Below are 1153433 nucleotides of genomic sequence, written 5' to 3' on the forward strand. Positions count from 1 at the left end.
TGACAGAAGTTTCTGCTTGATGTAGAGATGTGTGTGCAAACACTGGAGAAACAGCGTGGCCTAGTGGGAAGAGCAGGGGCTTGGGAGTCAGAGGGCCTGGGTTCTAATCCTAACTCTGCCAACTGCTGCATAGGGCAAGTCCCTTAACTTCTCTGTGCCTCAGTTACCTCATCTACTAACAAAACCCCTGTTCTCCTTTTACCTTAGACTAGAAGCTCCATTTGGGACAGGGATTGTGTGATCTGATTGGATTGCATCTACCTTAGCCTTTAGCACATTGCTTGGAACTAATAAGTGTTTAACAAATGCAGTTATTCTCTGTAGTATTTTGTTGTGTATGGTTTGCTCAAGTTGATCAGTTTGGATTCAGAATGAAGGGGTAAACTAAAAATATCTTGATCACTTCAAAGACCTTGAATTTACATGCAAAATCAAGTTTAACAAAACTCCCAAGAAAAGTATTACGTGTTACCAGCATACTTCATTTTTAGAAAATCCTGGTTTCTTAATCATAGTTATGCTAATTGAAAATTCTCAAAGAGAAATTAGTAAGAAGTTAAATGTCATGGGTTTTAATCCCAGCTCTAACAATTTATCTGCTGTGTGATCTTGGGCAAGTCACTTTACTTCTCTGTGCCTGTTACCTCATCTGTAGAATGGGGATCGAGACTGTGAGCCCCATGTGGGACAGGGACTGTGTCCAACCTGACTTGCGTGGGTCCACCCCAGTGCTTACTACAGTTTCTGGCACAGAGTAAGTGCTGAAGTACCATAATTATTATTATGTCAAAAAAAGTTTGTCAGTTTCCTGACATTCTTAGGGGCAAGGAACTCAGAAGGCTGCTGTTCATAATATTAGTAATGATGCTAATAGAATTAATTAAATTTTTACTGTTTGCAAAGCACCGCACAGAGTACTGGGGACAAATTACTCGATGGATAATTAGACACCATTCCTGACCTTCCAGGTGCTCACAATCTAAGAATAAATGAGGGAGAACAGATTAGCAGCAGACACAGAGGGAAAGATAGAAATCCAGAAGAAGTCAAGGACAATGATAAACACAGTAAGAAAAATAGGGTACAGTGACTAGAGGGGCAAATTTCCCAGGTCCTCAGAGGTCAGGCCAACACTTGACACACAAAGAAGGAAAAGCGGTGATGAGCGTGAGTTAAAGCGCATGTAATAGAGTATATTCATTCAATCATATTTATTGAGCACTTACTATGTGCAGAGCACTGTACTAAGCGCTTGGAATGTACAATTCAGCAACAGCTAGAGACAATCCCTGGCCAACAGTGGGCTCACAGTCTAAACGGGGGAGACAGACAACCAAACAAAATATGCATATATGTGTCTCTAAGTGCCATGGAAGGTTGTGAGTTCTTAAATGCTTGGAGAGCCCAGAAGTATGTATTCCTCTGTTTTCATTCTCAGAACCTTCTATTTTCACTCAAGTCAATCATTGGTATTTCTTGAACATTTACTTGGGGCAGAGCTTTGTACTAAGCACTTGGGAGGGTACAATACTGCATAGTACAGTGTTAGCCAACACAATCCCTGCCCTCAAGGAGCTTAGTCCGTAGCCACCCTGGCATGAGACATGAACAGAATGGAGTTCAGGAGGGCTTTGTGCCAAATAATTCACCCAGCGGGATAAGTTGTGCATGCGCTAATTACAGAAAACTGCAGTATCAGTTTTCTCTAAGGGTCAGATTTGGCCATAAGCTTGATGTGGAATCCACTGAACTGAGGGGTGAATTCCAGCAGATAAGGCAGTGGTCGCCAGAAGGTTACTGTAGAAAGTTCCGCATTCATTTCCATTTCCAACGATTGGCCTGTGCTCTGCTTGGGGAAACTAAATTCTGTCAGTTTGGCCTGGAAACATTGGACTGTTAAAGCAGAGAAGATGAACAGATCTTTTACCCATATTCACTGCTATTCAGAACAGGCTTCTCCCATCCACAAATGAGACCAGGGAGGTCCAAACCCCCATTTCCCCAAGTGAAAGGTCACCCTAATCACAAAACGGCCCTGGAGGCAGCAGGAAGGGAAATAGTGGAGAAAATCATGGTCTGTCTCCAGGGAACATCTCCCCAAGGATGCCTGACCCAGAGATGTTGCTGTTTCTTGGGGTGTGAAGCCTTCAAAGCCTTATTGAATCACATCTCCTCCAAGGGACCTTACCTTACTAAGCCATTTTTTTCCTTTTCCTTCAACCCCGTTGTGCATCACCCTGACTTGCTCCCTTTATTCATCACCCCCCCCCCCCCACCAAGCCCCATAGCACTCATGTCCATATCTGTAATATATTTATGTTAATGTCTGTCTCCCTCTCTAGATTGTAAGCTTGTTATGGGCAGGGAATGTATGTTATATTGTACTCTCCCCAGCACTTTGTACAGTGGTCTGCACACAATAAGCTCTCAATAAATATGATTGACTGACCGACTGAAGCCTCCCTCAGCCCTCAAGATCAGGGGCCTGCTGTGGGCACAGTTCTGAGTGAACTTTGTGAGACTTGAGTTGAGGGGGGAAACCCCTGTACAAATGGCCACTGAAGTATGATTCACCGGGTGCTGGGTCCAGGAAGCTGTAATGTCTTCTCCCGTTGTCACCTGAACCCTCCTGGAGCCCCAACACCTGTGGGAAGGTCCTGAGCCTGCCCTGTAGTCTCAGGTCCTCCCTGAGCAGCAATAAACTCACAAACTGCCCCCCACCCCCACTGCCCCAGCCATATAAGAAGAGCATCCCCAGAGCAAATGCTCAGCATAAGAAACAGAGAAGCTATCCATACAGCAATTTCTCGTGTCAATTTTGTCCTGAAGGACACGGCAGGCTGGCAGGAAGGGTCTTTCTTGGGGTTTGCTTCTTGAGATAGCATCCCTGCCCCAGCACGGGTACTTTTTATTTTCCTGTTAGAGGGCAACGCTCCTGTAGGTCCCTTACCGCTGCCAAAGCAACTCGGTTCTGCCACTTGTCTGCTGTGTGACCTTGGGCAAGTTTCAGATACCTCATCCACAAAATGAGGTTTAAGACTGAGCCCTTTGTGGGAAGGGGACTAGATCTGACCTGATTAACTTTTATCTACCCCAGTCCTTAGTGCAGTGTCTGGCACATAGTAAGCACTTTAAAAAAGAAAAACAGCTGTCCAAGAGCTGGGGGTGTTTGCCACACATTTCCACCCAGCTTTGGGCCCTTACTGCCCAGCTCAAATCCATCCAGGGTTGCTTTAGAGCTGTAAACACATACACACACATACAACCTCCTCCCTAATATGCACCTGGTCCAGTTCTAGCTAGGTCTTGGGGAAGATTTGGGTGTTCAGTTGGGTTGGTGCCTAGCTGAGCAGGTTAAGGGGAGCCAGGGAGTGTGCCACCACTGATCCACTTCTGTTCCTGTGCTCCCAATCCTGGTTGATTCCACCTCTGGCTCAAGGGGAGTGGGGAGCTGGAACGCCAGTGGAATGGGGTGTCTTGTACAGTCATAGGGGGCTATCACTGCCACGGAGGCCCTCCGCTGGTCCAGCCGTCCCAGGCTGGTGCATGGCCCCCTGCCCCTTCCCAAACCAGGAAGTGGCACTATGCCCTCATGGACACCGAGGAGGCAGGGGAGGAGGGTGGACCTCCTTGTAAGAAGTTCAGAAACTGCAAAATGGCCTTTTTCCTCCCGACATTACTGGGTCTGGGGAGCAAGAGCGGCAGCCATGCAGCTGCCGGGACTCCGTTGTCACCATGGTCAAGGACATCACCAACCCTCCTCCTCTGATCGACCTGGCCAGACCAGGGCAGGAAGGAGAAGCTACCCTGGTTCTGGTGACTCTGCCCGCTGACTGTCACAACTGACTGTGGGAGAGACACCATGTCGCACCCCGCTCCCTGCTCCCATAACCTCAGCTGTGGAGCTGGGAGAGACACTGTCCCACCTGCACCAACACCTCAACCGAGCTATTGGGAAAGATGCTAAGCCTCCTGCCCCAACACCTCACCTGGGCTGCTGGGAAAAACACTAGACCTCCTGGCTAACACCTCATCTGGGCTACTGGGAAGAGACACTAGGCTACCCACCCCAACCCCTCAGCTGGACGACTGGGAAAGAAACTAGCCTGCCCACCCAACTCCTCAGCTGGGACGCTGGGAGAGACTCTAGGCCACCCCCCACAACACCTCAGCTGGGTTTCTGGGAGAGACACTAGGCCTCCCACCCCAACCCCTCAGCCGGGCCGCTGGGAGAGACACTAGGCTATATACCCCAACACCTCAGTTGGCCCACTGGGAAGAGACACTAGGTAGGCTACCCACCCCCCCACCTCAGCCGGTTTCTGGGAGAGACACTAGACTACCCACCCCAACCCCTCAACTGGGCCACTGGGAGAGACACTAGGGCACCCAACCCAATACCTCAGCCAGGCCACTGGGAGAGACACTAGGTTGCCTAGCCCGAAATCTCAACCGGGCTGCTGGGAAAGACACTAGGCTGCTTGTCCCAATGCCTCAGCCGGGCCACTGGGAGAGACACTAAGCCGTTCTTCCCCGTACTTTATCCAGGCCGCTGGGAAAGTCAGCGTGCCACCCGCCCGAACACGTCAGCCGAGCTGCTGGGAGAGATATTAGGCTGCCGTGCCCAACACCTCCGTCAGGCGTCTGCAAGAGACACTAGACCACCTGCCCCACACCTCAGCTGGGCAGCTGGGAAAGACAGCACTTACAGTCTAGAGATAGAAGGTGATAACTGATGTATTGATGGTTTTAATTTTCTTGATAAGAAACCAGCGGTACCAGGTTAGACTGAAGCCTGTAGAGCTGTTGCCTGCTGACCTCCCGGTGGGTGAGGTCATCTCGATCGATGGCTGGAGGTGGCTAGAGCAGACTGGGGTCCAGAGAGGAGCCCCAAACCACTTCTACAAGCAGGTTGTTCACATCAGCCCTGTTGTCCCATCCCCGTTTCTTAATCCAACACACCACCCTTCATCTTTTCACTGTGGAGAGAACTGGGATCGATAAGCACTGATTGGGTCCATTAATTTTTGCATGTGAATCTCTGCAGAGGAGGGCATTATTACAAATGCATTCAAAAATAGCAAAGAAAAATCCATTTATTGGAGAAAATATTTAAGGTCCCACTAACTTCTCTAGAGGGACAGTTTTTTGAGTTGCCTCTGGATGGTACTGCCAGCAAGCTCAAACTGAAGATAGGCCTTTGGGGTGAGCTGGTGCTAGGACTGGTAGTCCAGAGAAGATTAATCCGTTTGTTTCACTCATCAGGCAGGAAAGTGTTTACCTAAGCAAAAAGCAAGCAGGGAGGTAAACACATTTAGAAGGGTGGTGAGGACTGTGTAATATTTTTTAATTTTTTTATGGTATTTAAGCATTTACTATGTGCCAGGCACCGTTCTAAGTGCTGGGGTATACAAGCCAATCAAGTTGGCACAGACCATGTCCCACAGTCTTGATCCCCATTTTATAGATGAGGTAACTGAGGCACAGAGTAGTTGTGATTTGCCCACCTGTTCATACCTTACCTCCTCTCCATGATCCAGGGAATTCAAGGGTAGCTAGCTGGAGGCATCTAAGCAACAGAATAATCTCTTCTACTTGCCACCCACCAAAACCTAATACCCAATTGAATCTATCCTGCAAATCCCCTTTCCCTCTGTTGGTCAAAGCAGGGTCTTTCAGGAGGGGTTGGAATAATGAGAGAGAGAGAGTGAGAGTACTTGGTGAGTCAGATTAGGAACAGCAATCCCAGCTGTCAGTCTAAATTTACTGAGTGCTTACTTTGTGCAGGCCACTGTACTAAGCACTTGGGAGAGTACAATATAACACACATTTTCTGCCCACAACGAGCTTACAGTCTAGAGGGGTAGACATTAATATAAATAAATAATAAAAATAAATATGATTTGACAGTGTCCAGTCAGTTGAGCATCATGGCATGCCTCAGCCTTGGCTGGTATAGGGTGTCAGAGTGTACTGGTTGGGGAATTGCCATTGGAATCATAGGTGTTTTGAACTCCATTCAAAGCACCGAGGCCTGCTGGTTAAAATTAGATGATAACTTCTGTGCCTGATGAAAACGATTCCCTATATCCTGAGTGGGTAGCCCAATGGCTCTGCCACTTGTCTGGTTGTGTGACCTTGGGAAAGTCACTTCACTTCTGTGCCTCTGTTATCTCATCTGTAATATAGGGATTAAAGACTGTTGAGCCTCATATGGGTCAGGGTACTTGTTAAGAGTTTACTATAGGCCAAGCACTGATCTGAGTGGTGGGGTAGATACAATCTAATCAGGTTGGATCCAGTCCCTAACCTACATGGGGCTCACAGTCTTAATCCCCATTTTATAGATGAAGTAACAGAGGCACAGAGAAGTGAAATGCTGTAGTAAGCTTTTGGGAGAGTATGATCGAGTTAAGAGACCTCAAGGTAGTTCCAAGTTCCTCTGCTCTTCTTGTTGCCTGGGGATGGAGATAGAGCTCTCTGGAAGCATGACCTAATGGCAAGAGCATGGGTTTAGGAGTCAGAGGACGTGTGTTCTAATCCCAGCTCTGCCACTTATCTGCTATGTGACCTTGGGCAAGACACTTGACTTCTCTGTGCCTCAGTTACCTCCTCATCTTTAAAATGGGGATTAAGACTGTGAGACCTACGTGGGACAATTTGATTACCTGTATCTACCCCAATGCTTAGAATAGTGCTTGGCACATAGTAAGCACTTAACTAATGCCATCGTTATTATTATTATCAGGCAAATGGCAGAGTCAGAGTTAGAACCCGGGTCCTTCTGTCTCCTATGCCTTGTACTTTATCCACTAGGCCATGCTACTGGTGCTGGGCAGGTTGTGAGCAAGGCCCCCAGTACGGCACACAGTAGGTGCAGGGGGGCTGCCAGCCTTGGACTTCTGCACGAAATCTCTGTCGGCTTCTGCGATCCCAGCCGCATCAATCCCGGTTTGCCAAGGGAAATCTATAGTAACTTCATTGTCCCTGCTGTCATGGACGTGCACTGAATCGGTTTGATTTCATTCTGCCAACCCTAATGGGTCTGTGACCTTGCCTTAACCTGATCAAGTGATTGGCAGTCGCATTATAAATTAATAATGTGTGAGACATGCAGCGTGGCCATAGAATCTAGGACGGGTTCTTTTGCTCTTTGCTTTTTAGATATCGACAAGGGTCCCTGTGGTCTTAGAGAAGCAGCGTGGCCTAGTGGAAAAAGCACAGACTTGGAAATCAGAGGACCTGGATTCTAATTCTGGCTCTGCCACTTGTCTTCCATGTGACCTTGGGCAAGTCATTGCTCTCTGCCTCAATTTCTGCATCTGTAAAATGGTTATTCAATCCTACTCCCCACTACTTACCGTGAGCCCCATGAGAGATAGGGACTGTATCCAACCTGATTAATCTAGTGCTTAGTACAGTGCTTGGCATAATTATTGGTATAACCATAATTATTGTTAATTATTAATCTAGGTTAATGATGATGAGCTCTAGCATGTGTCCAAATTGGTGCCTGGGGCATTGGCGAGACATGGAGGAGATAAATTCCTGCCCCTTTCTCTGTGAGTTTTCAGGGTGGGGTGAGAGAAGGTGCGAGTTTCTTTGGAAAGATTGGCAGGTGAGACAGTGTCATCAGGTGTTGGTGCCAGGGGTGATAATAATGACAATAATGATACTTGTTAAATGCTGCTTATGTGCCAGACACTATACTAAATGCTGGGGTAGATGCAAGCTTATCAGGTTGGACATAGTCCCCGTCACATGGGGCTCACATTCTTTAGAGAAGCAGAATGGTGTAGTGGATACAGCATGAGCCTGAGAGACAGAAGGTCAGGGGTTCTAATCCTGGCTCCACCACTTGTCTGCTGTTTGACCTTGGGCAAGTCACTTAACTTTTCTGTACCTCAGTTACCTCATCTGTGAAAAATGGGATTAAAAGTGTGAGCCCAGTGTAGGATAGGGACTGTGTCCAACCTGGTTAACTTGTATCTCTTCCAGCACTTAGAACAGTGCTTGGCATATAGTAAGGACTTAACAGGTTCCATCATCATTATTATTATTATTGTTATTATTATCAATCCCCATTTTACAGATTAGGGAACTGAGGTCCAGAGAAGTGAAGTGACTTACGCAAGGTCACACAGCAGACATGTGGTAGAGCCGGGAATAGAACCCAGGTCTTTTTTGATTCTCAGGCCCATGCTCTATCCACCAAACCATGCTGCTTCTCACTGTGTCAGAAAATGGTTAAGGATGAAGGGAGTCGGGCCTCACACTAGAGAGGGGTTTCAGAGGACCCCATTAAGCAGGGTTGTGTAGCAGGAGTTTGGGAGGCAATGGCACAAAAGGTGAGGATGAGTGAGCTAATGGGGTGTGATGGCAGGGATGGGTGGTGTGGGGTGGTGATGAGAGAAGAACGAGGATGTGGTGAGCAGAGAGTGGCGTGGGCGAGGTCATGGTGAGGTTCCAGGACCTGATCCTGAGGCCAGGCGGTATCCCGTGGTCCTTAGTGGCCACAGCATACAGCTCCCAGTCCAGGGGAATCACAGTTTGAACAGTGTTCTGAAGATTGGGGTGGGTCCTCGGGCTGGTCTGATCATTTCTTGGGCCCAAGTCAGGGGCTTAGTGAGCAGCAGACTGAGGAGGTCTCAGAGCCCTTCTGGCAGGGATGGGGGAGAACTTTGATTTTGTAGTCTCCGCTCGTTCTATTAGCTCAGTCTGCCAAGCTCATATCACCCTTTGACTCTGCAAGTTTCTGGCCATTTATTCTGTAGCAGCACGAGCCCACAGCACTTACAGAACATCAGCTGGCTACTTTAATGGATTAATTCCAATGAAAATGGATCAGCTTCTCCGTTCAGCCATTCAGCACTGAATGCTAATCACCAGCAGGGCCCGGGCCTAATGGCATTTTGAGTTCTGATGGAAGGATGCTATTTGGTGTTCCTTGAATTAACAAACAAAACAAATGCTCTGTCACTTCTGCGGAACTGGACAATTGTTGTTGCCACAAGGAAGTTGGCACAGTTTGAGGGAGACTGTCTCTCCAGAGCATCTTATTGCCATCAAGGCTGAAATGTACTTGTGGCCCTTTGTGTCAGGGCCTTTCTGCTGAGTTATTCAGTCACCTGGGCTGGGGCCCTCTTTGGCTAGAAACAGCATGGCCTAATGGATAGAGCATGGGCTTGGGAGTCAGAAAGCCCTGGGTTCTAATCCCAGGTCCACCACTTGTTTGCTCTGTGACCTGGGGCAAGTCATTTCACTTCTCTGTGCCTCACTTAGCTCATCTGTAAAATGAGGATTAAGACTACGAGCCCAATGTAGGACAGGGACTGGATCCAACCTGATTACCTTGTAATAATAATATTAATGATGGTATTTGTTAAGTGCTTACTATGTGCCAAGCACTGTTCTAAGTACTGAATTTACCTCACCGCTTAGAACAGTGTTTGACACATAGTAAGCACTTAAATACCATCATTATTATTATCATTAGAGACTGCAGCATATATTCCTTTCTCAGGATCGCACTGGAGAGTTTCCAGTACTCTGCCAGTCTCGGCTACGGGCCGAGAGGCCTACCCATTCCATTCCTAGCTTGGGCAGTGGCTAGTGAGTGGAAGGCTATCTGCTACAAGTCAAAATTCACTTGTGGGCAGCAGCATGGAAGAGAGTTGAGGGTGGAGACGCAAGTTTACTGCATGGAAAAAGGCGGTGGTAAACCACTTCCATATTTTTACCAAGAAAACTCTGTGGATACCCTACTAGAACGATTGCAGATGGCGTTGGGACATTCTAGGAGAGATGTGTCCATGGAGTCACTGTGGGTCAGAGACAACTCAACAGTGTAAGACAAGACATAGCATTTATTATTATTATTTGTAAACTCATGTAACAAATGTCATCATTACTCTATGCCAAGCATAACCTCTGGGGTAGACCATGTAATCACATCCCACATTGTGCTCTCGGTCGGAGGGAGACCAGGCATTGAGCCCCCACTTTGCAGATGAGGGAACTGAAGCACAGAGACATTAAGTGACTTGCCAAAGGTCACACAGCAGGTATGTGACAAAGCTGGAATTAACATTTGGTAATGCACAGAGCTAAGCAATTTCACCATCATCCAGAACCAGCCTTCACGAGCTCTCCAGTTGCTTTGGGTTTTTAAGATCTCCAGGAAAAGGTCTTTCCAGATGAAGAAATCCCACCTCCTGTTATATTGTACTCTCCCAAGCACTTAGTGCAGTGCTTTGAGCACAGTAAGTGCTCAATAAATATATTCATATTTATATGATTTATATGACTGACTTACCTCACATTAAGTGGTGTAGGAGCTCTATCTACTATCTCCCAGCACCAGTGGAGGCCAAGTGAAGGAGGAGAAAAACCTTCATACATGTTAGAACGGGAAGGATTGTTCCGTTCTCAGGTCTGGGAGAGCTGGCCAAAGGGAGAGAGGAGGAGTCTGCCAGTCAGTCAATTAATCAGTGGTATTTATTGAGTGCTTACCATGTGCTGAACACCATTCTAAACACTTTGCAGAGAACAATACAATAAAGTTGGTAGACACGATCCTACGAAGAGCTTACAGTCTAAAGGGGCAGACAGATGTTGAAATAGAGATGGGGAAATGGGAGAGCATAAGGGTATTCATTCAGTCATATTTATTGAGGGACTACTGTGTGCAAAGCACTGTACTAAACTCTTGGGAGAGTACAATATATCAGACACATTCTCTGCCCACACCAAGCTCATGAATGCACTGGGGCTAATATCAAGTGTGAAAAGGGAATAGATCGAAGTGCATTGGCAGTGCAGGAGAGAAGGCAAGTTGGGGAAATAGGGGCTTATTCAGGAAAGGCCTCTTGGAAGAGATGGGATTTTAATAAGGTTTTGAACGTTGGGAGAGAGGTGGTTTGTCTGATAGGGAAGGGGAGGGAGTTCCAGGTCAGAATGAGGACGTGGACAAGGGGCTGTCAGGCAAGATCAAGGTGCTGTGAGTAGGTTGTTATAAGGGAAGCAGCATATGCAGTCTGGGCTGTAGTAGGAGATCAGCCAGGTAAAATAGGACTGGGTGTGTTGGGGGAACAGATTGAGTACCTTCAAGCTGATGATAAGGAGTTTTGATTTGATGTGGAGATGAATGAGCAACCACGGGAGGTTCTCCAGGAGTGAGGAGAACCTCTTTCCACTACTTGTCTGCTGTGTGACCTTGGGCAAGTCACTTAACTTCTCTGTAGCTCAGTTACCTCCTCCATAGTTACCTACAGGCATTTTCTGAGGAGTGGAGAAAAGTACATAGAATGATGTTTTAGAAAGGTGATCCAAGCAGCAGAATGAAGTAAAGACCTCTATTTAGGGAGGGACTGAAGGCAGAGAGACCAATGAAAAGGCTGATAAAGTAGTCTTGTGGATCTCTGGACCAGGCTGCTGGTCATTTGCATGGAGAGAAAAAGGCAGATTTTTTTATATATAATATTTGTTAAGTGATTACTATGTGCCAGGCATTTTACTAAATGCTGGGGTAGATACATGTTAATCAGGTTGGACACAGTTCACGTCCCATATGGGGCTCCCAGTCTTAATCCCCATTTTACAGGTGAGGTAACTGAGGCACAGACAAGTTAAGGTCACCCAGCAGACAAGTGACAGAGCAAGGATTAGATCTGGGAAGGGTTTGGAAGGAAAAAACAATGGGATTTGGCAACAGACTGGATGTGGATGTGAGAGGCGAAAGAAAGTGAGGAATCAAGGCTAATGTCAAGGAAAGTTATATGAAAATGATTTGGGAGGGAAGATGAAGAGTTCAGTGTTTGACAAAATGGACTTAAAGTGCTGACAGGATATCTATAACAGAGATGTCTCTCAGGCTAAAGGAAATGTACATTGCCAAAGAGGGGAGAGGTTGAAGCTAGTGAGATAGATCTGGAAGTTATCTGCAAAGAGTAGGTAATTGAAAACATTGGAGCAGATGGGCTGCTCTTCAAGGAAGTGAGTAAAAAGTGAGAAAAATAGGGAACCCAGAACAGGAGAAGCAATGTGGCCTAGCGGATAGACCATGGGCCTGGGAGTCAGAGGACCTGTGATCTAATCCCAGCTCTGACACTTGTCTGCTAAATGACCTTGGGCTAGCCACTTAACTTCTCTGGGCTTCTGTTTCCTCATCCATAAAATGGCGATTAAATCCTACTCCCTTTCTACTTAGACTGTGAACCCCATGTGCTATGTCCAATTTGATTATCTTGTAACTACCCCAGTGCTTAGCAGAATCCTTGGGCACACAGAAATCCATCCATTATATTTATTGAGTGCTTACTGTGTGATGAGCACTGTACTAAGCACTTGGGAGAGTACAATATAACAGTTGGTAGACACATTCCCTGCCCATATTGAGCTTGGAGTCTAGGGAGTGGAGACAGACACTGATATAAAGTATCTTAACAAATCCCGTTATTACTATTATTAGTCCAGAGCTTTAGGTGGGAGGCAGATGGAGAAAGAGCAACCTCAGAGGCAAGAGGAAAGTCAGGGAGAACTGTCAATGAAACCAGGGTTTGAGAGTGATACCAGGAGGATGGAGTGGTCCACCATGTCAAAAGCAACTGAGAGGTCAGGGAGGATTTGGACGGAGAAGATAGAATCTGTGAGATTTGGTGAGGAAGAGGTCCTTTGGAGAGTGGAGTCTCAGTGGATTGAAGGGGACCGAAATTACCATTTGACCTCATGGCCTGTGGCTCTTAGAGCAAAGCAACTTATTGGAACAGGAAAGGCATAATGGATTTTTAATCACACTAACCCATGCACCAAAGTAAAAAGTTCTTCTGTCCCTCTCTTTCGCTAATATTGCCAGGTTATAGTCTTAAGAGAGCTTGTGAATAGTGAAATCCACATTTGGGAACTATCGTTTCAATGGGAAATAAGGGACTATATGCCCATTTCCTCCTCTCACTCCCCCTGCCCCCAAATTTCTGTGATATTTACATCTTGCAGAGCTTGCTGTGGGATTGAAGGGCACTCATTTACCCTCATTAATAGGCTACAGTGAATAATGAGAACTTGCACTGGATCATACTTGATCCTTCTGCAAAGCTCTTGATTCCTGATAGCTCAGCAGTTTGCCAAGTTCTGAGGTCATTTGGCTAAATCTTATTGCCTTCATTAACAAAGGGAGTGCTCCTTTTCCCTTCTCCCCTCCATCCCCCTCCTGCCTCTCCATGGTCTCCTCAGAGCCAAGTGTGTCCATATTCTGAGAATCAAAAGGAAATTTATTGCCCAATCTTCTCATATTTTGTGGAGAACACCATCTTGGGTGTGTAAAAGACATGTTAGGTGGCTAAGCTAATGAAGAAAGGCAATCCAGAAGTAATGGTCAGGGCTAACCACAGTTCAGAAGAGAAAGGAAGAGGGCTAAGCAGACAAATGAATACTGCCATTGGCATGAGTATTCAGGACAGCAGTCATCATGTACTTTTTCCAGAAATGATTGTTGATGTGAGAAACAATCCTGGACCATGTCTTTGATTGCCATGTAGATTTATAATAATAATAATAATGTTGCTATTTGTTTAGTGCTTATTATGTGCCAAGCACTGTTCAAAGCTCTGGGGTAGATACAAGTTAATCAGGTTGTCCCACGAAGGGCTCACAGTCGTAATCCCCATTTTACAGATGATGTAACTGAGGCACAGAGAAGTTTAGTCACTTGCCCAAGGTCACACAGCTGACAAGCAGCGGAGCCAAGATTAGAACCCATGACCTCCGACTCCCAAGCCTGTGCTCTTTCCACTGAGCCACACTGTTTCTCTTTATTTTATATAAAGAAATTTATATAAAACTGCCAGCGTGACTTTGGGAGGGCTTGACAGGACACTGACCACAGGACATTAAGCTCCATGCTCCCCTGTTGGTCAATGAAAGCGTAGTAGTGTCCAGCCTCCTAAATGTTTCTAAGTTCTGGATCTACTTCAGGAGATATTTCCTCTTTTCCCACTCCCTTCTGTCTCGCCTGGTTTTCCTCCCTTTATTCACCTTTCCCTCAGGCCCACAGCAGTTATATACATACCCATAATTTTTTTTTTATATGAATGTCTGTCTCCTCCTCTAGACTGTGAGGTCATTATGGACCGGGAATTTGTCTACCAACCCTGTTGTATTGTCCTCTCCCAAGAGCTTAATCCAGTGCTCTGCACACAGTAAGTGCTCAATAAATATGATTGATTTATTGAAGATATGTCCAGCTTCTAGAGCACTTCCATCAGCATCACCTACAAACTACACTCAGTATCAAACATCAGGGTGCAGTTTACCACCAGGAAGGTCATGGAATGCAGTCATCTCACCAGCAAGGCCCACAGCAACAGCTTCTATGAGCAGGACATTTAAGCAAAATGGAATTTTTTTCCCACAAATTTCTTGCCAAATCCATTCATCATGGGGTCAGGAGAGATTTAAGGGGCTATTTTATGTCAGGGTCACAGCACCGCAGGCCCTTTAGGATAATTGCAGGGAAGGAAACAGAAGCACCCCCTCCTTATCCAATTTTTCGAGCTGCTTCTCCAAGCAAAGCTTCAATCAATCAATCAGTTGTATTTATTGAATGCTTTCTGTATGCAGAGCTCTGTACTAAGACCTCGAGAGAGTAGAATACAACAGAGTTGGTAGACATGTTTCCTTCAGGCAGCTATGTGGCCTAACAGTTTGTAACTGGTGTTTGGTAGTCAGAAAATCGGGCTTGGTACTTGCGCTTTACGTTTCTGTGGTTTTCAATAATTACCTTGGAATTTTCCTCTTTAATTTTTCTGTGACTTCAAATGGGAAAGAATAGCATTAATTAAATATTGACTTTGGTCATGATCTTATTTAGAAATCTGGTTCTACTATGATTACTGGAGCCTGCACAGAGTTCTTAGCTGGGACCCGGATAGAGTTTCTAATCTGGCGTCTTCCTTGGATTGCCTAAAACACTCCATGGCTTACTTCAGTTCTCATTTGGTGTTTACATCTAAGTGACCCCAGTATCAAACTCGTGAAGTTTCAGAGTCTACTGGGGGCCCAGTGATGAGGATCAATGTATTTTCCCCTACTCACCCTGGGCAGAAGGAGCACAGTAAAATTCAGAACCAGGGGCTGGTATGAGTTAGGAGCCGAAGGTGGTTTGGCTCTAAGGACAGGGCCAACTGAGTTTGCCTCGAGTGGTTCCTTATGGACCAGCACTCTCACTGCCACTGCTGTTGTCATGCTAGGTTTCATCTCTGTCCACAACACTGGTACCCTCCCCTTTCTGCCTCTCTCTTCCAGTTCTGGACAGACCGGGTCACAAAGGCAGAATCAACCACCCCTTCAAGGGAAAAGGGTTTCGGTCCTTGCTAACCAAATACACTTATTTCGCTTTAAGTCCCACATTTCAGGTTTGAGCCTCAGTGAAACTCACCAGTGACACTGCAAGTTTATTGCTCATTTGCATACTGCTCAATCCCAACTCCGGAAGGCTTCCCCCACTAACCAACAGCATAGACTGGTGGGAAAAGGGAAAGATTTTTGGATATATATTTTATTTGACAGTGTTTTAGAATATCATACAGTAAACAAGATTTCTGTAAAAGTTAATTTATCCATAATGGTGCGTTTCATAAAAATAGTTGCTCACTTACAGCCTTTCTGTGACTATTAATACATGGAATTATATTTATAGAGATACAGCTGTACAGGGTAAATTCACAGCTAACACTACACAGAAATATTATTTGGAATGGGGTTTAGATGATGTACTGTCTTCACAGGTTATCGATTACAGCCGCATAAAGCAATTACTGCACAAGTAGTAGCTGTGAACTGTGCAAATTAGAGTTTATGCAAGCGTAATCTTCAATTTTTTTTTCATTTCTTTTACACATGGAAAATAAAGGTCAGAGGATACAGTACTGGGACGTGCAGCTACACTACAGAAGCATTGTCCAAACTCAGATTCAATAAATTAATGGCAAAGTATCCTGGGCTTCTAGTTTGGGGCATAAAGACTAGTTGGTATTAAATAAAAGGGCTGTAAACGGCTACATGGGTTTGTGCTTTTTTTGTTGATTTTTGGGTGGAGTTTCTCTTTTAGAAGATGGACTCAAAAAGCTGCAGCGTTCTTTTCTGGAACCTTCCCACCACCTCAGTTACCTCCTCATGGGTCGGGGGAAAATTCCACCCCAATTGCTAGGGTCAAGGCGGGGGCCGAGGAAAGGGCTGGGGAGGGGTGGACTGTTGCCCGGACCAGGGAAGCCGCTCCTCAGGCGAGATGGCTCCAATCATTGCTCTGGAGAGGGCCTTGCCCAGTCCAGGCTGATGGATAGGAACCTGAAGAGGGGCGCTTCTGAAATGACTGGGCTGTGGCTTCCCCCAAGGTGGAAGCGGTTTTTCTGAAAGAGCTTGCAGTTGGCCCAGTGCTAGGGGGAGAGAGGATGTGTTAAACTGAGCTGGCTAAAAATGGACTGGGCTAGGGCATGAGCCCCAGGACCACTGACCCCCTCTCTCTCTTTCTCTCTCCAATTTCTTTTGCACTCTCTCTCCCTCTCTTAAACAAAAGGAAATGATACTACCTAGGGACTTAAGGGACCCTTCCACGCCAATATTAACTCAGCTCCGAACTCTGAAATAAGAAGGTAACAAAAGGAGGAGAAAACCGAGGACATGGAGGCAGAGAAAAGTGATAAAAGGGACTTTATTGCTTGGATGTCCACTAATGAAAATAAATTGGCCATAATAATGGCCTTTTCTATTTGAGCAACATTGAGCCTCGGAGATATCGGAGTATTTCTTCTGAAGGCAACTGGAATCAGGGGAAAATGATGAGAAGATGTCCCTACAAAGGCCAAGCAATCGGAGCAATAGAGTTTTGATAATCAGGAACTTAGAAATTTGGGGCTGCAGAGAGAGGATGGGAAGGCCTTCTGCACAAGGAAGCTGCAGCTTCTTTCACTTTAAAGTTGCACTAGGCTGTGGTCCTCTAATTGTGAAATTTCTACTTTAGGTGAAGACCAATTAGCATCTGTGAGCGATACTGTGAAAGTCTGAGTTGGTGGCAAAGTGTTTTCCAGGATGGATTTTTCAAATAGAACTCCTGCCCCTCCCTCCCCCAACCCCCACCTGACATACAGAAATATGATCTGTTCACAAAAATGGCAGTAGAAATGGCATCACACCAATCGATTCACTAGATTTCCAGCTCCCTGCGAAGCCTGCAGTGAATGGAGGCCTCCCGAGCTTGGAGGCAGCGTTGACTGACTGCGGAAACCCAGCCCAGCCATTCCGCCCCGTGCGTTTCCCCAAAGAAACCCTTTGACCCCTGTCTAGATATGTCGAGGACAACGTATTTACAACGCTTTCACTCAATTAAAAGAGAGAATCTTTTTCTCAGTTTCGGCTTGCTCCGTGCAGTTGGATTTAAGGCGAGATTCCAGTCTGTGGTGGCTCTGGTTGTGGCCAGTTTCTTGATACCAAATGTGGCAGACATCCAAGTCCTTCATGCAGTGGTGGTGGTGGCGGCGGCAGGGAGGGCGGGGAATGGCCGGTGGGGGAGAGGAGGTGGAGGAAAATCCTAAAGCTACACTGCACTGTCCTTCTCTGATGGACTTCAGATCATTTTGGTTCTTCCATAGCTGCCAAAGTCCCGAAAATGGAACTGGGGTGTGGGGAGCTTTTGGGTCAATTTGAATTCTTCTCCAGGTTTGCTGTTTGCCGCTCAGAGTCGTTCGGTCCCACGCACACTCGTGTGGATTACACGTGATGGCTTCCAGCCACAAGGACTCGTGGATCTCCACGTGGCCGCTGCAATAAATTAAAGGACGTGAGACAGAACCGGAAAAGGACGTCCTGTGTTGATGTGGAATGGAGGGCCAGGACGGCAGCCCTTATCTACTGGCGGCCGAAGGGCTGGATTTCAGTGCGCTCGGAAGCTTGTCAGAACCGGGGATCTTCCAAGGCCCCGGGGAGACGGTCGTCTTCCGGGCGGTGGCTGCCTGGCGACCACTGCTGGGATGGAAATGACTCTTCCCCGGGCAGTCGCAGGGTTTCCCGCCCGGCTCCTGGGGGACGGGGCCCGTGCCGTTCCGGTGAAGGCCACCGCTCCCGCTCCCATGCGCCTTCGTGGCCCCAAGTGGCTCGAGCCGGCTGGGATCATTGGCCATGGCTGCCCTCTTCTCGGTGCCCAGCCCTCCGGGGTCGTCCCTTTTCCCGGGGGACCCTCCCCGGAGGGCTTCGGCCATCTTGAGCCTCCCACGTCGTTCATCGTCGGCTCCAGCAGCCCCCGGCTCTCCCGTCCCAATCTCGGCCGAGGTCCTCCATCCAGGGGCCGGATTCTCTGAGGCCTGCCGGCCACCCTCAGCTCTCTGGGACCTACCCTCGGAGAGACCCTTCCTGGGGGCCTCCTCGTGCCTTGACCTGTCGACTTTCTTGGGACTGGTGGATCTCTCTCTCTGTTCTCCCAACCGTTTCTTCTTCTGGCCATTGGCTGGAAGCTCCTTTGGTATTCCTGCGTCGGGTCCCCGCCTGTTCTCCCATGTGGGATCTGGGTTTCTCTGGTGGGGAGGGTCAGAGGGTGGGGCTAGATGCGATGAAGATAATGGTGAGATTATGTCTTCCAGGGAAACCGCTACTTCCGGCAGACCTGGGGAGGTGGCAGGGGGAGAGCTCCAGGAGTTTGGTTCGTCTGTCACGACAATAAAAGGACGAGTGTTAAGGAGATGTCCAGGGGCGGAAATGGAAAGACACAAACTGAGCAAATGGCACTACGTAGGTTAAAAAACAGCATTACAGGAGTCTATGTTATGAGTGACTAACAAACAGATGCTGCTAGAGAAATGCTGACCCACAGTTGGACTGAACTCCACCTCAGGGCCTGCCCAGGGTCCCAACCATGGAGAGAGATCCTACCCATAATGCCTTGGGGTGGGGTTGGGCATCTCCCATCTACCCTGAGCTGGAGTAGGGAGCCCTCTGCCTTATCCTTTGTCTTATCCTAGGTCTTTATGCACTACTTTGAGGCCTCTAGGGTGAAAATAACAGAGGCCCAGGAGTCAGAGGACCTGGGTTCTAATCGCAGTTCTGCCACCTGCCTGCTGGGGGACCTAGGACAAGTTGCTTAACTTCTCTGTCCCTCAGTTTCCTCATTGGCAAAATGAGGTTAAATCCTACTTTCTCCTACTTGGACTGTGCGCCCCATATGGGACAGGGACTGGGTCTGGCCTGATTATCTTGTATCTTTCCCAGTGCTTAGCACAGCATGTGGCACAAAGTAAGCGTTTAACAAATGCCGTAATTAAGATGGTGACTTCTTGACCGTGGGTATCACTGTAAATGGTTACTGTTCTCTTCAGGGAAGAATGGTGGGGAAAGGGGGGGTGCATTATGCTTTTTGCAGGTTGTCTCTGCCAGCCCAAGCCTTTACTTTGCTTCCTTCAAGGTTCTCTACTGTCATTTAAGGGCCTTGCCCTACCCTGACCCTCTTCCCCGAATGCCCTTGAGTCTGATGGTTCTTGTTCTGATTTGGCCTGTACGGGCATGGAGGCACTGATTCTGAGCCTTACTCAGGCCATGGGGCTCTGGCCTATTCCAGAATGTTAATTAATCCTGCTACATCTGGATGGAATGGGATCAATGGGAAAGTTTTTCCTTGACACTGAGGCTTGCATGTGTTTATACTTTCTCTTGGCATTTCCAAGGAAGGATGCCCCTTGGCCACCTTTTCCTGGGTATGCCAACCCGCTCTGTGTCCTGCATTCCTGTCTCATGACCATACACCCTGTTGTTCTGGCAGAATTGTTAGCATCCTTTGAGCCTGATTCGCCTCCCTCTTCTCCCCCTCCCCGTTTGCCCAAGGCTGGGGTAGTAACATGGGAAGTTGCCTCACTTTCTTAAGCTCCCATCAAGGCACTGAATACCAAGTATCTGAAGGTTAAGAAGCCTCCATAAAGATAACATTAAAAAAAAAAGACTCTGCAGGAGTCTCTCTGGGAAGGGAGCAAATGCATGGCAGTGATGCCAATACTTCCATTTGTCAGGGCTCTGTCCTGTGGAATTCAAGGCATACCACACCCAATGAAACATCTTTTCCGCCCCCATTCTCCCCCTCCCCCGCATCCTATGGTAGGAAAAATGGAAATCAGAGTTGGAGAGAGGGTAGCTGATTGGCTAGGAATCAAAGGCAGGTCTCCAGCTCTTCTCATTCACATGTATGACTCTAGTATAAAGCAGCCTTGCAGATAGGTATAGGAAGTCTGGGCCCTGCAGCTAGTGTCCCCAGACCACAATAGTTGCATTGGATTCACCTGCCTCTAGCTCTACCATTGCTCCTCCTCATCCCTCCCCGCCTTCTTCACTCATTTTGACTGTCTTCCAGGTTTCTGGGCTTAGAACTCCAATTTTAGCAGGCAGCAGAAGTAGCTCTACAAAACTGAATTCTCTTCAAAACCTTCCCAAAATACAATAGACAGGAGAAGTGGACTTTGTCTCCCTCTCAGGCTGAAGGACCCAATTACCTGTTATGACCCAGCAGAGAGAGTGGGTTTTTCAGGCAAGAAACATACAGAAGCAGGAAAACAGATAGAATAGTCTCCCAAGTTCTCGGAACTCCAAGAAGCCACTGCCCCCTGCATCTCTGCAGGACACAAGCTTTCAGGACCTCTGGGGGCCCTCATTGTGATAGCAGCCTTGTGCTTGGTCTTGATCATACCTGGATAGATATTCTCACAGGGGGATGTGGGTTGTTTATTTCCTTGGCCAGGGCAAAAGAACAGGATCCTCACAAATTGTATGATCAGGTTCTGAGTGATTCATTCTGAAATGCCAGGAATCAGGGAGAAGCCCACCAGGCTTTCTCGGAAGAATAGTGGCCCCATTTCCTCTCAAGAAAGCTCCAGCCACGTGTCCACAATTTACCAGGGGAAATTTACATTGGGGAGAACAGTGTGAGATCTGTCCAGATGAGTCAACTTTAGATTGAGCTCTGGAACATGGGTTCTGCTGGATAACCTAGGACAAGTCACTTAACGTCTCTGTGCCTCAGTTTCCTCCTTGGCAAAATGAGGATTAAATCCTACTTTCTCCTACTTGGACTGTGAGCCTCATATGGGACAGTAACTGCGTCTGGCCTGATTATCTTGTATCCTTCCCAGTGCTTAGCACAGTGTGTGGCACATAACACTTAAATGCTGTAATTGATTAGGGAGGTGAATTCTTCTTGAATTTGGGCATCACCATCAGTGGTTACTGTTCTCTCCAGGGAAGAATCACGAGGGAAGAGGGTGTGCGTTTTTGCTACTTGCAGGTGTCTCATTCAATAGTATTTATTGAGCGCTTACTATGTGCAGAGCACTGTACTAAGCGCTTGGAATGAACAAGTCGGCAACAGATAGAGACAGTCCCTGCCGTTTGACGGGCTTACAGTCTAATCGGGGGAGACGGACAGACAAGAACAATGGCACTAAACAGCGTCAAGGGGAAGAACATCTCGTAAAAACAATGGCAAATAAATAGAATCAAGGCGATGTACAATTCATTAACAAAATAAATAGGGTAACGAAAATATATACAGTTGAGCGGACGAGTACAGTGCTGTGGGGATGGGAAGGGAGAGGTGGAGGAGCAGAGGGAAAAGGGGAAAATGAGGCTTTAGCTGCGGAGAGGTAAAGGGGGGATGGCAGAGGGAGTAGAGGGGGAAGAGGAGCTCAGTCTGGGAACGCCTCTAGGAGGAGGTGATTTTTAAGTAAGGTTTTGAAGAGGGAAAGAGAATCAGTTTGGCGGAGGTGAGGAGGTTACTTCTGTGTTGCCCTGACTTGCTCCCTTTGTTATTCGCCCCTCCCAGCCCCACAGCACTTATGTACATATCTGTAATTTATTTGTACTGATGTCGGTCTCCCCCCTCTAGACTGTAAGCTAGCTATAGGCAGGGAATGTGTCCGTTCATTGTATTGTACTTTCTTAAGTGCTTAGGACAGTGCTTTGCACACAGTAAGTACTCAATAAATATGACTGAATGAATGAATGAGGCAGGGGACTAGGAGGAGGGAGACTTGAGTGTGTAAAGTAAAAATATTGCATGGGAAGATATCAGTGGTTAGAGAAACAGCATAATGTAATGGATAGAGCATTGGCCTGGGAGTCCCAAGGACCTGGATTCTAATCCCGGCTCTGCCACTTGTCTGCTATGTGACCTTGGGCCAGTCACTTTACTTCTCTGTGCCTCAGTTACCTCATCTGTAAAATGGGGATTGAAACTGTGAGCCTGATGTGGGACAGGGACTTTGACCAATCCGATTTGCTTGCCTCCACCCCATTGACTAGTACAGTGCCTGGCACACAGTTAGTGCTTAACAAATACCATAATTATTATTATTTCAGTGCCAGATGGGCAGATGAGTTGAAAACCAGACCCTCCAGTGCAAAGCCAGACAAATGGTCACCTTAGTTCCTCTATCTCCTTTCTCATTTCTCTTCTCCACACTAGAGGTTGGAGGGTGAGGAGGGTTGGGATCAAAAGATGCTTGCCCAATTGGACATGCATGGTGGAAGAGGGAGGGTCCCTTGTCAGCAGCTCAGACAAATTGGAAATATCACCAATTTTTTTTTTTAATGAGTAGAAATCTGACCAATCAGGAAAGGAATCAGGGAATAATAATGTTTCGTGGCCGGGAATGCTGAGCCAGTTTGAGAGAACGAAACGATCTCACTTAAATGGTCTGAAATTATGTTTTAAAGAGCCCTGTGGTTTTGGTAGATGTTTATGTCCATTCCACCATTGTTATTGCCACATGGAGCTGGCTAGCAGATGATACACATGCCGCTGTATTGTAATCTATTTCTCCCTAATGTTCAGATGTTATAGGGAAATTTCAGAATGATGAGCAAAGATCAAAGGACAATAATGTAAAGTAAATTGCCATTCAGAAGAAAAACCTTTTAAGAGCTGTGTTCAAATCATAATGGTTCGTTTGGGCTTGCTCAACCATCACTAAGATGATTGTTTTTCATAACAATATAAACATAAAAAACCCACGTTTTTATGCTGCAGAACCAATAAATTAGTGGTCTTACTCTCCTGGTGTTTTTTCTGAGGTGGCATTAGAGTCTAGAGGCGATGTTAATGGCTCAGAAATGTTCATTTGTTTTTCCTTCAAATGACCGTGAAGGTGTAAACCAGGCCCTTGAGAGTAGATCTATTATTACTTTTATTAATTCTGTAGTGGTGCTGAACTTCCATATTCATTTTGCAAGACTGTTCCTGGAGTAGCCAATTGGCAGGAAATTATAGTTAAGTCTGTGACCATCAGGTGGGGGACTTGAAGTCTCAGGGAGCTTTTCTGGCATGGGAACTATCTCCTGCAAACTCTTTGAGCTCCAAGAGTTCAATTGAGCTGAGGCGCCATAACTGAAGTCATTTTCCAGAATGTCTCCTGTGTCCTATCAATCTCTGTTTTTTAACTTATGCCTTTGTCTTTGTGCTTCTCATGGCATCTTTCATTAAGCAGGGCTGGGTCAGACCGGCATCACAGCATGGCCTAATGACAAGAGCAAGGGCTTGGGAGTCAGAGGTCGCGGGTTCTAAATCGGGCTCTGCCAATTGTCTGTTGTGTGACCTTGGGCAACTCATTTCACTCCTCTGTGCCTCAGTTACCTTATCTGTAAAATGGGGATTGAGACCTTAAGCCCCATGTGGGACAGGGACTGTGTCCAACCTGATTGCCTTGTATCTACCCCAGTGCCAGAACAGTGCTTGGCACATAGTAAATTCTTAACAAATGCCATTATTATTATTATTATTCTACTGTCAAACCCTTCAAGGCCACACAGCGCTGATCGGAGAGATTAGCTGATGGCACCTCGGGTGGGAAGCAGAAGGTGGGTGGGAGTTGAGTCAGGGCCAGGCCGGGTTCCAAAAGAAGGGTTTGGCTGTGACTCCAATGTGGTTTTGAAATAACAGTCCCTGCCAGTCCCACATCCTTCATAGAGAGCATCTGACGAGCATGTTGCGCTTTTGGTTCCATGTGTTTTTTTCTCCCTTTTGGCTCTGTCACTCAGAGCTACAGCAGGAATCTAGGCAGGAGTAGTCCATTAAATAGCCAAGCTCAGGGCTCAGTCTGTCTAGTTTAAGCCTCAGATCATTTTCCAATAAGTAATTTGCTCACTGTGGGCAGGGAATGTGTCTGTTATATTTTTCTACTGGATTCTCCCAAGAGTTTAGAACAGTGCTCTGTACACAGTAAGTGCTCAATAAACACCATTGACTGAGCCTGAATTTGCCGAGGACCCACAGACACTGACTGTGGTTATACCATGCAGATAGAACCAGCTATTCTTGAGCTACATTCTACTGGTCCTGCTTTAGATCCTGGCAGAGACTCTTGATCTCAACACATGCCCATAATCATGTTACTGAGGAAATTACTGAGGAAATCCAAAGATTTATTTTGCTTTGGCTAAGCCCACAAGGACGCCATGACTAGGTTAGTCCAAATGTCTGTCCAGCCTGGCACTGTATCTGACAGGGGCACTAAGACACTAACTTTTCCCTCTCCATCCCTACCTTTCCTTCCAGTGGCACAGTACGGAATGCTCATTCTTGACAGTGACAGGATGGAAGGGCCACCGGTGTTTTGGGATAGTTGGAAACATTGAGGCAGAGATGTGGCTGGAACGAGGTGGGATTTATTTTCAAGAACCACCGACCAATCTGAATTCCTCTTTGACCTTATAGTCTCTGGGCTACTGATGGATTGTGGCCCATGATTGAGAAGATGTAAACACTTTTGCCATGACTTTTGCAGAAGGGACCTGACTATTACTACCACCAGAGATGTGCTCTGGAAGTCTGTCGTCTTGAAAGGCACCCTCCAGGGCCCAAGCTGTCCAGGGAGCAATCGAGAGGCTTCTGGTTCTCTCCCAGAGGACCCTTAGTCCACTAGGACAGTTGGGAGTTGGGTCACAGGTGCTGATGGGGGATGGAAAGAGATGGGAAATCACCTGCCTCTCAGGACGCAAGGACTTCTCAGCTTGTTGTACCAGGCTCCTCCATGGCAGGGAAACTCCCCAAACTGTAGAGTCAGCATGGGGCAGGAGGCGGCAAAGTCCTGGGAAAAAATTCTTCTTTTGTCACCCTCACTGCCACATGTGAGTCACTAGGTCTGGGTCAGCGGCTTTCCAAAGGAGTGAAAGGCCTCATCTTAAAAACAACTTTTCCCCCTTGGTGCCGGTAGCCCCTTTTATGGTTTTTATCACCCGAACTGTGAGTACACCTGCTCTCTCAGGGCTCTCACCCTCTCACTCTCCCCTGCTTCTCTCAACATGCAACTCTGCTCCCACTCCATTTACAAGCAGCCCAGCACTTTCGGCCACAAGCAAGGATGCAAACTCAAGTACCGCCCTTGAATCTCTAAATTAATAAAAATATTCAAGTAGTCTCCAATCCTTGTAAATCTCAAGGCCACTTGACCTTCCTTGCTGGAGCATTGGCACTGGCCCTTAATAACTTCGCCCCTGGCATAAATGTTTGATGCTTAAAGAGGTGGCTGTTTGCATCCCACAGATAAAAGTTAAAAATCAAGACTGCTGAGGAGCAGCAGTTGCAAATAATAATAACGATGGTATTTGTTAAACATTTACTATTTGCCAAGCACTGTTCTAAGCACTGGAGTGTATGGGTTTCTGAGAGCCTCTTGGGACAGCCCCTGCTCCTCAAAAGTGCATCCTTTTTGCTTATTTGTCTTAGACTCTGTTCTCTGATGTGGGTGCTGCGGAGTCAGGCTGGAAGCAGGGGAGAGTAAGAGACCAGGGGCGCAAGCCGCCATCAGTCAGTGAGCTATCCAGGGGTCCACCTTTCTCTTTGCTGGGGAGAGGGGCCCTCCTGGTGTCCCTGAACATGGAGGGCTCCGGGTGCCAGACCTGGCTCCTTCTTCATCCTGTATCCCTACCCCTTGACCTCGAAGGCCTAGTGTGGAGCTGGGGATGGATGGACCTGAGCCTGTGGGTGAGTGAGCACCTGGTCTCCCATCTGGGTCTCACGAACAGCTGGTAGTGACCCTTAGCTCTGGGCTCCCTCCATGAGCAGGGACCTGTCTTCTTCCTAGCTTTCCTTGTGATTTCTGGTTTAGAGCATATGTCTGGGAATAGGCCAGATTAACAAGGAGCTTGTTATGGTCTAGCAGCATTTATAAAAAAGATGGACCCAGCCAGCCTGCTTGGGTGCTGAAGTGTTCCTAATTATAGTAATTAAGGTACTTGTTAAATGCTTCCTATGTGCCAAGCACTGTTTTAAAATCTGGGGTAGATACATGTTTATCAGGTTGGACAAAGTCCCTGTCCCACTTGGTACTAACAGTCTAAGTAGGAGGGAGTCAGCCTTAATCCCCATTTTACAGAGGAGGTAACTGAGGCACAGAGAAGTTAAGTGACTTGCCTGAGGTCACACAGCAAACATGTGGCAGATTCAGGATGACAGCCCAGGTCCCCTGACTCCTAAGCCCATGCCCTTTGCAGTAGGCCACACTGCTTTTTACAGCCAGCACACTCTCTCTCTGACCCCAACGGTAGTATTAAGCACCACACAGACTGGCCTGTACTAAAGATATTGCCACAGAGAAAGCCGAGATGTTCTTGCAGTGAGCTTTCCATGGAGACTACTTGTGTCGGTTCTGGATGAGAAACAGTTTCCAGAGCAAGACTGTGAATGAAACCTCATCCAGCTCATGGGCACGAGGAGCAAGAAAGGGCTGAATCTGAGAAGCTGTAATTAGGAAAAAGATAATGACTTTTAAATTAGTTCTTACTAATAACATTAAGCCATATTAAATCTGAAGGTGTTCATAAGTATGCTAATAAAAGGGTTTTCATTAATGAAAATCATATATGAACGGAATAATTGAAAAGGCAGGGGTGGTGTGTTGGTTTATCACATCAAATATTCAAGTTATTAATGAGCAATATAAATCCACTCAAGGACATTTGGTGTCAATAGCTGAATAAATTAAAGATGATCCTTCAATAAGAAGAGAGCTCGTTGTGTGGAGGAGAGGGGTGAGCTGGTGTCTAGCGTCACTTTGACGGAGAGGCAGGGGGGTGGGTTGAGGGGTTTGTAATGTTACCATAATGCAGGCTGAGGTTAAAGTTTTCCTGTGGAAGGGAAGTTAGAGAATCTCCTTTGCCCAAATCCTCTCTTCTTTATTTTGGGCCCCTGCTATTTGTGATTTCTTCCAGCTTCCAACAGCCTGGCTACTGGGGCTTTGTCTAGCTGTCCAGGTAATAGTAATAGCACTTATTGAGCACCCACTTAGTGTGGTGCACTATTCTCGGTGCTTGAAAAGTACAGAATCACCAAGGGATAGTTCCCCCTGCTCACAGGGAGTTTGCATTCTTACAGCCCTGCCTGAATTGAGCCAAGCCTCTACCCTGACTCTGCCTTGACATGTGCTTGGGGAGAGGTGTCTTTGGAAATGAAGTGTTAGGTTGTAATTTGGCAGCCTACCAGATGAAAGCCCCCTCAGATATAGCTGATCATCTTCATTATTGCATCTATCTGGCAAAAAAAATTGCTTTTTTTTAAACTTAGAGGGCAATATAAGATTGCCACGCTGACAAGAAAGGAGTGGCTCTCTGAGCAAAAGTTTCATAAGGGATGAGTTACAAGGAGACAAGAGGGCAGCCTGACCTAATGGAAACAGCATGAGGCTGGGGGTTGGAGCACCTGAGTTCTAATCCCAGCTCTACCACTTGACTGCTTTGTGACCTTGGGCAAGTCAGTTAACATCTCCAGCGCTTAGTAGAGTGCCTATCACATAGTAAGCAATTAACGAACACCATTATTATTATTATTCTCTGTGCCTCAGTTACCTCCTCTGTAAAATGAGGATTAAGACTGTGAGCCCATGTGGAAAATGGACTGTGTCCAACCCGAATATCTTGTATCTACCCCAGCACTTAATACAGTGCCTGGCACATAGTAAGTGCTTAACAAATACCTTTTTTTTTTTAAAAGAGAAAAACGTGCCAGGTGCTGTAAACATAAACGAGGGGTAGGCTTTTTCTGTGGGTCTTGCTTTGGCCTTTTACATCAGTGAAACTTTCCCTCAGTGTTGTCTTCAAATACAAAGCATAACTATATTTAGGAGTTTCAGCATTGCTAGGCCTCAAACCCCACAGATCAAGCCAGAATTTGTATCTGAACTTTGCCACATATTTGTGCTCTTAGCAGAGAGGGACGGCATTACCTTTCAAGAAACCTTTTAAATGCTGTCCCAAGAATGAAGATGTGGGACACCTGCAGAAAATGTAACTCTTCTTTCAGAGTTTAAAAAAAAATCTGTCATTGGTTCACCTGCCATATGATGTTCCAGCTTTTCACATTTTCCAGCGATAGATAATCCTGTAACTCTTGGCCAGCTCCTCCATATTTATTAAGTGCTGCAGATGTGTGTGTGTGTGTGCGTGTGTGTAACACATTTTAATTCTCAATTTTGTCCTTGGATAGTTTCTCCCCATAGCTATAAAGCTGCTCAAACCTCAGGGATCTCATATTGAAATTGCCTGACAGCTTTAGACCAACGTTATTAACCAGGATTCTGATTCATTCAGTCAGCCCCTTCTTTTCCACACCACAGGCTCCAGAAATTAAGTCAGTACTGCTAAAAATAAAAGGATGACTTTTCAGAATGCCATGAGCATACAAATGAGTATTCCCGATTCAGCCCAGGTGGCCCCACGAGACAAAGCTCTCTTCCCCCCAGAACAGTGGGTCAGTAGATTTCTGCCTTGGCCATCCTTTGAGAGAACGTGAGCCCCTTTTGAGTTGCACGTAATGCAGGGTGTCTGATATTTGGGTGGAGGCGGATGGGGTGAACGACAGGGTTGGAGTGAAACAACATAGCTGACCGCTTGCCATCTGACCCCTTTCTAACAAGGGGATCTACTCCAGAGCTTAGAACAGTGCCTGGAACATAGTAAGCACTTAACAGATACCAAAAAACTAAAATAAGGGGGTGGCTCTCATTAAGTGGACATTTGATATTTGCCCCACCCCCGACCCCACAGCACTCATATACATAGCTTTAAATTATTTATTATTTATTTATTTATATTAATGTCTGTCTCCCCACTCTAGTCTGTAAACTCATTATGGGCAGGGAACATGCCTGCTTATTCTCTTGTATTGTACTCTCCCAAGTGCTTAGAACAGTGCTTTGCACAGAGTGAGCGCTCACTAAATACTGCTGAAAGATTGATTCAGGGCATTGCCCTTCAGTGTGGCAAAGGTCCACTTTTCCAGGATGCAAAGGGCACTTTTGCTTGCCATTCCCTGATGAATTCCCAGCATCCCAACTGGTTTAAACAAATTTGCCCTCTCTAGTACTTATGTACTGATTTGCATCCATCTTCTGTACTCAGATTCATCTTTGTCTTGCCCAGCACTGGACTACAATCTGCCTGATAACACCCCTTCCTTGAATAGAATCCTTTTCCCTTCTCTATCCTTGCTACCTCTTCCAACACCTGTGACCCTGATGCCCTGCCCCAGTCAACACCTCTCTTAGGGCTGCCTGCTAGATAACACCAATAGTTCGTGCCTTGGTGTTCCCAGAATCAGACTGTAAGATGAAGGATAATTCTTGTCCTCAAAAAGGGCATTTTATCTGCCATAAATTATAGGGGCACAGGGAGGTTAAGAGCTGTTTGTCATGGGACATACCAGCCTTTTTCATTTGCAAACTCATCAACAATCGTCTCAGATGACAAAGCATAATGAAGCGTGATCGACATATATTTATATATTTCCAATAAGTGTTAATGATATAGCTTTTTATGAAGCACTTATGTGGCACTTCATTTTTTTTTTCAAATGACTTACAATCATCCACATTAGTCATTTCTCATAATAGGCCTGTTGCCCAAGGTCGAAGTGAATGAGAAATACTAAGAAAAATTATTGCCAAGCATGTAACAAATAGGATGAGCTACCAAAATAATAAGGAATTTAGAATTTTCAGTCCCATTATTCCCCTCTTGTTGCTCACCCCTCAGGAACCCATCCTCTAGAAGGATATTTGGAACATCTAAAAAAGAACAAACAAGGCTGTGGAAGGAGCTCGTCCAAATCCAGAAATTTTTGTTCCGTGTTTTAATCAAAGCGGGAAAGGACCCCAAAATACAGCATGGACATAATAGACTTCTAAATTAGGACAAAATCATAGTTCTCTTCCTGATGGCTATTAACCAGAATGACCAAATGTGTTTGTCTTCTATTAAAGTAACAAGAAACTATAGGGATTTGTAGTTGTCTAGAAGAGTGTAAGATCCTGGGAAGCAACCATATGTGAGGAATAGTTTGTGCCTCTGTCAGGGGCAAGTGGATTTTTTTCTGTTTCAAGAGTGATTGGGCAGTGTAGACTGAGGGAAGCAATAGGTCTAATCTATCTAGACTGCAGTAAGATTTTTGGTTTCATCTTGCATGATGACTCCACCGATCAGAAGTATGGTCTTGATCATACTACTGTTAAAGTGAGTGTAAAGCTATGACACCCCCGCCCCCAAAAGTGAACAACTTTGTTTACCTAGATCATTAAATTTAATGTTAGAATCACAAAAGCCATGAACTGTCCGGGATGGTGAGACATAACTTAGTCCCAGTTCCTTGCCTCCAGCTAGTCAACAACTAACACATTTATCCTTAAATTATCACCAGGGATGGACACACATCCTCATTTGGTAACCTGTATTTTACCTCTCCTCTTGTCAGGAAGCTCTTCTTTAATTCCAACCCAAATCTTTCCTGCTTTAATATAAACCAGTTCTCCTTTTTTTTTTTTGACTTGGAAAGCAACTTTTTAGTCTCCTTCCCCCCTTTATTTAGCTCAAGGCAATTATTGAGGTACACCTTATCCTTCATGCCTCCAGGCTAACCAACACCCTTCAGCCTTTCCCCAGAGGCACCCCCATCACCTTTAATTTGTGTGGCCCTTTTCTATACCAGCTCCAGTTTCTCCAAAACTCTGGATTCATTCAATCATATGTATTGAGCACTTGGTGTTCCCAGTACCAGACTGTAAGATGCAGGATAATTCTTCTCCTCAAAAAAGGGCATTTTATCTGCCAATAAATATAGGGGCACAGGGAGGTTAAGAGCTGTTTGTCATGGGACATACTACTAATAATTGTGGTATTTGTGCCAGGCACTGTACTAAGTGCTGCAGAGGATACAAGTAAATTGGGTTGGACACAGTTCCTGTCCCATGTGGGGCTCACAGTCTCAATCCCCGTTTTACAGATGAGGTAACTGAGGCACAGAGAAATGAAGTAACTAGCCCAAGCCACACAGCAGACAAGTGGTGGAGCCAGGATTAGAACCCATGACCTCCTGACTCCCAGGCCTGTGCTCTATCCACTATGCCATCCTGCTGCTACTGTGTGCAGAGCCCTGGACTAAGCTCTTGTGAGTAGATAGCTCATGATGCCATACTGTTGTTAATATGGCCAGAGCCATATTAACTTTTAAAAATAATAGCTTGTGATCCTGTCTGACTTCCAAGTCTCTTTCAGTTGTTCCCCTGCCCAGCCAGCCTTTCCCCATTCTGGGTTGTGTTGCTTTTTACACCCAAGTATTCTATCTTGTCTTCTGAATTTCACCTTGTTTTTGAAGGATCAATTCCCCAGTCTGTCACAGGCACTTGGGGTACTATTTTTTCTATCAATGAAAATGTCAGCAGACCTTCCCAGTTGAGTATTGACTGCGAATCTGTTCTGTTAGGTTCTGTCAATATGATCCACCACTCATTGTTGGCTCTAAATTATTGCTACCTCTCCTTTGGGTGAGCAAATTGTATCCACTTAATAGTAGTTTGCTTAAGGCCACATTTATTTAGTATGACAACGGTATTACCATGGGGGTTAGAACCAAAAGATCAAGTTGGTCTAGGTATCTCTAAAGATATAAATTTACTTTAATTTTCCCCTCCTGTCTTCTCCCATTCCTCCCCGTTTGTGAAAATGAGCTGTTCCTGTCACTGAGGGAAATTCATTTGATCTGCTTGATATACTCTTCTTCATAAAGTTCTGTTGGCTGCTTTCTAGTGTCTTGTGTCTTCAAGTGGTTGTAAATTGATAGTTTCATAGTTTGTTCTAGGATCTTCCCAGGAACCAGCATTAAGCAGGTGAATCATGGTAGTGGTGGTAGTAGCATATACTGATCACCCATTTGGTGCAGTGCACTGTATGAGGTCCTGGGAAGTACAGAATAACCAAGTGACATATTCCCAGACCACAAGGAGCTTCCACTCTTGGGGACACAAACATAAGAATATATATTCTTACATTCAATTTTCAATGTTCAATTTTCCTCTTAGGAAGATGGACACCACATTTATCCTTTCATAATTTTCAGGGACTCTACCCATTTCCCTTGAGATCTTCAGGATGATGGCTACTATCTGTCGATTCCTTAAATATCACCATGGCCTAGTGGATAGAGCATGGGTTGGAAGTCAGAAGGTCCAGGGTTCTAATCCTGACTCTGCCACTTGTCTGCTCTGTGACCTTGGACAAATCACTTCACTTCTCTGTGCTTCAGTTACCTCATCTGTAACTTGGGGACTAAGACTGTGAGCCACATGTGGGACAGAAACCGCATCCAACTTGATTTGCTTGTATTCACCCGAGCGCTTAGTACACTGCCTGGCACATAGGGCTTTACAAATGCCACAATCATCATTATTATTATTATTATTACTATTATTATGTTCTGTTGGGCCTAGGTTTGACCACTGACCTAAATGCAGCTTGCTTTTCAGCGCTCTATTTCTGATTTATTTTCTTAGAATAATTTGGCTTTTCAAACTCCCTTCACAAGTGGGGGTCTTTGATCTTTTTTGTAAAGACAGAAATGGACAAAATATAGAAAACATTAAAATCTGCCTTTTCCCAGCCATCTCGTCAGCCTTGTCCTCCTTGGGATTGCAATCTTTAGTCCTTCTCTTTTGCAACAACTCCTTTCTCTGTTAACTGTTGCAACAGGACATCTACACAGTTGGACATCCCTTATAACTCTGCAGGCTGCCATCAATGTCTCTGCATATAGCCTTGGCTGTGTTAACTAGATTGTCCATCTTCAGTATTGGTATGTGTTTTCTGTGCTCACAGAACTGTCTTTGGAACAGCAGCCATCTCTCTAGGAATTGTTTTGCATTTCAAACTGTAATCTGGATGGTTATCATGAGGGAGTCAGAAATTGACTATGCCAGGTGTATCAGGAGTTCTGTACACCTACCAATTAAGGATACTGTATGAGAAGCAGTATGGTGTAGAGAATAGAGCATGGGCCTGGGCGTCAGAAGGATCTGAGTTCTAATCCTGGGTCTGCTATTTGTCTGCCGTGTCACTTTGGTGAAAGTCACTTTACTTCTCTGGGCCTCAGTCACCTCATCTGTAAGACTGTGAGCCCCAAGTGGGACAGGGACTGTGTCCAACCCAATTTTCTTGTATCCACCCCAGCGCTTAGTACATTGCCTGGCACATAGTAAGCACATAACAAATACCACAATTATTATCATTTATTACTGTATGCAGAGCACTGTACGAAGCACTTGGTAGAATACAGTACAACAGAATTGGTAGACCTGTTCCCTACCCATAATGAGTTTACAGTCTAGAAGGGGAGACAGACGTTAATGTAAAAAATTTATGATATACAATTTATAATTTATAGATACATACATAAATGCTGTATCTACCATTGGATATGCATTATTGCAAAGAGGTGGGACTGCTAAGATCACCTTGTGGATTGCAAGTCATATAAGCCATTTTTGGCATTTGTGCTGGTGGGATAGACTGAATTTTGATAGGCTGTAGAGTAAATGCAAAGGATTTTGAGACACTTTTCTCTTTCCAATACAAAGTTATCACTGTTTTTTTAAATCTTAGGATGCAGTGTGGCTTGAAGTGAAGTGTGGATTGAGAGGTCCTGGAAAGTAGAAACATTTGCTGTTCAAGAATGAATTGCATCCTGCTTATTTTTCAGCGGTGGTTGGTGAGTATATGTGAGGATACTACTACGGGTTTCCTTCGTTTTACCCAGTGGCATTCCAGTGCTTGCATAAATCCGTGTGTTGGATTCACAAAGCCCTACCTCCAGAATGTTAAGAAAAAAATAGATGAATCCGGGTCACCTACTGCAATTACAGTTCAGGGCATGACTCATCTGAAATAGACATCCAAATTTTCAACCCCAAGAGGGAGAAGGAGGCAGGGAGGGTGGGAAGAGACCATCTTCCACCTTGAAGATCTTCCACCCAGAGATCGACATCCCTCCAGGACCTCAGATGACCATGAGGTGAAGGACTCTGTTCAGTATCTCCCTTCTTCCTCTGAGGGTGGCTGGGAAGGAAGTTGGGAACAGAAGGGGGGAAGGGGAGGGAGGACTGGCTGGCTTTCTTCAGTTATTCCCTAAAGCTCCGCAGCTGGTGACAGAGACATTAGCACAGTGCTACGTATTTAATACAGTGCTCTGCAAACAGTAAGTGCTCAATAAATATGATTGAATGAATGAATGAACATTCGGTAGGGTGCTACACCCTGAAACTGGGCCCATCCTGAACGTAGCTTGAGGCAGTAGAAATGCTTTCATCAGCTTGTTCCTGGAAGCAATCTGGCCACACCCAACCCTAGATCAGCTTGTCGGGGGCAGGGAGAGGCAATAAAATTCTCAAGGAAAATGAAAACCTGACCCATCACCCTGGTATGAACTGCTCTCCTTCCCTGAGGTTCACTGCCACCATCGGCCTCAGAGTTCTGAGCCTGGATTGATAGGGGAAGGACTGCTAAGACATGGGTGGGATCACAAGTTTCTGAAACCTATCTGCAAGGCTGATAAGTCTGTCCCATTTCCCTCATGAATTTAAACACACCTCCTCCAACTCTGTAGCCTTTGGTTAAAGACCAAGAGCTCAAAAACATGAGCCTCTTTTCTGAGGGAGTGTCCCTTAGGGGAAGGTTTTGCCCTTTTTGGGTGGAGGGATTTATTGGAAGAACTTGCTGCCATTTGGAAAGGGGGACGTTTGGGTCTAATTTGAGGGATTGTAGTTGTGACTATGCAGTTAGTGCTTTATGCAGCCTGGAGCTGTGCTCCTTGCAGGTGGTTTTGCTCCTCCCAGAGAGAAAGATAAAGTGTGGGGCTGTGACAAGTGGGATGGGGGAGTGGTGCCAGAAAGGGTAAGGAACTGTCAGGTGGCAGTACACTATCCCGCTGTATCACTCCTCCCTCCAACCCGCCACCCCCAGCCCTGCCATCCCTCACTGTCTGCAGCTGTTCTGCAGGGGCACCCTGAAGCTATTCTGCCTACACCCACAAACCGCCCCCCTCCCCCAACACACATACACACACACTCCATCCCTGCCAAACAAGCTCTCCATCCCGGAATAGGGTCCGAGGGCTTTTAGGAGGAATTAGGTAAACTACTCTGAAAGAGAAAGCATTAAACACCAGGTAGAGCATATGTGACACCAAAGTAGATTAGAGAATGATAATATTCATGCAGATTTTACAAACCGTGTCTTTAGGGTGGCCCAATAAGTAGAAATATGGGGACCCATGCTTGTCACTTTTCATGCACATGGAGAGGCTGGAAGGTACCATTCCTAAAGGAAGGGGAGGAACAGCCTAGGACCAATCATTAGAATTAACAGAACCAGTGACACACAGATACATTGTTACTGTTAGCATAGAGAATTCTTAGTACGTTTAGAACAGCCAAGTCAAAAAAGATCATCTAAGCCACAGAGGGGAAAAGGTCTCTGAGAAAAGCTAATGCTAACAGGCATGCAGTGAGTCTGATTAGTGAAAGCCTTACCTAAATGTGTATTGGAGAAGGTCATTCTAGTGAAGGTCCTTGAGCATCCCAAGGGAATTTTTCGGGAGGGGCAAACGCTGAACTTAAAAAAATTGAAACCCAGAACCCCGAGGAGGATGGATTCAATCCCATCAGGGAATTTCAGCTCTCTCATCAGAGCAGGAGTCACAGTAATCACTTTGAAACTCAAACATCTGAGCCGCCAAAGGGCCCTCCTCTTTGAACTTCTGCCAGCCCATGGACACGTACCTAGATTTGCTCTTTGTCCAAGTGCCCAGTTCTACACTTAGACTGTTTGATGGTAGGATTCTTGTGGGCAGGAACTGTATCTTTTTACCTCTGTTGCCCTTAGTGGAGAGGGAACGTGTGAACCCACTCTTCTGTACTGTACACTCCCAAGCTCTCGAAATGGTGCTCTGTACCCAGTAAATGCTCAGTAAATAACATTACTTGATTGTTACTGCTTTCTCTCCCACACCTAGTCCAGTGCCCTGCACAAAGCAGTAATTAATGAAATAATGATGCCATTTATTAAGTACTCACCAAGTGCTAAGTTTTGGGACAGTAACAAACAAGAAGCAGCGTGGCTCAGTGGTAAGAACATGGGTTTAGGAGTCAGAGATCATTGGTTCTAATCCCGGCTCAGCCGCTCGTCAGCTATGTGACTTTGGGCAAGTCACTTAACTTCTCTGTGCCTCAGTTACCTTATCCGGAAAATGGGGATTAAGACTGTGAGCCCCGCGTGGGACCTGATTACCCTGTATCTACCCCAGCACTTAGAACAGTGCTTGGCACATAGTAAGCACTTAACAAATACCAACATTATTATTATTATTATTTATTGAGTGCTCACTGGGTACAGAGCACTGGATTAGGCACTTGGAAAAATTCAGTGCAACCGAATTGGTCGTCACAATCCCTGCCCATAAAAAGCTAACAGTCTGCCGGGGAAGGAAGACATTAAAATACATCAGCAATAGGAGAAATGGAGTATAAGGATGTTTAGTGGTTTAGCCCAAGGTCACCCAGCCAGTCAGTGGCAGAGATGAGACAAGACTCCAGTCTCCTATGTTCTTTCCACTAGACCACACTGCCTTCCCAACAGGCTGTCAACTAATGCTACTGATGGATTGGCCTTGGTTGTAGAAATCCATCTCCACCTCAAAACTGAAACTTTCCCCTAAAAGTCTTTGCCTCTCCACTTCACAACACCCACCACCTCATCCCAACAGGCTTTGGTTTTCAAGCAGCCTTATCAGCTGCTCAGGCCTGGGGTTCATTCACAGTTGGGTCCTGAATCACACCTAGCTCCATCTGCGTCCTTTCTATTAAATCAACCGATCTAATAATCCCACTTTGCCATTTGGTTCATCAATTAACCTGATGGACGGGTGGGCCCGTTTACTGATGACTCAGCTGATGGCTCTGCTCTGCTCTTTGGGACGGGGGCTGTGGGAAAGGCCGAAAGCCTTGAGGTTAACTAGAAAGTAGACCCCCTTTGTGGAAAGGAAGTTCGGCTTAATCATGAGTGACAGAAGCTGAAATTACATTTCTGAATTTATTAATTAAGTGTACAGGCTTGCTCGGTCAAGGGCCATTGAGTTTGCCAAAGCTTCTGAGCGATGTAAGTCACAGAGAGGCAACTCATTGCGTTTTCATGTGGTTTTGTCACTTTGCATGGATGATGCAAAAACTTGAAAGAGACTCTAAGAGAGGTCGATTGGAGGAGAACTTGGTGGAATGCAAAACGTGGAGCAAAGCCTCTTCTGGTACTGCAAACCAACATTTGTTGGGTGCTCTGTGCTGTAGGGAGAGACTCTAAACTCAAGAGAAGACATTAAAATGCAAAACACTCTGCTGCTAATTATCTCACACTACCTCATTCATGCCTGACTGGTTCTGCACAGAACAAGGTGAAGAGAAAAATTAATGGTTCTCTAGTTCCAGTCCTCCATGTGGGCAGCCAGAGCAGTTGACCCATGCAGCCAGTCCTAGTGGAATTGCACTTGCCTGTGCCCCACCTTGCTTGGTGCAGGGCACATGCGCCTTTAGGGAACTTGTCCAGAATTAGTGATTTGGCCAACTTGGTGTCCCAAGCCAGGCTTTTGGCTAACTCCTTAGATTGAGTTTAAAGGGACTAATTTGGGGCTAAATGGGCAGCCAATCCTGAAAGAAGCATGACGGCCAAATTAACTTGGGATGCACCCAAAAGCTGACGGGTGACCCTCCCAGCTGACGCATTTTGGAACCATAAGCCACGGCTCCTAGATAATCTAAAGGGCAGAGTTGCCTGGGAATGAAGTTTGTAGCTGGAACCGTGTGTTAAATCTCCCAGTCGTGAGATGAGGTGGTGAACTCCATGGCTTCCAATTTGAATCAGAGTGGAAGGGTTCATGTCTTGGCCCACCAAAATTCAATAACAACACGCTCAAAGAAAAAAGCTAAAAGAGTTTACAGGAGGACATGAAGCCTAACTTGTGAATCTGGGAAAGTGGCTCTAAGATCATTCCTAGATGTCAATTGCTGAGTAAGCCGAAGTGGGACCAAAGAGATGTGAGCGTGTGGTCCTCCCCACGCTAGCCCAGGCATAGCCATCTCAAGCCTTGTGGCCATGACTAAAACGTCCTCATGTGAAGTGGTAATCCTGGCCTTCTGGGTAGCATGCACCTTTTTTCTTCTCCTGCTAGTATGTTGGAATGTCTTTGAACACTGAGGGCTTGCAAAGTTTCCTTGAGCAGAAATTAGTCTTTCAGTAGCAAACAGCTGCCCTGTTGAAGTCTTCAGTGGCAGTCTAATCAACCTGGGACAAGTATGCTCTCAGAAAATCATTTTACCATAAAAATATCTATTCTGACCTGATATGGATCAGGGCAAGTTTAGGTCAAAATCAATCTGTCTCTGAGGGGCTGTGCCACGTAGAAATAGTTGGCATGCCAGAGTCCTGCCCCAATCACACCCTGGGAACCCTTAGTAACAATCTTCCCTGTTGACGTGTTGCATTTCCATGCTGCTCCCGGCTCTGCATGCCAGCCTTTCCAAGCTGCTGCCTTGGATAGCACTATGGTGGTCTCCAGAGGCCACAGACTAGTTGGGGAATGGTGCATGGGGAGGGATGGAGCAGAGAAGTACAGAGATGGGCAGAGTGCCTGGTACCCTGGACACCACACTGCCTATCAGCTTGACTCCTGAGCCAAGGCTGACAAGAGGGTCAATACCCTGATTATACAGTCGCACCCCATCATTTTGGAGTGATACAAAAATCATCATCTTACAGATTCATTCTCTGCCTAGAAAGAAAGCAGGCAAAGATTCACCATTATAGTTCAGTGCTCAGAACAGTGCTCTGCACACAATAAGTTCTCACATTGTGCATCACCTGGATCACCAAACCCAGGTCCCAGTCCCAGTGGATGCCCTCAATCCTGTCGATGGGCTGGCTGTCAGGGCCTGGGAATATCTTCCTTCCCTCCTCTAAATGACCCAGCACTAAGCCTCTAACTCATTTGTTTTTCATTTCTTCCTGATCTAGAGAGAATTTTTAAATTTTTGGTTCTTCATGAGTTTCTGAGGAAAGATGGCAGGTATACCACTGGGTTCTGTAGCTTCTTCTTTCTTCAGCAAAGACCAGCTGCAGAGGGGAATGAGAAGTAGCAGGGCGAGAGAAGTCCAGGTCAGCAGTCTGCAGTGGAAAGGGTGTCTTGAGCCTCTGTCAGCTTTTTGTCATCTCGATCTCTGTATACCAAGCCTCTCCTGAGGAGCAGGCCTGAAGCAAGCTGCCGTTTCTCAATTGGCTATGTGGGGCTGAAGAGTTTTTCTTTGGCAGAAAAACTGCCAATCATGGGAACTAATTAATTTTATTGATGTATCATATTTACTCCTGTCCCACCCAAACTATACTGCCCAAAGCCCAACATACTTTAAAATGACAGTTGTTCAAAAGGATCTTCAGAGTAGCATCCGGTCTGTCGGCTGATAGACTAGTCCATCTGTGTGCTGCCTCTGGATGTGGGATGACGATTGGGCATTTTGGAGAGGAATTTTTGAGGTGGGACTCCCCTAGGAAAACTTCTCTGACCTCAGTTTCCTCTAATTGAATACAGCAGTAAGGTGTAGTGGATAGAGCTCGGGCCTGGGAGTCAGAAGGTCATGGGTTCTACTCCCAGCTCCTCCTCTGGTCTGCTGTGTGACCTTGGGCAAGTCACTTCACTACTCTGTGCCTCAGTGAACTCATCTGTAATATGGGGATTGAGACTGTGAGCCCCACTGTGTCCAACCCGATTTGCTTATATCCACCCCCGCATTTAGTAGAGTGCCTGGCACATAGTAAGCGCTTAACAAATACCACATTTATTATTTATTATTATGTACCTGCCCATACTTCAGCTGAAGCTTTAAACATTCCTGCCAATACCAGGGCTGGCCCTATTGAAAGGCAAGCAGCCATCTCGCATTCTGAGTGAGATCTTTAAGAGTTTGCTTGATCAGTTTCTCCATCCAAGGTGAAGTGGATAGAGTCGTGGCCCGGTCCCTGGATAAGCAGGAGAGAATTTTGTGGCAGGCCCAAGTTTAAATCCACTGGGTGAAATGAGAGTGACTTTTCACTGGGTATATCAGCAGTAGAAATGAACTTTTTGTGTTTAGGACCGAAGTTAGCAGCCTACCCAGTCCAGGCTGTGCAGCTGATAATTGGCATTTAAGAAAACTCAAACGCCTACTCTCAGCGGGGCCTAAAGAAGGTGAAGGAGAATCATTTTTCCTTGGACTTCATTGAAAGTGCCAGGGCACAGGAAGGGTGTGTGTTTCAGATCTTCATATAGACGGTACGATAGACTATAAGCTTTTTGAGATCAGGGATAGTTGACTACGGAACACTTAGTCCAGTGCTGTGCACACAATAAACAGTCAATAAATACCTTTGTCTAATTGATAAAAAGGCAGACAGCCATTTTGGCATCATTTTGCCATTTTGGCATCATTGAGAGTCCAGAGCCCTATACCCTTGGCCCCATATATTTTCCAAAATTTCCATTTTTTGCCCTTTACTTGAGTGCCCCCCTCCTCAACCTGGAACTTTAAGCAGTTGGTGAAAAAATGGATGAAATGGCTTAACCCAAGAAGACTAGACTGAGTTTTGACTTAACTATTAGTTGCAGTTCATATTTCCTATGTGTTTGAGAATCTTATTTGTCCATAGCATGATTATGAATCTCAAGCCCATTTTTAGGGAGCAAGGAGAGGCCCAAGGTCTTTGATCTGAACAAAATAACAGAAAGCTTCTGCTCAGTGTCAGGGGTTAATTTGTATAATTCATCTCTGCACAGTTGGTGGTTCTTGACAGTGGCTCTCATTTTTCCTCATCCTTTTGAGTTGGTCTGGTCAATATCCAATTTTGGAAGGTCATTTTGGGGAAATGATCTTGTTACTAACCATAGAGGTGATATTATTCAAGACTCAGTGCAGTGAAAATTCCTAGGTGAAAGTGAGAGGGGGCAGGAAGAGAGAGGAGGACAGACAGCATGGTCTAGAGTAAAGAACACAGGACTGGGAAGCAGAAAACCTGAGTTCTAATTCCATCTCTACACCTGGTTAGCAGTATGACTTTGAGTAAATCATGTAACCAATTCTGGGTTTCAGTTTCCTCATCTGTAAAATGCAGAGAAGATCCTTGCTCTCCCTAACTTCCTGGTTTGTGAGCCCTGGGTGAGGCAGCAGCTCTGAATGATCAGTTTATCTTGGGCATGGGGCATAGAAAAATGCTTAATAAATAGCAAATATTTATTTAGATGGAGGTTGCATTCTTGCAATTCCCTTTGTAAGGAAAATTTGCATGGTGGCAGTGTCCTGATCCAATGCTGGGCACATGCCCATAAAACTGTTTCTCCCACGCCCACAGTGTTGGATGAATATTCCTTAATTTTATAACTGCATTCTAGCCAAATACATCGTGAAAACTTGTGTCATGGCAGAATTGAGAGTACCGCAACCAAGTGTACTCTTCGGGCTTTAGCCAGCAGATATTTTGAGGATTGGAGTCAAGACGAAGCATCTGTTTCCTGAGCTTCCCTGTCAAGTTCTCAACTGCAAGTAGCACTTCATGCCACTTATTTTTGGGTCCTGTCCTCAGCAGTTCTGATAGACTGCTGTGAGCAACCATGGCCTCCCTGACTGGGTTTATGGATTTCTCCCTTGGAATTGACTGGAAAATCTTAGAGCAATTTCCGCACCTGCATGGATGACGCACCTGAAGTCTCTTTTATGGCTTCTTGTGGGCTTCCCTTAGCTCTAAAATTTGTTGGAGGCCCTCAGGACTTTTTTTATTTTATTGCATGTTTGTTATCTCCTTCCCAGATTACCTTATGCACTTGGAGCTAGCTTCAGACTTCGTTCTACTGGGACCTGCTTGCTTCTGGAGTGCCTGAGCCCTCAATTAGCGGTCTGGTCAGGAAGATGCTTTCAGTTTTAGAAGTGGCTTAGGGGTGGTGGGTGTTATCGTCTTTAAAATCTCGTTAATTATCCAAGTCTCACCTTCCAAATTTCGCTCCTCCCTTGCTGGCTGATGCCAAACCTGGATGATTCTCCCACTGGCTCCTTAGTGTTCAACAAGGTGGACAAAATTTAAGTAGGAGTGGGGAATTCTGGAATGCAGGGAGTTGGAGAAGAATAGCAACCTGCAGGCTTGGGCGCTGCACCTGACTGCTCCCAAATTGGTTTTTGTGTGATGGGCAGGCCTAGAGACTCCCAAAATAAACTGCATGACTCCCAGGCACTATTGCCTATTTTTTAAGCCAGAAAATCCCTGCCTTCAACTTTGGAGATCTTTACAGTCATGGTAGAGGAGAGCAAGTCTCCTAGTTTCTGCTTGATCTCTAACCATGCCTCTGAAAAATTCCAAAGAAGTCTAGCCCCAGATCACATTTTATCATCTTTTAATGTGGCCTCTTTTCTGCCTGGTTCTTTTCCACTGATTTGCCCCTGGGAGGTTGAAGAAGTTGTCACCAGGCTGGATTTCACCCTGAAACTTGCTGACCTGGCTACCCTCTTGACTTCGTAAGGCAAACTAACCTCCATTCTGTTTAGACCTTCTCAAAGAACAAATGCTTCATTAGAGCATGAACTGAGAGAATGCACAATTCCTTTTTGGGCACTATTAATTAAATCATAAATCTATAAGATCTTGGGTTTCATGAAACCACTTTACCCTTATCAGGTTGAAGAATGAGGCCGGGTAAATTTGGCTTCATTGTGAAGGAGGAAAGATATTCCCCGCAAAGGCTGGCCTGACTGGTTTAAGTAAGGGTTGGGATAGGAGCTGGTGGGGAAGAGTGGCACTGTTATGGCAAAGAGCTGGACTGGTGCGGGGGGAGAGAGAGGAAAAGGTTCCAGAAAGCCTCAGTCCAGCCTGGCCAAGAAGGATAACCATGGTATTTATTAAATGTTTACTATGTGCCAAGCACTGTTCTGAGCAATAGGGTAGATGCTAAATAATCAGATCAGGCATAGTCCCTGTCCCACATAGGGCTCACAGCCTAAGAGGGAGAGAGAATAGTTAATTCAACCCCATTTTATAGATGAGGAAACTAAGGCCCAGAGAAAGTAAGTTTGACTTGCCCAAAATCACATAACAGGAAGGTGGTGGAGCTGGGACTAGAACCTGGTTTTCCTGACTCCTGCTCCATTCTTCTTTCCACTAGTCCATGGAAGGGTGACTGTCTTTCTCAAGAGAAATGATATTGCTGTCCCTAAGTAAAGATTAGTTAGTCCTGTTTCCCACTTTGAGGATGGGTGGGGGGGGGGGAAGTAAGGGTGTGAGGAGAGGGATTTTGGGCTTTTTGGAGAATTGAAGGGTCTCCTCTATACTTCAGTGCCCCACACATGAGTGAACTAGGCTTTAGAGGCCTAGGATTAAGTTAGGGGTAGTATTCTCCAAACTGTTTCTGTAACTTTCCCCGCTCCACCCTATCAGGCAGGCCCCACTGGGGGCATTTCCAGGCCATATTTGACAAGGTCCCCTGAGCCCACTGACAGCTGGGAGTTCAATCTTCTCACCACTTCCTGGTGTCAATGAAGGAGAGAGGGAGGTGGTGAGAAGATCTCCCTCCATTACTGTTTGGAAACACTGGTTGCCCACTCTGCCTCAGTCATGGCAACAGAAGGAACTGTGAAGGGCAAGAATTCTTTAAATGTCTGGGCTGGGGATGGCAGTAGTGGTAGATGTTTTGCACATTAGTAGGTGGGGGTGGACTTAGTCCTATTAAACCTTCATGATCTGTTCTGATTATCCAAGGATGGCGATCAGTAGGAATCTGGATTTTCTTGTGGAGTTTGGCTTAGCAATAAACAAAATCGAAGGTGTTTCTATGTTTGGGTGGCTCATATGAACTCAGGCTGCATCTACATGGACAACATGATGTGGAGAGTTGAGTAATGATCTGAATCATTTAGACAATAGAGCCAGCTATTGGGGAAAAGAGGTGGGTTTTTTTTGATAGAATTATTCATATAGGCTGTGCTCACAGTTCAAATTCATCAGAAGATTGCCCAACCTTCTGTTTCATTTTGCCTATGAGGACCCAGATGGAAGCTTGCTTTGTAACTAGCACAGCTGTTCTTTATTGATGTTTCTGAGTATGTGTATGTGTGTGCTCATGTGTGTTTTTGTGTATCTTGGGATCTTTCAGAGAGACTAAAGAATCAGTTCATAATTTGCTGTATTTCACGTAGCAGCCCCAATGCACTTAGTGACGCACTAAAGAGTTATGAGTTCAGAAGTGTCCTGAAAGGGCTATTGGGAAATAATCACTTTAAAGCCCTCCAGAGGCACATGTAGAGATTAAAATGTACTTCAGATACTTTTTTTAAAAGGAATCTTTTAAGCTTGCAAGTAAACAATAACAGAAGGGCATATTTGGCCTGGCTAACCAAAAGTCATAAAAGCAAAGGAAATGAAACTGTGCGAGTGAAATAAAAGTGTTGCATCTGAAGTTCAATACATAAGGCTGTCTGTGAACAGAAACTTAACGGACTCGTGCAGAAGAGGCTTTTTTTCCACCTCAACCTTCTCTGCTCCCCTTCCCGGAGAATCCCCAGGGACTCTTGATGTATGAGCAACTTTAAGAAATCATTTGTAAATTACTGTGAACCCAAATGAATAAGAAGAGCTGGAACAGAGAGGAAGGACTTGTATGGAGCTCTGGGACCCCTCAGTACACTTAGAGATGCCTTGCTCTAGGCGTGGGTCTCTGCAGTGAGTGTTTTCAACATTATCCGCACAGAGACCTAGCCCATCTTACTGAAACCGGGCATACACATGTATCGGTTTAAATATATTTGCCTAGGTGTCTATTACTGCTAGCTGGCTAAAGTTGCGGTAGGGTATAAACAATGGCTGGATGTAAGTTTCCAGAGAGGGACAACTATTTCTGATACAGAAGACAAATACCGGAAAGGGAACGAAAATGGGAAAACCCACCATATTCTGGGACTTGTCCCGTTCCACGTTTCAGCAGGAGCCGCACTCTCCGACCCCCGGATTTGATGAGTTCTATTGCTCTGGCGTGGGTCATGTCCCGCGTACTCTCCCCATTGATTTCAATGATCTGATCTCCCACCTGCCAAGGGAAAACAATGAGGTGGTCAGCGGTGGCTCGGAAGGATGGTCGAGGTCACTGGCTACGAGACAAAGGTCACGCCAAGTTGGTTCCTATCTTCTCGCTTCCCGGCTAAGTCTGTAGGTATCCCCACTATCCCCAGAGCCTTCTGAATCTAGGATACAAAACTGAACTAATTCTCCAAACAGTGATGATGCAAGACCATAGGATTTGGTGCTTGTCACAAAAATTTGCTTGAGCTGGAACTGTCACCTTCCCCAACTTGGTCCCCTCCCTTGTCATTATACATCCCAAACCATTGTAGTCCCTCTGCCTTGGGGGAGGAGGGAGGAAGGTGAAACCCCAAGTTGAGCCTTGTAACTCTTTGCTAACTGGTTCAGAAATCTTATGTGACTCAACAGGATAGTTTCACTGGCTCTGAAGCCTTCCTTTGGGAGTTTCTGTTTGGCGGGATTCAAAGTGACATGAAATTTTATTTAATTTAATAACTTCCATGGGCTGGGTAATAGTCCCCTTCTTTTGTAAACAACTGCTCAGTTGAAATTTTAAGTTCAACAATTAATAGTTCATCACAGTCTCCTGCATTGTAATTAGACCCTGACAAAATGACTACTTTCTCCCAAACTCTGCATTGCTGACACCTGATTGCCAGGATTTCGCTAACTAACCCTCACTGAATTGTCACAAATGCTTAAGTCCTGTAAGTGATTCCAATTTAGCTTTCATTAATAGACAGTCAAGATAGAGAGTGCAACTGAGATCCCGTCATCCAACTCCCACAGAACTATTACAGTCAGGAACCGTTGAATTAAATATGCTTCATTTCGGTGCAAATTACTTCCAATAAATTAGTCAGGAAAAGCCAGTGGTTCTGACTTACCTAATTCTATGTTGGATGAGGTAATAAGATTAAAGCTATTTGTTGAGTGCCTACTGGGTTCAATGCACTTTACTAAGTGCTTAGGAAAGTACAATGGAGGAAAAAAACATATTCCCTTTGCACAAGGACCTAACTTTTTTTTTTTAAATCAATCGATCATATCCATTGAGTGCTTACTGAGTGATTGAAAGAGAAGCAGTATGGCCTAGTGGAAAGACCAAGGGCTTGGGAGTCAGAGATCGTGGTTTCTAATCCTGGCTCTGCCACTTGTCAGCTTTGGGAAAGTCACTTAACTTCTTTGTGCCTCAGTTACTTCATTTGTAACACAGGGATTAAGACTGTGAGCACCACTTGGGACAACCTGATTACCTTGTATCTACCTCAGCGCTTAGAACAGTGCTTGGACATAGTAAGTGCTTAACAAATACTATTATTATTATTATTATTAATAATTTTAAATGGTATTTGCAAAACGCTATGTACCAAGCATTGGGGTAGATTCAAGCTAATCAGGTTGGACACAGTCCATGTTGCACGTGGGGCTGACAGTCTTAATCTCCATTTTACAGATGAGGTAACTATGGCACAGAGAAGTAAAGTGACTCACCCAAAGTCACACAGCAGACAAGAAACAGACTACCAGGCCTGTGCTCTATCCACTTGGCAGTGCTAGTGCTCTACAGTCTAACAGGGGGAATGACAGAAAAATATTTACAAATATCTTCTCTGTACCATCCATCCTACATGAGTGTTGGGAGGCTTCATATAAATATGTGAGAGGTAAAGGTGGCTGTTGGGAGTTAATTGGGAAAGTTTTGCTTGAGGAGGTGGGATTTTAGGGAGGACTTTGGTGGTGGGGAGAGAGAGGTGAGGTAAATCTAGAGGAGGCTGACTGTGGTTGAGATAGACTCAGAATCCTATGTTCCCAAGTGCCCGATATGGTATTTATTGAGCCTGATTGGACATGTAGGTGCCTGTCGTGGGCAATGCGTTTGATGGAGAGGCTGATCTGAAAGGGCTTTCTCTGCCATCCTGTGGCATTTATGCACCCAGGTTATTTTTGTTTGTATGGTTCACTGTCTTACTAATCATTTTTTAACTGAGGAAGAAGCAGTGTTGGCTTCAAAGCACCATGCACACATTTGCAATATAGATTGTGTGCATGGTACTTTGATACAATCAATCAATAGTATTTATTGAGTGCTTAGCACTGTACTAAATGCTTGGGAGAGTACAATATAGCAGAGTTGGTAGACACATTGCCTGCCCACAACGAGCCAGTGTACCAAGGTTAAGGTATAGACATAAATACAATAAAGTGCATTCAGCTCTCGTGGAGTTATATTTAAAAATGGAGGATACATGGAACCATTAATATGGAATAGCTGAAAAACACGGTCCAGCGGGATGGGAAACCCACATAAAGTCTATGGTATGGAGTTTCTGTTGGATGAGGAAGTAGATGGGCAACCATTGGAGTTTCTTGGAGATTGGGGAGACATGGAATGAACAGTTAAAAAAAAAAAAAAAGATCCAGGCAGCAGAGTGAAATATTGACTGGAATGAGGAGAGACAGGAGGCAGAGCAGTCAGTGAAGAGGCTGATGCAGTGGTTGAGGAAGGGTAATATTAGACCAGTGTGGTAACGAATTGGAAGGAGAAGAAGGGGTGGAGAGGTGGAGATTCTAAAGATGGTAGAACCGACAGGATTTGGTGATAGTCTCAATATGCTGATGGAATGAGAGAGCTGTGTCGAGAATAATGCCAAGATTATGGATTTGTGAGACAGGACAGGTGCTGACCCTAGACCACATGCGTAGGTAGAGAAAAACATTCAATTTTATGTGGGTTTCACTACCATGGCTTCAACCAGCCTGGCTACAGGCAGAAATAATTTTATTTTCTTGCATGGCACATTAATAGCATAAAGCTGCATCTCTGCCATCACAGCAACAAGGTTGGAGACATTTTTATCTTGTTTTTTACCCAAATCCCTAAAGGAGTTTGGAACAACGGGATTAGGAGAGGATAAGAGGCTGGTGGGTTGGAATGACTGTTTCCAGTGGCGAGCAAACAAGCTGCTGGCTTCCTGCTACTTGAGGAGCTTGCCACACCCCTTCCTCTCATTAATCAAAAATGGGAAAGAACTGATGAAACCAACAGCAAATCTGTTACTCTTCCAAAGCCGAAGGGAAAACTGCCTGCATCCCGGCCTCCACCTGTTCCTTCTCCTTCCTTCACCAATGCTGGCCACTTTTGCATAAAGGTAATTGGTTAAAACCAAGCTTTGAGGAGTAGGCCTCCTTGTTCCTCTAGAACACCTCTTGAAAATTCACATCAGGAGAGGGAAGAAGTTGTAGGGTGCCAAATTCCCATATATGCAGGATATTGACGGGGCGGTGGTTAATGCTATTGAGGAGGAGGAGGAGGAGGAGGAGGAGGAGGAGGAGAAAGAGGAAGAAGATAAATTGGCATGAGAAGCAGCATGACCTAGTGGAAAAAGCATGGGCTTGGGAGTCAGAGGACCTGGCTCCACCACTAAGCTGCTGCATGACCCTGGACAAGTCACTTAACTTCTCTGTGCCTCAGTTCCCTCATCTACAAAATGGGGATTCAATATCTGTTCTGCCTCCTACTTAGACTGTGAGCCCCATGTGGGATCTGATGATCTTGTATCTACTCCAGCACTCAGTACAGTCCTTGGCACATAGTAAGTGTTTAACAAGTACCACAATTATTATTATTCAGCTAAAGGCACTAGGGTAAAGGAAAGGAGACTAGGAATTTCCTCTATACTGTAAGCTCATTGTGGGTGGGGAACATGTTTACCAACTCTGTTACACTGGTATATTGTACTCTAATCACTTAGTACAGTGCTCTGCACAAAATAAATGCTCAATAAATGCAATTTTGCCTTGGCCCATGCAAACAAAGAGTGTTTTGGCATTAACAGATCAGACAGTTCAGGGAGCATTCTTTTCTCATTAGTAAGCTTCAGATAATATCCTTCCCCCTGCCAACTGCATAGCAGACCTTTCCAGCGACCATTTCTCCTACCAGGAATCTGAGATTAGAGAGCATGTGGACCAAGGGTTTCCTTTCATCTGCTGGCCTGCTGCCTTTTCTGTGGTCCCCTGCAAGACCAAGTTCTAGGGTGCTTCAGAGGCCCTTGGGCCTTCGTCAAATACTACCTCAAACACTTCCATGCAGGCCAGAACCGTGTCCCTAACACTGGTGAAAGGCCCAGGGATATATGAGCAACAGTGACCTGTACAAATGCTTGAGGCCAGGGTGAATTGTATGGAATAAATGCTGAGGGGCTGAAGGGACCCCACAGATGCCATTTTTTTTTAATGCTATTTTTTAAATGCTTACTATGTGTCTTACTATTAGAGAAGTAGCATGGTTAGTGGTTAGAGGATGAGCCTGGGAATCAGAAGGCCATGGGTTCTAATTCCTGCTCCCCCGCTTTTCTGCTGTGTGATCTTGGGCAAGTCACTTCACTTCTCTGTGTCTCAATTACCTCATCTATAGAATGGGGATTGAGACTGTGAGCCCCACGTGGGACAGGGACTGTATCCAACCTGATTTGTTTGTATCCACCACAGTGCTTAGTACAGTGCTCGGCACATAGTAAGCGCTTAACAAATACCATTATTATTATTATTGTTATTATTATTATGGGTCAAGTACTGTTCTACGCACTGGAATAGATACAAATTTATTCTGTTGGACACAGCCCCTGTCCCACATGGGGCTCCCAGTCTTAATCCCCATTTTACAAAGTAACTGAGGCACAGAAAAGTTAAGTGACTTGCCCAAGGTCTCACAGCAGACAAGTGGTGGAACTGGGATTACAACCCAGGTCCTCTGACTCCTAAGCTCATGCTCTTTCCACTGGGCCATGTACAGATATGTATATATCCGTAAATCATTCATTTATATTAATGTTTGTCTCCTCCTCTAGATTGTAAGTTCATTGAGAGCAGGAAAAGTGTTTACCAACTCTGTTGTGTTGTACTCTCTCAAGTATTTAGTGCAGTGCTCTGTTCACAGTGACACTGTAATCACAACCATTGATTGGTTGATTGAGAGAAGAGCTATTCTCTGGTTAGGCCATTAGCCTGGCATAAAGTTGGACAGAGGGAAGAACTGGGGAGGAGAGCAGGGAATAATCTTTGTATCCTCCACCTCCAGGAGCTTGGAAGGGAGAATGGGGCTGAAGTGGTGGAGATCTGAGAATTTGAGTTTAAAGCATGCCAACAGGTTAAATACAATAAATATAATGGGAGGGTGAGAAACTCTCCTTTCACCAAATCTATTTTCTAGTGATGAATTTCTTGTGTAAAGAACACACGCCTTTATAACTCAATGGCAAACAATTACATTCTGATGGAGATTGCGATTGTGAAATTTTTCATTAAAGGGTCTTGCGAGGGAAGAATTGAGAAAAATCACCCTTCACAAATATTCTCCACAAGCCCCACAGCTGACTTTTCACACCGACGTATTTTTAATGTGTGTGAAAATGTGAAACAAGATGTGAATTCCAAGCTCTTTGCTTGCTGATCATCTTGGCTTTCACAAAGGCACTTTCTTAGTACTGGCAGCTCTTCTTTACTACTTGACTAGATGGCATGATCTTCTGGTTTTTAAGGGCAGTGGGCACTGATGAATGCAAGTTGTGGTACTGGGCAAGATGGTTGAAATACTCAGGACAGATCAAAACCCATGTCCCCCGTCAGGTTACTTGAAGATGCTCCCGGTTGGCCAAATTCCAAAGGAGAGAAGGGTTCTGATGCAGGACAAGAAATACAGATGAGGATTAAGGGAACACCGGTGTGAAACATAATACCCCAAATCCAGAGGGAGCACACTGACCCCGAAACAGAAGCAGATGAAATAGAGAGGAAAGTAGGAGCTACTGCCAAAACCATCCATGGGAAATAAGGACTAAATGGTCTTTAAAGGGAATGATCATTAATGCAGATGAAGGATCCCTTTTCTCTCTGTTTTAAATATCCTCCTTCCTACTTAGGCTGTAGGCCCCGTGTGGAATAGGGACTATGTCTGACCTGATTAACCTGTATCTGGTACTTAAAAAGCTCTTGACACACAATAAATGCTTAACAAATACCATAAAAATAATAATAATCCATGTTATAGGGACTCCGGCCGGTGTTGTGGGATTTAATGCTGACCTTGTGCCTGCAGTTTCAGATACATAAAGGACCAGTTATGAGAGTAAAAATGTTAATTCCACTGTTGATGTTAGCTATGGGATAGGGACTTCATTTTAACCAAAAGCTAGCTAAAGTCAGGTATTTCTCATAAAGAAGAAAGACAACAAAACCCTTTTCAGATGCCAGGTTAGCTACAAGTAGCCAAAATAGTAGTAGTGTCCGCCAACTCTCCTCTCTCCCAAGTACTTTGCTGGGAGTTAACTAAGGAAGGCAAGTGGGCTTTCAGGAGGGCTTTGTGGATAGGGAGGGCTGGGGTCTGTTGGATTTCACCCTTGTACTTGGATTTGCCCTCTTTTTTCACCCCACCCTCAGCCCCACAGAATTTATGTACATAGCCATAATTTACTTCTAATAATGTTGGTATTTGTTAAGCGCTTACTATGTGCAGAGCACTGTTCTAAGCGCTGGGGTAGACACAGGGGAATCAGGTTGTCCCACGTGGGGCTCACAGTCTTAATCCCCATTTTACAGATGAGGGAACTGAGGCACAGAGAAGTTAAGTGACTTGCCCACAGTCACACAGCTGACAAGTGGCAGAGCTGGGGTACTTCTATTAATGTCTGCCTCCCCATCTAGATCATAAGCAGGAAGCATGTCTACCAACTCTGTAATATATTGTACTCTCCCAAACACTTAGTCCAGTGCTCTGCACACAATAAGTGCTCAATATATATGATTGGAGGGTGTGAGGGATTAGCAAACAGGGGAAGCAGGGGCACAAAGAATGTCGGGGAGGAGGCGGGACTTTTGAGAGCAGGGTACCCACCCTAAAAGGTCAGTTTTGGATCAGTGAAGACAGTGGGTCAAAAAAGAAGATAGATTAGGTGGGGTGACTTGGTGGAAAGCCTCGAAGCCGACAGTGAGGAGTTTTTGCTAGATGTGGAGGGGCACAGAGCCAGTGAAGAGTTTCGTGTAGCTGAAGAACCAGAACAATATTAACCTTTCATGTGAACCTAAGTTACAAAGTAGCATAAATTGATTTATTCTAGGCTCCCAGGCCAACTAATTTGTTTGACTGAGGATGGCAGGGTATGTAGCGGGGAGGTAATGGAAAAATGTTAAAAAAAAAAAAATGGTCAAAGGTCATATCTATCTGGGCTGTTGAGTCCTCTCCCTGGGTATAACTGAGAAGACCCAAGGAATTGTTATTTGGTGTGCCTGGCTCTCCAGACTTGTTTATTGTCCAGATTCGCAGGCTTGAAAGGCTTGATAGCCTGTTGCATTGGCTTAAGATAATTCCTTATTTTTCTTAAATTAACAGATTTACCCATTGCATTAACATTTAGACATTATTTGTCAATTCCGTGCTTGTTACAGTGCGGATATCAACCAATCATACAATCAGTTGTATTTATTGAGTGCTTACTAGGGGAAGATCTCTCGAAGACGATGTAATTTTAGGAGACTTGGAAGGTGGGGAGAGTGGTTGTGTGATGGATATGAAGTGGGAGAGAGTTCCCTGCCAGACATAGGATGAGGGCAAGGGTTGGTGCAAGACAGTCAAGGTCAAGGTAAAGGGGGTAGGTTGGTGTTAGAGGAACAAAGTGAGTGTCCTGGGTTGTATTATTTTCCAGTTCTGACTACCCTTCAGGGTTAAATAAGTAGGGCAGAATGTGCCGAGCATGACTCCCTGCTGATACCACACAGCAGTAATTCTCCAATTGACTGCTAGCCAGTCGAGTTCTGTGGATACTTCATCCTCACCCGGACAGCTTTGCTATTTCACTGTCTGCACCCGGTGCCCCGAGTGATTGCTTGGGTGCTGCGCACGGGAAGCCCCCAGGCTCAGAGTCAGCCCTGTCAGTGAGCACCCATCACCAGCAGGCCATGGGTAAAGTCAGAAAAGCAGCCTGGCTTAGTGGATAGAGCAGGGATCTGGGAGTCAGAAGGGCCTGGGTTCTAATCCCAGCTCTGCAACATGTCTGCTGTGTGACTTTGGGCAAGTCACTTTACTTCTCTGGGCCTCAGAGACTGTAAAATCTGTAAAATGGGGATTAAGAGTGTGCACCCCTTGAGGGACAGGGACTGTGTCCAACCTGATTAACTTTTATCTACCCCAGTGCTTAGAACAGTGCTCCCCTTCCCTCCCCACAGCACTTGTATATATTTGTACGTATTTATTATTCTATTTATTTTATTAATGATGTGTATAGATCTATAATACTATTTATTTTTATGCTACTGATGCCTATCTACTTGTTTTGTTTTGTTGTCTGTCTTCCTGCTTCTAGACTGTGAGCCAATTGTTGGGTAGGGATTGTCTCTATCTGTTGCCGAATTGTACTTTCCAAGCGCTTAGTACAGTGCTCTGCACACAGTAAGTGCTCAATAAATACAATTGAATGAATGAATAATAAGGTTGTTGGAACTGCAGAGGTGAGGATGAGATTTTGGGGAGTTCTTTTTTTAAAAAAATAGTATTTGTTAAGCACTTACTATGTGCTGGACAGTGTACTAAGTGCTGGGGTAGATACAAGGTTGGACACAGTCCATGACCCATGTGAGGCTCACAGTCTTAATCCCCATTTTACAGAAGAGGTAACTGAGGTACAGAGAAGTTAAGTGATTTGCCCAAACTCACATAGTCAACAAGTGGTGGAGCAGGGATTAGAACCTAAGTCCTCTAACTCCCAGCCCTGTGCTCTTTCCACTAGGCCTCATTGCTCTCTTATGGTGATTTCCTGATGATTTCCATTTTATCACAGTAGATGTCAGGTTCACTGGGGCATCATCTATCATGGACTTTTCACAGCTTAGCCCCGTTTAATTTTCGACCTTTCCACTGTAAAACACTCTTCTTTCCCTTTCCTTCCAGGAGCATCTCTTCTGTCTACCCAGGGAGAGGAGTAGAAGGAGCTGCTGGTGATTTGGGGGGACGGCAGCGGTGCAGGATGGAAAACTCTGACTGAAAACTCTTAGCCCATGGGAACCCACAGATGCGTGAATCAGGTGTCGTTGCCGTTTTGTACATCATTGCCTAAAAATGTGTTTTTTCTTGTCTAAACCCAAATCGTTCTGAGAGATAGTTTCCTTCCAGATGCATGACTGTAATGGAAAACAGGATCTGCTTAGTAGTGAGATCCCATTCGTGATAGAATGAGAAAGCTAGCCGGTGACACTGGATCTTCTATTTCCACCATGGTAGGTAACCTCACACTATATAGGCTTCTGTTTTATCTATCGTATAGAACTCTCACTCAGTCTTATTTATTGAGTGTTTACTTTGAGCAGAGCACTGCACCAAGTGCTTGGGAAAGTACAACTAAGTAAGAGGCAAAGTCCCTGGCCTCGAGGAGCTTGCAATCCAATATGGGTGGAATATGGAATATGGGGGAATTGACAAGAGCTGTTTGTAAACTTGTAAACAGGCTGATACCAGCCTGTCAAGAGCAAAATTATGAAAGGGTCAGTAGTTTTTTTTATGGTATTTGTTAAGCATTTACTATGTGCCATGCATTGTTCTAAGCTCTGGCTCACAGTCTTATTCGCCATTTTACAGATGAGGTAACAGGCACAGAGAAGGAAATGACTTGCCCATGGTCACGTAGCAGACAAGTGGTACAGCAGGGATTAGAACCCAGGTCCTCCTGAGTTCCAGGCCCATGCTCTATCCACTAATCCTTGCTGCTTCTCCAACTGAAATACATATGTGTAAATTCAGTATAAAGACTAAGAATATACCTAAGTGCTGAGGTGCATCTGCTTAAACTAGCTGTTGGATGTGATCTGGGAAGGTGGAGTTTAATCAGGGAATGCCTTCTCAGAAAGGTAGAATTCAGGGGGCTTTAAAAAGGAGAGAGCTCTAGCCTAGCAGATTTGAAGTTGGGGAAGGACAAAAATCTTTACCTCCTGAATTGCTTTAATGAATCATTTTCTGTGTGCAGAACACAATTTCAGGTACTTGGGAAACAGTCAAAAGAAGTAAAAGACCAATCCCTACCCTAGAGAACATTCAATTTAATGCCTCTGTGTTAAAAACCCATTTATATCTTGTGTTCAGCTTAGCTGAGCAATAGATGTCTTTGAGGACACACATTTGTTTTAAGTTTCCCGAGAATATCTTTCGGTTGTGTAATCACAAAACCATACTCTAGGGATCATGGCTTTTCTCCTGTTAGGGGGAAGTTCCTGGAGCAAATGGGTCACTTCTTTATTCTGTACCTCCCAAGCGCCTAGTACAGTTCACTGTACCAAGTGGGCACTCAATAAAGGCTACTACTACTATCACTACTTTTCATTAACAGTTTCAGGAGAAAGCATTCTCAGGAGGACCCCTCACAGTTCTGTAATATTCAATTATTGTTGCCAATGACTCGTTAGAGTAATAGAATGATTCTTCTACTGATGTTCTCAAATTAAACGGAAAATGGCAGCATTGTATTTCCCTAATGCTGAAGAAAACAATGAGCATTATCCACTTTATTTTCTCATACAATTTTAAGTTGCATGTTAATTACATGAATTTTACACTTAGGAAGGTAGTGGAGGGCTTAAAAATCTTGTTTCTGTTCAAGTTAATTCAGATGGTCCATCCATGCGTGAGAGCCACTGAGCTATGAAATTGGGCAGCATGTTTTCTGGCAATAATGAGGAGATAATATTCCTTAGAAGTAGTTAAGTGACATAACTATTGATAGGTTAATTGGAAATAAAAAATGTAAAGCTATCTTAAATAATTGGAATAAAAAGCCTCCGGTCTATGTAGCTCCATGATGCACTTTTGGAAGAATACCCTCTTTGAGGCTATTACTGATAAACCACCCGATTTCTAGAACCTGCTTGTTTCCACAATCAGAATTCCCCAAACTATGGTCTTTAACTGAGGTTCTGGCAAAGAGTCCATCTTTACAATCTGTGAACACGACACCTGTACCCACTTCCAAATTTTTGACGTGTCATTATTTAGCCAAAGAAAGATTCTTGTCTGTTGCCGAAATTCTTTTCTGTAGAAAACAAACAGAATTTGATCGAGGGGTCCATCTTCCTGTTATGAGTGATTAAATGGAAAAAGTAGACCCTATAGATCTGGGGCCTGGGACACACTTGTTGTCATTTAATTAATGGATTTTCTAATGAAATATAGTAAAGCAGCAGGCTAAAAGTGATACTGGGTTTCCTCCCTTGCATTTAACCTATAATCAAAATATACTAGGTCTCCATCTGTTCTTTTTAGATATATTTGTGCTTCTCTCTAGTGTGTGTGTCTGTATTCAAAGCTCCAGTGGCTCAGGGATGGATTGCCCAGTGATTATCCTGCTCATTCTCTGCACTTTTTAGCACCAGTCACGTTCCCCCTGGGGCACAATCAGTTTCTTCATGCTGAATCTCAGGACCAAGGCTCATCCTCTGCTCTTGACATGGAGGCTATCACCGTCCAGTGTGAAGATTGCCCAGGTAGTAGTAATATCCTTCTCATCCTCCTACCTCTCCCTTAAATGATTTTGTTGGTTGATAGCAGGGCCCCAGAATTTATTTTGATATCTGTCTTCCCCAGTACACATGTAAGCTCGACAGGGATCGCGTCTACCAACTCTTATACTTTTTTGAGCATTTCGTACTATGCCCTAGCCACAGGAAATGCTCAATAAATGTCATTTATTGACTGGAAAATTAACAACAGGCAAATCTGTGAGTAGGGGTTTGTGGGGACAGCAGACTGAAACCCTCCATCAATGAGATGTTCGGACTGGCTGGATTTAATTACATGGGTCATCCCTGCTCCCCACTGTCATGGATAATTGGGGTTTGATTGCTTAGGTGTTGATTTCTTGTGGGCACCAGGCAAACGTCTCTAAAGAGGTGGTAACAGTGGGACTTCATTCCACATGCTGGCTGTGGTGAAAGTAGCAAAGTTGCTTCAATCCAACCAGGGCTTCTGGTGCTGAGGCTGCCTGGTTTTAGGCACAGTGACTTATTTTAGGTTCGAGAGGTTCAAATTTACTTCCAACATGAAATAAGACTTGGAGCGCTGCCCCTGAGGTGATGGTCAGTCCAATTTCAATTTTAGACACAGGCTTAACAGATATCTTTAATACCAGAGGTTAGATTCTGTGATGTGCAATACTTTGTCAAAACTTGTTTTTTATGGTATGTGTTAAGTGATGACTATGTGCCAGGCAGTGTATTAAGCACTGGAGTGGATACAGGAAAATCACGTTGGGCTCAGTCCATGTCCCATCGTCTCAATCCCCATCTTACAGAAGAGGTAACTGAGGCACAGAGAAGTTGAAGTGACTTGCCTGAGGTCACACAGCAGATGAGTGGTGGAGCTGGGATAAGTACCCAGATCCTTCTAGCTCCCAGGCCCTCTCCACTAGGCAGCTCTGCTTCTCAACTTCACTGTTCTTTGTTGCTCAATCCATAGAGTATATTAATAAGAGGAAGTGGTTCATAAAATATAATTCATGAGACACCTATTGATAACTTTAGAGAAGTAACTTCAGAGAAGAACAGAGAAGCAGCGTGGCTCAGTGAAAAGAGCACGGGCTTTGGAGTCAGAGGTCATGAGTTCAAATCCCAGCTCTGCCACTTGTCAGCTGTGTGACCGTGGGCAAGTCACTTAACTTCTCTGGGCCTCAGTTACCTCATCTATAAAATGGGGATTAAGACTGTGAGCCCCACGTGGGACATCCTGATTCCCCTGTGTCTACCCCAGCGCTTAGAACAGTGCTCGGCACATAGTAAGCGCTTAACAAATACCAACATTATGATTATTATTATTAACTTTAATTTTTCTTTTGGGCCTTGATCAATTAATGGTATTTATTGAGCACCTGCTGGGTGAAGAACACTGTGCTAAGTGATTGGGAAAATTCAATATAATAGAGTTGGTATGTTCCCTGCTCACAAGAACCTTATACTCTATATATGTGTAATCTACCTGTAATTTATTCGTATATATGTGTATATATATATATATATGTATATATAAATATAAATGTCTGTCTCCCCCTCTAGACAGCGAGCTCATTGTGGGCACGGAATATGTCTGTTTGTTGTTGTATTGTGCTCTCCCAAGTGCTTAGTACAGTGCTTTGCAACAGTTAGTGCTCAATAAATATGACTGAATGGGCCGGGCACTCTACTAAGTAGAAACACGCTAATCAGCTTGGTCACAGTCCATGTCCCACATGGGGCTCATAGTCTCAATCCCCATTTTACAGATGAGGTAACTGAGGCATAGAGAAGTGAAGCGACTTGCCCAAGTCAGTTGCCCAGCAGATGAGTGGCAGAGCCGGGATTCCACAAAACAAGTAAGTATTTTTGTCCTTATTTTTTTTCCTTCGGGAGAAAGTACAGGAAATGATTGAGCTTCAGAGTATTCATTCAGATTTTTAAAAAGATACCAGTCAATGAATCACTTTGTTTAATTCTTTTAAAATTTATTATACTACAGAAATATATTCAACTGTGCTGGAAGAGACTTAATTTGCATTTCTCTGCTGGGTACTTTATGATGGTGGTCAGAGCAACGCCTGTATGTTAATAATATTCTCTTCGGGTGTTGCCACTTCTGATAAACTATCACTGTGGCTCACAATCCATTATGTTGACATTACATTGGAACAACACTTGTATTCCATAATTTAATTCCCCAAACCATCATCACAGTCACAGTATCAAGAGGGAACCTGCATTCAGAAGGGATAGTCCTAGGAGACAGAATCTATAGGGAGAAGACTAGGAAGCACTCTCCAGGAAAACAAATAAAAATGGCTATGAAAAAGATGACGTTCCCAGAATATGTTTTCGTAAGCAATGTTTTTATTAGCCTGTTGTTTGCAGCCTCTAGAGGAAATCCAATGTGGAATATTCTTTCAACTCCCTAATTTTTTGCCACTTCACCAGAAAATATGGCAGACTAGAAAATTGCCACTTTAAGTAACATAGTTAAATGAGATGTAAATTGGTTTCCTAACCACACATCCCAAAAGGATCTGTGTCTTCCTGCTCCCCTCTAAACTGTAAGCTTTTTGTGGGTTGGTAACATGTCTATCAACTCTGTTATATTGCTAAATTGTACTCTCCCAAGGACTCAGTACAGAGTTCTGGACACAGTAAGTACTCAATAAATACCACTGATTAATTGATACTTCTTTAGGAAAATGCCAACTGATCTCTCATCATGGTGGTTAACTCACTCCCGGCCTCTGCTTTGGCTAGTAGGGGGAAAGACTTGAGCTATTAGATCTTAGCTTCTTCTACAACCAGCCTATCTCAAATGATCTAGGTCTGGGACTACCTTTCTCTATGAAAGGCATCTTCTTCCTCATTCTTAGGGAAAATTATATTGATCCAAATGAGCCTGTCTGAACAGAAACAGAACTACTGCTAGCAGGGAAAGATAGTGCCCACATCCCCCAGTATAAAGCTTGAGTTGGTCAGAAAGGGCCTCCATCTTATATTTATTCCCATCTTGAGTGGTGAGGGATTTTCCAATAATGTTTGCTGAGACTGTTTGGGTTTTCATTTTCCCTGAAATTACCCCATCCCTGTTTTTAAAGAAACCAGGCACTGAAACAAGATTTTGTACTGCATCTTCATCCCCAGAAGCCTGCTTCTTTTGAGGCTGTAGGAAAGTAGGTGAGTGATTTATAAATGGAGAGTTTTCTATAACTATGTTTTTTTAATTATTTTGAAATATTTATCTAGAACAATAGTTCAAGCATTTGTTCCCAGTTACAGCCCATGGTATTTGAAACCATGGATCTAAACAAAATAGAGCCAACTCTCACATGGGCCACATACTGCTAAAACTTGTCGCTCCCTCCCCTTCTCTTTCCTTGTGCACCTTTTTCCTTCCAGCCCACAGGATCTAGGATGGCCAAAGCAGTTAGGAACAGTGGGGTGGGTGTGGGGTTACAAGGGTCAGGACCTAGTTGGGCAGAAGGGGAGGACCTAGTGCCAGATGTTTAATGAAGGACAGATGGAGGGAGGGAAAACAAATAGCTTACTTGAGCAATAGGTATCAGTGCTAGGGTGGTTAATGAGACATCTGATAGTGAAAGATGGAGCAAGGAGATTTAGAAGGTGAGGGCTGCTAAAAGGGAGTGATCTTCTCCTTCATTCAGCAGGTCAGAATGAAGCTTCATTTTCATTTTTATGGTACTTAAGTACTTACGATGTTCCAGGCACTGTATTAAGCACTAGGGAAGATACAAGCTAATTAGGTTGGATGCCATTCCTATCCCACAGGAAGCTCACAGTCTTAATCTCCGTTTTACAGATGAGGTAACTGAAGCCCAGAGAAGTTAAGTGACTTGCCCAAGGTCACACAGCAGACAAATGGTGGAGCAGTGATTAGAACCCAGGTCCTTCTGACTCCTAGGCCCACGCTCTCTCCGCTAGGCCACGCCGCTTCTGACTGCTTTCAAGACTCCGGCTCTCTAATGCCAGCCAAGTCAGGTAAGGGGAGTTGAAGCAGAGACAGAGAAAACTTGGATCCAAGGGGGTCTAGCTCACTGAGGTCCAGCACACTGCTTCGGGCCCCCGCAATCTGCAGGCTGGCTGGATGCATAGGGGCACTTAGGGAGAGGAGCAAGGACCTGATGGAGCAGAATGCTTTTTTGGGTGTTATAGCAGACAGTCATATTGAGTGCTTACTGTGTGCAGAACACTATACTAAGCACTTGGGAGAGTACAATATAACAGACACATTCCCTGTCCACAATGAGCTTACTGTCTAGCGGACTGCAGTGGCACCATTAGAAGAAAAATCCCCAAGCTCCCTGGATGAGGCTCTTGCTGGCAGTTGGCAACCACTCAGGTAAGACAGAGTCCCTGGGCTGTTGCCTTTCTGATCACTTCCTACAAAAGCAGGTGAAAACCCCAGTAGCAATGAGGGCAGGATCCCTAGCCTGTCTCTCCACAGCCCTGACCCCAGGGCAAGTGAGGGAGGGTCAGGAATGGAATCTTAGAGCTCAGGGGCCTCAAAGGTCATCTGGGACAGTTCTCTGCCTCCAGGCTAAACTATCCAGGGCAAGGGGGGTGTCTGCAGCCATCCTTTTATTAGAGAGAGCCGGGGGTGGGGACTTCAAAACTTTTCTAGATAGCCTGTTCCAGGCAGACCCTCCTAATCAAGACGACCCTCCTTAGGTGTAAAGGAGCTCTTTCCCCGCTGTCCATTTCCCCCTGGTTGCTTCTTCTAAAAACCCTGCGTGCAATTATCAAGCCATCTGTTTACTGCCTCTCCTCCAGGAAAAACAATATGGTACTATTGTTTTGCTATGTACATATGTTATAAAATGATGCTTTTATTTGTAAGGAGAAAAGCCATTTTTACAGCCTCAGGCCCTGCCAGCTTGCCTCTTGAGAAGTCCAATGTCCTTTTAACTGCATCTCCTGCTCTAGAGTTTTAAGTGTTTCCACATTTTCTTTCTACCTTGAGGAGGGCTCCCTGAATTAATCTCTGTGCTCCAGTGGCCTTCATTAGTAAAACGTTTTGTATGTTCATCAGTCTTTGCTAGATTTGGCACTTCCCATTTTCTATTTACTTTCAGTTTTTAATTAGATAAGGCCCCTGAGGATTCTGTATTGCAGCACTAGTTTTGATGTTGGGCTTTCTATCAATTTTATCAATCCCTTTCACAAATCCAAACTGTTCTATTAACACTTCTACACCCCTAAGAGACAAAATCCATTAATCTTTCTCCATGATGAGAGCGAGTGTGGTTTTATGTTTTATTCTAGTCTATGCCAGGTCTCTAACAACACTACTCTAAAAGGGTGATGATCTTTAACTTAAACTTAGTGAATATCTATTTCTTTCTAAATAATAATAATAATGGTGGTATTTGTTACTTACCATTTGTGAAGTTGTAGAGTAAATACAAGGTAATCAAGTTGTCCCATGCGTGATTCACAGTCTTAATCCCCATTTTACAGATGAGGAAACTGAGGTACAGAGATGTGAAGTGACTTGACCAAGGTCACACAGCTGACAAAGTAGCAGAGATGGGAGTAGAACCCATGTCCTCTGACTCCCAAGCCTGGGCTCTTGCCACTAGGCCATGCTCCAAGCAGCACAGTCACTGTATCACATGGGCTTACAGGCCAAGGAGAAGGGAAGACAAATATCTTATTTTATCCCTGTTTTACTGATGAGGAAACTGAGGCCCAGAGAAGGTGAGTTGCTTAAGATGTCACAGTAGACGACCGGCAGACCCAGGATTAGAACCCAGGTCCTCTGCCTCCCAGGCCCATGGTCCTTCTGTCACTGGCCTTTGTCTCTGTGGGGCTAGAGTGTTTTTGGTCCTCTCTTTCCAGTATTTTTAATATTAGAATTAATTGGGGGTGCACAGTTCTCAAATAATAATAATTATGGTATTTGTTAAGCACTTACTATGTGCCAAGTACTGTTCTAAGCGCTGGGGTAGATACAGGGTAATCAGGTTGTCCCATGTGGGGTTCACACTTTTAATCCCCATTTTACAGATGAGGTAACTAACTGAGGCACAGAGAAGTTAAGTGACTTGCTCAGGTCACACAGCAGACAAGTGGTAGTGCTGGGATTAGAAGCCACGTTCTCTGACTCCCAAGCTCATGCTCTTTCCACTAAGCCACACTCCTTCAAACACTTTTGGACAAAGATTTTACTACCTCTACTATGGAATGGAGGTATTCCACCACATTGGGTTGAGCACTGCTACCCTCCAGGCCAACAGACTACCGACTGAGCTAACCTGTCAAGAGTTCTTTGGAATTTCAAACTATTCTCCAAGTTTCTCCCTTTTCCCTCTGAATGCTGGGTTCTTTTCCCGGCAGTTTTGGCAGTCTGTGGCCCTCTGCCTCTCTGTACCTGCTGCCTTGCTTTCAGATATGTGCTTAGTAAATAGTGTTGTCAATCTATGGTTCTAATTCAGGTTCCTCTAGTGCAAGAGCACCAGTAAGCCATGGGGCCTGTCAGCCCACTTTAACCAGAGAGCTGGCTGAAGTGGAGCCAGGATTAGCCCTGGGGCTGGGAGGAAGGAGTGGATTTCAGAGTTCTCTGGCAGCGAGGTGTCTGCTAGGAAGCTGTGAGGGCTTGCCCTAGAGCTGAAGGCTCCCAAAGAGGGGAGGTGGGGGGGACACAGATGTTTCTGCTCTGGGTACAGGCCAGGCTTTTCCTCTGCTCCCACCTTCATGAAGTACAGGGGAGGAGGGTGAGACTTCAAAACCCAGAAGACTTTGAGCCCTATGTGGGACATGGACAGTGTCCAACCCCGTTTGCTTTCATCTTCCCCAGTGCTTAGTGCAGTGCCTGGCACATAGCAAGCCCTTAACAGGTAACACGATTATTAATCCTTATTATTAGAAGGGGGCAGAACAAACAGGGAGGAGAAGAGGGGAAATAGGATAAGGTGAGTTTTACTTCCCTATTGGTTATTCGCACCATCCTCAACCTCACAGAACTTAGGTACATATCTATAAATAATACATTATACATTATTTACTTATATTGATGTCTTTCTTCCCATCTAGATTGCAAGCTTGTTGTGGGCAGCGAATGCATCTACCACTCTGTTGTTTTGCACTCACCCAAGTGCTTATTATAGTGCTCTGCACAGAGTAAGTGCTCAATAAATACCATTGATGGTGCTGCCCCTCCCCTTCCTCATCTGGGGGACTGCTCAGGAGAGCTTACACCTCTGTTGATAATAACTGTGGTATCTGCTAAGGGCTTAATGTGTGTCGAGCACTGGGGTAGATAGAAATTAATCAGGTTGGGCACGGTCCTTGTTGCACATGGGGCTCGCAGTTTAAGTAGGAAGCAAACATTTCTACAAGCTTTCCCTCTCAAATGGTCTCAAAAACCAGATCCTAGCCTATTAACGTCCCTTGGGGCATTCCAGAAAGGGTACCTATATGCTCACAACCTTTAAACAATGAGTGTATTTTCAACAGCTTATTTTCCTGAACAGGAGAAAAAAAAACCCAACTTCATTAACTGCAGACATATCTGATCTGCAAGTAGTCTGCATTGTTGCTGGAATTATAGTTCTACCAAGAATTCCAAAGACTAAATAACAGAGATAACCTTTCTTTTGAGGAAAGAGAAGCACAATTCCCAGGATTCTTTGGTCTTAAGAGACTCTTTAATCCTGTATAAAACCTGTAATTATCAAATCGGTGAACTGACATTTTGAAATTTGAAGAGGCAATCTGGAATAACCAATTCTAAATGAAAAACAGGAAACCATAGGGAAGTTGCAGATCCTTCAAGAAACTAGAAAGTTGGAGAACTAATCTTTGCTTTGCCCTCAGACAATACTGTGGCCTTGGGCAAGACACTGCTTCAATCTTTCTATCGACTAGTCTATTGAAGTAATAATGGGTGAGTATCCTGCTATATAATAATAATAATTGTGGTATTTATTAAGCACTTACTATGTGCCAGGCACTGTACTAAGTGCTGGGGTAGAGACAAGCAAATTGAGTTGTGTCAAAAGACCTCTCATCTCTTGGACCGTCAAATCCTGGTCCAGAGTTTCACCTCTGCCTTTTTCCTTGGAGGGGAGACAGGTCAATCAATGGTATATTCTGAGTACTTACTGTGCACAGAGCATTGTACTAAGCGCTTGAGAGTTGGCTTGCCTACAGAGAGCATACAGTCCAGAGGCGGGGCAACAGATGTTAAATTACAGATATATACCTACGTGCCGTGGGGCTGAGTGGGGGGTGAGTACTAGGAGCTTAACTAGGTGCATAGGTGACACAGAAGGGACAGGGAGTATGGGAAATGAGGGCAGATAAGTCAAGTGAGACTTTGATCATAGGGGTTGGAAAATAACAGTGAAATCCTAGGAGCAGGAGTGGGTCCCATGAAAAAACCATGCACATTGCAGGCTGCCCCACTGAACATAATAATGGCCACAACTCCACGGGGCCTATCATTGACCTCTCTATAGGGACCCTCAAAAGCTGCAGTTGTTTCTTGGTCTTCCCTGGCCACTTTTCAGACTTATATGGCCCCAGACACAGAGGTCTGGCCTCTCAGAGTTGCCTGTATTTTTCTGGGCAGGATGCTGGTGGAAAGAGGGTCAATTCTGCCATTACCCTGCTGTGTGCCCTCAGGCAAGCCACTTACCCTCTCTGGACCTTGATTTCTTCTACTGTACAATGCCAAGAAGGATGCCTACCTTATAGGGGTGCCATGAGAACAAAACAGGATCCCTGATTTGAAAGCATTCTGCCAAATCAAAGTGTTGTGAGTGGTCTCTCTATGCCTTGCTGTCATCTACTGTGTTATGGATTACATTCACAGTACGTAGCTAGCGTCCCTGGGTTATTTCTGCTAAATTTTAAGCAGGGAACAACACTCTGTCAGAGGGTTAGTGCAGCAAAAAAACGCCAGGGTTTAGATATGCTCTGGGGTGGCCTATGTAATTAACTAATTAATATTCTAAATCATTTGTTTCATGAGAAGCAGTGTGACCCAGGGAAAAGATCATGGGCTTGGGAGTCAGAGGGCCTGGGTTCTAACCTCAGCTCTGTCACTTGCCTGGTGTGTGACTTCGGGCAAGTCACTTAACTTCTCTGTGCCTCAATTTCCTCAAGTGTAAAATGGGGTTGAATACTCCCTCCAATTCAGACTGTGATCACAGTGTGGGACAAGGACTGTATCTGACCTGATTAAAATTGTATCTACAGCGCTTAGAACAATACTTGATACATAGTAAACACTTAACAAATACTATTATTATTATTATGATCAAACATTTGTTTTGTAAAATCTGATTTTAAAAAATTTCTTGGGCTTATACTGAGTGGGTGTTTTGTCTGCAGATAAATGTCAGAAGGCGTCTCGGGTCAAAACTAAATGTACACCTGCCTCCTGACAAATGCCTTTGGTCTTGCAGTTTCAAGAAGGAAAGGGCCTTTAATTATTCAGTGGTATTTATTGAGTGCTTACTGTGCCCAGAGCACAGTACAAAGCATTAGGGAGAGTCCAATACAATAGAATTGGTAAACACATTCCCTGCCCACTAAGCACTTAGAGTCCAGAAGGGGAGACAGACATTCAAGTAAATTATGGATATGTACATTGTCAGCTTGTGGAGGTGAGTGAATGTGTTACCAACTCCATTGTAGTGTACTCATCCAAGTCCTTAATACAGTGGTCTGCACACAGTAACTGCTCAATAAATACAACTGATTGATAAGTACTATGGGGACAGGCAGAGGAAACATAATGCTTCCACATAAACTTGTTCTTTGAGGACTGCCTAGAAGCTTCTCATCATTCTGTAGAACCAGGACTATCTTAAATAGAATTCACCTAATTATTCTATAATATAATATAATATAGTATATTAAAAAGCCCTGGTGCTTTTTTTTTTGGTTTTTGTGTTGTTTTTTTTGTGCCCTAACCCTTAGACAAAGTGAAGTCCCTTCATTCAAACTCAGCAGGAATTCACCAGTTCCATAGAACCATGGGTGAGTGAAGCCCAGTTGTCCAAATTAACTGAAATCCAAACTGGTAGAGATGATTAAATGCTGAGAATGAAAGCAAATGGAAATTTGCTTGTTTCAGGCCATCGCAGTTTGAATTTTTAGCTGCCTGAACTTTGATTTGGGTAACTGGGGTCAAGGGACAAGCATTGGGATCATGGGTGTTTTTGAGGACTCACAGCCACATAATCTGCCCTTGAAGAATAGAAAAGTCAGTGTCACAAACCACCTCACCCAGTGCCCAGCCTGTGACAGATGTCACTGCCTCGCACACCCCATTCTAGCTAGCATAGACACAGTGAATAGGAAAACAATGCTACAGTTTCTTTGTGGATGAGAGTCTGCCAGCATGATGGAAGCCTCCTGAAATATTTACCAAGAGCCCCAGTGGCTCTGGCTGGAAAACCTAATGTCAATATAATTTGAGTTCCAATCCTGGCTTCTGCCACTGTGAGCCCATGTGGGACATGGACTGTGTCCAGCCTGATTACCTTGTATCTACCCCAGTACTTAGTACAGTGCCTGGCCCAAAGTTAGCATTCAACAAATACCATTAAAAAATCCTCAACAATCTGGGATCAGACAGTTGTTCATCTCTCTGCAGTCTACCCCAGCTGCACTGCTTGGCAATTTCACTGGAAAATGAACCCAGCTCATGTGAGTCAGGAGAAGAATGGCCACTTACCCTCATCCTTCCGTTCCTTATTGCCGGCCCGTCTTCTGCCAACCTCAACACAAAAAGATCCATCTTGTATTCCCGTCCTCCACGAATGCTGAATCCAAATCCTTTGGCGCCTTTCTCCATATCCACGGTGAAATAATCAAAATCCTGCTTGGGCAGAAAACAGGATGCACAATTTCATAATCAATCAATTTTCCCCAAATGCTCCTATGCAGTACTGCCAAGGTGAGTCCTTAGTCCCAGACAATCATTCTCCCCTGCTTCAAAGTCTTATTGAAGGCATATCTCCTCCAAGAAGCCTTCCCTGACTATGCCCTCTTTTCCCTTTCACTCCCTTCTGTGTCACCCTGATTTGCTCCCTTGATTTGCCCCCTTCCAGGCCCACAACACTTATGTACGTATCTGTAATTTATTTATATTAATGTCTGTCTCCCCCTTTAGACTGAAAGCTCACTGTGGATAGGGAATGTGTCTGCTATATTGTTATATGGTACTCTCCCTAATGCATAGAACAGTGCTCTGACACAGTAAACACTCAATAAATACAACTGACTGACTAAGGGGCCCTGGCATGACAGGTAATTGGTGTCCTTGGTAATTGCCATTGCCTGTGAAAGTTCTGCTCATAGGAAACTGCTTTGCTCACCTCTTCCAGGACAACCAGTGCCCCCTCGCTGTAGCCTATCTCCCCCAACTGTGCCTTTCCAATCCTCATGTCACTGACCTCTGAGGGTAGCAGCTGACCACAGTCCTTTTTGCTAATGGGGGCAGAGGAAAAAAGGTGCAGATGGTTATCGGGGGTCTGCGGAAACAAAGGGAGGCCGGTGACTTGGGCTAATGGCTACTTCCCACTCCCCCCTCTAGGCTGCAAGCCTGTTGTGGGAAGGGAATGTGTTTGTTTATTGTTGCATTGTACTTTTTCCAAGTGCTTAGTACAGTGCTATGCACCCAGTAAGTGCTCAATAAATACGATTGACAGACTCACTTCCACATAAGAAGTCTTTGGGAATGAAAAGAAGGTTTTCAGGGCACATTAAGATTTCTGCTCTGAAACTCCCTCAACCCTTCTTCCTGGACCAAACACCCCTGCTGGGAAAGTTCACTCATTCATACAATGGCATTTATTGAGCACTTACTGTGTGCAAAACACTGTACCAAGCGCCAGGAAGAGTACAGTATAACAGACACAGTCCCTGCCCACAACAAGCTCACAGTCTAGAGGGGGTGTCAGACATTACTATAAATAAATTACAGATATAGACACTTGGGAGAGTTGATAGACACATTCCCTTACCACAAAGAGCTTACATTTTAGAGGATTGTAGGGGACATCAGGAACAGCTTTGTTTTAGTACACCTGGAGGGACATTATTTTAGGGACTTTCTGGCCCTTAGTCAGGAACCTGGAGTTGAATCTGAGTTGGCCTTGAATGGTATAATTATCCTACTTTGTGACTATTCTGCAGGAAAAACAGCATTCATAATCATATTTATTGAGCACTTACTGTGTGCAGCGCACTGCACTTGGGAGAGTACAACAATAAGCAGGCACATTCCCTGCCCACAATGAGTTTATAGTCTAGAGTCTACATTCAAAATAGCACCCTGGAACATCTCTTAAATTGTCAGCTGTTCCCTGACTAATTCAAGAGGATTGCATTCTCTTGAATCAAAATGCTACAGACATGATGCCTTGTGGAGCATGGCTTGCATAAGAACTTCCTTTACATCCCTTTCTTACACTGTGATCCCCTTAGGGGGGGCCAGGCACCAGATCTAATTCTCCCCTGTGAATTTGTTCCCAGTGTTTACCACAGTGCTTAGCAAATACTGCTAGCACTACTAACCCTGAACAGGCAGCAATTCAGGATCATCCAACTGGCCCTGTCCTGTACATATGATCACAGTTCTTTTCCTTATTTCTATTCACCAAGGTCTGGTCACCTTCGATTGAATATCCAGTCTGTCCAAGCTCTGAGCCCACTGCCCTTTGAGAAGCAGCTTGGCCTAGTGGATAGAGCAGGGGCCCGGGACACAGAGGACCTAGGTTCTAATCCCCATTCCACCACTTTGCTGTGAGACCTTGGGCAAAGCATTTAACTTCTCTGTGCCTCAGTTACCTCATCTGTAAAATGGGGATTAAAACTATGAACCCTCTGCAGGACCAGGACTAGACTGTAAAGTTGTTGTGGGCAGGGAATGTGCCTGTTATATTGCTGTATTATATACTCTCCCGAACAGAACAGTGCTGTGCACACAATAAGTGCTCAATAAATACAATTGACTCACTGACTGCCAGTGCCTGGCACAGAGTAAGCACTTAGCAAATACAACAATTGTTATTATTATTATTATTATTATTCCCTTCGTACCTGGGGCTGCTGCCGGTAGTCTGAGAGAGGATACTGCCGAGTGTCAGGAGAGTGTTGCCGGTAGTCTATCAGCGGTGGCTGCCTGTAATCTAGTGGCGGTGGCTGCTGGTAGTCCACACCGGGCGGGTGCCTGTAGTCCAAGGGTGGCTGCCTGTAGTCTGTGGATGGCTGCCTGTAGTCTGTGAACGGAGGTTGTCGGATGTCTGGCTTCACATCCTGCCTCGCTTTCACTTCTGACCTATAACTGAATGAGTCAGGAGAGTTACGATGGTGACCGGGCTATCACAAGTAGACGCTGTCCCTCACCAGGGTAGTGGGAAGGGGTGGGGGTACCGTTTCAGCCAGCAAAGGGGAGGATGCGTCTCCTCTCTCAGAATAAAGATTCTCATTTCTTTCAAGCTTTACAGCATGCCAAGAACATTACAAATCCCTGACTGATTCTCCCTGCTTGATGTGGCCTTCCCTCTGCTTAAGAGAACACAGATGAGTGTCTCTAAAAGATGACTGAGAAACAGAACCAGGAAATGAAACCCAGGAGATTAAGAAGGGAATTTTGCCCCAAAGTGAGGAGCACCGAATCAACCTTAATATGGGAGAGAAAATCAGCACCCAAAAATTTGATATTTTGTGGAACCTGTCTCTCCAAGTTCTCAGGGGTTTTGAATATTATCAAAGCCTATTAATTCAGGGCTTCCAATTAGACAATTATCAATATGTTGACCCAGTCCCACATGGGGCACACAATCTAAGGTAGGAGGGCTCCACCCCTTGTCTGCTGAGTAACCTTGGGAAAGTCACCTAACTTCTTTGTGCCTCAGTGACCTCATCTGTGAAATGAGGATTAAGATGTGTGAGCCCCATGTGGGACACAGACTGTGTCCAACCTTGCGTCTATCCCAGTGCCTGTTACAGTGCCTGACATATAATAAGCACTTAGTAAATACCTTAAAAAAACCCAGGTATTAAACTCCTATTTTACTGACGAGGAAACTGAGGAAATTGATCAACAGTATTTTTTAAGCACCTACTCTTTGCAGAGGCAGCACTATACTAGAATCTGGGATAGAGATGAAAGAAACTGTGAGCCAGTGTGAGTAGGGATTTTCTCTCTTTGTTGCTGTACTCTACTCCCCAGCACTTAGTACAGTGGTCTGCACACAGTAAGTGCTCAATAAATACGACTGAATGAAAAGACACCTCTCTGTCTTCAAAGAGCTTGCACTCTTCATTCATTCATATTTATTAAGTGCTTATTATGTGCAGAGCCAATACTGCACTAAGCACTTGGGAAAGTACAATACGACAACATTGACATTCCCTGCCCACCATGAGCTGCACAGTCTAGAGCGGGGGAGACAAATATCAATACAAATAAATAGAATTACAGATATTTACTTAAGTGCTTTTAACCTCTTGGCCGCATCATGCCAATAGAAAATGAAAATGAAACAAAACCTTCAAATCCTGAGTTTTTCCTGTGCTTATTTCCAGATTCTTGACTTTGACACCCCAACAGCTGTGGTCCAAAGGAGGAGATCTACAGGGCTTTGGAAGCTCAGTGCCAATTTGATTTGGTGGCTTGAATGGATACTCTGGGGAATGGTGCCAATTCTCAGAGGGGGCGACTCCCACCATCGCCTTTGTACTTGAATTTGTACCCTTTATTCACCCCTCCCTCAGCCCCATGGCACTTATGTACAAATCCATAATTTATTTACATTAATGTCTGAATCCCCTCTAGACTGTAAGCTCATTGTGGGCTACCAACTCTTCTATTATACTCTCCCAAACTGTTAATACAGTGCTCTGCCCACAGTAAGCTCTTAATAAATATGATTGATCACATCTGTGTACCTGCTCCCCTGAAAACATTTGTTTGGATCACTGAGTTCTCTAGCTACCAGCCAATTGGCACAATTGCAGTGAATTCACAGTTCCTCTGGAGCAAAGAACAGGGCTGACAAAGGAGACAGAAAAAAAGGGAATTAGGAATCTGTTCAAATGACTGGATTTTAGATGGAGAAGTAAGAAAAGTCTCAGTGCTGTGGAGCTGAGATTTAGCCTGAAAATGCTAACGAGCCTATTGTTCACCACCCTGTGGTAATGTCTGCCATCAAGGGTGGATGGTTTCTTTACAATTATTAGACTGTAAACTCCTTGAGGGTGAGATACGCTTCCCCAGCATAGCCTTCTGAAACCAAACTCCACTTTCCATCAGAGGAAAGTTATACTAACAAAAAAATATTTTCAATAAAACCTCTTCCTCTGGTGATGCCTCACGGTTGGGACTGCAGATTCCGGTTGTATTTCTGGAAAGGACCTTGGGCATCAGCTAGGCCACCCCTTTCTGCCTTCTCGATTTTGGAGGCTCTTTTATGGTATATGTTAAGTGTTTACTCTGTGCCAGGGACTGTACTAAGCACTGGTAGAAGCAGCGTGGCTCAGTGGAAAGAGCCCGGGCTTGGGAGTCAGAGGTCATGAGTTCGAATCCCAGCTCTGCCACTTGTCAGCTGTGTGACTGTGGGCAAGTCACTTCACTTCTCTGTGCCTCAGTTACCTCATCTGTAAAATGGGGATTAACTGTGAGCCCCATGTGGGACAACCTGATTACCCTGTGTCTACCCCAGTGCTTAGAACAGTGCTTTGCACATAGTAAGCGCTTAACAAATACCAACATTATTAATCAGGTTGGACACAGTCCATGTCCCATATGGGGTTCACAGTCCTAATCCCCATTTTTTTACAGATGAGGTAACTAAGGCACAGAGAAGTTAAGCGACTTGCCCGAGGTCACATGGCTGACAAATGGCAGAGCCAGAATTAGAACCCAGGGCCCCTGACTCTCAGGCCTACACGCTGTCTACTAGGACACACTGCCTCTCTTTACTTCGTTTTTAATGTTCTAACCAAATCCCCCATTCATTGTTCAACACCCGTCCCTTCCAGGAGACTCTGCCTCCTCCCTCTGGCTGTGGACTTCAGCCTGGTGGCAGGTTGCCAAACTGCTGAAGAGGAAAGGGGAGGGTCTAGACTGTGAGCACGTGTGGGCAGGGAATGTGTCTGTTTGTTGTTATACTGTACTCCCTGAAGCACTTATTACAGTGCTCTGCACACTCTATACGCTCAATAAATATGACTGAATGAAGGAGGCCCCGCTCTGTTTGGATTTTTCCACTGCCTTCCTCCCTATGGTCCCCTCCCACCCTAACCTCACACCATTGTGGGGCCTGGATCAGGACTCCAGAACTTGTCAATAGCCTGACCAGACCATCTCTCTCTCTCTCTTTCTCTTTCTCTATCGAACCCATGACCACATCCTCCCTTGGGCCTAAAACTCCCACTACCTTTATCAATCAATCATATTTATTGAGCACTTGAGCACTAAGTGCTTGGGAGAGTACAATACAACAATAAGCACACATTCCCTGCCCAAAATAAGCTTACAGTCTAGAAAGGGGGAGACAGACATTAATATAAATAAATTGCAGATATGTGCATAAGTGATGTAGCAGAGAAGTAGCGTAGCTCAGTGGAAAGAGCATGGGCTGGAGAGTCAGAGGTCATGGGTTCAAATCCCAGCTCTGCCACTTGTCAGCTGTGTGACTTTGGGCAAGTCATTAACTTCTCTGTGCCTCAGTTACCTCATCTGTAAAATGGGCATTAAGACTGTGAGCCCCACATGGGGCAACCTAATCACCTTGTACCCACCCCAGTGCTTAGAACAGTGCTTTGCACATAGTAAGTGCTTAACAAATACCATCATTATTATTATTATAAGTGTGCTGGGGGTGGGGGGTGTCATACAAAGGGAGCAAGTCAGGGTGATGCAGCAGGGAATGGGAGAAGAGGAAAGGGGGACTTAGGGAGGTCTCTTGGAGGAGATGTGCCTTCAGTAAGGCTTTGAAGGGAGGGAGAATAATTGTCCATCAGATTTGAGGAGGGAGGGTATTCCAGGCCACTGCCCCATCACCCATGTCCTGCCTCAGGCCTGGAACTGCCTCCCCCTTCATATCTGAGAGATCACCACTCTCCCCACCTTCAAAGCCTTACTAAAATCACATCTCCAAGAGTCCTTCCCTGATTAAACCCCCCTTCCCCTGTTACCCTTGCACCCGGACCTGTACCCTTTGAGCACTTGATATTCATTGCATTTTTAGCCCCAAAGCACATAAGTACATATCCATAATTTGTTTTAGTGTCTGCCTCCCTCTCTAGACTCTTTGTGGATCCTCTTGCATTGTAATGATGCTGATGGTATTTGTTAAGCGCTTACTACATGCTGAGCACTGTTCTAAGTGCTGGAGTAGATAGGTACTAATCAGGTTGTCCCATGTGGGGCTCACAGTCTTAATCCCCATTTTACAGATGAGGTAACTGAGGCCCAGAGAAGTTACATGACTTACCCAAAGTCATATAGCTGACAAGTGGAGGAGCCAGGATTAGAACCCATGACCTCTGACTCCCAGGCCAGTGCTCTTTCCCCTAAGCCACACTCCAAGCACTTTGCACAGTGCATTCAGTTGTATTTATTGAGCACTCACTTTGGGCAGAGCACTTACTAAGCGCTCAGGAGACTACAATACAACAATAAACAGACACATTCCCTGCCCACATCCAACTTTAGTCTAGCTTACAGTAAGTGCTCAGTAAATACCACTGATAGATCGATCAACAGTTTGGTAGTTCACCAACACCACTGGACCATGGATGTATCTTTTCTCCTAGGAGCTCCATGCGCTTCAGTGATACAGTTAAATACAATAAATGATTGATTGACTGATTGCTACCCGGAGGGCCTGAAACACCCCCATTGGATCCACAGCCTTCGTCCTAAACACAACCCTCCGGCTAGAGGTATGCCCGGGTCCCCCAGGAAAGTGATGGAGTTTCAGCTCTTACCTGTTTTCGTGCCCTTGGAGCTGGAGCGGCTGTGGTAGAGGGGGCTGGGAGATGGGACTGGTGGGCGCCACGGGGCTGCTCTGCTGCTGCTGCTGCTGCTGCTGTTGCTGCTGGGCCAGTGGACTCTGCTGCTGCTGCTGCTGTTGCTGCTGCTGCTGGGCCATGGGGCTTTGCTTCTCCGAGCTGGGGGCTGACGCAGGGCTGCTCAGCTCTGTGACATGGGAATCCAGAGATGAATGGGCTGTCACACACATTTTGCACTGGGGGAGGGGGAAGGGCAGGAGGGGAGAGGGTCCCTAGGGGCAGCTTTTCCCACTGTGGCCTCGGTGGGGGTTTTCAGAGCCCAGCTTACCCAGCTTGATGCTCGACAGCCTCAAATGAAAAAACCCCTCCACCTCTAACCCTCCCTGACCCGTGCGGCCATGTAGCTCTATTTGGTCAAGACCAATCCTTCATGACACAAGATGGTCTGAGCTCAAACCTTAGTACTTTTCCGTAAAGGTGAAGAAATTTTTAGAGGTCAGATGTTCCCCTTTTCCCATCTCCATTCTGCCAGATTCTAGGTCCCCAACTGACTTGGTCACAGACACTGGATTCTCATAACAATTGTTTGACTTTGGGACTGAGGGGTTAAGCGGCCTCACAATGAGCCTGGCCTCCAGGCCGGGAGAGGGACAAGGTCCTAAAAGCAGCAAGAAAATTAGAATTTAAATAAAAGTGGCAATCCACCCTGGCACTGAGCCTACAGAAGTGTGTGGTAGGGGGGGCACGGCGGCGGATGAGAGGGCGTGTTACATCTTGAGAACATCAACTTTCAGTGCTGGGGGAGAGTCACTTACCCTCCTGAGGAATGATGCGGAGGGTCACACTAAGGCCTGCATCCTTAATGAGCTTCACGATGTCTGCGTGAGGCATGTTGATGATAGACTGGCCATTCACAGCTAATATCCGGTCTCCAACTTTGAGTTTGGCACAGCGATCGGCCGGGCTTCCATCGATGATTCGCCCAATTTTATGGGGTACAGCTGCAAAACAAAAAGGAAATGGGTATTAGGGCAAAAATTAAAACCCAGGACGATCATCGGATTCCACCTTCCAGTCCCGAAAAGAGGAGCCGTGAGGCAACTGAACTCCAGGAACCAAGCCTCCAGAGTAGCACCGTGATGCCGCGTGGGCTGTCCCGCTAGACTGCAAGCTCACTGCGGGCAAGGAACGTGTCTATCAACTCTGTTATATTGTATTCTCCCAAGCCTTTAGGCCAGTGCTCTGCAAATGGGAAGGGCTCAATAAACAGGATTGATTAATTGAATGAAAAGAGCCTGGAACTCGCGGTCAGGAGAAACCATTTCTAGTCCTGCCTTCCCAAGCTGCCTGCTCTGTTCCTTCACTCATTCAATTGCATTTACTGAGTGTTTGTGGTGCGCAGAGCACTGTGCTAAGCACTTGGGAGAGTACACTATAACAATAAATAGACATATTCCCTGACCTTGGGCAAGTCGCTTAACCTTTCTCTGTTTCTGTTTCCTCATCTTTAAAATGAGGATAAGATAGAGAAGCAGCATGGCTCAGTGGAAAGAGGCTGGGCTCGGGAGTCAGAGGTCATGGGTTTGAATCCCAGATCTGCCACTTGTCAGCTGTGTTACTGTGGGCAAGTCACTTAACTTCTCTGTGCCTCAGTTACCTCATCTGTAAAATGGGGATTAACTGTGAGCCTCAGGTGGGACAACCTGATTACCCTGTATCTACCTCAGCGTTTAGAACAGTGCTCTGCATATAGTAAGCGCTTAACAAATATCAACATTATTATTATTATTATTATTACCTGTTTTCTCTCTCTCATAGCTAGTGAACCCCCTGGGGGACAGGGGCGGTATTTGACCTGATTATTTTGTAACTACCCTAGGGTTTATAGTGCATGGCATATAGTAAGCATGTTATTTATTTTTAATAACAACAATGTATTACGCACTTATTATTGGGTAATAATAATGCCTTTCTAGGCATCACTGTGAGACTGAGATTACCAATTTCAGGTGCTACTAGGAAATACACAAATTCAAAAGTTATGCCTAGAGCCCTCCCTCTATCCTCCCAAAGCTCACATTCTAGACAGGGCTCAGAGCTATAGACAGACATTTGCCAGAAGTGCTAATACAGACATTCCTCCTACAGCACTGAAATTGTGTTTCTGCACACCCCCATGATATCCAAAAATTGGATTGTCAACCACTGCCTTAATAAGAAATAAGGGTACAGGGAGTATAAGCTTTGAAAATAATTGAAATAGTACATTTCTTCTGTCATAGCTGATGGAATTACAGAAGGTTGTGGCAGACCAAAAGGCCCTATAAGTTTGCTTCACATTTTATAAGGCTCAAATTAGACAGGGACTATTGTACTGGACTTGTTCTCTGGCATTTGACACCAGTGGTCATTAGCACCTCACAGGAAACCAATTAGCATTGATTAAAATCGGTTTCTAGTAAACAATGGATTAAAAAGAGTTGCAGTTGATCCCCTTTGCAATCCTAAAAATGGATAACAGGGGAGCCACCCCCTTCTGTCACTTCCTTGAAACAGCATTCCCCGCAGAGCCCCGTCAAAGTTATAACCAGTGGACAGCCATGTAATATAACGGCCCCTCCATGTCTTTTATCCACATCACGCACTGTGACTTCTAGTTGTCCTTCTGGAAGGACTGCTCATACTGTCCCCCTTCCCTTCCTGGGAGAGAAAGGGATCAGAGTGGCTTAGTGGAAAGAGCACGGGTTTGTGAGTCAGAGGTGGTGGGTCCCAGCTCCTCCACTTAACTTCTCCGTGCCTCCATTAGCTCATCTGTAAAATGGGGATTAAGACTGTGAGCCCCATGTGGACTGTGAGCCCGTCATTGGACAGGGATTCTCTCTATCTGTTGCCCTACTGTACATTCCAAATGCTTAGTATAGTGCTCTGCACATAGTAAATGCTCAATAAATACTATTGAATGAATGACCACCTGATTACCTTGAATCTGCCCCAGCGCTTAGAATGGTGCTTGGCATATAGTAAGCACTAAACAAATACCATTATTATTTCTATTATTATCAACATAATCAAAGACAGCAGCCTAGCACCTGTCTGCTTGTAGCACTTCAGAAACTCAGTTGAATACTTGGTACCTGTGCTCTTTAAGAGAAACTGTATGGTCATGGACAGAGATTTTAGGGATGCATAGACAAAGGGATAATAAATAATAATAATAAAAATTGTAGTATTTGTTAAGCACTACTATATGTTGAGCACTGAACTTAGAGCTGGAGTAGATACAAGATAATCAGGTCCCACATGGGGCTCTCAGTCTAAGTGGAAGAAAGAACAGGTACTGAATCCCCATTATGCAGATAATAGAACTTGGGCATAAAGAAGTTAAGTGGCTTGCACAAGGCCACCCAGCAGTAGGTGGCAGAGCTGGAATTAGAACCCAGGTCCTCTGACTCCAAGGCCCATGCTCTGGAAACACTAGGCTACACCTCTTCCCATGTTTGATAGACATCAAACATTTCCCAAACTGAATATGGAAGTGGAGTAACCTCATGCCAGTTGGGAGGGGAGGACATCATGGGAAAATCCTCTTCCATCTCTTTGGGGAATCTGTTGGCTCTCCCTGCTGAAGGCTGGAAGAGCCATGGATCAGAGAGAGAAGGAGGGAGAGGGGAAAGAGAGAGAAAAGGCCACACCTTGTTATCATCAAACAGCTATTCCCCCTCCTCCTCTGGATGTTGATGGCAATCACTGCCCTTGCTGATCCATGGTGCTGTGTATGGATATGTTGGAGAAGACTGACAGGGAAAATGATGGCCATTGTTTTCCATCACATTACACCTATGAAGCTTGCTCAGGAAGCCTGTTTGTTCCCTCCTAGATTATTTTTCTAAAGCAACATTCAGTCCACATCTCCCCGCTCCTCAAGGACCTCCAGTTGCTGCCCATCCACCTCCTCATCAAACAGAAACGCCTTGCCATCATCTTTAAAGCACTCAATCAGCTCTGTCCCTTCTATGTTACTTTGCTGATTAGCACTCAATCAGCTCTCCCCCTTCAGTGTTACCTCACTGATTTCCTATCACACCCAGCCTGCTCACTTTGCTCCACTGTCACCTTCCTACTCAGTGTACCTGGATCTCATCTATTTCACTGCTAACTCCTTGCTCAGGTCCTCTGGCATGAAACTCCCCCAACCCTTCACCTATAACAGACTGCCACTCTCTCCACTTTCAAAACCCTACTAAAAATCCCATCTTCTTCAAGAGATCTTCCCTGCCTAAGCCATCATTTCTCTCTACTCCCTGTCCTTTCTGCATCATCTATGGAATCAATCAGTGGTATTTTGTATTTACTGTGTGCACAGCACTGTACTAAGCACTTGAGAGAGACTAATACAACAGAATTATGCACTTGGATCTGTATCTTCTAAGCATTTGATATTCACCCCACCTTCAGCCCTACAGCACATATGTAAATAACCACAATTTCTTTGAATGTCTCCCCCTCTAGACCATAAGCTTGTTGTGGGCAGGAAACATGTCTACCAACTCTTCCTAGGGCTTCTTACAGTTTTCTTTGCACACAGTATGTGCTAAATGCCACTGATTGAGTGATTAAGTCCCCAGGAAACCCCTGCGGATTTGGGCTGCAACAAATGCTCTGTAACCACATGATGGGGAATGGTGCCAGACAGCCATAGGAATAAACCCGTTTGCTCCTGGATCAAACCGAGTAATGGAGCTAGCTGAAAAGTAGCACCCGGAGATGACTTCCTTGATGTCCGTCTGGTCCGATGGGGCCAGAGTTTTTCCTTAGATAACCATCAAGTTGCTGCCCAACTTCCTGAGGATTATTCAGTCAACAAACTTACTTGGCACACTCCGGGGGAGTTATAAGGGAAATAGAAGACACAGGTCCTGGGCCTAAGTGAACCTTCAACCTAACATGGGAGATAAGACAAATTCATACCCAGAACATGCCCCCTACCACAACCACAGAGTATAAGCAATCAATCAATGGTACCTATTGAGCACTTGCTGCGAGCAGAGCATTCAGTCATTCATTCAATCATATTTATTGAGCTCTTACTGTGTGTAAAGCACTGTACCAGAGCATGGTACTAAAGGCTTCGAGAGTACAATATAACAGACTTGGTAGACATGTTTCCTGCCTAGAGAGAGCAGGAAAGCAGTGTGGTCTAGTGGAAAGAACATAGGCGGGGGAGTCAGAGGACCTGGGTGTTACTTCTGGCTCTGCCACATGTCTATTTAGTGATCTCAGGCAAGGCACTTTGCTTTTCTGTACCTCAATTTTTCCTCAACTGCAAAACGAGGATTCAATACCTGTTCTCCTTCCTACTTAGACTGTGAGCCCCATGTAGGACGAGGACTGCATCTGGTCTGTTTACACTGGATCTACAGCAGCACCTGGAACAGTGCTCGACTCATAGTAACAAATACCCTAAAAAAATGAGTTTAGGGTCTTGAGATGAGCTTACACTATAAGCCAACAGGGAGGACAGACTGACCATTTTAAAGACCCACTGAGAAAGTCTCCAACCATGTGGTATGGCAGTGGACAAAGTAGCCTGATGTGTAGCCTGCTTGCTCACTTGCAGCACAGAGAAACAACTGGGTGATGAAGAGATTGATGTGAAACCATTCCAAGCAGCAAAGGTGGCATGTCCACCATCTCAGAGAAGCAGGTAAAGTACACAGCTTAGAACAATGCTTGGCACATAGTAAGCACTTAACAAATACCATCATTATTATTAAAGGAGAGCCTGATATGTTTGGGATCTTTGTAGTCCCAACTATTCCTCAAGGCTAGAATCTCACATCAGGTAGCCTCATCTACCTAAATACACAGCACTGTCTAATGTAAGTTACAGTGAGCAAACACAAGAGAAAGAAAATAAAAGCATTAACTCCAATTGCACAAAGGTACATCCTGAGTTACTGGAGTGGAAAGAGCAAAGGACGGGAGAGATTTCAGGAGGGAGGAATGGTTGTGCTCTGAGTGCTTTGGATGATATGTTCTTTGAAGAAGCAAGAATCCTTTTGCTTTTAATTAGCAAAACTTCCTCAGGTGCTTCGGGCTTTTAGATGACATGCTCATTTTCCACAGCAGAGGCAGGAAACCAAACTCTTCAGAGAGAGGCCACTCTTCAGGCTGAGTGATTGACTTCAAGTTTATGTCATATAATTGGAAGGTCCTGAGACTGCTTAACCACAGAGAGAAAGGACATTTACTTGAAGAACAATAGAGGTCAGCTGAAGGTAGCCTCATTCTGAATTGGCTAATGCTGCCTCCCATGCCACCGTGAACACTTTTTAAGAGATCTGTTAAGCACCTCAATCAGACATTGTTACATTGCTTTGGTGATGAGGTGCCCTAGGATCAAGGCAGAAGTGTATCTTGTGCATTTCTAATGCAATCACAAGACCCAAAAGAGGCCTTGACTTACTTCGGTTCCTCTTTCAGCCCTTGTCAGCACTTTACTAAAATGCATCAACACAATCGTTTGCTGGGAATGGGCTCCTGGGGAAGCGGGGACATGCAGCCCACCATGATTTAGATGGAAAGGCCTCTTTGATATTAGTTTTCACATCACAACAGACACAATCACATGGCCCCAGTTGGCTCATGGAGGGCAGGGAAAGTGTCTGTGTCTGTATATTGTACTCTCCCAATCAGTACAGTGCTCTGCACACTGTCAGCACTCAATAAATACAACTGACTGACTGACAGTGAGCTTTGGAGTGCTCAGATACCCAGGGGACAAACGGCAGGTTGCCTTTTTCAAACCTTCCCTGCGTGATGAAATCTGCCGGATTTGGAATATCCTCAGACTTGTCTAAAACCCACATATCCTCTGGTCTACAGTTCAGGATTGTTCTCTTGTGGCTCCAGAAATTAGCCTGAGACACTAGCTCGAGTGAGTTGATAATAATAACAATAATAATAATTAAGTGCTTACTGTGTGTCAAGCACTGTTCCAAGTACTGGGGTAGATATGGGGCTCACACTCTTAATCCCCATTTTAGACTCCATCATCCAATGCAGAGGGTGGCTGCTTCCTTTCGGAAAGATTTCTTGGCATTCTTCGATGTGCCCAAAAGAAATCAGTCTGGCAGTTGTTCAGCCAAGGGCAATCTTATCCTAGCCCCAGCACGTCAGGCTATGCTGGCCATGTTCCAGGTTGCCTGTAGTGAAGGCCAGTGGCCCATGCCGATGGGTGAACTGTGGATCTCACCAAATTGGGGCATGGTAAAGGGGTTGGGTTTTTAACAGGGAAGCAGCATGGCCTAGTGGAAAGAGCACGGGTCTGGAAATCAGAGAACCGGGGTTCTAATCCCAGCTCTGCCATGTACCTGCTGGATGACCTCAGGCAAGTCATTTAGCTTTTCTGTCCCTCAGCTAGCTCATCTGTAAAATGGGGATTAAATCTTACTCCTTCCTACTTAGACTGTGAGCCCCATGTGGGACAGGAACTGTGTCCAAACTTCTCTAGTGTTTAGTACAGTGCTTGGCACATAATAAATGCTTAACAAGTACCTTAAAAGTAACAATTGTCCCCCAGATGGCTGTGTAACTCCTGTTAGTCTGTGTGATTCTCCCCTCCCAAGACAGAGCACAGCACTGGGGCACTTGGCACTCGGTGACTCATCCACAGGGACCAGTAACATCTGTGACTATTCCTGCTACTCCTGATCCAGGCAGGACACATGCAGGTGGGTGGGAGTCCATGTGGCCTGGGTACATCGTGGCCTAGTGTATCAAGCACGTGCCTGGGAGTCTCAAGGACTTGGGTTCTAATCCCACATCAGCCACTTGCCTGCTGTGTGATCTCTGGCAAGTCACTTCACTTTTCTGGGCCTCAGTTCCCTCATCTGTAAAATGGGGATTAAGACTCTGAGTCCCAAGTGGGACATGGACTATGTCAACATGATTAGTTTATATCTACCCCAGGGCTTAGTAGAGTGCCTGGCACCAGTAAGTGCTTAACAAATGCAATTTAAAATTTTTTAAAAAATCGTGGTACATCTGCTCTGACTAATAACAGCAAGACCGTCTCATTATTCCTAAAACCCATCTTTCAGAATGTCCACTAGATATGTCTCCCTCCAGTTTGGGGCTATGGAAATGCCACAAAGCCCTGCTCTGAAAGAACACTCCCCATTTCACACCCAGAAGGACTCAGCTCTGAGTTGTTTGTCAGCACGCCTGGGAGGAATGGGTGCCTCATTTCCTCAGTCCAAGCCTGAGTTACGGACAATCCACCATCCTCATTTTTATGGCCACAACATAGTCCATCAATTGAGGACGCTTCCCAGATTGTGTTTTTAAAAAGTCACTTGTCTGTCTTCACGCATTTTTGTTGTGACAATAGGTAAATGTCAAAACCACTAGCAGGACCCCACCGTATCCCCCAAGCCCTCTGGAGGATAATAACACCTTGAAATATTTTCTTAATGTAAAATGGAAACGGGCACTAAACTGGTAAATGATCCCTTCAGAGCCAGCTGTCCTCTTCAATATGGGATTTGGCAGGATACATGAATATTCACTAGATCTTCAATTCCCCCCAGAAGCTGAAGGCTCAGTTCAACTGATAGGGTGTCAGGTTTTAATTGGGAATAATGTAATTCTGCATCCTGGTCCAAAGGAAAACTTGGTGCTCATGGCTCCCGGGAACATGCCCAAAGCAATCACAACTAGTCCCAGATTAGGTGAGCCCTGGGACTGGTGTCTATCTGAAAAATGGCTGAGCTGCCTTCTGGGCCTTTCCCACCTTTCAGGCAGGATGGAAGGACTCCTTTGAAAGTTGAAAGCCCTTGAATAGTCTCTGAGGCGGTCTGAAATCAGAACTTATTGTTCTAGCCTTGTTCTCCCATTATCACTGAGCTGAATTTTCCTCCCTCCTGGAGATAAGAAGAATGACTAGGAAGTCCACTGTGGAGGAGGGTGTCTTCCACAGGTGTATGCATGGGGGGGGGGGGGGGCGAGGGAAGGGGGGAGGTGGGGAAGGAGAGAGAAGTGAAACCTCCATCTATCCAGGTGTGTTAGATTATAAACTTGTCTCTAGACCCTAAACTCATTGTGGTCAGGGGACACATCTACCAACTCTGTTCTACTGTATTCTCCCAAGCACTTAGTACAATGCTCTTCCCACAGTAAGCGCTCAATAGATATGATTGACTGATTTCCAGTGAGCTCAGAGTGCTCCTCCTGAGGCCAGCAAGTCTTCAAATAAGGCAGATTGTAGCCTGCCATAGGCAGAGAATCAGGTAGGTGGCATGCCCAGACTACCCTCTTCCTTGGGGGCACCGGGCAGATCAACCATAGGGTTGGGCACAGAGGGTATCAGTGTGCAGAACAGTGAACAGAGACTGTGCTGCTGGGGACTCTTCTGCTCTACAACTTTCACCTGCGTTTGGTTCCTTTTTCTGCTGGGGTCAAGAGCTGAGCATCCATAGATGAGTCTCGAGATTGTGAGCTTGTTGTAGGCAGGGAATGTGTCTATTTATTGTTAGATTATACTCCCAAACACTGAGTTCAGTGCTTTGTATACAGTAAGCACTCAATTGAATGAATGAAAGAATCCAATGATTTTAATTGGGCTCCAAGAGACTGGGTGGAGTGGGAAAGGGTAGAGAGAAAGACTTGGTCCTGGAGGGGGCATTTTGATGGGATGCTTTCCTTTCTGTCTCGAGGCCCTGAAGAAATTAGAGAAGCAGAGTGGCCTAATGGGTAGAACACCATCCTGGGAGTCAGAAGGACCTGGGTTCTAATCCTGACTTCACCACTTTTCTGCTTGTGACCTTAGGCAAAGCACTGAACTTCTCTGTGCCTCATTTCCCTCATCTGTATGATGGGGATTAAGACTGTGAGCCCCTCGCAGGACAACCTGATCACCTTCTATCCCCCCAGTGCTTAGAACAGTGCTTTGCACATAGTAAGCACTTAACAAATACCATCATTATTAAATACCATAAAAAAAAGAATTGTGAGATACCTGCCCCTCTGCAGTTCTTCTGATGCAGAGATCCCTGGAGAAAAATCCAACTCTTTGTAGTGAAGTCCTGCCTGGCCTGCTCTCTCCCCTTTACTAGGTCCAGTGATTATGCCCCAGGGTCTGACAGAATAGTACTGTCCAAACAAGCTCTTCTTTTATTATCATTATTATTAGGGTTATTTGCTGGGTCCCTGCTTTGTGCATTATTCTGTACAAAGTGCATGGGAACATAAGTATTAAGACTGTGAGCCCGTTGTTGGGTAGGGATTGTCTCTATTGCTGAATTGTACTTTCCAAGTGCTTAGTACAGTGCTCTTCACACAATAAGCACTCAATAAATACGACTGAATGAATACTATTTGCTAAGTGCTAACTATGTGCTAGACCCCATTGATTGATGGAGTTGAGGGGCTTAAGGTAGCTGTCCCAGGGCAGTGGTGAGAGGTCACTATACTGTGCCACTCTGCCCATACTTCCAAATGGGGTTCTGCTGCCCCGAAAGGAATTCTCACACAAAGGTGCCATGGAGCCTAATACTTATCAGACCGATTGTACCACCTCGAATTTTCAAAGCACTCTCAGTTTTCCCATGTGCTTTCCCATCAACAGTCTCATTTGGTCCTCACAATATTCCTGTGAGGTGAAGTGTAGTGAAGAACTCAGGCTCAGAAAGTAAAAGGGATAACTTGACTGAGGCAATATTAATAATATGAATTGTTGTATGTGTTTAGGGCTTACTATATGCTAAACACTGTACTAGGCATAATCAGTCAGTCAACTGTATTTATTGAATGCTTACTGTGTGCAGAGCACTGTACTAAGCACTTGAAAGAGCACAATACAATAATACAGAGACATATTCGTGGCCCACATGAGCTTAGAGTTTAAATAGTACAGCCCAGACCCAGTCCCTGTTCCAGATAAGGCTCACAGTCCAAGGGGGAAGGAGGATAGGTATTTAATCCTGAGGTAACTGAGACAGAGAGAAGCTAAGTGACTTGACCAAGGTCACCCGGCAGGCAAGTGGAGGAATCTAAGTTCAGGAGCAAGGATGTGAACCTCTGACTTCCAGACCTGTAATCCTTTCTCAAGGCCTTGCACAGCTCAGTGTGGGACAGAGACTGTGTTTGACCCGATTATCTTGTACCTGTTTCACTGCTTAATACAATGCTTGGCATATAATAAGTGCTTAACAAATACCACAATTATTATTATCAATAATCTGTCAGATATGAAGGAGGGTATTCCAAGGGTAGAGGCAAGCAAGATAGACAGGATAGTCACCATCTAAGTAGGAGGAAGAATTGAGGTACAGAGAAGTTATAAGGAAAGTAATTGGAAGATCTGGGATTAGAAGCCAAGTCCTCTGACTCCCAAGCCCCTGCTCTTTCCATTACGCCATGCTCTTTCATGGCATATTCTTGCTCTGAGTGTAATTTTTGGAGGCGAGTGGCTATGGGATGGCATGGAGGTGGTAATTAAGGGAGTACCATCTCCCTACCATACACTGCTTTCTTCCTCTTGATTCCCCAAAATGTATGTTAAACTGAAAAATCCTCTGCCCCCACAATGCAAGGCTCTGCACAGATTAGACAGAAAACTGTCTTGAAAAAAATTATAGAGGGTACTTTTTAAGATGCAATTTCACCTGAACTACTTAGTGGGTAACAAGGTGCTGCAGGATCTAAACCTCAGGGAAAGATTCGCTTCTTACAAATCTATAAGCTTTTAGGAGAGCCGAGAAGCTGAGATGCTAGACGTTGGCCTGTCTCTGCCTGGGGATCCTTTGAAAACAGTAATAAAAACCCTTCTACTCTGTGATTCCCTGGTGGAGGAAACTTATGATTTATGGGCTCCAGTCAAACATGAGGAAAAATGGCCAAGACTCTTAAAAAAAATACAATGCATCACTTGGCTCCATGGGCTCTTGAAGGCTTGCCTCATCCATTGCGTGGAGAATAAGAATTGTGGGCCCTTCTATGGATACTCATGATTAGATTAGTGATCTACGGTTCAGATTGTTTGCCATACAAAAAAGTGAAATGTTTTGCATTCAATTTTCCATTTTAAGGAATGAAATGTCTCGGTGTTCTGAACCGAGCCCTCTGAACTTCTCCTTTCCTTTTTGTTTCTGTCATTTTTACTGTAGGATTGGGCTTGACTTTGGAGATGCCAGGTTCAAATAATTTTGGAAATAAAATATGCTACAGTTGCTATGAACCCAGAACTAGGCCTAGTCTTAGAGCACTAAGAATAGTTGCAGCATGAAGAAGCAATGCTATTTGAAAATTACCCAGGAAAGAAAACTGGAGGGAATGAATTATTGCTAAGACTGAAAGCTCCTGACAACTCTGTTGCATTGTACTCTCCTTTAGTTCTCTCATCTGTAAAATGGGGATTAAGACTGTGAGTCCCACTTGAGACAGGGACCGTGTCCAACCTGATCTTCTGCTATCTACCCCAGTGCTTAATACTGAGTCTGACACACAGTAAGGACTTAGCAAATACTTAGAGAAGCAGCGTGGCTCAGTGGAAAAAGCATGGGCTTGGGAGTCAGAGGTCATGGGTTCAAATCCCGGCTTAGCCACTTGTCAGCTGTGTGACTTTGGGCAAGTCACTTAACTTCTCTGTGCCTCAGTTACCCCATCTATAAAATGGGGATTAAGGCCGTGAGCCCCACGGGGGACAACTTGATCACCTTGTATCCTCCCCAGCACTTAGAACAGTGCTTTGCCCATAGTAAGTGCTTAATAAATGCCATTATTATTATTAAATACTTTTTTTAAAAAAAAGAAAGGTGCTCCAGCTGACAGATGCCCACCAGAGAATAGCACTTTTGCACCTGGTGGGTGTGTTTTTGCATGTGTGTGGGTGTGTGCATGTTTATTTTACAGGGGAGGTGGTGGCAGTGGTGGATTTAACTCTGTTTCGACAGAAGCCTGGAAGCAGCACAGAGGGGCGAGGAAGACACCCAGATGACAGACTGCTGATCTGACAAGCGTCCTAACTGGACATGGCAGGCACAAGGGCTGTGGCACCCGGGGCCGCTTGTTGACTGGCAGCTCAGCAGTGTCCTGAGGGAGGAAATGGGCTTCTCATACTTGGAAAAAGTCTTCCTTGGGTTTGTTAAAATCATTCGGGCTGGGAGAAGGTCTGGAGGGTACAAGGCTGACCCCACGTGAACTAAAGCAGACCTCTGACCCCCCAGAATCCTTCCCCTTCATTTCAAAAACCCACAGACTCCTGGTATCCCAAGAACGAGGATTAAACACCTGGGAAGTGCCTGGCTCTGCATCCTTGTCCAGCTAGGTTAGCCTGATCAAGAGAAGCGGCTTCATGATCAAAAAAAGCAGTATGGTCTACTGGATAGAGCACAAGCTTGGGAGTTGGAAGATCTGGGCTCTAATCCCGGCCCCACCACACATCTGCTTTATGACCTTGGGCAAGTCACTTTACTTCTCTGTGCCTCAGTTACCTCATTACTAAAATGGGGATTAAGACTATGAGCCCCATGTGGGACAGGGACTGTGTTGAACCTGATTAGCTTGTAACTACCCCAGTGCTTAGGACATAGTAAGTGCTTAACAAATACCATTTTTTAAAAAATGGTGGTTTGATATTAAACATGGCTCCTGAATAAGCTCCAGCCAAAGCTTCTTGTCGCAGGGAGATTCGACCTGCAAGCTCAATGCCAGCTCCACACTGTGAGGCAAAGGGTATAAAAATAAACTCATCAGCATCTTCCATCCCAAAAGCTAAATTTTGTTAGCTTCTTCCAGATTGGAAAGGTTTCAAATGACAAGACTATAACCCAAACCCCTGACTCCGAGAGCTGCTGTCTTTCTACCAGCAGAAGTGTGGCTCAATGGAAAGAGCACAGGCTTTGGAGTCAGAGGACATAGGTTCAAATCCTGGCTCCACCACTTGTCTGCTGGGTGACCTTGGGCAAGCCACTTAACTTCTCTGTGCCTCAGTTACCTTATCTGTAAAATGGGGATAAAGACTGTGAGCCCCACATGGGACAACTTGATTACCTTGTATCTACCCCAGTGCTTAGAACAGTGCTTGGCACATAGTAAGTGCTTAACAATTACATTATTATTATTACCAGCCCATACTTTCTCCTCAGTGATAAGCACTGCTTATGTGCGCCCAGCCATAAAGCATTTCAAGAGAAGCAGGGTGCCCTAGTGGATACAGCACAGGCCTTGGAGTCAGAGGACCTGGGTTTCATCCCTGCTCTGCCACTTGCCTGCTGAGTGACCTTGGGCAAGTCACTTCACTTCTCTGGGTCACAGTTTCCTCATTCATAAGTTTCATCATCTTCATCTAGGCTGTAAACTCGTCATGGGCAGGGAATGTGTCTATTATTCTATTGTACTTCCCCAAGCCCTTAGTCCAATGCTCTGTAAGTCCTCAATAAATACAATTAACTGACTTCCAAAAATGATGAATTAAAGACCGGTTCTCCCTCTTAGACTCTGAGCCCCACGTAGGACAGAGACTGTAACCAACCTAATTAGGTTGAATCTACCCCCAGGGTTTAGTACAGTGTTTGGCACTTAGTAAATGCTTAACAAATAGCATAATGTTTACTGATATCATTATCTCAGCTATCTCTTTGGGCCAAGAACTCTCAAGCGAGAAGCTCCCACTCACTTATCGTTGCTCCGGACTCAGGCCTGTTGAGGGAGCTGATGATGACGAAGCCGAAACCTTCGTTCTCCTTTCGGTGGATGACCACGTCGCTGGTCTGCAGGCTGGCTGAGGAGAAGCCTTCGGGGGGCGAGGCGTTGCTGTTGGGGGCAGCGTGGTTGCTGTTGGCGTAAGTAGTGTAGTCACTCCGTGGGGAGCTGTGGTGGGTTGATACTGAACCTGGGCTCCTTCCATTCTCGGGACAGGACTCCCCTGAGAACAATCACAAGGCATTACTAAGGCCATCATTCTCCTGTCAGTCAATCAGTCATATGTACTGAGCGCTTCCCATACTAAGTGTTTAGGAGGAGTACAATAAAACAGGAATGGAAGACATGTTCCCTGCCCGCAACGAGTTTATCTCTGCTTCTCCAATCACTCAACTAGGGGCACTTTATTTTTTTTTAATTATATTTGTTAAATGATTACTATGTGCCAGGCACTGTACTAAGCACTGGGATAGATGCATGTTAATCAGGTTGGACACAGCCCCTGCCCCACACCGGACTCACAGTCTTAATCCCCATTTTATAGATGAGATAAATGAGTTGAGTCACAGAGAAGTTAAATGCCTTGCCCAAGGTCACACAACAGACAAGTGGTGGAGCTGGGATTAGAACCCAAGAATGTGCTTGGAGAAGACATGACTTTAATAAAGCTTTGAAGATGGAGAGAGTGGTGGTCTGATGTATATGGAGGGGGAGGGAGTTCCAGGCTAAGGGGAGGATGTGGGAAAGGTGTCGGTGGTGGGATAGATGAGACTGGGGCACAGTGAGTAAGCTGGTGCTACAAGAGCAGAGTGTGCAGGCTGGGCTGGAGTGTGAGATTAGTGAGGGGAGGTAGGAGTGAGAGAGCTGACTGAGTGCTTTAAAGCAGTTTCTGTTTGATGCAGAGGTGGATGGGCAGCCATTGGAGGTTCTGGAGTAGTGGGGAGACATGGATTGAACATTTTTGTTGATAAATGATCCATGCAGCAGGGTAAAGTATGGACTGGAGTGGGGAGAGACAGGAATTCCAAACCAGGAAAGCCAGACTAGAAAAATGGGTCAGCAGGGATACCTTCATTCCTGAACCTCTTGGAAGCAAGTCCAAAACAGAACCCTATTTTTTGCAAAAGAACCCAAACAAATCAGCTGCATGAAATGATTGACAGGCAACAATCCTTCCCCACCAACAACCCAGGGGAAAGCTGATCCATCATCTTGAAGGGCATCTGCCTGACTGATTCAATATTTGGTTATTGCTCTTCTGATTAAAAGAGCTGAAGAGGTGCCTGGCATACAGTAATTATAGGAGTCTCACCATTTTCCTCTCACAACTTGATTAGTGTGCTCAAAAGATGTTTATCGAACAGTGGAATAATAAGATGAAAGATAATTACAACTAATTAGCCCTCTGCGGCATCTGGAGATATAGACTTCCCCATTTGGAAATCATGAAGCTATTCTTCTAGGCAAAAATGATTAACAGGAGTTTCACTGAGACACGATTTTACAAGTTTACAAGTCTTACCCCTTTGCCCAACTGGATACCCAGGAGAGATGATTGCATTTTTGCAAGACATAAGACTTTTGAAATCCCTCACCTCCTAAGCAGGGGAGAAAAACTGGCACAAGAAAAATCAATAGATTGCTTGCTTGCTTTGCCCCTCTTAAATGGAATACATTGGCACTGCAATTCAGTAAAAAGTGAGGCTTTCTGAACCCACTCGAATACTTTCCCAAAGCAAAATATTTTAAAACAGTGAGAAGCAACATAGTCTAGAGAAAAGAGCATGGCACTCCTAGTTAGAAGGACCTAGATTCTAACCATGGCTCTGCCACTTGTCTGCTGTGTGATCTTGGGCAAGGCACTTAACTTCTCTGTGCCTCAGTTCCTTTATCTGCAAAATGGGGGGTTTAATCCCTGTTCTCCTTCCTACTTAAGCTGTGCGTCCCATGTAGCATCTGATCATTTTGAATCTAATACAGTGCTCGGCACATGGTAAGCACTTAAAAACACCATGATCATAAATGATAACAATAATCATACAAGTTTTCCCTCACGCCCAGGTTTTAAAACTCCAAAGCAGTGTCTTTTTCTCTGGCTAAACCCAAATCCCCAGACACTGTTATTTTCCTAGCAAAGTTCATGTCCTTGACTGGTCCTTGTGCAACTTGGAAATAAAATGATTAGAGAGCGTTGATGGGGCGGAGTGGGGTGTGGGGAAGAAAACAAACAATTATTATGCGGCTACATTCAAATTGAAAATCTGCAAGAGTTGCTGGACCAAATCAGCAACTAAATGTCACAGACACTGACAGAAGAGATCTCATTTTCTGGCTGTCGTATTTTAGGAGGCTGAAAACTCTTTGCTTCAGGAAACCTGCCACAAAGAAAAACCATCTTTCTCTATGGAGATGCTGGGGGGAGGGGGACAACAAACAAGTTCTGCTGGAAAGCAGAACAATTCAAAGACCAAGTTGGAAATGGCCATTAATTTGTCTCTCCTTTTTAGGGGAAATGCATCTTGAGGGAAAGTTTCAAGGACTTTTTGATCCTTTTCACTAGTCTGATTCTCCATAAGAGAAGCAGGCATTGCAGTGAGGACACCAGAATTCTGGATGCTTCTGCCCCATGGACTCTTCAAGGGTGATCTTTTAATAATGATAATAAAAACAGTAATAATAGTAATAAGTGCTAAGCAATGAGGAAGATTCAGGATGATTAGTTTAGGCACAGTCCATGACCAACATATCTGAAGGGGAAATACCCATTCCCATTCGATGAAACTGAAGCACAGAGACATTAAGGGGCTTGCCCAGAGTGACCCAGGAGGCAAGTGGCAGAGTCGGGTCCTGTGTTCTTAACCCCTAGCCCTTGCTGTTTTTTTGCATGACACACCATTTCTGAGCTAGAGAGAAATCCCTCCTTATCAATCAATGGTATTTGAGTGCTTACCAAGTGCAAAGGATTGCACTAAACACCTGGGAGAGTACAGTCTAACAGAGTTGGTAAGCACATTCCCTGCCCACAAGGCCCCTAGTGATGGGGCTCCTCTCAGCATACACAGTGGGTTTGGGAGCCCTCGAGGAGGTGCTGATCCAGTAGTACCATCAGCAGTACCACCGAACCTATATGGCATGTGTCAAATTGTCCCCAGGTTGTTCAAGAAAATCAGCATGCCTAGTGGATAGAGCACGGGCCTGGGAGTGGGAAGGATCTGGGTTCTAATCCCAGCTCCACACTTATCTGCTGTGGGACTTTGGACAAGTCACTTTACTTCTCTGTGCCTCAATTACCTCATCTGTAAAATGGGGATTAAGGCTGTGAGCCTGATGTGGGACAGAGACTGTGTCCAACTCGATTTGCTTGTATCCCTTCCCTCCTCTACCCCCAGCACTTAATAAAGTGCCTGGCACATAGTAAGCACTTAACAAATACCTCAATTATTATTATTATCAACAGACAAATGCGTTTGGAATAGTTTGCAAAACAGATGACCCCCAATGGGCTTTTGGGAGGTGAGCCAAGATAGGAGATACACTGTGGCCTGGAAAGGTCAGAAGGACAGCTCTGGGTGGCATATATTTGGCTGGCAAAACGTCTCACCTGATTGCCACGACAACCTCCCCCCTTCTCCATTATAGGGGGACAGTTACTTGTTAAACCAAGGACTTGGAAAGAGAAGCCGATCCACAAACTTTCTGGCAGAGGCACTGGTGGCTCGGCCACCAAACCATTCTTCTAATCAGTGCTAGCTTTTCCACTCAGTGTGCTCCCCAGATGTGGGGTGCAGGATTCTGACTGATATGCAATTTGGTTGACTCTTCTAAAGCAAAGGCCACTAAAAGTATGAATATTTTTCTTTTTGGTTGGAAGCGCTTGGCTAACATACTCTTGAAGAGGTTAAATAATCCTGACACTAAGCTGACAGAATTAAGGATGCATTCAAACACTGATTGATTGATTGATCCATTCTGGAAATCAGCTAAGGAAGCCAGTAATGACTAGTAGTTTAACAATAGAATTCCCTTCAGCTTTTCCCCTCCGCACTTCAGTTCTGATACTGAACCTTACCCTGAAGGTGACTTTTTTACACTGCAACCTTGTGACTTTTTTAGCCTAAATTTTTTTCCCAACTGTCAAATGGGTGAATCTGCTTGTCCCAAGATTTTGATCCGTTGTCTGCCTTTTCCCCTTAGATTGCTTGAGGATCAGGAGACCAGTCACCCTGAACTCTTGGAAGCTAGAGGAGGAAGGGGAATTGGTGGCCTGGGGTAAAGGACCCTTTAATGTCTGAAGAGGTCATTTTGATTTCCCATAGTGCTTCTTTCTCTTTCCCCCACTTTCTGGTCAGTCTGTCTAAACCTTGCTGTATCTACTTCGATTGGGAATTTAAGCCGATCACTGCCGCTTAAGTGATAAATTTGTACCTCATGCCCATGCACTTTTTATCTTTTAAAAGAGTGTCAATACATACAACCAGGGAAAACTGGAGGTGTGTAATTCATTCAATTGTATTTATGGACAGCACTGTATTAAGCACTTGGGAGAGTACAATATAACAATAAATTGACACATTCCCCACCCACAACGAGCTTAAAGTCTAGAGGAGCTCACAATCTATCTGAGGCTTATCACCAATGCATACTCAGAGATTGCGATGCCACTGCAGACATAGCAGTTTTTTTCCTCTGGCTTTTTGTCTGTCTCTCTGAAGTTAGCTCAAGCAGCTCATTTAGTCTTCTGCTGCTGACCCATCTTACCCTGGGTTTGGGTGAGCTTCTCACAGGCACTGCTCTTTATTATCTGGGTGTCATGTGGTTGGAATTATTCCGGCTTCTTTATGCTGGAAGGGTTGGAGCCACTCTCAGGGGTGCAGCGATCAGATCCTTAAGTGCAGAGAATATGTCCTTGCAGTCAGTGGCAATTAATGAGGGTTTTTTTGCACAGCACTGTACTGTGTGCTTGGAGTTCAATCAATAGTCTATATGCTGAGAGTAAATAGACACAATCCCTGCCCTGAAGGAGCTTATAGCCTAGTAGGTGTCTCCTAACCCTACTGCATTCTCCCAAGAGCTTAGTGCAGCAATCTGCACATAGTAGCCATACAATAAACACTACTGAGTGATTGATTTTCAATGTCAACAGTGCTTTTGAAGCCAACTGGGTCAAAGTGAGGCGAAAGCTCACTTGTGCCAAGAGAAGTCTGAGGTTGAACACTTTCAATTGTGAATTAGACTTGAAAGTCTTACTCAAAAGCTGGCAAAAAATTGTGGTAAAGAGCATCTTTGCAGAAGTCACATATTTCACCAATTATGCGAATATATTTCTACAGCATTTGGCATAAACTCTAACAGCTTGGGCTGATTAGTACAAAATTTAATTTGCAATAATCAGCCTGAGGCAAAGGGAGCATGAAATTATGTTGATGCATTAGTTTTGCATTTAACAAATATATTTCCATGTAAATCAAGGACTACTTGAATTCATCTTCGGGCTCCAGAACATGTATAGCACATCAAACCTATTACTAAAGTCCTTCAGCAGGATCAAAAGAGTTAAAGGATCAAACCATCCAAAACACTGTCTTCCTCCAAGGGCCACTTTATACAGGAGAATAAAAATAATAGTAATATTGGTTAAGTGTTTATTAAGTGCAAACCACTGTACTAAGCGCTGGGATTGATAAAAGATGATTGTATCACAGTCCCTGTACCACGCAGGGTTCAGAGCCTAAGAGGGAGGGAGAAAAGGTATTTTATCCCTATTTTAAAAACAAGTTGCAATGCACCCTATGCCTCAGCAACTTGCCCAGGGCCTGAATGATAACTGGCTGATCAGCCATGCATCACTCCAGTAAGCCCGCAGAACCCCACTGCCAGGCAATTTGGCTCAATCAGATTGGTGTGATATCTCTGAACCCCGAGGCCTCAGAGTGAAGGGCCGGAGCCCCAAGCGATGTAATGGGAAAGTCTTTAAAGTACCACCTACTCACTGGGGCTTGGCCAATTAAAGAACAGTTAAGTGCTTGGATGTTAAAAGGATAAAAATTTAGATTAGCAAGGTCTGGGGGCTGCATTTATTCTTGGGCTTTACCAGGGTACATGGTGCCAGTCCATTTTCCTGTTGGTTGTCTGCTATAATTGCAATCTTCATCATCATCAGCACTGACTGTCTGTGTGCCGTGGGCAGAAAAATGTGCTATGCGCATGGGACCACATAATGGATGGCATGATTCTGGCCCTCGAGGAGCTGAGAGGGGTTGGGTTTGTAACTCCTATGGGGAGGCACTAGGAAAAAAGCCCCATATTTTCCCTCAATAATAGCAATTCTTAAAGTAGCCACCCAAAAATACATTTCTGTGGAAGTTCACCCGATGGCTGAGACAGCCTCTGTTCTCTGGCTGGTCATTCCAGGAATGAAACCCACTACAATACTCGGAACGCTGATGGAGGAGCTAGAAGGCAATCGAATCCTGCCCCTGCCCTCTCTGGGGACTGCTTGGGCTACCATCTTAGTGTTCCTTGATTCTTCTTGATGTTGGCATTGTATTCCTCTTCCCTTTGGGTCTGTCCTTGCCACTTTCATCTGTGGGACTGGGACAGGGACTACAAATTCTTTATCTTGAATTTATCCCAGCACTTAGCTCAACTGCTTTACACATAGTCAGGGCTTAATAAATCCCACAACCATTAAATGCCACATAATTTTGGACATATAGATGTTTGACCGTAGATGGCATATGATCGGTTTTCCGAATCCCAGAAACATTTTCAACAGCCATTAACGGGGCCAATCACCAGAAGTCAAGGCCTGAGTCCCCGGGATGCTTCCCCTGGAACTGAGCCACCCCCTGGTGCCTGTGGAAGGTCGACTCACCTACAGGCGGCACCTTCCTCCTGACGGTGAGGTTGACCTGGCCATTGCGGGCCGCGTTGTGCATGAGGTCAATGACATATCGATGGGTCTTGCCCGCCACGGGGATGCCATCCACATAGACCAGCTCGTCACCAGGGTGCAGCCGCCCGTCTCTGTCCGCTGAGCCCGACGCGATCACTGCTCCGATCAGAATCTGGGAATCAAAGACAAGAGAACCACCTCATAAGTGACTTTCCCCTGCAACTTCCAGATTGGGGGGTGAGGGAGAATGCCTCAGAAGAGCTCAAGCAGGGTGGGAAACGTTGATGGTTCTTCGACAGTGGGCACACTTAATCAGGCCTCTCCTCTTCATCCAAATTGCTACCAAGTTAATACAATCACTTATCTTACTTGCCTGAATTACTGCACCAGCCTCCTTGTTGACCTCCCTGCCTCCTACCTCTCCCTACTCCAGTTCCTACTTCATTCAGATGCCCAGATCATTTTTCTATAAAAACATTCAGGATACGTCACCCCGCTCCTCAAAAAACTCCAGTGGTAGCCCATCCACCTCCGCATCAAACAAAAACTCCTCACCATTGGCTTTAAAGCACTCCATCACCTTATCCCCTCCTACCTCACCTCACTTCTCTCCCTCTATAGTCCAGTCTGCACATTTCGCTCCTCTAGTGCTAACTTTCTCACTGTGCCTCGATCTCACCTATCTCACCGTGCCTCGATCTCACCTATCTCACCACCGACCCATGTGCTGCCTCTGGCCTGGAACACCCCACCCTCCTCAAATTTGACAATTGCTCTCTCCCTCTCCAAAATCTTATTTAAGGTACATCTCTTCTAGGAAGCCTTCTGAGACTAAGCCCGCACCTTTCCTCATCTCCCACTCCCTTCTACATTGCCCTGACTTGCTCCCTTTGCTCTTCCCCCCACCCAGTGTCACAGCACTTATGTACACATCTGTAATTTGCATTCATGTCTGTCTTCCCCACTCTAGACTGTATGCTCGTTGTGAGCGGGGAATGTGTCTGTTTACTGTTGTATTATACTTTCTCAAGTGCTAAGTACAGTACTCTGCACACTGCAAGCACTCAATAAATACATCTGAATGAATGACCCCAGATTAGAGCCTGCTCTGGCCCCCCAACTCATCTTGCCTGTGTAATGCCAGTAAGGCAGATACTCTATACTTGTCTCTACACTTTCCTAAGTAGAAACTGACCACCTAACCAGCTCTGCTGCACCAAGAACTGTCACTCCCTCTACAGGAATGAGCACCTCCATCAAAGAGGGACAGAGATCCCAAGGGTAGGAGTGTGCCATCATGGCTGCAATGATATCAGAACTTCAAGGTACTTTCATTGGCAACTAGGGGCCATCTTCAGATTGGTTTCCAAAGGAGGTGCTGGAGCCTTCTTCACTAGAAATGCTTGAGGAAACAACACACCTGCATTTATACCAGAGAGTTCATACTTTACCCTGCTTGGAGGCAGAGCGCTTGACCAGCTGACCTCTGGAAATCCCTACCAGCTCTCCAAATCTACAATTCGTTGAGCCTGCCTTTCAGAGGACAATATTTTATATCCAACAGCAAAATTCTCTTCACTTTTTCTCCACTTGTCGCTGACCTCCCAACTTCTCTCCTCACTCCTCAAGAAACTCCACTGGTTGTCCATTCACCCCTGCATCTAACAGAAACTCCTTACCACCTGTTTTAAAGTACTCAATCGGCTCTTCCCATCCTACCTTACACCTCACTGATTTCCTACAACCCAGCACACTCATTTTGCTTCTCTAAAGCTAACCTTCTCACTGTACTGCAATCTCATCTATCTCGCTCCCAACCTTTTGCCCATGTCCTAACCCTGGCCTGGAATTCCCTCCCACTTCTTGTATTGTAGACTACCACTCTCCCCACTTTCAAAGCCTTATTAAAATTCACATCTTCTCCAAGAGGCCTTCCCTAACTAAATCCTTCTTTTTTTATGGTATTTGTTAAGTGCTCCATATGTGCCAGGCTGCTAAGCACTGGGGAAGACACAAGTTAATCAGAGTGGACATAGTCCATCTCCCCCTTGGGGCTCACACTGCTAATCCCCTTTTTACAGATGAGGTAACTGAGGCATAGAGGAGTTAAGACACGTGTCCAAGGTCACACAGCAGGAAGGTAGTAGAGCTGAGATTAGTACCTAGGTCCTTCTGACTCCCAGGCCCTTGCTCTATCCACTAGGCCGTGCTACTTCTCATTTCTCCTACTCCCTCTCCCTTATGTGTCACCTATGTACTTGGATCTACTCCCTTTAAGAACTTGATATTCAACCACCCTCAGCCCCACAGCACTTATAAACTTATCTGTATATAATTTTCATGTCTGTCTTCCCCTCTTTTTAAGCTCCCTTGTGGGAGCAGCAGAGCCTAGTAGCCTAGGCTAAAAAGCACAGGCCTGGTAGTTAGAGGACCTGAGTTCTAATCCCGGACCTGCAACTTCTCTGCTGTGTGACCTTAGGCAAGTCATTTAACTTCTCTGTGCCTCTGTTACCTCAGACTGTAAGCCCGTCAAAGGCAAGGACTGTCTCTATCTGTTACCGATTTGTACATTCCAAGCTCTTAGTACAGTGCTCTGCACATAGTAAGCGCTCAATGAATATTATTGAATGAATGAATGAATGAACTGCTAGCCCCATGCGGGACATGGACTATACCCAATCTGATTAGTTAGTATCTACCCCAGTGCTTAGCAGCCTGGCACGTAGTAAGCACTTAATGAATACCATAAAAAATAACAACAAAAACACCCCTCTGCTGCATTGTACTATCCCAAGTATTTAGTATATTGCTCTGCACATAGTAAGCACTCAATAAATATTACTGGCTGACTGATTGTCCTAGTCAAGCATGCCTGTAGGGTGGATTTCAGTAGCCAGTGCCAAGAGACACATGTTCAATTTTTATTTGAATTCTTACTTGCTCACAGATTGATTTCTTTTAGACCCAGCCACATTCTTTGAGGCTCTGGGCTGGTGGGCCTGTGTTACTTCATATGGCTAAATCAGCTGGACCTAAAACAGAGATTCTGGTTTATGTACCTAGAGCAATAGACATCTTAGTTCCTCTCTTCATCCTAAGGATAAAAATGACATAAAACTCACTTGGCTTTTCCTTCCAGTGACTTCCAAGTAGGGGTTTTTTTTGTATGAAACAGTTTCAGGTTTCTAATGAATGTGGGGGTCCACTAAGCTGTTACTCATAGAGCCTTAATTTCCTTAAATGGACCAAGTTAATAGTTCACCAATTCACCCACAAGATCCAGTCCCAAATTTGCCACTTCTGAGTCCCCTCCTTTCCAATATTCTTCAAATGGGGTTCTTTCTAAGGAAGTTCAAATTGGTTCTTCAAAGGGCCAAAGCCAATAAGGAGGCCTTTCAAGATTTAGAAAGTGCTTTGTGCAAAACCTAAGTAAAAGCTGGGTTTTTTTTTGTTCATTCCTTCCGGGCATAACTCAAAGCAACCGTTAGCTGGTTTAGCACAAAGAATACTCCAACCTTTTGATTTCCTGGGCATGTAAGAGGGAGATTTTGCTGCCAGCTCTCTAGAAAGGGATGCTTGTGGACTTGGTGCTGCCTGCCACCTATGCATGGAGAGCTATTCCTTCAGGGTACTAAGTCATTACCTTTATGGGGATGTTTTCTCACAAATATTCGGTCAATCTAGACACAGATGAAAGAATGGCAACTAGCACAAGGAGGGAGAATACAGAGTTGGGACTGGAGCCTCTGCAGAAGCTACAAGATCAAGTTGCTAATGAGGAAATAAAGCCCTCAAGTGAAAGGAATACTGCTTTCTCTCAAAAAATAAAAATAAAAATTAGGATCTATCTTGGCTCATGGCGGATTATAACTGATCTTCCTGACCCCAAGTCACTGTTTTGAGATAATCTCTTTTATATGTTTCCCTGAGGATGTGCCAAGGTGCTTTTTGACAAATCTTTTAAGTGCCATAGATAACTCAAAGATGCTTATCACTTATTAAATTACATCTGCAACATCAAGCCAGGAAAGATGAAACAGTGACTGGGATGGGCAAAGCTTCTGCCTGTTGGAGAGCCAATGATGTTTGCTTCTAACTTTCAAGAAAAGTAAGTTTTGATATTCTTTTCCTCTCCCTGCACAAAAGTATTCCTCAAATGAGACCTGTAAGAGACATCAAGAATAACTAAAAGAAACTGGCGATCCAAGGCCCCTGAAAGAAATGAGGCTTGCTGTGGAGTTGGGGCTTATTTGGGCCAGATTCTTATTTTTGTTTGCATCATGGGGTCTAGGTGGTGTACCCCTTTCCTGACTCCATCTGATTCCAACAGCAGTCCTCAGTGAGTGGGATATCTTAGCTTTTTGGTGGTCCTGATGCAACCTCCTCCTTTAATAATCCATCTCACATCAGTTCAACCTCTGCCATGAACCATGTCAATACTTGTGGACTCTAGATCATAAGAGTGTTTTGGGTGGGGAATGTGTCTATCAACTCTGTTACACTGTATTCTCCCAAGTGCTTAGTACAGTGCTTTGCACACCAGTAAACATTCAATAAATGTACTTGATTGGTTGAAAAACTCACTCACTGGACAGATTTCTTTTGAAAAAACCTGTGGGTCCCATGACAGGATAATATTGATTAGAGGAGGAAAAGGGGTTACGGTGAGCTATATATTCTAGGTTTTGGAGACCATGCACTTTTCTCCCCCGGTACATCAATCGCTGTTCTAGATTTGGGGTTGGAAACTGGCCGCAAAAGGCCCAGGGACAGAAGGGCACATATACCAGCACATTCAAAAGATCAGCGAGGATAATGACATTTTTAAACTTAGTACAATATCAGTTCTCTGAATCGGTCCGGTGGATTCTGTTCTCTGCCTAAGTCTCTGTTTGTCTCTTCTCGAGTACTGTTTTTTCTTTGGTCTCATTTTCTTTTAGTCTTCTGCACTTTTTTGCCTCTCTCAGTTTCTACTTCAGCATCTGGGTCTCTGACTCTCATTGCCTTTGTCAGAGTTTCTTGTTCTTCCTCTCTCTCTCTCCTCTCCTCCCTAAGAGTCCCTTCACCAGCCCCCAAATCACTTTAGCTGAGGTTCTTCTCTCTCCAAGGGGCTTCCATTGACAGCTTCTCCTCTCCTCAGCTGGCCTAACCAGGCAGGCCTGGGCTCACACTTTTCACAGGAGAAGCATCCCATCCTCCAGTGGCTCAGGCTTAATGACAAGACTCCTGCGGGGCTTGGTGGTTGCTAATGGCATGCCCTTTCCTTAACCCAGGCAAATACAAACTCTGTGCCATTTGATCAGGTATGCACAGCGCAGAGAGGGTTGTCACAGTATTTGGCAGTTCTATTGGCTTTCCCCAAAATCTACCCTCCCTGCTTACCTTGCTGTAATATATGCCTCTCCTCCTGTCCCTGGAATCCTTTGACCCTCTCCACATCCTGCTCCCTTCTGTCATCATGGCTTCACAGCCTATACTTCCCTCTGCCTGTGACTTCCTGCCTGAACCCTTTGTCTGCCCTTTCCTCTCTTTTTTTCTTTCCTTTTTCAATGGCTCTGACCTCTTTTCCCCTTTCCCTCTCTCTCTTCTTCCCCAGCCAGAAGCTTTGCCATATCGTGGGATGGGAACAGCTGCTCGACATCCCCAGGGCAGGCAGTAGCCATAATGGTGGTAGCAGTGGCCACAGGCCGCTCCTCTCTCCTCCCCAGATCAGTAGAGGGATAGACAGAGAGGTGAGAGCTGAGACCCTGAAGCTGAGGAGGCTTCTGGCCCAAACCTGTGCAGAGAAAGAACTGACTTTCCACACTACCCCCTGAGAAGAGTGGCGCAAAGGGTATCTCTCATTGCCCCTGCCACTACTGGGGGGAAATTAAGGAGGACCATGGGCCCCACGGTTGTTCTGAGGGATCAGACCTGATCACGCTAGTATCCAATTGATCGTATTTAATCAATCATATTTACTGAGTGCTTACTCTGTGCACAGCACTGTACTGAGCCCTTAGGAGAATACAATCAGCACTGTACTGAGCCCTAAGGAGAATATAATTTAACAGAGTTGATAGATGGGGTTAACCTCTTCCACTGTTTATCATCATTCCTGCCCAGCTCCAATAGGCCCCGAAACTCGCCACTCAGGTGATCTATGACCCCAGTTCACCTTCCTGACCTGCTTCACCTGGTCGGCCACCTCAAAGGGAACTGTCCTTTTCGGAGTCCTGTGGCCAGAGGACCTCTGGTGCAGCCACCTTCCGCTCACCTGACAAAGACAGTATTTTTGGCCCCTGGAATATGCCTATCACTGCCTTTCTTGCCTTTGATACTCTCTCTTTCTATTACTAGGAGCAAGGTCTTCAGCCCAGCAAGAGTCTCCACACAACTCCCTCTGTCTTCCTATCTCTTGGGGCCTCGGCTGCAACCTCATTCTTCCTCCTCTTATTCAATCAATCAATGGCATTACTTGAGTGCTTACTGTGTGCAGAGCACTGCACAAAGCGCTTGGGAGAGTACACTACAACAGAGCACCTTGCCTACAGTGAGCTTACTGTCTAGAGGATATTTCTTGCAGAGAAAGCAATTCATCCCATTAGGTTCTTTTGTTTTTTTAAACTGGAGCCCTGCTGTTTCTTATTTATGGAAAATCACGTTGCTGTGTTCGAGGTGCACACAGAGATTTTAATAAATTCCTTGCAGGTGACTGCAGTGGCCCTTTTGTTGGGAATCCTACAGCAACACTACCTTTCCTTACTTCTCTCCCTGGGTACCCTTTCAACAATTAAGGTCAGCTGGGGAATTTCATCCCTGCACTACCTGCAGATTTGGCCTTTAGGCAGGAGATAGCAGGTGCTGTAGAGGAACCTGACCCCTAAATCCTCCTCTCTGGTCCTGCCTTCCAACACCACAATTTACCTGTTGCCAAGGGCCTCTTTTCTTTGGCCTCCTGCCCCAGTTTGTCAACTCTAACTCTGCCCCTTCTTGTGGGAACTTAAATCTCTCCTTGTGGTTTAAACATTAGATTTGTAACACATCCATGTGCTTTCTGTATTTACAGACTAAAGTGAGATTGGAGTGAGAGTCAGGAAAGTCTGCATTGCATGTAAGTCATGACTTATGGCAAACGTCTGCCTCCCAGGAAAGAGAGGGGTACTGGGGCCCCTTTTTGGCAGGATGGGGAAGCGGGTCTGTGATCCTCACTCTGATTCTCTCACTGTGTTCTTCTCCCTTTATCTCTCAGCAGGCAGGTCCTCTAATCCTCTTGGGCTAAACACCCTAATTCTGGTAATAATCACACCTTCAGGAACGCCAGAGGGCTCACCAAGACTCAACTGCCATGGTACCGGCAGTTCCTTTCAACTCAGCAATTGAAAGACGTCAACAACCACTCAGTCCACTCTAAAGGGAGGGAAGTGCACTTTTCCTCACTTAAATACACACTGACTCAAGAGGGCTTGTTTTAGACAGAGCGGCTGACATTTGAAGACCTGTCTCTTTCAATTGGCCAGCAAAGGAATAAAAAAAAATATAGTTCTTTTCCTTCGATAGCTATCTGAAAGAGGTCAGTCTGTCTTGAGTGTCAAGGGGCCATTTCCTCCTCAGAGACAATGTCGAGGGCCATTTTTGTGACCTTTCTATAGAGAGCCGCAGAGCCCTAGGGCCAATGCAACTTACCGGCTGTCCGGGTTCATCTCCTCCTAGGATTCGAAAGCCAAATCCAGACTCCATCCTCCGAAGGTGAACGTCCAATTCCTTGTAGTCCAGACCTGGTTCAAAGAAGAGCTCATTGAGAATTGAATTCCACCCCCTTTCTAGTTATCTCTTACCCTGCTGGGAGCTTGTTCTTTGGGCCTGATGAATGGGGATCTTGGTGGAGCTGGTAGAGGAGAGGGAGAGATGAGATTGTGAAAACTATGACACTCCTGAGCTGGCGGCATTAGGAGGCCAGTGGTGTTTAGAGCATTAGCCTGGCCCCAATTCAGGGGGCACTGGTTTGCCCTGAGGGATGTTTGTGATGCAGGATTTGTTGCTTCTACAATGCCACCATCCTCTGAAGGAGCTGTTATTAGCATTACTGCCCAGGGTGCATGAAAAAGGAAGCATTTTAAAGGGCACTCTGTTCTACGGACTGTGTGTTCTTTCTCTGTGTCTTGGCTAAAACATTGGTTGTGAACCAGAGGATGTTTGTCTCACCTCACAAGTCCATTTGGATATGAGAAGCCATAGTGTTGGATGAAACGTTTTGTGTACATTTGCATGTGTGCGGTGGACGCTGAGTAACCCAGTGAAAATTTTCTGTAATGCAGGGGTGTTTGTGTGAGACATGCAGTTTCCACAGGTTAGGAGAACTGGGAGTAACAAAGTGCCGTAGGAGTCTGAATTTCCAAAATAATATCTAATGTGATTCTTGATGGAAATTAATCCCGAGTCGCTCCTGCAAATGAGGCCTTGTGTGCTTTAATGTTTTAATGATTCACCCTGCTTTGTTATAAGCTTTGAGAAGTCGCATGGACTATGGGAAAGAGCATGGGCCTGGGAGTCAGAGGACCTGGGTTCTAATCCCAGCTCCACCAATTTACCTGCTGTGTTATCTTGGGAAAGTCCCTTAAATTAAGTGCCTCAGTTCCCTCATCAGCAAATGGGGATTCAGTGCCTGTTCTCCTTTTTAATACTGTAAGCCCCATGTGGGAATTGATTATCTTGTATCTACCCCATTGCTCAGTACAGTGCTTGGCACATAGTATGCACTTAACTAATAGCATTAAAAAAATAGATCAATTCTCTTTTCCTAACCCTTGCAACCAAAACAGCAATTGACTGCTTAAAACACAGATTTACTGCGGAGATTTTCAGAATGATAGCTCTGGTTCTCCTCCACCACCAACTATGCAGATAAACATAATTGAAAAAATAAGACCTCTGCACAATATAATGAAAAATATTGCCCAGGCCCCTGCCAGCCAATTTTAGTTGCCATGAGGAAAGACAGAACAATAGCTCAGAACCTGCTGACTGAAGCCCACCAAGCACAATCTACAATCTGGTTGGTTGAGACAAGATTGGAAGGGAGTCTGGCTGCTGTTGTGCTGGATGTTTGATTTGTTTCCCCATCTTGAACTTTCATTCCAAGACATCTGGGCAATTTCAAATCGATTGCAAAAGAGAAGCAAAATGGTTAAATTGGGCTCTTGGACTGCTGAGCATTTTTTAGGACAAAGGAAAAGAATAGGGGGAGAGTTTTTCTTCGGCTCTTTGAGTAAAAACTTCCAAGGCATTTGTTAAGCACTTACTCTGTGCCAAGCACTGTGGTAAGCGATGGGGTAGATACAAGGTACTCAGACTCCATATGGGACTCACAGTTTAAATAGGGAGGGAGAAAAGGAATTGAATCCCCATTATACAGATGGGGGAACAGAGGCACAGGGAAGTTAAGTGACTTGCCAAGGGTCACACAGCAGGTAAGTGGTAGAGCTGGAATCATAACCCAGGGCATCTGACTCCCCAGGCTGTGCTCTTCCCATTAGGCCACACTACTTCCCTGCTTTTCGCGTGCCTCTCCTTGTGCTCTAGAAGAGGGCCTCATCTTCAATATGAAGGGCGAAAGTGGCAATAGTCAGGCTTTGGGACCACTGAGGCTTCTTTGGATGAAGTTGATCTTCACATACCGGGGGTAACGTTTCAGTAGAAAGCCCTAAAGTCTTCCCCGGTCCACACACTTAGGTGCTGTGAAATCCAAGATGGTGGCTCCCTAAACTACCACCCACACAAGATAAGCAGTTTGGGAACACTCCCTCTCCATTTCCTCCCCCACCTCTCACCCAATTTCCTGTCCACTACCCTTTGGGTGGCAGATCCAAAGAGGACTTTTCTGCAACGGATAGGACTCCAACCCAAAATGGAGGGGGAACACTGGTCTGCTCTCCAGTCTACTAAGTCACCCAAAGAGATGATCTATTTGCCTAGTTTACCATTGTATCAAGTCAACTAGACTCCAACCTTAGCCTGAGTGACAAGTGGTCAGGCTAATAATAAAAAAGCTAAACTTCAGAAGTGGAAACAAGCAGCAGCCAGGCACCATAAGGCCTTCCCTGGTGTAGCAAGAAGTGTCATTTCTGAGGCTTAATCTGGTCTTTAGTCAAAGCCCGGAAACCCTTCCCAAGCTAACGGTACCCCCTAACCCTTCTTTTTGGAAAACCCAGCTCTGTGCACCTTATGGGAGAGAGGCTGGCTGGATTAATTTTATGAATGGACTCAAACATCGCACATACAAACTTTTTATAGATCAATCAGGCACATAGGATTGCTGCAGAAAACATTCCAATTAAATTTTAGGACTGGATCCCTGTACACATTTTAATTAAAACACAAGCACCAAGCTTTATCATCACCGACTGTCCCAGCAACTGCACTCACTCGACTTTCCTGCTAAGAATAAATATGAAATTTTTGGCCTTTACCAATGAACGGAAAATCCCGGGAAGAATGAACAAGGAAGGAATTAGGAGCTAAAGAAGGAGATATAAACTTCCGGGGTTTGAAAAGGCTCTTTTTTCCCCAACCTATATTCACTCATTGCCATTAGGCCCTGAATCATTAAATAGTTGATTTGGGCTCATCGTTAACCTTAAATTCTACATTCCAAAATCAGAAAATCCCTTTGCAACAAAAAAGCACTAGGTCATTTCTTGCCATATAATGGTAGCTGGCCAGCTAAATGTACACAAATGCACACATTTGAGACGACCTGTTGCCACCCTACCAGAAGGGGCAATCTCAATATGATACCCTGCCTTTCTGTATCCTGACCAACTAGAGCAGATCCCTTCTTCCTAGGCTAGGACCCTCCAGGGCATTGAGGTTGGAGCATGGCAAAGATAGTTTCATTTGGGCGAAGATTTTACTGTTGAGGAGTGTAAAATTCTCATTTTTCTAATATGCCCTGAGTGGGGTCAAATTACTGGGACAAAGTGAAGGTAACATTTGAACAGCATAAATAGCTGGTATTTCCACAGAGTCTCCCTGCTGCTTGGGCCTATTTGGGTTGCAGTGACCAAATCCTACCCCTGACTTCTCCTGAAACTGCTAAACAGATATCCTCGACTAGTTGGGGTTATCATTGCAGGTGTGCGTCGGCAGGAGCTGGTGGTTAGGTAAACGATAGCAACTAAAACCATAAACTCCAACGGATGCCGCTGCAGGGCAATCAGTCCACAGCAATTGGTGATCACCATCCACATTTCCCTCCAGCCCAACCGGCAGGCCCCGCCACAGACCAGGTGGGATGCTCTCGTTCATGTATGTTAGCGGGGGCAGAGTTGAACATGGTGGGATGGATAACAGATGGTCGCCATGGTCGCACACCTGCTCTGTGAGTGCCCCGACCAAGCTGGTCCAAAATCTACCACTTATCTGAAATGATTTCAAAGGTCCATCTTGCTCCCAGCCAACTGCTCCCAAAGACAATCCAAAGCTTCTCCATGATTCTATCCAGTGGCTCAAAATGGAATACAAAGGAATGATAGAAGATAAAAAGACCCGCTGGCCTTTGGGCCCATGCTGGCTGAGGAGTTTGGCCAAGTGAAACACTTGTGGAGGTTTGTTCTTGTTTGGTGGCTTTGTTGCAAGCTTTTTGATGGGAGATTTGGCTGGAACCTCAAAGGGATCCTTTAGCTTGAAGATGAGGAATCCTACCGGATTCTTTCTCTACTTCCCAATTATTGGACTTTTTCAAAGTTAGATCACCACATGTGGGTTCGGTGCACTGAGATATAGATGAGGAACAATTTTCAAACTATCCTGTTCACCTAATTTAGGGGTAGACGCAGAATCCATTTGCCAACCATCTAGTTCCTCTTTTTTTTGGAAGTGCCCCTTCTGCCACCCACAAGCCACTGCCACTCTGGTGCCAAACCAAAGCTGCTTCCATCCTTTCTCTCAAGACCCACATCCAACAACAATGGATCTTGGGAAAATGTGCCCAGTGCAAGGGCTGCCAGCAGTGTGGATGCACAAAACCAACTCTTACTGCTTGGATTTTTTCCACATCCCAGGAATGGGCTGTAAGGTTAGAGGCCTATTACCATCCTGTATCTCAATGACACAAATTGTGTCTCCCTGTGGGAGCAAGAGGAGGAAGCAGCTGGATGTCAGCAGGTATCCCCAACTTTCAAAAATGAACCCTGGCACCCTTAGATCTGAGTGGATGTGGACAGCTGCAGCATGTGGGTCTTGAGCCACTTGCCGGCCAATCCAAAACAGATTTTTAATCCAGCTGGGTGTTTTTATTTTATAGGAACAATTCTTTGGTCACCCACTTTAAACTGCAGAGCATTGCATGCCACCAATGAAAATTAATCACATAAATTATGAAAATGAAAATGATCATCTTCACTGCTTCTGTGCCTGGCCCCATGATGTTACATACTGCCATAAAATGAAACAGAGCATAATGGCTGCAGACTCATGATTGGACAGTCACTGAAACACAAAATGGAGGGTGATTCTTCCACAGAACAAGCAAATACAGGAGAATACTTGCCAGAGGAATCCGCTCGAAAACTGGTCCTGGGTGGCACTTTCTCTGAATGGGAAAAGGTGGGGGGGATTAAATTTGCAATTTGTTTCTTCCCTGAGGTTGCTTCACTGTTGTTTGGCTGCAATTTCTAGGTATGGTCAGTTATTTCTTGGTTTCACATAGAATTCAGGAAATCAAAGTGGGACAGGCTGGATTTAATTTCCACGTGTTCCCTCCTATCTTCTCTGCCCATCCCTCCCTCGCCCTTGCCTTGATAATTCTGTAAAGTGCAGGGAACCATGAGCAGTGGTTTAACCCCTTGCCTTTGGAAGTGAACATCTGCTTTCACAATGGTTAATGGGAATGAAAAAAATCATTGTTTGCAAATATGTCAGTCCTAGAGTCCTTTGAAACACATAGCCTCCAATGACCAAGTGTAACAAAAAAGCACAATGGTGTTAGGGGAAAGAGACTTACATACTTTCTGGAAATTACTAGAAGCAACTTAAGATAGCTGAATCCCCATGGTTCACCATATTCTTGGGGCCCTTTGTGGGAATTTAAATGTATACCTTTCTCAAGTCTCATTCCATGAACGGTAGCCACGGTTGCCATGGGCCATATATTTTACTGAAGACAGACCTGAGGTTTGTCACCGGAGAGTAGCTTTCAAATGTGGAAGTACAGGTTTACCACTTAGAAACAGGATAATTTAGCAAAGATAATTCAAGGCTCTAGTAATCCCACTAAACGGTAAAATCCTTGAAGACAGGTTGCCTACTCTATTGTACTCTCCCAAGCACTTCATATGTGTTTTGCACTCGGTAAGTATTCAGTAAGCACCTTTGGATAATTTTTTTTTAAATGAACTGTAAGTGCTTACTAAGTGCCAAGCACTGTATTAAGTAAATCAGATTGTAAACAGTTCCTGTCCCACAAAGGGCTCTCAGTCTAAGTAAGAGGGAGAACAGATAGTGTATTCCCATATTACAGAGGAGGTAAAAATGAGGCACAGAGAAATGAAGTGACTTGCCCAAGGTCACAGAGCAGGCAGGTGAGAGAGGCCGGATAAGAAACCAGGTCCTCTGACTTCTAGGCCTGTGTTCTTTCCATTCCTAGCTAAAGTTTTCCTCTTTTTTTGCCTTCCCCAGGCCTTCATCCTGGGCAATTTCCAAAGGCTTACTTGTTTTTTAAATCCCTTGCTTGCCAGCTTTTAGTTTTGCCTAAACTTTTGGTGAGTCCAAAGTTTGGCCTAAATCCTTAAAAATTGGTGTTTCTGGAAGTATTGACACAATATGAACAGCAGTGGCTTTACCAAAAATGTTACAGGGAGTTGAAAAGCGGAGCCCGGCCACCTGCTGGGAAACAAGAGCTATTTCTCTCACCCTCAATTTTCTAAGTATTAGCATTCACTCGATAAAATGCCCAATTACAGAGTGTCATTGGCCCAAACAATGGAGCACTTTGTACCAAGTGCCTCCGGTTGTTTGACTTTTCACTTGAAAGAAGATGAACTGTAGCCAGTTATTGTTTTTGGTTTTTTTTTTAAATCAAGACCATCGAGGCTGGGTCAGAGAAATTAGGGGCTCGACAGAAACAGAAAGGGAGTACAGCAGTCTTCCTGATGGTGGTCAGAAAGAATAACAATGCATATGCATGGACCAAATATCCCCTGTGAACTAATTCAGGGGGAAAGCTGCTCTAAGTAGAACGCCTGTTATCAGGAGAGGAATCATCATCACAGTTCGCAATCCACAGCTGCAGTGTCATCCTAAATTTATATGCTGCAAAATTCTCATTCTTGAAGACTTATTTTTTCACTCCTTAGTATTACTGGGGAAAAGATATCCTTGTAACGTTTCACAGGAGAGTGTGTTAGAAATTGTCTGAGGGAAGGAGGGTGGCCATATTTTCAATGCTTCCACCTGCTGTAACACTGACATTTGTTATTAATGTAACCTCACCGGGACAATCAAACTCCTCTTCTTTCCAGAGTGCTGCAGCACCAATATTCCTCTCACCCTATATGAAAACGCCATCAGCTTGTACAGACAATAAAAGCATGGGCCACGAGGTATTCTTGCTTTACTTCTGCCTTCTCTCTTTCATTGACACAATTTTTCTCTCCTTTCCGGAGCACTAATTGAATTTTGTGTCTGCAAAGGATGGGGGTTTTTTTCATTCTAAAGACTCTGGGAAAAGGTACAAGAGATAAGGAAAACTGCACTGGGTGCTGATTTGGAATAATATTCTTTATCCTTGCTTCTGCTTTTTTTTTTCTGGAAGCACTCAATATAACGAGCCTATTTGGAAGAGGAACAGAATTGCTGCTCTAGTTCTTGAATAGCCACATCACCTAGATTAAAAATGACTACTTCCACTGTTTTATGCAGTCCCCCTCTAGACTTTAAGCTCGTTGTGGGCAGGGAATGTGTCTATTATATTGTTATAATGTACTCTCCCAAGGGCTTAGTACTGTGCTCTGCCAGGAAGTAATCACTAAGTGCTCAATAAATATGATTGTAAAAAAAAAGATGACGTGACGAGCTATAGCCCACCACAGGCTGTCCAACTGTCTTTACTGCTCTCCTCGTTCCTTAATATAATGTTGTTGTCAAAGTGACAACAGTGAACTATTATTCCCTTTGAATGGTAAATTTTCTCATAAATCAAATTTAATCGCAAGCCACTAATACAGTTTATGACGGGTGATCCTGAGGGACACCGTGTAGAAGAAATTTCATAGTAACTGAATTTATTTTTTTTAAAAGAGCCCCTTTGAACTTACTGTAGCATAAGCAGTAATACATGTTAAAGACTAGTGAGTAAGGTATTGGGGGAAACTCTAGTCTTCATCTTAAATTCTTCTTTCCTCTATCTTTAGCCGAGGTCACTTTAGCAGTAAATGGGTTATGCACATACAACTTTTGCACTTTGCAAAAAGGACATCGCAATGCCTTGCATGCTTGCCCACCTACTCACTGGTATGCACTGTGCCTATGGGAACATGGCTAGTCCTGTAGACTGTAACCTCCTTGTATTGCATTGTATCTCTGTTGTATTGCTCTCTCCCAAGTCCTCAGTGCCGTAGGGGACTCACAGTCCAAGTAGGAGGGAGAACAGGTATCAGATCCCCATTTTATAGTTGAGGAAACTGAGGCACAGAGAAATTAAGTGACTTGCCCAGAGTCACACAGCAAGCAAGTGGCAGAGCCAGGATTAGAACCCAAGTTTTCAGATTCCAGTCCCAGGCTTTTTCCACTAGGCCACGCTATTTCCATATGCTTCCTGAGAGCTTAATTACAGTGCACTGCACCCAGTAGACACTAAGTACTAGTGATTAATTGATTGAGTAAATTTATTTTGTTAGAGCTTCTGGAGGGGGCTCAGACCCATGACCAACAGCTCACAGCTCCAGTCAGTAAATCGTATTATTGAGCGCTTACTATGTGCCAAACACTGTACTGAGCACTTGGGAGAGTACAGTATAACAATAAACACCTCAAGAAACGCTAGCTAGGCCGGGTGGGATGACCCCTTGTAATGATGACGAGCTGGTAAAGACGGTTTGCCCCTCTGCATGTTTGGGTCATTAAACTTCTTCCAATTAATCAATGGCATTTACTGAGCACTTACTTGTGTGCAGAACTTTACACTAAGTGCTTGGAAGAGGACAGTGGACTTGATAGACATAATCCTTGCCCCTGACGAGCTCACAATCTAGTTGGGATGACGGACGGGGAAATGACAGATTATAAGGATGTGTACATTAGTGCTGTGGGCCTGGGGTGAGTATCAAAGTGCTTAAGGGGTGCAGGATTAATTGTGCCTAGGCTTGGGGAGACAGGACCAATAATACTAGCTTACTGGCTCCTTTCTACTGGCCTACATGTATCCTGGGCTTGTGATTTCTGGTGTGGGGATACTCCTTTGAGTTAATGCTACCTAATAGCATAAAGGAAAGACTATCACCACACAGGTTTCTTGCAAAGGAAATCCAACTGAAATTTCTATTGTCAAAGAGGCTGCACCATAAGGCCATTATACCATACGGCTTCCTGGCACTTTTATGGCCCTGTGCTTGACTAATGTCTCACTGCAGAGGAGTATGGACATGCTGTACCTCATAAATTGTATATTTATAACCATCAGGGCTCAGAGTGAAAAGAAAAAAAAAGTTTGGGGAACTTCAGGTATCGTTCGACCTCTGTACAAACTAGAACAGCGAGGAAGAATTACAGGAGAAGGATGAAGGCTTCCCTTTTCCTGCTTTATCTGGCTTGGGAGTACTCTAGATAATAATAGTAATAATAAAAATGTTATTTGTTAAGCGCTTACTATGTGCAGAGCACTGTTCTAATCGCTGGGGTAGATACAGGGTAATCAGGTTGTCTCACGTGAGGCTCACAGTTAATCCCCATTTCACAGATGAGGTAACTGAGGCACAGAGAAGTTAAGTGACTTGCCCACAGTCACACAGCTGACAAGTGGCAGAGCCGGGATTCGAACCTATGACCTCTGACTCCCAAGCCCGGGCTCTTTCCACCGAGCCACGCTGCTTTTCATAATAGTTATAATAATGATGGTCTTTGTTAAGCACTTACCATGTGCCAAGCACTGTTCTAAGCACTGGGGTAGATACCAGGTAATCAGGTTGTCCCATGTGGGGCTCACAGTCTTAATCCCCATTTTACAGATGAGGTAACTGAGGCACAGAGAGGTTAAGTGACTTGTCACACAGCTAAGTGGTGGAGCTAGGATTAGAACCCATGACCTCTGACTCCCAAGCCCTTGCTCTTTCCACTAAGCCACTCTGTTTCTCAGATGCCTGGAGCCATACCTGGATTTTCCAAGGCAGTCTTGGACAGGAATTAAACACCTTGGGCAAAACTGATTTGTTTGGGTTATTGAGATAGGAGGAGGAGGAGGAAGAGGAAGAGAGGGATTTGGAACATATCAAGGGAGGGAAAAGTCTGTAAGATTGAAGACAAGAGAGTGGTGGAGGAGGATTAGGTCAGAGAAGTCTTTGGCCTAGGTTTTGAGGAGGTCACTTGTGAGAGCTCATGTCTTGGTCACACATACTAATAGCCTCCACCTCAGGTAGTAGGAATTAACTAAACAGTCCTGGCCCCTGGGATTTTTTCCTTTTTCCCCAATTCTCAGGAATTCTAGAAGTTCTGGTGTCTCTAAAAAGCCCTGCCTGGATCCTAACGCATTCATTCTTGCTTCATGGTGAGCTTCTTTTATGATTTAGACCTTCCTGTCCATGTTCTAAAGATGCCCTTAGAGGGACACCTGAGCTTCTGCCTGCCCAAAGAGCAAATACAGGTATAACTGTCAATTATCTGCAGGGAATGAACAACAGATCAGCACAGATCTGCAGGAAATGTGCAGCCAATTGACATATATCTGCAGGAAGTACACACTTATTTGGCCCACATCTATGGGAAATGTGTAGCCAATCAGCACACATCTAAATAGGAATTTGCAGCCTAACAGCATACACCTCCTGGGAATGTGCCTGCTAATTAGCACCCATCTACGGGTGTTTCAGAGCCATTCAGCACACATCTTCAGGGGATGCTCTGCCAATCAGCACACATCTACAGGGGATAAGCAGCTCTTGGCTCGTTATCAAGTCAAAATATTATTTTTGCCCTATTGCAGTCTACCCTCCCACCCATGCCTTTCTCTAAGAGTTCAAGAAAACCTGGAGCCAGAGGAGAGATGTGGGAGGAGGGAGGGTGGAGTCCAGAAACTATGTCAGCCAGTTTGGGGATAATGGCATTGACACTTTCATTTCTTTTGCATTGCACTCTTCCAGGTGCTTAGTACGGTGCTCTGCACATTGTAAGTGCTCAATACATACCATTGATTAATTGAGTGGCTTGAGTGGGCAGGAGGAAATAGCCACAACCAGATCTCTTCCTCTCTGGAAACCCTCAGTAACCTTCTAGCTGTGAAAGGGCCGGGGTACTACCCAACTAGCAAAGTCTTATCATATGAGCTTCCATTTTTTCTAGAAAATGGTTCTTACTATGTGGCAGACACTGTACTAAGCACTGGGGTAGGTTCCAGGTAATAATTTAGGGATGGAGACAGGGAAAGCCCACTCTTAGCTCTGAGGATGGATGTCCAGAAGGTAACCACTGTTCACTCTCTCCAAGGGCCATTGTACTCCTGACTGGTGTGGACTCAGTAATGGCTTTGCCTGTTACCGTCATCTCCTTGACGGCTGGTTTCGTATCTACCAACTCCATTGTATTATACCCTCCCAAGTGCTTAGGAAAGTGCTCTGCACACAGTAAGCACTCAATAAATGCCACTGACTGATTGATGATTGCTAGCTGTCATTCTGATGGGGGTGTCTTCTAGAGTCACAATGGAAGAATAAGAGGCAGCAGCAGTAGTATCCTCCACCACTTCAGCCTGGAGAGCTGTATGTAGAAAGAAGACCGACCCAACTGACCATCACCACTCTCTACCTCTCTGCGGGCTGGTGAAGACTTAATGGAGACAGGCCAGTTGCCAACAACATTCACTAGTCATCAGTCCACCAGTTGGAAAGTCAACTGGTTTGCTAGGGCCTCCATCTGTGTGCCATGGGCGGGCAAACTGAGTGTAGATGGGGCACTGGATGGAGAATAAAGGATCCTTGGAAGTTCTTGGGCATCGCTTGGCTCACTCAATCCTCTCTCCTCCAACCCCAGACCCTCCATACAGATTCCGGGATAAGGGAAGCAGCATGCTCTAGTGGAAAGAGCACATGCCTAGGAGTGAGAAGATGTGAGTTCTCATCCAGGCTCTGCCTCATGTCTGCTGAGAGACCTTGGGCAAGTCATTTCACTCCTCTGGGCCTCAGTTATCTCATCTGTAAAATGGGGATTAAGACTGTGAGCCCAATGTGGGACAGGGATTGTATCCAACCTGATATCAATCCCAATGCTTAGAACAGTGCTTGGAACATAGTAAGCACTTAACAAATACCGCTATTACAGCATGGCTCAGTGGAAAGAGCACAGATTTGGGAGTCAGAGGTTGTGGGTTCTAATCCCAGCTCCTCCATTTGTTAGCTGTGTGACCTTGGGCAAGTCACTTAACTTCTCTGTGCCTCAGTGACCTCATCTGTCAAATGGGGATGAAGACTGTGAGTCCCCACGGGACAACCCGGTTACCTTGTATCTTCCCCAATGCTTAGAAAAGTGCTTGGCACATAGTCAGCACTTAACAAATGCCAACATTATTGGAGAAGCAGTGTGGCTTAGTGGAAAGAGCTCAGGTTTGGGAGTCAGAGGTCGTGGGTTCTAATCTCAGCTCTGCCACTTATCAGCTGTGAGACTTTGGGTAAGTCACTTAACTTCTCTGTACCTCAGTTACCTTATCTGTAAAATGGGGATTAAGACTGTGAGTCCCACATGGGACAACCTGATTATTTTGTACTCCCCCAGCACTTAGAACAGTCCTTGGCACATAGTAAGTCCTTAAAAAATACCATCATTATTACAAGTGCTTAGTACAGTGCTCTGCACATAGTAAGTGCTCAATAAATACTATTGAATGAATGAACATTATTATTATTAATACTCTTATTCTGGACCTTTCACATCCTCCTGCCTGCAACTGGGATTTTACTCAACTTAACTGCTGACCCCGAATAGATGATTGGTTTGTTGATAACTGACTTCTACCTGTTTTGAATTCACCACTGCCTGCACGTGAAATTGTTTTACCCTACTTGCATGGTCTCTGGGCTCCTGCCTCAGGGATAGTTTGTAAACCCCAGCCCCTATTTAAATAAATAAGTCTACTTTATTGAGTTGTCCCTGGGCATGCATATTAAAGTGACAGCTTTAACATGACTCGGAGCCCAGAGAGGCCTGCTGGTGGCTGCGTGGTTTGACATATTTATCTAATTTCCTGAAGGCTGAGGAATGGAAACCGAGAATGGACTGTCAAATATGCGTCGCCAGAGTCATTGTAAACTAGGTGCTTTGCCGCTTACGCATCATGGTGGAAAATACTTTTTTACATGCTCTGAGACTGGATATTGACTGAGAAGAAACTAAAATAAATTTATCCTGAGTTTAGCCACAGATCCGTGCAGGGATGCCCCTGGCCGGAGTCAGGGAGAGGGGAGCAAAATTTGGGGCAAGGCCCCCTGTATATGGTTGAAAGTCTATGAAAGGAGGAGAAATTTAAAGAATTAAATTCCTTGCTGACACAACTCCTTCAAGATGGAGTTGAAGGACATGGCCCAGGACAGGGACTATGTTTAATTCCCACCTGTGTAATCTTTCCTAGGGGTTAGTACCATCTCTGTACATGCTAAGCATTTAACAAATACTATTACTACTGCTACTATTATTACTAGTATGCACCTGGTGCCTTCATACCCTCTCCATCTGCCAGTCAGTTTTCCAAACCCCGTCAACTCACCAAGACTGATCTCTCCAGAATCACCAGTGACCTTCTCAGCACCAAGTCCATTGGGCATTACTCTGCCTTAACCACTTTAACCTCTTGGCAGCCTGAGACACAGTGGACCATCTCCTCCATCCTAGAATGCTGTTTGATCTTGGTTCTGACAACTTGGTAATCTGCTGGTTCTTCCTTCTACCTCTTGAACTGCTCCTTCTCTATTTTCTTTGTGGATTCTCCTCTTTTGCGCTACCTGTGGGTGTCCCTTAAGGCTCTGTGCTGGGTCCCTTTTTTTTCTCTCTACTTGGGGAATTTATCCACTTTCATGGCTTCACCTACTCATCTAATCTACCACTTTTCTTTTTTTTTGCCTCTAGGACATCTTCACATTAGTGGCCCACTGATACCTCAAACTATGTCTAAAATAGAACTATTCATCTTTCATCCCAAACTCACTCGTCCCTAATTCCTCATCTCCATTTTCAAGGCCACCATCTTTGCAGTCAGAAGTTGGCAACTTTAGACTCAGCCTCAACTTCTTTCTGAGTTTCAACTCTCATGTTTGATCTACTGCCAAATCCTGCTGGTTCTTCTTATTAAACATCTCCCAGATTTTCCCTTTCCTCTCTGCCCAAAGGGAAGCTTGCTGCAACCTTGGATCATAACATGGCAAGATTACTGTATCAGCTTCCTCGCTGGTTCCCCTGCCTCCAGCTTCTCCCCTCTACAACCCATACTACATGCTGCTGTATGGGTCATTTTTCCTCCTGAGCCAACCTTCTAACTGTACCTCAATCAGCCAATGGTATTTACTGAACTCAGCACTTGGGAGAGAGCCTAGGGATAGTATAATTCTCTTAAATGTAAACTCCCTTTGGGCAGGGAATGTGCCCACCAACTTTATTGTATTGTCCTCTCCCAAGCACTTAGTACAGTACTCTGCATGCAGTAAGCACTCAATAAATATTGATTGATCGATTGACTCTTTCATCTCTGTCTGCTCACTCACGTTGTTCTTCCATCTTGCAACTTCTTCTCTCCCCAATTCTGACAGTCCATAACTCTCCCATATTCAGAGTCCTGATAAAAGCCCAGCTCTGTCAGTGAGACTTAACTGATGCATTCCCAACACCCCAATTCATATAGAGTGCTCCACCACCACTAATAGTTAAGTACTTATTTATACTCTTCAACACTTTGGTATATATTTTTTATTCAACTGAAGTCTATTGCTCCTTTGGACTATTCTATTTTTATGTCTATTTCTCTTGTTAGAAGGTAGGTCCCCCGTGTCATCTTTTTGTTTGGTACTTTCCAAGCACTTAGTGCAATGTAATGCACCCAGTAGGCACTCAATAAATACTACTACTTCTACTATCACTCCTATTACAACCACTACTACTATTCCAATATTCCACCTCCTCCACTCTCTGCTCCTGTCAAGCCCACCTCCATCCTTTACACCACGCGTGTCCCCGTCCCCTTCCTCATGTTGTCCCCGGAGCCTGGAAATTCCTCCCCTTTCAAAACAACCAGACCGCAACCTTCCCCACACCCAAAGCCCTCCTAAAAATCCCACCCCACCTCCTCCAATAAGCCTTCCTCAAAGGCTTACCAGTTTGCTGAACTTTAGTACCCACCCCATCCGCTGACTCTTGTACTAATGTATTACCCTGGCCCCACCTCAGCATGGGTATCTGTGTGTATGTTCGTCTGGGATCTCACTGCTAGAGAATATGTTTATGCTCCTTGTCGGTAGGGAAGATGTCTTGTGCATTCTCAGGCCAACCATCCCCCCACAACCCCTCTCAGCTCCCAGCAGGCTGGAAAGGGCTTTCACTTACGCCTACTTTCATAAATTGCTCTTGATTTCTCGTACAGCTCGTACGGGTCGGGTTTCCGGGGGTCGAAGGCCTCTGTGGAGTCTGGAAAGGAACTCCGGTGTAGGGTGGGAGGAAAGGGGATGTTCTGAGGGATGGCCGGGGCAGATAGACTGGTCTGGGGACTGCCTTGGTTTTCCCATCGCTCCATTATCTGCAAAGAGGAACATGAGAGAACGTTTTAAGTGCAGGCTGCTTCCCTGTCCGGGAAACCTAACTCCTCCTCCAACGTACTTAGAAACAATTCAATTTTTATAGCTTAATACCAAAGAAATATGCCCCAAATCTGGTTCAAGCTCTCTGGGTTGAAAGGCACCACATCAATACGATGCAACACAAGTTTTGCCATGAATAAAATTAAACAGGGCAGGGAACAAGCAGGGAATAAGGCCTCCTGGGTCGTAGAATTGGGCCCTGTTCCCAAGGGGCTAGACATCACCCTTCACAACAAGACTGGGAACTATTGGGGCTGGGTCTTCCCTCTCTGCAAGTCACAACAGCTGAGGCAGGCCAGAACATTCGGTCATCACCCTGCGAGTCTTCCCTCAGCTTGGGCCAATGGGAAGCTGGTTCCTTATTTGGAGTAAGGTGGGACAGACAGTTCAAAAGGGAAGGTTAAATTCAACGACAGTCAATGAATTCAAGTTAATAGCAAAGTGCAAATCCGCTAAACCACTTTCATTGGTGGGCAGAATTATTTAAAAAGAAACTCCCCTTTGCTTTATTTGACACATAGGTGGAGTGTGCCAAACAGAAATGGTTGAATGCCGGCAGATTTTTTTGCAGGGAGCAAATGGAATAAAGACCGACCCACCTCAATGTTCCATCGGTCATAATGACTTTTTAGCAAATACCTATGTCCTTACGCACTTCCTTAAAAGAGGATTCTGTGTCAACCTGCTCCTGTCTTATGTTTCATACAGGGTGGAGTGGAGCGAACAGGCTTCAGGTGAAATATTAGTGCTTCTAGAAACAATTTAAGAACTACACAACAAACACTGCTCGGGGCCCTCTTTGGGGAAAGTCTGATTGCTTTCGTGGCAGATTGGCTGAGTAAAGCTTTCCCATCTGCTTACTGTGGCCTCCATCACCATTTTGAGTCTCTCTGCCAGGTGATTTTAAAGGTCTGCCGGGCATAAAGCCATTCCACCCCAAAAAGTTATTGAAAACACATTCGTAGAATGAAGGTTTGGATATAAAGAGCATAAAATGAACACTTTCAATACCTAGGACACGGATGTGAAGTGATTTCAGTAGAACTCAATGAGGGGGTGGAGGTCAGGTAACCTGGGGCAACCCAACCCTAGATCCCTTGATGCCTAGCTTCTGGTGGAGCAGAGGACTCACTAGTTAAGGATTGACTGTCTATTTGATTCTGCCCAACTCGCTTTAGAAGTAACAAGTATGGATGCAATTATAATTATAGAAGCAAAGGCAGGTCATTATGCCCCAAAGCATCATCCAGATAAATGGGTGTCTTTACTGGAATCACAAGACAGCATAAATGTAATGCTAAAATGAGGAATGGCAGAGCATTGGTTTTATCCTGGACCCTGCTCAATTTGAGACGATGGTGTATAAATTCTTGGGTGTGGTTATTTTCGGTTAAGTGGACAAGCAAAGTCCAAGGTTTCTGAGCCAAATGAAGAACTGACCTTCTTGTGAAGTCCTCCATTTTGGAATTCCCAATTCAGAACTTCAGGGCGATACCCTGAGTTTTGGGGTCATTTCTTCTGGCCCTGAAAGTATTCACCAAACTACTTATAGAGTCTCTCAATCTCTGTGGAAGGGAAATCTAGGGAGGAGCCTGAAAGTGGAAAGGGGATGGAGAGAATGTGGGGGACGAAGAAAATGGGGACACAGGGAGGAAGGGAGAACAAGAAAGAGGAACACGCGCAGGTGGGTGAGGGGAATCCAGGATTGGCCATTGGTGTGGGGGAAATGGATAGGGAGGGCAAATGGGGGGAAGCAAGGGGGCAGTCCCCAAGGAAGGTGATGTGAAGCGGGAAGTTGCCTAGGGTTGTCAATTTTTTGGGGGGCAAATGAATGGGGCAAAATATAGTCAGTGCCGGGGGGGAACCCTAGAAGTAAAAGGTCTCTGCTTGGAGGCTGAGCAAATAGTCCGCTTCCTACAACCTCCAACCCCGTCTCCCTCCAATGGAAAATGGCCCTCATCCTGTGGACCTCCCACTCTCCCTAGCTGAATGATGCAGCCGGTAGTGATGAGCCTAGGGAGGGAGGGAGTGAGGCAGCACTGTTGACGATCTCTTCAGCTTTTATGAGAACCTGGAACAATCCTATCCCTCCGAAACTCTGTACTTGGACTTTGTCTCTGTCACTCATCTCTCTCTCTCTCTGAGCCCATGTGAGTGTCCATGGGTTAGTAGATAGCTCTTCTGGAAGGTCCTTCTCTGGGTTTTTTCCAGTGGGTGGGGGTTACCCTTTGAATTTGTGTGATTGGATCTATCAGTCCAGTGGGGGTATTATGGATGTATATGTGCTTTTTTGGTCAGAGGGCTCATTTGAATATGTTGGTGTCATGTTATTGTTTTCTTTTGTGTGAATGTGTGTGTTTTCCTTTGGCTAGATAAATCTGTCAGTCTTTGAGTTCCCTTGAGTGTACATGTTCAAGTCATGTCCATGTGTGACTACACAGGTATAGGGTTATGCCTGCCAGTTTCCTCCTTTCTTTACATCAACAAAGTCTATGTATACCCATTTGTTTTATTACTGCTTAAGTCTGGGTATACATTCCATGAGTCTACTGTGTGTTTCTGTCCGGAGGGGCTGTGTCGGCAAGTGCTCTTCCTTGTGTCAATGTTGGAAGGGTGTTTCAGGAAGGTGTGTGTATGTGTGTGTGAGTGGTGGGAACTTCATATGTGTGTCAGAGGGTATGTAAACATGAGGAGATGCGAGTGTGAATGTGTAGGAGTGTATGTATATTGGGGTGTTTGCCAGGGCTTGTTGGGATGCAAGGGCTTGTGGCATCAGACCACATAAGTGAAGGTGGGTATGTTTGAGGATGTAGCGGGATGAAAGTGAGAGATGTATATATATATATAGAGAGAGAGAGCACACAAGCGAGAGTGCTGTTTGGCCATGGACATGGGATTTCTTGTGCCCAGAAAGGGGGTTGTACAGTGACAGTAACTCTGGGGCGGCCACTTGGGGCCAACTCATGAGCCATTACGACCAGCTGGCCAGCTCCCAGCAGCTCAGCCCAGCCCATCAAGGAAGGGGCACTTGCCCTGTTGCCACATCTCATCTGGAGCAGGCCCGACCTCTCTTGACCCCATGGTCCTGTGGAGGAGGGGGAAAAGGATGAGGAGATGAGCAGAGGGGCTCCCTGGGCCTCTAGGCCCTGGCCAGGGACTCATGCCTTGTAGCCCCTCAGGTCAGGGGTGGGAAATTCCCTTATGCCATCACCTCCCAAACTTCTCCAGCCCAGTTTCTTGGAGGCCTGGCCCAATTTCTGTCAGACTATGGCCTCGCATTCCTCTGCCGAGATGCCCTACATTGCCCAGAGTCTTACTGATCAACACTAAAACCTGCTTGAGAGAGCCCCCTGGGGGTATCTTGTACTTGGGGCTGTGGTGGCACTTAGCTGAAATCTGCCCCTGAAAAAGGGGCAGAGGGCAAAGTTAGATAAGAGACTAGAATGCTTTTCATGGTAGATAAACTCCTTGAGCCAAGGGTACTTTGTTTTAGAAAGCTACAGTAGAAAATGTGCTGATGTAATGTTTCTTGAGGGATAGAATTATACATTTATAGAAATGGGCCCTAAAGTGCAAACGACCGTAGTAAAAAATCAAAATTGTTGTACATATTTTTTAGTTTAAGAATTGCAAATAGTTTTAAAGAGAACTTACAGGCTTTGAAGTTTTCCAAGGAGAAAAAAACCCTGTAAGAAAGAAAACAGCAGGTGAACTTTGGAGACTATCACTGCCCGTTTCCTTGACGCCAAGTAATTTAGATGCATGGGGATTTGCTTGCCCAATAGGGACAGATTACTTGCATTGTGATATATTGTCATCATCTGCTCTTTCTGGGATCTCCCCAGAAGCTCAAAGAACAGTACACTGCCCCCTCCCCTGAGATTCTTGAGTGGAGGAGGAGCTTCCTGATCTAGGAAACTAAGGCATAGAGAGGTTAAATCTTTCTGCAAAGTTGGGTGACAGATCAAGGACTCAGTGGCAGATTTCTTGGTCTGTGACAGAGGGTGCACTTTGCTTAAGAGGTGATTGGTTTGCTTACAAATTTGTGTGTTCATCCTATCAGTTCTACCAGTACTGAGGAGAAGGGGTTGAACTATGACCTAAAATGGTGCCGCCTACCCTATGATAGCTATCTGCCAGTCATATGACACAATCTGACACAACCCCAGCTCTTCCATCTCCTTTAGCCCCGCAGAGTCAGAGAAACAGTATGGCCTAGTGGATATAGCAAGGGTCTGGGAGTCAGAAAGTCCCAGATTCTAACCCCAGCTCTGTCACTTTGTCTACTCTGTGACCCTGGGCAAGTCACTTCACTTCTCTGTGCCTCAGTTACCTCATCTGTAAAATGGGGATTAAGGCTGTGAGCCTTACGTGGGATGGGGACTATGTCTGTCGCTCAATCACTCAGTCATATTTATTGAGCTCCTACTGTGTACAGAGCACTGTACTAAGCATTTGGGAGAGTACACTGTAACAGAGTTGGCAGATCCATTCCCTGCCCACCATAAATTTACAGTCTAGAGCTTCAATCCAATTTGAATGAATGAATAATAATGTTCGTATTTGTTAAGCGCTTACTATGTGCCAAGCACTGTTCTAAGTGCTGGGTTTAGATACAATAATAATAATAATAATGTTGGTATTTGTTAAGCGCTTGCTATGTGCAGAGCACTGTTCTAAGCGCTGGGGTAGATACAAGGTAATTAGGTTGTCCCACGTGGGGCTCACAGTCTTAATCCCCAATTTACAGAGGAGGGAACCGACATCCAGATGAGTTAAGTGACTTGCCCAAGGTCACACAACAGACAAGTGACGGAGGTGGGATTAGAACCCCTGACCAATTCCCAAGCCTGTGCTCATTCCACTGAGCCATGCTGGATAATCAGATTAGATCAGTCCCTGTCCCACGTACGGCTCCCAGTCTAAATTGGAGGGAGGAGGATTTAAGGCATTCAATCAGCTCACCCCATCTCACCTCACCTCACTGATTCCTCCTATAGCCCAGGCCGCACATCCCGCTCCTCCAGCATGAATGAATCCGATTACCTTGAATCTACACCAGCACTTTGTAGAGGGCTTGGCACAAAGTTAAAACACTTAACAATTACCATAAAAAAATTCAATTATCCCTGCTTTCCCCACCTTTTAGATTGTAAACCCCATGTTGGATAGGAACTGCGTCCTATCTGATTGTCTTGCTCCTACCTCAGTATTTAGGCTAGGGCTCAAGACCGGAAACTGATAGGCAGGGAATTATGTCCACCCACTCTGTTGTATTGTATTTTTCCAAGAGCTCAGTAGACTGCTCTTCACACAGAAAACACTCAATAGCATTGAGTTATCATAGCACACAATAAGCACATAATAAATACCATAATTATTGAGTTTTTCTAAAACTAATCCTTTCAAAGTTTTTTGGCGAGTCCAGCAATTTGACAGTATCAATCTTATCTTTAGAATGTGCAACCCACGCATGAATAAGAGTATGCTGTGTTTACCAGGGAAAAACTTAGCTTTAAAATTAGTTTAATGTAATGGCCAGTTTGCTTAATTATAAGACCTCATTTTGGTGAGCACTATTTTTTAAAGCTCATTTCCGAATGTGCAGTCTCTGGTGATCTTTCATGTATTTGCATAGAATTATATTTTGGGGGTTAGGCCTATTAAAGACTTTGTAATTAATTTTCAGCTTCCCTTGAAGGACGGCTTGCTCTTTTCTCCTACCGAAAGGTTGTCCCTTAAGATCTAGGAGTGTAACCTCCTTCCTGTTAAATCTACAAGGCAGCGTTGCCCTGTGGACTCCCAACTATGGGCAGAAATCTGGTTTGACGATGGATTGCCACATTTTGCTCTGTGAACCGTTAATCAGGTGAAAATTTTCAAGATTGTCCCGAAAAGGAGTGGCTCACGATGCTCTTGGTCTGCTGTCTGCCGACTTTTAAATTAGGAAGTCATCCAACCTTCCGACCTGGTGTGGTCAGAGGAAAGGGAGGTAAGACTCTGCTCTGGAGCTGAGCCCCCATGGCAGTGGGGAGGACGATTCTCCCGAAGGGGCACGGAGTGCCACTGCTGCTCCTGCCAATACCGCCACTCCCACGGCTGTGCCCGGGACTATTCCTACTATTGTTATTACTATTACAATATTGGCTAAGACTTCTAATGGTGCCAAGCATCGCACTGTACAAGAAAATCAAGTTGGACCCAGGCCCGTGCTCTATTCACTAAGCCATGCTGCTTATTTGCTCATCTGATTTCCACCTGTGTATTCTCTCTGCACACAGTAAGAGGTTAATAAACACTACCACCACTATTACTTTTACTACTACTAATAATAATAATGTTGGTATTTGTTAAGCGCTTACTATGTGCAGAGCACTGTTCTAAGCACTGGGGGAGACACGGGGGAATCAGGTTGTCCCACATGGGGCTCACAATCTTAATCCCCATTTTACAGATGAGGTAATTTAGGCCCAGAGAAGTTAAGTGACTTGCCCACAGTCACACAGCTGACAAGTGGCAGAGCTGGGATTCGAACTCATGACCTCTGACTCCAAAGCCCATGCTCTTTCCACTGAGCCACGCTGCTTCTCTAAGGAAAGAGTACGGGCTTTGGAGTCAGAGGTCATGAGTTTGAATCCCAGCTCTGCCACTTGTCAGCTGTGTGACTGTGGGCAAGTCACTTAACTTCTCTGTGCCGCAGTTACCTCATCTGTAAAATGGGGATTAAGACTGTGAGCCCCACGTGGGACAACCTGATTCCCTTGTGTCTACCCCAGCGCTTAGAACAGTGCTCGGTACATAGTAAGCGCTTAATAAATACTACTAAAGAGACAAAGCACAGCCTCAAACAATGTACTAAAGGATTGAACTTTGGAAGCACCAGGAGCAGACAGAACAGCCCAGGGAGAGATGTAATTACTGGAGAGACTTGGGAGAAACTGGGGCATCAAGAGGAAGATTTGAAAACAATGACAGACGCTGCAATTGGAAATTCAGCAGTGCTCCAAAGGCCAATCTTGACACACTTAAACCATGGGGTGGATTATCAGTCACACACCAGTCTTTCAGTCCCCATCATCTTGAGTATCTCATCAATAGCCTCTTCTTCAGTTTCAAAGAATTGCTCTGCCTAAGTATACTCATGCATTGTTCTCCACCTTTTATCCCTCTTTCCATCTCCCTTCCTGTCCTTCCATCCCGCCCAAACAGCTTCGTTTTTAGGAAGCAGGATGCTATGCCGACTGCATAATTTTATGGGCACTCAATTCAATTGTATTTATTAAGCACTTACTGTATGCAGAGCACTGTACTCTCAATGGAAGCTTGGAATAGCATTTTGCACTGTACTATAGAAAGTCTCTCTTTGTGAACACAATTCCAGGGAGTAGTGCAGTTAATAACAGATAACAGATAGTGCAGTCATGCACAATATCAAAACAAGCAACAATTTCTTTTTTAATGGTATTCGTTAAGTGCATACTATGTGACAAACCCTTTACAAAGCATTGGGGTAGATATAAATTAATCAGGTAGGACACAGTCCAAATCCCATAGGGGGCTCACAGTCAATCTCTATTTTACAGTTGAGGGAATAATAATGTTGGTATTTGTTAAGCGCTTACTATGTGCAGAGCACAGTTCTAAGCGCTGGGGTAGACACGGGAATCAAGTTGTCCCACGTGGGGCTCACAGTCTTAATCCCCATTTTACAGATGAGGTAACTGAGGCATGGAGAAGTTAAGTGACTTGCCCACAGTCACACAGCTGACAAGTGGCAGAGCTGGGATTCGAACCCATGACCTCTGACTCCCAAGCCCACACTCTTTCCACTGTGCCAAAAACTGAGGTAAAGAGAAGTGAAGTGACTTGCACAAGGTCACACAGCAAACATGTGGCAGAACCAGGATTAAAACCCAGGTCCTGACATTAGCCTGCTGGTTGGCCTCAGGTATCTCCCTGAATTATGTCTCAATGCGCCCTCATTGTAAAAAAATGGTGATAATAACTGCTGCCTATTCCTTTCACCCAGGGATGTTGTAGTGCCTTGGAAAAACAAAAGGTGAGATATCACATTAAAGTATTACTATTATTTCAGTTCTTAGAGTTTTCAGGACCTGGGTTAAGATTTTTCTGAAAGTGAATGTAAAAAAAAAATAACAGTGGACTGCCAATTAACTCAGGATGCTGGATTCTCAGTGATACACGTTCATTCTACCTGCCTTTTACTGTTCAGCTTCTAGTCATCTCTCTGGGATCACTAATCTCAGATACACTCAAACCTGACTTAGGTGGGATTTGTCAGCAGGTAGTACATGCTAAACTGAAACCCAGTTTTGCCCTCTATATCTTTGCAGCTATTAAAAAATCACCTCCTTGTTCATTCCTATGCTAAACATTTTAATTTCAACGCTATGGATTTTCTTTTATTCCTGGTTCCTCTAGAGCAAGTTCTATTGATTTAGACCTGATGAGCCAGCTGAAGTTCTGGTGCTTATCTTTAGGGATATTACTAAATTTGACCCAACACCTTTTCTTGGGGAAAAACCATCATTTCCTGCTTTTTTAGCAGTTCATCTGCTTGAGGATCCAGTTGCCAGATCAGTAAGGACAGGAGGGAGGGTTTGGGTAGAGAGGGTTTTTTGTTTGTTTTTTATACGGTATTTGTTCAGCGATTACTATGTGCCAAGCACTGTACTAAGCACTGGGTAGATATAAGATAATTAGGCTGGACAAAGTTCATGTCCTATATGGGGTTTACAGTCTTAATCCCCATTTTGCAGGTGAGAAAACTGAGGTCCAGAGAAGTGGAGTGACTGGCCCAAGATCACACAAGTGGTGGAGCTGGGATTAGAATCCAAGTCCTTCTGACTCCCAGGCCCTTGCTCTATCGCTAGACCATGCTGCCATGGTCTGATGGCCTCTTTTCATGCAGCAGTTGGTGGAAAACCTAGATTTTAGATTTCACATACAGTCAAATCTTCTACATCATGATAGTTGCATTTCTGCAAAACCATGAATTATCAAAGGATGGTCAATGAGGTATTTTAGAGGTTAATGAGAGTTTAGTAAGAAGATGTTTGAAAAACAATTGCAATAGTTTCTGGAACAACTGAAATAGTTTCTTGCTTGTCACCCAGGGGGAGATACAAGAAAGCTGTGGAAAAAGAAAAATCTTTGTAAAGCTTGCTTCATGGTGTTCTTCAGTGCCTGATCTTATCTCAGAAACTATGAGGTCAGTAGTACCTCATAGGGAATCACTGGGCAACTGCTCAGAGTCAGTTTTCAGTAAACAATGAATTTTAAATAGTCAGCCCTCCTATAAGGTGAGGTTTAAATTCTTGATAAACCCCATCATTAAGGAAAACTCAGATTAAGGGCACTCACATATTGACATTTCATGTATGCACTCAATTGCTTTTTTTAATGTTGCATCATATTCTATCCACTAAGACAAGGTCTATATAAACAGTGACTACAGATACTGGAGTGTCTTGTGTCTTTGAACCTCACTGCTTATCTCTCAGACCTTCAAGGCAAAAGTTCCAATGCGCCAATTTAGCTTCGCTCCCTCTGCATGCTAAGCAATTTAACGTGGGCAGCAACAACTTTAGTCTTCTCTTCCCCGTACTCACAGGGAATACGGAAACCTGATGGTTAATAACCCACTCTAAAATGCTATTTATCCCCACAGCACACTACAAACCCTCAGGCGACACCAGTTTTCTTCACTTCAATAAAAGACATCCTTCAGCAGGGTAAGCCCAAATCTTTTCTTCTTTGCATTTCATTCCTTGGCTTCTGGCTGCATTTTCGAAAGATAGCAAGGTTTTGGATGTCTGGCAACTTTAAATTTTATTACATGTGCTACAGACCTGCCTCAGAGTGGACCTTTCTCCAAATCAAGACTTTTGGTTTGCACAACCACCATTTGATTTTATTTCTTCTATGTCTGTGTGGGCAGTTCACATACAGATGAAAAGATTAATCCTCTGTCATATTGTCCAACCACAAAACCAAAGATAAAGTTATAAGGAAAATCGTTACAGTCAGAAGAGTAAAACAAAAGTAATAAAATGGAGAGAGAGACTAAGTACGAAAACTCACAAGAGGGACAAACATAAATCATCAAATTGAATTAGACTTTTAATATCTGTCCTGTCTAGGAAACATGGAACCAAGAGTAAAACTGGCAGAGAAATCCTAATTCTGAAAAAATGGATTGGGAAGAGCCCAGGGGAGAATGGGTAGCTACTGGAAATACTATCCAGAGAAAGGAAAAAAAAATTCAAGGTGGATACTGCGTAATAATTCAGTCATTCTTACATATCAAGCATCTCAGCTGAATACAGTAATGTAACGAATACACTAACCAAAAAGGCAAGTATCTTACTGAAACCATCTGAAGATACACAGCCCCATTGGAGCAACTACTTCCAATCAGCAGGAAGTAGCAGATTGGTGTTTCTGCCTCTCCTGGGGCTTTGAGGGGGTGAAAATTAGCCTCATATTGAGAGGAGCGTCAGAAAACCTCTAAAGAGAAGTCCAGAGAACTCTCGGATTATCCTTGTTTTCTGCTTTTGGGAACCTTGACAAAGACATGGAGAAGGAGAGTGGCTTAATGGATGGAGCATGGACCTGGGACTCAGTAGGACCTGCGTTCTAATTTTGCCTCCACCACTTGTCTGCTGGGTGACCTTGGTCAAGTCACTTCACTTCTCTGGCCTCAGTTACCTCATCTGTAAAATGGGGATTAAAACTTCAAGCTTCAGGCGGGACGTGGACTATGTCCAAACTGATTAGCTTGTATCTTCCCCAATGTTTAGCACAGTGCCTGCCATATAGTAAATGCTTCCTCTAGACTGTAAGTTCATTGTGGGTAGGGAATGTGCCTGTTATATTGTTGAGTTGTTTTCTTGAAGTGCTTAGTACAGTGCTCTGGACACAGTAAGAGTTAAATACGATCAATTGGTTAATGAACAAATACCCTTTAAAAAAGACCTTTTTGCAATGTGCACAAAGGAAAACTGACAAAAGACCAAAGATGGAATGCTTTGACTGCAAAGAAGTCTCTGTTTGAACCTCTGTCTTTCTTTTGCTAACCTTAGCCCTACCTGCAAACCTAATGCCGGCCTATCTCCACTCCCTACAATCCCTCAACTCTATTAGTCTATAACCTGAACCCATGGGCTACGTTGGAGGAGGAAATAGAGCTCAGCACACAGTAGGTGCTGAATAAATGCAGGTGATGTGGATGCTGAGAAGAAAAGTCTTGAAGGTGGGGACGATGAGAGGAGGAAGCCATTGTCTGAAGGGTGTCTTGCTGTGGGGGCTGTCTCATCTTAAACAGAGGGGGGCATCTCCAGGGGGTATTAAGGGCTGGGTTGGCCAAATTAAGAAGCCCAACCACTTGAGAAGCAGGATGGCCCAGGAACACTGGCCTGGGAGTCAGAACCTGAGTCCTAATCCCAGCTCTGTCACTTGTCTGCCGTGTCACCTTGGCCAAATCACTTCACGACTCTATGCTTCTGTTCCCTTATCTGTAAAATGGGGATTAAGACTGTGAGCCTCATGTGGGACATGGACTGTGTCCAATCTGATTAACTTGTGTCTACCCCAGTGCTTAGGACAGTGTCTGATTCTTAGTAAGCACTTAACAAATGCCATTAAAAAATAAATAAGGTAGGAGTTTGACCCTTTCCTTTCCCAGCAGGTATGGCTGGGCTGGCTTCAATGAATGCATCTAGAGTTTAGCCTATATGAAATGCTGGAAACACTATTATATCTCCAGAAGTAGCATGACCTCATGAAAAGAGCACAGGCCAGGGAGTCAGAAGAACCTGGGTTCTAATCCCAGCTCTGCCATTTGTCTGCTGTGTGGTCTAGGACCAGTCATTTAATTTCTCTGGGCCTTAATACCTCCTCTGTAAAAATGGGGATGAAGACTATAAATCCCATGTGCCACAGAGACTTCACCCAATCTGATTAACTTGTATCCACCCCAGGACTTGGTATAGTCTCTGGCACATTGTAAGCTCTTAACAAATACCACTGTTATTATTATTATTATTGTTATTGGGTACTCTCAGTCTCTTAATGTGCTAATGAACATAGTTTAAGTGCCCATTGAGTAATTACTGATCTCATGCTCATAACTGCTGTTGATACCACTCCACCCACTCCTTCCCCCTGCAAAGATATGTGTATATCTGAATCCTTAAATCAGTCACCCCCAACAATAAGCCATTTTCCTTCTCCCTCCAATTTGTAATTGATTTTAGTAGACTCTCTCCCTGACTAGACTGTAAGCTTCTTGAAGACCACAATCTACTCATTCTATTGTACTCTTTTGTTATCATAGTAAGTGCTCAATGAATCCTACTCAGTGACTAGGGTCTTGGGTTAATTTCCATTAAATAGAGTGAGTTCAACACTCTTTCCTTTTCCTCATTTATAACTGATGCACGATTGCTTATCAAAAATCAATAAAGAGCAGCTCTTCCTCCAGGTAATTTGCTCAAGTGACTGGAAATCGGGAAAAGGCCAATTCTTCTTAATGAAACTGATCCAAGGTGGGCAACGATTTAGCAAGTATGGAAGATCTACAATTAGACAGACCATTTATTATCTTGCAGAAGTGTCTACACTGGCCAAGAATAGACTATGGAAGCAAAGCTATATCTAACAAGTGTCTCCAATCTGCAGGATTCTTTCTCCAACAGTGAGTTTGCAGTGTCTTTTCTCACTTGACTTCCAAAGTATAGCAAGTGGGCTGGACTTTGGAAAAGAGAGGGAACTATGGTAGATACAAGTTAATCAGGTTGGACACAGTCCATATCCCACATGGGGCTCACGGTTTTAACCCCCATTTTTACAAATGAGGTACCTGAAGCCCAGAGAAGTGAGGTGACTCACCAAAGGTCACACAGCAGATGAGACCATCCCTAATGAGCGGGGATTAGAACTCAGGTCCTCTGACTCTCAGGCCTGTGCTCTATCCTCTAGGCCATGCTGCTTCTATGCTTCATTTGGCACCCACAGTCCTGCTTCACTGAGCTCGGTCTGCAGAATCTGTTGGCAGGCTTAGACAAGCCCCCTCCCTCCGGGCTGCTTGTTTGCAAATATGGACAGCTCCATCACTGGTTTGGCAGTTTGTTTCCAGCAAACCTAGAGGCACCACCACCACGTGCTTTATTCATTTCCTGTCTTTCTCAGGCTTCCATAGGTAAGGCGACTAAGACATGATCTCCTTATTACGAGGAATGATGGTCACACTGTTCCTCCTGCTGACTGGGCCCAGCTGGCCAAAGAGGACAAACTGGAAACTCCTTGAAGGCAGGGATAGTGTCAATCAACTCTTACTGTTTTGCACAATCCCGAGGACTTAGTTTAGTACTCTGCACAGGGTAAGTGCTCAATAATCACCATTCAGTAGAAGTACGAGTAGGTTGGCATTAAGGGGGCAAAACGTGTAGGCTGGGTTGTAGTAGGACAGCAGTGAGGTGAGATAGGAGGGGGCAAAGTAATTGACTGTTTTAAAGTTTGGGGTAAGGAGTTTCCATTTGAAGCACTTCATTTAAGCACTCAGTAAATACTAGTGATTGATTGACTGACATCCCAACAGTGTGTTATAGACATGACCCCTTGGCCCCACCCCCAAAATATAGACTATGCCTAAAGATCATCTTCAGAGCCAAAATTATATATCTGACATGGTGTTTTCCTAGCTTAATTGTTCAGATTTAATACCAGTAGTCTCTCTGGGACGTTGCTCATCAAGGGTTCCACAGAGCCCGTATTTTTGTTCCCATAATTTAAACAGGGGTACTTGCCAAGAAATCTGAGAGGGCCTGGGGAAGAGATTGACAGTATTTTCAAATCCATAGCCAAAGAAGTCTGGACAAGTGCCAAATATCCCTATTATTTTCATCATCATTATTAGCTCTATTCTTCTGGCCTGGCTTTTCCCTAGGCACTTAGGGTACAATTTAAAAGGAAACTGATCTCACCAAGATGCTGGTGCAATGACTTGCTAAAGAATTTGCACCTGGGTATCCAGGCCCTCTTGGATTTTAATCACTTGAAGTCATAATGCATTCTAAGGCAGAGGCCAGAGAGAGGACCAGATTTTCTATCTTTCAGATAACAGATGAGACACTCATTATACCACGAAAGGCACTGCTCAGTTCATTTCCTCCGATCCTACTCTGCAGAGAATCCATGGTGATGATACCGGTGATGTGATCTAGCATAATCTCTTTTATAGTGGTAATTAATGGTATGTGCCAAGCACTGCACAAAGCACTGAGGTTGATGCAAGCTAATCAGGTTGGACCCAGTCCCTGTCCTGCATGGGACTCACACTGTGAGTCGGAGGGAGAAGGATTTAATCCTCATTTTATAGATGAGATTGCTTTGCAACATGCTCTGTGTCCATTTGGGTAGGGTTAGGGCCGGGGGAGAGAAAGAGAGAGAGAAAGAGAGGGAGGAAGAGAGGGAGGGAGATAGAAAGAGAGAGAGAGAGGGATGGGGGGGCAGTCATGGGAGCTGCAGGAGGGTAAGCAGAGTGCCAAGGTGGCCTTATTAGTGGAACTTGTGCCTCTGAATTTCCAAGTTAGTCACACACCACAGAGCTTCAAGGGAAAAATGGCTTAAAAAAGCAGTCAGATTTTTTTCTAATGGTATTTGTTAAGCACTTACCATGTATCAGGTACTGTTCTAAGCACTGGCGTAGTTACAAGCAATTTAATCCTCATTTTACAGATGAGGGAACTGAGGCAAAGACAAGTTAGGTGACATGCCCAAGGTCTCACAGCAGACAAGTGGCGGAGCTGGGATCAGAACACAGGTCCTTCTGACTCCCAGGCCTGTGCTCTCACCACTAGGCCACACTGATTAAAAGTTGGGATTTTAAGATCAGATGGAGGCAGAAGCAGAGTTTCATTAGTGAGATCTTCACGGAGACATGGCCACAAAAACTTGGTGAGGGAGGAAATATATGAGGAGAGGACTCCTTGAGTGGACTCTAGCAGTCTTCTGAGTTATGTTTAATTTGCATCACAAAGCCTTGCTCCAGTAGAGCCAGCACCAGTGATCCTAGGTGTTCATTAATGACCTCAGGCTGCTGTTATCAAGTGAGAGTGTTTTCAGTTCACTACATTACCTTGGCCAAAGTCCAACTTGGGTAATTGCATTTGCTTACTGAATTCCACCACTGCACTGAGAGACACATCCCCTCACAAACCTTCAGTGGACGTCTCAGTGAGTTGTGGAAGAGTGCCCAGGGTTTTGCCCCAGTAGTAGGTTGCATTTCATCTAAGGGAAAAATCATTCCTATATGACTTGCCTGTGAGTCACAGAAAAGCATTCATGCAGTCTTAGGGATGAAAGGCTAGGTGTACTATCAAATGGATCATTTGATAAGATATGGCAGGTCAGTGGATGTCTGAAAACAAGGCAATGTGTACTACAGGACTCTTCTGTAGTGACAAAAAAATGTTTTTAGCCTTAATTAAATCATTCAGTGATATTTTTTATGATTTTTGTTAAGCGCTTACGTTGTGCCAGGCACTATACTAAGTGCTGGAGTAGAAATGAGATAATCCCATTGGACACAGCCCCTTGTTGTAGACAGGGAATATGTCTACCAACTTTGATATATTGTATATTGTCCCAAGTGGTAAGTACGGTGCCCTGTGCACAGTAAGCACTCAATAAACATGATTGACTGATAGTCTCTCAGTCTTACTCCCCATTTATAGATGAGGTAACTGAGGCCCAAGAAGTTAAGTGATTTGTCCAAGGTCACACAGCAGACACTTGGTGGAGCTGGGATTCAAACTCAGGTCCTCTGATTCCCAGGTCCATGCTCTTTCCAGTAGGTCACATTGTATTAAATGAGTACTTATGTGTCAAGCATTCTAGTAAGCGCTTGGGACAGAACACTACAAAAGAGTTGATGGGGGTCCCTCAAAGTTCAGTTCTTGGTCCCCTTCTATTCTCCATCTACACTCAATCTCTTGGAGAACTCACTCTCTCTCACAGCTTCAACTACCATCTCTATGTAGATGATTCCCAAATCTACATCTCCCTTGCTCTCTCTTTCTCTGCAGGCTTGCATCTACTCCTGCCTTCAAGATATCTCTACTTGGATTTCCTCTAGTCACCTCAAACTTAACATGTCCAAAACAGAGCTCCTTATCTTCCCATCCAAACCTTGTCCTCTCCCAGACTTTCCCATCATTGTAGATGGCACCACAATCCTTCCTGTCTCACAGGCCCCTAACCTTGGTGTTAACCTTGACTCCTCTCTCTCAGTTAAACCACATATTCAATTTGTGAATTCAATTCATCCCGCCTTCACAACAGTGCTAAAATCCACCTTTTCCTCTCCATCCAAACTGCTATCACGTTAAAACAATCATCCTATCCCACTGATTATTGCATCAGCCTCCTTGCTGACCTCCCAACCTTCTGCCTCTCCCCACTCCAGTCCATACTTCACTCCACTGCCTGGATCATCTTTCTACAGAAACGTTCAGGACATGTCACCCCTCTCCTCAAAAATCTCCAGTGGTTACTTATCCACCTCCCTATCGAACAAAAACTCCTCACCATTGGCTTTAAAACACCCCACCACCTTGCCCCCTCCTACCTCACCTTGCTCCTCTCCTTCTACAACACTCCCTGCACACTTTGCTACTCTGGTGCTAACCTTCTCACTGTGACTCAATTTCGCCTGTCTTGCCACCGACCCCTGGCCCACATCCTACCTCTGGCCTGGAACGTCCTCCCTCCTCAAATCCACCAGACAATTACTCTGCCCCACTTCAAAGGCTTACTGAAGGCACATCTCCTCCAAGAGGCCTTCCTGGACTAAGCCCCACTTTTCCTCATCTCCCACTCCCTTCTGTGTCACCTTGATTTGCTCCCTTGCTCTCCCCCCCAACCCCACTCACAGCACTTAAGTATATATCTGTAATTTTATTTATTTATATTGATGTCTGTCTATTTGTACTGATGTCTGTCTTCCCCACCGTAGACTGTGAGCTCACTGTGGGCAGGGATTGTCACTCTTTATTGCTGTTCTGTACTTCCCCAATCGCTTAGCACAGTGCTCTCCACATAGTAAGTGCTTAATAAATATGATTGAAAGAATGATCCCTGCCCAGAAGGAGCTTGAAATTTCAACTTCTATGGAGTTAAACTCTAAAAGAATAAGGCCCTTTCCAAAAGCAAGAATTTTAAAGCCTCAACTGACTTTGCTTATCTGGCTCATAGAGAGTTTCCAGAAAAGCACTTTCAAAAGAAATCCATGGGTGCTTTCAGCAGGAAAGAAAGCATTCAGTATACTCCATGAAGCTTCCTATCAGTCTGCACAATTTTGATGCTCATGGGATTACTCTTTTTTCTTGCAACATGTACAGAGGTTTTAAAAATAACCATCTAATAATAATAATAATGTTGGTATTTGTTAAGCGCTTACTATGTGCAGAGCACTGTTCTAAGCGCTGAGGTAGGCACAGGGTAATCAGGTTGTCCCACATGGGGCTCACAGTCTTAATCCCCATTTTACAGATGAGGTAACTGAGGCCCAGAGAATTGAAGTGACTTGCCCACAGTCACACAGCTGACAAGTGGCAGAGCTGGGATTCGAACTCATGACCTCTGACTCCAAAGTCCGTGCTCTTTCCACTGAGCCACGCTGCTTCTTAGTCTAATATAAACAGGAAAATAGAAGCTATGGACAGTATTTTCCTCAAACTTCACTGTTCCTTCTCCTCAAACAGCTGGGCTCCCTGCTGCAATCTAGTGTGGGTTGGAATAAATGGGTTGTGGAGGAGCTTTGCTGTGGAGATGAGGTTTGAGACCTTTGGAGGCAAGGTACCTCGTGAGGGCCAAATACTATTAGATGACTGTTTGGACAAGAAAATTGAAATTGAGAAATGGCTTCCTTTCCCATCCCTTGCTTTGCATCCTGGACAAATAGAAAGAAGAGGCTACTCTGTTTCTCTATAGCCCTCAGGTATGGAATGTGACAAAGTTGTTCTTCCTGGAACAAACCCTATCCAGCGGGCACTGTGGTAAGGATGGAGAGTATGTTACAGAAGAGGGAAGGTTCGCTCAGACAGATGCTTCCTGTCAAAATGCTAATGCCAAAGAGATGGGTAGGGACATTACCATACTTTCCTCACCTTTTCACTGCAATCTGGTATCATTTCAAAATAATAAATATTAAAACATTCTTGCCATTTCTTGGCAGCAGGACTGCCTGCAGTTCCCTCTGAAGCAATTGCTAATCTCCAAAGAATTATTTACCACAAATGACTCTCCCTTCAGAAAGGGGTATCGATTTCCCCCCTCCCAAGGCATTAACAGAATGCTCAGTTGAGAAAAAGCTCACCATAGAAATGCAAAGTTCCCATTATTTATCCACCCAAATACCCTCTTGCTTTCAGTCACCTTTAGAGCCTTTTTTCAGCAATGAAGAATTTTAAACCCAGAATTTATTGGGCGGTATACACTTCAAAATGCATCTGATTCAAAATGCTGTGAGGGCTTTCAAATTGCTATTGAACTTATACTCAAGAAATGCAAAAAGAAATTTCTTTTCTGGAACGAAAGGGGCTCATGGTCCTGATTAAACAGGGTATCCTTGCTGTGGACATGTAAACAGAGACAGTCCCTAACTGCCCAAGGAGCAGACAAGGTTCTCTTCATTAGCAATTTCTGGGGAAGGAATGCTTATCATTAACTAGTAAGCTCTGCCACTTGTCAGCTGGGTGACCTTGGGCGAGTCACTTAACTTTTCTGTGCCTCAGTTATCTCAACTGAAAAACAGGGATTAAGACTGTGAGCCCCATGTTGGAAATGGACTAATGAAATGTGTCCAAACTTGTATATACTCAAGTGCTTAATATAATGCCTGACAAATAGTAAGCACTAAACAAATACCATTAAAAAGAAGAAAAGAGTGGCAGAGTCCTGATACGAACCCAGTTCTTCTGATTCCTAGGCCTTTAGGCCTACTCTTTCCTTTAGGCCAACATAGTGGAAAGAGTAATAACTGCCAGCCCCCAAATGCAAAGCAGTTTAATGTGTTAACATTTGCATAGTTGATAGAGCATGGCCCTGGGTGCCAGAAGGTCATGGATTCTAATCCTGGCTCCACCACTTGTCTGTTGTGTGACTTTGGGAAGGTCACTTCACTTTTAGAGAAGCAGCGTGGCTCAGTGGAAAGAGCCCGGGCTTGGGAGTCAGAGGTCATGCGTTCAAATGCCGGCTCAGCCACTTGTCAGATGTGTGACTTTGGGCAAGTCACTTAACTTCTCACGGCCTCAGTTACCCTATCTGTAAAATGGGGATTAAGACGGTGAGCCCCATGTGGGACAACCTGATCACCTTGTATCCTCCCCAGCGCTTAGAACAGTGCTTTACATAGAGTAAACACTTAACAGATGACATCATTATTATTCTCTGTGCCTCAGTCACCTCATCTGTAAAATGGGGATTGAGACTGTGAGCCCCATGTGAGGCAGGGACTGTGTCTAAAACCTGCACTTGATAGTTCGCTTACCACCAAACTACTATGGGACCGAGATATGCCACATCATTAAAACCTTCCATCCTGTGTATGTAAAACAGATGCATCTAATGCACTACAAAATGCCCCATAAATGTACTGCATTGTGAAATAATGTTAATTAGGAGGATGAGGCAAAACCATAAGACATATATTTCAAAATTTAGGGCATTTAAAATAGCCCCCATTAATACTGTTTAATCACTACTATTATTTATCCCTCCCCGCCTTCTGTGGGGATTTATATTCATTAAAATGTCTATGGTTGCATATTCTCTAATTTGAAAAAAAATGCAGGCAATTTCATACTGTTTTTCAGCAAGTGAGCTCTGGGGTTGGTTTCAAATGCTCATTACTGTAAATTTTTGAGTGCTTGGGCTCTTACTTGCAGGGTTGAATATATGGGGTGAATAAACCCAAGTTCCTCTGGGCATCCTTTTTTGTCCCTCTTGGAAACTACCAGGCTGGATGGCCCACTGGCCTGATCCAGAGTGGCCTGGCTTCTAATGACTTACTTAAGTATGGGTTGGTGGGATTAGCCAAAGGCTACACTGATTTAATTCTTTTACCAGATGCCTTCCATTCCTTTGGAAGACCACCACTGGTACAATCAGATGACAGTGCTGCTAGTGAGACCGACTGTCCAAAAGACAATCTCTTGCATGTACACCGTGTCTAGGTAAATACACCTTTTCTGGTCCCTTGCCATTCTAGTGAGAATTCATTCATTTGTTCTGCATACAGTAAGCACTCAAAAATATGATTGAATAAATGAATGAATGAATGAGAGTACAATGTAAAAATAAACAGACACATTCCCTGCTCTCACTGAGCTTACGTCTAGAGGATTGCTCAGATATCAATGGTTAAGATGGGGATGGTGTGTCTCACCACAAGCAGGCCACATACTTGACTTTTTTATGCAATAGAGGGGATGGTTCCCCTTGAGTCATCCACACTCTCTGGCCTGGTCCCCCTCCTCCCAGCGGCAAGCATTGTGAAGTAGAAGTTAAGTAAATTGGAGTTGGTGATCCCAGGGCTGAATCTGTTGGAAACCCCCTTGCCCTCGTACACTTGGTTGGCCATCGCTGAGCCCAATATTCAGAGCCACTTTGTAAGGAATGGGGGGCTTCTTTTTAGAGAAAAATTAAAAAATGAGATAAGTAAAACAAAGCAAAGAACAACAAGATCATAAAAATACCCACTTGCAGGATACAGGGTAAGATGAAAACTACTTCAGGGCAATTACTAGTTTTTCTACTTTGTCAACTATGATGAAATAGACATAATTTATGGAGGATTTATTTAACAGAGATTGATGGCCAATTGATAGCAATAATAATAATAAACAATTATGGTATCTGTAAAGTGCTTACTATGTGCCAAGCACTATACTAAGCACCAGTGTAGATACAAGATAATCAGGTTGGACACAGTCCCTGTCTCTCATGGGGCTCACAGTCTAAATAGGAGGGAATCGTCATTTTACAGATGAGGTAACTGAGGCACAAAGAAGTTATGTAACTTGCCCAAGGTCCCAGACCAGAAAAGTGGCAGACCTGCAGTAGAACTCAGGTCCTCTGACTTACAGGCCTGTACTCTTTCCACTACATCACGCTGATTCCCTAATGGAATGGAATAATGAGCCCTTTCTCTACTCTGGTACTGCCTTATAGCCAATCAATCAGTAAAAGAATCAACCACATTTATTGAGCACATACTATGTGCAGAGCACTGCACTAAGCACTTGGGGGAGTTCAGTATACAAAGTTGGTAGGTATGTTCCTTATCCAGAATGAGCTTACAGTCCAGAGGGGGAGACAGAAATTAATATAAACAAATTAATTATGGATATATACATAAGTGCTGTGGGGCTGCAGGAGGGTGAATAAAGGAGCAAATCCAACTGCAAGGGTGACGCAGAAAGGAGTGGGAGAAGAGGAAATGAAGGCTTAGTCAGGGAAGGCCTCTGGGAGAAAATGTGCCTTCACTAAGGCTTTGAAGGTGGGGAGAGTCATTTTGTGTCAGTTACATAGAGGAAGGTCAGAATCAGGACATGAGCGAGAAGTCAGCAGCAAGATAGACAACTAGGTTGGCATTAGTGGAGTGAAGTACATTCCAAGCACTTAGTACAGTGCTCTGCACACAGTAAGTGCTCAATAAATACTACTGAATGTATTGTGTGCAGGCTGGTTTGTAGTAGGAGAGTAGTGAGGTGAGGTAAGGGGGGCAAGGTGATTGAGGGCTTTAAAGCCAATAGTAAGGAGCAGATATGCCCCAATAGAGTTGTTGTGGTAATACTGGAGATTGAATTCATGGAGTCTACTGAACACCAGCTGGTCCAGTCCACTGAAAAGGTGACAACTCAGAGTCAGATTTAGACACTTCTGCCGGCCCGATCACATGAAAGCCTCTGACAGACCAGACTCTAAGCTGAGGGTGATGGTCTTATTCAAGGTGAGAAAAGAAAGACAGGATTGCTGTTTGCCAAAATCCCTAGTAAGGCCCTGAATTGCAAGTGTGTGATTGATAAGGTTACCAAGTTTGACCGGGGGGGGGGGGGGGGGTTGATCTCTGTGAGGTCAAAGACAGAGGAAGGATTAACTGCAGTTCAGGGTGAAGGTCTTAGATGATTATCTCACATAGCCTTACTCAAGCTGAGAAATGGAAGACAGCACTACCATTTGCCAAAATCCCAAGTCAGGGCCTAAACTGAAAGTGCACGATTGATAAGGTCACCAAGTTTGATTTAGGATGGCCTCTGTGAGGTCAAAGGCAGAGGTAGGATAAACTGTACTTAGAGGCAGGGAAAGAAACCACTCTGCCATTGGTGTTTTCTGAAGCAAAAATTCTGTCGAACATTTTCTAAAGAAATCCACTTGATGTTAACGATCCCTATTCAGTTTTAAAAATAAAGACCCAGCATAAGCAGGATTGTTTTCTTCAAAGATGAAATTGTTCAAGGCCTGGTTGGCAAATAGAAGCTGGAAACTTGGAGGTCGAGGAAGGTGAGGCAAAACAAGGCATGCAGATCACCCTATGTACACATTTCAAATAGAAGTGAACTTTCCTTGGCTCTGCAGCACATCAGGGGACCATCCTTTCAGCCGAGAGCCGAGATGATTACTACTGTTACACTGAAAATTACACTTCTTAGTAGGAATAAAAGGGAAAGAATCGGCAGTGCATCGTGGCCTTCAACAAACTAGATTGCTCACTTGGTCCTCTCTGAATTCTTCCAGCTCTGCAAGCGTTGGCCCAAAACTTTATTTTGGGAACTCGCACAGTGCTGTCATGCCTTCCTACAACTTAAAGCTATTTCCGGGCAAAGCAGTGGTGGTAGTAGTAGCAGTAATGGTATTTACTGAGCACTCCCTGAGTGCAATGAGTTGTAACTGTGCACTTGGGAAAGTACAACAGAAGCAAAATGCCTATTGCACTTGGTTCTGTGACCATTGGACATTTGATTGCTATTGCACTTGGTTCTGTGACCATTGGACATTTGATATTTGCCCCATCCCCAACCCCACAACACTTATGTACATATTTTTAAATTATATATTGTAAATTATTTATTTATGCATATTAATTTGTGTCTCCCCCTCTAGACTCTAAGCTCCTTATGGGCAGGGAACGGGTCTTAATCCTGTTGTATTGTACTCTCCTAAGAGCTAAGTACAGAACTCTGTACATAATAAGCGCTCAATAAATGCCATTGATTGATTCCCTGACCACAATGAGCTTATACCCTAGTGGAGGAACAGAAATAACAAAAATGATTCTTAAGTCCTCTTTCAGCCTGGAACTCCCTCCACCTTCACATACAACCCATCACCACTCTCTTCACCTTCAACCTTACTAAAATCTCATCTCCTCCAAGAGGATTTCCCTGACTAAGCCCTTATTTCCCCTACTCCCTCTCCCTTTCGCCTCACCCTTCCACTTGGATCTGTACCCTTTATTCACCCAACCCTCAGCACTTAAACACATTTTTGTCATTTATTTAATGTCTGTCTCTCCACCTAGATTTTTCGATCCTTGCGGGCAGGGGATGTATCAACCAACTCTTTTGTATTGTACTCTCTCAAACACTTAGAACATGGCTCTGCACACAGTAAGCACTTAACAAATACTATTGATGGATTCTTCCCAAGTTTCCCATTTATCCAGAGAGTGAAATATCACAGGTGTTCCAAAATACGTTTGGCAGAAGCCTCTCCCCAAAGATACTGCCAGAAAGGTCACTGATTCTTACAAAAGGAAACTAAAGCTTTAGTCACCCAAGGCAAAAGGGATGAACTTCTCTGGGTAATGAAGAAAAAATAAATGAGTTTCCTTCAACATGGTCCATGAAGTCGGAATACCTCCAGCATATTACTCTCATTCACCCTGGGTAGCTTCTGAAACAGACAGCTTCTTCCCAGTAAACCTTTTGGCTAATCAATAAATCAATCATCTTTTTTGGATGTTTACATGGGTAGAAGGGTGTAGTAAGCATTTGGGGCAGTACAAAATCCTCTGTTGCACACCTGACATCAAGGCTATACAAATGTCATCTGAAAGAAATACAATTACAGGGAATTGTAATTAGAGAAGCAGCATGGTCTACTCGATAATAAGAATAACAGTGGTATTTGTTAAGCGCTTACTATGTGCCAGGCACTCTTCTAAGTGCTGGGGTGGATACAAGCAAATAGGTTTGGATACAGTCCCATTGGGGGTCTCAGTTTTAATCACCATTTTACAGATAAGGTAACTGAGGCACAGGGAAGTGAAGTGATTTGCCCTAAGTCACACAGCAGACAAGTGGCAAAACCAGGATTATAGTCCAGGTTCTGACTCCCAGGCCCGTGCTCTACCCATTACAACATGCTGCTTCTCTAACATAGAGCTCTAGGATTGAGCTTGGGACTCAGAGTCAGAAGGACCTGGATTCTAATTCCAGTTCTGCCACTTGTCTACTGTGTGACTCAACTGATTGACTTAACTTCTCTGTCCCTCCGTTCCCTCACCTGTAAAAAAAAAAAATAATTAAAAATGCGGATTTAGACTGTGAACCCCATGTGGGCCATGGATGGTGTCGAACCTGATTAGCTTGTATCTACCCCAGTGCTTAATACAGTGCCTGGCACGTAGTAAGTGCTCAACAAATACCGTAAACAAAAATCAGGGCAGTTTTCACCCAGAAATTACCTTCTGTGATGGGCAAAATTCCACTCAAGTGCAACTGGTCTGCCGTGTCCTCTAAGCTAGCTTTGGTCATTGTACACAAACCATACCCTTCTACCCTGCCTGTGTGAATGCCAGCTAGTAAGCGAACACAGTTTGAAAGGGGGGAACCAAGTGAGAGATGGAGAAGAGCAGGCTGAAGAAAAACCAAGGGTGGACAGGAAAGACCATCTATGTACTAATGGCATTGCCCCATTCTGTTTTCAAGCCTGCCTCTTTGTACTCCTACCTGCATGAAGTCTTTACTTTCCCCAAACTGCTGTTATCAGGCTAGCCTATGGCCATGGCCATCTAAAATCCACCTCCCTGGCCCTTTGTTTGAGACTGAACTTCACTCTACAGACAGCACCAGTCAGCAAACACATTTTTAACCAATTTCTTCATGTTACCAATCCCAGAGGCTACTATTTCACTTGTAATGAGTATCTATGTTTTGGGTACATATGTTTTCTTCAAGATTTATTCTCATTTGGCTCTTTCTCTTCTGGATTTCTCATTCATTTACCTGTTTTAGTTTTTTAGACTTTGCTGGTGTGTATTATTGCTTCTAATTTAGTATCTTTTGTATTCTGAAAAGTTCTGCCAGATAATTAACAAAAATTAAATAAGATTGTACTTCATTCTAACACCGTTCCACAACTAAATACTTTACTCTCAAGCTTAAAATTATCTCATGCCCCTGTTTTTTTAATTTTTTAATATCCATCCCCAAAGGGGTACTCAATTCCTATTGCATTCTTATTGCAGGCATTTTTGCTGCTCCTCTCCAACAGACAATTTTCTTGGGGTTCTGAAATTTTCCAGTGTCGGAAACCATTTTGGAGGTCTTTTCCCATGCAAAATTCCTACTACATTTACTCCCTACCTCCCAGATATGTGGTGAGGATTAAAATGAGATGTTTGACATTAGAATGTTTTGAAAAACAAAACAAAAAAGTTTTGGAAATTAAAGAGGGTGTTGTTACTGTGTTCTTAAGTGTATATGTGTGTTCTTATGTGTATACTAATATTTGCTTTCCTTCTAACCCTGTTCTCTTAACACAACACTGCTGATAAATTGTCCACATGGACACAATTTTAACAGGTCAGATTAACTAACAATGATGCTTCTTTAAAGCAGAGCATTTCCATGCTCCCTAATTTGGAGGAATCCATGCCAATCATATCCTAGATCTTGGAACTGGTCCTCTACAAAGGGACGCTAGGTGTTGACCATTAGAAAGGAGAAGTGAATAAAATTCACTTTAACGATTATGGTAGCTAAGGGAAAAACCAAAGGACAGAGCAAAGCTTTGGGATTTTTTTTTCATTCTGTTATCTGTCTGCTCCTTAATCACCTCCAGAATGTGTTTTCTATCTAGCTTAGGCATTAAGCTGTACTGGGTTGGTCATGGAGGCCTGGTCAGTGGAATGCAATGTCTGGGAGAAAAACCTCTTGCGAGTAATATATAAACTTTTCACAAAAAACAAAGTGATGCAGCACATTTGAAGATTTTTTTTCCAACTTGACAGGGCTCCTTTGAGGCGTGCTAAATCCCATTTCTTTGATTTCCTGGACTCAAAGATTCCCGGCAAACTAATATTCAAGTACGATGCTATATTTATGAGTCCATGAGTGCCTGCTTTTTAGATTCTAAGCCTTCAAATGCATTGTTAAATGTCTTAAGCTTCTGGACTCTAATCTGCTCCTTAAGCACAAGGAATGCTTCTACAAACTCTGTTGTACTGTATTCTCTCAAGTTCTTAGTACAGTGCTCGGCACATAGCAAGCACTTGATAAATACAATTGATTGACCCTGGCTTCCCGTTTGGGAAAATATTACTCTCCTTCCTCTATGGAAGAAAAGGAACTGATCTTTTGTTGCCCAGAAAAATCTATTTACTGAACTGGAAACTCAAGTTGAACTTATCAAACTTCTAGGCTCTGGTTTGGCATATTCTTAGGAACATTCATGGCACCACCCCCGACACCCCACCCCCCCAGCCCCCCCATCCCCCAGCCCCAATTTTCCAATTCAACAAATACGTTTTCAGCATTGTTGGGAGATGGGAGACCAGGGATGTTGCAGCTGTTTGAGAACTCTTTCATACACATTTGTCTAGAAATGCCAAATTTTTCGACTTACCTCCTCTGTGGATAATCAGAGATGTCTCACTTCCCACAGGACACTCCTTAAGTATATCCACTACCTCCGTATGGCTCAGGTTGTGTGCATTCTGCTGGTTAATCTGAACAATGAGGTCGCCTTCGCACAAGCCAGGGCATCCCTGAATGTCTAGAATTTGCTTCACCCTCTGTCCGGTGGGACTGTCTGCGATAGTGAAGCCAAAGCCCTGGGTCCCTTTCACAATGGTTAAGGTCAAAAGTTCAGCTTGGGTAGCCCCCGAAGAAGCCATCGATACGTTGTCATCGTGGACCGCTGGGGGTGGAAACGGACCATCGAGCTGACTGTCTGCTGGGATGGAGTGCAAAGAATGGGGTGGTCGATCGGCCACATCTGGGACAGGCTGCGACGTCCTAGAAATGTATTCCAGGTACGTCTCGTAGTTATGCCTTCCGTTGACCGCCAGTGGAGGGACCCGCTCCATTAACGCAAGGGGCGGCACCATGCTGTTGGCTGGATCTTCGGGGTCAAAGGGCAGTGGGTATCCACGGCACAGCACCAGGTTCACGCTCTGGCCAATAGGGACCGACTGGAAGAGTTTGACCACATCTGCGTGAGTGTGTCCGAGGACACACACTTCGTTGATATAGACAATTACATCACCTGGAGAGAGAGAGAAAGAGAGAGATATGGTCAATATGAGATCCCTTCTACCTCTGTTGACTTGAATGGATGGATTTTTTTATGGTTGGTCCTCAGTGCTCTTAGTTCTCCAGGAAGCTGTCAGAAAATCAATAAAAACAATATTTAAATTTACTGGAGGTAATTCAAGGTCACAATTAACCTGCTTACCAAGAGAAATCAAATAATCCCATACAGGCAAAAAGTGCTATTTGTTTTTTGTTTATGTTCAGAAAGACCTTCTAATTCACAAGGCAAAAACAGAGGTTATTACTGCAGAGGTTCACTGGTTCTTTTTTATTAGTCTTATTTTCCATCATAAATGGGAGCTAATTATTAGCATTTTCAAATTCCACACAAGTAGTGTTCCTGAAAAGTTGCTGAAAGGCGTTGATTAGAGGATGAGGGTCACTCATATGGCATTGCGGGAAGATACTGGACTTTGCATTTTAAGACTCTGGATGCTTTGGCTTTTCGGTTTCTCTTACTGCCAGTGCAGGTGGCACTCGATTCATTGGGTTGGCAGGGGTGAGGTCATCTGAAGATCTTCTCATCCTTAAAATGGGGCTGCTGATCTGCTTCCCTAGTTGACTTCCCCAAGAAGGAAGCTAGAGTCAGAATTGGAAAATATTCTGAAAATGGAACACTAAATGCCACATGGCTAATGCTAAAGATCCCCTTTGGGGAGAGGGGAAGCCAACTACCCGAAAACTCAGCTTCTGGTCCAGTTGGGCAGGGGGCCTAGTCCGTTTGGTGGTCCCTGTAGGGGCCGCAAGGGTCCAGGCTGCTTGTGTGGATGGCCAAATGCTTTTCATACCTGCTCAGTCCATTGCAGACCTGGCCTGCCGCAGAAAAAAACTCCCAAGAAACCGGGAAACAGCTGTTTCCACAGGCGTTCCGCCAGGTAGGGGTTGGACATTCCTTCAGGAGTATTTCCGGAACACCTGCTGTGTGCCAGAGTACTTGCCCTATGTGCTTGGGAGAGTATAAGAGGAGGAAGAGATGTGTCCTTGCTCTTGAGGAGATTTTACTTAGACTGTGAGCCCCATGTGGGGTTGTGTCTGACTGGATTATTTTGCAGATACCTCAGTGCTCAGTACAGTGTTTGGCACATGCTTACCACTTAACAAATACCAAAACTATTAGGACAGTCTAATGGGGGAGAAGCCTTAAATGGCATATATACAGTGGAAACACGTGGAAACAAGAGCCACAATGGTAATAGTAAGAGTAAGGAAAAAACATCATCTCCTGACCAGACTCCTGGATCATCCTCCTCACTGATCTCCCTGCCTCCGGCCTCTCCCCTCTTCAATCTATACTTTTTAAAGTGGCTTTTGGCAAACCTCTCTCCCCTCTTTTCAACATCCGATGGCTACCCAATTCCCTTGGCATCAAGCAGAGACTACTTACCATTAGTTTCAAGCCTCTATGCCACCTCTCAGCTTCTTACAATCAATCCATCCTTGACATTTATTATCATTATTATTATGATGATATGCTTACTATGTGCCAAGCATTATGCTAAGTGTTAGGGTAGGTACAAGATAATCAGGTTGGATACAGTTCCTGTTCCAAACGGGGCTCACAGTTGAAATAGCAGGGAGAATAGGTCTTGAATCCCTGTTCAAAGATGAGGAGACTGAGGCACAGAGCACTTAAGTTACTTAAGCACAGAGCAGGCAAGGTGCAAAGCTGGGTTCAGAACACAGGTCGTCTGGCTCCCAGTCCCATACTCTTTCCATTAGGCCATGCTACTTTCCAGCAGTGCTTACAGTGTGCAAACACTGTTAAACTCTTGGGAGAGGGCAGTACTATAAGGTTGGAATACATGATCCCTACTCTCAAGAAGTTTATTATCTGTTTCCTTTTCCTGCTACTTTCCACTCGCAGTGTCCACCTGCTCCTTCGCAGACTTTCTCCATGCACTTCACTCTTTAATGTTCTGCATTTGATCCTTGGCTCTTTCCCTTCCCCTTGCCTAAAACACCCTCTCCTTATCACCTTTCAGACCATCACCCTCCCCATCTTCAAAGCCATCCTAAAGTCCCACCTCCTCCAGGAAGCACTACCTAATTAGATTCCACCACCCCAGTCACATCACCTTAATGGCCATCCTTGGCACTTGGGATCCACTTAGCATTTAGAAATACACAATTCTTTCGTGGGCTGTTTGTGACTTAGCATGTTTTAAGTTGCAGTGAATGTACTTTTTTGAAACTTACACCCTGTTACAGCATTACAAAAAACAGTAATGGGGAGTTTGAAAAAGCGGGGGAAGGGGTAGAGAAGTTGAGGCTTGTGGGGCAGGAAGTGTGGAGTAAAAGGGGTGATTGTGGGAGATAGTGTGGAGAAATCAGCATGGATTTAGAGAAGCAGCATGGCTTAGTGAAAAGAGCACAGGCCTAGGATTCAGAAAGACCTGGTTTCTAATCCCAACTCCACCTTGTCTGCTGTGTGACCTTAGGTTAATCACTTAACTTCTCTGTGTCTCAGTTCCTTCATCTGTAAAATGGGGATTAAGACTGTGAGCCTCATGTGGGGTAGGGGCTGTGTCCAACACAGTGCTTAGTACAGTGCCTGGCAGATAGTAAGCACTTAACAAATACCATAGTTATTATTATCATAATTATTGATTGGATGTTGTATTGAACTTTCCCAAGCACTTAGTACAGTGACTTGCACGCAGTATCCACTCATTCAATCCTATTTATTGAGCACTACTGTGTGCAAAGCACTTTACTAAGTGCTGTACTAAGCAATTGAATTAATACTGTTGATTGATTGATGTTAGAAGTAAAAGACAGGAAAGGTGCAGATGACACCAAGACCTCGAGCTTCTGGGATAAGAAGGGCCACTCAAGAGGCATCTTTATGCCATCTCTGTGGCTGCATATGAAGGAGAACTCAAAGGCTTTCTTGGAAGCACTTGAAGGGCCCCATACTCGGTCCCAAGTACACAGTGAGAAATGGAATCTCCTTGGGGCACTAATGAGATCTTAGCATTTAGTAATTGAATGGAAGCTAATTTGTGGTTTTTAGTGAAATTGATTTTTTTTATTTAATGTATGGAATTTCCTCCCTGGAGACATGAAGCTTATTTAACACTGAATCTGCTAACAAAGTCCAAACAAGGGACCCGCTAGGACTGTAGTGGCCCCCTCTAGACGGTAAAGTGGGCAAAGACTGTCTCTGTTACCGATTTGTACATTCCAAGCACTTACCACAGTGCTCTGCACATAGTAAGTGCTCAATAAATACTACTGAATGAATGGTTGTGGGCAGGGATACTGCAGGCACTGGCTGTGCTCGCATATAGCAGGCGCTCAGTAAATATAACTGACTAGGAGTGACAATTGTGCCAAAGGCAGCTTTGCTGGGCAGCCCATTACCCTGGTCCTCGCTGCCTACTTCACTCCAAAAAACTAGTCCCCAAAGCAGGGCCATTCTGGGGGATACCTTGGCATAAGTTGGTCATGCAGTGAGCCAGGATGGACAGGGAGAAGCAGGACAGGGAGGAGTTGGGGGTGATAAGACGAGGGAGAGGGAGGGAGACCTGCCAAAATTTCTTTCTGATTTCAATCCTCTTGACTGTAAACTCATTGTGGGCAGATAATTTTTTTTAAATGGTATTTATTAAGCACCTATTAGGTGCCAGGCACTGTACTGAGCACTGGGGTAAATACAATCTAATCAGATTGGGCACAACGGGCAGGCATGCAGCAATTATTCCACTGCAGATGTGAATCAACCCTACAAACTCCTTATATTTCTTTTGTGTCTGACAGAGAGTGGTAAGAGCCACTTAAATAGAGGTATTTAACTTTTCTGGAAAGAGAAGGATATTAATTTGGGAGGGGCTGATTTGCTGATGTGGCAAAATGAAACAACATTAACAAACGCTTCATGCCCAAGGTAATTAAAAGAATCCAGAAATGGATGCGGCTTGCCCAGATCTGGAGAACAGAATGTCCACTCCTGGAATTCAGGAGCATAAAATGGTGTAAAAAGCTGCCATTTCCATTGAAGAGTGAAACAAATTTCAATTTAAAAAAACAGACAAAAAGACAGACTATGTCCCTTCAGGGATCATAGAAAGTGAAAAAATTGTTTGCTTTTTAAAGATAGTTTCTGATTTTGCTGGAAGAGCTGACTATGGAATTTTTCCCTCATTCTCAAAATCTTGGCTTAAGAGAACTTTTATGGAGGAAGGCAGAGCTTCTAAAGAACCAGATAGAATTGGGCTGTTGGATCCACTTCCTGCCTGTCCCATCTTCTTCCTTTCACACACATCTTTACACAGAAAATATGCAGGCACATGAACTACATACATGTGTTCTGTACACTCTCTTTAGGTTTTCTGTCTTAAAGCACACTATCGCTTTTAAAGCAAATCAAGCTGCTGTATTCTGTAATACAGCTGAATTGCTGGGGTTTTATTTTTGAACACGGCTCTTCCCGACCTACTGAAAATCGTTCCAGGAGAAGGTGAACTAGGGCCTGAACCTCGATGCCAGAGAAAGTCTCACCATGGGTCCAACTGGCCCAGAATTAGAGTGGCAATCGGGAATATTGGACAGGGAGATGAGTGTGACGTCACCTGTTTAATTTGATAATGCCACAAGCCTCGTTTTGGGGAAGTAGGCTGGTTTTCCATGATCCTAGAACTTTTCCCCAGTGGGATCCTAAAATCCCCTCACTCAAGTGCTTAGTACAATGTTTTGCACACAGTATGTGTTAAATGAATATAAGTGAGTGACTGATTGATCCAGAGCCTGTGAATTCTGAGATGGCATCTGAACTGTGGACCTTGGCATCAGGAGCCATAGTGTAGGGAGGCTTGATGTTGAGAAGGTAAAAAATGGACCTAAAAATTCTGGGACCTCTGGGGTAATGGACAGGAGGCAGACCTGGTGAAGATGGAACTGCCCATTGAGAGACCAGACAATTGTCCATCTTATCTAGATTAATAACAATAATAACAATAATATTTGTGATTTTTGTTAAGCACTCACTATGTGGCAAGCACTGTTTTAAGTGCTGGGATGGACACAAGCATATCGGTTTGGATCCAGTCCCTGTCCTACATGGAGCTTGCAATCTCAATCCCCATTTTACAGATGAAGTAATTGAGGGGCAGAGAAGTGAAGTGGCTTGCCCAAGGTCACAAAGTAGGCACGTGGCAGAGACAGGATTAAAACCCACATCTTTCTGACTCCCAGGCCCATGCTCTATCCACTAGACCACGCTGCTTCTCCCAATCAAGCACTTAGGTCAGTACTCTGCGTACAGTGAGCGCTCAATTAACACTGTTGATTAAGCACCACAGAAGCTTTACAAGCATAGGTATCAAATTCAGATTCCTGAGGTTGATATACAGAAGGTTCACCCCCTCACCCTCTTTCTGGATTCCTCTACGCATTTCCCTCTTGCTGTACTTCTAAACATCCCTCGCCCTACACCCTCCTTCAGGAAATCCCTTATTCCCTGTTCTTCCACAACAGGAGGGGCTCTTCATCAGGCCAGAGAAATAATGTTGGTATTTGTTAAGCGCTTACTAGGTGCTGAGCACTGTTCTAAGTGCTGGGGGAGAAACAGGGTAATCAGGTTGTCCCACGTGGGGCTCACACACTTTTAATCCCCATTCTACAGATGAGGGAACTGAGGCACAGAGAAGTTAAGTGACATGCCCACAGTCACACAGCTGACAAGTGGCACAGCCAGGAGTCAAACTCATGACCTCTGACTCCGAGGCCCAGGCTCTTTCCACTGAGCCATGCTGAGAAATGACCAGGAAGAGGCACTAGAATGGCCAACAGGTGAAAATCTCCATGATCTGCACCTGGGATCTCACTAATGAGGGGACTCGGTGTGAAGGAAGTTAAAACAAGAGAGAAAATGAATGCCAGGAGTCATTCCCTTTTAGGCTACTGGCTTGTGGACCAGTTTTGAACACGCTGATCCCTGTTTAAGTTGGTAAAGAGTTTGGAAGAAAAGGAATGCAAACACTCACTTTAATGTTGTAAAGCAAGCTAGTCCAAGTACTCAGCTGGGATCCCATCAGGTTAAGTTACTTTTGTAACAATCCCCATTGGCTTTACTGAAAACAGCACATAAAGCTGGCTGGATGTAGAGTTCCTTTGCTTGGCCTTTCACAATAGGGCTAAGACCTTGCCATCACCCATAAGATGCTCGGTTTTCTAATTTGAAGTCACTGTCCCGCTGCTTTGCTTTCCTAGTGACGGCTTCCTTCAGAGAGCCTGCCGCATCTCAAAGTCTGCCAAAGGACCAAACCCTGTATGGTCCCACTGCCTCCACCCACCTTCACTTGTGAGACAGGAGAGAGTCCCCGTTACTTGTTGAAACAAAGCCCGCCAGGGGAGCTCCCTGGCAATGTCCTAGCTGGCATGGCCCGGTGCTGCTGCTGAGAAGCTGAGGTCCATAAAATGGCTGGCACCAAAAACGGAGATGGCGGTGACAGAACTGTGGATGGCTGAGCAGGAGGTGAAACTGAGCCAGTGGGGAATTCAGAAAACTCACCCTTTGTCTCTGAATTTCATATTGGAAAGGCTAAGATTTTCTTCAAGCATCAAGGAAGCCAGCCCAGCAGCCGGCCATACACATTATTCACTGTGAACCAATCAAGCAATAGCATTTAATGAATGTGTACCCTGTGCAGAGTACTGTACTAAGTGCTTGTCTACTACGAGTTAGTTGACAAGATCCCTGCCCTCAGGGAGTTTACAATCTAGAAAGTTTTGAGACCGGGGTCAATAATGCTACCCTTAATATATGTGGGGGAATTTGAAATTGACAGAAGACCTTACAACAAAGCCCTTCCTGCCTCATATCCTCTTTCCTCATTTTTTTCCTTCAGAAAGCAGATCCCCTGAATTGAGTAATAATGAATAATTTCACTGGGTATGGGAATGTCAGCAGAATATGAAGAAATATCCCAACAGACAAGTGGCATAAAACAAGAAAAGTATTCTAATCTCCTGCTGTTTCTCAATCTGGGAGAAAAGAACTGGGGGCAAAATCCTAATTTCTGCCTTTTTCTTTTCTCACCTTTCCTCATCATAAATATAAAACATAAGGGACACCTGCACATAACTCTACCTGACTGGGTACTGTTGTATGAATGCATATGGCCTAGAAGCTTTCAAAAACATCTTTGTAAGCAAAATTATTTGTTGGATCAAAATGCAGACTTTGGCAATGCAAAAAGATAACAACAATGCAATCTCCTGCTGCTTTATACTATTTCTGGTTCCAGAATAAAAGCACAGAGTCTTTATGCTAAGTCTTTACAAATCATAACAAGCACAGCTCCTTAACAGACAAGGGGATGGCTTCTCTTACCAAGATTTAGCATTTTTCTCTCATTTGCAGACAAGAAGCAGCATCCTGCATTGGAATTTTTGGTTTACTTCCCATTTTAATTACACAGATGGCTAGATTTGCTCCACTCCCACCCAACAATAGATGCTGAGGTAGCTTGATATTCTTTCTGCGCAAGCTCTGGGTGGTATGTGTCCCCCGAGGAATTAATCAGTCAATCAGCTGAATTTTTTTTAATGGCATTTGTCAAGTGCTATGTGCCAGACACTGTGGTAGATACAAGATAATCTCATTGGACAGTGTTAATGCACTAATAATAGTATTTAAGCATTTACTATATACACATCACTGTCTGTACTAAGCGCGGGAGAAGATACCAGGTAATCAGGTTGGACATAGTCCCAATCCCAGAGAAGGACTCTCTTAATCCCCATGTTCCAGATGAGGTAACTGAGGCATGGAGAAGTGAGGTGACTTGCCCAAAGTCTCAGAGCAGAAGAGTGACTGAGCTTGAATTAGAAACCAGCTCCTTCTGACTCCCAAGACCTGTACTCCTGTACTTTGTACTTTTCTAAACTGTGAGCCCATTGTTGGGTAAGGATTGTCTCTATCTGTTGCCGAATTGTACTTTCCATTCATTTAGTACAGTGCTCTGCACACAGTAAACACTCAATAAATATGATTGAATGAATGTTCTATCCACTAAGCCACGCTGAATATTTGCTGCAAAGTCTTCAAAAGTGCTAGTTGCTCAAATTGTTGAATTTATCTTATGCTACTTACCTCTCCCACAGACTGTAAGCTTCTTGAGAACAGGTGCCCTGTCTTCTCTATCCTTAGCAATTTTATACTTAGACTATGAGCCCTGTTTGGGGCTGACACTATGTTAACCTGATTACCTTATATCTTCTCCAGCGCTTAGTACAGTGATGAGTACATAGGAAATGCTCAACAAATACTATTATTATTCCTTAGGTAAAAGTTCCATTGGTTGGTATGGGTCCAACTGGATCTTTTAGTTCTATTTTGGGCTCTCGAGTACTAAATACAGTGTTCTGCACCCAGTAAGCACTCAATAAATATAGAAGCAGCATGGCGCAGTGGAAAGAGCACGGGCTCTGGAGTCAGGGTTCATGAGTTCGAATCCCAGCTCTGCCACTTGTCAGCTGGGTGACTGTGGGCAAGTCACTTAACTTCTCTGTGCCTCAGTTCCCTCATCTGTAAAATGGGGATTAAGACTGTGAGCCCCACGTGGGACAACCTGATTCCCCTGTGTTTACCCCAGCGCTTAGAACAGTGCTCTGCACATAGTAAGCGCTTAACAAATACCAACATTATCTCAACATGAGCAAGACTGAGCTCCTCATCTTCCCTCCCAAGCCCGGTCCGCTCCCAGACTTCTCCATCACCGTGGATGGCACGACCATCCTTCCCGTCCCGCAGGCCCGCAATCTCGGTGTCATCCTTGACTCGTCCCTCTCGTTCACCCCACACATCCTATCCGTTACCAAGACCTGCCGGTTTCACCTCTACAATATCGCCAAGATCCGCCCTTTCCTCTCCACCCAAACGGCTACCTTACTGTTACGGGCTCTCGTTATATCCCGGCTAGACTACTGTGTCAGCCTTCTCTCTGACCTCCCTTCCTCCTCTCTCGCCCCGCTCCGGTCTATTCTTCACTCTGCTGCCCGGCTCATCTTCCTGCAGAAACGATCTGGGCATGTCACTCCCCTTCTTAAACAACTCCAGTGGTTGCCTATCGACCTCCGCTCCAAACAAAAACTCCTCACTCTAGGCTTCAAGGCTCTCCATCACCTTGCCCCTTCCTACCTCTCCTCCCTTCTCTCTTTCTACCGCCCACCCCGCACGCTCCGCTCCTCCGCCGCCCACCTCCTCGCCGTCCCTCGGTCTCGCCTATCCCGCCGTCGACCCCTGGGTCACGTCCTCCCGCGGTCCTGGAACGCCCTCCCTCCTCACCTCCGCCAAACTGATTCTCTTTCCCTCTTCAAAACCTTACTTAAAAATCACCTCCTCCAAGAGGCCTTCCCAGACTGAGCTCCTCTTCCCCCTCTACTCCCTCTGCCATCCCCCCTTTACCTCTCCGCAGCTAAAGCCTCATTTTCCCCTTTTCCCTCTGCTCCTCCACCTCTCCCTTCCCATCCCCACAGCACTGTACCCGTCCGCTCAACTGTATATATTTTCGTTACCCTATTTATTTTGTTAATGAATTGTACATCGCCTTGATTCTATTTAGTTGCCATTGTTTTTACGAGATGTTCTTCCCCTTGACGCTGTTTAGTGCCATTGTTCTTGTCTGTCCGTCTCCCCCGATTAGACTGTAAGCCCGTCAAATGGCAGGGACTGTCTCTATCTGTTGCCGACTTGCTCATCCCAAGCGCTTAGTACAGTGCTCTGCACATAGTAAGCGCTCAATAAATACTATTGAATGAATGAATGAATAAATACCAGTGATGGAATTGGGGCAAATGCTAATGCACATAAAAAACACAAAAATCTCAGCTCAGAGTCTCTGATTGCTGGTCTGAGGAACTCCAGAAAGTTGAGGAATATTAGCCTATGAATGATATAAAAATCAGAAGATCATAAATATTTATTGCTACCTCAAGAGGCTGAAGTCCCATCTTTAAATAATTCCTTCAGCACAAAGCACTTCCATCAGGATATTAGAAAAATTACTAATTAAAATATAGATTTAACCGTGACAGGAAGGAAATAAGAATTATTTCAAGTATTTTCCAAGCTGTCAGGAGTCATTATTTTATTTCTGGCTCTTTTCGTTTGCTCTTCAAAAGCTTTTACCTTTACTTATAAATTGAATGGCAATTTTTCCTTTTCTTCATCCCATGATTCATATCCTCATGCACAGTGGGTAAAACCTAAAGCCAATAGCAGAAACTTTGGTTTTCATAAGTTGAAAACTGAAGTCAAATTAAATCTTAGGATCTATTCAATCACTTTCAACCTAGTTCACTGTTCCTTCCGTCCAGATTTTCCAATAAATCTTTCTCCACCAGCTTGGCTCCTAAAGGGAAATCCATCAGCACTTGTCATTTCAATTCTCTAATTATTAATATATTTTCCCAAGGAAGGTCAGCGGTACAAGTAAAGTCTGTTGTTCTGAAACTTCTTCAAATGTTGATGGAGCTCCCTTTCACTATGAACTGGCTCAGGGGCAATTTTATCTCCCTAGGACTTATTGCTAACAGTGATTAATAGCTCTTCCCACAGAGAGGGAGAAAATTGGCATGTTTGGTGAATTTGGGCTCTGGACATTTCAGGCCCAGATCAGTTTCCAAGTCCAAAGTGTTATGGACATTCTGTCATGGGAATTATGAGCAGTCATATGAACTAGGGAGAGGGAGGAGGAAGGGACACTAGGACTTTCCTTGGTGGGGGAATGTAAGAGCACGGCTGCTCTGGAGGAATTTCTCTCTTTGTTCTCCCTGACAGGTCAAACCCCAGGATCCGCCCCCCATCCTTGGGAATCAGAAGGACCTGGATTTGAATTCCGACTCTATCACATGTCTGCTGTGTGACCTTGGGCAAGTTACCTCACTCGCTGGGCCTCAATTACCTCATCTGTAAAATGGGGATTAAGAGTGTGAGCCTCATGTGGGATAGGGACTGTGTCCTAGCTGAGTTATTTGTATCTAACTCAGTGCTTAGAACAGTGCTTGGCAAATAGTAAGTGCTTAACAAGTACCACTATTATTATCCCCTCTGCTGCCAGCTCTTTTTTTCACCTTCCCTCAGGAGATAATAATAACAACAGTAACACTAAAAATGGTATTTGTTAAGCATTTACTATATGCCAAGCACTGTTCTAAGTGCTGGGGTAGATACAAGAAAATCAGGTTGAGCACAGTCCTTGTCCCATAATAGGGCTCACAGTTTTAATCCACATTTTACAGAAGAGGGAACTGAGGCACAGAGAAGTGAGGTGATTTGCCCAAGATCACGCAGCAGATAAGTGATGGAGCAGGAATTAGTACCCAGTCCTTGTAATTCGCAGGCTTGTGCTCTATCCACTAGACCATACTGCTTCTCTACTGGAATATTTATTGAAAGCTTTCTAGGTGTAGAACACTGAACTAGGCACTTGGGAGAACGCTGTATTAAAATCACCAGTGTGCCGGTGATGAGGGGACCCACCAAATACTGCTCCAGCATTTAATACAGCACTGTGCACATGGGTGCACTCTTAGAAACACTTGCTGCTGATCATGATCCAGGCACTGAAGTAATACGAGAAGAAAAGATAACCCACTTAGCAAAACAAGAGGCAGAAGAGGGAGCGCAAGGAATATTTATTTCCCCAAAGCCAGACCTAGAGACTGGCAAATGAAGATTAAAAAAAAGCTGGGGCTTCTGACCTGGTGTCTGCCTCTGCCTCATGGTATGATATCATGCAAACTACATAGCTCCTTGGAATCTTAATTTACTCATTTAATAATTGGGTTTAATAAGACTCATTTATCCCATAGGGGTATCTGGACATTTAATTAATGTTAAGCACTTGGGGAATCTCTGGATGAAAGGTAAGAGAATTATTATTGCTTTTTTTCATCAGTTTTCAGCCATTTACAGACCCATTAGAGTGAATTATACCCCATAAATGGTCATTGGCTTTTTAAACATGACTTCCCTAGGGTTTCTGAGTTACTGTGCCACAACAGATTCACTGCTTGGGGCCAATTAATGATGCCTCTTGATGAGGTAGGAAATTTCCTCCCACCCCTCTCCCTCCCACCCCCAACACACACAGGAGCTGTGGGACTGGGGAGAAACTAGGTCAGGCAGGTCACATGGGCACCTTCTGACCTCTCCCCCAACTGGCTCATGCCACTCCGAGGAGGTTACGTCCCCACGCCAGAGAACAAGTTGTCTTTCCGCCTAACATATCCGGGATCATTTACAGTCACAAAGAGCTGATCAGTACTTAAAATTAAAGAAAAAAATAGAAACCCTGCAGAGTGTTTTGGTAATGAAATCAACTAATCCTTCTTCATTTTGCGTGCAAACATATAGGTACACCTTGCACACGCCTACGTGGGATGAGCTGCTCTTTTAATATATTATTCAACTGACCTTGTTTCCTGGCAAGCCCTGCCTTAATGCCTCTGGTGCTAATTTCACCGCCAGCTCTTCCTTTCAAGGACGGCTCATTACTATTCTCTTGGAAACAATTAACACGGGCTGTTGTGTGGAATAAGATGTCCTTTCTCCTCAAATGCCTTTCTTGAGTGGCTGCATGGAAATCAGTGGATGATTCTGCAGCATCATAACTGGAGAAAGGTTTCTGAGATGTTGGCACTCCAAAGATCGGGGTTAAGTGGGAAGTGACGGGGATTTTGGGGGGAAGCCTTGAAAATTGATTGCTCTCACTTTCTTTTTGAATGGTTATTGGATGGGGCTGTTCCTTTCAAATAGTTCCTTCCTATATTAGGCTGAGCCCCCAAGAGACGATTCAGGATTGTATATGGGGGGTAATCACTCTTTCTTTCTAAAGGAGGTAATGCGATTCACTAAGCTGAGCTACCGCCTGGAAAATGTGAAGTCAGTTTCTCACTTAAGAATAGGATAGCTCAGGGGGCTTCACTGAACATTTGGTCAATATGAGACCTCAGAATCTGAACAGCAAAATGTCACCCTATTTTTGTACCAATCCATATCCCTGAAGGATGTGGTAGTGACTACAGCAGTACAAAATGGCCAACTAAAACTTCCACAATTTGAAAAGTCACCTCTATAGATCTTTTAGAGTCAGAAGTGTCTCTTCTCTTGCATTCTTAAAAATATCAATACTTACAAAAATAGGAAACAAGCAGCCTGGTGTAGTGGACAGAGCATGAGCCTGGGAGTCAGAAGGTCATGGGTTTTAATCCCAGCTCTGCCCCTTGTCTGCTGTGTGACCTTAGGGAAGTCACTTCACTTCTCTGTGTTTCAGTTACCTCATCTGTAAAATGGGGATTGAGACTGTGAGCCCCACATGGGACAGGAACTTTGTCCAACCCAATTTGTTTGTATCCATCCCAGCGTTTAATTCAGTGCCTGGCACTTAATAAGCACTTAAATACTATAATTATTGTTGTTATTACAACAAGCCATAAGGAGAACCCAACCAGTTCAATTTTATTGCTCTAAAGTAACCTTGCACAGTCAGAGGAATGACCTGAGACTTACATTTTTTGAAGAAGTTAGGCATGACTTTAATGAAGAATACTTATTTTTAAAAAAATCTTGCTGCATATTAAGTTTCATCATGGAGACTGGCAAATTAGAGTCTTTAGAAACTTTGCAGAATTTCACTTTCCCAGGAGAGAGTATTGTCTCTATGTTACATAAGAAACTTATCTCTATTTTAGGTAGAAGTGCATAGGGAAAGTACTGCTATACCTATTGACAACTTTGATAGATTTAGCATGGAAAGAAGCAACAGTTTCCTGCTGAATTTGAACAGTCTCAGAATTTGAGACTACTCATCTAAAACATCCTCAGGGCATTGCTCACGCATCAGAATAAGCTCCAGACTTAACATTACCATTTAGACAGGGAAAAAGAACAAAGCCATATAAATAATATCTATCATTTTCTTTCCCTGAAATGGAGGCGCATGATAAATATAAGTGCTGCTATAAATCTTAGCAGACACATGTGTTACACCCAAGTGACTGAATAGGCCAAGTTTTTCTGTCCTCTGAGTTCAGCAATGTTCTTATACAAGCCAAGTAATGGGCAATTTCAACAAGAATCTGCACACATGCCATAACTGGGCAGGGAGAAATTGGCCAAATCAAGTATGAAAACACAACAGGCTAACATTACAATATTACGAGAAAATATGTTTACATGGCAAAACCCATCTACAGTTCAATTAAATTTATTATTTCAATTTCCACAAGAACGAATAACAGTGGTACTTGGTAATATTGTTAGTACTTTTTAAGTGCTTACTATGAGCCAAGCACTGTTCTAAGCTCTGGGAAAAATACAGGATAATTAGGTTGGACCCAGTCCCTGCCCCTCATTGTGTTCACAGTCTAAGTAGAAGGGAAAAGAGGTACTGAATCTTCATTTTACAGATGAGGAAACTGAGGTCCAGATGTTAAATGACTTCTCCAAAACAGGCAAGCAGGCCACTCTAATATAAACAAAATGTTCTCCCCAAATGGGCTGTATTTGGGTGTTTTTAATCTCATTGCAAGATTCATCCATTCCACAAATTTTAGTGCTTGCTGGTCCTACCTGGCTCCCGGCTTTGATCTGACAGAGGCCCGGAGGCACCCCCTATCCTGCCTTTCATGGACAGGGCATATTCAGAAAGCAATATAGCTTTCCTCTTGGTAAACTCTTGTAGCTCCATTCTTGAAACTCAAATGGATACCTGTAACTCTCCTGTCTTGTAGACAGGGAAACTGATGATTCTAACCCCTAGGGGAACATTTCTCATTTTTCTGTTTTTCTGAGGCACGTGTAATGTTTGGCGGGTGATTTGTGGGGAGAAATAATGGTCCAAGTCATCCCATTCCACACACATGAGAGAGGGAGGATGGGGTTAATGGGGCAGATGGTACTCCGCTGCACCTCTGCTCTATCTTTTGTAAGTCACTAGAACTGTAGCAATGTTACAAAATCCAGTGGTGCAACCTGTCATTGTCTCCAATCCCACCTCCTCCTTTCATCCCCTTGATTCTATTTATTTACTGCTATTGTTCTTGTCTGTCCGTCTCCCCCGATTAGACTGTAAGCCCGTCAAAGGGCAGGAACTGTCTCTGTTACCGATTTGTACATTCCAAGCACTTAGTACAGTGCTCTGCACATAGTAAGCGCTCAATAAATACTATTGAATGAATGAATGAATGAATGAACAAGTCTTCCCTGATTCATTTCCCAGCATTCTGTATCAACTAAACCCATTAGTCAACCCTAGCATTTAGGAACTTTTAATACCTATGTCAGCACTCTTGGATATATGTTTACTCAATTGTTCATTCAATTATTTATTTTGAAAATTCTTGTAAATATTTTTATGTTCGAGTCCAAGCTCCTTGTGGACAGGAAACGTCACTTCTTTAGTCTGTACTTCCCAAGGGCCTAGTACAATGCACTGCACCAAATGGGTGCTCAAAAGGCCACTAATACAACTTCTCAGTCAGCCACCAAAAAACTTGCCCAGCTTAACAGCACGGCTTCCCTTTCTCTATGGCTGTCATCCGACTGGACTTCAAAGAAGAAATTGGAGCCCTTTTTCAAAACCCTTTAATTCCATCATAAAGCTGGGCCCCTGAGAAATTTGCCAAGTAGTAATGGTAATTATTTAGCACCTAGTTAAGTGCTAAAAGCTTGGGAAAGTTCGTGGGAAGGTATATCACACTCTCTGCCCCTCTAGGAGCTTACAAAGCCTTTCTGAATTCAAAGCCTTTCCGAATTCACATCATCACCACTAGACATTCCCCCATGAATTTTTTCTCTTTCTGGATCATATCACCCAACTACCACTTCCACAACCCTGTTCCAGTTATACACTTCTGCACTCACATTCAACCACAGCCCACTACATATCAACTTATATATACTATTTAAGCACTTAACTCAGTGGAAAGAGCATGGCCTTGGGAGTCAGAGGTCATAGGTTTGAATCCCAGCTCTGCCACTTGTCAGCTGTGTGACTGTGGGCAAGTCACTTCACTTCTCTGGGCCTCAGTTACCTCATCTGTAAAAGGGGGATTAAGACTGTGAGCCTCATGTGGGACAACCTGATTACCCTGTATCTACCCCAGCGCTTAGAACAGTGCTCTGCACATAGTAAGCACTTAACAAATACCACCATTATTATTATTGAGAAGCAGCGTGGCTCAGTGGAAAGAGCCTGGGCTTGGGAGTCAGAGGTCATGGGTTCGAATCCCAGCTCTGCCACTTGTCAGCTGTGTGACTGTGGGCAAGTCAGTTAACTTCTCTGTGCCTCAGTTACCTCATCTGTAAAATGGGGATTAACTGTGAGCCTCACGTGGGACAAACTGATTACTCTCTATCTACTCCAGCGCTTAGAACAGTGCTCTGCACATAGTAAGCTCTTAAATACTAAAAGCTCTATTAGATTGTAAGCCCATCAATGGGCAGGGATTGTCTCTACCTGTTGCCGAATTGTACATTCCAAGCGCTTAGTACAGTGCTCTGTACATAGTAAGCGCTCAATAAATACTATTGAAAGAATGAATGGAGTAGGGCATTAACTCTTGTTCCAATTTATGAATTTGGGAAGGAGTCAGTTGATGGGATTTTTCTACGGAATGATGCCCCTCCCACCTATTTACAACTGCGAAGTTCTAAGGACACTTTCCCCACAGACAACCAAAGCTGGTAGCAACTAATTAATATTAAATACACAAGTAAATATGTCAATAATCCCCATCCTTAATTGCCAATAGGGAAAAATGCTGTTGGAACTGCTTGTGATACCAGCATTATTCCCTTATTTTAGCCAAAGGGTATTTGCCAACCAGGGCTTGGGTAAGCTCATGCAGATGGATTCCTACGTATATTTAGAAATCATTTCCCAGGCCAGGCAAAAAAGTTGAGGGGACTAGATAGGGAGACAGCACTTGTGTGTGAGGAGAGCCTAAGTCTAGGAGCCAAAAGATGCAGATTCTACTTCCTGATCTGATTTTAGTGTCTGGGTGTCCTCTGTAGGTCACCTAGTGTAGCCTGGTGAAAAGAGCATGGGACCACAAGTCAGAGGACCTGGGTTCTAATCCAGTTCCCTCATTTGCCTGCTGTGTGACCTGGGATAAATCATTTTCTTCATTTTCCCACTTTCCTCACTTTCCTCATCTGTACAATGGGTTAAAATGCCCATGTTCCCTCCTAGTAAGACTGGGAGCTCCTTGTGGGACAGAAATTGCGCTAAACCTGATTATATCATATCTATCCCAGCATTTAGTACAGTGTTTGGTCCATAATAAGCATTTAATGCAACAACAACAACAGTAATAATAATAATTACTCCAAATAAGTCACTTAACATCTTTGGGCCTCAGTTCATCTTCTGTGAAATGGGAATACTAATACCTGCCTCTTCCCCACAGTGACACTGTGAGGATAAAATGGGATTAGTTTCTGACAACACTTTGGAAAAATACAAATATGAAGCAAATTCAAGAAACTGTTAGTGTGCCCTGTTAACCACTATGCTCCCATCCTATGGAAATGTTTACAATGAAAATCCCCCTATTTCCCTTGAGCTTGAAAAGTGAGAGGATTTTGGGGGGGAGGGGTGTGGGGGGTGTGTGTGTGTGTGTGTGTGTGTGTTTTTGATGCATTTCTACCTTTCAGAATGGGTATTAGCCAAATGCCAGCTGAAAACTGGGCCTTAACTTGGGCCCCAGTGGCTCAGCACTCCAGGACAAGGACCAGTCAGAGGTGAAACTAACCATTGATCCAGCACTCAGGTCTCCCTCTGGGATCTGATCAGTCTGAGGCGCTCAGCACGGTCCTGGGAGTTAAATGACCTGGGTTCTAATGCCAGCTCTGCCTCTCATCTGCTGTGTAACCTTGGGCAAGTCACTTAACCTCTCTGTATCTCATTTTTCTCACTTGTAAAATGGGGATTAAATACTTAATAATAATAATTATGGTATTTGTTAAGTGCTTACTATGCATCAGGCACCATACTATGTGCTGGGGTGGTTATAAGCCAATTGGATTGGACACAGTCCCCCTTCCTCGTGGCGCTCACAGTCTCCTCATTTTACAGATGAAGTAACTGAGGGACAGAGAAGTGAAGTGACTTCCCCAAGGTCAAACTGCAGACAAGTAGCAGTGCTGGGATTAGAATCCATGATCTTGTTACTCCCAGGCCTCTATCCACTACACCATGCTGCTTCTCATGTATCTACCTCAGTTATTAAGTGCTTAATATCTGTGAGCCCCATAGGGGACAGGGATTGTGTCTGAATTGATGGTATTGTAATCTACCCAGTGCTTGGAGTACAGTGAGTGTTTAACATACACCACATACCACAAATGTTTTGTAACCCAAGCAGATAGGTGCTGGGGTGACACTGAGAGCGTCCCAATCCTCTCACTCCAAACCCGAAAAAATCCCCTATTCAGAGAGATTTGTTCCCCACCTTCAAATGCTATTTCTCTCCCCACACTCCTGCTATCTTCTTGCCTACCCTAAAGAACCCCTCTGCTCAAGGCCTTTATTAAATGCCCTTTGGGATGCTAAAACCTGAGCTTTAAAATCATATTCTACTAAAGAGCCAGCAGTGCACCCACGGTCATTTACAAGGAGAGGGATAATAGAAACATTATAGAAACACAAAATTTCCTGCCAAACATGCACCCTCTTACTGCCATGGTTTAACTGGCAGCTTAACTTCCCTACAGTTCAAGTGGTAAATCTGTCAGTTTCCAGGGTTCAGAAATCCTCCTGGACAAAATGCATTAGGAAATGCTCAAAATGCCCATTCCGGAATGGGTCAGTAGGCCAAGAGCATAGAGTGCTTATTAGTGCAGTGTCTTTCAACATGGCTTTTGTCTTGAAGGACTTCCCGCAGATTCATTTGGAGAACTCATTAGCATGGCTTCTAAACAGGGAAAACAGACCTTTCTATCCTCTCCTCCATCCTTCTACCACCCTGGCCACAGCCGCTGGCAAACAAAGCACATCAGAAGGGGATAGAAGATGGTTTGTATAACAGTGTACCTATTCCTGATGGTTTCACTTCCTTCCCCTACCCCTTTGACCTGATATAATAAACTGACCTGACTACAGCTCCAAAGACTGATCTGGGACCACAGTCTAACCACAGTGCATGAAGGCTATTTAGTCTCTCTCCGAAAGGTGCTATGCCATCATCTGAATACCAATCAATCATATTTATTGAGCCCTCACTATGCGCAGAGCACTGTACTACTGTATTAGTAAAGTGAAAATCTATTGGTGTAAAATTGTTGTCTCATGTGTCTTGATGACTTCTGTTGTAAGTTCCCAGGGCCCATGGCAGGCCCTCAACAGATGCTAATAATGACTTCAGAACCAATCTTCTTACTTTTTTTAATGGTATTTGTTAAGCACTTAATATGTTCCAGGCATTGTTCTAAGCACTGGGGTAAATATAAGCTAATCAAGTTGAATACAGTCCATGTCTTACTTGGGGCTCAACAGTCAATCACCATTTTACAGATGGGGGAACTGAGGCACAGAGAAGTGAAGTGACTTGTTCAATGTCACACAGCAGATAAGGGGTAGATCAGGGATTAGAACCCAAGTCCTTTTGGCTTCCCGGACTACCCTCGATCCTTTAGACTCTGTTGCTTCTTTTGCTTTGCTGCCAAGTCTTGCTTGAGAAGGGGTACTGTATTCCTCAGCTCCTTCTCTCCTGTCTCCTATAGGATTTCTTGTTAAGAATTGCTTGGAAATTGGGAAGTGTTGCCTGATGGAAAGAGCTCGGGCTTGGGAAACAGAAGATTTGCATTCTTATCTTGATTCTGCCACTTGCCTGCTATGCAATCTTGGGTAAGTTACTTAACTTCTGCATGGGTCTGGTAGACAGAAGGTCACGGGTACCTTCACCGGATCCACCACTTGTCTACTGTGTGACCTCAGGCACGTCACTTCTCTTTTCTGTGCCTCAGTTACCTCATTTGGAAAATGGGGATTGAGACTGTGAGCCCCAGATGGGACAGGGACTGTGTCCAATCCGATTTGCTTGTATCCACTCGAGCATTAAGTACAGTGCCTGGCTTAACGAATAAGCGCTTAACGAATACCATCATTATTATTAACAAATACCACAATTATTATTATCTCAATTTCCTCGACTATAAAATGGGGATTCAATACCTATTCTCCCACCTACTTAGACACTGAGCCCCATGTGGGACAGGGACTTTGTCTGATCTGATTAACTTGTATATACTCCAGTGCTCAGAACAGTGCTTGACCCATAATATAGTACAGTATAGTATAAATTATGTATATTAATGACAGCCTCTCCCTCTAGACTGTAAGCTTGTTGTGTAGGCAAGCAATGTGTTTGTTCGTTGTTATATTGTACTCTCCCAAGTGCTTAGTAACAGTGCTTTGCAGAAGCAGCGTGGCCTAATGGATATAGCTTGGGAGTCAGAAGGACCTGTGTTCAAATTCCTGTTCTGCCACTTATTTGCTGTGTGACCTTGGGCAAGTCATTTGACTTCTCCAAACTTCAGTTACCTCACCTGTAAAAAATGAGGATTGAGCCTCTGAGTCCCTTGTGGGACATAGACTGTGTTCAATCTGATCACTTTGTATCTACCCCAGTGCTTTGAAGAGTGCCTGGCACATAGTAAGCACTTAATAAATGCCATTAAAAACAAAAACAAAAAAAAGGAGGTGCTCAATAAGTACAATTGACTGACTTAGTAAGCTCTGGACAATTATCATAAAAAAAGATTTTTGCTCTTCAGTCTGGTCAGCAAGACTAGGTCAATCTAGGCCAGTGGCTGATGTCCTGAAGATCCTGGTTTGACTCAATGACCACTACCACAACCACTAGTACCAAAGTGAAATTTCATTAGCACTCCTGGGAAAGAAATGAACAAATTCATACAGAGTACCAAACTGAGCTGGAATTTTAATATCCTTTTCACTTTAATAAACACCACAACATTTCTCTGTTAGTGTCCTGGTCAAAGAATATATATATATATTATATATATAATAACTTAAATATATATATACATACACACTATATATATATATATACATATATATACATACACTGTTAGAATTCTCTCTAGTGGAAAGCATCAGTATTGGTAACGACAACAAATAAAACACTTTAAACATGCCTGAACTGTACTGTCTCACATAAAAACGGGCAGAGAGGCCTGGCTCATAAGCAATTTAGTAGGCTTCTCATTTTCAATCCAATCAATTCCAAACTGTATTCTGCCCGAAGGGCCAATTTCATGGAATTAACAGATTCCCCATATATTTCTTATAGTTCCCATACTGCCCACCTGGACTAGGTTCTAATCTCATGTCCACTGCTTTTGCTACAATAATAAAGCTTCTTATATTAGTACAGAGCAAAGGAGAAAGGCAGCTTGCTTCTACAGCCATTACTTTAGCCAGAGACATTGCAGGATTAAAGCAAAAAACACTGGGGATAAACATGAGGATATTCAAAAGAAATAAAAGAACACAGAGTTAAAACACTTCCCTAGTGCCTAAAAGCCAGTAAAACACCCTGACTCTGCTCATGAAGACAGTCAGCAATGTAAACACTCAGCATTCTCCTGAAATTCTTCATCTCTCAAATGAAAGAACAGAAGGGACTAGCTAATCCAAACATGAAAATATATGAGGTGTGCCTTCACGTATTGGCAGCCACACCAAGGGTAGTCAAATGTGGAGTTGTGAAAGCAAAACGCAAAATACAAATTAGGTTAGCCACATGAGATTTTTTTTTTAACCTCCCAAATCTCACTTTCCTCCCTAACTCCAAAAATAAAAGGAAAGATTAGTTCAGAAGGAAAAAGAGCAAATGCCAGCATTCATTTGAGGGACAGGAATTTGGTGCAGGAACTTGGAAGAGGCAACTGATCACAAAGCTTTTGTCTAGAACAGAAGCAAACCAGTGAAGCAGGAAAATAAGGAACAGTTTTTGTGTGTGCAAGGCAGGATCAGAACTGTTGGACCACACTGCTTCCAGACACACTCCCACCTAATCGGCAAACTTCTCTGATGGTGAGAATAGAAAATAGTTCTTTCATGTGCCTCCTCTCTCTCTTTTGTGAAATGTATACACAGGTCAAACATGAAACTGAGTCTCATCAAGTTTTACTCCACCAGGATGAGGAGTCACCCATTGATATTCTAAGGTGACAGGTCCAACCAAAAGAAATACTTCACTCAGCAAGGGACTAAGCATATGGAATGTATGTTTATGGAATATCACAAGAAGTTATGCCAGTTCGAGAGGGGTCAGGATGAATTCTTTCTATGGACGATCCGTAAGGGCCAGCGTGAGGGTGACTTAGGAAGGTGCAGGGGGAAGAAACATATAGAAAAGTTAGATGGTCTGAAAAAAGTACACACAGTATCATGGGCAAAAAGTCAGTGAGTTAATGGAAACAATTCTACCATGAGACTGGAATTTTGTGTGACACCCATTAACTTGTCCCTCTAAAAGGGCTCTGCAGCAATGATGGAGATAATATTGGGCAAAATCTGATCCTGTGTGGCATTTCTTAACATACATAGCCATATACTACTGTCACTCATTCTTTGATATGAATAAATTGTGATCCAATTCTGTGTGAGCACAAATAAATTATCTCTATTCAACTATGAAACACTCATGTTTTGGGGAGGAGCTTGTCCTTTTGGCAAGAGAATTAAAGTGACCCTTAATGGAATAGAAAAAATGACCTCTATAATCCCTGCTCACTTGCTCAGAACATCTGGCATACATTTCTTACCTTGATTAATTAGGGAAAAGAGAAGACTACAGATGAAAGAATAGCAGAAATAAGGAGTATTGATCCACTGAAGGGGCATGCAAAAGGACCAGGGAATGGACAAAAGCTCTGTGTTGCCATCTTGAAATGTTCTTCCATTGGACTGTGAGCTCCTTAAAGGTAGGGATCGTTGATCTTTTCCAACTATTGCATTCTCCCTCGTCTTGGCACACAGTTGGTGCACAGTAAATACTACTGATGATGAAGTTGTCTTGCTGCTATTCAGCAGAGAGCACCATGTAGAGAGTGGGAAAGAGAATTCCTCATGACACTGATCCTTTGGTACAGTCTAAAAATAAACATGACTCATCTTGCCATTGCAACAGAGATGAGGGTGTCAAAGATAAAGGGATGTGGGTGAAGAAGAAAGGGAAGTGAAGGGAAAAGGAAAGAGAGAGTAAGAGAGGGAGCAAAGATATATCCATCGATGAAAGATAAAGGTTGGTCTACAAGAGGAAGGTTAAGGGTGTTAAATGGTTTCATTCACTTAGACATATTTACTAAGTGCTTCCTGTGTGCAAAGCACTGTTATTAAGTGCTTGGGAGAGTACAGTATAACAGGTTTGGTAGACAAGTTCCCTCTTACAAGGAGAACATGGTCTAGTTCATTCCTAACCTTCAGGATGGATATCCCAGAGGAAGACCACCATATCGTTTTTCTGAGCATCACACTTGAAGATCAAGTTCCAACCTAATGCTTGTGTCCTTTATGTATTTATTTATATTAATGTCTGTCTCTCCTTGTAGACTATAAACTCACTGTGGGCAGGGAACATGTCTGCCAATTCTATTGTATGGTACTCTCCCAAGTGCTTAGTTCAGTGCGCTACACATGGTAAGCACTCAATAGATACCAATAATTAATTGAGGAAGGTCAGAGTACAGGAAGACTTCATCTTTTTAACTCCAGTCCAGGCACCAAGCTACTGTTTCAATTCAAATAAGCTGATGACCCAGTTTCTTCATTTGATGATATTTATCTCACATGGGCTTTGTGAATATTAATTAATGGTTCTACGCCACCCCGTCAATGAAACGTTCTATTTAAAAGCAACATAGCATTAACTAATGATCTTTAATTAAATCTGAATGATAGAGTGCTTATATCAATCCATATTCTTCCACAAATTCTGAACAGATCATGAGAATGCTAAAGAATTCAAACACATCTATCACACAACTGAAATACCACCAGTATAATTCTCTGCACCTTTAAAACATGGTTTGAAGCTGCATTCAGAACAAATACTCATATCGGTGATATTATATAGTTCCACATCCCATCTCTTATAAAGGGTGACACTTCCAATTCAATATTAGTACTACATATTCATTGCTTTTTCATGACTTTTGTCTAGGAGCAAATACTGTCCTCAAGCTTACAAGAAGAGGAATTTAGAAGATGGCCTCTGGTGGAAGTGAAAAGAAACAGACCTACAGCGGAAAGGTTGCATTTGGAACAGACCCTAGCCGTAACGGCTGAATTTTGCAAAGCAACCACCTAGAAGTAGCATAGCATGGGCAGAACTTAATTTTAGGGTTGTTGTTGCTATTTTTCTGGGGCCTAATTGTACTAAGAGAGGCATCAAGATCCTTGAAGGTGAATTGGCATGGTTTTAGTGGCCTTAAAGTATTTCTCATTTCAGTCTTGCAGTTGGCAGCGCCAACTTTGAACTGGGAGACATATCAGCTGAACCAGCTGTTCCAATGATCCCCCATACAGTTAGTCACATTTAGAGCAAAATCATTTGGTTTCACTCACTAACTGCCTAGAACCGGTACTTCAAATAAACATATAAAAATTCTGAATATAAATAGGTCAAGGATCTTCTATGTGGACTTTTGGGAAGTGGATTCCCTGGACGGGCAAGCCAGACCATCCAAAATTCATAGTCAGTTCTTTGCTTCCCTTTGGCCTTAGCATCCATCTGCTCTGCAGAGACATCAGGTGCTCACAGTACCTCAATCTCATCTATTTTACCACCGACTCCTTACCCAAGTCCTCCCTTTCACTTGCAAAAACCTCCTCTTCCATTTAGGATGGACCACCTCTCTCCCCAACTTCAAAGCCTTCTTGAAATCACATCTTCTGCAAGAGGCCTTACCCACTTAAGTCCTCTTTTCCTCTACTCCCTCTCCCTTCTGCGTCACCTACGCATTTGGATCTGTACCTTGATATTCACCCCACCCTCAACCCCATAGTGCTTCTTTACATGTCCATCATTTATTTTAATATCTGTCTCCCCTTCTAAACTGTAAGTTCCCTGTGGGCAGGGAATGTGCCTACCAACTCTTATACGGTACTCCCCCAAGTGCTTAGTACAGTGCTCTGCACGGAGTAAGCACTCAATAAATACCGTTGACTGATCAGGTTAGAGTGCCTTGGTGTACAAATGGTGTCTTTCCTATTTCAGTAAGAAGACCGCAAAGAAACAGTGGGCCTAAATGGAAAGAATCCAGTAGAACTTCACACATTTGAAATGCACTGGACTAGAAAAAATGGCATTTGAATAGTGTCTGAGTATGGATTAAACGATTGTTTTATTCAAGAACAATTTGCCATCTAGTCTGCAGAGGGGTTGCTGGGGAGCAGCTTCAAATCACGTGCTCTTTTGGAAAAAAAAAGATATTGGGTTAATGGACCAGACTACAGTTGGAAGGCTGATCCGAAGTCCTTAATAGAAAATTACCTATATGAATAGCATCTCATTTTTTAGACAAACAATACAGTAGTTTGAAAACAACTACCTCTTTCAAGCTTGACCTATATGTTCTTGGTCTCTATGGAGAGAGAGGGAAGGAGGAGAGAGGAGAAAAAAGAGGAAGAAAGAGGCAGACAGAAGGATATGCTCTCTGCCCAAAATGGGCATACAGTCCAGGGGGAGATATTGATATAAATAAATTATGGATATGTATATAAGTGCTGTGGGGCTGAGGGAGGGATGAATAACGTGTTCATATCCAAGTGTGTGGATGATGCACAAGGGAGTGGGAGAAGAGGAAATGAGAACTTAGCCAGGAAAGACTTCTTGGAGGAGAAGTGCTTTTAATAATACTTTAAAGGTGGGGAGAGTGATAGTCCATCAGATATGAGGAGGGAGGGAGGGAGTACCAAGCCAGAGGGCAGATGTGGGAGAGAGGTTTGTGGTAAGACTGACAAAACTGAGGTACAGAGAGTAGGTTGGCAATAGAGAAGCAAAGTGTATGGGATGGAGTGTAGTAGGAAATCAGGGAGGTAAGGTAGTAGACGGCAAGGTGATTGAGTGCTTTAAAGTCTATGGTAAGGAGCTTCTGTCTGATGTGGAGGTAGATGGACAACCACTGGAGGTTCTTGAAGAATGGGGAAACATAGACTTAACAGTTTTGTATAAAAATGACTTGGGCAGCAGAGTGAAGTATGGATTGGAGTGCAGAGAGACAGGAGGCAGGGAGGTCAGCAAGGAGAATGATGCAGTAATCAAGGCGGGATAGGATAAATGCTTGGATTAATGCTTTGGGGGAAAGGGCTGATTTTAGTGATGTTTTAAATTTTGAACTGACAGAATTTAGTGACAGACTGAACGAAAGAGGTGAGTCAAGTATAATGACAAGGTTACAGGCTTGTGAGACAAGAGGATGGTGGTGCTGTCTACAGTGATGGGTAAGTCAGGAAGAGGACAGGGTTGGGGTGGAAGGTAAGGAGCTGTTATGGACATGTTAAATTTGAGGTGTCTCAGGGATGTCTAAGTAGAGATGACCTGAAGGGAAGAGTAAATGCAACATTGCAGAAAAGGAGAAAGTCTGGAGTTGTAGACTTTAGAATAAACTGCATAGAGATGGCAGTTGAAGCTGTGGGGGCAAAAGAGTTCTCCAAGGGAGTGAGTGTAGATGGAGAACAGAAGGGAACCCAGATCTGAACCTTGAGGGAAACCCATAGTTAGGGGGTTGGAGTCTGAGGAGGAGCCAGAGAAAGAGATCGAGAATGACTGACCAGAGAAATAGGATGAGAACCCAGAAGAGGACAGTAGCAGTCAACCCAAGCTTGGATAATGTTTCCAGGAGAAGGGGATCGTGGACGGTATTGAAGGCAGCTGAGAGGTAAAGGAGGATTAGGATGGAGTACAAATTGTTGGATTTATCAAGAAGGAGATCACTGATGTCCTTTGAGAGGGCAGTCTCTGTGGTGTGAATGGGGTGGAAGCCAGATTGGAGGGGGGTCAAGGAGACATTTAGAGAACAGGAAGAGGAAAAAGCAGGTGTAGGCAACTTGCTCAAGGAGTTTGGAGAGCAGTCCCAGGGAACAGGCTAAAATTCAACCCTTAGCTGCTCAAGGGACTGGTTATCCCTGCAAAGAGAAGCAACATGGCCTGAGAAGCAGCAAGGCCTATGGGATAGAACATGGGGCTGGGAGTCAGAAGGACATGGGTTCTAATCCTGCCTCCTCTGCTTGGCTGCTGTGTGATGTTGGCAACAAACCTACTTCTCTGTGTCAGTTACCTCATCTGTAATATGGGAATTAACACTGTGGTTTTCATGTGGAACAGGGACTGTGTCCAACCTGATTTGCTTATATCCACCCCGGTGCCTGGAACATAGTAAGCGCTTAATAAATACCACAATTATTATTATTATTGACATTATTGTTAGGAGGAAGTAGAATTGATAATTTTGTTTGACTCCTGGACATGAACTCCAGCTTCACCTGAATGTTAGCAGGCACAGGGACCACCCCTTTTCTCTGAGAAAATGGAGATTCCCCGGTGAATAAACTCATTGGCTATTTCTCCCAGGGAGAGTCCAACTTGATTCTGCAAAGGTATGCCATCGGCCCCATATGTTTTCTCAAGGATTCAGAATGCTTTAATTTTAAAGGAACATGGAAGAGTTTCCTTGTGAATGATAAAGTGGTCAAATCTAAGACAGACTTGTGCCCTTTTCTAAGGAAATGAACAGAAAACAAAGCCTTAAGGAGCCAGCTAGTTGTCTCACATCAGCTCTCCATCCCATTATGCCCACTGGCAAGGGTAGAATCACTAGCTATCCATAGGTACCAGGCTTGTAATGACAAACTACCTTCCCTTAAGACTCTCACAATGCCCATTAAACAAGACATTAAACATTGAACAATACAGCTGGGTTTTGCCCATAAGGTGTCTGAGTCGATACATTTTGAGTACCTGGTAACAAAATTAACAATCCAGAGAAACTGGGTTCTTTCTCATTTCATTCTGGTTCAGAAATCACAGTTGGCCCTGAGGTTCATAAATTCCATCATTCTTCTAGTGATCTAGGCTTATAGGATGCCTCTTTGCTTTACACAGTGACTTCTTCCCGGAAGAGCCGGAAACCTTGCTGAGCAGTAGTGTTTCTAATCTTTTGAATTACAAGTCTCTGGACCCTTGTCAAGTAAGAAGGGCGAGTGTTGAGCCAAATACACTTGTAAACGCCATCATTTCCCTGAACTCAGATAGTGTTATCCCTAATCTGTCTAGATGGGCAGACTATTCAAAGAGTCTGTGAAATTTTGTCTAAGCTGTTAATGGCAACAGTTTCCAAAGGCAGCACTACTTTGATCACTTTCATTCATCACAGTGCACCCATATATGCTCAGTACAGTGCTCTACACACACTAGGCACTGGATAGATACTACTGATACTGTTACTTCTTGCTTTACTTCTCCTTTCCTTAGTTCCCCACATCCCACCGTTTCTCTTCATTCCTTCCTTTCTCACTATCTCCTTCCCCCTTCCTTTTTCTCTGTCTCCCATCCCTTTCTCCCTGGATTTGCTGTCTTACTCTCTCTTGTTGATCTCTCACCCTGATTTCTCCCTTTGCCTCTATCCTTCACCTGCCAAAATCCATGCACTTCAACATCTTTGAGGCAGCAGGGACTCGGAAGTTGCAATCAATCTGAAAGATGTGCTGCCTAGTCAGAGGTCTTTGGGTTCAGTCATTTCCATAAATGACTCAGCAGATGACCACAGGGAAGTTACTTAGCCTACATCTTTGCTTCAAAGCACTTAACCACCTACGTTACAGAGTGCAATAAGGCTGCTATTAGCTTCAACAGGATGAACTCTCTAATGCATTGGCATCTACAATCATTCTTTTCCCCCACAACACGCACTGAAATGGCTTAAAAAACAGATGCTATCTTCACTGCATTTCCAGGAGAAAGTCTGAATAGTAAAATTGTAAAGTGAATAGAAAGCACAGACAGCAAAAGATAAATAAGCATTATTTGTAAATTATGAACATCTGGAGGCTAATCTAGACAGCTCTAAATCAACCTGGTCCCACCTCTTGAAGAATAGGGATGGGAAGATTAGCTCTTTGGTAATCCTCCGAGGTTTTAACATGAAATCCCTGTAGTCCCAAGGCAGGAATATTGATATTTCAAAATATTATGCCCATGATTGTAGTGGCCGGACGAGATGAAAAATGAAATTCTTTACTTATCCACCAGAAAATACAGGAGCAAGCACAGACCCTTCTACTTATTAACCTATAAGTGAACTCTCCAGGAATCCACCTATCAAGTAGAAGAGGATAATTTAGATGTCTAGGATTCTGCTGCAGTGAATGCCATCAATTAAACTAAGTAAAGCAACAGCTGAAGTCACGGTAGACTCCTGCAGACTGCAAACTGAAGGATATTTCACTAAACCAGGAGCAACTAAAACTGCTTTTATTAGCAACTGGGGAGAACTTGAGTTGCATCCATAGAGGGAATAGCAACTGTGGAATCATGGGCTCACACCGGCCCAGTCTCCAACTGGGGTGGAGAGAGCAGTTAGAGGATGGTGCTTTGCAATCCTCCCACAGCACACCTGGTAGGAGAATGAAGGGAGGCACAGAAGCAGAAGCACAAAATTCTCTCCCCGATCCTCCCCTCCGAAGCTACTGGGAGGGGACTGCCTTCTCTGCCAATAGTATGTGGGGTCAAAGATTTGGGGGGGAATAGTCTAACGAGTGAATAATATTACAATCTATGTTATTTGGTTCTTTGACTGGAAATCATTTCAACTAAATCACCGACAAACTTGGGCTAACATCTTTTCTAGAGACAGATGACTGTCCAGTAATTCCTTCTGAAATCATTTTTTATGCCATCTGGTCTGAGAACTTTCAACTACCTTCCCCCATGGCAATAAGCTATCAAGTTGAACCCACCATATGGAAGAAGGACCTGGCAATTCACGTCTCTGTTTATTCTATTTTCTGGCCATTGAGACCTCATTCAACTAAGCAAATTTACTTATCTTCCTCACTCAGCTGCTTGGACAATAGACATTTTGGTGTCAGCCGTGGTTGCTGCCTTTTAGTGAATAACTATGTGGGAGGTCTCTAGGCACAGAACATGGTCCTGGAGTAAGGATACCTGGATACTAATTCTAGTTCTGTCATGGCCTGCTGTGCGTGACCTAGGGCATGTCTCTTAACTTTTCCAGCCTTCTCTTTTCTCATATGTAAAATAGAGAGAAGGTCCTTCTTAGACTGCAAGCCCTATGTGGGTCAGAGTCTGTATCTTGGCACATAGCAAACACTCAGTGGATATCATCCTTATTTTATAAGAGATGCCTATTTCTTGACTTTCCAATAAACAAGAAACATTTGTTTTACATTCTCTTTGGTGTGTCTAAAACACTCCATATATCTCCTGTGGAATACTGAGAAGGAAGCCAAGCACCATTTTAGAAACTGATAAACTTCAGTATGCCATCAACACTGATGAAATTACTGTACTTGGTACAGTATTAAAAATGTGTGAATGGAGAACAGGCTGTAGCAACTGCCTGCTATCTATTCCATTTTTAATTCATTCTTATCTATTTAATTTTTAAGAGGTTCCATCCTACTTAAACTATGAGCCCCATGTGGTACAGGGACTGTGTCCAACCTGATTATCTTATGTCTCCTCTAGCACATAGTATGGTGTTTGGCACAGAGTAAGCACTTAACAAGTACCACAATCACTGTTATTACTTCCAACTCCTATAATCCCCGAAATACTCCCAAAGCAGTGTTTCCTAAAGGCCAAAGGACGCTGCCAAATGGCATATAGTTCTCATCTCCCCTACATATCTTGACTTGCCTTCTAGGCACAAACCTTTTGATAAAATCGGGAAAATGCCAAGTGCATTGGATGAAGAACTGGTTGAAGAGGGAATGAGAATTGGGTGGAATGACAGGGCTACTCCATAAAAGAGAGCTGGGGCTAGAGCGTTTGCCTGTGGAAGGATGGGAAATTACCTTCTCTTCTCCCTGAGCTTTGTCAAAGGGTTCTTTCTCCCCTTTTTCATACTCAATGGGGAGATGGAAATAAAGAATAAAGGTAAGAATGGAAGAAATATGAAGAAATTGAAGAGAGATGGGGGAAGGAAACAGGAAATGGATTCTTCAAAAACGCAAAAGTTAGCTAGGAAAAATGAAAATTTTTTTCCCGCAATTCCGGCCCTGAATATAGCCATAAAACTTCACTGATAGATACAGAGTCTGCCAGAGAGCTCCAGGTGCTCAGCTCTCATCTTATTTCTCATGAGTGCCACATGAGGGGACAAGGGAGCATTGACCCTCAAAACCTCAGTCTCTTGCAACGTAGTGCCTATGCGGGAATCATCACTTCTGACTCTGGTTGCAAAAAATAGAAAAATTCTGACTTGGCAGTATTTCTGGGGAAAAAGAAATCGCTACCTGTATTCTTGAGTTTCTGCAGATTATAGAGAGAAAGGAGATTTCATTGTGTTTGGTGGTGGGCACAGCACCACGCTGCTTTCTTGTGGAAACTCCTCTCATTGGCACCTCAGCCAGGATACTGCCTTACCTTGCCTCTGGGCAAAATCTTTTCTTTGTGGAAAGAAATGTCACCTTTTCCCTGTGGCACCAAGAACATGTCCTTACCCTCTCCTTTCAGGAAAAAATGACCTGGGAACCTGGAGAAAGCACTCAAAGAGCCAGGAAAACAGCACCCCAGTTCTGAAAGGTTTCCAATCAAAATGCACCCATCAGATATCCTAGTGCCACCTTAGCCTCCTCATCAATTATGAGGCTGTTCCTGTAGTCATTTGTTACCACACCAGGCGAATCGGCATGATTCAAAGATTGAATTCCTGTGATGTTCCATTTTCAGAGAGGGCCTCTGGTTGAATCAATTTCTGCCCACTTCCTCATTCACTCATTCATTCAATTGTATTTACTGAGTGCTTACTGTGCGCAAAGCACTGAGCTAAGTGCTTGGGAGAATACAATATAACAATAAACCAACACATTCCCTGCCCTCAATGACCGCCACTCCAACATTAACCACCTCTTGGCTGTTGGCAGCCCAGACCTGAATCACCCCCTTGAATGGGCACAAAGGACACCTCTTGGAAAAGGGCCAACACTGTACCTTGCAAGGAACCTCTACAGGTTTTATAAGTGCCAGGCCTTCAGCCCCCAAATTCAGCCCCACAGGAGAAGAAGCCTTAGGATTTGAGGTTTGGTCTATGGACCAAGCCAGCTGGTTCCCTCTCCTCTCAGAAAATTACAGTTCCATTACAGAAGGATGGGAGGTGGAATCAAACTGAACTTTCAAAATGATCTTCCTTATGGCAGGATGAGACAAGTGTGAGAGACAAACTAAAATAAAGATGGGAGAACCTCTCTGTCCATTCAAGTTGAGATCAAAGGGAGAGAAAAGTGATGAAGTGAAAGGCAAAGTGCGAGGCTATTAATCTTTGTGTCACCTCATAGAGTTCTCTCTGGTCTTGTTATGGTCTCGAAACAAAGAACAGCATCTTCTTCCCTTCACACTGGTCCCAATGTTCAGTAATGAAAAACACAATTTTGCATTGGGGTTTCTGAAGAGAGTGGTAAATTAGATGATGAAGCTTACTATTTCACCTTATGTGGTCTTGCCAGTTCATATGAACACCCAGTTGGTGCATGACGGAATGCATAAATTGTAGTTGACTCATGAGTCATTTTTCTGCATCTGGAGAGATTCTCTATCTGCCGAAACCAGACTATTTTAACACCACTGACAACCTGCCAAAGTCAGCAGGTTTTCACCAACAACAAAGAGCCCCAGGACAACTGATCTTCCACTGACCTCAATTAAATTTCATTTTGAGTACTAATCAATCAAGCAATGGTATTTATTGAGCACTTACTAATTCATAGTGATTTTTGTTAAGCACTTACTATATATGCCCGGCACTGTACTAAGTGCTGGGGTAGATAGAGGATAGTCCAGTCCCACATGGGGCTTGCAGTTTAAGTAGGAGGGAGACCAGGTATTGGATCTCTATTTTGCCAAAGAGGAAAATGAGGTTCAGAGAGATGGTATCACACAGCATACCAGTGGCAGAGCTGGGATTAGAACCCAGGTCCTTTGACTCTCAGGCCCATGCTCTTTACACGAGGCCATGCTGCAGCACACTCACATGGGAGAGAAAACAGAGTTGTTAAGCACAATCCCTCCCCACAAGGAGCTTACAATCTAGAGGGAGAGCCAGACATTGAAATAAATAGGGATAGGTAGCTAAGTGCCACTGGGCTGTTGGGCTGAAAGTGGGGTGAATATCAAATGATTAAAGGGAACAGATTCAATTACATAGGCCACACAGATGGGAGAGGGACTGAAATAAATGAGAGGTTAGTTAGGGAAGGCCTTTTGGATTTTAATAAGCCTCGGAAGGTGGTGGTCTGTGAAGAAGAGTGGTGGTCTGTCAGATGTGAAAGGGGAGGGAGGTCCAGCCTAGATGAAAGACATGGGCAAAAGGTCGGTGGTGAGATAGATGAGATCAAGATATGGTGAGAATGTTGGCATTAGAAGAGCGAAGCATGTTGGCTGGATTGTAGTAGAAAATCAGCAAAGGAAGATGGGGGAGGTGAGATGGTTGAGTGCTTTAAAGCCAATCATAAGGAATTTCTGCTTGATGTGGAGGTGGATGGGCAGCCACTAGAGGCTTTTGAGAAGTTTTGGGACTTCTGAGCTTTCTTAATATGAAACTGAAAACTATTTTAATGACCAATTTGTACATGCCACAGTCTATCTTGCTTTAAAATTTGTCCTTCCATAAACATATAGAGATACACACTTACACACAGACACAAATGGAATCAGGTATTCACATGAGTCAAGACCCAGTGGACAGAGCACAGGTCAGGGAAGAGACGTGGGTTCTAATTCATGCTCTACCGCTTGCCTACTGTGTGACCTAGGGTTCACAGCACTTACCTTCTCTGAGTCTCAGGTTTCTCATCTGAAAATATGGATAAATACCTGATCTCCTGCCCCCTTAGACTGTGAGCTCTGTGTGGGACAGCGACTGTATCTGATCTGATTATTCTGTATTTAGCACTGTGCTTGACACACAATAAGCACTTAAATTCCACAAGTACTACAAGAAAGGAAAAATCACAGGAGAGATCCACAATGGATGTGCAGGGACATATCCATACACACGCAGATGGACAGAAAGTTAAGAAGAAGGGAAAGATGATCCATGGGCCCCAAAAGACAGGAACATAATCAGTGTGGGGGGACTGGGAGATAAGGGGGAAAGGGAGCAGAAGGAGGGTCTCAGGCAAAAGCAGAAAGAAATCAGAGACTTGGAAATAACCAGGAAGAGGAGGAGGATATTGGGATGGAAAAGGAAAGATGGGAAAGAGAATGGGGAAGAGATATAAAAATCATAAGCACTGCAGGGAGGTTTTTCATGGGAGTAAAGGTGGTAATAATGACAATGATAACAACAACAATCATAATGATAGTAATAATAATTTTATTTGTTCAGAACTTTCTATGTCAAGTACTTTACTAAGGATTGGGGTAGATAAAAGATAATCAGTTCCCACATGGGGTTACCGTCTAAGTAGGAGGGAGCACAGGTATTGACTCCCCAATTTAGAGTCATGGAAACTGGGGCATAAAGAAGTGAAGCGACTTGCCCAAGGTCACAGACCAGACAAGCGGCAAAGTAGGGATTAGAACCCAGGTCCTCTGACTGCCAGGCCCAAGCCCTATCCCCTAGGCCATGCTGCTTCTCATAGGGACTATAAATGTTTATCAGCACCCTTTTAATTGCAGTTTTTTGGTGACACAAGCTACCAACTGAAGTTTTGGGGATCTTTAAAGCACTCGCTCTGGACACTTCAGTCTTAGCTGCCTGGAGACAAGGAACTGGAACTCATTACTCCAAGAGACCCTCCTAGCCCCACAGCTCTCTGAATTCCAATCTTTATTTTAAATGTGCCACCTTCAACCTTAAGCAGGGACTTCCTTCTCTGGGTTTTGTATGATTTTATGAGCCACAATTCCTGGGTTAGCAGGGAACACACCCTCAGTGGTTTTATAAACTTCAATCACATCTCTCTCCACCTTTGCAATTCCAGGGTGAGGAGTTCTAATCCTTTCAGTCTCTCCTTCGTCTGAAGCTCCTCCAACTCCTTAATGATCCCAGTTGTCCTTTTCTGAAGCTTTGCAGCTCTCTATTGGGAACACCGCATGCAATCCACTTTGGTTTCATACAATGGGAAAATGATGCCTCTGGTTTGATTTTCTTTGCCCGTCCTGCTAATGATGCCCTGTGCCGCCCTAACTGGCTGCCCATGCCTGCTGGAGCAAAGACTTACAGTGACAGTCCACAGGGACTCCAGACTCTCTTTTCTGAGATGGGACTGACAGCTCAGAGCCTGGGTTTAGATCAGGATATAGGCCTGGCTGCCACCTGAACTGTCATGGGGAACTCCAGAGTGAAATACAAAGACAAGAGCTGGTGTGTCGATCTCCACAGAGCTGCCACAAAGGAGCCTGGGAAAATATCCTCTCTCTGCAACTCTCACCCTAACACTAAAAATAATTATTATTATGGTACTTTTTAAGTGCTTGCTATGTGCCAACCACTGTGGTAGATACAAGTTAATCAGGTTGGACATAGTCCCTGTCCCACATGGGGCTCCCAGCCTTAATTCCATTTTACAGATGAGGTAACTGAGGCCCAGAGAAGTAAAGTGACTTGCCCAAGGTTGCATAGCAGACGTGGCAGAGCCGGCATTAGAACCGAGGTCTTTCTGACTCCCAGGCCCGCTCTCTATCCACTAAGCCACACCTGCTTCTCTTAACCCAAATGCCCTTCCTTCTGGGAATGGGGCAGGGGGGCTGCCTGCCCCACAAAGAGGCCTTCGATGGACAGCTCTCTTTCCAGGGATAATCTGTGTGAGCACATCTGTTCAGAGGCTCCCGAAGTGGAGGGTGTAGGGAGCATGAGCCACCAAAGGTGCTGGCAAGGATATCCTCTACATCTGGAGCAATTTGTCACCCAAGTGCCTACACAGTCTATGCAGCTATTTGGCGAGTGGTGAACCCACTGCCCGTGGAGAAGAATCCCTTCCTATAGGGAAGGTAGCCAGGTGGGCAATGGCCCAGTTCCCACCTCCAGGTTATGATATTAAGCTCCTGCCCAGCCCTGTGATAACTCACAGGGTTGTGGCAAATTCTAATCCTGGCTCTTCCACTTGTCTGCTGTATGAACTTGGGCAAGTCGCTTCACTTCTCTGGGCCTCAGTTACCTTATCTTCTATCTACCTTCTATCTACCCCAGTGCTTAGAACAGTGCTTGGCACATGGAAAGTGCTTAACAAATACCATAATAATAATTGTATTATTAAATATTTACTCTAACAAGGGATTTGGGGCTCATGTGACACACTTGGGCTAAGGACCACCCTTAACTGACATTTTACAATATATTTCAATGCAATTTGGTGTCATTTAGTCCCTGTTTCCCAGGGTTCCACTGGTTTAATATTATATTTTGGCATTGGACTCGCCTAAGTGCAATATACAGTCTTCTGCACACAGTAAGCACTCAATAAATACCAATGACTGATCTACCAACTCTGTTATAGTGTACTCTCCCAAGTGCTTAGTACAGTGCTCCGTACACAGTAAGTGTTCAATAAATACGATTCATTGATTGTTTAATGGCCAATGAGCTGTAAATTCACTGTGGGCAAGGAATATGTCTACTGTTGTACAATACTCTCCCAAGAGCTTAGTACAGTGCTCTGCACACAGTAAGCACTCAATAAATACAATTGACTGGCAACAGCTGATGTAACAGTTCATGGGCACTTACTGGAGGCGGTGGGAGGGGGTGTGTGCAACCATCATGTATCCTTTGCTCCTGTAGCTGCTCAGTAAAGCTTATGCTACATCACCTTCCTTGGTTTATACCATCTTTTGCACTTAGTGAGAACACACTGTGTTTGTGCCACCTCTGCTGTTCTATCTTTGTCTTTGTCAGGGAGCTTTATTTCTCTCCTGAGAATGCAGATGAAGGAAAATGAATCTCTGAACAAATCCACAAAGGTGATCAAAGTCAAATAATATTCATTTTCAAGTAAGGGAAAAATTCTTCACCCAAAGGCCAGGTCTCTACAGGCAAAGATATATGGCAATTTGATGATTTTCCAGTTAATTAGATACATATAGACAGCTCAAACAAAAATTCATAACAAAGATTTATCTTTGCGGGGTGAATAATCTCAGGGGGCTATTATCTGGGAGAAAATTAACTGGATGATTGCAACTTTCCACTTCATTTCATACTGGGTAGACACAGCCCCGAGTAGTCACAAACGACACTCACTTAAATTGTTGGTTGTGCGGATACATCAGAAAGCACAGTGAACCGATTTAAATGGCTTCTGATGAGGATACTACTAAATCTTAATTTCAAAATGGTAAGGATAGAGAATCTTGGTGCTGTCAGAGATATGTACCAAAGCCTCGGATAGACTTTTAGACTCTCCAGGAGGCCTTCCCCCATTAATCTTCTTTTTCCCAGCTCCCTTTCCAATATGCGTTGTCCATGCACTTGGATCTGTGACCTCTGGGCATTTGAAATTCACCCAACTTCAACCCCATAGCACATATGTGAATATCTATAAATTATATAGTATAAATGATTTATTTGCATTAATTTCTGTCTTCCTCCCTAGACTGTAAGTTCAGTGGGGGCAGGAAACGTATCTACCAACTCCGGTGCATTGTCCTCTCCCAAGCGCTTAGGATAGAGTGCTCTGCACACATTAAGCACTCAATAAATAACAATGATGAAGATAATACCATGACTTTCATTGTAGAAGCAAGGAAGTGCATCAGGAAAGACAATGACTGCTCTATTAAACAATTCAAAAGAGGGGAAAGATAAAAGTGTTAAAAACTGACATTATTCTTCCCCCAAAGGCATATACTTTGAAAACAAAAAGCTCTTTATGAAACTCAGTCCTCTAGAATGCAAGCTCATTGAGGGCAGGTCACATGCCTACCAGCACTGTTGTACTGTAGTCTCCCAAGTTCTCTACAGTGCCCAGTACCCAGTAGGTGCTCAGCAAATATCACTAATTGGTTAAACAGTTCAAGGTCAGAGCTTACAATGATGGAAAGGAATTAGAATAAATCCAGACATTAAAAGATTTTGAGAAGGTTTGTATGCCCCCAGAGTGAGGAGCTGACAGTACATGGCCTCTGAATCACCTAAATTCATCATTATACTCACTGGAAAGAAGACTATTATTGATCTGAAAGAGATGTTGGCATCCAACTGAGAAATCAGATATTTGACTAACATGAGGACTGTTTACAGAGGTGAGGTGAATCTGGAAGTGAAAAACAATTCCAGCTATAGCCAGTTTTCATAAACAAGAAGTCTCTATTTCCTGTAAGCACTGTGCCTACATAGTCAAAGTAACAATAATAGTAATAGTTGTGATACTTAGTAAGGACTTACTATGTGCTAGGCACTGGACTAAGCGCTGAGGTGGAAACAAGCAAATTGGGTTGGACACAGTCCTGTCCCATGTGGGGCTCACAGTCTCAACCCCCATTTTACAGATGAGGTAACTGAAGCACAGAGAAATGATTTGCCCAAGGTCACACAGCAGACAAGTGTCAGAGCCGGGATTAAAACCCAGAACCTTCCAATTCCCAGGCCTGTGCTCTATCATTTGTTCATTCAATAGTATTTATTGAGCACTTACTATGTGCAGAGCACTGTACTAAGCACTTGGAATGTACAAATCAGCAACAGATAGAGACAGTCCCTGCCCATTAACGGGTTTACAGTCTAATCGGACCACTACACCATGTGTACTCAATCACAAGAAACTACCAGCCCAGAAAACCTGACCACTACTTCTAGCCCACAAAAACATCATTCAATCAATGGTACTTATTGAGCACTTTCTGTGTGCAGAACACTGAACTAAGCGCTTGGGAGAGTACACTATCACAAAGCCTGTGAAGACATTGGGTTCTTCAAATGTCAAGGCAACCCTACTTTTGAATGGATGTAAATGTGGCTCAGATGACCAGTTCACTACTAGGCATAGAGAAGGATAAAGCCAAGGAAGATAAGAAGGATCCACAGCGGCTATTCCCTGGGAGACAGGGGGACAGCTCCAAAAAAGGGAGCTTATGAGACAGTGACAATGGTGAGTGCATCCTCATAAACTCTGTTTGTGGGGTGAGGGGACAAGGGGACTGGAATTTTAAAAATCTGGTCAAGGATTTTACACAAGCAACCAATTACTCCCCATGGAAAGCATATCCAAGTGCTTTCCTTTCAAAAGGGTTGTATGAGGGGATTCGGGTGGGGGCAAGGTGGAGGTTTGTAGCTGCTACCCAAATGTGGGTTCTGAACCCACCTTGAAGATGTAGGTTGGCATGAGGCCCAGCCACAAGAGGCCTGGAGACAAGAGATCCCAACTGAACCATGAGGCCATGTCTCCTTGATGAGTTCCTTCCATGTTCGGGAAAGCTGGTTGGAGAGGGTTAGTTCTTTCAGTTGACTGTGAGGAAAAGGAGCCGGTAAAGTCACTAGTATGGCCAGGGATACGGCCGCCATGGAGACTACTCTGTTAAGCGCTTACTATGTTCTAAGAACTGTACTAAGCACTGGGGTAGATACAAGATAATCAGGTCAGACAGTCCCTGCCCCACCTGAGGCCCATAGTTTAAGTAAGGGGGAGAACAGATATTGAATCCTATTTTACAGATGAGGAAGCTGTAGCACAGAGAAGTTCAGTTACTTGCCCAAGGTACCACAACAGGCAAATGACAGAATCAGGTTTAGGAAACCCAGGTCCTACTCAAAGTGCAAGTTTGGACTTGTATTTAGAGGGAAACTTTCCTGAGCAATTGGGTATTCTTTTCTGTCTTCCATTTTCTAAGATATTTCAGACAACAAGCTTCTTCAAAACCAATTATTTTTTCATACTTAAGATGTGGCGAAAGACTAGGAAGAAAATAATTTCTTGACTAATGATTGGGTAATTCATGCAAAGACATTTCAAAATTCAGAATCAGGATAAGAAAATGCCTTTTTAACATTTATCAAATCCCTCCGGGTCAGATCCTTATGAGGTAAATTAAAAAAAAAATGGGGCCCATAGATTTACAGCCCAAAAAGTGACAGTGCTTGCTTAATGAGAGCTAAGCAATACAAACAACATATACTGTCTTATCTGTATTTACATTTAGACTTCCCTCCACCTGGCCTACCTACATTCATTTATACACTGTTGAATGTCACCGAATGCCACTATTAAAATAATTAATTTTAACATTTAAAACATTCCATATATAATTAATCTGTTTCGCTTTTCAGAAGCAAGTGTGGCCTAGTGGAAAAAGCATGGTCACTTAACTTCTCTCTGTCTCAGTTTCCACATCTGTAAAAACTACCATTCCCAAATCTACATCTCCAGCCTTGATCTCTCCTTCTCTGCAGTCTCAGATTTCCTCCTGCCTTTAGGACATCTCTACTTGGATGTCCCGCTGACACCTCAAATTTAACATGTCCATAACAGAATTCCTCATCTTCCCACCCAAAGCCTGTCCTCCCCTTGCCTTTCACATCACTATAGATAGCAGTATTACCCTCCCTGTCTCTCATTCCTCCCACATATTCAGTCACCAAATCCTGTCAGTTCTACCTTCCCAACTTTGCTAAAATCCACTGATTCTTCTCCATCCAAACTGCTACCACACTGATCCAAGCACTTGTTCTATCCCACTTTGACTACTGCATCTGCCTTTTTGCTGACCCCTCTGCCTCCTCTTTCTCTCCTCTTCAATCTGCTGCCCAGATCATTTTTCTAAAAACCTGTTCAATCCCTGTTTCCCTTCTCCTCAAGAACCACTAGTGGTTGACCACCCACCTCTGTACAAAACAGAAACTCCTTACCATTGGCTTTAAAGCACTCAGTCACCTTGCCCCCTTTTATCTTACTATTACAACCCAGAATACTCACTCTGCCCCTCGAATGCCAACCTACTCACTATATCTCGGTCATTATTGACCTCTTGCCCATGTCTTGCCTCTGGCCTGGAATTCCCTCCTTCATATCTGACAGATGATCAGATAGACGATTCCCCCTATTCAAAACCTTATTAAAATCACATCTCTTTCAAGAGCCTTCCCCTACTAAGCCCTCATTTCCCATTTGAGCACTTGATATTCACCCCACACTCAGCCCCACAGCACCTATATACATATCTGTAATTTATTTTAAAGTTTGTCTCCCCTCACCTTTCAAGAGCAGGTGATGGCCGTGACCACACAACTGCAGGCTCTGACCCAGAAAGTCCGAGCAGGAGCTTTCCCCACGAAGAAGGAATGATTCTCCCCAATAATGGCAGGATGTTTTAAACACTTACTGATTCTGTAAACTTCTTTCTAGACTGTAAGCTCACCCTCTACAGTGTAACCCTGCTGTGGGCTGGGAATGTGTCTTTATTGCTGTATCGGACTCTCCCAAGAGCTTAGTACAGTACAGCTTACTGCACACAATAAGCGCTCAATAAATATGATTGAATGAATGAATGAACTCCAGATGAGGAGGGAACTTGGCTAATAACAGTTCTCTTGTCCTCTCCCAATTGCTTAGGACACTGCTTTGCCACAGTAAGCACTTGATAAATACCATTGATGGACTAATCCTCATAATTTACTACTTATCTAACACCTCATTTTCAACATGTGTGTAATGCCTTTTTCTCCCCCTCTATTTCATTCTTAAAACTACTGCCTATTTTATGAGTAAACATAGCCTACTTAGCACTACAAGTTTCAAGATGAGCCATGTGGGCAAGGATCATATTCTGTTCTATTGCAATTCCCGAAACACTTAGTATACTGCTCTAAACAAAGTAAGTCCACCTATACATACTATTGATTGATTTTCAAACCATCCCTTATAAACTGTAGCTCCTGTGTTTAGCTATCACTGATGAAAATGCTGAATATGCTTTAATAAATACAGTCACTTCATAACCCTTGGATAATGCTGCATTATGGTCAGTCTTTGGTCATCCAAAAGATTCATTCATTCATTCAATCGCATTTTTTGAGTACTTACTATGTACAAAGCATTGTACTAAGGACTTGGGAGAGTATAATATAATAATAAACAGACATATTCCCTGACCACAACAAGCTTACAGTCTAGAGATCATTAACAAAGACCCTTGTAGAAGGTTGGCCATGGAGTCATAGGGAAGAAATGGAAAAGAACTGCATTTCCCAGGAAGCAAAGCACAGCAAACTACATTTCCCTGTCAATGAATCCCTGGCCTCTTCAGAAGTGGAACTGGATGGAGCCAAGCCCCTGCCTTATCTTGACAAAGGTGGAGAATTTCTGCCCTGGCTTTCTTTTTTTATTACTGTTACTGGTAATAATGTGCCAAGTACTATTCTAAGCACTGGGGTAAATACAAGATAATCTAGCCAGACATAGTCCCTGTACCACACGGGGCTCACAGTCTTAATCCCCATTTTACAGATGAGGTAATTGAGTCCCAGAGAAGTGAAGTGACTTGCCCAAGGTCACAGAGCAGACAAGTGGTGGAGCCAGGATTAGAACCCAGGTGCTTCTGACTCCCAGGTCCATGCTCTAGCCACTAAGACCCTGGGTAAGTGAGAAACCTCTCCAGAGCAAGCTCTACTTGGTTAAATTTTGTTCTAGCTGCCAATGTGTGTACAGAATTAATAATAATAATAATAATAATAATGTTGGTATTTGTTAAGCGCTTACTATGTGCTGAGCACTGTTCTAAGCACTGGGGTAGACACAGGGGAATCAGGATGTCCCACGTGGGGCTCACAGTCTTCATCCCCATTTTACAGATGAGGTAACTGAGGCACAGAGAAGTTAAGTGACTTGCCCATAGTCACACAGCTGACAAGTGGCAGAGCTGGGATTCAAACTCATGACCTCTGACTCCAAAGCCCGTGCTCTTTCCACTGAGCCACGCCGCTTCTCTAATCCTGTTAGAATTAAATACTGTTGCTTTATCTGGCCTATTTATGGGTGTAGCTCAGTCACCATTAATGACTGAGCCTATGTGGACTGATAAATGGAATCCTACTGGGAGTTTCCAGGCCCATACCTTTCTTCAATCCTTATAACTCCAGGATGGCAGGGATTGATCCTTATTTTGGGGTATGTAGAGAAGCAGCCATCAGTTCAGTCCAGGGACAGCCCAAAATTTCCTGAGGATTCTTGTACATTTGCTTAATGAAGTTGCTTAATACTATTGGAAATGGTGCCCATATATTACTTTAAAGGGAGAGAACTTTCTAAAACTTCCTGACAGATTGGAATAAGGGGAGTCTGGCAGCTTCTCTAAGGGCCTAGTTTTGCCTCTGCCTCCTGCAGAGCAACAAACTGTGGCCATCGATCCACTTTGTACCAATCCACAGCCCTGGTCAGAAGCATTCCAAAGCTTCAGGGGAGAATTCAGCACAGTCCTAATCACTTAGTACAGTGGTTTACACACAATAAGCGCTCAATAAATATGATTGAATGAATTGAGGCTCACACTCAATAATATTAACCAATTGTGATATTTAAGTGCTTTCCATATGCCAAGCTCTGGATTAACCACTGGGGCCGATATGAGATAATCAGATTGGACACGGTCCCTATCCCATATGGGGCTCAGAGACTAAGAGGGAGGGAGGAGAGGTATTTTATCCTCATTTTGCAAATGAGATAACTTCAGCACAGAGAAGTTAAGTGAGTTGACCAAGGTCAGATAGCAGGTATTAGAAGTCGGGGGACCTGACTTTCAGGCCCGAGCTTTATCCACTGAGAATGCTGCTTCTCAATATTTAGTGAGCTACCGTGAGTTCAAATGGGCAGAATTTGGTTGGTGAAAAATGAATCAATTCCATACTTTTCAACCTCCTTCTCTTTGCTTTAGCCTTGTACTAGTTGACTTAAGTAGATTTTATTGAGTAAACATTGTTTTCCCCAGCAGAATTTTCCAAAAGTGACAGCATTCTAGGGGTCTGAATGTAAAATGAAGCAGCAGCAAGGCCTAGGGGGTAGAGCACAGGCCTGGGAGTCAGAAGAACCTGAGTTCTAATCCGGACTCCACCACCTGTCTGTTGTGTGATCTTGGGAAAGGTGCTTACCTTCTCTGTGCCTCAGTTACCTCATCTGAAAATGGGGATTGATTGTGAGCCCCATGTGAAATATGGACTGTGTCCAATTTAATTAGCTTGTATCTACCCCAGTGCTTAGTACAGTTCCTGGTACAGAGTAAGCTCTTAACAAATGCCATTAAAAAAAAAATGGAGCCCTATAGCAGGCTCAGAGGAGGTTGAGGAGAAGTCAGTCAGTGCTGCTGGCTACATTAGTAGTCAGTCAGTCAGTACCCAGCCACTCTGAGCTTGCCACTCCACCAACTCAAGCAACAGCCTAGAATAATGTGGGTTTTGGGGAGCTGACAGGGCGTGCAAGGAAACTGGGAATGAGGTAAACTTTTGCTCCCCCTCATTTCATGATCTTTCCTGCCTCCTTCCCTCCTTTTTCCCCTAGGGCTGGTCAGGGGTGTAAAATGTGACCAAGCGGAAGTAGGGGAAGAAGAAGGCACCCCAACCACATTTAAGTAAAGTCCAACCACATTTCCAGACAGATTCCAGTTTGGGTATCTTTTCATACTGACAAAGACATTTGAACCTTTCTGCTTTCCTTGCTCTAAGCCATAGCTCTTGTCAGAATGCTCTCCTCCAATCTGATTCTTGGCCAGGCATTCTGGGGAGGGTTCTTCAACATAAACTAAGGAAACAGGGACCGATCAGTTCTAGTCCTTAAAACTGTGAAGTTTCGGTGCAGAGGAGAATGGGTTACCTGTAACCTTCAATTAAGAAAACCAGCAAGCAGCCCCAGGAAATGCTGGGATGCCCCGATGACATCATGACAAGCCACCTACCTGTCTCCATTTTCCCATCTTGGGCTGCGGGTCCATCAGGAATGACGCTCTTCACCTGCAGAAACTCATCTGGTTCATCACCACCGATGATGGTAAACCCAAATCCCATGTTGCTCTTCTTCAGGGTTGTGCTGAGAAAAGTTCCTTTCAGTTGTGATGCATCCCGGGTGAAAAGTGGCTTTTCTATAAAGGCCAGCAAGATAAAAGAAAAACCTGTTCAGAACAATTCATGCTTCAGGAGACATCCCATTGGTGGGGATATGTGAGGATTTGTGCACCTTTAATTGCTGGGATGGAGGGGTAAGCAGTTCATGGACAACAGAAATACAGGGAATTTGTACTAAAATAGATCAGACGGATGAACCTAATGGACAATATTCTTCTAGGAACGAAGGAAATGAATTAAGCCATTTTCTGGAGCTGCTTTAACTCCTCTAGACTTGCAAGCTTCTTGGGGGCAAGGAACGTGTTTACCGACTTTGTTGTATTCTCCCAAGTGCTCAGTACAGTAAGCACTCAGTAAATTTCATTGATTGAATGATTTTGGCTGCAAGAATCTGTAAGTGAACCACCTCTTACAGGGCACTAATCTGCCTCAGAATCTGGGCTCAAAGCTTCTTCAACTTCTAAATGGGAGCAATTTATTCCTTAACAGTACTTCTTCACCTCCCTTAATGGGAGCAATTTTACAGGTAAAGGAAGGAGTTCCCCAAGTCTTAAAGTTTTTAACCATACCAGTTGTTTTTTTATTACATAGATGCATCTCACTCACTGATACAACATGGCCCATTGATACACACTGCACAATATTGGTTCATCTCGTGCATACAGCCTCTGAAATAGGAGTGAATGTGCTTATGCAGGCATGAAGGCATACACATAAAGCGGGGAGAGCTTTAAAAAGAGCAAACAGAAGAAGCCTACGTGATCTTTTCAATGTCTACACACTAAGATTTGCTTTCCGACAATGACATTTTCAGTGGGTGAGACGGCTTGGTGACCTTTCCACCCGCTTCCAACGTGCGCCCGTAAGTCCTCGGTGTGACAGTGAGCAATGGGCAAGAGGCTGCCTCGCCTGGCTTCCAGAATTTCTCTGAGGTGCTTTTATTTGTGCAAAAAGGTGAAAGAGATGGAAAGTATTTCGGTGCTGTGATTCAGACCGCTACTCAGACCCCCGGTCCCCCAATAGCGGGTGCTTAGGGAGCCAAGAGGCACTGGGACATACTGTATAGCCCAATCTTCCCGGCCCGGTCCTTCCGATAGTGAGACAGACCATCCACGCTGCGGGAACGCCGGAGGGGCCGCAAGGGGACGTGTTTGGGACTAGGCAACGTGGATGGAGAGCTTCTGACTGTTACAAAGGGAAAACAAGCCTCGTTCTTGGGCTCAGCCTTTCGGGTCAAAACTTCCTACTCTCTCTGAACCCTGCCGGCCTCCTGTTCTGTGCCCTCCAACTCCAAAGCCGCCCTGCACGCTGTCATCATATAGTGCTTGAAGCTCGATAGTCACATCTGATGGCTGGGGAAAAATATCCTAGACCTAGCCAATCCCAGCTACAGGGGAAAAAGGGAAAAATCAATCAGCCCAAAAGCTTGAACTTAAGGCATTTGGGGAAGAGGAAATCGATCTGGTGTGCCTGCTCTCCCTCCCAGAACAAGGACAAGTGGACTGAACGCGGTACCTCGAAAGCCGGGGGCCTGTAGAGGCTTCGGGCCAAGCTCCGTGGTGGGCATGTTATTCTGCTGTAGCTTCCTTTTGGCTTCCAGGACCGGGTTTTCAAACTGTGTCCTTCTATTTATGTGGCTGCAAGAGAAAGTGTCACGTTAGAATCCCACTAGATTGTGATAATAATAATGGTATTTGTTAAGCACTTACTATGTATCAAGTACTGTTCTAAGCACTGGGGTAGATACAAGCTAATCAGGTTGGGCACAAAAGTTCTCAATAAATGACAATGATTGACTGATACGGAGATGGCAAAGCAGCATCACTATTCTGGTGTCTGCGATCAATACTCCCCCACATCCCTCCCACCCTCTCTAACTCCTTCCCCCCAAACAGAGAAGTAGCTTGGCTAGGTGGAAAGAGCATGGGCCTGGGAGTCAGAGGGCCTGGGTTCTAATCATGGCTCTCCACTTGTCTGCTGTGTGATCTTGAGTAAGCCACTAAACTTCTCTGGACCTCAGTTACCTCCTCTGTAAAATGGGGATTAATACTGTGAGGCCCACGTGAGACATGGACTGTGTCTGTGTATCTATCCCAGTGCTTAGTACAGTGTCTGGCACATAGAACTTAACAAATACCATTATTATTAATAATAATAATCTCTTCTTTTAGGCTCTGCTCTCCTGATAGCAACATTGATTTTGAATGCTGGTAAAACTTAGTTATACTCTTATTTCCTGCAGAATTTACCTTGACTTAAATGCCTCCCTCCTCCTCCCCCTCCTTCTGAAGTATCTTGAATGACTAGAATAATTAAAGCCCCTGTAAAATGGCCTTTATAATGACAAATCTAGCAGAGATAACAGATCTTTAATACTTTTTAGCACAAGCTCTCTGCTGAATATGTGACTGATCTTTGAAAATTAAGTACTCGTATATAAGTATATATATACGTATATATATAAGCACATCATTCAAATATTTTATTAGTGATATACAATTGTGTTGCTCTTTACCCCCATTTCAGTTTGATACATTTGTGTGATTCTGATCAACTTTCTGGATATTTGCATTTTACATTATTTCCTATGGGTAACTACTTTGGTTAGCTCTCTTTTGCTTAGCCCTCTATTTTCATGGAACCAATTAAAACTGTAACTGGGGCAGAGCCTCTGCTAATTTTGCCTGGGGAACTCACCAGTTCTATCCATCCGCTCCTCTCTCCCCCCAGCTTCTGATCCCGTTTCCCTGGGAACAAATAAGCCTACCAGCCTCAATGGCAGGGCTGTGGTCTAGAGCTTGGCCAGAAAGAACGTGCCGACAGCCACCCCCGGGCCTGACCTGCCTGGTGCTCTGAGATCGAGTTCGCCGGGTGTCCCCCCAGCGCCCTGAGCTCACTGCCGGCAGCTATTTCCACGGCCACAAATGAAGCCATTCATTCAATGCTGAACATCGCTCCCGGGCTCCAAAGGGGCCGTCACAAAGAAAAATGATTGCTGGAGAACAGGGCAGCTTTGTCCTCCTCGGGTTCCCCAATGAATAGCCTCATTCAACACGGCGGGGATGCTGGGGGCTTGTGATGAGCATCAGGCCGGGGAGACCAAAGCAGCATCACCACACCCTCCGTAACCATCTCCTTCTCCTCTATTCCCCAAGAGGATCTGGACTATGAGAATCAGAGAAGCAGCATGGCCTAGTGGATACAGCCAAGGCCTGGAAGGCAGGAGGACCTGGGTTCCAGTCCTGGCTCTGCCACATGCCTGCTTTGTGATGTTGGGCAAGTCACTGCACTTCTCTGTGCCTCTGTTACCTCATCTGTAAAATGGGGATCAAGACTGTGAGCCACATGGATTGTGTTCAACCTGATTACTTTGCATCTACCCCAGCACTTAGAACAGTGCCTAGCACATAGTAAGTGCTTCAGAAATATCATAAAAACAAATCTGGTAGGACTGGCTTTGCTCTCTGCCCTCTAGTCATCCCCATATGTCCTGTACTACTGTGTCTAGGGACCATAAGCTTTCAGTGCCAGACAGAACCACCATTTTCACATCTAGTGAGGCAACAATCAAGCAAACTGTGGTACATATGGAGCACTGTCTCTGTGCTGAGTAATGTAGTAAGCGCTTGGGAGAGTACAATACTCCCCCCTGTGCACAGGACCTCATGATCCAGAGGGCCCAAAACATACACTGCATATGTCCAAGGAATGGACAGAAGCACAGATGTCCTTCACAACAATGGTACTTACTGAGCACTTACTGTGTGTGGAGCACTATATTCATCACTACACAGTAAGTTCACTCTGGGCAGGGTATGTGTCTGTGATACTGTTATACTCTCCAAAGTGCTTAGTTCAGTGCTCTGCACATAGTAGGTGCTCAATAAATATGAATGACTTATTTAGGAGAATATGATACAGTAGAGTTGGTAGACATGAGCCCTGCCTTCAAGGAACTTACAGTCTAGTGAGCCAACCACTCTCCCCAAGGATCCATGAGAGATAGGAGGGAAAGGTGACGATCACAGAGGGCCCATGGGCCTGGATAGATTATACAAAGCCTCATTCTATTGTACTTTACTCTCCAGAGCACTTGGTTCAGTGCTCTGCACTCAGTAAGTGCTCAATAAATACCAATGATTGATTGATCAGGCAACCTCTGAACAATACTTTGGGCTTACCTCCCTCTGTAATCTCTGTTCTGATGCTAATCAAGTGTATTTATTGAACACTTACTGTTTGCATTTGGGAGAGTACAACACTACAATATAACAGACATATTTCTTGCCCACAGTGAGCTTATAAGTCCTCAAAGGGGTGGGAAACACACATGATTCTGGGAGGAATTGGAAGAGGGGGACCTTGGGTGCTGGGGGTGAGGGGGTGGCATGGTGGCCTCTTAGGATCTGATCTGTTCTTTAGGCAAGTCCAGGGGCCACCTGGGCTGGAATTTCTATTGTCTCTTTCTCTTCCCCAACTGGCACGAGTTCTTTCACTAGCCAGATTGGGGCAACAGAGTTGAGGGGTTTCCAGCCTGCTGGATTGGGAAAATCTTTTGTAAGCTCTGGGTGCAAGATGGTCTTTTATGGTCTTGGCTATTAACTCTGAAATAGAGTTAGCATATCTCTCTTGCTCAAAAGTAAGCTCCTTCAAAACAGGGATCACTTCTCATAGGCGCTTAGCAATAATAATAATGATTGCAGTATTTGTAAAGTGCTTAGTCAATGACAAGCACTATTCTAAGCACTGGGGAAGAGAGAAGATCGTTAGGTCAGACTCAGTCTCTGCCCTAGGCTGGCAATCTAAGAAGGAAGGAGAATAGGCATTGAATTCCCATTTTAGAGATGAGGTAAGTGAAGCACAGAGAAGTTTTGATGATGGTGGTTTTTGCATTTCCTGCAAATGAAAGTGTGTGTGTGTGTGTGTGTGTGTGTGTTTCTAAAGGGAACATGTCTTCAGGCTCCAGTACATGTTTGTATCTCTAAATCTTACTGCCTTCTCGTGAACAGAGACAATCACATGACAGAGTTTGGCAACGGTGAATTTCTCCTGTCAGCCTTATTTTCACACCCACAGCTCAATCTGCAAAACGTCTTACATGGATAATATGACCACTAAAACAAGAAGTGATTGCGGTCACTGAGGCTTGGGGGTGGGGGGATCCTCAATGTGGCCTGAGGGTCTTCGGACCTACAATTTGCATTTGCTGTCTCTCCACCACAGCTGGCGGGGGCCGGGGAAGGGAGGGGTTCATCTTTGTGGGAGGGGAGGAGGGCAGTGATTTCGCCAGCTGAGAAAGGAGCTGGTGATTGGGACTGTAGGAGAATGAGTGCGGTCAGGGGGCACAATCTGTACACGAACCCCCAAAATCATTTTATCAGCTGATTTCATAGAAAAATCCATCCCCACTTTGGAAGCTAAAAACAGTCCTGTGAGGAGTTTGAAGACAGAATGAGCTGAGTTGTTAGGGATGTGTGCAACTGCTACATATTAATGTTCCTGTTACGGGGTAATTTGAACCAGGACCTTCTAACGGTGCTGAAAGCCGTTTGTACTTAATGGCTCCTTCTAAAGAAGAAGGAACCTAACTTGGGAACTGAATTAAATCAGCACTAATCTCAGAGGTTTCTTCCAGCTAATACTCCTTCCTTTGACTTCAGTGAGATACAGGCATCCCCTCCAGAAGAGAACAGGATGCTACTGTCTGACAGTTTTCAAATCTATCCTGGATTGTACTTTAAAGACATGAAATTGATAACTGCCTGAGATATGTGTTTTACTGTGCCACTGAGTGGATCTGTTGCACTATGATTTCACTGGTTAAAAATGAAATCCATCCACTAAACAGTAGTAGCGTAGGTGGGATGTACTTGTCATTTGTTATAATGAAAAAGGGAAAGTCATTTTCCTATCAAACAAATGCAGGTTAGACAGCAATTTGAAAAGCTAGTTTCTTAGCTATGCTGACTCAATAAGTCTTTAGAAACCAGATCCCAAGCATATCTATTAATCAGTCAGTGGTATTTATTGAGCACTTACTGTGTGCAGAGCACTGTACTAAGCACTTGGGAAGATACGATATAACAGAGGATGTCTAGATGTCTCGCCTGTAAGGATGTCCTCTAGACGTCTAACATCCAGATCTCTTATTGAGGGCATATTTCCTCCAAGAGGTCTTCCCGGACTAGGCCCTCATTTCCTCTTCTCCCACTCCCTTCTGCATCGCCCTTGCACTGGTAATTTGCACCCCCTTATTCACCCCTCCCTCAGCCCAACAGCACTTATGTGCATATCCGTAATTTATTTAATGTCCTTCTTCCCCTCTCGACTGTAAGCTCATTGTGGGCAGGGAACGCATCTACTTAGTCTGTTAGGATATACTCTCTAAAGCGCCTGGTACAGTGCTCTGCACACAGCAGTCAGTAATTACGATTGATTGATTTAACTTTAATTTCTCTCTTGAAGCAGGGAGAGCACAAGAAATTGGGACTGTTAAAATCAACACTTTTGACTTTTATGAAGGCAACCTATGCTCCTGAAGAGTCAAAGACAGTGCCTAGGAAAACATCTGGCATAAACATTTTTGGCCTCACAACAAGGAGGGAGCCCCTCTGAATGCATAACCCTGCCCCCCCCACAGAGCTTGGAAAGAGCCATAAAATATTTGCACACTTGCCAGGATGTCACTTCAGACCATGAACCGCTAGTGAGGCAGAGGCTTTTCTAGCCAATTGATCAATCAATAAATGATATTTACTGAGCACTCACTATGTGCAGAGCATTGTATTAAGTACTTGGGTGTGTAAAATACAAGAGAATTAGCAGACACATTCCCTGCCCCAGCCCACCAACTCTGGGAGCCTGGAAATGTACATGGGAGAAAAGGAAAAACAAGGCAGCACTGAAACAATCCCTTCTGAAATGAGGCCTGGCTACTCTGCACTCCAAAATGAGAAGTGAAGGAGGATGGAGACTAGAGGAAAGCCCCAGGGCCAAAAAAGAGGGGAATGTCTGGGAACTGAGGCTAGACGGATGAAAGCCACTCTAATTGTTTCTGCCGTCACAGAGCAGGATGAAAAACTTCATACAAAACACGGAGTGGCACGGAGGAGCTCTAGCTTTTGTAGATGTGGAAGATTTATATGATGCTAAAGTGCATTGGTACATGAGAAAAATGCCTCGGTAAGTTCACTGGGGTGTCAGGCAATCCGGATGGCTGGAGGGAGGTTAATTCACTTCCAAGCTACTTGGTCTGTTCCTGCGGCTGTTTTCCTAGTAAAGTTTTGGCCTTACTGTCAGGAGTCTGTCAGACAAGGCTGGGTTGGAATTACAAATACCTGGCTTGCTTTGGCTCTTGTTCCTTGAAGTGTGAATCTTAGGATATTGAAAATCAATGTGGCAACTGACCTCAACCCAGAGTGAGGGCTGCTTTCAAGCCTCAGAGGCTCTCTGCCTTCTCTTGTGCTCTGGGGAATATGAGTTTTAATATACTCCCCATGGCTCCAATGGCAATTGCATCATAGATGATCCTTGACTCCAAATCCACATCTAATATACTGCAGCAGCCTGGCCCGGTGATTCTGGTGGCTGTCTACATGAGTGATATGCCACTATCATAGGGCAAAATTAAGAACAGGTCATTTCATTAGTGAATCCTCAGGAGACATAGCATGGTCTAGTGTAAAGAGTGTGGATCTGGGAGTCAGAAGATCTGGGTTCTAATCCCAACTCCACCTTTTGCCAGCTGGGTGACCCCGGGCAAGTCACTTGACTTATCCGTGCTTCAGTTTCCTCATCTGTAAAATGAGGATTCAATACTTGTTCTCCTTTCCCCCTTAGACCGCGAACTCCATGGGAGACAGGTGTCTGAATCACAGCACCGAAATACTTTCCATCTCTTTCACCTTTTTGCACAAATAAAAGCACCTCAGAGAAATCCTGGCTGATCTTATTGCACTGTAGCTACCCCTGCCCTTAGAACAGTGGTTGGAGCATGATAAGCGCTTTCTAAATAACACAATTATTATTATTATTTCACTTGTAGTGTTTCTAGCAGGGAAAAAAAAAGCAGCTGGGAAAAAGGACAAAAAAACCCCAAAACTGGACTTGTTTCAAATCTTCCACCCGTTTTGCAATTTCTGGGAAGGCTCGATAAAGACAGCAACATTTTCTGGTTTCAACAATTCACTCAATGGTATTTACTGAGCGCTTACTGTGAGCAGATCACTGCAAAGTGCTTGGGAAAGAACAATGCAACAGAGTTGGTAGACTTGTTCTCTGCTCACTACAGGCTTATAGTTTGTTTGGAGGACCAACAGACACAGGAAAGACAATGATGAAATGCCAGAATTCTCCTAGAAGCACTAACTTCACCTGCTTGGTTGTCCCTTGGAAGATTTTAGCTCTAACCAAGAGATTCAATTCAGCTTTGCTCAGTGTTTGGGGGCAATGTCCAGCAGGAGAGGGAGTGATCTAAGAGAGATCACCTCAGGACTTGGCCTGTCCAACGGACACTCGCTAGAGCCTCAGTGTTCCTACGGAAGAGGAAGCTTCTGACTGGGTTTATTCATAATGTCCCTTGGGCTAATCAAGTATTCATGTTCTCAAATGAGAAAAGGCTTTTCTTTCCTTTCTTTAGGTGAAGGATTTGAGGCCACGCTTCCTGCCAGTTGAAGGAAAAAGTCAAATGGGCTGAACAACGAGAAGAGCACAGACGGGAAAGAAGACTCTCGAAGAATGACTGTGAGAATATGCCACAGATGAAGTATACTTTGAGACAAAAATAATTTCCATGGGAACCAAATGCTTGTCATTCAATCAGGAATGGATGAAACGTCCTTGGGCATTAAGGATGCTGCTGCTAACATGACTGAAGGCTGGAGAAGCCCCCAAACCACATGGTTCATTCTGTAAATGAACTCAAATAATTCAGAAATCCTATTACCCGCCATATATTCTTCACATTTAAATTCCTCCTAAAATTCCATTTCTTCCAACAAGCCTTCCTCCATTATTTTACCAGGACCCCAAGCTGTATAAAACCTGCCAACTCTAGCACTTGCAAACCTATTTCTATCCATCTTCAGCATTCCTGAACAAACATTAAATATATTTCTTTATAATAACCATGCTAGTTCTAAATAGGTCTTATGTCTAGCTTCCCCATTAGAGTGTAAGCTTCTTGTGGGCAAGGAGCATGCCAAGCAATCAATGATATTTATTGAGTGCTTACTATGTGCAGAGCACTGTACTAAGTGCCTGGGTGAGTAGAATACAACAGAATTAGCTGACCCGTTCTCTTCCCACAACAAGTTCACAGTCTAGAGGGGGAGACAGACATTAATATAAGTAACATAATATATAATTAAAAAATGTGTATGTAAGTGTTGGATACCCACTACACTGTACCAAGTGGATGCCCAATAAATCTTCTTAATTCCAAGTTTATAGCTTCCTGGAAGAATTAAAGAGAAAATATATTGAAACAGAATTTGCTACCTCATTTAAAAAAATTCATAGCATTTGAAACTCATACTCTTCCTGCATTCTAGTCCTTTTTCATCACTTTCTGGCACATGAGTAATAACTTAGAGCGCAGATGTGCTATCAATGGAAAAAAAATGTTTACATGAAAATCACATCTGCCAGTCCCCACTATAATTTCAGCTGTAGTTTTATGGTTTGCTTTCATCTTTCTGTCGGAGGAGACAGTTTTGCATGAAAGCACCTCACAAAACTGTGTGTTCTGGCCTACTCAGTTAACACACTCAACGACTGCAATGAAAATTAAATTTCCACCGGCAAATACAATTTTTCATAGTAAAACAATCACGTTTGCACAAAATCATAGCCATCTAATCCTATGGTTTGCTGCATTTGATTTTTTTTTTTTAAATCTTTCTCTCTTTTTTTAATGTTCTTTCAACAAATATGCCTAGTTAGCTTTCATGTTCCTATGTGTTTCCAGCGTCTACATTCATTTGTTTGGGGAGGAAAACTGAGTCAAAACCCCTTAGCTCTGCCAAAATGTGCATTTTCACTAGTTTTAGATTATTAAAATGAGTTCTTTGGACTATGTCCCACCTTTCTGGATCCACAGGGACAGTGACAGAAGAAACAGCTGTGTATTTGTGTGGTGTTGGACTCTTCCTTCTAATAGTCCTGAGAAAACACAACACTCCTATTATAGGAGGGCTGGGTCTGTCTGTCATTGAGCACATGGCTGACTCAACTGCCCCATTTGTAGAAGACAAACGGAAGCGCAGAGCAGAAAAAGGTGCCCTTCAGGGTGATAAAAGCCAAATTCTGGACCCCTATTACTGCCTCACAGGGCTTAAGCCATTTTACTTCATGCAGATTTAAACCCTTCCATGTCAGAAAATTAAATATAGGTGACTCCTAATGGGAACCTTATCCAAGCAACAATATTTCAGATAATCAGCTAGACCGCTGAATGTGCATACCTTAGCGTTCTTCAAACGGAACACACAACTGAGTTCAAGTTGCTATGACAACTCGAATTTTCAAGGTTCCCATTCATTTCTGCAAGGAGTCAGTGGTCTTTATTTATAACAAAAATGCTTTGGAGCCTGAAGTTCTCAACCCGTACGCTGCCTCTGGGCCTCTCCTAACCAATTCTGGTCCCAGACAACGGCCACGGGCACCTTCCAAAAACTCCAGCATCCACACGGATAATTGACAAGCTCTGCAGAGGCCAGAAAATGCTCTGGAGGATGGAGTTGGAGCTGCCTGAGGTGACACTGTGGATGTGAAACTACCAAGCCTCCCCTGCTTCCTTCTCTCCTTTGGTTATGTAGGGTGGCCTGCTGATACCACCAATTCCCAGGGCAGTCCCCCTCCCCTTTTCTGAAACCATGGAAGCATCTGTTACCGATTTGTACATTCCAAGTGCCTAATACAGTGCTCTGCATATAGTAAGCGCTCAATAAATACTATTGAATGAATGAATCTTGGAGCAATGGATGGAGCACAGGGCTTGGGAGTCAGAAGGTTTGGGTTCTAATCCCAGCTCTGCTACTTGTGTGCTGCATGACCTTGGGCAAGTCGCTTCACTTCTCTGGGACTCAGTTACCTCATTTTTTAAATGGGGATTGAGACTGTAAGCCCTATGTGGGTCAGGGACTGTGTTCATCCTGATTAGCTTGTATCCACCCCAGTGCTTAGTATAGTGCCTGACACATAGTAAGCACTTAACAAATATGATTATTATTATGGAAGCTAAATCTGCCTTCTGAGCTTTTCGAACATCCTAAAGCTGTAGCAGTTTGGAGCTCAGAACTTTTTGCTGGGAGTAGAGAGACAGCCAAAGACTGCACCCTCTGAGAACTGCTTTACTTGCACATTTCACTAGTGATATTTTTGAATATGGACCTGTGATGTAGTGATATAGGATATTTTGAATGTCAAATTTTAACCTGTACTCATTGTTCAAATTGTATTCTCCTCCCTCCACAATGCTGTCCTTTATCCCTTCAACTGTGAGCTCTGGGAGGGACAGGGTCCTTGTTTCAATCAGCACAGAGCATGGGTATACTGTAAATGCTAAATGATTATTATTATTAATGATGATAATAATAATAACTGACTTCCCTTAACAAGATGGGAAAAACTAGAATCCTGCGGGCCCAGGCTCAGTAGCACGTGTCCTCTTTCCCCCCCAAAATGGCATGAATGAAAGGCTGATACACCCGGGGACCATTATTGCTTCCCAATCCCTGGCATGCACCACTGCCTGACTTGTTTGCTGGGACTGGAGAAGGCAAAAAGCAACATTTCAGTGAAATGGCATTTCTTCTATTGGGACTGGGCTCAAGATCCGCTGACACAGCACAGAAGAGATATTAACACACTACCATCAGGGCAATTAAGAAGCAAATGGCATTTGATCAGTCCTATTAAGTCACCCTGCCCGCTTTCTTTTTTTATTTCCCTAGCAAGGAAAATCCTTTTGGCTGTGAGCAGGGAATATGTCACTTCACTTCTCTACACTTTCCAAGCGTCTAGCACAGTTCAACAACTGAGATGGAGGCTCAGAAAATGCTACTGTCATTACCACTAAATAGAAAAGCTAGAGACAAGAATCAGAGACAGAGAGCAGAGACAAGCCTGGTAGTTACCTGAGCCACCTAATGTGGTGAGGGTGATTATTTACAAATGAAACTACTACTGGAATCAGCACTGGACGATCTAGGATGGCATATGGAAACAGCAGATGATCTGCATATGGGAGGGGAGAAACCATTCCTAACATCTCCTCATTTCCACTCTGGGTAGGATTTGGATATTGGCTCCTCCTCTCATAGTTCCTGACTGTATTTTCACTTTCAACTCCTTCTCACCGGCTCCTCCCCATCTCGAACCCTAAGTACAGTGAATAAGGATCGATTGCGATATAAAGAAACCCAATTCATCACTAATAATTCTACTTTCAATGTGACCTATTTGAAGGGTGGGCACTGGGACTTCCCACGTGCAGTTTTTCTTTCTCCTTTAATTCCCTCAAATTCACTCTCTTGATCCTCAGTACTGTGCCCAAGGAGGGAAGGGAGGGCCTCGCGGATTTGATGGGATAGAGTGAAGACCTCTAGGTTTCTATGCTTCCCATGGGTTGAAAAATTTACTTCTGAGGGTGGGAATCCATCACTGAGAGGGGCATTAGAGGTGGACACTCATCTATCAGAGGAGAACCTGATGGAAAATTTGGCCCCGGACTTAGCCATTTGGAAACTGAGCCTGGATTACACCTCTGGAAGTTACTATTTCTAAAGTGTCCTTGATTTCCCAAAGCAAGATTCAGGTTGGGCAGGAGAAATTCCCAATTTTCAGCTCTAAATTTATTTATTGTTCTACTCCCAGGACACATTCTGGAATGGGGCCAACTTTAGTGAACACACTCTGGCCTTGACTTCCTTTACACCCATAAAGCACACCACACCTTATTTGGTTAGGGTAAAAAAATCTAGTTAGAGAGTCCAGCAGTTCCCAGCAGCTGACCAGGTGGCTCCTTCCCATTTCGGAAGCCCAAGAAAGATTTTTAAGGTGATATTCATTAGGAGTCTCTCCTTTGGCATGCCTCCTCTGAAAACTACCACAGGATCACTGCAATAGTGTTGGACCTAATAATAACTGTGGTATTTGTTAGATGCTTATTATGTGCAAAGCACACTCTAAGTGCCGGGTTTGATACAATATAAGCAGGTTGTCACAGCCCATGTTCCACATGGAGCTCCCAGTCTAATAGGGAGGGAGAACAGGTACTGGATACCCATTTTGCCGTTGAGGAGATTTGAGGCACTAAGAAGTGAAGTAACTTGTCCAGTGTCATACAGCAGGCAAGTGGCAGAGCCAGGATTAGAATCCAGTTTCTCTGTCTTCCAGGCCCATGCTCTATTCACTAAGCCATGCTTGTTCTCTCTCAGAAGAGCGAGTTAGTAATTAGCTAAGACAGACCGACTGTTGGGTTATAGACGGAGGATCTGAAGTTTTGGATACTTAGGGTGTTTGACAATATTTGAGATGTTAATATAGCTTCACAACATAGTAATAACAAATTAATATCACACTTGGAAACTTACTCAACATAATAAGTGCCATAAATTGGATCATCAATTTTCTCCCAGCCATATGGAAGTTCTGAAAAAACAAAGAGTTATTTCTCAGTAAATAAATCACAAGACACAACTTTGAACACCACAAATAGAAATTTAGTATGTTGACTGCATAAAACAGGCCATATAAAAAGAGTGTTCAAAACCTGGGCCAAGTTGAAGTCACATATCATAGCACCCACAAGAACTGACTTAGAAATCGGCATTAAACACAGACTCCCAGTCACTTGAACAATACCACTGGGTCTAGTTGCTGCCAAACTACTAGCAGTGCTTCTTCAGGATATTATCCAAGAAAATCCATGAGGAAAATTCACTTCCATAAAGTTGCAAACAACTGGGAAAAAGAAACTTTCCACATACAGATCGTTTGCTTGAAACCATGTTTCTGAAGGAACTGACGGTAATGCTGAAGAATGAAGACTACGTAAGGCCCCGTTGGAATTCCTGCCATTTGGGATGAATAACTTGCATCTCACTTCAGATGAGTCCTGTAAAAGGCAAGTCAGTCTCTTCCCCTGGCTTCCATCTCCCTAGGGGAGGTGACTGGACTCTGTAGTCAGGAAATAGTACAGTGCTCTGCACACAGTAAATGCCAATAAGTATGACTGAATGAAATTTAGAAATAAAATATTCATGGATGGAACTTTCCAGGAGCATCTGAAAGCCACAGAGACAAAACATTCTCTTAATGGCAATTTGTATATAAAGCTTAGACTTTGGCTAGATAATAAAGGTCACTGCTCTCCCAGTTTTGATAATTCATCTAAATTCGGGCACTAGAGGAGCAATTAGGTTCTCCAGAGTGGCTAAGTCCAGTATTATGAGAATTCGATGAGAGCTGGGAAATGTGGGAGTTGATAATGCAGAATACCACCAAATACTTGCACAGAGCTTTAATTATAAATAAGAATGATGGTATTTATTTAGTGCTTACTGTGTGTCAAGCATTGTCCTAAGCCCCAGGATAGATACAAGTTTATCATGTTGGCCATAGTCCCTGCCCCACATGGGCTTCGTAGTCCAAGTAGGAAGGAGAATAGGTATTGAATCCCCATTTTACAGATGAAGAACCTGGGGCACAGAGAAATGAAGTGACTCAAGGTCACACAGTATGCAATTGGCGGAGCAAAGATTAGAACTCAAGTCTTCTGACTCCCAGGTCCGAGTCTTTCCACTAGGCCATGCTGCTTCTTAAGCTGTTTCTTCGTCCAGTCTTGTCACAATAGTTAACTCATTTTACTCTCACTGCACCCCGTCAGGTAAGCAGAGGCAGGTTTATTATCCCCATTTTACAGAGTAGAGAAGTGCTTGAGGTTGCCCAGCTGACCAGTGGCAGAACTAGGACCTTCCAGAGCTCCTGACTCTTGCCACTAGACCACACTGACAACCTTAAAACCAAGGCTTAAACCTTTAACCAATATCTCTAGATACAAAGAGTGAATTCTTCCTTAGAGACACACAGATGACTGACTTCATTAAATGATCAAGATTTTTTTTCCACTGGTATTAGCGAGGTTTATTTTTGACAGTAGTTTCAAAAGTTGGAAAATCATAGGGTGGCAAACACAGGTAAATGACAGTCTTGTTTTAGTCTGTAACTCCTTTGCCCTCAACAGCTACTGTATTGCTGTGAGCAATGAGCTTAATGAATTAAAATCTAAGATGAATGCACAAAAAGATGCATCTCTATAAAGCATAATTTTCCAGGAATCACAAAGTCTATTAGTTGATATTGAAGATTTAAAAAAAGAATGATCTAAAGTACCATTTATTCAATCACGCATGAGTTTAGGTGTGCACTGGATGGAGAGAACGGGGGCGATCAGCTCAAGTTTTCCGAGGTGGACTCCTACCACTTGCTCACTTCAGGTCTCTGACAAGACCTAAGAGTTTTCCATCAGGGCTGAAATGACCTAAAATGGTGGCTTTCTGAGTCACTAACCCTTGAAGTCTGGCCTCTCCCAATCCTTACCCTATCTAAAATCACTGCCTCTATTGAGATCAAGATAATAGGTTGGCCCCTCTCTGTGGGTCTACGTCACTTTCAAAATGAGCACCTTAAAAATAACAAGATCTATTTACCTCACACTTCTGTAGCAGCTCAATATCACACACTTGAACTGTACTGAGGCAGAATCAGCATGGAACTATGAAAAGTCATTAGCCCCACAGAAAAAGGGTGGAGTGGGAGGTGGGGGATATTCCCAGCTCAGGGATAGAATTGTTGAGGGGAGGGGAAAGGCCTTCCTGAAATCTCACCGCCTCCAACAAGCATTCCCAAATTAATTTTCAGCATCCCAGATCATCTCATCTCAGTAGCCATCCTTAGCACTTTTGTACGTAATAATGTTGGTATTTAAGCACTTACTATGTGCAGAGCACTATTCTAAGCGCCAGGGTAGATACAGGGCAATCAGGTTGTCCCACGTGAGGCTCACAGTCTTAATCCCCATTTTACAGATGAGGTAACTGAGGCACAGAGAAGTGAAGTGACTTGCCTAAGGTCACACAGCTGACAAGTGGCAGAGGCAGGAATTCGAACCCATGAACTCTGACTCTAAAGCTCGTACTCTTTCTACTGAGCCATGCTGCATACTGTCATCAAACCTTTTTATGCATATTTCTATGTACATCCACCTACTTATTCATCTATAGATGTTTCTGTCACTACCCCCTCTCCCTCCATTCCCTTACCCTTCTCTTCCACCACATCTACACACACAACTCCTGCCTATGGGAACCAATCAGATGATGCAGTCCTGATTGGCAGATGTGCTCACCAATGAGAGCCTGTCTGTGGGAGCTGATCAGAGGATGTGGCCCATGAGCAGCTCATATGACACTTCTTTTAACTAATGGAATATGATCAAAGAAAGTCTTCTGGAGACCAATCATTTCATTTGTGTCTTAGCCAGGTGCACCTGGCTGGTGTTTCCTCAATCGATAGTATTTAATGAGCACATGTTTGGTGCAGAGCACTGTCCTAAGCATGGAGGAAAAAAACAAGAATTAGGAAACATGATCCCTATCCTTAAGGAGTTTGCAATCAAATTGGGAAGACAGACACTGAATTAAATAACATAGGCTGAAGTAATTGAGTATAAAAGATAGGAACATAAGAGCATATTGGGAAGCAGTGTGGCCTAGTGGAAACAACATGGGCCTGAGAGTCAGAATACCTGGGTTCTAATCCTGGCTCTGCCACTTGTCTTCTGGAAAGTCACTTAACTTCAGTCACCTCATCTGTAAACTTTTCTTTGTTTTTGATTTTTAATGGTATTTATTAAGCTCATACTATGGACCAGGCACTGTACTAAGCGCTGGGGTAGATACGAGCTAATCAGGTTGGCCAGAGTCTATGTACCACATGGGGCTCACAATATTAATTCCCATTTTACAAATGAGGTAACAGTCACAGAGAAGCAAAGTAGTTTGCCCAGGCTCACAAAGCTGCCAAGTGACAGAATCACAATCAGAACCCAGGTTTCACAATTCCAAGTACCTGGCTCTTTCCACAAGGCCAAGAGGTTCAGATGTTGAAATAATTTAACAAAACTTGGAGATATAAACACAGCTGGGATTTGGGACAGGGCACAACATAAATATGTATCAAGTTGATTTAGTCTAAAGAAAAGTCAATAAATTCTACCTACAAATGACAATGCCATTTTTCTTCAAATGAAAATATAGGAGGTCAAGGGCTGAATGCCTAATGAAATAAATTTTAGCTCATTTTTCTTCCTCACAGAGAGGTGATGACATGGAGTACACCTTAACCATCAACCACACCTGCTTTGCTGAAAAGCTACACTGCTCTTCTATTGCTTAATGGCACACAAATATTTTTAGTCTATAGCAATCAGTGATATTGATTGAGCACCTACTCAACAAATGAAAGCTCTGTGTGAATGAACACAAAATGCAAGAGTTGGATCCAAGATACTGGAAACTGAACAAAGATATTTATTGAGCACTTACTGTATGCAGAGCACTCTCCTAAGCACTTGGGAGAGTACATTACCGTGGAGTGGCAGACATGTTCCCTGCCCATAAGGAACTTTCAGGCTAGTATCACGTCAGGGAAGCAAATTCAGTTAAAAATCATGGCCTGGAGAAGGCTCAGCAGCAAAAGAAAGTAATTTTCCCACTCTCTCCCCACCCCAAGTCAATACTGGTTCGACTGCCAGGATGATTTTTCTAAAAAAAGTCCATTCCTCAAGAACCTCCAAGGGTTGCCTACCCATCTCCACATCAAACAGAACCTCTTCACCATTGGCTTTAAATGACCTTGCCCCCTTCTACCTTATCTCTCTGATTTCCTACTATAGCCCAGCCTACACACTTCACTCTTCTAGTGCCAGCTTCCTTACTATCTCCATCTCATGTATCTCACTGCTGACCCCTTTCCCACATCCTCCCTTTGACTTGGAACTACCTCTCATCCTTATATGAAAGACCAATACTCTCTCCACCTTCAAAGCCTTTTACAAATCACATCTCCTCCAAGAAGTCATTCCTGATTAAGCTCTCTTTTCCCTGACTTCCTCTCCCTTCGTGTCACCTATATACTTGGATCAGTACTCTTTATGCACTTGATATTTACCCAATCCTCATCCCACGGCACTTATTTACAGATTCAAAATTTGTATTAATGCCTGTCTCCCCTCTAGCCTGCAAGCTCCTTGTGAGCAGGGAATGTGTTTACCCACTCTGTTATATGGTACTTTCCCAAGCACTTAGTACAGTGCTGCACACAGTAAGTGCTTGATTTCCAGTGTCTTAGACCCAACAACTGGAAGTTCATTCACACTGCACAATATTCTAAAGGGAAAATTAACGAAGCAGTAACAAATACTCTGCGCAAGGAGAGACAGCTGAATGGGGTCCTTCCTGCCTACTTCTTCTACATGAGTAATTCTTCTATCTAGGAACCTCCAAGTCAAAAGCAAAATATGATGTCTGTCTAGCTAAAAATTCTTGTCATCGAGTCTTAGGCTTTGAGCTCTATTTCAAGAAAAGGAGCTCTTTTTGAAAACAAAAATATCACTACCAATGCCAAATATCTATCTAGTATAGTGACTTGTATTTCATGTCTGCATAAATATACCACAGCATTTCCCATCCTGGAAAGAGCAGGTCACATCATTCTCTCTTTATAAATGAGAAAGCTGCCAAACAGAATTTCAGTAATTTGCCGGGTGATATTAAAAGTCAGCATTAGTACTCCCAGCTCCAAAGACAGATTGCTGATTCTTTATGTGAAATTGTCTGGCTAAATGGCTTCCTCACATTTTGTTTTCTGTCATTTTATGCTAATGGATTACTCGACACACTCTTCAGTTTCTAAAATAATCAACTACATCGGTCCCGATATAGTAACAATTCAAACAGAAGCAGGGTTGTATTTCCCTTTCTTATAAAATCTGGTCAGGCACCTAAATCCTTTCCCTGGAATGGTAAACTCTAATCTAAAGTAGCTCTTACCCAGGGGATTGCAGGCTGGACACTGTAATTGGAAAACCTTCAAAGGACATTAGAAAAAGCAGTCTTGAGCTGAGAAGTACACAAAGTGTTCTAATATCTCCTATCTCTTGCTGCCCCATGTCTTTGTAATGAAACAGACTGTGGGGAGACTGAAAAGAGGGGAGGGAGATCCTGCTCCCATATGTTCTGCTAGCAATGATGCATCAGATACGCCTGCTGCCCCTAGAACATGCCTTCTGCCATGAATATTACACACATAATATTGAAAAGGAAACTGAAAAAAATCAATCACATCTGATTCATGTGATCCTTAATGGCATGCTGTCATCTTCATGGCCAATATATGTAAGCTTTCCTTGATGTTTCTAGAATAGTTGTATTCCAGGTATTCTTGGATTCATTCCTGGCATTTCAATAATCACTTAGGGCTCACTGTGGGCAGAGCACTGTACTGGGTGGTCTCTTGAGCTACTGCTTGGAAATATGGGGAATTGAAGAAGGGGAAAGAATAAGGGAGGTACTGGCGAGGCGCAGGGGAGATTTTAGGGAGATCATACTTGATGACTTCAATTTTCTCAATAAAGTATGAAGCCAGGTCATTAAGGGCAAGAGTTGGAGGAGGGGGAATGGGAGGAGGGCAGAGGGATAGGGGATTTGAGGAGGGAGTTAAACATCTGAAACAACTGGTAATGGCAATGGACATGGGAACCAATAAAGATGGAGAAATAATGTTTCCCAGTAGAGGAGAGGGCAGGGCAAAATGGGTTAGGGTTAACTTGAGGTGGACAAGGTTGGCCTATTATCTGGATTCCTTTCAGCAGCACTCTACATTTCATGCAACGGAGTGAAGGAAGTGGACTGTGGAGGTAATTCAGGGCTGTTGACTAGTGTTACGAGATCAGTGACGGGATAGGGGAGTGAATGAGTTGAGTTCAGTAGAGAGGGTGGTATCGAGAGCATCATGTTGTGCGTTAAGGGAGGGTAGTTTGGATATGAAGACTAAATGGAGCATGGCGACTTTAGATAATGGGCGTGGGTGCAAAGATCAAAAGGCTTTTGATAGAAGATTAAAGATGCTATTCTAAAAATGAAAAAAACAACTTTAAACCAAGGAATTAGGAATATCCACTTCTTGATCTTGTTGTTTAAACTGATTGTTAATGACATCTCAAATTTAAGCTGGTAAACCATTCTATGTACTTGCCTTTCCCTTTAGAGCATAAATTTCTTGAGGACAAGGATTGCATCTAATTCCAATTTTCCAATGGGAGAGTTCAAGCTCAATAAATCCTGACTGAATTGAATTGAGATTAATGATCAAATCTCAGGCTGCCAAACCCACATATCCATTCCCAGAGTTGTTAACATTCCTGTTTTAACACTGGCATCTAAACTTGGCTATAATGGGAATGCTTGCAGACATGCCTTCTCTTTGTTTTTCAACTGGGCATCAAAGAGAGAAAAATCCAAGTAGGAGTGCCTTCCCACGTTTAGCCAAATCTATGTGATGTGGAGAATGAAGACAAAGCTCTAGATCATCCTGTTTAACTTCAGTTGACCGGGTGACTCTCCACTCATCTTGCCTGGGGAGTTCTGGGCTGGATATGGGAAGCAATTAGGAAGAGCCTGAGGACGAGCCTTTCTAACTGGATAGATCCCTGGGAATCACCAGGAGAGTCTGATGCCCTTCCGGTTCAGAGAAAGCCCCCTGTGCTCCATTCCCTTCTATCCCATAAAGGCCAGTGGAATGTTCTGAATGGGTCAGGATGGATCTTACTGCTAAAATTCAGGCAATTGGTCACACACCAAACACCTTTGAATCGACTGGGTGTGGGAGCCATGTGCTTTGTGAAGAACTTTGAAAGGTGTGCTTCACTTTCAATGAGCAGCAAGTATTCTAATAATCTTGGCTATAATTATCCATTTTATAATCTTATATGCTGCAACAATAATGACCATACTTATCAATCATATATAATACAACAATAACAATAATTATTGTTACAATGTGCCAAGCACTGAGCTAAGTGCGGGAGTAGAGATAGGATAATCGGGCCAATAATACTTCTACCCACTAAATTGATGAGAAATGGATTTGGATGGAACTGTGCTCTTCGAAAGTAATGAGTAGAACCATATTCCTTGGTTGGTCATAGCTGGTGAATTTGGCAGGCAGCTGCCATTTCTTCGATCAGCTATCTGAACACAGAGATGAACAGGTTTACCAACAACCTCACTAACCATTTGGGCATTTAGATCCATCTTGCACCAGTATTTTCAGTCGCCCTCACACACACTGCGCTGGGGTCTCACCGTCAGTAATGTCGCCTTCAGAAATGAAGGACAGCTAGGTACATACTGGGGCACCTCTACTCAGCCCTCCCACTCTGCACTGCCTAAGCACTTAGGTATCCCTCAAGCACTTTGATACTCACCCCAGTGCACTTTGATACTCATCCCAGCCCCAAAGCACTTGGGTACCTACCTTATACTTTGCTACTTCTCCTATCTTTAATTTAATGCCTATCCTCCATATAGACTGGTAAACTCCTTAAGGGCAGGGATTGTGTTTGCCAACTCTATTATACTGTACTCTCCCAAATATTTAGTACAGTGCTTCATACATGTGTAAGTGCTCAATAAATATTCTTGATTGATAAAGATGTACCTATAGGTGTGTCAAGGAATAAATACCTGATTGTTTAAAATACCTAGGTTGCACTCCTAATTCTTTCCAGTCATCATTTATGTTTGCATTTAAAGAAAAGGCAATTTTAAAGTCACCTCTGTTCCCATTATAAACCAAAGCAATTCTACATAAAATTAAGCTCTAATCTCATCTCTTCTTTGAGCTGTGATTCATTCAATTGTCGCTTAGATCAATAAAACACAACGGCAGCAGCAAAACTCAGGGCTGCTGACTGGAGTTTGCCAGCTAAGCTTGGCAGAGGGCAGGTTTCTGCTGTTTGAAACATCTTCTGCTACGTTTGGACTGACCAGCAGCATCCTCACTTTAGCCACCAAAGAGCTGAATCTGCCAGTTTGTGACAAAATTCTCAGAGATCAGGCAGGTGGCTACATTGTGGAGTAACAAGGCAGATATCCGTAAACCCCCGGAAATGCTCAAAGAACAAAGGCAAAGAAAGCAGATGTCAGTGTCGGTTGATCTGGGAAGAGATTATGGCACACCTTAACTTTTTGTTTTTGCCTGAGAGTTGTTTCAGGTGCAACAGAAATCTAAGAATGAGGGCAGTATCGGGGAGACTTCTAATATGTCAACACTCCTGGGGTACCATCTGAGACAGACAGAAAGCAAATGTGATAGCAAAGGCTCTTTTTTTTTTTTTGAGGATGATGGGGAGGGAATAGGGGGCGGAAAATAAAGGAAAAAGAAAGTAGAGATGTGCAATGGGCTCTGCTCTCAGTTATGCTACAAACAAATGAGAAGCAGTGTGGCCCAGGGGATAGAGAACAGGATTGGGAGTCAGAGGACCTGGGTTCTAATCCTGACTCTGCCACTTGTTTGGTCTGTGACCTTGGGTAAGTCACTTCACTTCTCAGTGCCTCAATTACCTCATCTGGAAAATGAGGATTAAGACTGTGTCCAATCTGAATAGCCTGTATCTACCCCAGTGCCTAATACAGTGCCTGGCACAGAGTAAGCAATTAAATACCATAAATGCAAAAACAAAAACCAAAAACATGGCAGTAGAGTCCACACTGGCAATGTCCTAGTTTCATGGATACATCTATTAAGAAATGAAAACAGGACTCCGGTTTCCTCAGCCACTATCTTTGTTGTCCCTGCTGGTGTCCTAGTTTTGTTCTCTACTAATTGTTTTTGTAGACCACAAATGTAAGGAGTTGAAAGATCCAGGCTCCTCCTCCTCATTTATCCACTCTCTTCTCCCAGTCTACTGCAACTCACACCCTCAGTTCCTCTTCAGCTCACCCTCTCACTATGCCTTGTTCTCCACACTCCCACCTGTGACTCACTGCTCACATCCTTCTTCCTGTCTGGAACTCCCTCTGGCTTTCAATCTGCTAAGCAACAGCTCTCCCCATGGGTGGGGCCCATGTGAACTCCCTCCCCTCTTAGAGGCCTTCTAAGATTTGTATTTTTCTCTCAGGGTCATGGCACCTCTGTGCCTGAACTCCAGGAGCACTTCTGTACATATAGCTTTATATACTCTGCTCTTCTAAGAAGCACTTACTCATATCTACATTTTTGTTCTTTTTTCCTCCCATTTGTAATTATTTTGTGTGTGTCTTCCTCACCATATGGTAAAGACAGGCATCGTGTCTTCTATGTCCCTTCAGACACAACTATTTTTTTTTCTGGAGATACACAATTCTCCATAGAACCTCTGGATTTCTGGATATCAGCCTGAGGGATTCATGGATTGTATTTTGGGGGAGGGGTTTCCTGGTGCCAGCTCTGCTCCCCTGTCCTGCTGCAGCCTGTTGGTAGCTCATTTAGGGCAACTTTTCACAGGGAATCCAAGGATTCTGTGCTGGATTTGTTGAAAAGAGCAGCTGGACATCAGATGAGCTTCCTCTCCTCAATCCTCCCCACTCTCAACCTTTCACTCCAGGGATTTCTCAGTAAGATTTCTCAAGCCAGCCCAGCTCCAGTCTCATGACAGCAATACACTCTAAGCAGATTGCCACTAGAGTGAGGAGAGCAGCAGGAGGCTCCCAGAATTCCCAATAGCAGCTGTCGATCAGACTCCTCTTAGCCAATCAGGAAGCTCCCCTCTCTCAAAATAACAGTCTTCCCAGTAGGATGGCCATTCTTCTGGTTTTGCACCAGATGGTCTGGCTTTCAGCTGGTCTGCCCCTGGTCCAGAATGGATATGGTACTGGGTGCCATTATGTCCAGTCCCCAGCCTCCCTCCATCTCAGACTCTGTCATTATGTTCTGTGTCTCTGAAGAGTGATTGTGTTCACAGGGAACTAGGAAGGGAGTGTGGAGGTCAGGAGCAAGTGGGATGGGAATCAAGTGTCCACTGGAGAAAAGCTATAGATTCCAGTGACCTAGGACAGAATTCCGCAAAATGGCGCCTACAACAACAATGGATTACTTCGCATGCTCAGTCTAATGCCTGTAATGCCACTTGCCATGTGTGTCTGGTGTTCAGGAAGGCCTATTTCCCAGGCCAAACCCAACAGCTTTAATGTCGCTCTCAAAACGTCACAGCTAAATTTGCTGTTTTACTGGGAAAAAGGGGCATGAAAATAGGAAATGTGTGGGTTTGGAGGTTTTTTAAAATAGCTTGTACGTTGCTCTTCTCATCAAAAACGGAGGAACCATTCTGGAGGAGTTTATGTAACATGTTTGTGGGCTGCAGGGGGGAGACGTCCTAAACCCACAGGCCTGATGGGCATAACCTCCTGCAGCACTGAGTTATTGCTTGCTTTATGTCCAGGCAGATAATAATAGTAATACAGATGATGATGATGGCATTTGTTAAGTTTGTTAGGCACTGTTCTAAGCACTGGGATAGGTACAAGCTAATCAGGTTGGACACAGTTACTGTCCCACATGGGACTCCCAGTCTTAATCCCCATTTTACAGATGAGGTAACTCAGGCACAGAGAAGTTAAGTGACTTACCCAAGGTCACACTGCAGACAAGTGGTGGAGCCTGTATTAGAATCCAGGTCCTTCTGAGTCCCAGACCTGTGCATCCCAAAACATGGAAACCAGCAGGGACTGGCTCTCCTTTCCTCCATTCCAGCCAGGAAGCCTGTGCAACCTACCAAAGGGCTGGAGGGGGGAAAAAAAAGCACGCTGTCTGCTCTGCTTATAGAAGACCCTGCTGCCTAATTCATCGGAGAGATTGTGGGAGAGCCATCCGTCCTTGTGAAAAATATTACCCCTGTAAAGCTGTCAAAGTCGGTGTCAGCTCAGGTAACCTGCCATGTAAAACGCCAGCCCGTCCCACAAATTAGGCTTCCCCTATGGCTTGTCCAACATGTGCGTCAGACTTTCAGGAAATATTAAAGATCCGTACGGAGCAATGATTTGTACCCCTTGTAACAACTGGACTGGGTGTAAATTGTGCAAAGGAGCGACGTGGCACATCTTCTACTGGAATTGGCAACAGCTGGCCATCCAAAGGCAATACCAATTTTTTTTTTTTAATAAGTAAAAACTGACATCTCAGCATCGCACCAGATCCACAGAAGCAGACCCAGGGTGCTACAGGTCCTACCTTTCCAATGCATTATTCTGACAGTTGCACTACACTGTCAACAAAATTTCATTACATCATCTTCCTCATCAATATGTCTTTATTCAGGGCTGCAGTGGCATCCACAGAGCAAAGTAGGTAAACCCCTATTCCCATCCTTGAGAAGTTTATAATTTGAGACAGACAACGCTAACATATATGGGCATATCAAGGTTGAATAAACATAATTGGCACAAAAAGTACATTCGATCGACCAGAACAAGACTGGGTTGGAGCATGGTCCTCTCTCTCTGCAAAAAGAACAAGACTGCTTGGAGTTTGGGTCAGGACACTTATATGGATTCAAGGAAAACAGGAGAATAGTTTGTTTTTCCGTATTTGAATGTTATAAGATAGGGCAGCCCGTGACCCTGATTTTCAAAAATGAAATCACGTGGCCCTAAGCAGGGTGATGTGCTTTCACCTCCATCAGCACCTGAGGGAGCATAGAGTAAGGGGGCTCAGTGTCAGAGGGGACAGGCACTTAACGGGAGATGTTGATCCAAGAATGAGCGGTGGGAGTTGAAAGAGAACGAGAGGAAACTGTCACCTCCCATTAAAGCTTCAAGAACTATTCTAGGGATTTTCTTTGCTTTTGATTATTTGGGTAATAGCTTACATCATCTATTTTGCCCAGAAAATCAGGAGGCCATGCTTCTTGATGCTTAACCCAGGATTCAGTCATTCATTCAATCAATCGTATTTACTGAGCGCTGTGTGCAAAGTACTGTACTAAGCGCGTGGGAGAGTACACACAACAGACACATTCCCTTCCCACAACGAGCTCACAGTCTAGAGGGCAGAATCCACATATTTTTTGAAGGTCGTCGGAACTAACTCCACTTAGACTTCTTCTGGATTGTCAGTTCATATCAATACTATTAGTAACAAGAACTGTGCTATTTGTCAGGCACTTACTTTGTGCCAAGCACTGTATGTATTAAGCACTGGGGTAACTATAAGATAAATGGTCAGACTCAATCCTTGACCCACATGGGGATCTGTACGTAATAATGTTGTCTCTTCGCAGGAATAGGCAAATATCAGGCTTTAATGTAAATGTGGATAACCCTCTAGCTCTGAGTTGCCATAAGGAGGGAGGTTTAGTTAGCAGCAGGATAAACAGATGAAGAAAACAGACAAAGAGCCCAGTATTACCTCCTAAATTGAAAGAAATTTTAAAACTAAAGTCAACTTTGGCTAAAAAATCAAAGAAACATCAATGCTGCTAATAATAGTTGTTGGAATAGAGGCAGTGATTATGGGGAAAAAAAAAACCCCATGAGTTTCATTAGACTGCCTCATATCTTCTGGAATCATTTAACCCTTTGAAACTTTTATGTTAGTCTGTTCTTCCACACCACTTCCCTCTCACAAAAAGGCAGAGAGAGAAACTGGGTTCGAGAAACACAAGGTGCCAGAAAAACTTATGCAGCAGAGACATATGGAGATGGAAATTTTAAAGTAAAGCTAGGTAGTTCATTCATTCATTCAGCTGTAATTATTGAGCACTTACTGTGTGCAAAGCTACATAGGAGGTATGCTAGAATTCTTCTGCACATAACTATTAGTGGAGGGGCCTTCCTTTCTCTCTCTGAACAGAAATCTTCCCTCATTGTTGATTCCCTGGCATTCTATTTTGGTTCATCGGGCAGGATGTCAGACGATCACTTCCCTCTCCATCAGGTGCAGCGTGGGTAAGTTTGCCCTGCAAATTCCAGCTTGAGGAGGAGATTTAGAACCTGACTCTCCCCACCTGTCCACCCGACATACTGGGAGAGAGTAGGCTGGAATAAGCCTGTGAAGGATGCCCTTTGTGGGGCTTGTGTGTGCTTTCCAGTCCCCAGCCTGTGCATATGGGCTTCACCTGGCTGGGAAGCCGGAGTGAAGGAGGGGAAGAACCTGTGGCTCTCTCAGGCGCCCACCACAGGTTTTCTCCCACAGCACTTATGTGCATATCCATCATTTATTTATATTCATGTCTGTCTCCCCATCTAGACTGCAAGCTCGCTGTGGGCAGGGAATATATCTGTTACATTGTACTCTCCCAAGTGCTTAGTATAGTGCTCTGCACAACTCTAAGTGCTCAATAAATACGAGTGACAGTGGCTGAGAGAAACCTAATACCCCAGTGACCAAGGAGAGGTGGGACAGGGTGGATCAGGGGTTCTCCCGCTCACATTTGACCATCTGACGTCCTGGCCCACATTCAGATGAGCTGGTCCAGTTTGGAGTACTGGGAAAGCAGTAGGGAGGTGAGCCTGGCTGTAATGTCTCCTGCCTTTGGGTCAGGATCAAGCTTGCCCTTGACTCCCATTGCCACCCCACTTCCAGGATCCTTGCCCCAACCACCTCATAACCTTAGCACAGCATAACTTCAAGTGCTTAGTACAGTGCTCTGCACACACAAAGTGCTCAATAAATAGATTGATTGACCTTTCCGCTGAAATATGACCTGATACATGAAGACTCTGCCGGGTAACATGGCATACACCAACCTTGAGCTGCAATTTTTTTATGGTATTTGTTAAGCATTTACTATATGCTAGGCACTTTTCTAAGTGCTGGGGTAGATACAAGGTAATCAGGTTGGACACAGTCAATGTCATGCATAGGGCTCACAGTCTTTATCTCCATTTTACAGATGAGGTAACTGATGCACAAAGAAATGAAGTGGCTTGCCCAAGGTCACACAGAAGACAGGTGGCAGAGCCAGGACTAGAACCCTGGCCCTTCTGATTCCCAAGCACATGTTAAGCAGCGTGGCTCAGTGGAAAGAGCATGGGCTTTGGAGTCAGAGGTCATGGGTTCGAATCCCGGCTCTGCCACTTGTCAGTTGTGTGACTTTGGGCAAGTCACTTAACTTCTCGGTGCCTCAGTTCCCTCATCTGTAAAATGGGGATTAAGACTGTGAGCCCCATGTGGGACAACCTGATTCCCCTGTGTCTACCCCAGCGCTTAGAACAGTGCTCGGCACATAGTAAGCGCTTAACAAATACCAACATTCTATCTACCAGGCCACGCTGCTTCTCAATTCAGTCTGTTAAATTGGGGCCTGGGGTTGCTCCAATCTTAATTTGGGTCAATTTTCAGTGTTTGACAAAACTTCATTACACCCAGTTATAGGGGACAAACTTAATCATTCTCTGCTCACCGATTTAAATGCATATCCTTATATACATATGTCTATACACCAATGCAGTAATGACCAGCCATCCTGTACTGTTGCATGTAATGGGAGCTCCTTGCTGAACTGATGTACTGCCTGCAGGGCCTGACTGTTTCCAGGCTACCTCTTGGGCTCCTAGTCTTTGTGAAATTTCCACTCAGGGAGAGCAACAGGCTGGTCTTTCTGCTGCGGTGGGCTCCATAGCCAGTTGTCTGAGGTGCTGCGTCACTGTGGCTTTAAACATTTGTCCTGCCTTCCCAGTTTTGCATTCCCCCTTTTGGCTCCTTCTGGATGAGTCCTGATTTGGTCTATTCTTCTCACTTCCAGTGTGGATGTGCTACAGTGAGCATTGCCTCAAAGCTGATGAGCAAAAGTATGTGTGTGTACAGTCGGTGTGGACTAGTGAAAAAGCAAGACTCCTGGCATCACCCCTTGCCTGCAGTTGCCTTATCTATAAAATGGTTATAAAATAGCTGTTCTCCCTCACTCTTAGAATGTGCCCCACAAAGGAAAAGGACTATATAAATTGATTAGCCTGGATCCATGTCAGCACTTAGCACAGTGCTTGGCATACAAGTGTCTAACAAATATCATCATCATCATTAATCAACAAGCCACTTTGGAGAATTCTAAATTAGTCAGCCACATTCTCTCTGGAAGTGGTCGCCCAACTCACCTATTTTAAACCCTGCATTTTCCTCTGCAGAAAAAGGAAACCTATTAAGAATTTCTGATTCAGATGTATTTTGAAACACCAAAATACAGTATATCGTTTTACAGCATAGTCATCTCACAACCTAGATTATATTTATAAAGATACTCACGAAGACATTAAAATTGTAAAATTTAAATTCAAAAAAATCCCAAGACATCCACATTTCCCTTTATTTAAATTATCATATCATCTGCCAAAACTCTCTCAAAAAGTGCCACTTTTGACAACACCAGAAGAGAACTTTGCATGGGAAACAGTCATCTGTCTTTACTTAATCTCCTAATGACACATTTTGTTTGCATTCACAAGGGTATTTTGCAATTTCCTGCCCAATTAATATGCCAGTTTGTGACAATGACAAAATAATCGGACTTAACTGTGTTCCGTAGCTTTTACCTTTTTCATAAAAAGAATCCTCCGAGTCACAACTCCCCTCCCTGCAACTTTCTTTTCAAAATAACCTACAGCACACTGGTTACCTGCTCTTGTTTTCATAGTACTTGCTATTAGCAATAAGATATGTAAACTCCTTGTGGGCAGGGAACATGCCTACAAACTCTAATGTATTTTACTGTTCTAAATTGCCTAGTAAAATGCTCTGCACATAGAAAGTGCTCGATAAATACCACTGAATGATTGATTGATGACATCACAATGGAGAGGGAGAAAGAAGAAAGCAAAACAGATGTCTGAATGTTAAATCTGGATGGCTTGAGTCAAAAGATAGTATCTTTTGGATACTAGGTGTTCTTCAGGTGAAGTTTCACTGTTTTCAAACTCCACTAATGAACTGTCCAGGTTAAAAATTAAAATCAAATCAGTCATTAAAAATCAAATGGCTTAAAAATGGTTCACATATGTTGGTTAGCTGACAGTCTCAGTCTAATTGATGACAAAACCAATTACTGGCCCTTAAACTTAAATGAACCCCTAACCTTAACCCTTCCCTACCACACTCCCAATGAAGCCTCAATCTTTAACTCTAGCTCGAACACTACTCATATTTGTAACTACAGTCCAACCATAAGGTTGATCCTAATCATAACTGCACCAAGTTTTCTGCACACTTGAGTTGTCATACTGGACTTGGATTTCTAGACCTCTTTTTAATGGTATTTGTTTAGTGCTTACTATGTGCCAGGCACTTACTAAGCACTGAGGTAGATACAAACTAATCAGGTAGGACACAGTCTATGTTCCACATGGGGCTCTCAGGCTCAATCCCCATTTTACAGATGAGAGAACTTTGGGCCAGAGAAGTGAAGTGACTAATCCAAGGTCTCACAGCAGACATGTGGTGGAACTGGGTGTCACCTCACTGCCAGGCCTGTGGTCTATCCACTACAGCATGCTGCTTCCATGCTGGGATCATACGTGTGCCTGATCCTTGGGGAGTGGTGCTGAGTTTAAATCTACCATCTTTGCCTCCCAAGACAGCAGCACTGCAGCCTCGGAGTCGCGGAGGGCAGAACCCATCCTCTCTACCCTCTCCAGGTGGCTCCGTTGGGCCTGTTTTATCCCCTGGCACCCCAGGGCATCCAAGGCAAACATCCAGAGCATGTGCTACCAGTCAGTCAATCCTATCTACTGAGCATTTACTATGTGCAGAGTACTTTACTGAGCACTTCCACATAACAATAGACACTCTGCCCACAGAAAGCTTACGGTCCAGAGGGGGAGAACTGGGGAATCCTTTTTCCGGGTGGGATGCACCCTCTCATCCCCAGGAGGGTTGAGAGAGGGTGTCTACCTTTGGACTGCAGGCAACACAGTCAAGTAAAACCATCATGGGTTTGGGGCCAGGAGATTTGGGTTCTAATTTCAGCTCTGCCACTGGCCTGTTGGGTGAACCAAAACAAGTCACTTTACTTCTCTGGACTCAGTTTCCTAATCTGTAAAATGGGACTCCGGCACCTGTGCTCCTTACCCTTTAGACTGTGCGTCCTGTATTGGCAGGGAATGGGATATGACTACCTTGTATCTTTCCCCAGCACTTAGAAAACACTTACTAAAAACCACATTGCATTTACTGTGCTGGGCTTGCCCTCCTGTTACCAGCTGGGTGCAGTATTATTATGGATCTATTAATGATGTTGGTATTTGTTAAGCGCTTACTATGTGCAGAGCACTGTTCTAAGCGCTGGGGGAGATACAGGGTCATCAGGTTGTCCTACGTGAGGCTCACAGTCAATCCCCCTTTTACAGATGAGGGAACTGAGGCACAGAGAAGTTAAGTGACTTTCCCACAGTCACACAGCAGACGAGTGGCAGAGCCGGGATTTGAACCCATGACCTCTGACTCCCAAGCCCAGGCTCTTTCCACTGAGCCACGCTGCTTCCCAAAATGTTGGTATTTGTTAAGCGCTTACTATGTGCCGAGCACTGTTCTAAGCGCTGGGGTAGACACAGGGGAATCAGGATGTCCCACGTGGGGCTCACAGTCTTAATCCCCATTTTACAGATGAGGTAACTGAGGCACAGAGAAGTTAAGTGACTTGCCCACAGTCACACAGCTGACAAGTGGCAGAGCTGGGATTCGAACTCATGACCTCTGACTCCAAAGCCCGGGCTCTTTCCACTGAGCCATGCTGCTATTAGACCTCTCAGTGTCCAACACCAGCATGGCCTAATGGAAAGTCCATGGGCCTGGGAGTCGGAGGATCTGGGTCCTGATCCCAGTATTACCATGTGTCTGCTGTATGACCTTGGACAAGGCATTTAACATCTCTGACCCTTAGTTTCCTCATCTTAAATTAAATTCTACTCACTCCTACTTAGACTGTGAACCGCACGTGGGACAAGGACTGTGCCCAACCTGATTACTTTGTACCTACCCCAGAATTTAATATGGTGTTTGACACTTGTTAGTATGATGGTACTTGATAAGTGCTTACCATGACTTAAGGACTGTTCTAAGAGCTGGGGTAGATACAAGTTTTTCAGGTTGGACACAGTCCCTATCCCACATGGGGCTCACAGTCTACATAGAAGGGGGATGGGGTATCAAATCCTTATTAAGGCAACTGAGGTGCGAATAAGTTAAGTGACTTGCCCAAGGTCACACAGCAATCAACTGGGAGAGCCGGGATTAAATCGCAGGTCCTCTGACTCCCAGGCTCTTGCTCTTTCCACTAAGACATGCTCCTCTTGAGAGGAAGAAAATAATGTGCACTCCTTCAAGGCACTCTTGTGGGTGTAAGGAATGGACTATATTCATTATTAGATTCTACTGGTGCTTATTCTATCCCTGGAGTCAGCTACACTCTTCCCTCTGCTCCTGGAAAGCTAGCAGCGTAAATGCCAGAAACACCTAGGCTGCAGAATGGGAGAGGAACGTCATTCCCCTTGCTCTTATAAATTTTTTTTCACCTTCCAGGAGACCGAGGGTTTTTATATTTCCTGAAGAAGGTAAAGGGGAGAGCTGGACCAGATGAAATAAGAAATCAGGTCTGGGAAATGCAAGAACCTAATTACATATCAAAGAAGGAAGCAGAACCTAGACTAAATCCATGAATCTTCCATTCAATGAATTTTTTAAATGAAAGAGACAAGTCTAGGAAGAGGCCAGCTACATGCTGCAAACAGGGAGAACTTTCTTCAAAGGAATGTCAGGTAGAATCAACTAATTCAGGATCAAAGGCAGGGCAGGCCTCAAAATAGCAAGAAATCTGCTCTGACTCTGGGATTTGGAGAAGCCCGCTTGCTGTGGCTTGAGGGAATGAGTTGGAGGTGACTTTGGCAGCTGTCCCTGGATTTGAGTGACTTAGGGTACATTTATTTTAACATCTGTCTCCCCTGCTAGATGGCAAGTTCTTTGCGGGCAGAGATCATGTCTACCAACTTGGTTGTCTTGTACTCTCCTGAGGACTTAGTTCAGTGCTATGCACACAGTAAGTACTTAATAAATACCACTAATTAATTGATTCCCCTCCCTGACCCCCTCCACTCAAGCCCACTGTCAACTCACTGTTTGTTCCTCACCTACCTTCTCATTTGCCTTTTCCTTTAATCAACTGTATTTATTGAGTGCTTTATTAGGTCCAGAGCACTGTACTAAGCACGTGGGAGAGTACAGTATAATAGAATTGGTAGGCGCATTCCCTGCCCACAGAGAGCTTCACCTCTCTGTATCCTGGCACTTGACATTCTTGGAGTAGAAGTGGGCAGGGAGACAGATGTAAGAGGAGGGAAAGGAGACTGATTTTCCAGGCTATCAGCCAGTCAGTGACATTTATTGAGCTCTTTACTGAGTGCAGAGCACTAGATTTAAGTGCTTGGGATAGTAAAACAGAGTGCTTGGGATAGTAAAATAGATATGATCCCTGCCCTCAAGGAGTTTACAATCCACCTCTGAATCAAACAGAAATTCCTTATCATTGGCTTTAAAACACTCAATCACTTTGCCCCCTCCCACCTTACCTCACTGCTCTTCTATTACAATCCAGCCCGCACAATTCGCTCCTCTAATGCCAACCTACTCACTGTACCTCTTTTTTTGTTGCCTATCTCTCAATCACATTCTGCCTCTGGCCTGGAACGCCCTCCCTTTTCATATCCAACAGACAATTACTCTTGCCAACTTCAAAGCCTCACTGAAGGTACATCTGCTTTGCAAGGCCTTCCCTGAGTAAGCCCTCATTTCTTTCCCTCCCTCTCCTGAGTGACCCTGACTTGCTCCCTTTATTCAGCCTCACCCACAGCCCCACCACACTTATGTACATATCTGTAATTTCTTTATATTAATGTTTGTTTCCCTCTCTAGAATGTAGGCTCACTGTGGGCAGGGAATTTGTCTGCTATATTGTTGCGCTGAACACTCCCAAGAGCTTAGTACAGCACCCTGCACATAGTATGTGCTCAATAAATATGACTATTACTCTCTTAATTCAAGGACAGTGTCACTTATTACTACCATCCTTCTTATTATCACCTTGAACCCCTATCTATTGTATGCACAGCACCATCTCAGATGTTTGGAGAATATTCCGAAGTAGTAAAAGCCACCAGCTTGCCCTTGAGAATCTTTCAATAATAATTTTACTAATAATTTAAACTAAATAAGGGGCTTTAAATATACATTTGCATGAGCATCAGAAGAAAGTAACTCATTTTGGGGCCAGAGACCTGCATAGTGACCGCTGGCACTGTAGGCAAAAATTTAATTTTTCAGCAGCAGTATCAGGTATCGCACAATAGCAGACGGTTGTGATTTTTCCCAAAGTTTGAGGATGCAGCCTCATCCCAACTATTGGGAAACAGTGTGGCTATATGGAAAAAGCATGGGCCTGGGAGTCAGAGGATCTGTGTTCTAATATTGGCGTGCCTCTTGTCTGCTGGGTGACCTGGAGTAATTCCTTTAACTTCTCTGTGCCTCAATTACTTTTACTGTAAAATGGGGGTTGACTGTGAGCCCCACATAGGAAATGGACCATGTCCAACCTCTCTTGCATCTACCTCTGCCCTTAATAGAGTGTCTGCCACTGAAAGCACTAACACATACCATTTAAAAAACAAAAACAGAGAAAACTTTACCCTGAAGCCACTTCCATTCAAGGATGCTAAGAATTGGGAGTTGATGAAACAGACTTTTAGTTCATTACTTTTAATTTGTATTTCTACAACTGGGCACTGGGGTGAGCAAGGTCCCCAGGGCAATATGAAAAAGCCAACCTGAAAGAGATCTCAAGGGGTGAGTTGGCAGATGGTTGCCTCAACGGCGTCCAGGACTCACATTCAGCTCTGTGATCTCTTGGAGCTGAAGGGCTGGCCTGTCACTCGTGGCTGCTTTCAACATCTACATCAGCCTCCTACAGGCATGTTTCCTTCTCCTCATCCCACCCCAGATCCTCTTCTCCTGCCTCTTGCCTGTCTCAGGGTGGGGGGAGGGTGGCTAACTAACAGAAGAGGAGTGAATCAACAAGGATGTAGGCAGGGAGTGCTGGCTGCCGTATTTCCTAAGGATTTTGTATTTTTAATAGTACTTGCTACGTGCTTACTATGTGCCAGCCACTTTACAAAGTGCTCTGGGAGATACAGGCTAAGTAGGTCGCATACAGTCCGGCTCCCACCATTTTACAGATGAGGTAACAGGCACAGAGAAGTGAAGTGATCTGCCCAAGATCACACAGCAGACATGTGGCAGAGCTGGGATTAGAAACCAGGTAATCTGATTCCCAGGCCCGTGTTTGTCTCTACTAGGCCACGCTGCTTCTCAGCATGGATGCATGATTTCCCAGACTACTCCACAACCCCAACAGGGAACTTGGTCAGGGCAGAACAGGAAGAGCCAGTGGGAAGTGGTAATGGAAAGAGCACAGGTCTGGGAGTGAGGAAACCTGGGTTCAAGCCTCAGCTTTTCCCCTAACCTGTGGCATGATCTTGGGGAAATTGCAACCTCAGGGGCCTCAGTTTTCTCACATGCCAAAAAGGGATAGTAATACTGGCTTAATCAATCCATCAACCCTTTATTCTGACCCTCCTGCTTGAATAACCATATGTCCAGAGACACTGTAAATCCTTATTCTTGAAAAGACCAGGTGTGTGGGCAGAATGAAAGATCAGAGACAACAGAAACACAAGTCTGGCTCCCAAGCCCAGCTATTAGCCAAACAGAAATTTTAAATCCCTTGACTCTGTGATTCAAAAATGCAGAAGGTCATAAGCCAATGCTCTCTCCATTTAATGGAGGAGCTTCCAACCCTTTCAAAGAAATGATGAATTACTCGGAGTTTCAGGACTTGCTTTATGGATATAAACTTTTGATGCTGGAAATTCCTTCAAAACCCATAAAGAATGGCTAACACTTTTCTCTATTTTGTCTAGCAAGAGCAGGTTATCTAAGTTTCCTGAGAAAAGACTCATCTGCCCCTTTTCCTTTTAACTAGCACAATTAGAGCCATAACATTCTATTGCCATTGCTATTCCTACAGCAGCACAGATCACCAGGCCTCCCTTCTCCTTCTTCCTTTCCCTCTCTGCACTACTATCCTCTTCCAGCAGAGATAAACCCACCATTATCTTCCTGGCTCAAATTCATGGGGTCCTGGACCCTGATTCCAGTCCTCTAGCATTGCCCCTTCCTTCCAGATTAGCTATGCTTAGGAGAAGCAACCTGGTGGAGTGGCTAGAGCAGGGGCCTGTGAGTCAGAAGGTCATGGGTTCTAATGCCAGCTCTGCCACTTGTCTGCTGTGTGACCTTGGGCAAATCATTTCACTTCTCTGTGTCTCAGTTACCTCAACTACAAAATGGGGATTGAGACTATGAGCCTGCATGGGACAGGGACTGTGTCCTACCTGATTTGCTTGTTGAGAAGCAGAGTGGTTTAGTGGAAAGAGCATGGATTTGGGAGTCAGAGGACGTTGGTTCTAATCCCAGTTCCGCCACCTGTCTGCTGTGTGACCTTAGGCAAGTCACTTAACTTCCCTGGGTCTCAGTTACCTCATCTGTAAAATGGGGATTAAAAGTGTGAGCCCCACATGGGACAACCTGATTACCCTGTATTTACCCCAGTGCTTAGAACAGTGCTTGGCACAAAGTAAGTGCTTAACAAATGCCATTATTATTATATGTTGAAAACACTAGGTGAGAAGAATGGAACTATTTTGAGCTCACATCCATTTGCTGCTGTCTGGTGTCTCTGGGATCAGCCATTGCAGCTGTCTGAAAGCCTTCATTTGACTGTCTTTGCAGATCCTGTGTCTCCAGCCACAGTTTCTTCCTCCTTAAAAGGAAGCATTTCAGCTGCCCTCACTGAAATTCACGGAGGAGTGTTAATTAAATTACTCAGTGGCTATGACAACTCTGGGATCGATATCTGATTGAGAGTTCCTCCGGGTCATGCTAAATTTAGCCTGTGAAGTACCCAGATCTGGTTTCATCAGGTTCTTTTTGTGCTGAAAATAACATGGGTTTGAATATTCCTTTAGCTGTTTCTGGGTAGTGAGATGGAATTAATGGGTGATTAAAGCCCTACCCTCTCTGATTCCCAAATGCTCTGTCCGTTAAACAAGGCATCAATAATCCTCTCTTTTAAGAGTTTTACTTTTATTACAGCCACAACCCAATAAAAATTAATAATTGTGGTATTTGGTAAGCACTTACTATGTCTCAAGCACTGTACTAAGGGCTGGGGATGATACAGGATAATCAGGGCTGACACAGACCCTGTCCCTCAAGGGCCTCACAACCTAAGTATGAGGGGGAACAGGTACTGAATCCCCATTTTATACATAACGTAACTAAGGGACAAATAAGTTAAATGACTTGCACACTGTCCCACAGTGGGCACATGATGGAGCCAGAATAAGCACCCAGGTCCTCTGACACCCAGACCTTTGCCATGCTACTCCTCTAATGAAATCAATGAATGTGTGCTTTTATTTTTCTCAGATATTTTGCTTTTTATAGATTTTTTTACTCATAAAATGGAAACTTCTTATTTTAATGTCCACCTGCCACTTTGAGCACTTCTAATTTCCATTTATTTTCCACGATCAACTTCACATTTGACAATTCCTTCAGAGGTCATGGGACTATTTGATTAACCTGACTGGAGACCTACCTGGAAAGTGAAGTGACCAATTTTTTGCTTTTTGGAGGGCCTCCTACCTCCTGACAAGGTTAATGAACCACTTATCATCACAGTTCTACAACTAATGCACTAGTACAGTGTTCTACACATAGTAAACATTACTACCATTGAATGATTGACATCCTTCTATTCTGCCACTTCCCCTATCTATAATTTATTTTAATGACTGCCCCTTTGTCTAGTTTGTAAGCTTGAAGGCAGGGATTGTATCTATCAACTATATTGGGGTCTCCCAAGAGTTCAGTACAATGCTTGGCATATAGTATGCACAAAGGGGAAGTTCAATTCGCCACATCCAAAATAATTAAATAATTATATCCTTCCCAAAAGGGAAATTCAATTTGCCTCACGAAAGAAAATTTGTATAACCTCAGCCTGACTCCAATCTCTCTCTCGCCACGCCAACTCCCAAGCCTGTTTCTGGGAGACGGGTGATACCACCCCTCTTTAATTTTAAACTATTCTTATTTCATAATTCTACCTCCACAATGAAGAATTATTATTATTATGGTATCTGTTAAGCAAAATACTTAAGCCCATACTTTTTCTACTAGACCATGCTGCTCCCATGTAATGAATATTTAGTAGAGGACAGAGCATGGGTCTGGGAGTTAGAAAGATCTGGGCTTTCATCTCCGGTCTGCCACTTGGTTGCTGTGTGACCCCGGGTAAGTCACCTAACTTTTCTATGCTTTGGTTACCTCGCGTGACTGTGAGCCCCATGTGGGACATGGACTGTGTCCAACCTGATTAGCCTGTATCTATCCCAGTGCTTAGAACAGTGCATGGTGCATAGTAAGTGCTTAACAAAGCAGCGTGGCTCAGTGGAAAGAGCACGGGCTTTGGAGTCAGAAGTCATGGGTTCAAATCCCGGCTCGGCCACTTGTCAGCTGTGTGACTTTGGGCAAGTCACTTAACTTCTCGGTGCCTCAGTTACCTCATCTTTAAAATGGGGATTAAGACTGTGAGCCCCAAGTGGGTCAACCTGATTTCCCTGTGTCTACCCCAGCGCTTAGAACAGTGCTCGGCACATAGTAAGTGCTTAACAAATACCAACATTATTATTATTACCATAAAAAATGATTGGGCTCTTTGAGCACCAACGGCTTAAAAGGTTTTATTTTGGTTGTCTCCTCTATTCAAGTAGACTATTAACCCATGGTCTAACAGAAAGAACTCCTGAGTAGAATGCAGAAAGAGTTCTAGGTTATAGTTCTAGCTCCCTGTTTGACTTACTGTGTGACCATGGGAAAATCATTTAACCTCTCTGAGTCTCAGCATCTCCAATTGTAAACAAAGAGAATAATCCCTGTTCCTCCTTAAGGGACTGCAATGAAGATAAATGGTAATGATGGATGCAAAAGTAATTCAAATCCTTAGAAAATAAGAGGCTCTAATATATACCTCCAAGGTAACGTTATAGAATTTTAAAATGTCTTTTGAGATTTTTTTTCCAAATGTATCATTACATCATTGAAATATAACCCTAACAGAGCATATTGTGTTGAGAAAGATTCATAGAGAAAGGGATTTCTTTTTTAGGTTTTTTATCCACATGGGCATCTACTGTTTAAGGGAAAATTATCTGATCACAGTCCACCTCCAAAATCATTAGGCTGTTTAGGTAGGTACATTTTAAAGCACACCGTGTTTCATTTCCCTCTGACTTCAAAGCAATCCAAGCAAATGACTGTTTCAATTCAAACTCTGGAATGCAAAGTACACAATTATAACCCCCAGCTATAACCTCCAGAGCAAAATAAACCTCATATTCCTAACAATAGCAGGATCTTCATTTTGCTAACATTGCATTTGTAAAGAAATGATCCAGGATCATGCAATGCATAAAATCCCATCATTTCCAACAGACATATATCGCCCAAGTGCTTAGTACTGTACTGTGCCTATAGTAAGCACTCAAAAAACTACCACTGATTGAAGAACCATTCATTCACACATCTCCCCATGTGCTACGACATTCTTTTAATAACAGATGCTAGACTGTTGTGAAGATCAAATGACTCTATTGCTGAGAGTGTGGAACACATAGTCCAGTGGTCGAGGGGTTTTCAAACAGTCCTTATGTAACTTACAAACCAAGACACACAGCCCATTTGTTCAAAGTCTCTTCCCGAAACCACCCGCTAGAATGGAATGCGTCATCTCAAATTGTCCTTCTTGCCTGTGGCCTCCTTCCTATTCCCCAGCAAGTTGTACGTGTTCAGGATCCCTGCACTCATTTCTCCATCAGCCTCCTTGGGGCTTGGATGATTTAGAGGGCACAGGCCCCTATGGTTGGGCAGGTCTTTAAAAAAGTAAAATAAAGAGCCTGCTTTTTTGAAGCAGGTACTAAAAACTCCCTTTGCTTTACTGGATTTTTGTGTGTTACCCTAAAAAGTGGAGGATGGGTTTCTGATCTCAGAGCTTTATATGCCAAGCATTGGATAATGCTAATTGAGTTGGACACAGCTCCTGTCCCACACAGGGCTCCCAGTCTTAATCCCCATTTTACATATGAGGCAACTGAGGCACAAAGTGAAGACACTTGCCTAAGGTCATATAGCAAACAAATGGTGGAGCTGGAATTAGAAAGCAGGGATTCCCAGAGTTGTATTCTTTCCACTAGGCCACACTGTTTTTCATTCTAGCTGTGCCTACTTTGTCACTGAACAATTTCAAGCAATCAATTAATCAATCAATGATATTTCTTGAGTGCTTACTCTGCAGAGGACTGCACTAAGCACATGGAGAGTCTAATACAACAGAGTTCGTAGACATGTTCCCTGTAATTTATTTGTACTGTTGCCTGTCTCTCACCTGCTAGACTGTAAGCAAGTTGTGGAATGGGAATGTGTCTGTTTATTGTTGCATTGTACTCTCCCAAGTGCTTTGTACAGTGCTCTGCCCACAGTAAGCACTCAAAAAATACAACTGAATGAATGAATGTCCACAAAGAGCTTGCCAGTTACAGAAGGGGAAGACAGACATTAAATTACAAATATGTACATAAGTGCTGTCGGGCTGAGAGTGGAGTGAAAATCAGTGCTTAAAGAACACAAATCCAAGTGCGAGGGTGATCCAAAAGTTAGAGAAAATAGGGAAATAAGGATTTAGTCAGGGAAGGCTTTTTGGAAGATATGCGATTAATAAGGCTTTGAAGGTGGGGGGAGTGAGGTCGTATATGAAGTGGGAGAGAGTTCCAGACCAGAGGGAAGACATGGGCACAAGGGTTCAGTGGTGAGATAGATGAGACTTAGGTACAGTGAATAGGTTGGCATTAACGAAGCGAAGTGAGTAGGCTGGAGCGTTATAGGAAATCGGCGTGGTAAGATAGGAGGGTACCAGCTAATTTAGAACTTTAAAGCCTATGTTAAGGCGATTCTGTTTCTCCACAAAGCAAAGTGGCTTTGGTCAAAACCAAGGGAAGGGTCAGTGGGTGTCTGATCACTTGCTTAGCTATATCAGTGGGAATCTGATCTTCCCCTACGAAGATGATCTGAACACTGGTTGTCTGAATGGGGGTTATCTAATAATAATAATGATTGTGGTATTTGCTAAGCAATTACTATGTGTCAAGCTCTGTTCTAAGCAATGGGAAAGATAGAGGATGATCAGATCAGATGTAGTCCCTGACACAGAGAGCTCATAATCTAAGTATCAATCAATAGTATCTATTGAACACTATGTGCAGAGCACTGACCTAAGAGCTTGGGGGAGCAAATTACAGCAGAATTTGCAGACACGTCCCCTGCATAATGAGCTTACACTCTAGAGGGGGAGGAGGGATAACGGGCATTGAATTCCCATATTTCAAAAGAGGAAACTGAACCCCAGAGTAGTTAAGTGACTTACCCAAAGTCACAAAGCAGGCACATGGCATAGTCAGAATTAGAACTCAAAGCCTCTGACTCCCAGGCCTATGCTCTTTCCACTAAGCCACACTACTCCTCAGATTGCTTTACAAAAGCAAAATGAATCTTAGGCCTATTTTGCCTGGTCATCCACTGCTTCAATTAACTGGAGCCACCTTGGCCCCAATTAACTAGGATTCAATCAAGCAATGATATTCATTTTGCACTGTCTGTATGCAGAGCACCTTACTGAGCATGTGGGAGAGTACAATACTTGGTAGACACATTCCCTGCCTACAAGCAGTTTGCAGTTTAGAGAGGTTCTCTAGACTGTGTAGGGATTCTCATCCTTCTCATAATAATAAGCTCAGGTGTTCTGATGGCTCCTTAAAGATTTCAAGGGGCTAAAGGACAGCTGAGGAAAAATTCCCAAGTTTCTCTGCTATTTCCAGGTTTCTCTGAGGAGAGGAAATATCAATTCCCCACATTCCATCACTCCCAGTAGGATCCTCAGAATCCTTCGGGCTTGGTGTCACACTGATGTTGGGAGCCATCAGAATTCAGGTTGGCCCAAGGCCAAGGAAAACTCAGCTGAAGATCAAGCCAGAAACCTTCCCCGAGTTTCTGAAACTTGAAATTGACACACAGCTAAGTTGTGTGACCATAGGCAAATACTCTGACCTTTGTAGTTATTTCTCTTCATTATTAAATCCTTGAGAGCAGGGACCTTGTCTACTTATTATATCATCCTCTCCCAAATGCTTAGTACAGTTCTCTGTCCACAGTAAATGCTCAGTAAATACCACTGAATGATTATTATTAAGAGTTCTTTGGTTTTAAAGGCATTGATTTCGTACTGATTTGGGGAAACTCTTCCAGCTCACTGCAAACCCTGCAGTGGCATCCTAAACTGAAGTAAATGAATTGGGAAATAAATTAAAAAGGGTTTGGAACTGATGAAGCTCAACTCCCATTCAATCCCGCTAGCTCCCTCTTCCCCATCCACCAAGCACTCTCTCCTTCCAACTCACCCTCTTCACTTTACCTAATCCATTCTACCTTCCACTCTGTTACCTCTGAGCTGTTGCTCACATAGTCCCCTTCCTCATTCCTTCTTCAACCAGAGTCAAGGGGCAGAACCCCTCCCAGCTACTGTGGCTCAGCCACTTGTAATCCCGGTTCCACCACTTGTCATCTGTGTGACTTTAGGCAAGTCACTTAACTTCTCTGTGCTTGAGTTACCTCATCTGTAAAATGGGGATTAAGACTGTGAGCCCCACGTGGGACAACCTGATTACCTTGTAATCCACTCCAGTACTTAGAACAGTGCTTGGCCCATGGTAAGCGCTTAAGAAATACCATTATTATATTATTATACTGGAAAACAATATTAAAGGCAAATCCCTCAGTGGTGAACACACCACCATCTTCCCTGAGTGAGAAGCTTGCAATCTCTGTTTTGCTTTTGACTGATGATCTCCCATGCTCACTATAGGCCCCTCCTGTTTTTCATTTGGAGTATTTCATGGATCCGTCTGTTCTGCACAACACTTAAGATCACCATCCTGGTTCAAGCTCCCATGACATTCTGGCTGGATTACTGAAACAGCTTCCTTAGAATCTCCTTCCCTCCTGTCTCTCCTTTCTTCAGCCTATCCTACATACAGCCTGATGTATAATCTTTCGAAAACGCCTAAAGGTGCCTTCTCTGAAACCAACGGCCTGCTTTTGTTTCCTTATATCTAACAACCACCTTCACAGTCAGCTTCAATGCTCCCAGTCAGTTGGCTTCCTGTTAATTACTTTCTTTCTCCCATTTCCCAGTTTAGAGTTCTTGCTCCTCCCATTCAAATCTGTCTAGAACACTCTCCCCATCTCAGCCTCAAACTACCATCACCCCTTAACCCTCCAAAAAGCCATTTCCTCCAATAAGTAATCCCTGATTAATCCTGCAATTTTCCTAGTCATGACATCCCATCCATCATCTGCCAGTACTCAAATACTTAACTATTCATTGGTGTCAATTTTCTTGCACTTGATTACAGTAGATTCATGAGTTTGTGTCTACTGTCTCCTCTGTTAGACTGCAAACTCCACCAAGGGCTGGAAATGCATCTTTTATATATTCACCAAGTACCGTGTTCCCCATACATATCAACACTTTTGATACAAGGATATTAGGGAGATGGCAGTAGCAATCTGTGCAGCTTTGCATGGCAAATCTCCAATGATTGCCCATCCACCTACGCATCAAACAGAAACTTCTTACTATCATCTTTAAGGCACTGTATCAACTCCCATCCTCCTGTCTTACCTCGCTTATCTACCATATACTTTGCATTCTGCATAGTTTGTTCCTCTAACACCAACCTCTTCCCTGTGCCTCAAGTTCATCTATCCTGCCGCCGACCCCTTGCTCATACCTTCCCTCTTTTTTATGGTATTTGTTAGGTGCTTACTATGTGCCAGGCACTGTACTAAACAATGGGCCTGAAACTCTCTGTAATTTATTTTAATAACCAATATCCACTTCCCCCTGCAGTCTAAACTCATAGTGTTGGTATTTTTTAAGTGCTTACTATGTGAAGAGCACTGTTCTAGGCACTGGGGTAGATACAGGGTAATCAGGTTGTCCCACAGTCTTAATCCCCATTTTACAGATGAGGTAACTGAGGCACTGAGAAGTTAAGTGACTTGCCCAAAGTCACACAGCTGCCAGGTGGCAAAGCCGGGACTGGAACCCATGACCTTTGACTCTTAAGCCCGGGCTCTTTCCACTGACCCACGCTGTTCATCATGGGTAGGGATTGTGTGCACCAACTTCACTGAAGTATACTTTCCCAAGGGCTTAATATATAGTGCTCTACCCAGATTAAGTGCTCAAAAAACTCCATTGATTGATGGATTTTCTGAGCAGGCTTACTAGGAATCCCCTGGTCAATCCAAATGGGGAAGAGACTAGAAAACAGTCCCTAGAAACTACTGACCTTGTTTAGTAAGGTCAAAATCTGTACACGAAATCTCTAAGATCATGGTCAACCATCTGCATTTTGGCTCTTTACCATGTAGGCAGGACTTTGATGCACAAGCTTAGGCCAAGCACACAACAGAGTTGTCATTTTTATGGTAAAACTGGGGTTGTAAAGTTCTAAATATTGTTTATTACAACATAAAACCTTGCCTTGAGGCTTTGGCGACATAAAACTATTTACACTTTCCTATTTTCCAGAATGCATGTCAAGGCTTATCTTGCCAAGTCTGATACTGACAGTTCCAAGTGGGAAGTCTAATATTAATGCCATCCATAAACACAATATCTTGGTGACCATGGATAATGGCAGAAACACCCCTAAAAGCTTAAAACTTCTCCCTTATCAAATAGGAAACATTTTAGAATATGAAATATTACCAAGTTTTAGATTCAGCACATCCCTCTCAGGATTGCACCTGGAGAATATGAGTATTCTACCAATCTTGGCTCCAGGAGGAAGAGTCAAGCAGAGGCCTACTCATTTCCATTCCTAGGTTGGGCATTGGCTAGCAAGTGGAAGGCAATCTGCTACAAGTCATTACTCCCCTGTGCTGGGCAGCAGTGGCACGGGAGAGAGTCGAGGGCAGAGACTCAAGTTTCATGTGCGAAAGGAGGTAATGGTAAACCACTTCCGTATTTTTACCAAGGAAACTCTATGGATACACTAGCAGAACAATTGCATATGGAGACAGGGCATTCTGGGAGAGATGAGTCCATTGAGTCAGTATGGGTTGGAGACGACTTGACAGCATAAGACAAGACTAGCATAAAGGAGAATATAGTACAAGTATTTGATTGCCTTTTGCCAAGTTAACAGGGTTTCCTAAAAACAAGCTACCTGAAGGTAGAAAAAAAACAAATACAAACACATAAAATGAAATATTTCAGAGATTCAGAGTTCAGATCAATGGGATTTTACAGCTGACCCTTTTTGGAAAAAGTCAAGAAACCTTCTCCTGTAAAGTAAGGCTGCGCTATAGTAATAATTATGATAATAATAACAGCAATAATAGTACTTGTATTTGTTAAGCAACTATTAGTGCCAAGCACTGTATTAAGCACTGGGATGGATACAAGGCATTCTGGTCCTACATGGGTCTCACAATCTAATTAGGAGGGTGGACCAGCAATGACTCCCCATTTTGCAGATGAGGGAACTGAGGCACAGAAAAGTTAAGTGGCTTGCCAGAGGTCACATAGCAGACAAGTAGCGGAACTGGGATTAGAATCCAGGTCCTCTGACTCCCAGGCCTGTGTTCTTTCCATCAGGCCATACTGCTTCCTACAGAAACACAGTGAAAGTCCAGCAGAGTCCAACGTTGTCCCTGGGGTACATTTGCTTACATCAGTAGGAGGGTCATAAAATGAAGGAAGCATCACTTCTCAAGGACGTAATGCGGCAATAAAAAGTTGATATTTATCAATTATTTCCCTACCAAAGCCAGTAATAATAATAATAATGTTGGTATTTGTTAAGCGCTTACTATGTGCAGAGCCCTGTTCTAAGCACTGGGGGAGACACAGGGTAATCAGGTTGTCCCACGTGAGGCTCATAGTTAATCCCCATTTTACAGATGAGGTAACTGAGGCACAGAGAAGTTAAGTGACTTGCCCACAGTCACCCAGCTGACAAGTGGCAGAGTCGGGATTCAAACCCATGACCTCTGACTCCCTAGCCCGGGCTCTTTCCACTGAGCCACGCTGCTTCTCTAAACCTTGAACATTCTGCTAAGAATGAGAATAATAATGATGAACCCATCATCAACATATTCACTGGGGGAAGTGTGGTCTAGAAAACCTAATATCTATTTTAACTATGCTATATTTGTCGATTTATGTCCGTCATCCCCTCCAGGAGATTGTCAGCCCCTTGAGGATAGAGATCACTCAAAAGTAGTTACTGAGCACCTACTGCGTGCCAGGAACTGTACTGCTCAGTAGAGTATAGTAGAATTAAGAGACAAGATCCATGCCCTCAAGGAGCTTACAGGCTAGCTGGGGAGACAGTAGGAGGAGATAGTAGAGTTATAAAAATAAGTATATAAATGCTGTGGAGGAGGGATGGGTACTGAGGTGTTTATGTGGCTGATGGAGAAGGGGGTTGGAAGATGAAAGGTTAATCATGGAAGTCCTCCTCGAGATGTACTCGAAATCATATCTTATTTCTTTATGTTCCCCAAGTGCTTAGTACAGAACTCAACACCCAACTGGGATTCAGTCAAGTCTGTTGACATTGGCATTTTTCCATTTCTGCTAGCTTGCTTTTGCCACAAGAAGGTAGGCTTCTTGGAGGGAGGGATCAAACCCTATACTTTATCTGCATGCTTCTCAAACAAACCAAGTTCAGTTCTTTGGGCCCAGTAGGTGCTCCAACAATATTGTTTTGATGGTGATGATGGCAATGACAGTGGACATGAAGAAGCGTGCTCTTGCCTATGACACTTGTTAGGTGGTACACAGCTGGCTCGAGGATCACACGCTAAGGAAGGCATAAAATCTTATCAGAGGAGCTTTAAAGGGTTTGATCCTTACACCTGTTCTAGCCAATATCTTTACTGAAGCTCCTAAGGTGAATATGAATCAGGTCCCATTCACTCATTCAATCCTATTTATTGAGCACTTACTGTGTTCCCTGTACCAAGCATTTGGGAGACTATGACACAACAGAGTTAGTAGACCCACTCCCTACCCACCACAGTGATAGGTAGTGATCAGGTTGGACACAGTCCATGTTGCACAAGGGGCTCCCATTTTTCAGATGAGGAAACTGAGGCACAGATAAGTTAGAGACTTATTTGCCCTAGGTCACACACAGGGCAAACCCGTGTCCAACCTGATTATCTTGCATCTACCCAGTGTTTATTACAGTGCCAGGCACATAGTAAATGCTTATCACTGTGGTGGGTAGGGAATGGGTCTAGTAACTGCTGTGTTGTAGTCTCCCAAACGCTTACTACAGTGTCTCTGAACACAGTTAGTGTTCAATAAATACCACTGATTGATTGACAAATACCATTTAAAAAAATCCTGGAGAGAAGGAGAGCACCCTGTGGTGCCATGAATCCAATCTGATTTTATAGACAGTAATCCTCCCCTTTGGTAAATTCCTCCAAGTCTGGCCATCTTTGAGACTGTTTATCCAAGAGACTGTACCCTTTCTCAAGTGTTGCTTTTGGTATTTGCTAGTTCTGACTCTGATTATATGCCAAGCACTGTACTAAGTGCTGGGATAGTCGTAAGATAATCAGGTCAGACAGAGCCCCTATTCCCCACAGGGCTCACAGTTTCAAAAAAAGGGAGAAGAGGCTTTGAATCCCCATTTTGCAGATTAGGAAACAGGGATACAGAGCATAAGTCCATGCAGCAGGTAAGTGGCAGAGTCAGAATTAGAAGCCAGGTATTTTGACTCTCAGGCCCGCGGTCTTTCCATTAGGCTACGTTGCTTCTCACTAGGCCACGCTGCCTCTCTGGTCTAGGACAAGCAGCAACAAGCATGACTCAGCTCAGACAATCTCCCAGTAGCATCCAAACTGCACAACCACCTTGTGCAGTTTCTGCTTTTGCTGCTGAAGTGGCATGGAACCACTGGGCTCCCCAAAAGCTGTCATGCAAGGTATTTGCCTTTGTTAAGTACTTACTATGTGCCAGGCACTTTACTAAGTGCTGGGGTAGATACAAGCTCATCAGGTTGGACACAGTCCCTGTCCCACATGGGGCACATAACCTTGATCCCCATTTTACAGATCAGGGAACTGCAGCACCGAGAACTTAAGTGACTTGCTCAAGGTCACATGGCAGACAAGAGGCGGAGCAGGGTTTAGAAGCCAGGTCCTTCCGACTCCCAGGCCCATGTTCCATCCACTAGGCAAAAGTGTCTCTCTAGCAACTCTTACCTCTGTATTGTCACGGGGCATTCAACAGGGAGATTTTCCCATTAGCTGGATCGGGGAAACCCACCAGAGGAAGCCAACCCATAAAGCAATGTTTTAACAGGTGGAATCCAAAAAATAAAGTTCTTTTTGGTTTTTTTATAATGATATTAGTTAAGCACTTCCTCTATGACAAAGCACTATTCTAAGCACTGGGGTAGATAGAAGTTTATCAGGTTGGACACAGTCTCACAGTCTAAAGTGGAGTGAGGAAGATTTTATCCCCATTTTCCAGATGAGGTAACTGACACAGAGAAGTTGGGTGACTTGCCCAAGTCACACACCAGGCATTTGGTAGAGTATCCCTGCTCCACAGCACTTAAGTACACAGCTGTAATGTATTTATTTATATTAAGGTTTTTCTCCCCCTCTAGACTGCAAGCTCATTGTGAGCAGGGAATGTTATACTGTACTCTCTCAAGAACTTAGTACAGCGCTCTACACAGAGCAAGTGCTCAATAAATTAATGAATGAATGAACAACACCAGCTACTCTAGCTCCCAGACCCATAATCCTTCCACTAGGCCATACTGCTTCTATCGGAAGTTCACCCAGAAGGCCTCATTTGTCATTAGCATGACACTGTCTGTGTACCTCCCTAGAGAATCCATCCTGGCTCTAGCAACCCTTCTGGTACAAAAGTCCCTCCCCTCATCTAACCTCAAAGCCTCCAGGAGCAGTTTCATCTCATCCCAGCTCTGCTACTGGTCAGCTGTGTGACTGTGGTCAAGTCACTTAACTTCTCTGCGCCTAACTTTCCTCATCTGTAAAATGGGGATTAACTGTGAGCCTCATGTGGGACAACTTGATTACTCTGTATCTACCTCAGCGCTTAGAACAGTGATCTGCACATATTAAGCGCTTAACAAATACCAGCATTATTATTATGACATCTTGAAGATGGTGTACAAGCAGGGTACCACCTTAACCATGCAGCCTCATCAAGGGTCCCCTCAGGCTTCCTTCAGGTGCAGTAGTCCCCATAGGTTTGACTTTTCCTCTTGTGTCTTCTCTTCCTGCAGGGCAGCAGCTCTGGGGAGCCACAGACTCATTCTCTGGGGACAGGAAGAAGGCTGAGAGGGGCAGGGAGAAGGCAGAGAGGCCAAATGGTATCCAGAGGGGAGAATCTTCATGAGGCCGAGAATACCACTGTGTGGAAAATACATCATTTCTGCTAGCTTGGAGTTTTTCATCTATTAGGACCAAGATACCATCAGCCTATATGGAAATCACACATTTTCAAGGTTCTTCCTAACCTACTACTTCTTCCCCTACACACACACATGCACATATATTCTCCTCTGGCTGAGCAGAGCTGGGGGACAATCCACCAGTTCCTCTAGGAAAGGCATTTCAGAAACTAGGCTAGGGCTTGCCTCTAAACTTGCCCCACTTGGGAATTACTCAACTTGCATTCAATTTCAGACAAAAACGTCAGACGTTTGATCACTGTGCAGAAATTAGCTAATGAGGTTTAAATGAGCTCTTAATAGAGTGCTACACCAAAGTAGGAGAAACAGGTAAATACAAAGAAGAAGAGGTGGTGAGATAATATCTCTTTGGAGATTCCAACTGATAATTAAATTAGACACTCAAATAGTGGAGTTTCACTAACTAACTCTATTATCTGAGGCATGTATTAGTTAATGTGACCTGGGTGAGACACCAGTGGAACAAGATGATAATGAATTTCATACAAAAGCTTGCCCTATGAAGCTTCCAACTATAAAAAATTTAGCACAATTACTCCTCAAGTCACATCAGAAGCTAATGATTCCAATGCCTGCTTATAATTCAGCTTCTTTTCAACTGGAAACCAACACAGATTGCTTGAATTCTGGCTTTTCAGCACTATGATCTAATTGGACATTATTCTAGACATGGGTTATTGGCTCCAAAATGGGAAAGTTTGGGCAGTGATGATGTTGACGTGACTGATTCTCTTTGACCTGCTTCGAGGGGCAGAAGGGTTTTATTGAAAAGGAGGCTACACATTCACATAATGGTAGCCAAAGCTCATAACAAGCCTAAACCTTTTGTAATTCACCACACCACTTAATAGGATGCTCTTCTCAGGCAAGAAGCAGAGTTGAGACCTGAATCAACTGAGGAGAATCAATAACATTTACTGAGTGCTTACTGCTATGCTGAGCGCTTAGGAGAGTGTATTGTGGCAGAGTTGGTGGACATGTTCCCTGCCTGCAGGGCTGGAAGTCCATTGGTCAGCTCAGGGATTTCCAGGTGGTTTGCAGATTTATTCTCCTTGGAAGGGGTCGGGTTGGGAGGGGAGGAGAAAGGAGGACTGCATGATTTGGGTTCCCTAGCTTTGATGCACTTCATCCTCCAAGGGTGGAGAAAAACCCAATCTAGGGATGTCCCAAGGAGTTAATTCATTTTGTGAAGCACTTGATGAGAACAGTAAAAGAACAAATAGCTAGTAGGACAGGGGACTTTCTTTTTTTTCTTTTTTTTGTAATTTCTGACAGACTGTATATTTTACAGTTCCACTGAAGATCTCTCTAAATAACTGCATGTGCTGTGTGATAGAGGAAACATGCCAATCTCACCTCATTCCAATTAAGACAACTTATCTGGCTTTGGCAGGATAAATCAAACCACCTTCAAGGGGGTGTGGATTGCCCCTTTGAAGTTAAGTGAATTTCACCTTCAATTTCCCACTTTTCCCATCCAACCCTGTGATATATTCAAATTGAGAAGAGGCAGTTCTGCCTCTTCTCCCACCTCCTGACCCAGTCAGAGGCATCCTACCTGACTCGATAAATAGATTAATAGTTCATCTTAAGGGAAATCTAAACAATGCTGTTACTTTTATTAGTTTTGGGGAGAAAAGTAGTAGATCACGTTCCACTTCTGAAAACATCAAATACCTTTACTCACAGCCCATAATTTGACAAGTCACAAAAGTCAATGGCTCACGCAGGCTGACTCGTCAAAGATGCCACAATCAACAAAAGCCTATCCCTCGGAAGCGGGGCCCCAACAAGGAATTCTAGGACAACCAACAGTTGCTAGGAGAGATGAAATTTTACTGTTTTCAAAAGAGTAAAGAAAAGAAAAAAACAGCCAAGCAAATTTCATCCGGTAGGAGGACTATTTTGCGCTATCTAAATTTAGGTTAATTCAAATCTAGGCCATCCCTCTCCAACACCTACCTGCCTGCCAAGCCCTCTCCCACTGTTAAGCACAGACTGCTTTCTTCCATCCTCAAAGCCAAGGATGTTTTACCTGTGCCTTGGGAGTCAAAAGTCTTTCCCTCAAGAGCATTTCAGAGGGAAGGCAGAAACCACTCAGGTCCGTGGTTTCTTGGTTGTTCTTTCATTCAACAAACAGCTGAACTTGGTCCTGCTTATCTTGAGAGACGGAAGGGCAAGGGGAAGGGCAAGGGAATGAACAGAGTGCAAGGATTTCTCTTCACATAACTGCTAATCGATATGTACCTTTTCCTCCTTTAAAGCACGTCCCTTCTCCTCCAAAGCTCAAACAATGGCAGAACATATGCTCTTAAAATTAGTGGTCTTCTTTCTCACTTAAAGGTGCATTTTCCTGAAAATATAGCCTTCCTCAGACCCATGTGCCATCTGCTATTCTTGTCAGTGCCTGCAGAATAAATGCTTTGGGCTGAAATCCCTCAGTAAAGGTTGCAAGCTCGAAGTACGGATGTTCATTCAGGGGAAAAATCTAAGCACTTGGAGAAATCATCCAGCAGTCTCATCCGTGATGTTTCTCCAAGAGTTTCTTCCCAGGCTGATTTGACGCACTACTCTCTTTGCAAATAAAAGGTCACTCATTGCCAAGAAATTCCAGAAATCACAGGCAGTTCCAAATTTCCACAAAGGTCTCTCTGAGCAGGTAAGAGAGAAGTGGTCCCTGGTGGCTGATCATTTTGAAAACTCCCAGACCAGACATGAAACTGAGCATTTGGGGAATTTTGTTTGGTTGCTTTTATTGGCCCAAATAATTGGCTAGGTTGTTAAACAGGCTGGGAGCACAAAATTTTTCTGGTTAGGGTGTTTCAGAGGAAGCCTTGGTTCCTCTACTGGGGTTGTCTATTTATTATACATGGCTACAAGATTAAAGTGTAAATTGAACTTTAAGTACGGATATTTGGCAAAATAACATGTTTTGAGTTCATTTTCATCTTCCAGTTGTGAATCTATGGACTGACCTGATTTCCATCTGGCTGGGATAATTTCTGATCCACATTCACAAAGGTGAAATATCACTGCCAGAGAACAAAGCATATCTACCTAACTGACATGAGGTTCCACCTATTTAGGGGACTTTGTTCACCATGCCAAAATGGGACTGTCATTTCCCTCTAAAACTTAACCTGGATTTCCAAGTGATTAGTACAGTGCTCTGTACACAATGAGTGATCTGTAAAAACATTAACATTCTGGCTGAGCTGCCAGAACTGATGGACAAGACCCCCTGCTACCTGCTTGGGCAGAGACTCTGAGTTTTCCTAACTGCAGGAGTCCTTCAAGCCTCAGTTCTGGGTCACCTTTTATTCTCCACCTACACCCACTCCCTTTGAGAACTCATTCGCTCCCCATGCTTCCACTACCATCTCTATGTGGATGATCCCCAAATCTATATCTCCAACCCAGATCTCCCTCATTCTCTGCAGTCTTGCGTTTCCTCCAACCTTAAAGACATCTCTACTCAGATATCCTGCCGTCACCTCAAAGTTAGCAGAACTTCTCATATTTCCATGCAAACCCTATCCTCCTCTTGACTTTCCCAATACTGTATACAGCACCACTATCCTCCCTCTCTCACAAGTTCATAACCTTGGCATTATTCTCCACTCATTTCTCTCATTCAAGCGTTAATAAAAGCACACTAAGAGTCCTTCTCAGACTGAGCCCTCATTTCCTGGATCGTCCCTGAACTTGGATTTGCACTCTTTACTCACCCTTCTCCTAGCCCTACAGCATTTATGTACACATCCATAATTTATTCATTCTTATCATGTCTACCTCCCTCTTTAGACTACAAGCTTCTCGCGGGCAGGGAACATGTCTAGCAACTTTCATTCATTTATTTAAATTGGATTTATTGAGTGCTTATTGTGTGCAGAGCACTGTACTAAGCACTTGGAAGAGTACACTATACCAGACACATTCACTGCCCACAATGAGTTTACAGTCAGATGTCTGCTTCTAAACTTTAGCATTTGTATATGACCAATATAAGTTGAAAGCCAATGGTTACTGTTGGTAACATTCTCGGATTGTCAGTATTATTCTCTATATTTCACATTCAGAAAAAGTCAGAGACAATCGGCTGGTCCCTCTGGAATTGTTCAAAGAAGGGGTTTAAGGAGCAGAACCAACTGATCTGGCAAATAAAATCTGCTTTTTTCTTTTTTGATGGCATTTGCTAAGCATTTACTATGTATCAAGCACTGTTCTAAGCACTGGGGTAATTAGGTTGAACACAGTACCTGTCCCACATGGGACTCACAGTCTTAATCCCTATTTACAGATGAGGGAACTGAGTCAAAGAGAAGAAAACTGACTTCCCAAGGACGCAGAGCAGAGAAGTGATGGAGCCGGGATTAGGACATAGGTCCTTCTGACCCCCAAACCTGTGTTCTATCCACTAAGCCATGCTGCTTGCCATGAGGCTCCCCATGTTGCTCAATGACCCTGCTGGGAAGTGGTATAAATTAGGCTAGTTGTTGACTCTCTTTCCTAGTCTCTGATACTGATAATTGCATTTAAGCGCTTACTATGTTCCAAGCACTGTACTAAGTGCTGGGTTGGATACAAGCAAATCGGGTTGAACACAGTCCCTGTCCCAAGTAGGGCTCGAAGTGTCAATCCCCATTTTACAGATGAGGCAACTGAGACACAGAGAAATGAAGTAATTTGCTCAAGATCACACAGCAGACAAGTGGCAGAGCCAGGAATAGAACCCATAACCATCTGAGTCCCTGGCTCTTACTCTATCCGTTATGTCATAAAGTGACATTCCCCTCGCGAGGGTAAAGTGGAGATCCCAGAGCTTTGAAACCCACAAGTATTCCAGTCTCTGCTACTGGGAGGCTGTCCACACCAGTTAGAACCAGCTGCCCTTGAGGCTTCTATCCATCTCTGTCACCATGTGTTGCTGCTCCAGTCTGTCATCTTTTCCTTCTCCACTTTTGGAAGCATGCCTTGATTCTTCCCTCTGCTGCCTGTTTCCTGTGGGATCCACAGGTTTAAGCATCTGTCAAACATTCTCCCCGATTTTCTTTTTTAAAAAATTCCACAAATTCCATTGAAGGGAGACAACAATAGTAATAATAATTAATAATTATGGTACTTGTTAAGTGCTATGTGCCAAGCACATCTCTAAGCATTAGAGTAGATACAAGTTAATCAGGTTGGACACAGTCCCCATCCCACATGGGGCTCACGTTTTAATCTCCATTTTATAGATGAGGTAACTGAAGCCCAGAAAAGTAAAGTGACTTACCCAAGGTCACACATCAGACATGTACCAGAGCCAGGATGGGAACCCAGGTCCTCCTGAATCTCATGCCCTATCCACTAAACCGTGCTGCTTCTCAATGAGTTCCTTGTCCATCGTCTAATTATTCCTGCATTAGGTGGTCCAAGCCAAGGTCTCGGAGTCCGGATTTCATAGTTTATAAAAGGTGTGGCAGTGTGCCCAGCAAAACTTGCCTGTTTCCAACTGTTAGGTTCTGCTCAATGAATAAGGGGAAATTTTTCCCCGCTTGGTGCCTCTTGATTGGTTGTCAATTTGAGACTTTATAGTTTCAGTGGAAACACCACTATAAGAGGTATGGTTCCCACCACATTTAAGCACTTACTATGTGCCAAACATTGAATTAACCTCTGGGGTAGATGCAAGTTAATCAGGCTGGGCACAGTCCCTGTCCCACATCGGGCTCAGAGTCCAAGTAGGAAGGAGAACAGGGATTGAATTCCCACTTCACAGATGAGAAAACTGAGCTATAGAGAAGTGATTTGCCCTGGGTCACACAGACGAGCCAGGATTAGAACGCAGGGCCTCTGACTTCCAGGACTGTTCTCCTTCCACTACTGCACGTTGCTTCTCATCAAAACCTTATCAAAAGGCAGAGAGACTAAGCCCTCAGCTTTCAATCTGCCTCATTCTCTTAAAATGCAGGGGTTGAGTTCTTGCAAAACCCAGGGTTTGGAAATATTTCACTCTAGTACTCAATAGTTCTGACCCTGTGCACATGCCCAGGGAGTATCTTCCGGTAATTCAACCTGCTGAGTCCAAACAAGCTCTCATAATAATAATAATAATAATTGTGGTATTTGTTAAGTGCATACTATGTGCCACGCACTGTACTAAGTGCTGGGGTAGACACAAGATAATCAGGTTCCAGATGAGGTTTAGGTATTAAATCCCCATTGGCCAAAAGAGCATTTCTTCATTACCGAACATTGTTCTCGCCAAAATGCTCAGGGCGAACGTGCACTATGGCAGAACTAGGTACACCCGGTGGCAAAAACGTGATCAGCCCAGGCTGGTGGTAGAATTGTGCCTGAGGCCCTGCAGTACACCGCTGAGGGCAGAAGCCTCTTTACCATCTCCACCGCCTCTTGCCTCCGCATCCTGTCTGCGTGTTTGACAGATGCAGTCAACCAAATGCATCTCTGTTGGTAAGTACTACTGACAGCTGGAACACAGTTCCTTGCAGGCTTCTGCCCATTCTCACAGTAGAGGGGAAGGGGTGATTAAATGAAGTGCAAACAGTGAGGTTTAGAGCCCTGCCCAAACATCTTCTGACAACCTCCAGCTAAAGATCTAAAACCAGCTCCTGAGAAGCAGCGTGGCTCAGTGGAAAAAGCCCGGGCTTTGGAGTCAGAGGTCATGGGTTCGAATCCCGGGTCTGCCACCTGTCAGCTGTGTGACTGTGGGCAAGTCACTTAACTTCCCTCATCTGTAAAATGGGGATTAAGACTGTGAGCCCCACGTGGGACAACCTGATTCCCCCTTTGTCTACCTCAGTGCTTAGAACAGTGCTTGGCATATAGTGAGCGCTTAACAAATACCAACATTATTACATCCCAGCCAACTGTCACCTTTAGGAACACAGACAGGTTCAGATGGCTCACCTTACAGCGAGGAAGGTCTCCCTCGGGAGTTCTGCTCTGCCAATGGGGAGGGAGGCATTCTCTGCTGGGGTCCAGATTTTCTCCTCTTCTTGGATTTACAGTTTAACTAGGGGAACACTGAGAGGGCATGTGACCAAAGTTTACAAAATCAAAAGAGGAGTGGATGGGGCACACAGAATCTTTTTGGGGTATTTGTTAAGCACTTACAATGTGCCAAGCACCATTCCAAGTGCTGGAGTACATACAAGATAATTAGGTTGGACACAATCCCTCTCCCGTACAAGGCTCACAGTCGGAAGATTTAATCCCCTTTTTATAGATGAGGAAATTGAGGCTCAGAGAATTTAAGTAACTTGCCTCAGGTCATACAGTCACACAGCAGACAAGTGGCCTTCTGAGCAGCATAGCCTAGAGGATAGAACATGGGCCTGGGAATCAGAAGGACATGAGTTCTAATCCTGACTCTACCACTTGTCTTCTGGGAGACCTTGGGCAAGTCACTTCATCTCTCTGGGCCTCAGTTACTTTATCTGTAAAATGAGGATTAAGGCTATGAGCCCCATGCGGGACATTTGTCCAACTTGATCAGTTTGTACTCCCAGCACTTAGTAGAGTGTCTGGCACATAGTAAGAGCTTAAAAAATACCACTGAAAAAAAAGTGGTGGACCTGGAATTAGAACCCAGGTCCTCTGACTCCCAGGTCTGTACTCTTTTCCTAGGCCATGCTGCTTTTCACCAGACCTCACTCCCCCAGAGTGAGGGGCCAATCATTGAAGCTGGAAGGTCCGGTAAGGTGAAAATACATAGAGTGGGTGTGGAGCACATGGAACTGATTCCAAAGTTGGTTTTGCAGTATAAGATCCTTCTAGACTGTAAGCTCACTGGGAAGGAAATGCATCTGTTTATTGTTATACTGGGCTCTCCCAAACTCTTCACACAATGCTCTGCACACAGTAAGTGCTCAATATACACATTTGAATGAATATCAGCTGACTCAAGAATGATCTAGGTCGAATCCTGGATGAGTAGTCAAAATGGAGTCATCGGAGGGAAAATTAGGGGCATTAGACAATCCATCCTTCACCATGGGGTTGGGTTCTGGAGAGCAACCAGGACTATTAGCCTCTACAATATCTCTACAATCTCTACAATATCGCCAAGATCCGCCCTTTCCTCTCCACCCAAACGGCTACCTTACTATTACGGGCTCTCGTTATATCCCGGCTAGACTACTGTGTCAGCCTTCTCTCTGACCTCCCTTCCTCCTCTCTCGCCCCGCTCCGGTCTATTCTTCACTCCGCTGCCCGGCTCATCTTCCTGCAGAAACGATCTGGGCATGTCACTCCCCTTCTTAAACAACTCCAGTGGTTGCCTATCGACCTCCGCTCCAAACAAAAACTCCTCACTCTAGGCTTCAAGGCTCTCCATCACCTTGCCCCTTCCTACCTCTCCTCCCTTCTCTCTTTCTACCGCCCACCCCGCACGCTCCGCTCCTCTGCCGCCCACCTCCTCGCCGTCCCTCGGTCTCGCCTATCCTGCCGTCGACCCCTGGGTCACGTCCTCCCGCGGTCCCGGAACGCCCTCCCTCCTCACCTCCGCCAAACTGATTCTCTTTCCCTCTTCAAAACCTTACTTAAAAATCACCTCCTCCAAGAGGCCTTCCCAGACTGAGCTCCTCTTCCCCCTCTACTCCCTCTGCCATCCCCCCTTTACCTCTCCGCAGCTAAAGCCTCATTTTCCCCTTTTCCCTCTGCTCCTCCACCTCTCCCTTCCCATCCCCACAGCACTGTACCCGTCCGCTCAACTGTATATATTTTCGTTACCCTATTTATTTTGTTAATGAATTGTACATCGCCTTGATTCTATTTAGTTGCCATTGTTTTTACGAGATGTTCTTCCCCTTGACGCTGTTTAGTGCCATTGTTCTTGTCTGTCCGTCTCCCCAGATTAGACTGTAAGCCCGTCAAACGGCAGGGACTGTCTCTATCTGTTGCCGACTTGTTCATCCCAAGCGCTTAGTACAGTGCTCTGCACATAGTAAGCGCTCAATAAATACTATTGAATATTAGCATCACCATCAGAGAGTGAGCTCTAGGCTGGATCAATCAATCCATGATATTTATTGAGAGCTTCCTTTTTTTTTAAATGGTATTTGTTATGCGTTTACTCTGTGGCAGGTACTGTACTAAGCACAGTGTGGATACAAGCTAATCAGGTTGTACAGAGTCCACGGCCCAGCTGGTTCTCACAGAATGAATCTCTACAAATGAGGAAACTAAGGCACAGAGAATTAAAATGACTTAATAAGAATAATTGTGGTATTTGTTAAGCACTTACTATGAGCCAAGCATTGTTCTGAGTGCTGGGGTAGATACAAGGTAATCAGGTTGTCCCATGTGGGGCTCACAGTCTTAATCCCCATTTTACAGACTTGCCCAAGGTCACCCAGCAGACAATGGCAGAGCTGGGTATTAGAAACCAGTTCCTTCCGACTCCCAGGCCTATACTCTATCCACTAAGCCCTGCTACTTACTGTATGTATGCAGTGCACTGTACTAAGCAGTCGGGAGAGTACAATGCAACAGAGTTGGTAGTCTCATTCCCTGTCCTCAACAAGCTTACAGTCTAGAGGGATGGGCCAGAGGTAATCATTGTACCACTTTTGATTTGAAAATCAATGCTCGTCCATGGATCCAAGCGTAATCCAGATCATGCTGGTCTAGGAAAAACCAGGCAGTGTGCCACATAAGAAACTGACTCTCTTGGCTTCTTCTTTCTGTTTGGTTTGGTTTCCAGGACGTTCGGCAAGGTAGGGAGGCCATGGGGCTTAAAGTAGTAGGATGGTGTGTTCTCTTAGGTCAGTGAACTGTGAAGCTGCTCCACAGAAGCAGGATATGAAAATCACTAAGCAGAGAGGGAGAACAAATGGGAATTCGGAGTCCCAAATAGAATGTGTAGATCCAAGTGAGCTCGGCTACACATACGTGAACAATCAGTTCTCCGATAACGCAGAGGGTGCATCCTTGGTGTATCTTGCAAAAGGGAAAACTTGCATTACACTATGCCTGCCAATCGCATGCTGCATCCTAAATTGACATGCCACTGTAGGAAGAACATTTCCTAATTCTCTAAAGGGGTGTAATCCAAAACGTGCAACATCTACCTATGCTCTTATCTGAGTGTATATTGCCTTTTCTGGAATGTCCAAAATCTCCAATAGAATCTAGTAGGCTACCAGGTGTCTTCCCATCCAGCTGGGTGACTAACAGTAATTCTGAGGGCCCTCTGTTTCGTGCTTTCATAAACTGGGTCCTATCAAAGCAGTAGAACTGGATTCCCAAATCCTTGCAGGTTTGGAAGGTGGAACCCTAAGCTTGCTGTGGGCAGGGAACATGTCTACTAACTCCTCTCCAACATCACCCCAGCTTTCATAGTCTGTGAGCTCAGTGTGGGATAAAGACTCTATCTGACCTAATTAATTTGCACTACTGCAGTGCTTAGAACAGTGCTTGACCCTTAGTAAGCACTTTACAATATTACTGATGATGATAACTTCATTGTTATTTCTAAACGCTTTCATAAACGATAGGCCAATGAAGAAAATTCAAAAGACCAGTTGCTCTCAACTCTTGAGATTTCTGATCGCTAATTCTTTTTTCTGCCATTTCCCCAAGTCCACATCCCTTCCCCACAGCTCCCTCCCAGAGTTCTGCTGATTTACAAAACTGTGTTAGCAGGACTTCACAAAATGCCATAGCAGTGCCACCTTAAGAAAATCAAATGGAGTCCTTTGACCTCTCTGAGATTCTTGCTCCTTGAGATGAATCTGACTGATGATTTCCTTTTACCTCGGGATCCCTATTTAGATATATGCATGCAACCTAGAAAAGATGAACTGCCAGTGATCTCCTGATGCAAGGTTCTCCCACAAATCTCATACAGCTGGTTCCCTATCACTGCCCCAAACACAGGCAGGACGGATTTCATTGGTGTGGCTGGCGCATGTCTTTCAGACACATCCAGGGGAGAGTAATACTGGGAGGGCAGCAGTCAGTAAGTCAACTGTATTTACTGAGCTCTTCCTGTATGCAGAGCACTGCACTAAGCACTTGGGAGAGTACAATATGACAATAAAACAAATTCCCTGCCCTCGATGAGTTTACAGTCTAGCATCGCTGAACAATTTCTCAAGAACCTCACTCGAACATCACCATTTCTACTTTACTTTCCCCAAATAATCTAACTAGAAGCCAGTGCTCCTAAGAATAATTATGGCATTTGTTAAGTGATTACTATCTTTCAAACACTCTACTAAGCACTGGGATAGATACAAGTTAATTAGGTCAGAGACAGTCCCTGCTCCATATGGGCTCAAAGCCCAGAGACGTAGGACAGGCTTTAGAATCCCCATTTTACAGGTGAAGAAACTGAGGCACCAAGAGGTTAAGTGACTTGCCCATGGTCACATAGCAGGTGAGTGGCAGGGCTGTATTACAGCAGGTATTTGGGCTTGAAGATGACACTACTGTTGGGGAGATTTTCCCCATGCTGCAGTGTGAAGATGAACCTGGCTGCCCTACCGCATTGTTATGCACGATGCCGGGACAGTGTACATTGCTCCATCTTGGAGTCACGACCTCCCTGGTTGCCTGGGTTAGGAATAAAAGGAAGCAGGGAGGTCAGTGAGGATGCTGACACAGTAGTTGAGCCAGAATAGGACAAATGCTTGGGACAGCATGAGTTTAGTTTGGATGGAGAGTAAGGGGTAAATTCTAGAGGACTGGAGGAGAGGAAGAGGCGGCAGTTTAGGTCAGCAATTTGTTTGAGGAGTTTGACAAGAAATGGTAGGAGGCAGATGGGGAGATAACTGGAGGGTGCAGTAGGGTCAAGGGATGATTTATATTTTGTTTTTGTTTTTTTAGGGCAGAGCATACTTGGGCATGTTTAAAAGCCAAAGAGAAGGAGGCACTGGAGAGAGAGTGGTTGAAATGGTGGTCAGGGTGGGAAGCATCCACTGTTGTACCATCCTTCCGACTGCCATATGAAATGGTATTTATGTCCACCCTAATAATAATAATTGTGGTATTTGTTAAGCGCTTACCATGTGCCAAGCACTGTATTACACCCTGGGGTAGCTACAAGATAATCAGGTTGGAAACAATCCCTGTCCCACATGGGGCTCTCCAGCCTAAGTAGGAGGGAAGAGGATTTCACCCCCATTTTACAGATGGAAAGACAGAGAAATCAAATGATTTGCTCAAGGTCACACAGCAGGCAAGTGACGGAGTTGGGATTAGAATTCAGATCCACTGACTCCTAGGCCTGTGCTTCCAAGTACCTCATTTCGATCACCACAGAGAAACTACTTGAATATCCTGCTCTAACACTTTCTCCTCACATGGCCCTCTCAGCAGTGGGGGGAGTGTGTGTGTGAGGAGCCTTGTTTGAGGCTTGCAGATGACAGGGTTCACTGTGTTCCTGCTTCATCCTTTGCTATTCTAAATCCTCTGCCATCCTTCTTCCAAACCTGGATTTGGAAGCGATTCCACAGATCAGTGCAGTAGTACTGATTGGCTTTCTGCCTCTGCATTTCTCCTTCAGGGAGGTGGGGGGGGAGGGGGAGGGAAGGGGATTGGATTCACTATTCCTTCTCCGCATATGAGTTTCTGAAGCCTCATACTTGCCCCACCACCCAGGCTTTACAAAACCACAGGGAGCAGGAAACGTGAAAATGGCAGCATCAGCAGTGTGTTCAAGCGGTTCCCCCTTGTAGGTTTAGAAATTAATCTGTTTCTGTTCACTGGCCGGTGATGAAAACATCTTCAGCTAAAGATGATTAAACTGCAAAGTGTGGCCGCCAAGTTAAACTTTAGAATATGACTAGAGGTCTCTAAACACTCCGACAGTAGCTACCAGCAGAGTAGATGCTGCCACGAGATGAGTCCCTTGTTGCCTAAAGGGATCCATCTTCAAAGGAAATGGATCCATCGACAGCATTTGCAAAGTGCCTAGTGGGTGCAGAACATTATGCTAAACACTTGGTATTTCAATACGTTTGGGTGCTCTTCAGTTTGGAAAGCTGGCCTCCAGACTCCTAGGCCCTTGGTCTTTCCACTATGTGGCCTAGTGGCCAGAGCACGGACCTGGGAGTAAGAAGGACCTGAGTTCTAATGCCAGTTCCACCACATATCTGCTGTGGAACCTTGGGCAAGTCACTTAATGTCTCTGGTGCCTCCATTTTCTCAACTGTAAAATGGGGATTAAGACTTTGAGCCTCAAGTGGGACAGGGACTACATCCAACCCCAAGTGCTTGCATCCACCCCATCACATGTATTTAAATACCACAGTTATTATTTCCACTAGACCATGCTGCTTCACACATAAACATAACTGAAGATTATGCCTGCTTCTCCCTACCCTGACTCTTCCAGCAGGCCACTTTTCTAGCTTGATTATAGAGCATCACTTAAAAAGACAGATCCAAGGTTACTTTTGAGGTGGGGAGAGGTGACCAAGGAATTACAACATTTGGCAATGTTTTCGAAGTTGACAGTAATACCTTCTTTGATATGGACTCTTTTCAAACCCAATTTTTAATGGTATTTTGTTAAGGGCTTACTCTGTGCCTGGCACTGTATTTAGAGCTGGGGTAAATACAAGCTAATCATGTTGGACATAGTCCATGTCCCATATGAGGTTTACAATCTTAATCCCCATTTTACAGGTGAGATAACTGAGGCACAGGGAAGTTACACGACTTGCCCAATGTCATCCAGCAGACAAGTGGTGGAGCTGGGATTAGAACCCAGGTCCTTCTGACTCCCAGGTCCATGCTCTATCCACTAGACCACGCTGCTTCTCAAGCATCAGCATAATCCTGGGCTGTCTTGACACATGGTTCACACCTTTTTCTTCCACTGCTAGGCTGGGAGCATTTTCCTGCTCCGCCAATCACTCCAGGTAAAAATTTTAAAGCCCAAATTTAGAATGACCTTGTCTGTAATTAATTATGGAAAAATCAATAACATTCCCTTAATTGTATCTGAGACCCCTTCCAGTCCTAGGGATGCTGGGTAAGTGGATTTAAGATCTGCATGGAAAACAGGCTGTTCTGCTCCTAGATTGCCCAGTGGATTTCCTGATAAATTAGAAAGTTTGGCAAATGCAACTCTGGAACTTGTAATATTTATTTGCTCTCTCAGCTGTGGTTTTGATCCCCTAAATAACAAGCTCAGACAACATATTATTATTATGCTTTGTGTGGCTTATCAATATTTACTTAGATTTTGGAAAAACATATATCCAAATGGGGCTATTTAACATAATTGAGCATTAAAACAATTTGATTTGCTACCCAGTGCTTTCAGGCATACATATTAAACAAACCACAGGGTATCGATGGAAACCTGTTCCTTCTACTTTCCCGCTGGAGATAAGAAAGGCAGCTTACCCATTCAATGGATGCAAGATGGTCAAATACAGTTTAATGGGCCTTTTCCAAGTGGATATTCATTTCAAATGAACAAAACAGTGCCACTGTTCCAGGATGCTATTTAATATGACTCTGGAGAAGAATAAAAGATTTATATGCTATTCCCAGAGAGTCCTTTCTCTACCTACAATCTGTCTCATATGCTTTCGCTCATCATAAACATAACTACCATCAGAATTGATCAAGTCCCTTCCAAGTGCAGAGAACTTCAGTAGGTTCTTGAAGGACATCTTGAAGTACAGATAAGTTACAGTGCCTGTCCTTGAGGAATTTATAATCTAATGGAGAAAGCTATTGAATAACTGATGAATAGACAATAGTTAAAAGTATGGGAGAAACACAACTGGGTGAACTAATAACCAGTAAATACACTGATAAATATAATAGTAGAAATGTCTTGGGGATGGCATAATCATGACAACATGGGGGGCCATGAGAATGATAATGAATACAGTATTTATTAGACACTTATCACTTGTGAAGCAGCATGGGCTAGTTGATAGAGCATGGACATGGGAGTCAGAAGGACCAGGGTTCTAATCCCAGCTCCTCCACTTGTCTGTTGTGTGACCTTGGGTAAGTCACTTCACTTCCCTGTGCCTCAGCTACCTCATCCGTAAATTGGGGATTAAGGATGGGAGCCTCATGGGGGCCAGTTACTGGGTCCAACTTGATTACCTTGTATCTATCCCAGCACTTAGGCAGTGTCTGGCACATAATAAGCACTTAGAAATACTATGATTATTATTATTATAAGAAGAAGAAGCACTGTATTAAGCAGAGATACAAATGAAAGAATTCAGACACAGCTCCTGTCCTACTAAGGGCTCACAGTCTAGGTTGGGGATAACACTCAGACACCCAGAATAATGAAAGGTTGCACACAGAGGGAGCTCTGAATAAACAGAGAATTCCAAAATTAAGAAGAAAATGACATGGGAAAGCAGTCCTAGGAGGATACTTGGTCATGAACAGCTCCCCCGCAATGTCCCACTCCCAACTTGCTGTCTGATCTGATTGGCTGCCGGCAACTCGATTCCACCTATGTGGGGGTGGAGCCAGTAAAGAGCAGAGAGGCTGCCCTGGATATGGGGCAGACCTGGAGCTGCCAGGGCTGCAGAGGTTCAGTGTTCAAGGGGGTACTACTATGTAGGAAAGCCTGTTTCCTAAAAAAAAAAAATAACAACTTGGGCTCAGATGAATGTATTAAATAGTTTGGTCTGGGAAGCGTGGCTTCCTCGAGTTTGGCAGAGATTCATGATAGGGGTGTGATTTGCTCGGGTTGGATTCCACTTTTGTGTGGGTATCAATCAGATCTACCAATCTTTAATAGAAGGGATTGAACTTTGATGATAATGACCATAATTAAGCATTTGCTATATGTCAGGCACTGTTATAAGTGTTGAGGTAAATACTAGATGATCGGGTTGGACACAGTTCCTGTCCCACAAAGAGCTCCCAGTCTTAATCCTCACTTTGCAGATGACGAAACGGAAGGACAGAGAAATTAGTGGCTTTGCCCAAGGTCACACGGCAGGCAACTGGCAGAGCCTGGATTAGAACCCAGGTCCTGCTGGCTCCCAGGCTCGTGCTCTATCCACTAGGCCATGCTGCTTCTAATAGATGAACTGATGAACAGATAGTAGCACAAAATGCACCAATTCACCGTGGAACCATTGGTGGGATTATATGCAAAGAGAATTGAGAGCGCTTGGGTTGGTTAGATTGGATGAGGTTGGGAGAGGGAATCAGATTCTTACATACACCAGTCCTAGCCACATGGTACTTCGGGGGGGGGGGGGGATTTCAGGAGTGCACCTGGTCACTAACAGGTTATTCATGTGCTGAAACCAGAGGCAGGCACTTCAGAAAGGACTTGTTCATTCCAGCTAGCACCAGGAGGTGATTAAGAGCAGGGGTTCTAAGAAAACATGCAGACAACTGCTGCATGTTAGCCCAGATGGGAGGGGCAAAATCCCCCTGCTGGCTCTCTCTTTTCCTCTTCCCTGGAGATGGCACTTAAAGGAAAAAAGGAAAAGAATTAGGAGGAAGAGAATTTCTCCTGTGGGGCAGAAATGGGAGCTCCAGTAGAGCATCTACAGGGAAAATTCAAAGTGATATGGCTTAATCCTTTGGTGGGTAGCAAGGGATTGAAAGATTTGGTTTCCTTCCCCTTGTCATTGGCAGGGGAATGGCAAAGGATTCTATTTTCAATGGACAGGCTGGTATTGGATGGGTAAAGGAGAGGGACTTGAATTCTCCCCTGAAAGATTAGGTTTTATGGGGTACAGCCTGAAGCTGTGCTGAGACTGGGCTCTTCAGTAGGTCATTATGGGTACATGAAGGTGAAGAGCTGCTACCAGTTCACCCTGCAGGGCCAACTAGCTTGGCTTCTACATTGCTAATCCTGCATAAATCCTTCTCAAGCAGCCTAGGTAAGTCTGGGATACAAAGTGATCACTATCCCCCTATCCTGACTCCTTCTGTAGATTACCTGTTGAGATAATCTACACTGACACTGTAGAGGAACTCACTGCTTCTTAAATAGACCAATGCTCCTATTTTCTCTGGAATTCTCCAGTTCGCCCTTCAGCATCGGCAGTCGTTAGTGGCTATTGAGTATCTCTTTGCCCAGCAAAGTTTCACCAGGTTCTAGGGATCAGATGGAGCTTGAGAGCATGCAGGAGATGTATATGGAGTGGGATTCCTACCCTTTGGAATCTTTGGGTCCTATTGGATCTACATTTGACCATGGACATCTTTAGGAGAAGAGCTTATTTCCATATCAACTGGAAATGCCAAATTGCTAACAGATTCCCTGGAGTTTTGTTGCTTTCTTTTGCACCTTCAATGGTTTTATCATACATTATGCATAATTCATCAATACGATGCACTGTAAGCATCAATATGAAATTAACTAAATGTCCTTGCACTGGTCTCCACTTTAGTTCAGTTTATAAGTGGAAAAACATAAAACTAAAGCCCAATTCAATGTCAAAGTTAATTGATAAAACAGGAAAACAATGTGGCCTGGAGGAAACCTCAGGGTCTATGAATTAGGACACCTGGGTTCTGGTTCCAACCTATTATGTGTAGCTTTTGGAAAGTCAAGTGACCTCTCTGAGGCTCAGTTCCTCCTCTGAAATACAGGAATAATAGTTCCTTCCTCTGCCTTCCTCACAGGTAAGCTGTGAAGGTAAAACGAGATAACTGTTGAAAAAGCACTTTTGAAAGAATAAAGGCACCAGAGAACTTCACAGTAATGCTATTATTACATTAGGCTGCATTGTACAATGGTTCTGTATTTGCATTGTAGTACTTGGCTGCACATTTTGTAATGTTCTGAAACATTAATAGCAGCAGCAAGCAGACGTCTGGCTGGTGGCAGTTAGAAATGGGTGAAGAATCTTGGAGAAGAATCTGTGAGATCACATCTAAAGCAGTATCAAAATGGCATCAGGTACTCAGATGAGTAAGTGTGAAAACACATCAAGGGACAATCTTGCGCACAGATCACACAATATGGAAGGTCTATCAGCCACACACACACACACTCCTTCAGAGGCATCAAGCCCTCAGACATTAAATGTAGTGAACATCTACAATCCCCCTTAGACTTAGACCCCTGTGTAGAACAGGGACTGCATCAATTCTGCTTATAGTGCATCTAGCTCAATACTTAGTAGAGTTCTTGGCACAGAGTATAAGTTTAACAAATATGAAAACATTTACCATTAAACCGATTTGGAGATGCTACACAACTGTGTCCTTGACACCGTTATAGACCCTTTACATTGGGGTCTAACAGTCTTGTCATCAAGAGCTTCATTCACCTAGGAAATGAAGTCTTGGGTACCTTTGAGCAGCACAGCCTAGTGGAACATGCACAGGTCTGGGAGGCAGCAGACCTGGATTCTAGTACCAGGTCAGCCACTTGTCTGCTGTGTGACCTTGGGCATATCATTTCACTTATTTGTGCCTCAATTCCCTCATCCAGATAAAAGTGATTCAATATCTGTTGTTCCTGCTCATGTGGGACCCTATTAGCTAATATCTACCCCAGTGCTTAATACTGTGCTTGGCACCCAGTGAGGCTTAACAAATACCACTATCCTTATTATTACTGTTAAAGTAAGAGCTAAAATGTCTGGAAGCTACTATAAATGATTTGGGGTTTCTGAACAGTTGGAAGCAACATTAATCACCTGGTAGAGCAAAACACATTCAGGGACATTTAAAAATTCGGTAGGCTAAGGAGCAGAGGAGCAGTTAAAGAAATATGCTCTAAGAGTTGATCACCTCCTGACCTCAGAAGCAGCACTGCATGGTGGATAGAGCACGGACCTGGGAGTCATAAGGTCAGGTTTTTATCCCAGTCCTGTCACTTGTCTGCTATATGATCTTGGGCAAGTCACTTCACTTCCCTGTGCCTCAAGTACCTCATCTGGAAAATGGGGATTAAGACTGTGAGACCCACGTGGGACAGGGACTGTGCCCAATCTGATTTTCTTGCATCCACCCCATTGCTTAAATATCATTATTATTATTATTGTTTGGTGTGCAGGGGAAGCATCAGCATCAGGTACTATGAACAGGCATGATCAGAAACAGCGGCTTCTTTCTCAGAGCATTAGATGGGGCATTTTTTTTTTTTTACCTCTTAGATAACCCAAACTTTCTTCGGCATCCCCTTTCCCAGGAACCAGAAGTTCTAAATAGGAGTAATGCCCACTCCCAGGGACAGAGATTCTGCAAGTCCACACACACCGGCCACAATTCCTCAGCATTTTTAGCTGTAGGCAGCATTGAGAGGCAAGAGATTTTAAGAAATGCTCATTTAATTTACTTGTAAGCGAAACATTCCCGTGGGGAAGAATAAAAGAGACAAGGGGAACCCAGTTAGGAACATAATTTGTGGCAGGATATTTACACATTCAAATTGCCCTGTTTCACTTTGGCTTCATTCATTTAACTTGGAAATAACAGCTTTATGATTTCTGCACCGATTAAAGAGCAGGGTGGGTTGGACGCTGAGTGGAAAAAGCATCCACCCTATGGGGCCTAATGTGTTTTTACAGTGGGTGATGGTGGCCCAGAGACACATCACTGGGGAAAAAATTGGGTCTGCTCCCCGGAAAAAGGGTTCCTCCCTCAACTACCCAGGGCTCAGGCCTCCAGGCCAGAAAATCTTCATTCACAAAAGAAGGTAGATGAGAAGAAATGGACAAGAGAGAAAGTGAGGTGTGACAGTGGAAAAGAGCAGTGGTGACCTCTGACCTGGGAATACTAATAATAATGGTTAAGCACTTACCAAGTGCCAGGCACTGTACTAAGTGCTGGGGTAGATACAAGTAATTGAATCCCCATTTTACAAATGAGGGAACTGAGGCAAAGAGAAGTTAGGTGAGTTGCCCAAGGTCTCACAGCAGACAAGCGGCAGAATCAAGGATAGAGGAACACATCATCTGGCTGTAGCCCCTCTGGCAGGCAGCTGGCCCGATTCAGGACTGGACTCATACTAGGGTTAAACAGAGCCACAAGGTCTGTACGACAGACTGGGCACCTTCTTGGGCAGAGCCACGGGAGACCAACAGTGTGAACCAGACCCGGGTGAACAGCGTGAGGAGGGACAGGAGGATGGGATCGTTGCTATCAGCAGCTGCCAGAGCCCTGAACCTTTAAGGAGCCCTCAGGTCATGAGTGGCAAGCAGGAGCCCATCCCCACCCTCTCTCCAGGGCTCCAGAAGGGAGAGGTGGTGGTCCCTCTTCTCTACCCTCCCCATAGCATCTCTCTGGTATGGCTAAAACCTAAGATGTCCTCACCATTTTGGCTTAACTCAATGCCTGGCTGATGGCCTGGGTGTTCTGGCAGGCCCTGAGGAGAGCAGAGACATGGCCAATATGTCTTCTGCTTCCCTTTGAAGGGAGTCCCTTTCCCTCAGCCAATCAACTGTATTTGTTGAGTATTTACCTTTGCAGGGCACTGTACTAAGTCCTTGGTAGAATACAGTAAAACAATATAATACAGTCCTTGCCCACAGTCAACTTACATTCTAGAGAGGGATACAGACATTAGTATAAATAAATTATGGATATGAACATAAGTGCTGCGGGGCTGTGCTGGGGGGAACAAAGGGAGCAAGTTTAGGGCAACACAAAAGGGAATGGGAAAAATGGAAATGAGAGCTTAGTCAGAGAAGGCCTCTTTGGAGGAGATGTGTCTTAATAAGGCTTTGAATGTGGGATGAATAATTATCTAATGGATATGAAAAGGGAGGGTGTCCTAGGCAAGAAACAGGATGTCACATTAATTCATCGTATTTATTGAATGCTTACTATGTGCAAAGCACTACACTAAACACTTGGGAGAATACAATATAACAGACATGTGCTCCCACCCTTGAGCCCCAGTGAAGTTGCCGTGACAGGGACAGATGGGATGAAGTGGGGTATTGCAGTTGCCTCCCAAGCCTTGCTCACCACAGTGGCTGTTACTGACTACTTAAAAAGAAGAAAATTTCAGAGTGTGCAGGAAATAGGGGAAACCAAGGAAACCGGGTAGAGAGAGGGTGGAGGAGCCACTTCCAGGTGCAAGGAGGGGGCGGCAGAAAAGCTGCTGGGAACAGGGGAGGAAGTGGAAGGCAGGGATTTACAGTATTTTTTTTCTTTCAATGTAATACCTGGCTGTCATCTCAAGGCTGGTTCTGTAACAGTACCTAACACTGCCTGGTAGTCGTGTACCTCACAACATAACCCTACATGGTAGAGTCACATTTTCAGAGAATATAGCTGATCGTGAGGTGGTGTTATGTGTGTAGGCCTGGACTGGAAGTCAGATCCTTGCCCATCCACCCAGCAAGAGTGAACTGAAACTGTCATTACTGTTTTCCCACTGATGGATGCAGGGTGGAATAATCTTAGCTCCTCCATCCGGAGGGATCGCTCACCTGCCTGTTCTAAATCATCTCCATTCCTAGCAGAGTATTGAGAATGAGCAGCACCCTCATTCTTTTTCTTTGCTTCCGATAGCATTGTTCTCACACTTCACCTGTTGTCATGATGCCTGGAAGACTGCTGCTGATGAGAACCGCTGGGTGAGAAAGATTCCTGCTAGCACCAATGGACCGATTCAGTTGCTCCTGGAGAATTTCACCATCTCTCCCCACCCCCAATCTCTCTCAAAGAAAATCACCACAGTGTGAGCATAAAGTTGAAAGTCTCCCTCTGGGCTATGGGAAGGATGGACTATTTTCAGGTGAATGCCTGTAGCTGGGCTGTTTGTAAATTAATGGATGGATACAGAGAAAGAAGTAGAAGAGTGAAAATGATACTTCACCTTCATCCTCAGGCCCTCTGGCAGCAGGACACTATATCTGCTGGAGACTTTTAAGAAAAATACCTCTGGCTTTCATCCATAATTCTAGAGTTTAAGCCCAGTGTGGGCAGGGATTATCTCTCTTTATTGCTGAATTGTACTTTCCAAATGCTTAATACAATGCTCTGCATAAAGTAAGCACTCAATAAATAGGACTGACTGACTAAATGAATAATTCTTAATGGGAATGGGAAGGAGCAAAGATTTGGGACCACCTATAACATCATCCAATCCAATCCAGAGCCTCTCACTTTGGATGTTTTGCTAATGCCCAGAGAGAATTACATGGAGTAGGAGACTTGGAAGGTATTAGGGGTGTCTGATGGGAGGGACACCCCTTGTTTTCCATTGCCCAAGCCCTCTGACAGGTTAGCCTGGCTATGGTCAATTCAGATGACAATTTCCTTCACACACAATTCATTCAGGTGGCTATTTCTTATACCCACACATGTGTGTGTGGGTGAGAGAGAGGGAGAGAAACACCCATCCTAGGGATGATAATGTGCCTTTATCTCCAGAGAGGCAGGGCAGCCTAGTGGAAAGAACACAGATCTGAGAGTCAGGAATCCTGGGCTCTAGTTTCAGCTCTACTAGTCTTCTCTTTGACTTCAGAAAAGTCACTTAACCTCTCTGAACCCCAGCTTCCTCATGTGAAAAATAGGGATGATACTACCGATTATCCAGGATCGAATGAGATAATTGATGTGAAAGTTCTTCGGTAATATAAAGACTGTATTGTACAAATTTGAGGTCTTAGCCGTCATTAAGACATTCCAAATCTCCACTGAAACCTGAAACTTTGAAACTCAAAGCCCATTTTCTTTATAGTACTCATTTAAGCAGCAACTACGTGTTTGCACTGTTCTATGCACTGGTGCAGCTACAAGTTAATCGGGTTGGACACAGTTCCTGTCCCACAGGGGGCTCAGTCTAAGTCAGAGGAGGGTAAACACTAATATTTTTTTAAGGAGATAATTCGAAGCATGGCATTTCCCACACATACTAGCAAACAGCAGGCCTCCAATGGCCTAGTTTGATGGCGCATTTAGGAAATGTTTCTAGAACTTTGACCAGAATTGCTGTCTTTCTCTCTGCATAATGTCATCCCAATCCCATCCATTTTCAAGGAGTTCTGAGTTTGAGGTAAGAATGCTTAATTGTTCTTGAAGGCAAGAAAAATAAAAGAGAGGTAAAAGGCCTGAAAAGCATAAGGAAGCCGAGTGAGAACACCAGCCTTAATTAGAAACCAAGCTCCTGACAGAAGACAGTAAATATTTCTCCTTGACAAAGGGAAGATTTAACCCCAAAACAATTTAACATTTATCAAAGCACATATGCCAGAAAGGTATAATGTGCTTATGAAACTATCAAGTTAAAATGTATTTTCCAGAAAAGTGACTTTTTTTGAGAAGTTGTAAGAAGATTATTTTACTATAATTCAAAAATGGCTGAATTAGATTTTCTGGCTGAAAAGAAACCTCTTTGTTGATAAATTCAACTGGTGGAAATGTAGACAAAAAGTAGATTGCTGTTTTCATCCAGACCTGAGTCACCAAGAGTATTATTTCCTGTAGTCATTACAATTCAGGGGCTAAAGATTCTCTTTTCAGAGTGTTCTTTAGGGAGGACCCAAAACTGCCGGCGGCAAACCATTCACTGCAGCAACATTACTCTTCTGATGACTAAAGACATAAATCTGCCAAAATCTTATGTTAGGAACAAATGGGCATTTCCTCCTACAAGGTAACCTTCTGAAATATTTTGCTGACAGATGCTACAAAAATATCCTGATGGAGGAAATATCAGAGTAGTCTTGCTAATATTGTGGACCTCCGTCTCAAAAGTGAAGTCTTCTTTAAGAGAACATTCAAATGACCCTTTGGAAAGCATGATTGTTGGTGATCATTCATTCAGTCACGGAATAGTATTAGGTGCTTATTGAAGCAGTATGGCCTAGTAAAAAAAGTATGGGCCAGGAGTCAGGGGGCCTGGGTTTGAGTCCCTGCTCTACCATTTATCCAGTGTGTGACCTTGGAAAAATCACAACTTCTTCATGCATCCCCTCATCTGCAAAACGGATATTCACTACCTGTTATCCTAGTACTTAGATCAGTGCTTGGCACAGTAAGTGCTTAACAAATACCATAATAATAATAATACTTCTTAGACTGAGAGTCCCATATGGGTCCTGACAATCTTGAATCTATCCAAGCACCTAGTAAAGGGGTTGGCACTTAATATGCACTTAACAAAAGCCACAATTATTATAACTATGCAAAACATTGAACTGAACACCGGTTTTGAGTTCAAGAGAAGGGGAAGGAATTGCTGAAAGAACAGAAACAGTTTAAGAGCCAAAGTCATTGAAAAGAGTAAGCATTCTGGCTAATATCTCATATCTAATGATGCTATTTATCAAGTGCCTACTATAAAAGCACTGCGGTAAGTCCTGGGAGGGAAAATACAATCTAATTAGATCAGGCATAATAGTCCCTGTCCCATATAGGGCCCACAGTCTAAGAAGGAGGGATAGAAGAAACTGAAGCATGGGGTGGTTAAGTGCTATATTCACGGTCATACAGTAAGCAAGTGATGGAGCTGGGATTAGAATTCAGGTCTCTTGAAAACTAGGCATGCTCTTCCCAAGGAGTCACCCATCTATTGAGAATTATTTTCCTAAGAGTATATTATCAACATTCATATCTGTCCTTCCACCAACCTTATGAGGTTGGGAATGCCGGTTTCACCTCTACAATATCGCCAAGATCCGCCCTTTCCTCTCCACCCAAACGGCTACCTTACTGTTACAGGCTCTCGTTATATTCCGGCTAGACTACTGTGTCAGCCTTCTCTCTGACCTCCCTTCCTCCTCTCTTGCCCTGCTCCAGTCTATTCTTCACTCCGCTGCCCGGCTCATCTTCCTGCAGAAACCGATCTGGGCATGTCACTCCCCTTCTTAAACAACTCCAGTGGTTGCCTATCGACCTCCGCTCCAAACAAAAACTCCTCACTCTAGGCTTCAAGGCTCTCCATCACCTTGCCCCTTCCTACCTCTCCTCCCTTCTCTCTTTCTACCGCCCACCCCGCACGCTCCGCTCCTCCGCCGCCCACCTCCTCACCGTCCCTTGGTCTCGCCTATCCCGCCGTCGACCCCTGGGTCACGTCCTCCCGCGGTCCTGGAACGCCCTCCCTCCTCACCTTCGCCAAACTGATTCTCTTTCCCTCTTCAAAACCCTACTTAAAACTCACCTCCTCCAAGAGGCCTTCCCAGACTGAGCTCTTCTTCTACCTCTACTCCCTCTGCCACCCCCCCTTTACCTCTCCGAAGCTAAACCCTCTTTTTCCCCCTTTCCCTCTGCTCCTCCACCTTTCCCTTCCCATCCCCACAGCACTGTACTCATCCGCTCAACTGTATATATTTTCATTACCCTATTTATTTTGTTAATGAATTGTACATCGCCTCGATTCTATTTAGTTGTCATTGTTTTTACGAGATGTTCTTCCCCTTGACTCTATTTATTGCCATTGTTCTTGTCTGTCCATCTCCCCCGATTAGACTGTAAGCCCGTCAAACGGCAGGGACTGTCTCTATCTGTTGCCGACTTGTTCATCCCAAGCGCTTAGTACAGTGCTCTGCACATAGTAAGCGCTCAATAAATACTATTGAATGAATGAATGAATGACAGATGGTATTATCCCTCCTTAAATGTGAAGGAAAAGAAGGCTTATGTGAGGAAATAGCAGCACAGAGGAGTTGAGTGTCTTGCCCAAGGTCACACAGCTCTTGACAGAGCTGGGACAAAAAAGTAATTACCCAATCTGCCTTGGCATGAAATGGGAAATTGATTTAAACATTGTTTTTTTTCCTGGTTTTTTTTTTAATGCCTTTTGTTTGTCAATCTGCAAACCTGATCATCTGTCTCCTTTAACCATTTGAAATTCACTCCACACTCAGCTCCACAGCACTTAAGTACACATCCATAATTTATTTTAAATGTCTGTCTCCTCTCTAGACTTTCAGTTCTTTGTGAGCAGGGAACATGTCTATCAACTCTGTTGTATTGTACTCTCCCAAGAACTTAGTACCAGTACTCAGCACACAGTGTTTAATAAATATCACTGATTGATTGGCCTGGAGAAAGGAGAACTGGTTGCAGCAAACAACAATTTTTGGTCTTTCTCCTCAACTGGCTGTGCTCTGCAAGATGTGAGCTCCAAATGGACATATTCTTCTTTACAGAAAGGCAACTTCTCAATAACTACTTGAGTTATTCAAAGTGCCAACTGCAAACATTAGATTCCTAATATGGGGGGCTGAGATGGCTGAGACACTTTTAAACTTTATGAATTAGAATCTGGCAGCACTGCTGACAATTTTTACTTTGACAATGACTAGGGTGGCTTTTTAGTAGCACATTCCTTAAAATCATCAGTATCTTGAAAATACTAAAGCAAGCAGGGACACCGACTGATGTCTTAAAAGAGGAGTACGTGTTTGAGCTCACTAAATCCTTCTTCACGTGCTTAGTACAGTGCCTTGCACATAGTGAATGCTTAACAAATACCATAATTATTAAGTTGGTTAAAAAAATGGAATCCATTCTCCCAGGAAACTGTGCTGGAGGAAATGCACGCAGGTTCATGAAGGATTTTGATACAAGGATTCAAGATCTAGTGATACAACACTGATTATTGGGGGTGGGGAGCTAAGGGCAGAGAGGGGAAGGTTATTGTTGTTGTCCATCTCTATCAATTAATCAATCAATCATATTTATTGAGTGCTTACTGCATGCAGAGTGCTGCCATAAGCACTTGGAGAATACAATATAAGAGGTGGAAGATACGCTCCCTGCTCATGACAAGCATACAATCTAGAGGTGGAGACAGACAATGTTAATAAATAGATGACAGATATGTACATAAGTGCTGTAGGGCTGAGGGAGGGATGAATAGAGGGTATAAATCCAAGTGCAAGGGTGACATAGAAGGGAGTGGGAGAAGAGGAAATGAGGATTTATTTGGGAAAAACCTCTTGGAGAAGATGTGCTATTAATAAGGTTTTGAAGGTGGGGAGAGTATCTTTTGTTGGCTATGATGAGGGAGGACATTCCAGGCCAGAGGTAGGATGTGGGCGAGGGGTTGGCAGTGAGACAGACAAGACCGAGGTAGGTTGACATTTGAGGAGCAGAGTATGTGGGTTGGGTTGTAGTAAGAAATCAGAGCGATAAGGCAGTTAGTCTACCTCATCTCTAGTCATGGGGGTGGATGTCCAGAAAGGAAACCAGTACTCAGTTTCTCATTGTTGGAGACAGAGAAGCAAGAATGGCCTAGAGAGAAATTGCATGGTCTAGTGTAAAGAGTTTGGACCCAGGAACTGGAGGACCTGGGATTTAATTCGATCTCTGTCACTTGCCTGCTGTGAGAACTTTGGCAAGTCATTTAACTTTTCTGGGCTGCAGTTTCCTCAACTGTAAAATGGGGATTCAATACTTGTTCTTCCTCCCAAGTTCGACTGAGGGATGGGGACTACGGTCAAACTGATGATTTTGTATTTACCCCTATGCTTAACACAAAACTTGGGACATAGTGAGCACTTACCAAATACCACAGTTGTTAGAGTCCTGGGCTGGATGGACTATGATTTCAGTTTTGAACCAATGTCCTTACTTTACACACGAGTGTGATGGCAGCTTTCTCAGGCCTACTTCCCTCACTGTTAGGAGGCAGCAGTGGAAAGAGCAGATGAGCCCTCCTTTTTTTAAAATGGTATTTGTTAAACTCTTACTATGAGGCAGACAATGTACTAAGTGGTGGGGTAGTAGACCCAAGATAATCATGTTGGACCCAGTCCCTGTCCCTCATAGGATTCACAGTCTTAATCCCATTTTACAGAGGAGGTAACTGAGCAGAGAAGTTAATAACCTGCCCAAGGCTATATAGGAGATAACTGGCAGAGCAAGGATTAGAACCCAGGTGCTCTGACTCCAAGGCTCCAAGCACATTCTTTCCATGAAATCTAGTTATTTGTCCTGCTCTTTCCCCTTTTCTCGCTTTAATTGCCTCCTCCCCTTTCTCTTGGCCTCATTCCCCACTCTAGATATTGCCCCTCTCACTGACTCCACCCCATTCCACTCAGACTGATCAGCTTTCTGAGTAAATTAAGGTTACCGCAATATTTTGCCCCTTTATCTACTACAGCCCGGACATATCTTGAGTATTGATGACCACAAATCTTTTCCCTCACAGATTCACCTCGAGAGAAGGATAAAATGGGTCATACCTGTGAACGAGCCCAGATAGGGGGGAGTGGTCAGATTAAGGTAAAAAATAGCTTGAGACCTAGAAGATTATCTAGCTGTGTGGGCAGTGAATGTCTCTACCAACTCTACTGTATTGTAGTCTTCCAACCACTTAGTAGTGTTCTGTACACAGTCAACGCTTAATAAATAACACTGATTGATTCCCTGCATTCGAGTGATGGTTGGCTCATCCAAAGTATGGCTGTTCAAAAGGAGCCTTCTGTAGCCCGAGACCTGGCTTTCATTATTCAACAACTGAAATATTGTTGGATTAGGGCCAACTGCCTCAGGCTCTCAGTTTCTACAAAGGAAGAAAATATTTCCACTTTCTTCACTGAACTCACTTCAGCTCTTCACTGCTCAGAGGTCGGGTCAATGGTGATTGTTGATTTTATTACTCTGGATAGACAAATACTATAGACTTCCCCAGGGAAGACAACCCCGGCTGTCCCCCTCCAGCCTGAGGAACAATGAAGTTGTGGGAGCTTCAATCAGAAAACCATCTAGGTTTCCTAGTGAGCCAAGAGTGGAGTGCTCTTGATAAACTAACCTGCCATGCCTGAAATATGACTCTGCTGGTCTCTGGGCATTGGAGAGGAAGAGGCCCACTGGCGAGTGTTGGCCTCCTCCTCGCTGATTTGTCCCACGCTCAAAACTAGCCCTTTTCCCTCCCTCTCCCTCTCTCACTACTGGACTACTTTGAGATAGGCAAGTGGTATAGAGTGGTTGGAGTCAGGGCTCATGAGTTCGAATCCCAGCTCTGCCACTTGTTGGCTGTGTGACTGTGGGCAAGTCACTTAACTTCTCTGTGCCTCAGTTCCCTCATCTGTAAAATGGGGATTAAGACTGTGAGCCCCACATGGGACAACCTGATTCCCCTATGTCTACCCCAGTGCTTAGAACAGTGCTCGGCACATAGTAAGCGCTTAACAAATACCAACATTATTATTATAGTGGAGGTGAAAAAGGCAGAAGCAGGAAGCAAGATATTTACTCTTCAGTGGGCCACGGTAAACTCCTGATGGCCTCACAAGAGTTCTGAGAGCAGGGTATTCTGGCAAGCATCTGATTCATCCAATGGCTAAGAGTGTTGAGCCTGGGATACACCAATATGGGGAGAGATGTACTCTCCCAATATACCTTAGGGCTGGTCTCATGCAGCCTGTTTCCAGCCTAGTTCTTGAGGCCACATTAGGAGAATTCGAGGAGATTTCGGACAATTTGCGATGATTGAAAAAGATTTGAAAACCCTCTTCTCCTAATAGTTCCATCTCTGTCCTAAACCCTATCAACCACATGCTCATACTGCAGAGAGTGTGTGTGTGTGGAATGGAAAGGGGGGAAATAGATGCAATCAGGAAACAAATACTTCATCCCTTATTCCCTATCCCCAAACTTTAAACACCTCTTCTTTTGAAAATTATCTTTCATTTGATTTATCAAAGGCCACGCTTCTGACAAAGATAGAGTTTCACGATTATTATTTAAACCAAGAGAATATTTGGGGGCTGGGCAGAGTGTTTTTTCCACTATATTTCAGAAATAAGTCAAATGATTTATATCAAATTTGGGGAGGCAAAACCATCACCTTTGGGATTAGAAAATTAGAATGCCAAAAGAAGAGTTTGGACAAAATTAGGACTGCTGGAAAAAAGGCCTGTTGAAGTAGAAATAGACACATCACTGAAGGAGAAAAGTCATCATCTATTTTGTATAACCTGGACTTCAATATAGAGATGCTGCAAATTTAAATGCTACTATAAAAATCTTTTTTCAATTTTCTGAATGCAAAAGACCTCACCAAAATAAATCAAGCCAAGCTCATTTCCAAAATAGGCACAGCATCCATGTTAACCTTTCAGGCTATCTGCCTATTTTCACACCTGCAGTGAAAATAGGCCAGATGAAAATCTTGGTGAAATGCATTTAACAATAGGAACAGCAGTATCTTCCCTAGAGCTCACTCCCAGGACTTGGTAGGAGACAGCTGGATTTAATTATCACTGGTCATAAAGAGTGAGAGTTTCCAGCCCAGAAGAGAGAGTTTTAGTGTCAAACCTAAGAATGAGTCAGGTTCTTTGGATAAAATAATAAGGGCAAAGGGTGATAGGGGCCCATTGCTTGGAGAAGCAGCACGGCTTGGTGGAAAGAGCACAGGCTTGGGAGGTCGTGGGTTCTAATCTCAGCTTGGCCACTTGTCAGCTGTGTGATCACGGGCAAGTGACTTAACTTCTCTGTGTCTCAGTTATCTCACCTGTAAAATGGGAATTGAGACTGTGAGCCCCAAGTGGGACAACCTAATTACCTTGTATCTACCCCAGCTCTTAGAACAGTGTTCGGCACATAGTAATCGCTGAACAAATACCATCATTATTATTATTGCTGAACTCTAACCGGGTTACCAGGAAAGCTTCCCATTGCCACCATACTCCAGATGGGACAAACTGCTTCCACTTGGCAGGCCCACCCGAGGGTACCCTACATTTATGTAAGATTTGCCCACCACCCAGCTGACGCAGGATCCGGAACAGCTCCCACTCTGCTTATCCCAGGTGTCACCTCTAGTTCTTCTGGCACACAGTAAGCGCTTAAATAGCATAATTATTATTATTATCATTATAATTATCTTATGTCGGCTAAAGTGTTGTGGGCGAGTTACTGGAGGAACATTCCCTTGTGCTACCTAAGGGGCCCCGAGTTCCCATGAGGGAAAATCCAAGGGGTTAGAATCATAGGCCCTGTACCACAGCAATCCTCTCTAAAGTGCTAGGCTAGGCCCCTCTAGGCCCCTCACTCCTTAGACCCAACAGATGTGTACTAATGTGCACCCATGCCTCACCCATCAGCTGAGATGTGCCCACATTTTACATGACCATTTTTTGGCGGCAGGGGGATTTGTTTCGTTTCCTTGCTGTCACAAGCAAGCTCTGATTTTTCAGGACATAAATCATATCATCTAAAGTGGATGGTGAAATGGACCCTTAGATTTGAGGGCTGCACAGCTAAAATCATGATATCCCATTCCCATTAAACACATCCCATCACTTGACATTATTTTATACCATGCATGAGCTATTATTTCCAGAACATCCCTTTTGCTTTCAAAGAAAGGAAGGTGAGGGAAGAATAGGAGAAGGAAGTGATGGAGGTGGGGGGAGGGAAGGAGAAAGGGAACAGGGAGTAATTTATCTCCTTCTTGACAATTGTTTTAAAATTCCTGAGATCCAGCGATTCTGTGGGTTTTGGTTGTTGGCAGGGTATTTTTCAACTACTAAGTATAGGTGCTATTACTTGGGAAAAGAGAAAATAAGCAGTCTGAAAAGGATTCAGTCCTTCGTATGATTTGCATTCAGAGGGAAGTAATCTAATAGCTCAAGATGTAGGAGCAGGCCCATTAGCACTTTGCTTTCCATGGGGGAGCCACTGATTGGAAGCCAAAAGTAAGGGAATAAAGGATCACCAGACAACATCTTTTCAGAATCATTCCCAGAGATTTTTAACAGTTAAATTGACAGTTAGGAGCAGATTGCAGGCTTCTTGCATTAGAATGAAAATCACTCTGCTGTATCTCCCCTTGCCTTGTGCTTGAGAAGCAGCAAGGCCTAGTGGAAGCACGGGGTTGGGAATCAGGAGACCTGGGTTCTAGTCCCTGCTCCACCACTTGCCTTAAATCAATCACTTAGCCTCTCTGTGCCTCGGTTTCCTTATCTGTAAAACGGGGAATTAAAAGGCCTGTTCTTCTGTGTAGAGCAGGGATTGTTTTTGATCTGATGGCATTCATTCATTCATTCAATAGTATTTATTGAGTGCTTACTATGTGCAGAGCACTGTATTAAGCGTTTGGAATGTACAGTTCGGCAACAGAGACAATCCCTGCCCATTGACGGGTTTACAGTCTAATCTGGGGAGACAGACAGACAAAAACAATAGCAATAAACAGAATCAAGGGGATATACATCTCAATAACAAAATAAAATAATGTATATATCTCAGTACTTAACACTATGCTTGCCATATAGTCAGTATTTAAATACTACTGCTATTATTATTCTTATTAATAAGACATTCCAGAAATAGAATGAAAATAAAAACCCATTGGTTCAGTCTAGCAAGGAGCATTTTTAGTATTTTACGGAAATGAAGGCTCTTTGCATGGAGACCAGACCTGTCTGCATCTGAAGGAAATGACCTGAGAATTGGTTTTGTGACATTTTGGAGTTCTGCAACAATGATAATAATAATAGTAGTATTTTTTTAAAGCACTTACTAGATTTCAGGCACTGTACTAAGCGCTGGGGAAGGTAAAAGCAAATAAATGGACGCAGTTTTGGGGCCATATGGGGCTCACAATCTTACGCCCCATTTGACATGGAGGCCTAGAGAAGTGAAGGGAATTGCCCAAGATCACACAGCAGACAAGTGGCAGAGCCAGAATTAAAACCCAGGTCCTTCTGCCTCCCAGGCCTATAACCAAGCCTACCTTTGGACCATGGCCAAGCCTCCCTTGGACTGGGTAAGTCAACACCCCTTCGGAATTGGGGGTGGGGATTGGAATAGGGAGAGGTAGAGAAGTGAGACCTAGTGGCAATTTTATGGCCCAGATTTTCCTTTCCTGGCTCTACATTAGGACCAGATTAGTTCAGATTCAGAGGCAGAAAGCTGAGAGCCTAAGGGGAGCCAAAGAATTTTCAACTCCTTGATTCTTACCCATTTTGCAAAATATAGTGATATGGGGCTCATTCCACTAGTTTAATAGTTACAGTATTATCTCATTAAGGTAGATGCATTAGCAGACGAAATAAAGATTACTTTAATTAAATGTGCAATGAATATCATAAGCCTTAATGGAACACTTTTTGCTGCCATCTACATTTCCTCATAACTAAATGTTTTTTGGCCTAGGCTGTAGAGTGTTCTTAAAAGAAATAATATTTGAGAGAAGAAATGAAGCTTTTTGGAGTAGTCAGCCCCAAAAGACCTTCCAGGGCATTAACTAATAATAGAGAACTGGGGGATCTGTGTAAGTGCTTTCTAAGTGGCAAGCACTGGGCTAAACACAGAGGTGGATAGAGGATAATCTGATCAGGCACAATCCCTGTCTCCACATGGGGTTTATGGTCTAAAGGAGAGGGAAAAATCCGCAAATGAGGACACAAACACAGAGGAGTTAAGTGACTGGCCTAGGGTCATACAGTAGGCAAGTGTTGGAGCCAGGATTAGGACCCAGGTCTCCTGGTTCCCAGCCCTGTGCTCTTTCCCTTAAGTCATGAGAGAGTGCTTGAGCCTCTCCTTGCTCCGTGATGACACAAATTACAAACATGAACACATTTTACGGAATGTTGTACTTTGATTAGGCATTGCAGTGAATGCAGAGAGTGGATGCTAGCAAATGTCACGCTAATTTTCTAATAGGTATCCATAGATACTGTTTGGTCTCTTTGGTTTTCTAATTCTGCTCCTACAGAGACAATACTTTGCTACAGAATCCACGTATTCTGGTGGTTTCACTACAGTTGCTTTGATGTTGCATCATGTGACCATATTTGCTACTTCAAATTAATTATCCCAAAACACTTAGCTGCAGAGCCCTGCACTTCACTCAGATTTCGTTGGATGGTTGTATGGCACAAATTTCAATTCTTGAAGCAAGTCAGTGGGCTCACACACTTAATGCAGAATTAGCTCCTGCATTGCTTGCAAGTCATAAGCAATTTTCATGAATTTATCCTTTAAGTACAAGTTTTCTTTTAAAAATAGGATTCTTTGACTCTGCTGAGTAGTTTGGTAAATTTGTCTAACAGGGCCTCAGGTTCAGAAGCATTTATTTTTCAGAAAGCCAGGCAGCCATTCGAAGAGTCCTGATGAATTTCCCCCCTTCCACATTAATCAATCAGTGGCATTTGTTGAGTGATTACGGTGTGCAGAACACTGTACTAAGCCCTTGGGAGAGTACAACAGAGCTGGTAGACATGCTAGCTCACAAGAAGCTTACAGTCTAGAGGGGGAGACAGACATTAAAATAAATTATGGATATGTATGTGTTTTGGGGCTGAGGGGTGGGGCGAATGTCACGTGTTTAAAAGGTACAGATCCAAGTGCATAGGTGACATGGAGAGGGAGTAGAGGAGATAAGGGAACCACTATAATAATTATAACTACAACAGGAGCAGCGTGGCTAAGTGGAAAGAGCACGGGCTTTGGAGTCAGGGCTCATGAGTTCGAATCCCAGCTCTGCCACTTGTCGGCTGTGTGACTGTGGGCATGTCACTTAACTTCTCTGTGCCTCAGTTCCCTCATCTGTAAAATGGGGATTAAGACTGTGAGCCCCACGTGGGACAACCTGATTCCCCTATGTCTACCCCAGCGCTTAGAACAGTGCTCGGCACATAGTAAGCGCTTAACAAATACCAACATTATTATTATTATTATATAGCACAGACCTGGGAGTCAGAAGGACCTAGGTTCTAGTCCCAGCTTCTCCTCTTGTCTGCTGTGTGGCCTAGGGTAAGCCACTTCACTTCTCTGGGTCTCAGTTACCTCGTCGGTAAAACGGGGATTAAGATTGTAAACCCCTTGTGGGACAGGGATTTTGTCCAACCCGATTTGCTTGTGTAGCACCTGGCACATAGTAAGTGCGTAACTAATACCACAATTATTATTATAATTTTCTGTGCCTCAGCAATCTCATCCGGAAAATGGGGATTAAGACTGAGTCCCTGGTATATAGTAAGCACTTAACAAATACCAACGTCGTTATTAATATCTAGGACATGGACTGTGTCCAACCTCAATAGGTTGCTTCTACCTCAGTGCTTTGTACAGTGCCTGGCACATCTCCTCCCCCTCTCTCTTCCTCCACTGTATCTGGAGACGCCGCTTCTGAAGGGGAGATCCTGTCCATGTATGTTGCTTTGGCTCTGAAGAGCCAACTTGGACCATTCATTCAATCGTATTTATTGAGTGCTTAGTGTGTGCGGAGCACTTTACTAAGAGCATGGGAGAGTACGATACAACAATAAACAGTCATATTCCCTGTGCCATTCTACACTTTGAGGCTCTGAAGGCTGTCCTATGTGCTCTGATCCATGCATCATTTGCAGGGCCTGTTCTTGTTTAAGTATCTCTGGACTGGAAATACCCCACCTGTATTACCTGGCAGACCACCACTCTCCTATTAACCACATCTCCTCCAAGAGGCCTTCACCTACTCAGCCCTCATTTCCCCTAATTCCTCTCCTTCTTGCGTCTCTAACTACATGTATCTCTACCCTTCAAAGCACCTGAGAGTTACCCCTCCCTCAGATCCACAACTCTTATGTATGTGTCCATAATTTCTTTTCATGCCTGTTTCTCCTGCTAAATTGAAACTCCCTGGGGGCAGGGAATGTGTCTACCTACTCTGGGCTTAGTACAGAGCACACGAAGTGCTCAGATCCCACTGCTTGATAGCTTTGGCTCTTCATATCCTGTGTGAATCTGTTGTTCAAAAATGTTACCCATTCTATCTTTATCGTCATCCTCTTTTATGTTTTGTTTGCCTTTCCTTATTTGTCACCAATCCCATAACCCCTGATTCTTAGACTGTCAGTTCCATGGGGGCTAGAGACCATGTTTATACCTCATCCATGTATTTCTTTCCCAGTTCTTAGTACCAAGGACTGTACTACATTGCTTTGCCCATAGTAAGGGTTTAATAAATACTATTATTACTTATTCCACCTGATTTCACACCCCAATAGCTCTAGATGAGAGGCTACCTCAACAACTTAGCACATACAGTATGATTATGCATCAGAATTATGACTATGAGGACAAAGAAAAATGAAATACAGCTGATAAATAATGGATGAAGATCTTGAAGATGATTTCCAAAAATATGCCTCTTATAAATACCCAAAATCTTTACCCAGACAAATGAAACTGAGTTGAGAAGGGCCCTGAGCTGCACTTCTGCAGAGAACAACAGTGGACCACCTTCAGCACCTTTACCACTGGCTAGAAAAGTTGGAGAATGCCAAATTTCAGTTTTGTTGACTCTCATATGCATTTGAACCTGCTGACAGTGAACCTCAGGTGGGACAGGAACTTCTCAAATACTTAGTACATTATTTGGCAAATAGTAAGCACTTAAATAGCATAATATAAAGGATAAATACAGTGGAATTCCATTCTGTTCGCAATTTTTGAAATGGAGAAAAAAGCCAACATACAGGCTTGGCCTGTAAGCGGCAAAGCCTAGTGGAAAGAGCACAGGCCAGAGCGTCATAAGTCCCGGGTTCTGATCCCGTCTCTTCAACTTTTGCTGTGTGACCTTAAGCAAGTCTTAATACATCTCTGGGATTCAGTTTCCTTATATACCTGTTCACACTCTTTTTTACATTGGGAGCCTTATGTGGGCGATGGCTCTGTCTAACCTGATTATTGTGAATTTACCTCAGAACTTAGTACAGTGCTTGGAACATAGTAAGCACTTAAATGCCACAGTTAACATTACTAAAGTTACTAGTACACAACTTCACTGATGTGTCTTGTCTTTTCTGAATATCTTTCTTTTTCTCACTTCCTTTTCTCACTGTCTAGTTTCTCCCTCCCTTCTTCGGGCAGATTTTTTTCTACTACAGAGCCTCTAAGTCACTATCCTATGCCAGTGAAGTCATCACTGTCCATCCAGGATGAGGAATATAAATTGGACTTGTCAGGGAAAAAACCCCAACAACAACAGGATAGATCTAAGAGAGGCAGAGGAGGGAGGAAGGAAGGGGTACAGAAGGGAGAGGGTGGAGAAGAGATGGGTAGAATGGACAGGGAAAAAGGCAGGCAGAAATGATAAGTTCGACTAATGGTAGAAGTCATTTTTGAGGGCTTTCGGCCAACCACCAGTCTGCCTGAATCTGGTCGATGCTAAGCATTCATGGCCCCAATAATGAGGGCCTGTCACAACATTACTTCGACGCCCCAAGGTGAATTGTGATCTGTCTGCTTAAACCGCTCTTTTTCCTCGAGGTGGACAGAAACTCTAAAATCCAATTCCACTCCTTTCGCCGGGTAGTGCCGGCTACGACCCAACCTGTGTGAATTCATTGCAATTTTCCAGCTGCGTATGGTTCTGAACAAAAACATTTCCAAAAGCTGCGATCAGAAAACACTTTATTTCCTAAATGAATGATTCATATTTAGTGGAGCAGGTACCATGAGAGCATTCGTGCAGCTAGCCCATTAAATCACAGGGCTCCTCTGGGCCGGGTTGCTCAAAGTCACAGTATGTGGTGAGCGGGAAGAGAATGATCTCCTGCCTGGGCAGCCCAGTGTGGTTTCCAAAATGTGGCCTTTAAGTGTGCTGGTGGCAGAGCTTCAAATGGAATGTTTCCCATAGCCTGCCACTCTTTTCTCCCAAATTGATGCCGTGTGATCTCTCTGTACAAAGTTTTGGACTGAGAGTGAGGTGCAAATTTGAGTTAGAGAAAAAGGAGACAAAAGGGCTTTTGACTCTATGGTAGTGTAAGTGCTTACTGCAGTACTTTGCACACAGTAAGTGCTCAATAAGCCTTTCCCCCTCTGGACTGTAAGCTAGCTGTGGGCAAGGAATGTGTCAATTGTTGTACTGCACTCTCCCAAGCACTTTATACAGTGCTCTGCGCATGGTAAGCACTCAAATGACTGACTGAATAATTGCCACTGATAGACTGATTGAGCATGACTGGAGAGTTCTTTCCCAGTGATCTGCTGTTTCTGACAGAAATCTTTTTTTCCCCAAAGCACTTCAACCAGAATTGTAGGTTTGTCAATAAGAGAAGAATTCACTGCTTTGCTAGACTCTTCAAGGAAATATTTAGTTAGACAGGAGGACTAATTTTGGGTAAGGTACTAGTAATTGATTTGAGATTTTTAATCACTGGGTGGTGTTTTCTACATTTTAGAAATACTTCAACAGGTCCTTTTTTACAGCATTCTGGGGAAAGATTAGATGTTTGGTTCTGTCAAAGCATGGCAATGGCAGATCATGCTTCCCTGGCAAAGTTCTTCAAGGCAGCCTTGTCATTTGGGGGAACTCTAGTCTCTTTACATCTCATGTAATTGTTCCTGATGCAAAAGAAAAAGGACACCTCTGTACTCTTCCTTCTCACTTCTCCATTTCCCTTTCGGGGAAACTGGGATTGTGCCTACTCACACAGGATCAGAACTGCCCACCTCTCCTCATATTTTCACTGGGTCTCAGCTTTGGCTACTGCCTTGGCCCCCCTCACCCCTTTAGCCCCCTAGATCCATTCTCCCCTAGGGGAATGGGAGGGGGCAAATGATAGCAATGGCAATAGCAAAAGAAAAGTAGGAGCGACAACCTTGAGGGACAGAGAAGTTAAAGGGAAGTGAGCCACTCTCAAGTATCGGATGGAGAGACCTGGTAATGAGGTCCTGGAAAGTAAGCACCTTCCAAGCATAGATCAATCCGAGCTCCACTCGGGCGGGCAAGTGAGGAGAATGGATGACAGCAGGGTATCAACAGTAGGTACTTTTTGGTGAACTGAAAGGAGTCACATGCAAGCCAGGAGGGCCATACTGTGAAGCACAGACTCCCCGGCACTGCGGTAGACCCGGGAACTTTAGAGACACACAATGCCATTCAGATCAACTAGGTCCCAGAAAACTGGACCCATGTGTCTAATTGAAAGAGCAGGGGCCTGGAAGTCATAGGGTCTTCGTTCTACTCCCAGCTCTGCCAGCTGTCTGCTGGGTGGTCTTGGTGATGTCACTTAAACTTCTCTGTGCCTCAGTTGCTTCATCTGTAAAATGGGGATCCAATGCCTGTTTTCCCTCCTATCTAGACTTTAATAATAATGTTGGTATTTGTTAAGCGATTACTATGTGCTGAGCACTGTTCTAAGCGCTGGGGTAAATACAAGGCCATCAGGTTGTCCCACGTAGGGCTCACAGACTTCATCCCCATTTTACAGATGAGGGAACTGAGGCACAGAGAAGTTAAGTGACTTGCCCAAGGTCACACAGCTGACAGGTGGTAGAGCCGGGATTCAAACCCATGACCTCTGACTCCCAAGTCCGTGCCCTTTCCACTGAGGACAGGAATTGTGTCTGATCTGATTAACTTGTATCAACTCCAGCATTTAGAACAGTGCTTGACACATTGTAAAAGTTTTTAATAATAATAATGGAGAGGGGCTTCAAATAGATGGAGAGACAGATTGTGAGCACCCGCTAGAGACAGGGACTATGTCTAATTCCCATCTGTGTACTCTCTCCCAGGGCTTTCTGCAGTGCTCTGCAAATGATTAGCACTTAATAAATACTATTACTACCACCAAGAGGCAGATTTGAAAAGAGCAGCAGGCACATATGTGGCAAATACATCAATGCAGCATAGGACCATATTTACATGCCCAGAGGGCAGAAAGAAATGTTGGCTGAATATTAGTCTTTTCGGTCTCACCCACAAACAGCTCTAATGTGCTATTACCTTACACATGGGTTCAGGCCTTTCATAAAGACAGGACGTTGTTCTAAAATAGCATCTTAGATCGTCATACCAGAATCACAGTGGACTTTTCAATAGGCTTAACAGCTGCGCTAGCTTCAAATAACCAAATGGAATATTGATTTCTGGCAGCTGACTGGAAGGTGGTGTGGAGGTTGGTTTAACAGAAAAATACCAGCTTTACGTTTAAAACTTTGTTGGTCTAACATATAGAAAGCTGAGCGACAGAGGGATATAGGAAGAGAGGGAGAGACAGAGAGAGGGAGAAAGACGCTGAGTGAGACACACACAGAGGGAGAAAGAGACACAAAGGGGAGAGAGAGACCAAAGGGAAGAGAGAGACCAAAGGGAGGGGAAAGTCCAAGGAAAGAGAAATCCTTCTAAACCCTCATGCATTCAAATAGGAGACATCATTGATCAGAACCTTGGGTTGTTGGTAAGCATCCTATTCCAATCAATTAATTAATTGACAGTATTCTCTTAGCACCTACTGGGTCCAGAAAATTGCTCTACGCATTTTGGAGTGTACAATAAAAGTTTCTACCCCTTTTAACTTACATTCCAATGTGGGAGGCAGAAACCACAAGTTGTTTGCAAATTGAGGGCTCCAAAGAAAGAGCAATAGGGAAACTGTCTGTCAATAGCATTGGTATGGCAGGATAGAGTGGTTTCATTCAACACCAATAGACTATTTTCCTCCATTCGTCCCTATGGTCCCCTAGGCCAAGTCTATTACCAAGATCTCTGAAATGCATGAAGAGGAAATGGCACCAACAGGAAAATGTGTCTCCTATGAGACTGTTTGCTTTCCATACCTCCCCCATCCAGGTAGACTGTAAGCTTCTTGTGCCTCAGTTGCTTCATCTGTAAAATGGGGATCCAATGCCTGTTTTCCCTCTACCAACATTGTTGCTTTGTATTGTCTCTGGTGCTTAGTACAGTGAGTTCAGTAGTGCAAACAGTAAGTACTAAATAAATACAATTGATTAATCAGAGCAAAACTCCTTAATGCACTGAGAAATGGGCTGTCCGAACATCTCTAAACAAGCCCAAAGGCAAAAAACAACAACACTTGAAAAGTCCATTCTCTGCCCAAATCAGAAACAGAGCTTTGTCTTGCATCTGGTTTCTAATCAGAGCACAGCCATTTTCCTGCTATGTGACCTCGGACAAGTAATTTACCTTCTGTGCTTCAGTTCCTTCATCTGCAAAATGGGAATTCAATACCTGTTTTCCCTCATACTTAGACTCAGCCTCTCATGAGACCTGATTATCTTGTAACCACCTCAGCACCTAGTACAGTGCTTGGCACAGAGTAAGGTTTAAAAATACCATGATGATGATGATGATGATGATGATGATGATGATTATTCTCCTGAACATAATTCACCCTCCCACCGCTAGTACTGACGCCTGCTGAGCATCAGTAACTGCTTGTTTTGGGGGATTTTCTTGCCCTCTTTCATCCCTTCCTCAATTTCAATCATAACAGAATGGTTCCCGGTACCCAAAATGCTAAAATCTGATTTCTGACACGACACACGTCAAAGCTTCCTTTTTCAACCTGGCGCCATCTGTCACCCTGGATTGGATTGAATTGTTCATAAAAGCCAGGTCGGCCTGAGAAATAACCATTCCTCCAGCAACATCTTGGGTGACAAGCTGGATGCCTGGAAAATCCGTGTTTCTCATTGTAAAAGCTTTAATCTCATTACTCTCTCCCAGCGCGAACAATCGGACACTCGGTTAGTGCGGTTTCCCATTCCGCACCAACGACTTTACTCTCCCTGCCAAGACCCAAATTTCATTTCAAACCTGTTTTTTGGGAAAACTGAATGAAGAAGTGATCAGAAGTTATGCCCAAAGAGATATAAATTCTAGCCAAATGTAGTGAAACAGATTTACTATAATGGGGGTGGTGAGCCGGGGGGGAGAAAAAGATCAGCTATAAATGAACGGAAACAGATTTGCTACAAATGTATTAATCCAGGCTGTTCTGTTCCTTGCCCTGGAAGCAAACAAAACAACATCTTCCCCTTGTGTGTGCAAGCGCATGCGCACCACTCACATCCACCCAAATAATTACACAATTCTTGAACTAGCCCACTTCTACCCTGACAGTGGCAGACACTGGCTGGTAGGTTATGTCTGCTGGGAAGCAGCATGGTGTAGCAGATAGAGCACAGGCCTGGAAGTCAGAAGTCTGCCACCTGTTTGCTATGTGACCTCGGGCAAGCCTCTTAACCCCTCTGTGCCTCAGTTACCTCATCTGTAAAATGGGGATTAAGACTGTGAGCCCCATTTGGGACAACTTGATTGTCTTGTCTCTACCCCAGTGCTTAGAACAATCCTTGGCACATAGTAACTGCTTAACAAATACCCTAATTGTTACCCTCCCACTGCCAGCCCTCCTCCCCGCCCCACAGCACTTATGTATATATCTGTAATTTTATTTATTTATATTGATGTCTGTTTACTTGTATTGATGTCTGTCTCTCTCACCACTCCCCTCACCCCCACCCCTGGCCCATCTAAACTGTGAGCTTGCTGTGGGCAGGGATCTTCTCTCTTTACTTTTGTATTGTACTTTCCAAGGACTTAGTACAGTCCTCTGCACACAGTAAGCACTCAAATACGACTGAATGAGTGGAGATTGAAATGGTGAACCTCATATGGGGTAGGGACTGTGTCCCACCCAATTTGCTTGTATCTACCCCAGCGCTTAGTACAGCACCTGGCACATAGTAAGCGCTTAACAAATGCTACAGTTATTATAATTACTAGGTCACCGAGAGTCAATCCTCAGAGCAGATTCTCTGGCGCCTGCTGACAGAGGCTTGTGGCTCAGTGGATAAAGCACAGGCTTGGGAGTCAGAGGTTGTGAGTTCTATACCCGCCTCTGCCACTTGTCAGTTGTGTGATTTTGGGCAAGTCACTTAACTTCTTTGTGCCTCAGTTACCTCATCTGTAAAATGGGAAAGAAGACTGAGCCCCCCGTGGGACAACCTGATTACATTTTATCTACCCCAGTGCTTAGAACAATGTTTGGAACATAGAAAGTGCTTAACAAATACCATCATCATCATTATTATTATATGCCGGAGGACAGTCCTCCTGTTTCCTGATTGGGGGATGTGGTAGCCGCTGTGTACACTACGTCGGATCCCACTAGGCTGCAGTGAAGCAGCTTCTCACTTTCACGGGGACCTGTAAGGAGGCCTTAGGTTGTCTCTGGAGAAGTTGCTGTATGAAGAGGTTACAAAGGTTCCAGATGGTGAGGGAAGAGTGATGGTAAGAGATGATGAAGGTTAGTCTAAACTTGAGGAAATTCCTCAAAGCTACCTCTAGGGTCAGGATCAACAGTAACAACTGAGTACTCCCTGTCAAGAGGGAAGCTACAGTATTAGGTTTCTGTGGGGGGAAGGGAGGAAAAGGAGAGCAGGGAGAATGTGGAGGAGTGAGGAAGAGGAGCAGGAGGAGGAGGAAGAACTCACTTTCTCAAGCCAAGTCTGAGCTAATGGATTTCATCCATTATTTATTGCTACTGTTCTTGTCTGTCTCCTCCGATTAGACTGTAAGCCCGTCAAAGGGCAGGGACTGTCTCTGTTACCTATTTGTACATTCCAAGCGCTTAGTACAGTGCTCTGCACATAGTAAGCACCCAATAAATACTATTGAATGAATGAATGAATCCAAAGGAGTCTGAACTTAGAGTGAATACTTGCAAACTGCCAATGTCTAAACTAGATCACCCTTCACAATCGTATTTATTGAGCGGTTATCGGGTGCAGAGCACTATACTAAGTGCTTGGGAGAGAACAATACAACAGAGTTGGTAGACATGTTCCCTTCCCACAGAAGCCTACAGTCTAGAGGGAGAGTAGTAACAATTCTCACCAACCTTAGGTAGCCAAAGGAAACCCAAGGTACTGTGGGACTCCCTGGTGGTAGGATCATTGAAGAGAACATATCCTTATTAGATCAACTAGCCTTTGTAATTTAATTAACTCCTGTTGGAGTTTCAGCTGTTACCAGAGTTTCTTTCCTCTCACTTGCCCATCATGCTCTGAAAAAGAGGATGTATGGATGCACTTTAACAAAACAGGACTCATTTTAAAAAGGGTAAAAGTGAGTTGAGAGTGCATAAAATGGATTTAGATTGATTTAAACTTTCCATAAGAAGCAACTTCATAGGTACATAGTGAGTGAATAACAGTCATAGCAATTTTTAACAATAATGATAATAATAATAACAATGGTATTGGTGGTCCTTCATATTAGGAGACACCATGGATGGTGAGATTCACCTATGAGTGCATTTGTGGACTGCAGCCTGGGGGATACTGTAACTGTGAAAAAGTTGTCTCTTGTTTGGGTTGTCAAGTTTGATGTCTGCAGTCCCTGGTGCTTTTTTCTCTGCCCTCTGCAAATGGTAGGCAGTTCAGCCCATTATTATCATAGTAGTATTGGCTCAATGAAAACCAATGACTGGAGGAGATATGGGGCTTAGAGGAGAAACTTCCTTAGAGCCCTGGGAAAACCCACCAGAGTTTGCTGCTCCTTCCCAAAAGGGGCAACGTTTCCCCCCAGACTAAATGTCTGGATTTTAAATTCAAATACACTGAATTTGAGCCATCAACCTAAGCTCTCGATACGCACCTTTATCTTAAAGCACCTCGATTCTATCTTAGTTTAAGTTCTTAGCCACTCCAATCCCACCTGGGCCTGCTCCTGCTCGGCACAAATGCTCTCAGAAAACAAATGGACACCAAACGGATCTCAGACGATTCTGGTGACTGGGTCGTCTACCTCCCAATCACAGGAATGGGCTTCCCTTCTGCTTTTCTGCCTCATGACCATTCATAAAAAGATGGGTCAAGAAATCCTGTTGGTGACAAAGACGCCACTGGGGCATCAGGAAATTTAAGCTACTCTCAACTCTTACGAGGAGATGAGGGTGATTGAAATCCCATTACACCACATTTGGACTGACTAGAACAATCAGCAAAGAGACAAAAAACTGTGTATTCTTTGTTTCTAAAAACACCATAACCCTTCCCGGCAGTGGCTTATTTGAAAGTACTATTTGATGATTGGAATAAATCATTTATCTCTGCCCCTCCTACCATGCCTCCCCCAGATCCTTGATTGTAATATGATGACAATCAGTGCTATGTAAATTCATGTGGTTCAAGCATGCTTTCCTTAACTCAAAAAAAGCACTTACTATGTGACAAACACGGGAGCAGATACAAGTGAAGCAGATTGGACAGTTAAGCAGTCCCTGTCCTGCATGAGGCTCACAGTCTAAGTAGGAGGGAGAACAGGAGGGAGAACAGGTATTCAATCCCCATTTGACAGATAAGGCAAATGAGGCCCAGGGAAGCGAAGCTACATGCCCAAGGTCACAGAGTAGGTAAATGGCCAAACCAGGATTAGAACCCAGGGCTTCTGACTCCCAGACTCATGCTCCTTCCACTAGCTCATGCTGCTTCCATGCTCCCTATTCTCTGAAACAATGCAAATCCTCTGCTGCATCTGTTTCAGTTAGGGCCCATACTTGGGCCCATTATATTCAGTAAAAAAACAAACCCCAAAACCCCGTATTTCCATGTGCCAAATCAAACCAGATTTACAGTACACATTCTCTATGGTTTGCAAAACTGTCATCATATTGGTACTATAACATGAAGAAATATGATTTTCTCCTCTGGGGCATTAGATAGGTGAAGCACCCTTAAGGAGCTGGTGCTCCTGACTAGAGTCTGGTTTGCTTGCGGCTGGGGCTGGCACCGATCTCTAAACTGAACTGCAAATTATGGAGACTCCTAGCATTTTGACTTAGAGGGTGGGCCTTCTGGGGAATAGCAAAAAGTGGAGGAATTCTAAGCACTTCATCTCCATTTTCCCCTCCCCTACGAAAGAGAGGGGCTACAAAGGCTATACAGATGCCTGACTTGTTTATTAACAATATAATACAGGAGAAGCTCAGTTTCAGTCACTTTGAACCAATATGGCCTGGAGCAAAGGCCCCATTAGAATGGTGGGAAACAAAGATGCCATGATAATAATAATAATGTTGGTATTTGTTAAGCGCTTACTATGTGCCAAGCACTGTTCTAAGCACTGGGGGAGATACAGAGTCATCAGGTTGTCCCACTTGAGGCTCACAGTTAATCCCCATTTTACAGATGAGGTAACTGAGGCACAGAGAAGTTAAGTGACTTGCCCACAGTCATACAGCTGACAAGTGGCAGAGCTGGGATTCGAACTCATGACCTCTGACTCCCAAGCCCAGGCTCTTTCCACTAAGCCACGCTGCTTCTCTATATCATTATAGCTAAGGCCATGACAAACTAGTTATGGTATTTATTAAGCCCTATTATGTGAGCCATTTGAGATCTAGCAGTTCGAGTAATGTTACTTATTTTTAATGGTATTTCTAAAGTACTTGCTATGTGGCCGGCATTGTTCTAAGCACTGGAGTGTATATAAGCAAATCAAGTTGGACACGGTCCCTGTCCCACATAGGGCTCACAGTCTTAATCCCCATTTTACAGATGAGGTAACTGAGGCACACAGAACTGAAGTTACTTACCCAAGGTCACACGGCAGACAAGTGCCAGAGCTGGGATTAGAACCCAAGTCCTTCTGACTTCCAGGCCCATGCTCTATCTACGAGGCCATGCTGCCTAGAGCCTCTTCCTGGGCTACCTATGGGGAAACTGAAAAGGTCCAAAAGGGACACTGACTCAGTGCCCATGTGCCCCAAATTCCAAAGGTTTCAAAAATTTGCTAAAGGTCCAAATTTCTGGCTCTCTATGGAGCAGGAGGAGGGTCAGCTCTGAGAAACTGGCTCCTCAGCACCAGGTGAAAAAAACAATTGCAGCTTTTGATCTTCACTATTCAGCCAGAAGGGAAATGGTGCATTACAGAATCCTTCAGTGCCATAACTGGGTGCAAATGGAAGAGGAAACTGGGCAGAAGTAACACAAACAGATCAGGAGTCACGCTGATTTGTGTTCTGCCAGCTTTTCTGGCAAACGCTGCCTGCGCTCTGCCCGTATTTCTCAACTTTAACCTGGAACCCTTTGCTTTCCATTAGACCAGAAACAGCTTTCTAAGGAAGAGAAAAAGCTTTTGCCAAAGGAGTGGGAAAGGCCTAGCCACCTGAACAATAATGAATATGGTTTAGATAGACCAGAACTTTGAGTTCAGACTCCCAGAAAGAGAAAGAAGCCAACCCCTTACAATATCAGGTTGGTGTGCCAAGGCTGCAGCGTGGATTCCAAACGGCCTAACAAAAGCCCCTTCCTTAAGTGACAATTCAAGGAGGGCTGGGATGGATGGATATCTGTTTACTTAAAACAGAGGCTGGAGAGCAATGGTTTTAAATAATCAACCTGATAAAATAAAAAAAAACTACATGATTTGTTACGCATTTACTATGTGACAAGCACTGTTCCAAGAAATCAATCATATTTATTGAGCATTTACTATGTGCAGAACACTGTACTAAGCACTTGGAAGAGTACTACACAACACTAGATACATTCCCTGCCCACAAAGAGCTTACAGTCTAGAGGACTGGGGCAGATTCAATTTATCAGGCCAGACATGGTCCCTGACCCACAGTCTAGAGAGTGATAAACATATCCATCACTTATTTTAATTTTTGTCTCCCCCTCTAGACTCTAAGCTCCTACTTGACAGGGAATACATCCACCAACTGTTCCTTCCAAGTCTTTAGTATAGTGTTCTGTGCACAGAAAGTGCTCAATACAATTAATTGATTGATTGCCAAGCACTCCACTAAGTGCTGGAATAGATACAATGGAATCAGATTGTACACAGTCCCTGTCCCTCATTTGGCTCACAGTCTAAGAGGGAAGGAAAAATGGTATTTTATGCCCATTTTACAGATGAGGTAATTGAGGAACAGAGAAGTTAAATGACTTATCCCAGGTCACACAGAGCAGGCAAGTTGAAGGAATACGCTTGCTAGAGGAGCTAGGTCATTTGTCCTTATATTAAAACATCCTAAGATTTTTTTTTATTAGAAATGGAGCCCTGCAAGCATAGACTAAATTTTGATTCTTCACATATTCATTTGGTTTTGGCCTCAAATCACCAAGTGGCGTTCTTCTGCAAAGTGAACTAATGGCCCATAGGAAAGCAGTGTTTGGCATTTTTTGTTTTAAAGGAACATTTTTAAGCCCCAGGAGTTCCCACAGAAAGCACATAAAACCATGAGCTATTTGAAATATAATAGCTGAAATCACGGGTTTATAATGGTAACAGTGACAGACCCTTAACTATATCAGTGAAAATGGCGACATTTTAAACACATATTACTTCAGCCACTTAAGTCTGCTTAGTGCTTAGGCATGGATCTTGCCCCGAATAGTGTCTCAGCTTGGTTCTTCTTTCCTAACGAACTCAAACTGCCTTTTTTTTTCTGCAGGCACAGCACTTTTGGAAACACAGATCATTTTACATCTAGCCATCCTTCATTTTCAAAGGCACACTCCCCAGGGTTAACCCCATCCATGCCTATGATGATAACCGAAAACATCAACCAGTGACACGCCCTCCTACCCCCACCTCGCAATACCTCCTGAATAATGACAGCTCCATGCCCTGCTAATGAATGGACATTTTTCAAGCAGGGCCTATCTCCCTTTTTGAGTTACCTGCGACAGCAAAGCCCCACCTGGTTGCTGCCCATTCTGCTGCCAACATCTTCAAAGGGCCGGGCACATTGTTTGTGGCCACGCTACCACCTCTATGCAGATGATTCCCAAAACTACATCTCCAGCCCAGATCTCTCTCCCTTTCTGCAGACTTGCACTTCCGCCTGCCTTCAAGACATCTCTACTTGGATGTCCTGCCATCACCTCAAACTTAGCATGTCCAAAACAGAACTTATCTTCCCACCCAAATCATGTCCACCCTGTGACTTTCCCATCACTGCAGATGGCACCACCATGTACACAAGCCCGTACACTTGGCGGGAATCTTGAGTCCTCTCTGTCATTCAACCCACACTGAAACTATCAATAAATCCTGTTGGCTCAACCTTCATAAAATCACTAAAATTCACCCTTTCCTCTCCTTCCAAACTGCCATGACATTAATCCAAGCACTTCTCCTATCCCACCTTAATTACTCTATCAGGCTCCTTGCTAAACCTCCCTGCCTCCTTTGTCTCTACACTCCAGTCCATACTTCACTCTTTCTTGCCTGGATCATTTTTCTACAGAAACATTCAGTCCATGTTTCCCCACTCTTCAAGAACTTCTACTGGTTCCCCATCCACCTTTGCATCAAACAGAAACCCCTTACCATTGGCTTTAAAGCACTCAATCACCTTGCCTCCTCCTACCTCACCTCACTACTCTCCTACTACAACCCAGCCAGCATACTTCACTCCTCTAATGTCAACCTACTCATGATACCTTGATCTTGTTTATTTCACTGTAGACCTCTGCTCATGTGCTATCAATTGCCTGGAACGCCCTCCCTCTTCCCATCCAACAGATAATTACCCTCCCCACTTTCAAAGCCTTATTGAAGGCAAAACTAAGAGGCTTTTCCTGACTATGCCTTCGTTTCTTTTTGTCCCGCTCCCTTCTGCATTGCCCTGATTTTTTCCCTTTATGCACCACCTCCTCAACCCCAAAGCACTTATGTACATATCCAGAATCTATATTAGTAATAATGATAATAATGATGGTATTTGTTCAGAGCTTACTATGTGCCAAACATTGTTCTAAGTGCTGGGGCAGATACAAGGTAATCAGGTTGTCCCACATGGGTCTTCAGTCTTAATCCCCATTTTACACATGAGATAACTGAGGCACAGAGAAGTTAAGTAACTTGCCCAAAGTCACACAGTTGATCAGTGGCAGAGTCAGGATTAGAACGCATAATCTCTGACTCCCAAGCACGTGCTCTTGCCACTAAGCCATGCTGCCTCTCTCTATTAATGTCTGTCTCCTCCTCTCAACTGGAAGCTCACTGTGGGTGGGGAATGTGTCTGTTATACTGTACTCTCCCAAGTGCTTAGTACAGTGCTCTGCATACAGTAAACACTCAGTAAATATGACTGATGATTACGCTATTTCTCTGCCCTCATGGTTTGCAGATGCTCCCTCTCAGGTTACTATACAGCAACCCTCTGAGCTGGATTTTGTCATCTCCACACCTCCTTCACACCCACAGGAGCAGGGTTGTTGCTGCAAACACTGGCACAATCCTGGTATGCTGGTGCCTACTGACAATCTGGGAACCACAGCTGCAGAAAAGGAACTCAGGAATTTCCAGTCAGTCAATGGTATTTGCTGAGCACTTACTGTGAGCCACTGGTATTTATTGAGCCCTTACCGTCATTCATTGATATTTACTGAGTACTTACCATCAGTCACCGGTATTTATTGAGTGCTGACTGTCAGTCCCTGATATTTACTGAGCACTTACTGTCAGTCACTGATATTTATTGAGTGCTGACTGTCAGTCACTGATATTTACTGAGCACTTACTGTTAGTTACTGATCTTTACTAAGCTTTTACCATCAATAACTGATATTTACTGAGTGCTCACTGTGAACAAAGCACTGTCCAAAGTGCTCAGGAGAGTACACTAAAACAGAGGTGGTTCTCATATTACCTGCCCCAGAGGAGCTTACAATTAAGAAGGGGGACAGAAATTAAAATAACTTATGGATATGTACATACGCGCTGCATGGCTCAGGGTGGGGTGATTATCAAGTGCTTAAAGGGTACAGATCCGGGGCATAGGTGACACAGAGGGAGAAAGAGTAAACAAAGTGAGGGCTTAGACGGGGAAGGTCTCTAGGAGGAGCTGAGATTTTAGTAAGGCTTTGAAGGTGGAGAGAGTGGTGGCCTGTCATATATTAAGTGGGAGGGTGCTCCAATCCAGGCACTGCGGCATAGCTGTGTGCCCTTCTTCATAACTGCTATTGACCATCTCTTTAATCTTTAAAACTCCCCAATACATAGCCTTCATTGGCAATGGTATATTTACCTGAACTGAATTATGCTGATCTTTGTCTCACACGTAATGCAGCAGTTTGGCTATGAAAATTTGAAGAGGTATGTGTTGGGGGAAATATAAATAGGGGGCAGACAGGATAGGAGGAGAAAGGGGAATGAGTGGAGATTATTGGGGAGGAAGAGATAGAGGCAGACAGAAAGAGCGCTCTAGGAAGTCTGCTGCCACATCTTTAGCCTTGCAAAATTTGAATAGCATTTAAACAATAGATAGATTTTCTGGTTGGATCTTCTCCATCCACAGATATGGCAATTATTCAGTTGATTTGCTGCAGGGAGGCAGCCATTCTCACAGCAGAGTGTTTAGTGGTCATTTTTCAGTTTGGCTATCTGCATGGTTCAAATTAACTGCTTATTGGTGCACTTCCTTTTCTCCATACTCTGAAGATCTGACCTTATTTAATCTAAAAGTCAGTTCAGTCAAAATTCAAAGTGCTCTGTCTGCTAGTTATACTGTAGGAAAATGATTTTGGAAATGAATACTGAGGTATACAGGCCTTCTATCTTGGCCTTATTTTCTTACTGGCTTAAATTCCAGGTCAACATTGTTTTTTAGATACTGCAATAAGAGTTAGCAGTCCAAAGAGAAGGCCCAACACTCAGGTATTTTAGTTACATTGTCATGGGCATTACACAGTGAGGTCCTTAAAAAAGCTTCAAAAGGATTATTCTACCAGTGTTAAAAGATTGGTGAAATCACCTTTGTCGTATTTCACTTCCTTGAGAAATGGGTTACTTAATTTTCAATATAAACTAGAAAATAGACCAAATTTCCTATTGAAGGCCAGTGGACCATGCTAAAAGGACTCATCATCAATTTCCAGGGCTGTAGTAGAAAATTAAGTGACACAGTTGAACACTGCTTAAAATCCAGTGGAGAAAATTAGGCACCAAATTACCACGACATTTTTATAAAAGCCTATATAGAGGTGGCTTTAGAATACTGTGCTATGCCTAAAATTGCAATAAAGAAAGCTATTCATTGACTAATGTATCTATTAGCATGGAGGAATTCACACAAAGAAGAGCCAAAAGATCCACTGAATGGAGGCAATGATATATACCCAACCATTTTAGTATAACCACCCATCTAATAATCTACGTTTTCTATAATCACAATTTCCACCTTCTAGTCACTGCACATATGATGCACAAGTCTGTCAGATGCTCTTCTGGGGTTCTTTTCAGAGGGGTACAGTGAGATACTGCAATTTAAGCACTGTTTCCATCTATATTTTTCAGCACTAATGCATCGATCAAGCTACCTTAGACTGAACTCCAAGTGGGAGAGGGACTGTGTGCAACCTGATCAATCAATTGATCGTATTTACTGAGCACTTACTGCATGTAGAGCACTGTACTAAGTACTGGGAAAGTACAACATAACAGAATTGGTAGGCATGTTCCCTGCCCATAATGAAATTACAGTCTAGAGAAGGAGACAGACATTAATATGAATAAGTAATTTATAATGTACACAAGTGCTGTGGGGCTGAGGATGGGGTGGATAAAGGTTGAAAATCCAAGTCCAAAAGTGATACAGAAGGGTGTGGGTGAAAAGGAAAAGAGGGGTAGTTGGGAAAGACCTCTCGAAGGAAATATTCTTTTAATAAGGTTTTTGAAGGCAGGAGAGTGATCATCTGTTGAATTAACCTAATTAACTTGATTAGAGAAGCAAGGTGGACTGGTGGACAGAGTACGGGCCTGGGAGCCAGAAAGACCTGGGTTTTAATTCCAACTCCACCACTTTGCTGTGTGACGTTTGAGCAATTCACTTAACTTCTCTCAGGCTATCTCATCTGTAAAATGAGGATGACGACTGGGAGCCCTGGGTGGGATAAGGACTGGGCCCAAAGTAATTATCTTGTATTCCACCCCAGTGCTTAGAAGAGTGCTTGACACAGTAAGCACTTAAATGCCATCACTTTTACAGATCCAAATGCATAAGTGATTCAGAAGGGAGGGTTTGGTCAGGGAAGGCCTCTTGGAGGAGATTTGATTTTAGGAGGGTTTTGAAAGTGGGGAGAGTGGTGGATTGTCAGACACAAATGGGGAGGGAGTGTCAGTCCAAGAGAGGAGATGGTTAAGAAGTCAGTGCCAGGATAAACAATAGCAAGATGTAGGGAGTAAGTTGGTGTTAGAGGAGCAAAATGTCCCACCCATTTACATCTACCACAGCCATACGATATGTAGCCTAACATTTTGTACTCCCATATTTATAATCTTGGTGTGAGACTCTAAGTCCAAGTTGCTGTGGGATCTTGATGAGGCGAGGCATCCTTTAAAATGAAGGCCAAGAATTTTCAGATGTGTTTTTTTTTGACTTGGTTTGTTGGATAGGCTACAGTGAGGCCTGACCCCTATGAGAAAAGCCAACTGTACCCACTAACAAGTTGTTCCCTGGCATTAATTAGTGAAATTCCGATTACCTAACAAAATGGTGGGGAAGGGGGAGAAACACATTGTAAGCTTGCTAATATTGTCTGCCAACAGAATCCCTTCCCCACCCTTCTGCTATGGGATGGGAGCATATTTTCATTCCTTTCCAAGTCTGAAGTAGCTGGTCGCATTTTAACCTCATGCAAATTCCATTATTACCCAGAACTATCTCACAGCCTTCTCCTTCTCCTGGATTGCACTCATTGTTGATATTTCATATATTACATTTCCAGTGGAAAAAACACACCATGAAAAACACAATACAAAGGGTTCTGACTTTCAGACAATACTTGGTCCTCAAGAACAGTTACCCCATTTGGCCACAAGAATGGTTATTCCACAATGCAGGCCTGGGGCTTTGGTTGCAATTATTTGCTAGTTTGAGTTTCAATACAGAGCAAAGAGTACATGAATTAACTGTCTATTTTTCCAGATGCTATCATTTTTGAAAGTAAAAACTGGCTTGTGAAATGACAAACTGATAAAATGGTTGAGTCTAAGCTTGGGGCTTGCAGGTCAGACTTCATTTTTCAATACCAAACGGCTCACATTGAGCTGGTACACAACGTGGCCTAGTAAAAAGAGTACAGGTCAGAGAGTCAGAAGACCTGGCCTCTAATCCCAGATGCTTCACTTATCCCTTAAGTTCTCTATGCCTCAGTTTCCCTAGGATAAAGTACTTGTCCCCCTTCCCCCGCAGACTGTGGGTCAGGTACTCAATATGACCTGGTTATCTTGTATTTACCCCAGAGTTTAGCACCTAATAAGCACTCAAATATCACAATTATTATTATTACTATTATGATTACCAGATGTTTGGGGAAGCAGCATGGCCTAGTGTTTACAGCACAAGCCTGGGACTCAGAAGGACCTGTGTTCTAATCCTGGCTCTGCCACTTGTCTGTTGTGTGACCTTGTGCAAGTCACTTCTCCATGACTCAGTTACCTCATCTGTAAGATGGGGATTAAGTGCAGGAGCCCCATGTGGGACAGGGACTGTGTCCAACCTGTTTAGTTTGTATCTACCCCAGCACTTAGAACAGCGCTTGACACATACTAAGCTGCTTAAAAAATACAATTATCATTATCATCATCATGATTATGTTTGCAAAAGCACGGCCAGGTCTGCTCAGGCCAGACAATGTGCGAAGACAGTTTTCCTGCAGTACAAGTTTTCTTGTGCCCATGTCAAAGAGCAAGCAGTAACTGAATGCTGGCAGGGGAGGTCCTGTGCCAGCGGAAAAGAGTTTTGTGGCCTTAAACCCGTCTTGGGAGCCTGGTGTCAACATGGGTGGCACAAGGTACTTCAGCCTGACTCTTCCACAGCTAGTCCTGTCTCTCCTTCCTGACCCTCATTTGCCCCCTGCCTATTCCCCATCCCATTACCGGCCTGCACTGGTGCACTTGGGGGACACCTGCCAGCCTCCATCCAGGCAGGGGCTTTCGATCCGGAGACCGTCCGAGTCAATTGTAAGGCAAAAACAAGCACCCCAATCTTTAGAAAAACAATACCACATTGTACCATGACAAAATATTAGTATAAAAACAGTATCTACAGATTCAGATACCACCCCGACAGTTGAGGCAGGTGTTCAATCCGGAAACCTTTTACAATCTGCCATAGACTTACCCTGCTTAGACAATGGGAAAAATGAAGAAAATGGGCAAAGGTTACTACAGCTCATTTCCCTTGCCAACTTGCCTCCCCAGTGAATTTGACGCTCAACGTTAAGTGCTCTGTAGTAGGAGGGGAATATCTTAAAGGAACCCTAGGACCCAATGAGTTATCCCTGGGAAGGTCAATGGGTGGAAACTAATTAGACAAATTCCACGAGAGGAGGCATTCAGAATTCTGTCATGGCCCTCAATTGCTAGCTACAATCAAGGGAAACTTGTTTGGTAGATGCACCCCACCTCAGATTGCAACGTGCATTCTAGTATGAAGAAAGGCTTCATAAGCTCAAAGGCCCTAAATACCCGGCGGTGACAGCTTCTCATTCAGCCGGAAACTCAGGCCGGATTTTCCTTTTCATTTCAAATTCTAATTTCTCTTCTATTTCTTTTGGTCATTAAGAGCACCAGGCTGGGCTTTGTTACATTCAACCCAGGGGGAAACGTCATCAGTGCTTGAGGAAATCATGCCAAATAAATTCATATAGTCCAAAAAAATGTAAAAAAAAAAGTCAAAGTCACTTCTGTAGCCAAAGGTGCCTTGGAATTGAGGAATTTTTGAAAGTTGAGGTGGCTGCCAGGAATAAGAAATGAACCCACGGTACACAACAAACAAGTGACCCCAGTTGCCTCTAAATCACAGATACCACCACTGGCTACCTGCCATTTTATGCCAAGTTGACTTTTTCAGCTTAAAAATAAAGCTTAAATCGATCCATTCTTTGGAATTGTTAAGCCTCCTCAAATACACAAATACAATGGATCTTCACTTAATCATTATTGATACACTAGCAAAATCAGGAAGCTACAGTAAAATACTTGTAGAAAACACCAGTGTCTTGTCTGCATACTAAAATGTAGATTTGACTCTCAATTAGCATAGTGTAGAGGAAAACATCAATTAGAAAATATGTAGTTTTAATTAAACTTGATTAAATAAAAAAGTGGAATATTGGATATGGAATATCACAATCTGCAGCACTGAAATGCACAAATTTACTTGCCAAAGATGATCATTCCAGAAGAAAATGGTTACATTTGCTTCAGACGTCCCCGATCCTATTTCTGGATTTACATCTTTTAAGATTTTGGCACTGCAATTCCAAAAGCCTGGCCTTGAATTATCATTATCTGTTTTTTCCCCTCCTCAATTGTCTAGCAGCCACCGAGTACATTTTAGAAACACGCTCCTTAATCCTGCCGGCTCCGTAACCGGAGAGCACTGTACCTTTAAGGATCAAATAATATTCATAATCCAACAGCGCTGCTTTCTCCACAGACCATGTCTCCCTTCTGCCGAAAAGATCAGCCTCCAGAGAGACACTCCGTGAACAGAAATCCTTAGTGGCAGTGATGGTGGGGTATCACCCCAGGCATGAAACACGACAGAGTTCACACTGATGTGATATCCAGCCTTGGGGAGCAGCGGGGAAGAATTGCAAAACCACATGGCTCTCTGAAAATACTGACTCCCTTATGCCTTCCACCCAAACGGACACGGCAGCACCTCTGTTAATGTTTCAAATGCTTTTCTCCAGACGGTTGGCCCGCTTTCGCCAATACCCCAAGAAAACCACACGCGATCCGTTCTCGAAAAGCACCACAAACTTAAGGACCTACCATTTTCTTTGCACTCTTCAGGAGGCTTAGCCTTTTTCGCAAGACGTGGATCCAGCCATGATGTTGTCTTTGTGTTGTGGCTGAAAAGAAAAGAGATCACTCTGAGTAGACACATACTGAAAGGAATCAAGTTTATTCCTTAAGAAAACCGGTGGGGGGTGGGGGGGTCCACAAAAAGAGAGTTAGTCCCACAAAATTGCAATCGATACACTTAATTTGCTTACTGGTTTTAAGTAGCCCTGAAGGAGGTGTAAGAGTAATTGTGCAAGGCAGCTATAAATTTGGCAACCTCAGCCTTCTGTCCTCAAAGCAGCTATTTTTATTAAAATCAACTAGGATGTTGCCAAGTTCAGCTCATTGAAAATGCAGGACTCATCCCAGGCAAAAGGAATTTATTACAGATGCAGGGGTCTCCAATTGGGAAGAACCTAGTCTGTGGGCTCTGATATCATTCCGCCAGGATAGAGGGGGGCGGTGGTGGTGGAAAGAAGCATTTTCCTCAAACCTGCCCTTCTCATAAACAGTTGTTTGTTATTCCCCCACAGTAGCTCTGGCAGGCTGAGCCAAAGGGATGCAAATTACAGCATGTTCCTGTGAATTCTGCATTCTCTCACACAGTGATTAATAGCAATTTCATTAACCAACCTTTACTTATTTTCCATCTAGGGATTTTTACTCCAGCTACCAAGATGAGAGACATTTTGCTTCGATGGAGTTGTTCCCATTCAGTTACTCCCAGGATGGTGATTTCAGAGGTTAATGGTAAAATCAACTCTGAATTTGCAGATTCTTCCTTCCTGGGCAGTCTTTGACCAAAGGTTGCTGTTTTCCATCCGTTTTTCTTTAAGAGAAACACCAACAGCCTCTGAATGGTTCTAGAATTCTTCATTTCAACTTGAACTTTGAGTTTGAAGCCGAAGTGAAAGCAGTTAGAATAATGGGACTGCATGAAGAAGACCACTGTAAGGGCTGTAAGTTCGTTGTGGGCAGGGAATGTGTCTGTTTATTGTTATATTGTACTCTCCCAAGCACTTAGTACAATGCTCTGCATACAATAAGCACTCAGTAAACACAACTGAATGATTGAATGAATGTCAGATGTTAGCCATTTCTTTTTGGGTGCCTGAGTGCTTTTTCAAAACTCTGATTCTCCAATTTTTTGTTTGGAGGGCAAAGCCACAATGGTATGTCTTCAAGCCACCTAGCCCCTAGTGGGTTTCACTGGGAGTCCTGGGTAGATGATAAATGTTGACTTTCCAAGCTCCATGTTGGTGGAGAGGTGTGAATAAATAAATCGATGTGTGCTCCATACTCAACACTGAAGGAATATTAAGGTTGGATGAGGAGGAGAGATGTAAAGGTGGTCCAGCACCCACTATGAGAATGGTGTTCAAGAAGTCAGCCTACACCCAGTCCCTTCAATAATCCTGGTGCCCCTGTAGAAGCCAAGGAGATGCTTGGCCGTATGAGACATGGAGATAATAATTATGGTATTTGTTAAGTGCTTACTATGTGCCAAGCTCTGTACTAAGCACTGGAATAGATACAAGCAACAAAACTGGTTGGACACAGTCCCTGTCCCAAGTGGGGCTCACAGTCTCAATCTCCATTTTACAGATGAGGTAACGACTTGCCCAAAGTCACACAGCCGACAAGTGGCAGAGCCAGGATTAGAACCCATGACCTTCTGATTCCCAGGCCCGTGTTTTATCCGCTACACCATGCTGCTTCTCTCGTCATGGCACTGTAGGTGATCTGATGTTCTTTGTTCCTAAGAGAGGATATGGGACTCCCCAGTGGGGTTTCTGAATCCCCAAGCTGGGCGGGAAACACTGACCCTGATCCCAAACACAGTGTACCACTGAGCTTTCAAATTTGGCCTTCTGCCCTCTCCCTTCCCACCCTCCTCACTCCCTGGGTAGGGAGTCTCCAATCCTCTCCTGCCCTGCCAGAAATAGCCTGATCTGGCTGACCTGCAAGGGTTGGGGGGAAATTCTCTCTGGGCCTGAGGCCATCCCTCCTTCCAGCTGATCGACTGTCTCCATAGCTCACTCAGCTTCCTGGGGTCCCTCTAAATAACTCAGCATGGGACTGGTGCCAAATGTGATTCTACAGGATTCCTTCTTCCCTTGCCTGGTGGAAAGTTGGTTAGTGTTTCTTCACTTCATTTCTAAGGTGCAGGTAATGCACACCTCCAGCCATCTGCCTGCAAAAGAATTTCACACCAGGTCTAATTCCCTCTTGGAGAGAAAAGGCCAGACCCATGTGAGTTGAGAGATGAGGGGAACATTTTTGGTCACATCAATGCTTTTGTGGAGGGGGAGATTTCGCTATAGACTGCTGTGGTCAAAATGAATGCAATTTCTCTAGTAGAAAAACAATCCTTTTTGTAAAATTAGGGATAAGGATGCTCTCAGCTCAGAATACCACCCTTTTTTAAGTAGAGCTTTTATTTACACAAAGCCCTTTCAATTTCATCATTTTATCCTCCTGATATCTCTCAGAGTGGACTATTCTACTCATTTTACAGATGAGGAAAGTTAGGAACAGCAAGGAGAGATGATTTTCCTAAAGTCATCCAGCAGGTCAATGACAGTGCCAGCACTAGGACATAAAACTTCTGACTATAAACCCAGGGTTTTTTCCACTACACCCCATTGACTGTCATATGGAGAAAATGCCTAATAACAAGAACAGTGGTATTTGTTAAGTGTTTTTTGTGCCAAGCACTGCACTAAGTGCTGCAGCAGATACAAGATAAACAGGTCCCCCATGGAGCTCACAGTCTAAATAGGAGGAAGAAAGGTATTGAATCCCCATTATGCATTTGAGGGAACTGAGGAACAGAGAAGTGACTTGTCCAGGGTCACACAGCGGGTAAGGGGTGGAGCTGGGATTAGAACCCAGGCCTTCTGACTCCCAGGTCCAAGGTCTTTGCACTAGACCATGCTCTTTCTCTAACATCTCTAATACATCTTTTTACTCATCTCTGATTAGTGCCCTTTCTTCTTCCCTGGGGACATCCTTCTGGGAATGTCCACTAAAGCACATCCATCTACAGTTCAGAGCTCAAAGAGCACCCTCCTTAGCCCTTGATGTTGTTAGGTGTAATCTAGCTGAATCCCTCAGGGCTCACGCAGTGGGACACCTCCAACCTAAATTATGAATGTCTTAGTTTCTAATGGTGCAGTGAGATGTTATCATCTTTTAGCTGGCTCAGGTTTGACAAACAACTATTAGCCATTTGTCCAACAAATGCACTTTGATAGACTAAGTATCCTAGCCTCACAGCACCTTCAGGAGAACCTTGGCAGCTTCTTGTGGGAAGTACGGAAGGAGCGCCTGATGGTAATGGCCCAAGTTGTTTTTTGGAGAACCAGCATGCCATTTTTCAGTCGTACCTCCCTCTCAGTGGCCTTGGAATTTGCATGTCCCTGAAGGATGCCTTACAAAAGGGGCATTTATAATGCTGTTCAGAGCTGATGATGGCTGGCTTGTCTTCATGACCCATTAAAAGAAAACACACTAGTTGCTTCTCTCTCCTTATCCCCCTGAAAACTCTGTTTTCAAATTAGGATGAAAATAATTCAATTAAAATTTTGGCAGTGAATGCACAAAAAAACCCAGTCAATTATATCATTTAATGCTATATTTTTCTTCCCCCCTTACTTGGAATTGGAAGGGGGAGAGGCTCCTGTTTATGGGTTGAATATCATCCTAGATATACATCAGTTTTCTGAAATTGAGCCAAGCTGCATGGGATACAAATGAACAAGAAAATAAGATGTTAAAGTTAATAATCTTGTAGTCCTTCCCAGCAGCTCCCCTCCCCTCCACAGAGCAGACCAATGGGATTTTCCATAAGAACCTCAGGAGGGGGGTCATTAAGTGAGTCAGCAAGCGATCTACTCCACTGCTCCAACATCCTCCACTGCCTTTAGTGAATCTTGCTTTACTCCCAGAGAGAAGTTTTCCAAGTAAGAGAGGATGAATGTTGGTTTTTTCTTCAACTATTCCTTGGGGGCCAATCACATCTCTGAGATGAGATCACCATAGCTAACAAGAGAAGGGTGAGCATCGGAGGGTGCCTGTGATTTACTGTCATGCTCAGGTCAAAAGTAATTCAATTTGATGCTTCCACCTGGTACCCCAGGAAGACTTTACAGTTTTCTTTACTTGTTCCCCCCGTCACCTCCTGCCCCACTCCCTACCACCTCCTTTGATCTGTTGAACTTGGCTTCAAGACTCCCCTGGACTCAGACCCCTACCTTCAATCCCACAAGAACAATTGTTTTAATAACTACCATGAAATAAAACTGAAGTGCTTATTAAGTGCCTGGCACTAGACTAAGTACTGGAGTTGACACAAACTATTCAGATTAGACACAGTCCCTGTCCCACATGGGGGTCAATCTTAATCCTCATTTTACAAATGAGATAACTAAGACACAGAGAAGTGAAGTGACTTATCCAGGGTTGCACAGCAAAGTGGCACAGCTGGGATTAGAAGTCAGTTTCTTCTGACTCTTGGTACCATGTTCTATTCACTAGTATCTCTGGTTCTTCTGGAACACATGGTTTCACTATGAATTTGGGGAATGATCAACCTTTTTCTGACAGTATGTATCTGCCTGGATACAGTGAAATGAGGTTTTGGCAGGCAGAATTTTATGGCCAAACCACAAGGCCTATTTTCTCCAGTTACTATGCTCAAATGCCACAAGATTCTTCAGGAACACAACCCCCTGCGCTATCTGAGAATGTGCTGCACTGTGATATAGGCAGATTAGTGGAAAGAGCACTGAACTGGGAATGAAGACACCTGGGTTCTAATACTGGCTCCACCTCTTGTCTGCTGTGTGACCTTGGGCAAGCCACAACTTCTCTGGATCTCAGTGGATTTAACTCCTGTTCTCTCTCCCTTTTATATCGTGAGCCACACATGGGCTGATGTGATTGCACTGTATTTACTCTAGCACTTAGGACAGAGTTTGGCATAATAATGTTAATGTTGGTATTTGTTAAGCGCTTACTATGTGCCGAGCACTGTTCTAAGCGCTGGGGTAGACATAGGGGAATCAGGTTGTCCCACGTGGGGCTCACAGTCTTAATCCCCATTTTACAGATGAGGGAACTGAGGCACAGAGAAGTTAAGTGACTTGCCCACGGTCACACAGCCGACAAGTGGCAGAGCTGGGATTCGAACTCATGAGCCCTGACTCCAAAGCCCGTGCTCTTTCCACTGAGCCACGCTGCTTAAGGGCTTACCAAATACAATGATTATTCCTTGTATTATCTAGGGTCCAAAGCAGGGACAAGGGGTTGGTGGGAGGGGTATCTCATTTGTACACCTTCATTAAATAGCTATCAGGGGCATTTTAAAGAAAACCCTGGTTTTGGAAGGAGTGGGGAGGGTTGGGAAGGGGTTTGAGTCAGGCTTTGGTGGGGGGGCTCCTCTCCTCCATAACTTTCCTGCCTTGTAGGATCCACCCACCCTCGCAACTCCCGTCAACCTCAAATACCAAGTCCCTTCACAGGCAGAACTCTCCTTCTCCCTAATTTCCCTCTGCTTTTCTGCCAGCCAGGGCCAAAGGAAGCAGCGTGACCTAGTTGGATAAAGCACAGGCCAGGAAGTCGAGAGGACACGGGTTCTAATTCTGGCTCTGCCACTTGTCTGCTGTGACCTTGGGCAAGTCACTTCACAGCTTTGTTACCACATCTGTAAAATGGAGATTAAGACTGTGAGCCCTATGTGGGACAGGGACTGTGTCCAACCTGATTAGCTTATATCTACCCCAGCACTTAGTTTGGGGATTGCTAAAACCATGACTCCCCTGGCAAATAGAAGGCTTTCAGGAGACCTCCTTTGCTCGGACTGTTCAATCTCAAACACTGGTTTACGATCTGCCCCTCCTCGGATTGGTGACAAATCTTACTGAGTTCCCTGTGCCAGTGTTGCAATCCTCTCTGATTTTGAAGTCGATTATCTTCAATCAATCAATCACTGGTATGTGCTTACTCTGTGCAGAGCACTGTTCTAAGCACTCAGGAGGATAGACTAGAGTTGTATCTCGTCTCTCTCACTAGAGACCTCTCGCCCACACTCTGCCTCTGGCCTGGTCCACATTCCCTCTTCATATCCAACAGATGATCACTTTCCCCATCTTCAAAGTCTTATTAAAAGCACATCTCCTCCAAGAGGGCTTCCTTGACTAAGCCATTTCCTCTTCTCCCAATCCCTCTGCATTACCCTTGCACGTGGATCACCTTTTATTCATCCTCTCTTCAGTCCCGGAGAAATTATGTACATATCCATAATTTATTTATATGTCTGTCTCCCCGTCTAGACTGTAAGCTTGTTGTGGGCAGGAAATGTGTCTACCAACTGTGTTGTACTGTACTCTCCCAAGCACTTAGTACAGTAGCCTGCACACAGAAAGCATTCAGTAAATATGATTGGTTGATTAGAGGGGGGCTGCCTCATGGCCGGAAACTGCTGAAAATTTTCAGATCAATAGCTGGGAGCTAAACAGGGTAAGATTAGACAGGAAACTTGCTTCACAGCATCAGGACTGTCTTCAAAGTCTCGATTTGGTTCAAAACTGGGTCACAGGCTGTGTGGGACGGAGGGATCATCTCAGGATAAGCAGCTGTACAATCACTTCTATTATCTGTCTCCAAATTAATAATGGGAGCTGCTGCCCCTTTGTTGCCAACAGCCGGAGACACCTATTGGAAAAAGGGGACTTTGGTTTGGGACAGGTTTATCTGCTGGGACAAGAGTTTTTTGGTTTATCCACGAGCTGTGATGGGTTGCACTGAATCACTTCCCATCACTGCCTTCCGGTTTCCCCCCGTGATGACAATCTTCATGGTGAGAAGCCTGGCTATGACTAGAGGACCTCTGTGTCTTTCTGGAACAAATGTTCTCTGAACCGCTTTTCCTCAGTAAATGCACCTACTGCATCTTCATCGCCCATTCTAACCACCATGGTTGACGGTGTCCCTGATACCCTACTGAGGTGCTCATTTCTGCAGCACAGCTGGGGACCTCTGGAAGAAGACAGATGGGGCAGAGAAGGGCCACGGGAGGTGGAGTGAGGGTAGGAAGGGGGAAATCTGGAACAGGGTGCCAATCGGATGATGGTGATGCCACCGCCACATCTAGCATCACGAACAGGGAGTACCAAATGGAGACAGCCCTCCTGAACCTTACCCCTGAGAAGACCCGGTCAGATTCTCAGGGCACCAGATAAGGGGCCATTTAGTGGCTCTGTACCAGCCAGTGAAGTTTTCAGCATGTTTGCCTCGTCTGGTTCAGACGTGGCACCAGGTGACTTTGAGACATGCATTTGAGAAGCAGCATGGCTCAGTGGAAAGAGCCCGGGCTTTGGAGTCAGAGGTCATGGGTTCGAATCCCAGCTCTGCCACTTGTCAGCTGTGTGACTGTGGGCAAGTCACTTAACTTCTCGGTGCCTCAGTTACCTCATCTGTAAAACGGGGATTAAGATTGTGAGCCCCACGTGGGACAACCTGATTCCCCTGTGTCTACCCCAGCGCTTAGAACAGTGCTCTGCACATAGTAAGCGCTGAACAAATACCAACATTATTATTCCCATTTTAAACACCCCGTCCCCATCCAGTCCATCTCCGGCTGCCCACTCCCGTGTTTACAGGGATCTGGAAAGGAAGCACAACGGGTCCAGAGTGAAGGGGGGTGCCAGGGGTTGCCTCGGCAACATCCTCTAGGCTCCACGGACTTCCGCAGAGAGCACATCCCTTGTGTCCTCATGTCGCCTGTTGTTTCCATAACTATGCTTGCTCCCTCTGGTCGGCAGAGGGGTGTCCTTGAGTGCGATGGCTACGTTACTGCCAGAGGACTCGCCCCCTCCCCCCCCAGCTTGCCATCCCTCTACAATCAGTGCAAATTAGCCCAAAACCCGCGGAGCTGGTCCCTTTAAATGGCTCTGCAGGAGCCAAAACAAACAGGCCAACTAGCAAAGGGTCTGTACAGCCCAGCGGGAGCCAAAGAAAGACATAGGGTTCAGGTCAGGACAAGACCCTGAGATTGGGGGAGGGGGAAACATTACAAACTACTTTTAACCCTTGCCTCACCTTCCCTGCAAAGGATCCAGACAGGGGAAAGTGGGGACTATTTCCTCAGGGGACTTCACCTTCCTCAGTGTTGCTCCGTGACTGGGTAAAGGGCAGGGTTATCACAAAACCTACAACCTGCCCCTTTCGAATCATTCCATCCCACCCGGAGCGGCAGTAACAGCTTTGCCCAGATCTCACATCCCAGCATGCACTGCAGGGTTCCAGCATGTTCTGGAAAGAAATCCCTGACTCTTTTGAAACGCTGATGCTGTACCAACGTCTGACTCAAGTAAAGCCCACATTTTTTATTTTTTTTTTGTTTCTGGACATTTGAAACTCTTTTTGAGTGGGGCCAGGACCAGGCTGGGTTTTCTTTTGGTTTCCTTTAGCCCAGCCTGAGGCTCCCTGGGCACCCAACAAAGAACTATGATGGCCTGCACACATTATGAGAGGGACTGCATGACAAGCAGCTTCTCTTCATCTTACTTATCTGCTCTTCACCCATTATTCCCCAGATCATGCTCTTTATTCCTCTCAAGATAGCTTCATTGTACCTCACTCATTAGCCCTGTTTTTGGTCCAGTGGAAAGAGCACTGCTCTGAGAACTAGGACATCCGGGTTCTCGTCCTGGCTCTGCTTGGAGCTGGCAAACCCAGGGAAAGATCCCACATGCAATTTGTTGTGTACTGAGCTCTTTCTGACTGCTAATATATAAGTAATTTATTCTAAATTCTTTATTTATGTCTGCTTCCCCCTCTAAACCGTAAGCTCGTTGTAGGCAGGGAACATGTCTGCCAACCCTAATCCAAGTGTGAAGGGCACTGTGCATGCCAATCAGATCACCCAGCCACTGTTCATCCGTTGCTCCAGGCGGCATGGTTTATCACCATCACCTCAGTCTCTATTCCCGTCTCCACTCCTTTGCTCCTGCCGCTGCCAAATCCTTGAATCGTTCCCTCCAGAAATCTGATGGTCCACAATTCTCCCCACATTCAAATACCTCCCTACACCCCCACCTTAACCAACAACTGATTAACTACCAACATTCTAAACTATATATAAACCTACCAGCATCATGGCCTAGGGGAAAGATCCTGGGCCTGGGAGTCAGAAGGACATGGGTTCTAATCCCAGGTCTGCCATTTGTCTGCTGTGTGACCTTGGGCAAGTCACTTGACTTCTCTGGGCCTCAGTTACCTCATCTGTAAAATGCTTAGTGCTTAGCACATAGTAAGTGCTTTACAGAAACCACAAGTATTATTATTATCAGCCATCAATAGTGCTCATTTATCTATTTAGCCTTATCTTTAACTCTTGTGAATAAACGTTTATTCAACTGTACATTCTATGATTTATTCACCTTATTATATTGTTAAGTATGACTATGCACTTAAATCTGCCGTTAAGAGTGTAAATTCCTTGTGGACAGGCAAAAGGTTACTTCTGTCTGGTACTCTTCCGAGTGCTTAATACAGTAGTTGGCACTCAGTGGGAGCCTCATTACCACAACAACTACTAAACTTGATTTTACGTTGAATCTTGATTGAATTTCTATTCATGTTTATCTCCTCCTCTCGACTGTAAGCTCTTTGTGGGCAGGGAATCTAGAGAAGCAGCGTGGCTCAGTGGAAAGAGCACGGGCTTTGGAGTCAGGGCTCATAAGTTCGAATCCCAGATCTGCCACTTGTCGGCTGTGTGACTGTGGGCAAGTCACTTCACTTCTCTGTGCCTCAGTTCCCTCATCTGTAAAATGGGGATTAAGACTGTGAGCCCCACGTGGGACAACCTGATTCCCCTATGTCTACCCCAGCGCTTAGAACAGTGCTCGGCACATAGTAAGCGCTTAACAAATACCAACATTATTATTAATGTGTGTACCATCTCTGTTGCATTGTCCTCTCCCAAGTGCTTAGTACAGTTCTCTGCACAGTAAGTGCTCAATAGATACCACTGATGATGATGATGATTGTAGAGCCCTACCCAAACCAGTTAATTTGCAGGCCTTATGACCATACCTTTCTCTATTTTAAGTCATAAATGGGAACATGCACAGGTAGAGCTCATCACCAGCAAAGCATATTTAAAATACACTTGTTTAGAGAAGCTAAACTTCCTTCAGAGTTTAATCTTGTTCCCACCTGCCTCCCACGAATGTCCCAACTCAAGTGAATCTTAACGAGGCAGGCTTGTTACATGGAAACACAACATAGTAGTTTTTTCAACTGCCAGATGAGGCTTTTGCAAGTTTGGCTTTTTGGGGTGCATTTTACTGCATTTGCTGAATGCAAGCATTGTCTTGTTGGTGAAAACAGATGTGGGAAGTAAAGACAGAGACATGGGAATCCTGGGAGAGTGGGGGATGGAGAGAGAAAGATAGGCAGTGAGAGGATGAGGGGAGAGCATTAGAAGAGAAGGCAAAAACCCAGCATAGGGGAAAGGGCCCAGAAATGTCTGATAGAACAAGGATATAACCAAGGGTTCTGCTGCTAAATCTAACTAGTCCCTCTTAGTGTTTAAAGTACTGTGACCTTTTCCATGGCACTTTACTAGAGAGCAAGGCTTATAACCTCATCTAGCAACCCAGGAGGATACTTTTGAGTCACGGCTAGCCTGCAAACTTTTGGCATAAAGCAGACAGCGACATGGACTTTGGTTCTTCTACTGCGGGGAATTCTAAAGCAAAGCTCAGCGCCGCCTTGACAGGGATTTTAAGAGCTACGGTGCAGCCTTGACATTTTTTCCACCAATGCGATTTGCCATTTCCGAAGTCAGCTTTTTATCTATTATTTAATGTGACACAGTGTTTGCTGCCATTCAGGGAGAAGGTAGTAAACAAATAGGTTCTTGTTGTCATTTTGCTTTTCACCAAAGCGGGAGCAGTCTCTTTTATGTTACTAACTAAACTGACTCCTAAACAAAGAAGCAATTTAACGGAATCCACAGAGCATGGCAGGCAAGATTAACTCCCAGATGCCTGCTCTGGATCAAGCAGGATGAAGAATTCAATGTCAGGGATAATGACATCTCCGTGATTTAACTCACGGAGCCGGAGATAGCGGCAATCCAATGGATTATTGCCACTTTGAGGTATCCTGAACAAGGAGTGCAGATTAATCTCTAGATCATCACTGGGCTATTTGCATATTTTGCAAATTAGTTTTTTAAGTCCAAATTTGAACTTGAAATCCTTCCAAAGTTCAGCATGGTTACGTACAACAGTCAGTGCTAAATGTGATTACAAATAAAAACAATTATAAATAAACACAATAGTAAGTAAATAAGATTTTAAATATGATTATAAATAAATGTGGTTATAGTACAATTATAAATAAATATAATTATAAAAAATATAATTGAGGGATGGATGGCTTACTCCAGCTTTCCCAATTTTCCACTGAAGAACATTAATTTAAGAACTAAGTGATCCTTGCTTGCAAAAAGTGAAAAGCAGTACAGTGCAGTGGATAGAGGATGGGCTTGGGAGGTCAGAAGGACCTGGTTTTGAAAGCCAGGATTAGCTCCACATCTTATTTGTTGTGTGACCCTGGGCAAGTCACTTCACTTCTCTGTGCCACAGTTACCTCATCTGTAAAATGAGGATTAAGACTTTTAGTCAGCCCCATGGAGGACATAGACTGTGTTCAAACTGATTAGTTTGCAACTACAACAGCACTTAGTACAGTGCCTGCCACCCAGTAAGCACTTAAATGCCATTAAAAAAAAAACTGGGATCAGATTTTCCCATTACAAACCATTCCAATGTCTTCAGTAAAGTTTAGCCACAAAAGGAGGTGTCAACATCTTTGGTTCTGTGCAGAGATAGGGCAAAAAAAGGACTATGTTCTTACTTTTCCACAAAGAATGGGGTGTGGAGAGAAATATTTTAATTTCTCTGCTCCAGAGGACAATGAGCCATGTTTCAAGCAGACAGAGGTTGGAGGAGAGGGGAAGGAAGACAGGTTCAGGGAGGTAGGCAAATCAGGAAAGGGAACTGTCTTTAGAACTGCGATGAACAGTTCTAAAACAGTCCAAGAGAAGGACTTCTCCAGCAGGCCTGTTACACTGGGGCTTTTGAGCAGGGGATCCTAATGGTACCAGAGGGATGAGGGGGTGAAGACAGAATCAAATATGATCTAATATAAACTGAATGCTCAGTGAGTGGGCCAAATAAGGATAAAAGGAAAACAAGACTTAAAATAGTCCTGTGCTTTAAGGTATGCTTCTAACTTACAAACTGATCTGGCAAGGTGATGAAAGGAGTTTTCTTGTGGTTCAATCACCAAGATAGATACTGGGGCAGAGTAGTGAGAGGGAAGGGGGTACAGAGGCTCTAGATGGCTAGCACATTTAGCTCTGGTTTTGAATCCTGGCATTCCTTTGGGCTGTCCCAGAGAGCCCCATCACACCGATCCTTCAAGAGACAGAACAGTGGGCCGGCCAGGCCACATGGCTGGGCTTTTCCTACAAATGGCTGCCAAGCTGGTTACATTGTGGGTGAGAATTAAAAACCCAAACACTTTTCAATTGGCCCCTGGGGAGCAGTCTTGGGTTGTTTGGTGAAAGCAGTAGTGTCAGCCATACTCAACTCCACGACCTTCTTCTCAGGGGCAGGGATCTCATGATTCCTAACACTTCTGTGCTTCATTCTTGCTTCAGCCACTGACTGGAACTTCCTCTCCCATGCTAATCGGCAGTCCTGCAGCTTACCCTAGCTTCAAAGTCCTTTTGAGCTCACACCTCCTCCAAGAGGTCTTCTGTGAGTAATCTCTTTGCCTTGTATTCCCCAAGGGCATCCTTATTCCGTCCACAAAAACTAAACACTTAAGTTACCTCAGCCCCCACAGCACTTATGTTCATGTCTTCTATACTCATTACTCTCCCAAATGTAAATTATTTTAAGTATCCATTTCTCCAGCTAGCCTATGAGCTACTTGAGGACAGGGATCATGTCTTATAACTATTTTGTACCAAAATAAATGTTATTTGTTGTTACATTTGTTATTCTAGATTGTTATTCTAGACTGTAAGCCCAGTGTGGGCAGAGATTGTCTCTCTTTACTGCTGAAATGTTCTTTCCAAGCACAGTGCTCTGCACACATTAAGTGCTCAATAAATATGATTGAATGAATGAATTCCCTTATGGGCAGGGTATGTGCCGGCTAATTCTGTCATATTGTACTCTCCCAAAACAGTACAATGTTCTGCACAAAGTAAATGCTCACTAATTACCACTAATTGATTGATTAATATTAAGTGCTTACTATGTGCCAAGCATTGTACTAAGCACTGGGATAGATGCAAGATTCCCAGGTTGAACACAGTCCCTATCCCCCACTAGCCTCACAATCTATGGGAGAGGGAGACCAGGCTTTAAATCCTCAATTTACAGATGAGGCACAGGGAAGTGAAGTGACTTGCCCAAGGTCACACAGCAGACAAAGGCTGGAGCTGGAATTAGAACTCAGGTTGCCCGACTCCAAGGACTGTGCTCTTTCCACTAGGCCATGCCACTTTTGCAGAGTAGAGTCTCCATAAGCTATCGACCATGATGGAGTCTGCCAACCAATGCTCACTCAAGTTGGAAGGTAAAGTTGAAAATAAAAATAGAAGACTCACTCAATGAAGTAGACTTCCCCCTTCTCCGTGTAGGCCATCTCCCAGTTATCGGGCAGGGAGCCCAGCTCATCATTCTCCTCAGGCTTCGCTGGCTTCGCTACATCCATATCCTCCTTGGATTCATCTGGCTGACTGTACATCGGTGCAGGATAAGGCTGGGAGGGAATGTCTCCTGAGGCACCTGAACTCTTCTCTTCATGCTCACTTGTCTCTACAAGAGAAGAACCAAAAGAATACCATTATTGCTGGCCCAGGAATACACAGCCAGGTGACTCAATGAGAGTTGAGGAAGGTGGGGAATACATGATAAGACTGTCCAAATTTGACCCAAGCGAGGATGTGTGCTGAAACACACACAGAGTACTGCTCAATGTTTCCATTCGGTTTTCATCAGAACTAAGAAAAATAAGTACATTTTGCACCCCTAACTTCACACCAAACTCTCAAATTTTCTACCATAAGGAACGATGAATTTGCTCATAGCTCAACACAATTCTAAAGCTTCTCTTCTTTGGTCTTTCTAGACCTGTGGCTCATATTTCCCTTCAGAGCTACGCCATTGCCATTACTCTTTAGTCAACCGTAAGTCTAAGTCAAACTTAGAGACCTTCCAGTTAAAAAGATAACTTCTATTCCAGAAGGCAAATCTTCATTGAGGCCTTTGGACTACGATACAAGTAAATGTAATTTTTTTGAATATGTGAAAAGGAAAAAGCAACCCAGCTTGCTAAAGCTCTTTTACTTCAATATCCCAGAGAATCTTAGAGCTGGAAGGGGCCCCTTAAGGGTCATATGGTCCAGGCCACTGCCTCCATGCAGAGCCTTCCGGGGTGGAGCTGGTGAGCATCAATGATGTGCTAAGCATTGGAAAGGAGATGTTTCCAGCAAGGATTACCCCTCAATGGATCCCACTCTTTAGAGGCTGGAGGGCTGCCAGCTTATTATTATCATGATATTTGTTAAGCACTTACTATGTTTCAAGTACTGTTGTATTGTACTCTCCTAAGTGCTTAGTACAGTGCTTTGCACATAGTAAGCGCTCAATAAATACAACTGAATGAAAGATTGAATGTTGTAAATTCTGGGGTCAACAAGTCAATCAAGTTCAACACAATTCCTGTCCCACGTGGGACTCACAATCTTATGAGGAAGGAGAACAGGCATTAATTCCCATTTTACAGTTGAGGAAACTGAGGCACAAAAAAGTAAAGTGACTTGTCCAGGGTCACACAGCAGACAATTGGCAGATATGAGATTAGAATCCAGGTCCTCTAACTCCCAGGCCTGTGCTGTTTCCACTACACCACACGGCTTCTCTGCTTCCTTTGCAGAAGGCACTGAACTTGCAGAGATTGCCGGCTAACTACTTCCAGAAGTCACCTTCACACACCAAGAAGGAAACCATTTAACAAATGTTACTATGAGGTTCTTCCACCTTATGAGTGCATCATTTGGAAGTTTGAATTTCAGGACATTTATTCTGATTAAAGGTCCACCACGAAGCTCTTGTCCTCCCATTTCAATAGTGGGGCTTTTCTCTCATCAGTTGCTCAACTGGAGATGAAGGAGACTTTACTCAGACTATGTGCTCCACCAAAAAGAATATTGCTAAAAGGCAGAAAGGGGTTTGGAGCAGGTGAATAGTTAAGAAACATACCTGGCACTTTGCAGTGAGGTCCTTTGCCAACATCATAAACTATGAAAGGATGGAGTATAGCAGTAGAATAGCTGTTTGGCTATTCTCCGCCTCTGGCATAACATACACACTGCCCTGTTGCTCTCTGCTGGATATTAGGTATACATACACACACACACACACACACACATAATAATTATGGTATTTGTTAAGCATTTACTATGTGCCAGGCACTACTAAGCACAGGGCTAGATACTAGTAAATCGTGTTGGACACTTGACACAGTCCTTGCTGCACATAGGACTCACAGTCTCAATCCCCATTTTACAGATGAAGTAACTGAGGCACAGAGAAGTGAAGAGAAGTGACTTGCCCAAAGTCACAGCAGTGAAGTCGCAGAGCTGGGATTAGAACCCATGATCATCTGACTTCCAGGCCCATTCTCTACCCACTGCACCATGCTAATTTGTTACACACTTACTATGTGCCAAACAATGTGCTAATCACTAGGAAAGACAGAAGTGAATCGGGTCATACAGTCCCTTTAACGCATGGAGCTTACAGTCTAAGTAGGATGGATAACAGGCATTGGATCCCCATTTTACAGATGAGCAAACTGAGGCACAGAGAAGTGAAGTGACTTGCCTAAGGACACATAGCAGGCGAGTGGCAGAATGGAATTAGAACCCAAGTCTTCTGATTCCCAGGCCCCACAGAGGTAGGCAAGGAGGGACAGCTATGGGATACCTGCTTTGCCTGACTCTGTCCACTCCATTAGGGCCACCTGATAATAATAAGATGGGATACTTGGATAAATATGGTATGTCCTGGAGGGGCAGGAATTGTCTATAAAGGACTTCCTGAAGGTAATCCCAATCGGGGCAATGGAACAGGCCCATGGTCTTTCCACTACACCAAACTGCTTCTCCTCTAAGTCTTTGTGATGTAAAGATGGGTATTTTTAATGACCATTTAGGTAAAGACAGATATTTTTAATGCTCATTTTGCAGAAGGGGAATTTGAGACAGGAAGGGGTGAAGTGATATGCCTAAAGTCACACAGCAGACGAGAGACAAAGCTGAAACTCAAACCTGGTCCTCTCTGACTCTCAATCCTACAGGCTGTTCATTACACCACATTGCCTCTCCAAGAGGCCTTGTTCTGAGCTGTAGATTCTCAGTTCAGTCTTTGCAGCATTTGAGTGGATGTCAGGCATGTTCGATTAAGTATGATGCTTCTACAGCATGGTCTACAAGAAAGAACACAGGCCTAGGAGTCAGAGGACCTGGGTTCTAATCCCAGCTTTGCCAGTTGCCTGCTGTGTGACCTTGGACACCTCCTCTGTGTCTCAGTTTCCTCACAGCTAAAATAAGGAATAACTTTTTAAAAATTGTTTAATGGTATTTGTTAAGTACTTAGAGTTCTTTCTACTTAGACCACAAGCCTGATGAAGGGCAGGGACCCTCACTTACCCCCTCATTTATATTGCATCTACTCCAGTGCTTAGTCTAGTACTTGGCACAGAACAGTGCTTAAATATCATTATTATTATTATTGTATTATCATATTTCCCTTCAGAGCTACGCCATTGCCATTACTCTTTAGTCAACCGTAAGTCTAAGTCAAACTTAGAGACTTTCCAGTTAAAAAGATAACTTCTATTCCAGAAGGCAAATCTTTATTGAGGCCTTTGGACTACGATACAAGTAAATGTAATTTTTTTGAATATGTGAAAAGGAAAAAGCAACCCAGCTTGCTAAAGCTCTTTTACTTCAATATCCCAGAGAATCTTAGAGCTGGAAGGGGCCCCTTAAGGGTCATATGGTCCAGGCCACTGCCTCCATGCAGAGCCTTCCGGGGTGGAGCTGGTGAGCATCAATGATGTGCTAAGCATTGGAAAGGAGATGTACTTATGGTACTGTTTCAGAGACTCCCCCAGGCCATGAGAAGTAGTGTAGCCTAGTGGAAAGATGAGAAACTTGGGAGTCTGAAGACCTGAGTTCTCATCCCGGTCCTACCATTTGTCTATTGTGTAATCTTGGACAAGTCACTTAAATTTTCTGTGCCTCTGTTACAGTCTTCATTCCCATTTTACAGGTGAGCTAAGTCACATATAAGACATGGACTGTGATCAACCTGATTAGCTAATAACTACCTCGGTGATAAGCACATTGCCTGGCATATAGTAAGTGCTAAAATATTGTGTTTTTTTTTAAAAAAAAGCCAGGATACTCGCTGTTCACTATGAAGTGAGAATCTCTTCCCTTTCCCTCTTCCAGCTGCTCTGGTCAATACCAAAACAAAGGGAGAGCCACTTATGGAGCTGATATTTGGAGTCAAGAGCTTTTTCTTCATCATCAGGGGGTGCCCAGACCACAGTGGTGTAGGGTCTTCTCCTGGGTGGACCTATTTTTAATGGCATTTGTTACTATGTGCCAGGTATGTTCTTAGCAGTGGGGTAGATACAAGGTAATCAGGTTGGATACAGCCTATGTCCTACATGGGGCTCACAGTCAATCCCCATTATACAGATGATGTAACTGAGGCAAGGAAGTGAAGTGACTTTCCCAAGGTCACACAGTTGGCTAGTAGCGGAGGTGGCATTAGAACCCAGGTCCTTATGACTCCCAGGCCCATGCCATATCCACTACGCTACAGTGCTTCTTCTTCTGTCACCAGGACCTTGGCTGTGCGGCCGTTGATATTGTATGATGATGGATGGTGGTGATAGGAGGTAACCTGCTCCTCCCTCACCTTTCCTCTCCTCTTCCTCCTGCCAAAGGTAACTGTTGAACCTCTCTCTTATCAGAGTTCAACTCCATAGCTCATTCTCCAACTCCAAAGGAAGAGACAGATTGAAATGGCTTGTCAGACACTATTGACAGCCCACTTGTACAGAGCTAGAGTGTGGTTTCAAAATGCCTCATGCATTAACCTGCAGCCCCAGGCTAAGGCAGAAAAACTATACTTTTGTCTTGGGAATTGCCAATTTCTTTGCTTTTGGATTTCAAAGAAATGAAAGATTCTGATTGTGGAAGGATGTTTACTTTTTGACAGTGGTTATTCCCACAGTGGCATATGATTCATTCGTGCACAAACATACAGATAGCTACAGAAAATTCTCCAGGGACTGCCTTGTGGTATATGGACTTGACCAGTCATCTCTCATACTGCTGCCAGAAATACTCCACACCTTGGGCTGGGGCACAGTAGTCTAGATGACTTTTGCCTCCTGCCTGACATGACCTGTCCCTCCTGGGACCACTGCTGTGTCTAAAACCATGATGGAGGCAATTAGAGAACTTGTTCAGCAGCAGTTTAGAGGAAGCAAAGAATGAGGACTAGATTTCTGAGGAAGTTATGAGTCAATCAATCATACTGTTCATTCATTCATTCATTCAATAGTATTTATTGAGTGCTTACTATGTGCAGAGCACTGTACTAAGCGCTTGGGATGAACAAGTCGGCAACAGATAGAGACAGTCCCTGCCGTTTGACGGGCTTACAGTCTAATCGGGGGAGACGGACAGACAAGAACAATGGCACTAAACAGCGTCGAGGGGAAGAACATCTCATAAAAACAATGGCAACTAAATAGAATCAAGGCGATGTACAATTCATTAACAAAATAAATAGGGTAACGAAAATATATACAGTTGAGCGGACGGGTACAGTGCTGTGGGGGTAGGAAGGGAGGGGTGGAGGAGCAGAGGGAAAAGGGGAAAATGAGGCTTTAGCTGCGGAGAGGTAAAGGGGGGATGGCAGAGGGAGTAGAGGGGGAAGAGGAGCTCAGTCTGGGAAGGCCTCTTGGAGGAGGTGATTTTTAAGTAAGGTTTTGAAGAGGGAAAGAGAATCAGTTTGGCGGAGGTGAGGAGGGAGGACGTTCCAGGACCGCGGGAGGACGTGACCCAGGGGTCGACGGCGGGATAGGCGAGACCGAGGGACGGCGAGGAGGTGGGCGGCAGAGGAGCGGAGCGTGCGGGGTGGGCGGTAGAAAGAGAGAAGGGAGGAGAGGTAGGAAGGGGCAAGGTGATGGAGAGCCTCGAAGCCTAGAGTGAGGAGTTTTTGTTTGGAGCGGAGGTCGATAGGCAACCACTGGAGTTGTTTAAGAAGGGGAGTGACATGCCCAGATCGTTTCTGCAGGAAGATGAGCCGGGCAGCGGAGTGAAGAATAGACCGGAGCGGGGCGAGAGAGGAGGAAGGGAGGTCAGAGAGAAGGCTGACACAGTAGTCTAGCCGGGATATAACGAGAGCCCATAATAGTAAGGTAGCCATTTGGGTGGAGAGGAAAGGGCGGATCTTGGCGATATTGTAGAGGTGAAACTGGCAGGTCTTGGTAACGGATAGGATGTGTGGGGTGAACGAGAGGGACGAGTCAAGGATGACACCGAGATTGCGGGCCTGCGGGACGGGAAGGATGGTCGTGCCATCCACGGTGATGGAGAAGTCTGGGAGCGGACCGGGCTTGGGAGGGAAGATGAGGAGCTCAGTCTTGCTCATGTTGAGTTTTAGGTGGCGGGCCGACATCCAGGTGGAGACGTCCCGGAGGCAGGAGGAGATGCGAGCCCGAAGGGAGGGGGAGAGGACAGGGGCCGAGATGTAGATCTGCGTGTCATCTGCGTAGAGATGGTAGTCAAAGCCGTGAGAGCGGATGAGTTCACCGAGGGAGTGAGTGTAAATGGAGAACAGAAGAGGGCCAAGAACTGACCCTTGAGGAACTCCAACAGTTAAAGGATGGGAGGGGGAGGAGGCTCCAGCGTAGGAGACCGAGAATGATCGGCCAGAGAGGTAAGAGGAGAACCAGGAGAGGACAGAGTCCGTGAAGCCAAGGTGAGATAAGGTATGGAGGAGGAGGGGATGGTCGACAGTGTCAAAGGCAGCAGAGAGGTCAAGGAGGATCAGAATGGAGTAGGAGCCATTGGATTTGGCAAGAAGGAGGTCATGGGTGACCTTAGAGAGAGCAGTCTCGGTAGAGTGGAGGGGACTGTGTGCAGAGCACTGTACTAAACACTTGGGAGAGTACAACATAACAGACACATTCCCTGCCCACAACAAGCTTATGGAGGTTTTCCAACTGCTGAATTATCTCTGGCTATTTAGGCCCCCTCGGAAAGTGGGTAGTCTTCATAAATACTCATTTCTTAAGGATTTTATATTTTGGGACTTAATATTCAGTAACAATAATAATGGTACTTATTAAGTGATTATTATGGGACAAGCATTGTACTAAGTGCTGGGGTAGATATAAGATAATCAAATTGGACACAGATCCTGTCCCACATGGGGCTTGTAGTTTATGGGGGAGGGAGAACAGGTATTTAATTCTCATTTGATAGATGAAACAAACACAGAGAAGTGACTTGTCCAAAGTCACATAGCAGGCTAATAGAACAGCTAGGTTTAGAACACAGGTCCTTACTTCCCAAGTCCACACTCTTTCCACTAGGCAACCTGTTATTATTATTAGAGTGTTTTTGTTTATTGCTTGCTAAGCGTCAGGCATTGTCATAAGTGCTAGGGTAGGTCAAGTTAAGTCAGGTTGGACACAATCCCTGTCCCACATGGGACTTACAGTTCAAGTAGGAGGGAGAACAGGCATTAAATCCTCACTTTACAGATGAAGAAACTGAGCCACAGAGAGGTTATTTGCCCAAGGTCACACAGCAGAGGCAAAATTAGAACTCAGGTCCTCTGATTCCTAGGCCCATGCTCTTTCCACTAGGCCATGCTGCTTCTCATGTATCTTGTACCAACCTCAATGCTTACTATAGTACTTTGGCATGTAGTAAGGGCTTAAGAAATAGTACTGTTATTATTAAGTTCAAAATAAACACAGAGAAACATGTCTTCTTCCAACAGGTAAAAGTATTGGGAATTTTTCCCCTCAGAAATTGTATAGCCCCAAATGGCAGCTGGTTCATGAGGGCTTGGATAAGCTATGGATGTACAATTCTACTGTCAAAACAATAGGCTGAAGGGAAGAACCCCATTTTGTTCCTTTAATGCCAACCTACTCACTATACCTCAATCTCATGTATCTTGCCACTGACCTCTTGCCTACATCCCACCTCTAGCCTGGAATGCCCTCCCTCTTCATATCCAACAGACGATCATTCTCCCCACCTTCAAAGTTTTATTAAAAGCACATCTCCAAAAGACCTTCCCCAACTCATGTGCTCTTCTCTCCCACCCTTCTGTGTCACCTTTGCCCTTAGATTTATATTGTTTACTCACTTCTCCCTTAGCACCACAGCACTTGTGTAAATATCTATAATTTATTCATTTTACATTAATGTCTGTCTCCCCCTCTAGACTCTAATCTTGTGGGCAGGGAATACATCTACCAACTCTCATGCACTGAAATAGTAATTATGGTACTTAAGTACTTTATTATGTGCCAATCACTGTTCTTCATGCTGGGGTGGATAAATTGATCAGATTGGACCAAGTCCCTGCCCCCTGTGGGGCTCACACTCTTAATCCCCATTTTACAAATGAGGAAACTGAGGCAAAGAGAAGTGAAGTGACTTCCCCAAGGTCACACAGCATACATGTGGCAGAGGAGGGATTAGAACCCACATTCTTCTGACTCCCAGGCCCATGCTCTACCCATTAAGCCACACTGCTTCTCGTTAACTCGTAATTGTAATTGTCCTAGTGCTTAGTACAGTGCACTGCACACAGTAAGTTTTCAGTAAATACAGTTCTTTGATTTGACTCACTCATGTTCTCATGAAGGGGGGAATTTTCCCTTTACAGGATCTACCCTGGGAGCCTGGGGTGGGGGTGAAGTGAGGGACAGAACCAGGCATGGAACTCCCCTCTGACTCCAAGAGAGCTGAAGGACATTTCAATTTGATTGGCTAAACACACGGACACTTTGAGGTTGACAGCTGAACATGGGAAACTGTTCTCACATTTCACTTTTATTCATTGTCACAGCGTAGATCACTTGAGCGGTAACGTCCACACTCCCGTATTTTTAGACGCTAAGCAACATGCGGCTGTCAAATGCAATCTCTGAGTAGCAAATAACCAAGAGACACCGCTGAGGCTGGCTGAAGTGGAATTTGGACGCCAGTCATCTGTTTGGAGAATCCAGAGTACATCAAGAGGCTTTTTTTTTCCCCACAGTGCATCTTCTGGCACTAGGTTAGAGCAGAAAGTTTATTGCTATGAAATTTCTACTGGGCTCTGAAGTTGCCTCCTTATATCACCTGCTGCACACAAACATACATTGAAGCAGCATGGCCTAGTGGAGAGATCATGGGCCTGGGAGTCAGAAGGACCTGGTTCTAATCCCAGCACCTCCACTTTGCTGTGTGACCTTGGGTTAAAGCTCATTGTGGGCAGGGAATGTGTCTGCTATACTGTACTCTACCAAGCACTTAGTACAGTGCTCTGCACACAGTAAGTGCTCAATAAATACGGCTGATTGTCTTCACTTCTGTGTCTACCACCTCATCTGTGAAATGGATGTTAAGTCTCTGAACCCCACATAGGACATGGACTGTGTTCAACCTGATTAGCTTGTATCTATCCCAGCGCTTAGTACAGTGTCTGGCACCCAGTAAGCGCTTAATAAATAGCATAAAAAACCCCACACAGTAAGTCTGAATAGCTCATTGTTTTAAGTCTAGGAAACCTTTCTTTTTTTTGTGGGGGGCAAAGTGGGTGAGGGGAGGAGAGAGGGGAGGATCTATAACAGCTACAGTGAAGTTTTATGTCTCCAGAGGAATGAAAAGGATAAAAGATAACAACAGGCAGTTCCAAAGTGCTCACCAGGACAGCCAATGTAGAGTTCACTGCTGACTTGCCAGGGAAAGCCCCAGCTACCCCCCTTCGGCTGCCTCTGCGGAAAACAGAAGCGGCATTTGACCGCCATTCTTGAGCCCTCTGGCTTCCTGTACTTCTTCCGAGGCCTCTTTGTTTCTCGCATCAGCACCAAACACAAAATAAAAGTGTCCATTAACTCTGAGCCCAAATTCACCATCCCAGGAGCTGGAGTGCTTAGCAGCGGCCCGTCCCTCCTTCGCTCTTGGAAGTGGTCCCGCCCTCATTGCCAGTCTACCCCATCCACTGGCTCTGTTCCCGGCTCCTCGAGAAGTCGGAAGGGAGCAGAGCGGAGAGGCAGAGGCACTGGAGACAGGACTACAGTTACTGCTGGCTGCTGTCCCTGGCCCTGGGGGCGGCCCCTCAAGCACGATGTAACACACTCCCTCATGCAGGCCCAAGCCATCCGGCTGCTGCATGGGAGGGAGCTGGGCACGGTAATGCTAAACTGCTAAAAGTATTGACAAATTGCTTTCATTTTAGGGTCCGTGTGTTTCTCTGGCTCACAAATGTCTCAGATGAGTTGAGGGAAGGCAGAGAAGACCAGGAATATGGCCAAACTCTCATTCCGGTGCCTGAGGAGATGGTAGGAGGATGTCTGCTCCTGCAGTAAACATTTGCATTCCTACCAAGCACCCTGTACCAGGCCAGTCATAGTTAACCAAGGCCAAGAGTTGCTCCAGAGGCCTGCTGTAGGGTGGTCAGTCCAGACAATTGACACAAAGTAGGTGATGCCAGCCATCTCATCTGGGGTGAAAAAGTTATTCTCTCAGGAGACTCTTTCTAGACTCCTGAAAGGTCTAGGGTGAGACGTTCCTTCGTCAGTGGTTCCATAGCAGCTGCCACAGTCATTCTGACTGAACCAGCCTTCCCAGACCAAGGACCGGGGTTTCTGGTACTGCAGGATGGGGTAATTTGGAAACTTGGACTCTCAGCCAAAAAAGGTCCATTTAGCCAGATTGTATTGGAGTCAGACAGGGGATTGACTGATTCCAATTCTCTAGAGTGTAAGCTCATCATGGGCAGGGAATGTCTCTCCCAGCTCTGCTAAACTGTATGCTCCCAAGCACTTAATACAGTGCTCTGCACATAGCAAGCACTCAAATACCACTGATTAATTGTTTGAGATAGGCCAGGGGAAACCAAACACTCTGATAGGATACCAGACAATTGCCATTGACCCCTATATCCCTCTCCCTTTCTGTGGCCCTGCCCGTTTAAGCCACATCCCCATTTTGCCAGAAAGGATCAACTTTCTGGTTGCTGAAATTTAGGGATTAACAAGAAAACTGAACAACTAAGGAAAAGAACATTACAAGCAAATAACCACTGGATGTTTTTTACTGAGATCTGGGAGCAGGGAATGTTGACTGCGGAAGGAAAGGGGATTCAAAATTTCAAATAGTTCGATTAAAAAAGAAGTCATTGGGGACTAGAGTTTAGACTAATTCTAAATGTAGAGTGGTGAACAGAGGAGGTGGTTCAATTACCATATGTCTCCCCCGCGCCCCAACTTCAATTTTCACAATTTTAGTAAGGAGGCAATGGGAGCAGCTGCAGAGACAAGAAGAGTAGATGAATCTTTACAATGCAACTAATGAATTTTCTAATAGTTTACATTGTATAAAAGAACACACTCCAAAGCAGGCCGAGGTCTAGTGAAGCAGCTGAAAAATACTTAAACAAAGACACAGACGTCTTAGCGAGGAAGATTCGAGACATGTGCACGCAATAGTTCATATTGTTTGCATTCAAGAACATGGCAGAATGAGGGAAATGTAGAACTAGCCAGTAAGAAGCTGAGGACCATATTTAAGAGTTTCAAGAAAACTGGAAGAACGGGACACTAGAAACTCAGAGAGCAAGACTTTCTTGAATCCTATTTTGAGAGAAAGCCTTAAGGACTATACATGAAAGGCTATGTGGAGGCAAGATATATTTTGATAATAATAATAATAATGATGGTATTTGTTAAGTGCTTACTATGTGCCAAGCACTATTCTAAGTCCTGGGGTAGATACAAGGTAATCAGGTTGTCCCACATGGGGCTCACAATCTTAATCCTCATTTTACAGATGAGGTAATAGGCACAGAGAATTTAAGTGACTTGCCCAAGGACACACAGCAAATAGAGCCAGGATTAGAGCCCACATCCTCTGAGTCCCAAGCCTGGGCTCTTTCCACTAAGCCACACCGCTGCTTCCAGAGTCAAGGAGTCAACTGAGGGTAAAAAAGCCAAGATTTGCTCCAGAAGATGGAGGTGTAGACAAGGAATTAGAGGACCAAAAGAGCTGAAAACTCAGAGAGGGAGAGTCACCACCAGAGATTCAGAGACAGTGGCAATTAATCTTTCTGGGACAATAAGGCAGCTGGTGGGGGGGGGGGTGCTCTAGTTCAGTTAGGGTGGTCTCATCAACAGCATGGGTTTGGGATTTAGAAGATCTGTGTTCTTGGCTCAGCATAATAGTAATAATTGTGGTATGAGTTAAGCACCACTATGTGTCAGGCACTGTACTAAGCGCTGGGGTGGATACAAGGAAATTGGGTTGGACACAGTCCCTGCCCCATGTGGGGCTCACAGTCTCAATCCCCATTTTACAGATGAGGTAACTGCGGCACAGAAAAGTGAAGTGACTTGCCCAAGGTCACAGAGCAGACAAGTGGTGGAGCTGGGATTAGAACCAATGACCTTCTGACTCCCAAGCCCATGCTCTAGCCATTACACCAGGCTTCACTATGGTCTGCTGAGTGACCCCGAGCAAGTCACAAACCTTTTGGATCTTAATCTTCCTCCTCTGTAAAATGGGGGATTAACATCTGCCTCTTCCTACCTCACAAGGATGTTGGGAGGGCTTTGAAAGCACTGGAAAAACACTAAAAGTGCTTAACAAACTTTGTGTTATAATCTCATCACTGGGAGAAGACAGATGAAAAGGAGCTGTCATAATAATAATAATAATGTTGGTACTTGTTAAGCGCTTACTATGTGCAGAGCACTGTTCTAAGCGCTGGGGTAGATACAGGGAAATCAGGTTGTCCCATGTGGGGCTCACAGTCTTAATCCCCATTTTACAGATGAGGGAACTGAGGCACAGAGAAGTGAAATGACTTGCCCACAGTCACACAGCTGACAAGTGGCAAATCCAGGATTCTAACCTGTGACCTTGGACTCCCAATCCCAGGCTCTTTCGCCACGCTCATACTGAAGCAAGGGGAGACTCAATCTTAGAAGGTGGTGGGGTTGGGGTAGAGTGGGGAGAAGAATAATTTTATTAAGAAGGAGAACCTAACATTAGGCTTCTCTTGAAAATGAGAAAGGGCATGGCTTAGTGGAAAGAGCACGGTCTCTGAAATCAGAGAATAGAGGTTCTAATCCTCCACTTGTCTGCTGTGGGATTTCAGGCAAGTCACTTAACTTCTTTGTGCCTCAGCTACCTCATCTGCGAGCCCCATGCAGGACACGGTCCATGTTACACCTGATCATCTTGTATTCATCCCAGGACTTGGCACTTAGAAATCACTTAAGAGATACTATTTAAAAAAATGTAAGAATGAAGAGCATTTCAAGAAATCAACTAATCCATCCACCTGCCCAAGTAGGACCAAGTTCAAATGCTCCCAGGAAAATGGCCTTTGCCTAAAACTGGGCCAAAAACATAAAAGCATGTATTTCTGCATTCCTCAAAAATATATTCTCCCTTTTCACTCAAATGTTTCTCTCAAAAGCCTTAGCAGTTCTGGAAACAACTACACATTGCTCATGTCTCCCACAACATTTTGAGGACAAGCATTCAATATCTTTTTTTTTCTTTAAATGGCACTTGTTATGCACTTACTATGTGTCAAACACAGTACTAAGCACTGGGGTAGATACAAGATAATCAGGTTGACAGTCCCCGAACACATAGGACTCACAGTCTCAGTCTTATGATCAATACTTTTCCAGGAGAAATCTGGAGGCTCTGGAGACTCAAATAGTTTGAGACAAACACAAGATGAGATGCCTGAAACTATCACAAAGCCTTCCAAAATTGTTAAAAATAGCTTTATACTTCTACACTTTGAATGGCATATAGATTGAGGTTTGCAGGAATGCATGTGGAAAAGGAGGTGAAAACAGAAAAAACCTCACAACGTTTTAACTGACCAGCACCTTTGTCTGTACAAGCCCTTGCCTCTGAACCAACATAGTGAATGAGAATGATCGGGACCAAACTAAATGACATCTTTTGCCTTCAATGAGTTTTATCATTATTCCATACTAGAACCTAGACCTAACCATGAGATCATCGGATATGGTCTTCAGAGAAACGGTGAAGGCCAGACAGGGTGACTCACGGGTTACTACTGCATTCTCAGGATGATTAGGTTTGGGGTGATGGCAGAGTTTGATATGACAGAAAAGAGGCATTTAGTCCAGAGGATGAGATTTTTCAAATGGGAACTTGACTGCTGGCTGACCTGCTGGCCTCTCCCAACTCCAGTCCATACTTCATGCCGCTGCCCAGATCATTTTTCTAAAAACTCATTCAGTCTGTCTCTCCACTCCTCAAAAAGCTCCAATGGCTGCTCATTCACCTCCACATCAAACATTAACTCCTTATCATTGGCTCAAAAGCAATCAGCTCTCTCCCTCCTACAACCCTGCTGAGCTCCTACTACAAGCCAGCCCACACACCTCACTTCTCTATCACCAACCTACTCTCTGTATCTTGACCTCGCCTATCCCGCTTTTGACCCCTCTCCCACGCCCTCCCCCTTCATCTAGGACAGACCACCACTCTCCCCACCTTCACAAACCTCCTGAAAATAGTATCTCCAAGAGGTCTTTCCTGATTTAACCCCTCATTTTCCCTACTCATTTTCCTTTCTGCATCGTCTATGCAACTTGACTCTTTACCCTTTAAGCACTTGAAATTCATCCCACCCTCAGCCCACAGCACTTATGTACTTATCTGTACACTCTGTCATTTCCCCAATCTGTAATTTATTTTAATGTCAGCTCCCCTTCCCCCTCACAATCCCTAGACTGTGAGTACCTTATAGGCAGAGATCATGTCTACCAATCCTGTTGCCACTCTCCCAAGCACCTAGTAGAGTGCTCTGTACCCAGTAAATGCTCAGCATATATCATTGATTGCAACTGGAATTCCTCCATGGAAGCAGCAGAGAGAGTTAACGTAGGGAGTTGCACTACCAGCAGAGGATCTGGAGCCGGTTCCCAAATGGTGAATCAAGATGTCTGCTGCTGATTCTCAACCATTTCCCTAGGGGTGGTAGGGAGAGGTGTCATGCAGTTGGCTCCCAGGATGCTGACAGAGGCTAGTGACAGAGGTCTTTCACAAGCTGCTTTGTGGCACATACTGGGTGGCTTCCATCACGAACCAGTTCTCAGGAGCCAGTCATATTTATTGAGCACTTAGTGTGTGCAGAGCACTGTCCTAAGGGCTTGGGAGAATGCAATATAACAATAAAACGGACACATTCCCTGTCCACAGTGAACTTACAGTCTAGAGGGGGTGACAGACATTAATATAAATTACAGATATGTACATAAAGTGCTGTAGGGCTGGGGATGAATAAATAATAATTATGGTACTTGTTAAACACTTACTATGTGCCAAGTAAGTCAGGGTGACATAAAAGGGAGTTGAAGAAAAGGAAAAGAGGGCTTAGTCAAGGAAAGCCTCTCAGAGGAGATGTACCTTCAGTAAGGCTTTGAAGTTGGGCAGAGTAATTGTCTGTGGGATATGAGGAGAGGAGGTGATCCTGGCCAGAGGCAGTGTGTGGGTGAGAGGTCGGCAGTGAGATAAACGAGATCGAGGTACAAGAGGCAGTGTGTGGGTGAGAGGTCGGCAGTGAGATAAACGAGATCGAGGTACAGTGAGAAGGTTAGCATTAGAGGAGTGAAGTGAGGTACAGTGAGAAGGTTAGCATTAGAGGAGTGAAGTGTGCAGGCTGCGTTGTAGAAGGAGAGTAGCGAGGTGAGGTAGGAGGGGGTAAGGTGATTGAATGCTTTAAAGCCAAAGGTGAGAAATTTCTGTTTGATGCAGAGGTGGATGGGCAACCACTGGAGTTTCTTGAGGAGTTGGGAAACATGAGCTGAACGCTTTTTGTAGAAAAATGATCTGGGCAGCAGGGTCAAGTATGGACTGGAGTGGGAAGAGACAGGAGGCTGAGACAGTATTCAAGGTGTTTCTCTGAGGACTCACAGGAAAGTTGAAATAAAATACACAACAAAAGGCAAGTCTGGTGTTAAGGGGACCAGTAGAAGCCTCAAGGAGCTGCCACCCAGGTTGAGAGTCTAGGGGAAGCAGCATGGCATAGTGGATAGAGCATGGGCCTGAGAGTCAGAAGGTCATGAGTTCTAATCCCGGCTCGACCGCATCTGCTGTGTGGCCTTGGGTAAGTCATTTCACTTCTCTGGGCCTCAGTTACCCCATCTGTAAAACGGGGATTAAGCCTGAGCCCCAAGAGGGACAGGGACTGTGTCCAACCAGATTTTCTTTTATCCACCCCAGTGCTTAGAAAAGTGTATGGCACATTGTAAGTGCTTCACAAATACCACAGTAATTATTATTTATTAACCCGAGTCTTGCTTGCTCTCTGCAGCCCTGGGACCACCACCCCTTCTGGTGGAGGGGAGGTAGGAGAGGGTGCAGCAGCAATTTCTTGCAGCATCCACACAGCCATGGAGGACCCAGCAGGGCTTTGCTATAGGACTGCAATTTGAATAAGTACCAGATAACCCTCTCTCTAAGAGCACAGCCATAAGAACTCAGAGTTTTTAAGAAAAAGTCAACCCTCACTGCATTTCCTGAGCCATCAAGACCACAAAGTCCACCACAATCCCATTAGCTAAGCAAAGCCAATCATGGGAGAGGGAAAAATGAACTACTTGAATTCTCATTACTTTTCGTCATTACCACCCAGTTGGCATCGCTGATTTAGTGGCAATTGGGTGCATAACTGTTCTAAACCCTTAAGAACACACAATAGAAATCAGATTAATGGTCACTGCTCTTGCAATGTAATGGAGGGAGAGGAGGAATGGATAGAAATTGCCAAATAAAACAAAAATTAGTAAAAGGATATGGTTGCTAAGGAGGACGATGGAATGACAATAGCCATGGGAGGATGGAATGACAATAGCCATGCTCTTGTTCCTGATTGCACCCCCATGCCCCAACACAACAGGTGCTTCTTGTCACTCTTCAACACCACAGACCTCCTGGTCCAACCCACCCCACCTTTCCACCAATGTGGACACATTCTGAATCTAATCATCACTAGTCATTGTTCTACTTTAAATACACCAAATCTGAAATCCCACTCAGGCCATAGCCTTGTAACCTGGCTTCATTCTCTCATGCCTCCTCCCTGCAACTCTGTTCTCTCCCTCGACAGAGTCTTCCAATCTTTAAGCTCCCTCCATCTATCTCGGGTCATCTAATCCCATTTGGACTGTCTTTTGAGCATCCGCTATTTTAATACCCTGAACGTTACCCTCTCCACATAACTCAACTCCCTAAACTTCCTCTTGTAACCACCTTCCCCCAGGCCAGGATCCCTTCATGTTACGCTTCTTCCATTGCTCTGCTACTGCCATGGACAGCTATTGGCAGAAATCCAGGAACCAAGCCTAGCTTGGCCACTTCAAATTCATCCTATCTTGCAATTAGCTCTGCCTTTTCTTCTGAATAGCAACATTATTCTTGATCATCGACATCTGTGCCCATTGCTGCCACCAATTATTCCAGACGTTTAACTACCTCTTGAAACACCTATCCCCCACATCTCCCTTTCCTGCCTTGTCAACTTCTTCGTTGACAAAAATGGAAACCACTAGGCACAAGCTCCTCAAAGCCTCCCTACTGCCTCCTCCTCCCACCCCTACACCTACATTCTCATCCTTCTCAGTCATCTCTCAAGAAGTCAGCTGCCTGCTTTTAAATTTCTTTCCAGCTCTGCTTCTCACCCCATCCTTTGTGACTTTCTAAAAATGCTTGTGCTTCCCCATCCTTAACTGGCATCTTCAACTGCTTGCTAATGACTCCTTCTCCACTGCCTTCAAATGCACCCTATGTAAAAAACTCTTCTCTGGATCCCACTGTACCCGCTAAGTATCACCCCGTTTCTTATTCTTTTTTAAGGTATTTGTTAAACACTTACTATGTGACAGGCACTGGATTAAGCACTGGGGTAGATAAATTAATCAGATCTGACCACATGGGGCTTAGTCTCAATCCCCATTTCACAGGTCCTCTGATTCCCAGTCCCATAGTCTTACCAATAAGCCACACTGCTCTCCTCTCTATCACCTTCAACTTCTCTGACACAGAGAAATTAAGTGATTTACCCAAGGTCACACATCAGACAGGTGGCAGAGTCGGCATTGGAACCCAGGCCCTCGGTCTCCTAGGCCAGTAATCTTTCCACTACACTGAGCTACTTCAGTTTCACTCCCTCTGGATCCCTTCCCTCAGGGTTCTGGGATGCCAGGTTAACCTTCCTTGCTCCAACTTCTCTTGTATCTTCTCCTGCCACAGAACTTCTCTTCATGGATATTTACCAACACCTCAAACACAACACATGAAAAACTGAATTCATCTTCCCACCCAAATCCTCTCTTCCATTCAACATTACCATCACAAGTCCCACCACCACCATCTTTCTCATCACTCAATACTGCCACTTTGGGATTAATCTTGACTCCTCAGTATTTCGCCAAATCCTGGGGCTGGTTTCATTTCCAAGTCCCACACACAAACGGGTAGTTGGTTGATGAGATACTTGTCATATCGGGTGATAAAGGCATCAGCGTCCTCACTGATCTCCTTGCCTCAGAGCTGATCTCCCTGTCTCTCTTCACTTTTACCTGGCCATTTTTGAATACTTGGTTCTGCACACGACTCTTCAAAAACCTAAAATGATTACCTGTTGCTCTTCACGGCACCTTCTGGGGTTCCTTCTTCTCCCCCTATGCCCCACTTTTCACTTTTCATTCCTCTTAAGCCCAGCTTTCCACTGCAGCTCCTAGTCTCTCCCACTGTTAACCTCTTGTTCATACCTTACCCCTGCCATGAATTCCCTGATCCTTCAAACTTGGCAGATTAAAATCTTCCTGATTTTAAAGCTCTTCTGAAATTGCTTCTCTTCCAGGAAGGCCTTTCCCAATTATTTTTAAATTTTCCATCTTATAACCCCCACCCATGGCCTGTTCAACACCACCTAAGGATTTAAGTACCAACATCCTCCTTTAACACATAGGATACATAAAATATGTACCAATTACTTAAGCAATTTATTCCTGTGCATATTATCCTTTTCTACTTCATCCCCTCTCAAACTTATTTTAGTGACACTCTCCCCGCTGTTCAGGAAAATCCTTGAGGAGGTTACATATCTACAAAGACTATTGTATCCTCCATGTGCTTAGGACAGTACTCAACTCAAGGGAATGGTACTCAACTACCACAGAATGAAAAGGCTTCTCATTGAGACTGAGCAGGCAAACCTCTTTTCCCCCACAAACCAAACTTCCACAGCTTTTTACTGACCTGGTATTGCCACTTCTCCATTTCCGTTCACCATGGGTCCCTCTTCCTCCTCCTCCTCCGGAGGGTCAATGCCAGCCTTCTCCATGTTGCTCACGGACTTATTCCTCTTGCGTTTCCCCTCTGCGCTCGGTGTGGCTCCCGGAAGGATCTGGTCTGTTACATTGAAGAGCAAGGGAGCCGGCTCTGCTGGGGGCTTTGGGGTGCCGTAGTAGTTATCTGCAAGAAGCCCAGACGGGAGAAGGTTCAACATCTCAGCACTGTATTTGTCTAGTTGCTGAAGACCAGGTGGCTCCCCACCAAGAAAGTCAAAAGCATTGGCCTGGATATTTTTCTTAGTATACCAGTAGACAGCAAATGTCAACTCTTACCACTAATTCCACAAATTCCACTAACATCCCAAAGCCCCTGGTAGGGTGGAAAGTGAGAGTGCCTTCACTCTGTCCAGTCCTCTCCACAGAATATTAGGAATAAATTATGGTACTTGTTAAGCACTTACTATATGCCAAAAACTGTTCAAGTGCTGGGGTAGATGCAGATTAATCATGTTGGACACAGTCCCTACCCCACCATGGGCTCACAAGCTTAATCCCCATTTTTTACAGATGAGGTAATTGAGGCACAGAGAAGTGAAGTGACTTACCCAAGGTCATACAACAGACAAGTGACATTCAGGATTAAAACCCAGGGCCTTCTGAATAGAAGCAGTATGGCATAGTGGTCAGAAGGTCACGGGTTCTAATTCCAGCTCTGTCACTTGGCTGCTGTGTGACCTTGGGAAAGTCGCTTCACTTCTCTGTACCTCAGTTACCCATTTGTTAGATAGGGAGTGAGACTAAGAGTCCCACATGAAACAGGGACTGTGCCCAACCTGATCTGCTTCTATCCACTCCAGCACTTAGTACAGTGCTTGGCACATAGTAAATGCTTAACTGATACTACAATTATTATTATTACTTACATTGTACAACACCCAGTCTGGTGTGTGTGTGTGTACACACACAGACATACACAGCCAGGAGAGTGAAATTTAAATGGTGATGTGTCCCCACTCTCACCTGCAATTTGGTGTTTATGTGGTAACAGAGATAGCTTCTCTGCCCCCTTAGCCACTAACCATGTGATTATTCAAAAATAAGGATCACTTTATATCTTCAGCATGGGTTCTAAAACTTCAGAAATACTACTACTAATAATAATATTTGTTAAGTGCTTACTATGTGCAAGCACTGTACTAAGAGCTAGGGTGAATATAAGCGAATTGGGTTGGACACAGTCCTTGAACTGCATGGGGCTCACAGCCTTAAACCCCATTTAACAGATGAGGCAACTGAGGCCCAGAAGTGAAGTGACTTGCCCAAGGTCACAAGTGGCAGAGCCAAAATTGGAACCCAGGACCTTCTGACTCCCAAGCCCATGCTCTGTTCACTAAGCCTTGCTATTTTTGAAACAAAAGAGAAAGGCTTGATGTTATCTCAGGTGACATTTTAAATACAGTCCCCCAAACCAGGTAACAGGTAAGCGTCCTCTAAACTGAAAGGTCCTTAGAGGCAGGGAATGTGTCTAACTCTGTCATATTGTACCCTCCCAAGCGCTTATTACGACTGATACAATGCTCAGCCTCCAGAGCACGTCAGCAGAGGTAAGGAAGGTGAGATACAATTCACTCTCACCCCTCCTCAACTATGCGTAGCCCATGAGGTTACCTATAAGAGCCACTTTTGGAATTATGATTTCTACCCTCCCAATAATTGTGATTTGGTGCTTCAGGCACCTGCAGGTTGGAAGGAGGCCGAATCCCACAGTACTATAAGGTCATCTTCATCTTTATCAGTTTCGGCATTTACTGCAGTAATGCATTCCAAAGAGCCAGTGCTTTTAACTTGTTTGCTCACAACTGAACAAATGTCTCAACCACTCCTCCCCACAGGTGTCAGGGCCCAATGGGAAACAATGAGCAATATCCCCTTGCAGGATGTGGCTATGAAGAGCCACTTGAGTATGATTGTAATCTCTTCGGAGACACACATGGATTCAATGGGGAAAAAAAAAAGGAGAGCAGCCCTGAAAGAACATATTTTATCTTTCTAAACTTGCCATTTTAAGATGCAGAATTACTAAAAATGAGGACCATATCTTCTAAGCAGCATGGTATAGTGGGTAGCACAAGACTGGGAGTCTAAAGGGTTCTACTACCAGCTCTGCCACTTGGCTTCTATGTAACCTTGGGCAAGTCACTTTACTTCTCTGTGCCTCAGTTATCTCATCTGTAAAATGGAGATTGAGACTGTGAGCCCCACAAGAGACAGGGACTTTGTCCAACATGATTTCCTTGCAAAAATAATAATGGTACTTGTTAAGTGCTTACTATATGCCAAGCACTGTTCTAAGTGCTGGGGTAGATATGAGTTAATCAGGTTGGACTCAGTCCCTGTCCCACATGGGGATCACACTCTTAATCCCCATTTTACAGATGAGGGAACTGAAGCCCAGAGAAGTTAAGTGACTTGCCCAAGGTCACACAGCAGACATGTGGCAGAGTTAGCATTAGAACCCCTGACCTTCTGACTTCCAGGCCTGTGCTCTCTCCACTAAGCCACACTGCTAATACAGTGGCTGAGGCATAGTGCTTAACAAATACCATAATTACTATTATTCATAATCATTTTGCATTGTGCTTAGCATAGGTTGAATAATTAACACACATACCATGAAGCCCTTAATATACTGCAACAATAGATATTTATACACAGTAATGAATTTATGCCAGGACAGTGTCTTAGTGCTTCAGGGTTTGGCAGTTCACAGCCCAGTTTCCTCTGAGGCCATTTCAATTATAAAAGTAAATGGTCTTTGTACACATACTATATATGGTGAACGGTTTTCAGAGTCAGGGGATTTGGGTTCTAATCTCAGCTCCATTGCTTGCTTGCTGTGGGACTTGGGGCAAATCACGTGGCTTAGTGGAAAGAGCAAGGGCTTGGGAGTCAGAGGTCATGGGTTTGAATCCCAGCTCCACCACTTGGCAGCTGTGTGAATATGGGCAAGTCCTTTCACTTCTCTGTGCCTCAGTTACTTCATCTGGAAAATGGTGATTAACTGTGAGCCTCACGTGGGACAACCTGATTACCCTGTATCTCCCCCAGGGCTTAGAATAGTGCTCTGCACATAGTAAGCGCTTAACAAATACCAACATTATTATTACCTTCTCTGTGTCTCAGTTTCCTCATCTGTAAAATGGGGATAAATACCTGACCTCTTTGCCCCTTACACTCTGAGCCCTGACTAAGGACTATATCTGATCTTATTATCTTGTATCTACCCCAGCACTTAGTAGAGTTTACAAATAGCAAGCATTTAAAATATATGACCATTATTATTACAATACTACCTTAGTAGGCTCTTCCTTCCAACAGACTTACTGTGAAAAAATGTACTGCAGTATTATTAGGATGGGTGATTATGCAGGTAAACCTACATTCACAGTCCTTATAAACTTAAAATGTAAAAATAGCATAATTACTTACATCATGGCTCCACTTTCAGTACAAATTAAGCACTGCACTCAATGATTTGGTAACTTGATAATCTTTTATCTACACCAGTGCTTACTACAGTGTCTAAGCGCTTAACAAATATCACTGAAAAAGTGTTAAGGTAATAGGACATGTGGCTATCCTTTGACAATAAACAAGAAGATGGATGCTAAATCTTCTAGGCATAAAATCTTCAAGCACAAAATATGTTCATTATCCATTTATCACATTTAAAAATAACCAGTGGAAATAGAGGCAACAAGAAAATTGAAAGTGGAATAAAAGCATAAACATTACATCTACATAAACCAGTTTAAAGGAAGCTATCTTTAAAACCTCTTAAAACTACTTTTGATTTGCAGTTTTACAAATGCAGTTTTCCCCTAACACAAACCTGAAAACATCCACCAATTCAGCCTTAAATAATTTACCCGGTGGAAATTCATTCCTATTATACTTTATACAAGGGGTGATTGGACAAAGCCATGTTTTCCTGGCAGAGGAGAGGAGAGTTGATCCACTCAGTCCTTAGCTGAAGGCTTTTTACCCACCTCGGAGAGTCGTAGAGACTCATTCCCAAAATACAATTGACATTGATTTTCCCCCAGCAAGGCATACAACTTTTAGGGTTCTCACTTTCTGCCAAAACAATAACGAAAATGGTCTTACCGGGCAAAATAATCATCATTGCTCTTTAGTCTTTCAACTCGCCCGATCTGTCCTCGAGGGAATGGAGTTTTGCACCTGGCCAGACACGGGGGGGGCGGGGTTAAGCAGCTGTCACTCATCGATTGATGACAAAAGCCCAACACCTGATAAAGGTCCACCCCGTGAGCAAGCTGATGAAGCTGCCTCGCAGACGTCCTGGCTCTCTTACCTAATGAGCATCACCTGTTCTAATGCTCCAAAACAAGCTCAGAAGCCTTCTAGTTCTTTGTTTGGGTGAAGGCAAAGTGGGCTCTACTCCTACTTCAAATTCCTCTTGCTCTCTTTGATTCACTTGATGCCCAGTTTATAGAAAAGCCCCACTTATTTTTCCATTTTATGGTATTTGTTTTCCATTGTATAATATTTGTTAGGCACTCTGTATGTGTCATGGAACTGTACTAAGCACTGGGGTAGATACAAGCTAATCAGGTTGGACACAGTCCAAGTCCCATATGGAGTGCACAATTTTTGTCCCCATTTTACAGACCTCGGGCAAGTCTCAACTTCCCTGTACATCAGTTTCCTCTATTGTAAAATTGGGATTCAATACCTGTTCTCCCACCTACTCAGACAGTGAGCCCCTTGTGGAACAGGGACTGTGTGGGATCTGATTCATTTCACGTACCTCAGTATTTAGAACAGTGCTTGACACATAGTAACTGTTTAAGAAATATCATTACCATTATTATTACTATTATTATTATTATTACCATTACTACTACTGCAACTACCTGTTGCCTTTACAGAACCTCTTCTCATATAGGAACAATAATTGGCTTCATTTTATAAAGAGAAGCAGTGTCGCCCAGTGGAAAGAGCACAAGCCTGGGAGTTAAAAGACTTGGGTTCTAATCCCAACTCTGCCATCTGCCTGCTATGGGATTTTCGGCAAGTCAGTTAATTAACCTCTCTGTGCCTCAGTATCCTTCTCTGTAATATGATGATTCAACACTGTTCTCTTTCCTACTCTCTTTCCCCCCACTATCCTCTTCTCCCACTCCTTCCTGCATCACTCTGAATTGCTCCTTTTGTTCTTTCCCCCTCCCAGACCCACACCACTTATATACATATCTGTAATTTTTTTATTTGTATTGATGTCTGTCTCCCCCCTCTGGACTGTAAGCTCACATGGGCAAGGAATGTGTCTATTGTTGTACTGTACTTCCCCAAGTGCTTAGTACAGTGCTCTGCACACAGTAAGTGCTCAATAAATTTGACTGAATGAATTAACAGGGACTGTATCAAACCTACCTCAGCATTTAGAACAGAATGCAAAGTAAGCGCTTACAAATACCATCATTATCGTTACTATTAGAAGAGAAGCATAGACTAGTGCAAAAAGCATAAATCTGGGAGTCAGGAGACATGGATGGAAATTTCAGCTCAGCCTCTTGTCTGCTATGTGAGTTTGGGCAAGTCATTTATGTCTCTGTGCCTCAGTTTCCTCATCTGTAAATTGGGGATTTAAATACCTGTTTCCCTCCCCCTTAGAATGTGAGCCCCATGTGGGATAGGACTGTGTCTAATATGTTTATAGTGTATCTATTCCTGTGCTTAGTATAATGCCTGGAACAAACTAAGCCCTTAACAAATACCATTATTAGTACTATGGGGGGGTGATGGGGTTGGGTCTCATATGTTGGTATTGTTTGTACTACCGAGTTTAGTACGATGCCTGGCACAAATACCACAATTATTACTATAAATAGAGAGGGTTGGAGGAGAGCGGGGGAGAAAAATGGTTTCTGGAGTCCAGAGTAGAAGGTAATTTCTCAATTCCCAGTCCAGAAATTTCCTTTCATTGTAAGGAAGTATTCTTGTGGAAACAACGCAACTTTAATGTCAAGTTTAAGTTTCAGGAAAGTGTTTTGAGTCCAGGTCAGTTCCACTTTACGGCATCAATTTGTTTCAACTCTCTTCAAATACATTTTCTTCTTTAATTCTCAAGGAAGGGCACACTTTGTGAGAGAAATTAGTATTTGATACCTTTCAAAAACCCACACCTAGGTCCAGATGGAGCTGCCCAATTTTTGTCCCAGGGCCTTGGGGATGGGTAGGAAGTTGGGTGTGTTATGTATTCTATACAATGACTATAGATCTTTTCATTTGGCATGCAGGTGGAGTTGGATTTTGAGAAGTAACATACTTGTCTTGAAGATTCCTATTGGATTAAGGTCCTGACCCCTATTTCTCCCTCAGATTCTTCATGCTTGATTTCCATTTTGGTAAGCAGAAGGAATCAATTTTGGATAATGGCTTAGCAGAACAGAACTGATTGCCTACCAGGAACTCTAGAGAGGCCCAGGAAGCCATGGGGGCTCCCAAAATAGCTTGAAAACACATCCTTGTGTTGGAAACATTGTGTGGAGAAATCAAGGTTGTTGAGAGTTTCGTAATTTGTTGTTACAGCTTATCAACGAAACGAATGTTTAGCTAGGTACTTGGCATTCACAGCGGCACCTGCAGAGTTAGACACTGACATTAAATAAAGAGGAGAGATTTAGAGCTTTGGATCTGATCATAATTAATTATGTTAGAAAACCTGCCAGATCCTAAGTAAACAGTCATTTTCATCCAAGTCAGAGGTTTCAGCTTCTATTGATAGAAACTGATAAATCATGAAGAGACCCAAAATGCAAAGTTGCAGGCATCATTGTAAGTGAATATCTTAATGGAATATTAATCTGTCCAAAATAATGTCTGATGGACAGCAGTGAAGTGTAATCTGAACAATAAAGTAAACACCATTTCACGGCAATCACCACCCTCAAATGAACACAAAAAAATGGTAGTAAACTGAAATTAAGTAATTTGAGACACATAAGTAGAGAAGAAACAAAATCTAGTACTTTTGAATTTTTGCCTGGAATTCTATCTCGATCTAAACATAAACTGCAAAACTCTCAATTGCTTAGGGTCCTAAGGGTGTCCTACCTTTCAATGAATCAATGGCATTTACTGAACGCTTACTGTGTGCTGAGCATTGTTCTAAGCACCAGGGAGAATATACGAGAGTTGTTGATAGACATAATTCCTGCTCTCAAGGAGCTCACCATCTAGTAGGGGAGATGGACATTAAAATAAATTATGGGCAAGGGAAGCAACAGGGTATGAGGATATGGAACATTAGTGTAACTTTCAATGTTAATTTTCAAAAGTATTCCTGAAGGTGGACCTAAAATGCCTATTTCTTCCCTCAGCACCTCATCTGCCATTAGCTGCCTTGAGTTGGAAAGACAATTTGCTCCTTAGTGAGCATTTTCTGATTTATTCCACCACTCTCATAGTTATTCCAGCCAACTCAGCACTGATGCATTTATTTGTTCTTTATTCTTCTAAGCATCAGGATGCCACTGTGGGAGACAAAATGGGTGGACTACTGGTCTGACCTCATGAAATCGCTTATGCTCTCCTCACGTTATTTATGTTTTTTATTTTTACTATGTTCACGTAACCTTTATCTGTAAACCTCTGAGGATGGGGATCATGCCTTTCACTTCATCAGTAATATTTATTGAGCACTTACTATGTGTACTGTATCAGCTGTGTACTGTGTACTATACTTATTAGCACTGTACTAATCGATTGAGAGAGTACAATGCAAAAGAGTTGGCAGAAAACTCCCTGCCCACAACAAGCTTACAGTCTAGAGATGAGCTTAAAGTCTTCTTCCATACATTATTGTGCCTAATATATAATATTCTACTCATAATAGATGATTGATGGTGATTGCTGACAATGATACTTCTCTTCACTACCTTTATTATCATCTACCAGATAAAAAAGAGGAGAGTAGCTTAATGGATAGAGCATGGGCCTGGGAGCTAGAAGGACCTGGGTTCTAATTCTGCCTCCACCACTTGTCTGCTGTGTACGTTGGACAAGTCACTTTACTTTTCTGTATCTCCATTTACCTCAACTGTAAAATGAGGATTAAGACTGTGACATGGGACATGGACTGCATCCAACCTGATTACTTTGTATCTAACCCAGAGCTTAGATAAGTGCCTGGCACATAATAGGCACTTAACAAATACAAAAAGACCCAAAAAACCATCACCAACCACTACTTGGTCAGTATACTGTACAAGAGGCTTCGATAGTACAAAATAACAGTGACATATTACCTACCTGCAGAGATCTTACATTCTAACAAGGGACAAAAACATAAAAATATTTACAACACTGTTCAAATAAAGACATCAGTCCTGTATGTAAATATTAAATAAATTCACAAATGATGGAGATGGCTGAAGGGATAATATGGCTCAGAATGCTGGGAAATTCTTCAGGGCAAGTTTGTTGGCAGAGGTGCAATTTTAGCAGGAAATTGAATGTAGGGAGAGCTGTGATCTGTCTGATGTGGGGAGAGAGGGAGTTCCAAGCTGGATGATCAGTATGACAGAAGAGACAGGGGCGGGAGGTTGAGAATAGGGTCAGTTGTGTTGCACATATATTAATTCTTTCTAAGCACAAAATAGCCACACACCATGTTTAAATGGATCGGATTTCAGCACCACAAGGCAAGTTTCAGGAAGGAAATTTTGATTTTTCCAAAATTCCCAAGAAGTCTTCTCCACGTCCTTAAGGTTTGCATTGCTAAAGGTATACAGCCTTCTTAGGCAGGGTCCCTGTTCAGAGAAAAATCCATGCTAGTTCTAACTGAACCTCCAACTCACTGCTAAGTTTCACGCTGACTTTTCCAATAGAGTGTAGCTTGAATTCAGCCGTTTCTAACTGCCCTCCGAGCTCTCCCGGAAGCCATCTTGGAAGTTTAATCTGGCTGATATTTTTTCAGGTTTGTTTGCAAGCACAGATTGGGTTCCCTGTAGTCAATTAGACTTGGTATTCATTTATTCAAGCGGGATCTGAACCTAGCCAAGTCGGACAGGAGGGCAAGCAATCCTTCCATGAAAAATAAAATGGGATGTACAGCTTGACCCAGGTAATTGGTATGTTCTCCTGAAGGAAGTCAGATATGTTCCCACCAGTGGATGATCCCCTTTAGGCACTGTCAGAATAGATCAGAACACAATCCCAAGGCTACAAATGAGGACTGAAAAGAAAACATGTAGGAAAATTGTGACAAGCCCAGGGAGTAGACACTTAATAAGATTTGTACAATACCAAAATGCTGCAGCCTCCAAAATGGGGCAATCAGGAGTTTAATGATCTTAATTAGTTAGAAAGAGTTTTAAAATTCCACTTCACAAATATTTCCTATTTAGCCTCTGCAGATTCTTTAGAGAATTCTCCCTTTTGGAGAGGATTTTAAGATTCAGTAGTATAAATGAAGAAATTCTTTGTTTAAAGAATCTCAAACTGAATGGATTTTTCCCTCTTTAAATAATCCAGGATGAGTTATGAAGCTTGAATTTCAGAGCCTCTCTTTCTTTCTGGTTCTCTTTCCTTCAGGAATTACCCTTGCTTTGCCTGACATTAGGGAGATTATAAAGAGTGACAGAGGAAGCAGAGAATGAAAGGCACAGAGACAATAGTTAGAAAAACACACACACACACACACACACAAACGGCATCCCTCCACCACATTCATTCAACCATGCACAGGTATACATGAAACATACACACAAACACACACACAAAATAATCCCAGTGGATGTCCATAGCCTGGAACCAAATGAGCAGTGGCAAGAAAAGGTAAGAAAAATTCTCCTGGCATTGCCAATGTCCCTGCTCACTTGCTGGAGATTACAGAGCAGGAGAAGGCTAAGAGGAGAGCAACCATGATGATCAGGGGAATGGAAGAGCTTCTGTAGGAGGGGAGGCTGGAAGGATTAGGATTCTTCACACTGGAAAGCAGAGCCTAAAGGGGATTTGATTGAAGTCAATAAAATCCTGGAAGGTGAGAGCACGGTACATAGTAGGAGCAAGACAAACATAATGAAACACTTCTTCATCCAGCCAGTCATCAGCATACCAAATTTGGGACCATAAGATTATATGCACATAGAAATGATCAGCAAGTTCAAGAAAAGTTTTCATCAATTTATGTGCATGGGAAGTCCCTGCCGGGTTATTAGAGGGAAAATTAGGGAAAAGAATGATGGTATTTGTTAAGAGCTTTCTACGTGTCAAGCACTGTTCTAAGTGCTGGGGTAGGTACAAGCTAAGCAGGTTGGTCTCTGTCCCATATAGGTCTCACAATCTTAATCCCCATTTTACAGATGAGGTAACTGAGGCATGAGAAGTGAAGTGACTTGCCCAAGGTTACACAGAAGACAAGGAGTGGAGCTGGGATTAGAACCCATGTCCTTCTGACTCCCAGACCTGTGCTCTCTCCACAAATCCATGCTACACAGATGTAAAATGGCATCCATCCAAAGGTTTAAGGATGTGTGGCATGGGGTAACCATGACAGTTCATCCAAGCATCCGAGATAAAATGCTGAGCTGGATGGACCAATGGGGTAACACTAGCGGCATGACCTAGTGGAAAGAGCACAGGCCTGGAAGTCAGAAAGACCTGGGTTCTAATCCCAGCTCTGTCACTTCTCTGCTGTGTAACCTTGAACAAGTCACTCAACTTCTCGGGGTCTCAGTTTCCTCATCAGTATAACGAGGATTTAATACCTGTTCTCCCTCCTAATTAGACTTGTGAGCCTCATTTTGGACAGGGACTGATTATATTGGATCTACCCCAGTGCTTAGAACAGTGCTAGACACATATTCAGTGGAAAGAGCATGGGCTTTGGAGTCAGGGCTCATGAGTTCGAATCCCAGATCTGCCACTTGTCGGCTGTGTGACTGTGGGCAAGTCACTTCACTTCTCTGTGCCTCAGTTCCCTCATCTGTAAAATGGGGATTAAGACTGTGAGCCCCACGTGGGACAACCTGATTCCCCTATGTCTACCCCAGCGCTTAGAACAGTGCTCGGCACATAGTAAGCGCTTAACAAATACCAACATTATTATTATTATAGTAAATGCTTAACAAATAACACAGTCACCATCACCAGATGGACACCATTTTTTATGCTTTAAGCAGGGGCATATTTTTCTGGCCTGAATTTGACCATTTTTGTGGGCAATATAAATTCAGTACCCAGAGCCCTTTGGGCCCAAACCATGGGGTTTACTTAGTTGCCTGAAGCTCCCGGAGAGGAAAACTCTATAGGAATCAAATTTTATGTCTAATGAGCACAAGAATAGATAGAACTGGAACAAACTATCATGTGTTCAATCAATCATATTTATTGAGTGTTTACTGTGTGAAGAGCTTTGTACTAAGAGCTTTGGAGACTATATAACAGAAATGGTAGATATGTTCCCTGCCCATAACGAGTTGACAGTCTAGAGGGGAGTTTACAGTCTAGATGGTATTCAGCAAATTACTAATAAGGAACTTTCACTTAGTTAAGAATCAAAAGTGTTTATTGAGTACCCACTGTGGGCAGAGCATTACTAAGCTTTTGAGAGAGTAGAGTAAGGAACATGGTCCCTGCCCTCATAGTGCTTTCAATTCCACTGATTTTATTTTTTCTTGCAGTATTTTTTATGGTACTTGTTTAGCACTCACTATGTGCCAGACACTGTACTAAGCACTAGAGTAGATATAAGCTTAATCAGGCTGGACACAGTCCATGTCCCACAGAGGATCCCAGTATCAATCACCATTTTACAGACAAGGTAACTGAGATATGGAAAAGTTAAGCCAAGTGGCAGAGCCAGAATTAGAACCCATATCCCTCTGATGTGCAGGTCTGTGCTCTATCCATTAGGCCACGCTGCTACTCCTTGACAGAGGAAATCAGCTGGCTACCTTTCTAGGCCAGTATTATTTTCTAAACAAAAATCATCTTTCACCTGAGGTGCAGTGTGCCCAAAGACATCAAAATAACTGAGAAATTAGGAGAGTAGAAAGGTGCTCTCTAGACACTAGCTTACAGAATATAACCTCCAGGGAAATTTCTGATTAATCCTTTTCTGTTGTTGCTTATAACCAGAGATAGGTGAAATCTGATCTCCAGCCCTCAAGAGCAAGACTAAACACACTTAGAAAAATATAACAAAATGATACTATGATACACAGAACAGCTCAACCCTCTTCTAAATTTGATGTTCTCTAAGATTGGTAACAGAGCATTCTTCTTATGTTGTTTTCTGCAAAAAACAACCATACTTTTTTAACCCACAATGAACACACTCTGTTGACGATCCTCCAGTAAGGACATGGTAGCAATAAACTTTTAAACATTCACAACTAGTACAATGCTCATGAATTGATACAGTGTTTCTGACACAGAAACAGAGGGTGATGTAGAGAAGCAGCATGGCCTAATGGAAAGAGCATGAGCCTGGGAATCAGAGGGCCTGGATTTTAATCCTTGCTCTGCCACTTTCCTTGGGCAAGTCAATTCACTTCTCTATGTCTCAGTTTTCTCATCTGTAAAATGAGAATTCAATACCAGTCCTACTTAGATTGTGCAGCTTGTAAGGTACAGGGACTGTATGAGCTAATTATCTTGTATCTACTCCAGTGCTTAGTACAGTGTTTGTCACATAGTAAGCACTTAACAAACATCACTATTATTATTATTATTACTCTGCTTGAAGACAGACTAGTTGGTGTCCATAGTGGTTACAATAGTTGTGTCCATAGTGGCCACAGATTCTCTAATTCTTTCATTATGTCTTATTTTTTTAAATGGTATTAAGCACTTACTATGTGTCAAACACTGTTCCAAAGTGCTGGGGTAAGTACAAGTTGTTTAGGTTGGTTAAAGTCCCTGTCCTGCATGGGGCTCACAGTCTAAATAGGAGGGAGAACAGGGGCATTTTGCAGTTGAGGACACCGAGGCACAGAAAAGTTAAGTGACTTGCTCAAGGTCACACAGCAAGCAACTGGCACTTCCGGAATTAGAACCCAAGTCCTTCTGACTCCTAAGCTTGTGCTCTTTCCACTAGGCCATGCTGCTTCTCCAATTCCTCATTAAAATGTCCCATTCTGGCAGGAATGGGGCAACAGCAAATGAGTATGTTCCCAAATCACTGTTCCGGCTTCACAGTGGCCCTCACTACACCCAATGCCTTCTTCAGGGAAAGCCGAGAAGGTGAGAGAAGGTAGCAAGGAGGGGGACTACCCGTGAGCTAATGTTGTTCACTTCGTACCCCACCTCTTACTACACAGCCTGACACAGGGCACCAGTCAGGGATGGGAGGAATCTCATAGCAACAGCAGCCAAACTCCACAAGAGGTTGGAGATCAGGCCAAACCTTCTTGGCTTCTCCCAACCCCAATCCCAACCCCTGTACCTGGGTTCTAATCCTGGGTCTACCTCATACATGCTTCGTGACCTTGAGCAAGTCACTTCTCTGTGCCTCAGGTATCTCATCTGTAGAATGGGGATGAGGAGTGTGAGCCCCATATGAGACAGGGACTGTGTTCAACTTGATTAACTTGTATCTATCTCAGCATTTTAGAACAGTGCTTGGCACATAGTAAGCACTTAACAAGTACCATAATTATTATTATCGTTGCTATGATTATTAATCCCTTCTCTAAACCCTCTGTGGTAGCTCTGGACAGGCCCTGATACTCTCACATCTGCCCCTAAAGAATCACTTGTGGATGGAAGGGAGTGGACTGAGGAGAGACAGAGAGGAAATGGGAGGTCACAGACCGAAGCACAGAAACAGCAGGTTCACCCAGACACCCATCTATGTAGTCTGGCTCGTGAATGCTAGTTTTCTTGTCAAATACCCACATTACCAGCTAATTGCTAAACCAGATAATTTTCAGAGAGGAGGATAGGTCCAATTAGTCGGTAGATTCCCATGCACTTGCAGTTCTAACCTAATTTTTGACCCTCCCTGGGGATGATCTGAATGTCCTAACAGAAGCAGCTGCAGGCAGCCTCTGTCATGTGTTCTGGGTCTTCCCTCCCTTTAACCTCTGGGAGGTCTTCAAAAATACTTGGCTTTCAAAACCTTTCCGGACTGAAGCCTGCAATTCATTGTTTTACCGATGACAAATGTGGTTCCCTCTCACCACATAGGATTTCCCAGGCAGGTATCATGACTGCTTTAGAGCTAAAATAACACTAGCCCATAACTAGGGTCAAACAGACATTCTGTGGCCAGGAAAGTAAGGCCCACCTGAGAACCAGAGAATTTCCACTGAGGAAAATATATTAACAAAACTGAAAGCCACCAATCTGTTTGGTGGTGGCCATTCGAGGAACCGGATTTGAGGGAAAGATGTAGGCAGGAAAGTCTATGGAACACATTAAGGTGTGTAACTCTGAACTTGAGGGGACAGAGGAGGCCTGACTGACTGGAAGCTCCTTGAGGCCAGAGATGAAGCAGCATGGCTTAGTGGAAAGAGCACGGGCTTGGGAGTCAGAGGTCATGGGTTCGAATCCCGGCTCCGCCACTTGTCAGCTGTGTGACTGTGGGCAAGTCACTTAACTTCTCTGTGCCTCATCTGTAAAATGGGGATTAAGACTGTGAGCCTCATGTGGGACCACCTGATTAACATGTATCTACCCCAGCGCTTAGATCAGTGCTCTGCACATAGTAAGCGCTTAACAAATACCAATATAATAATAATAATAATATTTATTAATTTGGATGTATTGAGCATTTACTGTGTGCAGAGCACCGCACTAAGCACTTGGGAGAGTACAATAAAACAACAGACACATTCCCTGCCTACAACAAGTTTTCAGTCTGGGGTCGGGGGAGATAGATAGACATTAATATACATAAATAAATGACAGGTATGTACATAAATCCTGTAGGGCTGTGGGGGGGTGGGTAGGGGAGAAACAAAGGGAGCATATCAGGGTGACACAGAAGGAAGTGGGAGAGAGGAAAGGTGGGTTTACTCAGGAAAGGCCTTATATTAATTTCTGTCTCCTCCTCTAGACTGTAAGCTCCTTGGGGGCAGGGAACCTCTACCATGTCTGTTTTATTGTACTCCCCCAAGCACATGGTACAATGCTGTGCACTCAGCAGGCACTCAATGAATACATTTGATTATCAACACTACCATACTCTCTCATTCACTTAGTACAGTGCTTTGCTTATGGTAAGCACTCAATAAATACCACAAATTGATAAACTCAGTGAGTACAGAGGTGAAGCAGAGGAAAATTTTGGACATGGGTTAAAATGTTGATGGGCTTGGCCATTTTATCAAAACATTCATCAGGACATTTTAGTTAATTGTAGGCCCCTGTTTTCATGCCCACACTTTAGTCTCAAGGGGAGGGAAAAGTAATTTCAGCACCAGAACAACTCATAGTAGGGGAGAATGAAGCACTCATTTCAACCTATCATCTCTTTTTATGTCCCTAGTTCAGGGCCCAAAGTACGAAGAGCATAGGACTGGTAGTCAGGAGACTCAGGTTCTAATCCCTGCTCTGCCATTTGCCTCCTGTGTGACCTTGGGCAAGTCACTTGATTTCCCTTTGCCTTCGTTTCCTCCTTTGTAAAATGGGGATTAAATATATTTTCCTTCCATATCAGGCTGTGAGCCCCATGTGGGACAAGGGACATTGTCTGACCTGATTACCTTGAATTTACTCCAGTGTTTAATACAGTGTTTGGCACAGAGTGCTTAACAAACACCACGTTTTGTATTATTAATATGATAAAATAATAATTGAAAATGTGACATAAAATAATTCTCACTCTTTTGCAGTGTGCTTAAAAAAATGTTCTTACCAAGAAATCCTGATTGAAGTGGGCAATGAATCACAGGTATTGCATGAATTTCTATTAAATGACAAGTTGGAAACAGTAATAGCATTTCTTATTTTGCTTTAAACTTGTAACTCACTAAGAGTTGAACAAACAACCATATTTTAAAATTGCTGGGAATGTGTCCATTTATTGTTATACTGTACTCACCCAAGTGCTTAGCACAGTGCTTTGCACATATCACCTGAGTACCTGGCACTTATGTAAAGATTTTTATATTCTCTTTCTTCTTCCTATCATTACTTTTGTTAATACCTATCTCTCCCACAAGACGACGCTCCTTGGTGGCTGAAATAATGTCCACTAATTCTACTGTACTCTCGCATGTTCTAAGTACAGTACTCTACACACAGTAGGTGCTCAATATATACTAATTGATCTAAGAGAAACATTTTTTCATAGTCTGTGCTCACATGCTTAGAAAATAAGAAATTCCCACCTACCCATTACTCATCCTTGTCACTCACATTGATATTTATGGAATGTCTATTGTATAATTATCATTATGGCATTTGTTAAGCACTTATTATGTGCCAAACACTGTACTAAGCACTGGGATGGATACAAGATAATCAGATTGGACACAGTCCCTATCCCACATGGGGCTCACAGTCTAAGTTGGAAGAAGAGTAGGGATCGAATATCCATTTTATAGATGAGGAAATGGAAGTCCAGAGAAATAAAAGTGACTTGTCCAAGCCCAAACAGCAGGCAAGAGACACAACAGAGATAAGAACCCAGGTCCTCTGATTCCCTGACCTGTGATCTTTCCCCTAGGTCATGCTGCTACTCTAGACACCATTCCCTCCTAATACTAATAATAATAATAGTATTTGTTAAGCGCTTACTATGTGTCAGGCACTGTTCTAAGCACTGGGGGAGATATAAGGTTATCAGGTTGTCCCACGTGGGGCTGGCCACTGGCCACTCCTGCTCTGGCAGGAAATTTATGCCAACAAAAATTGTGACCCTTTGAAGGCTGTTAAGGTCAGAGGCATGAGGAGTCTGTGAGAAACTTCACTAAGAAGCAGCATGGCTTAGTGGAAAAAGCCCGGGCTTTGGAGTCAGAGGTCATGGGTTCGAATCCCGACTCTGCTACTTGTCAGCTGTGTGACTGTGGGCAGGTCACTTAACTTCTTGGTGCCTCAGTTACCTCATCTGTAAAATGGGGATTAGCTGTAAGCCTCATGTGGGACAACCTGATTACCCTGTATCTACCCCAGCGCTTAGAACAGTGCTCTGCACATAGTAAGCGCTTAACAAATACCAACATTATTATTATTATTATTGTTAATAGGTTCTGGTGATTTAAGTCCCACCCTAGAAGTTGCTTGAATTTCATTTCTCATGTGTTCATGAGAAAAATGCCTCATCCTCCTGGCTTTCATCTGGCTCTGCACACAGTAAGTGCTCAATAAATATGAATGAATGAATCAGCTTTCTACCTTTGACAAAATTCCCAAGGTATTTGTACTCCTAATAAGCCTGCCAAATTAACTAGGTATTTAACACATCATATATTCAAAGACCCCAGAGAAATCAGCCTAATTTTCTTTTATCCACAAATTTGAGAAGCAGCTTGGTTTAAGTGGATAGAGCACAGGTGTGGGAGTCAGAAGGAGCTGGGTTCTAATCCCAGGCCCGCCACATGCCTGCTTTGTGGCATTGGGCAAGACACTTAACTTCTCTGTGTCTGTTACCTCAATTTGTAAAATGGGGATGAAGAGTGTGAGCTTCATGTGGCACATGGACCGTGTCCAACCGGAGTAGCTTGTAACTTCCTCAGCACTTATTACGGTCCCGGACATATAGTAAGCACTTAATAAATACCCCCCCACAAAAAGAAATGGTAACAGTGATTCAGAATGTTGACTGTGACAGGATGGAAATTGGCTTTTTTATATTTTCTTGACCCAAAATAAAGCATTTTCAAAATAATGAGCCATCCGTGATGAATAAGAGGATATGCCGATGAAATGTGTGGGAGAGCAGTGATGACGTTATCATAAGGACCGATCAAACCCATGAAATTTGAATGGACACAGCCCATTAAAAACAGCTAAATGATACTTATTTTTGTATGGGTATTTCTAAAGTCTTCCCATTTCCCTTATTTTGATAGATTATCTAACATCTCATCATCTTATGCTTAGGCTCGTGGATGAAAGCTTTATTTCTGTTGCTCTCCACAGGGATTTGCTTGAAATCAGTTCAGACATCCTCTACCAAATGTGGAAGTATCAGTAAAACATCTGCTATGGAAACCTATTAGAGTACAACAATTACCCCCAAAACATACCATTTTAGAGTAGTCACCAAAGAACTCAGAGTTCAATAATAATAATTATGATAATAATAATAATAATAATGATGATGATGATGAAGGCATTTTTGAAGTACTTACTATGTGCCAAACACTGTTCTAAGCACTGCGGCAGATACAAGGTTTTAAGTTGGATATAATCCCTGTCCCACATGGGACTCACACTCTTAAATCCCCTTTTACAGATGAGGTCACTGAGGCCTAGAGAAGTGAAGTGACTTGCCCAAGGACACATAACAGATGAGCATGGAGTTTGTATTAGAACCCAGGTCCTTCTGACTACCAGGCCCATGCTCCTTCTGCTAGGTCATATTGCTTTTCAAATTCAAGAAGACTTTATTACATGTCCACTAAGCATCTTAGAGTTTTTCACTGTTACCGGCCTGCCACTGTCGTTGGGTCGCTGTTGAGCTCAACAACTCACCATACCAAACCACCAATGGTCCTTACAACTGTGCCCCCACCCCAGGGCTTAATGCAGTTCTTGGCATATAGTGAACACTTATTCATTCATTCATTCACTTGTATTTATTGAGCACTTACTGTGTGCAGAGCACTGTACTAAGTGCTTGGATATAAGCACCACAGTGAATTAAGGGGTGTTATGAGCCCCTCTGTGGGACAGATACTGTTTCTTATTGGAGTACTTGAACCTACTCCAGTGCTTAGCACAGTGCTTTGGCACAAAACCAGCATTTTATAAACATCATTATGGGTTCATGAATTGAGAAGGATATTTTCTTGCATCCTGTCTCAAGTGACCAGCAAAATTGCCAGACGTGTGAAGGATCGCTGTGATGGTTGCTTTCCTGGGCAAACGTCCCAGCTTCTGTCTCTCCATTCCTACCTTCCTCTCTAATAATCTCTGGCTTCAAATCGTATCCATCCCCTCCTTGACCCTGTTAGTATTTGCAGCTGCATGGCTTCTTAGAGTAACAATTCCATATGTTTCCTGCCTGTTATGTGAAGGAGTGTTCCACTTTATTTCTATTGAACCTTTTGTCTTCAATAGGTGTCCCCTTGTTCTATTGGTAGGGATTTAATAAGCAATTTCAGGTCCACCCAGTCCAGACCCTTAGTGATTTTGTAAACTTCCATCATGGTGTCTCTTTTCAGCATTTGCCTTTCCTGAGTGAAGTCTCCTCCTTAAAGCTGTCCCCTTAAGGAAATTGGCCTCTTCCCTTGCCCAGTCATCTTGAATGCCTGTCTCTGTATTGGCTCCACCACTAATTTTTTTATGGTATTTGTTCAACACTTACTATGTGCCAGGCACTGTACCAAGCACCAGGGCAGATACAAGATAATCAATCAGTTTGGTCACAGTCCCTATCCCATATGGGGCTCACAGACTTAATCCCCATTATACCGATGATATAATTGAGACCCAGAAAAGTTAAGTGATTTGCCCAAGGTCACACAGCAGACAAATGGCAGACCTGGGACTAGAACCCAGGTCCTTCTTACTCCCATGCTTGTGCTCAATCCACTAGATCACTTTGCTTCCTGCCTTGTAATGTCCTTCGAAGATGTGAGAATAGCACATAGCATTCTAGGTGTGGTCTAATTGATCTTTTTTAAACTGGGAACTAACTAACTTCAGTTTGGCTTTTTAGTCCCTTCTGGATAATACCAAGTAATAGAAATACTTCACACTGAAACTCTCATAAAGCCACAGACTGCATTTTTCAGAAGAAAACACTGAAGCAGTTTCACGTATGTTCTCAAGGAGCTGGTACAGTGCTCTGTACATACTAGGAACTCAGGAAAATGTTCTACACCCAGTAGACACCCAGGGCAGTAGTCTGCACACAGTTCACAGGTCAATCAATACTGCTAAATGAATGAACTAAACAACGGATGAACCATACTAGGCTGTAAACTCCTGGAGGACAGGGATCGTGTCTACTTACTTTACTGGATGCATCCAAGTGCTTAGTACAGTATTGCACACATAGTAAGCACTAAATAAGTATGACTGACTGATTGAACCAATTTGATCCCCAATTCCTACCTCCCCAGGTCATCAGAAACAGGGACTGGATCAGCAATCAAATCCTGATGATTCTGAGACTCATTTCCATTGATGGTGAAAGGAAGAATGCCTGTACAATAGCCCAAGGGGATTTTATGCTTAGACTGAAGGGAATGGCAAAAAACATCATGATTTTTTCCTTTCAAGGTTCAGGCTTCCTCCCAAGAGAGGGGGCAATGCAGATTAAATGTACCTTAAATTTCCTTTTCATCATCACTTCCTCTGGCAATCTAGAGCTGTGCCCACATTCACTCATTTCCTGTGCAGTGGAAGTGTAGGATTTTATGAAAGGAACGAGAATTCCTTTTCATTTTCTCAGGATCACACCCAGAGGACTGCTCTGAGTAGATGACTTAGGGGAGAATGGAATTCTCAGAGGCAGAAACAAGGCCACTCACTGCACATGCTCACAGCATAACTGAGGAAGATCTTTGGTGTAGTGGATAGAACACGGACCTGGAATTCAGGGGGCTGTGGGTTCTATTCCTGGCTCTGCCACTTGTCTGCGGTGTGACCTTGGGCAAGTCACTTCACTTCTCTGTGCCTCAGTTACCTCATCTGGAAAATGGGGGTTGAGACTATGAGTTCTATGTGGGACAGGGACTGTGTCCAACCTGATTTGCCTGTATCCACCCCAGTGCTTAGTACAGTCCCTGGCACATAGTAAGTGCTTAACAAATACCATAATTATTAATTATTACTATGTTTTCATGCACAGGTGCTACTTCCGTAGAAGGTATTGGAGATGCTTAGGGAAGGAAATCTCATAACTTCCTTTGGTAACTCATTATACTTCCTCGCAGTCTGGAAGCTCTTTTTAGGAAGGGGGTCCTTTGGAAGCAGCTTGGCCTAGTGGAAAGACCCCAGGCCTGGGAGTCAGGGGACCTGGGTGCTAATCTCAGCTCTGCCACTTACTTGCTGTTTGACCTTGGGTAAGTCACTTTAGTTCTTTGTGCCTCAGTTCCCTTGTCTACAAAATCGAAATTCAATACCTTTTCTGTCTTTTACTTAAAATGCTAGCCTCATGTGGGTCGCAATTATCTTGAAACTACCCTCTGGCACATAGTAAGTGCTTAACAAATACATTATTATTATACACATACAATCCAAATGTCCTGTGCCAGGATTCAAGTCCAATGTCTTTATGCTCTCAAAGAGAGACCACCAAATCTTGCCTGCTCTGCATTCAATTAAAGATTGCTATAGGGTCATTTCTCAACTATCTCTGCTCAAATATATCAAAAAATCATATTTTTTGAGCATTTACTGTGTGCAAATTGCTTGGTAGGATACAACTGAGGAAGGAGATAAGATCTCTGTCTTCAAGTAGTTTAAAATGCTTTTGTTTTTAGACGTAGACCCTCAACTCCAATCACTGAATCATCTCTGTGCTGTTCTGTGAGCCTTCAAGTAGTAGTGATGATAATATTAAGCATTTCTTAATATCACTATGTCCCTGTCTCATCTATCTCCCCACTGACCCCTTCCCCACATCCTCCCTCTGCCCTGGAATTCCCTCCTCCTCCATGTATACCAGATAACCACTCTCACTAACTTCAAAGCCTTATTAAGGTCACATCTTCTCCAAGAGGCCTTCCCTGATTAAGCCCTCTTTTCTCTGGTTCTCGATCCATCCTGCATTGTCTATGCAGTGGGATTTGTGACCTTAGGACATCTGGTATTCACCCCATCCTCAGCCCCACAGCACTTACCTGCATATCGATAAATCACATATTATGAATTATTTATATTACTGTCTTTCTCCCCCTCTAGGATGTAGGCTCGATTTTATGGTATTTATTAAGCACATAATAATAATAACTATTATTATTAGATTCAAGACAAGACTCTGCACAAAGTGTTGGGGTACATACAAGCTGATCAGGTTGGACCCAATCCTTGTTCCACATGGGGCTCACAGTCTTAATCCCCATTTTACAGATGAGGTAACTGAAGCACAGAGAAGTTAAGGACTTGCCCAACGTCACATCGCAGACAAGTGGTGGAGGTAGGATTAGAACTCAGGTCCTTCTGATGCCCAGGCCTGGGTTCTATCCCCTAGGCTGGGCTGCTTCTCAATCAATTGACTGGTTCTAGGAAACAATATTTCTTCTGCCTTAGTAGCAATGTCCCCTTTAGTCCACTGATGGCAAAATCCCCCATATGTGTATGTGTAGCTGATTGTAAATTGCCTGAAGGCAGGGATCATGTCTACCAATTCAACTGTTTTGTTCTCTACCAAGCCCTTTATACAGCATTCTGAGCAAAGTGTAAAAACTCAATGATTGACTGAAAAGGGTAGTATGAGACCCACAGTTCCGTACACATTGTATGCACCAAAAGACTGTCCTTTGTTGTCTTGTAAAGCTTAATTTTTGTATGCTTCCGTGGCTATTATCTCTTTTGCCTCTTGTTCCTCATGAAACTTATCCTCAGAGAGAAACACTCCTTTCTTAAAAACAGTGCTCCATGCTTATCTTCAACAACTGATTTCCAATTTTCAGCCGGGGATGCAGCCTGCCTGAGGCTCTAAACTCTGTCTTTAAATTTAAATTTACTGTGTCTTTAAATTGTTTCCTCTACCCCCCCCCTTGCTTTCACTGCCCACCACCTAGCTAGGTACAGTGCTCACTAAGAACAAGTGGTCACATGATACAAAGAGTCAGGGCCCTTGAGTGTTCCTATCCCCATGAGAGATAGATTGGTTTTCCTTCATTCATTTCTCATCTTTCTTTTGCTGGACATTCAAATCAGATGCTTATTATTCTTGCCCACTATTTGGTTACTCAAACCACTAAAAAAATCACGAGTGCAAAAACAATGCAGAGGGCTTTTGTGTGCTTACTGTTGCTAAGGAAACTACTTCCTTTTTGTTTCAGGGTATGGGACATCTGTGTCACTCTGAGTCTGCCTTGCAAAGAAGATAACTCCACAGCAGGGAATCAAGGATGAGAAACGGGAGGGAGAAAGAAGGGAGTTAATGACAGCGTAGGGGTGAGTGCAGATAGGACTGGATGGTTATAAAATGGCTTCAAGTGCACTTTGATCTTAGACTTCTGCTCTTTTATACTAGGGACACTGGTACTGTGTGTGTGTGTGTGTGTGAGAGAGAGAGAGAGAGAGAGAGAGAGAGAGAAAGAGAGAGAGAGAGACATAGAATAATTGTGTTATTTTTTAAGCACTTACCATGTCCAAAGCACTTTTCTAAGCGCTGGAGTAGATACGAGCTAATTGGGTTGGACACAATCCTAATCCTCATTTTATAGATGAGGGAACTGAAGTAGTCAGAAGTTAAGTAACTTGCCCAAGGTCATACCGCAGACAAGTGGCAGAGCTGAGATTAAAACCCACGTCCTCCTGACTCCCACGCCCTGCTCTTTCCACTTAGGCCATAACTGCTTCTCCAGATACAGAAAGAGGGAGAAAACTCAATGTGGGCAGGGAATGGGCCAGTTTGTTGTTGTATTGTACTCTCCCAAGCGTTCAGTACAGTGCTTTGCATACAGTAAGTGCTCAATAAATATGATTGAATGATCAAATGAAGAGAGAGAAAGAGAGAAAGAAATCGAAAAAGTGTCTGGAAATATGCATATACACACTTGGATCTGTATCTTAAAGCACTTGATAGTGACCCTGTTCTCGGCTCCTCAGCACTTAGGTACACATCTGTAGTTTGTTTATATTGAAGTCTGTTATATGGGCAGGGAACGTGTCTGCTAATTCTGTTGTACTGTACTCTCCCAAGCGCTTAGTACAGTGCTCTAAACACAGTAAGCACTCAATTAATAGCACTGATGGATTGATTTTTAAGGAGAACCACATTCCTGTTACACTGAATGAATAAATAGTGATGAATTCTGGTGGCCCCCGTGGCCAATGGTGTGATATGTTTCAACAGACCAAAGCCTCACTCTCAGGTTAGGTGTGTCCACTTTTTTTGACTTGTCCCTCTTCTCTTCCCCTAAACCAGTTATCACTGATACAGCCCCTCCCACAGAAGCAGATGGCAGAGATTCAGTGCTAGGAGGGAAGGAAACCATGACCAGATCCAAGGGCCACAGTGCAAAGAATTTGGCTTTAATGAGAGAAGACAAAATGTTATGGCTGATTTGAGCAGTTCATGTTTTTTACATCCTCTACCATTCTCACTAAATGGAAAGCAGTCCTCTAGTTTTTTGGGTCAGTGGGAACGGACTGATGAAAAGAGTAAGTGATAGGGAGTCAGGTGATGTGGATTCTAACCCCGGCTCTAATGCTGACCTGCTGTGTGACCTTGGACTGATCACTTAATTTCTCTGTGCCTCGGTATCCACATCTGTAAAATGGGGAAAAGATACCTGCCCTCCCCATCTCTGAGAATTTTGTCCTGAGTAGGAAAGGACTGTTTCCAATCTGATTAGCGGTATCTTCTCCAGTGCTTAGCACACAGGAAAACAATACAATAATAATGATGATAAAAGTAATGATGACAATAATTTGAAGCTTCTAGTTTAAGCTTGAGCTCGTGTCTCCATGACGTGGTCCTTGAGGTTGCCTAGTGGAAAGAGCAGGCACCTGGGCATCAGAGGACCTGGATTAATTCATTCATTCAATAGTACTTATTGAGTGCTTACTGTGTACAGAGCACTGTATTTAGCACTTGGAATGTGCAATTCAACAACAGAGACAATCCCTGCCCAACAACAGGCTCACAGTTAAAAAGAAATCCTAGTTCCCTCACTCGTCTACTGTGTCACCTTGAGCAAGTCACAACTTCTCTGTGCCTCAGTTTCCTCATCTGTAAAATGAGAATTAAGTTCTACTCCCTCCCACTTAGATTGTGAGCTCCATATAGGACAGGGACCTCCAACCTGATCATCTTCTTCCTATAGTACAGTACTTAGCACAAAGTAACCACTTAATGAGTACCATTAAAAAAAAGGGTCAAGGACCTAAGAGTCATATTCACTGGGAATAGCTCAGATCAGGAAGTGAAGAAATTCCAGTGATAGCTATATTGTTATTCTAGATGTTTCTGAAACTCACTTTAACTACCAGCTGTGATACTGTGGGATGCTTCTTGGTTCAGGGGATAAATCCCAGGACTGGAATTCTAATCTCTGTTTCTGTTATTCATTCTTCCTGTGGGATGTCACCATCTCCATAACACATCAGTTTGCTCATCTTTCAATGCCAGTATTCACACTGAGCTTCTCTAGTCAGGAGCTACTGATGGAATCTCTCATCAGGAATAACAGACTAATTATTACAAATATTTAAATAAATATGGTTCTTATTAAGGACATTACAAATGTAATTGGGAAATGCTATTTCTTAGAGCATGGGAAACATTCACATTTTATCCATTTTCTTGCTAGATTCTTGGATTCTATACATGTTCTTTAGGGGAACATAAAATCTATTTCAAAGTGCACCAGAGAATTCTAGTTAGCTGGGTCTCCAGTAAGAGAACTCTACCTTCTCTACTGTTTCTGCCTCATCAGCAGAGGTTGACTTGGGGAGATCACATTGGCTCTGTCTGAATGGGACTCACACATCCCCTTAAATTAGTTCTATTTCTTGCTGAACAGATGCCTAATATCCATATTCTCTGAGTGTAGTATTCTGTAGTGACTATCGGCAATTGAGTGTCTTTCATCTATAATTCATAAATTGATTGGAAAGGGAGAATGATATCATTTACAAGACATAACACAGAGCAAAATGAAAATACAGCCATACAACAGAAAACATTTTGCTTCCGAATATTAGTACTACTAATAATTGTGGTGTTTGTTAAATGCTTACTATGTGCCAGGCACTGTACTAAGCACTGGGATAGATACAAGATAATCTTGTTGGACTCAGTCCCTGTCCCACATAGGGCTTACAGTCTTAATCCCTATTGTACAGATGAGGAAATTGAGGCACAGAGAAGTTAAGTGACTTGGCCAAGGTCACATACCAGAAAAGTGGTGGAACTGGGATTAGAAACCGGGTCCTCTGGCTCCCAGGCCCATGCTGTTTCCACTAGACCATGCTGTTTCTCAATGAATGATGGGAGCTATGTACCCTACACAGAATGCCTGTGGAAAGGGAAATGGAGAGAAAGTCACCCCTTATCTTAGTTTCTGGACGTCAAAACTCAATTAAGTTCCCAATCATTTTTTCCCATTGGAAAAAAAAATCAACCTGCATTTTGATAGCTAGAGCTAGTGTAGAAACTCAGAAATGGAAAAACTACCAAAACGTTTGAATTATTGAACAGCTAAAGAAGAAGGAATGGCCTTGGTGTGCATTTGTTTAACATTTCAATCCCAGAATGCACTGAAACAAGGGACCCTGCAAGAAGGTATATAACCCAGGGGCAACTTGAAGCATTTTGATGAGCTCTGTACCTTGCTTTCTTGAAAGTTTATCAAGTTAGAGGCATTTGGTATTTTGTTGAATCAGTAGATTTAGAAGAAAAATATAGAAGTTATATCTTGACAGATAAGGTACTGGGGAACTGTCTGTGCCTTTGAATAGTAACTACAAACAGATTTTAGTAGTGATACAATGCCTGACTTTTAAATAGCCTCCCTAAGGCAGTGGTTTGATAATGAGTGAAATAGTTGAAATCTCAGAACCATACATGTTTTTCCTCTGAAAAACTTCACTTCTTAAATACGTCATTCCCTCAGCCTCCAAAATTCTTCCCCAGGAAAGAAAAGCACTCTCAAACACCGGAAAAATGATTACAATCTAAATGTTGTTATGTTAAAGTTGAGGCTTAATGACCGTGGAGGGGAAAAATCCTTTGTGTGGAAGCCACAGCACAATGCCAAGGGTGCCAAGGCAACTTCAGCAAGAACTGTTGATTGACAGTAAGAAACAGCCATGGCCTAGTGGATAGAGCATGAACCTGGAAGTCTGAAGAACTGGGTTCTAATCCTTGCTCTGCCACTTGTCTGCTGCGTGACCTCGGGCAAGTCACTTCACTTCTCTTTGCCTCAGTTCCCTCATCTGTAAAATGGGGATTAAGACATGAGCCCCATGTGGTACATGGACTGTGCCCAACCTGATTTGCCTGTATCTCGTTATATCCCGGCTAGACTACTGTGTCAGCCTTCTCTCTGACCTCCCTTCCTCCTCTCTCGCCCCGCTCCAGTCTATTCTTCACTCCGCTGCCCGGCTCATCTTCCTGCAGAAACGATCTGGGCATGTCACTCCCCTTCTTAAACAACTCCAGTGGTTGCCTATCGACCTCCGCTCCAAACAAAAACTCCTCACTCTAGGCTTCAAGGCTCTCCATCACCTTGCCCCTTCCTACCTCTCCTCCCTTCTCTCTTTCTACCACCCACCCCGCACGCTCCGCTCCTCTGCCGCCCACCTCCTCACCGTCCCTCGGTCTCGCCTATCCCGCCGTCGACCCCTGGGTCACGTCCTCCCGCGGTCCTGGAACGCCCTCCCTCCTCACCTCCGCCAAACTGATTCTCTTTCCCTCTTCAAAACCCTACTTAAAAATCACCTCCTCCAAGAGGCATTCCCAGACTGAGCTCCTCTTCCCCCTCTACTCCCTCTGCCATCCCCCCTTTACCTCTCCGCAGCTAAAGCCTCATTTTCCCCTTTTCCCTCTGCTCCTCCACCTCTCCCTTCCCACCCCCACAGCACTGTACCCGTCCGCTCAACTGTATATATTTTCGTTACCCTATTTATTTTGTTAATGAATTGTACATCACCTTGATTCTATTTAGTTGCCATTGTTTTTACGAGATGTTCTTCCCCTTGACTCTGTTTATTGCCATTGTTCTCGTCTGTCCGTCTCCCCCGATTAGACTGTAAGCCCGTCAAACGGCAGGGACTGTCTCTATCTGTTGCCGACTTGTTCATCCCAAGCGCTTAGTACAGTGCTCTGCACATAGTAAGCGCTCAATAAATACTATTGAATGTATCCACCCCGGTGCTTACTGCCTGGCACAGAGTAGGCACTTAATAAATACCATTAAAAAACAACAACAACCCCAAGATTTCTAACATTCACTACAGGCGCTGCTTCTCCCAAATCCATAAAACTCTAGGGAAGATGGGAAGAAGGCCTCGGACCTAACTGGGTTGCTAAGTCACTTGACAGACTGGTAGCTTGAGAGGTTGCTGGGGAAAGGATGCTGGGGAAAGGACCAAGAATTTCTATGTGTGATCTGCAGTTTTTAAATCTGGGAATATGAAGATACTAAACGTTAGCTCCAGCATAGTGATTCATCAACATCGCCATCTTCTTCCCCCTCTTCCTCCTTATCACATTCCTCTTCTTCCTCATCACCTTCATATTCAACATCAACCACAACAATAAACCAACAAAAGGAAAAACTTCTCGTCCTCATCGATGCTATTTATTGAGCACTTACTGTATGAAGAGCACTGAACTAAGTGCTTGGGAGAGTACAACAGAGTTGATAGACAAATTACCTGCTCACAGCAAGCGAACAGTCCAGAGGAGTGTGTCTTAGACCCAGCTACTGGAAGGGAGTAAGTGCAGGAAATGTAATAATAATTATAGTACTAGTTAAGCACTTCCTATGTGCTAAGCACTGTTCTAAGCACTGGGGCAGATACAGTTAATCAATCCGGACACAGTCTCCTTCCCACAAGAGGCTCACGGTCTGAATAAGAGGGAGTAGAATTAAATCCCCATTGTACATACAGATGAGGTAATTGAGGCCCAGAGAATTTAAATAACTTGCCCAAGGGTCACACAGCAGACACATGGCAGAGGCAGGATTAGAACCCAGGTCCTCTGGCTCCCAGGTCAACACTGTATCCACTCGGCAAGGCTGCACCTGTAAACACACCGCCATCTGAAGTCAATTCCCCTTACTCTTCCCTCCCCTCTTTCTCTCCCCTGCAACTTGGGGTGTCTCTGTCCCTTCTGTTTTTTTGATTTCCTCTCCCAACTGACCCCTATCCATCCACCACCTCATTTCGCTCTGGTGGGTGCTGGAGAGAAACTCAACACAGTGGAAAAGCTTTTATAGCCCCTGGATCTGGAGAGCTGCTATACAAACCAGTGTCAACCCAGATTTCCATTTGCCCTCCATCTCTGAAGAAAGGCAGGGAGAGCGATGCCTCAAACACCAGCTAATTAATCATGCAACAGGAATATTGCCCAAAGGACCAAAGCTTGTCCCAGACAGACAGGATACTAGCTGGTTTAAAACAGGGAAATGCGAGATGAACTCTGGCAGACTGGCAGACGAGAGATTGCCACCCTGCTGATCTGGCAGTGGGGCACAGTGCCACTCCTGTGTTTCGGCAGGTCTCCAAGCCTGCACTTCCAAATGCCACCCTCCCAAATTTGAGGCCTGGGTTTGCTCAGCTCTCCTAATATCCCCCTCCTATGGAGCTAATCAGAAGCAGAGTCAATCCCCAGGACAGTCTGTGCCCAAAGGGGGAACCAGTTCTGGCCTAGCCCCTCTTGGGTGATGGAAGGCTCAGGGCAGGCCCTGGGTCCTGTCCTTAGTGCAGGTGCCACAAGCTCACTGCATGTGGGTGGATGAAATGGGAGTAAGCTTTTAGAAGGGGAGCAGGGGGTGGGAGATGGGAGTGGAGGACAGGCTTGAGGAGCGAAAGGAGCAAGAAACCCAAATCTGGGTCTGTTTCAGCCCAACTCAGAAGTCACTGGGCTTTGAGTGAGAGCTGGGACAGAGAAAATGAGAGTCCAGCCCAGCCAGTTCTGTGTGAGAACAATGACTTCTGCCCCACTACTAGAAACCCAGAAGGAAATGATGCCCCTTGCTTCTAGAGGGGCTAATTCAGTACCGATGGAAACCAGAACCCTTGTGAGGCCCCAAGGTACCATAAAGCCTGTCAAGAGGACTCAGGGTAGGATACAAGGGAGATCTAAACTTGTGGAGAAGGGTTGCCCTATTGGCACTAAGGGATACCAAATATACTGCCAAGGGATCCCTGAATATGGGAAAGAGCAAAACGATTGGTGAATTCTGGACATATATGCTGGAGGAATATGTAGAAAGCCCAGTTGTATAATATTTGTATACACTGGTATTGGTAGGACATATTTGTATACATTGATCTTTTCAGGGTAAGACATAAATCAAAGAGAAGGGTACATCGAAGATTGTTATTACAAGATGGGGATTAAGACGGTGAGCCCACGTGGGATGGTGACTGTTCAACCTGATTAACTTGTATCTACACCAGGGCTTCAAATAGTGCTTGGAACGTAATAAGCATTTAACAAATACCACAATTATTATTGATATTATTGTTAGTAGGAGTAAGCACTTAACAAATGCCATTATTATAATTACTATTATTTTTATTTCTTTTTTGACCTCCTGTGATAGCAGCTCCCAGAAAGATAAGTAGGAATGTCCTCCATGCCCAAACAACATCTCTTCAAATGGGACAAACACAATAAGCCTTTTTCTTCCAGTGGGGTATGCCAAAAGAAATACAGGTTGAAATTAGAAAAAAAATAAATCACTTCTCCCGAAAGAGATAGAATTGCGAAGCAACAGGGTCCAGTGGATAGAGCACACACTTGTTAGAAGAATCTGGGTTCTATCCTGCCTCCTCCACTAGTCTGCCATATGGCCTTGGGCAAATCACTTCACTTCTGGGTGCCTCAGTTCTCTCATCTGTAAAGTGGAGATTAAGACTGTGAGCCCCATGTAGGACAGGGTCTGTGTCCAACCTGATTAGCTTATATCTATCCCAGTGCTTAGTAAAGTGCCTGGCATATAGTAAATGCTTAACAAATACCACTAAAAAAAAAATGTAGGTTGTTGTATCCTAGTGAGGGAGGAAGAGTGCATCTTTATCTTTCTTTACCAAAGAAGTGGCGGCATGCCCAGAAGCAGAGACCACACAGTCAAACCCAGAGCCACCTCACATGCTAAAAACAATGACATTTCTTAAGTACTTACTATGTGCCAAGCACCATATTAAAATGCAGATTGGACACAGTCCTTGTCTCATTTAGGGCTCATAGCCTAAGTGGGAGGGAGAACAGGTATTGAGTCCTCATTTTACAGATGAGGACAATGAAACATAGAGAAGCAGCGTAGCTCAGTGGAAAGAGCATGGTCTTGGGAACCAGAGGTCAGGGGTTCAAATCCCGGCTCTACCACTTGTCAGCTGTGTGACTGTGGGCAAGTCACTTCACTTCTCGGGGCCTCAGTTCCCTCATCTGTAAAATGGGGATTAAGATTGTGAGCCTCAGGTGGGACAACCTGATTACCCTGATTACCCAGCACTTAGAACAGTGCCCTGCACATAGTAAGCGTTCAACAAATACCAACATTATTATTATTATTAAGTTAAGGGCCTTGCCTGGGATCATACAACAGGCGCATGGTGGAATGGGATTCGAACCGATCTCTTGAGTCGTGGGCCTGTGCTCTTTCCACTAGGCTACGTTGCTTCATACTATGCACCACTGCAAGGTCCATGGTAGATAGAAGGAAGGGTGTCACCAGATGCATCTGGAGAAGTCCTCCCTGACATGATTGCGTGGATAGAGCAAGGACCTGGGAGTCTGAAGGAGCTGGGTTCTGATCCCTTCTCCACCACTTGTCTGCTGTCTGACCTTGGGCAAACCCCTTCACTTCTCTGTACCTCAGTTATGTCATCTGTATAATGGGGATTAAGACCGTGAGTCCTGTGTGAGACAGGGACTGTGCCCAGCCCTTAGCACAGTGCTCTGCACCCAGTAAGTGCTCAGTAAAAATGATTGAATGAATTAATGAACCCTGAACATTTACTGTGTTCAGATCACAGAGAGGTTTAGTGATTTGTCTGAGGTTGAGCAACAGGCTAATGGCAAAGCTGGAAATCTAACCCCGGTCCTCTTGCTCCCAGCTCCATGCTCTTTCCACTAGACCATGGGTAAGGACTCTGAGAATTTGCAAACCTAACATCTTGGGAATGTCTGCTTGGTAACAGCATGGTTCAACCTCATTTGGGGAATAATCTGTTTATCTCGGGTGGGTCACAAGAGGCCTGAAAACAGCTGTAACATTGAGGCCGTCGTGTAGAAAATGCTTCTATTAAGAGATAGAATGGCTCTTGAGTAGAACTGTAATCTGCTCAGGAAGAAGCCGTTATGGGACAAGGAAGAGGCCATATGCCGCTTCGTGCCTGTTCTTTTACTGTTTTCATCAATTTGGTCTTCTAGACATTTTACCGTGCTCCTTGACTCCTGACCACATAAGAGACTAATTGGCGGGCCTGTTGAAGTTATTCTGAGTCCTTGCTTCAGTGCCCACTTGTATATTATTCAGGACATTTTATGCAAAATGGATCCCTGTTTACCAGCTTCTAATCTAATCAATGCTCCCCCCTCCCAGCCCCTCCTCTCCATCTCCCTCATATTCGCAACCGTTATGAGGAGGTAAGGATGCTAAGCCAAGAACAGGCATTTAAAAAACTGACTTGGGGCCTCACAGACTGGAATTCACAAATCCTGAGAATCATGACAAATCTCATCCCCAGTGAATAAACTGCATATATTGACCAGCTACAGTCCTTGGAGTTGTCCACTAGATGCAATAGGTAAAACAAGAAAGGGTCTCTGTTCCAGAGCATGCTACAAGCTCTTGGGTCTCTCAAAACTCTTCATCTTTTCTCCCAAGGCCCTTTCCTAATCATAAGTTTCCCAGCATCGTTGACACCATCAACCTCTCTGCCTCGAAAGCCAGCAACCTTGATATAAACCTTGGTTTTTCTCTCTCCTTCAACCCACACATTCAGTCAGTCACCAATCCTGCCAGTTCTTTTTTCATAATACTTCCAGAAATTATTCCTTCCTCTCCAACTAAACTGCTACTGTACCAGTCAGGCACTCATCACAGCCCATCTTGACTCCTGCATCACCCTCCTAGTGGACCCCCTTGCCTCCAGTCTTATCCCTTCTGGTCCACACTGTACTGCCCAGATCATTTTTCTAAAGAATAGCTCTGCTCCTCAAAACCATCCAATGGTAGCCCCATCTATCACTATATCAGGGAGAAACTCTTCAGTCCTAACTCCTCTCCCACTACAATCCAGCCTGAACACTTCACTCCTCTAATACCAACCTATTCACTGTGCTCATTCCCTCTCTACTACATGGAATTCCTTTCCCTTCACATCTGAGAGACCAACTTGTCCCCATTTCCAAAGGCCTACTAAAATCACATTTTTTCCAGAACGGCTTCCTTGACTAATCTTTTATCTTCCTGGCCTATTTTCAATCTCTCTTGCATCACCTCTTGCACTTGGCTCTGTACCTCTAAGCACTGAAGTGTTCACACACCTGTTGAGTGAGTTTCTCCTATTAGCAGCAAGGCCTAGTGGATAGAGCATGGACCTGGAAGTCGGAAGGCTTTGGTTCTGATCCCAGCTCCGCCACTTGTCTACTGTGTGTTCTTGGGCAGGTCATTCAACTTCTCTGGGCCCCAATTTCCTCATCTGTAAAATGGCGATTAAGACTGCAAACCCCACATGGGACAGGGATTGGGTGCAACCGGATTACTTATTATCTACCCCAGCCCTTAGTACAACACCTGGCATCTAATAAGTGCTTAACAAATACCATTAATATATTTATTATTAACTTGTTACCTCCTTGAAGACAGAGACTGTGTTTATTTACTCTATTGTACCCTCCCAAATGCTTAGAACAGTATTCTGCACACAGTAAGTGCTCAGTAAATACCACCACTAGTGGTGATGCAAGAGGGAATGTCCTAGCTTCTGGAAATAGGCAAAGCATGAAAACACACTTCACAATTTTGCTACGTCTTGGCAAAGACTTCTGGCAAAGTCTCCAATATTCTAATTCTTGCAGTCCTCTTTTCCCAGATGAAGAAATGCAGTTCTCCATATCCTTTCTGTTAACTTAGAGACAATAAAAAAGAACCTTCATGGTGTTCGCTATTACTCCCAAGGGACAGGGACAGTCATTAGCTGGTCTGGGCAAAAAAGATCCAGCTTTGAACACATTTGGGTAACTCTTAATGGCCTATTATTTATATTCTTTCTCATCTGCATGCTCTTTAGTGTGTAATAAAGCTTCCTGCTGTTCACTTTCAGATGAGTAAGAGTCAAGTCAGATTCCTACTTTGCTTAGTCTCTTAACCTCTGTAAAGGAGGCTGCAGTTATCAGTGGTACTTTGAAAAATTGCTGGAGCAAATAACATATTTCACAGAATTGTAAAGTTTTTCTCACAAGCCAAATGTCATTTCAACTTTCCTGATGGAAACTCTGACAATATTATTTCATCCTTTTTTTTTTTGGCTTCCTCCTCTCACAGATATTTTTAATTTAAGTCAAAAGGTCAGAATTGTTTTAATAGAAAATTTCCCCCTCCTTCCTGGAATGTTTCTCATCTTATAGCTTTGAGAGAAAAGAAAAGCAGCAGCACTGGAAAATATTTGTGGAGCTCACCTACAACCTTTGAAATCCTGGTGGAACTACAGTGTTCCTTCATTTGATCTGCTAACTTCACTGGGTGGCCTAGTGAAAAGAGCATGGGTTTAGGAGTCAGAAAACCTGGGTTCTCTGCCACATGCCTTCTGTATGACTCTGGCCAAGACACTCAACTTCTCAGTGCCTCAGTTTCCTCATCTCTAAGCGCTTAGGACAATGTTCTGCACAGAGTAAGTGCTCAATAAATATATATTAAAATATATATAAAAATAAATATGAGTGAATGAACGAATGGGGCATTCAATACCTGTTCTCTCTTGCTTAAAGTAGGAGCTCCATGTGGGACATGGCTGTGTCTAACCTGATTATCTTGTATCTACTCCAGAGCTAAGCATATTGCTTGTCACATAGGAAGTTTTTCTTTATTCTTCTCTGCTTCTTCTTCTTCAAATTATTATTATTATTTTATGAAGAAGGGGAAAGACATTAGGAATTAGTCCCAGTGATGATCTTTTTCATTCAATTGTATTTATTGTGCACTTACTGTGCGCAGAGTACTGTACTAGCACTTAGAAGAGTACAACAATAAGCAGACACATTCCTTGCCCACAGAAAGCTTACATTCTAGAGTCAGTTCTCTTTTTGAGAACTGACATCAAAACCAAAGAGCAGCTTAGAGACTAGTTAGCCGAACCAGAGTTTGGACTTCACTTCTGGTTTCTTAAAGAGGTTTTGGCATATCTATGTGCATTCTACAGAAGGGTTTAGGGTACTTGGTCCACTAGATGCTTCTTCAATAAGAACTTGCATTAAAACAAGTCTGACCCTTTAACGTTGAAGCTGGTGTTCATTGGGTTTCACTCTTTTTTTCCTTCATCCTTAGGCTGGGAGGAATACTAATGATAGTTTCAAACCAATTGCAATGTTAAAAAAAAAAAAAGGCCCTGCTCTATGCCAAGCAGTGGACTGAGCTGTAGTGTACATATAAGAAATTCAAGTTGGATACAGTCTCTGTCCCATATGAGATTCACCATCTAATTGGGGAGGAAGAACACATATTTAACTCCATTTTATAGATGGGGAAACTGAGGCACAGATAAGTTATGTAACTTGTTAAAGGTCACATGATGGAATTGGTAGAGCCAAGATTTGAACCCATGTCCTCTGACTCCCATGATTGTGCCCTTTCCAATAGGCCTCACTAATTCTTGAATCCATAACTACAAATATGGAAATGTAGCAAAACGGGGGATGGGACTGGAAATTGTGTTCAAACAATCTTACTGGGTTTCTGATCTCTGCCATGGAAAGAGAAGCTTTTTGTAATGAGGCACTTGCCAGTCTATGGGAAAATCCAGATGTTCCAGTTAAAAGGGACAACATCGAGAAAGGAAGTGGGCTATCAATGAACTGGAAGATTGAATTAGTGAACAGATGAATACAAGAGTGTTGAGGTGAAAAATGGGGTAATGATGTGACGAGAATAGTAGTGGTTAGTCTGAGAATATCTCCTGGGAAGGTGGCTTTTTGAAAAGATGGGTAGGATCGTGATCTGAAAATTTGAGAAAGAAGGTAGTTTTACATGCGGCAAAAGACAAGCAACTGATTGGAAATGGGAGAGTCTTGATTAAGATACAGTTAGAAAATTAGTTTGGGAGAAACTCAGCTTGGGGTGTGGCAGGAAAAGAAAGCAGTCAAATAAAATGGTAACAGCTGATGGAAACCTTTTATACCTCCTAATATGAGTTCTGGTTCATGTAAGGCAAAAAGGGTATTTATTGGAGGTCTTTGAGGAAGGGAGCATTTAATTCTGAATGGCATTTTAGGATTATTATACAATTAACTCCATGTAGGATAGACTGAAGAGAGGAGAGGCTGATGCAGAATCCACCCAGGAGGTCATTCAATCAATGAATGAATCGTATTCACTGAACACTTGCTTTGTGCAGGGCACTGTACTATGTGTTTGGGAGAGGTGATTATATTGGTGTAAAGGAAGGAGTAGGGGCAGTAAATATTGCAGAGGAAAAGTTCAGGCTTGGTTCAGAGGCAGAAGATTGAATGTGAAAGATGAAGAGAGCCAGAGAGGAGTCCAAAATGACACCATTGTTGAGAGCCTCTGGGAAAGCTTTATGTAGAAGAGTCTTAAGAGGGTGGTCAGTAAGAAAGCTGTTACAGTAATTCAGGAGAGAAGCGGGTTAGAACCAAGATGGTGATTGTAAAGACAAAGAGGAAAGGAAGGGGCACACTTAATTTTCTTCCCCACCATCTTGTGTCACCATTTTTTCTGAGCAGTGATATACTCACTGATCACCGATCAGCGGTCAAAGACAGTTGCTAGATAGACATCTTCTCCTGGCCAAGGTTAACACTGTCAGGCCTTTCCCCAGCCTTCTTGGCCACTTCTTTGGCCATCTCCATCCTGTCCACACAGCTCCACTCTTTGTTGCTTGACCCACTCCATAAACTCTTCCCAAACCATTCTGCCATACTGCCATCTAAGAACTTCAACAGTTGAACTTTTTTTTTAAAAAAAGGTATCTGTTAAGTGCTTACTGTGTGCCAGACACTGTACTAACATCTGGGGTAGATACAAGCTAATCATGTTCCACATGGGACTCACAATCTTAATCCCCGTTTTATAGATGAGGTAGCTAAGGCATACAGAGGGTAAGTGTCTTGCCCAAGGTCACACAGCAGAACAGTAATCACCTAGCAGACAATCATATTTCTTAAATGTGCCCAGAACTTTGGATCTGGAAAGATCCAAGCAAAGAAAGGAAATTAGTTTTTCAGAATTTATAGAGTATTTAAGCTTGCAATGTGCATCCCTTTGAATCTAATTACTGAGTGTGTTATTGACTATCATGTTCACTTTCTCAATGGAGTTTCTGAATCTATAATTTTGAAATTATGAAGTCTTTAGTTTCTCTTAGAAGACCATTCTCCCAAATGCACACTGTGAGGTGCTTGAGTATTTGTACATATTTTGCTAATATGTTTTTAGCTAAGGAATTACCTAATTTAGACTAAGATTTCAAGGTAGCAAACATTTCATTAAAAGTGCATTCAAATTTAATATTTGATTTCTTAAAAAAATTACCATTATAGTTCTACACTATTCTAGTAAATAAGGCCCATGTGGCTGAAGTTCTGAGACACTGCAGTTAACAAAGGCTAAGAGAGTGGGCTTATAGAATTTACAAGGACCCTCCCCCAAAACTGTATGTTGCTTGGGCATCTTCTATATTACCAATTGACCAGACACCTCCTCCAAACTGGAATTCCTCCAAACTGAGCTGCGATTGCCTTACAAACAATCCCACTGATTTTTATAGGGCTGTAGTAGCAATAGCAGTAGCCATAGTAGTAAGGAGCAGCATTTCTTAAGAATCCACTGGGTGACCTCGAGAAGTCACTGAGAAGTCACTTTGAGAAGCCACTGAATTTTTCTGTGCCTCAGTTACTTCATCTGTAAAATGGGAATTAAGATTATGAGCCCCAGTAGGGAGATGGACTTTGTCCAACTCATTATCTTGTACCTAACCCACCTTTTAGTACAATGCCCAGCACATTGTAAGCACTTAACAGATCTCATTAAAAAAAATCCACTTGGTGCATTATACTGCCCCACTCCTCAAAAAGCTTCAGTGGTTGCCCATCCACCTATGCATCAAAAAAAAATTCCTCATCATTGGCTTTAAAGCGTTCAATCACCTCGTCCCCTTCCTACCTCACCTCATTACTCTCTTAATTCAACCCAGCCTGCACACTTTGCTCCTCTTATGCTAACCTTCTCACTGTGCCTCTCTCATCTATCTCGCTAGCAACCCCTCACACATGTCCTGTCTCTGGCCTGGAATGCCCTCCCTCCTCAAATCTGACAGACAATCACTCTCCCCCTTTTCAAAGACTTACTGAAGGCACATGTCCTCCAAGAAGCGTTCCCTGACTAAACCCCCCTTTCCTCTTCTCCCACTCCCTTCTGCATCACCCTGACTTACTTCCTTTGTTCCTCTCCCCCCTCCCAGCCCCAGTACTTATGTCCTCATCTGTCATTCATTCATTTCTATTAAAGTCTGTCTCCCTGCATTGAGACTGCTTTAGGCAGTGAGGGCAGGGAATGTGTATGTTTATTGTTGTATTGTACTCTCTCAAGCACTTAGTACTGTGCTCTGCACACAGCACTCAATAAATACAATTGAATGCATAAATGAGTGCCTTAGGTGATGGGGAACTGCAGAATAACAGACACCTCCCTGCCCACAATAACCTTATACTCTAACATATTTCAATTTTAGTATGAACCATGTTTTCCAAAAGCTTAGCATTTTACCCATGGAAAGTGCAATGCAGGAATTAAATACCCCTACCTGGGAGGAAACAAAGCCATGGGGATTTTAAGAAAGTAGGGAAAAGCATTGGTTTCTGAAGTGGTAAATGTGCAAGTAATAACAGCTTTGATTTCAAGAAGAACGATTTGTATTAAATTTTAATTCCATCTCTCTCTTTACCAATGCCCTGGAGAATCAGAGGATATTGAACAAGTAAACAGAACAAGGGCCACATGATCTCTCATGGTTTATTAGATAAAAGCCCAAGAAAGCAGGTGATCATGCCTAAGGAAACCTCCCAAACTCTTGCTGTCAATGTTGGCTAAAGAGCCATTGCATTTCTGTGATAAAAAAGACACATTCCAGCACTTTCTATTTAAAATACCATTTTGACATGGCTGTAGGTGCCATTTTCCATCCAGATTGCATAGCTGGCACCAAAACATTTTACTTCTTGCCCACAAAATTTGGGGGCCATCTATTTTCCACCCATATCTAGAGTCTCCTCCATTGTCCTTTGGGAATGGTTTATTTTACAAACCATTTGGGCTTCATTGGCTGGTTCTACCACTGCCCACACTGTCCCATTGCCAAGTTCTTCTCCTCTCTCACCTTCCACATCCATGTCCTTGAAGCCCCCTCAGTTATGTCTTTCTGCATCTCCACATCTTCCTACTTCAAGTAATGTTCTAGAATAAAAGGGGTCTTAGGAAGAAGTCAGTAAGTGCTCAATAAATACCACTGATTTATTGATCTCAGATCTCCTCATTTCCAAAGCCCTCATACAATTCCCTCACCTCCTACAAGCATTTTCCCAGTAAATTCCCAACACATACCCTTAGAATGGAATGATGACATTACCCAACAAAGAACAGCTTGCAACTTCTGACTGTAAAGCAAGGCAGCCACAGTAAATGCCAACATGAACACAGTAATTCACTGCAATATCCTCTCCTCACCTACTTCCCAATTTCATGATCTCATACTTAAATGGCTTTTAATCTTATCTAAATACTATTAAAATACTGGCATGGGGGATGCCAATGCACCAAGAGATAGACATCACAGGAATCCAAGTCTAGCTTAGATTCAAGGTAAAGGTTTGGCATTCCACAAACCTGAGCAGTCTTGGAATTTCCCTCCGCTCTCAAATCCACCAGATTTAAGCACTTAAGTACATATTTTTATACTCTTAATTAATTTTAGTGTCTGGCTCCTTGTGAGCGAGGATTGCGTCTACCAAACATTATACTTTCTCAAGTGCTTCGTACAGTTCTTTGCACACAGTAAGTGCTCAATAAATACCTCTAATTGATTGATCTCAGACCTCCTCATTTCCAAAGCCCTCAGACAAGTCCCCTGACTCTAAAAAGACTTTTCCCAATAAATTGGCAACTCCCCTGAGTATATCCCTAACATTGCTAGACTAAACCCAACTGATATCCCTAAAACTTATGTATTTATACCCAACTTCAGAACTGTGTGGATGTGTACTCAATTGTACATACCCATTATTGATTCAAAGTTATTCACATTTTCATCGTGGAATGCTTTTTTATTCCTTTTCTAATCCTGCTCCATATTTCTGTTAACCCTAGTAGAGTGCAATCTCCCTGTAGGCAAAGAAAATGTCCTCATTTTCCCAAGTGCATAGTACAGTGTGTTGTCATAAGTAGGTACTCAATAAGTACCTATTGGGAAGCAGCATGGCCTAGTAGAAAGAGCAGGGTCCTGGGAGTGAAAGAGCAGCATAGCTTAGTGGAAAGAGCATGAGCCTGAGAGTCAAAAGGATGTGGGTTCTAATCTTGACTCCAACACTTGTCTGCTGTGTTACCTTGGCAAAGTCAGTTAACTTCTCTGTGCCTCGGTTACCTTAACTGTAAAATGGGGGTTAAAACAGTGAGGTCCATGTGAGACAGGGACTGGGTTCAACCTGACACATTTGTATCTACCCCTGTACTTAGTACAGTGCCTGTCACATAGTAAGTGCTTAACAAACTCCGCAATTATTATTATTATTCTATTATTATGAATTTCAGTTCTGCCACTTGTCTGCTGTGTGACCTTGGGCAGGTCAATTAACTTCTCTGTGCCACAGATACCTCATCTTTAAAATGGGGAGTAAGACTGTGAGCCCCATATGTAAAGGGATTGTATCCAAGCTGATTAGCTTGTATCTACCCCAGGGATTAGAACAACACCTAGCACTTAACAAATACCATTAAAAATAAGTAACATTACTAGTACTGCTAGATTTCAAATGGCAAGGTTTCCCTTTTCAGTTCAAGGATTATGCTTGCAATACTGTGAACTGAGAATTCTTAAGCAGTTAAGTTCATCTGATGTGAATACTTTAGAATGTCAGCCCCTTACACTTTGTTTTTTGCCAAGCTGTACTGTTTACAGCAGATGTGGATCATGGAAAAATATGAACTGACAAGAGCATCTCTGCTGGAAACAGGTAAAGAGAAGTAGACATACCAATTTCCCAGACTTTAAGTCGATACACAATTTCTCACACTTTGACATCTCTGGTCTACAATATAAATTAACTTCGAGCTTCCATATCCTTATCAATTGCTCTTTCTCTTTAAATTGCAATCAAAATTAAGACTTCACCCAATTAATGTAATTTAGCTCCCCATAAAATCCTACTTGTCTTATGCTGTCGAGTCGTCTCTGAACCATAGCGGCACCATGGAAACATCTCTCCCAGAACACCCCACCTCCAACTGCAATCGTTCTGGTAATGTATCCATAGAGTTTTCTTGGTCAAAATATGGAAGTGATTTACCATTGCCTCCTTCCACACCCTCAACTCTCTACCATGCTGCTGCTGCCCAGCACAGATGAGTTTTGACTTATAACGGATTGCCTTCCATTCGCTAGCCACTGCTCAAGCTAGGAATGGAATGGGTATAACTCTGCTTGACTTTCCCTCCCATAGTTGAGACTGGTAGAGTACTGGAAACTCTCCAGGTGTGACCCAAAGAGGGGCCTACTTGTATACTTCTCATGAACTGGGCTTAACTATCTTACTGTATACACATCTCCTGTTTGCATATTAGAAACCTTAGGTTGCATAATAGTAGTCATGACAGTATAATACAGAATTTGGAGTATTATTAACTGCTCATTCTGCATGTTTATTCATTACATTCCCTCCACCAGCATGAACATATCTGATTGAGTCAAGAAAATGCTTCACAAACCATGAGCAATAATTCCTTCACCTGGGTTCTGGGTACAGTGCTGAAATCTTAATACTGGGGCTCATTTGCCATTCTTGGCAGGAGACTTAATCATCTTCACTATGGGCCAAGCACTGTGCTGAGTCCTGGGGTATGTAGGAGATAATCAGATCAGATGGGATCTGATTTCATACAGCTGAATTCTATGCCAATGAACTATTGTTTCAGGGCACTACCTGGTACTCTAAGCATGGAATGAGATCATGGCCCTGAGAGTTATAAAAAAGCTCATTTACCAATAAGTTTTTTAATGCATTATAGTGCACTAGAATTCTAGAGTGTCTCAAAAGTTTCCCGAGGTGCCTTACTTAGAACCAAGATTACAAGCAGAGATTGGCCTCAGCACTTAATGATCTGGCTCAATACAGACTCTTGATTTCCGATTTAGTGGATTGTCCATGGTAGGATTCTAAACTCTCTCCTAACTTTTTATTTCCTCCCTTCCCCATCTCCCTTATGGGGCCCAAACTTCCATGAATGTTTCATATTTCCTAATCTCCGAACTAGGTGAGAATCACAGTCACTGGATGTCTAACAGATGGAGATTCCACGGAAAAAGATTCCTCACTGACCAAGTCCTTCTCCAGTGTTACAGGTTGGTTTCTTGTCTTTAATTTCTACCCTAGAAACAAAGAAACTAGTGTCTTTCTGGTCTTCCTGGGCTTAAATTCGGAAGAGTTGAAGTCTTGTAGGAGGTCTACAAGACATGTGAAAATAATCTCTGGCAATAACACCCTTATTCCAGGTTTCACATGCAGGGCAAGTAATGTCAGTCCAGTAATACTAATTTCAAAGCATGCACTGCTTCAGCATGTACTTGTGGAAAGGTCTGTGGTAAATAATCTGAAAGTGTGAGCAAATGTAATACTCTCAGAACAGAGAGCCTCAGGAGTGAGTTCTTCTTTCATTAACAGTCCAGACTGCACCTACTCAAGGATCACACACCACTTTTCAATACATCCATACCAAGGTGTTGACATCTTTTTCTCATTTTCATCATATAGCCTGGCTTGAAGTGTTTGAAAGTTGGCCCACAGGAGCCATGACACCACAATTTGGACCAGTTTATGGAAAAGAAAAGATAAAACAAATTTTTCTGATGGTTGAAAAAGATAGATGATCTTTCTTTTCAAGAAAATATGGGACTCAGCTGGGAATGGACAGATAGGGAATCCATGTAAGACATAGTATGGTTGCTGCTTCTGGCTTCTTTACACATGGGAATGTAAAGAAAAATTGGGGATTGCTTGTGATAATAATAATAATAACTATAACAATAATTACAACAATAATGAACCACTGCATTTGTCCCACTTCGGGCTCACAGTCTAGAGGGCAGATAGAACATGTATTAGATCTCCATTTTATTCAATTGTATTTATTGACCGCTTACTGTGTGCTGAGCACTTTAGTAAGCACTTGGGAGAATACAATACAACAATTTTAAAGATGAGGTAACTGAGGAATAGATAAACTAAATGTCTTGCCTACATGCCAGGTCAGTGGCAGAACTGGGATTAGAATCCAGATCCTCTGAATTCCAGGCATGGGCTCTTTCCAATAGACCACATTATTTGTAAGCCTGCCCTTCTGGGTTCTGCCAGATACATTTTTTATAGTAATAATAATAATATTGGTATTTGTTAAGCACTTACTATGTGCAGAGCACTATTCTAAGTGCTGGGGTAGATACAGGGTAATCAGTTGTCCCACGTGAGGCTCACAGTCTTAATCCCCATTTTACAGATGAGGTAACTGAGACACAGAGAAGTTAAGTGACTTGCCCACAGTCACACATCTGACAAGTGGCAGAGCTGGAATTTGAACCCATGACCTCTGATTCCCAAGCCTGGGCTCTTTCCACTGAGTCATGGAGTACTTGTTAAGCACTCACCTTGTGCGGATGTCCTAAGCACCAGAGCAGATACAAGATAATCAAGTTGGATGCATCTGGGGCTCACAGCATAAATAGAAACTTGTCTGGTCTTATGCTGTCCAGTCAACTCCAACCCACAGCAACGCCATGGACACATCTTTCCCAGAACACCCCACCTCCATCTGCAATCGTTCTGGTAATGTATCCTTAGAGTTTTCTTGGTAAAAATATGGAAATGGTTTACCATTGCCTCCTTCTATGCAGTAAAGTTGAGTCTCTGTCCCCAACTCTCTCCCATGCTCCTGCTGCCCTGTACAGGTGAGTTTTGACTTTTAGCAGATTGCTTTCCACTTGCTAGCTATTGCCCAGGCTAGGAATGGAATGGATATGCCTCTTCTTGACTCTCCCTCCAGTAATCGAGACTGGTAGAGTACTGGAGACTCTCCAGGTGTGACCCTGAGGGGGGTATGGGAGCTAGTAGGATTTAATCCCCATTTTACAGATGAGGAAACTTAAGCATGGAGAAGTTAAGTGATTTGCCCAAGTGCTGGAACCAGAACTAGAACTCTGATCCTCTGACTCCCAGGCTCATACTCTTTCCGTGCTGCTTCCCTAGAGTAATAATAATAATAATAATGGTATTTGTAGAGGTCTTATATCAGATTAAGCACTCAAGTGGATAGGGGTCATAGTCTAAGGGAGGGAGAGAACAATATTGTACTCCCATTTTACAGATGAGAGAACTTAGGTACAGAGAAGTTAAATTACCCAAGATCATGAAGCTGGTAAGTGGCAGAGCCAGGATTAGAACCCAGAGCTCCTGACCACTTAAATGGTGTCTGACAGAAGGGCCCTGGAGTTGGAAGCCAAAGGGGTACAGTTCATGACCAACCCCAAATCTTCCAATATGCCAATAACGCTCTACAAGAAAATGTTAATTGATTTTATCCTAATGAATGTTCACTCGGCTTCTTTGGGCAGAGGCAGCACAAGCCTACCTATCCATTTCATGTTATATGCAAACTAGTTATGTCTTTCTCATGCTCCCAATATAATCACGTTTCCTTGTTTTACATCAAAACCACATTTTTAGAAATACAGCTTAAGGCATGCAACCAAAATAGCTGTGGGTGGGCTCGGAAAAGGTGGAGGTAGTCAGGGTCACGATCGGAGTGGGGATGATGTCCCGGGGGGAGGAGGTGAGAAGGATCTGGATGTGCTGCATATTCTCATTGCTGCAGGAGTGGGTGGGAAGGTGGTGGAATAGGATGGGGCAAAAAGATAAGTGGGGAATTAAATAGAATAATGAACAGCTATTGTCTTCAAGAATAAACAGTAAGAAAGATGAAGACTGTTGTCACTGGTTAGAGCCCTAGTTTAGCTCTTACTAATGGGTGGTGCTGTGAAGGTAGGGATGGTCCTGTCATAGTGCTGATGGGTTTTGGTCTTTGGAGGCATATGGCTGATGCTGCTGCCTTTCATTACTGTTATGCTGTACTTTTCCAAGCGCTTAGTACAGTGCTCCGCACACAGTAAGTGCTCAATAAATATGATTGAATGAATTTAATGAATGAATCATTGCATGACAGACTCTCAAACCCATCCTGGTAACACAGCTGGAAGTACCCGGACCCCGAAATTCCAAGATCCGGAAAGGACAAATGTTGCTTGTGGGAGGCTTCTGAACTATTTCCCAGCAGCAGTAAGGGACACTCAGTGATCAGGTGGGCAGAGGAGATGCTTGGGTCAAAACACCTGCAAGACTGGGTCTGCAAGACATATATTTGGCTAAAGATTTTCCTCTTCAATTTTTGTTTTTCCCCTGAAGGAAAGGATGGGAAAAAGGAGAAGTGAAATCAGATCTCTAAAAGAACGGAGGCATGAAAACTGAGCCCCTTGAGATCCAGGAACCTTTTCCAATTCTCAGCCACACATTCTCTCCAGCGCTTAGTACAGTACTTCGCACCCTGTAGGTGTTTCATAAATACTAACTCTACTATTACTGTTTGACCAGATTTCTAAAATTAAAGCAAAATGTGGTCACAGTTCACTGAAAATCAGTATTTTCTGACAATGGACTGTCCCCAGCCAGAGAGAAATTGAAAAATATCACTTGTAATTTGTTGCCCACTCTAAAAAAAGAGATTTCATCTCTCACAAAGGGATTGGTAAATCTAGGTAACACTTCTCCAAGTAAAAAAAATTTTATCAGGCAAATAAATTTTTAGAGAACTTTTATACCTAAATGTCATTGTTGCATTTTCAGGAAATATCCCATAGTAGAGGGAAATCAAGAAAAGGATAAGGAATCAATGCAGGAAAGGAAACATAGCACAAATAGTTAGTTCCATCTTAACGATAGTTACCAGGACTTGTTGCCTGATGAATGGATCATTAATGCAGGATTCCCCATTAGAGAGGAAAAAAGAGATTTTTTTTTTCTCTCTCTGGCTCCTATAATAAAAATCTTCTTAGCAACAATTTAGGTATCGATCAACCCTTTATGGAAATTTATTTGCATTCTAATAGGTACCCTGGCCTGGAGGAAGAAATAAAATTCTCTCAACATTATTTATAGCTCTGGTAATGATTTCCTTAGGGGTGAATATGTCATTATTTATTGCCATTTGCAAATCTTTGATGGGATCATGGGGATTGGACCCTCCTCTAAGAAAATCTACAAGGGTAAGTAGAAAACAGCTTGAGTTGGGTTGGGCTAGTGAAGTAATAATAACCATGATGGTATTTGCATGATGCCAAGCACTATACTAAGTGCTGGGGTTATTATAAATTAATCAGATCGGACACAGTCTCTATCCCACACAGGGATCACAGTCTAAGTGGGAAGTAGAATAAGTATTGAATCCTCATTTTACAGATGAAGAAACTGAGGCCCAGAGATGCAAAGTGACTTTTCCAAGGTCACTCAGCAGGCAGGTGGCAGAGCCAGAATTATGACCCAGGTTGTCTGACTCCCAGGCCTGTGCTCTTTCCACTAGGCCATGCTGCTTCCCATTTGTAAAACCATTTTTGTGAAATGCTTAAGTGTAGCTGAATCTACCTTCACATTGCCCCAGTAACCCAATGCTCTTATATGAATCTTAGGGACACTGGGCTCCCAATCATCACTGGTGTGCCTGTGTGTTTTCCCACAAGACCTCGTGCTTACAGTACCTAGTAGTCTCAGGACCTACTGCTTTCAAAACCTAGTTTTTATAAGACCTGGGGTACACAGGACCTGATGTCTGCAGTGTCTGGAGTTTGTAAAGTTAGTGTGCTATATCAAACCCAGAGACACCTCTAATTGTCCTACAAGAGTAGTGGTTAGGTTTTACTTTTCTTTACCCACATTAGAGGCAGAGCAAGGCAAAATTCAGTCATTCTAAAATCCTAACATTTCTAAAGTCTGCCCTTTCCTCTCCAACCAAACTGTTACTATGCTAATCCAAGAATGTATCCTATCCCACCTTAACTACTGCATCAGCCTCTTTGCTGACCTCTCTTCTTCCTATCTCTCCCCACTCTAGTTCATACTTCATTCTGCTGTCTGGATCATTTTTCTAAAACTGTTCAGTCCGTGTTTACCCACTCCTCATAGACCTCCAGTTGTTGCCCATCCAATTCTGCCTCAAACAGAAACTCCTTACAATCAGTTTTAAAACTTTCAATTGGATCTCCCACTCCTATCTTGCCTCACTGATCTCCCATTACACCCCAACCTACAACCCAACCTACACACTTTGATCCTCTAATGCCAATCTACTCAATTTACCTTCATTCTCATCTATCTCACCATTGATCCCTTGCCCACATCCTCGCTCTGGTCTGGAATCCCCTCCCCTTTTATATCTGACACACCACACTTCAAAGCCCCATTAAAATCATATCTCCTCCTAGAAGTCTTACCTGACTAACCGCCTCATTTTCCCACCCTATTTGCCCTCTTCTCTGCACCACCAGTACTCTAGGGTGTGTACTCCTTAAGCGCTGTGATAATCACTCCACTCTCAGCCCCACAGAACTTTAGTAAATATCCTTATACACTGCTGTTTCCCTTATCTGTACTTGATTTTAATGTCTGTCTCCCCTCTAGACTGTAAGCTCCTTGTGAGTAGTGATTATATCTACCAATACTATTGTATTTTACTCTTCCAAGTACCTAGTATAGTACTCTGCACATAGTAAGGACTCAACAAATACCATCACTTGATTGACTGCTTGAAGATCCTCCTTGATCTCTTCTTGGAATCCACAGACTCACTGGATATCCAGATATGATAGACACTTAGAGAGCCCATGGCATTCCTATTCCTTTTTCTTCTAGCATTATATCAGGAGAAGGAGATAAGGGGTGGGGGGAGGAAAGAAGGGACCGAAGATACGGACAATAGGCATTTACTAACGATCAATCAATGGGGTATTTAATGGACACTTATTCCATGGTCTGGAGCTGACGATTTCATTTTTTAAAATTTCTTTGTCAAGTGTCCTAGGAGCTAGTATAAAGAGCTTCTAGTAGGAATAATTTTAAAGCCCTAAACTAACACGTGCTAGTCTCAAGGTCCTCAGCGTCTAAAGATGGGGACAAGGTGAGGCAAGGCAAAAATGTTCCCTGCCTTTTCAATGTCTAGAAGTACTCGAGAAATTTGAGAGCTGAGAAGAATCCAATGGAGAAACATTATTGAATTTTATTTCACTTACTGAGAGTTGATAAGATTTCTCACTAGATTTTCAAGTTTGCTAGAACCCCAATTTCAGAGCTTGAACTAAGCAACTGGAAATAGCCCCAGTTTTTTCAAGAAATCACTAAATTATTTTAGCAATGTAGCATGTTTGGCTTTGAAGCAACTCCAAGATTAGACTTATCCTACAGAGAAGCCTAGATCCTTAGATCTTCTGAGATTCGTATGAGTTCAACTGTCAGTGTGACTTTACTTTTAAAACAGATTGATGAATCACAATATCAAACACACCCCTCTGGGATCACTGCTCTCTATCAAGCTGTTAGCTCTCTGCTATTTTAAACTAGATTTTTTTTTTAAATCAACCATCATGGGCCATCCTGATATAGCAGTAATGTAATTTAAGGAATTATTTTAAATAACTTCATGAATACCATTAAATTATATACTACAGTATCTGTGTTTCTTTCCCGCTTGAAAAATTCTCGAACAAAATAAGCTGTCTTCAATAATACACCCTAAGAATTGGGAGAGTCCAACTTCAAAAAATACATTCATTTTTGAATGGATGCCTTGGCTTTATTTCCCTGTGAACCTGGGAAAATAAACACTAAACCTCTGCTAAATGGCTTCAGGTGCTTTACTTAATGAAACTAAACTGAATGTTGGTTTCAGACACCTCAAACCATTCTGTTCTTGGATGACTTCTCAATACAGATAGAAATTAGATTTTTTTCCACACTGACTTTCTCAACTAATTATTTGAATTCAAGCCAGACTAAATCCTGTCACATTTTACATTTACTTAGGAAAGGCATTTTTATAACTGTCAGTGCATTCCTCATTTATTTCAGAACCCCCAAACAACAGTGTTTGCTAAAAAAAAAAAAAGTCCCAGGGTAATTCAATGAAGTAAGAAAAACAGAATAAGAATGCCAGACAGAGCTGCAGTAAATGTGGACATGATCTTACCTTCATAGGTTCCACTTTCCAAGAGGGCTCCACTTTTCTCCAGTTCCATAAAATCTTCAACGGTAATGAATATATAGTCCACTCCTGGGACCTCTCCCTCTTTATGTGGCCTTGTGGTGCCTGATTCAAAACACACAAGCAAAAGAAAATGTAGATAACGGAGGTAAAAACAGATAGTCAAGACGACAGTGGTCAAAATAATGGCACAAATCCCACTTCCTCTAGGAACTCTTCCCTGATCAATTCCCACACCTAAAACCAGTCAATCCACTCAATTTACATCCATCTTCATCACTTAGGTATATTCAATTATTTATTCAGCTATCTTGTGCTGATATATCCTTATAACATACTTATTCTTTGTCCCGCTCCCAATATTTACATATTATTTCATGTTGACCTAGCTTCCCTTTCAGCCCCCAGGTTAAATTGTAAGCTCCCTGAGGCTGTGTCTTTGATCCTGGTGTACGCTTCCAAACACTGTTCTCTGGACTGGGCATATTCTGAAAATGGTAGGTACTAATAAATACCACAGGTTGATTGATGAGCACCTGGAGTGCTTCAGGATAACCAATAAGACTGCCTTTCCAAGTCTCTCGGGTTGATTTGGCTTCAAGAAATATCACAGTGGTACAGACACAGTAAATATATGAAGGGCTTTTATTTTCATTTTGCGTGTAAATGTGGAACATAGGGGCTTAGATTTTCAGTGAAAATGCAACCCATTCCAAAAGCGGAGAAGTAATTTGAATTATTGAGCCAGAAGTCTGCAATTCCCAGCTGAAGAATTTGCATATTTCTCTGTTATGATTGTTCTTGTATTGTTCTATAAGGATTGCTGTGCTAGTGGATAAGCATTCAAAATAGGTATTCAAATGAGATATCAGTCACTTGCTTTATTTATACGATCAATATCGTTATACTTTCATGTTCTGTATCTCTCAGAAGCATACTTTTCTTTTAGAGCATCTTTTATGTGAGGACTGGAATTTCTAAATCTTGTATGAAGTCTCCATACTATGCAGAGGCCTACAGTACTCTGTAGAATTCAAGTTCACAAGCAGATCCACTCTTGGAAAACAAATAATTTGTTTTAATGAAGAAAAGGCTTGATTGAGGAAGTTAAAAACAATTCAAAAATTAAATGTCCATTGTTGCTGGCCTTTGGCCTGAATTTATTTGCTGCCAGTAGTGGAAATGAATAAATTATTTTTCTCACATCCTTAAAAAAATAAAAAATGTAAATAATATTATCCAGATACTCTGCTCATGCAAATAACTCTAAAACAATTCTGTGAATAAAAGCAATCTATGGACATTGCACTATGATTTCTATGCATCTGTTGTCAGTTACCTCTTCCCCTTTTTATTTTTAGATTGTGGGCTTCTGTATCTAATTCCCATCTGTATATTTTTTTCCAGCACTTAATACAGTGCTCTGCACACAATAAGCACTTAAAAAATAGTATTCCCATTACTACTAATGTACTTCAGATAACTAAAAACACTCACAAACCAGACATCCACTGGCAGGTCAAGATTACCAATATCTGGATACTAAAACACAGTTAGCTCACGACATTCATTCATTCATTTATCTGTATTTAATGAGCACTCACTGTGTGCAGAGCACTGTACTTAGCAGTGAGGAGAGTACAATATAAGAGACTCATCTCCTGTCCCTAGCCAGAATTAGCACAAATACTTCCCCCACAAAACCATCTAATTTCCATCATCTTCTGATCAAAGTCTGAGTTCCACATGAGTTCTGGGCAAGTCCTGTTACTCCTCTCTTCAAACAAACCAAACTATGCCCTTTCTCAACTTCACAGCACTTCTGGAAAACCATCTTCTCCAGGATCCCTTACCTGGCTAATTTCCTTCTCTTAAATTATGCCACCCCAGTAGCCACTGCTAGGTCTTATGTGTACATTAGTTTGTTTATCCCATTTATTTGACCATGTATTTATTTTGCTTATATGGTTATCCAAACTCTTGCAATTACCAGTTCTATGTATGTTATTCCTCTTGGTTCTCCTTATTATCTAAACAATCTAGGCTTCCCCATTTCTCAAGAACCTCCAGTGATTGCCCATCCACCTCCACATGAAACAGAAAATCCTTACCATCAGCCTTAAAGCACTCATCTTGCCCAGCATTACTTTAGCTTTCTGATTTCCTACTACAGCCCAGCCCACACGCTTTGCTCCTCTAATGCTAAGCTATTCACTGAACCTCACATATCTCATCAACTCACCAAAGAAGCCATCCCCAAGTCCTATCTCTGGCCTGGACCTGCCCCCTACCTCCTATCTGTCAGATGATCAATCTCCCTACCTTCAAAGTCCTCATTTTCTCCTCCCACTTCCTTCAGCATCACCCTTGAACTTGGATTGGCACCCTTTATTCACGCTACCCTCAATCCCACAGCACTTACATACAGATCCATAATTCATTTATACTAACATCTGTCTCCCCATCCAGAGTGTAAGCTTGTTGCGGTCAGGGAACATGTCTACCAACTTTGTTATACTGTGCTCTCCCAAGTGCTTAGTACAATATTCTGCACACAGTAAGCATTCAATAAATATGATCAATTGACCAATTGATTGACACTGATTGGGTTTCTGAATCTATCTCATTCCAATATATGGAAGAGGAAATAAATGTCTGCAGGTGGTGTGATATTGAATCCATCCCAGGTCCATTTCAAATCAATTTTTTGGCCAGTGAGATGGTGCTGTTGTAGAAACCAGGTGGAAAAGCAAAATTGAGATTTTGGCCATTTAAATTACTAAATTGTAATAGCTCATGGCCTTAAATCTCCTCCAACGGGAGCATCCGTTGTGGTCCAGCAGGTGACCTGCTGGAGATTCAGTAACGGTGAAATGGTCACTGGGGATTGGGGAGGTACTGGGCTGTTACGTATACCCAAAGCAAAACCACACAGCCAGGAGGAAGCTGAACTGCACCAAGCCGGAGTATAAAGGTGTGAAATGGAACCAGGGTGCTGCGAACAGCAAATTAGAAAGAAATAGATGCTAAAAACTAGGGTGGCTTGTGTGAAATCTAATGAAGTGCTGCTTAGCTGCAATTTACTGCTAAAAGTAATTAATTTCCAGAGGATGGCTTGTCAGGTCTTTTGAATCAGCAGGTTCCCTTATTTTTACCCTCAAGTAGTTATAGATTTTTCCTGACTCAAAGGTTATGACTACAGGTTCGATAAAGCCAAGTCCACTGGAACACACACCACTACCTCCTCCTGGAATATTTTCCTCCTAGAATATTTTCCATAGGCCATGACCTGGTTTTAAATGGGGAAGGAGGGGAAAAGGAGAAAAATCTTGAACTTGGGTTTGTACCCTTAATTCACCCCACACTCAGCCCCACAGCACTTATGTACACATCCATAATTCATTTATTTATGCTAATATATGTCTCCCCCTCTAGACTATAAGCTCGTTGTGGGCAGAGAATGTGTTTGTTATATTGTTACATTGTTCTCTCCCAAACTTTTATTATAGTGCTCTGCTCATAGCAAGTCCTCAATAAATAATAATAATGTTGGTATTTGTTAAGCGCTTACTATGTGCAGAGCACTGTTCTAACCGCTAGGGTAGATATAGGGTAATCAGGTTGTCCCACGTGAGGCTCACAGTTGGAGTTCCTCAAGGGTCAGTTCTTGGCCCTCTTCTGTTCTCCATTTACACTCACTCCCTCGGTGAGCTCATTCGCTCTCACGGCTTTGACTACCATCTCTAGGCAGATGACACGCAGATCTACATCTCCGCCCCTGACCTCTCCCCCTCCCTTCAGGCTCGCATCTCCTCCTGCCTCCAGGATGTCTCCACCTGGATGTCGGCCCACCACCTAAAACTCAACATGAGCAAAACTGAGCTCCTCATCTTCCCTCCCAAACCCGGTCCTCTCCCAGACTTCCCTATCGCCGTGGATGGCACGACCATCCTTCTCGTCTCTCGGGCCCGCGATCTCGGTGTCATCCTTGACTCGTCTCTCTCATTCACCCCACACATCCTATCCGTTACCGAGACCTGCCGGTTTCACCTTTACGATATCGCCAAGATCCGCCCTTTCCTCTCCACCCAAACGGCTACCTTACTGTTACGGGCTATCGTTATATCCCGGCCAGACTACTGTGTCAGCCTTCTCTCTGACCTCCCTTCCTCCTCTCTCGCCCCGCTCCAGTCTATTCTTCACTCCGCTGCCCGGCTCATCTTCCCGCAGAAACGATCTGGGCGTGTCACTCCCCTTCTTAAACAACTCCAGTGGTTGCCTATCAACCTCCACTCCAAACAAAAATTCCTCACTCTAGGCTTCAAGGCTCTACATCACCTTGCCCCTTCCTACCTCTCCTCCCTTCTCTCTTTCTACCGCCCACCCTGCACACTCCGCTCCTCCGCCGCCCACCTCCTCACCGTCCCTCGGTATCGCCTATCCCGCCGTCGACCCCCGGGCCACGTCCTCCCGCGGTCCTGGAACGCCCTCCCTCCTCACCTCCGCCAAACTGATTCTCTTCCCCTCTTCAAAACCCTACTTAAAACTCACCTCCTCCAAGAGGCCTTCCCAGACTGAGCTCCTCTTCTCCCTCTACCACCCCCCTTCACCTCTCCGCAGCATAACCCTCTTTTACCCCCATTTCCCTCTGCTCCTCCCCTTCTCCCTTCCCATCCCCTCAGCACTGTACTCGTCTGCTCAACTGTATATATTTTCATTACCCTATTTATTTTGTTAATGAATTGTACATCGCCTTGATTCTATTTAGTTGCCATTGTTTTTACGAGATGTTCTCCCCCTTGACTCTATTTATTGCCATTGTTCTTGTCTGTCCGTCTCCCCCGATTAGACCATAAGCCCGTCAAACGGCAGGGACTGTCTCTATCTGTTGCCGACTTGTTCATTCCAAGCGCTTAGTACAGTGCTCTGCACATAGTAAGCGCTCAATAAATACTATTGAATGAATGAATGACAATCCCCATCTTCCAGATGAGTTAACTGAGGCACAGAGAAGTGAAGTGACTTGCCCACAGTCACACAGCTGACAAGTGGCAGAGTCGGGAGTTGAACCCATGACCCCTGACTCCGAAGCCCAGGCTCTTTCCACTGAGCCATGCTGCTTCTCATATGTGTGACTGATTGATTGATTGCTGCCTCTGTAATAATTTCACTCTGCAATTATTGACTTTACTCTCCAGAGTAGACCCTTTGTTGTTGAGGTAAATCAATCAATCAAAAGCACTTTTGAGCACCACAGCGAGCATAGCCCTGTACCTAGGAGGGTAAAGTAGACTTAGACGATTTGATCTCTGCCCTTAAGAAGCTTACAGTCTACTGGGGGAGACAGACCCTAAAACAAATTACAGAAAGAAGGAAGCAATGGAGTGTAAAAATATGTACCTCAATTCAATGGAGGGATGTGAGTATCTGAGTGCTTGGGCGATGCAAAAGTGCTTAAATAGCAATTAGTGAGAAATGGGGTGGGGCCTTGTATATAGTGGAGGGGTGGCTGTTTCAGTAGGCTCAAATTTCAAAGAGACAGAAAGACTCAACACACTGTACACGAAGAGTTTGCCAGTAATTCAAGTTAAAATCTGAAATTCCCCCTTGAATTTACTCTTTGTATTTCACAACTCTTGGCAAGTGCATCTAAGAGAAGCAGCGTGGCTCAGTGGAAAGAGCCAGGGCTTGGGAGTCAGAGGTCATGGGTTCGAATCCCGGCTCTGCCACTTGTCAGCTGTGTGACTGTGGGCAAGTCACTTCACTTCTCTGTGCCTCAGTTACCTCATCTGGAAAATGGGGATTAACTGTGAGCCTCATGTGGGACAAACTGATTACCCTGTATCCAGCCCAGTGCTTAGAACAGTGCTCTGAACATAGTAAGGACTTAACAAATACCAACATTATTATTATTATTAGAGTGCTTGGTTTGAGTCAGCTACCTATGAAAAGGTATTGTTGTACTAAATGACATGTTGATTCTCTTTGTTAATGAAACATTTTGCCTCCAACCAGTGAGGCACATTATGAATTTCAGAGATGGAGACACCAAACTGATTTCCAAAACGTCCATCATCCTTACAACCAGCAAGATATCCTGACTTTATTTACCAACTCTGCACCTTTCAAAGGCTCAGGTGAGTATCTAGAGCCTAAATCCCAATACCAAAATTTGTGAACTTTTCACAAGTTAATTGCTAAATATTTAGTTTCTGCTATTTCCACAGCCCAAAGGCCTGAACAATTATTTTTCCCTTTTACCTCTTGGAAAAGCTAGAAAAGTATTCTTTCTCAAGATGAGAAGCCCTGAGACACCAAAATAGGCAACAAATAAGTCAACAAATGATGCTTTTGTGATCTCATGGGCATGCCAGTTAATACATTTGAGAATGGGCATGCTTCTAACTGACTAATTCATATGAATTACTCATGAATAAAATATTCTGTGGTGCCAGTTGAAAAGCACCCAAATGAGTAGTTTTCTTTGACAGAATTGCTTTGTTCAATAGTATCTAAAGAAATGGTAACATATTTATGTAGAAGGGTGGAGGGAAGGAATAAGGAGGAGAAAAAGGGGATAAAGATGAAGGGAGAGAGAGCTCAGTAATACAAACAGGAGATATTCATAAATGGTCTCCAAGAGTTATCAGTTTTAAACCCATTAACCTAACTTTATGCACTTCTCTTACATATACTGTTGAAAAGAATGTATGGAGTACCCAAAGAAAAGCAATCAGTCCAGTCTCATATATTTAATTTGCTCCTTCACTGATCTTTAAAACAATCCAAACCCATTTTAATTGCTAAGTACTGAATGTGTATATATAGTTGTCTTTCATATTTGAAGATCCACTGATGGTGAAGTACATCTACCGGTGCATATGCATCAGAAAAGGATAATGTGGAAGTCACAGTCCTAGCCATAATATGCACACAGAGAAGTGGTTCCTTTTAATGTCTGCAGAGTTGGATTTTTTTGAACATCCTTTTCTTTCATTCCTTATCAATGTATTTACTCATCCTCTAGCCTCTAAGTTTGTCCTCTAGACCGTAAGCTTATTTTGGGCAGGGAACATTTGTGTCAACTCTTATATAGTACTCTCCCAATTGCTTAGTACAGTGCTCTGCACACAGTAAGTGCTCAATAAATATGATTGGGGGAATACAACAGGGCTGGTTAGACATGTTCCCGGTTTACAATGAGCTCACATTCAAGGGATTCCTTATGAACTTTGGCTTAAAAAGAACCACTCCTTTCTTGATAGCAGTGACCATGCTGGTCTTTGAAGGTCAGAAATAATGTAGTTTGGTGGATTTGAAGGGGAAGGGAGTTTCTGGCAGGGGGAAGATGTTAACCAGCACTTAAGTGGAACTCTAACAGTATACACTTTTAAGGTAACATGCCAAGATTTGGGATAAAGAAAGAACTGAAAAACAGCATGGTCTAGTGGAAAGCGCATGCGTCTGGGAGTCATAGAATGTGAGTTCTAATCCTGGCTCCATCACTTGTCAATCAGTGAATCATATTTATTTAGTGCTTACTGCATGCAGAGCGCTGTACTAAGCACTTGGGAGAGTACTATATAACAGACACATTCCCTGCCTGACTGCTGTGTCACCTTGGACAAGTCGCTTAACTTCTCTGTGCCTCAGTTCCCTCATCTGTAAAATGGGGATTAAGATTGTGAGCCCTATGTGGGACATGAACTGTTACTGGCATGATTACCTTGTATCTGCCCCAGCACTAAATACAGTGCCTGGCACATAGTAAGTGCTTAACAAATAGCAAAATTATTAAATACCATAAAAAAATTAAAAGATCTGGCAAAACTGCCACCTCCATCTTTTTTGTGAGGTTCCCAGAAAGGACGTGGAATATAATTCTGGCCACATTTTTGGACTATTGTAACACCAAAACCAGTGACGATATAGGCGGTGCAGGAGCTCATAGCAGCTGGATATTCATTTCGGATGTTTTTGGTCCTACTCCTGACCAGAAACAAGTGAGTGACTCTCACAACTCCTCACCAATAGCTCATTAAATCTTACTATACCTCTTTTCAAACATCAAATTCAAAGAAAAGATACAATTGCATCCAAATAGTTAGCCCATTATTGATGAACTCACAAGAAGGCTAGTTGTCATTTTGTTTCCATGGAAACAAGAGAGGGAATGTATTATACATGAAAGATTGTTAATATTCCTTATCTTAGACAGGATCAAGGGTAGAAGGATTCATGTTTATTTTAGGTATTTATGACAAATCTAATCAAAAGGAATACTTCAGTTCCAGTCCTGCTACTCTTTACATCAAAAAAAAAATTAAGAAAATTAAAGAAATGGTTTCTAGACTATTATTATATGGTTGGACACATATTTAGAATTGAGCCTTGCTGTTAGGCTTATCAAAGCACAATTCAAGTCAGTTTCCAGCTAAAATGGTTAACTTGGATTCAAGAGGACTGAGTCAGATGACCTGAAATGAACTCACATATTCAATTTAAATGTGTTGCTTCACACTTCAGGCCCAATGAGAAGATCTGCTCATTCCCTATTATTTATTTTTCTATTTATTTATTGATTTATCAATACCTGTTTTTCCTCCTACTTAAGATTGCGAACCCTACATGAGTCAGAGACTGTGTCTGATCTGATCATCGTGTACTTACCCCATGCTTGGCACATAAAAGTGCTTAACAAATACTGCAATTATTATTATTGGTATTATTATTTCTTGTGCATATACAATGTGCAAAACACTATAGTATATGCTTGTGATGGTACAAAAGAAGCAAAACAAGCAGAGAAGCAGTGTGACCTAGTGGATAGAGCACAGGCCTGGAGTCAGAAGATCTTAGGTTCTAATTCTGCCTCTGTCACTTGTCTCTGTCTCTGGGTGACATTAGGTAATAACTTGTCTGCTGTGAGACCTTGGACAAATCACTTCACTTTTCTGTGCCTCGGTTACCTTATCTGTAAAACGGGGATTAAGACTTTACGCCCCATATGCAACATGGACTGTGTCCAATCTGATTAACTTGTATCTACTCCATTGCTTAGTACAGTGCCTGGAACATAGTAAGTCCTTAATACCATTAAAAAAGAAAAAGACATAGTTCCCGCCCTTGAGGTGCTTACAATAGAAGAGAATAACATCTGATGGCTGGTCACTTTTTTTTTTTTGGCTTTTTCATCATATAGCAAGCACATCACCATCTGATTATTTGGAGCCCAACTAAAACCATTCACCAACATTTGCAAAAAATATGTGATTAAAACCTGTTATTGTATTCAACCAATCAATACTGTGAGGGATTTTAAAGTCACTGCCAGTTACTTGGAGGATAAATGCTTAAAAGGAAGTTTGGTTGAATAAATACCTCCTTCCCACAAATGGAAAGGGATTTTGAGGGTTTTCTAACCCTTATAATCACCACATTGAAGTGCTTCCTGGGGGTGAAGAGGAAAGAAGTATGAAACTCCAAATACAAAGGATAATTTCTTCTCCCTATATTCTCCTTCATCTTCCACCCTATTTTTAGAGGTAATGAGGTTTCTTCAAACCTGTCAGCAAGGAAATTGGTGATAATCCTTAAACTGTGGTTTTAATCATAGTAGTTCAATACAGTCATAAAAATGCTGAACCTCAAAGCCTTTATCTGGATCGGAGGAGACAGCAAACCATTTCCCCACTTCCCACACTCTCTCTTGCAAGAAAAGCAAACCTAGAGGTGAATACATTGTTTTCTCCCAGGGATCACGTTGATGCTTCTTCAACTGACTATTAGCAAGTGATCTGAACCCATCCCAGCTTTATCAAATATGCTTCCATCAAAACTCTCCAAGCATCTTACTGGTTGGTAGAGAAAACCTCAAAAGAATGTTGTTTTTGACTGGTGAATTTCTACCTCTACTCCGCTTGCATTTCAAGTTTTATTATGCAGATATGTTGAGGAAGTCCTCACAACACATTTCACTGGCTGGGCCATTGTGAAGAGAATGGATGATAATTGCAAAAATCCATGCTTTCCTCTCCATCCAAACTACTACCATGCCTGATCCAAGCACTTCCCCATCCCAACTTGACTATTGCCTCTCGCTCCTCACTGACCATCCGACCTCCTGTCTCTCCCACCTCCAGTCCATTCTTCTCTCTGCTGCACGGATCATTTACCAATAAAAACATTCAGTCCATTTCTCCCCATTCTTTAAGAACCTCCAATGGCTGTCCATCCACCTCCACATCAGGCAGAAACTCCTTATAATTGGCTTTTAAGCACTCAATCAGCTCACCCCATCCTACCTCACCTTACTGATCTACTACAGCTCAGCCCGCACACTCTGCTCCTCTATTGCCAGCTTCCTCACTGCACCCCAATCTCCTGAATCTCGTCACTGACCGTTTTCCCACATTACCGCTCCAGTTTAGAACTCCTTCTACCTCTGTATATGCCAGATCACACTCTCTTTACCTTCAAAACATTATTAAGGTCACATCTCTTCCAAAAGGCCTTCCCCAACTAAGCCCTCCTTTCTCTGGCTTTTTGCATCATCTATGCACTTGGATCAGCGCCCTTTGGACTTCTGATATTTGCCCCACCCCCAAGCCCACAGCACTTATGTACACCTTTAAATTATATATTATGAATTATTTATTCATTTTAAAGACTGTAAGCTCATTATGGCAGGGAATGTGTTTAATTCTGTTACATTGTATTCTCCCAAGTGCTGTGTACTAGTACAGTGTACTGCCAATAGAAAGTGCTCAGCATATACCACTGGTTAATTAATTAATAAATGATTTAGGCAGCTACTCAATGGGCAACTGAAAGGGGGCACCCATAAGCAGCGAGGGCAGAAAAAAGTGATTTGAAGGCTCAGTGAAGCCCAGTCTCAAATATTGCTTAATTTTAGCGAGCTGTTGGGCAATCCCTCCAGCAACAGACCATCAGGAAGGGTCTGCTTTCCTTGAAAAATGCACAATACAAGCTGGTATTCCTAATCAATCAATCAATGGCATTTATTAAGCACTTAGGGCCCCTAGTATCCTGAGGCCCTCTATTTTCCATCTTAAATATAAAGATATAATTGACTCTGTGCAGGGATGGAGCACCCTACAAGTAAAACTGTTCTTTTCCCAATTTTTTTCTTTTAGAGAAACCATTGTTTCAGTACAAACCAGCTTCATAACTGCTTCAGAACTTTCAAACTTCCTGTTTATTTCCTTAATCATTTAGGAGAATTGGAGATGATCCTTTGGCACTATAATTACCAATTAATTTCTCTGTGGATTCCATTTTCAATTTATAATGATTAAATATGTTCAGTTTCTGATCTTTCTGGGATTCTGTTTAAAACAGCTTGGTTAGTTTGGACTCTCTGGAGGTGGTGTTTTAAGATCACACATTAAGGATGATGTGAGGGACATCAGTTACTTTTTATAGAAACAATGCATTTTCACTTTGAAGTTTTTATATTCTGCTCATAAAAACCCAGACCAGGACAAAAAACCAGGATACCAACTTCAGGCACAAAGCAATGCTATGACATTCAGCTTTGTGACCTCAGCAATATAGCAAGCTATAGCATATCACATCATGTTATCACCTTCACAGTGGTGACATGATACTAATTTTCAATAATACCATGTATTTCTATTGCATCTTTTCTCCAAGGAGTATAGCCACTTCACAGCTATTATAACCTAATCTGTCTTTGTGTGAGAAGGAGAAAAGATGAGTTCTATTCTCTGGTGCTGTTTATGCAGCAGATATTTTGCCCCTGAAGACACAAAAATTTCCCAGGTATTCATTCATTCATTCAATAGTATTTATTGAGCGCTTACTATGTGCAGAGCACTGTACTAAGCGCTTGGGATGAACAAGTCGGCAACAGATAGAGACAGTCCCTGCCGTTTGACGGGTTTACAGTCTAATCGGGGGAGACGGACAGACAAGAACAATGGCACTAAACAGCGTCAAGGGGAAGAACATCTCATAAAAACAATGGCAACTAAATAGAATCAAGGCGATGTACAATTCATTAACAAAATAAATAGGGTAACGAAAATATATACAGTTGAGCGGACGAGTACAGTGCTGTGGGGATGGGAAGGGAGAGGTGGAGGAGCAGAGGGAAAAGGGGAAAATGAGGCTTTAGCTGCGGAGAGGTAAAGGGGGGATGGCAGAGGGAGTAGAGGGGGAAGAGGAGCTCAGTCTGGGAACGCCTCTTGGAGGAGGTGAGTTTTAAGTAAGGTTTTGAAGAGGGAAAGAGAATCAGTTTGGCGGAGGTGAGGAGGGAGGGCGTTCCAGGACCGCGGGAGGACGTGACCCAGGGGTCGACGGCGGGATAGGCGAGACCGAGGGACGGCGAGGAGGTGGGCGGCAGAGGAGCGGAGCGTGCGGGGTGGGCGGTAGAAAGAGAGAAGGGAGGAGAGGTAGGAAGGGGCAAGGTGATGGAGAGCCTTGAAGCCTAGAGTGAGGAGTTTTTGTTTGGAGCGGAGGTCGATAGGCAACCACTGGAGTTGTTTAAGAAGGGGAGTGACATGCCCAGATCGTTTCTGCAGGAAGATGAGCCGGGCAGCGGAGTGAAGAATAGACCGGAGCGGGGCGAGAGAGGAGGAAGGGAGGTCAGAGAGAAGGCTGACACAGTAGTCTAGCCGGGATATAACGAGAGCCCGTAATAGTAAGGTAGCCGTTTGGGTGGAGAGGAAAGGGCGGATCTTGGCGATATTGTAGAGGTGAAACCGGCAGGTCTTGGTAACGGATAGGATGTGTGGGGTGAACGAGAGGGACGAGTCAAGGATGACACCGAGATTGCGGGCCCGAGAGACGGGAAGGATGGTCGTGCCATCCACGGTGATGGAGAAGTCTGGGAGCGGACCGGGCTTGGGAGGGAAGATGAGGAGCTCAGTCTTGCTCATGTTGAGTTTTAGGTGGCGGGCCGACATCCAGGTGGAGACGTCCCGGAGGCAGGAGGAGATGCGAGCCCGAAGGGAGGGGGAGAGGACAGGGGCCGAGATGTAGATCTGCGTGTCATCTGCGTAGAGATGGTAGTCAAAGCCGTGAGAGCGGATGAGTTCACCGAGGGAGTGAGTGTAAATGGAGAACAGAAGAGGGCCAAGAACTGACCCTTGAGGAACTCCAACAGTTAAAGGATGGGAGGGGGAGGAGGCTCCAGCGTAGGAGACCGAGAATGATCGGCCAGAGAGGTAAGAGGAGAACCAGGAGAGGACAGAGTCCGTGAAGCCAAGGTGAGATAAGGTATGGAGGAGGAGGGGATGGTCGACAGTGTCAAAGGCAGCAGAGAGGTCAAGGAGGATCAGAATGGAGTAGGAGCCATTGGATTTGGCAAGAAGGAGGTCATGGGTGACCTTAGAGAGAGCAGTCTCGGTAGAGTGGAGGGGACGGAAGCCAGATTGGAGGGGGTCTAGGAGAGAATGGGAGTTAAGGAATTCTAGGCACCGATTGTAGTCGACTCGTTCTAAGATTTTGGAAAGGAAGGGTAGTAGGGAGATAGGACGATAACTGGAGGGGGAAGTGGGGTCAAGAGCGGGTTTTTTTAGGATGGGGGAGACGTGGGCATGTTTGAAGGCAGAGGGGAAGGAGCCCTTGGAGATTGAGTGGTTAAAAATAGAAGTTAAGGAAGGGAGGAGGGCAGGGGCGATGGTTTTAAGAAGGTGAGAGGGAATGGGGTCCGAGGCGCAGGTGGAGGGGGTGGCACTTGCGAGGAGGGAGGAGATCTCCTCTGAGGATACTGCAGGGAAGGATGGGAAAGTAGGGGAGGGGGTTGTTGGGGGGGAGGGGAGAGGCGGAGGGGTGACTTTGGGGAGCTCAGACCTGATCGTGTTGATTTTCGTGAGGAAATAGGTGGCCAGATCATTAGGGGTGAGAGATGGGGGAGGGGGAGGAACAGGGGGCCTAAGGAGAGAGTTAAAGGTCCGGAACAATCGGCGGGGGTGACGGGCATGGGTGTCGATGAGGGAGGAGAAGAAGCTTTGCCTGGCGGAGGAGAGGGCAGAGTTAAGGCAGGAAAGGATAAATTTGAAGTGTGTGAGGTCGGCTTGGTGCTTGGTGCTTGGACTTTCGCCAGCAGCGCTCAGCAGCTCGAGCATAGGAGCGTAGGAGGCGGACGGAGGAGGTGATCCAGGGCAGGTAGATGTCGGGGTGGGAGAGTGCTGGTCTCTGACGGGGTCCTACTGAGTCCAACTGGAGAGGATATTGTCTGAGCACCCTAGAAGCAGCTTGACTTAGGTAAAAGAGCATGGGCTTGAGAGTCTGAGGACTCAGGTTCTAATCCTGCCTCCACATTTCTCTGTTGTGAGATTTGGGGCAAATCACTTCTCTGTGGCTCCCTTTCCTCATCTGTAAAATGTGGATTACATAGCTGTTCTCCCTCCTACTTAGGCAGGGAACCCCATTTGGGACAGGGACTGTGTCTGACCTGATTACTTTGTATCTACCTCACTGCTTAGGACAATGCTTGGCATATAGTTAGCACTTAACCAATATCACAAATATTATTACTAAGGACAGTGGTCTGCTCAGGACTTCAGGAGGCTTTGGGTAGAATGGAGGGGTGGTTAGAGCAGTGTTGTCCTTGGAGGAATCATGGGGATTGTACCCTTTATGACCATGTACTGGTTTGTGGGACCTCAAGGAGGGTGGAAAACTCCTTTGAACCATCCCAGGATCATGCAATTGGTTGGGGGAGCCTCAGGTCTCAAATGAACCCTTGACAGATCCTATGCACTCATCTAAGTGGTCAGGGATGTATGAGAAAAGATTCTCTACCCTTCAGGAAGATATCTGGCCTTGATCAATTTTGGAATTGGGCATTTCAGCCTACTGGTAGGCAGTCAGAATTTTCAATTTATAGTTCTGTAGGGAATCCCAGATTTTTTTTTCTATCAAGATTAGAAGATATATTCCAAATTACATGAACGACGTTTTATAAGATGTCATGAAAGACAATGATTTAAGTGTTAAGAGATAGAGGAGCAGCGAGGCCTAGTGTAAAGAGCATGGGCTAGCAGTCAGAAGACCTGGGTTCTAATCCAGGCTTCAGCACTTGTCTGCTGTGTGACCTTAGGCAAGTCATTTAAGTTCTTGGTGCCTCAGTTACCACACCTGTAAAATGGAGATTAATCGATTGCATTTATTGAGCTCTTACTGTGTGCAGAGCACTGTACTAAGTGCTTGGGAGAGTACAATACAACAGAGTTGGTAGAGGTGTTCCTGGCCCACAGTGAGCCTGGGGCCCCACATGGGATGTGGACTATGTCCAACCTGATCATCATGTATCTACTCTAGAACTTAATACAGTGCCTGGCACATAGTGCTAACACGTGCTTAACAAACACCATTTAAAAAAATTTTTAAAAGTGTGTGTAATAAAAAGGTCAGTAAGTAGTCAGGCCAGGGTAAAGAAATATACAGAGGCCCAACAAGAATACGTTTACAACTTTTCAGAGCAATCAATCAATGGTATTTGAGCGCTTACTATGTGTAAAGCACTATACTAAGCACTTGGGAGAGTACAACAGAATTAGCAGACATGTTGACACGTTCCTGCCCATAACAATCCTACAGTCTAGAGAGTCCATCCCTTTTCCCCTCGTAAAGACTTTATATATTCATACAATCGTATTTATTGAGCACTTACTATGTGCAGAGCACTGTTCTAAGCACTTGGAACATACAATTCAGCAACAAATAGAGACAATCCCTACCCAACAACGGACTCACAGTCTAGAAGGGGGGAGACAGACAACAAAACAAGTAGACAGTCATCAATAGCACCAATAGGTATCAATAGCCCCAGACCAGAGATACCATGAGACCCCAAGATCCAAAGGACCAGTTGCTCAGTAACTTGGAGATCGGTTGTTTACAAACATCATTCCTACAGAAATTTTGATGTTTATATTGCTTTCACCTGAATAACCCAGCAAATGGAAGCTGTGTAAAAAGGTACATTTACACCTCTAAGGCTCAATATTTGAATATCCTCACTGGGGAAGAGAGGTAAGATTACCATCTCCAATCATACCAAAGGGTGAGGTAAGTATAAGTATTTCTTCACTTGTGCAGTTGCCACTGGAGGTGTTTGAAAACTTGCTACATTGAATTAAATCCAGCTGACAGCTCCATCACATACAGGTACGAACAAGATTCTTTTAAAATCCTCTCAGAGGGACACAGAAATCTTAGTTTATAGGCAAGACAGAATCATGTCTCTGCCATACTCATTGCCTGTCAAGTGACAATTCTCTGCCATTCTAGTTTCCCTCAAACAGGATTTTCCTAACGGAAAAAGAGCTTGTTCTCTGACAATGTGTAACATTCTTGTAAAGTCCACTGTTAAGGAAAACTGTTGCTTTACTGCTTGTGGTTTCTGAAATCTCACACATGTGCCTCTGCAGGCAAGCCGATTCTTCTAATAATAATGGTACTTTTTAAAAAATGGTATTTGTTAAGCACATACTATGTGCCAGACATTGTACTAAGCGCTGGGGTAGATACAAGCTCATCCACTTGGACAAAGTCCCTGTTCCACATGGGGCTCACAGTCTTAATCCCCATTTTACAGATGAGGTAACTGAGGCACAGAGAAGTGAAGTTACTTGCCCAAGGTCACACAGCAGACATGTGGTGGAGCCAGGATTAAAACCCAGGTCCACCTGACTTCTAGGTGCATACTTTAACCACTAGGCCATCTTGCTTCTCCCTACTCCATCCCACTGCCTCTTAGCAGGGCTGCATCATTGGAACAATGATCCGAAATCCACTAACAACGATCTAACAAAAATGTACAGTGATAACAGACCTTCTGGCAAAATTGGGGATACTTTGAAAAACCAAGGTAGAGAAATCCATCTTCATTTCTAAGTGATCAAAGTCATTCTTAGAAGAAGATCAGTGAACACCATTTTCAGCACATTAGCCACTGAGCTCCGGGGTAGCTCAACTCTTCAGGTCAAATAATGATGTCTACCTGGCCTTAGCGGCCTTATGGAGTAGCAGGCCATCTGGTGGGCCCCTGGGGACCCCACATGAAGGATGGAAGACAGAAAAACAGGGCTAAAGGTTTGAGCTCCTAGATGCTCCTGAACTCGACATTCTAGCTTGATGTAGTCAGATTCTATTGCTTCTTGTATTCCACATGTTTTCTTCCCAATAGAAGAGTACTGAACTTAGAGGTAAAAGTGACATTCACACCTCACATTAGCTCTATTTTAAATAAGCTCTTACATACGGATGAAAAGCTCCACTTCCATCATAAAATTCTGCAAGGAAGGGCTTCATATAAACATGGACTTCTGGGGGAAAGCACAGTGCTTATATTTGACAGTCAAACTCAAGAGGGTAGGGTGAACAATAAAAATCTGAAATCACCAAAGTAAAGGATGTCATTCTGGGAGGCAATTAGCATATACATTCACTTTCTGAATTTCACACCAGCTCATGTTGGAAATGTGCCACAATGTCATTACTGTTTGAAGGCCCTCTCCTCCTGTGAAATGGTCCACTGATCTTTTGTATTCTTTAATCATCATGAGGTGGTGACCATCTGTAGGCCTTGAAACACCTCTAAAATGTTTAATTAGCATTTGCCACATCAACAACCCAGAGCACTGTCCTTCCTGACTAACTCAGAAAGCTGCATTTGGGCACAAGGGCTCTTATGAGGAATGCTTTGAAAGAAAATGGCTACTCTTGGGCTAAAAAGAAGGAAGCCTTCCTATTATAAGGTGACATTTATGGCATAATTCCATGTTGGAGTTTTTCTCTGAATGTTTTAAAGCAATTTATTCTCAGCTGGAAACAAAAAGCCCCAAAACTGTACAGTTTATTTTAGATGGTCCTCAATAAATCCAGAATGGCCTAACAGCAAAAATAGGGTGCAATGAAGCACAGCTGCAGGGATTATTGATGCAAAGAAATGATTTCTGCAGTTGTTTTCCCCAAAAAAAAATTTTCAAAAGACTTCATTCCTACAAATTTCCCTCAATACTTGGCAAAATTTCCCACCAAAACTTCTCCAGGAGCACAGAGGGCAAGGATGGGGGTTCTGTGAAATATTCAGGTAAAGTACTTAGCAAAGGGGAATAAAATTAAGGGATGGGAGTTCAATTGATGGGAGAGGCTATTAATGAGGTTCTATAACAACCCCACAGAGTAGTTGACGAGCAAGTCCTCAAAAAGAATTTGGGGACCAGAATGGTTCAGTCAGGCACAGCACGAGAAGGGAAGAAGCATAGGAATTTTGCAAAGTGATCCTCAATGTGAGATCTGACACATCAACTTTCCAAACCCATGATGTACAGAAACCTTTATCAAATGTCATCCCATTTATGCCCAATCACAGTTTCATCAAGACAGCAGGGACCCACCTCCGTTCTGTTTTATCTTTTTTTCTCAGATGGGTGAGAGAAACAAAATGTTAAGAAATTCGATGAAAATGCAGGACAAAACACACATGGATTTGTTAGTAGGAGATTCTAGAAGAGGAGTCAAAATTTCTGATGTCTAAATTAGTGAAAATCCACAGAAATCAAGCATAATCACTATATCCCTTTGCCAAAGATGAAACTCTTTCTATTGCATATTTGTTCTTTTTTGAGCAGCAGTTGAGAAGTTTCAAGAACCTGAACACCACTGGTTAATGAATTTGACTCCCGTGACCTACTAGCAATAGTCAAGGGCAACGCTAATGCCAAATATCCAGTTATAAAAAGTGAATGTAATAGAATTAAAAATTAGCAAAGAAAAGTAATATTCATACAAAATCCCATTATGAAGAATGAAGTAATTTCCCCTCCAAATGAGTCTACAGTCCCTAAAGATATAATGCTATTATAGAAACACATTTAAACAAACATAAAGCTAAATGAACTCATAATAATCTACCTTCACTAAGGCAAGCAGGATGTAAAGAGAGAATAGAGGGGAAAAAATTTAAGATATAAGAATGGAAAACAATTGACAAGTTAAAATCTCACCATTTTCTCAGAGATCCAGGCTTTTTACTAATTGAAGAAAACATGTCAGGTTTTTTAGTATTATTCCACACACCCCAGGAATTCTCCTTTGTCATACTGAAAATGTTGAATTGAAAAAGCCAGCTGCAACTTTAATGTTCCTTAACAAACTCAAGGGCAAGAATCTGTATATTCAATGTTGCTTATAACTCAGCGAGGGAGATGTTGAATAATTTACAGCAAAGTTTATTTCTGGCTATGAAACCTCATACTCCAGTCTTAAAACAGCCATCCATGGTAGACTAGAAAAGCAAATGTAAATATAACTCTTTAAAAGCAAATTTGATACATCACAAATGAATAATCATTTATACAATCCATTGTTAATTACATTTCTGGGAATAGAACTAATGGATATTATCCCATTGTTACTATTACAGTGCTTAAATTCTGTATATGCCCTCATAGAACTAAGAATAGGTAAATGAGAAATATATTCTAATAGCTTCTTTTTGCCTTTCTGCACTCAAGGTGTTAATTATGAAAATGAAGCTTCCCACCTATTCATCCTTCACGATTACTGATCCATCTTTCTTCCAGACCAAAGGTTGAAACAGTAATTTGTGTTATTTGGTTCATAGAACAGCTCCTCCTGGAAGACTAGATTGGTTTCAGGTCGACATTTTTTATGCATTCACAGAAAGCAATACTGTGCTTTGCCACTCATCACTGTTTCAGCTCACACACACCAACAGGCATATACTTTGGTAATACATTTTCAGATTTTTCTTTCAAGTGAGCATATCTTAAAATAGATTTTAATATATTATTTGGGTTCTTTTTTGGTCCCAAGAACTATTTTTGCCTACCATTTTCTAATGGATTTTGATGGTAAAGAGAAAGAACTAAGGAAAACAAACAGCAAAAATAATTGAACAGACACATAATGTACCATGTTCCAATGTTTTGTGACCTTTGGTCAGCAGGATTGGTATTCAGGGCCTGGGTAAGAATGAAATAGCGCTGCATTACAGGAAACTTGGAATTACTCTAATAGTGTTGAATGTATCCGGGGGAATTTGCTTAATATTTTGGGAGTACAATGAATGTTCACTACTAATAACAGAGGGGATAATGGGATAGGCTGATGTGGGCAAGAATTTTGCCAGTGCAGGGGAGTACCCACTTCTCACCCTCTTCCTCCTCCTCTCTTCCATCCCTCTCTCTCTGCTTCCCAAACAATCAATCCATTAATCATATTGATTGAGGGTTTACTATATGCAGAGCACTGTACTAACAGCTTGGGCAACTACAATATAACCAAATTGGTAGACACCTTCCCTGCCCACAAGGAGTTTACCACCCTAGCATTGGGTTGCCTTCTCTTTCCTTGACAAAGGCTGGGGATTCTCATGCCCATAGGAGTGTCCAATGTGGTGGGGAAAGAAGCCGTACTTGGAAAACACATATCCTTTCATGGATGACAAGCTATTGTTGCTCCCTTGAGTGCTTTTATTCTTTTAACCAAGTAAGTCTGACAAGTTGAGAAACAACATGGCCTACTGGAAAGATCAGAAGCCTGGGAGCTAGAGGACCTGGATTCCTAATCCCAACTCTGCCACTTGTCTGCTCTGTGACCTTGGGTAAATCAGCTAACTTATCTGTCCCTCAGTTTCCTCAATTATAAAATGGGGATTCAATATATCTTCTCCATCCTACTTGACTGTGAGCCCCACATGGGACAGGCCTGCATCTAGCCTGATTGTCTTGTATCTATTCCAGTACTTAGAACAGTGCTTGACACAGGATAAGCATTTATCAAATACCATAAAAAAATCTTTATTTTCCTCCTCCCTAGCATCTTTTACTGCATAGAATTTTAGTTTTTTTATATCTTTCAGAAAATAACATTATATAAATGTTCTGGTTCATTTACAATATGGTCATGTATACCTGGCTCACAGCAGGCCAAGATGATCATTCTCACCTAGAGACAGCAAAATTTGTTATTATTCACCTTGATATGCAACAAAGTTCCTTATTATATCATTTCCTGCTGAGGCAGCATGACCAAATGCATTTTAGGCTGATTACTAGCTTGTGTTATCATGCAGGTTTAATAAGGAAAACTGCTTCCATAACCCCATTTGCATAAGGAAGAGCAATGCCATTGGTTCGCCTTTGTTCTTTCTGTCCAGGTGTTCAGGAGAATCTAGACTATATTTCTCTAGTGGTCTGGTGCTGTACTCAGAGCATAGGGAAGGTGAAATAAAACGCTGAGACAGTTCACTTCTCTTTGGCTCTGCCCAGGTTAATTAATAGGTCCACAAGACAGAATGTTTTCTACAAAAACGTTCAGGCCATGTTTCCCCAGTCCTGAAGAACCTCCAATGGTTGTTCATCCACCTCCACATCAAACAGAAACTTCTCAGCATTGGCTTTTCAGCAATCAATCACTATGCCCCTCCTACCTCACCTCCCTACTCTCCTATTACAGTCCAGCCCACACACTTCTTGCCTCTAATGCTAACCTTTCTGTACCTTGATCTCATCTATCTCACCGCTGACCTCTCACCCATGTCCTGTATCTGGCCTGGAACATTCTTCCTCCTTACATCTAACAGACAATTACTCTCTGCCATTTCAAAGCCTTATTTGAAGGCATATCTCCTCCAAGAGGCTTTTCCTGACTGAGCCCTCCTTTTCTCTTTTTCCACTCCCTTCTGCATGACCCTGACTTCCACATTGTATTCATCCTCTGGCCCAGCCCCTCAGAACTTAAGTACATATCTAATTCATTTATTTATATTAATGTCTGTCTCCCCCTCTAGATTGCAAGCTTTTTGTGGGCTGGGAATGTGCTTGGTTATTATTGTATTGTACTCTCCTAAACACTTAGTACATTGCTCTGCACACAGTAAGCCCTCAATACGACTGACTGACTGAGATTGGCGCTGACATTTTGTGCTCTAAGATAACTTGCTTACCCCATTAATACATTAGTGTACTGAAGGTAAGAATCCTACTTTGTTTTGTTTTCTCCCTTTGCTCTTCTTTTTTTTGTGGTATATGTTAAGTGCTCACTATATGCTAGGCACTTTACTTAGTGCTGGGGTAGATATAAGTTAATCAGGCTGGTCACAGTCTCTATCCCACATGTGGCTCACAATCTTAATCCCCATTCCCCCCACCTTCTAGACTGTTCTGGGGAGGGACTGTCACTTTTATTGTTGTATTGTAATTTCTCAAGTGCTTATTACAGGGCTCTGCACACAGTAAACACTTAATAAATATGAATGAATAAATGAATGAGGTAACTGAGGCATAGAGAAGTGAAATGACTTGCCCAAGGTCAAACAGAAGACAAATGGTGGGGCCAGAATTAGAAGTCAGGTCCTTCTGACTCCCAAGCCAGAGTTCTATCCCCAAGACCACGTTATTTCTTAGCAGATAGAACTGTGTTCTGCCCAAAGGATACACATTATAGTCTACAGACTGACAGTGAATCCTCAGGAGGATGGCCAAGAAATAAGAATTTTTGAACTTCAGTTTTACCAAGAAGATAAAATTCCACCAGACAGGATGGGTTGACAGGTTTGAGAGTCTCAGTCTATACTACGAACCTCTTGGAAGGAGTGAATTTGACTAACTCAGAAAAGAAAACGGACTTGTCTGCTGGGTCTGGAATTGGCCCAGTGGTAGGATACACCCCCGGCAATGACTGAAGCAAGAGTTGCTTTAGGGATGAATTTGACCTAGTGAGAATTCTATGGCTGAGAACATCTATGAGAGAGAGGAGAAATCTCTCCTCTGAGCTGATAAATTGCCCCTCTTTTGTTTCAGTTCTGACAATGGAAGTGAAAAGTCCCTATTATTAGGGCTTTAAGAAAGTGTTACCATGTTGAAAGTAATTTGGGGTTATTGAAAAAGAAATTGAAGAAACACACTAAAGGGAAACACAAAACATTTTATGTTCCCAAATCTAATAACACTGTGTAATTTTATGTATCATTGCTTTAGCCAAATAGCAATGTCCTGCCTTTCATGTCCATGGCCGAAAGCTTGGAATTCCTGGAACAGAGTATTTCTTGAGAGAGAAAAAAGGTGGAGGCTGACAGAGGGTGATTGTGTTATTTTAGTCAACTTTAAAAAGCACACCAGTCTGGGCCCATGTATTTTGGAATTAAAAGACTAGGAAAGCACACAGCTCAGGATAAAATATGCAGTTTCTGGAGCCCAAACCATGAGTTACTTCAAATTATAGTGTAATTTTCTACAGGCCTGACTGTTCCATTAGCTCAGTTCTGACAGACTGTATACTTTAGCTCGTCCCGCATCACATTTAGCTCAGGTGAGTAAGGGCTGACTTGGTTGGCACCATCTTGGGCTCCCAGCTCTCATCACTGAACACAATGAAAATGCGAGTGTGGATATTAGTTGGGATTATTGGCCCTGAAGAAGTGAGAAGGAGAACTGGAAGTCCATTGTGGCACTGGGCCAGAATTAGGCTGAAGCTTGGGTAAGGAGGAAAAAACACTGCAGAGTCACCCACAGTCAATCGCGAGGTACAAAATCTCCCTGAGGCAGGAGAAGTTTTATCAGTCCTAGAGCTGCTAAAGGGTTTTCCAGTAGAAGATGACCCTTAGCTCTTCTCTAAAACCAGAACTAGAAGAATGGACCTAAGCAGTAAGTAGATGGATTAAGGTTCACAAGAAGATTGTAAGATCCTTGAGGACAGGGACCACGTATTTCACTTATTTTACTTCTGTTATACTTTTGAAGTCTAATGGAAAGATCAAAGGACTGGAAGTAAGGTGACAGGGCTCTAATCCCGGCCTGCCATTTGTCTCCTGGGTCATCTTGGGCAAGTCACCTGACTACTCTTTTCTTCAATTTCCTCATCTGTAAAATGGAGATTAGAACCCAGGTCCTTCTGACTCCCAGGTCCATATTCTAACCACTAGGGAATGCTGCTTCTCAGCAGTCTAATAATGATACTTGACCCTGCTTCTCTTGAACCTGAGGCTTTAATTAAAACTGCTTCTAGATATGGAATCGTCTCCCTCTTCCTTCTTTTTAAATTTGAATCCAGGGCCTCTTCTCCAGTAGGTTTTCCCAGATTAACACACTTCCATTCCCATAAAACACTCTGCCACTTTCCACCTTAACTTTTATTTGTAATTACTGGCTATTCAAATGAATATTCCTTCCTTTCACATCTGTCCCATTTCCTCATTCAGATTTTAAGACAGGGACAAATGGATACAGCCTTTCTCACTCCCACTAAGGCAGTATTATGGTCATTTGAAGTTATCATTCTGACTCAAGCTCTGTGAAAATCACAAAATTTGTTCATGGATGGGGGTTGTACATCAGCCCATGTTGCCAGAACATTCCTTTCCATCTCAGGTCTAACTCCACAAAACTCTCAGATACTTCAAAATGACTGAGGGTTCTGGCTGCAGTCTGTGTTCACAGATATGAGGCATAGGAAAATCAGCATGAAAAGGCGTAAAAGCCTTATCATGGAACTTGGTTTTTTTGTACTAAGAAGAGGACTTTTGAGGTTGCTTTTCTGTAGATTCTTGCAGGGTCAGAATTTTCTGCTTCTGCTATTGACTGTAAGCTCCAGGTGGGCAGGGAACATGTCTACCAACTCTGTTGTATTGTACTTTCCCAAGTGCTCATTACAGTGCTCTGCACATAGGAAGTGCTCAATAAATGATTGATTGATATTGTTTAAAAGTGGCATTTTAGTAGTAAACAAAGATAACCCACATACACTGACTATATTTGAAAGATGCTTATAGTAAAGGACTAATCTTGTCTCTACAAAAATTACTGCTGATCTAATGTAATTTCAACTTGAAACAGAAATAAGATTTGCAGTGATCATCCATGCAGCTGCAAAGGCATACTGCTTTTTTATGATTTAAAAATCATAGTTTCTATTTCTATTAGAGACATGAGATCATACATATCATACGCATGATACACTTCCATGAATCGCCTTACTGAAATGAACAATAAACCAGGAAAGGGAGTTCTGGTAAGACTTCACAGTCTGCTATTCCATGCAATATTCTCTTTATGGCTTCAGAAGTGCTATTTCCACATAGACATTTTGCCTGTTTGTATGTGGGGCTTTCCATGCAGTCAGTGTATTTTAAATTAAGAAAAAGTCAGTATTAGAAAGCTGAAGCTGTGGAAAGTGAAACATTCAAGTAGCTCAATTGGTTCTTCACTTAGTAGTTTATCAACAGGCAAGAAAGAGGGAATCTGTCCAAATTACAAATGCATTGCACCATATTCATTGAAACTCTTTACACTATGAACTGAATAAGTTCACAACTACCTAAGAAACTCACCTCCTGTCAGATGGATGAGATTTGTGACCAAAGAAAATTCATAAATTTCCAGTTCCTGTGAACCCCTGTGTTTTCCCATTTCTCCCTGGACCTCCCATTTCTCCCTTGACCTACAATGTTCAGATATTCCACATACTTTGTCAGGATTATATTCCTCATTGCCTTCTGTTAGTCCATGAAATTCTGTCAGACTTCTGCACCCCATTATCTTCATTCTACTTCTAGTGACCTTTCCAAAATTCCTACTTTGTACCACTGGGAAAGAAGAATGGATGGGACATGAACCTTTCTGTATCACCACCATCATAATCATCATTAACAACGTTTATTGAATGTCAATAAATCAATCAATTATATTTTTTGAGTGCTTATTGTGTGCAGAGTGTTTTACTAAGCACTTTGGAGAGTACAAGAGAATTGGTAGACATATTCCTTGTCCACAGGGAGCTTACAGTCCAGAGGAGGAGGAGGACATTGAATAAATTACAGATATGTACCTAAGTGCTGTGGGGCTGAGGGTGAGGTAAATATCAAGTGCTTAAAGGGGACAGATCCAAGTGCATAGGTGAGGCAGAAGAGGAGAGAAAGTAGGGGAAATGAGGGCTTAGTCAGTGAAAGTCTCTTGAAGAGAGTGATTTTGTTAAGGTGTTGAATATGGGGACGATGGTGTTCTGTCATGTATGAAGGGGGAGGAAGTTCCAGGCCAGAGAGAGGATCTGCACAAAGGGTCAGCACTGAGATAGATGAGATTGAGATTCAGTGAGTCAGTTGGTGTTAAATGAGTGAAGTATATGGGTTGGGTTGTAGTAGGAAATCAGTGGGGTAAGGTTCTGAGAGCTGAGTGCTTTCACTTTACTAGGATTTCGGAGACCCATACTAAAAGTAGTAATCACAGTCTCTGCCCTGTATGTTCTTATAATCAAATAAAGGGGCTTATAATCTAATGGCTTTGGAGAGAAACCTTTGAGCCTTTATGAACAGCACCAAGAAGCCAAACCTACTCATCACTGTCAGAGTCTCTGCTGATATTAGAAAACAACATTGCCTGAGAGAAAGAGCACAGGACTGGGAGTTAAAGAAACTAATTTCTAATCCTGATTACTCCACTTGTCTACTATGTGACCTTGGGCAAGTCATACTACCTCTCTGTGCCTTAGTTTCTTTATTTGTAATGTGGGGATTCAATGCTTGTTCTCCCTCCTACTTAGACTATGAGTTCTGTGTGGGACAGGCACTATGCACAACCTGATTCTCATATCTAACCCAGTGCTTGACAAATAGTAAGTGCTTGACAAATACCATAATTATGTTCAATGATTTATTAAGTTAGTAGAGTTCTATATCTATCTCTTCTATTCATATATGCTGTATCTCCTATTGCCATAATAGAAATATCACATCTTCTCTTCCTGAACTAGATTCTAATGTAAACAGGAGTGTGAGGTGACATATTAGTTTCTGTGGTCAGGGTTCCCACCTACCCTCTAGAAGATGGCAAAGATGATGGTGGCATTTCCGTAGGGTGAGAAAACTCTTAGTCATCTAGCTACAAAAAGTATATCTCCTCCAAGAGGGCTTCTCCAATTAAGCCCTCATTTCCTCTTCTCCCACTCCCTCAGTGTTGCCCTTGCCCTTGTTTTTGCACCCTTATTGATTCTTCCCCAAGCCCCACATGCTTAATGAACATAACCATAATTCATTTATTTATATTAATGTCTTTATCCCCCTTTAAACTGAAAGGTCATTGTGGGCAGAGAACATGTCTACCAACTGTTATATTGTACTCTTCCAAGTGCTTAGTACAGTGCTCTGCACATTGTAAATGCTTAATAAATACAAGTGATTGACTAAGAATTTCCTTCCCTCCATTGTGGGGAATCTCAGCACTTTGTCAGAGTATGAACAGCAAAGAGGTAGGAATCATCTCATTTTCACTGCCAATGATAAGTAGCATAAATAAGGAAACAGTCCTTCTCTCTAAGAAGCTCAGATTTCTTTTGGAAAATATTAGAAATTACCACAGAATTCTCATGGGAAAGGACTGGGAGTGGGGAAAAGCAAGCAAGACGGAGAGACAGATCACTGCTCACTTTTTCCCACTAAGGAAATAAAGGCAGAAAATTCACTGATCCTGCTCATAATGTTATCACTTACTGACGAATTAGCCGAGGAACTAGAATGCATATATCCATATTTTATTCTATTTTAATCCAATCATCTGTGACCTTAAATAAAATGAAACTGGTCAAAAAAACCTGATAAAGAGATATGTTGTTCTAGCTATCCATTTCCTTTGGACATTGCCTTCATGGTCCAACTTTTGAACCAATCAAAAGTCTAAAAAACATGAAATGACCTCCACACTTAGCCCACCTACAGAAATTTCACAGTTACTGAGATGCTTGTAGATTTTCTGAGAGACATGGGCAAGGCCTATCTTGCTATCTCACTAAAGGCTCCTCTGATGACTGCCTATTTCAGTCCATTTGATATGTCCCTCTTGAAATCTGTAATTGCACACTACTCTAGGCATAATGAATCATTCCATCATTTCTTTATTTGCTAACAAGCCTTTTCCCAAAATTCCAGGCATTTGGTCTCAGTTCTTCGGAATTAGAAACCAGATCCTTCACTTCCTCCCCAAAGGAATCACACATTTATAACTGAAATCTATTGTTTGTATCAGGATTCTATTTGTGACAGCTTTGAGCACTAATCTTTCTTTTTTGGAGAGATCCATTTTCTGTTGGTTCATTACAGTTAACCCAGCAGTCATCAAGGCATCTTCTTTTGCTTCAATTTTGTTTCTGCAAAAGACTTGCAATCTCTCTCACAGCACTGGCTTTACTGACACTTTAAAAGACTCAATAGAAAAGAAGCAACAGACCTGAGAAATTGTACTTTGCCAATCAAATCATTACTCCCTTTTGCAAGAGCTAGACCCTACATTGGCAGGGCCTGGATGGACTTAATACAATAAAAAATGAGTATGCCACCTTTAAAATGATGTAGACAAACAGATGAGACAGGCCGGTGAGGTAGATTAAATGAGTTGCATTAACCTTTTTTGGAGAATTATTGTTCCTCATAAAAGGGAGATAATTTGCATTTAGAGACTAAGCATTTTTACATATATAATCCTGCATGTACCCAGGAAAAACTTCAACTTTATCAATGGAGAAAATAATGTGTTTGGCCTCTTTAGTTCGTGACTTGAAGATAAAAATGGCAGGCAGTGTGACACTGCCTAAGTGCTCACTTCCTGCAACTCTTATGAAATCCTTTTGCAAGAGCCTGAGTGAAGATCAAATTCAATTCTGATCCTCTCTAGCTGTAATAAATTCCTTTTATGCCTGATAGCCCCCCACCCCCATCTTTATTTGAGGAGATAAATATTTGGATGCTTACATACATATATACAGTAGATTGTGACACTTCATTTTTCAAGAAATCTTTACAAGTAGTCTCTAAAAGTAGGCAGGAATTTCTGTCAAAAGTATCCCTGTTCTTTGGGTGCTGCTTTCCCTCACAGTTGATGAAGTTACTCATTCTTAGTTCCTGGATGTAGGTCACTGAGAACAAATGGTGATACTAAAAACAGATATTCCACAGTAGAGACTCCAGAATACTTGATTTAGGAGGGCTGAGTATCATCACTTCCTTTGAGCACTCACTATTGTATATCAATGTCCAACAAAAGGAAAGATTGGGAGATTGGGGGGGGGAAGGGAATAGATCTAATTTGGGAAGGGTCACCCAGGGCATGCCTGCAGAAAATTATGTGTGACCCCATAGAGAGAAGGAGATGGATGTCCAAGGGACCAGCACTCTGCTTTTCTGCATGGATTGTCTCTCCATGGACTTCCCCTTTTGAAAGCCTTGAAGGATCTGCAGTGGATGGGGTGGTTTGCAGATACACAGGCTGGAAGGTTGGGATCATTTCTCTCCCTCACCTGGACTTAAGGAAAGGGTTTTCAACTCCAGTATAGAAAGGACATAAGGCAATGAAACCAGCTGTCAAGTGAGGCTCCTGCAGCATCACCTTCAGTACAGATATTCCTGACTTAAATTTGACATCTATCTGTCAGGAATAATGGTTAAGAGATAATGAAATCAATCTTCTCACACACAGTCTCATAAATACTTCTTATCAGATGGAGAGGGACAAAAATGCATAATGATTATGGTTGTCAGAATAGTACGGGAGACTAGAGATGGGAAAGTGAAGTAGTGAAGGTTTTAAACCTGTTTCCCTTTGACAGTGCAAGAAATATGATTATGCACCTGTGCGTATGGTTGCATACATAATCATGTCACCATTATCCATGACTTTGAATGTACCAGATAAGACTTTCTTCTACACTACACTGTTAGGAACTACCCAGGAAGACTACTTATAAGTTTTAATTAATCTACAAGCAGCATGGCCTAGTGGAAAATATGGATCTGGGAGTTAGCGGACCTGGGTTCGAATTCCTGCTGTGCCAACTGCTTGTTGTGCGACCTTGGGCAAGTCGCTTAACCTCCCTGAACCTTAGTTTCCTCAACTGTAAAATGGGGATTAAATACCTGCTTCCACTCCTCCTTAGACTGTGAGCTGCATGTGGGACAGAGACTGTGCCCAATCAGATTAACTTGTATTTACCCAAGCACTTAGGACAGGGCTTGACACAGAGTAAGTGTTTATCAAATAAAAAAAAAACCAATAGATGCGTTCTACTCTGCTAAAAGAGTTAAGCATCACACCTTTGAGGTTTTCATATATTACTTGCCTCTGCTTTGAAAAATCCAAAATATTGACTCCTTAACTCCTGTCTAAAAAGGTTACCCTCACTTTTCCTTAACAATTGATCCCAGAAAAGTCAAGGTGAAATGAATCTCAGTTTTAGAAGTAAATAAATAAAAATTCACATGAAAAGGTGGGGAGCAAGGAGGATTTCAGATCATTTAAAAATATTAAAAATCACAGGATATGTGAACTAAGGGAGTGTAGAACCTAAATCTCATTTTCCTATTTCAAATAGGGTTCATTTTACACTGTTGCTTCCCCAAATGCATTTCTAAGATAAGTGAGGGTGATGTATATGAGGCCTGAGAATGGAAAATAATCCTCATATCAATAGTGTTACAGAGTGTTAGTCCGCTATTGAGTTCAGAACAAATTATTTGGGTAACAGGCACCTAGTGACATTAGCTAAGCTGAAAATTTTGAAGTCCTTGGACTCTCAGTGCATTTCTTAAAGGTGGCAGGTAATAAATGCTTTCAAAATTTTACAGCAGCACAGAAAATCCAGATACAATCTCTGCCCTCCTGAACCAGTGGATCATGATTTTCTTCTACCTGATGTCTAGAAAATACGTGTGAAACAAAATGAAATCAATATTCTGTCTTTTAAACAGTGTTGGCAAAAATTGACAAATCTGAAAAATATCATCCATTTGTTTTTGATTTTGTAGAAAAAATTATGGAATAACATTTTCCTTTTTTCGACTCTCTAATTTGTTCTTACAAGCCCTTGTTGCACTTTAGAATTTAGCAAATTTTGAAATGAATTTATTTATAAAATATAGGAATTCTCCAATGCATTCTGTAACCCCATCCTAAAATGGGGTCCTATCTTTCGTTTTTAAGGAATTTAGTATATTTTGGCTTTTAATCAACTGACATAAATTGTGCATACAACATGCACTGCTCATAAGGATGCTTCTTCATCAGTTCAGATGCTAATGACTGAAAAGTAAATAAACTGAGGGAAAGGCTTAGATGGAAGAACTAGTCCCTCAGTGGGGGAGCTCATTGAAAAGGTTACTAATGGGACTCTGAATGACATTTGAGGGAGATAAAGTATACATCACAGGACAACAGGGAAGAAAATGAGTCAACAACTTTCCAGCAAATTTAGTGTGACAAAAGCCCAATTAAATGCACAATGTCTTATCACTTAGCTCACTTCAAAGACATTGGGCAGCACAAAGACTAATTAAAATGGGCTGTTGTTACAAGATGTCATCTTCTAGCTTTCAGGTCCATTAAAAACCACTCTGACAGTTGCAATGAGGGTGTGCTCCTTGCCCCAGGCCCAAGTTCTCTTCCCTCAGGTCATTCCACAAAAATGAATTTGTGCCCTACAAAAAAGAGAGTTCAGCCTGATGCCTAGATCAGTCCCCCTGCCTCCTGATGATAACTCCCATATTTTTTGCATTTAGATGTCAAGAAGGACATGCCTGTTGGCAACCAAGGATTGTGGTTTGAATTTGTGTGCAGAATGAAAAATGCCTTCCAGGGACTCTTTTAGCTAATTTTATCATTTGTATTTTAGATTGTTGAATGGTTTAGTGGAAGAATCTGTAATGGATGGCTGTGAAGCACAGACCTACCTTTCTATGGCATTTATTAAGCGCTTACTATGTGTCAGGCACTGTACCAAGTGCTGGAGTAGATATAAGCTAAGCAGGTTGGACACAGTCCATGTCCCACATGGAGCTCACAGTCTTAATTCCTATTTGACAGATAAGGGAAAGGAGGCAAAGAGAAGTGAAGTGGCTTGCCCAAGGTCATACAGCAGACAGGATCTGGGATTACAACTCAGGTCCTTCTGATGCCCAGGCTTGGACTCTACCCATTAGGCAATGCTGCTTCTTGTTCTAACCCCCTCTCTTTAGCCGTTCATTGTCTCTGGGCAAAAAATGCATCCCACAGGGAGACCCATCTATAGTGAATAAAGACCCTGTTATCCAGAACCCAGTCTTGGAGGGCTCAAAGTTCTAAAGGACGAGAAAGGAGAAAGCTAGAGTGAGGCTGGAAATTCACAAGACCCACGTTGCTTTCAGAGGCAAATTAGTTAATAGTAATAATAATTATTATGCTATTTGCTAACCGCTTACTATATGCCAACCACTGGGGTAGATACAAGATAATGGGGTTGGGCACAGTCACTTCATTTGCCCAACATCACACAGAAGACAAGAGTCGGAGCTAGAACTAGAACCCACATCCTCTGGCTCCCAGACCTGTGCTCTTGCCACTAAGCTGGGCTTCTTCTCACTGGAACTCTCTTGTCCCTTCTAAGATATCTTTTGGTTCCAGTCCACTTGCATGAACCTGCCACCCTCGTTCCCCCACCTCTCCCCTTCCAGAATAGTTTAAGCTTCTCAGCTTTCGGGAATGGGGATTATCAGGGGAGTGACGGGCGTGGCTTCTGTCCATCCCGCCAGGCATGAGAGTCACAAAAGGCCCTGCTGCATTTCAAGAGATCAAGAACATCGCTCTCAACAAGTCACATTGGCCACATCTGGGGGCAGAAGGCTGACTTTCCAAGTAGACTTGATGCTCTCGCAGATTATTCACTCTTTCCACGAATGCCATCTATCTAGGATATAATGGTGAGCAAAAGAAGATAAGCATAAAGAGTCAGGAAGCTGCTCACAAGAACATTATTTTTTCTGTTTTCAATCACTCAATTACTCAGCGAGCTAGAATATCTACTATTAGCGTAGGAGTATAAATTATCACACAAGGTTTTCCGGTCCACAGACTTCTATAGCTTTATCATCTGCGTTGCAACTGACAGATAAACCTCCTGTTCAGGTGGGTGAAGACAGAAGGGAGTGTATCAATAGTGGATTGTGATGGCTTTTTAAACAATATTAAGATGGTTGAGGATTGCCTCTAGAAGCTAGGGGAGTGTATGGTTTGGGAAAATAGCAACCTTTTCTCCACTCTAAATTTTCTAGAAGTGTGTTTTGTAATTAAAAGCTCCAAAGCTTGTTTCTATATTATGCTCAACAAAGGTCAAACGTCACTGTGAGACACTTGCTTATAAACATTTTTTTTCTAGTCAAATACTGCCCAAAGCTAAAATGTGTCATATATTCTGGGAATTTGATATAAATTTGGAAGTCTCTGATATGTCTATTTTCCAGGGAAATGAATGATATTTGTTAAAGGGTGTTGTTTTTTCCTACAGTATTTGTTAAGTGCTTAGTTCGTGCTTGGCATAGTTTGTGCTTGGCACTGTACTAAGCACTGGGCTAGAAACAAGCTAATCAAGTTGGACATAATTCATATTCCACAGGAGGCTCACACTCTGAATCCCCATTTTACAGATGAAGAAACTGAGGCACAGAGAAGTGATTTGCTTAAGGTCACACAAGCGTTGGAGCCAGTATTAGAACACAGGTACTTCTGACTTTCAGGCTCATGATCTCTCCACTAAGGCATGCCACTTTTCTTTTCTTCATTCATTTTCATACAAGCCAAGATTGGATCTCACTTCCAGGTTATTCCCTTTTAAAAGGGTAGTTTTTATGGTATTTGTTAAGTGTTTACTGTATGCCAGGCACTGTACTAAGCATTAAGGCAGATACAAAGTAGTCAAGTTGGACACAGTCCCTGTCCCACATGGGACTCACACTCTTACTCCCCATATTACAGATGATGTAACAGAGGCTCCTCCCGGTCCTCTCCCAGACTTCTCTATCACCGTGGATGGCACGACCATCCTTCCCATCTCTCAGGCCCGCAATCTCGGTGTCATCCTTGAATCGTCCCTCTCGTTCACCCCACACATCCTATCTGTTACCAAGACCTGCCGGTTTCACCTCTCCAATATCGCCAAGATCCGCCCTTTCCTCTCCACCCAACGGCTACCTTACTATTACGGGTTCTCGTTATATCCCGGCTAGACTACTGTGTCAGCCTTCTCTCTGACCTCCCTTCCTCCTCTCTCGCCCCGCTCCGGTCTATTCTTCACTCGGCTGCCCGGCTCATCTTCCTGCAGAAACGATCTGGGCATGTCACTCCCCTTCTTAAACAACTCCAGTGGTTGCCTATCGACCTCCGCTCCAAACAAAAACTCCTCACTATAGGCTTCAAGGCTCTCCATCACCTTGCCCCTTCCTACCTCTCCTCCCTTCTCTCTTTCTACCGCCCACCCCGCACGCTCCGCTCCTCTGCCGCCCACCTCCTCGCCGTCCCTCGGTCTCGCCTATCCCGCCGTCGACCCCTGGGTCACGTCCTCCCGCGGTCCTGGAACGCCCTCCCTCCTCACCTCCGCCAAACTGATTCTCTTTCCCTCTTCAAAACCTTACTTAAAAATCACCTCCTCCAAGAGGCCTTCCCAGACTGAGCTCCTCTTCCCCCTCTACTCCCTCTGCCATCCCCCCTTTACCTCTCCGCAGCTAAAGCCTCATTTTCCCCTTTTCCCTCTGCTCCTCCACCTCTCCCTTCCCATCCCCACAGCACTGTACTCGTCCGCTCAACTGTATATATTTTCGTTACCCTATTTATTTTGTTAATGAATTGTACATCGCCTTGATTCTATTTAGTTGCCATTGTTTTTACGAGATGTTCTTCCCCTTGATGCTGTTTAGTGCCATTGTTCTTGTCTGTCCGTCTCCCCCGATTAGACTGTAAGCCCGTCACACGGCAGGGACTGTCTCTATCTGTTGCCGACTTGTTCATCCCAAGCGCTTAGTACAGTGCTCTGCACATAGTAAGCGCTCAATAAATACTATTGAATGAATGAAAAGAGGCTCAGAGATATGGCACAGAAATTTATAATGTGGATATTACAAAGTTCAAGCTCTCAAGCTCAGGCTTCAAAGTCTCATCTCTTTTTCATAATCATAATATAATGGCTGCCTTCCCCTGAAATTCTGCTATAAACACATTTTGATTGGGTTTACTTGGGAACATCCAAATTCTCGTAACATAGGTAACCAAAATACATCTAAGACACCTGAAATCTTCAAAGATCCTGAAGATCTTGCAAAAGTAAACATCAATTTTATTTGCCTTTCTTCTTGCTTTTTCCACGTGACTGAAAATAGCCAAGGGCACATAAAAAGAGGCCAATTGCTCTTGGCCATGAAATGTGTAATTCTTTTGGGCCTCGTTTCAGTGATGGGGGATTTGCAATGTGCCTTTCTTATTCCATAAATCCCAGGACTAGGCATCACAAACATTCATTTAATCATATCCGCATCCTCCAAAGGATTAGCCCTAGAGGTCAACAGACCATTATGGAACTCAGGGGCCTGCTGACGCTAGCCTGGGAGGTGCTGGCTGAACTCAGGGGCTGGCAATTGATCAATCAATTTATTAAATACAATTTAATACAATTTATTTATTGTATTTATTAAGCACTTACTGTATGTGGAGCACTGTATTAAGAGCTTGGGAGTACAATATAACAGAGATGGTAGACACATTCCCTGCCTGCAAGGAGCTTACGGTCTTGAAGGGTCACTAGCAGACACTAGCCTGGGAGTAGGTGGTTGAATTCAAGGGCCTTAGTTACTCAAAATGAGGAATGTGAATGGAACAACTAAACCAATCAATGGTAGTTTTTGAGCACTTACTGTATGCAGAGCACTGTACTAAGTGCTTGGGAGAGTACAGCAAAGCAGAGTTGGTAGACATATCCCCCACCCATGATGACACTGCTATTCACTGCAATGTTCCCATCTTCTCATTTGTTTCACCTCTCCTCCCAGGACACCAAATTTATTTATTGTCCCTGGAATGATCTTAGTAATCATGGCGTATGGAGCTTAATCACTACATGGTGAAAAGGATGAGTGTGCTGAGGTACAGAAAACACTTTCAAAGCCTTGTGTTTCTGGCTTGACATTAGTGGGAGGTGGGTTTAGTATCTTCAGCTATTCTCAGTGCATTACTTTCCTGAAGTCATGCACTCTGGAATAAAGTGGTCATTGGGAAAGTGTAAGCTAGAGGTCTGGAAAGAACCAATCTGCTCATTCAAAAACTCTGTTTTTACCTTGTTCCCTTCAAGTTTTAAAATTCCATTAGGTGTTAACACCTGCACAGAGAGAACATTTTTGGTTCAGATTAGCTGGGAAACCAGGTCATTAAGATTTAATATTTTCATATAACATCCTGCTCAGAACGATGCTGATTTTCCTTATCATCAGATCATTAAGATTTCAAGCAGCATGTTCTATTTCATTTTTAGTTCTGTTTCTGTGGCTTATGGAGAAAACAGATGTATAAGCATAATAATGCATAACAAACACTTGCATGTCAATTCCATCCATTTTTTTGCTACTGGACACAGAATCTCACACTGATATGGATGAGATTAATGAGGCATTCACTCAGTTTAGAAACTGCTACAAATGGAGAAATCATCTGCTTTGGGATATCCATTTAGGCAATTGGTATTTATTACACATCTAGTCTTTGCAAAGCACTGTGCTAAGTGCTAAGAAAGATACATGATAATAATATTGGACACACTCCCCGTCCCATGCAGGGCTCACTATTTAAGATTTTTCCTCCTTACTGAGTAACCTTTGCTCTTCAGTCAAAGCACTTAAGTACTCCTACACACACACACCTCCCCTACTCCCCAAACCCAGCCTGCACACTTTGCTCCTCTAATGCTAACCTTCTCACTATACCTTAATCTCGTCTATCTCACCGCCGACCCTTTGCCCACTTCCTGCCTCTGGCCTGGAATGCCCTCCCTCCTCATATCCATCAGACATTTACTCTTCCCCACTTCAAAGCCTTATTGAAGTTACATCTCCTTCAAGAGACCTTCCCTGACTAAGCCCTCCTTTCCTCTTCTCCACTCCTTTCTGTATTGCCCTGACTCGCTCCCTTTATTAATCTATTTATTTACATTAATGTCTTTCTCCCCCTCTGGACTGCAAGCTCGTTGTGGGGAGGGAATGTGTCTGTTATACTGTACTCTCCCAAGCACTTAGTGCAGTACTCTGCACACAGTAAGCACTCAATAAATACAATTGATTGACTGGAGACATTTATTGGCTTGTTTCTCCAACTGCCTCCCTCTGACTGTTTGTGACCTCTTAGATCTCAAAGCAACCCATATGGACCATGACAGTAGGGAAACATTTCTTGCCCCAGAGACAGCAGGGATTCGAATACTGATCTATACTTATCAAGAAATGAGTCAGGGGTACCATCTCACCAGGTTGTTGCTGCAATGGAAACAAGTCAACCTTCGATTAGTTTTCACCTTCGACCCAGTGCAAATCAAGAGAGGAAGTTCTCTGCTATGTGTAATCTATTCTCAGCCTTTCCCTCTCAAGTGCTGTAATAACAAAGTCATTAGAAAATACAATTTGCAGGAGCAGCAAATATTGTTATGAGGGTACTGGACCTCAAATCTGTTTTAGACTTCAGAGCACTCTCCTACTGGCAAACTTGCAAAATTCCAATCAAAATTAGGGGAGATTGTGTATCCCCTCTGTGCAGGGAATAAATACCACAGAAGCTATCAGGCAAGACTCATCTTGGCTCAAGTATAATTAAGTCTTAGGTGTTGTCATTTTGGATTGAAAAAAAATCATAGAGGAGATAAAGAGGATTTACTCTTGAGTCAGGGCTTTTGGAAATAACCCTATGTGTCCAGGACTGGAGTGGAACTGAAATTCTTATCTGGAAATACAGGTAGCAGAGCAGTAGAGGAGTGTTGAGGAATGGTGGCTACCTGGTTTTCATTTGCCTCTCTGACTAAATTTCTTGGCTCCGAACCTTGTTTTTGTGTGTAGTATCTGTTAAGTTCTTCCTATGAGCCAGGCACCGTAATAAATGCTGGGGAAGACACAAGCTAATCAGGTTGGGCACAGTCCCTATCCCACATGGGGTTCACAGTCTTTAATCCCCATTTTATAGAAGAGGTAACTGAGGCACAGAGAAGTTCAGTGGCTTGCCCAAGGTCACACAGCAGACAAGTGGCAGAGCCAGCATTAGAACCCAGGTCCACCTGACTCCCAAGTCCACGCTCTATCTACTAGGTCACACTACTTGCAAGTATCTGCTTGGAGCCACTGCAACATATGTGGTTTCACTGTGCCCTAATGGATGGAAGCACAAGCCTGGAAGTCAGAAGGACCTGAGTTCTAATGCCAGCTCTGCCACATGTCCACTGTGTGACCTTGGGTAAGTCACTTCACTTCTCTGTGCTTCACTTACCTCATCTGTAAAATGGGAATTACAACCGTGAGTTTCATGTGGGACATGGACTGTGTCCAACCTGATTAGTTTTTGTCTACCCCAGAGCTTATTACAATGTTTGCCGCATAGTAAGCACATAACTAATACCACTGAAAATAAAAGGCTTACTTTCAGAAAAATGTGGATTTTCTTAACTTCGGGTGGGGCCGGAGAACTCTACGCTTGCATTCAGGCTGTGGGGTAGATCTATTCACTCTACCATTACTGCTGAACTCATCCTCTTAGAACTTCAGACCCTGTAGTCGCCGACACAGGAGACATAGCCCAAATCTGAATATGCCACACCTAAAGATCTATCAACCCCTGGCTGGAATACAATTCCCCATGATTTTTTATTTTCCAAAGAAGAAAGTGATACTAGCAAGGGAGTTGAGCAAAAGGGAATCATGGTTTAAGCGCCACTGCCTACATTTAGGGAATGGGCCAGTGACTGTCACAGTGGTTCCATCTGCCACCTTAAGTGGGTAAATCACTTTGAGCAGAATAGAAGAAAGGAGTCATTTTCTCATCTCCATAACTGCAGGTGGGAAACCAGCATGGCTGTTCCAGGAGCAACCCTGGGTAGTCTATGAGACACAGCTGGAAGAGATGCTTCTTCGTGCTTGTTGCACAAAGCTTGTCATCCCCCACTGCAGGGACAATGAAAGCAAACTCATCAACCTGGGCACTTTTGTGGGCAACTGTTACAAAGCAGGGTGCCATTTGATCTTTGTGGGATGCAGGCTGTGGTTAGTTCAGCTTCTGGAGTGGGGCTGGACCAGTGGTGGATAAAATAGAATCTGTATGCTGAATGCAGTCAGCCAAGCAGTTTAATTTTCCTTTTCATTGCTCATCTTCATTATTGACCTGCAGAACATAGAGGTGCTGCTAGACCTAGTGGAAAGACCATGGGCCTGGGATTGTTCTTCCTGTGCCTCAATTTCTTTATCTGTACGATGGGGAGTCAATACTATGGCAGACCTCGGGCTTCTAAGTCCTTCTACTTCTAATAAAATTCTCAATAGTTGTGGTAGTTGTTAAGTACTTATGAGTGCTTGCATTCTACTAAGCACCGGGGTTGAGAGAATGCAATCAGATCAAAGTCCCTATCCCACATGTGCCTAACAGTCTAAAGGGGAGACAGATTAGGTATTAAGTCCTCATTTTATAGATGAGGAAACTGAGGCACAGAGAAGTTAAGCGACTTGCCCAAGATCAGATAGCAAGCAATTTGGCAGAATCCAGATTAAAACCCAGGTCCTCGTAGTCAAAATAGCACTTGGAATTTCTCTAGAAAGTCAAACTTTCCACAATGTCCACAAAGACTTCGAGTCCTCTGGTTTTTCCCTGACAGGAACAGATAAAAAGGGGAGCAGCATGGCCTAGAGAAAAGAACCTGGGCCTGGGAATCAGAGACCTGGGTTCTAATTCCGGATCTACCAGTTTCCTATGGTGTGACCTTGGGCAGGTCACTTAACTTTTCTCTGCCTCAGGTCCCTCACCTAAAAATGGTGGATCAATACCTGTTTAATATCACTGACTGATTAAATTGAGTAACTAAGATAAAATAACTATGCGCCAATTCCATACTTCTAAAGATTAATTTTTCTCAATTCCCAATGGAATCCTTTGCACCTTTCATGCAAGCATTCCATTGCACCTCTGGCTTATTCCCCTCAAAATCTCCTGGGGAAGCCTAGGTGTCAGGTTTGTCCCCTTTGAACATTTCACCAGGATTTTCAGATTCCAGGTTCTGATCTACGTGTAACTTTTCCTCCTCTCTGGAGAGATCGCCTCACTCCTCAGAGATTCTAGCCTCTTATTCCCCATGTAAAGAGCATGGCTCAGTGGAAAGAGCATGGTTTTAGGAGTCAGAGGTCAGGGGTTCTAATCCCGGCTCCACCACCTGTCAGTTGTGCGACTTTGGGTAAGTCACTTGACTTCTCGATGCCTCAGTTACCTCATCTGTAAAATGGGGACTAAGATTGTGAGCCTCCCGTGGGACAACCTGATTACCCTGTATCTACCCCAGCACTTAGATTGGTGCTCAGTACATAGTAAGCGCTTAATAAATACCAAAGTTATTATCATTACCGGAGAATTATTCGGTCTCAACTCTAACTTAAAATGGCAAAGGATTCTTCTCCTGAGTAAACTAGCCCTTTCCTGTTTTCCCAGTCCTCCCTTGTGACTGGCTGAATTCCAGGAGAAGCCAACAGTAATGTCAGATTCCCTTTCCCTGTGGGAGAATCTTTAGGTTTGAATTTCTGCCTGTTCTAGCAACTTCTGCGGTTCTTCTCCCACTCCCTACATGTGAGACTAGATAGAGTGACTGTCAAGTCACCCATCATACATCAGGCCTGAAAGAGCAGCCAGTGCTATAACATACCTTCAAAGACCCTGTAATTGAAAATGCAAGCTGGATACCTCTATGAAGTGTGCTTTTTTTTTCTTTCAGTTTCTTCTGTTCCTTTGAATGCAGTTTGAAAACCAAAAGGAGAACCAGAAGGGGTTTGAAGTATTTGAAAAAGTCAAAATAGCTGGGCTGTTTGGGAAGCTAGCATTCACTTGGATACTAAGCATGAGGCGGAGACTCCACTAAACAACCGATGGACTTCAAGAAGACTGGCTTTGAACGGATTACAGTTTACTATTTTCTGCCACTTCTAAATGCACTATATCCACAAGTAAAACCCCATCAATTTACCTCCCTTCCAGTTACATAACCACAGTAAATAATTCACATTAGTGTAGGACTTAGGCTCATCACCTTTTGGCCATTTAACATCAACTTGTGTCTGTGCTTGGCAAAGAGGGACTGCAAGTGAGGACCAGATCACTTGGGTTTTGGCTGATTATTTACATCAGTTACACCTTGCCCCACTACCATACAACCATAACCGGCAAGAGTCAGGAGACACCTATCAGGGGACCTGAGCCTGAACAGGAGCAGCAGTGTGGCCTATTGAAAAGGGCACAGGCCTGGAAGTAGGAAGACCTGGGTTCTAATCCCCCCTCTACCAATTGGTTGCTGTGTGAATTTAGGCAAGTCATTTAACTTCCCTGGGCCTCAGTTTCCTAATCTGTAAAATAGGGATTAAATACCTGTTCTCCCTCCCCTTTAATCTGTGAGCCCCATGTGGGACAGAGACTATGTCTGACATAATTAACTTGTACCTATAACGGTGCTTAGAACTGTGTTTGACACATAGTAAGTGCTTAACAAATACCATAAAAACCCCAAAACCAAACCAAAACAAAAAGGACCCAGGGGAAGGGAGAGACAGATGCCTACCTTTAAATAAAAGCAAACTAAGCAAATTGAGACTCCTTTCTTGATGGCAATTGCAGCCCTAAAGTAGTTAGACTGAATTTCTGAAAGATGACCATTCCCTGACAGTCAAGCACCATTCCTCTTCTACCTCTCTGCAGAACTACACATAAATCTGTTCCTTAGCCAGTTTTGTTAGCTGGTTCCACAGGCTCCAGTAACCCATCTCTCCTAGCATAACCAAGCCTCCCTCCCTCCAAGTTATTCCCTTTACTCAGCTCCTCTGTACTAATGGCTCCCCTGGAGCTCTGGGAGTGACTTGGGCAAGGATCAAGGAAACCTTACCTGAATGGAAACACTCAACTGTACCTCCCCAAAGTCGCAAAGACAAATCTAACCCTTCAAAGGGAAACAGAGGCAAGGAAGTGAGGGAGGCGAAAATGAGAAAGGAGAGGAAAGGGCACAGGAGTTCCACAACGTTAGTAGGACTGAACTCCCACTTTTCTTCTTTCTGGCATACAGTAAGCACTTAAATGCCATAAGTATAATTATTATTATTATTCCAGCTGCAGACAAGGATTTCCTTTTGGCAATGTGTGGGCAGTCAGGGTGGGAATCCAGAGTTGTCATCATCATCATCATCATCATCAATGGTATTTATTGAATGCTTACTGTGTGCAGGGCACTGTACTGAACCCATGGGAGAGTAGAATACAAAAGAGTTGGTAGACAGGAGCATACAGTCTACTATCTGTGTGAATATGCCCGCCTCAGGTCTCTCTGTGTTTGTCTACAGGCATGTGTTTGTCTCTCAGGGTGCCTCTCTATGTGTACATGTGACTGTGCCCTTGGTGAGTTTTTGCCAGAAACTGTCTCCCATGTATACTAGTCTACACAGGTCTGGGTACATATGCCAGTGTATGACTGCGTGTTAGACTCTCTGCAGGTCTTTTGTATGCCCTTGTGAATTTGCTTGGATGAATGTTTCTCCATGTGTATACATGTGTGTGTGTGTGTGTGTCTGTCTGTCTGTCTCAGGGGAGGTGGGGCTGCCTTTGTGGTTATCCGCTTTTTTCTGACTCTGGAAAATCCACCTCCCCTTCTGTTTCGGATTCAAAAAAATTTGGACCCCCAAGGCCTCTATTCCCTAATTCTGAAACCATTTCTGTTCATCTGGTTAGAGGTTATTTTGAACAGAATACAAATCCTTTAACAGATTGTATTTTATGTATATGTCTTTTCAAGATACCAGCAACCACATAGAAGTGTGGAAAAACGCTGTTCTGGTTAATTTGCATTCTTATATCCCATTATAGATTCTCCTATTTGAATTTCCATCTGGCCTCTGATATCCTTTTTGTATTTATTATTGCATTCATGGAATTGTCTTGCTGTTAGGCAACTAGAATTTCATTCCACTCAGTCAACAGCAGCACAACTCCTTTCCGTAAGACCACAAATGTCACAGTCTAAAACATGTCACTTAGAAACTCAGCCCAGACCCTGAGATATCTCCAGAAATCTCTAGGGAGTGATATTCTAAAGTTGCCTAAAGGAAGTCAGGAGGCCCACCCAGCTCTGCTTTCTGAGTTTTCTAGCTTTTGTTGATTGCCACAATTGATCTACCCCAGTTTCACATATAACTCTATAGAGCATTGAGCAGAGTGGCACACACTCACAGGATGTGCTTAGGGAGAAGAACCAGCTTATTGACCTATCGTGGAGTGATGAATTTGAAAGTGTCTTTAGCAGAGTTAAATAAGAACCACACTGAACCTCCCTGGATAAAACTGATTACATGCTCAATGTCAATAATTCATTTCTTCTTTAACTATCATGGATGTCTTCTATCTAGGCTATCAGCTACAAGTAAAGGATGTGAACACACAGGAGGTTCTCTTTAAAGAAAAATGAATATTTACAGCAGTCAGTGGAAGCCATTCTACTTCAACCAGTTCTGGAAATTCAGACAGTAAGAACTCAAAGAAGAACTATCACGATCTATTTCAATTCTTGTTCAGTGACAAGACTAGACTCAGCTCTTTGGTATGTTTGGTGGGCAAATTTCACTCTGCCTAAAACTACAAAGGGCAGTAAAGATCTTCAAGGTTAGCTCAGTCTTGAGCAGACAAATAACAACAGGCCCTCTGGCCCACTATGGATCTGAAGTTAAATTGTCAGGATAACGAATTAATTGGACAAACAGTTAGATCAAATTTGGCATCTTTAATCCTCTCTCTCTCTTCCTCGGAGCAGTATCTGAGCATTATGGAGTTTGCTGGGGGCAGGACCTTTCACTGATTACTATTGTAATGCTTGAATACTTTCTACCTTTTCAGGAAAGTTTACATTTATAAAGTAGTGGGTCAGATTCCTCTTTATTATGGTATTTGTTAAGTGCTTTACTATATGCCAGAGACTGTACTAAGTGCTGAGGTAGATATAACTAATCAGGTTGGACACAATCCAAGTTCCACCTAGGGCTCACAGTCTCATTCCCCATCTTACAAATGAGGTAACTGAGGCACAGAGAAGCGAAGTGACTTGCCTAAAGTAACACAGCGGACAAATGTCAGAGCCTGGATTAGAACCCAGGTCCTCCTGAGTCCATTCACTAGGTCAAGCTATTTCTCATACTCAACAGTTTTTAGAGCACTAATTTTCTTTAATTGGATGAGTGAATTCACAGGAATATACCTGTTTATTCCTTAGGCTCTCAGATGCGGAAACATCCTAATAAAGGAGAGCCTGGCATGGGCTAGAAGTTTGGGGACCAATGTAACCTCTTTGGTTTTAGTGCTAACCTGGCTTAAGACTGCATCACCTGATATGGACAGGACTCTCTTCCATTGACATCACAAGGAAGGGCAGGAGTGTTATCTGTCCACATGTGCCACTCTATCCCCCACTCGAATACATCTAGGCAAAAAGTTGTTGGTTTGTAGTAGAGTTGGGCAGGGAACCTCAAAATCTCCAGTTGAAATCCCTCCTCTGAGGGGAAGGAGGTGAACTGTGGCTCCCAAGACCTATTTAATTGGATTTGGCTTTATTCCCACTTTACTAGGTGCTTGTGAGAGTACAATATAATAGAGTTCGCAGACATATTCCCTGCCCACAAGGATCTTAGAGCCTAAAGAGGAGGCAGACATTCAAATAAATTACGGATATGTACATAACTGCTGAGGGGCTGAGCATGGAATGCATATTAAGTGCTTAATGGATACAAATGCAGTTGCAAGGTTGAAAGCAGCATGACTTAGTGGAAGGAGTCTGGGCTTGGGAGTCAGAGGTCATGGGTTCCAATCCCGGTTCCACTGCTTGTCAGTGTGTAACTTTGGGCAAGACACTAAACTTCTCTGTGTCTGTTACCTCATCTATAAATTGGGGATTAAGACTGTGAGCCCCACGTGGGACAACCTGATTATCTTGTATCTACCCCAGCACTTAGAAAAGTGCTTGGCACATAGTAAGAGCTTCATAAATACCATTATTATTATTATAAGGGGCAGGTCTGGGAGAAGCATGACAGGTCTGGTTGTTGAGAGAGTTGTTCCGGTGTTAGTGAATCCCTGAGTGAGAGAGGGAAGAGATCTCTGTGCCCAGAGAGAAACCAAAATGGAGAAACATATTAACTATATTTAAAAAGCAAAAGAACACTGATTATCACAATTTTCTGCCATGGCATATGTAATAATTTTTATTTTTTAAAACATAATGGTTTCTTTTTCCTGTGCATTCTTTGAAAGCCCAAGGAGAAAAACTTTGGAAAGCCTTCTCATTTGTCAGCCCCCAAGTATCCTTTGCATGATTTCTGGTTTTTTTCATCCATGACTAGTAAAAACTGCCACGTTAACTGAAGAAATCTCTTTTGGGTGGTGGGATCAAAATCAGAGGAGCCTCTCCACATCTTTTAAACCCAAATCAATGAATATCTGACAGGGTCTCTTATGGGATACATTTTAATTCAGCAGTTGAACATCACATTAAATGATAATAAATTATCTGCATAATAAATGCAAGCAGAGGATATATATCCTTGCAGTTACTGCTAAAATTCTTCTTTTTCTGTTTATAATATTTTTAAGCACTTATGTGCCACACCCTGTACTGTGTGCTGGGGTAGACACAAGCTAATCAGATTGGACAGAGTCCATGTCCTTTACGGAGCTTGCAGTCTTAATCCCCATTTTACAGATGAGGTAACTGAGGCACAGAAAAGTGAAGTGACTTGCCCAAGATCACACAGTAGGGAAGTGGTGGATACAGGATTAGAACCCAGGTCCTTCGACTACCAGTTCCTTGCTTTCTCCACTAGGCCATGCTGCTTCTCTCCTTCAGGTGTCTCTGTCTTAGTGATGTTACAATTTACTTCACTGTGGATGGTGCCCAACTCCTGGCTGACTTTGATATCCCCAAAAGATGGACAGTTAGGCGAACAGTCTCTAATCCAGAAGGCACACATATCCCTATAATTCCAGAAACGCAGTCCATGCTATACAATTCTAGGACTAGTTTTATTGTACTTTTCCAAGCACTTAGTATAGTATAGTACAATATAGTATAGTAGTCAATAAATAGACAGATTGATTGATTCTAGCAAAGGAGCAAATCACTTCTTAGAATTATAAAAACCAAAACAAAAACAGAAGAGGAGAGCCAAAAGCAAAATTCAGCACCCCCCCACCACCTTAAACCCAGAGTTACACCCGTCCGGATCTTTCTAAACACGGTGTCCGGAAGAAGGGAGTCATCAAAAATCAGTGTTTTTCTTCTGAGCAGCAGAAATAAGTGTTTAGAAATTCTGCTAGCAGAAGCATGTTTTAATGCTTCAGCACTCTTAGGCAGGGGTCTGAGAGGGAAAGGAAAAATAAAGTGAAAGGACCGGAACTGAGAAAGTCGTTACAACCACCTCTTTTCGATGTCAACTGGAACATACCACTTTTGTGTTCCAAAATCTCTAATGCTTCCCTCTCGCTCTCCAATAAAAGAAAAATTCCTGACCATCTGATTTAAAAATCTCTCCCACAAGAGTTCCTATGACCTAACCTCTCTTTTCCCGCTTCACTTTGGCTAGTGCTCTTTACTCCAAAGTAAACCTCCTAACCATAGCTCGTTTATAACTTTCTCCTGCCTCTGGGCTACTGCTTCTGTTTTTCTTCTCAGCTTCCCCAAATGACGCTTCCATCCTTCAAGTCCTTCTCCTGCCTTCCCTCCAAATAGCTGATCTTAAAGCATGATTAACCCACCAATTTACTAGTCAATCAATCCATCATACTGAATATTCATTCAGTCATATTTATTGCCTACCTTGTGCAGAGCACTATACTAAACACTTGAGAAAGAACAATACAACAATACAACAATAAACACTGACAATCTCTGCCCACAGTCAGCTCACAGTCTAGCTCACGATAAGCTTATATTCTAGATGGGGAGGTACAGTCTAGAGGGGGCTCACGCCAGTTCATTAGCTACCTCGACATTCATGTAACTATCTGTTTATAAATGTACTTTTTATTAATCTATTCACTTGAGTGTTCTATTTCTAGGCACTCTCTCAACTGTTCATGCTGGTTTACTTTCCGATTTATGCCTTCAGATTTATGAGGCACTTAACTAGTGCAGAATATCTTGATTTTGATCATGTTGTTTTCACCTAATTATCACTTTGGTGGAATTATTCCTCTTTCACTTTTAGATGGTGAACACCAGGAATCAGAAGGACCTGAGATCTACATCTGACTCTGCACCCATCTGCTGTGTGACCTGGGGTAAGTCACATAACTTCTCTGTGTCTCAGTTACCTCATCCGTATAATGGGGATTAAGACTGTGAGCTTCAAGTGGGACATGGATGGTGTCCAAATTTACTAGTTTGTATTTACCTCAGCACTTAGTCCAGTACTTAAAACAAGATAAGCCTTAATAAATACCATTAAAAAAAGAATGAGGAAGAGAAACGGATCCATGCAAGAGAAGCAGCGTGGCTCTATGGAAAGAGCCCGGGCTTGGGAGTCAGAGGTTATGGGTTCTAATCCTGGCTCCACCATTTGTCAGCTGTGTGACTTTGGGCAAGTCACTTAACTTCTCTGTGCCTCAGTTCCCTCATCTGTAAAAGCGGATTAAGACTGTGAGCCCCCTGTGGGACAATCTGATCACCTTGTATCCCCCCAGCACTTAGAACAGTGCTTGGCACATAGTAAGCGCTTAACAAATTCCATCATTATTATTGTTATCCTCTTTTTCACTTCTTGGATTGTAAAATAATTTTTCAGTTGTTTCTCCTACTGGGGACTCTTTTTTCTTTATGAATCTAATTGTGTCTCTAGGGATGTTAGTCAATCAGTGGTATTTATTGAGAACTTACTATGTGCAGAGCACTGTACTAAGCACTTATAATTGAAATAGTTGAACAACTTTCATCATCACAACAAAAATAGACCTTTTGGGCTTTCTTGAAAAGGTGACCCCTCATCTGTTCCATTAAAAGTGGGGATACAACTTCACCTCAAATTTAGGAAGCTACTCATTTTTAGGGTCCGACACAAAGGCCATCTGCTACGTAAAAAGTCCTTTCTCCCAGTGGATTAGTCATCTGGGAGGGGAGAGAAAAATCACATCAGGGCAATGATTGTCTCTGACTTTGGATTCGCCTCCCCTACATCTTCTACATCAACTTCAATGCACACTAATTAGGATGATCCAAAGACGGGTCAGGATTCTTGCCGGATACCTGTGTCTTTTGGGGATTAAAAAAAAATAAAATTAAAAAAAACTAAGCTGGACAAGTACCCAGACTAGAAAATACACTCAACAAAGACTGGCTATAAGCTCCTTGATGCCAGGGATCCTGTCTACCAACTCTATTGTCTTATGCTCTACCAAGTGCTTAGTGCTCTATACACAATAGGTGCACAATAAATACTACTGATTGATTGACTGTGTAGCTCTCAAAATATTTACCAGCATACTTTCCCCACCACACTGAAATACTGAATTTCCAGACTGAGGAAATAGGTATAAATATAAATATTTACTAGAACACTTTTTATCAGGTGCAGGTATGAGGACAGACAATGATCTGCAAGGCTGATGTAAAAGCTACACAAAGGTAAATGGCTTTATATCAAAATTGCAGGTATACAGAGGTGTAAAGATCTTCCTATCATGGTTTTCCACTGTTTCTGAAACAAATTCTGTTATTTTCTGTTTGTAGTATCCTTTCTCCCAGGGGATCAAATATTAAAGAAAATCCACTTAGACCCATGTTTTCTCTTTCTCAGACAGAAGAAATGTTTCCATATCCTTTAAGGCTCAAAATGTAGAAAGGGAATTAGGAAGGAAAGAGGGTATGAAAATATCCATTTATCTACTCCTGTCCAGGAACTTTTCAGAGTAAACTTCCTCAATGTCTCCATTTCTCTCTTACTCAAAGAAATATAGATCCAGGAAAACAGGGAGAAAAATCCATATATTTAAGACCTTGCTTTCAATCTCTGTCTCATACTGTTTCATTCTCTTGGTTTTTCTCTCAGTTTCTCTCACTCTTTCTTCTTTTTCTCTCTATCTTTGCCTCTCTTTCTCTCTCTCTATTCATTTCCAGCTCTCATTAAAGAGGGAAAGCAGGTTGAAGAGGCAGAGATAATTGGAGATGAGATGAACTCACAGGCCTCCATGGGGATTAGCATGGCAGGGGCCTGGTTGTCCAAGCCCCGCTCTGGAGATGCACAAAATTAAAACAATCTGGTTCCCTATTCGAATGTCCCACTCAGCTTTCTGCTGTAAGCTTTCTTGTTTGTTTGTTTGTTTGTTTGTTTTCTACCCTGAAAGCCCCAGCAAAGGCTATACTGAGTCTCCAGTTGATCTAGCCATTCTGAACATGCCCAGACAGCAAGAAAATGGTTTCTCTGGCAACGGGAAATATGTGCAATCTCTCAGCATCCTTCCTTCCCTACCCCTCCAGGTTCCTATTCACATGAAGGCAACAATGAGGCACTGGACCACTAATGAGCAATTGAAATCTATCCCGGTAACTCACGGAGGGAGAGGACTTAAAGCGTTTTCCCAGTCTGGATCCAAGGACCGCTGTCCATTTGTCATAAGCTCCCTGAGTTGTTTAAGAATCAGTTATCCAATCAGGGAGAACAGGCAGTGTTAAACAGAGCCATATCTCAACTGCAAGGCATTTAAGTCGGACTGTTTCAATGCACTGAGGGTCGCCGGGTGTATAGGCTGAACTCCACAGATAAGTAGGCTCTAAGGGAGGACAAGCCCTCGGCCTTGAGGTTTCCAGAGACCCTGCCCCAAGGAAGTCGTAGTGACCTCAAATGGCCTGACAGGAAGTTCAAGTTTGATTACGATACCCTCAGTGATTACTGCATTGGTGCCACTCAGATGGTGACCATCCTGGTTTTTTTTCATTTGAGAATCCACCTTAAGAAGAACATTTTTTAAATGTTCTGCTTCACTGAACTTTTGAATTACAGAAGCAGTGTGGCCTAGTGAAAAAAGTACGGGCCTGGGAGTCAGAGGATTGGGTTTTAATTCTGGCTCTGCCATCTGCCACCTTGTGTTACCTTGAGCAAGTTGCATAACTTCTCTGTTCCTCAGCTACCTCATCTGTAAAGGGAGGATGAAATACCCGTTCTCTCTCCCTCTTAGACTGTCAGCATCATGTGGGTCAGAGACTGTGTCTGACCTGGTTACCGTGCAACTATCCCAGCTCTGAGTACAGTACTTGGCATGTAGGAAATACTTAACACATACCAAAATGATCATTATTATTTATATCAAAATTGCACAGGATCTGGTGAGGAGACCTGGATTCTAAGCCTGGCACTGCCACTTGCCTGCTATAAGACCTTGGGCAAATTACTTAACCTACCTGTGCCACAGTTTCTCCATCTAAAATGAGGATTAACTAGCTTTTCCCCTTCACCCTTAGATTATGAGTCTGATGTGGGACAGGGACTATATCCAATCTGAATTTCTTGTACCTACTCCAGTGCTTAGTATAGTGTTTGGTACAAAGTAAAAGCTTAAAGAATACCATAGTTACTATCATTATTAACTACAGATTTACTACTGCTCTTTAGATGAATCTTGTCTTATGCTGTCAAGTCATTTCCAACCCATAGCGACGCCTTGGACACATCTCTCCCAGAATACTTAACCTCCATCTGCAATTGTTTTAGTAGTGTATCTATAGAGTTTTCTTGGTAAAAATACAGAAGTGGTTTAGCATTGCCTCCTTCCATGCTATAAACTTGGGACTCCACCCTCAACTCTCTCCCATGCCGCTGCTGCCCAGCACAGGTGGGTTTTGACTTGTAACAGATTGCCTTCCTCTTGCTAGCCACAGCTCAACTTAGGAATGAAATGGATAGGCCTCTCCTTGATTGGAAAGAGCCTGGGCTTCAGAGTCAGAGGTCATGGGTTTGACTCCCGGCTCTGCCACTTGTCAGCTGTGTGACTGTGGGCAAGTCACTTAACTTTTCTGTGCCTCAGTTCCCTCATCTGTAAAATGGGGATTAACTGTGAGCCTCACGTGGGACAACTTGATTACCCTGTATCTACCCCAGCGCTTAGAACAGTGCTCTGCACATAGTAAGTGCTTAACAAATACCAACATTATTATTATCCCACCCTTAGTGGAACTCTCCAGGTGTGATCCTCAGAGGGTTTTAGGTGAATACTATATGTTTAAAATGCTCTACCTCCTTGTTGGAGGTAGAAGAGGCACACGGAGCATGATGGTCTGAAATGGAGGAAAGACCAATTTACAATGCTTGGTTGAGGAGAAAAGAGAGGAGGGGACCTCAAGAGAACTAAGAGTGACAAATAGTCAGTGGAAGTTACTGTGTGTAGAGTGCTGTATTAAGATCATGCAAATTCAACACTTCCCCCATCTCTTCCAATTAGTATTCCAGAGATCACTGAAAATCTGGCCTGTTTCTCTCTGCCACTGAAGCTAATCAGGAAAATCCACTCCTCCCCTGGTCCAAGGGCATGCCCCCATTGGCAATCAGAATGCTTATTCTGCCTAAGAGAAAGTGATTACTTGACTTGTATAACATTTGACTTCCTGGGGCCTGGATTTTTAAGCCCATAAGTGGCGATTAATCGAGTCCTCTTTAGGCTGTCCACAGTCTCCATTTTTAACTCATTCACATTTCTTTGACAACTCATATCTTAGAGAACCAAAAAATTCAGGAAAAAGCAATTCAGTGACATCAAAAAGTGCCCTCAAATAAAAGGGAGAAAAAACAATGTGGCTTTTAAACATCAAGAATTGAAATATTGTGGATTACAAAGCATGCTGCTTCAGGCTCTGAAGCCTGGAAAGATGATAGGGAACAGAAACATTCTTGACCGTATATACAGATGCAGAACATCACTGTCATCAAACTAAAACAAATACAAAGATAGGATTCCAATAGACACTCTGGTAAATATTTTCATATGGAATCTGTTGAGCACTTACTATGTGCCAGGCATTGCACTAAATATTGGGATAGATACAAGATAATCAGGTTGGGCACAGTCCATGTCCTATATGGGGCTCACAATCCTAATCCCCATTTACAGATAATGTAACTGAGGCCTTGCTGCACCTATGGGTCTCCCAAAAAAGTCAAAGGGCCCTGGTCTGAGGTGGGATTTGTGATGCACATTTTCCCAGGCACTCCTTATGTCGGCATGGTAAATTCCTGAAGGTGATCAGGACAGTGGGAGGTTGTCCACTCCCTGCAGAATCAATGACAAAACTTGCACTTCTGCTGGAAAAACAGGAAGGTTTTTTTTTTTTAACCTTCCTATCTGGGGAAACTCATAAATGTCAGAGCCTAACATCATTATCATCAGTGAAAATTCATTTTAATAATTGTACTAAAACACTTAAATTTTAAAATATTTGACTGCTGGCAAGAAGTTGTTAAAATAAATTTGCAAAAGAATTTACCTCACCCAGGTAAACGCAAAGCAGATTATGAGCATTATTAAAAACAGCAATTACAATGGCAACACAAATGAATGTAAAGTCAATGTGAGGCCATTTTGTGCAGGAATATAGTGTTCATAAAGATATGTATGCATGAAGCACATGAAGTGAAATTTTTATTAAAGTTAATTGAATTATATCTGTTGCTTTTTCTGGCAACAAACTCCTGAGTTTCATAGGATGACCATAATCTACATTTCTCTAGCTACTGCAATTGTTTATGAAATTTTTAAAGGTGCATTAATGAAAATTCAGTCAGCTTTATTGAGTTTTTTATGACAAACCCCAATCTCTCTTTAGACCCTGCATTTTTCAAGCTTCCTCTGTGGCAGAGGTGGCTAAACTGATGTTGGAGGAGAAGGAGAAGTATTTATTAAGTATCTGTTGTGTGCAGAGCACTGCACTAAGTGCTGGGATAGCAAATACAGAATGTAATTTGACATGGATCCTGTAGCATAAGTTAACTGTGCTTCAGTTACCTCATCTGCTCTGCCTCTTGTCAGCTGTGTGACTGTGGGCAAGTCACTTCACTTCTCTGTGCCTCAGTTCCCTCATCTGTAAAATGGGGATGAAGACTGTGAGCCCCACGTGGGGCAACCTGATTCCCCTGTATCTACCCCAGCGCTTAGAACAGTGCTCTGCACATAGTAAGCGCTTAACAAATACCAACATTATTATCTGTAAAATAGAGATTAAGACCTTGAGCCCCATGTGGGACAGGGCATGTGTCCAACCTGATTAGCTTCTATCTTCCCCCAGGGCTTACTTAGTACATAGCCTGGCACACAGTACACACTTAACAAATACCATTGAAAAAAAAAAAAGAAAGAGGAGGAGGGAAAGTGGCTCTTTGCCTAACCCCAATTCTTCAAACCCCAATTTTATACTGTATTGTGGACAGAGCAGAAGAGGGAGAAATTAAACACCCAGAGTCTGAAAAGGAACCATCTGAACAGACATGGGAGGGGGTAGCTGAGGAAACACACCACAAATCTTTTAACATTAGTCAGCTCTATAAAACAACAGTACTACAGGGACTCAAAGAATGATGTCTGTGCCACGGAAATATGATTTGTGGGCTGAAAGGCAGATGGGATTTTTCATCGGAGAAGTCATGATGGTAGCAGATATCACCAAAAGCAATAATCTTTAAGGCAAACCTTGTAGGTGTTGATGCAAACCTAAATTGGCTTAATTATCCAGGCTCACTTTATAGTTGATAAGAAATTGAGTACAGTACTCTGCACATAGTACGTGCTCAATAAATACAATTAAATTTAATTGAAATTTCAGTAGATCAAAGTAGAAAACAAGAAAGCTGTGTTGTGGAAGATGCTGAAAGGAATTAAAACTTGAGAACTATCTCAAGACAAAAGCCTGTTCTTACTCTTTAAAAGGTAAAGCTGCCGGCAGAACTGCTGGTATCTCGGGCAGTTCCAATAAAGAGTTGTGGGAAATTTGTCCCTGATTTAGTCACTTGGAACTCAAGGATTATTACGTTCATCGTGCTAAAATTAGCCTAGACCACAATTAGTCAAGCATGGACAGCCTGAAGGCTTGGGTCACACAACATAGGCTAGCCAATGAAGTCTTCGGTGGCCAAGGGCTCTGTGCCTTTTCATCTTAGAATTTAATTCAGTTGGCTAGACTACGGGACTTTTATTCCGGCACATCGAACCCTTTAACAGACCAGTTGTGTTAGACCTCTGCAGTGCTGCTTAGAACTCCTGTAGTTCTTTTCTCTGGAAAAGGTAAACCAACAAATGCGTCTCTTGGTGACCATTGTTTCTAAATTATATTTTGGGGGAAGACTCCCTTGCTATTTTCCTAGACTAGGTTGACTTTTTCCAGAATGCTATCTGAGTCAAGTGTATTTTGTGTTATCAATCAATTATATTTATTGAGTGCTTGCTAATAATAATAATGATAATTATGGTATTTGTTAAGTGCTTACTATGTGCCAGGCACTATATTAAGCACTGGAGTGGATATGGGCAAATCGGGTTGGATGCAGTCCCTGCCCCACATGGGACTCACAGTCTTCATCCCCATTTTATAGATGAGGTAACTGAGGCACAGAAAAGTGGTGTGGCTTGCCCAAGGACACACAGCAGACAAATGGTGGAGCTGGGATTAGAATCCACTACCTTCTGACTCCCAGGCCCTTGCTCTATCCACTATGCCATGCTGCTCAGAGCACTGTGTTTAGGAGAGTACAATATAATAGTGATGGTAGTCCCGTTCCCTGCTCACAACAAAGCGTCATTATTACTATTAAAATTACCATTAACATTATATTTGTTAAGCACTTACAATGTTGTCAACCTGATCAACTTGTATCAACCCCAGTGCTTAGAACAGTGTTTGACACACAGAAGCACTTAAAAAATACCATAATTTTTTTGTGTGAAAAACAATTACATTTTGTACTGAAACCTGAAACAGCAGTGTGGGAAGGTTTCCTTCAAATGACCACCCATAGAATCAGAACCTGATCCAAAAAGAATTCTTAAAACGATTCCCATTTCTACAAAATAGGAATTTACTGAGCCTACCTTGGAAGCATTTCGTGGCCCTATGCAGTTTCAATGAATGTCATGTCCAGTAGATGAAGACTGAAGACCTTTTGCAATCTCTACATTTCCCATTAGAATGACTTCACTGGTATAATAGCTGCAAGTTGAATGGATTGCTTTGACCAACTAGGCAAAAACAGTTAACTACCAATGACTTCCAATTAATTTGAGCACTGCAGAGTCAGGCCTGGTAAGACCTTATTCTATAACTGACTAGAGTGCCTTCTACTCATTAGTCTCTATTGTAAAGAGTGCCAGATGGGATAAAAGATAGGGAAGGAAGAATTGAATCAAAAAGGAAATATAAATTTAAATATCATTGCCAGAAGATCTCGGTCACGCAATTTGACTGAATCAAAACATTTGTTTCAGTACCAAACAAAAGAGTTACATAACAGACTTGAATTCTGTGAGGGTTTATGGCTCTTTTTATGCATTAAACTATTTTTTACTGACACTGGGGTTTGACAAATCCTGTAAACTTACTGCACTGAAATACTACCTTACTATAATAATAATAACAATAATAATAATTGTGGAATTTGTTAAGCAGTTACTGTTGCCAGGCACTGTACTAAGCATTGGAGTGGATACAAACAAATTGGGTTGGACAAAGTCCATGTCCCACGTGGGGCTCAGAGTCTTAATCCCCATTTTAGAGATGAAGTAACCGAGGCACAAAGAAGTGGAGTGACTTGCCCAAGGCCACACAGAAGACAAGTGATGGAGCCAGGATTAGAACCTGATACTGTACTACATTCGTATATACATTCCATACTTCATACCATACACATACTACCTGTTTACAGAACCATCACAGGTTGGAGGATAGAGCACAGGACTGGGAGTCAGAGGAACCTGGGTTTTAATCCCAGCTCTGCCACTTGTCTGCTCTGTGACCTTGGGGAACTCACTTCACTTCTCTAGGCGTCAGGCCCCTCATCTGTAAAATGGGAATGGAGACTGTGAGCCCCATGTGGGACAGAGACTGTGTCCAAGCTGATTTGCTAGTGTTCACTCTAGTGCTTAGTACAGTACTTGGCACAAAGTAAGTGCTTAACAAATGCCACACTTTTTAGTAGAATCATTGTCTCAGCCCCAAAGAGCGGAGATCACATCATAAATTCTGGCTGCCTTTCTTTATGAGGTGTTTGAAAATAAGGAAACAATTTGGTTAAATGCAGGCATCCCCTGAATTACTATGTTTTGATTTACAGCTAGTGCCTCTTACTCATTTCTAAATTTGCACCCTGTTGCTGATATAAGTTTCATCATATAAAACGTGGCCTCTTTTGTGGCATAGTTCTATTCACCATCAGTGGTAAATTGGATGTGCCTGCCTTCCTTCTCTGGTGACTCCATCTGGTGATCAGACAAACCACCGACTTTCACCCCCTCTCTGCCTCCTGGCCTCTACATTCCCTCCTGCTTGCTTCACCCACCCCAAACCAAATCGCCATGATAGAGCATGTGCTTGGGATGATGATAATGATATTTTATAAGTGCTTACTATAGGCCAAGCACTGTTCTAAGCGCTGGGGTAGATACAAGTTAATCAGGTTGTCCCATGTGGGGCTCACAGTCTTAATCCCCATTTTACAGTTGAGGTGACTGAGTCACAGAGAAATTGAGTGATTTGCCCAAAATCACACAGCTGATAAGTGGCAGAGCTGGGATTAGAACCTATGACCTCTGACCCCCAAGCCTGGGCTCTTTCCACTAAGCCACACACCTGGCTTCTAATCCTAGCTCCGCCACTTCTCTGCTGAGTGACCTTGGGAAGTCACTTCGCTTCTCTGTGCCTCAGTTACCTTATCCATAAAATAAGGATTAAGACTGTGAACCCCATGTGGGACATGGACTGTGTCCAATCTGATTAGATTGTACCTACTCCAGTGCTTAGTACACTGCCTGGCACAGAGTAAGTGCTTAACAGATACCATTAAAAAGAGAAAGAAAAACAATATAGCTTTAAGGAACTGTCATATGCCTGAGGATTAACAGCTTTCACTCATGCTCCATCACTATGGTATATTCACACCATCAGATGGGAAGTTAAAATTAGTTGAATCCTAGGGATTCTCATTTGTGTAATTAACAGAGACCAGCATCCAACATAACAGTAACATGGTTCCACTTCATTCTCAGCAAAGATTTTACACCACAACACTGATCCCCTTCAGTAGCGAAAATGGATCTCTGTAGGATACACATTTACTACTATTACTTTCCTTCCTCCGAGGCTATATATCATGGCCAATATAATAAATGATTACATATCATCATAAATAAATCACCCTATGCTTGCTGGAGTAGATGCATAAAAAATGTTTGGTGAAGCAGTAGCTAGGTGCTCAGAATGGTGGAAGAGGTTTTTCCGTAAAACAAGTCTGTGAGATCGCAGTGCATTCGAACTCATTAGTCTGAAAAGCTATTCATGGGTATTTACAGGCTTCTGTACACTTATATAATGTGGCTCAAGCCCAAATATTCCCCTGTGCTTTATAAACCATTTTGTGCATGCTTCAAGGTCCCTGGGATAAAAGACGGAAGCCTGCAGAGACTTCAGTTCACAACTGTCAAAAAAAAGGGAAAAGGGAGATTAATAAAAAACAGCAGGTCAATCTCTTGCCATTTTATCTAGTATCAAAGCAGGTAGAATTTTGGTTATGAAGGGCTCAGCTAACAGATCCTCTTTCTCTAATCAACTTTGGTTTACCACCCTCTGTTAACTAATTTGATTTTTGACTCCAGAAAGCCAAGGAAAATTGTATGCCTGGTGATGAGACTGCTGAATTATGTCTTTCAAAGGAAGTGGCAGCACTTAGAACAGTGCTTGGCACATAATAAACACTTAAGTACCATATTAGTCGTAGTAGTAGTAATAAATGAGAAACTGAACCTAAGAGAGCAAAACTTATCTGGACTTGCAGGATCCATCTTTGGTTCTGGAAGAGTCCAGAGCCCTTTCCCTACCCAACCATGTCACCTCCAGTAATGAACCATGGTGCACACAACTATAAAGTGCTCTGGGGTCTATAAATTCACAGGTGTTTTGTTTGAATTTCAGGTGTGGCTCTCTTGCTAGTCCTCACTAACATTCAAGTTAAAGCATCACATGACAACAGTTGTCTGATTAATGTCTGCAGAGTTGGGACCCAGTGGGATACAAAAGGGTTGTTGCAATGGAGATTCCAAGTCCAAAGTTACTACTTGTCTTCGATGAGAAACCTGAATCAGTCTTTACCTCCAAAAGCCGTCAGAAATAGTGATTATCCAGGTGACTAAGTGTTTTCCAGCTTTCCCCAGGTTGAAACAGTTTAGTTGACCCCTGTTTGTAATAAGGCATTTCATTACCTATTTTGGCCTTGGGGGGGGGGAGGTTTGCAATAACAGTATGCTTACTTCTTTTTTTGACATATGAATTTACAATCATAGATGCCTGCACTCATTTCTCTTTTAAGGCAAGCAATATTATGTGGTATATTGAAATAGAACTATTTGGGGAAAGGGTAATGCCAAAATGTTAAATCTATAGCAGGTGTCAATATGATGAAAAGCAAAGTAGATTTCTGTACGGGGGTAAACAATGCACTGTGTTGGAAAGTATAATTATTTGCATACTGTACAATGAAATCTTTTATGAATTCTTCATTTTATTTCAAAGATAAATCAAAGCATGGGGAAATATTTATATGCAATGAATTCCAATCCTCTTGAAACCCAATATATGATCTTTCAAGGGTGCCAAAGAAGATTTAAAGTAAATATATCTTAGCACTGCTCTTCGAATATGCAATTCACTATCTCATTTGAAATGCATTGCTCAGCCTTGTAAATGTAATAATAAATAGTTGTAAGGAAACAGTAGTAAAATCATACACTTTGACTATCAAAATACATGATCCTCCAGTCAAGCTGAAACTTGAATAGTTAACAGCCCAGAAATGACATTGCTAACGTTTTTGAAATAAAGAGATAACCCAATGCTGTTAACACATTTCACTCCAATACCTACCAAAGGACATGACTCAGAATGGGAAGGTAGGGAACTGTGGCTAGGAAAAGACAAAACTCGGCTGTTGGGGGGCTAGTTCCGAAAGGAATCTGGAGCCTCAGGAAGGATATAGAAGTACCACATTATAAAAAAGATAACAGAGTTGAGGTGGAGGAGAAGGTACAAGGAAGAAAAATCAAGATGTCTGGGGACGCTGGAGACTCTTTCACATGAGAATGGACTGAAAAAGTTCAGAACATTCAGTGTGAAAAGACAAAGGCTGATTGGAAACATGATTGGCATCCAAAAACAAATCCAAAAAAGGGGGACAGGGTCACTCTATAGCAGGTCAAAGGGACAACAACTAAGCTTGAAGATGGTAGGTTCAGAACAAACAAAAAACTGCTTCTTCACCCAACCAGTGGAAAGCAAATGCAATTTATTACCACAGAAAATTGGACAGGATGAAAATAGAAGCTGGACCAATCTATCAATCGTATTTATGAGTGCTTACTGTGTGCTGAGCCCTGTACTAAGCACTGGGGGGAATTCAACAAGAGTTGGTAGTCATATTCCCTGCCCACAAGAAGCTTACAGTCTAGAAGGGGAGACATGACCAAGAAGGGCTTTGGATAAATATTTGGAGAGATGGTCCACTACGAGTTACGAAAGAAAAAGTTATGCACAGATTAGTTGTGATTGTAATTATCAAGAGCTTATTGTGTGTTGCACTAAGTGCTGGGAAGATTGTATGTGAGGAAATTAGTTGCTTAGGAATGTTGACAGATGTGGAAATTGGGCCCAGAGAAGTGAAGTGACTTGCCCAAGATCACATAACAGGCAGGTGATGGAGTCAGGATTAGAACCCAGGTCCTCTGACTCTCAGGCCTTTACTCTTTCCACCAGTCAGTTCAGTCATTTCCTTGGTGAGGCCTCAAACAGTGAACCAGAAGTTTGCAAGAGTCACATGTAATTGACTCAGAACCCTTTACTCTGTGGTCCAATCTGGTTTCCTTTCTACTGCAGTAATAGCTGTTGGGACCCTGCTTCCTGGGAGACTTATTTTATAGTCAAGAGCGTACTGAATGGGGATATAACTTGATGTTCTTTGTTACTTGTGCAAACGGAAAAATAATGTGCTTGGGATCTCCGGGGCCTGGGCATGACCATTCATCTAATCTTTCTGGCGTCTGAATGATCGAGATGACCTCTGTTGGTCTAGCGTGGATTTTCATAGTTTCCATTTCCATTTAAATTGTTTCAGTAACCCTACAACTGCAAGCACACACGGGCATCAGCAAGAGTTTATCTCAGGACTCCGAATATTATTTCATTATTAGATCTATAAATGCTCCCCTGAAATGCATCTTTGTCTCCTCTGTCTGCTTTGAGCTGAAATAAATACATTTGGAGTTGTTGGACTCATAAATCTTTTCCCATCCTTCCCGTGTGGCACAACTATGAATCAAATGGGAACCAGAGGAGTCCAGCACTGAAGGCCAAATTAGGAGTCTGATGGTGGGGACATGGAGGAAGCCAGGAGAGAAGAAAACAATTGTTAGTGATGACATTATCCAAAGAGCCGGGCTTATCTTGAAAATGCTTTATCCGCAGCATGGCATAAAGGGAATACATCTCCTCAGTAATGGATTTAGCAAGAAGGCATCTCTGAAAACTGATGTAGGACAGTTTTCCAGTTCAGCTACAACACACATTTTAAGAGACCTAAATGTAAGTGGCCTAATGATGCTATACATCTCCCGCCTGGGGGAGGATACAAAGGTTTTCAGTTCCAGACAAGACAACAGTTGGAGAGAATCAAAGCCTGGTTTCTTATTTCTCCGGAATTCTGAAAAACACCAGGATTGGGATGTTTGAGTGTAATTATTATTGTTTTTATTAATATTCTTAACTATAGTCACCCATCCCAATAATATTACTAGTAATAACAATAATAATAATTACAGCATTTGTTAAGTGCTTACTATGTGCAAAGCATTTTATTGAGTGCTGTGGTAGATACGAGATAATCAGATCCCACATGGGACTCATAGTCTAAGTAGGAGGAAGAATCGATATTGATGCCCCATTTTGCAGATAGGGGAACAGAGGCACAGAGAAGTTAAGTTATTTGCATGAGGTCACACAGCAAGTATGTGATGGAGCCGGGATTAGAACCCAGGTCCTCTTACTCTGTGGCCCGTGCTTTTTCCACTAGGGTGGTGCTTAGTGATTGGTATTAAAAGGGTTGAAATTTTTCACAGGAAAAGAATAACTAAATCAATGTCTAATCAGAACTCCTTGGGGTACATCTAGCAGCATGGAGACCTAGTGACTGTAGGCTTTCACAGATTTATTTTTTTATGTTGTTTGTTAGGCGCTTACTATGTGCCAGACACTGTTCTAAGCACTGGGCTAGATACAAGATCAACAGGTCGGACACAATGTCCCACCTGAGGCTCTAAGTCTTAATCCCCATTTTACAGATAAGGTAACTGAGGCAAAACCAAGTGAAGTGACTTGTCCAAGATCACACAGCGGACAAGTGGTGGAGTGGGAGTAGAATCCAGGTCTACCTGGTTCCCAGGCCTGATCTCTATCCACTAGGCCACATTGATGTCCCATTAGACTTTGATATGGAACTCTTATCAACAAATTAATTATGTGAATTTACAATTTAAAATAATTAACGACAATGACACAATTCTGAGAAAAACAAGCTGGCCTATACAGATTACACCATTTTCTTAAACTAAATTACAAGCAATACAAAGTATTAGATGGAAGAAAAATGAATTTAAATTCTCAAGACCTCAACTGTATCTCACATGTGAATTCATCCTCAATGCAGTTATAGTCATTACAAGCAGCAATTCAATTGAAAGGCAGAAACTTTGACTTATGATAGGAAAAGTAAATGTTTTATTTATTGGGTGAGAGTTGCAGTGGTGGGTGAAGAATGGCTGACACATGGCTGCATTAAGATTCCTGATGGTTTTGGAACCTGAAAATAATACACTTAACTTGAGCCATGTATTTTATGAATTTCCAGTCCTTTGAATCCTATGTTTAAAAAGGGAAACTATGGAATTTCTCTAACTTAATGGTTTCTAAGAGACCTGAGTTTTTCTTATAAAGTGTAAGTCACAACATGAAAGGTAACATGTTTCGTGGACCACTCAGGGATGCCGCATCATCTTTTACAAAGATCTCCTTAAGCATGGTCACTTAATGAGCCAGAGTTGAGAATGGGGAGGCAGGCAGTGTGTAGAACACCTTTACTAGCTTTATTTTCGACTCAGAGAGGGCAGTGCGTTCCTAAGTAGAGCTATCCTGGATGTCAAAAGGACCTGGAATCTAATCCCTGCTCTGCCATTTGTCTGCTGTGTGACCTCAGGAAAGGCACCTTTTTTTTTAATGGTGTTTGTTAAGTGCTTACTATGTGCCAGGCACAATTCTGTATGCTGGGTTAGATACAAGGTAAATCAGGTCAGACGCAGTCCATGTCCCACATAAGACTCAATCTTAATTCCCATTATACACGTGAAATAATGGAGGCACTGAGAAGTTAAGTGACTTGCCCAAAGTCACAGAACAGACAAGTGACAGAGCTGGGATTAGAACCCAGGTCCTTCTGACTCACAGGCCGGTGCTCTATCCATTAGGTCATGCCGCTTCTAATCACACTTATCTGTGCTGCATGACTGTGGGAAAGTCACTTTAGTTCTCTGTGCCTCAATTCCATCACGTTTATAATGGGGATTAATAATAACAATAATAATAATAATAATGGTATTTATTAAGTGCTCACTATGTGCCAAGCACTGTTCTAAGCACTGGGGTAGAAACAAGGAAATCAGGTTGTCCCATGTGGGCTCTCATTCTTAATCCCCATTTTATGGATGAGGTAATTAAGGCACAGAGAAGTTAAGTGACTTGCCCAAAGTCACACAGCTGATGAGTGGCAGAGCCGGGATTAGAACCCATGACTTCTGACTCACAACCCGTGCTCTTTCCACTAAGCCATGAGCACAATGATTCAATACCTGTTCTTCCTTCTACTTAGCACGTGAGCCCCATGTGGAACCTGATACTCCTATATCTACTCCAGTGCTTAGTACAGTGCTCAACACACAGTAAGTGCTTAACTACCACCACAGTTATTTTCTTCTTATTATTACTATTATTATTACAAGAAAAGCTTTACAAACTTAATGGAGAAAAACCTCACAACAATGTGACAATGTGCAGTTGGCACATGGGAAAAGAAGTCCGGTCATCTTGGTGAGCAGCAATTAGTAATGGTGAAATGCCTTATATCTGAGACTCTGGGAAGAATCATGACACCACTGGGGAGAAATTAAACAATCAGTCATATTTACTGAGGGCTTACTGTATACAGAGCACTGTTCTATGCACTCGAGAGACTACAAGAGAATTGTGAGACACATTCCTTGCCCATAAAGAGTTGACAGTCTAGAAGGGGAGATAGCCACTAAAATAAATATATTGCAGGTACATACACAAGTGCTGGGGGCTGAAGATGGGGTGAATATCAAGTGCTTAAAGGATACAGATCCAAGTGCAAGGGGGATGCAGAAGGGACAGAGAGTAGGAGAAATGAGGGTTTATTTGGGGAAGGCCTCTTGGAGAAGATGTGATTTTAATAAGGCTTTGAAGGTAGGGAGAGTGCTGGTCTGTCGGATTTGATGGGGAATAAAGTTCCAGGCAAGAGGGAGGACATGGGCGAGGTGTAGGAGGAGAGGCAGCGAATAGGTTGGTGTTAGAGGAACAAAATATGTGGGCTGAGTTGTAGTAACAAGTGAAAGAAAAATGAAATGAAAACAGCAGGAATGAAATGAAAATAAAATGAAAACAGTCCAAGATTCTGCTGGTAATAAATGCAACAGTGCAGCAAGGGGTAGTCTTTACCTGCACCCCAGGACAAAATAAATTGTCAGGCATATCCACAAGCAATGATAAAATCTCATCAATAACAACATTTTCAAACACAAAGGATAGTCTCATATTTATAAATATATGTATTTATGCATATATATGAAATAGCTATGCAAATGTATTTCTAGTAGTACAAGCAGGTACTTTCCACATTAATGTGCAATAATCAATCAATTGTATTTACTGAGGGCTTACCTTGTGCAGAACACTGTATTAAGCACTTGGGAGAGTGCAATAGAACAGATTTGGTAGACAGGTTCCCTGTCCCCACTAAGCCAGACAAATAGAGACTTTTGGATTAAGGGCTTTTTCGGTAATGAAATAAACATAATAGTAATGATGATAATATCTTGCATTTGCACAGAACTTATTTTTCCAAAGAGCTTGTAGGTAATTTTCATTCAGTCCTCAAAATATCCCTGTGGGGTAACGAGAAACAAACACTATGACATCGCATTTTACAGATGAGGAAACTGAGGCTCAGAAATGTTAAATGGCTGCCCAAAGTCACCCAAGAGGCCAATAACTGCTACTCTGGATCTCAGACCCGTGGTCTTTCTGCTACTAAAGTGGATGAAGAGACCCAAATACTGTGATTCTATGGAAGATATTATGTCCCTGCTGATCTGTCCTTGGTTGATCTGGAAGATCCTAGGGAAGGTATTCAAGATGTGAGGGAATAGCCAGAAAGGGATATAACAAGAGGGTGAAGGAGTCCTCAGAGACAAGGATTCCGTTCTACTCTGCTTCACTCCCTTATAGTATGTACCGGGTATATAACTTCAAAAGCGGTAATGAAGTACCATTATAAAGAGTATGTCTCAAAAACAGTCACCATTGCTCCAGATGGCCACCGAACGGTTTTCATGTGGCCGAAGAGAAGTAGCGGCTGAAAGAGGCAGAGGCAGGGAACGAAAGTCTGTGGCAGCAAAAGAATCAAATGGGATCGCTGAGCCACAAAAAAATACAAAGGCTGATAGAGACATAGAGGCCTGGGCTGAAAGAAACAGGAAGATACACTACAAGTTACTTATTTATATTTGGGTCCGCCTCCCCCTCTAGACAGTAGGCTTACTGTGGGTAGGGAACATGTCTGAGAACTCTGTCGTATTGTACTCTCCCAAGTGTTTAGTACAATGCTCTGCACATAGTAAACTCTCAAATAGCACTGATGATGAAAGGAGAGAGATAATAAATGCATTCTGAAAATAATGGGAATATTTACCTGGTTCCTTCCTGTTTTTCACTACTGTTTTCATTTTAAAAGGGTGCATTTCAAACATTTTTCTCAGTATTCCCTGTGGGATGAGTAATTATACCTTTCTGATAAATACTTGACTTTGTTCATTTTCCTATTTCTTCAGTAACCATGTTGTGTGAATTAAGGATTTCATGGTGAATGCTCCTGTCCTCGTCTGTGAGACAGTTTACCCTTCCAATAATTTAAACAAAATGAATGCAATTTTTCCATGTTCACATCAGTGTTCATCAAGAGTCCAGGTCCTAAAAGGGTAAACAGTTCAATGGGACCCCTGGGGGAAAAAAGGGCTCAAAAAACCTCTCTTCTTTTGAGACACTAATAGTAAGCCCGCTCAAAGAAAATGGTATAACTCTAATTACAGTGAATCAATAGACTGTTCTGCAGCACATATTTATTGACTTCTGGCTAATGACATGCAATTACAGCCACCGCTATTTTTAGAGGGTTACCATTACCAAGTTGAAACTTTCTCCATCCACTGCTTGTTTTTGTCTCATGTGGCTTTGGACTTTCCTCAGAAGGCATCCAGGTAGAGTTCCAGCAGCTAGCTGTCCCTTTTTTTTTTTCATGTGTTGGACAGAGTGCAGTGGGCATGGTAAGAAGAGAACACTGGTGATTGACTGCTGAGTCTCTCCCTAAGCAGCATGGCTTAGTGGAAAGAGCACGGGCTTGGGAGTCAGAGGTCATGGGTTCTAATCCCGGTTCTACCGCTTGTCAGCTATGTGACCTTGGGCAAGTCACTTAACACTTAACTTCTCTGTGCCTCAGTTACCTCATCTGTAAAATGGGGATGGAGACTGTGAGCCCTATATGGGACTACCTGATTACCTTGTATCTGCCCCAGTGCTTAGAACAGTGCTTGGCACATAGTAAGCGCTCAACAAATACCAAAATTATTATTATTAATATTAGCCCCTCTCTCTACCAGATAAGTGAGACTATTTAGGTAGCTACCAACACTTACAGGCCAAGTCTCCAAAAATCCAGCCACGCATCCTGGAAAATTTTGCCTGGTCTCCTAGAGGATGATCCGGTGATGCAAACTTTTCCACATCCTTTGTAAGGGTCAAAAAATGTGTTAAATGAAGGCTTATATGAATTTCTGCTTCAGTGTGGATGAGGGTACTACCAGATCTGCAAGTGAAAAGAATTTCTAATGCGGGAAGCCCCTGCCGCCCCCTCCTCCCCAGAAGTGAGGGTGCTTTCTGGCAGGTATTAGGAAGGGGGGTGGTCAATGATGTTTATTGTTATATTATACTGTCCCAAGCGCTTAGTACAGTGCTTTGCACCCAGTAAGTGCTCAGTAAATATGATTGATTGATTGAATGAATGAATGAAGAAGATGTCTCAGTATGCAGTGGAGCAAAATAGGAGAGGAGAGGCTGTAGTATCAGAGGGGCAAATAAAGTGGGATGTTTGGTGACTAAATAGTCCTGAGACTGGCCAAATGTGGAGTGTGAGGATACATGCACACACACACAGGTAGTACCCAAGAGCATGATCTCAAACCATAATTTTCTCAGAGGGCTTTAGGCTTCATGGCCATTCACTGCCAACAATCTGAGACCATGAGGCCAGGAAGGATCATTGACTGAGGGCCCACGGCAGACTTATTTCACTCTGGTGGATGGACTGATCAGGCTGACCATCTCTCCAGAGGGGGTGAGCACTCTTTCCAAGATACAGTTGCACATGATGCCCGATGAGCTAATGGATGCATCTGGGGATCAATCAAAGAATTCAGAGGAATCTGCAGGGCACTCAAAGAGTAGAGAAGAGAACGGAGAGGAAAGTCACATAAGCAGCAGCATGGTTTAGTAGAAAGAGCCTGGGCCTTGGTTCTAATCTCACCTGTCACTTGTCAGCTGGGTGATCTTGGGTAAGTCACTTAACTTGCTGTGCCTCAGTTCCCTCATCTGCCAAATGGCAGTGCAATAGCTGTTTCCTTCCTACCTAGACTGTGAGTCCCATGTGGGAGCTGCTAATCTTGTATCCAAACCCAGTGCCTAGTACAATTCTTGGCTCATAATGAGTACTTAATAAATACCACAGTTATTATTATGAGAAATACCTGAGAGACCCTTATGCTCTCTAAGTTAGTTTCCTCCCTCTGACCAACATGAAAAGCCACTCTCTAGAGAGACCATTCCATGAGAAACAGCATGGCCTAGTGGAAGGAGCATGGGGCTGGTAGTCAGAGGACCTGGATTCTAATCCTGATAATGCCAATTGCTTGCTGTGTGTCCTTGGGCAAATTACTTAACTTCTCTGGACCTACTGTTCTGCCTTCTACTTAGACTGCATGCAATCAGCTTAACTTGTCTCTATCCCAGTACTTAGAATAGTGCTTGACACACGGTAAGCAATATTATTGTTATAATTGGTATATTTGTTGATGCACTGTTGGACCATATATGTCTCTCTCAGAGATCTGGCTCTCTTTGAGGCTCTGAGGAGCCTGCCACAGCAAGTTTTTTTGTTTGTATGTTTTTGTTTTTTTCAGTGGTATTTGTTAAGTGCTTACTATGTGCCAGGCACTATACTAAGTGCTGAGATACATACAAGATAATCAGGTTGGACACTGCCTATGTCCCACTCAGGGCTCAAAGCATTAATCCCCATTTTACAGATGAGGTAACCAAGGCACAGAGAAGTGAAGTGACTCGCTCAAGTTCACACTGCAGACAAGTGGCAGTGTCAGAATTAGAATTCAGGTCCTTCTGACTCTGAGGCCCATGATATATCCATTAGATCACACTGCCTCTCTAAGGGCAAGTCCTAACAACACCCATTTCCTTCCCTCTGATTATTTTCCTTTTCTTGGTCCTATTCAGGAGTAGCTCTGTTCCAATAGAACTGCAGGTTGCCCCACGAATTTTACAATCAACTCATGGGATTAGCCTTTTCCCCTTGCTGTCAGCACCTTCAAAAAGAGCTCCCTGAATCATCTTTCTTCCTAGTCAATTACTCCACAAGTGGATTATTTTTCCACTGAAGACAATTCCCACTGAAAAAAAATTCCCCTTGTTAGCTAACTCATCCCAAGCTGCCTATCTCCAGCACTACTTCTAACCAACCCCTAAATCACAACAAATTACTTTCTTGTTGGTGAATTCAAAATGCCTGTACAAGTCTCTCATCATATCGGTGCCTTTTCTGTGGGAGCTTTCAAACACTAAATAGGAGTGAATTTTTAAAGGATGACTGTCTGATGAAGAATTGGTCCAAGTACACATCACAATAGAAACAGTAAAAAGATGAGAGGAGTAGGAATTACCTTTGGAAGTTATCCCTTCAAAGGTATCTATCGTACACCTGCTGGATGAGTTTTGTTGGTTAGCAAAAGCTTTATCTTTTGGGTTTTGGTTGGTTTTTTTTTTTTTTTGGTTTCCCCTATTCTTGAATCCAGCCAGATAATATTTTTAGTAGGAAAGTAAATATTGAAAACAAAGAAAGGTTACATATATTCTCAGAACACTGGAAAGGAAAGATGAAAATCCTGATGAAATTCAACTCCTTTTCTATGCCAAAATACCCCAATTCCTGGTAAAGACTCTTTAGTCAAAAGAGGGAAACTAGTCCTATTCATATAGTTTTGCAGAACAATGACTTCATAGCCAACTGCCCTAAGTTGGGGCCTTCTCACAATATTTTTGCTTTCTGAGGTGACAGGAGAGAATGAACTTTGGATAAATCATTCAACACAAATATAATAGCTTCCTTCTTTCAAAGCAAAGGGCACCATGTCTCACTAAATTCCTCAAGAAAATATTTCCATCAGTTCTTTGTAGGGTAAAAAGTGAATAAACGACTGCATTTCTCCATAAATGAAATGAAATAGTCCATTTCAACTACAAGAAGAGCCAGCACATATAATACAAATTCACATATAATGTGTTTATTTAGCCCATTAATTTCTCTTCCCTCATCATGACCTCCTCTGAGGGAGGGATATCGGCAAATATTGATGCAGTGTAGTTTAGTCGAAAGAGCGCGTCATAAATCAGGAATCCTGGTTTTAGTCCCAGATATTCTGCTGGATTGCTGTGTGACCTAATGGAAGCCATTTAACTTCTCTGGCCTCAGTTTCCTCATTAGCAAAATGGGGATAATGATAGCTGCCCCTGCCTACTTCACAGAAGCATTTCTTGTTTCATTCTCCATTCCTCACCCAGGGCTTGGAACCATCTGACCAATAGACATTGGCAAATCTAAAGTCGAATTACCATATGATAGGTAGCCAGGGGCTGACCATATGTCCCAGTTACCTAGGGCAGTCCTAAGGTTGGTGGGCTCTCCAGCCAATTTTAGATCAATTATGTATGTCATGGGATTGGAACTTTTCCAGTTAAACAGATCAGTCTCTTTTGCACTATCCCAGCTGCCCTCCTCTAACGTTCATCCGTCCCAGTCTGGGTTGTGGCATGCTCAGTACATATTCTATTTAGGCCCAAAGCATTCTGGGACTCGTAGTATTTATGTCGCAGAATACCAAACACTTTAGCCCCGTGATTTGCCTTCTCCAGTCACCAAGAGACAGTGTGAAGTACATAAGCTTGGGATGCTGTCCCACCTTTGACTGTACTAAGCGCTCAGGTGAATATAAGCAAATTATGTTGGACACAGTCCCTGTCCCAGGTGGGGCTCACAGTTTCAATCCTCATTTTACAGACGAGGTAACTGAGGCACTGAGGAGTGAAGTGACTTGCCCAAGGTCACAGCAGATAAGTGGCAGAGCCGAGATTACAACTAATGACCTTCTGACTCCCAGGCCCTGCTCTCTCCGCTAGGCCATGCTGCTTCCCACTACTACTACCCAGCCACTATTGGGTCAGACCAGGGCTCCATCCAGACTAGTTTCCTGGCCACCAAGGGTGATACCAGGATGGTTGAAGGATCCATGTGATGGCTGCCCTCCTGAATATCCAACCTCATGGTTTGGGATCAACCACCTCAATGCCCTTACTTAATCAGTTATATTTACTGAGTGCTTACTGTGTGCAGAGCACTGTACTAAATTCTCGGGAGAGTAAAATACAACAGAGTTGGTAGGCACATTCCCCGACCACAAGGACCTTAATGCTTACTTCTCTCTAATCTCTATCTTTCTCTCATACAGTTGTCAATTGACTGGCAGGTGATACTACAGATGGTGAGATTGTATCTATAGGTATGGGTATCATTAAACCACTCTAGCTCCTTCATCCCCCTCTAGACTGTAATATTTTTGAACTCTGTTGTACTATTCTCTCCTAAGCATGTGATACAGTGCTCTGCACACTTTAAGTGCTCAAAAATAATATTGATTGAGATTAGAAATGAATCACTGCAGGCTTTCTGGAGGAGATGTGATCTCAGAAGGGCTTTGAAGACAGTGACAACTCTGAGGCTTGTTGGATTTGAAGGGAGACAGAATTCAGCGGACAGGACATAAGCAAGATTTTGACATCTGGAGTGATGAGAATGAGGAAAGTGAATAGGTTACCTTGAGAGGAATGAAGATTGCGAGCTAAGGTCTAGTGTTGTAACAGATCAGATCAATAAAAGGGAAGATAGATGACTGAATGCCTTAAAGGCAAGATATGAAAATGTGAGAGGAATTTAGAGAGAAGAGAGGGGGACATGGGAGTTCACACCTGATGGTTTTGTCAACCAAGTAGCTGACAAGGTCATCAGGGCATGAGAGGGGGAAACTGGGGAAACTGGGATTCAGGATGGAGTGAAAGGTCTGGAATAAATGGTGGGGGCAGTGAACATGGGTGTCAGTGAGTGAGGAGAAGTAATGATGCTGAGCAGAAGAGGGCAAAATTATAGAAAGTAAGGAGTGAATCTGAAGTGGCTTTGCTGCTGACATTAGCCAGTTATTTTCAAGATTTGTGCTGAGCCTGTGGTACTTCAATCAAAAACCTTCACCACTGCAAGCACAGCCCCAGTCATGTAGTACCCCACTGTTGACTGTTTAACCACATAAATTATGACAGAAAAACCAGCATCAAATAGATTGTGTAACTTTTCACAGCTGGAAATGGATGTGGAGGCGTGATGTTTCCAATGTATCATATGTGACTGCTTCTAGCTGAACAGTTTTGGGCAACATTTCACCAGTATTAACAGAATCAACAGTGTGCATTGAACATCAACTATGTGCGGAGCACTGTGCTGGACACTTGGGGGACACACTTGGGGGACCCAACAATTTAATGGGGGAACACTAGCCGTGAATTGATCAGCATCCCATAGTTACAAGGAAGAGAGAAGATGTAAATTATAGACATATGTAAATAAATGAATGACAAACAGATAAAAGCGAGAGAATTCAGATGGATGTGGAAGAGTCATGACCGGCCAGCAAAAGTGATGAATCAGAAGCAGTGTGGCCTTGTGGAAAAATCACGGGCCTGGGAGTCAGTGGACCTTGGCTCTAATCCCAGCTCTGCCACTTGCCTGCAAGTGCAGCCCTTAACTTCTCTGTGCCTCAGTACATCTGTAAAATCGAGATTAAATGCCTGTTCTCTTTTCCCCTTAGACTGTGAGTCCCATATGGGACAGAACCTGTTTCAGACCTGATTCAAACTTGTATATACCCCAGCATTTAGAATAGTGCTTGGCACACACTAAGCACTCTATGAAAAAAGGAAATAATAATAAAATTATTATTATTAGAAACAGCCTCACCACTGAGAGAGGAGATCTTTTGGATGGACTGTGAAGGAAGGGAGGGGCTTGGTTCAGGGAAGCATAAGAGTATGTTCCAAGAAGAGGAAAAGGAGAAGGAGAGTGTCAAAACCGAGGACAAGGTTTTGACTAATTCTCTTTTAATAACCACTAAAATTTACTGACACAGCAGAGCCAAAAGAATGAAGGCCAGAAGCTGACTCTAGCCTAGCCCAACCTAGGCTATTACATTTTTCAGAAAGCTCTGTCTCCCCAGACACTTCTCATGAACACTTTGAGTCACAACTCACACCAAGATGAACACAACACAACCAGCTGGACCCCAACTCCTCAGGCTTTACTCAATGATTGACTTGGGAACACTATGTCCTTTAAGGCTTTCTAATCACATGTGATGAGGGTGGAGCTATCTCTACTCTTCAGTGTGACTGGAATCTAGAAAATCTAGAAGTGTTTGGGTATGCACAGTGTGGTCAGAGCTGTGGTTTCCATATTAACATTTTTGGTAGAACACACTCAAACGCACACACATACACACGCACAAGGTGAATTCATCATCACGAATGACAGTTTTATATAGGTGGTGTAGAGGTGTCCATTTACACTTTTCAGGGTTATGGAGCAGTTCTGGTATTGGTTTGACTCGGGAATCTCTTCAACCTTGGCCCACGAGTTCCTCTCTTCAACCTTGGCCCACGAGTTCCCTATCTCATCCAGAAACCTCAGCTGGTTTGCTAGATCCCATCTGCTCTTATTTTTCTGATCTCCTTTCAAAGTTCCCATTTCCTCCTGTTTTCTTTCTGATTTCTTTTCCCTTTAAGTGGGTTAAAGTGGGTTCTTCAGGTTGGAAAAGTCACATATTGCCAATGGCTTCAAACCATATATAACTTCTCTGGGTCATATCTACCCATTCAATTCCTTTGAAGCACATGGCGGTTAGAAACTCACCAGCCAAACAGGCACTGCCTCACCACTTGAGTTTCTGATGGAACACGTAGGGAATCTTCCTATTTGTTGTAATTTGGAGGCTATTGAAGTTGAAAGCAGTACACTGAGCAAACACTTTGGAAATGTTCTTTTGGGCTGCAGATTGAGCAGGATTTTCTTTTATTAACCAATTCTCTCTCTCTCTACATAGAACACAAGCCCTCTGTACTATATATAGATACTGAAATTAAAGATTAGGTCACAGTTTGGGAGGCAGAAAATGCAAGCAAGCTCTCAGAATTGTTTGAGATAGGCCATGTATGCCCGCAAAGTAAACAACTCAGAGAGAGCAGGTTGTGGAGGGGAGAGGCGAGGTTTGGTTTTTTAAATGATTCTGAGGGGCTTTTTTACCTAAATACCTGCCCTCTCTCCCAGAATAAGCATTATTCTTAAGGAAGCCAGCTTGGTCTGGAGTAATGAGCCACTCTGAGTCCGTCTACACTGCAAGGGAAATCAGTGCTTAAAACAGTGCTCTGTAAATAGTAAGGGCTCAGGAAATACCACTGATTGAACTAATGCTAACAGAACAACAACAAAACTCACATGGTATTGTAATCAAGAATCATGAAAAGGAGTTGATCTCACTTTTCACAATTCACCTTCATTCCCGAAAACCGGGAGCAATGGGGGGCTTGGGAACCCCACCTTTTGTCCTGGAGATAGAACCAGGAAGCAACATGGCTTAAAGGAAAGAGAGCGTGGGCCTGGGAGTCAGAGGACCTGGTTTCTAATCCCCTTTCCACCACTTGCTTGCTGTGTGACTTTAGGTAGGTCTCTTAACTTCTCTGTACCTCAGTTTCCTCAATTGTAAAATGGGGATTCAATCCCTGTTTTCCCTCCTACTTAGACCATCAGCCCCATGTGGGACAGGGACTGTGACCTGATTATCCTGTATCTACCCTACTGCTCAGAAAAGTGCTTGACACATAGTAAGTGCTTAACAAATACCTCAATTATTATTATTGAATAGGAATTGAATAATAAATATTATTATTGATTAGGGGAAGGGGCAGGTATTCAGAGCCCTGATACTTCCCCCAGTGCAAATTAAGCATAGCTTGAAAGTTTATGATTCATAACTTAAAAAACCTACATACAAACCTCCCAAAGCCTATTCCAAATCCCCAGAGCATCTCTGAACCTATCCAAAATGCCCATCCCTTTGTAGACCAACCTTTTGCAAGTTGCAGGAAATGGCAGAAGCTCAAATGACAGGAGTGACATTCTTAAATATCACCACTATATCAGAGTTGCATGTATTAAAAAGTCACTAGGAGAGTAAGTGCTTTTGCTGAATTTTCCATTAAATCACCCAGAGAAAATGAGCACATGGCCTCAATATTTTATTTTGCAGAATTGGTGTGGAATGGAAAAGGACTTAGACAATTTAAAAGACCTCATTTTTAATTTGCTGCTGCCCATGTCATACCAAACTCTTTCCAATAAATAAAGCATCTAGTTCATGCCAAAGGACTTTTTGATGGAAATGTTCAATGAGAAGCAGCATGGCCTACTGGAAAGAGCACAGGCCTGGGAGTCAGAGTATTCCTGGGTCTGCAATATACCAGCTTTGTGACCTTGGGCAAGTCACTTCACTTCTCTGTGCCTCAATTCCCTCATCTTCAAAATGGGGAATCAATATTCATGCTCCCTCCTATTTGAATAGAGAACAGGAGCCCCATGTGGGACCTGATTATGTTGCATCTATTCCAGTGCTTAGTACAGTGCTTTGCACATAGTGTTTAAATACTATCATTATTACTATTATCATTTTGCTTAGTTGTTGTCTGGTACATTTACTGAGCCCTAAAGTACAGTGCCTGGAACATAGCAGGAGTTTAACAAATGCCACAATTATTAGTATTATATACAATTTTAATACAGCAGTGACTGGTAGATAAGATCCCTGCTTCCCAAAAGGTAATAACCCATATTTCTCCCTTATACAATAGGAGAACAGGTAAAGATGGTTGCTGATCAATCAGTCAATCAATCAATGGTATTTATTAAGTGAGTGCTTACTGTGTGCAGAGTACTGTATTTTACATTATTTTACAATAATTGTTTAGTGCCTGTATGTGTCAGGCACTGTACTAAGCACTGGGGTAGATACAAGCTAATCACGTTGGACACAGCCCAGGTCCCACGTGGGGTTCACAGTGTTATCCACATTTTACAGATGAGGTGACTGAGGCACAGAGAAGTTAAGTGCACACAGCAACAAGTGGTGGAGTCAGGACTAGAACCCAAATCCCATTGGAAAGTACAACACAACACAATAGAATGGGTAGGTACAATCCTTCCCAAATGGATCTTACAGAGTAGTGTTACCCACTAGAGTTACTACCATGTGTGTTGGAAGTGGAATAGGGAAGGTTTGACTTAGCTCTGTGAAAGCTAGAAGCATGATTTTGCCAGGAAGTAGAGCCATCAGTGGGTAAGAGAGTGGTAGCTCAAGGCTTAGAGTGAGCCGAGTGACATACTTCTAAGAGCATAAGCACCTGGTTCTCATGTGAAATCCCCTCTAATTCCATTCAGATTTTCCAGGTCTAATTACCTCCCCCATCCCAAGTAAGTCCCTAATACATAATCAGACTCCTACCACTTTCTAAATAATCATGTTCTTTGATTCCAATTGGTGACTCATTTCAGTCTTGATTTTAAGGTAGAAGCTTTAACTACTTTGGAAAAAGGGATCCTTTTCAAAGCTTAAAGAGGTAACCTAAAATATCAGCAGTTCCTTGATACATACATACATCCCTCCACACACCTACACACACACACACCCACAGCACCCCCCCTCCCCGACTCTCCATCACACAGATTAGTATATCTGGATTGACTGGAAGTCAGGGAAGAACAAGATAAAAATCCCTGTTCCGTCCCCACTACCTTGGCCATCTTCTAGACCACTTACAGAATGGGACCGGGATCATGTACTTGCCCTTCCCAGCACCCGGCATGAGGTGAGATGGGCAGGAACCATTTTGGAATTGCTCTTCACACCTGGAACTGGGATATTCCCAAAGATGACCCCAGATGATTCCAAGATGATCCCAGAACAGATCAGTGGCATTGCTAGAATTAGAAAGTAAATATACAGGCTTCCAGTCCCTCATTCCTTCTACTGTATCAGGTAACTCCTTTCTGCCCCGCTCCTTAGCCTGCTCAACACCCTCTCGCCAATGTCATGTTGCCAGATTCTGTTGGTTTTTCCTCCAAAACATTTTCAGGATATGCACATTCCACTCTATCCAAGTAATTATCCAATAATTGATCCAAGTACTTGTCACATCCCCACCTGACTATTGCGTCACCTTTCTCACTGCACTCCCAGGCTTCAGTCTCTTCTCTCTTCAGTACATTTCAGTCTGCCACTGAAACCTATTTCCTAAAACACTTACCTCAAGTGGTTACCATTCCTCTGTACTTCAAGCAGAAATTCCTTACTGTAGGCTTTAAAGGCACTCAATCTGCTCTGTCCTTCCTGATTACCCACTCACTTTCTTCTCCCACTACATCTCAGCTTGCACTCTTCATTCTGCTTCAGACCACCTAGTCACTCTGCCCAGTTCTCATTTCTCCCTTTGCCAACCTTTTGTTCATGCCCTACCCCTTCTATTGGACAGACCACAACTCTCTCCATTTAAAAGGTCCTAATGAAATCATCACTCCAGTTAATTTATCAATTCCATTACACATATCCCCTTATTGTCTGTTCGTCACTTCTGCGCAAAAATAGTCACAGCCTCCTTTGGTACATATCTTGCATACGCTAATCACCTTATTAAGCATTAATCCTTGTAAATACCTGCTTTCCCTATTTCTTTGTGTAGGTAATTAATTTTAGGGTCCATTCTTCCCACTGAACTGTATCCATTTTTCCCGCTGAACTGTACACTCCTTGACGACTGGGATCAAGTTTACTGATTCTATTGTCAGTGCCCATTAAGTACTATTGTACTTATGAGAAGCAGCGTGGCTGAGAAGCAGCGTGGCTCAATGGAAAGAGCACAGGCTTGGGAGTCAGAGGTCATGGGTTTGAATCCAGACTTCCAGACTCTGTCCCTTGTCAGCTGGGTGACTGTGGGCAAGTCACTTGCGTGGCTCAGTGGAAAGAGCATGGGCTTTGGAGTCAGAGGTCATGAGTTCGAATCCCAGCTCTGCCACTTGTCAGCTGTGTGACTGTGGGCAAGTCACTTAACTTCTCTAGGCCTCAGTTACCTCATCTGTAAAATGGGGATTAAGACTGTGAGACCCATGTGGGACAACCTGATTCCCCCGTGTCTCCCCCAGCGCTTAGAACAGTGCTCTGCACATAGTAAGCGCTTAACAAATACCAACATTATTACTTAACTTCTCCGTGCCCCAGTTCCCTCATCGGTAAAATGGGGACGAAGCCTGTGAGCCTCACGTGGGACAACCTGATTACCCTCTATCTACCCCAGCACTTAGAACAGTGCTCTGCACATAATAAGCACTTAACAAATGCCAACATTATTATTATTATTATTGATTGATTTAAAATGTTTCCTATTTCCCTAAGGTTCTGGTGGGTCTCCTTCTCCTGATGTTGGAGCTAGGGCTAAAAGGGGATAATTAATGCAATGTTAAAAGCAGTATTTGCCAAAATGAAATAAGCAGTGACTTTATTAATGCTTCTCTTTTTAACTCAAAATGTCTTCAAGTGAGGGTGTTCTTTGGTCTAGAAAGCTACAAACAAGTACTTAGGCAGAAAATAATACGACGACAACAGTAGTATTTGTTAAGCACTTACTATGTGACTTGTGTTGTACTGTACTTAGTGTTAAGATAGACAAAATATAATACAGATGCGGGAAAATGTGACTGATAATTATGCACTCCTTTTCTCAATCAACAGAGTGGTAACATGTGGTAGACAAAATATAATATATTATAACATAATATAAAATAATATAATAAAATATAAGATAGACAAAATATAATACAGATGCGGGAAAATGTGACTGATAATTATGCACTCCTTTTCTCAATCAACATGTGGTAACGATAAGACTGAAGAAGGCAGGGTTATAGACAACCTCGCACAAACAAAGGCACTTAACTGGATGGTATCACTGAATTCCTCTACCCAGGCAATTCCCTCCAGATGATGATGTAGAAGACTGAATTGGGAAGGCTAGTGTTTCCTTTGGGAAACTGACAGAGTGGAGTGCCAATGTGTCACCAACTAAAGGTCTATAGAGCAATTTTAGTGTCCAATCTTCTAAATTGCTGGGAGACCTGGATTTATCAGACACCATAAAGGACTTTTAGAGTATTTCCATCAACGCCACCTATGCCCCTTCTGTAACATCAACTGTCAGGGCAGGATGACAAACAATAAGGTTCCAGAGTACAATCAACCAGCCAGCTACTCACATCAAGCCTGGGCTGGGAGGCGAATGTGAGGAGAATAGATGGCAGGGAGAGTGAGACACTCAAGCAGCTATTATATGTTGAGTTGAAGGGGGACAGCCAGGTAAAGCAAGGGCACTTAAAATGTTTTAAAGATACAGGGAAGCCAAAACCCCTACTTAAACTGTGAGCCCTTTTGGGACAGAGACTGTGTCCGATCTGTTTAGCTTGTATATACTCCAGTGCTTAGAATATTGCTTGATGCAAAATAAGCACTTAAATATAATAATAATAGTAAGGATAATAATGATAACCACGCAGATGTAGCTCAGGAAGATTGGGAGAACAATGGAAGAAAGGTTGAGATGGATTCTTGCAATTCTGAATGGTAAAAAGGGAGTTGCTTTATCCTCCCCGACAAAAACTTGGGAAAAACACCTAGTAGAATATTACCTGCAGTTATGAAAAGTCTGAAGATTATTTCCTTCCCATAATAATGTGCTGCTTTCTTACTTTTGCTGTTCCTTTCAAACTGTTTTGTTAACTTTCATTTGAATTTACATTTACCCAATTATTCACTGCCTGTGCACGTGTGTGTGTATGTGTGTCCTTCCCCCAGCCTCTAAATTGTGTCTGTATCATCTGTTATATTACTTCCCTCCTTGTAGAATAGAACTCTGTACATTGTAGGAGCTTAACAAATGGCAAAATAAGCCAAATGGCAAGGAGGAATTGTTGCTGCAAAGTGAAAGAAAGATAAGAATGAAATCTAATGTAAAAACTAGACAAATTGGTGGCAGAGAACACAAAATCAGAAGAATGATTGGTTTGTGTGCCCAAAAGAACCTAAACACAGTTTCAACCCAATCTTGAAATGCTTGAGAAAATACCTGGAAGCTAGATGACATCAACCAGGGCTTGTTGAAAACATTGCTGCTAAGCAGTTTAAGCATGAAGAGCACAGCTTGAAAATCCTAGGTCATCTTGAGCTTCAACATAGGCAGACACAATAGAATTTTATTTGATAGGCTCAGCTAACCACATGTTTCTGGTGCTGTGCTCAAGGATGTTACCTTAAAATGTGGGAAATTTTCTGATACTTAGAAATATGTTGAGTTCAAACCACAAACCAGGCCAACCTGATCATTTACCTCAAAAGTGAACATCCCACCTTGAGCTTTCGATACCCTACACTTGATTAAATAACCTGGTTTTGCTAAAATGTGTGTTTCACTGCATGATTTGGATGTAACAAAATGGAAGAATTGAGGGACATTCTTTCCACATTAGTCTGTTCTGGTATACTCCAGTTTACAAGTTGGCACATGTAGTGTTCAGACTACAATCTAGTAGAATGTCCTTGAGGGCTGGAATCTCCACAGTGAATCACCTGTAAACCCTTTGTGGGACAGAGTCTGTCTCTGATCTGATTGCATTGTATCTACACCAATGTAGGGTTCAGGGCATGGCACATAGAAAGCGCTTTACAAATACCACAATTATTATTCAACAGAGATTGTATTTCCCAAAATCCCGTGACTCTTTTGTCAATCTTTAACAAGCATAGTGTGTGCCTCTTAAATGGTAGAGGATCATTAACTGTCTCATAGCTATCTAGTGAGAATTTTGAGATAACAGCTCTTTGGGCCATTTGAAAGAAAAAATCTATATGGAAGGTTTGCTATTTTCCCAAAGCCATTAAGGAATTCTTGTTTATCTCATGTTTATTTCATTGTATTTTTCTCAGTCTAGTTTTGAGCTTCTCAGAAGAAAGAACATCCATCACTTTTATTACAACACTATTTCTTCAAGATCTTATTGTTGGGAATTTTTAGCATCAACATTTTGAATAAGCTTTCCTTGAATAAAAATGCTATCTACTCAGTCATTTCTTTTATCCTTTTCTTTCTTTCTTTCATATTTACACATTTTAGAAATTTGTGGTAGTAGCTGTAGTACTACAGTGCTTTGCACACAATAAGCGCTCAATAAATATGACTGAATGAAGAGTAGTAGCAGCCACAGTAGTACTTATTGAATATCTGCTTGATATGTGCTTGGAAAGTACAGAATTATGAAATAGCATAATTCTTGCCCAAAGGAGTTTACACTACAATAGGGGAGATAAAAAAAAAATTACACTATCACACTGCAATGTTAAGATACCAACTTTGCCTTCATTTCCTAATTTGTTCATACCAAATCTTTCCCTTTTTCCCCCCTCTTAATTTTTAGGCACACTTGAGAGAAAATACTTTCAGAGCTGGAGAAGGTACAAAAGAGGAGACTTTAAAATGATATAGGAGGTAAAATCATTTCAAATGTACATCTTCAGCCATTCATTTTCCCAAAGCTTCTGCCCCACTACTTTCAAACTGTTCATGTATCCCCATCCTAAAAAAAAAAAACAACTCTCTTGACCTCCTTCCAGTTATCACTCCATCTCCCTCTAACCAATCACTCCACAGAAACTGCCCTCTCTAAGGTCACCAATGACCTTTCTTTCCTTCCAAACCAACAAGGCATTTCAGGCTATTTTATTTAAATGAGAGCCACTTAAGAAGAAAATGATCTTAGTAATATATGCAGTTGTAAAGTCAGGGAGAAGAGAGAGGATTAAGTCACCAAAAGGTAGTGTTATCAGTGATTTTATATTTAGGTATTTCCCCATATTTTATTGTCTTCTCCCATTTCACTGTAAAGTTCTGTTGGAAGCAGATAGACGATTTCTTGAACACTGGGGCCCACTGCCTTTTCCTGGAACACTATCTTATCTAGTTTTTATCACTCAGTCCTCTCCTGGTTTTCCTGCTACTTCTCTGGTCAGTCTCTCCTTTTTTCACTGGCTCTTCCTCTGCCTCCCACTCTCCAACTGGGTTTCGCTCAAGGTTCATTTTTGGGTATCCATCAATTCTCAGTCTGCACAATTGTTTGAGAACATCATCCACTGCCACCTCTACGCAGATGACTCTCAGCTTCTCTTTTTGCAATCATTTATTTCCTCGACTCCTGGGCAGTGCCATATGGATAGCCCACCAACACCTCAGGCTCAATATTTCTTGAACTCCTCTTCCATCCCAAATCATTTCTCTTTCCCATCTTTACTACTGCTTCAGCCTTCTCACTGTCCTCTCTGCCTCCAATCTCCCCCACCCTTATTTTACTGTGTCATCCAGAATATTTTTCTAAACATCATTCTGTGACTCCTCCCCACTTCTCAAGATCCTCCTATGGTTGCTAATTCCTCTTAGAACCAAGCAGAAACTCCTGACCATTGACTTTAGGGCACTCAATCAACAATCTCTTCTCCCACACCATCTTAGCTGACTCAATTGGCTCCTCTCAAGGCAATCTGATCGCTGTGCTTTGTACTCATCTCGTTTGCTGCCAATCTCTTGTTCACTTCATCTCTCTCAAGACTCCCTCAGTTAACATTACTTCACATCTAGGAAGATTCTTATCCTGAGTAGGTCACTCTTCTACAACAGAGTGAGCAACAGCACAGAGGCATTCTCTGCATGAAGGTGATTTGCTAGAGGACAGATTTGATGTACAAGGATTCAGTAGTGTCACAAAAAGAGTAACTCTGATTTTGGTAACTTCTCTTCCCTTCAGGACTGATTTCTGGAATGTCAAAAGCACAAACCAGGTTGCTCTAAATTATCTATCTCTGGTTGATGTAGTTCTCCTCCCCTGCACTGCCACTTCAAAACTGGTTGAATTTGAAGATTTGGGAGTTATAAAAAAAAGAAACGTAGCTTCTTTTTAACCACTGCTTAACTTGTTTTTCTTGCAAGATCCCTCTCTTTAACATTGTGTACCTCCAGTTTTAGCGTTCAATAAATACAATTGAATGAATGAATTTAGCTATAACAATTATTTAAAAGATTTATCACATTCCCCTTAAGATTTCTCAAAAGCCACACTGGAACCTGAGACTGAATAATGAAGGGACCAATTTTAGAGTGCAACTAAAAGAGCAGCCAACCTTGACCATTCCCAAACCCCAAATGTGATGATTGTACGAGTCCAGAAGACAGGCATCACTCCCACACACTGCCAGCTTGGGGAGAATTCATTGTTTTTTTTTCATATTTGCATAGTGTTCCTTGTCAGGAAAGGATGCACACTTCCTGGTTGCTGTGCTGCTAATGCCTGTCAGCTCCGGGATGAATTTATGCCTGCATCAGTCAGAGTGGTTCCTCTCACTCCAGCACTCTGTGCCAGAGAATGGCTAATGAGCTCAGAGAGGCACTCACCAGCCCAGATGCGAATTTAAATTTCACACTAATGCCAGCTAGTGCTTCAACTGAAGTACTGCAACCAGCCTGCTAGCCTGCCAGCACTCTCGAACTATTTTCATCCTCACTTTTAGGTTCTGTTATTCTGGATGTATTATCATCTTGATTTGGGGGGGGGGGAGCTTTCAAAAACTTTGAAGATTTTCCTATTTTTTTCAGTTTTTTTTTTTAATAAGCATTTGCCCAGCTAAATTAATTCTGTTTCTGTCTTGCGAATCTACAGGAATAGATGTCTGGGCAGAAGGCTCTGGTCCCCTGAGGCTTGAAAGGGGATGCAGGAGAGATGGATACCTCTGGACTGTAAGTTCACTGTGGGCAGGGAATGTGTCTACCAACTCTGTTATGTTGTACTCTCCCAAGTGCTCAGTATAATGTGCTGCACCCAGGAAACTCTTAATAAATGCACTTAATTGATTGATTGTGTTTACCACTAATGAACCTGCTGACGGAGGAGATGGAGGCCTAGAGGGAAAAGGGTGAAGATTCTTGTCAATCATTCTCTTTCCATTCTCTTCTTCCTACTTGTCCTCCTGGCTCACCCCACAATTCTGGAGATTATAATTCTTGCAGCTTCCACAGTGAGGAACAATCGCTGCTTCTAATTTAAAAGAATTTATTTTTGTGTCTATTTCCCTCATTAGATTATAAGAACCTGAGGACAGAGATACTGTTTACTATCTCTGTTACACTCTCCCAAGTGCTTAGGACAGTGCTCTGCCCAGAGTAAGTGCTCAATGAAAACTATGGATTAATGAGTTGACTGCACGTGATGAATTACAAAAGCTGTCGGGGATGAGAGGGAAAAACTGAAGTATCTCAATAAACATAGTGCAAACGTTTGGGGATACTGAGGGAATCCTTTTCTAGGAAGTGTTATGGTGGGATAGGGAGAGGAGGGAAGGGGTTCAAGCTAATGATGAAAGGAAACAAGTCAAAGATAATACCTCTGAAGACATAAAGCTGAGTATAGAAAGTGTCCATGGTGGTATGGTATCTGACTGTAGGGGGGAATAAGGGAGGTGGGGGGAAATGGGAAAATGCTTGACCCGAAATGGATTGCCAGAGGGAAAGGAGGCTACTGATGACCCTTCCTGACATCAGGCTGGTACTCTATCAGAGTACAATTTCCTTATGATGAGAAATTGTGTATCTTCTTTATTCTATATTCCCAAGGGCTTGGTATAGTGAACTACACCATCTAGGAGCTCAAAAAACACTACTACTACCAGGAAAGGCGGTGCAAATAATGTCTCATGCTTTATGCAGCATATGCAACTTAATGTATTAGTTAAGTATATTTAAGTATTGTGTCCCGCATAACCATGACTAATTTTCAGAGTCTGGATTTAGTTGAAGTTTGGGGATCTGGCAATTATCTGGTTAATTTGCTCATTGTTTCACCAAAATAGTGAAATCATAAATCTACTTGGAATTCCCTGAATTGTTTGCCTAAATCAACCAAAATCTGAATAAATCACTGCTCAAAACTCTATATCAACAATTTAAAGTTTTCCCCAATCATGATGGACCCCTAAGAGTAAATAATGCCTAGAGCACTTCTGAAAAGATTTTCTCTCAGAGGAATTCCCTCGGATTTTAGAGTGACAGAGGTTGATGGAGAGAAAGATTTGCCATGATTCCTATTTAGTCGAGGTGTATATAAATAGACACAGAGGTGGGTGAAGATTATATCCTTCAAGAAATGGAGAGTGTCGAGTCCAATCACATACACTTAAAGAGTTGTGAAAGATCTGAGAAAACAACTAACTGTTTCAACTTCAGGGTCCAGTTGGTGGCAGCTGAAAAATCATTTCTAAAAATCTTCCCACTGACCAATCTTCTGAATCATATTTCAACACACTAGTTATCCTTGATCCATTGAGCTGTTCAAGTTGTCTGGTCTCAGAAATACCCTCAATCAAAAAAATTCATACCCTGCTCCTAACAGTAGGGTCTCTTTAGAAGCATCTCTTCCTGGTAATTACGCCTTGCTGGAAAAAGGTTGCTCTCTTTGGTGTAACTAAAAATAGCAAAGAATAAGAGGAAGGGAAGCAAGGGGGACAGAATGAATGGAGTTATAGGTTTTTCTAATCACAATCCCCCAATTTTTTATTTTATTCAAGTTGGTAACATCATCGAATGACTAAACGTAACACTGAATGGGGTATATGGATGCTCTGTTTTCTAATAAAAGTCTGGTGAAGTCAACAGCCTGAAGACTAAGGAAAATGTAACTGCTTTACTTTTCCACGTAGAAGAAACTTTGTCAATCCTAATACAACAGCAAACTTAACTCCAGCAAAAGACAGAAAGATAATCTAGCAGCCTTCTGAGATTTCTTTCTTCTCCTGAAAGTTAACAGCTTAGTACAAGGGCTTACAACTGTGCATTGCATCTAGTGGGTATTCCATAGATACTACTATTACTGCTATTAACAGATCTGCACAAAGACACCCACAGGATTGATACTATAGTCTATTATGGTATCGCTGAAAACAAGTGAACAGATAATAATGAGGATAGTGGTATCTTTAAGTGCTTACTATGTGCCAAGAACATACAATAGAATCAGATTGAATGTAGTCCCTCTATCATATAAGGCTCACAGTCTAAGGGGGAGGAACAACAGAAATTTAATCCATTTTATGGATTTTTACACATGAGGAAGTTGAAGGACAGAGAAGTTAAGTGACTTGTCCAAGATCGCACTGCAGGCAAGTAAGTGGCTGGGTCAGGATTAGAACCCAGATGTCCTGATTGCCTGTCCTATGTTCTTTCCCCTAGATCATAATGCATCTAATTCCCAATAATATTTAATGTATCTGCTATATAAGATCAAGTCACCAAATGTAACTGCAACTTAGTGAAATTTGGAATTGCACATGATGTGGCCAGGTCAACATTTGTTTTAACAGAGTAGCTCTAAAGGGGTAGGGATAGAGATAGCTCAAATGGCCATTTCACTGACAATCGTGGTGCAGTTGGATGCTTTTCCTGCAAAATACTTCGCCTCTACCTGCTTATTTCTCCCTTGTCTTGTCTTATGCCATCGAATCATCTCCGACCCATAGTGACACCATGGACACATCTCTCCCCAAACACTCCCACCTCCACCTGCAATCGTTCTGGTAGTGTATCCACAGAGCTTTCTTGGTAAAAATACAGAAGTGATTTACTATTGCCTTTTCCGCGCAGTAAACATGAGTCTCCACCCTCACCTCTCTCCCGTGCTGCTGCTGCCCAGCACAGGTGAGTTTTGACATGTAGTCGATTGCCTTCCACTTGCTAGCCACTGCCCAAGCTAAGAATGGAATGGATATGCCTCTGCCTGACTCTCCCTCCTGTAGTTGAGACTGGTAGAGTACTGGAAACTCTTCAGGTGCGACTCTGAGAGGATTCATGCCTCCCTACTGCATTTTTAACCAAATTAACATCTCCTGAGGCAGTCCTGTTCGAGTGCCAACTAGCTCCCTTATTCATTATGGCCAGACAGGCCCCGTGGGCTCCTCAGAGTTGTGAAGCGCTTACTTTGTGCCAGGCACCGTACTAAACGATAGGGTAGATACAAAATAATCAGGTTGGACACAGTCCAAGTCCCACTGGAGGCTCACAGCTTTTAACTCTATTATACAGATAAAGTAAACAAGGCACAGAGAACTGAAGTGATTGCCCAAGGTCACACAGCAGACAAGTGGCAGAGCTGGGATTAGGACCCAGGTCTTTCTGATTCCTAGGTCCGAGCTCTATCCATTTGGTTATGCTGTTGGGGAGCAAATATTCCATTTGCCCCACAGTTCTCATATTTTCCTCCCTCAGCCCCACAGCACTTACATACATATCTGCAATTTACTTACTTATTTTAATGCCTGTCTCCTGTCTGTACTCTAATCCAATTGTGGGCAGGTATTGTGTCTACCAACTCTGCTATACAGTACTCTCCCAAGCATTTAGTACAGTGCTTTTCACACAATAAGTGCTCAATAAATATGACTGACTGATTCTCATCCACCCCAGTGTTTCCCAGCAATAATTTGGGAGCCTGTCTGGCCCTACCTCTCTATCCCAGCTGGGTTCTGGGGGCTAAAACCATCTAAAAGGAGGGGAAGACGTGTGAAGTCAGGAGCAGTGGGAAGAATGAGCCCCTCACAATCATCCCAAAATCAAAATGAAAATCATCTCCAGTCACAAGAACTTTTAATTCTTGAGGATAAGAATGATTTGAAGTATGGTCAGAAAAACAGGGCCTTGATAGCAAATGCTTCATCCGGAGGATAAAATCCTTCTGTAATATAGTGATAGGTATTAGTGTCAAGGACAATGCTTGTTTGCACTACACAATTGGATTTACTTCACTGAAATAGGGATCTCTCTTGGATAATCAATGAAAAAACCTACCTCTTTTGTGAAATTAACATTTAACATTACATTTAATGTGGAAATATAAATGTTAAATGATAGTGCTTGCAATAGTTTGAAGAACAAAAAACAAATCAACAGGACTTGAAATAGTCTTTGCAGTTTGTCACAAAGATGATGTTACATAATCAATGAACATAGGTATGTCTACACAATTGCAAACATACAATTTCCAAGCGATCATCATTTGGGAGAAGCAGTTTCAGTGGGATTCACCATCATCTCTCTGAGGTGTCTGCTGTCCCGAGGAGAATTTTCCAGACAAACTCCATGAGAGTTTCTCTGGGAATCTGATCTCCTCACCCTTCCATGCACTCTTTCTAATGCTATGTCAATCATTTCAGAGGGGAAAAATGTTTGGAGTACTTTAATAGTTAACCAATCCAGTTCAGGTGAAAAAAACAAATACAAAAAATTGTGTTCAGATTTAGTTTGGAAAACTCCTTTTTAAAGATGTCTGAAAAATTCACCTGAGCAGATGGAAAGTGAGGAAAAAGATGATTTTCCAAGGAGCAGTCATTAGGGAATGGGCGGGCAAAGAGCCAATATAACTAAATTCAAAATTTCATAGATTTAACACTGATGATTCAAGTGCTAGGTGGAAATTTAAAAGAACATTTCACTCAGTTCTCTGCCTCCAGGCAGATAAATATCTAAACTATCCAAAACAGATGGGTAACTGTTCTCTTTTGAAATATCTCTTGGGATGGAGAATCCATAGTTAACCTTTGTAGACTGTTCTAGTGTTTAATTACCCTTCCACTTGAGAAGTTCTTTCTTAAATGTATTAAAACTCTATTCTGATGCAATATGAGCCCAAGTTTTCCTAGTTAGTTCAATGTGGGTGTGAATAGAAACTGTTCATCTTCCTGTGAGAAGGAGACGTTTCTACCAATTCTGTTCTTTTGTACTCTCCAAGTTCTTAATATAGTGTTCTGCACAAGATAAGTGCTCAATGCCATTGTTTAATTGACTGATTCTTCTTCACCAACTGATCTGAAAATGCATGATCTATGGTTTGGTGTTGCATACAACAACTCTTTAGGGTAAAATATAGGCTATTTTGAATTAAAACTATGTTCTACAAGTGCTAAGATTAAAATGTAGCCACAGGCAAGTTCAGTGTAGGGTTAATAGCCTTGATGGCCAAATTGTAATAATTTTGTTTTTAACTAGGAAAAGACATATGGGGGCCTACCTAATGTCAAATAGAGAATCTGGCCTTGATGATAAAAACTCTTCATAAACTCAGAGGAAGTGCCTATCCAACCTCATGGGATAGGATTTGGTAAGCAATTCCATGTCACCTTGTCCGGAGCCTAGATGGTTTTGCAAACTTCAAACATGTCCTCTTTCACACTATCTTTCTAGAAACCTATAGTCATCTTTGTTTCAGGCCACTCACTCCAGTTTCTCCTTTTTAAAAGGTTGTGCTCCCAAATGGGCAATGTTCTCTTATGTAGGTCTGATCAGTGGGTATTAAAATTGGGAAGACTGTAGATCCCCTAAACACAGAAATATTATTCATCGAATAATAATAATAATGATGATGGAATTTGTTAAACGTTTACTACTTGTAAGTTTGAATCCCAAAACACCAGGATTGGAAGGCATCCTGGAAGCTTGAAAGTGGTAGGTTCGAAACAAACCCAAGGTAAGTGTGAAGCAAATGGAATTTGTTTGCACAGGAAACTGTTGAAGCCCAAAATATCAGCAGGCTTGTGAAGGATTTAGATACATTCTTTGGAAAAGAAGTCCCTAATGAATCACTAGGAGGATAAGGTATGGCTGTTGAGGAAAAGTTTTGAAGAAAATAAATGGTCCATTGTTTATCATGAGGATGGATGCCCAAAGTAAAACTATCACATCATTCTTCCATCCATCTTGGTCTGCTTTCAGAACTAGTCTAGTGTTTTGGATGTCCCAGTGGTTTGATCCAGGATTGCCAGTGCTCACTGTCTAATATTCTTAATGTCATGCCCGTTTCCTGTAAATACAACCCCCTGGGTAAGCCACCTTTCTAAGTAACAGACTTACAATACTGACATATTCAGCTTCTGATTGAATAACTATGAGTTTCCAATAGATTTTGACCAAATTACACCTTGTCAATCTTGCCTCATTTTATACTTGTACTGTTTGTTGAGAAGCAGCATGATCAAGTAAATAGAGCACAGGCCTGGGAATCAGAAGGATCTGGGTTTTAATCCCAGCTTTTCCACTTATCTGCTGGCAAATCACTTCACTTCTCTATGCCTTAGTTCCCTCATCTCTAAAATGGGGAGCCTTTGAGCCCCATGTGGTACAGGGACTGTGTCAAACCCGATTATCTTGTTTCTATCCCAGTGCTTAGTACAGTGCCTGGCATATAGTAAGCGCTTAACAAATACCACAATTAATATTATTTGTTTCTTGCTCTTAAAAGTACTACTGAACATTTTTGGCTACTGAATTTTTTTAATGGTATTTTATAAGTGCTCACTATGTGTCAAGCACTGTTCGAAGCTCTGGGGTAGATACAAGGTAATCAGTTCAGACACAGGGCCTCTCCCACATGGGGCTCACAGCTGAGGAACCTCATTTTGCAGCTGATGAAACTAAAGCACAGAAAAGTTAAGTGACTGCCCCAAGGTCACACAGCAGGCAAGTGGCAGAGATAGGATTAGAACCCAGTCCTCTGGCTCCTAGGCCGGTGCTCTTTCTACTAGACCAGGCTGCTTCTCTGAAGAACTTATTCTTCCACAACCAGAGGGCCTTGCAAATCATCCCAGAACCTGCCATCCTCCATCATGGCTCCCAAGATTTCACTTCCTGATTAGGCACTGTGGACCGTGAGGATTTAAGACATGGTGGAGTAGTTCCAGGACCCCCTTATCCATGAGGTATGTGAGCAAATCTGCCACTACTGTTACTTTCCCATGCAGACATCCACGGTCCTCGACATTCTCCTCTTCTGGACCAATATGTAGCCTCCCAGGGATCCCATACTGGCTCACCTCCAAGTCACTGAACATCCTGCATCCCATCCTGCCTTGCCCCACCCCAGTGGGACAAGAGAAGCAGCTGCAGCTTGCCACTGTGTCCACAAAACTTCAGAAAGCTCACAGTAATAATGGTAATGATTTGGGTGTTTGTTAAACACTTACTATGTACCAGGCACTGTAATAAGTGCTGGGATAGATATAAGCTAATCAAGTTGGACGCAGTCCATGTCCCACATGGGGTTCATAGTCTTAATCTCCATTTTACAGATGAGGTAACAGGCACAGAGAAGTGAAGTGACTTGCCCAAGATCACACAGCAGACAAGTGGCGGAGGTGGGATTAGAGCCCAGGTCCTTCTGACTCCCAGCCCCGTGCTCTTATCTACTAGGCCTTGCTGCTTATGGCAGCTGTTGGTGTATCTATGCCAGTATATGGCTTCTAGTATGTACTTAATAAATACCATCTTTTAAAAATTATTATTATAGCTAAGTGAATTGATTGATCCAAGGAATAAAGCATGTGGAGAACTTTTCCAGGTCCCTGAGGACAAACAACAGAAGTAAAAGACTCAGAACCTGCCCTCGAAGAGTTTACAATTTAATTTAATATAATCTATAAACCAAGTGGGCATACATACCCTCAATGCTCTCATCCACTGACAAAGAGAAAATAAAACAGAGACGGTCTTTCTGGTCATTTTTGCTATGGAAAAATGCCCTTTTGGTTCAGAGATGATGCTTTCAATGGTGAGACTTTATTCATGAGTGTTTTTGAGAAAGACTCTCTTGCCAACTTTGTTTCTGAATATAATGACCTTCCCCGACCCTTTGGTATTCAGGTGAACGTTGTTCAGACATCAGTGGTTAAGAGGGGAAAGTTGCTTGCTACTGCCAGCAGGGTATGTGCTTGAGTTGTTTTCTGGAATCCCTGGCTATTTTAAACTAAAGGAGAAATGAATGTAATGGAAAGAAAAATAAGGGAAGTTGCAATAGGGAAACAAATGGAATTGATTTTTTCAATGTTCCTTTTCATAGAATTACCTCGGAGGGCCAAGTATCATTCATAATTTTTCAAGTGCATTTTGGTAATCAAATTTACTGGTTTTCATGCAGTAAAGTAAAAAAAATCACTATCTGGCATAAATCACAGCAACAAGTTTCTGGGGTACCTAAACCTAGGTACTAATTTAGAAATACTCATCCTACTGCTAGAACAAATACATTCTCATTTGGAAGAAAAGTGGTTTTTGCTTCTGGTGCCCACCATAACTACAGCTTCCACTGTGTCAGTGTCCTTTTAGAATTCCACATGCAGTAAGTAGAGGAGTAATCCAAACAAACTATTTTGGTTCCTTTCTTTGTTTCCTTCTGGTAGAGGACAATTTTCCAATCATCTTGGATAGATACCTTGTGTTGATGAAACCACATTCTCCTCTGGTCTCAAGAGATTTTCCATACACTGGTTCCTCTGTTAAGAGTCACAAGAGGCTTCATTACCAGTAAGGGTGATTAGTCCTCATTCTCTATACCTCTCCCTTTTCCATAGCTTGCTAATACCAAGGTCACCCACAAAATCAGTTACGTTCTAACCAGTCTTAAGACTCTGCCGAAAGATGGAGGGGAGGCTGGGCAATGGATGAAAGGCTCTGCTTTAGGACAGAGGATAAAGCTTCAAACAGTGCTGGAGAGACCAGGCCCAGGAGAATATGGAATAGAGGGAGGAGGGCCAGAGAGAATCTGAGCTTTGGGGAGCCCAGTTTCCCTCCAGTATCTCGCCCCAGCTTAGTCCCTTCCGAAGCACTAGAGTACTCTTACATCTCTAGAGTACTCTTACATCTGCTCACTAAGGAGGGGGAAACAGCAAGAAGCAGAAAGATATTTATCATGGTCAGAATTTCCTGATGTGCCCAGGAGTTTCTGACAACTAGCTAACTAGCAATTTTATTAGACTTGATTTGAATATTAAGAACTTGATTCCTTTATATTGATAGAAATAGCCCCTTTAGGAAAGAAATTGAGAGTGGGATTAACAGAGTGCCTTTTCTGCAGAAAACAAACACGGAAGAAAAAGCACACATTTGAAATGCCATCTCACAGCCAGGCACTGAGACCCTGACTTCATCCCAGAATCTATCCCACTGGCCTTGGAAATTCACAATGGGAGAAAGAAATCCATTCCCCTGCCTGAGGAGCTCTGCGATACCACCTCACAACCTTCAGCTACTCAGATCTGGTTATGGCTTTTAGAAAGTTCCACTCCTACAGGACAGTGGACTCAACTGAACATGTCTACCAATTCTGTTAAACTGTCCTCTCCCAAGTGCTCTGCTACAGTGCTCTGTGCATCAAAGGCACTCGATAATCACGACTGATTGACCCTGCAGCCACTCAGGATCTGAAACCAGACACTGCTGGACTTCACCACTTGATATAGGAGATTTTCCTTTTAAATCTCATCATGTCTGATTATACTTTGGCTTTCCTGATTTTGCAATTTTTGATACCACTTCCTCCTAAATTTCCGGAACTTGATGCTATCCCCATTTGACGTTTAGAGGCTGTTTGGCCTAGTGGAAAAAGCTCAGGAGTGGGTTTTAGGAGACCTGGTTTCTAATCCCGGCTCTAACACTTGGCTGTTGTGTGACCTTGGGCATGGCACTTAGCTCCTCTGTGCCTCAATTTCCTCATCTGTAAAATGAAGAGTACAAACCTGTTCTTCCCTTTGCCTCAGACTGAGAGTCTCATGTGGGACTGAAACTACATCTAATTTGCTTGTATTGTACCTATTCCAATGCTTGGCACTTAGTAAATGCTTAACAAATGCCACAATTATTATTACTGTATACTTTGGGGTGTAGCCAACTTCTTGTCCTTTTTATGTTATTGTGGAACTTGTTTTTGTGCACACATTCTGTCTTTCTTGAATCAAGATTTGCCATATACACTAGGGAAAATTTCAACCAAACTCTACACTCCTGTTAATATCGCTACCCTTTATTTCCCATGGTATTAATTTACATTTCGGATATTTACATGATGTAGAACTCTTTCCAGGCCATGCATATTTTGAGAAAATTCCCCTTCAAGACTTGAATGCCTGAAGAAATAATTAATGGACATCTAATGAACATTGGCAAACATCAGAATCACTAGATTTCAGTCTTTCAGATGTTGAAATTCAACTCTTGTAGACAAGATAATGAAATTCACCATGTGTCTAAATTCACCATGTGTCTAATGGACTATTCATAAGCAAACAGAGCTTCGGAAGACAAGCATTTTGATCATACGCACATTCCAAAAACTTCAGGAAGTTATAGTTTCAGGGCAGACTCATAATAAGCTTTTTTAGACTCAATTTAAAAATAACATTTTACAAATCTGTAAATTGATGGTGAAACCTGGTAGCTAATAAAAGATGATCTATTCTTTCAATCTAGGCAATACATATGTCTGGATTATACCTTCCTCTCCCCACTTCCCACAGAGGCAACAACAAATTTGCACTCTAAACGCAGCAGTACTGTGGAGTAATTGAGAAGGAAAACTAATAGAATTCTTTATTAGGAACTAGGATGCTTTTGCCAAACTATCTTTGACCAGTAGATTATTCCAGACAAATTAGTGTCTATTTTACTGTGAACATCTTTGGTGAAGGAGATGTGGTAGTGTCAACGATTGGTTAGGTCAGTGGTTATCTCCAATGAAAATGGCTCCTGTAGCAATCAAAACCCAAATTTTGAGAATGGAAAGAACAAGGGCCTGGGAGTCAAGAAACCTGGGTTCTAATCCTGGCTCTAACATTTGTCTGCTGTATAATCTTGATCTTTCCTAGGTCTCAGTTTCCTCATCTATCAAATGGGGATTAAAAGCCTGTTTTCCCTCTCCCTTAGACTGTGAGCTGCATGTGGGACAGGAACTGTATCAAATCTGATTGCCTTGCTTCTATAGCAGTGCTTAGCAAATAGTAAAAGGTTAACAAAGCACAATTATTCGTTCTTATAATGTTCTGTTTAGTTTACCTGAGATCATGTAATAACCCTTTCAGTGCTTGATGCCTGTTATTGCCCAAGCACTTAGTATAGTGCTTTGAACCTAGTAAGTGCTCAATAAATGCCATTTATTCGTTGATTAATTATTGAGCAATTTCTCACCATCACCTTTCTGGGATAATTAAATCTGATTCTTTCTTTTCCATATATGTTTAGAACATTTCAAATCAGTATATTTACCTCAACATTTGGCTGGGATAGCTTAATGCCTTTATTTGACTACACACAATTTTTTTTGCCTAGTTATTCCTAAACTTGCTGGGTAATAGACTGCTGACAAAGCCCAAAGACCCTTAAAATGTCTCAAGGAAAAATATTACCTCTGCATTCCACTACAGTGTGAACGATGGCTTTGAAGGAAGAGGCAGACCCTAATGAAATGGGAATTCGTCTACATATCAATAAGATAATGATGTATTTAGAGAATGTGCATCACCAGAGAGCTCTTTCAATAAACCTCAATTAAAGCGATCAATAGTTTTAAAAGAACGCTTATGAGCACCCCTGTCGGAAAATTTCTTTCAGATGAGTTTTGAATGCTGAGTTAAACAGCCGGGGCTTTTCAAGTAATAATGGGAAACAAATGTTGGTGTCTGAGAATATAATTGCTAAATGTTCTGACTCTCAGTATGTCAAGGTTGTTAGCTGAGTAAATGGAATCCTCCTCCTGACTAAAGATGAAAAAAAAAGTATGCTGTATTATTTGGAAACAACAAGAGATTTCATGGAAGCATGTTTTCAACCACACTATTGTGGAGTATGTATATGCCCATGCTACTGTGATAATGTATACACTACTATCCTATTGTGGGAGCATATATACAACCATACTTTTGTGGGAGTATGTATATACCATTGCTTTTGACAGAATGCTTATGCTCATGCTATTGTGATAGTTTTAAACTACTCCTTCTATTGTGATAGCAGATATGACATCATTTCTATTGTGGGGAAATGTATTTTGTTTCATTTTACCAAATAGGCATGTGGGAATGTGTGAGATGACCTAAGTCATTTTAAAATCATTTGAAATTTGCTTAAAGGCTTAAGGATCTTGGTTACTGTATATATAGCAAGCTATCCTTTGTTTCAAGAATGAGATCTGATCCATGGGCGTAAGGTGTGCCTGAAAAGACAGATGCAACGAGAAGCAGCAAGACAGTCTAAAGAGCACAGCACTGGGAGTCAAGTGACAAGGGTTCTACTCCTGGTTTGATCGTTTGCTTCCTGGGACCGTAGACAAGTCACTTATCTTCTCTCTAGCTACGTTTTGTCATCTGTAAAATACAAATACCAGTGTTCCTTCCTTCAGACTGTGAGCCCCATGTGGGACAGAAATTGTGCTATGATTGTAGCTATCCCAATGCTTAGCACATAGAAAGTGCTTAACAAGCCCACTATTATTGTGATGATGGAAAGTGACATCTATTCAACACTGTGCATGAAGAAAATGTGCTTTGCTACGCTAATGTATTGTCCTATACAGGGCCTGTCTCTGTTTTTGAGCCTGTCTCTTGGTAGTCCAGTCTTCTTAAAATCTTTAGCAAACCCTCTTGTCTCTATCAGCCCTCCATTATATCCTATCGGCTTCAGAAATATTGTGTCTCGAAGATATTTGTTCTGCCTTCCATGTCTGCATGTGGTCCTTTCAGTTCACCATACAGCAGATGTGTGGGTGTCCTGATTAAATCCCTACTCTTCTCATGTCTCACAAAGAGAAACTGGGTACTCAGTACTTGTCAGCGGATTCTGCTTTCAGGACTTGATCACTGCAAACCTTAATAGACACTACAATTGTGCCAATTCCTCTTATTCCCAGATCGAAGTATCAGACACCTGAGATAAAATGAAGTGTTGAGCTTGGACTTCATTTGATAATCCAATTATTTTTAATCTCTCCAATATTAATTTTTTATGCTGAAATGATAAATTATGTAGTATGGACAACCACTTGGTAAAAGTCTCTGAAATGCCTCTCCATCCCAGGACTTAGTATAGTGCCTGGCACATAATAAACGTTGAACAAATACCACAATTATTATTACTATTATTCTTATTAGATATGATGACTGGGGAGCAGAAAAGTCAGGTTCTCTGGTTGCAGGAAAATGGCTTTTCCCAGGGTCAGGAAAACCAACAGGTGGCTGTGAACTGCAATCCAGTAGTGGTGCATAAGCTTCTGGCCCAGTGAACTCCTCTCCAGCAAGCCCGGGCCCAGCAGGTTGCTGGCTGCTGGATCTTCCAGTCTTGGCAGGCCAAAGACCCATGGTTAGTTTGTGCACATTTCCTTTAGCGATCTACTGGAGTTGGGCACATTTAGAAGGTTTGACCCACTTGCCCATGCCCTGAAAATACACTGGAACAGAATTTCATGAGTCCAATAAATCTGTAATAAATCATGAGGCTCTGGCTGCAAATCGAATAAGACTCAGTCAGGAGGTCTAAAAGAAATTTGACATGTTTTCCAATTTCCTCTCTGGCAGATAAGGGAGTTCAGAGGCTGGGAGGCTCTCTGGCTATGGCAAGGAAGAGTAGTGGAGAGAGTTTGGGGAGGGAGAGTTGTATTAGAAGATGCAAGTGGGGGAAATGCAAGTAGGGGAAAGCATATTTTTTTCCAGGAAAAGAGAATCTGTGGGCAGGAGTCTTCTGGACTCAATTTAAACCATTTTCCTAAACAAAGCTTCCACAACTGTAATAATAATAATAATTATTATTATGGCATTTGTTAAGAGCTTACTATGTGCAGAGCACTGTTCTAAGCACTGGGGTAGATACAAGGTAATTAGATTGCCCCACGTGGGGCTCACATTTTTTAATTCCCGTTTTTACAGATGAGGTAACTGAGGCCTAGAGAAGTTAAGTGGCTTGCCCAAGGTCACACAGCAGACAAGTGGCAGAGTCGGGATTAGAACCCATGATCTCTGACTCTCAAGCCCGTGCTCCTTCCACTAAGCCATGCTGCTTCATATCTCTACTGAGGAGAGGAGGTGAGTCCCTCCCTTTTCTATGCAAAAGGTGAGTTTCTCTACCCTAAGCACTAATTTCCTTATACAAACCAAAGGCCACTTACTCCAGTCCTGCCCCATAATACAAGGAGGAGAATTAGGCTATTCACAGCTAGACAGACAAATCAGAGCAGGTGTCCAGCCAGCTCGATGACTGTCTCCAAGATACTTGATGGTAGCACTACTGAATCTTTCTCCTTGACATTCACGTGGGAAAAGCCAAAACCAATTTCCCTCAGAGATCCAGAACACAGAGATGATTCATGGCACTCTGCTCTGTTTTCACTCAAACTGAGAGACAATTAGGAAACGGCACATGTTATCATCATACTTCAGCCCTGGCTCAGGGTAGGGCTGAAACTTTTGGATTTGCCCCATTTACACATGGACGTTGGAAAGTTCAAGTGGGGCTCATGGGTGTCTCCTGAATGCAGATGAGGGGACTGAAGCACAGAGAAGTTAAGCGACTTGCCCAAGGTCCCACAGCAGACAAGTGGCAGAGGCAGAATTAGAACCCAGGTCTTCCTGACTCCAGGCCTGTGATCTATCCACTAGGCCATGCTGCTTCTTACATATCTTATCTGCACATATGGTTCTCCCTACAAGTACAAGACTTGCCCTATGTAGATACAGGTTATAAGAGGAGTTTAAAGCCTATAAGGATAGAAGCAGCAAGGTGTAATGATTAGAGCATGTGCCTGGGAGTCAAAAGATAATAAGTTCTAATCCTGGCTCTACCACTTGTTTGCTGTGTGACATTGGGCAAGTCACTTCACTTCTCTTGGCCTCAGTTATGTCATCTGTAAAATGGGGATTGAGATTGTGAGCCCCACATGGGATAGGGACTGTGTCCAACCTGACTTGCTTATATCCACCCCAGCGCTTAGTACAATGCCTCGCACAAAGTAAGCGTTTATGAAATACTATTAGTAGAAGTAATTAGTGCTTATCTGACCAAGTTTTAGCCTGTGTTCTCTATTTCCCAATTCAGTAGTGTATCTCAGGGAAAAAGGAAAAAAAACACAAAACAGCTTTGAATGGACAAAAGCCAACATAAGATGAAGAATTCTGGGGCTGTGAAAATGCATGTAAGGGTTTCATATTTTTACATGATGATAGGATTCTCCTAGGGATAAATAATTTCAGATTTTCATAGGAGCCTGTATAATACCGAAGCATTAGTTCTCAACTGTCTTCTTTTACTATGTTTTATGCATATCAAACCCTTCTATAATGGAATCCAGTACCCTCTTGTTCTAGGCAGGTGAGAGGCTTGCCATATGTCATGTCCTGGAAATGCAAGCAATGAATCATCCTAAATAAGACACTTAGAACCCAAATAATTAATGTAAACATCAAATTCTGTGCTTGTAGTTTTTGGGAATGAGATGATTTACAGGGGAGAGTCAGGTCTTGTGTGCTCAGGTTTTCATTCCTGTGCAAGGATCTTTGACTGGAATGGCTTATATTTTGAAATTGGTGGTCTTAAGATAGTGGCAGGGGATCGAGAACATGTGCTTGAAGAAGCAGAAGAAGGCCTTGGCATCCTTCTGTCCCAGTAGGCTGTGATTTCATCCCTGGGCAGTTTCTAAGGAACAAGAAGTGGATGTTGGCAGAGAGGAGGACAGAGGAGTAGGGATGCATCTTTCTGGGACAGTGAAGGAGAGTGGCTGGCAGGCTCCCAGTAAAATTAAATTGAGCCAAATTCATAGACTCAAACTCAGTAATGCCAGATCGTCTCTAGACCTGCGAAGGCTTAGACCCTGACATTTTCCCTCCTCTAGACTGTGAGCTCATTGTGGGCAGGAATGTGTCTGTTTGTTGCTATACTGTACTCTCCCAAATGCTTAGTACAGTGCTTTGCACATAGTAAGCACTCAATATGATTGAATGGTTTGTTTTGCTAGGGATTGTATAAGCTGGGCCAAGGGGTAGAAGGAAAGACCAGAGAAAGACTCCTGTCCCTATCAAATCCTGCCATTAGGATCATTTCTATGACCAGAACAATGGCCGCAGGCTCCATGCTCAAAGGGGCCCCCTTCCTTCCAGAAAGGACCCAGACCAATCAATCAATCATATATATGGAACACTTACTCTGTGCAGAGCACTGCAGTAAGTGCTTGGGAGAGTACAACACAACAATACAGCAGACCCACTCCCTACCCACAACGAGCTCACAGTCTAGAAGGGGAGACAGACATTAATATAAATACATTTTGGATATATCCCTTAGCACTGGGGAGTTCCAGCAATTTCAGGGTCTCTAACTGGGGGCAGTGATTACACGGAAGAACTAATGTGATTCTACTTTGTAAGCTATGCCACCCTCTTCTCCTCCCCCAACTGAGAGCCCCACTTTAGTTGACTCGTTGGATCCCTGCATCCCTGTAGGAATGATCCTGCTTGGTACCCTATTTTGCTGACATTCTTCATATAATTGACCTCACTCCTGTTAGAAGTCAACTCTCCAATCAGAGCCAGAAAATGGGGTGAAAGCTGGAAACCATTGGAAATCAAATATAATTCAAGAAGAGAGGAAACAGGAGGGCCACGGGTTATGGTACGTGGGGGAGATTAGCTGCCTTCCCATTTCTTTTTGTGGTATAATGAAAACCAGAACTCAAAAAGTTTAACAAGCTTGTTAATGCAAGGAAAGTTGGCCTTTCTTCTCCACAAATTTACTTTCCAAAGTCCCAAAGAGTCAGGTTGCCCTATCTGTTTCTATGGATTTTACTAGAGAGAGGGCCCTTCTGATCATAATCCTTTGAGGTGAGTGGGAAATATGTCAATTGACTAATTAGTTCTACGACGTTTTTAATCAATATATTGAACACTGGAAACATTTTGAAACATTTCTTTAAACATTCTACCCATGCTGGTAACCTTGTGACATATTCACCATCTAACATACCTACAGGGTGTAACTGAAATCTCGGTTACTGTATGATCATTGTGGCATTTGTTAAGTGCTTACTATGTGCCCATCACTGTCCTAAGCAATGGGTTAGATAAAAGATAATCTGGGAGGGACACAGTCCAGATGGGGCTCACAGTTTAAGTGAGGAAGAACAGTATTTAGCTCCATTTTAGAGATGTGGAATCTGAACACAGAAAAGTTAAGTGACTTGCCCAAGGTCACACAGTTCCATTGACTTAGCAGGGAGAATTTAAACCTGTAGAATTGCTTATAGATCATTCAAAGCCATGTTACATTCAGAGAAAGCTTAAAAAGGGAATTCAGTGAGGTTGAATACAGATGTGATTGAGAAAATGGGAACGTACTGCCCATTTATCGATTCTATTAGGTAGAAGCCAGGTAATTAATACACAAATATTTCTCTTTATAAAATTGTGCCTTCAAGAATATATAGTATTTTTAGAGGAGAACACCATTGTCAGAAACACAGTCACTCGGACACTCTAGATTCTGATTCACCTCTATTGCATTTAATTTTTAACTTTAGGTTAAAAAATGAATCCCTTACAGTGTATATAAACATCGTATCTTTGTTTACCATCTACAAATTTCTAGGCAAATGGTATTCCTTAAAGATACACAAGGTATATTTTTTAAAAATCTATCTTTTTATTCCTCCTAGACAAACCCATTTTCTCTGGTGTTCTTGCAGCCCCATGAAACTTTTCTGAACTTTTTTTGTTCCTTTAAACAAATGTCCATTCCCACACATTGTTGTTTCTAATTACCAGGCTTATTTCCATACCATGTTCACTGGAATCCATAAATATCACTCCCTCTTTCTTCTCAAAGTGCAGCTCACAGACATGGACTATCTCATCCACACATCTGGAATTTCTCTATCAACTTGCTTGAGGCTCATGATATCTTAGCCACACACTGCCATTCCTCTGATGGGTTTAGTAAGGCATATCAGCCATATCTTTTTTTTTTTTTACACCGCTACAATCTACTTATGTCAATTTTCCCAAAACACACTACTGTATTTGCCAGGCGGAATGATCTCCATTTATAAAATGAGTAATTGGATCTACCTGCAAGGTTAAAGTTGTATGGCAGTTGTTCTTTTAAGGAGGAGTTGTTTTATGATCTGAAACATTTTTGCCTTTGCAAAAATGATTTCACTTTCATAGTCTTGTGACCAGCTCTCATAATACCTCTGCTTCAAGAAGCATGACCTTTTGGGGACATAAATAGTGCCCACTGAAATATCTATATAGTTTTTTTCTAGAATGAAGTATTTTCTTTTGAAATGATTGCCATTCTACCTGCCATTTACTGGGTGCAGAAATCAGTACATTCTCTGGGCCAAATGATTTTTCTTAGGAATTGAAGAGGGCCCCAAAGAATGATGTGAATGGACTATGTATCCACAACCTGTCCATAATCGGAAGGTTCCTTCTTATTCCAGGATTCTGGCCATTGGCAATGGCAGCCAGGACTGGACCACCTGATCTACCTCCTGATGAAAAGGAAATAGACATTTCCATACTGAGCCCCTGCCCGAGTCTCTCCATGTCACAAGGCTGATGAGAAGAGATAAACCCTCACCCACCCCTCAATGACATATGCATGCTTCCTCTCCACCCCCATTCTCCCTAACACACACACACACACACACACACACACACACACACACACAAACATGCACAACCCCCCACTGCCCCAACACATGTACAAACACAACCCACTGATACGCAAGCACAAACCTGCATGCACATGCACAAAAATGCACACAAACACAAAAAGCCATACACACCACACCGCTAAACCAAGCATGCCCTGCTTCTTCTAGCCGGAGCATTAATAAGCTGAAGGTGAAATAAAGCACCTAGCTGAGCTGCTTTGGAGCAGCTGACAGCCCCCACTCCTTCCTCCACCTCCTCCCCCCCGCCCCCGCCAGGCTTTTCGTAATAAATGCCCTAAAAGAAGCACATGTGTACAATGAAAGTGGCTTTCTTCGGGGCAGAAGGGCACCCAACTCCAAAAAAGAAACGGTCCGCTCTCTTTAACCCTTTAGACTACATGTAGCAGTGCAAGTCCACCTGCCAGTTTCCTCTGAACTGATTCGTTTGGAACCTTCCCTTTTGGGTGGAAGCTGTGTGCGATGAAGCACACCCATTTGCTAAAACGTTACACAATAAAAATACAGCCCTGGCTCCTATCAGAGACAATGGCATTTGCCCTTCTGTATTTCACACTGAGCTTGGGGGGCGGGGGGAGGCACGGCTTTTCGCCAGCCCGATCGAGAGGCTTTGGTGAGTCTGGATTGGAGGTGAAAAGGCTCCCCACCCATCCATCCACCCACCCATACATCCATCCTTCTAAACCCGGCTTGAGCACTCCCTCGGCCTAGAAGGCGCTCCTAATCAGCTGCTACTTTCACTCCTCCCAGGGAACGGTGGAAAAAAAAAATCACAATCGCGCAGAAAGGCAGGGCCAGTCCGAGACTGTGTTCTGAAAGGGATGGCAAGGGATCTGTGGAGCCATTTTTCAGGAGGTGCACATGAGCTTGTCAGCGCCCAGCTGCCAGTGCGCTGCTACAGCGCATCTTAATTTGGCCCCAGGGGACCAAGCCAGTCCCCGCTTCCTACAACGGATCCCTTCAAGCGCCCATTACAGATCGGGTTTAATTTTCGCCGGGGCTCTCCAGGTCAGCAGGTTTGGCCAGGAGGGCATCTAAATCCCATTCCGAACTAAAAAAAATCTTGTTCCTCCTTTGAAGACACTGCCGATCCACCCGTCCTCTGCTCAACGCCAGCCCGCCCCTCCCAGCCTGGTCCTTTTCTTCTCCTCCTTTCCCTTCTCTTAATCCTTGTCCCTTCTCTCTCTCACTGTCCCCCTCAATTTGGTCATGTGTTAAACGCTTACTATGTGCCAAGCACTGTACTAAAAGCTGGGGTGGGGGGGGTGGGGGTAAGGACAAGGTAATCAGGTCGGATCCGTCCCTGTCCCACATTCTCCTCCTCTTCTTTCTCCTCCTTTCCCTTCTCTTCTTTCTCCTTCCTCCTCCTTCCTCCTTCTTGGCAGACACCACTCCCCCGCCCCAGAACACAGCCGGTCACTAGCCGGCCGGCAAACAATGGGCAATTCCTCGCCAAGCCCCTGCTCGCCTTCAGGGCAAAGCCAATGCCTCCGGAGGAAAAAGGCGTCAAAGACAATGTGTCTGCACCGCCGGAATCGGTCCCTCCCTGTCCCCCCCAAAACCCTGCACCTCGTCCTAATGAGGTGTCACCTCGTTTTTGCCCTGGGACACGAACCTAGGATCTCCTCCCCAAGAGGTCCGGCTGCCCCCAAATGAATTTCCCCGCCGAGGTGCCCAAGGGTGGAAAAAGGTACACCCGGGGGCGGGAAATTCGTTCATTCATTTACTGAAGCCCTTCCTCTGCGCACAGCACTGGGCTAAGCGCTGGGGAGAGGACGACATCACAATAGACAGACCCATTCCCTGCCCACAACGAGCTGCCGGTGGAGAGGGGATGGATACCTGCCCCCTGGGCATTGCGGTGTGGAGGTTGCCATCCCAAACTTAGGTCATCTGGCCCCAGCACTGTCCGCAGCGCAGCCTAGGAGAGGGGCGGAATGACCCCTCAACTTCTCCCCATCCTCCGGGAAGCCCGAGAAAGGCCAGTTCAGCATCCACCTCCGGCTTTGTGCTGACCAGGGCATCCAGCCGACCATTTGCCCCCGCCCCCTCCTTTGGGGAGACAGAACCTGACCTCTCTCGCCCTCCCACCTGACCCCAGTCCGGCCTCGGAAAAAATCACCCCACGACCACCAGGAACCCGAGCAGGAGCCCAGGGGCTCGGGTCAAGTTTAGGCTCCCATCTGGTGGAATATGACACCGCCTTTCGTGGGTGGAGGGGCGGAGGGGGAGGGAGGTTAACGAGAATAGAAATAGGGGGAAAAAAATTGCACACACCCACATCTCCTTTTAAAATTGCCTCGCCTTAGGTTGTGGGTTCCTAATCCACCCGGCCCTAGGCAAACCAAGGAAAAGGCAAACGGAGACAGAATCCCAAGCCCACCTTTCCATGGTCCTCAGCCGGTGTGTCTTCTCCTGACAGTCAGCAAACCACCTGTACTGATCCAATCCACCTTGAGAAAAAAAAAGAATAATAATCTTCCCTGTTCGAAGAAGTCTCTGCTGGGCTTGGATTTTTCAACACGGCTGTCTGGAATTTTCTGTTTAAGCCAGACCCGGGGATACAAAACTACTGCAGCCGACGGCTTTTGTTTTCCCTTCTCTCAAAGATGAAGCAAGCAGCACTCCTCCTGTCTCTTCCTCCTGTCTCTCCCTCTCCCCCTCACCGCCTCTCTCCCATTCCCTCCCTCCCTCCCTCCCTGTCTCCCTCTCTCTCACACACACACACATATACTCTCTCTCTCTCCCTCCCTACCTCACACACTTTCTTCCTCTCCTCTGTTTCCTACCCCCACCAGCAATCTCAACTCCCTTCTTTTTCAATCCGAATCATTCTCTTCAAGAGGACATGAGCAATACCCACATTCCCAGTCTCTTACTTTTGAAAGGGGAGGATGGTCTGGAGAGACAGAGAGAGAAGAATTCTAGGTGAAAACCTGACCATTCTGTTAAAGTGCCAGTGAGATGGATTGAGTGTGATCATTAAACGTCGGGCACAGAGGAACACATGCACACATTTACATTACAAAAGCAGGAACAGGAATCCTACTCTGCAGAGAAGGCACATACTCATTTGGGCTTTTATATTTGCCTTTAGAAAAACAAACAAATCGAATCTACCCTCTATAATGAGGTAAACTTTTTTTGTGTTAATAATATGGTTTGGTTTCAGAGCCACCCAGCTGAACTAATTTTTTTTAACCGATAGGTATAGCCACCCCTTTCTTGGATATTTACGATCAAAACCATAGCAATATTCATATTGCCTCTCCAATATTTCTATCCCAATTTCCAAAGTTAAGATTAAGCCTGTAATGACACCTAGGAAGTAGTATGGTAAAATGTAGATGGAGTGCTGTGGCTGGGTGACTTTGGAAAGTCATTTACTCTCTCTGAGCCATGCTTCTTCCTACCATAAAGGGATTTAATTACAGTCACTTTCCAAGTTACCTAGGAGGCATGTTGGAAGGATGAATGAGGTAATCTATACGAAAGGACTTTGAATTATCAGTGGGAAGAGTCCTCTTTAAAATTCAAGGATTACCGTATTCCTTAAGCACTCACTATGTGCCACGCATTGTACTAAGTGATGGGGTAGATACAGGCTGATCAGGTTGGACCATAGAGATCTGCGCTTTGTTTTTTTAAAGATAGTGAGATTTTTGTCAGTTGTTCGAGTGTCTCCAATAAGACTGATACATGATGGACCACCATGCATGGAACGAACATTCATTTATTCAATCATATTTATTGAGCGCTTACTGTGTGCAGAACAATGTACTAAGCACTTAATGATAATGGTATTTGTTAAGCGCTTACTATGTGCTGAACACTGATCTAAGCGCTGAGGTAGATACAGGGTAATCAGGTTGACCCACGAGGGGCTCACACTTTTAATTCCCATTTTAAAGATGAGGTAACTGGGGCACAGAGAAGTTGTGACTTTCCCAGGGTCACACAGCAGACAAATGTCAGAGCCGGGATTAGAACCCATGTCATGTGACTCCCAACCCCGTGCTCTTTCCATTATGCCACGACATCTACTGTCACCTTGCTACCCACGGTGCCTACTGCTGGAAACCTCACCTGTTTCTACCAGATGCCTGAGTATTCTTATGAGGCACTGTCCACCGGGCAACTGTTAACTTCTCTGTGACTCAGTTACCTCATCTTTAAAATGCGTATTAAGACTGTGAGCCCCACGTGGGACAACCTGATTACCTTGTATCTACCCCAGCGCTTAGAACACTGCTTGGCACATAGTAAGCACTTAAATACCATAATTACTTATTATTATTACTCTAGGAGTGAACAGACCAACAAACATTTTCTTTTAGGATCTTTGGAATTCTAACTGTGGGTTCTAAGGGCCTTTCCACTGAGATTGCATGATTCTATTATCTCAAGAAAAATTATTACCTTATGAGACCCTGGCCACTGGGCAACTGTTTACCAGGTGTTACCCTAGAAGTGAACGGACATGCAAACATTTTTTTGCAGGACCAAAGGAATTCTAACTGTGGGTTCTAAAGGGCTCATTGCTGAGGTTTCATGACTCTATTATCTCAAAAATGAAGGAAAGAAAAAAAACCTGAAGTGTTCTATTACACTTCCACTTAGCAATATTCCAAATTTCAGCCCCAAGCGAATGGCTCTATAAACATCCGTCTTTTCTGAAGTGATGTGGCTGGAACCCTGAATATTACAGCTTTGACTTCACAAGCCTGTGGAATACTGGTTTTCCCCAAACACTTTTATAAACAACAGTGGCGCAGTCATGGTCTGCCTAACAGTTATTTCAGTGGTCCTCCTCATTGTATACTTTCAAAGGTTGACTGTGTATGGGAAAGTTTCCACTGAAGCATTTTAAATAAATTCAAAGGGTAACTGGTCACGAGTTTAGCTTGTTAGTGATAGCAAAAATTGGCACACACTCGAGAAAAGACACTGTAAAATAAGGTTCTCAGGGGGAAGATTTAGGGACATTTAGGCTGATGGATTTGGTAGGGGTAGTTCTCCAGTTTTCTTTCTACTCACTGTCAGCTTGGATTCTTTAGACGGGAATGGAGGAGAGCAAGAAAGGAAACAGTTGAAGTTTACAAAGTCAGAAAAGTCGTGGTCAGGGAGAAGACGGAATTGTTGTTAATCAAATCCCACAACACCAAGTGTTAAGGAGCAACCACTGACGTTTGAAGGTGGAAGGATCAACACAAACTAAAGCAAATACTGCTTCACCCAGCAAGTAACAAACAAATGGACAGGCCCCAAAGTGAAGAAAGGTACATATAGACTCATGGATGAACTATTCACAGTGGAAGGTAGTTGAGGGAAAATCATAATAATTATGGTATTTATCAAATTCTTATTATGTGCCTAGCATTGTCCTAAGTGCTTGGGTAGAGAAGCAGCGTGACTCAGTGGAAAGAGCCCGGGCTTGGGAGTCAGAAGTCATGGGTTCGAATCTCATCCTTGCCACTTGTCAGCTGTGTGACTGTGGGCAAGTCACTTAACTTCTCTGTGCCTCAGTTACCTCATCTGTAAAAATGGGGATGAAGACTATGAGCCTCATGTGGGACAACCTGATTACCCTGTATCTACCCCAGTGCTTACAACAGTGCTCTGTACAAAGTAAGCATTTAACAAATACCAACATTATTATTATTATTAGATACAAGATAATCACATTGGACATACTCTCTATTCCACATGTGGCTCAAGCCTGTTATTGGGCAAGGACTGTCTCTGTTACCATATTGTACATTCCAAGCACTTAGTACAGTGCTCTGCACATATTAAGTGCTCAATAAATACTATTGAATGAATGAATATTCTAAGGGGTGAAGGAGAACAAGTATTTAATCCCTGTTTTAAAGATGAGGAAACTGAGATCCAGATAAGTTAAGTGACTTGTCCAAGGTCTCACAGCTGGCAAGTGGCTGAGCTGGGATCGGATTGTTAGATGGACCATCTGTAACCATGATAAGGGATACTGAAGCAGATAACACCCAGTGCCACTTCACATATTTGTCCATTAAGATAAGGTCCCTCATGAAGGCAGCCCCCTGACACATCATGTTATCTGTGTTATACTAGACATGCCAGGTAACCTAACCATCTCACATGGAAGTCCACAACTATGACCACCTGAACCTCCAAATCTATTTCTCAAGGGTAGCAAGCATAGCCTTGCTCCCAAGGCATTGCAATCCCTCCCCAAGTGATCCTGAAAACAAGGTACTTTTCCAAATTATCTAGAGGAAGGCTGGGTTTTTACAGTGTTCAATTGCTGCTGCCCAGTGCCCACTCCATGCCCACCCCTTCTACCAGTGCTCTTTGAGATGGCTATCTTCCATAGTAAGTGCTCAGTAAGTACCACTGATTATCTCCCACAGCCTGCCCTAGTAAAGATCTTATCACTTTTGCCTTCCCACACTCACAGGTCCTTTGTTTATCTTTTGAACTTTTCTAAACCTTAAAGGAGTTGACACTTAATAAATGCCATCACTTTTATTATTTATCTCCTCCTCAACCTTTCTAAATGACCAGAGGCCTAGTTCTTTCAATCGGTTCTTATTTACACCTCTAACATTTTTGCATTAATTTTAATTGAACCCTACATTTTGATTATGTGGGGGGCAGGGAATGTATCTGTTTCTCCTTATATTTTACTCTCCCCCAAACCCTTAATATAGTGTTTTGCACACAGAATGTGCTTAATAAATATGATTGAATAAATGAATAATAATAGGGGGATATAAAGAACTGTTTGAGAACTATAGCTCCTAGAAGCAGCATGATATAGGGATAGAGCACGGGCCTGGGAGTCAGGAGGTCATGGGATCTAATCCCAGCTCCGCCACTTGTCTGCTGTGTGACCTTGGGCAAGTCACTTTACTTCTCTGGGCCTCAGTTACCTCATCTGTAAAATGGGGAGAGACTGTGATCACCACGTGGGACAGGGACTGTGTCCAACCTGATCTGCTTATATCCACCCCAGCACTTAGTACAGTGCCTGACACATAGTTAAGCACTTAACAAATACCATAATAATTATGTTATTGGAGGTACCCTCAGGTGTGAGCGGTGTGCATGACTGGCTGGCTCACAAGAGTGGCTCCGCTAAAGGGGTAGGGTTCTAATCATTTCTGGATAACCTTTCCCCATGGCTTAACTTGGAGTATTCCCTCAGGTCCTCTCAGTGCTCAAGGGAGCAAGGTGGTAACCATAGAGGTAAAGATAAACTGAACAAAACAAGGCGGGTGATTGCTACTTGCATGAATGCCTGAAAAAGATCAAAGGGTTAAAATGGGTAATGATCAATAGAAATAGAGCTGCAATTTGGACATCGCTATTTGGATGTCCCGCCAACAATTTCAACTTAACATGTCCAAAAGAAACCTCACTTTTCCGCTCAAACCCTGCCCTTCTCCTGATTTTCTCATCATAGTAGACAGTACCACTATCTCCCCATTTCACAAATCTGCAATCTTGACATTATCTGCTAGATTGTCAGCTTGTTGTGGGCAGGGAATGTGTCTGTTTGTTGTTGTGTTGTACTCTCCCAAGCTCTTAGTACAGTGCTTAGCACACAGTAAGCACTCAATAAATGACTGAATGAACTGAATGAATGTCCTCGACTCATCTCTTTCATTCAACCTGCATATTTAATCTGTCACCAAATCCTGTCAGGTCAACCTACACAACATCACTAAAAGGCACCCTTTCTTCTCTGTCCAAACTGCTACCACATTGATCCAAGCGCTTATTCTATCCTGCCATAATTACTGCATCAGTCTCTTTGATGACCTCCTTGCTTCCTGTCTCTCCCCACTCTAGTCCACATTTCAATTTGCTGCCTGGATCATTTTCCTACAAAACCATTCAGCCCATTTTTCCCCACTCCTCAAGAATCCTCAGTGGTTGCCCATCTACTTCTGCATTAAACAGAAACTTCTTACCATAGGTTTTAAAGCATAAATTGCCTTGCTCTCTCCTATTGCCTCTGATTTCTTACTACAACCCAGTCCACACACTTCACTCCTCTAAAACCAACCTACTCACTGTACCTCCAACTCATCAGCGTGGCTCAGTGGAAAGATCCCGGGCTTGAGAATCAGAGCTCATGTGTTCTAATCCCAGCTCAACCACTTCTCAGCTGTGTGACTCTGGGCAAGTCACTTCACTTCTCTGTGCCTCAGTTCCCTCATCTGTAAAATGGAGATTAAGACTGTGAGCCCCATGTGGGACAACCTGAGCACTTTATATCCCCCCAGCGCTTAGAACAGTGCTTTGCACATACTAAGCGCTTAACAAATACCATTATTATTATTCTATCTCACCACCAACCTCTCACCCACATCCTGCCTCTGGCCTGAAAGGCCCCCTCTCCTATCAAAGAGACGATCAGTCTCTCCACCTTCAAAACCTTATTAAAATCACACCTCCAAGAGGACTTCTTTAACTAAGCCTTCATTTCCTCTTCTCCCACTCCCTCCATGTCACCTTTGCACTTGGATTTGCACCCTTTATTCACCCAACTTCAGCCTCACAGCAGTCATGTACACATCCATAATTTATTCATTTTTATAGTTATGTCTATTCCCCAATCCAGACTGTAAGATCAGTGGGGGCAGGGTACATGTCAACCAACTCTGTTATGTACTCTTCCAAGTTTTTAGTACAGGGCTCTGGGTACAGTAAGTACTCAGTGAATACTACCAATTGATAATTTAAAAAGCACACTGGGTTGAATATCAAAGTCCTCAATTTCTTCCATGGTATCTGTTATGCACTTACCATGTGTCAGACACTGTACTGAGCACTGCAGTAGATGCAAGCTAATCAGGTTGGACAGTCTATCATGGGGATCATAGCCTTAAACCCCATTTTCTAGATGAGGTAACTGAGACACAGAAAAGTTAAGTGACTTGCCCAAGGTCACACAGCAGACTAGTGGCAGAGCCAGCATTAGGGAAGCAGCGTGGCTCAGTGGAAAGAGCCCAGGCTTGGGAGTCAGAGGTCATGAGTTCAAATCCCAGCTCTGCCACTTGTCAGCTGTGTAACTGTGGGCAAGTCACTTAACTTCTCTGTGCCTCAGTGACCTCATCTGTAAAATGGGGATTAAGACTGTGAGCCTCACGTGGGACAACTGATTATCTTGTATTACCCCAGTGCTTAGAACAGTGCTCTGCACATACTAAGCGCTTAACAAATACCAACATTATTAACCCAGGTTCTTCTGACTCAGAGGTGTGTACTCTACCCACTAGGCTAAACTGCTTCTCAATTATTTTGTGGGATCCACTATTTCCACTGCCACACATATTTATGGTTGTACTGTTTGCAAATACACCTAATGATGGTAAGTAATTTTAAGCTGAAAGACTCTAGGCAAAAATGAATTTAATGAATGATCATCGCAATGGGAATATTTATTATTTCCGCTAATCTAATTTTTTTGATGTTGTGGCAAAGTTATAGGGAGAATGCATATGAGAACCACGGGTGTTGTTATAGGAACTATGAAATATACCTTTTTTTTTTCCTACTCAGGACTCGAGAGAACCTTTCTAAATGACTAACTCCGGTTTAGAACTCCACAAATAAAGAGAACATGATGGATTTGGATTGTGTTCAGAAGATAGTCATGACAATGACTTAGAGGGCTGGAAAAAAATGTGAGAAGAAACATAGAAGGAACTGGAATTATGGTCCTAGACAACAGATGGCCACAGGAGGAACTGGTAACCATTTTCATGTCTGTGAGGGGTTCTGTGAGGGGCACAAAGTTCCCAATAAATGCTACTGATTGACTGATTATTAGCTATATTAATCAATGGGCAAAGGTGGAAAATGTCCTGACCCCACTGGCTACAGAGGAATTACCAAAAGGTCCAAAGTCACTCTTTCTTTAGCTTCAGCCCTTCCTGGGATATGGAAATCCCTGAAAGAGGAGGAGAGCATGGGGTGTCTGGTGGTATAATTATAATAATTATGGTTAAGCACTTACTATGTGCCAAGCACTGCACTAAGCGCGAGGGTGGATACAAGCAAATTGCAGTCTCTGACCCTCATGGGGCTCACAGTCACAATCCCCATTTTAGAGGTGAGGTAACCGAGGCCCAGAGAAATGAAATGACTTGCCCAAGGTCACACAGTAGACCAGTAGTAGAGCCGGCATTAGAACCCATGAGCTTCTGACTCTCAGGCCCGTGTTGTAGCCACCAAGGTATGCTGCTTCTCATGCTGTGATGAGTAGACAGGAGCTCTGAGGTGGTTGCTAAGAGGCCCATAGAGTTTTCAAAACCATGGTTGTCTCCCCAGACAAGCCTCAGCAGTGGCAATGGCAGCCCAGGGGGTTAAATATAAAATGTTACTTCAAATATTTCATATTAAATACTTCAAATAGCTCAAGAAGCACTGTTGCCTAATGGAAAGAGCATGAGCCTGGGAGTCAGATGCCTTGGGTTCTAATCCCAAACTGCCAGTTGCTTGCTGGGTGATTTTTGGGCAAGTCACTTAAGTTTTCTGAACCTCGGTTTCCTCATCTGTAAAATGGGGATTTAAATACCTGTTCTCCCTCCTACTAAACTGTGAGCCCTATGTGGGACAGGGACTGTGTAAGTAGTATTTATTGAGTGCTCACTGTGTGCAGAGCACTGTACTAGCACTATGTACTATGCACAGAGAAGCAGCGTGGCTCAGTGGAAAGAGCACGGGCTTTGGAGTCAGAGGTCATGAGTTCGAATCCCAGCTCTGCCACTTGTCTGCTGTGTGACCTTGGGCAAGTCACTTCACTTCTCTGTGCCTCAGTTACCTCATCTGTAAAATGGGGATGAAGACTGTGAGCCCTACGTGGGACAACCTGATTCCCCTGTGTCTACCCCAGCGCTTAGAACAGTGCTCTGCACATAGTAAGCGCTTAACAAATACCAACATTATTATTATTATTATCACTTGGGAGTACAATATATAACAATAAACAGACAAATTCCCTGCCTGCATCCAACCTGAATAACTTGTGTCCACCTCAGAGCTTAAAACAGTGCTTGACATGTAGTAAGAGTTAATGAATACCATCAAAAGTACTAAAATTACACCTGGCTAAAGCATGCTCTGAAGACTGGTTCCAAGATGGGCCAAAGCCAAGTTGGCAGTCTGTTACTTCTTCTTGGAACTGTAGAATCATTAAGCATTATAGATTGGGGACAGAAGGGTATGTATAGTAGTAAAAATCGGATTGATTGAGCACTCAATGGGCTCAATATACTGTACTAAGTGCTTGGGAAAGTTATAATTGATGACAGTGATTCTCTAGACTGTAAGTGTGTTGTGGGCAGGGATGTATCTACCATCTCCGTTGCACTGTCTTCTTCCAAGCGCTTAGTAGAGTGCTCTGCACACAATAAGAACTCAATAAATACTATTGATGATAAATCATCTTGCATATCCCAGACTATAATTTCTTAAATGTTCCATTGGTGGGGACTGCTATCTGATTTTGGGAGAGTTCCCAAAGAGCGATAGAGTATTACCTTCAAAGCTACTAATAGGGTGCAGAGCACGATATCAGCAATTTGAGGAAAGATGAATATAAAAGAAATGATCTTGCTCTTGGGGAGGTCTATATTCTTAATGTTCACTATTCTTGGACTTTGAAGACTGGGACCTGTGTCATAGATCGAATCTATAACCTAAGCAATAACCAGAATTCGTAATTTAAATTTTCAAAGCACTTTAACATTTCCTAAGCATTACTTTTTTTTGCAAATGGCATTTGTTAAGCTCTTAAGTGCCAGGTGACCTTATCTGGTTGGACACTATCCCATGTGGGGCTCACAGTCTTATTCCCCATTTTACAGATGAGGTAACTGTACACAGGCCCAGAGAAGGTAAGCGCCTTGCCCAAGGTCACACAGCAGACAAGCGGTGGAGCTGGGATTAGAACCTGGGTCCTTCTGAGTCCCAGGCCAGAACTCAATTCACTATGCCATTTTTTTTCCTCAGAGTATCCCTGCAAGGTATAGAGCGATAGTATTTATTATATACCCCGATTTATGGATTTTTTTCATGGTATTTGTTAAACGCTCTCTATGTGCCAGGCAATGTACTAAGCACTGACAGATGAGGAATTTGAAGCAGAGAGAGGTTAGGAGCAATCAGCCATCAGGCTAGTAGCAGAGCTGGCACAAAAATCCACATCCTCTGACTGCTTTTTCCCCAGACACCTCTGCCTTTTTAGGAAAATTAGATTGCTGGGAAGATCTTGGGAATTTGCACCCACAGATGACCAGCAGCAACAATGAAGCAGCATGACTTAGTGGACAGAGCTCATGCCTGGGAGTCAGAAGGACCTGGGATCTCATCTTGTCTCTTCCACTTGTCTGCTGTGTGATCCTAGGAAAGTTGCTTAACATCTCTGTGTCTCTGTTCCCTCATTTGTAAAATGGGGATTAAGACTGGGAGCTCCATGTGGGACACGGACTGTATCCAAACTTCTGTCTACCCCAGTGCTCACTAAAGTACCTGGAACATAACAAGTGCTTAACAAATACCATTAAAAAAAACAAAACCCAAGGTCATTGAAGCTTGAAGCTGAATTTCTGACAAACCCAAACCCACAGGATTTTTTTCCCTGCCCACTCTCCTTTAATCCCCTACATTTTGGAGAAAACCACCCTCCCCACTGACCACTGACCAAACACAACAGGTGTTATAAAAAATTACACTGTTCAAAGGCAGCCCAGTTCACGGAGAAATCGCAAAGCTGATCAAATTAAGAAGCACAACTAGCATTTAACTAATCCTGAATTACATAAATTACGTTATTATTAGAGCTGTGGAATCTTGCTCTCCCAAGATGAACACAACGACTTCCCGGCCAAAGCAGCAAGTTAGAATTACCCAAGTTTTTGTTTTTTTTTCAAGCAAGCACTTAGGTTTTCCCAGGTAGGGAAACAATTCTTCTCAAAACCAAATGCAGTGTCTATTTTAGCTTGAAGGCTCTGCCTCTTTAAGTCTTTTTTTTCATTTACAATGGCTTTCTTCCTGAGGAAACTGGTTTACATATTTGTACTGTGTTTACAGTTAAGCAAAGATTTCTGCTGGGACTGCCGGGTGTGAGCACTGTGCTGTGTGTGGGTGTCAATGTGGAATAGTTAAGTCCTGTGGAGAAACACTGTACAGTTTCTTAATCAGGAATCCGGGAAAGAGCATCGTTTTAGTAGTTAGCCAGCTCTGCAGGTCTGTCCATCTTGCAGTTTACCTTTTGTTTCACATTTTACATTGACCTCGGGCCAATTTTAAACACAAAGAAACAAGTTTTGGGACATCGTTTCTCTCAAGGACCACCACATTAGACATCCTCCATCTTCATCCTCATTTTTTTAAATAGTATTTGTTAAGCATTTTCTTTGTGCCAGATACTGTACTAAGCCCTGGGGTAGATATAAGATAATGGGGTTGGACACAGTCCCTATCCCACCTTGGGCTCACAGTCTTAATCCCCATTTTACAGATGAGGTAACTGAGGCACAGAGAAGTGAAACAGAGAAGTGAAGTGACTTGCTCAGGGCCACACAGCAGACAAAAGGTGGAGCTGGGATTACAACTCAGGTTCTCTGACTCTCAGGCCTGTGCTCTTTCCACTAGCTCATGCTGCTTCTCATCAGCTTGTATTTATTGAGTGTCTACCATCTGCTGAGTATTGTACTGAATACTAACTGCATGCAGAGCACTTTACTAGTCACTTGGGTTCAAACAATTAAAGCTAAGAAAGGTGTCATTTCCCCACTCAGACATTTTAAAATAGCTCCGCTTGGTGACATTCTTTTCTCAACCCAAAGGGCTTGTGCTGTGGAGAACAGTAATTATTGAGCCTAAGGGTTAGAATGCATCATTATTCCAGTACCTCAAAATAGACTGGGAGTCCCACATGGGACAGGGACTTGTCTATTCTGATTGCTTGGTATCTACCACATCTTACTATGTTTGCAACATAGTAAGGACTTATCGATTACCAAAATTATTTATTTTGGCCAGGGCTGATGAACAATTGTTCTGTATTTCTACTGAGGAAGTATGCATCATTTGCATTAAGAGAGTTTTAGACTGGATACAAAGAATAATTCCTTACAGTAAAGATTAAAAACTGATAAATCTATTAATCAGTGGTATCTACTGAGCACTTAACTGTGTTCAGAGCACTGAACTAAATGCTTGGGAGCTGAATTGTATTTTCCAAGCACTTAGTATAGTGTTCTGCACAAAGTAAGAGCTCAAAAAATATGAATGAACGAATACAAGTATAATTGGTAGACATGGTCCCTGATTATTGAGGTAGGATGTAAAATCTTTTTTCTTGAGAAAAATCAGGTCTGTTCTGCTGTGCTGGTGAATGTCTAAATGGGTGTATCTTGGTCCTAAAGGTACTGACTTCCAAGGTTTAATGTAGACACCCAGTTCACTGATATACAATAGGACTGAAAATCAAGCAATCAATCAGAAGCATTTATTGAGCACCTACTATGTGCAGAGCCCTGTACTAAGGGCTTAGGAGACTACAACAGACTTGGTAGGCAAAAATTCTTGCTTCCAGGAGCTTTCAATCTAGCAGCAGTGTTATGCAGTGGATAGAGCACGGGTCTGGGAGTCACAAGGACCGGGGTTCTAATCTCAACTAAGTCACCTGTCTGTTGTGGGACCTTGGGCAAGTCACTTCACCTCTCTGTGCCTCAGTTACCTCATCTGTATAATGGGGATTAAGACTGTAAGCCCTATGAGGGACACGGACTGTATCCAACCTGATTAGGTTGTATCTAGCCCAGCACTTAGTACAGTGTCTGGCACATAGCAAGCACTCCACATATACCATAAAAAAGTTGCTCTCTGAAGATCATTTCCCCTTTGAGTTCTGTGATCTGAACCATAACGAGAGAGAAAGTAATAGCCAAAGGTGAGAAAGTGTAGCATACAAAGACTAGGCCATGATCCATGAAAGGCTGAAAGTGACATGGAAAGGGACATGATTTAATAGAAGAGATATAGCTAAAAAGGACTATGGTAGTAATTATACACAATGTTCAGGCCTGTTCAATCACAGCAGTTCTGACACTTCACCGAAAATCAGCACCTTGACTATGGATCAATACTTTGTAAATCGCCACTATCTTGACTTCTGGTTCCTGCCAATCATCAGAGCCTTCTTTGCCAGCACACATAGCGGCACTGTACCAATTTTCATTACCATTGAGAAGTGCAGCTTCCGGCTCTACTATCAATCCTTCGTTTTCTTTCAGACTGTACATTCCCTTAAGACCTCTTTTGGATTCAGTGTGGAGAATGGCATCCAAATTCTGAATCCTGCACCTTGCAAGGTCTATTAGTAACCTCCATTGATATCATAGAGCTGGATGCTGTCACTCATTCAGCTCCTTAAGCAGTCCTTTATGGCCAAGCATTGAGCTAAGTGCTGTAGTAGATGTAGGATAATCAGGTCAGACACTCTCTTAGTCCCACATGGACTCACAGTCTAAGGAGGAGGGATGACAAGAATTAGATCCTCATTTTACAGGAAAGTGAGGAAAGTAAGGCACAAAGAAGTTATATGGTGTGTCCAGTCTAGAGCGAGGGGAGGGGAGGAGTGAGGGATGGGAGCTGCCATCAGGATGCAGGTCTCCTGACTCCCATTCCTGTGCTCATTCCAGCTTCTCAATGATGGGTTCAGTGATGCAGGGATAGAGAAAGGTAGATTACTAAAAAAGTGCTTACTATGTCCCAGCCACTGTACTGAGCCCTGGGGTAAATATAAGATTATTCAGGGTGGACAGAGTACCTGTTTCACATGGGGCCTGCAATTTTAATCCCTATTTATAAATGCGAGAACTGAGGCACAGAGATGTGAAGTGACTTGCCCAGGGTCACACAGCAGACAAGTGGCGAAGTTGGGATCGGAACCCAGTTTCCTTTGGGAAATTGAGAGGTGGGGCTTCTTAGAGCATCACCTTTCAAGCCAACTAAAGTTTCAGGGAGTAATTGAATGTCCAATGTTGGTTTGGACCTTGGATGACCACAGACACCACACCCAGCTTCTAGATCATTTTCCCCAAAGTAATCTGAGAGTCACATTTTGCATAAAATGTGTGAGAAGCAGCGTGACTCAGTGGAAAGGGCATGGGCTTGGGAGTCAGAGGTCATGGGTTCTAATCCCAGCTCCATTACTTGTCAGCTGGGTGACTTTGGGCAAATCACTTACCTTCTCTGTGACTCAGTTACTTAATCGTTAAAATGGGGATTAAGACTGTGAGCCCCACGTGGAACAACCTGATCACCTTGAATCTCCCCAGTGCTTACAGCAGTGCTTGACACATAGTAAGTGCTTACAAATGTCATCATCATCATTATTATTAAAATGACCAGGTGGGATCACAAGGAATTAGGTCCTGGAATGCAGAGTCCACCACTGCAGCACTGATTTTTTTTTTTTTACAACACCACTATGCAGAACACGTGAGAAACAGGGATGAGGCGAGGTTATATGAAATGAAATGAGATGACCATAAATAAGACTGAAGAAATGCCTTAAAGATGAAAGGAAAAAGAAACTCTCAGACAATATGGAACAGTTGTGGTCATTTGGGAGCTAACAGCAGAAGATATATCATCCAGGCAAGCAGCAATAAAAAATTGGGTAATTCTTTTAGAACACAAACCCTGAGAAGTTGGGGCACTAGGTGAAAACTGAATCAGGCAATGCTTGTAGAAAAAGCCCCAATCAGTATTAGATAACATCTTTATATGGTCACTCTATGGGCAGAATTTAGGGTAATAACGTCAATATTATCAGACATTTTTGCACACACTGAAAACAATGCATCACAGTGAGGTCCAGGGTATCTTTCTGTCTCTCTTTACTCCCCCTGGTCTCACAAAATGCAAATCAGGAGGTCTCTTTTCTCCTCAGCAGGAAACCCCCAAGCAGGATCTAAAGAAGAGACAATAGACAGCTGATATTCCAGTATCTCTTTGTCTTCTTCTTAAAGTGCCACAACCTCTCAGAAGTCTTTGAAATTAAAGCAAAGTGATTGACAAGAAATATGGAAATTGAATGCATAATTTCCATGGCAGCCTGAGCAGGTAGAAAGGTTGTCATTTCACAGGCCGTCTCACAAATGAGATTTTAATACAACGTTCTGAGAACTACTTCCATGATTGCCAAGACAGCTTACTTTGTCCTACTTCTTTTGAACTTGGATGCAGAAAGAAGAATGCATCAGAGGGTTAAATTAAATATTGTCACTTTGGGGAAATATTTCCCAATTGGAGAAACTTTTTCCCCAGAAATTATAGTGCCCCACCTCTCTACCTATGCGCCCATCAACGAAAGCAGAGAAAGGAGAGATGCAATGAAGCTTTCTGCATCACTAGGAGAGATGAGGATATGAAAGTTGAATGGCTTCCTTAAATGGTAATGATGAAGGAAACAATGTTCAATTTAAACATGGCATCCAGGAAGATATTCACTCGTATTAAACTTTAGAAACATGGAAGCAAAATTTCTGGAATTGAAAGATGGATGGTAGAAGCGAGAAACATTGATGTACAACGTTTGTAATAATAATAAAAGTAACTATGGTATTTGTTGAGCATTTACTATGTGCCAGGCACAATAGTATGCGATAGGGTGGATACACGCAAAACGGGTTGGACGTTCCCTGTCCCACATGAGGCTCAAAGTCTGAATTCCTATTTTTCAGATGAGGGAACTGAGGCCCAGAGAAGTGAAGTGACTTGCCCAAAGTCACCCAACAGACAAGCAGCAGAGTTAGGATTAGAACCCATCACCTTCTGACTTCCAGGCCCATGCTCTATCCACTATGCCATGTTGCTTCTCAGGTACTGGTATGGGTTACCAGAGGAGACCAAGGATCAAGGAGATAATTTTTCTACAAAAATGTTCAGTCCCCATTTCCCCACTCCTCAAGAACCTCCAGTGGTTGCCCATTCACTTCCACATGAAACAGAAACTCCTTACCATTGGCTAAAGCACTCAATCACCTAGCCCCCTCCTACTTTACCTTGCTAGTCTCCTACTACAACTCAACCCTCACACTTCACTCTTCTAATGCCAACCTTCACACTGTAATAATTATGGTATTTGTCTAGCACTTACCATGTGCCAGGCACTGTACTAAGTGTTGCATTTCAGTCTTGTCTTTGATCTAGACCACACTGCTTCTCACTTGTGTATATGAGTTTATTCATTCCATTAACTTACAATTCATATTTTATTTTAGCTTATATTTGTTTTTATCAGCTGCACATATAGGTCTTCATTTCCATTGAAGGTTTACAATTTCTCTCTGCCAGTTGTCCCATTATACTGCAAACCTTCTGAGGACATGGACTGTGTTTACCACTTCTATAATATGCTCTCAAGCCCTAATACAGTGATTTGTTCATAAGAGGTGCTCGATAAATTCTGAAGATGATAAATAGCAAAAATGTGCCTATCACAGCTTGAAAACAAGATCTCTAATATTACTATGCTATTAAAGAGAATCTGAGTGAATGCAGAAGGTTAAGTCGCCATTCTGTTATAGATTGAGTTGTCTTGAAACAAGAAGAAACGTGCTGCAGAAGGTAATATGATGTTTCATTGGATCTAAAATGGATGACAGCAATAAAATAAAATGTTTCTTAAGATGACTCAAGAACTATAAAATTAAGCCAGAATTACTTCTCTGGAGGGTTTTAGTTTGATTTCAGGAAGGTTGAGTTTTTCTTTCTGTGCAAGGTGTGTTCGTGGCATACAGTCTTTGTGATGTGGGAAAACTATGGTAATTACTGGTGTCCCTGAATAGCTTGGTCATTTGGAGGGCAATTTTGGAAACTGGATGTCTTCTAATTGGTTTCCACTACTTTCACAGGGAAGTTCCAGGATCAGAATTCTGAGCTTTACACCCCATAGATTTTCCCCAGTGAAATTACATAACATTTAATGGAATTATAGTGGGTGAATCACAAGGTGCCAATCCCAGACCCTCTGTCTATGGAACCCAGGTCATACTGTCTTCTCATTACTGTGTGATTTCCCCTTGTTTTAGAGTACAGGACACTTGGAAGGGGCACCTGGACTCGCTATGAAACAGCAGAGTAATTATTCCAGGAAAATCACACATTTAAGGCCCTGAACAACTCCATATTGCCATTCCAGCATACAATATGACCTACTTTGAAAAAAAATGTTGTTAGTGGATGCCCAGATTTTGTTTAAAGGGAATCGGGGAACATCTGTTACTGTGACCATTTGTTGGGAGTTTCTTGTTTTAGCAGAGAAAGGAGAAGAAAAACATTTTGGGAAATTCCTGAAAAATAGTGTGCATGTGAAATGGTTATCCTAGTTGTTTCTCGTGCAAAGAATCTTTACAATTTTGTTTTAATAATTATGGCATTTATTAACTGCTTACTATGTGCTAAAGACTGGGGAAGATACTTGTCCCAAATTGGGGTTTCAATCTAAGAGGTAGGGAAGAAGGGTAATTTATCCTCCTTTTATAGAGGAGGGAACTGAAGCACAGAGAGGTCAGGAAACTTGCCCAAGGTCACCCAGCAAACTAGTGGTCAAGTTGGGGTTAGAATCCAGGTGTCCTGTCTCCCAGTCCTCATCCTTTTTCCACTAGGAAAATGTGGGGCCTAATAAATAATTCATAAATGATCTCCCTTCACCCTGGCCATTTTGTGGTGGTAACAGGCAACGATGAGTTTTTCTACACAATGTGTGCAGTTAAGGCCAAATCATTTTTTTTTTTTAGAAAACAGGAAATTTTTGCATATCTATATAATTTCCTGCTGCAAGTAGATATGATCCAAATGAGGCCAAAATGAAACATAAAAAAGTGTAAAATTAAACTGCAATTCATATTAGGGTTTCATTCATCATTTCTCAAATGTTTCAAACCATTTTATAAATTCATACCCAAATAACATGAAGTAAAATTCATCCTGAAAGTTTGATTTAAAATGAACAGTTTTATCTTTATCCTGCTTTACATATTTAAAACAATGTGATTTAACGGATGCTAAGCCTGCAACACAAATGGAAAGTCCACCACTCCATTTCCAAACAATTTGTCTATTATCACATTGCCATCCAAATGTTGGTTACCTTTTTTTCATTTGGTTGATTACAAGTTCACTGGCTCTTTAAGGAGGTCCCAAGATTCCCTTAGTCTTGGAAACAATTTCCTCTAAACCTTCTATTTGCTTCTCCTGGGAACTCCATGACCTCTTGGACCTACCTGTAACTGGCTTTCCTGAAATTTTCCCCTACCTTTCTCTACTGAACAAGAGCTAACTTGCTTCTTCCATTAGATCCATTCTATAAGATTAACATCCATAAGGAGAGTTTGCATAAAGGGGTGATATTGGATGCTTCTGGTGCTTCTGAGATGCTTCTTAGACATGAATCAAGGGGATTTTAAATAAAATCAAGACCTCTTGAATGGAAGATAATAAAATAGATGCTTAGGTAGATAGGTGATGATCTGTCATATGAAAATAAGGCTGTTTTCTCCGATGAATGGAAAAATCAAGTCTAAATGGCTCTAAATAGCTACCCTATGCAGTAAGAAAGCCTCACAGAAATAACAGATTTGATTAATGTGTTTGGACAAACAGTATGACCTTAAGGTGTCCCTAAATTTTTGTTCCTTGCAAAACAGCACTAAATCTCATTAGAATATCTATGAAGACAATAATTATTTCAGCACTGTAATGCTACTTCCCCAGAAAGGGTTTTAACTCTAAGTAACTAGGAGCAAAATTTCCAATGATAACTTCATTAATCTTCAATTACTCCTTAGAATACATCTAGAATTCATTGGAGTGCAGGTACAAAATGGAGCATACTTAACCAATGAAATTAACCCTGTGCACTTTAGTGATGAAATAATTTTGGTGTTGCTCTTGATTTTACATTTTCTCAATGATCCATACAATTAGACTTCCTATGCACGCCTCTTGGTCAACAATGCAAAGGATCAAATCTCTAAGGATATACTCCCCTCACCATCATATGCTAAGAGCTGTAATCACCCCACTATCAAATGTATTATTCTTTTACCTAGAAAGACAGAAGATCAAGTATTTCTTCACTGACCATGGGGACAGAGGTCCCCATATATATATTGGGATATGTCTTTCTCAAGCTCTGATATGTCTTTCTCAAGCTAACCTTCTACTGCACCTCACTGTCACCTCCGATAAGTCCAACCCATTTTGTTGATGCTCTTTCCATTGTCTGGAACTCCCTCCGCTTCCAAATTTGCCAAACCAAAGCCTCCTGAAATCTCACCCCCTACTGGATCATCCCCCAAATTATCTCTGCTACTATATTTATTATTTTTAATTTATTTTGTTCATTCATTCAATCATATTTATTGGGCACTTACTGTGTGCAGAGCATTATACTAAGTGCTTGGGAGAGTACAATACAATTTTGTCTGTCTCCCTCATTGGACTGTAGTACCTAGAGATAACGTAACCTGGCTTTTTTCTTCCCTGGTATTTGTTTAGCACTTCCTATGCGTAAAACACTCTAAGTGCTGGAGAAGGTACAGGTTTATTAGGTCAGACAGTCCCTGGTTGAAGCTCACAAGTGTTTAATAATAATAATAATGTTGGTATTTGTTAAGTACTTACTATGTGCAGAGCACTGTTCTAAGCACTGGGGTAGATACAGGGTAATCAGGTTGTTCCGCATGAGGCTCACAGTCTTCATCCCCATTTTTACAAATGAGGTAACTGAGGCACAGAGAAGTTAAGTGACTTGCCCACAGTCACACAGCTGACAAGTGGCAGGGATGGGATTCGAACCCATGACCTCTGACTCCCAAGCCCGGGCTCTTTTCACTGAGCCACGCTGCTACCATGCTTATCACCAGAGGGACATTCAGTGAAAAACACGGACTGATTTATTGACTGACTCTTGATTGTGTCATAACAGTTGCCCCTTATATACTAATTTCTTCAGGAGCAGCAACAACAGCAGTACTATTAGCAGTAGTAGTAGAAGTAATGATAATCAAGTGCCCTCTGGATGACAAGCTTTATATTAAGCGCTTAGGAAGTACAAAGTGAAAACATCATCCTTTCCCTGCACAAAAGGAGGTTCCTACACTGAGGAGATACACATGAAGATATTTGCAAATTGTTAAAAAAATTATTGAATGTACAGCTGGATAAATAAAGTGCTCACGATGAGTATAAATAGGTGCATATTTTGTTGCACAGTGTCAATAGGATTGTTGTTCCAACAATCTAGAGGAACAGGCAGTAAGCTGGGAAGACATGTTGGGGGAGGAGGGATCTGGGGAGGGTGTTGGATATTGGGAACACTGTGATAGGTTAGATTAGCGGAGGAGGGAGTTCCAGGCCAGGGGAACAGCATAAGTAAGAGAGTGGAGGTGGAAGCGGTGAGAGGGAATTATATACAGTGGGAAGATAATATCGAGAGGAGAAAGGAGAGGGAGCTGGTGAGTAGCAGATAAAAAGAGAAAATATGTAAAGTGGGGAAAATTGGTGGAGAGTATTGAAATAGATATTCAGCAGATTGTTTTTTCCCCATGGCATAGTGGATGGGGCACAGGCCCAGGAGTCAGAGGTCATGGGTTCTAATCCCAGCTCCCCCACTTTTCTGCTATGTGAACTTGGGAAAGTCATTTCACTTCTCTGGGCCTCAGTTACCTCATCTGTCAAATGGGGATTGAGATGTGGGACAGGAACTGTGTTCAACCTGATTAACTTGTATCTACCCCAGCTCTCAGATCACTGCTTAGCACAAAGTAAGTGCTCAGCAAGTACCAGAATTATTATTATTATTATTATGAGGAAGCCATTGGTGAATTTTGAGGAATCGAGAGACGTGCTGAGCGACACTCTAAAGTTATGATCCGTGCAGCAAAATGCAATATATATTGGAGTGGGAAAGTCTTGAAGCAGGGAGACCAGCAAGGGGGATAAGGCAATATTCTTTCCTTGAACTAACTAGAGGCTGAACCAGGTTGGTAACTGTTTGGCGTGAAAGTAAGGGATGTAGCTAGGAGTTATTATGCAGGAAGAGTGGGAGGATTTGGCAGTAGATTGAATATAGAAATTGAAGGATAGTGAAAGAATCCAGGAATACACTGAAGTTGCAGGCTTCTGGGACAGGAAGAAGGGTGGTGGTAGCAAGATGTGAAAATGAGGAGGAGGAGTGGGTTTAAGAGGAAGATAAATAGTTCCATTTCAGGCATACTGCGTTTGACATGTTGGCAGGACATCTAGGTAGAGATGAGAAGCAGACTTGGTCTAATGGAAAGAGTAAGGGCCTGCGAGTCAGAGGATCTGACTTCTAACCCTGGCTCCACCACTTGTTTGCTGGGTCACTTTGGGAAAGTCATTTAACTTCTCTGTGCTTCAGTAACCTCATCTGAAACAGGGGGATTAAGACTGTGAGCCCCATGTGACACAGGGACTGTGTCCAACCTGATTAGCTTGTATTTACCCAAGTGCTTAGTACAGTGCCTAGCACATAGTAAAGTGTTGAACAAATACTATTTCAACAAAAAAGATAACTTTTTCAAATGAAGCAGCATGGCTTAGTGGAAAGAGCATGGGCTTTGGAGTCAGAGGTCATGGGTTCTAGTCTCAGGCCCCCGCCACTTGTCAGCTGGGTGACCTTGGGCAAGTTGCTTAACTTCTCTGTGCTTGAGTTACCTCATCTGTAAAATGGGGATGAAGACTTTGAGTCCCATGTGGGACAACCTGATTACCTGGTATCTACCCCAGTGCTTAGAACAGTGCTTGGCACATAGTAAGCACTTAACAAATACCAACATCATTATTATTTATTATTATAACTCAGTAGCAAGTGGAGATGCAAACTTAGTGGTTACATTGCAAGGTCAGAGCTAGAGAGGACATCCACTTTCAAAAGTGGGGATTGAGTGCTTTGCTTCTTATCCTCCTTCTTTTCTCCAGAAGTGCCTCAGTTGAAGCAATGCCTGCAGAACAGAACCGATTATAATTAGAATTATGGTACTTGTTAAGCACTTACTATGTGTCAAGCACTGTTCTAAGCGCTGGGGTAGATACAAGTTGATCAGGTTGGACACTGCCCCTGTCCCAACTGGGGCTCACACTCTTAATCCTCATTTTACAGATGAGGTAACTGAGGCATAGAAAAGTTTAGTGACTTATCCAAGGTCACACAGCAGACATGTGGAGTTGCCGGGATTTGAACCCAGGTCCGTCTGACTCCCAGGTCTGTGTCCTATCCACTACTATGCTGCTTCTTAGACATTTTATTAGATAGCTAGGTCTGCCCTGAGCAGAGTGCCCACTGAGAATAGCCTTTCTTCCTCCCACCATCAGTTGTGAAATTCCAAAGTAGGAAGTCTTAAACCTACTATAACATGATCATGGGCTTCTTTAGAAGCTCATAATTATAGAGTGTCCTTCAGCACATATCTCTCGATTCCTCAAAATTCACCAATGGCTTCCTAATAATAATAATAATTCTGGTACTTGCTCAGCACTTACTGGGTGCTAAGCAGTAGTCTAAGAGCTGAGGTAGATACAAGTCAATCAGGTTGGACACAGTCCCTGTCCCAGTGGGACTCACAGTCTCAATCCCCGTTTGACCGACGAGGTAACTGAGGCCCAGAGAAGTGAAGTGACTTACCCAGGGTACCACACTGTACTTCTAAAGCTCACATGGTCACCTTCAAATAGCCATTTTGCAATCACAGTCCACTTTCCAATCTGTCTAATGATGATGAGATATGGATAATTGAAATTCCAAGGAATTAATTCCATCTCTTTGGCAAGAAAGGCACTGTTGAACTAGAGATTGTGTTCTGTGCAATTTATAGAAAGACTCAGGCCCTTCGAAAGTGGAGGAACAGATTTCCCATCACCAAATGGATCCTGTCAATTGCTGGAAAAAAATGTGCTAATTTTTGTAAGGGCCCCACTGGTTCTAATTTAAACTAGAGGTAAGCTCTGGAAAAGGTTTCCTGTAGGAGAGGTTGGTTTATGACTGAGTGCATAAGTGAATTTCTGTCTAGTGCCCATATGCATGGATTTGCGTGCATTTGTAGGCACACATATGTATCCATGAGAGCATCTCTGGGTGCCTATATGAATTTGTCTTTATATGTTCATGTTGGGATATCTCTCTGGGTGTGTGGGTAGGAGAAGCCGGAGCAGATGAGTAAAGCAAGTAGTATAAGCCTCGGGGGAAGAAATGACAATATACAAGAGACCGATTAGGTAAAACTCAAAATGATAACATCATTAAAGAAAACACTGAGGCAAGGATAATCATTTTGAAACTGGATACATATTAAGTAGCCTTAAAATTTGCAATATGCTTGATTCTGTCATCACTTTTCCACTCTGAAACATTAAATTCAGGATTGTCTTGGATTCACTAAAATGTGGAATGTAATGTATGCTAACACTTCCATCACTGAATAACCCTCAGTTTGTTGACTTCAACTGTCAGTGGTAATACATGGGTGACATTATTTATATATATGTCATATATATATATATATATATATATATATCCCCTTGTTTTATCCAGGAGGAGGAGGAAGAGGGGAGGATAAGTAGCAAGTGTTCTCAGACTGCAGAAAAGCTGGGAACTAGGAATGATACTAAAAGATTTGCTTCTCTAAGGAGCACAGACCTAATTTCTTCAAATCCATTCATTTATACTTTAACTAAGAGAACTGAAGTTGGCTGTTGTGAACAACATTGGCTATTTTGAATGAGATTGCTTCTCACAGATCTGTGCTTCCTAGAGATCTTTCAAATAATTAACAGATTTCAAAATAGAAATGATACTTCAGCAATGAAGAGAGAAATCATCATGGGCCATGGAAGAGAATTTAAATGAGAGTGTGATTGTTAGCATATAAACAACCTAATAGATTATTCTGTATCTACCTAAGGGTTTAGCAGTTTTCTCAATAATACTGTTATTGTTATCAATATTCAAAATAATAAAAAATCTGTCCAAATAGGTATTAATCATATACACCTGAACTATAAGACTATTGTGTCTGATCAGATTATCCTTCATCTTTCCCAGTGCCTAGCAGTTTCTGAATAATGCTATTATTACTGGTATTAGTATTCAAAACAACAAATCTGTGCAAGTGGGTATTAACCATATTCACTTGAACTATAAGAATACTGTGTCTGATGTGATCATCGTGTACCTATGTGTCAGGCACAATACTAGGCACATATAAAATACTTAAACAATACCTCATTTTGATATTATTACAGGCCTGATTGAGTTAAAGCCTCAAAGATCTAAATAAGAATGTGTCGTAAACACCGTGTGTTTGTACATTCTCTAACCATGAAGACACGACAAAGTTGGAATTTACACTTAATAATTGGTTCTAAAAATGTCTTGGGTAGTAAATGTGCTAGGACATAGGCAATCCTTCAAGGCAATATTTGTTTTGAGCGAATGGTTCTCAGAGTTTTGCATCCTGGGTTCCCTCTTGCTTTGTCTTATGCTGTCGCGTCATCTCCGACCCATAGCGATGCCATGGACTCATCTCTCCCAGAACACCCCAACTCCACCTGCAATTGTTCTGATAGTGTATCCAAAGAGCTTTCTTGGTTAAAAAAAATGGAAATGGTTTACCATTGCTTCCTCCCGCACACTAAACTTGGGTTTCCACCCTTGACACTCTCCTATGCTGCTGCTGCCCAGCACAGGTGAGTTTTGACTTGTAGCAGATTGCCTTCCACTTGCTAGCCACTCTCCAAGCTAGGAATGGAATTGGTATGCCTCTGATTTACTCTCCCTTCCATAGTTGAGAGTGGTAGAGTACTGGAAACTTTCCAGGTATGACCTCAGGAAGGGAGTGGGTCCCCTCCTACAACCACAATATGACAGCACTAATATTGTGAGAGTCATGTCACCGAAAATCAATCTATCAGTGGTATTTATTGGGCATTTACTACATGCAGAGCATTGTACTGAACACTTGAGAGAGTACAATACAACAGAGTTAGTATTCATGTTCCCATCCATTACTATCAACACAAAGTCCATAACCTGTTAAACATTACTTTGGATGCTTAGAGAACATTACAAAATGTTCCTAGGTTGTGATGATTATGGCATCCACATGAAAACAAGAAAAGAGGGCAAGCAGAAAGGAGAACAGACTTGGGGATTCAGTCCCTCTATCTCCATTGTAATTATGCTTAAATACTATCATCTACCTGTAATTTATTTTAGTGACTCTCTCCCCTATTGTCCTCTCTCCGAGGGCAGGGATAATGACTACTGACAATATTAAAATCTTCCAAACTCTTAGTATCAAGTTCTATACAGAAAAAAATGAAGATTGACTGGGAGAGAATAAGATGCAATAGTGGAAGGTCGTAAGTGGAAAGCAAAGAAGGCAGCTTAGGGAATAATAATGATTATGGTGCTTGTTAAGCACTTACTATGGGCCAGGCACTGTCCTAAGCACTGGGGTAGATACAAGCTAATCAAGTTGGACACAGTCCATGTCCCAAATGGGGCTCACAGTCTTAATCCTCATTTTTCAGGTGAGGTAACTGTCAGAGAAAGGGAAGTGATTTGGCCAAGGTCACAGAGCAGACAAGTGTTGGGGTTGGGATTAGAACCCAGGTACTTCTGACTCTTAGGCCCGTGTTCTAATCACTAGGCCACTCTGCTTCTTATTGAGTAGTTACTGTGTGCAAAGCACTGTACTTAATACTTGGGAGAGTTTAATAAAACTGAATTGATAAATACATTTCCTGCCCACAAGGAGCTTACAGTCTAGAAGGGAAGAATAGATACTACCTGTTCACAATCCCTCAGAGAGGGAATAAGTGATCACAATATATAATCTAGAATCAGGGTGAAGATTTTTACCTCTACACAAATGAAAATGCCATTCAGGTCAATGTGATTAAAAAATAAAATAGACCCAACATTTAGTTGCAAGGAAAATATCTTCCCTTTTACTGCTTCAATTGGAATTCCTATTTAAAAGTCTTTTAATCATTACTGAAAACTACAGCCTACTGGTTTCTCACTCAGCCAGCATGGTGACTGAGATTGCTAGAGCAATATTTAATTTCCTGGAGAAACTTAGTTTTATAAAATGGAATTAATTTTTCCCTTTTCAAATCAATTTTATCAGAATCACAGACCATCCACTTCACTGCTAACCTAGTATTTTAAATGAGCAAGCCAATGCCATTTCCCAGTTAGTTATCTTGAAAGGCTTCAAAAACTAAATAGGAAAGTTCACACCAATTGTGATGGAAATCATGTTGATGATTATTTCACCCGTGAGTTTAAGAGGGCCTCTGAGAGTGGAATTTCACAGAATGAGTGGGTAAAAAATGCAGGAATCCATCTCCACTATTGTCATGTACAATCCCATTGCAAAGCCAGAGATGCTTTTTTTTTTTCATCTCCATGATTTACTGAACCTGGTGACAAGGACTCTGAGGAGAAGAACACTGTGATTTCAATGGGGCTCATTTCAATTCCTTTTACTTTCCAGGTGGCCAATGAAGACATCCAGTTGTGTGACTCTCCTAAGAACATAACATCGGTCAACCCTCAGTCACCAATTTCATGACAACACTATGCCCAGTGCTTGAGAAAGTTGGTTTATTTGAGCCAAGCAAAAATCCAGGCCTGGAAATGAAAGGTGGCATTAAGATTCTGTAAACATAAGGATTCATCTGAGCACTGAACACTTGTTCACGTAGGCAGCTCAGTCCCCAATGTAGGCTGCTGGACCAGGAATTGACGCCATAATAATTAACAATGGATTTCTCAATCTCCCCGTGACAAGTAAATGAGACACTCCTGAATGTGCCTTCCCACTAGGGGAGAGAATTAGCTTAGTGCGAACAGTGGAGCAAAGTACATCATTGATTAGAAGGAATAAAACGAATATGTTTTTGAAAGCTCACATAGGCAGAACACATCATTCACATGGTCTTCCCGTGCATTCATTTTTCACTTTCTGTGCATAGTAAGCATTACAGTTCATAAGGAAAGAGGAAAAAATGCCTAGAAATTGGATGGTTTTGTGGGCTGTGAAATCTTCAGAGACATTAAATGCTTCTTAATGAATGTAAATCCTAAATGAATGTCAAGCTGGAGAAATAGAAAAATCTGAATTATTGTAAAGATTCAGGTTTGGGCAGTGACTTGGGTAAGTGCCTGACTCTCTTGGTAATGGTTTACCTTTTGTAACCTCATCATTAGGGTCACCTGGGCTGTCTTCAAAAAAAAAAAAACAAACCAAAAACAAACCACACATATTATTTTTATTCCTAATCCTTCACATCAAAGTTCACAGAGTTGGAGTATTAACAGCCACAAAAAGGGCTTTCATCCATACCACAAATAGGAAGTGCCCCAAACTGTCCTCGGATTGCTTCTTCATCTATCCGTGAGGATTAGTTTTCAGTCCCTGGGCGCTGGAGCCTGACCATTACTTATGGAACTGCAATATGGGTTTTCTCATTCTGAAAATCTGGTCTCCTGAGTCTAACTGATCTCTCGTTTCAGAAATGCTTAAAGGAGATGTTTGAATTCAGTACCGTGGAGAGCAGCAGGGCCCTCATCAGTTCACTTGGACAGGCTGGCCTAGATTTAAGACATGGTTGGTTTCTGAAAACTGCTTTTTGAGTCCAAATGTTTTCCAAGGGTGCCAAATTTTTCATAGGAACATTATAAACAGGAGGTTGTCTATTGGTCAGACAACTCATTTTCACCGAATTCACCCAGACATCTACAGATGAGTGATGTAGCTACATAAGTGCATTTAAAGTGATTCACAGAGTTTCCGCAATCAGGTAGTCTACTTTAGACTTTGACAGAAGTAAAAAAGATATGTCAATCTCTTGGGACTTAGCCTGATAGGCTACCACTCACTACTGTGTCCCCCACCATTCTTGCTTCCTCCTCCCTGCCCCAGGTCTGCCACTTGTTGGCTGTGTGGCCTTGGGAAAGTCACTATACTTCTCTGGGCCTCCGTTACCTCATCTGTAAAATGGGGATTGAAACTGTGAGCCCCACGTGGGTCAGGGACTGTGTCCAATCCACTTTGCTTGCATCGACTCCAGAGCTTAGTACACTGGCTGGCACATAGTAAGCACTTAAAAAATACTACAATATTATCATTATTCTTTTGAACTTTCTTCTGCTTTAACCCTCCACTTTGCAGCTTTTAAATTTTTTCCCCATTTCCCTGCAGCTTCCCATCCACTGGCCTTGGGAGTCAGGGGTCATGGGTTTGAATCCAGGCTCTGTCACTTGGCAGCTGTGTGACTGTGGGCAAGTCACTTAACTTCTCTGTGCCTCAGTTACCTCATCTGTAAAATGGGGATTAACTGTGAGCCTCACGTGGGACAACCTGATTACCCTGTATCTACCCCAGCGCTTAGAACAGTGCTCTGCACATACTAAGCGCTTAACAAATACCAACATTATTATTATTATCACTGCTCATGCACCAAGAGGAAATTTTGTAAATTTGAAACTATGTTGTAAAGCCAAAATGAGGTGTAAAATTAAAACAGCAAGTGATGTTTCTTTGAGTTAAAATTCCTAAATTCAGAACTGTCTGGAAGACCAGTATAATAATAATAGTAATAATAATGGTGATGGCATTTATTAAGCACTTACTTTATGCCAAGCTCTGTACTAAGTGCTGGGATAGAAGCAGTCAGTTTGGATAAAGTCTCTGCCCCACATGGGGCTCACAGTCTAAGTGGGATTGAGAACAGGAATTGATTTCCCATTTTACAGATTATGAAACTGAGGTACAGAGAAGTCAAGTTAGTTGTCCAAGGTCAAACGGCAGAAAAAGAGCAGAGCCAGGCATTGAACACAAGCCTTCAACTAGGCCAGTATGCTTCTCTGGTATGGAGAAACAAATTATTCTGAACATTTTGAGTTTAGGGCAGTAGGCAACGCTCAAGGCAATTTTCCTATCCATTTCCCTATCTTGAGCAAGCACTGCATTAGTTAATAGGGCTGCTCAGGGATCCAGGATGTAGCCAAATGCTGCTGCTGCCTCACTGGGGCATTCCATGACCAATACTCTGGACCACCTATTTGCAGAAAATCTGCTCCGCATATTTCTCCTCAAATTGAAACCTAGCTCACCAGAAGACCACACTTGAGGACTTCAACTTGTGATACAATAACACAAAGAAAAGCAATGAAAAGGCAGAAATAGAGATGGTCTCGAATGGGCCCAACAGGGCATCAAGGATTTATATCTATATGCAGCAGTGAGGAAGGGAATGTCAGCTGTATACTGAATTTTGGAGCTGCATTCCTGAAGATGCACACTTACTGTGTGCAAAACATTCTCATAAGTGCTTGGGAAAGTATAACATAACAATAAACAGACACATTCCTGCACACACCAAGCTCACAGTCTATAAGATCTCACTGTTAAAAATCTCATCTTCTCAAAAGGACATTTACAACTCACATTATGGAAGGCTTGTCTTGTACTGCTCAAACCTAACAGGGCACATGTGAGCATAACTGTTCCTTCTGACACTAAAATGGATTGTATCCAGATAGATGCCCAGGTGGGAAGAACTTTCTCTATTTCCTCAGTAGCATCCCATCCAGAATGCATAATGAAAACACACACTATGGCAAAATTGGCAGTACTCTGACCAATACATTTTCCCCAACACTAGCAAAGTGAAACAGAATCAGGACAATTATTTAGTCCAAAAAACCAGCTATTAACTCAATAACTATTTATTCATGCAAGTGAGGCAAACACACTTTGAAGGACTCCATCAGCCTTCTATGCCGAGCAAGTTTCCTGAATAATTGCCAACCCTGCACCTAATTTTGTTCTATATTGATATGAAATAGGTACTGCAAGGCCAAATCATGTGAAATGTGTTTTTTTGGCAAAGCTGGTCCACAAAAGCTCTTATTGGGTACCTACAGCTCTTCTAGATATTTGATGGGAAACTTGTTTTTTAAAGATTCAGAATGTCAAAGAAAAATCCTGTCAGTTTCCTTCAGTTCTTGGGACTTGGGGCCAAAGAAGATAGCTCAGTGGGAAGGTGCAAAATTAAGGTAAGCTGTCTCTTATCAAACACTCGTTCTACTCTGAAACAAAGCAAAAGAGATCAAAGGAAAGGTAGGCAGATTCAGTTTCAGTTTGGTCTGCTGACTGATTAGCACTGAGCTGCTTGCTTTCTTTTTGATCTGCTTTGATTTATGCAAAGACCTAGTGCTTTAAGCGACTCTACTGGGCCTATGTACTTATAGGGCATGCTGTGGGGTTTTGGCTAATGATAGGTATTTCTTTCCTCATAGAGAATTAATCAAGCAATCAATCAACTGTATTTGTTGAGGACCTACTCAGTATAAGAGCTCTATATTAAGCCTGTGGGAGAGTACTAGATGGTAACCTTATCTCTAGACCAATGTGGGCAGGAAAAGTATCAACCAACTCTGTTGGACTATACTCTCCCAAGTGCTTAGTTCAATGATGTTCACATAGTAAATTCTCAATGCATAATGTTGGTGGATGAACTGACTATAATGAAGGCAAAATACACAAGCCCTGCCTTAAAGGAACTTACAATCTAGTGGGGAAGACAGACAAAACATTATTATTAGTAGTATTAATGACCTATACTCATAACATGCAAACTATGGCTATTTACTAATAAAAGACCTCAGAGAAATTGCTTAATGAGTTAGAGAAAGATTGTGGCTGATAATGGAGAATAGAATAGAATATTAATCATTTTCTTTCTGAAGATGACTGCACAATATCTCCAGAGAACTACTGAAAAAATACAGTTCAAGGGCAGACAGTATCCTTTAACGCTACCGCATATTCTCAAGACACTAGTACAATATTTTGCACACAGCAAACAGCTTAGTACTTTCATTGTGGGTAAGGAATGTGTCTGCTTATTGTCATACTGAACTCTCCCAAGTGCTTGTTACACTGTATTCTCCCAAGTGCTTAGTACAGTGCTCTGCACAGAATGAGTGCTCAATAAATTTGACTACTTTGCAGCAGTACAGTCCTCTGTAAACAACTGGTACCGAGTAATGTGCTCCTCACTTAATGGGTGCTCAGGGTAGTGCCCTGCACACAGTAGGTTCCCAATAGAGCATTTTTTAGAGTATAGGCATTCAGTACAGTGGTGCACAAAGCAGAAGCCCAATATGTGCTGTTCAAAATGATGACAAAGGAAAAAAAATCTGCTCTGTTTGCCCCTCTCTAGCCTTCTTTCTCTTCAGATCTACATAAGGAGCAGTATGATCTATTGGAAAGAACATGGGCCTGGGAATGAAAAGAACTGGATTTTAATCTCGGCTCTGCCACCTATCTGCCACATGATTTTGGGGCAAGTCAGTGCCTCAGTTATCTCATCTGTAAAATGGGGATTCAACCCCTGTTCTCCTTAGATTGTGAGCTCTGTCGGGGACAGGGACTGTGTCTGACCTGATTATCTTGTTTCTTCCTCATCACTAAGACCAGTGCTAATCACATAGTAAGTGCTTAACAAATACCACAATTATTATTAGTGCATACCTATATATTGGCTTAGCCCATAAATGGAATGGGGAATTTGGAGGAATCAGGGTTCCCTTACTCCTGGCAGCTGTTGAGTCTCTCATGGATATTTGGTCCTGTGACCACAGACTGCTGAAGTCATTCTTCCTATCCTCTATGTCACACTGCACTAGGCAAAGAGAGACCAGGCTAGAGAGTGTAGATGGCTCAGGACAAACCATCACTCCTACTGCAATAGACAATTTAAGTCTATGTCACACTAGGAATAGAGCAGTCCTTACCTCTTCTAATAATCACTGCCAACTAAGCACTGCTCACTTGAATGGTAAGAGGCCTGAAATTTGCACTACTCCATTTCCATTGAAAAATTTGCCTTTTGGAAGATATTTTATCACAGAGGCACTCACACTAACAGGTGTATTGATAATAATGATAATGATAAAAACAATTACATTTGTTAAATACTAAGGGCCAAGCACTGAAGTAAGTGCTGGGGTGGATACAAGATAGTCTGGTCAGACACATTCCCACTTGCTGGGAGAATGTCTATCAACTCTTCTGCATGATATTCTCCCAAGTGCTTAGTACAGTGCTTTGCACACATTGAGTACTCAATATATACAACCAATTAATTGATTTACTGATGGGGTTCATGTCTATGGGGAAGGAAAAGCAGGCATTGAATCCCCATTTTAAAAATAAAGATAATTATGGTATTTGTTAAGTGCTTACTATGTGCCAAGCACTTGTACCTAGTGCTGGGGTAGATACAAAGTAATCAGGTTGCCCCATGTGGGGCTCACACTCTTAATCCCCATTTTACAGATGAGGGAACTGAGGCACAGAGAAGTTAAGTGGCTTGCCCAGGTCACACAGCAGACAAGTAGCAGAGCCAGTATTAGAACCTACGACCTCTGACTCCCAAGCTTGGGCTCTTGCCACTAGGCTATGCTGCTTCTCTATTTTACGGTTGAGGAAACTGAGACATAGAGAAGTTAAGTGATTTGTCCATGGTTACACAACAGTCAAGAAGCAGAGCTAGGATTATAAAACAGGTCCCCTCACTCCCAGGTCCATGCTCTTTCTACTAGGCCATGTTGCTTCTCACATGCTAGCAATATCATCTTTGAACTGAAATTCTAATGACACCCAAAGGAACACTAAAAGTTTGGGCCATGTGGTCTAAGAAGGCTTGCATTCCTTTGTGAATGTTAGAGGGATGACAAACCAAATTAACCCTTGTCCTACCTCCACCTTCTCAATGAGAAGCATTCAATCAATCGTATTTATTCAGTGCTTACTCTGTCCATAGGGCTTAGGAGAGTACAATATAACATTGTAGCAGATGCATTCCCTGCCCCCAGTGAGCTTATAGTCTAGAGGGGAAGACAGAAATTAATATAGCTCTAGCTAATGCGAGTGAAGTGGAAGAGCCCTGTTTTTCACTGCACTTTGTCTTGTGGATCAGGAGCGATCTGGATCAGCTCCATCAATAGGATCAGTGAAACAGAATCTTGGCGCTGCCGAGGAAGCAGACTCTAGCTTCAGACAAGTGCCTCTTTTCAAAGCCAGCGGCAAATTTAGTTCCTGGAGGGGATAAGGGTTTACACCTGGAATCGCTGGCATCTGCCCTGCTGAACAGTGGGTCCCCAGGGGAAGGCGGGCGGTGGGTGGGGCAGGGAGGAGTGTTGCATACAGAGTCTCCGGAGAAGCGGTTATGGCCACCACTCAGAGCCTGATGTTTCTCCTGGGAGTGCGGTTTTAATGGCATTTCAGCTGCTGTCTCAAACTATTTACTACTACTACTAATTGCAATAAGTCTAATAATTACGTTATTTGTTAAGCACTTACTATGTGCCACACACTATTCTAAGCACTGGGGTAGATATGAGGTAATCAGGTTGGACACAGTCACTATCCCACGTGGGGCTTACTATCTTCATCCCCATTTTCTAGATGAGAGAATCGAGGCACAGAGAAGTGAAGCAACTTGCCCGAGGTCACACGGCAATCAAGTGACAGAGCTGGGGTTAGTGACTTGCCTCCCAACCAAGTGGCTTGGGGATGGGGGTGGTGAGGGGTATGTGTGCAGGAGAAAAAATGGCAGCGGGATAGTAGGAGGATCATGTGACATCACTATGGGGTGGGAAAACTGGCCACACCGTTTCATTAGATCTGGCAGCTGTCCGGAGGCAGAATGCTACCCTCCGGCTTGCCTGCCGGGGACTAACCTCTGAAACTACCCTTCGCCAGAGGTACTAAATGGCAGCCACTGTACCAAGCACTGGGGTAGATACGAGATAATTGGGTAGGACAGAGATCCTGTCCCACATGGGGCTCAACTAGTAAGTTCCCAAAGGTAGAGCCCCACGAAGTTTTGAGACGAGGTCTGACTTAACCCATATTCTCCCACCCCGCCTCCCCGGCACTTAGTACAGTGCTTGGCACATAGTAAAGTGCTTAACAAAAACCACAAGTATTACTGGACTATAGACACAAAGTATAATACATCAAATCACCTTGTACCATAATTCCCAGAGAAAGTAAGGTTGGAGTTGGCTTCCCTCCATTCTAATGCTCCATCTACTCACTGTTCAGCCTGTCGTCAGCCTGGAATGGAAGTATCCACATTGCAAAACGAATTAGAGTTTGAACAGATTCCTGGACAAATCCATCACACTCTAAGTTCTTTAAGGACAGAGGAGATGACTTTAAATGATAATAATAATGATAATGTAAAATAATGATTGTGGCACTTAAGTGTTTACTGTTCTAAACCCTGGGGGATATATAATCAATCAATTGCATTTATTGAGTGCTTATTTTGCTCTTGGGAGACTACAATATAGGATTTGGTAGACCCATTCCCTGCCCACAAAAATACAAGATAAGTTTTTATCAAATGAACTACTAGATGCTCTTGCCCTGCCCATAGTAGGCATTTAGTACAGCCTCTTCATTCAACATGCACCCAAGACAGTGCTCTTTACACAGTGGACACCCAGGTCAATAGTCAACACACATAAAGTGCCCAGTACAGGGCTGTGCCTGCAGGTGGCAAACAGTACATTGCTTTGCACGCAATAGGTGCTCAACAGAGTGCTCTATATATAGGATGCATTCAGTACAGTGCTCTTCATACAGTAGACACCTAGATTGTCACTCTGCACACAGTAGATACCCAGTACAGTATTGTGTCCCCAGATAGCAAACAGTACAATGGTCTTCACATAGTAGGTGCCAAGATACTCTCGGCACTCATGGTGTAGTGGATAGGGCGCAGGCCTGGGAGTCAGAAGGTCATGGTTTCTAATCCCTGCTCCACCACCTGTCTGCTGTACGACCTAGGGCAAGTCACTTCACTGAGCCTCAGTTACCTCATCTGTAAAATGGGGATTGAGTCTGTGAGCTCCACCTGGGACAGGGACTTTGTCCAACATGATTTGCTTATATCCACCCCAGTGCTTAGTACAGTGCCTGGCACAAAGTAAGTGTGTAACAAATATAATGATGAATAGGTATTCCACATGGTACTCTTCAATCAATCAGTCAATGGTATTTATTGAGCACTTACTAAGTGCACAGCAATGTACTAATAATTTGGGAGAGTTCAATACAACAGATTTAGCAGATACATTCCCTGCCTATAATGAGTTTACAGCCTATACATCCAGGTCAGTACTCTGCAAAACGTATGTGTCTAGTACAATGCTATGTCCTTACACTCTGCACAAAGTAGGTGCACAATACAATGCTCCACATAAAGGATGCATTCAGTAGTGTTCTACATGTAGGATGCATTCCTCATAGTACGTGCCAGATAGAAGACTTTGGTCCTTCTTCAAGGAAGCAAAATCTAAAGTGTTGCTTTAACAAACCAGTATATCATATTATTTTTGTTTCGTTTATTATTAAATTTATTGAATGCGTACTTTCTGCCAAGCATTGGAGTGAGTGTGGTATAGGTACAAAGTAAACAATTCAGACAAGGATTGTGTCCCACAGGAACTTCACAGCTAGGAAATGGGAATATATTACAAACAGTAAATAAATGATAGAATCAATTAAAAATCAACAATAAATAATACTGATGATAGTATTTGTTAAGAGCTTTTGATATGTCAAGCACTGTTCTAAGCACTGGAATAGATTCAATTAATCATGTTGGACACAGTGTCTGTCTCACTTGGGGCTCACAGTTTAAGTAGGACAGAAAGTAGGATCAAAAAATTAAGGGCACTTAAATAAATGGCTAAATCATAACTTCAAGTGGCCAATCCCTTGGCTCCTCTCTATTCCGAGCCAGAGTTTGATTCCCAGGAGCCATTAAGTCTGCGGAACTTCAATCTTTCTCTCTCTCAGTCCATTTCTCTCTCTCTCTCATTCTCTTTCTCTCTCTGTCTCTCCTCCATCTCTCTCTCACTCTCTCTATCCATGATCTGCCTCTCCTCCATCTCTCTCTCTTTTTCTCCCTGTGTCTTTTTTCCCTTCTACTCTCTTCCCTTTCTTTCACCTTGCTCCCCATTTGATGATGCTATTGTGGCCAGCCCTCTACATGTTCAAAGCACGCCTTGAGGCATGTTTACACTTGTAAGCAATTTCAGCAGTCTTTGAGGGTTTTCAGGAGCTTTTGATGAATCTATTAAAACATGGAAAAGATTCTGATTATTTATCCCTTAAAGAGTCTCCTCCAATATTTACACTTCAGACTGTCAGCCATCCCCTATCCTCAGACATTTTGCAATACTACGCAGAACCTATGCCAGTACGGCTAAGTGAAGCAGCGTGACTGAGAGGATAGAGCACAGGCCTGGGAGTCAAAGGACCAGGTTCTAATCCCGGCTCTGCCACTTATCTGCTGTGTGACATTGGGCAAGGTATTTTATTTCTCTGTGACTCAGTTACCTCATCTGTAAAATGGGGATTAAAACTGTGAGCCTCATTTGGGACAAGAACTGTGGCCAAGGTGATTATCTTGTATCTACCCCAGGGCTAAAAACAGTGCCTGGCACATAGTATGTACTTAACAAATTTTTTAAAAAAAGCAATTGCCTAGTGGAAAGAGCACAACCTGAGAGTCAGAGCTCCTGGATTCTAATCCTGAATCTCATATGCCTGCTGTGTGACTTGTTCAAGTGACTCAACTTCTCTATGCCTTACTTTCCTCATATGTAAAATGGGCATTAAAAACCTGTTCTCCCTCCTACATAGATCATGAGCCTGATGAGGGACAGGGACTGTGTGTAGAGCACTGTACAAACCTCTTCGGAGAGCACAATATAACAGAGATGATAGATAAGTTCTTTGCCCACAGCAAGCCTTTGTCTGGCCCAACCATGAAGACAGTATGCCTTTTCTTCAGACTGGGCCTCAGAATTGCTACTGCAATACACGATGATACACAATGATCTATGCACACAATCTTACCCACTGTAATATCAAAAATGCAATTCTTCCCATGCTGAAATGGAATTGCCTGTCCACTGCTGTCTTCCTAATCTAGGTTCCTTTTATAGATGATGGGTTTTCTCACAACTACGGCCTTTTTGCTCTCTCCTCTAGTGCTCCGGTTACAGGACAAAAATCAAACGGCTTTTCCTGTCCTCTCTGGTCCGTGTCCTGGAAGACTCAAGAGGTAATATAGCACCACCTAGGTGCCACCACTGGCTGGTCTCCTTGAAGAGCCAAAGAGGATTCAGGCAATTTTCCAGATAAATCAGAGACAGCCTTGTCTCAGAGTTCCTCATGAATATTATTCCAGCTTTTCAATCAGCTGGATATGAAAACCATATCCACATGGGCCTTGGCTGAATTCATGTGAAAAAGAAAATTGCTTGAATGGACCTTATCCAGTGGCAGACTAAGAAGTATTCATTAACCCAAGCACTTAGCCTAACCTGTCTTGATTACTGTATCAAGACAGTGATACTCCCTGCTGCTGCTGTCCTGCCTCTCTTCATTCCACTCCATACTTCACTCTACTGCCCAGATCATTTTTCTTCCAAATACATTCATTCCATGTTTCCCCACTATTGAACAACCTCTAGTCGTTGCCCATCCACTCTTGCATCAAAAAGAAGAAGTATGTCCTAATGGACAGAGCAGAGGCCTGGGAGTCAGGCGTCGTGGGTTCTAAACCCAGCTCCACCACTTATTTACTGTGTCACCTTGGGCAAATCACTTTTCTCTATGACTAAGTTTCCACATCTGTAAAAGGAGAATTAAGACTGTGAGCCTCATGTGGAACAAGGCCTTTGTACAACCGGATTATCTTGTATCTATCCCAGCACTTGTGGCGGGCACCAAGGAAGCATGTAACAGATACCACAATTATTTTTATGATTAATACAGAAACTACTTTCCATGGGTTTTAAAACACTTAATCACCTTGCCCCCTCCTGCCTTACCTCGCTGCTTTCCTTCAAGCCAGCCCACACACACTCTGTTCCTCTAATGCCAAATTATTCACAGTACTTCAATCTCATCTATCTTGCTGCCAAACTCTACCCCACATTCTGCCTCTGTCCTGGAATACCCTCCCTCTTCATATCTGACAGACAATAATTCTCCCCACCTTCAAGAAGGCACAATTCCTACAAGAGGCCTTCCTTGCCTAAGCCCTCATTTCCTCTTCTCCCACACCTTTCTGTATCACCTTGTACTTGAATTTGCTCCTTTAACATACCCCTCCCCCAGCCCCACAGAACGTATGTACCTATCTGTAATTTATTTAGATTAATGTCTGTCTCCCCCTCTACACTGTAAGCCCACTGTGGGCAGGGAATGTGTCTACCAATTCTGTTGTGATATATTTTCCCAAGCACAGTGCTCTGCACATAGAAAGCGCTCATTAAATACCGTTGATGGTCAGACTTTGCCTCATTTTGTTGAGCAGATAGCTTTGCACTTTTCACAGTGCAAAGTTAAAGCAGACTGAAATCACAACACATCTCTAAATATCAAGTTTCTTCAATACCCAAACTCTCACGTATTTACAAAATTCCTTTCTTGGCCAGCCTTTTAAGGTGGTTGGACTCCAAACCATTTCAGCTGTTGTGTCTACTCATGATTACTAGTCCCAAAATGCAAGCATGCTCCATCTGGCAATCACTGATAGCTGCTGTGTCAGAGGTGTTAGGAGGGATGCCTGAGAAGGCATCAGAGTACTTTCGGCCACTCCCAAATACACAGAATTAGAGAAGCAGTGTGGCCTGGTGGATAGAGCACAGGCCTGGAAGTCAGAGGGACCTAGGTTCTAATCCTAGCTTTGCCGCTTGTCTGCCATGTGATGTCGGGCAATTCACTCATTTCTCTGGGCCTCAGTTACCTCATCTGTAAAATGGGATTAAGATTGTGAGGCTTATGTGGGACAGTACTCTGTACACAGTAAGCTCTCAATAAATACAACTGACTGACAGGGATTGTGTCCGATCTGATTATCTCATCTATCCCAGAGCTTAGTATGGTTCCCAGAAAATAGTAAACACTTAATGAATGCTATTAAAAAACATACAAAGAAATTATTTTAAAATTGAAAACAAATGGAGAGAAAGAAGGACTCTGCCTGGAGTGGGAAAGATCATCAGGACTGCCCCCTTCAGGGACACTTTATTCATTCATAATCCTTTGTATTCATCCTTGCTTTTCGATTCTTGTTCATGATGTTCTCCTTTTGCTGTGCTCTGTATAAAATATACATTTTTTTTCTCATTGTCCCTTCACACTGAGATTGTGAATCTCTTGTGGGGCTCATAGTATGTCTGAATTTGCATATTTTACATTCACCCCAGGACTTCATAGAGTGCTTAGCAGAAAGGAAGTGCTCTTTAAATACTACTACTGAAACTATCACTACTACTACTAACTACCACTGCAAACAAAGAAAAAGATAAAAGGAAAAGTTAAAGCGGACTGAAATCACCACACACCTCTAAATATCAAGTTTCATCAATACCCAAACTCTCATGTATTTACAAACTTCCTTAAAGTTAAAACTCTAAGAGGATGCCCTCAGAAACATAGGATATGAGCTTTTACAAGACTTCACAGTGACATCTTGAAAGATAGTCTCCTAGTATCAAAGCTAAGCTCACCTTCACAAAGCTACCCTGGGTAGGACATTGAGGAGAATGAACAAAGCAGTGTATCCCAACAACTGCCATGTGGAGAGATGGAAATGGGGAACTCAAAGCAAAGAGTTCAGAGAAAATGATTTAAGGACATGGTAAGCAAACCCTCAGCCAATGATGTGTCCTATCTGAAAATTGGTACTCAATTATGCAGGACAAATCAGCACAGCTTCCTGTCAGGAAAGGAGTCACTATTTCTTGTGGGCAAGGAATGTATTTGTTTTACCGTTATAGTGTACTCTCCCAAGTTCTTAGGACAGTGCTAAATATGATTGACTGATTTTGAAAAAAAAATCAGAAGGAACAAAGAAAAAAGAAGTCAAAAGAGAAAATAGTAGGTGGCACTAAAGACATTATAAATAACAACACAAGGGATAGTTTTCTTTGCCCATAATGGCCAGGACTGTCAGTCTTTGGCCTTTTCAGCCACCCAAGCACTTATCAATCAATTTATCAATCAATCGTATTTATTGAGCACTTACTGTATGCAAAGGCAAGATGTCGGTGAGGGGTCAGTGGCAAGATAGATGAGATCTCAGTACAGTGAGTAGGTTGGTCTTGGAGCAATGAAGGGAGTGTTGAGTTGTAGTAGGAAATCAGTGAGGTAATATAGAAGAGGGCAAGGTGACTGAGTGTTTTAAAGCCAAAGGTAAGGAGTTAGCCACTCACAGGAAAATTTCACTGGCAGTGGTGACTTCTTTATGACGGATGATTATATAGAAGGTCAGTTCTTCTACAAGGAAAGGAGAAGAGAAGACAGAGAGAGAGAGAGAAAGAGAGAGAGATAGAAAGAGAGAAAACAGAGCTAGAATCTTCTTTCACCTTCCAAAGACTTGCCCAGCCTGACTGGCTTACACTCTGAGAGGATTCTGGGAAATATAGTTCCCAAGCAGGCTTCCTACTTCCCCTCAGTTTCATTTCCAGTGGTTTTGTCTTACATAAGCCAGTCAACATTTTAGCATTACATGAAATCCTCCTACAGGAAAGGATAACACTATAAATCTCAGGGACATGTTCCTACCACTTAACACAAAATTAACAGTAACATCACCAGTGCAGATCAAAATGCAGGATACAGTATATGGTTTTTTGAGTTTCAATTCAAAACAAGCCAAATTGGTCATCTTCAGTAATAGATAAAGCATGGCATTAGCCAATCTCCCAGGACACCACTGAATCTTTTTTAGGTTCGCTCTCATCACCTGTGTTCCTTCCCCATTCTGGCTGAACTAATAAACCTTACACAGTGATCAATTCCTTTGGGATATTGGATTCATTTCCCAAGTCTAAGCAATTCACTGGGCTTCTTCTGTCATCAAATACTTATTTTGTTTTTTGTGTGTCCATTTTCCATTCTTGTCCACCTCTTCCTGAAAAGGCTGGACACCTTAGGGGAGTTACTGTTGTCCTTAGACTGAGGTAGGACATTACCCCCATTTTTTTCTTACCTTCTACCAATCCTTAGGTATGATTAACTGTGCTCTGCCTCGCCATTTTTCTGAACTCAGTAGAAAGACAGTTGAATAAACTGCTTGATCCCTGGTGAACACCTTGGATACAGTAGTTCTCTGACTGATGAATTAGGCTTTTGGAGTTGCCTTAACATAGGCTTTTTCACTATCCCTATAAAACCCAAATAGAATAATAGTTGGCCATCTATCCCGTCAGTATTTTACTAGTTTGGTTTTAAAAATAATAAAAGAGATAAAAACCTTGTAAGAACTAAAATATGGATAATTTTTTAACATAAACAAAAAGGTTACTGTGGTTCCAAGTCTTGCAGTTGGGGGAAATACAACTAACACATGGCTCTGCCACTGGTCTGCTGTGTGACCTTGGGCAAGTCACTTCTCTTTGCCTTAGTTATCTCATCTGTAAAATGGGGTTTAAGATTGTGAGCTTCATGTGGGACATGCACTGTGTCCAGCCTGTTTAGCTTTATCTATCCCAGAAGTTAGTACAGTGCCTGGCACATAGTAAGCACATAACAAATACCATTAAAAAAGGAATTAAAAAATATACCGTGAGGGGTGGAGGATGGGTGGAGTTGAAGCTTGGATCTCATGACTGCAGTTGATTTTTTTTAATGGTATTTGTTAAACACTTACTATGTGCCAGGGACTGTACTAAGCACTGGAGTAGATACAAGCTGATTAGACACAATGGACACAGTTCCTGCCCTGTATAGGACTCAAAATCTCAATCCTCATTTTACACAGGTACAAAAAAGTGAAGTGATTTGCCCAAGGTCACCCAGCAGGTAAGTGGGGGAGTAGGTATTAGAACCCAGGCCTGTGCTCTATCCACTAGACCATGCTGCTTCCCTCCCCAGGAGGGAGGCACTCTATGGCAGAGGGAAACTCACCCCTCCCATCCGACACTGAAGGAGTGCAGCCCCCAAAGCAATGGAAGGTGGAACAAACCTTTCTCTATCAATCACTGAGAAAATTCTGAAGGCTATAGTCATTTGGAAGGAAAAACTATTTCCTGGAGTGGCAAGGAGCCAGCCTCCTGATCCTACAAATACTGTTTTATGTGGAATTTTGTGCTATTATTTCTGTTCAATTTGTGCGGTTATGGAGAAGCAGCATGGTCTAGTGTACAGGACACAGAATGGAACAACAAAAGACTTGAGTTCTAATCCCCGCTCCAATCCCTTCTGGGTAACCTGGGGCAAGTTGCTTAGTTTTTCTGGGCCTCAGTTTCATCATCTGTAAAATGGGGATTAGATATCCATCACCTTTCCCCTTAGATGTCTGATCTGATCATACTGTTTCTACCTCAATGCTTAGCAAATGCCATGCCTTTTACTATTATTTGAAACTTACTCCTCTTTTGTACATATCTGCCTCCTTCCCTACACCCACTTAGATTGTTAACCCCTTTAGGGACAAGGAATTTACATTCCTTCGGTACAAGAAGTCAGTTTGGCACACTGTGGGCAAGGAACATGTCTACCAACTCTATTACACTGTACTCTCCCAAGGTGCTTAGTACAGTCCTCTACTCATGGTAAGCACTCAAAAAATACGATTAGCTGATTTTAGGTGCACAATGTGGTTGAGACTGTGGATTCCATACTGCCTTTTTAGTCACACACCCATCAGTAAATTCCTCTATCTTCTTCTTCTAGGACAAAGGACACTCCAATATTATAGTCCCCAGCACAAAATAAGTGCTCAGTAATTACTGCAGTAAGAGTTATGTAGTTATGGGAATTTCTAAGCAATCAGAATGAAACTTTCTTCACTGCAATATTGGTGCATTAGGTTGTATTTCCTCTGGGTGATGCTTTCCTTCTGTGTCTGACAACCCAAACAACCCTTTTATTGTACATGATATTAATAAAAAAGAAGGTGGCTAGTAATACCAAGAAGAGGCTCTCTCTGGAGAAATGGTTCACTGACTATTTTGGGTGTCAAGCCACTTTTGAAACATCTCAAAATTCTTCTACTGCCAGGGCAAATCAGGGAGTCAAAAGAGTGAACTTTAACTTTTGAACACAGCTAGAAAATGGGATCACATCCACTGGCAGGTTGATAATTTTCTTGGAGGAAAACGGCTCATTTTTTCTTGGGGCACTGAAGTGCTACTCAGGATACAAATTAACCATATAATTCAGTCTCTCCAAAGCCACAGATTAAACTAGAATTTCTGGTTGAGGCTCAAATTTGAGTTTCAGGACTCAAATGAGCACCAGATTGATAAGTAGCAGTGTCATGATTTCAAGATCATAGTGGTGTCCACAAAAACTGGCTCAGAATGTGATGTCATAGAATTTGTGGCACAGAATAGAACACCATAAACACTAAGTTCATTTCTCTTGTTCAGGATGGCACTTCATGCCACTTATCACAGTTTTAATTTACCTGACGACCTATATGTAATACAATGATAAGAGGTAATCTGTGTTAAAAGATGTTTCTTAAAAACATTAAATATTAAAATGCCTAATGTTTTTGATTCACTAGAATAAACCCTCAGTTATAAATCTGACATGCTCTAATGTTTCATTCATTTCCAGAAATATCGTTCATTTCATTCTATTAACACAAAGAAGTGTTATTTTACTCTTAAGGTTTGAATTTACAGAGAACTTCATGAAACACATTCAAAAACACAAGCCTGACTTTAAAATTCTCTTTTCCTTGCCTTTCTTGATGATTTGTTTCATTAACAACACTCTTCAAACCAAATTTATCTAATCCATGGTTTAGTTTATGAACAGAAAATCAGTTCAGTGAACAGGGATTCATATAACAAAAGAACTGCTCTCTTAGAGGACACTTTTAATACCTTGCTCATTAAAAAAAATGCTAACCTCTGGATTTCTGTGACTTTAATGATCTGCCATTTTACTTGGATTTCACTGCAATCGAAAGACTTTGAAAAGCCAAGCAGCCCAACTACCTTGCCTGTGCTGAAACTTCAAGATGCATCAAAGTACTTCTTATGTCTTTGTTTTTTTTCTCCTCCCTTCAATTGAATCAGCCCTAGATATGTGATTTTTAAAAACTGCTATTGTCTCCTCTGGTCTGCTTTTCTCATATGTTAATCTCTCTCTCGAACTTTATTTGATTTTATATCAAATCATTCCCAAATTCCCAGCATCAGCCAGGACTGACTAATGAGCTCTTAAAGACACTATGAGGTTCATCAAGGTTTGACTTAGTTCATTGCTCAAACAAGACCACTACACAGGAGCTCTTGTTTCTGCCCAACTTTGACTTGTTGGCTCATTTTAGGTTGCACCTGTCTCTTTTTTTGTAATGGTATTTGTTAAGCATTTATGTTTCTAGCACTGTACTAAGCGCTGAGGTAGATACAAGCTAATTGGGTTGAACACATTCCCTGTCCCAAATGAGGCTCACAGACAATCCTCATTTTACAGATCTCTGTGTTTAACTATTACATGGGCTGAGGGACAAAAGCAAATGAATCTTCCAATTTCCACTCCACACTGATCAGTAGACGGATATACCTGTTGATGCTTGGACATCTCTGTAACTGATCTTCCCTGCCTTAATTTAGAAGGCTCCTGGGGACTAAAGCTCTGAATAGGAAGTGAAGCTAGCTTCCAAACAGACAGGGAAGACACAAAGGAGTTGGTTTCTTCTTGAATATTTCACCTTCATTCCATCTGCTTATCTGCATTGTTTAGTTCAATAGCTCTCTTGGTACATACCATCTATTCTTTAACATGTCAGTGTGTGATACTGTTCAGTAGACATCCATGCAACAGATAGACTGTAACCTTTTTACTTATAGTTTAGGATTTCAGAGCTGCACGTAGACCAAAGATTAAAAAGGCCAACAAGGGGTAGCACTGCATTTCAATTTTGCAGCAAACACCATGAGAATTTAGCATGACAGACTTAAAGCAATCATGTATCTTTGCTTAAGGACATTTCATATCATCAGCCAGCATGGCTGGCACCATGTCACAGATGTGTTTTCCAGTTCAAAGCACAATCGATGCTGGCCTTTCAGCCTGTTAAAAACCATATAGTTTACCAATGGGACACAGAGACATGCCAAGCAATCTCCCTTGCCACAACATAGACCAATTCCCCCGCCTCTGAACAGTTTCTCGATTTCCAATTTCTGGTCTGGGAAATTGGTGTCAGAGAAACCCTCTCATGTCTTCAGGGCAGTTTATGGAAATTGGTAGCTCTGTGGGGAAGTGAGAATTGTGGGAAAATATGTATTGAAGCTCCCAGGGATGACATATCCAACCCTGGGTAACATGCCTCTGTCTAATGAAAGGTCAGCTGATGGTCTTTGGATAAGGCTATTTTCCTGAGCAACAAGACAAAAGGACTTGTAAGAAATTGTTCCTGTGTTATAATCACTTGCAAATCAAAAGATAGTCTACTTACTTTATTTTGAAAGGAAAAAAATGCTGCATATGAAAATGATTGATTAAAATATGTAGTTTGAGTGAGAGCTCTACCCGTGATTTTCAAACCATCTCCTAATGCTAATTAGCAAAAGGCTGGCTAGGATGGGAGATGAATAGTCCTAGCATAAGAGCGGTTAGCCCTTGAGAGGGTACAGCTGAGCTTTTATGTCACAGACCGCATCTATGAAATCCCAATGTCAGCACATCTGGCTGAATGGAGAAACACTGTGATCTATTGGGAAAGGGTTTGGGTCTCAGAAGACATGAGTTCTAATTCCAGCTAATAATAATAATAATCTGTGGTATTTGTAAGCACTTACCATGTGCCAATCACAGTAATAAGCACTGGGGAGTGTACAAGCAAATCGGGTTGGACACAGTCTGTCCCACATGGGGCTCACAGTCCTAATTCCCATTTTACAAATGAGGTAACAAAGGCACAGAGAATTTAAGTGACTTGCCCAAGGTCACACAGCAGATATGTGGCAGGGCCAGGATTAGAACCCAGGTTAGAACTTCTGAACTGTTGGATGTCCTCAGGCAGGTCTTATACAGTCTCTGGGCTTCAGTTCCTCATATGTTAAATGGGGCTGATAATATTTGCTTCTTACTTTACCAGGGTGTTGTGAAGAAAGTAATGTGAAAACACTTTGGAAAAATAAAGGGCTTTGACAAATTCAAGGTCTTCTTAGGCAGCAAATTCAAATTCCTTCCTTCTTCCCCTGGATGCCTTATAGCAAAGTGGCTTAGTGGAAAGGGCATGGGCTTGGGAGTCAGAGGATGTAGGTTCTAAGACCGCCTCTGCCACTTGTCTGTTGTATGAGCTAGGGCAAGTCACTTAACTTCTCTGTGTTTCAGTTACCTCATCTGTACCATGGGGATTAAGACTGTGAGCCCTACATGGGACAACCTGATTACCTTATATCTTACCTCAGCGCTTAGAGTAGTGCTTGGCATAGAGTAAGTGCTTAACAAATACCATCATTATTATCACTATTATTATTATGCCCCTATAATTCCAGGGAGGTTAGCTGTAAGAACAAAGAACCACTCACACTGTCTCAGAAATCTGTTAGTTGGCTGGACACTGGGACAATCCAAAAGGTGCTGTCAGCTCCTCGTGGGAGCTTAATCACTGCAAGAATGTAAACTACTTGAAGGCAGGGATTTTGCCTACTCTCTTTATGGTACTCTAGGGAAACAGTGTGGCCTAGTGGAAAGAGCATGGACCTGGGAGTCAGAAGACCTAGGTTCTAATCTGAGCTCCGCCACTTAATAATGATAATTACAGTATTTGTTAAGTGCTTACTATGTGCCAAGTACTGTTCTAAGCGCTGGGGTAGACACAGGGTAATCAGGCTGTCCCATGTGAAGCTCAAACTTTTAATCCCCATTTTAGAGATGAGGTAACTGAGGCACAGAGAAGTTAAGTGACTTGCCCAAGGTCATACAGCAGTCAAATGGTGGAGTCAGGATAAGAACCCAGTTCCTCTGACTCCCAAGCCCGTGCTCTTTTCACTAAGCCATGCTGCTCCTGTAGCCACACTGCTCCTGCATTTGCCTGCTGTGTGACCTTGGGAAAGTCACTTAATATCTCTGTGACTCAATTTCCTCATCTGCAAAACAGGGATTAAGTCCTACTCCCTCTACTTCAACTGTGAGCCTGAATGTCTTCTATTTACCCAAATGTTTAGTGCAGTGCCCAGCACACAGTAAGTACTTGAGAAATACCACAATTAGTACTATTTTTATTCTTTCAAGCACTTAGTACTGTACTCTACATACAGTGAACAATCAATAGCCATTGATGGATTGATTATTTTAGACTTTTCCCTTCACCAGCTGGAACAGAAAAATAAAGACTAAGAGAAATTATATGGGCTGCTTAATGACTTCACTGAGCAAGAGATGAGGAATGCAAGGTTAGCAGTAGAGAGATAATATTTCCAAGAGGTTTTTCCTTTACATCGTATAATATTGCAGCAATCTGCTTGAATGCAAGTGACGTATTTTAGTGTTTACTGAAACAGGGCTTTCACACATGAACAAGGCTGATAATGGTGATAAAGGCTGTGGAGGCGATGCTGGTGCCGCAGATCAGTGTTCTCCAGTAAACTGTCAGCTTTGCGGTGGTGGAAATTATGCTTTCTCCTTTTAGCGTTCTCTCCCCAGCACAATGTTCAGCACACAGTAGACCCTCAATAAATGCTACCAAATGACTGTAATTCAAGAAGGGTGATTCCTCAAAGCCTGGTGTCCCTCAGAGGTGAAATGATAGAGTCAGAAGAGAATAATGAAACCAGGAAAGCAAAAAAAAAACCAAAAAGCCTCTTGGGAGGTGGTCAGGTTTTCTTAAAAATAAAGACTATGAGCAATTATATGGGCTGCTTAATGACTTCACTGAGCAGGAGATGAGGAATGCAAGGTTAGCAGCAGAGAGATAATATTTCCAAGAGGTTTTCCTTTACATCGTATAATATTGGAGCAATCTGCTTGAATACAAGTGACACATTTTAGTGTTTACTGAAATCCTTCCTGCTATCCATCTCCTGAAACTGTCATTAACAGAGCAATTAAAAAAAATTTTTTTAAATGAACAACTCTTAGCTTGGTTCCCCATTCAGCTCTGGTGCAGACCTTTGATTTGAAAGCAGGGACCCAGAGGTTGGTTTGTAGTATATGGCAATAGCATGGAATAGCAGTTTATACTTGAATGCTCACTCTCTTCTACCGTTTCGGGGAAATTAATTCCCATAATTGTACTCTGCTGAGTGAGCATCTTTGATAAAATTAAATGTGAAAACAACATTTTCACTGTTACCCTATTTTCTGCTTTTCATTTAATGGTTCACTAAGGTCCACTGAATTTGAACTGCCCTCTCTACTGTGCCTAAACCGCTCAGAACATGATGCGGCGTGATAGTCCAATTTTACTTGTACTGCTTAGCTGAATGTTTAAGCCACAGATGCGGGGGCATTCTATAAATACAATCGCATCTCATTGGGTGGAAGTAGACCTGTCTTCTCTGCAGTACTCAAATGCCTACCTACTCATTATCAGTCAGTCATTGGTATTTCCTACAGTGCCTATTGTATTTGGAGTCCTGAACTGAGCTCTAAGAACATAAAAGAAGCAAATGACATCCCCTGACCTCAAGGAGATTTAAATACAATTTTCCTGGCTTCCCAAAGACAAAAGGATACTTTCTGAGGTAAAAATTTGAGACACTGGAAGATACAGGATGGAAAATTCTGGATAGTCAAGGGATCATAAATTGTATAGACTCTCAAGAAGCCCCTGAATCCACCTCCACACGCCCAATGCCGATGGTTGACCAGTGAACAAATCGAAGAAGTATGCCCTAATTGAAAGGGCACCAGCCTGGAAGTCAAAAGATATGGATTTTAATCTCAGCTCTGCACTTTTTTTTATATTACGGTGTTTGTTAAGCACTTACTATGTGTCAGAATGCTGGGGTAGGTTATGGCTTCTAATCCTGGCTCCACCATTGTCAACTCTGTGACTTCGGGCAAGTTACTTCACTTCTCTGGGCCTCAGTTACCTCATCTGTAAATTGGGGATTAAGATTGTGAGCCCCACCTGGGACAACCTAAATACTTTATATTTCCTCCAGTGCTTAGAACAGTGCTTGGCACATAGTAAGCACTTAATAAATATCATCATTATTATTATTATAAGTTAATGAGGTTAGACACAGTACCTATCCCATAAGGGGCTCACAGTCTAAGTAGGAGAGAGAACAGAAGAACAGAAGCACAGAGAAGTGAAGTGACTTGCACAAAGTCATGCGGCAGACAAATGGCAGAGCCAGGATCAGAATCCAGGTTCTTTGACTTCCAGACCCATATTCTCCCCACTAGGCCACTTTCCTGCTGTGTCATCTTGGGCAAATCACTTTTCTGTGCTTCAGTTTCATTCATTCAATCATATTTATTGAGCACTTACTGTGAGCAAAGCACTGTACTAAGTGCTTAGCACTGTACTAAGCATTTCCCCATCTATAAAATGGGGGTTAAACACCTGTTCTCTATTGCCCTTAGTCTGTGAGCCCCATATGGATGTAGGACTTCGACCAACCAGATTGGCTTGTATCTTCACCCAGCTCTTGGGAGTAATGTTTGGCACACAGTAAGCACTTAACAAATACCAAAATTACTATAAGACCTCTCTTAGCACATGACAGTGTTTAATCAAGTTCTTCATCTGGTATTTCATATCTTGCTCTGTTTCAGTGGAAGACCATTATTCTGGGTCTCCCTTGTAAAGATGTAGAAGAGTTGGTCACCCACTGTCACTGTAGTTATGTCTTTGCTGAATATACTCACTAGTTCTTAATATTTTTGTTGGTGGAAATTTTGCCCTGCTCTTTCTCCATCTTTCCCTAAATCTCCAATCCAATAATCTCCTCCTCTTTACATCTTCAGTCTTGCTTTAGTTTTCTTCTAAATCCCTTTGCCCAGTTCTGAAATCTCATATCCATTCTCTCTGAAATGCTCCATGCCTTCATATAAGCTCCTATAGACTGTAAACTCTGCAGACTGCAAACTCACTGTGTGCAGGGAATGGGTCTACCAACGCTCTTTATACTGTACTCTCCCAATCATTTGGTACAGTGCTCTGCACACAATAAGCACTCAATAAATACCATTGATTGATTGATCACTCAACTCCACAAAACACCACAGTTCATTTTTCTAATCTTGCCCTGATCTTTCTTTCTTTTTCCTCTACTGGTTCCATTCCAACCCAGGCAGTCTGGTTTTTCAGAGATTAGAATGGTAGCTGTTGTCTTTGCTGTTCCCCTTTTTTGGGTATATTTTCAGTCCTTATTAAGTGCCAGGCACTGCACTAAGCACTGGGGAAGATACAAGATAATAGGGTTGTACACAGTCCCTGTCCCACACAGGGCTTACAGTCTTAATCCCAATTTTACAGATCAGGAAATGAATGCAGAGAGAAGTTAAATTCCTTGCCCTAGTTCACACAGCAGACAAGTGATAGGGAGAGGATTAGAACCCAGGTCCTTTGACACCCAGGCCTGGCTGTTTTCTAGACTATTTCAAGACTTCTTCCTCACTTGGGTCCCATTCCTATAGTTCCAAGTGTTGTCTAGGTAAGGTGGGCTGGAATGAAACCTACCTGGAAGAGCCAGGTCGATTGTCATAAGGGATGTTTATCTGGGTGGGACCAAATTTTAAAGGAAGGAAGAATGAGTGGAGATGGAGAGATGAGGGAACTGGGTGTGCAGATTAAAACACAGCAAAACAACACAGCAACAAAGAAATGGCCTATCTCAGCAACAGCTGGCAGCAACAGGGAGATTTCCCTTGGGCTGGAAAATGTCTGTATCTTTTTCTTAAATGAGGAAGGACTATGACAGCTGGATTTATTTACTAGGAATCTTTGGCCAGCACAGATAACGGGAAACAAATACATGCATCTGTTGCTTATACATAAAATCCAGAACTCAATCAATCGCTTAATAGTATTAATAGAACACCCACTGTGTGTACAGCACAATACTAAATGATTCAGAGATTCAGTAGCTGTACTCAAGGATCTTAAAATCATGGGGAATAATAATAATAATAATAATAATAATAGTATTTGTTAAGCACTTACTATGTGGCAAGCACTGTTCTAAGCACTGGGTTAGATATGGAGTAATCAGGTTGTCCTACGTGGGGTTCACACTTTCAATTCCCATTTTACAGATGAGTTAACTGAGGCACAAGGAAGTTAAGTGACTTGCCCAAGGTCACACAGCAGTCAAATGGCAGAGTCAGGATTAGAACCCACGTACTCTGACTCCCAAGCCTGTGCTCTTTCCATTAAGCGATGGGAAGGCAAGTAGATACAAATTACTTACGAATAAGGGGAGTGGGAGAAAGGACAATGGTTCACAGCTGAGATTAGCAGGAGCATGTTACGAAAAATAAAAATATGCTATGAATGGTTAATGGAGGTGCTTAAACCTAACTGATAAAGGTGATTGTGAAACTGACCCAACCTGGAAAAGAAACAATTACTTGGGGAATACCTTCTGGAGGAGATGTTTTTTCAGGATGAAATTGATAATAATATTTGTTAAGGGTTTACCATGTGCCAAGCACTGTTTTAAGCACTGGGGTAGATACAAGGTAATCAGGTCCCACACACGCCTCACAGTCTAAGTAGAAGGGAGAAGAGGTACTGAATCCCCATTGTGCACATAAGGGAACTGAGACAAAGAGAAGTCAAGTGACTAGCTTTAGATCACACAGTAGGTAAATGGCAGAGGCGGGATTAGGACTAAGGGCTTCTGACTCTCACACCTGTGCTCTTTCCACTGGGCCACACTGACAATCTCTTTCTTCTACAGGGACAGACATATATGGAAATAGTAATAATGTTGGTATTTGTTAAGCGTTTACTATGTGCCAAGCACTGTTCTAAGCACTGGGGTAATAATAATAATAATGTTGGTATTTGTTAAGCGCTTACTATGTGCAGAGCACTGTTCTAAGTGTTGGGGTAGATACAGGGTAATCAGGTTGTCCCATGTGGGGCTCACAGTCTTCATCCCCATTTTACAGATGAAGTAAGTGAGGCACAGAGAAGTTGAGTGACTTGCCCAAGGTCACACAGCTGACAAGTTGCAGAGCAGGGACTAGAACCCACGACCTCTGACTCCCAAGCCTGTGTTCTTTCCACTAAGCCATGTTGCTTCTCAAACAGCAACATCCATATGACATCAATACAACAATGAAACAATACAACAACCATATGACATTAGTATGGGAAATGGTACAGGCTTAATCCTTCTAAAAAGGGACAGAGCTTGGCAGGCATACATTTTGCAATGGTATTTCCATGATCTATCAAGCAACCTTTAATAAGTACAAGCCTAGAAACCATTTTATATAGGCATCATTCCCCTGGAAAGGTGTAAGATATAGTACATTTTTATTGCTCCCCTCTTATAAAGCACTTAGTGAATATTCACATTTTGGGTCAATGAGTGCCTTTTGCATAGTTCCATCATGTTTTAGTTTTTGGGTCATCTTGAAATTTTGTATTCTTTTTGTCACTGTATAAAAATAAAGACTGAATTTGCTGCTTCTTCATTTTCCATTTCCTAGCAGTTCTAGACAGTCTCATCGTTCCTTTCAGAAATATCAGAAATGTAATAGATCAAGAGAGATGGAAGACCACCACTGTCTTACAATGGGGCTTTGAGAAGAAAAGATCATACTATTTTGTCTCCTTGTTGGATAATAATGACTGTGGTATCTGTACAGTACTTACTATATGCCAAGCTTTGTACTAAGTGCTGAAGTAGATACAAAGAAGGAGCATGGCCTAATAGATAGAGCATGGTCCTGGGAGTCAGAACTAGTACTGAGGTCCAATCCCAGACCTGTCACTTCTCTTTTGTGTGACTTTGAGCAAGTCAACTGACTTCTCTGGGCCTCAGTTACCTCATTTGTAAAATGTGACTGATTGTGAGGCCCGTAAACGAGAGGGACTTTGTCCAACCTGGTTAGTTTGTATCTATCCCAGCACTTAGTACAGTGCCTGGCACATAGTGTTTAACAAATAAAATTTTTTAAAAAGATAATCAAGGAAAACAATCCTTGACGAGGCTCACAGTCTAAGTTGGAGGGAGAACAAGCATTTACTTCCTGTTAATAATAATAATAATAATAATAATAATAATGTTGGTATTTGTTAAGCGCTTATTATGTGCCGAGCACTGTTCTAAGTGCTGGGGTAGACACAGGGAATCAGGTTGTCCCTCGTGGGGCTCACATTCTTAATCCCCATTTTACAGATGAGGTAACTGAGGCACCGAGAAGTTAAGTGACTTGCCCAAAGTCACACAGCTGACAAATGGCCGAGCCGGGATTTGAACCCATGATCTCTGACTCCAAAGCCCGTGCTCTTTCCACTGAGCCACGCTGCTGCTTCTGTTTTACAGAAGAGGCAGAGAAGTGAAGTGACTTGCCCAAGATCACAAAGCTGGAAAGTGAAAGAGCCAGGATGAGACTCCTCTGACTCCCTGACCTGTGCTCTTTCTACTAGGCCACACTGCTTCTCCATAGAGTGAAAACTGGTAGAATCTTCCAGTTCAGGTCTGACACATTAAGATTACTTGAAGTGGATTTGAAAACATAAGTTGAATTAGCTTCGTTGAATCTTAACCATTAAAAGTTTTTAATTCAAGTGGCTCAACATCATCTTGGGGCAAACCCACTGAATTGGTCTCATAAAGTTGAATGTTATTTCAGCTGAAAATCCTCCATAATTTTTCATGAAAATGTGCTTTGCTCTGAATAGATCTGCAGCAGTCCTTGCCTTCCCTGGGAAGTCCTCAGAGGACTGGGGGCTCCGTCTAATGTTCCTGAACAGACATCAGTTATGGACATATTCCATACCTTGATCTCATCTGGCTTAATAATAATAATTACAATTATGGTATTTGCTAAACGCTATGTGCCAAGCACTATTCTAAGTGCTGAGGAAGATACAAGATATTCAGTTTGGATACAGTCCCTGTCCCACATGGGGCTCCCAGTCTTAATCTACCTGTTACAGATGAGGCAACTGAGGCCCAGAGAAGTGAAGTGACTTAGCCAAGGTCACACAGCAGACAAGTGGTGGAGCCAGGATTAGAACACACATCCTGTGACTCCCAAGCCTATGGTCTTGTCACTAGGCCATACTGCTTCCCCCCGGCCACGCTGCTTCCTCCAATGGCACCTATCTTGCCACTGACTTTTTGGCCACGTCCTGCCTCTGGTCTGGAACACCTTTCCCCTTCATTTCCAACAGACGATCACTCTCTCCATTTTTAATGCCTTATTTGAAGGCTCCAAGAGGCCTTCCTCAAGTTGGCCCTCATGTCTTCTTTCTCCCACTTCCTCCTACATTGCTCTTGCACTTGGATTTGCACCTTTTATTGATCCCTACACCTCAGCCCCATAGCACTTAGGTTCGTATCCGTAATTTATTTAACTATATTAATGCCTGTCTACCCCTCTAGACTGTAAGCTCATTGTGGGCAGGGTACCTGTCCACAAACTCTGCTATACTGTATTCTCCCAAGCACTTAGTTCAGCACACAGTAAAAGCACAATAAATATGATTGATTTGGTGATGTCATTCTGAATTGAAAATGTTGCAGTTTTAATACTAACACCATCAAATACCAAAGTCCTTAAGTAAATTGTCCTTGCAGTCACTATTTATAAATTACATAAATAATAATATGAATGATAATTATTTACAAGAAATTTATGAAGTTGATAAATCTTTTTCCACTTTTTTTCTTTTATCAAGCTAGAACAAGAACTGCTCTTCACTGACAAGGCCATCTTGTTTCAGGCAATGAGACATACTAGCCCCTTTCCCTTCACATACATTCATTTATCATCCATTACTCATTGATAAAAGGACCTCTCTTTACAAATGTTTAATTTGCATCAATCATGATCTGTAAAACTAAGCTTTTTTTCTCGACTTGTTTGCCCCTCATGGATTCCTCTTAGGGGTATAGGAATTTAATGATGTCACTTTTAGGAATTTTTAATTCTGTGACATTCAACTCCCTGGAAGGGATGTGAGTCTTTTGTGGTCATCTGTGGTCATGAATCCCTCCAACATTTCATGTTCTGAATACACTGATAACACTTAGTTCCCTATACTGTAAACAGAACAAAACCCCTTGCTTTGGAGAAGCAACATGGCCTAGTGGAGAGAGCACAGGCTGAGGAGTCAGAAGGACCTGGGTTCTAATCCCAGCTCTGCCAATTGCTTGCGCTATGACCTTGGGCAAGTCCCTTAATTTCTCTGTGCCTCAGTTTCCTCAACTTTAAGATGAGGAAAACTGTTCCCCCTTCTATTTAGACTGCAAGCCCACATGGGACAGGTACTGTGTCTGACCTAATAAACTTGCACCTATCCATGGCTTAAGAATAGTATTTGACACATAGTAAGTGCTTAACAAATACCATAAAAAAGCTTAATTCATTGTGTTTCATAATAATAATAATAATGATTGTAGCATTTGTTATGTGCTTATTACGTGCCAAGCACTGTACTAAGAGCCACGGTAGATAACAGCTAATCGGGTTGGACACAGTCCCTGTCCCACATGGGGCTCACATTCTTAATCCCGATTTTCTGGATGAGGTAGCTGAGGCCCAGCTAAGTGAAGTGACTTGCCTAAGGTCACATAATGAAAAATTGGCAGAACCTGGATTAGAACCCAGGTCCTTCCCCAAGCCCTTGCTCTAACCACTAGATCATTCTCCTTCTCAACTGCCACTCACTGGCATATTCTGCCACTCACTGTATTTATGTAGTCTTATGTTGTCCTTCTGTTTTATTATTTCTATCTTTCCTTACAGGTCTATCACCAACCTGTGACTGTGACACCAACCTGTGTCCTTCTGTCCCCTTATTTTTAGACTGTGTTGGCCAGCAACAATATCTGGTAATCTTTTGTTTATTTTTCCCAGCACATAGTTCAGTGCTCTTACATAGTAGGCACTCAAAAAATAGCTAAGGAATGAATGGATGAATTAATTCATATTTATGATGAAGTTGTAGATCTGCTAGATAGCAAATGCTTCATTTCGAAAGGCTAAATTAGCATTGTTCTTAAAAATTAATTGCAGATAGTTAAATTTAAGGAGCTGAAAAAATATTTTCTAGACCCACAGAGTTTCCTTTTTATTTTGAACTGGATAGATTGTAATTCATTTTAAACCCTTGTCACTCAGTATTTTATTCTGAGATGGTCAATTATGTATATCAGTTATATTAATGCCTGAGCTCATCGATTCATTTTCAATGATGGACTGGGAAAGAAATGTTAATGTTTTTGCCTTTTCATGCATCAACTTGGCCTTTTTTCTTACTCTCTTGCAGACTGACCTTTCTCTCCTTTGAAGTTGTTGTCTGTCTGACATGAAATATAGACTTTAGTAAACTTAGTGGCAAACAACATAAAGAGAAAACACCCAAATCTGAAATGCAGAATGATTAACTACATGGCCCTAACTAAAACAATTCCATGCTGAGAACCATTTTTCAATATCAATTTCTTTTTTTGTGAAAGTTATCAGCTTTCTGTTTACAAAAAGCCAGTTAAGGGTCTTTACAGCATTCTGAAAGTGCAATTACAATCACCTTTCAAAGAAGATATCTCCAAATCATCTGCATTTTCACTTCATTAGACAAGTCTCAGTTGATATTGATTATTAGAGTGCCTTTCCAAGCATAATGACTACTCAATAATCTCCCACTCCAGTAGGTTTTCACCATTTGGTTGCAGTGAAAAGGTCGTGCTATCCACTGCACCATTGACTTTATTGGCAGGTCTATTGCTTTATGATTTCCCCCCAAAGTTAAAAGAAAGGAGATTAGAAGTGTCAGGGATTTATCATATTTCATGTTATTTATCACTTTAGACCTTGTCAAAGCAAACTAAGCCAGATGACTGCAACTGTGTGGGGAATACCATTGATTGATGGATTAATTGAATATGGAAGACCTGAGAAGTGGATGAGAGATGAAATAGAAAGATAGAAATCAGAAGATAAATAGCCTCAAGGTCATCAGGTGAAGGTTTGAAAATGAAAGATCCTTATCAATAGCAGGGAACAAGTAATTCTCTACCTCCTTCCCACTTCACTTTCCCTGCAGATGTCTTTCTTTCTAGCTAACTCCTCCCCTCTGTAGATTGACCTGATTTTCCTGGGGAAAGAGAAGGAGGGATTCTTGCTCTGCATGACAAGATGTCTCTAGCAAACCTGGCACAGTGTCATTCTGAGCTTAAACCTAAGGCCACCAGCAGCACCACCTAGGTTCAGACCAATAGCGTATCCATCTCAGGATTCTGTCTCTGATGGGCTATCACTGTGGCAGCCAATACCTTCTTTAGGAGGAGTGCAGAGCACTATACTAAACACTTGGGGGAGTACAATAGAGTTACATCGTAAAATCCCTGCTCTCAAGGAGTTGTCAGTCCTCATTCCAAATAGCGCATGACTTGAACTGAATTCTCTGGAGGTAACTGATATCTTTGGTCCAACTACTTCCTGTGGGCTGTCAGTCATTCAGTCAGTCAGTCGTATTTATTGAGTGCTTAATGTACTAAGTGATTGGGAGAGTATGACATAACAATATAATAGAAATATTCCCTGGCCAAAACAGGTTTAGAGGCTAGAGGGGGGACAGACATCAATATAAATAAATACAATGCACATAAGTATGCATGTAAGTGCTGTGGGGCTGAGGGGGGCGGGGGCTGAATAAAGGGAAGTAGCATGAGAAGCAGTAAGTCATACTAGATAGAGCACAGGTCTGGGAGTCAGAACGTCATGAGTTCTGATCCCAGCTCTGCTACTTGTCTGCAATGTGACCTGGGGCAAGGCACTTAACTTTTCTGTGCCTTACTTCCCTCATCTATAAAATGGGGATTAAGACTGCGAGCCCGAATGGGAAAGGCGCTGTGTCCAACACAGTTATCTTGTATCAGGAGAGAAGGGAACCAATTCCAGATATTTTCTCACTGAATGCTTTTTTTGACTATGATAAGCCTGGCATTGTCCTGCATGGAATCAGGTTTTTTAAGGAAATTATTGACTATTAAGGCAAACAATCCAAGAAAAAACTTAATAATATAAAGTTTGATGGGACATACAGAACAAAGATTTCTAGAATGAATTCTGCTCTATGCCATTGGTTTAACTGTTATATATTGCTGCATTATGATAATGACTGGCATGATTATTCGATAAAACATGTGATTTGGGGTTTTACAATTTCATCTTACATTTTCTTAATGTTTTTGTTCATCTCAAACTTAACTGTGCAAGTGAAGTGGTACTTATTATTTCAACTGTCTTCCTTCTCTATCCTGCACTACTCAGTCCTACAGGTTTGAAATGTTTTCCAAAGTATCACAGGCATATGTTGACTATACCTAATTAACTTATCTTCACTTTAAAAACACTCAATAAAATGCAAAGACATTAGGATATACACTGAAGACACAATTTTTTCTTTCCTACTGAACTACTCTTTAGAAAGAGAACAGAACTACAATCTTCAGAGAACAAGGATGAGTGTGATTAAAAGTGCAGTGAAAGCCTTCAATATCTAATACAGCCTCAAAGATTCTGCTTACCTTTGTGAAATTAAAGCTATTACAACTTCCTAATACATGCTCCTAGGTGTTTCATAACATAATTAATCATTTGGTTCTCTCCAGTATCTTGACTAATTTCCAGATACATGCAATCTCAACCCATGATTCTGTCAAAAATGGGCACTTGCAAATGTCAATATATAACAGTCTTTAAATAAGGAACAATTTTTCTGTGCATCCACAGGAATATTAATACAATTTTAGGGATATCATACCAATCCTTTTTGTGGTTGGTTATCTTGCAAAGTGGGAATCGTTGATCAGCTAGAAGCTTTGGTTGCATTTAACACTTGAATTGTAAGATCATTTTTCAAAAGGTTATCCGTCAACTTTGGTGACCTTATATTGAACAAGCCAGCCCAAAGCACTTAGATTATCATTCTATAATTGCAAAAAGAGCTGGTGCCCCTTGAAAATGATGATTTAATTGGGTCCCGAAGTAGAGGATGGCCATAAAGTATCAACTGAAAATGACCCTGAGCAGGATATTGGAAGTTTGCTGATTAAGATGCTGAGAAAATGGAGAAGTTCAGCATGGAGAAGTTTGGCAAGGAGAAAATAAATGTGGTGGAAGATCAGGTGAACCTCGCAGAACTATGTTTGGTCATATAATAATTATTATTATGGTATTTGTTAAGTGCTTACTATGTACCAAGCACTGTTCTAAGCACTAGGGTAGATATAAGGTAATCAAGTTGTCCCATGGGCTCACAGCCTTAATCCCCATTTTACAGATGAGGTAACAGACACAGAGAAGTTAAGTGACTTGCCCAAGGGCACACAGCAGACAAGTAGGGGAGCTTGGATTAGACAGATCAGTAAACACACCAAAATCATCAACTGGTTGCAACTTGACCAAGATTCAGCTCCGGGAGAAATCTCACATGCTGGAAGTTGGGGTTAGATGGAAGCTGAGATTTATTTTCAGCAATGAGAGAGAGTTCAGAGTGGTTCACCATGAACCACATGGGAGTTCTCTGACTCCCAGGTCTGGGCTCTGCCCACCAACCCACGCTGCTTTTCAGACCACAGAGCTTTCTTAGTGCCTCTGAGAACCGGCACTGAGAAGCAGTGTGGCCTAATGGATAGAGCACGGGCTGGGGAGTCTGAAGGACCTGGGTTCTAATTCTGGCTTTGCCACTTGTCTGCTGTGTGACCTTGGGCAAGTCACTTCACTTCTCTGGGCCCCAATTACCTCATCTGTAAAATGGGGATTGAAACTGTGAGCCCCTTGGGGGACAGGGATTGTGTCCATTCTGATTTGCTTATATTTCCCCCACAGCTTAGTACAGTTCCTGGTACATAGGAAGTGCTTAAGAAATACCACAATTATTTAAATTCAGAAAACAGTTGTGACCAAAAAGACCCAGAAAAAACACCACCACCACATCTACACCTACTATCTGGATCCTACTCCACAGAAATCAACGGATTTCTTCAATGGTACCAAAATGGTAGGCTAAGTTTATGAGTGTGAATTCAATGGAGAAATTTCTTGTATGTCATTCTGTGTTTGCACCAATTACCTATGCACTAATGGAAGTCATTTCTTAAATAGTATTATCATCATCACCAGCAGGATCAGCCATTTTTTGAGTTCCTGACATATGCAGAACTCTAAAATACATGGTCCCTGCCTTCAAAGAGTTTAAAATCTAATGGAGGAGATAAGGGACACCAATTAAATAGGGAAGTAGTGTAGCCTAGTGGAAAGAGCACAGCCTTGGGAGTCAGACGACATGGGTTTTAATCCCGGTTCCCTCACTTGCTTGCTGTGGTGATTTTGGGCAAGTCACTTAACTTCTCTGTATCTCCATTTCCTCATCTGTAAAATGGAGATTCAATATCTGTTCACCCTCCTACTTAAAAGGTGAGCTCCATGTGGATCAGGGACTGTGTCTGATGAGATCAATTTGTTTCTACCCCAGAGCTTAGAATAGTGCTTGACACATACTAAGCACTTTAGCAAACACCACACTTATAATTATATAAAATTGGCAAAAGGATGATAAGAGCATAGAGCTACAGAATACCCAAATCAAAAGTATGTGTTGGGGAATGAAAGGTTTAACACCAAAGATAGGAGAAGAAAGAAGGGCAGAAAGAAGGGCAAAACCAGCTAAGGAACCTAGGCCAGGAAGGAGAAGCAAGTGTGGAGGGGTGGAGATCAAGCTAGTACAGCATAGTATGGGGAAGTTGTGAGAAGAAGCACAAGCACAGTGGAGAAAGTAAAGTCCCTTAGCTTTCATTGACTGGTCAAAGATTATAGCCCAACGCATGGGCCGGTAAAGGGGTGGGAGGAGGAAGAAGGAGTGTGGAGGAAGGAGGGAGGAGGACCTGGTCCAGTGGAGCCGATGAAGACCAGGCAGGGGTCAAGGACAGTGGGATGGATCTAAGGCAGTGGCATCACAGCAGGTGGGGAAATGAAGCATAAAGGACCGGAGTGCAGAGCTGATCGGGTCTGTCTGTCAGTGGCAGCAGTGATGTGAGGCTTCAATAAATGATGATTACACTGGGACCCAGAGATTCTGAGTCTTCCTTGACTCGACACCAATTTGGCATCACAACAGTAAGTAATAAAAAAAAAGATAATGAATAAACAGCCATCTATGTGAGTTTTATGGTTGCTGTAAGCTTGCTTGACTAGGAAAATGGGGGGGGGGGGTTGCATCAAGACCAAGATGCCATGGTAGCCCACAGAGCCAGGACATTCACATTAAAAAAATCCCCAACTTGAGACTTGAATTATCTGGAATCTCAGTCCTGAAATTTCCTCCGGCTGTGTCATCCTATTTGCCTGGCTTAGAGACAAGATTTTAAACTCTGGGATAAATTGAGTCTCTCAGCAAGTTCACTGATTTAACCCCAAAGTGATTAGCTCTCTTTAGGATCGCTCCTGAGTGAGACAGGGAATGTGGAAGTAGCGGCTGGCAGGGAACAGCAAGCATATATGAGAGGGGAACACAGATCAGCAAACACACCAAAATCATCAACTGGTTGCAACTTGACCAAGATTCAGCACCGGGAGAAATCTCACATGCTGGAAGTTGGGGTTAGATGGAAGCTGAGATTTATTTTCAGCAATGAGAGGGAGTTCAGAGTGGTTCACCCTGAACCACATGGGAGTTTCAAAGTGTGAACAGGCTGACAGGCCCAGGCAATATGTAGTGATCAGGAGAAGTCCTGGCCCAATCAGCAATTGCAGGAGAAGAGGAACTCTACATCCAGACCCATGTCTCTATTGTCTTTAACAAATAGGAAAAACAAAAATTGAAGCAATGATTGTGAATCCTCCTTCTGCTGGATTATAAACAAGGTCAGTGTTCTTTGGAAAAGTGGCTGGAGGGGTTGCTGCATTTGAATAAGCATTGATTATATCTTGGAAATTATTTGGTACAACTCTCAAAAAAATCTATGCAAAAAGGTTTAAAGGAGATCTCAATCAATAAATTGCATTTATTAACCATCTACTCAATCAAATAATTGTATTAAACACTTGGGAAAGTGCCATAGAATGTATAGAAATGAACCCTGCCATCAAGTAGGGAAATAGTCTAGGAGGGAAATGAATTACAGATAGGAGAAATATTGAAAAAGGGGACATTTACACAAGTCAGTAATTAAGTGAGAGGGCACATAAGATATAAATGAAAAAGTGTTGAGTATTGTACTTAAATGTTTAGGTAGAGCAGAAGTACTGAACAGGCAGAAGCTACTAAAAAATAAAGAAACGTTTCCTCCCAAATCCAACTCATGGCCAAATTAATTTCATTAGATATACAAGGGAAAGGTCAAGTAGAAGTTCATCTAGCTCTGTTCCAGGATACTATTGAGTCAAATTTCAATTTACATTGCAATTAAAATCCGAATCTGGCATGAGTCCAAAGGCAGGAGGCTTTCAGTCCTAGCCATGTGTCAGCTTCAGTGTTTTGGGACTCTACCCTCAACTTCTTTCCGTTTTAAACAGCTCTATTCCCTTCTTTCTCCCTGCCAGTATACCAGCCTAAAACTGCCAATAGGAGGGTGATGTGCTGGGATTCAATGTCTGGCTTGATACAGCTTGGGAATAATCCTCTTTTCCTCATTGCTGTATTGTAGAGCCATTCAAAATCTTCCTTCTCCTTCCCTCAACACCTCTGCTGAGCCACCCGCCGGGGAAAGCAGGTAATTCAACTAGATACCTATAAATGAATCAGCACTTGCCATTTGATTACCCAGATTTCAAGTCATAGTAGAGGCTAATGATTTAAAGCACTCAGAGTAATTGGCACTGAGAACATGGCTAAAGTCCTTAACTGCCAGATCCTTAAGTTGATTTTTCTGAAGGAGGACACAGTTTCACAATGTGCTGAGTGAACACCCATGGAAACCCACTAAACACATTTTGATAGAAAGGTTATGCCTGATCTGATAGTATTAAGCTGTAAGCTCGTTGTAGGCAAAGAATGTGTCTTACTGTTAGACTGTACTCGCACAAGCACTTAGTATGGTGCTTTGCACAAAGTGTTCAATAAATACAGTTGATTGACTAGACTCCGGCACAGTCCCTGGAACATAGTAAGAGCTTAACAAATACCATAATTACTATTGTTAACCCAAACTTTCAGATTGGGATCCCTCTGAGGGCCAAGGACTGTGTCTAAATCCCACCTGTGTATTCTTTCCCAGTGCTTAGTACAGTACTCTGCCCAGAAGTAAGCAATTAATAAATACTATTCCTACTTACTCGAATCATTTGCATCCATTCATTTGATCATCAATGGTATTTAGTGAGTTCTCTGTGCAGAGCACTGTACTAAGTGCTACAGAACTATAATGGATACACAGGAAAAATGAATTCACTTCAGAGCTTTAAGGCCAAGTATTTGTATCTGAAAGGCATGGCATATAACTGACCTACTGATATAGCTGATGCTTCTGATGCTGAGAACCTATTAAGGTATTTAAGTGGCTGATATGGCAGATACACGCTCCCTTACTGTTCGTGTATGAAGGTTGTTCCCCGATGTTAGTGCACGTTTCCCATACAGAACCTGACTCAGGGAACCCCAAAAGTCATCAAACCTTGGTTGTCAAATGTGATCCTACTTACTAATGGCGAGGTCCTACCTAGGCACACCAGTGCTACTACAAAGACCAGTTGGGTGAGCCACATGAATTTATGTTTTAGGATTTAACAATGTTGTTATAAAATTTATTAGAGTAAAATTTAGAAGGCTGTTATTTTTGCTGGTGAACTTTAAAAGGAAAGGTCCATTAGACTGCACATTTGTGACCTTTTTCCTACCTGTCATTACTTACGGAAGGCACAAAACTATGTCTCAATACGAATGAATAGCGGTTGACCTTTAAATATTTTCCAGAGTGCACCTATTCACTGCCAGTGCTGACCCTTTATTGAACTGCAGAATCAGCTTGTTAGACTCATAATCAAATTCCACCAAGGGAAAAATAAACATACCAAGCCCACCATGAGATTATGACATCTCCCTTTTTAGTCTTGCTGGGATCATTAAATAAAAAAAACAAAAAAGACAATATTGGGAAATTGGTTTCTATGTGGGAGTAAATGCTTCTGAAACCATTCTGGAATTTGATTCTGATCTCCTTTTAAAAATACTAAAGGTGGATTACTTAGAAAGCATTTTCAGACTCTAAATAAAAAAAAAAATGAAGCAACCATAATTCTTTTCCTTTTCCATACTTTCATTGATGCTTCTGTTTGGGATAAGTTTTATTAGAATCTATCCTTTGAGCAGGCATCATCACCTTCATGTCCTTTAGGCTAAGTGAATGTACAAGCTACTCATGGAAAACACAAACCAACAAACAGATCACTGGATGCTTAATTGGTCCACAGCAGAGCCAACAGGAGCCATTAGACCATTTGAAGGATATCCACTTAGCGGCCCACTGACTTCTGCTTCTGCCTGTCTTAGCTCTCTCCCCTCTACTTATCCTCACCCTTCTCCCACTACACCCCAGTCATAGTCTTCACTCATTTCATACCACCCTACTCACTGTGACTCATTTTCAACTCTCTAGAGGTTGAACTCTTTGCTCCCACCCTTCCTCCCCACCTGGAACTTCCTCCCCCTTTACATGTCAGACTACAACTGTCACCATACTAGAGGTACTTCTAAAATCCCATCTTTCCAGGAAGGCCTTCCCTGATTAATCTCTCATCTCCCCATCCTATTTTACTCCCTACTGTTATTCTAGGACTTCCCTGTAATCTAAGCACTTGGCTCTTCACTCCCTATCCCCCGGTAAAACTTATGTACATAGCTTTAAATTATTTTGCTTCCCCTTTATTATCTGTCTTCCCCTCTAGATGTAAGTTCCTTGTGGGCAGGGATCATGTCTAATAACTCTACTGTACTCTCCTAAGTACAGTGCTCTGCCTATGGGAAGCGTTCTATAAATACTAATTGACTAGCCTCTTCAGTCATTCGCCTTTGGTTTATATTCCCCCAACTATTGTTTCAATACTTACATGCTCAGAACCACCTAAGGCTGATAAACATATTGATTTATCTCCTTAAAGCATTTTTGGAGGTCTTTAACCACCTTTCCAGTCTTTGTTTCCTCTCAACTAAATTTGTGGTTGCCTCCCATATTAGAGTGTAAACTGCTTGGGGGCAAGGATTGTGTCTCTTTCCTCTCTCAAGCAGTTAGAACAGTACTTTGCTCAATAAATGTTAGCAACTGATTGCTTTGTGCACTGCAGAGAGTAAGTGGTTAATAAATTTCACTGATCGACTGATTTCCCAAGGTAATGTAAACCCTACATGAATCAGTTTAGAAGACACAATGAGTTTGCAACAATGCACAAGAAATGCTGACTGAGTTATTTAGTGCTGGTATCGGAGGTCTTCCTTCCATTCTCTTTCCTACCTGAGTCTTGGCACAGTTTCGGGTTTTAGAGATATCCCAGAGGTAAGGATCAATTGACTCTTATTTGATTCTAATCTTTTGAAGGGGCCCCAGAATTGGGAGCTATGTCTAGTCATGCCCAGACTTTCTCCAAGATACTGGTAGCTAGTCCCAGATGATGCCTACTTGAGAGAACACACACATATATATAAAATAAACAATTCCTGCCTTCAAAATGCTTACAGTCTACTGGCATTTCTGGAGACATTACATTCTGACAAATTTCCGCCATGCTGTCAATATTATTATCCTTAGAACTCACTGTAATAGTCCACAATTTGAATTTTGAGAAAGAAATGGAGGGATATTTGATGTGGAAATAGGACTATGGACTCCTGTTCCAAATTGATGTATGTATGGGCCCTGTAGACTGTAAGCTCCTTGTAGGAAGAGATTGCAACAACCAACTCTATTGTATTGCACTTTCCCAAGTACTTAGTACAGTGATCTGCACACATAAAGTGTTCAAAATCTTCAGTACCAGTATCTTCAGCATAAGAATCATGATCCTATCTATTCACTAAACGGATGATTGATCTTAGTCAAGTCACAAAGAAAGTTACATGCCTCTAACCATTTTTAAACTAATGGACTATATAAACAATTTGAAAACACTATAAATGCTAGGAGAAATAATTCCACGATTTGTTTATCAGGAAAAGTATCTCAGGGAAATGAAAATAACAAAGATTTTCATATTTAAACTGAAGGTCATTTGTCTTCAAACACCAGTGTACTCTGATAACATATATTCTATGCCTCTAATAAACAACACCCAAAATGACATTACACATTTCTCTTCATGACATGAATTCAAAGGGCAGGACAAATGGCAGAAAGGAAATAGGTGTACTGCTTGCTTCAGCCCCAGATTTCCACCATTCAAATAACACAGTATGTTAAATGGAAGCTGATCTCCAAATAAAAAACCCAACAACAATAAAAAAAAACACGCACACACACATAGAACAATTTGGGAAGGAAGACAATACCCTAGTTAGCTTCCAGGGAAGTTGGGACACAATTTAACCAGTTTTGCATAAATTGCTTTTTACTGTATAATAACACCAGCCTTAAGATTTGTAGAAGACAAAGCATAATAGCAAGTGTATGAAATGCCACTAGACAAAATCAAGTTAAAATGAAAAATGGTTTGTCCAAATCATAAAATCTGCAATTTTATAAAATGTGCTTTTACTACCCAATTTTATTAAATTAGATAAAAATCATTCTTCACATTTCATTTGACCTTTTGAGAATGTCAACTAACAAATATTTTCAAGAGATATTTAATTGTACCCCTTGTGGTCAATAAGTAATAATCTGATGTTGTAATGCCATTTATTTTTAACTTAAACCACTGAATCTATTATTTGTTCAGTCCCCCCAAAAATGAAATAAGCAAAAGCACTCCACTAGTTGTGCTCTACAATTAGAAACTCTACTAGTTGGTGTCTTAATTACCAGAGATATTATTAGCTTTGTACACAGGAACACTTCTATTATGACTATGATTTTATTTGCCAGCCGCTGGCTTTCATTGCAGGATAAACTGCTGTGTACTTACGTTCTGGTAAGTGACTAAAGTTGTGATCCTGTTATGGTTGCTTCATTAAATCTGTTTTTCAATTTTTCAAGTCAAAGAAGCTTAGGCAAGCTTTAATTGTGAGTTATATGTTTATGAAATCCATTGTTGCATGTACACAGACTTTAAACCTACTGTAAAAATTTATAAAACAGAAAAAGATAAAATTCTTGCTCATCCAGTGGTGTCATCCAAATGCCTTTGCCAGTATTTATCAAACATGGCTATAAAGGCTATTTTGTTTTTACCTTACAAGGATTTTCTAATGCACTTAAATGCTTTTCATCTTATACTATATAGCAATTTATGTGTCGCCATTTGAGTTTCTGCCTCTAAACTCTATGACTGACTTACATCTGGTCCTAAGTGATAATTGGCTGGGAAGGCTGGATCATGGGGGTTTTTGTTTTCCTTATGCATCCTGTTTGTGCCACAAAGTAACCGCCTACCTGCCATAGATCTGCCTCCAGAAGGAGTGGAGCTGCAATGAAATAGTCTGAGGGGGATCAGGGGAAAGGCAGGTCAATAACTTTCTTCTTCCCATCAGCCCACAGCTTCCTTTGCTGAAAGCACGCTCCTGTCTCCCTCAGGAATGAGCTGGAGTCATTAACTAAGACTGGTAAAATACACAAAGTCCTGCAGTAATCTCAATGTCAGCAGCAGCAATGGGTCACATGAAGCAGTGGTGTTTCTTTCTTGGTTTCCTTCCGTCTCTGTATCCTTCTCTCTACTTTTCTATTTCTCTGCTCATTCAAACATCTTCCCATCTCTGTCTGTCTCTTTCTCTGGTCCTTCAAACTCTGATAATAATAATAATGATAATTGTGGTATTTGTTAAGTACTTACTATGTGCCAGGCACTGTTCTAAATGCAGGGGTAGATACTAAATAATAGGGTTGGACACAGTCCCTGTCCCACATAGGATTCACAGCCTTAATTCCCCATTTTTGCAGTTTAAGGAACTGAGGCACAGAGAAGTTAAGTGACTTGCCCAAGGTCACAAAGCAGACAAGTGGCAGAGCCAGAATTAGAAGCAATATCTTTCTGACTTCCGGGCCTGTGTTCTATCCACTAACTGTTGGATATATCGGGGGAAGGGAGCTTTAGGACAGAGGAAGGATGAGGGCAAGGGGTTGGCACTGAGATATATGAGAGAGAGGTACAGCGAGTAGGTTAGTATTAAATGAATAAAGTGAGCATGCTAGACTGTAGTAGAAAAATAATGGAGGTAAGGAAGAGGGGCCAAGGTGATTGAGTGCTTTAAATTCAATGGTAAGGTGTTTCTGTTTGTTATGAAGGTGAATGGGCAACCAGTGGAGGCTCTTGAGGAGTGGGGAAAATGGACTGAATGATGTGTCAGAAAAAATGATCCAGGCAGCAGAATGAAATATGGACTGGAGTGAGGAAAGATAGGAGGCCAGGAAGTCAACAAGTTGACCTTTGCAGTATTCAAGGTGGGACAGATTAAGTGTCTGGATTAACATGGTAGCAGTTTGGATGGAGAAAAAAGGGTGGATTTTAGCAATGTTGTGAAGGTTGAACCAATACTATTTGATGATAGGCTGAGTATTTGGATTAAATGAGAGGGATGAGTTGAGGATATTGACAAGGTTACGGGCTTGTGAGACAGGGATGATGGTGGTTGAAGATGTAAAGTAATTGGGGCTGACCTAGAGATGATAGCTCTTATTATAAGTAGTCAAATGGTCACTGAAAAAAAGTTTTCTTAAAAAGTTCACAGAAGTTAGATTTAAAGCAAACTCCCCAAATTTATATTCTTGTTTTAATATTCAGCATATTGAATACTAAGTCAATAGAAGACCCAAGTTGTAGTGAGCAATTACTTAGATACAGGAGTCCACTGTTGATTTAGAAAGTCAGTGGGAAGGAGCAAAACTAGCTGTGTCTTGAATTATATGGAGATGACACTTTCACAGTTTGACTGCAGTTTTTTTTTCTTATTTATAAGGAACTGACACCTTCTACTGAATAGAGGTGTACTGTTTATCGTAATCTGTATAATGCAGTGATGTCACTCAAGGAAAGATTAAAATCTCATTTGCAAAATGAAATACCCAAACCTTTTGAAAATTTTAACATTTTCTTTCCTTCATACTCAGATGTTAGTATCTGGTTATTTTTCACTCCATTATTCCTATTTTGTTGCTTCATTCATCCTGGCCTCACATAATTACCAGCTATATTCAGAGTATAGCTGAATGTCTGTATCAATCAGTGAACCAATCAATGGCATTTATTAAGCAATTACTGTGTGCAGAGCATTGTACTTGGTACTAGGGAGAGTCCATTATAACAGAGTTGTTAGTTTCCCTGCCCAAAAGTAGCTAACAGTCTAGCGGGGGAGAGAGACATTGATATAAAGATAAATTATCAACTATTAGCTTACCCTGTCCTAGAGTTACACCTTAAACTTTCACACACGTTATAACATCTTAAAATACAACTTCTATTTGTCTTGAGAGTATACATCAGAAGAATATTTCTATAAATGATTTCTAGATAACATCTCAGGTGTTTAACTAAGTCATCCTAACAGTATACAGTGTGGCTTAGTGGAAGGAGTCTGGGCTTGGGAGTCAGAGGTCATAGGTTCCAATCCCACTCCGCCACTTGCCTGTTGTGTGACCTTGGACAAGTCACTTAACTTCTCTGTGCCTCAGTTCCCTCATCTGTAAAACGGGGATTAAGATTGTGAGCTCCACATAGGACAACATGATTATCTTGCATCTACCCCAAACCTTAGAACAGTGTTTGGCACATAGTAAGCACTTAACAAATCCCATCATTATTACTATTATACATAAAACTTGCATAGTTATATCAAGAAGCCTTTTAGACTGAGGAAATATTATATGACAATATCAATGTTCACAGATGGCTGATGAGTTCTAGGAAAGGCGATGTGCAAACCGTGGTGGCAAAGGAAGAGAAATAGAGCCAGCATTCTAATTTTCTGAAGATTCTAGGGTCAAAAGCAAACAGAGTTTCTTATGAGGGACACAAGTCATTGTGTACAGATTCAGTCCATAGGGCTTTGTCTAGTAATCCAAAGAGCAGGTTATTTTCAGTTTATCTAAAGGCAGACAAAACCCATAACCTTTCCCCTTGGGGAATCCTTTTTAATATAATCCTCAATATTGACATCTCTGCAAAATACCTCTTCTCACCACTACAAAAAAGGCTGAATCATGGAATTAGAGAGATAGGAGACAACAGCCTGACAAAAGCAAAGAGGCTTCAGGTGTTTCGATGAAGATTTGTACATGGGAGAGGGAGGGAAGAATTTTAGGATCTACCAAATGGTTTACTTGGTTAGAATATCAGAATGCCAGCTGCGGCACAAGAGGAGAGGCATATCAACTGGAAGGGTGGAATCAGCTAGTGAAAGTATTTGAAGGCAACAGTTAAATATGTTATATACTTAAGAAAGAGAGCACCCCCAACCATTTTGCCATCATTACATCAACTCCTTTTCAATATGAAGTGTTTGTTTAGATACAGATGGACTTGGTACCAACACAAGCATAATCTCTTGTTGATTTACTCGTAGCGAGATTCCTCCAAATTCAATCAGGTTAGGAGACCATTCTTTTAAGAAGAATTTGGGGTAGTGATATTTTCCCAATAATGTTGGATTTCATCACTGGCTTCTCCTTGCCCATTTCTCTTCGACCTCAGGGACGTAATTTGCCTCTGACTCTTCCATTAATTCTTGGCCCTTTGATCAGACTTTGGTCCTCAGAATTATTTAAGCTTTATAAAATGAATAAACCAACAAAATAGGGAAAAAAAGATTTACTGGATTTTCATAAAGCATAAGCTTATGCTTCTGTATACCCGGAAAAAGCAATCAAGAGAAAGAGTAAAGTCTTCCCTAATTTCTTTGACAAACACTTGATAGACTACCAGAAAAGCTAGCCCTGATGCTTTCCTAATGAAATGATGTTTTAATTATACTGTTCTAATAATCATGTAAATCTTGAAAGATAATTATATCTATTTTTAATGTTGGGAATCCACTGCACCGGAACAATATCTGAACTCTCTGTGACTCCTCGGCATTCTTTCTCCTCTAAAGATCATGCTGTGTGGCAGGCCAGAAGAAACCACAAGCATGGAGAAACACACAAAACTCATCGGGACAACAACATTAGATTTTTGTTCCTATAAAACCCATATTTCTGCTCAAGTGGGCAAAGTGACATTCCTGCTAGATTTCAAATAGCTCCAAGTCTCACCAGCAAAGGAAACTTTCTTGGGAATCTAATAAAAATCTAAACTCCCAGTTTCCATGGATATTCAATTTAATTAATTAATTATGGTACTTATTAAGTGCTTACTATGTGCTAAGCACAGTTCTAAGCACTGGGTTAGATTCCAGTTAGTCAGGTTGGACATAGTCCCTGTCCCACATAGGGCTCACACTTTTAATCCCCATTTTACAGATGAGATATTATAGTCAAGGATTTTGTGCACTTTCAAAGGAACATACTCATGTTTTGACACGAGCTTCCAGATTCCATGTTGCATCTCAGTATAGAGATGTGTTTGTACAAGAAAGTGTGTGCACAGAAATATACAGAAAGTAGAGTAGAAGTAGAAGTAATAGTATTTATTAAATGCTCACTGTTTGCAAAGCACTGTACCGAATTCTGGGAAAGAATTCACAGGAAGCAATTTAGACACTGTCACTGCCCCTTGCGAGGCTTGCAATCTAAGAAGGTACTGACAGATGGGAAAAGAGAGTTGGTACTGAAAGATCCAAGAAAGCAAATCTTTAGCCCTTAAAGATTTAAGGTAATGATCCATAATTAGAGACTAAATCTTGGAATTATCAAATCTTGATTTACCCTACCTTTCTGCATGACCCAGTCACCAATTAAGGTGCATCAACAGTTCCTCAGCAGGTTTAAGCACTGGAATAGTCAGTAAAATTATTTCAATACCATTAATGCTCTCTCAAAGTTTTATAAACCTGGCAAATTTTCAGTACAGACAACCTTGGAGACCACTATCTGTTTAAGCACTTACAGAACCAAACCTTTGCCCCAGTGAGCATAGAAAGACATTTCCTTCGGGGCCTCCAAAGAGAAAACTGGAAGAAAGAACCAATGTCTTCTTAAGCAATCAGAAAAATAATTAGGAAAGACACAGTGAAATTTTGAACAAATATTGCTTTCTTAATATGGCCCAAATTTATCTCTATTTCCACTCCATTTCTTAGGTTTAATACATGGCGATTTTTAATCTACTGTTCATGCGTTCTAATCATGTCAAATGTGTACGCGTCCAGCGATTCTTTATGAATAATATGCAATGCAAATAGTCCTATCTTCACGCTCACAGTCGACTGCACTCTGTTGGAGTCCCATCAGCAGTCAATTTATCAGCTACTAATTTTCAGAGAGATCATGTTTAATGCTTGAGGAAGAGTTTCTTTGCAGATAACATTAACATTGGATAAGGGATGGATAGTAAAAGCGCTTGACCGATTACTGAGCTCTAAGAGAGTTTTCTTTGGCAGCACTAATTTTCTAAAATTCACTCACCTTATTTATTACTACTATTTATTAAAATGTCAACTGGAACTAATGGTGATTTGGTAAGCTTGCAAAATATTCATTTCTCTCAGAGCCAATTTAGAGTGTCTCCTGTTGAAACAATTGCTCTATAGCTGATCTTCTGATGTGAGACAGAAATTGGCTAGCTAAAATAAGGAGGAAAAGAATATTTAAGGGATGTTAAAGGCCTACTACCTTTCTTCCGTGGTGGATTTCTGTGGAAAGGGCATGGAACTGAGGATCAGGAGACCTGGGTTCTAATCCCGCCTCTGCCACTTGCATGCTGTGAGGCTTCTCTCTGTGCCTCAGTTTCCTCTTCTGCAAAATGGATATTAAATACAATAATAATATTAATTATGGTATTTGTTAGTGCTTCCTATCTGCCAGGCACTGTATTAAGCACTGGGATAGATACAAGGAAATCAGGTTGGACACAGTCCCTGTCACACGTGGGGCTCACAGTCTCAATCCCCATTTTAAAGATAAGGTAACTGAGGCACAGAGAAGTAAAGTGACTTGTCCAAGGTCACACAGCAGACAAGTGGCAGATCCGGGATTAGTACCCATGACCACCTGACTCCCAGGCCTGTGCTCTATCCACTACACCACGCTGCTTCTCCAAAATATCTGTTCTCCTTCCCCTTCAGACTTGAACCCCTGTGAGACAGGGACTGTCCCCTGTCTGATCATCTTGTATCTATCCCAATACTTAGGACGGCGCTTGGCAAACGGTGATTTTAACATATACCACATTTATGATTGCTATTATTTTTCATAGGTCTAGAGTTTCATGTTGTTGGTGGGGAGGTGAATTTGGCAATATTTCAGAAATGAAAAAAAAAAGAAAAACATTTATATTAGTGACTCGAGTGAATATGTGTTTACTTTCCCATTTTATCTTTTGCACACTCTAGGAGTCCAATGCAATCCACTAACCAACGTAGTGGGATTGCTTAAACCACTTCTATGGCCCAGAAGTGAGTACTCCTCAGGAGCAGTATTTGTGCTTCCTTTCTCTCTGTCTCTGTACTCTTTCTCTGTCTAATGTTGGTATTTATTTATTAAGCGCTTACTACTAATAATAATAATAATGTTGGTATTTGTTAAGCGCTTACTAGGTGCCGAGCACTGTTCTAAGCGCTGGGGTAGATACAGGGTAATCAGGTTGTCCCACGTGAGGCTCACAGTTAATCCCCATTTTACAGATGAGGTAACTGAGGCACAGAGAAGTTAAGTGACTTGCCCACAGTCACACAGCTGTCAAGTGGCAGAGCTGGGATTCGAACTCATGACCTCTGACTCCCAAGCCCGTGCTCTTTCCACTGAGCCACGCTGCTTCTACTATGTGCCGAGCACTGTTCTAAGCGCTGGGGTAGACACAGGGGAATCAGGTTGTCCCACATGGGGCTCACAGTCTTCATCCCCATTTTACAGATGAGGGAACTGAGGCACCGAGAAGTTAAGTGACTTGCCCACAGTCACACAGCTGACAAGTGGCAGAGCCGGGGTTCGAACCCATGACCTCTGACTCCAAAGCCCCGGCTCTTTCCAGTGAGCCACGCTGCTTCTCTCATGAGAGCACTCTTTCAAATAGCGGGTCTCAAAAGGAAAAGGTCATGTGGAGCTCTAAGGAAGAAAAATCAGCTAAAGTACAAAGTTTGTTGTCATGGAATTACTGATCATGTCATTGATTTCTTATGAAATGATCAACTGTTTTGTCGGAAGAAAAGTGAGGCACTGGCCTACGTTTATTTCAAAACAACTTGTCAATGTAATTAACCTATTTGCGTTATATAGCAGTTTATAATTTTTACTTTTTTAAATTAATAAATTAAGGGCAGAGCAGTAAGCCCAAGGGCCTACAGCCAGGGAACAAAATGTTAAATCTGTTTTTGCCATAGACTTACTTTCTGCCTTATTTCTGCCAAATTGAATATCTAATTTCCCCCATACAAGTAAAAAGCACAAAAGACTATTTTAGGTATTCTCATAGTTACCTTCAATGCACCAGAATGGTAACTCTCCTTTAGGCCTCTAGTCCTCAGAATTAGCTCAAAGCATTCTTAAATTCCTATTCTATAATAGATTCAGGGCTGCAACGGGGGTTAGACTTGAATAAGAAGCATTTGGTTGAATTACATCTGTGTCTTGGCAGCTTATCAAATCTATCCATCTCTTAGCAGAAGTGGATGAATTACGATTCAGCATGGCACCAGGTACCCTATAATTGCCATCTGCCATCCATATAACACAATCCAATCTGACCTGGTGCCTACCCCCTTGGTCTGCTCTAGAGGTAAATCACATGTGTGTCTCCTCTCCCTCCTCCCATACAGGTTGCCCCAAGACTTCCTCTCCATCCCCTCAGTGGTGCAAATAAAGTGCCTTTGATAACTTTCAAGCACTGGTGATTTTCAGGGATGGGATACTGTCACATTTAACCGGGATCCGAGTTGTCGAAGACTACTCTACTTAGGTTATTGTTGTCTTTGTGTAAGAGTGTTTCTTTTCACAAACCAGTGGATACACTGATTAAAGATGCTGCCAATTGAGTTATCTGGAGACAATCTCTGTGAATTTGAGGGATCTTTAGGAGATCCCTTCACCTCATCATCATTGGCATTTTGTCCTTAAAATAGTCCAGTGAAGAAGGCCGCCCACTGGAGGGCTATTGCATTTATGGGATGCGTCCATCAATCAATCAAATGTATTGAGTATTTATTGTGTGCAGAGGACTGTACTAAGTGCTTGGGAGACAGCAATATAAAAAGTTGGAAGGCCATTTTCCCTAGAATTACTTGAGTTTGACCCACTGAGGACCAACTGGCTCATGAATAGGTAGATCCAATTCAGAGTTGTGACCCCTGAGAATCCAAGGCCTATGGAGATAGATGACCCTGATGATGCTAACCCCTGGTGAGCCAGTTTGAGACTTTCTCTCTGACATGCAAGACTGGGGAGATAAATGTGAACCCTCACAATTTAAGACTCCATCCTAGGTTGGAACAGATTCAACCCCTTTTAGAATCCTGGAATAAAGTCAACAAATTATGTGACTTTTTGAAGTGGAAAGTCCTTACTTTTAATAATAATAATTATAGTATTTGTTAAGCGCTAGGTACCATGCACTGTACTAAGTGCTGGAGTAAATATAAGATCATCAAGAGCCACATGAAGCACACGTTGTAAATAGGAGGGAGAATAGGTATTGAATCCCCATTTAAAGATGAGGGAACTGAGGCCCAGAGAAGTTAAAAGATTTGCCCAAGGTCACACAAGCAGGCAAGTAACAGAGGTGAGATTGAAACAAATGTTCTCTGACTCCTAGGCCTGTGCTCATTCCATTAGGCCATGCGGCTATTTTTGGTAAGGATATCAATTCCGGAGTACTTTCCAAAGTATTTTTCAACTAAAATAATAAGATATCTAATGAATAATATACAAACAATGGAAACCTATGGTTCTTTGCAATTCAGATTCCATATTATAAAGAGGACCTTGTGTGCAACCTAATTAATTAATAATACTGAGAAATTGTATTTATCAGCTTTCAATTCCATTGGTAAATTTTAATTTGGTGCTCATTTTATGCTTGGAAAGTCTGTTATTTTCTTTGTAACCCATTAGGTGAAAGATCATGAATTTTAAGCAATTTAGCCTGCTCATATTTGATGCTAATATTAAGTATTATAAATTCTTGCAGCTACAGAAGTGAAGAATGTCTAGTAATAATATTCAGGGATATATGGCTTTGCTTAGTTGGTCAATGTAAATTATTTCATGTCCTAAAAGGACAGGGCTAATTTTTCTCAATTAGTTATTCCTCTCTTTTGAAACTCCTGTTAAAAGGAAGTTCTGGTTAAAGTTTGTCTGTTCTATCAGTTATAGACTTGTGAATGGTAACCATAGCTGTCCAGTTTCACAAATACTATTACACTTATTTCAGAAGTCCTAAACACAATGTTACATATTCAAACTGTTCAGTGTGTTACTTGATGGCCTTTTTCTACAGAAACTTTCTTTAATTCTACTGCTAGCTTCTATTTCTAGCTATCCTAATTGAGTATTGTTGTATTCCAAATCTTTGCAAAATGTTCTCTCCTTTTCCAAGACTGAGACTGTGAAGTACCTTTTTAGGCAGCTGATGACAATTGCTTTGATCGAGTCAGTCAGAAATTCATTGCAAACTAAGATGAACTGACAATCTGGGCTCCAAAGATCTTTAGATTTTTCCTGACGAAGAATGGCATTTCTCTTTATGCAATTAATCCCTTGCTTCTTTGATCAAGGTAGCAACTTGGGAGGGTAGCAAAGATGGGCAATTTGGAACTGTCATGGTTCTTCTTTGCCTCTCAATGGGTCAGAATTGGCAGATGGTACACAGATGTCAATTTTTTTTCTGTTTTTCCCCATATTTTAATTTTGTCAGAGGTTTAATGGCTGGGAAGCAAACAGGGATATTAATGGTATGCAAAATTGTGACTGACAATTTTCGAAGACTATGATTCCTCTTTTTAAGCTTAATAATAGTTATGGTATTTATTAAATTCTTTCTATGTGCCAAGCAGGGTGATGAGGCATCAATCAATCATGTTTACTGAGTGCTGTGTGCAGAACACTGTACTAAGTGCTTCAGAGAGTACAATATAACAGAGTTCAATCAATTAATGATATTTAGCGGGTGCTATGTGCAGAACACTATACTAAGCACTTGGGAAAGTACAATACAGTAGAATTAGCAGACACGTTCCCTGCCCATAACAAACTTACAGTCTAAAGTGGGGAGCAGACATCGATATGAATAATTCCTTTATTATTCAGGACCTAGTGCTCTTTTCATTAGGCCATGCTTCCTCCTCACAAAACTTGCTCCCTTTATTAATCCCCCCTTCTAGCCCCACAGCACTTATGTACATATCTGTCATTTATTCATTCATATTAATGTCTGTCTCCCCTTCTCAACTGTAAGCTCAGGGTGGGTAGGATATGTGTCTGTTATATTGTTATGCTGTACTCCCCCAGGCACTTAGTATTGTCCTCTGCAAACAGTAAGTGCTGAATTAACATGATTGACTTGACTAGAGAAGTCTTATCATTTGAAGTAACTAAGTCTGCATATTATCTGTAATAAAGCTCTAATATATTGACCTGCTTTGGCTTCCTTTGCCATTTTATTCTGGGTCACCCTTTCTATTTCACAGTATGTTCCCTCATTATTTTTTTTTTACAATGCAGGTGGAGTCATTTTTCACTATTTTTCTGCATCAGCAGGCTTCTGGCATAGTTCCAGGGCAATGCAAACCTATCTAATCCCACCTTCTTGCCCCCTTATCATTGAGTGTTAGTTCAATAGAATATATAGGTTTCTATAACAGGTCTTAGTCAAATGGAATTCCCTTACACCATAGTAGGTCAAAATGACTTCAGTTCCACCCAAAATGTGTTCTGAACACAGTGCTAATGGACAGCATTTTGTTGGAATGGAAATCTAACTCTACTTTCTCCATTACCTTTAATGCTTTGTTTGTGAATTCACTGTTATTGCATTTTTAGTGATACATAATAATAATAATGTTATTTGTTAAGCACTTACTATGTGCAGAGCACTGTTCTAAGTGGTGGGGTAGATACAGGGTAATCAGATTGTCCCACGTGAGGGTCACAGTCTTAATCCCCATTTTACAGATGAGGTAATTGAGGCACAGAGAAGATAAGTGACTTGCCCACAGTCACACAGCTGACCAGTGGCAGAGCCAGGATTTGAACACATGAGCTCTGACTCCCAAGCCCGTTCTCTTTCCACTGAGTCACGCTGCTTCTCATGAGGCATTTCTTGATCAGTGTCTCCTAACTCCACCTATATTTCCTCTTCCCCAACTGCCATTTAAGCACTTCTCTGTTCCCTAAGTAGCTGATCACACAACCTCTTCCCCCTCTCTCCTCCCTATGTACATGTCTTCATAAGTACAATTGATTAATACAGTATGGAGTGTTTACACTGTGCAGAACACCATACTAAGTGTTTGGGAGCATACCATATAACAGAGGTGGTAGACATGTTCCCAGTCCACAGTGAAGTTGCTGACTACTACCTGTAATGTATTTTAATGTCTTCTCTCCCCATTAGACTGTAACAATTTTGAGAGCAGGAATCATGTCTACTAATTGTATTGCATTCTGCTAGGTGTTCAGGATAGTGCTCTGCACACAGTAGGGTTTTATAAACACTGTTGATTGATTGATTGATTGATTGATTGTTGAACACTGAGCAGCCTTGACAGCCTCTCATCCAAAGAGAGCTGACTGGATCCTGGCTAGCAGTTACTTGACAGGAGTGGGGAGGGGGAGGAATCTTACCGGGAGACGGAAGCTAAGGACTTCTGAGCTTTGTGGTCAAGCTAAAATTAATGCTTGGGATTTTCTTTGAAGCCATAGTTCTAAGGGGAATATACCTAAGAAGCAACTTTAATGTACAAATTAATCTGTACTGTTCCTCCCCATCATTCATCACCAAAACAATGGAGTGAAGGACACTGATCAATCAGTGCTATCTATTAAGTGCTTACCATAGGACACAAATGCTCAGGCAGCAGATAGTCCAGAATCCATTTGGTGGAGATGCAGGGACAATTTTTAAATGTCAGACTCTAATAAAAATGTTGGTGAATGATCTTAGGAATTCTGGCATTCCCGGCCATTTTGCTGACCTAATATCTCTGAAAGTAATAATCTTTCAGCAAAGTTAAGTGACTTGCCCAAGGTCACACAGCAAACAAGTGGCAGAGCTGGGTCCAGAAAACCCAGGTCTTCTCACTACCAGGCCTGTGTTCTTTCCACTGGGTCACACTGCTTCTCTTTTGAAAAAAATTTGCCAGGCTGGTTACGTCAGTGAAAATACATCCATGGTGTCCTCTGGGTAAGTCCAGGGAAAATGCTAGAGATTTAGTGATACAAGAATTATTCTCTATAAAAATCTTTGCTTAACTTGCTCCATTAGGTAATGCCATGGAAACCATCTATCTGCATATGCTAAAAATGAAGATTGACAGCATTTTATTCTAGTACTTTTTTAAGATTGATATAAATTTCAGATGATATATCAAGCACTTTTGCTTTATTTTCATTGAAGCTGTAAGACTGTAAGTAATTTAATAAGGTGGCAAGAACACTAATGCAATTTTCCTTAGCGGTAATTTATTTTAATATCTATTTTCCCCAACTAAACTGTAAGTTACTCGAAGGCAGGGATCATACCTACCAACTCCATTGTTTTGTGCTCACCCAAGTACTTAGTACATTCATTCATTCATTCAATAGTATTTATTGAGCGCTTCCTATGTGCAGAGTACCGTACTAAGGGCTTGGAATGTACAATTGTGCAACAGATAGAGACAATCCCTGCTCATTGACAGGCTTACAGTCTAGTAGGGGGAGACAGACAGAAAAAAAACAATAGCAATAAATAGAATCAAGGGGATGTACACCTCATTAACAAAATAAATAGGGTAATAAAGATATATACAAATGAGCAAATGAGCACAGTGCAGAGGGGAGGGGAAGGCAGAAGGAAAGGGGAGAAAGGGGGCTTAGCTGAGAGGAGGTGAAGGGGTAGGGCAGAGAGGCAGCAGAGGGAACAGAGGAGAAAGGGGAAGCTCAGTCTGGGAAGGCCTCTGGGAGGAGGTGAGCTCTCAGTAGGGCTTTGAAGAGGGGAAAAGAGTTAGTTTGGCGGAGGTGAGGAGGGAGGCCCTTCCAGGACAGCGGGAGGACGTGGGCCGGGGTGGACAGCGGGATAGGCGAGAATGGGGGACGGTGAGGAGGTGAGCGGCAGAGGAGTGGAGCGTGCGGGCTGGGCAGTAGAAAGACCGAAGGGAGGAAAGGTAGGAGGGGGCAAGGTGATGGACAGCCTTGAAGCCTAGAGTGAGAAGTTTTTGTTTTGTGCAGAGGTTGACAGGCAACCACTTGAGGTTTTTAAGGAGGGGAGTGACATGCTCAGAGCATTTCTTCAGGAAGATGATCCGGGCAGCAGAATGAAAAATAGACTGGAGTGGGGAGAGGCAGGAGGAAGGGAGATCAGAGAGAAGGTTGATTCAATAATCCAGCCGGGATATTATGAGAGCCCGTACCAGTAAGATAGCCGTTTGGATGGAGAGGAAAGGGCGGATCTTGGCAATATTATAAAGGTGAGACCAGCAGGCCTTGGTGACAGATTGGATGTGTGGGGCGAATGAGAGAGCCAAGTCAAGGATGACACCAAGGTTGTGGGCTTGAGAGACGGGAAGGATGGTCGTACCATCCACAGTGACAGGGAAGTCAGGAAGAGGACAGGGCTTGGGAGGGAAGATAAGGAGCTCAGTTTTGGACATGTTGAGTTTTAGGTGGCGGGCAGACATCCAGGTGGAGATGTCCTGGAGGCAGGAGGAGATACGATCCTGAAGGGAGGGGGAGGAGGAGATGTAGATTTGTGTGTCATCTGCATAGAGATGATAGTTGAAGCCATGGGAGCGAATGAGTTCACCAAGGGAGTGAGCGTAAATGGAGAACAGAAGAGGGCCAAGAACTGACCCTTGAGGAACCTCTACAGTTAAAGGATGGGAGGGGGAGGAGGAGCCTGCAAAGGAGACTGAGAATGAATGGCCAGAAAGATGAGAGGAGAAGCAGGAGAGGATGGAGACTGTGAAGCCAAAGTGAGAGAAGGTGTGGAGGATAAGGGGATGGTCGACAGTGTCAAAGGCAGCTGAGAGGTAGAGTAGCATTAGGATAGAGTAGGAACCATTGGCTTTGGCAAGAAGGAGGTCATGGGTGACCTTTGAGAGAGCAGTCTCGGTAGAGTGGAGGGGATGGAAGCGAGTTTGGAGGGGGTCCAGGAGAGAATTGGAGTTGAAAATGTTGGTATTTGTTAAGCGCTTACTAAGTGCAGAGCACTGTTCTAAGCGCTGGGGTAGACACAGAGTAATCAGGATGTCCCACGTGAGGCTCACAGTTAATCCCCATTTTACAGATGAGGTAACTGAGGCACAGAAAAGTTAAGTGACTTGCCCACAGTCACGCAGCTGATAAGTGGCAGTGCTGGGATTCGAACCCATGACCTCTGACTCCCAAGCCCAGGCTCTTTCCAGTGCTCTGCACACAATAAGTGCTCAGTAAATACCATTGATTGATAAAATAATGAATCATGACAGAGGATAGATTAGACAGAAGATGAGCAGAGAAATGATACATCAACACGTTCTGAGAGGGTGTTGTGTTCTGAGACTCTCACAAAGTTTCAAGAAAGTACTGACCATTTAGAAATAACACAGGTATGAAAATGAGTAAGGCTGCAGCCCCAGAGGAATCAGACTGCTGGGAAGTGGTAAGCTCCACTGGGAGGTTCAATTCTTTTTTCAGATCCTGAACCTCAATACATTGCTGCTTTGATGCTAATTAAGCTTAAGAAGAGCTGATGGAAACTTTATTTACCGCTAACAAAGTCAGTTGGTTGAGAGAAAATTGATAGGTAATTTGCAAGACTGCAAAAATTCCCCCTACGCCACTGTGAGCCTCATGTGGGACAGGAGCTGGTCTAACCTGATTAACTTGTACCTATGTCAGTGCTTAGAAAGGTGTGTGACACATAATAAGTACTTAATATATTACTCTTATTAATAACAATAATAATTCCAAATAGAATAGGTTTGTTTTAAAGAGATTACATAATGTTCAAAAAATAATTAGACAATAGGAACCAAATGAATGCTTTTCAGGTTGGTGGGTATTGGGTGGGATTAAAGGGCACAGCTGTCCGAAGAATACTTTATGTTGTGGCAAAGTTTAACTTCTCTGTTGTGCCCTGGACACTTACAGGAAATACCATGGCCATCAGTGGGGCCTACTGGAATGAGCACAGTTAGTGGAAGTCAGAACTGTGTTCTTAATCCAGCTCTGTGATCTGTCTACTCTGTGTACTTAGACAAGTCACCTGGGAGTCAGAAGGTCATGGGTTCTAATCCTGGTTCTGCCACCTGTCTGTTGTGTGAATTTGGGCAAGTCACTTCACTTCTCTGTGCCTCAGTTACCTCATCTGTAAAATGGGGATTGAGACTGTGAGTCCCACATCGGACAGGGACTGTGTCCAACCTGATTTGCTTGTATCCTTCCCAGCACTTAGTACAGTGATTGGCATATAGACAGGGATTCACATTTCCAAAGAGAGTGTGGCAAGATGGAACTGCTGAGTGTTTCAATATATAAGCAATACCACTGACTATCAAATCAATCGTTTAACCAGCCTATTATTTTGTGTCCAATGGATGCATGTTGTGAGAAGCAGCATGACCCAGTGGGAAAGCATGGGCCTGGGTGTTGGAGAATGTGGATTCTAATCCCAGCTCCATTGCTTGCCAGCAATGTAAGCTTGGGCAAGTTACTTAACTTTGCATCTCAGTTTCCTCATTTGTAGAATGGGGATTCAATACTTGCTTTCTCTCCCCCTTAGGCTGTGAGCCTATTTGGGATGCCCATACTTTGGATTATTTTATATCTACCCCCAGAGCTTCGCACAGTGTTCGACACACAGTAAGCACTAATAAACACCACTGTTAATGTTATTGCTATTATCGCCCTTCTTAACAATAATACTCATAGTGACAGATATATAATTCAACATTCTTAATACTCCTTCCAACAAACCATACATGAATCCCTAGCTTTTCCCATTATCACCCTTTATTTTTTTAATCATTAATGGCACTTAACCATGAACGAATACAAACCTTCTTTAAACCTCCTTTTTCTTTTTCCCCAGACTGTCTCATTTTGGGGGATTGGATTCCATATGCTTGCCATCTGCCAAGGGAGTAAGTAACTCCTTTTATGTCATCAACATCCTGTCTTCAGACTTCAGTATGTGCCCTCTAATGGTGACATTGTGGGATTAATAAACTATTTTATTTTCACCCTCTGCACACCCTTCATGATTTTGGAGACTCTGACCATGTTCTTTCTCAACCTTCCCTTTTCCGGATTGAAGCATTTTCTCCTCATCTTTTTCATCTAAACTCCTAAAGATCTACTCCAGTCTCATGATCATGTTGGTTGCCCTTCTCTGTAGTTTTTCTAGCTATATCATGTCCTTCCTGAAATATGGCAGCTAGAATTGTGGGCACCATTTTAGGTGCACAGGGCCTCAGTTACCTCATCTGTAAAATGGGGATTAAGAGTGTGAGACCCATATGGGCCAGGGACTGCGTCCAACTTAACTTGTATGTTCCCCAGCACTTAGAACAGTTCTGGCACAAAGTAAGCGCTTAATGAGCACCATAATTGTTATTATTATTATTAAGTGTGGATTTCAATCAGTCAATGGTATTTATTGTGCCCTTACTTTGTGCAGAACACTGTACTATTTGGGAGAATACAATTTAACAAAGTTGGAGGACAAAAATTCCTGGCTCATGGAACTTTTCATAGTTTTCAAATAGAAGCAAAATTACATCTTTTGTTTTATTTCCAGATGATCTCTTTCCTTTGGAAGGAGGTACAGAGGAAGAACTGGAAATCGCTACCCATCCACAATACCCAAATGAGGGGAACCCCTTCAACTCTTCACATGACAACAAAATGAAGGGGCACCCATTCAACTCTGCATTACTCCAATCCAGATGGAAGAGTAACTGGGGTCTTTGTTTTCCAGTTTCCCATCTCTTCTCTCCTACTACTGCTCATTCACATCTCAATTCCAAAGAAGGCTCCAGAAAGTATATGAACTAGAATTGAAGCAGTGTTGTGTAATGGATAGATCACAGGAATGGGAGTCTGAAGGACCCGTATTCCAATCTCGGCTCCACTACTTGTCTATTGTGTGACTTCGAGGAAGTCACTTCAATTCTCTGGGCTTCAGTTACCTCATCTCTAAAATGGGGATTAAGACTGTGAGCCCACGTGGGACATGGATTGTGTCCAACCAAAATTAGCTTCTATCTACCCCAGATATAAGCACAAAGTAAAAGCTCAACAAATATCATTTAAAAAGTTGATAAAATCAGTTTTGTTCTGTTACAAGATAAGATCTGTTGGGAGAAACAAGTTAAATCCATTTGTAGATTTCATTTATGTTCCATGGATAACTGAGCCTTCTGTAAATGGTCTAATTTTTTAATTGTTTTAATTTTATAGAATTTAGGCCCAACATGAACAATATCATGATCATGAAAAACAGTGAATTCACCTAAAGTTTCATTTTCTCCCCGAAACACTACTTACAGGTAGATACCTTAAAAAGTAAAGGCAAACAAACAATGTTTTTAATTTGAAAATCAGGCACTACTTCTAAACACTGCCTAATGTATCTTGTAGAAAATCCAAGGAATTAAGGAGTTTATTGTCTGAAAAAGCCCACATCTGTCCCACCTGGAATTACATTAAAAGTAAAACCTTGAATTAATTTATAAGAAGCCTAGCAAGCAGCTAGGTGAATAGTTTCCAACCTTAAGCCTCTGAAAAAAAGCTTCTCTCCCCAGTCCTTGTTCGATGAACCAAATGCATTCATTCATTCATTCATTCATTCAATAGTATTTATTGAGCGCTTACTATGTGCAGAGCACTGTACTAAGCGCTTGGGATGAACAAGTCGGCAATGCACACACCCAACAGCAAACAATCAACATTCACCATGCTTGGGGAAAATGGACCATTATCCTCCTGGTGGAGCATTTCTAGATCATCAAGCTTCAGTTAAAAGGCAGCTTCAAGGAGCCAGAGCGAGAGGACCCTCAAATTTCATTAAGCATCAAAGAAAGGAGTGAGCGGAAGCCTTCTGTCTGGGAAGATGAGAGTAGGAGGGGTCATCAATTGTGAAAGCCACGCACAGGGCAAACACACACTTTTTGTTATCAAATTGCCTAGCACCCAGTTGAGGGGCATACATTGAAACTTGAAGGAGGTAGGTTTAGAACCAACTAATAGAAATAATGTCCTCATCCGGTCTGGGGCAACACATGGAAATCGCTACCACAGCAAACTGTGCAGGCTGAAACAGCCAGTGGTACAAGAGGAGATTGGATCAATTTTCAAACAAGACATCCCAGATAGATTTTGTAGAGAGAAAATGAGAGGCATGAAGGGAAATGTTACTCATAGTAGATGATCCCTTTGGAACCATCAGGACTGGTTAAAGAGGACAACTGTCACCTCATGCCTTCAAGTAATCTAATATTGTGGTGAGTGACAGTAGATCAGGCAAGATGGGCCATTTGTCTGACCCTGGCATGACTTTTTTATGTTCTTTTAACTCCTCGATGAGCCTTACTTCCCCAAATATAGCCCAAATAGAGGCTTACTGGGACCCTCAAATTAAAGGGAAGGTTCAGACTGCAGCTCAAACTCCCAATAAAAGGTGTTCATTGACCCTTAGCAAACCATATTATGGAAGCAGAGGGAGAAATTTGTGGTTTTAATTTGAGTCTGCCCCTGAAAAGGAAGTGTGACTAAGGTTTATGACTCCTTCAGGGAAGGACTGTCAAGGGAAGTGGAATTTTCATGTGTCCATTCTGAATTTGAACCATCAGCTGTCAACAAAAAGCAATGGTCTAAATCAAACCAATATTCAATTAAAAAAGCACCCAACTGAAAAAAGGATGTAGAAATAGCCCAAAATACAATAGAGTAATTGAAAATTTTGCCTCAATAATTTCCAAAGCTTCAGTCCCACAACTTCTGCTAGTGAATAGAGCATGGGCCTGGAAAAAAGAAGAACCTGGGTTCTAATCCTGGCTCTGCCACTTGTCTGCTGTGTGACCTTGGACAAGTCACATCACTTCTCTGGACCTCAGTTCCCTCATCTGTAACGATAACAATGATGATAATGATAATTGTGATATTTGCTAAGCACTTACTAAAGTTTCATTTTCTCCCCAAAACGCTAATGTTGGCGTAGATGCAAGGTAATTGGGCTGGACACAGTCCCTTTCTCACGGACACAGTCCCTTTCTCACACTGGGCTCATAGTCATCATACCCATTTTACGGATAACTGAAGCACAGAGAAGTAAAGTGACTTGCCCAAGGTCACACAGCAGAGAAGTGGAGGAGCTGGAATCAGAACCCAGGTCCTTCTGACTCCTAGGCCTGTGCTCTAGATGGTGAGCGACCAGGTCCAGGTCTTCACCCAGGACCTTTCTACCCTTTCTAGGGGAATAGAAGTCAATGAGAACTCTCTCATCATAGGCAGGGAAAGTGTCTGTTAAATTGCTGCATTGTACTTTCCCAAGAGCTTAGTTCAGTGCTCTGCACACAGGAAGCGCTCAGTAAATACCACCGATTGACTGATTTGAGGGGCAGGGCAGCTTTTAAAATAAACTGCCTTCCACTTATTACCTCCCACTCTGGATAGTAGTGCTTCTGATATTTCTTGAAAATTCTTCTAAGACACTGTCGGATGCTCTCCCCATCCCTGTTTACAATGGCATCGATGTGATGTCTAGAAAATGGCCCTGTAAATAATATTGATGGGTTATTGTCACAAGAGAAATGAAAGTAATCCTGATCCCTTTCTAAGGATGTCCATCTAGACTATAAGCTCCTTGTATGCAGGGAAAATGTTTACCCACTCTGCTATATTGTACTCTCCCTAGCACTTAGTGCAGTGCTCTGCACACAGTAAGTGTGCAATGAATACGTTTGATTGAGTGATCCCCGAGGGAGTGCTTATTTTACTACAAACTGACTGGCGGGAGCAAGAAGCTTAATCTAGGTTTCTCTGCCTGACTTTTCACATTCCGCTCAGTTTTCTGCTCCTTATCCTCTGGTTCTTGCCTCTACAAAATCTAGTCCACTTGCTTGGTTTTCTTGACCTCTCTGAATTCTGCTTCACTAGTTCTGAGAGACTTGAATTTCAAGCTTACTGCGCTGCAATTGCATGGTCTGAATGACTCCTCTCCCTTTCTCAATCACCTTGAGGAGCTCCTGTTTCTCGTTTTTGTTCATTTAACTCTAGACCTTCGGTTCGGATTTGAAATCACACCCGACCCAAGCAATCTTTAAGTCCTCCTCTCTCCCACCGTGGCCTCACACATCTTCTGTTAAGGAGTGTTGAAGGCTCAGCACATATGAAATTTGAAGAGGGGAAAAATAACGCTTTGTTTGAAAGACCAACTGGATAAAAAGTTAACCTAAATATTCTTTCAGTTTGAGGGCTGAGTTTTCTAATTCTTTGCCTTCACAAGTGTATTAATCCATTCCCCACCATATCCTGAAATAGGTCAGGAGGTCTCCTTTATTCCCAGATGACACTGTTGGAAAGCATAAGCTCACTGTGGCCTGGGAACATATCTGCCAATTCTGTTGTATTGTACTATGTGTTCTGCACATAGTAAGTGCCCAGTAAATACCACTGATTGAGTGATTGATTAATAGTCTAAATAATCTCCAAGAGATCATGGCTAATTCCAGCCTGAATATTCTTTCCTAGCTCTTGGTAGAGTTCTCTGCACGCAGTAAATGCTTAATAGATACTACTACTATTACTAAGAGCCCATAGTAATAAATCGATTGTATTTATTAACACTTATTGTTCATTCATTCAATTGTATTTATTGAGAGCTTACTGTATGCAGAGCACTGTACTAAGCACTTGGGAGAGTACAATGTAACAGAGTTGGTAGACCTGTTCCCTGCCGACAAATGGCCTCTGCTGATTTGCATAATTAGTCTATTTTTCAGCAAAGGAAAACTGCTGCATTGTATCTTCTTGGAAATGGAGAAAATAATACTGCAGTACTATGTAGGGAAGTGGCATGGCCTACTGGAAAGAGCAGGGACCTGGGAGTCAAAGGGTCTGGATTCTAATTCTGGATCCACCACTTGTCTGCTGTGTGACCTGAGGCACTTCTCTTAACTTCTCAATTTCTCAGTTTCTACCTCTGTAAATTGGAGATTCAAAAACTCCTACTTAGACTGTGAGCCCCACATGGGAGAGGAACTGTGTCCAACCTGATTAACTTGTAATAATAATAATAATGTTGGTATTTGTAAGCGTTTACTATGTGCAGAGCATTGTTCTAAGCACTGGGGTAGATACAGGGTAATCAGGTTGCCCCACGTGAGGCTCACAGTTAATCCCCATTTTACAGATGAGGTAACTGAGGCACAGAGAAGTTAAGTGACTTGCCCACAGTCACACAGCTGACAAGTGGTAGAGCCGGGAGTCGAACGCATGACCTCTGACTCCCAAGCCTAGGCTCTTTCCACTGAGCCACGCTGCTTCTCTACCTACTACAGGGCTAAGAACAGTGGTTGACACATAGTAAGTGCTTAACAAATACCACTGAAAAAAAACAAATACATGGTAGTTTTGATGGGTAATTAATGCAGAATACCAGTAAAACTCCTTCAAAGCAAAGACATTAAATATCAGTGATTTATTATCCCCAGTAGATCTCCACACTGGCTTATGATCCTCATTATCTTTTGAGTAATTCAGCTGTTTCACTTTCTCAGAGTTCCTCTCTTACTATAAAACACAACTGTCACTTAGCTGAAGGAGGCAGAAAGTTTTTTTTTAGGCACTCAAACCTACTTCGACCCAGAGACAAAATTTTCAAAGTGCCTAAGGTAAAACTGGAGTTGTATGGCCTGGCAACAAAAGGAAGAAGCGAGAGAGATCCACATATATGTCCTCTCCACCCCCATCTACACATAACATACATGTATACACATTTTTAGAGTCTTTCAGTTCAGTGAGGGAATTGCTGTTTATCCTCCCTGCATTAGTCACTTCAAAGGAACTATACATTTAAAATGTGGTGGCTAGGCCAGATTGGCTTTCAAATCAAAGTTGAGATCACTGGCCTCCAGCTTCCTCTGGTGAATGGGTTAAACTCCTGCTGTCAGTTCAAATATAATTAGTGCCACAGTTATGCATAGAATTACTCTGTCAGGAAATGTCACTGTCACGGCTCTTCATCTGCATTCAATTTTCTGTCTGGCTCAGAAAATTTTAATAACAGGTTGGGATTCACATGTAAAATTTTAACCAATTTTCATAAAAAAATCCCCTATATTTCAATTTTCACTTTAGCCTCCAGTAATTTCTGGCTGTCAGGAGGCACTGTACTAAACACTTCTTATTTTCTTCACTTTTCATTTTCTGCCTTTTGTTCTTTGCTGATAGACACCTAGAGTTCATTTCCCCCTAGTACCTTTCAGATTTCATAATGCAAGCGGAATGTATTTTTTGGAAAATGACAAGAAAAAGAAAGACAAGGCAAAAGGGTGTGGAGAACCAAGAGAACACATGCCTAGCACATTGTTTCCCTGCTTAAATACAGTTGGACCATGGAAACACCACAGGCCTGGTTGATTTCTCTTCTTGGGAAATTTGATTTTCTTCCCTTTATGCACCCCTCCCTCAGCCCCACAGCACTTATGTATCCATAATTCATTTATTTATATTAATGTCTATCTCCCCCCTCTAGACTGTATGCCTGTTTTGGGCAGGGAGTGTGTCTGCTTATTGTTATACTGTACTCTCCCAAGCAGTTAGTACAGTGTTCTGCATACAGTAAGTGCTCAATTAATATGATTGGGGAATTTGGGGTCACTGATGTCCAGTGTATCGTATGCTTAGGTAGTTTTAAAACTGTTATTCAGTCCTTGGATTATATGCACTTTGGGCCTCTCTCCAGGAAGTAGCAGAGACTTTTCCTAACATGCCAGATCCTCTCTGGTCACAAGGTATTCCCAGCTGGAAGTTAACTTCATCAGCTGCATTCACTCCTCCAGGCCTGTGAAGGCCATGGAACCTAAATACCTGCTAAGCACCTGTTTTCCCTCCCCCTAGGTTTTTGAGCCCCCTGTGGGGCAGGGACTATGCCAGACCAGATTATTTTGTATCTCCCCAGTGTTTAGGGCAGTGCTTGCACACATAACCCCCTAGCACATACCAAACGCTGTGTAACCTTGGGCAAGTCTGGCCTGTGAGCTTGTTATGGGGAGGGAATGTGTCTGATGTTATATTGTACTCTCCCAAGCACGTAGTATAGTGCTTTGCACACAGTAAGCACTCAATAAATACAACTGGAAAAAAAGATTCACAACTTCTCCATGCTTCAAATTCTTCATCTGTAAAACTGGGATGAAATACCTCCTACTTAGACTGTGATCTCCTACGGGACAGGGGCTGAGTCCAACCTGATTATCTTGTGTGTGACCCCAATCTGGAGTGCAGTGTTTGGCTCATAGTAACCACTACCATACACCCTTATTGTTATGAAAATTATTACCCTTAGGTGGGGAACATGGCTGTAATATTGCCTTGGACCGAATTTCCACCAGGCACTTGCATTCCTGTAGTTGGCTACACTCGGCTCCCTCTTTCAGCCACCTGCATCTCCAGATCTATGATGTAGCCCCTCAGGATACCCAGAGAATGCACAGCTTCTAAAACAATGTTATGACAATCTTCTGGGTTTTCAGAGGGTGCCATGGTCATGGTACAGCTACTGCTACCACATTCAGATTGACAAATGCCATGATGGATACTTGGGTGACTCACACTGCTAGTCTGGCCATCTCCCCTTCCAGCCGAGAGGATCATTTAGACTGTAAGATCATTGTGAGCAGGGAATGTGTCTGTTTATTGTTATACTGTACTCTCCCAAGTGCTTAATACAGTGCTCTGCACACAGTAAGTGTTCAATAAATACAATTGAATGAATTTTGGTGGATGCTTTGGGTTTGGGTTTTTTTAATGGTATTTGTTAAATGCTTACTATGTGCCGGGCATTGTACTAAGCACTGGGGTAGATCCAAGCTAATCAGGCTGAACACAGTCCACGTCCCACATGGGGCTCACAGTCTTGAACCTCATTTTACAGAAGAGGTAACTAAAACATGAAGAAGTGAAGTGACTTGCCCAGGTTCACATAACAGATCAGTGGCAGAGCCAAGATTAGAAAACAGATCCTTCTGACTCCTAGGCCTGTGCTATATCCAGTGTGCAGAAATGTGTGACGGAGACATACAGCATCATCCAAAATGGGAACTCAGGACTTAAAAACCACCCCGCTAAGGAGAAATGACAACCCAGACTGGGAAATACTTCTGAATCCAGAGGGCCGGGCATCTGCCAGCACTAAAATGCCAACCAGGACCTGGCACGTTAGTTATGATGGCCTGGCACAAAATCCTCCGTTGCCAGGGCTGCTTTATGGTTATTCTCCCGGCCCTACTGAAGCTGAAAGGTGGTAATTGATAAAACAAGCAAACGGAAATCATTCCCACTGGACGTTGTGCGGGCAAGAAATATCAGTAGGGTCTGGAGAGATTTAATCACATTTGTGGGGAAATGATCTATTGTGAGTTACTCCAAGAGAAGTGAGAGATATTGGGTGAGCCATTCCTCACCATGAGAAGGAGGGCAACCACCATATGGCTCCTCCAGGCATCCTGATGGCACTTTCTAAAATAGAATATCAGGTGGGAAGGATCAATGGACCGAGGCAGTAATGTCACTGCTCATGCCCTTATGCTCCTCTTGAGTCCAAGCCAAACTACAGATCGGGAACCTTTCTCTTTATGGTATTTGTAAAGCAGTTATTATGTGCTAGGCATTTGCTAAGTACTGGGGTAGATATAGGCTAATCAGGTTGGACACAGTCCATGTCCCACATCTTAATTCTCACAATCTTAATTCTTAAAATTAATCTTAACCTTAACCTAATCCAAGTTAAAAATTAGGTAACTGAGGCATGGAGAAGTGAAGTGACTTGCCCAAGCAGACAAATGGAGAAGTCGGGATTAGAACCTAGGTCCTTCTGACTCCCAGCTACATGTTCTATCTACTAGGCCATGCTGCTTCTACCTTCCATTCTGCTTGCCAGGCATCCTTTGACCACAAAGGGAAAAAGTGGCAATAGGAAAGTCCCTCTTCTCCCGGCCTGAAGTGATGGGTACCCACATTGCCACTCACAGGGGGCCAGCTGTTGCCTAGAGATGAGTACAGCCTGTGGCTCAGAACTGAGCAGAGCCACTCCTCATGCTCTCGCTTCATTTCTAATTACCAGCTGGGAAGGGTGGTACTAGGATTCAGTAGCCAATGGTAAGGGGCTGGCTGTAATTTAGGTGGCATGGAATCCAGTGAAAATGCCCCCTTTAAACAATGAATAAAGAGTGCCTGTGTGACACATGAATGTCGGATATTGGCCTCTGCTTGTGTGGGCAGGGAAAGCATGTGATACTGTTATACTATACTCTCCCACACTTAGTACAGCGCTCCTCACACAGTAAGCACTAAATAAATACGATCAATTGACTGACCACTGCCTTGGGCACTTGCAAATATTGAACTTTCCCTGCTTGTATTGTGATTCCTGGAACAGAGCGGGACTCATGCTCTGAATCACATGAGAATGCACTATCGCATCTTTTCATCGATCGCCGCTGCCACCAAAACTGGCACTGCTCTGGGGCAGAAAGCTCTCTGCCCTCTGGTCTCCTGAGCAACACACCAATTCTTCTTTGAACTAAACAAAGCTGCTTCGGTAACTGGCACCCAGCACATGTGTCTGCCACACTCTTCTCCCCAAATAATTGCTATCCCACAATGCCTCGCCGTGGCCCTTTCAGCACCTTCACAGCAGTGATGATAATGATAATGATCATTTTGTAGACTTTCCCCCATTACCTGAGGTGTGTGTTTACAATGGCAAGCACTTGCCCGGGACCGGTCCTCCCCCTTCGGAGCATCTGTGGAGCCGGAGCCCAGTCTCAGTCGTGTGAGGCTACTGGCTCGAGCTGAAACAGCCGCTCCCTGGATCAATTTGTGCTCTGCACCTGAGACCCTGCTTTTCTAATGAATCGGAGGAAAAGTCATTATGATCTTTTGTCCTTGGCGTCTTTCAAAACACAGCATTTCCTATTCATGCACCCAGCAGTCCGTGATCTGTTCGGCGACTGCAGTCACTTCATTGATTTCTTAAGATGCCCTGCTGCTACTTACTGGAAAATCATAATAATAATTGTGGGATTTATTGAGCACTTACAAAGGGCAAGGCACTGTATTAAGCACTGGGGTGGATCTGAAAAAATCAGTTAGTTCACAGTTCCTGTCCCATATGGGCCTCCTAAAACCTGAATGTTCTTTCAATTCACCTTATAATCCGCCCCTTCCTAAACACAGCCACTACGCTGACTCAAACACTCTAATATTCTGTGGACTGTAAATTCTCTGCAGGCAGAGATCGTGTCTACCAATTCTCTTGTATGTGATTAGTACAGTGTTCTGCACAGATTAAGGACTCAATAAGCACTAGAGAAGCAGCGTGGCTTAGTGGAAAGAGCACGGGTTTGGGAGTCAGAGGATTTGGGTTCTAATCTCGCCTCCGCCACTTGTCTGCAATGGCTAAATTGGGTAAGCCATTTTACTTCTCTGGCTTCAGTTTCCTCATCTGCAAAATGAGGATTAAGACTGTGAGCCCCATGTGGGGCAACCTGATTTCCTTGTACCTATCCCAGTGCTTAGAACGGTGCTTGGCACATAGAAAGTGCTTAATAAATACCATTATTATTATGATTATTAATAAGTACCACTGATTGAACTTCCCAAGTCCTTAGCACAGTCATTGAATTCAACAGCTGCTCAATGAATACCACTACCACCTTACTAAGTGCTGGGGCAGATGCAAGGTAATTGGGTAGACACAGTCCCTGTCTCACATTAGGATCACAGTCTTAATCCTCATTTTATAGATGAGGTAACTGAGGCACAGAGAAGTGAAGAAACTTGCCCTAAATCACACAGCAGACAAGTGACAGATCAGGATTGGAACCCAGATCCATCTGACTTCCAGTCCCATGCTCTATACCCTAGGCCCCTGTGTCACTTTAATACCAACATGGCTGGTGTAATTATTCTAGCAGACCAGCAGACCAGTATTGGACCCTTGGTGGAGTGGAGTGAGAGTGTGTACGTGTCACTGTCTTGCGAGTTGGTAAAACTAAGTAAAAAACTTTCCACCGTAACCTTGGCAGTAGGTGGTGTGGTTCCATCCTACTACGTTCATTCATTCATTCAACAGTATTTATTGAGCGTTTACTATGTGCAAAGCACTGTACTAAGCACTTGGAATGTACAAATAGGTAACAGAGACAGTCCCTGCCCTTTGATGGGCTTACAGTCTAATCAGGGGAGACAGACAGACAAGAACAATAGCAATAAATAGGATCAAGGGGATGAACATCTCATTAAAACAATAGCAAATAAACGGGTCACCAAGGCCCAGGGAGGTCCTGGTTGATATGAGCTGGGGCCTGGGTGGGGGTTAGCGGGGGCGGTTGGGGGAAGGCTGAAAGTAAGGAGGATCTAAAATCTACCCCTTCCACCTGCACATCCATTCCCATTCTTACACTCACACCTTGAGCCCGTCGTTGGGCAGGGATGGTCTCGACCTGTTGCTAAACTGTCCATTCCAAGTGCTCAGTCCAGTGCTCTGTACACAGTCAGCGCTCCATAAATTAGAGAAGCAGCGTGGTTCAGTGGAAAGAGCCCAGGCTGGAGAGTCAGAGGTCCTGGGTTCCAATCCCAGCTCAGCCCCCTGTCGGCTGTGTGACTCTGGGCAAGTCACTTATCTGGGCCTCGGTGACCTCATCTGGAACATGGGGATAAAGACTGTGAGCCCCACGTGGGACAACCTGATGACCCTGTATCCTCCTCGGCGCTGAGAACAGTGCTTGGCGCATAGTAAGCGCTTAACAAATGCCATTATTATTATAAATACCGCTGAATGAACGGAGGGAGGGAGCGGGGAGCCGTCCGGCAGAGGAGCCCCGACTCGAGGTGGCTGCACGACCACCCCCAAGTGAGCCCCCCGACCTACTTCGGGGGCCCAAGCGGCTTCACCTGGGGTTGACCCCTGACCCCTACCTATTCATTCATTCATTCATTCATTCATTCATTCAATAATATTTATTGAGCGCTTACTATGTTCAGAGCACTGTACTAAGCGCTTGGAATGGACAAATCGGTAACAGATTGAGACAGTCCCTGCCCTTTGACGGGCTTACAGTCTAAGCGGTGGGGACGGACAGACAAGAACAGTGGCAATAGAATCAAGGGGAAGAACATCTCATGAAAACACCGACCTGTCCCGGGACCCGGTGCTGCAGCCGCACGACACCCCCGGGCCCGCAGCTCCGGAGGGGGCACGAGGAGAAGGAGGAGAAGGAGGAGGAGGAGGACGAGGAGGACGAGGAGGAGGAGGAGGAGGAGGAGGACGAGGAGGAGGAGGAGGAGGATGAAGGGCGCTGCTCCCTGCCACGGCTGCACCCAAACGGTGGCCCTGGAGCCCCACACCTCGCGGAATGGATCGCAGCGGAGCGCACAGCGGAGCATGTTCACGCCTGTCCCGCCGTCGACCCCTGGCCCCCATCCTCCCGCTGTCCTGGAAGGCCCTCCCTCCTCACCTCCGCCAAACTAACTCTCTTCCCCTCTTCAAAGCCCTCCTGAGAGCTCACTTCCTCCAGGAGGCCTTCCCAGACTGAGCCCCCGTTCCCCCTCCACCCTCTGTTCCTCCCCCTTAATAATAATGTATTTGTTAAGCGTTTACTATGTGCAGAGCACTGTTCTAAGCGCTGGGGTACATACAGGGTAATCGGGTTGTCCCACATGAGGCTCACAGTCTTCATCCCCATTTTACAGATGAGGGAACTGAGGCACAGAGAAGTTAAGTGACTTGCCCAAAGTCACACAGCTGCCAAGAGGCAGAGTCAGGATTCTAACCCATGACCTCTGGCTCCGAAGCCCGGTCTCTTTCCACTGAGCCACGCTGCTTCTCCTTCTCCTCAGCACTCTGCTAATTTCTATATATTATTTATTGCCCTATTTATTTTGATAATGAGGTGTACATCTCCTTGATTCTATTTATCTTGATGATGATGTCTTGTTTTTGTTTTGTTCTGTTTTGCTTTGCTGGCTGTCTCCCCCCTTTAGACTGTGAGCCCGTCTCTGGGCAAGGATTGTGTCTATCTGTTGCCATATTGTACATTCCAAGCACTTAGTACAGTGCTCTGCACATAGTAAGCGCTCAATAAATACTACCGAATGAATTAATTAATTCTAGATTTGCCTACTCAGAGTTTAATGAATTTGCATTAACCATATAAGAAACAGCCTGCCTCAGGGGAAAGAGTGTAGGGCTGGAGGTCAGAAAACCTGGGCTCTAATCTCAATTCCGCCCCTTGGCAGCTAGGTGACCCCAGACAAGCCACAAAATTTCTCTGTGCCTCTGTTTTCCTCTTCTGTAAAGTCAATCGATCATATTTACTGAGCACTTACTGTAGGCAGAACACAAAACTAAGTGCTTGGGAGAGTCCAATGCAACAAAGTTGGTAGACATACCTCCTACCCACAAGGAAGAGAAGCACTGTGGCTTGATGAAAACAGCATGACCCTGGGAGTCAGAGGATCTAGGTTCTAATCCCTGCTTTCCCACTTGCCCGGTGTGTGGCCTTGGGCAAGTCACTTCACTTCTCAATGTCTGTTACCTCATCTGTAAACCGGGGATTAAACTGTGAACCCTGCTGTGTCCAACCTGATTCTCTTGTATGAACTTCAGTAATTAGTACAGTGCCTGGCACATAATAAATGCTTAACAAATACCATTTAAAAAGAGAGGGGGAGAGAGAGATTACAATCAATTATGGATATGTACATAAGTGCTGTGGGGATCAAATGCCTAAAGGGTAAAGATCCAAGTGCATAGGTGACTAAGAGAGAGAAAGCGGGGGAAATGAAGGTTTAGCCAGGGAAAATGAGGATTCTATACCTGCTCTACATCCTACAGAGACTGTGAGGCCCATGTGGGTCAAGGACTGTGCCCGACCTGATTATCTTATATCTACACCAGTGCTTAATGTCGTGCCTTGTGCAAAGTAAGCACTAAACAAATAGTATTACTATCATTATTACCATCAATGGCACTGGCTTGGACCGTGTACTTACTGGCCCAGGCCAGCAGTTAGCTACAAGTCTGTTCTCTATAAAGTCTTTCAGTCAATTTGGCCTTCCGGTTCAGAGGCAGGTTACACTGCCTCATTCTCTACCTTAATGATTGGAATCCTGCTGATTTCTGCTGCCTGAGTGGAACAAACCTACTTTCACCATATGGCAGTGAGATGCTGATTACCTTAGATCTCATATGTAGCTTGCCCTGAGAGTTGAAAATCAAAGGAGCAGCAGCTGATATATTTGCATAAACAAACTACCCCAAGCAATGTCCCCTCATGCCCTACCCTCCTCCTGCAGATGCATTTTACTTCACCTTTAAAATGTGGGCAAGGTGATTTACATATTAATGAGAAATCACAAGAACTATGTCATTAGCAAGGAGAGCTCCAGTTTGACAAAACTGTTCTTAAACACTGTCAGCTGGAAATCTGGTGCAATCTGAAGGTAAATAGGCGCTTCATCTTCATTTCTCCTTTAACCTGGACTAAATGAATTAGAAATTAATTGATTCTTGACAACCTTAATGGGCCTTTATTAACTTAGTAATTGAAAAGGAAAATCCATGGATATGGAAAGCATCCCCATTCCTTAGTGTGATTGACTGATTGACAAACAGACCATTAACTGGCTTCACAGGCCAGGCTAGCCCTTTCTGATCTCCCTACCTCCTGTCTCTCCCCACTTCAGTCTATACTTCACTCTGCTGCTCAGATTATCTTTCTACAGACATGTTCTGGGCATGTCACTCCCCTCCTCAAAAATCCCCAGAGGTTCCCTATCAATCCCCACATCAAGTAAAAATTCCTCACTATTGGCTTCAAAGCTCTCCATCACCTTGCCCCACCCTACCTCACTTCTCTTCTCTCCTTCTACAGCCCAGCCCGCACACTCTGCTCCTCTGCCTCTAACTTCCTCACTGGGCCTCGTTCTCGCCTGTCCCGCCATCAACCCCTGTCCCACATCCTACCTCTGGCCTGGAATGCCCTCCCTCCTCACATCCACCTAACTAGCTCACTTCTCCCATTCAAAGCCCTTCATGAGGAGGCCTTTCCAGACTAAGCCCCCCTTTACCTCTGCTCCCCCTCCCCTCATCATCGCCCCAACTTGCTCCCTTTGCTTTACCCCTCTTCACCCACCACAGCACTTGTGTATATATACACATTTATAATTATATTTATATTAATGATGTATATATATCTATAATTCTATTTACTTATATTGATGGTATTGATGCCTGTTTACTAGTTTTGATGCCTGTCTCTCCCCTTCTAGACTGTGAGCCCATTGTTGGGTAGGGATTGTTTCTATATGTTGCTGAATTGTACTTTCCAAGCGCTTAGTACAGTGCTCTGCACACAGTAAGTGCTCAATAAATATGATTGAATGAATGAATGAATGAGTCAACAGAGTTGGTAGACATGAACCCTGCTTTCAGGGAGCTTTACAATCTAGAGGAAAAACATGAGTGGGATGAACAGGAGAAAAGAGATTCAGGGCAGGAATAGAGAGGGTGAGATATCTCAAGGTGAAATGCTATCTTGTGACCTCCTGAGCCAGCAAGTGGAACTTGGAAGTGAGAGTGGGACACTGCCCTCACAACCGAGACTGCCAGATTGACAGCCCAAGCTGGGAATACAGAAGGTGCCCCTCACCCCTGGGCCAATCAAATTAGGAATGGAGGGGAGGGGAGGGCAGAGATTGGATAAACTGAGGCTGGAACGGCGTAAGGGCACAGGTGATAAATACTTGCCGCCTCTAACCTTCTGTGCAGAGGAACTGGGACTTGCACCAGCCAACTGCAGGTCACCTCTGTCCAGAGCATGAGAAGGCTGCTCTGCCTGCACCGAGTGAGGAGCCGTGGGATAGGTGAGTGTCCTGTCCTGCTGAGAGCTCGTGGGGTTGGAAGCCAGATGCTTCACCATGGGTATGTAACGCTTAAATGGATTTGATGTCTAAGTGGGTGCCTCCTCAGGAGGATGTGAACATGGTGGGAGCTAGCCGCCTCACCAAGTGTGAGTAGCACATAAATGGATATGATGTCTAAATGGGTGCCTCCTGAGTGGGACGAGAACAGGGTGGGAGCTAGCCGCCTCACCAAGTGCGAGTAACCATAAGTGGGTAATGCATAACTGGGTTTAACGCATAAGTGTAAGTAACCCATATGTGCATAACTCATTAGTGTTTAACACATAAGTATTTAACGCAAAGGTGGATTCCTCCTGGGTGGGGCCCGCACATGGTGGGAGCCAGCCACCTCACCACGTTGTGAGTAAATCATAAATGGGCTCGGGTGTCCACCCACACGCGAGTAACATCAGTGTACTCCTCCCATTAGGGAAGCTCTAACACCATATCCCTCCCAAAGGGCAAGCTTTTAACACCATATTTCCCCCCAAAGGGAAGGTCGATTGTCACGTCTAAATAATTAATTCAATTCGCCCCACAGAATAAATTCTATACAAACTCAGGTTTTCCATCCCCGGCCTCTCTATCTCGCCGTGCCGATTCCAAAAGAACCTGTCCCCGGCGACGGGTGACAATGCCCAAAACTGCTCATCGTGGACTACGTCAATCCTGGAGATGGTTATGATAATAATAATGATGATGATAATGATCATGATGAGAGAAGAAGCAACAGGGGCAGGAAATAAGCGAAAGGGGATGGGCAAGTCTACTCTGCCCTAAAATTTGCCATCTGTTCCTGAAAGCAAAAGGAAAGTGAAGCTAATGGTTAGGAACCTTAACTAGGGGAAAAAAGACTTCTTTGTCTCTCTTTCTTGAAAGACCAATTTAAAAATAGAGTAAATGCAAAAACTCTCTCAATCTTTCCGAGGAGCCTCAGGGTTCATAGAAGATAGGAAAGGAAGCAATCTGTTTTATTTATGAGATTCCATTTCTACAAAATAGTTACAGCCCAGGCTAACACAATTTAGAAAATACAACTAACTTCTCTGTTTGTTACATGGTATTTGCTAGGTGCTTAGTATTTGCCAGGCATTGTACTAAGTGTTGGAGTAGATACAAGAAAATCAGGTTGGACACAGCTTGTCCCAAATAGGGCTCACAGTGTTAATCCCTACTTTACAGATGAGGTAACTGAGGCACAGAGAAGTAAAGTGACTTGCCCAAGGTCACACAGCAGACAAGAAGGGGCCAGGGTTAAAAATTCTATCCTTTTGATTCTTTCCATCAGGCAACACAGCTTCTCTGTTCTGTCTGTAATAACAAAATAGTTCTATGAATGCACATTTAATAGTAATTACATTACTAAACATGTTCCACCTAGGGTGATGAAGCCACTTTTAAATAGAAATTATTGGGTTTTAACTGTCTAGAATCATGGAATCCTAAAGTTAGAAAGGTTCCTGTGGGGTTATCTAAACCAGACCCCTACCTCTGGGCAAGTTAATGCTTATACCACACAAGTCAGATGTTTCCTTTAAAACTTCATGGTTCTGAATCTCCACATCTTCCCTTTATGCAGTGTTTAATGGCTTTCATTTTCAGAAAAATGACCCCTCTTGCCAAACCAAACATTTGACTCCACTGACAAACACAATTCCACTTGTTTGGTCTTTTGTAGAAATAAAGAACAACTGGGCATTTTCCTAGTAAAATCCCTTCTGATGCAGGAGGGCTGTTCTTAAATGAGTCCTTATCCATCTCTTCTAGCCCAACTACCCTATAAACCGTCAACCTTGGGAACCTAAATCAGAAGCACCAAGAGAGGGGTAGTGAAATCACAGCACAGAAATTAGCAAGTGGGCATTGTCCTGGTGCTGCACTTTTCATCTGGAAACAAAGCTAGCCAACTCATAAGTTGGAAGGCCCAACTTTCCCGATGAACCCTAGCCAAAAAAAGAAAATGGACCATTTATTCTTTCGCCCATGTGTGTTTTTCTTCCCACAAAGAAGAGAGCATGTTCATCCTCTTGCAGCTTATTGAAACAGAAGCATCCAGCAGAACTGTTTGTTGATGAATAAGAAATCAATTTTGGCAGCGGGGGATAGAAAAGAAGGGAGAACACCTTGAATCTGATCGAGCTTTTACCACAGCGTTTACCCAATCTTTTATCAAAGCCAGAAGCAATGGATAACTCCTATTATCTCCAAAAAAGGGGATTTCAGAAAATGCAAAAGCGCTTAGAAAGGTGGGTTTACTCTGGCTCTCTCCGGCAGCAATTTTATAAATTAACCCCAAGACGCAGGTCTCCTAATTCACTCGGTGGTTTATCAGTCCTGGAAAATGAATGCGGGCCATTTGGCTGAAAGATGAAAGCAGTGTTTCCGGAATTCTGCTGTGCAGCTCAAAATATTCTTTAAGCCTCAGATCTTGGTGTTCCAAAGGTTAAGGGCCCCTAATCAACCCTTTCCACTTGGTTTTATTAGTGGGGGAAAAGCAGCTTGAAAGCCTGCTCAGACTGCTAAGTGCCAAAGGCAAATTTAGCTCTAAACAGGAAAGTCTTTTACAGATCAAATCACTGACTTGCGAGTTGAAAAGTGTGGATAGGTTTGTGGCCTTCTTAAAACTTCTACAATTATAACAATGAAGTATGGATTAAAAATAAGTCCTTCATCAAGTTGTATCAGGGGTACATTTTCAATGATTTAAGGAAAGAGGGAACATTTTGAATCTTGGCATGGACATTTCAGTAAGAAATGCCTCTGAACCTGAAGTGGTACTAAAATAACTGTCATCTGTCAAGCAGATTGACAGATAATTTAGAAGTGCATATGTATTTGGCATGTAGGGTTGGGAAGGGTATAGTTCCAACTGTATTTTTCTAAGGACCTATCTGCGTTTTTACCTTGTCCATGTGCTATCATCTCAAAATAAGAATATATTTCATCCAATGGTAAACTGGGAATTGCTTTAGCTTGCTCCTGCTGCTGTTTATTATCAATCAATCTCTAAGATTTATTGAGTGCTAACTGTGTGCAGGGCACTGCACTCTGTTCTCAGGAGAGTGCAACAGGCATGAAATATTATCTCTGCCCTCGAGGAGCTTGTTTCACTGTCTTTATTGCAAAGACACACTACAGACATGTCAAAGACATGAAGAAGAAAGAGAGAGAACACTATAAATAAATAAAACTTGGGTCAAAATAATATACAAGTGGCTAAATGTTCAGCTGGAAATTAACACTTGACTTTTCAATGAAATCAGTCAACCAATGGAATTTCCTGAGCACTCACTATGTGCAGAGCACTGTACTAAGAACTTGGGAGAGTACAATACAGAGGAATTAGCAGTCATGTTCCTGAAAAAAATCAAGCATGATCCTAAAAGTAGACCACACTCACTGATAAAATCTCACCAATTTAACATCATTTTCAAATTCAAAGGACAGCTTTAAACACACATACACATTCAAACATCCATTATGCCTAACACACACACACTCATACATATGCACACACACTCTCAAACATCCTTAAAGTATGTTTCTGAGGATTTATGAATGAAATAGGATGAGCTCTATTTGGATGATACTCCAAACCAATGAATTGATTAATGCATTTCATTCCCTGAGATGGCCCTAATGCTGCTGAGGTCAGGTTTTGGCTTTTTTTAGTGGACAGGAAGAGGAACAACAAGCAGCATGGTCTAGAGGGAAGAGCATGAGCCTGGGAATGAAAGGACCTGGGTTCTAATCCTGGCTCCATCACCTGCATGTTGAATGACTTTAGTCAAGTCATTTAACTTCTCTGTGCCTCAGTTTCCCCTTCTGTAAAATGGGGATTCAATTCCTGCTCTCCCTTTCTCCTCGACCATGAGCCCCATGTGGGACAGGGACTGTCTCTCATCTGACTGTGCTATATCTACCCCAGCACTTAGTACAGGGCTTGGCACACAATAAATGCTTAACAGATATTATCATTACTATTATTACTATTGTCATTATTAAAGCAACTACTTCAAAGTCTGGTACACTAACCACATCTAGTAAAGCATATTTCCTTATTCGGTAGAGACTTTATTTGAAATGGAGAAGGGCAAAGGCCATAGAGAGAAATCTTTTCTCCATTTTCAGTTGAAACTCTCCCTCCATTTCCCCCCAAGTCATGAAAGGATCAGAAACGCAATTTTTCCCCATTTAAATTAGGAAGCAGGTTTGGATTATCTTATGGCATCCCTCGATGTAAACCAGGGTATCCTACATAGTAAAACACTATCTGGTTCTTTGCTACTCACCCAAGTAACTTAAACTATGATGAACTTCTCCACTTGCAGGGTTCCTTGACTACCAAATCCATTCCTAAACCATTTTTTGCTGAGAGAATTCTTAAACCAAACTGTGTTTGGGCTGGAGCTGACTCCTTTTGAGCCCCAGAAGCATAAATCTCTGGACATAACTCGCCAGTGGATTTATCATATTTATAAAGTGCTTAACACATGCCACACACTGCTCTAGGCATTGGGGTAGATAAAAGTTAATCGGGTTGGAGTCGCTGTCCCACCTGGGGTGCACATTCTAAGTAATTTACTACAAATTACATACCTATTTCCTATGTCACATTGCATGCTTATTAAAATCTTCCTCTGCCTTCAGATTTAGGTGTTTGCTTTTCATGGGATATTTGTCTTAATCTGATGACTTCTGTATATCCCAATTCCATTATATACATTTATTGTGTACACACACACACACACAGTTTGGGAGGGTTTTAGGTTTAATTTCCAAAGGGGCTAGGTAAACTTTTGAAATTTGATCTAGGTTATCATTGCATGATTCTCTGATAACTGGAAACATATGGGAAAAATGTCAATGTCAATTTGGCCTTAGAGGTCTGCAAGGAAATAATCTTCTAAAGTCTAAACAATGCATGGCTTGAGAAATGTAGAGGTATATTGTAATTTTGGTGGTCTGCGTCTCATATACTTGGAATTTTACAAGTCAAATGACATTACAAGTTTGCTTGCTATATTAAAGTGAATGCAAATTTTTGACAGAATACTTTTGAAGAAGAAAGTCCATCCCTTGTATTTTCATGGTATTGTTAAAATGTGTTAAACTCAGAGACAGGTGTCATAAAATGAGGAAGCTTTAATATTAGCATGATAATTAGTAAGAAAAATAATGATGATAACGTCTACTGAGGGGGTTGTAAAAGCTCAAATTTCATAAAAAACTCGGAGGTGGAGAAACGGCATTCATTTCAGGAAGGGGCTTATCATTAATACAATTGAGAAGTTCAATTATATTCCATGTTTGCCAACCCAAATCAAATATCTTTTAGATATGAATTTGTCATTTCATCAGATTTCATACTACCAGAAAACACAAGCAATTCTGTGTCAAAAATAGTAAATCACCAGAGGGTGTGTATTTTTAAAGAACTTTTAAAACATTACTAGTATTTCATTATCTCTATATGTAAGGAGCAAATTGAAATAATGTAGGTCCTGTGAAATAATCCATTTTCTCTATTGGAAATGAGAAAGACTCAATTTAAAATGATGAATCAATTCCAATCCACTCTGCAAAGTGTAGTCAGAGAAATATGCCTTTGGAACATTTTAGGCTCATAACCAATGAGAAATACTGAGTAACGTTCAAATAACATTTACTTTCTGAGTACCTTTTTAGACTGTGGTCTAATTCCCACCTCTGTATTCTTTTCCAGTGTTTGGTACAGTGCTTTGCACACAGGAATCATTTAATAAATACTATTTCCATGACTTTACTTCAGATAATGTTGTAGGCAGTCTGTAGTTTAAGTGTAGGTTATATAAAGAGCTTGTGACACACTTGTAATGCTTCAGACACCCCTGGGAAGGGCAGAAAGGCTTCCAGATTTCAGCCAGGAAGGTCTTTTAGAAAGGTGTACCAGCTGTGGCATCAAACTAATATTTCCACCAGAGGTGGAGCCCATTACTCGATCCGCATGCTTCATGCATGAGACAGCAAAGAGCAGTAGCCTTTGAACTGACTCCCCTTCATTAACTTTTGTTGGTCTTCTTTGGCCGGTGGCAGAAGAGATGTTTTCTCTACTGAAATCTTAGAAGCTGAAACTGCCGGGAGTTCACGTTTTCGGTTCTGCAGAGTTTCTTTATTTTTTTAATGGTATATGTTAAGCACTTTCTATGTGTCAGGTACTGTACTAAGTGCTGGGGGATAAGCAAGCTAATCAGATTAGATACAGTTCCTAATCCCACATGAAGCTCACAGTACTAATCCCCATTTTACAGATGAGGAAACTCAGGCAGAGAGAATAATAATGATAATAATAATTATGGTACTTGTTCAGTCCTTAATATTTGCTAAACACTGTTTTAAGTGCTGGGGTAGATACAATTTAATCAGGTTGGAAACAGTTCCTAGCTGTCATGAGACTCACATTCTTAATCCCCATTTTACAGATGAGGTAACTAAGGCCCAGGGAAGTGAAATGACATGCCCAAGGTCACCTGGCAGACAAGTGGTAGAGATGGTATTAGAACATAGGTTCTTCTGACTCCCAGGCCCGTTCTCTAACCACTTTGCTATGCTGCTTCTCATCATTTTTAGGAAGCTGAGGAAGGAAAAACCACCACAAAACTATCTGGGCCAAAATCATGTTCCAGCTTTATGCTTGGCTCCCGTACTCCTTCCAAGAGAAGGAAGACTGCATTAGTCCAAAGACTAGAGTGATGTCATATGGTTAAGGCAACTTTCTGTGTCTGAGGGAGTGGATCTGGATCTATACATGCCCTTGGATCTCTTCTGTTTGGGCACTTGTAATAACCACACCCTCAGCCGCAAAGCACTTATAATTTATTTAAACTTACATTTATATAAGTTTAAGTATTTATGAATTTCTTTATTTAATAATAAAAATTGTTGTGTTTATTAAGTGCTGACTGTGTGCCAGCCACTCTTCAAAGTTCTGGGGAAGATACAAGTAACTCATGTTGGACAAGTCCCTGTCCCTCACTGGACTCACAGTCTTAATCAATCCACATTTTACAGTGACTTGCACAAGGTGACCCTGCAAACAAGTGGTGGAGCTGGAATTAGAACCCAGGTCCTTCTGACTCCCAGGTGAATGCTATATCCACTAAGCCACGCTGCTTCTCATTTATATTAATCTCGGTTTCCCCCTCTAGATTGTACTCTTACTGTGGACCAGAAACATCTCTAACAACTCTTCTGCACTGTACTCTCCCAAGATCTTAGTAGAGTGCTCTGCACAGTAAACACTCAATAAACACCATTCATTGATTGATTGGAAAACTGGACTTCTAAATATGAGTGATGAACCTTGACCAAATATTTACCCTGACCCATTATAGCATGATGTTTACTGGGTTTAAACCATGACAGGGATCAGTGGTTTTCACAGCCTTCTTTATCATATAATATTATAGATTATTATCCAATTCATCTATAATATCACAGATTGTGAAACCCTTGAGGGCAGGGGTCACAGTTCCCTACTCCATTATTATTATGGTATTGTTGAACATTTACTATGTGTCCAACACTGTTTTAAGAACTGGGGTAGATACAAGTTTATCTGGTTGAACAGAGTCCCTGTTCTACATGGGCTCCCAGTCTAAGCGGGTGAATAATTAATAGGATGAAGAACTAGTTTAATTGGGAGCCTGAGAAACTAAAAGTGCTAGGAAACTTTGTTTAGCTTTTAGAACCAGAAAGCTGAGTCAGCTGTTATAAGGGTGCCTATAATCACAGCATTTCAAAGCCCTCTAATTAGATTATCCCTTCCAGATGTGCAAAGGCAGCATTGTTTCCTATCACACCTATTGCAGCATTCATCTGCTCATTTTATAAAGCCTTTTTCATTATTCAACTTGCCTGGCTAGTATCTAACCTTTGCTTTAAACTGATTTTGTTGCTGACTGTTGAGTTCCCTATGAACGCAGTAAGTAAAAACTTAATTAAAAGCAATAGTTTTATATAATTCCACTCAGAAAGTCTAAATATTTTATAACTCTATGAAGAGCACACTTCTACTGCATGCTCCCAAGTCCCCTCTGAATACAGCTGGCACTCAATAAATGCAGACACTAATCATCATTATTAATAATAATAATAACCCAACAGAAACTGCACACTTCACTCCTCTAATACCAACCTACTCTCTCTACCTCGATCCTATCTCACTCTGCACTGGAATTCCCTCCCCCTTTCTAACCATCACACAGCCACACTCTCCACCTTCAAAGTCTTACTAAAATCACATGATCCTCAAGAGGCCTTCAACAACTAAGCCATCATTTCCCCTACTCCCTCCCTTCTCCATCATCTGTGCATTTGGATCTGTCCCCTTCAAACACGTGAAATTTGCCCCACCATCAGCCTTACAGTGTTTATGAACATAACCATAATTTATTTTAATGTCTAGACCATACGCTCCTTGCGGGCAGAGGATATGTCCACTTACTCTATTGCATTGTACTCTCCCAACTGCCTAGTTCTGTGCTCAGCACATGGAAGGGCTCAATAAATACCACTGATTGACTGAATGATAACAATAAGAGTAATATTTGTTAAATGCTTCCAATGTGCCAAGCACTGTGTTTAGTCCTGGGGTAGACACACAGTCCCTGACCTTCATGGGACTCACAGTCTAAGGGTGAGGGAGAACAAGTATTTAATCCCCATTTTACAGATGAGGAGACTGAGGCACACATAAATTAAGTGACTTATCCAGGGTCACACAACAGGAAAGTGCTGGAGCTGAAATTAGAACCCAGGTCTGGGCTCCTTTTACTAGGCCACCTGAGGATGATGATGTTTTATTCTGTGAATAAAGAGACTTCAGCTGGGAAGATAAATGGAGCTTAAAAGGAGCCCTCTGACCCCAGCGTTGGGGGTGTTCCTCACCAGTGCCTGAATAGCAGTAACTCTGCTTGGACAGGTCCCCAACATTCCTGGTCGCAGTCCCTGCTTGTTCCACCTTGGCCGGGAGCAATGCAGGCTACAGCATCACTGAATTAAAAAATGGCTGGGATCATTGCTGCCTGGCAGGTATCCCAATCGTCTTACTGGAAGTGACCGCTTTGAGGGATTTTGGGGAGTTGGAGATCATTCAAATACATCCTGGAAGCTGGCAGCATTTGGTTTTGGGTTGGCTGGACCTTGTCCTGGGACCTGGAGCCTCCAGCCCAGACCTCATAGAGCCCTGGGGATATTGAGAGGAGCTATTGCCTAGGCTTGACACATAACTAGACTAGTCAACTGATTGATCATCCAAAGGGACTGAGAACAACTTCCTCACTTTGACACATCAAGGAGACCTAGTTTCTGACTTCAAAGCTTTCCACAAAAAGGTTCCCAACTGAGGCCAAATGATTTTGAAAGCTTAAGTGGTTAACAGATGGGGAACGCAAGTGTTTTCCCTCCCATGAGGCAAGCTAAAGGCACATTTTCCACCCTGTATCCCAGTCCATCCAGCAAAACCCCTGGATTCAGTGAAAGCAAGATAGTGAACTGCAGTTCATAGCTTGTCCGAAATGTTCCATGTTCCCTCTCAGACCTGGGTACTATGATTTTATAATCATTCATAAAAAGTGAGCTTCTCTCTCCCCTACTATATCCTTCTGTTTCTATCTGGTTTTTTTGATTCTCTTTCTATCCCTCCCTCCCTCCCACAGCACAGAAATATGCTCTTTACTCTCTGTTCTCAGAAGGTTAAGGACAAATATACACTGCAATTAGTTAGAGGTTTTTGAAACATAGTGTTAATACATTTTCCATTAGTGAAATGGCTCTAGAAATACCTGAGCAGTGGGGTTAAGTTAGCCATATCCATTTTGTGTTCTAAGGGCTTTGAGGAAAAAACGACATTTCCAACTTGTATTTTCCACTTGAGCAGGTAACATGTGGCTCTGAAAAATTATCTTGAAATTTTCAGAACATCTTGTTGGCTCGGGCCATGATGAGGAGGGGGGAGAGTGTTTGGGTGAGAAGAGCTAAAGATTAAGACAGCCAGGAACTGGAATACAAAATGCTAGTTGTCATCAATGCCAAAGACTAGGTCTTAGTGTCCGGCCTTGGCAACCTCTGTCTGTTGCTCAAGTGAGGCCATCAAGTGAGAAGCAGCATGGTCTAGTGGATAAAGCATGGGCTTGGAAGTCGGAAGGGCCTGGTTCTAATCCCGGCTCCACCACTGTCTGCTGAGTGAACTTCGGTAAGTCACTTCACTTCTCTATGCCTCAGTTCCCTCATCTGTAAAATGGTGATGGACACTGTGAACCCACGTGAGTCCGGGCATTGCCTAACCCACCCCAGCACTAAGTACAGAGCTTGGCACATAGTGAGGAGTAAAAACCCATATACTAATAATAATAGTGATATCTTGGAATTGTTCAGCATTTAAAAATATTTCCAATGCCATTTCAAATCAGCGATCTCACTGCTCACACTATCCCTGTGACATAGGAAGGCTGCCTTTATTATTTGCATTTTAAAGATGTGGCCCAAAGAGGTTGTCACTCACCCTAAATCACACAGCAAGAGTTAGGATTAGCACTCAGGTCTCCTGACTCCTAGATGTATTTTCCTCCTACTATTATGCACTGACAGGCTAGGTGCTACACTGAGTATACTTTACACTGAGTTGTGTAAAGTAACATACATTCCAGTGGTATTTAATTAAGTGCTTACTATGTGCCAAGCACTCTACTAAGCACTTGGGAGAGTACAATATAACAGTTGATAGACAATCATGATGACTTGTAGGGAGAGATCATGGTTCATTCTATCTTTGAGAGCAGGTTAATATTTTAGAGGGAGTGTGTCTAATGTTAATGTTGGTATTTGTTAAGCTCTTACTATGTGCCGAGCACTGTTCTAAGCGCTGGGGTAGACATAGGGGAATCAGGTTGTCCCACGTGGGGCTCACAGTCTTGATCCCCATTTTACAGATGAGGGAACTGAGGCACAGAGAAGTTAAGTGACTTGCCCACAGTCACACAGCCGACAAGTGGCAGAGCTGGGATTCGAACTCATGAGCCCTGACTCCAAAGCCCATGCTCTTTCCACTGAGCCACGCTGCTTCTCCATCTACCATCTCCATCCAGTCTACCAACTGTTCTCTGTTATACTGTTCTCTTCCAAGCGCTTAATACAGTGCTCCGTACACAATAAGTGCTTAGTAAATATGATTGGCTGATTAGCGCTCCCAGGTGTTGACATTCCCAATCAATGTCCTTCTTCCCCAGGACTTAGAGCTGGACCCTAACTGAGCCCGATACAAAATCAGTCCTCTCACTTTAATGTATTTCCATCGAAGGCATTTCCACATTTTTAGCTCAGTTCATTGCATGGGAAATTTACATTATTAATATCCTAGAATTATTCGGTCCTGCAGCTGGACCAAAATAAACAAAGTATAAATGCTTTCATAAAAGCAGATACATTTTCCATTCTGAAACAAGGAGGTTGCAGGATTGGCAAATTTTGGATGCTCTTTTAGCCTTATCAAAACCTCAGTGTTGTCTGTGTAAGCCATTTCAGAAATTATAGCAAAGATAAATCATTTGTTAAGGGCTAAATCTGTCATGTCCGAAGTGACCACCAAAAGACGAGTTAAAGCAAAAGGAATCCATTTCCATAAACATGATTTCTCTTATGTTTTTCAAGTAAAAAGCTAATGATGTCTTTACAATAAATAAAATAAGAAATAAATACTATTTGCGTTGGCATTGGATGAAGAAGTTAGGCTGTTTTATATAAATTAAATGGGTAAATAAAATTGTTACCTCTGAAATCTGATAGTAAAGCTGCACACTAAACATAAATATGATCCATTATTTCACCATAATTCCCCTCTGCCTTTCCTTCTGTAATACAGTCGCATTAGCAACACAAGAAAATCTTGCGATCTTGATTAGCCATTGTGCAACATAGGAGTAAATTACTTCATCTTTAAGTTAATTGCAAACTGAGAACAGAACCGTAAGCAAGTATAAGAAGGCATTAATATCAGACAACAAATCAAATTCAGAGAATTTAATTGTTTACTTTACTTGCTTATCACTAGTTCATTTATAAAAGGTAACTTAACCAGGATCCAATTATCACATTTTGTGGCATGCACAGTTCTTTGCAATTAATACTGCATGGGGTGCTTTGCCATTCCAAGATACCATGATTTATGGTATTAAAGAATGTCCAATGGAATGGTGCTTGCAGAAATATAGACTATTTTGGAAACCCACGTATGCCACAATTGCCTATGTTAGGATATTTCTTCTCCATTAGGTTTTCAGCTCCTTGAGGGAAGGAGCCATATTTAATAGTTCCTCTCCCAAGCTCTTACAATGCTCTACACACACATAGACACACACCTTAATAAATAATAATAAATACCACAGATTAATTAATTTAAAAGGGATCTCTCTTTGAAATTCTGTAACTTCTGAGGAGAGAGAGACTGGAGGATTTGAAAAGAATGGAACACTAGGGTTAGTTAACTAAGCTGTGTTGGCAAAGGATCCCAATCTTTAATGATGTTATTATGAGTTTTGAATTATATCCTGGAGGACCGTCTTTGGGGGTAGAGGGCAGAAGCATGGGGAGAAGAGGAGGGTGGAGCTTAAAAATAGCCCAGTGGGATAAATAGCCAGTGTTTTTGATGCCTCTGCCTTTCTTTTCCCCCGGTCTGAAATCCCTAGAGGATGGTTGGGTGAGGCTTTAGGCTCAGACCCTTTCAGTGGCATTCCTTGAACACCTACTGTATGTAGGGCACTCTACTCCACACTTGGAAGAAAATAAAATAGGTCAAAGACACAGTTCTTGTCCTCCTTTCCCTCTTCCATGGTACTTATTGCGCATTTACTAGGTGCAGCGCATAGTACTAGGCATTTTAGAGAGTACAATGCAATAGCATTGGCAGACACGTTCCCTACCCACATGGAGCTTATGATCTAATGAACCAAGAATGAAGAGTACTGGGAAAGAAGAATCTGAGCCATTGGATCTTTGGGTCTACTAACAGAGCCATATCCAGTGCAATGCTGGTCAGATGCTCTCTTTGGTTCTGTGTTCTGAGAGGGTTCCAGGTGGACTCAGTGCACTCTGAGAAGCGGCGTGGCTTAGTGGAAATAGCACAGACTTGGGAATCAGAGGTCATGGGTTCTAATTCTGGCTCCAACACTAGTCAGCTGTGTGACTTTGGGCAAGTCACTTATCTTCTCTGTGCCTCAGTTGCCTCATCTCTAAAATGGGGATTAAGATTGTGAGCCTCGCGTGGGACCCTGATAACTTGTATCTACTCCAGTGCTTAGAATAGTGCTTGGCACATAATAAGCACAAGTACCATTAGTTATTACCATTACTAAAGATGTTCATTTCTCCCTAATGTTCCTCTTACAGTGACATGCCCTTGAGGGCATTGATGGTGTCCCCCAAAGCTATAAGGAATGCTGGTTCCTGCCAAGATCCAGGGAGCTGAAACCTATTGCACCCCCCGGTTTCCACTGTGGGATTACTGATCCACAAAACGTTCCCTGATTTTCAGGTATTGGGATAAAAATTGGGCAAAAACTAGCCAAATTGTATAGATTTAATATATATGGAATAGCAGAGTGGTCTAGTGGATAGAGCATGGGCCTGGGAGTCAGAAGGATCTGGGTTCTAATCCTGTAACTGCCTCTTGTCTGCTGTGTGACCTTGGGCAAGTCACTTCACTTCTCTGTACCTCAGTTATCTCTTCTATAAAATGAGGACTGAGATTGTGAAGCCTATGTGGGACAAGGCCTGAGTCCAACCTGATTATCTTGTATCTCCCCAGGGCTTAGTACATTGCCTGGCACATAGTGAGCACTTAACAAATGCCACAAAATATACCTATTTTTTCCAACAGATTTAGATATCCTGAGAGCCCTGAAGATGTGATCATTTTAAATCGGGAAGCCAAATTGCTAGTCTGTCCAAACTTTGGAAACTAGAGGGTGTCTTTATTAAGGTGCGTCAGGATGAGAAGGCGGTCTACCCACTGAGAGTGAATCACTAGTCAAATGATGTGGCCGAGGACAGTCACCCTTTAATTCTGAGACGCGCCCCCTACATCCCTAGTGCCCTGGCATTGATGGCGTGGGCCTTCTACCTTATCCTACACTGTATCAGTCCCCCGGCCATGTGTGACACAACACTTCCCTCTTCTGGATGAGTTGGGAAAGTTGCTATTAAAGTCCTTGGTACTGAACCCACGGGGCTTTGGGAGACATGTTCCTCAAGGTCTCATCTTCATTTATTAATTTATTCAATCGCATTTATTGAGCGCTTACAGTGTGTAAAGCACTGTACTAAGCAGTTGGGAGAGTACAATACAACAATAAACACACTCCCTGCCGACAACAAGCTTACAGTCTAGAGGGAGAATTTCTTCTCATTGGGAACAAATCTCTAGCAGCATGGTGTAGTAGATAGCGCACAGGCCTGGTAGTCAGAAGGTCATGGGTTCTAATCTGATTTCCACCACTTGTCTGTTGTGTGACCTTAGGCAAGTAGCTTCATTTCTCTCTGCCTCACTTACCTCACCTGTAAAATGGGGAGGGAAACTGTGAGCCTCATATGAGACAGGGACTTTGCTATTTCTCCTATCTGCTATTCATTGAGTATATATTGTACTGTATTTTCCCAGGACTTAACACAGTGCTCTGTACACAGTATGTTCTCAATGAATAGCACATAGGAGAAAGAGTAGAGTATAAGGAAATGTACCTAAGTACTGTTGGGCTGGAGTGAATATCAAGGTGCTTAAGGGGCACACATAATAATAATAATAATTTTGGTATTTGTTAAGCACTTACTATGTGACAAGCACTGTTCTAAGCGCTGGGTAGATACAAGGTAAACAGGTTGTCCCACAAGGGGCTCACAGTCTTAATCCACATTTTCCCAGATGAGGTAACTGAGGCACAGTGAAGTTTAGTGACTTGCCCAAAGTCACACAACTGATAAATGGTGGGGCTGGGATTAGAACTCTGACTCCCGAGTCCACGTTCATTCCACTGAGCCACGCTGCTTCTCATTAATTCTGTTACCCCCTCAGGACTGTAAGCTCATTGTGGGCAGGGAATGTGTCTGTTTATTGTTGTATTGTACTCTCCCAAATGCTTAGTACAGTGCTCTGCACGCAGTAAGTGCTCGGTAAATATGACTGACTGAATACACAACCTAGCACATAGGTGATGTGGGGGGAGGGTGGGTAATGGGGATGAAGGCTTAGACAGTGAAGGAAGAGATATGATTTTAGGAGGGTACTGAGGGTGAGGAAAGTGCTGTTGAATATGAAGAGGGAGGGAGTTGCTTGTCCCTGGGTGGATGTGGGAAAGGGGTGGTGGTAGGATGGATGAGATCAAGGTACAGATTGTGGGTTGTGTGGGCTGGGCTGTAGCAGGACATCAGTGAGGTAAGGTAGGAGGAGGTGAGTTGATTTTGTGCCTTAAAGTCAAAGGTAAGGAGTTTCTATTTGATATGGAGGTGGATGGACAGCCTTTGGAGGTTTTGGGGGAGTGGGCAGATCTGGACTGAATAGATTTACACTTCAAACAAAAGCTCCTGATGATTGGCTTCATGGCTCTCTATCATCTAGCCCCACTATACCTCTCTGCTCTCTTCTCCTGCTGGTCCCCAACTCACTGTCTTTGTTTGATCCAACCTTCTAGCTGCACCTCATTTCCCCTCTAGACTGCAAGCTCACTGTGGACAGGGAGCATGTCTGCTAATTCTGTTGTCCTGTACTCTTCCCAAGCACTTAGTTCAGTATTCTGCACTCAGTAAGTGTTCAATAAATACGACTGATTGACATGTCCTCCTTCCTCCCCTTGCTCATGCTACTGCTGGTACTCCCTTCTTCCCAACAGCAGACAGGCTAACAGCTCTCCCCACAGTTAAAGCTCTCCTAAAATTCTACCTCCACCAACAAACTTTCCACAATTAATTCCCCAGTCCTATGTTTTTATTCCTGTATTTTACTCTTCCAAGCACTTAGTACAGTGCTTTGCACACAGTATGAGCTCAATAAAAACAACTGAATGAAAATGGAAGTCCTGTGACCCATATCATCCTTTCAGCCAATCTTAACACTTATGACCTTATTTCCACCCTCCTTAGGACTCATGCATATATGGGTACTAAATCATTTATTTTGACCTAATTGTCATGTTTTTATACTTGTCTTCCCAGTTAAAATCCTTGTCTGTGGGGAATATGACACTTCATTATCCTGTACCCACAGTGCCCAAGTACAGCGCACTGAATCAGCTGGTTTACTCAATAAATGCTACTTCTATACACCTCTGCTTTTCATATAATTTTTCCTTGTCTACAGGAATCTGTTGATTTACCCTAATCTAGTAATCTTCCTGCTTTTCGGCTAACACCAGACAACCCTATGCAGAGTCACGGACTGTCTAAAATCTATTGTTCCTGAAGTATCATGACAATGGATTCAGGTTTCCTCTGCTTTTTATCTTTAGACAGAAGCACACTGATATGAAGAATGAAACTCAGATACAAGCAATAGCATTTATAGAGCACCCACTTGATGCGATGCACTGGGCTAGACACTCTCAAAGTATACAGCAGACTAAGACAAAGTTTGATGAGCAAATTAGGCCAGACCAACTTAATTTCCCAGAGAGAAAATCCCAGCTCAAGCAGACAGGGGAGAGCTGCGGATCTTATCTTTCTAGGTTTCTTGAAAGCTTTTTTTTAAATTATATTTGTTAAGCACTTAATATGTGCCAGGTACTCTACTAAGCATTGGGGTAGATACAAGCTAATCAGGTTGGACATCCTACGTGGGGCTCACAGTCTTAATCCCCATTTTACAGATGAGGTCATTGAGGCAACAGAACTTAAGTGACTTGCCCAAGGTCTTACAGCTGACAAGTGGCAGAGCTGGTATTAGAACACTCTGACTCCCAGGTCCCTGTTCTTTCCACTAGACCACGCTGCTTCCCAGGATTCCAAAACCTGTGTCATCGTTACTGCCAAACTTGGAAACTATGGGTCTGTATATTTCCTCTGTACAGGAAATATACAAAGGAACTATACCTCAAAGGATCTATACCCCAAAGGATCTATACCCCAAAGGATCTAGTGGTGTCAAGGAGTGGGCAAACCTGAGATCAATAACTCTAGTCACATTGTGATTGTGAAATGGATATCTGAATTGAGAATGCTGTCATCAAAACTGCAGATGAGGTTAATTGGGAGAGGAAGACAGGAATAAAATGGAAAGTCACCTTGAGACTTTGGAAGATGATCCTTTCACGAAGTAAGGAAACCCAATATGAACAAGTTCAATTTGTGGATGAAAAGAGAAGAGCAAGAATATAGGCCACTGAATGGCTTGCCAGGCACAACTAGAGCAGAAAAAGCCCTAGGGAGTCTAAATGGCCAGAAGCGAAATTTGAGTCAGCAATGCAATATGTTCTTAAAAATGCCAACATGGTCCCAACTTGTCCCCAGATTAATACAGCAGGAGAGAGTCAGGAAGTAATCTATCCGCTGAGTTCCACGGTAGCAGGATTGTCACCCTATTTTCCAAAAGAGGTTGGAAAAACTGGAGCAGCCCAGAGAAGAGGAACAGAAAGCAGGCCTTGCAGGAAAGATGAATGGAATTGAGCCAGCAGAAGAGAAGGGTGACAATGACTGTCTTTAAGAGCTGGAAGCCTTTTTAGGAGAATGGTGCTGACCCAGCCTTCTTCAGGTCCACAGCGTCAAGCAGGAGCAGTAGTAGGAATACTGTTTATCATGTACTGTTCATCAAGTAGAGAAGCAGCATGGCCTAGTGGATAGAGCATGGGCTTGGGAGTCAGAAGACTCCATCACTTCTCTGCTGTGTAACCTTGGGCAAGTCACTTAACTTTCCTGTGCCTCAGTTACATCACCTATAAAATGGGGATTAAGACTGTGAGGCCCGTGTGGGATAAGAACTGTATCTAACCTGATGATCTTATATCTACCCCAGCGCATAGAATAGTGCCTGACACATAGTAAACACAGTGTGGTTTAGTGGAGAGAGCACGGGTTTAGGAGTCAGGGTTCTAATCCCAGCTCCGCCACTCTGTTGTGTGACGTTGGGCAAGTCACGCAACTTCTCAGTGCCTCAGTTACCTCATTTGTAAAATGGGGATTAAGACTATGAACCCCATGTGGGACAACCTGATTACCTTGTATCTACCGCAGCACTTAGAACAGTTCTTGGCACTTAGTAAGCACTTAACTAATACCATTAAAAAAAAATACTATAAACAACAATAAGTGCTTACTGTGTGCAGAGGACTGTACTTAGGAGGAAACTGAAAGGAAAAAATGGACCTCAGAGGGAAATAAATAGCAGAAAAGCCATCTGGGTGGAGTATTTATTCCTGGAGGTTTTTAAGAAGGGAAGCTCATCTGGTTTAGGTGGCTTAATAGTTCTCCTGATTGGAACACACAGTAGCTAGGATAGAAAGTAAAGTCCTTATTGAAAGGATGTATGGTGGCAAGTACTCAGTGCCCTAACAGTCAGGGAAAGTGGAGAGAGGGAGATTAAAGAGTGGACATCTGACTAGTATCTACTCCAGTGCTTAATTAATAACATTTTTCTTATCATTCCCATAGTTATCTCCTCCCCAGATCTATATTCTGCTCCCTGCTTCCTTGTTCCTCTCACTGGGATGCCTGGGCCCCATAATTAGAGGGACACCACTTTAAAACTCTGGGTTGCCAGAGAGTGCCAGTATTTGGGGAAGCAGAGTAAGGAGGTGATTGGCTGATGCCAACAAGCTATAACCAAACTCTCCCGATTGCTCTGGGCAACTCTTCGGAGACCCCCTTCCCAGAGGGCTTCTAAGAGTTGTGATCTAGGGCCCCTGTAGACTGTCAGTTCATTGTTGGCAGGGAACATGCCTATCAACACTGGTATAATGTACTCTCCCAAACACTTAGTACAGTGCTCTGCATAGAGCAAATGCTCAATAAATACCACTGATTGACTGATTGCCTCAGTTGGTCCTTATTCTTCATTCATTGGATCGTATTTATTGAACACTTACTGTGTGCAGGGTTGGGATCTCTGCTAGGACACCTTAGGGGTCATTTCCAGCTCTGTGATTCCATGATTGATTCACACTCCCCCCTTGACATATTACATTCAATTCATGAACAATTTAACTTTTTAAGGGTGTTTCACACTGCATTTCCACAATTTACAAAATATTTCACAGAAATTTGGAGTGGGAGATATATGGTCTGAAATCTTCTAAAGGTCATTTGATGTCTGAATCTGTTTAGAGAAGTAGGTGAATGAGCTAATTGCACCATGTCACCCAACATGCAGAGAAGCAGAGTGGCTTATTGAAAAGAACAGGGGATTGGGAGTCAGGAGATCTGGGTTCTAATCTGGACTTTCTCACTTGCCTGTTGAGTGACCTTGGGCAGGTCACTAAACTTCTCTGTGCTTCACTTCCCTCATCTGTAAAAAGGAGACTAAATACCTGTTCTTCCTTCCTCTTAGGTTAAGTCCCATGTTGTTTAGGGATTGTGTCTTATCTATCTTTTATCTACTATCCTTTTACCTACTGCACTTAGTATAGCAGAGAGAGAGCACAGTACCAAAATTGTTTTTGTTATAATTACTAGTAATACTATGAATACAGATAATTAGAAAATATAGAACATCAGCAGCCACAAAGACTTCCTGGTATAATTCTGGCACACCAATGTATGTCATAAGCAGCGTCCTCAGAAACTGGAGTGGGAGTCCATGACCCATCAGTGTTAGAAAGAAAAGGAATGATTCGCTATTAACAAAGAGAAGACTTTGACGTAAGATTCAGAGACCACTCTAATGCTACTAAAATCCCACTTAAAGATGAAGCAGTTTCATATTACTTTCAAACCCACAGGTATCAGAAAACAAAACTGGAAAAGCTTACAACAGCTTTCATAAATGCAATATGTATTTGCCCGTAAGAACACCAGCTGGACTATACTATTCAGGAGAGCTTCTTTGCCCCTATAAATCACTGATCTGAAGGTGAGGAGGAAAGGACAAATTAAAGACATCATTCCTGATTGGTAAGAAATGAAATGCAAGGAAAGTAACTTAATTAAGATGGATTTACAAGTATGGCCAAGAGGAACCAATGAAGTAGACTTTTATCCCTAACAGGGATTTGCTGCACATGTTGCCCTTTACCTATTCTATCTCCTATACCAGATGGCTCTACTAATTTACTGAGAAATGAGAGACAGCAATTAAACCATTCCCTGGTCATTTGTAAAGAATGGCTGCAGCAGTTGTCTAAAAGGTTGCAGCCAAGAAGGTGATGATGAGGATGATGACTATTAGGGTTCTTGTTGAAGCACCCATGTCAAAAAGTATTCTAAACCCTGGGTTACAGTCAACTAACTGTGGGCAGGTAATGTGTCTACCAACTCAATTATGCTGTACTCTCCCAAGCACTTAGCAGTGCTCTGCACACAGTAAGTACTCAATAAATGTCACTGATTGACTGATATACAAGTCAGTATGGATACAATCCATACCCCACTTGGAGCTGACAGTTTAAGGAAGAGAGAGAACAGGAATTGAGTCCCCATTTTTTGCAGATGAGAAAACTGAGGATGAGAAAAGTGAGGTGACTAGCCCAAGGTCACACAGCAGACAAGTGGCAGAGCTGGGATTAGAACCCAGATCCTCTGACTCCCGGGCCTGTGCTCTTTTTATTAGGTCATGCTGCTTCTGACAACACTCTGCCCCTTACTATTACTATCCTGAAAAGACATCATAGTACTTACATTCTTTTATCCTTTATTTCTCATCTAATTACGTGGTATTTATCAGTACCTGCTATGTGTGGAACAATGTACTGGGCACTTGGGAGAGTAAAAGAAAATTAGAAGGCACATTCTTTGCCCTCAAGGAGCTCTCTTTAAGGTTTGCTAATGGAGACATTAACAATAATTGTGGTATTTGTTGAGCGCTTTCTAAGTGCCAGGCACTGTAATAATAATGGTATTTGTTAAGTGCTTACTATGTGCTAAGCACTGTTATAAGTGCAGGGGTAGTTACAAAGTAATCAGCTTGTCCCATGTGAGGCTCACCGTCTTAATCCCCATTTTACAGATAAGGTAACTGAAGCACAGAGAAGTTAAGGGACTTGCCCAAAGTCACACAGAAGACAAGTGGAGTAGCTAGGATTAGAACCCACCTCCTCCAACTCCCAAGCCCATGCCGTTCCCACTAAGCCAAGCACTGGGGTGGATACAAACAAATTGGGTTGAACACAGTCCCTGTTCCACATGGGGCACCACAGTCTCAATTCCCATTTTACAGATGAGATAACTGAGGCACAGAGAAGTGAAGTGACTTGCTTAAAGTCACAGAAAGTAAATGGCAGAGCTGGGATTAAAACCTATGACCTTCTGATTCCCAGGCCCATATTCTATCCACTACATTAATACATCATTGCCCCATGCTGTCACGTATTACTAGAGTTTTTCTTTGGCTTGAAAATAACAGTCCTAGCAGCGAAATTGTACTCATAGCCATGAGCATCAAAGAGACAGTCTCTTGCACATTGTATCCATGAAAAACACCTTAGAGCCTGGAGCTAGAGAACCTGGGTTCTAATCCTGGCCCTGTCCCTTGTCTGCTATGTGATTTTAGACAAATCACTTCACCTCTCTGTGAGCACATCAGTAAAATGGAGAACAAGTCTGTGAGCCCCACGTAAAACACGGATTGTATCCCACCTGACTAGCTTCTATAGACCTCCAATGCTTATTACAGTTCCTGCCACACAGTAAGTGCTTGACAAAGACCATTTTTTCTTTTAAAGGGCTCTCTGGTCCCTAGTTACAGAGAAGCAGCGTGGCTTAGTGGAAAGAGCCAGGGCTTGGGATTCAGGGGTCTTGGGTCCTAATCCCAGCTCTGCCACTTATCAGCTCTGTGACTTTGAGCAAGTCACTTAACTTCTCTATGCCTCAGTTACATCATCTGTAAAATGGGGAGTAAGACTGTGAGCCTCACGTGGAACACCCTGATTACCTTGTATCTATCCCAGCACTTAGAACAGTGCTTGGCACATGGCAAGCGCTTAACAAATACCATCATTATTATTATTTGTACTCCTTCCTCTATCCACTCTTTACAGGATAAAGACATTTCTCTGACATGAGTGGTTAAAGAGCGATAAATATGTCCTATCTTCAGCAGGACATGCATTTGACTTGTTTTTGCAGTAGAGGTGATTATTTGCCCTGAGCTATCCACTTTGTTAGTTATCTCCAAAGATTTGCACTTATTGGCACCAGAGGAGCCAATTTACCTGTTTGCTCTACATTAAAACCACCTTAGCTCTTCCGGGAAATGGATGCTTAGGAGAGAGCTATCCATTTTTTTCCCTTCCTATGACTAGTCAACTTGTGGGGTGGGAGGAGGATTGGGATTTTTGATCACAATTCAGAATTCAGTGAAGAAAAGTGACTATGAGAAGGCTTTCCCTTTGAGTAAGGAGCCATCAACATTCTTTAGGATGGCAGATACAATGTGCTAAACACTGGGGTAAATATGAGTTCATCAGATCAGACATGGGGCTCACAATCTCTCCTATTCCCATTTAATAAGTGAGGAAAATGAAGCCCAGAGAGGTCATATAACAGGTCAGTGACAGATCTCAGAATCAAATCTGGGCATCCTGATTTCCAGCCTCCTGCTTTTCCCACTAGATTTCTTCTCTTGTCTGGAATTTCAATGTATTGGTGTTCCTAAGTACTACCTGTCCTTTTCTTACCTTGACTTCCTTAGTGTAATCTTTCAAATACATCTTAGGTATTGATTTTTGCCCCATTCTCAGCTTCATAACACTTAAGTACATTCCTATATATTACAGATTATAAATAAGGTACTTATAAATTAATGTCAGTCTCTCCCTCTAAACGGTAAGCTTGTGGTGAGCCGGGAACGTGCCTATCAACTTTGTTCTCTTGTGCTCTCCCAACTGCTTAGTACAGTGCTCAATAAATGCCATGGATGATGGATGATTAATAAAGGTTTGACTCGTCACTTTATGGATTAGGTGGATTTCACCTAATTTGTTTCACACCCAACTGCACCTCTGTAATTAGCAAAAGCATTTATTCAGGCTGATGGAGGTTCCCCAGGTATGTTCATGTAAGTCTAAAGAGATTGCTTGTGAAAATTGTGATAATGAGTAATTATATTTTGCTAAAAACTGCTCTTTTTCCTTGTTTGAAAGGAACAGCTTGAGTACCCTGTTCTAATCAAAAAGCCCAGATTTATGAAAGAATGAAACAAATTTGTTTTGATGAGAATAATTAATATATTTAGGTCTCCAGTGTTGTTGTTTTGAAAATCTGTTAATTTGGATGTTGTAACGCTCTTCCCTGGATGGCTGGAAGCAGCTTCCCAAGACAAGGGTTTGACAGTTAGCAAATAAGCAGAAGCAACTCCAGATAAAATTTTTTGTGGTATTTATTAAGTGCTTACCATGTGCCAGACACTGTATTAAGTGCTGGGTTAAATACAAGCTCATCAGGTTGGACACAGTCCCTACCCCACATGGGGCTCACGGTCTTAATCCCCAATTTACAGATGAGGGAATTGAGGCACAGAGAAGTTAAGCAACTTGCCTAAGGTTACACAGCAGACAAGTGGCAGAGTGGTATTAAAACCCAGGTCCTTCTAATGTCCAGGCTCACGTTCTAGGCCATGCTGCTGCTCGTAATTTTTAAGGTCATCACCGCAGGGAATGTGGACTAAAACTGGGGAGCCAAATATCCCAAACAAGCACCTGTAACTCACCAAACCTGAACACTGGGCAATATCATTGCTCAGGAGAATGCGTTTTGTTGCTTACTGATTTCTCCCATTGTCTTTATTGTTCTTGAAACCCAGATGTCATGGTAGGAATAGAAACAGAAAAGGGGACATAAAAAAAGCATTCCAGACAAGAAGCCTTCTTCTTTTCCTATTTCTCCAAAAGAGATGCTGAAGAAAATGACCCAAGAAGCTGCCACCCTTAGCACTTCTGTATTTGCACTCAGCTTTGGAACTTACATATATATGGATATTCAGTTGTATATTCCATTATTTATTCAGTAATCTCCTCTGCCATATTTGTGTTGTGATCTACTCTATCTTTGGTCTTCTTTTACTATTCATAAATAATATATGCCTGTCTGCCTTCCCTTAGATTGTAAGCCCCTAGATGGCAGGGACTCTAACTTATATTTCTTCTGTACTCTCTAAAGCACTTAGAACTACTCTATATACGATGGGCATTCCAATACCACTGATGGTTGAAATGAATACTAGAATATTTATGCACAACTCTTATTCAAGGTGGAATTAAAGCTGTAACTGGGCTGAGGAAGGCAAAGCAACTGGATAACCTTGTACTTTGCTTTTCCCCTGTGCCACTCAGAGAGGTATGGCCTGGTGGATAGAGCACGGACCTGGGAGTCAGAAGGTCATGGGTTCTAATCCTGGTTCTGCCACTTGTCTGCTGTGTGACCTTGGGCAAATCACTTAAAATTCTCTGTGCCTCAATTGCCATATCTGTAAAATGTTGATTAAGACTTTGAGCTCTGTGTGGAATAGGGACTGTGTCCAACCCAATACCTTGAATATAGCCCAGCATTTAGAACAGTGCCTGCTATATATCAAGTGCTTAACAAATACCAGAATCATTATTATTATTACCAAGGCACCTACTTGTGAATTCCTAATATGGTAACAATGAACCCAGCAAAGTAAAACCACTGGGAGGTCAAAGATTCCACTGTGTCTCCCATTGGGGAACTGTCTTCTGGGTTTACTGGGGCACACAAGGTTCCAAAACACTACTCAAACTACCATTTCTCAAGATAAAGGACCCACTAAATTGAAGTTATCTTTCCTGGGGAAGGAAAAGCTACCATTCCAGTAGCAAATGCATTTTTATCCTCCAGATACTCATTGTAAATATTAACTACTATACAGTCACTTGGGATTTTCCGCAGTTTAATCATAAATCAGTGAAAACATTGGAAAACTTTTGAAGTATAATTAAAAAATAGAATTCTCATAGGTAAAACTGGGCACACGTTATTAGTGGAAAACAGTGAGGATGATAGAGAAGAAAATCAGGGATGTTAGAATGCTAAGGAAGATCCATAGCTGCTAATCTATGCAGGATTATAACATGGAAAATACAGGCACATTAGGTGGCACAACTGTCTCAAAAATGAAATCATTGAGTTCCATCTTGCACAATCAATCAGTGGTATGCATTAGGCACTTACTCTGTGCACAGCACTGAACTAAGCGCTTGGGAAGATACAATGCAACAGCATTGGTGGACACCATCGCTGCCCTCAAGGAGTTTATATTTGTTCATTCAAAGGTGCTGGTGTCACTAATCAGAGGTGAAATACCCACCTGGAAGGCCCAAGAATCTGACCCAGAAGTAGCCTTGTTCATGAATTTCACCTAAACAGAATTGCAACCCAATTCTTCTGACTCCCAATTAATGTTGTTTCCCCGCTGCCAGGCGGTCTCTTGAATGAAAAACCCACAGTAGATGCAAATAATAGGAACCTGTTGTCCCTTCCTAAACCCTTCTAGACTTTAAACTCACTGTGGGCATGGAATGTACCTATTATTTTAGTATATTGTAATCTCCCAAGTGCTTAATACAGTGCTCTGCACACACTAAGCACTCAAAAAATACGACTGACTGACTGAAAGGAAAATACATTCACTTTTCAAAAAAAAAGGCGGACTCATGAACTTAATCATCTTCTATATTCGCTAGAACTGCAAACTGGGGTTATTGCTATGGCGGCAGCAACATGCTGCTAGCTATGAATGTTTTATTTAATATCTGAGTGTAAGCTGAAGAAAATGGCATTGCTTTTTTCCATTAACTGTTCCAAGAAATGTTCTCCAATCCTAATCTCCTTAAAATGCATTTTTAAACATAATGTCAGAAACCCACTTTGCAAATCCGCTTTCTGAAACTAGAGGAATGGACAACTGCTTGCATATGGAGTTAGATAACAAGGCTATTTCAAGGATTGTTTTAGCATTGGCAAGCCATTTGGGAATGCAAATAATTAATCAAAATTAACATTGTTTCTGCAGGCCATTTTCTCTTCGATAAATGTACTGGGCCTCTGATGTTTCCACTCGATGTGTTTTGACAGTTCTGGAAAGGTTTTTCTTTGCCACAGATTGCAAGCTAACCCCAAATAAGATATAGGTTATACATTCTGGTGAGGTGATTGGTTTTATGACATAATTGGCTTCAGATCTAGAATCTAAGGCAGCACCCTGCACATGAATTCAATTTATTACAAATATCCAGGTCACCTGGAAAGATATTTGAGGGCCTCCAGGATGCTGAAATCAATAGACTAAATGATTAAGCCTTATTATGGAACTTTCACTGAAGGGGGCATAGAAGTCTGATGATTAAGTAATAGATTGGACCACTGATACTAAAGGTTAAGGGGTTGAAATTTAGGGTTCCTGTAATTGGCTAGAAGGTATAAGAGGTGGTTGGGGGAGCAACAGTCAAGTTAAGTGACTTGCCCAAGGTCAATAAATGCCACTGATTGACAGGCAGTGTTTACAAGAGAAAGGGGTGATCTATAGTGTTTAAAGCAGCTGAGAGGTTCAGGAATATTAGGATGGAGTAGAGGCCATTGGATTTGTTGAGACAGAGGTCACTGGTGACCTTAAATGGTACTTTCTATGGACTGAGGGAGCAGAAGTTAGAAGGCAGAGGGGTCAAGGAGAGAATTGGAGGGAAGAAAGTGGAAACAGCAGGTTTAAACAACTGCCTCAGTTTGGAAAGGAATAGGAGGAGGCAGATGGGGTGATAACTGGAGGGTGCCATGGTATACATAAAACAGAAAAGAAATTTGGGGAATGTTAGCTTTATTGTAATTTCAGTAATAAGCTCAGCTGGGGGCTCTGGGTTAACTCATTCATGTCATTTTAATCATCTTGAAGCTGTATTAGAAATTTTGCTAGAATAAGTAACCAAAAAACTACTGAAAATAACGTTATTTAGAGCAAATTATTCACTAGGACTACATTTACATTAAGATTGGTGTGTAAGGCTCCATGATAAAGGGTGTTACTAACATTACTATATGCCCTTCACATAACTTAATTTGCTTCATTATGATATATTTACTGAATCCCTTCAATACCTCTGCCAGGTTCTATTTATTCTCAATTTTATGACCTTTAAATTGAAGCCCCCAGAATGGCAATGGTATTATCATTTTCTTCAAATTGTTCTGAGAAGAAATTCAATTACAATTCTCTTCCCAATGTAAATACAGTTCAGTATTTCAGAGATAACCATGATTGAACATAAACAGTTAAGGGAGATGCACACAAATGCCACATATCTTACTGGTAAAGCACACATGAAATTCAAACATAAAAAAACTCTTCAGTGAATGGCAAAAAAATCACAGAGTGATTATAAGTAAGCATTGCATGGAATCGAGTCATTAGAGAGAGCGAAAGATATGTCCCAGTTCCCACTGCAGATGTATTGGAGGCAGCTGCTCTCAATTCAAATTATTATTCAAATTCCAGAGGAAAATCTCAGGAGATCTTATCTTATTTGTCTCTAAGAATACTAATGAAGCAGGATAACCTAACGGAAAGAGCACGGGCCTGAGTTTGGCTGGCTCTGTCACTGCTGTGTAACCTTGGGCCAGTCACCTGACTTTTCTGTGCGTCAGTTCCCACCACTGTAAAACAGGGATTCAATAACCATCCTCCCACCTACTTAGAATGTGAGCCCTGTTTGGGAAAGGGATTGTGCATGGACTTGTTTTTTTTTAATGTTTGCTTCCCCATCTAGACTGAAGGCTTCTTGTAGGCAGAAAATGTTGCTACTATCTCTGTTATACTGCACTCTCCCAAATGCTTGAGAAGTGTGGTTTAGTGGATAGACCATGGGCCTGGGGGTCAGAAGGAACTGGGTTTGAATCCCCCCTCTGCCACTTGTCTGCTGTGTGATTTGGGGCAAGTCTCTTCACTTCTCTATGCCTCAGTTCCCATATCTGTAAAATGTGGATTAAGACTGTGAGCTCTATGTGGGAAACAGACTGTGTCCACCCTCATTACTTGTATCTACCCCAGGATTAGAACAGTGCCTGGCACATAGTAAGCACTTAAAAATACCATTTTTTAAAAAATGCTTAGGGCAGTGCTCTTCAAACAGTAAGCTCTCATTAAAGATCAATTAAATATGATTAACTGATGGACAAGATTACATTTGGATTGGATCCTGCTTCATTCAGTACCTTTTTATAAAGGAAAAACTAGAGAGACTATATATTTTGTCCACACGGAGAAATGGCACTTCCTGATGCTAAAGCATGGCTTGTTGGGAGCTAATTATTTCCTGGGGCTCCAGGTGTGGCTAGACTGTGACCTGGGTAACAGATTGTGCTTTAGGATGGTTACTGCCTAGCATACACTCAGCTAGAGGAAATGGTTCCTTTGCCATTCAGCAGTTCAGTGCCAACAGGGAGATGAGCTGGCAGGGCTCCAGAATCAGGTGGTTAGGAGAGTCATGGTAGAATAGGATCAGAGCTGGTGAGTAGAGGGGTAAGGAGAGAAGAGCTGTAATGTTGGATTGTTGGGGCAGAACCATCAGAGGACAGCAGAAGCTGGATGAGGAAGAATGGGGCTATATGGAGCTGGAGGTGTTGCTAGTTATTAATAATAATAATAGTAAAAAAAGATGATGGTATTTCCTAAGTGCTTACTCTATATCAAGTTCTGTTCTGAACACTGGGGTACATACATGCTAATCAAGTTGGACACAGTCCCTGTCCCACCTGAGACTCAAAGTCTCAATCCCCAGTTTACAGATGAGGTAACTGAGGCAGAGGGAAGTGAAGTGACTTGCCCAAGGTCTCACAGCAGCCAAGTGGTGGAGGCAGGATTAGAACCCAGGTCATTCTGACTCTCAGGCCCAGGCTCTATTCACTAGACCCTGGCATCCAACTTAATGTTCCATGTCAACAGCCAATCGGTGTGCAGAGAATGTCCAGAAGAATGAACCACTTGGGATACTCAGGCAGATGCATTTGCTCATTTTAATTTGCTGTGGATAGAAGAAAAAAATGAATTCAGGCCCAGAAAAATCAGCACCCGGCAATGCTTGGGTCCTGAAGACACAGCCTGACTGATGCCTCATTCTCCTTTTCATAAAGATGTTAATGGCTATGTTCTCCTTGGCTTATGTTTCTGTCTGAAGTAAAAAACGTATGAGAACATTCTGACAGCTGATTCTATTCCTCTAACACACACTGCCTTTAGCCTTTTATAACTAAAGTCTACAAAAACATTACCAGCCAAAACCACATTAGAATATTTTCTATTCACTCTGAAGGTCACCATCAAAAATATATTTACTAAGGGCCTAAGAGACTCCAGTCCTTTGTCAAGTGCTAAACAGTGCATATTAAGCAATCAGTCACTGCCCTCCCGTAGCTTCAGTTCTAAAATGAACAAGGGAGCAGATATCAAAAATGTATGGACCAGAGAGACAGCAACCTGTACTTGGATTTTCCTATCCTTCTCCCTGCTCTCTTGCTATTATTACCCTATCTTTAGCACCATTATCATCATAATCATGTTGAATGCTTTTAACATGCACTGCACTGGTACTTGTACTGGTAGTTGGGAAGAATTGGGAAGAAACCAGGCTTGGGAGTCAGAGGTTGTGAGTTCTAATCCCAGCTCTGCCATTTCTCAGCTGTGTGATTTTCCGCAAGTCACTTAACTTCTTTGTACCTCAGTGACCTCATCTGTAAAATGGGGATTAAGACTGTGAGCCCCATGTGGGACAACCTGATAACCCTGTATCTACCCCAGCACTTAGAGCAGGGCTTGGCACATAGTAAGTGTGATAACAAATACCATTATTATTATTATTATTAATTATGCTATGCCCTCAAGAAGCAGGGTGGCCACATGGAAAGAACAAGGATCTGGGAGCCAGGGGACAGGGGTTCTAATCCCAGCTCTGCCACTTGCCTGCTGTGAGACACTGGGCAAGTCACTTAACTCCTCTGTGCCTCAATTTCCTCCTAAAATACCTGTTTTCTCTCCCGGTTTGAATGTGAGCTCTATGTAGGACAGGGTCTGTGTCCAATCTGTGTATATTGCATATGCCCCTGTACTGGATGATTTACCATCCTGTCTCTGTTCTGTCTCCTTCCCATATTGTACTAGGCAATTGACCATCCTGTCTCTGTTCTGTCTCCTTCCAATATTGTGCGACATTCTGCCTCCATTTAATCTCCTTCCTGTGGTAGATTAATCAGTTAAATGTGGGTAACGATGTGTCAATTACATTACAAGGACCACGACTAAGAACTGGTTTTGAAGGAGGGTGGAGTTCCCAGGCAAGCAAGGGGATTGGGTGGGATTTGGGGTGCGCACTGGAAGAGTTGCGGTGGAATGGAATGCAGAAATGCTTGCAAATAAAGGTAGCGGGTTGGGGACAACTCGTGGCTGTTCGTCCCTGGTACCACTTTCTGCCCTTTCCTGCTCTCTCGGCTCACTCTCGAGTCTGTTCATTTCTACACCAAGGTCACGAAACCCTCTCAAGCGATTGCGAGATCAGAGTCGTTTCTCTGATAAAAATCTGTAACACCCCATGACTTAGTGCAGTGCTTGGTAAGAATAATTCTATTGAGAATAATTATTGTGGTATTGGTTAAGGGCTTATTTTGTGCTGCTCCAGGCTCTTAGACACCAGCCATTGTGGTTACAGCCTCACTTTCCAGTGTCTAAACAATTCATTCCTAGCATCCTACCGCCCTTGTGAGGTCATCCATCACAAATAGGTTTTAAACCCCCTTTATTAATAATGAAGCTTTGGTTTCAAAAAACTTGTCACTGAGCCTGATTCCCAACCAGACAACACTAGTACCCCAGAACAGCCCTGGATAATGCTAGTGCAACCTGATGACGATCCCCACTCTTCCAGTTTCACCAACTGGGCCTTATTGACTTGGAGATGGTTATTCATTCATTAGTATTTATTGAGCACTTACTATGTGCAGAGCACTGTACTAAGCGCTTGGAATGAACAAGTGGGCAACAGATAGAGACAGTCCCTGCCGTTTGACGGCCTTACAGTCTAATCGGGGGAGACAGACAGACGAGAACAATGGCAATAAATAGAGTCAAGGGGAAGAACATCTCGTAAAAACAATGGCAACTAAATAGAATCAAGGCGATGTACAATTCATTAACAAAATAAATAGGGTAAAGAAAATATATACAGTTGAGCAGACGAGTACAGTGCTGAGGGGATGGGAAGGGAGAGGGTTATGAAAATTAGGTGGGCAGGAAATGTGACGATCAACTCGGTTATACTGTACTCTCCCAAGAGCTCAGTACGGTGCTCTGCACACACTGAGTCCATAGTAAATACCAATGATTGATCGATGCCAACTTTCAAAAGGTCGTGAATCTACAATACCTGTAGTCATTCTTCAGCAGTCTCCTGTTTTGAGTATTGTCGGATGGTTTCTTTTTCAAAATAGCTTTCCTGTATTTTCCAAGATGGCACTCTGGGTGGTGATAACTGAAAAGACCCACAAATGCCTGACCCTCCTTCCTGCACTGTTTGCAGTAGAGATAAATCTTTTCTAGGCTAATTTGTTTGACCCTTGTGTGTTCTGTCTCTGTTTTCAACCTTTTAAGCACTTGATATTCACCCTACTCTTAGGCTCTCAGCAATTATGTACATATCTGTAATTTATTTTATGGTTTATATCCCCTTCTGTCTCCAAGTGGGCAGGGAAAGTGTCAATCAATTTTGTTCTATTGTACTTAGTGCTTAGTAGAGTGCTTTGAACATAGTAAAAACTCAATAAATACCTTTGATCAATTGATAAATTGATTGAAATAACTTCAAAGAATGAAGTGATTGACTACATCTACCCACTTCAATTGAACTCCCTGCTTATTTATTAAGTGCCTATGAACCATAGCAACTCATTCATGAAAAGAAATGGTGGCCTGGTGGAAAGAACCTGGGCCAGGGAATAGGAGGACTTGGGTTCCACTGGACTCCACTGTTTGTTTGCTATGTGACTTTGGGCAAGTCACTTGACTTCACTGTGCTTCAGTTACCTCATCTGTAAAATGGGGATTAGGTCAGTGAGCCCTAGGGGGGATGGACAGGGACTGTGTCCAACCTGGTTAGCTTGTATCTACTCCAGTGCTTAGTGCAGTGCCTGGCACAGAGTAAGTGCTTAAAAAAATACCATTTTTAAAAAATTCAGAACTGGAAAGGAAATAGAGAGAAACCTCTCCCTGAACAAAATACACTTGACTGAACGGTTATGTCAGCATAATGGACTGTAATTATAAATCGCCACCACCTAAATCAAGATAGACCATGCAAACCCTTATATCATGAGACTTTTAAAATGTTTTACTTTTTTCATACCAGTGGAATGTAGTCTGTTATATGCAAGTGACATATAAATCATTGACATTTTCATTTGCATTAAGTAGCTTAGCCTGCTTATTACAATTTCAAGAATCCTGAAGAGGAAATGACAGTGTAGCAAATCTTTTCGCTTCCATCCAATGGATTAGTGTAATAATTCAAAGCCCAAGGGGGAGGAGGACAAGGAGCTAATGTGGTTAAAACATATACATTCAGTCATAACTAACTGGCAACATACACAATAAACCCATGATTTTGACCATCTCATTTTCAGATAAATTTGTCTGTCACCGGAAGTTTACTCCTTTGACATTATTTTTAATATGGCATATTTCTGGCCCAGCTTTTCTGAGTTTTATTCCTATAATGAAACCTATCATTTGACTACATAAAATCTGTGTATAACTGCAATTCTGATAGATTTTAGTAATGAAAAGGAGGAGCACCTAGTAAGTATTTTTAGACTGGAAATCTCTGATTAGATTACAAGCTTCGTGACAGCAGGGATGGGGTCTTTTATTTTAACCCAACTCTATAATGAATATAAGAAAACAAAGGTTACTATCCAACTTTTGGGACTGATGCTGAGAAGCAGCATTAGCCTAGTGAATAGAACATGGGCCTTGGAGTCAGAAGGACCTGGGTTCTAATGCCGGCTCTGCCACTTGTCTGTGTGACCTTGGACAAGTCACTTCACTTCCTCTGTGCCTCAGTTACCTCATATGTAAAATGTGGATTAAGACTGTGTGCCCCATGTGAGACAGAGACTATGTCCAACCTGATTAACTTGTGTCTACCCCAGCACCTGGTAGAACGCCTGGCACATCGTGACTGCTTAAAAAAATTATTAAAAAAACACCAAAAAACTGATAGTGATTACATCAGCCAGAAATGAAGGGATGTCACAGGGATCTTTCCGCTTCCCAATGTAGAGTTCTTTAGGGTTTTTTTTTAATGCTGTTAAGTGCTTACTATATCCCAGAGACTATACTAAGCACTGGGGTATGTACAAGAAAATCAGGTTGGACACTGTCCAGGTCTCACAAGGGGCTCACAGCTTTAATTCCCATTTTACAGATGAGGTAACTGAGGCAAATAGAAGTTAAGTGACTAGCCCATGGTTACAGAGCAGACATTTGGAGGAGCTGGGATTAGAACCCAGGTCCTCTGACTCCCAGGCCTGTGTTTTATTCACTATTGCCATTTAGAAAGGAGGGCAAATCCAAGCAGTTGGCCTGGTTCTTCTCGGGGCAGTGGGCGCATAGAAACAGACAACTTCTGCTGTAAAGATAGGTGGGTGGATGGGTGGATGGATAAAAAAGATTACTGGGGCTTCAACTGGGAGGCTTACATTGCCTTTGGGAGTAATTTAATTGCTTTCTTGTTCATGTTCTAGCAAAGAGCTCAGCCAGTTCTTAATGCCATTTCTGCATATTGTATTGGATGCCTAATACTAATAATTGCAGTATTTAAGGGGTTACTACGTGTCAAATACTGTGCTAAGTGTTGGGGCAAATGCAAATCAGATAAGAATCAAGTTCTTATCTCTCCTGGGGCTCACAGCCTAAATGTAACCTAGAGTAACTAAAACAGTTTGTTCTCAAGCACTGCTGAACTGTGACTTGCTGAGCAAACTGCACATCATATCACAAGAAAAAAATCAGAGGCCTTTTTTATAAACAGAAAAGTCCTTTTTTTAAGCCAAAAAGTGAACAAATTGATCATTTATGCACTCCAATCAGATAGAGATGATAATTTGCATTTTAGATCCTGGAAAGTTTTACACAGGAACGTTTGAGGTGATTGTTGAGATTATTTTTTAACAATACTTTAAAACCTCTGTCATTTCTCAAACATAATATGGTCTTCTTTATTTGAAATGCACTGACCATGGAAGGAGTGTGATTTTTATCTTTTGCCAACTCTACTGAAGATTTAACTTTGATGAGTCTACAGTGCACTGCCTTTCATTTTATGAAGCCAAATGTTTTCCTGAATTTATTGTAGTCAAAAGAGTGAACATTTTTTTCTTTTGTTTTAGTTCTCAGGTGTGGTAGAGACTGAATAATTAACATGGTAGGAGTACAGTTTTCATTTATCCAACGTAGTTGAAGGCCTGGTCATATGAACCTCTATCACAACCCTTAGTATTGAAGGGACAATCATTACTTGCTAGAAAACAGCACATACAGAGACATATACACACACCCACACATACACACACTATGATGTCATCATTTCACTGGGGCAGAAAGCACATAATTTAGCACACAGAAGTGGGACTGGAAACAATGACAGAACATTGTTATTTGTTCCTACTTACTAGTTTTTTTTTTTCTTTTTAGGAACATGTCACCTGGGATAACTATTCTGAGAGGAGAGGGAAGAAAGGGAGATAGAGAAGTGGGGAGAGAACAATCATATTTATCGAATGCTCACTGTATGCAGAGCACTGTACTAAGCACTTCAGAGAGTACAATATATAACTGATAGAATTCCTGCTAACAACGAGCATGCAGTCTAGAGGGAGCCTAGTCTGAGAAAGGGATGAGAGTAGTGAGGTGATGGAGCCTCTGGATGAGTAATAATCTAATCCAGAGATCCGCCCACCACTTTCAGCCCCCTAAAAATCCAGATAACTTTCTAGCTCTCCATAATAACTACCCTTTCATACCAGATTTGAGGAACAAAATACAATAGAGACCAGACTAAGCCTGGCTCCATAACTTGCCTTTTTCTATCTTTAGGCAAGTCACTTAGAGTCTTTGTACCTTAGTTTCTTCATCTGTAAAAATGGGGATGATTCCTGGTCCCCTTCCCCTTCAGACAGCTAGCTCTGTGTGGGATCAGGACTGTGGCTGATCTGATTATCTTTCATCTTTCCAAGCTACGAGTGCTTGGCACATAGTAAACACTTAACAAATACCACCATTATTATTATTATTATTATGGTATTTAAGTGCTTACTTTGAGCCAGGCACTATACTAAGTGCTGGGGTAGATACAAGACTAGACTGTAGACTATAAACCCTTCTAGAGTGTAAGCCCATTGTGGGCAGGGACTGTCTCTCTTTATCGCTGAATTGTTCTTTCCAAGAGCTTAGTACAGTGCTCTGCACACAGTTAAACACTCAATAAATGCGATTGAATGAATTGAATGAATGAATACAAACTAATCAGGGTGGACATAGTCCCTGTCCCACATGGGGATCACAGTCTAAATCCCCAATTTACAGATGAGGTAACTGAGGGCACAGAGAAAGAAGTTCAGTGATTTATGCAAGGTCACACAGCAGGCAAGTGGTGGAGCAGGATTAGAACTCAGGTGCTTCTGACTTGCAAGTCCGTGCTGAATCCATTAGGCTATACTGCTTCCCTATTATTATTATCATTATGAAAAGCCTATGTACATATGTGAGATATATATAGTCTCTCACTGAGACCTAAGCACTTAGGTGGTAAAACACCTCATGATATTAAGGTCTTTTACAGGAACACTCGGTTTGGAGATGAAGCTGAGCTTCTCTGTTTGCTTCCCAATGTAAGGGGTGTGACAATAGAAAACAGAAAGGGAAAGCATAACTTTGGTCATTTAAGAGAGACCCCCTGCTTCTGTACCCTCTGCTTCCTCTACTTGTTGAACAGGGACTGTTTCAAATTACCAACATATGGGATTTTGCTGGTTTTCAAAATGGATTCCCAGAAAATCCTGCATACAAATCACAAGAATGAAGTGGACTCAGTGAAAGTTTTCAAGGAGGGTGTTAACAATTATGTGAAAAATTACTGGGAAATTCAGCTTTAAGACAAAAAAGCACAAGGAAATTGGATCAGTCTGAGGAGACCAGTGTAACCATTCTGAAATCAGGGAAAGATATCCTTGGTTACTGAGGTAGAACATCCTGCTGTTCACATTCAGTGACAGAATCATTATGATATATGAAATGTTAATTTATGGCAATAACAAACAAGAATCAGATTTAAGTTATTCTGGATTCCCTTAGTTCAAATAAATCACACAACTGCCAGGCTACCTTAATGAAAATCCTTGTTTCTTAGTCTTAAGTATGAAATTTGAATATTCTTATCTAAGAGTGTCGCAAACCAAGGAATAGTACAATGCTGTAACAAACTTTCTGGAAAGGAGTGTTTAGAAAAAAAACTGTGTCATATTCATTAATGAAATCTACAAATAACATCTGACTGATGGTAACTCGGATACTACATACCATAAAACCTGATGTACGCATATAAAGAGAACTAGAAAATTCAGTATTACAGAAACCCAACATTAAGACACTTATAATTTGACCTAATTAATTTACTCTGTACTCTCAAGTGCTTGGGTACAGTGCTCTGTACACAGTCAGTGCTCCATAAATATGATTATTCCTTCAAAGTTGATTTTGGCAATTCCACTTTCTGCTTTTTTCTTTAAGACATTCAGCACGTTTTTAAACATAAAAACACATTCTTATTCATATATAGCCTTGTTATTTTTTTTTTTTACATAATTACACATCATCAAAAACTGTTTTTATCCTATTTAAGGTACTATATCCTAGTCTATACTAATGAAGTAATACATATTTTGAGGTACTTTCATTTTAATACAATTGTTACAAGACACTGTAACAATGTAGTACATAGTGAAATTTCAGAAATTCACAGAGGGGACACATACATGTACCTTACCCAAGTAGTTCCAGTGATTCATTCCACTTAAAAGAGGTTTGACAAACCAATTTGAACTTGATGAATGCATCAAGAGGTTAACTAGAAAATTTCACAAGAAAACAAAAGAGAGCATCCTTTTTAGCTAGTAAAGCTATAATGCCTGATTGGTTTTTTACCCTTGTCTTTAAAATCCATTGCTCTCATTCTACCTGCAATTTATTTTTCCTTGTTTCCCTTCAGATTGTAAACATTTTGAAGGCAGGGATTGAGGCTACTAACGCTATTGTATTCTCCCAAGGGCTTATTTGCTCAGCAGGAAGTAAACACTCTAGATTTACTGTTGGTTATTTGATTGATTAATTGAGACAGGATGGCTCTGTTCATTAAGTTTCAATGAAAAAAGAACAAGGAAGTTTTGTGGGGTTGGAGGGAGGGGAAAGTGGGTAAAAATTACCTTTTTTGGCATTTCCCAAGAGGAAATCTCATGCCTACTTTCAAAATCTACACCTTCCAGCTGCTCCTCTCACCACTATATAAATACACTTGCATCCACTCTTCTTCCCTCCCTCACTGGCACCTTCAGCAGCTTGGTTCTTTCTGTCATCAAAGATGCCCACATCTCCCTGATCCTACAGAATAGCTTTCTTTGAACTCCATTACAACATCCAACTATCACTCCATCTATCTCTTCTGTGGCTCTAGGAGTACCCTATATTTTTGTTTCTGCTTCTTTCTCTGTATTTCTCCTGGCCAGCCTGTTTTGAAAGGGTGTAATCTGGTTATCCAACAAGTGGGTGTTTGGCTGTGGGTTCCAGTTTCCCCCAGAGGGCCCTGGGCATGCCCAGCAGAGTCAAGTGGAAGCAGCTCACTGCTACTGACCTACTGATTTCCAGGACCTTCCTTTGTTATTTAAGAATTATTTAAGAAATGCTGATGATGCCTAGAAGTTGAACCTGACAACTGTCCCTGACACAGGACACCATCTCTGCTCTTTAGCTACACTTATAGCAGATGACATACCAACAATGTTCAGGTTCCACCGCTTGTCTGCTGTGTGATCTTGGGCAAGTCACTTCACTTCTCTATGCTTCAGTTACCTCATCTGTAAAATGGGGATTCAGACTGTGAGTGCCATGTGTCCAACCTGATTATTCTGTAACTATCCCAGTGACTAGTACTGTGTCTGGTACTTAGTAAGTGCTTAACAAATACCGTTAAAAAAAATAAAATGATACCAGACTCCTGGCTGCCTTCCTTTGAAAACACAAATCAATTCCTCACTGGGAAAGGAAAAAAGGAAAGGTCCTTGTTGAAAATCTCTATCACCCAGAAGTATTCAGTCATCTTGGAAGCAGATTCACTTTTCCAGACTCTGAATGACCCATTTAGTGAAGTTCTGTAGCTGGGCATTGAATGGAACCCTTAAGATACCCTAATTGCCTGAAAGTGTTTGTGTAGTCCCAAAGGGCTAACCCATGCCACAAGGAAACACTGGTGAGAATAAGGCCTAGTGGTTTTAAACATATACACTAGCACCATCTCCAATAACAGAATCAATTATGACCACCACACCACAGTGACATGCCTTGGGGAACTGTGAAAAAGAGAAAGCTTTATGTGGGCTTCCAGATAGGGCTCAGTCATTGTATAGCTTCACTATTACAGCTGCTACATTTGGATATTAATTAATTGTAGTATTTGTTCAGCACTTATGTGCCAAGCACTGTTCTAGGTGCTGGTGTAGACACAAGGTGATCAGGGAGGAGACAGTTCCTGTCCCACACTGGGCTCGCACTTTAGGTACAAGGGAGTAGAATTTAATCTCTATTTTACAGATGAGGAAACTGAAGCACAGAGAAAGTTGGTGACTTGCCCAAGGTCACAAAGCAGACAAGTGGCGGAGCTAAAATTACAACCAAGGTCATCTGATTCCCAGGTCCGTGCTCTTTCCATTAAGCCGTGCAGCTTCTGTAAGTTGTTTTCACACTACAATTCTGGGTGCCCTCATTGCTCGCCCTTCCTCTAAAGCAGAGTGCGCTCACAGTAGCAGAATGGGTTGGTTGGAGCTATCTACTCATCATTTAACTTAGGTGGAAAATTTTCTTAGCAAGCAGTGTTTACTCTCAATGTAAAACTGAAGACATATGAAATGCTCTAGAGTCTAAGCTCGCCCTCCAGACTGTGATCTCATTATGGGCAGGGAACATGTCTTCCAACTCTGTTATTGTACTCGAAAAGAGAATGGAACTAAAAGGCAGTGAGGATTCGAACCCAAGGTGGTGACGCAAGCAAGGAAAGTAACACTCAGAGACAGTGTTGGATAGATCAGAAAAGGGAGGAAGGTGACCGAGTGCCCGTTCACCTCCGGAGAGGTATGAGTGACACAACGGCCCCCCTCTCCTATTTGGCTGTGCCTTTATTTGCAACATATAGGAGAAGTAGCCAATTACAAAAGAACTCGGACAATGTGTTTTCTTCAATGACAAAAGAGACTCTTCAAGCAGGCCTTATCTGTTTTGGGTAAGAAGCAATCTCCTGTCCAAGCAGGCCTTATCTGTTTTGGGAAAGAAGCAATCTCCTGTCCCCCGGAATTTGGAATTTGCAGATGTGATATACATCCCACCTGAAATGGGGGACTTCCTGAGACAAAAAACAGAGTCATTTAGATCAAAAGCTGCTATGCTCAGAATGCTGTTTTTAACAGTTATATTGTACTCTCCCAAGCACTTACTACAGTGCTCTGCACAAAGTAAGCACTCAATAAATACAATTGATTAGTATGAAACCCTACTCAATTAACACCTATTCTATTGGAAAATGACAGAAACAATTTGTGCTAGGCTGCTTGATAAGCATTGTGGCCTCGTGGAAAGAGACCAGGCCCGGGTGTCAGAGGACCTGAGTTCTAATTCCAGCTCTGCAACTTACCCACTGTGTGACCTTGGGTAAATCACTTAAACTTCTCTGGGACTGAGTTCCCTCATCTGCAAAATGGAGATTCCACACCCTTTGTTCTTCCTACTTAAACTGTGAGATTCCTATGGGACATGATTATCTTTTATCTACCCCAGTGCTTAGTATGGTGGGACATGATTATCTTTTATCTACCTCAGTGCTTAGTATGGCCTTGGCACGTTGTAAGTGGTTAACAAATACCATAATTTTTATTCATGGGGGCAGAGGAAGGGGCTATTGAGAGACTGGGGGCAGATGCCTGTGGTGCTTTAGGATGATTCCTATTATGAAAGGTACAAAATAAAGTAATTAGACCCTGCTTGTCATCCTTGAACTAGTAATATTTTTGCTGGTGACCAAAGCCATAGAAGCAATATAACTTGTAAGACCTCCAATCAATAAGAAAGTACATAAAGAGAACAAAATCAATCTGGGCAATATGAGTGATTTCCTAGACTTTTTTTTCCAAGTATCATTCAAAGTGCAATGTATTGATTCTATTTTAAAAATCACAGGTCTAAAGACAGTGTCCTATAGTTAAGATCATTGTTCATTTAAATTTTCTTTAAATTTGACCTTGCAATCAATTTATACTGCCTACTGATGATGCTGCAGGAACAAAATTATATTGACTTATCTTGCATGTGCCTCTTTCTCATCACCCTTAAGTACACCCATAAAAACATACAAAAAAACATACAGTGGAAGGGAATCAATCAAGCAAGAGGAGTGAGGTATAAGAGTCTTTCTTCAAAAAAATGACAACTCATTTTTCCTCACATTTGGCATCCTATCGACGTTTAAGCTCCTTGAGGGAAGGGATCATGTCTACTTATTCTACTGTCCTCTACAAAACAGTATAGCTTTCCACACACAGTAAAAGCTCAATACACTTTGGTGAAGGTTTATGGCCTTAATAATAATAATTATGGTATTTGTTCAGTTTTTACTATGTTTCAAGCACCGTACTAAATGCTGGGGTAGGTACAAGCAAATGAGGTCTTTCATGGGGCTCATAGTCTAAGTAGGAGGGAGAACAGGTATTGAATCTCTATTTTGCAGATGAGGGAACTGAGGCCCAGAGAAGTTAAGTGATTTGCTCAAGATCACACAGCAGATAAGTGGCGGAGTCAGAACTGTGTTCTAGATAGGGCTTAGTGGAAAGTGAGGACACCTGGATTCTCATACTTGTTCTGTTACTTGCCTGCTGTGAGGCCTTGGGTAAGCACTTCACTAATCTGTGCCTCAGTTTCCTTATCATTATAATGGAGATTGAGCATCTGGTCTCTCTCCCTTGGACTTCAGGCTGCATTTGATTGTATTGTATCTTCCCCAGCACTTAGAACAGTGTTGGATTCACAGTAATTACTTAAATACTGGAGTTATTACTATAATTCGTAGAGGGCACCTTGCCTAATGAGTTTCAAACAGAAACTCCTCACCACTGGCTTTAAAGTCCTCCATCACCTTGTCCTCTCCTTCCTCACCTCAATACTCTCCTACTACATCCCAGTCCACACACCTCACTCCTCTAATGCTAACCTTATCACTGTACCTCAATCTCATTTATATCCCCGGGGCCCTCTCGACCACGTCCTGCCTCTGACTTGGAATGCCCTCCCTCCTATCTGACAGACAATTACTCTCCCTCCCTTCAAATCCTTATTGAAAGCACATCTCCTCCAACGGGCCTTCCCTGACTAAGCCCTCCTTTCCTCATCTCCCAGTCCCTTCTGTGTCACCCTGACTTGCTCCCTTTATTCATCCCTCCTCCCAGCCCCACAGCACTTATGTACCTATTTGTAATTGCTTATATTAGTGTCTGCCTCCCCTTCTAGTCTGCAAGCTTACTGTGGGCAGGGAATGTGTTATGATACTTTCCCAAGTGCTTAGTATAGTGCTCTGCACACAAAAGTGCTCAATAAATAGGATTGACTGACCAACTGACTGGTAATGTGCTACATCCTCCTCCTCCACACTGAATCAGTGTTCACGCAATAGGCAGGGTCTGAGAGAGAGCAAATAGCACTATGAAGATCACTAGCACGATTTATCAATTCCCCTTACACAGGATCTCGGTCCAAAGGTTTTTATGGCTGGACTCATGCAACGTTCATGACAGGAGAATCCACATGTTCTATTTCCCTCCTGCACTCACAATTTGTAAATTGTATATATCTGCCTGTCTTCTCCAATAGACTGCAAATTGCCAAAGGGTAGGAGTGATGTTTTCTACCTTATTTTTTCTAATTCTAGAACTGGCCAAATTGTCTGCCTTGGGCTGATGCAAAATTAGTGTGTTACCTTGCTGCTATTGCTTTTTCTGTAGCTGATGCACTATGAGTCCAGTACCGTCAACAAAGAAGAAAGAAATCAGATATTTCTGGGTTAATGCTCTTGCCAGATTTCAGTATAGAGAAATCTGGATTCTGGCTTTGTCTGTCTTCTGATTCTCAGAAGGTTGGGCTTATGCCACTAACATCCAGACCAATTCTACATCTGTCCTCTCCCTCTCTGCAACATTCACCCCTCCCCAGCCTGGCAAAAAACTGCCCTGGGAAATGGTGCAAGATGAACAGGAGAGAATACTGCTTGCATGATGATCTAGATAGCTAGTGGAAAGAACACAGGTCTGGAAGTCAAAGGGCCTTGATTCTAATCCTGGTTCTGCCACTTGTCTGCTGTGTAACCTTGGGCAAGTCAACTTACTTCTCTGTGCCTCAGTTTCCTCAATGGTAAAATGGGGATTATGACTGTGAGTCCCATGTGGGACATAGATTGTGTCCAACCTGATTAGCTTGTATTTACCCCAGCACTTAGTATAGCGAGTGGCACATAGCACATAAATATTTTAAAAAATATTAAAGATCACTAAATTTTAAAAAAATATGTTTTAAGCTCTTGGATAGACACAGTCCTTCATGAAACTCACAATCCATCTCACTCCCATTTTTACAAAGGAGGACCTTGAGGATCAGAGAAGGTAAGCCACATCCCCAAGGTCACACAGCAGAGAGAGTGGCCAATGGAATCTAACTCCCAATCATGTGCCTTTTCCACTAAGCAACACTCTCTCTCCAACAGACCCTTATCTAGGGTCTGTAAATCTCGTCAACTCATGCTGCCTTTCCAGGAGCCACCCTTAGATAAACTGCCAGGTGAACAAGTATTTATCACAAACTTTCCTGGAGATTGGTGGGTCCATCAGCTATCTTTGGAAAGGAGGAGGCAATGCCCTTTCTCCAAAACTATCCATCTTGTCTGGCAGAGGCCCAAACCATTTCACAGTCATGACTAGTGTTTGCAGGCAGACAAGCCTAACATTTTCAAATTCTTAGATGATAATAAACTGGAGTTTCCTAGCATATGTCTTATTTTCAATCATTTTCTTGACTCCTTAGTTTTTATTCCAGATTTTCCTCTGCATCACACAAGGAACACCCCCTTCTCATTTCCTCACTGTGATTTTCAGAGATCCCCAGGTCATGTCACATTACAGTGCCTGCACAATCCTGCTGTTACTTTGTATACTTGCCTGTTAAGGATTCCTCTCCCCACAGTCACGTCCAGTAGACATCAATAGCTACTTCCTTCAGCTCTTCTGTTTTTCAGAGAGAAGTTAGCCTTTGATCATCTATATATGAAAAGAGCTTTGAACCTTTCTCTTAGCTCAGTATGGGCAGGAAACATGTCTGCTAATTCTGTTGTATTGTGCTCTCCCGAGCTCTAAACACAGTGCTCTGAAAATAGTATGCTCTCAATAAATACCACTGATATTAAGGGTGACTCTACCCATATAACCTCAAATTATTCTGTAAATAGAACTGCCATAATATCTTCTTGCATATATATTCATACATTTATATTTACTAGGCTTGCCAGCCTTCTCTCTTCTATTAGAAACTATTTGGGAATGTGTCTGCTAGTTCTGCTGTGTTGTACTCTCCCAAGTGCTTAGTACAGTGCTCCACATATAGTAAGCGTTCCATAAATACCATTGATTGATTGATAGGAACAAGGTTGTTTCTAATAACTAGCCCCAGCACATGACCCTTGCATATATTCACTGAAAAATTGTGGGGGGTGACAGAAGAATGATGACGAGAACAATGACGGTAATAAGGACTCATCCTTAAAGAAAGGATCTCCTGCTATAGCCATCACCGCTTTTTGGCTAACTTTTCCCCCCCGCTTCTGTTCCTTCTATTGCATCTTCTGGGTTACTTGCTGCCTCTGGAGACCTCTTGTTGCAGGAATCAAGGGAAAATCATGTCTTTCGATTGTTACGCTCAGTTCAAAGAGCTTAATTAATGTTTTATGTTAACGAGGCAGATTCTCTAAGGGCTAATGCAATTAGAAGGATGCAATTACTCTTTCCTGCCACGAGAGGACCAGTCAGATCCTGGGATTGGTGCACATCCCTCTGCTGGATGTGAGACGGGCTGCAACTTTGAAACAGTTCGTTCATTCATTCAAGTCAGACTCATTGAGAACTTACTGTGTGCCGAGGACTCTACTAAGGGCTTGGGAGAGTACAACACAACAATAAACAGACACCTTCTTCTAGACAGTACAAAAGGAACTTGGGCCCTGATAGAGTCTGGTTTACTAAGTGGTGTTGTTTTTGAACAAACCTACTAAAAAGAATGGTATGCTCTTAAATGAATACTGAGGGATAGAAGTGGGGAGGATGAGCATCTACGGAGAATGCCTTTCAAAGGAATGTCAGACCCTTAGCATACACTTCTGCTAGCCAACATTGTACATTCACGCGCATCTGCTGGGGTTAAAGATAACTTTCCATGTCTACATAATCATTCCTTCCAAAAGACAAAAATGGGATATGAAGGCTAATGCATAAAATATAAAGCATCGCCACCACCACAGAAATATAGCAGACATCATTACGTTCCTCCCACTACGATCATAGGGGGGTCAGTGGAGCCGTTAACATCTCAGTGAAAGCAGAGGGGACATTGGTGAGCGTTTGGTAATCCATCACTGCAACGGTACATCACAGCTACTTCTCCACGACTCTGACTGTGGCACAAAGGTGTGCTCCAGGCGGGCACTGAGATGTGCATCATCCCTCCGTTCACCTCAACCGCTTCTGTGCCAAGGTGCAGAAGGAGACACTCCATCCGGAAACTCGCTTTTTTAAGAACACAAGCTATCGATCCAATAAGCTATTGCCGCTCCTTTGGAGCTACTCTGTTATTAAAGCTTAAATGGCCGTTCCCAACTCTTAAGTGAAATCTTGACTTGATTAATTGTAATGTCCGTAAGACATTATCGACACAGACCATTTACGGCCTCCTGAGGCTTTACAAGCCAATAGGATAATTTCAGGCGCTTCCAGCCGTGCGTTTCAAGTCTGCTTCCTAGAAGGGTATGAGGCAGCAGCAACAGAAGCAGCCATCCATGACCCTGAGCCACTGACACCAGAAGCTCCTCTGGCTCTCCCACTTCATCACTCTGAAAATGATGCGGGCAATAGCAGGGGCAGAGCTGGCCGAAGGGAAGAGAGAGGCCAACTGGAGAGTCAAGAAGCAGAAGGGCCTGTACCCTCCTCTTGCCAATAGGGGATACCCTGGGAGTGGCAATGTGGGCACCCATCACTTTGGGCAGGGAGAAGGCAGTCTGTTCTGGTCCCACTTTTTTCCCTTGTGGTCACAGGATGTCTGGTAAGCAGGATGGAAGGGAGAAGCCTCCTAATTTGTAGTTTGCTGGGAAGTGGTGTGGCCTAGTGGATAAAGCTGGGGCTCAGGAGCTGAGGACCTGGGTTCTAATTTGGTTCTGCCACTTGCCGGCAGTGTGACCTTGGGGAATTCTCTGCACTGCTCTGTGCCTCAGTTTCCTCAACTACAAAATGTACCTTCTACCTAGGTGGTGAGCCCCAGGTGACTCAGGGACTGTGTCCAACTTGACGCTCGACACATAATAATGATAATAATAATAATGATATTTATGGTATTTGTTAAGCACTTACTATGTTCCAGACACTTTACTAAGCCTTGGGGTGGATACGAGCAAACCAGGTTGGAAACAGTCCCTGTCCCATGTTGGGCTCACTGTCTCAATCCCCATTTTACAGATGGGGTAACTGAGGTACAGAGAAGTGAAGTGACTTGCCCAAGGTCACACAGCAGACAAGTGGTGAAGCTGGGATTAGAACCCAAGACCTTCTGATTCCCATGCCAGTGCTCTATCCACTAGTCCATGCTACTTCCCTAGTAAACGCTTAACAAATACCATAAAAAACCTCCCAAAAAGTTTAATCACTAAAGGCCACCCTCCTAACATCTAGCTCCCAGTGACCTGGGCATAACATTCCCAAATTCAGCCAGAAAGGAAATAGTTTTCAGATATCCCTTTACATCTTCCTTTAGTTGGTCCAGGTGGCCATTCTCAACTGATGATGGCAGTGGTGGCAGTCTCTTAGCAGGTGGCAATCCTGCATTTTCATCCTAGGATAAACAGATCTTTCCATCATCTAGGAGAGGCAGACTTTGTTTTCCAGACTACTTCTAACAAGGGCATTTCAAAGATAGAGTTGCAGGAGCCCAATTCAGGTCACTCATTCTCCAAAGCCTGAACATACTCCCTGAACAATTTTCTCCTTTTTTTTTTTTTTTTAAGAAAAAATCAAGTAGACTCTTTTTAATGGCTGGCCAGGTTGCGCCAGGCAAATGTGTTTGAAAAACTAAAAACAAAACAAAACAAAAGAAAATAACATACAAAAAGCAATTGCCACAAAGAGAGGTTTTGAAAGGGCTTGGAGCTTAAACTCCAAGGAAACGTTTGACAAACCATTTGGTCATCTTAGCTGCTCCTCTCCTCTCATAAGAGCATCTGCCAGGGAAAGAAATATTCATTCTACTTGTTCCCTACCATGTAACCTTGGGCAAGTCACAACTTCTTACCTCAGTTTTCCCACCTGTAAAATGGGGATAAAATACCTGCTCTCCCTCCCCTTTATACTGTGAATCCCATTTGGGGCAGGGATTGTGTCTGATTATCTTTTACCTACCCTAGTGCTTATTAAATTGCTTGGCAGATAGCACTTCAATTATTATTATCATTATTATTGTTTCAGTGGAATCAAAATGAATTCTGGACTATGAGAAAACACCACACCTAAATATTTGCATGTCTACTTGGAAATTGCAGCCCTACAGGATGTGGAGTGGATGACACTTATTCCCCAGCACTCAATATTCATTCATTACTCCTGGGGGAGTCAGACCAGACAATAATATTGAGAACTGCCTGTGATCTTTCTTAAGCCACCTTCAGAGGATACCACCCTGGTCTTTGCATGCAAATTTAAACAGGAAGAAAGCATCTTGGTGCCTTTGAAAAGCCAGTTCCAAAGTGTGTGAGATAACATGAATATAATGCAATCTTGGTTAATGAAAGCTCCGAGTTAATTGAAGGTCTATTAATGGCTCCCTGGATTTTAGAAATTTCCAGACAAGGAGCAGCTACAATTTGGCTTGCAAAGATAACAGTTTTTCTCCCATTTGGCAGTTCCAGTGATCCCCTACTCTTCTTCAAAAAACCTACTGAAAAAAAAAAAAAATGTTGCCCTCTTATTCACTTGCCCCTCACAAAACCTAGAGGTAGTCGATACTCTGATGAAATTGCAGGTATTCGGGAGAACTCTCTGGTTATGGCTTTTAAATTCAGCCCTCCTGACACTGAACCTGATTTTCACTGACAACCAGTTTCAAATGCCATTCAAGTCCGAACTGATCATTTTACCTCAACAGTTAAAGTAGCTGATATCCTCCTTCTTTGGGAAATTGCATTTCTGTAATCGAGAAGAGTGTCACTGATATTCAAGTTTCAACTGATCAACTCTTTGAGCTTAGAAAGTACTTTTGGTCTTTTGTTGTTTTGGTTAGAGTGGAAAAGATCAGAAATAATTACAGTCAGACATAATCAAAATTTCCACCACCTGCTCATGCATGAATAATTTGAATCAGGCCAACTATGCAGAAGTTTTTAACACAGGGAAATGCTGTTTTATAATGTTCCAGTAAATGTTGTTCCATTCCCAAAATAAAGGGATCAAAATGAAGTCAGAGCTAGAAAAATGTCATTAATATTGCATGAAAAATACTTTGCATTTGCATAGCTTCTTTCAGAGAGTGGTTTCAAAGAACTTCACAGACATTAATTAATGTTTGGGAACAGGTTAAATGAACCCATTTTAATAACAGAGGCAAATTGATCAACTTGGCGAAATTCAATATTTGAGTCAGGAATATAACCCCGGCACCCTTCCTTCTATTATTCCTACATGAATCACCGGCAATCTTCAATTTAAGATGCTTTCAATTATGAATTCTAAATGCTCACCATAGGTTAGCGTAACAACACATTGGTTTTGATTCTAGAGTATCAGCCTTCTTTATGGTATAAGCTCCAGATGGACAGGCAGTGGCAGAGGGGGAGATGCACACAAGAGCCATGGGGAGGAATATTTATGGCATCTATTAAATACTTACTATTTAAATGCTGGCATGGATACCAGATTTGCAAATTGGACACAGGCCCACTTCCACAAGGGTGGACTCAAAAATCTATCCTCTAGATTGTAAGCTCCTTATGGGCAGGGTACGTGTTTACCAACTTTGCTGTTGTAGTTCACTCTCCTAAGCGCTTATTAGTTTAGTGCTTTGCGTACAGGAAGCATTCAATAAATACAAATGGTTAATTTCCCAATGAGGAGATTGAGGACCTTTGGAGTTAAAGGACTTGCCCTAGGTCACACAGCAAGCCAGTGGCAGAGCTGGGACTAAAAGCCATGTTGGCTGACTCTGAGGCTCATGCTCTTTTCACTAGACTACACTGGAAAACACTTTTAAAGCTGGAATGCTGGGAGAGGAGATTGAGGGAATTCAAAGAAGGTGGGGAGGAGGGAGTGGTAGGAGTTTGGGGGAAGGCAAGGAAAGAAGATCCCTGGTAACCAGAGTGACAGTGAAAATCAACCCACTCATTTTACCTTCGATTGTGTAAGAGTTGGCAACCCTATCCCTGACCCTTCTAGCTCCAAAACAAATACATTAATGTTGTGATATTACTCATCTACCACAATTAAGCATACAAATCTGTGTAAACTGGCTAAAAGTAGCTTATCTAATGACAGTTTGGGAATCTCTCCCATGTATGACAGTGTCCCTTTGAGAAGATTTGTTCTGACATCTCTTGACTTAAGTGCAGTTTTCAAGAACAAATTGCACTGTAGCCCAAGGGCTCAGTGTACAGAACTACTCTGGTGGAAAGCCCAGCTCAGGTCTGACTTCACTACAAATGTGTTTTCATGCTTTGGCTCAGCCCTGTTTTCTGCTCAACAACTGTACTACTCTTTCCTTTTTGATTCACATATCCATGACCCTATTAGCTCTTTAGCTATAATCTCTTATTGGATGACTCTCAATCTTTCACTCTGGCTACATCTGAAGCAGCGTGAGAAGCAGTGTGGTGCAGTGGAAAGAGCACGGGCTCTGGAGTCAGGGCTCATGAGTTCGAATCCCAGCTCTGCCACTTGTCAGCTGTGTGACTGTGGGCAAGTCACTTAACTTCTCTGTGCCTCAGTTCCCTCATCTGTAAAATGGGGATTAAGACTGTGAGCCCCATGTGGGACAACCTGACTCCCCTGTGTTTACCCCAGCGCTTAGAACAGTGCTCTGCACATAGTAAGCGCTTAACAAATACCAACATTATTATTATCTGAACTGCCACTCCACATCTCCTCCAGAACATCTCTTGGATAACTGCCAGCACCCAAAATTTCACATATCTATAACAGAACTCCTCATCTTTCCCCTTAAGCCTACTCCTCCTCACAACTCCCCACATTTAGTCTGCAAGGCCCAAGCGGGACAAGGACCACATCTGACCTGATTATCTTCTACCTATGCCAGCACTAGGCTTCAGACACTCAACAAGTACCACTAACTGACCACTCTGGCATCTCAATCCTCAATCCACAACACTACCATCCATTCTGCCTGGGAAATCCACAATCTTTATGTCTTCCTTGACACTTAGCAGTCATTCAACTCTCTCACACAGTCTGCAAAGTCCACAATCTTTGACTTCCTTGACACTTAGCAGTCATTCAACTCTCACACACAGTCTCCTGTCAAACCCTGCTAGTCCTTCTTGCATAACAGCTCCTAGATCCAATCCTTCTTCTCCATACTGCTACCACCTTGGTACAAGCTCTCGTCTTCTCTTTGCTAGACTGGAAGCAGTGTGATCTGGTGGATAGAGAGCAGGCCTGGGAGTCAGAAGGCCCTGGGTTCTAAACCCAGCTCTGACACTTGTCTGTGCATGACCTTGGGCAAGTCACTCCACTTTTCTGTGCCTCAATTACTTCATCTGTAAAATTGGGATTGAGACTGTGAGCCTCAGGTTTGGATAGGGATTGTGTCCAACCTGATTAAGTTGTATAATAATAATTACATTATTTGTTAAGCACTTACTATGTGCCAGGCCCTGTATTAAGTACTGGGATGGGTACAAGTAATACGGGTGGGACACAGTTCCTGTCCTGCACAGGGCCCACAGTCTTAATCCCCATTTTACTGATAAAGAAACAAAGGAACAGGAGAAGTGAAGTGACTTGCCCAAGGTGACACACAGATAAGTGGAAGAATCAGAATTATAACCCAGGTCCTTCTGACTTCCAAGCCCATGCTCCATCTACTACGCATGCTGCTGCTGCTGCTACTACTACTGCTTGATCCAACATTCTAGTTTTAAAGCCAATGGCGAGAAGACCTCCCAGACAAAACCTAAATTTTCTCAGAAGCAGAAATACAGATTATATCAGGTCCTCATGGAAAAGAAAATTAAGTGTTGCTTGGCTTTGTACCTCTGCTATTGAAGCAATCTTCAATTTCTGATCATCACTTATTTATAGGCTTTAAATGTGTTTTGCACAACGGCTATTTCATTACCTGTTCCCTTAAGCTCCAGATGACTTTTTCTCCTTAATGTACATCAAACACTCCCTTGGAAGATGATGACTTTTAAGGTTACTGACATCTTGGTGGGGAAGAACTGGGTTTACTCAGGGCATGGGCAGTGTGCTTACTTGGTGAAAAAAATGTTCTTCACAGAGGCCCAAGATGGCTAGATGCTACCATGAGTCACAATACCTTGATGTGATATTAATGATTATAACCAAGCTGGGATTTGGTCATTGCTTACTATGTGCCAAGCACTATACTAAGCCCTGGAGTAGATACAGGACAATCAGATAAGATACAGCCCCTGTTCCACACAGGGCTCACAGACTATGGGTGAGGAAGAACAGGTATTTAATCCCATTTTTACAGATGAGAAAATGGAGGCACTAAGAAGTGAAGTGACTTGTGCCAAGGTCACATGGCAGGAGAATGCCAGGGTTGGGAATAAAACCCAGTTTTCCTGTCTCCCAGTCCTGGGCTCTTTTCAGAGGCCAGACTGCAGATTCCCTAGGAAGGCTCTGAGGCTGGATTTTTTCATCTGGAGTTGGTCCGCTGTCATTTCAACCCAGTTTTGGGTGATGCTTTGCTTAAGTTTGAGAAGCAGTAAGGTTTAGTGGATAGAGCATAGACCTGGGAGTAGGAAGGATCTTCTGTATCCTTGGACAAGTCACTTCACTTCTCTGGGCCTCAGTTGTTTCATCTATAAAATGGAGATTAAGACTCTGTGCCCCATGTGGGACTGGGACTGTGTCCAACCTGATTAACTTCTATCTACCCCAGCCCTTAGAACAGTGCGGGACACATAGTAAGTGCTTAACAAATACCACAAAAAAAAAAAGCTCAGGTAGCCATTCTGCCAGCTCCTACCCTGAGGCAATAGTCCCTGGTCACAGTGATGGTGTGAAGGCAAGTGATGGTGTCTCTAAGAGGAATTCTCCTCCAAGAGGCCTTCTCTGACCAAGCCTTCCTTCTCTCTTCTCCCACTCACTTCTGCGTCCCTCTGACTGCTCCCATTTTTCATCTCCCCTCCCAGCCCCACAACACTCATTTACATATCTGTAATTTATTTATATATATATATGTTAATGTCTGTCTCCCCCTCTCTAGTCTACAAGTTCACTGTGGGCAGGGAATGTGTCTTTTCATTGCTGTACTGTACTCTCCCAAGCGTTTAGTACAGTACTTTGCACAAAGTAAGTGCTCAATGACTGAATGAGTGATGGGGAGAACATGGCTGATTTCACCTACAGACAACTCTGAGCTCCTTACAATCTGGGGCAGGGGGAAGGACACAGCCACTTAGCCGCACCTACTTCCACTTTGCTATTAATCATGACAGCTAGGCGGAGTTGGTGTTCTATCCTCAACAGTTTGGTAAAAGCCACTATGTGCTCTTCCAACCCTAGAATTGCCCATTGTACTTAACTGACTGTTCAAATTCTGACTTCTTGCATTGGGATACTCGGCATCAGCTTTTGGTATCCATTACAAACATCAATGGGAAAATCCCAATCGCTGAGGAAAAGCAAGAAAAAGCTGTAGATGCCGGTCAAATGAATTTGTCCAGATTGACAGCCCTGAATTATACGGTGCCTAGTTTTATGAGATTAGATCTTTGCCTTGTCTGTGTTCAGTGATGCTTCTACTAAAACTCCTCTTTGCTTTGCCAGCATGGGAGTAAACAGTACATGGAGGGACCTCAAATACACCGATCATCTGCTAGGGTTATGTAGGATTCCAAAGCTACACACCACACCACTGACAAGTGCACTATATTCATTCAATAGTATTTATTGAGTGCTTACTATGTGCAGAGCACTATACTAAGCGCTTGGAATGAACAAGTCGGCAACAGATAGAGACAGTCCCTGCCCTTTGACGGGGTTACAGTCTAATCGGGGGAGACAGACAGACAAGAACAATGGCAATAAATAGAGTCAAGGGGAAGAACATCTCGAAAAAACAATGGCAACTAAATAGAATCAAGGCGATGTACATTTCATTAACAAAATGAATAGGGTAATGAAAATATACACAGTTGAGCAGATGAGTACAGTGCTGAGGAGATGGGAAGGGAGAGGGGGAGGAGCAGAGGGATACGGGGGGAAAAGAGGGTTAAGCTGTGGAGAGGTGAAGGGGGGGCAGTAGAGGGAGTAGAGGGAGTAGAGGGAGAAGGGGAGCTCGGTCTGGGAAGGCCTCTTGGAGGAGGTGAGTTTTAAGTAGGGTTTTGAAGAGGGGAAGAGAATTAGTTTGGAGGTGAGGAGGGAGGCCATTCCAGGACCGCGGGAGGACATGGCCCAGGGGTCGACGGCGGGATAGGCGAGACCGAGGGATGGTGAGGAGGTGGGCGGCAGAGGAGCGGAGCGTGCGGGGTGGGCAGTAGAAAGAGAGAAGGGAGGAGAGGTAGGAAGGGGCAAGGTGATGTAGAGCCTTGAAGCCTAGAGTGAGGAGTTTTTGTTTGGAGCGGAGGTTGATAGGCAACCACTGGAGTTGTTTAAGAAGGGGAGTGACATGCCCAGATCGTTTCTGCAGGAAGATGAGTCGGGCAGCGGAGTGAAGAATAGACCAGAGCAGGGCGAGAGAGGAGGGAGGGAGATGAGAGAGAAGGCTGACACAGTAGTCTAGCCGGGATATAACGAGAGCCCGTAATAGTAAGGTAGCCGTTTGGGTGGAGAGGAAAGGGCGGATCTTGGCAATATTTTAAAGGTGAAACTGGCAGGTCTTGGTAACGGATAGGATGTGTGGGGTGAACGAGAGAGACGAGTCAAGGATGACACCGAGATTGTGGACCTGAGAGACGGGAAGGATGGTCGTGCCATCCACGGTGATAAGGAAGTCTGGGAGAGGACCGGGCTTGGGAGGGAAGATGAGGAGCTCAGTTTTGCTCATGTTGAGTTTTAGGTGGCAGGCCGACATCCAGGTGGAGACGTCCCGGAGGCAGGAGGAGATGCGAGCCTGAAGGGAGGGGGAGAGGACAGGGGCAGAGATGTAGATCTGCGTGTCATCTGCGTAGAGATGGTAGTCAAAGCCGTGAGAGCGAATGTGTTCACCAAAGGAGTGAGTGTAAATGGAGAACAGAAGAGGGCCAAGAACTGACCCTTGAGGAACTCCAACAGTTAAAGGATGGGAGGGGGAGGAGGCGCCTGCAAAGGAGACCGAGAATGACCGGCCAGAGAGATAAGAGGAGAACCGGGAGAGGACAGAGTCCGTGAAGCCAAGGTGAGATAAGGTATGGAGGAGGAGGGAATGGTCGACAGTGTCAAAGGCAGCAGAGAGGTCAAGGAGGATTAGAATGGAGTAGGAGCCATTGGATTTGGCAAGAAGGAGGTCATGGGTTTCTCCAGGTAAGTGTGTCTTCACTACGGCTAGAATCCAACACCATGAGTGTGTCTGGATACAGCGTGATATGTTTCAGAAAGAAACGGTTGTGTTCAAGTGGGTGGCATCAGACACGGGGTCAGGTACTACATCTCCAGTCTTCATTAATGGGGGATTCAGTAAGAATGTAGCCTTTGGGGAATTAGAAGAACTGTAGTTGGATTTTTATTAAACTTTTGGCCCCTTCCGCTTTTTAATTGCAGCCTTTAGCCCTTGCAATTTTTTATTTTGTTCTTGGAGTCATGAGACATGGAGTCTGGTGGTTGTTTTCCTCTCCTTTCCTTACATTTTAAAATTCCAAGTTTTTAGGGATATACATTTCCCCAAATGTTCGTTCCTCACACCTACTTCTCCCCCAACTTCAGGGGGGAACAATGGAACTATGGAAATATATATTGACAAAGGGTCACACTGGCTTATGTTGGGAATCAGAAATGGGAAGGAAAATTTACTGTCTCCACTCCTCAAAACTGGAATTTATAATAATAATGAGATTAGCATTTTTATGAGCCCATACTTGTGCTAAGTGAAGGAGTGTATGCACCAAAATCAGATCAGACACACGCCTTGTCCTACACGAGGTTCACAGCTAAGGGAATGGATGGGGGAATCTTTGAAACCACACTTGTTTATTATCACAACCTTCAGTAATTCTAAAGTCAAAATAACGTGGTAAAAATGAATTATCTTCTTCATATTGTACATACTCTCTTATTCACTAGAGACTCAGAGTCATCCAAGAATTATCCACTAAGTATTAGGTGGAAAGTTAGCATTACAGAGGTAATAACCTTTCCATTTTAATAATAATAATGATATTTGTTAAGCACTTACTACGTGACAAGCACTGTTCTAAGTGCTGGGGTAGATTCAAGGTGATCAGGTTGTCCCATATGGGGCTCACAGTCTTAATCCCCATTTTACAGATGGGTTAACTGAGGCTCAGAGAAGTTAATCGACTTGCCCAAAGTCACACAGTTGACAAGTGGCGGAGCAGGGATTAGCTCAACCTCACAACCTCAGACACCCAAGCCCATGCTCTTTCCAGTAAGCCATGCTATTTCTCCAGCTGACGTTTAAAAATCTCAACTCGATTTGAAATACCTTGTGAAATGGCAAGTCCCTTGACACCCTAGGGCATGAAATCCCCAGCATGAATATTAATGATTATTATTTTGCCCTCTTTCATGTAGGATTTACCCACATCATTTAATAGGCTTGAAAGGTCTTTTGGAGTTGCAAATGTAACATGACCCACTCAAATTCCACTTAATGTTCTTGAATGAACTTTGTCCTTAACCACCATTCTAAATGGCATATAATCTTCATTTGATAAGTGGGAACACAAGGAATCAATCAGTCTTAATTGATGAGATATATCTGGTCTCCAATCTGAAGCAGCTAAGTCTATTTTACAAATGAAAGAATGCTCCCCCTTGTGATAATTCTGCTTTCCTTTCTCTCATTAACAACATGAACCAGATCCATTTTTAAATTTCCTGGCTGGTCCTTCTATTTTTTGGATGTTCAATCCTGCTGTCTTATTCAAACTGCTTGACTCCAAATCAAGAGGACATGATCACACTATGGATGTATGTTTCTCCTGATTGGAGAAACCAGGGTCATTAAAAAGCCACAATGAATGGAAAAAAATCATTATTTTTAAATGCCAAATCTTTAGAAATGTGCTTATTGTTTTTCAAATACTTCCCAAATTTCACAACACTTCAGTGGGGGAACAGTTTTTTAAGGAATTAAACATATTAAACCTGGTGCTTTGCATATATTCAAATCCAAGGGGGAGAATGATTCTCAAATGTTCTTTTTCACAAGGGAATTAGACTCCAGGGACTTTTAGTTTCCTCCCATAGCTCGGATATGTCGGATATGTCCAGGACGTAACATCCCCATCTCCACTGTATTCCTCTGGTTTCAAACTGGGTGTGGATGAAACAAATGATGAACTATATCTACTGGAGTGCTTCTCAGAATCTCATCTTGGATCATGCCTGTCATTAAGCTTTGGCCTTCCCATTTGGGAGACTAAAGCTTTCCAAATGGGTCAGAGATAACCCACTGGAAAGGAGGCTAGTGGGTGGTGATGACACTGGGTTATATCTCCAGCTATTGACCCCTTGCTCATGGCCTCCCTCCTTGCTGGAATACCCTCCCCCTTCATAACCTACAGACTGCTATACTCATTTTCAGGGCCCATATAAAATCACATCTCCAAAAGGTTTCCCTAATATGTCCTCTCCCTCTCCCATTACTGCACCCTGTAAAACACCCCACCTCCCAGCCCCACAACACTAAAGGACATATCTTTATACTTAGTCCTTTCCCCTACATGTAATTTATTTTAGGGACTGACTCCCTCACTAGATTGTAAGATCCCTGAAGCCAAGGATCCTGTCCATTAATGCTTTTGTACTCTGCTTACAAAATGAGATTACTCTGCTTAATCTCATTGATTGAATGATTAATGACTGTCTAGCAGCTAGACCAAAATTTTTCTAAAATCCCCTCCGTATTCTTTTTCCCCTGATTTTTTCCCCAAATCTAAATCTTTCATGCACTGCAAGCATTGCAAAATTATTCCCATTTGCCAACAGCGGGTGCAGGGGAGGGATCTGCTTTGAACCCGATGTCACGGATTTGGGGACGGACTCAGCTCAAGGAAACTGCAGAATCCCACCTGAAGTTGGCCAGGATGGCTTCACTTGAGCTGCTTTCTGTTATGTTCCAAATATGGCAGTTCGACATTTTTTTTTATGGTATTTGCTAAAGCTCTGTGTTCTAGGCACTATACTAAGCACTGGAATAGATACAAGGTAAGCAGGTTGGACAAAGGACATGTCCCAGATGGGGCTCACAGTCTTAATCCCCATTTTACAGATGAGGAAACCCAGGCAAAGACAAGTTAAGTGAATTGCCCAAGGTCACACAATAGACAAGTGGTGGAGTGGGATGAAAACCTAGGTCCTTCTGATTCACAGGTCCATGCTCTAGCGACTAGGCCAAGCTGCTTCTCAGTCTCATTGTGATGCTGAACTAAGCATGCTCTCATTAGCTTAATAATGTGTGTGATGGGTAGGGCGTGACAGGTAGAAAGTGGAAGCTTAAACAGCCTCCCCTTTCCTGCCCTGATCCCGGGGGATGGAGCTTCCCTGCCTTCCAGATAACCAGCAGAAGAATTAATGGGAAGGTGAGTAATGATAATAGCAGCAATCATGACACTTGTTAAGCAGCAAGGCCTAGTGGATGGAGCACAGGCCTGGGAGTCGGTAGGACCTGGGTTCTAATTCCCGACTGCACTACTTGTCCCCTGTGTGACTTTGGGCAAGTCATTTCACTTCTCTATGCCTCAGTGTCCTCATCTGTAAAATGGGGATTAAGACTGTCAGCCCTTTGAGCGACAGGGACTTTAAACAACCTGATTAGCTTTTATCTACTCCAGCATTTAGAACAGTGTTTGACACATAGTAAGTGCTTAACAAAAACCCATTGTTATTATCTACTACATGCCAACCACTGTACTAAGCAATCGGGTAGATACAAGATAGTCAGATTGGTCACAGTCCCTGGCCCATAAGGAGCTCACAGTCTAAGTAGAATAAAGTAGGATTTAATACTCATTTTAACAGGTGAAGAAACTGAGGCACAGAGAAGTTAAATGCAAAGGTCCTGCAAGAGACAAGTGGTGGATGTGGAATTAGTATCCCACATCCCACATGAGAAGCAGCGTGGCTCGGTGGAAAGAGCACGGGCTTTGGAGTCAGGGCTCATGAGTTCGAATCCCAGCTCTGCCACTTGGCTGTGTGACTGTGGGCAAGTCACTTAACTTCTCTGTGCCTCAGTTCCCTCATCTGTAAAATGGGGATTAAGACTGTGAGCCCCACGTGGGACAACCTGATTCCCCTATGTCTACCCCAGCGCTTAGAACAGTGCTCGGCACATAGTAAGCGCTTAACAAATACCAACATTATTATCCAGGTCCTCTGAGTTCTAGGCCCATGCTCTTTCCACTAGGCTACCAACTACATCTGCTCTGTGTGTAGACTAAAACTTCAGACATGGCTTGCTGAGGTGGAACCAGGGAAGGACCTGCTGGGGTTTCTGTCTGGCACCGGGTGATATCCATAACTCTTTAGATCATGCTGCTTACGGAGCTATTCAGAGATCTAGGGGATCACTTCAAAACCCGCTGTTAACAGGAAAAGTAAATTGCACCCACTGCAGTCTCAGATTGGATTTAAGCATTCCCACAAGGAATGTAAGATGTACATGGACTTCAAAGATAAAATAGTTTTCTTTGGTTCAGGTTCACAGTCTGTAAAATCTTATCAACTCAGCCGGGGCAAAATGAACGTTTGTTTGAAAGAATGCTAAATGTATTTTCTTTGCTTAGCCCAGACCCACAGCATCATTTTCAGTCTAATGAAAATGGGGATGTTCATCTATCTTTTGTTTTTATGGTATTTATTAAGTGCTTACTATGTGCCAGGCAGGTTGGACACAGCTCATGTCCCACATGGGGCTCGCAATCTTAATCCCCACTTCACAGATTAGGGAACTGAGGCCCAGAGAAGTGAAGTGATTTATACAAGGTTACACAGCAGAAAAGTGGTGGCATCGGGATTAGAATCCAGGTACTTCTGATTCTCAGCCCCTATTCATTAGTTCACATTGCTATCACTATTGGTTGTGATTTTTCTGACTAATGATATTGCGGCCAGGTGACACGGATTGGATCTGCTTTGGGATTCATTTCTTCTCTATGCTTCCTGATTGGCTCTGCGGTTCCTCCAATTCCTGTTAGACCCCCATATTTTGCCCACACCCGTATTTGGCAAACAGATGGGCTTCAACAACCCTCACTCAGCCCCGATCCTATCTCAGCTCTGACCCAAGATTCCCTCATTTGTCAAGCTAGCCAAGGATCTTTGATATATCCCTGCCTTCCCTTACTCATTTCTGTCCCTGCTATGACTCAGGGGTATTTATTGAGTGATTACTGGGTGCAGAACTCTGTGCTATGTGCTTGGAACAGTATAATAAAACACTGGAGCTTGTAGTCTACAGGAGAAAGACCAAGATAGGAACCCTCGGCCATGGTCTCGATTCAGCTCTCAGAGGCTTGAACCGGCTTACAGTGCCTGGCACATAGTTTAGTGCCTAACAAATACCATAATAATTATTATTTGAAATCATTGGGTGGATAATTCAAGCAAGCAAATAAACCAAATAAACTCTTTTTCATCCCTGCTATCAATCGGTCAATCAATGGCATTTATTGAGTTCTTACTGTGTGCGGAACAGTGAATTAAGTGCTTGGGAGAGTAGATTATAACAGAGATCATAGACAGTTCCCTACCCACAAGGAACTCACAATCTAGAGGCAGAGACAGACATGAAAATAAATTACCGATATGTACGTAAAGTGCCATGGGGTGGAGGGAGGAGTAATTTCAAAAATAATAGACTGATGCAGTGACCTGATTTCTCAGGAGAAGTGGCATCTTTGCCCTCATGATTCATCATTTGTTAATATTTATCGCCTGGCTTCTAATATTCTTTTGCTGTCGTTTTCTCATGTGTATGTAATTGGAATCTGAGAGACCCATGCAGAGCCAAAAACAGTTTTCAAAGACCAGTCATTTTCTGCTGTGTTAAGGGAGCTTTTCCTCACTGGTTTTTGCATTGAGATGAAAGATTTAAAAGCTTGCCAAATGGCAAATTAATATATTTATCATATACTATACTCCTTATTGGATTTTAACTGGCATTTGTTGCATACTTTTTTATGAGAAGTGTAGCTCTGACGCTTAGATCCTTAGAGTATTAGAAGATGTTATTCTGGTAGCAAGATAAGGAATGATGGGCCTTGAATATGGAGAAGCATTAAAACCCTGCAATCTATCTCCTCAAATGCATACATTTAGGGATCCCATTTGGGGCAATGGTTTTCTAGACAAGAAATCTCCATTAATTTTAATGCTGAATCACAAATGAATATCTAGAAATGTATAGATTACAGACATCATAGAGGATTAAAAAATATAGCCATTTTCTCTACCGATTACTGCTGGAAGAATAAAGCTGCATGTGGAATGAAATCATTATTCATGCTTTTATTCCTTCTGTGTATATATCAGTTATATTTGCTAGCAATCAGAGTCCTAAATCTTCTTTCTTTTTTAGAGTCAGAACCATTTTTCTGCTGCAATTTTGCTTAGCATATCTGTCTTCCATATTGGGCAGTCGAGAAGTCAGGCCTGCCTTAATGAGAAGTCAGGTAGCTGCTTCCAGTGTTTTATATCATTTTCTGATAGTGTTCTATGAACAAAGCCCAGAAAGCTAAATCAAGTGAAAGGCAACTTGACTCCCTAGGACATGGGACGCATTTCCTATTTTTGCAAGGTTATGCTAATTTCCTCTACGGGCAGTAAAAAATTCATTTGTTGTAGCCTGTAAACTTTAGTTCTTTGCAGAGTTATTCCCTTCTGACGCCTCACTAAATAACTCCTTTCTTTTTCTTCAGAACTAACCCCATGACCTTCTTCTTCCTCAGATGTCTACTGAAGATGTTTTGCCGATTGCAGTAGATCGGGATTGGACACATTTATTCATTCTGTAGCACTGCTGAGCATCCACTGTTTTTAGAACACTGTTGTAAACACTTGGGACTGCTCAATACAAGTAGAAGATGCAGACTCTGCCCACAAAAAGTCTACAGTCTAGTGCAGGGAGACAGGAAGATCTAAATCATACAGTTAATTACAAAGGGAGTGGGAGGAAAAATATCTATGGAATTGGTAATAGGCAGGTGGGGAAAATCAAATAAATGATAGAATAAATGGACTGTATAAATTGATATATACATGAATGTTAAACATGGATGTACACATATAACTGCCTTTGACCAAAGATAAAAGGTAAAAGTATCAGTCTTATAAATTCTTGTAAACTGATTACAGCTACTCAAGTCAGCTTGAGTTTATTTTCCCATATAATTTTTATCTGAATGTTTTGAATCAGAGATAGAAGTAGATGTTTTCTTTTCCCCTCAATATGCATTTTCAGGCTATCCAATCAGTTCTTAATGATGGCAACACTACCATTTCATCCAGACTGTATTTTGTCATGTGCCAGGTTATTGCTTCATGTCTATAAATTCTGTGATGTACATCATGGGCTGTTTGCAAAGACTAATGAGCAGTTAGGCTGTTTAAAAAGTAAGAGGTGGCAAAACTACTTAGGGTTGGAGTGCCATTTTTCATTTTCATCGCTTCGTGTCACCCATGGACTAATTAATCTTAACAACCTCCCTAAGGAGAAGGTAAATAACAATTATGAACCTTATTCTGGAGATGGGAAAGACGAGGCGGAATGAAGCAATTTTGCTCTTCCTTACAATAGCAGTCTTTATTACCGCTGAACAAGAGGCTTGAAGTCACAAACTAGCTACAGTGGGCATGAATATCATTCTCCACATGGCAGAGAGTACAGGGCTGGGAGTCAGAAGGTCATGGTTCCAAATCCTGTCTCCGCTACTTGGTTCCTGCGTGATCTTGGTCAAATCACTTTACTTCTCAGTTACCTCATCTGTTAAACCGGGATTGAGAAACTGAGCCCGGCATGGGACAGGACCTGTGTCCAACCCAATTTGCTTGTTACCACCCCAGTGCTTAGTACAGTGCCTGGCACATAATAAGTGCTTAATGTTGGTATTTGTTAAGCGCTTACTATGTGCAGAGCACTGTTCTAAGCGCTGAGGTTGACACAGAGGAATCAGGCTGTCCCACGTGGGGCTCACAGTCTTAATCCCCATTTTTACAGATGAGGTAACTGAGGCCCAGAGAAGTGAAGTGACTCACCCACAGTCACACAGCTGACAAGTGGAGGAGGCAGGATTCGAACCCATGACCTCTGACTCCAAAGCCCGGGCTCTTTCCACTGAGCCATGCTGCTTCTCAGCCACGCTGCTTCTCAACAAATAAAAAGAATTATAACTATTATTCAAAGTATCTCTGCCCTCTGACAATGTCATCCTTATAAATCCTATACCTCTCTAGCCTCCCATTTCTCCTCCCCTTCTACATCCACCTCCTCATCCTCATTTCTTTTGAACTCTTTTCTAGTCTTTAACTTTTTTTCTCATCCTAGCTCACTGCCTCCTCTTGACTCATGTAGGAAATACAGTGAGAGCAGGACAAGAGATATTGAGGCACAGAACTGTAAAGAGTTAACTACATCACCTTCTCTGCTCACTTCCATGCATGTACTGGGGAATGCAGGGCCACAGAGACATGCAAAGAGTCGCACAGTTACAGAGCCAAATAGGAGCAGGTATACACAATCCACACTGAATCACACATATACACGACACAGGTATATAGAAAGATACAGGGCACCTATATACTCAGCATCCTCAAACATATTCATATAGGAACACAGAAAGATGGGGTACATACATTCAACATCCACGTAACCAGACACACATGCTCACGGGGCTACAGAAAGAAACAAGGCACAACTGAATGCACATACATGCTTATGTAAATATCTGTAATTAATGTGAATATCTATCTCCCTTGCTAGACTGTAAGCTCCTGAGTGCAGGAACTGTGTCTACCTGATTGTATTCTCCCAAGTGCAATGTGCTGCACAGAATAAGTTCTCAATAAATATCACTGATTATTGATTGATTGATAATGAGAAGAGGGGCTCCTTTATTTGAACAGACACTTCGGGGGGATTGGAAGGCTAGAGGCAGATTGGAAACCTGCAAAGAAGGATGCAGGAAGAGAGTGTGAACATCCTGGGTACAGACACATTGTAGGCTGACCCAGAGGAAAAGATTTGCAGGTCACTCATCGGCCCTTTCAGTCAAAACCCAAGCCAGAGTAGCACTATGCATTTAGCCAGATATATACATATACTGTTTCTATGCACATACATCCACAAAGATGCATTCTCTAACATATGGCCATTATTCAGTGATTCTTTAGTGTGGCTAATGGGTTCCATCTTTTCTTCTCCTCACAAAAGGTACCGAAACCTTGGGATAACTATGCATGCTGGTTAATACTAAATAAATTGGGATTTTATAATAATAATGATAATAATGACAGTGGCATTTAAGAGCTTACTATGTGCCAAGCATCGTTCTAAGCACTGGGGCAGATACAAGGTAATCAGGTTGTACTACATGGGGCTCACACACTTAATCCCCATTTCACAGATGAGGTAACTGAGGCACAGAGAAGTGAAATGACTTGCCCAAAGTTACATAGCTGATAAGTGGCGGAGCTGGGATTAGAACCCATGACCTCTGATTCCCAAGCCCATGCTCTTTCCACTAAAGTACACTGGATTATTTCATAAAAATATACAAATGTCTCAGAGCTGGGTTATCCTACCTTAAACTGGTGAATCTATCCTTTTCTTTAATGGTGCTAAGTGCTTATTATGTGCCAAGTACTGAGCACTGCGGTAAATTCAAGTTAATCAGGTTGGATACAATCCCTGCCCACATAGTGCTCAAAGTCTCAATTCCCATTTTACAGATGAGACAACAAGCACAGAGAAGTTAGTGATTTACCCAAGGTCACACAGCATCTAAGTGACAGAGTCAGGATTAGAACCCAGGTCCTTCTGACTACCAGGCACTAACCACTTGGCCATGCTGCTTCTCTGTCTTTCCCCAACCCTCAGCTATCCTCACCCACTTTAAAATCAATCAATGGTATTATTGAGCACTCATTATGTGCAAAGCACTGTGCTTAGAAAGGGTGGAACATGGTCAGCATGGGCATGGTTCAGATCCCAAAGCTTTCTGGTATTTCCCTAACCCTTCCATAGTGGAAAGAGCATGGGCCTGAGAATCAGAAAACCTAGATTCTGATGCCAGCTCTGCCACTTGCTTGTTGTGTGACCTTGGGCAAATCACTTAACTTCTCTGGACCTCAGTTTACTCATCTGTAAAATGGGGATTCAATACCTGTTCTCCCTCCTCCTCACCTGCGAGCCCCATATGGGACAGGGACTATGCTCGATGACCTGATTAACTTGTATCTACCTCAGTGCTTAGAACAGGGCTTGACACACGGTAAGTGCTTAACCGATGCAGGGGAAGCAGCGTGGCTCAGTGGAAAGAGCACGGGCTTTGGAGTCAGGGCTCATGAGTTCGAATCCCAGCTCTGCCACTTGGCTGTGTGACTGTGGGCAAGTCACTTAACTTCTCTGTGCCTCAGTTCCCTCATCTGTAAAATGGGGATTAAGACTGTGAGCCCCACGTGGGACAACCTGATTCCCCTGTCTACCCCAGCGCTTAGAACAGTGCTCGGCATATAGTAAGTGCTTAACAAATACCAACATTATTATTTGAAGCAGCGTGGCTCAGTGGAAAGAGCACGGGCTTTGGAGTCAGAGTTCATGGGTTCGAATTCCGGCTCGGCCACTTGTCAGCTGTGTGACTTTGGGCAAGTCACTTAATGTCTCTGTGCCTCAGTTACCTCATCTGTAAAATGGGGATTAAGACTGTGAGCCCCACGTGGGACAACCTGATTCCCCTGTGTCTACCCCAGCGCTTAGAACAGTGCTTGGCACATAGTAAGCGCTTAACAAATACCAACATCATTATTATTATTAACCGATAAACAGAACTGAAAAGTCCTGGTTTTCAACAAAGAGAATACTGTCAACCTTTTCTTTAGAAACTACACAATTCAAGTGAAATAACTCTCCATTTAAAATGAACAGCAATATCATGCTTATAAAAGAGCACACTAACTTATGTAAAATGTATCATTAGTGCAGGGTCTTTGGTTTAAAACATTTATGTAAAAGTGTTTTTGTGCGGTTCAGCAAGCTTGACTTTGACACTGTTCCAGGTAAAACATTGATCAAAGGAAGACGGAGACAATAGGAATCTTATTCCAACAAGGGGAAACTAAGACAGCGTCCATTTGAAAATTCTCTGTAGAGACAGATTGAACACATTATTTTTCTTGAAAATCAGGGTACGAAATGCCAACCCATATGCCCATATCTCATGAGAGTGAGGATGGAGAAGAAGAGAAAACATGTAGCCTAAGGGATACAGTTTCTGAAACATTCCTATTTCAATTTTCATGGGCCTGGGAGTCAGAAGGACCTGGGTTCTAATCCCAGCTCCACCACTTGTCTGTTGTGTGATCTTAGGCAAATCATTTAACTTCTCTGAGCCTGTTATCACATTTGTAAAATGGAGATTAAGACTGGAGCCCCATGTGGGACAGGGACTGTGTCCAACCTGATTTGCTTGTATTGTTCCCAGCGCTTAGTACAGTGTCTGGCAAATAGTAAGCACTTAATACTACCATTATTATTATTACATACTCCCAGTTTTATGTAATGGGAAGTCAAGAGGATAAGCTCCAGACTTGGGAGGAACCTCCACAAGTTTTAAGGAATACTTTCTAAAAAATTGTTTGGTTCTCTCCTACTAGATGGTGAGCTCCTCATGGCCACAATTTAGTACAGCGCTCCACACTGAGTGGGTCCGATTGATTGAATTGCACATCATAGTACTCTGAAATTGCCCCTGCCAAAGTGAAAGTGTTAGCCTATACATAATACAGAAAATTAAAAGGAGACAACATCAGTAGACATGATAATTCTAAAGGAACCAGGAGGAAATCATTGAAATGCTACCGCCAATGAAAGCTTTTCTTGGATCCTAAATTAGCCTCCTCCAAAACAACCAGGGAGCAAAGATGCAGAAATGAACAACTGAATACTGACCCAGGAAAGGCTATGTGCAAACTGAAGTATTGTGTTTTACTTGCCTTCTTCATATCAACTACATTTTGTGATCTCAGCACTAACTGTAATATACAGTGGTAACAGATTGCCCATTACTCTCACTCTGCTGCAATGAAAGAAGAACTACCGATACCCAAAATAATTCCCTGTAAGATGAATATTGATACATTAGTAAGGATTAGGAATGTACCCCATTTTTATTGCTGAAATATCTTTGGTTATAATTATCCCTGGGTTATCATGCGGCTGGGCTTGGGCATAAGGAGAGAGAGGGGAAATATCACCCATTATACTTGCCTCCCTCGATTGGAAGGTAGAGGGAATCAATCAACTGATGATATTTATTGAGTGCTTACTGTATGCAGAGCAGTGGACAAAACACTTGGGAAAGTATGACACAGCAAAGTTGGTATATGAAGTTGGTGTATGAAGGGAATATTAATATTCAGTTCAATTCAATATTCAATATTCAGTTCAAGCACCAAAGCCAATAACCATGTACTGTGATAGCATGTGGCCCTTTACACTTCAACTCATGATAGTCTAACCTTACTGCTCATTCATTCATGCCTGAATTTATCAATTATCCATGTAATTCCATCCCAAAATCATGCTTATCTGAAATAGCTGAATAACTGAGGCACAGTCTATTTCAGGCTTGAAAAGCCAAGACCACTTGTTAGGTTTCAACCTACAATCAGTCACTGAGGAAATTTGGAGCTATTACTATCCATTAAATAATCTTCTGATACACCTCCTCTGAAACAATTGAAGTTTAAAGCAAAATGTAAAGGGCATGCCACTTATTAATATTTTTCTCTAACCAAAACATGTTGATGCTATTCAAAAATGCACCTATTTCGTACTCATTGTCTTTTTTGGAGCTCCTGTTGTTCTTTTCCCTCTAATTTGTTACCACATGTTACATTTCCTTACCTATGAAAACAGTCATTTTGGAAGAATCAATGGTTTAATGTTAATAAGGGTTCCCTGCTTAGCAACAGGACCCAATCTTAATGCTTAGCATCTTAATTCTTTCCAAATTAATTAATTTTCCATTGTGCCTTAAACAGTGTATTCAAATCATCCCAGTTAAGTCAGAGAGTTTCTTGCCTCAAGTTCAAATTATCTTCAGAAAATATTTACTACCAATTGTTTTTTGATGTGCTATTTTAGGGAACAAAATTCTGCTGGCGTTAGATTCTTGCATTTGGAAGTGATAAAGCAGTGAAATAAAACAGGCCAAGATCATTGCTTTTGTCATACCAAGAAGCAATAATTCTAGACTTTCATGGAGAATGCATGAACAAATGGACTTGGTAAAGAATGAAAACATATTCCTCTACTAGCCTCGATAACCACCAACACTGCCAATTAGTGCAATTTTCATCAGTTTGCTGGGAGCTCTAAAGTAATTGGGCAAGTCAAAGTCAGACCTAGGAGCTTAATACTGCCTACTTCATATGAATTCTCTCACCATGACTTCCGCCAAATTACTGATTGTCACCGTTGTTCAAGGAGAGCTTGGTCAAGAAAGGCAAAATCAGGTGATAAAAGTAAAAATAAAGGGAAAATACAGGCATGCCATCACACTAGTAGTAATATTCTTTCTTGCCCTTTTCATCCTGAAGCTCCTCCCCTCATGGGGGAGGAGAAGACAAAGGATTGTGAATGGCGCCACATGTCCAAGAGTCGTGTTAGCACATGAGAGTTTGTATTCTCTCTCCTGGATGACATGTTTGAAAGTACCTAAAAAAAGAATATGTCAGCGAAGAAGTTAAGTCTACATCCAAATACTGTTCTCTGGATGGACTCTTGAGCTGCTGTAGGGCAATATGACGGAGGATTTATTTTTCTTTTAATGGTATTTGTAAAAGCACTTATGATGTGCCGGGCACTGAGTTAAGTGCTGGAGTAAATATGAGGCATAACCCTTTATTTCTGAATTTTGAGGTCCCACCTCACCCTCTGAAAGATAGCTTTAGGATGTTCCTTCAGATAGGTGGCAGAAGATGATGAAGGGGATGGGCAGAGCACTGTACTAAGCGCTTGGAAAGTACAATTCGGCAATAAAGAGACATTCCCTGCCAACATTGGGCTTGCAGTCTAGAAGGGGAGAGGCAGACATCAAAATGAGTAAGCTGGCATCAAGATAAATAAATATGATTATAGATACACAGCAAAACAAGTAAACAGGCAATAATATAAATAAATAGAATTATAGAAATGTAAGTACATATACAAGTGCTGTGGGGTAGGGAGTGAGTCAGGGAGAAGTGGAGGGGAGGGGGAGCTGAGGAAAAGGTGAGTTTAGTCTGGAAAGGTCTCTTGGAGGAGGTCAGCCTTCAGTAGGGCTATGAAGGCGGGGAAGTGTGATTGGCAGATAAGAGGAGGGAGGGCGTTCCAGGACAGAAGTAGGACATGGCCAGGGGATGATGGTGGGACAGGTGAGAACGAGGCACAATGGAAAGTTTAGCACCAGAGGAGAGGATTGTGCAGGCTGGGATGTAAAAGGAGAGAAGGGAGTTGAGATAAGAAGGGGCAAAAGTAATGGAGAGCTCTGAAGCCAGTAGTGAGGAGTGAGGAGTTACTGGCACATAGTAAGCGTTTAACAAATACCATAATAATAATTAATATTAATTATTGGTATTATTAATAAATACAAATTTTAAAAAGTAACAGGGGGTTCCCCATTATGGTTCCCTCTAATGGCTACTGCTATGATGACATCCAAGCCATGTTATACACGTGGATTTCCTGAAAGGACCGCAGTAGACCTGCAGTGGACCTGGGGTCCCAGCCTGTGGCATCACCCACCTGACCAAACCTCTTTCTCCCAGTCAAGGAGCAAGGGCAAATTATTTGAAAAGATCCTAATGTGCCCAGTTTTTTTGCGATCCAGCCACAAGTGTCCCCGAAAACAAGAACAATTCGGCAAACACATGTTTAGACCTGGGGCTTACAGAGAGCTAATTGCAGAAGGAAAAAAAAGTTTTAAGATAGTTTACTTCCTTACATTTCAAAGTCCAGAGATACCGCCAAACAGAAAAAACAGATTTGATCAAAACTGTTGGGGAAATTACAGAAGCTACATATGGAAATTACAAAACAGATGTTAAGTGACTTGTCCAAGACCACACAGCGGGGAAGTGGTTGAGCCCAGATTAGAACCCAGGTCCCCTGACTTCCAGCCCTATGCTCCTTTCACTAGGTCACCTGACACCCCTCTCCGCACTCACCATACTTGAGCTAGACTCTAAGGGCAGGTAAGGAATCACTTCTACAGACTCTATTGTATTGTAACTCTCCCAAGCGCTCAATAAATGCAACTGATTGATGGAGCACCAATAGAAATAGTGGTGAGTTGTCCAGGTGTTCAATCCACCAGCATAGAAATGGTTCTGTATAAGTTAATATAAAAGGAATAGTAATAATAAGAACCATCCTATATAATGTTATTAGCCTGCCATGATAAATTACCTGGAGTTTGATTTAAAAGCCATTCTCTGTAAGTAGTGGGTGATTACGGCTGATTATAGGAATAAAATAATGGCAGTAGAAATAAAATACATGAATGATGTTTCTATAATCAGAATACCCTCCTGAACTTCTTGACATGATGGTCTCCAGCTTTTCCTGAATCAATTTTTATGACCTTGCTGAAACACCTTCTATTAGCAAAACAAGTCTGTGTTACACCCCTTATTCAGGCATCGCCCCAAATTAACTCTGATTACCTGCCTATTTAATTGGATCTATTCAGTTCCTTTCAAAGCCATACCAACTACAATGAGTATACCTCAAAGTCAGCTTCTTATTGTCTTCCTTCAGCTTTTAAAGCCAATCAAATGCCTGAGTCTTCCTTCGGTATTTCCAATCCCCTTTCTTTCATGTCATCAAAGATAAATTCATACAGCAGCACTGACAACATCACAGTTTAGAGAGTTGAGCCCAATATCTTATAAATAGTACACTCACTTTAATCCATCTTCTTCTGCCCATCACTCTAATGACAAACCTGTACAACGTCAAGGATGCCCTGTCCTCAACTTCTAGTTTAAAAGCAAGAGACCCGACGTACATTCACCAAACAAGCCCAGGATGACAAGAAGTATAATTTCTGATCGGCAAACTGTCAGATGGGAAACATTTCTCTTTGGGAAGACTTGATACTGTTGATTTGGCATTTTTATTTGATTAATGTTCAGTACCACTTCCGCAAAAACCAAGCCATTTGTTTTGACTCCTTTAATAGAAAAATTTGTTGTTAAAAGGCCAGGTCTGGGTAAATTTAGAAGACAGCTTCAAAGACAGCTTCAAATCTATGTCTGCTTTCAGCGTGGGCCTAAAGCTCCCATATAAGGTCAAGATTTCAACCCCAAATCCTTGCTTTTTTGTATTTTCCCTTCATTTCCTCTGCAGTATTCATATCCTATGTTGACAAAGAATTCTCTGAGTCGTTGATTCACTTTATGTTCAGTGCAGTGTGAGGAGGAGGAGGAGGAGAAGAAGATTTACAGTATGTCTCTGGGAGAAGGTTTGGAACTCATTACAAACCAACCCAAGGCTTGGTTGGTTGGTTGAAGTTAGGAAAGAGGTAGGAGACCCTGTGCCACGTGTAATGATATCGGTCTCAGCAGAAGCATGGCATTCTCTTATCATTGAGAGGGAACTGTCCATATGGGCTAACTGGTGTGTTGGCCATTGATCACAAGAAACTGGCAAGGTTTGCTGCAACTCAGTGCTAACACTTCCACTGGGGTGGTGGGGAGTAGAGGAGGGGAAACTTCCTCACATTTCTCAATTTGCTATTTCTTGTGTTAAATGCTTCCTTCATGGGAAGAATTCCTGAGACAGTCTCCTGATAAATTGTTTACATTTTGCTTTCCTAAAATATGTAGGGATGTTTAATTATTTACCCAGACCAATATTGATCTGTGGATCTTTTTTTCCTGCTTCTAAAGAGAGGTATGGCAGATGTAGTGAGGGGGGTGCATTTTGAGGTGGGGTATGTATATGTCTTAGAAAGAGAGAGAGACATTTCCCAGACATTATTCTCAGAGCAGGCTGTAACCCTTCCCTTGACTTTAAAAGAAACAGAAACAATTTCAGATGTAACAAATCAGCAAACACATGAAGTCACTGATCTTTATGTCATGGCTAGGATTTCCTGGGAGCATTTCATAACCGTTCAACTCAATAGGCCTTTCTCTCCCTTTAGAGTGAGCTCCAACTCTCAGCAGATTATCAGCCTGATCCTTGCTATGATCACGAAACACCACTCTACCAATGAATCTAGATTACAAGGTCAGTGCCAATGTTTTGAGTATCCCCTGACACTTATGTCTTAAGCCAGCTTCCCCAAGAACCCCCCAAACTCAAGTTACCCAAAGCGGTTTCTGTGTATCAAAGTCATAGAGAAAGAGATCCTGAAAAATAACTCCAGTGTCATTGGTATTCATTTTGTTCCTTATAGAAAGGGGTTTAACAAAGCATTTACATCACTTTTGGGATCCTCCATCCACTGAGACATAAGGAAAATGAAAAGGGTGCTTTGTCCCACTCACATGGTACTGTGCGGAGGTAAAGGTTGTCCCGTATGATTTGCTGAAGCTCGTGATCCACCGATCCTTTCTGGAACCGTAAATTGAGGTAGTGACGGAGATCCTTATCAACAATTCCTCCTGGAAGAGAAATATTGTACATTCTAAATGAAGGACATCCTCTGACCAGAAAAAAATATTGTTTCCCTATTCCTTTGAATCCACCCATTAGACTAAACAGTACCTTATGAAATGTAGCTTTGAAACTCTCTTCCCATAACAAATCCCTGCTAGGTGGGAAGCTCCTTGAAAGAAGGGATTTTTTTTTTTTTAATTTATGATGCTTAGTAAAACACTTAGTATTTGCCAGGCACTGTACTGAGCACTGGGACAGATACAAGCTAATCAGGTTGGACACAGTCGATGTCCTACATGGGGCTCAGAGTCTTAAACCCCATTTTACAGATGAGGTAACTGAGGCACAGAGAAGTTCAGTTAGTCATATTTATTGCATGCTTACTGCATACAGAGCACTGTATGAAATGCTTGGGAGAGTACAATGTAACAATAAGACACATTTTCTGCCCACAATGAGCTTACACTCCAGGGGGAACTTAGGTGACTTGCCCAAGGTCACACAGCAGGCAAGTGATGGAGCCAGGATGAGATCTCAGGTCCTCTGACTTCCAGGCTCTTGCTCCTTTCCCTAGGTCATGTTGCTTTCCGGGGTCTGTAGCCATTTAGATTGTAACTTTTACCCTACTATATTCCTCCATGTGCTTAGTACATAGTTCTGAACAGAGCAAGTGCTCAATGAATCAATAATATTTATTGAGCAGTTACTATGTACAGAGCACTATACTATACACTTGGGAGAGTACAACAGAATTAACACTGACTGATTGATTATAAATAAGCCCTCTGGACCAAAGATTCCTTCCTGTAGTCTGGAAAAGAAATTGTCTCTCACTTTTTTTTTATATATTCTGAAATATCCATACAGTGCTCTGCATTCAGTGTGTGATCTAAAAATAAGATCGATTAATTGATTATTGGAGAAGGGCCATCCAAGAGCCCTCTGCTCAAGCACAGAAGAGGGCTTCATTTTCTCTCATTCCGCCTGCAACCCTACACCAGCCAACACCAATCTGCAGGGATGTATGTAGTCCAACAGATGCAAAGAAGGAGTGTGGCCTATTGGACAGAGCATGGGCCTGGCAGTCAGAAAGGCCTGTGTTCTAATCCCAACTTCCCCACTTGTCTCTGCTGGATGACTTTGGTCAAGTCACTTAACTTCTCGGTGCCTCAGTTACCTCATCTCTAAAATGGGGCTTAAGACTGTGAGCCCATGTAAGATATGGACTGTGTCCAACCTGATTACCTTATATCTACCTCAGCGCTTAGAACAGTGCCTAGCACATAGTAAGCTCTTAAATACCATACAAAAAAGAATGGAAACCAGATTGCAAACTCGGTTCACTTATTCACAAAAACTTGTAAGAATAAATGTCCAAGATACAGAAGTGATAATACGTTATTGTGGATGGATGTTCTAATAGAGATATTAAACATGTATCTTGAGACTTTTACCAGAGATACTAAACATATATTTTGAGATTCGTTTATCACTCAGCTTATGGAAATTGTTATCTGGATACTAGTATTTTCAAATATGGAAATTTTTCACTTCTTCAAAATTACTGCTCTGGCAAAAAAAAAAACAAAAAACACAAAATATATGAAGTGAGTTAGCAGTCCTGTTCCACCACTCACCACCTTGGTGACCTTGTCTAAGTCATTTGTTTCCCTACTTGTAAAATGGGATGAAGTATACTCAGCAACCCCTCTGCAACACACACACGCACACATACACACACACACACGGGCATTTCACCAATTTCCTACCAGTATTATTTACTTTTCAACAACAGAAATTCTGAAATAGCAGGAGGATCACATATGAATTATTATCCATGGCATTTACTTGACACCTACTGGTTTAGGGGAAAAAATAAACAAAGAATGGAAGCATTTTTTTTAAACCAAAATGAATTGTAGAATTCTGGCCAAGTGAATTGTGGGTGACACATTCATTAATATTACTATATTAAAATCTATTTTATGTATTCATATTGAAATTAATCATTGCCCTCCCTGTAATGACTGTTATTCATGGATATATGCATAAGCAGGGACTATGAAGAGACATTAACTTATTTCTCAAGGAATCAATAGCTTATGAAGGAAGCTAAAGAGGAACTCTTTTAGCCACAAACCTGTCAGTATGAAAGGGGTTTCCGTGTATCTTCGTTATAAAAATAAAAGATTCATTTCATTTTGCATCTTCTCTGCAAAGGCCACCCTTCAATAATAATTCTATCTGCTGCCAAATCCACTGTCAACATTCTGTCTCTCCACCCAGAATTACTCTTACACAAAGTTGTACAGATATTCCCCTGGCATAATTAAACCGCCCACATGAGAAGATAATGGAAAACAAATGAGAGAAGGTAAAACATTACTCTCTATAGGTGCGTAAATATTATATCCATAATTCTTGTACTTCATAATTCTTCAAATTCAAAGGAATTTTCCTAGTCTAAAATAAGGCAAATGAGTGCATTCCTTCAGCTCCAAGTGAGTGTACTAAAAACACAAGTGTCATCTTTGAAACTATCATCCAATACCCATGACAGTTTCTCTTACTGGAAAGTAACTATTCTAATCTTCTTAGTTCATTACGCTAAAATCACTGCCCTGCAGGCTTCTACTCTGAAATCTTTAGCCATTAGATTGTAATCTCTTCAAGGCCAGGGGCCATGGCTTTTATTTCTATTGTATTTTTCCAAGTGTCTAGTACAGTATTCTTTATATTGTAATTGCTCAAAAAGTCTTGTTAGTGATGAGCATTTAGACGACTGCATCGTTAAACTCCAACAAGCATTCCTTTATTAGTTTAGGGTTTTTTTTTGGTAGCAAATGACCAGTGTTTGATGATCCATGGAATCAGGCTTGTTGCATTACTTCAGTTGATCTTTCTTATATGTGGAAAACCAGAAAATTCTGCAAAATTTTTCTCTTCTTTGGGGTTTTCCTGATTTGCTGTGGCATGTTATGGATGGTGTAGTGGATAGAGCAACGGCCTGGGAGTCAGAAGGTCATGGGATCCAATTCGGGCTCTGCTACCTGTCTGCTGTGTGATCTTGGGCAAGTCACATCACTTCTCTGTGCCTCAGTTACTTCATCTGTAAAGTGGGGATCAAAATTGTGAGCCCCACTTGGGGCAGGGGATGTGTCCAACCCAATTTGCTTGTATCCACCCCATGGTTTTGTACAGTGCCTGGCACATAGTAAGTGATTAACAAATACCATAATTATTATTATTATACTATCTGTTATCTTCCTTTTCAGAAGTTGCTATTCTGTTTCCCACTGTTGTATTTCAAACTGGGCCACCAAGCTACCTCCCCAGGAACTGGCACCGGCTCTTCTCCATGCCATCGAAGAGCATTCGTTCTACCCTACCTTCCACCCTCCTGCGGGGGCAAGACAAAAGCAACCACACCATGAAGATGCCACAAAACCCCAGGAAGACTGGGAGGCTGCTATAGCAGTTGCTGTGGCTACAGATGGGCCTTATACTCTGAGCCACTTGAACCCTGAAATTCTGCTCCTCTCTACCCATTAGTGATTTCTGTTTTTATTTTGACAATTTAATGATAATGGTAATGATAATGGTATTTGTTAAGCGCTTACTATGTGCCAGGCACTGTTCTAAGTGCTGGGGTAGATATAAGGTAATCAGGTTGTCCCACATGGGGCTCACAGTCTTAATCCCCATTTTACAGATGAGGTAACTGAGGCACAGAGAAGTGAAGTGACTTGCCCACAGTCACACAGCTGACAAGTGGCAGAGCCAGCATTTGAACCCATGACCTCTGACTCCCAAGCCCGGGTTCTTTCCACTGAGCCATGCTGCTTCTCAGATAGGCCGCCTAGAAAAAAGGCCAAGGGGCCTGGAAAGCGGTGGCCGTAGCCAGATAGGGTGATGAGGCTCGGACGCCGGGCCTCCTTTGTGACACGAATTATCAGGGAATTCCGGTGTGTCAAGGCCGTGGAGGTAATCCGGTGCCCCCAGCCCATGGCCATGCCGGTCTCCGTGCCAGTGCCCGTGACACCGGTTCCTCCCGGGCCCCAGAAGTGGCTCCACTCCCTAGAGGATGATGGGCCGCCGATGAAGAAAGAGAAGAGCAGCGACGTGGAGAGACTTGCCCCCGGTGAGGTGAGGGCATCGGGAGCAGTGGCCCACGGCAGTGGCGGCTCCCTCGTCAGCACCATTCAGAGCCATGCTGCCCTGCACCGACTCGGCTGACCCTTCGATCTATCTTGCCAGAACAGGCTGGGGCAAGAAGGAGAGTCTGCCCTAGGGTTTGGGGATGAGGATACCCACTGATCCCCACAGTGGACCGGAGGGGAGAGACCGCGCTAGCTGGCCCGACACCACCATCGGCCCGCCGGCACGGTCACCATGGCATCCTCCCCTGGCACCACCACGGGCCCGCTGGCATCGTCACTCTGCCCTCCTCCGCTACGCCTTCTCTGGGCAGCTGGCATCACCACTGTACCACCCTCCTGACACCTCTTCTGCCCAGGCAACATCGTCATTGTGCCACTCTTTTGACACCACTTCCAGGCCCACCAGCACTTTCATTGGACCACCTCCCTGACAGCTCCTCTGGCCACCAACACCATTGTGTCAATCATCTCGACACTGCCTCTGGGCCACGGGACCATTATTTTGCCACCCTCCCTGCCACCGCTCTGTGTCACCGGCACTGTCACCATGCCAGCCGTACTGATGCCTCCTCTGGGCTGCTTGCACAGTCACCTTGACACCCTCCCCGACATCTCTGGGCCACTAGCACCATCATGCCACCCTCTCTGAAGCCTCCTTTGGGCAGCTGTCATCATCGTGCCATGCTTCTTGACCATCTCTGGGTCACCGGCACTGTCACTGTGCCACCAACCCGATACCACCACTGGTCTGCCGGCATTGACATCATGTCACCTTCCCCGACACCTCTTCTGGTGAGCCAGCACTGTCACTAATCCACCCTCCCTGACAACACCTCGGGGCCACCGGCACTGTTATCGTGCTACCCTCGCCGACACCTATGGGCGGCCAACATCGTCATCATGCCTCCTTTCTCAACACCACCTCTGAGCCACCGGCACTGTCACTATGCCACTCTCTGGTTCACTGGCACTGCCACCGTGCCACCCTACCTGATACCACCTCTAGGTCACTGTCACTGTGCAACCCTCCCTATACACCACCAAGGCACTGGCATCATCGTGCCATCTTCCCTGACACCTGTGGCACTATCCCCATGCCACCCTCCCCAACACCTCTGGGCAGCCAGCTGAGTCACTGTGCCACCCTCCCCGACACCTTGGGGCCACTGGCACTGACATCATGCCATGCTCTTTAACATCTCCTCTGGGTAGCCGGCATTGTCACTGTGCCATCCTTCTGGACATCACCTTCCAGCCACTGGCATCGTCAATGTTTCACATTCCCTGACCGCAGCCACTGGCATCATCCTTGTGGCACCTTCCTCGACACCACCTCTGGGTCACTCGCACTGTCACTGTGCCACCTACCTGACACTGCCGCTGGCATCATTATGCTACCTTCCCTGACACCTCTTACGGGCAGCCAACACTGTCAACAAGCCAGCCTCCCTGACAACTCCTTGGGGCCACGCACACAGTCACTGTGCTACCCTCCCTGACACTCCTCTGTGCAGTTGGAATCCTAATTGTGCCACCCTTCTCGTCACCACCTCTGGGCCACTGGCACTGTCACTGTGCCACCCTCCTCTGGGCCGGAAGGTACTGTGACTGTGCCACCCTCCTTCATACTTCCTCTGGGCAGCCGGCACCACCATCGCGCCACCCTTCTCGATATCACCTCTGGGCTGCCTGCACCATTGTGTCACTCTTCTCGTCACCACCTCTGGGCTATTGGCACTGTCACCGTGCCACCCTCTCTGATCACCTCTGGGTCACCGGGCCACCGTCCTCTGACACCACCACAGGGCCATTGGTACCGTCATCTTACAACCCTTCCCAACACCTCCTCAGAGCAGCTGGCCCTGTCATGGTGCCACTTTCCTCAATGCCTCCTCCAGGCTGCTGGCTTGGTGTCCGTGCCACCCTCCCTGACACTCCTCCGGGCTTCCCTAAGAGTCAGGAACTAGCCACCTCGATGCCTCGGCTAGTCATCAGTGATGCCACCTGCCATGACACCTCAGCCGGGTCACCGCCACCCCCACATCACTCCTAGGCCACCGACGCCACTGGCCTCACCACCTCCGCTGGGCCAATGCACCAGCCGACTCGATGCCTCCTGCTGGGCCACCATCATTGCTTGACCCGACACCTCCGTGGGGCCATCAACACCTGCTGCCCCAGTGCCTCCACTGGGCCACCGGACCAGCCACCCTAACTCCTCCTGCTGGGTCACTACCACCTCCTGCCCTGACACCTCTGGGCCACCGCACCTGCCCTCCCGACACCTCAGGTGGGCCATGCCACCATTACCACCTACCCTAACACCTCAGGCAGGCCACCACACCAGCCGCTGGACAACTCTGCTGGACCACCGCTGCCACCTGCCCTGACACCGATGGGCCACCGTCGTCTTCCTCCCTTGACAACTCCAGCCGGCCACCACCCCTGCCACCCTGACACCTCCGCCGGGCCACCCGTCAACCCCCCAACACCGTCATTGTCATTAGGTTTGACTGGTTCAGGCAGGCCCAGTGAGTTTCACAGATGTATCAACTGCCCGGCAAACCACAGTTCATCCTTCACTTCTTCTCATCTCACCATCTTCTTTTGAATGCCCAGTTTTAGTCATGGATACCCATTACAGTGAAAAACTTAAAACCTCCAAGCCAATGCTAAATCTCATTTCCCTGATTATCAAAATGGACATATTTTGTTGGAATAAAATTTGCCTCATTGTTTATAAATTTTCCTGGTGAATTTAATGAACAAAGGATATACCTTCGCACTGTTTTAATAAAACATTGGGTCTGACGGTATTTTTTCCTTTAAAGGAAAAGTTAAAATTTATCTTTATTATCCCCGGTTAACTTTGAGTACCTTTTTCCAGACAGAGTTTAAACTTTTAAAAAGCTAAGAATTAGAAACCCAAATTTGTGATTCTGTTTCAAATATATCCCCATTTTCAAGAGCATTTTCTGTGGACTAAAGAGTAGCTCAGAACTAGAACTCCACCCTTATTTCTAAACTGGACCAAAGATTCAGCTATTGAGTTTCTTGGTCTGTCCAAAGATTTCTGTATTAGATGCTCTTCTCTTATATTTATGTAACTCATGAAATCAGATAAAAATGCTGAAATTTCCTCAATACTTTATTTTCTAAAAACATCCATCTTGACATAAAAAAGGACATGGTGACCTGCCTCAAGGTCTAGCTTCTGAAGGGAATTGAAATCTGTTTTGTGATCATGGGGGCTCAAAAAAGACAAAATAAACAACAAGCTACCCAATTCACAGAAGTCAGATTAATATCCCTTACCAAATGAATTTAAGACTTCTAGGACATGTCCATTAGGGAGATCAAAAGTGGAAAAAAAAGTGAGAGAGCTTGATTCTATTTATTGCCATTGTTCTTGTCTGTCTGTCTCCCCCGATTAGACTGCAAGCCCGTCAAAGGGCAGGACTGTCTCTGTTGTTACCGATTTGTACATTCCAAGGACTTACTAAGGTGCTCTGCACATAGTAAGTGCTCAATAAATACTATAGAATGAATGAATATAACTCAATTTCTCTTTTTTTTCTTCTGTTAAGATCTTTTTTCAAATGTCTAGGTTCCATAATGACCAGAAATTGTCACTTCTTTTTCAGTACATTAAAAGATGTGGGGGAGGAGAAATATTATTTTACTGATTTATTTTTATTCAAATGGTATTTGTTAAGCTCTTACAATCACTGTCAATCACTGTTCTAAGCACTTATTAAGAACCAGTCTTTAAGGATTTACTTTAATTTCCAGCCCCGTGGGTATGACGGATTTTTTTTTCATCTTTCACCTCAGCAAGAGATCATGACAAAAAAAGGAATCATTTCATGTGGAAGTCAGCAATCTTGAATCTTCCTGAACTTAGTATCAACAAGCTCTGATTAGCCCAGAGAGGTCTCTGAGGTCACAGAGGTCACAAACCTCTTTTCTTCATATGAAGCACTCAAATAAATGGCTTTGAACTGGTCAGGGGATTTGAAATCTTTTGTACTTCTAATGTAAATGTTAATTGCATTCATTCATTTCTTTAACAAAAACCAGCATCAGTTAAAAAAAAATATATTGCTTTTTTTTCCTACTGTTTGGTCAAATTTGCAGAATGAATAAATTTAAAGAACAACTGCAGACTATTACAGACTTCCCATCCAACACCATGAAAGACCAGCCCCCAAACCCAGCAGGAGTGGAAGGAACACAGAAGTTGTGGTCTTCACAGCCAAAGTTGTCATACCACTGTGAGATTCTTAAATTCAATGACCTGAGCAGCCTCCCTTCTCTTGGCCGAAACTAAATAACCCCCTTCCACCTCCTCCAGTTCTGCCAGAGTGGAAGCTAAGTTAAGAACTGCTTGAATGCTGAGGATGTTTTCCCACCGGTAATGAAAGCAATCAATCAATGGTATTTATTGAACACTTACTGAATACATACCACTGTATTAAGCACTTAGGAGAATGCAAACACAACAGATTTGGTAGACTATAACTGGCAACAGAGAAGTGCCTGAAGACTTTTCCCTCCAACTACTGTTCACCTGAGAAGCAGCATGGGCTGGTGGATAGAGCATAGGCCTGGGAGTCAGAAGGACCCGGGTTCTAATCTCAGCTCCACCACCTGTCTGCTGTGGGACCTTGGGCAAGTCACTTCTCTGTGACTCAGTTACCTGACCTGTCAAATGGGGATTAAGACTGTGAACCCCATGTGGGACAGGGACCATGTCCAACTGACTTGCTTGATTTGATTTGCTTATAGTGGGCAGGGATTGTCTCTGTTGCTGAAGTGTACTTCACAAGTGCTTAGCACAGTGCTCCGCACACAGTAAGTGCTCAATAAATATGATTGAATGAATAAATTTTATTTAAATTTTATTTATTTGAAAGCAAGCATTTGAAAAATGCCACTATCTTTCTGGCTAGCTACCGTCCAGCTCACCATGGCAGGAATACCCGAAAGTGCTGCTCAGAGTAAGTGCTCAACAGATAATATCAACAATTGATTGAAATAAATGCAAATGGCACCAGGAGAAAGGAAATTTAAAGATATATAGACCTTGTTTGGACCACTGGAGAAGAGAGATCTGTATTCAGATCACCTTAGCATTTTTTGAATTGTTGGCTTTCAACAAGCAAAGGGTCAGATCAGGTTTGGCCATTCTTTCAAAAAAAAAAAAGGTATTTGTTAAGCACTTGCTATGTGTCAAGCACTGTTCTAAGTGCTGGGGTAGATACAAGTTAACGAGGCTGGACAGTGTCTATGTCCTACATGTGACTCCCAATCTACATAGGAGGGAGAAGAGGCATTACTCCTCATTTTACAGATGAGGTATGAGAGGCACAGAGTAGTTGAGTGACTTGCCCAAGGTCACACAATAGGCCAATAGCAAATCCAGGATTAGAAGCTAGGTCCCCTGTCGTCCAGCCCCTTGTTATTGCCACTAGGCACATTGCTTCTCTACTCTCTGGTCACTTCCATAATAAAGTGAGACCAATACTCAAACCTGGGTGATTCTTCAAAACCAGCCTTGAACCTAGCTTATGCCAAGGGTGGCATTCCATGGCTAATAATAATAACTGTGGTATTTTTTAAACTCTTGCTATGTGTCAGGCACTGTACTAAGCTCTGAGGTGGATACAAGCAAATGAGGTTGGACACAAATCATCCTGCTGGTTGGGGACAGATTGGCAGAGTGAGGGGAGAAAGCCTAGTGCCCCAAAACAAATGCTGCTGTATTAACAAATGGCATCCACTCTGCTCTTCCATTCTGCTTTACTGTCAGGACCCACCATCCACCAGCAAGAGTTGGGGCTCTAACATTGTCTCTTAATAAATAATTATGGTATTTGTTAAGTGGAGGATTGGGGATTAGAACCCAGGTCCTCTGACCTCTAAGCCTGTGCTCTTTCCCCTAGGCCATGCTACTTCTCCCAAACCTCACTAGAGTTCACTTTAACTAATATAGATCAAAGCTTTCACACTACTGAATCATCAAAAGAAATTGGATCATGTCTCCTATTTTTAGGGTGTGAAATTATTGTTGATGCTCCAAAACAATATTTGCTTAAGACATATTCCCTGTCATTTAATAGTTTCTATTTATATCAGGCTGCAAGAGACTGCGTACAGCCCCAAAATGGTACAGAACCTGTGGTACCCTCACGAATAATTCACAGCACTCTACTGCTTCATTTTTAAATGACATAAGAATTATGAAGGGAGACCAGTCTTGTTTATTTGAGATGGAATCATGATTAAAATGCAACCTAGGAAAGTGGGAGTCCAAGTAAATACATCCCCAAGAGCATACTGATTGTAGTTCTGAATTTAGACATTCATTTGGACAAACCATTGGCTGTTTTCTATCGGGTTACATTCAGCACTCTGAAAACACTTCCTTTTGGAATTTCAGATCATTAGTCATTCCATAGAGCCTTACAGATGTCTCCTAAAACAGCAAAATGGAGCAAGATTAGAGTTGTTATATCCTACCATTCAACATGGGCTGTTTCTGGTATGGGCCTGGGAGTCAGAAGGATCTGGGTTCTAATTCCACCTTTGCCACTTGTCTATGTAACCTTGGGCAAGTCACTTAGCTTCTGTGCCTCAGTCACCTTAATCTGTAAAGTAGGATTAAGACTGAGCCCCATGTGGGACATGGACTGTGTCAAACCTGACTGTCTTGCATCTACCCCAGAGCTTATATACCAGGCACGGTAATAATAAGTGTTTAAGAAATGCCATAAAACAAAAGACAGACATGAAAGGTATTATTTATCCAGTTCCTTTCAAGAAATGATACTTTTACTAAAACTGGCTTAATTTGAATGATTAAGAGATTGAGTTGTTAAGAATCACCATGAAGGAAATTAAAGTTGACTAGTAAAAGTACATGTATGCATATTTGTAGCTTCATAATTTGAAATTCAATTTCATATTTTTATGACTACATTGAATCTTTAAAATTTCAAGAGATGCCATTTTTTGTCTCAGTTCCTCTCATAAACAGCCACAGACATTGCAGTGATGTAAGACCCAACATGCAATTTCCTAACTAATTCTAGACCTAAAAGATGCTGCTCTTCACTCATGATGGAAGAACTATTTATAGAAATAAAAGAGCATAAAATGACTAAAGACTACAAATTAAAGGACACTATACAATACTGTTCGAGTTTCAATAGACAGTGCATTGCTCATATCTCAAGGACTACATAATAATTATCTTCTGACTACAAGATTATTCTGGCCTCCAACTCCTTATATCATAAGGACCTGTGTACAAAAGAAAAAAAAAAGAACACGCAGCGAGAAATGCATTTATGAAGGTTAAAAACACCAATGTAGATTGACACATAGGAAACTAAATCCTAGTTGTGCTAAAACTTATGCCTCACATTGGGACTGTCTCTGTTTTTGATGCTGCCCTCTTCCAAATAGCTGCCTATTAGCTGATCTCCCTACCGCAGTGATTGCTTTGAGATGATGCCTCACCTTGTCTTTAAAATGTTCTTTGTTTTAATTCCCCCATATGGCACATGCTTAGGTATCTTGCTTTCAGCTACCCTCCTCACAGGTCCCACCCAGGGGAGTTCAGTAGCTGTAATCACTGCTTAAATGCTGATAAACCCATTATGTTCAAGAACCTTGATGCTGGCGATTCCATCCTACCATGATGACGTTGAGTCTAATTGTAGATGACTGATGAAACTGCAGCTCTGGGAGCTGTTAACTACTAATGGATTAGTTGTGGCATTTACTGGACTATAAGCTCATTGTGGGGCAGGGAATGCATCTGTTTATTGTTATATGGTACTCTCCCAAGTGCTAGTACAGTGCTCTGCACATAGCAAGTGCTCAATAAATATGACTGACTGGATGTTAAGCACTTACTATGTGCCAAATACTGTATTAAGACCTGGGTTTGAAACCAGATGATCAGGACCTACACAGTTCCTTTCGCATGAGGGGCTCACAGTTTAAGAGGGAGGGAGAATGGCTATTAACCCCCCCATTTTATAGGTAAGGAAACAGAGGTACAGAGAAGGAAGTAGCAGAGCCAGCATTAGAAACCAAGTCTTCTGACTCTCATGCCCGTGTTCCTTCCACTAGGCAACACTGCCGACACACTGGATGAGTCTTTTGCACTAGGTCCAAGTCTCAGAGACATATAAGCTACTTCTCTAGACTGCAAGCTTTATGTGGGAAGGAATCGTGTCTACCAGCTATACTGCACTGTACTCTTTTTTTACATATCTGTAATTTATTAATTTATATTAATGTCAGTCTTCCCCTCTAGACTGTAAGATGGTTTTGGGCAGGGAATGTGTCTGTTTATTGTACTCTCCCAAGTTGATATGGTGCTCTGCACAAAGTAAGCGCTCTATAAATACGGTTGACTGACCACTCTTCCATATTCTTAGTACAGTCCTCTGCACATAGTACATACTCAAAAAATACCACTGACATATCTAAAATAACAGATATTACAACACCATTCCAGCTCAGAATCATCATCATCATCAATGGTATTGAGTGCTTCCTGTGTGAAGAGCACTGTAATAAGCGCTTGGGAGAGTACTTTACAACAGAGTCTATCATCACATTCCCTGCCCACAGTGAGCTTACAGTCTAGAGAGGGAGACAGACATTAATATAAATATATAATTTATAATGTATAATGTATGGATAGGCACATAAGTACTGTGGGGAATTTAATGCCTAATGCCTAATCACCATTACAGGCAGTTCTGTTTTATTTATCCATACATTGTTGGACAGTTTGCTGCCTAAGTAACAGAAACCAATGCTAACATTAACCAAACCATCAGTCGATTAATGATACTTACTATATGCAGAGCACTTAACTAAGTTGCTAGGGAGAGGACAGCAGAGTAAGTAGAGGAAGCCTAGTGAAAAGAGCACAGGCCTGTGAGTCAGAGATCCCGGGATCTAATCCCAGCTATGCTGTGTGACCATAGTCAAGTCACTTAGAATTATTTTGTCTCAGTTTCCTCATCTGTAAAATGGGATTTAAGACTTGCTTTCCCTCCTCCTCAGCTTAAGAGCCCCATGTGGGACAGGGACAGTGTCCAACCTGATTATCCTGTATTTACTTCAGTGCTTGGCACATAGTAAGCACTGGAAAAATCACAATAATTAAGTAGCCACAATCCTGTCCTGAAGCAATTACAATCTAATTCTGTGTTGCCCATGAAAATATTTGCACTGTGCTGGACCTGGAAAGCAATCCATAATTCCTTTCCTTTCTTCAGGGTCAGTGCCTCTGGAGAACAATCACCTGTGTAAAGCAGTTCCTGAACCCCACCTCCATCTTTGGTGATGCTCATAGCCATTTGAGCTGGAAGAGATTCGCAGTGGGTAGGAAGCATATAGTGAAGCATATATGTTCTGGCGCAAACCAGAGCATTTCTCTTTAAATAGCTGGAATGTTCAACAGGCTTTGGTCTGCCTGAGTATTACAAGCAGACCTGAACCACCTGCCAACTCTCTGCAGATAGTATGGTCTGGGGGAAATAGCACAAGTCCCAGAGTTGTATCTGTTGCTTCAGTTATTTATGTTAATTATTCTGTTTGCAAGTGATTTCATGTCTAATTCAATCAATGGTACTGATTGAGCATTAAATGTGTGAGAAGGCTTATACTAAGGGTTGGGAGAGTGTAATACAAAAGGGTATATAATAATAATAATGATGGTATTTGTAAAGTGCTATGTGTCAAGCACTACTTTAAGTGCTGGGGTGGATACAAGTTAATCAGGTTGGACACCGTTCAGTTCCCACCTGGGGCTAACAGTCTTAAATCCCCATTTTACAGATGAGGGGACTGTGACAAGTCATTTCACTTCTCTGCGTCTAAGGTCACACAGCAAACAGGTGGCAGAGCTGGTCCTTTTGACTCCCAGGCCTGTTCTCTATCCACTAGGTCAACCTGCTTCAAGGTCCTGCCCTAAATGAGCTTCCTTTAGAGTGGAAGCTCTTCATGGGCAGGCAATGTGTCATTTGCTTGTACTGTACTTCCCAAGAGCTAAATCCAGTGCACTGCACCCAGTAAACATTCAATAAATACTATTAGTGGATACTACTCTCAGAATTTCCTTTAGCCTACTGAATGCTCCCCAGACAAATCATTTAACCTCTTTTGTTGCCTCAGTTTCATTGCCTCTAAAATCAGGATAACACTACTTCTCTTTACCTGACTAGGATCTTATAAAGACAAAACAGGATAAATCATGCTCCACTGCTTTGGAAAAATAAAAGTGCTTTATGATAATAGTATTAGTAGGAGCATTATATCTCCTAGTAGATCTTATTACTATCAGCAGATGGGAACAGGTCCCTGTACAGTCCCTTTTTTGTTAATTTAGGAAAATTTTCAGTAAACCACACCTGGCCCCCAAGCTCCACTTGTTTCCATGTACTATCACAAGGACTTGCCAATATGCAGAAACATGAAGCCTTGTGGCTCTGGTGGTAATTCATGTCAAAATTTACAAGAGTTACAGGAGCCGAGGGTCAAACTACTGCAGCAGCCTTACTTCCCTCTGGCCCCTCCGTAATAATCGTATTAATGGTATTTATTGGGTGCTTACCGTGTACAGAATATTGAATGAAGCACTTGGCAAAAATAAACAGGTAGGAACTGGACATGATTCCTGATTCTTGTCCATCAGCCTCTTGGCCCTCGAGTATGCACTTTACCCTGCCTTCCTGAAATATCTCTCGGTGCATCTGTCATCACTCCTGAAAACCTCTAATAACAATACAGCAACAACAACAATAACAAGACGATTTATTATGCACTTCCTATAGGCCAAAACACTATGCTAACTGCTGGGGTTGATAAATAATCCTATAGGACAACCCCCTTATCCCACTGAAGAGTCACATCTAATGACTACTCACATCCCTCAGCACTAAGGATATAGTTCTTATCATGGACTTCAAGCTCCATGAGGGAAGGGATGTTCTTAGACTGTAAACTCCAAGTAGACTGTAAGCTCCTTGTGGGTAAAGATTGCATCTACCAACTCTGTTAAATGTATTTTCCCAAGTGCCTAGTACAATGCTCTGCATACGATAAGCACTTAAAATGATTGACTGATTCAAAGATCTCCACCGGCTATTTCTATCTTACACATGAGCTTTCTTCACTCCACTCCTTAGCCTACACTCTTTGCTGTACCACATCCCCAAGCTCCTATCTTCAGCTCATTGCTCACTCTGTTCCCCCAGCCAAGAACTCCACCTCCACCCAAATCTGCCAGATCACAGCCCTACCTTTTTATGGTATTTGTGAAGGGCCTACTGTGTGCCAGGCACTAAAATAAATGCTGAGGTTGAAACAAGCTAATCAGGTTGGACACAGTCCAGGTCCCACATGGGGCTCACAGTCTTAATTCCTATTTTATAGAGGACGTAACTGAGGCACACAGAAGTTAAGTGATTTGCCCAAGGTCACACAGCACACAGGTAGTGGAGCCAGGACGAAAACCTAGTTCCTCTGCCAGGCCCATGCTTGAACCACTAGACCATGCTGCTTTCTATTGTCACTCAATCAATGGTATTTATTGAGCACTTACTGTAAAGCAGAGCACTGGATTAAGGTACTTGATCTGCAGAGAGCACCTACAATTTCACCAACCTCAGGAAGTGTACTTTATTAATTCTCTAGACAGCATGGCACATCCTAAGTACTTAGTTCAGGGTTCTGCACATAGTAACTGCACAATAAGTACCACTGCTTCATTGTTCATCAACTCAGCAGTCAAACTTAATCCTGATGTATTTATACCTCTCATCAACTCTTGCATTTTTTGTTCCACTTCTTTATTCACTTATTCATTCTGAACAATCAACAGTATTTATTGAGCACTTACTGTGTGCAGAGCACTGTACTAAGCCCTTTGGAAAATACAATCCGTTAGAGTTGGTAGACACAACCCTATCCACGTGGAGTTTACAATCTATAAGTACTCACCCTGATTTACTTATACTACTACTATTATATTCTCATTCTTCCTCCTATACCTATTTGTAAGTGATTTTGTCTGGCTCCCTCAGATTGTAGATTCCTTTAGTGTACAGAAGCAACATGTCCTAGTGAAAAGAGCCCTGACCTGGAGTCAAAGGACCTGTGTTCTAATCCAGCTCTGCCACATGGCACTGGCTAAGTCACTTCCTTTCTGTGCCTCAGTTCCCTTAACTGCAAAATGGGGATTCAATCCCTGCTCTTCCCTCCAACTTAGACTGTGAGCCCCACCTGATTATCTTGTATGCACACCAGAGCTTAGTTCAGTGCTTGACCCACAGTAAACATTTAAGGAATACCCCTATTATCATTATCACAGAATACAACTTTTGTTTCTAATGCACACCTCCAATTTCTGAGTACAGTGCCTTGCACTCAGTGACCCCTCAACAAATACCACTGCTTGAGCAGGCATCCCCTTTGTAGCTTCCCAAATGAGAACAGCTTTGGCTAGTAATATGAGGTCCCTGGTAATTCCATTTTGCCCCAAATTTATTATTTGCAAACAAAGCTTCATTTGAATTTCAGAGAGAGAGATTAGTTTTTTGCTGCCATCCAAAAGTGTTAAGATTGGGGCCCACTCAGCATGTTACTTGAGACCTAGATGCTGATCAAATTAGCACTGTCAGGGAAAGGAAATTACCCTACCAAAATGGGCATTATGCTAAATATGGGCAGTTACATAACACTAGAATTTCAGCAAAGGAATTTGATTTCTCACTTTCCTGGAGCTCTTGCAAGCAGATGGAGGATCCTTCAGATGACCTTTGCACTTGGTTACTACAGATAAATTGTATTTACACCCTAGATCTACGTCTTTCTTAATAGAAGATTAAGAGAAGCAGTGTGGCTCAGTGGAAAGAGCCCGGATTTGGGAGTCAGAGGTCATGGGTTCTAATCCCAGCTCCGCCACTTGTCAGCTGTGTGACTTTGGGCAAGTCTCTTCACTTCACTAATCTGTAAAATGGGGATGAAGACTGTGAGCCCCATAAGGGACAACCTGATCACCTTGTAACCCCCCCAGCGCCTAGAACAGTGCTTTGCACATAGTAAGCACTTAAATACCAACATTATTATTATTAACAACATAGTGATCAAAAAGGGTAGAATAAGGCTGTTGATAGGAAAAAGAAATGAGAATAATTCCTTATTGGCTAAAGATGAGAGGTAGTGTGGTCTAGTGGAAAGAGCAGGACTGGGAGTGAGGGGACCTGGCTTCTAACTTCACCTCTGCTACTTGGCTGTTGTGTCACCTTGGACAAATCACTTAACTTCCCATAGATTTCCTCTTAGACTATGAGCCTCAAGTGGGATAGGCACTATGTCTAATCTGATTGTAGTATGTACCCCAAAGTTTAACACAGTGCTTGGCACAATTAAGTTCCTTTTCATTTTTTTTCTTTGGAAAGGTATTTACTAAATTCTTATTATGCTCCAGGTACTGTAATAAGTACTGTGGTAGTTAAAACTAATCAGATTGGAGACAATGCATGTCTCACTTGGGGCTCACAGTCTTAATCCCCATTTTACAGATGAGGTACCTGTGGCACGGCACATAGAAGTGAAATGACTTGTCCAAGGTCACACAGCAGACAGGTGTCAGAACCCAGGATTAGAACTCAGTTTCTTCTGACTTCCAGGCCCGTACTCTGTCCACTAGGCCATGCACTGCTATGATTTTTTAAGTGATTACCAAAACCACAGCTATCATTATTATTCTATGATCCATCACAGATCAATGGTATTTACTGAGCACTTAGTATACTGTACTAAGTGCTTGGCAGAGCCCAATATAAAAATATAAGAGTTGGAAAATGCATTCCTCACCCATAACATGCTTAGAGGGAGTAATAGTGAAGTGGTTGAATGTGAAATAAAAAAAGCTTTAGGTTAACATTTTATCCTGGACATTTGGCTTCTTTAGCAACAATTCGATGCAACTGAATCTCTTTCAGCCTAAAGTCCAAAGCATCCCTGTTGTTTCAGGGTGAATTTATAGTATTTTCACAAGTGTTCTTTAGACACTGAACTAAGTAGGAAAATTATGGGGGAAAACACATCAGCATCTGGATTTACAGTGGAATGTTGCCTTGATGATATAACTCCAGCATCACAGCTACTGTCTGTAAAGTCTACAAGCGGCTTGAGAATTTGGACTAATTTCACAGTAACTATAGCCGGTGATCATTTGAGGTTTGGAAACAGTTCTTTTATTAACCTAATTCACATATTGTTTTTGCTAACACAATTTAAATTCCCTCTTTCCCAAACACGTGGATTCTTCCGTTAGCAATCTATCACAACTAAATTTTAAAGCCAAGCATTTAAAAATCACTGACCAATAGCAGAATTTATCCAATACCAATTTTGTGAACAGTAGCCGAGGAGTTGGAGGAAATCAGAGGAAATCAGAGATCCTGTCTATTTTCAAGGAGCTTAAACCTAATGGGTTATATTGGATGATAATTTTCCATTAATGAAAAAAATACTTAGTCACTAGAATGAGACTATCTTGGAAATCACCTTTAGCAAAGCACCATCCTATCAGTCAACTTACAGGTGGAGAAATGGGTACACAAACTGAAATACTAAGCTGGAGTTGTCCAACAGTGTACTAAAAGTTGAGACAACTCTTATAACCAAGAGAAATAACTTTCCATAAATCACAAACTATGTCAATCCTCTGTGTTGTCAGAGATGAGCATTTTCTAGTGACCTAAAAGAGCATGATTTTGGAGTAGCTCTGATCTAGTTAAGGGCACAAGAGGTCTGTATCTTATTCTGAAATGACAAGGACAGATCTTTTATGAAGATATCTGGAGGTAAAGTTTCCTGGAGAAGATATTTGACAGATATAGGTGAAAAGGATGATGAAAATGAATGGCTTGAAAAGGATTATGGATGGGTAGAGAAGGCCTATGAGACTACTCAGTTATTACAATGTTTTTGCAAATAATACAGAGTCTGAGAAAGATACTACTGGGGCAAGAAGAAGCTACTCTAGATTGTAAGCTCCTTGTGTGCAGGGAATGCGTCTCCAACTCTGAACTCTGTTGTATGGTACTCTCCCAAGTGCTTACTACAATACTCTGCACCCACATAGTGCTCAATAATGATAATTATAGTAACTGTGGTATTTGTTAAACATTTACTATATGCCAGGCACTGTACTAAGTGCTAGGTTGGATACAATCAAATTGGAAATTGGACTGGACCCAGTTTCACGTGGGGCTCACAGTCTCAATCCCCATTTTACAGATGAGGTAACCAAGGCACAGAGAAGTGAACTGACTTACCCAAGGCCATGCAGTTAGCAAGTGGCAGAGCTGGGATTAGAAGCCATGACCTTCTGAATCCCAGGCCTGTGCTCTATAGAGTAAGCCGTGCTGTTTCTCATAAATATGATTGATTGGCGAGTCATGGTTTGAGGTCTGGATCCAAGCTTTCTCCTTTTTTCAAACCAACCTTGCTCCAGGCACAGTGAGGTAAAATGCATGATAGAACAGAACCTTCCTGACTTCTTTGAACCCAGAGTTCATTGTGGTCAGGGAATGTGTCCATCTATTGTTACGCTGTATTCTCCCAATTGCTTAGTAAAGTGCTCTGCTCACAGTAAGCCCTCAATACATACAATTAAATGAACTGAATGAATGCTTTGTAAGAACTGGAATTTTCAAAGTGACACAACAGTGACAAAACTGGAAGAACAAGACTTTTTTTGTAAATTCCTTTAGGGTTCTGATGTTGACTAAAGCCCTGCTTCATCTAGACAGTCCCAGGTCTAAGGATGACAGGATACTGTTTTTGTCATCACCATGATACACATTTGCTGCACACCTGCTGTGTGCAGAGCAATGTATGAAGTGGGTGGGCTCAGTCAACACCAAAGATACCCCATGTCAGGGCTGACTCCAGATGGTAAGAAATAATCTCATGCCTCAGAGTGTGGTGTCAGAAGGGGAATTAGTATGACTTATTAAAGAGAGGATGTAGCTGCTCACAAACTCCCAAAGGCGGCAGCCGTCTGTCTTTCTCAAAGAAGGATTCCTCTTGGCTCCTCCCAAAGATGGTGGGAAGATAAGGCCCTAAATGGCACAGTGAATGAATAAATCTGCCATCCCCCCCCTTTACCTCTCCGCAGCTAAAGCCTCATTTTCCCCTTTTCCCTCTGCTCCTCCACCTCTCCCTTCCCATCCCCACAGCACTGTACTTGTCCGTTCAACTGTATATATTTTCGTTACCCTATTTATTTTGTTAATGAATTGTATATCGCCTTGATTCTATTTAGTTGCCATTGTTTTTACAAGATGTTCTTCCCCTTGACGCTGTTTAGTGCCATTGTTCTTGTCTGTCCGTCTCCCCCGATTAGACTGTAAGCCCGTCAAACGGCAGGGACTGTCTCTGTTGCCGACTTGTTCATCCCAAGCGCTTAGTACAGTGCTCTGCACATAGTAAGCGCTCAATAAATACTATTGAATGAATGAATGAATGAATAAATAATACATATATTGGGATTCTGTGGCCAATGAAGATACAGTACCAAGAGCTCCTTGAAATGAGTCAAGTTGACTCAGTGAACTTATTGGGCAGCTACTGAGTTCCAAGCACTGTACTAAGTGCTTAGAAGAAAACAGCAGAAGTAAGGCATATGTTCCTTGTCTTCCAGGATGTTTCTATTTAATGAGGGATTGATATTCAATCAATGATATTTATTGAGAATTTACGGTTTTCATGTCATTGTTCGGAGCAACGGGAAAGTACCATACAACAGAGGTAGTAGAGACTTCCCCTCATTCACAATCCCATTTGTCTACATGCCTGCCAATACTTTTCTCTGTTCTTCAGTCATTTTTCTCTGTCCTCTTTTCTCTAATTCTTTATTTGAATGAAAGTCTTCATTAACTTCCTCACTGCAAACTGCTCCAAATAGCCAGTCCTTAGCCCTGCCTTCTAATGAGAGCGATGGGCTAATGATCCCTTTCATTAGCCAGTATCATCGAATCAACATTAGGCAAACGATACTTGTTGTCAGTGGCTAACAAGAGGAACCATCTCTCATGCTTATCTGTTGCCAAAAATCACAGGCTTGCACGGGCTGGGGTCGAGAATAAGGAGGCAAGTGTGTCCAACTCAGGCAACGGTGTTTAAGAGCAGATGAGCAGTTAGCGACTTCAGTGAAAGATAGAGACACAATGCATAATCTCACAGGGATAATCTCGCACAAGGTGCAGCTCGACAATTCTGAAAAGAGCCCTCATTCTTTACGCATTACTTTGAAACTTGAAGGCAGGTCAAATTATTTGAAAAAGCAGTAAGTTTCAAAAACAAAATGATCTCTGGGAAGTATCTGCTGCTACAATCAATCAGTGGTATTTATTGAGTGTTTATGGCATACAGACCACTGTACTAAGCACTTGGGAGAGCACAATATAAGAGTTGGGAGACCCGTTTCCTGACTACAACAAGTCTAGAGTGGGAGATAGACATTAATATGAATAAATAAATCGAGGGTATGTCCATAAGTGCTGTGGGATGATGGAGGGGTGAATGAAGGGTGCAAATCCAAATTCAGTCATTTCTCCCTGCTAGATTTGAATCAGATACTCAATTTAGTACTCAATCAGAATATCCATGAGCCTCAGAGGTAGGGCTGAGCAGTTCTACTTTAATTGATTAAACGAGAAGGGGTGAATGTCATTGTTTAAGTTTTTATAACTTAATTATAGGATCTTGACAATGACAGAAGATCTAATAGCTTTTAACTACAGGGTTTCAAATGATCTATTATTAGGAATGTGGATTATATTTATATGCATTTAGTAAAACTTCACTGTAGATACAATCACCTCTACAATTATATCTAATTCTCACCTACCTTTTAAACAAAATTCTGTTCCTAAATGTCTCTCTAATGCTATACCTGCTTATTTAATTTTCTATTTTTGTTTCCTGAAGGTTGAAGTACACTCCACGTATATATATATAAAAAGAATGACCTAGCTGGTCATCTAAAGAGACTTGGAAGAAACGGCTCCACTTTTTGATCTTCTCTATAGTAGTTTACTGGAAATTTCTAATTCTGGTCAGAAAAATATGATGGAGATTACAGGAATTTGCTACTCATCTTATGTGGACACAAATATTTTCATTTTATATTCTAAAATTGTTATTCACTAATTTAAAAAACTGACCTGGTTCTGAAAACCTCCATATGCAATTAGTCACTGCAGAGGCAATGATTTAGCATGCTTCTGAGATTGTTACAGCAATAAAAAGATAGACTGGCGATGAATGTGAATTCAGAGAGAACTTAAGAGTCATCTTTCATCATCAATAGGTTTAAAGGAGCAGCTGCTATGTGCAGGGTATGGTGATATATTGTGGAGGGGGATACACAGAAGAAGCATTAGAGGAGTTTAGAATGTAAGTTCTTACCCTCGAGGGGCTTACATCATAACATATAATGTTAGCCATCTCATTCATTCAATAGTATTTATTGAGCACTTGCTATGTGCAGAGCACTGTACTAAGTGCTTGGAATGTACAATTCGGCAACAGAAAGAGACAATCCCTGCCCATTGACGGGTTTACAGTCTAATCGGGGGAGAGAGACAAAAACAGTAGTATTAAATAGAATCAAGGGGATGTACATCTCATTAACAAAATAAATAGGGTAATAAAAATACATACAAATGAGCAGATGAGCACAGTGCTGAGGGGAGGGGAAGGGAGAGGGGAAGGAGCAGAGGGAAAGGGGGGGATGGGGACTTAGCTGAGGGGAGGTGAAGGGGGGGCAAAGAGGCAGCAGAGGGAAAAGGGGAAACAGTCTAAGAAGGCCTCTTGGAGGAGGTGAGCTCTCATTCACCCTCCACTCCATTTCCAAGATCCATTATTTCTTCCTCAGTCCTTTCCTCTCTACTAATGTTGGTATTTGTTAAGCGCTTACTATGTGCCGAGCACTGTTCTAAGCGCTGGGGTAGACATAGGGGAATCAGGTTGTCCCACGTGGGGCTCACAGTCTTAATCCCCATTTTACAGATGAGGGAACTGAGGCACAGAAAAGTTAAGTGACTTGCCCACAGTCACACAGCCAACAAGTGGCAGAGCTGGGATTCGAACTCATGAGCCCTGACTCCAAAGTCCGTGCTCTTTCCACTGAGCCACACTGCTTCTCCACTACTACTACTATATCCACAGTTTCCTGGATGAAATCCTATCACTCAATTGGAATTCCATAGTGGTATTTTGCTCTCACTGATTCTTATTTGTCAAGACATGAGAGCAACAGCTGCATTCCTGAAGATCCTGGGAGGGATCATAATTCAAAGACAGAGTGGCTCCCTGTAGCTCTGGAAATCAAATGAAAACTCCTGACCCTGGATCTCTAGATTGAAAGTTCCTTGTGGGCAAGGAAAATGCCTACCAACTCTGATGTAGAGTACTCTTCAAAGCATTTAGTGCAGTGATCTGCACACAGTAAGTACTCAATAAATGGCATTGATTGACTGATTGATTCAGGGACCTTTTTGAATCAGTTTTGCTCTCCTTAAGCTCCAGCTCATAGTTCACCACCAATCTGAATCATTCCCTCCACAATTCAGGTCAAGCTGTCCTCTCTAGCGCCCCTAAAACTTACTCTTTTTTATGTGAATTTCTCAATCTGGTGGAAATTCATATCAGTACTCAATTTCTATGTCCTGACCTCTGCACCTTTTATGTAATGGTACCTTGCTGATTTTGTATTTTGTCCAGTTGACCTCAAAAGCACCTCTTATATTGTGGTCTCCACAGTACTGACCAAATGTAGGAGGTAAATGAGAGACAGAGGGGATCACAAGTTTATGGGACAGAAAGGATGATGAGATGGTTATGGTGGGATAGGTGGCCAAAGGAGTAGATTAATGGGGGAAGATGAAGAGTTTGGGTTTGTACATATTAAGCTCAAGGGGTTGGTGATCAACCCCTAAAGGCTAACATTAAGGAGACATAGTTTGGGATAGGGAGAAAAAGTTAAAAGATGGAACGAGTCGGGGAAGAACACTTTCAGAGAGGAAGGGCACGGGAGACACCTAATCAGGTTAGAAGGTCATAGTCTAACAGAATTTCAGAGTTAGGAGTGTTGGAAATGGAGCTTGTGAAACCAGAGGCAGAGAGCAGCACTTGGTGTTTACTGGATCCATCTTGGTGAGTGGTCCGTGTCTCAACAGCTCTACCTCGGAGTTCACTACTATGACCTATCCATGTTTAGTTCCTGCTCTTAACTGCTGGGGGGTGCTTAGTGTAAAGATGAAGGATTAAACTGAATTAAGAGTTTTCTCCTAATTCTCACACTCTGGAAACCTCAAATATGAAAGAAGTATTTAACAGCAAATGATTGTGAGCCTTATAAAATTTGATAATCACATCATATTAGGGAAATAGAATCTTAATTTTGGCATCTGCCAGTTCACCTATTTATTTCTAAATTTCTAAATGACACCCATTAAGTTACTTTTCCAATGGACATACCAAAAAAAAAAAGAAGAGTAACATGGACAGCAGGGAGAAAGGGAGAAAGATAATTAATAATGACAATGATAACATTATAAATCAATGGTATATACTGAGCACTTCCTATGCACAGAGCACTGTACTAAGTGCTGTACTAAGTGTTGGGAGAGTACCATACACTGTCTTTGGTAGATATGATTCCTGCCAAAAGTATTTATTGAGTGCTTACTGTGTGCAGAGCACTGGGGGAGGTGTAAGATAAGTAGGTCTGACAGTCCCTGTCCAACTTGGGGCTCATATATCATGGGAACCTGGAGCAATATGAACAAAATAATTTCTGGGAATATCTGAAGAAAAATGATTTAATGGAAAAGAAAGAGGCTGGAGGGGGAGAAATTCCCCTATCACACCATCCGGGATCTGATAATTATACTACAGTGGAAGTACTGACAGCATCACCAACTGAGGTGAAAAATCACCATTTCGGAGATACAAGAACTATGGCATTTATGAACTTCACTATTTACTCATTTGCATGTCATAAATGATGCTGTGCATACTTGAGCAGCTTGTCTGATTTCTCAATGCCAAGGAAAGCAAAGGTTAAACATTCATTCTCCAAACCTCTGAAATGTACCACCATTTTTTCTGTCTCTGAAGCCTACAAACATGGCATCATCTTTGATTCCTTCCTCTTTTTCCACCCCCATATTCAGTCTGACCCTTTCTGATTACCCCAACAGCTACCATGGTGATCCAGATGCTTATATCGAGACGTGACTGCTACTTCAGTCTCACTTAGAGCTCTGATCGTGTGAGGGAATCAGTCATCCATGTAGGAACCTTTAATCTGCAGGGAAGTAATTCAGGAGATTTGGTGGACAGCAAAAATTGTGCCATGTTTTGACTGTCCCCAAAGTTTTTGAAAAATAAAAAATGGACATATCCATGAGAGCTCTTTGCATAATTTTCCAAGGAGAAAACTCCTGGGAAGCAGTGTGGTTTAGTGGCAAAAGCAAGGGTTGAAGAGTCAGAGGATCTGGGTTCTACTCTTGGGTCTGCCACTTACTTGCTGGATGGCCTTAGGCAAGTTAATTTACTTCTCTGTGCCTCAGTTCCCTCATTTACAAAATGAGGAATCAAAACCTGTTCTCGTTCCCATTTAAACCGTGAGCCCCAAGTGAGATGTGATGCTCTTATACCTATTTCAGCACTTAGTATAGTACTTGGTACATAATAAATGCTTTAGAAAAATCAATTATTATTATTAATGTTCAATTCTCTGGGAAAATAATGCATGCAGAGTAATAGAAGAATAGATCAGAGTAACGTGGGCTTTCAATTCACTAGAAAAGAAAATATCCATGTGAACCAAATAAGATATCAGTTCAATCAAATGAACTTCCTCATTCTACTCATAAATTCTCCAAACACTGCTTGACTTGATTTATCCCTGGAAACATTTGTCAGACATGAGTGATCCAAAAGTGAGCAGACCACTTATTTTGTTCTCCCTTAATTCAAACCTCAAAATGATGCATGTCTGAAACTTCCCTAATTTTTTCCCAATTAAAATTGAAACATAAAACTTCTAATGCCACAACTTTGACTGCAGTATAATATGGACTTTAAATCAACACTGTCATTCCTCATTATCCAAAGAGCACACCTAAACTCTTTGGATCAAATTCCTCTCCAGCTACAACTTCATAAATGGAAGCAAAAGTGGCTTTGAAATTAAAAGACCTTGAAATTATTATATTCCTGCATATTCTTTCAAGGGTACCACTGAGTTGAAAGTTCCAGCACAAAAATATTAACTGGTTGAAGCAGCATGTCGCTTGTCTCTAACTGATTAAAAGTTAAAAATTAACAAGGCTGAGACTAGATTGATTGGAAGTTGTCAGGGTTTCATATGTGATGGAGTTCAGAACTCACATGCTCACAGAAGACAACAATTTAGCAAGGGATTTCATGGGTAAGCCAGCTGTGTCAGAGGACTCCACTTCTTTTGATCACGAACATAATAGAAGAGGGCAGAGGGGCAGGGATGTTCATCTTCATCCTTCAGTTCTATTGATAATGATGTCTCATAAATAAAAACAAATATGAGGGTGGAGTGGTGGAGCATTGAAATGGAAGTTATGCTGTCATTAATAGTATTGCACTTGGATTTATATCCTTTATTGACCCCACCCTCATTCTAATGTCTGTCTCCCCCTCTAGATTGTAAGGTCCTGAGGGGGAGGTAATATGTCTATGAACTGTGATATATTTTACTTTTCCGAGTGCTTTGAACAGTGCTCTGCAAACAGTAAGTTCTCAATGATAGTGAGCAATCTATTGGCCTCTTGACTAAATATTCAAATTATTAATAATAATAATACTGGTAATTAAGCCCTTACTATGTGCCATGTACTGTACTAGGCACTGGGGTAAACACAAGATAATCAGGTTGAACATTACGTTGAACGTCCTGCTGGCGTGAACATTTCCTATCCTGCAAGGGGCTTGCAGTCTCAAAGAAATTTAATCCCCATTTTATAGATTAGGAAATTGAAGCACAGAGAAGGTAAGTGACTTCCCCAAGGTCACACAGCAGACAAGGGGAAGAGTTGAGATTAGAACCTAGGTCCTCTGACTCTCCAACTTGTGCTTTTTCCCCTGGGACAACCTGCTTCTTCAAAGGGGAATTTTTCTTGGAGGTGGCGGGGGGGGGTGTCGAAGAGGCAAAGAGTAGGGGATGGGGAAAGAAGAGGAAGGGATGGGGAGAGAAGGGAAGCTTGCTGCCACCCAATAGCTAAAATCAGCAACATCCAGTTACTTAGAAAATCTCTGACTTGGATTCACTTCATTCCTAAGGTCTCTGGGTAAGAATGTCAGGGCCATTGGATTACTTTGGGTTGGCAAATGAGGCCGTGGTGAGGCACCTTTCCTAGAAGAAAGAGATGTTCAAGCAAATGAGGGCAGTTCAAGATTACCAGATGATCCAGAATTGGAGCAGCAAGAGAAGATAATAGTAATCGGAGTATTTGTTGAACACTTACACAGGATAATTAGGTTGGACACCATTTCAGGCTCACACAGGGCTCAGAATCTAATGCAAAGGGAAAACCATTATTTAATCCCCATTTAACCGACGAGGCACTGAGGCACACAGAAGTTAAGTGATTTGCCCAAGGTTACCCAGTAAGCAACTGGCAGAGCTGGGATTAGAACCCAGTTCTCCTGAATTCCAGGCCCTTGCTCTTTCCAAGTCAAACTGTGGAGCCGAGTCCCAGAATAGGAGCAGGAGCTGGGCACTAGAATACCAGATAGTGGACCTAAGGCCAGGGCCATCTGTAGATTGTGAATTGCCACGGCAGGCCTGTCAGGCCTTCTGAAGAGAGCCGTCACAACAAAGACCCAGAAATAGCATCCTCCACTGCAGCACTGTCAAAACTGCAAAACCAGCCCGGAATTTCTCCCTGATTACCTAGAGGGATAAACTCTATGGATACGCATACCAGAACGACTTCATGATAGAAGATGGGAAGTTCTGAAGAGAGTGTGTCCATGGAGTTGCTGTGAGTCGGAAATGACTTGACAGTATTAGAAGAGACTGTAAGCTCATTGTGGGCAGGGAATGTGTCTGTTTGTTGTCTTGAGTCTCCCAAGTGCTTAATATAGTGCTCTACACACAGTAACGCTCAATAAATACGATTGAATGACAAACCTGAGGGAAAGGGATCAATGGCACAGAAGGTGACAGCTCTCCCAGGATCCACATCCCTGTATGATGGCTACTACTGCAAGCATAGCTGAGTGGATAGAGCCTGGACTTGGGAGTCAGAAGGACCTAGATTCTAATCCAAGCTCTGTCATTTGTCTGCTCTATCACCTTGGGCAAGTCACTTCCCTGCTCTTGTGCTTCCCTTCCCTCATCTGTAAAACAGGGTTTAAGACTGTAAGCCCCACATGATACATGGACTATGTCCAACCTGATTAGCTTATAATTACTCAGTGCTTCATACAGTGCTAGGCACATAATAAGTGGTTGACGAATACCATTTCAAGAGTGGTCAGGAACCAAAAAGTCCAGATCTACCAGGGGTCACAAAGGAGCTGCCTTTCAGGCAAAATAAGGCGGAAATGGATGTGTCTTCTGCCTTTGGAACTGAGACGTTTTCTATGTAATTTTTGGTATGAGTCTATCAGGACACCCACTGAGGATTAATGAATTTAAAATCTCAGGTTCGATTGGTGTTTTAGCAGCTGAAAGATATTGAGTTCCAAATTTTTAAGCTCCTCCATTGGAGTGGAATCCCCTCGAGGACAAGAACCGAGTCTTTTATGTTTACTTTTACCCTGCCTTTTTTTCCCCCAAGTGCTCTGCATATGGTAGGGGCACAGTCAATATTAGTGGATTCATTGATTTCATTCTACAAATGAAATTAAGCTCTAAATTAATTTCAGTTATCAGATTTTTAACCGCTGCTTTGGCTTCCTTTGTGTAAAATTCGGTGAACTTTTCCCTGATACCATAAATTTTAGAGAACTCTTTCTATTTATTTGAAATCTTGAAGGCCCCAATGCTAGTGTCAGTGGAAGATGTCACTCAAACAGTTATGACGATGACTAGAAGATGTCCTTAAAAACAGGACAAAGACATTTCTAAATCAGAACAATATGCATTTAGAAAACAGAGAAGGGAAAATAAGATGTTTTAAATAGAGTTAGGAAAGTATAATCATACACTTTTACAGGGAATCATTGCCCCACAGAAAGACTGCTTTTAGATCCCTTGAAGGCTTCCAGAAGCAGCACTGCTTTGGAAAAAAAAAATGTAATTACTGCAGCTCTAAGCAGCTGCCCTGTAAATCCCAAGAGATGAAACTGGCCATAGGCTAGGTTCCCTGGTTGTTAGGGCTTCGGTTGAACAGTCTTTAATTTGACCCCTAAATGACAGTCACACCTAGGAATACGAAGGAGAAATCCATTTGGCACAGGCTCCTTCCTTCATGGCAGCAGAATCAAATAAAGCACAAAAAGAACTCAGACTCAGCAAAGTCACTATTTAAAAGCATTTTCTTATGTTACCCAAATCTTATAGATCAGCACACTTAACCCAGGCTGTAAGTTTCCTGAGGGCAAGAATTTTGTCTACTAATTCTTTTGTATTGTACTCTCCCAAGCATTTAGTACAGTGCACTGAACACATTAGAAACCATTAGTTGTTTAACTGCATGAGTTCAAACCCTAGGTGTTAGAGAAAGTGGGATATTACATTATTCCTTTAACTTATATGTATTATTAATAATTGTAATAATAATTTTGGTAATTGTAAGTGCTTACTATGTGCCATACACTGTTCTAAGTGCTGGGTAGATACAGGGTTATCAGGTTGGACTTACTGCCGGTCCCCATTTTACAGATGAGAAAACAGACACAGAGAAGTGAAATGACTTACCTAAAGTCACACAGCAGACAGCAGTGTTAAATATTCAAGATAAAGAAGGCAAACATAGGGATAAGACACACAGCAGACAGCAATGTTAAATATTCAAGATAAAGAAGGCAAACATAGGGATAAGAATGGCCAGTTCAGCACCTGGTATAATGCAATCAAGAAGGTCAATATAGCTTTCAGTGGGCTTCAAGATAGAATGGAGACAGGGAGCAAGTATGTTAATTCTGTTGTATTGTACTGCTGTTGTATTGACCTTGGACAAGTCACTTTACTTTCCTGGGCCTCAGTTACCTCATCTGTAAAATAGGAATTAAAACTGTGAGCCCCTTGTGGGACATGGACTGTGTCCAACCTAATCAGCTTCTATCTGCCCCAGCACTGGTGGGTAATCATAAGAAAATGAATTCTCCACTCTACCAATGCAAGCTCATCTATAGAGCTATGGCACAACATGGGTGTAAGTTGCCGTCACTTTAGTTGCCAGGGGGCTTTGTCTATAAAATTCTTCCATGCACTTCATGATGTACTACACCCCTGCCATTCTAATCACTCTATATACCCCACACTCCAGCAGGAACACGACAGAAAGGATTCATTCAATCATAATTACTGAGCACTTACTGGGTGCAGAGCACTGTACTAAGCACTGGGGAGAGTACAGTGTAACAATACAACAGACATTCTGAAACAATGCTGGTGGCATTGCACAAAACACTAGCTGTAAAATCAATGAGTTCCTTGGTATGAATCTTTAAGGACTGACAACTCTGTATTAAAGCTTGTTTTTCATTTTCAATGGAAGACAACATCATCATCATTATTCCCGCCTGGAGTGAAAGCTTCATGAAAATCACGATACTAAGAAGCAGGCTCCAAAATAGAAAGACTCTGAATGGGACAAACCCATTAGGGTAGCAAAGATCTATCTTGACATGCAAATGATACAGAAGGGGGCAATGACCATGTTAAGTGCTCAGTACAGTGCTCTGAGCACAGTAAGTATTCAATAAATACCACTGACTGATAGGTCTTTTTGGGTAGTCTCTTGCTTGGACAGAATCTCACCCCCAGGAATGAAAGACAACTAGTTAAATAACAGAATTTGAATTGCAATGGTGATCCATGTTCACTAATGTATTTCTGAGTTTCAACAGGTTGGAATAATCAAACGTAGAAACCAGTTCTAACATGAATTTGGAAACACAACCTAAAGAAAGATGTAAATGCTATGGATTGATTTCACACTGGCAAAATGCTTGGATAAGTCAAGTCATGCAACTCTTTCAATGCAAAAAATGATTTTTACCTTAAATATCAAGGCTTTTAAGACTAGGGGTTGTATTTTCTCAGTAGGCTTACAAGTAAATTTACTGAATCGGATATTTCCAGAAATAGATCGTATTCTGGTTCACATGCTAACTCCAGTGTCCTTAGTTATCTTGGACTGAACCTCGCGGACAAGCCTGGAATTTTTGGAGCCTCTTTACAATTCTCCTAGTTCGAAGCTCATCCTAACGGATATAAGCTTCTACTCCTGGTATCAGCTTTGCCCAGCCCCTGCCTGGCTGAATGACAGAGAAGCCCTCAGACTCTAGGTAAACTGGGAGTGGGGGCGGGGGGGAGGGGGAAGAGTGCAGCCTTTTTAAATAACATGTTAACAGCCACTTGGTTTGTGGACTCCTGGCCAATCAAAAGGCAAACTCAGTGGCCACATCTCTTATTCCAAACCAATCTACTCCTTTTCAGTCCCTTGCTGATGAATTACAGTGAAAAGCAGTAGGAGCAAATCTCCCAGTCATTACTTGGCTAATGGAGCAAGTCATGTAGCCCTATTAATATTCTGGGAGTTTTGTTTCCACTTGGAATTAGAGTTAGCCCTTGCACATTTGGTAAGAGTGTAAATTTGGATCTAAATGATTGCGGTAGGTTGCCTCATGTGGTTTACTGATTCTAAACTGAGGCCTAAAATTGTAATCCCACAAATTTTTGATAAGGAGAAAAACAATGGGCCAGATAGGGTTGTTGAGGAAGGCAGGATGAGCACGAGAGAAACTATTTCACTTGCAGCTGGTTCTATGCCCATGAGTTCTCTTACTGACCCCATAGAAATAAACATAAAATGAGGACTCAAACAAATTCACTGTGTAGATAGAATGGTGGCTTTGAGTCCTAATCTCGTTTTAAAATAGATTTCAGGAGGATATACATTATAATAATAATAGTGATATTTGTTAAGCACTTAATATGTGTCAGGCACTGAACTAAACACTGGGGTAGATATGAGGTAATTGGGTTTGACAAAGTCTCTTTCACACACAGGACTCACAGTCTTAATCCCCATTTTACAGATGACTGCTTGATTGACTACTGAATTATCCACAGGGTGCAGAACACAGACATGATGCCCTGAACACCCTGATGTCCAAGAGCTTAACTCAGAGAAAGCGGAAGTCTCATTCAGCTTAGAAGGGCCAGGTAAGTGTCATCGAAATTCCCACTCAAATTCAGCATGGTCTAATAATCACAGTGGCATTTGGTAACTCCTTACTATGCACCAGGCACTGGGCTAATCGAGGGTGTGGATACAAGCATATCAGGTTGGACAAACAGTTCCGGGTCCCACATGGGGCTCACAATCTTTATCCTCATTTTACAGATGAGATAACTGAGGGACAGAGTAGTAAAGTGACTTGCCCAAGGGCACACAGAAAACAAGTGGCAGAACTCTGATGAAAGCCCCAGGTCCTTCTGACTTCCAGGCTGTGCTCTATCCACACTGAGTTCCTCGCTAATGGTTTACTGTCACTGTGTTTATTCTCACTGGTATACTGCTATTGAGTTTACCTCTCCTGGTTTACCACCATTGAGTTTCCCCCCATTGAGTAAATATTTATTTCAATGTCTGTCTCTCCCTCTATAAGTAAGCTCCTTTTGGGCAGGAAATGTATCTCCCAAATCTGTTGTATTATACTCTCCCAAGGGCTGAGTACAGTGCTCTACAAACAGTAAGCATGCAATAAGGATCATTGATTAAGTCTACCCTCACTGATTTACCCCTTTGGAAAGCTTGCTTGTGTGAGGTGGATCAATGGCCAGGGAATCAGAGAAATAGTGGACATAGAGTCTTGCCTCCCTACGGTGGAAATGAATTCATTTAAGAAAGATTTTCATGCTCCTGGCCAAGTACCATTCCACGATCCCAGAGCATTTATCATTCCTCCTACTGTTTTAATAATTCTGGGACTCCACTGTTGGACACACACTTAGATTAGTGAACGCTTCTGGCGGTTGTTCTGGTCAGCACCAGCTGAGGAAGGAGAAAGAGAGCAGTGCTCTCAAGCCCCATTTGCCAGGTGAGGAATCTGATGCAGAAAACCCTGAAGTCCATTGTGTAGCAGATCACAAAACAAGGAACTCAGGCCAGTGACTCCTCACCCACTGAGACTCCTTGAATGATTTTTTTGCCTTCTGCTCCCAAGAAGAGCAGAGGAAAGAGTAGCAGGAAAATGCAGCCAATACACACAAAAATACAACCTAACCGTTATAACAAGCAATATTGGCTACAGTTCTCTCTCCTAGACATGGCAGGGAGGGGAAAGGGGGTGAGGATATATGAAGGTAAGGCAAAAGTATTATGGGGAAATGACCAGGAAGAAAGGTGGTGGATATTTTTACCTCTGTAAAACAAGCTGAAAAACAAAAACACGATGGCAGCACTGTATAGAAATCTACTCCAACAGGGTGTTGGGGCTGGTGGTTCTGAACTACCCATCCCAGCCCCACTCACCCCAGGTCTCCAACAAAAGCTTTTAGATCTTTACCATTTGTTAGCTCTTTAAAGGCTGCCTGCCACTTCCAAATCCACTCCTGATAGGTTCCCCTCATTCCTGCCTCCCCTCTGAAGCCCCGCCACCCAGTATCAAGAATTGACTCCCATGGGTAGCAGCGATAAGGATGGTCACTTCTGGCAGTTTCAGAGAGAGATGTTTTGCATTGTATGGGGGAGAGATCCAAACTATTTCTCCATTTTCCAGAATGATACTGGCTTAAGAGAGCTAGAGGTAGTCCGCTGCTGAGTTGGTGAGATTTCTACTGATGAAATGGATCCACATCCAGCTATTTTTTAAGTGCAAGTAATCAATCAGTGGTATTTATTGAGTGCTTACTGTGTACAGAACACTGTACTGCACTTGGGAGAATGCAATATAACAGAATTGATAGACACATCTCATGCCCACAAAGAGCTTACAGTCTAGAGGGGGACACAGACATTAATAGAAATAAAAGACTCTTACCTGGCTCTTAAATGCCCATACACTTGTACTCTTTCTCCAGGCCCTGCCACCCCAGTTCCTTTGAAGCCTTGCTCTTTTCAATTAGAGAGCCACCGTTACTTTCCTAACAGGTTATTCCCACATTAGGAAAAAGATTAGAGCCTCATTTACACAATGAAACAGTAAACTAACACTGTCTGGCAGAGTCAATTTGCATAAGTACCAGAAATGTCACTATGTTTTGTTATGTAAACAAAGCTATGGCTCTTTTCTTCCAATTCCATAAGGTACAGGCAATTACATAATGAAAGGAGGAGGACATGAGTGGAAAATTGTCAACGCTAATGATCTAGCAGCAGTCCTCAATTTTTCTGCACAGCAAAATTGGCTTTGGATGTAGATCTCGGGTCCTGTTTGATTTGGATGACAGAATGATGTTTCCCATGTCCTCTCAGAGAAGAGTAAACTAATAACTCAAAATTACTTAACCTATCTCACTGCTCCATATTTGCAAAGTGACCCTGCCTTAATGATTATTTTTATTGCGGGAAACATCTGTTTAGCCATGCATTCTGAATTCACATGAGGTATTTTGGGTCTGTTCCAAATGTATATGGACATCATAAAAAAGGCTGGATATTAACGAGTCATTCATTTCTTTGGCATTCCAGAATGTATAGTTGCAGATGAAATGTTTCTCTGGTGGGTAATAAACCTAAACGCAGCTTAAAAGTCCAGACCATCGTGCCTACGTTTCAGGCAGCTCTATGCCTTATATTTTGTGAACTGAAAGGTGGGCTCTCCCTGTTTCTCTTTTAGTGGATGAAAGAAAAAATTGCTCACTCTTACTCAGTTCCCCAATATCATCCATCAAAAATGTAAACAGGCTTAAACCCCTTCACACAGCTTTAATTCTGTTTATCAGTTTATAACTGTTAATATCCTCAATAGATTATTTGAACATCAAATATTCATACATTGAAAATTTCAAATAAATTGGTTTGGTCACTTGAGGGAATCTGATGCATTAAGTCAAGGCTTTTATGGTGTTTTATTCCTTTTTTAAAAAAGTTATGAAAGACTATGAAATGTAGTCTGATAAACCTGTGAAATCCTGTACTTTATTTGTGACTTGGGTGGTTTTGCCAGTGAAATGTGAGCCTTTGAATTACAGGAATTACAGAAAACATACATGTATTTGCCAATCGTACTGTGAATGAGGGTTGAGGTTTAAATGAAACTTTTCCCAGCTGGCACCCCATCTTAAAGATTGCAGCTCACTGTATACAATGGATTACAGTGTTCAGAGGAAGAAGCATCCAATTATTCAATTATTTAATGGTATTTATTTAGAACTCACTGTGTGCACAGCACTGTACGAAACGTTTGGGAAAGAACAATACCAGAGAGTTGGAAGACAGTTTCCCTGCCCACCAGCTTACAGTTTACAGGGGAAGAGAGACATTACAATATATTATTTTTGAATTAGAGATATGTACAAAAGTGCCATGGGGCTAGAGGAGTGATGAATATCAAATAATTAAAATGGATCCAAGCACATAGGCAACACAGAAGAGAGAATAAGGGAAATGAGGGCTTAGTGGGGGAGACCTCTTGGAGATGATGTGATAAAGCAGCATGGCCTAGTGGAAAGACCATGGGCTGGGTAATCAAAAGACCTGGTTTCTAATCCTGATTCTGCCACATGTCTGTTGTGTGACTTTGGGCAAGTCACTTCACTTCTCTGAGCCTCAGTTCCCTCATCTGTAAAATGGGGATTAAGGCTGAGAGACCCATGTGGGAAAGGGACTGTGTCCCACCTAATTACCTTGTATCTACCCCAGCACTTAGAACAGTGCTGGGCACATAGTAAACACATAAAAAATACATTTATTAATAATTATAATAGTAATAAATTATTTACACTATTTTAGTGAAACACAGTTTCAAACACTGGGATACAGCAATGACTGGTGGGAGACCAGACTGGCATACAGTCAAGTAAACATCCACTTTTCTGGTTGGGCCATACCAACAGGATTCAAAATCTACTTGCTAGAAATTGATTGCTTGATTGATCTGAGTCTGCCATGTAGATCAATTATCTCAATTTTAATTATGAAAAATTGCTCAATTTACATCTACTGTCCCCTTGTGCATGCCTCTTGATATTTTTTCACCCAAGTACCTTTTTCCAGTATTTGTCACAGGGCTCTGCATAGAGTAAGCACATAAAAATTAATATTGCTACCATTATCTCAGACTGGGTTTCTGCTAGCTCCCTGGAGGATCCTTTGGTATTCATGGTATTAATTCAGTGAACTCTATGCCAAGTGTTAAAATCCTTCATTCCCCCTTCAGGTCCCTCCAAAAACCCATATCTTCCAAGAGATCTTTCCTGATGAATCCCTACTTCTCTGGCCACCCCATCTCATCAGTTACTTAACACTCGTGTGTAGCTGTGTATTTTTTTTTTTTTTACATATTCACTCATTAAATTGATATAGTTGCTTACTTTTGCTTTAATCATTTATTTTAGTTCACTAAATCAATCATATTTATTCAGTCCTTACTATGTGAAGAGCATTAAACTAAGTACTTGGGAAAGTACAACACAATAGAATTAGCAGACACATTCTCTGACTATAAGAAGCTTATTGTCTAGAGGACATTTTCCAGTTGTTTATTTTGGCACTGTATATTTTTACTTTCCCCATTATATTGTAAGCTACTTCTGGGCAGAGATTGTATCCTTTATTTCAATCAATCGGGAGTAGGTATTGAGCACTGGCTGTGTGCAATGCACTGTACTCAACCCTTGGGGGTATCAGCATACAAGAGAGTTAGCATATACATAACCTGTCCATAAGAAGCTTACAATCTACAGGAGGAGCTTACTTTTGTATACATTCTCAAGTGTCCATCACAGTGATCTGCACACAATAGACTCTCAGTAAATTATTTTCATAGTGATGCTGATGCCTTTAGTTGCTGTAGACTGTGAGCTCTTTGAGAGCAGGGAATGTGTCTGTTATAGTGTACTCTCCCAAGCACTTAGTATAGTGCTTTGCACACAGTAAGCATTCAATAAATACAATTGAATGAATGAATTGGCAAATTTTCTCTACATTGTTACATTGTTACAAAAGACTACATTGTTATTGCACGGAATCTGCATCCTTTGAGCACTTGGCATTCACCCCACCCTCATCCCCACAGCCCTTATGTACATATCTGTAATGAATTTATTCATATTAATGTTTGTTTCCCACTCTACACTGTAAGCTCATTGGGGACAGGGAACCTGCCTACCAACTGTACTGTAGTGTACCCTCCCAAGTGCTCAATACAGTGATCTACACACATTAAGTGCTCAATAAATACCACTGATAGATTGGTTGAAGAGCAACACACATGCACGAATACGACTATGAATCTATGTCTGCTGTGGTAATATTAAAGGATCCAACAGCAAGAATTTGAAGGTGAAATTTAAATCCATTGATAATGCTGGGGTGGGAGAATTGAGAAGGACAAAGGCATTACCACTTCTGAACTGCTAAGCAAGTCCATTATGGCAAAGAAAATCCTTTTTCCTCTCGTGAGGAAGAATGCTTACCACATAAAGCAGATAACCCAAGCAATATATGTTGACCACATCAAACGTTTAATTGAAGGATGGCTCTGATTCTGTATAAGTGGGATAAAACTCACATGTCCTAATGTTAATGGCCATTTCTTTTGATTTATATCGTACAGATCAAGCAACCGTGAGCAGTGCAGTAACTAGCTTCTCTTCTCCACTGCTTCACTTTGGGATAAAGATTTACAGGATTTTTCTTCACAAAACTCTTAAGTCTTGCTTTTTCATTATCTTGCAGCACCCTGTGGTTTAACAGATATTTCCTTTTATTATTTTCCTCTCCCAGGCCTATCTGTTGGCCTTTGTTCACAATAAACTATGTTTAGCGGCTATTAGCCCAAGTGCTCAGAGGACACCCTGTCTTCACTATCAGACTTCTTTGTCCCTAAGATTGCATATTGGTGAGATCACTCAATAAGATGTTTGGAGACAAAAGGACAGAGTAATTCTCCAAAATGCCCTCAACTTTCATTTCTTGGCTGTCTAAGGAGTGCCATTCTATGCAACTCCAATCCATCAGAGAACTACCTTGACTGCATCACCGATTCATCAACAAGAGAAATGTTGAGTTGGCAAGGAGCTCTGTCCTTCATCTTTCATCCTCCTTTCACTCAAACAAACACAAGCTAAGGGGGACAATGAACACTGTCATCCTCACTACACAAAAATGGAGAATGTATTGCCTTTTTAAAGCAGCTGCCAAGCAAAAAATTGGCACTTTAATAGGTAATGTGAAATTTAGTACCAACTAGAGTACTATACATTGCATGCTCTGCTATTTCTCTTTTTGGGAAAATTTCTTTTAATAAGACTGCCTAAATCACAGTATGGCATTTTCTCTTCTCCATACCCAACTAGCTAGTGCATATCAATTTTTAACTATGGGTGGACTTTTGCAAAATAAAAAAGGTCAGGCATGATAGCAATAGTTATTTATAGAAAGATCAATAAGCTATTCTGATCAGCCTCCTGTTGAAGACGACAGTAAATACGGTAATAATGACTTCTGCTGTGACACTTTCCCACTAACTCCTTGAAAACAGAGATTATGTAGCTCTCCCAAGAATTTAGTGCAATGCTCTGAACACAGTAAGCACTCAAATACCACTAATTGACTGAAGACAATTAATGTCTCTGTGACTCTGTTTCCTCATTTGTGAAATGGTGATAAAATAATTATTTCTCCTCCCTTTAGTCTATAACTCCTTATGGGTCAGGGACTTTTCTAATCTGATTATCCTTTATTCACCTCACTGCTTAGCCCAGAGCACAGTATTATTATTAGTATATTTGTTAATCATTTGCTATGTGCTAAGCACTATTCTAAGTGCTGTGGTAGATACAAGCTTATCAGGTTGGACAGAGTCCCTGTCCCACATGGAGCTCAGAGGCTAAGTAGGAGGCCCTTAACAAATATTTCAATTATTATTAATAATAAATTTTTTTTAAAGGCCCAATATTTCTTAGCTAAAACTTTTGATGCACCTTTGGGCTAGGCCTTTTTTGGCGATTTCCATTTTGAAGCTCCACAAATCTTGAAGGGAAAGGCAGTGAGTTTCTTCCCTAAATGGAGGAAAAGAAAAAACAAAAAGCTAAAATCTTGAATCCTGACTGATAACCTGAAAAGTGAAGGTGACTTGTGCAGGTGTAAGTAGCATAATGTGGAGCAAAATGCTTCCTCTATGGCCTCCTTAAAGTCTCAAATTGCCATGGGAAATTTAGTAAACTCATAACCCTTGCTAGAATATTAGCAAAAGGCTGTTCTTCCTGGAAACCTGCGTTTCTCCAGTGGTCAGACAAGACCAGTTGAGGTCCCAGAATCCAAGAGACTCAAGTGGAACTTGCCCAGGCTTGGAATTACTCAGTAGGATATTTAGGTTGAGTGTTGGCTCACTGATGTCCAAACAATTGTTTAGGGAGGGGAGTGATGGTGGTGATGATTATGGTATTTGTTCAGTGCTTACTGGGTGCCAAGTGCTCTTCTAAGCACTGGGGTAGATACAAGTTAATCAGGTTGGACCCAATCCCTGTCTCACATGAGGCTCACAGTCTCAATCCCCTTTCAACAGATGAGGCCACACAGCCAACAAGTGGCAGAGATGAGATTAGAAACCATTACCTTCTGGTTTCTGGGCCCATGCTCTATCCACTATGCAATGCTGCTTAAGAGAATTGAGAGACAGTACCAGAACCAGATGGATAAACTGCTTTGCAGTTCTTCTTTGTCAGTGACATTTCTAAAGACAAGATCTCATCCATGAGTACATGTGTAGTCAATTATCCGTTCCTCCTTGCGAAAGGCACTGAGGCATTTATTATTTGCAAAACTTGCTGCTGCTTCCAAAGTTGCCTTGCAGAAACCTGAACTTTCCAAAGCTTCTAGTCATTGGGAATCATCATGCCCTGATGGTCTCTGGGTGATCTTTGCCTATCATTTTGGTCACCACTATACCATGTGAAAAACCAGGCATCTGACACTATGAGCTATGCCATTGACTAAGACCAGTGGTTGATCATTTGTGACTGTGTTGGTTAAAATTCTATGCATTCTTCAGAAGTTACTTGGGTCTCCTGCTGTCATCCAATTTTTGCACGTGTTTCTGTCTTCAGATATGAATTATGGCACAAATGTGACTCTGTTGGAATTGTCCCAGAAGCCCATCTTTGAGACCGTATGCTCCTTGTGTAGAGTATCAACTCTGTCTTGTTCTTCCCAAGTGCTTAATATAGTGCTCTGCACAAATTGCTCAATAGATATCACTGATTGATTGACTGAATACTATACTGCACATATCAGGCTTGAAAAAAATGAGTCAAAGTAGCTTTTTATGCTAGACCAGTCCCCTCTTCTATACCCAAACAATTTTCAGCAAGTTGGAAATGAAGAATGTAAAGGAAGGAAATGTAGGGGCACAGTGCAAGGCTACAGAAGGAGTAACAGTAGAAGATAGTAATAGTAATCGTTCAAAAAAGATAATTTATCTCTATAATCATTTTTATAGGACTTGATCAAACTAGACTTTCATCAAAAATACATTCAAGGCTAAATAAGTGTGTGATGGATGAAAAATAATTCTGATTCATTAGGCATCAACCACTAGGCTAAGTTTGAAGATGCTCATACATGCACTAGTTCTTGAGGAATTACTATGAATGTCGATGTCATTCTTGACCAAAGGAATATTTTGTTATAATGATAATGGCTTTTCATTTATCCATCTTTAGAAAAGACTTGCTCCTCAATTGAAAAGATATTCAGATTTTAAGATGACCTCCACATCGCACTAGCACAGTTCACTGGAATCTGAAACTGAATTTCCTTGTCATATTTTATAGATTTTCCTGACAACGAGAAAGTTCAAATAGCTCAGAGCAAAGAAAGAAGCGGATTCTACAAGACAGCTTTAAATGTTAGACAAATATAAGAGCTTCCTTATATATTTTTATGAACACATTATAGGACACCTATGAGAATGTCTCTTTGCCACAACGTCACAAAATGGAAGAGACAAAATCTCTCTCTGTTTCTTAGTGTGACTAAGTGTTTGTCAGTCTCTCTCTTTCAAACTCATTTTAAATACGAATTCACTTGAAGACCTTTAAAAAAGTTCAATCCTCTAAGGTGGTCTACAGATTGAGAAAGCCCCATTTAATGCTGCAAAACACTACTGAATATGTACTAGAGGGACTGCATAGAAATAGGAATTCTGAATGTTGGACACCAGAGAGATGAAGTCAGCATTACTGATTCTTGTTTATTTTTTGTTCTTGTTGCTTTCACTATAGCCTCGGCATGAATAATTGTTCTTCAGAACTTTGAGGCATAAAACTTGAAGAGAATAACTGCAAAGTTCAGGAAGAGGATTGGGTTTATTGAACTAGGTGAGCAATTGATATCCAAGGATTTATCAACTCCTCTGTTTGAGGGAACTGAAAAAACCCACTTCTTTAAATACTTGTACATTTTTAAACTCTATGTCCTGCCTAAATTATCATCACTGTCTCTAATAATAATTATAATGATGGTGTTTATTAAGCACTTACTATGTACCAAGCACTGTTCTAAGAGCAAGTATTTTCTAGAGATGGATAAATGAAAAGCTGTTATCATATTAATAAATTAGGACCTTTGGTCAAGAATTCAGTAATTTCCTTGCAAGCAGTTATGTAGACTAAAATTCAAACTGGATTCATACATATTGCTTTGTGACAGAAATATTCACTTTGGCTTCTGTAAGTTTTAGTCCTCACACTACAAACAACCGGAAACCTACTCTCTCATATTGCTGCAGTTTGACTTTACTTATATTTTCAGTACAGGGTATATTTCAATGAAAATGAAGCATTTGATAATCACTATGTGTTCGGCAGTGTGTTAAGTACCAGGAACAGACTTAATATAATCAGATCAGACACAGTCTCTGTCTTACAGTCTAAGGAGGAGAGAGAACAGGTATAGTGAATCATCCTTCTACAGTTGAAGAAACTGAGACATGGAGAAGTTAAGTGATCGACCAAGCTCACCCAGTAGGCAAGTGGTGGTGCCAGAATTAGGACCCAGTTCCTCTGAACCTCAATCCTGTGTTGTTTCCACTAGGCCATGCTACTTCTCTCTACTTATTCATTTATCCACCTGTGCTGGAATCCATCAATATGTATACATATAAACCTATGTATATAGAGAGAGATATCCATATTGAAAATAACAGTTAACATTATTTCTATTTTTATCTTTCAGTTGAAAAGTTCATATACAGTAGCTATTACTCGAGTGAAAATCAAAAATGACATTCCAAGTTTAATAAGTGATTATGGGACACAGCTATAACAGGTTGAGACATCTGGTCATAATGACAGACTTTTATTTAAAAGTCCTCCCCTTCCAATTTTTCCTAAAATTCTGAATATTTCTTAAGAGGAGAAATCATGTCTTGCCTATTCATTCAATTGAATTTATTGAGCGCTTACTGTGTGCAGAGCACTGTACTAAGTGCTTGGAAAGTACAATTCACCACCAAATAGAGACAATCTCTATCCAATAATGGGCTCACAGTGCAAAAGATTATTAACCTATTGCCTATTAACAAGCGTTCCATGTATGGATTAGGATTTGAGGGATTTAAAAAAAAAATGGGAAAGTTTAAATAGGCAGCATGGTTTCCTTTTAATTTCTTCCAAGGTAGAAATTAATATTGAATTCTCCACCCTAAGGTAAAATGTTCTCTCCAACATGAGTTCTCTGTTTTACAAACTATTGCTTTTTTAATGTCCCCCCAAATCCAAATGAAACAGGCCTAGGATAGCCACCCATTCAAATATACAAAAATGCAGCTCCTGCCTCTAACAGTGCAATGAAACAGCCTGTGCCGAAAAGGTCTGCCCAAGGATCAGATTTGACTCAAATCACAGTCCAGAGACCATCCCTTTGTTGATGTTCACCTCCTCCATCCATATTTAGAGGATTCTCTAAGTCAAGCTGGAACACTACTTAATTGCCATGGACACCAGCTCACCTCTGTTGAATAGGATACGGCAATAGGCAATTTCTAGGCTTTCCATAGTCTATTTGCCTTCAATTCTTTCAATGCTAAAAGGGGTTCCACATGGAGAGAAACTACTCTGTGGAAATATTCCACTCATGTTTACTGGAAATCAACAGCTTTGCACTTCACCAGTGCCTGTATGTCAAACATCAAGCCTAAGTGATAGACCTTAGATTTAACAAATAGATCTTAATGCATCAACATTTACTATGCAAGTTTTGTATGCGTTGCACATCTACAATTCATTGCTTAGTAAAGCTCTCAGAGGTACAGTACATGAAAAGCACTATAGAACCCCCAGTAGCATACAGAATGAACAATCTCATATTTAAAGATTAATGATTCTTTCAGCTACACAAGTGACTTATGGAGATGGTTGTTTTTAAGGATGGAGCTATGACTGAGAAGCTTACCTTAAAGAGATGAAGAAGATTAAGCTGCTAACATTCTGCATGGTCACTATTTAGCTGCTCTGCGTAGAGGACTGATTCATCTCTACTTACAAACTGGGAAAAAAATTCTAATCAGCATTAATGAGCCCCTTGCAGTCAGAAAAATGTTCAGTCCTGCTTTTATTCGAAGAGCTTAGTAGAGGCACTCAGTGATTGGCTAATGGATACATTGCATTACAATACATTATAAGCAGTGAAGTAGCGTGGCCTAGTGGATAGAGCATGGACCTGAGAATCCGGAGTTCTAGTCCCGGCTGTGCCACTTGTCTGCTGTGTGACCTTGGGCAAGTCATTTAACTTCCCTTGGCCTCAGTTACCTCATCTGTAAAATGGGGATTAAGACTATCAGAGCCCTATTTGGGGGACGGCCTGGGTCCAACTTGAATACCTTGAATCTACTCCAGCACTTAGCACAGTGCCTGGCACAAAGGTCTGTTTTTCTGCCATTCTCCTTCTTACTTACACTGTGAGCTTCATTTGGGACAGGGACTCTGTCCAACCTAATTCATTTGTACCTACCCCAGTGCTTAGGACACAGTAAGCTCTTAACAAATGCCATTGAGGAAAAAAAAACCCAAAACAAATAAATCTGTACAATCGTTGAGGTGACTTAAGAATTCCTCCAAGAGGGGATGTCCCCCAATAGTTTGTGCTCTCCCAAACACTCAGTACAGTGTTTTGTGTATGATTTAAAGGCTCACAATCAGCTCTCCCCCTCCTACCTCACCATGCTGATCTCCTAATATAACCCAGGCCATAAACTTCACTCATCTAATGCCACCTACTTACCGTACCTCATTTTTATCTCACTGATGACTCTTTGCCCAAGTCCTCCCTCTGGCCTGAAACTCACTTTCCCTTCATATCCGATGGAAAACTTTTCTTCCCACCATCAAAAGCCTACCAAAATCACATCTTCTCCAAGAGGCCTTTCCTGACTAAGCCCTCATTTTCCCTCATCCATCACCTCTGCATTTGGATGACTGCCCTTTAAGACCTTGAATCTCACCCTACCCTCAATTCCACAGGACTTATGTACATATCATTTTACTCTCCCATTTCATCTATCTGTAACTTATTTAAATATCTATCTTCCCATTCCCCTTGTGGACAGGGAATGTGTCTACCAACTCTATTGTATTATATTCTTCCAAAAGCTTAGTAGTGCTTTGCATACAGTAAGTGCTCAGTAAATATCATTAAGCACCAGAGAATGCACAGGTGGGAATTAGACACAGTTTCTGTCCCTCAAGGGGACTAACAATCTAAAAATAAAAATGGGCAGAGGGTACTACTGATAGATATGTAAGAGAAGTCAGATGTTGGAAAGCCTGGAGTTTTTAAGTAAGAAGAAATGGAGAACCATTCGGGATCCTTGGGGAGGGAGTAGTGTACTTTAAACAACATTTCAGTAAGATTGGTAGGAAACCAATTAAAATGGAAAATAATTACTGCCTTGTCTAGATGAATTGCCAGAAAAGAAATCAGGTCTAAATATGAAATCATAAAGAAAAGCAGAAGTTCTACTATCATATGATTACAATTTTTTTTGAGTTAGCTTAAATCAAATGTTTTTAGAAACAATTTTTGCTCATGATCTTCTCTCTAGTAATGTAAGTGATAAATCTCAACTCCTGAAATGTAAACAAATGCCACTCCTAGAATTAAAGCACAGAAGAAAAAGGTTAGGTAATCAGTCTTTAAAAATCTTCTGACAGAGCAAGGAGATAAAGTTTCATAAACATTCTTTGTAGACACACTTCCTCTTCAATTATGCTGTAATTTTATTAAAGAAATCTGGAGGTAGATTCTACAAACCACTCATGGATGGGAATTCAATGTACTCAATTTGGCATCCACCTTACGCTCACACAAAATGTCCCATGGGCTTCCCCGATAAAAACATAAACTGTCCATCAATGAGCTCCAATATTGTTAGCTAAAGGGATCTCAGCTCAGCATGGATTTGGGATGCTGTAGTGCCGCCCCCCCGACGCTCGGGAGTCTGTTGCAAAGGGATCAATGAGTTCATGAAGACTCCTATCCTTCCCTAATCATAATGATAATGATAAGTATTTACCAAGGGCTTGCTTCATGCTAGAAGCTGGAGGAGCTACAATTCTGAAAGAGCAGAAACAGGCCCTGTTCCACACAGGTTCATAATCTATCTTAGCCCCATTTCACAGATGAGAAACCCAAGGTCAAGAGAGGTTAAGCCAGTTGCCCAAGATCACACAGCAGTCCAATGGCATAATGAACTTGAACCTGCGACACCTGACCCCTTATCCTGTACTCTTTCCAGTAGGCCACACTGCTTCCATAGGCTCCACGATTCTGGGCCCATTTCCATTTCAAGGCCAAAAATCAAATCAGTGGTATTTGTTGAATGCTTACTCTTGTGCAGAGCACTGCTGTACTAAGGGCTTGTGAGAGTACAATACAACAGAGTCGGTAGACACATTCCCTGCTATGAGGAGCTGATAGCCTAGAGGAAATGTTGCATAGTTCATTCATTCATTCATTCGTATTTATTGAGCCCTTACTCTGTGCAGAACACTGTACTAAGCATTTGGAAAGTACAATTCAGTAATAGAGAGAGACAATAGTTGCCAACTGTCCCAGGAGTCTGCTCTGGCTAACTCCCATTTTAGGTAAGTGGATTGGTTGGATGCTTCTTGTGGAGTTTATATCTATTTGTGGGACACCATGAGGACATTCTGTGTTCCTAGGCTTGTGCCACAACCAGTTACCTTTCCAGAATAAATGTCAGCTCCCAGATTAAATGTCAGGGTCCACACAGCTGATTACAGCCCTAGAATACACATCCTTAGAGCTTCCTCACAGGGTGCTCAATAATCCTCTGCCTTTTGGATTTAGGCAGCAGGTTCAGTTCACAGGCCCTGAGATTGACAAAGAATTACCAATTTACTCATTGTGATAGCAAGTCTCTTCACACAAGTAAATTCACCAACCTGCAAGCCTACCTCGGTCACTCTTGTTATAACAATAATGATTATTGTGGATTTTGTTAATCACTTACAATGCACCAAGCACTGTACTAAGTACTGGGGTAGATATGAGACCATCATGGCCCATATGGGGTTCCAGTAAGTAGGAGGGATAGCAGGTACTGAATCCCTGCTTTGCAGATGAGGGCACTGAGGCCCAAGAAGTGAAATGACCTGCCCAAGGTCACATAGCAGAAAAGAGGTTGATCCAGGATGAGAACCCAGGTCCTCAGATGGCCAAGCCTGTGCTTTTTCCACTAGGCCAGGTGCTTCTTTGGTCTAGATGAATTTGGTGAAATAGGCTGGTTTCAAAGTTGTGTGTGCATAATAGTTGATTTATCAACACTATGAGTTATCTTCAGCATTTTTAATCTAGTCTAATTTCCTTCAAGGAATAAATCTTTAGCTCCTTGCATATTTGAACACTTAGCTTAGTTGCCACTTCACAATATGTATTTCATAAGGAGTATTTCACATTTCACTTTGACACAAAACCCTACAGTATAGATGTCCCCGTATGTATTATTTCCTGTTGGACCTGATCATTCTTGAAGGAATTCTAAAAAAAACATAAAATATCTTGTTCATGAAAGCTTTAAGAAAAGTGTTCCTTCCAATCTGCATTAGTCCTATACATTTCCAAAATTCAGGATACTTTAGGATTCAGGAATGGAGTCTGTGAAAAACAACAGTTGTACAGTGTGGAGAAGCTAGCTTTTGACTGCTCAACTTAAAAAAAAAAAAATCAACTGACTGTGTTAAGTTCCATAACTCTATTGCCAGCTTTAAGCTGTTGAATTCTGCAAAATTGAAGACTACAGAAAACAAGATGATAAAATATTGCTTCTTTTTTGACATGATTCAAAGTAAAATATGCCCTTAGACTTGCTCTATCTTCTTTGCTAATTTTCCAGCATTCATGGTTATTTGGCAGAATTTCACCTTTTTTTAACTATTTTAGTAGAATAGAATCCCTGATGAAAGTCATCTATGTGCTTTGCTGGCACTAAGACAGAATGTTCAAGAAAAGGAACTGTGACATGTTACAATCTGATACAGGAACAGTGATTTTTAAAAGCCAAAATTTTCAGAGGGGAAAAAAAAGGAAATTGAGGAAAAACAGGCATGACTGGGATTTGCATGAGTGGGGATTTACAAATGAAAATAATTTCAGGGTTTATTGAAACAGAGCAACAGAGACAAAACAAAGCAGTGACAAGATGGAAATCAATGGAAAGTCCATTTGACAAAAATGACTATCTAGAAGACAGATGAAATACTTCTGCTGCAAGGATGCTTGTTACCAGGCAAATGAGGCATTTCTACAGCACAGAAAGTTGAGCACTGAAAGAAAGTTATTAATCAGGTTGAGAATTTCCCTTTATATTTTTGGACTAACATCTGTTCAGTAGCTGTGTATTTGCAAAGCAAAAATGCATACATGAGAAATAAGATAAGGGGTTTGCTCGGTGTAATCGCTTGTTTTAACGCTGATCTAAAAAGAAAGGGAAGAAAGGGTGCTTACTTTGAATGGCGATATAGTAAAGGTCCTATGTGGTGACAGGGAAAGGAGAGGTGCTTCTTGTCACTGTCATGATTTGATCCTTACACACCTGTTCTGCATTGTAGCCTAAAGTTAATGGTGATCTGGGAGCTCACAGGTAATATCACTTCAAGATTTTAAGTATTTTCATTGGTGTACCCAACAAGCCATAATTAACGTCGAACAGCAAGACGAATTTACCCACACTGATACCCTGGAAATCCTGCCAATTTGCCAATGTTTCTGGCAATACAACATTGTTGAAAATTTTGCAAAGAATGAAATGCAACCAGACATCTCAGCTACTCCACTATGGAGAATTCTCTCCCTCTAGGCTGTAAACTCCTTGTGGGCAGGGAATGGATCTCCTAACTCTTTTATTGTTCTCCCACCCCCTCTTCAGTGCCTAGTATAGTGCTCTGCACACAGAAAGCACTCAATAAGTATGATTCATTGATTAAACTGAAATTAACTACATGCTGTATGGAAAGAAGGTTTTCAGGACAAAGTGTCAACACACAGCTGTGGACAGCTGGAAGATCAATCATAGTGGAAGTGATAGAAGAGAAGCAGTGTTGCCTTGTGGATAGAGCATATACCTGACAGTCAGGACCAGGGTTCTAATCCTGGATCTGTCACTTGTCGGTTGTGTGACCTTGGCTAAGTCACTTAACTTCTCTGGGCCTCACTTCCCTCTTCGGTAAAATGGGGATTAAGACTGTGAGCCTCATGTGGGACAGGGACTGTGTCCAACTCAATTATTTTGTATATACCCCAGCGCTTAGAAGTGTGCCTGGCACATAGTAAGCACTTAAATTTATCTATTTTGATGCTATTGATGCCTGTCTCTTTGTTTTGCTGTCTGTATTCCCCTTCTAGACTGTGAGCCCATTGTTGGGTAGGGATTGTCTCTGTTGCCAAATTATACTTTCCAAGTGCTTAGTACAGTGCTCTGCACACAGTTAGTGCTCAATAAATATGACTGAATTAATGAATTATTATAATCTACTCCAGAGCTTAGTACAGTGCCTGACAAAAACCAAGCTCAAGTACCATAAAGTGACACAAGAAAAGAGTGATGCTTTGAGAAAAGGGACAGGTTCTCAAACAATTACAGGTGACTACCCGAACCAAAGGAGAATGATGATGAGACATCTGGGTGAACATTGAATTTTTAGTCCCAATCTTACTTATAAATAGTGACCAGTAAGCATAACCAGCTTCAAATATGGGCAACGATAACTACATACGTTCAGGAATATTATTTTTGAACTTCTTGTGAGGAAGAGTTCATGGCTAAAAGCAGATTGCTTCTGTTCCCATCAGCCAAAAACATCATCACTATTGCTTCCTTTCATATCATTGTCCATTTGGGCCTGGTACTGGACAACAGCTCTATAAAATAGATTTGGCTCTATGAGACCTTATATTGTATGTAGTCTCTGAATGCTAACACAAAAGTAGAGTCCAAAAGTAGACAAATTATGAAACATCCTTCCAAATGTTCCATTCAGAGTGCCCCCAAGAGCATTCAATGGGCTATTTTTAAATCCTAAGAATGGTAAAGAGGGCAAATAAGATGATTCTGGGCATGTGAAAGCTTCCCCATACTAGGGTAAATTGAAAAGGTATCTGATTGAGCACAACATTCTGTGCAATATTAATAATGATAGGATACTTGACCTTCATCCAAGAACTCATCTATTTATAAGATTGTTCTTATAATGTTAAGAAAATTAGTTACACCATACAGTGTTTTGACTTAAGATGCTAGTTTGCATAAACCAATTTGTCACAAGTTGTAAGTCAAAAATGATTCTGAAGTTCTTTGTAGCCTCCAAGTCAGATTTTATTTTTTTTCCACCTGAATTATTATGGGGGTTATTTACACTCCCCAGATTTAATGAGCAGCTTTGCTTCACTTTGGCTTCATAGAACAAGCCAACTAAGCCCCATGCCATCGCCTTGTGTTAAATTTAATAGAGAAGATTGTTCTAAAGGAATCTTTTAGTATCATGATTCTTATATGAATTTTAAATTTCTCCCGCCATTTTATGATCCCACCTCATCCTTAAGATTTTCAGCTGATAGTTCACTCTCATCAATTGAGTAAACTGATCTTAAATTTGACTAGACAGGAAGGAGTTCATTAAGAATGGAAAAACTTGAACTATTAATGGTAGTACTTTCTCAGCGATGTGGTTAATAGGAAGCTTAGAGTTCTTCCCGATAATCTGAAATATAGCATAATTTGAGTCAATCCTTGAGTGAGTTCGTTATTAAATCATTGCACTTAACATCAGGGTGAAGAGAGATTCTGTTGGAAGATGACTGTATGTGAATTTTAATCAGATCCACTGAAAATTCATTTAATTGTATTTATTGAGAGCTTACTGTGTGCAGAGCACTGTACTAAGCACTTGGAAAGTACAATTCTGCAACAGATAGAGACAATCCCTTCCCAAAAATGGACTCACCTTCCTGTCTTTGCAGCCTTGGAGTGTGGCTCTAGACTGATCCTATCTCCTATCTTGATCCTATCAAGAGGTCAGTGTGGCCTAGTGGAAAAGAACAAACCTGGGAGTCAGAAGACCTGGGTTCTAATCCTCACAATGTGACCTTGGGTAAGTCACTTCACTTCTCTGTGCCTCAGGTTCATCATCTGTAAAATAAAATACCTCTTCCCCGTACTTCAGACAGTCAGCCCTATTTGGGACTGGGATATTTTCCACCTACCTTGTGCTTTCCTCAGCACTTAGTACAGTATATGGCACATAGTAAGCACAAGACCTAAGAATAACAAAAAAATTTAGACTGGGAGCCTGTGTCTAATCTGATTAACTTGTATCTAGCCAAGCATTTAGAACTTTGCATGATATACGGTAAATAGCAAATACCACAATTCCTATCTCCAAGTTACAATCCCCATAACAATGAGCTGATTTATATTAGGCTTCCCCTGTGCAGTTTTGGGGAAGTAAAAATTGTTTCACGAAAGCACAATATAAAAGTAAACAGACACATTCCCTACCCACAACAAATTTACGTCAGGTAAATCATTTCAAGTTTACTAATTTAGAGAACTGAAAAAATGTGTCACTCAAAGCAGATGGCTTCAGAATGGATCTAGCTGCCATTGTTAAGGCAAAACATAAGTAAGCGTGGCCTAGTGGGCAGAGCATGCGCTGGGAGTCAGAAGGACTTGGGTACTAATCCTGGCTCTGACACTTATCTACTGTGTGACTTTGGGCAAGTCATTTCTCTGGGCCTCAGTTAACTCTTCTTTAAAGTGGGGATGAAGACCATGCGCTCCATTTGGGAGAGGGGCTTTGTCCAATCTGAAAAGCTTGTAAATACCCCAGCACTTAGTACAGGGCCTGGTACATAGTAAGCACTTAAATACCACAGTTATTGATGAGGAGCAGTAGTAGTAGAGAAGTAGAGTGGCCTTGTAAATGGAACATAGGCCTGGAAGTCAGAAGAGTCCGGGGTTCTAGTCCCAGCTCTGCCCCCTGTCTGCTGTGTGACCTTGGGCAAGTCACTTCACTTCTCTGTGCCTCAGTTACATCATCTGTAAAATGGGGATTAAGATTGTGAGCCCCACTTGGGACATGGACTTTGTCCAACCTGATCACCTTGTGTCTACCCCATTGCTTAGAACAGGGTTTGGCACATAGTACATGCTTAACAAATACATTTTTTAAAAAAGGAATTAATGGGACTCAAGCCATCTTTTCCTGATTTCTGGGTTTAAATTCAAATTATTTCCATTTGGATACTAAATAACATGCCTATGTATTTCTAAATGTAACTGCTCACCATTATTCTACGCTGATCGGGGCTATCGGTGTTAACAGGTGCATGGAATAGATAATGAAACTAAATACAAGCATGGCACTTTAGAAACATCTGGCTAGAATATTTAACGTGTACTCATCACAAAGTAGCTTGATTGCCTTTTAAGCTTCATTTACAAATCCAAAAAAAAAAAAAATCTGTTGTGAAAAATCACCCACCCAGCATCCCTATTTAAGACTCTGTTCCAAATGGGATAATTTATAGGTTGCAAGTTCCAGCAGTGGCTCTATTCATAGATTCTCTATGTAGCGGACATCAGCATTTCTCCACCCAGAAGGAATTTATTGGGAATTTCTCAATCTGGATGTGGCACAGCTGGGAAAATTAATTTGGGGAGGGCTGGCAATATGAGCAGAGCAATGAGGCAACTTGGATGAGTGGCTTTTGGTTTTGGTGGTGTGCTTAGTAATGCTGCAAAGAGCCCTTGAAATAGATCAATAGAATTTCCATGCCCACAAACGTCTTCCCAGAGAAATGTTTATTTTCAGATGAGAATGTGTTAAAAACGCATTCTGAATCACTCCAAATGCCACCGCATCAGTGAGATCTGTCTCCGGAAAATGGTGTGTGAAGCAGATGGTCCAGTTCTATCAAAGTCAAGATGAAAGGCTGGATTAATGGAAGCTGGCACTTATGCTTTTTGTCATTTTACTCAGTCATCTAGTGGCTATTACTAATTTACATTTAAATGCTAGGGCCCTACACATGTTCCAGTTGACTCCATATCATGAAATGTCTGTAATGCTACATGTCTCCCACTCTACCATAACCCGTCAGACTTAACATTCTACCTTAACTCAGAGATTCCTTTATTTCTTTATTTTTAAAAATTTGTTTCTTGGAGCTTTTTCCATTTCAAAGAAAGTTACTGGTATTCCCTAAATGACCCGAATCATGTTCAGATCATTTTTTTCTGGGAAAAGTATAGAGAATTATGAGCTAATGCTCAGACTTTTCTATCAGTGGCAGGAAATGGCCAGATGAGCTTTCATAGTTAAACCAACAACATATTCATATTCTTTTTTTTTTCTCTCTCTCTCTCACACACACACACACACTCATGGGGTGTGTGTGTGTGTGTGTGTGTGTGTGTGTGTGTGTGTGAGAGAGAGAGAGAGAGAGAGAGAAAGAGAGAGAGGCAAAGAGAGAGAGATAGAGAAAGAGAGAAAGAGAAATGTGCTCTGGATTTGTAGATGTTGTAGATGATGCTGCTGACAGGGAAATTTTGAGTCTTCTGTAGAGGTTTAAGCTCATAAAACTGATGTTTGATTGGCAATTCTTTCTGTATTGTGTGCATGTCAAGAGTATCTCATTGCTGTACTGCTGTATTTGTAACCCACAATGCCCGAAACTGCTTTCAGTTCTCCCTTGTCACAATCTCCACAAAGCTTCTGCTCCAAGGCTGCTGCCCTATCTCTGATTACTGTACCTCCTGTCATTCGTGCTTCACTGTGGGTCTCGCTCATTTCTTTCCCTCGTCTTGCCCGCAGTTTTTCCATTTCAGCACCCTGTAATTCCATTACTGCTCCCTACATGGTGAAGTCTTCCCCTAACCTATATTCTCACAAATCCTAATTGAAAGGAAATGAAAAGGAGAGGAATTTATTCCATTGTACCTGGACCCCTGTAGCCCAATCTCTGGACCCCTGAGCGATACTAATTTCAGTAGATTAACAGATGCACCCATGAGCTCAAATGTCAATATACAATGCAGGGAAAATACTGTGAAAACAGGCAAGAGGTACACTGAGGAGATGGTTAGTAACTGCCCATAAATACACCAATCTCTCCATGCTGATATCTTTAAATTTAAGAAGAACAGAGGGCTCTTAGGAATGCTTAGTAGTGGGGCAGTCACTTGGTTTAGACTAGAATCTGCTCTATTTTCCAGCCCTCCACCCTGTGGGTTAAGATTCCTTATCTTTGATGGGGCCATGTGCTTGGAGCAACCGCCCAAGATGTTGGCCTATGTGAGAAGTGAACTATTCAACCACAGAATGAGCTGTTGTGTTCCAAAAGCCATTTGGACCATCCCAGAGCTCCGACTTCCTTGTCAAACACCAGGCAATCATTGGACTGTCCACCACATTCTCTTTCCATCTGCTGCAGCCCAGCTGATCAAGTTAAATTAATTCAATCATATTTATTGAGCGCTTACTGTGTGCAGAGCACTTAGTACAGTGCCTAGCACATAGTAAGCACTTAAATTCCACAATTACTATTATTATTAAGCGCTTGGGAGAGTACAACACAACAATGACACATTCCCTGCCCACAGGAAGTTTACAGTATGGAAGACTGTAAACATATAAATACCATTGATTGATTTCACTTAATAGGGTTGAGGAACTGCATTCATTGCACATTTTTAAGACGAGGTTAAGCAATTATTTGAAGCAATTTTATTGCTTTAATGTTGCTGGGGCTTGAAGGAAGAAGACAAGGGCAAATGATATTTGCTCAGGTCTCTTTCAAACAACCAATTGTATTTATTGAGCATTTACTGTACGCAGAACACTATTTCTAAGCACTTGGGAGAGTACAATGCCACCGAGTTGGTAGAAATAATCCCTGCCCACAAGGAGCACACAGCTTTGTTCCCCTAGGATGTTTATGTTTCCTGTGCAATCCAAAGGGGAAAATTTGATTTTATAATTTGCAAACTTATAGAGTCTTTCATTTACAGGAGGAGCAGGAGAGTTTAAGTTCCTTGAAAGCAGGGTCCAGGTCTACCAACTCTACCGTACTCTTCCAAGCATTTAGCATACTGCCCTGCACACAGTAAATGCTCAATGAATACCACTGATTGCCCAATCAATCGTATGTGTTGAGCACAAATACAATATTGGTACTCATAGGATAACAAGATTAAGAAGTCTAAGGAAGTAGTGTTGCCTAGTGGATAGAGTTTGGACCTGGGAATCAGAAGGACCTGGGTTCTAATCTCTGCTCCACCACTTGTTCATTGGTGACCTTGGGAAAGTCACTTCACTGCTCTCAGTTACCTCCTCTGCAAAACAGGGATTAGGACTGTGAGCACCATGTCGGATAGGGGCTGTGTCCAACCTGATTAGCTTGAATCTAGCCCAGTGCTTAGTACAGTGCCTGGCATATAGTAAGCATTTCACAAATATCATAAAAAAAATCTGGATGCCTTTGAGAGAATGGTATGAATGCAGCCACAATCTCCAGATCAAGTGCTTTGCCAAGCATAATCAGGCCTGGTGTATCTTACGGCAGAGAACTAGACCTGCTATTAATGTAGCATCCTGCTCTGTGAAGGGTTATATAAGGGTTACATGTGCTGAGACATCATCATCATCGTCACCATCATCAGTATTTGCTGAGCGCTTCTATGCACAGAACACTGTACTAGGTGTTGGGTGGCATATAACAGAAGTCTTGCCCTCAAGTTGCTAACAGAACATGAGCAGGGATATGCATTCTAGGACAAGGATAAATCAATCAATAGCCACATAAATTGCAAAATGAATTAAGAGCTGAGATGGCAGAGGAAAGGGCATGAGGTGGGATAGCTACTTTAGCAATGCATCCTGGAGGAGTTCTTTAGCAGGGAGGGGAAGAAGTGATTTCACAAAGCTTTGGAGAAGGCATGAGTCATGAGTCAGGATTTTGAGAATCAAGAACGAGATACTTGTTGGAAAATGAGATTGGCTGGACACAGCGTGAGTGTAACAAGGATAAGGGCGGGGTGGAAAATAGAAAGGTACAAGGCTAAGAGGGAGTCAGATGTTGGTAGAATGTGAAGCCTTTTTTTTTAATCAGGAAGAAATTCAATTATATTTACTATGCATAAAGCACTGTACTAAGCACTTGGGAGAGTACAATACAACGATAAACAGACTTTCCCTTTCCACAGTGAACTTAAGGAGAGCTAGGGCTCAACCGCATTTCAGAAGGGTGATACACACGGCTCTACACATGGATAATGCTTAGAATAAAAATGACTGAAATTATATATTGTCACCTTCCAGCTGGCTAGTGCCAAGACAAGTGGAAAATTATTTTAATATTCTCAGTGCATGGGTTTAGAGAGACAATAATTCTGAGTGAGAGCCAGGAAGATGAAAATGGTCAGGGTCAGTCTATCGAGGTCTTGGCTTGTAGTGCTCAGAAGCCATAGCCCAGCAGCGGGGTCTCCAAGACTGTGGCAGGGACACTGCTGTTGGCAAGTCAGACTGAGTGGAAGAGGGCAGCTGTCTGGGCTAATGTAGCCCTTCCTAACCCATCCCACACTAGAACTACTGACCCCAGGGATAGTGAGAGGTGAAGTGGGTGAAGGTCAGTGCAGAGCTTCCAACAAATGGAAACAGATGATTCCCAAGCTAAGAGTAATACGCATCTAAGGATGGAATCTCCCAGTCTGCCCGAGCACTACCTACTGCCTTTCAGCTCTGAACTGAGACCAAAAATCCAAGCAGCAGAAATCTCCAATGTCTCCACAGGCACAAAGAACTTACTTGGACCATCCATAATTTTACTCCCTTCAGACACGTGCTCACTGTGGCATACTGTGTTGAGTGTGTAGCACATGTATGCATTTGTGTATGTTATACATTTATAGCTATCCATTTTTGAAGGACACACTACTGGTATTTATTGAGCAGTTACTGTGTGTAAAACACCGTACTATTTGGCAGAATACATCACTATAGGGAAGGTAGACAGGTTCCCTGTTCACAGGGAGCTTGCAGTTTACTACTACTACTACTACTATTACTACTATTACTTATAACAACAATTATGGTGTTAAGAACTTACTATGTGCCAGGCACTGCTCAAAATGTTGGGGTAGATACAGGTTTGTGAGGTTGAACACAGTCACTGTCCCACTTGGGACTCAGTCTAAATCCCCATTTTATAGATGAGGTAACAGAGGCACAGAGAAGTTAAAGGACTTACCAAAGGTCACACAGCCATAAAATGGCAGAGCCAGAATTAGAACCCAGATCCTTCTGACTCTCAGGCCCGTGCTCTATCCATTAGGCCATTTAAGACTGCCATTCACTGTGTCCTTAAATGATTTATTCCCCTCCCTACTGTGTGTGTGCGCCCCATTTCTGGTCACCCCAGAGTAGCTGCTTGGTTTAGCTCTGCTCTTTGTTTAGTAGCTAAAGCACTGCTCTGTGAATCTGGGCCCAGTTCTGCCTGTAACTTGCTACGGTGAGTGAAGATGCCACATGCACTTTCAAATAGGGTGCACTTCTGCTCATTTCCTTCCTTGTTTCAATCTGGGCTCTACTTACTACTACTACTACTAATAATAATTATGGTACTTGTAAATGCTTACTACGTGCCACATACTGTACTAGGTACTGGAGTAGATATAAGATGTTCAGGTCATACACAGTCCCTGTCTCACATGAGTGAAAAAGAGAGGGAGAAAAGTTACTGCAGCCCCACTATACAGATGAGGAAACTGAGGCACAGAGATACAAGGTGACTTACCCCAGGTCTTATAGCAGCAAGTGACAGTGCCACATTTAGAACTCAGGTCCCCTGACTCTTTAGAGATGGATTTTTCCCAGTTAACAGCCTCCCTGTTCTAGAACCACCATAGCCCCCTCTCCACCCTAACCCCAGATCCCTTTTCCTCTAGCAGAAGCATGTTGGCAGGGATGAGAAAGCAAGGATGGTGCTACAATAATCAATCCCTCTGTGCAGGTTCACCTGTTGTACCTGATAGGAGATTCCACCACCATCACCAAAATAACTAGCATTTGTTAAGTGCTTGCTATATACCAAGGTGTTGGGGTAGATAGAAGATCATTAGGTCAGACACAGACCTTGTCCCTGTGAGGCTCAGTCATCATCATCCTCTTCAAATGAGGTGGCCCCTTCTGTTCACCTGACCCACCCAGGGAAGAATGTTGTTGCTCTGAGCATTGCCTCAGTGCTGAAGAGCTGACTAAACTTCCCGACATGGTCATCCCATTCTGCCCTTTGAGGGTCTCTGTGACTCGGCTGTGGTGAAGTACACTTTCAACTCAGCAGGTACACAGAGGATTCTTCATTCTAGCTGAGAAGCAGCATGGCATAGTGAAAAAAACACGGGCCTGGGAAGCAGAGGACCTGGGTTCTAATCCTTGGCTCCACTACTTTTCTGCTGCAAGACACTTCACTTCTCTATGCCTTATTTCCCTAATCTGTAAAATGAGGATTCAATACCTGTTCTCCCTCCTACTAAGACTGTGAGCCCCATTTGGGACCTGATTATCTCATATTTACCCCCAGCTCTTAGTACTGTGTTCAACACATAGTAAGCGCTTAACAGATAGCACGATTATCATTATCTCAAAAATCAACTGAAGAAACACACTGTCTATTCCCTTCTCTGGAAGAATCTGTGCAGCACCAAATATATATTCTTCTGAATTGAAGCAACTGACTTACTGGGACAATTGCACCAAAAAAAACCCTATTTTTCTAAATGATTTCTTTTGCTTTAAAATTTAATCTTCATTCTGACTTTCCTCTCCTGATATTTCCACAAACCTCTATCATTTTTCTCTTCTTGCATAGTGCAAATGACATTAACTTTGCTTTAATGTATTTTCTGGATCTCAGCATGCAGTGCTCAGCTTCCAGTTATACAGTGTCTCCTATCTATGTAAATCAAAGGGTATATTCATTAAACTTAAGAGCCGTTTTAAAATTCAGACACAATAAAGGAGAATTGGTGCAGTTTTATTTGCAGTGACATTTAAAGTTAACGTTCTTATGACACTACATTCATTTACAGTGTCAAATACAATACTCTTAAGTCTGATTAACAAACCGTGCCTTTATCACTTCTGTTACAAATTCAATATAACTTCCAGGCTATGAAATCTGTCGTATTTCCCCTTAATCTCTGTCCACGCAGCAGAGTGGTCTATCGTGAATTCAAACAATATTAGTTACAATGAGCCATTGGTCAGATTGGCTTGGGCTTCTTTAAGTGACAGAAAAGGGTGAGTACCTATTATTTTGGAAGATACTCTACAGGAGAAGGCTATTTTAATCTAGGATAGTTTCTAGAAACAGTAACATCAATTGTATACCTGAACAATTTACTTTTTCTCACTCTATATGTGTCAGAACAAAGAAGTATTCAGTTGTGAACAGTTTAGGAAAATGAAATCGAAAGCATGCACCAAACCTGCAAAATGAGGTTGGTGGCAAAATATGATCTTGTCAATAGATATATGGTCTTTGAATTAAGAGTGTGTGTTTTCCAGGAAATTGTATTTTTTTTTACAATAATTTTGCATGAGTACTCATATTGTGAATGACTAATGTGGGGGAGATTTGACCACGTTCCCTCATTTCAACCATTCATATTTATTGAGTGTTTACTGGCTGGAGAGTACTGTATGAAGCACTTGGGAGAGTACAATAAGCACTTAGTACAGTGCTCTGCACACAATAAGTGCTCAATGACTATGACTGAATGAATGAATGAATATAATAGAGCTGGTAGATAGTTCCCTGACCACAAAAGGAGCTTACAGTGTGGACGGGGAGACAGACATTAATATAAATAAATTACGAATAGGTATACATGCACTGTGGGGCTAAGGTAGCGCTGTTTCCCACTAATAGAATAGTTTACAAATGTCAACTCTGTTCATAAGGGCTTAGTACCATGCTCTGCACACAGTAAGCACTCAATCAATATGATCGTATAAACTCTCACAAACACAGAATAGGAGGATGTTGATATGCTCATTCTGTGTACAGAAAATGAGACAAATGTTAAAGAAAATTCCCCCTATCCTTAGAGAAGGATAAAAGAAACCATACCTAGTAGACATAGTTAAGAATGAAAAAATGAAAGTAGAATAAACATGAATTTAATAGAAATGACGAAAGAAACTAGTAACTGAAGTACAAAAGGGTAAATGAAAAACCAGGTTGATGTTAGGCACTAAATTTCACACAAGCAGGGTACCTAGTGCAGTGCTAATTTAGCTTCTGTTAAGCAATTATTCATGCAATTAGATTTGATTAGCAAGAAGTTAGCTGCACACATGTGTTCTCTCAATAAAGGTTTGCCATTTTGAAAATCAGCATACATAGCTGGATAGGAAAATCTCTGCAGTACTCTGTACAATCAAACTATTATGCTGTAACAAATGCTCCCTATACTATTAGTAGCAGGTGTTTTCAAGAGCTTTCAGAATATTTAGCTCTGAGGGATCATTAAGAATTGCTTTTTGATAAAGCAAAAATATGGATGGCATTTTGACAACTGAAGACACATACCTATACTTCTACATCTAGATATAATGGTATTTGTTAAGTGCTTATTACATGCCAGTCACTGCACTAAGCGCTTGTGTAGATATAAAATAATCAGATTGGACATAGTCCCTGTCCTACACAGGGCTCACAGCCTTAATCCCCATTTTTCAGATGACATAACTGAGGCAATGAGAAGTTAAGTGACTTGTCCAAGGTCACACAACAAACAACTGGAGGGACCGGAAATAGAACACAGGTCCTCTGATTCCCAGGCCTGGGCTCTTTCTACTGGGTCATGCTGCTTTCCATGTTTGATACTTTATCTCAGCCACGCCACTTGACTGCTGTGTGCCACTTATTTCTGTGACTTAGTTTCCTAATCCTTTAAGTGGGGATACAATTCCTGCTCTCTCACTCATTTAGACTATGAACCTAATAGGGGACAGGGACAGTGTTTGACTATTATCTTATATCTGCCCCAGTGCTTAGCCTAGTGCTTTGCAGTCAGTAAGAGCTGAACAAATACAATTACTATACCTTCAGGAAAACCCACAAACATCATGTAACCTATATTTGACCAAAGACATTTTCGATTCAAGGGGTTTCAAATTGGCTAGTTCTGAGAACAGATGATAAGTTTTGTGCCAAACAGAAAGTAAGAGGTTCTCCAGGTAAATCAAAGGGCAGAATGTGAGACAAGTACAGCAAAGAAAATCCAATCCTGTTAGGTAAAATAAAAATGCAGAAATACAATTTCTAAAGAACCAACAAAATCAAACCTCAAATAGATATATGAACAGGGAATGTGCCTAGTGACTCTCGTACTGTACTTAACTGCTTAGTAAATGGCACACAGTAAGTATTCAATCAATAACACTAATTGATTGATTGAACAACTGGGGGATTGCGGGCAAGGGGGGCAATATCAGAGGGCAGATTGGGCCAATCTAGAGTGATTAGAACATTAGTTTCAAAATCTTATGACCCAAAGAGGGAGAAATAAAAAGAGTATTAGGTTCTGTGGGCAATAACAGTAGTTTTGCCTAGTGGATAAAGTATTGGCCTGGGAGTCAGAGTTTGTGGGTTCTAATCCTGCCTCTGCCATTTGTTTGCTGTGTGACTTTGAGCAACAAAGACAATGAGCCCCAAGTGGGTCATGGACTGTGTCCAATCTGATTAGTCTGTAGCTATCCCAACACTTAGTACCATTCCTGGCACAAAGTACTGAACAAATACCACAAAAAACCCCAAAACAATGCAACAACAATATTACTGTCAGAGTTTACTTGTGATCATTCATGTTCAGATTTCCATTGAAGGCTGAACTAAGTTCATGAAACAGAAGAAATAGGCAACTTATTCTTGTAGTACCTGTTGTCTGGGAACTTAATTTCCCAGAAGCCTACCTTTCCAAGCATCAGTTGGAGATGAGAACCAAACAGCAGGTTGGGTGGAATCTTTTAAATTCAAGAGAGGGGGAAACTTGTCTTGCTCTTTCTCACTCTCTCTTCCCATCTGCTGGTAGAATCTGGTAACCTGGCTGTGAGCGTACTCACTGAGAATTTTGTACTTCTAATGACATTTGCTGTACATTTATAATAGTCCATGGGCATGCTGAAATCAGTACATCTTTTGGATCAGATTCTTTCCTCTTTTTCTCTGCATATTAAACTAAATGTTTGCATCTATGTTTGTAGCATTTGGAAGATGACTGAAGATACAATATATTATTTTACTGGGCTTTTCCCTAAAAGCCCTGATGCGCCATCTCTCATTAAAAGCTCCATGAACAATAACTACACTCATCTTGGATTTGTGATATGATATTCTTTAGAGGTGTTGGGATCTAATTATCATAAATGTCATTGTCACCATAATCAACTACAGAATTTAGTGAGCAAATCCTGAGAAGTGTTATGATCTTTGCCCTCAAGGAAGACAGGTGGCATAAGTTATCGAGCCCATTAGTCAAAACTAAGAGCACAGATCTAAATGGCAAATCAAAAGTAATCAAAAGTAAAATCAATCATTGGTAATTGAGCATTTACTATGTTTCTCTGAAAATACAATGAAATGGAGTTAGTAGACAAAACTGTCCACAGGGAGCTTATAGTCTAGTGGGGGAGAAAGATATAAATAAATAACTGGGATAAATATCAGACATGTTTATAAATGCTGAGGTGCTGAGGCTGGAGTGAATCTCAAGTGCTTAAAGGGTATAGATCCAACTACATAGATGACACAGAAGGGAAAGGGAGTTAAGGGCTTAATTGAAGAACTCTGATATGAGTTGCAGTTTTAAAGGTGCTTTGAAGGTGGGGAGTGTGGTGGTTGGGTGTATATGGGCGAGAGGAAGCTCCAGGTCAAAGGTAGAATACAGGAAAAAGGTCAGCAGTAAGAGACAAGATTAAGGCACTCTCTCCACTGTCAAAGCTTTATTGAAGGCACATCTTCTCCAAGAGGCCTTTCCAGACTAAACCCTTATTTTCTACTCCCTTCATTCACCTTCCCTCAGTCCCACAACACTTATGTATATATGCATAATTTCTTTCTATTAATGTCTGCCTCCGTCTCTGAGCTATAAGCTCATTGTGGATAGGGGCTCTGTCTACCACCTCTATTATACTGTATTTCCCTAAATGCTTAGTACAGTGTTCTGCGCAAAGTAAGTGCTCCATAAATATGATTGACTAAACTGATCATTAAGATAATATCTTTTCAAGTTCTCGGGATCATTAAAAGAAAATGAATTTTGTCACATTTTATTATGATGGCATGAGAACTGTAACTCTTACTCTGGGATTTGAGTCATTATTTTCATTTGAAGAATACCAGGGTTGTGCATAGTAATGGATCCAAGATGAAAAAAGGCAGTATCTTGGCCCCATCATGCTCCCAGAGCTAGTTTAAACTGGAAAAGAACTCATGCGAACAGTGAGGTCTTTCACCAAGGTGCTGTGATGAGTGAGTGTACATTAGAAGATTGTAAAAGATTCTTAACAACGCACATTCACAGAATCCTTTTCATCACATACCGTGATCAATCAGATAAAATGTCAAAGGGGAAGTTTTATATTTCAAATTCATGAGAGATCTATCTTTCAAGTTCTGCCAATACTTTAATTCCTTTCAGCTTTTTTAAATACTCTATCTATCCTTGCTCTCTTTTGCTGGCAAAATCATAGCATAGTTCTGCACAGGTTACTGAAGAATATCATTAACCAACCCTTCCCTCAATTGCCATGTGGACTTGGATCAAAATTCAAACCAGCAAACATGATTTCGGCAGCACACCACATAGAGAAGTTCATGAGAAATACCAAGACACTCACATTATTTTCCAGAAATCTTACATAAGCATTTGACACCATCAATAGACCACAGCGCTAACTGCTAACCCAGTCAATGAGATACTTAGTTTGATGATAATGGAATCTCACATCTAGAGGCAGTGTTACCTAATGGAAAGGGCATAAGCCTGAGAGTCAGAGAATCTGGGTTCTGCTCCCGTCTCTGCCACTTGCCTGCTGTGGAAACTTAGGCAAATCACTTTGCTTCTCTGTGCTTCAGTTACCTCATCTGTAAAATGGGGATTAAGGCTGTGAGCCCCACAGTGGATAAAGACTGTGTCTGTTAATCAATGGCATTTACTGAGCACTTATTATATGCACATCTCTGTACTAAGCACTTGCTTGTACCTATCCCAGCACTTGGTACAGTGCCTGGCACATAATAAGCACTTAATGAATAGCATTAAGAAAAATAAAAGGAAGAACAGCTTGGCCTCTGCCCTGAGATTCCAACATGAGAACCTGTACATGGGAATATTGAGAGTACTAATGGGTGTTGCAGTTCTGCTCACTTGCTCTTATTTCTGCCTAGTCCTCAGTGGGGCAAGGAATGCAACAATCAACTATGCAGGAAGGGGTGCAGCACACTTCAAGGTGCACTGTGACCTTCACCCACGGTAGCCAGCTCTGGGCAAAACCAGGTCTAGTTTTGATTCACAGACCTCTCCCTATCCCCTGGATAAACAGCAAGGACTACCCTTAGTTTTGACTCTATATTCATCACTGCCAAAGTGAAGCAGGTAGTGGGGTATAACCAGAGCTGTTAAATCTATTCTCTGCCACAGTGCTGGAAGAAGCGAGGAGGGATGGAGAAGTTGGGGGGGCCCAGGGAGGGGGGAGACTATGCTTCCTACTAAACAGGATAGGAAGATCAGAAAATGTTTTTGTAGAGGTCAACCTGAAGCTATGAATACGAGAGAGAGAGAGCGAGCGTGAGAGTGAGAGACAGAGAGAGACAGAGAAGTTGGGGGGCCCAGGGAAGGGGGAGACTATGCTTCCTACTAAACAGGATAGGAGGATCAGAAAATGTTTTTGTAAAGGTCAACCTGAAGCGCTCTCTCTCTCTCTCTCACACTCTCTCACTCTCTCTCTCATATTCATAGCTTCAGGTTGACCTTTACAAAAACATTTTCTGATCCTCCTATCCTGTTTAGTAGGAAGCATAGTCTCCCCCCTCCCTGGGCCCCCCAACTTCTCCATCCCTCCTCGCATCTTCCAGCACTGTGGCAGAGAATAGATTTAACAGCTCTGGTTATACCCCCACTACCTGCTTCACTTTGGCAGTGATGAATATAGAGTCAAAACTAAGGGTAGTCCTTGCTGTTTATCCAGGGGATAGGGAGAGGTCTGTGAATCAAAACTAGACCTGGTTTTGCCCAGAGCTGGCTACCGTGAGTGAAGGTCACAGTGCACCTTGAAGTGTGCTGCACCCCTTCCTGCATAGTTGATTGTTGCATTCCTTGCCCCACTGAGGACATAACAGGCAGAAATAAGAGCAAGTGAGCAGAAATAAACATTTTAATTGCTAGCCAACTGGTTGACCACCTCAATTTACCAATTTTTGAATAACACCATAACCTGTGAATTTACATGAAAAAAATTACACATCTTAGAGAGCACAGTTGTGGAAGATGTGTGAGCTTTCTTTATTCCTGCCTCTCCTATTTGGAATCAGAACAGTTTGAAGGAAAGGAAATGTCTGAGGGCTGCTGACTTCCTCAACCCATGTGCATTTTACTGCTGTTTCTCGGGTGAATTTTGGAGCCAATTAAGGAAGAAGCAGTCCATTCCTCATGGACGTCCCCAATTAGTTCCTTCATGTTAATTTTGCCTCGGCTGATTCCCAAAGGACCAAATCAGGGCAACAGAAACTCATTAATTAGACTGCTTGAGTCCGGTTCATATTTAAGCTATTTTCAACACTATCCCCCAGTGAAGCCACCAACTTGCTAGGTAATTGCTATCAAGGGGAGTTTAATTTTAAAATGTATGCTGGGTCTTACTAGGATGAAGATGGGAGTCAAAGCATTCTCACTTTCTCTTTCAAATTTCAATTTGATCTTTGAGCTGATTGTCAGGTTAACATTTGCTTCCTTCCAATTGTTCTCTGCAGCTAGGGGCCATTTATTTACCCCTGTAAAAGTCTTAAGGCTATTCCTACTGTAGGTAGGGATTCACTGTCACTGAATTTCTGAGTTTGCTTTTAGGTTTTTGTAATGTTCTTCTTAGGGATATTAGGTTTCTCCCTTTGCCTTGGGCAAAAGCTAAATTGGATTTGGAGATGGGAGTTTTAAGATAATAATACATCTTCAGGGTGCTTTGTATGAAGTTTGCACTTTACTGAGCTGGCTGTAGCACAGTATTGAGAGCACTGTGCCAATCCCTAAGGAGGTAGGTGATACTGGAGGGGTAACAGGCCTGACCCGGTATTCTGGGCTCTTCCCAGTGTCTCCAACCCCTACTGGGTCAATGATGGTGGAACTGACATTAGAAGCCTTTGCTTGGCTTACATTTTGTCTTGGTGCCTTATCAATTCTACCAATCGCAATGTCATGGTGTTGAAGGATGTACAATACCGTGTCACCTCCCCCTGCCTGTCATATGATCCCCCACTTCAAAATCTTATTGAAGGCACATCTCCAAGAGGACTTCCTTAAGCCCTTCTTTCCTCTTCTTCTACTCCCTTCAGCATCCCCCTGACTTGCTCCCTTTATTCATTCCCCACTCCCAGCTACACAACACATGTCCATATCTACAACTGTACTTATTTATATTAATGTCTGTCTCCCCCTCTAGACTGTAAGCTCACTGTGGGCAGGGAATGTGTCTGCTATATTGTTGTACTGTATTCTCCCAAGCACTAAGTACAGTGTTCAGCACACAGTAAGTGCTCAAAAAATATGATCAGCTTACTACTGTCCACCCTCTCAATGTGGCCCCTTTGGCCAGGCAGTGGTCACAGTGCTGCCTGGCCTGGAAGTCGCTCCTGCCTTGGACCCCTGCTGGCCCTGGTAGATGTATTTGTTTTCTTTTTGTTTAATAAAAAACAATATAAAAACATCCACAGGGCTATCCTTGCAGGTGCTTTTTGGGCTCCAGACTGCTGGAGATGGGAACTTGTGGGAGGATGTACCTTCCCAAGGAGGTGGGACAGAGCTGCTTCAGAGAGCACCACTTTGCATCCTAATAATAATAAGAATAACAATGGTATTTCTCAAGTGCTTTCTATGTGCCAGGCATTGTACTAAGTGCTGAGGTGGATTCAAGCAAATCAGGTTGGACACAGTCCCTGTCCCCCAAGGGGCTCACAGTCTCACTCCCCATTTCATAGAGAGGTAACAAACCCAGAGGAAGGGAAATGACTTGCCCAAGGTCACCCTGCTTTGAGGTTAGTTGCCACTGTTTTTACAAGATGTTCTTCCCCTTGACTCTATTTATTGCCACTGTTTTTGTCTGTCTGTCTCCCCCAATTAGACTTTAAGCCCGTCAAAGGGCAGGGACTGTCTCTATCTGTTGCCAACTTGTTCATTCCAAGGGCTTAGTACAGTGCTCTGCACATAGTAAGCGCTCATTAAATACTATTGAATGAATGAATGAATGGAAGGGAAAGGGGCTTCCCCGCACCAGAGTCTGGATTGACAAGTGGTGGGTTTATACAACCTGGGCTATAAGTAGCTCATAGGGCAATGTTTTTTGGAGTTTTCAGGAGTCACTGAATGTGATGAGTGTTGAGTCTTATGGATTTGGGGAGGGAGGGAGTTCTAGTATGGAAGCAGAAGTGGTATAGGGACAAAGATGGGAAAGGCAAGCCCAAGGTGCAGTCAGAAAAATAATATTCTGATGACAAAGAAAGCTACATTATGTATTAGTGTCTATATAGGCTCCCATAACTACCACAAAATTACTGGTACTTGAAACAAAGTAAAGATTTACAAACCACTAGACCAAGAAACAGCACTTGAAATTCAATTTGGGGACATAATTATCATTTCTCATGAAGTAAAATAATTCTACCTTCCTCACAGGGTGCTTGGGAGGACTCATGTTTATTCTGTGGTTGATGTTTGGGAAGCACCAAGAGCACCATTAGAGACAAAGAAGAAAAACAGAAAATGATTTGAATGACAACAGAACCGCACAATCCAAGTGTCCTTTCCAGAATACACTTGGCCAAAAAGGAGCATTTCCCTGCTGGGCGGAATTGGAACAGCTAGAGATCCCTCGTATTCATTTGTCTTCTGGGAGTGAGAGAGAGGTACTGAATCTTCTCCTAATCCTAGCAAGATCCAAACTGTTAGACTTTAACTACCTTTAAGTGCATCAGCTTCTTTTGCACTGAGTCTTATAATCTGTGAGGTGGCAAGCTTCCCACTTGAAAGCTGGCTAGCCAGTTCTCTGTTTGAAATTGTATTGAAATGACAAGTGGAAAATAGGGAAGATGGTCTCCAGGATTTTATTATGCAGGGTTTATCACCTGCCAAATTTGCTCTGTGGGTCATAGTAACAGAGAACTTCAATTCATAAAGACAAGAATACACATGAGGTAAAACCCTAAATGCTGGCAATTGAGCAGAGGCTGCATTTGACAGGCTTAAAGGGTTGAGAGGAAATTAAGAATCAATTGTAGGAGGAAACAAAATGCTTCTTCCTTTGGAATAAACCAGCAACCTATGTACACCTCCTTGAGAACAGCAAATCTATGTGTTGACATTTTAATACACTAGGGCTAATATTATTGTCCTTCTCTAATGCTAACTCCTGTTTTTTAACAATAATAATAATAACTGCTATTTGCTAGGTGCTTTCTCTGTGCCAAGATACAAGATAAACAGGTCAGACACAGTCCCTGTCCCATATGAGGTTCCTAGACTAAAGGGGAAGGATAATGGGCATTTCATCCTCATTTTACAGATGAGGAAGCTGAGGCATGGAGAAGTTAAGTCACTTGACCCGCATCAGGATAGTGGAAAGGCCGGTATTAAAATGGAGACCCCACATCTACCAGCCCCATGGTCTTGTCACTAGATCATGTTGCTTAACAGTTATTAGCACAACTGGCACTTTTGAACTACTGTTTCCAGGAAATAGAAGTTGGACAGGAAGGGAGATAGAGAAGTAAGGGAAATAGGGTCATGGTTTGGTGTTAAGCAATAAATTGTTCAAGTGTGAAACTGATGCTTTAGAGCTCTATTTTGGTGAGGGACTGCACTACTGACCTACTATTTCCTCAACAGACCTTAGATGTTACACCATTCTTATAAAACATTTTGAGAACTACCTAATTTCTTCTTGTAATTTAAATATGATTTCAAACAGGTTCTCCTTCTTTCTTAAACAGTGAAAGTGTCCCATGTGGGACAGAGATTGGGTCTGATCTGATTGCATGGTACCATGTGCTACCACAGTGCTTGGCATATAGTAAGTGTGTAACAAATACCACATTTCTCCTGCTATACTATAAACTCCTCAAGGGTGGGGATCTCTAGACTCTAAGCTCATTGTGGGTTGGGGATGTGTCTGCCAACTCTATTGTATTGGACTCTCCCAAGTGCTTAGTATGGTACTCCACAAACAGTAAGCACTTAAGAAATTCAACTTTTTAATTAATGACAATAATTGATAATTATAGTATTTAAGTGTTTCCTATGTGCCAAGCCCTGTTCTAAGCCCTGGGGTAGATACAGGTTAATTGGGTTGGATACAGTCTCTGCCCCATATGGGGCTCACACTCAATCTCCATTTTACAGATGAGGTAAGTGAAGCCCAGAGAATTGAAGTGACTTGCCTAAGGTCACACAGCAGACAACTGGCAGAACAGGAATTAGAACCCAGGTCCTTCTGACTCCTAGGCCCATGCTTTATCCACTAAACCATGGTCCAATCACTCTAATTTACTTTCCCAAGTCCGGTACTGTGACCACATTAAACACTCACTAAGTGCTTCATAGGTAAAGAGCTGACTGCCATGTTTAAAAACCCAATAACCTGTCTGGTGGGAATTCTCTGATAAAATTTCCTCTCCTCCCTCTGGCATTCTGCTCTTCTAGTTCATAGCTCTCATGCTTCTACCTTCCTTATTTACAAGTTAACTGTTCCCAAAAACTTAAACTAATAAAGGGAGGGTGGAAAAGAAGGAAGAAGTGAAGAAATCCACATTCACAAAGCAAAATATGATAATGACAATTTTCTACTTCGAGTATTCAGATAACAGAGAAAAAAGAATGGGAGAATAAATTTAGGGAAATGCCTTCTCAGCATTTGACCTACAGTAGGGCAGGGATGACAGCATTTTAGATTCTTAGAGTGTCCATTATATGGAACTTACTTAATAAACTGAAACTAGCAAATAATAATGTATTGATTTCACGGTGAAAAGTCTCTCTCATTCATGCATTCAACTCTGATTTATCTCAGTAGGAACTTCTTGCATAAAAGGATTGATAATGGACCCTTTAGTCTTCAAATTTCTAGATTCTTTGCTCCCTATGGATGATGTATCCTTGAAAGTATTCACTCCTTTGGAAAATTCAGGAAGCATACTGACCAACTCTGCTGTACTGTACTTTGCCAAGCATTTAGTACTGTGCTCTGCATTCAGTAAGCGTTCAATAAATACCAAAGTTTTTTTTTATTTACAAAATTATTTGCTTTTTTTTTAATCAGTACAGACACACTTCTGAGGATCGTATGTGCCTTTTCTGGCAAAGCCCCTAGATCTCCAATTTTCTTAGGTCATAGGAAGCAAAGACTTTGATAACTCCAGAATTTGTAGTTGCTATATGAACTCCAAACCTGAAGGTGGAGCCTTCTGAATCCAGATTAAATTGAACCTAAATGATTGCAGATGGAGGTGGGTGTTCTGGGAGAGATGTGTCCATGGAATTGCTATGGACACATCTACAATATCGCCAAGATCCGCCCTTTCCTCTGCACCCAAACGGCTACCTTACTGTTACAGGCTCTTTTATATCCCGGCTAGACTACTGTGTCAGCCTTCTCTCTGACCTCCCTTCCTCCTCTCTCGCCCTGCTCCAGTCTATTCTTCACTCCGCTGCCCGGCTCATCTTCCTGCAGAAACGATCTGGGCATGTCACTCCCCTTCTTAAACAACTCCAGTGGTTGCCTATCAACCTCCGCTCCAAACAAAAACTCCTCACTCTAGGCTTCAAGGCTCTCCATCACCTTGCCCCTTCCTACCTCTCCTCCCTTCTCTCTTTCTACCACCCACCCCACACGCTCCGCTCCTCTGCCGCCCACCTCCTCACCATCCCTCGGTCTCGCCTATCCCGCCGTCGACCCCCGGGTCACGTCCTCCCGCGGTCCTGGAACGCCCTCCCTCCTCACCTCCACCAAACTGATTCTCTTCCCCTCTTCAAAACCCTACTTAAAACTCACCTCCTCCAAGAGGCCTTCCCAGACTGAGCTCCTCTTCTCCCTCTACTCCCTCTGCCATCCCCCCTTTACCTCTTCGCAGCTAAACCCTCTTTTTCCCCTTTTACCTCTGCTCCTCCACCTCTCCCTTCCCATCCCCACAACACTGTACTCCTCCGCTCAACTGTATATATTTTTGTTACCCTATTTATTTTGTTAATGAATTGTACATCGCCTTGATTCTATTTAGTTGCCATTGTTTTTACAAGATGTTCTTCCCCTTGACTCTATTTATTGCCATTGTTCCTGCCTGTCCGTCTCCCCCGATTAGACTGTAAGCCCATCAAACGGCAGGGACTGTCTCTATCTGTTGCCGACTTGTTCATCCCAAGCGCTTAGTACAATTCTCTGCACATAGTAAGGGCTCAATAAATACTATTGAATGAATGAATGAATGAATTGCTATGGGTCAGAGACAATTGGACAGCATAAGACAACCTCTTTTCTGAAATTTCTTTCCAGGTAGTGATAACACAATCTAACCAAATTGCTAACAAAGAAAATCTAAATTGTCAAGTAGAGAATCACAGAATGAAAATGTCACCCAGCAGTTGATATTTTATGCCTTTAATCCTTTGTCAGAAGCTGAAATTGAAGCATTTTGGGGATCATTGAGATTCAATGACTTTTATTGAAGGTTTTGCCCAAGTGCTTTTGAAAAAGTACAAATAGGAATTTTATCTGATTTGGAAAAACTGAACAGTTTCACATGGTGCCAGGAATCCAAAGAATCATTATCTACCTTCCTAACAGAGGTGAATAGAATGCTATCAGTTTTCTGAAAAAAGTGGGAAAAATGTGAAAGAATATTGGAGGGTCTTTGTTTCTAACAATGGATTAATTCTATAGGAGTGAATATAAACTACTGTAATCTGACTCTCCTTTTTCTACCTAACTTTTACAGACTTAATATTCTAATGGGCCCGGTTTAATTTTAGACATGGATTATTTCAAAAGAATGGAAGTCGCGGTCAATATTATATATAAGTTTATGTGAATACCTTTAATGAAGATGCTCAAGATATTTGATCTAGAAAACCGTAAATGGCTGTGAGAGCCCATGGATTATTAAAGTATGAAGGCACAAAGATATTTATGGTAAACACTTTCATACTTTAATATTCCATTGCCATTATTGTATTCTCATGTCACTACTAAACATTGATGCAAATACTAGACATTTCAAGCAAAGGTATTTATTGAGTGCTTACTGCATGGAAAGCACAATACGAGTCAGTCAGCATGCTTCCTGAATTTTCCAAGTGAATACTTTCAAGAATATAGGCTTGAAGGTGATCTATGCCTGACCCACATCAAAGTTAGATTTTTAATTCTCTAGAGGTAATGATTAAGATTTTCTAGGTTCCCTGTTCCCTGATTTACAAATGGCATGTTCCACTTTAACTCATCCACAAGCTCTTAAACTCTATAACTATGGAGATGAAGGTTGCTCCTCATAATAGTCATTCCACTGAAGGAAAGGGGAGGGAAAGGGGGAGGCTCCAAGGTGACAGTGATAACTGTGGTGGGGAAATCAGAATCTAGGGTAAGCTGAGGAGAGACTGATACATGAGAAACAGTCCTGCTGCTACTCCTCCTGAACACAACCCCTGGGCAGTCCACTCCACTGATCAATTTTGATCAGATCAGAAACTTGGCACATGTTCATAACTTTATGGCAACCAACCAGCATCCCTCTAGATTGTAAGCTCATTGTGGGTACAGAATGTGCCTGTTGATTGTTATACTGTTATAATAATCGTAATAATGGCATTTGTTAAGCGATTACTATGTGCCGAGCACTTGTCTAAGCACTGGGGTAGAAACAAGGTGACCAGGTTGTCCCATGTGGGGCTCACAGTCTTAATCCCCATTTTACAGATGAGGTAACTGAGGCACAGAGAAGTTAAATGACTTGCCCAAAGTCACACAGCTGACAAGTGGTGAATCTGGAATTAGAACCCACAACCTCTAACTTTCAAGTCCGTGCCTTTTCCACTAAGCCACACTGCTTGCCCTGCATGACCAGAGTGTCCTCCTGATTGACAGCTGACACTCGAGAATGTAAGCCCACTTCATACTGTCAGCCTCAACTCTTTGCCAGTTCCCTGTGGACTTCCCTGAAGTGGTCCTCAGTGAAGGAAAATTAGACTGGAATCTGAAAATGCCTTTTTTTTATGGTATTTGTTAAACACTTACTGTAAGCCAGGTGCTGTACTAAATGCTGGCATAGATATAAGCTAATTTGGTTGGACAGAATCTATGTCCCATGTGGGGCTCACAGTTTTAATCCCCATTTTACAGATGAGGTAACTGAGGCACAGAGAATGAAGGAATCCCCTCTTACTAATCAGTGATATTTACCGAGGCTTAATGTGGGCAGAGCACTTTACGAAGCTCTGGGGAAACTACGATCCAACAGAGTTGGTAGACACGTTCCCTGCCCACAGAGAGCTAATTCCAGGTGCTGTTTACTATTCTCCCTCTTAGCATCACAGTCTTCCCAAAGCTTCTTCTCCAAGTCATCACAATTTCAGATTTCTAGGTGCTGGACTTGACCTGCCTTCTACTGCTATATGCATGGATATTCTTTCACTTGTGCTAACCAGTGAGGAACATTCGAATGCCAGAGGCCCTATCTGTGCTAGTCACCCCACACAAGTGTTCATTCCCTCTAGACTGTGAGCTCCTTGTGGGCTACCAACTCTCTAATAGTACACGATCCCAAGTGCTTGCACACAGTGCTCTGCACACAGTAAGCACTCCATAAATATGATCGAATGGTTATACTTCACAGATAGACAGGCTGTGCCAGATGGGAGAGACAGGCACCTGGTTTTCTTATTTCTTAAATGGTATTTCTTAAGCAGTGGCTGTGTCAGGCACTGTTCTAAGCACTGGGGTAGATACAAGATAATCAGGTTGGACACAGAGTCCCTGTCCCACATAGGGCTCACAGTCTTAATCCCCATTTTACAGATAAGAAAACTGAGGCACAGAGCAGTTAAGTAACTTGCCTAGGGTCCCATAGCAGACAAGTGGCAGAACCAGGTTTAGAACCCACATTCTTCTGATTCCCTGGCCCATGTTCCAATAGAGCAGTTGCTTATCAGTCACTGACCATCACTCTCACCTTCCTCATGATTGCCTCACAACTGCCACTTTCTCTCTGCCTCCCCTCCCTGCATTAAATTGGAAATCCCAGAAGGTAGGATATGGGACATTCCAAGCGCTTAGCATGGGGTTCTGCACACAGTAAGTGCTTAGCCAATTACAGGGATGGTATTTAGCTTCACAATTATCAGGGCAAAGCAGATGAGAGAAGTGGGAGGCAGCCTCTTTCAACCCAGTCTCCAAAGCAGATACCAGCTATACCATGTCCAAAGGAGAAATTTTAAGAAATACAAACTTTTTTTTTTTTTTAAAGCACTCCAATCCTACTTATCTTTTCTGCTGTCAGTCACGACACATATTTATGCTATAAACCACTTGGACAAAGATCTTTGTAAAAATGCATGATGACACTTTTTCTCAGATTTACTTAGCCGTACTTTTGTGCTTAACTGATGGAACATATTTACCGCTAACGACTGAAATAAATTAACATCTGCAAGAATCAAAAGGCAAAACAGCAGGTTTTTTGTGTCCTGTATTAATACATGTCCTTTTAATGTTGGTATTTGTTTAGCGCTTACTATGTGCAGAGCACTGTTCTAAGCGCTGGGGTAGACACAGGGGAATCAGGTTGTCCCACGTGGGGCTCACAGTCTTAATCCCCATTTTACAGATGAGGTCACTGAGGCACAGAGAAGTTAAGTGACTTGCCCACAGTCACACAGCTGACAAGTGGCAGAGCCAGGATTTGAACTCATGATCTCTGACCCCAAAGCCCGTGCTCTTTCCACTGAGCCACGCTGCTTCTCAAAGGCTCCCAGACTGTGATCAAAGCTTTCATCCGCTCTTCAAAAATCCAATTCTCCCCCAACTCCCGGCCGGGACCCTCCACTTACCTTTGCAAAACCCTTTAGGAAAACTATGCCAAAAATCACACAGCTCTTAGGTAGTACAGGGGGGTATCTAATTCTCCTGGGATTTCTGAGCTAAATGTGGAGTTCATTTTCAAATGAAAACAGATAGAGATCCATGACTAGTTTGAGCCAAACAGCCTGACAAATAAATGCATCTGAACTCAGACAGCAAAGATTTGTTAGTTACTTTCATCACCTACAATGATCCAATTTCAGGTTCTGAATTTCCACAATCCTAGTTGAAGGCATAATTGATACTTATTCAGAATGCACTAATTCACTGTGCAGCATTTTCTTTTTTAATGGCATTTGTTAAGCACATACTGTGTGTCAATCACTGTTCTAAGCACTGGGGTAGGTATAAGTTTATCAGATTGGACTTGGTCCCTATCCCACATATGGCTCATGGTCTAAATAGGAGGGAGTAATCAATTAATCGATCAATCATATTTATTGAGTGCTTACTTTGTGAAGAGCACTGTATTAAGTACTTGGGAGAGCAAATGTAACAGAGATGGTAGACACATTCTCTTTTCCCAACAAGCTTACATTCTCAAGAGGAGCTTGCAGTCTAGATGAGGATTTAATTCCCATTTTACAGTTGAGGAAACTGAGGAACAGAGAAATTCAGTACACAGCAGACGCATGGCAGAGTCAGGATTAGAATGCAGACCCTCTGACTTTCAGGCCTTTGCTCTTTTCTGCCACACTGTGTTAATTTACATGTGGTCTCAGATTTCAAGAAAATATTCTGTCAGGTACTCAAGTCCTGTCAGCTATACAGATATGGGCTCAGTTCAATTTTAAAATGAACATATGAGTTAAGGTAGGTACCCATCCCTGAATCTAGCGTTCAGTGAGAACATACATTGTCATTCTATCCCATCCTGAAATGGAGAGTATAAAGGGGGGACATGGAGGGAGGTGTGTGTGTGTGTGTGTTTGGGGGGGAGGGCTGTCCAGGTTTATTCCTGATAATTGTTTTGACTGTCGTTTCCTATTTCCTGGGACACATTGAGGATTTTTTCCTGACAGTGCTCAGGCAGCATTCTGATTGCAATACGCAGAGTTCATTTTCAGTTCTAGCAAAACATCAGTAAAATAAATTTTATGGGGGACATTCAATGGGAAGCGTATCCTGAAATGTGAAGCTTTGACAACAGGAATGGGTCACAAATTCCTACACAAGAGAGGGTGCTTGTGTGTGTGTCTCAAACACATTGTGAAATATGGACTGGAGTGGGGAGAGATAGGAGGCAGGGATGTCAGCAAGAAAGGAGGTTGATGCACTAGTCAAGGCAGGTTGTAAGCTCGTTGTGGGCAGGGAATGTCAGCATTTATTGTTTTACTGTATTGTACTTTTCCAAGCGCTTAGTACAGTGCTCATCACACAATAAGTGTTCAATAAATACGAATGAATGAATGAACGATAGGATAAAGGCTTGGACTTGGGAGATACATTCCCAGAACAAATGTGGATAATAATGAACCACTTTAAGTTTCCCAGGAACATGGACCAATTATATCTTCTAAGAAAACAGAGGTTCTGTACCATCCTGTGTAAAGGAAACCTTATCTAGGTATTGCATTATCTGCAGTGTCTGGATAAATAAGTAGAAAATTGAATCAAGATGGTCACTATCTCTGCACGATTGACAAATGGACTGAAGTGATAATTGGGCATCAAGCTGCCCAAAATCAATCAGTGGTATTTATTGAGCACTTACTGTGTACAGAGCACTGTATTAAAGCACTTGGGAGAGTCCAATGCAACAGAGTTTATAGACACATTCCCTCCCCACGAGGAGCTGACAGTCTAGAGGGGGAGAGAGACATTAAAATTAATTGTGACCACAGACATAAGGGCTGTGGGGATGACGGTGGGGTGAATAAAGAGTACAAACTATACTATTTGATGATAATAATGGTAGTATGGCAGCGAGAAGCAGCTGGACTCAGTGGAAAGAGCACGGGCTTGGGAGTCAGAGGTCATGGGTTCAAGTCCCAGCTCCGCCACTTGTCAGTTGTGTGACTTTGGGCAAGTCACAACTTCTCTGTGCCTCAGCTACTTCAATTGTAAAATGGGGATTGAGACTGTGAGCCCCAAGTGGGACAACCTGATTACCTTGTATCTACCCCAGTGCTTAGAACAGTGCTTGGCATATAGTAAGCACTTAACAAATACCATCATCATTATTAGTAGCAGTATTAGTATTTCTTAAGCACTTATGTGCTAAGCACTGGGGAAGATTCAAGATCAAGTCCTGGCCCTACTAGGGGCCCCTAGGCCTAGGAGCGAGAACAAGGATTGAATCCCCATTTCACAGATGAGGAAACTGAGGCCCAGAGAAGTGAAGCAACTGGCCCAAAGTTGCACAGCAAGCAGCAAGTAATGAGAGAAGCTGGTGTTTGGTGGACTCTAAACTGTAAACTCATTGTGGGCAGGAAATGCTGTTTATTGTTAAATTGTACTCTTGTAAATGCTTAGTACAGTGCTCTGTACACAATAAATGCTTAATAAATACAATCGAATGAATGACTGGAAGAGAGGGAGGATAGAAAAAATATTAAAAAGTTAAAGGATGGCAGAGTCTCAAACAGTGGGAGGAAAGAGCAGTGGACAGACAAGACTGACAGGTTGCTCTCCTGCACCGATGTTGAACATGTTCTGGCCATTACGCATATAGTTGATCATATTTTTTTTTTAAGTTTTTACTGTGTGCATAGCACTGAATTAAGCGCTTGGGAGAGCACAACAGACACATTCCCTGCCCACAATGAGCTTACTATCTAGAGGGACAGAGGGACCTAGACAGAGAGAACCCAAGAATCTTCACTCTGTAGATTTTTTTTTACAGCTGTCCAAGGTGTATACCTAAGTGAACACATCCAGTCCTGGTCTTGGAGTAATACTGGAGACAATTCAATCTAGGGTCATTCCTCTAACTGGTGTAGGGGTGAGTGGAGGAAGGGATGGGAGAGACATAGTATGGTAAAAGGAGGAAGGGATGGAGGCCCTAGAGTAGGCTGATGATACCAACATCCTTTCCCTAAAAACATTGGCTCTTACTGCTGGGAAGGAAGCTGTGTAACTGAGTGACAGCAAAGGTAATCAAGAAGAAAACCTCAACAACACAGATAGAGATTCCACAACACAAACCACAAAATCACTGTAACAGCATTAATGAAGACATTCTGGTTTGCACTCTTGGGTCTGATGTATGTTTTTTTGTGGGTTTTTTTTTTTTTTTTTTTTTTTTTTTAACCCTGCAGCACTTTAGTTTTTCACTTCTCTGTTGAGTTTGTGATTCCAAGCCCTGAGGGAAACACTGCAATCTATGAATATCAAAATTTGTCTTCAGCAGAGACTGTTTCTTAGATTGGTGGACTGCCTTAAGAAGGGAGTGAATCACTTTTGTGATCCAAAAAATATGAATGACGATCATTTGAAAAAAGGGAACAATTCATTTCTAAAATCCACATCATAAAAACAGTACACCCTAAAATACATGGTGATATTTTTCTACATATCCATTATTTTTCCATGATTTAACTTCTTGATTAAAAGGCTAGAGCCAGTAGTTACAGTAGTAGCAAACAAATTAGGATATAGAATATACATGATCTGTTTTTAAGAATCACCTTCATTCATTTAAATCTCTAAGAAAAACAGGCCAGTCTAATTATTATTATTCACTTATGAAAATTCTAGAGCTAAAAATACTGGATCCATTTACTTCATCTCTTTGATTTTCACCAAGTTGCTTATTCTGGCGACCTGACACCCAATTTGAATCCCCCTAGAGTAAACAGCAATCACGGGAGTTGAGAAGAGTCAACCTTCATGCTTCAACATTCTCCAAATGCTGTAAATTACACTGATTCCCCAAAGCAAAAGCAAGGCAGGGCACTTATATAGATTTGTTTTTAAACTGAAGCTCTTTGCTGCCCTCTATTCGCCACCATAATGCCTGCATATTATGAAAAGCGATTGGTGGTTCACCGAATTGCCCTTATTTCTGCAATCTCTTCCTCTAGTTCCATCTGGGCTCAACATGACAAGGACGATGTGCACACAAGTCAGGATTAGAAATCTCTGCATTGGAGGAAACAATTTCATGTTTTCTCCTTTCCTTGCCATCTTTTTTGGATAACATACTTCCCTCTCTATTTAACCCCCTCCCACATGAAATAGCACCCCCTTCCAGTATATCTATGAAGACTTACAAAAAGTTTAATCAGCAAAGGGGATGATGATACACAAATAATATAAACAAAATAGAGAATGAGAGTTTACTAGGGGAAAATAGTGGCCATCACCGCCTCTGCCCCTCTTGAATTTTATATTCTTATCCATGGATATTCCAATTATATCAATGAATTATACTTTCTGAAGGGTTTTTATCATTTGATTAAAAAAACTTCCTTTTAAAATAACGTCTCTTAGAACAATGACTTGTCTACCTGCTATCCTTTAGCACAATTACTTCTAGCCTTTATCGCACACGCGTGTGTGTGTGTGTGTGTGTGTGTGTGAGAGAGAGAGAGAGAGAGAGAGAGAGATTTCCTCAGCCTCAGATACATCTATCGATGAACAGTTATGAGTTGTTTATAGGAAATCAAATGAAAACAGTAAAATTCTAAACAGCAGTACAACAAATTCCCATGATCTTAAAATAGACTCATCATCTTCCCTGGTTTAGCTAGGTCAGTCCGGGTTTTTCATAGGCTGGTTTGTCTATTTTAGATGATCAAATATGCTTCAGTTAGGTCAGTCTCTAAGCCTTGCTTAAACTGACTAGTCTACACTATCTCTCCTTATATCCTTTTGTACTTCAAATGCCTGACTGTCCATGCCCAGTTAGGTCCAACAGTTTTCTGAGACTTGTAGTCAAGACAAGTTTTGGACTGTATCCACATCATCTTCACTCTCAATGCCTTTAGTAGGAGGTAAGGGGAAGACATGCAAATGATCTAGTGTTCTAGTATACAAAAATATGCCCACCCTATTTAAAAATATCCGAAGCATGATGGTGGGTGTGTCGAGAGAGCCTAAATGGAGCAAAGAGCTACAGAAAAAGCTGATGGTCCATGATCCATGTGCATATCTTTAATTTATTTTAATGTCTGTCTCCTCCTCTGGACTGTAAACTCACTGTGGGCCGGGATTATGACCACCATGACTACTTCGTGCTCTCCTGTGCGCTTAGTAGAGTGCTCTGCGATACAGTAACCTGAGTAATAATAATATTTTATGTAATTTGTTAATCAGCTATGTGCCAAGCACTGGGGCAGACAATACAGTAAGCATTCCATAAATTCGGCTGATTGGAGGACTTGATATTCTACAGGTCCATGGATGGCTGGGAGACAGAATCACAACATTGAGGACCTGAGACCCACTCAGATCACCAGGATTAAGGCAATTAATCAATAATAGTATTTATAGAGTTCCTACTGTAAGCATAGGACTACAATAAAAACTTGGGAAACTTCATAAGAACTAAAGACCTAGTCTTTGTCTCAAAGGAGATTACTATCTAAAAGGAGAAGAAAAATTCCCAGCACTTAGTACAACAAGGTTTCACTCCTCAGACATATGAAGAGGCTGGACAATAAAAATAACAACTCTGTATAATTCGAAAAGCACTTATCTGTCCCATCCTGCGGTAGATATAGACTATCTAATGGGATTCAGCGACTCAAAGGAAGGGAGAACAGGCATTTAATCTCCATTTCATAGATGAGCAAACTGACGCCCAGAGAAGTGATTTGATCAAAGGTCACCCAATGGTAAAATAGCAGAGGCAGGATTAGAACTCAGGTTTCCTAGCTCCCAATCCTCTATTCTTTCCAAGTCCTGTACTCTTAGAATGCATTTTCTCGCTCTTCCTTAGATGGTGAGATCCATGTGGGACAGGTACTATGTCCAAGCTGGTTATCTTGTATCTACCTCAGCACTTAAAGCAGAACCTGGCCCAGAGGATGCACTTAATAGATACTAATATCATTATTTCCATTAGAATAACTGATTCTTAATACCATGATACCCCCAAAACTTCTGCAAAGTAACTGAAATGGGGTACACAATTGGGCACAGCCTGTAGAACAAACACTTTTAAAGATCCAATGAAGCCCAATCTCAAATCACCATGAAAAAGCACAGATTGTTAAGAGGCAACAGCAGCAGAAACACCAGACCGGCCTGGAGGAAAAAAAAACAAACTCCAAAGCAGAGAAAGAAACACTACATGCTGCAAATGCCATAGCACAGCAAACAATGATCATTTTATGCACTCAATATGGAACGGTCTGTCAGACATGCATAGATCTTTTCACCCTCCGCTGTACACATGCATAGGATTTCACCGCTGTAAATACCATTTACAATGAAGTATCTCTTTGTCTTTCTCCTTGATACACATACACACACATTCACACACACAGTCTACCTAACAGCATGTGGTAGTCTGGATCTCAAGAACAAGGTATTGTCCCAAAGAGCTGTCAGAAAACCAACATGAAAGAAATGCTAAATGCAGCCCAACTCTCCTGAGTGGGATCTATGACTGAGGTTGGATACCAACTGATTTTATAGTGAACTGGTAGAGGATGTAGTGAAAACCTAAGGACAGAGAAGCAGTAGCATTGGGGAAAGAGCACAGAAGTTGGAGTAAGAGGACCTGAGTTCTAATCCCAGTGACACCACTTGACTGCTGTATGACCTTGTGAGAGTCTCTGTGCCTCCATTTCCTCAACTGTAAAATGGGGATTCAATGTCTTTTCTCCCTCCTACATACACTGTGAGCCCCATGTGGGACAGGGACTGTGTCCGACCTGATTAACTAACATCTACCCCAGCGCTTGGAACAGTGCTTGACACAAAGTAAGCCCTTAATATCATAAAAACAAAACAAACAAAATAATTGAAGTAGAACCTCAGTCGACACAGCAGTGTTTTGATCTGCCTGGGAGATGAGAATAGTAGACAGACAAGCCTGGCAGACGTTTGGGGAAGATTGTAATTCCAAGGGGAAAAAATTCAAAAGAAGTGCTGGGTGCTGCAATGAAGCACAGCCAAGGGCAATCTTTACATGTGTACAATGTGCAAACTTCTGGAGGTGGGTAAAACATTTGACTTTCTAGTCACATCAGCACCTGTAGATAAAATAAACTACCCATAACAACTTGAAGGACAGACACTAAGTTAAAGCTTTATTACCAGCATGCAGGAGATTGGGTAGTGTCACACATCAATGATTCTGGATCACTAAAGGTGGGGAGCTGAAGAGTGAGGGGTTTCAGATGGAGTTACTCCTGGAGGGGGCTGTGCATGGTTCCACAGAGAGTTCGTGAGAGACAACAATTTGGGGGAACAATCCCTGCCGACACCTTTTTATCAGAAGTAGGAATGTCAAGAACAGATGTGAGTGGGAAGATTGGTTTGGGACAGGGAAAGTGTCAGTTTATTGTTGCATTGTACTTTTCCAATATTGAATAAATATTCCAAGATTGAATAAATTCCTTAGCTGAACCCTAGCCATGTTTGAGCTCAGATTTTGGTGGGGAACAGATCTGTGAAGTCCCATACCTCCAGTAGAAGTCCAAGTGTTATTCAAGGGAAGATTGTTTGTTGCTTACACTGGTGGACATGCATCTCCGCCTTCCCTTCCCCGGTGCTGCCCAAAGCAGCCCTCCAGGTATTCTGGGAAGGAGGAAGGAGAATCATACTACTCCCTCCCTCCTTCAAGGAGAATGCAAGCCCATCACGGTGACTGAAGTCACCTTTCTTCAGGGGAAGATGTTACTACAAAGTGTGAGCCTAATGCGGGTAGCGATTGTCTCTGTTGCTGAATTGTACTTCCCATGCGCTTAGTACAGTGCTCTGCAGCAGCGTGGCTCAGTGGAAAGAGCCCGGGCTTGGGAGCCAGAGGTCATGGGTTCGAATCCCAGCTCTGCCACTTGTCAGCTGTGTGACTGTGGGCAAGTCACTTAACTTCTCTGTCTCAGTTACCTCATCTGTAAAATGGGGATTAACTGTGAGCCACATGTGGGACATCCTGATTACCCTGTATCTACCTCAGTGCTTAGAACAGTGCTCTGCACATAGTAAATGCTTAACAAATACCAACATTAATTAATTAATGTGGCTGAATGAAAGAATTGACTACAATTGCTCTTACTGTTGAAGATGAGGAAAGCCAATTTCGACACTTTCTAGTTGACACGGTACCTGATAAATTTAATTTTATTGTTAGGCTACTACTTCAAGCTTGCTTTGAGCTACTTATTTTACAGAGATGAGGTTAGGAATGCTTACTGGGAGACACCTGGTAGTTACCTGGATCTTCTCTCCTCCCTCCCCCAGGCTGTGAGCCACTAGGCTGTGGGGCAGGGATTGTGTCCGATCCTATCGGCTTCTAGCATATCTACCTTGTGTTTAGTACAAAGCTGGCACAAGGTCAGTGTTTAATGAGTACCACAGTTATTCCGTAGAAACACAGCAGATCAGACACAGCCCCGTCCCCTATAATTGTAATAATAATGATGGTATTTGTTAAATGCTTACTATGTGCCAAGCACTGTTCTATGCACTGGGGTAGATACAAGGTTATCAGATTGTCCCACATGGGGCTCACGGTCTTCATCCACATTTTACAGATGAGGTAACTGAGGCTCAGCTAAGTTAAGTGACTTGCCCAAGGTCACACAGCAGACAAGTGGCAGAAACAAGTGCCTCCTCTATTTCAGATTTCTCCCTTTGGTGATGTCTTGGAATTAGCCCTGATGCTCTTTCCAAAGTGGAAATGGAAATCTTCCACTCTTCAGACCTGTTGGCATTTCAAGTATAATCTCTCCAGGGTGACTGCGTTTCTCTTATCTCTTCACAAGTTACAAGAACGTTTAATTAGAACCATCTATCTGGGTTGAATTATAGGAAGTGAAGCAGTGTTGCTTAGTGGACAGAGCCTAAGCCTGGGAGTAAGAAGGCCCTGCATTCTAATCCCATCTCCCCCACATTTTTGTTATGTGATCTTGGGTAAGTCACTTAACTTCTCAGTGCCTCAGTTACCTCACCTGTAAAAAATGGACATTAAGATGTGAGCTCAATGTGGGACAGGGACTGTCTCCAAACTGATTAACTTACATCTATCCCAGTGCTTAAAACAGTGCTTGGCACATAGTAAGTGCTTAACAAGTACCATCCCTTTGCTACAGAAGCATAGCTCAAGGTGGTAAGATGGTATTTTGGCAAAAACTTCCCCACCTGACTCTGTGCGTTCAAATCATTATTATTAGAAACCATTCTATTTCAATCCCTATTAGGTTGCTATGGATGCATTTGATTTTTAAAGCAACCTCTTCCCAATTGGTACTCAGAAAAAAAGATAAGGTCATTGTTCTAAGCAAATGGAGAAACATATCCACCCTCTAGAAACCAATCAATGGCATTTACTGAGTGTTTACTGTGTTCAGAACACTGTACTAAGTGCTTAGTACTAAGTTCAGAGCTGAGGAAAAGCAGGGATGTTTCAGAAGACAAGAAGAAAATTCTGGTTTCCCTGTGGTCCTCATGGCTTGAGTCCCTGTCTAGTTCGGTCTGTTATATCAAGGGATTTCTGTAAGAAGTTTAAAAGTAAACAAAGTGAGAGCTCCTTGTGATCTGCGGACAACCACTGTAGTCTCCCAAGAACTTAGTACAGTGCTTAGAGAGAAAACTCTCAATAAACACCATTATTTGATTTATTGATAATATATGCAATGCTAGCCTAATTGCATATTTTATGTACCTATCCCAGCGCTGCTACTTGTTTACTGTGTGACCTTGGGCAAGTAATTTCCCTTTTCTAGGCCTTAGTTACCTCATCTGTAAAATGAGGATTGAGATTGTAAACCCGATGTGGGAGAGGGACTGTGTCCAACCCAATTTGCCTGTATCCAGGACAGGGCCTGGCACAGAGTAAACGCTTAACATAAACCACAATTATTATTATTAAAAAAATTTTAATGGTATTTGGTAAGCACAGTACTAAGTGCTGGGGTAGATACAAGGTAATCAAGTTGGACACAGTCCCTTTCCCACAGTGGAGTTCACAGTCTTAATTCTCATTTTACAGATTGGGAAACTGAAGCTCAGAGAGGTGAAGTGACTAGTCCAAGGTCCCACAGAAGAAGACTGATGATGTCAGGCTTAGAGCCCAGGTCCTTCTGACTCCCAAATCCATGCTTTATGTACTACGTCCATGCAATGCTGATGGGGAAATTCAGCATTCTCTCAAGTAAAAATGATTAGCCTTTGGATAGTTGAAGGAACGGGTGTTTAAGCTTACAACATTAGAGCTGAAACCAGCCGTGTGATTTACTAAGAAGCTGGTGATATGTCCAACTTTGGCTTGATATTTGTCGGACACCCTGGATGATTCAACGTGGCTGGGCATCTTGTCAACCTCCAGAGGTGGAAAAGAACCCAAAATTATTTGTCCTCTCTCACCAGTAGGCAAAGACAGGTCTTATGTTTTATGTTTTTAATGGTATTTGTCAAGTGCTTACTACATGCCAAGCACTGTACTAAGTGCTGAGGTAGATATAGTACTATCAGAGTAGACATAGTCGCTGTCCCACATGGGGCTTACAGTCTAAGGGAATAAGTCCAATTTTCCAGGTGACTGACCCTTTGCAATCCAGCCTTGCGGAGGTTTGACTAACAAACAGAAAACATCAAAGCAAGCTGGAAAAATCCATCGTCTCCAACAGTACAAGATCTACTGAGAACTCAACCTTTTACTCTCCTTTTTCTTTCAACAAGTCTTCCTGTCTTGAAGCTGCGGCTTTGGGAAGAGGGAGAAATGAAAACAATTTCAGCTTCAGTGGATAACAGATGCGAGAGTGTGGCATGTGAAAATTTCCTCGCACTAAAATGCAGACTGAATGTCAGTTATGCTTGCTCTTATCCACCAATCTTACTTCCCTGCACAAAGTCTCTATATGCATTAGTGTCCCCTTCAAGACAGTAAGTCTGGTCTTTATATGTGTGGATATAAAGATACAAATATAGTGATAAACCTACACATGCCTAGTTTCCTTTAAGTCTCCAGATTTTTCAATATGAAGGCTCAAACTAGAAAATCTGACAACTTATATTTCCTTTTTAATAAAAAATAAATTAAAATTCAGTCTCCCAGATCCAATCCAATGAAGCACAAATGATTCAACGTACAATAATTTACACATTTCTTTTAGAAGAGCAGTCTACTGGGAGCTATTACTGTTTCTTTAAAGCAACTCTATGATGTAGCAATTAAGAGTTGGACTAATTAATGTTCGTAAACACCCACCTCCCACCGACTTTACAAAACACATTGGGATTCTTAAAATGACTATTATTCTGAAAAACCTCTGAAAAATGTGCTGCTAGAAATGAGGATGTTATTTTAAAAACGATGAACCATGGTCCAAATCAACTGAAGAGCTATTTGGAATTTGTCTTCTCATTAGTGAAATGGAGAAAGTCATCTGCAACTAGGCCTGACACTTTTCAAATACTTCCAGATGCCTTGAATGGTTAGCACTAAGAAAAACTCCATATCTTAGTGGTGAGGGAGCATTGCATCATTGCTGGTAAAGAACCAGGATGTTCAAAACCAAGTGTTTCTCCATCACAATATAGTTGTGCAAGAAAGAAATAGTCTCACGCAGTAGACCCTTAATATGACTGATGGATTGAACGGGCACTAAAAAGGAAAGGGAACAAGGTGCCCCCCTCCCCCCTCACCACCCCCAATTTGAGGGGCAGCATGATCTAGTGGAAAGATCTTGTGAGTGAGAAGATAGTGTTCGATCCCACTTCTGACAACCTGGGGTAAGTCATTTATCAAATGGGGATGAAATACCTGCCACCCCTTTCCTCTAAGACTGTGAATCCCGTGCAGGACAAGGACCGTCATTCTTATATGGTATCTACCCAGGTGTCTATCACATAGCATGTGCTCAATACGATATTTACCCTGCTATTAGTTGACATGCACCATTATAGTTTAGAAAGCCTAGACCAGCAGTAACACCCTATTCAATCACTGATATCTGAGACGACCATCCTCTTCCCTAATTAGATGCTTAATCCCTTTCACTATCTTCCTGTTGCTGTGCGAAGGGAATGTGTCTACCAATGCTGTTACACTGTACTCTCCCCCAAGCACTTAGTACCTTGCTCTGCTCATAGTAAGTGCTCAGTTAATACGATTGATTGATTCTTTTTATGGGATTTAAGCACTTACTAGATCCCAGACACAGTCCACGACTGATTGACCTTCCTGACCACATCACCAGAGTTAAAGATTATTGAGGTGATGTAGGTGTTAATTGTTTCCAGCTCCTCCAAAGGTGCTATACAAATGACTGAGGGCTCACTGTGAGACCTGTGTGGGACCTGATTACCTTGTACCTACCCCAGCACATAGAACAGTGCTTGACACAGTTATCACTGAACAAATACTATATTATAATATTCTACTATGATGCCTTTTCATGCATTAACCCAATTCATATTGAAATGATGAACGCTAAGATAGGTAGAACAAAATTCCCTTTAGTTTGAAAGGCACGAGTACTGGATTTTCCCCACCGGAAACAGTAAATATGCAAAAAGATGCACCAGAATTTTAACCTAACTTTCTAGGAGAAAAATTACAATTTATGTTTAGCCATGAGAAAAATGAACAATAACTACTTTTTGCTGAAAGGAAGTAATGTGGTCCAGTGGAAAGAGCACAACACTGAGTGTCAAAAGACAGAAGTTCTAATCCCAACTCCACCATATGCTTACTCTGTGACCCTAGGCAAGTCAGTTTTCTCATCTGTTAATTGGGAATGAAATGCCTGCTCCCCAAACTTGGACTGTGAGGCCCTTGTGTGTGAGGGATTTTGTCCCATCTACTTATCTTGTATTTATTCCAGTGAATGGAATCCAGGAATCACTTAACCAACACCATCATTGTTAGTTGGCAATGTTAAAGGCCTTTCAAACTTCCTAAATTTTGCATTCTATCCCTCCTCAGTCCAGTTCTCAAAGTAAGATGATTCCAAGCTAGAGTAGGTGATCATGTCACTGAAGACTGATTGGAAAATGCAAAAGCTGAAGATGCAAAAGCAACTGTTTGATTTGAACAATTGTGCTTCCAAATGATCAAAGATGTAATTTTCAGATTGCCAATCTCATTTTGCTCTAACACCTCTTTCACCTCTCGGCAGTTTATGTTCACTGGCTGAGGATTTAAGGCTCCGATAATGACAGAAATAAAAATGATATAGATGACTCCTTTCCCCCTCATCCAAAATGACCAATTTTAAGTGCCTCTTCTCAGGACCTTCTTTTTCATCGACAAGATGGATGATGCTATTCAGGAGGGAGGGAAGATGGAACTAGAAGGGTAATTCACCATTCATAACTAACATGATCAGCCAGGACCCTTTTACTTAAATCTCCTCTGACACTTGGTGTGGGAAAATAGGGCAGATATAATTTCTGTTATTTTCATGAGGCCAACTCCACCACCCATTTTATTGGCTCAAATTAATCTTGAGGCTCTATTTAAATTGGCAATAGATGAGGCCCTACTTAGTTAAAAACAATTCGGTGTCTCCTTCTCCTTGTCTACCCTTCACGTATCTTACCCATTTTAGAAAGAAATGTTCAATTTTACATTCTCAAACCAAGGTAGGAGCTAGCCCAGATTGCTCAAAATAATAATGGAACTTTGAATGGTTCATAAATCAATCAATCGTTTACTGAGCTCTTGCTGAGTATACAACACTGTACTAAGTACTTGGGAGAGCACATATAAAAGAGTTGGGAGACAAGTTCTCTATCCACAGGAACTCGCAGTCTGCATATATCCAAATGGGTATATATTTGCATATAATGCTACATATATCTGAATGGAGAGAATACAGCAGGAGATTTTTTAAAAAGCAAAGAAAAAAGTCTTGATGCTAATTATGTGACCAGCTTGTTTTTATGCTGAAAGAGCACTTCTTGGTAATCTTTCATCATCATCACCATCAGTATTTGAGTACTTGCTAAAGGCAGCGCTATTAACTTTGTACCTACTATAAGCTAAGCATCCCTGAGGAGTTTAAAACCTCCTAGTCTACCTGCCCTGAAGGCTACTACTTTTGTAACTTAATAGCTTTGAGGGGCTGGTCATATGTTGGAGATGGCAGTGATGATAATAACTGTGGAACTTGCTAAACACTTACTATATGCCTAGCACTTTGGTAGGAAAATAGATCAGAAGCAATCCTTTGTCTCTCCTGGGGCTCACAGTAGAGAAGAGGAATTTAATTTCCATTGTATAAATGGGCAAACAGAGGCAAAGGTAAGTTTAGTGACTTAGCCAGGATAACAACAGGAGGCAGGTAGCAGAGCCTAAATTAGAACTCAGATCTTTCTGATTCCTAGGCTTGCTCGCTATTCACTAGGCCACACTGTTTTTGAGTGCAAGAGAGTGAGAAGCCAATGTCAAGGTTGTAGGCTGTGGAAATGGGGAGAATGATGTTGCTATCAGTTGTGGGACTTCACATGATTGACAGCTTGGTGCCTGGGCAGGTTGACCACTCTGCATCTGTTTTCTGACTCCTCTAAAAGTTCCCCTGTTCTGTTAGGATACAGAAGAAATATTTAAGATTCTTTCTGTTGAACAAACAGGAGGGGGTGATTGTTTTAAATATTGTTGCAGAGTCTTCACACCAGCAGGAGTGGGCCCCAGGAAGGGGAAAATAGGTGATTTTGGTGCTTTAATCCTTAAACCTGGCACTTCATACCTCAATTTTTGGCAAATTAAGAACATTAAGCAAAATTAGACCATAACAACAAGAAAAGCTATCAGGTTATCAGGAAACTAAGTACACTTGCTCTCAATTCAGGGGTGCCAGTTCTTTTATTTTTATAGAGCATAATTTAATCCTTGTGCTTTGGATAGTTTAAAAAGATGAACAGTTAATTCTGTCAGGACTAGATTGAATTATTCATCTGGGGGTATTGATTTACCTCTGAAATACCAATGTTTTCTTCAGCTCTAGCAGGCTAATTCCTTTACGGAATTCAGCCTACTTTTATAGTTTCTACAGCACATTCTCTTTTGCATGCACCATCTATCTAAAGCTGACAGAATGAGGTAACCCTTAACTAAGGTAGGCTGTGGAGTCTTTTGAGAAAGGGACAACAGCTTTCTTTCTTCAATGTTTTGAATAAATCACTGCCCCCGCCCCATCTAGCCTGGAAAGCTTTAAGTGTGGTCAATTGTGATCCATCTGTGGTAATCTTTCCAGGCTATCCAATAGATTCTAAAGTAAGCGCTCAGTACAGTGCTCTGCACACATTAAGCACTCAATAAATACAATTGAATGCAGGCGAGTTTAGTGAACCCCAATGATGGAGGAATGTCTACCCACACATCCTGAACAATGGGACCAGCTGTGCTGTATTAATTACGGGAGTTCTAAGTTGATACTACTAACCGGATGAAAATTAATGCTCCGGTTACAAATGACAATCAGGCATGCATTCACTTTCACATCTGCGATGTTCTTATTGTCAGTGGTGCTTCTAATGACGATTAACTGCCTTTCCACAGACTGTTTAGTGCACTCTGCTTATTGTCGGGTAGCCTATGTCCAGAGGAGGCAGGGAAGTATTACAGGCTGTTGGGATGTGAAGGACAAGATCCACTTCAAGGTGGTGCTCAAATGTGCATTGCAACAACATGGCCTAGTGGAAAGAGCAAGGGACTGGGAGTCCGAGGACCTGAGTTCTAATCTTGGCACTCCTACTTCTCTACTGGGTGACTATGGCCATTTCACTTAACACCACTGTGCCTCAGTGTCCTCCTCTGTACAACGGGGATTAAATACCTGTTGTCATTCTTACTTCGACTGTGAGTCCTATGTGGAGCAAGGACTATGTCTTACCTGATTATCTGGCATCTATTTCAGTGCTTAGTAGAGTGCTTGGCACAAAGCAATCCTTTAGATGCCACAATTATTATCTGATCTGATTTTTGCTTTGGATTTATTGATTAGGAAAAATAATTGTTGAATCCTGTCAAATTTCAGAAATGAAAAATAAATTGGACACTAGTCTTCATGGCTGTTGTTGGTTCTTAGCTATTGGTGAAGAAGCAGCATGGCAAGAACACAGGACTCAACTTCCATGCCCACTTCATTCATTCATATTCATTGAGTGCTTACTATGTGCAAAGTACTGTACTAAGAATTTGGGAGGGTACAACAATAAACAGACATTCCTCTCCAGTGGTTGTCCAGCCACCTCTGAATCAAATAGAAACTCCTTACCATTGACTTTAAAGAACTCAATTACTTTGCCCCTTCCTACACGACCTCCTGACTTTCTGTAGCAACCCAGCCTACACACTTTGCTCTTCTAATGCCAACATCATTTATGTTCATATCCATTAGTTATTTATACTATTTTCTGTCTACCCCTCTAGACTGAGTTCATGATGGGTAGGGAATATGTCTGCTTATTATTATAGTGTGTTCTCCCAAGCGCATGTTCTCCCAAGTTGTGGGCAAACACAACTCTTGTACTCCCCCAAGCAGTTGGTACAGTGCTCTGCACACACACACACATAAATACCAACATTATTACAGTGAATGCTCAACAAATATGATTGATTGGTTGATAGAGATATTTTCCATGCTTCAGAGATTGACTGAAACAACCAATGTGTGACTGACACTTTTCTGTATGATATGATACTATGAAGCTAGTCCATCATATTTGAGTGCTTACTGTGTGCAGAGCACTGTACTAAGCACTGGGGAAAGTACAATATAACAATGTAACAGGCACATTACCTACGTAGTCTGACTTTATGGACAAAGAACCTCATGTCTGGCAAATTCCCTCAAACTGATCATTTTAGAGACAGATTTACAGAATGATTATTCCCTTTCTCAAGTCTACCAAAAGTCTATTTCAACCTACCTAACCATGTTTTGGGATCACAAGCAGGGTGGGAATAAGGTCCTGCCCCCAAGTTACATCTTCAGATACCATCCATTTATTCCCAATTTTCCTGGAGCTGGAAGTTTGGGCCCAGCCTCCTCAATCCCCACTCTGGAGATTAACAAGCATGACCCCTGCTGTGGACTCCTCTGTGTTTCTTGCATATGAAGGAACTTCTCTGCTTCACAAATGCATTTGTTTCTTTGATATTTTGTCCCTCTTTTTGAGTCCACCTCTAGGAATCTCTGTCTTCTACAAAGCCTCCCCTCCTACCCAGCAGTATCTCCAAGAGGAGATCTCCTGACTCTACTCAAAATCCACCCCTTCCAGTCAACTTCAACTGTTCTCTCTCCAATGGCTTCTTCGGCACTGCTTTCAAACATGCTCATTCACCCCCCCATTCTCAAAAAAACCCTCTCGACTCCATGGCTCTCTCCATTCATTGCCCCATTCTCCCTTCCACCATTCCTCTCAACTCACTGGAGTGAGTTGTCTACACTTGCTGCCTCCAATTCCCCTCCTCCAATTCTCTCCTTGATCCCCTTCAGTCTGGCTTCTTCTCCCTTAATTTGACAGAAACTGCCCTCTCAACAGTCATAGATGATCCCCTTCTGGCTAATCCAATGACTTCTACTCCATCCTAATCCTCCTCGACCTCTCAGCTGCCTTTGACACTGTGGAACACTCCATTCTCCTGGAAACATTATCCAACCTTAGCTTCACTGACACTGTCCTCTCCTGGTTCTCCTTCTAGCTCTCTGGTCACTTATTCTCAGTCTCTTTGACAGGTTCCTCCTCTGCCTCCCGCCTTTTAACTCTGGGAGTTCCTCAAGGCCCAGCTCTAGGTCCCCTTCTATTCTCTATGTACATCCACTCCCTTCCAGAATTCATTAGCTCCCATGGCTTCAACTACCATCTCCAGTCCTCATCTTCCTAGCTTTTGGAAGCTACTTTCACTAGGTCAACATGTCTTCTCAGAAATCCTTCCCAAATATCAAAGAAGTTTGGAAAATGAAAAATAAATCCTATTCCAGAGAGGGACACAGAGGCTATAAGGCAAGAGCACTAATGTCTATTGTTTATCCCATAAATCACTGAAAATGCTGATACAGCTATTATGGTAATAAACCAAAAAATTAACGATTAGCTATATTAATAAATATATACAGATCCTAAGTTTCATTTCATTGTATTGACAAGAATGTCTGAGTAATACCATAATTTAAAGTGCTCTTTGGACATTGATTTTGTACATTAATGAAAAAAGGCACTATTAAGTGAGTGATTATCTTAAAATGCACATGGAAACCCATTAATACAGGTCAGCAGACTCCAAAGAATTATCTATTAATATACAAATTGACCAATTTAATAAATGATGCCTGTCTACTTGTTTTGTTTTGTTGTCTGTCTCCCCCTTCTAGACTGTGAGCCTGTTGTTGGGGAGGGATTGTCTCTATCTGTTGCCAAACTGTACTTTCCAAGCCCTTAGTACAGTGCTTTGCACACAGTAAGCGCTCAATAAATATGACTGAATGAAATCAAATCACTAAAATATTTTAAGTGGGAGTATTGGTTTCAATGTGGAATGAAATTTATTATGCAAGTTTCCAGAGGAATAATAGCCATCATGCTGCATCTCCTCCTGTCCTCCCAGTCTATTTCTGGGTCATTAAGGTAGGCATACAAATGGGAAACAGACTGAATAATGACTTTGCAGTTGTGATCTGATGGGTAGTGAATGACACCAGGTGTGTCTTTAAGAACCATCAGCATGTATGTAAATGAGAACTGAATGTGTCTCTGTTCAGTTGGGCTCTGCAGGGCAGGCGACTTCTATTTTGGCAGGTTGAAGCAGCATGGCCTAGTGGTAAGAGCACAGGCCTGAGAGTCAGAGGAGTTGGGTGCTAATCCCTTGGGCAAAGTCACTTAACTTCTTTGTGCCTCAGTTACCTCATCAGTAAAATGGGGATTAAATCCCTCCTGCTTTGATTGTCAGCCCTTGTGGGTCTAGGATGGTGTTGGGATCTGATGAACTTGTACCCATCCCAGCGTTCAGAACAGTGCTCAGCATATAGTGCTTAACAAGCAACAGGATTACTGAGAGGAATGCAATTTTACAGGAGGAACACCATGTTTAAGCACTGACGCACAACCCTTTCCATCAGGTTCTTTGCAGGGTAGAGGAAATGGCCTTATCCTTAATTTTTAAACATGAGAAACCAAACTTCACTCAACCAAATAGTTAATCCACACGACAGTTATAACAGTCCCTCCTGATTGGATAAGGACTCCCAAACTTTGGTATTTAGAGCACCAATTAAAAAGAAAAGAATTTTAGATTGTTTATGTTTTCAAGAGAGGGTCTCAAATTCCACCCATGTGCTGCGATGAGGGTGTGACCCTGGTTTTCTGGGAAGACCCGAACATGCCTGGTTTACTCTAAAAGCACTGCCCAAAGAGGACAATCAATCCATCAATCAATGGTACTTACTGAGTGATTCCATGCCTAGAGGTTATTTTCAGTGCTTGAATATCCTCCCTCTTAAATCTAAAATAGTTAAGCCAACAGTCAAACTTTTAATCACCACTTTTGTGCTTTGTAATTAGAGAGAAGCCATTAGTGACAAGAGAAGTATGATTAGTAAATGGTACTGGTAATATTAATAAAAAAAAAACCCACGAGTTACATCTTGGAAAAAGCACCCAGCCATCATTACTATTTTATTAGGCAAGATGATTAAGAATGAATTTACAACTGGGTACCACAAAATAAATCCAGATCATCTTCTCTCAGTGGCAAGTAGTCACTGACCCATTCAGCTAAATCTGCTAATGTGGAAATGACTCCCAGAGCAGCTTGCACATTGGAAAGGGCAGTGATGTTTGCTGATCACTAGGGTATCACATAAAATTGATGGTGCTTATCTAACATAGCCTGCACACAAAGAACCAATTGACTGATAGCCCCAAAGTGCCAAACCCAACCCTGAAACATGTATTTCCTGGCAAGGTCTGGATGATTGTCCCCAGAGGCATATCTCCCAGAGAAAAATTCCCTCTAAGAATTTTATATAAAACACAATTAAAATGCAATTCTAACTCCCCAAATTGCCTGTTGTGTAACCTTGGGCAAATCACTTCTCTGTGCCCTCAACCGCAAAATGGGGATTTCAATCCCTGTTCTCCCTCCTACTTGGACGGTGAGCCCCATGTGGGGCAGGGGCTGTATGTAACCTGATTAACCTGAATCTTCCCCAGTGCTTAAAACAGTGCTTGACATAGTGTTTAGCAAATATCATTAAAAAAATTAATCACAGAGCATACACCACCTATACTTCAACTTAAACAACACTTAACTCAGATATATGCATGGTTAACAATGGGACAGCCCCCATCCAAACCTTAACCAAAAAGCTGTATGCCAATAGGCAGCCCAGGATCCTGGATCTTCTTTTAATTCCTGATTAACAATACCACTGCTTCTAGTACTACTAATAGCAATTGTTAAGTGTTTATTATGTGACAGGTCCTGGATCAATTGCTGGGCTAGATACAGTTGGGTTGGACATTGTTCCTGTCCCACTTAGGGTTCACAGTCTTAATCCCCCTTGTACAGTTGATGTAACTGAGGCCCAGAGAAGTGAAGTGACTTGACGAAGGTCACAAGGCAGACAGGTGGCAGATACGGAATTAGAACCCTGACCCTCTGACTCCCAGCCCCATGCTCTTTCCATAGGCTTTTGGTATTTAGTGGCATCTGGTTATCTTAGAAACACAATTTAAGTTGTGAGCATTGAGCTTTTCAACCACATTCTCTCCCACAGATAAGGCTTCACCTTCAGTATGGTGAGGTGTTCAAAAACAAAGAATCAAGGAATCACCATGTTATGACAAATGACAATCAGGATCTTAGAGTCATTATGAACCATTTGAATCACTATTAATTTGAAAATAAAAATTAAATTTAAAAAGTGTGTCTTGAATTTTTCAGAACACCTTACTGTGTACAGAATTCTTCAATTGGACCGACAAAACACCGTCCAATAAAGACATTGCTGCAGCAATAAGAAGTGTAAGAGGAAGTGTTTATCTCTATTCAAGAGGATCAAAATTGACTTGCTAATGGAGCTCAAGAACACACTATGAAGCACCTCCTCTAACATAAAAATTTCAAATGTTTGGAGAGTGATTTCAGAAATCCTTGATGTGTCATTAAACTGGCCTTTAATTTTGTTTAGATTACATTGGAATCACTCATATTTATTAAGCACTTACTGTGTGAGAAAGTACAATATAACAGTTTTGGTAGTCACATTCCCTGCCCACAAGGAACTACAAATCAGTTCTTTCACAAATTTTACTTAAACTTTTATTCTGTCTCTCCTGAAGGAAAAGGTAGTCCTCATTTTCCTTAGGCCACTAAAGCTGTCACTTTCAACACAACAGAATAACTTTACATGATGTTTTATGGATCACGACTATTCTGTTCCAATACAAAATAAGGATGATAAAAAAGCAAGTTTTGGGTTTGTTTGAGCCATCATCTACTTGAAGAACCCCAGTTTCTAAATTCTAGGTTTTTTTTCTAAATCTATAAATAGTGACAAACTCAACATTCTGTGAGCAATTGGAAGTGTACTAGATATTTTTCCAAACCTAGTTTTATCGAAGGCAAATGTCCATGCTGCTGATACTAAAATGAAGCAGAGGAAACATCAAAAGGAAAATATCAGTGCATTCTAGGCAAACACTTTCTCTAGGTAATTTGAGCTTATTACTAATTAATTCCAGAAAGTCTTCACGATTTTCCCTATTCATATCAATTCCTTTGGTTGGATGCCTTCTCCTTTCTACTTGGTTTGATTCAGTTAGGACAAGTGAACATTATTCATTAGAATAAAGCCTAAATCCCAAGGATGAAAAGAATCTTGAAGAGATTGCCAGTGCATTTGGGTTTGCACCCTTTATTTACTCCCCTTCAGTCCCACAGCACATGCATATACCTGTAATTTATCTATTCATATTTATGTCTCTCCCCCTCTAGACCGTTAGTTCCTTTCAGACAGGGAACTTAACTGTTATACTGTACTCCCAACATCTTGCCAAGGGCACACAGCAGAAAAGTTGTGGAGGCAGAATTAGAAACCATGTCCTGACTCCCAAGCCCGTGTTCTTGCCACTAAGCCACGCTGCTTAACAAATAAATGCTGTTTAACAAATACTACAATAATGTCCAGTTTATTCAAAGCACAGAGCTGTGTTCTCTCAAGTCCTCATATTGAGGAAACTGCATGGTGAGGTGCCCATGGTATTTAATGTCGTGAAAAATCTCACAGGTTGTTTCTTCTGATACCACAATATCCTATATACAAACAGACTAAAATTGTGGGATACATTATCCTTTCTACTCATGCAACATTCCAGCTAAAACGTACAGTGAAAATCCACATTTTGGCAGAACCCAGTCAAGCAGCAAGAGGAGAAACTTTTCTACCCTCCATCCCTCCACATCATAGTGCATTAGCCGTCTTCTGGGGCTAGTCTGGCCTGGGAGAGACTTGTAAATTAAAGTCATCTTTCTCCTTTGTCAGATCTTCCCTTCTGTTACTTTGTCTCATTCATGTCTTTTATTTTTCTAATCTTTCTTAAACTTCTCTCTTCCCTCCCCATCATGCCACTCTGTACCCCACTGTCTCCCTACTGCAAACTCTGACTTTTTTCTATTTTGCACATCTTCCCGGGGACACTATTCTGGACCAATCAGATCTCTCAATAGAAACTGGATCATAACAATTTGGAGTGACTTCTTCCAGAAATCAGTAGATGCTTATAAGATTTCCAGAATTATGCTTGAACACACAATGTTTAAAACAGAATGACTACTATGTTTGAAGGGGCACGTCAGGGACAATAAGGAACTTTGGAGACTTTCCAAGACTAATTTTGTCCAAGCCTGGCATACTACAAATGCACTTGTGACTGTTTTGCACCAAAGTGTAAACTAAAAATTCCTGTGAACAAACTAGTTCCTTCATAGGAGGTTTTCTTATTGGCTTTAGCTTGAAAATTATTTTTTTATTGGAACACTATAAGCATAAAATTCGGAGAGTCAGACTGTGAAAATCTCTAACTCTTATACACTTATGTTTCTCAACATGTATAATCACTCATACACATACTCCTGGGTTATCATTCCTCTCTCTCCTTTGGTCATAAAGAACAAATATTGAAAACTGAGATACACAATTTAGCATTTTAGAGACATTGGCATTTTGTCTTCATATCCCAGAGAGGCACACTGGACCCAAAATTATGTCATATCAACAAGAAAATCTACCCTCCCACAAGTTTCTTCCCTTGTCTCCCTCTGTCAATCTTGCCCCACCAACCCACAGCCCTAGATCACTTTCACTTCCACAGAATGCTTCTAGCAGAAATCCAGACACCGGGCTGGCCTCATCCACATCTGCTTTAACTCTGCTTAACACCACTTCTATTGCTATTGTTCTTGTCTGTCCGTCTCCCCCGATTAGACTGTAAGCCCGTCAAAGGGCAGGGACTGTCTCTATCTGTTGCCGATTTGTACGTTCCAAGCGCTTAGTACAATGCTCTGCACATAGTAAGCTGCTCAATAAATACTATTGAATAAATGAATCCTTCTTGACTCCCATATCCATTGACTGCACCAGCTGTTTTAAACTTTTAAGCCTGCTGTGGGCAGGGATTGTCTCAATTTATTGCTGAATTGTACTTCCCAAGCACTAAGTATAGTGCTCTGCACAGCGCTCAATAAAATACGATTGAATGAATGCTCCCCTATCTCTTGCCCCTAAGGACCATGCCTCCTATTTCATGATAAAATTGAAATCTTCCAGTGTGATCTGCCGAACATCTCCCCTACGTATTTTTAAAACTCTTGTCCTCAGCAGCATCTCAAGAGATCTCCTGCCTCTAGACAAAATCCAGCCTCTCCAGCTATGCCTATGATCCCTTTCCTTTGCACCGTAACTCTTGACCCATGCCTTCTCCGTCTGCCATCTTCAACTGTTCACTTTCCAATAGCTTCTTCCACAATTACAAACACACATATAGTCCCTTTCCTAAAAACAAAAACAAAACTCTCCCTTGACCTCACGGCACTATCCAGTTATGGTCCCATCTCCTTCCATTCCTTTCCAAACTCATTGAGCTAATCGTTTCCCCTCCTTCTCCCTTCTGATTATCTCCCTGATCCACATCTCACCACTCAAAAACTTCCAATGGTTGCCCAACCATTTCCACATAAAACCAAAATTCTGTACCATTGTCTTTCAGGCAAATCAATCAACTCTCCCCTACAACCTTTGCCTTGCTAATCTTCTACTACACACCTGTCCACACACTTTATTCCTCTAACTCAGTGTATTTCAATCCTGTCCATCTTGCCCAGGTGGATTCTCCCTTTGACCTGGAACACCATCCTCCATCACATCCAAGAGACCACAATTCTCACCATCTACAAAGCCCTACTAGCATCATAAAAAATACCTTAGTAATTTAATAAGTGTTTACTATTTTATGTGTCAAGCATTGTTTTAAGTGCTGGGATAGGTATAAGTTAATGAGGTTGATCACAATCCCTCTGTACAGAAAAAGTACAGATTGATTAAGCCCCAGAAAAGTGAAGTGACTTACCCAGGGTGACCCAGGAGGCCAATGACCAGTGATTAGAACCCAGGTCTCCTGACTCCCAACTCCAGGTGCCTTCCACTAGGCCAGTGTCAGAGCTTGGACCAAAACATGGCTCTCCTGTTTCCCAAGCCCAGGCTCCTTTCATTAGACCAACACTACTTTTTTCTTACATGGTCCCCTTCATCAGAAACTTTAAACTGTTTCACGAACATATATTGCTTGCTCCCATGAGGTAGGACTCTTTCCTTGAAGGAGAGTCACAGACCTTATGCTGACTAGCCAACATTCAACTTCATCAAGAGGTCTTATCCTAAACTGGGGTTATATTATGCCTCAGCAATAACTGCCCAAGAGGCCTTCCCTGATTAATCCTAATTTGACTTTCCTTTCTATATCTGCACTGAACTTTGCTGTGTACCCCTAAAACATTGTGATACTCACCCCCACCAATTTGGTGAGGCATAAGGTCATAGTGGATAGAGCACGGGCCTGGGAGTTAGAAGGTCACGGGTTCTAATTCCTGCTCTGCCACTTGTCTGCTGTGTGACTTCGTACAAGTCACTTCACTTCTCTGTACTTCTGTTACCTCATCTGTAAAATGGGGATTTTGAGCCCCATGTAGAACAGGGATTGTGTCCAACCTGATTTGCTTGTATCCACTCCAGTGTTTAGTACATAGGAAGTGCTTAAATACCACAATTATTATTGTTAAAGTGTTTTAGGGGTACATATATCTGCAAGCATCAGTGCATCCATGATATAGCCATCCTTCTACACTGATGCTTGCTCTCGCTCTAATTCATTTTTATGTCTGTCCTCACCATAAACTCTAAGCTTTCTGAAAGTACAATCATATATCATATGAGAAGCAGCATGGCTCAGTGGAAAGTGCCCGGGCTTGGGAGTCGTAGGTCATGGGTTCGAATCCCATCTCTGCCACTTGTCAGCTTGGTGACTATGGGCAAGTCACTTCACTTCTCTGGGCCTCAGTGATCTCATCTGTAAAATGAGGATTACGACTGTTAGCCCCACGTGGGACAACCTGATTCCCCTGTGTCTACCCCAGCACTTAGAACAGTGCTCTGCACATAGTAAGCACTTAACAAATACCAACTTTATTATCTACCAACTCTATTGAACTGTATTTGCTGAAACACTTGGTTCAGTGCTTGCAAAATGTAAGCACTTAGTAAATACCATTGATTCCCCCTTCCCTCCATGACACGGGCCACAAAGACAAGACTAAGAGAAAAATTCAAGACATTCCATGGTTTTCCAAAGGGCCCCAGTGAAGGAGGAAACAAACTTTCCTTTCCAAAAGTCATCTAGGCCTTTCATTCTCTGCTTGGAAGGAGGAAAATGCTGACCATGCTCCTGAAAGTTTCATGGATGTTTCCGAGAAGATGCAGCCTCTGCCTATCCTCACTCCAGTTGGTATAACAGCAACACATCACTCCTCCAGTCCTAGGGATGCCAAGAGAACATGGGAAAGAGTTCCCATTTCCCAGGTGGAGATGATAGAGCACAGAGAACTTTCTAGCATTTTTACATTAGCAAAGATGGAGATTCAATTGAGAGCAGCAATGGGTGACTTTTCTCTCATTTCCCTTCCTGGCAATAGCAAGGGGAGTAATAGATCCACTGAGAATCCTCCCAACATGACATTTTCTTCCTGCTACCCCTTCTACACTGTTCTACAGCTGGAGTGGTGAAACAATTGTTTAGAGTAGTACAGCCTTCAAAAGCAGCAGAGCTGGCCACCGAGCACAGAATTATTGGCCTGTTCCCTGTACCAAATCTCACTGCTGTTGCACTGTTCTGCCAAAGTGAGAAAAATGTGCTTTGAAAAGTGCTGCATTCAGTGGGTCATTCCAAAAATATACACTTCTCTTCACTGTGACAGAATGGAGAAAAGAATCCACAGCTAGCCCATTTTACCTTTCAGAGTCTGTATTTCCAAACCTCAAGCACAAGGTGTTCTCTGATTAACTGGATATTTAATATGTAGAGTGAAATATTGCCTGCTAGATCAATGAGACTGTGCATTTATAATGATCCTTTTAATGGGCCCAACATTCCATATATTTTCCTTGTTATAGGCCTTGATTTTGTTCCTTGTGTCTGCCCTTGGCCCACCCTAATAATAACAACTGTGGTATCTGTTAAGTGCTTAGTATGTGCTAGGCATTATACTAAATGCTGGGGTGGATACAAGCAAATAGGGTTGGACAGAGTCCCTTTCCCACATGAGGTTCACAGTCAATCCCCATTCTACAGAGGAGTGAACTGAAGCACAGAGAAGTTAAGTGATTTCCCCACAGCCACACAGCAGACAAGTGGCAGAGCTGGGATTAGAACCCATGACCTTCTTACTCCCAGGCCCATGCTTTATCCACTACAACATACTGCTTCCCAATCGCATGACACGATTTCCCTCAAGAGGTGGTGGGGAGATGCAGATCAAATGCAACACGGTGTGTTCCACAATCCTCTCATTATGTCTCCCTGACTATGTGAGAGTGAGCCATTGCCAGGAAAGTTGCTTGGAGTGAGTGGGTGAAGCACTCTGAAGAAATGAGCCCTGGTATGATCAAGTCCATCCATAAACTCCATCTATTCTGTCTGAGGTGGGATTTCCTATATCTAGGAGAATTCCAAAAAAACCCCCCAAAAAACAATCCACCTGTCTTTTGGATGAAGAATACCAACTAGCCTCTTGTCACTCCCCATACTTCGCTCTGCTGCCCACGTCATGTTCCTAAAAAAATGTTAAGGCCATTTTCCCACTCCCCAAGAACTTTCACTTTGCCCATTCACCTTCGCATCAAACAAAAACTCATCATCGGTTTTAAAGCATTCAATCACTTTTTCCCCCTCGTACCTTACCTTGCTATGCTCCTACTATAACTCAGCTCTCACACTTTGCTCCTCTAATGCTTTCCCTTTCACTGTACTCAATTTCATCTACCTCACTACTGACCTCTCACCCATGTCCTGCCTCTGGCCTGGAACACCCTCTCTCCTCATATCCAACAGACAATTACCCTCCTCTCTGCTTCAAAGTTCTATTGAAAATACATCTCCTCCAGGAGGTCTTCCCTGAATAAGCCTGCTTTTCATTTTTTTCAACTCCTTTTTGCATCGCCCTGACTTGCTCCTTCTATTCATGCCCCCGCCCAGCCCCACAGCACTTACGTACATATCTGTAGTTTATATATCTGTCTCCCCCTCTAGACTGTGAAGTTATTGGGGGCAGAAAATATGTCTATTATATTGTTACACTGTACTCTCCCAAGAACTTAGTGCAATGCTTTGCACACAGTAACCTCTCAATAAATACTACTGAGTGACCAACTTAATGTTAGGTAACTAAAAGTAGAGGGATTTTTACTCAATTAAGGAAGAAAAAAGGGAGAGAAAGGGCAATTTTCTCCCTGAAAATCAGACAGACTCAGCACCCTTCCCAGCATATCCTGGGCATTTGTTACAGTAAATGGAATTCAAAAAGGAAAGTAAATAATATTAATCTGTTAATGCATCTACCTTCAAGTCTGCCAAGACTGCTTATATTAGCATATTTGTTTCTCGAGAATTGTGTTTGTTACTAGACTTCCTGCCTGTTTTGGAAACTTGGATTACTAAATAAAACAAGAGATGTTTTCAATTAGAGTGGAAAATGGTGGCAAAATGGATATTTGTTCTCTCTACTGTCCGTACACTATCTTTATTGAAAATTGGAATATAGTTAGTATAAAAAAGCCAATTTTTTTTAATGCCAGAGGGAAAAGAATGAAAAATGGAATGACGCTCTTAGGGTCTATTCTTGGAATGTTTGATAGTTCAGTCCCTTGAAATGTGCAGAGCTTATTTCAAAGCCATGTTTCATTCTTCAATGCCTTATGGTCTACAAATGCCTTAATGTTAATACAGCCACTTGCAATTTCTGTGCATCTTAGATGCCTGCCTGGATTCTCCATTAGACAGTCTACCTTTTTCCCTCATATTGAAAGTTACTCAAGGACAGGTGCTGTGTATTATTCTTACTGTACTCTCCAAAACAGTGGGATGTTGATATTCATCCACACCTCTTCCCCACAGCACTTATGTACATACCTGTAATTTATTTTCATGCACAGAGCAGGCTGGGAGCAAGGTCCAGATTGGCAAAGGAGGAGGGGCAGTGGTGGTGAAAGATGGTGTAGCTTAGGGGGACCCTGTCCTACCCATCATGCCAAAGAGTGCAGGGGCTGCTACCGAATCACGGCTCCAGCAATGAAAGATTTCCCAACCAGTAGCAGCCTCAACCCTCGAGTTGGATAGGCAGGTTGTCACATATACCACTCAGTGGGGTGCATTAGCCGCCTTGTGGCCCTTGTGGCTAGGAAGATGCAAGCTCCTCAACAGAATGTTCCTGTGAACAGAGTGCTCCAATCACTCTATTCCGGAATCTCCTTCTCAAAAAGGCAGTCACTTCAGCCAGCCCTCCATTTTGATAGTTCCAGGAAAATAACTACTTGGATATCTGTGCCAATAACAGCTAAATAGGTATGTATATATATATCTGGTTGGAAAAGAGGTATGTAGGTCTATATGCATGTCATTTATGTCAATTGGAATAGAGGTTTTCCATCATAAATGTGCACAGATGGGAACACCTCACACTTTGATACTGAAGCAATGCCATAAAAATATATTTTCAACTTCCACTGGCAGCTGAAGTCCTTGCTTCTAGGCAAGCATTAATAAAAACAAGTCCCCAGATCTGACCTTTTCTAGCTACATGGTGAGTAGTGGGAAAGAAAAGTCCCAATAAATAGGATATTTGAGCTGTCAAAAGTTCAAGAAAGGCAGGGCATTTAATAAATAGCCGTATCTCTTTCAAATTGCTCAACTGTCTTGGAAGCATTAGCCTAGGAATGGTAATTGATCCTTTCACCATGTCTTGTCTGGCCTATGCTTCAAATGGAAATCTGACCTTCATCTCCCAAGTCCCAAATGAGAATAAAATAAGTGTTTGTAAATAAGGCAATGAATTCCAGCATGCTAGCCTCTGCTTTAAATCCCAAGCTATAAGATAGGAAAATTGATATTTTTCTAAAGCACACATTCAAAGATATTTCAAAGTCCTTAGGAAAGATCATGATTAGTGATACTTCTACTAAATCTCTATGTTCAAGTCCATGCAGTAGGAGGTTTGAATACTTCAGTTAACAGAATTTAGATTTCAAGGGACAGTATCTCTGGGCTTGTTCATACACATCAAAGAGAAGAGCGTAGTTCAAGTGGAAGGAGCCCGGGCTTGGGAGTCAGAGGTCATGGGTTCAAATCCCATCTCAGCCACTTGTCAGCTGTGTGACTTCGGGCAAGTCACTTAACTTCTGTGTGTCTCAATTGCCTCATCTGCAAAATTGGGATTAAAACTGTGAGCTCCACATGGGACAACCTGATTACCTAGTATCTTCCCCAGTGCTTGGCACATAGTAGAGCTTAAATACCATTATTATTATTATTATCAATTATTCTCATCACTTTCATAGTGGTGCAGTATTTTGGAGACTCCACAACACGAATTTTCCATCAGAATTAATCCACAAAATCCTGGAGTGGGCTCATAGATCAAGACATTGGGCTGTGACAATGTCTTCTGAATCCCCTGCCTGATATGATCATCTCTGCCACAGAGAGCTGCTGCCTTGAGTATCCCGTCTGTCTCTGCCAAACCCATCGCCTTGCCAGGAATTCTAGTGGCTTCTCGGAAACTGGAAAAGCCTGAATTCTCTCTCTCTCCCAAACTCTAAAGGTCTGCCATTGCTGAGTCCCCCTGCATTCCTTACTTTGCCTCTAGTGACCCAGTCTCTGAGAAATCTATTCAAACTCTTCTTCCACCTGCTTAATTTTCTCAACTTCCATTTTTTCCTTCCCCTGCTGAACAAAGATGAGTATCTTTGTGTTAATCTGAAGCTGCCATCTTGCCATTTTAATGGATGTCGCTTGACCTAGAGGTGTGGGATCCAATGAGCCATTCTATCCCCGATGTGGCTACACCCTTCAAGGACCTTGTAGGCCTCCCAAACCCCTCTCTGCCTGAATCACTCTAGACCTGATATTAACCTCTCATGGTGTCTTCCTGAGTCAGTGAGGTAGGTGTGCTAACAGAGAGTGTCTGGGAGCAAAGCTGAGGTTTTATCTGTCTACATTGGTCCAGTACTGCTAGTGTCAGATTGTTTACTGATATTTGTAGAGCGCTTTGTGTCAAGCAGTGTTTATAGCACTGGGCAGATACAGCTAATCAGGTTGGACAGACTGCCTGCCCCACATGGGGCTCACCATTTTAATCCCCATTTTACAGATGAGGTAACTGAGGCACAGAGAAGTAAGTGACTTGCCCAAAGTCACCCAGCAGACAAGTGGCAGAGCTGGAATAAGAACCCAGTTCCTTCGGACTCCCAAGTTCGTGCTCTAACCAATATGCCATGCTGCTTTGGCCACGTTAATAGGTAGAAGAAACAGCCTTCCTAGCTTGCGGGGGGACTGTACCAGGCAACCCTAGCTGCCCCCTGGCATTTAATCTTACTCTAGGATTGGAATTAATGCATCTCTTTTGAGGCTCCCAGGAAATAAATCAATCCTGGTTTTGTCCACATGACTCATTGTCCCTATGCAAACCTGCAATTTAGAAGAAATACATTGTTCATAGGCAGATTTGAAAACCTATCTGGAAGCTTTCCCTGCCCCTCCTCAGATTTTAGTTTAGTTTACTTTAGATGATATGACTGATTGCGATCTTTAGTCCTAAGATCATTAACTTAATATCCAATGCCCCCGCGCTTGGAGACTCACGCAGACTCGATAGCGCAATAAAAAACCTGGAGCTGGTAGATTCACTACCTCATTAAATAGAATCATGGTGGTGGAGTTTCAGATCCTCTGAACACGGTCAGGGAAAACTGAACTTAAGCATTACAATTAACTCACCTTAATCACACCTTGTTCCATTACAAAACAACAGAATTTTGTCCAACAGTTTTACCTTTTATTAAGTATTAAAATCTCATAATTTATTTTTTTCCCCATTCTTCTGAAGACTTTTGAAATGTGACATTATACTCATCTCCCAGTCATCATCATCAGTATTTACCAAGTAGCTAATGTGTACAGGGCACTTTACTAAGTGCTTGGAGACAAAGAAGAAGCAGAGGACACAGTGACACATTTTTAAAAATCGAATGCCTTTTTAAAGGAACCTACCCTTTCTAAAATGGTTTTGTTGTGTTAAAATGATGCTTCCACCCATTTTAGTAGCTAGTTATTCTTTACAAGATCCTCCTGAAACAAGCAAATGTCACCCCCATTTTAGGCGTGTAAATCGAATGGGTCGTGTTGAATTATCCTTGAATCTGGAGTCATATTTAAGAATCACATACACTTGTATTGGCTTTCCTCCAAAAGTACCTCAAAGGGTTCAGAATGTGACTATTTGAAATACAATATGTAAAAACGAATTCCTCACTACCTTACTGTGGCCAATTCTGGAATAAAGTGGGATTTAGAAAATGTTCAGACACATACAAAGGTTCTTCTCATGCATGATATGAAGAGCAGCACTACATAAATTAAAAGCCCAGCAAGAGTTGATGTCATACTCATCTCATATTCTGCCAAAGCTCATTAACTACTCCAAATGGGAAAGAGTAGGTCAATAATATTTTGCAGAATGTACACAGCCTTTGGAGATGGGCTATTTTGTAACTGTGTTCTTAAACCAGCTAAACCTCGTACATGTGCTTCCAATATTGGTTTCTTTTTGAAACCAGAAATCCTGAAAAATGTTCCTTTCTGTTTACTTTTCCAATTATATTATGGATGAGTGACCCCTCAAAAAAACCAAAAAAACCCACAAAACACAGATGAGGTAGTGCATTTGGCAAAAAATGTCTATCATAAGCCAGGGATAAGAGGAAGGAGCAACAAAAGTAGGGAATGGCAGAATTTATTTAATTTTACCACATCACCCCACCCACCCTGCACACAAGACAGTATGCTCCTTGTGGGTTTTGAACGTGTTTGCCAACTCTATTGTATGGTTCTCTCCAAAGCATTTAGTACCACTTGTGGTATTTGTTAAACACCTTCTATGTGCCATGCATTGTTCTAAGCACTGGGGTAAATCCAAGGTAATCAGGTTGGGCACAGTCCCTGTCCCACATGGGGCTCTCAGTCTTAATCGATTAGACTGTAAGCCCATCAATGGGCAGGGACTATCTGTTGCCAATTTGTACATTTCAAGTGTTTACTATGTGCAGAGGCCCAGAAAAGTGATTTGCTCAAGGTCACGCAACAGATAAATGGGGGAGTCGAGATTAGAATCCAGGTTATTCTGATTCCAAGGCCTGTGCTCTATCCACTAGGCTACACAGTAATCTGCACATCATTAGGGCTCAATAACTACCACTGATTGAAGTAGCATCTCCCTCTCCTCTTCCTCTCCCTCTTTTCTTTACCCTTCCTACCTCTTTTGATACCTATTACCATTAGGTATAATTATAATTATTAAGGCATTTATTTATAAAGTGCTTACATGTCATGCACTATTCTAAGCACTGGGAAAGATAATAGTATGTCAGGTTTTCTATCTTCGTTGTTCTCTCAAATTCAGTGGTATTTGTTAAGCATCTATGACCCAGGCATTGTACTAAGCGCTGGGGAAGATGCAGGCTACTTAAATTGGACACAGTCTGTTCCCACATGGGGCTCCAGTCTTAATCTCCATGTTACAGATGAGGTAACTGAAGCAAAGAGAAGTTAAATAACTTGCCCAACCTCATACAGCAGACAAATGATGAAAATGGGATTAGAACCATGCTCTTTCCATTAAATCACAATGTGTTTTCCTCTCCTTCAGCTCCCTCCACAATTCTTTCTCCCTAGCTTTTTATTTGGTGTTTCTTCTCCCCAGGTCTTCCTTTCCTTTTGTTTCCCCCGACTAAGGCTGCCTTTCCTTATCTTTCAGGCCTAAGCCTGAACCTGCTCATAACCCTTTTGAGGCACCAAAAACCTGGTCACTTGACCAGTGGTGCCAGCTGCTGCCTTCCTTCTCTGCAGCGTTGAGCTCGGTTCCCTGCCTGCTTAGACATGCCATTTGTGGGCAGGGAACATATTCCATCCTTCTGTTGTATTTTTCCAGTGCTTACTTCAGTACACTACTCTTAGTGAAGATACAAAAAATTACTACTAATAATATAATTGGTATTTATTTAGTGCTGGTACCAAGTGTTGAGGAAGATACAAGACAATCAGATCAGAGTCCCTCTCCCACATAGGGCTTAAAGTCTATGGGGCAGTGAGAACAGATGTTGAATCCCCAACTAAAAGATGGTATAACTGAGGCAGAGAAGTTAATTGGCAAGCCCAAAGTCACATAGCAGACAAGGGACAGAGCTGCAAGTAGAACCCAGGGCCTCTGACTCTCAGGCCCATGGTCTTTGCACTAGGCCAAGCTGCTTCTCTGCTACTTCAGGCCCCATCCCAAGTTAAGGCTCTCCAAAAAACCACCACTGTTTTCCTGGTGGTTGCTGGAGTGCAACGAGCCAAGCTGAAGCTCTTTCAACGATCCCTACCCCACCTGGATCTCTGCCACAGTTTGCTAACACACAGATCTAAAAGACTGTGGAACTAAAGCAGCATTCAGGGTTGCATGGTGGGTAGAGCATAGGCCTGGGAGTCAGAACCATCTGGGTTCTAATCCCAGTTCTGCCACTTGTCAGCTACGTGACTTTGGCAAGTCACTTTACTTCTCTGTGCCTCAGTCACCTCATATGTAAAATGGGGATTAACATTGTGAGCCCTATTTGGGACAGGGGTGATGTCCAACTTGACTTTGCATCTAGCCAGTATTTAAAATAGAGCATTGCACACAGTAAGTACTTAAATACTGTAAAAACAAAAACAAACACTGAGCATTTCAATGCCTAATTAAAGGGCTATGTTAGGATCTGAGGACACATTTGTCTTTTGGACCCTTTATTCGCAATAATACCTTCTTCAGGGCTCCGCCTTCTGCCTTACTGCACTTTCCTGCAGCTTAATTGTTTTGCATGTTTGCTACTCAGGCATATTAAATATGACATTGTAAACTGCTTTCTATTATGTGTGGTATTTTCATTTACGCCTTCCTTTGTTTTCATCACATCCAGAGTAACTTTTTAATTCAGTGTATGTAACTGTGCTCATATAAAATGATAAAAGTCCCTGAACTAAGTCAAAGACATAATCCTCATTGGTCAATGCAACATTTAGAGAAGGAGGCTCAGCACTGCAAATTAAACAACCAAAATAAGCTTATTTCATAATATTACAAATCGCTTACTCCATCTTTTTCTAAGACGCAACACACATTTTATGGCCCGATTGTGATGCAGTGCAGTTGGGAATCAGTTATTATGAGATAATTATAACCCAGCAGAATTGGGCTCACTCAGCTGCTCTTGGTACAGAGGGTCACCTGAGGGGAGATATTCCCATAGAATCACTCTTATCCTGACAAAATCATTAGGGCCTGATCACTGCCTGTTCTATTTCCAAGAATGCCAACTACTGAAGAGATATTTTTCAGTGCAAAGGGAAGCTGGGGACTTTAAAAATAAACAAAAAAAAAGGTCCTATCTCCTTGAGATTATATTGTCAGTAAATGAAGCTAAGATCTTCCTTAAAATAAGAGAAACAAAAGGACTGCTGATTGCAAAGGCATTTTCTAAATGAATAAGGAAACAAGAACTCCTGCTTGGACACATTTCCCAATGTCCATAGAGGCACCATCAATTGGAGACCGGGAGGTGCCAGAAAACCAGGCCCCGACCTGGCTCAGCCACTCTATTAATGATAATAATGATGGTATTTGTTAAGTGCTTACTATATATTGTACTGGACGATTTACCAACCTGTGCTGTTCTGCCTCCTTCCAATATTGTGCTAGACATCCTGTCTCCATATAATCTCCTTCCTGTGGTAGATCAATCAGTTAAATTTGGGTAACGATGTGGCAATTACATCACCACTCCTAAGAACTGGTTCTGAATGGAGGGTGGAGTTCCGGGCAACGCAAGGGGATTGGGAGGGAGTTGGGGTGGGCACCGGAAGAGTTGTGGTCGAGTGGAATGAGGAAATGCTTGCAAATAAAGGTACCGGATTGACAAGGGCTCGTGGCTGTTCATCCCTCATACCCCGAGGGGTGAATGGGTGGCAGCCATTCTTCGCCCTCTCCTGCTCTCTGGCTCGCTCTCTTGAGTCTGTTCATTTCTACACCAAGGTCAAGAAATCCTCTCATGCGGTTGCCAGATCAGAGTCGTTTCTCTGATAAAAATCTGTAACAATATCAAGCACTGTTCTAAGCGCTGGGATAGATACAAGGTAATCAGGTTGTCCTACATGGGACTCACAGTCTTAATCACCATTTTATAGATGAAGTAACCTAGGGCCAGAGAAGTTAAGTGTCACCCAAAATCACACAGCTGACAAGTGGAGGAGACTATATTAGAACCCATGACCTCTGGCTCTCAAAGCCACGTTGCTGCTTGTTCATACCTTTGCCCAACACAGTCCCGGTCCATATGGGCCACTTTGAGCCAGCCCCACCTAAACAGATGCTCCCTTACTGAGGTGCTTTCTATGCTAACCCAGAAAGCCCTGTGGCAATCTCCATACCCAGAGGAAGATGATTTCCAGTCATTTATGCATTCATTTGGAACAGGTACAGCCTCCCACCGAGGTGTTGCTTATCCTTCCTATTGGGAATGAGAGGCTAGGGCTCTGGGCTCTGGTCACCTGGAACGGCCTTTGCACTGACCCAATCCATTTTAGGAGGGTTAGTTGCCCCAGGGATTAAATAAAACAATTAAACAATCAATTGATTGTTGATTGATTTCTGATTATTGGTATTAAGTGATTGCAGAGCACTCAGCTAAGCCATTGGGAGAGTACAATAGAGTTGTTTGACATGATCCCTGCCCACTATGAGCTTACAGTCTTGAGATCAATAAAAATGATTTACTGATTGATATCTCTACCCTGTAAACTCACTGTGGGCAGGGAATGTGCCTGCTATAATATTAAATTGTACTCTCTCGAGCAATTACTACAGTAATCTGCACTCTGTGAATGCTCAATAAATACAATTGAGTGACTGACTAATATGATACAATCAAGGACTATCCATCATGGGAAGCAGCATGGCCTACTGGAAAGAACACGGTCCTGGGAGTCAGAAGGGCCTGGGTTCCAATCCTGACTCTTCCACTTGTCTGCTGTGTGACCTTCAGCAAGTAGCTTCACTTCTCTTTACTTCAGTTAACTCATCTGTAAAATGGAGATTGAGCCTATGAGTCCGTGTGGGACAGGGACTGTGTTCAATCCAATTTGCTTGTATCTACCCCAGCAGTTAGTACAGCGCCTGGCCCATAGTAAGTGTTTAACAAATGCCACAATTCTTATTATTATCAGCTTTGATTTACTTCTGTCTCCCTTGCTTTCCAGAAAAATCAACTCCAATTAAAGCTGGGCAGAGAAACTGGCCAAATAATGTCATGATACACCTACCATAGGAAATAAGAAGCAAAATCATATCAGCTGAATGTGGCAAACATTTTAAAGGTAATTGCTTTCCTTTTATAGGCTTAAACTGGGGGAAGAATGCAATAGGAAATCAGTAACTTCTCAAAGCAAACATTTTACTATGCACTTACTGATGCACTGAAATGGTCAATATTTAATCAGTGGGTTAAGTATCCAATTTCAGAGGTCAAAAATAATAGGGCAGCCACCAGAAAATTTGGTAATAAATACCCACACATTCTTCCCTGGGCATGAGTTGCTGCTGACTCTCACCATGCTGGCATGAGCAAAATCCAGAATTGAACAGGCTAAAAACTTTCTGAGGATGCTAGATGTGTTTAGCTTGGCCTGTTTGGAGAAAAAGAATGAGACCGGGCGCCCCCAGCTTAATATTAATGTTATCCTGTGGTGCATACATTTCACAGCACTATATGTGGGAGGTGGAGGTAGCAGAGCAATAAAAAAATGAAAATCTTTCACACACACACACACACACACACACACACACACTCACCACAGAGTCAATAAGTGCACAAAACTCACTGTAAAGTAAATGGACTAAACCAGAGAAGACAGCATTTTTTTCTTTTTAAAATTCAGAATCACAACCTTATACTACCATATTTTTATTTTATGGCTCTTAATATTGGACCCCCTTTTTTATGAAGTATTCAGCATTCCAGCTAGATTGCAATCAAATAAATGCAACAATGTTTTAATTGCAGAAAGAGCAACAATTTAATCATACCTAAAACTTATAACTTCCATCATAAAAATCGGAAATGCTCCCAAGTCAGGTATTCCAAGATGAAAAAGTTAAATCATTTTTTTAGTGAGGAAATGTTATTAAAAAGTTTTGTGACTAGTTTGTTTGCTAGTATTAAGTTTAAGTGATTTTGGAATTCATAACCCAGGCTTGTTTTAATTTAGGATTTGCTAAGAAACTGTAAATACATTTTTGGCAGAGTAGAAAGAATATAAAGTATTTGCTCATTTAGACCTCAAATGCCTTTGCTTTTCCTCAAAATCTCCCTTCCAAATCTCAAACTCAAGGAAATTTGCCTGGCCAGCAGTATTTGAATAATTTTACCAGTTGTAGAAAATTGGGATTAATGGCAGGGCATTTCCATTGACTGAACCTTAAGGTCCTTGTGCTTGACTCTGTGCCTGTCATGCGTGACTGGTTACAAAAATCAACACTTTATCCTCATCCACGACCCCACCACAGATGGTTGCCTTTCACAGGAGCTTTGTTCAGTTTGTTGCCAATAAAACTAGCACTGGTTTCATGGTCCTCTGCACTGGAGAAGTTTCAGCCTGGAGGTGTGTGGTAGAGTATTCTAATTGGAGTTGGGGGGAGGAAGAGAGTGGGATTCTACAGACTTGAACCAAAACCCCCAGGGCAATACTTTATTTCCAAATTCTGTTTGTGTCCAATGGCCCAGCTCTTTAGTTCTAAGTGGCATATAACCTTCTCTGTAAAATCACTGTTCCCATGCATGCTTTTGCTAGGTTCTAATCTGGGTGGTTTATGCAATCTGTGAAATGCCAAAAAATGCCCACATACATTACTTTGTACTCTTTGACCTTGTGCATGTAACACACTTCGCTGTGCCAGTCTAGAAATAGCCAAGTCATTCATCAACTGCTGGCTCCTATTTGTAAATGGGCGAGACCTTCTACAAGACAGTGAAACTGGCACCTTTTAATATCCTTGTTGCTAAATGAGAAATGTTCACTACTAGTTTTACTTTACATATACAGTGAAAAGTATAAGGCAATTCTAAACCTTAAATGGGGTAACACTTGTTCTGGGTTGGACAATGATATGAAGGAAACCAGGACATTTGGTTTCATACATAACACTGGTCTTCTAGAGCATTGAAAGCTTTATTTAGTCGATCAGTTGGAGTTGAAAATTCAATTCACAAGTGTAATCTCAATGTTATTAGCTTTCCTGTTATTGCTAAATCACATAAAGATGATTAGCAAAAGTAGAATTTATTTTAGGACTAAGACCAAATGTTTTAAATCTAAACATCCATTCCGTTCAATATGGGAGAAACATTTATAGGATTTTAAAAAAAAATTCTGAATTACTACGATTCCTGTTCTTTCAATTTTATTTCAACTATGTTTGATGTTGCTCTCCCTAACTTTACCCTTATTGTTTTGCACTGGTAGATTCTGACTTTCCTAAACCATTTAAAAAAAATTCCTTTTTGGTCACTCCTATTTCCCACTATTCAAATCAAAGATATTTATTAAGTACCTTCTAAACATGGAGTACCAAACTAACTTCTTGGGAGAGAACAATAGAGTCAAGGAACATGCTTCCTGACCTCAAAGATCCTAAAATCTAATTTTAGGGGGAGGATTAAAAATTATTTACAAACAGGGGGATCAGTTGGAGGAACACAGATTTATATTTAGCATTTAAGTCTAATTTATCTCAGCTCTGCCACTTGTCTGTTGTGTGACCTTGGACAAGTCACTTTACTTCTCTGTGACTCAGTTATCTTATCTGTAAAATGGGGATTGAGACTGTGAGCCCCATGTGGGACAGGGACTGAGTCAAACCCGATTTGCTTGTATCCTCCCCAGCACTTAGTCCAGTGCCTGGCACATAGTAAGTTCTTAATAAATATCAAAATCATCATTATTATCAGCACATATATACAACTTTTCTGTGTATTTACGTGCATATTCACTTATGCAGGTATTGTAAATACCTCCTGATAGAAATAACATCTGAGTAGCTAACTGAATACATATTGAATATTACATATTATATATAAAAACCCTGCTTAAACTATATTGGTTTATAATGCTCATCGAATATGAACATAAATATACAAAGGAAAAGTTGTATTTAAGTGCTAAGGATAGAAACAAAGGACATGTGCTAAATTGGGTTATGTGGCTGATTTCCCTCCTCTTAGTACCCTAATTCCCCTATTGTCATCTGAAGAATTCAATTTCATAAGGATTTCTTCATTCTTGCATTTTTGTGGTAGTTCTCTTATCTCTTGGTTCCCTCTTCACAGTGGCTGAGTTGAGAGGGCATTTGTAAACTCACCTTTAGCCTAATTCAATATGGTTTTCCGTTATGTCAAAGGTTAGCATCTTGGTAATGTAGGACCCTCAACAAATGATAGCTTTTGGGTGACCTTGCTATTCCTTCCCCCAGTAAAAGCATTACCTAACTTTACTGAGATATTCAGAGCCCATTTCCACAGCTATTCATTCTCTGTTTGGTATCTGATGAATAAGAGCTCTTTTATGGATTAGTAAAAGATGTCTTTTTTGCCTGACTAGAATGTGAGCCATAACATGAAACTTAACTGTGCACTTTTGTACATAGACTATCCAGAATGTTTTATTGTTTAATATATTAACATTATTTGATTATATTTATCTTAAAACTTTGGTGTATCTGGGTTTTTTTTTTTTTTTTGATCCCAGGAAGACAAAATGGGGAAGCTATTCTTCATTTACTACTTTTTCAGTTGAAACTTTTCATGGAACCAATTAAGAGTGCTAATGAATCCTGTACCTTGAGTTAGTAAGGTACTTATTTTCCTCAATTGCGTTCACATCAAGTCTCTCATTTGATCCTTACTACATCTCTGATGTAGAGAGAGAGAAGGGTATTGGTAATCCCTACCATTTTTACAGGTGAGGAATTTGAGGCCCAAAGCAGTTAAGTGTCTTGCCTAAAATTCCCAGCATTTCTCCTATCAGGCTTGTGCTCTACTAGGCCAAGCTGCCTCACATCAATTAGACCTCTACTTTTCTAAACCAGAACAATTTAATTTGCTTTAAAAGAAGACACTTGAAGCCCTAAGAAATTGAATTAGCTGGGCTAAAGGGTCAGTTCCCATGGAGAAGATGGTGAAAAGTCATTTTCTTTACCTTAAGTTATTTTTCATGAACCCTATACAAGGCAATTTGATTTTTAGATTCTGTGCCTTTCTTTTTATTCCAATGTTTCTCACACAACTCAAAGGGGACAAAAAGATCCCAAATGCTATAGATCACAAGATCATCTCTAATACAAGAACCATTCTATCCTTTGACAATTTCATCTATATTTCTTTCTTCTGGCACCTCTCTCTCTCTCTCTCTCTCTCTCTCCCCCCCCTCCCCACCTCTCCCACCTCTCAGGCACACAGTCCACATTCACAAACATATTTCTTTATTTTCCAAGCATTTTTCTGTTTGTGCTGTAGGTGTGGCTTCAGTGATATATATCTATATATATCTATATATAGATATATATAGATATCTATACATACATACACACATGATTTCAACCCCAAATCAGAAGAAACCATTAAAATTGAATACAGTACAAATAAAAGTCCTCCAGAAGGAGGCTTTCTTAGCATTTTAACTTTACAGATAAGACGGGTTTAAACATTAATGAGATTTACATTACTTCAATGGTCTTCCCATTCAGTGATAAAATTCATGAAGCTGAGTTTAATTTCAAGCATGTATTGCTTATTGAGTATCTTAGAAAGATCAAGTCTCTGCTCCTGCAATGTAGAAAATCCCCAAAGAACTCTGTGTCTGCCAGCAGGTGAAAACTTCACCCCATTATGCATCTTTACAGTAACTGGCTTGCCCATATAATTTACCAGATTGACAGATAAAAACCATACCTGATAGAGTTTATTCCAGAAGACAAATTACAAAAATTCCCTGCAGAGACTGCTTTTTGTTTCTGTCTTGAATTATTTATAAAGATCAGTGCTATAATTTAAGTGGTCACTACCAGGTACTATTTACAAGCCACAAGTTAATACAGGGTATTAATAATAAATGAAAACATCACATCAAATCTCATACACCAAAACCGCAGCCAGCTGAACCTGAAAGATTGAGGAGAAAAGCTGGACTTTACTTACAGACTTGTTTGAAATAATTTGCAATCATTTTTAGAAAGAAAATTAATGTATATGCTTCTTGGAAACATCTTTTTGCTCTCCACTATTCTAAGTAGCCTTTCTAAACACCTGGGCTACTAGCTGATTCCAGACAATTCAATATTTACATACCTGAAATCATACATATTTCCCCCAAATTGCTCATTAATTTTGAATTTGCCACCAAGGAAAGTAATTCAATTTAATAGAAGCAGCCCTGTTTGAAGCTACCCTTGATTTAGTATCTCAGACAAAAATAATTCAATTTTGGCATATAGAGTAGAAGATCTCAAATATTCAAATCTAAAAACTACACCCAACCTCTTGAGCAGTTCCATAAATGGTACTCATGAAGGACACTTAAGAGTACAAGGCAGAGCAGGGATTCTAATCATAAGATAGTGAAACAGACTCGGCTACCCGGAATTGAGGCAAAGCACAGAGCAACACAGTGGAACATGTAAGCAGAAAGAATGACGACAGGTTTATTCAAGTAATTATAGTTTTCTGAACATGGGTCCCCTACACACCAGGAGGGCAGAATTTAAAAAAACAGCTTGCCCTTGTAGAGCCCATGCCTGATAAGACATATGGAAGTACAGTCTCAAATGACCCAAAACTGTAGTCAACTATTGTGGAACCATACCAACGGATAGACCAACCTGATGTGCGGCAATTCTAAGTGTGATTGCTTGCAGAGGAAAAGACTTCATGAAGATCCAGATAAGAGGCAGAATGAAAAATGGAGACTCGCCCATTGTGGGATAGATCCCTGAATGCAGCAAGTATCTATCCTAGTTGCAAATAAGGTGAGGAAAATCATAGATCACACATTAGTCTTTTCAATCCCACTATCATGACTTGAGGGGATGTCAGTGTCATTTTTGAAAATTAAGGTTATATATATGCTCTCTTTTCCCCCCTCTATTCAGTCTGCTCTGTGTCGCCAAGTAACTTGGGTCCAAACTCCTTAATAATAATGATGGTACTTAATGATGGTATTAAACACTTACTATGTGCCACATGCTGTTCTAAGTCCTTAAGTACAAGGTCCTTAGGTTGTCCCACATGGGGCTCACAGTCTTAATCCCCATTTTTCAGATGAGGTAACTGAGGCCCAGAGAAATTACATAACTTGCTCAAGGTCACACAGCAGACAAGTGGTGGAGTAGGGATTAAAACTCAGAACCTCTGATTCCCAAGCCAGGGCTCTATTCACTGAGCCACGTTGCTTCTAAGTACTTCAATACTCACCCCACTTCCCTAGCTATAATTAATTTGAATGTCTGTCACCCCCAACTACATTGTAAATAATTATTATAATAATTATGGTATTTGTTAAGCACTTACCATGTACAAAGCACTGGGGTGGATACAGGCTAATCAGGTTGAACACAGCTCCTGACCCATGTGGGGCTCACAGTTTCAATCCCCATTTTACATATGAACTAACAGCATAGAGAAGTTAAGTGACTTGCCCAAGGACACACAGCATTTAGCAGAGTTGGGATTAGAACCCATGACTTTCTGACTCTCAAGCCCATGCACTATCCACTACGCCCTGCACTTCTCACCCTAGCACTTAATACATTGCCTGGAATATAGTAAGCACTGGGTAGTATACAACCCAACAATATAAACAGACACATTCCCTGCCCACTACAAGCTCAAAGTCTAGAGGGGGAGACTCTAGACCCAAGCCCATACACAATTGCTGCCATTTATATTGGATCAGAGAACTAAATGGATACACAATTCTCCCTGCTGACTTTCTGGTGGGGAAGGCTGAGAGAAAGAGGTAAAGGGATGTAGGGCGCAGGGGGGAGAGAAAGTGAAGTTTCTTAATACAAGTTGATATCGCTAAGGCGGGAGAGTCAACACAGCCAACTTAACTACAGTAAAGTTCTGAGGTAGGAAATGGAGCCATTGACGTAAACACACATACACACCACCCCCTGCCCCAGCCAGAGAGTCTGGTAACTTGCCTAACTTCTGAGAGAACTTGACTGACTCCTCACTCTCTTTGAAATATGCTTCTTTCCCCACATACAAATGCCCAAATCATATAGGATTTTATTATTCACCCACGTACACTAAGGCCTTTCTCTGAACCCAGTAGTTGACACTCTAATCCAGTCCCCTAACCTATCCTTCCCTCATTCATCACATCGCTGCACAGGAGATGATGCTTCCTAACTTGTCACCTTTAGGTCATGGGCAGGACACAACATGGCATTTTCTCTTATAACTTCTTTTCACTCCCCGAAGGAGTTTTGAGAAGTGTCACTGTTACTTTGAAAGGATTCTTCAGGAAATACACAATCCTTTTGATGTAATTCAGACAATAAAGAGGGGTGCTAAGTGGAATGCCATCTTTCCAAGCAATTATCCTTTGTATGAAATACCATGAAACAATTCATTCTGTAACCATCAAAGTTCTGTTCAGGAACCAGCAGTTGCGAACGTCATCGGTTCATTGTCAGGGAGTTTCTTAAAACCGGGATTCTCCATGCCTTCAATAGTAATTGGCCAGTTCCAGCAACTGTTTTAAGCCCCAGCAGAAGAGTTTAGAGCCAGGACGAATATATTGCTAACTGTGAATGAAACATGGAAAATATTTAATAAACTAAACCTCGTTTTCCTCTAAGGGCATCAATTCCATGAGAGTGATGGGGGCAGTAGTGTTTTTATACCACCATTTCCCTTCCTTGCCTCCTGCAAACTCTACTCTGGGCCAAGGAGCTGTGATAAATTCTGCCAAGGCAATATCAAATGAAGCTAGGCTAGCCCTCAGACTACTGACAAATCCTTAAGTGGGGTTAGGCCACCATGGGTCCCCTACTTTTCATAACATCACCCCAACATCGTGGCTTATGCTAAGCTCCCACAGATACAGCTTCAGCCCCTCTGATTATTTATCTTGCCAAGGGTCCTAGCATCACCCTTAGAGCAGTTCAACCAAGTCAGGCTTCTTCCTTTGTTTTGTGGCATCTGTTAACTGCTTACTACGTGCGAGGCACTGAACTAAGCACTGGGGTAGATTCATTCAGTAGTATTTATTGAGCACTTACTATGTGCAGAGCACTGTACTAAGCGCTTGGAATGAACAAGTCGGCAACAGATAGAGACAGTCCCTGCCCTTTGACGGGCTTACAGTCTAATCGGTATACAAGCTAATCTGGTTGGACACAGTCCCTGTCCCATGTTAGGCTCACAATCTGAACCTACATTTTATAGATGAGGTAACAAGCCCAGAGAAACTAAGTGGTTTGCACAAGGTCACACAGCAAACATGTGGCAGAGCCAGGGGCAGTGCTCAACTCCAGCTCAGATTTGGGGACATCCCTTTTACAAAAGTAGTATGGTCTAGTGAATAGAACATGAGTTTGGGAGTCGGGAGAACTGGGTTCTAATCCTAGTTCCACCACTTGACTGCTCTGTTTTCTTGAGCAAGCCAGTTAACTTCCATGGGCCTCAGTTTCCTCATTTGTAAAATCAGAATCACCCTTTGCCTTACACTGTGAGCCTCATGAGGGATAGGGACTGTGTCAGAACTGTTTATCCTGTATCTACTCCAGTGCAAAATCAGAGTGAGGCTTTGTTTTGTCAGCTTATGGACATGCACCTACAATATGCATCCTGTTTCAAAATGTCACATGGCAGCCCACCCATTCATTTTTTCTAAATTTATATTCATGTCTTTCTCCCTCTGAAGACTAAACTCCTGTGAACAGGGAATGTGTCTAATTGTTATACTGTACTACTCCAAATGCTTAGTATAGTGCTCTGCAAACAGTAAGTGCTCAAAAATATTAATAATAAATTATAACAACAACTTTGCTATTTGTTAGGCACTTACTATGTGCCAGATGCTGTACTAAGCTCTGGGGTAGATACAGGTGATTGGGTTGGACACAGTCCATGTCCCACATGGGGTTCACAGTCTTAATCCCCATTTGATATGAGGTAACTGAAGCATAGAGAAGTTAAATGACTTGCCCATGGTCACAAAACAGACAAGTGGCGGAGCTGAGATTTAAACCCACGTCCTTCTGATTCTCAGGCCCATGCTCTATCCACTAGACCATACTATAATATGGGCTCATTGAGGGCAGGGAATGTCACTGTTCACTGTGGTATTGTACATTTCCAAGTGCTTAGTACAGTCCTCTGCACACAATAAGCATTTAATAAATATCATTGAATGAATAATACCCTTACAGATATTGCCTTCCCCAGTGTCAGTAAGTTGTGTACATTTAAGAGCACTACCATTCTTAAGATATATTTCTGATTTCATCCCGATAAATAAAGTCCCTTTTTCAGCAGAGCATCTATAGGATATTTGTCTTATTAGATGAAGCATATAAGTCAAAGGAGATAAAAGGAAAATAACAGTGATTTACATTCTGGCTTGTGGGATCTAATCAACAGAATTCCACTTTAGTTCTGATTCAGGAGTTGCAGAAAAAAAAAACCATTACCATTTGTCTTATTGTATCCAGCAGCCCCCAAACACTCTGGTTTAATTTTCTTAACTTGAAAGGTTTTCTGTCAGCCCAGCTCTGAACATTAAAGAAAATGTGCCTCTAATCTAATCTAAGATGTTCTTACATAAAATGAGCTCCATTTTACTACTGTCTAGTGATAGAAGGTTGCAAACCAGTTGACCCCATGTAGGGCTGGGGGTAGGTCAGGATGGGGCATCTTCCGGCTTGGAGTGCTGCCTTCAGAACACCGGGCCTTTCCTTTTCCTTCCCCTAGGACCATCTGATGGAGAATCATGAACACGTAGGATAAAGCCCCAGGATTTCCTCCTGATGTACTGTGGCGAATGGCAAATCTGAAAGTCATTGATGCAGAAAGGCAACACACCCCTTGAGAAGATAAATAGCTTATTCTGAAGGTCTACCTGACTTACCTGTAGACAGCATCAGCAACAGCCATTATATATAATTTAAAGATGGTGACTGCTGCTATTGGTGTCCTATGTCCATTCAGTATTCATCTTTCCTGTTGCAATAATAATAACGATAATGCTAAGCCCCACAGAACCTTGGGCCCATCTGCTAAAAGAAGGATATAGAAATGATTTAGGCTGTAATGAATTTCTGAGGGTGAAATTCAGCTGCTCTGAAACTTAGCAAGGCAATTAAAAAAAAAAACCAGCCACCCAGAACATGTGCTTCTTGTTCCTATTAGGGCTAGGATCCATCATTGTCACAAGAAGAAACCATTGGTGTGGAATGCAGGACACAAGTCCATTAGGATGAAGTGTGAATTGAAAATAATTAACGTATTGATTTAGTAGACAAAGTCAGGCACTTCTCCACTGCAAAGCCAAAATGGGATTGAGACTCAATGACTCAGGAAATATAAGACTCTTCACTTCAATTTTGCCAGAACACTAAAAGTTGTTTATTGGGGTTGTTTTTTTTTTAAGCCAAGTTAATAATAGTGTTGGTATTTGTTAAGCGCTTACTATGTGCTGAGCACTGTTCTAAGTGCTGGGGGAGATACAGGGTAATTAGGTTGTCCCAACCCTACAGATGAGGGAACTGAGGCCCAGAGAAGTCAAGTGACTTGCCCACAGTCACACAGCTGACAAGTAATAGAGCAGGGATTCGAACCCATGACCTCTGACTCCAAAGCCGTGCTCTTTCCACTGAGCCATGCTGCTTTGTTATATACAAATTCCTTCAAGAGCTATGTAAGATTGAAAAAACCATCTCACCAGAATGTCAAGATATAGGTCTAGTTTCTAAGAAAAAAGAATGGCAATTTTCCCTATATCACAAAGTCTGAGATTCCTACTGCTAGAAGAGGCCTTGAGTGTCATCTGGTCCATATCTTTGCCCCTCACATACATCTCTGATGGATAATCAGTTTGTACTCTTCCAAGCATTTAGTACGTTGCTCTGTATGCAGAAAGCATTCAATAAATACTATAGATTAATAATCACTGAAATTTAAACCAAGACATCCCAGTAAAGAAGATATCACTACATTGTGTGCAATCTCAGGAGAGTAGACTTTCTAGTGCTTACAAAATCTTCTAGATTTCAGTTAGAAGTGCAGGATCCCAAGTCACACGGAAGGCATCAATGATTTGCACTGGGACTCCCGGGTCCTAGGTGGGCCAGCTTGAATTTACTTGAGAAAACGGTTAACAGTTTCAGAAAAGGGAGTAAGAGATTGATGACCTTATCTCTGCTCCTGGGAAGGGTGTGTTAATAGCTGAGACCTTGGCTAATAGGGTAGAATCAAGCTGAGAACGGAAGTGGTGGGATACCACTTCTCAAAAAAGGATAAGGAACCTGTAATATATGTAACACAAACTAATAGAAACAAACATTCCATGGCAGAGGCATATTATATATATACACACACACACCAAGCGCTTAGTACAGTGCTCTGTACATAGTAAGCACTCAAAAATATTATTGAATATGCATATATGTGTATATAGAAAAGAAAATGAACAGATCAGCTATGGTCATCACATTTCATGCTCCTGAACTCACTGCAGAGACCTGCAAATTACAGCCACAAGTGATGAAATGATTCCTCTGCAAGACACAGCCTGTAAAACCTCCCCTTAATGTTAAAGGTATTATGCCATTAGAAATGCAAACACACCAGGATATCATTCAGCCAAGTAAAATTTTGAAACCTCTAAAAATGATAAGGTCACAACTCACTGCCATATTTCTTAGTGCGAAAGAAACGCCTTCCACTTGTGCAAGACACTTTTGTTCTTTATAAACAATGAAACTCAACCGGGAAACAAAAATTAAAGTTTTTTTGTTAAATCACAGGAAGTGATAAGAAATTATCTGTCACAAAGTTGCATTCTTTTCTCAATATGAAAGCTCTACTGAAGTTGGAGTCAAATTATTCCTTTAAGATTCCAAAAAAATTATCAACTTCCTGACTTAGATCAATACAGTTGTCAAATATGACATTTTCCATTTTATGACCCGTAATAAACCTTGGAGTCTAAAGAAAAATAATTTACATTGTTCCATTTCCTTAAAAAGTCTGAAGTTGTATGTCTCAAACAGAGGGTTTGGTCAATTTTGATATTTTTATCTTCCCTCCTCAACCACTCAACAAACCAACCCAGTAATGAACAATAAACAACTATAGAATGTAAGGCCCTAGTGGGCAAAATGAATGCCCTTTGGTTCTAATGTAGTCTCCAAAGCGCTTAATACAGGGCTCTTCACACAGGAAGGGCTTAATAACCATCCTTGACTGATCTTCATCCTATGAGTAGTTGTTCAGGGCATTGCTGAGTGTTCAGGTCATTGTTCATTGATTAGTTGTTGAGTGATTGTTGGCACTGGTCATTGTTCAATGTCTTTTAGAGAAAATTTCCCTTAGGGTTCATGCCCTGCCACTCCAGCATTTTAGTATGGTTGGCGCAGTAATTCTTACCCACAAAGTAGCTATGGTACTTTGAACTAGCTGAAGTTCAGAAATGCCAGTTGCTATCCACAAAGTCTAAAGGTCAATAAACATTGTTCTAACCTAAGTGTTAAGAAATAAATCATCTACGTTTTTGGCAAGAAAGAATTTAGTCTTCCACATCTTAGTGATCAACTGATTTGCTAACTACACTTTGATCAAGTTTCAGATCAGCATCCTTTGTCCTTACATTCGCTAACAAATGAGAAACCACTGGGTGTCCGATGCATAATCAGACATGTAATGTCTAATTTATGCCTTTATTTCAAGCAAGTAATAAAAGATTAAAAACACAAATCATTGTTGATGTTAAAAAAAATTAAAAAGTATTTTACATTAGATTAAAATGAAAACACATAAGAAATGGGGGACGTCTTTATTCACTAATAAATTCAGATAGTTCAAATTCCTCTCTTACTCTAATCGGTTTGCAAGCTGTGTAGAACTAGATTGAAACGGATTCCCGTGGCTTAGTGGAAAGAGCATAGGTTTGGGAGTCAGAGGTCATGGGTTCTAATCCCAGCTCTGCCACTTATCAGCTGTGTTATTTTGGGCAAGTCACTTGACTTCTCGGTGCCTCAGTTACCTCATCTGTAAAATGGGGATGAAGACTGTGAGCCCCATGTGGGACAACCTGATTACCTTGTATGGACCCCAGCACTTAGAACAGTGTTTGGCACATAGTATGCACTTAACAGGTTTTGAAGCTTCAACCTCTGAGGACTCACTCTGTCATTCCGCTCTAGATTTCTTTTTGTGATAGGATGGACTCCCCCAAGTCATTTCTAATAGACGATGCACAACTACCACCAAATTTCATAGGGTCTCACATTTAGCTTTATAATCTAGGGATGTCATACTATCCCAAGCACTTAGTTCAGTACTCTGCACACAGAAGGAACTCAATAAATACGCCTGATCGAGAAGTGCCTGGTGTTCTTTTGGCCAGGGAATGTGTCTCTTAATGGTTACATTGTACTCACCCAAACACTTGGTACTGTGCTCTGCACACAATAAGCGCTCAATAAATACAATTGAATGAATGAATCCAGAAGAGTGGCAATTTGGAATGGGGTTGAGTACCATTGTTATCCATTAAGATGTTTACTTGGAATATCCAACTCCAAACAGGACCAACCTATTTCACTGAGAAGCAATGGCAGGTAATACCTTTGGACTCTTGCTTCCACACAACTGGAGGCAAGCAAATTGAGAAGCAGCATGACTTAAGAAGCAGCTGTGGCTCAGCGGAAAGAGCCTGGGCTTCGGAGTCAGAGGTCATGAGTTTGACTCCCAGCTCTGCCACTTGTCAGCTGTGTGACCGTGGGCAAGTCACTTCACTTCTCTGTGCCTCAGTTCCCTCAGCTGTAAAATGGGGATTAAAAGTGTGTGAGCCCCACGTGGGACAACCTAATTACCCTGTATCCCCCCCAGCACTTAGAACAGTGCTCGGCACCTAGTAAGCGCTTAACAAATACCAACATTTAGTGACTAAAGAAGCAGGTGGCTTAGTGGCAAGAGCCAGGGCTTTGGAGTCAGAGGTCATGGATTCTAATCCCAGCTCTGCCACTTGTCTGCTGTGTGACCTTGAGCAAGTCACTTAACATCTCTGGGCCTCAATTACCTCTTTTATAAAAATGGGGATTAAAAAATGTGAGCCCCATGTGGGGCAATCTGATTACCCTGTATCTACCCCAGCGCTTAGAACAATGCTCAGCACATAGTAAGCACTAAACAAATATTATTATTATTATTGCTATTAGAGCAAAGCTTGGGAATCATTATCTGTGTTCTAATTCTGCTGTGCCACTTGCCTACTGTATGATCTTTGATAATTAGGTCACTTAAATTCTCTGGGTCCCAGTTGCCTCATCTGTAAAATGGGAATGGAATACCAGTTCTCCCTCAATTTAGACTGTGAGCCCCATGTGGGATAGGGACTGTATCTCACCTGATGATCTTGTCTCTACCCCACTGCTGAGTACCTATTTAGTGTTTAACAAATACTACACATTATTTATTATTGGTGTTCAGAGCCAGTAAGAAGAGCAGAAGACAGAAGTAAAGAGCTTCCATTTCTCAAACACCACTCCTCCTTCATTTAACTTACCTCAGGGCGATTTCCTGGGAAAAATTTCAAAGCCAGCCTGACCCTGACTACAAGATGATTCTTTATTAAAAAGCACCTAACTGTATTTCAACTTTTAAGTGTAGAATGGTCTCTCTGATAATCAAGACAAGTTTCTGTGTTGATGAGGGAAGGGAGCAAAAGAAAAGTGGAAATTTCAATAACATTTTATTGGAAGCTTAATCCCCAGCTGGGATCTGAATTTACAATACAAGAAAGCAGAAGGTAAATATACTGAAGTGAGGCAACATTAGCAATTCCCTTAGCTTTTTCAAAATAGCTTAATTGCAGTCCCACCAAGACAGAAATGATCATTTAGCAATCCACATTTTAAAAGCTTTTAATGGAGCAACTTCAGTCCTAGTGGAACTAACTTTTAAAAATAAAAGTGCAATAATGAAGAATTATTATAGCTGGATAACAAAATAAAATTCTGATATGGCTTCTTATTTCTCACATTTTGATGAAATGTGGAACGATTAACTGAGCAGTGAGAGAGGCACTCAGACAGACACTAGGAACAGATGAGAAGAATCATAAATGCTGTCAGGGGGCTGAGATTCTACACTGATACTCAGAAACAACTTATGTCCAAAACAAAGAAGGTTGTAATGCACCATTGTTTCATCTTTTAACTTACACATCTACATGAAAATATATTTAATCCTGAGTGTTTTAAGCAGTAGGAACCTTGGATATGCTGACCAATTTCACACATGAGAGAAGCCTACATAGTGAATGACATTACTGGCAGACATCCAAGCAATCTATAATCATCAATTTCTTTTCTAGGGAAAAACAATTTCATTTTTCCTACCAAGCCTTGACCAGGTTTAACTCTAGACTTTCCACACTATCCTCATTGATGAGGTGAAATGCTCACCAGTTGCGGGGTTGAGTCGTTAACACTGGGTCTTTCACTGGGACTTGTTGGTGAAGTTCGTTTTCTAGACTGTAAGCTCTCTATAGGCAGAGAACGTGTCTGCGAATTCTGTTGTATTGTACTCTCCCAAGTACTTAGTACAGTGTTCTGCACATAATACATATTCAATACGACTGACTGATTTACTGGGGAGTTTTTTGGGGTTGGTGGTGCAGTGTGGTACTGATAGCCTCAACCACTTCTCTTCCAACTGTGGGTTTGGGTCAGTTGTCCTTGGTTATTTTTATGCTCTTGGTTCCTGGGGGCAAGGAGGTAGGGTCTGGGGCACATGGATTCTTAGGAAGGTGGCATTCAAAAAATTTGAACCCCCCTAACAGTTTGAAGTCAGCTGGCAAATGAGTGACTTGATCAGGGTCTCCTTTACTTTAGGAAAGTCCAAAATCCCAAATAAGGTAATTGGATTTGACCTGGGGCCAAAAGGCAAATCACCTTACTTTAAGTGGAATACATTTTGAACCCCTATGGAATGAGGTGTTGGAATACTGTTGTTTACTAATCACTTATTGAGTGCATCCTTGGGTATTTGGGAAGGTAGAACAAGAACACAAGCCACATTATTTGCCCAGTAGGATCTAACACTCCAGCTGAGACATATATGAAAATATTTCTCTTCAGTGAAATCAAAATAAACTGAATGCTCAGACACACAACACACATACATAAGTGCTAGAGAAAGCTGTTGGGTTGAGACAATATAGAATGTTGATCATTAATCCCAGGGATATTATTTTAAAATAACCATCCCACAGGATTGAAGAGAGTGTTAGGGATGCAAAGGGGAAAGTAAGAGAGTGTCATTTGTCCACCTCTAATCATTCATTCATTCATTCAATAGTATTTATTGAGCGCTTACTATGTGCAGAGCACTGTACTAAGCGCTTGGGATGAACAAGTCGGCAACAGATAGAGACAGTCCCTGCCGTTTGATGGGCTTACAGTCTAATCGGGGGAGACGGACAGACAAGAACAATGGCACTAAACAGCGTCAAGGGGAAGAACATCTCGTAAAAACAATGGCAACTAAATAGAATCAAGGCGATGTACAATTCATTAACAAAATAAATAGGGTAACGAAAATATATACAGTTGAGCGGACGAGTACAGTGCTGTGGGGATGGGAAGGGAGAGGGGGAGGAGCAGAGGGAAAAGGGGAAAATGAGGCTTTAGCTGCGGAGAGGTAAAGGGGGGATGGCAGAGGGAGTAGAGGGGGACGAGGAGCTCAGTCTGGGAACGCCTCTTGGAGGAGGTGATTTTTAAGTAGGGTTTTGAAGAGGGAAAGAGAATCAGTTTGGCGAAGGTGAGGAGGGAGGGCGTTCCAGGACCGCGGGAGGACGTGACCCAGGGGTCGACGGCGGGATAGGCGAGACCGAGGGACGGCGAGGAGGTGGGCGGCAGAGGAGCGGAGCGGGCGGTAGAAAGAGAGAAGGGAGGAGAGGTAGGAAGGGGCAAGGTGATGGAGAGCCTTGAAGCCTAGAGTGAGGAGTTTTTGTTTGGAGCGGAGGTCGATAGGCAACCACTGGAGTTGCTTAAGAAGGGGAGTGACATGCCCAGATCGTTTCTGCAGGAAGATGAGCCGGGCAGCGGAGTGAAGAATAGACCGGAGCGGGGCGAGAGAGAATCATGAGAATGAGTGTCCGGGAAACCTCCAAACTACCCTCCCCGCGCCCCAAGCATCCCAAGGTCACTTCAGAAACAGAAACCTGGGCTGGTTGGGCCATTCCCTATCACAGTAACAGCCTTGCTGGTGTTCTTAGCTTCACCAGAGCAGAAATAATGGAAGATCACCTTTTTGAAATTAATAGCCATCAGAAAGGCAGAAAAGTTAAAATAAATGATAGGATCCCCTTTTGGACCAGGTTGTCACAGTCAAAATAAAAGTTATACACTTTCAGGACAATTTTGCTACAAGCACATCTACTAAAGACCTGGATGACTGTAGACTGTTCATTACTAGAGAGATGGAGAGCAGTAGTCTAAAATCCCTCAACTCAGGTCTCTGTGGTGCCTGGTTTTCATTTTGGAATATTTGGCTGATAGTTTATTTCTTTGCCTGGACCAGAAGTACCAGCTCTGTAATTGTGCTAGGGGTAATGGAGTCCAGCCTTCGGGGCTATCAATCTGGTACCTTTGACATTCTCTACACATTTCATATCAAACAGCCCTATTCACCAACTTCACTAAAGCCACAGAGAACAGCCCTCCAAGGACTTAGTTAAGATTTCACCAAAGCCACAGGGGTTACATGAGCCAAAGGAAATTGTTTAATATATATTCCCATGGTGACATGAATATAAAATTCCCCAGTTCAACAGGAGAATAAAGATTGAAAAATGACACCTCACAGTTGATGTGTGACATGCTCATTTTTCTTCCTATTTTATTTATTGTAAATGGAAAGAACTGAAATACTACATGAGCACAATCCTAGAAATGGAGCAAAACATTTGATAAAAGCACAAATAAATCCTTTCCAATGGAAAAATGTACTCGATCAAGATCACATTGGTTAATGCACTGAGGAAAAAAAGTCAAGACTGCGTTCACCACTATTTCTATCTCCACAAACACAACCAACATCTAATGTTGTCCAAGGTTGTTTCCAACTGCAACCTCCTAACCTGTCTTTTTTCCCCACACTCCCCTTCTAGACAAAACTGTCTCCTGCCCCAACAACAACCTCTAATCTCCAGACTTGTCTACATAACCTAGGCCATCAAACCCCACTTAGACTCTTTACTCAACTTCCCCTCTCTTGGTACAAAAATCCATGGTCTCATGAATTTGAGGGAATATTGGGCTCAACAACTCACCCAGCTGCCTCTTCCTCCATTTATTCTCACACCCTTGATACTCTAAAAGCAGTAAGCACTCTCTGCTCTTATGCTGCAGAGCTGTGATGGTTGAATGAAATCGAGGCACCAGGCTGATTTCACCCTTACTTTCTAGAACTGTCCTCTCTACCACAAAAGCAACATTACTCCTCCTTCTTGACTGATCCAATCTCCCTGGTGGAATCAGTGGGTGAGCCAGCATGCCACAGTGGATAGAGTATGGCCCTGGAAGTCAGAAGGTCATCAGTTTTAATCCTGGCTCTGCCACTTGTCTTCTGTGTGACCTTGAGCAAGTCACTTTACTTCTCACTTACATCATCTGTAAAATGGGGATTGAGACTGTGATTCACCTGTGGGAGAGAAACTGTGTCCAACCAGCATTGCTTTTAACCACCCCAGCACTTAGGACAGTGCCTGCTACATAGTAAGCATTTAAATACCACAATTATCATTATTATTATATTCTCATGCTCATTGACCCTAGCAACTATTCCAGATCTCTTCCTCCTGAAAAGTCCCAGAGCCCCTGTCTACCCCTTCTCTTCCCTGATGACCTTAACAACTACTTGGTTGGGAAAAAAAATGCTCACAGAGACTGAGAATTGGGATAGATTTGGCAAGGAAGATGTCATAGGTGATGATGGGAGAATGGTTTCAGTGTAGTGAGAAGGGGGAAAACATCCAATTGTAGAGGGTCAATATGGGAGAAAGTGTGGGAATACCACCCGCTCAAGGAATTAGGAAAGTAATAGGGGGGAAGAAGATTAGGGTAGTAGGAACCAGATTCATTAATTGATTTAGGATAAGGGAGTGGATATGGGGATGGGAGACAGCTTGATCAGGGAAAGAGCATGGGCATGAGAAGGTGACCTGGATTTTGCCACTTGCTGGGAAACTGTAAACTCACTGTGGGCAGGGAATATTACCATTATATTGTACTCTTTCAAGCATTTAGTATAGTGCTCTGCACACAAGTGCTCGGTAAATACAACAATTAATGGGCAACCTAGAGCAACCTTAACCTCTCTGTACCTCAGTTTCACCATCTTTCAAAAGAGATTAAATATTTACCACTACTCACACCATGAGTCCCTTGAGGGATAGGGGTAATGTCCAACTAGACTTTTTTATAAGTAGTCCAGCACCTGGCACATGTAATGTACTTAAATACCATAATTATTACTTAAGCTCTAACTCAAACTCCTGGTAGACAGGACTCACGTCTACTAGTTGCACTGTATTTTCCCAAGCACCTAGACTAGGGCTACACATTTAACAGACACTCAAGATGATGGATTAACTGATTGGCTTGTATTTACAAATGCAAAAAAATTCACCTCAAGTCACAAAAATTCATCACTATTTTAACTGGAGTGTGAAAACAGTGGAAAAAAAAATTATACATTCCCCTCCACTGCATCCATTATTATGTTAATCAGAGAATGATTACAGCCCAAGTTTTATCTTTATTAGGCAGTTCATGGTATTTTAGATTATGTCCAATAGGTGGCAACAGTCATTTCTGTTTTTCCTTTATTACAATGCTCAATGACTTTTTAAAGTTTATGCTGTTTTTATGCAGTATATTTTATGGGTGTCATTAATAAGACACTATTACAAGCTTCAGCTTTTTGAATTCTTTTTAATTTATCTGTATGCACTCCATGTAAGTGCCCTTTAATTACTAGAGTGCTTGGGATAATACATTCTGAGAGTATAGATTGATTTAATGCCACAATAAAGATTTTCTTCTTTAATCCTTAATTAGTTCACTAAACTTGCAGCCATTTAACATCAGCAACTAGGATTTTACTAGGAATATTGTTCTCAATGATGAAACCAAGCAATTCACGGAATTACATTTAATAACAAGGGGAACTGGCTGATTGGTGAGCCTTTATTTCAATTTTAAATACAAAACAGAGCAGTTTTGAATATGCATTTTAGGTATGGTGCAAGTCTAAATAAATATCTGGTTTAATTTAATGCCTTAAGCAAAGAGCTGCACCAGCAATGTAAGGAATGATGCTATTTTCCCAAGAATTAATGACAAATCTGTTTACACTTTAAATAGCATCATCATTTATTCACTGATACTTTATTTTGTGCAGAGTACCAAACTTTTCATCTTTTTCATCATCAGTCTCTCTTGAAAACAGGGATGAATGTTCTTTTCATGCACACTATTCATAGATTCATTTATGACTAAGACCAATCGGATGCAAGAAAGTCCCTTTGCAGCTTTGGCAAATGAACCGATGAAGGATGGGGTTTTTGATTCAATGCTTCCATTACATTCTTCTGTCACTTTCCCTTTGGCAGCCCCTGGCTTCATAAAGTCAGATCCGTTGGCTTCCTTTCTGCTCCAAATGAAATGATTACTGGGTCAATTCTCCTGAAATGCAAATTTTATTTCCTTTTCTTTTTAATTTATTTTATTTTTATTTCAACTTTAGGTCATGGTTAAAAGATCATCTCTGTCATCCTTTGGGCTGCCCTTCCAATTGATTTGCAAAGTCTTTTCATAATGATAGGCTTTTCCCAATTCCTATGTAGTGTTCCCTTCTTAGCTCTGCTACGCTTAGGCTTTGGTTTAAGTTTCTGATTGAAACTCAACCTTCCATTTCTACAGGCTTGCTTCCAAACTTGAAATGATGTTTCAATTGCATCACTAATGTCAGCATTGTAGCATGAAGCTCACTCGAAGCAACTTGTCAGCATTCTGCGTACAGCTTGTCTGGCTTCCAAAGGTTTAAATTAACCTCAGCGGTTAGTACAGTGCCTGGAACATAGTAAGCACTTAAATACCATAAAAAACAAAAAACAAAAAAACCTCACACTATCAGTTGCTGAAGTGAAGAGGTTGGATTATCTTCTCTAAGTCAATCATTGCCCTCTCCTGAACCCAAAAGCCATTACTAAAAGGAAACATTTTCTTTGAGTCCCAAAAGAAGGAATGCACATTAAGATGAGCTGAAAGAAAGCACATACCAGTCATATCTCGGAGTGAGGGACACAAAATTTAGTTTTATTTCCCCTTGTTCATTTCCCTGAACTCTCTGTCTTTCATCACTTAAGTAGGCTATTACTTGAGAGAAAAATCTAATTGCAACATTGAATTTTCTTTCCCCAAGGAAACTGATTCCATTCAAGTAGAGTCTACAAAGACACAACAATAAGTATATATCTGGGCTTAATGACACGAGTTAATTGTAACCTCTGCTGTCACTTTGTGCATTATTTTCAAGTACTGTATCATGGGACTACCAGAAAAAATTTGACGGGGGACCAAATTTAATGTGAGCTTTTGAATTTACAACAACTACTCTGATTTCTGAATTTTTTGATTTTGTCCTGAGTGAGACATGAAAGGGAAGCAACATGGCCTAGTGGAAAAAGCATGGGCCTGAGAGTCAGAGGACTTTTGTTCTAATGCTGATATTGCCCCCGTCTGCTGTGTGATCTTGGGCTAATGACTTTACCTTATCAGCAAAAGGGGGATTAAATCCTACTTGTCTTACTAAGACTGTGAGCCCCACGTGGGACAGGGACTTTGTCCAACCTACTTATCTTGCATCTACCTCAGCACTTATTGCTTGAGCACTTGACACAGAGAGTGCTTAATTACATTTTTTTAAAAAATTATATTTTAAATTGTCATGCCCCTTTAGGTGATATAGAAAAAAAAAATGAAGTTGGCATTTTTAAATTTTCCCAAGTGCTTTTATATCAACTATATTACTCTTACAGAATCCAAGAGAAAGATATTATTCCCATTTTATGGATAAGAAAACTACGGCTCAGAGTAATTAAGTAACTTATCCAAAGTCACAAATATAAACAAATGACAGAGCTGGGACTAAGAACCAGATCTGGTAATTAATATTAATAATAATAATGGCATTTGTTAAGTGCTTACTATGTGCCAAGCACTGTTCTAAGCGCTGGGGGGGATACAAGGTAATCAGGTTGTCCCACATGGGGCTCACAGTCTTCATCCCCATTTTACAGATAAGGTAACAGGCACAGAGATGCTAAGTGACTTGGCCAAAGTCACACAGTTAAGTGCCAGAGCTGGCATTAGAACCCATGACCTCTGACTCCCAAGCCTGGGCTCTTTCCACTGAGCCACGCTGCTTCTCCCAGACAGATACATTTTCACATGCTGCACCCACCCTATGTGAGATAATGATCATTTTTCTGTTATGGGGGGGAAAATTTTCAAAAATTATCCATGGATGGAACAAGCAACAGAGGGAGATTTAAGTAGGTGCTGCAACTTTGCTGAAAATAAATTTAATAAAATGCATTGGAAGTATTCAGTTCTTTCCCCTCCAAAGCTAAATGAGCTCAACTCTCTTCCGAAGGAGTCTCTAATCTGGTAGCACAATAGTCATGTGTGTGATCCCATTATTTCTCAGTTATCAAATCATCACATAGAATTTATTACTTCCTTCGTGCCCATGGCAAATGCTGATAGGTAATTACCATAGTTATGAATGTATCCCTCAATGACTCTTTTCCTACTGTTCATACACCATGCTTTTGCAGTGAAGCAGAGATATGGAAATCAATAATGTTATGATAGCCCAATTTAAGTTTTATTATCATGCCCAAGGCACTGTTCTACCTGGTGATCTTTTATTATGAGTTTCCAAGTAATCAGCTATTACTCCCTCTCTATAGATTATTCTGCCCCCTTCTACAATACCCCAATCATGGTAGTATGTGTTCAGTGCTTACTATGTGCTAAATGCTGTACCAAGTGCCATGGCTTAGAGAATACAGCATGAGTCTGAGAGTCAGGAGGACCTGGGCTTTAGTCCTGGCTCTGATACTCATCTGCTGTGTGACACTGAGCAAGTCACTTCACTTCTCTGTGCCTCAGTCACCTGATTCTGTGAAATCAAGATTACCCTGTGACTACTCCAGTGCTTAGAACAGTGCCTGGCACATATGATGATGGTATTAAGCACTATGTGCCAGGCACCATTCTAAGAGCTGGACATGGCCCGTGCCCCCACTGAAAAGGGTGTGTGCCAGGATGCAGGTATAAATGCTGCTGCTGCTTGCTCACAGTCCTTCTCCAACTCAGCCAGGCAAAGCAACCAGTAACTGTGCCCTCCCCGCCTGCCACCAAAGGCTCCTGATCCCAACATGGTCTGTGCATGCCAGGCAGCTGCGATTTAAGCTTTTGCTGTTGAGACATTCCCACTGCCACCCCAGGAACCAATACCAGATCTCCTTTGTGTCATCAAGGGGACTCCATCCAGTCCCGCCTTCTACCATCTTGACAGGAAAGAGGAAAAAACCCACAAAACCTGGGAAAGACTGGTACCCGCTCTAGTGGTCTCTCTGGCTGGTCCTTGGACTCTCAGCCACAGAGAGCCTGAAATTATACTCCTCTAGAGCCTACACTCTACTGATTTTTCTTATGTTGTGTAGTTGTCCTTTTTCTTTTATGCTGTCCTAGTGTTTTGTTTCATCACTCCTGATGTCTATTTCCAGTCCCCTCTACCCTATTTATATTCTTAGATTGTGAGCCTTTTGAGAGACAGGAACCATATCTAATTCTGACCTGTATTTTCTTTACCAGTGCTTAGTACAGTGCTTGGCACACAGTAAACAATACTACCACTATGCCTAGTACTTCTACTGAAGGGAAAGTGAGCACAGGTACTTAATTTCTGTTTCATGATGAAGCAACTGAGGCACAATAAAGTGACTCGGCCAAGATCACACAGCAGACAAGTTGGGGGACCATGAATAAAACCCAGAACTCATGGCTCTCAGTACTGTGCTCTTTCTAGTAGGTCATGCTGCTTCTCAAAATATATATAGAGCTCCATTCCCCAAAGGTCAGGTGAATAATTATTAAGCTAGACATGCATCTCCTCTGCACAATGCAATGAAAAACAGCCAGGCTGTTTCAGAGGGGCCCAACAGCTAGTTTCCTCTTTGTGAAATGGCCAGTATTTTCATTTCCAACCTAATTCCTTCCTAGTCCATCTCCATGTGCTCTAAGGAACAAAATCTTCAAGTCCTCAGCTTTTCAACTCAGTAATCTGCTTCTATAGGCAACCAGCAGCCTCCCAAGAGCATCAAACCACAGAATATTTTCTCATGGGTTGCTCCTTCTCAGCTTCTCCTTGAAGCTGGCTTGGACAGCATTATCTTAAGCAGAATCTACAGTGAAATAGCCATGGCCAGGACACCAACTGGAATGAGGGTTTTCCCCAGAGACAGAAAAAGCAATCTGTTTTGTTGCTTGGAAAAAGCACAACCACTATCATGTACTGAACCACTACTTGAAAACTTCCAGCATTACCTCTTTCCTTCTGCATCAAGCCTAAACCCCTTTGATCGGCTTCAAGGTTCTCTGAAGTTGCCCTACTTTACCCACTAGCTCTCTCCACCTGCTATTCTCACCTTGCACCCTAAATTCCTTCCTAAATCCCCATCTCACTGCACCTCATTTTCAGCCTCTCCTGCCTCCATCTTCATGCTTAGGCTCTGCTCCCTCACCTAGACCTTCCCTCCCCTTTCCCCCCACCACAATCTAAATCTACCAGATGATAACTACTGTTCTGCAAGTCCCTTCTCCTTTCAACACACCTTCAACAAATTCCTTGAAACACACACACACTCTCTCTCTCTCTCTCTCACACACACACACACAAAGGTTAGCTTCATGAAGAGTGGTGTCCTCTTTGAACACAAAACACAAATAGGTTTGCAACTGGGCATTCATTTATTTTGATTCCACTATTTGTAAGTATTTTTATGTCTGTCTAACCCTGTCAGAGTGTAAACTCTTTTTGTTAACAGAACATGTCTTATGCTTTTATTGTATGGTTTCAAGTGTTGTGCATTGCATCTTGTAGGTGGTCAGTAAATACCAGCACTATTATGACTACTACTACTACCACTAATTTTGGTATTTGTTAAGCACTTACTGTTCTCCATGCAATGTACTAAGCACAGGTCCCACATGGGGCTTAAGATCTAAATAGGAGGAAAACAGGTCAACTGGATCCCCATTTTGAAAAACGAGGGAACTGAGGTACAGAGCATTTAAGTGACTTGCTGAAGGTCACACAGCAGACAAGTGGTGGAGCCAGAATTAGAATCCAGGGCCTCTGATTCCCAGGCCCTTGCTCTTTCCAATGAGCCACATGGCTTCCCTACTAATACTACTTTTGTGCTTTGTTCCTAGTGAACTGAGAAATTGATATTTCTTCAGCAGAGCATTTTTCTGTCAGAAGGGCTCAATCTGGAGTTGCTTGAGCCTGCACAGCAGCTGGCTTAAGTCTGTTAGCAGGCTTGAGCCCTCTTCCTCTTCACTCACTAGCTCCTCTTCCCAATAATCCCCCTCCCTCCCTCCAATTCTCAAAGCTCAAGGTCAGAAAACTTTCACTTTGGTGTTCCTAGAGCAGAGGGAATTCACCTCCTTTGTTATTCCTTCAGTCTTTTTCTCCTACTTTGTCACTTCAGAGCTACTAGTTTGCTTCCCTTGTCTGTGAGGCTGTAGCTGCCAAGTTACAAAGACACTTCCGTACGATGCCAGAAGAGGCAGGAACAGGAAGTCCTAATTCATCCAGTCAGGAATTTTTAGGCAAGATCTCCAATTCAGAATAAGAGAATGGGATTTCTGGAAGACATATGCAAGAAACTGAGTAATAAAAACCCACATTAATCCTTCAACTGAGTAACGTTAACACCCCAAAATAAGCACTGGCCCTGGTGCTTTTTTTTGATGCTTTTTAGGGGAATGCTTAATGAAGGTTTTTATGAGCATATGCTTATAATTCTTTCAGTCCAGCAATATGAGGATCAGCAGATTAAGCAGCTGGGAATGAGTTAGGAGGGAGAGAGAAGCAGGTAGCCTGGGCCGAGACAATGCAAACTGTGCCAGAACAAATGGAATTTTGAGAGCCTAATAATTTTAGGGCATCATTTGGAAGGCGATTCTTATTTGCTTACTTCAGTTTCCTTCAGAATATTTATAAAACACATACATCAATTTGGAAAAGGGTGATCAGAGCCAATAGAAACTGAATCAAGCCAAGGTGAACCTTGATGAAAGAGGTTAAGGGCCAAACCCCTTTATCTCATCTCCAAGGAATAGGCAATCCAACTTAATGAATAAAAACTCAGTTACATTATTCCATTTAAAAACAAACCATCCTCCATGAAATGCCTGTATTCTGCCAAGGTGTCTGTCTTCTCCTTGAAGTAAATCAATAGATCGCTCAAGCCAAAAAGTTAATTTTCCTCAAACCCAATTGTTATAATTAGAAAGTCTTGGCATTTGCAATAACATAGAATTAACAGTTTGATTTTTTATAATTGTGTTGGAAATCTAAACCCTACTTTTGAATCACAACTGTCTTTAAAATGATTTGTCCTAGAAAATTATTCAACATGCCAGGTGGTCTGAATTGATAGTAAATGTCAAGAAACTCAGTAGTAAAGCTAAGTTGAGACTGTATTGAGTCTAGGGTTGGAAAAGATATCCCTGGGAAATAGTGATTATTTCTGGCAGTACAGAAATAATCTTGAATGACTTGTTCTCTAGAAACAGGGTCTCTGCAACTGATCCATGCTGCTTCACAATCGTAATCAATCTTAAGTCCCTTGAAAGTTAGTACTGCAGATTTCAATGGCCTGTAGACTTTAATAGTGATTATGATATTTATTAAGCATTTGCTATGTGTTTGGGTAAATACTACACTGTGACATCACTGTCCCACACAGGGCTCACAGCCAATTTTATTCCCATTTCACAGTTGAGGAAACTGGGGCTCAGAGAGGCTAAGTGACTTGACCAAGGTCACTCAGAAGATCAAGGCTCAAGTCCCAGCTCTGCTAGTGATCTACTGATTCCTTGTCCTGTACCCCTTCTAAGTCCACTGACTTAAAGGAAACACAATAGGTGCATTTTATCAATTTAAGAAGAATAATGCTTCATCCAACTGAACTGTTTTTGAAGTGTTTGTGGACCGAGGTGTATATAAATCAGGTAATAGGGAAAAGTCATCCTGCACAGGAGTAGCTTTAACATCTACTTTTTTTTTTTCCTATCTTGTATCCTATCCCAGCATCACTTAGTACATTATTTAAGACATATCACTAATATTTTGTACTGAAGCAGTCACTACATGCTCAATCAGCTCATCCCCTCCTACTTTGCCTCAGTAATCGCCCTCCACAACCCAGCCTGCACATTTCATTCCTCCAGTGTCAGCTTGCTAACTGTGTCCCAATCTCATCTATCTTATCCCTAGCTCCTTTCTCACTTCCTCCCTCTAGCTTGGAACTCCCTCCCCATACACCAGACCACCACTCTTCACACATTTAAAACCTGACAAGTCAAACCTCAAGTTACATTTTTATGTTCTCTGGAAGCTGAATTTTTCCATATCCACTGTTCCTGCTTGGGCTAAAGCCTTTAATGTGTATAGTAATGATGGTATTTTTTAAGTGCTTACTTTATGTCAAGTACTGTTCTAAGAACTGGGGTAGATACAAGCTCATTATGTTGGAAACAGTCCCTGTCCCACATGGGGCTCAGAGTCTTCATCCCCATTTTTACAGATGAGCTAACTGAGGCATAGAACAGTTAAATAACTTGCCCAAGGTCACACAGCAGACAAGTAGCAGAGCTGGGATTAAAGCCCAGGTCCCAGGCCCATGTATGATCCACTAGGCAATTTGGGCAGGGCACATGTCTCATGCTTCCACCTGTGATTTCCCAAGGACTTAGTGGAGTGCATAGCACCCCACAATGTTTAATAAATACCATAATATCCCAAATAAAGGTATTTGTTAAGCGCTTACTGTGTGCAGAGCACTAAGTGCTGGAGTAGATACAGGGTAGTCAGATTGCCCCATGTGGGGCTCACATTTTTTTAATCCCCATTTTTACAGATGAGGTAACAGGCACAGAGAGGTTAAGTGACTTGCCCAAGATCACACAGCAGACAAGTGGCGGAGTCGGGATTAGAACCCTCAACCTCTGACTCCCCAGCCCGTGCCCTTTCCACTAAGCCACACTGCTTCTCATATTCAATTCTAGTGTTTCATAGACTTGTCTGGATAAATCAATTTTACAGATATGAAATCACATTAACTTTTTTAAAAATTCAGGCAGTTCTTCATTGTCATGAGATTTGGAGGACATTTTAGAGAAGAGATAAGAATTTTTTTATAGGAGTGAACCCCCTTAATTGATTCATGTTTCACCTTCTCTATGTCCCAAGTGTCCTTTAAAAACAAGCTATTTCTGTAACTTCTTTATTTTAACTCTGAAATGAAGGGGCTACAACTGATTTATTTCCAGTTTTATCTTGAATGATTTTATTTTTAAGTTTATTTTTCTTCTAAAAAGAAAGTCTTCACCTTTTAAAGTTTTACTTTATATTCTATATGGTTTCTGACTTCATTCCCTTGTCTCCCCTCAGTTTACCCCTAGAAGAGAGAATTGTCACTGTTGATAAATGACTGGATGTTTTAGAAAAGTTTTGAGAATTTGTGGAAGGTAGTGCTGCCTAGTGGAAAGAGCATGGGCCTGCGAGTCACAGGACCTAATTCTAATTCCAGGTAAACCACTTGCCTGTTTTACTGACCTTGAGCTAATCACTTAAGTTTCCAATGCCTCAGTTTCCTCAAATGTAGAAAGAAATACCTATTCTTCCTATTAGCAGCATGGCCTAGTGGACAGAGCACGGTCCTGGGCGTCAGAAGGAGCTGGGATCTAATCCCAGCCCCACCAGTCTACTGTTTGACCTTGGGGAAGTTGCTTTACTTCTCTGGGCTTCACTTACCTCATCTATAATTGAAGTGGGGATTGAAACTGCACGTGGGTCAGGGACTGTGTCCAACCTGCTTTGCCCTTATCTACCCCAGCACTCAGTACATAGTCTGGCATAAAGTAAATGCTTAAATGCCACAGTTATCCTTATTATTGTAATTTAGCCTGTGAAGTCCATGTGGAACAGGGACTATGCCTTACCTGATTAATTTGTATCTACCCCAAGACTCAGAACAGTGCTCGACACAGAGTAAGCACAGAGTAAGTTACCTTAAAAAACTCAAGATGCTTGTCTGTGGGATATATGTTCTTAGCTTCAAGGGTTGAGATGCTTTTCATTCATAATGCTCAATCAAATCTATCAATGGTATTTGTTCAATGCTTACTGTACTAAGTGATTGTACTGAGTACAACAGACTGAGTGGACATTCCCTGCCCACAACGTGCTTACATCCTAGACTTCCCTCGTTTAACAATAATATTGTATTAAATATTTAATATCTTATTAGTGACATAGAAAATCCATAAGGCAATTTATCCTTTAAATTCCCATTCTACTGCAAATAAATGTCTTATCTGTGTGCGATGAGACCCTTTGTTTGTCACTGCTGTGAAGTGACAGTTACCAAATTCTATATCTCCAGTTCCCTCTGCTGGCTGAAACGTAAAGCAAAGCTCTTATTTAAATCTCTCTCTCCTTTGCCTCGAAAGTTGAGGAAGTTCATTGAGACTTAAAGATTTTGAAACTACCAGCTTGGCAAAGGTTTAATGAATCCTGAGGGAAAGAATGCCGATACCACTAATTTCACCATTAAAAGAACTATGGTAAGGAAATGTGAACAATTACAAAATACTTTGTTGTTAATTTAATATCTGTCAATAATCCCTCCATTAAAGTTCAAGTTCCTCCAAGGCAGGAACCAGGTCTTCACATATTACTCGAGCAATAAATCCTATTGGGTGATTAAGCAGAGCTAAAGATCTGGGGTAGAAGAACTGAGGCCCACCACTGAGAAGCTACATACACAGAATCATCAGGTGCAGGGATGAGAGCAGTGCACCCCACCTTGCCTTTGCACTTTTTTGATGGTATTTGTTAAGCACTTACTATTGTGCTGGCACTGTACCAAGTGCTGGGGTGAAGACAATATAATTGCATTGGACACAGTCCTTATCCCAACATAGGGCTCACAGTCTTAATATTAATTGTACAGATGAGGTAAATGAGGCCCAGAGAAATTAAATGATATGTCCAATGTTACAAAGCAGACAAGCAGCAGAACTGGGAATTAAAACTCAGATTTCACTTATCTTGCCACTGACCTCTAGCCCACATCCTGCCTCTGGCCTGGAATGCCCTCCTTCATATTCAGTAGGCAATTACTCTCCCCACCTTCAAAACCTTTTTGATGGCACAACTCCTCCAAAAGGCCTTCCCTGACTAAGCCCTGATTTCCTTAGCTCTCACTGTTTTTCTGTTGTATTGTACTCTCCCAAGGGCTTAGTACAATGCTCCACACATAAGTACTCAATACCAGTTATTGATGCTATTCAACTGTGTAATGCTCTTGGTGGCTACTAGGTTGGTATGGAGAACAAGACTGCAAAAGTTAATACTGCAGGAAAATGGACAGTGATGGTAATCCACCAAGATGCTTGTCTAAAGTGTTTCACTACTTACAGCATTGACATCCACCTCAAAGTAATCTTGTCTAGAAATGCTCCAAAGAGGTCCAATTGAAGGCTGCTATGTGCTTTAACATGAACAGTATTCACATGACGAAAGAGCTTGTTGAGTGAGTTTATCAAGGTGGTATTTATTAAAGCATTTCTCTTGTGCAAAGCATGGGGGTAATCATATTGGACACAGTCCCTGCCCCACATGGGGCTTATAGTTCAAGAGAGAAGATCAGCAGGTAGGTATCTCCATTTTTTACAGATGAGGAAACTGAGGTGCAGAGAGGATAAGTGACTTGCCTAAAGTCACACAGCAGACACATAGCAGGGTACAGATTAGAACCCGATTCACTTTACTCCCAGTTCTGAACTCTTTCCCCTAGACCATGAATTCTCTCTCTTTCTAAATAATGCAGTGGACACAGATTAAAGCCTGCCCCTTAGTTTCTTTGTAAGGTTTTCAAACCCACAGTTGCTCAAGAGAGCAGTCTTCAAAGTAATTGCACTCATCTGCTGCTATTACAAACCTGATCCCAATCTCCAAGCTTTCATCAGGCACGGATGTCCCCTAGGAAGAGAGATTCTCTCCCCATTCTCAGCCTGATGTTTACCTCTGGTTTAAAACAGCTTTCAGATGGCATGCCAGAATCAGCCATGTACTGCTGCAGGCGACAAGTTCAAAACAATACCCAGAAGAGCCACTGTGGAAACCGCTGTCTACATAATGTGCTATGTCTCCTCATTTGTATTTTCATAGTCACAGAGCTGAGTAAATCCCCAAAGTCCGAAGATTAGCATAATTTCCCTTTAAGTGTTTCTGGCTGCAGAAATGGAGAGAAAAAGTTCTGGCGAACCTTGTTGGGTGAGAAGATGTTTTAGTAAAGGGCTTTTTTTTTTTTTTTTTGGCTAAACATCGCAACCAGGGCAGGCACAGACAAACACCATCCAAATGGTGGGGGAAAAGCAAAGTTGTAAAAGAAGCATGACAGAACAGAGGGGGCTTCCACATGAGAAGCAAGGTAGGTACTCCACACAGAGTTTTAGGATGGGCTCACTGGGCTTGGCCCAAAACGGGAAGCACCGTGGCCTAATGGATAGAATACAAACCTGGGAATCAGAAGGACCTAGATTCTAATCCCAGCTCTGCCACCTGTCTGCTTGTGACTTTGGGCAAGTCACTTCTCTGGATCTCAGTTACCTCAACTGTAAAATAGGGACTCATACTGTGAGCCCCCAGTGGGCCATGGACTGTGTCCAACATGATTACTTCATATCAACCTGATGGCTTAGAACAGTGCCTGGCACATACTAAGCACTCAAATACCATAACAAAGCTTGTTGTTAAAGTGCTTCAGAGAAATAAAAAAATGCCACGGCCTCTCCTCTAGACTGTCATATTATTATACTGTACTCTCCCAAGCCCTTAGTAAGACTGACAAACATTACTCCTTTTTGGTGGATTTGTTGTGCCACATGGACCCTGAAAGTAGTAAAATGTAAAGAAGCAGTGTGACCGAGTGGATAGAGCATGGTCTTAGTAGTCAGAGGGACTTGGGTCCTAATCCTGACTCCACCACTTGTCAGTGGTTTGGCCTTGGCAAGTCACTACACTTCTCTGGACCTCTGTTCCCTCATCTGTAAAATGTGGATTAAGACTGAGCCACTGTGGGATAGAGACTGTGTACAAACTGATTAGCTTTTATCTACCCCAGTGCTTAGTACAGTATGTGACACATAGTAAGGGCTTAATACATACCATAAAAAATTTGGAGGAATGAAATGGTGCACCAAATGGGAAGTGGTCAGAGATTTTTGAATTAGTAATCAGCTAAGTAGAGAATGAGAGTTAATTTCCTCTGGCTTCATTTTATTCATATCTATATAGAGATGTAAATAGATGTTTGCCACTGATTGAAACTTATATGAAAATGGATAAGCTAATTGTGAATTAAAAGAATAAGCTTTGGATTTAATATTTGGAATAACATGTCCTTTTAAGTGAAGAACACACATCCAAATGTGAAAACTTGTACTGATGTGGAGGAATGAAAACCAAGCCTTGACTCAGTCCATGAGTCAAACAGTGCTGGAAGTGGTAGCTGTGGTGGATACTAGGAAGCTGAGATGGGACAGAGTTGGTGTAGGTGCAGCAGTTGATTGGCTAGAAACTACAGCACATGAGTGACATCAAAAAGCAATCCAGTTGTGCTAATATTGTAGGTAGCCAATGGTGATATTGTAGGTGGCCAATGGTGATGCAATAAATCTCTTTGCAATAAAATCCAGCCAAATGGAGACTGCATTTTTAAATACAGAGTTGCCGCTCAAGTTACGCTGCTTTGACTTCCATCTTTACTTTTATATGAAAGGCTAATGCACCTTCGCTGTGGGATGAGAAATTTCATCTCACAGACTGTGTTTCCAATTCCACAGTCAGGTTTTTAGCTCCCAGTGTAAATATCCATGATCCTCTATTTTCACATTGTCTTGTAAAACAGAAACAATACTATATTAGAGTGGAAGAGCTTTATTCATTAAAACACTTTAGCTTTTGAAATTCAAAATGGAAAGTGTAATGCTATAATATAAATGCTATGAAATTGTTTGGATATATTTTCTAACAAGTGAGACTATCTTGAAAGTGTGCTAATCCTATCTCACACAGTTCAATAGAGACATTTTTATGAGACAACATGGTTGTAAGCCCCATGGAGGATAATGTCTCTGTGTTTCTCCTGGATGAAATCAGTGAAGTTATACACTAGGATATTGTTTCTCTTTTACTTCTCATCCATCATATTGCCCCAAAAGGAAATTATCTGTGCAGCTGATCCACAGTTTAATTGATTGTTTCTCCTCACTACTGTGTGATAACCATCATGCACTGTGATTTCTGCCAACAGTCACTTCCTCTAAGCCAGCTTTTACTGAGGCAGCAAAATCGGCACATCGCTAATACCATGGAAGAAATTAATACTTCTGCTTATTTGCAGTACCAATTTAATGTTTAATGTTATTTAATGTTAATTTATTGTGTATTAGATAATCAATTGCCTGAGAATAATATCACCATAGAGAGACCCTGATTTCCTTCAGCAGGTAGGGATAAAAAGGGGTGGTCAAAAGCCAGGAATATGGGTGGGGTGTTGCATTCATTCATGTGATTATATTTACTGAGCACTTACTGTGTGCAGAACACTTGAAAGCTGAAGGCATCAGCTACACAGCCACATAAATAATATTTGCTTCTTGCGCTAGCATCTGTCTAAAGGTGGTCACTGGGCCATCATTCCAGATACTCTAAAAAGCATGTGTGTGCCTGTATTTGTTTAATAGTGCATGAAGGGAAAGGGAGGAAAGAGTGGTTGAAACCGCTGAAGCTTAGAGTTTGATTTCTGCTCCTTATGAAAAGCATGGTGGTCCTCCTACAGCTGATCAAGGCCTAAAAGCATCCCTGACAATTTGTTTCCCAGGACCTAAATCCCTCTCTACCTGCACCTCTCCAGTGGTACAAGCTTCTGTGTCATCTGTGCATTTGGATCTCTACTTTAAGAACCAGGTGATTACCCCACCCTCAGTCCCAATGCACATAACCAACTATATGTTGCTGAATTGTACTTTCCAAGTGTATAGCACTGAAGTTGTAAGCTCCTGGAGGGCAGGGAACATGTCCACCAACTCCATTCAATCATTTATTGAGCACTTACAGTGTGCAAAGCACTGTACTGAGTGTTCAGGAGAGTACAACAACAAACACATTCCCTGTCTACAACGAGCTCTGTTGTATTCTCCCAATTGCTTAGTACAGTACTCTGCACCCAGTAAGTGCTTAATAAATGCCACTGATTGATTTAAATTTAAAATTGTTTCTCTGAGATTTTTCTGGCTGAGTTTCTCTGAAGGGGCAGTTCTGCAGGGGAAATCCTTGAGAAGCAGCATGGTCTAGTTGGAAGAGCGTGGGCCGGGGAGTCAGAGGACCTGGGTTCTAATCCCCACTCTGCCACTTGACTACTCTGTGACCTTGGGCAAATCACTTCACTTCTCTGTGCCTCAGTTACCACATAATTGAGAAGCAGCATGGCTCAGTGGAAAGAGACCGGGCTTTGGAGTCAGAGGTCATGGGTTCGAATCCCAGCTCGTCAGCTGTGTGACTGTGGGCAAGTCACTTAACTTCTCTTTGCCTCAGTTACCTCATCTGTAAAATGGGTATTAAGACTGTGAGCCCCACATGGGACAACCTGATTCCCCTGTGTCTACCCCAGCGCTTAGAACAGTGCTCTGCACATAGTAAGTCCTTAAATACCAACATTATTATATGTAAGACGGGGATTAAAACTGTGAGCCTTATTTGGGACAGAGACGGAGGCCGGCCAGGTTAGTTTGTGTCTACCCATATCATTTGTATTTACTGAGCACTTACTGTGTGCAGAGCACTGTACTGAGCACTTGGGAGAATATAGTATAATAGACATTCCCTGACCACATTGGGTTTACAGTCTAGAGGGGGAAACACATTAATATCAATAAATAACAGATATGTACCTAAGTACTGTGGGACTGGGTGGGGGGACGAATAAAAGGGCCAAGTGAGGATGACGCAGTGCTTAATACAATGCTGGCATGGTCTTTAACAACATAAAAAATACTTCCAAAAACAAAGTGACAAAAACCCTTGTCCTCCACCCCCTCTACCCATGTTTGCCAGCCACCCTCATCATGTGGGTTACCTCCCAGGAACACATCACTGTCTCCAAGCTACAATTTGTCACCACCTCCCCCCTAGACTATCAGGTCATTGTGGGCAGGAAACTAGTCTGTCATACTGTTATACTGTACTCTCTGAAGCACTTACTACAGTGCTCTGAACACAGGACTCAGTAAATACTGATTGACTGAGAGACACACTTCCATCTGCCCCAAGTCTCCCATTCAAGGATCATTTTCCTCTTCCCTCTAAATATGCCATTTAGAAAGAATGTGTCGCATTAATATGGTAGTGATATCTAAGGGTCATGTCCAACACCAGCAAGGAATTATTTATGGCAGCTGCAGCCAGTTGTCTAGTAAATCCTTTGCGGCTAATCAAGGGTATTTTATTGAGGACTTGATCCTTCCTCCACGTCCCCGTCTGTCCAACATTTTAATAATCACAGTATCCCAAGATCTTGTACTCTAAGCACTATACTCAATTCAAGGTGATCAGATCAAGTAGTGTCTCTCTTCCACATGGGGCTCATAGTTTAAGTAGGAGAGAAACATTCTTAATCCCCATTTTACAGATGAGGAAACCAAGGCACAGAGATGTTAAGAGACTTGCCCAAGGCAACAACATAGGTAAGAGAGTCAGGACTGGAACCCAGGTCCTTGGACTCCCAGGCCTGTGCTCTTTCCACTAGGCCATGATGATTTATGAGTCTATGGCCCCATGAACCTCTGACCCTGATATGACATGCCAGTGCCCATACTTTCCCATTTCCTCCCGACTTTTTTTTTGAAAAACAAACACATACAAACCAAAAAAATCCTTCTCTCCTGTCCTTTTCCTACCAGGTTGCCATGCCAATCTGGTCCCCTGCTTTTCTGATCCCTTTCCTATTCCTGCTCTCTTACTATGTTGGTACTGATGGGGTGATGAAATGAATTGAGTATGCAGGGAGGGGAACAGATTTAAAAAATATAATTTAAAAAAATCAATAGCTGGCAGTCTTCTGCTCCACTCATGAGGTGCTGGACCCAGAAGCTAATCAGAGAGGCTGGTTGGTTATTCATTCAGCCTGGCCTAGTGGAAAGGACCTGGGGCTGGGAGTCAGAAAAGCTGGGTATTAGTTTTGGCTGTGCCACTTTGCTGCTGTGTGACTTGGGCAAGTCAGTTAACTTCTCTGTGCTTCAGTTTCCTCATCTGTCAAGTGTGGATTAAATATCTGCTCTCCCTCCTGCTTAGACTGTGTACCTCATTTGAGACAGAGACTGTGTCTGACCTGATTTTCTTGCATTAACCCCCCCAAGTGCTTAATACAGTGCTGTGCACATAGTAAGGACTTAAGAAAAAATTCATTGCTATTAATATTATTACTAATTAGTCCAAATGATGGAACCCATTGAAGGGTATTTAAAGGAAAATGCCTTTAACAATCCTTTGTGAAGAAAACATGACATGGGTAGACAATGAGCACAAATTGAATTCCTTGTGTCTTAAATTAATGTGAGCATACTCAAACTAAAAGGTAAACAAACCCAGTGAAAAATTCACAGGATTGAACCAATATGTGATTAGATTACACTCCCAAGGGTATGAATTTGCTAAGAAATCTAGTTTGACAAATTTAAACCAGCTTCTACCTCCAAGTTACTATTAGGCCAACACACAATTAATTTTGGGCAAGACTGCTGCACTGTCTATCCTTCCCTGGGGTAATCCTGAACAGTGTTCTCGTGGTCTTTGCTTTCAATTAAGCAACTTGACAAATTAGGGGGTCTTCAATAGCTCTGATTAAAAGTTGAGTATAAAGACCCTCTTATTTGTCTAGTGGGTCTTCCTACCATGGCTAACAACCTAAACAGACCTGCAAATGTAACAAATTTGAATATAAAAATAGAAGCAGCCTGGCCCAGTGTTAAGAACACAAGGCTCTGACTCAGAGGGATCTGGGTTCTAATTCTGGTTCTGCCACTTATCTGCTGTGTGACCTCAGGCAAGGCACATCACTTCTCAGTGCCTCATCTCTAAAATGGGAATTAAGATTGTGAGTCCCACATAGAAAAGGGACTGTGTCCAACCTGATTTGCTTGTACCTACCCCAGATCTTAGTATAGTGCTTGGCACAGAATCAGTGCTTTACAAATATCAAACACACAGTCAGACTAGTAGATCACCCTGCTGCAAGGGGTGGAGCTGTATTATAATAATTGTTGTATTTAAATATTTATGTGCTAAGCACTGTTCTAAGCACTGAGTTTGATACAAGATAATCAGACAGATAATGAGATATAGATAATAGATAACCAGATATTAGACACTGGATCTTAAGGAAATGCCAAATTAAGGGTAAGAGAAAATTAATGTTAAATTAAAACCTCATGTTTTTCTACCAGGATTGTAAAATTCACTGATAATCTGAATAAGCAGGCACTATGAAGGTCAAGAACCTATTTTTACATTTTGCTTTAATCAGCAAGGGAGCCATTTTTATTGATTGCCCTCTATTCAGAGCCCTGACTTGGGGAGACTTCAAAAGAAAAAAGTCTCAAAAAAATGCTAAAGCCCAAAGTGAAATACAAAGTGTGACACTTACGTGGGAATTGGGATTCTCTCCAACCTTACTATTTTAAATCAACCCCTGCACTTAGTACAGTGATTGGCCCTTACTATGTGCTAGTCACTACATGTCCAAAACTGAGCTCCATATCTTCCCTCCAAAGCCCGTCCTCTTCCTGACTTCCCTATCACTGTGGATGGTATGGCCATCCTTCCCGATTCTCAAGCCCGCAACCTTGGTGTCATCCTTGACTCGGCTCTCTCATTCACCCCACACATCCAATCCATCACCAAGGCCTGCTGGTCTCACCTTTATAATATCGCCAAGATCTGCCCTTTCCTCTCCACCCAAATGGCTACCTTACTGCTACAGGCTCTCATAATATCCCGGCTGGATTATTGTGTCAGCCTTTTCTCTGATCTCCCTTCCTCCCGTCTCTCCCTGCTCCAGTCTATTCTTCATTCCGCTGCCCGGATCATCTTCCTGCAGAAACGCTCTGGGCACGTCACTCCCCTTCTTAAAAACCTCCAGTGGTTGCCTATCAACCTCCGCATGAAACAAAAACTCCTCACTCTAGGCTTCAAGGCTCTCCATCACCTTACCCTTTCTTACCTCTCCTCCCTTCTCTCTTTCTACTGCCCACCCCGCATGCTCCACTCCTCTGCCCTCCCTCCTCACCTCCGCCGAACTCTCTTCCCCTCTTCAAAGCCCTACTGAGAGCTCACCTCCTCCAAGAGGCCTTCCCAGACTGAGCTTCCCCTTTTCCCTCTGCTGTCTCTCTGCCCCCCCTTCACCTCCCCTCACTAAGCCCCTTCCCCCCCACCTTTCCCTCTGCTCCTCCCCCTCTCCCTTCCCCTCCCCTCAGCACTGTGCTCATCTGCTCATTTGTATATATTTTTATTACTTTATTTATTTTGTTAATGAGATGTACATCCCCTTGATTCTATTTATTGCTATTGTTTTTGACTGTCTCCCCCAATTAGACTGTCAGCCCATCAATGGGCAGGGATTGTCTATCTGTTGCCGAATTGTACATTCCAAGCACTTAGTACAGTGCTCTGCACATAGTGAGCACTCAATACTATTGAATGAATTTTTATTACTATGATTGCTATCTATGCTTGGCTTTTTATATTATACATATGGAATTTTGTATTAGTTCACGGAACTTATGTACCTCTTAGTGATGATAATACTTCACATATAGCCCTGGGAGAGTCTAGTTAATGATGGCACTAAGCAATGATGTGCTCAACACTGAGCTGAATGTAGAACAAATGCAACATAATACCAAAATCTCTGTCCTATAAAGGCACACAAAATAATATTTGTTAAGCACATGCCAAAATACTGTACTAAGCACTGTGGTAGATACAAGATAATCAGGTTGGACACATCCCTGAGCCACATAGGACTCACAGTTGAAGTAGGTGGGAGAACAGGTATTGAATCCCCATTTTACAGATGAGGAAGTGAAAGCACAAAGAAATATGTGAGTTGTCTACACGGCAGGCAAAAAAAGTAGAGCTGAGACTAGAATCCAGGTCATCTGAATCCCAGGCCCATTCTCTTTCCACTGGGCCATGATGCTTCATTTTATGACTTAAGATTCAGTTTCTCAAATACCCCATTGTCATGAAGGCAAAACACAAAACACTGACAAAAGCAAATGGAGAAAAAAGCCAAGTAGAAGACTGATACACCTATAATGGATGGAAATGGGCTGTGTCTCTGCCCTTCATATCTTTCTTTTTCTCCTAAGAAAAGATTGGGTTGGTTTTGGATGGACAAAACAGTGTGGGCATAGCTCAAAGCCATAAATCCTCTTTCCCACTTGGGTGCCACTACTGCTCTTCAGCTGGGTTCCCAGGAAACAGCAAATCCAGGGAAGTGAAGTAAAAAAATCCCTTGTTTTTTGATAACATTTCTAAATTCACCATCTTCCTATTTGGAAGGTTTCAGGATGATATAAAAAGGCAAGAAGATTGACACTGCAAAGCAATGTTTATTAACTGGCCTTGCTAGTTTGAGAAATAACAATACCTTGTCATTAGCTCTGATCTATATTATGCTGAAAGACAAAATATACAATTATCCGTACATGCACTGCCAACTATCAAATATAGGTATATGCTGCTCTAGTGGATAGAGAAAAAGAAAATCAATACTTGTGAATCTTTCCTTCAAATTTAAAGGCAATGCTATTGATAGTGAGATCTATCCATGCGAATGGATACAGCAGTTAACACATCCACCACTGACATCTATTCCACAGAGTTACTTGGAAAGATGATCCTTTGCCCTAACATGTTTTTCTCTCTTTCTTCCTGTCAATATTTAAGAATTGGATGGAGGCATCCTGGAGGCAAATTGAGTGTTTCTGCCAGAGCAACAAATTTTTCCATCTCAAATGGGAATGTGTGTACAAGCTTGGAATTTTCCAGAATTGTATTGCATTATACCTCTGACACCACATCCTTCCCTATATCTCAAACTATCCTGAAAGCCCATCTCCTTCCTCAATTTCAAGCATCCCAAGTCATATAAAGCCATCAGCCATTTCTACCACTTAGTTCTATGCATCCTCGGCACTTATATGAATGTGTGTATTCAACTGCACATCCAATTATTTATTTTGGCTACTCTGCTGGTCAATAAGCTTGTCTCTCTATTGATGTGACAACTCCTTGTAGGCAGGGAATGCAATAATAATGCTACTTAAGTGCTTACTATGTGCCAAGCACTGTTGTAAACACTGGGGTAAATACAAGTTAATCAGATTGGACACAGCCCCTGTCCCACAAGTGGCTCACAGTCTAAGTAGGAAGGAGTAGGATTTAATCCCCAATTTACAGTTGAGGTAACAAGTACTAAGAAGCTAAGTGGCTTGCCAAAGATCACACAGCAGGCATGTGGTGGAGCAGGATTAGAACCCAGGCCTGTGCTCTTTCCACTGGGCTGGGTTGCTTCTTGCCACGTGTAAGTTTTGAATTTCCCCACTTGATTGCAGTCACAGCTGCCCTGCACCCACCTGCCTCAGCCTCCAGCGGCAACGCACTGTACTGGGGAATTGATCTTACAACAGAATTAGTAGACATGGTCCTTGACCATAGGGAACTTACTGTCTAGCAAGTCTCCTGGAAAGAAGCAGGAAGTCGTGTTATCTTGAATATTTATACACACACACACACACATAAGTCTAGAAGAGTGTGGCTTCACTAGATGGACATCAGGAGGAAGACTAGATCAGAGTGTGCTACTAACATGAGTGTGAGTTTAGTGTGAGGACCTGGGAGAGCAGTCTTGAAACCAAAGCTTTATATTGTCCTCTCCCAAGTGCTTAATACCATGCTCCGCACATATTAAGCACTCAATGAATACCATCGATGACAATGTGGGCAGGGAATGTGCCTGTTTTTTGGTATAGTGTACTCAATTTCTTAGTTCAGTGCTCTGCACATAGTAAGTGCTAAATAAATACGAATGAATGAATGATGATGAGAGGGAGGTCCAGGAGGCAGGAAGATGGGAAGATGACCACTCAGCTTGTCGGTGCCTTGCATCATGTCTATGTATCACAACTCGGTGGGTGACCGTCGACCCCCACAGTGCCTTCCCCCTCTAGACTATAAGCTCACTGTGGGCAGGGAACATGTGTGCTATACTGTACTCTCCCAAGTGCTTAATTCAATGCTCTGCACACAGTCAGCTCTCAATAAATATAACTGACCGACTAATGAGAAACCAAGCAATCTGATGTCAAAACACTGCAAGCAGTTTTATCATTTGGGCTGGGTCACTGGGACTAAGAGGAGGAATTAGCTGGATATGTGGTAATGAAATCTGTATGGCTCCATCAGGAATCCAAAAAGCACAAATTCAGCCTGAAACTATGTCTGTTTGTGACATAAATGAGCAGGATATCAGGGGACTTTCACCATACAAGAATCTAAGCAAGAGCTGATGAACTCCTCTATTTATGAATGCTTATACCATAAAGATGAGCCAGACCAGGGATCCACAGCCATTCTACGGCTGCTGTCATGGCAACCCTACTCTTTCCAGGGGATAAGTTTGAAGTTTCACATCGAGATGATAAAAAGAATCAGAAAATATACCTCAGGAGGGTATTATAAGTATGATGACACACTTGTAGTCCCCACTGCTGAGAACATTCCCAAAGATAATCAAAATCTATCAATGGTATTTATCAAGCGCTATGTGTGGACCACTGTATTAAGTGCTTGGGAGAGTACAACATAACAGAAATAGCAAGGACATTCTCTGCCCATAACGAGTTTCCGCTCCAGAGGGGGAGACAGATTAATATGAATAAAACCGAAGGACCTTAAAGAACCAATGGGCCATGCAGAGAATTGGGGCTGGGGTTCCTGTGTTGTGTATTTGTCAGGTGTCATGGAGTATATTTGGGAAGAGGCCTGGAAAAGGGCCAAAACCATGTTTGAGAACTCTACTTATTCAATATTGTATAATAACAATGGTATTTGTTAAGCACTCAACTATCTGGCAGACACTGTACTAAGAATTTGAGTGGATACAAACAAATTGGTTTGGTCAGTCTCTGTTCCATATGGGACCCACAGTCTCAATCCCCACATTACAGATGAGGTAAATGAGGCCCAGAGAAGTGAAGTGACTTCATCTGAGAGTTCAGATGAAGGAGGGGGGACTGGACCCTTCACAGCATCTAACTGGCCAAAATTGGAATTGTATAACCACTGTAATATTTACTTGTAGCTACAGAGCCCAGAATAAAGTTTCTAGTGTGTTCTACTACAAGTGCTTAGTACAGAGTTCTGACATGGTAAGCACTCAATAACTCTGAGGGCTTTCCCAAGTGATTGGCAGTCTGCATTGCACCCATTAAGTACTCACTAAATAACACTTCCCTTACTCCTACTACTAGAATTCGAGATTTGTGAGGTATAAATAGATGTTCCAAATACTGAAAGGTTTCTCAAGCATTTGGTAACAATAATAATGTTGATATTTGTTAAGCACTTACTATGTGTTAGTAACTAGTTACTAGTTACATAGTTACTATGTGTTAGCACTTACACTGTTCTAAGCGCTGGGGTAGATACAAGGTAGTCAGGTTGTCCCACATAGGGCTCACAGTCTTCACTTCTCTGTGCCTCAGTTACCTCACCTGTAAAATGGGAATGAAGTGACTTGCCCACAGTCACACAGCTGACAAGCGGCAGAGCCGGGATTAGAACCCAAGACCTCTGACTCCCAAGCCCAGACTCTTTCCACTGAGCCATGCTGCTGGAACCAGATGGTGGTGGTGGTCCTACTGCTGCCGCTCATTTTATTATACCTATTGTAAATTTGTTGATGCTTTCACTGAATTCCTTTCATGAAGTGTGTATTTTCCTTTAATTCATTACTGAAAAGTTTGAGAAAACAGTGGTAATCATGAAGCCTCATTCATTATTAACCAGCATTAATACTGTTTAATCAAATATAATCAAACTAAAGGATTAGCATCTATGCACTTCCTTTGCTATCACCTGGAATTAGATTTCTTTGGTCTTCAATCATAGGTAGATGATATGTTAGAAACTAATAATTTTCAGGTTAAAACAGGAAGTAATTTCTTGGATGTTTCTAGGAACAATTTGGAGACATTTCCTAGATTTCTACAGAAAAGAAGAAAAACAGGACAAGAGGTGAAAACCATTCTATAGTGAAATGTCTTAACTGTCTACAATCCCATTTGGGTCCTCCAATTCCAGAGACTGAAGGGTTTTATCAGTCTTCTCTAGATCTCTTAAATGGATCCTCAGAAAACAGGTATCCATTTGCTAAAAGAACAGATGCTGAAAATCTGTATTATAACATCTTCAGCTGACAATAACAGAATCAAAACCTCCAGTGATATACTGCGATAGGAAGTGTTTCTCATGAAGTAAGAAGTTCTTCTCTGGATCAGTGCATTTATTCTGAAGAAATTAGACTGTAAATTAATTCCACATTTGGCCTATTGCACCTTTGTTTCAATTAATGTGAACTGGTGGAAAGCTTACTTTCTTCTACACTCTAAGCTCATTGTAGACAGGGAATGTGTCTGCTAATTCTATTGTAATGTGCTCTCCCAAGCACTTAGTACAGTGCTCTGCACATAGTAAGTGCTCAGTAAATATGATGGATATATTTACATGTTCATTATATAGAGCATGGGCCTGGGAGCCAGGAAATGCAGTTTATAATCCTGGCTCTACCATTTACCCTCAAGTACATGACACTACCTCTTTGGCCCTTAGGTTTCTCTATAAAATGGGGTGAATACCTACTCTATTTTTTTTTGTTAAAATGGCTTTTGTAAATGCTTATGTGTGTCAGGTCCTGTACTAAGCACTGGGGGAGATCAAAGATAATCAGGTTGGACAAAGTCCATGACCCACATGGGCTCACTATCTTAATCCTCATTTTACAGATGAGCTGAAGCACAGAGACATTAAGTTAATTTCCCAAGGTCATACAGCAGAGAAGAAGTACAGTTGGAATAAGAATCCAGGTCCTCTGACTCCCTGGTCCATGCTCTTTCCACTAGGTTATATTGCTTCTCTGTGAGGCAGGGATTGAGCCTACCAACTCTTTTGCCTTGCACTCTCCCAATAATAATAATGTTGGTATTTGTTAAGCGCTTACTATGTGCCAAGCACTGTTCTAAGCGCTGGGGTAGACATAGGGGAATCAGGTTGTCCCACGTGGGGCTCACAGTCTTGATCCCCATTTTACAGATGAGGGAACTGAGGCACAGAGAAGTTAAGTGACTTGCCCACAGTCACACAGCCGACAAGTGGCAGAGCTGGGATTCGAACTCATGAGCCCTGACTCCAAAGCCCGTGCTCTTTCCACTGAGCCACGCTGCTTCTCTTCTGCTGCTCTTAGAGAAGCAGCGTGGCTCCCAAACCCTACATACAATGTTCTGTACACAGTGCTTAATAGATGTTATTGATCGATTGGGTAACTGTCAGCCTTTTGTTGAAAGAGCAGGGTTTCAGCTGGGTTTTCCAACCTAAAAAAAAAGACTCATCACTTGAACCAACAGATTAGAAAGTCACAGTGGCTAGCAGGAAAAGGGTGGTGGTAGATCAACCAAGAAAATTTAATGTTAAGCCTTTAACAGTATCATCTGTCCATAGGGTTTAGGAAATAACAGTTCCCCAAAGGGAGGGGGTTAAACTCTTCTTGCAGAAGTATAAAGGGACAATGATAATGAGAGAAACCAGGGCAGGTGAAGCCTAGGTTATTCAGATAGCAAGCCAGGGTTCAGAGAAAGATGCACAGATGGAGCTTGTAAGGTTATGAGGGAAACATTCATCATTTATCAAAGAAAAAGACCCAAGTGTCATCCTCTGATAGATATAGAGGGAAAATGATAACACATGGGGAATTCTATTATTTCTTTCCCCCCCTCTATCTTTATGAAACCCTCAGCTGGGATCAGATAACCAAAGCAAATGACAACTGTAATTGGAGGGCAGAAAGGCTAACTAGAATAAGAAAGAACATGGCTGATAACACTTGGAAAAAAAAGGAAAATTTGACTCAGGGCTTGATGACATGCTTCTTGGAGTTCTTTAAGGAATGACAGATGTTCTGGTGGAGTGATCAGCTATATGTCACACTTGGGCACAAGGTAGTGATGCATCCTCAGTGGTATTATGTAGGTCTACCAAGGATAGCTGCAGATGGAACCACTGCTCCATCTGTCTCAGGACACATGACAGGATACAGTGAGAAAGGAGCAAGACAGTCTTCAATATAACCAGCTCAGAGACCAGACCTAAGGGCACTATTAGATTCTCTGTGGTGGCAAAGGCAAGATGGTACCTGAAAATTACCTCTGCATATTTTTAACAAGTCCTGGGGCTTGCTCTCCTATTTACACCATGAACCTGTATTGAGCATTGAATGGGTGTTTTTAAAATGATTCCTTTTCTATCACCAGCTATAATGGAAATCTATTGGAGTCAAATTCCTACAGATTAAAAAAAAAGTCCTTGTCATTTTCAGAAGGGAAAAATAAATGGGAGGACAAGGAGGAAGAAAAAAGGAAGGAGAAAGAATGAAAGCTATTCATGGAGAACAAAGGAAAGAGCACATGTAAGGAATGGGGGGAGCAGAGAGGGGAGAAGGTTAATTCACCATTGGAGAGGTTTATTGAAGAGGATACCACAAAATGGTCTCCAATATTCCACTGAGTTTACTGTAGCTTGTAATTATGCTATTTCATGGCCAATGGACTACTTTATAGATCAATCACCAGCAGATACCCATGTGAATTCTGTAGGTGATTATCAAAATTATAAGGCAACCAACACATTCTTCTAGCAGTGTGGACTAATTGCTAAAGAATGGGCCTGGTAGTCAAAAAGACATGGGTTCTAACTCCAGCTCCATCACTTGTCTGCCATGTTACCTTGGGCAAGTCACTTAGCTTCTCTGGACTTCAGTTACCTCTCCTGTAAAATGGGAATGGTAATTATGAGAACGGGGACTGTGTCCAACCCTGTTAACTTGTACCACCCCAGAGCTTAGTATGGTGCCTGGCACACAGTAAACACAAATACCACAATTTTATTATTATTCCATTAAGCATCCAATGTCCATGATTGGAGACAATATAGAGTTAGGTTTTAATATCCTTATGCTCCTATGATAAAGTTAACTGCTTTTTCACATCAGAGAGAAACATGAGCAATGAGAATGACAAAAAAGCAAACATTGAACATAAATCCAGGAGGAAAAAAAAAGGACATTCATCACTCTTTCTAAAGTATCTTTTACTTCGCTATATCTCTCAGGCAATAGAAAATGGATAAAGGGGAAAGAGACAGACAAATCACATGGAAAACAAACAGGGCATTTCCAGTAATAGAGTAAAGGAGAATTATTAAGCAATTAATGAGATGTGCTGAGCACTTACTGTGTGCCCAGCACTGTACTAAGGGCTTGAGAAAGTACAGTAGAGTTGGGCAATCCCTGCCCACAAGAAGTTTACAGTCTAGAAAATAACTTCGCTCTGTGTGGCACCAATCCCCTCTCCCTATTTCTTAGACTGTGAGCCCTTTGATGGCCAGATTTACTAATTTTCACCCATGTACCTTTCTCAGCACTTGGTATAGTGCTTTACACACAATAAGCACTTATTACTATTGTGTGCAAATGCACAAATGGATTTTCAATGATGTATATAAACAAATTTAACTTTGCAGAGAGGTAAAAACATTTTTTCACATTTCATCCCATTACAGTGGCTTTATACTCCTTGATAGAAAAATAAAAAAAAATAAAAAGGCTGGCAACACCAGAAAAACTATATTCACAGGCCCAGGCACACACAAGGCTCTGCAAAGCAACCTCCACTCATAAACAATTACCGTCAACACAAAAGAACACTTCTTTTTTTCTTGCTTTGTAGTTGGAGAGGGAGTTATCTAGATTATCTTTTCTTTGCTATTAGTCTGCTTAAAGCCATTGGGTGGATGAATATGTTAGTAAGTCATACCTATGTAAGAAGCAGCCTTGCCTAGTAGATAGTGCATAGGCCTGGAAGTCAGAAAGACCTGGGTTCTAACCCCAGTTCCACCACTTGTCTGCTGCGTGACCTTGGCAAAGTCACTTCACTTCTGTGTCTGTTACATATGTGAAATGGGGAACAAGGCAGAGTCTTATGTGGGACAGGGACTGTACCCAACCTGATAAGCTTCTATCTACCCCATCATTTAGTGCAGTGTCTGGCACATAGGAAGGGCTTAACAGAAATGATTTAAAAAAGGGGGGACAGTTGCATTAACTTGACAAATTTGTATCAGAAAAGTGGCATTTCTCAATGGGTACCCCCAGAGTAGACTCTTGCCATTCCTTCCACAAACTGAAACCCTCAGCTCCTGTTTTCAAAGGCCTACAATCCCTGAAACTAGATTCCCCGAGTCACTCTCTCATGTTTCTTTCTCCTACTTGCATGGTAAATATCCCTTGCAATGTATTTAAACATGAATAATTCAAGGCTGGTGCATCATTGTGATGTTTCTTCCTTATAATATGACAACCCAGTACAGCCATGCAATTCCTAAGCCAGAACTGACATTCCCAGGAATGGATACTGTCTGTCATTCTAAGTGAAAATGCCTGTTTCAGAACTCAAGGGGGTCCAAGTCCTGGGAATTTTACATGGTCTTATCTGGATGATACGGTTTTCGGTAGATTCTCCAATTTTGAAATTACATTACACCCCTGAGCCAAAACTAGTTGTTACAGAGCTTCAAATTAAAATGGGCAAAATGTGTTTTCAACATTTAAGTTGCAAACTGCTGACATGAAAGAGAAAAAGACTGTCTTGCTGTCTCCCTGTTTCTTTGTCTTTATTTTCTCTTATCCGTGTACACGGACTTGAAGACATGTATATGACAGACCACCCATTCCACATTGTGACCATGAAGTTACTGTGTGTAGAGGAACAAGAACTAGGTAGGGTAGACATGCAGGAACCATCAGATAATTTTCATATTCAGTCAGAGACTCACTAAACCTCCAAGAGGCTGTGCTCATCCCCCTAATCCCCAAGTAATCCCCTTATTTCCTTCATCCCTTAAGTGCCCACTCAGCAACACCTAAACACAGATTCCATCTTGTGGAGCTCAGTAGTCCACCACATTAAGTGGCTCCTCCCCTCCACACTTGGATTTGTCACTTTTTGAAGCATTTGACATTCACCCCACCCTCAACCCCACAGCACTTATGGACATACTTTGAAATTATATATCACATATTAATGTCTGTTACTAGCCCTGGACTGTAAACTCACTGAGGGCAGAAAACGTGTCTAACTGTTGCACTATATTCTCCCAAGTGGTTAGTACAGTGCTCTGCCCAAAGTAAACACAATACCATTGATTGACTGATTTCCCCCTCAGGCTTCAGACATTTCCTTAAGGAAACTTCATTCAATCATATCTGAACACTTACTGTGTGCACTGCATTGTACTAAGCTCTTGAGAGAGTACAATACAGTAATAAACAGGCACATTTCCTGCCCACAAGGAGCTTACTTCACCACTGGGTGACTAGTCCTGGGCTTCCATGCATAGGAGTCCAAGGCCGTTTTCCAGAACGCTGAATCCCAGAAGCACTTCTTAGGACTCAGTTCTCTGGAGCATTTGAAGGGCTGGGACAATTTCCTGGAGCTGATGGATGGTGCCCTCCCCTAATAAGACTTAGGCCCTGCATTACTCCCCTTTAAGGCTGCTACTGGGAGTCATTCAGTCCCTTCAAAGGTTTCCCAATAGCACAGCACATCAGAGCAAAAACCTTTTAGGAGTATGGGACTTTATTTGTACCAGTTGCTTTATACAAGAAACTACTTATCTCTCCATCTAAGAATGGAATAGTTTAATGTATTCCCTAGTTTCTTGTATTCTAGACTCAAACTGGGGCACGATGATGGGAGATTTCAGCTGTAAGTTTAATGGTTTTGATAAATACATGGTAACCTTTCTTAGACATACCTTTTATTTTCTTCCACATTTTCACTTAATGCAACTGGGAGAAGCGAAATTGAAATATATATTTCATTTAAAATAAATTAACTGAAATGAATACCATATTCATGAATGTGCAACAATAGTTCAGCAGCTTGTTTGCTCAGAAGCCAAAATAGATTGGGAATTAATACTCCACGGAATGGGAGCAAGGCAGATTGACTTACAATTCTCAATAACCCAGAAAACAACATATAGAACTCACCTTGTTTTCCGTTTCACATGCTAGTCTATTTGGTTTGGCAGGTGGAGTCTGAAGGAGAGTTAGGCATTTTTGCTTTCTAACTACACTTGAAAGACTATGTTTGATCATTATCCATAAACAGAGATGTGTAATCCACCCTTGGATGTAACTGCTTTCAGTAGAAAGATTCCACCTGAATGCAAACATAGTAAAATATCCTCTACTTTTCAAATTATAGTATCCGCAAGAGGGGAACTCTTAAGACACTTTTAATGGGGAAGGAAGTCTTGGATCACTAAACCAAAAGGTACATTCTTTAAATGTAAAGTTTATTTGATGTAAGATTTCTATGAGAAAAATCCAAATCATACTCATAACTTGTGTTTACCTAACATCCACAAGGTGCAACAGAGGGCTGCCTAGGTTTTGGTCTTTAAAACTTCATTTGAACACTAGTGAGAAGAAGCTTAACCCAATGGAAATAACAGGCATGGGAGTCAGGGCACCAGAATTCCAGTTCTGGCTCCACCATTTATCTTCTTTGTGATGTTGGCTAATTCACATAGCTTCTCTGTGCCTCAGTTACCCCACCTGTAAACTGTAACATGGGGAGTAAGACTGTGAGCCCCATGTAAGATAATTGTGGGTAGGGAATATGCCTGTTTGCTATATTGTACCCTCCAAGCACTTAGTACAGCGCTCTGCACACAGTAAAAACTCAAATATGATTGACCGACTGATATAAACCGTGTCCAACCCGATTAAGCTTGTATCTACCCAAGCACTTAGTACAGTGCCTGGCACTTAGCAAGTGCTTAACAGATACCATCAAAAAGTGTCACTATCAACTGGGCTTCTTTGTGAACATGTTATTTCTCACACACACACACACACACACACACACCCCTCCTGTAAGTAGAGGAATATCCACTTCTCCTTTCCCTGCAACTGGAAGACAGCTCATTAAGGATGGAGTTAAGAAGAGATAAAGGTATAGACACATATCACCTTTCTCAGGACAAACTAAGCCTGGTATATTTATACATCTTCTTCTGTAGGCAGCAATACCATAGACCTAGCACAAGGACAGAGTCCTCTCCAGAATCATTTGGAATAGTCTGGGACGCTGCAAAAGTCAGTTGGTGCTCGCTGAGAGGAGGATGGTCTCTTGCATCTCCAGCTTACTCTAGACTCTAAGCACATTGTGGACGGGCAATGTGTCTGCTTATTGTTATATATCATACTCTCCCATATGCTTAGTACAGTACCTTGCACACAGTAAGCGCTCCATAAGTAAGACAATGAATGAATGCATCAGTAGTAGGGATGCCCCCACATCCTAGAGGAGGGGTTGGGTTCTTCTTTAGGGCAGAGAAGGGAAATCAGAGAATTGGGAGCTTCCTGTTGGCTGTGAAGTGTTACCTTCCTCTTACCCTGAGATCTAGTCAGCCGAGATCTTCAGGCAGTGAATCTATGTCACTCCCTTCCTAAGCTATACCAGGGGGTAAAAGGTACAGATAGAAAGGAAAGGGTTAGTGTGGTCATTATTTTTTATTTGGATGGTATAACAATAATAATGACATTTATCATGTGTTAAATGTGTGTCATGCACTGTGCTAAGCACTAGAGTATGTATAATATAAATAGATTGGACACAGTCTCCATCCCATGAAGGACACAGTCTAAGAGGGCGAAAGCACAGGTATTTTATCTCCTTCTCATAGATGAGGAAACTGAGGAACAGAGAAATTATATGAATTACCCAAGACCACATAGGCAAATGGAAGAACAGGAATGACAACTCTGTGGTATCATATTTTCCCAAGAGCTTAGAACAGTGGTCTGAACACAGTCAGTGATCAATAAATATCATTCATTGGTTGATTGTGTCATCTGACTTTCAGTTCCTCCTCTTTCCACCAGGCCATGCTGTCTCTCCAGGGTGGAGGCTTTATTTCTGACTAAATCCTATTTCCCATTCTCTTCCTCTCAGGCCAGCTCATGGCATCTGATTTTCATTAATCAAATCCACAGCTTGGCCTTAACTGTCTTAAACCTCAGTATTTTGACTTTGCTGCTGTGATCCATCCAACAATAGTATTCACTGGGGGCTTACCACATGCACAGCACTCTACTAAGCACTTGGGAGGATACAATAAAATTGTTTTATGTGATTCCTGCCCTCAAGGAATTTATATTCCCAGCAGCATGGTGTAGTGGATAGAACATAGGCTGGGGAGTCACAAAGTCACGGATTCTAATCCCAGCTACACCCCTTGTCTGTGTGACCTTAAGCATGTCATTTCACTTCTCTGTGCCTCTGTTACCTTATTTGTAAAATGGGGGTTGAGACTGTGCACCCTACATGGGAGAGGGAGGGTGTAACCCGATTTGCCTGTATCCAACCCAGCACTTAGTAGGCATTGTGTGCAGGGAATGTGTTTCCTGTTGTATTGTACTCTCCCCAAGTGCTAAGTACAGTGTTCTGCACATAGTAAGAGCAATAAATATGACTGAACTGAATTCAGTACCTGGCACAAAGTGCTTAACAAATACCAGATTATTATTCCCATTTGTATCACTAAAGCAAATCATTATCTTATTTAGAACTTTGGTTCCGCCATGATCCCTGGGGCTTATACAGAAGTCTTAACCGCATCCTGGCAGTTATTAGTCTCATATCAGAGGGATCAACAGGTTTAGTCAAAGAAAGTGGCCCCAGTTTTAGTCTCCTGAATAGTATGTTTGCCCTGAAACTAATTCAATGTCCCACAAGAACATGTGTATGAACATCCACATGGGGAAGCAGCATGGCCTACTGGAAAAACCATGAGTCTGGGAGGCAGAGGACTTGGGTTCTAATTACAGTTCCTCCATTTGTTTGCTGTGTGACCTTGGGCAAATCACTCACTTCTTCATATCTCCCATTCAAAACCCATAAAATGTGGTTTCAATACCTGTTTCCCCTTTGACTGTGACCCCCATATGGGACAGGAACTATGTGTGATTTCATTATCTTATATCTACCCTCAGCAGTTAGGATAGCCCCTCTGTGCCTCAGGGAGAAATGGAGAAGGCCTGTTCTCTCTCTCAAAAACAAAACCCCACACACTTGGGACCACCATGCTTAAAAATTCCTCATTCAGATGGTCCAAAGTAACAGCAAGTCACAATCACCTCAGAGAGTCCCTGAAATCACCCTCATGCAGGACAAGGAAGTTACAGGGATAGTAGATGCAATCACTTTTGTTTTTCTGATATTCATATGTTAGAGTCAAACATAATGTTCACATCTGGTGGCACTGGAAATGAGAGTTGGCAACATTATGCCTGCATGGATACATGTTATTTGTCATTAGGAAGTAGAATATGGAAGGCTAGCAGAGACTTCCTGCTGGTGAAATTTCCAGGAAGCATAGCTAATATTAATCAATATGATATCTGGTCTAACAAGACAGCAAGGACACAAACACACTCTCCTAAAAAACAACAAATAACCCACGTCTACTGACCAGACTGATTTGTTATTGGGGGATATTAATAGAACATAGTACTGACAATCTGCATAGGGGCAAAATAAATATTTACTTGAAGAAATAATCTTGAAGGCACATATTTCTAGTAACTCTTAATAGTGTTTTCTGTCCCTATATTAGGGGTTCATTTGTTTATTTTTCCCTGTGACTTCTCCTTGGTCATGTCTTCTGAATAGTGGAGAAGACTGTGTGACACATTTACTTTTGATCAATTATATTTGAGGGCTTACTGTGTGCAGAACGCTCTAATAAATGCTTGGGAGAATATAATATCAGAGTTGGTAGACATTTTCCCTGTCCATAATGAGTTTACGGTCTAGAGGGGGAGACAGGCATTAGTATAAGTTACAGATATGAACATGAATGCTATGGGCCTAAGGATGGGGTGAATGAAGGGTACAAATCCAAGTGCAAGGGTAATACAGAAGGGAGTGGGAGAAAAGGAGATGAGGGCTTAGTGAGGGAAGGCTTCTTTAGAGGAGCAAAGTGTACAGGCTGGGTTGTAATAGGAAATCAAAAAGGTAAAGTAGGAGAGTGCAAAGTGATTGAATGCTTTAAAGAAAATGGCAAGAGTTTCTGTTTGATGTGAAGGACGATGGGCAACCACTGGAGGTTCTAAAACTCATCAGGGCAGCAGAAGTATAGACTGAAGTCAGGAGAGACAGGAGGCAGGGAGGTCAGCAATTTTTTCCATCCCCTTTATGGCGCTTTATTAAAAGAAATTATGCAAAATTTAATCAGTTAATCATATTATTTCTGCATTCAGAATGCAATTATGTTGTTACAGTGAAATTTCATACCCAGAGATCATTTAGGGAATATTAAGTTTCATTGTAGGCAGTGAATTTCTTTTGAATTAGGAAAGTGTTTGGTTAAGCTCTTATCTTCTAATAATTTGCTATTTACACAATGTCCTTGTTCTCTCTTTTACCTCCTCCCCGTCACACAGGTATCTTTACCAGCCTTAGGCAATTTTCTAACATTTCCCTTCTTTCCAGTTTGTTCTCTCCACACTCCTTTCCCTACTTTCCATCTGGAAATCTCCCAGATAGCAAATGAGATTGAGAGAGAGTCAGAGAGAGGCAGACAGCACTAAAAAGTTTCTCCAGTGAAACCAGCAGGATTGGGCCTAAGGTACTTGCCAAAACAGGGCAAGAAAACTAACGAGAAGCTCAGTGGGTCAAGCAGTTGTTGCTGGTGAGCTGATCTCAGAATTCACTTCATGATTGTGGGGCTAAGGATATGTGGTGCCCCCAAAATGGATTTCTCTGGACTGGAAGAGAAGGAATTTTCCTCTTTAAAGTGCAAGCTGCATTGTAATGCTGACCTCTAATGCTGAATAGCTAGCTGTTTCCATGTTTAGCTTCCCCTAAGATTATGAACTCTGTGTGGGCAAGGACTGTCTTCAATTTTAAAATTTTCCTTTTTCTGTTCCAAGCCCATAACCCAGTGCAAGGTTTTGGGCCCAGCTCCTTACTCTATAGGTAGGGAAAGAGAGGAAAGATAAGCTTCTTAAAAAGCACAAGGGAAGCAGCATGGCCTAGTGGATAGAACACAGGCCGGGAAATCAGAGGGCCTGGGTTCTAATCCCAGCTCTGCCCCTTGTCTATGTGACCTTGGACAAGTCACTGTTACCTCTTCTGGAAAATGGGGATTAAGATTGACACCATATGAGGCATGGTGTATGTCTAAACTGATTAAGTTGTATCTACTACCCCAGTGCTTATTACAGTGCCTGGCACATAGCATTTACAAATGTTATAAAAAATATGATTTTTAAAAAAATGCTCTGCCTTCTCTTCTAAAGGCATCTCAGACATATTTGCCAGAACACCAGCAGGGCAAAGTGATGCAGGCCCAGAAAGTAGATCAAACCCTGAAGACCCTTGTGGGCTAATAAATATTTGCTATGCAATTACTATGCTAAGCACTGTACCAAGGGCTGGGATAGACAGAAAATAATCAGGTCAGATCTAGTCCTTGTCCCACATATGATCTCAGTTTAAGTAGGAGAGAGAACAGGTACTGAATCCCCATTTTAAAGGTTAAGAAACTGAGGCACAGAGAAATGAATTATTCAAGATCACAAAGCAAGCAATTGGCAGAGTTGGGATTATTCATCATTATTGGAGAGAGAACAATTATTTAATCCCACTCTGCCAATAAATTATTCTTATTATACCAACAGGACCTTAAACATTAATTCCTTACTTTTTTTATTTGGCTTTAAGCCTCTTTCCCATCTTGGCCCTGTTCAACAAAGGGCAGGCATCTTGATGGACAGAGATCCTATCTGTCCAATTCCTCTAATAATAATAATAATAATAAAAAATTAAGGTACTTGTTAAGCACTTACTATGTGCCAAGCACTGATCTAAGAGCTGGGCTAGATACAAGTTAATCAGGTTGGACACAGTCCTTGTCCCACATGAGGCTCACACTTTTAATCCTCATTTTACAGATAAGGGAACTGAGGCCCAGAGAAGTTAAATGACTTGCTGAAGGTCATATTGGATATGTGGTGGAGCTGGGATTAGAACCCAAGTCCTTCTGACTTCCAGACCCATGCTCTAGCAATTAAACCATGCTATTTTTCCAATTATGAACTGTTTTTGCCCTGATTTGGCAGAGATTTCAAAGTAGTGAGGGAAGTGGTTGGGTTTGACTTCCACCACTCATCTCCCCCTGCCCTCCCATCCTTTCTCTCAGTTGCAGACAGCTCTGAGCAGCTCTCTCCTCTGCCACCCATCCTGAGGATCCAAGAGTCACGTGCCATTTGGGCATGGTGGGGATGTTGAGGGTGGGCCTAAATGCACTCTGTACCCCACCAGAACAAAGCACCAAGTCCTGAGCTCCCTAGTGGGAGAAGGTGAATGTGGCAAGTGTGGTGGTGGGCATGGGGAAGAATACAGATTTAGATTTTTCAGAAACATGTTATCTGAGTCTGTGTACACCACAGTGAATTTTAGCCCTGACCCCCAATTCCCAAGCAGCCAACAAAAGTTCCCTCTAGTTCTCACAGTTCCCTTATTCGACTCTGGGGTGAACATAACACGTTTTAAAGCAAATATCTTGCGGTCATGGAGCCAGGGACACTCCTCTCCATTTGGGACAGATTTAATTATATTAGAGACTGTATCCTGAAAATCTAGAGTTCAGGAAAAGACTTTCAGTAGGTCATCCAAAATTGGTTACAATAAGGTTCCCTTGGCAAATCAATACAACAGAAAGGTGTTTTGATTTTTTTCCCCAAAAGTTAAATGAGTGTCAGTTTGACCTTGATACATACTAAATTCTCTAAGAGGAAAATTAGGCCCTAAATCCTCTTCTTCTGCCCCTTCACCTCCCCAGGAAGAGGGAGAGATCCATTAGAAAACAATTTAATAGTAGGAAAATTAGCCTTCCAAAATCTGTAGTGTTCATTCAGCTTTGGTAGGTTCTTCACTGATTTGTCTACATTGATAGTACCAGTATTAGATTTTAAACAACCTAATGATAATGGGAAGCAGCATGGCTCAGTGGAAAGAGCCTGGGCTTCAGAGTCAGAGGTCATGGGTTCGACTCCCGGCTCGGCCATTTGTCAGCTGTGTAACTATGGGTAAGACACTTAGCGCTTAACAAATACCAACATTATTATTACTATATCTGTTTAACTTACTCTTTAGCAATCATCAAAATGCCATGCACTTTTAATGGGGCTAATGTTCCAAAAATGAAAAAAAGAGAGAGATAAAGAGAGACACACACAGCCAATGGACATGTTCAGCTTATAGACAAAGGTTGACAGTTTAAAAATCTAAGTGAAGCAGAATGCTTGCTCAAGATATTGAGTAAAATGCTCCCAAGTGTAAGTCACTCCCTGTTTTGAAGAATTTAAAGTCATAATTTAGTGAAATTCTGCAGCTGAAATGTACTCTCCTACACCAAAATTTGGGCCAAATGAATATTTGGAATAGAGATTGTAGCTGGGCCCAAGTGGGGTCCATAGCCACAAAGTTCCATCATTGAAAGTGAGAACGATGAATCGAGGACTGGGAGATTGGAAGGGGGAACATAGTAAAATCTTCAAAAACACTACAGCTATGTTCTTGGAAAATGTACTAATTACTGAATATAAGGAAACGGATAGGTACTCAAGATCAAAGATTTTTCTTGCTTTAAGTAATATTTTGACAAGATTTAGAAGTATTTAATGGCAATTTTTTATAGAAATTCTAAGTCTGTGTTAGATGTATAATAAAGTGATAAATGCTACTTTAGATCAAGTTTTCCCACCTTACAATGGTGGGAAGGGGGTGGAGAAGGAGGTAAGAAGGATGGGGGGAGAGGAGGAGGAAGGGGAGGAATGAGGGAGAACAGCTTGAAAGGAGATGTCATAGAAACTGAACTGGAAGAGGGAAGTGCCACATTCTCTTTCAGGTTGGGGAAGATCAATGTCGCAGACACTGGAGACTATAAGGTTCATTATGGGCACGGAATGTGTCTAATTCTGTTGAGTTGTACTCTCCCAAGTGCTGAGTACAGTGCTCTGCACATAGGCAACACTCTATACCATTGATTGAAGCAAGGTTTTTCGGGCAGCGTGGAACTAAGTCCTGGATGCCCCAGGTCCATTCTCCACATCTGGCCCGGGGATGAATAGTATGACAGGATGGCAATGATGGTTACTGATATTTTTCAGAAACATTCTCTCTGTCTCTTTTTTATGGTATTTCTGAAGTCCTTATTATGTGCTGGACACTGTACTAAGTGCTAGGGTACCTACAAGCTAATCAGGTTGGACCCACTCCAAGTGACACATAGGGGCTCAAGTGTTAATCCTCATTTTACAGATAAGATATTTGAGATACAGAGAAGTGAAGTGATATGCCCAAGGGTTAGAACCCAGGTCCTTCTGATTCCCAGTCCTGTGCCCTATCCACTAACCCATGCTGCTTCTCATCACATTATGATCCTATTATTACCTGAAATCATCAACACCTGTTTTCTTTTTTTTTTTTTTTTAAAGCCACGTGCTCTTTTAACTATGTGGGTTTTAATAAAAGCTTCAGCAACAGTAAACTGTGCAACAGTGGCTGAAAACATTACATCCCTTACCCTGCCTTTCCACAGACCTGCCAGTAGGAACCAGAGTATGCAGCCTGTAAACAGTCTTAAGGCTAACCTAACTGATGAAGGGAGATCACAAATGGTTCTTGGTAGTCTAGCAAAGCACACTGTTGCACTTAAAGCCATGAGTACAAATTCACTGCTTTACAAAAATCATTTAGGCAAGGCAGATCTTTCCCTGCCTTAGCTCTGCCAGAGCGAGCGATCCAGAAAAAATGCTTCCCCTGAGCAGACTGATCAGTTGCAAGACAACAATGCTACAGCTCTGGTTGTCAACCCTCAAAAATGGCAGAATAGGTACCGAAGCAGCAACCTACAATACCATGAGTAGAGGAAGTCAGGAGGATGTTTCCTTGTGAAAATAGACACACAGAGACTAGTACAATACCTTTTAAACTTGACAGAGTCAAGGGAACCTACTTTGACATGGAGGGTGCATATAGGATGAACACAAAGTTACTATTCATTCATATTAATTGAGTGCTTACTATATGCAGAGCACTAAACACTTGGAAGAGTATACTACAACAATACATTCCCTGCCCACAAGTTTACAGTGTACGGGCGTGGAGGCAGGAGAGAGAAACAGATAGTAATATAAATAAACTATAGATATGCACATAAGTACTGTTGGGCTGGGGTGGAATGACCAAGGGGGCAAGTCAGGGTGACACAGAAGGGAGTGGAAAAGAGGAAAGGGGGGCTTAGTCAGGTAAGGCCTCTTGGAGGAGACATGCCCTCCATAGGGCTTTGAAGGTGGGGAGAGTAATTTGAGGGAGGAGGGTGTTGCCAGGACAAGGGAATACTTGCTGAAGAACAAAAATGGCAGATTTGAAGCAAATTCAAGGAAAGACTTCCACACAGTGGGAAAGAAGCATTTGGAACTGGTTACTACAGGAAATTACACAAGCAAAAATAGTTCAGAAAAGGCTTTGATGAATTCATGAAGATGATAATAATCACAATATGCAAATTTCCTCTACAAATGGGCAGGCACATAAACCCCACTTCCCCCCTCCTCCATTTCCAGAAAACTCCATCCAACCACCCTCACCGAACTTCACAGGAGCAGATGGTGGTCAAAGCAGGTCCTTTATAATTATGCACAAGGTTGTAAAGGTTTATTTTCACCATACAGGAAATAGGTTTTTGTAAATTCTCACCACAGAACTATGCCCAGAGTAGATACTCAAAATCATAGCTCAGCAAATACATATTAGTAAAGGGAAATCCTAGAATGATGACAAAATTGGATTAACTAGGAGAGCAACTATTACACTATTTCTACAAACATGTTTTGGTGTTCTTGATCCAATATGTCAGTACTTATTATATTTTAGAAAGCTTTCATCCCTGTTGAACCAAACAAAATAAGTAAGACACACTTACCGCCCCAAGGACACAGTTGTCTGTGCAGGCAGGGGAAGGTGAAATCCTCAAGTCCCATTCAGTAGTAATAGGATTTCAAGCATTCCAAAAGGGTCATCACTGAAGCTGAAATCCCCATAAGCTTTTCTTCCCCTTTCTTCCTGCCCAACCCCTCCCCATTAATAAGCTCTTCTGAAAAACCAACACTTGAATTTTATGGAGTATTTGTATGTAAAAACGAAAAAACAACTCCCCTCCTCTTTGAAAAGAGGCACACCTCCCTGAGACCCTATTTTATAATAGCTGGAAGAAGGTTCTTCAATCCCAGCTGCTTCTAATTTACAGAGATTGTAGCAGCACGTGGAACAATCAGAATGCGTGTTTGGGCCTCAGGCCATCGATTTCTGATTTTCTGAAGAGGAAAGGTAAATCATTTAGAGTTGATTCTCCTCTACTCAAGAAACTGGGAAACAAACTCTAGAAGCATTAAAAGGTTTGGCTAAACTTGCTGCTTTTGCAGCTAGGTAAGACTAAAGGCAAATTTGTTCATCTTTGGGTGAGTCAGTGCTTCACAGTTCACATTTGCTGAAGCTTTATTAAAATCCACCTGAAAGGAATTAAAAGGCACATAGGGCTATTTTTTGAGGAATAATGGGATCATGGGGGGGTGGGAGGATGGAGAGAGACTATTTCTGAAAAATTCAAATCTGCCCTCCCTAAATTCAAAGCCCTCTTGAAAAGTCACTTCTTAACTAATTGCCCACTTCCAAGTCATCTCTAGCAGTGGGCAGAGAACATACTAATAATGGTATTTGTTAAGTGTTTTCTATTTGTCAAGCACTGTTTTAAGCACTAGGGTAGATACGAGCTACCCCATGAAAAAGCAGCATGGCATAAGGGATAGAGCATGAGCCTGGAAGTCAGAAAGTCTTGAGTTCTATTACCGACTCTGTCACTTGTCTGTCGCTGTGATCATGGGCAAGTCACTTTACCTCTCTGTGCCCTAGTTCTCTCATTTGTAAAATGGGGATTGAGACTGTGAGCTCCACATGGGGCAACCCATGTCCAACCCAATTTGCTTATATCCACCTCAGTGCTTAGTATAGTGCCTGGAACATAGTAAGTGCTTAACAAATACCACAATTATTATAATTATAGTAATAGTATTCATTCAATAGTATTTATTGAGTGCTTACTATGTTCAGAGCACTGTACTAAGCACTTGGAATGTACAAATCGGCAACAGATAGAGACGGTTCCTGCCCATTGATGGGCTTACAGTCAGCACTTACTGGGTTCATAATTTTTAAGCTAATCAGGTAGGACACATTCCCTTTCCCACAAGGGGCTCACAGTCCCTGTAAAACTCCCATTTTACAGATGAGGTAACTGAGGTACAGATCATTTAAGTGACTTGCCTATGTTGCTTCTCTAACATGTCTACTTACTCTGTTGTCCTGTACTGTTGTACCTTGAACAGTGCTTTGCAAACAGTAAGCATCAGTAAATACAACTGATTTATTGATTTCAACTCATCAGTCATCTTGCCACAGTACATTAATTTACACTTATCTTTTTCCTCTTGTTCCTATTTTGTGTGCCATTTGTCTGTTGTGTGACTTTGGAAAGGCACTTCTCTGTGCCTCAGTTATGTCATCTGTAAAATGGGGATTGAGACTGTGAGCCCCACGTGGGACAGGGACTGTGTCCAACCTGATTTTCTTATATCGATCCCTGCACTTAGTATAGTGCCTAGTACATACTAAGTAATTAAATACCATAATTATTATCATTAATATTATCATTACCACATATCATTAGTATATAGTTGCCTTCCCAACTAAACAGTGAACTCCTTGATGATAGGGATTCCATTTTCTACTTTTATCATACTCTCCCAGGCATTTATTTATCCCTTCCTTCCAGCCCCACAGCACTTATGTACATATCTATAATTTATTTATTTATATTAATGTTTATCTCCCCCTCTAGACTGTAAGCTCATTGTGGATAGGGAATGTGTCTGCTTCTTGTTATATTATTCCCTCCCATGAGCTTAGTGCAGTGCTCTGCACAGAGTAAGCACCCTATAAATTACATTGACTGACTGCAATCAATATTTGTTCAATAAGTACTGTGGATAATGATGATGATGGCAGACTATTGCACTGCCATATTATATGACTGCTCCTGTTGACACAATAACTGGAAGCAAGACAGGTTCAGCTAAAATGCCCTCCTGGAAGAAAAATAAAATGAAAAGACCTGTAGCAGCACAATACCTTTCTTCAGTGACTAACAGAGGTGTAATGGAACACTGTAATGATTATATGTTCTACTCTGAACATTCTGATTATACCCTGGTGCTGTATTTATCTTCATTACATTATCCTTAAAAGCCATCCTTTAATGTATGTAATTACTAAAGGCACTGACACAACCCGGCCAAAAGGCCCCCCTGGGATTCTTAAGGATTTCCCCAATTCAGACAATGGGATGGACTTCTTTCATTCAAGTTAAAAAACCACAGCACAGGTGGAAGAAATCTCATCCTGAAATATTCCAAACTGAAAAAGTTTGATCCTGACTGTCATGAAGCAGTATACGTTAAGCAAGCGGGAACCTATTTTCCAAAGAAGACGGCCATCCAAAATTAATGAGCCAGCTGTGGGAATATTGAATGTGTGAGTGTGTGTGTTTGTGTGAGTTATGGAAGTATCTGAATGTGAATCTGTGTATGCATCACACTTTAGAATTACACTCTCAACAGAAATGCAAAAACTCATACAGATTTAGCTTTAAGATATTGAATTTTTGCTATGCTAATTGGGATATGTTTACAAGCTGTCAATGAATATTAGTACACTACTTATGTTCTTTGAATTTAGAAGCTGTCAATATAGAAACCAAGGGAGATTAATTTCAGGGAAAATAGCCTGGAGATTTTTCAGGTTTGGAAACCCATAAGACTTGGCAAGTGTAGATAGGTATCAATTTTTTTCCTGATCGTTTTATTTATGAGAAAGGAGCCCACAAGATCAGAATCGGTTACACTTTAGTCATAGAATGTTTACAAAAACAAGGTTGGGGAAAAAGCAATTCATTGCTGCTACGGGATCATTTCATTTCCTCGGCCCATTATATTTAGTGAGTTTACACCTTTCGTCTAACTCCCTTCAAAAATAGTGCAACAGTTGTAAAAATGGCCCATTTTACATTGTAAATTCCTCAGCTGAAGCATATAATTCATTCTGGAATGGTGTGAAAGTATCTGAGAATATGCTGCATTAGCTCTTCAGTGATGCAGAGCATTAAATTAAACATTTTGAGCACATGCCTCCCTAGGTCTTGGGCTAAACTTTGGGTGAAGATAAAAGCCGTTACAGACAGAAAGCTCCTGGAGAAGTGAGATGTGCTCTGGGGGAAGAAAACCCCAGCCCAGCCCTTTCAGAGTGCCAAAGCCCAGGCCCGTTGCTGGAGATGACTGTATGTCAGATTGTTACTTCCAAAGACTCAAATCTCCAATGGGGCATGTCGACCAGACTTGGGGCTCAATTTCCTCTTTCCCTGATAAAAGCTACTACATCTTTATCGTCCTCTGAAAAACCCAGAGGTGCAGGAACCAATAATTCCAGTCCAATCATCCCCTTGGAACAAACTTCATCCCTTAATATTCAGTACTGCACTTTCAGGTGAAAATAATAGCAAAGCCCACCTCTTGAAAGTGGGATTTTTTCCTGTCAAGCATGTGGTCCAGAGATGAAAAGAGAACTGACAGAAGTACGCTGACCCAAAGAATTCAGATCTCCTTCTGTCCTCTGGACTCTAAGATCATAAGGGGCAGATTATTTTTTTATTCTTATTATTTATTTTAAGGCATTTGTTAAGCACTTCCTGTGTGCCAGGCATTGTACTAAGCATTGGGGTAGATTCAAGCCAATCAGGTTGGACACAATTCCTGTCCTACATGGGGAACAGAGTCTTAATCCTCAGTTTACAGATGAGGTGACTGAGACCCAGAGAAGTTAAGTGACTTGCCCAAGGCCACACAGCAGACAGCTGGTGGAGCCTGGATTAGAACATGTCCTTCTGATTCCTAGGCCCATGCTCTATTCACTAGACCATGGTACTTCTCTGCTAACTCTGTTGTATTGTACTCTCCCAAATGCTTAGTAGAGTGCTCTACACATAGTAAGTGCTTAATGAATACCACTGATTGACTGATCTTCTGTTTCTTGGGTTTGTTCCTGGAATGGCAAAAGTGGAAGAGATGTTGAATGAAGGAACCTTAGAAGCCTGAGGGTAGAGAATCATGCCTTTCTTTGCATAGTTCTTTGCAGAGTGCCAGTGTTCAATAAAGTCTGTTGACTAACTGAAATTGCTGTTAGTTCCTAAGGATGCCCTGAACCAGCCCCAGTACTCTTGTGGGAACCTTTCATCACGAGGAAAATTGCATCATGAGGGAGTGTGTCTGGTGTTAAGAGCAAGGCTCAGAGTGTCAATGGCTCTGGAGTCTAGTCCCAGTTTTGGTGGCCTAATGGAAAGAGGATGAGCCTAGAAGTCAAAGGACCTGGGTTGTAATCCTGATTTGCCCACTTGCCTGCTGTATGACCCTGGGCAAGTCCCTTCACTTTTATGTACCTCAGTTTTATCACCTATAAAATGAGGATTCAATATCATTGCTCCCTCCTTCTTAGACTGTGAATCACATGTGGGACAGTAACTGCATGCCAACCTGATTAACTTGTATCTACCTCAGAGCTTAGAACAGTCCTTGATGCATAGTAAGCACTGAACAACAACCACAATTATTATAGGGACTTCCAGTGCTCAGAGTAGTACAGAAGAAGTTAAAACCCACATTTCTTGCCCCCCCCTACATTGGCCGAGGCCCCGAAACTCTGATTTCTTTAGGCTTTCTTTCAGTCCTGTTAGGCCCAACTGTATTTCTGGAACATCAATTATAAATATTGATGATGATTATGATACTGAAATTTCTGCTTTGCCACTCTCTAGGTGTCTGTTCAACTCTGGTTAAGACCACATCAACAGATTCACAGCATTTTGGAAACATCAGGTGAGTTTGTTTCTGTTTACTTATGAAGTCACAAGTCACAAGTCACAAGTTATGAATGTGCCCAGAGTAACACATTCAAGCTCTGGTAATGCAGTAGCTGTTCAGGAAGAAACAACAACCAAGTTCTGTGGAAAGTAATGTGCAGGCCATTTGGTGGAAACATAGCCTTAGCTGAAGTAACACCATTTTGAAGAATACAGAAGAGAGCTTTTAAAATGTCAATTTAAAAGTTAGTCCTTTTCCATAGTCCTCAAAATGGTGTTACTTCAACTAAAGCTATGTTTCCACCAAATGGCCTGCTCATTACTTTACAAGTTCAAAGAAGTGAATGCAGAGGTCACAAGACACGACACACTCCCTGCTCTCACGGGACTAATACATCTAAAGGGAGAGTCGCCACAAAATGTATTTACTAATAGTGGGCTGCTGGAGGAGGAGCAAGGGTATGACCTTGGGCAAGTCATTTAACCTGTCTGGGCCTGGATATCCTCAGATGTAAAATGGAGATAATATCTGCCTCTCCCTATCTCACAGGAATATTTTGAGATCAAAAATAAGATTAGTTCTGTGAAAATGTTTCAGAAAATTAAAGTGTTGTACGAATTGAATCCAAGGAATGTGGTTGACTTCTGTACGTGTTGAATATATTTCCACTGTACTTATGTACATATCTATAATTTATTTGTAACAATGTCTGTCTACCCCTTTAGACTATAAGGTTGTTGTGGGCAGGGAACATGTCTACCAACTCTGTTGTATTCTCCCAAGTGCTTAGTTCAGTGCTCTGCAAACTGCAAGCACTCAATGAATACAATTGATTAATTGATGAAGGATCCTACCCAATGGTGGTGTATTTTTTAAGAGACTTTCCTGAATAAAATCTGTTTTCACCACCTAAATCTGGCCAAAGCCTCCTACCTTTAGGGGCTTTTATAATGTTAGTGGGGATTGCACTGTGAGAATGGTTTTGCTTGGTATTTACTATCAGCACTTTCCCTCGGCCTTGTCCTCTCTGCTTCCTGCTAAATGGGGGAGCTTTTGAGTGTTTCCCAGAGTCTGACCAGGCAGGATGAGCCAGGAGACGTGTTCAATCAAAAGTTCCACTCAAAGACACTTCCCCTGGGAAAGATCTTCTCTTAGAGTTTGTGCTTAACACCTCCAAATCTTCATGACCTGGGATGCTTCAAAGACTGCAAGACTCAAATCCTCCTAAATTTGGCAGGCTCACCTGCAAAAGATTCAATGATCATTTCTTTGACTTTGAGTAGACACAACCAAAGATTATCCTTATTATCTGCAATGCCTGTAGCTGTTTTCAATTCTGCCTGTCTTCCCACAGAATAAAATCCAGAGTCATGAAAATTTATTTGGTTTCCCAGCTTTGGAAACTTTAAGATGCCATGTTGGTGAGAATCTGTTGAGCTCCTTTTTTTTTAATCACCCCCTTCAACACCTGTAGTGGTTCTTCTGCCAAATGAAATGTCATTGTTTTTCATGAACAAAATGCTCTCATGGAACAATTTTACCATTCCTCTTCTAAATTTTTTAAGTCTAAAGAATCAGATCCACAGATAGGAGGCAGAAATGCTATCCTATTTAACATAACAATTATCCTGCCAGAAGCACAGACAAAACTTTACTCCTTGTGGAAAGAGAAATATTCATCAGTGCAAGTCCCCTAAAGAAACTGAAGTCAGCTAATTTCTAAAGTAGAACAATGTATTGCCCTTTTTCTTTTACTCCCGAAAAACCTTCCTTTCCTTTCACATATCTTGGATTCCAACCCCCCCACCTCCAGAAACACACTTCAGGTATGTAATCTGCTAGTGTCCTCTCTCCATAGTGCAAATCAATCTCTCTCCTCTCTGTCTCTCACTTTTCCCGACTTAGTTCTGTGACTCACTGACTCAAGATTGCCACCCAGAGGGCACCACTGGGTATCAAGGCAAGAGTGATTCCTTATGCACACCCAGGTTATCGATTCAGAGATTTAACTACGACTGGGTGATTCTCATAATAATAATAATAATAATAATGATAATGGTATTTAAGTGCTTACTATGTGCCAAGAATTATTCTGGGCCCTGGGGTAGATAGAAGATAATCAGGTTGGAAACAGTCCCTGTCTCACTTGGAGCTCAGAGTCTTAATTCCCATTTTCCAGATGAGGTAACTGAGGAACAGAGAAGTTAAGTAACTTGCCCAAGGTCATACAGCAGACAAGTGGCAGAGTCACAATTAAAACCCACGTCCTCTGATTCCCAAACCCGTGCTTTTGTCATCCACCCTCAGCATTAACACATATATATATCCGGTTATTCATTTGGTCACTTCACCCCAATATATTCATGTTACTAAACCACCATGTCCTTGTTCTTGCTCCTGATATATCTACATGATTGATATCTGTCTGCCTCACCCAATTAGGATTTAGGCCTGCTACCCCCTCAGCAGGGATCATGACTTTAGCATGTGGTTGTGCTTACCAGAACTGTAAGCACTAAAATACCATCCACTGATTTGATAAACAATTAAACCCAATACAGACCAGGGCAGCCAGAAGGTTATGCATGGTTAGAACTTTTCTTATGAATCTCATCTTTAAGAAATGTGACATAGGTAATGATGCAGCATTACTTATAGCCACTGCCAATTTTCTCTTGACCAAAAGAGGTCATTTCAAGGCTCTGAATCCACAGTTGTCTCTTCACCTAATGGTGTAGTCCAATAAAAGTTTTAATTGAGCCCAAGTTCAATAGTCCTTATTTTCAAAATAATATCCAAGTCATCCATCTAATGAAAATTAGAATCTCACATGAGATCAAGTCCTCCCTTCTATGAAGCATGCTATTTTCAGCTCTTGGGTAATATTATGGTAATATTATGGAGCCTCAGACCTAACCTAAACTCCCGGTGTTTTCTGCAATAAGCATCTTCTTGTTTTAAAGGACTAAGTCACAGACTGATGATGGGTGCTTTATTTGATCGCCAGAAACAGCGTTCCAACATGGCTATGCAAATTTCATCACCTTTCAGTGGGAGCATGATGACCTGCTGAAATAGCATACAGCCATTTTGAGGGGATAGATCCCTGGTAGATGAGAGCATATCAGTCACTAGGCAACCTTACTTCTTTGTTGGACCCATCTTCCTTCATTTTAAGGACACCTGGGGAGAGCTGAGTTGGCTCCAGAAAACCTCTTATTCCCAGTTTCCAGTGAAAGGAGGGACATCATTGCCTGGAGCTGGTTCTCAGTCACTTAATAAGTGTGACCCAGGCTGGTGATCTGATGCAGCCAATTGATGGCCCTGGGGAATTAGCAAGGTTCTACACCTTTCAACATATGGGTTGAAAGGAGTGTAAACCTGACCCAAGGAGCAACATATTCTGGCAAGTATCAACAGTCATTATGACTAGCATAAGCTACTCTAGATTAACCTAAACAAAAACAACAAAATGCAGTATTGATATTGACAAATATCAGCAGTCATTATGACTGGCAACTTTACATTGACCCAAACAAAAACAATTCAAAAAACCAACAGATGTTTTTTATTGCCTGGATTGCAGATCTAGCCTAAAATCTAATGCCCCAAAGTGGTTGGATTAATTTGAGTTATCACAACACACCAGAGGTCAAACCTGGGAAGCAAAATGACTTAGTTTATTAATAGTAGATAATGGATTTCTTCATATTTTATTAAAACCATAACATAATCCACAGGGCCTCATAATTTGATTCAAGTAGTGCAAGGCATGGCCTGTCCCTCAAAAGAAGGTCAATTTACTTCAGGTAAGGACATGAGTTAGGAAGATCAATTGGTTTCCAATCATATTTCACCTCTGGTGTGAAAGCATTCTTAGGATGCTATTACTACTAATAATAATTATGGTACTTGTCAATAGCTTATTATTTACCAAGCACTCATTGTATTAAAAGCTGGAGTAGATACAATAACTTAGCTGGACAGTTCCCTGGTTCCATACTGGGGCTCACAGTCTAAGTAAAGAGAGTAGGATTTAAATAATAATTCTGGTATTTGTTAAGTGCTTACTGTGTGTGAAGCACTGTACTAAGCGCTCAGGTGGATGCAAGGAAATTAGGTTGGACAAATCTGCCCTGACAGTCTGTACCCTGTCCTCCTCAATATAACAGACAGGGGTTTATTTATAATTCTCAACTTTTCCTATGGCTCACATCAGTTGGAAATTTTCAAATGGTCCAGAATGTAAAAGCCGCCTTTGACCCCTAAAATCCTATTGATTATTCATCTGAGTATTTAACGGAGGCAAACTAAATCAATCAGTGGTATTCACTGAGCGCTTACAGTGTGCAGGTCACTGGACTAAGGGCTTGTAAGTTGGTAGACACGTTCCCTGCCTACAGTGATCTTACAGTCCGGAGGGGCTGCCTTGGGCTGACTAGGGCAAATGGCATAGCTTCAACTGGATCTTAAATAGTTGGGTGACCAGGCAAAAAATAAGTTGTACTAGGAAGACAAGGCGGCTGGTCAATAGACTGTATATCCATCTGAAACCTCCCCAGTGGGAAGACCCAAGAATTTACCAAATTGCCAGTTGAATGTTTCTGCCCTCCTTCATGCCCATACTATTCTGGTGTGCCAGCTGGACTCAGGGAAACCTATTTGATTCAGGTGCAAAGAGCAACTGATATTTCAGGTCCTAAGACACTTTGGAGCTTGAATGACTCAGACCGGAATATAACTGTATGAATGATCACCTACTGTCCACTTGAAATTGGTGCCAGTGATGCTAGTCCATCTTGCCCTGGCCTGATGGCATTGACATAGCCCAAAAGGGGAGAATCACTTGGCCAAGGTTCTAACCTGAAGATTTACTCTGGATTCTTGCACACATGCTTCTCTTTTTCTTTATCCTCCTCTCTCTCTTTCTCTGTTTTTTTCCCTCTCACTCTTTCTACTTCTCTCTCCTTGGGGAAGCAGTGCAGCCTAATGGATAGAGCACTAGCCTGGGAGTCAAAAGGACCTGGGTTCTATTCCCTGCTCTGCCACTTGTCTGCTGGGTGATCTTGGGAAAGTCACTTCACTTCTCTGTGCTTCAGTTCCCTCATCTGGAAAATGGGGATTAAGACTGTGAGTCATATGTGGGGAAGGAACTGTGTCCAACCCGATTATCTTGTACCTACCTCAGTGCTTGGCACATAGTAAGTGCTTAACAAATACCACAGTTATCATTCATTTCTCTCTATCTCTCTATCTCTTTTTTCACTTTCCATCTTTCTCCGGTCTACTTCTCTCTCTCTCTCTCCTCTTTCCCTCTTTTTACTTCTTTCCCTCTCTCTGTCTCTCTGTCTCTCTTTCTACTTCTCTCTCTTTCCTCTATCTTTCTGTCTTTCTCTCTACTTCTCTCTCTATCTCCTTCTCTCAAAACATTTGTTTCATTTTCTCACTAGACCACACATTGAGAGGGGTTACTGTAGAAGGCCGTGGAATCTATCCAATAGAAATCTTTGAATAGTATCAACTTGGACATTTCTGACAAGATTCACTCAAGTGGAATAGATACATTTTCTACCTCTTAATTCGGCAGGTAAAAATCTGGTGCAACCCATGTCACACTGTCTGCCTAGGAGTTGGAAAATAGATCACCTAACAATGATTGAATATTTTTTTCTGTCCAGAAAAAGGGGTGAATCACCTAATCAATGAATGATATTTATTGAGTGTTTACTGTGTGCAGAGTTCTCTACTAAGCTCTTGGGGGCATACAATACAAAAAAGCGTAGGTACAGGTGATCCCTGCCCACAAAGAGCTTACAGACTAGAATATAATCAGTTTGGGTTCAAGATGGCCTCAAAGCTTTCTTTGGGAAATCAAGCCCTAGATCTGAATTGGCCCACTTCACAAACTCAAGTCTCCCTGGGAATATGGTAGGGGTGGGACGAGGGAGAGATTCTGGTCCCCTTGGAGGGCAATTCCTGGCTTTCAAGTGGCCTGGGGGAAATCTAGGACTGCAGTGAATTCTTGAACCTGTGAAACTGTGATTCTGCCTATCCCCCTCTCACCACACGGTCCATCTTTCTCAGAAAGTCCCAGAATCTGCTAGACTTCTCCTCCAAACTAGACACTCCAGTTTACAGCCCAGAGTCACCAGCCCTGCTCTCTTACCTAGCCCACTCTGTAGCCCCAAATTGGTTTCTTTCCACCCATATCCCAAAGTGTCTTAGGTGGAACTAGCCCCAAACCACAGCAGGGCAAAAGTGATGGTAACATGACTTAATCCTGATGATCAGCAAAGCCTCCTTACTAAATGTTTAAATTGTTTCTGGAAAAGTTGCAATAACACAGCTTGGATTAACAAAGTATGTTCATTAAAAAAACATAATCTTCTGCACCAAATCACTTGGGATGGGTTTCCAATTTCCACCATAATAGAGACCCTGTCGTTTTCTTAAGAGCGCTCATCTCATCAATGGAACTGAATGTAGAGCAATTGAAACCGACACATGGTGACATGTAAATTCTGGTAAACCTCCTGAATTTATAAACATAAGTGATGAATTACATTCTCTGGAGCTCCAGATTTATGAATGCCTTAAAAAATTAGATTGTTAAAGATTGAGCAGAAAACCAGGTGCTGTTGACAGGAAATTCAAGCAAATAACTGTGGAAAGGGGAATTATTTCTCAAGTAAATTTGTTAATTCTCGCCTAATCACCCTTGCTTTTGCACAGTACTGAAGTGATTTCAAGTTTATGCAGCTTTATAGGATGAGATTATGGTTCTTAAGAATCTTTTTTATTTCTTTTTTAAGAGCAAGGATATTGATGCTTAAAGCTATGGATTGGTTTTACAGGGAGTTCTAAATCAGAAAATTCAAATTTACCAAAGAGTACTTTATTGAGGATAATTTATTCAGTTCAGTCTTGGAAACTCTAGGCAGTATTCATTTTGAGACAAACCATTACAGTCCAGTACCTGTGGACATTTCTGTAAATTTATGGATGTGTTTGTTTGCCTTCTTTAACTAAAATTTTTAGTAATTTTCTGAATGCTGAGCTGTGTCCTCCTCCTCCTCTCCTTCACTTCTCCTTCCATTTCCCCTCCTCTTTCACTTCTTCCTCCCCCTCCTCCTGTTGCCCCTCAAATTTTTATCTTCCTCTGAGTGATCTACAATGTTGTTACTCGGACATTAATAATGATGTGGGGGCGAGGATGACTAGGAAAGGAATCTCTGACTCAATACATTAATCGTTAATCAAGAAGCTTTTGTTTTTAGTAGAAACCTCCCTTCAACACACCAGAACACACAAATTGGAAACAAAACATTCTGCTGAAATGATTTGCCAAGCAGAATCTGCCCCCAGTGAGAAACTACCTCCATCAGCCCTTTCTCCTGATAAATTCCTCCCCCAAGTATGTGTTTGCTTTTGAGAAACAGCTTGACCTAGTGGATAGAGCACAGGCTTGGGAGTCAGAAGGACCTGGGTTCTAATACCATATCTGCCACTTGTCTGCTGTGTGACCTTGGGCAAGTCACTTCACTTCTCTGTGCCTCAGTTTCCTCATCTGTAAAATGGGGACTAAGGGTGTGAGGCCCATGTGGGGCAGGGACTGTGTCCAACCCGATTTGCTTGAATTCACCCCAGTGCTTTTTACAGTGCCGGGCCCATAATAAGTGCATAAAAAATACAACTTCAATAACAATCAGTATTTTTATTATTCAGGGCTTTAGTCCTGGAAGAGCAAGGGGTAGCTACAACTATATTTTTTGGACCGTGCCTGTACTAGCTTGGTCCTTACAAAACTTTCTGATGCACTGCCCACCAATTCAAGAGAAAGGTCCAGTGTGTTTTCTGATAAGATAAACTCCCATATTGTCATCTTCTTTTGTAAAAGTGAAGTGGGCTAGAATGTGTTTGAACATTTTCTACAAATAAATACAGGCACATGGTAGTCTTCTTAAGCAGATAAATCAAATATCTTCACTAGCTGGGACACATACATATTGAAAAAAAATCTGCTACTTTTTGGTCCAAAAGCAAAATGTTGAGAAAAATATTTTAAGCCAATCCTGTTTTAATATATGTGTTAGTAAGTACTGTACTTGAAGCTGGGATAGATACAAGATACAAGATAAGCAGGTCCCACAAGGGGCTTACAGTCTGAAAAGGAGGGAGAACAGGTATTAAACCCCATTTTGAAGATGAGAACTGAACAGAGGAGTTAAGTGACTTTCCTAAGGTTGCACAGCAGGCAAGTGGCAGAGCCAGCATTAGAACCCAGGTCCTCTGACTCCCAAGCCCTTGCTCTTTCCATTAGGCCATGCTGTTTCCCATAGATATGGTACACAAAATTGGCATTTGCAAGCTATTGTTTCAAAAAGAAATAAGGGGATAAGTATCAAACCCAATTCTAAATGTCAACTGGAGATTAAGTTCACTTGCTCCTTTTGGATACCATAGTGTTACCTTCAGGAATAACGATGATGGCTGAATCAATCAATAATATTTGCTAAGCACCAACTTAATTATGAAAATGAAGAACAATCTATAAAATATACATATATGGATCAATCATGTTGTCTACACATTTCACCCTCTCATAGTCTCTTTCTCCTTATAGATGAAATGCCAAAGTGTATGGATAAAGTGGTGTAAGACTTTGTAGATTTATTTTTCTCTTTTGATCTTTAATTTTTTTCTCCTAAGCAGTTCTCATGTAAGTACACGTCAGCATTTCTGATTTTTTGGTGTTAAGTAAATCATACTAGAAACAAAATGGACAATATAGGGATTGTTTTTATGGCCTAGTGGAAAGTGTATGTGCCTGGGAGACAGAGGATCTGGGTACTAATCCCAGGTCAGCCAATTGCTTGCTGTGTGACCTCGGGCAAATCGTTTAACTCATCTGTTCTTCAGTTTCCTCAACTAAAATGGAGACTAAATACCTATTCCTTCTCCTACTCTAAGCCTCATGTGAGACAGGGTCTGTATTAGTCCTGACTAAATTTATTTACCCCAGCACTTAGAACAGTGCTTAACACAAAGTAGTCATTAAACAGATGTAATAATGATAATAATAACTATAATAATAGCAATAATAACAAGGTATTCGACAAGTGTCGCTCTTATTTAAATAGTTTCAGTTGAATCTTAGCTCAAATAAAAACTTATTGTCTAGCATGAAGGTTTAAAAGGGACCCTTCCCTGCTAAATGGCCCAAAAACAATAAGGTCAAATTTACAGACCCACCCTCCTGTTTGAGAAACAGAGATCAACTTTTTAGGGAAAAGCAAGATTCCGCTTTGACTGTTTCTTACGTTTCTAGCTCAGTAGGTTTTTTTCTCATTTTGCTCCACCCACAGGAAGCAAAATAAATGGGTGCCAAAAGGAGCTTCTACTGCTTTACAGATTCTACAGTTCACTGACACCAATTTATCATCAGGCTCTGTGGATTTTTTTAATAGGAAATATGAAATGCAGGGAAGACAACAAATTTAATTCTACAGGAAAGCCTGACAACTCAGCTCCACAACATTACCTTGGACTAATATTCATGAAGTCTTAAATTCACAGGCTCAAAGAGGAAGATATTTCACATTTAAATATAATCACTTTCCCCATCATTTGGTATGATTTGATATTTGTCCATCTCCACAGCAGCTATCCCAGTACTCAACACAACCTGGGCACCAGCATCTAGAACGCTGCGTCACACCAAGCGGGTGATCAATAAATGTTACTACTTCCACAATCATTAATCAATATCTGAAATAGGCCTGAAATTGTTTATGTGTTCAGTTGAAATAAGCAATACTCAGGGAGGAGACACAGAGGATTTGTAGATTAGGCTACAGAACAATTCAAAACAGTTAAGACAGAGCTGCAGTATTTGTTTCATTTTCATCTGTTTCCTATACAGCTTTCATTGGAAAGCATGATCCTCCTCTTTGAGACTATATATGGTTGACTGATTGATTACCAAATTGAATTCTTAGCATTATTTCCTTTCTTATAGTTTGACAATCCAAGCCATTGGATTTTCAGTTACCTCAACTGCTAAAATGGTGATTCAATACCTATTCTCCCTCCTAGTAAGACTGTGACCTCCATGAGGGACAGGGACTGTGTTCAACTTGATAAAACCTCAGTGCCTAGAACAATCCCAGAGCCTAGAACAGTGCTTGACTCGTAGTAAGAACTTAGCAAATATCATTTTTAAAAAAGAGTTCATATGGTGTGCAGAATACCTACTGGGTACTAATCTGTCTGTTGGAACATGTAGGTAAGCTAATAAAATTGACCTCAATGTGCTTCTAACCTCACAGTTCAAACTGGAATATCATTACAGAGTCTCTTAGCGTAAACACTGCCCATTGTAGATCCAACCAAAAAGGGATTTTCTTTTGGACAAAAAGTGATTTTTAAAAAACACACAGAAGCTCCAGGCCGTTACATATTCTAAATCCTTGTTGACTGGCAGATAACAAACTGCCTCTTTGTCATCTTCCCACTGAGTTTGAAATGCCTTGTTTCTACACCAGAGCAATTACCTTCTTTCTGCTCAGTGGAAAAGAAGTCGAGTGAGAAAATTCTTTAGGTAACAAGAAGGTTTAATGAATGGAGTTTGCACAACTCCTGAAAAAATAGAGCTTTAATGTTTCATGAACTGAGCCTAGGGAATTTTATTATGCAATTCATTAGTTTTATTTAATAAAATATGACTTTATTATGCAGCAAATCCACTTTTATTAGGCAGTAGCCCTTAGGTTCTGAAGGTAACTTGAAATTTCCAGCAAGGAAGGATGCTACTTGGTATGTGTTTAATAATACTGAGAAATATGAATGTGTCTTCAAAGCAAATCAAACATTTTGGCACAAAATATAGCCAATCACCTGTGATATGAAAACATGCTATTTGGGATTTTATATAGATCATGAAATCTAAACAAAAGGACTACTGACATGATCCTAATAGGAGAGAATTATTAAAGATTAATAAGAAAGGGAAGCAGTATGACCAGTGGGAAAGAGCACAGAGCTGTGAGTCAGGAGAAAAGCTACTTAACTCTCTGGACATCAGATTCCTCATCTTTAAATGAGGATAAGATATCTGCTCTTTCTACCTCTTAGGCTGTGAACCCCTTATGAAACAACGACTACATCTGAACTGCCTATTTTATATCTACCCCAGTGCTTAGTACAATGTTTACCCCACAGTTGGGCATTCAAAGAAGACCTAACTAAATGCATAGTTACTTTTCAGATCACATTAAGTGGAAGTTTAAATATCTCTACCTACAGCAGAGTCCATGGATTTGGGGAGTATTTTTTTTTACAGGAAGAGGCTGGGATTATTTTACTGCCATAAATCTTGTTGCTTGAATTATTTATCATCAGCATGTGACTTGGTTCAATAATAGTAATGTATAGGAAAAGACAGATTAAATCACTTCATGTTTATTCATGCATCTGAAATTATTGAGAGAACAGTGTATTATACACAGAACACACAGAAATATTGTGGCTGTGGTGCTCTAATATTTCAAATGTTTAGATTTAGAAGAAAATAGCATTTTTAATTAAAATGATTAAAACCTCAAATCATGGTCTGCTTTTGCAAAAACGTTCATGATGATTACTATTCCTGGAGAACTTCCAATTTGTGAAAAAGCACTTTGGTTTGAAAGATTGATTCTCTTGAAGAAACTTGAATTAGTACAACCTGCACCAAATTTGTATAACCCTCAGCATTTATGGAGTGGCAGGTGCTTTAAATCTTTCTTCCTGTGACTTCAATATTTTCAAGTGCCAGGTGTCCTGGCAGGTGATTAAAACTGTCAGATATTTCATGGTATTCAGTGATTCAAAAGACTGACCACCAGAAAGAAACTGTTAGATACTGCCATCATTTTCTTCTAGTCCAAGAATGTGATGATTAAACATATCCATGTTTTTAATGGAATATCTTGGAAGCAAAGGAAGCAATGTGGCTTAGCGAGGGAAGCAGCATGGCCTAGTGGAAGGAGCATGGGTTTGGGAGTCAGAGGACCTGGGTTCCAATCCTGATCAGCCACTTGTCTGCTGTGTGACCTAGGGCAAGTCACTTCACTTCTCTGTGCCTCAGTTACCACATCTGTAAAATGGGAATTAAGATTGTGAACCTCATGTACAACATAGACCATGTCCAACCTGGTGAATTTGTATTTACCCCAGCGCTTAATACAGTGCTGGGCACATAGTAATCATGTAACAGATACCATTAAAAAAAGTACATAACCCCAGAAATTAATGACTGAGGGATGTACAGTTTTTGGTGTGCGTGAACAATGAAATGCAAATGTAACAACCCTAAATCCATCTGGGGGCACTATAAGAAGAATATTCTATTTTCATATGGTATTTTTCCATTAGTCTCTGAGTTTGGAGAAAAAGCTTAGACAAATTCTTCACGGTTGACTGGATCATATGCACAGAGTTTGGATGATCTAGAGGAGATTGTGACTGAGTAATGGTTTTTAAAAGCATTGTCTGATGCAGAACTCAGAATTGGCTTCCCAAGAAGCTGTTTCAGGAACCTTAAATATTTAGTAGTTTAACTAGATGGGATTCATACACAGGCAGTATGGGCAACCAATAATATTGGGTCAGGAACAAGCAAATTCCAGTAGACGAGACTTTTGTTCAGCTGTTGAAAACTTGTAAATTCTAGATGAAGACAAGTCAGTGCACTCTACCTGCAGAGTGATGATCCACACAGAGGGAATTATAATGGTCTGAAAATGTACTTCCACTTAGGAATCCTGAGGACAGAAAGACTCAAGAGCAGCCAGTGCAAATTGCACTGGTATTGAAATAAAATCCTGGAATGTATTTGACAAATACATATATATATATATATATATACATATATATATATTTTACTTGGAAAAGGAATAGCCAGAAATATCTCCAAAGAGGAGGGTTGAAAGTTCAAATAGAGGCCTAGGACAGGGGAATGTGTTTTACTGCCAGAATCCAGGTTGAAATATTATAAAAAGTAAAGAACCCATCTTTTAGAATCAGGTTTGTTGATGGGTCTCCTTTGGATTGCCACAAATCAAGAGCCATTGCATTGACGCATTTGGTTTCAGACCTAAACATAAGTGCAGATGGAAAAGACAAGGCATCTCCAAATTTATAAGTGGATGCTAATTCCAAGAGATGAAATGTGAGCATTTGAGGATAAAATTCATAAGGACCTTGAAAAGGAAGGTGAGTGGAGAAAAAAGTGGCAATGTGCTGTTAAGTGCCATAGTAGTAATAGTAATAATGTTGGTATTTGTTAAGCGCTTACTATGTGCAGAGCACTGTTCTAAGTGCTGGGGTAGACACAGGGGGATCAGGTTGTCCCACGTGGGGCTCACAGTCTTAATCCCCATTTTACAGATGAGGTAACTGAGGCACAGAGAGGTGAAGTGACTTACCCACAGTCACACAGCTGACAAGTGGCAGAGCCGGTATTCGAACTCATGACCTCTGACTCCAAAGCCCGTGCTCGTTCCATTGAGCCACGCTGCTTCTCCACTAGTAGTACTAGAAGTAAGCAGTGTGGCTTAGTGGAAGAGCATGGGAGTCAGAGGTTGTGGGTTCTAATTCTGGCTTTGCCACTTGTTAGCTGTGTGACTTTGGGTAAGTCACTTCAATTTTCGGTGCCTTAGTTACCTCATCTGTAAAATGGGGATTGAGACTGTGAGCCCTATGGGGGGGCAACCTGATTACCTTCTATCTACCCCAGCACTTAGAACAATGCTTGATACATACTAAGCACTTAACAAATACCATTATTATCATTATTATTGAAAGTAGTAGTACAAGTAGAAGAATTAACAGGAGCATTTATTGGGTACACTGTACTAGGTGCTTGGGAAGTACAGAATAAAGTTGTGACATATTCCCTGCCTACAAGGAGTTTAATACTCTAATTGAGGAGACAGGATAGACAAATAGCTGAATTCACATATGTACATGACTGCTGAAGAGAATATAGGTAAATTCCTAAGTGCTGGAGTTGGCTGAAGGGATGATATGGCTTGTTTCAGCTGCCTCCTTGATGACTTTCCTGCCTCCAGCCTTCCTCCTCTTCAGGCCATATCTCACTTTGCTGCCCAGATCACTTTTCTGAAACATCAGGTTGTGCAAGTCTCCACACTCCTCAGCAACTTTCAAAGGTTGTCCATTCCTCACTGTATCTAGCAGAACTACTCTCCATAGACTTTAAGCCACTCAATCAGCTCTCTAACCCATTTATCACAAACCGGCCCACATGCTTTGCTCCTCTATAGCCAACCTACCAGTCTCTCTTGATGTTGACTTTTTCCTCATGCATTTCCTCCTGCCTGGCACTCTCTCCTTCTTCACATCAGGCAGACCACAACTCTCCCCATATTTAAAACACTTAGTCACATTCCTCTAGGAGGCCTTCTCTGATTATTATTATTATTATTGCTTCCCCACTACTGCTTCTTCTGCATCACCTAAGAATTTACTCACCTCACAAGCACACCCATTGCCCTTATGTACATATCTTTTCACTCTCTTGCTTCCCCCTCTCGTAATTTTTTTCAGTGCCTGTCTCCCCTTCAAGATTATAAACTCCTTGAGGGCAGTGATAAAGGCTACTAACTTTATTTTATCTCCCAAGTGCTTAGAATAGTGTTAATAAAACCTGTGTGTACTAAGCAATATGAGAAAAAAAATCATGTTTGAAAAAATCCCAAACAAAATAACCTCTTTATTTTGAGGGGGGTGGCGGGGCTCTAAATCTAGAAAACGAAAAATTAAAAATACTGCTGGAAATGAAAACTGGCTATCTCTTGGCATCCTATGAAGTTAATTCCCCTGTGTCTGATTTATCCTCTAGACTGTAAGATATTTGTGGGCAGGGTATGTGTCTATTATGCTATAGTGTCCTCTCTTATGTGCTTCGTACGGTGCTCTGCACACAATAAGCGCTCAATAAATACCATTGATTAATTGAAGTAGTTGAAGGGATATAACCTGGGTCACTACTGAGAATTGTACTTCAACACCCACCTGGTACCAAAAATATCTCTGATGGGCAGGGGATGTGTCTACCAACTCTGTTATAGTTTACTGTCCTGAATTTTTAGTATGGTGCTCTGCATCCGGTAAGTGCTCAATAAGTTTGATTGACTGATTCTATGGCCTGCTCACTGTCCAACCCTGCTCAAAAGCATGCGTCTCATGGCCAAATCATGGCCAACTATTGAGAACAGAGTTATTCCAGGAGAGTGGTTGTTTTCATTTTGTTTTCTTGTGGCATTAAAACTAGGATGGAAGCTTGGAAACAGATTTAGTGAGCAGCTAGGCCCCATTCCTACAGTATCTCTTCCTGTTCTTAAAAAGAGCTATTATGTCGCCACTCAACCTTCTTTACTCCAGACTAAATAATCCCTACTTCTTTAACCTTCCAAGGAGGGCTTACTTTCTACCCCTTAAATAAGTCTTGTTCTTTTCTCTGGATCCCCTCCAATTTATTTCTATTTATCTTAAAATGAAAGAATCCCACTGAACATAGTTCCCTAATGTGAGCCTAAATTAGTCCAGTTTGAATGGAAAGAGTATTATTCTCCTATTAATATTATGATATCACCTTGGCTTTGTGTTCTGATGCAACCTTATGGTCTTTGTTCACTCTTGCCAAGTAAACCACTTCCTGCCTTAAAGTTCCATAATTTTATTTTCCATCTCTCCCCTCACTATGGCCTGGAGTCACTTGTTTCATTAAGCCCATCCTATTAAACTCATTCTTCAAGACCTCTGTGAATTCTACTCTTACCTTCCTAGGAATTTAGAAATCATGGGACTACATACCGCCAGCAATCATATGAGCAGAGTCTCCATTTCATCACTCAAATCAGCTGACACAGATATTAGAGACAGTCTGATTCAGAGTGAGCCATCTGGGTCACCACATGAGATGTTTGCTCTCTTCTTCTGTTAAAATTATGATAAAAAGAGTCTCTTGTTGAAATGACAAGATAGCAGTGCCATGACAAATCTCATCAAATGACAAGATGACAAAATGACAATCCCACTAGATTGTAAACTACCTGGGGGCAGCAATCATGTCTATCAACTCTGTTCCATTGTGGAACAGCATGATTTAGTGGATAGAGAATGGGTCTGGGAGTCAAAAGGACAGGGTTCTAATCCAGGTTCTGCCACATATCTACTGTGTGACCTTGGGCAAGTCACTGGACTTCTCTGGGCCTCAGCTACCTCATCTGTAAAATGGGATTAAGAGTGTGAGCCCCATGTGGGACAAGGACTGTATCCAATCTGAATGACTTGTATTAGAACAGCGCTTAGAACCGTGCTTGGCTCATAGTAATCACTTAATGAGTACAATAATTGTTTTTTTTTGTTTACTCTCCCACACACTTAGTAAAGTGCTCTGTACCCAGTGGGCACTCAATAAATACCATGAATTGATTGACTGATGAGTCTCAGGTCTGGCACTTCAGGACTGAAAACTTGCACAAAAGGAATTAATTATAGTGCCAGTGCTTTGTATAGTGCAATTTGCATTCACAAGTGTGTTTTTAGAAATGTGTGTGAAGGTTTTCTATGTACTGTGTCTGACCTGATCGTCTTGCATCTACCACAGCACTTTTTCAGGGGCTTGGCGTGTAGTAAATATTATTACGATTATTATAATTATCATTATTATTACTATACAGGATCTATTTACTATAGGATAGTGCTGTTACTCTTCCATAGCACCAATACCTGGATGGTAATTCCTTGGTGCCCTCTCAGGGTCGCATCTGGTGTTTCCAGTACTCTACTAGTCTCGGCCACAGGAGGGAGAGTCAAACAGAGGCATATCCATGCCATTTCTAGCTAGGGTAGTGGCTACTGAGTGAAAGACAATCTGCTACAAGTCAAAACTCACCCGTGCTAGGCAGCAGCGGCACAGGAGAGAGTAGAGGGTGGAGACTCAAGTGTAGTGCGTGGGGGGCAATGGTAAGCCACTTTCGGATTTTTACCAAGAAAACTCTGCGGATACACTACTAGAAGGATTGTAGATGGAGAGCTGGGCGTTCTGGGAGAGATGAACCCGTTGTGTCACTATGGGTCGGAAACAAATCGACGGCATAGACAAGTTCCTTGGTGGCCTCTACAGTCTCTGTTGCTTAGGCTGGCCAGTTACTTACTTGGGATTCCTGCTATTCCCATTCACCATGTAGAATGCAGCATGGCCTACTGGAAAGAGCACAGTTTAGGACTCAGAAGACGTGGGTTCTAGTCCCAGCTCTAGCACTTGTCTGCTGTGTGACCAAGTCACTTAACGTCTCTGTGCCTCAGTTATCTCATCTGTAAATGAGGATTAGGATGGTGAGTCCCATGTGGAACAGGGATTGGGTCCAACCTGATTATCTTGAATCTACCCCACTGCTTAGAAAAGTGCATGTCACATAGTAAGTGCTTAACAAATACCACAATTTACATTATTATTATCATTATTATTATTATTAGTCATAAACCTTCCCCACTGATGCCATGGTACCAAAACAGAATGGAAGTTGGAACCCAGGTCTCTTGACTCCCAGAACTGTACACTTTCTATTGGATCAACAGCAGAGAGATGTTACCAGACTAAGGAGCTTGTAAGAGGAGGAAAATTGAAATGATAAGAATTCTAGGAAATATGGTCTTTTGAGGAAAGGCTGACTAAATTGAGATTTAATAAAGTTTTCAAGTATGTAAGGAAGTATGTAAGTACACAGACATATAACTAGATAGCTAAATGAGAAACCCATAGCCTAGTGGAATAAGCATGGGCCTGAGAGTCAGAGTATCTAGCTTCTAATCCGTGTTCCACAACTTGCCTGCTGGGTAAGTCCCTTACCTGTGCCTCAGTTTCCTCATTTGTAAAATGGAATTCAGTACCCATTCTCTCTCATACTTAGTCCATGAGCCCCGTGTGGGACAGGGACTGTGACCAACCTGAGGATCATGTATCTAGCCAAGCAAAGCAGCATGGCTTTGTAGAAAGAGAATGGACTTGGGAGTCAGAGGTCATGGGTTCTAATCCTGGCTCAGCCACTTGTCTGCTGTGTGATCTAGGTCACTTAACTTCTCTGTGCATCAGTTACCTCATCTGTAAAATGGGGATTAAGACAGTGAGCCTCACTTGGAACAACCAATTACCATATATCTACCCTAGTTCTTAGAACAGTGCTTGGCACGACCATCCTTCCCGTCTCTCAGGCCCGCAATCTCGGTGTCATCCTTGACTCGTCTCTCTCGTTCACCCCACACATCCTATCCGTTACCAAGACCTGCCGGTTTCACCTCTACAATATCGCCAAGATCCGCCCTTTCCTCTCCACCCAAACGGCTACCTTACTGTTACGGGCTCTCGTTATATCCCGGCTAGACTACTGTGTCAGCCTTCTCTCTGACCTCCCTTCCTCCTCTCTTGCCCCGCTCCAGTCTATTCTTCACTTCTCTGCCCGGCTCATCTTCCTGCAGAAACGATCTGGGTATGTCACTCCCCTTCTTAAACAACTCCAGTGGTTGCCTATCAACCTCCGCTCCAAACAAAAACTCCTCACTCTAGGCTTCAAGGCTCTCCATCACCTTGCCCCTTCCTACCTCTCCTCCCTTCTCTCTTTCTACCGCCCACCCCGCACGCTCCGCTCCTCTGCCGCCCACCTCCTCACCGTCCCTCGGTCTCGCCTATCCTGCCATCGACCCCTGGGTCATGTCCTCCCGCGGTCCTGGAACGCCCTCCCTCCTCACCTCCGCCAAACTGATTCTCTTTCCCTCTTCAAAACCCTACTTAAAACTCACCTCCTCCAAGAGGCCTTCCCAGACTGAGCTCCTCTTCTCCCTCTACTCCCTCTGCCACCCCCCCTTACCTCTCCGCAGCTAAACCCTCTTTTTCCCCCTTTCCCTCTGCTCCTCCACCTCTCCCTTCGCATTCCCACAGCACTGTACTCGTCCGCTCAACTGTATATATTTTCATTACCCTATTTATTTTGTTAATGAATTGTACATCGCCTTGATTCTATTTAGTTGCCATTGTTTTTACAAGATGTTCTTCCCCTTGACTCTATTTATTGCCATTGTTCTTGTCTGTCCGTCTCCCCCGATTAGACCGTAAGCCCGTCAAACGGCAGGGACTGTCTCTATCTGTTGCCGACTTGTTCATCCCAAGCGCTTAGTACAGTGCTCTGCACATAGTAAGCGCTCAGTAAATACTATTGAATGAATGAATGAATGAACATAGTAAGTGCTTAACAAATGCCATAATTATTATTATTAAATAACAGTAGTTCTTGGAAAATAGTAAACAAATTATTATTATTATTATATGATAGATTGATAGATGCAAGATGGAGTGTTAAGCAACTGATAACTGCTTTCACTGAGCATGGATAAAGAGGATATATGTTTAAATAAAAGGAGTAGAGCTCTAATTTACATATCCAGAACAATGTCTTGAGTATGACAGTTGTGAGACATTAGAATAGGTTACATTTTTGGAAATTGTACACATTACAATTGATATCATCTGCTAATAGCAGCAAAAGACAAATTCTACACTCTCAGGTTCATAGCAAAGGAGAATTAAATTCACACATCATATTTCAGAAATCAAGTTATAAAGAAATCCCCCAAACCCCCATTTAAAAACTAACAGTGGCAATATCTTTCTAGCCCAAATGAACAGTAGGCAAAAAGAGATAAGAAGCAAGAAAAAGGAGGGTGGCAGAAGACTGAAGATAATTTCAGTGGATGGATGGAACCATTCATCTAAGCAATGCTTGTGGTTTTGATAATCCAAAGCAATAGGTGTATGTTGGAATTTACAGGACTAGCATGGAACTAATTATTATAGTATTAGTAGTAGCATTGTTAATCACTGAGTGTATTGGCCTGCACTAAGCCCTGAAGAAAGTAAAAGAAAGGGCAAACACACTCTCTCCTTGCCCATTACAATTTCAATAGGTTACAGGGGAGATTTATTCTTAAACTGCCCCAGAACATTATGTAGATTCTGTATCTCTTTAGCAAACATAAAATTTCAGCTATTTTTAGCACATCTATCCATAAGACCTTTTTTTATTCAGAAATCAATATTCACAAGTCTCAGCCTGAAATACAGCAAGAGATAGGGGATTTTTTTTTTAATTTTCTAAATTGCTAGACTAAACGGGAATCGCTCACCCCAGAAATAAGAGGGAAGGACCAAAGAAGTAGCATGGCCTAATGGAAAGAGCATGGGCCTGGGAGTCAGAGAACCTGAGTTCTATTCCTGGATCCCTCACTTGTCTGTTGTATGACCTTGGGCAAGTCACAACTTCTATGTGCCTCAATTATGGCATCTGTAAAATGGTGATTAGGACTGTGAGCCTCATGTCGGACAGGGACTGTGTCCAACCTGATTATCTTGTATCTATCCCAGCATTTAGTAAAATGCCTGGCACATAGTAAGTGCTTAACAAATACCATTAAAAAAAGTTAAAGAAAACTGAGTTACTCAGAAGCATTGGTAGATCTCTTTAACTCTATGTGCCGTACTGTATGACTAAAACAATGGAAGAACTGTGTTTTATTATTTCTGCATTTTATCTTGACTTGCTATCAGTGTTTTTGAAATATATAGTTTAGTCACAAATTCTTTAAAATCTGTGTTTGAAATATCCAGCAACAATCAGATAATGGCAATAGTTTTTCCACACTGAATTGAGATTAACTTTAATTGAATAATGATATTAATCAAAAGCAGTCAGCAAAGAATAAGTGGCCTAATAGGGGTATCCAATTATATTATGGGAGAAGGGGAACCAGAAAAACATAAAAATTTGGCAGCCCTCCATGCAAGAAGAAAAATTGGGAGTTACTGACATAGAGAGGTAAAAGAGAGGAAAATGATCATTTTATATTTTACCCAATATTTATGCAGCACCTTTGCTTTTGTGCTGAGTAATCAACAACCAGATAATAGTAACAGAGTGAGGTTTTTTGTTCCTTACAATAATATTCTTCACAGGATGGGATACATTTGTCTGCAATTGAGACTCTTATACACTTTTACCTAGCCATGCAGATGTTAGACAATCTCCCTTAGTCACTGTTTCACCCCAATCACTGTGAGAATTGGCAGACCCATTCAGTACATGGACTTTTGCCAGCAGGAAAAGTAATGACCAGGACCCATGGTTCAGGAGGGAGAGAACTACTCATTTTGGTAAAGTACATTAGCTTTTTTAGGCCACAAAGGTGTTATTTAGACTTATGGAAGAAATACATTATTGAGAGTAAACTCTGCCTCTGCATTGCTTAGGCTGTAAAGGTATTCAGCCGACCCCCAACCCAATCCCCTAAACTGTAGACCTCAATCTCCCAGGAAGGGGAAGCAGGGGTTGGAGGGAGGGGCAATCCATGATTGGTATCAAATCAGTCAATCTTATTTATTGAGCGCTTACTGTGTGCAGAGCACTGCACTAAGTGCTTAGGAAAGTACCATATAACAGACACATTCCCTTCCCACAGTGAGATTACAGTCTAGAGGGACAGACAGACATTAATATAAATAAATAAATTACAGATATGTAAATAAGTGCTGTGGAGCTGGGAGGGTATCAAGTAGTAATTTGTAATTTCTCTCTACCCCATGAACAATGAAATTTACTAGCTATGAAGCCTATCACCTGAAACACAGCTGAATTATTCTCTGTGCAAGGTTACAGTCAGGGAGGTGTTTAACTTTGGCAGCAATGTAGATCCCTAGTATCTTGCATATGGTCTTGGAGAGGAAGATATGGATGAAGAGTTTCCAAGTCTTAGGCACTTAGATTTCTGGAGAAATAGTTTGCTCATCTAGGCCCCCAGATATATCATCTCAAAAAAGCAAGATGAAGTGCTACCCCCTGTATAGCCTCCTGCCCTGAAGCATAATAATAATAATAATGATAATAATATTGGTAATAATTTTTGTATTTGTTAAGCACTTACTATATGCCAGACATTAAACTAAGCACTGACATAGCACAAGTTAATCAAGCTAGACACAGTCGCTGCCCCACTTGGGACTCACAGTCTTAATCCCCTTTTTACAGATGAGGAAATGAGGCACAGAGAAATAAAGTGACTTGCCTGTGGTCACACAGCAGGCAAGTGGTGGAGGCAGGATTAGAACCCAGGTCCTTTGGACTCCCAGGCCCAGGCTCTATTTCTCTGGAGAGCTTCTATGGGGATATTACCATTACCATTCCAGTGAATGATCACTTTTAATTAGTGAGATCCAGAAAAAGGACATGGGACAAAATGGAAATGACAGTGCAGTGGTGGGGAAAATAAAATGAATGCTGGGTTTGTGAATGTATCTTACAAATGTATGCTCTATGCAGGCCTGGTCTGACAGGGGCATCAAATCGTTTGAAGAGCTGGGTGCTACTCTCAGGCTATGGGAATTATGTCGGCTGGACTACATTTTGGTCTGTAGCCATGCTTTCAAAATAATGCAGGGTAACTAAGCTATTCAGTAGGATTTGATATTAGTTTTGAATCAAAAAGACCAACAAAATGCTGGATATTATCAGGTAGGACTGAGACATCAATCTGCAATAATAATATTAATGGTGCTGCAATAATAATATTAATGGTGCTATTTGGTAAGTACAGACTGTATGACAGACCCTGAGGTAGATGCAAGATAATCAGATTGGACACACTACTTGTCCTAAACAGGATTCACAGTCGAAGGGAAGGGAAAATAGGTATTTAAACCCCATTTTACAAATAAGGAAATTGAGTCACTAAGAGGTTTTGTGTCTTGTCCAAGGTCACACAGCAGGTTGTGGGGGGAGAGTTAGGGTTAGAGTTCAGGTCTCCCAGTCCTGTGTTCTTTCCACTAGACAACCCTGCTTTTCAGATTCCAGAAACATTTGTTTTCTTCCTTGCAGGCTGAGATTCAACACCCTCTGGTATGGGGTTCCCAAGTTTCATTCTTGACTCCTTGATGGTCAATACATGACTGGGTCAACTGGAGTCTCAATCAAAGAATGTGGAAACACTACCCTCTCATCGCTTTAGATTTCACTATCTTTCAGTCAACCTTTAGTCTGTTTCTGCTAGTTGGCCATCTAATGGGTTGACTTTATTGATGTGTTTTCTGAAGGTGTGAACTGACAGCAGGCTGTCAGTGTAACAGAATTCCACTTATCTGTTAATGGTCTGTGCCTCCATGAGATGCCAATCGTAGCTAAATTCTCACTCTTGTTACCACTATAAGTATATTATCTGTACCTGTAGCCCTCCTAGGTTGGACACTCAATGAAGCCAAGGGCTATGTATTTTATTGTTAGTGTATTTTCCCAAGTGTTTTTTACCTACCCAAAGTAGAAATGAATGACTATTGCCAACTACAGTGTAGCTTAGTGGAAAGAACATGGGCTTGGGAGTCAAATGATATGGGTTCTAATCCCGGCTCCACCATTTCTTTGCTGTGTGACCTTAGGCAAGTCACTTAACTTCTCTGTGCCTCAGTTACCTCATCTGTAAAATGGGGATTAAAGTGTGAGCCCCACGTGAGACAACCTGATTGCCTCATGTCTATTCTAATACTTAGAACAGTGCTTGGCACAGAGTAAGCCCTTAACAAATACTATTGTTATTAGTATTATTATTGTTACAGAATAAAATAGTAAACATCACAAACACAAACACTTCTACTTACACCTAAGAAGCCAGCACTTCTTTCTACTGAGCTGTTATTATTCTAACCACGTTCACCACTGTTATATTTTCTTAGGGACTGGTATGGTACTTGCTAAATTGTTTACTTTGTGCCAAACACTGTACTAAGCACTGGGGTAGATGCAAGATAATCAAGTGGTACACAATTCCTATCCTACATGGGGCTCAAGGTCTAAGTAGGAGGTAGAACAATTTAATCCCTATTTTTCAGATGAGGAAACTATCCCTACCTCTGCTACTTTCAGTGTTGCAGGATATACACCATGAAAATTTCATTAACATACCATACCTATAGATGTAGATGTTAGAAAATAGAGCAATTAAAATCTTCCCCCTCTAAATTAGTGTTTTGTTATTTAATATTTCCTCAATAAATGTAGAAAACCTTTACTTAAAATATACCAAGCTGATAAACTCCAACTACTAATCTAGTTTTGGGTTTTTTTAATTTCCTGAAACTTGAGAAATTTCAGTTTGCAATAATACTTCTACTTTTGGTATTTCATTTCCTAGTGCATTTGCCAATTCCAAGTTCTCCAGGATGAAACAATAAACCTTCATTCTATATGTCAAACCACCAACATATTTATGAACTAACTGAAATCTCTTTGATTTGAGGGAGTACTAATGAAAGGTGATTTTAATTGCTCTTAACTGGTATTTCCTTTCATATTTTAAACCATATTTTCATGGTAGTTCTTTCCCAGAAATCCATTAAAAACTCTGCCATGTAAGACCACTGTACCAAAGAAAAGTGAAATAATTTAGCCTGAAATTAATAAACGGCCTAGTATATTCTTTTCTATCATTTCAAGATGGCTTATTTCAAGGGCTTATCCTACCGAGGGCTGAACATACTGTTAGCCTGTCATTGGGCGGGGACTGTCTCTATCTGTTGCCAATTTGTACATTCCAAGTGCTTAGTTCAGTGCTCTGCACATAGTAAGTGCTCAATAAATATTATTGAATGAATGAATGAATCTCTGATCAGTTGCTTTTCAGAACTCCCAGCCAATTAACACTATAACAAGCAACCAGGGATCTGGGTATTTCTTCAGTAGTAGTAGTAGTAATAGTAAGAGTAGAGCATGGGCCTTGGAATCACAAGGATCTGAGTTCTAATCCCTGCTTTGCCACGTCTGCTGTGTGACCTGAGTCAAGTCATTTAACTTCACTGTGCCGAGTTAACTCATCTGTAAAATGGGGATTAATGCTCTAGCCCCATGTGGGACAGGAACTGTGTCCAACCTGATTAACTTGTATCTCCCTAAGTGCTTAGAACAGTGCTTGACACATAGCACTTAACAGATACCATGATTATCATAATTACTGAGTGCCCACATGGTGCAGTGCACTGTATTAGCTGGTTGCTATGTGATGGAGAAGTGATTCCTTACCCACAGAGAGCTTTACGATTCTGAGAAGGAAAGGCACCTTTATGGATAAGGACCTTGCTTTTTGGCTAAGCCCTTGAAGATTGGCAGCCACAGAGCAGGCCCACTTAATGTTTTCCCAAGTCAGATTTTGTTTGTTTTTTAATGTGCAGAGAGGAAATGTTGCAGTCCAGCTGAATCAAAGCAGGGAACTAGCATAATTTGGATTCAGTTAGATTGCAGTAGTGCTTTAGCAAGGCATAATCTTCTTGTATACCCTTCCTGAGGTCTGTCTGATGTGGGGAGGGAGGGAGTTCTAAGCTGGAAGAACAGCGTGAGAGAAGGGAATGAGGTGGGAGAGTTGAGAAAGAGAGAGAAAGAGCAAAAAGAGAGAGAGAGGAACTGAGTGATATGGGGAATAGCAGGTAAAGATAGATAAAGTTGGGCAAGAAAGTGGAGAGCAAAATGACATGGAACAGGAAAGCGAAGTGATTTTGGAGCTGACGGCAACCAATTACTCATGATCACAACAAATCCATTCAGCCTCCATCGCAAAACACAGAACAGCAAACATTGGAAGTTGGAGAAATCTTAAGGTTGCCGCAAGGTTGGATGGGGAATGAATTCTGTCATTATTGCTTTTCAACACTCATATGAGATAGCATGGTGAGTTTGGCGCTGTTATAACTCACTAGCTGCTTTCTAAGTAGATCAAAGGTGAAGACTTCCATTCATTCATTCAATCATATTTATTGAGCGCTTACTCTGTGCAGAGCACTGTACTAAGCGCTTGGAATGTACAATTCAGCAATAGAGACAATCCCTACCCAGCAACGGGTTCACAGTCTAGCATTGAGATCTCAATTCATTTTTCAAAATCAATATAAATCATAGCATTTGGTCTTGCCTATCAACTCTTCCCAAGGACCTTCAGGGTGATAACAAAATTGTATCGCCAAGATAAGACCACATGCCAAATGGAAATTCCTGACCTACTTGGAAAATGAAGTTTGCAAATCTGGCAATATTTACCATAAACAGTGGGATACATCCGCTTCCTGGGAAAAAAGCACTTGAAAAATTAACCTATCAAATCCATCAGTGATGTTTATTGAGTGCATACTGTGTGCAGAGCACTGAAATAAGCACTTGGGAGACCGAACTACAACAGAGTTGACACAGATGTTCCCTGGCCTTGAGGAACTTACATTTAAATTTATAATGGATATGTGCCTAGGTTCTGGAGGCTGAGGCTGGGGTGAATATCAGGTGCTCAAAGAGTAGAGAACCTAGTGCATAGATGTTGCAAAATAAAGAGGGAATAGGGGAAATGAGGGTTTAGTCAGCAAAGACTACTTGGAGAAGATATAATTTTAATGAAGTTTTGGAGATGGGGAAAGTGAATGAACAAATCTTGTTCTATTCTAACTTAATCCACTGTGTGAGAGGTCAAAAGCAACTGTCAGGAGTGGTGACAGGTAACTGAAGTTACTTTGATAAATGTTTAAATGCAAGTGTCGCATTTATGTACCTTGAGTTTGAAGACAAATCTGCTCATTTCCAAGTTGAAAATCATATACCTTAGTTAGATGCCTCCAAGGAGTAGATTTTCTATAGAGATTCAAACGCTGTGATCACTATATGAAATTCATCGTTGTAGGCCTGAACCTTGTATATTGCAAGGGAACATAACTGAAAGTTTTCCTAGGTGTCTGATTTACCCGGCTATGGTTTTTCACAGACCTCCGCTCCAGTTGTCTCAGAGCTTTATCGCTTGCTTCTGCTGTGATTAAGTGATGATTGCAAAGTACCTTCCTCCCCTAGGCTGGATATCAGAATACACAGTAGAATGCAAATGATTTTAACTGCTTATTTGTAAAAAGCATCTCTATATTGTCAGGAACTGACTCCTTTAATTCACCTCAGTCCTTCATCTCCTCCCATCCCTTATTTTCTCCTCGGGCATTATAGAAGTTTACCCCTTCCAAATAGTCTTTTCTGAGAATGGGCCAGCCTGAAAGGTATTGAGAATGAATTTCAGAATGCATATTTTTAAAGCCACATGACCTTTGGAAGCTTAATTTGTGCTCTTTATTTGTGAAATGTTAGGTAGAAATAGCATCACATTTGCTGCGTTGTCCTTTTGAATGATCAAATTCAGACAATTCTAGTGCTGTATCTGCATCTGCTACCATCTGATTAATTTGTCATAGAAGGGCGGTCTTCTTAGTTCAGAATGGAATCAGTGTCAGAGACTCTCTTCCCCACCTCCTTCACAATGATCTCACATTACCCATGAGAAATAAAGGAACTGAATCAGCGTGGACAATATTTATATAGTGCTTGTCCTCCCATTTGGCTATGGCAAGTTGCCATCATGCGCCACTGATTTTGTTAAAGCGTTCTCCGCTGAAGCAGTGGCTTTCTCAGTTGCTTCAAAGAATAGTGATTCAAGTCTCTGGTAAATGCTGCCTCTTTAAAAAAAAAAAATCTCCCTCCTTGCAGGGACAGATCAAGTAGCTTACACCAGGGGTCTATGGCACTGGTGTAAGCCACTTGATCTCTCCCTGCAAGGAGGGAGATTTTTTTTTCTTCCCTGTTCAGGGAGGGAGAAAAGAAGAAAACCAAGTTAATTTGAGGGGCAGTCATCATATAAAGCCAAAGGCAGCTAGGGAATATCAGAATAACCTCAACATAACTCCATCCATTCACACATACTCGCAAACATTTTAACAGAGCTCTCTTTTGACCCCGTCACCTTTAACTACAGTCCCACCACCCTGATCCCGTTCTTATGCAAACTCTTAGAGTGAGTGGCATATACCAGCTGCCTTCATCTCCACCCACCAAGAACCTTGAAGGACACCCACAGTTAGGAGTTAGGAGACAGAGGAGGAGCCTACAAAAGAAATTGAGAATGAAGGACCAGAGTGATAAGAGGAGAACCAGGTGGGGACAGTGTCAGTGAAGCTGAGGTTGGGTAAAGTTTCCAGGAGAAGGGGGTGGTTGACAGTGTTCAAAGCAGCTGAGAGGTCAAGGAGGATTAGGATGGAGCAGCAGCTGCCAGATTTGGCAAGAAAGAGATTATTTATGGCCTTTGAGAGAGTGGTTTCTATGGAGTGAAGGGAATGGAAGCAAATTTGGAAGGGGTGAAGGAGAGAATTGGAGGAGAGGGTCTTGAGACAGTGGGTAAAGACAACTCGTTCAAGGAGTTTGGAGAGGAACATAGGAGGAAGATGGGGCAATAAGTGGAGGGAGAGTTGGTGTCAAGGGAGGGGCTTTTTTGTATAGAGGTGACATGAGTATATTTGAAAGCACTGGAGAAAAAGCCATTGGAGAAATAAATGCTGAACAAAATTAAGATCATTTGTTTTGTGTGCATTATTTTTTCAGCAACACAAACATTTCCCATCAGTGAACACTCTGTTAATGTTTCCCTCTGCTGGAATGTTTATGGCTTCAAAGAATACAGCATCAGCCCCTCTCCTCTCCTCTCTTACCCGACCCAGGCCTTTATCCTCTCTTCCCCGACCCAGGCCTTTACAACCACCAAGGCCTGACCTCTTTTTGCAAAAAAGACATCTACTAGACTTTACCAGCAATCAGAACATTTAGAGAAGCAGTATGACCTAGTGGACAGAGCGTGAGCCTGGATGTCAGTAGGACCTTTGTTCTAACCCTGGCCCTGCTACTTGTCTGCTGTGTGACTTTGGGCATGTCACTTAACTTCCCTGTGCCTCAGTTACCTCATCTATAAAAATGGGAATTAAGATTGTGAGTCCCAGGAGGGACAGGGATTTTGTCAATCTGATTAGCTTGTATTTATCTTAGTGCTTAGTACAGTGCCTGGTACATAGTAAGCACTTAACAAATACCATTTAAAGAAAAAAAAAACAAGAAACATTATACCTGGGGAATGGGAATGAAAACTTCAGTCTTTCACCAGGCCACAACATCACCACCACTGCCTGGGGAAGGTTCAGAAATTCTGCCCAATTACTATAATTGGCTTGGCATCCTTTTTCACTATCTTTTGTCTATTATTAAAAAAAAAAGGTAGTATTTGTTAAGCGCTTACTATGTGCAAAGAACTGTTCTAAGCCGCTGGGGGATATAAAGTGATCACATTGTCCCACATGGGGCTCACAATTTTCATCCCCATTTTACAAATGAGGTAACAGGCACAGAGAAGTTAAGTAACTTGCCCAAAGTCACACAGCTGGCAAGTGGCAGAGCCGGGATTAGAAGCCACGACTTCTGACTCCCAAACCCGGGCGCTTTCCACTGAGCCACGCTGCTTAGTGGACATCCATTTGGTATTTCTAAAAATAACTGGAGAAGGAGAATAAATAAGAGTAAATGGTGGCCAGAATCACAACACAAAAACTGGGATCCATGTGACTGGAGTCATGTCACCACTAAAAGCTCCAAAATCCAAGGGAAGAGTTGATGGATATCCAAAGCAAACTGTCTTTTTTATGGTATTTGTTCATCCATTCATTCATTGGTATTTATTGAGCATTTACTGTGTGCAGAGCACTGTACTAAGCGCTTGGGAGAATTCAGTGCTTTATATGTGCCAGGCACTGCAGTAACCGCTGGAAGGTTGCCAGGTTGGACATAGTCCTATCCCACAGGGTCATAATCCCCATTTTACAGATGAGGCAATTGTGGCACAGAGAAGTTAGGTTACTTGTCCAAAGTCACAGAGCAGACAAATGGCAGAGCCAGGATTAGAACCTTCTCCTGGGCCTGTGCTCTATCCACTAGCCCGTGCTGCTTCTCCACTGTTTCAACTTTTGCCACTTATCTGACACAATGGGGCATTTCCCTCAGCCCCCCCCCCCCCCCCCGCACTCACCCCCAATTCACACTCATTTGGCAGGAGCAGGGGGTCATCAAAAGCCTCTGCTTAGAGCATTTAGAACACTGGGAACATTATGCCATTGGCAACCAATGACTGTTGCCTGGATTGTTCAGGCCCCTGTTGACTGTCCCCTCCAAATACTGCTTATTTCACTAATACTCCTCCTTTTTGGTTACTCAATTTCCAGTTGTTCCCACTGTTTGCAATTTGTTGTTGTCATTTATTCCTACTTTCTACTTGTCTGTCCTCCCTCACTTAAATTATGAGCCCTGTGTGGGATGGGGACTGTGTCTGATTGTATTACAGTGTCTGGGACTAAATAAGTGCTTAATAATGCAATAGTAGTAATAATGGCATTGATAATAATACTTTCCTTCGGCTCATCTAACATTTATGTCACAGATTTCTCTTATTCAGGTGTCTTCTCCAGTTATTTTAGGAATATTGAATGGCTGTCCACTGATAACAATCAAAAGATAGTTAAAAAGGATGCCAAACCAATTATAGTAATTGAATCATACTGACAAAGTCATAAAACTGGACTCATTAGGCACATCCAAATATTTATACAAGCCTCAGGTAACCCATTATGATATTTATCTGGAAAACCACTTTAATGAATTCCTGACATTTAATTCATGAGTTTTTATAATACCGGAGTTGCTCTCTAACATCAGCAGATGTGCTTGTTAAGAGGTTGTTAATAGCAAAATAAAGATGTGAGAACTATTGCTTCCATGGGAAACATAGAGATGTAGCCAGCCCCTCCACCAAATTCTCTACTGCTCCCAAACATACAAATATAAACAGAAATGGATGGGAATTTCACTTTTAAGTGAACAACATTGAGAAGCAGCTAGCCACGTGGATAGAGCATGGGCCTGAGAGTCAGAAAGACTTGTGTTCTAATCCCAGCTCAGCCACTTGTCTGCTGTGTCACCTTGGGCAAGTCACTTCACTTCTCTGTGCCTCAATTGCTTCATCAATAAAATGGGGATTAAGACTGTGAGCACTTGAGGGACATGGACTGTGTCCAACCTGATTAGCTTGTATCTACTCCAGCGTTTAGTACAGTGCCTGGCACATAGTAAGTGCTTAACAAATACCATAATTATTATTAATATTTATTATTATTATTACATATGTGCTGTGGGGCTGCTGAGGGAGGGGTGAATAAAGGGTTGTTACCATATAAAATATGCTAATGGTACAGTAAGATTAAAAAAAATTAGTAATGAAAATCTTCCTTTACCAAATAAAATATCCAGGAATATACATATACATGATTCAAGCATCATATATATAAAGGAGCCATATAACAACAACAATAATAATAACAATAATCTTGCTATTTGTCAAGCGCTGTTTGCCGGGCACTGTTCTAATCTCTGGGGTAGATACAAGAAAATTGGATTGGACACAGCCTCTGTCCTAAAGTAGGGCCCATAGCCTTAATTCCCATTTTACAGCTGAGGGACCTGAGGCACAGAAAAGTGACTTGCCCAAGGTGACACAGCTCGCAAGTGGTGGAGCCAGGGTAGATATATTTGTTTTGTCACCTTGTTTGTGGTAAATATTTCTATTTTTGTCTCCCCCAATGCAGTAGAAGCTCCTTATGGGCAAGAAATTGTCACTTTGTGATTCTGTACTTTCCAAGGGCCTTACACAGTGCACCACAAGAAGTGAGAACTGAGTAATTAAGTCAATGGCATCTACTGAGCACTTACTATATGCAGAGCACTGCTACTGCTACTACTTCTATTACTACACAACTCCTGGTGAGTTGACCTTTCCTCCATAATTCCTTTTACTTTGCTGTTGAAGAAAAGGAAGGACACAACCAGAAAGCACAGATTCCTTGTAATTTTTTTTTAACAGTTTGATTTGTTTCTCCTAACCTCTTCAAATGTCGTCGAGTTATTCCTGACCCATAGTGACTCCATGGACACACCTTCTTCAGAACATCTCATTTTCTGCCATAAAGTAGTTATATGTGTATCCACAGATTTTTCTTTTCCTAAATAGTCAATGATAAATTATCTTTGGTATTTGCAAATTTTGGGTGATAAAGAGTAAACTATTCAGGTGTGAAATTGGCCGCATGGAGAGCCCTTTTTGTAAAAGACTATAATACATTGTGCATAAAAGTAGAAGGACAATGTGATTTTGAAAATGTTGAAATTATAGAAATTCATGCAGATAAAACTAGCAGTGCTGACCTAACTGTACACATGGTACTTGTTATGCCGTTTCACATCATGTTGTAGAATGTGTTTTCTATAATTCATTCATGCAACGGAGCTAGGTGACTTCTTACTGGAATTCTGCCACTATTTCCAGATACAACAATAGCAAGATTCTAAAACTTGCATTATCTAAAAGGGGGGAAAAAGTAATATTTTCAGTGCAGATGGGTAATGATGAATGTCAGAGTTTTACATTTCCTTCTGACAGCCTTTGGAAAACACTTCAATCGATGTTGAAATAGGATTTAAAAGGCATCAATTAATGAGAGAATATGTCACGTGGAAAACATAAGCAGTGTGAAATGGATTCATCCCATTTTCTGGTCTATTAACATGCGAGTTAACATCTCCCTTCACTAAGGAAGCAGCCAGTGGTATTTATTAAACACTTGCTGTTTGCAAAGCACTGCAGTAAGAGCTTGGGAGAGTACAATATAACAAAATAGATAGACATATTGCCTGCCCACAGGAAAAAGATAAGCAGTGTGGCCTAATGAAAAGAGCACAGGCCTGAGAGTCAGAGGACCTACATTCTAATCCCTGCTCTGCTACTTGTCTGCTATATGACCTTGGGTATTTCGCTTATCTTCTCTATGACTCAGTTAACTCATCTGTAAAATGGGGATTCAATCATTCTCCTACTTAAACTGTGAGCTGTGAGGCCCTTTGGGGAGATGCTACTTTAGATGATGATTCTAGAAGGGATGAAGGGAGGCTCATCTATCATTTAATTTCTTCCAGAAACAACAGCCAGGACAGTCCCTAGGGTCAAGTGAATTGGGGCAATTGTCTAGGACCCTGTGTTTAGCCCCATTTAGGATCTTGTCTGGTCTTATGCCGTCGAGTCGTCTCCGACCCATAACGACACCATGGACACATCTCTCCCAGAACACCCTGCCTCCACCTGCAGTTGTTCTGCCAGTGTATTCATAGAGTTTTCTTGGTAAAAATATTGAAGTGGTTTACTATTGCCTCCTTCTGTGAGATAAACTTGAGTCTCCACCCTTGACTCTCTCCCGTGCCACTGCTGCCCAGCACAGGTGAATTTTGGCTCATAGCAATTGCCTTCTACTTGCTAGCCACTGCCCAAACTAGGAATGGAATGGAATAGGCAGGCCTTTGCTTGACCCTCCCTCCCATAGTCGAGACTGGTAGAGTACTGGAAACTCTCTAGGTGCCACCCTGAGAGGGGCCCATTAGGGATAGGGACAAAAGTTTCGGACCTGATTATCTCATATCCACCCCAGCACTTAGTAAGATGCCTGGGGCATAAGAACTTGGGTAAGGACAACCTAGGTTCTACTCCTGACTCCACCACTTGTCTGCTGTGTGACCTAGGACAAGTCATTTCACTTCTCTGGACCTCAGTTACCTCATCTGAAAAGTAAGGATTAAGACAGTGAGCTTTATGTGGGACAGGAACTGTTTCCAGCTTGATCCAGTGCTTAGTACAGTGCCTAGCACATAGTAAGCACTTCACAAAAAACTTAAAAAATAATCACAAATCAAGACTCCATCATGTTTAAGAAAGTGTTAATAATGACAAAGGACAATGAACAGATTGTTTTATTCATAATTTTAAATATTGAGAAACTCTTTTCTCCATGTAAGCAATTAGTAGTTGCATTTTGTGCATGACAAACTAGAATTGAAAATACTCTATGTAAATCCAGTACTTTTGAAATGACTATAAATATCAATTGAAACTATTAAATTTAATAGAGTTCATTGAGCGAACTCAATGATGTAGATTAAGATATTATCATTATGACTGATGGCAATGACAGTATATCAAAGGAATTAACCTTCAAAATGAATGGGCAATTTTAGTAGATCAGAAGAAAAATTTAAATAGCATCTCAAGGAGCTGACCTTCCAAAACACCAAATATTTTCAATTGCCAAGTATCACCACACAGCTCTCTTCAACTTTCTCTTGGTCATGCTAGCAAATGACTTCTATATTTATGCTTCAGTGTACTGTTGTTTCAACTTTATTACTTCCTGAAGTTCTTCTTTTACATCTCCACCCATTGTGTTAATGTCTCCTGCTTTTTGATTCTGCACATAACACTGTGTTTGCTTGATTGTTTTTTTCTTTTCCTTCTAGTATTTTCTGTTTACTCCCCCAGCTTTTGCTGCTTCATTACAATTTGTTTTTCTACCAACATTCCCCCATTCCATTTCCTCCTGAATGTTGATTTCTTCATCTAGCCTTCTTTTTTTGTATTTCTACTAGGAAATCCTACACATATACTGCAGCAGAATCAAAAGGCAAGGGTGGCATTCTGGTCTGTGATGTCTCCTTAATTTTGGGATTGAAATCTTTCAAAATTTTAGGGAATCATTACAAATAACCCAATATTACCTAAACTCTTAACCACCTTTTCATCTGGGTTTTTTTAAAATGGTATTTATTAAGGACTTCCTATGTGCGAGTCACTGTACTAAGCCCTTGGGTAAGTGCAAGGTAATCAGGTTTGACACAGTCCTTGTCCCACATGTGGCTCACAGTCTAAGTCTCCATTTTATAGATGAGGTAACTGAGGCACAGAGAAGTTAAATGACTTGTCCAAGGATGGAGCCAGGATTAGAGCCAAGGTCCTTCTGACTCCCAGACCCATGCTCTATCCACTAGGCCATGCTGCTTCTTGGTTTATGACTCTTGAACACCACTTTCTTTTCTTAATGGTAGTAAGCACTTACCAGGCACTGTACTAAGCGGTGAGATAGATTCAAACTAATCAGGCTGGACACAATCCCTGTCCCACATGGGCTCTCAACTTGCTCAAGGTCATACAGTGTCACAGTGACTGTCTTCAAGAAAGTAACATTTTTACCCGATGTCCCGTCACCACTGAAAATGCAACAGTGTTACAGATGACAATTATCAAAACAGCTCTTCAGTTGTTGTTATTATTCCCACTTTGCCGATGGGGATTCAGAGCAGAAAAGTACAATTAAAGCCTTAAGGCTTTTGTGGACATTAGAACATTAGATTATTCTCAATTCCAGTCTCCAAGCACTATACCACTAGCTTCCCCTAAGGCTCCCAATAAAATCTTTCTCCAGTAACTGTCTGTTCCTCTCAACCAAACTGCCTCAGGCTGCTATTCTGTTCCCCAGATGGAACTCTTTAATCTTTAATTCCTTTAGTGGGATACGACATTAATAGCTAATGAGTCATATGAAAACCTACCCACCTTCAGAGATACTCAGCTTGGCGCTCATGCAGACGATGGAAACTCATGATCAAGAACTGGAAGACAGGGTCTTTCACTCGCCATGCTTTGCCAACAGACCTGGGGAAATCAGACTTCCAGCTGCCTCAGCCCACAGCAAGAATAGAAGGCAAAGAAAGTAATTCTTCCTCCCACTTGGCATTTTTTCATCGTAAACATTCTTGTCAAAGTGCCTCCTGGGAAGTCTGGCAATAATAGCTGGTGCAGTGGAAAGAGCTGAATTGTGGCAGAGTTTAGCAACTTGCGTGGTTCACAAATTCCTCAAATGCCCACTTAGAATGAAACAGTGGAGGTATCAACCATTCCACTGTCCTGCCTGCTGTTTTGAAATACATCCTTCTGTTGTCATTGTATTAAAAAATAAACCCACATGTCAGCATTTTTAACAGCAGCAACTGGCCGAGAAATGCATGGTGGCCTAGTGGATAGAGCATGGACCTGAGAGTCAGAAAGGTCTGGCTTCTAATCCTAACTCCACCACTTGTCTGCTGTGTGACCTTGGGCAAGTTACTTAACTTTTCTGTGCCTCAGTTACCTCATCTGTAAAATGGGAATTAAGACTGTGATCCTCATGTGGGACCTGGACCTGTGTCCAATCTCATATTTACACTAGCTCTTAGTATGGTGTTTGGTACATAGTAAATGATTAACAAATGCCATTTAAAAAAAAAAGTGGGTTGTGTCCTGGATCAGTACATCTTCTATTTTTAATATTCCACTTCTCGTAATTGATAGAGATAGAGATTAAGAATTGCAGATATGTGTTCAGATTCTGAAAATGTATATCTGGCTTAGAGGTTGCAAGGTTCTTTCCTAATATTTGTCTGCTGTTTATCACTAAGAGCATAAACTGAATATCATCCAGGAATATGTTCATCATAGGTTGGAAAGAGCTTTCTTTTTTAATGGTAAAATAATTTCCTGAATGTGCAGAATTATCAAATCCCCACTGCTTTTGATGAGGAAAGCTCAGGGTCATGTTTTTAAAAATGTCCTTCCTGCAGAAACTTTTTGAGAGTAATACTGTATCTTATTGTGATTTGATTCTCCAAGGAAAAGGTGAATTCTTTGGGTGATCACTGAAGGCACAGAACTAGGTTGATAGCAAGATAGATACAGTTTTATGATATACAGGAATGTCTCTCGAGACTGTGAGGTTTGGGTCAAAGAGCCAAGAGAGAAGACATCTCTCAAGCTACACTGTGGCCTAGTGGATAGACCACGGGCTGGGAGTCAGAAAGACCTGGGTTCTAATCTCAGCTCTGCCACCTGTCAGCTGGGTGACCTTGGGCAAGTCACTTAATCTTTCTGTGCCTCAGTTTCCTCATTTTTAGAATGGGGATGAAGACTGTGATTCCCATGTGGGACAGGGACCTGATTATCTTACATGTATCTCAGCACTTAGTACAGTGCCTGGCACATAGGGACTTAATATCATTATTATGATGATAATTATTGTTATTAATAAAAGAAGATGGGGAGGTGAGAGTTAAAGCACTTCTTCCACTCACCAGGGTACTTACTCCTTCCTTAAACTGGCTTCCCCTATAGAACAAGACCTTGAAGCCATTGGTTCCGGGGTTCCAGAATTCCAGGGATTTGTTGTGAATCAAATAACTCTGCCAATCACATGATGGATTGGGAGCTTCTGGTGCACAAGCTCTGGGGAAATCACCCTATCTCACTTTAGGGGCAGCCTGAGAAACATTACGTCTCCGGTTTTACTTCCAAGTTGACATTCCAAAGCCAACCTGAGCTGGCAACCAACCAAGGAATGCCTGCCAGTAGATTTTCTGTTGACACTAACTGCCCTACAAAGGTTTATTAATTATCTTTGATTTGAAAGCCAGGGTTACCATGGCCTATATAAAGGCAAGGAACAGGAGGTTCAGTGGAGAGGAAGAACTGCAGTAAGACCCAAAGTTCTCATTGGCTGAAACTGCTAGCCAAAATTCCATTCATCACTCTGGTTTCTATAGGTGACACAGGTTCATCTCACTTAAAAATGTTTAGGGGGTGCTTTTAACCTGGCTTAACTTCTGGGTGTCTAGGTTTCCTCATCTGTAAAATGCTTGTTCTCTCTCCCCCTTAGACTGTGAGCTCCTCACAGGGTAGGGACTATGTCCAACCTGATCATGTTGTCTCTACCCCAGTGCTTAGCAAGTTGCTTGGCACAAAGTAAGCACTCAAAAATACCCCACAGGTGTTTTTATTTTATATATCACAATAATTTAATGTTAATAATTTATATTACAAGAATTTACTCAGATTGTTTGACTGTATTATAGGTCAGGCATAAATTTTCAGCAACACTTTTCCCTAAGCCCTATCAAGAGTAACATGCCAAATTAAATAAACTGTGATATTTCTGTGGGTAACTGACGTAGAGCCTTGAGCCAAGTGCTATTCAATATCTCCACCATCAATAGTATTAATCAGTCAATCATATTTATTAAGCCCTTACTGTGTGCAGAGCACTGTACTATGTGCTTGGGAGAGTACTATATAACAGAGTTGGTAGAAATGTTCCCTGCCCACAATGAGCTTACAGCCTAGAGGAGTCATTTTTCTGCTCTGCATGTAGTTCCTTGGAGTATTTATGGAATACATTCTCTGTGTAGAGCACTGTACTAGCCACTTGGGAGAGTACAGCCTTTTCAACTCTCTCGTTAGCTGAGGTTGTCTTTTACATATAAATGATGGTTTGCTTCGGAAATTACCTCTGGCTCTTCAGACAAATCATATCAAAGGGCAGAAAAATCAAGCTGTAGCAGACTTAACAAGATAATAATAACAACAATAATAACAATAATAATAGTATTTGTTAAGTGCTGTACCAAGTGCTGGGATAGCCAAATTATAATCAGGTCCCAACCCTGATTATACCCATTTTGCAGTTGAGGGAACTGAGACACAGAAAAGTTGCGTGACTTGTCCAAGGTCACACAGCAGGCAAGTGGCAGAGCTGGAATTAGAAGGTCCTGGGTTCCAGGCCCACACCCTTTCCACTAGGCCCCGCTGCTCAGTTCTATAATGCTTCCCCTACCCCTAACTTTTGTTTTACTAGGTTCTCCTGGAATGGTGGACTGAGGGTGGAACTTAAGAATTATCTTTAAATTTATAATGACATTGCTGTTGCTTGGGCAGAGCTCTATCTCAGGACACAGGATCCTAGATTTTCTTTTTCTCCCGGGACAGCTGGTACAACCAGATAAGCACTTTCTTTCATAAGCTCCTCGAGGGCTGGGCCCAAGTCTGTCAACTCTGTTGTATTGTATTCCCTCAAACTCTTAGAACAGTTCTTTATGCATAATGAATGCCAAATAAATTTGATAGATTGGTGAATAGATGTGTTCACCCATAATAAAGTTCCCAGTGACTTTTAAGAGACATCTCTCAGGATGTTGGAATCTACATTTTTTTTCCTTTCTGTTTCATTCAGTGATTCACCTATGTAATAATAATAATAATAATGAAAACAATAATCATAATAATAATACTTGGTAAGCGTTGACTATATGCCAAGCCCTATACTCAGCACTTGGGTAGATACAAACTAATCAGACTGGAAACAATCCATGTCCCACATGGGGCTCACAGTCAAAGTAGGAGGGAGAACAGATATTGAATCCCCATTTTGCAGATGTGGGATCTGAGGTACAGAGAAGTTAAGTGACTTGCTCAAGGTCACACAGTAGGTATATGGGGGACCCAGGATTAGAACCCAGGTCCTCTGACTTCCAGGCCCGTACTCTTTCCCCTAGACCATGCAGAATCAGGTCCTAAATGTCAAAAAAAATTAAAATTATATAGGCCTTCCATTATCTGTTGATATAATTGAATCAGCTCCATTTAAACAATAATGCCAAGTACCAGCAGGAAAGGGAATTAACCTAATAAGGGAAAAGGAGTTCAATCATAAAAAGACTTTTTCTTCTTGAGAGCAAAAGTCTCATCCCATGTGCAATCTAAATTACTTCTTATTGGTCAACTCACCAAGGTGATTTATTTCATATGAAAAAACTATTAATTTAATTAATTAAGGAAAGCACTTCCTATATGCCATGCAATGTACTATGTGCTGGGGTAGGTATGAGATAATCAGATTGGACACAGCCCCTGTCCCATTTGGGACTCATGGTCTAAGTAGGAGGGAAAAGGATTTAATCCTTTTACAAATAAGGAGATGGAGGCACAAATAATTTGAATGACTTGCCCAAGGTCACACAGAAAGCATGAGGCAGACCTAGGATTAGAACCCATGTTCTCTGACTTGCAGGTTTATGCTCTTCCACTAAGCCATGCTGTTTTTTCCTAAAAATTGTTGTAGAGGAAACAACATGGCACAATGCGTGAAATGTGAGACTGGAATTAAGAAACACAGATTCTTATCCAAGCTCTGCCACTGACCTGCTGTGTGACCAGAGATAAGTCACTTAACCTCTCTGGTCCTGAATTTTCTCAGCTGAAAATGGAGATAAATATTGACTCTTTCTATGAGAACTATGTAGGGCAGAGATTGTGTCAAAGCTGATTATCATCTACCCCAGAGCAACACATGATACAAGTAAAGGATTATTAACAACTCTAATTAAAAAAAACAAAACCCTGCTCCAGTAAAGGTTTGAACTCAAACTATTTAAGATGTTCATTTTGGTTTGGTCTCCTATTGTCTTGGAATTTGATGAACAAAGATGTTTGAAGTCCCCTTTTTTAATTATATTTGTTAAGCGCTAACCATGTGCCAGGCACTTACTAAGCACAGGAGTAGGTACAAACTAATTGGGTTGTTCACAGCCCATGTCCCACTTGAGGCTCATAGTCTTAATCCCCATTTTACAGATGAGGTAACTGAGGTACAGAGAAGTGAAATGACTTGCCCAAGGTCACATGGCAGTGTGACTTTCCATGACTTATCACCACGATTTCAGGGAAGAGCAAGTCAGGATAAACAGCAAAGTGAACACAAATCTCTTTACATAATAGGGCCCCATGTACTAAGGTGTAATTCTCATGCTTTTTGACTTAATCATAATTGTGGTATTTGCCAAGCACTTATTATGGGCCAAGAATCTGGGATATTGCAATAGATACATTCAGATCAGACCTCTCTCATCTGTAAGCTCGCTGTGGGCAGGGAAGGTCTCTCCCAACTCTCTTGTATTGTACTCTCCCAAGTACTTACTACAGCATTCTGCATAGAGTAAGCACTTAATAATAACCATTGATTCGACTGATTAATCAGGCAGAGTCTTTGTTCCTCATGGGGCTGGCAGGCTCAGGGGGAGTGAGAACATGTATTTGATCCCCATTTTACAGATGAGGAAACTAACAACTAGAGAAGACAAGTGACTTATCCAAGGTCATACCGCAGCTGTCAAATGGTCATGGTCTCCACACTCCCAATCCTGTGCTCTTTTCACAGGGTCATGCTCCTTCTCTAGACTGTAAGCTTGGTAAGCCCATCAAAGGGTAGGGACTGTTTCTATCTGTTACCGATTTGTACATTCCAAGCGCTTAGTACAGTGGTCTGCACAAAGCGCTCAATAAATACTGTTGAATGAATGTGGACAGGGAACGTGTCTGATAATCCTGTTGTATTGTGTTCTCCCAAGAGCTCAGTACAGTGCTCTGCACAGAGTAAGTGCTCAATAAATATGATTGATTGATTCTCCTCTCACCAAATTATTTTTCAAAGATGAGTTTCAGATGTGTCCTAATGTTTACTGAATATTCATCAGGGTAGAATCCCAGGATACCCTGCGCCTGAATTAAATAGCACCATCTCACAAATCCTGACGTGCTCACTCACTGACAAAATGGTTCAGAAAGTTTTTTCTACATAACTGTACAAATCATTCTGCAGTGATTCCTTCTGCTATCAGGTAATGGTTTCCCAAATTAACAGTAATAAAAAAATTGAGACAACATTCAAATGTCATTTCAGCTCTTCTCGTTAAGCACTGAAAGATGTTTGTCACATTTCAGTGGCCTCTCAATTTTTCAAAAGCTTTTTTCTCTGTAATATACAAAAATATTTACAATAAACCAAAAACTACACAATACTAACTTTGTTCCAAATTAGGATGCTGAATATGCTTATTATGATGTGTGATCCTGAGTTATTCTTTTAACAAGCCTCAAGTGTGGGCCCTGAACTTGTAATTATTTACACAATTGAAATAGTTACATCAGTCATGGATCAAGGCAGCCTTAATGTTAACAACCCACTTTCCCATGTTCCTTCTCATCTACATTAGATAACAGAGATTAGGAATTGTTAAAAGCTCCATTTAATAATGACTCCCTTTATAAATGGTCTTAGCGTATGAATAGATTTATAATGTATTTAGCTGCCAATGAGAGAGATCCTGACTAATTCTGCATCCTACCTTAAAACCACTACAGAATTCCCAACTGCAATTAGCAGCAGGAGCAGAGTCACGCATAAGCTCCTGAGAAAGGAAAATGAAACTGATTAAAATCCCATCGTTTCTCAGAGGGCAAAAATATACTCGTGTATTTTAATCCTCTGAATCTTTTAAAGAATCACTTTCAAAACCCCAAATCACAGTTTCAGCTGACGATCTTTGTTTGTGTTTCCCAAATGCAGGGTAGTATCATCTTAAAATAACCTTTGTTGAGGTCTCTGAACTACCGCTTTCCATCAGCAGGAATGCCATTCAGAAAGAAAATTTCTTAGTTCCACCAGAAAAGGGAGACAGCATTTAATTACCTATCTTTTTTCATGGACTGGTCAAAATGAAGAGGGTAACCCTTGCCGATTCACCATACCTTCTCCTCCTCCTCAGAACATGACAGAAATCTTCCTATAAAAACTGCGGCTATAGCTAAATGATGGGACTGTAGAAGACTTTAATTTCACTCTCAGCCACTGTGCTAATCGATTAATAATAATAAAAATGGTATCTCTTAAGCACTTACTATGTCCCAAGCACTGTGCTCAATACAGTCATATCAGGCACAATCTCTTTTCCATAATCTTATAATCTCTCTGGGGGGAAGAGGCAGGCATTTAATCCCCATTTTACAGATAAGGAAGCTGAGGCCAGAATAAGTGATTTACTCAAAGTTACACAGCAGGCAAATGGCAGAGCTGGGATTAGAACCAATATCTCCTTACTTTTTATCATTAGGTAATTTCCACTTCACAGCTGCCCATAAATATTCTGTGCATACACCCAGAAGTAATGCTTGCAAACACTTTCCAGTATTCAATATTTAAATTGTTTAAATCAAATTTTTAGTATTTTAAAAACATTTAAAATTGGGGGGCCTTAAAGGAGGGCCTCTAAAGTACTGGTCTGAAACATTTCAAGAGTGGAGGCACTTCATTCTGCCTCCCTGTCTTTCCCATCCCAACTTTTCATCTCATCTTGGCCCCTTTCGCCAATCTGTGCCAGAGGAAAGAGTGGAAAACCCATGATAGAAGAACCATGTTTTAAGAGGGCGATCATTTTGGCTCACTAGTTTTCATTAGTTGTCCAACTCTATGGCAATTTTTATAGCCGATTACCATTTTCACAAGAGCCAATCACTCAATGAGAGCAATTAAGCAATTGGGCCAGATAATGAAAACATATGTGTGTGTGTATCAATCAACTATCTATCAACTTCCATTAGGCCATTTGGGTTTGCACAGATACCATTCCTGCCATCGGATCAGACCAGGGAGTGGATGATCCAGTTCTTTATTACAATAGCATCATCACACCCTAAATGGTATTCGACCAAAATGCATAAATATGTGCACTTCATTGAGTGGACAGTTTTTCAGCAAGAACAAAATATGTTGTGCCTTAAGATGAATTTTTTTTTCTTTATTTTTTCTTAGCTCAAGAGAGCTGATTGTGCCATTTTTCTCTGGAGTGGAGAGAGCATTTTGCCAACATTGCCACCATAATTTATGGTTCCCATTTAGAGCTTGCTCAACTGCATGAACAGGTAAGAAACCCACATGATAAAACCCCTAATGCTATTCCTTCAATGCAATGCTCCCTAATAAAAACTTCACCTACTACAACAACATTTCTATATCTCTTATTTGTACATACTGATGCTCCCAAGCCTCTAGGTTTCTCTTCAGCTTCACAACTGAACACTTTGATTTCTTTCACTCTGTGTACAGTGGCTTTTTTGAGGTAAAAAATTGTTCTCAACTTGATTTGTCTTATTGAAGCTGCAGACATTTGATTTCTGGCCTTGACTAGGATATGAATGATTGGTTGGATTACATGTGTTTACTCTTCTGTGTGTGGAATTGTCCTTCAGAAATGGTCTGTCCCAGTTTTAAGTTATTTTCTGGATGTTTTAATTCGAACATCACTTGGATCATACAAGTGGCAGAAGCTTCTCCACTAGATTATAACCTCCTTAAGGGCAGGGATGGTGTCTACAAACTACATTTACTCTCCCAGGTGCTTAGTAAAGTATTTTTAACACCATAAGCACTTGGGAAATACTTCTGATGGATTGATTTCCTTGTTCTAAAGTACTTGGATAATTGAGGATAAAGAGTACTTTTTTGCCTGACAGATCTGAATGATTTGCTTGAGTCAAAAAAAAAATGCCTTGAAACAAAGAGCAGAGAAAAATCAATCAATCAGTGGTATTTACTGAGTGCTTACTATCTGAATTATGTGCTTGAGAGACTATAATACAGCAGAATTAGCAGACGTTCCCTGCCCATAACAAACTAACTGATTAGAGGGGGGCCTCTTAAATATTTTGTTTTGAAACACAGGACCTCAAAAGAAACAAGCAGAATAGAGGGATAGTTACTGGCTGTGTAATAAATACTGGTTGATTTGCTGCCTGAATCTAGGTTAAAACCACATCCCCTGAAATACTGTAATGCTTGGAACAAAAAACTTTTTCATTAGAATCCTTTACATACATTTTGAAATATTGAAACAGAAGCTTTAGGTTTACTGAAGGCTTCTGAAAGACAGTATATATAGGAAATCATTTATTTCAGACTGAAACTACAATTCTTTTCATTCCCTAAAATGCCAGTAGTGGGGGTCATAAGATCATAGTTCTCAGAAGTTAGTTCAATTCTAGGAGAGTCCTGCCATTAGGGAATTTGAGCCTAAGTGGTCAGTCAGAGAGATCCAGTCCACCAATGCCACTATTGGGGCCACCATAGATGAATTAATTTCTCTTGAGACTGAGTACACACTTGTCCAGCAGAAAGGGCAAAGGGTTAGCTCAGGTATGGCTAAGCCCAAGAATGATCTATGTGTGGGGAGAACATGCATTAGCAATGTGGTTTCAAACAAAATACAAGATACAGGAATGTAGAAAAAGGATCATTATCACAATCATCTTCAATGGTCTTTATTGAGCGCTTGCTGTGTGCAGAGCACTGTATGAAGCACTTGGAAGGGTGCACTACAAAAGAGTAGATAAACATGTTCCCTGCCCAAAACCAATTAATTAATCAGTCGATTAATTGTATTCATTGAATACATCTGTGTGCAGAGCATTGTACTAAGCACTCAAGAGAGTCCCATATAACAGAGTTGGTAGACACGTTCCCTGTTCCTAACGAGCTTACAGTCTAGAGGATATGTTTTCACTCTAGCATTTTTCCTAAAAAGCAAAAACAGAACTAGGGAACATTTTTCTGACGTTTATCTAACTAGATACAGCTTAATATGATAATAGAAAACATAGTTGGGTGCAGGCATGCAATGTCTGCCCTGGGGTACTACCCTGTAAGCTTTTCTTTTAATGCAGGATTCTAAAAGAATGAGTGCCCACATTTAATGTGTGTTGATGCCACAAGAAAACTCTCCTCTTACATGCTACAATTTTTAAATCCCTCTGTTGAGTTGGTTGTGGGCAGGGAATGTGTCTACCAACTCTGTTGTACTTTTCACTTCTTAGTGTTTAGTATAGTGCTCTGCACACAGGAAGCGTTCAATAAATACCATTGATTGATTTTGGGGTCCTGCTTCAGTGGGTTCTGGATGATTTAGAGAGAACATTGAAAAAAGGAATTAAAGCTAGATGAAAGGACCTCTGTAAAATCCAGGATGAGGGTGATTTCAGAATAGGCAACTTCATTATGCTGAAAACAGGATCCCAAGAGAATCAGTCAATCATTGCTATTTATTGAGCACCTACTATGTTCACAGCATTGAACTTAAGAAAGTACAACCCAATAGAGTTGGAAGACAGGAACTCTGCCCATGAAGAGTTTATAGCCTAGAAGGGAGTCAGACATTGACGTAAATAGCAGATAGGGAAATGGTTCTGAAATCAGCATAAAAATTGTTTGAGAACATAAAATCCTGGAACAGACAGCCACACAAAATTGTAAAATCAAATTCTCTGGATTCATTTAAAAACAGCACAACTGCCACAACTGCCACAGAAATAAAACCAGGGATGTGTTCTTTGTGCCACTTGTAAGTGGATGAGTAATTGTCTTACATAAGAAAAAAAATGGAAGAAAGAGAAGCAGTAGAAAGAACACAGGCCTGGGAGTCAGAAGGACCTGGGTTCTAATTCTGGCTCCACCACTTGTCTGCCATGTGACCTTGGGCAAGTCACTTCTCTGGGCCTCAGTTATCTCATCTGTAAAATGGGGGTTAAGACTGTGAGCCCCTTGTGGGTCATGGACTATGTCCACCCTGATTAGCTTGTATCTACTCTGCTGCTTAGTACAGTGCCTGGCACTTAGTAAGTGCTTAACAAATACCTAAATAAAAAAAGAAGCAAGGTCTCCCATTATGAGACCTGTCATCAAAGAGTCCACATATAGTACATTGACAACCAAAAAATATTTGAGGTGGTAGGACATCGCGGGGAAGCATCATGGCCTAGTGGATAGAGCACAGGCCTGGGAGTAAGAAAGACTTGGGTTCTAATCCTTGTTCTGCCACTTGACTACTGTGGGACCTGGGGCAAAGCACCTAACTTCTCTGTGCCCCAGTTACCTCAACTGCAAAATGGGAATTATGACTGTGAGCCCCATGTGGGACGGGGACTGTGTCCAACCTGATGAGCTTATATCTACCCCAACTCTTAGAACAGTGCTTGACACATAGTAAAGCACTTCACAGATACTATTATTATCATTATTAGGACCATAGGTTCATTTTCATGCTTCTTACCATGTAATAATGTTGGTATTTGTTAAGCGCTTACTATGTGCCGAGCACTGTTCTAAGCGCTGGGGGAGATACAGGGTAATCAGGTCGTCCCACGTGAGGCTCACAGTTAATCCCCATTTTACAGATGAGGTAACTGAGGCACAGAGAAGTGAAGTGACTTGCCCACAGTCACACAGCTGACAAGTGGCAGAGCTGGGAGTCGAACCCATGACCTCTGACTCCGAAGCCCAGGCTCTTTTCCACTGAGCCACGCTGCTTCCCCTTTTTTCCCCTACCATGTGAAAAAAGCCTGTTCTCTCAGGAACTTCCGAGCACAGGAAACAGGAGCGCAGACCCTTCTGCCATTATATTTTATCTAATTCCACAGTTGAGAAGTTCAGGCACCATTTCAATTGCTGTTAAACCCTTTAATCACATTATGGGAAATATCAATGAGGGAGCAGAAATTTAAATTGGCAGCCTACCTGACCCGGCCTTTCTCTCTCTGTGGTCCTATTTCTCAATTTGCTCCATACTTAGCTAAACTACGTCTTTAAGAGGGACTATGCCGCTTGGAAGTGGATGAGTACTTGTTTATCTTACTTAAGAAAGGGGGGCCTTTTGGTTCCCTGTGGAGATCCAGCATGTGGTCTGAAGAGCCGATCTAGGGGACACCAACAGAATGGAAATTGATTTGATATTGAAAATCATTTCTTGAGTCCAATATTTCTATCACTTATACACTGGACAGAGAAGACCTCCTTAATGAATCTTTTTTTAAAATTCTAGAAAGTAGTAGCCGCAATAGTCGTAGCAGTAGCAGCTCAATGTTGGCAGGGAATGTGTCTATCACCTCTGTTATTTTGTTATATTGTATTCTCCCAAGAGCTAAGTACAGTGCTCTGCACACAGTAAGCACTCAATGGATATGGTTGATTGATTGATTGATAGCAGTAAGAATAGTAGTACTTACTCAGTGCCCAGTTGGTGCAATGCATTATACTAGGTGCTTGGGAAGAATAAGTGGCACTTTCCCTACCCACAAGAAACGTACACTCGATAGATAAATCACTTTGAATTGAGAGAGCAGTTTTGTTTCTTCAAAGGGTTTTCTCTCAACACTCCTATAAGGGAAGAAGTGTCATTATCCCATTATACAGATGTTTAAAACATGGCCCAGAAGTCCAAAGTCACCCAAAGTCACCCAAAGATTGGCCCAAAGTCACACAGCAGAACTGTGGCAGAATTGAGACTAGAACCCAGGCCTTACCGACAACCCCAATCCACGTTGTTCATTGTGGGCAGGGATCATGTCCATCAACTTTGTCATATTGTGACAGCGCACTGTCCCTACCACTTAAAACAGTGCTCTCTACACAGTAATCACTCCATAAATGTGATTGATTGGTAGACTGATGTTCTTTCCAATATACCATGCAAGACCCTGATTGGAGCCATTGTCCTCTCACTGTTGCTCCTCTTGCAAGTCATCTCTGTCACAAGCAGAATAGGAAAAGGGATAATGCAAGTCAGTCCATTCAAGAGCCTGGACAGTTGCAGCTTTCTCTCCCAGTTCAAGTTCCTGAAACTCCCTCTGATTGTCCACAGAGAGCTTGGTAAAACCGGAGGATTTGAGGACAAATGCTTTTTTGTTGTTTTATTTTCTTTTGTTCTGTTTATTTAACAGCATTTGTTAAGTGCTTACTATGTTAGGTTAAGGAACGAACAATTTACCATTATTTCTACTAGCTAAATACAGAACATACTTAATACTACTAGTAGCAACAATATTTATTAAGCACCTGTGTGCAAAGCACTGAACTAAGCACTGGGGAAAATACAAGGGGGAGAATTTTAAATGGGCCCTGGCTCATAAGGGACTTATAGGCCAAGAATAAGGGGCAGAGGGAGTGAGAGAAGCATATACCTATGTCAAATGTTAAAAAGAAAAGATAAAAACAAGGGCAAAAATAAAGTCAACACAGTAGATATTGCTGCTGCTGACGATGATAATGATGATGAATAAATTGGGGGAACTAGGTACTGTGACTAGAAATGCAGAGCTCAAACTGTCTTAAGGCTCAGAATCAAACAGTCCCCAAATTCTCTACCACAGTCACAGCCTCAGCCTTGCCAGCGTTGCATGGGTTTGAGAAGGCCTCAGACTGCTGAGTGGCCCAAGAGGCTGCTGGGAAGACCGATGACACTGGGACAAAGAAGCATCTCTCCTGGGCTGAGAGCTTAGCAATCAATCAATCAAATGGTATTTGTTTGGTGTTTACTGTGTGCAGAGCAGTGTACAAAGTGCTTGGGAGAGTCCAATACAACAGAGTCGGTAGACATGTTCTCTGCCCACAAGGGGACTACAGTCTAGAGGGGAAGACACAAATGGAAAGAAATTATGGATATAGACAACAGTGCTTTGGGGCTGAGGGTAGGATGAAGAGCAAGTGCTTAAAGGGTACAGATGCAAGGGCATAGGTGATGCAGAAGAGAGAAATGAAGGTGTAGTTGGGAAAGGCCTCTTGGAGGAGATGTTGGTAAATGAACTGTTTGGGCTGATTTCCCTGATCAGTGGCCTGCAGAAAGAGTTGCTGGCAAGCCCAAGGTTGCAGGGAGAGGGCTACTCATTTATTTGAATCTATGGACATATCACAAACATCATCTCAGATCTACACAATCATAATAATATACTATGCCTAGAAACACTACTTTGTTCTCAAGCTTTTTCATGTTTTTTAGAACTAATTCATTTTACAGTGCTTCTGGGAGGAGACATTAATACTTCTTATTTCAGTGGTGGGAATGGAAATTATATACTTCTGGCAGCCTGACTGCGTCCGTCCCTCTTAAATCATTCACCCGCTCTTAAATGTTTTGCATACCTGCGGGGCCCATGGTTCCTGGAATCTGATTCCTCTAAGTTTCCTCCTCCTATATCTATTGTTGCCATCTTCACAAGGAACACAAAAGATGTGTGAGTATTAATAACCTCTAAAACGTAGCTTAATGGAAAGAGCACGGGCATCAGCGAACCTGGGTTTTAATCCAGGTTCTGGCACTTCCCTGCAGTGTGAGCTTGAGCAGGTCACTTGACTTCTCTTTGCCTCCGTTCCCTCATCTGCAAAACACCTATTCTCCCTCCTACTTAGACTGCGAGGCTCACATGGGACTGGATTATTTTGTACTACCCCAGCGCTTGGCACACAGTAAGCACTTAACAAATGCTATTATTATTACCGAAGCCACCTGCACACAAGGTCCATTTTGAATGGGACTTTAAAAAGTTGGTTTTGGTTTCATCACATCAGCCTGCACAGCACTCCCATGGACTGTAGGTTTTCAAAAAGATACTGTGAAAAAAGCAACCTCCAAGTGCAAGCATCTACTAATGGTGCCAGATCTTAATAATCACCCAAACGCCCCAAAAGATAATGCACTAGTCTGAAAATGTAGCAGGCAAAAATTAAATTTTAATTGCAGGTCTTAAGGAGGGTAGAACATATAGGACTAATATCACATATAGTATGTTTTCTACAAATATCCCTAGATTTGCTAATCTGCAGTTTTAGCCCCAAATGAGCCCTCATCCAACTATAATTAGAATGATTAATCCAAACTATAAGATGTCAACAGATAGTAAGCACCACTTTAGAATGAGCTCAAAAAGGGTATTTGGTAAAGAAATATGCAAATGGAATCTGTATCTATCCATATGTAAATGTTACATCATGACCATGCTTTTCAAGGGCAATGATAGGAAACATATGTCAATCAATCAGTGGTATATACTGAACACTTGATCTGTGCAGAACACTGTATTAAGTGTATAGGACAGTAAAATTGATTTAGTTGATTTTAACAGATTTTTGTGAAATTAAAAAAGAAAACCAAGAAAGTGAGTTTTGTATCCAACACTGTACACATTAATCTATATCCATTTTTCTGTTATATATCATTTTGGACCTGTACACTTTTTCTTTTGAAACAAAAATTCATTTCAAGAAAGATTAAAAGGACCATCAAGCAATAACTCATCCTACAATACATGAATTTTAAATAGTCTTTTTTATTTCAGATACAACTTTTTTATTATTTCAAAACATCATATTGTTCTAAATAGAAATATTCAGGCCATAAATTAGGCATGCATTCTGTCTCACTCCTTCCTATCTCTAACCACTCAGGGAAGTGTAATCTTTTATCTCTATGGAATATCTTCAGCTGTATGGAAAAGAGACTGCTATATGATTTAGTTCCAAATATTCAAGGATCATATGAAGCTTTGTATGCCACTTACACTTTTCAATTACCAGAAAGTGAGGTTAGTCATAATTCTTGCCTCAGAAAGATTTAAATTACAACTGATTTTATGTATCCCACCTTGAGAAATCATTTTAAGACTCATCCCCCCATCTCTTGGGTTAACAAAGGTTCTGAGCTTACTCTTGAAACAGTCAACCAATCCATCAATCAATGGTATTTATTTAAAAGCAGCAAGTCTTAATGGAAAGAGTCCAGACCTGGGAGTCGGAGGCCCTAGGTTCCAATTCTGGCTCTCCTACTTACCTGTCGTGTGACCTTGGGCAGTATACTTAGCTTCTCTGGACCTCAGTTCCATCTGCAAAATGGGGAATCATTATCTGTTCCCCTTCCTACTTAGACTGTGAGCCCCATGTGGGACCTTATTATCTTGTAGCTAGATCAATGCTTAGTACAGCGCTTGGCATCTACTAAACAGAGCACTGCATTAAATACTTGGGAGAGTACAATAAAATTGGTAAACATGATCCCTGCCTTCAAGCAGCTTACAGTCTAAGAACTGTTGTAGGTTCAGAAGAAAGAGCACTGTTCTGGATATCTGAAAGACCTGATTCTTTAAACTGTATTCGCCTTGTAAGCAGGGATCATGTCTACCAACTCTATTGTACTGTAACTTCTCAAGTGTTTAGTACAGTTCTCTGCAGACGGTAGGTGCTCCATATACACCATGGATTGACTGACCTGAGTTCTAATCCTGGTTCCATCCTTAGCTGGCTGACCTAGTTTCTCACTGCCCTGCGTGCCCCTGCAGGAACATAAATTTGTTCTATTGTACTCTCCCAAGTGCTTTGTACAGTGCTCTGCACACCGTAAGTGTTTCAACAAATACAATCGAATGAACCGGCAGGGATGAGAAAGTGTGAGTAGTGCTGCACAAGCCACTAGCTCCCAAATTAATTCCTCTTTGGCCTCTCCATTCCTTGGTCCACAATTCTCAGGGCCAAGGTTCATCTGCCATATCTTAGGGAAGATTCCTTCTAATTGCACTCAATACAGAGTTCAGTGAATGATTTGTTGGCAATAATTGGGATATAGTCACTGTTTTTGTCTTTCTGTCCTGGATGACATTAACTTTATGTATCTGTAGTCACAGATAAATTAGCCAAGTCTACTTTCACTGCTCTCCTGAACTGGGCTATTACAAGAAGAGAATTAAGTTGAATTTTATGTTTTTTTCCTGCAGTGATTTCTTCCTTCCGAAGAAGGAACAGTTTATTCTATAATTGATTCTATGAGCTCTATAATCTATAAGAGTCTATAACTCCTTGACCTTTAAGCTGATTTTCCTAGGTCACAGAGTAGAAATGAAGCAGGCTAGAGAACTAGGACAGCTGCAGAGGAGAACCTGGCTGCCTGTAGAAGCTGAAGTTTAGAAGCTGAAGTTTTCTTACTCTCATCACTCCATCAATCAATAAATCAATAATATTTATTAAGGACTTACTGTGTACAGAGCTCTGTACTAAATACAATATAGCATTATAACAGAGTTGGTAGACACAGTCCCTGAGCTAGACTGTAAGTTCATCTCTAGGCTGTAAGATTGTTTGGGGTAGAGAATGTGTCTATTTTTATACTGTATTCTCCCAAGCTCTTAGTACAGTGCTCTGCACACAGCAAGCACTCAATAAGAGATACTGACTGAGCTAAAAGTCTAGAGGGGGAGACTGACAAATATGACAATCTCTTCAGGGCAAAGTATGTGACCAATTGAGGGGTGGGGGAGGGGGACATTGGCAGAACATATATGATTTCTAGTAACAAACTCTTTAGCTGTTTTCATTAGTTGCAGTTGTATTAAGTAGCCTTGTTTTCAACTGGATTAATGGGGGATTTATTATTTGTATTCTTTGTTGCAAGGAATGACTGAAAAGCAATAGGTCATGGTCATGAGGATACATTTTTGAGTGACTCCTGATTGGTATAAGAATCTACTTTACTGACAGGTGTTCTGTCACAATGGATGGAGGGCTCTAAAATACTGTAACATTTAATAAAATGTCTGGTTTCACTGTGGGAAGGTGATAAGGGTGAGAGAGAAAATCTAAAATGTCCCAGAGACCCAAGGGCTTGGTTGAGTTACTTATTGAGAGTACAAACTAATCCAATAAAAAGAGGAATGAATCTGTTTGGTTTTAAACAATTACACAGCCCCAAAATTGTGCAATTATTATTGGGGAAACATCTTCAGAGATATAGTTTCACAAAACCCCTAAAGCCCCTTTCAGCTATCTACCAAAGGTGGGCTACTTGTTAATCTGGTGAACTTCACCTAATTAAGGATGTAGAATAAATCATTTCATATTAATTTCTGTCCATCAGTCAGTCAATCAAATTTATTGACTAGGAGGGGTAACCTGGAAAAAAGGAAACTCAGAAGGGGTGAGAGAACATGGGAGAAAATTGTAAGGTTTGTGCCCCCAGTAGTCACTTCTGAAATCATCCTTGTGAAAAAAACAAAAAACCAACCCCAGAAAAGTCTCTGGGCTTACAGCACATACTTGGGTTTTTTTTTCCAGATGACAATAGAGATCTTTCAGCCTTTCACACAAACTAGCCTTGTTATTCTCGCATCTGGTCCTAGCTCGGGTGCTTGCTACAGTTATCTAAATTGATTATCTAAATAAAATTATTTGAATGGCTAATAAAATAATTTGAACAATATATGTACAAAATACTTTGTTTCATTTTCTTACCCATGTTTTGGGCTCTTTTCAAGACTACAAAAATATATAAGATTACAAAAATTATAATGGTAAATGATAATAATGGTATTTGTTAAGCTTTAGTGAGATTAATAATAATAATAATAAGGATAACAATAATAATGGTATTTGTTAAGTGATTACTATGTACCAAGCACTGTTTTAAACACTGGGGTAGATACAAGGTAATCAGGTTGTCCCACGTGGGGCACCAAGTCTTAATTCCCATTTTACAGATGAAGGAACTGAGGCACAGAGAAGTGAAGTGACTTATCCAAGGTCACACAGCAGACAAGTGGCGGCAGTAGGATTAGAATCCACGACCTCTGATTCCCACGTCCGTGATCTTGCCACTAAGCCACACTGCTTCTCGTGGACTGCTTTGTGGACTGTATATCTCAATTCAGGTGTTCTTTTCTCTAACAACATCAAATGCTCTGGCGGAATTATGCACTTATCTCCACAACCTAGGAAGAATTATCACCATTTTCAATCAGGCCTAAAATTTTGAGTTTGATTCTAACCTAAATTCTCAATGCCAACAGGACCTCTGCCAGACTTCTGGGAACCCCCAAATCAAGACAGGACAGTGAGGAGGCTGTATGGCCTAATGGAAAAAGCAAAAGCCTGGGAGTCAGGGAATGTGAGTTTTAATTTCAGCCCAGCCACTTGCCTTGCTGGGTGACTTTTGGGAACTTCTCATTGCCTCTGTTCCTTCATCTGTTAATGGGGATTCAATACCTGTTCCTTCCTCCCACTTGGACTGGGACCCCCATCTGGGACAGAAACTGTTTCTGACCTCTTTATTTTGTATTCAGCACAGTGCTGGAAAAAAAAAATGTTGGCATTTGTTAAGCGCTTACTATGTGCAGAGCACTGTTCTAAGCACTGGGGTAGATTTACAGGGTAATCAGGTTGTCCCACATGAGGCTCACAGTCTTAATCCCCATTTTACAGATGAGGTAACTGAAGCACAGAGAAGTTAAGTGACTTGCCCACAGTCACACAGCTGACAAGTGGCAGAGCTGGGATTCTAATCCATGACCTCTGACTCCCAAGCCCGTGCTCTTTCCATTGAGCCACGCTGCTTCTCCACTTCTTCAAGTGCTGAAGGCAGTGCCTGGTACACAGTAAGTGCTTAACAGGTGCCACAATTATTATTATGAAGTAAAATCACTAGCTGTTTGATCCTAAGAGTAACGGATGGTAGAAGTAATGCAATCTTGACGATTTTTCCGTGTTTGTCACTGTTCTTTCCCCAAAGGGTAACTAGTAGTAGTAGTAGTAGCAGTAGTAGTAGCAGTTATTGTTATCAAATGCCATCGAGTCCTTCCAGAGGACTAGCAGTAAGTGCTCAGTTAATACCATTGATTGACAGTCATGATGTTTGCTAAATGCTTCCTTTGTGGAGTCCAGCACTAAGTGCTGGGAAAAAATACATAGGTGAAAATAGATGCAGTCTAAAATAGGAAGGGAAGAGGGGACTGGCTTAGAAATATAAGGAAGGCTGAAGCAAGAAAAATCACAAAAACTACAGAAATACAAATACCTCGAGGTATTACAGCAAGAGGGTTAGGGCTTTGGGACTAGAGGAGTAGAATTCTGGGGTCCTCTGAGATTATGAGCCCCATGAGGGGCAGGGACTGTATCTAAAGTCCCACGTGTGTATTCTCTCCCACTATACAATGTAAGCATATTAGTATTACAGTAAATATTATTATTAAGTGCCATCGAGACATTTCCAATTCATAGCGACTCCATGGATATACTTTCCCCTGAACATCCTGTCCTTTGCCATAATCCGTAACCTTTCTAATGGTTCTTCCGTTATTGTTGTTACGGTGTCTATCCATCTAGCTTCTGGTCTGCCTCTTCCACGTTTTCCCTGACTTTTCCTAGCATTAGTGTCTTCTCCAGAGAATTAGTCCTCCTGATTATCTTTCCAAAATATGCTAATTTAAGTCATTTGGCCTTCCAAAGACCACTTTGGTTTAATTTGCCCGAAAATCCATTTGTTTGTTTTTCGGGTGGTATTTGCAAAAGCGTTTCTATCCTGCTTTTTCTCTGGCCAGCTTTCAGAGCCATACATTGACACTGGAAACACCATAGAGTTGACAGTTTATATTTTTGTGGCATAATAATATTACTCCCATTATTACTAGACTAGTAAACTCTAGATTGTAAGGTAATTGTGGGCAGGAAATGTGTCTACCAACTCTGTTGTCATGTACTCTCCCAAGCGTATAGTACAGCGCTCTGCATGCAGTAAGTGCTCGGTAATCATTATCAGTGGTATGTGTGGAGTGCTAGTTTGTCTAACAACTTTATGGTATTGTACTCTTCCAAATGCTTAGTATCATACTCTGCACATAGTAAGAGCTCAATAAATGCCATTGATTGTATATTTCTTATTTGACAGTCTGACTATTGATAAAACGTTCACAGAATCCCATTTGGGGAGTGCGCTATCAAATGCATTCCCTTGGATTGGATCTGACCTCAGAAACATACAGTATATCCTCTTCATCATAGACAAATAAGAAGGCATGATGGATATCATTCATTCATTCATTCATTCATTCAATTGCATTTATTGAGTACTTACTGTGAGCAGAGCACTGTACTAAGAACTTGAGAGAGTACAATTGAACAATAAACAGACACACTCTCTCCCCACTATGACATTAAAATAAATGAATAAATTACAGATATCCCTTTCCCAGGGCTTCGTTATCTGTGGGTTTGAGATTCTGTTGTGGAAACATTATCTCTCTCCTCGGATGGGAGGAGGCTTTGCCTGTGCTTCCCCAACTTGACCAAAGTGGAGGAAGCAGCTGTTTTAAGGCCCGATGTGTGTCTCTCCACTGCACCCACAAGCCAGCTGTGCTCCACTTCAGCATTTGGGAAGAGAACCGTAACTGTGGAAGCCTCCTGCCAGGGAAGGAAGTGACTGTGTTCCAAATCGTGACATGGTAGATCCGATTCCAAAATCAGCCTGCTTTGATATGCTAATCCAGACTCCCAAAGTTCTTTAAAGGCAGGGAACTTATGGGTAAAAGCTCTGTGTATTTTATTCTTCCCAATTGCTTAATACAGTGCTGTGCATTCAGTAAACACCCAGTAAATACCACTGATTGAATGGTTTAGGCCCTGCAGGGGAATTACTGAAACCTGAGAATCCTTCCTCTGGGGAGATTTTCTTTCTCCCTCAGCTCCTCCTCCCCCACTATTATCACATCCCTCAAGAGAGGCCAAGCAGTTTATAAGAAAAGCCATTTGTTAAACTTCCTTCACCAATCAAACCATTCAGTTCTTCAGAATGTAATTTCCCAAACAGTCCTTTGTTGTGGGTTCCTTAAGAGGTCATGGTACTCAGTAAACAGATTAAAAATTATAAACAGTAAACATATCTCTCTGCAACTCCCTGCTGGGCAATGGTAATGCAGGTTCATTTTATGTCCTGAAATGAACTTGATTGCTTCCTCCTATCTGTACTTTTATTTTAGTGTCTATTTCCCCTGCTGGACTGTAAGGTCCTTAAGGGCAGGAGACCTTGTTTACTAACATTAGTAACTAACACAAGAAGCAGCATAGCCTAGAAGATAGAGCAAGGGCCTTGGAGTCAGAAAGACCCGAGTTTAAATCTCGGCTCTGCCGCTTGCTTGCTGTGTATCACTGGGCAAGTCATTTAATTTCTCTGGGCCTCAGTTTCCTCATCTGTAAAATCTGTGAAATGGACTGTGGCTGTCCTCACTACCTTGTGTCTACCTCAGTGCTTAGTACAGTCCCTGGCACAGAGTAAGTGCTTTACTAATACCATTTTTTAAAAAAAGTACTTTACTCTCCTGGACACTTAGTACAGTTTTCTGCACAAAGCAGGCATGTAATGAAAACTAGTAATTGACTTCCACTTCAGTTAGGCTAAGAGTAATACTTGAAGGAAGCCCTGCAAAAGGCTCAACATTGGTGGTTCCCAGAAAAGCACGGTGCAGAAGCAAGCACACTTTCTTCATCTCCTCCTGGCAATTCATAAATCAACATGGGTGGATGCATCCCAACTTCAGTTATCTGGCTTGGAAAACTCATATGGCTGCAGGGGCTGTTTCAGCAAACAAGCCTAACTTACTCAACCCCTCATAAATCCAGGTTCCTGGTGTTCAAGTGATAAACTCAACATTCAGAAGGCAACAAGCAGAAAGAAAGGCTGAAAATGCCCACTGGAAACACTTAGGTGGATGTCCATAAGGATGGATAGAGTTGTGTAGTGCAAATATCAAAAGCTCCATGCCTCTGCTGCCAGTGTGATTTTTTCCCCTTTGAAATAATGCAAGGGACTTTCAATCAATCATTTTTATTGAGCAATGACTGTACCTAGAGTACTGTACTAAGCGCTTGGAAGAGGATGGATACAACAAAATGTAGGCATATTCCCTGCCCTCCAGGGGCTTCCAGTCTAGATGGGGAGACAGGCAATGTCTTTAAAATGAATTATGGATGTGTACATAAGTGTTGTGTGGCTGAGGGTGGGTGAATATCAAGTGGGTAAAGAGCCAAGTGCATAGAGAAGAGGGAGGAGGGGAAGCATCAGGTAATATTGGTTGCTTCCCCAAAACAATTCTATTAAAAAGTGATTATACCCCAACGTATACCTGTATAAGAATACTTCTTGGGGAGAACGATCATAGACTACCTCTATCTAATGGCGCTACACAGAGCTAAATTGGGGGGGGAAATAGATGAAGACAACAGGATGCATTTTCAGTATATTCCTTCTAATAAAAATCACTGGTGTGGTAGGGTGTATTAACAATATTATTTGTAGAATAACACTAGAAAACCAGACCAAATCCTCCCAGTTCCAACTTCTGAAGAAGTTACTACCACAGTTGAAGAGATGAAATGTGATTCTGTTGATGGGTCTGCAGACATTAGTGAAACATCTTATAATCATTTCCTCTATCCTGGTTTCATGGTCCAAAGTCTGCCGAGTCTGGCTCACCTGTCATTTATGATGGGAACTTGGCCTAGTGGAAAGAGCATGGGGCCTGGGAGTCAGAGAATGTGGGTTCTAATCCTGGCTGCATTACATGTCTGCTGCGTGACCTTGGGCAAGTCATTTCACTTCTCTGTGCCTCAGTTGCCTCATCTGTAAAATGGGAATTGAGACTGTGAGTCCCACGTGGGTTGGGGACTGTGTGCAACCCAATTTGCTTGTATCCCCTCCAGTGCTTGCTATTTCTCAACATATGGAACTGTGCAGAGAATTTCAAAAAATGCCACCATAATGACTATCTTCAAGAAGATGTATGAAAGAGGTGATAAGAGAAACCAGCGATTTCTCTACATAGAAGTCTATTTATGAGCATCCCTTGATTACAGCAAAGAATTACATTTCCTCTTGGCATGTTTCCTATATGCATGCTAATGATAGCAAGCCAGCATTTAATAATCAATTGGGAACCAATAGTTTCATTCCTGTTGTTTACAAAAACAGTGGATGGACAGCAGAGAATCAGTATAAAAGCTTAAGTATATATTATTTTGGTCTTCTGTGATTAAAGCACCTTAGAGCAGTCTTGTGGAAACTAGGACTTGAAAACTAAAATTTAGAATTCTGGTCCCAAATATTTCCTCTTAATAAATGAAAGGTTATTAATAGGAAACTGCCCAGCTGTTCTCCATCTCCTCAGAGTACAGAGAAGGAGGAAATAGGCTTAAATTGCAGCAAGAGCGATTTTTCCAATTCAACAACTTGAAGGATTTTTTGACAGTAGTTGTGATTACATATTGGGACTGGCTCCAAATGGAAGTTGTGAAATCTCTGTACTCTGAAACATTTAAAATTAGGGAAGGAGGCTGGGTGTTCATAGTGCTGAAAGCTGCCTGATTGGAAGGAACAAAAGTAGATAGACATCTTGAAGAAGAACCCTGGTAGTTGTCAGAAAGGCGATTTCAGTTGGGTTATGGTAGGGTTTGGACATCCTGCTGGTTTGTTTTCAATTGGGGTCCCACCAATGAAGGAGGGAGCTTGGTCCGAACAGGAAGTGACACAGGTAAACTTCCAGCATTGAAGCAATACCAATAATAATATAATAATAATAATAATAATAATAATAATGGTATTCATTGTTTCTCCTATGAATCAGTTTCCTTACTGTGGGGCAGAAGAGTTTGCATATGCTGATGAAGCTTAGAGTTGGGCCATATAGAGGTACCTATAATGGAAAGGTCTAAGCCAAAGTGTCAAAGTTGATTCACTTGTGCTGAGCAGCATAGGAAAAAGTCAAATGCAGATGATCAAGTAATCAAAATGTTTATCAAAGACAATGGCAGACACTCAAGTTTTTACTGCACGGAAGAAGACACTGGAAACCACTTCCGTATCTTTACCATGAAAACCCTATGGATGCACATACCAGAACCACTTCAAGAAAGAAGATGGGACATTCTGAAGAGAGTATGTTCACGGTTGGAGTCTCTATGGATCAGAAATGACTCGACGGCATTTGAAGACGATTTATTAAGTGCTTACCACATGCCAAGCACTGTACTAAACACTGGGGTAGATACGGGATAATCAGGTTAGACACAGTCTCTGTCCCACATGAGGCTCACGGTGTTAATCCCCATTTTACAGATGAGGTGACCGTGGCACAGAGAAGTGAAGTGACTTGCCCAAGGTCACTCAGACTAGACCACGCTGCTTCTCATGACAACTTTTTTGGGCAGGCCATTTGAGGAGAATGGACAACAGCAAGTTAACTAAACAATGGCTCTATTATGAGGTAACTGTAGAAAAGCTGGATTGAAGAAATACTTTAAGGACACAGTGACTTAAACCTCAAATGGTGTGGTAGAGCAGTGGGTGGTTGGGAGATAGGTACAGCAGGCAGGTTAGTTTGATGGACAGCCATCAGAAAAAGGAATAATTGTCATAGAGCAGAAGCTTCCCGAAGTTTGTAATGCCAACAGGAAGGAAGGTAAACAACACCAGGCTCTGAGGGTAATAATTGTGGGTATGTCTTAAGAGCTTACTATATGCCGATCATTGTACTAAGCACGGGGGTAGATATAGGGCTCACAGAGTAAGAGGGAGACATATTGAATCCCCTTATGGCAGATGAGGGAACTGAGGCACAGAGAAGTTAAGTGACTTGCTCAAGATCACACAGTAGGTAAGTGGTGGAGACAGGATTAGAACCCAGGACCCCTGACTCCCAGGCCGGGTTTTGCCACTAAGCCAAGCTGCTTTGCCTCAAGAGGCAATCTTAACATGCACACACAGTGAGATATGGTCAGTAACACAATGGTGTTCTCAGTCACAACTTCATACACTGATAAAATTCTTTCTTCATAATGCCATCTTAAGAGAAGCAGAGTGGCCTGGGAATCAGAGAACCTGGGTTCCAATCCCAGCTCTGCCTCGGGCTTGCTGTGTCAATCTTGGGCAAGTGACAACTTCTCTGGGCCTTAGTTTCCTCATCTTTAAAATGGGAGAACAGGTATTCCTTTCTAGGAGGCAGCTGGGAGGCAGCTTGGCGTAGTAGACAGAGCATGGGCCTAAGAGTCAACAGGTCATGGGTTTTAATCCCGGCTCTGCCATTTGCCTGCTCTGTGACCTTGGGCAAGTCACTTAACTTCTCTGGGCCTCAGTTACCTCATCTCTAAAATGAGGATTGAGACTGTGAGCCCCACATGGGACAGGGACTGTGTCCAACTCCATTTGCTTGTATCCACTCCAGCACTTAGTACAGTGCCTGGCACATAGTAAGCATATGCTTAATTCATTGCCTGGCACGTAGTAAGTGCTTAAAAACCATAATAATTATTATTTTTTAATTTTTCTACTTAGTGAACCCCATGTAGAGCAGGGACCATGCCTGATCTGATTTGGTATCTACCCCAGGATTTAGTAGAGTGCTGTGCACATAGTAAATGCTTAACAAATACTATAATTATTATTATTGACCCTAAAAGATAACATTCTACACACATACACACATTCATCCAAAGGAAATCGACTGTGTTGTTCCTGTAGAACACAGGCCCTAGTTTTTGCTCCCAACTCTCCCAGCTGTTTAACAGTGAGATTTTTCTCACGAAACACCTCAGCAGACGAGATTTTTTTCCAAGTCAGACCACCCAGAGCTTTGCAGATCAAAGCTAACACCCTGAAGTCACTTCCCTCTTGATCTCAGCCAAGGCTAAAGAGCTTTTCAAAGGCAAAGATGAAATGGCACCTTCCTCTCCAAGCAAAACAGGAAAGCAAACAGGAAGGTTTTGACTTGGTCCAGTGAGATTGTGGTTATAAAGGGAAGAAGTAATTGTCCCTGCCCTCTCTCCAAGGTGATTTATAAACACCCCACTTTGGCTATATCCCCAAATAATGGAATATTTGACTAGAGATCTAGGCACAGTGGCCAAGAATGCTTTGAATACCCCACACCCAAACCAATACAATCTACAATTCCATTCTTTCAATGACTTCTCCAATCCCACAATGCTATTCCCATCAGAATCATGTTTGCCAACAACCAGAACTGGGGGCTGCTCTGAGAGCTGTTTCTGTGAATTAAGGGGTCACAATACATGGATGCTCTGTGCTAGCACAAGTTGATTCCCTTTCTTGGTGCACAGCATTAGTTATTTCTTAGGTGCCAATTAGAAGCTGCTTACAGTAATAATAATAATAGTAATAATAATGGTATTTATTAAATCCTTTCTATGTGCTAGGCACTGTAATAAGTACTGGAGCAGATACAAGCAAATTGAGTTGGACACAGTCCCTTGTCCCATGTGAGGCTCACAGTCTTAATCCCCATTTTTGCAGATGAGGTAATTAAGGCCAAGAGAAGTGAAGTGACTTGCCCAATGTCACACAGCAGACAAATGACAGAGGTAGGTTTAGAACCCATGACCTTCTGACTCCCAGGCCTGTGTTCTCACCACCATGTCATGCTGCTTCTCAATACATAACTGAGAACTGATAACACTGTATATTATTCACTTACCTGGGCTACACAAATCAATTTCTAAGTAGGTTTCATTGATTTCATTCTTTTAGTTTCTGTCTTTGTACATCAGTGGACTAGCGTATGGCATGGCAGGGATTTAAAAAAGTTTTGACATACTTCTCAGTCCCTCTGACTTGGAAGGGCTGTCCTAGGCTGGAGATGGATGAGACATTTCTTCAGGGTTCCCCCAACTGGAGAGGGTTTGTTTTCAGGACAGTATTTCCAGCAGCACCCCTACATTCCCCAGCGACTCAAACCTCCCCCGACAACCATCAGGTGGCTAAGAAGTGCTTCAGGGTGTGGCCAGATCATTTACATCCATCAATCCCAAACTTTTCTCCATCACCATGTGGTAGATGGGATAGACAGTCAAGGCAACTTTAGAAATTCTATGACTTCAGCTAGAAGGAGTGGGGAAATTCCAGAGCAGGTAGTCCAAGAGACAAGCTAGCATGGCCTAATGGGTAGAGCATGGAACGGGAGTTAGAGGAATTAGGTTCTGCTTTATGTTGTATGACTTATGGCAAGTCTCATAATTTATCTATGCTTCAGTTTCTTCATCTGTGAAATGTAATTCAATACCTGTTCTCCCTCCTGCTTAGAACGTGAGCCCTTTCTATGACAGGAACTCTGTCTGACTTGATTATTCATTCAATAGTATTTATTGAGCGCTTACTATGTGCAGAGCACTGTACTAAGCGCTTGGGATGAACAAGTCGGCAACAGATAGAGACAGTCCCTGCTGTTTGACGGGCTTACAGTCTAATCGGGGGAGATGGACAGACAAGAACAATGGCAATAGAGTCAAGGAGAAGAACATCTCGTAAAAACAATGGCAACTAAATAGAATCAAGGCGATGTACAATTCATTAACAAAATAAATAGGGTAACGAAAAATATATACAGTTGAGCGGACGAGTACAGTGCTGTGGGAATGCGAAGGGAGAGGTGGAGGAGCAGAGGGAAAAGGGGAAAAAGAGGGTTAAGCTGCGGAGAGGTAAAGGGGGGATGGCAGAGGGAGTAGAGGGAGAAGAGGAGCTCAGTCTGGGAAGGCCTCTTGGAGGAGGTGAGTTTTAAGTAGGGTTTTGAAGAGGGAAAGAGAATCAGTTTGGCGGAGGTGAGGAGGGAGGGCGTTCCAGGACCGCGGGAGGACGTGACCCAGGGGTCGACGGTGGGATAGGCGAGACCGAGGGACGGTGAGGAGGTGGGCGGCAGAGGAGCGGAGCATGCGGGGTGGGCGGTAGAAAGAGAGAAGGGAGGAGAGGTAGGAAGGGGCAAGATGATGGAGAGCCTTGAAGCCTAGAGTGAGGAGTTTTTGTTTGGAGCGGAGGTTGATAGGCAACCACTGGAGTTGTTTAAGAAGGGGAGTGACATGCCCAGATCGTTTCTGCAGGAAGATGAGCCGGGCAGCGCAGTGAAGAATAGACTGGAGCGGGGCAAGAGAGGAGGAAGGGAGGTCAGAGAGAAGGCTGACACAGTAGTCTAGCCGGGATATAACGAGAGCCCGTAATAGTAAGGTAGCCGTTTGGGTGGAGAGGAAAGGGCGGATCTTGGTGATATTGTAGAGGTGAAACCGGCAGGTCTTGGTAACGGATAGGATGTGTGGGGTGAACGAGAGAGACGAGTCAAGGATGACACCGAGATTGCGGGCCTGAGAGACGGGAAGGATGGTCGTGCCATCCACGGTGATAGAGAAGTCTGGGAGAGGACCGGGTTTGGGAGGGAAGATGAGGAGCTCAGTCTTGCTCATGTTGAGTTTTAGGTGGCGGGCCGACATCCAGGTGGAGACGTCCTGGAGGCAGGAGGAGATGCGAGCCTGAAGGGAGGGGGAGAGGACAGGGGCGGAGATGTAGATCTGCGTGTCATCTGCGTAGAGATGGTAGTCAAAGCCGTGAGAGCGAATGAGTTCACCGAGGGAGTGAGTGTAAATGGAGAACAGAAGAGGGCCAAGAACTGACCCTTGAGGAACTCCAACAGTTAAAGGATGTGAGGGGGAGTATCTACCTCAGCATTTAGTATCAATCAGTCATTGATTTATTGAGCACTTACTGTGTGCAAAGCACTGTACTAAGCGCTTGAGGGAGTACAAAATAACAGAGTTGGCAGACACATTCCTTGCCCATAGTGATAGGGCTTGGCACATAGTAAGTGCTGAACAAATTGCACAATTATTTTTTTTCCAGTGCTCTTCTCTTTCTTCCCCAACTTTTCCCTTATATCTAATGAGGTTTATTTGAAGGGGAAGTGGAGAAATGAACAAAGTAATGGCAAGTTACTTAGTACAGTGCCTGGCACATAGTAAGCATTTTAAACAAATGCTGTAGGAAAAAAAGCTCTTCTGTGCTTCAGTTTCCTAATTTATAAGATGGGGATTAAAATATCAAACTGATTTTCTTGTATCCAGTTCAGTACTTGGCACACAGTAAGTGCCTAATGCCACCATTATTATAAGTAGTACTTGTAAGTAACGAGTAAGCTGTTAGTACCCGAAATCCAAATTTCCAGCCCAAAGAACCTGAACTTTGACATACAAGGATGGAGACCACATGAAATCATTTCTCAGAAGAAGTGGCACAGACTGAAGGTTTGGTTAGATTAATGAATGTGTAAACCACTGAAGGTAACTCAAAGGCAAGTTAGGGATGCAGATGGGACAAGATAAGGATGTTGTATAGTCCTTCCCTAAACATCAGAATGGATGTCAAAGAGTTTACTCATTAGATACAGAATGGGTGAACTATTGAAAAAACACAGTAAACGATGCTGCCTAAGGTTTTATTGAAATTCATGGTTCGCTGAATTCAATAGAAACCATGCGAGTCACACTTTTTTTTTAATGGCATTTGTTAAACATTTACTATGTTCTAAGCAGTGCACTAAGAGCTGGAGTAAATACAAGTTAAACAGGCTAGACACAGTTCATGTCCCACATGGGGTTCACAGTCTCAAGCCCCATTTTACAGATGAGGTGGCTGAGGCACAGAGAAGTAAAGTGATTTGCCCAAGGTCACACAGCAGACAAGCAGCAGAGCTGGTATGAGAACCCAGGTCCTTCTGATTCCCAGGACCATTTTAAGATGAGGTGACTGAGGCACAGAAACATTAAGTGTTTTGTCCAAGGCCATATAGCAGAAAAAAGATCTGACACTATCAGAATCCCTTTTTTATAATTAACTTGGTCAAAATAAGTCAGATCCACCATAATTTTGAAGAAAACATGGATGTAAGACAATAATGACCTGTTACTTTTTCATTCTTTCTAATGAGAAAAAACACCAACAATATTTTCTCTTTTAGTAATCACAGCCCTTCCCTAGTTTGTTCTAATGCAGTGGCATTTATTTGGTAGAATCAAATTATTTAACCTGCTCTAATTTAGGCAAACCTAAGTATTGGCCTTGTTTTGTTCCTGAGAGTTCTTTGATGTGGAAAGAAAGGTTTATCACTGATTGCCAGAGATTAAATTTAAAAAAATTAGTCTTTCATCTTTCAGAATGTTTGCTTTCTATTGATCAATGAACAGTCAGACTTGCCTTAAAATGTCTGCATTTGATTGAGAAAAAATAATATTCCACCCCGAAAATAAATCTGAAAAGGATTTATATTAATGCATTGTGTTATGAAATTCAGTTCACTTAATTCTCAGTGACAAACAACGAGCAATCACACTTTTTATTTGCCTTTGAAATAAAAAAAATCTGAACTGGGAGACGATGAATTTTTAAAAAAAGATACAAAAGATAAATTTACCCGAACCTTATATTAGTCTCATTTTCAAATTATAATAGCAACTTCCTTGGGGAGAGGAACATACCTCTTTTTTAAGTGTATATACTCATGCCATTTGCACTTCGGAGTCCCTGGATTTTCTTAGTGATACAGAAAATTGGAGGCAATTGCTATTTGTAGGTTCAAAAATAAAATCCACTATTTATAACTATCAGCCATCAGGCTTTTCCACTGAAGAGAGCAATTTCTAGAACTTTTGAGCTACTTTTTTGGGCTCATGGGGCAGGTAAGCCTCAACTAAGCCCTTATTTGCCCTGTTTGCTTTCTCTTCTGTTTTACTTATGAACTTGGATCTGTACCTCACAACACTTTAATTACCTACCCCCAGTTCCAAATTTTTTTATAGTATTTGTTAAGTACTTATGACATGCCAGGCACTGTACTAAGCACTGGGGTAGGTATAAGCTAATCAGGTTGGCCACAGTCCCTGTCCCACATGGAGCTCACATGTGTACCTAGGAGGGAGTAGAATTCAATCCCCCCATTTTACAGATGAGGGAATTGTGGCACAGGGAAGTGAAGTCCAAGGTCACAAAGAAAACATGTGGCAGAGCCAGGATCTATTTGTTCATGGTCATTAACTCAAAATATATCAGTCAACTGCTACAAGAACCTTCACCATCTATCCAAATCCATAAGCCGTATTGATATTACAATCAAAGCAGAAAAACGTTTTGATTTTCCTTTATTTTCTTTCCAAGCTTACAACACTGACCTACATTCTTTTCTGCCCTTTCCCTTTCTATATGCTATTTTTTTCTGGATGAAAACCAAAAACATTTAAAAAAACAATAAAAAGAGTTGAAGAAACTCTTTGTACTGGCTTATCAGAGAGTCCCATGATTCTTTTAAGAGTTCAGAAAGAAGCAGCTTTACTCAGGGAAAAGAAGCAAATCACATACAAAGAAAATGGAATTGAAGATACAGGAAGAACAAAAGCTTTCAGTGTTGGGTTCTTCCACCTCAAAGTTATTTTAAAGGCAAAAGATTTTAGAAAGTCAGAACACAAACCTAAAATCCTCTGAAGATGGTTTAATACACTTGGGGCTGGCTACTATCCCGTTTGGGATGGACCTATATGTCATCGTCTTGTTCTGTTTCCTGGACTGGGCTGGCGGGCAGAATGGGACTCATAATTTTCCCGTATTTGAGTATTGCAAGACCGGAGTCTCCACAGAAGTGGAGGGCAGATGGCTTTAGACCACAGCTATGCCACAGAGTCTCCAAAGTGAAATCTGGCAGCCGTAACGCATAGGAGAAATAATACTCCCCTAAGGCCAAAATGAGCCCATGGGTCACCCACACATCACAATGGAATCAATTAATAAAGTGCCCACTTGGTGAAATTTCAGAAGTCTTTAAACAAACAGAAAAAGAAATAAAAGCAGTAGAGTGCATGCATTTAGTCATTTTGATAGCAAGAAATGTGCCAAGGTTTCTCCCACTACCATGTGTTATCATTTTATATGCTCACTCTAAAGATAATAACTTGAATTTGTATGGTGCTTACTTTTTTTCTGAAATGCTTTCATATCAATTATCTCATTTTAGCTTCTCAAACAATCCTGTGAGGTAGTATTCTGAGCTCTGAAAACAGATCAGGATCATGAAGCTCAGAGGAGGTGACTGGCCTAAGATCACACAGCCAGAGCTCCAGGTCCCCTGACTTCCAGACCAATGTGATTTCTCCTAAAATAAGCAGACTTCTGAAGAATATGGACTTGGTTCATTTCTCTTATAGACCAAATTTCTAGATAACTCTATGTTAACTCAAGGCAAGTCAACATCCATCTTCCACCATGACCCCAGCCCACCTCCATTGTGAATACCAATAATTGGGCCCCATAAAAATATTGATTTTGGACTCAAACCTGTGAACACGCCTGATTAATAATCCAAGCTGCAGAGGATAAGAAGAAACTCACTTCTGGAAAATGAGTTTGGGGCCCAATTTGGCCTATGAATACAGATCATTTACATCTGAAAATATCAGCATGGCCTAGTGGAAAGAGCACAGGCCTAGGAGTCAGAGGACCTGAGTTCTAATCCCTCTTCTGCTATCATCTGCTTTACCTTCTCTGAAACTCAGTTATCCCATTTGCAAAATGAGGGATTAAATCTTGCTCCCTCCTATTTAGACTGTGAGCCCCAAGTGGAATAGGGATTGGGTCCAACCTGATTATCTTCTCTCTACCCTGCACTTAGTAGAGTGGTTGGCACATAGTAAGCACCTAACAAGTACTCTTAAAGAAAACAACACAGGAACAGAGACCTTCCAGAGACTGGGCTTCTTGACGGCCCTCTGTGCAGATCTTTTACCTAGTTTTGACTCCTCTCCTTCGCTAGGACCCCAGGAAACAAAGTACAACTGACTGACATGGTCTTTCCTACTTGGGCAGCATCCTTCACAGGACTTCAACATCAGACAAGTCTTTCATCCACATCTTCCCAAAGAAGATATAAGTAGTCAATCCTGTGGCTAACATTTTGACATTTTCATTATTATAATTATTATCATTAATAATGAAGATAGCGGTATTTAGTAAGCATTTACTATGTGCCAAACCCTGTTCTAAGTGCTGGGGTAGAAACAAGATAGTCACATATGGGACTCTCACTCTAAGTAAATAAATAAATAATACTGGTATCTGTTAAGCGCTTACCTATGTGCCAAGCACTGTTCTAAGTGCTGGGGAGGATACAAGGTAATCAGGTTGTCCCACGTGGGGCTCACAGTCTCAGTCCCCATTTTACAGATGAGGTTACAGAGGTCCAGAGAAGTGAAGTGACCTGCCCAAAGTCACACAGCTGACAAGTGGCGGAGCCAGGATTAGAATCCATTACTTCTGACTCCCAAACCCGTGCTCTTTCCACTGAGTCCTGCTGCTTCACTAAGTAGGAGAGAGAACAAGTATTGAATCCTGATTTTGTATAGGAGGGAACTGAGACACGAAGATGATAGCTGAATGGCCCAAGGTCACACAGCAGATAAATGACTGAGATGGGATTAGAACCCAGATCCTCTGACTCCCAGGCCTGTGTTCTTACCACTAGGCCACGCTGATATTTTCAGGTATAAATGATGTGTATTCATGGGCCATCCTTCAACTTAGACGGTGGGAGAAGTAGAGAGGTATGAGCAGCTTGGCTACTGTAGAGGTGGAAAGCTTTATGGAGTTTAAAAATCGAACCTGAAGTTTCTACCCAAGCCACCCTATATTCTGTTATTAAAGGGACTATCCTTCAAGGTATAGGAAGATATGGACTGTAACTTTTTTTTTCAGAAAAATGATCAAGGCAGCAGAGTGAAATATGGACTGCAGAGAGGAGAGAAACAGGAAACAGGGAGGTCAGTAAGGAGCCTGATGCAGTAGTCAAGATGGGATGTGATAAGTGCCTGAATCAGTGTGGGAGCATTTTGGGTGGAGAGGAAAGAGTGGATTCTAGAGTTTGTGTTAAGATAAGACCAACAGGATTTCATGACCGATTGAATGTGTGGGTTGAATGGGAAAGATGAGGATAGTGCCAAGGTTATGGGACTGTTAGGCAGGGAGGATGGTGGTGTTGTCTATGGTGATAGGAAAATCAGGAGGAGGAGAGGGTTTGGGTAGGAAGATAAGGAGTTCTATTTTGGACATGTTAAATTTAAGGAGTCAGTGGGATATCCAAATGGAGATGTCCAGAAAACAGGGAGAAATGTGAAACTGCAGAGAATGAGAGAAGTAAGGATTGGAGAGGGATACTTGGGAATCATCAGTATAAAGATGGTAGTTGAAACTGTGGGAGTAAATGAGAGCAAATGGAAACTTCTTCCACCCATCCTACATTCTTCTGTCAGACCTAGCATTACACCATGGGATAGGTCCCAGTTCAGTGTTGGGTGGGTGAGTCAAAAAATTAATACAATTTCTGGAGTTAAATACAGACTGAACAGCTTAGATGTTAGGTTGCAAAGGGAAAAAAAGCCTCTTCTCTTTCATCCCCTCCTCCCTTTGCCAAACTTCTCTCATTCTGGAAATAATCATAATAATTGGAACCAGCAGAAGGAAATGGCTGATGCTCCTAGGCTAGAAGAATTCAATGTGTAACTTAAATAAATGCTAAATGTAAGCTTCACATGAACACACTGGAGTGAAGCACCTGTGAGAAGGTTCTTCTTTGGAATCAAATGCCCAAGTTTACATTTCTCAGCAAGCAGTGCTTTAGAAATTGAATAAATGAAATACATTTGAGTGTTGCTAATTATAAATGAACATCAGATTGGTGTCAGCTGAAACAATGACTTAAGGGAGAAAAGTCCAAATTAGAGGGGTTTGGGAATTGGGAAAAGCTGGCACAAATAGTAGACAAGTAAACAGTGAACCAATAACTGTTGTCCCCCTACCTTAGACAGTGAGCCCCTTGTGGGATGGGACTGTGTCCAACCTGATCATCTTGTGCTTAGTGTAATGTTTGATACAGAGCAAACACTTAAAGACCATCATAATAACCACAATACAAAAGGAATTTTGAAAATCATCATCATCAAAGGCATTTATTGAGCGCTGATTAGGTACAGAACATTGTACTAAGCTCTTGGGAGAGTACAATAGCAACAGAATTGGCAGACACATTTCCTGCCCACAACCAGCTTACAGTCTAAAGGGATATGCAAAATTCACACAAGTATTATTTCTGAAAATAGTTCAGAGAGAGGGCTAGTATTATCTGAGGGATCATTAAACCTTTGTAACATTTGCTAAGTGCTTACTATGAGTCAGGTACTGCACTAAATGCTGGGGTAGATGCAAATTAATTTGGTTGGACATGGTCTGTGTCCCACATGGGGTTCATAGTCATAATTCCCATTTTACAGATGAGGTAATGGAGAACCAGAGAAGTTAAGTTACTTTCCCAAGGTCACCCAGCAGACAAGTGGTGGAGCCAAGATCAGAACTCAGGTCTTTCTGATTCCCAGGCCAATGCTCTATGCACTATGCTAAGCTTTTCGCCTCTTATAGAAAGTTCCTGCTTTGTGCTCGAAGACAGTTGGGTCACACATATATTTAAATTATATTGAGATTCATGTAATTTTTTTTCCAGAAAGTAATTAATTTTGAACAACTGAGCCATATTAGAGATAACAGCTTGATGTGTTATATAAATGAAAGGAAAACACTTCTGGAGTCCAGTGTTTGGAAAAAAAATGCATAAAGGGAGTTTAGAAATTCAAAATCAAAACTGATCACCAGACTAGTGGAAAGACAAACATGAATGGGGTCTTGGAATAATTGAGAAATATTTAATAAGAATTAACAATGCTGAAAAAACACCTCCTTTTAGGCTGCACATTACTTTCATTATGTGTGTTAATTATACAGTCTAGTCCTCTAGAATGTAAGCATTTTGTGGGCTGGGAACATGTCTATCAAATCTGTTATCTTGTACTCTTTCAAGCGCTTAGTAGAGCACACAGTAAACACTCAATACATACCAGTGATTGATTGATAGAATCTTTCCAGTTTCAGACTTTCTCTTCTTTTCTCTCTCTCCTTTTCCCCTCCTCACTGAGCCTCTTAAAGAAACAAATCCTTCTTGCGGCAGCTTCTGTTTGAACTAAGTGAGAAGAAGGTAAGCTTTGTTCTGGAATATTAAAAATCAGAGAATATTTTAAAATAGTATTTGTTAAGAGCTTACCATGTACCAGAAACTGTACTAGCACGGGGGTAGATACAAGTTCATCAGGTTGGACATAGTCCCTGTCCCATATGGGGCTCGCAGTCTTAATGCCCATTTTAAAGATGAGGGAACTGAGACACAGAGAAATAAAGTGATTTGCCCAAGGTCACACTGAAGACAAGTGGCAGAGCTGGGTTTAGAACCCAGGTCCTTCTGACTCCCTTGCCCATTCTCTAACCACTAGACAGTGCTACTTCCCATGCTGCTGAATTGTCCGGGCTTCAGAGACCAATCCCAGGGAGAGTTCACTTGGCTTCTGGTATCTCAGGAGTACGCTCCATCTTATTGAAATCTCATAGATGGCTAGAAAATGATATTCAGCTCCTTCCAAATCATCCATTTTGCTTCAGAGATGAATTCCCAAGACTCCCAAATGAAGCACATTTATGGTTATGCGGAATAAGGATGAAACTCAAAATAAAATGCATTCATTTCAGCTGAACATGGTAGTTGTGCTCCTAATGAACTTCATGCTATGGTGCAAAATTGGTAATTATCATTATGACATTTGTTAAGCACTTACTACCTGCTTAGCACTGTACTAAGTGCTGGGGTAGATGTAAGATGATCACATTTGAAACAGTCCTTTTTTTAAAAAAAAGGTATTTGTTCTATCCATTAGCCCACACTGCTTTCCTGTCCCTGTCCTATTTAGGGATCCCAGCTTAAGTAGGAGGGAGAACAGGTACTGGATCCCCATTTTCCAGATGAGAAAACTGAGGCACAGAGAAGTGCCTTACCCAAAGTCACAAAGCAGGCAAGTGACTGAGCCGGAATTAGAACCCAGGTTCTCTGATTCCCAGGGCCATGCTCTTTCCAGTAGGCTGCACACCTTCTCCACTAATAGTATTATAAGTAACCACTAATTAGTGGATAGGTAGCTATAAGATACCATCTATTCTGAAACTTTATTTATTATGTTCAGAAACATAACAGTGTCCTTGACTAAAACTACAGGCATTGCACAAAACTTTCTACATGGAAAACTTTCTACACGGAATCCACTCACACCAATTTGCATATGGTATTATGGTATTTTGCCTGGACAGTCTTGTGCTATGTTGGAAGAATCCCTAACACTTCCACTGTGTTGTATACAAACTGTTATCCATGTTGTTGACCCAGTGGAAAGGCCACTGGTCTGGGAATTAGGAAACTTGGATTCCAGTCCATCAGGAATAGAGAAAGCCTCAGATCAAAGAGTAATAATAATAATAATAATTGTGGTATTTGTTAAACTCTATGTGCCAGGCACTGTACTACATTCTGGGGTTAAATACATACTAATCAGGTTGGACACAGTCCATGTCCCACATGGGGCTCATGGTCTAAATCCCCATTCTATGGATGAGGTAACTGAGGCCCAGAGAAGTGAAGTGACTTCCCCAAGGTCACACAGCAGACAAGTGGCAGAGCCAGTATTAGAACCCAGGTCCTCTGACTCCCAGGCCTGTGTTCTTTCTAGTACATCATGCTGTCCCAAGGCCATACTCAAGGTAGCCAGGCTCAGTGGGAATCCTGAAAAATAGCTGGCACATGTAGGCAGCTAAAATTGCATTTGAAAACATTTTTATGTTCATCTCTCTGGTTAAAGATGAGCGCCTTAGGGAAAGGGTACTTATCACTTCATTGTTCTGTATATTTCAGAGAAGTCCTGCCATTCCCAAACACCAAAACTGGCTTTATATGAAAGCTTGTTTATCAATTATTTATTTTGCGCTTACTGTATGCAGAGCACTGTACTGAGCGCTTGAGAGTGTACAATTTAGAGTTGGTAGACATATTCCCTTCCCACAGTGAGCCCCTTTGCAAGAATAAGTTCATGGTGGTTGCTGCTGTTGGTTGCATCAAGACTGTTGGGCAGAAGATACGGATATTTCTTTCGAGAACTCAGAGAACACTGGAGGAGTTAAATTGAAAGAACAAGAGGAAAGCTTCTGAAAACACGAGGAAAGTATTTTAGATAGACAAGGAATCAGTATCTCACAAACCAAAACAAATCCTACAATTCCTCTTGAGTATCTCTTCTATGTTCTGGTTGGTCTTTGATACTCTATTAGCTTAATGAAACAGCATGAGACGAAATGGCCAGGATTTCCAAAGAGCCGCTCTGCTTCTCCCAGTGACAGCGATACGACTCTAGAATAGAAATTTATGACACAGGCCATGAAACAATAACTGGGTGAAATTCAAGGGAATTGTTACAAGCTTTTCTCTTACTTTGTAAATTGCTCCAAAATCAATATGAAATATAGCCATTTTCAAAGGGGATGACAGCATTGCAGTAGAAAAATTACATCTCCTTCACATATCAAAATGGATGATTTGTGTGATAATGAGTGAGAATACTTCAGGGCCTGTTCAATCTAGGGAGAACAAACAGAGTCTGCTACAATGGTCCTTAGAGGGTTCGTGTTTCTCGGTGAACTTCCTTGTTCAAGACTTTGGGAAAACTGCACATATAGTTTTTATGACTAAGAATGATGTAGATCACCTTCCCTAGGGCCATCTCAGCCACAAAGCTGTGTGGCTACAGGTTGATAAACCAAACTGCAGTGGAAGAGGTTTCAGTGACAGAAATGGATATTGTTATCTGAAGCTGAGGCATCCTTGCTTATCTCAGAGATGATAATAGTGATATCCCTTCTGGGAAGGAGCATTAAAACTGCTTTGTAAGGAAAGGTTCAGGATACCGCCATCCTACAGACTCAAGAAAGTAGGGCATTTGTTCAAGGTCTGGAAGAGAGAGCTGTAAATGATGGAAACTAATCCTTCTCATTAAAAAAAAGAAATCGGGGCAAATATATACTCCACTAACTGCAGATATACTTCACTGACGATGAGGCCAGGAGCCCTGGAAGTCAAACTTCACTGGATCATCTGAGCGTTCTGTTATCGTTTTCAGAAAGAGCCCTGGGCTAAAGTAAACATTGGTCTGCCCTTGAAATGTCATTGCTTGTGGTCTTATGTCCACCACAACATAGGGTCTATTGGGAAGAAACTGGTTCCAACATATTAACTAACTGGATTTTCATTTTGAGATTATGGTATTCACATACACAGGGCTCCTATTCTAGCTCTCCAGTGTTCCTGAATCTTTCTGCATTCTTCATGTTTATTTAGCCTTGTTTCCGAAGGATTGATTGGGGGAGTGGGGAGGGCAAATTCTTAGGAGGGGTGTTCATGGAAAGGATTTTCTGCTTCTAGTCTATCTGGCTATTAATTTGGCCTGCAAACCAGAAGACTGCAAGAGTCCTAGGTCATCGGGGAGAAGAACAGATGAGCTGACAAACCTGAGCTCTGATGAGTTGCTGTGCATCCTGGAGGTTTGGCTGGTAGAACAGAGATGGGAACCCTCTCAGCAGAACCTCTACAGCAGGGCTCTTGCTTTCTTTTTGTCTGGATGTTGGTCTTGTCTGGTTTCTGATTTTTGTTTTCTCTTCTTCTCAGTATTAATTTTAGCCAGATTGGGTGCGGGGGGTGGGAGTGGGGGGCAGGCAGAGGGAATGGATGGTTAAACAGCAGGGAAAGGGATCCCAGACATAATTTGGGCCCAGAGAATAATAATAATAATGATAATAATATTGGTATTTGTTAAGCACTTACTAGGTGCAGAGCACTGGTCTAAGTGCTGGGGAAGATACAGGGAATCAGGTCGTCCCACGTGAGGCTCACATTTAATTCCCATTTTACAGATGAGGTAACTGAGGCACAGAGAAGTTAAGGGACTTGCACACAGTCACACAGCTGACAAGTGGCAGAGCCGGGAGTCAAACTCATGACCTCTGACTCCGAAGCCCAGGTTCTTCCCACTGAGCCATGCTGCTTCTCTAAAGAAGCTAGAGAGCTTCACTCTAGAAAAGTGTCACACTCACCATTTAGTTTAGGAACTATAATATTATCATAACTGCGGCATTTGTTAAGTGCTTGCTATGTGCCAAACACTGTGCTTAGTGATGGGAAAGATATAACACAATAAGATCAGGCACCGTCCCTGTCCCATATTGGATTCACAGTCCAAGGGGAAGAGATAAGCATTTTATCCCCATTTTACAGATGATGAAATTGAGGCACAGAGAAGCTAAGTGAGATGCTCAAAGTCACACAGCAGATGACTGGTCTCTGGTCCCCTGATTCCCTGACCTGTTCTCTTCTCATTAGACCACACTGAAACAGTTCAGAGTCTGGCCACGTCATGTTCCTGTTCTGGGACCACGATCTAAACCTGCTAATCCCGTTGGCTGTCTTGCGGTGTAGGCTATTAACTGCATGGGGGTCGGGTGAGAGAATGTGGATGGTTTCATGCAAATCACCTCTACTGGAAAATCAACTTAAGTGCATATCCTCCAGGAAGAAGGTCACTCTTCCTTCTCCTGGCAAACTCTTGCCTGAAGTCTTTTGACAATGGCTGGCAGAAGACAGCAGTGCTTTGATGCTTCCCCAGTGGGCTCAAAGCGTAGAAAATATGCCCTGCTATATTTCTGTGTGACAGGGTTTCACTACCATCTGAGAGACACAGTTCGATACATACATAAAATTTCCATTATTTTATTGCTCAAGATGAAATTAAATTCTTACTAACAAAACACACATATTTAAATCAGGGCATCTTCCAATCTCACAGTTCACCTTCACTTGAATCTCTGCAGAAGAGAAATAATAAGAGTCTGGCTCTCAGCCACAAACATATGCAGCGTACGTTTGACACTGTTAAACTTTGAGCAAGCGGCTTCCGCGTCAGTGGGTGGTTGGCAAGGGAATTGTATGGCTTAGCCCACTGCAGGTCAGAAGCTCAATTAGCTGGGATCCTTACCATTTTAATTCCCCTTGAAAAAGAATATCTTGTGTTTCCAGCATGTTGTCATTTCATGTTGTACATTAGTGTTTAGCAACACAGAGTAGTCCTCCTGAAAGTAAGCTCGCGGCTCTTCAGAAATTGGAAAATGCACCCTGTCCCTGCCTGAATCTTAGCATCCATAAATGGAAAAGGACTGCAAGCATTCTCGCCTCTCAGTTTAAAACAACTCAAGTAAATGCTCCTTCAACTAATTTCTAGAATCAGTTCTTTAAAAATCAAGGATTTGGGGAGAGTGCTAAGATCAATTTGAGGCCATTGCTAATTCGTACAGCTGAATTTCAAACAATTGAAGAGACAGTGGGAGAGCAATTATGGTACTGAAAATTTTGCCATGGGTAATACTGCCAGGAGAAATGCTTTGCTACCTGCCTATTTCCAGCTATGATTTCACTCTAAGACAAACTCCAGCACAAGACAAGAAATCAAACAGTCACCCAGCCCATTCAAGGTCACGCTGGTTTAATTAACTGTGTGTAGTGAAAAATTTAAGGAGACATCATTGATAATTAGACAGCAAATGAGGATAATGGTCTCATTAGCCTTGTTTCAGCACAGAAAAGGTGTTTTAGAATTCAAAAGCCAACAAAGTTGCACAAATGTCTAAAGGACATTATTATCCAGCATCCTCTCTCATCCACACTTCAGGGAAGTCCTAGAAGGAAGAGTAAATCTGTGTGGAGAGAAATCTCTCTCAACTGTGTCCTGCTCTTTAAAGACAGAACCACCCTGACTAAAGATGCTCTGTGACAGACTAAAGGAAGTAAAAGAACAGGAAACAGAGTTGAGTTTCCCTTGGTGGAGTCTTTAATAGAGGGAGAGGAGCAGAGTAGAGCCAGGCCTGCTTGCTCGATGGCAGACTTTTAAGGAAAACTGCCTTTTCCCCATATTTTATCTTCCTATTCCTGAGAACCGAACAGCAAACTGGTGTTGGTTCACTCAGAATGTATCACCAGACGTCCTTGTATTCACACATATGAAGGAAAAAACTCTCTCTTGCTCAAGGCTCTTTCCAGCAACCTTGCATGGGTACTTGTATATTGGAGTAGTCAAAAAAAGTTGCCAATCATCTCTTCCATCTCGGAAGATAGCGAAGCTCACTTCCCTGCCATATAAACCCCAGCTAACCTCCAGTCACTAGTCTCCCTCTCTCCCCCAGCCAGAAAAGGGCTTCAAAGATCAAACAAGAACAACAACAAAAATTACCCATTTTTGGATCAGTGAAATGTGCCTGGCCAGTAAATGAAGATAAGAAACTCTGACACCAGGTGTGTTGGGAGGAGACCACCCTGTAGCAGTTCTGACCACCTAAATATTTCCACTCGGCTAATGCTTACACCTTGCACACACACCTACCCAAGTATTCTATCACCACTTGAAAAATGATATCTATGCTTGGGTCTAAAAGACATGCCACTTATGTGGGAACCTAACATATGCTTTAATTGGATAAAATGATTGATTTGGAGCACCAGAGAATGGTTCGACGATGCAGCGTGGCTGAGTGGAGAGAGCACGGGCCTGAAAGTCGGAGGACCTGGCTTCTAATCCCAGCTCTACCACTGATCTGCTGTGTGACCTTGGGTAAGCCACTTATCTTCTCTTGCCTTCGAATTTCCCCATTCCTTAAGAACCTCCAGTGGTGCCCATCTACCTCTGTATCAAACAGAAACTCCTCACCGTTGGCTTTAAAACACTTGACCACCTTGCCCCCTCCTATCTTACCTCCCTGCTCTCCTACTACAACCCAACTCACATGCACTGCTCTTCTAATGCCGACCTATTCACTGTACCTGAATCTCATCTATCTTGCCACCAACCTCTCACCCACATCCTGCCTTTGGCCTGGAAAGCCTTCCCTTTTCATATCCGACAGACAATGACTCTCCCCATCGTCTAAGCCTTATACAAGGCACATCTCCAAGAGGCCTTCCCTCACTAGGTCCTCATTTCCTCTTTTCCCACTCCCTTCTGCATCACCCTGACTTGCTCCCTTTGTTCTCCATTCCCCCAGCCCTCCACAGCCCCAAAGCACTTATGTACATATCTGTAATGTGTGCATATCTGTAATGTATTAATTTATATTAATGTCTTCCTTCCCTTCTAGACTGTAAGCTCATTGTGGACAGTGAATGTGTCTGTTATATTGCTGGGTTGTTCTCTCCCAAGCACTTACTACAGTGCTCTGCACACCATAAGTGCTCAATAAATACAATTGATTGATTGCCTCAGACTCCTCTTGTGCAAATCGGGATTGGGAATCCAATGCCTGTTCTTCCTCTTTGACTGTGAGCCCCAAGTAGGACCTGATTATCTTGTATCTACCCCAGCACTTAGTACAATGCTTGGCACATGGTACACATTTTACCAAAACCACAATTATCAGGCTTGAATGTCACCATCATTGTCAGATTTTAATCTGTGGATGGTAGGATAGCTTTTGGATGAGAGGAAGATGCTTCATTCTACAAGCCCAGGAGTTTCCTACTGAACTTGGTAAAATCTCAACTAGTCATTATCCTACCAACTATAGGATTCAGGAATGACCATTTTCAATTTGGATGGGGCAGCGAACATCATGTTTTCAGGCACGATCTCTGATGTATCAACTGAAAGCTTGCCAAACTCAATGTAAACAATGTAATTCCTACAGAACCACCAGAATTGAATGGCTTTTTAAAGGGGGATCCAATCATTTAAGCAGAGAACAAAGCAATAAAGCCATCTAGGCTGCCATCAGATGTCACAGATATACTACGATGCAACTATAACTGGACAGAATTGAACTGAAAATATTCTCCATCAACACTACTCTAAGATAACACCCTTTACAAACTCTGTCCCATCTTTATTGTATCACCCATGTTTCTATGGGCTTTGTGTCAGTGGCTTTGATAGACCATTTTAAACAACCTCACACAAAAGCACTGATCTGGTTCTGAGCCCTCGTCTGCTCCCGAGGGGGATTTTAAAGCCCTGCCCTCCCTTCAACTTAGCTCAATAAGATGAGATGCAATTTGGGGTCCGGCTCATCCCAAGGAACCCCTTTAAATTCCCAGTATTTACACGCCAATGCTTCATTGGAGTTGGAAGTTCCAAAGGCTCTATTATATTCCATACTTTTAATTTGAGATGACTGTGAATGTACAGCAGTGTTAATAATAATAATGTTGGTATCTGTTAGGCACTTACTATGTGCAGAGCACTTGTTCTAAGCACTGGGGTAGATAGAGGGTAATCAGGTTGTCCCACGTGAGGCTCACAGTTTTAATCCCCATTTTACAGATGAGGGAACTGAGGCACAGAGAAGTTAAGTGACTTGCCCACATTCACACAGCTGACAAGTGGCAGGGCCGGTATTCGAACCCTTGACCTCTGACTCCCAAGCCCGTGCTCTTTCCACTGAGTGACTCTGCTTCTGTCACTCTTACCAATGGTAATAATATTCCCTCAAATACATACAAAGCATGATTATTTAAAGGGGCAGTTGAAATTGTACAGTATTGTCTTAATGTTAGGTGTTTAGAATTTCTAAGATGACTTTTAATCCTACAAGTGGGATTTTCTATTTACTTTACTTTCCCAAGTGAACTGCCCAGGCCAAAGTTGTCCATGGTGGATTGGATAGAGCACGGGCCTGGGAGTCAGAAGGTCATAGGTTCTATTCCCGGCTCCTCCACATGTCTGCTGTGTGACCTTGGGCAAGTCACTTTACTTCTCTGTGCCTTGGTTACCTCATCTGTAAAATGGGGATTGAGACTGTGAGCCCTATGTGGTACAGGGACTGTGGCTAACTCAATTTGCTTGCCACCCCGATTTGCTTGTTTCCACCCCAGCGTTTAGTACAGTGCCTGGCACATAGTAAGCACTTAACAAATACCAGATTTATTACTGTCCAGACTGGGTCCTAGCAAGGCCTGGCATAAATGTGGTTCTGGACATACGTTGAAGATCGGCTCTCTTTGTAGAGGGGATGTTTGATCTTCTTACAGAAGGGGCTGAAATAGAAGGGGGGAGGGGTCTGAAATGTGGGAAGGGAAGGCAAAATGTCTTTAAGTGTCCTTTTTTCTCTTTGCATGAAATCCCTCCCCTTTGCTAGGAGACACAGGCAGCAGAGGGTAGGAGACTTCTGTCCAACTCCAGTAAAAAACCCAGTGAGTTTTAGCTCTGGAGGCCTCGTCTCCAGGCTCCTTGGGTCCAGGCGTCTGTCCACTTGAGACCTCTCTCGGCCTCACTGATGCTACCAACATGTGTTTCAGTGTGGCCCTTCAGGAGATAGAGTATGATCTGGCTGAAATGCTGGTCTCCCCCAGGGAGGCATCTCTTAGGTCCTCATCTTCTACCTCCCTGATGCAGGCAGTCACAGATCCATTAGCTTACAACTTCTTCCTCCTCAGATAAATAACTTGGAATCAAATCTTCTCACCCACCTACTTAAGAGTTTCTCCATGCCCAGGGAGGGCAGTGTGGTCTAGTGGAGAGAGCCAAGGGGACTGGAAGCCAGCGCTCTCACTGGCCTGCTGTGGGAACTCAGACAGGTTCCCTTCCCCTCTCTCTGCCTCAGTTTCCTCATCTGCAGAAGTGGGGTAATAATACCTACCTCGATCTTACCAGGGATTTGGGAAGCTGAAATGAGGTTAAAAAATGTACTTTGGAATGATGAAGGGGGAGAGGGAGGAAAGTTTTTTTCAAGTTTCTGCTGAAATGTGTAGATTTTGTGTAAAGGTCCCAGGAGGTCATAGTATACATAGAGTTCTTACCTCTAAGCCTTCATTCAAACAGAATAATTGCAAAATATCACACAAGACAACCTATACCATTTCCAGAGCCAACCGTGGAGACTATAACTGCTTCCTCCTAGCTTCATCTGTCCAGGAAAAAATAAAATAGCCTTCTCACACCACAGCCCTTATATGAGGCATGTGCCACATGGCATGTGCAGCTCATACATGAGGCAAAGGAAGAGCCAGGCACCAGCATGCACACCCCTTTAGAAAGGCGAGATACTGACTCAGGCTAAAGTTTCCCTCTCTGCCCAACTTTAACCTCATTTCTTCCTTCCAGGAGAATCAATCTCCTAGGCTGGCAAACTGAGAAAGTAAGGTCGGGACCGGTGAGGATGCGAGAGAGGTAGAATCAGGGGGCCGACTGCAGAGGGGTTGCGCAGAGGGTGTCATCCCGGCCCTCTCCCTGGTCCCCCTTCTTCCAAATGGATCCAAATCTCCCCCCGTGTCCCCTCCAGGGCCAAGTCGCCTATTCGGTGGGGGTCCCCGCCTTGACTTCCCCCACGGCCCAGCGGCGACCCCACGCCTCCTGCACCCCCCGCACCAATGTCCCCATTTTCTGGCTCGGGGCCTGCACTTGGCTCTGCCTTTCCACGTGATGGGACGAGACGACGCGTCCGAGGGCCCGTCAAATCCTCCTGGGATCGCTGGTGGTGTGAACCCACCAGCGGAGGGGGGCGGGAGCCCCGAGAATCCTCCTTCTCCCCTCGGTGACCCCTCCCCCCCCGGGCCTCAACTTTTTGGACCCTCAACTCAACCCAAGTGAGGATGCCCCTGGCCTGAAGCCCCAGATCTTCAGGAGAGAATCCTCCCCACCCAGGGCCCTGGAGACCTCCAACCGACCCAAACGGAGGATGCCCCTGACCTGAACCGCCCGACCTTTAGGAGGGAATCCTCCCTTCCCCAGGGCTCTCTGGGAGTGGGGGGAAACATCGATAGGGGGACCCCCAATCTTACCCAAGCGGAGGATGCCCCTACCCTGAACCCTCTGATCTTTAGGAGGGAACCCTCCCACCCAGCACTCTCAGAACCCCCAACTGACCCAAGTGGAGGATGCCCCTGGCCTGAACGCCCCCCATTCCCAAGATCTTTAGGAAGGAATCCTCCCTCCGGGGCCATCGGGGAATGGGTGGAAACGTCGATGAGGGACCTCCAACTGACCCGAGCGGAGGATGTACCTAGCCTGAACCCCCCGACCTTTAGGAGGGAATCTTCCCCCACCAGGGCCCTCGGGACCCGCAATCTGACCCAAGCGGAGGATGCCCCCGGCCTGAACCCGGAGTCCTCCCCCGCCCCCTGCCCGGGGGCCCTCGGGGAACTGGAGGGGGCAAAGTCGACGAGGGGTTGGGGGGACGGGAGGGAGGGGTGTTGGAAAGTGCCCCAGCCCGGAGTTGCTCGGCGGGCTGGTCCCGGCGGAGAGCTGCGCCGCCCTTACCTTGGCGAACGCACTTGAGCCGGATGGGGTCCTTGCAGTGTTTGATGACGGCCAGCACGTCCCTGAGGGTCAGCCCCGCCACGGGGGTCTCGTTGACTTCCAGCAGCAGCTCCTCGGCCACCAGCTTGGTCCCGCTGTTGTAGACCACCTGGCCGGTGCGCACCTCCCCCAGGTAGGGGAACTGTCCGTGCTCCGCGCCGCCCCGCAGGTCGAAGCCCAGCTGGCCCTGCTGGTTGCGGCCGATGACGCTCTCGTGGACCCGGCTCGTCCAGTGGCTTTTCTTCCTCGAGCTCTTGGACATGGCAGTGCGGGGGGGTGGGGGGCGGGGGGGCTTCGGGTGAGGGTCCCGGGGGGGGTGTCGATGGCCAGAAAGTGGGGAGGGGCGGGATGGCCACGGGAAGGGAGGGGGGGTGGCCACAAAGTGGAGGGGAGGGCCAGAAAGTGGAGGGTGGCCACAGAAAGGGGGGGGATGGCTAGAAAGGGGGGAGGGGTGGCCAGAAAGTAGGGGGGCAGAAAGTGGAGGGTGGCCACAGAAAAGGGGGGTGGCTAGAAAGGGGGAAGGGGACGATGGCCACAGAAAGGGGAGGATGGCTAGAAAGGGGGGATGGCTAGAAAGGGGGAAGGGGTGGCCAGAAAGTAGGGGGGAGGGCCAGAAAGTGGAGGGTGGCCACAGAAAGGGGGGATGGCTAGAAAAGGGGGAGGGGGGATGGCCTCAGAAAGGTGGGGATGGCTAGAAAGGAGGGGGGGGGGGGAGCAGAAAGTGGAGGGGGGGAGGGCCAGAAAGTGGAGGGTGGCCGCAGAAAGTGGGGGGTGGCCACAGAAGGGGGGGATGGCTAGAAAGGGAGGGAGGGCGATGGTCGGAAAGTGGGGGGGTTGGCCAGAAAGGGGGTGGGGTGGCCACAGAAAGGAGGGGTGGCTAGAAAGGGGGGAGGAGGATGGCCAGAAAGGGGGGGAAGGCCAGAAAGAGGGGCTGGCTAGAGAAGGGGGGAGGGGGAGATGCGACCCCCACCCTCACCCCCGTCCCTTGTCGCTTGGTCTTCTTGGGTTTCCCCGCGTGGGATCGGGGGGGGGGGGGGGATGGGGGGAGGCGGAGGGTGCGTGGCGGTGCGGGAGAGGGTCCTGCCGGCGGGGAGGGGGAGCCGGGGTGGCCCCGCAGCTGGGAGCGGCGGCGGCGGCTGCGGGGGCGATGCGGGGCGATGCGGGGGCCGGAGCCGCGGGGCTAGCGCGGTCCCGTCGCCATCGCCATCATCGCCATCGCCATCCCCGCCGCGGCGGCGGCGGCGGCTGCAGGTTTGCAGCAGGGACCGAGCGGACACTAGTTGGGCTGGCGGGCGGACCGGGCGGGGAGGGGCTTCTCGGAGACCCCGCCCTCCAGGCGGCCCGGCCCGGCCCGGCCCGCCCCCCTCCATCCCCCCCCCCCCTCCCCGCCCCAGCCCGGCCTGACCCGGTAGTGACGGCGAGCAGAGGCGGGCTGGACCCCCGGCCATCTCCAGGGGCCGGCGCCCGGGTGACTCTGTGTTTTGATGTGTGTGTGTGTGACCTTGTGTGTGGAGGACCGTTTGGGGGGCGACCCTGGGGCCCGCCCCCCTCCCCTGCTCCGGACCCTCCCCCCGCCCCCTGGTCCTGGTCCTGGTCCCGGACCCCGCCCCCTCCTCCGTCCTTGTCCTCCGCCCCCTGCCCCGCTGCCTGCCCCATCTCCCGGACCCTCTTCCTCTCCCCGTCCCCTCCTCTTGTCCCTGTCCCCCTGTCCCTGTCCCCCTCTCCCCATCCCAGCCCCAGTCTTCACCCCCTGGCCCCTGTCCAGGGCTGCGCCCTCTGCCCCTGTGTCTGCCCCAGCCCGGCCCCTCTCCCCACCTCCTTTCCCTGTCTCCTTTCCCTGTCCCTTGACCCCTCCCCCTGTCCGGCTCCTGCTCTTGCCCCGTCCCTTTTCTGCTGACCGCTCCATCCTCTTCCCCTGTCCCCTTCTCCCGTCTCCTCCTCCAGCCCGGCCCCGCCCCCTCTTCCAGCCCGGCCCCTGTCCCTCTCTCCAGCCCCCCGTCCCCTCCTCCAGCCTGCCCCCTGTCCCCTTCCCCTGTCCCTGTCCCCTCTCCCCAGCCCAGCCCCTGTCCTCACCCCGTGGCCCCTGTCCAGGGCTCCGCCCTCTGCCTCTGTGCTTGCCCCAGCCCGGCCCCTGTCCCCATCTCCTTTCCCTGTCCCCTTCCCCCTGTCCCTTGACCCCTCCCCCTGTCCGGCTCCTGCTCTTGCCCCGTCCCTTTTCTGCTGACCGCTCCATCCTCTCCCCCGTCCCTGTCCACTCCACCGTCCCCTCCTCCAGCACGGCCCCTGTCCCCTTCCCCTGTCCCTGTCGCCTCTCCCCAGCCCAGCCCCTGTTCTCACCCCCTGGCCCCTGTCCAGGGCTCCGCCCTCTGCCTCTGTGTCTGCCCCAGCCCGGGCCCTGTCCCCACCTCCTTTCCCTGTCTTCTTCCTCCTGTCCCTGAACCCCTCTCCCCGTCCGGCCCCTGCATTTACCCCCGCCCCCTTTCTGCTGTCCTCTCCATCCTCTCCTCCTGTCCCCTGTCCCTGTCCCCTTCCCCCCGTCCCTTTCCCCCGTCCCTGACCCCCTCTTCCCCCTGTCCGGTGCCAGTTCCAGCCCGGCCCTTGTCTCCCGCCCTCTGTCATTGTCCCCCTCCTGTCTTTGTCCCCCTCCCCCAGCCCGGCCCCTGTCTCCCCCCCCCAATCCCCTGTCCCCTCCCCCCCAGTACCTGTGCCCTCCCCCTGTCCGGTGACTGCCCCAGCCCGGCCCCTGTCTCCCTGCCCCATGGCCGGATTCCTGCTCCAGCTGGGCCCCTGTCCCCCTGCCCCCCCATCCCTCCATCCCTTCCTACCCCCAGAGCCAGCAGCGCAGCTGTAGGGCGAAGAGTAGTGGGGTAGGGGTGCAGTGGAGCAGGGCACCATCTGGATGCGGAATCAGGGCTAGGAGGGATGAACACTCTGCCTCCTAACCCCTGGAGGCAAAGCCCCCCGGGGGGGGCACCCGCCCTGCCCAAGGGCACACCCTGCCCACAGGGCCCGAGGGAAGGACAGGAGAGGAAGGTGCAGACTGCAACCTTTTCCCTCTGACACGGGCTGAATTCATAGAATTGGATCAAAGTTGCGGGGGATTATTTTTTGAATGGCATGCACTTGGTGAAATTCCAAGAGGAATCCATAAACTTCTGAAGAAGAAAGACAACCAGTGGGCATAGATGCCGCTTGGCTCTTCACAGCTGCCAGGGCCCCAGATCACAGGTGCTCGCTCCCAGGAAAGGAGTGGAGATCAGAACTGAATGAATTTGTAAATGTTTCCATCCCCATCCCCAATAGGTAAAAGCTTCCTCCAGATCACCTACTAGTATGTCATAATTTCAGGTGAAGGTTTTACTCCATTTCTCGTTCTAATACACGGACTCAAGGAGGATTATTGAAAGCCTGTGCCCACACCCCGTGGCTTATGCAGGTTGTAACTTTTGGTTTAGTCTAAAACGCTCTTGAGGAGCCATTTAATATTGCTGACTAGCACCGCTAGGAAAATTAATCTGTGTCAAGCATTACCCCACGATAGTTCTTTGTACATGTGTCTTTGATTCATATTGTTATGGGAGCAATAGGCTATGGCTTGTCAGAAGAGAAGAGAAGTTTTATTTTAGGGTTTAAAGTTCAACCTCATCTCAGGACGTAAAGTACGGTATGATGTCTGACTCTTGGGTGTGGTAATTTGGGAAACGTTCATTCCCTAAATTAAGTCACATGGATTTTCATGCCTAAGAATCTAATGCCCTCCTGTCTCTCTGCTCCCCAAACTCACTTGGGCTGGTACTTTTTAAAATTGTTGTTGTTATTATTATTACTTAAGGGTTTAAGCACTGTCAAGCACTGTCCTGAGCCCTAGAGTAGATACAAGTTGATTGGATTGTACCCAATCCCTGTCCCATATGGGATTCACAGTCTAAGCAGGGGGGGACAACAGTCATCGAATCCCCATTTTACAGATGAGGAAGCTGAGAAACACAAAAGTTAAGGGACTCGGCTAAGATTATGTTGAAGGCAACCGGCAAAGCAGGGATTAGAAACCACGTTCTCTGATTTCCAGGCCTGTGGCTTTTCCAGGATGCCATGATACTCCAGCTCTTTTAGCTGCTGTGGTAGCTGCTTCCACCTCTACTTCCCCCTGCAGTTGCTCCTTTTCTCCACTCTTTCATTCATTCATTCATTTCATCGTATTTATTGAGCGCTTACCGTGTGCGGACACCATACTGTGATTGGGAGATACCATCCCTACCCTCGAGGAGTTTATAATGTAGTGTAAGTTGACCCTGTCGACCTTTATAAACAAAATACCTGAGCCACCTAAAACTCCCACAACAGCTCCAAATTCACCAGACCATTGCCTCCGCCCCTCCAATCGTTAATGTCCTCGTAAAAACTCACCTCCTCCAGGAAGACTTCCTCAATTCATTCCCAACATCCTCAAATCGAATCAACTCAACAGCCTTATATAGCAATTATACATTTACACCTCTCCTCCATATATATGTGTAAATGTATATTCAGAGCAGACTATATAAGCAGGAAATTGTGTGAGCAAGGAGTTGGAGGGGAGAGGATCCAGAATGGGTTCGAGTTAGAGGATGAATTTGAGAGAAACAAAGACTGAGAGTGGGGGAATAATGGTTGAAGGTTCTGGACTTGGAAACAGTGTAGCCACTATCTGTTGCCAAATTGTACTGTCCGAGTGCTTAGTACATTGCTTTGCACGTAGTAAGCGCTCAATAAGTACGATTGAATGAATAGTAGTAATAGTAGTACAGTAGTAGTAATAACAGGAAACTTGAGACCTTTAAAGACAGAGGGAAAGAAGGCACCCAAGACTGAGAGGAGGAAATGAGGTCTAGTGGAAAGAGCATGAACCTGGGACTCTCGAGCCCTGGGTTCAAGTTCCAGGTTCTCCATTGCCCTGCTGTGTGACCTTGGGCATGTAAGTTAAATTCAGTGGGCCTCAGTTTCCTCATCTTAAAGTGAGAATTAAATACCTGCTCTCCCTTTCTTTACCCACCTAGATGGTGAGCCCCATTTGGGACAGAACTGTGTCAGACCTGATTATCTTGTGTCTATTCCAGCACTTAGAATAGCGCTTCACACATTATGGGTACTTAATTACTTCTGTGATTATTACTAATATTATCATTGTTATCAGATCAGACACCATCCTTGTCTCACCCAGGACTCACGGTCTATAGGGCAGGGAGGTGACGTATTTTCCAGATTACAGACCGATGAGGAAACCGAGACTCAGAGTGGTTCACTTGTCCAAGGTCACACAGCCAGTGGAAGAAGTGGGATTAGAATCCAGGTTTCCTGACTCCCAGTCTTGTGGTCTTTCAAATTGTCTCTACCCAAGTGCTTGGCACATGCACTCAATAAATGCCATTTAAAAAACAAGCAATAAGGGAGGGGAAGAAGTATTTTTAAAAGGCAAAGTAGATGGGATTAGAGGTAGATGTAAAGAAAGTAGATTTAAAAAACCATCAGGTGATCTCCTGAGAGGCAGCTAGGGCAAAGAAGAGAGGAAGGTAGAATAAGGTGGTGAGCATCTCTTTATAATAACAATAATATTTATTGTATTGGTTAAGCGCTTACTATGTGCCAGGAACTGTTCTAATGCTGGGGTAAATACAAGATAAGGAGGTTGGACACAGTCCCTGTCCTACATAGGGCTCACACTCTTCACTCCCAATTTACAGGTAAGGGAACTGAGGCACAGAAAAGTGAAGGGACTTGCCTAAGATCACCCAGTAGGAGCGGGATGAGAACCTTTGACCTTCTGACTCCTAGGCCCATGCTCTATCTGCTAGGCTATGCAGCTTCATCAATCAGTCAGTCAGTCCATGGTATTTATTGAGTCCTTCATGCCTTATGGTTTCTATTTCCCCCACAACATAATTGGCTAGGTCATTGGGAATTAGGAAGAGAAGGCCCTGGCAGCTTCAGGAGGGGCGCCAAGTGTACATCGACTGTGAGAGGAGAGCTGAATTAAAGCCCCTCAGAGTAAATTAGAAATTTACTTATAGACTTGTGTGTTTTATTTCTATCTGCTCTGGGTGCTCTTTTTTTCTGGTGCTTCTTTAGTTTCCTTTCTGCTGTCTTCCTTTCCTCTCCCCCATTCTCATCACCGTTCCCAGCCTTGAGAAATTAAATTCTTGTGTCCGTAAGTAAACATTGATTCAACATTGATTCAGCGTTTACTATGAGTAGGTGCTGGTTTATCATAGTTAAACTACTGCGTCAGCTTCCTCCCTGGCTCCAAGCCTCCAGCTTCCCATCCATTCAGCCCATGCTCCACGCAGCTGCACGAGTCATCTTCTTACAGTCTGGTTTGGCTCCCAATTCTCCTCACCTCAAAAACCTCCAAGGATTACCCATTTCTCAGAAATTCTTTACCAGGGACTACTCTCCCAAGTCCTCAAGACTGTAAGTTTGTTGTGGGCAGGGAATGGGTCTGTTTATTGTTGTACTGTACACTTCCAAGCACTTAGTACAGTATATTCATACGATCAACTGCCTGACTTAGTACAATGCTCTGCACACAGTAAGTACTCAGTAAATACGATAGAATGAATAAATAACATTGGTTGATTGATCGATTGATAGGTTCTCCACCTGCTATTTCCATCCTTCATGTCAGCTTTACTCATCTATTTTGCTCCCCAGTTTTCACTCTTTGCCCCTACCAGTTTCTACTTCTAACGGATCAATAATAATGACAGTCATATTTGTGAAGGGCTTACTATGTACCAGGCATTGTCCTAGGCACTGGGATGGATACTAGCAAATGGGGTTGGACAGAGTCCCAGTCCCACATGGGGCTCAGAGTCTCAATCCCCATTTTACAGACGAGTTCCTGAGGCCCAGAGAAGTAAAGTGACTTGTCCCAGGGCACCCAGGAGTTAAGTTGCAGAGCCTGGATTAGAACCCAGGCCCGTCTGATTCCCAGGCCCCTGGGCTCTTTCCACTAAATGGAGCCAGGAGTTGGGGTTGAGATAAAAAGTCAAGCACACAAAATATCAATGAGACAGGCTGGCAAACTTAGTGACCTCAGCTTTCCTCATTCTAGTTTCCAATACCTGACTCCAAGTGCGTTAGTTTTGTTCACACATCTATATGGCCTGTTAAGTTTGGGTTTTTCCGGAAGACTGTAGCCAAAAACTGATATGTTTTCCACTGGATAATCTTCCCCCAAATCCTTGTTAAATCAAGTGCTATAGATGATTGAGTAATCATCTGGAGAATTTGCTCAGGAGGTTCCAAAGTGGATTAGTTGTTCTCCTTGAGTTCTCCAGGTAGGCAGATTGTCTGAAACAAACTGACCTGTCATTTCCTCAATTCTCCAAATTACTTGGGTTGAGCTGACCCAACCACAGAAGCTCTGATTTCAGCCCAACAACCCCTCATGACATGAAGGTAGGCTGCTTGGTTACAAGTGGGAAGTTGAATGACTCCCAACAGCTGTATCTAGGCCATGAGGCTTGATAACTGAACGTCTTCCTTGGGGAAGAATTACTTTATGGCCCCTTCCTGGTCTAAGTGGCTGTGTTTGCTTAGAGAAGAACCAATCCTTGCTTGGAAAAAAAAATATCTCTAATCCATAAACTTCTCAAGAGTGCAAATTTTTCAGGGTTTGTTCTCAATCTAGGGAAGAGGAACCAACCCATTCTTCTTATTACAATATTTCCATGTCAATTGAAATCTCTTTCTGTAAATATAAGGCAAAATATTTCCCTCATTGGATTGTATTTCCCTTCTTGGGTTGGTTTTCAGTTGTCCGAAGCTTTACATTAGCCTCCTCCAGGTAATCCAGCCTCCTCCAGGTAATTCCTCCCTCTTTAATGTTAACCTTCGCCCTGTACCTCCATCTTGTCTATCTCTCCTCCTACCTCTTGACAATGTCCTGCCTCTGGCTTGGAACACCCTCCCTCCTCATATCCACTAGACAATTACACTCCCCCACTTCAAAGGCTTATTAATGGCGCAACTCCTCCAAGAGGCCTTCCCTGAGTAAGCCCTCTTTTCCCTTTCCTCAACTCTCTTCTGCAGTGCCCTGAGTTGCTCCCTTTATTCATTCATTCAATAGTATTTATTGAGCGCTTACTATGTGCAGAGCACTGTACTAAGCACTTGGAATGAACAAGTCTTTATTCATCCCCCCTCTCAGCCACACAGCACTTATGTACATATGTGTCATTTATTTATATTAATGTCTTTCTCAACTTTTGAAGAAGTTATTGTCCAAAGGAGTTACTGTGATATTTCCAGTATCATTTATAGCCCACCAAATTAAAGTAATATGATTTTTTACCACCCAGAGTTCCTTCTCTCAAATTTAATAATTGTGATATTTGTTTAGCCCTAAACATTGGGGTGGAAACAAGCAAATCAGGTTGGACACAGTCCCCATCCCACATGGTGCTCACAGGCTTAATCCCCATTTTACAGATGAATAACAGGCACAGAGAGGTCAAGTGACTTGCCCAGGGTAACATAGCATATAAGTGGCTGAGTCTGGATTAGAATCCAGGTCCTTCTGACTTTCAGGTCCATGCTCTATCCACTTGGCCACGCTGCTTCTCATTTATCATGTTTAGTGATCGTCAAAACTTTCTTGACTTCTCTTATGCAGCCAAAGTCAGAGAACCCTTATTCCCACCTGTTCCATTATCCCTCTGTCTGCTCTCTAGAAAGGTGCTCTCGTAGGCTCCAGCCCTTTCTGAGTCAGAGGACCTAGGTTCTAATCCTAGCTTTGCCACTTGTCTGCTGTATGACCTAGGGCAAGTCACTTAACTTCTCTGTGCCTCAGTTCCCTCAACTGATAAACAGGGATTAAATATCTCTTCTCCCTCCTACTTAGACTTTGAGCCCCATGTGGGACAGAGACAATGTCTGACCTAATTAACTTGTACCTTCCTACCTTATAACAGTGTTTGACACATAGTAAACACTTAACAAATACCATAAAACAACCACCCCCCACCCAAAAAAAAAACCTAGCAGGTCTGATAGAAATATAGGTTTTGAAACTGTCAGTCAGCAGCTGAAATCCGGGCGAAGCATATTTGGTGAGGGCAGGGTAGGAGGTACATGGTATCAGAAATATTCCCTGTGTCCATCCAGAGCTATGCCCACAGACATTGTTTTATCCTTTGGTCAGATTTGGATCAAAGCTAGTGTGTCACTGAGGAGAATCTTATGAGCAAATGAAAAAAAAGCACCGAATTGCAAGTCAGGAGGACAGAGTTGAAGTGTCAGCTCTACCACTCGTCTGCTGGGTAGGCTGAACAAAGTCACAACCTCTCTGGACTTCATTTTTCTCATTTATACAATGGGGATAAAATAGATTGTGAGCTCCATGTGGAACTGGAACTGTGTCTGATCTCAAAGCCTTATATAGACCCTAGAATTTAGCACACAGTAAGCACTTAAAAATGTCATAATAATAATAATATATTATTGTTATGAAAAACAAAATTGGAACCAAAAAAAAGAAAACTGTAGAATGCAGCATCAGCCAAAGTCTCTCCTTGTTACTAATTCCAATTCATTTTTGAGCTGCATTTACAAGCTGCTGCAGTTAAATATCCTCTTCATAATCACTGCTGCAGTCCAAGGGAAGAAAATGTATAGTGTTCTTCAGAAAAAGAGAGGAAAAAATAGCTCTTATGTCCTCCATTATTGACAGTGGCATTACAGAGACTATTTTTGTCTCTTAATTGAAGAGTCTGGAATAAAATTAAAAAGGTTGGGCCAAAGGGAATCAGGAGGAAAATTGAAATTCCAAATACGGTATCAGCGCGTGTGCACGCGCACGCGCATGCATACACACACACACACACACACACACACACTGTTTAAGCTGACATTATAATAATTGAAGATTTACAGAAATGCATTGAAATGATTTATTAGCAATGAAATTCACAGAATTTCTCAACATTATTCAATTTCCACATTTCCATTGTCTTTGTAATATTTTCCTGAGAGGGTCAACCTCCGGTCTTCTATGATTGATGAAAACAGAAGACAACACTGTGCAGAATTGTACTGTGAATTTACATTTATTCAGTCCATAAGTGAATAATTATAAAACCGAAACGATGGGTCTGGATTTTTCCTGTTTGAAGCTGAACTTATTTGTTTTTGTTGTCTACCTGACCTAGTCTCTGTTTTACTATTCAATTCCCACAATTAAGTGAGATTATCCTTTGCTGAGCTGCTCCTGATGTCCCTCTATTTCAAATTTGATTATCTGTGGTGAGGAGAGTTACTTGCCGACGTAGGTTGGTTGACAAACTGTCAAAATGCATTTCATGTGATCTCTTTTAAAAAACCCTCTCACGAGACACACTAATGAGTCGAAGTTTAAACCGCCTCCCGTGCAATGGATGTAAAGGCAAGATCTGAGCTCTTAATAAACAAAGCAAAATGGAACCTTCTTAGCTGCCACCTCAAAGGGTCAAAAAATATTCTGTTCCTGCAGGTAGATAAAATTGCTTTTAGGCTTTTATTGCATAGGAGGAACATATTCCTCAAACACCCAACTTGGAAAGATGCTGTTGCCTTGAGATCCTTAAGAATACAAAACAGATGTACTCTCCAAAATGCTTAATTCAGTTCTCTGCACACAATAATGGCTCAATAAATATGACTTATATAGATATAAATATCTTGTCTCCTTTGAATATTGGATTTCTTTTTTCTGACAAACGGGGTGCTTCATGTGGTTTTGTGTTCTTGTACACCTAGTATATTCTTGAAGCCTAGTTTATGTGCACATTTCATAAAAAAGCCTTTTGCATATTGTCTATTAGTAATACAAAATACTGCGTATTCTGTTACTGACCCACTCAAGTAAAAAGAGTGTCTCTCTAGGTTAGATAACCATTCCCAAAGGGAAGATCATGGCTGAGGACAAATCCTCTTTTTTAATCAATTTAATTATATTTATTTAGCACTTATGTGCAGAGCACTGTACTAAGCACTTGAGAGAGTACAACATATCAATAAACACATTCCTTGCCTACCACAAGCTCACAGTCTAGAGAAGGTGGTGCATCATCCCAGCATAATCCGCTAGAGACACACCTTTGCACCCAAGATTTTGTCTTTTACAGCCAAAGAAATCCAAACTCCCAAATGCCTCCACAACTCCTCCCTTCAGGTCCAGCTCATCAAAGAATTTCACATGCTGAGCAACTCCCTTCTTTCTTTTGCCAATAGTATGCCTGGGACATCGCCTCTCAAGTAATACCTTTTCAAAGGACATTCCTCCAGAAATTTCAAAGGAAATTCTCTTGATGATATGAAAAGCCCCTTTTGTTGAGAAGATGAGGTTACAGTTTTGGTTTGGTCTTGGTTTTGATGCTAGTTTGCCTGAACCTTCTCCTCGAGCAGTTCCAGAGATGACCAGATTTTTTCCTCCCTGGACTGATGCAGGATCAGAATGGGTATCTTGCTGTGACTATTCTGCAGTTGTCATGTCACATGCCCATTGACCCTGTGGACCACTGGCACTACTTTCCAATCTTGATTCTTACTCAGTTGTTAAGTCTCAGTAAAATGGAGAAAACCTGGGGCAAGTTATTTAACCTCTTTAGATCTCATCTTCCTCCTTGGTAAAATGAGAAACAGCACAGCCTAGTGCATAAAGCATGGGCCTGGAAGTTGGAAAGACTTGGGTTCTAATCTCCTCTCCGCCACTTATCCGCTGCATTGCCTTGAGCAAGCCACTAAACTTCTCCTTGCCTGTTACCTCATCTGCAAAATGGGGATTAAGATTGTGAGCCCCATGTGAGACATGGGCAGTGTCCAACCTGATTATCTTGTATCTACCCCAGGGTCTAGTACATCACCTGGCACAGAGTAAGCACTTAACAAAAACCATTTTCCCCACGTAGGACATGGGCAGTGACCAGCCTGATTATCTCGCATCTGCCCTAGTGCTCAATACAGTGCCTGGCACCTAGTAATTGCTTAATAAATACCATTAAAAAAATGAGGAGGAACATGAGACCCTATCTCCCTTCCTCTTGGATTATGATCATAATCTGGTTTCTCTCCCCAGATCTTATCATCAAAAGTATTTACTGAGTGCCTCCTGTATTGAGAGAACAGTACTAAATACTTCAGAGAGTACAATAGAATTAATAAACATAATCCCTGCCCTCCAGGAGTTTACAATCCAATGAGGGAAATAGACATTTAAATAAATTACAGATAGAAATGAGCAGAGTACCTAAAATGTGTAAATTCTGCAGGGAGCTAATAATAATAATTGTGGTATTTGTTAAGACTCAGTGGGACAGGGACTGTGTCTTATTAACTTGTATCTACCCCAGTGCTTAGAGGTGCCTGGCACAGAATAAGCGTGAAACAAATACCATAATTATTAGTATTGTTAAGCACTTACAATTGATGAGGACTTCAGCGATCAATCAATTCATGGCATTTATTGAGTACCTACTACATGCGGAGTACTGGGCTAAATGCTTGGGAGAATGAAATACCAAATAATTAGCACTCATGTTCTCCACTCATAACAAGCTTACAGTCTGGAGGGGGAGACAGACATTAATATAAATAAAGAATTCATGATTAATAATTTAAAGATATGTACATAATTTAGAAATTACTCTTATTTATGAAATCACTGGTCTCTAGCACTTGGGGTTTTCCTTGACAATTTCCTTGATCAATCCTATCAATCAATGGTATTTATTCAGTGCTTACTATATGTATAGCACTGTACTAAGCGCTTGGGTGAATACAACAGATTTACCAGACACGTTCCCTGTCCATAATGAGTTTACCTGATGACCTGCTTGTTTACCCAATCCTACGCAATTACAATATATCCTGTGGCTAGAATTTGTGCAAAGATAAAATTATAAACTTACATTCCAATTTATTACTTTTCCTTCCATCTGTCTGAAACAGTGGCCAATAAATACTACTGAGCCACTGAGTCATTCATTCACTCTCACTTATATTGTTGAATTGGGACAGGAACATGTTCTCACGAATGTTAGATTCAATGAAGGAAAGAAGTGCAAGCTGGGGTTTCAGGAAAAGCACATTTTCAGATGTTTCAAGGGAATGGAAAGTCACCTTGTCTTTTTATCAGAAAAAAATAATAAAAATAATAAGCCATTAGCCTTATTTTCTTCAGTGGTATCATGCTGTACTTGGCGGGGGAAGAGGGGTTTGTACTTCACTGAAACTGGGTTGGTAATAGTGACTCCATTTCAGCTGTAAAATTAAATAAAATAGAGCTTCCATTGCTCCATCATCTCACTGTTAAGATGCTGGAAGAATGCAACATTATCTCCAGGGAATGATTTGTGTGACATGTGTTACAATTAACAGTAAAATAATGTACTAGGGAAATGTTCAAATCCCCACCTTAATCCCAAACAATAAAACTGTTGAGGTTAGAGCTGATCTCTCCTACTTCATACATATTTGGTCCAGACTAACACATACATCATGTAGGGAGATTTACATAAAGCAATTTGTAGTTAGCACCACTTAGCAGAGTCATGCTGGACTTAGAGTCCCATAACTATAGGGAGTTTCAGAATTCCTGAATTTCTTAATTGCAATTCATGCTATCAGTTTCCCCTCTTTAAAAAATAAAGGAAAATGCTGGAGGCAAATTTAAGTAGGTCCAACTATTGAAGTAGTGTTTGGGGAGGCTCAGATTTCAAGGAATAGACTAGTGTTTAAATAGAAAAAAGTTTCTCCATTTCCCCCAGCCGCTTGATTTCATTTTTTTCTCCCTGTATGGGAGTGGTCTACTGTCTCATTGCACACTGATATGCCTTCTCTTTTCCTTCCAAAATGCCTTCTCTCACCCACACTTGCAGGCTTTCCACCAGTTCCAGGTTTTTTTCAAAACTACTGTAACTATGTCCACCAAATCAAAAGAACAGAATAAGAAAAAAGAATGATGCTGAGAGATTGACTTGGTTTGATCTTTTTTTCTGTAGACCCCTATAGAGAAAGTCCTCAGTGTTTTCAGAGGGGAGGAATTATGATTTCCTGGGAATGACTGATAAACACGTTGGGATTTTTTTTGTAGACAGGAACCCTGGCAAACCTGCCCTGGAATGGGAAGGAAAAACCCAGCCTTTCTCGGTAAGTTCCCTTCCATGGCTTTAAATAACCATTCTGTTTGATTGCATTTGTGATTATATTCTCCAAATGGCAAGAATTCAAGCTACATAAAATATAACATTATATGCCCCCATGTATTTTATTTCCTCAATAAATATATGTAAACAAGTCTTCCTTTAACTGCTTCTCTCAACTCCTCTGAACCTAACGTTTTTCCTGCTGTCCACCCTCCACTTTTTTTGTCTTGAATGCATTGTTTATGACTTTCCACCTATTTGGAACTCCATCCCCAATCAAATCTGCCAAATGACACCCTACCTCATTTTAAGATTTTTAAAGCTATCACAAAAATTCAAGAGTCATTCCCTGACTTATTCAGCAGCGTGGCCTAGTGGAAAGAGCCCGGGCCTGGGAATTGGGAAACCTGGGTCCAAATCATGCTGTCTCCTGTCAATCACTTAACTTCTCTGTTCCTCAGTGTCCTCATCTGTAAAATGGGTATCAAATGTCTGTCTTCTCTCCCCATAAAGCTCTTAGCCCCCTGTGAGATAGGGACTGTATTTAACCTGATAATCTTGTAATCTACCGCAGTGCTTAGCAGAGTGCTTGACACTAAGAAAGCATTTTGTAAATATCATTATTATCTTTCCCTGGTTATGTACTACATCAGCCACTTTAGCAGTCAATCAATCAATCAGTCAATGGTTATTTATTGAGCGCTTACCATGTGCAGAGCACTGTACTCAGCATATGGGAAAGTGCAATATAACAGAGTCACTCAAGTACATATCTGTTTATTATATATTTATTTACCTAATTTTTATTTATAAGCTGTATATATGCACTTATACATTACTTATTGTATTTTGTGTTTTTACTGGCTCTGTTCGATTAGATTGCATGGTCCTTGAGAATAGGGACTATGTCTTTAGAAGAGTGAAAAGCATAGAGTACTTGCTCGGTACTATTGATGATACTGGTAATAATGGCAATCAGATCATAATAAAAATTGTGAAAATGAATTCTGATGAGGCAGAGTCCCTGTCCCACCTGGGGCTCAAAATCTTATCCCCATTTTACATATCAGAAAACAGTGTCAGAGAGGTGAAGTGACTCACCCAAGGAAACACAGTAGATCAGTGGTATAACTGGGATTCAAACTGGGGCCTCCAGCCTCCCAGTACCATACTCTTTCCATGAGGCCGCTTTGTGTCCATGTACTATAAGATCTTGATACCTTGACTGTCACTCTATCAGGCAGTAAATCAAAAATTGGGGATCATCAATGGTTCAGGGGCAAATTATTGGTTGGGCCATAATGGATCTATTGGCACGGGGAGGACAGGAGGTCACAGTAATGTCATTATTCAGCAAGGAATGAAAGATGCAGACATTGATAGGGCCAGCTCTTCTTTTGTAATGCAGAGGTGGAGGATGGAGAAGGAGGGATTTTAGGAGGGGATGAGGACCTTTGTACAGGAGATCAGTCAGTCAAATCAATCAATCTATGGTATTTATTGAGCACTCCACACCCCAACCAGCACTATGAGAAGACCATGGTATAGTGGATAGCACATGGGTCTGGGAGTCAAAGGACATTGATTCTAATCCTGACTCTTCCATGCCTCTGCTGTGTGACCTTGGGTGAGTCACTTCACTTTTCTGGGCCTCAGTTACCTCATCTGTAAAATGGAGATTAAGACTGTGCGCCCCATGTAGGATAGGGACTGTATCCAACCTGATTTGCTTGTATCCACCCCAGCACTTAGTACATTGCCTGCCACATAGTAAGCACTTAATACTATTATTATTATAGTTCCTGCTCTTCTAGAATAGGGCACCAGCAGTTACTCAAGTGTCCTCCTTCCTCAAGGGGGAAATCCTCCAGGACAATATGTTTACTTACTACCCTTAATGTAGCCAGGGCTATCTGACATGGCCTAAGTCATCTAGAAAGATAAAACCCTGACATCCATCAGTCATATTTATTGAACACTTACTGTGTGCAGAGCCCTGCACTATGCACTTGGAAGAGTCCAATTCAACAGAGTTAGTAGATACAGCATGGCTTGGTAGATAGCGCACGGGACTTAGAGTCAGCAGGATCTGGGTTCTAATTCCAGCTCTGCCCCATGTTTGCTGGGAGACCTTGGGCAAGTCACTTAATTTCTCTGGGCCTCAGTTACCTCATCTGTAAAGCCGGGATTAAGTGTGTGAGCCCCATGTGGGACAAGGTCTGTGTCCAACCTGATGAACTTGTATCTACTCCAGCATTTAAAGCAGTGCTTGGTACTTAGTAAGCTCTTAACAAATACCATAATCATTATAAGGTCCCTGCTTACAAGGATCTTGCAGTCCATAGGGGGAGACATACATTAGCATAAATAAATAAGTTACAGATAAGTACATAACTGCTGTGGGACTGAGGGTGAGGTGAAAAGCAGGCACTAAAAGGGAATAGATCCAAGTGCATATTGGCACAGAGGGAAATAGAGTAGGGGAAAAGAGGGCTTAATCAAGGAAGGCCTCTTGGAGGAGATGTGATTTTAATAAGACTTTGAAGGTGGGAAGAGTGGAGATCTGTCACATGGAGGGTGAGGAAAGTAAAAAATATATTTTGTAACTTCAAATGAATAGAAGGCTGTACTATTCTATCCAGACCCCACACAATTCCTGTGATTAATATTTCACACACTCTATTTGACAGTTCAACATGCTTTCATTTGTATATCTGCAAATTAGAAAGCATAAGAAAACAAGATCAGATTTAGATTTTAAAAGTATTCAGTAATGTTTTTCAAGATAATTTAGAAAGAATGCTAATTAAATTATAATAGAGGCTACAGATTAAATTAAAAGTCTCTAATAATCTTTTACCTCAGAGTAAGACTCACATGTGGTACTATCACATTTTGGATCAGGAAAAGACTGTTATTTTGGGCATCTCAGGGAGGAAAAATCATAGAAAAGTTGGAAAAGGTCCAAAAAACAGGCAAAGCACTGCTTAAAAACTAGGCCAACCTCCAAGCTACATTGCTCTAACTCTGCCCTATCATTTGCTCAGTCATGTTACTTTATCTCACACAACAACTACCCCCTCCAGAGACTCCAGTGATTGTTTGTAACCTTTAATTCCTTGTTGAAGCTTTCCAAGCTAACTCTGATGCTAATTTTATTGACAGTCCAGAGAACACAATCTGTAAATTTCTCCAAGGTCCCAATAGATTGTTAGCGCCTTGTGGATAGGGGTAGTATCATTGACCTCTATATCATTATCCCAAGCATTAATTACAACATTTGGTAAACCATAGGTGCTCAATATATACTATTGGCTGATGGATTGATTGGTGACTCCTGACTCTTTGGCATTAGCCTGCCTCCACATCTGGATTCTCCTCCTTCCCAGTTGTCTCTCATGAAGTAATTTCCCAGTTGCTTTTAAAATCCAAATCCCCTCCTCCCACCTGTCCTATGCAACTCAAAACCTTTCACGTTTTTAAAAAAAAGTACTCCTCTACCCTTTGTTATTGCCTTCCTAATGCCAGACTTTGATTATGCCTTTAGAATATGACTATGCCTTTAGCTCTGCCTTGGCTTATGAATATGGCTTACACAGAGATGTATAGGATTGAATGGAGCAAATTAAATGTTGTCTAATTTATCCCAAAAGAGGTTCCCTATAGCAAAGTGTCATTCCCGTGCTGAGCACCAGAGCCCAAAGATTACTTAGAGCATCAGCTCCTGCACCAAGCTCTATCTCAAAATGAAATACTGCAGAGGCTCCTGGGGGGATGGAAATGGAGAATAGTTGGGAGGAGAATGGAGAAGCAGCCATGGCCTGGTGGAAAGAGCACCATTCCTGCAATCAGGAGACTTGGGTTCTAATCCTCTTGCTGCAACTTGCTGCTATATGACCTTGAGCAAGTCACTTAAACTCTCTGGGTCTCAGTTTCCGCATTGTAAAATGGAGATGAAATAACTGTTCCCCTCTCCACTAAGACTCTGAGCCCCATATGGGGCAGGAGCTGTATCTGATTTGATTACATTGTATCTACTCCTGTTGTTGGAAACACAGAAAGAGCTAATAAATATTAGGTGTCTATAACTGCAAGAGGCTTTCTAATCAAATTAGGGTATTATTAAACTTCAAAATGCCAGTCCATAGGTACGTCAGTACTATATGGTGGATAAGATGGTTTGTAATGTCATCCCCTCTGTATTGAGAAGTAGAGTAGCCCAGTAGATGCATTACCAGTTGGGAAGGAAGAGCCATGGGTTCTATTGGAGTCTTTCATATTGATTTTTCTAAAGTCCTCTGTAAATGGGGTCAGAACATACCCTTTTCTCACCTACTGGGACATTACATGGTTTAATTCTTTGACAGATGGAAACTCCTTGAATCACTCTGGTAGAAGGCACTTTAGAAATCCCACTGCCTGGTGAGGCTTTCCACTACCAGCAATGCCTATGACAGGTTATATTGATGCTCCCCTCTAAAGCTTCCTCAAAAGCTCCATAACAAAGAATTAAAAAAAAAGAAAAGAAAAAAGAATCATGGGGTTTGGAAGGGATATTCCTTGATGGACAGAAAACTGATTTAAAGTCAGGAAACATCCCTCATTTGTATCTACTGTTATAATTGAAGCATTCCTTATATTTTATAAATAAAATGTGATTTTAAAAATCAAGATTTAATTAGGTACAGCTGTGAAGCTTCCCTTAATGATTTTTCTCCTTATACTTCCTGTCCCTCTGGAACTTTCCTTTCAAGGGCACATTCCCTTAAATTACTCCTCTTTGAGGAGCTATATTTTTGAAACTTGATACTAGTTTGATTACAGCTCACTTTTTCCCTTTCTAAGGATCATTTAAAGAAATATAATGCTAAAAGTCTGATCATTAATGCTAGAGCCACTGAAGACACGTTGTCATTTAGCAATTTGGAAATGACAATATGGAAAAAGTAATAGTTCTTAGCTTTTGCTAAGTAATCTTGTTCAATTTATTATTTCAGTTCCCATTAAAGCAAAAGTGACAGACTGAAGAGTTCCATATTATTTAATGGTAAATGCACACATACTTCCAAATTCAGAGCGGCGGTATTCGGGTTTATGACTAAAGAGGGAAATAAGAGAGCTTGGATTGCAACTCATTCAGTTTATTCTTTCCCCAAAGATATTATTTCATTAATAAGCAAAATGATGAAATGCATGGGTGTGCGATGAAACAAATTAGACATTCTGAGGGTGATCAGAAAAGAGCAAATAATGAAAATAAATGACAAAATGTGTTGTAAACATAAAATAAAGCAAAAAAATTGAGATTTGAAGCAAATTGGAAGCTTTCTCAACTCTAAACGACTACCAGAATTGCCACTAATACTTGCATAATGATAACACAATGATCAGTGGATAGCATTGAATTTGAATCAATAACTCAATTGTGTTTATTGAGTCCTTACTGTGTGCAGAGCCCTGTACTAAGCATTTGGGAGAGTAAAGTATGACAATATAACACAGTTGGTAGACATGTTCCCTGCCCACAACGAGCTTACAGTCTAGAGGGGGAACAGATATATAAATGAATAAATTATGGATATGTACATAAGTGCTGTGGGGCTGAGGGAGGGGTGAATGAAGGGATCAAATCCAAGTACAAGGACAGGACAGAAGGGAGTGGAAGAGGAAATGAGGGCTTAGTCAGGAAGACCTCTTAGAGGAGATGTCTTTAATAAGGGTTTGAAGGTAGGGAGAGTATTTTTCTGCTGGATAAGAAGAGGGAGAGTGTTCCAAGCCAGAGGCAGGTTGTGGGCAACAGGTTGGTGTTGAGGTAGAAAAGACTAAGGTACAGTGAGTACACTGGCATTAGAGGAGTGAAGTGTACTGGCTGGGTTGTATATAGCAAAGCAATGAGGTAAGGTAGAGGGGGTTAAAGTGATTGAATGCTTTAAAACTGATGGTAAGAAGTTTTTGTTTGATATGGGCTGGATGGGTAACCACTGGAGGTTCTTGAGGAATGGGGAAACATGGACTGAATGTTTTCATACAAAACTGATTCAGGCAGCAAAGTGAATTGTGGACTGGAGTGGGGAGAGTCAGGAGGCAGGGACGTCAGCAAGGTGGCTGATGTAGTAATCAAGTCTGGACAGGATAAATGCTTGGATTAATGTGGTAGCTGTTTGGATGGAGAGGAAAGGGTGGATTTTAGTGATGTTGTGAAGGTTAAACCAACAGGATTTAGTGACAGATTGAATATGTGGGTTGAATGAGAAAGATGAGTCCTTGGCCAAACCACTCAACTTGTCTGTACCTCAGTTTCTCCATCTGTAAAATGGGGATTAAACTACCTGTTGTCCTTCCCTTGGCCCTGAGTTGCACATCTTCTCTGTTCCTCAGTTACCTTATCTCCAAAATGGGGATTAAAACCGTAAGCCCAGGTGGGACAGAGACTGTGTCCAAACTGATTACCTTGAATCTCCTCCAGCGCTTATAACAGAGCTTAGCACAAAGTAAGTGCTTAATAAATACCACAATTTTCATTATTATTATTATTGTTATTATTAGGTACTGTTGTCCAATCTGATTATTTATTATCTGCCCTAGTGTTAAGTGCAGTGTTTGGCCTATAGTAAGCACTTAATACATAGCATCAATATCCACGGTACAATTCTGCCTTCATGGAAAAATTCATCTTCCAGATATGCATTTCATGGTCTGCAGTACATTCTCCTGCCTTCTCAAATAATTCTTTCTAGAAAATATAGTGTGGGCAAACTCTCTTTTGAATATACTTTTATATTGTTCTGGGTTCATCCAAACACACAAGACAACTTCTCACAACCTTTCCTGTCCACCAATAGCAATCATGGAGAAGAATTAAGATTTACTAAATGATCACAAGAATTTGTGACTCCTGTCGTTTTTCTCCTTCCTCAGACAGCGACACCTCCTGGAAACAATGGCTCCTGAAGGGTGAAACACTCCGTGGGTTTTATTTTGGCGCTTCACACCTCTTACCTTTCATTCTACTAAAGCTTTTCCACAGCATCATTAAACTTCATCCATCAAGGGGGCCCTTCCTCGGTATTCAGTATATATTACCTATATTTTGCCCTTAATTCTTCCGTGGGAAAGACTCTTAGTAGTCAACACACATAGCTTTGTAAATCATACTTGGTCCTCAAATAACAATCATTGGTATTTGTTGAGCGCTTACATGGGCAAAGCACTTGAGAGATTACAGTGTAAAAGAGATGGTAGTAATAATAATAATAATAATAATAACTGTTGCCAAACTGTGCTTTCCAAGCACTTAGTACGGTGCTCTGCACACAGTAAGCGCTCAATAAATACAATTGAATGAATGAATGAATGGTATTTGTTAAGTGCTTACTATGTGCCAAGTACTGTTTTAAGCGCTGGGGTAGGTACAAGGTAATCAGGTTGTCCCACATGGGGCTCACAGTCTTAATGTCCATTTTACAGATGAGGTAGCTGAGGCACAGAGAAGTTGTGACTTGCCCACGGTCACACAGCAGGCAAGTGACAGAGTTGAGGACATGTTCCCCATCCTCAACGAGTTTACCGTCTAGAGGGTAAGTACAGAAAATGGAAAGAAGCCCGAGATGGTTGTAAGAATTTCATTCACATAATGAATGGTTAGTGGCAGCAATTTTCTCCAATCTGATTTTACAGGCTGGGATGCTAGCATGCTGGGCATGTGCCTCCAGCCACCAATTGAAAGGGATTTTTTCCCATCTTCATGTGACCATTTGAACTTTCATGTGTTAGAACTACAGCTCTCCAGTGGAATCTCCCAGTCTCTACCCCACCCTCTACCAGCCTGGAGACATAGGCAATTGGTGACCTTGGGCAAGGAGGACCTCAGGGAGGTAATTTCAGGATGCCAGGAAGGGAAAGGGGTTAGAGAACAGACATGCTTGCTCTTGCCGTAGTTCTCCCACATGAACTTCCTGCAGCAAACTTCTTGGTGCATTTTAGGTCCCTTGGACTTTTGCTTTCATGCTCGATTTAAGGAGCAGACCAACCGAAGTGTCAAGTAGTTATCTCATTTTACTGTCGGCCCAAATCCTGGGTCATGAATTCCAGTAGGCCTACATGTTGTGTTATAAAGTAGGGTCACTTTCCACTGACATCATCCACAACCTCTACAGTAACGTTTCCTTGTGAGCTTCAAAAGTGACAGTGATTAAATCAGAGCCATCCTTAATTCAATACACCCTTTGCTCTTCCCTTAAAATATATCTTCACTGATGAGTCACATCCCACTGAACCTTAATCCCATTAATCATGACATCATTTCTGTGTCATCACTACCTGGGCTGACTTGGTTTGGATACTGGTATATGCATAATCTGAAGGTAGTGAGTGGATTGCTCTTGAAAATGATTGTTTTTATGGGATTATTTTTATTTCCTGGGTGCTGCATAATGTAGATATAATAACTGTGGTATTTGTTAAGAGAAGCATTATGGTGTATTGGATAGACCATGGGCCTGGGAGAGAAGACTTGGGTTCTAATCCCAGCTCTGCCACTTGTCTGCTGTGTGATTTCGGGCGAGTCACTTCACTTTTCTATGCCTCAGTTACCTCATCTGTAAAATGGGGATTAAGACTGTGTGCCCCATGTAGAGCAGGGACTCTGTCCAACCAGATTTACTTGTATCCACCCCAGTGCTTAGTACAGAACCTAGCACATAGTAAACATTCAACAAATACAAAATTATTAGCATCATTATTTTTGTTTTCTGTGTGCTAAGTACTGGAGGAGATACAATAATAATGATGGTATTTTAGGGCTTACTATGTGTCAAAGCACTATTCTGATACAAGAAAATCAGGTTAGACATAGTTGCTTCCCCTCAAGGGGCTCACACTCTGAGTAAAACAGTGAAACAGTAAAACAGAAAATGGGTATTGAATCCCCATTTTACAGAAGAGGAAATTGAGGCACAGAGAAGTTAAGTAACTTGCCTAAGGTCACACAGAGGTCAAGGGCCAGAGTTGGGATTAGAATGCTGGCCTTCTGACTCCCAGGCCCATGCTCTTTCCCCTAGTCCACAGATTACAACCAAAATGAGTGAGTTGGATTCTCATTAATGGTAATGATAATAATAGCAATAATAGTGGTATTTAATGACACTTATGATGTGCCAAGCACTGTGCTAGGTGCTTGGGGAAATATCAGATAATCACATCAGCCACAGTCCTGTCCCACACAGGGATCCTAATAATGAATACTTTTATTTGCAATGCTTTCTTCACAGGGATTTGCAAGGGCTACAGAAATTAGAAAACAAAAGAACTTATAACACACTAGCATATATAGAAGTTAGGGTAGAGGAGAGTTGATGGAGTGGTGCTGTAAATCTGGTTTCAGCATACCAGTTTGAAGATTTTTACAGAATATCAGATGAAAAGTATGACACCCCAAAGCACAAGGATGATAAAGTGAATTCTATTACATTACTCAGTCATGGGTGCCAAACGAAGCTTGCTAACAAATATCATCACCAGGTGTAATCAAACAATAAATTTCACACTTTTAAAAACCAGGCTAGGATGATAACTCAAAAATTGGAAATATTAGCATTTGTATAGATCCCGTTCTGGATTAAAATAGCCTAGATCTGTGAATGACAGCTTTTGTTGTATTTGTTGCCAGACAAAACCACCTGGGTTGTGTCAGGAATGGGTGGTCTTTGTCTGATAAGGTACTTCAGATGTATCATAGCACTAAGAGGCAGAACCAAAGATGGCAGAGGATTGTCACTAGTAATGCAATTAGCAATTAAAAATGTTACAGTCCCTTATATGAAGGATGATCTTTAATGAGTGCACAGTGTATGTGTGTGTGTGAATAAAGGATAGCTCATGCTCCATCTTTCTCTTTCCCCAAATTTATATATATATGTGTGTTTATATACACACATATACAGAAACATATGCACACGAACATACCCACACATGAATGCATATAAGCACACCAGGCTATTCAAATGTATTATATATGGTTGTACTCTGAATAGCTGCTATCACAGAGTGTATTTTCCAATCAATTTATATGTTATAAATTAGACTTGTCAATTGGGTACACAGGTCTGTAAATACAATTAATTTATCCAATCCTACTATTTCTGCACTTTTCTTTCAGTATCAGCCTTACCTGTACCATTGTATTTGATAAGAGCTTACTCTGTGCCAAGCACTGTACTAAATGCTGGGGTAGATACAAGCTAATCAGGTTGGACACAATCCAAGTCTCATGTGGGATTCACAATCTTAATTCCCATTTTACAGATTAGGGAACTGAGGCACAGAGAAGTTAAGTGACTTGTCTAAGGTCATGCAACAGAAATATGGTAGAGCCAGGATTATAACCCAGGTCCTTCTGACTCCCAGGCCTGTGTTCTATCCGCTAGGCCATGCTGCAGGGGGCCAGAGTTGTGTAAAAAATAACTGTCCCGAGAACAACACCTTTACTAATGACTACTTCATATCCCTTCTGTGCCTTTGTATGGGATGCCCAGCTACATCCTTTCTGTTTACTTCTGCCTTTTAAATCAGTTCACCGTCTTCTCAAAAATTCTCTGTGAGCTGACAGCACAAGTATAAGCACTGTAATAGGGATGGCGGGCTATGATTACAAATAAAAAAATAAATCTTCCCCTGTGTTTTACATAAAAAAGTGACTCCTGAACAGTGTTTAGAGAATTGTGCTGTTGATTCAGAAGGATCCACATCTTTTCTCCCTTGACCTCATCTCTACCTTGGATTTTAGTTTTCGATAATAGCTCTGCTTTAGCATGAAGGTCCCTGACCCTTAATAGAGTGTGATGAAGCTGCTGAAATCCCCACAGGCCTGAACATTTATTGTTTCTGCCCTTCCTTCAATCAGTGAGCCCCTTTTATCCTAGTTTCCCATTCTCTAAAGGAATAATATCACCAGATAATATTTCTGAGTCGGCTGTGGGGAATAATGTTATCAGATTTGCCTGATAATTCCTCAAATTAAAGTGATTTCAGCAAGCGAGTTTTCATCCTGGGACACAATGCCAGTGGCATTTTGGCCTCAATTATTTATGAGCTGGGGAGAATAAATAAAGGTGAAAAACTCATTTCTGGCTAAATTTCCAAGGTCACATGGTGCACTGCCCCGAGGGCTCTGCAGATGGCGCTGTGTGTTGATGTGTAGTTTCATAGTCCATCCGACCCTCTAATCCAGCGATCAATTTATTGAGCACTTACCTTGTGCAGAGCACTGTACTAAGCACTTGGGAGAGTACAATATAACAGAGTTGGTAAGAACGGCCTCTGCCCATAACAATGTGGCCTAGTGGATAGAGTACGGGCCTGGGAGTCAGAAGGAGCTGGGTTCTAATCCCAAGTCCACCACTTGTCTGCTGTGTGACCTTGGGCAAGTCGCTTCACTTCTCTGTTCCTCAGTTACCTCATCTGTAATATGGGGATTAAGTCTACGAGCCCCATGTGGATCAGGGACTGTGTCCAACTTCATTAGCTTGTATCTACTCCAGAGCTTAGTAGAGGGCCTGGCACATAGTAAGTACTTAACAAATGCCAATTAAAAAAACAAAAATGAGTTTACAGCCTGGAGGGACTGAAAGCATATATCAGCATAAATCAGTCAACACTTGACTGATATCTTTGGCAAGCATGTATATAGAAGCGGACTTGTGGAGCTCAGAGGATTCATATACTAAATTCAACGACGAACCAAGGCAGACCGCAAGCTTCTATAATGGTGATGGAGTCACTGATGTTCTTCCCAGGATCCCAGCTACCTGGGGCTAGATTTGTCACGCCACAGGTGGCTCTGGCAATAGATCTATGAAAGAAAAAAAGAAGAATTCTGTTCATTCTTTCATTTAATCATATTTATTGAGCACTTACTATGTGCAGAGCACTGTATTAAGCACTTGGGAAAATACAATACAGCAATAGAGACAATCCCAGCCCACAGCGAGCTATGTTCTCAAAGTAAACTAGTTAACTAGGAATTGTATAACTAAGTGGTCTAGAAATAACACAGAGCAGTCCTATTTCTGAGTATGTGTAACTAAAATCATAGATGCAGCATAGCCTAGTGGATACAGCATGGGTCTGGGAGTCTGAAGGGTCTAGGTTCTAATCCTCTTCCCACCACTTGTCTGCTGTGAGAACTTGGGCATAGAGCTTGGGCCTGAGAGTCAGAAGGTCAGGGATTCTAATGCTGATTCTACCTCGGCTCCTGTGTGGCCTTGGGCAAATCACTTAACTTCTCAGTGCCTCAGTTACCTCACCTGTAAAATGGGATTAAGACTCTGAGCCTCAACTGGGACAGGGACTGTTTCCAACTCGATTTGCTCGTATCTACCCCAGCACTTAGTTCAGTGCCTGGCACACAGTAAGCACTTAACAAAGCCAATTATTATCATTATTATCATTATTATTATTGTTATTATTACTTAACTTCTCTGTGCTTCAGTTACCTCATCTGCAAAATGAGGATTAAGACTGTGAGGCCTATTTGGGACATGGACTGTGTCCAACCTGATTAGTTCAGTGACTACCCCAATGTTTAGTACAGTGCCTAGCACATAGTAAATACTTAACAAATACCATTAAAAATAAAAGTTATCTTCCAAGCAAGCTAGCTCAATTTGGCAACCAAAAAAAAGACATTTAGAGGGCAAAAATAAAAATAGTGGTCACTTGAGGGCCCAAGGATGGGTTAGATGAGGAATACAAAGGGGGGCATACAGAAAACTTGTCTGCTAATTCTGTTCTATTGTCTTCTCACAAGCACTTAGTACAGTGCTCTGCACATAGTAAGTACTCATTAAATACCATTGATTGATTGGTTATCACTCTTTAAAACCAGATCCTGGGCAAGTTTCCTCTGAAGCTCTCATTCCAGGTTCTATGATGGTTCAGGTTCTATGAGGGTTCAGAATCAATGTAACTGATGCTTTCTTGAATAATTGTAGTATTTGTTAGTGCTTTCTATGTGTCAAACATTGTTCTAAGCTCTGATATTCAAGATTATAGGGTCTGACATGGGGTTCACAATCTAAGGAGGACAGGTATTGAATCTTCATTTTGCAGATGAGGAAACGGAGGCACCTTAGACTTCAGTTATTCTTTGACTCTTGTTTGACTAAGTATTCTACTCTGCCATCTCTGGAGAAACCAAGGTAGAAAACTCAACAAAATAAAAGTGACTTATTATGAATTAAGGAATTATTTTTTTCCTGTTGAGAAAATTATGGTAGCCTGTAATACAGCCCATATAATCCCCAGGGAGGTGTCATCATTGGAAAAAAAAAACATCAAGAGGCTTGAGTTCGCCTTCTGGCTTTGTGACTGTCTTTTGTGTGTCCCTTCAGCCATTCCCTCAACCTCTCTATTTTTGGTTTCTTCATCTGAAAATTAGAGATACTTTCTTTGTCAGAGTGCTGTGAGGATTAATGAGTTTTTCGAGTGTTATTATCATTTTAATTATAGCCACAGTTCTGTTCCTTGTGTACCACTCTATAGATAGACTAATAGCGCCACAGATATCAGCAATCTCAAAGTAAAATGTCAATTTTTGCAAAGGTCGCCCGGCTGGAAAATGCAACATTGTCTGAATTCTAGGAAATAGCATTGCAATTCCATTCTAGAATGATCTTTTTTTGACAGGTTGTTTATAAGTTTCTATTCCTTTTATATTTTTTAGCCCTCTTAATACAGTTCTGAGATTATCCTTGCAAATCTTCAACCTTAGGCTCCTTCTCAAAATATGCTTATGTTCTGCCCCTCTGTATGTGAGGAGTCATGAGAACATAAGAACATGGGGATTGCCATTACTAGATAAAAACAGTGGTCCATCTAACCTAGTATTCTGTCTCATCCATGGTAACAGAATGCTTAGAGGAACTGTGTAATGGGTTCTTTCCTGGTTAACTGTCCTCATGGTTCAGAATGCACCATCCGTTAGGTCCAATTTTTTTTTTTTTTTGCTATGTATCCTGGACCTTCACACTAGATCATTTATCTTTTGGGGGTGCATAAAGCACCTTTCTTGGTGATGAATAACAAGTTAGTTCAGAGAATAGGCATCCCTTGCATTTTTAGAACTGTGATTTTGCTCCTTTGTGCTTTACTGAACATTGGTTTACAGCTTGCCTTAGTAACCTAAATATGTGGGGTTTTTTAAAATTTATTTTTGACACTTTGGGACATGGTTTATTGTGATACTATTCTCCTCATCAATTTGATCATTTCAGACATATGTGTGTGTCATATCGCTCAAATTTGTTTTAAATATATTATTCTAGGGGCTTCCAATTAAAATTTCATCAGTTTAAAAACTAAAACAGAAACTGAAGGAATATTCACAGAAGTTTTTCGTAACCTTGAAATGAGGTTAAAATTAGTGTGTTCATCGCCCAAATAGCACAAATAACTATTTGTGTCAAGAAAAGGTAAGCTTCTGTTGCATTCTTTTTTATTTGGGATAAAATAAAATGGAAACCCTAGATTACATAGTAATATTTTCAGTTATCACCACCTCATTTGATTATATAAACACAGTAGCTGCATCTGGCCAGGTTAATCTTAGTGTTAAAATTAAATGATTAGCCAGTATTTCTGTTGCGTGTGTGCATCACAGTGGAAAGTTCAGACTGAGAGGATTTGCTCTGAGATAGAGGTGTCACTTTCCATCGTGGGAAGAAATTATTAGTCCAGCAAAGGCTCCCTTAATAGACACCTTTCTGGGCTTCCCCTCATGCCGTTAGAAAGAATTACCTAAAGCCAAACATGCCATATGTTAAAATCAATCAATCATTGGTCTTTATTGAGCTCTTACTGGGTACAGAATACTGTACTAAGATCTGGGAGAGTACAATAAAACAGAGTTGGTAGTCACATTCCCTGACCACAAAGAACTCACAGTCTACGGGGGGAACAGACATTGAAGTAAATTACAGATACATACATAAATGCTTGTGGGGCTTAGAGGGGCATGAATATCAAGTGCTTAAAGAATAGAGATCCTAGAACATAGGTGATTCAGAAGAGAGAGGGAATAGGAGAAAATCTGTTTTAATCAGGGAAGAGCTCTTGGAAGAAGATGTGATCTTAATTAGGATTTTTATGACTCCCTGGGAGAAAACTTGAAAGCACTATATTTGAGTTACATTGTATAGTACCAGACATGGAAAATATAGGAAAACATTTAACTTAGGTCACCTACCATTACTCCACAGGAAAATATTCTATTGTTTAAGCTTATAAAATCAATGGGCTATTTTCATTTCCACTCTCCAGAAATGGAAGCCCTTCTGCAATGTCAAAGAAAAGAAGTTGCTGTTATCGGACATTACAGACATTTCTTTGGCTAGCACCAGTGATAAGGTTTTGGTTAATGTTCCATCTTGGTCAGAGATCAATAAGGAGAGAAAAAGGAGGTGCCCTTGTAATTATGGTGTCTTCCACTTGGTAAAATGCTCACAGTTCCTGCAGATTAACAAGGTCTTTGTTCTTTTATGATGCTTTGGATATTTGCTTTCTGAGCATTTGGTTTTCTTTTTTGTTATTGGTAGAAGGTATTGTAGTAAATATGTTTTCTTCTTTCTGATGTCCGAAAAGTTACCCACAAAGGCTTTTACATTAGTATGTCATTTGCATAGTCTAAACCTGAGCTGTTTGATTTGGACACATTCATATTTTAAGGTTATGCAAGTCAGTGAACCATGAAGGAGGATAATGGATGGATCAAACTATATAGTGGGAAGTCTTGATTCTGTGTAAAACAAATGATACTGTTTATTCTTTCCCCAAAATGATGTTACAGTGATTCTTCTATGATGGGCATAATAACAAGGAAATAATTTATTATTGTGATTCATCAAAGATCCTCAAGTAGCACTGATGGTAATAGTGGTAGTATTTATGGTGTTTGAGAATTACTATTATAGTAGAGATACCAAGTAGAAGTAGTAGTATTTATAGAGCATCCACTGGATGCAATGCACTATACTAGGTACTTGGAAAGTTCAGATTAAAGAATTTCCACCTTCTCGGCCCACAAGAAGCTTACACTCTATTTGGGGAGTCATATGTTAAAAAAAAATTGCAAATGGAATTGTCAGTGAATGCTTTGTGTATATTAATGCTGAAAAGAGGTGTAAAGTGATTTTGTGCCCTTTTTTTAGACATATTAGATAATGTACTTGTCATTGAGTGACTCCTGCATTCAATCCACTGGAATTAGAATGGTCATTTGAGCTCCTTATGGGAAGGCACCATGTCTGCTAATTTTGTTGTGCTGTTCTCTTCCACTCGCTTGGTACAATGCTCTGCACATAAGTGCTCAGTAAGCACCATTAATTGATTGATTGCATTAAAGAACTTCACAATTCAGTGAATATAGATGTGAAATTCCTGATGAATTCAGTGTTGTTGCCTTAAAGCAATGGAAGCATACGGCAAAATGCAACTCTAAGGATGCTTTCAAATATGTTTGCAAGTTAGCTTTCAGGGCACCAAGTCTTCCCATGGTTGGTGAGTGATCTTTCTATTCCAAGGCTAAAGGTCAGACTGCTCTGACAAATGTGAGTCCCACCCGGAAGTATGCCAACTCTCAATCGGCTAAATTGGAAGTCTGGGAAGAGAAGGTTAAGTGCCTTCTACCTGAGCCCACATTCTCCATAGTCTGAGAACTCTAGATGTAATGGTGAATCCTGCTCCAAAAGGGTAATAATGAGGGATAATAATGACCATCTCCTAAGCATCCTGTCACACATGCCAACTGCCTTTCTTCCCCACCTGGTTCCAATACTGATCCCTATTATACTCAGGGGAGGTACAACTGCATAGTGTGGCACAGCAGACAGAGCACCGACCTGGGAGTCAGCAGGTCATGGGTTCTAATCCCCACCATTTGTCTGCTGTGTGACCTCGGGCAATTCACTTCAATTCTCTGGGCTTCAGTTACCTCATCTGTAAAATGGGGATTGAGACGGTGAGTCCTAATGGGACAAGGACTGTATCCAATCCGATTTGCTTGTATCCACCCAGTGCTTAGTACGGTTCCTTGGCACATAGGAAGTGCTTAACAGATACCACAATAATAATGATTATAAAGCCCTCCCTCAGCCATCCCTGCCTTCCCCACCCACCCAACAGGTGATTCTTAAGTGCTCCACCTCATAAGAAGACCAGATGCAGCACAAAAAATTCCCTGACCAAGGTCCAAACATGTATCGACAGCTGGGATCCTTCAGTTATGACTTTCCAACCTCAATTGTGCAATCTGTACATAGGCCTAAAGCAGCCCCCTTCTCCACACTGTTGAATGGCCAACACAAACACTTTCGGAATGCTTTTTTCTGATTAAACAACTCACATCTGGAGCAGAAAATGAAGGAAATTGAGAAGACTGGGTGGGAGGAGGGAGCTTTGAAGGTACACTGGCAAGCCCAGACAATTGCCTCCGCCTGGGTGACTTCTGTTTACTGGCTTAAGTATCACCTAGTCCTCAGATGTGACAGGAGGGATAGGGGAGATTGAAGGAGGGGTCTGCAGCCTTCGATTGAGCCAGGGAGAAATGATCGACTTTGTCCCCTCAAAGCTGAGCCATGGTTGCCTCGTCGCCAGTCAGGCAGCTGCAGGCTGCCCTCCAGCTCCCCTCAGCTCCATCCCGATGGGAGTTTCAGAATGCTCATTTGAGCCTGCCTCCAGTCCATACTTCACTCCGCTGTCCAGATCAGTTTTCTAAAGCTCCCCTTCAATCCACATCTCTCCATGCCTCAAGAACCCCCAGTGGTTACCTATTCACGTCTGCATCAAACAGAAACTCCTTACTATTAGCTTTAAAGCACTCTATCAGCCTTCTACAACCCAGTTGGCAAACTCCACTCCTCTAATGCCAAACTACTCACTATAGTTTGATCCCATCTATCTTGGCACCACCCCCTTGCCCATGTCCTTCTTCTGGCTTGGATCTCCCCCTTCATCTATGACAGACGATCACTCTCTCTACCCTCAGAATCCTCCTAAAAAAAAATCATATCTCCAAAAGACCTTCCCTGACACAGCCCTCATATGCCCTTCTCCCTCTCTCTTCAGTGTCATGTATGCACTTGGATCTGTTCTCTTTAAGTATTAACCCCACTCTCATGCCAACAGCACTTATATACATATCCTTAATCTATTTTAATGCCTGTTTCCATTAAGCTCCTGGAAATTAGAACATGTTTACCAACTCTGTTGTATTCAGATAGCAGCATGGTGTAGTGGTTAGAACACAGGCCAGGGACTCAGAAGGACATGGGTTCTAATCCCAGATCTGCCACTTGTCTACTGTGTGACCCTGGGCAAGTCCCTTAACTTCTCGGCCTCAGTTACCTCATCCGTAAAATGAGGAGTGAGACTGTGAGCCCCATGTGGGACGGGAAGTGTGTCCAACCTGATTTGCTTATAACCACCCCCGAGCTTAGTAAAGTGCCTGGCACAGAGTAAGTGCTTAACAGATGTTAAAATTATTACTATTGTATCATTCCCTTCAAGTGCCTAGCATAGTGCTCTGCATGCACACAGTAAGTTTCCATAAATGCCACTGGTCGATTCATTAATAAATGACAAAAAGGATGCCAACTCTGGCTAGCCAGGCCCACACCAGTCATGCCTTAGGCCCACTCCAAGAGGCCCCTGGATGACACCTGTGGTGTTTCTCATAACCAGACATTTGTCTGAACCTGTGGGCATTACACAGTGAGGAGCCACTTGTTCACTCCTTTCCCCTGACTAATGTCTGACAATCACCTGCTTACCATTATTGAACCTTTTAGATTGCATCAGATAACAAAAGCCTCCATCAATTAAATTGCAAGCTCCTTGGAGCAGGGATTCTGTCATTTCATATGATGTGCCTAAGTGGCTATTACTGTGCTCTGTGCACTGGAGGAGGTGTTCAGTTAAATCATGGAGTGGGGGAATGAAAAGGAAAAACAGGAGAAGAAAATGGAGGAGAAAGAGGAGAGAGAGGAGAAGCCAGGTGGTTCCATGTGACAGCTTATCTAAACTTCTGAAGGAATTTCTTGAAGTCTGTTTTAAGCTTTAAATAAGCCCTGGGTTGGTTCTGAATAGGAAGAAATATTTCTCAATTAAGAATCTTGATTGTATTTTGGATTTTTTATAATATCTCTTTTGAAACTGCCCCTGTTCCCGGCTCCCGGCGAGAAGAGGCATGCTACTTTTGAAACGTTTGATGTCCATCAATTAGAAATATTTATTGAGTGCATATTGTGTGCAAAACACGCTTGGGAGAATTCAATATAGTAGAAGGAGTAATTGTATTTATTGAGTGCCTACTGAATGCCATGCACTGTTCTAAGCACTTAAAAAGTACAACAGAAGCAGAAGACATGTTCCCTGCTCATGAGGAGCTTACACTCGGTCAGAAAAGACATGCTCCTGCCTTTCAGGAGAAACCCTATCAGAAACAAACCATTTGAAAATAGTTGGAGGAGAAGGGGAAGGAGGAAATAGAGAGGAAAGAGGAGGAGAAAATGAAGAGGAAGTAGGAAGAAGGACAATCGTAGTTGAGAAGCAGGAGAATCTAGAAAGAGCAGAAGGCTGGGAGTCACAAAAACTGAGTACTAATTTTTGGTCTCACCACCTGCCTACTGTGTGATTTCGGGCAAGTCACTCAACTTCTCTGTACTTAATTTCCTCATCTGTAAAATGGACATTCAATCCTATGCTTTTTGCTTGACTTTGAGCCCCATGTGGGACAGAGACTGCATCCAACCTGTTTATCTTGCAGCTACCCCAGTACTTAGGACAGTGCCTGGCACATAGTAAGTGGTTAACAAATTCCACAACTTTTATAATCGTTTTTAGTCCTTATTATGTGTGAAGAAACACTGTGCTTAGTACTGGAGTAATTACAACCAAAACTGAAAAGATTTGATCCCTGTCCCATCTGGGATTCATGAAACAATTCTGTAGTTGTTGAATTATGGGAGGTCACATGGGTGAATAAATAAATGTAAGGTGATATAGTTAATATATATAATAATGTTAATATATATAATAACGTATAATATATATAATAATGTTGGTATTTGTTATGCGCTTACTATGTGCAGAGCACTGTTCTAAGCGCTGGGATAGATACAGGGTAATCAGGTTGTCCCATGTGAGGCTCACAGTTAATCCTCATTTTACAGATGAGGGAACTGAGGCACAGAAAAGTTAAGTGACTTGCCCGCAGATCCGGGATTCAAACTCATGACCTCTGACTTCCAAGCCCGGGCTTTTTCCGCTGAGCCACGCTGCTTCTCTGCATGCAAGAATATGCCTAGGTGATAATGATAGTTGAGAAAACTCATGTGCCAAAGGCAGTAGGGAGGGGTTTGCCCATTTCTTTAGGATATTTCACTTGACCATATCCTTTAGAACTGAATTGAAATTTTTGGAAAGTCCAAACTAAAGCTGCAAAGTTCCCAGCTAAAGTAAACTGCCAAGTTTCCCATAAATCTTGTGCCCAGTCACCTTCAAAATCTATTTTGATCTATATCTCTTAAAGCTCACACGGCCTCTGTCTGCACATCATTTTTCATCTTGCCGGCCAGCATTTCACTTCTCTCGCTAGGCCAGAGACATAAACATTTAAACCCAGAGGAGATATTGCCGAAAAACCGCCGGTGTAGGAAATGTGCCTTACTCCTGAGGGGAAGACGGTGGGTTGGCATTAGTTCTCCTGTCAAGCAGGTTAAGCGGGCGATTATCAAGCCTGGGTTGGAATTCACAAAGGGCCAAGAGGAGGACCTCAAAACCAGAGCAGCAACAGAGTGGTTGGGAGTTTGACAGGAAACTCTTCTGGGAATGGACCCGCTGCCTTTCAACATCATCTGTGGAAAGGGAGACGAGTAAAATGGCAATCCAGAAGTTGACAGAGAAAATCCATGTGTGTCAAAAAGAACATGTAATAATCACCTGTTCATTTTCAAATGGTTTTGCTGCCTTCCTTGCTGAGTACACCTCACCAAGTGGACACTCACTAAGTGCTAGTGATGTTAATCCTTATATCTAGGTGTCCACTGTACTCAAAGAAAATGCCACTGATGGTGAAGTTCACCTACAAGTGTGTGGGGGCTGAAAAGGCCAACTATTGTGGGCCCATAAAAAGTTTATATCTTGTTTTACTGGTATTAATGTCTGTCTCCCTAGACTATAAGCTTGTTGTGGGCAGCAAGTGTGTCTTTTGTATTGTTCTGTTGTACTCTCCCAAGGACTTAATGCAGTGTCCTGCACACAGTAAGTGCTCAAAAAATATGATTGACTGATTGATTCCTTGTATTGTTGTGCTTACTGGGTGCAGTGCCAGGCATTGTTTTCTCTTTTGCCTCCTTGACTCTTTTTGGAAGCTTTTGGGAAGCGTTTGCTTCCAAGAGAGACACTCCTTTCTTGGTGATGTGGCTTAGAGGTCTGGCCTCAGAAATTGACTTGCAGTTCTCAGCTGGGATGTAGCACTGTCTGAGGTTTTGTTTAATTGTCTACTTAAAATGTTTCCTCTGCCCTCCTTTCTATTAATAATAATGGTATTTGTTAAATGCTTACTATGTGCCAGGCACTGTTCTGAGCTCTGGGTTTGATACAAGGTTATCAGTTACTCACATTCCCTGTCCCACATGGAGCTCACAGTCTTAATCCCCACTTGACAGATGAGGTAACTGAGGCACAGAGAAGTTAAGCAACTTGCCCAAGGCCACACAGCAGACAAGTGGCGGAGCCGGGAATAGAACCCCCATCCTCTGACTCCCAAGTCCGTACCCTTGCCACTAGGCTATGCTACTACTGCTACTATTATCAGTCATACAATCAGTGGTATTTACTGAGTGCTTACAATGTGCAGAGCAGTGTGTTAAGTGCTTGGGAGAGTACAATACTGCAGAATTAGTGGGCAAGTTCCCTGCCCATAATGAGTTTACTGTCTAGAGGGAGTTTACAGTCTACTACTATTATTACTACTCTTACTACCACTACTTCTGTCACCACTATATCATGTTGATTCCTGACCCCTAAGGAGGTTAATATAATCAATCAATCAGTCATATTTATTGAGTGCTTACTGTATGCAGAACACTGTCTAAGTTCTTGGGAGAGTACAATATAACAATATAACAGATTTAGTACACACGTTCTCTGCCCACAATAAGCTTACAGTCTAGAGGGGGAGAAAGACATCAATATAAATTAAAATAAATTAGAGATATGTACACAAGTGCTGTGGTGAATGGCATAGTGGCTAGAGCACAGAGTCTAGAAGGTCATGGGTTCTAATCCCGGCTCCACCACTTGTCTGCTGTGTGACCTTGGGCAAGTCACTTCATTTCTCTGGGCCTCAGTTACCTCATCTGTAAAATGGGGATTAATACTGTGAGCCCCACGTGAGACAACCTGACTACCTTGTATCTATCCCAGCACTTAGAACAGTGCTTGGCACATCATAAGTGATTAACAAATACCATTATTATTATTATTATTATAATAAAGTGCAAAGGCAATGCAAGTGGGAGAAGAGGAATGAGGGCTTAGTCAAGGAAGCCATCCTGGAGGAGATGTGCCTTCAATAAAGCTTTGAAGGTAGGAAGAGTAAATGTCTGCCAGATATAAAGAGGGAGGACACTCCAGACCAGAGGCAGAACTTGGGTGAGAGGTTGACGGCAAGATAAACGAGATCGAGGTGTAGGCCTCAATATAGATCTGGGCCAGTCCACCACACCTCCCTCCCTGCTGCCACTCCCACAGATAACCTCTCTCCACCCCCACCTCTTTCCCCTCCTCTCTCACAGAAGACCTCTCCACACCCAACTCCCAGAACTCTTAGCAGAAAAAGTCTCCGTTTTGGGGTCCCAGTGGCTATCCCACACAGGATAGCAGGGGAGATGATCCCTCCCCATCCAGGCCGGCTAAACTTTCCCATTTCCCAACCAGTAATGTCCCATTTTGAATAGGTTCAATGTGATATGAACCGCTGATGCTGGAGTGTAGTATTTATTAGGTACTTACTATTTTTCAACCATCAGGCTAAGTGCTGGGGTTGGTACAATCTAATCAGATCAGACCCTGTACAACTCAGAATTCACAGTCTCAGAGATAGGAAATGCAGGTATTTAATTTTATTGTTGAGGTACCTCAAGGCCAGAGAGGGTAAGTGTCTTACCCATAGTCACACGGCAGGTCAGAGGCTGAGCAGGGACTAGAATCCAGATCTCCTGATTCCCAGTCCACACTCTTCTTTCTACAGTGTCATAATTCTCCCTGCTCAACCTTCAGTAAGAGAGGATCTCAGATCCAGAAAGATGGAATTTTCAATCTCGTGGAGAATATCTCTTTCCCTACAGAGGAGACTAGTGGATGGTATAGGATCTGGAACAGTTGATAATAGTAATAATTATCATCATTACTACAGCAGCATTTGTTAAGTACTTACTCTGTGCCAACTACTGTACTCAGTGCTGGCATAGATACAAAATAGTTAGGTCCCATGTGGGCTCAAACTCTAAGTGGGAGGGAGCAAAAATACTGAACCCCCATTTTGCAGATGAGGGAACTGAGGCACAGAGAAGTGTTTTGCCCAAAGTCACCCAGCAGACACGTGGCAGAACTTGGTTAGAACCCAGGTCACCTGACTTCCAGACCCATGCTCTTTACATAGGCCTTGCTGCTTGGCTTATCTGTTTCCAGCACCTTACTGAATTAATTTGTCAACAAGTACATTTCAATTTTGAACTCTGTCCATGATCGTTCCTTGCCCATAGGTTTGACACTTGTCAGCTTGTTACTCTTCAAGCATCCACTGGAACCCAGAGTTTAGTGAGAACTTGCTTTAATGAAAACTTGGGGAAAAAAGAGCTGCAGAAATTAGGATGAGTGAAAAACTCTTGTAACTTTAAAATCAATTAGTTTCTGTCAGCTTTGAAGGAATTAAGCTCCACGGCTCCAAAAGACCCTATCGGGATACAGATTTCTCTGCTTTTTTTTTTAGGTAATTTCATCTTTACTAACTGTGTGAACCCTTTAACTATTGCTTGTATTCTTGTTCTAATTCAATTTTTTTTTAGCATCATTTTCCTTTTCACCAGTGGATGTGAGAAGTGTAAAGGAAGACAATCAGGTGTATATATACATAAACATCTACTTGGGCTAATAGGGATCCAGAGTTTTACATTGTTTAAACACACTCAAACCAGGCACCTGCTTTCAAGAATCAGAGTAAAAAGGTTCCATTGTGTGTTCAAGGGAGAGGTGCTAGGGTATATTCATTAGGAGCAGGATTTGGAGATTTCAGAAAATCTGGTCCCTGGGGTCTTCCATCTAGTATGAGGCTTCATTGTAGAAGACAAGGAGGGTGCAGAGCTGCATTACTATGGCAACCGAATACAAATGAAAGAAGACCTGGGAGAATGAAGAGTGGTTGACTTCTCCACAAGGCTTTCTCTTTGAGAAACAGTGTTACCTAGTGGATAGAACACGGGCCTGGGAGTCAGAAGGACCTAGGTTCTAATTGCAGTTCCACCACTGATTTGCTGGGTGACGTTAGACAAGCCACCTAACTCCTCTGTGTCTCAGTTACCTCATCTGTAAAATGGGGAATAAAGAACGTGAAACCCATGTGGGACAGAGATTGTTTCCAACCTGATAAACTTGTATCCACCCTAGAGCTTGGCACAACGCCTGGCACATCGTAAGTGCTTAACAAATAGAACTGAAAAAAAATTCTAAAAAAAGAAACAGTGTTTAAAGGCTAGGATGAATGGCAAGAAAATCCTCTTTTAAAACACTGATTCACCTTGAGAGCAATTTAATAGTAATAATTATGATATTTATTAAGGGCTTACTGTAATTTCCTGTATGAAAAACTGAGAAGCACCAAGGCTTAATAGAAAGAGCACTGTACTTAGTACAGTGTTTGTCATGTAGTAACCACTTAAACACCATAAAAATACTCAATAATGGGATGTTTTACCCCTGTGAGTTCAGAAGTGCCTCATCTTTAGTGATTATATTTTTCATTGCAGACTCACAGAACCCCTTTCAACAATATTTGGAGGCAAAACCTAGCATTACTCACATTTTATACTACTAATAATAGTAGCAATATTTTCATAATCATAACAATAATTCTGATATTTGTTAAACACTTTTCTGTGCCAAACACTGTACTAAGTGCTGGGGTAGATACAAGATCACCTGGTCAGACACAAACATGGGACTCACAGTCTAAGAAGGACAGAGAAGAGGTATCAAATATCCCGTAGAGATGAGGTAACTGAGGACCAGAGAAGTGAAGTGACTTACCCAAGTTCACAGCACAGAAGTGGCAGAGCTGGGTTAAGAACCCAGGTTCTTCTAACTCCCAGGTCCATTCTCTAGGCCATGTAGATTTTTAGGCACTTACTCTGTGCCAGGCACTGGGATAGACACAAAATAAGCAGATGAAACACAGTTTCTGCAGTACAAGAGTATTAAAACCCAGATCTCCTGGCTCCCAGGTCCCCACTTTTTTATTAAGCCTTGGTGCTTCTCAATGTGTCATACAGGAAATTTCTCTCAGGGTGAATTAATGTTTAAAAAGAGGGGTTTGTTGCCATTCATCCTAAACCCTCAAACACCATGCTTCTTTTTTTTTTCATGTTTTTCAGGGCTATTAGTTGAGCACTTACTATGTGCCAGACACTGTGCCAAGCCCTGGGGTAGATACAAGCTAATCAGTGTGGACACAGTCCTTGTTCCACATGGGATTCACAGTCTTAATCCCCATATAAGAGATGAGGAAACTGAGGCAGTTCCTTGCCTAAGTCCAGAGAGCAGAGAAATGTGATATATCAGAGATAAGTGCCTAGGTCCTCTGACTCCCAGGCCCATGCTCTATTCATTAGGCCACATTGCTTCTTTGTTGTGGTAAGAGTCTTGATTTAATGATTGAGAGGGACCTCAGATCATGACCCTGGGGAGACGACCATCATTACAAACATAATATAACTCGTCCCAGTTTGGTTGGCCCTCAGAAAACAAAAACAAAAACGAAATCCTCTTTATTTCTGTTTGAATAAGAAATGATCAACTCAAAGGCAAGACTTGAATGACACTGTATCAGTAATAAATGAAAAAATTGTTTCTATAGAGTTTAACTCCAGCATAAATGCCTTAGCAGAGCATTCTTAATCAGAAAATTAGTCAGTAAATGTTAAAAATCCCAGCTAATTCATTAATAATGCTGATTTTGCCCATAACTCTCGCATTCGACAACTTTGCTGGGAAACGACATCTTTATAGGCAATAAAAGGCTACCCAGTGTCTTGAGATAGTGACCCTATTTTCTACACTCTCACTGCTGTCCTCAGTAATGACGCTCCAAAATTGAAAGAGGCGCAGGAAAATGCACTAAAGGCTGAGTCTTTGGGAAGAGTGTTTGGAGAAGATTGTCCTTAGGAAAGTCTCATTTAAACCACAGAGGAAGAGCCAGCTGGCCTAAGCATGCTCCTGGAAAGGAAGAGTTTCTATTTTTTCCATATGAAAAGATCTTGGTTTCATTAAAAAATTCAGAATGGAATTCTAAGATTACTATGTTGCCAACAGCTCACTTCTACCTACTTCTATGTGGCTTCCTGAAACAGAAATCACAAGAATGCCTGTCCAACTCCAGCATAATTCCTGCCCAGAGAAGAGAAGCAGCATGACCCAGTGGACAGTCCCCGGGACTTGGGAGTAAGAAAGATCTGGGTTCCAATACTGGCTCCACCACTTGTCTGCTGTGTGACCATGGGTAGGTCACTTCACTTCTCTGTGCCTCGGTTACCTTATATGTAAAATGGGGAGTAAGACTGTGAGCCCCATATGGAACAGGGACTGTGTCAAATCTGATTATCTTGCATCTACCCCAGCACTTAGAACAGAGCCTGGCACATAGTAAGCACTTAATAAATACCATTTTAAAAAAACCCTCAAAACTGTGAGCCCCATGCGGGAACAGGACTGTGTCTTACTGGATTATTTTATATCTACAGTGCTTGGCACATAATAAGCACTTAACAAATACTGTTGTTATTGTTGTTATTATCAATTACCATCCCTATATACTTTCCCAGTGCTTAACACAGTGCTTTGCACACAGTAAGCATTTAATTAATATGAATAGTACTGCTAGTACTACTGCCCTTCAACAGCCTACGCTCCTCTCTGTGTCTGTTTCAGTGTGGGTTTCCATGCCTCCGACGTGTCTCACTGGGGGTTCCTGATATTCCTGGCTGTTGATCACCTGTAGAGGAGACATTTATGATGTCTTGTTTCCCCATCACCTTATTGTGGATATCTTTAAGTCTTATCAAAAGTTACTGTGCAGTCATCTGTATCATTTTATCTGCCTGTCTGCTCAGTTTGTCTGTCTCCCCCTTCCAAGCTGTGAGCCCGTTGTGGGGTAGGGATTGTTTCTATCTGTTGCCCAATTGTACTTTCCAAGTGCTTAGTACAGTGCTCTGCTCACAGTTAGTGCTCAATAAATACGATTGAATGAATTCCCTTACTCCATCATCCTGCACTTGTTCTTGAAAAAAGACTCCAGCTATTATATCCACAGTATTTCTTGCACCATTTATCTTTGGCTCAAAACCTATGCATTCATCAGTCATTCAGTGGTATTTATTGAGTGCTTACTTTGTGCAAAACACTGTACTAAGCATTTGGGAGAGTACAATACAATAGAGTTAGTACACCTGTGCCTGACCTAAAGGATTAACCCCTCAGGCCCCAAGTACCCCAATCCCAGCATTACAATCACCTCCGACACCCTAAGTTCAAGTACTACACTGTTCCAAACATTTTAAAGGGTAAACATCGTTTCTTATGGATTCCAGGACAATTCACTTGATGGTGATGATGACTAAACATTTGTAATGAAGACCAAAACTTGTGTGTAAGATAAATGCATATTAATTTTGATTCTAAAAACATGCAGTGCCTTTTCAAAGTAGTCATCTTAGCAACTGTTTGTTGCAGATATTTGACTTAAAGTTCTGTATTTTGGACTGATCAACTAAGGTGCAAACTATTTTACTTGTTTTTTGTTTAGATAAGAAAGAAAGAGAACAAGGGCTAATTCATAGGTATAGCAACAAACAGATAGAAAGACCTAGATGGAATGTGGTTAGTGAAATAGAAGATGATGTGAGATATTGATTAGGACGATGACTTTATACCCTCTAGCTTCAATTTTCCAGAATCATGGAGAATCAGAGCAATAAGAAAACCATGAATATTGACATCTTGTTCCCCCTCCCCAATTTAATGTCTTTTCATTCATTTATCCTTACATTCCCAAGTATTTATTTCATGCTCATTTTGTGCAAAGCATTATATTGTGGTGGAAATACAGGGCAAACAGTTCCTGAAGAATCAAAATATAATTTTCAGAACAATACCTGGTATTTCCCACTGGTGACCGACCTGCCATCATTTACATAGTTATGAAGTAACTAAGCTTTAAAAACTTAGTTTCCTTTAGCAAAACTGCTACAAGAAGATATGTGATCATACATCAACTGGCACATCCAGTTCTTGCATAGTTAAGAATATTTCTACCCTTATATTCATTGCATTTGTTCATCTTCTGTTTCTATCAAAATAAAATAGTTAATCCGGTTTTTCAGAGGAGAGTTGCTTTTATGTCCATATTGCTTTTGATTCAATTTTCTCCTAAAATTGTTCCATATTATATTGATTCCATTTTTTCCATATTGTGAGCATGTGCTGTGGTCATCACCTATAGGACCTATTCTTGCTTTGGAGATTGCTTGCTCTTTCTGAAACTTGCGCTCAAGGAGAGCAATGTCTCTCCTGATTAGACATCTCCCAGATGGGTCAGCAATGTGGCTTCATTACTCCTCACTGTCCATTGAAACAATCAATCAATGTTATTCCTTGAGGGCTTACTAGGTGATGAACACTGTACTATGCACTTGGGAGAATACAATACTAAGATCAGCAAGATAAAAAAGAAGGGAGTAAAGCAACAACAGCAAAAAGACCCCTAATCATCCTCTTCCCAGAGAAATATCACAGCTATTTGACTGACATTTCCAAATTTAAAAGTTAATTAAAGACATCAGGAAAATATGTTCAATTACTTCTAAAATGAGTCATTGTAAAAATTAATTCAAAGCAAACTTATTGGCTTTCTTTTGTGGTTGGAGTCCAATTTGAATGTTATCTTTCTTTTTTATTGCTATGAATTTATGTGTGAGCTGTCTATCTCTTAACCAGAAATATTTTAATGTATTGGGAACTAATTACAGTAATTTAAAAAATTAGGGGATTACTTCCTAAATCAGAAATACTTTTTAACTGCTAGATTAATTGTACCCATTTCACAGGAGGTGGGGAAATCAAGTCAGTGAGCAATTAAATAATTTGACTGTCAGCAGCAGAATCATATAAAAATGTGGAGTGGTTGGTGTGCCTAGAATCATACAGTGTAAGGCTGCTTATCTGACATTTGACATCATTACATCATGATTGTGTTACTACCCCATGTCGTTGCTCTTCACAGTTGCTTTATATCAGCTGCTGATGCTTCCAAATGGATAGGAAAGGGATGGGAATGGGAAAGGAAAAGGGGATGGAAAAAAAAAAAGATGTGGGAAGGAGAAGAGGAGAGGAGAAAGGGGCTGGTTTTCCCTTTCTCCTTGAAAATGAAAAGTTTTGGGTCACATTTTGATACTTGGATTCCACCAAATAAAGATGCAGGCTTGTGATCTGATCCCTCTGCCGAGTCCCCACTGTGCCATCTGTTTAGTCTCCCTGACCAGATCTGATGGGTGGGCATGCCCTTCCCCTCCCCCTCCCCCTATCATTTCTTCTCCTCTGATTGGTTCCCCCACCAAAAACACTTCCCTTTCTGCTTGGTCCCTAGGCAGGAGGGATTACCGAACATTAGAGGAGTTTCGGGCCCTTAATTCCCTTTGTAGATGTCTCAAATCCCTACCCTGAGGAGAACAAAGGCTGGGGCTGGGAAACAAATGGGTCCTGCCCCTGTTCCTCTCCCACCTGCATCTCCCAACTCCTCCCTCTGGCCCTTAGATACCTAAGGGTGGCTTTGGGAATGGCGTAGTGGATAGAGCAGGGGCCTTTGAGTCAGAAGGTCATGGGTTCAAATACCAGCTACCCAACTTGTCTGCTGTGTGACCTTGGGCAACTCATTTTGCTTCTCTGTGCCTCAGTTACCTCATCTGTAAAATGGGGATTAAGACTGTGAGCCCCATGTGGGACAACCTGATTCCCCTATGTCTACCCCAGCGCTTAGAACAGTGCTCGGCACATAGTAAGCGCTTAACAAATACCAACATTATTATTATTATTATTATTATTATCTGTAAAATGGGGATTGAGACTGTGAGCACCACATAGGAAAGGGACTGTGTCCAACTTGATTTGCTTGTATCCACCCTGGGGCCTGGTACTTAGTAAGTCTTTACAAATGCCATCATTCTTATTAATTAATTCATTCATTCTATCATATTTATTGAGTGCTTACCATGTGCAGAGCACTATACTATTGTTTGGAGACTCCCCTTTAAATGAGGCCCCTAGAAAGCAGACGTCATGCCTACTACATTTATTACACTGTCCCAAGGACTTAGAACAGTGCTCTGCACATAGGAGTAGCTCAGTAAATACTATTGATTGATTGGCTCATTGCTAAATGTTTCCCTTCGCAGAGAGCATCCAAACTCCCAACATATTTGCTTCCCTCGGAAGGATGGAAGATATCCAAGAAAAAAACAACAAACCTAGCACTTGAGGAGGGAACTTTCCCACCTTTTACGTGACCCAAGGAAAAGCAGCAGCTCCTAGGAGTTATTCACCATTGCTCTCTCCACTACTTAGCAACTTTCCCCCAAACAAACTGCACTGGGGTGCAGATGCCTGGAAGGAAATTGTGTAAGGATCCTCTCGATCACTCAGGCTGGAACCTCAGTGTGACTCTGGGTGGAGAAACATAGTAGAAAACATGAGGTCTCTTCTGGATTATAAACTGTTGAAAAATAATAATAATAATGATTGTGGCATTTGTAAAACACTGTACTAAACAGTCAGGTAGTTGCAAGATAGGGGCTCACATGTAGGAAGGAGAACTGGTATTGAATCCCCATTTTGTGGAGGAGGGAACTGAGGGAATAAACATGTTAAATGACTTGCCTAAGGTCACACAGCAAAGTGACAGAGCTGAGATGAAAACTCAGGTCCTCTGACTCCCTGGTCCCTATTCTTTTCGCTGCTGTCTGTGGGCAGGGTGCATGTCCACTAACTCTGCTGTATTGTATTCTCCCAAGTGCTCAGTATAGAACTCTGCACATGGTAAACACTCAAGAAATACCATTGATTGAATGACTGATTGAATACTGAGTGAACCTGGATGAGCGCTCAAAGACCATCACTTTGAGAGAGGTTTTCAACACGTCAGGTACTGGTTGTTTCATGGGCACATTTATACATCAAATTTCCTCTCATGGACTCGTCCTGAGGTCCTGTCAAATGTTAGCTCACTTTCTTTTTGTTTTCCTTGTCCTTCACTTTGAAAGAGACTTTTCTCCACTTTACTTGACAATTGATACTGGGTTCTCCCCTGTACATATCATCACCATAGAAATAGTTCTTGGGAGTTTGGTTCTGTTTGCTCTCCATACAGTTCCTTCGGGTATGATTTATCCCTTATGTTTTGCAGTTCCACTAGATTATAAACTCCCTGAGGGAAGGGATCATAACTATTATATTCTCCCAAGTGTTTACTACAGTGCTCAGCACAGAATAAGCGCTCAGTAATCATAGTGATAATTGTGGTAAGTTCATTGTGGGCAGGGAATGTGTTCATTTATTGTTGTATTGTACTCTCCCAAACGCTTAGTACAGTGCTCTGCACATAGTAAACACTCAATAAATGCTATTGAATGAATGAATTCTCTACACACAGTAAGGGCTCAATAAATTCCATTGAATGAATGAATGGTATTTGTTAAGTGCTTACCCTGTGCTTCTGTTCTGCTTCTTTTCCCTTTAACAATACAAACACATGATTTGAAGAGGCATGAATAAACATACCTGAGAACACTTTTATAATTTTATTTTATTTTACATGGTATTCATTAAATGCTTACTATTTGTCAGGGACTGTAGTAGTGTAGATTTAAATTATTCAGGTTGGACATAGTCCCTATCCCTTGCTTACGGTCTTAATCCACATTTTACAGATGAGGTAGCAGGCCCAGAAGAGTAAAGCAACTTGCCCAAGGTCACACAGCAGACAAATGGGAGAGCGGGGATAAGAATGCAGGTCCTCTGACTTCTAGACTGGTGCTCTACCCACTAGGCCATGCTGTTTCTCACCTGAGAGATTAACAATACAGGAATCTGAAGTTTTCACTTGAAATTATTGAACAGTTGAGCTTTTCATATGTTAGGCTTTTCTTAAGGAAAATATCAAAGCTGTTTTTCAAAATTTTTCATCATTTTTATGATTCAATTGCTGCTCATTACAATGATTAATTTTCCTAACTTGGAATTTGTAAATGTGAAGTCGATAAATGCACCTATGGATGACTCAAATGTAAAGTGAAAAGGACTCCCAGGTATTAGATTTTGGTTTATTTTTCATCATTTTAACTTTTAATTGGTTTATTATTTCATCTCCTCTTGTTACTACAATTAATTTTCTTATGTTAATGCTTTGCATGGGATTCATAAATGTCCCAGGCTGCATATTTCCCCACATTTCCCAATCATATTGCAACTAAGCCAAATGAATCCAGATCCAGCCTACTACAGTTTCTCAGAGTTTCTTGCTCCTCTACCCTTTTAGGCCTAGTTGCTTACATCAAATAAGATGAGACAAAGCCCTCATTAAGCTGAAAATCACTTTGTTAAGAGTCTTTGGGAGTGAGTCAACATATGTAAATTAACCTTTTCATCTATTTTTTGTTTATTAGTCTGAAAAGTCAGCTTCAGACCATAATACCCCCAGAAACCTTACATACCTAGAGTTCCTGAAGGGTTGAAGCAAAAGCAGATGGTCTGGAGAAGAACTTCCCCTGCTCCCTCCACTGGATTGGACTGTAAGATCCTCGAGAGCAAGGACTATGTCTACCCACTGTATTGTAACAATAACAATAATAAAAATAATGGTATTTTGTAGGCACTTACTATGTGCCAAGCACTCATCATCAATGGCATTTACAGAGCACTTACTATTTGCAGAGCACTGTACTAAGCGATTGGAAGAGTACAATTCCACAGAGTTGCGGGAACATTCCCTGCCCACAATGAGCTTTGATATTGTTGTCTCCCAAGCACTTAGTTCAGTGCTCTCACACAGTAAATGCTCAATAAATATCATGGATTGATTGGTGAGAAAATAGATTCCCTAGCTGTCCCAGTGAAATCATTTCTGGAAATGTGACAATGCATCTATTTTTTTCGCCACTGTTGTTTTGGTTAAAGCCTAAAGAACACTGCTGCCTGAAGTAGAGCCATGTCATGACAGGATGAGAGGTCTCCATTGATGTTGATGCATTCAATCCAGGCACAGTGTGGATTTCATTATCTATCAGGCAGTCAGTTTTATTTATTGAGAGTTTACTGTGTACTAAGCGCTTGGGAGAGTACAATATAACAATAAGACAGAGTCGATAGACACGTTCCCTGCCCACAATGAGCTTGCAGGCTGAGGGAACAACGTTAGAAGTTTCATGCAGTATAAACCATAGATATCTGTTCCATTGTATTTATTGAGTGCTTAATGAGTGCAAAGCACTCTACTAAGCTCTTATCTAGGGACGATCTCATTAAGTTAGTGCTATGTATGTGATGAAAATCTAGGGATTATTCACGGAAGTATTGAGGATCACAGTCTCTAGAAAGAATTTGTACACTTTGTCAACTCTTTACAAGGGCTCCTATTTGCATGGCAGTCCTAACAGGGCCATCCCTTCTTTCTCCTCTCTATTTCACAAGCTCAGAAACCTTCATTACTCCTTAGCATAACAGGATCTCAAAAGAAACCCCTGGATTGTGAGCTTCTCAAGGACAGGGTTCATGTCTCCCAAGTCTATTGTATTGTAATCTCCCAAGTGCATAGTACAGTGCTTTGCACACAGTGAGAGCTAAATGAATACATTTGACAGATTTACTGACCAAACCAAGACAAGAAAGGAGGAAATTGAAAGCAATGAGTAAGGTGATCCTGAGGAGGATTGGTGGTTTTCTCTAATCTCTACTAGCCAAAACCTCAATAGCGAATAGAAAATGTGAGAGATCTTGAGAGACATCTAAGTAATATCTCTTTTGATGTTACTGACAACCTTCTTAGATATTCAGAAGTTTCCCTATCATTGACTCCCCTAGAGGATAAACTTCTTAGGAACAGGGACTGGATCTACTGACTCTATTTTTTTTATGGTATTTGTTAAGCATTTACTATGTGCCAGGCACTTTACTAAGCAATGGGGTAAATACAGTCTAGTCAGTTTGGACACAGTCCATGTCCCACATGGAGCTCACAGTCTTCATCCCATTTTACAGATGAGGTAACTAAGGCCCAGAGAAGTTAACTGAATTGCCCAAGGTCACATAGCAGAGAAGTAGCAGAGCGGGTTAGAATCCAGATCCTCTGATTCTCAGTCCTGTGCTTTATCCAGTAGGACTCACTGCTTCTCTATTGTACTCTCCAAAATGCTTAGTATAGTACTCTGCATAAAGTAGGGACTTGTTAACTACTATTGAATGAATAGTTGAAACCCTTAAATAGGCCATTTCAGTTTACAGCTAATGTACTTAAAGTCCAGTACGTTAGCTTTTTCAGTGGTGTCATTTGTATTGTTAGTTGAGAGTGCTTACACTGTACTGTAGAGATGCAGCGTGGCTCAGTGGAAAGAGCATGGGCTTTGGAGTCAGAGTTCATGGGTTCGAATCCCGGCTCGACCACTTGTCTGCTGTGTGACTTTGGGCAAGTCACTTAACTTCTCTGTGCCTCAGTTCCCTCATCTGTAAAATGGGGATTAAGACTGTGAGCCCCACGTGGGACAACTTGATTCCCCTGTGTCTACCCCAGCGCTTAGAACAGTGCTCGGCACATAGTAAGCGCTTAACAAATACCAACGTTATTATTATTACTAAATGCTGGGGTAGATACAAGATAATCAAGTCAGACAGAGTCCCTGTCTCAGAGGGCAAACAATCTAAAGAGGAGAAAGAAAGACTGTGCTGGATGCTGGGAATTCCCTGAGGAGGTTGAAGACTGTACAGTGTAAGATGATTTGTAGTGGCAACAACATAGAATTTTCAGTTTTGATGAAATTAGCACTAAGTTTAAGCTGTCGGGCAAACGGTAGTAAAGTGGTTGCTTACTGCTTTGGGTCATCACCTCTTGTGACACACACACAGCTCCCAACATTTTTTTAAACTTCAAAAAAATAAAATCTTGAGCTTCATATAATGGACAGTTCCACTCTTGGGCATTGGTATTCTAGGGAGGATGACTTGGACTCTAAGGAACCAGTGTTTATTTGGAAAGTGGTCTGTTCCAGTAAATAAAGCAAGGGTCTTGGAGCCAGAAGACCTAGGTTCTAATTTGAGATGCTCCACTTGTCTGCCTGTGTGACCTTGGACAAGTCATTGAACTTCTCTGTGCCTCAGTTTCCTCAGCTGCAAAATGGGGATTCAAATACCTGTTCTCCCTCCTACTTGACTCTGAGCCCAACGTGGAACAGTGACTGTATCTGGCCTCATTAATTTGTATCTTAGAACAATGCTTGATACATAGTAAGTGCTTAACAAATATCATGAAAAAAAAGATGTCTCTCTGGCTTATGTCAGCTGAGGAAATAGATCCCAGATCTCTTTCTTTGTTTACTAAAAAATGTTTTATCACAGTCACTTAAGGACTTATCCGATGATTATGATGATTATGATGATTATGATGATGGTACTTGTTAAGCGCTTATTATGTGCCAAGCACTGTTCTAAGTGCTGGGGGGAGATACAGGGTGATTAAGTTGTCCCAGGAGGGGCTCACAGTCTTAAACCCCATTTTCCAGATGAGGCAACTGAGGCACAGAGAAGTTAAGTGATTTGCCCAAAGTCACACAGCTGACAAGTGGTGGAGCTGGGATTAGAATCCATGATCTCCTACTCCCAAGCCCGTGCTTCTTCTTCTGATGCTTCTTCTCATGTGTGGTATGTCTCCTGTAATTTTCTCCATTTCACCATCTGGATTTCTTTCATAGAACAATCTCCCATTGGAATGGCAATTGATCACATAGAAGGAAGAGACTGCCTCTCTCTCCCTTATAGCATAATTCTCCTCTCTCTAGTGGAAGCCTTTGCTCTCACCTAAGGAAAGCAGGGGTTTTTTATGAATCTTCGATAAAGGTTCCCTGAAAATCATTTTCTTGTAAGACCCTCCAATATATTTCAAATTCCTTACCTAATAAATATTGTTCATCTGGAATTCAGAATTCTACCCCAGGACACCAATTACTAAGTGGAAAAAGCATAACAATCCTTATTATCCATCCTGCTTGGTGGTTTCCAACTCATTAAGGTTGCTTAGCAACTTCCAGGAGACCAATCGCACAAATGCCGCTTACAGTAAAGGGAAGGTGAATCAATTGTCACACATCCCTTGAAGAGAGGAGGAAGATGGGAAGAGCACAAGAGTAAGGGGCTGCTCTTAGCGGGAAATTATTATTAAATAAATCAGGGCTCAGGTGACACATTTAATTCAATGTTTCTATAAACCACTTGAAAAGTACTAATCGACAACAATGATATTTCTTGAGCATTTAACTGTATTACGCATTTGGGAAAGTACAATGCAGCAGAGTTGGTAGACACATTCCTTGCCCACTAAGAGCTTACAGTCAATCAATCACACTGAGAAGCAAAATGGACTAGAGGATGGATCATGGGCATGGGAGTCAGAAAGACATGGGTTCCAATCTCTGCTCTGACACTTGTCTGCTGTGTGACCTTGAGCAAGTCACTTAACTTCTCTGTGCTTCATCTGTAAAATGGGGAATGAAGATGTAAGCCCCACATAGGACATGGATTGTAGCCAAGCTGATTAGCTTTTGTCTACCCCAGTCCTTAGTGCAGTTCCTGGCACATAGTAAATCCTTAACAAATACCATGAAAACAATCAATCACTGTACTAAATGCTTGGGAGGGTACAATGCAACAGAGTTAGTAGACACGGCGTTCCCTGCCCACCTAAAGTTACAGTTCCTGAAATGAGTTTCCCTGAGAACCCAGAGTAGGTAGGAGCTTGGGAAGAAGTAAAAGACTTGCTTTCTCCCTTAGAGCTCCTTAGAGTGGAAGAGTGAGAAGCAGCGTGGCTCAGTGGAAAGAGCATGGCCTTAGGAGTCAGAGGTCATAGATCTAATCCCGGCTCTGCCACCTGTCAGCTGTGTGACTTTGGGCAAGTCACTTCACTTCTCAGTGCCTCAATTCCTTCGTCTGTAAAATGGGGATGAAGACTGTGAGTCTCACATGGGACAAATGATTACCCTGTATCTACCCCAGCACTTAGAACAGTGATCCCCTCCTCCTCCATACCTTATCTCACCTTGGCTTCACGGACTCTGTCCTCTCCTGGTTCTCCTCTTATCTCTCTGGCCAGTCATTCTCGGTCTCCTTCACAAGCGCCTCCTCCCCCTCCCATCCTTTAACTGTTGGAGTTCCTCAAGGGTCAGTTCTTGGCCCTCTTCTGTTCTCCATTTACACTCACTCCCTCGGTGAACTCATCCGCTCTCACGGCTTTGACTACCATCTCTACGCAGATGACACGCAGATCTACATCTCCGCCCCTGTCCTCTCCCCCTCCCTTCAGGCTCGCATCTCCTCCTGCCTCCGGGACGTCTCCACCTGGATGTCGGCCTGCCACCTAAAACTCAACATGAGCAAAACTGAGCTCCTCATCTTCCCTCCCAAGCCCGGTCCTCTCCCAGACTTCCTTATCACCGTGGATGGCACGACCATCCTTCCCGTCTCTCAGGTCCACAATCTCGGTGTCATCCTTGACTCGTCTCTCTCGTTCACCCCACACATCCTATCCGTTACCAAGACCTGCCAGTTTCACCTCTACAATATCGCCAAGATCCGCCCTTTCCTCTCCACCCAAACGGCTACCTTACTATTACGGGCTCTCGTTATATCCCGGCTAGACTACTGTGTCAGCCTTCTCTCTGACCTCCCTTCCTCCTCTCTCGCCCCGCTCCGGTCTATTCTTCACTCCGATGCCTGGCTCATCTTCCTGCAGAAACGATCTGGGCATGCCACTCCCCTTCTTAAACAACTCCAGTGGTTGCCTATCGACCTCCACTCCAAACAAAAACTCCTCACTCTAGGCTTCAAGGCTCTCCATCACCTTGCCCCTTCCTACCTCTCCTCCCTTCTCTCTTTCTACCGCCCACCCCGCACGCTCCGCTCCTCTGCCGCCCACCTCCTCACCGTCCCTCGGTCTCGCCTATCCCGCCGTCGACCCCTGGGTCACGTCCTCCCGCGGTCCTGGAACGCCCTCCCTCCTCACCTCCACCAAACTGATTCTCTTTCCCTCTTCAAAACCCTACTTAAAAATCACCTCCTCCAAGAGGCGTTCCCAGACTGAGCTCCTCTTCCCCTTCTACTCCCTCTGCCATCCCCCCTTTACCTCTCGCAGCTAAAGCCTCATTTTCCCCTTTTCCCTCTGCTCCTCCACCTCTCCCTTCCCATCCCCACAGCACTGTACTTGTCCTCTCAACTGTATATATTTTCGTTACCCTATTTATTTTGTTAATGAACTGTACATCGCCTTGATTCTATTTAGTTGCCATTGTTTTTACGAGATGTTCTTCCCCTTGACGCTGTTTATTGCCATTGTTCTTGTCTGTCCGTCTCCCCCGATTAGACTGTAAGCCCGTCAAACGGCAGGGACTGTCTCTATCTGTTGCCGACTTGTTCATCCCAAGCGCTTAGTACAGTGCTCTGCACATAGTAAGCGCTCAATAAATACTATAAATACTATTGAATGAACAGTGCTCAGCACATAGTAAATGCTCAACAAATACGAACATTATTATCTCAAAATGATTTTTGGCCACATGCTATTTCACCAGGTACTAATATCCAAAAGCTGAAAGATAAGACAGGAAGGATATTGGGAGTGGTGAGGTGGACAGTTGTTTTGGCTTCCGCTAATGATTGGCTAGGTGAGACAGGGTGGGATTAGCTACTGGATGCATCTTCACTTCAACAGTGTGGCAGACTTGAATGTCAGCCTCTGGGATGTAAGGTGAGTTTTACCATTTCATTGTCAAAACTGCCATACTCTATGATATCAAAGCTGGGCATTATATAACAAATACATTAAAGCCTGACCAACTTTTATTGCAGACACCATTGCCAAAATCACATCTCCGCTCAAAACTGCAACCCCTGGAGGTTGAACAAGGCTATATCTTAATACTAAAATCACAAAAAATTTCTCCCACCATCCTGTTAGCATTGATGGGGGCAGTATATTGTCTAGGTGGACTACAGTTCTAACCAACAATGGCACTGCTTCTGGTCTTACCTTCCCCAGTTCTTGGGTCCCAAGTAAAAATGAGACAAGGCACAAAGTCATGTGCTTTGCTTTGAAATCATCATCAATGTCGAGATCAGCAGCAACAGTGCCTGATGCTTTCTGTATGGAATAAACTGCACTAGAAACTTGGGTCAAGCTCTGAAGAAATATAAAATCTGTTTATTTAGCTTCTGTTACTCTCCCAAGCATTTGCTACAGTGCTTTGATTTTCACCCCACACCTAGCTTCACAGCACTTATGTCCTGCAGAAACGATCTGGGCATGTCACTCCCCTTCTTAAACAACTCCAGTGGTTGCCTATCGATCTCCGCTCCAAACAAAAACTCCTCACTCTAGGCTTCAAGGCTCTCCATCGCCTTGCCCCTTCCTACCTCTCCTCCCTTCTCTCTTTCTACCGCCCACCCCGCACGCTCCGCTCCTCTGCCGCCCACCTCCTCACCGTCCCTCGGTCTTGCCTATCCCGCCGTCGACCCCTGGGTCACGTCCTCCCGCGGTCCTGGAACGCCCTCCCTCCTCACCTCCGCCAAACTGATTCTCTTTCCCTCTTCAAAACCCTACTTAAAAATCACCTCCTCCAAGAGGCGTTCCCAGACTGAGCTCCTCTTCCCCCTCTACTCCCTCTGCCATCCCCCCTTTACCTCTCCGCAGCTAAAGCCTCCTTTTCCCCTTTTTCCTCTGCTCCTCCACCTCTCCCTTCCCATCCCCACAGCACTGTACTCGTCCGCTCAACTGTATATATTTTCGTTACCCTATTTATTTGGTTAATGAATTGTACATCGCCTTGATTCTATTTAGTTGCCATTGTTTTTACGAGATGTTCTTCCCCTTGACGCTGTTTATTGCCATTGTTCTTGTCTGTCCGTCTCCCCCGATTAGACTGTAAGCCCGTCAAACGGCAGGGACTGTCTCTATCTGTTGCCGACTTGTTCATCCCAAGCGCTTAGTACAGTGCTCTGCACATAGTAAGCGCTCAATAAATACTATTGAATGAATGAATGAATGAACATATCAGTAATTTGATGTCTATGTCTCCCTATACATTTTAAGCTCCTTGTGGGCAAGAAATGTATCTATTAACTCTGTTGTACTGTCCCAAGTGTTAAGTACTGTGGTCTGATGAATAGATTGCTTTGTACCCTTTGGTTCTCAATAAACACCAGTGATTCCAACCCTAATAATATAATAATCATGGCATTTGTTAAACATTTATTATGTGCCAGGCATTGCACTAAGTGCTGGGGTGGATATAAGCAAATTGAGTTAGACACAGTCCCTATCCCATGTGGGGCTCACAGTCTCAATCCCCATTTTACAGATGAGGTAACTGAGGCCCAGAGATATAAAGTGACTTGCCCAAGGTCACACAGCAGACAAGTGGCAGAGCCAGAATTAGAACCCATGACCTTCTGACTCCCAGGCCTGTGCTCTGTTCACTACGCTATGCTGATTTTCTAGCTGGTGGACTGCCAAGAGATCAACCATCCAGGAAGTACTGTGTTATGCTAATGTCTCCTCATTAGGAATGTTCAAATGTAGATAAGCTATTACATTCATTTCCCCTAACACAGAAATTCATCCCATTTACCTGTTGACTGAAAAAAAATGAGTTTTATCCATAGAAAATTGAACTGGTCAAAATTGGTCAATGTGCTAAGTTATGGTCTTATACCCCAATGAGAAATTGCCTCCCTGAAGATGGAAGAACTCAACTAATTTTTTTTTCCAGGAAAATAGTTCTAAAGGGTCATGTTTTATGACCAACTAATTTAAATTAGGGCCATGTGTTTATGGCCCACCAATCTAAATTAGAGTCAGGTGATTATGACCAATGAATTTAAATTAGCAGCATTTCCTGTTTTAAGGGGAAGGAAGGTTATGTTCTGGGAGATAGAAGGGGTGAAATGTTTGAATTGTGGTTGCCTGAAAGGGGATAGATGTAAGAGGAACATTTTAAAGACTATGCATTTGCTTGATTCTAGCCTATTCCTGGCCACTATTGTAAGTAGCTTCCATAGGGACCTTCTGGCCAAATAATGTCACTAATAATGACTGTGGTATTTTTTGTTAAGTGCTTCCTATGGGCCAAACAGTATGTTGTTGGCTTAGGTAGAAATAATATAACCAGATGAGATATAGTCTTTTTTTCACAGGGGCTTTACAGTTTGAGTCACAGATATTTAATGCCCACTTTGCATATGAGGAGTGAGGCAAGGAGAAGGCAAGGTCATATAGCTTGTAAGTGGCCCACTATTATTTTAGAATGATATTAACAGCCACACAGTAAAATTAGAAAGGGGGGGGTGTCTAAATTCAGTCCTGACTTCTAGGCTACTAGAGCAACCTGGGATTTTCACAGGCTGTGACTGCTAAAGTGATATGTGACTTGTTATATAAATAACAATGTATTTGTATGGCTGCTAGGTATATTTGAGTCCTTAAAAAAAAAAAAAATGACTGGTACTCTGAAAAGCTTTTCACTGTGGGTAATACATGAAGTAAAGGTGGCAACTTGAAAACTTAGATTACTTATAGCACTGAAATTCATTAATTATAGTTAAATTAAACTAATAGGCTTTGCCTGATATCTTTGAGAGCATTATTAAACAATTAATTATGAGCATTGACTCTCTGAAGTGAAGTATCTGAGGGACAGAGAGAAAGAAGATTGATGAGCAAGATGATGGCTTACTTGCAAAGATAATTCTATGACAAGCCATTTGAGTAAACTAAGCTATTGGAATTACTACTAATTTCAAAATTTGTCTTGAATGAAACAGTACAGGCCATATGAAATTAGTTTCTTGAATGATTGTGTTTCTGAGGATGGTACTTGCTCTGGTAATTAAGGTAAAATCCAGGAAGGGAGAGAACTTGAGTTTTGTAGTAATAATAATAAAATAAAATAAAATAAAGCACTTACTATGTGAAAAACAGTGTTCTAAGTGCTGGGGTAGGTACAAGATAATCAAGAAGAACACAGTCTGTGCTCCACATGGGGTTCACAGTCCTAAGTAGGAGAGAGAAGAGGGATTGAATCACCATTTTACTGATGAGGAAAGTGAGGCACAGAGTGGATAAATGATTTCTCCAAGGCATTTACTGAGGGCTTATAATAAGTTCTGAGAAGAGTCAGTTATTGATATTGAAGGCCTACTCACTGTGTGTGTGCTGAGTACTGCAACTAAGCACTTGAGACAGTACAATAAACAGACATGAATCCTGCTCTCAAGGAATTCACCATGTAGTGACTGCAATACATTCTACCTAGCAATAGAGAAGCAGCATGGCTAAGTGAAGTTGGAAGGACCTGGGTTCAAATTCTGCCTCTGCCACTTGTCTCTTTGACCTTGGGCAAGTCACTTAACTTCTCTGTGCTTCAGTTACCTCATCTGTGAAATGGAGATTAAGCCGGTGAGCCTTAGGTGGTACAGGGACTGTGTCCAACCCAGTTATCTATCCCTGTGCTAATTGCAGTGCTTGACACATAGTAAGGGCTTAACAAATAATGTTGTTATTATTAGAAATATGTTGCCATTAATTCAGGCAAATTCCCTGACTCAAAAGGAACTTTCAATCTAATGGGAGGGGGGAAAAAAAGGAAAATGAAAGAAAATAGGATAAAATATGCTACAATAATAACAATGAGTTGATTGCTATAAAAGGTGTTCTCAGTCTCCCTAGCTCCTCATTGCTCCTGTCTGGATTACCCTAGTCCAAATGCTAGAACTTTCAATCAATTGATAGTATTTATTGAACTCTGTGTGCAGAGCACAATCCTGAGCACTTGGAAGTGTATAATATAACAGACTTGGTAACTTTCCCAATGTTAGGTGGATTTGGAAAGGTCTTTTCTACCGTATTATCCTGTAACAGGTAGGGCTTCTTCACAGATGTGGTCCTGGCCATTCAATTCAGGTTTCTTCTCTTCTCTCTTCTTACTGCTAACTTCACCATAATTGGTTATAATTGGTTCCAATGCATACGTTCTTTTGACACACACACAGCAATTCCCTAATGAAAGGGGGAAGCTTTATTAGCATATTTGGGTGAAGCCTCTCTCAGAATGCTTATGGAGCAGGGAAAAAGAGAAAGTAGATCACTTTTTTTCTACTTGTGAAAGACCATCTACTACTTCTGTGAATGTTCCAAAGATAGAGTCATTCATCAGAAATGGACTTCCATCACTGTTCATGTTGACAAAGAGTAAGATTTTGATTAATTCATTCCCTGTGTTAGACTAATGGTCTGAAAGAACATTTGGCTTGAGTTTCTTGGCCTGGATGAAAAGCTAATTGTACTTCTTCCTATCTGGAATGTATTTTAGCATCTGTCTCCGTCCACTGGATTGTATATTCCTTGAGGTCAGAGAGCATATCTTATAATTTTATTTTACTCTTCTAAGTGCTTAATATAGTGGCATGCCCACAGTTGATGCTCAGTAAATACTATTCCTTGTTTGACTGATTTAAGGACAGAATTCCATAGGTAATCTGAGAGTCATGAGGAATTACATTTTACTAATTTTTGTTTCTCTTCAGGTGTCCCAATTCTATGTGCTATAAATGACATTCTGATAGTATGGATTCCTGCAGAGGATTCTGGGCCAGCCAACCAAACATTCAGAGGACCCTGACATCAGAGACGATGTTTCTACTTGGTGAGCATTGTTGAAGCAGGAATCTAGAGGAGGTGAGATCACCAGGGAATGGGTTGCTCCTCACTGATCTTTTCTGTGACCAGGATCTCTATTCTTGCATAGGTAAAGTAGAGGAAAATGGGAACAGAGAGACAAGAGGTAGCCACACCGTCTTCCCAGCAAAATTAACCTGCTTGCCATCTTTTGCCTATGAGCTATTGCACACAATTCCTTTATCTAAAATCCCAATTCATTGCAAAATCACATTCTTTCTTCTTCAAAACTCCCTTTAATGGAAAGCTTCTTCTAAGTCCTATTTTGATGGTTCTGCATCCACTTCAGTTACTTCAGCAATTACATATAACATAATTTTTCATTATTTTTGCCCTCAATTTCCAAGCCTTTGTTACTAGCATTTTTTGTCTACCTCTTTGCTGTTAGATGGCAAATTCCTTGAGGGAATGATTTTGTGTGTGTGTGTGTGTGTGTGTATGTATGACACCATCAGAACACCTGTTCAGGTTTTCACACAAAGCAACAAATATTGGCTTTAATGATGATAACCTTTCTGACTTCCCTGATTTGTTTCACTAAACCATACTTTTCTATTGCCCAGTTTTAGGTTTGGAAGCAGAGGTATTCTTTTTGATTTTTTAATTGAGGGCTAAGATATTCTGACCAGTTTATTTGTAGCTGGTAAAGGAGAGAAAGCTTTTTCATAAAGCTTGTACTTTGGAAAGAATCCCTCAGTTTTGAATACAGACCTCTTTAAGATGAGATGCAGGTAGTAGAAATAATCATTTAATTCTGTAAATCAAATTTTGTGAATTGGTCTATAATGTAGCAGTATCATTCTTATTAAAATGCACTTGAATCCTGCATAACTATTGTCAAGTAGTATACAAGTCACATTTTATGAAGAGATCCTGCAAAAGGTTTTCAAATGCCTATTCTTTGGACCTGTCCTTTAAGGAAAAAGCCTCTGTGATATAATTCACATACCACCTTTCAGTAGATTAATAGTTAATGAATTGCAATGTAGTTGCATAATAGAAAAGAACTCCATTTATAAAGTTGATGAGATTACCTGATTAACATAAACAGGTTATTTTCCATTTTCTCTCTTTGGCATGAAAAAAAATGGAACGGAAATAGAAAATTCTTCAACATAAGTAAAGACAAATTTGTCATAGGAAATTATTTTTGGCTCTCTTGAAGGATTCTACATTTGAATTTAATGAAAGAAAAAGTGTTTTTCAACACACATTCCCTTCAAATGTTACCATGCACATTTTCTGCCAATTAATTCAGCACTTATCCAGGCTTGTAGCACAATTATCTGTAGATTACTAATAAAAAAAAGTTGCAATAATGATCATTTCATATTTACCCTTGAACTTAGATTGATCTTACTGGATGAACAAATAACGGAGTGGATTTTATTCATGAGTTCAGGAAATATTAGGAACACCTACAAATGGGTCAGATACAGCGACTATTTACTAAACACACAGCTTTCATTTAGTATGAAAGAGTACAAGTAAATGAATAGGTACATGCTTCTGCCTATTAAATAGAAGAAAATGTACAAAAGATAAAAATGCATGGCATTTGGAAGTTTTATAGGCCCACCAATAATAAACTCATTAAACTCAGTAAGTTTAATAATCAATAAACTAATTAAAGTACAATGTGGTATAGTATACTCTGTTACAATGTAGTGTAGTATAGTATAGGATCCTATAGTATAGCTTACTCATTCTTTCCATTGTGTGTCCTGCTAAGAGCATAAAAGGTAAGCACAAAGTAAGCACAAACTTTTGGTACCAAAGTTTCAAGATTGAGGATCATCTGTTATTCTTATCAGGATATTCTATGATCATAGCATAGTATAATTTAGCTTAATATGTATCATGGATAGTCAGTTCTTCTGTGATGTCTTTTCATTTTCCATATGGGAGACATACGGATGAGAAATTAAGGAACCTTTTTTTGACAATATGCTTCTATTTAGATGAACCATGATGTGATGTCGGGGGAGAAAAACCATTTTCCATGTGTGCGTGGCATTGGTTAAGGTCTATTCTTGGTAATGCTGTTTACTGAGCCTTTACTCTGTACAGAGCACTAAACTAAGCCCTTGGGAAAGTACAGTATAAGTAAATGTGATAACTGTGGTATTTACTAGGCACTATGTGCCAAGCACTGTGCTAAGTGCTGGAGTATATGCAAATTAATCTGGTCAGACACAGTCCATGCACCACATGGAGCTCATAATCTAGGAGGGAGGGCAGGTACTGAATTGAATTGTCATAATAGTGTCGGTATATATGATTGCTGCCCATAATGAGCTTATAATTTAATGGGACTTATCTAATTGAATACTGTGGTGTGAGTTTTCTTTCATGTGGAGTGCATCAAGGACGTAACCCCGTGATACAGGAGAAGTGACTATAGAGTATAATTACTGTAGTATAGCAAAATACAGAAGAGAATATTATAGAATAACTCTACTGGGTCTCCTATTCCCAGCTCATATGGTTCTATTAATGCTTATCATGTTGCAACGTGACTCCCTACAAGTGTAGTGAATGGTCCCAGGATAACTAGATATCACCACTGCTGGGATGAGTTGATTTATGTCTGTAAAATATCTTTCTTCTCACTGGTTTCAGTAAGGAGGCGTAAACATTGGTAATTGTAGCAAAGGCTTATGATTGTGGGATATTCATTAATGACTCGGTCTGTTTTGGAAAACTTGAAACAAGGAATTGGATTATAAAGTCTATAGAATTCAGGCCTTTATTCAGAGAGGAGGACTTTCTAGAAGAACCTCCCGTCTCACCCCACTCCAGTCCATACTTCACTCTGCTACCCAGATTATTTTTCTACAAAAACATACAGAGCATGTCACCCCACTCCTCCAAAGAAAAAAAACAACCTCCAGTGGTTGTCCATTCACCTCTGTATCAAACAAAAACTCCTCACCATTGGCTTTAAAGCACTTTATCACCTTGTCCCTTCTTACCTCACCTTGCTACTGTCATTTATTCATTCAGTCGTATTTATTGAGCTCTTACTGTGTGCAGAGCACTGTAATAAGCACTTGGGAAGTATAATTCAGCAACAAATTCAGACAATCCCTGCCCACAACGGGCTCACAGTCTGTCCAACTACAGCCCACCCTGCACACTTTGCTCCTCTAGGATTAACCTTCTCAATGTACCTTGATTTCACCTATCTCACTGCTGACATCTCTTCCAACTCCTGCCTCTGGCCTGGAATGCCCTCCTTCCTCAAATCTAACAGACAGTTACTCTCCCCGGCTTCAAAGCCTTATTGAAGTCACATCTCCTCCAAGAGGCCTTCCCCAACTAAGCCCTGCCTTTTCTCTTCTCCTCCTCCCTTCTGCATTGCCCTGACTTGCTCCTTTTATTCTCCCCCACCCCACCCCCAGCCCTACAGCACTTATGTACATATTTGAAATTTATTTATATTAATGTCTGTCTCCCGCCCTCCTCCCCCACTCCCCTTCAGACTGTAAACTCACTGTGGGCAGGGAATATGTGTTTATTGTATTGTACTCTCCCAAGTGCTTAGTACAGTGCTCTGCACACACTAAGGGCTCAATCAGTACAATTGAATGAATGATTCTCTTTGCATAAATTATTTCTAAGCTTTGTTTGACTAGTAGCTGGGATGCCAACCCCACCAAATAATTGTGCTATTTGCTAAGTGCCAAGCACTGTGCTGTGCGTGCGGGTAGATGAAAAATAATCAAGTTGTACACAAGTCCCCATCCCATGTGGAGTTCAAAGAGTCTAAGCAGAAGGAAGAATAAGTTTGAGTCCCTAGTTCCATGGCAGGTTGATGCATTTTGACTTATGAAACGTTAAACAGGAGAAATCCTTCAAGATGCTATGATTAGCAGGCGGTCTTTAAATACTACTGGTTGATCATCTCATAGTTTATATGGCTCCGTGGCCTAGTGGATAGAGCAAAGGCATGAGAGTAAGGAGGACCTGGGTTCTAATCCCAACTCAACATGTCTGCCTTGTGGCCTTGGATAAATCACTTAACTCCTCAGTTACCTCATTGAGGATTAAGACTGTGAATCCCATATGGGACTTGGACTATGTTCCAACCTGATTAGCTTGTATCTACCTCAGCACTTAGTACAGTGTCTGGCTCAGTGGAAAGACCCTGGGCTTCAGAGTCAGAGGTCATGGGTTCAACTCCTGGCTCTGCCACTTGTCAGCTGTGTGACTGTGGGCAAGTCACTTCACTTCTCTGTGCCTCAGTTACCTCATCTGTAAAATGGGGATTAACTGTGAGCCTCACGTGGGACAATCTGATTACCCTGTATCTACCCCAGCGTTTAGAACAGTGCTCTGCACATAGTAAGCACTTAACAAATACCAACATTAGTTAACAACTACCATTAATTCAATGAATCAAAACCCCCCAAAACTTGACACCCTCCGCATCCCCGACCTTCTTCTGAGCAGGGGGTGGTACCATTGGGAAGAGGGAGGCGGGACTTCCTGTGAAGTCTGGGAGGAAGAAACCTAGGTGAGACCAACTCAGTGGGGTGAGAGGAGCTGTGCTCACTTTGGCAGGACACTGATCATGCCCAGGGATTACAGAAGGAGTGCCAGGGGTACAGACTGTGTCCATGACTGGCAGATGAGAAGAGGCCCCCATGTTGGGTTGTAGTTCAGACCCATTGACTCGAGATTGGTAGAACTGATAGTTTACCCAGACTAATTTAGTAAACCAACCAAATACCTCTTACACAAATTGCACCCCTATCGCATACCCAAATCCCCATTTTTCAGATAAAGAAACAAGGGCACAGAGAAGCAAAGTGAGCTGTCTGAAGTTAGACAGCAGAGCCAGGATTAGAACCCAGATTTTCTGAGTCCGAGGCCCACTAGACCATGCTACTTGTCAGAGTTAAGTATGTTAAAAGTAGAGGTGATAGACTTCAGTGTCCAAGTGAAATTCTGAGGATTTGGAGAGGGTTAGGAAGAGAAGAAAGTGGATGACCTTAGTACTGAAAATTAGGATGTAGTGGGAAAGGCTAAGGGAAGTAAAATTTTCATCCAAAGAGTAAAATGTAAAAGTGATTAAAATTACCATCATATACTAAGGAATGTATTAAAATTAATAAGCTGTGTTCTATCTGCTTGATCTACACTGAAATGTGTGCAGGAAAAAAAACCCCACTAAAATATTTCTAACAAAAACATTCTAAGAATCAACTTTGGGAGTCAGGCATGCCAAAAATGTTTACCCTGCACTTAAGCAAAATATTTAATTGGCAATATCTTGGCTTTAAGTCAAAGCTTAAAATCTACCTTAATTCCATCATCTTATCAAATCAAAGCAGGTGGGAAGGTCCTGGATATAATAGAATCAGTAGAGAAATAAAATCCCTTTTACTACATCCATAAAGTGAGAGGATTTAGAAGTTTTGACATGGAGTTCCTGAGGTTTTATGAGATTTCCTTATAGTGATATTTCACTTCCAATAGCATACTCTCGTTTTCGTAGAATAGTGGTTGCAAGAGGACATTGCCATTCAATAATTTAGTGTTATCCACAGTAATTTTAAATTTTGGGGGTATCATTTTTCTCTGATCAAAATTTAGTTGAGGAAGAAATGGAAATGAATGATAGTTTTCTCTAACCAAGGTGAGGTATCCTTGTGTGAGAATGGAAATGGGCCTGCAATTTCTAATCAACTTTGTATTCCAAGAGGAAGTGTGAAAAGCAACTTTTTAAAAGGTGCAGAGTACTAAAAGATGCTGGAAAAACTGGTAAAAATTAGAAAGATTAAGCCACAAACCGGATCAGTTCAATGAGTTCGTATAATTATGCTAAAACCCAATCAAGTGTGATTATATCTTCCATGAGATTCAAGTGACTCAATGGCATGGCCATCAAATGCAATCAAAATGTCTAGAGACTCCAAGTAGAAGACCCCCTGCTGCTAGCCTTGAGAAAATAGATTATTGAAATAGATAATGAGCAAATCCCAGGCTGGAAAATCTAAGCAATTATCCCTAATTGTGCAATGGTATTGGATTTTCTTTGACAAATCCTGACGTCCTAATGACAAATTGTCAAAATCAAAACAACAAAAGCTACATTTTCCAAAGTCATAAGTCCTTGAAAGTTACCAAGATTCAAAATTAGCCCAATTATAGAGTCAGCAATTGCTTGAAAATCATATAGAATATGGCAGAAAGTCATACTTAGCTCTTTTTTCCCCCTCCAGAAACCTTGCACAAAATAGACGACTTGGTTTTGTAGTTTTTTTTTTTTAAATTTTCAATGATTTGTCATGAGACCCTTCTCCTTAGAGTGCTCTAGTGGTAAGATCATGGGCATAGGAGTCAGAAGACTTGAGTTCTAAACATGTCTCTGCCACTTGCCTGCTGTGTGACCATGGCTAAATCTCTTAACTTTTCAGTGTCTCAGCTACCTCACCTGTAAAATAGGGATTAAATAACTGCTCTCTTTCTCCTTTAGGTTATGAACCCAATGTGGGACAGGCACTGTCCAATTTCCTTATACTGTATGTACCCTGTGCTTAATAGAGGGTTTGCCACATAGTGAGTAATAAATGAAGACTGCAATTATAATAATTAGCAATGTGGAATAGATTTTTTTTCTGCACAAAGATGTTTCCAGCTATTCCCTGCATGCATGAATAGTAGAGAAGCAGTGTGGCACAGTGGATAGAGCCTGGGCCCAGGCCTGGAAGTCAGAAGGATCTGGGTTCTAATTCTGACTCCACCACACCTGCTGTGTGACTTTGGGCAAGTTACTTCACTTTTCCATCCCTCAGTTCCCTCATCTCTAAAATGGGGATTAAGACTATGAGCCCCATGTGGGACAGGGACTGTGTCCAACCAGATTAGATTGTATTTACCCTAGCATTTAGAACAGTGTTTGCCACATAGGAAGCACTCAACAAATACCATCATCATTATTATTACTGACAGTAGCATCTTTGACAATAAGAGCTAATATCCTTTAAAAACATGGTGGATTACTTTCATTATCATTTGTGTGATTCTGAAACAAACTTCAGTTTATAATTCATGTAGGAAATGGAAAGAGTTCACAGTTACAAAACTGGAAAATCAATTGTAGTATTTATGTGCTCACTGTGGACAGAGCAGTATGCTAAGCATTCGGCAATATTGTTGGTAGGCTGAGTTGGAGGAGCAGCATGGCTCTGGAAAGAGCAGGGACTTGGGAATCAGAGGCTATAGGTTCTAATCCTGGCTCTGCCACTTATCAGCTGTGTGACTTTGGGCAAATCACTTCACTTCTCTGGGCCTCAGTTCCCTCATCTGTAAAATGGGGAATAAAACTGTGAGCCCTGTGTGGGACTGATTACCTTGTATCTACTCCAGCGCTTAGAACAGTGCTTAACAAATACCATCATTATTATTATTATCATTATTATGAGGCTCGATCCCTGCCCTCAAGGAGCTTACAATCTAGCTGGAGTAACAGACACTAAAATAAATTTCAGGTAGAGGGCAGCAATTGAGTTTAAAGATATGTACGTAAGTGCTGAGGAGGAGAAAAGAGTAGGGATAGAGGTTAGGCTAGACACCAAGTAAAAAGTCTTCGACCCTGTGAGGCGAGCTAAAAAAATCAGACTGCTCTTTGGTTAGCAGAGTTAAAATCTGAATATGCTAAGATGCAACTTTGTGGTAAAACTAGGTTGTGTGTCCCTGCTGAGGAGACTTGGAGAATAATGAACTGCTACTAATCGCTTCAATCTTATCCCTAAAGTAGAAAGAAAATTCCCCAGGTCTCATGAAAAGTGATTCGATGTGCTTTTCTACAGCCCTTTAGGAGAAGAAACAGATAAGATGTTTTAAACAGGATAATGGGATTTCCCCTGCCATCAACATAAATAATTCAATAGTGGAGAATAATGAATAGTAATTTGCACCAACACTATATCCAGTGATATATTCCATACTGGTGAAGAAGAGAAATTCCTGGGAGTGTGAAAAATGCTAAGCGACAAAATCTAAATAGAAACAGAAGTGCAGATATTTTAACTTTCCAGCATTTCAATCTTTTATCCTTGAAGAATAACACTTTTCTTAGGGCTTTCAAATAACACTGTTAGTTTCATCGAATGTTATGTGGTATTAATATTAGTAGCTGTAGTATTATTCAGTCATATTCATTGAGCACTTTGTTTCACTGCCCAGATTAGCTTTATAAAACACTGCTCTGCACATCACTCCACTTCTCAGAAATCTCAAACCTTTACCCATCCCCCCTCCACAGGCAGCAGAAACTCCTGACCGTAGATTTTTAAAGTACGCTTGCTCTTCCCTAATTATCTACTCTCTTCTCCTACTGCACCCCAGCTCACACTCTTTACTTCTCTCAATCCAATCTACTCACTGGGCCTCATTCTCATCATTCCCACCTCCAGCCTCTTAGGTACAACCTCCCTCCTGCAGTTCCTCTCTTCCCCTTCACATCCAGCCTGGTAGTTCAGGAGAAGAGGCTAATATACAAAGAATACTTGGGAATGTTCAATTAAGGGGGATTTAAGGTACAAATAGGCATGATTGTTTTGTCTAGTAACAGTGATTTTTTTTTCCTCATAATGCATCTTTCCCTGAAAGATTCAACATGCTTTTGAAACAATAAAATACCCAGAATGCACACCTTCAAGTCTTTAAAGGAGATGAGTTTATCCCCATTAAAGATTAAAGAAAGCAGTTAATGTGCACCTTGATGTTCATGTTTATGAGAATCTGAGTGTATTAAAGGTAGAGACTCAGAAGGGAAACAATTCAGAGGATGTGCACAGGGGCCTATGCTAATAACACCACCCATTCACCCCAATGCCAGCCCTTTGCTTTCCATTCACTCTCTGTCTAGTGGAAGATAGATGAGAAACTGTCTGACCTTTCTCCCCACCCTAAAGTCTATTTAATTTTCACCATAGGCTAAAGAGGTGGCAAATAAAAGCTTGTGGAGGCTAAAGGAATGAAATGAATTGGCACTAATAGGGAAGTAATTGTGATATTTGCTAAATGTTTACTATGTACCAAACACTGTACTAAGCACCAGAGTAGACGTAAGATAATCTGGTTGGACCCAGTTTCTGTAGATGTTAGCTTTCTTGCAGCGACTGTTGACATTCATTGAGTTATATTGAGTGTGTTGGTACAGCGAGATGCTAAAATTTCATCAAACTGTCTTGAACATGGAGGTTTCTCATTGGTTCAAATGCTGTCTGCTGCTTTGGGGTTATTCTTGCACCTGGATGAGGAGAGGAGAGAAGGGTGGCATGGGGACAGGAAGAAGAAGCAGGAAGGCAGTTGATGGTGTTATTCAATGCCTTACTATCCTATTAGCTCAGTGTCAAAACCTGGGTTACACCCATCTAGATTATCTGTCCCATAGATACTTTCTCCTGGATCATTTTCCTTTTATCCATGGTACCTCGCCATCCAGGGTGGAGTCCCGGGAGGAAAGATGGAGTACAGGTTGAGGATCTGGAACCAAGCAGGTCTTCTGATCCATTGGGAAGAATTGTGGCCTAATGCAAAGAGCACTGGCCTGGGAGTCAGGGAACCTGGGCTCTAATCCTGACTTCACCACTTGTCTGCTGAATAATTTGGGGCAAGTCACTTCTTAGTGCCTCAGGTTCCTCAACTGTAAAATGGGGATTAATTCCTCTTCCCTCCTACTTATATTGGGATTCCCATGTAGGACAGAGACTGTGCCCAACTTGATTATCTTGTATCTATTGCAGCGTGTAATTCAGTGCTTGGCACCCAGTAAGCACTTAACAAGTACCTAATCATTAGAAGCAGCATGATTTGGGGAAAGAGCACAGATCTAAGAGTCAGAGAACTTGGGTTCTAATCCTGGCTTCAACATTTGCCTGATGTGTGACCTTCAGAAAGTCAAACTTCTCAGGGTCTCAGTTTTCTCATTGAATTGCCATTTTACAGATAACTATTCTCCCTCTTTCTTAGACTGTGAGCTCCATGTGGGATAGAGACCTGATTAACTTATATCTACCCTAGTACTTATAACAGCCCTGAGACATAGTAACTGATTAACAAATGTAATAATAACAATCTCATCTATGTCACATGACACCAAGAACCAGTGCCACTTTTCTTAAGTCAAGCAAACTAGCTTTTTAGTTTGTTCTTGTTAATGTCTGCTCTGCCAAACAATCAGTATCAATCAATGGTATGTGTTGAGTGCTTACCATGTGCAGAGCACTGTACTAAGGGTTTCCCTTCTAGTCAGTAACTCCTTGACTTTCTCCCACCCCAGTCTTGTGAAATATTTCAATGACCATTCTGGAGGCGGCATGCTTAATTTCAGAATCTCCGTACAAGTTGGGTGGGGAATCAAGGAAGTTCTTCTGACACCACAACCCTGTTGAGATAGATGGTGCTGTGGAACTAGTTTGTAACGTGTGTTTGCACATACATGCCGTATCAGACACGGTGATTGCTCCAACCTGAGTTTGTTCTTCAAAAATAGTAATAGCAATTGCGGTATTTAAGGACGTAAGATGTGCAGAACCCTGTGCTAAGTGTTAGGATAGAGGATGATCAGGTAAGATGGAGTTCCTGTCCCACTCAGCATGAGTTATAAAACTACTCTACCTCTATTATAAAGAACCCGGGATACAAGTTTTGAGTAAATGAGGTAACTCTAGCTGAACATACTGCAGCATAAGCTGAGGTTGTCCTTCACTATCCTCAGGATATTTTGAGGGAGAAATTGACTGGGTTTTATTTATTTCTTGTTCCTGGGCATCTGAGGTTGTCCCCATGTCTTTGAATAAGTATCCTGTACTTTCAAATCACTTTTAAAAGCAATCACGAAGAGTGTTCTAGTTTATTTATAACTGCAATTCTGCCTTGATAAAGTACTGAAATCTGCTAGAAGCTATTAGGTCCCATTGGTATTACACCAAAAAATGTCCTTTCACATGAGAGCAGGCAATTAGATTTTTGAATTAGCCATTGAGGTGGAAAAGAATCTGCTGACAGTGTCCAATGAGAGAGATTGTAGACTGCTAGTCAATGTATGTTTGTAGAATATTTTTCAAGGTCCTCAGAAGGAGGTTAAATAGCTCCCTTGGAATGCCATTCCTCCTCAGAGTGTGCCTCACTGTCATGAGGCTTGTCACTTATGGGGGCAAGATTCTTTCCAAAATGAGTGACGTATCCCATACTCTAAGCATGTGTTGTGGCCACCACCTACAGCGCCTATCATTCCTTCTGAGACTGCCTGATCTTTCTGAAGCTTGTGCTCAAGGAGAGCAATATCTCTCCTGATTGGACATCTCCCAAAAGGGTTGACATGACAAAGCCACAATATGGCTTTGTCACTGCTCACTGTCCATTGGATCATTCAATCAATGTTATTCTTTGAGGGCTTACTGTGTGCAGAGCACTGCAGTAAGCACTTAGGAGGGTACAACACAACAGATTTACAGACACGTTCCCTGACCGTAACAAGCTTGCAATCTACAGGGAGAGACATACTAATTTAAGCGAGTAATTTAATGTATAATTTAAAAATATGTACATGAATGCTATGGGGCTGGAGGTGGAGTGAATGTCAAATGTCTCCAGGTCATAGATCCAAGTGTGTAAATGACATAAAAGGGAGAGGAGGAAAAAAGAGGACTTAACTGGGGAAGTAATTGAATGTAATTTGGTCTAAAGGCAGAGCTACTAGGTCTAACAAATTTCTGTTAAAAAAAAAAGATGCAAAATTTTGGGAGAAAAGTCATTTTATTGTAAATCTATAGAAATTGCAGAATAGTCTGCAAATCAACACTATCTTTAGTAGCCTCTCTATTCTGTTGTGGCATTTCACAGCAGTGAGCAGTAGGGCCTCTTGTCTTATGCTGTCGAGTCATCTCTGATGTATGGTGATGCCATGGATCTATCTCTCCCACAATGCCCCACCTCCATTTGCAATCATTCTGGTAGTGTATCCATAGAGTTTTCTTGGTAAAAATATGGAAGTGGTTTACCATTGCCTCCTTCCACACAGTAAACTTGAGTCTCTGCCCTGGACTCTCTCCCATGCCACTGCTGCCCAGCCCAGTTGAATTTTGACTTGTAGTAGATTGCCTTCCACCCACTAGCCACTGCCCAAGTTAAGAATGGAATGGATAGGCCTCTACTTGACTCTCCCTCCCGTAATCAAGTCTGGTAGAGTACCGGACCTCCCAAGTGGTGCAATAAAAGTGAAACAACATCAATCACATAAGAAATTTTCTGCTTGTAAATATGGGTGCTATTTATAGATCTTCACCAAATGGACCCCTAATTCACAATATGGTGAATCTATTTTCCACTCCAATTTCCCTCACTAGTGGATCAAATGGACAGGGCATATATTTCCAGGGTGTCTTGGGCAGGGAGCTGAAAATACACTGCAAGCCTAGACTGGAACATTTAGATTTGCCAAAAAGAAATTCACTGCAGTAGCAAGCAGGAAGTGACAAGGCTTCAACAAATTCATTAGTAAGCACAACTCCGGGACAGTTCTAATATTAGGTTTAAAACTCAGTGTTATAGAATCAGATGAATAACTCTCCCTTCAAATCCACAAGCCTGATGAGATGCAACAGTGGTCATTTCACTTCATATATCTGCTGATTCTTTGTTAACTTATCTCCAAGATTAAGTAGGTTGTGATAATTGAGAAGTGCCAGATGTGTTCTGGGGGGGTGGGGAGGGAAATCAGGTGCTAAATGCGTCTGATATATTCTCCTGCAACTTTGGAATTTTGAAGTTGTGGTCCTCAAATCCATTTAATAGCTCAGCAATGAAGTAAATTCCAGTTTTTAAATTGAATCTCTATAATACTTTAACTTCTCTTATCTTCTAAAGAGCTTCTCCTAGTGTCTTATTAAGGAGGTTCAGATAATAATAATTATAGTTAAGCATTTGCTATGTACCAGGCACTGTACTAAGTGCTGGATTGGATGCAAGGAAATCGGGTTGGATGCATCCCTGTCCCCCTAAGGGCTTACAGTCTCAAACCCCATTTTACAGATGAGGTAACTGAGACCCAGGGAAGTGAAATGACATGTCCAAGGTCACAGAGTGGATGAGTGACAGTGCTGGGATTAGAACCCATGACCTTCTGACTCCCGGGCCCATGCTCTATCCATTGCACCATGCTGCTAATAGGTTCTCACCGGAGGGAAATCCAAAGCTAAGGATAAGGGCACAGGGATGGGATGAATGTTGTATTCTTGCATTGACTGGAATTGGATAGCTTGGCAGAGTCTCTGACAAGTTCCAAGAGAGCCATTCACATGGGCCCATTAAAGCAGATCAATTGATCAATCTATGGTGGGAACCCTTGATGTTTCAGATGCAAAGTAAAAGTGGTACCTTGGCCATTATTCAAGACAGACACATGAAGGAAAGAGCATGAAGTGTGGCAAAAAGCACACATACTCATTTTCAGATGATCTAAAAACAAGGGGCAATTTGTTGGATTGATTCATCTCCAATAGCTTGAGGCAGAAAGGTCAACTTGGGGTTGCTTCATAAGAGAGGTATTTGGCAGAGATTGGATCCATGCTGAGCTCTGAAAATAGAGAAAGAGTAAACCACCATGTACAAAGGAACTTTCTCCCACGATCCTCTTTTTGGAAGGTGAGGGTAAGCTTGGCATCAGACTGTTGTCCTGGTTACCATGACAAACATCCTCAATTACAACCATTTGTTTGTTCCATTCACTTAGTTTCATGCATACTTCCACTGCACTTCTTTGCTTGGTCTCTATGCTAACTCCTTCCCTCTAGACTGTAGGTTCAGTGTGGGCAGGGAATGGGTCTGTTTATTGTGTCTTCTCCCAAGCATTTAGTAGTGTTCTGCACACAGTAAGTGCTCAATAAATATGATTACCTGATTGACTCCAGTGGCTGACCAGGGTTATCTGGATCCATGGATTCTGAGGTTGCAGCCCTGTCCAGTGTCACCCAAAGCTGGACCATGTTACTTTCATACACAAGTCCATCCAGATGGAGGCCTGGACTTAACAAAGTGTCACCAGGGATGCATGGTGAAATTGGGGGTTCATAATTGAAAGACTGGAGCTTGCACTGAAAAATGAGGATAACTAATCTTGAGAAACTCTTCTATCCTAGTGATAGATAAATTACCAAACTGGATGGATTGAAGGTGCTTTTGAAGACTAAGGGCATAAACCCCCAAATTACTTGAACAGAAGAAACTCCAGAGTGATCAAGGTAGTAGAGCTAATTCTATAAGAAACACCTTCCATTCAGTGCTGGACCCTATCTTGAGAAACTCTTCTATCCTAGTGATAGATAAATTACCAAACTGGATGGATTGAAGGTGCTTTTGAAGACTAAGGGCATAAACCCCCAAATTACTTGAACAGAAGAAACTCCAGAGTGATCAAGGTAGTAGAGCTAATTCTATGAAGAAACACCTTCCATTCAGTGCTGGACCCTCTTGGTCTCCTCTTCTTCCTCACTTCTCCATCCCTCTCACTCAGGAGATGATTAAGGATCCTGCAGGGCTGTGGTGGTGGTGGAGAAATGGGAGACTTTTGCGGAGGGAGGAGGGGCCAATCAGACACTGAAGAAGAAACTGGACAGGCAGCCCAGGAACTGGGGGGTGGGATCAAATGGAACAGGCAGAGCTGTGGCTGTAGGTAGCCAAAGAGATAACACACACTAGGAGCTGGGGGTGGGATTGTCTCTTCCCACTTCCAACCCTCCACTTCCTTGATCTCCTGTTCCCACAGTCTTGGCTGACCCAGAACCAGCACAAGAAAAATCCCAGTCATAATAGTGGACCTATCATAATCTAAATATGGGACAACAGTGTAGTTGTGTTCCAAATAGGATTTGGAGGAACCATTATTAATAGGAAATGTGACATCCTGGTGGCCGATGTGGTCAGGTGAATGTGCTGACACAATCACTTTTCATATCTGTACATATCTGTTACTTATATGAACTATCTCCGTGCCTCTCCAACCCCAAGATGGGCAGGGAATGTGTCTGTTCTTTGTTGTATTGCACTTTCCTGAATGAATTAATGAATAATCTCTCTCTCCCCCTCTAGATTCATATGTTGTTATAGACAGGGAATGTCTGCTAATTCAGTTGCATTGTATTCTCCCAAGTGCTTAATGCAGTGCTCTGCACATAGTAAGCACTCAATACCATTACTGATTGATAGGAGGATCCCTGAGGGGGTGACAATGAAAATGAAAGAGGCTTATGGGAAGTCTTTGATTCAGAGTCTTCACGACTGTCAGCTGCCACTTTGGGTGCCACATTATTATGCAATCCATATTTAACAACAGTCACATAGTAGGAATTCTCTGTTTATCTAGGGGCTTTCTATTTTAGAAGGAATGAGGAAACCCTAAAAAAAAATTGAGGAAAAGCATCCAAGATATAAGAAAAGAGAAAATCTTCAATCTATGAAATACTTTATACCTTAGTAACTAACCAATTATTTTCTACCTCAACAAAAGGCAGTGTAGTGTTAGGGCATATTTTGTAATTGTGGAGATTTAGATTAGAAAATTTAGGACTTTGCTGTCTTGTAAATCTATGAACACCAGCTAGAAATTAATATTTGCAAGGTGGAGTGAGAAAGTAAGTTATCAGAGTTCCACCATCCTAGATCTGTGCTAAATCTATCACTCATAAGTCCTTAAAGGAAGTTCACCTTTAGCTTATGTAATTATGCTCACTTCTGATGGCCAAGTTTTGTGTTTCAGGAAAACCCAGCCATTTGAATCCCTGGCAAAAGATTCCTTTCCACTCCTCCTTATCCCTCTCAGCTGAGAGAAACTTTTCTAAGTGATCCTGGGAAAGGGGAATGGAATGCAGTTTCCAGCTGGGAGTCTGGTATTTCTGAAGGCAACACTCCCTTCACATATCTGTTCCTGGCACTGTGGATGAGTTAATGAGAAGTTCCAGGCCCCACCTTGCTGAATGCAAACCCTACAAATACCTTCTGCAATATAAATGGAAAGAACTGCATTTTCAAGAAGCCCAAATATTCTAGTTACATTTTAACTAGTTCCAGTAGATTGTAAGATCCTTAAGGGCAGATATCATGTCTGGTACACATTTTGGCCTAGGGGAACAAGCACAGACCTAGAAGTCAGAAGTCCTTGATTTTAATCTGGGCTCTGCCACTTGCCTGTTCTGAAATCTTGGGCAAGTAACAACTTCTTTGTGTCTCTGTTTTGCTCATTTGTAAAATGGTAATTTGAAGCCTCTTCTCTCTCCTACTTAGATTATGAGTTCCATGTGGAACAGAGACTGTGGCTTGCCCACTGTTTAGAACAGTGCTTAGCACATAGTAAACATTTAACAAATACCATCATCATTATTATTATTATAAATAAACCAAATTAAGGCTTTGTATTCCAATGCCTTTGCAACCTAACAAATAGATATTTGTTTAGGATAAATTTCTGCCATTCTGTAATTCTTGGGGAAATGACTAGGTTGTTTGTGATGACTTTGTCTCTTATTGACAATGGCTTCCTCCTCTTCCCTTTCTTCATTCCCTATCTCCCCCATTAGAAAGTTGAAGGGATTTAAGTCAAAGAAAGCTCCATGGGAGCTGGAGATGTTACAGAGAGCCAGTTCAAAGAAGTAGAAGGCTGTACCTTCAGAACTCACCCCATCCTCATCCCCAGGACACCTATGTGCATCTCTTTATATTCTTGCCTTTTCCCCTACGAGCAATTTGTTTTATTGTCATCCTCCTACACTGTAAATTCCTTGAGGGCAGGGATCATATCTACCATCTCTATTGCAATTCACACACCCAAGTACTTAGTAGAGTACCTTGATTGATTGGATTGAGCCATGGCCAATCAGTGAACAGTCTTTTAATTGTATTAGTGAAATACTGTGTTGGCTATCAGTACAGCCAACGTTTTCAGAAATCACTGTCCACTGGCTGTGGTATTTAAACCATATCTATATACTTTTTATGGAATGTATTTTGCCCCAAAAGATTAAGTCAACAAGTAATGGTTGCTCTAAAGCACTGCTGTTAATATTACACATGTGAAAATAAAATAAGGAAAGAGACTAAAGGAGAAAATTTGACGATTTGCCCTCAAACCACATTACCACTTACAAATCACTCAAATCTTCTGTCCTCTCTCATGAAACATGATACAACTTTACAAGGACATTCATCTTGTTTCTAAAAATATTAAGAAATTCTTGGATCTGTGCAGCTTTTTCTTTCTTTGAAGTGCTTTCACATTTTATTTTATCCTCACAATATTGTGGTGAGGTAGGAGGAGGCAGGAATTATCTCCAGATGAGGAAACAGGAAGCAAAGCAGAAGGGATTTTGTTTTTGTTGTTGTTTTTTTTTTTTTACTGTCCAAAGCAATGAATTCCCCTTTTAACTGTAGCTCTTGAATTAAGTATATCTGCTTACTTTATGCAGAGCACTATATTAAGCGCTTGGGAGAGTAGAATTAGTAGACAGAATTAGCAGACATATGTTGCCTGCTCATAATGAACTTGCAGTCTAGAGAAGCAGCAGAATCATAATGATGATGATGATGGCATTTAAGTGCTTACTGTGTTCCATGCACTGTTCTAAGTGCTGGGGGTGGTACAAGATTATAATAATAATAATGTTGGTATTTGTTAAGTGCTTACTATGTGCAGAGCACTGTTCTAAGTGCCAGGGTAGATACAGGGTAATCAGGTTGTCCCTCGTGAGGCTCACAGTCTTAATCCCCATTTTACAGATGAGGTAACTGAGGCACAGAGAAGTTAAGTGACTAACCCACAGTCACAGCTGACAGGTGGCAGAGCTGGGATTCGAACCCATGACCTCTGACTCCCAAACTAGTGCTCTTTCCACTAAGACGCATTGCTTCCCATGGCCCAGTGGATAGAGCACGGGGCTGAGAATCAGAAGGATCTGAGTTCCAACCTCAGCTCTGCCATTTTCTGTTGATTGAACTAGGGCAAGTCTACTAATTCTACGTCCACCCTGATTAGCTTGTGCCTATCCTAGCATTTACTACAGTGCCTGGCACATATTAAGTGCTTAACAAATACCCTTTAAAAAAAGCACATGCCACAAACATGCAGATCATTATGATCAACTTGAATCAATACAACACTGCAGATTGATGAGATTTCTAAAGAAAACTGAAGTTACATAACAGTCCTATCCTGAGAAATCCTACACATAATGTAAGGCTTCAGTTGCAGCAGGTTATATTGCTATTAGTCAATCGTATTTATTGAGCACTTACTGCATGCAGAGCACTGTGCTGTGGTCTTGGGAGAGTACAGGACAACATACAGACACATTGCCTACCCACAACGAGCTTACATTCTGCTTTTCAGTTCTACTTCATATAATTTGCTGATGCACAGATAGACAAGGAAGTGGCAAACTAAATTGAGAATAGCAGCATGACCTTTGGGAGACTGACCAACAGAGGCTGATGACAGAGGGGCATCAAACTTCATAGTAAGTTGATGGTTTACAAACCTGAGTTTGTGCCCAACATTCTATATATCTCTGACACTTGGTCAGTTTCAATGACAGGAGACAGATTCAAAAGTAATGCTGGACACCATAAATAAGGAAATGCATCAGGCTAGCAAAGTTATGCGTGCATATTGGCAGGGAGGGCTGTAGCTTTATATCCTCCAGCACACATGGAGAAACTGTCATGGATAGGAGTGTCACTTTGAAGCATCCAAGGCAGCATTTTAAAACATTGCACCTCAAAATGCCAAGGGCAAAGGCCCATCATCCTGGGTTAATGTCCCACATGTCTTCACTTTCCCAAGTAGATGAACTGTTTCAAGCTTTTCAAGCCCAAAATTAGTGTGACCTTCCCAATAACCTGAGGTCTATTTGATGAATACTGGATCGAAGAAGTCTGAAATTAGACAGGAGCTAAGCAAAAGCACTCAGCTCTCCCCTCCATCTGTACGAGGAGGCAAGTAATTGTAGGCATCAATCGTAACTTTCAAGAAAAAATGTAGTCTAATAACCTTCTGGGGTCAGTAGTTTACTGGATTGTTATGCCTTGTGTCAGCACTCAAATAGGGAGTAAACCATGAACTGCAGAGGCAGGAACTTAAAGGATATTGAAGACTCAGTACAGGGACAAGGCTGGATGATTACAGCTGGCTTCCTAACAGAGCCTATCAGAATTCTTCCATCATCTAGGATAACCCATAAGTGACAGGTGAAATGAATCCTTCAGCCTAGAATGCTGATTTGTCCCCACTGTATCTGTGGTACCACACAGAAACAACTTTACAATCTGGGGAAAGATCTGTCCAGCAGGAGAAAAAGTTTCTTGTAGTAGAAAGACCTTGGGCCTGGGATGCAGGAGACCTGGGTTCTAGTCCCAGCGCTGGTCTGTGCCGGTTGTGTGACCTTGGGTAAGTCACTAAACCTTTCTATAAAATGCACACAGTAAGCTCTCAATAAATACCACTGATTGTGATGATCAAGGTGATCATGACATTTGGAGTTCCGTAATTACCATTTCCTCAGTTTTAAGAGTTTTAAAATCTGCATTCCCTTTTGAGTTTGTTAGATTCTGGGGTCTACCTTACTAATTTTCTGTTAGACTGATAGTAGAGTTCATTCAGAGACTCAGATTTCACCCACTTTTCATATTAAAAAAGTAACAGGTTCCTCTGTGAAATGTGATCGATATCCAGCTGGCCTTCTCTTTAACATCCTCCCAACATTTTCATTGATAAAGCAACATCTCCAATTTCCCCTCTGCTAACTGCTACCACGTGGAAATGCAATCTCCTCTTGAGGTAATGGCCAAAGCAGTGTGGGCAATTGAGGATGAAAGGTGCTTTCGTTGTGTAATACCCTGCCATTATTTATCGACTCTCCACTCGTAATCATTCTTTGGTGAGGCTTTCAGAGGTCTCTATACCTATTGCATTTTCATTTGGAAAAGCAGTTTGTGCCAGGGATCTTTCCACATCTCAATAATATGTGAACCTAATGGTTTTTCCAGGAGGACTGTGTATGACTGAGAAGTTGATGGCAGAATTTGGCTTCTTGACCTAGGAAAGCATTTGAGACAGCATACTGAAATTTTCCTTACTCAGTTAATTCAGATTGGCTTGGCTGTGGACATTTAAAAAATCAGGGACAGTATTTTCTACCACCTTTAGGGACTACTTGGTCCTCTCATCATAATCATTGATGGTATTTATTGAGCACTTACTGTATACAGAGCAATATTAAGCGCTTGGGACAGTGCAACACAATGGAGTTGGTAGACACATTCCCTGCCCACAGTGAAAAGCAGCATGGCCTAACGGATGCAGCACAGGCCTAGGAGTCAAAATTACCCTATTTATTTTGTTAATGAGGTATACATCCCCTTGATTCTATTTATCGTGATTAAGTGGTTGTCTTGTTTTTGTCTGTCTGCCTCCCGATTAGATTGTAAGCCCATCAGTGAGCAGGAATTGTCTATCTGTTGCCGCATTGTACATTCCAAGCGCTTAATACAGTGCTCTGCAAATAGTAAGTACTCAATAAATACTACTGAATGAATTAAAAGGGCCTGGGTTCTAATCCTGCTCTGCCACTGCTCTGCTGTGTGACCTTGGGTAAGTCACTTCAATTTTCTGGGCCTCAGTTACCTCATCTGTAAAAATTGGGATTAATACTGTGAGTCTCATGTGGGACATGGACTGTGTCCAACTTGATTGAGCTTATATCTATCCCAGCACTTAGTGCAGTATCTGATACATACTAAGCACTTAACAAATACCCTAAAAGAAACCAACCAAAAAAATGTGCTTAAAGTCCAGAGTAGGAGACAGACATTAATATAAATAATTTGAGACTTTCACTGATGGCCTAGAAGAAGGACCCTGGGTAAAATGCTGATGTGCACAGTCCACTGGGAAAACAGTAATCCATGAAAATATCAAAATTAAGTAAGAATTGGACAAAAGTGGGAAAATTACCAGGAATTTATAAGGAATGAGAAGAATGGTTAGAGGATGCCAACAGATTTTAGGGCTGCAAACTCAAATGGCATTCAGAATAGCCTCTTCTATACTTTCTCTCTCTCTCTCTTTCTCTCTCTCTCTCTCTCTCTCTCCTGCCTCCTTTCTTTGACCATTTTTCTTCCTTTTTTTTTTTTAATTTAAACTGGGCACCACCAGCACCCCCTGGGCATTTTCCTGGACTACTCTGGTCTGAGCCCAGAGAGGTGAGGACTGCAAACCAGGAAAAGGGAGAGACCAATAGGGTGCCCTGTTAATGAAAAAGCTAGGAAAAAGATAGCAAAGTCTTGGAGGGAAGAGAGCATCGGGGAGAGCCAGAGAACTTATTGTGGGCAGGGAATATGTCTGCTTATTGTTGTATTTTACTCTTTCAAATGCTTAGCACAGTGCTTTGCACCAAGTAAGTGCTCAATAAACATGACTGAATGAATGAGAAGTTGCATCAGGACCATGGAGACCAGGGCAGTGAGTTTGGAATTTTCCCAGGGGGAGCTGAAATGTCACCTTGAAAACAGGAATGGGAAGGGTAGGGGGGTGAGAGAGGGGAATGGGATTTATTGCAACAGGAAGAACATCAGAAGTAACACGTTTCACCAGACAGCAAAAGTTCAAAAGTGGGGATAACTGGTGATGGACACAGAAGGGAAGAAATAATATGCTAAATTCAGCAGAAATAATAAATGAACAACATCAGCATGAATGAAAACATTGGGAGCTGCAGTGCCATACTGTTAAAGGAGCAGATTTCAAGGGGTTCATGCCTTGGGCAATCTGAACCTCATCCAACAGTCATAAACTTCCCATTGTACTAAATATTGGAAAAAAAAAATCCTGGCTGGGATGTTTGGTAGAGTTTGTGCGAAACTATTCAAGAAATTATGGGTAACAAAAATTATTGTGGGAGCAAATCCCTTGACATTTAACTTTTGACTTCGACTTTTAAGACATTCACACAGAACTAAATCCCCTCAGAGTAGGGTGGCCTAGTGGGAAAAGGCTGGACTTGGGAGGCAGGATAATGCCACTTCTATTACTTACCTGTTGTGTGACCTTGGGTAAGTCACTTAACTCCTCAATGCCTCTGTTTCCTCATCTGTGAAAAGAGAAGCAGTGTGACTTAGTGGATAGAGCATGGACCTGGGAGTTAGAACTACCTGGGTTCTAATCCTGGTTCCGCCGCATGTCTGCTCTGTTTCCTTTGGCAAGTGACTTCTCTGTGCCTCAGTTATCTCATCTGTAAAAGGGGGATAAGAGTGTGAGCCCCATGGGGACAGGGTCTATGTCCAACCTGATTAACTTGTATCTACCCCAATGCTTAGAATTGTACTTGCAAATAGTAAGTGCTTAACCAGTACCATAATTATTATAAAAATGGGGATAAGATACTTGTTTTCCCTTCCCCTGAGACCGTATTGCCCATCTGAGTCAGAGACTCTGTCCAACCTAATTATTCTCTATCTTCCACAGTGGTTAGTACAGTGTTTGACATGGACTAAGTGCTCAAGAAATACTAGTGTTATTTTATTTTTGCACTGTGTGTGTAAGAGGACCACTAGATCAATCTAACATGTCACTGAAGATTCTATCAATATATTGCTTTCCAGAAGCCTCCTGAAGGTCCAAGCTTCAGGAAATTCAGCCACAACCACAGGGAAGCCCAGGGACCAGTTCTGAAGTTCCCATAGGATCTGGGATGGCCTCCCAGGGTCTGCCCCAAGTTGCTGGTGGAGTGTAACACCCAGGGTAGGGTATGTCTGGCTACTGAGATTGCAGGAGTAAGGATAATGAAGTCCCGTGTCCGCAGATGTGGTAGCAGCCTAACGGCAAGTTTATTGTAAAAGTTGCAGCAAAAAAAAGCAGTAAAGGATGAAGCAAGGATCTCTGGGTGATCACCAGGACCTGGTTAGCGTTGACCTGGGACAATTCGTCAGGAGAAATCTCTTCAAAGGGGTGCATCTGACATAAGGAAACCACAAAAACTGAAGCTAAACCTAACTGCAGTTCAGGGAAGGGGAAGGAGAATATCACAAAAAACAACTAGAAATAGACAAGAAGGAGTCTCTGCAGCTCTTACATTTGGTCACTGAGTCCCCCGGGTGTCCCCAAGAGTCACGTCGGGGCCTACCGCTCACCCAGCCATGCTGTGTCCCATGATTGGCCCCAACATGCGTCTACAGGAGCCTTGATGGGGAGTGGATCGTTGAGAGCCAAGAGTTGTGACTTCTAATTGGTTTGCTCAAAAGTGCGTGCCTTCCCTCCACCCCCCAAATACCATTTTTGTGGAACTCAGAAAAGGCAGGACATTCAACGGCACAGATAGGTGGTTTAGAGAGACCATTGGGCCATAACTACCTCTCTCTTCTGGGGTCTTGAAATGGTAACCTCTGCCCAGGGGAAAGAGCCTGGGCTTGGGAGTCAGAGGTCAACTTGTGTGACTGTGGGCAAGTCACTTAACTTCTCTGTGCCTCAGTTACCTCATCTGTAAAATGGGGGTTAACTGTGAGCCTCACGTGGGACAACCTGATTATCCTGAACCTACCCCAGAGCTTAGAACAGTGCTCTGCACATATTAAGCGCTTAACAAATACCAACATTATTATTATTATTATTAAAATGGAGACAGTCATGTCAGGCTAACAGCGAGGAGGGAAACTAAGGTCAGCCTCATTTTTCTAGAGAGTCAGCCTGGCTACAAGGGACCTCAGAGGTGTCAGTCAGTCTACAGTAGCAGTGTTGGTCTGTCTCCTTACTGCAGGGCTATTCCTGGGGAACTCTAAACCCAGAGTTGGGAAGCTGAGCTGTGTGCTGAGCTGCTGGGATGCCTAATTCCCAGTTCCACTGTGCTGACCTTCCAGTTCAAGTGAGTGAAGGTAGGTGCTTGGGAAGATATGCTTAGGAAGGTTCTTTCTGAAACGCCTCTCCAAAGATCTGTATCCTCTAGACTACAGGCTCTTTATGGGCAGGGAGTCACTGTTTATTGTTGCGTTATGCTTTCCCAAGCGCTTAGTATGGTGCTCTGCACACAGCAAGTGCTCAATAAGTACAATTGAATGAATGAATGAATAGCTCCATTCTGAGGAAACATTTCCAGGAGAGCCCCATGGGCACCAGTGAAACCTCATCATTTCCACATTGTGAAGAATTTATATTAGAGCTACAAAAATTCCTTTGAACTTTTGGAAAAGGAATAAGAAAGATTTTGTGACTTAAAGAAATAGGTATCTGCAGGACAGGTTGATGTTGTCCACGTATAACCGAGGTTCTACTGGGGATGAGGCCTGACCCCAGGATGGAGGAAATATTTCTGAGAAGGTTGTTAAGATTCCAGATAGTCAGTGGTATTTTGAGTGCTTACTATGTGCAGAGCACTGTGTTAAGCGTTTTGGAGAGAACAAAGTTGGGAGACACGTTCTCTGCCCATAAGGGGGTGACAGTTATTGGTATAAATTTCAGAAGTGTCCACAGTTCAAACTCACAAGGGCTCTCGGTTAGCATGCAGAAGGATACTTGGAAACCATCAAGACTCATAGCCCAAGCTCCAGTGTTTCATTTTGGCTTAATAGTTTCTCAAAAAAAAAAGCTAAGGAGATTGGGGAAAAAAAAGTGTGGGGGTATTTTGTGGCAAAGAAAGTTTGAAGCAACTTTTACATAAGAATCAGAGGTGCCTCCCATTTACTCCGATTGGTGGCTCAACTATTATTGCTCTACTAATAGAAATCAGTGGGGAGTAAGTTTAAAGAGAAACAGAGAAGATTATATAGGAGTTCACTGGCATTTTTCAACCATCATAAAAATCATTTTTTAATAAGAATGAAGTGTTTTGCACTCCTAGTGACAGATGGGATGAAGAGAAAAGAAGTATCCTCAGGAGTTGAATGTGGAATGGATCGGTGCGTGACCCTCCCCCTTTGCAAATTACAACGCTTGTGTCAAGACCTTCTTGAGTTGGAACAAATGAGTTCGTCTTGTTAATAAACTCATATAATTGTATTTAAAAGGTTAATGGGTGAAATGATATTATGTTCAAGAAACTACTCTCAAGTTGTGAGATTTCTCTCCCTAGGGGGTTTCTGCCCTTTCTACAAGACTGATAAAAATCGGCCAATTATGGAGAGTGATTACCTTTTGAATTGGCCACTGATTATCAGCAAGCTCCAGGAAATGATGGTTCCAGTGAAAAATATGCATTACCATTGGTTTGCGATTCCCCTACATCTTATGAGTTGGGTGGGACCCTGTACCATCCAGACATCAGATGTGAGTCTCTCCCGACTCTTGATGTATTGCAAGCAGCTAACTATGAACTCATCTAGAGAAGAGAGCTGTGAGGGAATCATGCTATCAGAGGGACAGGGACTGTGTTTAATTCCCAACCAGTATCGTCTCCCAGCACTAAGCGCTGTGCTCTGCATCCAGTAAATGTTTATTACTACTAGAGAAATGTAGGCTGGATGTATAGAACCAAGAAAGACCACTAAAAATAGGGGAAAAAGGGGTAGTTGGACATGGAAACATTAGTTTTTGACAAGTAGTTTTTGAGCACTCACAAGGCATAGCATTGGAATCTGCCCTGGATTGACTTAGGTGGGTTCCTTGGAAGGTGCCATTTTTTTTGGAGAGGCAGGGTGACATGTTTGGATTTACAGCAAATATATTTTTCACCTCCTGGGTGACTGTAGATGAGTTTTGAGGGTAAGGTTAAGAGACTAGTGGTGCCAGTACACTTCACTAAGGAAGCTTTGTTACTGTGCTCAAAGAAGTTGTGAGCAACCCAGGTGAGAAAGGGTTTGCAGGATCTGAAATTGGGAGGACAGAATAATCATTTTCAAGACCCAATGAGGTACATTCCCAGCCATAAGCAAAGGAATTCTGGAAGCCAACCACTCAGACAGACCCACTAGGTACATGAACACCAGGAGAGGGAAGCAGCATGGCTTAATGGAATAAGAACAGGCCTGGGATTCAGAGGACTTGGGTTCTAATCCTGACTCCACCACTTGTCTTGTTGTGTGACCTTGTGCAAATCGCTTGATTTCTCTGTGCTTCAGTAACTTCATCTGAATAATGGGAATTAAATCTTATGATGGGGATTAAATCCTCCTTCCAGCCCCGCGACTTAAACTGTCCCTATGTGGGACAGGGTCTGCATTCAACTTGATTACCTTGTATCTACCCTAGCACTTAGTACAGTACCTTATACGTAGTAAGCACATAACAAGTGCCATTAAAAAAAAAAAAGTGACGTTGCTCTCCTTGGGCAGAAACTTTGGTAAAATTGGGGCATGAGGGACATTTGAAAGCTGTGACAACCTTGCATGTGTCAAGGACATCAGCTCGTCATGCATATGTGCATCATCACTGCATGCATATCATGCACGACGTCATTTGGGTCACATGTCGGTTTTTTTCAGTTCCATTTAGTCAATCATCAGAGGTATCCACTGAGCACTTACTGTATAAAAACTTGGAAGAGTATAATAGAAAATGGAAGAATGTTCATTCAATAGTATTTATTGAATGCTTACTATATGGAAGTAGATATAAGCTAATAAGGTTGGACACAGTCCCTACCCTTCATGAGTCTCACATTCTTAATCCCCATTTTACAGATAAGGTAACTGAGGCACAGAGAAGTTAAATGACTTGCCTAAGGTCACAGAGCAGGCAATGATCAGAGCAGGGATTGGATTCAAAGTCTTCAAATCCCAGGCCCACACTCTTTCCACTAGGCCACACAGTGTATGTTCAAGCACTCAAGAAAGGTGACCTCCCAAAGCTCTAGTTAGGAGAAAAATGTTCTCAGTGCATGACTGACAATATTTCTATATTTCTCCATTTTTTTCTCTAACCTTTGTCCTCTCTCCTTGATTTCTGTTCATGTTTTCAGCTCCCTCTTTTTGTCTTTTGCAAATCTTTCCCTAATATTTCTTTTCTCTCATTTTCTTTGTCTCTCTTGCTCTCACCTCACTCTTCACCTGCTCTTCATCTCTTCCCCTTCCTAGTCTCTGAGAAAGAGAAACGGCTACCTTTAGTGTCCTATGGGTCAAGAAGTGTAGGGTTAAATGTAAAGTAGGGCATGCTTCAGTTCCCTCATCTGCAAAATGTGGAATCAATACATCTACCTTGTATTTAGACTGGATGCCGAAAGTGGTGCCTAATGATCTTTCATGCATTATTATTATTATTATTATCATTAGTGCTTGGGATGTACACATCAACAAAGTAGATCTTTGGGATCTACAAAGAGCTTATACTCATAATGGGGGAGAGGCACATACAAATATTTGCCACACTGCCAAAATTAGTAAATTGAACAGACATACATGAGTACTAAAATGATTTCTTTGTAGATCTCTACTTTACCAACAGATAGTCTTGGTTTTAGTACTTTTTGTTTGTATCTTTTTCTTGAATGGCTAGTAAAGGCTATAATTTAATATTTGGTCTAGTGCTGTGTGAGGAACCTGAGGTTTGGGGGACATTTTATGATGTATTGAAGCTATTACTGGTTATTCCTTCACCTAGTGGCTGTCATTTTGTTGAGATAACCTGGCCAGTTATTGACCTATTTCTTGCCTCTCTTTCTCAACTTGTATTTTTGAAATGATTGTCCTTCAGCTAAAGGCTCAGTAACATTTCTCTAATGAGAACATTTCACTGTGAGTTTAAAATATATCACAGTCCCAAGCTCACCTGCTTCAAGGTCACAGAGATGCTATATCACAGCCAAAATGGAGCTTAATCACCACACTTAGAAAACTGCATATCTTTGCTACACTTAAAGATTTACTTCTTGGGACTTGGCTATGCCTTTTGGAGGCATTTTAAATCTCATCCTGATTGGTTTAGGTTTGCACTAGCAAGAATTTCCATTCTGTGGCCATGGTCAATCACTGATCTGGTTCTGCTCCAGAAAGCAGCTTCATTCCAAAGGGCTTTGTTAAGGTCCAAGGGTAATTTTCTTCAGCTTTTGTTCAGCTGTACTGCTGGGTTTTCTTTTCTTTTTTTTCAATCACTATAATTTATTTTTATGGTTAATGAAGAGGCTGTGCAAATTATGAGATGATATGCAGATTTTTTTATCATTACAATTCTTGGTTTTTTAATAGATATGAAAACTAGCATTTGATTTATCATGCTGAAATCCAGGTATGGGTGCCTATAAATTGTTTGAAACTCAATTAGGGGAGTGTGAAATTGCTTTTGGTAGATAGGTTCTGGTGTGTTATCAGACACTTAAAATTTCCATACAATGCCCTTTTTTTGTTATTCTGCTCAAGCTAAAAATTTGAGGATTATTATGGATCCATCCTCAAATTTACCTTTCCCATGTGTGCTTTGACTAAATCTGCCTTCTGTCCATCCTTGCTGAATTGAAACCTTTCCTATTTCACAAGTGAACACTTACGTCATTTTTTCACTGTTTAAAAATGAGTCCTCTCTATCTTACCATTTGATAGATTCCTAGATAGGGCTATTTTGAGACTTTAATTTATCAAAAAATCAAAATCCAAAAATATAAGAACTCTTAAAATCCACCTCCATGGAAGTTGCATTTCAGAACAATTCCATAATCAATCAACTGCATTTGAGTGCTTATTGTGTGCTCGGTACTAAGTGCTTGGGAGAGTACAATATAACAGAATTGGTAGACAAGTTACCTGCCGACAAGGAACTTACAGTTTAGAGGGGAAGACAGACATTAATGGGAATTGATTATGAATTTAGATATAAGTGCTGTGGGGTTGAGGGTGGGGTGAATAAAGAGTGCAAACCCAAGGACAAGGGTGACACAGAAGGGAGAGAGAGAAGAGGTAAATGAGGGCTTCATCAGGGAAGGACTCTTGAAGAAGATATGATTTTAGTAAGGCTTTGAAGGTGGGGTTAGTGATCATCTGTTGGATATGGGGGTTGGGTGGGGGCAGGGAGTTACGGGCCAGAGGCAGGACATGAGCAAGGAGTCAGTGGTGAGATACATGAGATTGAGGTAAAATGACCAAGTAGGCTTTAGAGGAACACAGTGACCATTTTGAGTTGTAGTAGGAAATCAGCATGCTGAGATAGGAGTGGGCAAAGTGATTGAGTGCCTTAAAGCTGAAGGTAAGGAGTTTTTGTATGATGTGGTGATGGACAGGCAACTATTGGAGGTTCTTGAGGAGTGGGAAAACATGGACGAATGCTTTTGTAGAAAAAGATGATGATGATGACAGTGTTTATTATATACTTATTACGTGTCAAGTACTGTTCTAAGACCTGAAGTAGATATAAGCTAATAAAGTTGGACAAAGTCCCTGCCCTTCATGGGTCTCGCAATCTTAATCCCCATTTTACAGATGAGGTAATTGAGGCACAGAGAAGTGAAGTGACTTGCCCAAAGACATAGAGCATGCAAGGGGCAGAGCCAGAATTAGAACCCAGGTACTTCTGACTCTCAGGCCCATGTTCTATCCACAGAACCATGCTGCTTTGTCCATAATGGATCCGAGCATCAGAGTGAAGTTTGGCCTGGAGTGGGGAGAGTCAGGGAGGTCAGCAAGGAGGCTGCTGCAGTAAGCCAGGTGGGATAGGATAAGTGCTGAGATTACTGAAGTAGCAGCATGGATAGAGAGGTAAGAATGGAGTTTAGAGATGTTGTTAAGGTAGAACTGACAGGATTTGGTGATATTGAATAGGTGCGTTGAGTGAGAGAGATGAGTAGAGGACAGTGCCAATTTACTTGATTGCTTTTAAAGTGATACTTTTAAACTACTTTTTTTTTTGATATTTTATAATTGAGAGGAAATGTATCCTAGTACAGTTTCACAGTTCAACTCACTATAATGGTTAGATGGAAACATGATTCTAAAACAAGGTCTCCCTAGACTCTCATTATATACAATTTGGATTGTAAACACTTGCATCAATTTAGCCTCTTAATGACTTTATTTGAATGCCTCTAGATAGCTTCAGTATGTGGAAAAATTCATGCCTACTGATTGATTTGTGGTATACTATTTTACTTGGCTAACTTTGTAAGAAACAGTGTTGCCTAGTGGAAAGAGCATAGGCTTAGGAGTCTGAAGACCTAGGCTTAAATCCTGGCTCTGCCACTTGTCTGCTGGGTGATCTTCGATAAGTCACTTAATTTCTCTGTGCCTCAGTTCCCTCATCTGTAAAATGGGGATTGACTGTGAGTCCCATGTGGAACAATCTGTTTACCTTGTATCTACCCCAGCACTTAGAACAGTGCTTGGTACATAGTAAGTGCTTAACAAATACCATTATTACTATCATATTATTATTAAGTCAAATGGACATGGAAAATATGGGATAAGGAGAGGCTAGGGGAGAGGCCTGACTCTCAGGCCTGTACTCTATCCACTAGCCAACACTGCTTTCCTTTGTGGCCTATGTCTTGGAAGGATAATAATATAAGGCTGCTGAAGAAGTTTTTGACTTAAATCCAACATATCCTCAAATCTTCAGGTCCCCTTAACTTTCCAGTTCCAACAGTGAAACCTCCTTGGGTTTGGTCAAAATGCTTCAGTTCCATTTTCTCCTTCTTGAAATGTGTAATCTTTGCTGAATTTCCCCTACCCATGGGACTGAGCACCAGGGGACCTGTAGATCATCCCTGGGTTTTATTTGGAATAACCTGTTTTTTTAATCCACTGACCCATTTCCAGTTTTCCATTAGTCATAGCATTTGCCCCAAAGGAGCGGGGGTCTTCTCTCCCCTTTCACACACCTTTTGCCCATAGATACATTTCATGTTCTCCAATTATAACTGCACTTAAACCTGGGGCCTTTCCTTTAATTCTAGGACTAATCACCTTCTAAAGCCTTGTTTATTCCTTTTCTGAGGAGTGAAGATCTGAGATTGCAAAATTCTGTTTATGGATAAGAATTGCTTTCGTAGTTCTCCAAGTTTGTTGGCTCCCATGCTGAGTGGCAGAAAATGCCCGATCTGTGATCTTGTCAGCTCTCTGCAGAACCAAAGAACCGAAGACCAGAGAATGCTGAGAAACCAAGGATTTGTGGAACTGGGGAGGGCAGGTTTGGGAAGACCACCGAATACCATCCAATCCCTGTCTTGGAGATTGATTCTCTGTCAAATAATTTGGCCACTGAGAAGTAGAAATAATAATTAATAATAACAATTGTGGTGTTCGTTAAGCACTTATTATGTGTCAAGCACTGTTCTAAGCGCTGGGGTTGATACAAAGTAATCAAGTTGAGCACAGTCCCTGTTTCACATGGGGCTCATGGTCTCAATCCCCATTTTACAGATGAGGTTACTGAGGCATAGAGGAGTAAAGTGACTTACCCAAGGTCACAGAGAAGACAAGTGGTGGAGCCAGGATTAGAAGCCAAAACCTTCTGACTCCCAGGCCCATGCTCTATCCACTAGGCCACTTTGCTTCTATTTTGAGCTTTAAAGCAGCTGACTGAATGGAAGTTTCTCAGGGTATGTTCAGCTGAACTTTTCATTTTCTCGTAGTTGTGAGTCAAAAAATCAATTGCATTTATTTAGAACCTACTGTGTGCAGAGCACCATACTAAGCGCTTGGGAGAGTACACTATAACAGAGCTTGTAGACCCTTTCCCTGCCCGCAACGAGCTTACAGTCTAGAGGAGGAGACTGACATTAATATATAAATAAATATGGATATGTGCATAAGTGCTGTGGGGCTGAGGTAAGGGTGAAAAAAGGGAGCAAATCCAAGTGCAAGGGTGATGCAGAAGGAAGTGGGAGAAGAGGAGATGAGGACTTAGGAGAAGGCTTCTTGGAGGAAATATGCTTACAATAAGGCTTGGAAATAATTGTCGATCAGATATGTAAAGGGAGACGCATTCCAGGCTAGAAGCAGGATAAGAGGAAGAGATTGGTGGTGAGATAGACAATATCGAGGTACAGTGAGTAAGCTGGCATTAGAGAAATTAAGTGTCCAGGTTGGGTTGTAGTAGGACAGCAGTGAGGTAGGAGGGGGCAAGCCAATGCTAAGGAGTTTCTGTTTGATGTGGAGGTGGGTGGTCAACGACTGGTTATTCATGAGGAGTGGGGATACATGGACTAAGTGTTTTTATAGAAAAATTATCTGGGTAGCAGAGTGACATATAGACCAGACAGGGGAGAGACTGGAGGCAGGGAGGTTACCAAGGAGGCCGACTTAGAAATCAAGATGTGTTAGGATAAATGCTTTGATCAACATGGTAGCAGTTTGGGTGGATTCTGTGATGATGAGAAGGTTTAAATTGACAGGATTTAGTGATGGATTGAATATGTGGGTTGAATGAGCGAGATAAGCCTAGGATAAGGGCAAGGTAATGGGCTCATGAGACACAAAGGATGGTGGTGCCGTCTAAAGTGACAGGAAAGTCAAGGGGAGGATGGGTTTGGGATGCCTGAAGAGGAAAGACTCCTCTAGGTGAGGGAGCCTGCTGATCTAGTCTGGGCTGTCCCTTAGCAACAGAGAACCTCAGATCAGCGACCTGGGAAGGGTCCTTCCTCAGGAAATAATCTAAAGTGTCACTAGATGCCAAACAAATTGCTATCAATGAACTACTGGGCTCAGTAGTTAATATTAATATCCAATTATGCTAATAAGGCTGAAGTGCTCTTCAGAATCAAAAAGGCAGGAAAGTTCTGCAGAAAGTTTTTATGCAAAACTCTAAGGCTATCCGGTTGTTTGTGGTGAAATCCTCTGAAAGGTAGTTCTTAATGAAATGGGGCTCTATACTGCAGCATTGCACTCAGATTCGGTCCCCTCCAAAATATCATGACATTTTACCATGGAATAAGAAAGCTTTTGATGATAATGTTAAAATGTATTGCATACACAAATTGGGATAATCATGGCAAAGATATTTTGTTTTGATGGGTTCATTATATTGATGTATGATTGGAAAATGCAATATCTACCTTTCTTACTTTTTTTGCATGGATCTGGAAGGGTTTAAAAAATTGGATGAATTCATTTGGAAAGAATCAAGGAGTGGGGGAATGCCAGGAAGTAGCATCAGGCATTCAAACAATCAATCAGTGGTATTTACTGGTGGCACTTATGTACATATTGGTAATGTATTTATGTTAATGTCTGTCTCCCCCTCTAACCTGTAAGTTTGCTGTGGGCAGGAAACATGTCTACCAATTCTGTTGTACTCTTCCAAGCACTTAGTACAGTGCTCTGCACACAGTAAGTGCTCAATAAATTAGATTATTAGAGCACTTGCTTTGTGGAAAAACTGGACTAAGTCCTTATAATAATAATAATATTTGTTAAGCAATTACTATGTGCCAACCACTGTTCTAAGTGCTGGAATAGTTCTCAGGTGGGCCTCACAGTCTTAATCCCCATATTCAGATGATTACTGAAGCACAGAGAAGTTAAGTGACTTGCCCAAGGTCACACAGCAGACAAGTGGTGGCGGTGGGATTAGAACCCATGACCTCTGACTCCCAAGCCCATGCCATTTCCACTAAGCCAAGATGGGAGAGTACAGTGCAGTAGAGTAGTAATAATAAAGTTGGTATTTGTTAAGCACTTACAATGTGCAGAGCACTGTTCTGAGCACTGGGGTAGACACAGGGTAATCAGGTTGTCCCAAGTGAGGCTCACAGTCGTAATTCCCATTCTAATAATAATGTTGGTATTTGTTAAGCGCTTACTATGTGCAGAGCACTGTTCTAAGCGCTGGGGTGGATACAGGGTAATCAGGTTGTCCCACGTGAGGCTCACAGTTAATCCCCATTTGACAGATGAGGTAACTGAGGCACAGAGAAGTTAAGTGACTTGCCCACAGTCACACAGCTGACAAGTGGCAGAGCTGGGATTCGAACCCATGACCTCTGACTCCCAAGCCCAGGCTCTTTCCACTGAGTCACGCTGCTATCTGAGTAGATAAGCATGATACTTGCTCATGAGATCATGGAGTTTACAGACTAGATTGCAGACTAGAGGAGGAGTTTTCAGGCTAGAGGGGGAGTTTACAGACTAGAGAGAATAATAACAATGGTATTTGTTAAGTGCTTACTATGTGTCAAGCATTGTTCTAAGCACTGGGGTAGATACAAGGCAATCAGCTTGTTGCACATAGGGCTTGCAGTCTTAATCCCCATTTTACAGATGAGTTAACTGAAACCCAGAGAAGTTAAGTGGCTTGCCCAAGGTCACACAGCAGATAAATGGCAAAACAGAGATTAGAACCCAAGTTCTCTGACTCCCAAACCTGAGTTATTTCCACTACACCATGCTGCTTCTTTAAGTGAAGATATATGGACTAGTGGAAACAGCACAGGACTTGGATCCAAGAAACCTTAGTTCTAATAGGACTTGCCTGCGATATCATCCTAGACCAAGTCTGTGCACTTAGGTTTCCCAATCAGAAATAAGGGGATTAAATACCTTCTAGTCCTTAGACTGTGAGTCCCACTAGGGACAGGACTGGATTGTCCCCAGTGCCTGACACACAGCAAGCACTTAGCAATCAATTAGTGGCATTCATTGAGTGCATACTATGTGTGATAATGACAATAAGTTTATCATTAGAGATCCTGGGGTGTCCTGCATAGCTGTGATCACAAAGTGCCTAGTACTTCTTTAGCACAATTTGAAATCACTTAGACACACAGATGGGAGTGAGGTCAGCAAAATAGATTGTTTCATTGTATCGGTCTTCTCGTTCATTTTAGCTTGATTCTTCTGGACAAAGGAGGTAAGACATTAAGATAGCTTTATGAAGTAAATTGGAGAGCCATGTGGAGTGAGGGAAGGAACTAGGATGGCCTAGGGGATACAGCACAGGCATTGTAGGCATTGGGTTCTAATCCTGGGTCTGACCTTGGGTAAATTACTGTACTTGTGTGTGTCTCACTTCATCTGTAAAACGGGGATTAAAACTGCGAGTCCCATGTGGGACACAGACTGTATCCAACTGGGGTACATGTCTCTACCCCAGTGCTTAGGACAGTGCCTGGCACATAATAAGTGCTTAACAAATACCAGCAAGGGGAAAAAACCCCAACTAATAAGCCCTGTCTAGTACAGTGTGCTTAGTTCAGTGCTCTGTTCACAGTAAGCACTCAATAAATTCCTCTGCCTAGTCAATCAGTGGTATTTATTGAGCCCAATGTGCAGACCACTGTACTAAGTGCTTGACTGATTGATCTCTGTAGCTGCCCCAGGGCAAGGGGAGGGTCTGTGTGGATTCGTTTTTATCTTCCCTGCCTGGCCTGTGCTCTGATAGTTGGTCAAGATCAGAGCTGCAACTCCTCACGGACTCATACAGGGTTTCACTGGTTAGGAGTCTGGAGGAAAATCAAGTGATAGCAGCAGAGGCTCAGCTTCTAAATGTCATGAGCTACTGAGCGCTCATTGTACCATTCCATCTGGACTGCCTACTGGCCAGTGGATTCATGTTATGACCAAAAGGCTTGAAGGATGAAAATTCCCCTGTCCCCTTTCTCTGAGCCTTTTAGATAATAATAATAATAATAATGATATTTGTTAAGCACTTAGTCTGTGCCTTTTAGATAATCATAATGCTATTTGTTAAGCACTTACTATGTGCCAAACACTGTTTTAAGCTCTAGGTTAGATACAAGTTAATCAGGTTGGACACAGTCCCTGCCCCATACTCTTAAACCCCATTTTATAGATGAAGTAACTGAGGCCCAGAGAAATTAAGTGAGTTGCCCAAGATCACACAGCAGGTAAGTGGCAGAGCTAGGTTAAGAAATTATGATCTTCTGACTCCCAGGCCCGTGCCCTATCTGCTAAGCCAAACTGCTTCTCAAAAAATATAGCACTTTCATTACCAAAGCGCTCTCACATCAGATTAGTTCATTTCAACCCTCTCAACACCCCTGTGAGGAAGGGAGAGAAGGCAGGTTATTCATTCATTCAGTAGTATTTATTGAGCGCTTACTAAGTGCAGAGCACTGTACTAAGCGCTTGGAATGAACAAGTCGGCAACAGATAGACAGTCCCTGCCCTTTGACGGGCTTACAGTCTAATCGGGGGAGACGGACAGACAAGAACAATGGCAATAAATAGAGTCAAGGGGAAGAACATCTCGTAAAAACAATGGCAACTAAACAGAATCAAGGCGATGTACATTTCATTAACAAAATAAATAGGGTAATGAAAATATATACAGTTGAGTAGATGAGTACAGTGCTGAGGGGATGGGAAGGGAGAGGGGAAGGAGCAGAGGGAAATGGGGGGAAAAGAGGGTTAAGCTGCAGAGAGGTGAAGGGGGGGCAGTAGAGGGAGTAGAGGGAGAAGAGAAGCTCAGTCTGGGAAGGCCTCTTGGAGGAGGTGAGTTTTAAGTAGGGTTTTGAAGAGGGGAAGAGAATTAGTTTGGAGGTGAGGAGGGAGGCCATTCCAGGACCACGGGAGGACGTGGCCCAGGGGTCAACGGTGGGATAGGCGAGACAGAGGGACGGTGAGGAGGTGGGCGGCAGAGGAGTGGAGCATGCGGGGTGGGCAGTAGAAAGAGAGAAGGGAGGAGAGGTAGGCAGGGGCAAAGTGTTGTAGAGCCTTGAAGCCTAGAGTGAGGAGTTTTTGTTTGGAGTGGAGGTTGATAGGCAACCACTGGAGTTGTTTAAGAAGGGGAGTGACATGCCCAGATCGTTTCTGCAGGAAGATGAGCCGGGCAGCGGAGTGAAGAATAGACCGGAGCGGGGCAAGAGAGGAGGAAGGGAGATCAGAGAGAAGGCTGACACAGTAGTCTAGCCGGGATATAACGAGAGCCCGTAGCAGTAAGGTAGCCGTTTGAGTGGAGAGGAAAGGGCGGATCTTGGTGATACTGTAAAGGTGAAACCGGCAGTTCTTGGTAACGGATAGGATGTGTGGGGTGAACGAGAGAGACGAGTCAAGGATGACACCGAGATTGCGGGCCTGAGAGATGGGAAGGATGGTCATGCCATCCACGGTGATAGGGAAGTCTGAGAGAGGACCAGGCTTGGGAGGGAAGATGAGAAGCTCCGTCTTGCTCATGTTGAGTTTTAGGTGGCGGGTCGACATCCAGGTGGAGACATCCTGGAGGTAGGAGGAGATGCGAGCCTGAAGGGAGGGGGAGAGGACAGGGGCAGAGATGTAGATCTGCGTGTCATCTGCGTAGAGATGGTAGTCAAAGCCATAAGAGCGAATGAGTTCACCAAGGGAGTGAGTGTAAATGGAGAACAGAAGAGGGTCAAGAACTGACCCTTGAGGAACTCCAACAGTTAAAGGATGGGAGGGGGAGGAGGCGCCTGCGAAGGAGACCGAGAATGACCGGCCAGAGAGATAAGAGGAGAACCAAGAGAGGACGGTGTCCGTGAAGCCAAGGTGAGATAAGGTATGGAGGAGGAGGGGATGGTCGACAGTGTCAAAGGCAGCAGAGAGGTCAAGGAGGATTAGAATGGAGTAGGAGCCATTGGATTTGGCAAGAAGGAGGTCATGGGTGACCTTAGAGAGAGCAGTCTCAGTAGAGTGGAGGGGACGGAAGCCAGATTGGAGGGGGTCCAGGAGAGAATGGGAGTTAAGGAATTCTAAGCAGCAATTGTAGATGACTCATTCTAGGATTTTGGAAAGGAATGGTAGTAGGGAGATAGGGCGATAACTGGAAGGGGAAGTAGGGTTGAGAGCGGGTTTTTTTAGGATGGGGGAGACGTGGGCATGTTTGAAGGCAGAGGAGAAGGAGCCACTGGAGATTGAGTGGTTTAAAAATAGAAGTTAAGGATGGGAGGAGGGCAGGGGCGATGTTTTTAATAAGGTGAGAGGGAATGGGGTCCGAGGCGCAGGTGGAAGGGGTGGCACTTGCGAGGAGGGAGGAGATCTCCTCTGAGGATACTGCAGGGAAGGATGGAAAAGTAGGGGAGAGGGTTGGTCGGGGGGAAGGGAAAGTCAGAGGGGTGACTTGGGGGAGCTCAGACCTGATTGTGTTGACTTTTGTGATGAAGTAGGTGGCCAGATCACTGGGGGTGAGAGATGGGGGAGGAGGAGGAACAGGGGGCCTAAGGAGAGAGTTAAAGGTCCGGAAGAATTGGCGGGGGTGACGGGCATGGGTGTCAATGAGGGAGGAGAATACGTTTTGCCTGGCGGAGGAGAGGGCAGAGTTAAGGCAGGAAAGGATAAATTTGAAGTGTGTGAGGTCGGCTTGGTGCTTGGACTTTCGCCAGCAGCGCTCAGCAGCTCGAGCATAGGAGCGTAGGAGGCGGACAGAGGAGGTGATCCAGGCTGTGGGTCAGTGGAGCGAGAGCGGAGGAGGGAAAGGGGGGCGAGAGAGTTGAGATGAGTAGAGAGGGTGGAGTTGAGAGCGGAGACCTGACCATCGAGAGTGGGAAGTGAGGACAGGGCGGCAAGGTGAGGAGAGATGCTTTTGGAAAGACGGATGGGATCGAGAGAGCGGAGGTCTCTGTGGGGCAGTAGCAAAGGTTTGCAGGGGGAGGGAGTGTGAGAGATGAGGCAGGTGAGAAGGTTATGGTCAGAGAGAGGGATTTCAGAGTTGGTGAGGGAGGAGATAGTGCAGCGGTAGGAGATGACGAGATCGAGGGTGTGACCGAGTCAGTGAGTGGGTGCGGTCCCCATTTTACAGGTGGAAAAACTGAGGTATAGAGAAGTTATTTGACTTGCCCATGGCCACATGGCAGGATAACGGCACAGCTCAAACTTGAACCTGGGTCCTCCGACTTCTAGACCGACGCCCTGCTGCTTCGCCACACCCATTCACCTATACTTAGAAGCAATGTGGCTCAGTGGAAAGAGCACGGGCTTTGGGGTCAGAGGTCATAGGTTCAAATCCCGGCTGTGCCACCTGTCAGCTGTGTGACTGTAGGCAAGTCACAACTTCTCTGTGCCTCAGTTACCTCATCTGTAAAATGGGGATTAAGACTGTGAGCCTCACATGGGACAACCTGATTACCCTGTATCTACCCCAGCGCTTAGAACAGTGCTCTGCACATAGTAAGCGCTTAACAAATACCAACTTTATTATTACTTAAGACCAAGAAGAAACCTCTGGAGACTGTTACCGAAATCCTTCCTGCTACTTGGGAGCACTTTACTTTCCTGTCTGATATGAAGCAATGTTGCCTAGTGGAAAGTGCACGGGCCTAAGAGTCAGAGGACCAGGGTTCTAATCCCAACTCCACCATGTACCTATTATATGAGAAGCAGCATGGCTCAGTGGAAAGAGCACGGGCTTGGGAGTCAGAGGTCATGAGTTCGAATCCCAGCTCTGCCACTTGTCAGCTGTGGGACTGTGGGCAAGTCACTTAGCTTCTCTTGCCTCAGTTCCCTCATCTGTGAAATGGGGATGAAGACTGTGAGCCTCATGTGGGACAGCCTAATTACCATGTATCCCCCCAGTGCTTAGAACAGTGCTCTGCACATAGTAAGCGCTTAACAAATACCAACATTAGTATTATTTATTATGAACTCTGGTAAGTCACTTAGCAACTCCATGCCTCTGTTTCCTCAACTGCAAAAAGGGAATACCTGTTATCCATCCTACTTAAACTGTGAGCCCCATGTGGAACCTGATTATCTTGTATCTAGCACAGTGCTTGGCAAATGGTAAGTGCCTCTCTCTTCCACGGCTCCTAAGGGGAAGGAACTGTGGCAAAACTTGGGTTCCATGGAGCAAATCACATCTCTCGACTGTTAGTTCATTGTGGGATTGAATGTGTTTGTTTTTTGTTGTACTCTCCCAAGTGCTTACTACAGTGCTCTGCACAATAAATGAATGAATGAACTCTGTTGTATTGCAATCTCCCAAATGCTCAGTACACACTAGCATTCAATCAATATCATTGATGTTGATGAAGATAGCTCTACTCTAAATTCTCTCTCGAGTCATTCTTTACGTTGACTCTTTTTTCACTAGAGTGTTTCCTTCTGGGAATCTTCATTCAAACAATTTGTTATTGAAATCTTTTTTCTTTGTATGGTATTTTTTAAGCACTTCCTGTGTGCCGGGTGCTGCACTAAGCCCTGAGGTAGATACAAGTTAATCAGGTTGGACACAGTTGGACACATTGGAAATACTGTCATTGACAGAATTGTCATTCAATCGAAGGTTCTCAATGAGTTCTAATTTTGTGCAGAGCACTGTATTAGGAGTTTGGTAATGTACAGTATGGTTGATAGACGTGATCCCTGCCCTCGAGAAGTTTACAGTGTCAAACTGTTGCAAAGCAAGATTCCCTCAGCGGCTCTCAAAAACAAATGGAAGTATCTTTCTTCTCAAGTGGGAATTCATAGAAAAGAAGCCCCTTTAATATTTATCCTCCAATTTTGTGGGTGGAAATGTGTTTATTATTATACTGTACTGTCTCAAGCTCTTAGTACAGTGCTCTGTAAACAGTAAGGCCTCAATAAATATGATTAAATGAATGAATGAAGTTTAGACATGTCAGAAAAGGCCAGGTTGACTAGAGTTAGAGCAAAGATTTTAATGAGATTTTAGTTATTACCAAGAAGAGCTTGTTTCTTGAGTTTTGTTGGAAATCCCAGATTTACCAGGTGGTGTTTGTAATATTTGGAAAAAAAGTTTTTGTTCCTCTCAGAGTGCAAACATCCCTTATGCATATTTTTCACAGAACTGGACTAAGTTATTTTATAGCACAATAATGTTATAAGGTCAAACAATAAATAAAACATAGACATCAAAAAATTGACTTCTAGCTTGAACAAGAACCATAGAACAGTACAGTAGAACAATCAGCAAGACTGGAATTAGCATGACTAAAAGATTCCATTAGCAGAGCAGGATTTCAGATGCAATTTGAAAATTTCATTGAAAATAAATTTGACTCAGTGATACTGGCGGTTTATAGATGTAAAAATAAAATTTTATAAAAGGCTGCTTCTGGTTTTAATTTGCTTTTACATCTTGTTGCAACAGAGCTTTAGCTACATAAATTATCTTTACTCTGCTTCATCTTAAATAGTAAAACCATAGACCTGTTGATCGTCTCTAAACAGACCATTGAAGAAGATCATTATTTTTGGAATATCACCACATTTAGGCTTTATGATAGTCACATTTTGTTGTCAGAAGCAGAGACACTGACAATACGGTACTTTGTGAAGTAGAATGAGATGAGTTTCTCCAAATTAATCTACTGGATGCAAAGGAAAATCTGGGATGATTCCTATGTGGTGTTTGGACTCTTAGTGACTAAAACATGTGGTTATTCACTGGTTGTGCCTTCTGGGTTTAGGGATGGAATTATGATTTAGTTTCATGATTTATCTTCTTCCACCCATGTTTCTCTGCCTGGGTTTCTGAGCTAGCGAGAGGGTGGTGCCGAGATCAATTCATCAAGCAGGAGTATGTATTGAGCACTTTCTGTGTACTGGACACTGTAGTAAGCACTTGGAAGTATAGGGTTACAGTAATAGACATGATCCCTGCTTTCATGGAGCTTACAGTCTAGTGGGGGACAAGCTAAGTCAAATCATGTAGGCAAAGCAGATGAGCCCACCCGAAGAATGCCAGAGAGAAAAACAATATAGAAAATGTAAGGGAGGAAGAAGGAGAGGGAAAGGGAAAGAGTGCACAAGCACCTACAACTTTTCGACTGGCCATTTGGCTAAGCTCCTCCCAGGTTCCTTCCAGAAGGTTCCAATTCCCAAAGAGTTGTGGGAGATTGAGTTGCCCAAAGGGAGAAGTTAGTGAAAGAGGCTTTCTGCTCTGTCATTCTCCTTCAGTTCTGCCTTTTTAAAGGCCTGGAATATTAATACAATCCAGCTCTGCCACCTCCTGGAAGAAGATTTAGGTCATAATACATAATATGATTCACCTGGAGATGGTGAGATGTGATTATATTAATCCTGAGATGACTGGAGGATATACCGTATCAACTGGTGATGTATGAATTATAACAATTACTACATTAACATTCATGTTCAGGGGAACTTATACTTATTTCTTAAATAACTTATTGAATTAATCCTCGCTATAGATTTTTTTTTTTTTAAAAAAAAGAAACATGAAAAGAACGACACCAGACCATGTGAGTTATGCATTTTTGCTCTACCATGGGCTCCTGGCTCCTGAATTTCTCTAGATTCTTATTTTAGCAGCGTGGCTCAGTGGAAAGAGCAAGGGCTTGAGTCAGAGTTCATGGGTTCGAATCCCATCTCTGCCACTTGTCAGCTGTGTGACTGTGGGCAGGTCACTTACCTTCTCTGTGCCTCAGTTACCTCATCTGTAAAATGGGGATTAAGACTGTGAGCCTCACGAGGGACAATCTGATGACCCTGTATCTACCCCAGCACTTAGAACAGTGCTCTGCACATAGTAAGCACTTAACAAATACCAACATTATTATTGTTACTATTTTCTCTGGGAAGCAATTTGACAGGGAGAAATAGCAATGGGCTGGGAATTGGAAGACCTGGGTTGTAATCCCACCTCTGCCACTTGCCAGATGTGTGACTTAGGCAAGTCACTTAACTTCTCTGTGCTTCAGTTTCCTCAACTGTAAAATAGGGATAAAATACGCTGTTCTTACTCCTATTTAACCTGTGAGCCCCATTTGGGACAGGGGCCATTTCTGACCTGATTGACTTGTATCTACCCCAGTATTTAAAACAGCATTTAACACAGAGGGAGTGCTAAACAAATGCCATAATTAATGAATTATTAGAATGGGTAAGTCCAACACTTCCCAGAGCAGATTTTTAAGGATTCCAGCAGTGTGGACTGTTGGAGCAGACCTGACCATCTGAGCAAGGACTTGGTTAGTCTTGTGGCTAAGGCCAAGGCTGAGGCCAATTCAATTATGGCACTGAAGGTCCAAATTGGTGATAGATTGGTTTAAAGGTGTGGAGAGGGAAATTAGGTGAGAGGTGGATTATGGGAAAGAGAAAGTCATTCAAGAGGCTGGAAGTTGAGTGGGCAGGAGGAGAAATGAATCAGAGAAACAATTCATTCAGGGCTTAAAATGTAACCACGAACTCTGCGAATCATATATTCAAGTCCAATTTATCCATATCCCATGACGACTATATCCTATTTACTATTCTTCACTTCTTGGGAGAAAGACACTATTGATTTTACATTGTAGAAGAACTTGGTTAACCTATGAAATCAACATTATGAAACCACTGAAGTACCTTCATGCAGTATTTGTTACTGTTTAAATATTCACCTTTAGTCTATAGTCTTTGTAGAGGCAGCCCCTTGTCATAGACCACTCTCTTAAGGTTGTCCAACCAAGTTTTATGTTCCTTAGGATCACCAAAATGACCTAAGCAGCTGTCATTAAAAAGCTCTTGAGCAGACATGAAAATAATAGGTTAACCATCTTTCTTTTATTCTCCTCAAGGAATGTAGTAGAGCAGTATTATCAATGATGGCATCTTCTCCAAACCCCTCAGACTCCACCCTAATCCTTTTAAATCCCTCATCTGTCTTCAACACAGTAGACAACACTTCTCTTCTGGAAATGAATCACATTCCTACTTCTCTGGCTACTCCTTCTCAGTCTCTTTCACCAGCTTCTCTTCAGTCTCTGATTTCCTTACTCTCTCTGTTCGTCAAGGTTAGTTCTGAGTCCTGTACTATTCTCCAGCTATAACAACTACCTTTGGAGAAATCATTCTCTCTGACGGCTTCACCTATATTCTCTTTACAAATCACATATCTGGTCAGGCACCAGATCCTGTCGGTTCTATTTACCTTCACGATATCTATAGAATTGTCCATCTTCTCCATCCAAGTGGCCACCACGCTGGTCCAAGCCTTTGTCACATCCCAGCTCAACAACTGCATCAATCTCTTCATTGACTTCCGTGCATCCAGTCCTTCCCCTCTCCCATCCAGACTTCACTCTCCTGCACAGATGACATTTCAGGAAAATTGTTCTGCACACGTTTCCCCAGTCCTCAAGAATGTACAGTGGTGACCCATCCATCTCCATGTCAAACAAAAACTCCTCCCCAGTTGTTTTAAAGCACTTAATGAGCTCCCTCCCTTCTATTCATTCAATAGTATGTATTGAGCGCTTACTATGTGCAGAGCACTGTACTAAGCGCTTGGAATGAACAAGTTGGCAACAGAGACAGTCCCTGCCCTTTGACGGGCTTACAGTCTAATTGGGGGAGACGGACAGACAAGAACAATGGCAATAAATAGAGTCAAGGGGAAGAACATCTCGTAAAAACAATGGCAACTAAATAGAATCAAGACGACGTACATTTCATTAACAAAATAAATAGGGTAATGAAAATATATACAGTTGAGCAGACGAGTACAGTGCTGAGGGGATGGGAAGGGAGAGGGGGAGGAGCAGAGGGAAATGGGGGGAAAAGAGGATTAAGCTGCGGAGAGGTGAAGGGGGGGCAGTAGAGGGAGTAGAGGGAGAAGGGGAGCTCAGTCTGGGAAGGCCTCTTGGAAGAGGTGAGTTTTAAGTAGGGTTTTGAAGAGGGGAAGAGAATCAGTTTGGCAGAGGTGAGGAGGGAGGCCATTCCAGGACCGCGGGAGGACGTGGCCCAGGGGTCGACGGCGGGATAGGCGAGACCGAGGGACGGTGAGGAGGTGGGCGGCAGAGGAGCGGAGCGTGCGGGGTGGGCGGTAGAAAGAGAGAAGGGAGGAGAGGTAGGAAGGGGCAAGGTGATGTAGAGCCTTGAAGCCTAGAGTGAGGAGTTTTTGTTTGGAGCGGAGGTCGATAGGCAACCACTGGAGTTGTTTAAGAAGGGGAGTGACATGCCCAGATCGTTTCTGTGGGAAGATGAGTCGGGCAGCGGAGTGAAGAATAGACTGGAGCGGGGCAAGAGAGGAGGAAGGGAGATCAGAGAGAAGGCTGACACAGTAGTCTAGCCGGGATATAACGAGAGCCCCTAGCGGTAAGGTAGCCGTTTGAGTGAAGAGGAAAGGGCAGATCTTGGTGATACTGTAAAGGTGAAACCGGCAGGTCTTGGTAACGGATAGGATGTGTGGGGTGAACGAGAGAGACGAGTCAAGGATGACACCGAGATTGCGGGCCTGAGAGACGGGAAGGATGGTCTTGCCATCCACGGTGATAGGGAAGTCTGGGAGAGGACTGGGCTTGGGAGGGAAGATGAGGATCTCAGTCTTGCTCATGTTGAGTTTTAGGTGGCAGGACGACATCCAGGTGGAGACGTCCTGGAGGCAGGAGGAGATGCGAGCCTGAAGGGAGGGGGAGAGGACAGGGGCAGAGATGTAGATCTGCGTGTCATCTGCGTAGAGATGGTAGTCAAAGACGTGAGAGTGAATAATAATAACGTTGGTATTAAGCGCTTATTATGTGCGTAGCACTCTTCTAAGCGCTGGGGTAGACACAGGGGAATCAGGTTGTCCCACCTTGATATAGGTGAAGACTGTGAACACAAGGGGGCTCACAGCCTTCATCCCCATTTTACAGATGAGGGAACTGAGGCACAGAGAAGCGAATGATTTCACCAAGGGAATGAGTGTAAATGGAGAACAGAAGAGGGCCAAGAACTGACCGGGCCGACATCCAGGTGGAGACTTGCTCATCTACCTCTATAACCCAACCCGCACGCATCACCCGTCTAACACCAACCTCCTCACTGTCTCTCAGCCTCATCTCTCTCACCATTTACTACTTGCTCCTACCCTCCCTCCACCTACATTTCCAAAAGACCACCTTTGTGCCTATTTTCAAAGTCCTACTAAAATCATATTTCTTCCAGGAAGTTTTCTCTGACTAACCTCTCAAATACCCTTTTTTCCCTTTCTTTGTCACCTATGAACTTGTACTCACATACCCTAGCACAGCATCACCTTACTTCTGTGCTTGTTGCTTCCCTAACAGTAATTTATTTTATCATCTGTTTTCCTGACTAGATTGTAAGTTTCTTATGGGCAGGGATCATGTCCATCAACTATATTGCACTCCCCCAAGTGCTTCTAACAAAGATTGTGTCAATAAATCTGGATACAAATGACATTTGTTTTTAATATTCATTTACACTAAAATTTTCAAGCACAGTGTTTCTCAGCCTAACTGCATGTTATGCTTAATGGGTTTTTAATCGGATTCTATATAAAACTGTCCCTAATGAGTAGTTACAATCCACAGGTTCATAAAAACATTAATTGTAATAATCTGCCTCTTTAAATATACCACATTGAAAGAAACCTACATTTTATATTCTTTGCTTTGAAACGTTGTTTAATAGGTGGCTTTCGTTGGATTTTTTCTCATCTGTCCAAATCCAGGGATCTAACAAAACAAGCTTGTGTAAATTTGCAGATATCATTCATTACCATTTATTTACATTTTGGACAAATTTTGGTTTCCTGCTGCAGGTACTATGACATAATGACAGTCATGAACTAGAAAAAAATGTTCTGCCACCCTTGGCCAAAATAATTCAGTATTAAAAAAAAATCATACCCAACTTGAATCAGTCAATAGCCTACAGTGTGACTATCAGACATTTTTATGGTAATTGTTAGCACTTATGTGCCAAACACTGTACTAAGCACTGGGGTAGAGACAAGCTAATCAGGTTGGACACAGTCCCTATCCACATGGAGTGCACAGTCTTTAACCCCATTTTTACAGAGAAGTGAAGTGACTTACCCAAGGTAACACTGCACAGAAGTGACGGAACTGGGATTAGAACCCAGGTCCTTCCAACTCCCAGGCTCATGCTCTATCCACACAGTTTTTATTTAGTCTTTTGCCCTCCAACAGTCCATCACTTGTTCCGTCTTCAAAACCCTACTATTCATTCATTAATTTATTCAATCGTATTTACTGAGCGCTTACTTTGTGCAGAGCACACGAAAATCCTATCTCCTCCAAGAACCCTACTCTTCTGATTAACCTGAGAAGCCGCTTTGCCTAGGTGGATAGACCACAGGCCTAAAAGTCAGAAGAACCTGGGTTCTAATCCCAGCTCTGCCACTTGTTTGCTGTGTGACTTTGGGCAAATCACTTCACTTCTCTGGGTCTCAGTTTCCTCATCTGTAAAATGGGGATTGACACTGAGTGACCCACGTGGAACAGGGACTATATCCCTCCTGATTAGCTTGTATATACCCCAGCGCTTAGTACAATGCCTGGTACACAGTAAGTTATTAAAAATCCTTTAAAAAATCACCTCTTACTTCCTCACCCTATTCACCCTCTCTTCTGTCACCTATGCATTTGGGTCTTTACCTTTTAAACACACTGATACTCCCCCAATCCCCAGACCTACAACACTTAAGTACATATCCTTATACTGTGCCATTTCCTCTGTCTGTAGTTTATTTTAAAGTTTTTCACCTACTATAGACAGTAACTTCCTTTCAATTCCTTCATTCAATCATATTTATTGAGCACTTACTGTATGCATAGCACTGCACTAAGCGCTTGGGAGAGTACAATACAATAACAGACACAGCCCCTGCCCATAACGAGCTCACAGTCTAGAGGGACTGTGTCTGCCAACTATGTTGTATTGTACTTTCCCAAGCCCTTATTACAGTGCTCAGTACATAGTAAGCACACAAAAATACCATTGTTTGCACTTAGTTTTTCAATATTGGTTTCTTTTCATAGAAGGTGAAATATTGGTACAAGGAGTGAAATCTACACATGATCTTACCACCCTTTTTGGTATGGTTTGAGAACTCCTGGCCACTTTCCCCTGGAAAATCTCTCCAACTCCACAGACAACATGAAATCAGTGGGTTGATATAGGGCTGAAGGGAGATGGATCTAGGACCCAAGAAGACTTGAGCCAGAGATGAGAGGACTGTGAGCTCGTTGAGGGCAGGGAATATGTCTGATGTTAATTTGTACTCTCCCAAGCCCTCAGTACAGTGCTTTGCTCAATAAATACGATTGAATGGATGAGGTGTCGAGTAAGGCAGATGTTGAGGATCCCAGAATGGAGCCTTGGAGACATGAGAATTTCAGCTATTGTTTTACATTCCAATCATTGCAGGGACAGCCTGGCTACTCAAACCTTTCTAGATTTGTCCAGAATTGTAGCATAAAATCTTCGTTAGACTGTAAGCTTGTCATGGGCAGGGAATGTGACTACCACTTCTGTTGTATTGTAGTCTCCCAAGTGCTTAGCATAGCGCTCTGCACACAGTAAGCATATAATGAATACAATTGATTGATTGATTAATCAGTAAATTAATCAGATAGGAGTACTTGCTGGCTGTACTAAGTATGTTAGAGGAGAAAGATACAATCCATTTCCTCAAGGAATATACAATCGCATTAATGCTAAATTAATATGCTTTAGCATATCACTAATGATCACATTAATCCCTTCCTCCTATCTGCAATTTATTTTACAGTCTGTCTCCCCATCTAGATCTTAAGTTTCTAGAGAGCAAAAATTAGATCTGCTAATTCTATTATATTTTTAAAAGGATTTAGTACAGTGCTCTGCGTAGACACTCAATAAACGCTACTGATTGACTGATTCATAGATTTACTTGTGTAGACTAGCACATGATGGGCCTTTTCAACTTAGGTTATATTCTCTCCTCTTAAATTTCATTCACCAGTACATGGAAAAAGTACTCACTTCTATCCTTCCTTCCAGACATCCTGTAGAGTCTGAGATTTAAACTCACTATTTTCATTTAGTTATATTTCCTTTTGCCATGGTGACTTCTGTAGCTTGAAATAAACAGTGATGGACTCTGATGAGTACATTCCCAACAGCAACAGAGAGCTTATCAGGCTTTTGATGGTGAGAAATCAGAGTTGATTTTCTTGAAAAATTCAGCAAAGAATGGAAAGACATGAACCTTAGATACGATAACAGTTGACATTCTTTTTTTTATATATATGGTATTTGTAAGGGCTTATACTGTGTGCCGGGCACTGTGTTAAGTACTGGTGTAGATACGAGATAATCAGGTTGGACACAGTTGGTGTCCTACGTGGGGCTGACAGTCGAAATGGCCATTGTACAGATGAGGTACAAATTTTCTGGATTTCATCATGTATTTATTTGGTTTCCTCTACAATCCCACTCATCTTTACACAGAGCTAGTTAGTAATTCTGGCACTTGTTAATTGCTTGCTATGTGCCTATCATTGTGCTAAGAGCTGGGGAAGGTAGAATCTTGGTAAGCAACAGACCGTGCTTACCAACTTTGCTATATTGTACTCTTCCAAATACTTAGTATGGCACTCTGCTGCATGGTAAGCTCTCAAAAAAAAATACCATAGATTGATATGACTTTGGAGAGAAAATTTAAATCAATTATCTAACCCGGTAAATAGAATTGTTAAGAGGCTGAAAGGGGTTAGGTTTCTATCCCAAGGTATAAAGGTCTGGAACTTGTCTCAAAGCTCTATTAACAGGTCCCACACCTGAATTTTAGCTTTAGCCAACACTGACATCACCTTGGGGATATCTCCTACTTTAAAATTTGATGTGACTGCATCACATCACTTTAAATCCTCATTTCATTTACAGAGCAAGATCTCAGAAATCACAAGGTTTCTGTTACTGTTCTAGTAAGAACTTGAACACATAAAACTCATACTTGTTTACTGAATATTTAGATTCCTGGGGTCTATCTTATAAGCTTTAAATCTAAAATATGTAATCATGATATGGGCAAAATATTCCAAACAGTATTTATCCTCCCCAAAAGAGTTTGAGGAACTAGCTTGGAACATCTTTATCTTGGAGAAATATTGCTAATACCAGTTCCTTTCTGTAAAAGGTTTTTATCTTATTTTTAACTGAAAAAAGTCAATTTCCCTATTTAATTAGGTTTTTGATTTTTCATGTAAAATGATAAAAGGGAAAAATAAATGTGAAAGAAATGAAAATGATTTCAGGGAAGAAAACTGCATAATTTTTCTCCTTTTGACTGCCTAGTCATGATTATTAGAGTTAGAGTTTGGATTTGTTGGAAGGGGCAGTGCACTGATAAGTAAATTGAACTAATCAAGGAAACATAAGGGTGGATGCTCTGTGGAAAAAGTTAGAATGACCTTAACTTCCAGTCCAGCCAGGTGGTGGAAAATAGAGAACTTAAGGAAGCTTTCCCCAGACTGAAAAGATAATGCATTTTTAAGGTCAGAGAACAGTTTGCATCTCAAAAGACCAATGGCTATTGAAGAAGCAGCAGTTTAAATTTGTCAGTGGGAAAGATTAAAAAGGAGAAAGTTATTGCTTAAATGAACACTTTAATTTTCATTAAAGTTTTTTCACGAACTCTATAGTGGGCCATACCTTTTATCTCCTCCTGCAAGTTTATCTTATGGCCATTATGATTGAAGTTACTTGTTTGTGCATTTTGCTATAATATCCACAGTAGGATTTGAATTTAATCAGAGAAATATCTATTGGATATTTCCAAATTCATAGCCAGACTGATTCCCACCCCAGTGTTTGAATTTACTGTTGGGAAATCTTCAAAATGCCCGGGTGACACTTTTTCATAGCTATTTCTGATAATTGGTAGGTTAATTATTCACTCATACTAATTCCTGCTTCCCACCCTAGACCATGGCCTCATTTTGGGCAGGGAATGTCTGCCAACTCTGCTATATTATATTCTCCCAAAGCGCTTAGTACAATGCTTTGCACATAGTAAGTGCTCAATAAATACCATTGATCAATTGAAATGAATTTAGGGAAATTAAATCCCTATTCTCAGGAACCTGGGGTTTTGCCTTTAAATATATTAAAATAAATTAAATCAGCTACCTAATGGGTGATTAGAAATGTTTAAAAAACTTTTTACTATTGTTATTTTAAAATCCTTTTCTTCACATTAGATGTTGGATATGGCTAATATTAATACAAGTTTCATTTTGAAACATTTAACAATCTTTGGGTCCAACTGTGATGTCTGTAGGCAATTAATACAATGAGAGAAGAAAACAAATGGTAATTCTCCAAGAAGATTCATTTCTATGGAAAACATTCATAAAAGCCTCATAGCTCCTCCTCTCTGCTTCTATCCCTTAAAGCTTTTAACTTCAGGTCCTTAGTCTCTCTCACTCTTTGGCCCAGGCCCTCCACCCTAACTCCTCGCGCTGCCCAGCCCACAAACCATCAAACCACCCACAAACCACTGGCATGATGTTGGGTGTGGTGTCTGGTTTTTTCTTTCCAAAATCATGGCTAAAATGGAAAAAAAAATCTGGAAAAATCCGGGCCTGTCCACAATTGGACGCAAGCAGATCTGAGAAACACAACTGCGGTGACCTCAGTGATAACCACAGTTTCCCCGAGCCTCTTCAAAACCCATTTTACCTTTTTGTCGTGAGGGGAAACACACCAAACTGGGAAGTATTTGTGTCGGCCTTATGTCTCTATACACTGTAGGTCTGCTGAGGTAAGATTGTTGTGAAAACCAAGAAAATTGTTGATTTGGCAGAGATGTCTTGCAGCAGTTACTAGGAACAGGGCCAAGGCCTCAGGGAGGATTAACCAATAAACATTTGATGTGGGACTTCTGACTCAGTGCTCTGCTTGCCGAGTGTGTTCTTTGCCGCAGGGGCTGTTCGCAGAGTCTGTTAGTGGCTGTCAGTGGAGTCCAAATTGAAGGGGAGATATAGTTTGGTAGGTTATTTGGGTAGTTCATGTGGCTGAACTAGCTCATTCAGACCAATAGAGCAGCGTGGCTTAGTGGAAAGAGCATGGACTTGGGAGTCAGAGGTGATGGGTTCAAATCCCAGCTCCAACACTTATCAGCTCTGTGACTTTGGGCAAGTCACTAAAGTTATCTTTGCCTCAGTTACCTCATTTGTAAAATAGGGATTAAGACTGTGAACCCCACGTGGGACAAGCTGATTACCTTATATCTACCCCAGCACTTAGAACAGTATTTGGCAAATAATAAATACTTAACAAATACCATCATCATTATAATTATTAATTTGGGGAACTGGGTCACTTTAACTTGCTCATTGATGACATTGTCTTTGTTGAGCTCATTGTCTACAATGATTAAATTAGTTTAGATATTTCTAAATTTTTTCACTTCTCACCTTCAGGTGCATAGACAGGCTAAGATAATGTCCCCACACAACAAGTGTTGAAATTCCTTTTTGTTATTATTTATAATAGTTATAATACTGAGCAAGTGAATCTTTAAAGATCATTTAAAATCATTCAAAATATCAAATCATGAAAATGTCAAATTTGGGTCAGTTAAGGCAAAGATATTCTCTGTTACCTCTGTTATCAGTTCATGTGAGAGAGGATTCCCACAGGCAGTGAATGGATATTGTACATTCATGGCTCAAATACAAAATTCCATTCGTGTCCAAAATTGCTCCTGTTTTCTCATTTCTATGGCTCCTAACAAAACACAAATTGCGAAGTTAAAGATTCTAGGCAGGCTGACTTTTTGAAGATCTGTCCTGAAGATAAAAAAAGAAATACATTGGCAGTTTCTAAAGCATGCATTCTGGGCTCGGCGGTCTTTTTTTACTACCAGATTATGTTTTCATATTTATTATATGAGCATGAACCACCACCCTAAAACCCAAATTTAGGTCTGAAGATATCTAGAAACAGAGAAGAAAATAACTGAGTCTTGTTGAAATGTCCAAATCAGTAAGGACCACAGTTGCCTTGGTGATTTGGGAACTATTTTCTGCAGCCATGATATGAAGCAGCATGGCTTAGAAGAAAGGGCATGGGCCTGGGAATCAGAGGACCTTGGTTCAAATCCTGCCACCCCATCTCTAGATTGTAAACTCATTAAAGGATAGGCAACATAATAATAATGTTAATAATGTTGGTATTTAAGTGCTTACTATGTGCAGATCACTATTCTAAGTGCTGGGGTAGATACAGGGTCATCAGGTTGTTCCACATGAGGCTCAGCTAATCCACATTTTACAGATGAGGAAACTGAGGCACAGAGAAGTGAAGTGACTTGCCCACAGTCACACAGCTGACGAGTGGCGGGGCTGGGATTCGAAGCCATGACCTCAGACCTCCAAGCCTGGGCTCTTTCCACTGAGCCATGCTGCTTCTCTAACATGGCCTAGTGAATAGAGTGTGAGCCTTGAAGTCAGAATGTCATGGTTTCTAAACCCAGCTCTGCCACTTGACTGCTGTGTGACCTTGGGCAAGTCACTTAACTTCTCTGTGCCTCAGTTCCCTCATCTGTAAAATGGGGATTAAGACCGTGAGCCCCTCATGGGACAGGGATCTGTGTCCAACTCAATTATCTTGTATCAACCCCAGCACTTTGTTCATGCTTGGCATAGAGCAAGCGCTTAGAAAATACCTCTATTATTTTTATGACTACTATTATCATTATACTACTATTGTTACTATTATTATTATATAAGTGGGGTGAGGGTTAAGATTCTGTTTAGACTTATAGAATCTCAAGGTTAAAGTAACCCTGAGAGGCAACTTAAATCCATCCCCCTGACTCTTGTCTGGATGAAAACTGGAGATTGGAGTAAGTCCCTTTGCTAAAGTCTTTATGAGCTGGAGTTGGCAGCAATTTAATTACTCAGGAATCCCCTTGCTTCACAGTACTTGACGGCTAGAAAGTATCAATCAATGGTGTTTATTGAGAGCTTAGTGTGCAGAGAACTGTACTAAGCGCTTGGCAGAGTACTGTACAGCAGAATTAGCAGACATGTTCCCTTTCCAGAGAGAGCTTACAGTCTGGAGGGGGAGACAGACATTAAAATGAACAAATAAGTGATTTATAATATATAATTTAAAAGTATGTACGTAAGTTTGGACTGTGAGCCCATTGTTGGGCCGGGATTCTCTACCTGTTGCCTAATTGTACATCCCAAGCGCTTAGTAGAGTGCTCTGCACACTGTAAATGCTCAATAAATATGATTGAATTTGGAGCTGGGAGTGGAGTGAATATCAAATGTCCAAAGATCACAGATCCAAGTGCAGAGATGACACAGAAGGGATAGGGAGCCAGGGAAAAGAGGGCTCAATTGGAGAAGTCCTCTTAGAGGAAATGTTAAGTTAATAATGCTTTGAAAGTCGGGGAGAGTGATGGTCTGCTTTGTATTGAGAGGGTGGGAGTTTTAGGCTATGGGGAGGATGTGAGAAAGGGTCGGCGGCGGTTGGGCATGATCAGGGTATGGTGAGTAAGCTGGCAGTAGAGGAGCAGAGTGTGCAGGCTCGGCTTTAGTAGGAGAAGAGTCAAGTGAGGTAGGAAGGGGCAAGATGATTGAGTGCTTTAAACCTCAATAATAAGGAGTGTCTGATGTGGAGATGGATGGGCAGCCATTGGAGGTTCTTGAGGAGTAGAGAGACATAGACTGAATGTTTAGTAGCAGTACTTAATGACAGAGTGCTGGATGAAATTTAATCGTTTCCTTCATTATTTTACTCAACACTTTCCATCATCTACGACATCATCCACATTTAACAATGCATTTTTCAGCAGAATCCTCATCATCCACACTGTTTAATAAGCATCTACTTCATGTGGAGCTATGTACTAGATGGGGAAGAAAACCATGTTTTTGACCTTATGTTGCCAAGTTGCTTAGGCGGAAATGATAAAAAATCCTTCTGTATTTGGGGGAAGAATAAACTCTATCTGAATGAAGCATATCTTTCAGGATTGAGCAGTACTGATGAGATTGCTTTAATTTGGTCAAAGTATTTATTTTGTGTTGGTTCTATATTGCTTTTCACAGCTACATACCAACTTTTAGCATGGAAGAAAATTGGGAATTGCTTTCTCTGTTTCGCTCATGTTGAGTTGTTTACTGTTTTTAAAGCATTTTCATACAGGTCTTGTTAGATGGAGAGTATAGCCCTAAGGATCCTCTATTAACCTAATTCTCAAATTCCCCATTATTCTTGGAATAAATTACACTCTTTACCTCAACACAGTTCTTTGTTTGTTGGTTAGGAGAAAAGCACCATAATTATGGGAAATTGCTTTATATAATTAAAGGGGAATATACTCATTGTCTTTGGGAAAATTCTTCCTAGAAAAGGAGAGGGAAGAAGAAGCCAATATGATGTTAGTCCTATCTCAGTTATTTCAGTAGAATAATTCAACAATATTCCTATATTATTCAAATACAGATTCAGTGATACCAACAATAATAATAGTAACAGTACTTGTTAAGCCCTTTTCTTCATTCAATCATATATAGAGAGCACTTGTTGTGTGCAGAGCATTGTACTAAGCACTTTAGAGAGTACATAATAACAATAAACAGACACATTCCCTGCTCTTTGTGCCAAGCACTGTTCTAAGCACTGGGGCAGATACAGGTTAATCAGTTTGGACACAGTCCCTATCCTACCTGGGGCATCACACTCTTAATCCCTGTCCTCTCCCTGACTCCCCTGTCACTGTGGATGATACTACCATCCTTCCCATCTCACAGGCCTGCAATCTTGGTGTCATCCTTGACTTAGCTCTCTCATTCTCCCCACACATCCAATCTGCCACCAACACCTGCCGGTCTCACCTTCACAATATCACCAAGATCCACCCTTTCCTCTCCATCCAAACTGCTATCGTGCTGGTACAAGCTCTCATAATAACCCGACTGGATTATTGTGTCAGCCTCCTCTCTGATCACCCTTCCTCCTGTCTCTCTCCACTCCAGTCTATTCTTCATTCCGCTGCCCAGATCATCTTCCTATAGAAACTCTCTGGGCATGTCACTCCCCTCCTCCAAATCTCCAATGGTTGCCTATCAACCTCCACACGAAACAAAAACTCCTCACTCTTAGCTTCAAAGCTCTCCATCACCTTGCCCCATCCTGCCTCACCTCCCTTCTCTCTTTCTACTGCCCACCCGTACGCTCCGCTCCTCTGCCGCTCACCTCCTCATGGTCCCCCATTTGCCCCTGTCCTGCTGTCTACCCCTGGACCCTGTCCTACCGCTATCCTGAAATGCCCTCCCTCCTCACATCTGCCAAACTAACTCTCTTCCCCTCTTCAAAGCCCTCCTAGGAGCTCACCTCCTCCAGGAGACCTTCCCAGAATGAGTCCCCCTTTCCTTCTGCTCCTCCTCCCCTCCCCTTCCCCCCTCCCACCCTCTGCTCTTCTCCCTTCCCCTCAGCACTGTGCTTATTTGTACATATTATTTATTACCATATTTATTTTGTTAATGAGGTGTATATCTCCATGATTCTATTTATCTTGACGATGTTGTCTTGTTTTGTTTTGTTCTGTTTTACTTCTCTGTCTCCCCCATTTAGACTGTGAGCCTGTTATTGGGCAGGGATTGTCTCTATCTGAGGCTGAACTGTACATTCCAAGTGCTTAGTACAGTGCTCTGCACATAGTAAACGCTCAGTAAATACTATAGAATGAATGACTGCATACCCATTTTACAAATGAGGTAACTGAGGCCCAGAGAAGTTGTCACTTGCCCAAGGTCACAGAGCAGACAAGTGGTGGAGCCGGCATTAGAACCCAGCTCTTTCTGTCTCCCAGGCTGTGTGTGTGATTCTGGGAGAAGTATAAGTGCATGACTCTGAATCAAATAGTGGTTGTCATCTCTTCTGCTTGCCAGCATGGTCAGGTTTTCATAGCACGTGATGTTGCATTCAGAGCTTCCAGCTGGATCTCTTATAGCTTTAGGACAAATGAGGGACCCAGTTGAGTGATGGGACTTAGTGTGCTGGAAGGAGGGGATTGATCATTTCCCCTTCTCCCATACCCCTTTGCCCAGGGAGAGAGACTCTCCCTCACCTGTGGTTGATCATCCAACTCTGCATCAAGAAATTCCACATTATAGGCTTTAAGGCACTCTTGGTTCTCTTCCCCCCTGAATAATAATAATTCTGGTATTTGTTAAGTGCTTACTATGTGCCAGGCACTGTACTAAATGATGGGGTAGATACAAGCAAATCAGATTGGGCTTAGTCCCTATCCCACTTGGGGCACACAGTCTTAATCCTTATTTTACAGATGAGGTAATAGAGGTTCAGAAGTGAAGTGATTTGCTCAAGCTCACACATTAGACAAGAGACAGTGCTGGGATTGGAATCCAGGTCCTTATGACTCCAACCTCCATGCTTTCTATCCACTAGGCCATGCCTCGCTTCTCTCTCACTATAACCAGGCTGCACAATTGGTTCCTCTTGTAACAACCTACTTCCGGCCTCACGCTCATCTCTCTCTCCACCCACCACTTGCTCACACCCTCCTTCGTGCCTGGAACTCCTCTTTCTTCCCAACTGCCAGATAACTTTTCCCTGCACTTAAGTCAGAGCTTAGCCCATAGTAAACACTTAACAAGAATCACAATTGTTATTATTAGAATTCCCCATCCTCACAGCCCTACTATAATCACCTCTCCTCCTGGAAGCCTTTCCTGGCTATTGTCTCCTCTCTCATCTCTCCACCCAACTGTGTCACCATGCACTTAAGTATTATAGTACTAACCCCATTTCTTGGTCTCTACAGCATTTATGTATACAGCACTTTTTCTCAGTTGTTTCTCATACCTGAAGTTTATTTTAATATCTGCCTCCCCCACTAGACTGTAAACTTTTGGAGGCAGTGATTAGGTGTCCTTAATTGTATTCTCCCAAGTGCTCGATACCATACTCTGCATAAAATAAACTGTTAATAAATTCACTGATTGGTTGATTGAGTCTGGAGTTGAACAGGCTCAGTCGTGATGGTGGGCAGGCCAATTTGGCTGGAGAAGGTAAAGGGGAAGGGAGGATTGCTTCTGTTAGCTCCATATACCTGAGGACAGAAGGAACACTTTCATTAACCCTTACATCTGTTTGATGTGAGTAAGACTAAAGCAGATAAGAAATAGATCAAGATGGAATTCCTGTGGATTAAGGAATATCTCTTTTTCTTTTCCTGAGGCTTGTCCTCCCAACTACCTCCTACGAACTTATGTACTCACAGCCACCAATATGTATGTAGCAGTTTGCAAACTCTGCACTTCAAAACTTATTATTCACTTATTTTCCATGTTCTTATTAAAACCATTTGGACCTCCCTTCTCCCTCTTGATTCAAAACAATTTTAAGTTTGTCACAAGCTCTTGATAGTAAGAATCATGTCTTTATACTTGTACTCTCCCAAATGTTCATTACAGTACTCTCCATATAGTACATACTCAAATATAATTGATTTAATACAAATAATAATGGTATTTATTAAGTGTTTACTATGTGCCAAGCACTGTTCAAAGCACTGAGATAGATACAAGGTAATCAGGTTGGACATAGTCCCTGTCCCACATGGGGCTCATAGTCTTAATCCCCATTTTATAGGTGAGGGAACTGAGTTATAGAGAAGTAAAATGACTTTCCCTAGGTCACGAAGCAGACAAGTGGCAGAGCTGAACTTTTGACTCATGACCCATGACCTTTTGACTCCCAGGCCCATGGTCTACCCACTACACCATCAAGAATATTCATTAATGTCCCTGGCATTTGCTGAGAAAACTGGGTGGGACCTAAGATTTTGAGTTATCCAGATGTTTAAAATGAGGGAATGGGTGAACTGGGCAGGGAACATAGCTTTTTTTGTTATAATTATACTTTCCTAAGCACTTAGTACATTGTTTTGCACACAGTAAGCACTCAATAAATACGATTGAATGGATGTATGAATGAATGGGCATTACAATATTATGTGAGTCCTCAACTAGGAGAAACAAATGGCACAATTATACCTCCCCTACAAATGGACACTTACACAAAAAGAGACACAAAATATTCCAACTTTGCTGCTGATGTTAGCACCAAAGGATTAATTTGGCAAATGTTTTGAGACAGGCTTTTTATATCCTTTTACTTTCAAATGCATTTTGAAATTCCTCTGTGAGATGAAACTCTGGGATGTTCTAAATTACTCTTTTTCTTCATGTTTTTGACAATTTTATCAAAAAAAGTTTTCAAAGGGCAGCAAAATAGTCATTCTGAATTTTATGTCAATGGCAGAGTAGCTGTACAGGAAGGATTGCTTGGTTATAGGCAGTAATAGGAGTAGAATAATTGATGTGAAAATGCTTTGGGAAAGTGCATGTTTTTCTACTGATTTAGGGTGTGATTATAGTATTCATAGCTCCCAATTGCAATTGCAGTATCAAATATAGTCATACCACCTCTCCGGAGATGTGTGATTAGTATTGTTTAATGATTAACCCCCTACACACCTTCACCCAATCCCAATTTTATGGCTGAGCAGTATAAATGTTGAATTTTAGCAATTAATAAAGAATTAATCTGCCCCTACTTGTGTAGTATTTTCAAGACACTGAGGTGATCTCTGTACTGATAATAACTTCTGTGATTCAACCAGGGAGGTCTTTCATTAAGTGAATGATGTAGACATTGATGAGTTTATTACATCTTATTCAGTGGAAAGTACCTGGTTGGAGGTCATGAGATTTCCTTCTTGTAATGCCCTTTCACTTGGATTTTCATCCTTGATTCACCCTTCCCTCAGCCCCACAGCACTTATGTACATATCCATAAATTATAATAATGTTGGTATTTGTTAAGTGCTTACTATGTGCAGAGTACTGTTCTAAGCGCTGGGGTAGATACAGGATAATCAGTTTGTCCTATGTGAGGCTCACAGTTAATCCCCATTTTACAGATGAGGTAACTGAGGCACAGAGAAGTTGTGACTTGCCCACAGTCACACAGCTGACAAGTGGCAGAGCTGGGAATCGAACTCATGACCTCTGACTCCGAAGCCCAGGCTCTTTCCACTGAGCCATGCTGCTTTATATTACTCTCTGTCTCCCACTCTAGATTATAAGCTCACCGTGGGTCGGGTATATGTCTACCTCCTCTATGGTATTATACTCTCCCAAATGCTTAGTTCAGTGCTCTGCACACAAACACTCAAATCTAATTGATTAATTGGGGAATTGTCCAAGAGGAGTTCAGTGAACTTTGACAAGCCAACGCATCCTTGCAAGATGCCAAAACAGATGAAGAAGTTGTGGTTTTTCCACTATAAGCTGAAGTTTTGAGTGAAAAAGTCTTGCATTCATTTTCCAGAAGCAGATGAACTCTAAATATGATGGAAAAAATAGACCCTAATGGAGAGAAATGTTCAGAGGTATATAGTAATGTCCCAATCAATCAGTAGCATTTATTAAATGTCTACTGTGTGCAAAGTATTATACCAAGTACTTGAAAGAGTACATTAAAGTTATATGACACCTACCCTCCAGGTGCTTATAAGAAGTGGGGAGATGAAAGGGAAAGGAAAAATGAAAATGAATAAGTGCTAAATTAGTAAGGAATTAAAGCTGATTTGTACAGATAGGAATGGGTATAATTGGCATAGAAATGCAGAGGTGGTAGCTGAGTAAAATTAATTGGAAAGTCTTCTTGAATGAGGTGTGATTTCAGAAGAATTTGGACAGTGGGGATAGCTGTGGTCTGGCAGATTTAAACGGGGGAAGTTGCTCCAAGCAGTAAGTAGGACATGAGCAAGTGGCCAAAGTCAGGAAAGGCAAAATTGAGATACAGTGAGTAAGTTCAAGAAGAATTTAAAGTAGCCTTAGAAGGAGTTAGTTATGTTAGAAGGTGCTTTGTGAAGAAAGGAAGGATGTCAATAAATCTAAGGAGGGCCAATTTTTTTACTGAAGTTGCAAAAGCACCAGTGCAACCAACACTACAAACTTCTCTTTATTCAGCCTCCTACACCTCATAATGACATTCTAACCCTTCATTCATTTGATATTGGGCCATTATTCCTCAAATTGCTTTAAGCCAGAGTAAGTATCTTAGTGTTGTTTATCACTATGCAGTAGATAGCATGCAATGGAATTTCCAGAATGCAATGTATTTTTCTATAGGTTCTGGAGTGGATCCAAATTCATACCATATAATTCCCTGGGAAATTTCAAAATTCATGATCCAAACAGATTTTTGAACAACATCACTCTTGTTCTCGTGGGAGCACAACCATATCAGCCCAAGCTAACTTTTGCCTTTGCATTCAGTGTATACATAGATTTCATTGAAAACTCCTCTGATTCTTCATAGAACTATACAGAAATACAGCTGTTTTGGCAAGGAGCTGGAGGAGGATCAGAAATTGATCAGAAGAGAGATTTCTCCTCCTGCTCCAATCTCCCCAGAGGGTGTGTATGGGAAGGAGTGGTGAGCATGGTGGCTGTGAAGGGAGTTTGGTTGGTGGAGATGAGCATGAAGGAAGTGAATTAGGAGGTGTGAAGAGGGTGAGTGTGAGGAGCCACTTGTGTGTGGAAGATGAGGGGGATTGAGAGATTGGTTGGGGAAAAATAATACTAATAATAATGTTGGTATTTGTTAAGTGCTTACTATGTGCCGAGCACTGTTCTAAACCCTGGGGTAGACACAGGGGAATCAGGTTGTCCCACTTGGGGCTCACAATCTTAATCCCCATTTTACAGATGAGGTAACTGAGGCACCGAGAAGTTAAGTGACTTGCCCAAAGTCACACAGCTGACAAGTGGCCGAGCAGGGATTCGAACCCATGACCTCGGACTCCAAAGCCTATGCTCTTTCCACTGAGCCACGCTGCTAAGTGTTCACTGTGAGGGCGTAGGCATCCCAGGTGAAACCTTGTGCTGCAAGGAGATGGTTTCTTTAAAAAATTGGAATCCTCCTTAATTGATATTTTATTATTGTTTCCCCATCCAACTGTCATGGTCCTATTGACTTGGGTGAGTTATTGTGTACTTGTATTGTGTATTGTGCGCCATCTACTGTCATGAGGGAGAGAAAGAGCTAGAGTGAGAGCAGCACCTAGGATTATCCAAAAAAGTCCTGTAGTTTATTGATTTAAACATAATTAGAATGGTTTTAAATCACAACCACTGTAAAAATAACTACAAAAGAGGCAAAAAGAATAAGGATTTTTGTTCCAAAGTTATAAATAATAATGCAAGCACAAGCTTGAAGGAAATCAATTTATGCCACATTTTAATTCTGTGGAATAAAACACCACCACCAACAAAAACATTGTCTAGTGGAAAGAGTATGGGCCTGAGCGTCATAGGACTTGGATTCTAATCCTGACTCTGCCAATTGTTTGCTTTGTGAACTTGGGCAAATCACTTAACTTCTCTGTACCACAGTTTACTCAACTGTAAAATGGGGATTAAATCCTACTCCCATCTCCTAAGAATGTGAGCCCTATGTGGGACAGGGTCCAGGTCCAACTTGATAAACTTGTATCTACCCCAGTGCTTAGAACAGTGTTTAACACACAGTAAGAGCTTAACAACTATAATAATAATATTAGCAACATGCTGAAAGCATCCCAACACATCCATCCATTATCGGGACAGCTTCCTTTGAAAAGATGCATTGCTTTATTTTTGTACAGTGGAAAACATATGTAATTGATTCCCAATTGAAAGAAAGCTTCTCATATCTTAGTTTGTGTCCCTAACCTGCATTAGGTAGTGAAGCCTTGAAAGGAAAACACAACCAGTCACAATACTCTTTATCAGTGATTAGAATTGAAGTCTACTTTAAATATTTGCTTAAAACGTGAAGACATTTTCCTGTGCCAACTGACTTTCTAACAATACTAATAAGGTAATTTAACAGGAAAATACATTCTATGGCTTTTGCAAAGTCGTTTATTTTCAGGAGTCCCCAAGGATCAGATTAGGAACAAGCAGAGTTGGCTATTTGTCAAGGATCCAGATCAAGTGAAACAAAACAAATCATTGTCAGTTTTAGCAGGCTGGGATGTTCCAGCTAACCTGTCTGCTGGCAGAATGATGGGATGGTATTAAGTGCTTACTACATGGCACATTTCTAAGTGCTGGGGTAGATACAAGCTTATCAGATTAGACAAAGTCCCTGTCCCACATGGGGCTCACAATCTTAACCCCATTTTACAGATGGGGGTAACTGAGTCACAGAGAAGTGAAGTTCCCTGGAGTTTCACAGCCCTAGACTTTTCCCCAGATATGTTTAATCTCTCTGTATTGTGTGATCCTCACAAACAGCTGGGTTCATTCTGGAGTGGAGGATAGAGCTCTACTGAATCACTCAATCACGTCAATCACATCTAATGTCCCTCTGTCACATGTTCTGCAGTGAACCTTTTATCCTAGCTTCTGGAAGATGTCAACCTCACTATGACAAGTGACCCAAATCATATGGATTTCTAGATGTGATTGAAAAAATTGCCTCCTTACAGGTGGGTTGTAGTGAATGGTTTTAGGAGTAATTATCATGTTTCTCTTGACAGAAAGTTTGTTGCTGTAATTTACATTTTCCTATGAAATATTTCAATTAAAATCCTAACCAAGCAACCTGAGAATTATTCTCAGTGCAAAGTGTCTCCGGTTGCCTTTGGTATGAAGCCTTATATTCCCAGAGTTTGAAGATTTTATCGTGTGATGCTATGGGGAATGGATGATGTATCCTGGGATAACTTTAAAGGTGGTATCTTTCCCCTTCAAAAAAAAATCCACACTTAACATTTTAGATAGGACATTTCTCCAGTGATTTCAAACAATTGCATATTTCTATGCAGTTAGTGATTTTCTGAATTAATGTAGCCTTGCTACCACCCTAACCATCTGATAGAAGACTGAATTTAACTTCCTGATTCATATTGTTTAATTTATCCAAGTTAAGGAAAGGTCATGCTGTGTTCATGAAACAGAAACTCTATTGGCTCTTTTGGCTGTTCACATGTCACCCGTAACTATATGATGGCCAAAAATGAATAGGAAGTTTTCCTTTTTGTCTAATGACTGATCTGTGAGGGTAAGGGGAAATGAGAAACTGGATCAGTAACTTCTGAAAGTTAAAGAAGGGAGTGTGACTTGCAAGATTCCCAACTCCTGTTGGGTGTGTATTGGTGGTAGAGTCAAGAATGGTCTCCTAGCAATCATTCTCATGCTTTCCTAACAAACAGTGCTTCGTGACCCTAAGGCAACTTTTCGCTCACGAAGCTCTTTCTCTGACAGCCACATGCCCAGATGTAAGTCATGCCACTAAGGTGTATGTTGTAGGGATTGGCAGACAGGTTCTCCCCTCTACCTAAAAGAGGGCATTTGAGTGAGGAGGGCAGAGTTGAACCCATAAAGAATTTAAATGGACATCGAAAGGATGGTTTATTGGAAGCCTAATAATTCTGCTCCTCATTGTGGTCATTGATTGGGTCATTCACTGATTGGGTCATTGATGAACCCCATCGAGGCCTTGGAGATCAGCTTCCTTGCCAAGGTTCCTCAATATAAGGTTCAAGGCAAGGCCAGACCATATCGAGCAGTGAGGGTCCTTGATTGACTGGAACCTCACTGTGAGACAGGAATGATCTAAGTTGGTCAAATGCCTGAAAGGCTCCTTGAGAGGTGGATGTCCATCATAGTTTCCATCATGATGAATACCAGTATGAAATCGGAGACCAGATTTGTACCCCAACAAAAATTTAGTCTATGCTGTGAACATATCCTTCTCAGACCTCAGGCCTCTCTCACTCCCAAAGGGCCTAATGACTTCTATGAGGGCCTGCCACCCAACCTCATTGTGGGTCCCAGGGTCCTTGCCCTCTTCCTCCTTCCAGCTGCCATGCTGCTTCCCCAGGATCCCCACCTGCTCTCCTCCATTTTGGCTCAGTGGAAAGAGCACGGGCTTGGGAGTCAGAGGTAGTGGGTTCTAATCCCGCTCTGGCACTTGTCAGCTGTGTGGCTTTGGACAAGTCACTTAACTTCTCTGTGCCTCAGTTACCTCATCTGTAAAATAGGGATTAAGAGTTTGAAACCCATGTGGGACAACCTGATTACCTTGTATTTCCCCGAGCGCTTAGAACAGGGATCGGCACAAAGTAAGCACTTAACAAATGCCATTATTATTATTATTATTATTGTTACCACAGAACCTGCATCCCGACCTGCCAGGCAATCAATCAATCAATCCATCACTCGATCGGGGTATTATATGAGCATTTACTGTGTGAAGAACACTGTTCTAAGCTGTTGGGAAGATAAACTATAACAGAGTCAGTACATGCGAGCTCAATTCACAAGAAGCTTAGAGAAACCATGGAGAAAAGCAGTTATTGCATGGCCGTCACCCCAGAACCTGAGGAAGGCTGGGGCTATGGTTGCTGCTGGGACTTTAGTGTTCAATCTGGCTGCAATTGTAATGGTGGACTCTGAGCTATGACAAGTCTGAAATTCTGCTCCTCTTGGCAAATCACCCAACTCCTTTTTGTTTTTGTCTTTATCTTAGTGTTTTTGTTCCATTTCTCCACATGTCTGTTGCAAATCCCCTTCTCCTCTTTATTATTAATTTGTGACTCACCAGAGAAACAAGGACCATATCTAGTTCCTACCAGCATATTCTTTCCCAGCTGTTTGTACAGTGCTCTCTCTACCCACAGTAAGCACTTAAAAAATACTATTACTACTACAAATATACTGAAAAGATAGACAATAATACGAACCCTACATGACTAGGAATACACAATGAAGCCCAGTTCATCGCTACTAAAGGAACAATTTCAGTATTTGGAAAGGTCATGGATGGAGAACATCTCCCTCTGTTCTTTCTATCTTACTGACTCTTTTCAAGTAATCATAAGGGAGTACAGTAATCAGCAAAATACATTTCTTCCATTTGTGTCTGTCAACTCTGCTCTATCCTCTCAAGAGTGTAGTACAGTTGTTTGCAGTAAGTATATGCTCCATGAATACCATTGATTCATTGATTCATACATGACAATCAGTAGTGTTCAGTGAGTGACTAACTGGATATGTAATACTCCACTAAGCATTTAGGAGCACACATGGTACCTCCCCTCTGAGAGCTTGCAATCTAATGAAATTTCTAGTGGAATTTGCCTTGAGTTTAAAAATTGGAACACAGCCATCAATTACTATTTTCTTAGGCATCTTTTGGGATTTTGTATCTAGTGAATCTGCCAGTCTTTTTTCATCCAGGATTTTTTTTCTGCCTAATTCCTAATCCCGTGTGGAGCATAAGGGAAATTTAATCCATCTGTTTCTACTTCGCCTACACTTCTCTCATCAAAATGTTCTTCAGTAATAGCATTTTGGATTTCCAACAAGCCTGACAGGCCTTTTTAATAAGCCTGTTTAAAGCATTTTTGCTTGACCCAGGAAATCACATTTTGCTAAGAATAAATTAATTCAAACCTCAAATGATTTGAATGGTTTCTGAAGAGGAGAAAATGCATTTAGTCATATCTGGATAGAATACCAACACTGTTCTAGGAGACCAAGGATCACAAGTGACATTGTGAGAGCATTCGTTATCTGTCATCTGGTATTTTTGCCTACTAAATTACAGTGTCACTTGCTCTTTCACATGCAAGTGTTTGGAGCTTCCATTGTAGACCTCAGGGAAGAGAAAGTAGTTTAAAATTTCAGATATGGAGGGATGTTTAACCATATGTTTAACCATTTGGCTTTAGAGCACTCAATCTGCTTGCCTCTTCCTACCTTACCTTACTTCAGCCCCGCCCACACTTCGCTCCTCCAGTGCCAGATAACAATCTGGCCTCGATCTCCATCTATCCCTCCACCGACCCCTTTCCCACATCCTTCTTCTGGGCTGAAACACTCTCTCCGTCGATTTTATGCCACACTACCATTCTCTCTTTCTTTGAAGTCTAATTTTAAGGTCACCTCCAAGAGGCCTTCCCTGATTAAGTCTTCTCTTCCCAGTTCCCCTCTCCCTGCTTCAATGTCTATACACTTGGATCTGTACCTTCGAGCACTTGATGTTTGCCCTGCTCTCAGCCCTTCAGCACTTATGTACATAGCTGTAATTAATTTATTTATATTGCTGTCCATCTTCCCCTCTAAACTGTAAGTTAGTTGCAGACAATGTGCCTATAAAGTCTGTTGTATTGTAATTTCCCAAGCGCTTAGTACAGTACTCTGAAAACATCAAGCACTCAATAAATATCATTGATTGACTGATGGATATGGTCAATTAGTCAAAATCCTATTTCCTGTCCTCTTACCTACATTTCTATATTGCTTTGCTACCCATAAGAATTCAGTAGCAACAATTAGCTGCCCTTTGGATTGGAATCTGATACTCTGGTGGCTGTTGTGATTGATGTATATTGGACAAGGCCTCTCTCATATTGTACAAACAAGATTGAGGGCCCTTGGAAGCCTGTTATGGTGTCTCCAGGCCCCATTTTGTTCCCTGTGGCATGGGGACTAAGTCCAATTCCCAGCTGTCTAGCCTCTTCCAGCGTTTAGTATGGTGCTCTGCACAGAGTCAGCACTTACGTCCTATTACTACTCTCTGATTGCCATTTTTCTGAATTCTCATTTTCATAAGCAAAGTTTAAAAAGCTACCCCTCCCCATTTCAGGTTTGTCTGCCCCATGTTAGTTTGCATCTCTCCCCACTGTAGTTGGAAATCAGGGAGGTAAGAAAAGAGGTGGCGAAATGATTGTTTTAAAGAGGATGTTAGGAGTCTCTGTTTTATGACAACTTCTCTGTGCCTCAATTTCCTCCAATATAAAATGGGGAATTAACATCAGCACTCTCTCCCCCTTAGATCGTGAGCTCAATGTGATACAGATATTGTTTCTGATTGGATTCAGCACTTAGTACAGTGTTTGGAGCACAGTAAGCTCTTAAATACTACTATTAATAATGAACTCTTAGCCAACATAGGTACTCAATAAAACAAGCAGCAGCATCACACTCACAACCTTATAATAATAATAATTATGGTATTTGTTAAGCGCTTACTATGTGCCAGGCACTGTATTAAGCACTGGGGTGGATACATGCAAATCAGGTTGGACACAGTGTCTGTCCGCTGTGGGGCTCACAGTCTCAATCTCCATTTTACACATGAGGTAATTGAAGCCCAGAGAAGTGAAGTGACTTACCAAGGTCACCCAGCAGAAAAGAGGTGTGGGGTAGAGGTGTCATGGTAGACAGGAACCCATGACCTTCTAACTCTCAGGCCCATGCTCTATCCACTAAGCCATGCTTCTCTAATCCACTGTATAGCGAAGTTGTCTCAATGGAAACTTGTAAGCAATTCACACTCCCCATCCTTGCCCTTGATCTTGACCTGCTTGCTCCAAGCCTTGGGGAGGAACACAAGTAGCAACAGTAGCCTACTGCCTCCATAAAATGGAGAACATCATGAAAACCTCAGAGGTAGATTCTAATCCAGCTATGCTACCTGTCTCCTCTGTGACTGTGGGCAAGTCACTTCACTTCTCATCTGTAAATGGGGATTCAGTTCCTGTTTTCTCCCCGTATTAGGCTGTGAGATCCATGTGGAACAGGGACCGTGTCTGCGATTAACTTTTTACCCCAGTGTGTAGTACAGTGTTTGGCCCATAGCAAGCTCTCAACAAATACCACAATTATCATTACTGTTATTGTCATTATCATAGTAGACATGACCCCTAACTACAGGGAGCTTACAGTCAAGCAGCAATGGCTGCATAACCTGAGCATTGTAGGGGAGAAGATAAAAAATAATTACAAGGAGCTATTGTCTACGCAGAATGTTTCTTCAGAATGGATACCAACTGTAATCCTAAGAAATTCACAAAACCTCATTCCTAGACTTTTTTGTGGCACTAAAGAATTGCAGAGTGAATGTGGTTTAGCCAGAAAACAGGAAATAAAAATAAAAATATACCAGAAATGAGAGGCATCTAAGATTCAAGGTAATAGTGGCCTAATTTTCAACTGCTATTCCACCTTACCCTCTACCGACAGCCTCTTCTCCTTGAAACTTGAAAATTTTTTCTACTTTTATCACGTTGCTGCAGCGTGAGTCCTACATTAATTGGGTCAACATCCAGTTATTTGGGGAAAAGTGAAAGTTTACAAATTGTTTCCGCATGGCTGAAGCACCACAGAAAATGGAAAGGAGTTTCACTCAGATCCGACTTTTGGATTTGCGAAAGAAAATGAGCTGAGATACTAAGATTGTTCCCTCTGAGTCCCTGGTGTCATGGCTGGCTTAATAAAGCTTACAGGCTTAGGTTTTTATAGCAGTCATGAATTTATTATTAGGTCTTGAGCTGAGATAGGGAGATTCTGGCCTCATATTCCAATGTTTGTGTGTAATTGTACTAGGTCTCTCCACGATACCTAGCTGATTCCCAAGATGAGCTGAACCATCCTTGTTATGTCTTGCAGGGACTTGAAAATTTTGAATTCTAGGGGATTTAGATTCACAGTATTTAATTTTCCTAAGATTTAGTGCTCCTTGGGATTAGAGGAAACAGGAAGCTCTTAAAAGGTCATGAGAAGCAGCATGGCCTAGTGGATATAGCATGTAGGTGGAGTCAGAGGACCTGGGTTCTAATCCCAGCTCTGACAATTGTCCTGCTGTGTGACCTTGGGCACTGAGGGATGGAGATGTAAATTCGGGAATCATCCACACTGTCAGGGATCAAATGAGTTCTCCATGGGAGTGGGTGTGGTTGGAAAAAGAAGGGGATCCAGAACTAAGAGTGAGGCATCCCCAATAGTTAGAAGGTGGGAGGCAGAGGAGAAGCCTGTGAATCGAAATTGAAAAGGAACTGACAGATTAGGAGAAGACCTAAGAAAGGATAGTGTCCAGTGAAACCAAGTCATCTTCCTAGCACTTAATACTGTCTTTTTGCACACAGGAAGGGCCAATAAATACCATTGATTGATGATGATGGAGAAAATAGTCATCAAATACATAATGTTTTTTCATGTATGGGCCAAGAGCAGGTTAAAGTGAATTTCTTTTATTACATTTGGAAACCTGCTCAAATTAAAGTGAGGCAGACCAGGGAAACAAAATTCAGCTTGCCAAACTTTCCTTACTAGGGAAAAAAGTCCTATTTCAAAGTAAGGCCAAATATATATTTTGATCAATCTTCATGCCATTTTCAGTTAAATTTTTACATTGATTTACAAAGGGAGGGGTTTTTTTTTCAGTTTCACATAGTGTAGATTGCTCACAGTTAGAAAATAAAATCTCAAAAACACCAACTGGGAACATTGTGTAGTGATCAGAATTCAAGACAAATAATGACATAAAATAATCCTAATTATCACTCATTAATTAAACCACAGGGAAAATTTGTGCCAAAAATAAATTGGTTCTCACTGTTTCTTCTTACATGAAGACTGAACACTTTGACAGGTCTATGCAAATACTTTTCCAAACGTGTATCATTTTTGAACTGTACAATCTACAGGAGAAAAAGTCAAGATGAGTATAAATGATCTGAAAAGTTCAAACAATACTCCATTTTAGAGTACATTGAGACTTGCTCAAAAAACCTAAATAATCAAAACTATAGATTCTAACAACTATATCAACATACTTTAATTTACAATAGATTGGGAAAGTTCAGTTAATTGTATTAAAAGCGGCATTTAAAAATGTAAATGTTAAAATTATGTATTCTCCACCCCTCTAAATTGGAAGCTGCAGTGTGGGCAGGGAACTTGTCTACCAAGTGGTGTATGTTGTACTCTGGCAGCACTTAGTACAGTGCTCTGCACAATGTAAGTACTCAATAAATACAACTGATTGGTTATTCATCTTTAAAATAGTCTGTTAAATTTATTCCAGCCTCACGACCTATTTATGAATAACCTCCATTTATGATCTCCCCCAGTCCAACGTGATCAAGATGGGTAGATGGTCAAGGACTGAATTAATTCGAAGAACTTTTTTCTATGAAATGGAACTAGGCGAAGGATAAAAACAAAAGGATACATCATAACAAGATAACTTCCAAGGGGCAGATGGATCTGGAAATCTTGGCAATGCATGAGCACTTCACAACCTGGATTTCATCTTAGCTTGCTAAGCTTAGTAAACACACCACATAGTAAAGGGAAATTTTGAGTAAATGAATGAGCGACCCTCCAAGATAACTAATCTAATTTAATCTAATTCAGCAAATTATTGCTATCATCACTAAAGAATTTATTGAATGCTTTCAATGTGTGGAACACAATGAAAAATACATTTGGGGCAGTCTCTGGTACATAAGGTGCTAGAACCAACATTGAGAAGAGCCAGTAATTGGGATGAGGCCAACCTAAAGATACAAAACTCAGCAATTGCAAGTGCTTCAGCAACTATAACAGTTCATTTCTCTTTGTACAGAAGTGTCCTTAGGCATCTTACTGTCTCAAGAAAATACTCTCGAAGGGAAAACTGCCACAGCCTTTCACTATTCCTTCAGTGATCTCCCATAGAGAAGCAGCATGGTCTGGTGGAAAGTGAATGGGCTTGGGGGTCAGAGGACCTGGATTCTAATTCCAGCTCTGTTACGTGCCTACTATGTGACCTTGGGCAAGTCACTTTAACTTCTCTGTGGCTCAGTTACCTCATCTATAAAATGGGGATTAAGACTGTGAACCCATGAAGGACATAGACTGAGTTCACCTGATAAACCTGTATCTATCCCAGCTTCTTAGTACAGTTCCTGGCCTAAGTAAGTGCTTAAATACCATAAAAAGGACCTTTGAACCCTGGTGATAAGAGATTTAGAATCCAGTGCTCATTCAGCAAGCTAAGAATATAATCCAGGTTTTGAAGTGATCAACATCTGGCATGGCGTAGTGGACAGAGCACGGACCTAGGAGTCAGAAGGTCATGGCTCTAGTCCTGATTCCACCATGCATCTTCTGTGTGACCTTGGGCAAGTCATTTGACTTCTCTGTGCCTCAGTTATCTCATCTCTAAAATGAGGATTGATAATGTGAGCCCCATGTGGAACAGGGACTGTTTCCAACCCATTTGCTTGTCTCCACCCTAGCAATGCCTGGCATGCAATAAGTGCCCAACGTTATTGAGAATTATCATTATTATTTATTGTTACATTAGTAATAATGATAATTATTAATGATGATTAATTGTTATATTACATCAATGCATTGTATATATTAATATTATACAATGTTATTATATAATTATAACGTGATTGATTATGATTAATAATTAATATCAATAACTTATTAATAATTATCTATTATTATTGGCTTCTCAATTCTTATTGAGAAGCGCATGGCTCAGTGGAAAGAGCACGGGGTTGGGAGTCAGAGGTTGTGGGTTCGACTCCCAGCTCTGCCACTTGTCAGCTGTGTGACTGTGGGCAAGTCACTTAGCTTCTCTGTGCCTCAGTTAACCTCATCTGTAAAATGGGAATTAAGACTATAAGCCCTACATGGGGCTTACTTTCTATCTACGCCAGCGCTTAGAACAGTGCTAGGCATATAGTAAGCACTTAACAAATACCATTATTATTATTTATATTAATAATAGGGAGTCATATGCTGAGGACAGACCTTCCTGGAGCATTGCATTAAGAAGGGAGTTCGCTAAAAATTTTGTATGGAGAGATAAGGATGCAAAAGAGAAAACAGTGCCAGATTCTACGAACATTAAGTAGAACAACAAAATAAAAGGACAATCATTTTGTGTGTTAAATGTGTCCAGAACTCTGGATCCCACAGTGGCAGTCACACATGCATTCACAGGTGAACTTCACTGTCACTGGGGACATCCTTGAATTCCCCAAGTGCTTAGCATGATGTGCCGTATTAGTAGGCTGTTAGTAGACACCACCACTATCACCAACCACTGCTATCTCTGCCTAGTATCTTTAAAAGGTCTTAAAAAATACCATTAGAGGGTGATGTGATTTTTTTTTTTTGAAGTAAGAATTTCTACACTTTTCTGCTCTGGTGACAAAACTCCTGTATGAATATGAGAAACTGACTAAAGGTGATGGACAGTGGCTGGTGATCTCATTCATACTGGCAAGGCTCCGGAGATTAGAAGGAAAATATTATCTGGGAAAGCAATCATTTTCCATTTAATTCTCTGAGTGCTATATGACCCATTTTTTTCTGTCACATTTAATTACCAGGAGATCTAACTAGGTACTTTTTGTAGCCTTCCTCACCTATATTTGTCAATATAAACCAATCCTGTTCCCTGGAGAAGCATTGATATCAATGAGTCAATCTAGGAGACAAAAGGAAATACACCACGGAGCCAGGAAACAGATTTTTGACTGATAAACCTACTATGGTGAAACAACTCAAAGGTTGAACAAAACCTAAAAATTTCAAGTCAAACCTCAGAAAGACCATTGATGAAGGAACTCTTCTCTCCTTTTGGAACCCTGGACAAGTGATGGATTATATCCGGAGCACAGATAACCCCCAATCAAATCAGACTCTTTCGTGCTGACGCTACAGCTCAGAGATTCATTTCCTTCTGGTTTCTTCTTAAACCTCTTGATGTTGCAAGAAAATGAAGAGATAATTTAGCAACAACATGTTCCATTCAACTGAAGAAATAGTAATAGCAGTTATATGCATTATGTTCCTGTAAATGTTTTCATATTTGTTTTCTCATTAGAGTTCAGTCCTTGTATGTAGGGCACTTGTCACTTCTTTATTCTCTATTATCAAGTGCCTGGTACGGTTCCCTGCACTAAGTGGGATGTTCACTGTATGTTAATACTAATACTATATTACTACTACCAGTATTTTACGAAGTATTCTTTAAGCACTCAATCAGCTCACCCCCTCTCCTTTACCTCACTGATTTCTACTACTAATTAACTTGTATTTAACCCCAGCACTTAGAATTGTTCTTGGCATGTAGTAAATTCTTAACAAATACAATAATAGAATAGTAAAATAAGCTTTGTGTAAGGATAGACTTTTGAGAGGTTTGGAAGTAGGGAAAATAATGATAACAATACTAATATTAATTAATCACTTGCTATTCCGCACCTGCAGGAAGGAAGATAATCAGCGTGGTTTAGTGGAAAGAGCCCGGCTTGAGAGTCATAGGTCATGGTTTAATCCCAGCTCTGCACTTGTCAGCTGTGTGATTTGGGCAAGTCACTTAGCTTCTCTGTGCCTAGTTACCTCATCTGTAAAATGGGATTAAGGCTGTGAGCCCCACATGGGGTTTACCTTGTATCTACCCCAGGACTTAGACCAGTGCTTGGTATATAGTAAATGCTTAACAAATATCATATTATTATTATTATTCTTATCAGGTCAGACTCAGTCCCTGCCCCACATGGAACTCCCAGTCTAAGGAGAAGATGACAGTACTGAATGAGAAAACTGAGGTCCAGGGAAGTTAAATGACTTGCCCAGAGTCACACAGCAGACAAGAAGCAGAGCAACGATTAGAACCCAGCCCCCCTGACTCCCAGTCTTTTGTTCTTTCCACTAGCCACACCAGGCAGTGGTAGATGGTTGTAAATAATAAAATGGAAGCAAAGGAGTCGAATGTAGGGAAAGGAGAGGAAGTTTGATGAAGAGAACTCCTTACCATCGGCTCTAAAGTCACTCAGCCTGCCCTGTCTTATTTACCTCACGATATTCTACTTCAACCCAATCTGCTCACTTGACTCCTCTAAAGGCAACTTAGTGAACCTTGATCTTACCTAATCACCACCAACTCCTTGCCCACATCCCTCTGCCTGGACCTCCTTCCCCTTCTACACTGTGAGCCCCTTGTTGGGTAGGGATTGTCTCTGTCTGTTGCCGAATGTACTTTCTAAGAGCTTAGTACAGTGCGCTGCACACGTAAGCGCTCAATAAATACGACTGAATGATGGACAACAGACACCACTTTCCCCACTTTCAAAGCCTTATTAAATCACATCTCCATCAAGATTCCCTCCCCAAATAAGCCCTCTTTTCTCCTACCCTCTCCCTCCTGTGTCACCTGTGAACTTGGATCTGTACCTCTAAACACTTGATATATTTATATTATACTCTCCAAGTGCTTAGTCCAGTGCTCTGCTACAGTAAGTGCTCAATAATAAGATTGATTATCACAATAAGATTGATTATCACTTCATCTGGGGCCTACAGTACTTATATACATATCAATTAATTTATTTTTAATGCCTTTCTCTCTTTAGACTGTAAGCTCCTTTTGGGAGGGAATTTATCTAACAACTCAGTTGTACTGTACTTTCCCAAGTGTTTAGTAAGCTCTCACTAAATGCCTTTGATTGACTGAAGGAGCTAAAGGCATATTGTTATAGGAGAAGAAGCATGCTAACTGTGAGTAGACCAATGGGCTGGGAACCTTTAAAATGATGGCCAAGTACATGAGTTTGAAGTAAATGGTGATTTAGAGCCTATTCAAGCTTTTGAAATGGAAAGATGAACTGTGATGCTGAATGCAGGATGCAATGGTGGAGGAGAGTCCTGGAGGCTATGAAATAACCTTAGTTTATATGTCTCTGCTGTGAAAGTGGAAAGAAAGGGCAAGAGCCATGAAATGAGATAGGGGAAAATTGATAGATTTGCTGACAAACTGGGAGTAAGAAGTGAAGAGAAAGACATCTTTTGATTGTTAGAATAGAAGTTAGTGATGGTATTAATAGTGATGGAAAAGTTTGGAAGAGAGTTTAAGAGGGAAAATGAGGAGTGCTGTTCTTGACACGCTGATTTTGAGTAGCAGGAATCATCCAAAGAAGATGTTCTTGAGACAGGATAGCCGAGGGAAAAAGTGGTAGGAAGCTGAGACAGGTAATAAAGATTTGGAAGTCATTTATGCAAGTGGAAATTGACCTTTTCTGGGAAGAACAGCTCAGTGAGTGTTAAGTAGGAGAACACAGGTCCCCCAGACTGAGTTTATATGTGCACTTGTGTTGTTTAAGTAGTCAGCAATTTGATTTCAGATTTGGAGATTGTACCACAAATAATAGGAAGCAGAATTGCCTTAAATGGCTAGAGCAGGGCCTGGGAGTCAGAAGGTCATGGGTTTTAATCCAGCTTCCCCCCACTTGTCTGCTGCGTGACCTTGGGCAAGTTTTTCACTTCTTCTGTGCTCAGTTATCTCATCTGTAAATGGGGATTAAGACTGTGAGCCCAATGTGGGATATGGACTGTGTCCAACCTAATTAATTTGTACCTACCCCAGGGATTAGTACAATGCCTGGCACATAGGAAGTGTTTAACAAATACATAAAAAATTGTGACTTCGCCAGAAGGAATAGCTATAATGTTAGAAATGAAAATAAAATCCCTCACTTATAAAATGTTTTTAGATTGTGAGCCTTTTGTGGGATAAGGTCTGTGTTCAAACTGATTCTCTTGTAACTACCTCAGGGTTTAAATACTGGACTTGCCCCTCATAAGCACTTAATAAATACCCTAATTAGGGACAATAAGGGCAGAGCAGAGAGGGTGATAATTCCTTGTGACAAACTTGAGGAACTGTGATTTCTAGACATGGACATAACCCTGATGCATTAAAGAGAATTAGAAAGAAAGGTGACTAAACCTGCCAGAGTTTACAATGGATTTGAAGAAACTTCAGGGGATTCAACACAGATAATTGGGGAAAAAAATAGAGATATAATAGGAAACTTTTGCAGCTACTTGTAAGACTTGACAGCAAATAACGTGTAAAGGAAAAAGGGTTATTCAAGATTATTAAGGGAGAACTACATAGGAATGAAGAACCCAAAACAATAAAACAAAGATGTAGAATGAGGTCCTGATGATCAGTTTGTGCTACGCAGGCTTTAGGGGGTGAAAATTCTTAATTTTTAAATGAAATAATTCCATGTCTTTTAACTCTTGCCAGAGACTTTTGAAGGAAAAAAATGTCTGAGGTATTCAAAAAGTGAAAAGCACTATTTACTTGAGTCAGTTATCTATAAAAATTAGATATGTGTGTCTCCTTGCCCAGATGGTGATCCAGGGGTCACAAACTTGATTGAATATCTAATGAGCTAAAGACTCTATGGCTTTAGAGATAGGGACTGCCAGAAACTTTCAAAGTTATTGGACTTCCGCCTCAACTCGCCCACTTGAGGAAGAGAGCTCTCTTTTTCCACTGGAAAAAAATGAAAAAGAGCATTTCAGAGCATTGGTGTTGGATATCCAGAAAAACACTTATTCAAAGTTTTGTTGATCCCTCATCCTCAGATAATTCCGGGGAAGAATATTCCATAGGATTTCTGACATGATCTGCCTTCAAGCATTTGAGAGGGTTTTAGTGACCAATTTTTAGTTAGTCATGAGGGGAGGGCATTAAGATGCAGTAAGGTAATTTAGATTAGCAGTTACTTGTAAGCCTGTAAGTGCTTACTTTGTGTCAGGAACTGTTCTAAGCACTGGGGTAGATAGAAGCTAATCAGGTCGGATACAGTTCATGTCCTATGTGGGGCTCATAGTCTCAATCCCCATTTCACAGATGAGAGAACTGAGACAAGAGAAGTGAAGCAACTTGCCCAAGGTCACACAGCAGACAAGTGGCCAAGCAGGATTAGAACCCAGGTCCTTCTGACTCCCAGGCCTGTACTCTATCCACTAGGCCATGCTCTTTCCCACTATTTGTTTGATAAATATCAGTGCTATTGTGAAGGCACATCTCCTCCAAGAGACCTTCCCAAACTAAGCCCTATTTTTCCTCATCTTGCACTCCCTTCTGTGTCACGCTGACTTGCTCCCTTTGCTCTTCCCATCTCTCCCTGCCCCATAGCACTTTTATATATGCCTGTTATTTTATTTATTTATATTGATGCCTATTTAGAAATATTTTGATGTCTGTCTCCCCCCCCCCCCATCTAGACTGTGAACTCACTGTGGGCAGGGAGTATCTCTCTTTATTGCTATATTGTACTTTCCCAAGCGCTTAGTACAGTGCTCTGCACACAGTGCTCAATAAATACGATTGAATGAGTGAATGAATGATGATTCAATAATGGAACAGATACTGCCATAGTGCTCTATGCTCAGAAATCTTTTAAAAAAAAGAATAGATAACATATTTGCCCACCCAGGAATAGGGGACTGGACCAAATGACCTCAGGAGGTCAATTCCAGCCATGATGCTGTTTGGGAACAACCACATAGACCCATAGTCTAACTTCATGCTACTATTTTGTGGATTTATTTGGCAGTGTCCAAAATTTAATCACTTTCATTCTTCCTCATTTTGTCAGCAAAATGAGTACCAATGGAATAGTGGAATTTCTAATTAAATATTAAAGCTTTTGAAAATTCAGTATTACATTGATTGGCTTCAAACTATTTAAATGCAAAATGATAACAGCATAGTCGGTAAATGTTCCAGAGAGAACTATGATCAAGGGTGATATGAGGAAAGAGAAAGTTTCCTCACAGTTCCTCCAAGACATATTTAAAATCTTTCATCTGCTTCAAAAATGGCACTTATTTAAATTAGAAGCCTTTGGCCTTTATTCTGTGGAGCCAAATTACCTCTTTACTAGTTTAAGGAAAAAGGTTATGGTTTAATTTTATGCTTTCTTTCCATTCCAATTTAGAAGACTGCAAATGTACTTCATCATATCAACTCTCTTCTGAAAAGGCACATCTTTCACTTCAAAGAGAGAATATTTACGCAGCAGACAAGACCTTTGCAGAGTCTTGATTTTGGGACTGGATCCCAGTGAAATGACTCTGTACCACGCTGTCTACATAGGAATACAGTTGCTCACTCCATACGGTTGCAGTTGATGAGAGCAACAGGGTCACCATGGCTGTATCCCAAGGAAATTGAATATGGGACTTTAAACTACATTAGAGGGTTATCCAAGTCCGATAGGCTCAAGGAGAAGGGCCTAGCTCCTTTCATTAATTAGAGAAAGCTAATGGACAGTGAAACAAGAGTTTATCATAATGACTTTGCTTATCATGGAGGATCAAATTTGCTGCAGTGTACATTAGTCATAAGCTCTGGAGTGACTTAAGGGTGACAGTGTGGTGTAGACTTGTTAAGTGATGGTGGAGAAGACTGCCGTGGAGCTTTCTAGAACTTCACTGGTCATAATTATTACAGTCATTTAACACAGAAGCAGCGTGGACTAGTGGAAAGAGCACTGGCCTGGGAGTCTGAAGACCTGGATTCTAATCCTGACTCCACCTTTAGCCTGCTGTGTGATATTGTGCAAGTCACTTAACTTTTTTGTGCCTCTGTTTCCTCAGAATAATACTTATGGTATTTCTTAAGCATTTACTATGTGCCAAATACTGTTCTAAGTGCTGATCTGTACAATGAGGATGAAATACCTGTTCTTCTTCCCCTTCATTCAGTCATATTTATTGAGTGCTTACTGTGTACATAGCACTGAACTAAGTGCTTGGTACGTACACTTCTGCAATAAAGAGTGACAATCCCTGCCCACAATGGGCTTACAGTCTAGAAGGGGGGAGACAGGCATGAAAACAAGTAAACAGGCATCAATAGTATCAGTATAAATAAATAGAATAAACAGGCATCAATAACATCAATATAAATAGAATTATAGATATATACACATCTGAGCCCCATCTGGGACAGAAGCGGTGTCTAAATCTGATTGCAACATATCTTCCCCAGCGCTTAGTACTGTAAACTCATCCTCTAGACTGTAAACTCATTGCAAGGAGGGAACATATCTGCCAACTCTGTTATATTGTACTTTCCTGAGCACTCATTACAGTGCTCTGCACACAGTAAGTGCTCCATAAATATGATTGATGGGTTGATAGTATAATGCTTAGAAAATACCACAACTATTATTATTTAGATTGAACCAATAAAAGCCACACTTGGGGAGTCTAGACAGAGTCCATATTGTACCCCAAGCATAAGGAAAGAAACATAAAAATCACCTGGACCTTCAGCTGAACTGCATCTTAAATTCAACAGGACTAGTTACCAAGGAGCTAAATCTACTGGGATAAAATCTGTCTCTCAACATTCCCATCAGACTCCCCCACACCTTAAATGAGAATGTTGGGGCAGAAAAGAGAGGGTAAAAGCAGGTTTCTTTTTGTGTGTTGGAGTATCTTGAAATGACAACTCATGCCAGAAAGGAGAGAGGTAGGAGGAAGAAGAAGCTCCAGCAGAAACAAGATAAGACACATTTGTTCACAGAAAGGGCAATTGATCTAAGGCGTGTCCCAGTGACATCCAGGAAGGCCAAGATGGACTTATTTGGAAGCCACAAACACGTAGAAGGGCTGGAAAATGGGAGAGAGGAAGGAAAGACAGAGAAGGGCCATAGCAGTATGAACAAAGATGCCTAAATGGCACATCTAGGCAGGGAGCAGGGAAGTGGCAGGGGGATGATGATGAGTTGGGAGAGGGTAGGGCCATTCATTCAGCATAAATAGGAAGAGAAGAAGGCTTTAATCATGGTTGCTGGAGACAAGTGGATTGGTGACCCTGGGATAACAGTGGGGAAAAGACAGGGAGAGATAGTGAATTATGAATAGCTGGCAAGTGTGGAATGGGAAGAGGATGGATTAGGGCCTGGGAAAATGAGTGAGCATTGGAGTAGCAGATATCCAGAGTAGCAGTTATAGTTACAGTTGTTCCTGAAGAAGTGGAAGGGGAGTAGCAGATATAAAAAAAGGACACAGGTAGAGCAAGGAGAGATGGAAAAGAAATGACAGAAGAGGATCAAAGAGAAGCAGAATGTCCTAATGGAAAAAGTACAGTTCTGGGAGACATAGGACCTCGGTTCTTAGCCCAGCTTAGCCCAACGTTCGCTGAATGACTTTGGAAAAGTCACTTAACCTCTTTGTGTCTCAGTTCTTCCATTCTCCTTCCTACTTAAATTGTGAACCTTATGCAGGACAGTGACTGTGTGTCCAACCTAATTAACTTGTATCTACCCCAGTGCTTAGAATAGTGTTTGACACATGGTGCTCAACAAATACCATAGAAAACAGAAACAAACCAAAGGATGAGAGAAGAAATAGAGGGGTAGAAAAATAGGGTATGATAATGGGTCACTAAAAAGAAACACAAAGAGATAAGGAAGTGGGGAAAGCACAAGCATCCTGTAAATTTCTTACAGGCCACAAATAATAAAGAACCAGTGTGCTAAACCTGCAAAAGAAGAGGAGTTTGTGGATTAAAAAAATGGTCTACATTGCTAGGCTATAAAAGGATTGAGTAAGATGGGGAATACACTGAGGATATGGAAAAATCTTACTGAAAGATTAACCTGAAATATTTTGGCATTCCACTTAGCCTTCAGTTCCAAAGATGCCACACAACAATAAGGCATTAGCAGCTGCCAGTGTAGTGGTCAGGATCTGTGCTGAGCATCCAATGCTGAGTGCTCCTTAGACAATATCTGCCATATAGAGCTGACGGCTGAATCAGCAGTGTGTGCTTATGGAGAAAAGAAAATCAAGACACAAACAAGAGCTAAGAAGGTTAGCTCAAGAAGAAAAAATGCCAACCATCTAGCTTTGTCTGGAAAATAAGATCAAGGTTCTTAGTGTAGAGTGGTGTCTTTGTGACATGAAACACCATAAACCAGTGTGCTTAGAGGTCAAGTGGAAACTAAAAATAAGCTAGAAAAATATTCAAGAGGAACCTTGTGTATTCCTCACACAGCACTTTGACTTTTTCCAGCAAAAATAATCAGTATCTAGTCATAAAAATCAACTTAGGCTGAGTTCTGTAATGACTGGTCTTTGGAAAGAGTGAGTTTGTCAGCTGTCACCAAAATGTTCCACCAATCTGAACAGAATGAATAAAGCACTCCCCCTGTGAAGCCAAACACTTTGCTAAGCCTTCTCAGTCAGGTCTAATGTTTGATGTCGCTGGGGAGATGACAAACTGAAGAGGAAATGTTACCTTCAAACTGATTTCCATGTTGCTTCAGGAGTTTAATCAATCCATCCAGTATCAATCAATCAATCATATTTTCTGAGGGCTTCTTGCCTGCAGAGCCCCATACTAAGTGCCTGGGAGAGTACAATAGAAGGGTTGGTGATACGTTCACTGCTCATGAGCTAGGAACATCACAACTGCATAGAATGCCTTTGAATTCTATGGAAGGAATCTATTCAATCCCTTTCTTACCAATACATTTCAGACCAAAATTGATATAGTAACATCTTAGGATTAGTTGTTCCCACTATCTGTAAATAATTTGTGTCTGCCTGTCCCAATCTTTAGATTATAAGGTACTTGAGCCAAGTGAATTTGTATTTTTTGGTGGGGGTACACTCCTATGGTCTTATTAGGTGTCCTGCACACAATTTGTTCTTATTAAGTGTGATTGGTAAATGGAATGACAACAATGAAGTTACTCTCCTTTATTCTTATGACAATATTATTGAGGTATTATTATTATAATTATTATTTTCACTCAAGATAACATTCATCAGTTTCTTGATGTCTATCTGACAGATCTTTGAGGATATTCTTATCCTGGGGAGTTGGAAGAGTTTCTCAGTGGAGTGGAAACATATTCTGAGTCCAACTTCCATATATATTGTTGCACCTTCAAGCAGCTCAGCAGAGTGTATGTTAAATCAATCAGTGCCATTTATTGAGTGCTTACTCTATGCAGAACACTGTAGTAAATGCTTGGGAGAGAATATAATGCAACAGAATTAGCAGATGCATTACCTGCCCGTGACAAATAGGACAACAACCAGCCTTGCTTCATGCAGATGGTGATAGAGAAAGGGTCAGGCAAGATTCCTTCCACTCAGATTCACCCAACCAAACATTCATGAAGTTGCTTAAGGCCCTTAATTGCAAAAACCCTGTTAGGTTGATGGGGTAAAAACAATATAGAGGTATTGGCGTTGCTCCCTGCACCTTTCTTGTAGCTGTCATGTAGCAAATATTTCTGTGTTACGCTGTGTTGTGCCTGGTCTGAAGCAACAATAGGCTTTACTTTAAATAGGGAGGTGTATATTCTTCAAGAATTTGTTCAGTAGGGCTCTGGGTAGAATATTTCCAGCAAAGGAAATAGGAACATTCCCCAGGTAATTTCTGCAGCCAGCTTTCTTCTTTCTTCTCAAAGATGGTGATGACGGTGACATCTTAGAGAAGCAGTTTTGGGTAGTGGAAAGAGCATAGGTCTGGTGGGATTTAGGGACCTAGGTTCCAATCTCAGTTCTGCTCCTTGCCTGATCCTCGAGCTCGGGTGTCATTTAACTGCTCTGTGGCTGAATATCCTCATTTGTAAAATGGGGACTAAATGCCCTATTTTCCTTGCCCCCTAGACTATGACCCCTGAGTCCTGTGTGGGACAGGGGCTGTATCTAATCTGAGAAACAGTGTGGCTTAGTGGATAGAACATGGGACTAGAAGTCAGAAGGACTTGGGTCTAATCCCAACTCTTCCATATATCTGCTGTGTGACACTGGGCAAGTCACTTAGCTTCTTTGGGCCTCAATTACCTCATCTGTAAAATGGGGATTATGTGTGAGCCCCATGTGGGGCAGGGACTCTGTCCAACTTGATTAACTTAGATCTACCCTAGCACTAAACAAATGGTAAACTTGACACATAGTAACCACTTAACAAATACCATTATCATTATATTAGTCCAATGCTTGGCACATAGTAAGTGCTAAACTAATACCACCATTATTATGAAACCAAGCTATATTCTTTGTGGATGAGTTCTTGCAGAAGTCTGAGGAATAGATTCCCTCCTTGCTTATAGATTCTGGCAGAAATGCAATCAAATCCAGATGCTTGACCATTTTTCATGGTTTTGATAGCAATAGTAATTTCCTCAAAGGTTAGAGCTAAGGTCATCCCTTTGCATTTTGGTCAGTATCAGTAACTTTGAGGATTCCTCCTCAGTGATGGAAGACTTGGTCAGAAGCTCACTGTGGTAGTTTTGCCATTCCCTTTGTTCATGAGATGAGGCTGATTGCTTGATTATTTGATATTTTGTAAACTTTTATTAAGTACCAAGCACTAAGCTAATAGCTTGGTATTGTGATATCATTTATGGGTCTATATAGCTTATTTAATGAAAAGCCAAAGTATTTAGTTTACCAGCTGCCTCCCCCTGGATCTCTTCATAGCACAGTGAATAGAGTACAGGCCTACGAGTCATAAAGTTGTGGGTTCTAATCCCAGCTTTGCCACTTGTCTGCTGTGTGACCCTAGGCAAGTCACCCACTTCTCTGAACCTCAGCTACCACAACTGTGAAATGGGGATTGAGACTGTGAGCTCTATGTGGGACAGAGATTGTGTCCACCTGAATTTTCTTGTATCCATCCCACCACTTACTACACTGCCTGGCACACAGTAAGTGCTTAACAAATGCCACAATTATTATTATTCAACTTTAGTATTCACTCAGATTCTTATTTAAACTTACATGATCCATCATAGAGGTTTTGTAGGCTTAAAACCACAGTAATGATGAGTAATTGTAAGACTGTGGATTTTTTTTTAATGGTATTTGATAAGAGCTTATTATATGGCAGACACTGTACTAAGCACTGGGGTAGATACAAGCTAATCAGGTTGGACACAGTCCATGCCCCACCTGGGGCTCACAGTCTAAATCTTAAATTAACAGATGAGTTAACTGAGGCACAGGGAAGTTAGGTGACTTGCCCAAAGTCACATAAGAGACAAGTGGCAGAGCTGGGATTAGAAATCAAGACCTCTGACTCCCAGGCCTGTGCTCTTTCCACTAGGCCATGCTGTTTCTCTAAGATGACACCATTATCACCATCTCCAAGAAGAAAGGAGAGAAAGCAGACTGCAGAAATTACTTGAGGAATCTCCCTGTTTCCTTTGCTGGAAAAATTCTAACCAGAGCCCTTCTGGACAAATTACAGAAGAATATACAACACTCTATTCAATCTTTTTCACTGTAAACCCCATGTGGCATGGGGCTGTGTCCAATCTGATTAACTTGTTTCTACCCCACTACTTAGAACAGTGCTTGACACGCAGTAAGCGCTTACCAAACACAATCTTAATAATTTTGTTAGCACACCTCTTTCTCTGCTCCAATCAGATTTTTACATTTCTGAGTCATTAACATCCAACCAGTCCTGATGGCAACCTGATAGAGTTTTGGGAAAGGCCCTGTATGTTTTTCATGCCAGAGCTAGAGGCTGATTTTCTTGCTATTAAACTACAGGAGAACAAAGAAACATTGCTTGGAATTACTGCAAAACACTAAACAGTCCGGTAGTACTCTGAAACGAGTCACTTAATTCAGATTTATTTACTGAGCACTTATGGTGCGCAGAACACTGTATTTGGAGAGTGCTTGGGAGAGCAAATGGAAGCAGTGTGGCCTAGTGGATCGAGCCTGGCCTGAGAGTCAGAAAGACCTGGGTTCTAATCCTGGCTCCTCCACTTGTTTGCTGTGTGACCTTGGGCAAGTCACTTCACTTCTAAGGGCCTCAGTTACCACATCTATAAAATGGGGATTAAGACTGAACATCTCAAGTGGGACAGGGACTGTGTCAAACCTGATTAGCTTGCATCAACCCCACCTCTTAGAACTGTGCTTGACACATAGCAAGTGTTTAACAAATACCATCATCATCATTATCATTATTACAGTATAACACTTTAGGCCCTGAGGGAGCTGTGCCTATTCCCTGAATCTTTTAAGGAAAAGACTTCAACTCATCTATGTATATATCTGCAAATATACTTCGTAACTGATTTAATTTGACTTGTCTTGGATTATTTCATTGCTGTTCCTACGCCGAGTGATACTTTTATTTGTAAAACTTCTTATAATACAGAGTGTATTTTTTTAAACTTTAAATCCTCTGCCCTGGGATAGAATGCAATATTTTCTGGCATTTTTAAAAAATAACAGTCTTCCTAGTGCACTAATCTGTCTTTGTGGTCTATTTGGTTGTCGAATAAACAGAATGCATTAGGTTTCAGTAGAATTTGTTGTATATTAAAACAGAAAAAAAAAAAAATGGAAAGGTTTCCAACACTATGATTAGTTATGACCATTTAACGCCCGGCGTCTTGTTATTAAAAAAAGAAATGCCTTTCTTTGCTTCAGAACATCCCCTTCTTTGATTATCACCTCATTGACCTTATTTTAACAGAAAAAAGTCATCACAAGTGAAAAGGTGAAACTCGTTCAGCTGCTAAAAGTCACCCAGGGCCAGCAAAAGGTGGTCATTATTTGAAGTTCTTGAACATTTTCTCTTAATTAGGCTCCCGAGTTATGTCAATTTCCCTCCGTTTCCTAAAGATAACCTTAAATCTTCACATACCTGGCCACTTTCTCAGTATCACTTAACACAAAACAAACTATAGTGCATTAGAGTGTTTGGTAAATAACTGTAATCTTTGTCCTTGTAAATCCTTGTGACTCAATTATTCCAATTACCTAGGAATGAATGGTTTTGCCTCCCCATGAATTTGGCTCTAAACCAAAGACACACTGATAACAGCCTCCCCTTTGGGATGGCAAAAGAAGTCACAATATCTTATCCAGCAGGAACCACCACTGTATTGTTAGTGCAGGGGGATGTAATTTGCATGGAAGTATTTAATCTTATCTTCCAGTGGCTAGTAATTAAGGCTCTGTATATAGTTGGTAGGTGAGTTGGCAAAAGAAGGTTAATAATAGGTTCATAACTTTGGTGTTGAATGGAGGGTTTTGTGGAGATATAAGGAAATGAAAAAATGCTCTTTCTGAACTCAACAATGGGAGACTGTACTTGCAGGCAATTTTCAGAGACTCATTTACGGGGCCCCAAGGTAATTTTTTTGACTTTAGAACATAGTATCTGGTCTGATTATCTTGTATTTACCGCAGTGCTTAGAACAGTGCTTGTCACACACTAAGTGCCTAATAAACCATTAAAAAAATGCAGTGACTAAGCTGAGCTCTACAGACTAAGGATAATATAGAGAAAAATGGAGCAATTCAGAAGGGGTTATGATGAGAGGCTAGAGGGAAGGATCCAGGAGGGATGAATACAGATGTAGTCCCATTTCAGTTATTTAGTCATGTATGTACTTTGTTATGCTTCTGTTTCCCTTGTTCTCCCTGTTTCAGTCTTTTATTCGGTATTTTCTTACCAGCAGAGGTAAAGATGGCAGAGCTCTTTCTGTTTACTTCCAAAAGGGCACTCACAGATACATTGTAAATAATGCATTATGGCCTTAGAAAAACACTGAGAATACTAGATAATATACTCAGAAACATATATAAAAGTGGGGAAAAGTGAATGTGGATTTAGCGGATGCATTAGTTTATAACAGATACTAAGTGGTCCCAGAACACTATCGAAATTGGAATCAAAGCTAGGTTTCTGGGATTCTCACTGATCTACTACTACAGTTTATATTAATGTCTGTCTCCCCATCTAGACTGTAAACTCATTGAGGGGGGCAGGGAATATGTCTGTTTATTGTTATTTTGTAGCCTCCCAGGCATTAGTAGAGTTCCCACCCTGCATCTTGTGTGCTTTGCACACAGTAAGCACTCAGTAAGTACGATTGAATGAGTGATTGAGCAATCCAACTCCACACTTCACTCCTCTAATGCCAGCTTATTCACTGTACCTCAGTCTCGTCTCTCTTGTAGTCAACCCCTTGTCCTCATCCTTCCCCATCTCCAAAGCCCTACTGAAATCATATCATATTATGCCAAATCATATGAGAAGCATTGTGAATCTAGAGGAAAGACCACAGGCCAGTGAGTGAGAGAAACTTGATATCTCTATTCCTGGCTCTAACACTTGTCTCCTGTGTAATCTTGGGTAAGACACTTTATGTCTCTGTGCTTCAGTTCCCTCATCTGCAAAATGGGGATTGAGACTGTAAACCTCATGTGGGATGGGGACTGTGTACAATCTGATTTGCTTGTAGTCACCCCAGCACAGTGCCTGGCACATAGTAAGTGCTTAACAAATACCACAGTTATCATTTCTTGTTTTCACTCTGATTAGTCTGTGATACCCTCATTATCTTGTATTTACCTCAGCGCTTAATACAGTGCTGACACATAGTAAGTGATTAACCAATACAACAATAGCAATTGTTATATCTCCTCCAAGAGGCCTTCCCTGACTAACCCCTCATTTCTCTCATCCTCCCTTCTGTGTCTCCTGTGCACTTGGGTGTATAGTCCTTAAGCACTTTGATGCTCACCCCACCTCATGGCCCCACAACATATTTGTGACCATTTTTATACTCTGCCACTTCCCCTTATCTGTAATGTATTTTAATGTCTGTCACCACCACTACATGGTAACCTCTTTGAGAGCAGAGATAATGTCTACCAAGACATTATTGTACTGTACTCTCCCAAGTGTTTATTGTACCTGGTAAGTGCTCAATTAATACCATTCATTCATTCATTCAATAGTATTTATTGAGCGCTTACTATGTGCAGAGCACTGTACTAAGCGCTTGGGATGAACAAGTTGGCAACAGATAGAGACAGTCCCTGCCGTTTGACGGGCTTACAGTCTGCTGGTATTACCATTAGTAGATCAATTGAGGTTATGGGTGGTCAGCTGACTTTCCAAATCTGAAAGCTCTGTCGATTCCAAGGATGAAAGAAAGAAAAAAAGGAGGAGTGGCTCACTCTTGGCACCTGAAACGACCAACCACTCAGGAGGGATTGGGGTTAGAGTTCATTATGTCATTTTAACAGCTTCTCAAGTGGCAATAAGTGTCTTCTCGGCAGGGCAGAGGCATCACAGTAGGCAAAAGACCTCTCTGCTTCTTGAGAGAAGAAGCAAAGGCCTTTTTGTTTGGCTCCTTGCCTCTTTGCCCTCTGATTGTCTCAGCACGACATCCCAGGAAGTTAGTGGCAGGAAGCCTGGGTGATAGGAGGGGGCAGGAGTTGGGGCAATGGAGGAAATGTGTCATACTGGAGAAGAGTTTAAAAAGGAATGGAAAGAGGTTGAGAGCTGCAGAGTTAGAAGCCTGGGAGCCCACAGATCTAGCCTCTGGGGAGAGAATCCAAATTTCCAAGAAGCAAGCTGTTAAAGGAATGACTGCCCTGATAAGGATAGTGACATGTAGCCAATCAGCTTTTAATGCAGTATTTCAAGTGCTCATCCTGATTGGTCAGTCTTGTATAACCAAATGACCAAGTGATAATTATTATTTTGGAACTGGGTTTTGGTCTATTTCAGGGATATTTAGAATAACATCTGCATGTGGTGTTTCTAAATTTCATGGATGAAGAATAACCAGGCTGATATAAACTTAAAGTCTCTGAGGAAATGTGAGGAAGTTACTTATAGTAATCTCAAAGACAGTGATTAAGAAAACCTCAGGCAATTATCTGAATATTCAATCATATTTACTGAGCGCTTACTTAAATGATTAATAAGGGGCAAGTATCACAGAGAGCCCTCTGAAACTGATACCAGCATCCTCAGTCTTATTCATTCAATCATATTTATTGAGCATTTACTGTGTGCAGAGCACTCTATTATGTGCTTGGGAGAGTACAGTGTAACAATACACAGACACATTCCCTACCTACAAGGAACTCACACCCTAAGGGGGAGGGGAGACAGACATTAATATAAAAAAAATACTGCAGAGCTTTTGTACCAGGTCAGTTAGAGGATTGGCATTACTCACTTAAAAAGAGTCTAGTTGAGATGCATCCACATCTGGGGTTAAAATCTAGTTCTAATACTCTGGGAAACTCCATGAGCTGAGAGCATCAGTGACAACCCTTTTATCTCTCAAAGAGAAGTCCCTTTCTACGGATGAATGTGCTCTAGAAGAACGCAGCCAAAAGGACTCTCTTTTCAGCAAAGGACGATATTTGACAATTAGCTTGAAAAAGTCAAGATTATGTACCGATTAGCATCAGTGGCACAGATCCAAAGGCCATCATCAATCGATGATCCCTCTAAAGTAGGAATGCATCTCCTATATTGGCCTCTCCCAAGTGCTTAATATAGTGCTTTGCGCCCAATAAGCACTCAGTAAATATGATTAACTAAGCTGTAAGCTCCTTCTAGACTAGCATCACTGTATAACCCAAAGACATAAGAGTAATAGGAGTGGTATTTATTGATCTCTCAGTTGGTTTGTGCACTATACAAGCTTACACTCTAAAGGAGACAGTAATAAAAATATTTACAACTATCAGTGGGTCAAAATAAATTGGTTGTCACATTGCCAGCCAAGCATGTACTAAGCAGTTGAAAAAGCACTATATTTCTCAGGAAGCAAAGGGGCTTGACTTGACCACTTGAGGGAGTGATCCTGAGTGGAGCCAAGCCCTTGACTGATCTTAATAAGTAATAATAAAAGTAATTATGGTATTTGTTATGCACTTATTAAATGCCAGACACTGTACTAAGTGCTGGGATGGATACAAGCAAATGTGGTCGGACACAGTTCCTGTCCTACAAGGAGCTCACAGTCTCAATCCCCATTTTACAGATGAGGTACTGAGACCCAGGGAAGTAAAGTGACTTTCCCAAAGTCACAGCGGGAATTAGAACCCATGACCTACTGACTCCCAGGCCTGTGCTCTAGCCGCTAAACGATGCTGCTTCCAACAGTGGAAGATTGATGCTCTGCCTCACTTCTCTCCTGATTCTGGGTGAGGGAGGAACTTCTCCAGAGCTGGTTCTACTTGGTTAAGCTAATGGGAAGGGAAGCCAGGAAAGCAGGGTTAGGTGATCTATTTGGAGGTTTCTAGGTCTAAATCTTAGTTTGCATTTTATCTCTATATTTCTTCAGAATTAAAAATCCTGTTAGTTAATTCTGTCTATTTGTGGGTGCAGCTTAATCATCACTAATCATTGAGATCTCTTCATCTTAATCAATGACATTTTGTGATCCATGCCTTTTGTTAATCCTTATATAGGATGGCTGAGATGTATTGTAGCTGTAATTATATAGTGAAGCAGTCAGAATACATTCCAAGGATAACCTACATTCTTATCTGGAGTCTAACACTTTTCCTCCATTTTATAGATGGGGAAACTGAGACCTTGAGAAGTTAAGTAATCAGCCCAGGATCAAGGAGAAAATCAGTGATAAAGGTAGGACCTAACTCTTGTAACTTCTAATTCTGAGCTGTTTCACTAAGCCTGTGTGTTTGCTAGGACAATGTGTTTTTTGTTTGTTTGTTTGTTTTTGGTACCATGAACTTATTGTTGAATGCCTTCCCCCATTGGGAGAGTCAACAGTGCAGTGTACATACAGCAATCTTACTGGGAAACCACTTAGCTTGCAACTCTAAGACAAAAACGTTGAGAAATTGATCTGCCTGTAGTCAAACTCTGAAAAACTGCAAAATTTGCTGCCAGCACAGGACTTGTTTATATTAGATAAGGCTGGGGGAGATTGCAGAGAAATCCCGAAGGATTTCTTTTTTAATAGGGTAATTGGGCACCACATCTGCTGATGGAATTAATGCCTTCAGGAGCCAGGTAATCCAAAGGAGCAGCTATTGGTAACTGCTGATAAATCCTAAATTAGTGGCAGTTTCTCGAGATAATGATCAGTGCATCAGGAAAGAACTAAATGAAGATGTCTACACAATCCACTGTGGCAGTTGATATAATAAAGAAAAGGACAATATGGAAAATAGTATCACAACAATATAAATCAACAGAATGTGCTTACCTTGAGGGCTCAGTTATGCTCACTGGATCTGAAAAAGGCACACAGCAGCAGAAATAGCAAAAGAGAATAAAAGAGTAAAAATAACTAGCAGCTTGTGAGTATTTCACATGGAGAAAGATACAGAGACTAGAATTGTGTTAGTCTGGCAATATGAGATGCTTTATGGAGCCTTGTTGCTAATGAGCATGACCTTGGGGTGAGCCTTGGGGTTTAAAATACTCTTTGGGAGGGTCACCTGGGAGGTTATAATTTTAATTTAATTCTTCCAAATATCACTTTAGGTATTTATATTTCATTTGCACTTACACCAATCCTCTATTTAGAAATGGAGGGATTTACCTTTGGTCCATGCATTTTTGTTTTCTTCTTAAAAAAAAATTGGGTGCTTCTCTTACTGTGGAGATCATTATCTGGTTTAAAAAGAGCAAGCAAAATGCTGCCTATGAGTGTTGTGACATTTCCTCTGCTTTACCTGTGACATCCTGGGATTCTGCAGTTAGGTTGAATGAATGCAGGGGGGAAGAGTTTCCCATTGAAAGTGGAGATAGGGCCCACATTGGTAATGGAGTATTAAGTGCTTACTATGTGTCAGACACTGCACTAAGCAATAGAGTCGATACCAGTTACTCAGGTTGGACATATTCTTTGTCCCATATGGGGCTCACAGTCTCAATCCCCATTTTACAGATGAGGTAACTGAGGCACAGAGAAGTGCAGTGACTTGACAAGGCTACCCAGCAGACATGTGGTAGAACTGGGATTAGAGCCCATGACCTTTTGATTTTCAGGCCACTACACCGTGCTGGTTCAATTGCTCTGCCTGTCTTTCTTGGCTGAAGTTATGTCAATAATGGGAAGGTTCTTTTTTTCTCCTTGCAGTTATCTGTGTATTCCTGATGTAATAGGATCAGAAGGAAAGTTTGTATTCTCAGCTGATGTTTATCAATCTCAGCTGATTGCTCTGTATCATGGTTGGTGGCTTGGGTAAAATTCTCTTGATTTGCTTGTTTTTCCTCACCCACAAATGCAAGATCCCCAGGAAGACCATTGCTAGATCAGCCCAGTGGTGCATCCAGATCAGGATTCTATCTGGGACAATGGGAACAAGCTGCCCAAAGGAAATGGGAGCTGGTTACCCACTTGGGAAATCAATCAAACAATAACAATCAATCATACTTACTGATGGCTTACTATGTGCAGAGAACTACTTGGGAGAGTACAGTGGAACAAAGATGGTATTTTCCCTGCCCATAACAAGCTTACAGTGTAGAGGGGGAGACAGACATTAATAAAAATAAATGAATTTGGGCTATGCACATTGTTTAGGGGACTGAGGGTGGGAGTGAATAAAGGGTTCAAATCTAAATGCAATAACAATAATAATAATTGTGGTATTTCAGTGCTTACTGCAATATGTACTGGAGTAAATTCAGGTTAAATAGGTCCCACATGGGGCTCACAGTCTAAGTAGGAGGGAGAGAGGTATTGAATCCCCATTTTGTGGATAAGAGAACTGAGGTACAGGGAAGTTAAGTGACTTGCCCAAGGTCACACAGCAAGCAAGTGGAGGTCCTCTGTCTCCCAGGCTTGTGCTCTTTCCTTTAGGCCACCTTATTTCTCGAGTGCAAGAGTGATGCAGAAGGGAGTGGGAGAAGAGGAAATGAGGGCTTAGTCAGGGAAAGTGTTTTGGAGGAGTTATGCTTTTAATAGACTTTGAAGGTGGAGAAAGTGATTATCTGTCAGATATGAAGGGGGAGGGAGTTCCAGGAGGTGGGTGGAGGGGTCGGCGGTGAGATAGACAAGATCTGAGGTACAGTGAATAGGCTGACACTAGATGAGCAAAGTATGTGGGTTGGGCTGTAGTAGGAAATCACGGAAGTAAAGTAGGAGGGAGCAAGGTGATTGAGCGTTTTAAAGCTGATGGTAAGGAGTTTCTGTTTGAAGCGGAGATACTTGGGCAACCACTGGAGGTTCTTGAGGACTGGGGAAATATGGCCTGAATGCTTTTGTAGAAAAATGATCCAGGCAGCAGAGTGAAGTATCAGATGGAGTGGGAAGAGGCAGGGAAGTCAGCAAGAAAGCTGATGTGGGAATCAAGGCGGAATAGGACAAGTGCTTGGATTAACATAGTAGCAGTTTGGATGGGGAGGAAAGGGCAGATTACAATGATGTTGTGAAGGTTGAACTAACAGAATTTGGTGACCTATCAAATATGTGGGTACTCTACTAAGTGCTTGACAGAGTATAACAGAGCAAAACTGTTCCCTGACCAGCAGTGTAGAGGGGAGCTTACACCAAGGAATTTACAATCTAGTGTAGTAGCTGGTTTAAAGACAAGTCTTGTGGCTCCTCTAAATCTGAATTTGATTCCATAACTTTTATTTTGGATGCACATTATATTCAAAGACTGCATTATGGGTGTTTGTAGGAATCACATGCCTGAAAATACAAAGTGTTGGCAGTGTGGAGGAGGAGTGTTTGGAGCTCATGAAGCCAGCAAGTGAAACAAGTCAAGTCACTGTCAGGATGGAAAAAAAAAATGCAAAACTAAGTCACCTACCTAGCAAGTGGTGATCAGAAAAATTACAGTTTTATATGGCGCATGGATAGAAGTTACTAGCATAGAGGACAAGAATCATTTAGAAGGGTTCACATGCCTTGGAATCTGATGTTGCTATTTGCATCACTGCTACAGTCTCCTAACAAACACCAAGAAAAGTCATAAAATCATTTCAATCCTGAATTGTACTACTGGCAGAAATTTTTCTTTCAAATAGCAGTGATTTAACCCCCACCTGAATAGAATTGCTCTTCCAATATAACCTTGAATTTATATAGCATTTTCACTTTTCCAAATCATGTTGATGTCAGTCATTTCATTTCATCCTCCCAACATCCCTCTGAAGTGGAGGCAACCAGGTATTAGCCCCATGTATAGGTGGGGAGACCAAGGCCCAGAGAATTGAAGTCACACCGTGTCAATGCAGCTGGCCGTGGTAGAGCTGGCTCTGGTAAACTAAGGCACATGAAGTAAAGTGATTTGTCCAAGGTCACACAGCAGGTTATAAGATGGTTCAGTGCATGTTGTGAATTGGAGCAACCTGTTGCAGTGTCAAGCCCTTTGTAGCTTTAAGAGTGAAATATATTGTTTTCCAAATAAAGGAATGTTTCTAGATAATTTTTCTATCCTTTCTGTTGGAAATTTCCCTTGCCTCAGTACTAAAAACACCCCCATCCTTTGGCATCTTTGTGAGTAATCTTCTTATCTTTGCCAGTAGAGAGAGAACAAGAATGACACTTGCTTTAGAAGAGGGAATTATCAGCTTCTCCTTTCTTTTTCCAGGACTTAATTTTATTGACCACTACCAGGCCAGCTGATTAGATAATTACCAAACTACTTATATATGAGGGTGTGTGCTTCAGTCGCTTTCAAACAACTTGATTTTTTTCAATTCAGGCATAAAATGTGAAGGTAAATACCATCGCCATACATTTTTTATCATGTTTTGCTACTCCGTAAGTAATATTCATACAAATTCTTTCAAGCAATGTAAACAACTGACAGAGCATGAACTCAGTAGCATCCTAACCACAAAACTGTTCAGACTTTTTGTTAGACGTTATAAAAAGCAAGAAAACAACATGAAAAAGATGATTTCTATTAGTTAATCCAAGAGAAATGTTAATGAAAATACTAAATGTGCATGGTGTTTGGAGAACAGTTAAATCATTTGTAGACGGATCAGAAGGAATGGTGGTTTTTGGTAACCTAGATATGTGTCACTCTTGAAATAAGGATCTTAATTTTGTTGGCTGATGATGATGCCCCAAGGTTTTTCTTGTAGTGTCATTTAATGTGGAACCAATATATTGTAGCTGGTGCCCCCAAATAGTGCATCTTATTTAAGCAAATGCCATTCTCTTGGAAAATAGGCAATGCGGATGAACAGCAAGTTAATAAAAGATACACTCTATCCTGTGGCTAGCGAAAACTTCTTATAAATGAGCAGACAAAACACTCAGATGACTGTGGAGAAATAGTCAGTGGAATAGGCCTACAGGTATAATTAAAACCATTTGACTTGTTAAAAAATCATTGACATATTCATAAATTAATATGATGAACAATATTTTCCATTTGATAGGGAAGCTGAGACAATAAAACATTACTGTCTTGTGTGCATTTTTCTTCGTGATTTTCTGGGGTTTTATTATTTATTTATTTATTTTGGTGGTGTGAGGATGACATTGGCACTGCTCCATTGGAGAACGTCTGGAACGCAGCTGCAAGCTGGCATTGGTGTGAGGTGTGATTGATGGGGTACTTGAATGTAGATTGGCAAATTTGGCCAGAGGCCAGCACAGCTCCTGTTTTCTACTGGAGCTGTCTGACTCTTAATATTGTCTGTTTACTGGTTTGAGGAACAAAGGAGCAGCCTGCAGAGCTTGGGAATTGGTAGATAAATTGGTCTTGTTCCTTGTCTTCATTTTCACAGGTCTCCAGGCCTCAAAAGGCTCTCCCCTCGTGTAATGACCGAGGAGTCATTAAGGTGGAAAAATTCCGGGATACAGTGTGCTCTGCTGATCCCAAGCTGTAGCCATTTTGGAGGCTCTCCAGCTCCCTGTGCTTTCTGATATGCCATGCCTCTGGACTGGGGGAATTTACAATCTTAATATTAGAAAATTATAATTGCCATAGAGGTGTTTTTTTTTTTTAATCCAGCTGTGGTTCATTAGGTGGCCCACATTAGTTTTGAAGATGCCACTGAAATGTAATCAGCAGGTACCAATGTGATGAGACCCACAGTGTCTTCCACAAAGAGAGCCCCTTGCTGCTGTTATATTTGCTACTCATAATTCTTGGTACTTTGTTTTTGTGTTTTAATGGTGCTTGTTAGCGCTACTACTCAGACAATCATATTTATCGAGTGCTTACTGTGTGCAAAGCACTTGGGAGAGTACAATATAACAATAAACAGGCACATTCCCTGCCCACAATGAGCTTACAGTCCATGTGCCAGGCCCTGTCCTGCCCTAAGCACTAAGGTAGATAAAAGATCATTGGTTTGGACACATGGTGTTCCACATGGGTCTCGCAATTAAAAGTTGGAGGGAAAAAAGATTTAATTCCTATTTTATAAATGAGGTAATGGAAACCCAGAGAAATTAAGTGACTTGCCCGAGTTCACACAACAGACAATTGACAGATTTGGGATTAGAACCCAGGGTCTCTGATTTTCAAGCCCATGCTCTTTCCATTAGGCCATGCTGCTTCCCTTCTTTAGCTGAATCTACACAACAGCCAGACAATGTGGGGTAAAAGAATGAACTGGGTCACAGGAAATCAGACACATTTCTTTCTAAAATAAGAACTGATTATGAATTTAGAATACATGTAGTTTTCCTTTAATGCAGAGTTTTCATTCCAGCTAAACTCTGCTTGAAGGAAAACTCACACTGCAGTATTCACCTATTCAGATGCAGACTAAACAGTTTTTTCCGATGCCATTGTGCATTACAGCCCAAAAAGTTCACATGGTGAAAAGATGCTCCCTAATTCCCTAATGGTTTAGTCAACACATAGTTCTGGCATATTGTTTCTTTTTAGGTTCCAGCACTAAAAAATAAAAAAGCAATGGCTATCTTATGTTAATAATAATAATAATAATAATGTTGGTATTTGTTAAGCACTTACTACATGCACAGCACTGTTCTAAGCCCTGGGGTAGATACAGGGGAATGAGGTTGTCCCACATGAGGCTTACAATCTTCATCCCCATTTTACAAGGGGCAGAGCCGGCATTCGAGCCCATGACCTCTGACTGATTTCTTCCCTTATTTCATTTAGAGCCATTCTTTAGGGGTGAAGATGATGCTAGTGGTAGAGATTTTTATAAAGATGTGGCCGATTAAAAATTAAAACACGGTTCATGTCTCACAAGGGAATTTCAATCTAATTGGGTGAGGATGATGCAAAAAGGGATGCATTATTGCAATGACAATAAATTGCGAACAATAGGAAACAAATTTAAGAGAAAATAAATCATGACGAAAGTAGTTTTTGTGGACTCAGTCCTCCAGTTCCTCATCACTTGAGGCAAACGGTTCATGGTTACAAGCTACTACAGTTTTCCCAGCCTTCTGATGGCTGGAAAGCAGATTTTACTCTGTGGGGAGGAAGGGGGATGGAAGCCCCAAACAGATCCCAGAACCTGGAGTGGGAAGGAGGGATGGTGATGACGAGTTCTAGCTTCAGTTGATGGCCCCAAGTTCCAGCAAATGATCAGTTCACACACAGCTGTAGTATTACCAGCATGCTTCAGGTTCTTCTGTCGGATGGCGATGGTAGAGTCGATGAGGTGCCAATGCTTTCTTTTTTAAGGTATCTGTTAAGCACTTGCTATAAATCAGGCATTTTACTAAGCTCTGGGGTAGATACAAGCTAATTACAATGGACCCTGTCCATGGGACTCAGTCTTAATTTTATTGCCATTGTTCTTTTATTGCCATTGTTCTTGTTTGTCTCCCCTGATTAGACTGTAAGCCCGTCAAACGGCAGGGACTATCTCTATCTGTTGCCGACTTGTTCATTCCAAGCACTTAGTACAGTGCTCTGCACATAGTAAGCGCTCAATAAATACTATTGAATGAATTCCCATTTTCCAGATGAGGTAACTGAGGTCCAGAGAAGTTAAGTGACTTGCCCAAAGTCACACAGCAGATGTGGGGCATAGCTGGGGTTTAGAACCCAGAATTAGATCCCAGAATTCACCCAGCCTTGTGCTCTCTCCACTAAACCACACTGCCTTCTACCTTAAGGACACATCTTTTTACCAAGAAAATATGATTGAGGGTGAGCTAGAAGATTATTATTATTAATAATAATATTATTATTGTATTTGTGAAGTGCTTAAGTGTCAGGCACAAGATAATCATGCTGAACACAGTCTCTGTCCCGCAGAGGGCTCACAGTCTTAATCCCCATTTTCCAGATGAGTGAACTGAAGCACAGAGAGGTTAAATGACTTGCCCAAGGTCACAGAGCAAACAAATGGCAGACCTGGGATTTGAACCCATGACCTTCTGACTCCCAGGCCAGTGCTTTGTCCACTAGGCCTTGTATAAGTAGAAATAGTCATTGGAAAAGGAAAACAAAAAGTCATGAGACCAACGGGAGCTATTAAATTATCAGGTAAGAGGTAAGGAATACAAATGAGTCTACCAGAATCCCATGCTAATTATGCTTTGGCATTTTCTTCAGGGATAATGGCAAATAAATGAGGTTCTTCTGACTCCAACCTTCTTACTCTACCCACTAGGACACAATGCTTCTGTAAGATTCACTGCTTGAATCTTGAGTGCATCCAAAATTCCCTTCTCTTATTCTATAAGTAAAATTCTAAATTGCTGATTATGAACTGATGCTGGGTGAATTCACTGAGCAAGAATGGGTTGATCCTGTTGAAGTTTTCAATTTTTTATTGCCCTGAGATTTTTCTCCTTGGTCTAAGAGGAAAAAGAAATAAAATTCCTCAAATTAATTAGAAAATCCGGAAAGGCAAAGCTCTAGGGTGCTGCATATGATAAAGACATTAAAATGGAATAATTGGTATTCACTCATAAAAATAAAAGGACATTCAACGAAGGTTATGAAAGTCTCACAAAGGGTACAGAGGGATCCTGAAGAATGGAAATGATATATACCCATTGAATTTCGCCTGGTAATCCAATAAAGCATTGACTTTCATTGGTAATACTGATCATGAAACTCGTTGAATGAAACAAAGCAGAATAAATGGAATACCTAATATCAATTGAACTTGCCTTCTTGAGAGATTGTCCTAGCTACAATTAGAAGAGGTTGAAAAAGACAATATTTATCAAGAAAACTTTAATTACCCAACCTCTAGACAAGAAGTAAGAAATGCTGGCCAGGGAAATGAATTGTCTTTATAAAGTTAATGACATCAACCACAAGAGATACAGATATATTTAATAGCAAGCGGTCACAGTACAGGATGGCTTCTTTCAGCCAAGGACCAGAAATGTTTCTGATGGCCAATTATCAGGATAAAAGGAATGTTGAAGTTTCTCCTGATGTGATGGTATCCAATTATAAAAGACAACGGGTCCCATTTTACCTCTCATTAGACAAGTAGTTCAATAACCCACAGGATAAAAAAAAATCTAAAGAGATCACAGAATCATCCCCAACTTTCACTGTGGACTTTGGATCCTGGAGACTGTCATAGGCAGCTGCTTACCAGCCAGCCCTACTTCCAGTGTCACCCTTGACCTTTGGAAGATTGTGCCATTTCAAGAGAGTAACAGAATGATGGATGACTGGTCCAGTTCAGTGTCCTTTCTTTATTGGAATGTGGTTTTAAACACAATAATGGACCAGTTGATGAACTTACCCTTTTGATTTTCTATTCCCCTCCAATAATATTACTGGCAACATCCATGAAGCAGGACCAATTGCAGTAGTGATGCATTAATTATCAAATATCTATAAGGATATTCCTTTTTTCCCTAGGCTTATACCACCACATATTGGTTTATTTGCCACACCTGCTGCTTTAAAAATTTGTCCTCTGGTAGTTCCTTGCCACTGATTCCCATGAGAAGCTGCTCATTAGAGTTTGCAGGTGACTCTAAGATGAGAGAGTGGCTAGAGTCTGGAAGGATAGGACTACAATTTCAGTGACCTGTTAATTGGGGGAAAGAGCAGAAGGAAGGGATATGATACAGTATTCTTCATGAGCAAGGTCAGGCTCATTTGGAGAAAAGTAATCTACTTGAGTGTAATATGGAATGTGGTGAACCAAGGAAAGACATTTACAGAAGTGGATGTCAGAATTCTGGAGAATCCACGGATGGTGGTGGACTGTGGTCTTTGTTTACTATGTCTATGGAGTAGGGTTACTGAAAGAACTACTGAAGAATGGTGGCATTAACAGGAATAAAACACTGTACTAGGTCAGACTTTAACAAAATGCCATGTACAACTAGACTGAACTTTTGAAAGAACCAGCCGGTATTCAGAGTAGACCAAAGACAAATCATGATTTGAAAAGCAGAATCCATGATGAAAGGTTGAAAAATTTTGGATTCTTTTTGATAAGAAAAGGCTGGAGCTACTTAATAACTGTCTCTGTGTACATAAAGAGTTATCCCAAGGTGATGCATAATTATCCTCTGAATATTTGGCAGTCGAATGGGAACAGGAAATATTTCTGGCACTCATCCAACTCCCCCAAGTAAATTAGGAAGGAAAACAGTAACTGCATTAACCTCTGGAATTCCTCTTGGTTCTCAGATGTACTACCCACCGATTGTGGACTGCTTCTACCTACACAGTTTCCCAGAAGATCAGTGAGGGAGCCACATGAGTTATGGCTGGAATGTGGAGAGAGTGAGGAGAAATCTCCAAGGACAAGGGACATAGGGTTGAGGTGATGAGGAGAATCTGGCCAGGTGTCAGGAACAGCAGAATCAGGCAGGTCTGATAGAGCACGGGTCAGGGGAATCAGAAGGACCTGGTTTCTAATCCCAGATCAGTCACTAGTCTGCTGGGTGACCTTGGGCAAGGCACTTAACTTCTCTGTGCCTCAGTTACCTCATCTTTAAAATGGCAATTTAAGCCCCATGTGGAACTGTGTCCAACCTGATTAGCTAGTATCTACCCCAGTACTTAGTACAGTACCAGGCACATAGTAAGAGCTTAACAAATACCATCATCATCATCAATCTGGAGTTGCTACTCTATCATACTCTAGATCTGACGAGTCAAGATCAGGTGATAAGGTGAGATTATAGACCCCCCAACCTTAAGGTGCAGTCAGGGAATGTATCTGTTTATTGTTACATTGTACTCTCCCAAGCACTTAGTACAGTGCTCTGCACACAGTAAGTGCTCAATAAATACTATTGGATGACTGACTGACCTGTCATCACAAGCAGGAGAATAGATTTGATGACAGGTCCTTTGTCTCTTTCCAGTCCAACACTTCCACCTGGAAGTCTGGGGAATCTTTCCATGGTCAGCTGTTCACCAATAAATCAAAGCGCCACAGAGAAGAAAAGGGGTAGTCATAACCGGAAGTATGTTCTTTTACAAAGTGTTGTTTTTGATTATTGGCAATCTTGGGGAAAGATTTCAGCCAAATCTTGACAGGAGTACAATCAAATCCAGGGAAAAAGGATCTTTCACAGTCTGAGGTTGTCAATAAAAAATGGATGAAAGCAATGAATGAAATGAAGCTGTCACGTCTGGTTCTCTATGAATAACTTGCTACCTTAATCCCATCAGCAAGTATGTAAATTAAGTTTGCTTTCATTATTGAAGATCGTGGCAAGTGGAGTAAATGCAGTCTGCTAGCTGAAGGGAATTGAGGGAGGAGGTAAGATATGTTGGAAACCATTAGTCTCAATTAAGGGAAAATTGTTTTTTATTAACTTTTGGCACACTTTGATTTGCACTCTGGTATGTGCTCTTGGAATATTATTTTCCTGGAGCAAGACAAGAAGACATTTTAAATTTACATAATTTGGTCTACATAGTTTAGCCCACTTTTAGGTTAGAGTTCCCCCTTTATGCATGTACTTCAACATGCTGTGTGGCAAGTCACTTAACTTCTCTGTGCCTCAGTTACCTCATCTGTAAAATGGGGATTAACTGTGAACCTCACGTGGGACAACCTGATTACCCTGTATCTACCCCAGCGCTTAGAACAGTGCTCTGCACATAGTAAGCGCTTAACAAATACCAACATTATTATTATTATTATTATTATTAATCTCAGCTCCACCATTTGCCTGCTATGTGATCTTGGGTAAACTGCTTAACTTTTCCGTGCCTCAGTTTCCTCATCTGGAAAATGGGGGTTGAACGACTGTTATCCCTTTTACTTAGCCTGTCCATGTGGGGCAGAGATTGTCCACCCTGATTATATTGTTCCTAAAGTAGCACGTAATAGAGTGCTTGCACATAGTAAACGCTTAACATATACCACAGGTATTATTATCATTATTATTCTCACATGCTAGTGATGCAAAGACAGTATCACTGACTACTCTGAAACAAAAGCAAAACATATGCAATACAGCAGCATGGTCCATTGGAAAGTATAAGGTTCTGGAACTATGGTGATCCAGGTTCTAATTAATCCAGGCTCTGTCACTTGCTTACCATGTCACCTTGGGCAAAACATTTAACTTCTTGTGCCTTAGTTTTTCTCATCTGTAAAAGAGTAATGAAACCTCTGCTATCCCTCCCCCAAAATCTGTGAGCTCCTTGTAGAACAGAAAGAGTGTCAATTATGATTATCTTACATCTACCATTAATTAATTAATTAATTCATTCATTCATTCATTCGTATTTATTAAAGCGTTTACAAACTGAGTACTTAATAAAAAATACCACCATTGGCTCAGTGGCTTACAATCAATCATTTAGTGAAACTTATTGAGTGCTTACTCTGTGCACAGCACTGTACTAAGTATTGGTGAGAGTACAGTCAAGTAAGTAGACTTGATCTCTTCCTCAAGCTAGGACTTCAGAGATTTGGTCACTGAACATTCTTTAAATTCTACTTGAGATTGCCATGATTTTATTCAAGTGATTTTGAATAGTCCATGTTTTTATGTGTATTTTCAGTATATTCTTAGAGTTGCTACCATGGATTTCTTAAAAATCTTCCTTTGAGTAATAATTGGCTTTCCTCTCTTAGTTTTGTAAATGTGCACAAACATACATACATGCATTTGTGTGAGTGTATATATATGTAAGAGCATTCACTGATTAAAGTAATAATTATTAGTAATTATGGTATTTGTTAAGCACTTACTATGTGCCAGGCACTGTACTAAGCACTGACAATCTGTATCTTGGTGAGATTTCAACTTTAAATGCACTTTTGGTAGCTTTGCATGTACCACTGTACCATCTACTGCAGTCCTGCTGTTGGTCCAGTGGAAAAAAGCCACTACTCTGGGAATCTGGAGACTTGGCTTCTAGACTCAGTTCTGGCTGTTGGGATTATGCTATCATTGGTGAATATTTCTGACCAAAGAATCATTCTGGCAGGTGGACAGGCCCAGCAGGTATACTGAAACCAGGCAGCCAGTGTGAGTGGCAAAGACCATAGCTATTTCCAAGGTTATTTCCTACTGGACCAAGATGCACCAACACTCTGCTGTGGTTATTTAGTCTGAAAGTGAGGTCTGCACATTAAAAACTCATGCTCACATTTCAGAATGTTCTGCCTCCTTCCTGTCTACTCTCTTGTTGCACTCCATGAACCAGCAGGAACATGATAGAAGCGAGCGTGTGAGCTTTACGGAATAATACTAACAGTAGTAATTGTACAGTAGTAATTAAAAGTAGTAACATCTTTTGGTGTTTACAGTATGTCAAGCACTACTATGCACTGGGGAAATACAAGACAAGAAGACCAAATACAGTCCCTATCCCACACAGGGTTTGCAATCCAAGACGGAGGAAGAAGAGGTGTTGAATCCCCATTTACAGGTGAGGAAACTGTGGCAGAGAGAAACTAAGTGATTTGTCCAAGGTGTCACTGCAGGCAAGTGGCAGAGTCAGGATTAGAATTCACAAGTTTTTTGATCCTGAAGTCTCAGAATCAAGGAATTTTCCCTCTATGCGGGTGTCTCCATTGTGCCACCACCATCTTCTTTGACCATTAATAATTAACCAGCATTCAAAAGCATCTGAGGGATGGTATTTGCAAATCAGGGTGTGGATCCTTGAAGGAATTTGGAAAGCTCAGACACTAACTCAGAGCAAAGAGTATAAGATATCTCAATATCGGACAGAAAATTTCTCTCCGCACCTTCCAAGCCTTACTGAAGACTTATCCCTTAACTCCCATTCTCTCCTGGACCCCCTCCAATCTGGCTTCCGTCCCCTCCACTCTACCGAGACTGCTCTCTCTAAGGTCACCCGTGACCTCCTTCTTGCCAAATCCAATGGCTCCTACTCCATTCTAATCCTCCTTGACCTCTCTGCTGCCTTTGACACTGTCGACCATCCCCTCCTCCTCCATACCTTATCTCACCTTGGCTTCACGGACACCGTCCTCTCCTGGTTCTCCTCTTATCTCTCTGGCCAGTCATTCTCGGTCTCCTTCACAAGCGCCTCCTCCCCCTCCCATCCTTTAACTGTTGGAGTTCCTCAAGGGTCAGTTCTTGACCCTCTTCTGTTCTCCATTTACACTCACTCCCTTGGTGAACTCATTCGCTCTTATGGCTTTGACTACCATCTCTACGCAGATGACACGCAGATCTACATCTCTGCCCCTGTCCTCTCCCCCTCCCTTCAGGCTCGCATCTCCTCCTACCTCCGGGATGTCTCCACCTGGATGTCGACCCGCCACCTAAAACTCAACAAGAGCAAGACTGAGCTTCTCATCTTCCCTCCCAAGCCCGGTCCTCTCTCAGACTTCCCTATCACCGTGGATGGCATGACCATCCTTCCCGTCTCTCAGGCCCGCAATCTCGGTGTCATCCTTGACTCGTCTCTCTCGTTCACCCCACACATCCTATCTGTTACCAAGAACTGCCGGTTTCACCTTTACAATATCACCAAGATCCGCCCTTTCCTCTCCACTCAAACAGCTACCTTACTGCTACGGGCTCTCGTTATATCCTGGCTAGACTACTGTGTCAACTTTCTCTCTGATCTCCCTCCCTCCTCTCTCGCCCCGCTCCGGTCTATTCTTCACTCCGCTGCCCGGCTCATCTTTCTGCAGAAACGATCTGGGCATGTCACTCCCCTTCTCAAACACCTCCAGTGGTTGCCTATCAACCTCCGCTCCAAACAAAAACTCCTCACTCTAGGCTTCAAGGCTCTCCATCACCTTGCCCCTTCCTACCTCTCCTCCCTTCTCTCTTTCTACCGCCCACCCCGCACGCTCCACTCCTCTGCCGCCCACCTCCTCACTGTCCCTCGGTCTCGCCTATCTCGCCGTCGACCCCTGGGCCACGTCCTCCCACGGTCCTGGAACGCCCTCCCTCCTCACCTCCGCCAAACTGATTCTCTTCCCCTCTTCAAAACCCTACTTAAAACTCACCTCCTCCAAGAGACCTTCCTAGACTGAGCTCCCCTTCTCCCTCTACTCCCTCTACCGCTCCCCCTTCACCTCTCTGCAGCTTAACCCTCTTTTCCCCCCATTTCCCTCTGCTCCTCCCCCTCTCCCTTCCCATCCCCTCAGCACTGTACTCGTCCGCACAACTGTATATATTTTCATTACCCTATTTATTTTGTTAATGAAATGTACATCGCCTTGATTCTATTTAGTTGCCATTATTTTTACGAGATGTTCTTCCCCTTGACTCTATTTATTGCCATTGTTCTTGTCTGTCCGTCTCCCCCGATTAGACTGTAAGCCCGTCAAAGGGCAGGGACTGTCTCTATCTGTTGCCGACTTGTTCATTCCAAGTGCTTAGTACAGTGTTCTGCACATAGTAAGCGCTCAATAAATACTATTGAATGAATGAATCTCCTCCAAGAGGCCTTCCCTGACTCTACCCTCTTTTCCTCTTCTTCCACTTTCTTTTGCGTCATCCTGCTTTGCTCCCTTTATTCATCTCCCCTCCCAACCCCACTTATGTGCATATCTGTAATTTGTGTATTTGTGTTAATGTCTCTCTCCTTCTAGGTTCTAAGTTTGTTGTGGGCAGGTAATGTTTCTGTCATACTGCTATATTGTACTCTCCCAAGCACTTAGTACAGTGTTCTGCACACAGTAAGTGCTCAATAAATATGATTAACTGACTTACTGACAGACCAATAGTAGGTCAAAGTCCTTCCTTGGATACTGGCATCACAGAGGTGCATTCCTTCTTACTAGCTTAATACTATAAGTTAGGTTTGTTCCTATGAGAGTTAGATTTGGATATTTGCTTCTATCTGTGTCTCTCAAATGGAGTTTGTTCTCTTCCAGACTATTATATAGGAACAAGCTTGTGGATTTGGTTCCACCAAAAAGAAACCAGCAATGCCCAAGATAAAGAGAGTGTGACTCTTAGGTGTTTATTTTTAATAAAGCATCCATGTCCCCACAGTGTTTTAGGGAAAATAAAGGCCCAAAAGGGAATTTAAAGCAAATGTTACTCTGATGAAGATGAAACATATCGGATGGTGTGGGAGTATCTCAAGGGAGCTATGCAGAAATTCTCAAGGAATGGGAAAAATCTTTCTTCCAAAGATGAACTAGATTGTTTTCAGAAAATATTTATTTTCACCAGCATTCTTGTTCTTTGAAATATGTGAATGCTTGGCACATTGATGATGCATTTGATATGACTGGACATGGAATTACAAATTTTAGGTTGTGGAATTCAAGACAAAAGTAGAGTTTTTCTTTCCCATGACCGTACTCCTTACCTGCATGGTTAGAAGAATCTGTTACTGTCAGGTCCATCCAATACAACTGGCTACCATGACTACCATCACCAACCTCATAATCATTATCTTTACTAGGGACATACAGTGACTGTATTTTAAACAGGGTACTAGACCCAAAAAGCATCTACAGCATCCATATCCAACAAACCACCACTCTCCCCACCTTCAAAACTTTATTAAAATCGCATCTCCTCCAGGGTGCCTTCCCTGATTAAGCTTTCTTTTCTCCTTCAATCTCTTCTTCATTTACTCTGCACTTAGATGTGTACCCTGTATATGATGAACTTGATCTTCACTCCACCCTCAAACCTATGGTATGTATTACACATTTGTAATTTATTTATATTAATGTCTTTCTCACTAAACTGTAAGCTTCTTGTGGGCAGAGAACACAACTACAACTCTGTTGTATTCTCCGGACATTTAGTACAGCACTAAGTGCTTAGTACAGTCCTAAATGCTTATAGTGTTAAGTGTTTAGTACAGTGCACTATGCAGTACAGAGCTCTGGACCAAGTAAATGCTCAATACATACCATTGATTGATTGACTGACTGATATAAGACATGGCCCCTTGTATCAATTAATTGTTTGTATTGATTGATGGCATGTACTGAGTACTCTGCACACAGTAAGCACTCAGTAAATACCATTGAGTGCTTACTCTTGTGCAGAGTACTGTACTAATGCTTGGAAGAGTACAGTTTGATGTAGTGAGTAGACATGATCCTTGCCTTCAAGGAATTTATAATCTTTATGCTTACAGTTACATCAAAGGATGTACAGTTTAATGGAATTATGAGCTAGATGACCACGAATCTGACCCAGTTGCATTTTGGATGCTCTTGAGTACATTGATGCAGTTACGTTGCTATAATAATAATAATTGTGGTATTTGTTATGTGCCTACAATGGGTGAGGCACTGTATTAAGCACTGGAATAAATACAAGCTAATCAGGTTGGACACAGTCTGCATCCCACATAGGGCTCACAGTCTTAATCCCCATTTTCCAGAGGTGGTAACTGAGGCACAGACAAGTGAAGTAACTTTCCCATGGTATAAATTTATCATGTATTATGTTTTTTTGCCCTCTGGAAATACAAGGAAGTTGGAAACTTCAAGGGACAGAGTTTTAGTTGAACACCCCTAAAAAAGCTGCCAAATACTGCCTACAACAGTCCAATTCTCATACACTCAATATTTCAATTTTTCAAATAAATGTGAGTTAGGGGACCCTGATGACACCACTATCGCTACCATGGCTCATCTTGGCTAGGTGAGCAGCTTGGAAGAGCTGCTCAGTATCTATTTTTCCTCTGTCAATCTGAGACAACAAAGCTGTTGCTGCCTGTAATAGAATCAGTAGTTTTCTTTGACACTGCTTCCTTCACTGTTTTTCAGTGTCTAAATGATAGGCAGAAAAGCTGAGGAAATATCTGTTTGGTGTCACAATGGCTTTCCTTACCTGCTCAAATGAGTGTTCTTGAAATATGTGCCTGTCAGTGTAAGTTGAGCAAAATCATGAAATTTTATATTGAATTCTCTTTTGACTACTACAAGAGTGGGAAGGAACTAGGCAATTAAGACTTCATCCTCTCTTGGATAATCAAAAGAGGGAAACAGTGTAGCCTAGTAGAAAGAGCAAAGAACTAGGAGTAAGGAGACTTGGGCAGCATGGCTTAGTGCACAGAGTGCGGACCTGGGACTCAGAAGGACTTGATCTCTAATCCCTACACAGCCACATGTTGACTGTGTGACCTTGGGCAAGTCACTTAACTTCTCTAGGCCTCAGTTACCTCATCTGTAATATGTTTATTAAGAGTGTGAGCTCCATGTGGGACAGGGACTGTGTGCAAACTGATTTACTTGTGACCAGTGCTTGGCATATAGTTAGCACTTAATGTATACCATAAGTATTATTATTATTATTATTTTCCCAGTTTCACCATTTGCTGCTATGTGGCCTTGAGAAAGTCATTTGACTTTTCCGAGGCTTAGTTTCCTCATCTATGAAATGGGGATTAAACGCCTGTTCTCCTCCCCTTTAGACCATGGGACTGTATTTGATCTGATTGTGGTGCACTTACCATAGCACTCAACACAGTGCTTGGCACAGAGTAAGTGCTTAATAATACCACAATCTTCATCATCATCATCAAAATTGTATTATAAGCAAGAATATCTACATTTGCTCATCCCATTCTCAGTCAAAATGTAATCATAAGTGTCTTCTTAGTGTATTTAGTTTCTTTGAATAGTAATAATAATAATAATAATAGTGATATTTGTTAAGCTCTTACATTATGCCAAGTACTGTACTAAGTGCTGGGATCAATACAGGATAATTAGATCCCACATGGGACTCACAGTCTAAGTAGGAAGAAGAACTGGTACCGAGTCCCCACTTTGCAGATGAGGGAACTGAGGTACAGAGAAGTTAAGTGCCTTGTACAAGGTCACACAGCAGGGGAGTGACAGAGTCAGAATTAGAACCTAGGTCCTCTGACTCCCAAGGCCGTGCCCTTTCCATCAGGCCACTCTGTTTCCATACATTTGAAGCCCCACCAATAGAGGGTGAACTGGCTGTGCAAAATGGTTTCCCCCACAGCTATCCAGCGGGGTTTTATTCCTAAAATAAGAAGTGAGTCCAGAAATAATAGAAAGAGAATTCCTCTCCAATCCATAATGAGAAGAAGCTATTGCCAGAGACACTCATTAAGTAAATATATCAGGAGATATGTGAATCAAGACTTCTAATTGTGAAGTAGGCTTATTTTTAGGACTTTTTCTCTCCACAGAAATTTACATTTTTTGAAAAATTCCCTGAATAGTCCAAAAAAAGTCAATTCTTTTTAACATTCCTCTCCTGATGTAGGTTCCCCAGCATTTGCAAATATCTATGTTGGGTTTTTTTTTATCTTTATACCTTGTGAATTTTTAGGGAAATAAGTGAACCAAGAGGAAAAAAAATCCACATCCTTTTCTTAGATTTATAATCTGAGTGCTTTAGATTTCGGTTTCATTGTGCTGGGCCCTTATCTAATGTAAGAGTCTATAAAGCAGCTGCCCCAGTGTTGATACTCAATAATCATGTATTAATAATAACCACAATCCCAGAAATCCACTGGCATCAAACAAGCCCCCACCCCTCCCCAGCATAATGTGCTTCTAGATTAAAAGGAAACTCTTTTGTAGATCATCTGCTGGGAGGAGAATTCCAAACAATGGAAGCACCACAAGTCCAGTTGGAAACCTCATAGAGCTTAATGAAATTCACCTGCATTGAAATTCTCTTCCCGATCCAAACTCTAGCATTCATTTTCTGTAGTATTTCTCTTTTTTGTTATTTAGTAGGTGTTTTAGCTAAACTTCCCTATAGACTAGACCTATAAGCATTAAGATGGAAATTACAACATAGAAGTATTGTGGATGCTACCATGCTGAGTTCCATTTCGGACTACATTTATTTTATGAGGGATTTATGCAGTAATGCTCATGACCATATGAGCCTTTCCCCCTTTTGTAATTCCCAGGAGACTCGGAGAATGGGTGATCTCTTGGGTAGTGTGTGTCCTGTCTGAGCAGTGAAATTTATTGAATGCTTCATCACTGGAGCTGGGAGCTGAGCCAGCAGGCTAAAAGTAGAGGATCCTCCAGAGAAGCAGCGTGACATAGTGGATAGAGCACGGTCCTGAGTCAGAAGGATATGGGTTTTAATCCTGGCTGCCCACTCATCTGCTTGTGTGTCCTTGGGCAAATCACTTCACTTCTCTGTGTCTCAGTTCCCTTGTCTGTGAAATGGGGAATAAGACTGTGAGCCCCACGTGGGACAGGGATTGGATCCAACCTGATTTGCTTGGGTCCACCCCAGTACTTAGTACAGTGCCTAGTACATAATAAGTATTCAACAAACAACACTATTATTATTAGGGGTTCAATTTTGACATTCTCAGCCATGAGTAGCATGTTGTGGGGTAGCTATTTGCTTTACACCAGGTTGCAGGGAGCCACCAGCTTCAATTAGTAATTCCAGGAAATTTGCCCAATATATTTGTGCTTGGGTTGACTACTTGGGGCCTTAGCCTGGTTGTCATTGGAGGAAAGTTCCTTCTCCCCTTCTGAAGACTGCAAAATTCTGATGTCTGCCATTCCTCCAGGATTGAAAATCAATCAGTGGTATTTATTGAGCACTTTACTGTATGCAGTGCTCTGTAAGAGCTTAGAAAGGTACAGTATAATAGACTTGGTAGACATGTTCCCTGCCCACAAGAAGCTTACACTCCACAGGGAGAAAGATGTTGCAAATGACATTGAACTTTACCTTAGAGGATAAGGATGTGGCCGTCGAGACTGAGGCATAATTGACCATCCTTTCCCTGTAGTGTGGAACTCTGCCTTGCTGCCCTGCTCTATTTACTTCCCATACTACCTGACACTATTTGATTTCATTCTTTTTGTATTATATTCTTCCTGAAGCCTCTGTTGTAAGCGGGGGATCCTCATTTTTGACTCTTATTCTGTCTTCCTCTTCTGTCCATGGCTATATCTAATTCAGAATAAAGACATTTCATTTTGTTGAAAATGACAACCTGCACTTGAAAGGTGTAGTGGGTGAGTGAAGTTCTTTGTCTCTGAAGTGGCACAAACAGCACTTCATATCCAGACTCAACTGTGGCTTCAGCCTCCTAACTGATCTCCCTGCTTCCAGGCTCTCCCCTCTCCAGTCTATACTTCACTCTGCTTTCTGGGTCATTTTTCTAAAATAGTGTTCTGCACATGTATCATCACTCATTAAAAACCTTTAATGGTTGCCCATTCATTTCCATATCAACAAGAGACTCCTTGTTGTTAACTTTAAGGCACTCAATCAGCTCTCCAGTTCCTACTTACCTTGTTCACCTGCTATAACGTGACCCTCACATTTTGCTCTTCGAACACCAGCCTACATACTTTACCTTGAGCCATCTATCACGCTGTACATCCTTTTCTCACCCCCACTCTTGCTTTAAGTTCCCTCCTCTTTCATATAAAATAATAATTATTATTATATTTGTTAAGTGTTTATTGTCTGTCAAAAACTGTTATAAGACTGGAGTAGATTATCAGGTTGAACACAGTCCCTGTCCTACATGTTCATTCAATAGTATTTATTGAGCGCTTACTATGTGCAGAGCACTGTACTAAGCGCTTGGGATGAACAAGTCGGCAACAGATAGAGACAGTCCCTGCCGTTTGACGGGCTTACAGTCTAATCGGGGGAGACGGACAGACGGACAGACATGTGGCTCACAGTTTAGGTAGCAGGGAGTAGGATTTAGTCCCCCTTTTCCAGATGGGGAAACTGAGGCACAGAGAAGTGAAGTGACTTGCCGCAGATCACACAGTGAGTGGCAGGGCTGGGGTTAAAACACAGGTCCTTTGACTCCCAGGCCTATGCTCTTTCCACTAGGCCATGCTGCTTCTCTCCTTCAGACCATCACCTGTACCCTATCATCCCCATCTCCTTTACCCTACTAAAATTGTATCTCTTCCAAGGAGCCTTCCCTGACTAACCTTTCATTTCTTCACCCTATTTCCCTACCTTCTGCCTATTCACTTGGGTCTTTACCCCTTAGGCACTTTGATACTCACCCCACCCTCCCTCCCTTCAGCACTTATGTACATATCCTTATACTCTGCTCCTTCCATTGTCTGTAATTTATTGTAATTTCTGTCTCTGCAGTGATTGTGTCTTCCAGCTTTATTGTATTGTTTTATTAAGCCCAGCATTTAGTACAGTGATCTGCCCACAGTAAGCTCTCAACAATTACCACTGATTGGTCGATTGATGGATTGCTAGGTGTAACAGGATGGACTCTCTTTGAATTCACTATGGGATTGTAAACGGAGAAGAAAAGTTTTTTTATGTCTGCAATTCCAACTTTTATAACTTACCAATAAGATTTGACCCTTCACTAGTGATTTGAAACAAGAAATTGTTGTTCCCACAGCCTGGATGTTTCTCTGAGTATCTGTGTGAATGCTAATTACTTTAAAACTCCACCGATACCCATTGGAAAATGACACATTTGCATAATTTGTACATTTAAAAATTTGGTTTTTATGAACCTGACATTTAAAAAATAGTATAGATAAATCGCTGTCATGGAAATGAAGGTCTCTAAACGATTTTTAAAGCATGCAGACTCAAAAGGATGATTGGTCCTTAGATCTCCTCTCATGATAACAAGCCATATTTTGACATGCCCCATATTTAAGGAAAGATTGGTGATTTGTGTTGTTTTTTATAAGAATAGGATTTTTAAATTTTTCTTTCATTTATCATTTCCTGAAAATTTTCACACATCCTTATTTGCGCAAGGACACTTACACACCAACAAACAGTATAAGTAGTAGAAGAGGTACTAACAGAAGAAGTAGTAATAGTATTAATAGTAGCAATATTATTTATTAAGCCCATACTATCTGCTTTACAAAGCACTGAGAAATGTGATATAGGCATAATCCTTGACCCCCCAAAGGGTTCACAATCTAAAAATAACATAGAGAGGGAATTGGCGACAGATATGTGAAGAAAGATGAAACAAATGGTAAGATGAAAAGTCTGACAGAAGCAACAGACTTTCAGGCTTAAAGTCGCAAAGGTCATAGCTGCAGCCATGGCTGGAGGTCCTCTCAACCTTCTAAAAGTTGAAAAGATTTGACACAGTCCCTGTCCCACATGGGTCTCACAATCTTAATCACCATTTTACAGATGAGAGGACTGAGGCACAGAGAAGTGAAGTGACTTGCCTGAGATCACATAGCAGAGCAGACAAGTGGCAAGCCAGGATTAGAACCCAGGTCCTTCTGACTCCCAGGCCTACAATCAAACATGACTTTAAACAAATGAAGCTTGAAAGACTTGACAAAAAAAAGCCTCATAAATGAATTTGAGGATGGCTGTTATTAAAAATATGTATGATTTGCCCCTGCAGGGGTGTGTTATTTGAAGGGTTATGTAAGGGTGCTCATATGTGCACAAGACAGCTGTTGTTATACATCAAAACCTTGCCATTGACAGGGTAGTGAGTCAATAATTACACCTCATGTGCCAATAGAGAAGTGCTAATTTCTCATTTTCAGAATTATAAAATCATAGCATAGAGAGTTGGATAGGGTTGGAAGATGATATTAAGTGAATTTTGGCCCAGATATGGTTCCCAGTTAAGCAGAGTTTATTATCTCTAGTAAGACCTGGTCTTTTTTAATAAACAGAATTTTCATAAATATATGTACTTAAAAAGTCAGAAGTTTGAAGTGGTTTTCTGTCCAGTTGAACCTAGAATGTAATCTCATAGTGTCACTTTGTTGATGGAAGGAGGACTTCAGGAACCCTGGACTCTGTTCTATTGAGAGAGGGGCATCTATTAAATAGTCAGGTGTCCAGGAAATATGGTCCATTTTGGAGCTGAAATAGGCTAATCCATCAGTGGTCATCAGCTTGCTTTCTTTGTTCTCTCCCGAATGCTTTGTACTGAGCTCTGCACATAGTAGGTGCTCAAAAAGTAGATTCAATTCATATTGGAATAAGGGTCAGGGCCAAGGGATTTAAAGGAGCCACTGCCATTATTGTTGTCTGGTTGTTCCAACATGACCATGCGTTATGCAGGGAGGAGAGGGAGGAGATTCCTTTAAAACTATGGGGGCAGCAGTGATGGTGACAGTGACGTGAGCTGCCTCAGCTCCCCCTGCAGCTCAGGGAGGATTGTGGCTAGAGTTAGATGCTGTGTCTGCCAGCCAATAAGCAGGGGCAGCAGAAGTGCTGAGTTGCATCCCCTCCTCCTACATCCCAGAGTGTTCCCCAGGCACACAAAGGTGTGACACTTTTCTGGTGGCCTTCTGGCTCCCTATCACACCCGCCATTTGGAGCACAAGCTGTGGTCTCAGGTATGGATGGCACTGAGTCAACTCCTTGGCAGGAATGCTGGATTTGGATGGGTGACACATTCCCCCAACCACTGTGATGTCCCTGGTCAGCTGCTCTAACCAGCATAAAAAAAGAAAAAAGTAAAGTGTTTCATTTAAAATAATTTGTCAGAACATGTACACCTATAGTGGCAGCAGATTCTAAGCTCCTGAAGGCAAGGGTCACGTCGACCAACTCTGTTGTATTGAAATCTCATAAGCACTTATTACAATACTCTGTACAAAGTAAGTGCTCAATAAATACCACTGAGTAAAAGCAACAGTAGTAGTATTCCTTTAGTGGTGTCCATTCCAGACTGTTTTGCCCTGCAGATATGGAAGGGGATGTCTGAGCATCTTTTTTTTTGATTCAGAAAACCAGAATCAGAGTTTGGAAAGTTTCTGTAGTAGAATTGCATACCCTAATATACAAAAAATTGGGATATCAAATAAATTACATGAGAAGAGAAGATTCAGACAATCTTATCATCACTTTTATTTTTAGGGCTCCCATCACCCTCTAGCATTTTCTTCCATTTTCTCTTTCTCACACTCCCCTCCCCATTCACACGCAGCAGGGAGATTCTGCTGCTATCTTTGACTTAAGCATGTGATCTGCTCAGTATTTATTATCCCTGACCAAATGGTCTGTGAGCATTTTAATTTGTTCCGCAGCTGTGATAAAGAAGTCCTAGCCCAGTTATGGTCATCTGAGAAGTAGAATGTGCTTTCAACTGACTCATGATGGTGGAAACCATGAACTCATAGAATCAAGTCAGTTTATAAGTGGAATGATACAATAATAATAATAATCAGGACATTTGTTAAGTACTTACTATGTGCCATGCACTCTACTCTGAGGAGGGAGAACAGGAATTGAATCCCCATTATGTAGATGATGGAACTGAGGCACAGAGAAGTTAAGTGACTTGCCCAAGGTGATGCAACATTTATGTGGTGGAACCAGAATTAGAATTCAGATCCTCTAACTCCCGGGCCCCTACTCTTTCTACTAGACCATGCTGCTTCTCAATTTACATCAATTCACCTGTTTTGGAGCTTGAATCATTTTGCAATTAAAATGTTCATTTTACCCCTTTTAGCTTGGCAATAATGGAATTAAATGCCCTCGTTTTACAGATGACGAAAATAAATTGACTACAAGCCAATATGCCTAGAATTGTATTAAGCAGTTTGGGGGGAAATTTTGTTTTAGCACAGTAGGAGGATTTATAAAAAGAGAAGAAATTCAATGACTAAATAAGTGAATGATGGGAATAAATTAGAAAATCCTCAAGGTTCTTGATTAGTTGCTACAACTAGATCATAATGGGAAGGAAAACTCAATTTTTGTACAAAAGTGAATACTCTTATATTCGTAAATTTTCTTCCTCACAAATTTATGTCAATCTGGACTCAAGTTGGAAACCTCAACATGTAAGATGGATGTCAGAAGTGCTTGACAACAAGTATTTTACTCTCTATGGTAATACAAAGGAAGGGAAATGAAGTCTTCACATTAGCAAAATGCCACATATTCTGAGCTGCAAAAGAAGCCAACACTAAACCCTTATCTAACACTGTACCTCAATCTCATATGTCTTGCCACCGAGATATTTTTTACCAATGTCTGCCCCTCTCACACTAAACTCCTTGTGGGCAGGGAATGTGTCTACCAACTCTGTTGAATTGTACTCTCCCAAGTGCTCAGTACAGTGCTCTGCACACAGTAAGCACTCAATAAAATGCCTTCATTCAGTTGGTCCTTCCCAGGCAGCATGGCTAGGTCAGAAGACCTCCACCCTGCCCCCTCCCCCCAAGTCACTTTCTGTTCTTTCACTTTCAGGACAATTTACCTTCTGTTCCCGGGTCTGCAGTAAGTCATCATTCCTCATATCCAGATTGATAGGAAAATCTTGCAACAGTCCAGCGTTTTCTGATACTCATTATTATCCACTTGATGAGATCCATTTTCTCTTATTATACTGATGTCTTAGTGGTATTCCCTTCTCACTTCGGCAAGTTTTAAAAAGTATCAGCGCTTATAATGGAATCTATCAATCCACTGGTTTTTGTACATTCATTTTATTTGCTTTATCTCTATAAAGACCCACGTTCTCACCCTCCTACTGCCCTTCACTACAGCAGAAGGGACAGATTCCTTTGCCCTCCAGATTCATCCTCCTCTGCCTTTAGAGTTCTGTCCATGAATCTCTCTTAGCTTTCCAGAGTGCTGCGCCACCAACAGGAGAGCCAAGAAGAGAGGATGGAAAACAGCCTATAGAGAGGAAATTTTCCTGAAGCAAACCAGAGAATCTGTGTGGCTTAGGGGAGAGAGCACAAGCCTGAACCTCAGGGGACCCTTGGGTTCTAATCCCAGCTCCACCACTTGCCTCCTTGGGCAAGTCACTTAACTTCTCTGTGCCTTAGTTTCCTCATCTGTAAAATGGTGATTAAATACCTTTTCTCCTCCCCACTTTGGACTGTAAATCCATAAGGGTCAGATACTGTTTGACTTGATTGCCTCATATCTGCTCCATGCTGAGGAGACTGCTTGGCACATAACAAGCTCTTAACAGATACCAAAAGTGCTATTAAACCTGACCCTGCCCAATATAAAGTCAAAAGTCCAAGGAAGGAACTAGAAAGGACAGTTTATCAATTCTGTGGATGTGCTGAGGGTAGAGTTCTTTAGGGAGGATTGGAGGTGGGATTAGGAATACTGAAACATTACCCTTGTTCCATGGTAGCAAGTTCACTTCTCCCTATGCACAAGTGAGGCAGTGCAGATTTATTTTCCATAAAAAGTCTTCTAAAGACATCACCTGCCATGAGCAAACTAAGGCAATATTATTTTTGCATGCATACGGAGGCAGTTTTGAGAAGATATGTTTGTGTTCTGCTGTTCTAAGAGCAAAATTGGACATTAGAAAGGTTCAAGTGTTATTTCCAAATCAATATGGACTGCATTAGTGAGCCCAAGAGAGGAAATGTAACATATCGATTAAGGATTAACAAACAATTGAAAAAATATTTCAGGGTCACAAGAGCAGCATCTATTATGAGCCATTTGGTTTATGGTTAGGCTCAGAAATATGCCTCGGGGATTTTTTTTCTATTCTGATTTGAAGTTGGTCTTACGTTGACTAGTATGAATTTGATAGGAGCTCTGAGGACAGGATTGTTTTCAAGATCATCATTACCCCTCGCCCCCCAAAAAAGAATACCAGTTTCAGAAGCAGCCAGCTGTGGTCTATTTTTGAGGCCAACCACCTCTGCTTATTCACTCTTTCTGCAAAGTCCTAGAGCAGTTCTCTTGTAGAAACTGAGTAAACTATCAACTTGAAAAGTTATTCATCAGATCAACTACCACTGCAGTGAATGAATCAGTGGTATTTATGGCACACATTGTGTGCCGGGTACTGAACTCAGCCCTTAGGGCTGTTCAATAGAGTAAGTAGACAATTATGTGGTGCCCTCAAGGAATTTACGAACTTTATTACCATTCTAAATGAAGAAGTAATTGTGCAAGGTTTAAAATAAAGATATACCCATGTGCCTTACAATACAAATTTGGCAACCATTACCAAAGAAAGTTCCAGTTGTCTATTTGTGGTTGATATTTGAATGAAAATTGGCTGAACATGTAATATTTTTCCTCAAGTAGTTGAATATCAGCATCTAACATAGGGGTCCTGAGGTACAAATGAGTGTGAATCAATAATATAGAATACTGCTTCAAGCTGGCAAAATAGTGCTTTGTAACAAAACAAGGGACAATCTTTTTGTGTGCACAGTCTGGATGGGCTGTTAATCCCACATTGGCTTTCTCAGTCTCACACACATACATACAGACACACACAATGCACACACACACGAAATTCACAGTCAGGGTGTCCTTGAATACAAAGGACAACTGTATATGGTGTTTTGTGACATTTGTATTGTATTTAGCTCCTCATTGTTTTTTGGAACAAAACCAGTTTATGGGAAAGCTGATAGCAAAGAATTTGGGTTTCTTTTCACATTAGCATTAGTGTTTATTGAACACCCATTTGATAGAAATGCACTGTACTAGGTCCTTGGGAAATACAGAGAGAGCAAGCGGAACCTCCCCTGCCCACATAATAATAATATTGGTATTTAAGCACTGTTCTAAGCACTAGAGTAGATACAGGGTAATCAGGTTGTCCCACGTGAAGCTCACAGTTAATCCCATTTTACAGATGAGGTAACTGAGGTCCAGAGAAGTTAAGTGACTTGCCCACAGTCACACAGCTGACAAGTGGCAGAGGTGAGATTCGAACCCATGACCTCTGACTCCCAAGCCCGGGCTCTTTGCACTGAGCCACGCTGCTTCTCTGCTTCCCACATAAAGCTTATAGTCCAGCTAGAGAGGCAAACATAAAAGTATTTACAGGAGTAGGCAAAATAAATGGTCAAGTCCATTGAAAAATGTTTTATTTACCTTCAGGGCTGCTGAAATGAAATGTATACCTTGGGTTCTGTTGATACTAAGAATAGTATCTGTGGTTAAACCCACAGATTTTCTACCCCGATTCACAGTGGGTGATGAATATTTGTTGTTAAACTCCCAAGCAGGAAGTGAGTTAAAAGTCACATCTAGTAAAAGGTCAACAGTGTTATTTTCATATTCCAGAATGGTATAGGATCAGGTTGTTTTCAGTAAGTCTGCATTGCCATACATTTCCAGTGTGCAATTGACATAATCTCATTTGAATAATTCAGTTCATACACTTTGAATTAATACTTTAGTTTGTTGTTTTGTGTAGCTTAGATGGAGCAATGGAAAAATTTGTTTTGGTGGCGGTCATGTGATTTAAAAGTTGATAAAATCCTTGAAATGAACCTAGGAAAATGAAAGAGATTAAACAGATGCAGTGGAGAAATTTTAATACCGTCTTTTTTCATCTTGAGGGTTAGGAAGACCTGGCCTGATTGCAACGAGCAAAATGAAAGATACTCTTCAAATGAGAACAGAGGAAAAGGGAAGATGCCATCAGTTAAATTTAGTCTCATTAAAAAAAAAATTCAGCTTCTTTCAGAATCAATCCTCTCTCAGTGATGGCAATCCATTAGAGATAATAACATCTTCTTCATCTAAACATTTTTCTTTTGCTTCATTTAAATGCTCACAATAACTTTGACTTATAGGGTCCTTCCTAGATGAGGAAAATATATTTGTTCAGTTATTATTAGTTCTCAGACTTGTACCTACATGACTAACAAAGGCATGAAGAAGAGTACTGTGGGGGGGTGAAAGGAGTAAGTTGAATGTGACTGTGCATGTCCCCATGTTCCACCTGGAATCAGTCATTCAGTGGCATTTATAGAGTGCTTACTCTGAGCAGAGCACTGTATGAAGCGCTCAGTAGAGTACAGTACCGCAGTGTTTTAGGCATATTCCCTGGGCACCAGGAGCCTACAGTTTAGACGCAGCATTGCGGAGTCGATAGAGCATGGATTTGAGAGTCAGGTCATTCCTTCATTCATTCAATCGTATTTATTATGGATCAGGGTACTAATCCCGGCTCCTCCACTTGTCTGCTGGGTGACCTTGGGAAAGTCACTTCATTTCTCTGTGCCTTAGTTACCTCATCTGTAAAATGGGGATTGAGACTGTGAACCCCATGTGGGACAAGGGAGTGTAACCAACCTGCTTTGCTTATTTCCAGTCCAGCACTTAGTACACTGTCTGGTACATAGTAAACACTTAACAAATGCCATTATTATTAATAAAAAGGAAGGTCTATTATGGTACTTGTATTATATAATTGGTATTCATAGTTCTAACCTACAACTTGCATGGTGGGGGAGACAGGAACTGTTGAGAGAGGAAGGAGAGAGAGATTGAGAAAGAGACTGCCCCCGGATCAGCTGGATTTTGTGTCCTCAGGTTGCGGGTCTGGGAGAAGAGTGGTTCCACCACTGCTGTTGGTATGAAGTTGGGGCCCACCCCTGCCATTGGCTGGGTGGAGGCAACTGGCTTGCCACTTGACTGGGATGGCGGCGGGGAGGAGAGATCCTGGAAGCCAGCTGGACTTATTCCAGCCACAGTGGGGAACAAGGCAGGAGGAAACCCAGCCAGGCAGCCAGCCAATTGTGCTATACATTGTGCAGAGCCCAAGCAGATCTATGGCTTCAAGAGAAGCAGTATGATATAGTGGATAGAGCTCGGTCCTGGCAGTCAGTAGGACCTGGGTTCTAATCCTAGCTCCACCGCAAGCCCGCTGTGTGACCTTGGGCAAGCCACTTTACTTCTCTGGGCCTCAGTTATCTCATCTATAAATTGGGGATTACAAGTGTGAGCCCCATGTGGGATCCTTCCTGAATACCTTTTACATACCCCAGGACTTAGAACAGTGCTTGGAACATAGTAAGTGCTTAACAAGTATCGTGATTAATTAATTAAGGGACAAGAGGTAAGGGGCAAGCTCACCTCAAACTGCACAGGAGGGAGCAGAATTGAAACAGTCAGAGACATGAGGGAAGTGGTAAAGGAAGGTTCATCAGGGCAAAACCTCTGTCCCATCCAATGGGAGAGGTTGAGGGACCACCTACTACAGTACACATCACCAGGAAACCTCTGGGGGACATAGACAGTGTTCCTCCTTCATCACTGATCAGTCAATCAATCAATCAGTGGTATAGACTGTTAGTCAATCATATTTATTGAGCACTTACTGTATACTTTACTAAGCACTTGGGAGAGTAGAAAATAACAATATAATGATACATGCCCTGCCCACAATAATTCCTGTATTATCCTCTCCAAACTCCCACTAAACTGACATGATGGACTTTGAGTTACCTATCACAGCTCAGGACAGAGATCTTGGAATCATCATTGTTTTTTTCCTAAAAACGTTTAGTCAAATGGGTGGTGGCAGCCATAAAGGCCAACAAAACTCCAGCTGTGGTTAGGAAGGATAATAATTATGGCAGGTATCACTACTATGCTGACCTAAACACTTATCCTAGATTGCCTTGACTCCTGCATCTGCCTCCACACTGACCTCTCTGCTTCCGATCTCTCCCTACTCCAACCCATAATTCACTCTGCTACCCATATTATTTTTCAAAGAACCCATTCAGTTCATATCTCCCTATGTGTCAAGAACCTCTAGTGGTTGTCCATCCACCTCACAGCAAACAGAAATCCATACTAGTAGCTTTAAGTCTCCAATCAGCTTTCTCCCTCCTGCCTAATCTCACTGAACCCCTACTACAACTCAACCTGCATATGCTGTTTAACACCAACCTAATCTCTGTACCTTTATCTTATCTAATAATAATAACAATAAATATTATTATTGCATTTCTTAAGTGCTTACTTTGTGCCGTACTGTACTAAGTGCTGGGGTGGATACAAGGTAATTGGGTGGGACACAGTTCATGTCCCACATGGGGCTCACAGTTTTAATCCCCATTTTACAGATGAGCTGAGGCATAGAGAAGTAAAGTGACTTGCTGAAGTTCACAGAGCATGCAAGTGGTGGAGCCGGGAATAGAATCCATGACCTTCTGACTCCCAGGCCCATGTTCTATCCACTACACCATGCTTCTTCCCACCACCAACCCTTTCCCACATCTCCCCGCCTGGAATTCCCTCCCCTTCCATATACACCAGACGACCACTCTCCCCACCTTCCAAGCCTTATTAAGGTCACATCTCTTCCAAGTGGCCTTCTCTAAGTTCCCTTTTCCCCAAATCCCTCTCTCCTGCATCATCTATGTACTTCGATCTATATCCTTTAGACATTTGGCATTCACCCCCCTCCCCGCTCAGAACCATAGCACATATGTACATATCTGTCAATTTTTTATTGATATTAATGTCTGTCTCCCCTTCTAGACTATAAATTCAATGTGGGCAGGGAACAATTCTACCAACTCTGCTGTATTATACTCTTCCAGTGCTCTGTACATAGTATGGACCCGATAAATACCTCTGATTGATTAATGCCTTAATTCCTTAGTATGTGTTGATGCTAGAGTAGTTACAAGGTTATCAGATCAGCCGCAGTCCCTGTATCTTGTGAGACTCACAATCTATCATCTCCCCATTTTACAGATGAGGATTTTGAGACCAGAGGTGTTACTGAATTGGCCTCATTGCTGACCACCCTGCTTCTTGTTTCTCCCCACTTCAGTCCATGCTTCACTCTGCTGCCTGGATCATTTTTCTACAAAAATATTCAGTCATGTTTCCCCACTCAAGAACCTCCAGTGGTTGCCCATCCTCCTCTGTATCAAGCAGAAACTCCTTACCATAGGCTTTAAGGCACTCAATTACCTTGTCCCCTCTTACCTTACCTCCCTGATTCCTACTACATCCAGGCTGCACAATTCACTCCTCTAATGGCAACCTACTCATTGTACCTCGATCTCAACTATCTCACTACCAACTCCTTGCCCATGTACGGCCTCTGGCCTGGAATGCCCCTCCTTCTTCATATCTGAAAGATGATCCCTCTCCCCACCTCACATCCTTATTAAAAATACATCTCCTACAAGAGACCTTTCCTGACAAATCCCTCCTTTCCTCTTCTGCCACTCCCTTCTGCATCATCCTTGAATTTGAATTTGCAACCTCATCCACCCCTCCCTCAGTCTCTCAGCACTTATGTACATATCCATAATTTATATTAATGTCTGTCTCCCCCTCTAGACTCTAAGTTTGTTGTGGGCAGGAAATGTGTCTACCAACTCTCCTAAGAGCTTAGTATGGTACTTTGCACACAGAGGTCAACAAATAGTACTAATTGATTGATTGATCAAATGATTTTCCCAAGGCCACCAAGTTAGCCAGTGATAAAGCAAGTACTTGAACCCAGGCCTCCTCACTCCCAGCCTAATGCTCTTTCCAAGAGACCTCAGTGAAGTAAACAAACCAAGAGTGTTAGTTTCAACACCACACAGTGCTATGGTACTGTCTGCAGTTCGGGTCACTGCATCTTAAGGACACATTAAAGCTGGTAAACATCCAGAAAACACAACTACGAAAATCCAGGATTTGAACAACTTCCAAATGAAAATAGACTGAAAGGATTAACACTCTTCATTCTGAAAAGACAAACCTGAAGAGGCCCAAGCTTGAAGTTTAACAAATTGTGAAACCTCTGGATACGTTTTGTTTTTGGCTGAATCCCATCCAGTCTGAATGGAGAGAAACACTTTATCATTTAGAGGATGATGCCAGTATCAATGCCTTTCCATGGGAAGTTGTTCGGGAGGAAAATATCAGTAGATTTAGCTCAAATAAAACATTTAATAAATACAAGTGATTGATTCATGAATTTGAGTTAGATATATAACCAAACTGGTCTGGCCTTGTTGGAGTTCCAAATTTGGTTGACCCCCTTGCTATTTTGAGATCTCTACATGAACCTATTATGGAAATCAGATAATCTATAGATCTTTATCTTCCTTTCTGAGCTATAAGATCGTTTACTGTAGCAGGAAAGCAATGTGCTCTGTTAGATAGCAATTTTTTTTGGTTATTGTTTTGGCCTCAATCATCTCATTTCACTGTCTTAACAGATTCTGAATTTACTGGATAATTTCCAACTTTTCACTTACCACTGTTTTGCGTAAATCGAGCCAAAGCCAGCCTTCTCAGCCCATCCCTGTAAGATCAGGCCTAATTAGTAATTAGATGAAAGCAAAAGAACAATTAAAACATCAGTAGAAAAAAAGCTACTGTATGGTTTGGACTTCACATGTAATTAGGAATGTATATAGGAATATCCTTCAGCTGTCTCTCAGTGGATTCTAGCCAAACCAACAGACCGCACGAAAATAGATGTTCCCCGCCTTTTTTTTTTTAAATTTAAATCAACCTCTTTACTAATCATCTTCCTCAGTAAGGCCGCCTTTCCCTAAATCAAACTCTCCATGAATCTTAACCTTTTCATGTAGCCTCCTTTCTCCTATGTGAACTGAGTCAGTTATGAGAGGATCTAGATTTTTAGAGGTCCTCACGATAGATGACGGGATGTCACAGAATACCAAATCAAATAAAAGGGAGTCTTGAAGGTTTATTGAAAGTCAGATTGACCTCTGTCTAAGAAGTTTCCTTCTTGTGGTATAGTCAGAAACTTCCACCTCATTTATACAGGTGAGAGAGCTAGGTATAGTTCCTCAGATGTGACTGATAAACTGGTAAAACAGAGAAGTACATAAAATGTCAGGGAGATAGTATGGCCAATTATTATTATTATTGATAATATTAATATAATATTTATTAAGTGCTTACTCTATGTTAAAGCACTGAGCTAAGTGGTTGGAAAGATAAAAGATCTGAATTGGTCCCTGTCTGATATGGGGGTCACAGTCTAACAGAGAGGGAGAACAAAGTATTTGATCCCATTTTACCGATGGAAAATGAGTGCCTGAAGAGGCTGAGTGTGTTGCCCAAGGACATCTAGCAGGCAAGTAGCAACGTCAACTCTCTGAATTATTAATCAATCAATGAATCAATGTGTTTATTGAGCATTTACTGTATGCAGAGCACTGGGGAGTGCTTGGGAGAGGACTGTAGAATAAGAAGATAGAACCCTGCTCTCTCAGGAAGCGTAGAATCCAGCTGCTGCCAGGCTTATGCTCTTTCCACTAGACCTCAAGTTGAAAGACACTGAAATGGGAGTCATGAGAGTGCTTAGTACAGTGCTTTGTAGACAGTAAGCACTCAATAAATGCGATTAAATGAATCTGGAAACAGTATGGTGGGATTGTGTCTGAGCCTATTAAATTTTATCTACCTCAGTTCTTAGTACAGTGCTTGGCTCATAATAAGTGCTTAACAAATACTACAATCATTATTATTAGTAGTAGTAGTTGTAGGGGAAACAGCCCTGGAGTAAGTAAATTACTTCTCTACCCTTTTTAACATTCTTAATAAACTTTATTAATTATTTTCTATGTGCAGAGCACTGTACTGTATGCTTAGCAGAGTAAAATATAACAGAGTTGCTAGGCACGTTTCTTGGCACAAGTCAGTCTAGAGGAATTTTATGAAAATTGAATGGTAAGCATAAGAGTGCTAAATGAAAAAGTTTCCTAAATGAAAAAAAGTTAAGACTAATGATGTGTTACCAAGCTCCAAAAAAAGAAACTATATATACATACACACATATATAATTACAAGATCTAGCAGTAATGCAACCATGTACCAATAATGCAAGATTTAATATGAGTCATTTTACAAATGTTCATATGTGAATACTTCAATCAGTTGCATTTTCTGAGGGCTTAATGATGATGATGATGATGATAATGATAGTGTTTTTTAAGCACTTACTAGATGTCAAGCACTCTACTGGGCGCTGGGGTAGATACAAGATAATCAGGTTAGATAAGGTCCCTGTCCCCTGTGGGGTTCACAGTCTTAGAGAGAGGGTGAACAGGTGTTGAATTCCCATTTTGCAAATGAGAAAGTGAGATATAGAAAAGTTAGTGGATAGGAGTCAGAAGGACCTGGGTTCTAATCCTGACTGCCATGTGTCTCCTGTGTGACCTTTGGCAAGTCACTTAACTTCTCTCTGCTTCAGTTACCTCATCTATAAAATGGGAATGAAAGTGTGAGCCCCATGTAGGGCAGGGACTAAATCCAACCTGATTAAGTTGTATCTACCCCAGCACTTAGAACAGTGTTTGGCACATAGTGCTTATCATGTATTATTATTATTATTAAGTGATTTGCCCAAGGTCACACAGCAGGCAAGTGACAGAGCCAGGATTAGAACCCAGATCTGACACCATGCTGTTTCTAATAGGCCAAGCTGTTTCTGCTTATACCATACTGCTTCCTAATGTATGCAGATCACTGACTGAGATCTTGGGAGAATACAAAAGAGTTAGCAGGCATGATGCCTGCCTTCAAGGGTTTTAGAGAAGTTTTTATGATCTACATCCTATAATTAAATAATTAGCCTCCTAAATATATCTTTCACTTCCTATTCAGGAAAGCAACACCTTGTACTAGCACAACAAAGATCTGTGCTCCTCTATCTTACAGTGACAGTTGGTATTTCATAAATCCTTAATATGTGTAAAGCACTAGATGGAACCTTGGGGCAATTACAGGCAAGCAATCAGAAATGGATCCTCTCCCACTTAGGGATCACACTCTAAGTGGAGATAAATGGGCAGGTGTAACAATAACAGTGGAAAACAAAACAACAATGCATTGCAAAATCTATAGTCCAAGATAACAGTGTCAATCTCAGAAAGTGGAGACAGTTTCTGGAGGGTGGAGTTCTCATTCTTATCACTGCTCACTGCTCCAGGAGCAATATATGCTAAGTAAATCTGTCATACTCCTTTGCTCATTTGAAATTAATTGAAAAAATAGGAGTTGATTAAAACAAAATAAACTTTATAATAATAATGATAATAATCATGCTGGTATTTCTTAAGCACTTACTATGTTCCAATCACCTTACTAAGTGCAGGAGCAGATACAAATTGAGTTGGACACAGTCCCTGTCCCTCATGGGGTTCACAGTCTCAATCCCCATTTTATAGATGAAGTAATTTAGGCACAGAGAAGTGAAAAGACTTGCCCAGGGTCACACAACAGACAAATGGAGGAGCCAGGACCAGAACCCATGACCTTCTGAATCCCTGACCCAGGCTCTATCTTATTGCTTTCAATAGGACTCAAATTCAAGACCAGTATCAGGAAAGAACATTTGAAAGAACACTAAAAGAAGGACATTATAAGAGTGTGCCAAACACTGTACTGAATGCTGGGAATGCAAAATAATCAGGTTGAACCAGTCCCTGACCCACATAGGGCTCACAGTCTATAGGTATTTATTTAATCCCCATTTTACAGAGGAGGAAACTGAAGCAAAGGGTAGTTAAGTGACTTGCCTAAGATTACAAAGCAGGCAACTGGTGGAGCTACTCTTTAATCAACGCTCATTCACTAGACCATGCTGCTCCCATTTAACAGGGGTTTGCTGCAATCAGCAAAAAAATAAGCAGTGGTAGGAATTTCCAAAGTCTTCAGAGCATCTTTTAATGGGGTGATGAGCAGCCACTTTATGCTGGCTAGCTTTATCCAGTTTTATCCTTTTACGCCAATTGGCTAGCAGGGTCTAATAATAGGAAATGTTTAAAACTTATTTAAAAAGATACCCTGGAGTTATATGAGATAGATGAAAACATGTCACTCCTCCTATGCAAGGGGATCTAATAACTTTCTCTAAGAAAGAGAAAAAGTGATCTTTCCTTATTCCCTAATTTTAGCTCTCAATTAATTCGGCCCTTAAAATCTTGGGCAAAGTCCCCAGATTTCACAGGTAGGTATTTACCCACTCCCTTGTATGTCACTGCATATTCATTTTAGAACTGCTGTAAGTGGAGCACCATAATAGTCAATCACCTGCAATTTTTGAAAGCTTACTATATGCAGAGCACTGTACTCCAGCGTTTGGAAGAGTCCTACAGAATAGAGTTGGTGGCAGCGTGTTTCCTGCACACCAGGAGCTTACAGTTAAAAGGGCAATTAGTGCAATTATAATAATAATAATAATGATGATGGTAGTTGTTGAGAGCTTACTATGTGCAAAGCACTGTTCTAAGTGCTGGGTAGCATGTACTATATTTGAAGTGCCAGGGTAGATAGCAAGTTATCAGAGCAGACAGTCTGTGTCCTACCGAGGATGTAGAGTCTATCTCATCCCCTCTGTACATATGAGGAAACTGAGACTGAGAGAGGTGGAGTGACTTGCCTCAGATCACACAGCCATAATGTGGCAGAGTTTCCATGGGCAGTAAATGTTTCTACCACTGTTCTGACACAGTAAGCACTGAATATATATCATCGATTGATTGGTTGATTGATTATACATTCACATGATTTGGGTGGGCACCGGGCTACTGATGTACAAATTCAAACTTCAGCAAGCCAAAGGCCCAACACTTTGGAGCTACTGTGTCTCTGGAATTTTCTTTCCCAGGGCCCTAACCCAGCCCAGGTTTGTTGACTTTGAAAATCTTCTTTTTAGGCAACAGAAGTGAAAAAGATTTTTTTTCCTTTGCTAAGGTTACACAGTTTTTAAATCATTTTAAATTGGGTTTGGGAAGAGGAATGTTATTTTTAGATCATGTAGAGGTCTCAGACATCCTAAGGTGCAATTATTTCAAACTTTTAAAAGTCACTCCCACGGGGCACTGTTACCTGGTTGCTAATTCTTGATAAAATTCCAGATGGAAACAGTAAAATTTACTAATTTAGGACATAAATTAAGGAGAGATTTGCAACCCTTTTTAGATCTCTACACTTTCCCAAGCATAGTCCAGTTCCTCCTCCCCACCTGCTCTCTCTCATATTCACATCCACTCACATGGAGAAACGTGCATACACAAGCGCACACACACAAACACATGCATGTGCACACACATGCACGCACATGCATGCACACACATACATACACACACATGCCCCATCCCTTCCCACCCCATTCCCTCTCCCCCAACAGTCTGATGACAGAGAGAAGAGTAGCAGGTGACAAAAGTAAACAGGTCCTGTGTTCTGGGAATCCTTCCAGGATCAATCAATCTAATTTATTGAGAGCTTACCACAGCTAAGCACTTGGGAGAGTAAGCACTTGGGAGAGTAAAATATAATGGAGCTGGTAGACATGTTCCCTGCCCACAACGAGCTTACAGGAATTCTCTCTCATCACCTGCCACTGCTTCTTCCAAGGACCCGTGAGAGCTTCATTTCTCTCCACATGTTTTCTTTCACAGCACTTTGAATTACTCCCAGAAGGTATGCTAATGCCTTTGGTTGAAAACCTCAGAATTAAGCAAGTGAAATCACAGAATGTGTTTCCATAAATCATCAGGCATAATTGTGTGGAGAAGAAAGTGGTATTTCTCATTGGAAGTGGTCTACAGAAAGCAAACCAAACTTGATCTGTTTTTCAAAGCAATGAAATAACTTCCTGTCGATTATGCAACTGAATAGTTGTGGTTCTGTTACATCATAAGACAGTGATTCAGTGGGGTTTTTTTTGGTTTTTTTTGTGTGTGTTTCTTCTTCATGGGGAGTATGGATAGATTTTCTGGGGATCGCAGCAGTTGTTCAAGTAATTCCAACGGAGCAGAATAATCAGCTTCATCAAAGAGAACATAAAGCCTTTGATTTTGATAGAGTTTGATCATTTCATTTGGGAAAAGTAGACTTTCATTGAAGGTCCATATTATATGAAACTACTATGATTTTGTAATTAATCATGATCTCATTGCTCCTTTTTTGCTGTTTTCCACATGCATCCCCCTCATTATGTCACTACTCTTTTAGCACTCTTTCATGGTAGTGATACCGAATGTTAATTAGGATATTGTTTACAGGACTCCGACTTTGATATAGCAGTGCAAAGTATAAAGGAAACCATTTTGGGATGCACTGACATTGGCTGTGGGCCTATATTTATGCATGGAGTCTTTCAAGATCTGGCAAAACAAAAGCGTACTCTCTTCACTTGGCCCTGACACATTTGAGATATTCTGAAAATATCTTATTTCTGCTCTTCATTCTGTCAAAAATTTGACACTAATAATTTGAAATAAATAATATTTCTAACAAATATTTAACAATAAGAGCAGATATTTCATACAGGGCATGTTTCTGTTTTTGAGCCGGTCTCATGACATTTCTTTCAGACCGTGAGCCCGTTGTTGGGCAGGGATTGTCTCTATCTGTTGCCAAATTGTATGTTCCAAGTGCTTAGTACAGTGCTCTGCACACAGTAAGAGCTCAATAAATACGACTGAATGAATTCCAATCTTTGCATAGCCTTTATTCAAGGAGAAACCTTTTCCTGATTGCTGCCTGGCTGGTTTGTTGGCTGGGGTGGTCTCCCAGCAGACTCCTGTCACCTAAAGTGAAGGTCATTTTATTTATATATATATATATATATACACACACATTAAAAGAACTATCAAAAGTCTTTAACAAATATCATCCCATTTAGCCCCATAACATGCCTATGAAACATGGAGGGGAAGATATTATTATCCCCATTTAGCAGATGAGGAAATTGAGGTTCAGAAAGGCTGAGTGCTTTTCCTCAGAGTCCCAGCTAATCAGAAAGTATAGACAACAGGGTGTTAATTGCCTGAGGTGCATTTGATTGGATTATGCATGTAGCTCAGTTCTGTCCTCTATCCAGTAGAAGGGGTTGATATACAACCCAGTAATGTGCTGTGTCATCTGATTGGTTCTTGCAGATGGGATCTGATTGGTTTAAATCAGCTGCCAATTATATGATGCTAAATGATGTGGACAATTTACATTATTTATTTTTTTCAAAGGTGTTTCTTAAGCATTTACTATGCTCCAGGCACTGTACTAAACACTGGAGCGGAAACAAGACAATCAGGTTGGACATAGTCCATGTCTCACTTGGGGAAATGGTAATCCCCATTTTACATATGAGTTAACTAAGGCACAGAGAAGTTCAGTGACTTCCTCAAGGTAACCCAGTGAATAAAGTGGTAGACCTGAGATTAGAACCCAGATCCTTTAATTTCCAAGCCTGTAGTCTTTCCATTATGCCACACTGCTCCAGTTTTTCCTGTGTGGAACTACCAGAAGTAGTACTAGGATCAGTGTTCAATTTTCCTGTTCTCCTGTCTCGTTTCCCTGTCACTCCCCCGCTTCTAGCCTGTGAGCACATCGTGGGCAGGGATTGTCTCTATTTGTTGCTGAATTGTACTTTCCAAGTGCTTAGTACAGTGTTCTGCACACAATAGATGCTCAATAAATACGATTGAATGAATGAATGAACTGAACACTCAGTTTCAGAAGCTTCTTAAGATGGATCAAATTCAATTTTGCAAATCAATTTCTCTTTCTTTCATGCCTTGATCTTCCTACTAACCATCAGTGTTTGATAGCATTTTACAGTGACTACGATGAACATGCCTGTATAATGTTAACATACCACGAGTAGCTGATTTCTATGAGAGAACTTAAATCTAAGTTTCTAAGACCAAAAAATAAAATAAAATCACATATTGACTCGGTAAAGGACTCTATCAAATACTGTCTTAAAAGTCAAACTAAATATACTGAAAGGGAAGAAACAAGCACTCCTGACAGAATACCAAAACACTGATTTCTCTGGCATGACTCAGAGGAGAATACTAAGAATGGATAGTTGCTTCTCTCAACTGTGTCCTCTGAGAATATCTCAGCTGATGACATCTTTTAATTGCCAGCAGAGGCATATAGAGAAAATAATGTGATTGCATTTTAATTCAACAAAAACTGTGTAATATAAGTGAAAAATGATCCACATATACATGCATATGTAGGTGTATATATATATGTTGTCTTATCTTATGCCATCTAGTCATTTCTGACCCATAGAGATGCCATGGACACATTTCTCCCAGAAGACCCCACCTGTAAAAGAAATCACTCCGGTAGTGTATCCATAGAGTTTTCTTGGTAAAAATACAGAAGTGGTTTACCATTGTCTCCTTCCGCTCAGTAAACTTGAGTCTCTGCCCTCGACTCTCTCCTTTGCTGCTGCTGCTGCCCAGCACAGATGAGTTTTGATTTGTAGCAGATTGCCTTTCCTCACTAGCCACTCCCAAGCTAGGAATGGAATGAAATGGACAATCCTCTGCTTGACTCTCCCTCCCATAGTTGAGACTGGTAAAGTACTGGAAACTCTCCAGATTTTATGCTGAAAGGGGATATATATATAGGCATGTGTATATATACATATATCTACAGTACATATTCATTCAGTCAGTCATATTTATGGAGCACTTACTATGTGCAGAGCACTGTACTAAGCACTTGGAAAGTACATTTCAGCAACAGATAGACAATCCCTACCCAGCACAGGGCTCATAGTTTAGAAGGGGGAGCCAGACAACAAAACAAAGCAGTAGACTAGCATCACTACCATCAAAATAGATCAGTAGAACCATAGGCAAATGTATATCATTAATAAAATTAATAGAGTAGTAAATATGTACAAATATATCCAAGTGCTGTAGGGAGGGGAATGGGATAGAACAGATGGAAAGAGTAGGGGCAATGGGGAGGGGAGGAGGAGCAGAGGGAAAGGGAAGGCTCAGTTTGGGAAGGCCTCCTGGAGGAGGTGAGCTCTCAGTAGGGGTTTGAAGAGGGGAAGAGAGTTAGTTTGGTGGTTTTGAGGAGGGAGAACATTCCAGGTCAGAGGTAGGACATGGGTCAGGGGTCAATGGCAGGACAGGCAGGAATGAGGCACAGTGACGAGGCTAGAGGCAGAGGAGCAGAGTGTGCAGGCTGGGCTGCAGGAGGAAAAAAGGGAGGTAAGGTAGGAGGGGGCAAGGTGATGGAGAGCTTTGAAGCCAATAGTAAGGAGTTTTTACTTCATGTGAAGGTTAATAGGCAACCACTAGAGATTTTTGAGGAGGGGAGTGACATGCCCAGGGCATTTCTGTAGAAAGATAATCCGGGCAGTGGAGTGGAGTATAGAGTGAAGCAGAGAGTACATATATCTATCTATCTATCATCTATCTATCTATCTATCTATCTATCTATCTATCTATCTATCAGCCGGTATGTGTATATATATATATATGTATATATATATATATATATATAAAACAACCTTAAATGCAGTACACTATCAAACATACACTATAGAGAATAGTATATAATAATATTTTATAATGATATAATATATGAGACAGAGTAGTGACCTTAGACATATAATTTTCATTTACACATACATCAATCAGTTGTATTTATTGAGTGCTTCCTTTCTTCAGCACTCCATACTAAGCACTTGAGAGAAGACATTACAGCAAAACTGGCGGAAACGTTCCCTGTTGACAGGGTGTTTACACTCTAGAGTGAATGACGACTCCAAGCTTTTTTGTAACAGTCATAGAGACTGGAGTTTGGCAAGCAAGTACTGGGGTAGATATACTACAGTCCCATCAGAAATTGACCCTGTACAGCATAGGGCTCACATTCTAAGTGCGTAGAGAGAACAGGTATTTAATGCCCATTTTACAGATGAGAAAACTGAGGCACAGAAAAGTTAAGTGACTTGCCTAAGGTTATATAGCAGGAAAGTGGTGATGGCAGTGTTAAAACTCAGGTTTTCTGACTCCTAGCCCTGTGCAGCTTTCTTTCACTCTTTTCATACATCATTTCATGATTTTACATAGGACAACATAGATCTCCATCCTTGATTCATCAAAGGTTAAAAACTCCTTTCAGTGAAATTTAATTATGGTTTGGTTTTTAAAGGCTACTTGCACTGGAGATGATGATAGTTTTTCATTTACTTCTCAGAAGTCTTTCAGTTGGTCTTCCATACTCAACTATCAATTTATTTAATCCTGTTGGCCCAGACTGAGAATTTCACAGATGTTGGCTCTGTAAGAATAACCACAGGATTAACACAAATTCATGGTCTGTTTGGATAAGGAAATATCACATTTCATCAACTCGTTGGACTGTTAAATTCTTCTAAGCCTATACATGATTTTAGAAACTTGAAATTGGCATATAGGATTCTATGGTGCCAGTAGATTATAGACAAGTATCGCAACTGGAAGCCTGGAGGTATCTGCACTGGACTGGAATATTTGGGAAGGATTTTTTTGTCACTGGAAATATACAGTTTTGGATCACCATATGCATGAAACAAATCTTTCCTCTGGTGCCATTCATGGCGAGAAACCCATGTTGCTGAGAGAGAATGATTATATCAATTCATAGACTGACCAACTCAGAGCATTTGGATTTCTGCCGTCTTCCTCTCTCTGCTCCTCTCACTCCCCTTGATTGCCACCTAGAGGTTTATATAGCAAACTCTGAATTACCGTCAGCTTGGCAGAGATGGTGGGCGATGAAGTATCTGAGAGCACCATCAGCCCTTTGTAAAACTGACAGTTGAGGATTTCTGCCTCAATTGATCATGCAACCAAAAAGCCCAGTATGTAGCAGCCCCAGAAAACAGCTTCCTATTAATCTCACTAATTTTCAAATAAGGCTATTGGTTGCAAATTTGTTTTTGGTGGATTGAAATAATAATAATAATGACAGTAGGTGGTAATGATGGCAATGATGGTGTTTAAACACTTACTATTTCCAAGCACTGTTCTAAGTGCTAGTTTAGATACATGGTAATCGGGCTGTCCCACGCGGGCCTCACAGCCTTAATCCCCATTTTACAGATGAGGTAACTCAGACACAGAGAAGTTAAGCAGTTTGCTCAAGGTCACACAACAGACAAGTGGCGGAGTTGGAACTAGAACCCACGTCCTCTGACTCCCAAGCCCGTGCTCTTGCCACTAGGCCATGCTATGTCTCTGAAAATGAGGCTGCAGAGTTCAGGGGGTGCCAGCTTCCAATGGGGAAAGAGAAAGATTCTCCCCCTTCCCCCCCTCCGAGCTGGGATTAAGATGGTGGGAGCAAAGGTTATGGCTTTGTTCCATGTTTGTAGGAAGGAAGGCTAGGCAACTGTAACTAGGTAGCCCACCTTGACCCTTGATAGGAATGGCCAAGAATTAGTGCCATCAATATGATAGCTCAATTTCTGACTGCTACTCACTCCTGGTCCCTTACACCTTGGTGGCAAGGTGGATCAGGGATGTCAAAACCCTCCTGGGAATGGGGAAGAAGATTCAATTTTTCCCAAGCTTTTCTGTGGTCAGGGGCCATGCTGAGAAGGGTCTCACCCAGCAGCTTTACAGTAAGAAGCAGGGGTCTTTGCTCACCTCCCATCCCAGCAGGGAGTGGAGGTCTCTCCTAGCTCTGCTGTTGTAAGAAGCTGCATCTTTACTATTCCTCACCGTGGTGGAGTCCGGAATCTTGTTAGGGGCCTCACGATATAGAAAACAGTCTCTTGTTCAATTCTCTGGTAGCTGGGTATCACTGTCTCGCCCGTTTAGCTTCCTGGGTGTCTCTGGGCCTTATCCTTCTAGTTTCCCCTTCATCTCTATGTCTCCAGCCTCTATCTAACCCCCACAACTTTCCATTTCTCTTCTGGCTCTACCCCTCCCATCACTTTCCTCCTTTTCATTGTCCCTGCTCTAAAAACTATGCCTTCTGGAAGCCCCATCCATCTTGTCTCCATGTCACTCATCAACATGGGGATGAGGAAAGTTTTTGTTGAAACAAGAGTTAGCTGTGCCTTGAGGAAACTCAGCTTCAGTATCTCCCCTACTTTTCAGTAATGAAGAGAGTCTGCCACACCAGGGTATTAAAGCATTCATTGGCTTTCAAGACGGTGGTCTTGTATTTCATCTGCTAAAGAGCCCCTGGTTCCAACCCCAACTAACCCAGTACAGACTGGATGACAGTGATGATCCCAGATTTGCACCCTAAAAATTGGCTCTCAGCATTCTGCATTTCCCTTTTTAATAGGCCATCCATTTAAAAAGACAGGCATTTTAATCATCATTCCCTGTTTAGAATATCTTACATTTTGGTCATCATTATTTCACTACAGATCAAAAATGGAATATATCAAGAGAGCTAAATTAGTCTTCTCAGATTTAATGGGCCTGCGTTGGTTAGCTTTTTCCAGCACACTTGTTGGGGAAAGCACTTCTTTCTGCCAGCTGACACTTGATTATTTAGGGAAATGCAAGGAGAGGAGTGTTTTGTTAACACCTTTTACCAACACTAACTGCAAGTTAGTAGAACAAGTCTGCAATAGGGAAGCAGCGTGGCGCAGTGGAAAAGAGCACGGGCTTTGGAGTCAGGGCTCATGAGTTCGAATCCCAGCTCTGCCACTTGTCAGCTGTGTGACTGTGGGCAAGTCACTTAACTTCTCTGTGCCTCAGTTCCCTCATCTGTAAAATGGGGATTAAGACTGTGAGCCCCACGTGGGACAACCTGATTCCCCTGTGTCTACCCCAGCGCTTAGAACAGTGCTCGGCACATAGTAAGCGCTTAACAAATACCAACAAGTAGTAAGTAGAAGTAGTTGAATTGTTGAAAAATATCCTGGCCTGCTAGTTCCCGGAATTTGTTTAATGAAAGATTTCCCCTTCAAATTGTTTTCTCCAAGAAATCTAGCCTGGTGGGGGAATGGGGGGGAAGGGGGTGGGGGGTGGTGGGGAGAGTGTGTGTGTGTGTGTGTGTGTGTGTGTGTGTGTGTGTGTAGAATTCCTGTATTACAGTATTGCCAGGTTATGCCATTTCCCCTACATCCTTTGGGTGAGGTAAACACACATAATCACACATAATCAATGACCCAAACCTTCTAAATCAAGAATGCCCATCCACCTCCCTCATAATGCTTTGTTGATCTTGATGAGGCATTGTTTTCTTCCCTCCATTTTCAGACATTTCAGAATCCAGCTGATTTTGGCAGCTTGCAACCACATTCCCCATTCTTTGTAATTCTTCCACTATACTGGAGGACAAAAACAGAGGGTTGATCTCTAACTAGATGCTGTCTTCTCTCTGGCGGGGTTCTTAGTTATTTGATTTGCACGATGGGCACTGTATGGGAACTGAACATTGCAGAGCAAATTAGATCGAGGGCAGATCAGCAGCATCAGGTGGCTGCTGGCTTGTTCTCACTTGATGGGGGATGCTCAGAGGGTTTTTGTTTTTGCTTTTAGAGATGATATCAAGATGCCCTTAGACAGCAAAATCAACAATGCACAGTGAGAGTGGCATGGGAAGCATTCAGATATTTGGGTATACAGGAAAATGACAGCAAAGGAGGAAAAATAAAATATACATAATGAAAAAAGTAGTAGAGCTATAAGCATTTTGATTCATGAGCCAAAGTTATTAAATGCTCTTTTCTTTGATTACCTGCACCGGTCTAAACAATTCATGGACTCCACCACCAATGTGGCTCTCAGCATTCAATTCCAATAACATCTGAACTTATATCACAATTACTTAAAGCTTGGGCTTTGTGAGGTAAATGAGCCTAGCTTGGTGATGAAATCAATAAAATTTTGTGAAAGAACGAGAAAGGATTGAGCAAGATTGCAGTAAAGTGTCCTTGGGAATAACTTGCTACAGATCTAGAATGACTGTTATTCAGCTCAAATTTTTTTGAGACAGACTTATGGAGGAGAACTAAAAGATGAAATCAGGTCTCTCCCATGTGCTTAGTACAGTGCTCTGCACACAGTAAGTGCTCAGTAAATACTATTAATTGACTGAATAGGAAAGGTTAGGACTTTCTGAGAACTTCATCATGAGTCTCATTTTCTGGCTACCAATAGATCAGGACTGGAAGGTAAGTCAGTAAAATGAACAGCTGATAATTTTAGTCAACGTAGCAAGTAAAAGACTCTCTCTTGGGTTCATTGAGTTCAATGACAGTTCCTTGACGAGTCAGTGAGGTGAGTGTTAAATGAATAATAATTGTCGTTGTCAGTGCAGTGGTTTGACACACAAGCTAATCAGTGCATGAGTCTAAAAGGCTCTTCCTCCTGCTTTTCACAAGACTGAATGGTGAGCTAAATTTATTAGGGGCAAAATTCCCTTTTCTCTATCACAGAAGAATTGGCCAACCCCCGAAGTAGGAGCAATAGACATACTTTTTTGTCAGTTTGTTTTGTTTTGTTTTTGTATTTTTAAGTGCATACTATTTTCCAGGCACTGTACTAAGTGCTGGGGTAGATCAATTAATCAGTCAATCATATTTGTATAGGACTTACTATGTGCATTGCACTGTACTAAATGCTTGAAAGAATACAATGTAACAGAGTTCATAGACATATACCCTGCCCAAAATGAACTTACAGCCTAAAAGGAAGACACACATTAAAATAAATAAATAAATACATTTTGGATATGCACATAGGTGCTGTGGGGCTGAGGGAGATATTAAAATAAATAAATAAATTTTGGATATGCACATAGGTGCTGTGGGGCTGAGGGAGGAGTGAATAAAGGGAGGAAATTAGGGTGATGCAGAAGGGAGTGGGATAAGGGGAAATGAGAGCTTAGTCAGGGAAGGCCTCTTGGAGGAGGTGTACCTTCAAAAAGGTTTTGAAGGTGAGGAGAGTAATTGTGTCGCATATAAAGGGAGAGGCATTCCGGGTCAGAGGCAGGATGTGGGCAAGAGGTCTGCAGTGAGATAGACGAGATTGGGTACAGTGAGTATGTTGGCACTGGAGGAGTGAAGTCCGTGGCCTGGTTTATAGTAGGAGAGTAGTGAGGTGAGGTAGGAAGGGCAAGGTGATTGAGTGCAATTAAACTGGTGTTAAGGAGTTTTTGATTGATGTGGAAGTGGATGGGCAACTACTAGAGGTTCTTGAGGAATGGGGAAACATGGACTGAATATTTTTGTACAGAAATGATCCAGGCAGCAGAGATAGGACACAGGGAGATCAGCAAAGTGGCTGATACAGTAATCAAGGCAGGGTAGGTTAAGTGTTTGGATTAATGAGGTAGTAGTTTGGATGGAGAGGAAAGGGCAGATTTTAGCAATGCTGTGAAAGTTGAACTGACAGGATTTAATGATAGATTGAATGTGTGTGTTGAATGAGAGAGGTGAGTCAAAGATAACAACAAGGACATGGGTTGTAAGACAGGAAGGATGGTGGTACTGTCTACAGTGATGGCAAAATCATGAAGAAGACAGGGCTTGGGTGGGAAGAAAAGTTCTCTTTTGGATATGTTAAGCTTGAGGTGATGGGAGGACATCCTAGGAGAGATGTCCAAAAGGTAGGAGGAAATGCGATTCTGGAGAGAGAGAGAGAGAGAGAGAGAGAGAGAGAGAGAGAGAGAGAGAGAGAGAGAGAGAGAGAGAGAGAGATATCAGGACTGGAGATATAAATTTGGGAATCATTGCTTACAGATGGTACTTGAAGCCATAAGTTCTCCAAGGGAATGAGTGTAGATAGACAATAGAAGGGGGCCCAAAACTGAACCTTGGGGGACTATCACATTTAGGGAGTGGGAATCAGAGGCCGAGCCCCTGAAAGAGACAGAGAATGAGTGGCCAGAGAGACAGGAGGAGAACAAGGAGAGAACAGAATACAAGCTAATCAAATTGGACAGTCCCTGTCCCACATGGGGCTCACAGTCTTAATCCTCATTTTACAGATGATCTGAGGCACAGAGAAGTTAGTTGACTTGCCCAAGGCCATACAGCAGACAAGTGGTGGAGCTGGGATTTAAACTCAGATTCTTCAAACTCCCAGGTTGGTGCTCTATCTTTTAGGCCATGCTGCTTCTCAAGTAAGTTAGCACAAAGTTACATACCACTTCCCTATATGAGCAAGTGATGAGAATAGATAATTACTGTTCAGCTGGATGTTTTGGAAAACTGGAGAACAAGAACTTTTTCAGAGATGTTTCAGGTCAGGATCAACCTCAGATGAATTATTATGGTCATCATTCTCACTGACAGTGTCTGCCAAGAATTCATCAGATGTGGAGGCTGAGTGTATTAGTGAATGGAGGAACTGATATGACAACCACTCAACCCCAAATGAGCCCCACATCAGTCCATCCTGCCCCAAAATTAGACCATCCATGCACATTTCTTGAAAGATTGTCCCCACCCTCCTTGCTTGTCCACCCCGTGCCCAGCCCCTTTCAGGATGGTACCAGAAGTTCCCCAATTTATCTTGGAGGGTAACTCTGCTTGGATCTTTGTGTTCTCTCCCCAGCAGGCCTTCCCCTTGTGGATATGGACAGATATCCCTGGGGCAGAACATGGGAAGAAAGAGAAAAGTAATGAGGGCGGAGGTAGTTGAAGGAGCATAGCAGGAGAGGAAAGTAGTGATGCTTCTAGTTCATATTCTCAATCTCTGTCAGGCAGAGCACTTCACTATGCACTTGGGAAAGTACAACTGAGTTAGAAGACATGACCCCCTGTCTTCAAGTAGTTTACAGTCTAGCAGGAAAGACAGATGCAAAATAAATTGCAGAAAGAGGAATGAGGAATAAAAGCAAGCAGAGAATGGAAAGGTGCACATATAGATGAGGAGATGCTCAAGTAGTAAAGTATGTAATATATTAATATCTGTCTCCCTCTCTAGATTGTAAGCTCGTTAAGGGCAGGAGTGTTATATTGTTATTCTATACTCCCCCAAGGGAGATGTATTCAGTATGCTCTCTGGACAGTAAGCACTCAATAAGTATGATTGACTGAAGTAAAAAAAAATGTTCAGAAGCACTATGGGAGGCTGGGAATTCATAAGTACAGAGCAGACTTGGAAGTGCTGAGGTAGTTGGTGAGAGAGTGTGACTTAGGGAGAAGAAAAATTAATCAGGGAAAGCTTCCCAGTGGAGGTGGCATTTCAGTAGAGTAGAATGACAAGTAGAGTATTTTGTTGTGGGCAGGGAATGGGTCTATCAACTCATGTGTCTGTTTATTGTTATATTGTACTCTCCCAAGTGCTTAGTCCAGTGCTCTGAATGCAGTAAGCACTCAATAAATATGATTGACTGAATATGACCACTGATTCACTCACTGATTGAATTCCCTTGCAGCCTTTGTTGCTGGTCTAGTCAGCCACCTTCCACAGAAAAGAATGGAATTTGGTGCTCCCAATGTGCTCTTATTCATTTTTTTATGGTATCTGTTAAGCACTTTCTATGTTGTCAGGCACTGCGCTAAACATTGGGGTAGATACAAGATAATCAATTTAGACACAGTCCATATCCCACATGGGTTTCACAGTCTTAATCCCCATTTTGCAGATGCGTTAACAGAGACAAAGTGAAGTGACTTGCCCAGGGTCACACAGCAGGCAAATGGCAGAGCGGGATTTACAATTCAGGTCCTCTGTCTTCCAGGCCTGTGTTCTTTTCACTAGCTCTTTCCACTAGCTCTTTCTCACTGCTTCTCTGTGAGAATAGGTGAACAGAAACATAAATCCTCCTCAGATCTTTTCCCAAGGGTTAGGAATCTAATAATAACAATGATAATAATGAAAAAAAGCCTTTTATTTGTAGAGCACTTTTGCATTTTCACATCAATTTCACAGCAGCCTCACAACATTCCTGTGAGGTAAGGAGAGCAGTATCCATTTTTAGAAGAGGCAACTATTATTGTGATGGTGACGATTATGGTATCTGTTCAGCGCTGTGTGTCAAGCACTCTTTGAAGCTCTGGGGTAGATACAAGTTAATCAGGGCAGGCACAATCCCTGTCCCAAATGGGCTCACTGTCTAAGAAGAAGAGTGAACAGGTATTGAATCACCATTTTCCAGTTGAGGAAACTAAAGCATAGAGATGTCAAGTGACTTGTCCAGGGTCACTCAGCAGGCAGTGGGTGGAGCCGGTAAGAGAATCCAGGTCCTCTGTCTCCCTGGCCCCTGATCTTTCCACTAGGGCATGCTAGTCCTTACATGGTTCCATCAAGTGTTCCCTTGTCCCAGTTGGAGACAGAATCCTGGGCTCATGCTCTTGGATGATCATCTGTTACATTTCACAATACCACAGACCATTTTTGCCATTGCTCTGTTGCCATTTCTAGGTGGAGATCTTCATTAATACATGCCACGACTCAGGTAAGGGCAGTTTTATATTGTTTTTCTTTCAGTTGTCTCATCTTCATATGTGATATAACTGTTTGATATCTGATAGTGCTTGTACTATTCCCAATTCTTGACCTTTGTTAAGAGGTCAGAGGGCAGTGTTTGAAAATTTTCAAGAGCAGGGATCAATATGTAGTGTCTTTGGTAACTTCATGATATTGGTATCTCTTTGCCTTCTTGCAAGATAATATTATCTAACCTCAAATTAGGGTTAATAATTGGACCATTCCTACCCTTCAAATATTTCTAAAGCCTCATCAGAAGTGCCTGAGAAATCATTTTAAATTATACACCCATCAGTGATCAAAAACCCAGATCTTAAATTTGAATCATCTAGACATCTGAGAGATGTAATTATATGACAGCCTTGAAATTCTGTTTCTTTGTTCCATTTTTTTTTTCAAATACTTCTCCTCAATCTGTACACTTGGTGTTCTTTATTCTCAGAGCTCTGAATCTTTAATCCAAGGATCTTTTGGGACACTGAGTCCTGCAGAATGAATTGTGCTTACAGTATTTTCTGTAAAAGGCAAAGGAGGAGAGTACAAAAGGGCATAATAGGTGGTTATGTGATATGCCAAAAAAAAATATTTTCCTTCTTAGAGTTATGAAACTGCAGTACCAAATGTTTAAATTCAATTCTGTTTAGATAGTGACTGAGTAGATTATCAAAATGGATTCAGGACATATCTCCAAAAGCAGCGTGGCTCAGTGGAAACAGCACGGGCTTAGGAGTCAGAGGTCATGGGTTCTAATGCCGGCTCCGCTGCTTGTCAGCTGTATGACTTTGGGCAAGTCACTTAACTTCTCTGTGCTTCAGTTACCTCATCTGGAAAATGAGGATTAAGACTGTGAGCCCCACATGGGACCTGATTACCCTGTATCTACCCCAGTACTTAGAACAGTGCTCGGCACATAGTAAGCGCTTAACAAATACCAACATTATTAAAGGCAGAGATTGTGTCTTCCATTTCTATTGCACATTCCTAAATGTTCAGTACAGTGTCTGCATACAGTGGATGTACAATAAATGCAAAGGATTGGATATTCATGGAACCTACAAAAATGATCTGTTACCTGAGATTACTATCTAAGGCATCTGTCAACCATATACCACAGATATTTTGATACACTGCACTCCCTGGGAAACTGATTATTCAGTTGATGAATTTACTGCATCGTCTGTTACTTCACTCTTTCAGACTTCACTAAACTCTCGAGCAGGAAAAGCAGTAGGAGATGATGCTCAAGTCAGCCACTGTAATTTTGATTGGTGGGGAGAGGGTTGCAGGGAGCATGTTTTCCAACTCAGTTATACTGTATTTTCTTAACTGCTTAGTACAATGTTCTGAAATAAATACCACTGATTGATTAAATAAAATTTGGATATTAATGTGCAAGTCTAATATCTATATCAAAAGGCATTCATACTCTAGATAAATGTTTCTATAAACAGAATTAGCTAATTACTAGGGCAACACAGTTATTCATTTATTAGAATGAGGAGGTGAGTCAATGGATGATTTGAACTTGTTCAGTGAAGTACATACAGTTCTTTCAACTTGAGTAATTGTTTCAGATGTCACATAGGAAACTGCCTATTCTTCAGGACTCTGGAACTAGGAGAAACACTTTACCTGGGCACATACCCTTAGGGAAATTACTTGAATAACTAAATACTTTTGTTCTTTCAACATAGGGTTATATAAACTGACAAATCCTCTATGAGGGTTGAATGAAGTTCAGGTAGTGATAAAATAGCAGAGTCCCTTAAATGTAACATTTTTAACATTAGGTATTTAATTGACTCTCTCATTCTTTGAAAATAGAGACTCTGCTACCTAGAGATAATAGAGCTTTTTATTTACCTCAGTGAGTGTACATTTGATTTGAATGCTGAGGAACTCAGCTTTCCTTTGAGGTTTGCTAAGCCAAAAAGCCTAATCTGGTCTTTTGTTCAAACCTGATTTGCATCTTGTTATATGACCCTGGTAGCTCTTTCCTTACTCCTCTGAAATGGGGCTTTTTTACTGAAAGGGTCCCGTTGAACCAGAGCTATAATAAAAGTGGGAGTGAACTCTGGTGGCAACAGCTGAAGGGAAGGAGGGGAGAGGTGGGAGAGCCATTTGGAAAGACACTGAGGGAGAGACAAGAAAACTGGTGAGAAACCAGACTCTGTGCTGTGCTAGACTGTAAGCTATTAAGCTATTAGACTGTAATATTCCAGAAATTGAGATATTAAATTATTAGCTTTTAGACTGGATATTCCAGAAATTGAGATATTAGATTATGAAGCCCCATTCACAAAGGACAAAGACCATGTCTAATCCCTCACCTGTGCATTCTTTCCCAACACTTAGTACGGTATTCTGCACAGAGTAAGCACTTACTAAATACTATTGCTACTGCTGTTGTTTGGTGAACTGAAAAGGACATATGAAAGCGGTGAATTGGCCACACTTGCATCCATCATTCTATCAATCAGTAGTATTCATTGAGCACTTAATGTGTACAGAGCACTGTACTAAGCACTTGGGAGAATACAGTAGAGTAGATTGACACAATCCCTGCATGTAGATGTAATAGGCTCTCATTGTCAATGACACCATCTCTGAAAATAAATGGCATATAGGATCGATCAGTTAGTCATATTTATTGAGCGCTTACTATGTGTAGAGCACTATACTAAGCACTTGGATGAGTACAACAGAATTAGAAGACATGTTCCCTACTCATAATGAGCTCACAGAATGATTGATTGGAGAATATTTTAAATTATAAATGCTGCTGTCACTATTTTTTTAATCAATTTTTGTTGTTTTTTTAAACCAGTGAAGTAAGGCAGCTTGGTTCTTAAGGCTTAGAATAATTTGAATACTTCTGCGATGTCCTCTTGGGAAAATTGGACAATCCAGTAGATTCATTTTGGCACTGGCCTTTTACTTATTGTAATTAATTGCTTCTTTGCTGAAATCCATTAAATATAAATTTGAGACTTTCAAAACGCAGCTTGCATCATATATTATATTAGTTTGGGATTTGCTTTAGATGCCAGGAAATTACTTTAAGAGGAAGGAAAAAACCCCCGCAAATATCAGAAGATAGTAGTTCATCCTCTTTATGATGAAAACATTGAGTGACTGAAAAAGGTGATCTAGGACCTGTTATAAGAAAGTCATTATAATAATATATAACTATGGGTTTAAAATTAATAACAGTTGGAATAAATAACTGCCAGGGATGCTCTCCGCTGCCGAAACAATGGAATAGCAGCCTGAATTTTCAAAGAGAAAAGATTTCACATCTCAAAATATCGTAGCCATTCATTTTTCATGAAACTGACCAGAAATTGTGAGAAACTTTACAGGCATTAAATCCTTTGTAAATCCCCTTCTGGCCCATAGTTTTGAGCATTTCCATCTGATGTTTCTCACATGGACAGTTGATTCTTGTTATTTGACAGGGTCACTCAGTGAATTCGCCCCTGAACAGCTATAAAAAAAGAAGAGAGAAGGGAACATTGAGCTGAACAGAGCTAGCCAATGGCTAGTGTATCTGGATTTCTAGGGGACAGGTCCCTAGAGAGTAAATCCAGGAGGACTAGTTGGGGTTCTTGAGGTCTCCGATGAAAAAGTGTAAACACTGGCTGATAATCAGTTTTCAAGTGTCCCTTCACAAACCTCCTTTCAAGAAAAGAAACTCCTCTCAAGAAGCCATTTTTTCTCCAGAAACCCTTATCTCTCATTAATTATTTTCTCTAATTAAGCAATAGTGGCTGTCACGAATCATTCATAGCAACTTTGGGTCATAGTAGAGAAAGTTTAGGATTGCAGGGAAATTATGTGCCTTTTCCTCAGTCCTTTCGTTGGCTTCCAGGAAAGGTCCTCTTCCTGGTCCTCTTTCAACCAACCAACACAATTGCTTTAAAGTGAAAATGAAATGAAAATCAGAACTGCTATCGCTATGGTTACAGTGCTGTGTTTACACAAGTTGACTCTTTTTCAAGCCGTTGAAACCAGGCACATTAACCCATGGAAAACAATACTTGGTTCTCTATCTTCTGGGTAGATAATCATTGCCAACCTACTGATAGGCAGCAGGAGTTCATGGGGGTAGACTGCTGAACTGCTGAAAACAACTCAAAAACTGTTCACCAAGGTCAGAACCTGTGGAAAGAGCTAATTGCTGAAAAATAACCAACTTTGAAATGGAAAGACAAAGGGAAGAGAGGTTAAGAGAGTCATGAACGCTCTGAAAAGGATTTTCCCCACTCCAGTCCATACCTCCCTCTGCTGCCTGATCATTTATTATAAGAAAAAGTGTGGTCTACTCCTCAAAAACCTCCAGTTGTTATCCATCTACCACTGCATCAAATACAAACTCCTTACCATTGGCTTTAATCACCTTGCCCTATCCTACCCCATGGATTTCCTACTACAACGCAGCCTGCTCACTTCACTCCTCTAATACTAACCCTCTCACTGTACTTTGATCTCGTTCATCTCACTTTTGACCACTCATCTACGTCCTGCCTCTGGCCTGGAACTTCCTTCCTTGTCAAATGTGGCGCATGATCACCTCCCTACCTTCACATACTCCTAAAATCATGTCTGCTCCAAGGGGCCTTCCCTGACTAAGCCTTCTCTTCCCCTACTCCCTCTCCCTTTGGGATCACCCTTGCAGTTGAATCTATACCCTTTATTCATTCCACCCTCAGCCCCATAGTATTAATGTATATGTCTATAATTTTTTTAAATGTCTGCCTCCCAATCTATACTGAAAGTTCCTAATGGGCAGGGAACACGTCCACTCTTATAGTGTACTCTCCAAAGTGTTTAGTGCAGTGCTTTCCGCCCAGAAAGCGCTCAGTGAATACCATTGATTGATGGTCAGAATACATACTGCAGTCCATTGGACATATTAAGTGTTGAATAAATACAACTGATTGATGGATTAATAATTCTTTTGGTGTTTGTTTAGTGCCAAACAAACTTTATTAAGTGTTGGGATAGATATAATTAGGTCATACAGCCCCTGTCCCACATTGAGCTCACAGTCTAAGTAGGAAATAGAATAGCTTTTGGGTCCCCATTTTTCAATGAGGAAACTGAGGCCCAGGGAACTTAAGTGACTTGCCCAAGGTCACACAGGAAGCAAGTGGCAGAGCAGAAATTAGATCCCAGGTCTTCTGACTCCCAGGTCCACAAACTTTCCACTAAACCTTACTACTTTTTTAAAAGCCAAAAGACATGGTTCTCCTTGGGTGGGTCTAGGGAGGGAGGGAAAAAGGGGAGGAGGGAGGGAGCTGGCTCCCACGACCTTTCTGGTTCTCCCCAGTTGCAGGGGAAATAGTACTATTCATTTCTTCTGAGATTGAGCCTCTGAGCAAGAGATGACCCTGAGTTGGACTGTTTCAGCCCAACCAATCCTATCAGCCTCTTCTTTCTCAGAGTCGGAGGATCTTGGATCCACATTCAGCCCCATCAACCTCCTCTTTCTCAGAGTCTGAGCATTTTGGATTCACATTCAACCCTGTCAGCCTCCTCTTTCTCAGAGTTTGAGGATCTTGGAGTCATTAAAGCAGAAACCCAGCATCCCACCTCCAGCAGAGATCAAATTTTCCTCTTCATGTGAAGGGGTCCACTTTCCCGAGGAGCCTCTTCCCAAAACAGGTCCATGAGATCTCAGGTCTCTTAAACAGGGGGAAGAAGACACATCTGGCCTGGGAGAATGTGATTTACTTTAGAGAATAACAGCTCTTCTCTGTCAGAATGAGTGTAGCAAGCAACACAATATCACCCCACAAAAAACAATTCCTATTAGACCAGTTACCAGGGATACTACCATCACTGCATTCTTTCAGCTATTGGGATTCTGGATAATGGTGGACAGAAGGGGCTTTCCCAGCTTTGTATTCAAGTGCACAAGTATGAGCTCAGCCTCCTCTCTATGACTTGTTAGCTTTCGAGTTCCTCAAAATCACGGCTACTAAGTTGTGGCAGCATAGTGATTCTATGTCATCAGTTTGCAGCAGGGACATTGACTTAAGTCAATCAATCAGTGGTATTTTTTTGAGTGCTTACTGTGTGAAGAACACTGTTCTAAGCATCTGGGAGAATACAATATAACAGAGTTGGTAGATACTTTCCCTGTCCACAGGGAGCCTAATGGAGCTATGTCATCTCTCATATAATGGTGTTCCGGGTTACCTATGAGAGGGACAATACCATCCATAAATTTGCCTCTTTTTACAAGAATGTGTGTATCACATCAAGCATTCTAGCCACATCCCCTACTTTGGGTTGCCAACTGGGCTGCAGACATTTGTGGCCCCCATATGAAACATAAGGATTCTCCTTCCGTGGGGTTCTGTCCCAATGAACACTGCAGAAGCAATATTGCCTAGTGGATAGAGCTCAGGGCTGAAAGTAGGACCTAGGTTCTAATCTCAGTTCCACCTCTCTTCTTTTGTGTGACCTTGGGCAAGACACTGAACTTCTCTGTGCCTCAGTTACCTGATCTGTAAAATGGGAATTAAGACTCTTAGCTCAATGTGGGACAGGGACTTTGTCCAACCTAATCAGGTTAATCAATTTGTACCTATCCCAAAACTTAGTATGGTGCCTGGCACATAGTATGGGCTTAACAAATACTGTAAAAACAAAAAACAAAAAAACTGAACAATGATTTAGTTCTCTGCAGATATGGCCAAAGATACATTTCCCTTCAAATAACTACTGCACTCCCTCTTTTGTGGGTTTCAAGGCATTACCATTTCAACTAGAAAACTGCTGTGGTGATAATGGAAATTTCCTCTGAAATTATTACTTAATCAATCTCTGAACAGTTAGGCAGAAACTAAATTAATCTTTAAAACTATTCTATAAAAATAATGGCTCATTAAGCTAACAGTAGGGTAACCATCTCTTTGAATTTAAATTATTTGCTAGGTGGAAACAAGTTTTTACCTGGTAGGTAATCCTAGTGCCTAATTGAATTTAAAACGATCCATTTTTCACAGCCTCCACCTTTCGGGGAAATTATTCATAGAAACCTCGAGGCCTTTAGAGGGGGACATCCTGAAACTGATCAGACCACGCTGGATGGATGGCAAGCGACCAGAGGCTTTTGGAGCCATCGTGCTCCAAAGGCCAGGGCTAGGTCTGAACTTAGACTGGTAGCCCCATGTGGAAGAGGATCTGTGTCAGACCTGATTACCTTGGATCTATGAGGAATCAATATGACTTAGTGGAAAGAACATGGGCCTGGGAGTCAGAGGACCTGGGTTCTAATCCTAGCTCTACTACATACCTGCTGGGTGACGTTGGGCAAGTCACTCCACTTCTCTGTGCCTTAGGCCCCTCATCTGCAAAATGGGGATTCAATACCTGTTCTTCCTCCAATTTTGGCCCATGTGGGACCTGATTATCTTGTGCCTACCAAAGCAAGCACTTAGTATAGTGCCTGGCATATGGTAGATGCTTAACAAATGCCACAACAACAATAATAATAATAAGGATAATAATAATACTGATATTATTATTATCCTTTTTATTATTATTGTTAGTTTTATTATTACTCCAGGATTTAGTACAGTACTTGGGTCACAATAAGCACTAAAGTTCCACAGTTAACACTACTATTATTATTATTACTGTTAACTGGAGACTTTGCCCTGGATACACCACACCCCACTTTCTCTTGGGTCAATGACCTCTCTTCTCCCGGGCACCATGAAAGAATGGGTTCCTGGAACAACAATGGAGTATGCTGGGAGCCAAGACGTGGACGCTACAGGATTGCCGGTAGTGAAGCCTCACCCAAAAATATGGTAGTGCTGGGGCCAGGGGGGACAGGCTGAGGGGTGTCACCTTTCTCCTCTTCTCTTCAGCCCTTCCTTCAGATTACCCTCCTCTTTCTTTCCACCTGACAGGGGAGGGATTCAATGGGGCAAATTCCTTTTTGGGGGGCCGAATCCCCGCTCCCTCCATGGCAGCAGGGCAAGAAAGATGATCCAGGTTAGGCCCCTCCCACCTCCACACTCGCCTGACATATCCATTCTTCTGTGGATTGCCACAGGATCAGAAGTAGCAGAAGCAGCTTGGTCTAGTGATTAGTGCACAGGCCTGGGAGTCAAAAGGACTTGTGTTCTAATGTTGGCTCTGCCGCTTGTCTACTCTGTAAGCTTGGGCAAGACACTTAAATTCTCTAGGCCTCAGTTCTGCATCTTTAAAATGAGAACAAAGACTGAGAGCCCCATGATTAGCTTGAAACTACTCTAGGCCTTAGTACAGTGCCTGGCACATAGTGAGCGCTTAACAAATACCATTAGGGAAAAAAATGCTCCTTATGGCTAGCAGCCACTGATATTTGCCATTCTGGTCTCTTTGGGAATTGATATTGGAATAATAATGAATCATGGTTCCTTATAACAGCTATGTGATCTGATGGGGGTGGAGGTTGTAGAAGAAGACTTCCAGTCCACCGATTCTCTGGATGCCTGCCCAATGCCCAGAGCAGCCTCCTCTCTTCCCTCTTGATATCATGGGGACACAGTGCCACCCCAACAGTAGCGGATGATGGACAGAAACTGGTAGCACAACACGGAGCGTTGGAAATACTTTGGCCATTTCTTATTGTGTGAAAAGCACTGTGCTAAGTACTTGGAAGAGTCCAATGCAAAAAAATTAGTATACACGTTCTCTGACCACAGAGAATTTTACAACAGTGATTGTTGGGCCTGGAGGGCTAAGGCTAACCAAAGACTGTCTGGTCCAAGTTGTGTATACATGACATACTTTTAATTTCTGAGTTTTCCCTTGTTTTCCTTGTGGTTCTTATAATCTTTTGTTCTGTGTGTCTATCCTCCCCCAATCCAGCTGTGAGCAGAGACTGTCTTAATTAATCTTCCTGTATTTATCCTACTATTTAATCTGGCGTTTGGTACATTGTATGCCAGTCATAAAATTAGTAAATAAGAGGAAGAAACTACTGATGCTTGTCTAAAATTTCTATAACAAACCGACATCCTTCCTGCATGAGTGTATTAGATAATGATTTGTAAGCTCATTGGTCTCATAACTAAATAAAGCAAATCCCACTATCATACAACATCTATTTATTACAGTTGTATTTCATTGTGTCATAAATAAAATCACTCCTACCTGATTGTTCAATTACATGAAACTGTTTGGTGATAAATCATTTCATGGTTAATTGGAGATTATTAATAGCCCTATCCATCTCTTTCCAAGTGTATAAGGCATCTATCATGATGTCTGTGGAAATATCAGACTGTTGTTTTCTAACTCACTGAAGTGTCTAATATTCTCATTAAAAAATAAGTTAAATCAAAACACTCAAAATGCAGGTTTAGATGAAATCTCTATAGGCTGAAGGTTTAGAAAATTCAGAAAAATGCTTGTTATAATCATTGTTCATTTTGGGGGAGGGTGGGGTGAAAGTAGATATTCCCTGGACAACAATTTGTTGTGTCCCTAGTTCATACAAGGATCTCAAGAAACAGGAAAAAAAAAATCAACACATTTCCTGTTTCTCTGCATAACAAGAAGGGAAAACCTTACAGTATTACGGCTGGATTGAGCCGTAACTCTTGGTTACAGTAATTGGATTAATCACCTTTCAATGGCCCTGGGCCCTGCACAGAGAGTAGTCACTTGAAATGCTGCAAGTCTGTCAGAGGGTTGGGACCAAGGGTGCACTGAGATGCAGTGCTTGGAGACTTGAAGCTTATGTGGATCTAGAGAGAGGGAAAAAAATGTTGCTGCTGCCCACCACAACTCCCGACCATTTCCTTGCCCCCTCCCACCTCACCTCGCTATTCTCCTGCTACATCCCAGCCCACACACTTTGCTCCTCTAATGCCAACCTTCTCACTGTACTTCAATCTCATCTATCCTGCCATTGACCTCTTGCCCACATCCTGCTTCTTGCCTAGAATGCTCTCCCTCCTCAAAACCAACAAACAATTACTCTCTCATCCTAAGCTTTATGGAAGGCACATCTCCTCCAAGAGGTCTTCCCGACTAAACCCTCTTTTTCTCTTCTCCCATTCCCTTTTGCATCATCCTGACCGGCTCCCTTTATTCATTCCCCCTTCCAGCCCCACACCACTTATGTACAAATCTGTAATTTAATTAATTGTCTGTCTCCCCCTCTAGACTGTAAGCTCATTGTGGGCAGGGAATGTGTCTGTTTATTGCTGTATTGTACTCTCCCAAGCAGTTAGTACAGTGTTGGGCACTTGAGTGATTGACTGACTTCTGAGTGGAATGACAGGGTACTGGGTGTTGGGGGAGAGGGAAATAGAAGACTTGAGAAGTTTGATTGGAGCAGCAAACTCAAGGAAAATAAATATGAACCATGAGTACGTGTGGAAACTGGTAACTTGGTCTAGGGATGCATATAATAGACCAGCTATCTCTTCTCAAAAATCTGAGAAAAAAACCGAAGACTTTTCTCCAGCTTGCAATGCAGAATCAATATATTCATTCATTCAATTGTATTTATTGAGCGCTTACTATGTGCAGAGCACTGTACTAAGCGCTTGGAAGGTACAACTCAGCAACAGAGAGTGACAATCCCTGCCCCATGACGGGCTTACAGTCTAAAAGGGGGAGACAGACAACAAAACGAAACAAGACAAGTAATCAGGCATCAGTACCGTCAAAATAAAGAGAATCATAGATGTATACACATCATTAATGAAATAGAGTAATAAATGATATATACAAATATACACAAATGCTGTGGGGCAGGGAATGGGCATGGCTCAGTAGAAAGAGTCGGGGCTGGGGAGCCAGAGGTCATGGGTTCTAATCCCGCCTCTGCCGCTTGTCAGCTGTGTGACCTTGGGCAGGTCTCTTAACTTTTCTGTGCCTCAGTGACCTCATCTGGAAAACGGGGATTAGAACTGTGAGCCCCACGTGGGACCACTTGACCACCTTGTATCCCCCCAGTGCTTAGAACAGTGCTTGGCACATAATAAGCGCTTAACAAATGCCATCATTATTATTATTATTACTTTGCTTCTCTGGGCCTCAGTTCCCTCATCTGTCAAATGGGGATGGAGACTGGGAGCCCCCTGTGGGATCACCTGATGACCTTGTATCTGCCCCAGTGCTTAGAACAGTGCTTGGCACATAGTAAGCGCTTAACAAATGCCATTATTATTATTATTATTATTATTATTATTAAAGGGGTAGAATGGGGGGGGGGCGGAGGGAAATGGAGGGCCCAGTCTGGGAAGGCCTCCTGGCGGAGGTGAGCTCTTAATATGTAATATCTCTTCTCAAAAGAACGGAGGAAAAACCCAAGACTCTTCTCCAGCTTCTAATGGAGAATCAAACTAATTGTGTAGACTTTTGAACTAAAAATGCCACATAAAAGGAAGCACCAAACTTTCAGAAATGAATGGGTTTGCAAGGGAGGTAGTATCAATAAATGACCTTGTGTGATATTTTCGCTGCAGCAGGTGTGGTGGTTTGGTAAATGAATTTTGTAAATCAGACCTAATGTGATATGTCGCACCTGATAGGTAAAGTATAATTGCCCCTGATGAACTTTATAAATGCCAATTAATAGATTACTTAAGTGGCTATTAATATTCATAGACTTTATTATTAATGGGGAATGCACGAATCTATTTTAACTTCTGACCACAGAATAGAAACTTTACTGTGATTCCTGTTCAAAACTATGCAGTGAGAAGTTACTTTCCAAAGAGAGGGAAACTGGAGAATCAAGTAAGAACAGTCATGCAGAGAAGATAATGAGAAGCAGTATGGCCTAATGGAAAGTGTAGGGAGTCAGAGGATCTGGATTCTTAACCCAGCTCTGATCCTTTTTTTAAAATTGTATTTGTAATGCACTTACTATGTGCCCAGCACTGTACTAAGTGCTAGGGTAGATACAAGCTAATCAGGAACACACAATCCATGTCCCAAATGGGAATCAACAGTCTTATCCCCATTTTACAGATGAGGTAACTGAGATACAGTAAAGTTAAGTGACGTGCCCAAGGTCGCATAGCAGAAAAGTGGCAGAAACGGGGATAGAACCCAGGTTGTTCTGACTCCCAAGCCGGCGCTCTATCCACTAGGCTATGATACTTCTCTAGAACAAACTTCCCTTGGAGCAGCCCCCTCTACACTATAAGCATCTTGTGGGCAAGAAGTGTGTCTGCCTATTTTGTTATATTGTATTCTCCACAGCGCTTTGTAGTGCTCTGCACACCATAGGTGCTCAATAAATGCAGTTAACTGATTGATTGATTGATTGATTTCCAGTAAAGATTATCACTTTGGAGCCCTTCACCTCTCAGTTGGTTCTTTTGGTAACTATGCTAGGATGTGCAACTTGGGTTATGACTTTTAGGGGCTCATCTTACAGGAACCTCCGGACATTGTCCGGGGAGGGGCATTTTCGGCAAAATATATCATGATCCATTGTTGCTGTATTCAGGATTTTCATGTAGGCAAGAACTGTCTAATCTAAACTTTTGAAAATGTAAAAGAAAAAGGGACCATATGAAATTATATTCTTCTGCTGGAAGATTCATCTAAAGAATATTTCTATGTTTTGTGTCAGTATTGTGGAACGTCTCAATTTCAAGAGTCCACTTATATCAGTGTCCATGTCCGAGAACCAGAAGAGGAGAAGACCTAGAAAATGTAGAAGATTGATTTAGGCTAGTCACTGCCACACAACCTCTGTTTAACCTGAATCCACACCTGATGGCCTCAAAGGGCAAATAGACAAAGACTCCTCTGTCTAAAAACACAGGCCATCATGCTTAGTAATTGGCGAATTCTGCCTCAGAAACCTCTCTGGGTATTTCAAGAGGCCTCTTCTGAAGCTTAGAAGAAAGTGCATGCGTGTGTACGTGGGTGTACACACACACACACACACGCGCGCACACACACCCTCCTCCTCCCACCCCCTTTCACCACCACCATTACTCAGGACTCTTTGCATCAATAATAATAATGATGGTATTTGTTAAGCGCTTACTATGTGCCAAGCACTGTTCTAAGCGCTGAGGTAGATACAAAGTAAACAAGTTGTCCCACATGGGGCTCACAGTCTTAATCCCCATTTTACAGATGAGGGAACTGAGGAACAGAGAAGTTAAGTGACTTGCCCAAGATCACACAGCAGGCAAGTGGCGGAGCCAGGATTAGAACCCATGACCTCTCATTCCCAAGCCTGGGTTCTTTCCACTAAGCCACATTGCTTTTATCAAGATAGAAGACAATACAAGACAATATGGTAAAACACAGTCCCTGCCCCAGGGCTCACAATCTAAGTTCTAGGAGAACAGGTATTGATTCCTCATTTTACAGATGAAGAAAGTGAGGCATAGAGAGGTTAAGTGAACCTCCCAGGATCAAGCAGCAATGCTGGGATGAGAACTCAGGTCTCTGAGTCCCAGTCCCATTCTCTTTCCACTAACCTACCCTGCCTCCTTTGTGGTTATTGCTGGCTGTGACATACAACCTGATCTTCACCCTCTTCTTACTACTCTGTGGGATTTGGGGTGCTCAAAATCTCTGGGAAGTGAGGGACCTGAGGCAATTGATCAGTTCACCCTATTGTTGGGATGGCCCTCCTATTAGCTAAAAGTGATGATTTGGTTCCATCATGTAACATTCCTCAGTGAAGCTTTGAATTAGCCTAAAGTGGAGGGTTTTTTGTTTTTTTTTAGTTGCAGAAGACCCAAAGAGAAGTGGATGCCTTGTATTCATGCTCTCAGTATAAGAACTATTCAATCATAAAGGCTTATTTAACCTGTGGGTGTTTTGCTCACTGTTGGCCTGAATCATTTTGCAAACTCAAGTCTCAGCATATTGGATCAATCATCTTTCAGTTACCGAGACCAAGAATCGGCTCCAAGTGCCACTCTCATGATACACGGTATGTGACGTCTTTTTTTAAACTTTGCTCTTTATCTTTCCAAGTGGCTTATGGAAAATTAAAAATCTTAGGATAACAGAGAGCAATTGAGACAAAATGTTCAAATCCTCTTCCAGTGCTCTCTCTGACTCACCTATAGTCAACAAAGAGGCATCCGCAAGGCTCAAACAATCATGATTGAAAATCTGTGGTGAATAACTTAAAGACACCTTTTTAAGCTGCTTTCCATTAAACGGATTCAATATGCTCAGGATGATAGTGAAGCAGCTTGGTTCTCTGGCTTAACTTTCCTAGCAATGAAAGATAACAGCCCTGCAGTGACCAAGCAGGTTTTCCATAGAAGGTCACTCTGTCGGCTTCTTTGAGCCAGGTTACAAGTCTGTTTCACCGCTGAAGATGGTAAGGGCAGAATCATTCATAAATACCACTCCCTCCTCCCCCACACCAGCCTTTTACTAAATCCTAATCATGATTTTGTGGCCTTGGCCACAAAAGAGCAGCAACACAGTAGTTTTGGTAGCGAAGTCTTGAAGATAAGCAGCATGGCCTGGTGGAAAGAGAATGGGCCTCCATGTCAGAAAGACTGTGTTCTAATCCTGGTTCTGCCACTTATCTGCTTTGTGACTTTGGGCAAGTCATTTAACTTCTCTGTGCTTCACTTACTTCATCTGTAAAATGGAGGTTAAGACTGTGAGTCCTATGTGGGACAGAGAATGTGACTGATCTCTTTACACCCAGTACTTAGTGCCTGGCACATAGTAAGCACTTAACAAATACCATAAAAAAAATAGGATCTTGTTCCATAAAATACCATTAAAATTTTGAATATGGTGAATTATTTTCTTTCCTACAAGAAAATATATTTGGGAAGAGATTTTTCCAGCAATTGCAATGGATGCTTTTATGAGGTGTTTTTGATCAAAGTTTTTAAAGTATCACATTGGTTGGTTTTATTTTCTATCACATTTTTAAAACGGTAAATTGCTTTGATGATTCTTTTGCCAGCATTGCTGTTTCAGGGATAAAGACATAATCCAACTTTGTTGTCATTATTAAACATCAGTTCTGAATATTGAAAAATCAGTGGTGATACTAATGATGATAATAAAGGTAGTGGTATTTGCTAAGCACTGTACTTAGCATGGGGTTAGATACAAGGTAAAGAGATCATCCCCATTTTACAGATGAGGTAACTGGGACCCAGTTAGGTAACTTGCCCAAGATCGCAGAGCAGACCAGTAGCTGGGATTAGATCCCAGCACCTCTGACTCCCAGGTCCATGATCTATCCAACTGGGCAAGACTGCTGATGTCAGAGTTCCCAGGGGTCAGATTCTAAGTAAGATGAGCAGAGAAACAGTATGGTCTATTGGAAAGAAAACAGTCTTGGGAATCAGAGGACTTGGTTTCCAGTCCTCGGTATAATGTTTGCTGTGTAACCTTGGGCAAGTCACCTGACTTCTCTGTACTTCAGTTTTCTCCCCTGTAAAAATGGGGATTAAATCCTACTTCCCCCTACCTAGACTGTAAGCCCCATGGGGGACCTGATTATCTCATATCTACCCAACCTCTTAGTACGGTGCTTAGCATTAGCACTTAAAATACTGTAATTATCATTATTATTATTAGTGGTTTAGGACTCTGAAAACATCTGAAATTTCTGTTATTATTAAGTTTGTCCTCAGCAGATTTGAGTCAAATCTGAACAAATCCTTTTTTAAAAAAAGGCTGTATTCCACAGACAGGGACAGAGATTGAAATAGAGATCAATAACATTGATCTTCACAGTCCGAGTGCTGCAAAGCTTGCTCCCAGTGTGCAAGAGTTAGGTGTCTCCCATTCACATCTGAGAGAGGAAACCATAGTTACTTTTCGAAGAAGGCATAACCGTGATTCCGGTTCATCAGCTAACTAATGGGTCATAACAACAAACAAGCCATCTCTCCTACTTTTCTTCTGTGTAAAGGCTGTAGCTTAAATCAGACTCAGGAATAACCTTTCTTACTGTGTGACATTCTTCACAATGTCTTCTGGGTCACTTCGAAACACGGGCCTCTGTTCTGTGTGTCGATCTAAACAAGGTTCATCACAGTCTCTTCTATTTTATGCTCTTGTGGCTTGAATAAGCTCTCCTTTCCCCTTTGCAATGATTGGTATATGTAAATAAATATCTTACAGAGATTGAAGTTGCTTAAACCTTGAGCATATTCAGTTGAAACTGAATTAATTGCTCTTCTAGCTCCATCTTTGCAACTCTGACTGCCTGCAGTTTATTTCAAGGGTGCATATACATTTCTTGAAAACCACAAACTCAAGAGATTATTTTTTGGTAGATCTAAAAATACTTTGATTCTCCTTTTTGTGGATGCAAAAATCCTGAACCATTTTCAAAGTGTATACTCTGTTTTCTTCTAGTGTTTTCTCCACACAATCCTTGGTAGTCTTAATGATACTTTCACCTCTCTTTCTTCCCCTCTTTCCTCTCCTCAGTAAAGGGGAGAAGCATATTGGAATTCTGGCTAAAAGAACAAAAGTTTTTTAGCTGTTCCTGTGCTTTACAGAGATGAACAAGGATGGCCTTTTTCTCTATTTCCAATATCAAATTTCTTCAGGTTCAGCAACTAGTAAATTTCTGCTGTTTTACTTTCTCCCGTCTTTCTTCCCTTACCATTCCCTTGTCTCTCAGATCTCATTAGTGACCTATATCATTTTATTACCGAGGACCCAGGCTTTTTTCTGAGGAATGGCATTACCTCCCTATATCTAGACAGTGACTTCCACTCTAATAAAAGTCAAAAACACTAGAAAAGGTGCTTTAAAGATTATCTGCCTCACCTACCCAAACCAGATTCAAACAATGGAATTTATTGAGCACTTATTGGGTTCAGAGCACTATACTAAGTGCTTGGGAGAGTAAGGTAAAGTTGGTAGAACCGATCCCTGCTCACGAAGAGCTTACACTCTAGTAGGTTGTATTAGAATGGAATGTCAGCCATGTTTATACATCTACACTTGCATATAGAGATTGGATCTCACTAGTAATAGAGAGATTTGTCTTTGACTCTATACAAGCATAATTCCTCACTTAAAATGACAAGTACCCACAATATCTCTGTGAGGAAAGGCAGGAAATCAACATGAACTAGGTAGAGTCAAGAACTGTGGGAGTAGGTGTAGCCTGCTCCATTTATCAAGAATTAAATTGCCAGGGAATGTAAATTCTACACCCTCCATCTACAGTACAGATCACACCCGACTGTTTCAGGAGCAACAGCTGAAGGATGAGGAGAAATCTACCATGGCTCTTGACCAATCGCCATTTATTCATCCACTCTATTCAATCAATCAATAGTAATTATTGAGCACTAACTATGTGCAGAGCTCTGTACTAAATGCTTGGAAAAGTGCAATGCAACAGAATTAGCAGACATGTTACCTCCCTTAATGAATTTACAGTCTAGAGGGTGAGACAGATATGAAGATGAATAAATATGTCATTTATAATATATAATTTAAATATATTTACATAAATGATGTGGGCTTGAAGGTGGGGCAAATATCAGATGCCCAAAGGTCACAGATCCAAGTGCATAGACCCCCCAGGAGAGAGACTGAGATGGGGAAAAGAGGACTTAATTGGAGAAGGCCTCTTGAAGGAGATGTGACCTTAATAATGCTTTCAAGGTGGAGAGAATGGTAGACTGGCATATATGGAAGGGGAGAGAGTTCCAGGCCAGGGGGAGGACATGGAATAGGGTCAGCAATGAGACACTGCACACAGTAAACATTGTTCAAGTTCTTTACCAGCTTGATTAGGATCAACTCCCCACAAATTATAAAAAAATTGCTTCCAAAATGCACAAAGTAATCCAGTTTAATCCAGGCTGATTACTCTGCACTTGTCTCTCGATTTCTTCCTTCCTAAATTTGAATTCCAGCACTAAGTCATTCACAAAAATCAACTACAATATCTGTAGGGAAGCTGTTAGACGATGCGTATGTACTTACTACCACCAATTTAACATCTGTTCTTTGAGGTGACTAGGCAGGAAAAAAAATATATTAAAGTTTCAGGGCTAATCAGCCTTGTACTTTCTCACAGTTTTCAAGAGTTATTCAGGCAAAGTTCAATATTATTCAAAAATGATTCAAGTCTATTATTACTTCCATGTGGTTGCTATGGTATGATGATTTTATGTTGTGGACTTAAAGAAACAATGAACAGCAGACATACTGTCAGAGGGTCTCTCGGATGTTGGATCAGAACTCTTACCAGATTGCAACTAATAGCTTAGGGAGTCAAATAACGTTCTTTGTGAGAGGAATCCATAGTTGAGGCAGAGATCTCAATCCCTGGTAGAAATCCAGGATTCCTCATGGCACTTAGAGATTGGTGATTTTCCTCCAATCCCTCAACTAATAGGTTGTTACCTTTGAGTCTTTGTTTCACAGTTGTAATATGTTTTCATAAAAAAAGATGATTTTTGAGCTATTGCTATCACTATATTGTTGTGTGTGTAGTTGGAATAGTATTTGTTAAGTCCTTATTGTGTGCAAAGCACTGTATTAAGCACTGGGAGAGAGTACACAAGTAGCAATTAGACATGATCCCTGTCCGTTGGGGGAGTCAAAATCTAAAAATATGAGTGGGGAGAAGGGACAGGAGACAGAAGCATCAGTCTTTGATGAAATACTAGAACAGCATAAAATAAAAAACACCACAGGACAAATACACAAAATAAAGGCTGCTGGGATTAGAGAAGAATTTCAGCCTTCCCACAGTGGGGAATTTAAGGCTCACCTGGAGCCACTATTCAGTCATTCACTCATTCATTCAATCATATTTATAGTGCACTTACTGTGAACAAAGCACCGTACTAAACATTTATGACTTTAAAACACCATTACACCAAGCCAAGGATTTGGTTTTTTTCCCATTGTCCATATAGAATCTGGATTTGAGTTTTGAATTTGAATTTGTGGTTCTGGTGTTCTGTTGTGTTTTGGTATTTATTAAGCACTTACTATGTACTAGTGTGCACTAAAAGCTGGGTAGATGATAGATAATTCATTCAATAGTATTTATTGAGCGCTTACTATGTGCAGAGCACTGTACTAAGCGCTTGGGATGAACAAGTCGGCAACAGATAGAGACAGTCCCTGCCGTTTGACGGGCTTACAGTCTAATTGAGGTTGGACACAGTCCTTGACCCACATAGGGCTCTCAGTCTAAGTAGAAGGGCATAGAATTTAATCCTTGTTTTACAGATGAGGAAACTGAGGCACAGAGAAGTAAAATAACTTGCCCAAAGTCACACAGGAGGCAAGTGGCAGAGCTGGGATTCAATTTGATTAAATTTCCCGAACCTTATTAGATAAACTTAGACTAACATTTTCTTTTTGACAAGGTTTTTACAGGGTAAATAGAACTTACTTTTGCCACCAGATTATACTAATAAATCAATCAATAGTATTGATTTGAGTGTCTACTGGATGCAGAGCACTGTACTAGGACTTGGGAGATTTCAATACAGTCCCTCTAGATTACAAACTTGTTGTGGGCTTGGAATGTGTCTGTTTATTTTCTATTGGCCCTACCCAAGGGCTTAGTACAGTGCTCTGCACACAGTAAGCTTTCAATAAATACAAGTGACTGATTGACAATGCAGTTAGAAGACATGATTCCTGGTCTTGAGTAGTTTAAAATGCACCATGGGAAGTAGACACCACAATTCTTAAGTGAATGTAGAGGTGCTAAAATGACAATTGGGGGTGGATATAAGGTGGGGAAATGAGACATTAATCGGGGAAGGCTTCCTGGAGGAGATGCGATTTCATAGGGGCTTTGAAGATGGGGAGAGCCATGGCCTGCCATACATGAAGTAGGATGGTGTTCCTCACAGGAGACAGGGTGGTAATAGGAGAAATCAGTAGTAGGAAAGAAAAGATTGAGGCACAGTGAGTCTGTTGGCTTGAGAGGAGGAATCTTGCAAGACTGTGGGAGAAGAGCAGGGATAAGTAAGGCTGAAGGAGTTGTTTGAGTGCCTTAAAGTGACTTGCCAGGAGTTTCAAACCCTTCTTCTACTAGATCACAAGCTCTACTAAAATCACTAAACTTCCAAGAAGTCTTCCCTGATTTAAGGAACCTTCCCTGACTAACTTCTTATTTCCCTACCATATTTTCCCTATCTTCCACATCACTTGTACACTTGACTCTATACCGCACTTGGATATTTGTTCCAACCATAATCCTTGTTAATCCTTTAATCCTTGTTTTACAGATGAAGAAACTGAGGCACAGAGAAGTAAAATAACTTGCCCAAAGTCACACAGGAGGCAAGTGGCAGAGCTGGGATTCAATTTGATTAACCATTTGTTCCATAGCATTTTTATAGTATTTTATTAAGCATTTATTATGTGCCTGGCACTGTACTAAACAGTGGGATAGATACAAGATATTTGGGTTAGACACAATTCCTGTCTCAAATAGGGCTCACAGTTTTAATTCCCACTTCATAGATGAGGTAACAGTAGGCACAGTGAAGTTAAACGACTTGCCTGAGGTCACAGAGCTGACAAGTGGCAGGGCTGGGATTAGAACCTATTTCCTCTGACTCCTAGGCCTGAGCTGTTTCCACTTGGCCACTCTGTTTCTCACTTATATACAGATCCTTAGACTTAGTGAGTGCCTACTCTGTGTAGAACATCAGACTTGCACTTGGGAGAGCTCAAGAAAGTTAGTATACACGATCCCTTCCCTTAAGGAGTTTACAGATTTATAAACACCAAACGTGCTTCTGATGTACTACCTCCAGAAGCTGAAAGACATTGATGAATCATTCTTGGCTATAGTAGGGTCACCACCAAAAAGCCTAAAGCCTAATTCCAAAGATCAGTCCATCGCCTAAATGCCACATCACCAATTATATGATTCTATTTAATATGAAGAAAATCAAGATCCACAGAGTCAATAAGAATTAGTATTTTCTTCAGATTAAATATGAACACTACCTCATCTGTGTTTTTATTTCCCCTACAGTCCCAAAAGGATGAATGAAGAAACACCTATTGCTAATAAGGGGCTCAACAGCTTCCTGTGTGTCATCCTGACTTGCTCTCTTTGTTCAGCCCCAATCCCAGCCCCACAGCACTTATATACATTTCTGTCATTTGTTCATATTAATGAATGTCTCCCCCTGTAGACTGTAACCTCATTATGGGCAGGGAATGTGTTTTTTGTTGATAATAAAATAATGATAATGTTGGCATTTGTTAAGTGCTTACTATGTGCCGAGCACTGTTCTAGGTGCTGGGGTAGATACAAGGTAATCAGCTTGTCCCTCGTGGGGCTCCCAGTCTTAATCCCCATTTTACAAATGAGGGGGCTGAGGCACAGAAAAGTTAAGTGACTTGCTCCAAAGTCGACACAGCTGACAAGTGAAGGATCTGGGATTAGAACTCGCAACCTCTGGCTCCCAAGCCCATGCTCTTTCCAATGAGCCATGCTGCTGCTGATTGTATTCTCCCAAGCACTTAGTAGAATGCTGTGCAAACAGTAAATGCTTAATGAATATGATTGACTGGATGGGAGGAGGGGAGAGCTGGAAATTGCATGGCAGGATATTAACCAGTCTCAGGCTCTGTCCTGCTGTTGTTCCTCAGCCAGAAGCACACTGCTTCGAAGAGGGAACAATCTGTTAGAAAGCACTCAAGCGAGTACAGCCTTAATATTCACTAATAATAATAACAATAGGATTGGAATAATAGAGCACCTCTCCTCTGAAGATAAATGTTGCTGTGGCCAGATTTGAAAACCCAAAGTGATTAGATGTGCTCGTAGCCAACGGAGGAGAGAAATTATATGGTGTGTGAACAGCATTTTGTCAAACATTCATTTTTCTCTGGCTTTTTCTTGCTCACTGATTTAGTGAATTAATAGAAAATGTTACACTTCAGAGGAGATATTAAAACATGGTCCTTTCTTTGTCTCTTGTTGTGTTCATAGTGGCTGTGGGGAAGAAGCGAAGTCGAATATCTCCTGGGACCTTTGAGGAGGAAGAGGATAAGGTCAGTGCATTGGTTGAAGAAGATTCTCTCAGGGAAAGTTCGACAGCAGAATCTATACATATGATTCTGTCGCTCAACTCATAATGATCCTATATTTGCCTAAGGAGTTCCCATAGTTCCTAATGCATTACTTTGTAAAGCATTCTAAGATACCTCAGGGTTGTCATGCTCAGTGTGAAACTTTAGTATGTTACCCTTTATATTTCTAGGTATTTTAAATAGTACCCACAGGTTTTACCTTAGGATGGAGCAAAAATGCCTAGAATTTGAATAGTACCTTTATTTTTTTCCAGAGTCTTTTCACATTCGTTATTTCAATTTGTCCTCTTTATATCCCTAGGCAGATGCAAGAGGCAGTCATTATTATCCCTTCTGCTTTTACGAAATTGCTGTTCAGAGCACCCTAGTTCTGACTTCTAGGACCACTGAGTTTCAGGAATCTTATCCTGAGATTGAGACTGAGAGGTTAGAGATTTTGGAGCTGTGACTGTAGGGTATAAGCCCAAGCACTACCATATTTCTCCAACTATAAGGAGAGAGCTCCTTTTAAGAAAGGTGTCAAAATTGTTGAAAAGTGACATTTGGAGCACTCACAAAATTGAAGAAGCATGTATTGGGTTTCAAAATCAAGGGATAAATTTGATATTCTTTCAGATTCTTATATCCTTGAATAACTCTAAAGAAAGTTCCCTGTCCATACGCAACTGGCAGGCCCCCATATTTCCTATCAGGAAGGTGGTAGTCTTTTAGAAAAAACAGATTAGTGTAATTAGAATTTGAGGAACAGAAAGTACTTTTATCTTCCATTACCGGTGTGCTTCATCGGTTTTTCATTTTCAGCAAGCACACTGATTTGCTTTAGAAAAGGCTTCTCATTTGGAGTCACCTACAGTCATTTTGGTTTCGAGATTAATATGTAGTTATGTAGCTAGAGAAAATAGATGAGTACAACTGATTACCCAAAATGCATTTTACAGTCTGAACAATAAAATTCCACATGCTATTTTTTTGACAGTTTTTGTATTTTCTCTGATGCAAAGAGAAAGTTTGCAGTTCTGCAATACCCAAGAGACAACATGGCCTAGTGGAAAAACCATGGGACTGAGACCGGGTTCCAATCTGTCTCTGCCACTTCCTGCTGTGTGACCTATGTTAATCACTTAACTTCTCTGTGCCTCAGTTCCCTCATCTGCAAAATAAGGACAAGATACCTTTTTTTCTTGCCCTTTCACAGATGCACAGTCATTTCTTTGCACACTGCCACACCGAGTCCAGACTTTAAGCTCCTTTTGGGCAGGGACATGTCTATCAATTCTGTCATATTGTACTCTCCAAAGTGCTAAGTATGGTGTTCACACATAGTAAGTGCTCAATAAATATAATTGATTCATTGATTGGAATTAAGTTCCCCAATTCTGCCTTTTGGGGTCTGTCTGAATTGTGCAATGAAAACAATGATTCTAGGAGAAGCAAAACTGTGGATATACGAATTGTGAACTCCAGTAGTTAGTGCTGATATTGGAGCCAGCACGATTTATGGAAAGGACATGGGTTTGGCCAGATTGTGATCTAAGGCAAGACAACTTCAATCTCTCTGTTTCTCAGTTTCCTTACCTGTAAAATGGAAATGACACTACCTCCCTTCCCCACCTTAAAGGGATTCTGATTGGACAAAATTAGATGTATTGGCTTAGTACCTGGAAAAATAAAAGCACTCCCCTAATTGAACATGTTATGTCTGGGATGCATTTCACTGGGTTTACCCTGATTCAGATAATAAGAGCACTGTAGTTTCTTATTTTTCAGCTATAAGAAGCAACACTGTCTAGTGGATAGAGCACGGGCTGGGGAGTCAAAAGGACCTGGGTTCTAATAGCAGCTCTGCCACTTGTCTACTGTGTGACCTTAGGTAAGTCACTTCACTTCTCTGGCCCTCAGCTATTTTATCTGTAAAATGGGGTTAAGACAGTGAGCCCCATGTGGGACAGGGACGTTGTCCAACCTGATTAGTTTGTATCTACCCTAGCACTTAATAGAGTGCCTGATACACAGTAAGTGCTTAAATACTACAATAATAATAATAATAATAACTGTCCTGGATGGTTGACTAGATTTTCTGCACCATGGTACCCAGACCAGCTGTTCACCAGGCCTGGACCAAGGGGCTAACTCTAGCTGATCAGACTTGGTGCTTCTGGAGTTTGGGCCTTCTAGGGGCCAGTTTAATTGCTAAGGGAAAATGCCAGATGTTTCATTATCCCAGCATCAATGGCCAATTTACACAGGAAGGAGAGTTGTGTTCGGCAGTTGCTTTGATCAGAGGATGGTTGATGACTCAGAGCTAAGCAGCACCTGTTTTGGGGAGCTGGCAAGGGCATACATTGAGAAGGTGAATGAAAGCAAAGAGCTGGAATAACTCTGTCCATCTAAAGGCCTGAGGAAATATGTTGCCTGCTGACTCTCACAGCCCAGAAGCAAGGCCAGAGCTGGGGAAACATTACCTTCAGGAAGGTGATAAAAATGTACAGCAGATTAGAGGAATAGAGTGATTTTTAAAAAATGCTAAATATTATCAAGACCTTTATTTTTTTTTTTTTGCAATGCTACTGCAATTACCCTTTCCATGTAAGAACTCTTCTGTCAGAAGGAGTTACGTGGGCGGATGTTGCTGTTGTTTACCTACTGAAGCTATCAATCCTGCATTGGTGAAGCTCCAAAGACAAAAGTAAATTCACCTTTTTTTTCCTTTAAAAATAATGAAATGGCTTTGTGCAAGTCATAGGACTTTAAAATACTCTGACAATCTCCAACAAACAAGTTTCCCAAGTAGTCTGGGACAAGCTATTTAGCTTATTATATATCAGAGGAAAGGAAGACAAATTTCTCCATTTTGAGTCATTCTTCCCTTTTTTTAAGATTTGAGTCCATATTCCTTAGAAAGGAACTGCGTCCAATTTGAGTGACTATGCCTATCAAAGACTTTAGTACAGTGCTTGGCTCATAGTAAGCACTTCAGAAATACCACATTCATTATTCTTCCTCTGCGCTACACACTCAAAAGAGTGGATTTTTTAAGCTGGGAATTAAATTGTTATGAATTGACTGAAGAGCCTTTAACTGTTCCATTCTACACCTGCAGTTTTCCTGTCTTGTCCCAGGTCTGTTACAGGTTTGTGTTTTTTTTTAATTATGCTATTTGTTAAGCGCTTACCATGTGCCAGGCACTGTACTAAGTGCGGGGATAGATATACTGAGCTCCTTATCTTCCCTCCCAAACCCTGTCCTCTCCCTGACTTCCCTGTCACTGTGGTTGGCATGACCATCCTTCCCGTCTCACAGGCCCGCAACCTTGGTGTCATCCTTGACTCAGTTCTCTCATTCACCCCACACATCCAATCTGTCACCAACACCTGCCGGACTCATCTTTACAATATCGCCAAGATCTGCCCTTTCCTCTCCATCCAAACGGCTATCGTGCTGATACGAGCTCTCATAATATCCCGACTGGATTATTGTGTCAGCCTTCTCTCTGATCTCCCTTCCTCCTGTCTCTCCCCACTCCAGTCTATTCTTCGTTCTGCTGCCCGGATCATTTTCCTACAGAAACACTCTGGGCATGTCACTCCCCTTCTTAAAAACCTCCAGTGGTTGCCTATCAACCTCCGCACAAACAACAACTCCTCACTCTTGGCTTCAAAGCTCTCCATCACCTTGCCCCCTCCTACCTCACTTCCCTTCTCTTTTTCTACTGCCCACCCCGCACACTCCCCTCCTCTGCCGCTCACCTCCTCACTGTCCCCTGTTCACGCCTATCCCACTGTCGATCCCTAGCTCACGTCCTATTGCTGTCCTGGAATACCCTCCCTCCTCACGTCTGCCAAACTAACTCTCTTCCCCTCTTCAAAGCCCTACTGAGAGCTCACCTCCTCCAAAAGGCCTTCCCAAACTGAGCCTCCCCTTTTCCATCTACTCCCCCTCCACCCTCTGTTCCCCCTCCCCTCCCCTCTCCACCCCAGCCTCTGCTCCTTCTCCTTCCCCCTTCCCCTCCCCTCAGCACTGTGCTCATTTGTATATATTTTTTATTACCTTATTTATTTTGTTAATGAGGTGTACATCCCCTTGATTCTATTTATCGTGATAATGTTGTCCTGTTTTGTTTTGTTCTGTTTTGCTCTGCTCTCTGTCTCCCCTGATTAGACTGTGAGCCCATCATTGGGCAGGGATTGTCTCTATCTATTGCCCAATTGTACATTCCAAGCACTTAGTACAGTGCTCTGCACATGGTAAGTGCTCAATAAATACTATTGATTGAATGAATGAATATACAATCAATCTGGTTAGATACGATCTCTGTCCCATATAGTGCTCATTCTTAATCCTGTTACAGATGTGGTAACTGAGGCACAGAAAATAATGATAATAATAATAATGGTATTTGCTAAGTGCTTAGTTTGTGCTAGGCACTGTTCTAAGCGATGGGGTAGGTACAAGCAAATCGGGTTAACACAGTCTCTGTCCTACATGGAGCTCATAGTCTCAATCCCCATTTTACAGATGAGGTAACTGAGGCACAGAGAAGTGAAGTGATTTGCCCAAGGTCACACAGCAGATATGTGGCAGAGCCGAGGTTAGAACTGTGACCTTCTCACTCCCAGACTTGGCTCTATCTACTATGTCATGCTGCTTAAGTCACTTGACCAGGGTCACACAGTAGACAGGCAGGGAGAGTCATGTCCTTTTGACTCCCAGGCCTGTGCTCTATTCATTAGGCCACACTGCTTCTCAGTGTGAATCAGCTGGTTCATTGTCAGAGTACAGGTCATGGTTGGGTGTGGGTAAGGTTGAATGGCTATGCTTTGCACACTGAATACCATTTTAATGCCTACCTTCTGTAGTTTGTAAACTACTTGTGGGTAGGGATTGCATCTTATCAACCCTTCGGTAATGCTCTTTTCCAAGTGCTTGTAAAAGCTCACTAAATTCCATTAATGGATTGATTGATCAAAAAGAGGAGGACTTTCAGGACGAATCCCTAAATAATCTTATTCCAGCAAGCACATAAGTGATCACACTGCAGAAGACATATGCAATCTCCGTGTTGTCTGCCTGTCAACTCCTTAACAGAAGGGGAAGAAATGGAAGAAATTTAGACTCCTGGCACAGGCCCAAGGAAGGCTCATATCTCTGAGCCAGCCCTGAACAAGATTTTCTTCTGAAGTCTATCGTGAGACCAGCTGTTTCTTCCCATAAATGTTCATTTACTTTTCCATCCAGTTAGGCTGAAGAGGAAATAGGATCCTCATAAGGTTATACTGGATAAATAAGAACAGTGCAGAAAGTGCTGGTGGCCAGTCTCCACAGTAAAGATTTTGTAGGATCAGAGTCGCTAATACAGAAATGTTTTTATATGAAAACCCCAATATCTTTGCTTATTTACAAATGTTTTTCCAACGTATCCTATATACTCCATTTTATCATCTGTTTAAGAAAAACCAACAAGTGTAACTTCTCAAAGGTGAAGATTTTCATTAATGCTCCTTCTTAGGCTTATGAAATTCTGACCTACACACTGCCAAAGAGTTTCACTGGCAACACAGAACTAAATGCTGCCACAGTATTCTACTACTCAGTCTATTATCCAAAGATGCCCTTATTGACAAAGGAAAAGGAAAGCAAATCAAGAAACAGATTTAAGGGTTGAGCTGGGACAAGTACTTGTGCTTCCTAAGTCTCAGTAATAGCTTCCTTCTCAATTTAATATCAATAAGGCTTTTTCTCAATGATTTTTACATAAACCTTTCTTCCAGAATTTATTTCAGAATTGAAACCATCAATACAAGTCCACATGTTACTATCCTTAACTAGTCAACTTGACAGTAAAATCTGCATCTCCTAATTTCTAATGCTTGTTATTTAGATTAAACCTTATTTGTAACAATTTTGACAAGAAACGTTTTGGCACTTTTAATTTAAATATTTATTTAAGGTAGAAATTGATATTTAGTTTGTCAGTCTCTAAACTATTAGTCAAACTTTGCTACATATGTATATAACATGTAAATCAATCAATTAATGACATTCATTGAATGCTTTTTTTCCAATGGCATATGTTAAGTACTTACTGTGTGCTAGGTAAGTGCTGGGGTAGATACAAACTAATCAGGTTGGACACAGTTCATGTCCCACATGGAGCTCACAGTTTTAATCCCCGTTTTACAGGGAAGTGAAGTGACTTGCCTGACATCACACAGCAGACAGTGGCAGAGTTGGAATTAGAAGTCAGGTCCTTCTGACTCCCAGGCCTGTGCTCTATCTACTAAACCACAATGTTTCTCACCCTTCTTAATGTGTGCAGAGCACTGTAAATAAGCACTTGAGAGAGTATAAAGCAATAAAATTGGTAGACATGTGTCCTGCTCACAATAAGGGGTCTAGAGGGGGAGTCAGATATTAAAATTAATTGCAGATATGTACAGAAGTGCTGTGAGGCTGAGGGTGGAACGATTTTATCAAGTACCAAAGGGATACAGATCAGAATTCATAGGTGCTGCAGAGGGGGAAATGACAGCTTAGTCAGGAAGGTCTCTTGGAGGAGATGAGCTTTTAACAAGACTTCGAAGGTGAAGAGAGTGGTAATCTGTCATATTATGTAGGGGGAGGGAGTTCCACACTACTTATAATATTACCATTATTATTATGGCATTTGCTCAGCACATAATATGTTTCAAGCACTAATCTAAGCACTGGGGTAGGTACAAGTTAATCAGGTTGGAAACAGTCCCTGTCCCACATGAGACTCACAGTCTAAGTAGGAGGGGCTACGATTTAATCCTTATTTGATAGTTAAGGAAAATGAGGTACAGAGAAATTAAGTGACTCACCCTAGGTCTCACAGCAGTCAGTTGACAGAGCTAGGATTAGAACCCAGATCCTCTGGTGCCCTGGCCCATGCCTTTTCCACTAGGCCATTCTGCTTCTAAAATACATGTGTGTGAGCATAGCTCTCCTTTGCTTTTGAAAATAATGTCACATCTGGTGAAATTCCATCTGTGAGGGAAGAATAGCACTGAAGAATTCCTTCAGTGAATAATTTCAACAGATTTGTTCTAGAATCTGCAATGAAGGTCAGAACCCAGGTAGACCTTGCAGTATGCCTCTATATTAATAGCAGCACTCCAGAAATAAATTGAGACCATGCAGAGCGATAAGACAAGCACTGAGATGACAGAGAATTGATTTTCCATAAAGTTTGGGGCTTTCATAATAAACTAAGTAAAATCCACAGTGAACAATTTACAAATGAAATACATGAAATTGGATGTCCCTAGATCACATATTGATTAGATTTTTATAAACACATTTGCTTGTCAATATTGTAAGTGATTATTGTTCAATTTTAATGAAACTCCGGAAGGCTATAAATTCGAGGTTAAACTTAAATACCATGAAATTCATGTTAGATCGGCATTCTGAGGCGACACTCTTTGTAATGTCTGAACCAAAAATACTTACCCCTATTTTCTAGATGGGTAGTTGCCATGCTAAATGATCTTGTTAAATTGTAAGTTTGATTTACTCTTGCAGTTTATCAACAATGTTAGATGAACCATATCCATTCAATATAAAATTAATTAGTGATGATATCTAATCGATTCTAAGGGAAAAGGGGTAATGAAGCAGAACAGAGACTATCTTTTCTTTTTCTAACTCATTTCTTTGTAATATTCTGACTCTTTCTAGTGGCTCTTTGTGACCTTGAAGATGGTTTTATAGAAATTCCCAATGATATTGATTAAGAAAAAAAGAGTTGGATAAATTCTGATCCTAGGACTATATTGTCTGAAGGGCCTAGTATTTCATAAGTAGAGCATATTTTAAATAATATAATAATAATATGTTCAGCACTTACTATGAGTCAAGCACTGTTCTGAGTGCTTGGGTAGATACAAGCGAATCAGTTTGGATACAGTCCAGGTCCTACATGGGGCTCACAGTCTTAATCCTCATTTTATAGATGAGGTAGATGAGGCTCAGAGAAATGAAAGGACTTGCGCAATGTCACACAACAGATAAATGGCAGAGCTGGGATTAGAACCCAGCACCTTCTGATTCCCAACCTCATGCTCTATCCACTAGGCCACGCTACTTCTCTTTTAAAGTAAGTGGGAGAGTGAGAGGCTCCAGGGCAGAAGTACTACTAACAAGATGAGAATCAGAGGTGGGGTTGTGATGCCTGGAAAATTCAATCATCTCTGAAACCACCACTAAACCAAAGCTGCTTTCCATACAAGCAATACAGGGCTGTTGCTGAAGCCAATTAAAAAAAGAAGATATTTTGACAGTGAAATTCCTCTGGGAATCAAATATTTCAGTGCATTATTCTGGGTGTTGTAGGCACTTAAGCCTCCTGCAAAAATATGTGCCATTCAATTCCCCTGCTTGGGTGGGCACAGCCTCAGCAAGTGACCTTGTCTGAATACTCTTTATGTGAAGAAGAAGAATTTTCATTGAAAAACACATAATGGCCACGCAGGCTGTGTCTGTTTGTAGGGTAATCCACAGGGCATAATTGTACAGTGATTTCCACAGAACTTTCTGTTGAAAAACTCAGATGCTCTAAATGCACAACTAAAGAAGTGACAACTGCAAAAAGATGGCATTTTGGTAGCCAGATTACAATTTTGTTCAAAAAACACAGCTGCGTGTTCTTCCTGGAATGGTTTCATGCTAACTACTCTGAGAATCACATGTCCTAACAGAAGGAGCATGGGCCTGGGAGGCAGAAACTAATCCCAGTTTCACCACTTGCCCACTGGGTGATTTTGAGTAAGCGACTTAACTTCTCTGAGACCTCAGATTCCTCATCTGTAAAGTGAAGATTCAAAACCGGTTCTCCTAGACTTGGACTGTGAGCCTTTAGTATCTACCTCAGTTTGTAGTGCAGTATTTAACACATTATGACAACAAGCCTCTCAAAAAAACTAAAACAAAAACCTAAAATAAAAATAAACAAACCAAAAAACCATTCCCCAGGGTGTGTCTACAGATTGGAGATTAGGAAAACTTTGGAGTTGGTGGGGGAGAAATCAGTCTTTTTCTGAACCTCTGAGGTCAATGGGCCTTAGGGTGGTGAAGAAGTGAGGACAGAATGGGAGTTTGGTTCATGCGGACAAGAGACACTTGGGCAGAAGCGTTCCTCCTTTGCTTTATAGCCCAGTGGATCGAGAAACTGGGGTGAGATTTCTAAACCAAGTCTTTCTCCAGGATCTAGGGAGGCTCTCTTTAGAAACTAACATTAGCTTGAATGGAAGCTATCACCCCATTTCTTTTCACCAACAGAAACCAGGTTGTGCATAGCTATATAATATTCATTTTATTCCATTATGTGTAAATATTTTTTATTTCTCTCTTCCCCACTAAGCTTTGGTGGGCAGGTAACATATTTCATGTTTCTGTTATCTCCTCTATATTGTGGTTGACCTCTGGCCCTCATCCTGCCCCTGGCCTGGAATGTACTCCCTTCTCATATCGACAGATGATTACTCTCTCCACCTTCAAAACCTTATTGAAGACACATCTCCTCCAAGAGGATTTTCTGGACTAAGCTCTTCTTTCCTCTTCTCCCAATCCCTTCTGCATTGCCCTGATTTGTTCCCTTTATTCATCCCTATCCCAACCCCACACCACTTATGTACATAGCTGTAATTTATTTATGTTTATTAATGTCTTACTCTAGAGTGTAAGCTTGTTGTGGGAAGGGAATGTGTCTCTTTATTGTTATATTGTACTCTCCCAAGTGCTTAGTAGAGTGGCTCTGCACTCAGTAAATGCTGAAAAAATATTGATTGACCAATTGACTGACTTGAAATTTCCCAACTAATTTCAGTGTGGTGCCCTCTGTGGGTGCTCAGTAAACACCAATACTACTGGTACACCCCAGCAGTAGCAATTCAGATTTGCATGTAGCAAGGTGGAAGAACTGCAAAGAAATGGAATCTGCCTATACACTAACCTCATCACCAAATGCCGATTATATGATAATTAAATCTTAAATTCCTTTCTGCTGCAATGTCTGAAGAGTAATGATCATCCAACTTGGCAGATTCATTTTGAACATTTTACAATTTCCTAATTAGTTTCTTGCTCTTTTTCATAACCAGTGAGTGAAATGTTCCATTCATTATCTGCTTACAGAAGGCAAAGATTAAAGAAACCAAATGGTGTGAATGAACCATTGGATCATTTCATCCCGAAATCTTAGCATCCCTTTTCTAGCACCCTTTACTGATAAGGCTAGTCAGAAATTAATCTTTTCAATGTTTTATATACAGAGCCTCTGTATCCATTTCTATTGCACAATTATGTATTCAGTTTGCTTTAAACTCCTGGTGGCGAGAAATATGTTCCCTTGTTTAGACACCAACAACCTCTTGAACTTGCTCAACCAAAGGCAAAAATTGAATAGTGGATAAGGGCGAGAGGTTAGAGAGGGGAGATGAACGGGCTAGTTAAGGAAGACTTCTTGGGGGAGGTGTGATTTTAGTAGGGCTTTGAAGATGGGGAGAGTGGTGATAGGGAGGAAGTTCCAGGCCAGAGGGAGAATCTGAGCAAGGGGTCAGTGTAGTGAAAGATGAGATTGAGGTACAGAGAGTAGGTCAGCATTAGAGGCGAGAAATGTGCTGACTGCATTGTATTTGGGAAGCAGTGTGGCTTAGTAGTTAAAGGGTAGGCCTGGGAGCTGGAGGACCTGGGTTCTAATCTAGGTTTGCCACTTTTACCTGCGGTGCCTCAGTTTTGTCAACTACATAATGGGGATTCAGTGCCCATTCTCCCACTTACTTATATTACAAGCCCCATGTTGGGCAGGGACTGTATTCGGTCTTATTAAATTGTATCTGCCACAGAGTTTAGAACAGTGCTTGACACATAGCAAGCATTTAGCAAATACCATAAAAAAGGCGGGAGATATATGAGGTTAGGTGAGAGAGGGAGAACTGACTGAGTGCCTTGAAGTCTACTATAATATAAGCAACCCAGAAAAAATACCACGTAGAAGTCTCGAAAATTCCAGTACCTTAGCCTCACACTGTGTAAACATGGAGACTACAGGGTCAAATGAAAGCTGAAAAAAAAAGGCCCCAGAATTCCTACCCCATCGTCCTAAGTGTCTATTTCCTATAACCTTATTGACTAAACTTTCATGCTCCACTAATCCACTTCCTCCCAAAAGAAATTAAACCCTTGAAGGGCTCTCAAGACAGGAAGGGTGTCTTGAAATAATCTCCCAGACCTCTCACTGGTCAGGGGCTTGGCAGAAATGTGTCCTGCCAACAGTCAAACTGCCTATACTAACAGGGCAAAAGATATGAAAAGCAAAAGAACTATACCTTAGCCTCCCAAATAATTGCTGAAAAAAAAAAAGGTGGTTATGACTCAATTCAAAATTGCAATGTCTTTCCTTCTGGCATTAGGTTTTTAATAAGAAAGGAAATGGGTTTTAAATAAAGTCTTAGCTACATGAAAACAAAAGTTTTCCTATAGAGGAATTATTTTTCTTCCAAGCAGAAATTAACATGCTAGCATAATTCCAGATAGATTTCATTGTGCAATCAACATTGGGATTCTCAAGAGAGAAACATTCTATTGACTAGTTTTCTTCTTTTCATTACTCTGGCCCAGATCTCCAGTGAAACTGTGGAAGAGGATAAATATCAAAGATTCTTCTTGATCTTAATACCTCAAATCCACATTCACCTTATCTGAAATGACTGGGGTAAATTCTGCCCTTCCACATATCTCTCATCCCAATCAGTCTGAGTTGAGCTGCCAAAACCAGTATTTCAGGGTAGCCCTCTCTTGGATTCCCACTTTCAAAGTGATTTCACCCTAATGAAAAATAGATGAGGTGATGATAAGAGATTGGCACCCCTGCAGTTGATTTACCCAGCTCTTCCAGACCTTTGGTTGTGAGAGCTTGTGGAAGGGCTGTTGACTTAGGTAGACATTGAAGATCATCTTTGCCAGCTCCTCTCTGAAGTTGTATTGCATTTTTGGCTGATGAGGTAGCCGAGGTGTGCAGTGATATCTTGGATGTCTAAACAGCCCTATTTCAGAATATGCTCCTCAACTCCAACAAGGTAGGTAGTTGAATAAAGTGCCAAACAAAAAAATGGTTCAGGGAATCATTCTTACATACAAAACAACATGGAATCGATTAATCCTTTTTATAGTGTACTTACTATGTGCAGAACACTGTACTAAGCACTTGGGAAAGTACAATACAATGGAATTAGCACACATGTTCTCTGTCATAACAAGCTTACAACCTAGAGGGGGAGACAGACATTAATATAAGTAAATGATTTATAATAAATTAATTTAAATATATTTACATAAGTGGTGTGGGGTTGGGGTGGGACGAATATCAAATGTCCAAAGGTCAAACAAGGATCCAAGTGCATAGAGAATGCAGAAGGGAGAGCGAGCCGGGGATAAGAACTTAATCAAGGAAGGCTTCTTGGAGGAAATGTGACTTTAATAATGCTTTGAAGATGGGCAAAGTGGAAGGTTGAGCTCTTCTTACCTCCACTCAGTGTATACATAGGATCTCACTTTCGGTCATTTCTTCCTTGAAAACCACAGGCAGCTAGATATAAAGAAGTTTGCCTTTTCA

At 42.3% G+C, this 1153433-nt stretch overlaps 1 protein-coding gene and 1 non-coding gene across 10 annotated transcripts; both read right to left on the reverse strand.

Annotated features, from left to right (window-relative positions):
- Positions 1–15535: 15535 nt before the first annotated feature.
- Positions 15536–918325, reverse strand: MAGI2 (membrane associated guanylate kinase, WW and PDZ domain containing 2). Of its 9 annotated transcripts, none has more exons than XM_029077513.1 (23): positions 918025–918325; positions 656921–657037; positions 381285–381404; positions 331460–331675; positions 312431–312641; positions 298717–298796; positions 206097–206154; positions 194017–194138; positions 192336–192518; positions 146551–147192; positions 123271–123302; positions 119366–119555; positions 109128–109169; positions 104264–104355; positions 96578–96770; positions 89678–89926; positions 75816–76001; positions 74977–75187; positions 70078–70321; positions 67709–67852; positions 45334–45472; positions 35564–35652; positions 18550–18691 (listed from the first exon to the last, which is right to left on the reverse strand). In XM_029077513.1, exons 1-23 carry the CDS (start codon positions 918323–918325, stop codon positions 18635–18637), a joined length of 3918 nt encoding a protein of 1305 aa, XP_028933346.1. In that variant the 3' UTR covers positions 18550–18634. The 9 variants fall into 9 exon arrangements, with proteins under 9 accessions (XP_028933339.1, XP_028933338.1, XP_028933344.1 ...); XM_029077515.1 differs by having other exon boundaries at positions 18608–18691; positions 35564–35674; XM_029077506.1 differs by lacking the exon at positions 35564–35652 and having other exon boundaries at positions 15536–18691; positions 119372–119555.
- Positions 373363–373500, reverse strand: LOC114816322. Its single transcript, XR_003764086.1, has one exon. It is a non-coding gene; the product is annotated as a small nucleolar RNA SNORA7 (small nucleolar RNA).
- Positions 918326–1153433: the final 235108 nt, after the last annotated feature.

This window comes from Ornithorhynchus anatinus, chromosome 13 (genome assembly GCF_004115215.2).
Source record: "Ornithorhynchus anatinus isolate Pmale09 chromosome 13, mOrnAna1.pri.v4, whole genome shotgun sequence".
Classification (NCBI taxonomy): domain Eukaryota; kingdom Metazoa; phylum Chordata; class Mammalia; order Monotremata; family Ornithorhynchidae; genus Ornithorhynchus; species Ornithorhynchus anatinus.

Coding starts and splice junctions, on each gene's coding strand:
- MAGI2 (XM_029077505.1), bottom strand. CDS start 918,325: ATGTCCAAGAGCTCGAGGAAGAAAAGCCACTGGACGAGCCGGGTCCAC. Junction 331,676..381,284: donor GGAAAGTGGAACCTATGAAG/GTAAGATCATGT, acceptor GGCTTCTTGCAG/ATAACTACTACGGCACCCCA. Junction 123,303..146,550: donor TCTGATTATCCACAGAGGAG/GTAAGTCGAAAA, acceptor TCTTTCTTACAG/GGTTTTTTTCTCCTTGGAAA.